General features: G+C 42.9%; 1 protein-coding gene across 1 annotated transcript; it reads left to right on the forward strand.

Annotated features, from left to right (window-relative positions):
• Nucleotides 1-106,880: 106,880 nt before the first annotated feature.
• GRIN2A (glutamate ionotropic receptor NMDA type subunit 2A) lies at nucleotides 106,881-965,854 on the forward strand. Its single transcript, XM_040441454.1, has 12 exons — nucleotides 106,881-107,279; nucleotides 515,224-515,816; nucleotides 689,280-689,394; nucleotides 822,231-822,436; nucleotides 839,203-839,371; nucleotides 839,504-839,657; nucleotides 856,175-856,300; nucleotides 880,493-880,722; nucleotides 881,508-881,668; nucleotides 927,617-927,804; nucleotides 959,753-959,991; nucleotides 964,070-965,854. The coding sequence occupies exons 1-12, from the start codon at nucleotides 106,881-106,883 to the stop codon at nucleotides 965,852-965,854; spliced, it is 4,365 nt and encodes a 1,454-aa protein (XP_040297388.1).
• The last annotated feature ends 187,579 nt before the right edge of the window (nucleotides 965,855-1,153,433 follow it).

The raw sequence follows: 1,153,433 nt of genomic DNA on the forward strand, positions 1-1,153,433 counted from the left end.
GCGCATAGATGTAAAAAGCTATGTCGGCCATCTTAGAAGTGGTAGAAAACCTCAGATGAGATACAGCGCAAGAAAAAACCGCATCATGGACGCGATATAGTGTAGTAGCCTCACATATAGCGGTGAGAATATGCGCAAGATGACAAAACACTAGAATCAAACAAAAAGAAAATAGCTAATGTTGATCACTGTGTGTGCGCATAGCCTGATAATAAACAGAATAGCGCAAAACGGAAATAATGCCGTTTATCCAATTCTGTATCCATAAGGGACAGGGAGAGGAGAGCGCATACCAAGGATGCAACTCATCTCCCAAATGCGCCATTTGAAGCAATGCACCAAGCAACAAATGCTACGGGCATGCCGCAAAAGGGCCCACAATCCCCAATGGACACACATATATCATAGGACACACAGTAGACCACACAATGCACAAAATATACAAAAGGTTTGAAAAAATGTAACCAAAGCAAAAAACAACATAAGTACTGCATGAAAACATGTAGGCAAATACGGAACACATCGGGTACGTCTCACATTCTCCAACCTGCAGCATCATTCTTGTCTGTGCAAAGAGAAAAGAGAGAATAAAAATAAGAAACTGGCTTAATAGTGTTCATAATACACTAAATACCCTCGAAAGGTAGACACATATCGCACAGATAACAATTGTGGGGCAAACCACTCCTCTAAACATATAACCCCGTGTTGTAATCCGCATTAAGCCCATTGGGTCTCAGGCTGTTAAGAGTATAGATCCAAAAGAGCTCTCTTTTTCTAAGGATCAACACCCTGTTGCCCCCACGTCTAGGCATGGGAATGTGGTCAATAGCCCAACATTTGAGATCTCTTTCGGAGTGTTGAAGCTCCGTGAAATGTTTGGCAACAGGGAGGTCCTTTCTTTTTTTGCGTATGGACAATCGATGATTGTTCAACCGCGTTCTGAGATCCGTCGACGTTTCACCCACATACAATAATTTACACGGACAAGTCAAAACATAAATTACATAGTTTGAATTGCATGTAAGGTGAAATCGAATTTGGTAAGAAACTCCAGTGGTGGGATGGACAAAGGTAGAACCCCTACCCATATATTTGCAGTCAATGCAACATAAACAGGGAAAACTACCTTTGCCATGTGTGGTTAGGGAGGTTTGAACAGATTTGGACCTAGGCCCAATGTCCGCTCTGACAAGTTGGTCACGTAAATTTCTAGATCGACAGAAAGAAAAGAGGGGAGGGGATCTAAATTCTACGATCTCACTGTGACAACCACCCAGGATCCCCCAATGTCGCTTGATAATGCGATTAATGGCCTCACTTCGTTCCGTATATTTGGAGATGAAGGGTATCCGACTGACAGACCTATCCGACACCCTCCTCTCCAAAGTGCTGTTCCTATCTACACTACGGACCTTTTGTATGTGAGAATCAAGGAGCTGGGTGGGATACCCCCTATTCTGAAATTTCCTGGACATGTTGTCCAAAGCCAGGTCAACCTGTTCAGGTTCAGAAACAATGCGTTTCACTCTAAGAAACTGAGAAAAAGGCAAACACTTAAGCATACTACGGGGATTCCCACTATTAAAACAAAGAAGGGTGTTTTTATCCGTGGGCTTGGTGTATAGTCGAGTATGCAGCTTACCCTGATCATAAATGACCGTGGTATCTAAAAACTGTAGTTCAGTCTCAGAGTGGACCAAGGTGAATTGAAGGTCCCTATTGACACTATTGAGAAACAGATGAAAATCATCAAGTTGGGCAACACTACCTGTCCATATGAGGAAGAAGTCGTCGATGTATCTCCACCACCGCAGCAGATGGCTGCGGTGGTGTGATACATGGACGACATCTTCCTCAAAGCACCTCATAAAGATATTTGCATACGTAGGTGCTACATTAAAGCCCATAGCCACGCCCCTTTGTTGTTGAAAAAATGTGTCCTGGAAAAGGAAGTAGTTGTGTCTTAAGATAATTTGTAGTAGATCAATAATAAACTGTCTAGCAGCCATGGAGTAAGATGAGGAACCCAACATGCGTTCGATGGCACCAATACCCAGATCATGGTCAATCGAGGTATATAACGAGGTGACATCGAAGGATGCCAGGTGGACCTCATGGAAACCAGTAAAATCAATTTTGTCCAATCTACACAGGAAATCAGTTGTATCCTGTATATACGACTCAGCCCCTGTAGCAAAGCCATGCAAGACTTTATCAAGGAAAATGGCGATGCAACTAAAGATGGAGTCTGAACCGGCCACAATAGGGCGTCCGGGTGGATCCACAAGCGACTTGTGCACTTTGGGAAGAATATACAGAACAGGTGTGACCGGATGGTCAACAGTAAGAAAAGTGCACAAGTCCTCATCGATAGTGCCAGCCAACATGGCCTCAGCCAAGCATTCCCTGATAAGTCTAGCTATACCAAATTTCGGGTCAGTCTGGAGGACCGAATAAACCTCCTTGTCATCCAGCTGACGTAGAATCTCATTGATATATTTACTGGTGTCCATGATGACGACAGCACCACCCTTGTCCGCAGGTTTAATTGTCAAAGAAGGGTCCTGTCTAAGTTGGTCAAGTGCCTCAGCCTCTAACCTGGAAAGATTAGGATGTTTAAAAACATGATCCCTACATCTTAATTTATATGCATTTATATCAGATGTAACAGCAGTAATAAAAGCATCAACAGAGGCCTCATTGACAATGGGAGTAAAATGGCTCTTGATGGACAGATCGAGGCGTCTCAGGGAGAACTCGCTAGCCTGAGGCGCCGCGATCCGTGCCTTAGTGTTGAACCATACTTTCAACTTAATTCTGCGAAAGAATGCAGACAAATCTGAGTCCAGTTCAAACCAGTTAGGAGAAGACATAGGACAAAAAGAAAGTCCTCTATTGAGAACACTCACTTGTGCTGGGGTGAGCATCTTGCTGGATAGATTAATAACCGTATATATATAAAATGGGTGTCGAATCATTCAGGCCACCTGGAGGCCCTTGCCTCACGTTGTTTCTTGTTTCTTTGGATCCTCCTGCTGTTCTTCCTCCTGATCTTCCAACTCCATATCTTTCCTATGTGGATTTTTTCCTGAATTGCCGCTGATTTTCTCCAATGGTATGTGCAATTCTGCCGGAGTAAAGTAAGTCTTCGTCGATCCATCAGCCTTATAGATCTTGAGCACAGCTGGGTACAGTAAAGCAAATCAAGAGTGTTTTTGATAGAGCTCTGAGCAAATTGTAGAAAAGGCCTGTCTCCTTCTGGTGACCTCTGCGGAGTAGTCCCAGAATATAACTAGCTTCGAGCCTCTCAGCTCTATGGGCTCCGACCTCCTCTTGAAAGAATCAAGATCGTAAGATGGACGTTTTGGCTTGGAAATCCAAGTATTTTACTATGACTTGTCTTGGTCTGTGCCTTTGCTCTACATTATTATCTGTGGCTTGTTCTTTGGATCGAGCGTCAGGACCAAGCCGATGTGCCCACCCCACTCTGCAGATGTTAGCCAGCTCGTTAGTAGCTCGTGTATTTCCCGCTCACAAATAGCGTGCAGGTCTCTAGCAGGAATTGACTCCAAGAGACCCGCAATCCTCAAATTATTTCATCGGGATCTATTTTCAAGATCCTCAACTCGGTCCCAGAGCTTTTTATTCTCATGGATAAGATTTCGGATCTGTGAAATACACTCATCCGAGGTAAGTTCTAATGTTTGCATACGCGTTTCTGTCTCCTCAATGCGCGCTCCCTGCTGCTGTAATTCCTCATGGATCAGTTGCATAGAGGATTTAATGGATGCTGCTAGTGTGGCTTGTAGATCTGTGCCTAGTTGTGATACCACCTCAATCGCTAGCACCTTATAATCAATCCCCCCATAAGTACGCACTTCTTGTGAGTTGTCTCTATCGGCTGTGGAAAGTGGTGGAGTGGTAGGAGGCATATCTGCTTCTGCTTCATATCTTGCTCGGTGGGAAGGTCCATCTGCGTCTTGTTTCTTATTTTCGTGCCCATACTGATTACAAAAAGGTCCTTTCAGTGTCCCAGGACCTGTGGAGCCGATAATAGCTCCAGTTGCCAATGTTGGAGGGGCAATATGCCACAAGTTTCGGTCAGGGAGCCAGGAGCTGCCGTTGTCTGCTGCCTCACATGCCAGCGCGGGAACCGAAAGTTCATCTCAGAGCTTTTATCACGCATTCCTTTTACAACTGCTATAGCTCTGATGCAGAAAAGGTACCTTTGGACATGGGTTAAAGGGGTTGTCCAAGTTAGATATATTTATTACAATGTGCCTTATATCAGCCTAAACAATCATTTTGTAAATTACTTTATATTTCCTTGTGGTCCTGTTTCACCCGCAGTGCTGTTGGTCACGTGACTCCCGACGTCATTCTCCAGGCTCCTGTGATGGCGTCTCTTGTATAGGCTTATCTCTGCCTGAGGGAGTGACCCAGCTCTGTACACAAAACATCAGACCCTGTTTACCCACCCCTCTCTCAGCAGCTTGCTGCCGGCCGGCTCCTATGAGGAATCGCGCATGCGCGATCACTCACCAGTGCGGCGGCAGCAGCTCTGTGAAAACAGCATTCCCGTCATAAGTGATCCGGCCCATAAGCCCCCCCAGACATACATAGGTAATTCTATGTGAATATAAGAATATATATATAGATGTTTATATACATCTACAGTACAGACCAAAAGTTGCTCGGCTGCTGTCCTACAAGCTGCCCTGGATGTCTCCAGGTCGGAGATGAGGCAGCCTCTGAGCTTCTCCTGGCGACTGCAGAACGTCGGGAGAAAGCAGAAGCTGCAGAGCATGAGCACCAGCTACAAATGCTCCAGCTGAAGCTCCAATTCAAGTAGCCCTCCCCAGCCCGATGTGAGTCTCCAGAGGTCCAGATTCCAAAACTGCGGGCGGAGGACTTTCCCCTACTGGACAAGGATGGGAACCTGGACACCTTTTTGTTGGCATTTGAGACGGCCTGCCATCAGTACCAGCTGCCAGAGGACCAGTGGGTCAGATTCCTCATGCCACGGCTCAGGGGAAAAGCCCTTGAAATCTTCGGGTACCTGCCCAGCGAGACCATCCTGAGCTAAAAGGACATCAAACAGGCTCTGGTCAGGCAGTATAACTTAACTGAGTCAAACCGGAAAAAGCTCAGTAATATATAATTTAATCTTCTATCTTGTATCTCGATCAGGAATCCCATGTCAGTGTTTTGGCCTAGTTATAAGCTATCACGGGTTGATTTATCATCCTATATAATCCTGTTAGCGGACCGGGCTTATATCAAATGAGAAGCTGGTGGCAGATACCCAGGCTGAGACAGCGCTGTTTTCACTGCGGCAGTGAAAAGGCTCTCTCAGCTTGTTGCCTCTCTGTGCCCGCGTGGACAGGAGGTGTCTGTGTAAACTGTACCAAGCTGACCTTACCTGCTCCTCTGGAGGGCATAACGTCACGCTTTGGTACCAAGTGACCATACTGCATCTCGTGAGCTCGACGTTGGTGACGTCAAGCGGGCAAGAGGCGTGGTATTCGTCACACCGGGGCTAACCCCCCTGCCTCTGCAGGCAGATAAATTGTAGCCCTCTCCCAGAGCTCCCCGGGGCTACTCCCTCTGCCACCGCAGGCAGATATATATTGTAGACCCTAATTTGAGCTCCTCCCCTGCCAGGGGAATTCTCTTGCTCTGCTTAACTGTTAACCGTGAAGGTGCCTGACACAAAAACACAAACAGAAATGCACAGCAGAGCAAACCTTCTTTCTCTTTTAATCTATGGTTCTAGGGACTCTGGATTTCACAGCAGCCAAAGCTGCTACTCACATACTTGGGAGCAATCTCCCAAATATTACAGCCTTCACTTTGCCTCCTCTTCTTTCGTATAAACGTCCCACCAGTTTTCGTGATAAACTGGTCCGGGCCGATACCCCTACTAAAGTTTTGACACAATCATACATTGGACCTCGGAAAAAGGGATCATATCCCTGCCTTGGTTGTGTAAATTGTTCGTACATGATCAAGGGTGAAAGATTCATTCATCCCCAAACAGGAGCACAATTTGTAATTGGTCATTATTTAACATGTGACAGTTCATATGTTGTGTATGTGCTTTCCTGTCCATGTGGTCTCCTCTATGTTGGGGAGACCACATGTGACATGAAGACACGTCTCAACAACCATCGGTTTTCGATTAGGCGTAAGAGAAAGGATTTGCCAGTTCCTAAACATTTTGTTGAAGCAAATCACAATGAGAAGGATCCTAAATTTATGATTCTGGATCAGATCAATCAGTCCAGGCGGGGGGGTGATAGGACACTGGCTCTCAAGCAGAGAGAGCTTAGGTGGATCCATCGCCTTAACACCCTGAGACCCACTGGCCTTAATGTTGATTTTAAATGGAGTCTGCTATAAAGTGGGGCTTATTCTTTGCCTTTGTTTTTTCTTTTTCTTGTTGTACGTGTATATGTGCGAGACCAACAGGTGTCATCTATTTTACTATGTGCTACAATCATTGGTTTTACAGTATTGTTTAATCCCCTTTTTTTGTTTGTTCTTTTTAGATTTTTTCTATCAATGCTTCTTCGGCGGTTTTGACTTCCAGCGGCTCCGGAATCCTGTGGTTGTCCCTCTGTATCATCTAGTGAATGTGGGGAACCATGGGGCACAATTATTAGATTTATCATATATATTATATATTTTATCTATGTCTACTATGTTGGAGGTCTGTTGATGGCTTTTGACAATGAGTGGTGGTATTTATGGATTCATTGTATCAATTTAGAGAGCTTTGGGTGATATTAGGTGCTGTGGTTCAGGGCATAGACATGTCCGGGACCTCTCACCTGACGTGTGCCTATGGTTGTTCTCATGGAAGTGGAACAGCCGGTGGCTCCTCCCTATTCTCTCGGTCTTGTTTTATTCAGTTGTATGGCACCGATCTTGATTAGGTTATTATGGTGCTGATATACATTGTACCACGTTCACTCAGACTTCTAGCCAGTATCACAGTGATCCCTTATGTCTATTCTATTTACCTTTATAGTAGACATTTACTGCTCTAATTTTCTTTATTACTGAGTTGTGCCCTTTGTCTCTCCTGTTCTCGATTTTTGGTTCCGGCAGCGTCTGTCCGCCCTTGGCTGGGGCTTGTCATGCGTACGGTGGTGTGCGGTTGGTTACTGGGGCAACGACGCCAGTTAGCTGACGTTGTTGGCCCTCTGACGGCTGTTGCTCCTCCTCCGTAATGACGTTGCCCGGCGCCGCCCGTTGACGAGTTCTTTGGTCGCGTGGTTGGTCAGGTGATCCGTCACGTGACCGGAGTGACGTCTCCCTGCTTGTTGTGGGTGACGTTGCTAGGTTTCTGGACATGCGCTGTTGGTGCTGGAGGACGCGGTGTGAGTTTCTCTTTTCTTTTTATCATGATTATGATTATACACTATTTGCACATGTGGTGCATCACTGACACAATTAGCCTTATTTACAATATTTAGGCTATAGCACTGTTATGATCATGTATAAGATTGATTCACAACACATGCACACATTGTATGGTATCACTGCTATGTCGCCGTTTTTTATTGTGACAGTTGTTGATATTTTCTAGTTATTTTTATGTATTTTATTGATGTAATTGAATAATTTTCACTTGTATTACCACTATGCATTTTGGGTATATATACCCATGTATGACACTTGTTAACATGCTTGATAAAGATCGCATTGAGCGATTGAAACGTTGCTGAGGGGAATAAAGGATCCATTTTTTCACCTAACGTCTGGAGTGCTGCCTCTTTTTTTGTTATTTATACCCATGGATAGTCGTCTGAGTCTGCGGCTTTGAGGATTTTTTGCACCCTTGCTTTTTGGTCTTGTGCTGCTGGTCTCTGTTTTTTGTGTTCTATATATATATATATATATATATATATATATATATATATATATATATATAGAAGATGAGAAAACGGACAGCACTCCAGGTAAAAGTAAGTGGTGTTTTATTCACCCATGTGGATGGCAACGTTTCAGCTCATACAAGAGCCTTTGTCAAGCAATGAACACAATACAAAGGGGGGTATATAAAGGCCAACCCCTATGACATCACAGTGCAATCAATTAATAGCCAAATATAATAAAGTGCAAATAGTGCATGTATAATACATAAAAATGTAGATATAACAGTGTAAAATACAAATATAAATCGATAATATATATCAAATACATTATATGATGAATGCATAATTGCAAACAAAGTGCAAACAGATAAATTGATAAATCAATATATATCAGGTGTGTACCAGAGTGTATATTAGGTGGGAGGGACCGAAACGATGCTGCCAAAGGGAGGAGGAGCGATGACATACCCAGTGTCGCCATCCGTGCCATACATGTCAAACACCGCCATGTCCGGCGTTCAGGTGGATGCAGTGCGCAGGCGCCAAGTCGCGTGAGGAACAAGATGTAACTTCCTCCTATGACGTAACCGGAGTATGCGCATAGATGTAAAAAGCTATGTCGGCCATCTTAGAAGTGGTAGAAAACCTCAGATGAGATACAGCGCAAGGAAAAACCGCATCATGGACGCGATATAGTGTAGTAGCCTCACATATAGCGGTGAGAATATGCGCAAGATGACAAAACACTAGAATCAAACAAAAAGAAAATAGCTAATGTTGATCACTGTGTGTGCGCATAGCCTGATAATAAACAGAATAGCGCAAAACGGAAATAATGCCGTTTATCCAATTCTGTATCCATAAGGGACAGGGAGAGGAGAGCGCATACCAAGGATGCAACTCATCTCCCAAATGCGCCATTTGAAGCAATGCACCAAGCAACAAATGCTACGGGCATGCCGCAAAAGGGCCCACAATCCCCAATGGACACACATATATCATAGGACACACAGTAGACCACACAATGCACAAAATATACAAAAGGTTTGAAAAAATGTAACCAAAGCAAAAAACAACATAAGTACTGCATGAAAACATGTAGGCAAATACGGAACACATCGGGTACGTCTCACATTCTCCAACCTGCAGCATCATTCTTGTCTGTGCAAAGAGAAAAGAGAGAATAAAAATAAGAAACTGGCTTAATAGTGTTCATAATACACTAAATACCCTCGAAAGGTAGACACATATCGCACAGATAACAATTGTGGGGCAAACCACTCCTCTAAACATATAACCCCGTGTTGTAATCCGCATTAAGCCCATTGGGTCTCAGGCTGTTAAGAGTATAGATCCAAAAGAGCTCTCTTTTTCTAAGGATCAACACCCTGTTGCCCCCACGTCTAGGCATGGGAATGTGGTCAATAGCCCAACATTTGAGATCTCTTTCGGAGTGTTGAAGCTCCGTGAAATGTTTGGCAACAGGGAGGTCCTTTCTTTTTTTGCGTATGGACAATCGATGATTGTTCAACCGCGTTCTGAGATCCGTCGACGTTTCACCCACATACAATAATTTACACGGACAAGTCAAAACATAAATTACATAGTTTGAATTGCATGTAAGGTGAAATCGAATTTGGTAAGAAACTCCAGTGGTGGGATGGACAAAGGTAGAACCCCTACCCATATATTTGCAGTCAATGCAACATAAACAGGGAAAACTACCTTTGCCATGTGTGGTTAGGGAGGTTTGAACAGATTTGGACCTAGGCCCAATGTCCGCTCTGACAAGTTGGTCACGTAAATTTCTAGATCGACAGAAAGAAAAGAGGGGAGGGGATCTAAATTCTACGATCTCACTGTGACAACCACCCAGGATCCCCCAATGTCGCTTGATAATGCGATTAATGGCCTCACTTCGTTCCGTATATTTGGAGATGAAGGGTATCCGACTGACAGACCTATCCGACACCCTCCTCTCCAAAGTGCTGTTCCTATCTACACTACGGACCTTTTGTATGTGAGAATCAAGGAGCTGGGTGGGATACCCCCTATTCTGAAATTTCCTGGACATGTTGTCCAAAGCCAGGTCAACCTGTTCAGGTTCAGAAACAATGCGTTTCACTCTAAGAAACTGAGAAAAAGGCAAACACTTAAGCATACTACGGGGATTCCCACTATTAAAACAAAGAAGGGTGTTTTTATCCGTGGGCTTGGTGTATAGTCGAGTATGCAGCTTACCCTGATCATAAATGACCGTGGTATCTAAAAACTGTAGTTCAGTCTCAGAGTGGACCAAGGTGAATTGAAGGTCCCTATTGACACTATTGAGAAACAGATGAAAATCATCAAGTTGGGCAACACTACCTGTCCATATGAGGAAGAAGTCGTCGATGTATCTCCACCACCGCAGCAGATGGCTGCGGTGGTGTGATACATGGACGACATCTTCCTCAAAGCACCTCATAAAGATATTTGCATTCGTAGGTGCTACATTAGAGCCCATAGCCACGCCCCTTTGTTGTTGAAAAAATGTGTCCTGGAAAAGGAAGTAGTTGTGTCTTAAGATAATTTGTAGTAGATCAATAATAAACTGTCTAGCAGCCATGGAGTAAGATGAGGAACCCAACATGCGTTCGATGGCACCAATACCCAGATCATGGTCAATCGAGGTATATAACGAGGTGACATCGAAGGATGCCAGGTGGACCTCATGGAAACCAGTAAAATCAATTTTGTCCAATCTACACAGGAAATCAGTTGTATCCTGTATATACGACTCAGCCCCTGTAGCAAAGCCATGCAAGACTTTATCAAGGAAAATGGCGATGCAACTAAAGATGGAGTCTGAACCGGCCACAATAGGGCGTCCGGGTGGATCCACAAGCGACTTGTGCACTTTGGGAAGAATATACAGAACAGGTGTGACCGGATGGTCAACAGTAAGAAAAGTGCACAAGTCCTCATCGATAGTGCCAGCCAACATGGCCTCAGCCAAGCATTCCCTGATAAGTCTAGCTATACCAAATTTCGGGTCAGTCTGGAGGACCGAATAAACCTCCTTGTCATCCAGCTGACGTAGAATCTCATTGATATATTTACTGGTGTCCATGATGACGACAGCACCACCCTTGTCCGCAGGTTTAATTGTCAAAGAAGGGTCCTGTCTAAGTTGGTCAAGTGCCTCAGCCTCTAACCTGGAAAGATTAGGATGTTTAAAAACATGATCCCTACATCTTAATTTATATGCATTTATATCAGATGTAACAGCAGTAATAAAAGCATCAACAGAGGCCTCATTGACAATGGGAGTAAAATGGCTCTTGATGGACAGATCGAGGCGTCTCAGGGAGAACTCGCTAGCCTGAGGCGCCGCGATCCGTGCCTTAGTGTTGAACCATACTTTCAACTTAATTCTGCGAAAGAATGCAGACAAATCTGAGTCCAGTTCAAACCAGTTAGGAGAAGACATAGGACAAAAAGAAAGTCCTCTATTGAGAACACTCACTTGTGCTGGGGTGAGCATCTTGCTGGATAGATTAATAACCGTATATATATAAAATGGGTGTCGAATCATTCAGGCCACCTGGAGGCCCTTGCCTCACGTTGTTTCTTGTTTCTTTGGATCCTCCTGCTGTTCTTCCTCCTGATCTTCCAACTCCATATCTTTCCTATGTGGATTTTTTCCTGAATTGCCGCTGATTTTCTCCAATGGTATGTGCAATTCTGCCGGAGTAAAGTAAGTCTTCGTCGATCCATCAGCCTTATAGATCTTGAGCACAGCTGGGTACAGTAAAGCAAATCAAGAGTGTTTTTGATAGAGCTCTGAGCAAATTGTAGAAAAGGCCTGTCTCCTTCTGGTGACCTCTGCGGAGTAGTCCCAGAATATAACTAGCTTCGAGCCTCTCAGCTCTATGGGCTCCGACCTCCTCTTGAAAGAATCAAGATCGTAAGATGGACGTTTTGGCTTGGAAATCCAAGTATTTTACTATGACTTGTCTTGGTCTGTGCCTTTGCTCTACATTATTATCTGTGGCTTGTTCTTTGGATCGAGCGTCAGGACCAAGCCGATGTGCCCACCCCACTCTGCAGATGTTAGCCAGCTCGTTAGTAGCTCGTGTATTTCCCGCTCACAAATAGCGTGCAGGTCTCTAGCAGGAATTGACTCCAAGAGACCCGCAATCCTCAAATTATTTCATCGGGATCTATTTTCAAGATCCTCAACTCGGTCCCAGAGCTTTTTATTCTCATGGATAAGATTTCGGATCTGTGAAATACACTCATCCGAGGTAAGTTCTAATGTTTGCATACGCGTTTCTGTCTCCTCAATGCGCGCTCCCTGCTGCTGTAATTCCTCATGGATCAGTTGCATAGAGGATTTAATGGATGCTGCTAGTGTGGCTTGTAGATCTGTGCCTAGTTGTGATACCACCTCAATCGCTAGCACCTTATAATCAATCCCCCCATAAGTACGCACTTCTTGTGAGTTGTCTCTATCGGCTGTGGAAAGTGGTGGAGTGGTAGGAGGCATATCTGCTTCTGCTTCATATCTTGCTCGGTGGGAAGGTCCATCTGCGTCTTGTTTCTTATTTTCGTGCCCATACTGATTACAAAAAGGTCCTTTCAGTGTCCCAGGACCTGTGGAGCCGATAATAGCTCCAGTTGCCAATGTTGGAGGGGCAATATGCCACAAGTTTCGGTCAGGGAGCCAGGAGCTGCCGTTGTCTGCTGCCTCACATGCCAGCGCGGGAACCGAAAGTTCATCTCAGAGCTTTTATCACGCATTCCTTTTACAACTGCTATAGCTCTGATGCAGAAAAGGTACCTTTGGACATGGGTTAAAGGGGTTGTCCAAGTTAGATATATTTATTACAATGTGCCTTATATCAGCCTAAACAATCATTTTGTAAATTACTTTATATTTCCTTGTGGTCCTGTTTCACCCGCAGTGCTGTTGGTCACGTGACTCCCGACGTCATTCTCCAGGCTCCTGTGATGGCGTCTCTTGTATAGGCTTATCTCTGCCTGAGGGAGTGACCCAGCTCTGTACACAAAACATCAGACCCTGTTTACCCACCCCTCTCTCAGCAGCTTGCTGCCGGCCGGCTCCTATGAGGAATCGCGCATGCGCGATCACTCACCAGTGCGGCGGCAGCAGCTCTGTGAAAACAGCATTCCCGTCATAAGTGATCCGGCCCATAAGCCCCCCCAGACATACATAGGTAATTCTATGTGAATATAAGAATATATATATAGATGTTTATATACATCTACAGTACAGACCAAAAGTTGCTCGGCTGCTGTCCTACAAGCTGCCCTGGATGTCTCCAGGTCGGAGATGAGGCAGCCTCTGAGCTTCTCCTGGCGACTGCAGAACGTCGGGAGAAAGCAGAAGCTGCAGAGCATGAGCACCAGCTACAAATGCTCCAGCTGAAGCTCCAATTCAAGTAGCCCTCCCCAGCCCGATGTGAGTCTCCAGAGGTCCAGATTCCAAAACTGCGGGCGGAGGACTTTCCCCTACTGGACAAGGATGGGAACCTGGACACCTTTTTGTTGGCATTTGAGACGGCCTGCCATCAGTACCAGCTGCCAGAGGACCAGTGGGTCAGATTCCTCATGCCACGGCTCAGGGGAAAAGCCCTTGAAATCTTCGGGTACCTGCCCAGCGAGACCATCCTGAGCTAAAAGGACATCAAACAGGCTCTGGTCAGGCAGTATAACTTAACTGAGTCAAACCGGAAAAAGCTCAGTAATATATAATTTAATCTTCTATCTTGTATCTCGATCAGGAATCCCATGTCAGTGTTTTGGCCTAGTTATAAGCTATCACGGGTTGATTTATCATCCTATATAATCCTGTTAGCGGACCGGGCTTATATCAAATGAGAAGCTGGTGGCAGATACCCAGGCTGAGACAGCGCTGTTTTCACTGCGGCAGTGAAAAGGCTCTCTCAGCTTGTTGCCTCTCTGTGCCCGCGTGGACAGGAGGTGTCTGTGTAAACTGTACCAAGCTGACCTTACCTGCTCCTCTGGAGGGCATAACGTCACGCTTTGGTACCAAGTGACCATACTGCATCTCGTGAGCTCGACGTTGGTGACGTCAAGCGGGCAAGAGGCGTGGTATTCGTCACACCGGGGCTAACCCCCCTGCCTCTGCAGGCAGATAAATTGTAGCCCTCTCCCAGAGCTCCCCGGGGCTACTCCCTCTGCCACCGCAGGCAGATATATATTGTAGACCCTAATTTGAGCTCCTCCCCTGCCAGGGGAATTCTCTTGCTCTGCTTAACTGTTAACCGTGAAGGTGCCTGACACAAAAACACAAACAGAAATGCACAGCAGAGCAAACCTTCTTTCTCTTTTAATCTATGGTTCTAGGGACTCTGGATTTCACAGCAGCCAAAGCTGCTACTCACAGTGTAACATCAACAGCAGAACAGATTACCACAGCATGGTGGGGTACAGCGAGAGGCAGGCAAGATAACCAGTTTTCTTACCTTGTCTCTGGGACTGCAGTCCCCATCCTCAAATGTCATCCACCGTGCTCCGGGAACCCAAACCTTTGGCTAGTGATGCTAGCTTCTCCCGAGCCCCACGTTGGGTGCCAAACTGTTAAAGATGCCCCCAATCCGGGCTAATTACATTAATTACATTTGCTCTACTGCTCCAAATTGGTTTGATCCTAGGATTTGACATGCATGTAAGAACCCACACTGACACCAGGCAAGGGTCAAAGCAGTTTCTCATTTATCACAGGAAGTTAAGCAGTATATAAGTACATCAGAGGGGGCATCCCCCCTGAGGTTCATGGCATTGTTCCATTGGCTAGAATACAAAAACAAGAAAAGAGATAACACTTGGCATCTGTGTATTGTGCATTGTTTTGCTAACTCTGGTATGCAAACTATGTAAACATCTAAGTGCAAGCTCCATATTGTAACGGCTTCACACAAACAGCAGTACAGCATACGTCATATATGACACATCAGGGAGGAAGGTCCTCTTGGAACTTGAGTGAATAAGGCAGGGCTGGCCAACCTGTGGCTCTCCAGCTGTTGCAAAACTACAACTCCCAGCATGCCCAGTCTGCCTACAGCTATCAGCCTACAGCAGGGCATGGTGGGAGTTGTAGTTTTGCAACAGCTGGAGAGCCGCAAGTTGGCCAGCCCTGGAATAAGGCATTAGATGAGAGCTGGAGGATATGGGGGCCATCTTAGTTAATAAAGAATGATATCCACATCTCTATCACAGGCATAATGATGTTTTGACTGTCTGGCCCTGTCAAAAAAAAAGTGTAGAAGGTCCGGCAGTTGCAGACAGAGCAGCGCCTCTAGGAGTAACGACAACGCCCCCATTGCTCCTAGAGGCACCTCCATTCCATATATTAAAGCATCCTTTTTCTCAGCAGTGCGGGCACATATGAACATGGGACCAACACAGATGCCTTCAGCTGCCAAGTACACAGGTCAGCCAGTTTCATAGGTACAAATCTGCTGACAGATGCCCTTTAAGGCCACATTTACATGAGTAGATAATAGTTTAAAAAAATCATAAAATCGTGCAAAAGTGATCAGTTATCGATTAATGTAAAAGCATAGACAATTCTGTAATCAGTGTCATGTTAATTATGTCTCAACTGAAGACAAATGGAGATTGCATACAGGAGGGAAGGTGGCCTTTGGTGGTGAAGAAAGTGGAAAAAAGAGCCTTTACACACTTTTTAACACCCTTTTTTATACTTTGAAAGGTATAACACAATCCCTTTTTTTTAAATGACACCATCACACTCATACATTTTTATACAATACTCTGCACATCTAAAGAGTTGTTATTCGAATCTTAACGACTCGATCAAATCAATTATCTACTCGTGTAAAGGAGCCCTTAGAGAGTAACTTTAGAGTTATATTCTGATAAAGCTTTAAGGCCATTATTACGTCACCAAATGAGTGGGCCAGTCAGAAGACTTGTCGGATCTGACCTTAAAGAATACCCATCACTACGAAATGCAGTGCAATCTGCAGGCAGAATGTTATAGAGCAGGAGGAGTTCAGCAGATTCATAGATAATTTTTTGGTAAAATATTCAGTAAAACATGTTATTTAAAATCTCTATTTCTGATTTAATTGTAGTTTTTAGTGATTGATAACATTCCCTGAGAAAGTGTCTATACATAGATAGCTGTCAGTCACTGATAACACCTCCCAATGAACAACGCAGTTAGAATTAGCTGAGATATAAATGTTTAAATTACATGTTTTACTCAATTTTTCCTACATACCTACAGTTTATATCAATCTGCTCAGCTCCTGAGATTGCACTGTATTTTGTGGTGACAGATCCTCTTTAGGCTACTTTCACACTCGCGTTTTGTCTTTCCGTTTGTGAGATCCGTCATGGGCTCTCACAGGCGGTCCAAAACTGATCAGTTTTCCCCTAATGCATTCTGAATAAAATAGGATCAGCTCAGAATGCATCAGTTTGCCTCCGATCAGTCTCCATTCCGCTCTAGAGTCGGACACCAAAACTCTGCCTGCAGCGTTTTTGTTGTCTGCTTGACAAAACTGAGCCAAACGGATCCGTCCTGGCACACAATGTAAGTCAATGGGGACAAATCCGTTTTCTCTGACACAATCTGGCACAATAGAAAACGGATCCGTCTCCCATTGAATTTCAATGGAGTTCATGATGGATCCGCCTTGGCTATGTTACAGATAATACAAACGGATCCATTCATGACGGATGCCTGCGGTTGCATTATTGTAACGGATCCTTTTTTGCAGATCCATGATGGATCAGCCCAAAATGCGAATATGAAAGTAGCCTTAAAGGTAAGCATGTTTATTTCTTATTAGTCTCTGCTTGTACCAGCAAAAGCTAGTTTTTTTATTTAGCACACATTTTATTTTAAAGGAAGCAAGTTAAACCTGCAGGTTTCAACACAGCATCCATAAAGTGTGAATTGCATTTTTCTAATACAGCAATTCAATCATTAACATATATTTTTTTCTTTTCTCAAGTCTTACTTAGAAATTTTTATTCTTTTGTGAAATATGTCATTATGTGTTTGCTTCAATTAATTGAAAACGTCTAGATACAATTATGTTGCATGATTGACCAGAAGTCTTGACAGTATCCAAAATGTTGCTGGAATGTCCTAAAGTGAACTGTGATCTGCAATCTCACATACATTATTAGGCATGAAAAAAAGAAAAGAGGGGAGAGGAGGCAGCGCCTCGTGTGTAGAACCTTACAAGTAGTATTATACAAATACACTAATTGTGCTTACCATATATGGTTGTGATAGTCACAACGCCTGTAAGTCGCCTTGCTGGATTTTTCCTGTCCAGCTTGCGGGAAGGATTCTGCGTCTGCTGCCCAGGTCTGTGCCCTTTTCCGTGGCTCACGGTCAATGGGATAAGGAAGAATCAGTTGAGAGAAGTATTCAGACCATTCAAATCGGCGCTGATGCAGTGAAGAACTCCATGCTACAAAGTTACCATGAGCGGTAATCTTTTTATTCAAAAGTAGACGCGTTTCAGGGGCGGACTGCCCCTTCATCAGGACAATAAAACTTTTACAAGTCTTGTAAAAGTTTTATTGTCCTGATGAAGGGGGCAATTCGCCCCTGAAACGCGTCGACTTTTGAATAAAAAGATTACCGCTCATGGTAACTTTGTAGCACGGAGTTCTTCACTGCATCAGCGCCGATTTGAATGGTCTGAATTCTTCTCTCAACTGATTCTATACATTATTAGGCAAGAAGACCCCACTTGGAGGTGACTTTGGAGAGAATTGCTTACCCTAGGATTTATTTCTTAAGGGATGATTCACAATGATCGTATTAGATTAGGGATGCTCAACCTGTGGCCCTCCATGCCCTGCTGTAGGCTCATAGCTGAAAGCTGTGCTGGCATGCTGGGAGTTGTAGTTTTGCAACAGCTGGAGGGCCACAGGTTGGGCATCCCTATATTAGATCATATTAATTATAAACAGATGGAGCATTGAAGCATTTCTAAACTTGAATGTGATATAACGGCACACTGATTATATCATGATATCACTGAGACAAAACTGTGTGGATGCACAACCTTAGGAGTACAAGTTAGGTTCTACACAGCCATACGTAACAAGTTTTATATAGCAAGAACAAGAAAAGGTGGTATGGCAAAATAGTGAGCACACCTTACATATGACACAAATGAATCTTTTATTAAATCACAAAAAAAAATCATGTACAAGAAAAGTGTAAAAACAGTTGAAAACAAACTGACACATAGGAGGGCTGTCGTGTAAGGCACTCATCCCATGAGTCTAAAAATATATAATGACAGTTCCAGGTAACAACAGTATAATACCGAATAAAGATATGAAAATACCATACAATAACAAAATATCATGAGAGTACCATGCAAGAGCAAAAGGCTATAAAAGCCTGCCATACAAAAACTCTGTGACCCGGGCCAGGGGATGGGTGAAGCAACCAAGGTGTATTGCCAGTTAACCTGGCTTCATCAGGGATGTATGACCATGTGAAGATAAGAACCTTTTATACATGATGGCTAAATCTATCAAAATTCCATGATTAAAGACAATATTCAATGAGTCATATTACCTAAAATGGCAACCGGCAGCCGTATATAAGACTCTGATACAGGTGTAAATGCCATAATACCAAAGGTATAGCGCATGCACCAATAAATTACTTGATGATGTCAAAATTGTCAAGCCTATGCTCAGATGAAAAGTGAGGTCAGGTGCCCATCTCCCACGCGTCTCTGTAAATACTGACAATCAAGAAACAATGGATGCGCAAATCCAATGAGTAAAGATCAAGTTGGCCAATACTAGACAATCAACGGCATGCAGAAAAGAAACAACAAATGCATTGCACAAATGACTTATAATGCAGCGCTTGCTCAGGGCCCGTGAGAGAGATCCAATACAAGTGATAGTCGATAGCATTAGATAAAGTTAGAAGTAAGTAAATCATACAGATGAAAAAAAAAGAAATATGTTTAATGGTTCCACCTAATACAGACAAAAATCTCAAAATAAGTATCTCAGTGTACCAATAATTGAGGACAGACAGGCTTTAGAAGTGGGTATTATAACTACTGGCGGCTCTACGGGTGAATTTTGGGAAGCTTTATCATTACTAGAGGCACGGTGGGACATTATTATTATTATTATTAATAGGGATTTTGTGGTGGCTCATTATATTTGGACACAATATGGAGTGCACTACTGCTAACAGGGGCACTCTTAAGGAACATTATTAGGGCGCGCTATTACTAAAGCACTCTGGGAGAGAATTATTGCCATTTGTGGGACTTTGGGAAGCACTTTGGAGAATATATGTATGGCACCGTTATTTCTACAGTAAAGTATTTGGGGTATTAGGAAGGTTGGGGTTTGAGCCCCAGATCTTTTGAGACCCTAGCAATACCCCTGTATGTGACAGTGATACAATCAGTGGTCTGCAGCAGAAGCTTCTAATTTCCATTTTTCTACTGGCTCTTTGGGATTTCTTATTGCTTTCACTGTCTGCTGGCTACAGTTGCCTGTGAATTTGGGCTTCTGTACCCCTCTGTTTTAGAATGTGCTTTTTGGATTTGTAAATTTGACCCTGACTACCGACCTTGCTTGTGTTATTTCTTCTGGCTTGACTTCTGCTTGGACTTGCTTCTGCCTTTGAAACCTGGATGTGTCTTCTTGTGTTTGGACCCTGGCCTGGTATTGTACTTCCCTTTGGTTTCAGATTTGGCTATGTTTGTCCTCTCCTGGTTTTGACCTGGCCCATCTGACTTCGTTCTACTAGTTGCTAGTATAGTTTTTTCATTTCTTCTAGTGCTGGTCTGTCGCTAGGTTTGTTATTTTCTCCAGGTTTATTTCCCTGGTATGTCCCAGCACTTAATCAGGGAGGGACGTGCGTCCACCCATTTGTGGGCCCTAGGATGGATTGTACAAATAGGCAGGGACAGTAGTGTGGATAGAATCAGAGATCACAGAAAAATTTACCCTTTTCCTGTTTTTTTTTTCCCTTGAGTATCTAGATAAAATATGCAGAATAAGCTGTTCATTGTAGCAGTGGATGATTCAGTGTTGCCAACCTGAATTTTTCTTTTTTCTGTACAATGTATACAAAAATCATGGACATGGAGTAATACATGTCTCTGGCTTAATATACTGATATGAACTATACTGATATACTGATATGTCTATTTTTTTTTACAGACACTGGAAAAAGTGCCCTATTTTCAGACTGTCCAAAAATGTCTGGATGGTTGGCAACCCTGGGGTGATGTAAAGTATTCTTTATGCATTAATTGGGTCATCAAGAAAAAAAGCAAAGGTGTAGTCATTAGTCAGGTCAAGATGATGGGATAGGCTAGAAGTTAAGATGCCAGGAAGGTGTGAGAACACAAAGACCAGGTGGCTACATTTGTGCAAAAAAGCACAGAGGTGGGAAGTAATCTGTTTAGCAGAGAGACGTTTGGCCTAAATACAAGCACAGCATAGTGACAATAACAGAAGACCAAGGGGTTCATCTAGTTTGCCACTTTTTTATATCCCCCTCCTTTTTTACTTCCTCTTTTCTACCTTGAAATTATAAATTTTCACATCTTTATCAAAGGATAGCTTTTTTTAGACTATGCTAATATTAAATCCTTTTCTAATTCAGTACATCAGTCAGAAGTTTGTAGTAAGCGTCTTTCAATAAAATAATACTCTTTCAGTAGTGCTCTTTTAATAAAATAATACTCTGTAAGGTTCTGTTCACCACTGCACCATGGCTGACATCCAAAACACAATCTTTAATATGACAGATCCAAATCGAGCTCAACATTGATTATTGATTATTTAGATGAATACATCAATGTGAGTTGATATTGAAGTATATCATCAGCTACATCATATATGCTTGGAAAAAGTCATAGGATTAGGAAAGAGAAAGAGACTATCACTGTTTTTCATACATTTTGACTGTTATCCACACATACATTGACCTGAAATGCAACAAAGAAGTCAGATGAACTATAATTTTTTTCTCTTTCCCATACCAATGAATTCTTCATTTAAAGGGATTGTCCAAGTTATTTTTTATGAAGACCTTTCTTGAGGATAGGTCACCAATATCAGATCAGCGGGGGTCCAACACCCATCACCCCCACTGATAAGCTGGTTGAAAAGAAGGCGTGTGTGCTAGTGCTGCCTTCCCTTCATTGTTTACCTGCTCACCATCGCAATAGCAGCAGTGACCAGGTGTAATTACACCTAAGCAGACCCATTTGACTCCCTCCTATTCAAGTATGGTGCGCGCCTTCTTTTCAACCACCTGGTCAACCACCTGAGGATAGGTCAATAATAAAAAATAACTTGGACAACCCCTTTAATCTCTCCATAATATGCTGATTCACCATGTGCAATTATCCAAAAAAACAGAAAATCAGAAAATAAAATCCTCCTTGTAATGGGAGCATAAAATCCCTTAAAACTATGGAATCTGTATCTCAATAGATTAAACAAAGCTTCCGTTAAAATGGTTGGAAACATTAATTTTTAGCAGTAAACTCCAAGAGAAAAGTAATTTAACCATTTATTACGCTGGGAAAAGAGAGACATTTTAGAAATATATTCTATTCATAGTATTTTTTGGTGGATCAACTTACAGTATAATATAAAGAAATTGAAAAGTTTAAGCATTCCCTCTGTAGCACAATTACAACAATTAGCAAAGGTTAAGAAGAAGTGGAAGAAACGTGAAACAGATTAACATTTTGGTTCATTAACAGAATTGCTCAATATACTGAATGTAACAACTAGTGTTGTGCGAGCATGCTTGGCCAAACAGCAGTTCGGTTCGAGCCTTGCGATGCTTGGCACATAGCGGGGTTCGGCCGAATACCGCGTGTGCTCGAGCGCTATGCTCGAGTCTCCTCCCCACACATTTGTTGGCTGCTACATAGCCAATAAACATGCAGATAAGTACTGCCACTCACTGTAATGCCGTAGCCATGTTGGTTACTGGCATTACAGTGATTGGCTGGCTGGAACGCATCATCGATGACCCATGGTTCGGCTCATCTTAGTCAGGGAGAGCTGTGCTGTAGAAGGGACAGATAGTGTAGGGAATTAAATTAAATTTTTTGCTAGGCAGGGTTGGTGTTAGAGACCCAAAAGTCCCTTTAAGGACCTTTGTTGTGTCTGGCAGCAATATATTTTTTTAGCGCAACCTGAGCTAAATTGCATGCAATTGTAGAGACCCAAAAGTCCTTTGAAGGACGATTGTTGTATCTAGCAGCAATATACACTGCTCAAAAAAATAAAGGGAACACAAAAATAACACATCCTAGATCTGAGTTAATTAAATATTCTTCTGAAATACTTTGTTCTTTACATAGTTGAATGTGCTGACAACAAAATCACACAAAAATAAAAAAATGGAAATCATATTTTTCAACCCATGGAGGTCTGGATTTGGAGTCACACTCAAAATTAAAGTGGAAAAACACACTACAGGCTGATCCAACTTTGATGTAATGTCCTTAAAACAAGTCAAAATGAGGCTCAGTAGTGTGTGTGGCCTCCACGTGCCTGTATGACCTCCCTACAATGCCTGTGCATGCTCCTGATGAGGTGGCGGACGGTCTCCTGTGGGATCTCCTCCCAGACCTGGACTAAAGCATCTGCCAACTCCTGGACAGTCTGTGGTGCAACGTGACGTTGGTGGATAGGGCGAGACATGATGTCCCAGATGTGCTCAATTGGATTCAGGTCTGGGGAACGGGCGGGCCAGTCCATAGCATCAATGCCTTCGTCTTACAGGAACTGCTGACACACTCCAGCCACATGAGGTCTAACATTGTCTTGCATTAGGATGAACCCAGGGCCAAACGCACCAACATATGGTCTCACAAGTGGTCTGAGGATCTCATCTCGGTACCTAATGGCAGTCAGGCTACCTCTGGCGAGCACATGGAGGGCTGTGCGGCCCTCCAAAGAAATGCCACCCCACACCATTACTGACCCAATGCCAAACCGGACATGCTGGAGGATGTTGCAGGCAGCAGAACGTTCTCCACGGCGGCTCCAGACTCTGTCACGTCTGTCACATGTGCTCAGTGTGAACCTGCTTTCATCTGTGAAGAGCACAGGGCGCCAGTGGCGAATTTGCCAATCTTTGTGTTCTCTGGCAAATGCCAAACGTCCTGCACGGTGTTGGGCTGTAAGCACAACCCCCACCTGTGGACGTCGGGCCCTCATATCACCCTCATGGAGTCTGTTTCTGACCGTTTGAGCAGACACATGCACATTTGTGGCCTGCTGGAGGTCATTTTGCAGGGCTCTGGCAGTGCTCCTCCTGTTCCTCCTTGCACAAAGGCGGAGGTAGCGGTCCTGTTGCTGGGTTGTTGCCCTCCTACGGCCTCCTCCACGTCTCCTGATGTACTGGCCTGTCTCCTGGTAGCGCCTCCATGCTCTGGACACTACGCTGACAGACACAGCAAACCTTCTTGCCACAGCTCGCATTGATGTGCCATCCTGGATAAGCTGCACTACCTGAGCCACTTGTGTGGGTTGTAAACTCCATCTCATGCTACCACTAGAGTGAAAGCACCGCCAGCATTCAAAAGTGACCAAAACATCAGCCAGGAAGCATAGGAACTGAGAAGTGGTCTGTTGTCACCACCTGCAGAACCACTCCTTTAATGGGGGTGTCTTGCTAATTGCCTATAATTTCCACCTGTTGTCTATCCCATTTGCACAACAGCATGTGAAATTTATTGTCACTTAGTTTTGCTTCCTAAGTGGACAGTTTGATTTCACAGAAGTGTGATTGACTTGGAGTTACATTGTGTTGTTTAAGTGTTCCCTTTATTTTTTTGAGCAGTGTATATTCTTAGCGCATCCTGCGCTAAATAACTTGCAATTGTTTGGCCGCTGCAGACAGTGACATTATCTGCGCTACATATCCTGTGTAACGTGTATTTGTCCGCTACAGACAGTTACATTAATCCTGTATAATGTTTGCGCAGCCTAAAAATATCAGTGACATCCAGTGTACTTTTTCTGTAGACGGTGTCTGCTACGGACAGTTACATTAACTGCGCTACATCTCCTGTATAACGCTTGCACATCCTAAAAAGATCTGTGACATCCAGTGTATTTTATCCATAGACACTGCGGATAGCAACATTATATGCGCTATATCTCCTGTTTAACGTGTGCGCATACTAAAAATATCTGTGACAGCCAGTGTACTTTTTCCTTAGACGCTGCGGACAGCGACATTATCTGCGCTACATCTCCTGTTTAGCGTGTGTGCATACTAAAAATATCTGTGACATCCAGCATGTGTGCTTTTTCAAAAAATATCTGGGATATCCAACATGTGTGACATCCAACATGTGTGCTTTTTCAAAAAATATCTGGGATATCCAGTGTACTTTTAACATAGACGCTGTTGATAACAACATTATCTGCGCTACATCTCCTGTTTAATGTGTGCGCATACTAAAAATATCTGTGACATCCAGTGTACTTTTTCCTTAGACGCTGCGGACAGCGACATTATCTGCGCTACATCTCCTGTTTAGCGTGTGTGCATACTAAAAATATCTGTGCCATCTAGTGTACTTTTTCCGTAGACTCTGCGGACAGTGACATTACCTGCGCTACATCTCCTGTATAACGTGTCCGCATCCCAAATATCTGTGACATTGACTGTAATTTTTTCTTAGCCGCTGTTGACAACAGCGCCATTACTTGGTACCTCTCCTGTATAACATTTCCGCATCCCAAATATCTGTGACATTGACTGTAATTTTTTCTTATCCACTGTTGACAGCAGCGCCATTACCTGTGGTACCTCTGTTGTATAACGTTTCCGCATATATCACCCAAATATCAGTGACATTGACAGTAATTTATTTGCGCATAAGCTTTAAAAAACTGCGCTATTTTACGTGTGACATACTTGCAAGCGTATATAACATTTAATATGATGAAGACAAGCAGTAAGGGACAAGGAAGTGGCCGTGCTGCTGATGGAGCATGCACAGGCCGTGGCTCTGGGCGCGGTGAAACTGTGCCTGCTGCCACAGCACAAGAAACACACTCATCCACGATACCTAGCTTCATGTCCCAGTTTGCAGGGCGGCGCAGGATACCAATCTCGAAGTCAGACCAGTGCGACCAGGTGGTCGGTTGGAATGCAGCAGATAATGCTTCCAGTTGGTTAAGCACCACCCTGTCTTACACAAAGTTCAGTCTCAGTAGCCAAGAGTCTGGTCAACAGAATCCTTGCCCTGATCCTACTTCCTCCCACCATGGAGAGTCTTTGCAAACAAGTGATCCCACACTCAGATATTCCGAGGAGCTCTTTTCAGCGCCATTTCTCAATTTGGGCCTCTCGCCAAGCCCGCTTAAAGAGGGACATGAGGAGATCTCGTGTCCTGGTTCCCAAACTCTTGAGCATCCACAGTCAGAAGAAGATGGTGGTGGGGAACGGCAATTAGTGTTTCACGAGGTGGATGATGATGATGATGAGACACAGTTGACAATAAGTCAACGGCAATTAGTGTCTCAAGAGGTTGATGATGAGGATGAGACCCAGTTGTCAATAAGTGAGGTTCTTATTAGGTCAACAAGTCAGGAGGATGACTAGAGTGAGGAAGTGGAAGAGGAGGTGGTTGACGATTAAATCACTGACCCAACCTGGGAAGGTGGCAAGCCGAGCGAGGACAGCAGTACAGAGGTTGAGGGATCTGCAGCACCGCAACAGGCTGGAAGAGGCAGTGGGATGGCAAAAGAGAGAAGGCGGGCCACACCAAACAGGCCCACAACTGTTCCCCGAAGCACCCCCTTGCAGAAATCTCCCTAGCAAGGAGGTAGGTGTCCTGCAGTCTGGCGCTTTTTTGTTGAAAGTGCGGATGACAAAAGAATTGTAATTTGCAACCTGTGCCGTACCAAAATGAGCAGGGGCGTGAACACTAGCAACCTCACCACCAGCATGATCCTCCACATAGCATCAAAGCACCCTAAAAGGTGGGCCAAAGGCCTGGGTCCACAATCAGTGTCTGCGGGTCACACCACTGCCTCCCCCTGTGTTACGTGCTGGCCAATCCCCGTCCAAGATGCAGGCCCGGATGCCTCCCGCTCTGCACCTGGACTTTCGGAAGTACCATCAACTAGCACATCCACTTCTGTGTCCCAGCGCAGCGTACAGATGTCCATACCCCAGGCCTTTGAACGAAAACGCAAATTCCCAGCCACTCACAGGCCATAGCACTAAATGAGAACCTTTCCAAATTGCTGGCCCTGGAAATGTTGCCATATAGGCTTGTGGACACTGAGGCTTTCCGCAGCCTGATGGCGGTGGCTGTCCCTCGTTACTCAGTCCCCAGCCACCACTATTTTGCCTGGTGTGCCGTCCCCGCCTTACACCAGCACGTGTCCCGCAACATCACCCGTGCCCTGACCAACGCAGTTACTGGGAAGGTCCACTTAACGACTGACACATGGACAAGTGGTTGTGGCCAGGGACAGTACATTTCCCTGACAGCACACTGGGTGAACGTTGTGGAGGCCGGGAGCAAGTCATACCCTGGGATGGCACAGGTGCTATCAACGCCAAGGATTGCGGGCCCTACTTCCATTAGTATTTCCGTCACCACCTACATTAGTGGCTTCAACCTCCCCTTCTCCTCCAACACATTCTCCTCCGCTTTACCTCTGAATTGACATCCTGCAGCACCACTCAGTCATCAGTCAGTAGCTGGAAGCAGTGTAGTACTGCAGTGGGGAAGCGGCAACAGGCCGTGCTGAAACTTATTTGCTTAGGTGACAAACAGCACACTGCTGCAGAGCTGTGGCAGGGCATAGGGGGCCAGACTGAGCTGTGGCTCTCGCCACTCAACCTACAACCAGGCATGCTTGTGTCTGATAATGGCCGTAACTTGGTGGTGGCTTTGGAGCTCGGCAAGCTCACACAAATACCATGCCTAGCCCACGTGTTCAAATTAGTTGTTCAGCGGTTTCTCAAAACCTACCCCAATTTGCCTGAGCTACTGGTGAAGGTGCGTCGCATGTGTGCCCATTTCCAAAAGTCATCTACAGCTGCAGCAGCTCTTGCAATTGCCAGCTCACAGACAGTAGTGCGACGTGAACACGCGCTGGAACTCCACGTTTCACATTTTGGCCAGGCTTTGTGAGCAGCAGTGGGCAGTAATGGAATACCAGCTGCAACATGGTCATCGCCTTTCCAGTAAGCTTCCGCTCTTCACAATCGATGAGTGGCCATGGATGTCTGACCTCTGTGAGGTTGTACGCAACTTTGAGGAATCAACACAGATAGTGAGCAGCGATGCCGCTATTATCAGCATAACCATCCCACTTCTGCGTCTACTGAAGGGCTCGCTGCTCACAATGAAGGCGGACCCTTTGCATGTGGAAAAGATGGAAATGGGTGAAGACAGTACACAGGGTGATAGCCAGACCACCCTCATTTCGTGTTCTCAGCGCGAATTGGATGATGAGGAGGAGGAGAAGGAGGAGCAGGAGACGGTTGCCTCCGCTATAGAGGCTAGTACCCATCGCAGGTTTATTCCATCTGTTCTGCGTGGATGGTCAGAGGAGAAGAAAGAGGATGAGGAGATTGAGAGTCATCCTCCTGATGAGGACAGCGAAGTCTTGTCTCTTGGGACTCTGGCACACATGGCTGACTTTATGTTATGCTGCCTTTCCCGTGACCCTTGCGTTGTACGCATTTTGGCCAACCCTGATTACTGGTTATTCAACCTTCTCGACCCCCACTTCAAAGAGAACTTCTCATCTCTCATTCCTGTGGTTTCCAATTAAAAAACTCCTGGAAAATATACTCCATACACAACTTTAAGTGAATTCAGTAGCACCTGAAGCTTTCCGAGCCTCAATTCGAAAGGAAACTGGCCAACCTCAATCAAAAAAGCATTGATGGATGAATTTTTTTTTAATAAGTCTCTTTTTATTTAACATTTTTTCATTAATACAGGATGCCTCCAACATAATTCTTTTATCTCTACATGAAAATAATGTATTTGCTGTAAATCGAGAGAGGGGCCTAGTTGGAGACATTGACTTCACAAGAGATGCAGAGCAGTGGAGTTCAGCCACCTCAATTTGCCACTAATACACGGCAAAAAGGGCTTTACCACATATGACTGCACCGCTGAATGACAAATAGTCGACAGAGTGACAGGGTGTGGAGGTGGCGGCAGAATCAGGAGACCACAGAGCGGCACAATGACAGAGTGTGGAGGTGGCGGCAGTATCGGGAGGCCACAGAGTGGGCTTATGACATAGTAGTGAGGTGGAAGCAGCATGAGGAGACCACAGAGCGGCAAGGTGACATAGTGTGGAGGTGGCAGCGGCATGTGGAGACCACAGAGTGGCAAGGTGACATAGTGTGGAGGTGGCAGCAGCATGTGGAGACCACAGAGTGGCAAGGTGACATAGTGTGGAGGTGGGTGGCACTACCAGTACCCGCCGACTAAGGTGGGTGAAAGAAGGAGCACTTGGCATCAGATGTGTGGCATCAGGCGGGTGGCAGCATCAGTATAGTAGCTGAGGCAGGTAGCCAGAAAAAACTGATCTCTTTTGTCAAACTGTTGATGTGGCACCATGGATGATGTAGTCTGATGCATCAGGCATTGGTGGTTGGAAATCCTGGCTGATCCACGCCTGATTCATCTTGACAAAGGTAAGTCTCTACACATTTTCGGTGGGCGGGCGAGTTCTTCTTGGGGTAACTATGGCCCCCCCACCGCACTAAACACCCACTCTAATTCCACACTACTGGCCGGGTAGGACAGCTTTTCCAGGGCAAACTCAGCCAGTTGCGGCCACAAATCCAGTTTGGCTGCCCAGTAGTCCAGCGGATCTTCAATGACGGCTGTCAGGGTGAACTCCAAGTATGCCACCACCTGCTGGTTCAGGTTCTGCTCTATGTCTACCTGCTGGTGAGTAGTTTCTTCACTATGCGGGTGAAGAAAGCTGCTCATAAGCGACTCTAGTCTCAGGCTGCTGGCGCTTCTGTCACTTGCGACGAAGTCAAAGATCGAGTCAACCAATCAAGAACCGCTCGGTTGCTGGTAATAAAGACACGACCGCTAGCTGACACTGGTAGCTCAGGCCTCTCAAAGTGATCCCTACTGCCATGCCCACTTACTCTGCTGCGACCTGTGCCTGCACCAGAAACATTTAGGCCTTTGCCACTCCCCTGTGCAGGGCCTGCCACTTCTTTGTCTGACACACTGTTAGCTGAACTAAATAAATAACAATGAAATTTAAACACCCCTAAAAGCGCTGAATATATATTTCTTTTTGTACTGAAATAGGCCACTAAACGCTTTCACCACAAATAACGCAACAGTGAAGTGCGCATTGTGACACAGTGAGGAGTTGTGTCTGGCAAGGCAGGTATTTTCCTCCCGGCATGTGTGGCTGGGCTGGTCCGGGTTTTGGCAGCATCTGTCTCTGTTTTTTGGTATCTGAGGCTTTGTGCCGTGCTGGAGGGCTGAGAGCCACAAGCTGGGAAAGCAGGCCCCCTAAAGCCTGCTGTGGACTACGGGAGGCAGAACTGCCAGCAAGGTGACATTAGTTATATGAACTTTCCATTGTGTGTGAATTAACACCAAGACTGCAAAGTTACATGCTGTTTTGTGCGTTAAACCAACTGTATTACAACCAGCACCCCAAGACAAAATGGAGGCTGTTGTGAAGGCCCTAATGGAGGCTAATCTTCAGCAGCGAGAGACAAACCTGCAGCAACGCTAGGCTAATAAGCAGCAGCAGGAGACTAACCAGTAGAGATGTCCCGAACTATTCGCCGGCGAACAGTTCCCGGCGAACATCGCTTGTTCGCGTTCGCCGCGGCGGGCGAACATATGCAATGTTTGGTCCGCCCCCTATAGGTCATCATTGAGCAAACTTTTACCCTGTACCTCACAGTCAGCAGACACATTCCAGCCAATCAGCATACCCTCCCTCCCAGACCCTCCCACCTCCTATCAAAAAGCAAGGACAGCATCCATCTTAGATTCATTCTGAAGCTGCAGTGTTAGTTAGAGAAGGGAAAGTGCTGCTGCTGCTGAATTAATAGGGAAATCGTTAGCTAGGCCAGTGTTCTGTGTCCACTCCAGTCCTCAAAGACTCATCTGCTGTAAGGACAGCGTCCTGAGAGCACCCCAAAAAGCCCTTTTTAGGGCTGGTACATCAGACTGCTTTTTTTTATTTATATATATATATATATATATTGCAGTTGCCTGCCCGTGTGTGAGAGGCCACAGGCCCACAGACTGTACTGTGTGCACACCACTCATATCCGGTGGCACAGTACCTTGCAGATAAAAAAGTAATTTAATTTTTTCTCTGTAATATAATTGCAGTTGCCTGCCAGTGTGTGTCAGGCCCACAGACTGTACTGTGCCCACTGCCCACCACTCATATAGGGTGGCACAGTACCTTGCACGCATAGTACCACTAATAAAAAAAAAATGACAGGCAGAGGCAGGCAACCCCGCAGGGGCCGTCGTGGTCGTGGTGCTGTGATTTCCTTTGGCCCTAGAATAATGCCCAGTGTTCAGAGGCCACGTACCCTGAACTCGAAATATTCTGAGGACATATTTGACTGGCTTACACAGGACACCCAATCTTCTACAGCTTCCGCTCTGAACCTTGACGCAACATCCTCCTCAGCTCAGCTTCTGGCACCTCTCAAGTTACCACTCACCCGCCCGCCGCCACCACCAACACTAGCACCACAGCCGCATCACTTGATCTGTCAGAGGAGTTATTTACACATCAGTTGGAAGAAATGAGTGATGCGCAACCATTATTGCCAGAGGAAGTAGATAACAGGGATATGTCTCAGTCAGGCAGCATTACACACATGGACGTTCGGTGTGATGATGATGATGTTGTACCCGCTGCTGCTTCCTTTGCTGAGTTGTCAGATACAAGTGAAGCGGTTGATGATGACGATGTGTCCGTGGATGTCACGTGGGTGCCCGCTCGAAGAGAAGAAGAACAGGGGGAAAGTTCAGATGGGGAGACAGAGAGGAGGAGGAGACGAGTTGGAAGCAGGGGGAGGTCGTCGCAACGAGCTAGTGGCACAGTCAGACAGCATGTATCGGCACCCGGGGTCAGCCAGACAGCACGCCAATCAATGCATGCTGTTGCCACCACCAGAATGCCGTCATTGCAAAGCTCAGCAGTTTGGCATTTTTTTTGTGTGTCTGCCTCTGATAACTGCAATGCCATTTGCAACCTGTGCCAAAAGAAACTGAGTTGTGGGAAGTCCAACACCCACCTAGGTAAAACTGCTTTGCGAAGGCACATGATCTCACATCACAAACGCCTATGGGGTCAACACATGATGAGTACAAGCAGCACACAAACTCAAAGCCACCATCCTCCTCCTGGTCCAGCATCTTCAGCCACGTCAACCACTGCTGTCCTCCTTGCCCCCTCTCAACCACCCGCTTCTCCGCCTCTCACCTTCAGCAGTTCCTGCTCATCTGCCCACAGTCAGGTGTCTGTCAAGGAAATGTTTGAGCGTAAGAAGCCAATGTCACAGAGTCACCTCCTTGCCCAGCGTCTGACAGCTTGCTTGTCGGAACTCTTAGCCCGCCAGCTTTTACCATACAAGCTGGAGGAGTCTGAAGCCTTCAAAAAATTTGTAGCTATTGGGACACCGCAGTGGAAGGTACCCGGCCGAATTTTTTTTTCACAAAACACAATCCCCAACCTGTACTCTATTGTGGAAAAGGAAGTCATGGCATGTCTGGCACACAGTGTTGGGGCAAGGGTCCATCTGACCACGGATACCTGGTCTACAAAGCACGGTCAGGGCAGGTATATCACGTACACTGCGCATTGGGTAAACCTGCTGACGGCTGCCAAGCATGCAATGCGTGGCTCTGCAGAGGAGTTGGTGACACCGTCACGACTTGCAGGCAGGCCTGCTGCCACCTCCTCTACTCCTCCTACTCCATCCTCTTCGCTAACCTCCTCGGCTGAGTCCTCTTCTGCTGCTGCGTCTTGCTCCACATCAACTGCACCCCCCAGCTCCCCAGGGGCTATTCCACATCCCGGATACGACAGTGTCACACCGTCTTGGGGTTGACTTGCCTGAAAGCAGAGAGTCACACCGGACCAGCACTCCTGTCCGCCCTGAACGCACAGGTGAATCAGTGGATGACCCCGCACCAACTGGAGATCGGCAAAGTGGTGTGTGACAATGGAAGCAATTTGTTGGCGGCATTGAATTTGGGCAAGTTGACACATGTGCCGTGCATGGCACATGTGTTGAATCTGATCGTGCAACGCTTTGTGCATAAGTATCCAAGCTCACAGGACGTCCTCAAGCAGGCCAGGAAGGTGTGTGCCCATTTCAGGCGTTCCTACACGGCCATGGCGCACTTTTCAGATACCTAGCAGTGAAACAACATGCCTGTGAGGCGCTTGATTTGCGACAGCCCGACACATTGGAATTCAACACTCCTAATGTTCCACCGCCTGCTCCAACAAGAAAAAGCCGTCAATGAGTATTTGTATGACCAGGGTGCTAGGACAGCCTCTGCGGAGCTGGGTATTTTTTTGCCACGTTACTGGACGCTCATGCGCAATGCCTGTAGGCTCATGCGTCCTTTTGAGGAGGTGACAAACCTAGTCAGTCGCACCGAAGGCACCATCAGCGACATCATCCCATTTGTTTTCTTCCTGGAGCGTGCCATGCAAAGAGTGCTGGATCAGGCCGTAGATGAGCGTGGAGAGGAAGAGGAAGAGTTGTGGTCACCATCACCACCAGAAACAGCCTTATCATCATCGCTTGCTGGACCTGCGGCAACGCTGGAAGAGGAGTCTGAGGAAAAAGAGTCAGAGGAGGAATGTGGCTTTGAGGAGGAGGAAGACCAACCACAGCAGGCATCCCAGGGTACTCGTTGTCACCTATCTGGTACCCGTGGTGTTGTACGTGGCTGGGGGGAAGAACAGACCTTCCATGAGATCAGTGAGGATGAGGAACGGGACATGAGTAGCTCGGCATCCAACCTTGTGCAAATGGGGTCTTTCATGCTGTCATGCCTGTTGAGGGACCCTCGTATAAAAAGTCTGAAGGAGAATGACCTGTACTGGGTTGCCACGCTACTAGACCCCCGGTATAAGCAAAAAGTGGCTGAAATGTTACCGAATTACCGGAAGTCGGAAAGGATGCAGCAGTTCCAAAACAAGTTAAAAAGTATGCTTTACACAGCGTATAAGGGTGATGTCACAGCACAACGGGAATCTAACAGGGGAAGAGGTGAAAGTAATCCTCCTCCTTACACGACCACGCCGGCAAGGACAGGACGCTTTACAGACGTGTTGTTGATGGAGGACATGCAGAGCTTTTTAAGTCCTACGCATCGCCACAGCCCTTCGGGGTCCACCCTCAGAGAACGATTCGACCGACAGGTAGCAGACTACCTCGCCTTAACTGCAGATATCGACACTCTGAGGAGCGATGAACCCCTTGACTACTGGGTGTGCAGGCTTGACCTGTGGCCTGAGTTATCCCAATTTGCGATAGAACTTCTGGCCTGCCCCGCTTCAAGTGTCCTGTCAGAAAGGACCTTCAGCGCAGCAGGAGGTATTGTCACTGAGAAGAGAAGTCACCTAGGTCAAAAAAGTCTAGATTACCTCACCTTTATTAAGATGAATGAGGCATGGATCCCGAAGGGACTGCAGTGGGGGATACATTTGACTAAAAAAAGCCTGATGAGATGCCTTGGGCTAAAAATGGTCCACACGCTGCTGTATTTAATCTCTGCATGCTGGATGACTTGCGTGACTTCTCCGCCACCAAGTAGGGTTCAAGCCGCAATGTTTTAGTGCACTTTCTGCCTGGAAAATATCAATTTTTCTGGCTGCAACAATACCTAGTTTTTCAGGCATGTGTATATGCCTAATTTTTCTGGCCTCTGGTGCTGCACTGTGGCTGCAAAAACAAAACAAAAAAAAGGCACATACATGTGTCAATTCCCCTTCGTGATCGTTACCTTGTTGTGGTGAAGGGTCTTGCGTATCAAAATGAAGCGATCACCTCTATGAGTGTGTTGGCAATGTTGGCACACCCCAGATGATAAGGTCGCTGCTTCATTGTGAACAGACCAAAAGCGATTGGCTGGATAATTTTGCATAGAAAAAACATAAATTTTCTTTGTGATCATCTAAGGTGATCATTAAAGCCTACTAGGCCAACAATGGGCCCACACTGCAGAATCATTGTTTTCTGGGTCACTTAACTGAACTACCTCAGCATGACCATAGGCTTTAAAAAACCATCGCCTGCAATCTCCCAAACGTGCGCACGAGCACAGTCATCACTACACCAAGATTGACGCATAGAGGAATAAAATTTATGTCATGAGTGTGTCAACTATTGACAACTCTTTGCGATTGTCTAAAATCTATTCGATACACGTCCCCTGATAGGGGACGTAACAGGGATTGAACTGATAGGAATAGTACTACTTAACATACCACTCATATAGGGTGGCACAGTACATTGCACGGCACGCGCGCAGTGCCCCAAATTGGAAGTAAGAGGACCGACCAACCATCTTTTTCCATCTCCCGGTTCCTAAAATCCTTTGCATACACAGCCCCTGATAGGGGACGTAACAGGGTTTAAACTGATAGGAATAGTACTACTTAACATACCACTCATATAGGGTGGCACAGTACATTGCACGGCGCACGCGCAGTGCCCCAAATTGGAAGTAAGAGGACCGACCAACCATCTTTTTCCATCTCCCGGTTCCTAAAATCTATTCCATACACCGGCCCCTGATAGGGGACAAAACAGAGATTAAACTGGTAAGAACAGATTTTTTTAATTAAAAAAAAAGAGGACAGCCTCTGCGGAGCTGGGTATTTTTTGGCCGCGTTACTGAACGCTCATGCACAATGGCTGTAGGCTCATGCGTCCTTTTGCGGAGGTTACAAACCTGGTCAGTCAAACCCAAGGCAACATCATCGACCTCATCCCATATGCGTTTTTTCTGGAGCTTGCCCTGCGAAGAGTGCTGTATGAGCATGAAGAGGAAGAGTTGTGGTCACCATCATTACCAGAAGCAGCCTTGTCGTCCTCGATTGCTGGACCTGCGGCAACACAGAGAGCGGAGTCTGAAGAAGAGGAGTCAGAGGAGGAAGGTGGCTTTTAGAAGGTGGAAGACCAACCACAGCAGGCGTTCCAGGGGGCTTGTTGTCACCTTTCGGGGACCCTTGGTGTTGTACGTGGCTGGGTGGAGGAAGAGACCTTCAATGACATCAGTGAGGACAAGGAACAGGACATGGCTAGCTTGGTATCCAACCTTGTGCAAATGGGGAGTTTGCGGTTGTGCAAATGGACTGTTTGCCGTTGTTTGCAGTGCGTTAAACGGGGAGTTTGGTCTGTCGGAGTTTGGTCTGTCACTGTGAAGCGGGCGTAACCCTTACACTACCTGATCGATGCAACAACATACCTGATCGTATACACACACTGGATGTTTTAAAGCATGTCATTCCAAACAATTTAGGAATGTTAGGTGATTTATGCCCTTTATGGATTAAAACCCGACTCTGCGTCAACTACGTAATTTTCCATGGGAGTTTTGCCATGGATCCCCCTCCGACATGCCACAGTCCAGGTGTTAGTCCCCTTGAAACAACTTTTCCATCACTAATGTGGGCAGAAAGAGTCCCTGTGGGTTATAAAATTCGCCTGCCTATGGAAGTCTATGGCGGTTCGCCCGGCTCGCCTGTTTGCGAACATTTGCGGAAATTCGCGTTTGCCGTTCGCGAACAGAAAATTTTATGTTCGCAACATCTCTACTCACAAAGCCTGGCCAACATGTGGAACGTGGAGTTCCAGCGCGTGCTCACGTCACACAACAGTCGGTGAGCTGGCAATTGCAAGCGCTGCTGCAGTGTTGCCAGACCGGCGGAAGCTGTCGATGACTTGCGGAAATGGACACACACGCGGTGCACCTTCACCAGTAGCTCGGGCAAATTGGGGTAGGTTTTGAGAAACTGCTGAACCACTAGGTTAAACATGTGGGCTAGGCATGATATGTGTGTGAGCTTGCTGAGCTCCAATACCACCACCAAGTTACGGCCATTATCAGACACAACCATGCCTGGTTGTAGGTTGAGTGGCGAGAGCCACAGCTTAGTCTGGTCCCTTATAGTTATGAGGGGCCTGGGTCATATTCGAATTCACGATATTTTGTGATTATTCGTTATATTCTACATTATTTTACTCGAAAAATCGGCAATGTAATGATTGCGTAATATGCGAATATTTCACAATCAATACAGGCGTGGGTCAAAAAGGAATATATAGCACTATATTCGATATAGTGCTATATATTATTTTTTTTAGAATATTCATAATTTTTTTCCATCTGAAGTTATGATTCCTCCCTGCTTAAGTTGCTTGTCAAGCAACTTAAGCAGGGAGGAATCATGACTTCAGATGGAAAAAAATTATGAATATTGTAAAAAACAAATATACTGTATAGCACTACATTGAATTACTTGCGCACGTATAGTATGTCTCACATACAGTAGCGCAGGTTTTGTAAGTGTATAAGCAAATAAAGTACAAAGAATGTCACAGATATTTTTTGGATGCGCACACGTTAAACAGGAGATGTAGTACAGATAATGTCGCTGTCTGCAGCGTCTATAAAAAAAGTACACTGAATGTCACAGATAATTTTAGGACACGCAAACGTTATACAGGAGATATAGTGCAAGTAATGTCGCTGTCACCAGCGGCGAATAAAAAATTACACTGAATTAATGTCACTGATATTTAGGATGCGCAAACGTTATACAGGAGATGTAGCGCAGGTAATGTAACTGTCCGCAGCGGACACCGTCTACGGAAAAAGTACACTGGATGTCACAGATATTTTTAGGCTGCACACACATTACACAGAAGATGTAGCGCAGACAATGTCGCTGGCACTAGCAGCGAAAAAAAATTACACTGAATGTCACTGATGTTTCGGATCTGCTAACATTATACTGGAGATGTAGCGCAGGTAATGTCGCTGCCACCAGCTGCAAAAAAATTAGGCTGAAAGGTTTTCTTTCATCAGAAAAATCGTTATGTAGCTGGCCAGTGTGATGATGTAATCATGCACCGTGCAAGACTTTGTGCTGGATCTTCAATCAAGATGGCCATGGCAGACTCTTCACGAGGGGTTAATCTGTAAAAAAAAAAAAAAAATTCACCATTTGCTCGTGAAGAGTCTGCCATGGCCATCTTGATTGAAGATCCAGCACAAAGTCTTGCACGGTGCATGATTACATCATCACACTGGCCAGCGTGGTGATGTCATACATCACAATGCACAAGTTTTGTGCATGAGGTGAGTATGTTTTTTTTTTACCGCCATTTTAGGGAAAATTGATTCATTACTACAAAGCACGAGGAAACTCGGTTTCACGGTGAATTGAATTTTCCCTCAAATTCTGATGAAAGTCCACTTCGTGAACACTACACTGCATTTCTGGAGGCTGTTATTACATTGCCATGGCAACATGACATGCACTGTATACTGATGCAGGTCCCTACTGCATTCCCTGAGTATCAGCCTTCTGGTTCTAGCATTGGATCCCCAACCATTGAACCTCCCTGAAGGTAAGTCCAAACCTCCTTGTGGGGGTCAAAGTTGAAGACCAGGTAATCCACTACACTCCATTCCTCAGTTTAGGCAGAGCAAGTATATAAGGTCCACTTATGCCCTAGAGAGAAGAGCAAATAGTTTTATCACTGTCTACCTCATTTGAGCTCCAGTAGGTCATTCCAAACCTTGGAAGATTCCAGACTACAGGGGCTTCAGACAATGTATCTAAAAAATAGGGACCTACTATGAATGGAGAGCATGCCATGCATGCCTGAATTCCTCTATTCACTTCTATCAAACTTTTGAAAATAGATGGAAGGATTGGCTATTTTTGGAAGTTCCAAAGCAGTGAATGGAGAGGTGACCGTGCAGGCACAGAATCCTTTCAATTCAATACTATGGGACTTCCAAAAATAGTTCAACATTGGCTCAGCTCCTTTCGGAGGACACATAGTGCTGTATACTCTCCGTTCATAGCAGGGCACGTTTTTGAGACTGAAGTGGGTGTCAGAGGTAGGACACGCACCTATCAGATATTTATGGCATAGCCTATGGATACTTTTTTTTCCAACACAGCTCCACTTTTGTTCTTGGCCTGCTGTGGTACTGTTCTTGAATCCTTTTCAAAGAAACCTATGGATGAGAATGGTGCTGCTTATGAAATAAAACAGCCAAGTTTGAGGAAATTAAGATGAATAGAATTTTTTAAGAAAGTTTTTCTTAGCTGCTGTGTATAAAATTATTAAATCAGCAGAAAGTTGTGATTTTTTTAAGTTTTCTAGTATAAATGTATGATTTCTCTAAATAAAGTGTATTAAAAAAGTTCCCTATCTCTGTCCCTACACATAAGCAAAAAAACCAAAAACAAAAAACACGACAGTTACACTTTGAAGTTGGCTTAGATACCTTTCTAGAAAGAAATCTAAGATCTTAAGCGTCTGATCTAATTTACATGTGTTATTGATGCAATTGATTTAAACTTGCTATTTGTAATGTCAGTAAGGAATCCCCAACCCCCTACTAGGAGAAGATTGACAACTAACTCACAGAGGCTCTCTTTTTGGTTTGATCTGGATCAATATAGTACAGAGGTTGACCTTGATCATTTAAACCATACCTGCTAAGTATAATTAAAGGGGCTGTGCACGAATGGCGTTTTTTGGCAACAAGAAAAGAAATAAACTAGGGTTAATCCAATCTAGTGGAGAACTCCAATAGATAGGATATAACTAGAGGCGCCAGCGGATGGAGAATAGAGAAAAAAAAATATATAAGGAGCGAAAAAATCAAGTATAGCAGGGGAGGCAGCTAAGGGGGTGTTCACGCTGAAAGAGATCAGCGTGTAAATGAAATAAGAAATAGTGACTAGAGAGGTCTAATATGGTTCGCTCCAAAGTGGACCAAGCTAGACTAGTCAAAAAATTAAACCCCCATGAGAAGCGCCAAATCCCAAAGTGTTCCAGAAAAGGCCAGCAAAGTGACCAGTGTTAGCTGGTAGATGATGAGTGTGAGGTGACCACCGTATAAGAGGTGACCCAAGAATAGGGGGTAATTTTTAAACCACACAGTAGACTCCCTAATAGAGTACACCTATAAGATCAGTTGGTGAAATATATTCACATAGACTAACCATAATATATAAACTGGAATAGCCAAAGATAGTAATTAACTCACTTCACGGGGGTGGCCAGCTGGATAAACTCAAGACACCCACAAGGACCAACAACCACCCAGCCAGGAGCGCCTGTAGAGTCTTCTGTGCTGATAGTTGCCCAGTATGGAAAGAAAGGCTTCACTTCAGTAGTATAATGAAGACTTTGGCTTATTTAATATAGACAAACAGCTCACAAACAGCTCAACGCGTTTTGGGGTGTGCAAACCCCTTCATCAGGAGCAGGAACAAATAGACATGTGCATATATCAAAGTAACAGTAGTCTTTACCTGATAGCCCTTATAAATAGGGCTGTAAAACCGCCAATGAGAGACTATGGGAGGCATCTTGTGGGGCACGGGATGGACACGTGGGACGCTGAAGAGAAGAAACGCCCCCTAAAGAGCACGCTCGCGGCCTGAACGAATGAAAATTGGGACGGAGGCCGAACTTCCGGCCCAATATGCGCTCCACCCTGGAACGCACCAAGAGCTTCCGGTTTTTTGCCAACCCCAGACTTCTAATGGAAAGATTACTTACCTGTTTCCCAGCTCCCCACTCCTTCTCCTCCAGGCCGTCAATGCCCCACTAGGCTCCCTCAATGTCAACATCTGGTTGGACAATGCCGCAGCCAATCACTTACCATGGTGGTGACCAACTCCTCTTATGTCATAACAAATGGTCACATGATGCAAGGGGATCCAGTCTCTGCCGCAGCAAGTGATTGGCTGCAACAATGTCAAATTCGATGGGGTTGGCGGGGTTGCCCAAACTCTCCCATTCTTTCACAACCCTTTTAAGTCTAATAATAAACTAAGTAGTTGGATTGGATAAACAACTTCCTGGTTTGGCACTCATGCACACTGGGACCTGTTGATAGACCTCTCCAACAGTATTGTGGCAAGTACCCATGGTGCTTTACAGAAAAGTTATACCCTGACCGCTTAATTTAAATGCTGTTGTAATAACACAGCAGAACATTTGTGTTTTACTTGTCAATTTGTCTTGTTAAAATGAATTGTGTCCCAATTAAAAATGTCACTTTCAAAAATGTGATCATTCTTGGAAAAAACATCTTTCAATTGGTAAATTAAATTTCTTTGCTAAATGTCACTTCTGCAGATAAATTATTTACTCCGTTCATCCAGCTTTTATTTTACTGTTATCTTAGTCATCTACCCTGGATTTCCAGCTAACTCACTATATTAATGAAAAATAAGCAATATACATTACATTCTGTTTTGTATAAATTCTTCATAGCCTACCAGTGTGGCTCAAAGATGGACGCTGGCCATAGACATGAGATAATGCTCAGCAGACCATTTTGCAGATCCCTCTAAACTTGTTGAGGTCTGCTGACAGTCTGTAATGTAATGAGAATCTTCTGCAATGGTCATACAAATAAGATTTACAGTGAATACTACTAAAATAATATTGCTTATACTCTTTCAAAAGTGATTGACTGTATTCCTCCTGCCCCCCATCATACATACCGCCCATCATACATATGCTAGCTCAGTTTGGATGAAAGTGCATGTGTTTTCAATGGGGAGAAGAGAATAAAGCTGGCCATACACATGGGATTAAAGTCGACTAACAATCTTTAAAAAAAACAAAAAACGGCTGACAGCAGACTTCTGTCTGCAGAAAATGTTATCGGCCAGGTTGTGAAATCCTGGCCACCATTGGACGAAACTACATATGTATGGCACGATCAGACAAATTAAGATGATCATTTGTCACTGTGCTGAAAACATACTCCCTTAAGCTTAGCCGAGCAGACAGAAGCAGATGCCCGCTCTGCTCAGCTAATCCTGGCATAGTACATGGGTACAGGGTACCCATGTACTATGCCAGGAGTTAGTAATTGTCCAGGGAGCACAGCCAGGAGCAGCAATAAGCGCTCGTGCCCATACTCCCTGCGCTGCTGCTGCCCATTCATAAAATGAGTACTCCGTACTCCATACACTGCTGACACCTCAGCGGTACGCTTTAGGGATATAAAAGTATAGTAAAATAGAAAATAAATAACTAAAGTATATTTGAATTTTTTTTATTTAGGGGATTAGGGACAACATATTAAAAATTATTATAAAAGTTTAGTTACTTTTTAAAGCTTAACCAATAGAAAAGGTGTGCTTACATTCTTAACTGAAATGTCTTAACCCCTTAAGGACCCTGGGATTTTCAATTTTGCATTTTAGTTTTTCACTCCCCGCCTTCCCATAGTCCTAACTTTTTTTATTTTTCCATTTCCGTACTATCTAATGGCACCTTTTACGGTTGCATACCATGTAGTAGGGAGAGGGAATTATTTTTCCAAACGGTGTAGAATTGGGAAAAAACACAATTCTGATAAAGGTTTAATTATTTATTATTTTTTTACACAGTATGTGGTAAAATTGGCCTGTTATCTTCATTCTCCAGGTCAGTACGGTTCCAACGATACCACACTTGTATAATTTTTTTGATTTGATTGAATTTACTGAATGTTTTGAATGAACATTTGAACAATTGAACAACTGCTGGATCCTTTAGGACATACTGATCCCATTGAACATTGACCATTTATTTTATTTTATATTTTACACCAACCTAATCACATCTCAATTAACAATCACAGTTTGCCACTTTACCCTACCATTTTATTTATTTATTTTTGGCCATTCTACAACAAACAACAAATATTTTTATCATTAATAATAAATACCTTTCAGTTTAAACCAAATGTGAGTGTGCCATCACAATTCTTCTTTTTAATCTCACACTTGTATAATTTGTCTTGCGTTTTAATACTGAAAAAAAACATTTAAACCTTTGAGGGAATTTTTTTTTTTTTTTTTCATAACCATATTCTGACCCCTTTAACTTTTTTGTAGCTATGTGCACGGGCTGTGTGAGGGCTAATTTTTTGCGGGACGATCTGTTCTTTTCAGTGATACCAATTGTATTGATACCAAGTGTGTCCAACTTTTTGATCACTTTTTATAAAAAAATTATTGGGTAGTTGAAGTGAAAAAAAAATGGCAAATTTGCTATTTTTTTTTTTTCCCGCTACACCATTTGATGTATGCCATAAATATTGTTATATTTTAATAGTATGGGCATTTTCGCACACCGCGATGCCCATGATGTTAATTTTTTTTATTGGTTAAGTATTTTATTTTTATTTTAACCTCTTCTGGACACATGACGTACTGGTATGGCATGTTGTGCCGGTACTTAAGGACACATGACGTACCGGTACGTCATGTGTATTTCCGATCACCGCCGCCCAGCGGGCGGTGATCGGAACAAGGTGCCTGCTCAAATCGTTGAGCAGGCACCTTGGCTAAATGCGCGGGGGGGGGGGGGTCCTGTGACCCCCCCGTGTCGGCGATCGCCGCAAACCGCAGGTCAATTAAGACCTGCGGTTTGCGGCTTTTTATGTTGCGGGCGGTGGTGCCATCGGGTCCCCTTGGGGCTGTTGGGGGGACCCAATAGCATGGAAGGCAGCTCGATGCCTAAGGAAGGCATTGCACTGCCTTCCGGTGACGACCCTTAGAGATCCAGCCCCCTGGATCTCACAGGCCGGAAGCTGTATGAGTAATACACACAGTATTAGGGCTCATTCAGACGGCCGTATGCTGTCCGCAAAAATACTGAATGCTATCCGTTTTTTTGCGGATCCGCAAAAAAAATGAAACATGTCCTATACTTGTCCGTGAAAATCAGGACATGGCCCCATTGAAGTCTATGGGTCCGCAAAAATACTGAATGCTATCCGTTTTTTTGCAGATCCGTTTTTTTGCGGATCCGCAAAAAAACGGATAGCATTCAGTATTTTTGCGGACAGCATACGGCCGTCTGAATGAGCCCTTACTCATACAGCCAATGCATTCCAATACAGAAGTATTGGAATGCATTGTAAAGGATTAGACCCCCAAAAGTTGAAGTCCCAAAGTGGGACAAAAAATAAAGTGAAAAAAAAAGTTCAAAAAATAAAGTTTTCCCCCCAAAAAATTAAGTTTCAAGTAAAAATAAACAAAAATGTCATTTTCCCCAAATAAAGTGAAAAAAAAAATGGGGAAAATAGGTTTTGCCGCATCCGTATCGACCGGCTCTATAAACATATTACATGACCTAACCCCTCTGAGGAACACCGTAAAAAAAAAAAAAAAGACTCTGCTAAATAAACTATTTTTTTGTCTCTTTACATAAAAAAAGTAAAACAGCAAGCGATCAAAAAGGCGTATGCCCACCAAAATAGTACCAATCTAACCGTCACCTCATCCCACAAAAAATGAGCCCCTACCTGAGACAATCACCCAAAAAATTTAAAAACTATGGCTCAGAATATGGAGACACTAAAACATCATTTTTTTGGTTTTAAAAAAGCTGTTATTGTGTAAAACTTAGGCCCCTTTCACACGGGCGAGTATTCCGTGCAGGTGCAATGCATGAGTTGAACGCATTGCACCCGCACTGAATCCTGACCCATTCATTTCTATGGGGCTGTGCACACGAGCAGTGATTTTCACGCATCACTTGTGCGTTGCGTGAAAATCACAGCATGCTCCTCTTTGTGAGTTTTTCACGTAACGCAGGCCCCATAGAAATGAATTGGGTTGCGTTAATATCGCAAGCATCCGCAAGCAAGAGCGCATGCGGTGCGATTTTCACGCACGGTTGCTAGGTGACGATCGGGATGGGGACCCGATCATTATTATTTCCCCTTATAACATGGTTATAAGGGAAAATAAACTGAAAAGACTAGCGTGGTATTAGCAGGAGGTGCTCAAACCCACATGCAGTCGTGCATATATATAGGGGAGCAAATCCTGCACTTGTAGCACGTTGCTAATGGCGATCCCCAGCAAAAATGCATACGGTGGAGGATGCCCGCAGCGAACCACAAGTACCACAATAGACATCCTACACAAGATAGCAATTGTGTGGATGTCATAATCAATATAACAATATAACAAAATAATAGCAAAGACAGGTGCACTCTGCAGTCTTACTAAACCCTCAAACTGATTTTAAAATTGAGAGATTAGTCAACATGTCCTACGGTGTAGAACATGTCTAAGCCCGGGCACCACGCCAAGGTTTCTCAAGTAGCCCGGGACCTAACACTCTCCTAACTGAGCCGTATGGGCAATACCAGGAGCCAGTGGGCAAATTACAGGAGCATGTGGGTTTGAGCACCTCCTGCTAATATCACGCTAGTCTTTTCAGTTTGTATATATAGAGATTCCTGGAGATGTATAAACTCTAATTTAAATGTGCCTGTTTTCCATCTACAGGCCACATTTAGGTGCACCTGTGAGGCCTGGGACATATCAGCCAGTCTTGAGTGGGACTCGCAGACTCCTCCCATTGCAAGCATGGTCACATGCTGGTGGTAACTGGTGAGTTGTTTGTGAGTTGGCCTCATGCTCCTGTAATTTGCCCACTGGCTCCTGGTATTGCCCATACGGCTCAGTTAGGAGAGTGTTAGGTCCCGGGCTACTTGAGAAACCTTGGCGTGGTGCCCGGGCTTAGACATGTTCTACACCGTAGGACATGTTGACTAATCTCTCAATTTTAAAATCAGTTTGAGGGTTTCGTAAGACTGCAGAGTGCACCTGTCTTTGCTATTATTTTGTTATATTGTTATAAGGGAAAATAATAGCATTCTGAATACAGAATGCATAGTAAAATAGGGCTGGAGGGGTTCTGTCTTCATCTGTGAGCAATAGGACCTTTGATGACGTCACTACGCTCATCACATGATCCATCACCATGGTGATGGATCATGTGATGGACCATGTGATGAGCACAGTGACGTCATTAAAGGTCCTATTGCTCTCAGATGAAGACAGAAGAGATGCGGGCTGCGCGAACAACTGGATTAAGGTGAGTTAAAAAAAAATTTAACCCCTCCAGTCCTATTCTATTATGCATTCTGTATTCAGAATGCTATTATTTTCCCTTATAACCATGTTATAAGGGGAATTAATACAATCTACACTACAACTAAACCTGAACTTCTGTCTGGGTACCACAGTCGGTATTTTATCACGCGCGTGCAAAACACATTGCACCCGCTCGATAAAAACTGGACATCGGAACGCAATCGCAGTCAAAACTGACTGCAATTGCGTACCTTAAAAAATAAAAATATCTAATCACCAGTCTGCAAAAAAGTTGCGCTGCAGGTCCGAGGAGTGTTGTGGGGTCAATGGGCGATTATCTTGGGTAGGGTATGATTTTTGCGGGATGAGAAACTTTTAGGAAAAGAAATTGGGAATATTAGCAGACTTATCTGGTGTGTACTGGAACCAAGTTCATGGTTGAACCCTGTTTGGTTGTGTATGAACGTGGATCTTCGCCGCAAAAAATCTAACCAGCAGCGGAGGATATCGCATACACGCTTTTTGTTGGTGGAGTGCCGTGTAAGTACAACCTGTGCACTGCAGGGCAAAACAACCGTACGGATTTACACTATTTTAGTTTTTTCAGTTGCAGGATATCCACAAATAGGACATTTGCAGCCCTCGGTTTTTTTCTAAAAGGAGAAGGAGAAAAGAAAGAAACTGTCTGTATACCGTCTGTTTATGACACGCGCGGTCCGAACCCTATATATATGCGTACCTACTCGTACTTGCGCAATGCACCGAGACGCATCCGGACCTAATCCGGACACGCTCGTCTGCAAGGGGCCTTACATAAATTTAAAAAAAGTATACATATTAGGTATCGCCGCGTCCGTATCGACCGGCTCTATTAAAATATCACATGACCTAACCCCTCAGATGAACACCGTAAAAAATAAAAAATAAAAACTGTGCTAAATAAACCATTTTTTGTCACCTTACATCACAAAAAGTGTAATAGCAAGCGATCGAAAAGTCATGTGCCCCCTAAAATAGTGCCAATCAAACCGTCATCTCATCCCGCAAAAAATAAGACCCTTCCTAATATTATCGCCCAAAAACTGAAAAGACTATGGCTCTCAGAATATGGAGACACTAAAACATGATTTTTTGGGGTTTCAAAAATTATATTATTGTGTAAAACTTACATAAATAAAAAAAAGTATACATATTAGGTATCGCCGCGTCCGTATCGACCGGCTCTATGAAAATATCACATGACCTAACCCCTCAGGTGAACACCGTAAAAAATTAAAACTGTGCTAAATAAACCATTTTTTGTCATCTTACATCACAATAGCAAGCGATCAAAAAGTCACACGCACCCCAAAATAGTGCCAATCAAATCGTCATCTCATCCCGCAAAAATCATACCCTACCCAAGATAATCGCCCAAAAACTGAAAAAACTATGGCTCTCAGACTATGGAAACACTAAAACATGATTTTTTTTGTTTAAAAAATGAAATCATTGTGTAAAACTTACATAAATAAAAAAAGGATACATATTAGGTATCGCCGCATCCGTGACAACCTGGTCTATAAAATTACCACATGATCTAACCTGTAAGATGAATGTTGTAAATAACAAAAAATAAAAACGGTGCCAAAACAGCTATTTATTGTTACCTTGCCTCACAAAAAGTGTAATATAGAGCAACCAAAAATCATATGTACCCTAAAATAGTACCAACAAAACTGCCAACCTATCCCATAGTTTCTAACATGGGGTCACTTTTTTGGAGTTTCTACTCTAGGGGTGCATCAGGTGGGCTTCAAATGGGACATGGTGTCAAAAAAACAGTCCAGCAAAATCTGCCTTCCAAAAACCGTACTCCATTCCTTTCATTCTGCGCCTTGCCGTGTCCCCTTACAGTGGTTTACGACCACATATGGAGTGTTTCTGTAAACTACAGAATCAGAGCCATAAATATTGAGTTTTGTTTGGCTGTTAACCCTTGCTTTGTAACTGGAAAAAAATTATTAAAATGGAAAGTCTGCCAAAAATTTGAAATTTGGAAATTGTATCTCTATTTTCCATTAATTCTTGTGGAACACCTAAAGGGTTAACGACGTTTGTAAAATCAGTTTTGAATACCTGGAGGGGTGTAGTTTCTAGAATGGGGTCATTTTTTGGTGGTTTCTATTATGTAAGCCTCACAAAGTGACTTCAGCCCTGAACTGGTCCTTGAAAAGTGGGTTTTTGAAAATTTCTGAAAAATTTCAAGATTTGCTTCTAAGCCTTGTAACATCCCCAAAAATTAAAATGTCATTCCCAAAATGATCCAAACATGAAGAAGACATATGGGGAATGTAAAGTAATAACTATTTTTGTAGGTATTACGGAGATGCGCAGGCGCAGTGGAGATGCCGGCGCAATCTAGAGGAGATGGGCGGGCTGGAGGGATGAGCTGGGTGGCAGACATGGTGAGTAGACGGAGCCTCTAGGTGCTTAAAAGATGCCCCCATAGCACGTTTTTTAGGGTAACCACTGCAGAGAAAAGTATTACAATAGCATGGTTAGGTACAGCAGACACTAGCAGATCACTAGTGTCAGAAAGCTAATTTGGTCAAAATGTGGTGGTAGAAACCCTTTAAGGTGAAATAAGGCTGTGTCCTAAAGAGGTTAAGGAAGGGGCTTATTTGAACTTTTTTTTTTATATTTGTAAAAACTTTTTAAAAACTTTTTTTTAAGTCACCTTGGGTGACAATAACTGGCAATAATTCAATTGCCCATAGTATTCAGTGATAGCTAAATAGACATCATTGAAGACTTAATTAGCACTATATCAATACAAGGCTTCCACCTAGTGGCCTGTATTGATATATACATCTAATTGACTCTGAAGCCGGCTTGAGGCTTCGGTCAATTAGATAGAGGTAACAGGTTCCCCGATCTCAGCAGGGGAACGCTGTTACCGGACTGGAAGCACGCGACTTCGGTTCTGGTCTGCGTAGATGCCGTGGTCACATTTGACCATGGCATCTAAAAGGCAAGATGTATGCGATCAGCCTTATGGCTGATCGCATACATGTGCTGCGGGTCTCTGCTATTTAAAATAGCAGAGACCCTGTGACTAAGGCGCCCACTGCACGTGCGAGTGGGCACCATGTTTAGGGATCGAACCCATGACGTACAGCTATGTCATGGGTCCGTAAGGGGTTAAAGGCAAACTGCATATACAGTTATATAATATATATATATATATATATATATATATATATATATATATACATACACACACAGAGTGGCCCATGAAAAAGTAGCCCACCTCCAGCGATAGTGCAATAAAAAGGGGGTCAGTCAGCAAATCCCAATGCACAGGGGCACCATTTGGCACCAGGAGTGGTGTGGAGTGGGCTCGGCCTGCATGTTGGTACCTGCATTCCTTGGATATAATGGAGGCCATTTTGGCACCAAAGATGACAGAAATTAAAGCGGGCCCAGCATGCATGTGGAACCTACACTCCCTGAATTGTATGGTAGCCGTCATGGCACATAACAGGTAGAATTTAGTGTTAGGTTCCCGTCTTTCAGAGATCGCCTTGACGTGCGGCAGACGGGCTCAAATAATTTTGTACAAAATGTATTTGCCAAGCATCTCTAATTTATAAGTATAGCACTAGCAATTATTATGCATTTTTGTACTCTATTTGGTTTGCAGAGAGCTTTTGCATTGTATGTTTTGTTTTACACCTCCAGAGATAGTATGACAAGATGTACAAGCAAGTGGATTTTTTTTTTTTAAATACCCACAAGTCTGATAAGATGATGAAAGTGGTCCCTGTTCACGTATATGCATCTTTGGGCATGTCGGATTGTGTTGGCTGATACTGCAGCTCTTCAACAGTGATGCTGCGGAAGAAAAAAAATTCTGCTTTTTCCAACAATATGGGGCAACATGCCACTCCTCATGGAACTCACTGGCACGGGTTCATGAATTGTTAAAGGAGGAGTGAATTGTGAGCAAAGGGTTATGGCCACCACGCTCCCCACATGCTACATGAGATTTTTATCTGTGAGGAAATGTAAGCCTAAAGTGTATGCCAACAATCCGCATCACCTGGATGAAATCAAGGAAAACATCACAAACGCTATTCACAGCATCACTGATAGAAGAGCTGCAAGCAGTATCAGCCAACATAATTGACGTACACAAATCACTGCAAAAAATGCACCAAAATGATACACAACTGACAATACTAGCTAATTCCTCAGGCCGATGTTAAAAGCTGAGAACTTTGCCAATATCTTCCAGTCAGGAACATATCGGAGCCCCTCATGCACCACGTCACGGTGTCTCAGCACGCATGGGGTCCTACCACTAACCTGCCTGTGGTGTGTGAACAGAGTCTGAACCAACTCACAGCCAGACTCTCACATGCCTCCATAGTGGTATGACAAATGCACTGTGAGGTAAAATAAAGCTGTGAGCCGCACCCACAACAGACCATGTGACACAGAAGCCGCACCCACAACAGACCATGTGACACAGAAGCTACCAGGTGCAAGAGAATGTTACCAACAAAATAAAGTGGCACATTCCATACACATAAGGACAAAAACTCACTGAAAAAAGTGGCCTAAATGGATGAAAATGCTCCAAACCTAAACACTGTAGCGTGTCTATAACCGGGTGAGCAATTCCTGTGCATTCGGTCCGCAGACAACGGCAATCCCCAGCAAAAAATGCGTACAATGGAGGATGCCGGGGTGGACCGCATGCACCACAAGAACATCTTACACAAAAGATACATTGTGCAGATGAAAAAATATACATACAAAAATCACTGCAAAAAATGCACAAAATGATACGCAACTGACAATACTAGCTAATTCCTCAGGCCGATGTTAAAAGCTGAGAACTTTGCCAATATCTTCCAGTCAGGAACATATCGGAGCCCCTCATGCACCACGTCACGGTGTCTCAGCACGCATGGGATCCTACCACTCAGTTGCGTATCATTTTGGTGCATTTTTTGCAGTGATTTGTGTATGCATATTTTTTTCATCTACACAATGTATAATTTTGTGTAAGATGTTCTTGTGGTGCATGTGGTCTGCCACGGCATCCTCCATTGTACACATTTTTTGCTGGGGACTTCCGTTGTCTGCGGACCACATGCGGAGGAATTGCTCCCCTGGTTATAGACATGCTACAGAGTCTGGGTTTGGAGCATTTTCACCCGTTTAGGCCACTTTTTTCAGTGAACATAATTGATGTTTCTAAAGAAGCAGAGACGTGAACGGAGACCACTTTCAGCATATTTTGTGACTTGTGGGTAATAAAAAAAAATATCCACTTGCCCGTTAATTTTGTCATACTATCACTGAGGGTGGGCCAGGGGCGTAGCTAGAAATGCATGGGCCCCATAGCAAAAAAAAATTATGGGCCCCCCCCCTCTGTGCCATCCACAGATCCCCCTCCCCTAAATAGTGCCATCAACAGATCCCCCCTCCCCTAAATAGTGCCATCCACAGATCCCCCCTCCCCTAAATAGTGCCATCCACAGATCCCTCTCCCCTAAATAGTGCCATCCACAGATCCCCCCTCCCCTAAATAGTGCCATCCACAGATCCCCCCTCCCCTAAATAGTGCCATACACAGATCCCCCCTCCCCTAAATAGTGCCATCCACAGATCCCTCTCCCCTAAATAGTGCCATCCACAGATCCCCCTCCCCTAAATAGTGCCATCCACAGATCCCCCTCCCCTAAATAGTGCCATCCACAGATCCCTCTCCCCTAAATAGTGCCATCCACAGATCCCCCCTCCCCTAAATAGTGCCATACACAGATCCCCCCTCCCCTAAATAGTGCCATCCACAGATCCCCCTCCCCTAAACAGTGCCATCCACAGTATCAGGTGCCTCTTTTCCCCCCCCCATGTGCCAGTATCAGGTGCCAACCCCCCCCCTCCCCCCATGTGCCAGTATCAAGTGCCCCCGCTCCCCCCATGGCAGTAACAGTCGGGTATTAAAAAAAATAAAATAAACACTTCTACTTACCTCCATGTCAGCCTCTTCCTGTGTCCCGCCCTGTATGTCCATATATGGAGTCACTGCTTGAATTTCAGAAAAGGTCTGAGCATCTAACCTCAAGACCATAAGAGATGCCTTGCTGCTGACTGAAAAATTATGATACTTCTACTGTTATAGCTGGCTAAGTGTACATCTATACACATGACAGCTGCTCATATATAGAGATATAGCAGAGCTGAGTGTGCTGGGATAGCTGTCATATAGAGATATAGCAGTGCTGGGTGTGTTGGGGCAGCTGTCATGTGTATAAGCCAAATTTTTTCAGTCAGTTGCAATGCCTCCTTTATGGCTGTGAGGGTTAATGCTTTGCCTCTGATACAGTGATACATTGGAGGTTGTGGGTTCGAATCCCAGACACATCAGGAGACTTTAGAATACAGTAAGATTAGACCACATTAGCGAGGGGGCCTGAACATTAAGACCGCTGCTGTGAAGGGGCCCTGAAGATTAAGACATCGATATTTAACTAACTTGAAAATAAACTGTCGGGCCCCGAAGCAGCTGCTTCCCCGGTAGTTACGCCACCTCCTGGCTGCCTGTGTGTAGTGTCAATAAAAAAAAAAAATGAATGCAGTCGGACGGGCCCCCTAGTGGCGTAGGGCCCCATAGCCACTGCTATGGCGATCCCTACGCCACTGGGGTGGGCTACTTTTTCGTTCGTCACCCTGTATATAGATATATATACAGTTGCAAGAAAAAGTATGTGAACACTTTGGAATGATATGGATTTCTGCACAAATTGGTCATAAAATGTGATCTGATCGCAACAATAGACAATCACAGTCTGCTTAAACTAATAACACACAAATAATTAATTGTTACCATGTTTTTATTGAACACACCATGTAAACATTCACAGTGCAGGTGGAAAAAGTATGTGAACCCTTGGATTTAATAACTGGTTGAATCTCCTTTGGCAGCAATAACTTCAACCAAACGTTTCCTGTAGTTGCAGATCAGACGTGCACAACGGTCAGGAGTAATTCTTGACCATTCCTCTTTACAGAACTGTTTCAGTTCAGCAATATTCTTCGTATGTCTGGTGTGAATCGCTTTCTTGAGGTCATGCCACAGCATCTCAATCTGGTTGAGGTCAGGACTCTGACTGGGCCACTCCAGAAGGCGTATTTTCTTCTGTTTAAGCCATTCTGTTGTTGATTTACTTCTATGCTTTTGGTCGTTGTCCTGTTGCAGCACTCATCTTCTGTTGAGCTTCAGCTGGTGGACAGATGGCCTGCAAAATGTTCTCCTGCAAAATGTCTTGATAAACTTGGGAATTCATTTTTTCTTCGAAGATAGTAATCCGTCCAGGCCCTGACACAGAAAAGCAGCCCCAAACCATGATGCCCCCACCACCATACTTCACAGTTGGGATGAGGTTTTTATGTTGGTGTGCTGTGCCTCTTTTTCTCCACACATAGTGTTGTGTGTTTCTTCCAAACAACTCAAATTTTGCTTCATCTGTCCACAGAATATTTTTCCAGTACTGCTGTGGAACATCCAGGTGCTTTTGTACAAACTGTAAACCTGCAGCAATGTTTTTTTTGGACAGCAGTGTCTTCCTCTGTGGTATACTCCCATAAAATCTATTCTTGTTTAGTGTTTTACGTATCGTAGATTCGCTAACAGGGATGTTAGCATATGCCAGAGACTTTTGTAAGTCTTTAGCTGACACTCTAGGATTCTTCTTCACCTCATTGAGCAGTCTGCGCTGTGCTCTTGCAGTCATCTTTACAGGACGGCCACTCCTAGGGAGAGTAGCAGCAGTGCTGAACTTTCTCCATTTATAGACAATTTGTCTTACCGTGGACTGATGAACAGCAAGGCTTTTGGAGACACTTTTATTAACCCTTTCCAGCTTTATGCAAGTCAACAATTCTTAATCATAGGTCTTCTGAGAGCTCTTTTGTGCGAGGCATCATTCACATCAGGCAATGCTTCTTGTGAAAAGCAAACCCAGAACTGGTGTGTGTTTTTTTTATAGGGCAGGGCAGCTGTAACCAACACCTCCAATCCCATCTCATTGATTGGACTCCAGTTGGCTGACACCTCACTCCAATTAGCTCTTGGAGATGTCATTAGTCTAGGGGTTCACATACTTTTTCCACCTGCACTGTGAATGCTTACATGGTGTGTTCAATAAAAACATGGTAAGATTAGACCACATTAGCGAGGGGGCCTGAACATTAAGACCGCTGCTGTGAAGGGGCCCTGAAGATTAAGACATCGATATTTAACTAACTTGAAAATAAACTGTCGGGCCCCGAAGCAGCTGCTTCCCCGGTAGTTACGCCACCTCCTGGCTGCCTGTGTGTAGTGTCAATAAAAAAAAAAAATGAATGCAGTCGGACGGGCCCCCGACCAATTTGTGCAGAAATCCATATCATTCCAAAGGGTTCACATACTTTTTATTGCAACTGTATATATATATATATATATATATATATATATATATATATACTACCCATCCCAAAAAAAAAAGTCGCCGCCTGGATTTAACGAAGCAAATAGGTATGAGCCTTCTATTGGATAATTACTGCATGGGTGATTATCTTTCAGCTGGCAATAAGTTATTTTACCCCAACTGGTGCAATGACTTGCTTCTCATTTCGTAAACAACCATGTCGAAAGACACATCTCGTGGTCGTGGAAAATATGTTAGTCTGTTTGAGAAGGGTCAAATCATTGGCATGCATCAAGCAGAGAAAACATCTAAAGGGATTGCAGAAACTACTAAAATTGAGTTAAGAACTGAGTTAAGAACTGTCCAATGGAGAAAAAGAGGCACAGCACACCAACATCAAAACCTCATCCCAACTGTGAAGTATGGGGGTGGGGGCATCATGGTTTGTGGCTGCTTTGCTGTGTCAGGGCCTGGACGGATTGCTATCATCGAAGGAAAAATGAATTCCCAAGTTTATCAAGGCGAACTTAAGGCCATCTGTCCACCAGCTGAAGCTCAACAGAAGATAGATGTTGCAACAGGACAAAAACTCAAAGCATAGAAGTAAATCTACAACAGAATGACTTAAACAGAAGAAAAAACGCCTTCTGGAGTGGCCCAGTCAGAGTCCTGACCTCAACCCGATTGAGATGCTGTGGCATGACCTCAAGAAAGCAATTCACACCAGACATCCCAAGAATATTGCTGAACTGAAACAGTTCTGTAAAGAGGAATGGTCAAGAATTACTCCTGACCGTTGTGCACGTCTGATCTGCAACTACAGGAAACGTTTGGTTGAAGTTATTGCTGCCAAAGGAGGTTCAACCAGTTATTAAATCCAAGGGTTCACATACTTTTTCCACCTGCACTGTGAATGTTTACATGGTGTGTTCAATAAAAACATGGTAACATTTAATTCTTTGTGTGTTATTAGTTTAAGCAGACTGTGATTGTCTATTGTTGTGACTTAGATGAAGATCAGATCACATTTTATGACCAATTTGTGCAGAAATCCATATCATTCCAAAGGGTTCACATACTTTTTCTTGCAACTGTATATATATATATACAGGTGAAACTCGAAAAATTTGAATATCGTGCAAAAGTCCATTTATTTCAGTAATGCAAATTAAAAAGAATTGCATTAATGGAGCTTAAAATTACAATTTTGTGAAAAGGTTCAATATTCTAGGCTCAAAATGTCACACTCTAGTCAGCTCATTAATCCATATCCCTTGAGCAAAGGGTACCTGAGATTGTGACTTTGGGGTTTCATAAGCTGTAAGCCATAATCATCCAAATTATAACAAATAAAGGCTTGAAATATCTCGCTTTGCATGTAATGAGTCTATCTCATATGTTAGTTTCACCTTTTAAGTTGCATTACTGAAATAAAGGAACTTTGCGCGATATTCTAATTTTTCGAGTTTTACCTGTATATTTCTATAATGTATTTGAGCTTACTATATCTTAGATAATTTGCATGAAAAAACTAAGATAATCAAAACTGAAGAGAAACGTATTTTTACTCCACCTATGGCTCTTGGTTAGCACAGGTACAGGTGCCTTTCAATTCTCGGGTCCTGCTTTTGAAGTCAACAAAAGACAATATCCTTATGGAGTTTGTATGTTCTCTCTGTGCTTCCGTGGGTTTCCTCCGGATACTCTGGTGTCCTCGCACTCCACAGACATACTGATAGGGAATGTAGATTGTGAGCTCCATTGGGAACAGCAATTAATGATAATGTTTGTAAAGCACTACAGAATATGTCAGCGCTATATAAGTGACAAAAATAAGACCAGTGTTAACAAGAACTGACTATGTATATACTGTATGATAGGATCAGCAACCTTCGGTGCTCCAGCTGCTGTGAAACTACAACTCCTTGCATGAAAATATGCTCAGCTGTTTTTCTAACTTCGATAGAAGTGCATGCAGTGGCTGGGTTTAGGGTGGACCAAACACTATGCTGAGTCCCCTGGACACTGGCGAGGTGTCACCACTTGTGGCTGCTCTCTGTAAGGGATGGTAAGGTGTGGTGCATCCCAATGGGAAATAAGTCCACAGAATCAGGGTCTGCAGTAAACCAGTGTGCTTTTTTACTAGAGGAATTCAGGTGCAAAACAAACCAGGCAAGGCGTAGGGCTGGCTTCTCCAGTCTCCTCCCTGGCAGAAGTAGGGTGACCACATTTCCTAACTGCCATTCAGGGACACTTACTTTCACATGTGCATTTCATCAAACTTATACTTAAGACTGGCAAAAACATATCTGCCTGTGCATTTTTCAGTATTTCTGCACACATTAACTGGCTAAACCAAAAAACTGTCATGTTAGCATTTAATAACTAACTAAAACCCAATCACAGCAGGTCTCAACTAGCACACGCAAGTAAATTTACAAAAACCAAGTAACATATAAAACCAGATTCAAAGCATAGATGGCAAGGAGGATTACTGTATACTGTACATAAAATGTATGGAGGTTACACCATGCCGGACAATATAACCTCTGAGCCATGCTGTTTAATAAACAGTATAACCCCTACACAGTGTAGAGGTATACTGTATATTGTGTGGCACAGTGTAGCGGTCTACTGTATATTGTGTGGCACAGTATAGAGGTATACTGTATATTGTGTGGCACAGTATAGAGGTATACTGTATATTGTGGGGCACAGTGTAGCGGTATACTGTATATTGTGTGGCACAGTATAGAGGTATACTGTATATTGTGTGGCACAGTATAGAGGTATACTGTATATTGTGGGGCACAGTGTAGCGGTATACTGTATATTGTGTGGCACAGTGTAGAGGTATACTGTATATTGTGTGGCACAGTATAGAGGTATACTGTATATTGTGGGGCACAGTGTAGCAGTATACTGTATATTGTGTGGCACAGTGTAGAGGTATACTGTATATTGTGGGGCACAGTGTAGGCTATATGTGTATAACATAAACATACTCCACATGAAAACTTACAATTACTTGGCTTTGCCCTTGGGGATCTCGGTCGCCACTTCAACACTTTGGCCGCGGGCTTGGTGGAGCTGCTTTATCCTAATGAGAAAGATTTCATAATAAGGATTTGGAGAAGGGGCAGAGGGATAGCAGAGCAGGGAGAGGCTGGTGCTGCTACTAGAGGGTCATACCATGGGGGAGTAATAAAGCCCACCATAATGCCCCCCCAGTAGAAATAATTATCCTTATAATGTGCAAAACAGACCCCCTTGTAATGCCCCCAGTTGGTTCCCATAATGTGCCAATATAAAATACCCCTTTTTAGTGCCCCCGTAGATGACCCCATAGTGCTCCTCTCCCCCCTTCCCCATAGTACCCACCATAATGTGTCCCAGTATAAAATGCCCCTATACAGAGCCCCCCATATAAAATACCCCTTCTTTTTAGCCTCAGTAGATGCCCCTATAGTGCCACCCAATAATGTGCCAGTAAGATGTACCCCATAGATGCCCCCTAATCATGTGCCAGTAAGATGTGCCCCCATAGATGCCCCCAATCATGTGCCAGTAATAAGAGCCCCACCACCATCATGTGCCAGTAGCCAGAGTGTCCCCCCTATCATGTGCCAGTAGCCCCCTTATGTGCCAGTTGCCCCCCCTATCATGTGCCAGTAGCCCCCCTATCAAGTGCCAGTAGCCCCCCTTATGTGCCAGTCGCCCCCCCTATCATGTGCCAGTAGCTCCCCTATCAAGTGCCAGTAGTCCCCCTTATGTGCTAGTAGCCCCCCTTATGAGCCAGTAGCCCCCCTTATGTGCTAGTAGCCCCCCTTATCTGCCAGTGGCCTCCTATCATGTGCCAGTAGCCCCCCTTATATGCCAGTAGCCCCCCTTATGTGCCATTAGGCCCCCTTATGTGCCAGTAGCTCCCCTTATGTGCCAGTAGCCCCCCTTATGTGCCAGTAGCCCCCCTTATGTGCCAGTAGTCCCCCTTATGTGCCAGTAGCCCCCCTTATGTTCCAGTAGTCGCCCTTATGTGCCAGCAGCCCCCCTTATGTGCCAGCAGTCCCCCTTATGTGCCAGTAGCCCCCCTATCATGTGCCAGCAGCCCCCCTTATGTGCCAGTAGTCCCCCTTATGTGCCAGCAGCCCCCTTATGTGCCAGTATTGTAATTTGTACATACATATAAAAAAAAAAACTTATACTTACCTCCTGCAGGATGCGATGCAGGCCACTTCTGGCCTGTGTCCCTCGCTGACTCAGGTGGCGCGATGATGTCATCGCGCCGCCTGCACCGGCCTCTGATAGGCTGCCGGCCTTGTGCTGGCAGCCTATCAGAGGAACAGGGAGGGGACACACTTCTCCCTCCCCTGCCGGCTGCCGCAGCACAGACATTTGTATTGCCATCCTGAGGCGACACTGCATTGTCCCGGAATGAGGGTGACCGGGACCCGGGACAGACTCTCCAAATGCGGGACTGTCCATGTGGTCACCCTAGGCAGAAGAAGGGTTTGATGCTGAGGAAAGGCCTGAGCTAGCTGTCCCTCTCTTTCTCTTCAGAAGGCTGATACCCTGGTCAAAGGCTGGTGATCCAGGGTCTGTGGCCTGTCTCAGCGTCTTTTTTGGTGGTAAACAAGTCTGGCTTTTTCCCTCCAAAACATGCTCTTCTTTAAACCCTACGGCAGCTGTGGAAAATTACCAGCTTCTTATTCAAAGTCCCAAAAGACTTTCAGTATTCATTAACCCTATCCACAGAGCTGAGCAAATACAGTGCAAATTAACAGGATATATATGACAACATTTAAAATGCAGTTACACAGTATTAAACAGTGCACGTTAACCCTTTCAAGTGAAATAAAGTAAGACGTTTAAAACTTTGCATAGAGGAAACGGGTAAATGTCCACAAATGTCCAGACTTCACAGTACCACTGCTCCAGGGCACTATATATGCATGGAGCACACTGGGAGTTGTAGTTTCAGAACACCTTCAGTGCCAGAGGTTGCTGATCCCTACTGTATGATAACTACTAGCTGTAAGTTATATCAGCTGCCAGTTGTTTCCCCTGATCCCACCATTCAAATGCATGTATGTCTACTCTGTTAAAAGTAGTATGGGTGAAGTTGAGAGCAGCATCTAGACCTATGGTTTTACTTATCTAAAAGAAGAATGAAAGACCAAAAATAACCCCACATATGGCTTGCTCATTTTCCCCCAGGGAGCCTCTCACATACACATTAGCCTTTAGGTTTATTAAGGTAAGAATTACAGTTTTTGCTGAGTGCTGTCATCAGCTTAATAAGCTTCAGATCAGATGTTTATCAAGTGCATCTGCTAGAGATGAGCAAAGTTTTGAAAAACTCGATTTGGTAACTTCCCCGAAGTATGACTTTGAAGGATGATTTGGAAGAAATAAAGACAGTAAAAGATGAGGATGCTCATCATTAAGACCTGGCCCCCCTAAGAGGTACAGACTTAATGGTATTGGTTGGCACGCTAGCACCGAAAGTCTTCCATTTTATTGGTACTGAATTACATTAACGTCTGATGAAGGAATAAGTAAATGTAGAAATCTAATATATAAAGCTGAGTGTATGTGTGTAAAGGAATCCGTACCGTTTCATTTACAATCACGAAATTTGGCACACAGGTACATCAGGTGTCTGGGAAGGCTTTAGACCAGGTCTCAGCTCTTTAGGATGTACCGTTCCTGAGATATTCCCCAAAAATTCATTAGCCAATAGAAGCTTGGTCACATGACCCTTATCAGCCAATAGAAGCTTGCAGGTCCTCCAGCCTCCACATACACAGTTTTACTCCAGGTTTCCATAACAACCCAGCCATTTATCTTCACTGCTGTAGGTGAGCTTTAAGGAAATCTGTCACCAGGATAATCGCTATTGCAGTAAAGCCATGGCTTAATAGCACTTAGTGCCTTATTTCAAGATGTGTCTTTGTTCCAGCAATAGATGTTTTAATCCAGTTTATTTGGTATGCAAATTAGCCAGTAAGGTGCCCAGGGGGGCAATACTCGTGCAGGAAGGAGCCCAGACACGCCTCCTGCCACAATGTGTCCACCTTCAAAAGACTTAAAACTCCGCCCCCAGGTCCCGCAAAGCCACCAGCCCTTAGCGGATTAGGCCACGCCCCTCCCACTCCTGAGCCTACTGGGATTGAAAAAATGAAGGTAAAAACTTCTTTCAGCTGCAGGGCTGGGAGGGAGGGTGACTTTCTCTCTGCAGCTCACACTCAGACAGCACAGTGCTGATTTCTTAGGCTCCATTCAGACGTCTGTAGTGCATTGCGGATCCGCAAATTGCGGATCCGCAATACACCCGGCCAGCACCCCCATAGAAATGCCTATTCTTGTCCTCAATTGCGAACAAGAATAGGACATGCTCTATTTTTTTCCGGAGCTGCGGACTGGAAGATCGGGTCCGCGCTCCAGAAATGCGGATGCGGACAGCACACTGTGTGCTGTCTGCATCTCTTCCGCCCCCATAGAGAATGAATGGGTCCGCACCCGTTCCGCATAATTGTGGAACAGATGCAGACCCATTCTACGGATGTGTGAATGGACCCTTAGAGTGAGATGTTCAAAAGGGCAGGCCCCCGTTCCGGTTAGGCCATGCCCCCTCCCACTCCTCAGCTGACTGAGATTGAAAAAATGTAGTTAAAAATCAACTTCTAGGTCGCTCTAAGCCACGCCCGATCTGGTTAGGCCACGCCCCTCCACTCCTCAGCCGACAGGGATTAAAAAAATGAGGGTAAAAATCTACTTTTGTCAGCTGCAGGGGGGGGGGGTGACTTTCTCCCTGCAGCTCACACTCAGACAATACAGTGCTGCTGTTCAAAAGGACACGCCCACGATCCAAAGGCCACTGTCAAGGGGGTGGGCCCATGTGGAGGTCACTGTCAAGGGGGTGGTATGCTGTGAAAGTCACTGTTAAAGGGGAAGGCTGCTATAAAGGTCAAAGTTAAGGGGGTGGGCTGCTGTGGCGGACCAGTTTTAAGGGACGGAGCACTGTGGGGGGGGTGTCAGTTTTAAGGGGTGAGGGGCTGTGGAGGTCACTGTTTTTGGGGCGGGGTGCTGTAGATGTCACTGTTATAGTGGATAGTGTTGATATCTTTTAACGACACACACAAACATTAAATGAAATAGATTAAATATACCCGAGCGAAGCCGGATCCTTCAGCTAGTGAATAAATAAAATTGACATAGTATGTCTCCCTGCACTCTCCCTCTCTAATATTCTTCTAATAATTGTTTTCCCAAACACTGTCCCTAGTGCATGAGCCCTTGTCATGTCTCTCTCTCCCTATGCTCAGCTCACAGGACAATGGCTGAGACTGAGGGGGAAAAATTGATTTGTTACCACGAAATTTGGATCAAAGCTTTCCTAAACTTCAGACCAAATTCCATTTTGAATGCTTTGCTTCGCTCTTTTCGCCCTTTGTGAATTTAATGGCACTAGTTATTTCTATGCTATGTGTAACTAATATTCCCTAATGAGACTTTCTAAACAGAAAATTGGAAACTGTTGCATCATTGTGCCTTTATACTGTGTCAATGGCTGCTCAAGGAACATGTTCAATAATACCCAAAGGACCTGTAGGAATCTTGTTGTGGGGCAGTAATGAAGCTGTGGTAAGTATTATGGTTGACTAGCCTCCAAATCTGCCCTCCGTACTCTTGTACCTGCCATTTTGATTATCTCAGTTCCTCTTGGCTTGCCCTCTCTGCTGTACCATAAACTATTTAGCTGTCCATTATTTTTGGCTAAATTATCCAGAAAAACACAAAAATTAAGGTTGGCAACCCAAAAAGCAAATAATTGCATTAGTCCCCATTAGCCAAATAAGTTTTAACCCTATTATTTTGATATCTGCTACAAAATATCTTCCAGTAAAGTTATATTGGAAATAACTTAGGAAATTGCAGTAGATCAAATGAAAAAGTTGTATTGTGCTTTCAAAATTTAAAGGGGTTGTGTCACTTTAGCAAATGGCATTTATCATGTAGAGAAAGTTAATACAAGGCTCTTACTAATGTATTGTGATTGTCCATGTTGCCTCCTTTGCTGGTTTGATTCATTTTTTTCATTAAATTATACACTATTTATTTTCTGGGGTTATGGCAGCACAGATACAAGGTGGCCGGAACGGGAGCTGCTGAGCATGTGTGTCTATGTGCGTTGCCACAGTCCTGGCCAATAGAGAGGCTGACACCTTTTTCTATAATGTACAAGCACGGCCACCGCGGCTAGGCTGACAGGGTGGTCTAAACCCCTGGATACGAGCAGTATATAATGTATGAAAAATGAATGAAGCCTGCAAAGGAGGCAATATGGACAATCAGAACACATTAGTAAGTGCCTTGTATTAACTTTCTCTACATGATGAATGCCATTAAAGGGGTTGTCTGAGTTATTTTTTTGTTCTTTCTATGTTCCTAACTGGATTCTCAGATTTGACTGAGGGTCACATGACCTGTGATGTCAGCTTCTCTCCCTGCTCTGATAAAGTTTGTTTACAAGCCTGTAAACGAGATGTCACTGTGCTGGCCACTTTCCCCTTCACTGCCGTCTGCTCTCTCCTAGGATTCTTAACCCCTTCAGCTGCACAGACTGGGTAGCTGCAGCAGTGACAATTCTGGGCACAGGAGCTGACAGACTAGAGAAAGCATTGCACAAGAAGGTAGGGGGAAGATCCTGTGTGTATTAGCAGTGTCATTATACAGCTGGGACTTGTAGTTCTACACTTACAAGTTGCTGTTGATTCTCCCAGCACTCAGGGCAGTACTTGTATCCACTCCCTTAGCAGTGTCATTATACAGCTGGGACTTGTAGTCCTACACATAAAACATGCTGCTGATTCTCCCAGCACTCAGGGCAGCTCTTGTAGCCACTCCCTTAGCAGTGTCATTATACAGCTGGGACTTGTAGTCCTACACATAAAACATGCTGCTGTTTCTCCCAGCACTCAGGGCAGTTCTTGTATTCACTCCCTTAGCAGAGAAGGGGGAGGGGCAGAGATTGTTTTTATTGCATGTAAACAAAGGGCTAGAAAAGAACCAGGGAAATGAGGAAATATAAATTTTTTTTGCCTGAAACTTGCTTCGCTTAGTTATATATTGCTTCCCATCAGATTTTCAGTGCTATATATTTTTTTCATAACTTGAATAACTGGTGAGACAAGCACTTTAAGGATTTCGTTTAGAATTTCGGTTTTTCTAATATGACAATATTTACTGATTTGCCAAAAATGTAGCTGTCACAGGTACAACTCTTTCCTGCATAAAACAATCCCACTGCCCCATGTGAGCAAACCAGTACCCTGAATAATGATAGTTGGGGTTCTCTGTTACCAAGGGTGGATTGCCCATAGAACCTACAGGGCCCGAGCTCTCCTCATAGCTGATGGTCAGGTTCATAACGATCTGATCTTCTCAGCATTAATACTTATTGCATTGGGTACTTTATGCACCCAGCCGGCCACTGAAGGTGCCCCTTGAATTCAACTGTATCTCCATCCTCAGGATGATGATGCAGTTGAATACTACAGCTGTGGCAGAAGTAGTTTGTGCTGCACTGTGGTATTTGGTTCTGCTGGGGTGGTGCCTGTTTTTGTTGGCCCTGCCTACTTGTCTGCTCCTCCTTCTATTAATTTGGACCTGCCTAACAATGGGGCCACTTTTAATTTTTTTGCAGTGCCACTTTAAGTTCCCAGTCCACCCCTGTCTGTTACAACAAATGCATGGAGGCTCAGCAGCCCGAAATCACTCCTCTGCCTTCCACCGTCAGTCTTTTCACAAGCACTGAGAATAAAGATTAGCCATAGTCAAATTAGCACATAAATTAGTGTGAAGACGTCTGATCTATAGCTTGAGCCTGTGTGTACAGGAAGAAGATGTATGTTCAGAAGCATCAAAATCAGTTGGCCAGTACTGAATGTGCAGTGAGTAAACTGTAAAATGTTGTGTCTAGACAGTCCACCGATGAATATGATACCTTTTAACTCCTAATGGTTGCTTTAATGAAATTCAAGCAAAGAACAAGATTTCTTGCCTGTTCTCTTCTTCCTGGTGGATGTTTTAGTCCTGAAAGACAAACCTTTAGCATTTTAATATTACACATTATTAAATAATTGCAAAGGGTAATACATTACTTCCATGCACTGTAAATACAGAGTCAAAAGGAAAGTGAATGGAATGATGGAAACATAAATCAGAGAATGTAAACCATAAATTATTTGCGCCGTATCACAGTTTTCAAAGTTCCTTGTAATTATCTAAATTGGATTACCAAGAATTTATGTAAAGCTACATTTACTTGGTGTTTTTACTCTATTTTCAGAGTATGTGCCAGGCATATGGCACCACCGACGCGCCTGGTGGGGAAAACGGGTGCTGCCATACGTTTTTTTAAATCTGTGCTGAAAACCAGAGTTGATTACGGCCTCATGCACACGGCCGTTATTTTGGTCCTCATCCGAGCGGTTGGCGGCTCGGATGCGGACCCATTCACTTAAATTCAGCATCCGTTGATCCGTTCTGTGGACCGCAAAAAAAAAATATATAACATGTCCTAGTCTTGTCCGCGCTTTGCAGACAAGAATAGACAGTTATATTAAAGGCTGTCCGTGCCGTTCTGCAAATTTCGGAACGCACACGGACGCCATCCGTGTTTTGCGGATCTGCGGTTTGCTGACCGCAAAACACACAACGGTTGTGTGCATGAGGCCTAAACGTTTTAAGACAGAGGGATTCTGCAAACACACAAAGTTCTTTTTCATGGGGTGCTATCAGCTATTTGGCCACTGATAGCAGACACATAGCATACAGTTGCATATCCTTGAAACGTAAAGTCTGAAAGCATTGAAAACAGAGCCTTAGGCCTCATGCACACGACCGTTGTTCTGGTCCGCATCCGAGCCGCAGTTTTTGCGGCTTGGGTGCGGACCCATTCACTTGGGGCCGCAAAAGATGAAAAAGAATAAGCATTTCTACAATGGGCCGCCTGTTCCGTTCCGCAAATTGTGGAAGGCACACGGGCGGCTTCCGTGTTTTGCGGATTCGCAATTTGCGCATGAGGCCTAAGGCTGTGAAGGTTAAAGGGGTTGTCTCATCATGGACAATAGGGGCATATATATCTCTAGGATATGCCCCCATTGTCTTATAGGTGCAGGTCCCACCTTTCCCTTTAAACCAGTTGTTTCTGTCCTTTATAATTTCTATCCTTTTATGATCCATTCCTGATTTTGACTTCCAAAACTTCCTGCAGAAACCTGACTGTGTGTCCTGCCCTAAAAGTCATTGGGCTAGATTTATCATTACACTTACATCTTACTCCACTTTTACATATGTCCAAAGTCACTTTTGGCTAAGTCAGATTTATTAATTTATCCTTCAGTAAGCGGCTTTACAAAAGTCGCACGTCTTTACGAAAAAGTTGCATGTTCTATTAAAAAGTCACATAAGATAAGCATGGTCCTCACTGGAGTGCGCAATTTTTTGCAACTTTTTTAAATTCTCGCAATAGTAAATTTGTCTAGAGATTTATTTACATAAGAAAACATGCCCACTTTCAGAAAAATGGCGAACATAGCGCAGAGCCAATAAAAGTTGCAAATTTTTGCGCAGTTTTAGAGATTGCGCAAAAATTTGCTTTTTTTTCACTCCATTATTTTGACTTGAGTTAATGATAAATCAGGCCCTATGTGTCCCAATTTCTTTTCTTTTTTTTATAATAATGTTACATTATTTCTAATGTTAATAACCATAAATAAATAAAAAAAATGTACATAATGCATTTAGGGTACTTTCACATTAGCGTTATTCTTTTCTGGTATTGAAATCCGGTAAAGGGTCTCAATACCAGAAAGAAAAACACATCAGTTTTGTCCTAATACATTCTGAATGAAAAGCAATCCGTTCAGTATGCATCAGGATGTCTTCCGTTCTGTCCCTTGCATGGTATTTGACCGGACAAAATACCGCAGCATGCTGCTGTATTTTTTCCGGCCAAAATCCTGGAACAATACCGCACTTGCCGGAATCGGCATTCATTTCCATATAGATGTATTAATACCAGATCCGGTACCAAGTGTTCTAGAAATTGCCGCATCGCCGGATCCGGTTTTCCGGTCTGTGCATGCACCGGGCTTTTGAACTTTGAAAAAATGTAAATACCAGTTATTCCAGATGATACCAGATGAGACTGATCCGGTATATTACTGGATCCGGAAAAAAAAGATATCCGTTTGTACACGGCTTGCAGTAACTGCCTGCTGGATTCTAACAACCCTAGTGTGAAAGTACCCTTACAGCGATAAAGTGGATTATTTGCATCCAATATTACATGGAATAGAATAAAATATGCCAAATAAGCAATTCAGACCTTAAAGGGATTGTTCGGTTTTTAGGAGGAAAGCGGACAACCCTTGGGATCTGCCTGAAATAAAGAAAAGGTAAGTACTTACCTCATAGACCCCACTCTGCTGTCTCGGTTCTCCCAGTCAGGCTTTCTATACCCGGCTGTTGACAACATGTCACTGCAACAGCTAATCGCTAGCCTATTCTGTGCAGTCGCCATTGATTGGCTGCATCAGTCATATGTTGTTGACATGACATCACTGCTGCAACCCAGCCAGGAGTACTGGAGCAGCGACATGGGATGTGATCAATGGGGTCCAATACCTGGCACCCCCACCAATCAGCTGTTTCCAGCAGCTGCTGGCACTGGAAATGGTACAGTAGATGGAGCTGGGAGCAGATATTGATCAGTATCAGATCAGTGGGGTCTGACACCTGATACCCTCACTGATAAGCTGTTTTCAGCAGCTTCTGTCTCCAAAACCCCCCCACAGTGGATGGGTTGGAAGCAGAAGGCTAAATCTCGGTGAATGGGAGCTGAGCTACACTACACCGGTGCTACCACTATACAGAGGTTAGAGCCTTCTGCTCTTGTCTGCACCCACTGCTTAGTTTCTGGCAGAAGAAGCTGCCGAAGGCAGCTGATCATTGAGAGTTCTGGGTGTCTGACCCCCACAGATCTGATATTAACAATCTAGCTGGAGAATAAGTCATCAATATCACGAGGTGGAAAAATCCATTTAATACCCCATAAAATAAGAACATTACTGCAGATCCTTGGGATGAATAAGAGAAGTTACTGAAGCAATGCCCATTTCTCTGACATAACTAAGAGCTCTGCAGTCATTGGCTGAAGCTTTACCTCCCAGACTTCCTGCTCTTCCCATCTCCAACATCCACTCTGCACAATAATACTGACAGCTCCCTGTTAGGGTTGAGCAAACCCGAACTGTAAAGTTCGGGTTCGTACCGAACGTTAGAATTTTTGGACCCCGGGCCGGAACCCGAACATTTTCGTAAAAGTTCGGGTTCGGTGTTCGGCGCTTTCTTGGTGCTTTTTGAAAGGCTGCAGAGCAGCCAATCAACAAGCGGTTAACTGTCTGACCTTAGAAGCCATCACAGCTATGCCTACTAATGGCATGGCTGTGATTGGCCAGAGCAGCATGTGACCCAGGCTCTATATAAGCTTGAGTCACATTGTGCTGCACGTCACTCTGCTGTTACAAGTGTAGGGAGAGGATGCTGCTGGTGATTTCAGGGAGAGCATAGGAGAGAATCTAACTCAGCGATCTACAGACAAATAGTTGTGTGGGTGCAGGGCACTATCGTTTTACCCTGCCCTGAGGCCATTGACCAAAAAAAAACTTTTAGAATTCTGTTAGTTAGGTGGGTGGCGGCGGCCATTTTATGCATGCTCAGTGCACCAGCACTGCATCTGAGCTTTTGGGACATTGCGAATCACCATTTTCTTTTGGCAAACTACAACATCTGGATTAGTCAGTGTGCAATTTAAGGTAGAAATACACCCATCATTTTCTGGGGTTTGAAAAAAACACATTTTTTTTCAAAAAACAGTATTTTTCTGATCTGCAAGTGTTAAATTCAAGTTTAATATATACAACTTTCATATTCTGTTACCAAAAAAACACTTTTTTGGCAATCTACAACATCTTGAATAGTCGGTGTGCAATTTAAGCTAAAAAATACACCCATCTTTTTCTGGGGTTTGAAAAACACACTTTTTTTTTTCTTAAAAAAACAGTATTTTCCAGATCTGCAAGTGTTAAATGCAAGTTTAATATATGCAGCTTTCATATTCTGTTACCAAAAAAAACACTTTTTTGGCAATCTACAACATCTTGATTAGTCAGTGTGCAATTTAAGCTAGAAATACACCTATCATTTTCTGGGGTTTGAAAAACACACTTTTTTGACAAAAAACACTATTTTCAGGCCTTGCAGGAACAGCACGTGTGAAATTACAGGCTTATATACTGCTGTCAAATTCAGTTGTTAAACAAACACTCGTTTGGGCACAAAAAATTTAGTTGGCAGCCTTTGATGTAGATGTCATTGTGAGATAAACCCTTAATATATTTGGGTTACATTCAGAGATTTTAAATACCACCATTTGGTGCACCAATATTGAATTCAGGCCTACACTGGTTCAGGTCGTGTGAGATACACCCTCTACATACAGGGGGTTGATTCAGGGATTTGAAATACAGCCATTTGAAATACAGCCATTTTGGGCAAAGAAATATTTAATTTAGGCCTACACTGGTTCAGACCGTGTGAGATACACCCTCTACATACAGGGGGTTTGAATCAGGCATTTGAAATACAGCCATTTTGGGCAAAGAAATATTTACTTCAGGCCTACACTGGTTCAGACCGTGTGAGATACCCCCTCTACAAACAGGGGTTTGATTCAGGGATTTGAAATACAGCCATTTAAAATACAGCCATTTTGTGCAAAGAAATATTTAATTTAGGCCTACACTGGTTCAGACCATGTGAGATACCCCCTCTACATAAAGGGGTTTGAATCAGGCATTTGAAATGCAGCCATTCGAAATACAGCCATTTTGTGCAAAGAAATATTTAATTTAGGCCTACATTGGTTCAGGCCCTGTGAGATACTCCCTCTACATACAGGGGTTTGATTCAGGGATTTGAAATACAGCCATTTGGAATACAGCCATTTTGTGCAAAGAAATATTTAATTTAGGCCTACACTAGTTCAGACCGTGTGAGATACCCCCTCTACATACAGGGGCTTGATTCAGGGATTTGAAATACAGCCATTTGAAATACAGCCATTTTGGGCAAAAAATATTTACTTCAGGCCTACACTGGTTCAGACCGTGTGTGATACCCCCTTTACATACAGGGGTTTGAATCAGGCATTTAAAATACAGCCAATTGAAATACAGCCATTTTGGGCAAAGAAATATTTACTTCAGGCCTACATGGGTTCAGGCCCTGTGAGATACTCCCTCTACATACAGGGGCTTGATTCAGGGATTAGAAATACAGCCATTCGTAATACAGCAATTTTGTTCAAAGAAATATTTAATTTAGGCCTACACTGGTTCAGGCCCTGTGAGATACCCCCTCTACATAAAGGGGTTTGATGCACGCATTTGAAATACAGCCATTTAAAATACAGCCATTTTGTGCAAAGAAATATTTAATTTAGGCCTACACTGGTTCAGACCGTGTGAGATACTCCCTCTACATAGAGGGGTTTGATTTAGGGATTTGAAATACAGCCATTTGAAATACAGACATTTTATGCAAAGAAATATTTAATTTAGGCCTACACTGGTTCAGGCCCTGTGAGATACTCCCTCTACATACAGGGGTTTGATTTAGGGATTTGAAATACAGCCATTTGAAATACAGCCATTTTGGGCAAAGAAATATTTATTTTAGGCTTCATACTGGTTTAGGCCCTGTGAGATACTCCCTCTACATACAGGGGTTTAATTCAGGGATTTGAAATACAGACATTTGAAATACAGACATTTTGTGCAAAGAAATATTTAATTTAGGCCTACACTGGTTCAGGCCCTGTGAGATACTTCCTCTACATACAGGGGTTTGAATTAGGGATTTGAAATACAGCCATTTGAAATACAGCCATTTTGGGCAAAGAAATATTTATTTCAGGCTTATACTGGTTTAGGCCCTGTGAGATACTCCCTCTACATACAGGAGTTTAATTCAGGGATTTGAAATACAGCCATTTGAAATACAGACATTTTGTGCAAATAAATATTTAATTTAGGCCTACACTGGTTCAGACGTAGTTATTTACAATTGGTCACTAGGACCAGTGATTGTCTCTTGGTTGACGCGTGTTATTTTCTTTAGTATCTAAAAATTAACATTTATTGCTTGTCATTAAAATTACTCACTAGAACTAACATGGTTATAACTATCAGCTGTGTCTGCACTACCGCTATTGATAGTCTGAGTTTAGCTGTGAGACTAGTTGGAGGACTACACTTCACTTTAGACTGCCTGGTTCACTCCTCTATTTCCACACGGAATACACCGGGAAGAGGCGGTGGTCGCACAGAGTCCTCTAGACAGTACGCCTCCTACTGCCCAACGCAGCAAGGGACCGAGCACACCAAAGCCAGTTCCAAGGAGTTCCCTGGCGTGGCAGTTCTACAGACAATGTGCTGACGACAAGACACGAGTGGTTTGCACGCTGTGCAATCAGAACCTGAAGCGAGGCATAAACATTCTCAACCTGAGCACAACCTGCATGACCAGGCATTTAAGTGCAAAGCACGAGCTGCAGTGGAGTAGACACCTCAAAAACCAAGAAAGGTCTCTGGCTCCTCCTGCTTCCTCTTCTGCTGCAGTCGCGGCCTCTTCATCCACCTCTGGAGTGACAGTGCCACCTGCTACCCCGCAAACAGAGGATCTGCTAGCAACACCAACACTTGGGTCACCAAGCATCTCCACAATGTCCCACGGAAGCGTTCAGCTCTCCATCTCCCAAACGCTGGAGAGGAAGAGGAAGTACCTCCCTACCCACCCGCGATCCCTAGCCCTGAATGCCAGCATTTCTAAATTACTGGCCTTTGAAATGCTGTCATTCCGTCTGGTGGAGACGGATAGTTTTAAAGGCCTTTTGGCGGTGGCTATCCCACAGTACGTCGTGCCCAGCCGCCACAACTTTTCAAGGTGAGCCATCCCTTCTCTGCACAACCAAGTAGGGGACAAAATGAGGTGTCCACTGCGCAACCCATCTGTGGCAAGATGCACCTGACTACGGATACGTGGACCAGTAAGCACGGTCAGGGCCGTTATATCTCCATAACAGCACACTGGGTAAATGCAGTGGCGGCTGGGCCTAAGGCGGATAGCAGTTTGGTGCATGTCCTTCCACCACTGATGATTGCAGGGCGCTTCAGTTTGCCTCTTGTTGCTTCCTCCTCCTACTCTGCTTCCTCATCCTCTACCAGCTCCTTATCCGGTCAGCATAACACCTTCACCACCAACTTCAGCACAGCCAGGGTTAAACAACAGCAGGCAGTTTTAAAACTTATCTGTTTGGGGGACAAACCCCACACCGCGCAGGAGCTGTGGACGGGCTTTGAATAACAGACCGATGAGTGGTTTGTGCCAGTCAGCCTCAAGCCCGGCCTGGTGGTGTGCGATAATGGGTGAAATCTCGTAGCAGCTCTGGGACTAGCCGGTTTGACGCACATCCCTTGCCTGGCTCATGTGCTGAATTTGGTGGTGTAGAGATTCCTTAAAATTTACTCCGATATGTTAGAGCTGCTGCATAAAGTGCGGGCTGTCTGTGCGCGCTTTCGGCGTTCTCATCCTGCTGCTGCTCGCCTCTCAGCGCTGCAGCATAACTTCGGCCTTCCCACTCACCGCCTCATATGCGACGTGCCCACAAGGTGGAACTCCACCTTGCACATGCTGGACAGACTGTGCGAGCAGCAGCAGGCGATAGTGGAGTTTCAGCTGCAGCACGTACGGGTCTCCAGCACCACTTCACCACCAATGACTGGGTCTCCATGTGAGACCTGTGTTCCTTGTTGCGCTGTTTCGAGTACTCCACCAACATGGCCGATAACGCCGTTCTCAGCGTTACTATCCCACCTCTATGCCTCCTTGAATAAATGCTCCTGGCATGATGGAAGAGGATGTTGCACAGGAGCAGGAGGAGGAAGAGGGATCATTTTGTAGGGTTTCCGGCCAGTCATTCCCAAGTAGCTCTGAGGGTGGGTTCCTGCACCCACAAACCCAAGGTACACAATTGTCCAGCCAGGGCACAATTCTGGAGGATGAGGAGGTGGAGGATGAGGAGGATGAGGAGGAGGAGGAGATGCAGGAGGAGGAACCATGTTCACAGCAGGGTGGCACCCAGACCAGCTTATGGCCATCACTGGTGCCTGGATGGGGGGATACAGAGGACACAGACGATACACCTCCCACAGAGGACAGCTTTTCATTGCCTCTGGGCAGCCTGGCACACATGAGCGATTACATGCTGCAGTGTCTCTGCAACGACCGCCGAGTTGCCCACATTCTAACTTGTGCTGATTACTGGGTGGCCACGCTGCTGGATCCTCGTTACAAGGACAACGTACCGTCCTTAATTCCGTCACTGGAGTGTGATCGTAAGATGCGCGAGTACAAGCGCGCGCTGGTAGACGCGCTGCTGGTGGCATTCCCACCTGACAGCGGGGGCACACTGGAAGCACAAGGCAAAGGCAGAGGACGAGGAAGAGGTCGCCAACACAGCTGGGGCACCGTCAGCACCTCAGAAGGCAGGGTTAGCATGGCCAAAATGTGGAAAAGCTTTGTCAGCACGCCACAACAACGTCTTAGCAGGAGGCAGCATTTCCCCAACATGGTGGAGCAGTATGTGTGCACACGCCTACACGTACTGAATGACGGGTCTGCCCCCTTCAACTTCTGGGTCTCCAAATTGGGCACATGGGCTGAGCTTGCCTTTTATGCCTTGGAGGTGCTGGCCTGCCCTGCAGCCAGTGTATTATCTGAACGTGTGTTTAGCACGGCAGGGGGCGTCATCACAGACAAGCACAGCCGCCTGTCCACAGCCAATGTGGACAAGCTCACGTTCATTAAAATGAACCAGGCATGGATCCCTCAGGACTTGTCCATACCTTGTCCAGAATAGACATGTATACCGGCACTAAGCAGCCATTGTTATACTGCAGCGCAAATGCTCATGTTTGTATTTTGGATATTTCACACTCTTTTGGAGTGTACCTTAATTTTACAAACTTAAATTAAAACCAAAAACCTGTGTTGGCTATCTCGTCCTCCTCCACTGCCGCTTCCACCTACTCCGCTACGTCCACCGCCTCCTCAAACTCCTACTCCATATGGAACTCTACCTCATTAATAAAAAAAAATAATTTGTACGTGTTTTATATCATTTCACTACTTTTTCATATACATTTTCTGGTGAAATTCACCAATTTTTGGGTGTATAGTACCACTGCTATACCTAGTAGGCCGGTTAACAAAAGTAAATAAATTGTCAGTTACATTTTCTAGTGAAATTCAGCAATTTTTTGGTGTGAAGTACCACTCCTATACCTATTAGACCGGTAAAAAAAAAAATAACATTTGTCAGTTAGATTTTAGGGTCAAATTCACCAGTTTTGGGGTGTAATATAAACCTCCTCTACCTAGTTGACAGCTAAATAAATTTCAACAATTTTAATTTTACATTTTAGGGCAGTGGTGGCGAACCTTTTAGAGACTGAGTGCCCAAACCGCAACCCAAAACCCCTTTATTTATCGCAAAAGTGCCAACACGGCAATTTAAAGGGGTTGTCTGGGTTTAGAGCTGAACCTGGACATACCTGTAATTTCACCAAGGCAGCCCCCCTGACTTGAGCATTGGAGCAGTTCATGCTCCGATGCTCTCCCTTGCCCTGCGTGGATCGCGCAGGGCAAGGGCTCTTTTATTTACAATAACACACTGCCGGGTGGAGGCTTCTGCCCAGCAGTGTGTTCGGTGATGTCACCGGCTCTGATGGGCGAGTTTTAGAGCTGCCCTAACCGTTTTACAGGCTAGGGCAGCGCTTAAGCCAGCCCATCAGTGCCGGTTATGTCACCAGGCTCACTGCTGGGTGGAAGCCTCCGCCTGGCAGCCCTATGGAGAGCTCGGTTCGTCACTGGAACTCCACAAAATGCCTTTTCCCTGCGCGATTGAGCGCAGGGCAAAGGAGAGCAGAGGAGCATGAACTGCTCTGATGCTCAAGTCACGGGGGCTGCCTTGGTTAAAATCGGAATAACCCCTTTAATCTGAATACTACAGTCCAATATGGTATATTTTCCATGTACTTTTATCATGTAGTAGCTATAATAGCCTGCCTGCATTCAATGAGCTGCCTGTGCTGTTCATAGTGCGCCCTGCGCTGATGAATGGCAGGAAAGGTCTAAGGCATATTGGTACACCTTAGAGACTTTTTCCAGGGTGCGGGTGCCCACAAAGAAGGCTCTGAGTGCCGCCTCTGGCACCCGTGCCATAGGTTCGCCACCACTGTTTTAGGGTGACAATAAACAATTGTTTTCTTTCATAGACCCCTGCTCTACCAAGTAGACAGGTTAATTAATTTCTGTAATTTTTCTGTTACATTCTTGGGTTGACATTATACAATTTTAGACGTGAATAAACCCCTGCTCTGCATAGGTGACAGGTAATAAAATTTCTGAAATGCTTCTTTAATTGATGCGCGCCACCTCTTTTGATTCAATGCTTAAACTTAAACAAGTTGTACCACATTTAAGCTTCAATACTTTGTCCCACATTTCCGCTATACTCTTTTGGCCAACATTTGCGCCTCAATAGCTTTTCCCACATTTCTTCTCAATTTTTTTTTATACATTTATCTCCCATAAATTTGGTCTCTCTTTCTCACGCTCCTTCTCCGGTCTGGAACCCTGATTCCCCGCCACTCGTAATCACCATGGTAGGCGCATAAAAGAACATCGAAAGTTGATAGAGCAGATATCAAATTGGATCGTGGACATCACAGGGACATGCAACATGGTGGGGCAGTAAGTATGCACACACCTACACGTACTGAATGACGGGTCTGCCCCCTTCAACTTCTGGGTCTCCAAATTGGGCACATGGCATGAGCTTGCCCTTTACGCCTTGGAGGTGCTGGCCTGCCCTGCAGCCGGTGTATTGTCGGAACGTGTGTTTAGCATGACTGGAGGGTTATATTTCCCAATGTTTTAGGGTGTACACTAATTTAAAAAAATATAAATAAATTTTAAACCAAAAAGCATTGTAAGCTACCTCCTTCTCCTCCACCGCCACTTCCACCTACACTTCCACATCCACCGCCTTCTCAACCTCCTACTCCATATGGACCTGGTCCTCCTAGATCAAGATTCTTATTTATTATTTTTACGTATTTTATGTTATTTTAAGTCATTTTCCTATCCACATTTGTTTGCAGAGCACTTGCCATGCCCTTAACCACATTTTGACGACATTTGCAGCCCTCTAGCCCTTTCCATAACATTTTTACAGCCATTTTAGTGCTCAAAAGTTCGGGTCCCCATTGACTTCAATGGGTTCGGGGTCAAGTTCGGGTGAAGTTCGGGTCCCAAACTCGAACTTTTTTCTGAAGTTCGGCCGAACCCGTCTAACCCGAACATCCAGGTGTCCGCTCAACTCTACTCCCTGTACCATTTCAGGTTCAGTGTTTAGCACTGGTGCAATGCAGCCAAGGACAACGTCTGCATGAAGTTTGTATCTTCTCCCTGTGTTTGTGTGGGTTTCCTCCCACCAGCGGTGCGCTGGCCATAGACCCTACAGGGAAACTTCCTGGTTGGCTTATGCCCAGGGGGCTTCCTGAGCCCTCCTCATGGCTGCCAGTCATGGTAAGTAATGATTTAACACTCCCCAACTAACTCCTGAACTCAACTGTATTACCATCTTAAGGCAACTGGAGTAGGAGAACAAATTGTGGTAGTTGGCGCTGGTCACCGCAGAGGGTCAGTATTTGGGGAGGCATTTTGTTATGCACTGTTCGGCTCTTCTGGGGTGGCATAATGTGGCATATGCCATTGCTGGCCCCGTCTACTTCAATTTGGGCCCCACTACAAAATAGGGCCACTTTAGGTTCCCAGTCCACCTCTGCCTCTAGGTCTGTTGGAGACACCAAGCAATGATACTGTCTGTAAAGTGCAAATAAATAATCTTTGCATTCTGCTTCAATTTCAGGAACAATAGGCTAGAATAGAGAAGAGGGTTCTTAGTAATGATAGCATTATGTGCATGCCGGGCAGGAAGGTGGTGTGCAAAGCACCTTGAACACTAGCATTTCAAAGACCAGAGTGAAAGAATTAACAACTGTCATATGTTAAAGTCACAACATATAGCAGTCAAATTAAAATGAAAAAAACCTTCCCAAAAAGTTCACTTTCTATTTAAGATTATTCATTTAGGTCTCAAATAAATATAGTTGGCATCCTACTCAGGTGCCAGCTCAGCTAGTGATTTGGAACACATACAATCACTAAGGCTGCCAGCACATGGCTATTTTCAGCAGGTCCCATGGAATTACATGGAGAGGCAGCATACATGCTCAACCTGCTGCTCTGTTCATTTTGGTACAGGACCTCCATCTTCATGATCTATGGGGGACCCTCACTGATTTATTAGTTAGCCCCTATCCTGTGCATAGCGGATAACTTGAAATGACTGGATTACCCATTTAAGAAGCTACTTTTAATTAATGTGATGCAAAATAACTGTAATAGGCATTTGAGGAGAAATTCTACTAACTTAGCAACAAATTAAGGACAGACTAAATGCTTTACAAACTTTTGAACTCCATAGGCTCCTATAGATCTGATTTTAGTTGGGCAGCAACAGGCACTTATAAAACACAGCACTGTATAAACTGTGGATGCTTGAAAATTATTTTAAGAATGTATTTTTTGGACTTGCTTTATCATTATACTTACAGTATGTATTTGTGAAAGCTTAGGAATGCTCTTATGTATCGTAAAAACTTGGTCTTAGTACCTGCTTGACATTTCTGAGCAGCAGCTTATTCAATTATAATGAACACGGCCATAAGGATTAAGTCTCTGCCAGTGTTACAGCACACGCAGGAAAGTCAGAATACTTCAGCAGCAGATGGTTGTGAAAGTGATTGTCATGCTTTGTGTTGCTCATCCACTTGGAACTAAAGATCTGTGTTTTATTATATGAGGGATTTGGTAGGAACACCTGAATCAAGACAGGTCACAGACAATGACAGTATATTTTTCTGGGATGGTGTGGGGTTGGGGAGAGGGGGCTGCCACATTTACCTACTGGTTTCATTGTCTTCTAAGAGTAGAATTGATGCAGGCCCAAGGCACTTACATCATGCATCACTTGGTATGTCATCCCACAACATTTTGTCAAAGGCACAGTCTTGCCAATTTATTTTTATTTTTATTTTTGCAGTGGAGCCATCTGTAGCCAAATATTTTTGACATTTGGAAGCAACATCGCAAAAAAGTCCAATTAGAATCTGTATTCGTAGCAGACAGCCTCAGTGCTTACATATGTTCCAAGTCACTGGCTGCAAATCTATTGTTACAAATTACACATTGTATCAGTCTTGCTTTTGACGAAACCCAAATAGCACATGCTAGAAGAGTCATTGGTCTTAAAGATTTTCTGTCAGGGCTAATAAATTGTCTTGGCTACTGTAAGTCAGTCAGTGGTCTATTCCTTCAGGAGATCCACAAACATGACGCTGTGTTACTAAACATCTGCTCAAAGAAATAGCAAAATATTCAACTGAAAGCTTGTGTCTCCAAAAATCTAACCAACGTAACTGGAGTGTATCATCAGAAAATGACAGATTTTTTAATTCAGGTTCTCATTCTATACATTAAAAACACAATATGGTGGTGAGTTTTATTTTTATGTAATTACTCATATTAAAGGGATTGTCCAAGTTTAAGGGGTTTTCTGGGAGTAGAATATTGATGACCTATCTTAGAAAGGGTCATCTCAGTATCTGATTGGTGGGGGCCTAACTTCTGACACCCTGCTGATCAGGTATTTGAAGAGGCCTAGGTGCATCGGTGAATGCTGCAGCCTCTTCCTAGGCCAGCACCGTCATGTTCATCAGTCACTTGGTCTACAGGTGCATCTCAATAAACTAAAATATCGAAAAGTTAACTTATTTCAGTAATTCAATTCAAAAAGTAAAACTCATACATAGGGTTGAGTGAACCCGAACTGTAAAGTTCGGGTTCGTACCGAACTTTAGGATTTTTGGACCCCTGACCCAAACCCGAACATTTCTGCAAAAGTTCGGGTTCGGGTTTGTGGTTCGGCGAGTTAATGGCGTGTGGTTCGGCGAGTTAATGGCGCTTTTTGAAAGGCTGCAGAGCAGCCAATCAACAAGCGTTTAACTCGTGTGCCCTTAGAAGCCATCACAGCCATGCTAATGGCATGGCTGTGATTAGCCAGTGCAGCATGTGACCCAGCCTCTATATAAGCTGGAGTCCCGTAGCGCCACACGTCACTCTGCTCTGATTAGTATAGGGATAGGATGCTGTTGCTGTGAGGGAGAGAATAGGACCGAATTTTTAATCAGAAGTGCTTGTTAACTTTTTACCCTGCCCTGAGCCCAGTGACCCAGAAAAATAACTTTTATCCGTCTGTTAGTTAGGTGGGCGGCGGCGGCCATTTTATGCAAGTTCTGTGCACCAGCACAGCATATGTGCATTTGTGACAGTCAAATAGTAACATAGTAACATAGTACATAAGGCCGAAAAAAAGACATTTGTCCATCCAGTTCGGCCTGTCATCCTGCAAGTTGATCCAGAGGAAGGCAAAAATAGAAGCTTGAAATACTGCAATTTTATTCTGGGTTTAAAAAAATCACCCATTTTTGGCAATACCCTCCATCTTGGGCCTATGCCGCATTAGTCAGTGTGAAATTTAAGCTAGAAATACAACAATAATTTTCTGGGTTTTAAAAAACACCCTTTTTGGGAAAAATACTAAATTTGCGGCCTTGTCTGCATCTGTCAGTGTGAGATACAAGCTTGAAATACAGCAATAATATTCTGGGTTTAAAAAAACACCCATTTTTGGCAAAGTACTTCATATTGCAGCCCCTGCTGCATTTGTCATTGTGAGATACACGCGTTAGATACTGGTGTTCTAGTCTGTTATTAAAAAAAACACCCATTTTGGCAAAAAAGTAAATTTCCGACCTTGTCTGCATCTGTCAGTGTGAGATACAAGATTGAAATACAGCAATAATATTCTGGGTTTTAAAAAACACCCATTTTGGGCAAAATACTTAATATTGCAGCCCTTGCTGCATTTGTCATTGTGAGATACACGGGTTAGATACTGGTGTTTTATTCTGTTATTTTAAAAAATTGTCTAATTTGTCTGTTACATTTTCGGGTGAAATTCACAAATTTTTGAGTGTGATATACCACTGCTATACCTAGTAGACAGGTAAAAAAATTTCACTAATTTGTCTGTTACATTCTTGACAATCGTGACATTTTTGTCGTATACAAACCCCTGCTCTGCATAGGTGACAGGGAATAAAATTTAAAAATGTCTTCTTTAATTGATGCGCGCCCCCTCCTTTCATTCAATGCTTAAACTTTAACAACTTGTACCACATTTGCGCTTCAATAATTTGTCCCACTTTTCCGCTTGATCATATTTAATTTAAAAAAATTAACCTCCCTTGGAGGTAGTCTCTCTGTAGTGGGATGGTGCCATGTCCTGCTGGAAAATTGAAATCAGCATCTACATAAAGCTTGTCTACAGAGGGAGGTATAATCAGCTCTATAATTTCCTGGTAGATGGCTGTGCACAGGCGAGTGGCAGAGGCCTAAATGTTTCTGGCACAGGCACAGGTCACAGCAGAGTAAGGGGGCATGGCAGCAGGAGTCACAGCGGTTGTGTCTTGAACATCAACCCAGCGGTTCTTGAATGGTTGAATCGGTCATCCACTTCGTCCCAAGTGACATCAGACACCCTCAGCTAAGAGTCGGTGGGTTTGTCAGTCGGTGAGCAGGCCCTGTGCCCGCACCTGTCCTCAACCTGCCTCTGTCCTTTTCTGTTCCCTCAGCCAGACAAGTATTATATGCTGTGGGCTCAGCTCCACTATACAGCAAGGATGAGCTACTAGAGGACAGTCAGCAGCTACTGGCCAGCCAAGATGTGGAGAAAACATCTGCCGCTTCCTCCGGTAGGTGGGCAAATAGTGATGAGGAGAGTGGCGTGGGAGCTGGTGTTGCAAGCGGTCAGGCTCCTGACCCAGAGACCGTTGAGGAGGACATCAGTGACATGCAGACAGTACTCGATGATGATGATGTAGCTGATCACACTTGGGAGCTGAATGAATTAGGGGCTTCATCGTCATTGGAAGAAGAGGGTGGCAGCTTGCCCGTGAGGCAGCGGTGGAGCCAGCAAGTCGGTAGCGTGGCTGGGAGTCAGCAGGTTGGCAGCAGTGGGAGGTTGGGAGCCAAACGTGCCCGGTGTAGACCACCCGCTTCGCAGGAGCCTACCTGCCCAGAAAGTAGTGGTGCAGGGGTTCATGGAAGCTGTGGCGGTAGCAGTCAGTGCCTAGTGTTGGGGGTAAAATCACCCACTCAGCGATGTTGCAGTGTTTTGTTAAGCCGACGGAAGAGGTGAACATGGCCATTTGTAGAATCTGTGGGCAGAAGGTGAAGCATGGCCAGGGTGCCAATGTTAGCACCATGGCCCTGCGTCAACATATGCAGAGTCACCATAAAGTGGCCTGAGAGAAACGTGGCTCTGATGTGGTGGTCTAGCCTGTCATAGCAACCGCTGCATCACCCAGTGGCACGCATCCAATTTCAGGCAGTCAAGGCTCCACCACCTCAGCCGAAGGGAGCTGTCTGTCCTTCCCATCATCTGCTGGTCCTGATGCTCCTGCTCCTCCTCCTACTCCTCATCAGTCATTCCATCAGCAATCGATCACCAAAGCAATTGCCAAAAGACAACAGTATGCGTGCACTCGTTCAACAGCGCAGAAGCTGAATGTGCTCCTGGCCATGTTGCTAGTGCTGCAGTCCCTTCCTTTCCAAGTGGTGGACTCTGCACCTTTAAAAGAACTAATGGCTTGTGCCGAGCTGAGGTGGAGAGTCTCAAGCCATCATTTTTTTTCTAAAAAGGCAATACCAGCCCTGCACACGTATGTAGAACAGAAGGTGGGCCAGTCCTTGAGCCTGTCAGTGTCTGCCAAAGTGCACGGCAGCGCCGATGTGTGGAGCCGTAACTACGGTCAGGGACAATACATATCCTTTACGGCCCACTGGGTGAATGTGGTTCCTACACAGCCACACCAGCAACTTGGCCAGGTGACGCGGCTTCCACCTCCACGTTCTCTTGTCCGCTGGTCCTGCGACAATGTCCACCTCTGCCTCTCCATCCTCCACCGTGTCCTCAGCCTCCACTGCAGGGACAATTCACAGTGCCCCTCCAGCATACCACATGTGCAGGGCATGGCGGTTTCACGCTGTTCTGCACCTGGTTTGCCTGCTCCAACTGCTCCGTGTGATTCATCAAGAAATCAAATGCTGGCTTTCTCTGCGACAACTGAAAATCGGAACCATGCTGACCAACAACGGGAAGAACATGGTTTTGGAGCTGCATCAAGGAGGGCTGAGCCATGCGCCCCTCCATGGCACACGTGTTCAATCTGGTTCCTGAAGTCTTCCACCCAAGACATCCTAAAAATGGCCAGGAAACTTTTCATGCACTTCAGCCACTCCTACACCGCAAAGCACACCCTCCTTGAGTTTTAGCTGCAGAACGGCATACCCCATCATAGGTTGATATGCAACGTTTCAACCCTTGGAATTCCACCCTCCATATGTTGGACCGACTATACTAACAGAGAAAGGCCATCAACAATTTCTTGATGATCCAAGCGGACAGGAGTACTCACCTGTGTAACTTCGATGTCAGCCAGTGGCAGCTCATGCGTGACACCTGCCATTTGCTCAGGCCCTTTGAGCAGGCCACGTTATTTGTCAGTCGCCAGGACTATGAGATGAACAACGTCATTCCACTGCTTTATGTCTTGTAACAGATGCTGGTAAATCTGGCTGGTCAGGGGACTGGAGACGTGGCGCCTAGATCTCATGGCCACATAAGGCCTGTGGGGGCTGAACTGGAGGAATAGGAGGACATTGGAGTACAAGCAATGTGTAGCGAAATTGGTGGTTTTTATACACAGGTGACAGGAGCAAGAGGAGTTACAGAACAATGAGAAAGACAAGGCAGAGGACCCAGACTCCGTGGCAGTATGCAGTGGAGATGGAGGCAGGAAGTCCCTCAGAGTCACTTGCACAAATGCCCCGATGCATGCTTACTTGCTTGTGTAGTGACAGCTGAATTGTCACCATTCGGCAGAGGGATGACTTCTGACTCTCCACCTTGTTGGACCCTCGCTATTGGTCCAAAATGGGGGCCTTTTTTACAGCCGCTGAGAGGGAGGACAAACTGAACTGCTATAGAGACATCCCATGTAGTCAGTTGGCCGCTGCCTATCTGCGCCATCGTCCATCCTCTTGCAGGTCTGACCGGGGGGGCCCTCTGTGCTCACGTTCCTCTGCAATGGCTGCTGTGGCAGGGTGGGGGGGTAGGAGCCGTTCCAGCTCCATCAGCAGCAACTTGAGTCTACAGTCACTAATGAGCAGCTTTCTTCACCTGTCTAGTGAAGAAACTACTCACCAGCAGCAGCAGCTAGACCTGGAGCAGGACCTGAACCAGCAGATGGTGGCATACTTGGACAGCACCCTGCCACCCCAAATTGAATATCTGCTGGACTACTGGGCAGCTAAACTGGATTTGTGGCCTCAACTGGCAGAGTTTGCCCTAGAAAAGCTGTCCTGCCTGGCCAGTAATGTGGTATCAGAGAGGGTGTTTAGTGCGGCAGGGGCCATACTTACCCCAAGAAGAACTCGCCTGTCCACCCAAAATGTGGAGAGACTGACATTTGTCAAGATGAATCAGGAGTGGATCAGCCAGGATTTCCACCCACCAATGCCTGATGCATCAGACTACATCATCCATGGTGCCACACCAACACTTTGACAAAAGAGACCGGTTTCTTATGGCTACCTGCCTCAGCTACTATTCTGATGCTGCCACCCACCTGATGCCACACATCTGATGCCAAGTGCTCTTTCTTTCACCCACCATCTTCATCTGGTACTAATATTGCCACCCACTTCCCCACTTTGTCAACAGGTCCCCTTGTGGTCACCTCACCACTCAGGTCTCCTGATGCTGCTGCTGCCACTTCCACACTGTCGTTGTGCCACCCTGTGGCCTCCTCCTGATGCTGCTGCTGCCACCATCTCCACACTCTGTCATTGTAACACTCTGTGGCCTCCTGATGCTGCTGCCACCTCCACACTGTCATTGTGCCACCCTGTGGCCTTCTATTGATGCTGCTGCTGCCGACACCTCCACACTCTGTCATTGTGCCACTCTGTGGCCTTCTGATGCTGCTGCCACCTCCACACTCTGTCATTGTGCCACTCTGTAGCTTCCTGATGCTGCTGCCACCTCCACACTGTCATTGTGCCACTCTGTGGCCTCCTGATACTGCTGCTACTACCTCCACACTGTCATTGTGATACTCTGTGGCCTCCATCTGATGCTGTTGCTGCTGCATCGTCCACAGTCTATCATTGTGCCACTATTTGGCCTCCTGATGCTGCTGCCACCTCCACACTGTCATTGTGCCACCCTGTGGCCTCCTCCTGATGCTGCTGCCACCTCCACACTGTCATTGTGCCACCCTGTGGCCTTCTATTGATGCTGCTGCCACCACCTCCACGCTCTGTCATTGTGCCACTCTGTGGCCTCCTGATGCTGCTGCCACCTCCACACCGTCATTGTGCCACCCTGTGGCCTCCTCCTGATGCTGATTCCACCTCCACACTCTGTCATTGTGCCACTCTGTGGCTTCCTGATGCTGCTCCCACCTCCACACTGTCATTGTGCCACTCTGTGGCCTCCTGATACTGCTGCTGCTACCTCCACACTGTCATTGTGATACTCTGTGGCCTCCATATGATGCTGTTGCTGCCGCATCGTCCACACTCTATCATTGTGCCACTCTTTGGCCTCCTGATGCTGCTGCCACCTCCACACTGTCATTGTGCCACCCTGTGGCCTCCTCCTGATGCTGTTGCTGCCACCACCTCCACACTTTTTGGCCTCCTGATGCTGCTGCCACCTCCACACTGTCATTATGCCACCCTGTGGCCACCTCCTGATGCTGATTCCACCTCCAGACTCTGTCATTGGGCCACTCTGTGGTCTCCTCATGCTGCTTCCACCTCACCATTATGCCATTGGGCCACTCTGTGGAGTTGTCATGCTGTTCCCACCCTCCCCACTTCATCACTGGGCCACTATTTTGCTTTTTGGCCTGGCTGACATCATCATTTATTTGACCCTTCTTCTGATCTGTCAGAAGGAAGGAAAAATGAGACACACAACAGATCCTGTCTATGTAACAACTTTAATGCCTGTATGACACAGAAGACATGCAAATATTCCATTCACTTGTCATCTCTGTTTTGGATCCACTCCTGTTTTTTTGGGCTTTAGTAATACTGATGGATTACTGACCAAATGCTGACCGAGTGAAGGCGGATGCTCAACAGACAGGATCCGTTTTTTGGGGCTTATTGTTCTGACGGATCAGAGGAAGGGAATATAATCAGTGACATTAACACAAACTTACTGCTGACACCCACTCCACTCTGTCTGGGGGGCTCTATTTGCATAAGCGTTTAATAGAACAGGTTCTGTAGACATCTATGTGGAATCAGCTGACGACGGTGTACACGCTTCTTCTTCTTCTTGACTTTAACATTGACCTGTAAGGCTAAGTTCACACTTGAGTTATTTGGTTAGTTTTGGCCCCGTAACTGCCCAAATAAGTGAAGTGTGCAGTGATTCTAAGAGCGACACCTGTCATCTACATGTCATACTGACTCACAGTACTGTTTCACTACCACAGCAGACTCCCTATGCGTGTTACTGCATGACACAGTGTTCTACACCACTATAAAGGCTCTCTGCAGTCAGGAAATAGCAGTTTTTTTTATGCGATTTGCCACAAATACATTTGGATATAACCAAATTTTGGGGGAAAATTCGGAAAATTGGCCGAATCAATTTTTTTTTTAATTTGCTCATCTCTAATAATAATGTGAGATACACTGAATTTTAATACTGAAATAAATTAAAGGGTTTGTCTCATCTCGCTATAATGAGACACAGTCCTGACCATCTCCCAGCCAGGATACAGCAGGCTATGCTGTCTCCCTATTTTAGAAACAGCATAGCTTGTTGTGCTACACTATTACCGTACCTGTCATGCACAGCAATCAGAGCTACTGCAACAGCAGAATGGCGGAGCGCTCTGCTGTTTCCCAGCCAGCATTTGGTCGGGACATTATCTCTTCTTGCCTTAGTAATGGCGAGATGAGACAACCTCTTTCATTTTTCGATTACATTCTAATTTATTGAGATGCACCTGTATGTATAGCTCAGTCCCATTCAAGGGAATGGGCCAAGGCTGTAATATCAATTACGGCCACCATACAATGTACAGTGCTGTTCTTGCTATGCTGTCAGGAGGCTGCAATACTCACCTGAGTGCTACTGCCTCTTCAAACAGCTGATTGGTAGTGATGGACGAACTTGCTCAAATGTTCACATCTTCCACATCTCAATGTCCACATCTTACCACAGGCATTTTTGCCCATTCCTCCTTGCAATACTGATTCTGCTCCTTCAAATTTGATGGTTTGCACTTGTGAACAGCAATCTTTAAGTCTGACCACAGATTTTCTATTGGATTGAGATCTGGGCTTTGACTCGGCCATTCCAACACATTTATATGTTTCTCCTTAAACCACTCAAGTGTTGCTTCAGCAGTGTGTTTGGGGTCATTGTCCTGCTGGGAGGTGAACCTCCGTCCTAGCCTCAAATCATTCACAGAGTGGTACTGGTTTTGCTCAAGAATATCCCTGTCCATCTTTCCCTCAACTCCGACCAGTTTCCCAGTCCCGTCTGCTGAAAAACATCCCCACAGCATAATGCTGCCATCACCATGTTTCATTGTGGGGATGATGTTCTTTGGGTGATGTGATGTGTTGTTGGTTTTGTGCCAAACAAGTGACGGACTGAACCATCATTGTCTCTGCAGTAGAAGCCTGAGGCCTAGCCTCCTTCCTGCAGGCTTTGGACACAAGACTATGGAGACCCCGACTCCGACCTATTTGGTTGAGAGGGAACTATAAACCATGAATTTTTGGTTGAGTTTATAGGCCACATTTTTCGTATTCCCCATTAAAGTAGCATGGTGTGAATCCATAAACGCAATAAGGGTTAAAGAGGACCTTTCACCTTGAAAAACATTGTGAGCTAAGTATGCTGCCATGGAGAGCGGCGCCCAGGGATGTCCCTGCACTTACTATTATCCCTGGGCGCCGCTCTGTTCTCCCGTTCTCCCCTCCGGTATCTTTACTCACTAAGTTATAGTAGGCGGTGTCTGCCCTTGTCCTGTGGGCATCTCCCCCTCCTAGGCTGCAGTGCTGGCCAATCGCAGCGCACAGCTCACAGCCTGGGAGGTTTTTTTCTCCCAGGCTGTGAGCTGTGCGCTGCGATTGGCCAGCGCTGCAGCCTAGGAGAAGGAGACGCCCACAGGACAAGGGCAGACACCGCCTACTATAACTTAGTGAGTAAAGATACCGGAGGGGAGAACGGGAGAACGGAGCAGCGCCCGGGGATAATAGTAAGTGCAGTGAGATCCCCGGGCGCAGCTCTCCCTGGCAGCATACTTAGTTCACAATGTTTTTCAAGGTGAAAGGTCCTCTTTAACTCTGCTCAGAGACTCCAAATGAATGTGTTGGTTTATGTGTCCCTTTGTCCTATTGTGTTAGTGATGGGATTAAGAAGTAGCCATCTCTGGTGTAGAGAATTATATCATCATATGATACACTGAGGAGATAATCCCATCCCATGGGTCTCCTCTCTCCTTATTGTTCCATCAAGACACTGTGGAGGTGATGTCTTTTTTCATACTGTTAATTTTGGATTGAGTTATGCATCATAAAGCTGGCAGCCACTGCAATTATATATAGATCCCTCCATATTGGAATATCTTTATATCAAATGTTCTTAAGATTTTGAAGTTGTTTATCTAAAATCTGAACATTTTGTCATCACAGACGTTCCTATTCCCTCCATTCGGAAAAGGCAACCGGTGGATGTTGTGGAGGTAGAGGAGGAAGAGGAGGTGGAAGCCGGACCCTCCCAGCCTATTGAGCCACCCCCACCAGATGTGGGAGAAGTGAAGGAGGTGGAAAGTGCTGTACCCTTCAGCACCACCCCATCTCAAGACTCAGAGGAAGAGGAGATGATCACCAGCCCCCGGCAGGAGGGTAAATATGTGCACATAGCAATATGATTATGTATCCATAACATGTACATAAACATTAAAAGGGCCGACAATGAGGCGACAACATACAGTCTAGTAATACAAAAAAAGAACACTGGCCAATAACCATTTATTCTACTTTAAAACCATTGATTTAACAAATAAATAATATTAAACTCAATTGAATTATCATTAACTAACAAACAAAATAAAATTATAATGTACTGAAATATAACTAACTTATATACTATATAATGATCATAAAGATCACTAACTAACGTATTGAGATTTAAATCAATCAATGTGTATAAAGACTTTAAAAAAATAAAAATTAAAAATTAAACGAAAATATTAATTTATTCAACCTAACATCACTAAAAGTGCAACACCAAGCTAGCTAAAGAGGCATATGCCCCCCAAAATAGTAACAATCGGTCAGTGCATTCTGCTAAAAATGAGACCCAACCGTTAGACAATTGCCACATAAAATCTATAATTTGGCTCTCAAAATATGGAGACAGTAAAACATGAATTGTTTTTGGTTCAACAATGCTTTTATTGTGTAAAAGACAATTTACTATAAAATAAGGAAAAATAGGTTTGGCCGCACCTGTAACAACCAGCTGTCTAAAAATATCATACCAAATAACCCCTTAGTTGGACACATTTAAAAAAAAGGCAATTTTATGGACAGCTTTTCTCACAAAAAGGTGTAATAGCAAGCGATCATAAAGTCATATGCACCACAAAAAAATTAAAATAAATTTTTTTTCAAACAGAAATGAAAACATTGAAGGTCAAATTGGCCAAACTGTAAAGGGCGCATCTCCATGATATGCAGGCTGTTCATGAGCGCTTGAAGGCCATGGAGGAGAGGCAACGCAAGGCCATGAAGGGGGTGCATGAAATTATCATGCTTTTTTTTTTTTAAAAAGCCTTAATTTAATTTATTTTTTTCTACTAAGTTATATAAATCGTTTGTACAGTTATAACGTGTATTGTGTTTTTTGTAATATTGCTTGGTATTACTGTAATAGCTCGGCCTAAATCAGCCAGAACTGACAGCAGCCGGTAAATACATGTCAAATACATATAGGGTCCATTCACACGTCTGTTAAATGTGTCCGCAGAAGTAAGTGTCAGCCATTACAGGCCTCAAAAATTAGCCGACAGGCGTTCCCCTGACAGCAAATAACTTTGTATTCTGTTGCTGGTGGTACATTAGGCATTCACAGGATACAGAAGTAAGTGTCAGCCATTACAGGCCTCAAAAATTAGCCGAAAGGCGTTCCCCTGACAGCAAATAACTTTGTATTCTGTTGCTGGTGGTACATTAGGCATTCACAGGATACAGAAGTAAGTTTCAGCCATTACAGGCCACAAAAATTAGGCATTCAAGGTACATAAAGGGCATTTTATGCCGCTGTATTTATCGAAGACAGGGGCCATAAATTGTTATGGGTGGTGGGGGGTATGGGCTGTCATGAGGAATTTTAAACAAACATGGTCTACTGTTCACATGTGTTGAATTCCTCAGAGATCCATGCCTGTCGTAAGCTAGGCGAGTCTGCTTATCGGTCACGATCCCCCCCAGCTGCGCTCAGCGTCCTTTCGGACAGGACACTAGATGAGGGGCAAGCCAACAGTTCCATTGCAAATTGTGCAAGTTCTGGCCAGAGGTCAAGCCTGCCCACCAAGTAGTCCAGGGGTTCATCACTTCTCAGAGGGTCCAAATCGGCCGTCAAACCGATCCAGTCGGACACCTGCCAGTCTAGGCATTTCCTGAGGCTGGATCCGGAGGACAGCTGTCGATGGGTCGGCTGAAAGAATGTTCTCATATCAGAAGTGACCAACACATCTTCAAACCGCCCTCTTCTTGCAGTCGCTTTTGTATTGGTACCCACAACTGTTTCTCTTTGAGTGGAAACTCCTCTGCCAGCGCCAAAAAAAGCAGAATGCAGCATTTCTCTAAGCAAGGCCTGGAAGTGCTTCATTCTGACAACCCTCTGTGATGGTGGTAACATTTCCGCCATTTTTTGTTTGTAACGGGGTTTAAATACGTTGCCACCCAGTACTGGTCCTTGCCCTTTATGCTTTTTATATGGGGGTCCCTCTTAAAAGACTGGAGCATGAAGGCCCCCATTTGCACTAAACTGGAAGTGTTGTAGTCTGGCCTGGCTCTTGCTCATCATTCAGAATAATGTCGTCCTCGTTCTCCTCCCCCCATCCACGGACAACACGAGGGATCCCAGAAAGGTTTAAAGCATGCTCTTCTTGATCCTCCTCCTCCCCGACACCATCCTCCTCTGACTCCTCTTCAGACTCCTGTTGTTGACTTGTCTCAGATGGAGTAGCCCCCCTGGGAATTCATCCAGCATTGCTACTTCCTCATCTTCCTGCTCATGTTCCTCGATGGCTTGATCAATGACACGACGCAATGCACGCTCCAGAAAGAAGACAAAAGTTATGATGTCACTGATGGCGCACTGGCTGAGACTGACCAGCTTGGTGATCTCTTCAAATTGCCGCAGAAGTCTGCATGTGTCGCGCATGAGCAACCACTGGCGCGGTGAAAAAAAACAAGCTCTCAGAACCTGTCCTGCCGCAGAGTTCGTACAGGTAGACGTTAACTGCACGTTTCTGCTGGAGCAGCCTATCGAGCATATATAAGGTTGAGTTCCATCGCGTCGGGCAGTCACAAGTAAGACGTCTGACGGGCAGGTTGTGTCACCGCTGGATTTCAGCAAGGCGAGCCATGGCCGTGTAAGATCTTCTGAAATGGCCCGCGATTTTCCTGGCCTGCCACAAGACGTCCTGGACCCTGTCCTGGAATTTGACAATGAATCACTGTACGACCAAGTTCAGGACGTGTGCCATGCACGGCACGTGTGTAATTTCACCCTGTTTCAGCGCGCTCAGCAGATTGGCACCGTTGTCGCACTGATCTGCCACTGATCTGCATGTGAACGCAAAGCTGAAAGGAGTGCAGGACCGGTGTTGGCTCTTGGCTTCCAGGCACAACAAACGCAGCACAGCATGGCAACGTCTAACCTGGCATGTCGAATAGGTTCTGGGGATCTTGGTTGGCGCAGTGGAAGAGACGGTAGCAGCAAAAAAAGGAGTCAGCCGAGGAGGAGAGGGAGGATGGAGTAGAAGGAGGAGAAGAAGAGGCAGACTTGTATGCAATCCGTCGCGGTAAAACCAAATCTACACGGGTGCCACGGGTTACATGCTTGACGGCCATCAGAAGGTTCACCCAGTGGGCAGTAAAAGTTATATACCTTCCCTGCCCGTGTTTGCTAGACCACGTGCCTGTGGTAAGATGTATCTTGGCACCGACACTGTGTGCCAGAGATACATTCACTTGCCGCTGAACGTGTCCATATAGCTCTGGGATGTCCTTCTGCGATAAATATTTCCTTTCTGGGATCTTCCATTGTGGTGTTCCAATGGCCACAAATTTTCGAAAGGCCTCCGAGTCCACAAGTTTATATGGCAGTAGTTGGCGGGCTATCAGTTCCGACAAGCCAGCGGTCAACCGTTGGGCAAGAGGGTTATCCGGCCTCATAATTTTTTTACGCTTGAACATTTGGGCCACGGAAGCCTGCCTTTTTCCTGACAAACATGAGGATGGCATGATGGAAGGTTAAGTGGAGGACAATTGGGAGGAGAGAGGGGAAGGAGAAGGAGAAGAGGCTGGACGGTGAGAGCCTGGAGTGTGGCTTTGTTGGTTCTGACGGCGTTGCTCCCACTGGGCTCGGTGATGTGAGGCCAGGTGCCTTCTTAAGGCGGTCGTCCCTAGGTGAGCATTGGGGTTACCGCAACTTATGCGTTGACTGCAAAGGCTGCAGATGGCAACACTATTGTCAGCAGCTGACACATTAAAAAAAGCCCACACTGTGGAGCCATGTGCCGGCGTCCTGGGAGCGCCAGATGTGACCGTACATGGTTGATGGCTCGCTCCTGATACATTAGCAATCTGGTTTGTCCCTCCTGTGCAATGTAAGTTCGGCCTGCTTCTCCTCCCTATCTGCTGGTCCATCTCTCCCTCTGAACTCCCCTCCTCTTCCTCTCTTGTGGGCACCCACGTTACGTCCATAGACACGTCATAATCGACGTCACCTTCCCCACCACTAACGTTAGAGATCTCGGAGTAGGCAGCAACAGCGGGGACCAACCTCCTTGGGCTGATCTGGGTACTGTCATCAGACTGCTGAGTGGCGGCTGTTGCACTTGCTACCTCCTCTTCCTGATCCGATGCCAAGAATGGCTGAGCATTGGAAATGTCTTGTGATGGATCGGAAAATAATTCCTGTGACTCAAGTGGAGGGTATATGGTGGTGGTGGTGTTGGTGGTGGTGTCTTTGGAAGTGCACACAGCAGAGAGTAAAGAGGGTGCAGATAGAGAGCATGAGGAGGGTACAGAAGTCGAAGGCTGAGTGAGCCACTCAACCAAGTCTGGTGCGTCCTTTGACAAAATTGAACGCACCTTCTGCAACTTCACACTTTGGCTCCGGCCTGGTGCTCCTGCCGTACCCCTACCACCCCTGCGAAAGGGCCTGCCTCTTCCTCTGCCTGTCATTTTTTAAATGACCCGGTGACAAAAGTCTATAGAGAAGCGCAGTGTATGTGGAAGAAGGTATAAACACCCCGCTTCAATATGTCGTTTTGTTGTCAACTGGTCTATAATCACACCAGTTTAAAAAAAAAATATTATTTAAAATTTTATCACTCAGTCTAGCAGAGGTAACGCAGTGAAAGCGGCTAAATTTGTGCAGCGCACAAATACACAATTTGAGTAGTATATTCTTTGATAACACCCCGCTTCTATATGTGGTTTTGGGGGGCCACTGGTCTTTCACACCAGTTATAAAAATGTTTTCCTTTATATTCTATCACTGTGTGTAGCAGAGGTAATGCAGTGAAAGCGGATACATTTCTGCAGCACCCAAATACATTATTTGAAAAGTATATTCTTAGATAACACCCGCTTCAATATGTGGTTTTGGGGGACACTGGTCTATCACACCAGTTATAATACTTTTTTCTAATTGCGTTTGTCACTCTTTGTAGTTGTAGTATCGCTGCAGAACCGATCACCAGTCACAATGCTGCACAATACAAATCCACTATAATATGCTTTCTATATTAGAAAGTATATTATAAGTGTATTACACCCCTCTGTACTGCACACCGATCAATAGCACACCTATACCAGTCCTTAAAAGGACTTTTGTGGACCTATTAGCTAGCGATTTGTGTCACTATTGTGTCACTCTAACCTCCTGTCCCTGCTCCACACAGCAACCTCTCCCTACACTGACAAAAGACAGAATGTAAAATGGCGGCCAGATCAGGTCTATTTATAAGGTAGGGAGTATGTCCATGTGCTGAAAAGTCTTAATTGGCTGTCCTGTACCACCTGATGGATGTGTCATGGGTCAAGGTTCTCAGAATGTAAAAAAATATGGCGCCGGCGAATATCGCCATATGTTCGCATGTTTGGCGAACCACGAATGAGTAAAGTTTGCTGCGAAACGACTGCCGGGCAATCCGCAAGGCCATCTCTACTGATTGGTAGCAGTGCCAGGTGTCGGACTTCCACCAATCATTCTACTCTCTGAAAGCCGCCCCTCTGTTAAAGGTCTAAAATAACAAAATGATTGATACTTCCCCATTTCTTTCCTGATGTTTCCTGCACTGCGCTTAAGTCCTCCCTGCTGCTGTTTGTTTTCCTAGCACCAGCGGTGACATTCTGTGCACACAGGTCGCTACTGCAGCCAATCGCAGACCTCTACATGGACTTTCCATATACATCTGAGATCAGTGATAGCATGCCTGGTGACTGCTGCGCCCAGGAAGATGATGTCAGTAGTGGGGAGGACTGGAGAGCATCACTGGAAGTGGCAGAGGAAAAAAGGTTAAGTATGGCTCTTGCTACTTTAGCACATTTAGAAGGGCTACCAAGTCTTTATTTAACTTAGATGATCCCTTTAAGGATCCAGCTTAAATATCCAGCTTTGAAAGTACACGGTAGACTGATATTTACCTGTTCTGTGCAAATAACTTTCCAGTTTTTCTATGAGTTAGAGCTGAGTCAGTAAAGGCATCACATTATCATTTAATGACCAAAAACACCTAAGCTGTACCGCAACACTGAAACGAGGTCATAACAAGAGTTCAGACACCAACTCCTGGATACCCGGGAGTGACAGGGAAATGAATGTAGAGCTGTATCTGTGTGTACTGTATCTAGTGTTGCTATTCTGCCTTTCTTTCAGAAATACAATGGTCTTGCGATTAAATGTCAAAAATGTTTAAAAATGTTTATAATGAACCTGATTTAAATGGAACTTTTCTGACGGTACATTCCCTTTAATCCTCATTCATCACAGCTGCTATTGTCCCACATAGGTTTATCTTGGAGTTTGTGGTGTTTTGCGTTTTTTTGCTGCAGCTTTTGCCACTTTATTAGGCAATAAAGGTCAGCTGTAGATGTTGCATGAAAGTCTATGGAAAATATTAAAGGTAGGGCAAGCAGTTTTTTTTATCATAGTTTTTTTTTCAGGTCATTGGAAGTTTTTTTCAGCATACTCTCGGTCCGTTGTTTCTTCCCTTATTGCCTGTTTTTTTTCTCCATTAAACTTTCATTTTGTATTCCTGCTTCAAAAAAAAAAAAAAAAATCTGTGTTGCAATTTTTAATAGCATTTTTACACGCCATTTTTTTTTAACCAGTGCTCTTTTCCCCACACAGCTTTACTGAAGAAGTGACTTTATACTTTCGTCTAATAAAAATGCTAGGCATTTACAAAAAATGCCATTGTTAAAACACGCTAAATGGGCAAAAACGTCTTTGAAGCTTTATTTATTTGGCAAGGAAAAAATGCCAGGAACAAAACCAGGAAAATTCTGCTGCACTGTGTTTTGGCTTACATTAGGGATGGGACTTGGAAGAAGAAGAAAGGTGGTGCTGCTAAGTACCATGGCATGAGAAGATAACAGCAAGTTATTTATGTATTAGAAAAGGAACAACACGTTTTGGGCCAAACAGGTTGCTGAACTTGACAAAGGGGCCCCGAAACACATTGTTCCTGTTCTAATACAGTACATTGATTTCTGTTATTTTCTTGTGCCACAGTACTTAGCAGCATCGCCTTTCTTCTTCTTCCAATTTGCACTGCTACATCAGGCCCAGCCTTGGGACCAGAGCCAGCATATGCAGAAGCCCGCCGGGGGACAACTCTGATCCGCCTATAAGAGCATTGTGCCTCTAGCGCAATGTATAAAGGTGAGGATTCCATTGGCATCTGATGCCTGTATTGACCAACAGCACTACCCATTGTGGGTTTTCTTCTCTCTTATTTACATTAGGAGTGGTGTAGTTAGAAGTGTTATACATGATTCCCATGATTGGAAATGTTTTGTTATACATGGATACTCTAGTCTTAGCTTAGTCCTCTTGCTAATAGAGGGGCATCCAACTCAGAGAACATCTTTTATGATGTCTATATGGGGTTGTCTTAGAAATCTCTTCAAAGATTATGTAGAATGTTTCATCCCATTTTATGATAGACTCTACTACGACTATTGCAACCAATATAATCATCAATGAGATGAAAAACAATGTGTGACAATATACACAATATTACCAAAAGAACAAGGACACACATATATTAAAAACTCACTGAAAAAACTGGCCACTTTTTTCAGTGAGTTTTTGTCTTTATGTGTATGGAATGTACCACTTTATTTTGTTGGTAACATTCTTTTGCACCTGGTAGCTGCTGTGTCACATGGTCTGTTGTGGGTCCGGCTCACAGCTTTATCCTACCTCACAGTGCATTGGTGATACCACTATGGAGGCATGGCTGTGAGTTAATTGCACTGTTCAGACCCTGTTCACACACCACGGGCTGGTTAGTGGTAGGACCCCATGCGTGCTGAGACACCGTGACGTGGTGCATGAGGGGCTCCGATATTTTCCTAACTGGAAGATATTGGCAAAGTTCTCAGCTTTTAACATCGGCCTGGGGAATTGGCTAGTATTGTCAGTTGCATATCATTTTGGTGCATTTTTTGCAGTGAATTGTGACACACAGATATTACAATAACATATTTTATTGAGTGACAACATAAAGACGACATACGCATAAATAAATATATAAATGAGGATGTAGCAGCAATGCGGTCAGCGCTGCGAAAAAGCAGCTCCCCAGCAGGTACACAGAGTTAAAAATCACCCAAAAAGTGACCTCTATAACAATACATAAAAAGGCCTAAGAAACTCCTCCAGAACAGAAGGAAGCGCTCCTTGCAGGTCCAGGTTGATCTCCCTATCCACTATCTATCAGATATTTGCTGCTATTAGGTTGCATTTAGGTTGGTACATATATACATGTGGTTTTTTGTGCTGTAACCTCTCCCACCTATTAGGTTTATGCAACTCTTGTGGTTTTTTCCTGTATTATTGGTTGGAATATACTTCCTTCTGTTTTGGAGGAGTATCTACTAAAACTATGACTACTACTACCACTACTACTAATAATAATAATAATAATAATAATAATGATAATAATAATATTAAAAGTATATTTTTATCTCCTATGTGTAATAGAAGTCATCCGGAGTATAATAATATTATAGGTTATAGTTATTAGGTTTCTAGAGAAGGGTTGTTGATCCAGGGAGTTATTCTGATTGGCTGTTTGGAGTTTTTTCCTCTAAAATGAGGAAAATTGGCTTCTACCTCACAGTTTTTTTTTTTTGCCTTCTTCTGGATCAACTTGCAGGATAACTGGCCGAACTGGATGGGCAGATGTCTTTTTCCATCCTTATAAACTATGTTACTATGTTATTTTGGAAATTGAAACAATTCATTGCAATATTTTGATGTGCTATCTGGGGTTTACATAAGAATTTTCATAGGAAACTTACCACAGTATTCGATCCGAGAGTTATCACAAAGCTCTGCTAGATCCATATGAAGTAGCTGAAGACGTCACTGGCTGCATTTAATAATCTGTAAGACTCTTGCCTATGAGTATTGCCTAATCATCTTATTATAATAAGGATCAAGAGATCTTTGCAGACATGTAACTCTGAAAATCCAGATAGTTTAATCCTGCAAAAATAATTAACAAACATGGGTGCAAGAGAAGACTGATTGGAAATTGCAGTCCAGTATCCTGCCAGAGGTACAGTAAATTAGTAGGATGGAGCAACAGATAGCCATGAGAGATTAGAAGTGCTTACAGATAGAACTGCATTATTTTTTATTGCCTTTTCATAAACTGATGGAGGATCTTAAGATTTCAAAGCAAATTATTAGAAAGGCAGTATAATGGTTACAATACAGATTAATAATGTATTTTTGGTTATGCTCATATCAGGGTAAGCAATGTTTTCACTACAAAGACATGTAAGAAAGCAGTGTCCCAGAACTGAGTTTAAAGCTAATACATTTTAAATTCCAAGCAAATGTGCAAAATGAATATTACCCTCAACAGTAGAAGACATGCTGATAACTAGGGGATAAGCCCTCTTGGTGCCGGACAGGCTTCAAAATGACCCCCCCCCCCCCCCCCCCGCCCGTTATCTCTTAACTACCTCTGTGTAAAGTCCGTAATACCAGTGTATGTAGTGTCTCTGTGTATGAAGTTTATATGCAGGATGTACTTTATGTGTAAGGCCTAAAGATTGTGCATGTAATTTCTGCGTGTGTCCTGTCTGTATTGTATGTCTTGTAGATTGTAAGCTATTGTAGGCAGGGTCCTCTACCTCTCTGTACCAGTCTGTTAATATTTTCTTGTTTACTGTATTTTTATATTTGTGTAACCCCATTTGGACGTACAGCGCCATAGAATTAATGGTGCTTTCAAATAAATAATAATAACAATAATAATAATACTAATAATTCACAGTACTTGCATTTCTTGCATCACTTAAATGCAACTAATGGTTGGTTTGTTTAAGTAAAATGTGCCAAACCTATGAAAAGACGCATGTCTACTACAGTGACCCCCTGGTTCAAGAACATCGACAAAAAAAAAATCATATTAACTGGGGAACAAACAAAACACTTATATAGTAACTTCATTTCCATCTTTTCAGCTGCAGATCTGTCATTCCTCGTGCTCCTCTTCTGCCATTCAAGACGGCCGCACTGCCTCTCAAACTCCATGAACCGGACTGTGCATTTGTGCTTCTAAGACATTTCCTACTTGTGCAGCCCTGCACTTAGATTGGCCAGCAATGCTCATGTAACCAATGCTGGCCAATCTGAGGGTAGCATGCAGTGTCTTGGACTACCAAATGCACAGCAGGTTTTGGCAGCACCTGGCTATCCTTAAATAGGCAGCTGGGCTCATAAGTGAGGTCTCTGTGTTGGGATCTGGGAGCCTTGTGTCTGGATGAAGGCTTACTACCTGTTTGGCGTGAAAACAGGTTGGTGCTGCTATGGTCAAGGAATCTTTGAGGCAGAATTGCCGCTTGATGTGAATTACCACCAGCACCGCAAGGTGACTTTTTGTTTAATTATGACTGCTTGTTTTGTCACTTGCCTAAAGTGTAAATAAAACACTGAACTGTTTGATCCAAGGAACTTGTTGTTGCTTCAATACTGCGTCCGCTAATCCTGTCTACCAGAGCAAAACCACACAAATGGTGGAGGATGCGCGCATTGCAGTGAGGCTGGCATAAACGCTGATATTTTTGGTTTCTGCATTTTTCAGGCACGGGTGTCTGTCGTACATTAAACCAGCTATATTACAACCAGTGCCCCACAACTAAATGGAGGCTGCTGTGAAGGCCCTCATGGAGGCTAATCTGCAGCAGCGAGAGAAAAACCTGCAGCAACGTGAGGCTAATAAGAAGCAGCAGTAGACTAACCAGTTGTTGCTGCAACACGTGATGGTTTTGCAGACAGCAGGAGCAACCCCGAGCGTCCACGATGCCCGGAAAGCAGTCCGTGCCGCGATAACTAAGATGACCCCCGCAGACGACATTGAAACCTACCTGGCAATATATAAGAAAATGGCCATCAGGGAAAAGCTACCGCGTGACCAGTGGGCTGAGGTCGTCGCTCCATTCCTGGCATCCGATTCCCAGCGGGTGTATTTTGACTTGCTGGACGATCAAGCGGCCGACTACCAGAAAGTCAAGGGTGAGATTCTGGCAAGACTGGGGGGTCAATGTGTTGGTCTGGACCCAGTGGGTGCATCAGTGGGGGTTCAACCCGACTGAGCCTGCAAGACCCCAGTATTATAACTTATTTCACCTCTTACAAAAATGGCTACAGCTTGACATGCTGAGTCCCACTGCTATGCTGGATCATATGTTAGCCGATATGTTCTGGAGGGCTTTGCCATACCCTCTCCAGCACTGGATCGATCAGGTGTCTCCTGGCAATGCCCTTGAGATGGTGGACCTGGTGGAATGCTATGAAGCTACCAGGTATCTAAAGGAGGGTTCTGTCAGGAGGGAGTTTGGCAAACCCCGGAAATCTCCACCCCAGGCCCAGGGATTTGAGCCGATAAAACCTGCTCAGGATGTACCCACGGCAGACCTGGCTCCGATAGACTGCTGGAGGTGTCAGGAGCCTGGCCATGTAAGGGCTGACTGTCCCCATCGGATTGGGCCCATGGACACTAACTATGGCTACTGTCAGTCGCTATATGCCAGGAGGCTGTGTGCAACAGGTACCCCAGAGTCTCTAGATCATTTGTGCCAGGTGGAAGTGGGAGACACTCTGGCGGAGGCTCTGCTGGACTCAGGGAGTCTGGTGACCCTAGTTAGGGCTACCCTGGTGTGGTCCCCTGAGTATACAGGCCTTTAAGTCTCCGTTTTCCATCCACGGAGACTTAAAAGACTACCTCACTGCGTTGGTGTCACTAACTACAGTGCCCGGTAGATGGACCCACGAGGTGGCTGTCGCCACAAATCTACATTATGAACTCATAATAGGGAGAGACTTCCTGGGATTCCCGGCACTGTGGCCTGCTATGAGAGTAACTGATACCCATGAGACAGTGGTAACCCTAGCAGAGTGGCACGGCTCAGGGGGTAGAACAGAACCCTGGGAACCTGAGACCGAAGGGCCAGTGGTAGGGGTGACCACCACTTCAGTGGAAGAGGGGGAGACAACCCCACTAAGTGTGATAGTGGGAGACATGGAGGACTTTCTGCCGGGTCCTGAATTGGCAGACCTCAATGTCTCCGGGGATAATTTTGGTACTGCCCAACATCGGGACCTAACCCTATCCAGTGCCTGGGAAAATGTGTTAATAGTAGATTGTGAACCACAACAACCTGGGGCAGAGTCAGTGTTTCCCTGTTTTGTGGTTCATCGGGATATGTTGTATCAGGTAAACCAACTACAGGGTGAGCCTATTGAATAGTTGGTGGTCCCCAAGGCTTATCGCAAGCTTGTGTTATATCTAACCCACAAACACGCTCTCGGGGTCACCTGGGGATGCAGAAAGCTCAGAATCGTACTCTACAATGGTTTTACTGGAAAAGTATAAGTGGAAAAGTTTTGTAAGTCTTGCCTGACCTGCCAGATAACTAGCCCCCAGCCACGTTTCCATAGTCCCCTAGTACCTTTCCCGATTATTGAAGTACCGTTCGACCGAATAGCTATGGACCTCATAGGCCCAGTACCGAAGTCTGCCAGAGGGCATCAACTTATCTTAGTCATTCTAGACTATGCCACTCGGTACTCGGAGGCGGTGCCACTGCGACATGCCTCGGCCAAACTCATAGCTAAGGAATTAATGGAGATGTTTTCCCGAGTGGGGCTACCTAAAGAGGTTCTGACTGACCAAGGGACCCCTTCTATGTCCAAGGTGATAAGGGAACTCTGTAAGTTGTCCCACATAAAACAGCTACGGATGGTCCATGTATCATCCACAAACGGATGGCCTGGCAGAGAGATTTAATCAAACATTAAAAAACATGTTAAAAAGAGTGGCGTCTAAGGATGGGAGGGACTGGGACCTTCTTCTGCCCTATCTCATGTTTGCAGTGCGAGAGGTACCTCAGGCCTCTACTGGGTTCTCTCCCTTCGAATTGCTATATGGCAGACACCCTCGCGGTCTCTTGGACGTGGCCAAAGAGACGTGGGAAAAACAACCCACTTTACATAAAAGTGTCATTGAGTATGTTACCCAGATGCAAGATCGGATAGAGACAGTGTTGCCTTTTGTTAGGGAGCCTATGGAGGCAGCTCAGCGAGCCCAGAGTCGGGTATATAATCGGCAGGCTCGTGTCCGGAACTTTAACCCGGGTTATCAGGTTTTGGTTCTGGTGCCGACTGTGGACAGTAAGTTCCTGGATAGGTGGCAGGGGCCCTACGAGGTACTCGAGAAAATTGGAGATGTAAACTACAAGGTACACTAGCCAGAGCAGCAAAAGCCAGAGCAGGTTTACCATGTGAATTTACTCAAACCGTGGAAAGATAGGGAAGAGGTACCGGCCCCTCTGTCTGATGCAAGAGAGGCGGCCACTGTAAAATTGCTGACAGCCTCTCCTCCAAACAGACTCAGGAGACCGTGGAGTTCGTTAGTCGGAACACGGATGTGTTCTCGGACCTCCCTGGACGCACTTCCATAATCCAGCATGACATTGTCACTGAGCCTCAGGCAAACGTCTGATTCAAACCATACCGGGTACCCGAGGCTCTGCGACAGGCCATATCAGAGGAGGTGCAGCTTATTTTGCAGCTAAACTTCATTGAGGAGTCAAAAAGTGAGTGGGCCAGTCCTGTAGTATTAATATCCAAGCCGGATGGGACGTTGCGGTTTTGTAACGACTTTCGAAAACTTAACAAGGTTTCCAAATTCGATGCGTATACAATGCCCTGGGTGTATGAGCTCATCCAGAGGTTAGGACAAGCCCGGTATTTTTCTGTTTTGGAGCTCACAAAAGGGTACTGGCAGGTGCCCTTAACGGAGGCTGCCAAATAGAAAACTGCCTTCATCACGCCTGAGGGGCTGTATAAATATAAGGTCTTACCCTTTGGTCTGCATGGTGCCCCCGCCACTTTTCAGCGACTAATGGACATCATGCTTCGTCCACATCGTCGGTACGTTTCGGCTTACCTATGGAATTGGCCTCTACCTGTCACCACTAGGCAAATAAAGTCATTCCTAGGAATGGTTGGCTATTACATGAGGTTTTTTTCCCACTTTACTACTCTAGCTGCGCCCTTGACTCAAGTCAATGATGGTTCGCTGGGATGATCGGGCGGAAGAGTCTTTCTCCGCTTGGAAGTCGGCCCTGTGTGTGTCCCCGGTTTTGGTGACGCCCGACTTCAAAAGGGAGTTTACAGTACAGAACAATGCCTCCGAAATTGGCCTCAGTGCTGTACTGTCTCAGGAAGTTAGCGGAGAGGAGCATCCCGGTGTCTTCCTCAGCCGTAAGCTCATCCAGCCTAGACCTCGTATAGTATAGTGGAGAGAGAGTGCCTGGCTATCAAGTGGGCACTAGAATCTCTCCGCTATTATTTATTGGGGAGAAAATTCCGCCTGGTGACTGACCACTCCCATCTCAAGTGGATGAGCCAGGCCAAGGATAGAAATGCCTGGGTCACCCGATGGTTTCTCTCCCTACAAAACTTAAAATTTTTGGTGGAACACAGGGCAGGCCGGTTACAGGGAAACGAGGATGCCCTGTCCCGGGTACACTGTCTGGCGTGTGTTCACCCCCTCAGGGTTGAACAAAGGGGGGGGGTATGTGACACAGTGAGAGGTTTTGTCTGGGAAAACAGGTATTTTCCTCCCAGCATGTGCTGCTGGACGGATTTACAGCCAGGTGAGGTCAAATACTGGACCGGATTTTAAGTGCGGTTTTGGCAGCACCTGGCTGTCCTTAAATAGACAGCTGGGCTCAGAAGCACGGTCTCTGTGTTGGGATCTGGGAGCCTTGTGTTTGGATTATGGCTTGCTACCTGTTTGGCGTGAAAACAGGTTGGTGCTGCTATGGTCAAGGGCACTTTGAGGTAGAATTGCCGCATGGTGTGAATTACCACCAACACCGCAAGGTGACTTTTTGTTTGATAATTACTGCTTGTTTTGTCACTTGCCTAAAGTGTGAATAAAACACTGAACTGTTTGATCCAAAGAACTTGTTGTTGCCTCTATGCTGCGTCCGCTAATCCTGTCTACCATAGCAAAACCCCAATATATATATATATATATATATATATATATATATATAAAGTGTCTCACAAAAGTTAGTACACCCCTCACATTTTTGTAAATATTTTATCATATTTTTTCATGGGACAACACTGGAGATATGACACTTTGATACAATGTAAAGTAGTCAGTGTACAGCTTATATAACAGCGTAAATTTGGTGTGCCCTCAAAATAACTCAACACACAGCCAGTAGCGTAACTAGAAAATTTTTGAACGGGCCCCCTCTTCCCTCCCAGCAACTTGTTTGCCACCTTTACTCCTGTGTCTAGTCAGGCGAGTCCCAGCAGACACTCTGACCATTTCCTACAGCATCACTGTATATAATGTCATTGTATAATACTGTTGAGGGGGCCATGACAATAAAATCTTTTAGTCCTCCTCCTGGGTGAGCCCCCTCTGAGTTGAGGCCCCAATAGCTATGCCCCTGCACACAACCATTAATGTGTAAACCGCTGGCAACAAAAATGCCATTTTCCCTCCCCGGTGTCATGTGACTCGTTTGTGTTACAAGGTCTCAGGTCTAAATGGGGAGCGGATGTGCTAAATTTGGTATTATCACACCCTCTCATACTGGTCACTGGAAGTTCAACATTGTTCAATGTCAGGGGTGGACTCACTTTTGTGAGATACTGTATATGTCCTGATTACTACCATAGTGTTCCTGTAGCTATAGTGAGGTACATAGTCATTGTAACTGCTGATGGAGGCCCTCTGATTAATATACTTGGAGGGGGGTGGAATTTTACGCTGGTCTTGTGCTTCATTAAAGACAAAGTGCAGACCTCTTTATAAATTAGGTGCATCCTCTGGCAGTCCATGTCCCAGAATGAAATGTACGGCATCTCCAAACTGCTGTAGATTTCTGTCTACTTTTAGGTCACAAAACTGCTATAAAAGAAGATAAATGTGCCAGGCCCGCTGGCCTCCTGCCGCTCTCTGTGCCCCCTTCTTGGAAAGTCGCGAGGACGGCGTTGAGCTTAGATTTAGGCACAATGGCATTTAAGATGTCGCAAGCACAACGTTTTAGACTTTTTTTTATGGTGTAAGGGGAATGATAAGTTCCCCCCTTATTCTGTTATGGGTGCCCTGTCTGGGGAGATGATGCATTTACCTGACGCTGCTTTTATATCTGTACTAGTCGTCCGTTATTGATTAAATATAATTCATTTTATTTATAAATATATATTATGTTAGAATAACATCTCTCTGTCACATGCACTATATCTAGCCGCACTCTCTCCCTCTCTACATATCCACCATCTATAGCCGCAGCTCTCTAGTACTGAGTCTTGATGCAGTGTCACGGCGTGTGTGTCTATCTACATGAGGCATCATATCTTGCCTGCACACCGTGCAGATCTATTGTACGGATACACAGACAGGTATTTCAACCGCCTGTCAAAGTGGCAGAAGCTTCGTTCTTTCAGCACCAGGGACAGCAGCACCAATAATGGCATGTCTGCTGTGTGCTATCACAGCTCAGGAAAACCCTCATCCTTCCCCATCACAAGTGCTAATGATGCTTCTGGTAAAGTATAAATGCATTGTAAATACAGTGCAACTAATAGGAAAATCCTAGTGAAGGCAGCAGGGGATCCATCATGCGCAGCCTATGGTGTCAGCTACAAATCCAATACAAAAACAGCAATTAGTTTCTGTTGCCAAACACACCTGCTGTGTCTCAGTTTGCATAGCAGCCTGGGAGAACTTCTGCAGAATACAGAAAGGATCCTCAGACTGTGTTGTACCAGAGCTGCTCCTCTGAACTTGACTGCAGCTCTGCTTGCCTTGCATTCAATGTCTCTGCTCTTTTGCAATGCTCTCACTCAGTGGGGTTGAGCTGTAATTCTCTCTCTTACCTTAAGGATGTGTAGCTGACTGCAACCCTCAGTTTCCCAAAAGCTATGAGGAATACAGAGACTGTCTGTGCTGTCCTACAGTTCTGCTGCAGAATAATAAAAAAAACAACAACAGAAATTCTCTTAGAAAGAAGAAGGCAGACCCCGGAGATAGAATTCAATGGAGAATACTGAATTTCCGGTGGACCAGTCAGTTCCAAACTTTAGCATGGGGTTGTGCAGTGCTGTCTGATGCTGCATTCTGCGCCCAGTGAATTGGACCTATAATCAGACGTCTTCTCCTGCTGCAATGCTCTGCGAAGGAATCGAATGAAATGTCTTTGTGGGTTCCCAGCCTGAGGCTACAGTGTTTAGAAGAATGCAGTGAGTATTGAGTATCTTCTTTAGTACTATGGTGTTTCTGTGGCTCCCTCATGACTTATTCATTGGTTCAAGTGCCATGTTTACAAGAGATGGCGAGCAGATCAAATCTCAGCATTGGAGTGAGAAAGCATTTGTGATATATATTTTTTTTTCCCTTTTTGACCATTTCTCCTGTATGTTGCACTACCAGATAGGCATTCATAGCAATCGGTAAGCTTGCACGCCAAACTAAACTGCTGGCGGCTTCTTCCATGGAGGTTCAAAGTCTTAAAACTTGAGGAGAAGATCATAGTTTGATGTATTGTCTTCTACTTTATGGATCAGAGTGTGGTTAGGACTGTAATGCCATGTGACATAGATGACCACTGCATTCTGATCTACAACTAAACCAAATATAGATTATGTCAACCTGTCAAGGTTTCATCTTGGCTGAATGGAAATATAGGTAAAATAAAACCAGGCGATGAAGTCCATGGATACAATTCTATTTTTAATGCTTGCCTTACTAGGGCATACAGAACTGGAAAGTCTCATTATTTAGCAAAGGGATAAGGCTACGTTGGTGCATTCCTATGCCTGACATCTTATGACGATATGAAGCTTATTATCATATCCTCACTGGCTATTGAGGTCTGCTATGCCTAATTAAAATTGCATGCAGTGCACCAGTGCTGTTGGCACGATTCAGGGACTTGTGAGAATATGTGTAATGTACCATTCTGTCTGATGTCTCAATGTTTGTCCTGTTGTTGGCATTTCCATAGGCATTCATTGCATGTACAGCAGCCGGAGTGGCTGGCATTGTTAGCAGCTCTGTGGAAATCTAACGGCAGCAAGGAAAATATTCTTGGAGGAGAGAGTGGAGGAGCATCCTAAGAAACGCTGCTGAGCACCACGCCATGCCAAACTTTGCAGCATGCCAAATAGTAACCACATATTCTGAAGGCTCTGGTATGTTCGTTTTTTTTTTTGTTTTTTTTTATAGTAATTTGCTAATATGTATCTGCCCAGGAGGGGGCACTGGTGTACTTCTTCTTTCCCAGCGTGAATGGGAGATAACAGCTAAGTCTAAGAGAAGCATAATGTACGTAATAACAGGAGCTTCCCTGCAATCCCAAGCAAACGCAGCCCTAACATACAATTCCATCTATGGCGGTTTTATACGTGCTTTGTGAAGCATGCCTAACGTAAAGCTCTCTGGAATATGTGGGGCAATCCATGATATCAGCCTACATAGCAATCGGCTGCAGTTAAGTGCAACCGCAAAACTGAAATGATCCCTTCATTACTCCAATCTGCACTTGGAGCATCTCTGCCAGGAACATGGGTCAATAGGTTGTCGGAGAGGTGATGACTTAAGTGCTAGCTGCAGTGATAGGAAACAGATAGGCCATAATGATAGGCCTGTGACCATAAAAAAAAAAGAAAAAGGGAAAAAAAAGCTACTACTGGTTATGGAGCTGAGCAATGAATAGGAAAAAAAGCAGAGAAGATACTGCAGGGGTATCCCCATGTAGATGTAATCTGCAGTGTCTCAGACACATCAACCGATGCCATGGTTACATGACGAGAATAAATGCAGTACAATAAGTAAAGGAATGTCATAGGCAACCTCCGCTCAATCACAGGGATTCTGTATCCGCAGTATGAGCTGTTCACAATGTGCAAGAAAAGGAACCTAGATTCATCCAAAATCTGAGCCTCTTATTATGAAGCAACCCATGTTTTGTACCTAAAAGAACTGTCTAAAGCATCCCCGTCGGGGTATTTGGTGATGTTAGACCTACTCTGTCATTGCAGGGGTATAGCCATGGGTAGAACTACCAAGGTAGCAGGCATGGAGCCCCAAAGCCAAGGGGGGCCAATGTCCACTGAGACCTGGGTGCAGCTAGTGATGTATATGGACAATGGAAGAGTGCGTTACTTTTTGCTTCATTTCTGCGGTTTGATATCACCGATTAAGTTTCTGAACATCATCATGTGTATTGTCATACTATTGTGATATCACTGTGAGCGTTATTGCTGTACTGTGACATCACTGTGCATGTTATTCCCGTGCCGTAACTTCAATGTTCCAATCATTTCACCTGTGCATTAGGAAAAGCAACGTAATCATAAGCTCTCACATTCATGCTACTGAAGGTGGTGATGGTGGTGTGGGGCCCCAACTCCAAGTCTTCCAATGGAGCCCCCTGGGTCCTGGTTACGTCCCTGGTTATAACAGTTATGCAGAGAGGCATTGCGTGTCATGTTTAAGTGTTTGCACTATATTGCAAAGCTGGGAATGGGAACCATGGCGAGGACATATTCAGAGACATATTAAAACAAAGAGGAGCTGATGAGCTGATTGATTGCACTGCTACATGTATTCACTGCAGCAAATTTACTGATCTGTTCAACTCTGTGTTGAGATTTCTGATCAATGACAGCAAGGAAAGATTGTGGTGGGATACTAACCTGAGACTTTGTGATCAATTTCTACAGGGAGTAAGGCTGGAGAAGATGGGTACCTTTGGCTGTGCTGTGTTACTGCTCAGTGCTCTGCTCAGTATGGTGGATCTGAGTTCTGGAGCAGAAAAGACTTTTCCTGTCCTGAACATTGCAGTTATTTTGGGAAGAACTCGTTATATCACAGAGAAAGAAGTCCGGTCATTCTGGACAAGGGATACGTCCTTGAACTTTGATGTCAACGTGGTGACCCTGCTAGTAAACCAGACTGACCCCAAGAGTATTATCACCCATGTGTGTGATCTGATGTCAGGTACCAAGATCCATGGGGTCGTTTTTGGAGACGATACTGACCAAGAGGCCATAGCTCAGATTTTGGATTTTGTTTCTGCTCAGACTTTCATTCCAATTCTTGGTATTCATGGTGGGTCTTCGATGATCATGGCAGACAAGGTAAGGGATCCTGCAACACAATGTAACCGCACACTATTGACAGTGCTTTGCCTTCATACCCTCATCTTCCCAATGCACAGTTTGAACGTCATGGTCAATTACTCACAGTGCACAAAGTGCTGAGGTCTGCTTAACTACCGCATGAGGAGAATATACTACTGCTCACACACTTTAATTAGCAATGCAGCAGTTCCAGGCATGGTCTGGAAGGAAATAGGAGAACTAATGACTACCTGAAAGTGAGATGTTATTTCTTTAGACAACAGAAGAGAAAACGGCACATAAAGTTCTATGTTATCTATCTATCTATCTATCTATCTATCTATCTATCTATTATCTATCTATCTATCTATCTATTATCTATCTATCTATCTATTATCTATCTATCTCATATCTATCTATTATCTATCTATCTATCTATCTATCTATTATCTATTTATCTATCTATAATCTATCTATAATCTATCTGATATCTATCTATCTATCTATCTATTATCTATTTATCTATCTGTCATCTATCTATCTATCTATTATCTATTTATCTATCTATCTATTTATCTATCTAAAGAAAGAAAAACTCCACGGCCCTTCCAAAAATAACGAGCGTATTTTATTCCACCAGATGCGACTTTTCGGTCCTCTCAATAGAACCTTTCTCAAGCAATGGCCAATCTATCTATCCAGTATCTATCTCATATCTATCTATCTATCTATCTATCTATCTATCTATCTATCTCCTATCTATCTATCTATCTATCTATCTATCTATCTATCTATTATCTATCTATCTATCTATCTATCTATCTATCTATCTATCTATCTATCTATCTATCTATCTATTATCTATCTATCTATCTATCCATCTCATATCTATCTGTAATCTATCTATCTCCTATCTATCTATCTATCTATCTATCTATCTATCTATCTATCTATCTATCTATCATCTGTCTCCTATCTGTCTGTCTGTCTATCTATCTAAGGAAAATGGTAGCACTAGTCAATAACAGAAAAACAAAGAAAAAACAGAGGTGCAAGCCCAATGGGACCAGACTATTGCCCAAAATGCCTTGTTGCATATCTATCTATCTAAAGAAAGAAAAACTCTACATCACTTCCAAAAATAACGAGCGTATTTTATTCCACCAGATGCGACTTTTCGGTCCTCTCAATAGAACCTTTCTCAAGCAATGGCCAATCTATCTATCCAGTATCTATCTCATATCTATCTATCTATCTATCTATCTATCTATCTATCTATCTATCTATCCTGTATCTATCTATCTATCTATCTATCTATCTATCTATCTTTTAATCTATCTACCATCTATCTCCTATCTGTCTGTCTATCTATCTATCTATCTATCTCCTATCTGTCTGTCTATCTATCTATCTATCTATCTAAGGAAAATGGTAGCACTAGTCAATAAATGAAAAGCAAAGAAAAACAGAGGTGCAAGCCCAATGGGACCAGACTATTGCCCAAAATGCCTTGTTGCATATCTATCTATCTATCTATCTATCTATCTATCTATCTATCTATCTATCCTATATCTATCTATCTATCTATCTATCTATCCTATATCTATCTATCTATCTATCTAATCTGTTAAAAGATAAAGGAGTACAAAAGTAAACTTTTCATACATTTATTTTATATATGCGTGTTTCAGGTGATATGTGCAACATTGCTGGTATACAATGGTTATTTAAAAGGGAATTAAAACAAAAGCAAAGTAAAAAAAAAAGTTGTTGTCATACTTTGAACATGCAGCAAAACTGACTGGTAAAGTGTCAGTTCTGCGGTTGCTGCTGTAGACAATCCCTTTATCCCTTCATAAGGTAACATGCAATAAAAATGGATGTCATAATTTCCATGTACAAAGCACACACTTTGGTATATAAGGAATGAATGACCAGGCAGTTTGAGATGATGAACTGCCCCACAGAAATGAAAGCCTTTGTACATTATTTTGTTATAACATACCCATTACTCATCTGTCAGAGACACAGCATGGACTATTAACCACTAGCATGCATGTTATGGGTTAACGTGGTATGAGAAGCATTCAGGAACTGCCATGCACTTTGCATGGGAAGAAAACATTTTCAGATTTATTTATTATCATTTTATTTAATGTTTTTATTTCATTTTCTAACCTTCAAGAAAACTGACTTTAATATAAATGAGTTATTGTAAACTTGTTCCATGTGGCTCGGCATACAGTTAGACAATTACAGATTGTTGACCATCATTCTTCATGCTGGAGCATTTTTATAGACTATGTACACCTTTATTATTATTTACTTGAATGCGCCATTACCTCCATGGCAGTGCACATCTTGGAGGGGGATATACCTACATAATATGAAACAACACAAGTACAATGAGAATGGTACAGAGCGGAGAAGGCCCTACCCATTAATGCTGCAACCAAGTTGTATTTATTTGTTGCACAAATGCATCTCAGATAAAATTTGAACCAACTTGGCAGACTGTTTTCCTTTGTGTCTACAGCTCCTATGCAGACCTATGTATCTCCATGGTAACAGACTACATTCAAACCTTGTGTAGTCTAAAGCTGCAGTTAAACTCTTATCTTGCCTCCTACTGAATTTAAGTATGGGACAAATTAAACTGAATGGGGGGGTCATTTACTATCAGATATACACCAGTTTTCTGATTTATACCTGACGCGGATTATGGCACAAAGGTCATTTGCGCTGCAATCTGCGACTTTTTCCCGCTCACACCAGGGCTAAAAAAAGGGGGCTTGGTGTGGGCCGGCGGGCCTGTCTCATTTATAATTTTCTACGCCTACTTAAAAAAACACATTCTAAATCTATACCAGCAATGGAACTGGCATAGATTTAGACTGGCGATGGATGCACCAAAGTTATGTAGAGGCCAGCACCTCTACATAATTTCTGCAGATCCACCGCCAGCTCAGGGGTTATTAAGACCGACGTCTAAAATGCTGGTTTTAATAAATGACCCACATATGGCTACAGTATAGGACTACTCAAAGCTTGTATGAAATGTGTTACCATAAAGGCACATAGATTGGTGCTGTAGACACAGATTCACTAAGACTGATGCCGGTGTAGATAGCCTTCATTGAAATGCTTTGCTGTCTGAGCTGGGTGCTGTATATAGAGCAGTTCCCAAATGTCAGAATTGTTTCCCTCGAAAGGGGTTGTGCAGTGCTGAGATATTGATGACCTCTCCTTAGGTTAGGACATCAGTATCAGATCAGCTGATGTCCAAAACCCCCACCGATCAGCTGTTTTTGAAGAGGTCTTTACTGATAACGTGCTCGCCGTCTAGATCGTAGCGGCGGCACAGTTACATTGCAGCTTCCTCTCCTGTTCACTTGAATGGGAGAGGAAGGTGCAATTGCATTGTGCTGCCACTAAAATCTAGATGGTGAACAGGTTAAAACTGTGAAGAGGATGTGTGAGCGCCACGGCCTCTTCAAACAGGTAGGTGGAGGTGTCGGGAGTCAGACCTCCAATGATCTGATATTGGATGACCTATCTTGAGCATGGGTCATCAATATCTAAGCACTGCACAACTCCTTTAATACTGGAGTCATGTCATAAACCTTAGCTGCAAAGATTTTAAAATTCACCACCTCTGCCCTACAGAACATCTATGGCAGCTTGTTTCGTGTGAGCTTTGCTGTTTCGCCATGATGCGCTAATGTGTTGCTCGTCTATGCCCTTGTCCTTACGCTTAATGTTATATCATATAAAATTTGGGTTTGTTAGAATTACTATTTTAAAAAAAGTTGAATTTCCAAATATTAGAATACGGAGTGAATTAAGCCTTATACCCTTCCTATTTTTTACTGTGCATCATATAAAAGGCATACAGTAACTACATTTTGTATTTACTCATACCAAAGTCTACTACTACTACTACTAGGCTATTACTGAAGTAGCATTTATATCTTTTTGACCTTTGTATCTTTTTGACTTTGTTTTAATTCTGGTATTTTGTACATAACAATTCAAAGCAAAATGAGATTTCTTTCTGCCCTAGATACCTTGTTTCTATCAAGAACACTAAAGCGCAGAAAAGTAAACAGTATTTTCTAGAAGGGATTTAAGATGTATGATGTATTCAATTAATTTTGAAAACACCATTCAATGGCATTTGTCATGGTAATGACTGTGTGATTGTAACATGCTTCATAGAAATTCAGTTATGCATTAGAATGCTTAATTCCATTTAAATGCAAATGGACATGCAGTCCAATAAAACATAGCACTTTATATGCAGAATTTACGTGGAAAGAGTTTTGAAAGTTGAATTGAAGTAGAACTGTGGCTATACAGACAATGTTTTACATACAGGTGTGGACTGGTAACGTACAAGGCAGGCAACCATCTTTTATTCTATAAATCTATAAAATTATCCATGTTTCTACATTACACATGAATTTCTTCCAAACTTGGGCTCATGCACAGGGTATTTTATGGCTTTGTATTACCTATGAGTTGTACAAAGCTCTAGTGGAGCACTCATAGACTTCTACTGTATGGGGCCTCATTGTACTTCCATAGGCCCCCAATGTCAGAGGATATCTTTGCACAATGGCATTCTATCAAACCATGTGGACTGTCTGTAGTTTCTGTCTAACTTTGTAATATCCATGAGTTCTAACTACACGGTAAATCTAGTATTGACTAATGCAGGTAAGTAGTTGAAAAAATAGATCAATTCATTGTAAGTTGCTAATTTGTGATACTTTTGTACAACAGGAGTCGATGTCAGGCAAATGCAACTGTATAAGCATGCATTCTTCAAATGTGTATGCCGAATGTAATGCGAAATGTAGTGAAATACTACTCGGACTTGTTCTGTCTAGTGATGAGCGAGCACCAAAGTGTTCGGGCGTTCTGGTGTTCGGTCCGAACACATCGCGATATTCGTGCGCTCGGCCGAGCACTCGAGTATAATGTAAGTCAATGGAGACAACCAGGCACCCCCTGCTCAGATGAGGACCATAGGAAAAGGTCTGAAAGTGATGGAAACACCTCTGAAATCGAACAGCAGCGGGACCATGTCTGGATGCATCTTGGACACCAATGTCGCTGCTGGGAAGCAAGTTGTCCAAGTTGTACGACACTTTTACAGACTGACAAAAAAAGACCCAAAACCCCGCCCCCACAAAAAAAATCCTTTTTAGATGAAAAATTGTTAGGAAACTTTCTTTCCTGTATATTCAATTGTATATACAGTGTTAGTGCTGCCAAAAATTACAAGGAAGAAGCACTCCGATACAGCCTGTATTTCACGTAAAGGAGGGCCTCATTCACATGGTGGTACAATTGTTCAGGTAGTGGGACTCCTACACTCATACTATGCACTAAGTGAAAGGGCTGCCAAAAATTACAAGGATCCGGCACTCCAATGCACCTTTTATTACACATAAAGGAGGGCATTATACACACCATTGAAAAATTATAATTAATGGCCTGCTGGTGACCCTCAAAAAACATTAGGAACAAGGGCCTGCTGGTTACCCTCTAAAACATTACGGGTGAGGGCCTGCTGCTGAGCTGACCCTCTTAAACATTATGGTTGAGGGTCTGCTGGTGAGCTGACCCTGGAAAACATTGGAGGTGAGGGCCTGAAGGTGAGCGAACCCCATAAAACATTGTAGTGAGGGCCTACAGGTGAGCAGACTGTATAAAACATTGGAGGTGAGGGCCCGAAGGTGAGCGAACCCCATAAACCATTGTAGTGAGGGCCAACAGGTGAGCAGACCGTATAAAACATTGGAGGTGAGGGCCTGAAGGTGAGCGAACCCCATAAAACATTGTAGTGAGGACCTACAGGTGAGCAGACCGTATGAAATATTGGAGGTGAGGGCCTGAAGGTGAGCAAACCCCATAAAACATTGTACTGAGGGCATATATACTGTATGGAACAGGAGGAGGAGGATGAGAAAACAAGATTCAAACATATACCCTTTTTGGAGGTGAAAAGGGTGCATCTGAATCTTGTGGATTGAGTACATTGTAAAGCATACATTTAAATTGCGTGTTTGTTCCTCATTAGCTCAGCGTTTCTCTGGTGGAGTGGAGAAGTCAGGGGCAATCTAGGCCTTGTTCATTTTTATCTGAGTCAACCTGTCAGCATTGCCAGTGGACAATTGAATACGCTTATCTGTTATAATGCCACCAGCAGCACCTCCAAGGCGTAGAGCGCAAGTTCGGTCCATGTGTCCATCTTGGACACCCAGTAGTTGTAAGGCACCGAGGGGTCATTCAGGACACTGACACGGTCTGCTATGTATTCTTTCACCATCTTCCAAAACTTGTCCCTCCATGAGCCACTAGGCCGCGCTTCAGGGTGAGGTTGCTGGCGGGGTGTCATAAAAGTGTCCCATGCCTTGGACAGTGTTGCCCTGCATTTGTTGGAACTGGTGTGTGTTCCCCTTGTCTCCCTTCCTCGGTTGCCAAAGGAAGTACGGACTCCGCAGCCAGAATTGTCAGATGTAAATATTTGGAGCAAATTCTCAACATGGACCTTCTGGTATTGCACCATTTTACTTGCCCTATCCACCGCAGGAATAAGAGATGAGAAGTTATCTTTGTAGCAGGGGTCGAGAAGTAATCACACCCAGTAATCCGTGTTGTCTAAAATGCATATAACGTGAGGGTCGCGGGAAAGGCAGCCTAACATGAAGTCAGCCATGTTACCTAACTGTATATATGGATATGGTTGCGGCTTAAATTCCCGCACAGATGTGACCAAAAGTAGTGAAATTTGTCACAAATAGAAATAATTCTCTGTTGACTAACTGTATATATAGCTGCGGACTAAATTCACGCACAGAAGTCACCCAAACTAGTGAAATTTGTCCCAAATAGAAATAATTCTAGGCTGGAATACTGTATATAACGTTTGTGGATTGAGCGCGCACACAGATGTGGCACAAATTAGGTTAATTTCCCCAGAAAAATAAATTTCTATGATGGAGCGGTGTGTATCTCACTAGCAGGCACACTCTAGTGAATAAGACCCTTTTTAGAACTTCTGCTAAACACACTGCTTTCTGATGGTGTACTGTAGATCTCACTGATATGTAATATTTCTGTCTTTTGAAAGCTTTTTGGTACTGAACACAGCGATTTTCCAGCCCCATACTGCTGAATTTAACCCTTGTTAAAAAATAAATAAAATGCTGCACTGCTGTCAAACACACACTTTAGTCCTGAAGAGGACTGTTTTGTCTTTCAAGAGCTTTTTGGGAGTTCAATCGTTGTAATTTCAGCAAACCGCTATATGTCCCTGCCTACTGTCGGCTCTCCCTGACACTGAATGATCCGAGCACGGGATGTCGGCTCCTATATAAACTAGTACCACGTGTTCCAGCCAGCCAACCAGTGTAAGGTTTATAGCTAACATGGCTATGGCATTACACTGGAGGGAATTACTTACCTGAACACTGATTGGATGCTTCAGGAGGCACCAAACGTGCGGGGCGGATACTCGAGCAATGCGACGAGCACACGTGGTATTCAGCCGAGTACCGCCACGTGCCGAGCATGCTCGCTCTTCACCAGTTCTGTCTAAAGTTCAACCTTAAATAGGTTATCTCACCTCAATAATTGACATATATGTTGTACAAAATTGTCATACAAGTCACTTACCCAAATACTCTCTGTAGCAATAATGCCACATGTTCTTAGTTTTCAAATTGTTGCTTATTTTTATAGACTGTTCTTATCTAGGGGTTACGGCCACCACTGCAAAGCTTGTGCGCTGAAATTAAAGAATACCAGCAATACCAGGGTTAGTGTAGAGCGAATCGGGCTTCGAATCAGAGATCCGAAGTCGATTCATTAACACACTTCAGTTTTAATGTGGTCTCCATACAGCATTAAAATGTATTGCCTCCATGTAGGCAAAATTAGTTTAAGCAGAATTCGTGGGAGGTTTCGGTAAATTAATTTCGTAATCACCACTGCATCTTTAAAAACTTTTAGCAATAGCAATCCGAAGTCGGGTTTCACCAAACCCAACTTCAGATTGCTATTTTAAAATGTTTTTAAAGAAGCAGATGTGATTACCAAATTAATTTACTGAAGTCTCGCACAACTTCGGGTGAGACGAATTTTGCCTACATAGAAGCAATACATTTTAATGTTGTATACGGAGACTCAAATCAACAGGTGAGATAACCCCTTTAAAGAAGCACTCCTACAAATATTCTCTGACCTGTTAGAAAAGTGCATGATGTAAACTGTAGTGAAGGTAATCTTACCAATGACTATTAGCTATAACCTCCCTTCTCATCCTCAACTGTGTCATGTGACTTTCCAAATAACACAGCATCTTATGTGTGGACAGGAAGACAGTTTCTCTATGTATTCCTATGAAAGTCTCAATGTCAGCCTCATAGGAATGAATAGAGAAGTAACTGACCTCCTGTCCTGTGTCAGTTGGAGAGGCAGAGTGCTGGTCACATGACACAGCTCAGGATCAGAAAGGAGGTTGTAACTCACAAGTACAGTCACGTAATAAGATTACATTCATTACAGTTTACATCATGTACCTTTCTAATGGTTCAGAGAATAAACATTTTTGTGGGAGTGATTCTTTAAGCATTTAGGGGGAAAGTATAGCCACATTTTATAAATAAAAAAAAAAACATATATCACCTATTTTTATTTCTAAGTTAAAGTGGTTGTCTGAGTGTTTCATACTGCAGACCTATTCTCAAATAAATGGCCTAGGAAGAGGCTGCAGCGATCACCAGAGCTCTGTATTCTCTTCAAACAGCTGGTCCCAGGAGTCAGCACCCTACCAGTCACATACTTATGACCTATCCTGATGACAAATAAATGTCGGTTCCAGTGGTGGTGCTCTTATCTATAATTGATAGCATATCTTGTGTGAAATGTGTTTATCATGGGTTTGCACTCTTTCAGTATTGTTGACCCCTGGTGAATGATACACAGTCCAGCGCAATGATTGAGCATACTAACCACTATATAGTAGAGTTATAAGTTCTGTTCCCACCTGCCTCCAACTGTGACAAATCACACACACATCATCTTTAGATTGGACCAGAAGTCAGGCACACTCTTTATTCTTATGAAAGCCTCAGTGTTGAACAGAGAACCTGACTTCTGCTCTACTCTAAAGATGGTATGTGGATCAGCTAGTCAGAGGGAGTCACATGGGCCAATGGTAGGTGGGAAACTGAGCTCATAATTCTACGATGTTGCAGCCGGCAAGCTCAGTCATTGCACTACGCTATGTATATGTAATAATAAAATGGGAGCAACAGTAAAATAAAAAAATATATATACCATTAATAGCATAGAACAGGCTAAAATGTAATATAATAAGGCAGCACGATGACTTGACAGTAAGTCAATCTACTGTGACATTTATAAGTAATTCCCTCCGAGATTGAGGTATGGAATTGCTAGTAGAATCTCATTATTCTCTGTAAATATTGCCTCCTTTTTCCCTTCTTAAGGGGTATTATTATGCTATCCCTAACTTGGCATGGGGAGACTGGCTTGGGTCAGGCTTTTAGTATAATCCTTTCTTGGTCTTGCAATTATGCAGATTGATGACTTTTGGCAAGCTTCCATCTAATTGCAAAAATGCGCTTACTGTTGTATGTAATCAATAGAAAATAGAAGCCTTCACTGCCATTTCTTAGATGAGACGCAGCAAGGATTTGCTATATTTGTGATGTTAATTACAAGCTTTGATTACTGCCTTGCATAATAATACATTTCACGACACAACAGACACGCTAAATACAGTATAAGTCCATGGAGTATACAAAAAGCAAAATGCTTCAGAGTCAGATTTCTTTATAAGAATTAACTTTTTAGCCTGTTTTGATAATTTTCTCCTCGTAGGGTAGCTGTTAGTCCCGCTGCAGCTGTTCATATTCAATGTTGTAGGACGTTCACCTGATAGGATGTCAATGGCAGGGCCATAGCTAAAGGCTCATGGGCCCTGGTGCAAGATTTCCGCTTGGGCCCCCTGCTTTGTGGCAAGGGGCAGGGGAGCTCATAGCCTTCATGCTGCCTGAGGCAAGAATTGAAACAGCACCTCCCCCCATGCCAAATTCTTGACCTAACTCCTTCCCTTCAGCCAGAAGTATAACTTGAAGATTCTGGGCCCCAGTGCAAAATCTATGACAGAACCCTCCCAGGGTGCAATTTCTATAATGCCAGAGTCTTCTTATATGGCACAATGGTCTTTGGGCCCCCTCAGGCTTCTCGGCCCTCTGCACCCCCTTTAGCTACGTCCCTGGTCCATGGATATTTTATTACTAGCTTATTGCAATGAAGGGGCTTTCTCATGAAGACAACCACTGTCCATATGTCTTGCAGATCCTGCTTTAGTGGACTTGGTCCATCCATGTGTATCTGTGTATCTCAAGGTCACACATTCACTCACATCACCACCATGTACTTAAAGTGATTATCCAATGAAAAGTATTACTATGCAATGAATAGGGCATTTCAGATGAAGTATTATTGCAATATACATGCAATAAAAATAACAATCGTTTTTTATGTGCATTCCATTTTCCGCTCTGGTAGTGGCCTCTGCTGTTTGTCCTTCTGGTCCACCTTCTCCTGCATTCAGTGGTGGACTAACATGCTCAGTACCTTCCCTGCTTTCTATCTCCTCTCAGTGCTGCCATAGTCATCTCATAGAGAAGCAGGTGAAGCAGCCCAGACACCTTTCATACATTCATCCCTACTTTCATTGAAATAATTCATAGAAATGTATGGCTATATATCTCTCTTTAGTCAGTGGAGAAGGAATTATGGGGGCAACACGTGTGAGGGCTATATATGAGCGAGGGATAATCTTCTATCTAGCAGAGGAAGTCGTTAAATGAGTATTCCGGTATTTTCAAGCTATCTTTGATGCATAGGACATGGGTTAATTATTGGAGGAGATCCTACCACTGAGACCCCACCGATCATGAGAACGAGAGCCAGGTATCCTGCAGGGCCCTTTGAAATGAACAGAACGGCAAGTCATTTACGGGATAACCCCTTTAAACCCACTTGTTATTTCTTATTAGGAAATACTAGTTGTAAAGTGTGGTTCCCTGTTCAAGATCCTCTTTCTTGGTCTTGGAATGGAGAATGGTTTCAAAGAATATCTACCACTCTGGAGGACCAGTGATGTCCTACATTACACAGAGAGCTTATTGATATGAGTACTGCAGTAAAATTGAACACATAGTACTCTTTACACAGGCCAAGGACCAGTCCAATTAATAAGAACGAATGTCCGTAGGAATGCTAGTAAAGTTGCTTCCTATCACCTGCCTACCCCAAATTCTTGTTTGCTAGCAGCACATCACCCTGCGTACAATATAGACATTGATTGGAGGATGAACAATTGTAATAATGATCATTCATCCCCCTTTCACTGTACAGGTGCCTGTGTGAAAGACCTCCTAAACGAGCACTGATCAGACTATCGTTGATCAGGGCTTGTTTATTGGCCTGGCATTTGCCCAAGTAATAGGATCCTGGCTGCCAGGTTTTCTAAAGGCCCCCTATTCAGGCAGAATATTGCTAACGAGTGTACGTACAAATGTTCATTAGCGATATTCTGCTCGTACGTCAAGTCATAGATTTATTCCGGCCACCTCTTGGCATGTTTGCCATGCTGCTGCCGGAACTACGTCCCTATTATAGTCAATGGGGCCAGAGCGATAGTCCGGGGGCACGCGCGCACTAGCGGCAGCATGGATTCGACAGGCTATTCACCCGACGGAACAGCCTGCCGGAGTTCCTTGCCGCTAATGTGAAACTAGCTTTAGGTATTATTTCCAATTCCAGGGTTTAGAAAGCTCTGTAACACCTCAGTGGCATAATATTGACCAGCAAGTTTTTTTTTTTTCATGGCCAAATTTCAGAAGCTACCATAGATGTATTACATGCTTAAAGAGGTTGTGCCAAGTTTGAAAGTTAACCTTTATCTACAGGATATTGGATAACTAACTAATTAGTGGGGGTCTGAAATACCTCAGACCTCCAGGGATATTACAAATGAACTCCTAGCCACCATGTATAATGTATATCAGTACCACTTCTCTACCTTAGACCACTAGAAGTATTAGGCATCAACTGCAGTGCTAAACCGCCAACTGCTATCATGTAATTTGATGTACAAATTTGGCAAAGTCTGTATAATCATATGCATTTTTCTGCCCCCATTAAGGGCACCAAGGCTTTTGGAAACTCTACTTAAAGGGGTTGTCCCGCAGAAAATATTCTACAGTTTTCATACCAGCACCTGGATCTGAATTCTTTCATAGTGCTTCAATAAAATGTATCTGTATAGTGTCACCCGCTACACATGCTCGGTTTCATCCTTCAACTGCCTCCTAAGCTGTGAAAAGGGAGAGCTGCAGCAGAAAGGACAGATCTCCTGAGCTGCAGCAGAAAGGACAGATCTCCTGAGCTGCAGCAGGAAAGACCCCTCCCCTCAGCTGTCAGCTTGATATAAATCTAGCAGGGCAATGAATGGGCAGATCTCTGGATCCATTTGAGGTACAGGTGGTTCTAGCTTTTTTTAGAAATAGATTTACATGTACTATAAGCTGTATAATTTTCATTTTTTACATTAGTCAGGGGATAATCCCTTTAAGGGAGAGTTCACATGTGGCATAAATGCTACAGACTTGTCCCAGCAAAGTGCATGGGACCTTACAAATCTCACCCACACACTGCGGTGAAAACCTGCAGTATAAGCTGACTTGTGCTGTGGGTTGTCTACCCACATAATGTCAATTTATGTTGGGGCTTTTAGAAATCGTGTGTTTGCCCCTGCCTTCCTAGTAGTGTGCTGCTGCTTCCTCCATTTCCATTCTACATCCATTCTTTATTGAGATCCTTGATGAGGAATATTGGCAGGAATCCATTCCATCCACTCCTGAGGATGTAGATCCTTAGGCTGGGGCTACAGCACAATTTTGGCAGGGATATCACGTGGCCAAACATTGTAGCAACAGGACGCTTTATCTCAACTAATGAAGGTGAACGGAGCTCCACCACTATCTACAAGTTGCCACAGCCACCACTTGACAGTTTTAAGATATCCTACAGTCCGGTTTTGGCAACTTGTAGGCCATAACACAACTCTATTCACTTTTGTTAGTTGCCAGCCTCTGATTGATGTGATCTTTGGTGGTACTACATGTGTCACAGCTTACATGGTCTATAAAACTTTTATGGTGCATTCTTATTCTGTGGTGGAACACGTGCTTCAGAATCTGGTGAATGACGGGATTCTTTTGATTACCTTAAAATGTGATTAAGAGACCATATTTGTTACAATTAAAAAATATTTACTTTCCCTTTAGCATATGATATTTTATTTATTTCACACATCTTCATGGGAACCAGTTATCAAATGATATTACGACAAGCCACATTTGGCTTGGCTTGGGTTTGGTGAAAACCAGGAGAAACCACTTTTTTACATCTTAACAGTACTTCGTTAGAGAAATGAATACCTGCTTCCACAAGACATAATGATTTTACTTCATTGATCGTTGGTTAAGTCTTGTTTAAATATTAGCACGTTGCGTAAAAGTAAAAGCGCATCAGTTAAGGATATTGATTCAATCGATCTTCAATACTACATGTGCCAACATTTTGGACTAACTGTAATCTATAGCATGTTCTGCTGAACACTAAAGAGTCTTTGGGGAGAAACCAAAACAGTGATGCATAAAAAAAGCTTAAAGCCAGTTTATAATTACATTTGTAATGCCAATTGAATTTAAGCAAGACTGACGCGTTTAGGTCCACTTTTCTTTGTTGCTTACTTGTATTAGCCCACTTATTCCCGTACATGTTATAATCATGTATTAATATGATTATTATCATTAATAAAACTAACTACAATGATAATAATTCTACTATTTATGTTGTCTTCATGTATAATACATGTAAAGACCACTTACAAAGAACACAAATGACACTAATTATATGCCTTACAGCACAGCTGCAGAGGAACCTAAAGGGAAGAAGAGGCCCATTCTAAGACCCCTTTCCAGATGCTTCTTTAAAACAAACACATGTAAGATAAGGTTCAAGATAGATAAACTGCACAAAACCTCCCTTGCTTTTGGAACGTTTGTCCCTCGTGCATCAATCCACATCCGTCCATTACATGCAGCAGGAGAAGAAGTAGAGGACATCAGCATATCATCAAAGCTTCTTTATTATGGCAGGAAAAACAATGTTTCAGCTCATGTATGAGCCTTTCTCAAAGGCTTGTGCTTAAGGCAAAATGCTGCTAGCTGTTGTTTCTATTATCAGTCTCCTCAATGGCTGAAATGGTCATTGTCTGTAATAAGAAATACACTATTAATATGAGTATATGTGCCATGGGCTTCAAATATCCCAAAATCATTTCTTGTAGCATAAGACACATGATGCACCTGTTTCTGACAGCCACAGAGCCATAATGACTATTATCTATAATGTGACTCAACCGCCATTCATAGGAAAATAATAGTACATTAGCATTTCAAAGGTCCGTTTCATCTCCAGGTTTGTAAATCCTCTTAACTGTTTAATGAATACAGACCATTGTCAGACAGAATGAGGACTCTTGCCCTAATTTTACAGTATATGAATGGGTCTTTTCTGTTTAAAACTATTTTACTGGCTGTTTTTATATTTTTAAATCATTGATTGAGACAATGGGAGGAAATGATCAAGGTCGGCACTTCAGAATTCTGGCTTTAATAAGTCGCAAAATGGGTCTTTGTGTTTTTTTGGGGCTTCATGGAGCAAACATTTTGTGACATTTTGCATTTTTACACCACTCACTTCAGTTTTGAGAAGTGGGTGTGAAAGTGTAGCCTGTTGAGCTGCTTTACGATAGATTTATCAAGTGCAACTTTTTTAACAGTTGCAAAAATTGTAGCAGTCTTACTTTATTAAACAGCGTACAGTCGAAAAAAGAGTATCATCACAAGATATAAGTGTTAGACTTAAAGAGGTAGTGCAGAAGGTTTATATTGATTACCAATCCCTAGAATAGGTCATTAGTATCAGATTGGTGTGGGTCCGGCTGCCACCATACCTCCCATTCCAATCAGCTATTTGAAAAGGAAGCAGCGCTTCTCTAATCTGATATTGATATCCCGATGATAGGTAATCAATACAAACCCCCTGCACAACCCATTTAAAGATGCACCAATTTTATCAAACATAAATTATGTCAATACAGAACCCTGCGAAAACTGACTTTAAAAGGGGGCATGGGGTGGGGGGGGGGGAGGGAAGGGCCCGGCAGGCCCGTCTTATTTATCATTTTCTTTGCCTGTTTTAGGAGTAGAAAATGGTCTAAATGTATGCCACCAAGGAAGCTGGCGTACATTTAAACAGGAAGTATTAAATATTATGAACCGGCACTCTTCACCTGGTCACAAACAGAGAACAATGTAGGTGTAAACTTAATCCATTTATTTCCTATAAATATCAACTACAAAAGATCAATTAAAAAAGTCATGCATTAAAAATTAATATACATTTACTGAATCCACCCCTCCATTGGGGAAGAGAACCCCTGTTACTGTTGTGCCACGTCAGTGGGAGTGAAATATGAACAGGAGTAAAATATCAATACACGAATCAATAAAAATAAAAAATTATATAAAAATCTAAAAAGTGCAGTATGGAAAAATGTTTGGCAATTGTCACCACCATACAGTGCTATTTTCTTGTCATTAGCACTGTAGATGTTAGTTGGTGGAGTTTTTGAATTATCTATCCAACAGGCAGGTAAATTGGTTTGTTAATAGGAAAGATAAATGATATATATTAGCTATATATTAGTTGTAGTAGGGTGACTGTCCTTATGTTGCCAGCAATTTTGCCACTCTGTTGTCATAAAAATGGTGGACTGTTGCTGTTATTATATGGCAATTTCAGTTATAGTCTTCATTACAGTTCGTCTGCTTAGTTAAAGTTAGTATATTAATACTTTCAACATCCACTTGAAACATTTCTTCACAATCAGGTTGTTAGTTATAGATATGGTGAAAGCACAGTAGACCCGCACAGTACACCTACATTGCTCTCTGATTGTGACAAGGTGAAGAGTGCCGGTTCATAATATTTAATACTTCATGTGCAATTATTATCTCTGATTGGGTGAATCAGTTGAACCCAGAGCACCTGTACATTGTATTATTCAGGTGAGCCAAGAGTACTCCATTTTCTTGGTACATTTAAACAGGCGGTGGATACGCCAAAGTTATGTAGAGGCCGGCCCATCTACATAACTAAGGCGCGGCCACCACTTGCGCAAAGGGGTATTAAGAATGACGTCTAAAACGCTGGTCTTAATAAATGGGGCAGGGACCTTCTGATCCGCCTGAACCAGCTGCTTTGAGGGCCAATCCTCCTCAAGAGGTAGTGACCTGTTCTTCTCCTTGGGAAAGTCTATCCCCACCATCTGAGTTACTGTGAAGAACAAGGGGTTCACTTACGCCCTTAGAGGTGGTTGGTCACGTGGCACAGTAGGTTCACACCCTCTGGTTTGTGACATATTTTCCTGTTTATTAACATTCTACCACCCATAAATGGATTCCATCACCTTGTACAAGCCCTATTAACTAAAGTACTTCTTGAATGGTACTGTTGCCATCTGAATTTAGTTCAATAATTTGTATCTCTGTACTTACCGCAGTCCCTCAATGTGTTGGCTGTGTAATACATAGAGATGACTCCTCCTGGAGTCCACTACATTATGTGCATGTACTCAGGTCTTTTCAATGCATTACTTGGTGGGTTTTCAGGTACACAGATGGAGTGAGTATAGTGATACATATTAGTGACCTGAGCTCAGTAGCAGCCATACTATGCATGTAGTACTGTACCCAATACAGTCTATCTGAGGGGACAGAGTTCCTTTAAAATTAGGAAAAGACCAACCTAGAATAGGCTGCCTCTTCCAAAGGACTGCCTCGTGGACTGCATATTTTTTAAGAGAAGATTTTAAATGGTAGATTATTTGAAGGGTGTCTTACTTTAGGTAAATAAAGATTTAAAATTTATTATCTGGATGATGTAATTTGGGGAGATTTGCTTTCCAAAAAAATTGGCCAAAATCATTCAAAAGCTGTAGCTTGGAAGCTCTTTTGAATGAATACCTAATAGTAACACTTAGAGATAAACGAATCGTAGGAATTGACTTTGATCCGAATTTCAGGAAAAATTTGATTCACCACGAAGCCGAATTTCCTTGCACTTCGTGGTGACAAATTAATTTTTTATCATGTCATCACATGATTTTGTGCGGTTTCTTCAATCAAAATGGCTGCTAGCAAATGGATAAGGTGTTTTTTTTTTAACCCTGATTAACCCCTGAAAGGCCTCAATTTTAATGTCAGATGCCATGATCAGCAATGAATTTGGCATCTGAGCGGTTCGGTTCAATGATGGTAGAGGCGTGATTGCTACATACTATAGAATGCGATTTATGACAAAGTAATTCGAAAAAAAATCTAATTTCTTTGTCAAATTCGGCAAAGCTGCCAAATCGAATTTTTTATAACTTTGCTCATCACTAGTAACATTGGCGAAGTCATATGTTTCTCCCTTAGATTTTAATCTGAGATCTTTCAGACACACAAAGTGGCTTGAAACCATTGGAATGTAAAATTTGCATTATTTTTGGATATCTTTACACTGCAGCTGGTAAAATGAGTAAAACATCAATTGTCTCCCGTAAATTTTGCATATTTCCTACTTCAGTGGGTGCTATATAAGCAATTCAAGCAGTTTCTCTGGTGATAATAGCTAATCATGGGAAATCCCAGCAATTATCTGGTTGCCAGGGAACTTCCTCATCGAGAAGCCCACAACCCCAATCATTTAGTCTATAATTCAAGAAAATCACATGTTTTACAGAAAAAGATTTTGCAGTATAACAGGTCGAACTGAATGGACAGATGTCTTTTTCCGGCCTTAAAAACTATGTTACTATGTAGATCGATGTGAAGGGTGGCCATTTGGAAACAGTTTTGCTATCTTCTATAATAATATACTATTTCAACCTCCATTGGTTTAAGATGCTACAGACACAGCAGTCTGTGGACGAAAAGCTGGGGATTTTAATGATCTAAATTAGAATGATAAAAACTAAATTAGAGCATGCAAACCAGCTGTACCTAAAAAGCTAACAAGATATTGTCTTCTAGCAGAAAGAGAAGAAGATATTATTTTACCTTTTTATAAAGCATAAAGCAACTCCGGAAAGATGAAGCTCAATTTTAGCTATTAGGGGGCTGGAAAAATAAATGGGGGGTATGGAAGATCTCAGTTACAAAGAAAGCTTATCTCCTATCACTCCTTTAAAAAATGTAGGTTCTATTATGTAGGGACTATTATCAGGCAGATTATCGAGACTGAACATTTGTATGAATGCTTGTTCCCGATAATCACCCTGATGAATGAGCAAATGCTCGATTACTGGGTGAAATAATCGTTTATGCAGATACCAAAATCATTGCTTCTAGGCACAAAGTGGTGCTGTATAAACAGTGATCTACTGCCCAGAAACAATTAATCTGTAGGGGGAAAGCAATTGCAATAGAGATCCCTTGTCCTAAGGGATAAAGTAAAGGTGATTGCTGCAATTAAATGCCACTCTCATCTTCTCTGACAAGCAGGGAATTATTGGCAAGAAATGGTTCCTTGCCGATCGTTGCCTGCTCAGTCTGCATGTGTACATTAATTTAACCTATTCCTGTTGTTGACCCAAGAAAGTACATAAAGCCACTGGCAGTACATGGCACTTGGCTAATAACAAACTCAATTTTGGTCTCCTCGGCACATTCAAACTGTTCTCATATGCCTTTTGCTGAAATGTCACTTGATATTTTTTACGTGTCTTTCCTTTTACCAATATGCCAATTACTGTAAACCTGTAATGGGTAAATAATCCACACAACAGTTATTGTTCACACAGACAAAGCACAGTAGCTTGTAGGTCTCTCTGCATCTTGACTTCACAGTGCCCTTCTTCCATCCTTTGTAAATCTTATCATGTTGTCCTACAATAAAACATAACATTCCAGGATTGATATCCAGAAGCAATGGATCCATCGCATAAAGGATACCAATGGTGCCTAAACAGACTACAGCGAGGTCCATTTGGTCTCCATCATGGGGTCTGTACTTTTATTGGAAAAAGAAATGGCACAACACAATAGACGATTTTGTCTATTTCATCTACAGGTTTCTAAGTCCTACACATTGTTTAAAGGGGTTGGCCACTTTCTGGCTACTTGGGACCAATGTGTATGTAAAATGACTTTATGGCGCTTACTAATATAGCCTTTGTTGATGTTCTGTGCTGTTTGCTATATTTCATAAGCTTTGTTCCCTTGTTAGGAAAATCTTCTGTGAAGTCCACATAGAGGTCCTGTCCATAAGATGGCCGCTGATGGATAGTCATGTCACCAAGCAAGTCACCTCCGCATGATGTCTCCTGCATTCAAACACACTGCACCTGCACTAGACTACCAATTGTGCAAGTGCAGATGGCAGGTGCAGTGTATATCACCAGAGAAGACATTATGTGGAAGTGATTTTCCTGGTCACATGACATTCCATCAGCAGCCATTTTATGGAAGGGACTCCCTGTGGACACAAAAAAAAACTTGACAGACAATGGATCATACCTTATGAAATGTAGAAAATGGTGCAGAGTATTAACAGTAAGTGCCATGTAATCATCTGGCCATGTAATCATCTGACAAACACATTGGTCAACAGTAACCAGAAAGTGGTCAACCCCTTTAATGAATGCAGATCAGTGACAAACAAACTGCACTCATTTTACAGTATATGAATGGTTATGTTTTTGGTTTCTTTGCACATAAAACTATGTATTTTTGCTATGTTTAAATCATCGAGGCATTTTATTGCAGTTAGCTATATTATGGACATGAACATGATCATGAAAGGAGTGGGCGACATATTTCAAGAAGGATACTTTTTTTTTTTTACTTGGGGCACATTTGAATCTTATGGAAAATATCAAGAAGCTGCGAAAAAGATGTAATTAATAAAAAAAAAAAAAAAAACATTTTCTATCCAAGTTAAATTGAACCATATGTTTACAGCACATTAACATTAACCTTATTTGTAAGTAGGACAAAGATTTGTTAATTATATATTCACCAGTGGGAATGCTTGAGCCACTGATTAATTCATACATGCCTTGGAGAGTAAGGGTACGTCGTTTGTGGATGATGTTGTTGAGAAATATCACACTAATTCCGGGTAAAGTCATTATTTTATATTTCTTTGTAGAAAGACATTGTTAACCCAGTAGGAATGCTTACAAAACATATTGCCTTACCATGCATCAACTACTGCATTAATATTTCCTACATCTGGTATGTGATCCAGTCACAAGCTGTCAAAATATTTTACGTTGTTTGCAATGCTTCTTAACGACCTCAAAAACCTTTCACATATTGTTTCTGAATACTGCAGGGGATGTGCTCAGCAATCAGGTAGACAATTAGCTCAGGAAGTGGGAACTTGGAGCAGTTGGGTAGTAAATTAATGTACTTTGGAGATAGGAAGCAGAACACAGCTGTTTGGAGAGTGGAGACCTAACAATCTTAGAAGAATTCTTCCTCAATTCATACAGGATTTAAAAAATAAATTGAAATCGGTGCCTTCATAGACATAATCTAACATACATTATTACTAGTGTTGAGCGCATTCAAAGCAGAGTTCGATCCAAAGTTTAGGAAAGCTTTGATTCGCAATGAATCAAAATTTTGTTGTTCTTCCTACATCAGCCATAAAACTAAAATATGTAATTCAATACCAATAGGATAGAAGCTTTTATTATTCCACTGCCAGTGTGGCAACAATACGATACAGTCTGCACCCCTTAGGGGGCCAGGTCTTAATGATGACTATCCTCATCTTTTACTGGCTTTACTTCTTTCAAATCATCCTTCAAAGTTTCCATGTCTTAAAAAAGTCAGCAAGATGCAGAGAGAGGAGAAGTTGGATGTTCCTGAAGACATTCTCACTGATATTAGATGATGTGGAAAAGGAGGAAAAGCAGATGGCAAAAGAAAGGGCAGGAGAGCTCTGGAGTTGGAAAAGTGGGTACAGCCCCTGTTTAAAAGTGCATTAAAGGTGTTGCACGGCCATTAACAATGAATATCGACTATACAGTGCGGTCTTCATTATTAAATGAAAGGCAGCTGCAGGATAATTGGTTGCGCGGTTCTTCACTGCAGTATGGCCACACCGTGTGGCCATACCCTAAGGTACAGTGGCCTGGGTATACCTGAACTTTGGCGAAGCTGCCAAATCAAACTTTTCTAAACTTTGCTCAGAGTCATCTCTAATTATTACAAAATAAATTTTACATAATAATGCAAAATACTATTTCTTCTCCTATCCCCTGGCATTCATCATCAGAGGATAGAATTGTTTGTCATTACTATATGTTTGCAGCACTTCTGAAGGTCCATGAAGACAATGCTGGTTACCTCGACCTAAAAGGATCCATCATTGTCACATAACTGCAGTTTAACTCAACTAGAACAGAACAACATTTCTAAAGGATGGCTATAATATGACCTACTTTATGTACTGTATTTATATTATATTTGATCAGTGTTACATATTACACATTGGCATACTCAATATTCAGTCACAATTACACTCATTTCTAGTAATATACTGTATACAGAGTTTTTTCTTCACCCGATCAGAGCCTCATTTGGAACTCATTTATCAAAATTGTCTAAAAGAAAAACTGACCCATAGCTACCTATCACAGCTCAGCTTTCCTTTTTTCCTTTTATAAGAGCAGTTCTGGACATCATAAGCTGAGCTTTGATTTGTTTCTAGGGCCGACAAAAACATTTCTTCTTTTAGACAGTATGCTGCTCTAGCCCTGTATCTAATTACTTTGATCAAAACAAAGTGGCTTGTTGGCGGAACCCCTGGCATCCAGCTCTCAGGGCAGATGTCCCACGAACCTCTCCCGTAGTTACACAGTTTGTTTTTTAAACATATCATAGGATTAATTTCCTATTCTAAGACCAGTTTACTATTTTAGTCATCTACAGAGTTGGCCTACAGACGGTATAGCTAGTTTTCAAGTTCTCTCCTCAGACTATAAGTAACACTGAATGAAAGCTGTAACCTTTTAAAGATGACATTTCTGGCACTGAATATACACTCACCTAAAGAATTATTAGGAACACCATACTAATACAGTGTTGGACCCCCTTTTACCTTCAGAACTGCCTTAATTCTACGTGGCATTGATTCAACAAGGTGCTGATAGCATTCTTTACAAATGTTGGCCCATATTGATAGGATAGCATCTTGCAGTTGATGGAGATTTGAGGGATGCACATCCAGGGCTCCCGTTCCACCACATCCCAAAGATGCTCTATTGGGTTGAGATCTGGTGACTGTGGGGGCCATTTTAGTACAGTGAACTCATTGTCATGTTCAAGAAACCAATTTGAAATGATTCAAGCTTTGTGACATGGTGCATTATCCTGCTGGAAGTAGCCATCAGAGGATGGATACATGTTCTCATTCTGTTTACGCCAAATTCGGACTCTACCATTTGAATGTCTCAACAGAAATCGAGACTCATCAGACCAGGCAACATTTTTCCAGTCTTCAACAGTCCAATTTTGGTGAGCTCGTGCAAATTGTAGCCTCTTTTTCCTATTTGTAGTGGAGATGAGTGGTACCCGGTGGGGTCTTTTGCTGTTGTAGCCCATCCGCCTCAAGGTTGTGCGTGTTGTGGCTTCACAAATGCTTTGCTGCCTACCTCGGTTGTAACGAGTGGTTATTTCAGTCAACGTTGCTCTTCTATCAGCTTGAATCAGTCGGCCCATTCTCCTCTGACCTCTAGCATCCACAAGGCATTTTTGCCCACAGGACTGCCGCATACTGGATGTTTTTCCCTTTTCACACCATTCTTTGTAAACCCTAGAAATGTTTGTGCGTGAAAATCCCAGTAACTGAGCAGATTGTGAAATACTCAGACCGGCCCGTCTGGCACCAACAACCATGCCACGCTCAAAAATGCTTAAATCACCTTTCTTTCCCATTCTGACATTCAGTTTGGAGTTCAGGAGATTGTCTTGACCAGGACCACACCCCTAAATGCATTGAAGCAACTGCCATGTGATTGGTTGACTAGATAAATGCATTAATGAGAAATAGAACAGGAATTCCTAATAATTCTTTAGGTGAGTGTAGGTAAAACATCTTAATGCTGCTTTGCTACTATATATACTGCAGTTTGATCATAAATAGAAATTAGCCAAGCCAAATTCATATTTTACAAGACAAAGCGACATGGCAGGTCCTTGTATGGTTACATTGTCATTTATGGTGTGATTGTGTAGTGAAGCATACTGTACTCTTTATAACTTTTGAAGTAGATATGGGTAGAAGTTATGGCCATTAATCAAAGCAGTATAATAACTTTTATAGGAACCTTGTCAACCACAAAAGTTTCTTCTGGTGTCAATTATTACTATTTTCTTAGTTAAGAATGGCTTTAGATTGAAAATATACATATAACAATATACTTGCATGTGGTCCTCACCACCAGCGCCACCACCACTACCATAGAATTTATAACAAGTGGATTAGGTTGATCCAGTATTTCCCACTTAAAGGGGTTGTTTAGTCTGTTTGTATTGATGTCCTCAGGATTGATGTCCCCAATGGCATTCACAATCTAAGTTCCCTATCAGTATGTCTTTAGAGGGTAGGAGGAAACTGGAGTACCAAGAGGAAGCCATAAAAAAACAGGGAGAATATAAACTCTATACAGATTTCCTTGGTCAGATTAGAACCTAGAACTGTAGCGATGCAAAGCACCAGAACTTCTCCAAAATTGATATTTCATGAGGATTATGAGTATTTACCAAAATAAACAAGAGAGCAGAGGTAAAAGGGCCTCCTTTAAAGCACTACTAAAGTTTGAGAAGCATGCCTCCAGAATTATGACCAAACATCAGCTGTAAGAAATTTCTAAGGCTGCTTTCACACGGTCAGTGTTTGGTCAGTGATTGTGAGCCAAAACCAGGAGCTTAGCCTACATAGAAATAATGTATAATAGAAAGATTTCGACCTGTTCTGTGTTTTTGACCTGCACCTGGTTTTGGCTCACAATCTCTGATGAAAATCAAACAATGACCAAACAATGACCTGAAAGTGGCCTAAGGCTGCACTGCTCCATTATTCAAACCACTATTCATTTTAACAAAAGTTATTTCATTAATAACAATATATTATGGAAATTCTGCTTATATGATGATTAGAAGTAAAATTATTATTATTATTATTATAGTGGAGGAACTACTACTTCTAATATTAATAATAGCAACAGTAAAAATAAATTTGGTCATATTTTTGGTTCCTTAACATGCATAAATTAAGGGGAAAATGTGAAAATGGGAATAGAGGCACAAATTAAGCACATTGAAAATAGAGAAATTAACTCTGAGAATAAAATAATACAACTTAGAGCATGGTATATTGTGTGTGTATGTATGTATAGTGTTTATGTGAAATAAAATGTACTCCACATTACCTAAGGCTGTGTTTAAACATAAATGAGATTATACAAAAGTTTGACGATAGATTCCCTTTAAATGCGAGTTTCACATATTCAGATAGCTGGAAAATACAATACGACAATCCTCTCCCATGTTGTCACATTACATTACGGGGAAAGCCATTTTTTCACTGTATTCGTTTGCATGTCACAAACTGCTTTCTTAATCTATTATCTGTGCTCCCATTAATTCATTTTTTTCTGGCAATACCCCACAGTGAAAGAATGTTACTGTTTGCGGTGTGTTTTCTAGTACCGGCCAAGCATTACACCTGTACACCGCTTCTCTCTGCAATCACACACAGTAATAAGACAAAAATGAGTGCCACATATTGTATCTGTCAAATTCACTTTCATTTTGCTCTAGCTCTTGACCATTAAAGGCACTTGAGAAGTTGCTCATTCTAATAGCAACTGACAGTTTAATAGTTAGCATTTTCTTGTTTAGCTACCTACTTGACCAATTACAGCCAAACTCACTTTAGAAGCTTTTTATTTTTTATCTTGTTTTCTTCTGAAATTATTTTAAGGTTTAGTTTAAAAAAATTAAATTAAAAATCAACTCTCCTACAAAACAGCAGAACCATGGAGAGAGGTCTCCACTATCTTCTCCAAGCAGCATCCTTGTTCGTGGACAGCCGATTTCTCTTTGATATAAATAATTTTAAGTTCCTGATTAAAAAAAATTATATTTTTGAATATAATAACTATCCCTAAATGCTATTACCACACACATTTTTAAATTAAAGCATCTACTCATCTTTAAAGGGACATTCTGATGAGAAAAAATAATGACACATCTCTATGCCATTGCTTTCTGATTTATGGGGTCCAACCACTGGGACCCCACCTAAACTACATGATGAGAAATAGGGGCACATTGCTGAGCAGAGAATTCCAACACAGATTCATTCTGTATTGCAGACTGATGGTCGAAACCGAAGGCTTTCTACCTCTTGTTTCAGATAGGAGGCAGAAGTACCAGTAGCATCTCCTTCTTTTCATGGTATTACCCTCTTTAAAGAATCTCATATATGGTAATTTATTTAGAGATTTAGGGAGAATTTATCAAGCCCTGCATGCCAGAATTCTGCCTTCAAAAAGTCAGAAGTAGGGGTTTTGTGAATTTTAGGGGTTACTTGCACAAAAATGTTGTGACTTTTTGAGCACTGCGCCTTCCAGCACCACCTACAGATTTAGAGTGAAAATTTGGTCAGAATTTCAAAGTAGATCATTTTTGGTACACACTTATGAAGTGCAACTTTTTTAAACGTTGCAACACCATGCCAGGCATCCCCCAGGTGCACTTTTACTAAAATAGGTGCAACCACTTTTAATATGCATCAAATGTATTATTACTCTGCACCATTTTCACAAATTTGGTGCAGGTTTGCAAATCCAATCTAAAAACTAACCTCACATACAGTGATAAATTCCATCCATAATGTATATTTAATATTGGCTATAAGGGTATGACCACACAGGGCAATCATGATCCAGTCAGCTGATATTTAATTAATGAAGACTAGACTGTATAGGTGGTTTTAGTTCTTAATGACCACATGGTATTGAAGGTGCATTTGGCTGCTGCAGGTGGGCATGGCTTGGTCGTACGCATCCAGCCACACCATTTGGCCGTAGCCTAAATGACCTTGTTATTTTAATAAATGAACTTATAAATTTTCTTTCTTTAATAAAAATTCCTCTGCTTTTCTCCCTTTTGATCCCTCTTTTCTGGCCTTAGCCATGTTATCCCTATTGCTGCAAATACAGTGAAGGGGTTTAAGCATGCATGGGATAGGCATAAGGCCATCCTTCATATAAGATAGGGCCGAGGGCTATCCATAGTATTCAGTATATTGGGCAGACTAGATGGGCCAAATGGTTCTTATCTGCCGACACATTCTATGTTTCTATGTTTCTATGTTTCTATTTGTACAGCCCTAGATCCATTACTTTTAGTGGCTTTAGAGAACTACAGCAATTTTGAGATTTCAGTAACTTTGTCAATATATTGCATAACTTCCTTTTTACTGATCCTGTCTTAAAGACATGCAACATGATCAAAACCTTTAAAGGGATTATATCAGGGATAGGGAATAATCAACTGAGTGAGTGTCACTTGTTCCCATCTTGAGGGAGCATCAGGATGAACATGTGCCCTGTCATTTCATGTTTTCTTTATGGGACTGCTGGAGGTAGTGCTTGGCTATTTGGAACAGTTGAGGAGATGTAGGGAGAAAAGGAGTCTGATATGTGGAGAAAGAGGAATTTTCTGTAAAGTATATTACACATTTTCTCCTTAAACAAATAAAAATGTATGAGACCACATAGAATTATCTAGATTTTTGCCTTGCTTAATGGCTACAGTTTTATTAAACCAAGTAATAAAAGATGAAAAGCGTTATAAGGTAATGTTCTTCAAGGTCTTCTCTATCCCTGCATGACTTCCATTTCAATACATACTGTGTAGATCATATATTTTTCTTCTGTTGCAAATAATTTCAATACTTTTTATATGAACCTTTTAAAAATAATCGAAAACAATTATGACAACAGCATTCTGGTTGTTGATCTTATTAATATAAAAAGGTGGTGATTTATATTCCACCACTCCTGGATATGAGAGTTCAGGTTAAACACATAGAGTTGATGATATCAGATGCCTGGGAACATTATCAGCAAAACCTCATTTTGCCTTTCATGCTGTTTCAAATGATCTTGGTGTGAAGCTAGTTATTAAGTGCCACCGCTTTGGAACAGTTTATGTGATCTTTCCTTCGTTCTTTCATTCAGAAGCTGCAAATAAATTGCAATTTGACAATAAATGTTAACACAGCTTCCACAGAGCTCGATCAATGCAGGAAATAACAGTGTATATATTTTGTTACATGTCCAATTTTGCTGGAATTACCTTTCTATCAATAGCAATAAGACTAGTAAACAGCGACCATGGCTAGTTTTTTTTACTCAGGAAAAGATGTGATACAGAAAAGGTCAGATAGCCTCACCACAGAACCAGACAATCCTCCAGTGGGTCCAGGATCTAAGTCAATAATAGGCCCCAAAATTGGAACAGAAGACTATCTTTAACTGACTCTAGCTGATAGGGTCAGTTACAGATAGTAGATAGATAATTTTTTAGAATATTCATCTTTTTTTCCATCTGAAGTCATGATTTGCTTAAGTTACTTAAGCAGGGAGGAGTCATGACTTCAGATGGAAAAAAATATGAATATTCTAAAAAACTAATATATTCGATATAGTGCTATATATTCCTTTTTTCAAATATTCGTAATATTCTAAAACAAGAATATATAGCAATATAGCGAATATTCGAAAAAAAAAAAAAACGAATGTAGAACAATTTAAATTGCTCTATATTAGTTTTTTTTTTATATTCGCTATATTGCTATATATTCTTGTTTTTGAATATTAGGAATATTCTAAAATACGAATATATTAGTTTTCTAGAATATTCATCTTTTTTTATTGTTTTATCTGTACAGTTGTTCCACTTCAGCATACTCCTCCCCAACAAGCGTCCCCGTCACCATGGGAACGCCTGGGGATTAGAATATACCATCGGATCTGAGTTTTCACAATCTCTTTGATTCTCATTACGAAAATTTGCATCACAAAAATACGCATCACGAAAATTCTTATTACGAAAATCTCAGAATAATCATCATTGTTGGGTCAAGGAACCCCAGTCCACCACTGATCCAGCTCCAAAAAGGAAGAAGTCTTAGAACTTATTTACATCGCAGTTAAAAATGGCCATGCGAAGGCCGTTTTGTTTTTTTAATGGCCATTTCAGAACAATGACAGTCTATAGGTGTATTCGCACATCCATTTTTTAACAGACCCTGAATACTGGCCATCAAAAATTAGGACATATCCTATTTTGTCCGTTTTCATGGTCTGACAGCACCCATAGAAGTCAAAAGGGGTGTTTTAATGGCCGTTTTTTTGTTAAAAACTGACAGTTTAACAATTTTTTCCTGTTATTTTTTCTTCATTGTCATGTGACTGTAGCCTTATCCAGATAAAGATTAGGCTCTGTTAATACTGGTGAACTCTACTTCCATAGATGTTTATGATATTTTTGGCTGCATGATTTCTGGTAATATATACATGTAAATTGCTAAAGAAGCATTCCAGCAAATTGTTTTGCACACAATATACTAACTCACCATTAATATTCTAGCAATGTTCTCTTGTTTTATCCCAGCTCTGTTGAATCTATTCAATTTGAGTCCTTTCAGTTTTGGTATCTGATCATATGACCTCAGGTCTGTGCATTGTTTCCTATGTAAACAGGAAATTATTCTCCCCTGTGCTCTGACTTTCTGTAAATTACAATAATACATCATCGACTATCAAATCTCTCCTGGCACCTCTCAGGCACCTCCACTTTCTATATATTTTCAATCTCCTTGCTCTTTTGTATGTCCTTACATGCACTGAGTGTTTTTGAAGATATCATTTCTGCCTTATCTAAGAGACCAGCAGTGGGTCCATACAATGATTAACTATAGAGTTAAAAAAAAAAAAATGCTGACTCTGGCTGCTTATCTGTACAATATGTCTGTACAGAAACTCCAATGTATTTCTATGAGATGCAGCGTCAGACTACTCTCATCTGCCCTCTGCTTGTTAGAGCTGACAAGGAGAAATCTATCACAAGCAGGAGTCAAGAGAGACAGGCTGAAGCTGCATCACATACATAGGATACACTGGGACTCTGCAGTATAAGTTAAGAGACAGTATTTCTTTGTCACTGAGTGACTTATCACTTGCTACCCTTAACCTCTTGCAGACAAGCGCTTGTCATGCTGCGAGTCCGCAGCGCAGCTCCCGGCCTGACCTCCCAGCACTGCCGGGGTCACATAGCATTATATTGATTTATGATGCTATGTAACCCTTACAGTTCTGGAATGTATTATATGACACTGACATAATGCTGCCAGTGTTATAACATAGTACCATAGTATTAAGTTACATAGTAACAGTATATAAGGCTGAAAAAAGACATTTGTCCATCCAGTTCGGCCTGTCATCCTGTCATCCTGCAAGTGAGGTAGAAGCCAATTTTCCCCACTTAAGGGGAAAAAAAATCCTTCCCGACTCCAATAAGGCAATCGGAATAAATCCCTGATCAACGACCCCTCTCTAGTAGCTATAGCCTGTAATATTATTACACTCCAGAAATACATCCAGGCCCCTCTTGAATTCCTTTATTGTACTCACCATCACCACCTCCTCAGGCAGAGAGTTCCATAGTCTCACTGCTCTTACCGTAAAGAATCCTTTTCTATGTTTGTGTACAAACCTTCTTTCCTCCAGACGCAGAGGATGTCCCCTCGTCACAGTCACAGTCCTGGGGATAATAGATGATGGGAGAGATCTCTGTACTGACCCCTGATATATTTATACATAGTAATTAGATCTCCCCTCAGTCTTCTTTTTTCTAAAGTGAATAACACAAATTTTTATAATCTTTCAGGGTACTGTAGTTGCCCCATTCCAGTTATTACTTTAGTTGCCCTCCTCTGTAGCCTCTCCAGCTCTGCTATGTCTGCCTTGTTCACAGGAGCCCAGAACTGTACACAGTACTCCATGTGTGGTCTGACTAGTGATTTGTAAAGTGGCAGGACTATGTTCTCATCACGGGCATCTATGCCCCTTTTGATGCAATCCATTATCTTATTGGCCTTGTCAGCAGCTGCCTGTCACTGGTTTTTACTGCTTAATTTGCTGTACACTAAGATTCCTAGGTCCTTTTCCATGTCAGGGTTACTCAGTGTTTTACCATTTAGTATGTACGGGTGACTTGCATTATTCCTTCCCATGTGCATAATCTTACATTTGTCAGTGTTAAACCTCATCTGCCACTTATCTGCCCAAGTCTCCAATCTATCCATATCCCTCTGTAGTAGTATACTGTCCTCTTCCGTGTCAATTCATTTATACAGTTTAGTGTCATCTGCAAAAATTGATATTTTACTGTCCAAGCCTTCTACAAGATCATTAATAAATATATTGAAGAGAATAGGGGCCAATACATTACAAAAATATAAGGGTTACATAGCATCATAAATCAATATAATGCTATGTGACCCCGGCAGTGCTGGAAGGTCAGGTCGGGAGCTGTGCTGCGGACTCGCAGCGTGACACACTCTTATCACACTAAGGCCACTTGCAGACAAGACTCCATCAGCTCTGCCTCTGAAAAGCAAGAGTCATAATAGGAAATGTAAGCTGCACTAGGGGAGACATTTCTGAGGGGGTGAATGAATCAAGATAGCGGACAACCCATACATAGCACCTCAACTGAAACAGGTATACACAAGACATACACAAGAGCCTCTACATTATTCTTAATAATAGCCCATACTATACTATATAGGAGAAGTAGAAGAATGGAAACTTGAAAAACTATGGTGCTTAAAGTAGTTATTTTTTTTAATACCCAAGAAGTGAAAAGATTAAGTTCAAGATATCAGAGTTATTCATTCTCAGCTCAGTGACAATCTAGAAAAAAAAAATGAAATAAAAAACAAAACAAATGACATAAAAAAATGCTAATGTATATACATACTGTTGAAGCATTGCTTAAACAGTACCTTTCATGGGTCCAGACATTATAAACTAAGTATCAGGATACATAGGGCATAGTGCAGGGATCTAACTGCACTTACTATTTTTTCTGGGCACCACTCCGTTTGCACATTGTGGCCCCCATTGTATTTTCCTGCCTGGTATGCTAATTTTAGCATCGGAGCAATAAGGAGGAGACTGAGTCTTTCTCCATGGGCGTCTCCTTCTCCCTGGCTGTAGCGCTGTCCAATCACAGTGGAAAGCACCACAGCGAGGGAGAAGGTGAGTTTTTTTTCTCCCTGGCTGTGACGCTCTCCGCTGCGATTGGACATCGCTACAGCCAGGGGAGAAGGAGACGCCCACTGAGAAAGACTCTGTCTCCTCCTCATTGCCCCGATGCTATTAATTAGCATACCAGGTGGGAGAATACAACTGGGGCTACAGCAGGTGAACGGAGCGGCACCAAGAAAAAAATTGTAAGTGCAGTTAGATCCCTGCACTATCCCCTACGTATCCTGCTACTTAGTTTAGAATGTTTGACCCATGAAAGGTCCTCTTTAACTTTAACATTTAAGCTTTTTTTTTAATTATATTTCTAACACTTCAGAGAGTAGATTATGTCCCTGTTAGACCACATGATTTTCAGGCAAATTATCGGGAACGAGCATCATAGAAACACTCATTCACAATAATTGGCCCATATAATTGAGCAGACAATCAGCTGATAAACGCTTAAATGCTCGTATGTCGACTGATGGGCATCTTTCATCATGATGAAAGATGCTGTTTTATCAGGGTTGTGCTGCTGATCAATAGAACTAAATGGGGTAGGAACAACTACAATAGCAATCATTCATCCCATATTCAGTTTGCATCGGCCTGTGTAATCAGGCTAGTGCAAATAATCACCAATGGATGTCTTACTCTTAAGACTATATTACGCTACTCGCTGTTTGGTCAAGTACGAGTGCAGATGGATGATAACTAGTGTTGAGCAAATTGAAGTCAACAAAGTGGACCACGCTGGCCGACGCGAAGATGTCATCACGGGAAGCCCAAGATTTCGTATTGTATCTTCAATCAAGATGGCCGCGATCACCTATGAACGCGGCATCTGAGGGGTACAATGAAGGGGAGTGGCGCAATCGTGATTTCCTGTCATTGTACCCACTACTTACAAAGAAATGCGCTTCGTGAGGAAGTAATTTGCCACAAGGTAAATTTTTTCAAAAAAATTCAGCGAAGCAGCCAAATCAAATTTTCCAATACTTTGCTCATCTCATAATGATAACACATCCATCGGCACCCATATGCACGGGCCTAATTACATGGGCCGCTGCAAACTGAATGTGGGAGAAATGATTACTATCACAGTTGTTCCTACCTCATTCAGTTCTATTGATTATCAGCCGCACATCCCTGATGAACAGGCATATTTTATCCGGAGGAAAGAAGGAAAGATTCCCATCAGCCAAGAGAGTTTGCTTGTTCATTGGCCAATTGGAACGCTTGTTCATGATAACTGGCCCAAAAATTGTGCAATCTAATAGGGGCCTTAGACTGTCAGCAATTGTTTTGCATCTTTGCTATAATTGTATTACAGCAGTCTAGAAGTAATGAGGTTATGCAATCAGGGCGTAGATTACTTTTTTCTCCACAAAACTCCTGCCTCGACAATCTAAATTACCCTTGATTACCAGCAATTCCATTCTAGACATTTGTAGTTTCTAAGCTGGATAGTTATCTAGGATATGGATCGTATTTCTGATAAATGCATGAACTGCTCAGTATATGACTCCTATATTTAGTCAGCAGGGTAAGTAATATTACATGTTCAGGCAGAATATGAGACATATTCAGTCACAATCTACATATAGTCCTAAAGAAAAAAAAATTAAGCTTTTTCATAATCCATATTAAAACCAATGGCAATAATCCTTGATATGTGGAGCTTGCTTGACTTGCAAAGTCTGCTGTATTTCACCTTTGTTCCATTGACTATACAAGAGACAATGGATTTATTTCATATCCATTACAATCCCAAGTGTGAAATGAGATAGTGGCAGACAGAAATGAATGAACTAATATGTGAAATGAGGAAATTAATATTACTGCATGGTTTGTCTGAATCCTAATAGCTGTCCAGTGGACTGGCTAATGATATTTTATCTATTCCTCCTGCTTTGATGACTTCAAAGTGATAAAATGTTCCAATGAGCTGTTATGGAAATATGTTTATTAGCTAGTAAAAAGACCCAAGATTACTACAAGACGATTATGAAAAACCCGAAAACTGTGAGAGCTATGGTTGAAATATTGTTGAAATATTGGAATAACACTGGAGTAGCCTAATATTATACATAGACAGTTATATCTGCAGAACAGATCTGGAAAACTGCAAAACTGTAAGTGTTCTGGACAAACAGATTTACAATTTATATAATGAATCTTACAAGCGTCACATCAGAAGATGGTGGCAGCAAAACTCCTCTGATTTCACAACATATCCCCAGAGAATTATATATATTACAACGTTTTTATGGTCAATAATATGTGTCCAATGTACCTCAATTTAAAATACAACTTTGCAGTCCTTGCGAATAAAAAATACTTTTCATAATGTAAATGTTGTGCCTAGTTGCTTTCCATTATTATGGTAATTTTAACCCAAGATACACTAATACCATGTGATGAGACCCAAGGATTTTATATACCATTCTTTGGCTTTCTTGAAAGATCTGTAGTATCCTAGTAAGCAAACACCTAGACATGTTAAGAAGTATGGATGCAATATCTGATCATGGATTCCTGAATCGCAAATGGAGGGTAGTATTACTGCTTCCAGTAGGTTGCTCCAAAAAACTAGATAACAACATAACAACATGGATATCTGTTCACATTCATGGTCTTTCATTTTCACTCTTGAATTTACATAATGGAAGGGGATACAAAGCATGAAGACCCTGATATGATTACTAAATTTGTTAACTAAATTTGGCCCAGAAGGACTTGTCTGTAAGTACACGCCTTTAAGATAACTTGAAAGGGGGATAAGCCATACCACTTCTTGCCAATGTGTAATTACAAAGAAGGACCACAGAGGTGGTTACTGCGAGAGATATAGCTGTATAAGGTCATGCTGATAATGAAGTGGTTGTAGTTATGTAATTCCAACTCACACCCCTGAGGAGAGGGGACACTGTGGTACAGTGGACTGTAGTGTAACAGACTCATGGAATTTGCGATAGAGGTATGAGAAACCCTAGCTTTGTACTTATGCTATTTGAGCAAAGTATTTATTGGTGGTGTAATGGAGCTGTACTTTATGGGTATGTACCTCTGCACTGTCTGAGAAACTAGTGTACTGCATAATGGTGATATGACAGGCTGCAGTACAAAGTAATACCTCCATCTTACTGGATAAAAAAGCAAAAGATGCAAAGGTACACCAATGTGTAAGTACTGTATTGAAAATATACACTAAACCCTCAATGCTAGCCATTCATCAGCAGATTACTTGGTATAGCAGGAAAAATGTACGAGGTCCAGTCTAGACATCTACTCAAGTTTCTGCTTTCTCCCACTGGATACACCAGCCTCAGACCAGAACATAGGATCCAAGTTCAAAGTGCAAAAAAAAAGGGATTTTGGGGCATTAGTAAGTGAACAATTGTTTATTGTGAACAACAAACATTCACAAATTATGAAAGAAGTAACGCATTTTGAAAGGGGTCCCCCTTCTTCATCAGACATAATTGAATTGAATTGAAATGCGTTACTTCTTTTCCCATTTGTCTATGTTTCTGATTTTTTATAAACAATTGCTCACATAGTAGTGCCCTATAATCCCTTTTTATTCACAAATTGCACTTGGAGACATTGTACTGGATGAAGTCTTGGTATCACTGTTGGCTGAGGAGCTTGAAGCTGATGTAGTCTAGGTTGCAGTGGTCAGTGTGATGAGAAAACTATTCTGTGGTGTCTGTGTAGTTAACACTGAGCAAACTGAAGTTGGAATTGTACCGTTTGAAGAGTAAAAATAGCTATTTGTGAAAATGAGTTCTAGAATGTTCAAGAACTCTGTGATAATGAGCCAACAAACATTACTATGTCACCTAGAGGTGTGTATAACCATTAAACATTTAGTGGCATTATTAGTGAACTCCAACCACCATCATATTGTGCCTTATCAGAATAACTGTAACCGTCAAGCATATTTTGCCACTAGAGATGAGCAAATTGATCCTAAACAGATCAAATGCATTAAAAATTTCCCTGAAACCTTTGATTTCCAACAATTAGCACTATTTTACAGTTCAATGAGAGCACAGAGGAGAAGGCTCTTCCACCCAAAAGGGATAATTATGAGGTCTTTTTTTGCATTCTGATTGTTGGTTACCTCCAGATACCATAGCCCTTAGCCACTTACACAACTTTTCAGGGCAATTGGGAAACTTACAATTCAGATCAAATTCTTTCTGGCTGAATTGACTCTATTGACCATTGAAATTAGTCAAAACAAACCAAAATACATTTGGAAATTCACTCATCTCTGTGCCGCTCAATGTGTTGGTGTCAGTATATGCCACTGTTATGGTCTGTAATTGTTTATTAAAGGGAGCCCGCTAATTCCTTTTACATGCTCACCACAAATTAACAATACACTGTAGCTCAAACATTTTACAAGTTTACACTTAAAGGAACCATGACAGTTTTGATATCAAGGAGTTTTACCATCCATTCTTTCTAGTAATATAATTGATCTTATGTGACTAAAAGCTTCCGAAACCATTTTATTCTCCTGTCCTATTTCAGCCCAGGATACAGTGCATTGATAAATGATCTTCTATCTCTGTCTGCCTTGTTTCATTCAACAGATGAATCACTAGGACAACTTTTTACAACTACTGAACAAATTTCATTTGAGGCCTCTCATAAAAAAGCTGTGTGTTTTAATCAATAATCAAAGTCATTTATGCTGTGTAATGTTAATTGATATGTATTGTCATCATTTCTTTTCTTTGCTGTCACTAAATACTGTATCTGTGAAATGGTACATGGGCTGTGAAATGGTACATGGTACATGTCTGGGTGCTACTACAACTGCAGTATGGTTATAAGCATAGTGCATACCATAATTAATTAGGACTGTTTAAAGTGGTTGTCCTACAAAAATTATTATGCCATTTTCAAACCAGCACCTGGATCTGAATACTTTTGTAATTGCATGTAATTAAAAATTAAGTATAACCACTGAGTTATTCAATAAAATGTATCTGTATAGCGCCACCTGCTGTTTCTTTTGTTTCTTATTACTCTGTCCACCTCGCTGAGTGTTGAGTGAAGCAAGCTTCGGATGCTTCATCTGAAGTCGCTTTGTTCAAAACTTCAGAATAATACTGTACAGAGATCCGTCTGCATACAGTATTAGAATGCATGGGCTCTGATGTGCCAAAGTAAGTTATTCACAAAGTTGCGTGTGATTTCATTGAATAACTTCGGTAGTTGACTTTTAAAGTGGAAAACAACTTTAAAATTTGAAACCGAACTCAGCTTTAGTTCTGAGGTACCAGTTGGAACTGAAGTTCGGTTTAAAGTTTTAAAGAGTTTTTCCACTTTAAAAATCAACTACGGAAGTTATTCAACGAAGTCATACGCAAAAGAGATTGTCATGTACTGTATGGTGTCTGATTTTCTACATTATTTATGTGATAACCCCTTTAATTACATAGTCTAGTAGCAGAAAGCCACCTCCCGTGAGTTATTCCATAACTAATCTGACAGTTGTATGCCATTCAAAGTTAGCAGATCACCAATAATAAGAAAAATATTAGTGTCTGGCCTGTTTCGTTTTCATTTTGTAGCAAGAATTTGTCAGTTCTTTTATTGGGTCCAGATTTTTACAGTATGTTTTGATGGCCTTAAATACCTGTCCTCAGGCAGAAAGCAGGACAATCATATGCTCATGCACTCCATTGAAATGAATGGGAGTATCAGAGTGAAAATGCTGAGCTGATCCAGATGCTTACATTCATCTCTATAGAAAGCATTGGTCTCAATGGTCTGGAAGAATTAAGGCTAAATATTTTAAATTATTTTTCATTTTACTTTTGCGTTTAAGGTATATATTTTTTTTATAGCTATTAAATACTTACACTGAACTTTACCCAATATTTTACATAATTTTTTTTAGTAGTGGTAAAAATATTTGTTCCTTTGACCTCTTAATGTACACCTGCAATTCTTATGCCCAGTAGTAATAGAATTTACCTGTGACCAGATACCCAATATTATAATCCAGGAAGGGCCATCACAAGGGGAAAATACATACAGTATATATATATATATATATATATATATATATATATATAAATAAAATTTCTATAATAATAATAAAAAATAGAGCAGCACATCGGTATGGTGAAAAAAAAACAACTGTTTATTCACCCAGTGGTGACAGTTTTCTTTTTTCACCATACCGGAGTGCTGCTCTATTTATTTTTTTATTATCCTGGGACGCTTTTCCTATTGGAGCTTGCACCCAATTTTCAATTCTAAAGGTTGGTGCTGCCATTCATTGCATATATATATATATATATATATATATATATATATATATATATATACATATACAGGTGAAGTGACACATGTCATATTTTCAAAAAATGGCCTGGGCAGAAGGGTGAAAACTGGCCCAAGGTAGAAGGGGTTAATGATTTCTGTCTGGATGGACTGGTAAATATTATTTTTCAAATTCAAATGCAGCACTCTTAGGCCTCAGCCAATGTATTATATCTATAGATGAGCGAACTTTTAAAAATTCAGTTCAGCTGCTTCTCCGAATTTTCTAAAAAATTTTACTTTGTGACTAATTACTTCATTACGAAGCGCGCTTTTTTTTTTGTAAGTAGTGGGTGCGCTGACAGGGCGCTCCCCATCATTGTATCTCTCAGATTCCAGGCTCATACATGATCGTGGCATCTGAGAGTAATGGTACAGTTTAAAATTAACAGGAAAAAAATTAAATCATACTTACCGCCTCCATTTGGTCACGACGGACCGGCCGCCACCATCTTGCTTGAAGATCTTGCTCAAAATCTCACGCTTGCCCGAGACAACGTCGTCACACCGGCTGGAGTGGTGACGTCATACGTCACCATGCACAGGATTTCATCTGAGATTTTCAATCAAGATGGTGGCAGCCGGCCCATCGCGAGCACATGGAGGAGTTAAGTATGATATTTTTAAAAACTATTTCAGGTAAAATCGATTCGCTAACACGACTCACGAAGAAATTCAGCTTTGTGGCGAATCAAATTTATCCTGAATTTCGGATCAAATTCCACTTTGTTGGTTTAGATTCGCTCATCTCTAATTATATCCTTATTCACCTTGTTCACCACATCTCCTGAAATTTTTTGCATTTCTGGCAACAAACAAAAATTATAAGACAAGACCCAGACAGTTGAAGAATTGGTGAAAAAAGCTTTTTTTCCAGTGAGACGTTGAATACATATTGTACAAGTATGAAATGTTTTACAAGCCTAATTAAGCCCATGTATTACATTTGATAATTGACCTTTACAAAGCTTCCTCAAGGAGGCTTTGTGATCACATTTGTTTAATCACATTACAGTAGAAGATCTCGCTTAGAACCTCAGCCATGCTAATTAGTGTGCACTTTAAGGCAATATTTCCCATATCATTTATCATTGTCCATTTAGCTTTTTTTTTTTATGCCATTAGTCTTTTGTAGAATGCTCTGTAAGACTAGCTATATAAGAAATACGTTGAAGGTAGTCACATAAATGTCTTAGGCTCTGTTATCATAGATAGGGGTTCCCTGCTTAGGATTCCACTCTATGAACCAAGGTGGACATGACTTGTCCATATATTAAATGCTCAGCCAATTATATTAGTAGCAAACATCCAATGCTCAATGTTCTCTCAAATAATATAATTATGGCCTGCCCCATTTCAATATAGAGAGCAGTGAAGTGGATGGAGGATATGTGTATACTTATTCTTTCCAGACAGAAAACATGTTGCTAGTTGAATTCCTCCTTTGCTGGACTTTTAATGGACTTATATAGCGCTGCTATATTCCACAGCACTTTACAGACATTAGCATCACTCTTTCCCCAATGGGGCTCGCAATCTAAGTTCCCTATCAGTATGTCTAGAGTGTGGGAGGAAACCCACACAAACACGGGGAGAACTTACAAACTCCATGCAGATGTTGCTCTTGGTCAGATTCAAACCTAGGACTCCAGCACTGCAAGGCACGAGTGTTAACCTCTGAGCCACCATGCTGCCCATTTTAAAGCATTTGGAAATAAGAACTACTCTGTGTGTTAGAATAGAACTAAACCACCGGCGGTGAAATGCCTCATATTCACTTTTTCTGCAGTGTTTTTATTATACTCACAAAATAACAGAGTTGAAATCACATGCATACAAACAGGTCTGCCACTCTTTGAGTATTGGACCCGCTCAACTAGAGTTTCGCACATTTGCTTCTTCTGAGTTTCAGCTCCTAACATGTCTATCATACATTTTATAGTGGCGCCAATCAGGTAAGAAAATATCACAGAAAAATCCATAAAAAGTATTCTATATGAACTCCATATAATCTCCCTATACATTAGTTTCAAATATACCTATAATGTGTCTTATTTATAACTAAATTTTCTCTGCAGCAGCAACAGGGACAAAAAATGGCCAAGTGTAACTTCCCTCAGCAGAATTCAGGTGTGAACCCACCACATTGAACTGATCAACTGAAGGGCAACAGAAGTGATTGCCTTCATAAGACAACTCCTTTAATGAGGCTTGACTTCATGTTTAAAAGTAATAAAAAATTAGATGCAAACACCTACTCATACATGTAGAGAAATGTAGTCCACAATCCATTAAGAGGTCACTTGAATAACTCAAAAGGGCTTTCTATTTGACAGTCATTTCACAAGGTTGACTATATTTGACACTTAAAATGCCAAAATAGATTTTCATTTAATTAATATAGATGTTGAGATGTAAACATGTTCTATTAACCAGCAACTATCTAAAGAACTCAGTTGGTATACAACAATTAATGATAATTGGAAATCAATGTTTTTAAATTGCACATACTTTTCAATACTTTTTAATAAGGAATTAGAATTAAACTAAAGATTTTCTTCTTCTAGGTGTTTATTACAAGCAGCAGTACAATATCCCCGCTCTACTTCTCAAATAAATACCGGGGACCTACCATATGGAGCATTTTATATCTGGCCACTGAGTTTATTATTTTTTAAGAATAAAACCTGTTACCTGCATAGTTGTTAAGGGCTTTTATCAATTTTACTACTGCATTTGGAATTACTTAAAGGGAACCTGTCAACTCTACTGTGATGACCTTGCTGAGGGCAGCATAGTATAGTGACAAACAGACCTATTGATTTTAGCTGGCTGTCACTTCTGGGATAGTATTCAGTACTATAACAGTACTGACAAGCCGAACCTCACATTGCGAGCCAGCGTACTGAGAGACGTACTGGGAACTTAAAGTGGCCCTAGAAAACAACCTAAAAGTGGCCCCAAGTAGTAGGTGAGTCCAAATTGACAGAAGGTGCGGAAACACAAGCCACGAGTAAGCTTGGTCAGCAATACCGAAATGCAGCTGTCACTGTCCCTCCTGTGACAGGGCTCAGAAGATCTAAGAGACTGGCTGCACGTGATGTGATCTGCCAGCCTTGTTGGTTTCACTTGTTCTTGTGTTGTTGCTGGGTATGACCATACCTCCTGTCTCAGGTGTAGCTTAAGTGGTCATTCCAACTCCTCTATTTAGTCTGGTCTCACCCATCATGCTATGCGGTTGATTGCTCCTTTCTGGTGTTGAAGTGCTGGTGTCTGGTTCCCTTCCGAGTTCCTGCTCATCCGCATACTTTGGAGTTAAGTGTCTTTTCCCTATTTCTTGTTCGCTGTATTCCCCTACCTTTTTGTATTAGGCCTGAGGGAGTCCCCTGTTCCTTCAGCATAAAATACTGCCATATCACCATCCTGAGGACAGTTCAATTCAGGTAGGGACCTGTGGCTGCCGGCCAGGTGCATAAGTACTGGATGCTCCTACATTAATTAATGCTCAAAACAACAGATTATGTTCCTGGACAGCGGTTGTGAGGAGGCCTCACGCAGCCCCCTGCGCATCGGCTCAGAGGGAAATTTCCCTGCAAGCTCTATAGCCAGTCCACCCCTGGATGCACAGGAGATGAGCCTGATGAGATTTGTAGCCCCACCTTCTCCTACCTCCTGCCCATGACTGGCGTTTTTTCCCCCAATAAGCATAGCAAAGAAACCTGTCAGTTATGGGTAGGAACCTGGGGAGAGTGGGACCATAAGTCTTATCTGATTCATCTCCCTTGCAGCGTGTGCCAGCCTGGTTCAGCCAGTCAGTACTGTCAAAGTTCTGATTACTAGCCCAATTATGACAGCCCCCTGAAATTAATGGGTCTGTTTGTCACTATACTATGCTACCCGAGCTGCATAGTAAAGGTGACAGTTTCCCTTTAAGAAATTAACTATATAGGTATTTAATTAGGTATTTGCATCTCATGGCCTCTTTATTCAAACAAAATATGGTACACATTGAAGATATATATATATATATATATATATATATATATATATATATATAGGAAAAAGGCAGCACTCCAAAGAAATAAAATAAAAAAAACTCTTTATTCACCTCAGTGGCAATGGCGACGTTTCGGCTCTGTACTGGAGCCTTTCTCAAGCCAATGGCTTTCTCATACGTCGCCATTGCCACTAAGGTGAATAAATAGTTTTTTTAATTTTATTTCTTTGGAGTGAGGCCTTTTTCCTACTTATTGTTGTGGGATTGGCTGCACCCATCACCAGTTGGAGGCTGTGCTGAATTTTTTTCTATTTTATATATATATATATATATATATAAAATCCCAAATATTGCAGCAGCACAGTCAGACGTTGTGCACTGGGTGCAATTCCTCACAGAGGCCGGCCCCTCCTCCAAGATATATACTTAACAAAATGATGAGGCAGCACTTCCAGCTTTAAGGTGACAGGGTGAAGACCCCAATAGACTTTAATCCGGCAACGTTTCGGCCTGCTCAATGAGGCCTTTATCAAGCTACATAACAGTGTATACAACCAGGTATATATACCCACAATCCAATACAAAATAATTACAATCAGTGATTACACATGTCATCAATCAAGTCACATGATCTCCAACTCCATCATCACGTGACTTTTGTGCATAGTAAACATTTATAAAAAAGTCATACAAAGGTATAAAAGATACAAAATAGTGATCATCCTTGCTTACAGTAGATATGTGCATTTCAATCAATATATGTACGTACATCCATTTTAAAAAAGAGTTTATGTCCCCTGCATACATAACCCCAAGATGTACATAAAGTGCATAAGTGCTCCGTGCATAAAGAGTTAAAATCTTTTATTTGTGATGCAGCTGCATCATATCTAAACTTAAAATCAACCTGTTGGAGCTCACCATTCATGGACCCATAGAACAGACCGGCGTTGGCGTCCCTCAGTATGCAGCGCGCATGCTCCGGGTCAGACGTCACTGGTCCCGCCCCCTACGTCGCCGCGCTCCTACGTGCCAACTCCATGGACCGCAGCGTCATCCAATGGAGCGCATCGCAGGACCAACAGCAACGAGGGGAGGAGGGCCAGGTCATGTGACACAGAAATACGTCACGCTACATCAGAGGGCGTGTTCACGCACCGGGTCAGACGTCACTGGTCCCGCCCCCCACACTGCCGCGCCCCTATGTGCCTACTCCATGGACCACAACGTCATCCAATGGAGCGCATCACAGGGACAACAGCATAGGAGGGAGAAGGGCCAGGTCATGTGACACGGCGTAAACACCTCGCCGCACCAGAAGGCGTGTTCAGTGTTCAAGGAGATCTGAAAAATCTCATAGCGGACAATCGCGGAGATGCCTATAGTGACAGTGCGCAACCTTGCATGCTACAACAAATCTACAACCTCAGCGTATAAAGGGCGGACGGGGTGGAAAAAATGAAATCGACCCCCAACCAGAGGCGATCCCATCTCTTCCACCGAGTCCCCCAACTATCAAAATCATTATATGTGCAATTACAATGGGACAAACCCTTCCCATCTATCTGCACGCGAACTCTGACATCAGTATATAACCACTCGCTATCCGGCTTGTGGCAAGTGACTATTGTATATCAACTCATGTAGTTCGCTAGTTGTAAAATAATTTATAGAGGTCAATAGACACATTGCGCATCAAGTCGCCCACTTGGACACACATCCGCCACCGTCCATCTAATCTCCTTTCTATGGTCACTTCATTCACCGGCGTGTTCAAGGGTCCATAGACGGCTCCATGTAATGAAACAGATAAAGGGTCATTGGGCTCATCTACAGATTTATCTGAAATAGATGAAAAAATGTATCAACTTTTGTTCAAGAAAGAGTGTACACTGTTACATATCCCCCACATCAAAACAAAATGGAAGAGGACCCCCACGTCCGGCATGCTGACTGCACATCTACTATCCACATAGTTCCCATCTACATTCTGCATTGAGGCCATCAGGCTTCAATGTATGTAACCTGTGTATCCACATAATCTCACGTTGTTTAAGAAGCTTTTCCCTGTTACCTCCCCTTTTCAGTGGTGGGATATGATCTATTACCCTAAATTTGAGGTCCTTTTCCCTGTGTCCAGCTTCAATAAAGTGCTTGGGCACAGGAAGATCTTTCCTCTTTTGGCGAATGGAATATCTGTGATAGTTCATCCTGGTCTTAACATCACATATGGTCTCCCCTACATAAAGAAGATTGCAGGGGCAAGACAAGAGATAGACCACATATGAGCTATCACAGGTCAGAAAGTGCCGTATGTCAAACTGCGTATTTAATACTGGGTGTGTGAATCTCTCCCCTTTAAGCATATAGCTGCAGTTAACACAGCTCAAACACGGATAACATCCGTATTTTTTGCGACCTATATACGTCTGGACTTTAGCCTTATCACCAACCACCTCAGCTCTGACTAACTTGTCCCTCAAGTTATCTGCTCTCCTATATGACATTAGAAGGGGTACCGTGAATTCTTTCACTTTACCAAAGTTGCTGCTTAGTATGGGCCAGTGTTTTTTAACGGCACCTGCTATTTTGTAACTGCCTTCAGTGTATGTCGAAATGAATGGCAACCCTCGCCTGCTTGCTTACTTCCTTCGGACTCTCTGTTTTCAATTCATTCAATTGTCTATGAACCAGTCTTCTGGGGTACCCTCTATTGATGAACTTATCTGCCATCTCAGACAGTCTCTTAGTTTGTACCTGTGAGTCTTTTACTATACGTTGCACACGGAGGAACTGGCTCCGTGGCAATGTCTTAACCATAGACCGCGGATGACAACTCTCAAACCTCAATAGTTTGTTACAGTCCGTCGGCTTGGTAAACAAATCGGTTATGAGTACAGTATCATGCTTCATAACCATGGTGTCCAGAAATTGGACCTGCTCGGTGGAGTACGTGAGAGTGAACTGGATCTCAGGATCCATTTCATTTAGAAATCCATGAAAACTAGCCAACTCATTCTCAGTGCCGTCCCAGATGACAAAAACATCGTCTATGTATCTCCACCACCCCCGCACATGGCTGAAGTGGTGGGACACATAGACGTGTTCAGCCTCCAGGCCCGACATGAAAATGTTGGCGTAAGTCGGCGCCATATTTGAACCCATTGCGGTTCCCCGCTGTTGAAGGTAGTAGCCATCTTGGAACGCAAAGTAATTATATCTCAGTACTACACCGAGCAGGTCCAAAATGAACTCCCTGCATTCATCAGTGTATTCTGTCTCAATCAAACATTTCTTGACTGCCTCTACACCCCTATCATGATTGATAGAGGTGTAGAGGCTCACCACATCAAATGAAACTAGTAGTGTGTTTGCCGTTACCCCCACATTAGCGATTCTATCCAAGAAGTCTCCCGTGTCACGTATATAAGATCTAGCCCCAACCGCAAACTTCCGCAAGATCTTATCTAGAAAGATCGCCAAATTGGAGAATACGGACTCCCTCCCGGAGACAATTGGTCTCCCCGGGGGGTTTTTTACACACTTATGAATTTTAGGTAACACGTATATCAATGGTGTCTTAGGCTGAGTTATTAATAGGTACTTATACAGAGCATCATCAATCAGGCCCCCCATTTTGGCTCTATCCAATACTCCAGTGATTACCTTCTTCACTTCAAATTTAGGGTCATGGTTGAGCCGTCTGTACACCTGGGTATCACCCAGTTGGTCTCTGTATTTCGGAGATATACCATTCGGTGTCCATCACAACGACGGCTCCCCCTTATCGGCAGGCTTTACCGTGAGAGAGCCGTCGCTGCGCAGTTCACCCAATGCCTGTATCTCAGCAGACGTCATGTTTGGATGCCTCAAACCTTCAGTCTGCAATGTGCCTTTAAGGCTCTCAATATCAGCCCTCACTGCATTGATATACGCGTCTATAGCTGGACATTTAATCTGTGGTGTGAAGTCGCTCCTGGCATGTAAGCCCACACCGCGAAGAGAGAGTTCACAACACCGTTCAATGTCACCACCAATCACTTGTTTGTCAGTTTCAGAGAACCAAACCTTCAATTTAATACTTCTAAAAAACTTCTGCAAGTCCACTTCTAGTTGGAACCAATCAATACCCACTGCAGGGCAAAAAGTTTTACAGGTCGCATAGAATCCCAAGGGGGATGCGTTCCCAACTGAAGCCAAGTCTGTTTCCAGCTGACAGCAAATTTGCACTTAAATTCACGCAGATCTCCAACAAATATGCCCTGGATGTCATACTGCTTAATCTGGAGTTCCTCCAGCATGAATTGGGCATGACTCGTGAACAGCTGGAAAAAGCTGATAATAAATTGAAGGAAGCCCTCCCTACACAGGACTATGAGACATACTTAACCAGCTGCTCTGCGTATTTGGAAAGATTTAGGAAAGAGCAGGAGGTGATTAAACGGCGTAAATGGCTGCGTGACGAAGAGGATTATAGACGGGGTAACGTCTACACGTGGCAGGAGCCAAAAGGCCAGAGACGGCAACCGTTTAACGGTAACTACAACAACAACAACAAAAAAGGTAATTTCAACCCCAGGGGAAGAATGACACCGACAACTGAGGAGGACGTATACCTATCGATCAACGACCAGACGACTTGTTTTTTAGGCCCAGTGCTGGACTTAAATGAACCAGACGTGGTGGACAGAGACAATACAGATGGAGAAAAAGAGCAACGGAGTGTAAGAAATCGGCCGATAAGGAAAAGAAATCCACAGTGGTAAATATATCTTCACAAGTACTGACTACCGCACAAACCGAGTTGTTATCCAAAGGTTTAACTTTTTGCCCTGCAGTGGGTATTGATTGGTTCCAACTAGAAGTGGACTTGCAGAAGTTTTTTAGAAGTATTAAATTGAAGGTTTGGTTCTCTGAAACTGACAAACAAGTGATTGGTGGTGACATTGAACGGTGTTGTGAACTCTCTCTTCGCGGTGTGGGCTTACATGCCAGGAGCGACTTCACACCACAGATTAAATGTCCAGCTATAGACGCGTATATCAATGCAGTGAGGGCTGATATTGAGAGCCTTAAAGGCACATTGCAGACTGAAGGTTTGAGGCATCCAAACATGACGTCTGCTGAGATACAGGCATTGGGTGAACTGCGCAGCGACGGCTCTCTCACGGTAAAGCCTGCCGATAAGGGGGGAGCCGTCGTTGTGATGGACACCGAATGGTATATCTCCGAAATACAGAGACAACTGGGTGATACCCAGGTGTACAGACGGCTCAACCATGACCCTAAATTTGAAGTGATGAAGGTAATCACTGGAGTATTGGATAGAGCCAAAATGGGGGGCCTGATTGATGATGCTCTGTATAAGTACCTATTAATAACTCAGCCTAAGACACCATTGATATACGTGTTACCTAAAATTCATAAGTGTGTAAAAAACCCCCCGGGGGAGACCAATTGTCTCCGGGAGGGAGTCCGTATTCTCCAATTTGGCGATCTTTCTAGATAAGATCTTGCGGAAGTTTGCGGTTGGGGCTAGATCTTATATACGTGACACGGGAGACTTCTTGGATAGAATCGCTAATGTGGGGGTAACGGCAAACACACTACTAGTTTCATTTGATGTGGTGAGCCTCTACACCTCTATCAATCATGATAGGGGTGTAGAGGCAGTCAAGAAATGTTTGATTGAGACAGAATACACTGATGAATGCAGGGAGTTCATTTTGGACCTGCTCGGTGTAGTACTGAGATATAATTACTTTGCGTTCCAAGATGGCTACTACCTTCAACAGCGGGGAACCGCAATGGGTTCAAATATGGCGCCGACTTACGCCAACATTTTCATGTCGGGCCTGGAGGCTGAACACGTCTATGTGTCCCACCACTTCAGCCATGTGCGGGGGTGGTGGAGATACATAGACGATGTTTTTGGTCATCTGGACGGCACTGAGAATGAGTTGGCTAGTTTTCATGGATTTCTAAATGAAATGGATCCTGAGATCCAGTTCACTCTCACGTACCTCCACCGAGCAGGTCCAATTTCTGGACACCATGGTTATGAAGCATGATACTGTACTCATAACCGATTTGTTTACCAAGCCGACGGACTGTAACAAACTATTGAGGTTTGAGAGTTGTCATCCCGCGGTCTATGGTTAAGACATTGCCACGGAGCCAGTTCCTCGTGTGCAACGTATAGTAAAAGACTCACAGGTACAAACTAAGAGACTGTCTGAGATGGCAGATAAGTTCATCAATAGAGGGTACCCCAGAAGACTGGTTCATAGACAATTGAATGAATTGAAAACAGAGAGGTCCGAAGGAAGTAAGCAAGCAGGCGAGGGTGCATTCATTTCGACATACACTGAAGGCAGTTACAAAATAGCAGGTGCCGTTAAAAAACACTGGCCCATACTAAGCAGCAACTTTGGTAAAGTGAAAGAATTCACGGTACCCCCCTCTAATGTCATATAGGAGAGCAGATAACTTGAGGGACAAGTTAGTCAGAGCTGAGGTGGTTGGTGATAAGGCTAAAGTCCAGACGTATATAGGTCGCAAAAAATACGGATGTTATCAGTGTTTGAGCTGTGTTAACTGCAGCTATATGCTTAAAGGGGAGAGATTCACACACCCAGTATTAAATACGCAGTTTGACATACGGCACTTTCTGACCTGTGATAGCTCATATGTGGTCTATCTCTTGTCTTGCCCCTGCAATCTTCTTTATGTAGGGGAGACCATATGTGATGTTAAGACCAGGATGAACTATCACAGATATTCCATTCGCCAAAGAGGAAAGATCTTCCTGTGCCCAAGCACTTTATTGAAGCTGGACACAGGGAAAAGGACCTCAAATTTAGGGTAATAGATCATATCCCACCACTGAAAAGGGGAGGTAACAGGGAAAAGCTTCTTAAACAACGTGAGATTATGTGGATACACAGGTTACATACATTGAAGCCTGATGGCCTCAATGCAGAATGTAGATGGGAAACTATGTGGATAGTAGATGTGCAGTCAGCATGCCGGACGTGGGGTCCTCTTCCATTTTGTTTTGATGTGGGGGATATGTAACAGTGTACACTCTTTCTTGAACAAAAGTTGATACATTTTTTCATCTATTTCAGATAAATCTGTAGATGAGCCCAATGACCCTTTATCTGTTTCATTACATGGAGCCGCCTATGGACCCTTGAACACGCCGGTGAATGAAGTGACCATAGAAAGGAGATTAGATGGACGGTGGCGGATGTGTGTCCAAGTGGGCGACTTGATGCGCAATGTGTCTATTGACCTCTATAAATTATTTTACAACTAGCGAACTACATGAGTTGATATACAATAGTCACTTGCCACAAGCCGGATAGCGAGTGGTTATATACTGATGTCAGAGTTCGCGGTGCAGATAGATGGGAAGGGTTTGTCCCATTGTAATTGCACATATAATGATTTTGATAGTTGGGGACTCGGTGGAAGAGATGGGATCGCCTCTGGTTGGGGGTCGATTTCATTTTTTCCACCCCGTCCGCCCTTTATACGCTGAGGTTGTAGATTTGTTGTAGCATGCAAGGTTGCGCACTGTCACTATAGGCATCTCCGCGATTGTCCGCTATGAGATTTTTCAGATCTCCTTGAAACACTGAACACGCCTTCTGGTGCGGCGAGGTGTTTACGCCGTGTCACATGACCTGGCCCTTCTCCCTCCTATGCTGTTGTCCCTGTGATGCGCTCCATTGGATGACGTTGTGGTCCATGGAGTAGGCACATAGGGGCGCGGCAGTGTGGGGGGGCGGGACCAGTGACGTCTGACCCGGTGCGTGAACACGCCCTCTGATGTAGCGTGACGTATTTCTGTGTCACATGACCTGGCCCTCCTCCCCTCGTTGCTGTTGGTCCTGCGATGCGCTCCATTGGATGACGCTGCGGTCCATGGAGTTGGCACGTAGGAGCGCGGCGACGTAGGGGGCGGGACCAGTGACGTCTGACCCGGAGCATGCGCGCTGCATACTGAGGACGCCAACGCCGGTCTGTTCTATGGGTCCATGAATGGTGAGCTCCAACAGGTTGATTTTAAGTTTAGATATGATGCAGCTGCATCACAAATAAAAGATTTTAACTCTTTATGCACGGAGCACTTATGCACTTTATGTACATCTTGGGGTTATGTATGCAGGGGACATAAACTCTTTTTTAAAATGGATGTACGTACATATATTGATTGAAATGCACATATCTACTGTAAGCAAGGATGATCACTATTTTGTATCTTTTATACCTTTGTATGACTTTTTATAAATGTTTACTATGCACAAAAGTCACGTGATGATGGAGTTGGAGATCATGTGACTTGATTGATGACATGTGTAATCACTGATTGTAATTATTTTGTATTGGATTGTGGGTATATATACCTGGTTGTATACACTGTTATGTAGCTTGATAAAGGCCTCATTGAGCAGGCCGAAACGTTGCCGGATTAAAGTCTATTGGGGTCTTCACCCTGTCACCTTAAAGCTGGAAGTGCTGCCTCATCATTTTGTTAAGTATATATATATATATATATATATACACATCTCAATAAATTAAAAATTATTTCTGTAATTCAATTCAAAAAGTGAAACTCATATATTCTATAGATTCATTAGACACAGAGTTAATTATTTCAAGTGTTTATTTGATTATGGCAACGGCTAATGAAAACCCAAAAGTCAGTATCTCAGAAAATTTGATTATAATAATATAAAGTTCAACACAAAACACCTGCAAAGGTTACCTAAGCCTTTAAATGATTTATAGGTCTGGTTCAATAGGCTACACAATCATGAGGAGGCAGTGGCATAGCTAGAAATGACTGTACCCCACAGCAAATTTTTGAACGAGCCCCCAACCAGCAACTTCTTTGCAACCCCCTCCTCCTGCGCAATCACTACTCCTGTGGCTAGTTAAGAATGCTCTCTCCGACGAGGCATGGCAGCAGTTCCGTCCATTTCCTACAGTATCTCTGTGTATAAGGTAATTTTATAATACTGTACTGTACTACCATGAATCCAGTACGGACATTCTTCCTTTCCTGGATATATCAATTTCTAGGAAGGAATCAAAAGAATTGTCCACCACTATTTTTAGGAAACTACTTCCACCAACTCTGTCTTGCATTGGAGCAGTAGTTAACCTGTACCCTTAAAAAGAGGGATTCTATGTGGCCAATATTTGCGCCTTCAGCGCAACTGCTCAGATGCAACAGAGTAAGAAACAAGTGGACATCCTAAGGACAAGATTCCTGACGATGTCCTGAGAAAAGCCTACCGCAGGGCCATTACAACAGCACGTACGAAATTATTGGTGCCTAAAGATAAAATAGTGGAGGATCGGAAAATTCGTCTGATTGCAACTTTTGATGGTACCGTTGATCGTACAAGGGGGATCCTTGAGAAACATTGGCCCATCTTGCTCATGGACCCGTATATCAGTGAGGTCATACATGAGCACCCACAGATTACATTTAGAAGGGGCAATAGTCTCAAGGATCTCCTAATACACAGTCACTACATGCCAACCCTTTAACCAGGAACGTGGCTGAACCGTAGACCAACTGGCAGTTTTAAATGTAGTGGCTGTATAGCCTGTAACATCATACAACCCAGAAAGTCTTTCTTTAGCAGTAACTTGCAATGTGTATTTCCGAACAAGGACTTCATTAACATTGCAAACAAAAGGAACACGGCTGTGTCAAGACATATTCAGGAATCTCACCGGGGTGATTCAAGGTGTATCAAGGCTACGGGCATTGAACATGTGAGAGCCCCAATACAGGGTGGGGGATTGGGATAGAATCTTGTTACAGCGTGAAGCCCGCTGGACATTTGTACTACGAACGGTCTTTTCACATGAGGATTTTTCCTATGACTCTCCTAGCATCTGCAAACATCTCTCCCTTGCCTGTGAAATTATTCCTCTCATTATCCTTTCCCTGCACTAGTAAATCGCTTCTTTCCTTTTTTTTTTAACAATTCGTTTTTTTTCACTCTCCCTAGCGCCTGCCAACACGTCTGTCCCTGAACAAAGTACGATAGTGAATGGCAGACTCTAAGACTCTCTTATTTTAGGAAAGAATAGATTAACTTTGACAATCACCTATTGTGAATGGTGATCCATTCACATAGTGGCCAGTGCAAAAAACTGCAGGATTTTGAGTTTTAGTTAAAATTTAAAAAGTGACATGGAAAATTAAAAACATTATCAAAAATTATTAAAAAATATGTTAAACATGAAAAGTGATTTAAACAGCAGGTCATTATCTGATGACACATTCCCTTTAACCCGTAGAGGATCTGCGCCGTACATGTACGGCACAACCGGACGTAACTTAAGAGCCAGCGTCTTACATGTACAGCGCGAGGTCCGCCAGGCTCTCGGTAAAAATCGCGGGAGGACTGGAGCGCAATGGCTGCTCTTACCGACAGGCAGGCAAGTCGGGTAAGGGCAGCATCGGCTATTTCGGACCTCCTGCAGCTCCGCGCGCTGCTATTGGCCGATCGGTGAAGACCGGCACATCGCAGCGCTGGAAGCACATGTAAGCTGCGGGGTGACCGGTGCTGAACAAGTTAGCATCTGCCCCTCCGAGGTTAGGCAGGGGACACCAGTGTTTGGAGTCCCCTGCCAGCGCTGCGATTGGCCGGAACAACGCTCCAGCCAATGGCAGCGCTATAGCTCCACAGGAAACGGTAGAATCTCCCTGCATGCAGCCATTCTAGCTGGTGACTGCATGCTGAGAGGTTCTGTCTGTGCTTCTCTGGGATTTACCACAGCTTTCACTGTCTTTACTGCTCCTGTATAGAAGAAGAAGAACATCTGGAACATCTGCTGCAGTGATTTTTTATTATTTTTTCAGCAGCAGAAGTTCCAGATCCCTAATCCACCCCCCTTCCCAAGCCCTAATCCCTGTCCCCTCTCCCTCCTCTTCCCCTCCCTCCCTGTCCGATTTTGCCTGCGGCGAAGAAACTTTTTTTTGCCACTTTTTATCTATTTTTTTTCCTGCTCTGCACCACTTTTTCTGTGTGCGGGCTGTGAACGCCAAGTGCTGATCAATCCGTACTTCACTGCTCAGCACCTGGGCTCGTTTTTATGGCGCAGATATATATTTTTTTCATCTGTCCCTTTTTTTTTCTTTTTTTTTTAAGAAGTAATAGTTAGTATCATATATATATTTAAGTAAATTTTTAGCTAGTGTTCTTTTTTGAATCTGCAGTAAATTTTTATACTGCAGTATCTGCACGAACGCACCAAACGTCCACTTCTGTGCATTCTGCAGCCCTGAGCACCAATAAGTACCATTCTTTTTACTGGTCGCTTTTGTGCTTGTTTTTTTTTGGTGTAAAAAGTACTTAGTGTTAAATCAATTTAGAAATCAATTTTAATTAGGTAGTGTTAGTGTGGATTTTTGCACGCACATAATATCTGTGTGCGTGGTGCGTCCTGCACCTGCTGAGCGCTGATCAGAGACATCCAGCTTTCTGACCGGTCTGCTCAGTTTACTGTGCACATTTATATATTTTTTTTCGTGTAGTTAGTTTTATCTATATATATAAATCTCCATATACATATACTGTATATAGAAATCAATTTTAGTTAGGTAGTGTTAGTGTAGGTTTGCGTGTGCGTGCATCCATCTAATTTTATTTTTATTTTTAACTCTTTTCTCTGTATTTCTAATTTATAACAAGCCCCAAACATAAGGTGGCATCCAAAGGGAGCATGACCTTCTAAAACTATTCGGCCACCATTAAAGTTGAGTGAATTTCCCAAAATTAGTTTTGGTTCTTATTCGATTCAATTGGCTTCTAATTCGATTCAATTGGCTGTCACATTCAATTTGTTCTGAATATGTTAAACCCAAGATGTAGATTGTCCTGAAAAGTCATATATGACACTCTGAGGTCTCCTAGTCCTGCATTCAACCACTTTTGGCTGTTTGGCACCAAGATAGCATTTTTAATGTCACAGTGACAGCAACATATATGGCTATGGGTAAACAGTTGGTAGACAGTGGTAACAAACAGCCTGTTTAAAAACATGCTACGCTGTCAGATTTTCTAATAAAAATGAGGCAGAGGCCACCAATAGATTTTATTGTTTAATTTGAACCCTTAAAATTCAGAATCATCATTTGATTTTAGATTGACCCTAGAGTAATTATTTTAGGTGCTACAAATTTGTATTATGTAGCTTGAAATATTGTACTTGAACTTGAGATACCTGCTATTCTGAAAGCGAGAATAGAACAGTTTTATTAATAAATGCTTCATGCAATGTTGACATGAAATTAGCTGATCACCGAAAACTTTTTAAAGGAAGAAAACTTAATCTTCCTCCCAGAGCTGGCTGCACATTTCCCAAAGTTCATTAAGTATTAGCATAAACTATTTGCCTCCTGCAGCTGTTTGCCTATGAAGAGGTCTTGCGTAAACCAATTAGTTTACGCTGATGATTTTATTATTGAAATCTGCATTAAAGAAAGGTTAAAAAAATTGTGACGAGGTGGAAGAGTAGTAGGTTTTATTAACTTTTCATTTTTGGAATGTTTTAATCGATGATTCATCATTTTAAATGCAGTTGAATTTTTATTTTTATTTTTTGGGAAATCTACTAAAATAAGGCAAATAATCCATGATGACTAATTGATAATGAATACATGAAGTTACAAAAACATTCAAAGTAAAGCCAATGAATTACATTTTTTTAGTATTTTTACATGAATAAAATGGAAAATCTCAGGTAAACTTAAATTGGACATTATACACAAACCCCTTGCATTTCTATTCATTGGAACTTAGGTCATTGGAAAACCATGTGGTGATCTAATTTCTGCTCCTTTGAGCTGCAGTGGTCTGAATCTTGCAGTCGCAGGGCTTTTTTTCTGGCGGAACGGACCGGAACGGCGTTCCGCCACCTTTTGACATCGTAGCCTGCCATGCTCCAGCATCGCAGGCTGCGATGTATCAGCGGGGAGGGACTGGGAGGAGGAGCTGGGGGCCGGTGCGTTCACTGTGCTCCGGCCCCCAGCTCCAGTACAGTTATATAATGTGTAAAATTAATAATGATTCTATTCATGAGGCCCCCTATGTAGTAGAACATTCAATATATCCATCCTACTCACAGGGCTGTTATCGTAATCCAGGCCGGCCGGGCAGACGAGCGGCAGCGTCACTGACTGACGTCACGTGCCTGCCCGGCCTACTTTATGAATGAAGCAGGCGGCGCAGGCACATGACGTCAGTCAGTGACGCTGCCGCTCGTCTGCCCGGCCGGCCTAGATTACGATAACAGCCCTGTGAGTAGGATGGATATATTGAATGTTCTACTACAGAGGGGGCCTCATGAATAGAATCATTATTAATTTTACACATTTTATAACTGTACTAGAGCGGCAATGGAGGGGGGGGTCTGTGGATGGCAGTGTTATGGGGGGGTCTGTGGATGGCACTGTTAAGGGGGGGTCTGTGGGATGGCACTGTTATGGGGTGGGGGGGTCTGTGGATGGCACTGTTATGGGGTGGGGGGGGTCTGTGGATGGCACTGTTAAGGGGGGGGGTCTGTGGATGGCACTGTTATGGGGTGGTGGGTCTGTGGATGGCACTGTTATGGGGTGGGTGGGTGTCTGTGGATGGCACTGTTATGGGGTGGGGGGGGTCTGTGGATGGCACTGTTATGGGGTGGGGGGGTCTGTGGATGGCACTGTTAAGGGGGGGTCTGTGGATGGCACTGTTATGGGGTGGGGGGTCTGTGGATGGCACTGTTATGGGGTGAGTGGGTGTCTGTGGATGGCACTGATATGGGTTGGTGGGGTCTGTGGATGGCACTGTTATGGGGTGAGGGGGTCTGTGGATAGCACTGTTAAGGGGGGGGTCTGTGGATGGCACTGTTAAGGGGGGTCTGTGGATGGCACTGTTATGGGGTGGGGGGGTCTGTGGATAGCACTGTTAAGGGGGGGGGTCTGTGGATGGCACTGTTAAGGGGGGGTCTGTGGATGGCACTGTTATGGGGTGGTGGGTCTGTGGATTGCACTGTTATAGGATGGGGGGGGTCTGTGGATGGCACTGTTATGGGGTGGTGGGTCTGTGGATTGCTCTGTTATGGGGTGGGGGATCTGCGGATGCCATCCCCAGATCCCCTATTAACAGTGCCATCCCCAGATCCTGTGGCCAGGGGAGGGGGCCTGAGTTCCACCACCTTTTCTCTGAGAAAAAAAGCCCTGTGCAGTCGTATTGCAAATTGTGGTCATATGAAATGACAATATAGCCCACCTTTGTAGATTTGCTTGATATACACATAATAGCTACCGTATATGCCAGCTGTATACTTTTTCTTGATGGATCCCCCGAATGTATCAGTACAAAAGCCAAGACCCCATAACATTGCCAGCAATGGTGTCCCCTGCTATGATAGCTATAATGCTATAATGCCTCACATTGCTAGCTATAGTACCCACTGACTATGCCATCCTGTCTGATGACTATACCAGCCATAGTTCTTTGTCACATTGCAAGGCATAGTGTCCCCTGACTATTAGTGATGAGCAGCAGGGGCTATATTCGAATTCACAATATTTCACTAATATTTGGGTGAATATTCGTCATATATTCGCGAATTTGGGAATTCGAGATTATTTTCTTGATTGCGAAAAATCGGCAATGTAATATTTGTGTAATGCACACGAAATACAGGGGTGGGTCACTTTTGCTACATTTTCCAAGCTGCTAGAAGTTTCCTGAGACTGGAGAAAATGGTTGGCACGGCAGAACATTACAATAGCTTTATATGCAGATAGAGTGCTCCAATATATTCACGATTGCACCAATCTGCTCTAATGATGCAAATATTTTGGCGCAATACGTGAAACTTCACATTTTAGCAGGTCTGCATGTATGTATGAACAGCAGAAACTATCACACTACCTAAACACTGCACTGCAACAGCTACACTATATCAGGATATCACCTACACTGACTATCTCCAATAACTATTTGTATTATATATATAAGCTATCTAACTATCTAATGTAGTATGGAAAGCACAGAGCACAGCAATGACACTGTTGTCTTTCTCAGAACTTTAAAAAAACGGTAGAAAATGGCTGCAGTGGAGGTTCTTATATAGTAAGGGGTAGGGTTAACTTTCCTATTGGTTGGTAAGGATGTTGCTAAGCTCAGACAAAGACATGGCAGCCTTCTCATTGGCCCACAAGCAAGAAGGGAGGTTAATGCTGAAAAAAATCTAGAATATTCAAAATTACAAATATACACTGCCTGTCCCAAAAAAAAGTTCCCACAAAAAAAAAAAATAATAATAATAATAATAATAATTATCAATGGGGTTAAGGTCTGGACTCTGTGGTGGCCAATCCATGTGTGAAAATGATGTCTCATGCTTCCTAAACCACTCTTTCACAATTTTAGCCCGATCAATCCTGGCATTGTCATATTGCAATATGCCTGTGCCATCAGGGAAGAACAAATCCATTGATGGAATAACCTGGTCATTCAGTATGTTCAGGTAGTCAGCTGACCTCATTCTTGGAGCACATACTGTTGCTGAACCTAGACCTGACCAACTGCAGCAACCCCAGATCATAGCACTGTCCCCACAGGCTTGTACAGTAGGCACTAGGCATGATGGGTGCATCACTTCATCTGCCTCTCTTCTTACCCTGATGTGCCCATCATTCTGGAACAGGGTAAATCTGGACTCATCAGACCACATGACCTTCTTCCATTGCTCCAGAGTCCAATCTTTATGCTCCTTAACAAATTAAAGCCTTTTTTTCTGGTTTGCCTCACTGATTAGTGGTTTTCTTATGGCTACACAGCTGTTCGGTCCCAATCCCTTGAGTTCCCTTCGCATTGTGCATGTGGAAATGCTCTTACTTTCACTATTAAACATAGCCCTGAGTTCTACTGTTGTTTTTCTTCTATTTGATTTCACCAAACGTTTAAGTGATCGCCAATCACGATCATTCAGGATTTTTTTCCCACCACATTTCTTCCTCGAATACGATGGGTCCCCACTATCCATCCAGTTTTTAATAATGCGTTGGACAGTTCTTAAACCAATTTTAGTAGTTTCTGCAATCTTCTTAGATGTTTTCTCTGCTTGATGCATGCCAATGATTTGACCCTTCTCAAACAGACTTACATCTTTTCCATGACCACAAGATGTGTCTTTCAACATGGTTGTTTAAGAAATGAGAAGCAACTCATTGCACCAGTTGGGGTTAAATAACTTGTTGCCAGCTTAAAGATAATCGCCCATGCAGTAATTATCTAATAGGAGGCTAATACCTATTTGCTTAGTTAAGTCCAGGTGGCGACTTTTTTTTTGGACAGGCAGTATATATTACTAATATTCAAATATTGTATAATATATTACTATATTCAAAATATTCTCGAAGTGTTGATATTCGCAATTAATATTCACAATTTGAATATTCGCCCCCAACACTACTGACTATGCCAGCCATAGAGCTCCCTGACTATTCTATCCATAGTGCCTTGTCACTTTACTAGACATAATGCCCCCTGACTATGCCAGCCATAGTGCTTCATCACATTACCAGCCATAGTACCCCTGACTAGCCAGTAATAGGAGGCTGGAGTTAAGTGGATGGGTCTGTCCCATGTATAGCATAGGGAATTTGGCTATAAACTTGATGAAAAAGGTAATTAATAGAAATTATTTCTCTCCATACAGTATATATATTATTTTACATTTTATTGTAATATGTAAAATATTTTATTTAGCTGTAGTGTAAATTCAAACTAGGCTATAAAGTCTGAGTTATAAAATATAAGAAACCAATTACATAGCAAAATATACAGATTGCAGAGATGAAGTTACCACCTTTGTCACATAGTAATATCAACAGCAAACTGTCTAGGGCAGGTATCCTCAAACTGTGGCCCTCCAGCTGTTGTAAAACTGCAACTCCCACAATGCCCTGCTGTAGGCTGATACCTGTAGGCTGTTCGGGCATGCTGGGAGTTGTAGTTTTGCAACAGCTGGAGGGCCGCAGTTTGAGGATGCCTGGTGTAGGGTAACACAGAGGCATCAAACTATCCATAAGTTGTATCATATTCAAATTGTTCGTTTTATCTTTATTTTTTTTAGCTCTGGAATGGTGAATATTTTCTAAGACTTGTGCTGAGCCATGTTCCTGAAAAGTGCATATTTCAATGATAGTTATAATTGTCCAACATACTGTAAAATTGTTCAAATTAAATTGACATTAATTTCTCTTTAATTCTGAGTTCCTCAGCTGCTGATCCATTCATTAATTCAGACCCAGCTGTGCTAAAAGTGGGTCCATCACAATACATTAACATAATCCAGTTCATCTGGGCATAATAGCTATCTATACATCATGTCAACTATTTATTGGACAAATAGCGTTTTCTGTTTACCTGTCACTTTCAAGACTTCATTTCTTATTAAAAAGAATATGCATAAACGGGAGCAATCACTAATGGAAACTTTATGATTTTAGCACTGGGTAGCTTGGGATGGTCTGTCTGTTGTCTTGAGAGTAAGTTGAACTTAAAAAATTAAGTTTTACCAAATAATTTGATTGAAAATGTCATTAAATTCTCAAGGTGCACAAATTAATAGAGGGACAGAACATGGGATGGGGGGTGTCTTAAAAAAACTGGAATATAATTTCTAGACAAAAGTATTAGGCTTAAAGAGGTTTTCCAAGATATTTTTACTGATAACCTATCCTCTGAATAGGCCATCAGTATCTGATCAGTGAGGGTTTGACACCTGGCACCCACACCGATTAGCTGTTTGAGAAGGCACCAATGCCCTCAGTAGCGCAACGTCCTTCTCACATCTTTCCCTAGGCCAAGTGACATCACATTCATTGGTCACAGGGCCTAGATGCAGCTCAGCCCCATTGAATTAAATAGGGTTCAGCTGAGATACTAAACACAGCTGCCATTAAATGGACAGCGCTGTGCTTGGTGAACATGGAGAAGGCTGCGGAACTGTGCCTTCTTAGGTATTGGACCCTCACCAATCAGATACTGATGACCTATGCAGAGGATATGTCATAAGTAAAAATATCTCAGAAAACTCTTTTAAAGATGCATCAATTTTAAAAAGCAAAGTTCAACATTTGATAAATTCGGCACAAGGAATGCCAGCTTAAGCAAAAGTGACTTCAAATAGTACACTCATTAATGTGTTTTCCCTGATTATTGAAAAATATAGGTTAATCAGGCAATTAGAGCTATAGCACAGCTGACTAGATAGAAAAAGTGTTCAGTGCAGTCAGATTTTTTGAGACAGAAACTCTGCAGGTTTTATAGGGCTTTATAGGGACTCCAGTGGCCTATCCCCTTAGATATTGTGGTCAATAGCGACCACAGCAGATAAGTGGTTTAGAGGGAGGGAACTACCTCTGTCTCTCAGCAGCACCCCACTAATTAAATTGCAGGGTGCTGATGTTTTTTCATGGTAGCTGGGGACCTAATGAAGGACCAGGCCTGCCTTCCGTATATTCCTAAGAGGCTGCGCCTCTCTGATGCTGCCTGCTGGTGACTGTCAGTATAGCACTTACAGTATAAAACATTTGTACTGCATTAGCAATACAAATGTATTATAGAAGTGATCCAAAGTCCCTTTTGGGGACTAGTAAATGGTTAGAAAAAGCTTTTCAATGGAAAAATTGCAAAAATAAAAACCCCTCCACATATTTTGTATCTCTGCATCCATAATGATCTATACTACACAATTATGTAATATAAAAAAATGCCAGTATTGCTGTTTTCTTATTTGTGACAAAAAAAGGAAATAAAAAGCGTTCAAAAGTGTTATACACCCCAAAATGATACCACTAAAAATTACAAGTTGACTGGGATCCTTGGAAAGCAGGGATGCAAAAACCTTTTAATTTTATTAATTTTTTGTCTTTTATTTGTGCAAAAGTTGTAAAATGTAAAAAACAAACCAAAAAAAAAATATAGGCATTTGGTAGCACTGTAATTGTACTGACCCAAAGAATAAAGTTATAATGTTATTTATGCCAAGAAATGAAAGCCACAAAATGTATAACATAAAAACTCAGTGGCAGTATTGCTGGTTTTTTTCCCCCTCCCATCCACCCCATAGAAAGTTAATCAGTAGGTTATGGTACCCCAAAATGACACCATTAAACTTGTTCTGCAAAAAACAAGCCCTCACATGACTACATTGATGGAAAAATAAAAAAAGTTAAAGCTTTTGGAATGCAGTGATAAAAAGTGAACATAATTGCTTGGCACTAAGGTCCAATATGCAGCGGGGGAAGAGGTTAAATAATTGCTGGATAAAATGTGTCCCGGTTTCAACCACATTGCTGCTTGGAACCACCATAACAGCTTCCCCCCCCTACCCTTTTCCACCTATTTTTTAAAACCTCAGTAAGTGGTGCAAAAATGCTAATTGATACACACTTTTTGAGTAAATTAGCTTAAAAAGTTGCAAATCTCTATTTTGTGCCTTTTTGAAGCTGGAATTCTGGAGGGCAGGGCTTGATAAATTACCCCCATTATTGTATATTATAACTATATTGCTGATTCTTTAGCAATTATTTTGACTTGTGTCTTGCTGTGATTTTGTTTTATACTATCTTTTAGACCAAATGCAATTTTCGAAAGAAACAATTACATTTTACATCTAAACAAAATGATTGACAACTTTTGCAATTGGCTTGCCTCAAGCAATTCCTGACTCTTTCATGAACCACTCAGACTCTGGTCATTCATGTCTACAGTCTTCTAGGCATTCTCCCAAATTGCTTATTTTCACATTTGTTGAATTAATATATAATTTTTCGACCCTGTTATTTACAAAAAATAATGTAGGGCACCATACATACCTTATGGGAATAAAATTTTAAGGAATAAGAAAAAAACAATGTGGATAAATAGAACTTCAAAGAAAGCAATAAATGACAAAAATAAAGCATTTAAATCACTAAAACAGTAGGGTAGCGAGAAAGCACTAAAAAACTATAAGGGAAAAAATAGAAAATGTAAAAAACAAATAGAAGCAGCAAAACTAGAGACCGAGAGATTAATTGCCAAAGAGAGTAATACTAACCCTAAAATGTTCTTCAATTATATAAATGGAAAAAAGTATAAATCTGAAGGTGTCGGCCTTTTACACAGTAATGAGTGGGGAGTTGCAGAGAGCGATGAGGAGAAAGCAAAGCTATTAAATATTTTTTTCCCATGGTATTTGCTGAAGAAAATAAACTGTCAGATAAAAAGCAGAATGTAAAATTAAATTCCCCATAAAAAGTGCCCTGTCTGACCCAGGAAGAAGCACAGTGGCGTCTTAAAAAGCTTAAAATAGACAAATTGCCAGGACCAGATGGCATACACCCCCGTGTCCTAAGATAATTAAGTAATGTCATAGCCAGACCCTAATTTCTGATATTTGCGGATTTTATACTGACAGGGAGTGTTCCACAGGATTGGCGCATAGCAAATGTGGTGCCAGTATTCAAAAAGGGTCCAAAAACAGAGCCCGGAAACTATAGGCCAGCAAGTTTAACATCTGTCTTGGGAAAACAGTTTGAAGGTTATCTAAGAGATGCTATCTTGGAGTACATAAATGAAAATAAGCAAATAACGCCATATCAGCATGGCTTCATGGGATTGGTCATGTCAAACTAATTTAATCAGTTTCTATGAGGAACTAAGTTCTAGACTTGACAGCGGTGAATCAATGGATGTCGCATATCTGGACTTCTCCAAAGCATTTGACACTGTACCGCATAAAAGGTTAGTATATAAAATGAGAATGCTTGGACTGGAAGAAAATTTCTGTATGTGGGTAAGTAACTGGCTGAGTGATAGAAAACAGAGGGTGGTTATTAATGGTACACACTCAGATTGGGTCAGTAGTGGGGTACTTTAGGGGTCAGAATTAGCCCTATTCTCTTCAATATATTTATTAATGATCTTGTAGAAGGCTTGCACAGTAAAATATAATTTTTTGCAGATGACACTAAATTACTGTAAAGTAATTAACATGGAAGAGGACAATATACGACTACAGAGTGATCTCGATAGATTGGAGACTTGAGCAGATAAGTGGCAGATGAGGTTTAACACTGACAAATGTAAGGTTATGCACATGGAAAGGAGTAATGCAAGTCACCCGTACATACTAAATGGTATAACACTGGCTAACACTGACATGGAAAAGGACCTAGGAATTTTAGTGAACAGCAAACTAAGCTGTATGAACCAATGTCAGGCAGCTGCTGCTAAGGCAAATAAGATAATGAGTTGCATCAAAAGGGGCATAGCTGCCTGTGATGAGAACATAGTCCTGCCACTTTACAAATCACTAGTCAGACCACACATGGAGTACTGTGTACAGTTCTGGGCTCCTGTGAACAAGGCAGACATAGCAGAGCTGGATAGGTTTCAGAGGAGGGCAACTAAAGTAATAACTGGAATAGGTGGACTACAGTACCCTGATAGATTATCAAAATTAGAGTTATTCACTTTAGAAAAAAGACAACTGAGGGGAGATCTAATACCTATGTATAAATATATCAGGGGTCAGTACAGAGATCTCTCCCATCATCTATTTCCCCCTAGGACTGTGACTGTGACAGGAGGACATCCTCTGCGTCTGGAGGAAAGAAGGTTTGTACACAAACATAGAAGAGGATTCTTTACGGTAAAAGCAGTGAGACTATGGAACTCTCTTACTTAGGAGGTGGTGATGGTGAGCTCACTAAATGAGTTCAAGAGGGGCCTGGATGTATTTCTTAAGTGTAATAATATTATAGGCTATAGCTACTACAGAGCGGTCATTGATCCAGGGAGTTATTCTGATTGCCTGATTGGAGTGAAAAAAATTGTCTCCTACCTCACAGTTTTTTTTTCTGCCTTCCTCTGGATCAACTTGCAGGATAACAGGCCGAACTAGATGGACAGATGTCTTTTTTCGGCCTTATAAACTATGTTACTATATATATGTTGCTGGGTTTTAGCAACATGCAAATTGGGTACATGTGTATGCATTACTCTATATTATAGGCAAGCATTGGGAAACGTCTATGGCTTAGAATCCTTGACTTTGTTATAGAAATTTGTGGCTGAATGAAAAAACCTGGCACAAAATAGCTTTGTGGCCTGATGGCTATTCAGCAATTGTTATAATTAGTGTTGAGTGAATCGAAGCATCCAAAGCAGAATTTGATGCAAAGTTTAGGAAAAATTCAATTTGTCACAAAGCCGAATTTCCTCCCCTTCATGGTAACAAGTCATTTTTCCTAAAATGCTAGAATTGTCTTAGAAAGAACGGGGGGGGGGGGGGGAAATACTCACCTCATCCACTTGCTTCCAAAGAGGTAGTCCGCTCCTCTCTTCAGTGAAAAAGACCTACCTTAGGACCTGAGCTGAGCATGATGATGTCACCACACGCTCCCAGAGTGATCATGTGATGACATCATCTTCACTATGTGATTACACTGGGAGCGCCTAGTCACATAATCAAATTAGCGTAGGTCCTTCGGCAGGTCTTTTCCACTCAAAAGAGAAGTAAAACTGCCTCTGCTTGAGCAAGTGGATGAGGTGAGTGAATATTTTTTAAACCCAAAAGACCATATTGCCCTAGCATATTACCGGTTTTAATGGCCGTTAGACAGGTACACTTCTGTGGCTACTAAAAAAAGTCCCATTGATAGGCTGAATAGTTTTTTAACATAGTGATTTGTGACAAATTTATTTGTAACTAATCGAATATCTTGTCAAACTTCGGCAAAGCTGCCGAATTGAATTTTTCAAAACTTTGTTCATCTCTAGTTTTGTGACAAGATGAAGTCAATTAAAATGATCTTAGTATAAAATGATCTTAGTATAAAACATATACAGAGTTTGATGTTACATGATGAAGCAGTAAGAACATGCAGCTGCATTACCTCCTCCCTTCCTGTCTTCTGTTAAACACTGTAGTGCACAGACTTTTTGGTGACTACAGAGACTTCTAAACATTTACAGACACTCTGCAGGCAATGATAGAGAAGCTACCCATACATGCCGATGGAAAAATGGAAGGTAAAGAGGATTCCACTGTCCTCTAATACAGTATTCTACAAAGTTTCAGATTTGCATGGAAAAAAGCTGCACTTTTCTTAAGCAAATTGATTAATAAACTAAAGAAATACTAATAGCCCATTGCAGGTACATACAATCGTAGAGAAGAGAGGGTCTCTTAGGATTGCAAAAATTTTTCCTAGATTTATATAGAGAAACATGTATTTCATTTAATTGCTTCTTTACCTCCTAGATGGTGTACACAAAACCAATGTAATTTGACATTCTGGTGATAGGAGGTAATTCCTTCAGCAGAATATTTGTAACTACTCATAAATCATTTCGTTTGCAGTGATTAAACAGCCCTCGCATTGTTGCAGAACAAATCTTTGCCTTTTACTTTGTGAATATAATTGTCCATATGTAAACAGGCTAATCTATGCGTAATGAAATGCAGAATGTGCTTTTTTATTATTAGCTTTTTTTTCATTTAGATTAACAATTGCATGGAACCGTTTATACTAATAAAAATACTGCAACCCAGAATAAATCAAAGTGTAAGCGGTCATCCTATCAATATAACGCCTTTCCACATGCACTAACAGCCAGAGCTCTGAGACTCTGGTTTATAGAATAACAATAAATAATACTGTCTTTCCTGTATAGCTGATAGCAATTACAAAATTACAAAAGAAGTTGTCTCGTCATTGACAACCAATTTAATATGAAAACTGTCAGTCTGGACTTCAAAGCCTCAAGCAAACAGCCTATATTGCCGGGGATTTTGAAATGAGTTAGGGCTTGTTCACACGACCGTGCTGTTTTTTGCGGTCCGCAAATTGTGGATCTGAAAACAAAGCATGCCGCCCATGTGCCTTCTGCAAGTTGCGGAACGGAACAGGAGGCCCATTATAGAAATGCCTATTCTTGTCTGCAAAACGGACAAGAATAAGGCAGGACTCAAAATTTTTGCAGGGCCACGGAACAGAGCAAGGGATGCGGACAGCACACAGAGTGCTGTCCGCATCTTTTGCGGACCCATTGAAATGAATGGATCTGTATACGGACTATATACGGAACGCAAAATACGTTCATGTGAACGAGCCCTAAATCAGTTGTCAGTCCTGAAACAACTCTTTTTTATTCATTTTTATTTAATGGCTTCTCTGTAGAACAATAGATATGGCTATTCTAGTAGAGCATTGGATAATACCATTTTATTTATTTATTTTATGCACTTATATAGCGCTACTATATTCCGCAGCACTTTACAGCCATTTGAAGGCATCTACTAACATAGGGTCCTTATGGATGAATGCATATAAATCTTAGCCATGTTTACATTTTACTAGAGAATCCCTTTAATTTCAACCATCAAAAAGAACTGGTTTGTCATCTAAAGTAGAAATTACATTTTCTTGATTTCAGTTTCAAGTGGTTTCGGTATCCCACTATACTTCATTATTTTAGCAAAGCTATGTTTTCTAGGACACATCTGGTATGAAGGGAATTCAATTTCCATTGATTGGTTTGGCCATTTTTGTTGACTAACTTGACATTTTTCTCCGGTTTAGAAAGTGCCTTGGAAGAAGAGACTAAATTTAATGCAATTTGGAGAAGCATAAAGAGTGTGTTGGTATCTCGTACTAGTAAATGTAATTAACTGGCCTCTTTGAGCCATTCTGCAGAAACCTAAGCATTGTATCCAACTAAAGTTTACTTTCAGCTAAATACATTATACCAATACCAATAATAAGGTGAAGTAGAAGTCAAGTTATTGGAATGCAGTCATTATTTGTGATGTTTCTCCTATCATTACAATAATTAAAATGTCTGCACAGTCTAATTTTTCATGCATTTACTGTAGATTGGTTGGTGGGTCTTGTTTTTGGATTGTATCTGTAGTCCATATGCACCAACATTCAGAAGTATCTTCAGATGAAAAGAGGGAAAGAGGAAGTGAAACTGATATTGGCTCATGCCAACATAACTAATACAATGGGGGAGATTTTATCAAAATTGGTGTTAAAAAACTGGCTTAGTTGCCTATAGCAACCTATCAGATTCCACTTTTCATTTTCCAGAGAAGATCTGAAACCAATTTTACATTACACCAGTTTTGATAAATCTCCCAGAATAAGTTTTTTTAATAGATTATTGGGGTAATTTATCAAACTGGTGTAAAGTAGAACTGGTTTAGTTGCCCATAGCAACCAATAAGATTCCACCTTTCATTTTTTTATAGCTTATTTGGAAAATGAAAGGAGGAATCTGATTGGTTGCTATGGGCAACTAAGCCAGTTCAACTTTCACCAGTTGGATAAATAACACCATATATTTTGAAATCATCTGACCAACATGCTGGAGCCTAAAACATATGTCTAATGGCTTACATTTGGCTGGTGGACATTATCTAGAGAAATAACAGGCATCAAACATAAAGCCTAAAGATTATGTAAACCTAGCCATGTTCTTTGAACATTGAAGCTTTGTTAGATTTCACATTGTAGTGAATCAGGCTGGTTCACATCATAAAAAATAAAAATAAACAATTGCAAAATATTTGTTTATTTATATGAGATAATTGATTTTTCATGTTCAAATTTCAAAGAACTTTGTTTGAATTGTCTTCTGGTGAAGGGATGGAGAACTGTCATAAATGTGTTAATCTCTGAGCTTTATTATAATAAAAAAAATGCATAGAAAATATAATAAAAATTCATTAGAAATGCCAAAATAGTAATATTAAGGGTATAGGCACATGGTCAGGTTTCTGCATGCGGTTTGGAAAAACAAAAGCAGAAGTTAATTCATAAAAGAGCAGAAGTTGTATCTGTCCTTTATACTTTCTCTCCTTTTATAATCCACTCCTCATTTTAACTTCCAAAACTGCATGAAGAAACCTGACCGTGTGGCCATACCCTAAGGTTTTCATGGAAAAAGTGTGAAAAAGACCATAGATACGTGCTGTTCATTTAGATCTGACAATTAGATCCACCAATTAGATCCAACAATTTACTATTTCAGTTAAAAACATTTTCTGAAAAATATTGTTCTACTTTTTAGCCACCATGACCAAAAATAGTTGTTGTGTGCTCTGATACAGATATGTCTACAAGTACCAGAATTGCTGCATATTTTCCTTTCAGATTTGAGGGCAGAAAATCTGCAGTGGCATACAGTAGCAGAAAAGTGGAGCTCATCTACACACTGCTAAAAGTTTCCACATGGGAATTAAAGTGGTTATCCCATAGTTAATGTAAAAAATTAAAATCACATCACATTATATAATACATGACAATCTCTTTCTAAAAAAGCTAGAAACTTCCCTGTACCTCAAATGGATCCAGAGATCTCCACATTCATAGCTCCAATTGTTCTGCTAAATTAATTTCAAGTTGGCAGCTCAGGAGATGTGTGCTTTCTCAGGGGGTATGGCCTTTCTCATAGGGGTATGTCCTTTCTGCGTTACCTGTGAATATCACAGCTTCTATCAGTAGATTTGGATAGGGGAGACAATTGAAGAAACTGAACATGTGTGACCACCTCAGCAAAGTTGACATAGAAATAAGTACAGACAGCAGTTGGTGCTATACAGATAGATTTTATAAAATAACTGTCCAAAATTTTCAATCAAATGCTGGTATAAAAAATCTAGAATATTTTTCGTGGGACAACCCCTTTAAGTTGCATAGGGATTTTCAAAACTATACAGCATGTTAATTCCTGGTGCATATTGGTCTCAGATTTGTTCCTCATCTTTCCCTCTCAGTTCGCCAGGAAAGTCAAAATCATACAGGCATGTGTATTAGCCTTTACTTGATTCTCCTAGCCTGATTATTCCATAGTCTTCTGCTAGTTTTTGTCTCCTGGCCATTTTTTGTCTCCAGACGCTGCAGCCAGTCACAGGTTGGTGGTGGGACCAGGGAAGCATTGCCATAGAAGGACCAGGAGAGGCGAGTATACAATAGTTTTCTTTTATTTTAGTTCCTCATTTGCTTTCTGATTTTAAATTGGCAAAAACATTCCCCAACCTATTTTGTGTGGATCTGTCATGTAAATTTTTTGTGACGTTCTCCAGATTTCTTAAAAAAATATTCCATTGAAAATATGCTATGTATGAATGTACCATTCATTATACAGAGTGGTGTATTAGGGCTTCAAAGGCTTGATTTGCAAACTGATCCATAGGATTGGGGTGGTCCATACAGCCCCTTGCCTGCTGTATAAGTGGGTGCTATGGAGGTACAGTACTATGTTTGTATAATTTCACAATAATATGGTCCCTCTAGATGGAGCTCCACAGCATGATGTCATTATATATAGTTGATATATGGGTGGTTAGGTCATGGGCTAAGGCATACACATAGGGTACCTTTTCCAGCAGGGTCTAGGAACTTAAGGAGATGCCCATGGTCACACAAAGGAAGACATTCTTTGCTTTGCAGTTTTCAAAATGGTGCATACAAGTTCTATTATTTTTAGAATTATATTTTTTTTTGTGAGTTTTTTATCACCAAGAAATTTAAGAGTTTGTGCAATGTACCTTCCTGGAAAAGAAGAAAAGGGAAAAACTTGTCAGCCAGACCTACTTTTACAGGAAATATCAGTAAAATTGCCACCTAAGGAAATGTAAAATAATCAGATGAAGCAGATTCCCTTCTGCAGTTTTTTTTTTCCTTCTTGTATCTCTTTGATCATATCTGATTTGTTAATGAATCCATTCCAGCTGAATGGGGATAGTGCTGAGATGGATAGAACAGATATTGCTTTACATGCAATTATTTTCTGTTAAAATGGAATTAAAAATTATTTCATGTGAGTTAAATGATTAGTTAATAATACAAATTACTTCAAGTTGTTTCATATAGAATACATTCTACTAAAACACTATTACCCAGTCTGGTTGGCTTTTTAACTGTTTAAGACTGCAAATCCAAAATAACTGAGCTATCTTCACCATTAATGTATAGAGATTACTTCAGAATGATCCTCATTTTACAAGTATGAAAATCACTCAATGTTCTATTATAATTCAGTGCTCAAAGGGGTTTCCCCATGAAAAATATTGTAAATTTTTCACACCAGCACCTGGATCTGAATACTTTTGTAATTACATGTATTTAAAAATGTATTATAGCTACTAAGTTATTCAATAAAATCTTTCAGCGCCTCTTGCTGTTTGTTCTTTTCCCTATTTCTCTGTCCACCTTGCTGAAGTGTCCCATGCTTAGTTCCATTCTTCAACTACCATCAGTTGTGATAGTTAGAGGGAGAGAGCTGTAGCAGAAAGGACATACCTGAGAAAGGAAACTCCCCCCAACCCTGAGCTGTTAGCTTGAAATAAATCTACCCGAGCAAATGGAGCAATGAATGGGGAAAACTCTGAATCCATGTCCGGTACAGGGATGGTTCTAGCTTTGTTTTTTGTTTTTTACATCAATGATGGATTAACCCACAGACCATTTAGGAAATTAAAATAGGGGGTTTTATTCAATGGTGAAAAAACTACAGAGGCAGAATATGTAACAGCATAGGGCTGCTGAGAAGAGGGGGCACAAGGTGGTTGCCCACCTTATTTTAATGAATAAAGGGAACCCATGCAAGGATCATTGCTTTATAAGTCTCAAGCACTAGGTGCCCCCAGCCCTGCTTTCTGTGTATCCTACTGACAGCATAATACACTGTCCTATATCAGCAACCAAAAAGAGTCATGTACCCCAAAATGATGCCAATGAAAACTACAAGTAGTCCTGCAAAAATCAAGCCCTTACACAGCTTTATAGATAGAAAAATAAAAAAGTTATGGGTCTTGGGATGCAACAAAAAAATGTTTTAAGTATTTTTATTGTGCAAAAGTAGTAAAACTTAAAAATAACATACGTTTGGTACTGTTGTAATTGTACTGACCTAGAAAATAAAGTTATCATGTTATTTATGACAAAAAATGAATGTCAAACTTGTAACGTAAAAACTCAATGCCAGTATTGCGTTTTTTTCCAATCCCACCCCTAAGAATAAGCTAATAAAAAGTTAATAATTAAGTTATTGTACCCAAAATGGTGTCATTAAAAACTACAACTTGTCCCACAAAAAATTATCCATTGTATGGCTACATAGACATAAAAATAAAAAAGTTATAGCTCTTTGAAGGCGACAATGAAAAAAATGAAAAACAATTGCTTGTTCACTAAGGCCTATTAGCTAAGTTACCATGCAATTTATGCTGCAAAGTGAATGTCGCAAGAAATGCAAAGGTTTAGTATACAATGATGATACTACTGGCATCTTGAAACTTAAATATAGTAGTCTGAACCCCTAATTATATTGGTCACATGAACAGTGGTTCCGGAAAAATATAGGTGTTTTTTAGAAGGGCATTATTACACAGAGGTTACGCTGATTTCCAACCCCTTCAGTAACATATACTGGAAGGCAATGAGAATGGCAGCCCAGCTAAGGCTTTTGGTAATGCTTTTCTTATCAGCTATGTAAAATTGCAGAGGAATATACATATCCAGAATCTGCAACTTAGAAAACAAGTTAGATGGAAAGATATAATTATAAAATATTACACTGATTTATTTCAATTTGCACACAATTATTGGGAAACCACTAAATGCTGCAAGCAGAATGGGGAAAAAAATCATATCTCTAGTGAAGAAGAGAAAAATCAATGGTGATTGAATTTGGGGTCCTAAACACCAAATAAATATTATATTAGGATATTGATTTGACCAAAGGAAGTAACTGGAGTTAATATCTTTGACTTATTGACTGCATAAGGAATATATGATTTAATCAGTAACATTGATGTTGCACCTTAAAATGAAATCACTTCTTAGCTGGTCAAACTTACGATGAAACCAGCATGCTTGTTTATGACTATGGGTTACTACAGGACTTTTCCTCATAAAGAAGAAAGATCAGGATTATACAATTGATTAAGTCTCTCTTGGGGCCTGTTTAGCTTCAAATTTGCTGATGTGTATATGAAGCTCTAAGGATCCTTGAAGAATGTAGACATATTTTTTAGTCACTTCTTTGATGTGTTGATCAGTGCTTGAAATGAAGTCTACTGCATCTCTTCATTTCTGTTGGCCCCATGACAACCATTCCTGCTCTTTGCTCTGGTAAGTAGAGATGTCATGAACATAAAATTTTCCGTTCGCGGATGGCGAACGCGAATTTCCGCAAATGTTCGCGAAGCGGCGAACAGGGCGAACCGCCATAGACTTCAATAGACAGGCGAATTTTAAAACCCACAGGGACTCTTTCTGGCCACAAAAGTGATGGAAAAGTTGTTTCAAGGGGACTAACACCTGGACTGTGGAATGCCGGAGGGGGATCTATGGCAAAACTCCCATGGAAAATTACGTAGTTGACGCAGAGTGTGGTAAGTTGAATTCGCAATGGGATTACATTAATATAGCCTGTATTAATCGCATTGCGATTACAACTTAGAGCTGGGTTCCTAATGGTTGTATTGCTAGGATATAACGAAGATTGAGAATATAGTGCTATATTCATAGAAATAGGATTGGATTGGCTCACCCTCCAATTTATACGGAATGGGTGCTCCCCCTAAAAGAAAGATATCCCCAATCTTCTAGGTAGGTAGATGAACTATATGGAGGAGAGGGGCACACCTCATATGATGATCAAATGGAACTGCAGCCAATGCGTTTAAACTATTTATTTGTTACAATAAAATAATATACGGTACCTAAATAGCATAAAATACGTTCACTAAAATACAATTAATACATAAATAACTATCTGTGTAAATTGAGAAAGCCAGTATAAATGTCACTGATATCCAATAAGATTGGTATATTTGATGATGTTCAAGTTCAATTGCGCAATGGAAAATGCGCTATATCTCTCCTATTGTCGGGAAATAACTAGCAGCTATGGCTAGTATATTGCAATGTGATACAAAGTCTCGTATGTTACTTGCTGTTTGTTACAGCATATCAATTGATGCGATATAATGGCTTGGTGTGTATGAACACACTACTCACTGTTTGAAGCGGTATAATGTCCGGTCACTCGTGCTTGGCGTGGCGTCCCACGTGTTGCAGCACAAGAAGCCTCAGTTCCGGTCCGCTCTCAATATATGTGAGTAAGGTACTGTAGCAGGCAAAGAAACTGTCCGTTTTAGACGCCGGGGTATAAATGTTTTAACCCACTTGATTATCGGCGTTACTTTGGTGTCTGTTGGTTTAGACACAGATGGACTTGCATTTCTTCCTGATTGATATGTAGAAAGCGCTCCAGAAAAAACTTCAAATGTTGCGCAGATAATACGCTGCGGTTTCTTACTTGCTTTAGTTGAGACTTGTGCACCAGACGCGTTTCGGAGTTGGCAGTGACTCCTTCCTCAGTGGTCAACGTCAGTGGTCTTGACCACTGAGGAAGGAGTCACTGCCAACTCCGAAACGCGTCTGGTGCACAAGTCTCAACTAAAGCAAGTAAGAAACCGCAGCGTATTATCTGCGCAACATTTGAAGTTTTTTCTGGAGCGCTTTCTACATATCAATCAGGAAGAAATGCAAGTCCATCTGTGTCTAAACCAACAGACACCAAAGTAACGCCGATAATCAAGTGGGTTAAAACATTTATACCCCGGCGTCTAAAACGGACAGTTTCTTTGCCTGCTACAGTACCTTACTCACATATATTGAGAGCGGACCGGAACTGAGGCTTCTTGTGCTGCAACACGTGGGACGCCACGCCAAGCACGAGTGACCGGACATTATACCGCTTCAAACAGTGAGTAGTGTGTTCATACACACCAAGCCATTATATCGCATCAATTGATATGCTGTAACAAACAGCAAGTAACATACGAGACTTTGTATCACATTGCAATATACTAGCCATAGCTGCTAGTTATTTCCCGACAATAGGAGAGATATAGCGCATTTTCCATTGCGCAATTGAACTTGAACATCATCAAATATACCAATCTTATTGGATATCAGTGACATTTATACTGGCTTTCTCAATTTACACAGATAGTTATTTATGTATTAATTGTATTTTAGTGAACGTATTTTATGCTATTTAGGTACCGTATATTATTTTATTGTAACAAATAAATAGTTTAAACGCATTGGCTGCAGTTCCATTTGATCATCATATGAGGTGTGCCCCTCTCCTCCATATAGTTCATAGTGCTATATTCGTCAATTCTAGCAATAGAACCATTAGGAACTTAGATCTAGTGGCGTTGCGAGGGGGGTGCGGTGGGTACAGGCCGCACCGGGTGACACCAGTCTGATGGGGTGTCACCCGCGGCCCGCCGGCGCAGGAGTTCTCACTCACAAGTTCAACTTCTAAACTTCGCAAGCAAGCAAGCACGTCGCGCCGTCACGTGGTAAAAGGGGGACGGGGGTGTGACTCACTGCAGCATGGTGAGTGGTGGGGCGCCACGGCAGCTGCCCTGCAGGAGTCTCTGGTGCCGGGAGGAGGAGGTAGGTAGAGCGGCTCTGACTATATAGACCACAATTTTAATAATACCCCAATAATAATAAGTTAATAACCTAACCCCATTCATAAATTACTGGTGGATTATTAGACGGCCCCAGGCCAGGAGACATAAGGGGTTGGGTTGAACTGTGGGCTGGGGCCACCCGGCCACATTTACTAATCTTTGCTCAGGAGGGCCCTTATAAATATAGACCCACATGGTGTGGACTGGTCATTTTTACTAAGGAATATAGTTTAAACGTTTATGTGCAAAAGAGAAAATAAGAAGTCAGCTCCAATCAGATATCTGCACATAGACCAAGACTCTGGGTCTATGCAGATATCTGATTGGAGCTGACTTAGTGACTTCTTTTTTTTTCTCTTTATCTCTTTATTATGGCTTCGGGGTGGGGCAGGGGTGACACTTTTTTCTACCGCACCGGGTGACACCAGCCATAGCAACGCCAACCATTAGGAACCCAGGTCTAAGTTGAATTCGCAATGCGATTAATATAACCTCTATTAATCGCATTGCGATTACAACTTAGTCAAATTTGTGACACTGCAGCTTCAGAATGAATCTAAAATGGATGCTGTCCAGGAGGTGGGAGGATCTGGGAGGGAGGGTATGATGCTGATTGGCTGGAATGTGTCTGCTGACTGTGAGGTACAGGGTCAAAGTTTACACAATAATGACGAATAGGGGCCGGTCCGAACTTTGCATATGTTCACCCGCCGCGGCAAACGCGAACAAGCAATGTTCGCCAGGAACTATTCGCCGGCGAATAGTTCGGGACATCTCTACTGGTAAGTCAGCCTTGCCATAGGCAGTGTATATCATTATTCACATCCTGATTTCTGACAAATGTGGATAGGAGCAATGAGCAATGAGGGACCACTGTCTGGTTCAAAAACTGCACCTCCTCGGAAATGAAGAAACTTCAGCATAAAAGATAATCCGCGCCACTCTTCCTTCCATTGCAGATATCTACTGTGTATCAAGCGCTGTATAAAAAAGGGTCTGAACATAGTGGGAGACATTTTCGACCCTGTGAACAATCTCTGTGAACAACCCTCTGGCAGGGGGTTCTGAAGTATCTAGACCTCCATCGCCATACTACACAAGAGCTTCTTACCACAAGCCATTAGATTGCTAAACAAAGAAGGGCTGAACTCGTCCACTGGGCTTGAGAAATGCTAGGTCCTATCTACTATTTTACTAAACTACTATTTTTTTATATTTTAATAGTTGGGAGTTTTACAGCAACTTATGGGTCTTAGGGAAAACTATGTACCGTTGACGCTGTGTATTGTAGAAATGACAAATAAAGCTACTTATGACTTATGAGGCATGTATTTCTAAATTTCCTGAACCTCATCACGTTAGCAGATAACAACCAATGTAAAAGAGAGTTTCCAATAACATAATTACATTTATGGAATTTCCATTCATGAAATCATGTATATCTTCTTAGAGCAAGCTATATCCTCAATAGGAGTTGCTGAAGGTATAGTCTTCCAACTGAAGTTGTGCACTTATGCAGTATTCTCAATATTCCTAGATCAGAGAAGATGGAAGAAAATAGACCTCAATGGTGAAAGTAATGCTATACCCATCTGTTCTGGAGCTGCAGCTGGTCCCATTTACTAGAATAGAGGTGTACTGAAGTTCTCTAATCAGCAGGTGAGCAAGAGAAAACCAGTAATGATCCTTCTACATGGACAAAGTTACAGGCAATTATTGAAAATGGACCTAACTTAACCAAAAATTGCCCAATCAGAGGAGGCGAGATTTGCATTTAAATGCAGCAATCATCTCCTCTGTATGGAGATGAGCGATGGTTACAGTGAACGTTTGTTCCCTTAGAGAATTATTGTTTCAGGGCAGAAGATCCCTGTTTATATAGGAAAATTTGCTGCCCAGAAACAACGATTTTTATCACCCAATAAACCAGCGCTTCCTCATTCATGGGGTAATCATTGGCACAATCAGCCCAGGAACGTTTATTCCCGATAATTGGCCTTAAAGGGCTTCTGTCACTCCACTAAACTCATTATTTTTTTTTTGTCTCCTTAAAATCCTTATGCTGCGATTTCTCAATATATAGGGCTATTACTCAGTTTGGTTCAGTAGTTATATAAAAAAACGGACTTTTATAATATGCAAATTACCTCTCTAGCACAGGTAGGGCGGCTACTTGCTGCTAGCAGCCGCATCCTCCATTCATAATGACGCCCCCTCCTCATGTTGATTGACAGGACCAGCCAATGTGCTCGTCCTCTGACTCGCCCTGTCTGCGTTTTAAATCTTGCGCCGGTCTTCAATTGGCGCAGGCGCACTGAGTGGAGGATGCTCGCTCGGCCGCTCCATCCTCAGTGCGCCTGCGCCGATGACGTCACATGTACATCCGGCGCAGGCGCACTGAGGATGGAGCGGCCGAGCGAGCGTCCCCCACTCAGTGTGCCTGCGCCAACTGGAGACCGGCGCGAGATTTAAAACGCAGACAGGGCGAGTCAGAGGACGAGCGCATTGGCTGGTCCTGTCAATCAACATGAGGAGGGGGCGTCATTATGAATGGAGGATGCGGCTGCTAGCAGCAAGTAGCCGCCCTACCGGCTGCTAGAGAGGTAATTTGCATATTATAAAAGTCAGTTTTTTTATATAACTACTGAACCAAACTGAGTAATAGCCCGATATATTGAGAAATCGCAGCATAAGGATTTTAAGGAGACAAAAAAAAATTTGTTTAGTGGAGTGACAGAAGCCCTTTAATTTTGGTTTCTGTAAAAGGAACCCTAAACCAGTGCTGCAGTCACTTCATTGTCAGGTTTGTGGGGGTCCCAGAGATCTGATCTCCACTCATCAGGAAGTAGTATTATATCCTGGCAATGTGTCGTCACTTTTTATGATGGGGAAACCCCATTAAGTTTCAGTGTGAATGCCATGTCTAAGGCTGTCATAGCAGCATTTATGGACTGCATGCCGCTAAAAGTGACAGGTTAGACAAGACGCTGAAATTAAAAGTATTTATAAATGTTTTATCTTTACTTCTAATTAGTTTATAAAACACGGCACTGGTAGTGAGCTCCAGTCAGAGAAAAAGCAAATGGATCTGCATATTCATGGGACCAGCTGTTTTAGAAAAAAGGATCTGCATAAAACATGCGCTTGAACGGATGTATAAATCCTTTTAGTAGGCTAATTTTGTTGCAGCTTTAGCTTTCAAAGCAGTTCTGTGTCATGCATTTATAAATACACCTTGAGGTATCTTCCTAATTCCAAAGTGTTATTGCAATAATAGTAAAGTATAAACAGTTTAGTGGACTGATAAAGTTGGTTAAGACACTTAGGCTGAGTTCACACGGGCGAGATTTCCGCACGGGTGCAATGCGGGAGGTGAACGCATTGCACCCGCACTGAATCTGGACCCATTCATTTCTATGGGGCTGTGCACATGAGCTGCGATTTTCACGCATCACTTATGTGTTGCGTGAAAATCGCAGCATGCTCTATATTGTGGTGATGGACCATGTGATTGGACCATGTGATCTGACGTCACCACAGGTCCTTTAGCCGGCAGCTCATGATTAAAGAAGTAAGAAGAGACCGGCAGCTACCCGATCAAGAGGAGAAGGTGAGTTAATTATTTTTTATTTTTTAACCCTCAATTGACCACCTACTAAGCATTCTGTATTAAAGAATGCTATTATAACATCTACACAACACCGAACCCAAACCTGAACTTCTGTGAAGAAGTTTGGGTCTGGGTACCACAGTCAGTTTTTTATCACGCGCGTGCAAAACGCATTGCACCCGCGCAATAAAAACTGAACAACGGAATGCAATCGCAGTCAAAACTGACTGCAATTGGGTACCTACTCGCGCGGGTTTGCCGCAACGCATCCGGACCTTATCCGGACACGCTCGTGTGAACTCAGCCTTAAGAATGTACATAAACAGAATTACGGCAAAAAGTTTTATTGAGGTTACAGGTACCTTGTTTCTCTAAGCATCAAAAATGGAAGCTTTCAGACTGCAATGACTTATCTCAATCCCCTAATGACCCATTCACGTATATCTGGCAATCCGGCTCTAGCGTCGTAGAGGTTAGAACTGGTCCCATCATTTTCTATGGGATCATTCATAATTAGTGATGAGCAGCATAGGCAATATTCAAATTTGCCATATTTCGCAAATTTTTGGCCAAATATTCGCCATAAATTTGAGAATTCGTGATCTCCAGTCATTATTTTCTTGGTTGCGAATATTGGCAATGTAATATATTTGTGATAAAAATTTGTGATTAGAATATTCGCGATCAACACTATACGCTATTCTCAAATTCTCGAAGTGGCGATATTTCACAATTAAAATTCACGATTAGAATATTCGCGCTCAACACTATGCTCAACACTATTCATAATCATTGCGCATCAATTGTGATGCTGAATGTCAAATAGGGCTGGACAGAAAAACACTCCAAGCTACAATTTTTGTCCAGCGCTATCAGTGTATAGACATCGGACCTGCACGCTAAGGGGCATTTACTAATCTATTTACAACACTTTTGTGGCATAAAGAGGTCGCAAATTTAGTTGTATGCAATTTGGGTGGTAAAATTTGAGACTTTACCTTATTCGTGTATGGCGGGCCCGGGCTCAGTTATCATTTTACCCGCAAGTTTTTTGGGTGGCAAATGGCTTAAATCTACACCAACTGGCATGGAGTTAAATCTGTCACTTGGCCTGCCGGATGAAGACCCAAACTTTTGTAGAAAACTTCATCTCTACATAACTTGGGCCTCCGGTAGTGCAGATGGTCTTAAGGTCAGCATGGAAATCACCAATCATAATAAATGTCCCCCTAAGTGTATATACATGGCAACAACGCTGCCTCCGTTAATCGCATGATCACCAGGACAGCTGTTATGTAGCAGAACTAGGACATTATCAGGCCTACTTACCGCTGCAATTGATGCTGCTATTCACCTAATAAGGCTATGTTCACACCTGCACCGGTTTTCCCTTTTTTTCTATCCTGTTCATTTGATAGAAATGAATGGCACCCAATGGATGTCCTTGACTATAATAGGGTCCACTGGGATCCCATTATGGAGTTTGGCATTTTACTCAACAAAACTGCAGCCTCCAACATAAATGTAAAGTGCAAAAAATTGCGGCAGAGTGATCCGGCAAGCAATTCCGTCGCCGGAACTGCCTGCCGGATCCAGCAAAACATATTCCAACTGATTGCATTTGTAAGACTGATCAGGATCCTGATCAGTCTTAAAAATGCCTGATCAGTCAGAAAAATGCATTGAAATGCCGGATCCATCTTTCCGGTGTCATCCAGCAAAACAGATCCGGCTTTTTTTTTTTTTACCTTTTTTTCGTCTGTGCATGCGCAGACCGGAAGGACAGATCCGGCATTCCGGTATTTTTAATGCCGGATCCGGCACTAATACATTCCTATGGAAAAAATGCCAGATCCGGCATTCAGGCAAGACTTCAGTTTTTTTCGTCGGAGATCAAACCGTAGCATGCTGCGGTTTTATCTTTTGCCAGATCAGTCAAAATGACTGAACTGAAGACATCCTGATGCAGCCTGAACGGATTACTCTTCATTCAGAATGCATGGGGATATACCTGATCAGTTATTTTCCGGCATTGAGATCTTCTGATGGAACTCAATGCCGGAAAAGAAAAACGCTAGTGTGAAAGTACCCTAAATCTAGAAATTGGTAATACACTATTTATCATGAGGAAAGGAAGCAATATATCAAAAAGATAGTTTAAGAGCATTAAAAATAGAGGTGGGATGACGAATCCGTCGAATCCACGAATCCCTCGAATCTTGTTGGATTCGTGGGATTCGTGGACTCGAATCCCGATGTAATTTAGTCAAATTCGAATCCGACGAATCCCGATATCTTATGCCATGCCGCACAGCGCAGTGGGCGGGTGTATCAACAGAGGAAGAGGGGCTGGGGGCCGGCATCTGGATTAGAAATGACAGCAGGGACCGTTGCAGTCCCTGTATTCTAATGCACTAGCCACGCTCACTGTAGTATAATCTTATCTAACCTGCATTGTTAAGATATAATAATCATGTGTAATCCATCTGTATTACTTACAACATTAAGTTCAGTGGCAGAGAGGAGGGAGGAGGCAGGACGGGAGGGCGGGCGGCACGTCACTCACTAAGTCATGCGCCTGTGCCGCCCACTTTATGAATTAAGAAGACGGCACGGGCGCATGACGTAGTGAGTGACGCACCGCCCGCCTGTCCTCCCGGCCTGCCTCCTCCCTCCTCTCTGCTACGGAACTTAATGTTGTAAGTAATACAGATGGATTACACATGATTATTATATCTTAACAATGCAGGTTAGATAAGATTATACTACAGTGAGTAGGGCTGGTGCATTAGAATACAGGGACTGCACCGGTCCCTGCTGTCATTCCTAATCCAGATGCCGGCCCCCAGCCCCTGTATTGGGGGTCATTCACACTGCAGGGACACTGTTATGGGGGGTATCTGTGGTTGGCACATAGCATAAGATGCTATATATGTGTCATCCACAGATCCCCCATCACAGTGCCATCCAGAGATCATCATAACAGTGCCATCCAGAGATCCCCCATAACAGTGCCATCCACAGATCCTCCATAACAGTGCCATCCACAGATCCCCTCCATAACAGTGTCATCCACAGATCCCCCATAACAGTGCCATCCACAGATCCCCCATAACAGTGCCATCCAGAGATCCCCCAAAACAGTGCCATCCACAGATCCCCCATAACAGTGCCATCCACAGATCCCCCATAACAGTGCCATCCACAGATCCCCCATAACAATGCCATTTACAGATCTCCCCCATAGCAATGTCATCCACAGATCCCCCCCCATAAGTGTTTGGATCACTTTGTTTCTTACACCGTTCACACAATTCTTATGTACAGGATTCGAGATTCGAAAGATTCAATATAATCGAGAACCTTTTCGGATTCTGATTTGGATTGGAAAAAAAATGGATTCGTCCCACCTCTATTTAAAAAGTTATTGCTATTTAGGCTATAAATGAAAAATTGCTACTTTCACACCTCCGGTTTTAATTCCAGTAGACTCTTTTGGCAGATAACAGTCTGTCGGAATTCTTCGGATCTGGCACTTCCGGATGCGGACGGAATGTCTGTCGGCTCCATTAGGTATAACGAGTCCAGCGGAGATCCATATGCATTCCGACAGACAAGCGGAGACTGCTGCATGCTGGTTCATGTTCAGCTGATTCTTTACTTGTCTGCCGGAATAGCCATGCCGGAATTTCACACCGGAGGTGTGAAGGTAGCCTTACAAGTACCCATACATGTGTATGGTATTAGCGGTTGAAGTCAACATACATGTATGGGGCCTTGTTTTTTTTGCAGAGGTGCTGGTCTCCCTATGGTTGGGCATAGGTTTGCGTAGATGAATGTTCTGTTCAAGGACTTTTGTCCCTTCAAAGACAAGGAATATTTGTCAGATCACTTTCTGATAAGGAAATATTCGAGTATTACTAACTAAGCAACTTATAACTATATTTTAAAGCAGCTCCAAATAAGATATTTTTCTTTAAAAGTCTCCAGTTGTATGTTACTTTCTCTAAAACAGATAACTGTATAGACTGTAATGTGAAAAATATCATTTTTTTCCTATTAAATATCAAATTAAACTTTTTTGTCAGAGTTCCCTATCAAAAGTAGTAATGTACATCTTAATTTCTTAGTTTCTATTTTTAATCATTAGCAGAGCCTATTATCTCTGCTTTGCAAATTGCCCGCTGCATTGTCGCAGCATGTGACTTTAGCCCTATGGCACTTTGCTGAATTATGAGTTGCAGTTTTTCAATGAAAAGGAACAAAATGTGTCCTAATAGCACAGTTTACGTTTTCATAATACGCAGATTGGAATTAGACTATGCTACAGAGTTTAGCTGTAAACTAGAAGGCAAAACTGGTAATTTGGAAATTGTGTTAAACCCCGCTGAAATGTTACCTGATTTGTCTCCCAGTCTCATTACAAGCTAATGCGCTGAAAAAGATATTAACATTGCACTAGTGGTTTCGGCAATAACAACTAAATCTGTATGTTCGCCTACAGACTGGTAGTAATTGGTGTAATATATCTAAAAACAAGTTGTAGAGATGAACAGGTATGGAGCCCAGACACATTACAATCACCTAATGTTGTTATGCAAAGTCCTTAGCTAAGCATAATCTTGAAAACCTCATTACTTTTCTTCTACATCAATAGTACAGCAAAATAAAAATGTATACCGATATGACAAAATGTATCACAGAATTCTAGCTCTATGGCGAAGATAAAAAGATTACTTAAAGGATAGCTTAACCAAACAATGAAACTTTTTTACTGAATATGGCAGCCTCAGAGGGATACTGTATTGATTTTGAGATTGATGGCCTATCCTCAGGATAGGTCATCAATATCAGCTTGGTGGGAGGCGCAGAACAGCTGTTTGAAGAGCTGCTGTGAGCGCTGCAGCCTTTTCACAGCTTACCAAGAACAGCACTGTATATTGTAGTGACTGTGCTTGGTATCACAGATCAGCCCCATTCACTAGGCCACGTGACTGATAAACGTGACGTTACTGACCTAGGAAGAGGCTGCAGCGCTGACTGGAGCATTGAAGCTTCTACAAATAGCTGGTCATTGGGGGTGCCAGTTGTTGGACCACCTCTGATCTGGTATTAACTAGTTGAACCAGAGTGGTTACCAGGGGCGGACTGGGAACTTAAAGTGGTCCTGGAAAAAAACTAAAAGTGGCCCCATGTTGTAGGTGGGTCCAAATTGACAGACGGCAGAGCCAAGAAAAGTAATTGGAGCCAGCAATCCAATTTTGCAGCACAAAATACTACCCCAGCAGAGCCAAATACCACAGTACAGCCCACTATAGTGCCCCAGCAGAGCCAAATACCACAGTGCAGTAGTGCACCGCAAAATAATGCTCCAGCAGCACAAAATACCTCCCCAGAAGATGTCTCACTGTGGTGGACAGCATCTATCTTTTTACTCCAATTGACTCAGGATGGCAATACAGTTGAATTAATAACCTGTAGTCGCCAACCAGGTACATAGGTACTTGATGCATCCAGCTCTAGGAGCGTCATATCATTACTTCATGGCGGCCATGAGGAGGGCTCAGGCGGTCCCCTGCGCATTTGCTCACCTTGAAGTTTCCCTGTAGGGTCTATGGCTAGTCCTCCCCTTGTGCTTACCCCCTTCATTACCAGGCAAAGTTTTCAGTTTTATCAATGGGTCTAACTGCAAATAATTATTTCATTTCTGAGTAGACCTACACATATTTCATATTATTTTTGACAAGGAAACATTAGACCTTTCTTTTGTGAAATTATGACAAGTATAACAATGATATATATTTTTTATGTTCCCCCTTAGGTATTCACATAAGGCTTTTATTTATAAATGGAAAAAAATATATATGTGTTTGTACCATATATTTTACACACAATGTTTTATGAATGAAAAAGGTGAAAATGCATGTGTGTATGTAGTCTGCTACACTATTTCTAAAACTAATAACTATGGCTACTATTAAAAAAAATTATTTTACTTTTTATTTATTTACTTACTATTTATTTATTTTTTCTTGATGAAAAAAAGCTAATCAATCCCTTCCTGCCACAGTCAGGGTAGGAAGAGGTTAATTCACAGATCGCAGGACCACAGTTCACTTTACAGCCAGCATGCTCAGCTAAGATCCTCATGTAAGAGCTACTCCTGCTGGCTTTTCTTCACAGAGGATCGTATGCTCAAAGACCACTTCTGCTGTTCTCTGGGATCTTCCCTGTGACCATAGCTGTCTAATGTAAGTGCATTCACAAGGATCTGCAGTGCAAGATTGTAATGTAACCCACTGCTTTTATATGGCAGGTTACAATTAACAGCCTACAACCGCTGTGGTAGGCAAGTAGTTCATGACCTACCTGGAGGATAGGCATTTAACATATTTTTAAAGACTTTTTGATGAGTTTTCGCACTGGCCACTAAGAATAAGGGTCCATTCACACGTCCGTTGTTTCTTTCCTGATCTGTTCCGTTTTTTGCGGAACAGATCTGGACCAGTTCTGTACCCATTCATTTTCAATGGGTCCTGAAAAAAAATCAGACATTGAGCTGTCCGATTTTTTTCAGGACCCATTGAAAATGAATGGGTACAGAACTGGTCCAGATCTGTTCCGCAAAAAACGGAACAAATCAGGAAAGAAACAACTCACGTGTGAATGGACCCTAATAATAGGTGCCACTTCTTGGTCTTTACAGATAGCTTTCTTTCTTTCTATCTTTGGATTGGAGTTTGAAATTAAAAACCTTAAACTGACATAAAACCGGGGTATTACAGGTTTTAAATAAAATCTTCTACCAAAGACACTGCGCTAAGGTTATGTGCCAAATAAAAGCTTAGCTACACCATAAAATTTCACACAATAAAATAGAATCAATTAGCAATAAAAATTCTCTTTAGATATGGATAGTAACAGAGTTGACAAGGTTGAAAATAAACATGTCAATCTAAACTTAATAGGTTGATCCAGAAGAAGGCAAAACAATCTTTTTGAGGTGGTTGTCAATTGCCCCATATTAGGGGTAAAAAAAATCATTCCAAATACGGCAATCGGAATAAATGTCCAAATTAGTGGCCAGAAATCTAGTGCCCATAACTTGTTATATTATTACAGTATATTCAAGAAAGTCATCCAGGCCACCCTTGAACTTGTGAATGAACCATTCATATTCTCACTACTTTTACAGTAAAGAATCCTTGTCCACGTTGATGATGAAAGCATTCTTTTAGACAGGATGCACTGTTCTAATGGAAACATGATATCCAGCCAGAGGATAAATGAATCTTGAATCTTTATTGAATCTTCTTAAAACTTCCCGCTACATGACATACAAGAATGAAACAAGAGCCACATTTACACCTTTCAGGTGTCATTACTCGTAATGCACTCTTCTGATGGTTACAGGTCTAGGTGTGAAGAGAAGACCATTAGACACACCTCTGCATTGTCAATTTGTATATTGGAATTTAACAGTCCCTAGGCCATCGTTTTTCCTACTGAAATATTTTGAAGGGTAAAGTGGCTTTCTCATGACTTTGAGATTTGATGACGTTTTAACTCCTTAGTGACCACAATATGCCTTTTTACGGTGGTCACTAAGGAGTCTTAGGCTTTTTCATGGCGGCCCAGTCAAAGCGCTGCAACGGGGGATCTGCTTTCACATGAGAGATGCGCTCTTGCTCTAACAGCCCGGACCGACAGGAGTGCCATTCTGGGCTGTTTAACCCTTTACATGCCGCGGGCAATGGCATCCGCCGCATGTAAAATGGAGACAGACGGAGAGGACACCCTCTGTCTCCCATTGGCACCCTGCAAATGCAATCGTGAAGGGGCTGATGTGTGTAAAGGCTGGCTGGGGTCTGGTATAGGTCCCAAGCCAGCCTTGAGTATTTTTTAGTGCAAAGCACTTACATTAAAATTCAATGCACTATAGGGATAGTGTATTGTATTTTAAAAGCAATCAAAACATTGTCTGTTATAGTCCCCTTGTGGGACTTTTAAGTGGTAAAAAATAAATAAATAAAATTCCAATTAAAAAATGCTTTTTTTCCATTGAAATTACGCTTTTCAATGATAAAAATTGCTAAAAAAATTCTCCCTCACATGTTTGGTATCGGCACGTCCATAACGACCCTTACTACATAAATATCATGTAAATTATTCCCTATGGTGAATGCTGTAAAAAAAATTATAGAATTGTTAATTTATACTTAGTTGCCACCGAAAAAACTTAATAACAAGCGATCAAAAAGTGTAATTACTCCAAAATGATAACAATGAAAACTAAAAGTCATCCCACAAAAATCAAGCCTTTACACAATTCCATAGAAACAAAAATAAAAAAGTTATGGGTCTTTTATGCCAAAAAAAGTCTTCCTTTTAAAAAAAGGGGTTTTAAACCCTATATGTATTTGGTATCGCTATAGTCATACTGACCCAGAAAATAAAGACATTATGTTACTTATACCAAAAAATTAACGCCGTCAAATATAAAAACTTAGTAACAGTATTGCTGTTTTTCCCATTTCCTTCCCAGAAAGAGCTAATAAAAGTTAATCAGAAAGAAAGTTATATGTACCCCAAAATGGTGCCTTTAAAAACTACAACTTGTCCTGCAAAAAACAAGCCCTCATACAGCTATATAGACGGAAAAATAAAAAACAAGTAGCTCTTGGAATGCGACGATGAAAAAAGGAAGAAAAACGCTTGGTAAGTAAGGCCCAAAACAGGTTGGTCACTAAGGGGGTTAAGCCATCAATGTCTGAGCAACAGAGGCTTAATACCTGTAATCCCTGATGAAAATTTCACGTCATTTCCTGATGGTTTTGCTCAGTCTTTTTTTCAAGTGCCCACATGGCTGGTCATTGACAATAATAGGACAACTATGAGGTTCCTGGAAAAAGATGAGTGGAGCTGACAGGTGGCAAATTGACACAAAACTTTCATAGCACTGCTGCTTTGTTCTAGCAAATTTTCTAGGACTATCCTAGCTCTATAATTTTTTGTCAGGTTGAATTCAAGCAGTTTCTTAGTGAACTCATTGAGTAACATTAACCTTATATCTCTTGCGGAAAGAAATGTTGACACTGCTGTGAGGCACAATGCATGATGATGGATTAACGTGTCTAGAGCTTCCACATCTATTAATGCAAATAACAAATCATCATCTATCAGTAGCCCCCTCCAGTTTAAAAACAAAAAACTTCCAGAAAAGCAGAAGAAACCTCAAAGGGACCCAACAAACCCTATTATAATTCAGTGAGGCCAACTGGGCTTCATTGTTGTGCATCATTTGAGAGTGCAAGCACTATGTGATAAATGAAAAACATGATTATGTTTCACCATGTACAATGTTGAAAAGCTAATTTTTTTTTTCATTTGTATATTAGGAAGCATGAATATTGCAATACAGTAGTGATGTCTATAAAGAATGTGTCATCAGAAAATGACCTACTGATTAAATCACTTTTTTATGTTCATAAAAATCTTCATATCTTCATATTTTAAAATACTTTTTGATGATATTTCTCCATATCTATATCTATATTTAAACAAAAAGTTCTTCAGTTTCCCACTGGCCACTATGACTAATAACAGGTACCACTTCTAGGTTTGTAGAGATCACATTAGTGTAGTTACCTGCTTATCTGTCATTCTAAGCCTGCCTATAATGATATCATCTCTGTGTATAGATAACAGAAGATCCACCATTCACAATAGGTGATATCAGATCTGATCTATTTTTTCCTTGTACAATGACCACTGTACAGGTTACAGAGTGGCCTAGAAAGCTCTCCCATATAATCCAATAAGGTTCCCTCCTGACCATTTTGTATATGGACCATGGGTCTGCAGGAAATACATTTTCTTAACTTTCTAAATGCTGTTAAGAACAGCTCAGGCAAGATGGATGCCCCCAAGATAATTTTTTTAAGGAAATAGAATTAAACAATTTGCAATTGGAAAATAAAATGATATTATACAAAAAGGATATGTGCCACTATCTGGTTTTGACTGGCAAATAACATTTTTAGTGTAACATTTCCTTTAAATGTGTAGAACCATTGGTGGAGATTTGTCAAAATTGCCATAATTAATAAAAAAAAATAGCAAATGGTATGATACTTGTTAGTAGGGATTAGCACACTTATCTTCTTTATGCCCCTTCATGACTGTCATATATACACCCAAAATAGCATGTATTTTATAAATATGGCACAGTCGAGGAAGATAAGAAAGATGTCACAACATGTTACTCATGTACACAAAAGGGTTACCCTGTGATTAAAAATGTAAATAATGGGCTCAGAGTAAGTTAAAAACAATAGAAAAAGTGATAGTCATTGTTCGTGTTTCTAACTGTTCTCTACATCCTGGTCTTGTCTCGATGTACAGGTAACACCAGTAAATTCCTGTTCAGTCAATCACTGGCTAAGGTGGATCACAGCTGCAGCTATTGATTGGCTGAGTGGGCATTTCCTCTTACTTCCTGTTTGTCAGGACGGAACCAGGAAGTAGAGATCAGTGGGAACCTGGTAAACATTGGAACGGGTGAGGTGAGCATTACTTCTATTTTTTAACTTACTTTGAGCATTTGCCCACTGGAAAACCTCAGATTTTTAGAGCAATTTACAACTACATTATCAGAAATAGATTAATTCTAGAGCATTTAATGTACATAATCAGTAAAATTTTGCATAACTCAATGAAGCTACAGATCCTGTAACTAGTTTTACACTATGTACAATTTACTATGTACAAAGTTCTATGTATAATCAATATAGGTTGCACACTATGATTTATACTCGTTTTCACTACTTGTATCTATAGAACAAAGTAAATAACAATAAACTGATTAAAAGGCAAAAAACATAGTAGCTATATATGTATCAAATCTTGTCAGTCTGATAAATGATAATACATTACAAACTACAGTACTTTTTAGATACTGCAGATTATTTGTAGAAAGAGAGTATGATCTACGCATGCATATGGTTTGACCTAGTTTGCACCTGAAAACTACATTCAGTCTTTACCTTGCCAAACCATAATTCATTCTGCCTTTTTTTTTTTCTAAAAATGTATTACAGTACATAAATGCACAGAAGATGTGGTGCAATAAAAGAAATCTACAGTACCTACAAAACTGCATTTCCTGAAAAATATTTCAATACTCTAATGGATCATTATCTTGAAAAATGTAAATTAAATCTATCATTAAAACTGTATCTGTATAAATGTTTTATATCCATAAATGAACCCATTTTATACTACACAGCATATTAAACAATATACGGCAGTGAGAGTAATGTGGCCAATCCTTTGCTGCTAGCCAGTTAAGTGACTAGCATCATGGTGATACTTTTAGGAGGAGTCTGGTGCAATTATGAAAGTGATAAAATAAGAAAACTTTTTAAAACATGCATACACTTTCAGATATATTTGCAAAATTAGCTGCTATGTGTGCATATGAGAAATTGCTCTATATCTGGCCATTATATGACTTGTAGCTGCCTTTTTTTCAGGATTTTTCACTTTGTTGGCTCTATATACATTTTTTAGCTCTCCTCCAGCTGGTGAATGAAGAGTAGGTCTCTTTGCTTGTTTCTCACTCTACCATTCTCACTCACCCTTTCCGTCTCCATAAACTTTTAGAAGAGCTTGTAATCTGATCCTTCCGTGAGCAGACAGCTCATCTGGGTCTCACAAGATAGAAGAAAATTCTGAGAAAATGTTAGTGTTGAAGTGGGGGAGAAAAAGAACTGATAGGAAAAAGGGATATATTTCTTTAATAAAAATATATTACAAAGTTTCTTACATTTGTCTGTACTATTAATTTATTGATTTTATTAAGCTGTGTGAAAATTTTGTGACCATTTCACATAGGCTGCAGGCTCTTCCACCCGGGGCATGACCAAATGTGTGCCCTTCTCTTCCTGTTCAGCTGCATATAGTATTGTGCAGCTGAACAGGAAAAGAAGGACACACATCTGGTCGGGACCTGCCCCGGGTGGAAGAGCCTGCAGCCTGTGTGAGTGCAGCTGAGACGGCAGCGAGAGATGGGTAAGTACTAACCAAGCAATCTTTCTTCCACAGGATAGTACAAAGGACTCATTGCCTAAAATTCCCGGAGAACCACTTATAGTAAAGGTTTTTAATTTTTATAAGGTTGGGCTACATAACATTTCAAAGCATTTCACTTGATTGCTCTGTGGAATCTTTGGAAAAACTGACTCACTATATGGTACACACTGAAAAACTGTTCTTTTACAAGCACAAAATCTGTTTTATCTTGGGGTCCTAAAGAGTTGCTATACTCAACTGAGGTGGATCTTGAAATTACAAAATTTTACCTCTGGAGATTATAAAGGAAATGAACATAAGTCACACTGGTCTGTCAGAATACATAATATCTGGCTTGGTGACCATTAAAAATATCGTAACTGCCACAATGGACTACATTTAGAAAACTGTGTGAAAGGAAACTTTTCTGCCTGTAGCAACTAATCATAGCACGGGTTTTATTTTCTAAGATAACTATAAGAAAGGAAAGACAGCATTTCATAAATCTGTCCATATATATGATATAATCTACAACTGCTAAACATGTTTCTTTCTGCTGTACGTAAGAGGAAAAAACAAGTGAGCACCCAATTAGTCATGAGTCAGGAGTCATCTCTGACCGATCATACCTACTGATCTGGTCTCAAGTAGTAGAGATCTTGCCATCCTCTGAAATCAGGGAGGACACTAGCTGAGGGAAATGTTTTACCTCACATTATGGAAAATCCACATTCAATTATATTGAATGTGATAAAATGGACAATATCTGACTAGTGTTTGTATGTTTTCCCCGTTGGTTGGGTTTGTTCTGGGTTCTCCAGTTTCATCCCACATTCCAAAAACGTGCTGATAGGAAATTTAGATTGTGAACTCCACTGGGGACAGCGAGTGGTAATAATGTCTGTAAAGTCCTGCAGAGTATGTCACTGCTATATTTGTAAGGGTTCATTCACAAGAACATATACATTTTTATGGACTGCAAATTGCGGATCCTCAAAACAAGGATACTGGCGGTGTGCGTTCCATATTTTGTGGATCTGAAGGTATTTCCCTGTGAATAGGGTTAAGCGAACTCGAACTGCAAAATTCGGGTTCGGTGTTCGGTTGATTTTATTATTAACATGGGTATAATGGAAAATAATAGCATTCTTAATACAGAATGCTAAATAAAATGGCCATTGAGGGGTTAAAAAAAAATTAAATAAAAATCATCTACTTGATTGCGCATCCGGTATCCTCTTCTTTCTTTTTTCTGCAGGACCTGCAAAAGGACCTGTGATGACTTCACCGTGCTCACCATCTGGTGAGCGCGGTAACGTCATCGCAGGTCCTGCTGAATGAAGATAGAAGGACCTGCAGTGACATCACAGCGCTCACCACATGGTCACGTCATCACAGGTCCTTTTGTAGGTCCTGCAGAAAGAAGAAAGAAGAGGATAACGGCTGCGCGATCAAGTGGATGAGGTTAGTTTTTTTTATTATTTTTAACCCCTAAATGGCCATTTTATTTAGCATTCTGTCTTAAGAATGCTATTATTTTCCGTTATAACAATGTTATAACAGAAAATAATAAAGTGAAGTTCGGGTCCCCAATAGACTTTATAGGGGTCCAGGTTCGGGGTTAAGTTCGGGTCAAGTTCGGGTCCAGAACCCAAACTTTGACCTGAAGTTCGGCCGAACCACCTGAAGTTCAGCCGAACCCGGCAAACCCGAACTTCCACGGGTTCTCTAATCCCTACCTGTGATAGAAATGCATATTATTGTTTGCAAAAACAGACAAGAATAGGACATGTTCTATCTTTTTTTGTGGGGCTGCGGAACAGAAGTGCGGATGCGGACAGCACGCAGAATGCTGTCTGCATCTTTTGCAGTCCCACTCAAATAAATGGGTCCACATTCTGATCTGCAAAGTTGTGGAACAGATGCAGACAGAAAAATACTGTCATGTGAATCGTCTCTAAGTACGATAAATAAATAACATTCAAAGGGCATGGAGGAACTTTAAGAAAATAAAAACTGAAAAGAATTCTCACTGTATTAAAACCAAATCAAAGCACACATATGATAACAGTAAGCAATTTACAATTTGTAACTGGATTTTGCAGCCATACTTTGACAGGCAAGAATCCAAGGCCACATTGGAACAGCTTGTTTTGTGAATTAATTGGCTCGCAAATGAGGTGCTATCACTGAAAAACAATTACAAGAAAACACTTGCTGGGGAACTTGCCTTGCATCTCTGTGCTGGCTCCCATTTTATCAGAAGCTCAGTTGTTAGCTTGGGGGATTGAAACATTTTCTCAAAACAATACACATTGTAATACACGTATATGTATTATTAAAAAATAATAGGAATGCAGGAAATGAATGCTGGATTTTACTTATCAGACATTTTTTTGTATTATGTAAAATTAGGTCTTCTGCCCTAATAATTTTATAAACTATATATTGAATTTACTGTTTAAATATACTGGCAGGGTACAGATAAGACAAAAAACAATCTTTCCTTAGCTCTTGAACTTAAATTAAAAATGTAAATGGCCATTGTGGTTTCAACAAACTTTGGATAAGTCAAAAGTGCAAGTGAATATAAGAAACATTATAATATATTTTATTACAGATAATGGATCTTTCTCAATCTGTAAGCCCCCTTATCTCCTCTCCTGTCTTCTGAAATATTCACTCTCAATTCATTGCTAAAATTCAACTTCTAATGAGATGGGTTATCAGCTCACATGAGATGGGCTAAAGCTACATTGCTCAGTACTGCTGTATTGTATCCTTCTTCTTGCTGCTGCTTCTACAGAGAGATAAAGTTGTTGGATCCCCTCTTGTCTATATATTCCATGTGAAGAAGACACCACACCAGCTAGTCTTTGTTGAGCTCAGGGAGGATTGACAATTATATATGGAGCCTACAGAGGGTAAACTAGAGAAAAATAATCTTCAGAAGTCATATTATGGTCAGAAATAGTGGTTCAATTCATGTAAAAAAAAAAAAAAAAAAACACACGACAGCTTATGAAAAATCACCTGAGACAGATGATATATGCAGGCACACAGAGTATGTGTCCATCGTATGGACCTTTGGCTACTTCTGCTCCTTGACCAATAGCCAGCTACTGGAAATGAGAGAGTATACCATGCCGGATGAACCTAAAGTGTAGTTGTTGCCATAATGAAAACAGTACCGTTAAAAATCAAAGTAAACTGTGCTTTAATATTGTTTCTGGTCCCTAACCGCAACATATAAAACTCAAGTAGCAGTTGCATCAAGAATAATTTTTTACCGTGACATCTTTTCTTCCTGTACACTGATTAAAGCAGAGTTAGCTGGGGATATGTAGGAAGATTTATGTTTTTTGGCTTGGACTTGGCAGAACTGTTATAAGAAAAAAAAAGCAGACGTGTTATATTTTGTGCACTCAACAGATAGAGTTCATGCAACATATTACAAAATAGTTTTACATCAATCTTGAACCCTTCAAGAGTCTTTGGTACAGTGCAGAGCCATTCTAGTGTGAGACTATTAATGATTTAACACTCAAGAGCAACTAAAAAGAATTTGAATCAAATGTACCTCAAGCCATTTCTCAAAGAACAGTAAAAGCATAGCTGTTATGTGACCGACACGGGTAATGAGTTTAAGCAGAACAGAGAAACAAATGAAAAATAACAGTATCTTTTGGATGTGATATTATTATCAGGAATGACAGTGCATAATGAGGCTTAGTAGTGAACTGTCTGTAAAGAAATTGAAAGCATGTGAAAAGATAATAAATAATTTGGACATAAATGAGAATTTGAATGATGAAAATATAGGGGGAAATGCATGAAAGCTTCTACCCCAGTTTTCTGGGTGAGAAAAGTTAGAAACGCTTGTGCAAGCCCCCTTATAAGTAAAAATGTCCACAATGTGGGCAGGAGGGGTGGGATCTATGCATTATGACAGATTTAAGATGACTTATGCCAGAAAACTGGTGTGAGGTATACCTGAAATCCATGTCAGCTTCTAGCTGGTGTAGATTTCCATTTGTAATGCATATGATATGGACCCACTGTGCCAATTGTACAGATTTCACTTGGGGCTACCTCCAAAGTAGCCTTCCCTAGTCTTCACTCTTTCACCCCTATGCAGGGATCTGGACTTTATTGGAGGGGAATGACCAGGCCACTGCCTCTCTTAGTAGTCGTTATCAGTGACTGCTGACCTACAGGGGTCAAGAGATGCAGGCGTGGAGCACCAAGGGATCAGGCAAAGCATAGTGAAGGAAAGCCAGAAGTCAGGGCAGATAGAGTTTGTGTGATCTGATACACAGTCTAAGTTCAAAGTGGGAAGCTCAAAGTCAAAACAGAGATCAATCAGAGGTTAGGTCACGCAGTGAAGGTTAAATCCAGAAACCAGTCAGAAGTCAGTACGCAGGCAGATGAAGAATAGCACATATTTGCAGGACACTAGCAGACTAGAACCTATTTTTCAGTCACCATCCCACAGGAGAAGGCACCTTAACCCCTTAAGGACTTAGGACGTACCGGTACACCATGTTTGCTGAGTGCTTAAGGACCCAGGACGTACCTGTACGTCCTAACTTTAAAACTACATTGCGGCGCGGCCGGGGTTAATCAGAACAGGATGTCCGCTGAAATCATTCAGCGGGCATCCTGTCACAACTCCAGTTGGAGAAATGCTAGCACAGGCTTCCAGTATCCGTAGTTTCAGGTGCTGCACATCTCGTATCTTTACAGCATAGACGATTGCCTTCAGATGATACGAGATGTGCAGCACCTGAAACTACGGATACTGGAAGCCTGTGCTAGCATTTCTCCTGCGGTGTTGCTATCAGTGTGTGAAGAGTGGGAGAAAAGGGTTGCATTGACAATCCAACACAATGGGCAGCACATTGAACACATTTTGTAAGTGGTCAGAAACTTGTAAATAACTCATGAAAGAATAAAGTTACGTTAAAACCAAGCACACCATTGTTTTTATTGTGAAATTCTCAATAAGTTTGATGTGTCAAATGACCCTCTTTCTATTGAAAAAACAAAAGTTGGATTCAAAATGGCCGACTTCAAAATGGACGCCATGGTCACCACCCATCTTGAAAAGTTTCTCCCTTCACATATACTAATGTGCCACAAACAGGAAGTTAATATCACCAACCATTCCCATTTTTTTAAGGTGTATCCATATAAATGGCCCACCCTGTAGATTAACAAAATGTATCCTCCCTAATAAATCAGAATAATCTTACAGTTTGTGTCTATTCTTGCCCTGTCCTTACACTCTATAAGGACCTTGGAAATAAAATAGCATCTGGGTTAGACCTCAGCTCTTCTTCCCTGTACCCAGAATGAAATAGACTAGGATGGAAAATATATCAACAAAACCTATTGTTTAGTTGGATGTGCTAAAACCTTAAGGTCAGAATACTTTTTTTATTAACAGGAATAAATAATTCAACTTTAAAAGTGTTTTAAATAATAAATAAAACATCCCTTAAATTATAAATATGCTGCTCTATTAAAAAAGGTCAAAGACTGTATAACATTTCTACCATACAATATAGACTGACCTACATTGGGATAAGTATTTTCACTCATATAGGTTGGTTTTTAAAGGTGACGCTGATCAGTAATCTGACAGAAATCTTAAAAGACAGCACATTATTACATTGTGCAAGCCCTAGATATACATTTTCACCTTTGACCTGTGATATTATAAAGTGAAGAAAAGTACATTATAATAATTTGCACATGAAGGAAAACTAGCTCTTGCTACATCTGTACTTATCAGATCAGTTTAGTTGTGGTTATGATTCTACAGGTCCAGTAAATATGGCTAGGGCTATGCTGAGGTTTTTGGTAGCTCATGAGTAGAGATGAGAGAATCTCTAAAATTTCAATTAAAATTTGATTTGGCCAAATCGGTTGACCGATTCGATTCACTCAGAATTGACTGTACCCTAACTAAAAGTGCTCCAATTGGCCATGTACATTTGTGTATGACATTCTGAGGTCTCCTATGGCTTATATTTTTCTCTCACTAATTTAAATTTTTTTATTAATCTTTTTCCTCTCTTCTACCAAAACCAAAAATTCACCCAAATTGAATCACCCCAAAATTTTATTTGGATGCAACTTTTTACCGAATTCATGTCAAATTAGATTCATTTCAAATCGATTTGTTTATTTTTGCTTATGAGTCAAATTGTGGAACGTGATATGACTATTGCAAGATATCTGCCTGGATTTTTTCATGATGGTCAGAATATTGTAAAAACAACCTGGTTTCCAAAATGAAACATTGAGATTGTGTTGTGGTCGTAGTCCTAGTGACTTTACAGTGATACCTCTTATGTTATAAGTGTTTCCATTAGACATTTTGTTCGACTTTACAAAAAATAATACCTAAAAATAGGTTTCATGTTTAAATGAAAATGCTACGAAGTCTGCTAAATCCAAGTCTTTTTCATTAGTGAAAAAGTCTATGTCTAGACAAAGTATAAGCCGTCCCCGAATTTATTTTTATTCTTGATCATTTTAATTTTAAAATCAAATATTATTGTTCTGGAACTTTAGTCTCAAGGGCACACCGTTCCCCATTAGCATGACGGAAGAACAGCTATAAATTTGCAGAGGCTCCATAAGCTTTGCTTTATATATTATTAGGTCATGTAGGCTTCCTAAAGGAAGGGTCCTCTGTTCGAGACTCCCGAGAGGAGAGAGTGAATACAAAGAAGCACTGAACGTCACCAAATATATTTCCATAGTTGCCAACTCATCTAAATGGTCTATGGGCAAACACTACCCCATTTTTCCTGTAAATGGCCTCCCACATCTCCCCCTATCTTTAAGCAATAATTCACAAATCCAGTATTGGAAATTTTCAGCAATTAGCTGATCACCAGCGGGTTGTCAACTATTTAACTGAAAATCATCATATTAAAAATGTTCTTAACCATCAAATAGTAATATTTATGGGAACTAACTCCCAATCTGCATGACACAGGTCAATATCATGGATCAGAAGTAAACTCAGGCCTCTGTTTTAACTTTCACAGAAAATGAGCTGTCCTGTCCTTCGCTCGTTCCTGACTTGAATATTTAATTAGATAATGTAGCTAAGCACGGCGCATGATAAACTGCAATAGGCTTCAGAAACAAGCTCTATATTCAGCGTACCTGATGAATTATATATCTTCTATGTCATGACCTTGATGAAGCAAAACTAATTAAAATGCTGACAGAGCAGAACCACATATTTCTTAACACTGTCATTATTTTCCCTAATAGCTTCTTCCTAAAATTATCCAAGCTTGCACTACAGATAAATTTAACTAACCACAGTAGGGTCCTTCCAAATAGATAGCCAAACCTTTTATTTACATGCAAGCTACAGAGCAACATTAAAGAGGACCTTTCACCGATCCTGACATTGTGAACTAAGTATCATACCATATACAGCGGCACCCAGGGATCTCACTGCACTTACTATTATCCCTGGGCGCCGCTCCGTTCTCCCGTTCTCCCGTTATGTCCTCCGGTATGTTCGGGGACTTGGTTATAGTAGACGGAGTCTGCCCTTGTTCTATGGGCGTCTCTTTCTCCTAGGCTGTAGCGCTGGCCAGCGCTACAGCCTAGGAGAAGGAGACGCCCAGCAGAACAAGGGCAAACGCCGCCTACTATAACCAAGTCCCCTAAGTCTCTGCCTACTATAACCAAGTCCCCGAACATACCGGAGGACATAACGGGAGAACAGAGCGGCGCCCAGGGATAATAGTAAGTGCAGTGAGATCCCTGGGCGCCGCTGTATATGTCATGATACTTAGTTCACAATGTCAGGATCGGTGAAAGGTCCTCTTTAAGTATCGTATGAAAATAGAGAATACTGCGGAGTGTTAAACTATAATTTTAATTGTATAAGTTTTTCTAGGATTAGGTGGAATGTGCATCTCTTGTAAGGTTAAGGTGGTGGGACCTTTACAAATCGCTATAATGGAGGATCATGTTGTTCCTCTATGTGCTATGCCTACAAGAACAAGAAATCAGTTTGCTCTTGCTTGTAGGGTGCTAATCCTAAACTTTAAGGCTAGATTCACTGTTTAGTTTTCTGTTCTTCTGATCCATCAGATGAACAGAAAAATAAACAAAAAACAGATCCTATATTTTAAGCAACCATTATGCTCCGTTATGGACATTTAGCACCCATTTTAGCCATTTCCATCTGAGATCTGTTATTTTAGACAGAAAAAAGTCCTAAACAAAATATTTTTTTCCATCTAAAATAACGGAATGGATGCAAAATGTGCATAACTAAACATAACAAATGCTTAAAATACAGGATCCATTTTTCTGTTCTTCAGATCAGAAGAAATGGAAAACGGTGATGTGAAATTGACCTAAGACAGCCAGATGTTTACCCACTTTCACTCTCCTTATCCTCTTAAAGGGACACTACCATCCCTTTCTAAATCACCTATTGACAAGCTGTATATGAATACTGTATGCACTTTATTTTACAAAAAACTCGTTGATGGTTTTCTGGATATCATTTTTAGTTCACTCCATGTATTCCACTTCCTGCCCTGGCTCTTTAACTTCTTACTTTTAGCACGACAAACAGCCTTGCATTACTTTTTTAGTTAGATCATTTATTGAGGTCAGAGAGCCACCTCCCACCTCCCCCCCATAATGACTCAATTAGAGCATCACACATTACACTGATAAGTGCTATATTCTTCTGTGGACATCTAGGACTATCATGAAAACAATAGAAATGTTATACTATTATCCAAATTCTACAAATCTACTGTTATATTAGCAGATAACATATTTTCCTTGTAGCATCAGTAAAATGGGGTATCTGTCTATATATGGGTTTTATTTCTCTGTGCTGACTGCTACAGAAAGACAATATTTTCTCGAAATGAAAAACAAAAGCCGGCAAAAATGCTTAAAGTGTCTCTCAAATGCATATAGTCTCACAGAAAAGTTGTAGCTGATTGACCCTACAACACTAACCCAAACCTCCACTCAATATTAATAACAAATTTCTTTATTAAGGTCTCCATACACAAATTTAGGCATACATAAGTCCACCTAAATAAATAAGTACATAAATCCCTGGCATGTGCAGCATGATTGGAATAGCAGATCCACAATACACCAGGAAACAACAAAATAGGATTAAAGCAACAAGATAAAAACAGACCACAATGCTGTTGTGCCACCTTCGCTTCCCCGACGTACGTTTCGCTCTTGCTTCCAATCATGCTGCACATGTCAGGGATTTATGTACTTATTTATATAGATGGACTTATGTCTGCCTAAATTTGTGTACGGAGGAGGGTGGGTTCCTATTTGTTTGTAGGCCCCAACCCCACTATAATCAATGACATGTGCAGCTGTGATGAGGTTCTTATGAATAGGAGGACAACTTAGGTTATTTGGGTGTGTATTCCTTTATCAACCTCTTTTGTATACGGACTGACCGGCGTTGCTGGTGATGACCTCCTGGTTGCCACATATGGGATCCAATTTGAAATTTATATTGTGAATTATTGTTATATATGTTTTAATGAGACCTTAATAAAGATATTTGTTATTGAGTGGAGGTGTGGCTTAGTAGTGTTGAGCATCTGAGTACGACCACACTTGGATTACATGGTGCTTGGTGTACCGATTAGTGGTGGAGCTGATTGACCCTATTTAAACCAACTAAGGCGAGCAGGCATACAGATTGGCAGCCATCAATGTTTGACAGGTGGGAGGAGGCAGGGAGAGGTGGAGTGAAGTTGGGGAGAATGGGCTCATGAATACAGCAGATTCACAACCATGAATCCACTGTATTTAATATCATAAACTGCCCTTAAAAAGGGGAGCATATTTTCATGATAGGTCCACTTCAAGCGAGAGTTTACCAAATCAACAGCATGGAATTGTCTATTATGAGTAATGCACACCCAAATGCAAAAGCAATAAAAGTTATTATACCAACATAACAAAATATTCCTATGATCTGAAACGTAGTTTCCTTTTTTCATTTTCATTATTCTCAACAAGAAATTAATGTAAAAAAATGTGAATGTTCATCTCAAATTCCCTACCTTCACTGGTTGCCCTTCCTTAGGACACTTTTGGTAGGCACTTTAGTAGTCATATATACCCCTCCCCCCAAAAAAAAACCTGCCTATTCGGAGATGCTCATTTCTCCCCTTGTCAAAGTTGCCCATATGTTTATTCTTGCCCATTTTCCTACTTGCAACACCTCAACTTCAAAAACTGACTGTTCACTTGCTGCTTAATGTGCAAGTGTCATTGTCACAGGGTAACCAATGTTGCCTACTTGACCTGTCAGTGGTTTTTATGTTACGCCTGATAGGTGTTAAATGCATCAAACATGTACCTCACATACTTGAATACTCTATAATATTTTTAATTAGATTATACATTATAAAAACATAGAGCCACCTATTTATATGTGAGATTGCTCCTAAACATCAGGGTCATTTGGCTACACCTCTGCCTTAGAACATGTTATACTTTGTTTCACATTGAAATTCAATTATTTTGAAGGTCAGAAATGTCTTCTATCCTAATATATGGTCAGAGTACGATTATCATTTACCTGGGATGTATGCAATTACTTGCCATGTCAGCATCTGATGAAGCGGTCATAGAAGGTCACAAGCCACACTAGACGGGTCTGCACAGAGACTATGCAATAATCAGAATCTATCTAAGTCTGCATAAATTTCTATTAGGACATTCACTGTTGGCTGTCAAGGCAGTGAATGACTTTAGCTGTCGGTCTGAACATACATTTACAATACAGTAACTAGAATTGTGTGATGTTCAGTAAATGAGATCTGTAATTTACAATCTTTGTTGCCATTAAAAATGTTGTTAAAAATTATAGGTAATTTAATTCCTTTATGCCGTCCATTTATGGGTCACATAAGTTATTGCTGCATTAAACAGGTTGTCCAGACAGTACTTTTTTTTTTCTAAATAAGGAAAAACAAAAGGAATACTCTTCTTGCTCATCCAGCATAGCTCCCATTTTGATCCAATCATTCCAGGTCCCTCTTTGTCCTCTGTACCTCCTGTTCCATATTGACACAGTTATGCAGGAGTGGACTGGGAACTTATAGTGTCACTGGAAAAAATAAAAAAGTTCTATCATGTTGTAGGTGGGTCCAAATTGACTGAAGGTGCGGAAGAGCAGAGACATCAGAAGTAGGCAGCAGAACCACACCAGCAGAACTAAATACCACATTGGAGCACAAAATACTGCTGCCTCAGCCAGAGTTTTGAGCTGTACCACTGTCCTGAGGATGGCAAAACTGTTGAATTCAGGAGGGCAGCTATGGCCGCTGGCCAGGTGCATAAGTTCCTGATGCTCCTAGTATCAATTAATACTGATAGTATTAACACTGACAAATGTAAGGTTATGCAAATGGGAAGAAATACTGCAGGTTACTCATATATACTAAATCGGTAAAACACTGGGTAACATTGGCGTAGAAAAGAACTTAACTAAGCTGTAGAATCCAGCGTCAGGCAGCTGCTGCCAAGGCCAATAAGATAATAGGTTGCATCAGAAGGGGCATAGATGCCCGTGATGAGAACATATTCCTACTACTTTACAAGTCACTGGTCAGACCACACATGGAGTACTGTGTACAGTTCTGGGCTCCTGTGAACAAGACAGACATGGCAGAGCTGGAGAGGGTTCAGAGGAGGGCAACTAAAGTAATAACTGGAATGGGGGGACTACAGTACCCTGAAAGATCATCAACATTAGGGTTATTCACTTTAGAAAAAAGACAACTGAGGGGAGATCTAATACCTATGTATAAATATATCAGAGGTCAGTACAGAGATCTATCCCATCATCTATTTATCTCCAGGACTGTGACGAGGGGACATCCTCTGCGTCTGGAGGAAAGAAGGTTTGTACACAAACATAGAAGAGGATTCTTTACGGTAAGAGCAGTGAGACTATGGAACTCTCTGCCTGAGGCGGTGGTGATGGTGAGTTCACTAAAAGAGTTCAAGAGGGGCCTGGATGTGTTTCTGGAGTGTAATAATATTATAGGTTTCTGGAGAAGGGTCGTTGATCCAGGGACTTAATCTGATCTGATCTGATCTGATACTGTTACAAACTATGTTATTGTAAGATCATTAGTAAAACACTGGATCAGTTTATTTACTCTAGCTATTTTGCTATAATCTTTGTATTGAATAATCTTTGTATTGAATAGCTCCAGATCATGCCAATCAGTACTTATACCCCCTCCCCTCTTCAACGGATTGTAGTAAAATAAAAAGCTGTAAATCAGCAGCAGGGGGCTGGAAGAGCCGGGAGGACTAAATGGCATGGTCTGGAGCCGTTAGGACTGGTGACAGATTCCCTTTAAAACTTACTGTAAATTGTTTTATAAGGAATCAATTTCTGTGGCCAGCCCCTCACTGCCTGGCCCTGTCAATCAAAGCAGCCAGGGAGGGGCTGACCACAGAATGGAGAAGAGCTTGGATGCAACAAGAGCAATGGTGGTGTCCTGTTTGCACCAAAGGCCAGTTTTGCATATTAGGAAAAAGTATAACGGGAAGCTCGGATCAACAAAAGAAAACTTAATGCTTTAATCTGGTAAACGGAACCGCAGCTATGTGTCCATGCAAACAGTTTGATAGGGAGGTAGCTGGTGACAGATTCTCTTAAAAAAAATCCATATTCTGATTAAAACACTTCACCTCCACTGTGTAATGTCTGGATAAATTAGCTGTACATTCAGGTCCATCTGCCCCTAAAATACTCTCCAAATACATTGGTGTGCTATTTGGAGCATATTTTGCATGTTTGTGCAGTCACAATAGATGTGCAAAATTGAAAAACTCATAGCAAATATGCTAGTAGTCAGCCTCATAGATCATAGAACAACAAGGGCTACTACTGAAACCAATTGTATCCAGCTGAGTAATCATTTCTTAAGTATTTGTGGGTCAAATAAAGCTAAAATCAGTTCTAACTACTAATCAGTATGTTTTTTTCCAAGAGTCAATTGTGCAAGAGCACATTTTGAACAGTTTTTAAATGGATAGACAAAAATCTGTTAAAACCACATAAATACAGCTTCCACTCCCATCATATTCTGGTGCTTCTGGTTCTTTCTATAATGTGTTTAGGGCCTACAATTTTTTTCTGCCATATTTATATAATGAATAAGAAAAGATGGAAAAAGTTCCATGTTAAACCAGGCAGAATGCCTTGTAGAACTAGTTTAGCTAACTATCTTTCACTTAGCGATCCATTGCTTCATTCTGGAGAACAAAAAATATGTTTATGCAGATGAGCCATTAAATGCCCCAAAGGCGGGCCCATGCTACTTTATGCACATTTGCTCCTCCTGCTTCCTCTTCCAGCCCCTCTCTCTTCAAGTTCCTGCATAATCATCTCGCCTGTCCCTGTTTAATTAGAAGGAGAGTAAGGGGCTGGCAAATGGCAAACAGAGGTGCCACCCAGCAATTCGACTCAATCCACATGCAGATCCTCCAGCCAGATCGCGCCTTGTATGGGCTCCCTTACGGTGAAGCATTCCTAATTCTTAACTTCAATCAATTTGGTGGATCAGAGAGCAGTTTCAAAGTCTCTCTCTTATAGACTCTACACATTATTGCATTACACATACTGCCTCATGATTTAGGTAGGCAAAAATCGAATGGTTCATTTCCCCACTGTAGCACTGCTCGGATTTTCTGCTGATAACAGCGTACCATTTGGGATCACAAGAGTGGGCAAACCTACGTTCTGATAATCTTTGGTAGAACTAACAAAAAGAAGAGCAATAAGCAAATGACTCTTTAAGATACCTTCTTAAAAAAAAATCTGATAAAATGTATTTCAGTATCCATTAGTGATTTTATATTGATGTTGCAGTAATATTATTGAACTTATTATTATACCTATGGCCTCCTCGAAGTCAAAAGCAGGATCAGCCTAATGGTGGGTTTACACTGGGCGAGGAGCAGCCAATTATCAGGAAGGAAGCACTCCTTCCCAAAAACTGGCTGCTCATTGAGTTGTGGTGAAGCGCTGTATTTACATGCAGTGATCACCTTCACGGTATGAGAATAAGTGATCTATATTGCGATCGCTTGTTCTCATACATCTGCATTGTTTCTGGGCAGCAGATCGCTCTTTAGACACTACGATCTGCTGCCCAGAAATGCTAATTTATTTGCCTGCAGGAATCACAGTTTAACCCAAGGAACAAGTGTTTCCTCATTCATCGGGTGATCAGCTGCACCTTTAGATAGGCAGATTGTTGGCCATGTAAATCCTGCTTAAGACATATCATCAATTTAGTTTCAATTCATTTATACTCTGAACCTACAGTTTATTCTTAAGATATTGCATATCTCATTGCACTGCATTTGCTAAATTTATAAGACACTTGTATGCAGATGAAAATCATTGTCTTCTTATCTATGAGTATTTTAATTACATAGCAGCTATGGATCTTACCTGAATAGTTGTGTAGATAACTTCATGAACCAGTGAGATATACAGAGCAACTGAACAGGAAAGAATGAATTCAATCTGGTGCAATATATCACCTAAAGCCAATATTTGTATCTCTAATCCCCGTTTACAAAAACCTATTAATTTAAGATTAAGGGCAATTGGTTGACTTTTATTAAATGTTAATAATTAGGAACATTTAGCAGAAAAGGTCAACAAAGCCATTAAGCTCCAATTGATACTATTGTCCTATGATGGAAAATAACAATTATTCCAAAATGCCTGAAGCCATGGCCTTGAACGGTTGAACAAATGAGGAGACTGTCTTTTTCATATTCCTTATCCACCTAGCATACGAGGCCCTGATTCTAATATTACAAGAAGGAGAAATTACACACTTTACAGTAGGTTAACCTTTGCACAGCTTGAGATATTGGAAATGACATAGGAGCTCAATGAACTGTATCTGACGCCATACTGTTTGATGAATAGGCAAGACAGGAGCACAAGGCAAGCTTCTGTGGCTCTGTCAAAAATGTTACAGCATTGATTATTGTAGGTGCATTTCTGAACACTGCAATGTAGATCATCAGTATGGATGTAAATCTAAAGCAGAACCATTTAGAAGTGCTGACAATGTAAAATACTGAAGGATGAATCCAACCAAGTAGTCACTGACCCATTATGTGATTTGTAGAGTGTGTGAAAGTATAAGGAAATGCTATTAATAATATGACATGGACTGTAAATTCACTAGGTTCTCCAGAAATGAATTATGTATGTAAGCATGGATGTAGTTTATGATCGTTCCCATTTTATATCACAATTTTATTAATATGGTAAAATTTTTAGTTGTTCCCTATAATTATCCCTATACTTAAATGATATGCCTTTTAGGTCATTTTAAGTCATAATGTGAGGTTTTCATGTGGCTGACCTGGCCGGTCATTAGAATCCTGCCCTGTAATATTATTTTTCTGGATAGCCCCAGATACCATCAGCAATAACAGAGAATTAACTGATCAACCAAAATATCAAAACCATTGACCAGTAAAGTGAATAACGATGATGATTCCTTACAGTGGGACCTATCAAGATATAGTAAGCAGCAAGTGAACAGTCCATTCTTGAAGTTATTGACAGCTTGATTACTGGGTCAGAGCATCTCCAAAATGGCAGGGTATTCCCTATATGCAGTGGCTAGTACCTACCAAAAGTAGTCCAAGAAAGAACAACTAGGACACCATGCTCAAGAGCACCCAAGGAGCATCGATGTTCATGGAGAGAGCAAAGTCTAACCTTTCTAGTTTGATCCAAAAGAGCTGCTATAGCACATATTTCTGAAAAAAATAATAATAATTGGGCTATGATAAGAAAGGTAAGCTCCTGAAAATAGATATACTTGTTGCCCTCTACTTCAATTAGAATCTCTCACTGTCTGTATAAGATGGTTAAAATAAAATAACAATATCTTTATAAATTAATACATTTAAGAGATAAACAAGTCGTCCTGTTATCAGCAAAAGCAGACAGATAGGGGGACTGCTGTATATATTTGTAGCACATTGGTGCAAAAAATATTGATGAGCACCGTTGTCTAATAACAGCTGGATATATCTCTATGACTACGAGAGGCTAAAGTATAAACTCCAGATCCCCCTCCAATTAGACCCAGAATATCAATGGGTATGGAAGTCAATAAATATATTCCCCCAAGAAAACACGGAATATCACCCTGCGTAAGTTAATTCAGTGTCAGCAAGCAGGGTTAACATAGTATACACCGTTATTCTAGATGATGCAGAGATGGGAAGTTATGAATAATCCCGCTATTGACACTGTCTATCTAACAAATCACAGGGACTGGTAGACAACTATCCGTTGTACAGTATGCCCTGCTAGGTGATAAACCTTCTAGAATAAGAAAATATCACGTCTCTCTACCGTGCATTATTCCGTGCAAAATCATTCATTTATCTCAATCTGGTTTGCATGAATACAGCAGAGACACTGCGGAAGAAAGCGGATAAATCACCACTTCGCCATTAGATGCTATCTCTCGCACCCCAGTTGCCTGTCTTTCTCTATGCATTTCCAGTAGGGATGAGCAAACCCGTGGAAGTTCGGGTTCACCAGGTTTGGCCGAACTTCAGGTCAAAGTTTGGGTTCGGGACCCGAACTTGACCCGAACCCAGACCCCATTAAAATCAATGGGACCCGAACTTCACTTTATTATTTTCCTTTATAAAATGGTTATAATGGAAAATAATAGCATTCTTAAGACAGAATGCTAAATAAAATGGCCATGGAGGGGTTAAAAATAATAAAATAATAAAAAAAACTCACCTCATCCACTTAATCGCGCAGCCTTGATTGCGCAGGTCTTCTTTCTTCAGGACCTGTGAAAGGACCTGCGATGACGTCACCGTGCTCACCACGTGGGGAGCGCAGTGACGTCACCGCAGGTCCTGCTGAATGAAGACGCGGCCTGGAGTTGGCCAATCAGAGAATGGGGCTGTTCCCAAATCCCGTTGGTCAGACTAGTGCCTTACTCCAGCGTATCCTGTCCCAGGGAAATTACCCTTCATAATAAAGAAAAAGAGGAGATCATTAGGCGGCTTATAATCAATATAATGTTCTGGATGTTCTAAAATAAAACAGGTAGATAACGGATCCGCGTTATAACAGATCGCTTCCCTGAGGTCATGTCTCCCAACATATTACCTGGAGGATGTGTATCGCAGCATGTATCATAACCGCCACAGTACCGTATACTCACCACATCAGCACCCCAAATATTCGCCGCTGCTCTGTCCTAGTCATACGGCACATAGTGCACTAGGGCACGAGACCATAGCAGCTTTACGAGTGCAGCAGAGCAGGAATATCCGCTAAACCTCAGGGACCGTGGGTGCTTGCAGTCACTATCCAGTATGGTTGTATCCAGTATGACTATCATTGACAGTAAAAATGTTGCGCTGCATATTTCATCCAGGGCACATAACAACAATGACCATGGGCAAAGCCAGAACTGTCCTACATCTATTTAAAATATATGGATTTTCTGCCAGTTTGCTCACATGGCATCATCGACCACAGGGTGCCTCGAATGAGGCGTTAGCTTAAATCAGCTAACCTAAGATGTGTGTGGTATATCTGGTGATTTTTATTTTTTTCATAGATCACAAATATGCGGTGTAGGCAGACCCCATATGTACAGTGCACAGTGTGTATGATGATGTTTACACACAGTGTACAATATGTGGCATATGTATCAATTATGTGGGCAGTACAATACTACTAAGCCATCAGAGGGAGGGAGGAAAGATCATATCAGGGATATTCCCCTTGGTGGCACCCTCTCTTTTATCTTATTGAAAGTACAGGCCATACATAAATAGAACTGATTGTTAATCAATGAAGCAGACATAGCTACTCTTTTTATTAAGTCCTCTAGGTGCCTCCGTGTTGAGGCGAAAGATCCATTCAAGTCTCTTATCCAGCTCCCCTCCTTTTGGGTATTGTCTAACATTTTCAATCCCTTGGAATCTGATATTATATTGATCATTTGCATGGACTTCATTAATGTGTCTCGCAATGAGTGTCTCCTTCTTATTGCGTTTGTCACTGAGATGTTCACCAACTCTTCGCCTCAATTCACGCACAGTCTTTCCCACGTATTAAAGACCGCAAACGCAAGTGGGAAGATATTCTACTCCCGTGGTTTTGCAATTAATGAACGTTTTGATGTACTATGTTCTTTTTGTAACCATTACTGGAGAATGTCTTGCCCACTAAAATTGAATCACACGCCACACATGCTCTACATCTGTACATCCCCTTTACGGGTGACGAGAGCCATGTGTCCTGATGGTGGGGTTGTAAAAAACTATGTATCAAACGGTCCCTGAGATTGCATCCTCTCCGGTATGTAATTGAGGGGGTCTCATCATTTAATAATCCACCAATATCCGGTCCATACTCAAGATACCCCAGAATTTGGTGAGTATCTCTCTCACTTGTTGATGTCAATTGTCAAAGGTGCCTATAATCCTCAATACATTCTCATTCACCTTAGGTGATTTAGGAGTAAGTAAGGTATTTCAGTCCTCACAACGGGCATGATGGTATGACCCATTCAATATGTTGTTAGAATACCCTCTGTTCCTGAATCTGACTCTCAGATCATCCGCTGCTCTTTTGAAGTCCAATACCTCAGAGCAGTTCCGTCTTGCTTTAAGGTATTCGGTATCCCTCTCATTAAGGCCCGTGGGTGCCAGCTTTCCCATCGCAAAATGATAGAAAGGTGCCACAACACACAGTCTATTGCAGATAGAAGATGGCATAGCCCATGAGTGCCCATGCTGACCCCTATCCACTGCTAAAAGTGCCCAAAATGGGCAGCTAAGCATTGCAACTGGATAATAGTTTAAAGGAAGACATTTTAATTTCAAGATGAATAAGCATGGCTTTGGTGCGTAAAACTGGTCTCAAGATGCACCTTGGAAAGATAGCAAACCAGTAGAGGCCATGTGATGCTGGGAAACCTGGCATTCATGTGGATCATGCTTTGACACGTATTATTTGCCTAAAAAGTGTTGAAGATCTGGTATACCCCTTCATGGCAATTGTATTCCTAATAGTTGTGGCATCTGTCAGTTGTATAATGCGCCCTGCTACATTGCAAAAGATAGTTCAATAATGAATTCAGGAACATGAAAAAGACATTGAGGTGTTGGCTGGTCCTTGAAACTCCCCAGATCTAAATCTGATCAACCATCTGTGAAATATGCTTAGATTGATCTCTGGAGGCCCCATCTCAAAACTCTCAGGATTTAAAAGGTCTGATGCTAATGTCTTGGTGACAGATACCATAGGAAGCATTCAGGGGTTCTTCTGGTATCAATGTCTCCATCAGTCAGAGCTGTTGTGGTGGCATTTACGGAAAAAAATTATATGTTGACAATTCTAGGGAACCTAACAGTTGCAGAAATTGGCAAATTAGGTAATATATCATACCAGACGTTTTTCTTATTGAACTTCAGTATCCACCACTTATTGTATTAGGTTGTATGGGACTGATATCTACACTAGCTCTTAAAGCTGTGTTTCAGATTGGTAATACACTCCAATTAGGTTTCCTAAAGCTAGTATATACATTAGATATCTCTCTATACATTAGATGTCTGGTCTCCTGGGATAAAGACAGAAGAATTCCTTACATATATTTGTCGTTTTTCTTTACCTATAAAAATACAAAGGAAAGTAGGATATTTTTGTGTATATGTCTTCAATTTCTGCCTTTCCTTTAACAACTGGTAGTTACGGTATGTGTAGACAAGCCCTTTGAATACCATTTATGCAAGTGTATAAAACCTGTAATATAGCCACTGCTAGTAAAATTCATGTTCATGATTTATAGATTATAAATATATATATATTGGGATAGATTTATCAAAACTGGTGTATATGAAAACTGACTAAGTTGCACATAGCAACCAATCAGTTTCCATGTTTTATTTTTCAGAGCTCCTTTAGAAAATGAAAGGTGGAATCTAATTGGTTGCTATGAGCAACTTAACCAGTTTTCCTTTACACCAGTTTAATAAATCTCTCCCAATGGACTTTAAGAAAATCTTAGACCATATCCTTTGCTTTCATAGGAAAATAACAAGTTGTTTTGGCTTTCTGCAAAGGATGCTTGCTGTTGAGCTTCAGAAAATAGACATACAAGACACTCATTTGTTGTGACTTATGTGTCAGGCTTTGTCTGGAATGAAAATAATGGCATTTTTACAGTGTCCAGGTGCCTTTGCTCGTAGGAAATGTCCACTAGAGTAAACATGTGTTTAGCACTCTCTGGCAAGGCTACGTGAATCCCTAAGCTTTGTTGTTGGCAGAGCTACACAGCATTTTCTCCTCGTCTATCATCTTTGATTAATACGGAAAATGAAATGAAGCTGAATGGTCGACACATTCAGAGAGCAAAAAAGCTGAGGCTGGTACAGATTAATAAAATCCATACTCAAAGTCCCTCCTAGAAAAAAAACTAAAAACCTTTGCAAATGCAGCCCCAAGTACGTTTGTTGCAGCCTTGAAGGCCACCAGGCTCATCCAAGCAGAAAATAGTATTATTAATGTTATAATGATTTTGTATTCCTGTGTTTTTCTATCAATCATCTGTAACGGCTCAGGCAACTTCTCTGTGCTTGCAGCATATTAACATGCTATAAATCTAAAGTGCATACCACTATATATCAAGCCAAATGACAATTGTGATGCATCTGCACATTTCCTTTATTTTATAGAAGCTCTGCTTATTCTTTTTATACTTGATGAACAGTCAAATCAATGTAAAAAATGCAGACGTGTAATGAATATGAAGGAAAGTTCAGCATTCTGGATTTCTAATAATAAAGAAAATTCACTTTACCCATCCCTCAATTCTTGGTTATCCTCTGGTCTCTACTGCCTGGCCATCTCGACACACAGGAAATTATGTAAGATTACCATTATATATAACTCAATCCTCCAAAGCTTTGATTGAGCTGCACCAGTTTGCTAGGATGCACTACCCCAGACAATCAGGTTATTTCCAAACATCCACAGCTTTGAATGTGCCATAAAAACACATTTTTAGGGTAGCCTATCTTCTAAATTTAATCTTTTTCAATTATTAACCCCCCCTAACACACACACACATATTTTTCTAAACCTGATCTCTTCATTCATGCACTCAATGTGCTCAAATGCGCTTCAAATCTGCACATCTACAGATACTGGCAGATGACCGGCTCGTGCAGTTTTATGTGTACTATCCTGCTTTATAAAAGATGGATGGGCAATTGAACAAAATCACTTTTAACTTTTGTATCAACCTTTTTTTTTTATTTCTCTTTATTTGAAAGGTTAAGTCAGACAACCTTTATTTCTTCATCCATTGTAAGCTCTTGTGGACAGCTCCCTCTCTGCTCTTGTTTCAGTTGCCACTTTGTAACATTTGATGTTGTTTATACATGTACCCTCTGGTAGTGAATTGCTGATGAATATGTTGGTGCTATATAAATAAATATTACTATCATTATTATTAAATGATCGCTCACCCAATCATTACGCTGTGTCCACCTCAGCCAATCATTACGCAGTCATTTCCTGTGTGTCAAAAGGGGACAGGAAGTAGAAGCCGTAAAGCATCAGAACAGGAGCTGCATTTTTTTATTCTGTTCATCCAGAAAACTCCTTTGAGTAGCCATGTACACATATTACAGCTCTATTTTATACAAAGCCTCTTTAGGGTTGGCAGACAGCTACATCATTCCTTCACTATACCTCCATGTGCCTCTAATTTCATAAGGAAACCTAATGATTTTTTTATGATCAATTCCATACATGAAAAGGTGCCTAAAATACTAGAGATTATGCCCCAGAATGCCTCCTGACACCTCCTCCCAATTCCACGCAAATTATGCACTACTTCCTTTTCTCAAATATCTTTATTTCAGTTATAATTCTGACACAAAGCCCCAAATCCTGTCTTCCCCCGATAAAATTATGGCTGATGAAATCTTCACCTAAGGAAAACCTAGGGGAGATTTATCTTCCCCATACTGCAGAAAGCTGTCATAAAAAAGTTGCAACTTGGAACTTGCACAAAAATGTTTTGCAAGCTGCCGTCATGACTTTCTGAAAAGGGGCAGTGATGTAGGCAGGGCTGCCTGCAGATCTATCATCATTTCTGGTATAAGTGTTGGCAGACATCTATGCCAGCTATGAGCTGTCATAGATTTCAATTTAGACGGACAGAATGGCAGAGGATATTCTTAATCTATGACTAGGCAGGCACCTCACCGATCTTGATTAATCTCCACTTGTATGAATATGTATAGCTCTCATGAAACTCAGTAGGAGCTGTAGAGAACTGTATGCATGAATCTCCCCTAGTGGCAGTTGGAGGAAACCAGCATCATTTATCTCTATGCTCGCAATGGGATCAATTCAGTTCCAGTCCCCCTTGCACAATGGGACCTATAGTGGTGACATGGTCTGTCTTATAGCTGCTACGCCACTAGAGTGTTCTTTCTGAGACTAAGGAAATTTTGAAATCATTAAGTATAGGTAGAAATACACTGAGCTATGCATTTCTGTATTAACTCATTTATATGCAGGAAAAGTGTCTAATAGTAATGACGCTGCCAATAGTATTTACAGTCACTGGACAATCTATCTCAGTGAAATTGTCCAAGCGCCAAGATAAATTGCACACCAGCTGCCATGGGTTCAGCTATTCTCCAGACTGTGTACCTAAAGCAGAAATTATAACAAGCATCCACTTTCAGTCAAGCAGGTATTATATTACTTATAAATCTTGCTAAATGCTACAAATGCAGAGACAAAAATCATCTTGGTGAGAAACTGACTGTTTGATTTCATTGAGACTGGCTCCAAATTGCTCTGGAAAGTCGTTTAAAGAACAATGCTGCTTCAGTTTCAATTAATTAAACTAGAATTAAACAGAATTTACACAATGTTAATATTAAGGATGTAAGAGGCAGAAATTGTAGATCTGTTATAGTGTGATCCAGTCTATCAGCTGAGATAAGTCATGGACTGTGATCATTTCAGAAGTGCAAGTTCAAGGCAGAATCACTAACAGCACCCCTAAGTATTATTCTGTGGGAAAAGGGCATGGTTCAAGATGAAATATTTTGCATCGGAATTTGGGCAATACATATACCGTACAGACCAAAAGTTTGGACACACCTTCTCATTCAAAGAGTTTTATTTATTTTCATGACTATGAAAATTGTAGATTCACACTGAAGGCATCAAAACTATGAATTAACACATATGGAATTATATACATAACAAACAAGTGTGAAACAACTGAAAATATGTAATATTCTAGGTTCTTCAAAGCAGCCACCTTTTGCTTGGATTACTGCTTTGCACACTCTTGGCATTCTCTTGATGAGCTTCAAGAGGTAGTCCCCTAAAATGGTTTTCACTTCACAAGTGTGCCCTGTCAGGTTTAATAAGTGGGATTTTTTGCCTTATAAATGGGGTTGGGACCATCAGTTGCGTTGAGGAGAAGTCAGGTGGATACACAGCTGATAGTCCTACTGAATAGACTGTTAGAATTTGTATTATTGCAAGAAAAAAAGCAGCTAAGTAAAGAAAAACGAGGGACCATCATTACTTTAAGAAATGAAGGTCAGTCAGTCAGCCGAAAAATTGGGAAAACTTTGAAAGTAAAGGCTATTTGACCATGAAGGAGAGTGATGGGTTGCTGCGCCAGATGACCTGGCCTCCACAGTCACCGGACCTGAACCCAATCGAGATGGTTTGGGGTGAGCTGGACCGCAGAGTGAAGGCAAAAGGGCCAACAAGTGCTAAGCATCTCTGGGAACTCCTTCAAGACTGTTGGAACACCATTTCAGGGGACTACCTCTTGAAGCTCATCAAGAGAATGCCAAGAGTGCGCAAAGCAGTAATCAAAGCAAAAGGTGGCTACTTTGAAGAACCTAGAATATGACATATTTTCAGTTTTTTCACACTTGTTTGTTATGTATATAATTCCACATGTGTTAATTCATAGTTTTGATGCCTTCATAGTCATGAAAATAAAGAAAACTCTTTGAATGAGAAGGTGTGTCCAAACTTTTGGTCTGTACTATATATATATATATATATATATATATTATAAAGACAGTCTAAAGGTGCGCCCGGAATTTAAGGCTGTCTAGTCTAAAGATCTTTTCACATAGGTCGAAGATTGGGGCAATTATTAGGAACTAACATTCCTAGGAATACTCGCTGTGTAAATGTATCATCAGTCACTCGATGAGCGAGCAAATGCTTGTTCATTGGCTGATTACATCTTTGCTCATTGTTGGCTGGCAGCTTTTTTTCACTCCATGTTTTCTGTTTCGGATTTGCATCAGGGGTTCTGTTCAGGGCCTCCATGGCAGATTCTATTAAAACAGTGGAGAGAAAAGCTCTGCATCCAGGATTTTTTTCTCCCATAAAAAGGTGGACTCCTGAGTGGAAACATTATAGTCAGTGGGATCTGTTTGGCTCTGTTTGGGTTAGTCATGTGCCAAATCCAGCCATTCGGTTATTTGAAAGAGGTCTTAGGGCTCCCGTGCACTGGGGACCACAAATAACGGTCCCCAATGCACAGGCACCATCCATGTGGTCTGCACTGATGGATGCAGACCCATTTAACATGAATGGGTCTGCGATCCATCTGCACTGCAAAAAAAAAAAAAGAGCATGCCATGGAAGTGCTCTGCAGTGCTTCTCTGAGCTTCTGTATCTTCCGGACTGCAGACCCATCTTCCAAATTATGGGCTGCAATACGAGGACGGCTGGCAATTTGATGCCTGAAACAAAATATGTGATGTGAAAAAAGAGATTTGCATAGCATAGATACTCAAGTAATGAATGATTCCCCAAAACCAGATTTCTGAAAGACTTGGATAAGATGGAGCCATTCAACTGTTGAATGCCTTTGTCCCATCAATGGATGCCAATGCCCAAATCCTTTTACCCAATGCCCTTACATGAGCTCACCTCAGGTCTCCAAAGTGGATTTGCTGTGCATAAATTCAGGTGTATTAAATCCAGTATTACACAACCAGTTTTTTTTTATTATTTTTTTTTTTATTGAAGATAAAGAGTAAGATGTGTAAAAATAATGTTTTCCATTGAAAAGGTGTTCACATCAACGCCTCTAAAAGACATGAAGAAACAAATGGGAATTGTAGCTTATGCCAAAAGCTGTGCTGATTCTAGCTCTGCTCTAAAGGAGTGGAGCTAAAACGCAGCCAATGAGCAAGATCTGAAAAAAATAACTAGCAAACAATCATCCCCTGTGGGCAGCGACTTACACATCCTTGAGCTCATGACTGGAGGATCACTTTAATGACTAATTTAATATTGATTTCTAGAAACTCTCTAAAATACATCATTTACATTAATACGTATAATATACAGTATTATCCAATAAATTAGAACTTGCACATTTTCTCAACATACCTGACATACTAAATGCGACAACATCTTAATAATTTTACGGTGAACAGTGGATTAATGTAACATTTTTTTTGATGCTCTAAGTTTTCCTTTTCAATTGAAATAAATTAAATGCTTTTCAATTAGTAGGTCCCGGGGGACAGAATGTATTTGTTATTGTGCTGTCAGAGTCAGGTAATTATGAGTTATGTGGATTAACAGTATAAACAAGTACATTATTATAAGAGCATGCCTCGTAGTCATCACATTGCAGGGTGACAGTTAAAGCCTGCCATGAGCCTGGAAAATAAATATGAGCAGTGGCCAAATGGTCAAACACATATGTGTATGCTACATAAAAGCCTCTCTCCCTCCACCGATCTTACCCTGACAAGACAATGAGGAAGGAAGGGATTTTTTTAACACCACAGACCCTAATAAAATTTGTTACTACAATAATTTTTCCTGTGAGAGGCAAGATCAGTTGTCATAGTGGTCACAAGAGTGGGACCAAGCTGAACCAATCTGGTCCTGATGATGTCATGAGGGCCAGAGGTTGTTAGTAAGATAAGGATCTTGGCGTGAGGGACACAATTACTACAAAAAGAAGGGATATAAATATTCATCAGTTTTTCAAAATGGCAAGCAATATATGGAAAACGGATATATATTTCCGGGAGGTTTTCGAACATCATGACTGCCTCACAAATTAAAGGTGTCGTTTACAAAAGAAAAACATAACCTGGGTAAAGGTGTTTGTATACAAATATATCAATGCCAGAAATGGCCTAAACCTATCTTGACCCAGGTTATAAAGTGTATATTAAAATATCACTTTTAATTCAATATAATGATAAAATGGCTGTGAGCCATAAAAAAACAGTTAAAACACTTTGTTGCCACCCCAAAGAGTTCACAACTTAGTTGCTGTCGGGGTGAGGGAGATGTGCACTATCTCCTATTTACCACAACTATGGCTACAGCGCTTGAATATAGGGGGGCAATGTGTGAATAGCCTGATGTAAGCAAACTACCTGTAATTGACTGAAAAAGCTGATTAAATGGAATAGGTAACTGTGCTACTACACACAAACATTCATAGCTCAGCCCACTTGTCTGACACTATGTCAGTAGCTGTCAAGACGCATTCACACACTGCACACACGTTACTAAACGCTCCACCTAGCTCAAAGACCCTGCTGTATTAAATTAAATGTCTATGAAGGGTCAGTTGTCCATTTTGAGCTCCATGTGCCATCCGTATTCCATATATTAAGCTGAAAAACTTTTCCTTGAAGTGTCAAACCTCTCCATGGGTTGTATCCAGAATGGCAGCTCAGTCATTTTAAAGGGGTTGTCCGAGTTTTCAAACCAGCACCTGGATCTGAATACTTTTGTTATTGTACATAATTTTGTATAGCTACTGAGTTATGCAATAAAATGTATCTGTATAGGGCCACTTAATTTCATATTTGTTTGACCTGCTCACTAAGAAGACCGCACATGCTCAGTTTCATCTTTCAACTGTCTCCTGAGCTATGATAGGGAGATCTGAGACACGCCTACTGAGCTGCAGCAGGAAACACACTCCCCCTTGAACTATTCAGCTTGATATAAATCTAGCAGAGCAATGAATGGGAAGATATCAGGATCCATGTGAGGTACAGGGATGGTTTTAGCATTGTTAGAAAGATATTGTCATGTACTATATGATGTCTGACTTTCATTCTTTACATTATTCGTGAGATAACCCCTTTAACCTGTTACGGACACAGGGTGTACCTGTACGCCCTGATGTCCTGGTACTTAAGGACACAGGGCGTACAGGTACGTTCTGTGTAGTTCCGATCACCGCCGCGCAGCAGGCACCCTGGGTCAATGCCCAAGGGGGGTCCTGTGACCCCCCGTATCAGCGATCGCTGCAAACCGCAGGTCAATTCAGACCTGCGGTTTGCAGCGCTTTTGGAAGTTTCTGATCCCCCCGTGACCTCGGGGATCAGAAACTTCAAAACGCCTTTTTTTATTGTTTAACCCCCCCCACCCTGCAGCCCCGCTTGCTGCAGTGTGGGCAGTGCGGCAGTGCGGGCGAAGGGCTACGATCATTCGCCCGCCCTCCCTCTCATTTTCAGGATGGCCGAGTGGTTAGCAAGCAGTGTCAGCACATTGCTGTCACTCTGCTTGAAACGGCTGATATCATCAAAGAGATGTCAGGCGTTTAACCCCTTCCATGCTGCGGTCTGTAGGGACTGTATGGAAGGGGGTTAACAGGGAGGGAGCTCCCTCCCTCTCCCATCGGGGGCTGCTGTGCCTTTTCAGCCCCCTATTCTTGACGGGATCACAGAAGGAGGGGGCCCCCCTCCCTCCCCATCACCCGCTGCTCTGTTGTGTCAGCGAGTGATGGTTACCATGGCAACCGGACGCCTACACAGGCTTCCGGCTGTCCATGGTGCTGATCAGACTTCTACTAAATGCTTCTTTATGTTAAACGTAAAAAAATATTTAAAAAGTTGACATATTAGGTATTGCCGCGTCCGTAAGAACCTGCTCTAAAAAAATACAACATGACCTAAACCCTGAGGTGAACACCGTAAAAAAAAAAAAACTTGTAAAAAAAACTTTTTGGGTCACCTTTCATCACAAGAAGTGTAATAGCAAGCGATCAAAGTGTTGCATCCCCCCCAAAATAGTGCCAATCTAACCATCATCTCATCCCACAAAAATGATACCCTATCTAAGACAATCGCTTAAAAAGTGAAAAAACTATGACTCTCAGACTATGGAGACATTAAAACATGATTTTTTTTGTTTCAAAAATATTATTGTGTAAAACTTAAAAGAAAGTATGCATACTAGGTATCGCGACGTCCGTAACGACAGGCTCTATAAAAATATTATATGACATAACCCCTCAGGTGAACACTGTCAAAAAAATGTAATAAAAACTGTGCTAAAAAAACATTTGTTTTGTCACCTTACGTCACTAAAAGTGCAACACCAAGCGATAAAAAAGGCGTATGCCCCCCACAATGGTTCCAATGTAACCGTCACCTCATCCCGCAAAAAATTATACCCTACATAAGACAAACGCCCAAAAAATAAAAAAACTATGGAGACGCTAAAAAACTATGGAGCCGCTCTCCTGATGCCGGCTTCCTCACTGTGATGTAATCGGCGCAGGCGCTGTGAGGAATCTGACACCAGGAGCGCATCATTCACTCACTGCACCTGCGCTGAATACAGAAGTGAGCTGCGCAGGCACGGGATTTCGTAAGCGATGCTGCGTACTGTGGCATCAATCAAGAGGAGCGGGGAGGGCAGAACAGGGGACCTGGGCAGGATAAAGGGTGAGTAGACAGAGCCTCTAGGTGCTGATTTTACGCCCACATAGCACCTAGAGGCTCATTAGTATATTATAAAAGTGCTTATTTTATCAGAACGGCTGCAGGGAGAAAGGTAAAAAACATACTGTTATGTAGTGCTGACATTAGCGCATCGCTAATGTCAGTCAGCTACATAACGGTATTACTGGTGGTAGAAACCCTTTAAGTGTTTCACAAGAGTTAATGGCAAATGGAGATGAAATTTCAGAATTTCTATTTTTTGTTACTTTGCCTCACAAAAAGTGTAATATAGAGCAACCAAAAATCATATCTACCCTTAAATAGTACCAACAAAACTGCCACCTTATCCCGTAGTTTCCAAAATGGGAACACTTTTTTGGAGTTTCTACTCTAGTGGTGCATCAGGGGGGCTTCAAATGGGACATGGAGTCTAAAAAACAGTCCAGCAAATCTGCCTTCCAGAAACCATACGGTGTTCCTTTCCTTTTGCGCCCCCCCCGGGTGCCCGTACAGCAGTTTACAACCACATATGGGGTGCTTCTGTAAACTACAGAATCAAGGCCATAAATATTGAGTTTTGTTTGGCTGTTAACTAGGGTTGTCCCGATACCGATACTAGTATCGGTATCGGGACCGATTCCGAGTTTTCTCGGCGGTACTCAGCCGCCGATACCCCGCCCCGATACATAAATAGAATACTATGGGCGTAACTATGGGCGGGGCCCGGTGCAGTCACTGTACTCTTACACCGGGCCCCGCCGCTCACCAAAGTATTTATAAACGTGAATCCTTATCCTGTTCTTAAGTTGAACTAACGCTGCCCTCTCCCATGTTCCCCTGTATCCCCCTGTATCCCCCTGTATCCCCACAGCACTTACTTAAGCTTCCATAGCAGGCAGAGCAGACGGCACCAGTAACGTCACTCACTGACGTAGAGCGCCTGCTCCGCCCACTTTATGAGTGAAGCAGGCGGAGCAGACGCGCGACGTCAGTGAGTGACGTTACTGGTGCCGTCCGCTCTGCCTGCTATGGAAGCTTAAGTAAGTGCTGTGGGGATACAGGGGAACATGGGAGAGGGCAGCGTTAGTTCAACTTAATAACAGGATAAGGATTCACGTTTATAAATACTTCGGTGAGCGGCGGGGCCCGGTGTATTGGGGGACACTGTTATGAGGGGGATCTGTGGATGACATATAGCAGTGTCATCCACAGATCCTCCCCATAACAGTTCCATCCACAGATCCCCTATAACAGCACCATCCACAGATCCCCCACCAAATAACAATGCCATCCTCAGATCCCCCCACCCCATAACAATGCCATCCACAGATATCCCACCCCATAGCAGTACCATCCACAGATCCCCATAACAGTGCCATCCACAGATCCCCCATAACAGTGCCATCCACAGATCCCCCATAACAGTGCCATCCACAGATCCCCATAACAGTGCCATCCACAGATCCCCCATAACAGCACCATCCACAGATCCCCATAACAGCACCATCCACAGATCCCCATAACAGCGCCATCCACAGATCCCCCATAACAGTGCCATCCACAGATCCCCCATAACAGTGCCATCCACAGATCCCCCATAACAGTGCCATCCACAGATCCCCCATAACAGTGCCATCCACAGATCCCCATAACAGTGCCATCCACAGATCCCCCATAACAGTGCCATCCACAGATCCCCCATAACAGTGCCATCCACAGATCCCCCATAACAGTGCCATCCACAGATCCCCCATAACAGTGCCATCCACAGATCCCCCATAACAGTGCCATCCACAGGTCCCCCATAACAGTGCCATCCACAGATCCCCCACATGACAGTGCGTCATCCACAGATCCCCCAAAACGGTCACATGACATTTAAAAAAAGTATCGGTATTCGGTATCGGTGACTACTTGAAAAAAAGTATCGGTACTTGTACTCGGTCCTAAAAAAGTGGTATCGGGACAACCCTACTGTTAACCCTTGCTTTGTAACTGGAAAAAAAATATTAAAATTGAAAATCTGCCAAAAAAGTGAAATTCTGAAATTTCATCTCTTTTTTTATCTTTTATCTTCTGCTTTTTAAAGTTTGTAAAATCTGTTTTGATTACCTTGAGGAGTGTAGTTTGTAAAATGGGATCATTTTTGGGTGGTTTGTATTATGTAAGCCTCACAAAGTGACTTCAGACCTGAACTGGTCCTGAAAATGTGGGTTTTAGATATTTTCTGAAAAATTTCAAGATTTGCTTCTAAACTTCTAAGCCTTGTAACGTCCCCAAAAAATAAAATGGCATTCCTAAAATGATCCAAGCATGAAGTAGACATATGGGGAATGTAAAATAATAACTGTTTTTGGAGGTATTACTATGTATTATATAAGTAGAGAAATTGAAACTTAGAAATTTGCTAATTTTTCCAAATGTTTGGGAATCTTTTTTTTTTTTTTAAATAAATAAAAATGATTTTTTTTTTTACTCCATTTTACCAGTGTCATGAAGTACAACATGTGACGAAAAAGCAGTCTCAGAATGGCCTGGATAAGTAAAAGCGTTTTAAAGTTATTCACACATAAAGTGACACTGGTCAGATTAGCAAAATATGGCCTGGTTCTTAAGGTGAAATATGGCCGTGTCCTTAAGGGGTTAAGCAAATTGGGATGGCTCCAAACCACATACAACCCATGGACAGACATGTCACTATGTTAAGGAACAGGCAGCCATGGAATCTGATTCCTAGGCAACCCTTTTAAACATTCACCTTCAACATGCAAAAACTTACAGTAAAAGGGCTTGGCTGAGATCTGAGAGCATCTGCTTTTGAACACTGCCATTGTCGGCTATGTCAGGCAGCTTAGACTTGTTCACTTTTATAAGGCTGAACTGCAATACTACACAAAGCTCATGGACAAGAGTGGCGCTGTTTTAAGAAAGTCAAGTAAATCTGTTCTATACTTTCATGCAACCCCTTTAAAATTAGAGCTATATTGTGTTTTATATGTAATATGAAATTTTATATTTGTGAGGATCAATAATCCCTAACTTAGTTGCCTAGAAGATGTAAGCACGCCCTTACGTCAGGGAAGGACAACATCAGCACCATGTATGAATGTCTTATGGCTATTAATACACCATTCATAGTAAGGAAGGGGTAAGGAAGGGGTGCTGTAATTTGGGTCAACCTATTGCATATTCATTGACCTAAATAAATACACGCTGGCTGTTAGAATGCATATAGTGTATCTCTTCAGTGTGTTTCTTTCAGTTTATGCAGGAGATCTTCACTAATAGCATTTATTTAGAATGTTATCTATGTGCAAAGCAATGAAAGAAGCTTTTTTTTTTTTCTCAAATTGCCGAAAGGTAGAGCAGTAGATTAAGAATGTTCCCAGAGGCGTCCCGCAGCATCTGACGCAGATTGCATTTTGCAGTATGACCTGGAGCTTTCTACTGTTCTGGAGCATAAATGATTTCCAGCACATGCTGCATGTCAGTATAAATGATCATAAGACTTGCTTAAGTAACCCAAGTCTTAGTAATCATTATATTACACATTTACATTGAACATATGAATTTTAAAGATGAGACCATAACATATTTTATGGTTATATGTAGAAATTAGCGAATTTCTTAAAAGTTCGATTTGGCTCATTCGGCGAATTTCTGAAAAAAAATGTGCTTATCCACGAAGCGCCTTTTTTTGTAAGTAGCGGGTGCAATGACAGGGAGCTGCGATAGCGCCGCCCCCGTCATTGTACCCCTTAAATGACGCGTTCATACATGATCGTGGCATCTGAGTGTAAAATGAACAATAAAAAGAAAATTAAATCAAACTTACCGCCTTTATTTGCCTGCGACGGGCCGGCCGCCGCCTTCTTTCTTGAAGATCTCGGCCGAAATCTTGCGCGGTGCGAGATTACGTCATCACGCTGGCTGGCATGGTAATGTATGATGTCATCACGCCGGCACGGGATTTCGCCTGAGAACTTCAAGCAAGATGGAGGCTGGTGGCCCGTTGTGAGCAAATGGAGGAGGTAAGTTTAAATGTTTTAGTTTTTTATACTATATCAGGTTAAATCGATTCGCTGACAAAAAGCACAAGGAAATTTGGCTTCTCGGCAAATCAAAGTAATCCTGAAATTCGGATCGAATTCCACTTCGTTGGATTTGATTCGCTCATCTCTAGTTATAGGTCAAATCTGTGAACAATCCCTTGAGGATGTTTATTAAAGTAGTATTGAGCTTCGATCTAACATTCAGTCACACAGCCAATATTACAGCCTTGCACAATATCTCTATGATGACTATGATGAGTGCCAGGTTTCTAGCAGTTATTCACTTGGAAAGATTTTTCTTTGTCTGCTGTTTTTACTAATTTAAAGGGGTATTCTATTTGTTGAACGCTATCCCCACTCCATAGGATAGAGAATAACTATTAGATTGGTGGGGGTCCATCTACTGGTACTCCCAAAAAACAGGTATTACCCAGTACCCCTAGCAGTGCTCCGATCATTCTTGTTGTCACTCCATTCATCTCTACAGTAGTTTCAGATACAGCCAAGTACAGCACTTGGCTATTTCCAGAACTCCAATGGAAATGAATAGAGTGAAAGTTCACATTCCTTTCAGGGCGCTCTAAAGAGTACTGGGAAGTACTTGTTCTCTTCATAGGTGGGGTTCCCAGCAGTAGGACCATCACTGATTTAATAGTTATCTCTATCCTGTCAATAGGGAATATCTTATCAAACCTGAAATACTCCTTTAAGTTCCACTAATGTCCTCTAGCTCTAACAAACTCACAGTACAACTTCAAACTACATTTATATGGTATCTGTCCAACTATAATCATTTTGTCTTCTCTGCAAAGTGAAGATAGGAGACATTTCTAGCACAGGGTTACTAAGGCAGCCATAGGATGCCCACATTATCTCATTCACAGCTCTCATTCCAATTAATACGAGGAGCGGCTATTGTCCTCCTATGGTACTGACTGTACGGATCAGTGAAATGAGTGACCAAACAGCTTTTTAGTACTCACTGTGCAGCACTACACAAGAACCTTAGCTATAATCTTGATATTTTAACAAAATATTCATCACAGGATTCACAGTATAAAAATAAATGCAAATGGCAAGAATGCTCAACCTTCTGACAAAATTATGTGTTGAGCATAATAACTGAAGACCTAATGATTGAATGCTTAAAAGTGGTGTTTAATGAATTGAGCTTTGGATCCAAGATCCGAAGTTGATATGTTCAAAACTTTGTTTGAATGCTCTACAAAAATTTGTCAAAGTACAGCATTCTAATGTATAGCTTCCGGCGAGAAAAATTCCTGCGAGACTTCGGTGAATAACTTTGGACTTTGATTTTTAAACTTGAAAACTAATTTAAAACTTTAATCCGAAGTCGGTTTCGGTACCGTCTGGTACCTCGGATCCAAGTATTAAAATGGTTTCAAGTTTAAAAATCAATGGCCAAAGTTACTCAAGGTAATAACAAAGTTCACCACACCACAGCCCATACACTTTAATGCTGTATGGAGACAGGTCTCCGCACAGCATTAAAACAACGTTTTTAACAAATCGATTTGCTCAACACTGCTTAAAGAGGACCTTTCACCGATCCTGACATTGTAAACTAAGTATCATGACATATACAGCGGCGCCCAGGGATCTCACTGCACTTACTATTATCCCTGGGCGCCGCTCCGTTCTCCCGTTATGTTCTCCGGTATGTTCGGGGACTTGGTTATAGTAGGCGGAGTCTGCCCTTGTTCTGCTGGGCGTCTCCTTCTCCTAGGCTGTAGCGCTGGCCAATCGCATCGCAGAGCTCACAGCCTGGGAGAAAAAAACTCCCAGGCTGTGAGCTCTGCACTGCGATTGGCCAGCGCTACAGCCTAGGAGAAGGAGACGCCCAGCAGAACAAGGGCAGACTCCGCCTACTATAACCAAGTCCCCTAAGTCTCCGCCTACTATAACCAAGTCCCCGAACATACCGGAGGACATAACGGGAGAACAGAGCGGTGCCCAGGGATAATAGTAAGTGCAGTGAGATCCCTGGGCGCCGCTGTATCATGTCATGATACTTAGTTCACAATGTCAGGATCGGTGAAAGGTCCTCTTTAAGGGCTGTGGACACTTTTGGGGCGTTTTTTTATTATTGGATTAAAGGCTAAACATTGTTTTTGAGTTGGCATTTAATAAAAGTGTTCAACCGTTTGTCTTCTATGGCCTGCAGCTTCCACTCTTCTATTATTTCTGCTCCTCACCGAAATCCGTCAGAGAGGCTTGATTGCTCAGTCTGTAGCCCTTATAGGTTTACAGATGTTTAGTGTAAGCAAATGATGAAGGCTTCATCATTATTGCCATGTTTTCATAGTGCATCAGACAGAGAAGAACATTCCTTTAATTAAAGAGACTCTACCAACAATATTTGTGTCACATATTAAAAGCCTATTGGTGAATATGCTATGTATTATTATTTTTATTTTGTGGATGGATGGTTTTCTTACACATTATTTGAAGCCAGTCCATGTATTCTACTTCCTGCCCTGACTTTTTAACTTTCTCCTTTGTTTGAACTTTTAGCACAGCAGACAGACGCACTTGACTTTCTCAGTCAGACCATTCCCTGTGACCAGAGAATGAAGGGAATAAGTGATTAAATTAGAGCATCACACATTACATTGATAAGTGCAATGCTCTTCTGTGGCATCTTTATCTAGGACTATCAAGAGAAGAATAGAGCAGACATATTGTTATCCAAATTCTACAATCTACTACTTTACTAACAGATAACATGCTACAGAAGGATAATATTGTTGTATGCAATTTTCCATGGCATATCACTGCTGAAATGAAAAAGATAAAGAGCTAAAAATCTTTTAAAAATTGTTTTCTATGAATATTGAGTCCTTTCTAATGTGAGTGTCCCTTGAAAGTGAACTAGGCACCATGAAAATGTGGTGCAATCTGTAGGCAACATGTTAAAGAGCTGACATCACTGGGTAAGACCATCCACTGGACTCCTAAGCAAAGACATAACAGAGATTTCAATATATAGATGAAAAGTTATAATTCGAATAATTGAATATGACCCATATTCCATTAGAAACATTACCAGAACTGGGTGTTCCTTATTAAGGAACATTTAATCAATTATAGAATTCTGCAAACTGTAGATATACACATACTTGCAATAAATTCCAGTTTGTTTTTTTTTCACCACAGGGCTCTATTTTCCACCTTTATTAACCACCTGTGGTCCATCTTTCAAAAATATTTTCATTCGTCCTTAGGAGTCAATGAAAGATTTTAAAAATGATCTCTAGAATAATTATAAAATTGTACCAATGCCAGTTCTATTAGAAAGTATTAACGCATTGCGGTACAAAGACGTAAAAATCTTGGCAGTTCATTATAAAACCTGCACAAGAAACAGCGGGGGAAAAGATCAAACTGGAGGATTTAGGCAACATAATCCAAAAAAACAAATGTTACATTTGATAATTTCGTTTAAATAGTAGATGGTTGTGTATTTTTTTCTTTTTTTTTTCCTGTTGTGCTAGAGTTTTCTAATTGTAATTTAGCAGTGTGGCCCACAAAAATAATCCCTCTGGATTGAGAATGCGTAGAGCAACCATCAACGAGATTGCCTTTCATTGTTTCCCATTTGTTCTTTATAATGACTTTATTCAATTTAGTTGGGAAGATAATTCTGCCAGGCTGAAAATTAAAACACTAATTTTCTTGTACTACAAAATAACAATGCAGTGCGTATTTAGTAGAGTTATAATAGTGTAAGCCTGAAAGGGAAATAAGAAGAGGAGAAAGTACCACACAATTTACAGTACAGAACTATGAGTCATGAATTTACTCATATAGGTTGAATCACGAAAGTCAATGAAAAGAATATTATTTTAGTTTTAGAACATTCATGATTATATTCCTTGTATAAATTGTTGTATCACACATTCATCATGGAAGAAAATGCAGGCAATAGATAATTAAAGGGGGTTTCCAGGATTTTAATATTGATGACCAATCCTTAAGATCGGTCATCAATTTCAGATTAGTGAGGGTCTGACTCCTGCCACCCCTATGATAAGCTGTTTTAAGGCCCTCAGAGGTTGGGAGAGCACATTCGAGCCTATACGATCATGTTCATCGATCACCTGGCCATTCTGTAGCTCAGTCCCATTAGAGTGAATAAGATTGAGCTGAAGTACCAGGCATAGCCGCTACCCAATATACAGTGCTGTGCCTGGTATACAGCTGATCCACTACTGATCTGACATTAATGACCTATCCTAAGGTTAATTCATTAATATGCCATAAGCCATGAAAAACCTTAAGCCATGGAAAACCTCTTTAAAACACTTCCTTATCAGATCAGTCCATTTGTATTTTCAACTCTTCCATATATTGGAGAGTAGGCCTCTTCCACACCCCTCTGAGCTGTCTGGAGCCATAATACAACCCCCAGAGACTTCCACAGGGCTCTGATTTCATAATGATAAACTAATGGGTTCAATTGTATCCTTTTATTCGCTTTCACAATTTGTGATGCAGACCCTGCATTTTTGGTTGTGTGACATATCTTGCACCAAAGTCCCAATGTAGCTTCATCCATACATTTAACCCAATTCCATTCACTAAATATAGGTAGACTACAGATGCTGCAGAAGTCCTAGTCTATACGGCAACTGTCTATATAATGATACTAGAACTGCCCAGAATATGTCTCTGTTCACATCTAAGACACAAACCCTGTGCTTCAGATTTGACAAGGCAAATAGTGTTGCCTTTATTGTCAATTTCACCTGGAACTCAGGGGACCTCATAGTAACTCAGTAGGGTCTATTTGAATCTGTAGTTTACCACAATAAATGCAAAAAAAGAACCTATCTCTTAACAATTTTGTGAAAATTTACTGTTAGTTGCATCTGAACTTAAAGAGATTCTCTGGAAATTCATTATAATGGCCTCCAGCAACCCAGCCTGGCAGAGAACCCTTTTAAGTCAAAATTTATAGCATCTTAACTTTTTGGGGGTCATTTACTAAGACCGGACATTTATTATCTCCCTATGCCAGTTTTCTGGTGAAAATAAGTTCCAAACTCTGTGTTTGTGATTTTTTAAACATTGCTGCGACGAAATCTAGTTGCAGTTGGAACTTGTACGCTGCCCTTGCTACTTTCTGAAATAGGGGCATGGCAATGGTGGGGAGGGGACAAGGTTAGCAGTTCAGGTATATTTATCTCACCAGTTTCTGGCATAAATAAAGACTGAAATCTATGGCATGTATGAGCTGCAGTAGATTTCAGTTTAGGTGCAAAGACTGCTGGAGGATACACCTAATTATAAATCTTCCCCATGGTATACACACTCTACCACCTTACTACTGATAATACCATGCACTGCCAAGTTATTATCAAGCGCTGTATTGCACCTTTATATCCAAAGAAAATATTTTGAACTTGGTGTCTGATCTTCAGAAGAAAGTGAGCAGATTGATATAGTTCTGTAGGAAAAGATTTAGTATTACTTGCATTTTATTCATCCATTCTCTTCTATTTCTATAGAGTCCAGTTCTAATCAGTGACACAGGGACAGTTGTCAATCACTGTGTAGGACCGCCCACTGGACTCCTAAGCAGAGAAGGAATAAAATGCAAGATATTCTGAACCTTCTCCTGCAAAACTATATAAGCATTTGCACGTAGAATGTGAAAGGTTCCCTTTAAGTATATACATATATATTATTAACACTATCATATTATTGCACAAATAGGATGTTGTGTCATCCCCTTTATATCCAGGGCAAGAGAATAAGACAGGAATCCGGGTGCAATGGCGACCGACATGACTATTATTGGTACACCACTGAATAAATGATATTTTCTTTTACAAACTTACAAAGTGAATCCTTATAAGAAAGAAAGAAACATTTTTTTAAACTTCTTGATTCATCGTGGTTTGTAAGAAATGACAGATCAGATAATCTAAATAATCATGTCTATCTTTAGCAGAAAACTTTCAAGTCTATTTTAAGGGATTTGCCATTTCAGTTTTAAGACGTCTCGTGGGTAGTTATGAAGAAGTCATTTGTCATATCGTACACAAATGGATTCTACTGTACATACTGTACTGTACTCTAAAAATGCTTGCAAAATGCAGCAAAAAATTGCCTGTTTTTCAACAGATGTCCCCGAACAAGAACATATGAATACAATTTAGCACAATTCTTTTTGAAGATGAGATTGTCAGGTAATGAGCTTAGACCCTGCCTGTACGTGTTAGCGCTAGTCTCCTGCCCAGTGGGTTTCTATTGCGTTTTGAGATCAAGAATAGCGCTGACTACAGCTTATTGCGCCATAATGCTGTATTAGGAGCCTTAAAGAGTCTCTATGTGAGCATTACTAAGAAGAGTCTGACTTCAGTTTTAAGCCTTTTTCTGAGCACTGAAGACAACTGCATGCAATAAGTCAGATAAGCAGAGTGATGGACAGTGATAGGACACATGTCCATTGTGAGAGTCGGGAGTACGGACAAAAAGCAGCTGCGACCCTCTGCATATTACACATAGGCGTCTTATGACTCTCTTTAGAAACTCTCAGACTTTTTCTAAGAAGATTTTTTATAACCTTTCTTTTAGTACAAAAAAAACATTTTTTCCTAATAAAGTATATTACAAAGATGTTCACATCACTATCGCAAAACAATATTAAAAATAAAATGACAGTTACACTTTAACACAATCCCCTGAATCCTCCCTTGGCATGTCTGTTTTAGAAACTATTTGCATTCCCAATGTAATAACAATTGTAGAGTATCCTTTCATATAACTCAGTGCTATGCTTATTCCTTCTAGAAGCAATTAATGGGGGTTGGTTGGCTTCCTATATGGATGACCTATCCTCAGGATAGGTAATTAATATCAAATCAGCGGGGTTTCGACTTTTCATGTGTTCTCTTCACTGTTTAGGCTACTTTCACACAATGCATTCTGAGTGGACGCGGATCCGCTCAGAATGCATCAGTCTGGCAGCATTCAGCCTCTGCTCCGCTCAGCAGGCGGACACCCGAACGCTGCTTGCAGCGTTCGGGTGTCTGCCTGGCCGTGCGGAGGCAAACGGATCCGTCCAGACTTACAATGTAAGTCAATGGGGATGGATCCGTTTGAATTTGACACTATATGGCTCAATTTTCAAATGGATCCGTCCCCCATTGGCTTTCAATGTAAAGTCTGGACGGATCCGTCTGAAGCTACTTTCACACTTAGAATTTTTTCTACAATATAATGCAGACGGATCCATTCTGAACGCAAGTGTGAAAGTAGCCTTACCTGCTCCCTGTAGACACCGCAGCAGCGAGCATTCACTTCAATGGGAAAGAACAGACAGAGTGTTAGGCTATAGGCACATTAAAAAGTTCATCAAAATTTATAAATTGTCCATTTTTAAGAGTGTTGATCGCGAATATTCTAATCGAGAATTTTTATCACGAATATTGGCACTTCGAGAATTTGCGAATATAGTGCTATATCTTCATAATCGCGAATATTCTAGATTTTTTCATCAGTACCCATGACCCCTTACTGCTTCTTGCTTGTGGGCTGCAATATCTTTGACTTTAGGAGTAGTGTTGATCGCAAATTTTCATATCGCAAATTTTTTTTGGCAGAAATTTTACGTTTTCTGATTGCCGATTTTCGCAATCAAGAAAATAATGACTGGAGATCACGAATTCTCAAATTCGCGAATATATGAACAATATTCGCCCAAATATTCACAAAATATCGCAAATTCGAATATTGCTCATCACTGATTTTTAGCAGACATTTTTTTCTTTGATGCCTTTTGTAGAAACGGATGTTAAAAACAGACCTATGCAATTGTATGGGGGCAGTCAGTCAGTGAAAAACGGACAAGCTAGAACGTGTTCTATTTTTTTATGTCCGTTATTCACTGGCCATCAAAAAAATCTGCCATGTGAATGACCCCATAGACGACTATTGGTCTTAAAATGGACGTGTGATGGCCGTGTCCATGTAGCCTAAGTACTCCTTCCCATTGAAGTGAATTGGACGGAGAAGCTGTAATTACACCTATGCTGCAGTTGCATGAGCGCTGTAGTCTCCTCATACAGCTGATCGGCAGGGATGCTGGGATGGGGGAGGCTCAGTAGGACCTGAGAATAGGTCATCAATATAGGAAACCGGCCAACCCCTTTAAAGTCTGAGTTGGTGTTACAAGTTGCTGTTGTGTCCGTGCACAGTTTCACAGTGGCAATACTTATTGTATAGTGTCTAACACCCTCACGTGCAGTCTTTAAACCAGGCAATGTACTGTACAATAATCTGACACAAAGAAAATGGATAAAATGCAGGTGTGGACCTAAGGAAGTTTTCCAGAACTGTAATAATGATGACCTCTCAGATTGGTGGTGGTCCGACTCCAGCACCCTTACATATTCTATTTGAATGGTCTTCTGGGCTCTGGGTAGTGTCCATGATTGGTACTGCCGTGATGCTCCCATTTCAGTGAACTCTGATTTTATATTGATTACTTATCCTAAGGATATTACAGTCTCTGAAAAGTCCTCTGACTATCGGCAAAATCATTAAAGGAAACCTGTCACATTGAACATTGTGTCTGAGCTGCAGTCGGGACACTATAGATCAGGAGGAGCTGAGCAGATTTATATATAGCCTTGTGGGAAAAGATTCAGTATTCATTTCATTCATTTAAATTCCTGCACTTTCTGAGCTTTAAATCGGTCCTATCAGTGATTGACAGCCTCTCCTCAATGACTGTGTATACAGAAATAGATGTCAATCACTGATAGGACCACCTCCTGGACTTCAAAGCCCAGAATGAGCAGAGATTTAAATGAATTAAATAAATTTTATACAGATTTTTCAATCAATCAGCTCCGCTCCTCCTGCTCTATAACATGCTGCCTGCAGGCTGCATTTCATTTTTATGGTGACAGGTTCCCTTGAAAGCTATGTATCTACAACTTTTAATATAGATTATATTGCAGTATTTTTTAAGATTTACCATAATTTCATTTTTTTAACAAGTTAATTTGCATTTTTTGCCTTCAATTTTGAAATGACTCATTTTCATTAAAACAAAGAAAAAAATTCTGCCACAGAATGAAATCCCTGGGAGCGGTCATATAATTCTTATGACCATGGGATTGTGCCTGAAGAGTTTTTTGGAGATTATCTAAGGGAAAGTAGTGACAGAAACAGGTGTGGACTTACTGTACTTCATTGGCCCTATCAGGAATGTTCATGGAAAACTGAGAAATATTATATATCTGTTTTGCTAGCTCAGTTGGGATTTTCTGGACCTATGTACTAACTATGTATGACCAGTAAGCATAATGAAATGAGTTATTTCCAACAAATGTTTTGTGTCTTTTTAAGTGCCAACTGAAGAGAGTTGACGGGGCTTTAAAATGCATATTAAAAGTGTACATCACAAATAACTGTTTTCTTTATTTGATCACTGCAGATGTGAACCGCAATAAAAGAATGCGCACTTCCTTACAATCCAATCTTTAGATGCATTATTTATTACTATAGCTGCAGCGATATCATTCCAACTGCATAACAATAGACCCATATCTAAGATCACAAGAATGAAGAATAAAGCTGTTTATTTTTAAGGTGTCCTACTTTGCTTTAGGTCTTATTGTTGAAAAATGTGGGTAGGAATGCAGATTTTTTATTTTATTTTTTATTACTGACAAAGAAAATTCTGGACACCAGTTCCATGTCCTATTAGCATATTCATGAGTTTAGGTTCTATGGGACTTGTTATTCTAATAGGTTGGAACGTAGCATCTTTGCTCTAAACACAAGTCCCCTGTCATTAGAACATCTGTAATCTTGTGCTTTACCACATTCATTTTACAAAAACTTTTCAAGCTTTTCCCAAAAGTATTTTTCAGAGACAGAACCTCATTCATTATATTAGGACATACGACACAGAAAAGCTAGATGGCTATTAGAGAAATGTGTCACTTCTGCGGGAGTTGGGGAATATTTGTATATCAAGATGCATAGGTGGAGTCATGTTTGTTGTATGAGAAGTGATACAAAATAACATTTCAAGAGAACCTGTCAGCATGAAATGCAGGACAATCTGCAGGCAGCAGGTTATAGAGCAGCAGAAGCGGAGCAGATTAATATATTAATAATAGTTTTTTGGGGAAAAGAATCAGTAAAACTAGTAATTTGCACATGCTTTTTCTGATTTCATTTGACTGTGATAGTTATCTCTGTAGACACACTCAAAACGCGCAAAATGCAAAAATGTACACAGCCGGTATCCGTGTTTTGTAAATTCGTAATTTGCGGACCGCAAAACAACCAATGGTCGTGTGCATGAGCCCTTACACAGAGAGTGCTCTCAAAAACTGATAACAGCCTAAAAGGTCGTCTTGAGCTCAGAAAGAGCAGAGATATAAATGTAGAATTTACAAGTTTTATTGATTCTTTACCCATAAATCTCTCTATACATCAACCTGCTCAGCATATCCTGTTTTATACCATGCAGCCTGCAGATTGCCCTCTATTCCCTGGTGACAGGTTCTCTTTAAAAAAGATCAAAATGAAATGCACATGTAAAACTTGCAAGAAAGAGATGTATAACCAAGTACATCCTATACTCAGTGGCAACTTTATTAGGAACAACATTCTAGTAGTGTGCTTGTTCTCCTTAGGCCTTCAAGACCACGGCAATCCATCATGGCATGGTTTCCACTAGGTGTTGACATTGTTCTGCAGGAATATTGACCCATGTGGACAGGATATTGTCTCACAATTGATGGATGAAGGTAATTATATGCACTGAAAGCCTCTTACTGCCCTTGGATTGGCCAGCACTATTCACATGATCAGCCCTGGCCAATCCAAGAAATGGGCAGGACAAGCAGGAAGTGGCGTAGCAATCTTGGGTGATAGAAAAGGAACCTGGGAACCAGCTGAAAATATGAAAAGAGGGGAACCCTGTAAGTGCTCTGTTCACTTTCAGCTAAATTTCAGATTATAATTTTTTACCATGGGTAATGTGTATCTAGACAGGACTCTAAAATACAAGAAGAGCAACAAAAATGTGAACATACGTATTTGTTATAAAAAAGGGCAAAAGACAGGAGAGCTGGGGTCCTTTAAGGGAGTGGGGCATGAGCCAGCACCGAATGAGGGCCCTGTTTGTTTTTTCTACGTGACCCCATAACACCCATTTTCCCTGAGAATTGACCACTAATTGACATAATTATATAACTTCCCAATGTAGTTTGTCATAGTCACATATGTCCGAATATCGTGGCCATACACATAATAACCTTATATTGTTCCAGCAGGTACCTAGGATGTTAAACCATGGCACATGAGAGTTTTTTTTCATGGATGCTCTCTGGAAAAAAAATTGGGCATGATCTAGCGCATCCATTTCATGGAGATATTCCAAATATATTTCATCACAGAGGCAGAATTTAGAAGAACACAGAGTACTCACTGGTCCATATCGCAGAAGCATAGGCAGTGATACACCACACTAGTCCTCGCATATGGTATAGTCGTGTGCCTGAGCCCTGAAGAGAATTAAAGATTCAAGTATTGAGATCTTAAACAAAAAAGAAACAAGAATCAGAAAACTTGACAAAGCATCAATTATTCACATCCTTGTCATGTACTTTATCATTATTTTAGTTGTATCCAACCACACCGGTTGGATAATACAACACTTTACACAGGGAAATGCTTTTATTTTACAACTATCTTGACCTCAATGCAGCAGAAAACCATAAGCTTCTCTGATGGCTTTTCATGAACAATGAATCGTTTATTTCCTTTTCATTTGTCATCTATATTGATAACTGAATACTGATGATTAATTCATTTAACTCTATGAGCAAGGAATAGTGCTAGAAAAGTTCTACAAAAGTTCTAGAAAAGTGCAACATTCAGAATATATATATAATAAAATTTTGTATATAATAAAATTCTGGATGTCTGCAGCTGCTACTATGTCGTTCCTAAAAATGGACTGTGTACAGTTTTATTATTGATTTCAGTGCATGTACTGTACATTATGCAGTAGGTTCCTATGCTCCCCATTGTGGTGGCAAAGGAAGGTGCAGGAAAAAAAACAAAAACATTTTTTATGACATAGGTAAGAGACTGAAGCTGGAATACAGAAAAAAAAAAAGAACATAATAAATAAGAACCTAAAAGAGAGGGAGACAAAACCACTTCTAGGTTCTCCACAGCCATTTACCTGCTTCCAAGCGCTGTGTTCTTCTCTTCATGTACATAAACCTGTAGTTATCAAATAATACTGCTTTATCAGGACCAAATATTACCACACAACAGTTACAACAAAATATACTGCACAATATTACCAAAGCTAATATACAAAGCCAAAATAGTACCAGAACCTCTACCATTACCACTGCATAGTGACTGATATCGCTGTAGTATTAATAAATAACAACAATACTATACTGAACTATACAAATACCACATAACAGTGACTATATAGTGGTAGACACCAGCTCAGCACAGGCATTGATCATAGGCATCGAGTCAGATCACATACGGTGCGCTATTAATAAATCCTGTCACAGTTAACATCTGCTTTGAATTTCACTTTTCCCATATTTTCCATCTGACCTAGACTGCCATAGAATTTTTCCATCCCTGGTTGTCTCTGCCTCCCACGATTCCCATTCTCCCGCAGATTTCTCCGTATAGTCCCCTCCACACATGTTTCTCTCCTCTTCACACAGATTGCCCTTCCCTCCACACAGACTGCTCCCTATGCCCTCCCTCGCACAGCTTTCAGATTGATCAACTGCCAAATCCATTGTAGTGAATGGGGCCGGGCGGACTTCTGGCAGCACATGTGTCAAGGAACAGACAGCTTCTCTTCAAAAGTGTAACTGTCTTTTTTTATTTTTTTTATTTTAATGAGTAGGGGCAGTGATACTCACCATTTTTGTAATATACTTTAATTACTGAAATTGCACATTTCTGTTAAAAAAATATCTCTGAAGTGGCCCATTCTGTGCATTAGCAGTGTTCCCTGTCTCCTATGTACTGAACTGTGGAGACGTTCCCTAGGCTGACTGCTGCTGCCCTTACCACCTCTCTCCTATCCTATATAGTCCTAATAGTTCCCTGCCTGGCTGCGATCTCTATACCGTTCCTGTGTAAGCCTATATTGGGGGAGCGATGTATAGCAAGATGACAGTTAGATGAACTACTATGAGTATTCAGTGCTCATTATTGCAAGGGCAGGGAGACCAGTAACAGCTGTTCTACACTATAGAGGGAGCGTTATAATTAGTGTTGAGTGAATCGAAAACAAGCAAATTGACTTTGATCCGCATTTTAGAAAAAAAATTATTCGCCGTGAAGTTTGATTTCCTTGCACTTCATGGTAATGAATCGGTGGCAAAAAACAAAACAAAAAACATACTCACCTCATCCATTTGCTCGCAGAGAGGTGAGTATATATTAATTTTGTGAAATTTGGTTATGCAGCTGAATAGTATTTTTCATAACTTCGCTCATCACTAGTTATAATACACAGCTGTCCCTATACAGTGTTGAACAGCTGTTCCCTGTCTCCATGCCTTGGCAGGTCCTGGCATTTGCTCAGTTTGAATCTGTGCTCCCTGGAGTACAGCAGGAGAAACACTGACAAGGCGCTGAGAGCAGGAGATACACCACGGGCAGTAGAATACAGGTCTTGGCATTCTCAGTGGTCCAGCGCTACAATAGCAGCAGGCACTAGAAGACTAGCCCTGCCAATCCAGAAGAGGGGGAGGGACTGAAGCTCAAGGGGGTGTAACAAACTGGTGCTTCCAGGGCTCCTGCCAGCTCTTCAGTGCTCCAATTAGGTCATTTGCATATAAATAAAACTGAAGTTTTTTCAGTAATGGGACCACAAAGATTTATAATAAAGGTATCGTTTTAATCAGCATGATGAACCCTACTGGGTTGTATGCCTAGTTAAATAGGGCTGATCACGCTGATGTATTCCTTAAATAAAGTGTAATATGCTCAGTACCTAGACAAGTTGCTCTGTGTTCCTTTAAAAAAAAAAATGTCCAATTAGGCTATTGTGTCACATGATAAATGTGACTTCAGTATTTTGTGAGACCCCAACATTTGTCATTCAGAACTTTGTGAGTCCTGAGGAACTTGTTACATTTCTGTAACACTGTATCTTATGCATTTTTTCTTATGCATTTGAAATAGTCAAGTTCTCAGTGTGGTAGATGCTTTAATTAGTGCCAGTGTGTCCTGCTTCACCAGCTACGGTAATAAATTGTACACATCGGGATCACGCATCCATATGTCATCGGATTCTGAAAGGCAGAACCCACAGTTTCTTCTATTTAAAGCATGTTATTACTAAAATAAAAAGCCTGACTCATAACCTACAATTTTCTAACTGATTCAGGAGGATCATTATGGGCAATACCATTTTTCCTGTGGAGAATGAATATGTATAAGAATTTTATATAACAAAGAAGAGCTTCACCGGCTCCTTTGATTTACCTAGCAAAACACGCTAAACGGTTTGGCGTTTTTTATTGCAAATCAAGACCAAAGCAAGATTGGGGTCAATCGGCAATCCGTTCCCGCACATGATCACAGCAAGGGGGCGTTTAACTTGTGGTGAGGCATGAGTTTCTCCACTGACTTTATGGGAGTGATGGAAACAGCCAGGTAATCAATGTGTTTGACTGGAACACCCCTTTAAAGATGACCCGTTATCTCTCCTCATGTATTTGCATTCCTCATGTAATATAGCAACAATTCTGGAGTATCTACTCTTATGACTCCATGTTGTCCCATTCGTTTATTATCCATAGAATTATGAATGCATCACTAGCAATGAAGTTCCAGATGAGTGTTACCAGTTGGGGTGTGTCCCTGCAGTGTCTGACATTATGCAACCAGCGCTGCCAATGTCAGACTGAGCAGGGACACACCACAACAGGGTGACACCGAGCTGAACCTTCATTGCAAACTGCTAGTAATTTGTTTATAACTTCTAGCAGGAATAATGAAGGAGCAACACATCATGTAGTCGTATTCGTAATAATAGAAGTTCTAGAATTGTTATCACAAGGGGAATAGACATGTCAGGTTAGACTACCGGTCCTCTTTAAATAGAAATATTTTAATATTTTATATCAGCTTTGGACAGGCCTACTAGTTAGAAGGGTCTCTTGCAATAAGCTGATATCCTCCTCCTGGGATCCTCCAGTGAGCAGATGTAATCTGTTGAGAAACCTGGGGTAAGGGCATGTCCATATGGTGAATTTTCCATGCAGATTTGGGTGTATATTCCAAGTCAAAATCCATGGGAAAACGACATTTATTTCACTGTCCATTGTACTTCAATGGGAATCTGTTATGTCTTTAATGTGGCCCTGGAAATGTTTGTCTTGTAGATTTCAAAATCATGTCCAGGAGGGATATTAGCGACCATTAGTGACCGCCAATAAGCTTTTTTGCAGTGGTCACTAACGGGCCTTAGGCTATGCCGCTGCCTTGTTACAGAGAAAGCAATTGAAAGCCAAGATCCTCCTCTAACGGCTAGGACTGGTAAAAGCCCAGATTTGGACTATTTAATCCTTTAGATTCTGCTGATAACAGCAACTATGGGCATTTAAGCAATTTAGAGGGAGGGAGCTGCCTATGTCAGGCATCGGCACCTTCACAAATGAGATCTCGGGGTACCAATGTCTTGTCATGGCAGCAGGGGGTCTAATGAAGGCCTCAGGCTTGCTTGCAGTGTATGCCCCATCAGGCTGCCCCTCTCTGGCACACACTGATGGTGCCTTTCAGTATAGCACTGACAGTATAATACTATTTTAGAAGCAATCAAAAGATCACGTTATAAGTTTTATTAAATAAAAAAATCTCCATGTTAAAGGGGTGCTCCAGGAATGGCCTAGAATATGAGCAGGATTGGCTGCCTCCAATTGTAGGAAAATTTGACTTTTTCCATTGAAAAATAAAGCTATATCCCCTTACTTGAAGTAGACAGTGTACAGGTAGACTGATTTGTAAGCAATACAGATGCTGCAGTGCTCGTACCAGTGTTGTAGTCCCTTCAAACAGTTGATCAGCAGTGGTGCAGAGAGTCAGACCTCCACCAATCTGAGCCTGAAGATAGGTCATCAACATTCTGAACCCAGACAACCCATTTAAATATGACATCTCCATGGACATGAAAGATACATAAATATGTATCATACCTACAGAATATGAATGCGAGTATTGAGACACCTACACCTTATACCTACAGATTCTTGTAAGACATCCCATTCCAGGCAATTAATATGAATGTGGCCCCCTTTGAAGCAAAAGCACCTTTCCCTCTTCTGAGAAGGTTTTCTATGGGATTTGTGCCCGTTTATCCAGAAGAGCATTTGTGAGGTCAGACTCATGTTGGAGGAGAGGCCGGGCTCACAATCTCCATTCTAGTTTATCCCAAAGGTATAAGACGAGGTTGAGGTCAGGGCTCTGTGCAGGCCAGTCAGATTATTCCACACCAAACTCACCCAGCCATGTCTATATGGGCCACAGTCATGCTGGAACAGAAAAGGGCCTATGTAAAACTGTTCCCACAAATTTAGAAGCATCATTAAAGTGATTGAGTCAGCAGAACATTGGCGACTTGTATGCACTGTGTGCCTCAGCACTTGGCAACCCTGATCTGTCAGTTGTACGCGGTCTGCCAATTCTTGGCTGGATTGCTTTGTGGTTCTCAAACGCTTCCACATTGCAGTAAAACCGCTTACAGTTGATATACAGTGAAATATTTAGGAAGGAAGAAATTACATGAACTGGCTTTATATAGCAGTGACATCCTATTACAGTACCACCTGCAAAGTCAGTGAGCTTTTTAGAATGACCCATTTATGCTTTCTATAAAGGCAGACTGCATGGCTGGGGCTTAATTTTATACACCTGCATCAAGGGGACTGAACGAATCACCCGACTTCAATGATTAAGAGGAGTGTCTGTGTAAAGGTGGGTTAACGTCACGTTTTATGCCTCCATTTGACATATATGTTAGAAAATAAAAGGATTCAAAAACACAGCACACCATGTTCTTGTATCCTGCACAGTCTGGTAAAAATAAAAATATAATATATAATATAACATATATATAAAAAAATATTCCAATCATAACCTTTCTCTATTTTAAAAATAAAAATAAACATAATTTTTTTTTTTATAAAATAACAGTCTTCGCCGCATCTCAAAATGCCTGTACTCTTAAAATATATAGAAGTGTCTATCCTGTATGGATAATGTCGTAATGGGAAAAAAATGGCTAATTTGCTTTTTTTTTGGTCACATCACCTGAAAAAGTTGTTCACATCATAATATGATATCAATGAAAACTACAGATCATCCCACATAAAATAAGCCTTCACACAGGTCTGTAGACTTAAATACAAAAAAAGTTCTAGGGATTGTAATATGACGATGCAAAGAAAAAAGTTTTTATTTTTTTAATGTATTAAAGCTCAAGAAAAACCATATAAATGTGGCCTCGCTGTAATCGTACTGACCTGTACAATGAAGTTAACGTCATTTTTAGTGCATAGAGAACACTGTAAAAACTTAACTGCCATAATTATGGCGTAATTGTTTGTTTTTTTTCAATTCCACCCCATTTAGAATTTTATTTCCAGTTTCACAGTCCATTGTATGCAATAAAAAATAGTGGAATAAGTACAACTTGACCTACAAAAACTAAGCCCCCATTTGGCTAGGTGAATGGGGGAAAAAAAAAGGTTATGGCTTCCGGAAGGCCAGAAAATGAAAAAAAAAAAATGAAGTGTCAGGAAGAGGTTAATAGACACGACGTTAGAAGCTTAGATGTACTTCAGTGGGCAAAAAAATATAAACCCTTTGTTATATTATTGCTTTTAAAAATTAAGTGTATAACTTCATAACTTCAAAGTCATTGTGTTGTAAAATGCTGGATTTAGTCGTTACAGAGAAGTAAAATTAAGAAATAACCATTTATTGCCTATTTGTGACAAGAAATAAACTGAGCACTGGCGGCCACAAGAAAAATAAGACAAAGTGAAATGAATTGAATTCATCAACCTAAACTACAAAGAACACTTTGGATGGAAATTGATTTTAATTTCTTGAGTATTTCTTTACTGATTTATTTTATGTTTCTTCCCTCAATTCTTGCTGTACAAGAAGGTTGAAATTGGCAAAGCATATCTAAGTAATTATATCTAAGTAATTAAACTTAATGCCATGTTTCAGCAATAAACGAGCAGCAGAGACCATCTTGGTCACTGTTTCCAAAATGGTCTGTAATATGCTTTGCAAAGTAGAAAATTAAATTATTGTAGCAGTTTCAATGATGTCTTGCTTCCATTCAAAGCTGTGCTTTCAGTGGGTTTTCAAATATTATTGAAAGAGTAGCTTAGTCATTAGTGCTATTCAAGCTGCCAAAAATGCTTTAAAAAGAACTTGTCACCATAAAATGCTAAATAATCTGCAGGCACCATGTTATAGAGCAGGAGGAGCTGAGCAGATTGATATACATACATTTATATATATATATATATATATATATATATATATAGTTTTGTGGGAAAAGATTCAGTATAATTTATTTCCTTCATTTATATCTCTGCTCATTCTGTGCTTTGAAGCCCAGGAGGCGGTCCTATCAGTGATTGACAGCTATCTCTGTATACACAGTCATAGAGGGAAGGCTGTTAATCACGGATAGCACCGCCTCCTGGACTTCAAAATTCAAAGCTCAGAATGAGCAGAGATATAAATGAATAAATTACAGGTTTTATTAAATCTTTTCCAATAAAACTATATATTAATCTTCTCAGCTCCTCCTGCTCTATAACATGCTACCTTCAGCTCAGACTCCATGTTGAACATGACAGGTTCCCTTTAAGGAAGGTTTCCAGGAGAAAAATATTGATGAGCTATACTCAGGATAATGCAAAAACTGGTCGGCACCTCAGGTAGATTGTCTGTTGCTCAATGGTAGGAGTAATCAAACACCATAGCACTCTATTAAATTTAGTCTTTATTAAAGGTCCTCCAAAATATATACAAAAAGGCCGACACTAGTGTTTCAGTCCCATAACTTGGACCTTGTTCAAAGCCTGTAACATGTACAGATAAAATCATAGGTAAGTACAGAGATCAACAGAGTATCTGTAAAATAATTTACATAACATACATAGACTAGAAAAACATCAAGCAGTACTTATGGAAGGTACAATAACTATTACATGATTAGTGAAAAAGACAAATATCTAGGTAAGTATAGAATTGTACTTATGTAAGTTCAAATAAGCCAAGAGGTACTTAGAGGACTATCATAATACGACCTATTGCGGATCACATATAGTAGAATATCAAATGCCATTGAAAGTACACAAGAATGCTCAGATGAATAGAGGAGGGGAATAAGTAAGTAAATAGTATAAGACCATCAAAGGTAAGTATAGAAATGTATGAATAAATGAAGTGCCAGTGTCTATCCTCAGGATAAGTCATCATTATCTGATGGGTGGGGGTTTAATTCCTAGCACCCCATGCCAATCACCTGTTCGAAGAGCCTACAGTGCTCTGGTGAGTGCTGAAGCATCCTCAAAGCATACCAAGCACAACTGTGCTTGATATTGCGGTCCCAGCCCATTCACTTAGATTTGACTAAGCTGCGTCTAGGCCTTGTGACCAAGGAACCTGATGTCACTGACCTAGAAAGATGCCGTAGCACTCACAGGAACCTGGCCTCTTCAAACAGCTGATTAGCGTGATGCCAGAAGTCAGACCCGCACCAATCAGATGATGATGACCTATCCTGAGGATAGGTCATCGACACTGTACTCCTCGAAAACCCCTTTAACCCTGACTTTCAGTGGTCCATCATGATTTACCATTGGAAAAGCTGTCATGTCTTTGTTAAAAACTGAAGCTATGACATTAGTCTGAACAGAGGCTTACAGTGTGTTAAATATAATCTGCTTATTAGAAGAACAGACCAAGTCAGTAAGTGGGAAAATAAGTTGGATGTTCTACAGTACAATCCCCTTGAAACCTCACTTTGTCCATCAGAAGATCGATTTCCAAGTACAATGGTGACCAGAGTAAAAAAGTATTGGGTGCCATAACATCCATTCACCAGCAAAGTGTCTTCTAAGAGCCATTTTGATAAAAGCATAGCATAACTGACTTCTTTGGTTGACATTCTTGATCCATCCACCATGTATTAATTGCACTTTGTCCAGCACAGCATTTTTCCAATGCACTACATTAGGTTTAATTTTTAATTAGTTACTATTCTGTATGTTATATAAAAGCCTTACCCGTAGCTTGTAAGAAGTGGATGGTATAGTGAGCAAATACAATGGGTTACATGAAGCTCTCTGTCAGACATGGTTTTCCTTATTTATCTCTTCTCTGTCCTGAGAGAGTTCTCTAGATTTTTGATCATATGTGTGTATTTTACTGATTATAAACCTCATCTGTACAAGATGGGAACAACATGGCTTTCTGGAACAGATGGTTTCAGGAAAAAATTCATGTGTTGTATGAACAAAAAATATCAGCCTGGACTTCTTGGCCTTCATTTGCTTCCATGGATCTGATTTCACCACCATTGTATGTAAACAGCATGAAGAGAATCAAAGTATGGTGCAGGAGAAAGAAGTGAATATACAATTAAAAAAATATATATTTATTTGAAAGAGCATCTGTCAGAAGATTTGTACCTATGAAACTGGCTGACGTGTTAAATGTGCATTTGGCAGTTAAAGGCATTTGTGTTGGTCCCATGTCCATATGTGCCCGCATTGCCGACAAAAATAATGTTTTAATATATGCAAATGAGCTTCTAGGAGCAATGAGGGTGTTGCCATCACACCTAGAGGTTCTGCTCTGTATTAATCTGCTGCACAGGTAAACGTGATCACTCCTGCCTAGTTCTGTCAATCAAAGTGCAGAGGGCACAGCAGTTACAAAGAGAGCAGAGCCTTTAGGTGTAACAGCCACGTCCCGTTGCTCCTAAAGGCTCATTTGCATATATTAATACTCAGCAATATGGAAACATATGTACATGGGACCAACATAGATGCCCTCAGATGCCAAGTGTACTTGCAACAGGTTAGCCATTTTTTCATAGGTACAAATCTGCTGATGGATGCCCTTTAAGGCATTTAGTGGCATGGGGCTCCTTTTCAGGTAACTCGGGACAACCCTTTTAATTAGTGTTTCTTGTTAACCAGTCAACAGTGCAAAGAAAAAATACAGTCCAAAAAATGCTAATTCATTAGCATTGTCACATGGTCCTTCTCAGTACCGTGGACTGGCCAAGAGGTATCAGTTTTCCATATATCTGTGAAGGTTCTCATTTATCCAGGTCATGGTAAATCTCTAAAGAATAAATCAAGGCAACTGGACTTACTGTAGATTTCTTGAAAACGTTTCACGAGTGAAACGTTTTCAAGAAATCTACAGTAAGTCCAGTTGCCTTGATTTATTCTTTACAGATAGTTTTCCATATAGGCCCATTAGCCTTACCAGCTTAAAACATAAAAACAGCTTGTGTTAGAGTGTAACCTGCTGCAGGGAAATGGTTCCTCCAGTTACTGTATGCTGATGTGCGCATTAGGCTGCTAAGCACTTTATTGTTTTTGGCTGGGCATTCCCATGCATTTGATGATTTCATGGTGGCAATATAGCATCAAACCAGGAAAAACTGCCAAAACATCTCCAAATGTAAAAGTAAAATGACAGCAACTGACAGAATAATATCAGAGACTCAGCAGCACAAAGCTATGTGTGTGCTAGCCATTACTCTTGAGTAATAAAACTGTAAGATCAGACAACTCCATGCAAGCAACTTAACACTATTAATTCATATGATATATGATATACACGGTATATATATATATATATATATATATATATACAGTTGCAAGAAAAAGTATGTGAACCCTTTGGAATAATATGGATTTCTGCGCAAATTGGTCATAAAATGTGATCTGATCTTCATCTAAGTCACAACAATAGACAATCACAGTCTGCTTAAACTAATAACACACAGAGAATTAAATGTTACCATGTTTTTATTGAACACGCCATGTAAACATTCACAGTGCAGGTGGAAAAAGTATGTGAACCCTTGGATTTAATAACTGGTTGAACCTCCTTTGGCAGCAATAACTTCAACCAAACGTTTCCTGAAGTTGCAGATCAGACGTGCACAACGGTCAGGAGTAATTCTTGACCATTCCTATTTACAGAACTATTTCAGTTCAGCAATATTCTTGGGATGTCTGGTGTGAATCGCTTTCTTGAGGTCATGCAGCACAGCATCTCAATCGGGTTGAGGTCAGGACTCTGACTGGGCCACTCCAGAAGGCATATTTTCTTCTGTTTAAGCCATTCTGTTGTTGATTTACTTCTATGCTTTGTGTCGTTGTCCTGTTGCAACACCCATATTCTGTTGAGCTTCAGCTGGTGGACAGATGGCCTTAAGTTCTCCTGCAAAATGTCTTGATAAACTTGGGAATTCATTTTTCCTTCGATGATAGCAATCCGTCCAGGCCTAGACGCAGCAAAGCATCTGTCCATAGAATATTTTGCCAGTACTGCTGTGGAACATCCAGGTGCTGTTGTGCAAAATGTAAATGTGAAACGTGCAGCAATGTTTTTTTTTTTGGACAGCAGTGGCTTCCTCGGTGGTATCTTCCCATGAAATCCATTCTTGTTTAGTGTTTTACGTATTGTAGATTCGCTAACAGGGATGTTAGCATATGCCAGAGACTTTTGTAAGTCTTTAGCTGACACTCTAGGATTCTTCTTCACCTTATTGAGCAGTCTGTGCTGTGCTCTTGAAGTCATCTTTACAGGACGGCCACTCCTAGGGAGAGTAGCAGCAGTGCTGAAATTTCTCCATTTATAGACAATTTGTCTTACCGAGGCTTTTGGAGATACTTTTATAACCCTTTCCAGCTTTATGCAAGTCAACAATTCTTAATCGAAGGTCTTCTGAGAGCTCTTTTGTGCGATGCATCATTCACATCAGGCAATACTTCTTGTGAAAAGCAAACCCAGAACTGGTGTGTGTTTTTATAGGGCAGGGCAGCTGTAACCAACACCTCCAATCTCATCTCATTGATTGGACTCCAGTTGGCTGACACCTCACTCCAATTAGCTCTTGGAGATGTCATTAGTCTAGGGGTTCACATACTTTTTCCACCTGTACTGTGAATGTTTACATGGTATGTTCAATAAAAACATGGTAACATTTAATTTTTTGTGTGTTATTAGTTTAAGCAGACTGTGATTGTCTTTTGTGAATTAGATGAAGATCAGATCACATTTTATGACCAATTTGTGCAGAAATCCTTATAATTCCAAAGGGTTCACATACTTTTTTTTGCAACTGTATATATATATAATATCATTCATGGTGGAAAGGAATGCAGGTTGGCAAAGATGCCCAAAATGCTAAAATAATAAATTTGAATGCATTTGTCAATATACTGTCATTGGATGTTTTTAATCTGTACAGACAGTGTTTATACATGTTTTTGTAATATACTTTATTAGGGAAGTAAGTTTACTTCTATTAGAAAACTGAATGTAAAGTCTCCCCTTCACAACACTGAGTGTTACTAAGGAAATTCAATCTTCAGCATTTACTGAACACTGAAGACTACTACCTTAAAGATGCCTGCCTCTCCTTCTCTCCCCAAACCTCTACTTATGTACTGAAGCCCTGCCTCTCTACATGTTTAAAACTAGTTTAGATGTATATTTGATATTTGCTGGCAGCAGCCCTCCCCTCTGTCTTCCTAGCATATCCAGGGTCAGCACTAGGAAGAAATAGAAGAACGAGGCTGCCAGGGATCAGCGCTGACAATAAGTATACAGGAACACAGTACACTCAGTCAGTGCTGATTTCTGGACAGCTACTCCTGTTCTGTAATATGCCTACAAAACAAGCACCACAAACAATGCGATAATTATGTAACAGATACTGTACAGCCATAAAAATACACCAACACTTAGTGGCACTGCACAGACAGCCTGTTTACGACATGGTGGAGGAATGATAGTTGATGCTTTTTAAAACAGTGACAGAAAATGAATTCACACGTATTGGAGTGTGACCTACAATATTCCAATAGCTTTTCAGAACAAGCTGCCGTATGTGCATACTTAAATGATAACACCATATCTGACCATTATGCGACTTGTATCTTCCATTATTAGCAGCTTTCCCCTCTGCAGGCTGCATCTATAATTCTCAGTTTTCCCTGAGCTGGTGAGTCTAGACTAGCTGCTATGATGCTTTCCCCATAGAATACACATGAAGAGAGCAGATTCAACTTCTTCTCTTGTCCTCACTCAGAATCACCCAGTGGAAGCATTTAGGCCATTATAGAGAAGTACTAAGTAGTGTACACCCACTTGTGGTGAGATATAACACTATTAGCTGCTGGACCATGCCTTTGTCTCTCCTTCTCACTCTGTTGCTTGTTGCTCCACCCCTTACTCTCTCCATAGACTTCTACATGATGATGTAATGTAATTCTTCAGTGAGTAGGCAGTCATCTTGGTCTCACAAAATGTAATTATCTGTTAGTTGCTGTTAGTTTAGAAAAGGAGGAGGAAAAAACGGGAAGTAGAGGAAGAAGTGATTGCTGCATCATGCAAAACCTGGCATGCAACAAACCAATTTCTGAGATTGCACAACTCAAGTTTAAGAACATACAAATACATCACACCAAACTATAGGCAAAATCTGGAAATGTTAGTGTATACATGTCAACAGAGATCTTTCACTTTATAAAAATCTAGAAATGCTGTGATGTGAAGCAGACAAATTGCTTCTTATACATTTCATGCCACATATATAGTGTAAATATATTCCATAGTGCCGTATAGAGATCATCATTCCCAGTCCCCGGGGGGCTTACAATCTATGTCAAATACACAAACTAGCAACAGTTTTGTCCAAGGCCAATTAATCTACCAGTGTTTTTGAGAAACACAGTGATCATTTGTAATTTATCCTTTAGAAATAATTGATTGATAAAGATTTTATATCCTTCCCAATTTTTAAAGGGTTTGTGCTGTCCAAACCATGGCCAGCGTGAAATTTCAGCAGGGTCCTTCATGAGATAAACTTGTGTTTTGCTCTGAAACCCTATGTTTTTTCATTGAAAACATAGCTTAAAAAACTAGTTGGGAACAGAGTCCAGAGAGGGAACAGAGTCCGTGTGTGACTTCTCCCAACTGCTTGGCTTGATTAAAAAGTCTTTTCCTGCTTGCCTAAAGGAAGAGACCTGTTGAGCTTTCTATTTTGAGTGACTCTGTTTTGAGATTCTGTGATGCCTGGGGTCCAGGCAACATGAACTCATTTATAGGTTCCCTTTAAGAAAAAGTACTAAATGCATAAACCAATCAACTATATGCCGATATATATACTTTACAAAAAACATTTTGACAGTCTGGCAAGCAAACCAGTATAAAGTAACTTATTTATCAGGTACCATTAATGTGCTAACTACAAGAGGTTTATTTCTTTATAAAGATGCTGATGTTGTGCATGGATTTTGGCTTCCCCTGTAAAGAAGTTGTCTAAATGAAAATGATTCTTGCTGAAAGCCCTGCTCATGAATAATATACTGGGTTTTAATCAATTACTTCTTTGAAGAATTGCAATGGGTTCAACTAATGGAGCGTCTGTTTCAACTTTCAACCTTAAAATATAGAATTTTACCAGGCAACATAATATTTTAATTGGAAGTGCACCTTAATAAAATCTATATGCTGCCCACCATAGAGGAAATTAAGATAGATGTGAGCACTTCAAACAGTTAAGTACTTATGAGAGTGAGATGTTATGTAATTGTCATTTTTTACATCATTTTTAACATTTTCAAATTACAAACAATAAAAAATAAATAAATAAATATATATATATATATATAGAAGAAAAATGGCGGCACAGACTGCAAATGAGAGAAAAAGGGTGCACGTTCCAGGGGAATAGACTTCTTACCCCAGTCAATATATCCAAGAAAAAGGACGGCACTCCAGCAGGATGAAGGTGAAGTGAATCTTTAATCAACCATAAGGTGCAACGTTTCGGCTCCAAAAACTGAGCCTTTCTCAAGCCATATATATATATATATATATATATATATATAGTGCATTTAGATCCCGACTTACACTACTTTTGTGGAGCCTTTCCCTTCAAAGCTAAGCCAATAGTGCTGCTGACCTTTTCTGCCTCATAATTCACTAACAGGAACTGGTATTATTCTCATTGTCTGACCTGTTACAGATATAGTAGAACTGTAACCCGGTCACAGTCATCATCTCTACAAGCGTGAATATAGATGTTTCCTTCCTTGCCTTTCATCTTGGTTTGAGACATCCTGGCATGAGTGGAGCAAGATGACCAGCTTTGAAAAAAACTTTTGTATTACTCTGTAGTAATGATGAACAAATAGATTCTAAACTAACGAGATTGATCACATTTCACAAAAAATTCTTCTTCCAAACAAATTTTGTGTTTTGCAAATTTACTTCAGAAATCGTGCAAAAGAGTGTCCACCAATCTACTTTTCAAATTCAGTATACTAGTGAGGGAAGCAGGGCAGGCTGGTCTATTAGGGTCTATGCTAGCTGTGAAGCACAGATGCCTGCCATGTCTCTGACAGATTCTAATTAGAGACTCAAGCCAGCAATCTTAGGGTCTTGCAGGGACAGTGTAGTGATTGTGAAGAATATATATTTAGTCAGGTAGATTGAATTACTAGGTATGATATCAGGTTTTATCAGTAGGGAGAGCATAGGGGCAGTTAGTGTACTGAGTGCTTTACAGCAAGGGCACCTGCTGGAGCTGTCTATAGCTTCATATGGTGTACCGACAGCACAACAATTATTCAAAAAGACAGTAGTCTTTTTTTCTGTGCATGAGCCACCCTTTTTGGTCCAAGAACCTGTTGCAAAGCTTCTCCCGTTCATAAGCATTTTATAGGCATCATATATTGTTCTGCAAATGCTGTGCGATTGTGCTTTTTTTCTTTCTAGAAACCTGTTGCAATTCTACTACCGCATATACAGTATAATTAATTAAGCATATTTTAGTGCATCAATACCATATATAGTGTGTTTGCAGTCAGGGGATGTTGAATTGGGTCTGTTGCAATTTTTCTACCATTTATAAGTGCACAGTTAAGCATATTTTACTGCATTAATACTATTGTAAAGTGTGTCAATACAAGTGCATAGCTTTGTCGCGACCAGGGAATGCAATGTGTGCTGTCAAGTATATTTTACTGCATTAATACCAATGGATACTTTGGTCGCAGCCAGGGAATATCCAATTAAGGCCTCATGCACACAGGCGAGAGCGGTCCGTGGTAACCCGGCCGGGATTCCTGCTGACAGCAGGAGCGCACGACGTCATTGGTTGCTATGACGCCGTGCACTTCATGCTGCCGCTGCACTACAGTAATACACTCGTATAGATCATACAAGTGTATTACTGTAGTGCAGCGGCGGCATGAAGCGCATGGCGTCATAGCAACCAATGACGCCGTTTCGCTCCTGCTGTCAGCAGGAATCCCGGTCGGGTCACCACGGACCGCTCTCGGAGGCGGAACACGGCCGTGTGCATGAGGCCTAAGCCTGTATTTTATTTCTAAAAACTTGTTTCAAGTTTTCCACAGTTTATAAGTGCGCAAGTTAGCATATTTTAGTGTGTCAATACCAGTGTATAGTGTGATCTCAGCCAGGGGGTGTACACTTCAGCTTGTATTTTATTCTCAAATAACTATTGCAAATCTTCTACGGTTTATAAGTTTGTAATTTTGCATATTTTGGTGTGTCAGTACCAGTATATAGTGTTTTTCTCAGCCAGAGGACGTCCATTTAGGCCTCTATTTTATTCCCAAAAACCTCTTGCAGTTTTTCTACCATTTATTAGTGCACAAATAAACATACTTTAGCGCAAAACATAACAAATTCGGAGGCACAGTGTGTTTTTGAACAGGCTGTTTTTTAACACTGTCAACCATGTGTTTACCCATAACTACAGTATATACATCAGTGTCACTCTAGTATTAACTACTATAGCTGTCGTTGCATTAAAGAGCTTGAAAGGAGAAGGGGAGAGTAAAAAAATTGAAGAAAAATAAACAAACGAGAAAATTTTTTCCCTTAGTAGTATACTCATACTATTTCCCTTAGTAGTATACTCATATTCAGCTGACATCGGCAGGGAGAAAGTAAAGGGCTTCAGTATCTGAAATTTCCTGCTACATGTCCCACATATTGAAATTAATGGAAAAGTTTGGAAGTCAAAGACTAAAGAGCAAGTGCAATTTTTGAATGGAAACATGAATTTACATGTTGAGGAACACACCTTAAGAGAAGACTTAATGAAATGACGAACAGTAAGTATTCAGGAAAATGACATAAACAGTAAAATTAACACTCCAGTTCAGACTCCAATATCCATGATAAATTTAACATCCGTCTCTTCCCACTGTTATGAACTTCAGTTAACTGGGTTGTCTTATCACAGACTATGCCATCAAAGTCAAATAGGTGCTGGTCCTACCTCTAGAACCTGCACTTTTCTCCCGAATGGGCCCACTTAAGTGAAGGAGAGCAGCATGTACATGTGTGAGCACTCTCATTTCACTCCTATGGGTGGTTAGCAAACAGCTGAGTGAGCATGCAGTGCATAGCAGTGAATAGAGAGCGCAACATGCATGCATGGACACATCTCAATTCACCCCTATGGGACTGATAGAAATAGTTGAGCCAGCGCTCTGCTACTTTTGGAGCACAGTACACTCTACTTCACTTCAGGGGGCCTGTTCTGTAGTAGCTGATCTAAGGTCCTAGTGATATTTGTTCTCTGAAGTTGTCATCTTTTGATGTTAAATCCCCTTTACTGTTCTAAAAAAAAAAAACATCTTAGTATATAGTTTTAAATCCAGCAAGTTCTAGAGCCTTACTGAGGACAACCACTTATGTTGGCCTGCAAAACCTTGTAGTCACAATTCCATTTAATGCAAAAGTATTCAACGCAGTTCCACCTCAGCTGTCCAGTGCACCATACCAGTTTGAAAAGGGACATAAAACTAAGGTCAGAAACGTTACTGCAACTGTGAATATATATACAGTTGCAAGAAAAAGTATGTGAACCCTGTGGAATGAAATGGAGTTCTGAACTTTCTCCATTTATAGACAATTTGTCTTACCGTGGACTGATGAACAGCAAGGCTTTTTGGAGAAACTTTTATAACCCTTTCCAGCTTCATGCAAGTCAACAATTCTTATTCGTAGGTCTTCTGAGAGCTCCTTTGTGCGAGGCATCATTCACATCAGGCATTGCTTCTTGTGAAAAGCAAACCCAGAACTGGTGTGTGTGTTTTTATAGGGCAGGGCAGCTGTAACCAACACCTCCAATCTCATCTCATTGATTGGACTCTATTTGGCTGACACATAACTCCAATTAGCTCTTGGAGATGTCATTAGTCTAGGGGTTCACATACTTTTTCCACCTGCACTGTGAATGTTTACATGGTGTGTTCAATAAAAACATGGTAACATTTAATTATTTGTGTGTTATTAGTTTAAGCAGACTGTGATTGTCTATTGTTGTGACTTAGATGAAGATCAGATCACATTTTATGACCAATTTGTGCACAAATCCATATCATTCCAAAGGGTTCACATACTTTTTCTCGCAACTGTAACTGTGTGTTTTTGCATATTGGTGGCCGATTACGACATGGATTGCTGTCCCTTTATTTGTTTGAAGTATTCAGTGGGGTTATGATCCTTTCTGCAGGCCAATTAGGACCTTACTTTATTTGGGTGGGTTTTGGTATGTGGAAATGATCAAAAGCTTAAAGTGGTTGTCCAAGATATTTTGCAATTATGAATTAAGTTATAGTCACCATTTTAATTTTTCCATCTGAAGTCATGATTCCTCCCTGCTTAAGTTACGTAAGCAGGGAGGAATCATGACTTCAGATGGAAAAAAAAATGATGAATATTGTAAAAAACAAATATATAGAGTAATATAGCTAATATAGTGCTATATTTGTTTTTCAGAATATTCGTAATATTCTACAACAAGAATATATAGCAAAATAGCGAATATTAAAAAATAAAACTAACGAATATAAAGCAATTTAGCTAATATAGTGCTATAATCTTTTTTTTTATAGTCGTAATTTTTTTCCAATCTGAACTTCAGATGACAAAAAAATGATAACTATTAAACAGAGAAGATTATCCCACTATATTAGCTAAATTGCTCTACATTTGTTTTTTCGAATATTCGCTATATTGCTATATATTTTTGTTTTAGAATATTATGAATATTCTAAAAAACTAATATATAGCACTATATCGAATATATTTGTTTTTAGAATATTAATCTTTATTTTTTTTTCAATCTGTACAGTTTTTCCACTTTGGCATACTCCTCCCCGACAAGCGTCCCCATCACCATGGGAATGTCTGGGGGTTAGAATATACAGTCGGATCTGAGTTTTCACGATCTCACTGAGATCGTGAAAACTCAGATCCGATGGTGTATTTTAACCCCCAGGCAAGCATCCCCATCACCATGGGAGCGCCTGGGGGTTAGAATATACCATCGGATCTGAGTTTTCACTATCTCACTGGGATCTGAGTTTTCAGGATATCAGTGAGATCGTGAAAACTCAGATCTGATTGTATATTCTAACCCCCAGGCGTTCCCATGGTGACGAGGACGCTTGTAGGGGAGGAGTATGTCAAAGTGGAACAACTGTACAGATTGAAAAAAAAAAAGATGAATATTCAAAAAAACTAATATATTCGATATAGTGCTATATATTTGTTTTTTATGATTCATTGTCCCACAAGCAAGAAGCAGGGAGGAATCATGTGTATAGATGGGAAAAAATGATGAATATTCTCTATAACGAATATATAGCACTATATTCTAAATATTTGCAAATTCTTGAAGTTGCGATATTCGAGCTAAAAATTTGCTATTTGAATATTCGCGCTCAACACTAGATATGACACAAGCCAGGAAAGGAAGTAATATGGACAATCACAATTCATTAGTAAGCGCCTTGTGTTAACTTCGTCTACTTGTTAAATGCAATTTGCGGACTTGATACAACCCCTTTAAGCTCTTGATATTTGTATTTTGGCATTAGCATTTAAGCATTTGTCAATCACATATTGATATATTACATTGGTAAATGGATAAATGTAAGTTATAACTACAGGGAACACATTTTCACAGTCCTGGAGTAGGTGAGTGCTTTAACATTATGGGTACAGTTTGGCATTGGACATGGTGTTCTATGGTGCTCACCATCAAAAAGCCTCGAGACAGCATTTGATGACACGAAACGTATGTTGGTTGGTTAGCATTCTTTTACCACCTGTATTTTTACCGTCATGAAGCACTAAATAAGGACGGCTGTGAAGTTAAATGGTGAGCGGCATAGCATTTTCTGTAATTAGGCTAGTGTGTGCATGTTTGGTAATAGAAATCCAAGAGTCTCCTGGCAGTCAGTCCTGGTGCTGAAGTTTGAAGAAGCGCTGTCAAATTAAGTTTTGTGTGCCTATGTAGCTATGGCTTAGAGTTAAGCTGTTATTGCAGCATATTTTATTAATACCACACTGAAAGCCACAGAGCTCTGCAGGATTACCCTTTCTAGAGCTTGTTTTGTATGGCAATTTGATGGCTATATGCTTGATTTTAACGGGCTGTTAGCATTAGTGCCTTTTTGGTAATGCAATGCTCCTTTACAGACCCTTTTAACCTGCTAAAATTTTATAAACTCCAGCCTGTTTTTCACCAGGCCAAAGTTGATACATTTTTTGTACCACATCTGAGGCTGTTCCAAGCTGGCACCGTGACCACAATGCTGAGTAGTGATTGGCCCAAGAGAATGGTCACTATCAGCTATATTGAGGGGGTAGTATCATACTGTATCTACAGAGGAAAACGGTCTACCTGGTACTAAAACCGAGTAGAGAAGAGTAGATAGGACAAAGCCAGTTCCACGCAGTGGATAAGTGGCTTATGTTTAACCACTTGCATGCAAATTAATAGAAAAATAAGTATGTAAAAATTTATTTCAAATGATATCCCTTTCATTGTTGCAATATCCAATGGAGGCAGAGATAGACTTCCATTGAAGAGTGTTATTTAAAGCTAGCTTGCTAATTTCATTTTCAAAACCCATTTCGGATATGAGCAAAGATTTGACACATGATTCATTTAAAATTCTTTAAAATGTGTCAGATTGTGAGAAATCCTGCAACTGGTAGATTAATGATGAGAAAATGTAGGAGGACAACATGCTGTACTGAGTAACGAAGCTGTGACTGCCCCCTCCAGCGACCTAATCTAGAGTGAATGTTAAAATAAGAGCCTTGTCATACACTCTGGGAGCAGGGTTCTACATTTTCTAAGTAAAGATATATGGAATATTGATAAATTAGAGAATTGCATAGTTAGCATCTCTGTAAGATATACTGTACCTGTTATTATAATCACTTAATTTACACATGGTACCAGTCAACTATTAAGCTTTCAGGGGTATGATAAAGTCAATTTCTCTACCTTTGCCCTGCAATTCTGTAGAGGGAAAGGGGAGATTTAGATATATATGTCTCCATTTAAATATGCATATATACATATATATTAGCCCTGAATGGCCAGTGGGGATATATGTTACGTACTATATACATATATCCCCTGTGTATATATTTGTTTTGCATAACAGGGACAGGAGAAGAAACATCTCCCCTGCCCCTGTATGCTGCGTACCTCCGGCGCTGTAATTACAGCGGCAGAGGATATGCGGTCTCTTCACAGGCGGGAGGATCAAAGTATCCCCCCACCTGTAAGCGCGCACCAGAACGCGCAGGCTGGTGCGATGACGTCATGTCACCGTGCCGGCCCGTGTGTACCTGGCGCTGCACTCAGAAGTTAAGTTGAGCCCTGCAACCCCTCTGGTGCGAGAATCAACCTTTGGACAATGAACCCTTTCCCTATACAACCAACAAATATTAACCCTTTGTTTCCCCTAATAACCCCTGCATTCCCATGGCCACCAATATTCATTAACCCCTGCATTCCCACTGTACCACTGCAATTCATATACCCTGAAACCCCTGCACCTTCAGTAACCCCTTCACTGCTGACCTGCCTATACCCCTGCTGTCCTGCCCTGATCATTATCATTAACCCCTGTTGCCCTGATCCCTGATCATTATTCTCACTGCCACCAATTGGTGTTTAACCCCTTGATACCCCGTAGGGACAGTCTGGCATCAGGAGGGAGGGAGCTGCTAATAGTGTGTGTGTAAGTGTATTTTTAGATAGAGTTTGGGGTGTAATTGTGTAAGGTATTGTATTGTGTTTAGTGTAGTTAGGTGTATTGTAGTGTTGTTAATATATTACTGTGTGCGACTATAAGTATATATATTTATATGTCCATTGATATAAATATATATAGTTATTGCAATAATTAGACTGTAGACTTGTTATTGTGTAATAAATGCGCTATTATTCATAGTACAGCGTATAGTCATTTATTGTAGTAGTCGCCGACGTAGCAGTAATTTGCATGTAGTTTCGTTCAAAGTTAGTGCAACAAGGAAGTTAGTATTTATAGTATAAATAGGCGTTGTCATCAACAAACGACTCACTCTTATTTATGAATATTAATTATTGATATTCCCAAAATATTAATAATTAATATCCCCCTTTAACAAAATCTAACAACAAAGCACCGGCCAAGGGCGCTTTACTTTGACAAAGTAGTATGCAAGTTACTTGTATGGGGCTGTATGTGCTCCAAATGCTGTTTTAGGTACATATATAGGTACATATACAGTACCCCAGATCTGGCGATAACTGCAATGGTTTGTGATGCAATGCTTTTCTAATGTTCATGTTATGTCACACTTCATGCTATACACCTTGCACACTATTCTATGGGGCACAGTTGGCAGTGGTTGGCAACAAAAATGGAACTTACCATACCATTCCTCCTCTCTTGGTAGGAGTTGGCTGGCCCAACTTCTGGCCAAAGGAGGGGCAGAGGTAGAAAGAAGAGAGTGAGAAGTGAACATACAATCCAGCTCCCACTCCTCTAGGCCATAAGAACCGCACAGTCAGTTCATCAGGGAGGACCACTACTCCAGAGAGCCTGCATGGTCCCAGACTACAGAACATCTGTAAACTACAGCATTTTTTTCAGCAGAGTAATCAAACAATCAAGCTATACAGAGTCCACTGTAAGGTGACAGGAAATACGTTAAGACACCACCACCGCAGTTCCGGAGAGGCATAGCTAGAGCCCTGCATCACACAGTGGACACGGACAGCCACAGGTGCCAGAGTACAGCAGTAGGGAAGGAATCAGGAGAAAGACATTGTCAGCTAGCAAACTGCTCAGTGTGATCTTCTGCCACATTACCAGCCATCATACCCCATTATCTTGAAGGAGAAATGGTACTTTGTATGGACTACTGCTAGATGTTCTGCTATTTGTTTTTTGTGCTCAGTAAAGAAAGACGCTCTATAATCTCTGCATGGTTCCTTCACATAATTTATCCCCTGCACCAAACCACAGGGAGCAATGGCCTGAGGGAGTACACGTGATAAAACACTTTATTGGGGCCACTACCACTCCCATCCTCTGCACTGGCTCCTCAGGGGTCACTGCACATGGCACCATATTGCCATGTATTCTCCTCTAGAAGTAATGTTTGTAGTAGAATATACCTACATAAAATGCATTCTGGTGGAACATGGTATATTTTTTTGCCTGTGCATGCATGCCGTCATATCAAATCAGAGGCTTCAGCAAAGTAAACTTCTATGGGCACTCTATTACCACTCAGTACAACTGAGAGCGTCTCCAGAGCCAAAATACAGTTATGTGCATGACACCTAAGGTTGTATTCAAGTAGCGGTAATAATTTCCTGACAGGGCTATTGACCATCTGTAAAGTTAAATTATTCTTTAAAATAAGAATCTTTTGTCCAAAATCAGTAATGAAAAGCCCGTTTATTGATGCTTTTTGTTTCTATTGTAGCTAAGGCTGCTTGTGCACATAGGCAGCTTTGAAAAACACTATCATGATATCAGTTGGTGGCATGATTCAATGCTACACTTGACAATATGTTGCTTCTGCATAATGCAACCATGTCTATGAGGCCTTAGACCGAGTCTTTATTAGGGCATTGCTATTCATGTAGTTCTACTATATGTCTTTATTTTATCTTATTATGGTAGTGAGACAAACAATATCCATCAGCTTTCTGAATTGCATATACAGTATGTTGAAGAAATGTGCTGCTTGTGAGCAAAATACAACAAACTTTATCAATGTAAGATACTGTATGTGATAAAACCACTAGAGGGAAGTAGTAAGTTAATTTAAAAAGAAAGCGTTTGAAGCACTGCAGATGAAATACATTGTAAAGGCTCATTAGGAGCCTGTGTTGCATAAAGCTAATAAAGCTAATTTTATGAGTGGAAAAGGTGGGCAGAGGAATCATTGGCAATGCAAATTACAAAAAATAATCTTTATACATGTAAATTGCAGTTTACACTATACTATATGGACAAAAGTATTGAGACAGAGTTCTTAATCATTGAATTCAGGTATTTCATTCTATCCTATTGTCGCAGGTGTATAAAATCCATCCCCTTGCCAGGCAGTCTGCCTTTACATAAATTTGTGAAGGATTAGCTCATTCTAAATAGCTCACTGAATTCAAGTGTGGACCTGTAATTGGATTTCCCCAATGTAAGAAGTCACTTTGTGAAATTTCTTTCCTCCGAGTTATTACTGCAAAGTGTAAGCATTTAGGAAACACTCAACTCAGCCACGAAGTTGAGACCACATAAAGTTTACAGAGCCACGAAGTTGAGACCACATAAAGTTTACAGAGCAGTTTTGCCAAGTGCTGAGGCACATAGTACATAAACGTGCCCAATACTTAGTAATTGCAGAGTCCGACACCTCCTCTGGCATTAACATCAACCCACAAACTGTGCACCGAGAGCTTCATGGCTTGGGCTTCCATGGTCGAGCAGCTGCATGCAAGCCTTACATCATCAAGTACCAAGTATCTCAAGAATATCAACAATAGAGTACGGGGAACATGTTCTGTGGAGTGGCAAATCATGCTTCTCTATCTGGCAGTCTGATGGACAAGTCTGGGTTTGTAGAATGGACGGAGATCGTTACCTGACTGACTGCATTGTGCCAACTACAAAAAAAGAGAATGGAGGCAGCATGCCAAAAAAAAGGACGTAATGCTCTTTAATCCATATCAATGAAAATCCAATCCCAAGTACATGCAACGTTTTGGCTGTTCCCCAGCCGTCCTCAAGCAGGACTCCTGCATAATGGAAACCAGGAAAGATCCGTTATGCTGCTCATAGACTTCTATTATGATGGAATGCAAAACGGAATGCCTCTAAAGGTTTCTGTTTTGCATTCCGCCATAATAGAAGTCTATAGGCAGCATAACGGATCTGTCCTGCATAACGGAAAACCAGGATGGCTAAAAACCAGGATAGTTACAGATATTTTCTCACTAGTTAGAAGGACAGCTTCTAACAGTAGAGCTATCTTGTGACAGTTAATGGATAGAATTGAGCACGGTTGTCCACCTAAGTGATCTTACTGAAGTGGACACTGAAAAGGAAAGAATAAAAAAAAGAATTATATCCATGTGCTGGTTTGAAAATTGTAGAATATTGTATGTGGGATAATCCCTTTATGAAAAATTATAAACCAGTCTAATGTATTTTATAGTTCACCTCCTAACCATTTTCAAGATATTTTCTCACTCAGCAGAGTTTGTCCCTACATTTTTTAGTCAGGACCCTCCGATGGCTTACATGTGTAGTTTCAATACTGCCCTGATATGCCAAGTAGAGATCATCATTTAATATTCATCTTTTACGCCATTTTTAATACCACCCAAAATACATATTTTCATACATTTGCAGCAAGTTTATATTTCCTGTAGATTATATTGTTTCTCCACTGATATGTACATAAAGAGTTAATAATGTATTGGTCAAAGTTTTAGCATCACTGAAAAGTAAGAAATTGTAGTAGCAGAGGAGTCAAATGGCTCAAGAGATAGCTGATTTATATTTGATTGACTGATGTCTAGAGTTGAGCAGACACCTGGATGTTCGGGGTCGACGGGTTCTGCCGAGCTTCGGAAAAAAGTTTGAGTTCGGGACCTGAACCTGAACCGAACTTGACCCCGAACCCAATTGAAGTCAATGGGGACCCGAACTTTTGAGCACTAAAATGGCTGTAAAAATGTCATGGAAAGGGCTAGAGGGCTGAAAATGGCATCAAAATGTGGTTAAGAGCATGGCAAGTGCTCTGCAAACAAATGTGGATAGGAAAATGACTTTAAATAACATAAAATATGTAAAAATAAAAAATAATAATCTTGATCTAGGAGGACCAGGTCTATATGGAGTAGGAGGTTGAGGAGGCGGTGGATGTGGCGGTGTCGGTGGAAGCGGCGGAGGAGGAGGAGGTAGCCTACACTGTTTTTTGGTTTTAAATTTTATTTTTAAAATTAGGTACACCCCAAAACATTGGGAAATATAACCTGTGATAACCCCCTCCAGTCATGCTAAACACATGTTCAGACAATACACTGGCTGCAGAGCAGGCCATCACCTCTAAGGGGTAAAGGGCAAGCTCAGGCCATGTGCCCAATTTGGAGACCCAGAAGTTCCGGGTGCTGACCCCTGTACGTCAGTTCATGTAGGCGTGTGCACACTTACTGCCCCACCATGTCGCACGTCCCCGTAATGTTCACGATACAATTTGATATCTACTCTATCAACTTTCGATGTTCTTTTATGCGCCTACCATGGTGATCACAGGTGGCGGGGAATCAGGGTTCCAGGCCAGAGAGGGAGCGTGAGAAATAGAGAACACATCCAAGGGAGGATTCATTTTTTCAAATTTAGAGTTGAAATATGGGTGAAATTATTAAAGCATAAAAGTGTGACAACTTTTAAAAGTTTAGGCATTGAATGAAAGGATGTGCTGCGCATTAATTACTGAATAATTTCTAAAATTTTATCCCCTGTCACCTATGCATAGCAGGTGTTTATTCACGTCTAAAATGGTATAATGTCAAACCAAGAATGTAACAGAAAAAATATTGAAATTTATTAAGCTGTCAACTAGGTAGAGGAGGGGTATATTACAACGGTCTACTAGGTATAGTTGTCCTTGTAACGGGGATCCAGCAGCGTGGCCACCCAGTAATCAGCACAAGTTAGAATGTGGGCAACTCGGCGATCGTTGCGGAGAACTGCACCATGTAATCGCTCATGTGTGCCAGGCTGCCAGAGGCAGCGAAAAGCTGTCCTATGTGGGTGTATCATCTGTGTCCTCTGTATCCCCCCATCCACGCACCAGTGATGGCCATGAGCTGGTCTGGGTGCCACCCTGCTGTGAACATGGTTCCTCCTCCTGCATCTCCTCCTCCTCATCCTCCACCTCCTCATCCTCCAGAACTGTGCCCTGGCTGGACAATTGTGTACCTTGGGTTTGTGGGTGAAGGAACCAACCCTCGGAGCCACTTGGGAATGACTGGCTGGAAACCCTATGAAATGATCCCTCTTCCTCCTGTGCCACATCCTCTTCCATCATCGCCATGAGCGTTTTTTCAAGGAGGCATAGAAGTGGGATAGTAACGCTGAGAATGGCGTTATCGGCACTGGCCATGTTGGTGGAGTACTCGAAAAAGCGCAACAAGGAACACAGGTCTCACATGGAGGCCCAGTCATTGGTGGTGAAGTGGTGCTGTTCCGCCGAGCGACTCACCCGTGCGTGCTGCAGCTGAAACTCCACTATCGCCTGCTGCTGCTCGCACAGTCTGGTCAGCATGTGTAAGGTGGAGTTCCACCTTGTGGGCACGTCGCATATGAGGCGGTGAGCGGGAAGGACGAAGTTACGCTGCAGCGCTGACAGGCGAGCAGCAGCAGGGTGAGAACGCCGAAAGCGCGCATAGACTGCCCGTATTTTATGCAGCAGCTCTGACTAATACAGATGTTGTAGATTGCCAAAAAAGTCTTTTTTTGCTAACAGAATATGAAAGCTGTATATATTAAACTTGAATTTAACACTTGCAGATCTGGAAAATACAGTTTTTTTGAAAAAAAAAAAGTGTGTTTTTCAAACCCCAGAAAATGATGGGTGTATTTCTACCTTAAATTGCACACAGACTAATACAGATCTTGTAGTTTGCCCCCCAAAAATGGTGATTTGCAATGTCCCAAAAGCTCAGATGCAGTGCTGGTGCACTGAGCATGCACAAAATGGCCGCCGCCACCACCCGCCTAACTAACAGAATTCTAAAAGTTAGTATTTTTTGGTCAATGAGCTCAGGGCAGGGTAAAACAATAGTGCCCTGCACCCACACAACTATTTGTCTGTAGATCGCTGGGTTATATTCTCTCCTATGCTCTCCCTGAAATCACAAGTCCAGCAGCATCCTCTCCCTACACTTGTAACAGCAGAGTGACGTGCAGCGCTACGCGACTCAAGCTTATATAGAGCCTGGGTCACATGCTGCTCTGGCCAATCACAGCCATGCCATTAGTAGGCATGGCTGTGATGGCCTCTTGGGGCAAGTAGTATGAAGCTTGTTGATTGGCTGCTGTGCAGCCTTTCAAAAAGGGCCAAGAAAGCGGTGAACACCGAACCCAAACCCGAACTTTCACTGAAATGTTCGAGTTCGGCGTCCCAAAATCCTAAAGTTCAGTACGAACCCGAACTGTTCAGTTCGGGTTTGCTCAACCCTACTGATGTCTATTACTCAGCTAAAAGAGAAAGCTGCTAGATAAATGTATCATTACAAAGCCTCCATTAAAAAAAAGGGGCACTGGACATGTTATACATGGTAAAGCTGAGTCCACCAGAGTGGACACTACTTTTGGATTTGCACTCTGGGTAATAGAAAGAGATCCAACATGAAGAAGCCCCCAGTGATGTCTACATGGCCTGGTAGAATGTGGTCCACACTTTGGCACAACTCAAATTCGTTATGGATGTCCCCGAAAATTTGGACTGGAACTATTTGGATTATTCCTGGACGAATCGTTCAAGATGAAGGCCACAATTTTACCGTTCAAAAGACAGAGAAGAACGCATTTTTGGACCATTTTTAACCCTTTAAAAATCTCACAGTACAGTGCATTATTAAAAAGGCTGTTTGTTACCGCTGTCTACCATCCGTTTACCCGTAGCCATATATGTCACTCTCACTTTAACTTTACTAATGCTGTCTTCGCGTTAAAGATCTTGAAAGGGGTAGGATACAATCTGAAGAGACCCTATAATGTCATACATGACTTTTCATGGCAATTGGGACACTTTCAATTCAGAGCAAGTTTATTTGGACCAAATCGAATCTGACAGCAAATTCAACTGAATCAGACCTGAAACAAATTTTGGTAAATTAGTTAATGTCAGGCAGTGGACCATAGCAGTTTGTAATTTTCTACATTGATCACTTTAATGTGTATTTAAGGTAAATTCAGTTTGTTATAGGCAGAACCACTATTTCCTATGGTACACTAACAGCTAAAATGCTAGTGCTGGCTGCAGAAAAACGGCAGTGGAAAAAGCTTGTGTTTTAAAAATCTGGTGCATAGGATCTAATGATACTTGTCCCTGTGACATAGAGCACTTAAGTTGCTCTAAATAGCTGTTTTCAGATGAACACAAATTAACTGACAGAACATGGAAAACACTCTGATCACTTTAAACACTGTATTTGGTCACCCACTGTGAATCTCTACTGAAGCAATTGCAGAACTGATAAAGGATAAGTATAGCTATACAAGCCACTCAGTGGACAACTAACCAGCTTCCTCGTATGAGTTTTCCTGTATGCTTTCAATGAATTGCTTCCAGGAATATCAGCAGCCTGTGTGGGAATGCAGTACAAGCCTGTGGATGGGAAGTTTGGAGTTTCTCGAGTTTTCTAAAGCTCAAGTGCCATATTTCATTATTAACATTATGTTAGGGTACTGGTGTTTGTGCAGTTCCTTAATTTTATCAGAAAACCTCTTTAAAGGGACTGTAAAGGTACTGTAGAATATATACAAAAAATGAAACAAATCCTTGCAGTTCTCCCTTAATAATTTCCAATGGTTGTACTCAGATTTTGAAAATGTCCCCTATGTGTCTTGTGTCTGCGTGTAAGACAACTGGCTGCAGCAGGACACCCCAGCCCCACCACGTATTCAATAGGAAACAAAATGTTTTAAATCCTGTCCTTGGTTATACCCTTCACAACGGAGGAAATTATCACCTTTGCAAGATTTCTGAGAACAATTTAAAGAACTGTTTTGTATGTGTCCTGTGTCTGACTGTAAGGCAACAGGCTGCCACAGAACACTTCCCATCTCTGCGATATATGCAATAGGAGTCAAAGTTTTCCAGGTTCCTGATATTGATTACCTATCCTCAGGATAGATAATTAATATAACATTCGTGAGATCTAACACCCCAAACCCTTACTGATCAGCTGTACCCTGAAGCCTCTGGAACTAGCATAGTGAATGGAACTGGAACCACAGCTCTAATCAAAGTGTTGGGGCTGTACCGGGTTACTGCAGCCTGGATCCTATTGAAGGGAATGGGAGCTGAGCTGTAGTAACCTGGAATGGCCACTACACTTTGAACAGAGCTGTGCTTCCTATTTCCTTCACAGTGCTAGTTCAGCTGATTGGTGGTGGAGTCGGTTTGTTGACTCCCAATGATTAGATATTAATGACCCACCATGAGGATAGCCTGGAAGTCCTACTCTTGGTTATGCCCTTCAAAAAGGAGGAAATTATCATTTATATCCTTTGCAAGATTTCTGCAAGACTGTTAAGTTCTCGCTTAACCATGCCAAAAATACAGTGGGCAAGTTTATCCCCTGTTCACTTCTATCGCTCTTTGCTATGTGTAGTGTTTCTTTAAGATATTCTATGGAAAATAGAACATTTCCTTTGCACGCTTGGATGATATCATGCTATTCTCATACAAACTCTTAGAAACTGAACTATAAGAATAATCTATATTTCTTACTAGGATCTGTTCCTTTCTGTAGATAAACCCTTATGGAATAGTCCCTTTGGCTATAAATTGCTATGTGTTCCTTTTGAGCTATTAATCCTAGAAGGAAACATACTCATCCAGTATCTATCTGTCCATTTGACTGTATGCTGGAGAAAGATCACCAGAAATTCCATGGTCTTATACAGTATGTCTCTGTTTATGGATTTTGAGGACATGGTTTTTAGAATGAGTAAATCTGGCTTAACCGGGGTCTCTGCACGGCAACCAAATGATTATTAAGTAAGTTAATACAGTGCAAGTCTAAACGTCATGACATGCTGCAATGCAGACACTTCTCACGCAGTCTCCTTTGAATTGCTACTATGTATATTTTTGACACCTAAAGATGAATGCATACAGTATCCCATTTTAACCACCCATTAAGGCAGTATTACAGCTACAGTTTATCGTTTTACTATTCCAATTACTGAGATTTGTGAGCAGCAGTGTATTGCAGTTACTTTACGAGCTCTGCAGTGATCTGCTTGTATATGCAATACTGAGACCTGCTTTAACCTACTTTCTTATCAATAAAGACAGCCTTACTGAATGTAAAGAGAATTATGTTCTTAATTTTCATCGTCAATGGCAAAATGCAGAGTCTCATGACTGACTCATTATATACATAGATTCTGCAGAATACTATTACTACAGTAGTTGTATTTATATAACAGTTATTATCTGCTTTGTATCCATGTTCAAAGAATTGTAACAAGAAACTATAGAAAGAAACTGGAATTACTGTACTTGTAGCAAACCGTGTATTCTGGGCATTAGAAGCTTAACCTTTTGCTTACCGCCACACAACTATATTTCTTAGATCATTTTTATAAAAATTTTATAACATACAAAAATGACAATAACAATCCTGTGCCAAAGCATGGTATTCCAAAACAAGGATAATAAAAGTACAATATTTAACATTGATATCCACCTAAACCCACAACCCAATTGTCACGGAACCATGAACCAGACGTACAACAAGAGATAAGTGAAAATAAGAAGGCTTTATTGAAAATAAAGCTGTAAAGCAAAAGTCCAAACGGATGGTGAAACCGAAGCAGAGTCTTTGGGAGGCCAGAGGTCAGGAACCAGAAGGGTAGTCAGACGAAGCCAGGATCAGGAACCAGAAGGGTAGTCAGACGAAGCCAGGATCAGGAACCAGCAGGGTAGTCAGACGAAGCCAGGATCAGGAACCAGCAGGGTAGTCAGACGAAGCCAGGATCAGGAACCAGCAGGGTAGTCAGACGAAGCCAGGATCAGGAACCAGAAGCAGCAGCAGTCTTAGAAGCATGTGAACACAGGAGGACCAAGCAAGGAACTGAAGCCACAGACCTCCTATATATATGAGCTAGGCATCCAGCTCCTCCCAGTGGGAAGGAGGAGCCGCAGGGTGGGAGGTTACAAGAAACCCAGAAACCAAGATGGCCGCCAGCACATGTCAAACGAAGGAGAACAGCAAGAAGGTAAGACCATGACACCAATCCTCAATATCAAATAGGAGGGGATGCAACTCTTGGCACCCCTGCAGATCAGCTCAACGTCAACATTGCGGCAGCAAGCAGTATAATTACGGCTTCTCTGTCCTACAATTGCTTCTTCCCATTCAAATAAATGGGACAGAGGAGCTATAATTGCACTGCTCATCACTATAGTGTCAAAGGTGAGCAGGTATACAGTGCAGAGAGTGAAAAACTCTCATGACAGCTGTGTTCTCTTCAAGCAACTGATACATGGGGGTGCTGGGAGTCTGATCACTGCCGATCTGATATTGAGGACTTGTCCTGATGATAGGTCATTAATATGGGAGGGAGAAAGGGGGAGAAATACAGAGAGATAGAGAGACCAATGTTATAAGCAGTGTTTGTCAACAATATATGCAGTGTCTTGGGGTTAATTTCTCATTACAGAGAGCACCTAGTATACGTAGTACATTTGCTGGGTATTGTAGGCCAGACAATGCCCATCCGGGTTTCTGGGAAAGATATTTAAATTTGCTTTCCTAAGCTTATCTGATACCAACAGATGTTAGACATGCTAATTTTCATATGTTATTCCAGAAACCAAGGGGAGTGTTGCCTAGCTTACAAAAGTCATCCCATATATTAACTGATATATAAAAAATAGTACCCACCCACAGTTCCCCTATAGGCCTCTCAAGTTAAAAAGCTGTTTTGCCTGCTTTGCTCTGATAAAGGGCTTTTGTACTAAAAGAGGTAGTTGCAGATGTGAGGCTGGCTTAGCTATTTTTTTAAGTTTTGCTACATAAGTATGTTTAAGTATGTCTCCCTCTCTCAGAATTGATTTGTGCCCAAATGTTTTGAAAAATTTGGCAAACCTAAAATGAATTGAATCTTGACAGCTTTGCTCACATCTATCTATATCATATATCTGTCTGGCTTTATTCCTACTCTTCTACTTATATATTGAAATAGATGGATTTTGTAGCCTGCCAGTGAATGAAAATAGAAACAAAACTTTAAGATACCAGTCCGTTGTTATCAGGATTTACCGCAGCGAGTGGTAAAGTGAAGTGAAGTGGGCACAATTTACAGTTCAGTCAATGCGTTATATGGGACCATGCATTCCCTATCCAATCAGGAGAAAACCTCTTCAAGCTCAACTCATCCAATTTCAGATATATAGGCAAAACATCAGGTCCCACTACTACTACTTACTCCAAATGTTCCTGTGGGATATCAGAAAATACGCTGATAGTGAACCACTGTATTCCACTACTTATACCACTCATATGTTTGTACTCACAAGCGTTATTAGTTATACAGATGTAGCAGGGTTAACACACAAACTCTTAACTCAAATTTCTTAACTCATTGCGTTATCTTGAAACAAAAGCCATTGAAAAGCAATTAAAAGTGTTTGCTTAATGCATTAAGTTTAGATGACACGTCTAATAAAGCTTGTGTGTTAACTCTACTACATCTGTAGTAGTAGTGGGTCCTGATGTTTTGCCTATATATCAGAAATTTGATCAGTTGAGCTTGAAGAGGTTTTACTCCTGATTGGATAGGGAATGCGCGGTCCCGTATAACGCATTGCCAGTGAATGAGGCTTATACACTTAAAACTCACATTTTAATTCTATATAAGATATTTTAATCTACAAAGTTGCATATTCTAAGAGGTGTTTTTAAGTGGGTAACTTGTGGTATGCATTAAGATAATGAGGACTCTAACTTAGTCCTGTTTTCTTTCTCCCCTCCAACATACTACAGTGCATTCAATTTCTTCTATTCCACCCTTTCATTATTTACAGATATCACTAATTGCACTTAATTTCTTAGTGTAGATGCCATCACCCCCCCCCCTTCTCCCTTTAACTACAGGGCAAATAGCGGCTGTTATTCTAGCTATTAGGAATGAGCGAAACGACTTCGGATGAAACATCTAAAGTCGATTTGCATAAAACTTTGTTTTAATACTGTACAGGGCAGGAGCTCCGTACAGTATTAGAATGTATTGACTCTGATGAACCAAAGTTATTGCTTCGCAAAGTCTCATGTAATTTTAGAAGTTAGAGTTCAAATCAAATACTGAAATTGATTTAATTTCTTTTTAGCCTACTGAGGATCTTTCATTCAAGCAACTGCTTTCTTAGATATACGTAGCAGTTGTCTAAAAAATGTTTGGCATTCTACACAATTAACTTAGCATACTATGACACTATACGATTTGTGTACTATGGAATTCTGATACAAAGTGTATGGGAAGGTATGTTAATAGCATACTTAAATAACACCATGAGCCTTTATTTGACAGTGGCTACATGTATCTGACACTTGTTGATACATCCTGATTGGCATCCATATATTCTTCCAAGAGCTATGACTGTCCATCACTATGTGACTATAAGCTATGACTGTGATGGATCAGTGAGTGTGGACTCATTGCGCCAACTAACTGGTTTGGCTTTGGACTAAGCCCTAGGGGGGTCATTCATTATGACTGGCGTTTAAGATGCCAGTCTTAATAACCCCTATATCTGGCCGTGGATCCGCTGAAATTATAAAGAGGTGCCAGTCTAAATGCAAGCCAACTTCCTTGCTGAATTACAGTTAGAATATTTTATATCCCTAAAGCAGGCGTAAAAAATGATGAATGAGCCTACTTTTTTAGACCTGGCGTGAGCGGGGAAAAGTTACAGATTGCGTCGCAAATAACCTTTGCGCCACAATCTTCACCAGAAATACGCCTAACATAGTTGTATTTCTGGATAATAAATGAACCCCTAAGAGTTTTATTCCGGGGCTTCACTGGTGTTCACCCTTTATCACCTATACAAGGATATGAGCTTTGCTGCACGGGATCAACTAGACCACTACCTCTTGGGATAGTGCCAGTATAATTGTCTGTTGACCCACTGGGGTCAGGGACTCCGGTTCAAGCACCAGAAGCTCTAAGCACAGAAAACACACCAAGAATGCACCAAAAACGCAAGTGCAGCCTGAACGCTTACATATACTGATTAAGTGGATTTTGGCAGATTGTGACTATAAGAAACTTGGTTGTATGGCTGAGACACAGGGAAACCACATTACAATCATAGAAGCAGTCATGACATTCCCTAATACTGGAATTGCAGATATCTGGCAACACTTAACCGGAGATAGTAGGGGAGTTTGTTGGCCGGGTAGTCAGGGATGCAGGAACAAGGCAGGCAGGAACCAAGACTAGCACAGATATGCAGACAGACTGGGAAAACTTAAACAGAAAGCTGAACTGTGAGGTCAGGAGTCCATAGGCAGGATGAGTACAAGGCAAGTAACACAGATGGGAACATATACTGGATAACAAAAGAGAATTACTGAAGAGCAAGTCTTTCCAAACACCTTGCTGGCCACAGGGGACCTTAAAGCTCAGACACCCTCTGCCTCATATACACAGGAACTGGGTTGGGGAAGGATTTGCAGATACACCCACTGGCCCTTTAAGAAGCCACAGGTGAGCTTGCACATGTCCTAAGAGAACAGAGACTGGAGCAGTGGAGACAACAGCTTGCATGGTGAGTAGCAGGGCAGTGGCATGCACGGACTGCTGACCTAACATAAAATTTTGATTGAATGGATTCATTCAGGTCAGATCAGGTCCATGTGAAAAGTTTGTTATGTTTCTGCGTCACCTTGATGCATTATTAAACTATCTGTACTATTAGGAGTTCATGATGAACACTGAGCCTCTAGCCTAATGAGGCCCTAGATGTCATGTGAAAGCCAGAACTTTGTTCATTTTCTGCACAATCTCTTTGTCACTGCAGGGCTCAGTGTGGGATGAGGATGCTGAACACAGTCAAGCTGATGACATTTAGACTCTTGCCAGAACAGGAACACATTCTTAGGGAATTAATATAATAAAATTACTGAAAAAACTTAAATATTACTTTATCTTAAAGGGACACTGACAGGCGAAATCAGCATATATAGTTAGATATATCACATTACAGGTCTTATAGAGTCTTTTAAAAGCATATAAGTATCCCCCCTGTCCACCTTATAAAGAGCGAAATATAACGTTTTATAACCTGCTTCTCCGTTCAGCAATCTGCCCAAGGGGCGGCGTTTCATGTGAAAATGCGCCCAGCCAGCCTTCCCAACTGCCGTTCTTAAGCCCCGCCCAGCTCATCATTATTCACTTTGCTGGGCGGGGCTAGAACTCTCCTCAGTCCCGATCCTGCGCCTGCGCAATTCAATCCTCCCGGCATCGCTCATGCCCAATCTTCTGCGCCTGCGCCCCGCGTCCGACGGCACGGCGGGGCGCAGGCGCAGAAGATTGGGCATGAGCGATGCCGGGAGGATTGAATTGCGCAGGCGCAGGATCGGGACTGGGGAGAGTTCTAGCCCCGTCCAGCGAAGTGAATAATGATGAGCTGGGCGGGGCTTAAGAACGGCAGTTGGGAAGGCTGGCTGGACGCATTTTCACATGAAACGCCGCCCCTTGGGCAGATTGCTGAACGGAGAAGCAGGTTATAAAACTTTATATTTCGCTCTTTATAAGGTGGACAGGGGGGATACTTATATGCTTTTAAAAGACTCTATAAGACCTGTAATGTGATATATCTAACTATATATGCTGATTTCGCCTGTCAGTGTGCCTTTAAATATATTCTCAAATACCTTTCATTAGTTATCATTGATTATTTTGTCTAGGGAGCAAACATTAGGAGAAATAATATGGCTGTCATCCTAGTATTACACAGAAAACCTGTCCTAATCACACAGCAGGGCCAGTTACTTCAGAAGACTAAGGTGAAGAGCTGCCTCATTCTCCTCTCTGCTCTACTTGTCAGGGATTATGAATATGATTTGATAAGATCAGGTGAAACTCTGTAGGAATGGAGTTCATGAGGAGGCATGAAGTACTGAGATGGAGATGTGGCTAATGAGCAGCAGCACTTGTATGCAGTCTCCATTACCATAGCCTGTCCTGTTCATCCTCTCTATACTTTATGTCTTCTCATGAACTGCATTCCTACAGAGATTCAACTGAAGACATTATCAGCTGTATTCAGGATCATAATCCCTGACAAGTAGAGCAGAGAGGAGACTGAGGCATCTTTTTAGCTCAGTGTTGTGAAGTAACTTATCTTCCTGTGTACTAATAAGATGGCTGCCATTTTACTTCACCTGATGATTGCTCCACAGACAAAATTAGTTATTATAACTAATGTAAGGTATATTGGAATATATTTGTAACAAAGTAATATTTACATATTTTATTATTTATGGGGCTGGTCACCAGAGAGGCCAGCAATCCCGACAACTTTACCTATAGGGTGCAAGACGGCCAGCACTGCTGTATTGCAGGGTGGTCATAACCCCTGGAAACGAGTAGTGTATAATGTGATGTTAAAATAAATCCATCCAGCAAATGAAGCAATATGGACAATCAGAATACAATGATAAATGCCATTTGTTGAAGTGAAACAACCCTTTTAAAATGATTTGCTCCCCAGGCAATCCAGAGACAGTCGACAGGCCACATACACAACTAGTCACCTATTAGAAGCAAGGGATACAAGTACTCAGACCTCAGTTTTAGAACTTTTACTGGCATATTTAGAGATGAGAAGTTTTGCGCAGTCATGCTGTGGGAGGCCGTGCAGCCAATTAGCCCATAGCTGCCTTTTATTTAATATTGAAGACCGCACTGTATAGTCCATCTTCATTGTTAATGGCTACACAACACCTTTAAAAAGGGGCTGTTGCTGGTATGGGGTTCGGCTGGTTAGATGGGGGTGCAATATGCTAAAATACCCACTTCACCAACCCCAGCACTCTCCTGCACTACAGGTGGAGCCCTTGTTCTGCTATCTGCTTTTCCTCCTTTTCCACATCATCTAATATCGATGAGAAAATGTCATCAGGAACATCTCGCTCCTCATCTCTCTGCATCTTGCCAACTTTTCTAGGAAGTAAAGCCAGCAAAAGAGGAGGATGGCCATCATTAATACCAGGCCCCTCCCTAAGGGATGCAGACTAGATTTGATGGGTTGGCACGCTGGACACTGGAATAATAAAGGCTTTCATCTTATTGGTATTGAATTCTTCTACTAATCATTTTCAGAAACACTGTCCCTAGTATTTGCCAAGTCTCTCCCTGTGCTCAGCTTGCAGGACAATGGCGGAGACCGCGCGGGATGAGGGTTTTATAGGGTTGTGACATCACTGGAGATGGGTTAGTTTCACTTTGTAACACATGCAGCCACAATTTTAGGAAAACCTGATTCGTTACCACAAAGCATGAGAAAAATTGGATTAGTTGCAAATCGAAGTTTTCCTAAACTTTGGGTGGAATTCCGCTTCAAATGCTTCGCTCAACACTTGTCTTAACATTTAGATTTTATATAAATTGGAGTTTCTGTGAATTGTGTTGCTCCCCTTTTTATATTTGTTTTGTAATTAGTGTTATTTTTTGTCCCACAAGAGTCAAGAAAGCGACATAACTTTATGGTTAATAGAATTTAAAATTCATAGAACATGTTTTAAACATCTTTAACAAGAACTTTTTTTTAGAAAAACGTTAACCCAGTATGAAATAGATTTCTTTGAGAATACTGTTGATCATCTCTCAGTTATCCACCATCTTTCTTCTAATTATCACATGGAGGCACACAGTGCGCTCCTCTGCTTACCTTAATCTTTAGCATTGATTAGCGTTGGCTAGCTTCCCAGACGTGTTACAAAGAAGCAGAATCTTTCGAATGTTCTGTCACTGTCTTTTGAATAGTCTTTGCATAGAACATTTGTGTCTCCTGGGATACTTTTACTGATGAGAGCCCCAAATTATTGAACCGTGGTCAGCGATATATTCATTTGCTTTTATCATAAAAATACATATTTAGGAAAGACGAGACTCTGGAAAAGAAAACTGTTTTATTGACATTTATTTTTGTCTTCTCTGCCAAGAATAACACTTGCCAATTTCTCAGAATTTTTCTATGTCACTGAAGTACAGTATATTCCAGACAGTAGATTTGATTGATAGCAAAAAAAAACAAATTTACTTATATGTATTAATGAAAAACAATCTTTTGGCTTTACGTTGTATGCATTACAAAATATTGCCACAAAAATGAAGTTGTGGGGGGACAGTTATCAAAACTGGTGCAAAAAAAAAAACTGGCTTAGTTGCCCATAGCAACCAATCAGATCCCACCGTTCATTATTCAGAGCACCTTTGGAAAATGAAAGGTGGAATCTGATTGGTTGCTATAGACAACTAAGCCCGTTCTCCTCTACAAACGTTTTGATAAATCTCCCCCTTTAACTCTTGACCCTTGACAAATGTTAGGAGGCAAAAACAGAAGAATCTATTGCACACTGATGGTTATATGCATAGTTGTCAACGTAATTTAAAATATTTAAGCCCTGCCCTACCTCTGTACTGCCCACCTTGGGGTAAAATTTCACACACCTTTTAAGGCTTGCCCTGCCTTCTTCCTACCCATTTCCCAAGACTGTTGGCAACTATGTGTAAGTATGTGGGAAACCCTTTTGATTGACGATGGTTCTGTCCACAATAATACCAAACACCATACAACCATTATGGACAAATATTGGCAATAGAATGTGCCAACCTGAAAATCTCAACAATTTTCTTCAGGGTACTGTCATTATGCCACCTTTCCAAAAAAACAGCTCATCCAATTCCATCTCTTAGTCTTGGTTTGTCTGTTGTGTGTTCTTGGTATGTCCAATATCTGTATAGTATCACATGAATTTTTTGCATGATTTCTGTAGTTTAAACGGGTTGTCTCATTTCAGCAAATGGCATTTATCATGTAGAGAAAGTTAATACAAGGCACTTATCAATGTATTGTGAATGTCCATATTGCCTCCTTTGATGGATTGATTAACTTTTTCATCACATTATACACTGCTCGTATCCAGGGTTTATGGCGGTCGTTTCACGGCGAACTTTGCGTGTTCGCGATTCGCCGAACATGCGAACATATGGAGAAATTTGCGCCCGCCATATTCTTTTACATTGTGAAGAACTTTGACCCATGACACATCCATCTGGTGGTACAGGACAGCCAATTGAGACATTTCGGCACATGGACATACCCCCTACCTTATAAATAAACCTGATCTGGCCGCCATTTTACATTCAGTGTTTTGCCAGTGTAGGGAGAGATTGCTGTGTGGAGCAGGGACAGGCTGTTAGGGACACCAAACGCTAGCTAATAGGGCCACAAAAGTCATATTAAGCACTAGTATAGGTGTGCTATCGATATGTGTGATACACAGAGGGGTGCAATATACTTATAATATACTTTTATAATGAGTCAAAAAAACATAGATCTATATAGTGATCACCTGGAAGTCAGGGGCCTAGGGGTTTACTAGGGCCATTTTTATATAGGGTAAGGTTCCGGACGGAGTCGCTCTTATCAGGGCGGGTGGTCTGTAGTTAGGCTATCAGGGCCAGAATAGCACCCCCCTGTAGGGCAATATCAGGGACAGTTCTTTGCCCACCCTGTCCTTCAATACCACATCATCATCTTGCCCAGGGATGGATGTTTTTTTGCTTTCCCTCCTGGATTCATGGATGTGCACTGGAACCCCCCGGATTGTGGTAGAACATATGGTTTCTGATTTGGTGCTGCCGAGCACCTGATTTAGTGCCGCCGAGCACTTGTTATTGCCTACCACATCTATGCTTTTTGCTTAACTTTAATAATTTCATTTATTTTCATTTTGAGGGATATCTTTTCCATTCACACGTCCGCAAAATGGGTCTGCATTCGTTCTGCAATTTTGCGGAACAGGTGCAGACCCATTCATTTTCAATGGGGCCGGAATTTGCTGTCCGCATCCGCAGATCCGCACTTCCCCATCTGTGCTTCTGTTTCCGCAAAAAAATAGAACATGTCCTATTCTTGTCCGCAATTGCAGACAAGATTACGCATTTTCTATTATAGTGCCGGCGATGTGCGGTCCACAAATTGCGGAATTCACATTGCCAGTGTCCGTGTTTTGCGGATCCGCAAAACACTTAAGGACGTATGAATGGACCCTCATAGTAAAATTATTAAAGGTTACGTTTTATCTTCATGTATATTCTAATGGATTGCCTTCCTTGTAACATGTTATAATATACTTTCTATGTTAGAAAGTATATTATAGTGCATTTGTATTGTGCGGCAGTTGTGTGCGGTTCTGCTGCGATACTGCAGGTATATAGAGGGACAAGCGTTTTGTAATTTCTACTGTTGTGATATACCAGTCCCCCCCCCAAAAAAACTGATTGAAGCGGGGTGTTATATACCAATATACTTTCTTTATAGTGCACTTGGGTACTGTATAGTGCATTTGCGCATGTGCGTACGCGAAAATTATATTGCCGATATTTCGCATTGAAAACAAAAATGAATGGAGATCGCAAATTCGAATAATACATCTGGTATGTCACTGTCCATGTTGTGGGACTATTTGTGCACTTCTAGTAATTATTTCTTGGCTGCAAATATGAGCTGAAGGTTTTTCAGGTTCGCCTGCCATTAAAATGAATGCGACCCGCCACAAACTTGCGGTTCGCGAACATTTGATCGCGTTCGCGAACCGTCCCGGCAGATGTTCGTCCATCACTATTTATGACCACCTTGCAGTCCAGCATTGGTGGCCATGCGTGCATACTATAGGAAACAGCAGTGGACTCTCTGGTGGCTGGGACCACAGGAATGCACATAGACCAGTGCTGAACTTGGTCTATATTATAATGCCATTTGTTGAAGTGCGATAACTAGGGATGAGTGAAGTATCTGAAAATGTGATTCGGCTGCTTCACAGAATTTTACAAGAAAATTAGCTTTGCATTTATTTGTAAGTAGTAGGTGCAATGACAGGGAGCAGTGATTGCGCCTCTCCCCGTTATTGTACCCCTCAGATGCTGCGTTCATACAGTACATGATTGAAACAGTAAAACAGGTAAGTGAATAACCCTAATTTTGATAATCTTTCAGGGTACTGTAGTTGCTCCATTCCAGTTATTACTTTAGTTGCCCTCCTCTGGACCCTCTCCAGCTTTGCTATGTCTGCCTTGTTCACAGGAGCCCAGAACTGTACACAGTACTCCATGTGTGGTCTGACTAGCAATTTGTAAAGTGGTAGGACTATGTACTTATCACGGGCATCTATGCCCCTTTTGATGCAACCCATTATCTTTTTGGCCTTGGCAGCAGCTGCCTGACACTGTTTTTTGCAGCTTAGTTTGCTGTTTATTAAAATTCCTAGATCCTTTTCCATGTCAGTGTTACCGAGTGTTTTACCATTTAGTATGTACGGGTGACTTGCATTATTCCTTCCCATGTGCATAACTTTACATTTGTCAGTGTTAAACCTCATCTGCCACTTCTCTGCCCAAGCCTCCAATCTATCCAGATCCCTCTGTAGTAGTATACTGTCCTCTTCAGTGTTAATTACTTTACACCGTTTAGTGTCACCTGCGAAAATTGATATTTTACTATGCAAGCCTTCTAATAATGAATGTTAAAGAATACAGCGCAATGGCTGAATTTCTCAAAATAATATACACCTGCACTGTATTAAACTATGTAACACACACTTTCTTATTGTTGTATATTTAATTGTGTATAGCACTTTTAAAGTTATATAGCCCTCTCCTGTATATCTATAACTTTTTTCCAGTAGTAAACATTAGAATGTGTACTGTTTTGCTTAATTTGGCTTTTGTGCAGTATTTATTGAACATCAATCGATATTGAGATTTTGTAGGGAAAAGAAAAAGCATTTAGCCAGGAAACTGCTAAAAGTCAGAAGGTGTGGAAGCATGGTCTATTTTACCTTTTATTGTACAGTGTAAGGCTGGGTTCACATATACTCTGTGAACTCCAGCAGTCTGTTCCAGTGGAGGAACAGACTGCTGGAGTTCACTGTATCCGGGACAATCGGATACCACCACGTATTACAATGAATGGGGATCCGGCAGGAATCCGGATTCTTCACAGCATATACATTGGCTTTTGGGCAGACAAAAGATGCTTTTTGTCCTGCCGAAATCCGGCATATACTCCGGATACAGTGAACTTTGTACCTCCACCGAAACAGACCGCCTGATTTCACAACGCATATGTGAATGTGGCCCAAAAAGCAGTGCATTTTAGGTCTGGACTAGTCCCTTCACTAGGCATTATACAATAATTGAATGGACTAGTTCAGTCCCAAATGGAAAAGATAAATGATGCCAGACTTCCAGATCTTCTGAATTTGGCAGCACCTGACTAAATCCTTTTTCTTATCCTTTTCAAGCTTCCTACACTAGAACAATAAATGCACCAAAAGGATATGTCACTGACTAAACTAGCTGGTCATACAAGCAGATATTAAAAGCTGAGACTTCCGCCAATATGTTCCTGTCAGGAAGATATCGGAGCCCATCATTGCACCACGTCACGGTCACTCAGCATGGCAAAGGATCCTACCACTACGCTAACTGTGGTGTGAACACGGTCTGAAGGTGATGTGATCCAGCTCACAGCCCAGCCTGCACACAAATGCCTAGCAGGACAGCCAGTGCAATGTGAACAAAGCAGGACTGTGAGCCCCACCCATATCAGACCATGTGATGAAGGATTCCAGGTGCAAAGGAATGTTCAATTGCCAGATGAAGGCACATTCAAGACATAAAACAAAATCACTGTAGAATTGCAGTGGCCAGTATGGCGGAACTGCTCAAACCCCAAACACTGTAGCGTGTTTCTCATTGGGCGAGCAGTCCCATCGCATGTGAACCACAGAAATATCGTGGCAGATATGGAGGAGCTGCTCAAACCCCAAACACTGTAGCGTGTTTCTCATTGGGGGAGCAGTCCCACCGCATGTGGACCGCAGCAAACGACCATCCCGAGCAATTAATGCGTACAAAGGAGGACGCCAGCGCGGTCCACATGCACCACAAAAGCATCCTGCACAGGCAGAGCATTGTGCGGATGAAAATACAATTATATAAATCACTGAAGAAAATGCACCAAAAGGATATGTCACTGACTAAACTAGCTGGTCATACAAGCAGATATTAAAAGCTGAGACTTCCGCCAATATGTTCCTGTCAGGAAGATATCGGAGCCCATCATTGCACCACGTCACGGTCACTCAGCATGGCAAAGGGTCCTACCACTACGCTAACTGTGGTGTGAACACGGTCTGAAGGTGATGTGATCCAGCTCACAGCCCAGCCTGCACACAAATGCCTAGCAGGACAGCCAGTGCAATGTGAACAAAGCAGGACTGTGAGCCCCACCTATATCAGACCATGTGATGAAGGATTCCAGGTGCAAAGGAATGTTCAATTGCCAGATGAAGGCACATTCAAGACATAAAACAAAATCACTGTAGAATTGCAGTGGCCAGTATGGCGGAACTGCTCAAACCCCAAACACTGTAGCGTGTTTCTCATTGGGCGAGCAGTCCCATCGCATGTGAACCACAGAAATATCGTGGCAGATATGGAGGAGCTGCTCAAACCCCAAACACTGTAGCGTGTTTCTCATTGGGGGAGCAGTCCCACCGCATGTGGACCGCAGCAAACGACCATCCCGAGCAATTAATGCGTACAAAGGAGGACGCCAGCGCAGTCCACATGCACCACAAAAGCATCCTGCACAGGCAGAGCATTGTGCGGATGAAAATACAATTATATAAATCACTGAAGAAAATGCACCAAAAGGATATGAGCTGGATCACATCACCTTCAGACCGTGTTCACACCACAGTTAGCGTAGTGGTAGGACCCTTTGCCATGCTGAGTGACCGTGACGTGGTGCAATGATGGGCTCCGATATCTTCCTGACAGGAACATATTGGCGGAAGTCTCAGCTTTTAATATCTGCTTGTATGACCAGCTAGTTTAGTCAGTGACATATCCTTTTGGTGCATTTTCTTCAGTGATTTATATAATTGTATTTTCATCCGCACAATGCTCTGCCTGTGCAGGATGCTTTTGTGGTGCATGTGGACCGCGCTGGCGTCCTCCTTTGTACGCATTAATTGCTCGGGATGGTCGTTTGCTGCGGTCCACATGCGGTGGGACTGCTCCCCCAATGAGAAACACGCTACAGTGTTTGGGGTTTGAGCAGCTCCTCCATATCTGCCACGATATTTCTGTGGTTCACATGCGATGGGACTGCTCGCCCAATGAGAAACACGCTACAGTGTTTGGGGTTTGAGCAGTTCCGCCATACTGGCCACTGCAATTCTACAGTGATTTTGTTTTATGTCTTGAATGTGCCTTCATCTGGCAATTGAACATTCCTTTGCACCTGGAATCCTTCATCACATGGTCTGATATGGGTGGGGCTCACAGTCCTGCTTTGTTCACATTGCACTGGCTGTCCTGCTAGGCATTTGTGTGCAGGCTGGGCTGTGAGCTGGATCACATCACCTTCAGACCGTGTTCACACCACAGTTAGCGTAGTGGTAGGACCCTTTGCCATGCTGAGTGACCGTGACGTGGTGCAATGATGGGCTCCGATATCTTCCTGACAGGAACATATTGGCGGAAGTCTCAGCTTTTAATATCTGCTTGTATGACCAGCTAGTTTAGTCAGTGACATATCCTTTTGGTGCATTTTCTTCAGTGATTTATATAATTGTATTTTCATCCGCACAATGCTCTGCCTGTGCAGGATGCTTTTGTGGTGCATGTGGACCGCGCTGGCGTCCTCCTTTGTACGCATTAATTGCTCGGGATGGTCGTTTGCTGCGGTCCACATGCGGTGGGACTGCTCCCCCAATGAGAAACACGCTACAGTGTTTGGGGTTTGAGCAGCTCCTCCATATCTGCCACGATATTTCTGTGGTTCACATGCGATGGGACTGCTCGCCCAATGAGAAACACGCTACAGTGTTTGGGGTTTGAGCAGTTCCGCCATACTGGCCACTGCAATTCTACAGTGATTTTGTTCTACACTAGAACAACCAGAGCTCCCATTGGATCTTGGGATGCAGCCTCAGCATTTTCCATTGCCTACAGAGAAGTTGTGCTCCAAGTTGTGTTTATCTGGCTAACAACCTATGTTGCACCATTGTATATTTTGCAGGCTTACTAGTAATTTGCATATAGACTTGTCATCAATAAACATCTAATTTAAAATAAAACTATCCTATCTGATAACCCCAAAATGTAGTACTTGATGATACACTGCCAGTCCAAAAAAAAAGCGCCTCCCGGATTTAACTAAGCAAATAGTTATGAGCCTCCTATTGGATAATTGCTGCATGGGCGATTATCTTTCAGCTGGCAACAAGTTATTTAACCCCAACTGGTGCAATGAGTTGCTTCTCACTTCTTAAAAAACCATGTCGAAAGACACATCTGTGGTCGGGCAAAAGATGTTAGTCTGTTTGAGAAGGGTCAAATCATTGGCATGCATCAAGCAGAGAAAACATCTAAGGAGATTGCAGAAACTACTAAAATTGGGTTAAGAACTGTCCAATGCATTTTTAAAAACTGGAAAGATAATGGGGACCCATCGTATTCGAGGAGGAAATGTGGCGGGAAAAAACTCCTGAATGATTGTGATCTTTGATCACTTAAACGCTTGGTGAAATCAAATCAAAGAAAAACAACAGTAGAACTCAGGTCATGTGGTCTGATGAGTCCAGATTTACCCTGTGCTGGAGTGATGGGCACATCAGGGTAAGAAGAGAGGCAGATGAAGTGATGCACCCATCATGCCTAGTGCCTACTGTACAAGCCTGTTGGGCAGTGCTATGATCTGGGGTTGCTGCAGTTGGTCAGGTCTAGGTTCAGCAACAGTATGTTCTCCAAGAATGAGGTCAGCTGACTACCTGAACATACTGAATGACTAGGTTATTGCATCAATGGATTTTTTCTTCACTGATGGCATGGGCATATTCCAAGATGACCATGCCAGGATTCATCGTGCTCAAATTGTGAAAGAATGGCTCAGGGAGCATGAGACATCATTTTCACTCATGGATTGGCCACCACAGAGTCCAGACCTTAACCCCATTGAGAATCTTTGGGATGTGCTGGAGAAGGCTTTGTGCAGCAGTCAGACTCTACCATCATTAATGCAAGAACTTTGTGAAAAATGAATGCCACACTGGATTGAAAGAAAACTTTTTACATTGCAGAAGCGTATCGAAACAATGCCACAGCGAATGTGTGCCGTAATCAAAGCTAAAGGCAGTCCAACAAAATATTTTTGGTGGCGCCTTTTTTTTGGGACGGGCAATATATGTGCAGTCTAATTTAGGCTAGGTTAAGCATTTAAGTTCCGGTAGTCGGTTCTGATATAGAAAGAGAATACCAGAATTGCTGCATCCAGCATATGCTGGACACTGCCAGCAGCCAACAAATCCTATTCACTATAATGAAGGCAACCGGGGCAACCGGGGCAACCGATGCAGAGGTATTTTTTTTTTTTGCTAGGATCTACGGTGGAGATTCCTGCTGGAACCTCCACCACAGATGTGAACGTAGCCGTAGTGATTAGCATTGTTCACTAATCAAGAGTCCATGACAAAAAGTTGAAAAGTTGCAAGCACCCCCTTTCCAGTACATGAGTATGAGGAAATTGTGTGCTTCCTACATTTTTGACCACTTTGGATGGCCTCACGGGCTCTGATATCAACCTTTTTAAACACCATTAAGTTAATGCCAATGGAATTCTAACTTCAAACTGGACCTCATCTTAGAATATAAGTATCTGATTTCACTAATCGTCTAATGGCTTCTTGGATATGAGTGCCTTCCACAACTTTCCTACCTGTAATGGAAAGCCAAGAGTTCATTATAAAGGCAACTATTTGGTTTCATAATAATGTCCATGGGTTTTTGGAGTAGGAACAAGCAAAATTTTTGGTCATACTGTATATAGTGTATGTCATAGTATCTATAATCAAGATGTAACTGCTACCATAAGGTTCTTGCACTATATTGAAGTGCTAGTATTTGTTAACTTCTTAATTTCTATGGTAATTTCTTTTCTTATTACTTGGAAGAGCCATATCCGCTGTAATCTGTGCAGGATCTGGCAGTGGAATTTCCAAGCTATTATCCTTATGCCATCGTAAATGCTATTTATTTCGTTCACTGGCATGGAAGCTCAATAGTCTCTTTGTTCACACTTCCCCACACATGCCGATACAAAATAATAAGCAAAATGTGTAATTATTTAGAACTATAAAGGATGGCCTGGCTATTACATCTCCTTGTTGAGCTATTATCCCATTTAAGCACAATAAGGAATCCATATCTGTGTGGCTGCAAAGATCTACATTCATCTTCTTCCCAATCCAGCACTGATTTCCAATAAATACCTCAAGCTGTGCACTGCGGCTGGGATTGTTTTTCTATAAATGCTGTACTGCTTCAGTGACTTATTTTAATTATAAAGGATTCTGTTACTTACTCTGGTGTTTTTGCAATAGCCATGCTGCTTGAATTGCTGGTATAATCCATAATTTAGCCATCATTACATCCTTGAATAATTTTTATTCCACACACACTCATGCAGATCTTAGTGGTTTAATGTTTTAGTCTCACAATACTGTGTGTCTTGTTAGAATACTTATATTGGTCAAGAAGAGACATGTTCATAGCATATGCCAAACATATCTGAGCAAGAAATAGATCATATCTATTTATAGTGTGGGTGATTTATGGTGTACACAGCTTGTGACTCTATAATGTGCAGGTTTATAGTGGAAAATATTAGGAATCTCTGCATCAACTCATTAAAAGAGGGCTAAATTGACACATGAAGCATTGTGTTCCAAGATGCCCCTAGGTGCACTATCTCAGGATTGTTAAAATGCATCAATATAAAGACATACTTGACATATGACTCGCTTACCTAAATGATGTTCCATCGATGGATGTCTCTATACAGAATACCAATGCCCTTGTTTACAGGGACCACAAATAACAAGACACTAGCAAATAACCTACAGATGTGTCCTTCCTTATGCGGCGTGTCACCCCCAGGGTCAATCGTGTTCAAAGTTTTTAGGAATGCTGAATGGTGATGTGCCCTTAACAGTTTTGTGTGTCACAGTGCGCCTATCTGGATACCATTGCTCCCCACGGTTAGCTCTTTAGCAATAAAGGGGAGAGTAATAGTTGGTGGAGACTACATTGAGTCCAGACTTTATAAAGTTCAACAGCTTTACTTGAATAAATTTGCTTTCAGACGTTTGTGGATATTTCTCTTGGTTCCAGCAGGTTTTGGGATAAACTGGCAGGTGAACTTGAAAATCTTTCTTTATCTTACTCTGTTGTGCTAGACTCTGGCTTTGTATGATAGCTGGACTCTATAACAGTTCTGGTACCTTTTGAGCAGGGTGCCTTTGGCTGTTGACCCCTCGTAATACTCTGTTTCTAAACTGTAAGGAGTCATGGTGCTCTATGAGCTGCTTCCCTTTAAGGATTCCTTCTGCAGGAGGGGAGGCCATTCCCCTCACTGCGCCATCTTGACTCATCAGCTTCCAACCCTAGACTCAACTAGACTGACTATAGCTTCCTGCCCACTTCTGCCCAAAAGGGGGAGCATGGAATGGTAAGTTCCATTCTAACTAAAAATCTCTTTCTGCCAGATACACTACAACCTGCTGGCGAACCAGGCATAGTATACAAACATAACAGTTTCATAGCAATATTATTTAGGCACAATGTAAGAAGACCTGGAATAAATACACAGATGACATTATTGTTAGCCAATGGAGACAGTAGCAGGGTGTCAGAATGGTAGTGCTCCTTCTGGGGTACTACATACCCCCTTACTTAAAACCAAACTGCCCTAGGCTTGTGTTTAAGGTATGCTCCAGGGTTCCCTTTATAAGTTAAACTGCTGCTTTAGACTACTTTCTTTTACCATATATATAAGCTGAAATGGCTACCCACGGGTCTCTATTCTTTTGAGTAGGGTGTCTTTTTTTCACGTGTTCCTCTTGGTAAACCTAGAGAATCAAAGAAACTGCACAAGACAATCATTCTTAACTTCCTTTTGTGCATACAGAGCTCTAGTACCACTGGAAGCATGGGGGTATCATTATCCTGTAATCCCACTACTATATGTATACCAACCTTCAGTACCACTAAAAACGTGGGGATGTCATTACTCCGTAATCCCACCACTATACAGTAAAAGCCTGCAAATAGAAGGGTGGCTTCATTATGTAATCCCTTCACTGCATTAAGGTATTAAATTTACACTTTGTCACCTTGACGACTAATACTGGTAGTTTTCCATATTTTTCTCTTTGAAGTAGTGCATAATACTTTATGGCTCCTAGGAATATAGTTTTGCAGTAGGGTTGCCCTTTTAAGGCAGTGGTTCTGCTTGTGACTCTGCATGTAGCAATAGCACATGATCCCAAAGACACAGGAAATAATGGCTCCTTCCCCTCCCAAATCTCTGGAGAGAAGATGATTAAGGACGAAACTGGGCATGTTCGGTCATGTCAGTAATCCAAGTGAGCCAAAGAAATAAGAAAAAAACAGCAGGTGGCGCTATATAGATACATGTTATTGAATAACTCAGTGTCTATGCTAAATTCTTAAGTACATGCAATTACAAAATAATTCAAATCCAGGTGCTGGCTTGAAAACTGTAGAATATTTTTCATGGGACAAACTCTTTAATTTTACTGTAGTCTTACTGTCATGCCCTGCTCAGGCTATGTGCGGAGGTCTGCCAGATTAGCAGCACGTGTAGTAGCCTTTTGTTTTTGTTTGGAGTTGAGCTATATCCGCCTCCCTTCAGGTGCACTGGGTGGGGTCGTTGGTTTGAGTTTAAATTACGCCCACTCCCAGTGTCCTGTGCAGGTTATAGCTTTTGTCTGGCTCAGAGGAAGGAAGGATTTGCTGTTCCTGCTCAGTAAAAGATAAGTTGGTGTTGCTTTCTTGTGGTTGTCTGTCTAGGCTGTTAGAGAGACGCCTGACCCCTCCAGGTCCTGAGGGAGAAGGCTGCCTCTTTCCCCCTTTTACCATCTTAGGGATTTTAGAGTATCTTCAGCCTAGGCACGGGGACACGGTCATTCCCACCTTCAGGGTCTGAACGTGGGCATAGAAGTCTAGGGAGAGCTGGTAGGGATTTGTCAGGAGGTGACCTTCATCCCCAGCTTCTTGCCTAGACACTTGTTTGTTTATATTTTGTGCATCTTGTATCCTGTCCGCCGTGACACTTACACAATGTGAAAGGGGAGAAATTGTAGATTTAAAGGGGACCTGTCATGTTGGACATGGTGTCTGAGCTGCAGGCAGCATGTTGCAGAGCAGGAGGAGCAGATCAGATTGATGTATAGTTTTATAGGAAATGATTCAGTATAACTGATAATTTATCCATTTAAATTTCTGCTCATTCTGGGCTTTGAAGTCCTAGAGGCGGTCCTATCAATGATTGACACCTCTGTCTGTATACATTGTCATAGAGGGCAGGCTGTTAATCACTGATAAGCCATTCTGTTATTCAATTTAAAATGTATTAGCTCCATGAGGGTACAAGCAGATATCTTAGCATATGCCCAAGATTCTGCCCACATGCCATGGCCAATGGGCGCACAATTTTAAAATTACCTTCAAAATCATGCCGTTATTGGACAGTGAATATAGGACAACGCAAGGATGTCTGCCTGTGCTCAAAAATATTATGCTGTAGCTGATATGGTTGTCTTCAACAAAAAGATGATAATTTGTGATTGAGGGCAATCCACAAATATTTTATTTGAATATTGTTCTGAGCATGGGGACACGTTTACATTTAGTTGGTTTACATAGGCAGAGATGTTGCTGAAGGTATACAGTACATACTCACTGTACATATTTTTATTCGGGTACGGATCGATGGTACCCAAATTAAAAGTGTTTTAATTGCATGGAAAATCTCCCGCTCATTGATACATAGAACTGGTTTTCTTCTCTGTTTTTAGCTGAAAGGAGCTAGACTTTTGCTGCTCTTTTCCATAGAATAAATAAGAAATACAGAAGCCAATGGTTGCTTTCACTAGTAGATATCTGCAAATCTTTTCAGTATACAGTCAGGACCGCTGAAGTTGGAATTTTGGAATTGGTCCCAGACTCCACTAACCTGACTAGCATGTCATAAACAAGAAAGCCTTTTAAAGTGTATATATCATTGGAAAAATGTATGTTAAGGCCTTATGCACACAACCGTATCCATTTTTGTTGTCTGCAAATCACGGATTCACAAAACATGGATACGGGAAGTGTGCATCCCGCATTTTCCCGCTCATCGGTTCCGCGCTATGTTATAAAATGGAAAAGAATAGGATATGTTCTATTTTTTTGCAGGGCCGCAGAATGAAAATACAGATGCGGACATTGAAATTAATGGGTCCGTATCCGGTCCATGAAAAATGTGGATCTGATGTGGACCAAAACTACAGCTATAAGCGTGAGGCCTTAATTGAACATACCTTTGTGATCCTTCTTTATGCCTTTGGAAAAATTTTCTCTTTGAAAGCCTGTTAATTGCCAGTGACCCAATGGAGTACATTGAAAAGAATGAACCCCGTAGTAAAGATAAGAATGAGGCACACGCTATAATGCTGAGTTTTGTCAGGGCATAAGTGTAGGGTGTCTGTTTTTCCCTCCCTGATTTTTTTCATGGCTTTTAGAACAATTCATTATCTCCTTGCTTGGGGACACTACCAGTGCTCTACAGTTCCTCTACATAGTGAAAAATGTAGTCACTTGTCACATCCACCATTTTTGGGCTATCGGATTTGATTAGGTCACACATTCTGTCATCTTCTGTGCTTGCTATCACTACTGTTTCCTAGCTCTTCACTTCACTACCTCTCTCTTGAGAGGATTTATTTGAGCTACATACAGTACATTGTTCAATGTGTAGTAGCACAGCCTGCGTTGTTTGTAACAGAGTAATGAGGGCACAGCTGTAAACAGAGGTGACCTTTGTGATAAGAAAGAGAAATCTGTAGTCCTTTACATCGCTAATATCAGCCACAGCAAGCCCTGGCAACATAAAAACAAAGTGGCTACACAGAACTAGTCAAGATAACAAAAATAAAGGATGACAACTAATGAGCTACTCTATGATGGCAACAGCGGGTGAGCATTAAGACACACATAGGTACTTGTGTGTATGTTTTATATGTGCCACCCAAGACCCCTTTAAAAACCAGTGAGATTATGGAACATCAACAGAGAGCCTGCAAGCAAGAAAGAGAAACTATAGATTATGGATGGCAAAATTGTTGCTTTCACCCAAAAATATATTAACAAGGTAAAATCACTAAAATAAAGTGGCCTAAATGGTAAGAAACGCTCAAAAACCCCAAACACTGTAGCGTGTTTATAACCAGGGGAGCAATTCCTTCGCATGTGATCCGTTGCTAATGGGAGCTTGGCTGTGAGTTAGATCTTATCACCATTCAGACCGTGTTCACACACCATATGTAGTCTAGTGGTAGGACCCATGCCACACTGAGATACCTTGACGGTGGTGCAAAAGGGCTCCGTTGTGTTCCTGACTGGAATACATTGGTTAAAGTCAAATTTTTTAACATCAGCCTGAGGGATTAGCCAGTATTGTCAGTTGCATATCATTGTGGTGCACCTTTTGCAGTGATTTATATATTAACAAGGTAATTTTATTGGCATGTACTACTAATTTATATAAAAAGGGTACAATTACAATAGGTACTCACTAAGAATTGTAACAAAAGCACTAACATTAAAATACATATGTGGGCTAGTCTCCAAAATGGTGTTTTCATCTTTTTTTTTTTTTTACGCACAATTAATCTACAGAGACTATTTCCAAACACATAATAGAAATCCTTCTGTAAATCTGTTTGAAATATTGTTAGTAACAGAGATTGATCTAGTGCGTCTTATTTCAGCACAGATAGTAGACATGTTATCCGTGTTTCTACAAGATGAAGTACTTAGACACTACTACTCCATCTCTGTATTTGAATTTAATATTGAACAGATGTCTGCTGGAATAAATTGCTGTCATTTCATGAAGACAACATAATTCTACAAGAACATCAGACAAGATATGAGATAATATGGAGATATTGATTTTTTTTTATAAACATGTGAAAACAGAAAAAAACAACAGTTTTTGTTATTATCCATTCTAATATTCTGTTGAACTTTTGGAGGAGCTGTTTTTTTTCTTACATTTTGCTAATAAAAATAATTACTAATAAACATAATTAGGCTACTTTCACACTGGTGTTTTGGTTTCTGTTTGAGAGATCCGTTCAGGGCTCTCACAAGCGGTCCAAAACGGATCAGTTTTGCCCTTAATGCTTTCTGAATGGAAAAGGATCTGCTCAGAAGGCATCAATTTGGCTCAGTTTGGCTCCGTTCCGCCCCCATCCCGTCTCCATTCCGCTCTGGAGGCGGACACCAAAATGCTGCTTGCAACGTTTTGGTGTCCGTCTGACGAAACTGAGCCAAACGGTTCCGTCCTGACACACAATGTAAGTCAATGGGGATCAGTTTTCACTGACACAATATGGCACAATAGAAAATGGATCTATCCCCCATTGACTTTCAATGGTGTTCAAGACGGATCCGTCTTGGCTATGTTAAAGATAATACAAACGGATCCGTTCTGAAAGGATGCAGATGGTTGTATTATCTGAACGGATCCGTCTGTGCAGATCCATGACTGATTCGCACCATACGCGAGAGTGAAAGTAGCCTAAGAATTACATTCAGCTATTTAATAAAGAGGTTCTCCAGGAACACATAAAATAAAATTACTGGAAATAATTATTACTTCCAATGGCATACAGGCTGTGTTCAGAGTTGTCTGGTAGTGGTATATCATACGTACTGTTCAGAAAATCAAAGCTAAACAAATTGACTTTTATCCAAATTTCATGTAAAACTTGATTTGCCACGAAGCCGAATTTCCTGGTGCTTTGTGGTAACAAATCAAATTTTTCCTGAAATGGCAGTTTAACCCTTGAGTGGCCTCAAGGTGACTGTAGCATTGAAAACAGCATCAATGACGGGGGCAGCACAATCGCCGTTCCCCGTCATTGTGCCAGCTACACACAATGGAATTCAATTTGTGATGAAATCATTTGTAACTAATCAAATTTCTTCATGAACTTCAGCAAAGCAGCCCAGTCAAATTTTTGATAACTTCTCTGATCTCTAAATCTATGCATGCTCTGCTGAGCCAAGCATGCATGTTTAAGGATAAATCTGTAGCAGTACAGTAACTATTGACAGAAGGAAAATTTAGGTGATTGGCTAGCTTAAAGTGGTTGTCTGGGATTTAATAAAATTAAATTACTATACTAAAATATTACTTTATTACTTTACTTTATTATAAATATATTCCCAAATATATTTCATTAGATATAAGGAATAATCATCAGGGAAAATAAAATGGGCGCCATCCTATTAGTACACACAAAACCTGTCTTGACTACACAGAAGAACAAGTTACTTCAGAAGAACACTCAGATAAAGAACTGTCTCATCCTCCGCTCTGCTCTATTTTTCAGGGATTATAATCCTGAATACAGATGATAGGATCTTCAGCTGAATCTCTGTGGGAATGGAGTTAATTAGGAAACATGAAGTACAGAGAGGATGGACAGGACAGACTGTGGTAATGGAGACTGCGTACAAGTGCTGATGCCACATCTCCACCCTCCTCTCTGTACTTCATGTCTTCTCATGAGCTCCATATCCTAAGTAAATTCAGCTGAAGATCTTATCAGCTTTATTCAGTGACATAATCCCTGACAAGTAGAGCAGAGTAGAGGCCGAGGCCGCTTTTTAGCTCAGTGTTCTAAAGTAACTTGTCCTTCTGTGTGATCTGGACAGGTTTTGTGGGTACAAACAGGATGGCGGCCATTTTATTTCCCCCGATAATTGTCCCCCAGAGAAAATGAGCCATTTTTAGTAATGAAAGATATTTGGGAATATATTTACAACAAAGTGATATTTAAGTATATTTTTATTTTATGGATTTACAGAGAAACCCTTTAAATAACTGAGTAATAACCAGTTTAGGCTCAGCTTCTGATCACCCTCAAATTATAGTAAGATCATGGCATTACTGTGATTCTGTTTGATCCTGAATGTTTTTGAACAGAATTCAGGCAATCTTCAGAACATCACTAAAAATGCAATCAGGACTTTTTGCAGTGATCACTAGACGACCTTTAGGTGACCAAACATCACTATGTAGCCCTCGCTTTGGAAAAACCCTTTGAAAAGGGTGAACTTATTGAAGAGGTTATTTGTAAGCAAAACTTTGAATAGCTTTTGGCTTAAGGACTTTTTAAAATCCCCTCAACCTAATTAGCAGGACCCATGAACAGTAAAATACTTACTACTTGGTTCCAGCTCCCTGGCTGTCTGCACTGTACTTCTGTTCTTGGTCTGTCAACACTTGCACAGATGGAATCACGTGTCTCATTGCACCCAATTACTGGACTCAGTGTTGTGTTGTCCTTAAGCAGGATGTGACTAAGCACTGAGGCCTAGTGATGGACGAACATCTGCCGGGACGGTTCGCGAACGCGATCGCGCGAATGCGATCAAATGTTCGCGAACCACGAGTTCGCGGCGGGTCCAATTCATTTTAATGGCAGGCAAACCTGAAAAACCTTCAGCTCATATTTACAGCCAAGAAATAATTACTAGAAGTGCACAAATAGTCCCATAACATGGACAGTGACATACCAGATGTATTATTCGAATTAGCGATCTCCATAAATATTTTTTTTCAATGCGAAATATCGGCAATATAATTTTCGCGTACGCGCATGCGCAAATGCACTATACAGTACCCAATGCACTATAAAGAAAGTATATTGGTATATAACACCCCGCTTCAATCTGTTTTTTGGGGGGGCGACTGGTATATCACACCAGTAGAAATTATTTGTTCCAATAACGCTTGTCCCTCTATATACCTGCAGTATCGCAGCAGAACCGCACACAACTGCCGCACAATACAAATGCACTATAATATACTTTCTAACATAGAAAGTATATTATAACATTGTACAAGGAAGGCAATCCATTAGAATATACATGAAGATAAAACGTAACCTTTAATAATTTTACTATGAGGGTCCAGTCACACGTCCGTAAGTGTTTTGCGGATCCGCAAAACACGGACACTGGCAATGTGCATTCCGCAATTTGTGGACTGCACATCGCCAGCACTATAATAGAAAATGCCTAATCTTGTCTGCAATTGCGGAAACGGAAGCACAGATGCGGAAGTGTGGATCAGCAAATGCGGATGCGGACAGAAATTGCGGAACGGATGCGGACCCATTTTGCGGACGTGCGAATGGAAAAGATATCCTTCAAAATGAAAATAAATGAAATTATTAAAGTTAAGCAAAAAGCATAGATGTGGTAGGCAATAACAAGTGCTCGGCGGCACTAAATCAGAAACCATATGTCCTACCACAATCCGGGGGGTACCAGTGCACATCCATGAATCCCGGAGGGAAAGCAAAAAAACATCCATCCCTAGGCTAGATGATGATGTGGTATTGAAGGACAGGGTGGGCAAAGAACTGTCCCTGATATTGCCCTACAGGGGGGTGCTATTCTGGCCCTGATAGCCTAACCACAGACCACCCGCCCTGATAAGAGCGACCCTGTCCGGAACCTTACCCTATATAGAAATGGCCCTAGTAAGCCCCTAGCCGATAGACCCATGACTTCCAGGTGATCACTATATAGATCTATGTGTTTTTGACTCATTATAAAAGTATATTATAAGTATATCGCACCCCTCTGTGTATCACACCTATCGATAGCACACCTATACTAGTGCTTAAAATGACTTTTGTGGCCCTATTAGCTAGCGTTTGGTGTCCCTAACAGCCTGTCCCTGCTCCACACAGCAACCTCTCCCTACACTGGCAAAACACTGAATGTAAAATGGCGGCCAGATCAGGTTTATTTATAAGGTAGGGGGTATGTCCATGCAAATACTGAATAACCCCTTTAAGCTTGTCATATATAAATAAAAATTGAAACGCTTTGAAATTTCACTTTGGTAATTCTTTTCATGTAGGACATGCTTAAAACAGGAGGAATGGTGACATACGTAAATATTTGAAATGAGGTTAAAAACACATACACTGATGTGCACCAGACTTATTATGGAACCATGTTTGAGTCTGCAAATCACTTATGTAAATCTACATCTTTTTATTTATATTTTTTAAGGGTTTAGATATTCTTGTTAGAAACCATTGGAACACATTAGAAACTGCTGAAATAGAATACAAAGAAAAGTCTTAATATTTCCGCTCATTTAGACAAAGATATCAAAGATCCCCTTATAAAGTGGAGCGCCAATACATTGGCTCAGGTTAAAAACAGCCTGAGATGCCCAGCTTACTCATCCTTCTTGCCTCAACAGTTAATTGGCCTCACACAATAGCCCAATTAGGCTGATCCTTTAATCCTCTGCTTTAGCTCTTTCACACATGCTGAGAGCTGCATTTCAAGCGACACATATCATTTAAAGAGATTCCTCCTAGAAACTCTGAGATTTTCCTCACCTTATCTTAGCTCTGAGATGTGCACTATAATTTACTCTACTCTTTCTGAGGAAAATTTGAACTTAGTTTTTTTTCCCTTGTAAGTAATATTTATCTAAGTATAGATGTTAAAGATGCTAAGGATGGATGTTATATAGTGTTGGGCGAGCATGCTTGGCCGAACACTAATTTTACTCGCAGCCAATAAATGTGCAGGTACTGCCATTCACTGTAATGCCGCAGCCATGTTGGTTACTGGCATTACAGTGATTGGCTGGCTGGAACGCGTCATCAGGTGCTATATAGCACCCGATAACACGTGTTTGGCTCAGTCTTAGTCAGGGAGAGCTGGAGAGCTGAAGGGAGAGATATTGTAGGGAGTAAAATAGGAATATTTTAGCTTTTATACTTGTTATAGACCCAAAAGTAGTGTTGAGCACGAACATTCGAATAGCAAATTTTTTTCGGGAATATCGCCACTTCAAGAATTTGCGGATATTTAGAATATAGTGCTATATATTCGTTATATCGAATATTCGGCATTTTATTTCCATCTGAACACATGATTCCTCTCTGCTTCTTGCTTGTGGGCCAATGAGAAGGAAGCAATGTCAAGTGTCAAGTTCACAACAATACTTAGTGCACCAATCAGTAATCTGTAGTCAGACCTGCTAAAATGCGAAGTTGCACGTAGTGCGAAAAAATACTCTAATCACTGCCGATTAGAGCAATCGCGAATATATTGGAGCACTTGACTCTATCTGCTTATAAAGCTATTCTAATGTTCTGTTGTGCCAACCATTTTCTCCAGTCTCAGGAAACTTGAACCAGCTACAAAAATGTAGCCAAAGTGACCCACTCCTGTATTTTGCGTTATGAATTCACATTTCGCAATTTGTACATTGCCGATTTTTCGCATTCAATAAAATAATCTCGAATTCTCGAATTGTTTGGCCGCTGCAGACAGCAAAATTATTGACGCTACATCTCCTGTCTTACGTGTGCGCAGCCTAAAAATATCTGTGACATCCAGTCTACTTTTTCTGTAGACAGTGTCCGCTGCGGATAGTGACATTACCTGCGCTACATCTCCTGTATAACTTTTGCTTATCCAAAATATCAGTGATATTAATTTAGTGTAACATTTTATTAGCCGCTGGTGACAGCGACATTACTTGCGCTATTCCTCCTGTATAACGTTTGTGCATCCTAAATATCAGTGACAATCATTCAGTGTAATTTTTTATTAGGTGTTAGTGACAGCGACTTTACTTGCGCTATAATGTTTGCACATCCTAAATATCAGTGACATTCATTCAGTGTAATTTTCTATTAGGTGGTAGTGATAGCGACATTACTTGCGCTATATCGTTTGCACATCCTAAATATCAGTGACATTAGTTCAGTGTAATTTTTTATTAGGCAGTGGTGACAGCGACATTACTTGCGCTATAACCTTTGCACATCCTATATATCAGTGACTTTCATTCAGTGTAATTTTTTATTAGGCAGTGGTGACAGCGACATTACTTGCGCTATACCTCCTGTTTAACGTGTGCGCATCCTAAATATCAGTGACATTAATTCAGTGTAATTTTTTATTAGGTGGTGCTGACAGCGACATTACTTGCGCTATACCTCCTGTTTAACGTTTGTGCATCCTAAATATCAGTGACATTCAGTGTAATTTTTTATTAGGTGGTAGTGACAGCGACATTATTTGCGCTATAATGTTTGCACATCCTTAATATCATTGACATTTATTCAGTGTAATTTTTTATTAGGTGGTGGTGACAGCAACATTACTTGGGCTATAATGTTTGCACATCCTAAATATCAATGACATTTATTCAGTGTAATTTTTTATTAGGTGGTGGTGACAGCAACATTACTTGTACTATACCTCATGTTTAACGTGTGCGCATCTTAAATATCAGTGACATTCATTCAGTATAATTTTTTATTAGGCGGTGATGACAGCAACATTACTTGCGCTATACCTCCTGTTTAACGTGTGCGCATCCTAAATATCAGTGACATTCATTCAGTGTAATTTTTTATTAGGCGGTAGTGACAGCGACATTACTTGCACTATACCTCCTGTTTAACGTGTGCACATCCTAAATATCAGTGACATTCATTCAGTGTAATTTTTTATTAGGTGGTGCCGACAGCGACATTACTTGCGCTATACCTCCTGTGTAACGTTTGTGCATCCTAAATATCAGTGACATTCATTCAGTGTAATTTTTTATTAGGTGGTAGTGACAGCGACATTATTTGCGCTATAACGTTTCCACATCCTTAATATCATTGACATTTATTCAGTGTAATTTTTTATTAGGCGGTGGTGACGGCGACATTACTTGGGCTATAATGTTTGCACATCCTAAATATGAGTGACATTTATTCAGTGTAATTTTTTATTAGGTGGTGGTGACAGTGACATTACTTGTACTATACATCATGTTTAACGTGTGCGCATCCTAAATATCAGTGACATTCATTCAGTGTAATTTTTTATTAGGCGGTAGTGACAGCGACATTACTTGCACTATACCTCCTGTTTAACGTGTGCGCATCCTAGAAATATCTGTGACATTCTGTGTACTTTATTTGCACATACACTTACAAAGCCTGCGCTACTGTACGTGTGACATACTTGCAAGCATATATACCATTTAATATGTGCAAGACGAGCAGTAAGGGACGGGGAAGTGGCTGTGCTGCTGATGGTGCATGCAGAGTCTGTGGCCCTGGGCGTAGTGAAACTGTGCCTGCTGCCAGAACACAAGTCATCCACGATACCTAGTTTCATGTCTCAATTTGCAGGGCGACGCAGGACACCCTCTCAAAGTCAGACCAGTGCGACCAGATGGTCAGTTGGATTGCAGCAGATAATGCTTCCAGTTGGTTAAGCACCACCCTGTCTTCTACAAAGTCCAGTCTCACTAGCCAAGAGTCTGGTCAACAGAATCCTATCCTGATGCTCCTTCCACCCACCATGGAGAGTCTTGGCAAACAAGTAATCCCACACTCGGATATTCTGAGGAGCTGTTTTCATCGCCATTCCTCAATTTGGGCCTCTCGCCAAGCTCGCTTGAAGAGGGACATGAGGAGATCTTGTGCCCTTATTCCAAAACTCTGGAGCATCCACAGTCAGAAGAAGGTGGCAGTGGAGAATGGCAATTAGTGTTGCACAAGGTGGATGATGATGATGAGACACAGTTGCCAAAAAGTCAACCGCAATTAGTGTCTCAAGAGGTTCATGATGAGGATGAGACACAGTTGTCAATAACTGATGTTGTTGATAGGTCAACAAGTCAGGAGGATGACCAGAGTGAGGAAGTGGAAGAGGTGGTGTTGGACGATGAAGTCACTGACCAAACCTGGGCAGGTGGCAAGCCGAGCGAGGACAGTAGTACAGAGGACGAGGAATCCGCAGCACTGCAACAGACTGGAAGAGGCAGTGGGGTGGCAAAAGGGAGAAGGCGGGCCACACCAAACAGACCCGCAACTGTTCCCCGGAGCACGCCCTTGCGGCAATCTCCCTTGCCAAGGGGTAGGTGTTCTTCAGTCTGGCTCTTTTTTTAGGAAAGTGTGGACGATAAAAGAATTGTAATTTGCAACCTGTGCCGTACCAAAATGAGCAAACTCACCACCACCAGCATGATCCGCCACATGGCATAAAAGTACAATAATAGGTGGGTAGAACTCTTGGGTCCACAACCAGTGTCTGCGAGTCACACCACTGCCTCCTCTTCCCCTGTAATACGTCCTCGCCAATCCCCTGTCCAAGATGCAGGCCCGGATGCCTCCCGCAATGCACCCGGACCTTCTCAAGCACCATCAGCTAGCATATCCACTTCTGTGTCCCAGAGCAGCGTACAGATGTCTATACCCCAGCCCTTTGAACGAAAGCACAAATACCCAGCCACCCACCCACAGACCATAGCACTAAATGTGCACCTTTACAAATTTCTGGCCCTGGAAATGTTGCCATTTAGTCTTGTGGACACTGGGGCTTTTTGCAGCCTGATGGCGGTGACTGTCCCGCTGTACTCTGTCCCCAGCCGCCAATATTTTTCATGGTGTGCAGTTCCAGCCTAACACCAGCATGTGTCCCGCAACATCACACTTACCCTGACCAACGCAGTTATTGGGAAGGTCCACTGAATGACTGACGCATGGATAAGTACTTTTGGCTAGGGAAGCTACATTTTCCTGATGGCACAATGGGTGAACATTGTGGAGGCACGAAGCGAGTCGTACCCTGGGATGGCACAGCTGCTACCGATGCCAAGGGTTGCGGGCCCTACTTCCATCATAGTTTCCACCGCCACATACGTTAGTGGCTGCAACCCCCCTCCCAACTCCTCCACTTCCACCTCTGAATTATCATCTTGCAACACCAGTCAGCCATCAGTCAGTAGCTGGAAACAGTGTAGCACTGCAGTGGGGAAGCGGCAACAGGCCACGCTTAAACTGATCTGCTGAGGTGACAAACAGCACATTGCCGCAGAGCTGTGGGAGGGGATAAGGGACCAGACTGAGCTGTGGCTCTCGCCACTTAACCTACAACCAGGCATGGTTGTGTCTGATAATGGCCGTAACTTGGTGGCGGCTTTGCAGCTCGGCAAGCTCACACACATACAATGCCTAGCCCATGTGTTCAACTTAGTGGTTTAGCAAATTCTCAAAAGCTACCCCAATTTGCCTGAGCTACAGGTGAAGGTGCGCTGCGTGTGTGCCCATTTCCGTAATTCATCGACAGCTTCCGCCCGTCTGGCGATGCTCTAGCAGTGCTTGCCATTTCCAGCTCATCGACTGTTGTGCGACGTGAGCACTCGCTGGAACTCCACTTTCCACATGTTGGCCAGGCTTTGTGAGCAGCAGAGGGCAGTAGTGGAATACCAGCTGCAACATGGTCGTCGACTTTCCAGTCAGCAAGCGACAAGTAGGCATTGATATCTGACTTATGTGAGGTTTTACGCAACTTTGAGGAATCAACACAGATGGTGAGCGGCGATAACGCTATTATCAGCGTAACCATCACACTTCTATGTCTACTTAAAACGCTCACTGCTCACAATTAAGGCGGACGCTTTGCATTTGGAAGAGGTGGAAATGGGGGAAGTAAGTACACAGGGTGAAAGCCAGGACCACCCTCAGTTCGTCTTCTCAGCGCGAATTTGATGAGGAGGAGAAGGAGCAGGAGACGGTTGCCTCCGCTACAGAGGGTAGTACCCATGGAATTTTTATTCCATCTGTTCAGCGTGGATAGGTAGAAGAGGAGGAAGAGGATGAGGAGATTGAGAGTCATCCTCCTGATGAGGACAGCAAAGTCTTGTCTGTTGGGACTCTTTTCCCGTTAACCTCGCGCTGTACGCATTCTGACCAACACCGATTACTAGTTGTTCACCCTTCTCGACCCCCGCTACAAAGAGAACTTCTCATCTCTCATTCCTATGGTGGAGACTGGAGAGGACGAGGCAGATTCCGTAGTTCCTGGGCCAACCGAGGAGGGGAGACGAAGGGGAACACACAGCAGTTCCAACAGAGGCAGGGCAACACTCTCCAAGGCCTGGGACAGTTTTATGACACCCCGCCAGCACCTTCAACCTGATGCGTGGCCTAGTGTCACAAGGAGAGAATTTTTTTTGAAAAGGGTGAAGAAGTACATAGCAGACTGTGATAGCGTCCTCATTGATCCCTGTGTGCCTTACAACTTTTGGGTGTCCAAGCTGGACTTGTGGCATGAACTGGCGCTCTACGCTTTGGAGGTGCTGGCCTGCCCCGCCACCAGCGTTTTGTCAGAGCGGGTATTTAGTGCAGCTGGGGGCATAATAATTGATAAGCGCCTCCCCCTGTCAACTGAAAATGCTGACCGGTTGACTCTTATAAAAATTAACAAGGCCTGGATTGCCCCAGACTTATCTACTCCACCAGAGGAAAGCGACTGAACATCAAGGCACTCTAAATGTGGCTTTTATGGTGTATTGAATACACTGTATTACCATGCACCCAGGGGTCAAGTCCTGGGGAAAAAAGTGTGGGAACTCACCCAAGATCCACTGCAACCCCCCCCCCCCCCCAAAAAAAAAATATATATATATATTTTGCTGAAAATTCAGTGCAAAATTTATTGTAAAGTGCCAGTTTACACAAACAACTGCAAAATTAACATAAAATAAACATGGAGATCCCAGTGCCAGCTGCCTTGCTGGTGGACGATTGGCATATACTTCTGCTGTGGCCCACAGCAGAAGTATATGCCAATCGTCCACCAGCAAGGCAGCTGGCACTGGGATCTCCATGTTATTGGTCAGTTAATACATCAGGGACCCCCTGGCATGGGGCCTGGGCATAGCTAAGTGCAAACTGGGTGATCCATAGACAGGACCGGGTGGCTGCCCTCATCCACCAGCCCGTCCCTAATGCCAGTCAATACCCCCTTAGGAAATCTCTCATCAGATGTGAGAGCAGCAGCGATCGATCAGCCAGGATTAATGTGCACAGTGGGAGGCCTCGCTTAGGCAAGTGACAAACTGCCCCCCTCATTCTTAGGCAAGTGACAAACTCAGCTCTGCTACATCTACAATGAGCAACTACAACAAATGTAATGCCAAACTGCAGTTCCTCTATGTGATGCCTTGGATAGCTTCCACTGGACCCACAGGCTGTGGGTCCAGTGGAAGCTATCTGAGGCATCACAATCGCATAGAGGAACTGCAGTTTGGCATTACATTTGTTGTAGTTGCCCATTGTAGATGTAGCAGAGCTGGGTTTGTCACTTGCTTAAGATTGAGGAGGGGGGGGGCAGTTTGTCACTTGCCTAAGGCCAGGGTAAGGGGGGCCTCCCACCCAGGCTGTGCACATTAATCCTGGCTGATCGATCTCTTCTGGCCTGCTGCTGTGCTGCCTGCAGTCACATCTGATGAGAGTACTGACTGAGATAAAAGAGGGGGTATTGACTGGTCTGGTCTGGGGCTGCTGGCCACCGGCGCTCCCACCAGGCGGGTTAGGGCCCCCGGACTCACTCAGGGACAGTCACAGACACTTAGACTGGACTGGACCACCAGGACCCCGGTCCGGTCGGATGGTCCAGCCACGCTCACCTCAGCAGACAGTCAGGCAGGGGTGTACACAGAAGAAATCATTGGGCCCCATAGCTTTTATGCCTTGCAGGATAGCAGGAAATCTGAGTGACATTACATGATGTAATAGCACCCAGCTTTTCTGCTCTCCTGCATGGCACATGTGGAGAGACATGAGAAAGCTAAGTAACACAACCCTCATATCTTCTCATGCCTCTGCACTTGTGCCATGCAGGACATCAGGAAAGCTGAGTCACATTACATAATGTAGTGACACCCAGCTTCCCTCCTGTTCTGAATGGCATATGTGCAGAGGAATAGCCTGGGAAAGCTGAGTGACCCCCCTTCCCCCACACACACACACCTCTGCACTGTCCTCACCTACAAGTCGTCACTTACTTCATTACTGGTTGTGGCAATCCAGAGGAATCAGGCGGGGGCGGAGATAACAGGCAGGAGGCGGAGCTAGGAGGCGGGGCTAGCAGACGGGAGACAGTTAGGAAGATAGACAGGGGCGGGGACTCTCCTCCACTGCAGAACCCCCCCTTCCTCACGGGCCCCATAGCAGCTGCGTGGATTGCCTATATGGTAGGTACCCCACTGCAGTCAGGCAGTCGCAGGCTCAGGATAGGAGGAGGGGAGCTCTCAGCCAGGAGGGGGGGGAGTCAGTCAGTGAGTCTTCCGTCCTCAACTGAAGCCGCTCCCCTTCCCTCCTCACTTAGCCTGCCCTGCACAGTGCGAGTCACGCAGGGCCTCGCCTCCGCTCCGCCCCCTGTGAATCTGATTTCACCGCTTCCCCTCCTGGTCCTTTTGCCCTGAATGGGAACGGCGTTCCTGCCATGAAAAAAGTGCAGGAACGCCGTTCCCACGCGTTCCCCCTCGACTCGACCCCTGCATGCACCCCTTTCACCACTAGAAAGTGTATATGGTTCAATCTCCCTTTTCTCGTATTGCTCCTCCTCCTCCATCATATCAACATGCTTATTAGGCTGCCCTCGCTCCTAATGTTTTAGAGGGTCAGCTCAGCAGTGGGCCGTCACCCATAATGTTTTTGAGGGTCAACAGCAGGCCCTTAACTATAATGTTTTAGACGGTCAGCTCAGCAGCAGACCGTCACCCCTAAATTTTTAGATGGTCAGCTCGGCAGCAGGCCCTTACACCTAATATTTTAGATGGTCAGCTAAGCAGTAGACCCTCACCAATAATGTTTTAGAGGGTCACCAGCAGGCCCTTGCTCCTAATGTTTTTGAGGGTCACCAGCAGGCCATCAGTCATCATTTTTCAAGGGTGTGTATGATGCCCTCCTTTATGTGTAATAAAGGGTGTATTGTAGTGCCAGTTCCTTGTAATGAGTGTAGGAGTCTCACTACTTGAACAATTGTACCACAATGTGAATATGGCCCTCCTTTATGTAATATATACAGGTTGTATCAGAGTGCCTCTTGTAATTTTTGGCAGCACTTGCACTTTATATACAAGTAACTATTTTTCCTCTAAAATCGATTTTATCTCTAGTATCTCCAGTTTGGTGTGTATTATTGTCAGTCTGTAAAAGTGGCGTACTACTCGGACAACATCGTTCCCAGCGGCGTTCTGGGAGTCCAAGATGCATCCAGACATCCTCCCTATGCTGTTCCCGAACCATTTCAGTGGTGTTTCCATCAATTTCAGACCTTTTCCTGTGAACCAGACACTAGTGTTGATCGAGCACCGTAGTGCTCGGGTGCTCGGGGGCTCGGGCCGAATAAATCGGGATTATGAAGGGTGTCAGCTGACTGGAAAGGCGATGACCATGTTGCAGCTGGTATTCCATTAATGCACTCTGCTGCTCACAAAGCCTGGCCAACATGTGGAACGTGGAGTTCCAGCGCTCGCTTGCGCCCCACAACAGTCGGTGAGCTGGCAATTGCAAGCTCTGCTGCAGCTCTGCCAGACCGGCGGCAGCTGTAGATGACATTCGGAAATGGGCACACACACAGAGCACCTTCACCAGTAGCTCAGGCAAATTGGGGTAGGTTTTAAGAAAGCGCTGAACCAATAAGTTTAACATGTGGGCTAAGCATGGTATGTGTGTGAGCATGCCGAGCTCCAAAGCCGCTACCAAGTTACGGCCATTATCAGAAACAACCATGCCTGGTTGTAGGTTGAGTGGCGAGAGCTACAGCTCAGTCTGGTCCCTTATCCCCTGCCACAGCTCTGAGGCGGTGTGCTGTTTGTCACCTAAGCAGATCAGTTTCAGCACGGCCTGTTGCCGCTTCCCCACTGCAGTGCTACACTGCTTCCAGCTATTGACTGATGGCTGACTGGTGCTGCAAGATGACAATTCAGAGGTGGAAGTGGAGGAGGAGGTGGAGGAGGAGAAGAGGGGGTGATGGCAGAAATCCTGATGGAAGTAGGGCCTGCAATCCTTGGCGTTGGTAGCACCTGTGCCATCCCAGGGTACGACTCACTCCGCGCCTCCACAGCGTTCACCGAGTGTGCCGTCAGGGAAATGTAGCGTCCCTGGCCACAAATTAAGGAATGGCAATGAAAATAGCTCCTCGGAATATCCGAGTGTGGGATCACTTGTTTGCAAAGACTTTCCATGGTGGGAGGAAGGAGGATCAGGGCAAGGATTCTGTTGACCAGACTCTTGGCTACTGAGACTGGACTTTGTGGAAGACAGGGTGGTGCTTAACCAACTGGAAGCATTATCTGCTACAATCCATCCGACCACCTGGTCGAACTGGTGTGACATTGAGAGTGGTGTCCTGCGCCGCTCTGCAAACTGGGACATGAAGCTAGTTATCGTGGATGAGTGTGTTTCTTCTGCTCTGGCTGCAGGCACCAAGGCCTCTGCGTGCACCATCAGCAGCACGGCCACTTCCCCATCCCTTACTGCTCGCCTTCCACATATTAAATGGTATATATGCTTTCAAGTATGTCACATGTACAATAGCGCAGGTTTTGTAAGTGTATGCGCAAATAAATTAGACTGAATGTCACTGATATTTAGAATGGACAAATGTTACACAAGATGTGTAGCACAGGTAATGTCACTGCCACCAGCAGCGAAAAAATTAGACTGATTGTCACAGATATTTTGGATGTGCTAACGTTATACTGGAGATATAGCGCAAGTAATGTCGCTGCAACCAGCAACGAAAAAAATTAGACTGAATGTCACTGATATTTAGGATGGGCTAACGCTAAACAGGAGATGTAGCACAGGTAATGTCGCTGCCACCACCAGCGAAAAAATGACACTGAATGTCACTGATATTTCGGATGCGCTAACGTTATACTGGAGATGTAGTGCAGGTAATGTCGCAGCGATAATGCAGCGGCCAAGCAATTGCACGCAATTGAGCGCAGGTTGCGCTAAAAAGATATATTGCTGCCAGATACAAGAATAGTCCATAAAAGGACTTTTGGGTCTCTACAATGGCATGCAATTTAGCGCAGGTTGCGCTAAAAAGATATATTTCTGCCAGATACAACAATAGTCCTTAAAATGACTTTTGGGTCTCTACAATAGCACGCAATTTAGCGCAGATTGCGCTAAAAATATATATTGCTGCCAGATACAACAATATTCCTTAAAAGGACTTTTGGGTCCCTAACACCAACCCTGCCTAACAAAAAAATAAAATTCAATTCCCTACACTATCTGTCCCTTGCACAGCACAGCTCTCCTCGACTAAGTCTGGCTGAACCAAGTGTCATCGGGTGCTTTTTAGAACCCGATGACACGTTCCGACCAGCCAATCACTGTAATGCCAGTAACCAACATGACTACGGCATTACAGTGAGTGGCAGTACATTCCTGCACACTTATTGGCTGTGTAGCAGCCAACAAACGTATGGGGAGGAGACTCGAGCATCGTTTTCGAACAAATGCGGTATGTGTTCGGTCAAGCATGCTTGATCAATACTACCTCGTATCCTAAGAGAATTAAGTAATGTCATAGCCAGACCTTTATTTCTGATATTTAAGGACTCTATACTGACAGGGAGCCGCCAATATTAAAAAAGGGTCCAAAAACAGAGCCCCAAAACTATAGGCCGGAAAGTTTAACATGTGTTGTGGGTAAACTGTTTGAAGGTTTTCTAAGAGATGCTATCTTGGAGTACCTCAATGAAAATAAGCAAATAATGCTATATCAGCATGGCTTTATGAGAGATTGGTCATGTCAAACTAATTTAATCAGTTTCTATGAGGAGGTAAGTTCTAGACTTGACAGCAGCGAATCAATGGATGTCGTATATCTGGACTTCTCCAAAGCATTTGACACATGAAAGGATAGCATTATGGTTGAGCGAACCCGAACTGTAAAGTTCGGGTTCGTACCGAACTTTATGGTGTTCGGCACCCGAACCCGAACATTTCAGTAAAAGTTCGGGTTCGGTGTTCGGGTAATATTAAAGGGACACTGACAGGCCCAATAAGCATATTTAGCTATATATATATGCATGAATAGGTCTTCTAATAGGTCTTCTAATGCGTTTCAGCTCCACATGGGCGCACACACGCGCCCCAACCGCCGTTTTCAAGCGCCGCCCAGCTCATCAATATTCACTTCGCTGGGCGGCTTCTGCTGTACCCGACGTTCCGAGATCTTTCTATTGGGCATGCGTGGGATCTCGGAACGTCGGGGACAGCAGAAGCCGCCCTGTGAAGTGAATATTGATGATATTTCGCTTTCTGATGGAGCGGTGAAGGTCTTGGGTCATCCAGAAGAAGGAGTCTATTTGTGTCAACCTCTCCTGCTTTAGCTATATAACTGATCAGTTGATACATTTTAGATGATTGCAAAGAATATAAATGTATTTATAGCTCTATTTCTCTGTTAACCCCTTCCCGACCAGCGTCATAATAGTACCGAGCAGCGGGACGTGACTTGCCGCCCAGTGCCATACTATTAAGGCCTGCTGATCAGGCGGGTGCAGGATCTGCGCCCGCCCAATCAGCTGTAGGGGACCAGCTGTTCCTCTTAGCCGAACCCCTGCTGTATGCTCCGGCGACATAGAAGGGGTTTGCTGCGGGTGAGGTAGCCAATCGGGTCCCCGCACTGCTAGGGCAGGGACTTGATGGGTGAGAAGGCAGCCCAATGCCAAGCAGAGGCTTCCCAATGCCTTGCAAGGCTTCGGGACCTTCCTTCTACGGGTGCCCAGGAGATCCAGCCTCAGGCTGGATCTCCTAGGCAACCTGTTAGTGTATGACTCAGTGTCATACACTAACAGGCAATGCATTACAATACAGACAAATTGTAATGCATTGCAGAGGGGATCAGACCCCCAAAAGTTAATGTCAAAAATAAAGTAAAAAACTGTGTTTTTAATAAAAAATATAAAGTTTCAAGCGAAAAAAGAAAAAAACGCCCCTTTTCACCTGATTTTATAATAAAAAATAGAAAAAAAAAAAACACACATATTAGGTATCGCCGCGTCCGTAACGACTGGCTGAATAAATATATCACATGATTCACCCCATCCGACAAACACTATAAAAAATAAAAACTGTAAAAAAAAAAGCAATTTTTGTCACCTTACATCACAAAAAGTACAACACCAAGCGATCAAAAAGGTGTTTGTCCTACAAAATGATACCAATAAAACCGTCACCTCATCCCGCAAAAAATTAGCCCCTACATAAGAAAATTGCTAAAAAAAAATAAATATAGCTCTCAGAACATGAGACACTAAAACATCATTTTTTTGGTTTCAAATATGCTATTATTGTGTTAAAGTGAAATAAATAAAAAAGTATACATATTAGGTATCGCCAAGTCCATAACAACCAGCTCTATAAAAATATCACATGACCTAACCCCTCAGGTGAACACCGTAAAAAAAATAAAACTGTATAAAAAAAATCTAAATCAAGAATTGCCACACCAAGCGATCAAAAAGGTGTATGCCCCCCAAAATAGTACCAATCAAACCGTCACCTCATACCACAAAAAAGGAGACCCTACCTAGGACAATCGGTCAAAAAATAAAAAAGCTATGGCTCTCAGACTATGGAGACACTAAAATAATTCTTTTTTGTTTCAAAAATGCTATTATTGTGTAAAACTTAATAAATAAGAAAAAGTATACATATTAGGTATTGCCATGTCCATGCTCTATAAAAATATCACATGACCTAGCCCCTCAGGTGAACGCTGGGAAAATTAATAAATGGAAACTGTGCCAAAATTACACATTTTTTGGTCACCTTGCCCCATAAAGTGCAATAATGAATGATCTAAAAATCATATGTACCCAAAAATGGTACCAATAAAAAGTCAACTCTTCCCGCAAAAAATGAGCCCCTGCACAAGACGATCAGCACAAAAATAAAAAAAATAAGGCGTTCAGAAAATGGAGACAGAAAAACATAATTTGCTTTTCAAAAATGCTTTATTATGTGAAACTGAAACAAACAAACAAAGAAAGTAGACATATTTGATATCATTGCGTCCGTAACAACCTGATCTATAAAAATAGCACATGTCAGATAAATGTTGTAAAAATAAAAAATTAAAAAATAAAAACAGTGCCAAAACAGCCATTTTTTGGTTATAGAGCAATTAAAAATCATATGTACCCCAAAATAGTACCAATAAAACTGGCACCTTATCCTCTAGTTTCTAAAATGGGTTCACTTTTTGGGAGTTTCTACTGTAAGGGTGCATCTGGGGGGCTTCAAATGAGACATGGCATTTAAAAACCAGTCCAGCAAAATCTGCCTTTCAAAAAACATATGGCGTTCCTTTCCTTCTGCGCCCTGCCGTGTGCCCTTATATCAGTTTACGACCATATGTGGGTTCTTTCTGTAAAGCGCAGAATCAGGGTAATAAATATTGAGTTTTGTTTGGCTGCTAACCTCGATGTGTTAAAGAAAAAAATTGATTCAAATGGAAAATCTGCAAAAAAAGTGAAATTTTGAAATTTCTTCTCCTTTTTCCTTTAATGCTTGTGGAACATCTAAAGAAAGTTTGTAAAATTAGTTTTGAGTAGCTTGAGGGGTGTAGTTTCTACAATGGGGTAATTTATGGGTGGTTTCCACTATGTAAGAACCACAAAGTGACTTCAGACCTGAACCGGTCCTTAAAAAGTGGGAAATGCTTCTAAAATTCTAAGCCTTCTAACGTCCTAAAAAAATAAAATTACATTTACAAAATAATGCCAGCATAAAGTAGACATATGGGGAATGTTAAGTAATAAATATTTTATGAGGGTGCCCAGGAGATCTGTTTTAAAAGCAGAGAAATAGAAATTTTAAAAATTGCTAATTTTTCAAAAATTTTTATACATTTGGGATTTTTTCATAAATAAAGGTGAAATATATTGACTCAAATTTATGACTATCATGAAGTACAATCTGTCACGAGAAAACAATCTCAGAATGGCTTGGATAAGTAAAAGTGTTCCAAAGTTATTACCACATAAAGTGACACATGTCGTATTTGCAAAAAATGGCCTGGGCAGGAAGGTGAAAACTGGCCTGGGGTAGAAAGGGTTAAATTGGAGGGGCTTAGCCTTTTTTATCATTGTATACCTTCAGGATAAAACCACATTGTTGTTGGTGGTTTATGGAAAATCAGCTGTTTCATGAAATATTAATAATATATGCTGAAGTCTCAATCATCAAATTTATAATGTATAGCCTGCTAAGATAAGACCTGTGATCAATTCAGCAAAATTGCCTATCCAGTGACAGACAGGAAATAATTAGACAGGCATGATCAAAGGCTGGAAAAGTCTCAAGGGACAACTTCACAGGCATTTGCTTAGTCAAGTCTAAAACATTGAGCGTCCTTGCAGAAATAAAAGCACCCAGGAGAAAAAAAAAATCTGTACTCAAGCTTCAGAATCTTAAGTACTATGATTATGAATTATTATGATTGATTTATGAGCGACAAGTAGGGTAAATGAGTAAATTGTGTTAATTATGAGTAGTGTTGAGTGAATCGAAGTATCCGAAGAGGACTTTGATCCAAATTTCAGGAAAATTCGAATTACCACAAAGCTGAATTTCCTCATCTTTCATGGTAACAAATCAATTTTCCCTGAAATGACTGTAAAAACCAAAATACATACTCACGTCATCCATTTGCGTGAAGAGGTCACCGCTACATCTTGATTGAAGATACAGTGCAAAATCTCACTTGTTGTGACGTATGATGTCACCATGCCAGCCGGTGTGATGATGTCATCCTGTCACTGCGTGGTGTCTTCAATCAAGATGGCCGCAGAGGCCTCTACGTGATCAAATAGATATGGTGAGTATTGTTTTTTTACCAGATTAACCCCTGAATGCCCTTAATGTTAATGCCAGATGTCACGATCAGTGATAAACGTGGCATCTGAGAGGTTCAATAATGGGGAGCGACGCCATCACCATTCCCTGTCATTGTGCCCACTACATCTGAAGAAATGTGTGTCATGATAAAGTAATTAATCACAAAGCAAATTTCTTTGTGAAATTCGACAAAGCAGCCGAATTACATTTTCTATAGCTTCGCTCATCTCTAATTATGGGGGGACAGAGTAAGATGTTTATCTGTAATTACATTTTATGTTGATTGGATTATATTTTTAATATGGCTGCACATACAGTATAGAAAATCTTTGCCTATTAATTATTATTTTATATAGAAATGATGTGCATTAAAATTAAATAAAAATGCTTGCAAGTAGGAGCAAAACTACAAAACTAAAAATGTAGAAAATCTATTTAATCAGTCAGGGAACAAAGCGTCCTCTGCTAGTATGACATGCTATATCTACAAGTGCACCGTTATAACATACATGCTCGATGAGAAATTAAAAAGTAGAACATCAAAAATGGGTAAGATGCCGTGTTGCCACCCATAGATTGTGTCCTCTTTTGCTTTGAAGGGACCTGAATTCATAAAGGATTGAAAGATGCCCTAGTAAAGTCCAATGACCTTTTAAATACTCACATTATTTTACTCACTTTCCATTCACTTAATTAACAAAACAGACATGTTTGTGCATTCATCAAGTGGTCTGTGGCACCTTTACGTGGGCACATTATTGGGAACGAGCATTCGTATGAACGTTCATTCCCAATAATCTGTACAAATGGGAAGGTAGTAATACTCACTGATCCCTCACCACTCTTCCTGGGTACCCACTGGTCTCGATTTCTTGCTTGCTCCCAATACACAGTAAATGACCACTCAGCCAGTCACTGACTGTACTGCCTCAGCTAGTAAATGGATCATTCTAGTGTTGAGCGAATTGAAATCCACTTCACTTCGATCCAAATTTCTGTATAAATCCGATTCGCTGTGAAGCCAAATCTCCTCGTGCTTTGTCGTAGCGAATTGATTTAACTAATCATACTTACCTGATCCATTTGCTTGCCATCTTCCTTGAAGATCTCGGCCGAAATCCCATGCGCGGTGATGCGCAAGCAAATGGATCAGGTAAGTATAATTTTTTTATTTTATTTTACACTCTTTTATTTATATCAGATGCCACGATAATATATGAACGTGGCATCTGAGGGGTACAGTGACGTGGGTGACAAATTAACTTATCGCAAAGCAAATTTTTTAAAAATTCGGCAAAGCATCTGTATCGAACTTTTCATTAATTCGCTCATTTCTAGCCATTTCCTATGTGCTAGGAGGGACCAAGAAATAAGGACCAGTGGGGAGCCAGAGGTGTCTTGATGGGAGTGACGGGGATAGGTGAGTATTGCTCTTTCTGATTTTTATGCAGTCCTGGTCCTTTGTGTAGAAAAAAAAAAAAGGGACCGAACCCCAATTTGGTACCAAGGTTTTTTACAGTAATAATGAATTCCCGAAGTTATTACATGAATACTCGCACGACTTCGCGAAGTAATAATGTCAGCTCATCGAAGCCAATAGATTCTAATACTGTATGGAGCAGGAACTCTGTACAGTATTACAACAAAGTTTTTAGCAAATCGACATCAGATGTATCATTCGAAGTGGATTCGCTCATCCCTAATAGTGTCAGATTGTGCAGGGACACACCCACAACCGGATCTTCAGAGCAAATTGCTAGCAATTCATTAGAATTTATTAGAAGACATAATAAAGGAATGACACAACATAGAATCATCAAAATAGATGCCTTAGAATTGTTATTACATGAGGATACAATTAGTTCCTAAAACAGACATGTCAGGAGAGATTACAGGTGCTCTTTGAAACATCCATATTCTATGTTGATATTTGAACTTCCTTAAACATTCCATGGTTTTTTGAACAAGTCTTGAAGACAATTGTATCGTATATTTTATAAAAAATTATACCTTTATGCATATTAAGATCACCTATAAAGAATTTACTGAGGGGCAATATTATATTAAAACACAAGTTTTTATTTTTATGCACCCTAAAACCAAATTTGCTGCTGCTTGACCAAAAAATAAAATAAAAATATTAACGAAAGAGGTTTTGCCAAGATATCAAAGCAGAGGGAAGTATACTATTGGTGTGACCACTGGGATCCCTAGCAATCATGAGAACAGGGCTCATGTACACCCAGATGATACTAAAGCTGAGGGTATCCTGTGGGTAGGAGATAAGCTGATATCTTGGCACCACCCCTTTAATATGTTATGTATTTTATTGTGATTATTTCAAAATAAATAAAAAAATCTAGGTGCTTTTTTGTAGAAATTAATAGATAGATATACAGGTATATAGATATTAAATAGGTAGGTAAATAGATATTTGATGGTCAAATAATAGATAGATTAGATAGATAAAAATACAATTCAGCTACTTATTTTGTGGTTTATGAATAATGTATTAGCATGATATGTGATAAATAGGAAAAGTGTTCAGAATGTACGCATTCTCCACAATATCAATCTATGTCAGTTTGTAGAATGTGTACACAAGTAGGTTGATGTATACATAACAAATAGGAGCCATCCGGAGACTGTATTGCATCACTGGTTCTGCACCTGGCATCCCGTGTAACCTACATACAGAAGGACAGGAATGCTCTCCTGTTTCTCCAGGCTCACCTCATTATGTAGTTCACCTAATTATGCACTGATGCATTATTAGTCAATTCTGTGCAGTAGTTTTTTTTTCATATCTCAGGACAGATGGAGAGCCAGCAGTGTTGCACAATTTGTAGATTAATTGCTTATAATGCCAAGATTCACGATTTTACCTGGTTACTGTAGTGAGTAAGGTCTTTAAGGGATTTAAAAAATTTAACTACCTCCACAAATTATGTCACCCAACCTATAATAAATAGCGGTTGCTGGGAGTTTGCACATGGAATTACGTACATTATTATAATTAAATCTAGTGACTGCAAAAAATGCTTGCATTACAGGGAGTGCAGAATTATTAGGCAAGTTGTATTTTTGAGGATATATTTTATTATTGAACAACAACCATGTTCTCAATGAACCCAAAAAACTCATTAATATCAAAGCTGAATATTTTTGGAAGTAGTTTTTAGTTTGTTTTTAGTTTTAGCTATTTTAGGGGGATATCTGTGTGTGCAGGTGACTATTACTGTGCATAATTATTAGGCAACTTAACAAAAAACAAATATATACCCATTTCAATTATTTATTTTTACCAGTGAAACCAATATAACATCTCAACATTCACAAATATACATTTCTGACATTCAAAAACAAAACAAAAACAAATCAGTGACCAATATAGCCACCTTTCTTTGCAAGGACACTCAAAAGCCTGCCATCCATGGATTCTGTCAGTGTTTTGATCTGTTCACCATCAACATTGCGTGCAGCAGCAACCACAGCCTCCCAGACACTGTTCAGAGAGGTGTACTGTTTTCTCTCCTTGTAAATCTCACATTTGATGATGGACCACAGGTTCTCAATGGGGTTCAGATCAGGTGAACAAGGAGGCCATGTCATTAGATTTTCTTCTTTTATACCCTTTCTTGCCAGCCACGCTGTGGAGTACTTGGACGCGTGTGATGGAGCATTGTCCTGCATGAAAATCATGTTTTTCTTGAAGGATGCAGACTTCTTCCTGTACCACTGCTTGAAGAAGGTGTGTTCCAGAAACTGGCAGTAGGACTGGGAGTTGAGCTTGACTCCATCCTCAACCCGAAAAGGCCCCACAAGCTCATCTTTGATGATACCAGCCCAAACCAGTACTCCACCTCCACCTTGCTGGCGTCTGAGTCGGACTGGAGCTCTCTGCCCTTTACCAATCCAGCCACGGGCCCATCCATCTGGCCCATCAAGACTCACTCTCATTTCATCAGTCCATAAAACCTTAGAAAAATCAGTCTTGAGATATTTCTTGGCCCAGTCTTGACGTTTCAGCTTGTGTGTCTTGTTCAGTGTGGTCGTCTTTCAGCCTTTCTTACCTTGGCCATGTCTCTGAGTATTGCACACCTTGTGCTTTTGGGCACTCCAGTGATGTTGCAGCTCTGAAATATGGCCAAACTGGTGGCAAGTGGCATCTTGGCAGCTGCACGCTTGACTTTTCTCAGTTCATGGGCAGTTATTTTGCGCCTTGGTTTTTCCACACGCTTCTTGCGACCCTGTTGACTATTTTGAATGAAACGCTTGATTGTTCGATGATCACGCTTCAGAAGCTTTGCAATTTTAAGAGTGCTGCATCCCTCTGCAAGATATCTCACTATTTTTGACTTTTCTGAGCCTGTCAAGTCCTTCTTTTGACCCATTTTGCCAAAGGAAAGGAAGTTGCCTAATAATTATGCACACCTGATATAGGGTGTTGATGTCATTAGACCACACCCCTTCTCATTACAGAGATGCACATCACCTAATATGCTTAATTGGTAGTAGGCTTTCGAGCCTATACAGCTTGGAGTAAGACAACATGCATAAAGAGGATGATGTGGTCAAAATACTCATTTGCCTAATAATTCTGTACACAGTGTATAGTTAATTTCTAGTTCATATAGTAATTTCGTTTAACCTTTTTCTATATGGCAGTTATAAGCTTAATAATATTGGTTTAAATAGCACCAATACCTATATATTCAGTAGCATTACATGCATTGAAGAATGAAATGTTCTTTAAATTTTTCCTGCTCTAAATCGTGTGACTACTGAAACAAAATACTCTAGAGGCTAAATTTCCAAAAAATATTATATATATATATATATATATATATATATATATATGAGTCTGAATTTAAAGGGGTTTGGATGAGTCTATGGACTTTGTCTGGTATTGCAGCTCATCCCCATTCAAGTGAAATGGACAGATCTGCAATACCAGATACAGACCATGGGCAAAAGAAGGCACTGTTTATGGGGTAAAAGCAGAGCATTTTAGGTAAAGTAAAAAAGATGACTTTATTTTATAATAAATTTAATGAATACAAGTCCAAGAAGCAGCGCCTAATAGAAAGTTTCAGTTGAATCCAATTAAAATGTTTTGGCCACATTATAATTCAATGTTGTGACAAGGAATAGATGTTAAAACTAGTGAGTAATTCATTTAGTCTTGACTGTGGTCTACATCATATGTCCAGTGCATTCAGAAAGTATATTGACCCTTCACTGGTTTCACATTTTGCCAAATGACAGCGTTAATTAATAAGTAATCATTAATTATTATTATTACTACTAATTAATTAAATATTATTAATCATTAATTGATTGATAATATCTTTTCAATGATGAATCTGCACATACTACCCTGTAGTGACAACGGGAAGTCGATTTATACAAATGTATGCTTTAAAGGGTACTTAACGTTTCATAAATATTTTGATATGTCAAAGTGGCGTGTCAGAAATGTTCCTGGTTTCCTGGTATTGAGACCCTCAAAGATTGCTAAAACAAAGGCACAGGAAGGCTCCTCTGAGTGCTGTGCCCTTTCGTCTGCAATCAGCTTTGCTTGGCATTTCTCAAAGAAGCCAGTTTTTGGTCTAGAGACTCATATACCTTCTGTAGATCCTCACACAGCATGCTTGACTCTCCGAGGAGGGCCAACCAAAGGAGTTTACAGAAAAATGGCACAATCAGTTGAAGTCTTACCAGTCAGATATCTGCCAATTAAAAAATGTATATGTCACTATAACACGTCTAAAGTTTTATATAAATACAGATAGACTTTAAAGATAATGTGTTAAAAAAGAAAAAGAGTATTCAGACAATTTAGGCTCTTTTCACACTTATGTTATGGTTGACATTTCCAACCAGATCTGTTGCATGACAGGCACCACTCAATGTGAAGGACTCTGTTTTCTTATAATTGAGTCCATTGGCTTCTGCCTTGATGCCATTGTCTTTTGCAGATACTCTCAAGTCAAGGTGGAAAGAAAATGTCAATGCACAGCTATAGAGATATTCCATAGGGTTAAAGACCAGGCTCTGGCTCTGCCTCTTAAGGGCCTTCACAAATTTGTCCTAAAACCACTCCTGACTATGTGTTTAGAGTGAGTCAAAAGTAAATCTTCACCCCAGCCTAAGGTCCAGAGCACTCTGGATCAGGTTTTCCTTAGGGACCTCTCTGTACTTTTCTGCATTCATCTCTTTCAATCCTACAGCTGAAAAACATCCAGAGAGCATGAAGCTTCTATCACTCTTCACCATAATGCTGTTATTGACCAGATGATGAGTGGTTGCCTAGCTTCTTCTAGACAGCATGCTTGGCATTTTGACTAAAGTCCAATCTTACTTTCATCAAACTAAAGAAACTCTTAGCAGGGTTCTTGTTCACCTTCTCAATCAAAGTCCTTGCTAACTTTTGGTAGACAATTAGCTTTAGGAAGAGTCCTGGTGATTCAGAACTTCTTCCATTTAAGAATGATGGATGTTTTTTTGTAGAGAACCCCAAATCTGTGCCCCTGACATGCACAACAACTGTAGGCCCCTATATAGACAGATGTGTCTTTGGTGGACCAAAGCTTAACATTTTTCACAGTAAGACATCCGAATATATAAATATGTAAATATGACGTTTCAGTTTATTGTTTTTTTTTGTATAAATTTAAGAAAATGTTAATTAAACTCTCTTCATGGCCAGGTTCTCATGTTAAGGATTATGTCAGGATTAACATTTGAATTCCACCGGCATTTTGCAGCTAATGCAATTTATTGCTTATTTTGTATACCATTTGCATACAGTTCACAAAAACCTGTGCAAAATCATAAATGTGCTTCAGAATTTAGAATCTACAGCATTTTTATTACTTGTGCAGATTCTGCATGGAAAAGCCACAAATTGGTCTCGTTAAATGTCAGTGGGGCTATTCCAGGCATGGATTCACTGGTCCATCCACATCAGAAATCCAATCCCCTTGTTATTCATCATAGAGAGAGCCAAAGCTTTATTGAGAAAGCATTGAACAGCCTCTGCGTAACAACACCTTTTGAGGCAGCAATATTTTACATTCAAGATTGTAGATTCTAGACTTATTATTCTGATTTTCTAATAATATACTTTAACCTTTTTAAAAAAAATATGAATGGTTGGATAATAAGAGAATACAAAACAAAACAAAAAAATCTAAAATAATAAAATAATATAATATTTATTTGAATTAAATCTTTTATTCAAAAGTCTTCACTCAGCGATTTCCATTTTTACATAAAAATATACAATTCTCAATACTGTAATTGTATATTGTAGACTTTCCTTTAAGCAGGCCATTAACATACTGTTCCATTCCTGATAAACTGAGAATGAACTAGTAGCAGAATGACTAGGGGCAAGTCATGACATCTCCATTTTGCTAGGAAGCTCGGCTTTATTTCTGAAACAAAAATGTGTCTCTGCAAATGTTAGAATTTGAGGTGGCACGAGGACACCGCATCACGGGGGACCTCGAGAATATACAGTAACCTAAGCTGGGATTCTAAATAATGCCTTTAGAAATGCATCTGGCTCAGCAGAGAAGAAATGTATAATAAAGTATTTTCATAATTTTATTCAGCATTTGTCGTTTTTCTAAACATCTGGGAAGAGGAATTATATGCTGTGCTGTTGTGCAGGAAGTGGCAAGGAGATGTTTTGCAGTGATAGCACAGAACAAGTGATATTGTCTCCCATCAAGCGCACCAATAATATGTATTTGCAGGTGTACCTATGCCAACAGATTATGCTTACACATAGGCTTTTGTTTACCTATTGTAAACCCTCTCCTTCATATTGGAACATATGAACATTATAGCAGGGAATAGTCAAAAATAAATTCTCTTAGAAATTGGTATCATAATAGAATTTCTTCTACTGACAATAGAAAAACCAATATCTTATGCTGCCTCCTTCTTTCAAAGAAAGCTGCAGAGTTTTGCTGATAGTGATCTGTGATCTCCCATGGAACACAAACTATTGATCTCCTGCTAATAAGCTGGCATGGAAGCTCAAGGAATTATTCACCGTAGTGGACACCTTTGTTAGTGGCAATATTTGAAAGGATTGCCGTGTATGTCGTTAAGAATAATGCAACTCCAAAAACGAATACATTCTACTAATAATGGATGCGATACAATATGATGATCGGTGCAGAAACAAGTCCCAGTGTAGCAATTTGTATCTTTTAACGAGATAAATAAACAGTTACAAAACATTTTTTACTTGACTTATGGCTTTTGTGATGTGAAGTTAGAAACTGCTCCATCTTCAACCAGACTGGGGCAGTTAAAAATTCCTTAGAAAAAAATCTAATTTATCATTTAGCCACTTAATAGCCCAACCAATTATATATATATTTTTTTGCATTTTCAGCTCACCTTCCCAGAGCTGTAACTTTTTATATATTTTTGTTAAATAGTCATACGGGGGGATTTTTTCTTTGCAGGATAAATAGTAATATTTTTTAACAGCACCATTTTATTTAGCATAGCTTGCATTGGAAAATGGGTTAACATTTATTTTTAGGGTGATATTGAAAAAAAGTTATTCTGACACTTTTTGGTGGATTTATTACTATACCCCTCAACTACATTAGAAAAATGTAAAACTGCTATCCACCTAAATTTATTTCCAGAGAAAGCTGATTAATAAGGCAGGAGAAGATAGAAAACGGTATGATTTGGTTGAGGGTACACTGCATGTCCCATTTTCAGCACTGTCGCAATATAGCTTTAAAGGTGTTATCAACCCCTAAAATGCATCCCCATAAGTATGGGCCCCTCGCACAGATTGTACTTATGTCGCTCCCCAGCACCCGCTTCGCTTCTCATACCGGCACAGACACCGCTGCATCTCCCCGTCATCCGGATAAAAACATTCAACGTCGATATAGCAGGCCGTCAACGCAATGCTAGGGAGGCTCGTTCCCATCCCAGCTTGCTATTGGCTGCCCCCCCAACGCTGGATGTTTTCATCCGCGTAAATGGGAGATTCAGCAGTGGCCGTGGGGGGATCAGGAGCGATGCGGGTGCTGGGGAGCCAGGTAAGTAAAATCCATACAAGGGGCCTGTGTGTATGGGGAGGCATTTTAGGGGTTGGATAACCCCTTTAAGCTGGGAAACTGAATTACCAGAGACTGATTGGTTTTTAGGAAATCTCTACCTAAAGCTTGTATTCTGTTAAATGGGCTTGTCATGCAACACTTCTCTACCAACTACTTTGCCTTGGATAACTCAGATGTTTAGGTCAAAGCTGTCAATTCATTAGCAGGATACGGGGAAAAAAACAGCAGTAAACAATACCTACTGGTATCTATTGTTTGCTCTAATTGTCCCTTCTGGCTATGCCAGTGTCATAGAGCATATGACCACCACTAGGAGGAGCTAAAATCATACATTTATACAACGTTAATTCTATTCCATACAAACTAATAAAGTTGTAGTATATATTTGTCAGAGCTGTCAGAGGAAAATTGGGACCATTTTAAGTCTTGCTTTGGGCTCCTCTGCTTTCTATGTTCACCCCTGAAAGGACAAAGTCTCACTGGTATTCAAACCATACTTTTATCTTGCTTTGGATGTTTGCAGTTTATAAATAAACCAGTAACTTTATAGAGTATGTTTATCTGGTCAATAAGGGTAGAGAAAAAGCCCTGCCCTTGAAAAGGTTAAGAGAAATAGTTGCTGTTGATGGTAATATCTTGTTTGACCAAATGGTTGGCATTTCTACTTGCTGGATGGTTTTTTGAGATGCTCTTTTATCCTTTCCCTGTGTTCTGAACTAGTGGTGAATAATTAATTACAGCTTCATCTTTTCTTGCCTGTGTTTGCACAGCTATTTTGGTCCAGGCTTTGAAAGACTATACTGTATTCATAACTAATATATGGGATAATAGATTTTAAAGGTTTTCAAGAATAACTTAGCTATTAGAAAGTCTCTTTATCTGTGACGATTTAATATGTTGTAACTCAACTACATGACACATTCCACAATAAAGACAAAAAGGAAACGGTGATCTTCCTCCTCGCTCTCTCTCCAGACAAGAATATCTTCTTAAGTATTTTTGCTCCTATCTACCGGTAAATTCTATCTCTCTGCAGAGTTCTATTGCTTTAATGATTTTGACAGTGCAGTATTTCATATTGTATGACTTCAGCCTAATTACTCACCATAATTTATAAGTGCAATATATTATAGTTGTGTTACTTCATACCAGCTAGCAAGTAGCATGTTCCAATGCCTTCCCATGAGAGATATTTGCAAACCATTTTTCATGAAACTGCATAAAAATAGAAATATCAAGATGTTCCATTAGTAGTTTACTAAATTGTGAACGGGTTGGGGATTTGAATTGCACTCATGACTCATTTCACTTGAAAAATGTTATCCAGAACTTTATAATTACCCATCTTCTGAATTCAACCTCAACATGTCTTTTCCTTCAAAATGTTCCTCCCTAAAATGTAGTAAATTTGACAATGTTTATAGCCATAAAGGGATGTTTGGTTTATGTGCACTTAATTGTATCCATATAAAAATTAATTGGTGGAAAAACTTTTTTAAAGATTCTTAAAGGGGTTACCCAACTCAATCCTTAGAATAGGCCATCACTATCTGACCTGTGAGGGTGGCTCTGGAAGTCAACACTAAAAACGACACAGCTCTGTCCACTGTGAAGTGGACAGAACTGGTTACTGGAGCGCTGCTCCAATTCACTTCAGTGGTAGCAGCACTGAAGCAATTGGCTCTGTCCACTATATGATGGTTGGAGCTACGTAGTTCCAGAACATATTTCTGTTGGCGGAGCTACTGAAGAACTGCTGATCAGTGGCAGTGCATGATGTTGAAGCTTTGCTGATCAGATATTGATGGTCTATACATCCAGAGGAAAAGCTATCACATCTAAAGGGTTGCACAACCCCTTCAAGTTGTCCTAATCCAATATAGCATGGCAATGATCTTTGTAGACCTGAAACCCATTTGTCAGTTTGGATGTGTAACATGAACAATCTTGATGTTCAAATCTATTTGCTAATTGGTTAGATAATTTACATAGTTAAAGTAAGTTGTATCTCCAGCAAGTTCAACTAACGGACAGGAAAATATGTGGTTGAAGGGAAGGGGAATGGCTAAGCTTTACAAATGTCTTTCTCCTTACTAATCTAAAGGAAGATAACAAATAATAAAATGTGAACCAATATGCCCTGAAAAAAGAAAAAAATTCCCTCCCCTTTCGAAGTGGAGATATTACAGGATCAACCCAAACATCCATCCCAAACATACAGTAATCCCCGCTCTTACAGTGTTTTTTTACTTTCCCCTCTAATTTGAAATTTTTAAGGGATTTGGAATAATCCAATATCAGTCTGCTTCGTAACTATTGTCCCATGATGCTTTACCCTGAAATCACTTGTAAAGCTACCACTCCCAGTCCAAGGCACAGGATAGGATCCGGACTGCATCTGGTGCAGCAGTAAGTCGCATGTCCCAGGCATTGTAAAAACTCCAGAGATGATTGGTTGGCTTACTGTTTACTTAAAATGCAGGAAGCATGTAGACAAAAAGCCAGAATACACAGGGCCATGAAGATTTGAAGTTGTCATCCATTGCACTGCACCATAGTAAAGGTCACCCCCCCCCCACATTATTCTGTGTGATACCATTAAGGACAGAAGGACCTCCTCATGAGGTACAGACCGATCAGCAGTCTGTACCTGATGAAGGGGTCTGTTTGCCCTGAAACGCATTGTACCACCTGCTATAATAATAAACCAAGTTCCTGTTGACACCAAAGGCTGGTTCTTTGCGCCGTGGGATTATCTCTTTATCCTTTGGATCTAATAGGAAATGGGCAGAACTTAGTCCCTCTTTCCAAAGGTCCAGTAGAAGGCACATGAGCTGCCTCTATGGTACAGATACCCCTACTCACATTTGGCACATTCTAAGGAACCATGTTGAAGAGCCAACTTAATAATGAATCCCAAATTACCATGAAGTTAGATTAGACATAGTTAGTTTCAGGATGGCAAATAATGTGATCTGATATCTTCAGGCCATTAGTGTCTTCTACTACATTTCAGTACAGTCATTGCTTGTTTTTAATACTATAAGTAACACTAATAAATCCAGTATACATACAAAAAAGGGGGTATAAAATATCTTTGCTCCTCTGTGACTGATCATAGTTGACTTGGTTTCTCTGGGGCTTGTCAATCAGAACCAATTCAACACATTTAAAAGGCTGCTGGAAGGAAGCCAAAGGGGACTTGATGTGTGACTGCCTCAAACTATATGTGTGGCAGGGAGGTGAATGCTTTAAGGAGAGCCCTGGAGAAACACGAGAGTTGATTTTTCATATAGACATGAAAGTGCACTCAGACAGTTGCTACTGAGCAAAATATTATAGATACAAATATAATTTTCCATTGCGATATCGCTTTATGTTCCTGGTTGTATTAACAAAGAGCATATCCCAAAGGCATAGCTCTAATAACACAGCGATAGCAGTCGCACCATGGCCCTGGAGGATGAGTGGGCCCAAAGGCCTTTCTGCCAGAAAAGAAGCTATACACAGCTGTATATTTTGAATTGGGGCCCAGGAGCGTTTACTTACTCCTCTGGCATATCCAGTTAGATACATCAATGTATTCTATATTTTTACATATTTGCATAGTAAATACCTTAATGAAAACTATGAGTATTGGGTCTGAAAAACCTTTCTTTGATATCTTCTGTCAGGGAAATTATAGTTTATTGAACAGCATTTCAATTTGAAATGATAAATATAAGAAAAATACAGATGTAACAAACTTTAACTTTACACATAAGCTAAGTTCACATCAGTCTAGTGTTCTGCTTGTTTCTGTTCCATGAGAGGAACAGAAAAATGAAAAAAAAAAAAAAAAAAAATCTGCATTCATAATCCCAATTTGATTGAATGGGTTAATTTGAGCATAATTTGAGTTTGTGGCAGTTCCATCAAGTTGCAGATATTTTGAATGGGAGATAAAGTCTTGTACTTTTTCAGATGTCAAAATAACTGGAAACTGATGGAAATTACATAAACTGAGCACAACTGATGCTTAAAGGGAATCTGTCAGAAATAACCTCCCTATCAAACTCCATGGACACATACTGTAGCTGTGGTTCACCCGATTAAAATACAGTTTTTTCTTTTGTTGTTTTGAGGCTCTGTTTCCGAGTTATGATACTATGCAAATTAGGTCTTTGGTGTCATGAGTGCGTCTCCATTGCTTTTGTTGAACCCAAGCTTCACTCATTTCTGTGGCCATTTCCTCGCTCCCTGCTTTGTCACTGCCTGGCCCTGTTGATCAAAGCAGCAGGAAGGAGCTGGCAACAGAAATAAGTGGTGCTTGGGTGCAGCAAGAGTAACGGCGACTCCCTCATTGCACCTAAAGCCTAATTTGCATGTTAGGAAAAAGTGTCACAACTCAGGAACGGAGCCTCAAATCTACAATAGAAAAACTGTGTCTTAATGAGGTGAACCACAACTTTGTGTCCGTGCAAAAAGTTTGATAGGGAGGTCACTGGTGACAGATTCCCTTTAATATAGCACAGATGGGCTTTAACGCCTTAAAGAGGACCTTTCATCGGTCCAAACATTGTAAGATAATTATTAGGCTACATACAGCGGCGCCCAGGGATCTCCGTTCACCCGCTGTGTTCTCCGGTATCTTCACTGAATTGGTTCTACTAGGCGGAGTCTGCCCTGTTTCACCCTGGGCGTTCCTTCTCCCAGGATGTAGCGCTGTCCAATCGCAGCGCAGATCTCAAAGCCTGGGACGGTGAAACAGGGCAGACTCCGCCTAGTAGAACCAATTCAGTTAAGATACCAGAGGAGACAGCGGGCGAACGGAGCGGCGCCCAGGGATAATAGTAAGTGCAGTGAGATCCCTGGGCGCCGCTCTATGTAGCCTGATAATTATCTTACAATGTTTGGACCGATAAAAGGTCCTCTTTAAATAAATTTTTGCATTTAACTTGACTTTTCACTGCTTTTATTGTGTTAAGATTGTGTTTATTGTGTTTGCTGCAAAGATGTATTTAAGATGTTAAGTGTGAATTTAAAGTTTGCTACATTTGTTGGTTCAAAATTTAAGAAGTTAAAGAGGTTGCGCAGTGTCAGGATATTGTTGACCTATCCTCAGAATTGGTCACTTATTGGACATTGTTGGGGGGTCCGACTCCTGGCTCCCCTACCAATCAGCTGGTTGAATAGGCTGTAGTGATTCTACAAGCGCTGCATCCTTCTTCTACACTTACCTGCATTCCATCTTGCTTTTAGTGGTGGTGCAGTGTCCTGTTCTCACAACATGTACCCCCGGGGTCTGTATGCAGTTCAACAGGCAGATATCACCATTCTACTAGTTAATAAGATGAGACTTGTTTCTGTAGTCTGTGGTTTTTATTAACCGGCAGTAGATAAGGTAAACTATAGGAAAATGAACATACAAGAACTGAGTATACAGTACAGTGTACACAAAACTTACACAAAAACATTAATTAATCCCTTACCGACGATGCTTTAGCAAGAGACACACAATGAGTAGCTGCTCCTTCCATGAGGTGAAGAGAAAAGGAAGCAGGAGCCTGTCTCTTTCCCAGAAAGCACTGTGAGCAGGAAGTCAGGTGACCTAATGAATATGCATAACTTAACAAGGCAAAAGATGCACTTACAGATGAAGGTCACTAGATGGTGCTGAAGGCACACAAATGAACAGACTATGCAATAGTGAAGACAGCACACTCCCCGCTTGACATCAGCCGATGTCACTATTAGAGTCCTCAACAGATAACAGTAGGATTAATTCGGAAGTAGGTCTGATAAACAGTTTGGTCTCATTTTGTTTGAAAATCTTGACCTCAACTTTACGGACATGTCCGTCTTCACTTGGAAACACTTTAGTAATGAGGCCCAAAGGCCAATGATTTCTTTGAGCCTGAGAGTCTTTAACAAGAACAATGTCATTAGGTTTTAGGTTGGGCTTAACTGTGTGCCATTTGGTTCTTGTCTGTAAGGTGGGAAGATATTGCTTCTTCCACCTATTCCAGAAAGTATCGGCAAGGCCTTGCACTTGTCTCCATTGGCGTTTGTAGAGATCTTTGGTGCCGAACTCTCCAGAAGGGGCACTCACTATTCCAGTCTTTTGGGTAAGTAGAGAGGCAGGTGTAAGCAGTATTGGATCTCCTGGGTCATTTGATATCGGAGCCAGGGGTCTGGCATTGATAATGGCAGAGACTTCGGCCATAAAGGTTGTAAGGCATTCATGAGAGAGTCTAGCATTGCCCACTTGTAGGAAGATAGAGTTCAAGATTCTGCGGGCTATACCAATCATTCTTTCCCAGGCTCCTCCCATGTGAGAAGAATGAGGGAAATTGAAAATCCAAGTGCATCCTTGCTCACTAAGGAATCTTTTTACACTGTTATTATCCAAGTTGGAGAGAATCTTTAGCTCATTAGCAGCTCCAACAAAGTTTGTGCCTCTGTCAGAGCGGATTTGTTTTACAGGACCTCTGATTGCTATAAAACGCCTAAGGGCATTTATGAAGCTAGAAGTGTCCATAGACTCAATGACTTCAATGTGGACGGCTCGAATTGACATACAACTGAAAATGACTGCCCATCGCTTGGAACTAGCGTGGCTACTTCTTGTTTGGCGTGTAATAACGGACCAGGGACCAAACACGTCAAGGCCCACATTAGTAAATGGAGGGTCCATGCTAACCCTGTCGGATGGGAGATTGGCCATTTTTTGCGTTTGTAAACCCCCGCGTAGCTTGCGGCAAGTGATACATTTGAATATACATTTGTTAATACACCTTTTTGCACCAACGACCCACAGCCCAGCAGCTCGTAATGCTCCTTCGGTGAATAGTCGGCCCTGGTGTTTTATCTTACTGTGGTAGTGCTCAACAAGCAAGGAAGCTAAATGATGATGACCAGGTATTATGATAGGATGTTTCTCATTAAACCCTAATTTGGCCTCTTTAAGCCGCCCTCCCACTCTTAGCAGACCATTCTCGTCAAGGACTGGATCGAGCTTCACTAACACACTGTCTTTTGACACAGGTTTTTTGTTGTTGATGCAGTAGAGTTCCTTGGCAAATGTCTCTTGTTGCATGGAACAAATAATTAGATTATTCGATTTTTCTAGTTCACTTACTGAGTATCCATTCTTACAATGGTGCCAACCTTTGCAGTTACATTCCATAACAAATGGGGCATGCTTGAAGGAACAGGCTACGTGTGCTAAACAGGTGATAGCTCGCACGAGTGACTTCCAGGTGGAAAACCTGATGAAACGGTGGCTACCAAGCTGATTGTACGAACTTTCAGTAAGTAGCACAGATACCTGGGGGCGGATTTCTTTGTCAGAATCTGCACCTAACAGCTCGTATGAGTCACAGGCAGAATAATGTTCTGAGTTGTATAGAAAAGCAGGACCCGTGAACCAAACTGTGTCCTTAAGGTGACTGGCAGCAACTGACCTGGTTGCTAAGTCTGCTGGGTTATAGTCAGTAGGTACAAAGTGCCATTGCTTTGGGAAAGTGGACCTCCTGATTCTTAACACTCGGTTGTTAACGTAAACGTAAAAACGCCTAGTTTGGTTGTAAATGTAGCCCAGGACTACTTTACTGTCTGTATAAAACTCGGTGTCTCGAATCTCTAGGTTTATCTCTGATGTAATTAATTCAGCTAGTTCAACGGCTAGTACAGCGGCACAGAGTTCTAGCCTGGGTATTGTATGTTCGAGAAGTGGTGCGAGTTTTGCTTTGCCCATGACAAACCCTGTGTGGCACTGACCTTTGTTGTCTATAGTTTTAAGATAAGCTACAGCGGCAATTGCTTTGACGGACGCGTCAGAGAATACATAAAGTCTTTGTGTTTTTACTTCTGAGGATGGCACAGGAGCGTAAGAACGTGGAACATGCAGGTTAGATAAAGTCTTTAGGGAGTTTCTCCACTCTATCCATGTTTCTTTTTTCAGGGGAAAGTGGGAGATCCCAATCCAATGTCTCCTGAGTTAAGTCTCTAAGTAGTGATTTGCCCTGGATTGTAACGGGGGCCGTGAATCCCAAGGGATCATAAAGACTGTTTATGGCAGACAGGACACCTCTACGGGTAAAGGGCTTCTCTTCCTGGCTGACTTGGAAGGTAAACGTGTCTGATTTTAGATCCCAGAGGAGACCAAGGCTACGTTGTATAGGAAGGGAGTCAGTCCCTAAGTCTAAGCTCTGTAAGTCGTTTGAGTGGTCTTGAGAGGGAAATGCTTCTATCAGCTGCTTACTATTGGAGGCTATTTTGTGGAGTCTCAGGTTTGAGCATGCGAGCATTTCTTGAGCTCTCTTAAGGAGACTTACTGCGCCCTCAACAGTTGGTAGTGATTTTAGACAGTCATCTACATAAAAGTCTCTTACTACGAATTGTCTGACGTCTGACCCGTATTCTAGTTCGCCTTCCTGAGCAGAGTGTTTGAGACCATAAGTTGCAACTGCAGGGGAGGGGCTGTTACCAAAGATATGTACTCGCATGCGGTACTCCGCGATATCTTTTGTGGGGTCATTATCAATAAACCAAAGAAATCTTAAGAAGTTTCTATGTTCCTCTTTAACGAGAAAGCAATGAAACATCTGCTGAATGTCCGCCATGAAGGCAACAGAGTCTTTACGAAAGCAAAGCAGTACTCCTAGGAGCTTGTTGTTAAGATCTGGACCTGAGAGCAGGACGTCGTTTAGGGAGACGCCTTCATATTTAGCACTAGAGTCAAACACTACTCTAATTTGACCTGGTTTCTTTGGGTGGTAAACCCCGAATATGGGTAAATACCAGAATTCTTCTGAGTTTTTAAGGGTGGGAGCTACCTCAGCATGACCATTCTCAAATATTTTCCTCATGAAAGTAAAGAAGTGATCTTTCATTTCTGGCTTCTTGTGGAAGCTACGTCTTAGAGAAACAAAACGTCTGTAGACTTGCTCTCTGTTGTTAGGCAAACGTTGTCTTTGAGGCCTGAAGGGAAGGGGTGCTACCCAACTATTTGTTTTATCCTTAGTGATTTCTTTTTGCATGGTTTCTAAAAACAATCTGTCTTCGTGGGACATTGCTACCTGATTGTCCTCCTTGGTCCTTTGGAACACTGAGCAACCTAAGTGGTCTTCGTCACTGTCACAAGCTATGTCGTGGTCTACAGAGTCTATGAAAGAACAAGGTAGTTGAGTACTATGTGGCAGTTCCTTTATGAGGAATTTGTTTTTACATGGTTGGAAAATAGAGGGACGTCTATTATCTAATGTACTTGTGAGCATGCTATTAATGGAGGTTGGTTTGTGTATGCTTCCTAAGCAGACATCTCCTACTATGACCCATCCTAGGTCATGCCTTTGGGCATAAGGAGCATGATGTGGGCCATTAATCTGTTCTCTAGTTTTATGAACTTGTAAGATATCTCTCCCTAGGAGTAGGATTATCTGAGCGTTAGGATCGAGTTTTGGTAAGAGATGGGCTATACGCTGTAAATGGGGGTGATGTATGGCTACCTCTGGTGTAGGGATCTCGTGTCTATTATCAGGGATTTGGTTACATTCAGTAATAGTTGGTAAGGAAAGACACGTTTTACCATCTATGGATTCAATTAGGTAGCCACTAGCTCTCCTCCCCGCTGTTTCTACAGTACCCGCACAAGTCTTTAGAGAATAAGGAGTGTTAGGCCCTTTGATGTTGAAAATGTCAAAGAAAGTAGATTTGGCTAGGGATGCATTACTTTGGTCATCTAGGATAGCGTAAACATTGATGGCTTTGTCTCTGCAGCCCTTTGGGTATACTTTTGTTAGGCAGATTTTTGAGCAGGACCTGCCGCCTATGAGTCCTTTACAGACCTCAGTGCATTGTGAAGTAACTGCTGGTGGGTTAGCTTCAGAGTTACTTTTCTCCCCGCCATGCTCTCTGGCACTGTTACTTTGTGATGAGGTCCATGGGAAAGGCCCAGGATGTAAGGCCGTGTTGTGATCTGAGTTGTTGCATTCAGTGCATTTTACACTAACCTGACAGTCTTTGGCAATATGTGATGTTGATGAGCAGCACTTGTAGCAGATGCGGTTCTCCTTGAGGAAGGCTTTGCAATCTCCTATGGACATTTCTCTAAAGGCTCTGCACTTCAGAAGAGGGTGTGGCTTCTTGTGTAGAGGGCACTGCTTACCAGGATCTTTGACTGTTTCGTGGCTGGCGGAGCTGTAATGCCTGTAAGAATCTGCAGGTGAAATGTTAGTTTTGTGCACTGCCACTGATCCTTTGTGTGGTCTGTGGTCATAGGGAGTGGCACAAGACTGTGATAGATCAAAGCTAGGGTCATTACGAATATTGGCCTCTAGCCTTACAAAGTCAACAAACACACTGAAGGGAGGGAATGGCACATTGTGGATATGTTTGTACCTTGATCCGTGGGATACCCATTTCTCCTGCAGGTTGTGGGAAAGCTTTAATACAATCGGTTTGACACCTCTGGCAGTGTCGAGGAAAGCAAGCCCCGGTAAATACCCTTCAGCTTTGGCAACCTGTAATTCCATCAGTAGGTCACTTAAATCCCTAAGTTTCTGGGACCCTTTGCTAGATATTTTAGGGAATTCGTCAATTCTTTTAAACAACGCGTCCTCTATGACCTCTGCAGAACCATAACATTCATCAAGTCTATCCCAGATCATTTTTAGGCCAATCTCTGGGTAGTTTATATTAATATCCCTGATTCTCTTGGCATGTTCTACAGAGTCTTTTCCAAGCCGATCTACAAGGAAGTCTATCTCCTCACTGTGTGACAGACCCAAGTCTTTTGTAATGTAATAAAAGGAGGCCCGCCATGCTCTATAGTTTTCAGGGCGATCACTGAACTTCGCCAGTCCCTTTGTAACTAGCTCACGTTTAGTAAAGAACCTGGCAAAGTCTATTGTGCTCTGGTTACTACTAAGGTTGGTTGGAGGTGGAAAGTCACAGTGAGAGTGTAGTGGGCGATCATACCTGTATGGAGTCTCTGACTTAGGCCAGCCCATATCATACCGTCTTGTGGGATAAGGTGGCTCTGCAGGCTGGACTGGAAGCTGGCTTCCTCGGTGTGCAGGGAAGTTAGCTGGAGTTTTGTCACGTGGCTCTGGGCTCTCTTGTTTGTAGGACTGGGTTCCGAGCTTGACTCTTTCTTTTGGACGGTATGATTCTTCTATGGCATAGGTGACGTCTTCGGTTCCTGGGAATGGATCAGCATTGCTGTTTGGTCTAAAATGTTGACGGACGTACTCTGAAGTGCGTTGTACAGGATCTTGCTGGCCGAGTTCTGGGCTAAGCACACTGCGGTGACTTCCGGTTTTCGGGTATTCCATTGCTTCCAAGAACTCTGCTTCAGCTATGGCAGCTGCCGTTTCTTTCTCTACGGCGAGTTTCTCTAGCTTTGCATCTAAGAGGACCTTTTGTATTTCTAGTGAAGCCTGTAACTGTGCCTTCTCAGCCTTTTCTTCTTTCATCTTCATTTCTTGTTCGGCAAAGGCTGCTTTGACCTTCGCGGCTTCTGCTTTTGCGCGGGCAATGGCAGCCGCATTGCTAACGGAAGACGACTTAGTGGAACCATCCTTCCTTGATCTTGTCTTGAAGCTTGATACTGTGCTACGCGACATGGTGTTGGTGAAGACACTACGTGGAGACTACCGTGCTGTGGAATGCCGGTCGCTGCGCTTAGAGAGCGGTCACAGTATGCAATCAAATGTGTCTACATTGCTTGAAGCGGCTATCCCCTTGCAGCACTGGACTGTATAGAAGTCGCTGTGGTGTCCGTTTGCAGATATTGCGTGGACCGTAACAGACTTCTGTGTAGTCAGGTGCGTCTCTCTCGCTAGAAGTCGTCGTTTACTGTCCTGTTCTCACAACATGTACCCCCGGGGTCTGTATGCAGTTCAACAGGCAGATATCACCATTCTACTAGTTAATAAGATGAGACTTGTTTCTGTAGTCTGTGGTTTTTATTAACCGGCAGTAGATAAGGTAAACTATAGGAAAATGAACATACAAGAACTGAGTATACAGTACAGTGTACACAAAACTTACACAAAAACATTAATTAATCCCTTACCGACGATGCTTTAGCAAGAGACACACAATGAGTAGCTGCTCCTTCCATGAGGTGAAGAGAAAAGGAAGCAGGAGCCTGTCTCTTTCCCAGAAAGCACTGTGAGCAGGAAGTCAGGTGACCTAATGAATATGCATAACGTAACAAGGCAAAAGATGCACTTACAGATGAAGGTCACTAGATGGTGCTGAAGGCACACAAATGAACAGACTATGCAATAGTGAAGAAAGCACATGCAGTGTAACTATACATTCTTTTTCATTCACTTGAATGGGAGAGGAAGGTGTATCTACCCTCTACCGCTGATACAAGCTAAAAGTCATGCAGGCAAACACTGAAGAGGATGCAGCACTCGCATGACCAACCAGCTGATAGGTGGGGGTGCCAGGTGGGGATCGGTCATCAATATCCTGACACCGCACAAACTCTTTGAATGGTAAAATATTTGCTATATTCTGCCATTACTACTTGGGAGCTTAGGAGCTCCCTCTAGTGGTAGCCACAGGGAGCCAAAATCTTATTGTTTATTTCTGATTTATTTGCAGAAGCTTTGGGGTTCTGTATAAAAACTGGAGTTCTAACTGATAAAGATATATAAGAAAATTAATCAGTACCAAATATTGAGCTAAAAGGAACTTGGTGTTAATAAATAGAAATTTGCTTTGGAGGAAATCACCAGGAAATAAACTCAAACCAGGCAGAATGCCATGTAGGGCTAGTTTAGCCGAAGGTAATAATACAGTGGGATGCGAAAGTTTGGGCAACCTTGTTAATCGTCATGATTTTCCTGTATAAATCGTTGGTTGTTACGATAAAAAATGTCAGTTAAATATATCATATAGGAGACACACACAGTGATATTTGAGAAGTGAAATGAAGTCTATTGGATTTACAACTCTCAAATGACCTGAAGACAAAGATTGTTCACCATCATGGTTTAGGGGAAGGATACAGAAAGCTGTCTCAGAGATTTCAGCTGTCTGTTTCCACAGTTAGGAACATATTGAGGAAATGGAAGACCACAGGATCAGTTCAAGTTAAGGCTCGAAGTGGCAGACCAAGAAAAATCTCGGATAGACAGAAGCGACGAATGGTGAGAACAGTCAGAGTCAACCCACAGACCAGCACCAAAGACCTACAACATCATCTTGCTGCAGATGGAGTCACTGTGCATCGTTCAACCATTGGGCGCACTTTACACAAGGAGATGCTGTATGTGAGAGTGATGCAGAGGAAGCCTTTTCTCCGCCCACAGCACAAAAAGTGCCGCTTGAGGTGGGCTAAAGCACATTGGGACAAGCCAGCTTCATTTTGGAATAAGGTGCTGTGGACTGATGAAACTAAAATTTAGTTATTTGGCCATAACAAGGGGCGTTATGCATGGAGGAAAAAGAACACAGCATTCCAAGAAAAAAACCTGCTACCTACAGTAAAATATGGTGGTGGTTCCATCATGCTGTGGGGCTGGGTGGCCAGTGCAGGGACTGGGAATCTTGTCAAAGTTGATGGACGCATGGATTCCACTCAGTATCAGTGGATTCTGGAGACCAATGTCCAGGAATCAGTGACAAAGCTGAAGCTGCGCCGGGGCTGGATCTTTCAACAAGACAACGACCCTAAACACTGCTCAAAATCCACTAAGGCATTTATGCAGAGGAACAAGTACAACGTTCTGGAATGGCCATCTCAGTCCCCAGACCTGAATATAATTGAAAATCTGTGGTGTGAAAGAGAGCTGTCCATGCTCGGAAGCCATCAAACCTGAATGAACTAAAGATGTTTTGTAAAGAGGAATGGTCCAAAATACCTTCAACCAGAATCCAGACTCTCATTGGAACCTACAGGAAGCGTTTAGAGGCTGTAATTTCTGCAAAAGGAGGATCTACTAAATATTGATTTCATTTCTTTTTTGTGGTGCCCAAATTTATGCACCTGCCTAATTTTGTTTAAACAATTATAGCACACTTTCTGTAAATCCAATAAACTTCATTTCACTTCTCAAATATCACTGTGTGTGTCTCCTATATGATATATTTAACTGACATTTTTTATCGTAACAACCAACGATTTATACAGGAAAATCATGACGATTAACAAGGTTGCCCAAACTTTCGCATCCCACTGTACCTTTACTTAGTGATCCATTGCTTTATTATGGAGAGAAATGACTTAATCCATATGCAAATGTGAAGATAAGTGTACTGAGGGCGGGCCAAAGCCACTCTGTGCACCCTTACTCCCATTCCTTCTTGAATGGCAGGGCTAGGTTTTTGTATAGTCATCTCACCTGGCCCTGCAAATCATAAAAGGAAAGGGAGGGGCTGACAGAGGAAACAGGATGAGTAAGGGTGCACCAACTGGTTTGGGTGCACCCTCAGTGCACTTAACTGCTCATTTCCATATGGATTATAAAGTTGCCGCTTTTTCAAAATGAAGCAATGGATCCCCAAGTGAAATGTATCATTATTTTCAGCAGCGCTATCCCTACAAGACACTGTGCCTGGTTTAAGAGTGAATTTACTGGTGACAGATCCCTTTAAGCATTTCCCATGTAACAGTTATATCTGCCCGTCAAGTAGAAGTGATCTCTACAGAACAAGAAGCATCAGTCTATTACAAGGCTCAGTCACCTCAATTAAAATTGCAAGATTTTATTATTTTTTTTGTAAGTACATAGTATTATATTTACGTAGGTTGAAAAAAGACACAGGTTCACATGGTCCACTTATTCTTGATCAAATATACATTATTAGTTCTTAGACTAATGATAAACTTAGACTAATGATAGCTTTTTTTTAAAATACTGACTTAGTATCCACCGTTACTACATATGTAGCAACCATTGCCTGGTCTAAATATTATTTCTTCCATATGTAATAAATATCCCTTAGAGATTTTTTTTTTTTAAATCAGCAAAAAATATAAAACATATATTTACGGTAATAAAAACAACTATTTTTTTTCTAATGCCACATTCCGTATTTTGGAAAATTTGAGTGACTGATCATGTCATGTTTCAGCAGATCTAATACTGCAGAAGCCATAATGATTGAAATTGATTTACTGTTGACCTTCTTAACTACGACAAGATTCATGAAGAACTCCCCTTATCTCCTTGCTTTTGTAAAACACTGTAATGACACAATAGGTTTACTGATACGATCCATAACCCGTCTTCTCACAAACATCCTCAGTCTTTTAGGCACTTGGAACTGACTGCTTGCTGACAGCTGGCCTATGAGCTCCTGTTTAAAGCCACCCACATTTTAAAATAATTAGCTAAACTGTAAAGCAGGCTGGGATTTTTGATTGTGCTAATGCTGTGCTGACAGATACATAGCACATTATAGTATTTCTAAACTTACATTTCCCGGAATGGATTAATTGTATGCTTATATTTTGGGACAGGTTATTCATTTGTCCATCTGATTTACCTGCATCTACATACAAAACTGTGAAAAATACAGATATGGGGGCACATTTACTAAGACCTGCGTTTTAGACACCGGTCTTAATAAACCCCTAAGCTGGTGGTAGATTTGGCAAGGTTATGAAGAGGCGCAGGCCTCGCCATAACTTCGGCTCATCCAGCTGTAAGACAGCTTCCTAGCAATAAAGATCCAACTGGGTAGTACCAGTTACCAGTGTGTGTGTGTTGGTTGGGGTGTTTTGGTCCCTGCCACTGGCAGCACTGATTGGATAAATGTGGGGACTCCATAGGTCTGCTCCATATTCACTAAATCTGGTGGATATGTGGCTATATCTTATTTTTTGTTGCATTATATTTTTTGTTTGTTTTGCTATATCTGGTGGCCAGGTGTGACTTGCTAGTGAATATATAAGTATAATAAGATGACTTACATGTGTTGTGTTCTATAAGACTCAGGTTCTACTACTCATTACCATTTGCACTCCCGTGTTATATGTTGTAGGCAATGTTTTTAATCCTCTTTGGTATTTTTTTTGTCATGGTGCAAAACTATTCGCTTGATCATTTTCATACACACGTATGCAGACTACAGGGCACATTTATTAAGACAGGCGTTTTAGGTGCCGGTCTTAATAAGCCCCTAAGCTGGCAGTAGTTCCTCCAAAGTTATGAAGAGGTGCTGGCCTCTACATAACTTTAGAGGATCCTCTGCCAGTTCTAAATGTAAGAGAGCTTCCGAACTGTCTTACATTTAGACCTTTTTTCTACGCCTGAAACGGCCATAGAAAATAATAAATGAGATGGGCCTCCTGGCCCGTCCAATTCCATGTCCACCTCATGTCCCCTTTTTTAGACCTGGTGTGAGCAGGTAGTAGTCACAGATTGCGGCACAACTAACTTTTGTGCTGCAATCTGTGCCTGAAATACGCATAATATAGGCATATTTCAGCTTAATAAATGACCCCCCACATTTTTAAATGTCCTGCACAACCCTTTTAAACTTTATCAATATTTTAAGGTATATTGTTTATAATAATGTAAAAGTAACTTTAGAAAAAGTTTTCCAATATTGAACTGTTTTAAGCTACGTGCCATTTTCTCCAACATTTACACCAAAATTACATTTTTTGATACTTACTTTTTGGAATGTATATATGGTTATCTGAAGATCTCACTGATGATATGTTCTGTGCGCAACAAAGTTTATGATGAAATTGAAAGTTGAACGTGCACATGTTCTGTATTGATGGATGGTGGACCCTCAGAATAATTTCATTTGGTGTATCCAAGGAACTTCACTAAACAAATAACCGTTGTTTACGTTCCACTATTGTACAATTTAATCACTGACTGAAGGAACGTTGTACAAAGGATGAAAACAACCTTTATTTATAATTGTTTAAAATAAATCAACGGGAGGGAACAAAAGAAAGCCTACCTAAATAAATACCCTAATAGTTGATAAACATCTGCCCATATGAAGTTGAGCCGACTGATCCAACAATAATACACCGAACAGCTGTGACGCGTTATGAGTCAGTGTACGTTGTCGCTAATAAATGGGCACAAAATCAACAATATACACCACAAAAAAACAAAAAACTTTTGACCAGTGGGCAAGGAGTTTGGTGGTCAATTAATACGTGTGTAAATTACACTCACCACCACTACCTACATGTATGCCACTGACTCAAAATGAGGCATGCAGCTTTTGCGCCATAAAAATCGAGCTTGTCAGCTGGCCTGATACTATTTTCGCCAGACTAATTTTCCTAAAACAAGTGTTCGTTTATAAACATCTGCCCACAACCTGTTGCTGACTGACAATGAGACAAATCATGCGTCCACAATGTTACAAATGGACACCTGAATATGATCACAGCGTTGTGAGCACGAATCAACTCCACTAAGAGTGCTGTCTACATACAAATTGCCTCCACTAACTGCTCTATGCGTTTCGCCCTAACATAGCTCTTCAGGAGCATTACATTTATGGGGTGCAGACAAGCAAATACAAACGCTGACCGCCTCGCATCCTGAAGCGGCGACAACAGTGCTAGAATGGCCGTACGCAGTCGCTGGAGCACATGGGTTATAAGGAGGAGGCCCCTCCCCTGCTAGGGATCGAGCCCCTGGTTTGGCCAATAACAGAATAGGGGGGCGGGGAGCCACAGTTCAGCCCTGCCTCTACCACCGGCCCACCCGAAGGAGCGGACACACGGAGAGTGTCAAAATGTTTCTAGGGACCAATTGGTAGTTCAAATGCATGATACAGTAGCATGGCATCAGGGGAAGATACATGTGCCAAATCATAAGTCGGGATGATGCAAATCTTATCATCATCAGATGATTTTGATTTAGGTACTAACAGTGTATTCCGATCAGTGGCTAGGGAATGCTGGTACGCCCCAGCTAATACATGTTGTGGATACCCTCTGCTCTTGAATCTATTCTGTAGGTCTTTTAAGGTAGTATAATCAGTCACCCTGGAACAATTCCGGCATAGCCTACGGTATTGTTCTTAGAGGTATAGGGTGACAGCTGTCCCACCGCAGGAGACTGTTCATGGCTGTCTCCTTGCAGAACAGCCAGGTCCCCACATTGCCCTCATTAAAGATGGTTAAATCCATAAAGGTGATCTGATGCTCATGAATTTCAGATGTAAAAAACAAACCTAATTCATTTTTGTTAAGGTCCTCCACAAAGTTGCTGAAATCAGATTTGCTGCCTGACCAAAGAATGAGGACATCATTGATATAACATAACCAGAGACTGATGCAGTCAGCCCATTTGTTGTCATCCTCTACAAATACAACTTTCCGCTTCCACCAGCCCAGGGAAAGGTTGGTGAAAGTAGATGTGCAGGGGCTACCCATCGCCACCCCCCTGAGCTGGTGGTGTGTGCGGCAATCGAAAAGACACCTCTGGACACCCTCTAGTCTTCTTATGACATCTATCGAGTCACGTACGTAGGAAGGAAGGAAGGACCAGTACGAATGGTCGAAAAATCCTATCCACGTACGTGCTGATGCCATGTGTAAGACTCCCTGTCCCAGAAACAATTTCAAGGGGGACAGACCCTTACGTACTTTTGGGAGACCATAAAAGCAAGGAGTCTGAGGGTGTTTAGAGAGCAGGAAATGAAATTCGATCTCATTGATCAACTTGTTGTTACGCGCTATCATTAATATCTCTTTAAGCTTGACCTGGAGGATATCAGAATCTGACTGTTTATCTTTATATTCAGGCACATAGTTTTATATTTTTCATAATTCATAATGACGATATTCCCTCCTTGTCAAAAGCTTTGATGACAATGGAGGGGTCACGTTCTAGGAAGAGTAATGCCTCCATTTCCCCTTTGGTGAGATTGGGAGTGCCCCATCTGAAATTTACCAGTGACCTGAGCTGATCCATCACCACTTTCAGGAATGTATCCATAGGTGTGCCATCCCCCAATGGTGGGTTCTTGGTAGATGGAATTTTGAGATCAGTAAAGGGACTGTCACCAAGGCCCCTTTCCCCCTCCTCCAACAATTAGGACAATTAGTTTGGTGAAAATTGTATCAGGCCAGCTGACAAGCTCGATTTTTATGGCGCAAAAGCCGTATGCACCATTTTGAGTCAGTGGCATACATGTAGGTAGTGGTGGTGAGTGTATTTTACACATGTATTGATTGACCACCAAACTTCTTGCCCACTGGTCAAAATAAAATAAAAATTGTGGTGTATATAGTTGATTGGTGCCCATATATAAGCGACTACGTACACTGACTCATAACGCGTCACAGCTGTTCAGTGTATTATTGTTGGATCAGTCGGCTCAACTTCATATGGGCAGATGTTTATTAACTATTAGGGTATTTATTTAGGTAGAGTTTCTTTTGTTCCCTCCCGTTGATTTCTTTAAAACAATTATACATAAAGGTTGTTTTTGTTCTTTGTACAACGTTCCTTCAGTCAGTGATTGTATCCAAGGAACCCCTCTCCCACCCTGCACATGTGTGATCTGGAGCATTGTGTCACTTATTTTGGACCTCAAAGATCCAGCTTCAAAAAAACAGTGCACCGGATGGTTTATGACATGTGTTTCAATGAACAAGTAGCTGCATGCAAGCCTTACATCACAAAGCACAATGTCAGGTGTGTTATGTGGAGCGACGTATGATGCTTTTCTATTTGGCAGTCTAATGGACAAGTCTGATTTTGGCGAATGCCAGGAGAATGTTACTGACTGCATTTTGTAATTATACACAACCAAATCAAGATGGTCAAATTATTGTTATCAATTGTGAGCTACACCCTTTAATCCAATAATATTTCACACATAGTGGGTAGCTTAATAAAACTTAGCGTTTAATAATCTCAAATAAAATAATAGGCCCTTAAAAGTTAAAAAAATGTTGCATTGAATACAACTATAGAACTGCATGAGTATGTTAAACTGCAGTATGATCACAAATGAGGAAGGGACCCAATAAAGGGATAGCGGTAATAATAGAGTGAGAGGAAAAAATTTGACAGAAGGACACAATGCTGGGTCACAAGCCCTAGGTGTCCCTAAGTCTGTCTCTAGCCCCCCTCTCACATTCAAACCCTAGAGTCTCCCTTCCTAAATTTAGATTGCCCAGCTTCGTCCAACAGATATGAACAGGTCCGATCACTCCTGACGCCACTGATAGTCAAAAACAAACAACTGACAGAAAATAAAGTTGGCAATACAGTGTTCCTGCCTGACTTGATCAGGCCTTGGTGATTTAACACTAATGTCACTCAGAAAACTAGGGACCTAAGGATGTCCCTTGTAATAATAAACAAACGTGTCCCGACGTGTTTCATTAGTAGTTACCAATTCCTCAGGGGACTAAACTATATACTTATGACCACAAGATACCAGGTCACAATTTAAATCAGGTGTATCAGATAAACACAAATCAGTTATAATCCAAGCTGATGTAATATAATCAGCCCAAATCCACTTTTATTCAATGCTCAAAACTCATATGGTGTTCACTCCCAGACATTGAATCAGTCATTATGGTCAGATTTTGCCAATAAATATTACCAACTATTTAATGAAGCGTGCCCAAAGCGCTTTGCAGCAGCAATTCAAAGGCACAGAGTCACCATTAGCTTTACTTATCTGCTCAATGTTAGATGGGCATTGTATACAGACAGGTGATGCGGATGTCCTCCTCGGCATCCTGCGTGACCCAGCATTGTGTCCTTCTGTCTGATTTTTCCTCTCACTCTATTATTACCGCTGTGACTGCATTTTGCCAACTGTAAAATTTGGTGGAGGAGGGATAATACTGTGGATTTTGTTTCAGGAGCTGGTTAAGGCTTCTTAGTTCTAGTAAAGAGAAATTTTAATGCTTCATCATATCATGACATTTTGGACAATTTTGTGCTTCTAGCTTTGTGTGAACAGTTTGGGGAAGGCCTTTGTCTTTCCAGCATGACTGTGCCCCAGTGCACGAAGCATGGTCCAAAAAGGCATGGTTGGGTGAACTTGGTGTGGAAGAACCTGACTGGCTGCACAGATCCATGACCTCAACCCCATAGAACACCATTGGGATGGAGATTGCAAGCCAGGCCTCTTTCCCAACATCCGGGCTCTTCTGGACGAATGGGCAAAAAAAGTTTCATAGACACACTACAAAATCTTGTTGAAATTCTTCCCAGAAGAATGGAAACTATTTTAGCTACAGAGGTGGACTAACCTCATATTAATGCAGATATATTTGGAATGGGATGTTATAGCAGCTCCGGTAGGTGTAATGTATAGGTGTCCCACATAGTGTATCGAACATCTATGCAAAATGGAAATATCCCAGTATTTTTTATTTCTGGTGATACATGAATATTGCATTGTAATATTACTCTGGAGTCTTTATTTTGGGATCTCAGGTACTCTGAGTTTGTTGACAGTTTACAATAACCAACAGAAGCATTAATATAGCTTTGAATTATAGTACATTCATCACTCAAGATACAAAGGCTTACAAAGGATACAATATTGCTAACATTCAATGGTCTTTCCTTGGCCATTGTAAGTTAAAACTAGACTCAACTTACAATGTCTCAGACTCAGATCCAGCCAATCAACATGACCATTTCACTAGTAGAACACCTATATTGGTTGTCTAGTAGCACCTCTGTGGTACTACATGCTCTACACTGTCCCCTATCTGTGTCGGGATGAGCTGCTCCTTTGGACATCTATTCTTGTCTCTTTTACATAAAGGACTTGCTTTATCTGTTTTGGTTATCTGCTTATTTTTCTTAAAATGTCACTTTCTTGTTTTGGGATGACATTTTGGAGCTTTGTAACCAATTACTGATTTTCCATAGAGATATCAACTCAAGTTACAATGGTTTCAACTTACAATGGTTGTCCCAGAACCAATTAAATATTGTAACTTGAGAGACCATTGTACAGACTACAATTCTATATATATACAAGATGAAGTATTTACTAAGTTGCTGAACTATTTTTATAGATTGTATCTATATTTTTTATGTACTTCATTTTGCATGCTAAATAAAAACACAATGATAATTAAATTGTAGCAAATTAATTTTAGCCTCTGGGTATAGCATGAATCTAAAATCTATTAAGCTAATGAATACTCATGATTTTGTGATATCAAACACACAAAGGAGCATATGGTTCAGAGTGCAGTAAACAGTATAATATTCTATATATCAAAATGACGGCCAGAGTATAAAACGTTTTGCTCTCGCCCTTAAATGTTTTTATTTTGTCTGAAAAGAACATGATAAATTATGCTTTTATGATTTACTGTATATTAGGCATAATATTTTTCTTCTTCTTTTTAATTGTTTTTCCACAATTGAACTTAAAGTTTCTGTAGATGACATCCTTTAATAAAACATTTCTAATTTTAATTCAAGTAATGGGACATGGAGTATAGAATATTTAAGTTGTATTGCTGGATTTATGATGCAATAAAAATGAAAGTAAGCAAAATGCAAATAAAAAAAATAACGACTCACTTGTGGCTTGATATGTTTATAGGTTATTTCTAATATATGATATTAAAGAACTAAGTGATATTTAAGATACTATTTTGAAGTGATAATGGTTGCACAGATTTTTGCCCTGAGCTGCTTTTATGCCATCTCTGTTGCCACCAGTGTCAGTGTATCTCAGTCAGGTGAGGCTGCTAGAGATAAACTGTACAGGTAGACAATGACAGACTCTTTAGTTGTCAGGAAGCATGTCCTTAGTGTCATGATGGGGAGCGGGGAAACCCACCACCGTACAATGTCATAAATATAAGGTAGCAACTAAGCCTGGATGCTGGAATCAGGGAGCAGGTCACCTCCTAAAGCATCCCTAAATCTGGCCCTAATCTCCTATCTGTATGAGCCAACCCTGATGGTAGGAGGGCCCATACGCCGGAACCTCAGAACCCTGAAATACCTGAATTACCCTGAGGTAAGGAGAAAGGGACACGAGACCAACTGGTTCATCCGCAACACGGATGAACCAGAGTCTCCCACAGGCCTAGCAACAAAGGAAAACAACACCAAGGAAATGACAGGTAAATAACCAGTGGCCAGAGGCAACTGAACCAACAACAACAGTAAATCTGGTCACTTACCTGCCGCAGCTGCTGGAAGACACCAATGAAGAACACCGCTGAAGTAACCTGAAACCCAAACACCTTCCGGATGCAGTCCGTACTGACACACAGGAACCAGGACTCCAGCAACTGCACATCCCAGGAAAATGGTTCACCCCTCCTGGAAACCAACCCCCTTCCAGAGGGACAACACACACAGGGAAACGTCTTGCACACATGCAGGGACAAACACCAACAACATCCAAGACATTTAAAAACAAACTACAGGGTGGGCCATTTATATGGATACACCTTAATAAAATGGGAATGGTTGGTGATATTAACTTCCTGTTTGTGGCACATTAGTATATGTGAGGGGGGAAACTTTTCAAGATGGGTGGTGATCATGGCGGCCATTTTGAAGTCGACCATTTTGAATCCAACTTTAGTTTTTTCAATAGGAAGAGGGTCATTTGACACATCAAACTTATTGGGAATTTCACAAGAAAAACAATGGTGTGCTTGGTTTTAACGTAACTTTATTCTTTCATGAGTTATTTACAAGTTTCTGACCACTTACAAAATGTGTTCAATGTGCTGCCCATTGTGTTGGATTGTCAATGCAACCCTTTTCTCCCACTCTTCACACACTGATAGCAACACCGCAGGAGAAATGCTAGCACAGGCTTCCAGTATCCGTAGTTTCAGGTGCTGCACATCTCGTATCATCTGAAGGCAATCGTCTATGCTGTGAAGATACGAGATGTGCAGCACCTGAAACTACGGATACTGGAAGCCTGTGCTAGCATTTCTCCTGCGGTGTTGCTATCAGTGTGTGAAGAGTGGGAGAAGAGGGTTGCATTGACAATCCAACACAATGGGCAGCACATTGAACACATTTTGTAAGTGGTCAGAAACTTGTAAATAACTCATGAAAGAATAAAGTTACGTTAAAACCAAGCACACCATTGCTTTTCTTGTGAAATTCCCAATAAGTTTGATGTGTCAAAAGACCCTCTTCCTATTGAAAAAACAAAAGTTGGATTCAAAATGGCCGACTTCAAAATGTCCGCCATGGTCACCACCCATCTTGAAAAGTTTCCCCCCTCACATATACTAATGTGCCACAAACAGGAAGTTAATATCAGCAACCATTCCCATTTTATTAAGGTGTATCCATATAAATGGCCCACCCTGTAGACGTACAGCAAACCCTGAACATAAAGCCACACCAAACATACAACAAGTGAGGTTGGGTACATAGAGGATGCAAGGGAGACGTAGGAATGACATTGCTAAGAGACCTCGATGTCCAACAAGGTGGCCCTCAATGACTGGGCAGATGGAATAGCCACAGAATGGAGCATAGCTTCCAGCCCACAGCAAGGCTAGAGCAACACTAACCACCAAGCTACAAGCAAAGGCTAAATAGCTAGAAGAGACCACACCATGATCTAACCAAGTCAGGATATTAACCCCACGCACACCACACAGCAGGGAGACACCACTTAAAGGGGAAGTGCACGTCCACACCACAAACTACATGTTGCCACAAGCAACTGATCTGCACGGCAACCGCGTCACGGTCAAACACCAATATGACCGTGACACTTAGCAACTGTTTCATTTTTTTTTTTGGGTCCTTAGCTCAAGGCAATTGCCAATAAATTATGACCAGAGAAGGGTCAAGGAAGGTTTGGAGAACTTAAAGTGGTTTTCTGGTTTTATAAAGTTATTGCCTATCCACAGTGATACTGAAAGTGATACTGAAAGCCATAAGCTGTCCCCAGGGTGAAGGTGTAGGTTGAGAAGAGCAGGGGTCCTAGGACAGAGCCTTGAGGGACACCAACAGAGAGGGGACAAGGCAAGGAGTTGTGTGAATTGGAGAAAATAAACGGGTCATTTATTACCTGATATACGTGCAATTTTTCCCAGCTCATACCAGTTCTAAAAAAGGGGGCATGGCGGGGGAGGTAGGCAGGCCACCAGGCCTATCTCATTTATCATTTTGCAGGCCTGTTTTAGGTCTAGAAAATGTTCTAAATCTACGCCAGCAAGGAAGCTGGTGTAGATTTAGACTGGTGGTGAATGCACCAAAGTTTTGTACAGGCCGACGCCTCTACATCACTTCGGTAGATGCTCTGCCTACGCAAGAGGTATTAAGGCTGGTGTCTAAAATGCCAGTCTTAATGACTCCCTAAATGTCCAATCTGTAAGGTTTGATGTGATTCAGAAGAAGGCCAAGTCTGTGATTCCAAGAGATGTGAGAGTTTGTAGCAGAAGGGAGTGGTCACCTGTGTCAAAGGTCGGAGGATAGGTCAAGGAGGAGGAGGACAGAGTGATGGAGTTTGGTTTTTGCAGTTAGGAGGTCATTGGTGACTTTGATAAGGGAAGTTTCAGTAGTGTGGTGAGGTCTGAAGCCAGATTGTAGCTGATCAAATAGGGAAAAAGTAGAGAGGTGAGAGGACAGTTCAAGGTGGACATGTTCAAGATTTTTGAGGCATATTGAAGTAGAGATATGGGGTAATATCTAGACAAGAAGATGGGTCAAGCAAAGACTTTTTGACGATGGGTGTGGTAGCATGTGCAAAACAGGAGGGGAAGATACCTGAGGTTAGGGATAAGTTGAAGAGAGGGGTTAGGGCAGTTATAAACACTGTGGTGAGGTTGGGGATGATGTGGGATAGAAACAAAGAAACATAGAATGTGTCGGCAGATAAGAACCATTGGTCCCATCTAGTCTGCCCAATATACTGAAAACTATAAATAGCCCCTAGCCCTATCTTATATGAAGGATGGCCTTATGCCTATCCCATGCATGCTTAAACTCCTTCACTGTATTTGCAGCTACCACTTCTGCAGGAAGGCTATTCCATGCATCCACTACTCTCTCAGTAAAGTAATACTTCCTGATATAACTTTTAAACCTTTGCCCCTCTAATTTAAAACTATGTCTTTTTGTAGCAGTTTATCTTCTTTTAAATATTCTGTCCTCTTTTACCTTGTTGATTCCCTTTATGTATTTAAAAGTTTCTATCATATGCCCTCTGTCTCGTCTTTCTTCCAAGCTATACATGTTAAGGTCCTTCAATCTTTCCTGCTAAGTTTTATCCTGCAATCCATGTACTCATTTAGTAGCTCTTCTCTGAACTCTCTCCAAAGTATCAATATCAATCTGGAGATATGGTCTCCAGTACTGCGCACAATACTCCAAATGAGGTCTTACTAGTGCTCTGTAGAGCGGCATGAGCACCTCCCTCTTTCTACTGGTAATGCCTCTCCCTATACACCCAAGCATTCTGCTAGCATTTTCTGCTGCTCTATGACATTGTCTGACTACATTTAAGTCTTCTGAAATAATGACCCCATAATCCCTTTCCTCAGATACAGAGGTTAGGACTGTATCACTGATTTTATATTCTGCTCTTGGGTTTTTACGTCCAAGGTGCATTATCTTGCTCTTATTAACATAAAATTTTAGTTGCCAGATTTTTGACCATTTCTCTCGTTTTCCTAAATCCTTTTCCATTTGGTGTATCCCTCCTGGAACATCAACCCTGTTACAAATCTTTGTGTCATCAGCAAAAAGACACACCTTACAATCAAGGCCTTCTGCAATTTTGCTGATAAAGATATTAAACAATATGGGTCTCAGAACAGATCCCTGACCATGGTCTGACCATGGTCTGAATATACTCCATTGACTACAACCCTCTGTTGTCTGTCCCTCAGCCACTGCATAATCCATTCAACAATATGGGTGTCCAAGCACAAAGACTGCAATTCATCGATAAGCTTTCTATGTGGGACAGTATCAAAAGCCTTACTAAAGTCTAGATAAGCAATGTCTACTGCACCTCTGCCATCTATTATTTTAGTCACCCAATCAAAAAAATCAATAAGATTAGTTTGACATGATCTCCATGAAGTAAGCCCATGCTGTTTTTCATCTTTCAATCCATGGGATTTTAGATGTTCCACAATCCTCTCCTTAAGTATGGTTACCATTAATTTCCCCACTATTGATTTCAGGCTTACTGGCCTATAGTTGCCCGATTCCTCCCTACTACCTTTCTTGTGAATGGGCACAACATTTGCTAATTTCCAATCTTTTGGGACGACTCCTGTTACCAGTGATTGGTTAAATAAATCTGTTAATGGTTTTGCTAGTTCACCGCTAAGCTTTTTTTTAACAGCTTTGGGTGTATCCCATCAGGCCCCTGTGACTTATTTGTATTAATTTTAGACAGCTGACTTAGAACCTCCTCCTCTGTAAAGACACATGCATCAAAAGATTCATTAGTCTTCCTTCCATTAGACCTCATCCTTTTCCTTCATTTTCGTTTGTAAAAAGTGAACAGAAGTCAGCTAGTTCTTTATCTTCTTCCATATACCTTCCTTCTTTTGTTTTTAATTTGGTAATTCCTTGTTTTAGTTTCCTTTTTTCATTTATATATCTGAAGAATGTCTTATCACCTTCTTTCAGTGACTGAGCTAATTTCTCTTCTGCCTGTGCTTTAGAAGCTTAACTTGCTTGGCCTCTCTCTGCCTAATCTTATAAATTTGCCTGTCATCCTCGTTTTTTTAAAAATAATTCCTAAACGCTATCTTTAGTTTTTAATGATTTTGGCCACTTCTGCTGAGCACCACAGTGGTCTTTTCCTTTTTTTTGCTTTTACTGACAAGCCTAATGCAATTATCTGTTGCCTTCAATAGTGCCACTTTTAGGTAGTCCTATTTCTCCTGGACTCCATTAAACCTGTTCCAATCTGATAGGGACTCGTATATCACTAATCTAATTTTCTAAAAGTCAGTTTTTCTAAAATCTAAAACTTTTGTTTTTGAGTGGTGTGACTCAGTCACTGTACTTATAGTAAACAACACTGACTGGTGATCACTAGATCCCAAGCTTTCCCCTACAGTAATGTCAGATCGGGTCAAGCGCACAGGTGGTGAGATGTGACTAGAGAGTAGAGTGGAACGTTCTTCTTCTGTACTGGTGGAGAAGCTGTTTTTTGGGGAAGAAGACTGAATAGGTATGCAGAGGGGCTGTGGGGACTGTAGGCTGAAGCTTTCTCTGATGCTGTTAATCTTTCGTATGAAATTTGTGGCAAAGTCCTTGGCTGAGATGAGATTTGAGGGAGGAGGCACCAGTTGATGGAGAAGAGAGTTAAAAGTGGGGAAATATGAGAGTTGTGAAGTAGGCCTGTTTTGCAGCAGTGAGCATGGTCTTGAAGTTGATGAAGGATTTTTTGTATGTGACAAAGTGCTCATTGGAATGGGTTTTCTTCCATCACCGCTCTGCAAACCTGGAGGATCGTCTCAGCTCTTTAGTCAGACTGGTGTGTCAGGGTTGCCGATTTATATTTTGGGTTTTGTTGTATGTGAAGTGAGTGACAGAGTGAAGAGCTGTAGTTATTGTGATGTTATACAAAGTGGTGGCAGCATTTGCATCTCATTGGGAACAGATGGTAGAGAGCAGCAGAGGAGAGCCAGAGAGCAATTTAAAGTCAATATGTTTAAGGTTTCTACGAGATGAGTTAGAGAGGTTAGAAAGAGAATGGAGGCGGATAAAGATAATATCCAGCGTGTGGCCATCTTTGTGGATGGCAGTGGAGGACCACTGAGAGAGAGTCCAAAGGAGTTAGTAAATTACAGAAGTTTAGAAGTAGCTGGAAGTAGCTGTTTTGGAAAGTGCCAATAGGGATATTGAAGTCCCATGATGATAGTTGGGATGTCAGTGGAAAGAAAGTGTAGAAGCCAGGTGTAGAAGTGGTCGAAAAAGATGGTCCTGGGTGATGGTATACAACAGCCACTTGGAGGTCAGAGAGAGAGTACATATGAACAAAGTGTACTTTAAATGAAGAGAGCAAAGTGGAGGGAGGCATTGGAGTTCGGCTGAAGGAGCAGTTGTTTCATAGGAGAAGACCAACTCCTCCACCATGGGGAGGATAGTTTATTGCAGACAGAGCGAGCGTTCCATAATGCTCCTGCAAGAGGGACAAGGGGAGCGGGGTCAGATGGGTGGTTTTCAGGGTTAAGAGGTTAGAAGGTTGCAGAAATTTTTCAAACAAGATGAGCAATAGATATGATTGTGAAGATTTGTTGAGGCTGGCCAGGATTTGGCGATATATCACCAGCATTAAGGAGAAGCAGAGAAAATATTAGTAGGTGGATGTCGGAGAGAGCATGAAGTTGTTGTGTGTATTTCGAAAGGATGGTTTTTATGTTAGTGAACAGATCTGTGCAGGGGGTCAAATGAGTCGGTAGAATGTAGGGACAGATAAATATTTCCTTGCTGGGTAAAGGGGTGTGGGGGTATTGTAGAAAGTGTAGAAAAATAGGGGTGATAACTGTGATAAGTTAAAACGTATTAAAAATATCTATAGTTATCTTTGGTTCTCTTCTGGTTCAATTCTGGTAAAATTCAATATATAATACATCTACAAATGTAGCAATTGTTAACTTGATGCTTAATATGCTAAATACATAATTGTATTTTGTGCTGATTCATTTATTATATTTTAATAGCAGTTAGATCACAGGGGCAGGTTTACTAAGCTTATCTAATATTTAGACAAAATTTGTCCAAGCATTCTATTTATTTGGTGCGTCTTAAAGAGGTTTTAAAGAAGTAGAATACCGATGACCATCAAGATCAGCTGTTTGAAGTGGCCGCAGTGCTCTGCTAAGTGCGGTGGCCTTCTTAAAACATATTAAGCATAGCACTATACATTTTATAGCAACTGTTCTTGGTATTGCAGCCCAAGACCATTCATAATATACACACACTCTGCCTGTCTTCTGTTACCACTAACGGCCTACCAGAGTACCAGAGGATCCTCAGATGGGCTCAGGGTCTAAAACTATAGTGGAACCAAGAAGTCCAGGAGGAAAAAAATGGCTGCTTTTGGAGCCAGTCACTTGCCACTAGGGTCAATTTGTTTGGTTCACAACCTATTGGACTTTATCGATGATATAGGGTTTGGGGGTCAAGAATATTTTCCTCTGGTGGACCCAAGGAACCCCAGTCCGTCACTGCTGGAAGGAGTATAAAAGCTTATTGCATATTGTTTTATTACTCCAATGTCCAATGTAACAGCATGCAGAAAGCTCATAATCTCCTCTTGGTGATGGCTAAATACAGTGAGAATTTTATTATTCCACTTTTGTGTCTTTGAAACATTTTTTTATTTTTTATTAGAGCTCTATCCAAAGCAAATATATATTAACCCTTTCCCATCCTGTCCAAAATTAGCAAGTTGCAGTAAGCTAATAATGTGAGCCACCATACTGTTACAGTAGATTGGTGGTGCAGGCTCAGAAGCCATGCCTGCACACCGACACTTGTATTATACAGCAGGCATATTTCTCTAAATGGATTTAATTCCGATCCTGGCAGTTTAACACCTTGGATGCCATGATAAATGCAGACTGTGTCTTCTTAGCGATTAGAGAGAGGTAGGAGGCTCCCCCTCTCACTCCATCACCCCTTGAGACTTGATTCCAGGATGCTAAGGGATTGCTATGTCATTCACCAGCCTCACAATGGAATCCAAACATGCCAAGTGATGCCTATTAGATCCTAGCAGTAATCATGCCATTTGTACTGTACTTGGAATAATAAACTGCAATACAGAAGTATTGCTGTATATTATATGGGTGATCAAAGGGTTACTGGTTCATGTCCCATAGTGGGACTTAAAAGATGTCTAAAAAGTAATGTTAGTGCAATTATTTTACACTTAGTTCGGGTTTGGGTATATGGTGAATTGCGTTATGGATTCCTTTGCGACAGACCATAACGCAATTCAAGATAGGGATGCATAACGGAATGCCTTTATGGCCAGCATAACGCATCCATCCGATTTCCATTATGCAGGAATCCATAATGCAATTCACAATATACCTGAACTCGAACTTCAAAAACGGAAGTTTGCTCATCCCAAGTGGTGTGCATTAAGCTGCATGAGGCAGTCACACAGCCAGTTTGTATTTGCAGATACAATATGAAGTGCATTAGGTTACAGTGAGCTTGGGAGGATACAACTGGAATAATGTGGGGAATGCAAGCTATGAATGCAAGTGTAGATGTATAATTGATGTCAATATGATGATTACTTGGGTTTCCTCAGGGCTAGGCCATGGAGTTTCATAAACCAACTCGCAAGCAATATAGATCTCATCCAAAGCAAGTTCTGTGAAAACCTGCATAATCGGCTGAACAGCAACACACTGTGTCAGCTCTAATTATCTCAGATACCTTCCACTAGCCAGGAACGAAAGACAAGTTTTTAAAGTTTTTAGTGGTCATCTTCAGAAAAATAAGCTGTACAAATCTTTTATATAAATTAAATTAAATCAAAAGAGCAATACACATTATGACAGCGTCTTGACAAGAAAGGATTTCCTTCTTACTTTGGAGATAACGATGGGTCATAAGACTATGTATGGGTTTTTATGGTATTATACAGCACTACAGTTCAATATTGATTTAAAAAAAAAAAAACTATAAAGAACAAAAATATTAAAATTTAATGTTTTAGTGACTTTTTTTCTTATTTAAGGTTAGAATATATATATATATTTTTTTTTTTGCTTTTAAAGGGTTTTTGTCACCAGATTTAACCCTATTAATCTAGCTGACATTAGCGATGTGCTAATGTCAGCTAATCCTAACTAGCCTATTCCTACTTTTATTTATGCCCCCGTTACGCCAGAAATCTAACTTTAATAATATGCTAATTAGCCTCTAGGTGCAGGGGGGGGGGGGGGGCGTTGTTCCTGCTCCTAGAGTCTCCGTTCTTCCACCTTTGTCGCCTCCCTCCAAGTCCTGATTGACAGGGCCAGGCAGCGCTAGCATCTGTCTGCCAGCCCAGTGCTCTGGTGAAATCTCACGCTGTTCAGTATTCGGCGCAGGCGCGGTGAGGAAGCTGTCAGCATGTGAGCATTTTTCCCATACCGCGCCTGCCTTGGAGGGAGGCGACAAAGGTGGGAGAACTGAGCCTCTAGGAGCAGGAACAACAACCTCCCCGCTCCTAGAGGCTAATTAGCATATTATACAAGTTATATTTCTGGATTAACGGGGGCATAGATAAAAGTAGGAATAGGCTAGTTAGGTTCAGTTGACAATAGCACATCGATAATGTCAGCTAGCTTAATAGGGTTAAATATGGTGACAGAATCCCTTTAATCAAGAGCTTAGGCAGTAGTCACACTCAAACCACACCTCTGCCATTAATATGACAACAACAATAGAATTAAGTGATGGTGGCCCATATGTGAACTGTAATGGTGCCCATATCGGTAGTCTTACAGCTATCCAAGGATGTAGAGGTTAAAACATAATCACATTCTATTGATTCTATGAAGAGTAGCTACATGATAGAGCTGCTGTGCCTATTAAAATGTGTGGATTATGAATGCATACATAGATATTTATGTCTCCTAGATCAGCACTCAGGGATCCAATTGAATTTAGTATAATTCTATTATAGCACCTGTTTAGTTTATGTTCTTCTAAAGAAAACCTTTAACCCCTTCAAGACCCTGGGATTTTCCATTTTTAGAATTTTCGGTTTTAACTCCGCCCTTCCCGAAGCCGTAACATTTTTATTTTTCTGTCCACATAGCCATATGAGAGTTTTTTTTTTGCAGTTGTTCTTTGTAATGGAATCATATAATATTTTATGCAATGTAGTGGGAAGCTGGAAAGAGATTTCAGATGAGGTAGAATTGGAAAAAATGTAATTCCATCATAGTTTTATGGGTTTCGTTTTTACAGTTTTTCCAATGTGATAAAACTGACCTATTACCTCAATTATACAGGTCATTATGATTATAGCGATATCACATTTATGTAGTTTTTCTTATGTTTTTTTAATAAAAAAAAAAAAAAATCTTTGGAAATGTTTTTTTTGGTTTATTTGCATCGCCATATTCTGACCCTCATAACTTTTTTGATAGTTACATCTAAAGAGTTATATGAGGGCCCATTTTTTGCGGGTGATCTGTAGTTTTTAATGATACAGTTGGGAGAGTGTAAAGTGAGAAAGCATTGTTTGTCCATTTACCGTATTTTTCATCCTATAAGATTGCACCTGCCCATAAGAAGCACCTAGGTTTTTGAGGAGGAAAATAAGAAAAAAAAACAATTTGAACCAAAAGGTGTGCTTTTGCTGGGTTTTGAACTAATGGTGCTCTGTGGATGACACTATTATGGGGGATCTGTGGATGACACTGTTATGGGGGATCTGTGGATGACACTGTTATGGAGGGGATCTGTGGATGACACTGTTATGGAGGGGATCTGTGGATGACACTGTTATGGGGGGATCTGTGGATGGCACTGTTATGGGGGATCTGTGGATGGCACTGTTATGGGGGGGATTTGTGGAAGGCACTGTTATGGTGGATCTGTGGATGACACTGTTATGGGGAGGGGGATCTGTGGATGGCAATGTTATGGGGAGGGGGATCTGTGGATGGCACTGTTATGGGGAGGGGGATCTGTGGATGGCACTGTTATGTAAGGGGGTTCTGTGGATGGCACTGTTATGGGGGAATCTGTGGATGACACTGTTATGGGGGGATCTGTAGATGACACTGCTATATATGTGTCATCCACAGATGCCCCCCCATAACAGTGTCCCTGTCATGGCGGGGAGTGGGGGAAATCCCCATTCCGTGCGGTATCAAAGGGTAAAGGGGATCAGCCTGGCCAAAAGGAGTAATAAGGGAGCAGGGTCACCTCCTACCGCATCCCTAATCCTCTCCCTGACTTCTCACTGTATGAGCGGACCCCGATGGTAGGACGAATCATACTCAGGATTCCTAGAAACCTTAAGTCGCCCTGGTAATCCCTCACTTAGGAGCAGGGGAGAGACAACCTATTCATCCCAGTCATAGAGGAACAGGAGTCTCTATCTGAGGCCAGGCTGCAAGGAGAGGGGAACACATACAGCTATAGAGATGGCAGGTAAGCGAGACCTACAACACACTTACTGCCACAGACACACTGACTGGAACCCGTGCACTAGTGCTGCTGTCCACACCAACATAAGGACACAGCACAAACCACAACCACACAGGAAGTCAGGACATCCATAGCTGCAATAAACATAAGACAAGGGAATGTCTAGCCAAACATGCTGGACTCCAAACACCGCCAGACATGAAACACCAAACATAAACATACCAACACCCTGACTATAACCCACTCCATACAAATAAGAACAGGAAGGGAAGGAGACACCGTGATAACATGGACAGATGGAAATACCAGACAAGGAGCTTAACTCCAGCATACACCAAGGCTGGAGTACAACTGCCTCCTGACCTAAAGCCACAGGTATAAGAGGCACAAGTGACCACACCAGCAAGGTAGTTACCCTTACATCACCAGACAGGGGAAGAAGCCACTTAAAGGGGAAGTGCAACACGAGCCAACTGAGCCACACGTTACCACCGGCAACAGCATGCGTGTGTCACAGCCAGACAGTTGAGAAGCTCTGACAGGAGCCTTTCAGATCCTCTCCTGAATTTCTTTGTTTTGGTTTAGTTCCTCATCTTGTTAGTCTATCTCAGCTGTCATGCTGTTGGACTGATTGCTGCCCTTTAAGTTCCTCCCCAGAATGCAGTAGTGTGCGGCTTATACAACTTCCTGGAGTGTGTGTGCATGCTGTTCCTTGTTCCCAGTCCACAGTCCCCAGTCGTCTGCAAGATAAGTTCTGTTTATGTATTTATGATTTTCTTTTTTTCTGGATCCAGGTGACCCTGACTCCCTCCGTGTCTGTGTAGGGAGCCGGTGGTCGTGTCCCTCACTATTGTAGGGTCTTCAGGTGTAAGATAGTCGAGGTACGTGGATATGCGCCCATCCACCTTTGGGGTGGTCGCATAGGCTGAGCAATAAGTGAGAGCGGCAGGTCTCTTGCAGGGGTCTCCCCTTTTGTTCCTTAGTTGTGGATCCAGTGAGTTATTGTTTATATTATTGTCTTGTTTCCTGTACACCATTCGTGACATTATAAGCCGCCAAAACCGTCTCAAGCATGGATCCGGTTTCACTTTTGGCTGAGCGCTTCCAGGGTCTTTCATTGGAGGTAGCTGATCTCCGTGAAACTTTTTCTCAGTTTCAAGTGACCGGTTCAGCTTGCGTTCATGGAGTTTGTTCTGAGCCTAAGATCTCGCTCACCGGATACGTTCTCCGGGGGTAGTGAGTATTTTGTGCGTTTTAGAGAGGCTTGCAAACTCCATTTTCGCCTTCTTCCCCATTCCTCTGGTGATGAAAAACGGAGGGTGGGGATCATTATATCGCTGCTCAGGGGGTAACGCTCAATCCTGGGCCTTTTCGCAGCCGGAGGGGGCACGGCCCCTCCGTTCAGTGGATGAATTCTTTTTAGCCCTGGGTCAGATATATGATGATCCGGATCGTATTGCTCTGGCTGAGTCTAGACTACATCTGTTATGCCAGGGTAAACAATCCGCAGAGATATACTGCTCAGAATTTCGGAGATGGGCAGCTGATAACTGGTTGGAATGATGCCTGCACTCCCGAATGTCAATTTTGCCATGGTCTTTCAGAGAGATTGAAATGATGCATTTGCCCTTTATGAGAGACCTACCTCCTTGGATTCTGCTATGTCTCAGGCCGTTCGTATTGACAGGCATCTTAGAGAGAGAGGAGAGATCTTCTCCTTCCTGTCATACTCAGTCCCCGGGACAGTGCAGCGGTCCTCTTTCTGTGCGCAGGGGGTCTCAGTCAATGTCAGCCCCTTCTGAGCAGGAGCCCATGCAGCTGGGGTTGATTGCCTCTGACGATAGAAGGGTTTGTTTTTGTTGTGGAGGTATAAATCATTTGGCAAATGTTTTGTCCCTCTAGGAGATTCAGGCAGTTTTCTGGGAGTAATAAAGAAACTAAAAGGAAAAAAATCTTTTAAAAATGTTCCGTCTGTTACTATTGGCAGGGTTGAGGCGGAAAATTGAAGGTTTTCCGTTTGCTTGTGGTTCCCGGTTTTGTCCTGCCTGCTAGGGTGGCGCTAGAGAGCAAAGCATTTTTGTGAGATTTTTGTGGATAGTGGAGCAGCTGTCAATCTCATTGATAATCAATTTGCAATAACTCATGGTTTCCAGGTATGCACATTGGGAAAGATATTCCTGTTTTTGCTATTGATTCCGCTCCACTTTCTCAGAAATCATAAAAGGGCATAGTTCACAATATCCGTTTAAATTGTCAGTGATGCTCATGTTGAGGATGTGTCATGTTTCGTCCTTAGCGGTTTGCCTACTCCTCTAGTGTTGGGGCTACCCTGGCTCACTAAACATAACCCCACCATTGATTGGCAAGCGAGGCAATAAATGGTTGGAGTGACTTTTGCAGAGAGGAATTGCCTCATGACATCTGTTTCTGAGGTTTCTACTAGGACTGTACCACCTTTCCTCTCTGAATTTTTTGGATGTCTTCTCTGAGAGTGGGAGTTCAGGATTTGCCCCCCGCACAGGGAGTACGATTGCCCTATTAATCTCATCCCAGGCGCCAATCTGCCTAAATCTCGTTTATACAATCTTTCCCAACCTGAGAGGGTCGCTATGCGTGCTTATATCTCTGAGAGTCTGAGAAAAGGACACATACGACCCTCGAAGTCACCTGTTGCCGCTGGTTTTTTCTTTGTTAAGAAAAAAGATGGTTCTTTAAGACCTTGTCTGGATTTCAGGGAGTTGAATCCGCTTCTCTGATCCCGGACCTGTTTAACCAGGTTGTTGGGGCTAAAGTCTTTTCCAAATTAGACCTAAGAGGGGCATACAACCTGGTCAGGGGTCAGAGAAGGAGACGAATGGAAGACGGCTTTCAATACCCCTGAGGGCCATTTTGAGAATTTGGTTATGCCTTTTGGTTTGATGAATGCCCCAGCCGTTTTTTCAGCATTTCGTCAACAGCATTTTTTATCATTTAATGGGAAAATTTGTATTAGTGTATTTGGATGACATTTTGATTTTTTCTCCTGATTTCAAGACTCATAAGGAACACTTACGTCAGGTCTTGCTCATCCTGCGGGAGAATAAATTATACGCGAAACTGGAAAAATGTGTGTTTGCGGTTCCAGAAATTCAATTTCTGGGGTTTCTTCTCTCCGCTTCTGGTTTTCGCATGGACCCCGAGAAGGTCCGCGCTGTGCTTGAGTGGGAGCTTCCTGAGAATCAGAAGGCGCTGATGCGTTTTTTTGGGCTTTGCCAATTATTACAGGAAATTTATTTTGAATTATTCCTCTGTTGTTAAACCACTCACTGATATGACCAGAAAGGGGGTAGATTTTTCTTCCTGGTCGGTTAGAGGCGCGTAAGGCCTTTTCTAATATCAAGGAGAGTTTTGCTTCCGACTCCCATCCTGGTACAACCTGATAATTCGTTACCATTCATAGTTGAGGTTGATGCTTCTGAGGTAGGGGTGGGTGCGGTCTTGTCTCAGGGTTCCTCTCCTGCCAAATGGCAACCGTGTGCCTTTTTCTCAAAGAAACTCTCCTCCGCAGAGAGAAATTATGATGTGGGAGATAGGGAATTGTTGGCCATCAAGTTGGCTTTTGAAGATGGCGCCATTGGCTAGAGGGAGCCAGACACCCTATTACTGTGTTTACTGACCATAAAAATCTGGCCTACTTGGAGTCAGCCAAGCGTCTGAACCCGAGACAGGCTAGATGGTCTTTGTTCTTTTCAAGGTTTAATTTTGTTGTCACGTTCCGCCCTGGGGTTAAGAATGTGAAGGCAGATGCCCTGTCACGTTGTTTTCCAGGAGGTGGGAATTTTGAAGACCCGGGTTCCCATTTTGGCTGAAGGTGTGGTGGTCTCTGCTCTTTTTCCTGAATTGGAGGCAGAGGTGCAGGCAGCCAGTCAGAGGCTCCTGATCTTTGTCCTCCTGGGAGGTTGTTTGTGCCTCTCTCTTTGAGACACAAGATTTTTAAGGAACACCACGATACGGTCCTTGCTGGGCACCCGGGGGCAAGAGCCACACTGGATCTCATCGCTCGGAGATTCTGGTGGCCTGCGCTTCGTAAGTCGGTTGAGGGTTTTGTGGCAGCTTGCGAGACTTGCGCTCGTGCCAAAGTCCCTCATTCACGGCCATCAGGTCCTCTCCTTCCCTTACCCATTCCTTCCCGTCCTTGGACACATCTGTCATGGACTTCATAACGGACTTGCCTCGTTCCTCGGGGGAAGACTGTGATTCTGGTGGTGGTGGACCGTTTTAGCAAAATGGTGCATTTCATCTCTTTTCCTGGTTTGCCCAATGCTAAGACGCTGGCGCAGGCATTTATTGACCACATTGTCAAATTGCATGGTATTCCGTCAGACATAGTCTCTGATAGGGGCACGCAGTTTGTTTCCAGATCTGGAAGGCTTTCTGTTCTCGCTTGGGGTTCGGTTGTCATTCTCTTCTGCTTTCCACCCGCAGTCGAATGGCCAGACGGAGCGCGTCAATCAGAATCTGGAGACATATCTGCGCTGTTTTGTGGCGAGAGAATCAGGAGGATTGGTGTTCTTTTTTGTCCCTTGCTGAGTTTGCTTTAAATAACCGTCGTCAGGAGTCCACTGATAAGTCACCATTTTTTGGTGCATATGGGTTTCATCCGCAGTTTGGGACTTTCTCGTGAGAGGGGACTTCTGGTTTACCTGATGAGGACAGATTCTCCTCGTCTTTGTCATCTATTTGGCAAAAGATTCAGATAATCTAAAGAGCATGAGTGAGAGATATAAGCGTGTGGCAGATAAGAGACGTGTGCCTGGTCCCGGACCTGAATGTTGGTGATCTGGTGTGGTTGTCTACCAAGAATATCAGATTGAAGGTTCCCTCCTGGAAGTTGGGTCCTAGGTTTATTGGGCCTTACAAGATCCTGTCTGTCATCAATCCTGTTGCCTACCGTCTTGATCTTCCTCAGACTTGGAAGATCCATAATGTTTTTCATAAGTCCTTATTGAAACCTTATGTTCAACCTATTGTGCCCTCGCCTTTGCCTCCTTCTCCGATTGTGGTTGATGGAAATCTTGAATTTCAGGTCTCTAGGATTGTGGATTCTCGTCTTGTCCGCGGTTCCCTCCAGTACCTCGTTCATTGGGAGGGTTATGGTCCTGAGGAGAGGATGTGGGTCCCAGTGACGGACATTAAGGCCTCTCGTCTCATCAGGGCTTTCCATAGGTCCCATCCTGAGAAGGTGGGCTCTGAGTGTCCGGAGTCACTCGTAGAGGGAGGGGTACTGTCACAGCCAGACAGTTGAGAAGCTCTGACAGGAGCCTTTCAGATCCTCCTCCTTGAATTCTTTGTTTTGTTTTAGTTCCTCATCTTGTTAGTCTATCTCAGCTGTCATGCTGTTGGACTGATTGCTGCCCTTTAAGTTCCTCCCCAGAATGCAGTAGTGTGCGGCTTATACAACTTCCTGGAGTGTGTGTGCATGCTGTTCCTTGTTCCCAGTCCACAGTCCCCAGTCGTCTGCAAGATAAGTTCTGTTTATGTATTTATGATTTTCTGTTTTCTGGATCCAGGTGACCCTGACTCCCTCCGTGTCTGTGTAGATCTCGGGGGGCGGCGTCTCCTTACTATTGTAGGGTCTTCAGGTGTAAGATAGTCGAGGTACGTGGATATGCACCCATCCACCTTTGGGGTGGTCGCATAGGCTGAGCAATAAGGGAGAGCGGCAGGTCTCTTGCAGGGGTCTCCCCTTTTGTTCCTTAGTTGTGGATCCAGTGATTCATTGTTTATATTATTGTCTTGTTTCCTGTACACCATCCGTGACAGCGTGGCAACCATGTCACGGCAATCACCCAATAGGCCGAGACACTGCCACCGCAATGCTCTAACAGCAACACGTTGCCACGGGCAACCGCAAGTGTGGCAACAGTGTCACAGCGTACACCAAAGGCCATGACAGTCCCCCAATACACAGGGCCCGCTCACAGCAGTCTTAATATTTAAACTGTAATCATCCTTAACCTCTTGGTAACTTTAGTTAAAGTAGCGCTACTCGCGCTGTACTAGTAATACTATTTAAACTCCTGTAGCATGCAGGGCGGCCGGCAGCGCAATGGCATTCACTCAGGTCACGCACCTGCTCGGCATGCTTCATTAATAAAGTGGGAGGAGCAGGCGCGTGACGTGAGTGAGTGGTGTCATGCTGCCGGCCGCCCTGCATGCTACGGGAGTTTGATAGTAATTACTAGTACATGGGATTGCGCTACTTTAATTAATGTTACCAAGAGGTTAAGACTGATTACAGTTTAGATATGAAGGACTGCTGTGAGCGACGGGGCCCGATGTAAGAGTACCGGCCCTCCAGCCCTTCCTCCCTCCCTGCTGATACATTGTCGCGCTGTAGCAGCACTGCAGCCAATGACTGTATCAATGTTGTTTAGCATAGTAAAAATGGCCTGCATTCGCCCTATAAGACGCACTGCTATTTCCCCCCCACTTTTGGTGGTGGGGGAGAAGTGCGTCTTATGGGGCAAAAAATATGGTATATTTTTAATACTTCAGGCATTTTGGGATACCATGAAGCTAATAATATTTTTTTTACTTTTTTATTTTTATCTTTATTATGGAAAAAATAAAGATGCTTTAAAAAAGCTTAAATGTTTATTTATTTTATACATTTATATCTAATTTTATTTCTGACTTCTTTATTCATTGTGAAGATATAATCAGTGATAAATAGCATTCTCTGTGTAAATATGTATACATAACTGTCAGTCACTGATAACTGTATATGGGGGGCGGTTTTACATTTATAAAGAGTAGAGGTTTAAATGCATAAATTCCAAATTTTGTTTAATATGTTTCCATAAAACTATATATGAAGCTGCACAGCTCCTCCTGCTAACATGCTGCCTGCAGATTTCATTACATTTTGCGTTGACAGAGTCCTCTTTAAAGGGAATCTGTTACCATTTCTATGGTGTCCTAACTCCATAATCCCCTTAGCAAAATACTGGCTTATTTTCTTAAATTGACCAAGCTGTTTTGCTAAAAACTTGTATTGAACAGCTCTACAGCATGCCGATGAGTCCTGAATATTTATGAGCTCCAGGCTTTGCCCACTTCCCCGATGCTGATTCAGTTGGAAAAATCTGTCACTCATTTGTGGCATCATAAAGTTGTATAAACTGAAAATGTTATCTAAACTTCCACAAAGCAAGATTATATGTCTTAGACCTATTTTTTTAATAGCTACACTTCTTAGAAAAATCATCAGACGAACTGTACAGAACTAGTTAAAGGGAACCTGTCACCTGGATTTGGGTATAGAGCTGAGGACATGGGTTGCTAGATGGCCGCTAGCACATCCGCAATACCAGTCCCCATAGCTCTGTGTGCTTTTATTGTGTAAAAAAAAACTATTTGATACATATGCAAATTAACCTGAGATGGGTCCTGTATGTGACTCATCTCAGGGACAGGACTCATCTCAGGTTAGTTTGCACATGTATCAAATCGTTTTTTTTACACAATAAAAGCACACAGAGCTATGGGGACTGGGTATTGCGGATGTGCTAGCAATACCATGTCCTCAGCTTTAAACTACACCAAAAAAGAACGAGGATGTATTATGATAAAAAAAATCTCATTTTTATTCAAATCAGTAACATGATCAATACAATAGGAGTCAAGAGGGACAGGACATGAAGATTGAGCCTCTGTGGGGCTCAACAACTTTTGTTGAGCCCCACAGAGGCTCAGTCTTCATGTCCTGTCCCTCTTGACTCCTATTGTATTGATCATGTTACTGATTTGAATAAAAATGAGATTTTTTATCATAATACATCTTCGTTCTTTTTTGGTGTAGTTTGTAGTTAGTTTGAGGAGTTTTGTATTGTAGTTTGGGTTGTTGTAGGTTAAAAATGTCCTCAGCTCTATACACAAAATCCCGGTGACAGGTTCCCTTTAAATACTTGTTTGCTTTATAAAATGTTATAAAAACATGGAACTGACGCAATATAATCCCATGGTGCATTGGATAGACATGTACAAATGGCAAAACTCTGTTGCATTGTTTGATTAATAGCCACATTTTTCATCCTTGAAGTTAGAGTCGGCAGTTTTGACCTTTTGTTTTATGTTTAGAAGATTATAATTTTAGCATCGCTTGACCGAAAATAGATGACATATCCAGCTGTTCTAATAAGGTGGAACACATTCTCTAGTGTGGTAAATAACCTTACTAAAAACATTTTTTATACATTTTAGTATTGGTTGGGAGTAGTTGTATACTGTAGAAGTTAAGGTGTCATTGAGACATCTTAACATTAAAAGTGTAGGAGTCAGAGAAAGAGCATCACTAAAATGTGTCCCATAGCAAACAACTGGGAGTTCATAGTTCATATTTAGTAGGTAAGCAAGAAGTAGGTGACCAACAGATGGAACTACTCAGACTTTGTTGTCTGTTTCTGTGGAAACATATAGGTCTATATAGTAGTGGTAGACAGTACATCAGTCATTTTTTTTACCAATTACAAAATCATATTTTCCATTTAGATACATTAAAACAAAAACAATTATCAACAGTGAAGGTGGGCATATCCTTATTATTTCCAATCACTTGGATACATGAAGACCTGTATTTAAACAAAATTTATTTAAAGGGTATGTGTCATCTATTGTTTAAGGGAATGTGTCACCTATTGTTTAAATTACATTATCATGTTAAACATAATGTTTTAGAATGTTTTTTTTTTTCATGTTACTATCTATAAAATGTATATAATCCTGTAATTTTCACATAGGCCACTGGGTCTATAATAGGTCATGATTTCCTGTTCTATACAGGTAACTTTTCAGTAGCCATCTCATTATCATCATAGGCAGAATAACAATAACAGCTAACACCTCTTTATAGATAGGATCCACCACAGCTTATCAACTTCCTCCTAAACCATGCACAGGTCACAGAACATGCTTAGAAAACTCTACTATAGAACCTTTCTGATCATTGTTTAGTAAAATAAAGTAAAATTCCTAACATATTGCAGTCTTAGTGGCTAGTGCGGAAAACAGCATGATTTCAGGATATTTTTCTTAAAAAATAGATAATGACATCGGAAATAAAAAAACATATTTAATATATAAATCAGATTTATATAATAGGTCATTTCCTGATGGCACATTCCCTTAAAACCACTGTCCCAGTTCTCTATTGGGATGATTATTATGAGCCCCACATGGTAGAGATTGCTAGCGTAATGCTTACGAATTCTAGATGAGGTACAAAGCTTACCTGAGTTTTTTAAAAAGTTTGCATAATGGCTGTGGTTTCTATGTACAATCATAACTTTAAAGGAACATGTCTTTTTGGGCTTCCCTAATTCCTTTTTTCCGACTAATTATTACCAGTTTGAGGCTGCACAGCTAAATGCATTTCACTCACAAGCAAGGGGCATCTCCCTTCTGTGGAATTATGCTAGCACAGTACTGTTGTGATGTCCTTTCCCTTAATACCCACTATGTTTTATTTAAGTTCCACAGCTCAATGAACAGATAAGAAGGGCTTAATTACACTTACAGACACACAGGACACTCCAATAATCTTCAAAAGCTGTGTAGAAGTAGTTACATAGAAACATAGAAACGTAGAATGGTGTCTGCAGATAAGAACCATTTGGCCATCTAGTCTGCCCAATATACTGAATACTATGGATAGCCCCTGGCCCTATCTTATATGAAGGATGGCCTTATGCCTATCCCATGCAGGCTTAAACTCCTTCACTGTATTTGCAGCTACCACTTCTGCAGGAAGGCTATTCCATACATCCACTACTCTCTCAGTAAAGTAATACTTCCTGATATTACTTTTAATCCTTTGCCCATCTAATTTAAAACTATGTCCTTTTGTCACAGTTTTTTCTTCCTTTTAATATTCCTCTCCTCTTTTACCTTGTTGATTCCTTTATGTATTTTTAAAGTTTCTATCATATCCCCTCTGTCTTGTCTTCCTTCCAAGCTATACATGTTAAGGTTCTTTAATCTTTCATGGTAAGTTTTTATCCTGCAATCATGTACCAGTTTAGTAGCTCTTCACTGAACTGTCTCAAAAGTATCAATATCCTTCTGGAGATATGATCTCCAGTACTGAGCACAATACTCCAAAATGAGGTCTCACTTGTGCTCTGTAGAGCGGCATGAGCACCTCCCTCTTTAACTGGTAATGTCTCTCCCTATACACCCAAGCATTCTGCTAACATTTCCTCGTGCTCTATGATATTGTCTGCCTACCTTTAAGTCTTCTGAAATAATGACCCCTAAAATCCCTTTCCTCAAATACTGAGGTTAGGACTGTATCACAGATTTTATATTCTGCTCTTGAGTTTTTTACGCCCCAGGTGCATTATCTTGCACTTATCAACATTAAATTTTAGTTGCCAGATTTTTGACCATTCCTCTAGCATTTCCTATATCCTTTTTCATTTGGTGTATCCTCCAGGAACATCAACCCCTGTTACAAATCTTTATGTTATCAGCAAAATAAAACACCTTACCATCGAGGCCTTCTGCAATTTTGCTGATAAAAATATTAAACAATATGGGTCCCAGAACAGATCCCTGAGGTACCCCCACTGGTAACAAGACCATGGTCTGAATATACTCTATTGACTACAACCCTCTGTTGTCTGTCCCTCAGCCACTGCCTAATCCATTTAACGATATGAGAGTCCAAGCCCAAAGACTGCAATTTATTGATAAGCCTTCTATGTGGGACAGTATCAAAAGCCTTACTAAAGTCTCGATAAGCAATGTCCACTGCACCTCCGCCATCTATTATTTTAATCACCCAATAAAGAAAAATCTATAAGATTAGTTTGACATGATCTCCCTAAAGTAAACCCATGCTGTTTTTTTATCTTTCAATCCATGGGATTTTAGATGTTCCACGATCCTCTCCTTAAGTATGGTTTCCATTAATTTCCCACTATTGATGTCAGGCCTTACTGGCCTATAGTTGCCCGATTCCCCCATACTACCTTTCTTGTGAATGGGCACAACATTTGCTAATTTCTAATCTTTTGGGACGACTCCTGTTACTAGTGATTGGTTATATAAATCGGTTAATGGTTTTGCTAGTTCAACCGCTAAGCTCTTTTAATAGCTTTGGGTGTATCTCATCAGGCCCCTGTGACTTATTTGTATTGATTTTAGACAGCTGACTTCGAACCTCTTCCTCTGTAAAGTCACATGCATCAAAAGATTCATTAGTCTTCCTTCCTAACTGAGGTCCTTTTCCTTCATTTTCCTTTGTAAAAACTGAACAGAAGTATTCATTAAGGCAGTCAACTAGTTCTTTATCTTCTTCCATATACCTTTCTTCTTTTGTTTTATAAGGCTCATGATCTTACCTAGCTCTGAAATGCCCCCATTTCCTGTGCTCTGTCTTTTGTGTCTCTGTTACTAGGGATGGATCTTGTCTGACAACAGCCTGTGAACTGCAAATTCGGTGGAAGGGAGACCCCTAGTGGCCATAACTTTACAACTTTTTATTTTTAGGTGGATGCAGGCAGATTTTTTAAATGAAGTGATTTATACATTTGCTAGTTTCACCATTCTCTACTAAATAAAATGTACAGATAATCAGTCGGCACTCTGAAGAAGGCAGTGCTTGTATCCTGGGTTGCAGGCCCATATATCTAAGTAGAAGAAGTGGATCATCACTCACTTTTTTATGCTAAAAAAGCTTCACTTTACTGCCATAAACAGAATATAGGTGTGCCTGTATTCTGTTTATGGCAATAAGGTGAAGATTTATTACCATCAAAAAGTGAGTGCTGATCCACTTGTCTTTTACTTTTAAATGACATAAAATTGTGTGAAAGTACAGTGACTCTTGAAAGATTACTCTCAAAGCTTGAACTGTTTCAGAATACTTGTACAGTCTCTAGTGAAACCTAATTGTCATCTTGCAGCCAATATGCCTGAAAGCTGCTGCCAGAACCTTCTGTGCAGCTATGTGTCTATGGGAGACCACCTTGCATAGTGGAATCAATCATTTCTATATAGTTGCCAGTGGTCCCAGAGGTGTCTATGACTGCAATTTCACCACCTATTTCTAGAATCACCTTGACCAACCTGAGCTCCGTGTAACCTCTACACTAATCACACTTGTGACTTTTGCAGAGTATGGTTCCTTTTCAACACAGCCTTTAACAAGTCATTACCTCTATAAGAATAACACTTGATTATCAGCACACAATTCCATTTGGTCATTCCTGGTGTCATGAGGTACACAGAAATGGCAACATAGCTAAAGCATCATTTCACCAGCTCCTACTCTACGTGCCAGAATGTGCCTGCATCCTATGGGTGCAATTAGCAGAAGGAAAGCAGTCTTTATATTATAGCATCAGCACAATTAAAGGGACATTAACAATTCTCAACATTTTAAGGGTGTGAGGGAAGCATACCTACCTGCAGATCTCTCCTGAGTCTAATTCTCTTTATGGTTGAAATAAAATTGGTCAGGAATCTTCTCATTGTGAAAGTATTTTGCTTCCCATAATAACACTGTGAGGCTGCACAAGAAAGGCCTATGGTATGAGGCACCACATTTTGCAACATTTAAAGAACAGCATTTAACTTGTTTCATTATTAATTCAGTTAATAATACCGAGTGGCATTTATCATTTGTGGCTGTTTTTGTGTCAGTTTTAAGTCTGTCTGTGCTTTGTGTGTCGGCACCAAATTTATGAACTTGTGCACCTTAATAATATATTTGGCATGAGTGCAATGTGGTGTGCACCTATTTGTCTAAAAATACACCAGAGAATTGCCTGCCATGTTTTGCAGCTTTTTGCGACATTGTAAATGAGCCATAATCCAATTCAAATTTCACTTTTAGCTCTTAAAGGGAACCTGTCACCAGGATTCTGTGCATAGAGCTGGGGACATGGGCTGCTAAATGGCCGCTAGCACATCTGCCAATACCCAGTCCCCATAGCTCTCTGTGCTTTTATTGTGTTAAAAAACGTTTTGATCCATATGCAAATGAACCTGATATGTGTCCTGTGTCCGGAGATGAGTCCAGCGGAAAGGAGCCCAGCACCACCCCCGCGTCCTCCGAATCTCCTCCTTGCTGGCTGACGTCACACAGCTGGAGCGCCGAAATCTCGCGATGCGCGAGCTAGCGCATGCGCAGTGTCGGCATCATGTTCATTCCCTGTGCTGGCATCAGCACAGGGACGAACTACGCATGCGCTACCTCGCGCATCGCGAGATTTCGGCGCTCCAGCTCTGTGACGTCAGCCAGCAAGGAGGATATTCGGAGGACGCGGGGCGGTGCTGGGCTCCTTTTCCGCTGGGACTCATCTCCGGACACAGGACACATATCAGGTCATTTGCATATGGATCAAAACGGTTTTTTAACACAATAAAAGAGCAGAGAGCTATCGGGACTGGGTATTGTGGATGTGCTAGCAGCCATCTAGCAGCCCATGTCCCCAGCCTCTATGCACAGAATCCTGGTGGACAGGTTCCCTTTAAAATAAAGATTACTTTAAAAGTCGCAAGGAGCACCAAATGTTGCAAAAATTGGCATTAAACGGTTGCAATCGTCATGACATACGACTTTTGTAAGCCACAAAACTGACATACGTATCTGATTTCATAAATCTCCCCCACAATACATAAGTTCTTTAATGAACTGAAGATTCACATACTGTTGGAATGATCAGCACATTTTACATCATAGACCTTAATGGCTATAATCAAAGACGGTTTTCAGTTTTCTTATGAGGAGAAGGAATTCACCCAGATGTCCTTATCACTTATTAAGAAACTAAAATGAAGTTGGCAGACATCAGCTTTCTCTTACCATAGGTTCCAGCAATATATCTTCCTTAGTACATCCATATTATGGAATCCATTCTTCTTTAGAGCAGGATTGGGGGGAAATGACATTGCCCAACCTTACCATGGAAATAATTCAATATAATGCAAGCTGCATCAAAAAAATTATAGTAATAATGGGAGGGGGGTTGTCATTCATAAAATATTCAAAAACAGCACCATGTTCTGCCAAATATTGAAAGCTCTTTATCTGTAAAGAAAGAGGGTCTGGTGAATAAACACTAGTTATTTCCATCTCCCCCTAAAGAAAATTTTGATTCTCATCTTAGATTGTTTCAATAGTGAGAAGAATAACCAATATGGTTTTACTTCCTGTTGTTGCGCTTTCAAAATGTCAGAAAGATGCCTGTATCTCTGCGTTTTCATTGTTAGTAGTAATGAGAATATGAACTTTCTCATAGAATCGACTTTTAAAAGTGCCTAGGAGGTGGGACTTCACTGGGAAGTGGGAGGTGGGACTTCACTGGGAAGTGGGACTTCACTGCATGAAGATGTTTCACATACAGCGAGGGGAGGGACTGTGAAGCAGCTCAATGCAGAGAGCACCTCACAGCAAACTTCTGCCTCCAGTGCACTTGCAAGAGCACAATATAGCAGAATAAAAGCTCATATTCACACTTCTCATGATGATAAAAGCTATGTTTGCACTGCTGTTCAAGTGCTGTCAGCAGTTTACCATTGTTAAAACTGCTGACATATTCCCTTTAAGGTTGAGTTTACATATTTAAACCAATTTAGTCCAGCATTTAATCTTCTAAAATGTGCGGGTTGGAAATTAACAACTGCTTTATGGGTTTCCCAATTGATAGGTCCTCCAGACTGACACCCTTCCACTCTCCACAAAGTATTAAGTCAGAGAACCTTAATATGGTATATTAAATATGAAACTCAGAGCTGAACCTAGAGAACCCTTTTTAGAACAAAGAACAGCTTTTGACATTTATTTTGGGTTGAAAATACAGAATAAAGCAACATCTACATACATCAAAGTGTTACCATTTTCACCAGCCAAGGTATGCCTTCCATTAGAGATGAGCAAATCTATTTGTCTCCTTTCCAAAAGGAAAGGAAAACTGTATCATACTAAGAAGCTAGCTCTTTCTTGGTATCTACCCTTTTAGAGATCTGAGCAAAGAAACTTTGCCTTGGCTTCCTGAGATGCCTTGCTTGGCTTACCATTTTGTCTCATCAGGAGTATCGTAACCCAGTAAGCATTCCTCTGGGTTTCTTTGAAAATTATATAAATTAGCACATCTTATATCTGCTGGCATCAGATAGGCTTAGGAAATCTAAATGAATATCTTTTCCAGAAGCTCAGGCTGGCATTGCCTGGCCACAGTATTCCACAAACATACTATGAATACTAGGCGCTGTATATAATAATAATAATAATAATAATAATAATAATAATAAGTACCCCAAGACAACAGAAAAATATGTTGCCACCCATAGCAGCGTACTATTCTGTCCATCTCTCACTTTCTCTCTCTTCTCTCACTCCTTCTTTCTTTCCCAAAAAAATTGAGTTCATTAGAATCCAAACCTTTTGAGAAATTTTGGACGGATTTCCTTACCGTCCATGATTTGTGACTCATTTGAATAAGAAATGTGAATGACTATGGACTATGGGAGTTGGATTTTTGATGTTTGATGCAGAAAGAGTATAATAAAATATAATAAAATTCCATTCAAGTTTACTACAGGCTTGATATCTTAACAGATTATGAACTGATTAGAAAAGTTGTACCCATTTGAGGGCATACAGTCTGTAATGCTCATCCTGAAGCAATGAAATGCAGAGCTACTCTGTATAAATCGTGGTATACCTACCATGAGTAAAGCCGGCAGCTGCAGTCCTCCTAATCTCTCGGGAGGTTGGAGAATAGAAACCTCAATATTAGCGCTATGTGTGTAAACACTTTAATGATTGTTTACTGGTTCGCTGTTTAAAGTCTGTATTTCTTAGCAACCACATTCGAGGAGTGAGGAAGCTGTATAATTGCTTCATTTCCACGTGGAAGGAATTTATTTGGTGAAAAATTGCTGATATTTGTTTGGCAGATTTATCTACATTTTTATTTGTAAAAATCATAGCTACATTGAAATCTTTCTCAGTTTTTTGTTACATTATTATTTTATAATATTTTTTTTTCCCGTTGCCCTTATAAGCACCGGTAAAATGCTGTACACCAATTGTCTCCATTCACATCAGCAACAATAGGACCAACTCATAGGACGCCAATGAACCTATTAGTGTATCTTATTATATATTTCTCTAAAAACATAAATATTTCTTTGCAATTTAATAACCCCACCTAAGGGATCCTGAGCTTCTTTTTGTTCCCTGCAGTAATGTTATATTTTGATCATTTAAAGTTTCAATAACCCAAGCCTTTTCTATATACTCAAATAGAACATATGAATACTGTGAATTGGGCAAAATTAGCCAGAGTAGAGAGACAGAAGTATAGAATATGTCTTACATGATGGCAGGCAGCAATGATGACAAAAATAAGGAGGCTTCATAGCAAAAATGGATATCCCTTATTAAGGTACTAGATTTTGCTATCCATGTTTCCTCCACCACTTGCTTTCCAGGACCCTTGGTAAAATTCACAATTCTAACTATTCCATCTTTTGAGGAGAGGGGTCCTACAAAGGTTCTTGCCACCCAATGCAAAGAAGATGGAGCCAACCAGAGCTGCTATCATGCAAGGTGCAACATCATCCACAAGGTCTGCCTAAATGGTCAGCCATTCCTTCGAATGGCCAGCTTGCAATGCAGGATTGTATGACCACCAGCAACTTCAGAAGCTGAAAAAAGGTTGTCTTGAGATAGAAATCTATAATAAGCATTGGTTTTATAACACTGCCAAATGGGTGTTGGCACCCTCGTGTGTGGGAGGAAAACACCACACGATCATAGGAGGGATACTGGAATAAGGCCTGGAAACTAGGGAAGGAGGATGGACACCTCCTAGGGAAAACCCTAAACTCCCAGTCCTGACAGACTACCTGTATGAACAGGCCCCAAAGGTAGGCAAGTTCAACACAGGATACCTAGAATCCTGTCTCACCCTATAGGACCCTGGACTAATGTCAGGACTGAGTCTACCTGTTCCTCTAAAGGGAAGGACAAGCATGAGTCTCCCTCTGGCATAATGACAAACAACAGGGAAAGGCCAACACACAAATATGTACCGTAATAATTATATATATATATATATACAAAATACAAAAGGGAAAGGAAAAACTTATCTTCAATGAAGCTTTGGTAGCACCAGGAACTCAGCCGAGAACCAAACACAAGCTAACCATAAGTCCAACAGAAGCTAAAAACCGCATAGCATAGTGGGAGAAACAACAATAAATAGAGAAGGTTAAATGACCACAATAGCCACACCTGGGGAAAGAAGGTGTGGCAAGCACCATAAACAACACAGACGTCATTTGATCCAAAAGGAAAACATGTCAGATCAAACCACGTGTTGCCAGTCTCACAGATCTCCTGCCACCTATCGCAGGAACGTCCGTATGTCTCGGTACATTTGTGACAGGTGGGAAGGAATAACTGGTCTTAGAATGCCAATCTGGAAATTCCCTTAAAGGGGTTGTCCAAATTCTAAGTATTTCTTAAATATGCCCCCTCACACACACGCATGACCCACCCAGCAGTGCATGTCAACATACTTACCTGCTTCTCAACACTCAGTTCTGACTCCTTGGGTCCACCACTGTCTTTAATGCATTGTGGTCATTGCATGTAAACTTATGGGCAGATTCTGGGCAGTGGTTAGCACTGGTGCCTTAGTGCTGGGTTCCTGGGTTTGAATCTGACCAAGGAAAACATCTGCATGGAGTTGGTATTTTCTCCCTGTTTTTGCATGGTTCCCACACTCGAAAGACATACTGATAAGGAACTTAAATTGTGACCCCAACTGGGGACAGCGAGTGATGATAATGTTTGTACAGTGCTGCAGAATATGTCTGAGCTATATCTATATATCTAAAAAGAACATATATATATATATAGTGGATATAAAAAGTCTACACACCCCTGTTAAAATGACAGGTTTCTGTGATGTAAAAAAAAAATGAGACAAAGATAAATCATTTCAGAACTTTTTCCACCTTTAATGTGACCTATAAACTGTACAACTCAATTGAAAAACAAACTGAACAACAAACAAACTGAAATCTTTTAGGTAGATGGAAGAAAAAATATAAAAATAAAATATGGTTGCATAAGTGTGCACACCCTTAAACTATTACTTTGTTGAAGCACCTTTTGATTTTATTACAGCACTCAGTCTTTTTGAGTATGAGTCTATCAGCATGGCACATTTTGACTTGGCAAGATTTGCCCACTCTTCTTTGCAAAAACACTCCAAATCTGTCAGATTGCAAGGGCATCTCCTGTGCACAGCCCTCTTCAGATCACCCCACAGATTTCCAATCAGATTCAGGTCTGGGCTCTGGCTAAGACATTCCAAAAGTTTAATCTTCTTCTGGTGAAGCCATTCCTTTGTTGATTTGGATGTATACTTTGGGTCGTTGTCATGCTGAAAGATGAAGTTCCTCTTCATGTTTAGCTTTCTAGCAGAAGCCTGAAGGTTTTGTGCCAATATTGACTGGTATTTGGAACTGTTCATAATTCTGTCACGGATGGTGTACAGGAAACAAGACAATGCAATATATTCAATGACTCACTGGATCCAACAACTAAGGAACAAAAGGGAGACCCCTGCATGAGACCTGCCACTCTCACTGACTGCTCAGCCTATGCGAACACCCCAAAGGTGGATGGGCGCATATCCACGTACCTCGGCTATCTAATACCTGAAGACCCTACAATAGTGAAGGGACACGACCACCGGATCCCTACACTAGACACGGAGGGAGTCAGGGTCTCCTGAAATCCAGCAGACAGAAAATCACAAATAAAGGAACAGCACTTATCTTGCAGGATTGGGAAATAGGAACAGCATGCATACACACTCCAGGAAGTTGTATAAGCCGCACACTACTGCATTATGGGGAGGAACTTAAAGGGAAGCAATCAGTCCAACTGCATGACAGCTGAGATAGACTAACGAGATGAGGAACTGAAACCAAAACAAAGAAACTCAAGGAGGAGGAACTGGAAGGCTCCTGTCAGAGCTTCTCAGCTGTCTGGTTGTGACAAATTCCCTCTAGCTTAAAGAGGACCTTTCACTAGATTAAAAAATCTAAACTAAGTATACAGACATGTAGAGCGGCGCCCAGGGATCTCCCTGCACTTACTGTTATACCTAGGGTGCCGCTCCCTTCTCCCGTTATAGCCTCCGGTATCTTCATAGTTAGGCTCCACCCATGGGGAACCTGCCGGCGTCTCCTTCTCCCAGGCCGTAGCGCTGGCCAATCGCAGCGCTCAGCTCATAGTGTCACAGTCGTTACCTTTGACTGTGACCTTCTGTCCTTGCTCGTTTGGCGCTCCTCGCTGAAGTTTCGTTACTCTGTATTATTTGTGGTTCTTTAGGGGTTAACTCCCCTGTGTGCCTATTAGGAGTTAATCCTCTGTCTGCTCCATGGGTGTGGTCTCTCTGCTGCACCCATGGAACCTGTATATAAGGCTGAGGTTTCCTCAGTTCTGGGTCAGCTCTCCTGGTGTGTGTTGTCTTGTCCTGCTCTGCTCCTGGTTTGTACTCTCTCTCCCATGCTGCTGACCCATGGATCCGTGTCTGTCTGTTTGTGCTCTGTGGGTTTCCCTACTTGTTCATTACGTCCTTTCTCCGTCCTCTTTCCTGTCTTTCTGTTATCTGTTCTGTCAGTTATGTTTTAGTTACTTTGTGTTTATTCTGATGTCTGTGTTCAGCAAGCCTTTGCGCAGAGTGGCATTGACAAGGCCATACAGTTTACTACTGGTGGAGCAAGTCCTTCTCTGCTCATTGCCACTCCCTGCTCCCCTTGCGTGAACTTCTGCTTGTGTGATTAGTGCTCTGTTTGTATTTACCTGTCTGTTATGATTGCCTGTGTGCCGTCGGTACCTTCTGGGTACCTGTTGTCCATTCGTTCCTGCTGTCACTGTCTAAGTTCAACGCTCCAGAGTGGACCCTGGCAACTCTCATGCGGCAAAGTCTAACCTACATCTAGGGCTCTAGTGAAAACCAGGAGTTGCTAGTTACGCCCCTCTGGAGTATTACTAGACAGTGGCGCAGTGGGGGTTTTCTCCCACTGTGCTGAAGGTACATAGAGCTCATGTTTTGTCTGGTGCTGCTTACTGTTTTTGTTTGTCAATAAACTCTTATGAGTCTGTACCTGATTTCGTTATTGCTTGACGACGCGGTGGTCTCTCCTGGGACCTCCAACTCTTGACAGAATGAACAAGTGAACTTTCACAGAGTTTTTTCTTGTTCTGTTTTCTGCTTATCTGTAATGTGTGTGCTTTCTGTATTTCCCTCTTTATGCTGCTTTAGGTATCGGATTTGGTTGCCTTGGTGTACTGGCTGCGGTGTTTTCCGTGTATGCAGGTTACCAGGGGTGACATCCAGTGTAACCTTTTTGCTTGCAGTTCTGCCTACGGCGTGTTTTCTGTTTATCGGCGCAGGTATCTGCTCCTGGGCCTCCGGAAGGGGGTGTCAGCATGTCTGACCAATCAGTTCTTGGCAGACATGCCATTCTCTGGAGGGAGAGTGGAGGGGGAGGTGTTAGCACACTGCAGTTCACTATGACTTTTGTGGCCGTGTAGGCTGGCTGCATTCCTCTTGGCGTACTGGCTACGTTTACCGTGTAGGCTGGTTGCTAGGAGCTGCGTGCTGGCTGCGGTCGTCTTATGTGTTCTGCTTGTGTACCTCTGTACCCCTTTGATTCTGATTTTCATTTCCTGTCTGGTTCCTGTTCCTGGTCCCAATCCTCCGGAAGGGGGTGTCTGCATGTCTGGCCAATTAGTTCTTGGCAGACATGTCATTCTCCAGATGGAGAGTGGAGGAGGAGGTAACTTCTTGGTGCGGTTCACTTGACGTGTATGCCGTGTTGGCTGGCTATCTTCCCCTGGCGAACTGGCTGCGGACCCTCCGTGTAGGCTGGTTTTCAGGGGATGGGCTGGTTGCGGTCGTTGTATGTGTTCCTGCCCTTGTACCTCGTCACCCCTTTGATTTCTGTCCCCTTGCCTGGTTCTGTTTGGATTGTTGTCCCACTTCTTCCCCTTTCTGTTTGGGAGGAGAGGAAGGGGGGCTTTGAGGGGTGGGAGTGTCACAGTCGTTACCTTTGACTGTGACCTTCTGTCCTTGCTCGTTGGCGCTCCTCGCTGAAGTTTAGTTACTCTGTATTATTTGTGGTTTCTTAGGGGTTAACTCCCCTGTGTGCCTATTAGGAGTTAATCCTCTGTCTGCTCCATGGGTGTGGTCTCTCTGCTGAACCCTGGAACCTGTATATAGGCTGAGGTTTCCCCCCCTCAGTTCTGGTCAGCTCTCCTGGTGTTGTTGTCTTGTCCTGCTCTGCTCCTGGTTTGTACTCTCTCTCCCATGCTGCTGACCCATGGGATCCGTGTCTGTCTGTTTGTGCTCTGTGGGTTTCCCTACTTGTTCTTTACTGTCTTTTCCCGTCCTTATCCTGTCTTTCTGTTATCTGTTCTGTCAGTTATGTTTTAGTTTACTTTGTGTTTATTCCTGATGTCTGTGTTCAGCAAGCCTTTGCAGCAGAGTGGCATGACAAGGCCATGCAGTTTACTACTGCGTGGAGCAAGTCCTTCTCTGCTCATTGCCACACCTGCTCCCTTGCGTGAACTTCTGCTTGTGTTATTAGTTGCTCTGTTTTGTATTTACCTGTCTGTTATGTTTGCCTGTGTGCCGTCGGTACCTTCTGGTACCTGTTGTCCATTCGTTCCTGCTGTCACTGTCTAAGTTCACGCTCCAGAGTGGACCCTGGCAACTTCATGCGGCAAAGTCTAACCCTACCATCTAGGGCTCTAGTGAAAACCAGGAGTTGCTTAGTTACGCCCCTCTGGAGTATTACTAGACAGTGGCGCAGTGGGGGTTTTCTCCCACTGTGCTGACGGTACATAGAGCTCATGTTTTCTCTGTGCTGCCTTTCATGTTTTTGTTTGTGCAATAAATTCTTATGTGTCTGTACCTGATTTCCGTTTGTTTATTGCATGACGACGCGGTGGTCTCTCCTGGGACCTCCAACTCGTGACACATAGCCTGAGAGGCTTTTTTTTCTCTCAGGCTATGAGCTGAGCGCTGCGATTGGCCAGCGCTACAGCATGGGCGAAGGAGACCCCGGCAGGTTCCCCTGGGTGGAGCCTAACTATGAAGATACCGGTAGCCGATACCGGGAGAACGGAACGGCGCCCCAGGTATAATAGTAAGTGCAGGGAGATCCCTGGGCGCTGCTCTCCATGTTTGTATAGTTAGTTTAGATGTTTTATTCTAGTGAAAGGTCTCTGTAAATAAGGCACAGTTCCAGCTGAAGAAAAACAGCCCAAAGCATGATGCTGCCACCACCATGCTTCACTGTGGGTATGGTGTTCTTTTGGTGATGTGCAGTGTTGTTTTTGCACCAAACATATCTTTTGGAATTATGGCCAAAAAGTGCAACCTTGGTTTCATCAGACCATAAACTTTTTCCCACATGCTTTTGGGAGACTTCAGATGTGTTTTTGCAAAATGTAGCCTGGCTTGCCACTCTACCACATAGCCCAGACATATGAAGAATCCTGGAGATTGTTGTCACATGTACCACACAGCCAGTACTTGCCAGATATTCCTGCAGCTCTTTAAATGTTGCTGTATGCCTCTTGGTAGCCTCCCAGACCAGTTTTCTTCTCATCTTTTCATCATTTTTGGAGGGACGTCCAGGTTCTTGTAATGTCACTGTTGTGCTATATTTTCTCCACTTGATGAAGACTGTCTTCACTGTGTTTCCATGGTATATCTGTCACGAGTAGGAGGTCCCAGGAGAGACCACCGCGTCGTCAAGCAATAAACAAATGGAAATCAGGTACAGACACACATGAGTTTTTTTGCACAAACAAAAAACAGGGAAGGCAGCACAGACAAAACATGAGCTCTATGTACCCCCACTGCGTCACTGTCTAGTAGTACTCCAGAGGGGCGTGACTAAGCAACTCCTGGTATTCACTAGGGCCCCAGAAGGTAGGGTTAGGCTTTGCCACAGGAAGTTGCCAGGGTTCACTCTGGAGCGTGAACTAGACAGTGACAGCAGGAACGAATGGACAAACAGGTTCCAGAAGGTACTGACGGCACATAGGCAAACATAACAGACAGGCAAATACAAAACAGGGCAACTAATAACACAAGCAGAAGAATACATAGCAAGGAAACAGGAGTGACAATGAGCAAAGAAAGACTAGCTCCACCAGTCGTATACTGCGTGGCCTTGCGCATAGCACTCTGCAGCTAGGCGCGCTGCAGCAAGGGCTTGCTGAACAGAGACATATGAATACACACAAGGTAACTAAAAAATACAAGCAGGAGTTCACCGCAAAGGAGCAGGAGTGGCAATGAGCAGAGAAGGACTTGCTCCACCAGTAGTAAACTGCATGGCCTTGCGCATACCACTCTGCTGCAAAGAAAGGTGCAGCAAGGGCTTGCTGAACAGAGACATATGACTACACACAAGGTAACTAAAACATAACTGGCAGAACAGATAACAGAAAGACAGGAAAGAGGACGTCAATGAACAAGTAGGGAAACCCACAGAGCACAGACAGACACGGATCCCATGGGTCCAGCAGCATGGGAGAGAGAGTACAAACAGGAGCAGGACAAGACAACACACACCAGGAGAGCTGACACAGAACTGAGGAAACCTCTGCCTTATATACAGGTTCCATGGGTGCAGCAGAGAGGCCACACCCATGGAGCAGACAGAGAGGATTAACTCCTAATAGACACACAGGGGAGTTAACCCATAAAGAACCACAAATGACACACAGGAAAGGAGCTGCAGTGAGAGCATAGACAGAGGTCACAGCCAGAGGTAATTACTGTGACACTCCCACCCCTCAAAGCCCCCCTCTCCCTCCCCCCCAAAAGAAAAACGGGAGGAAGTGGGGCAACAAACCAAACAGAACCAGGCAAGGGGACAGAAATCAAAGGGGTGACGAGGGTACAAGGGCAGGAACACACACGACGACCACAACCAGCCCAACCCTGAAACCAGCCTACACGGAGGGTCCGCAGCCAGTACGCCAGGGGAAGATAGCCAGCCAACAACGGCATACACGTCAAGTGAACCGCACCAAGAAGTTACCTCCCCTTCCACTCTCCTCCGGAGAATGACATGTCTGCCAAGAACTGATTGGCCAGACATGCAGACAGCCACCCCCTCCGGAGGATTGGGACCAGGAACAGGAACCAGAACAGGAATACAAAGAAAATCGAAATCAAAGGGGTACAGAGGTACACAAGCAGAAGACATAAGACGACCGCAGCCAGCACGCAGCCCCTAGCAACCAGCCTACACGGTAAAACGCAGCCAGTACGCAAGAGGAATGCAGCCAGCCTACACGGCCACAAAAGTCATGGTGAACTGCAGTGTGCTAACACCTCCCCCTCCACTCTCCTCCGAGAATGGCATGTCTGCCAAGAACTGATTGGTCAGACATGCTGACACCCCCTTCCGGAGGCCAGGACCAGAAAGCTGATACCTGCGCCGATAAAGGAAAACACGGCCATAGGCAGAACTGCAAGCTAAAAAGACTACACCGACGTCGCCCCTGGCAACCAGCATACACGGAAAACACCGCAGCCAGTACACCAAGGCAACCAAAATCCGATACCTAAAGGCAGCATAAAAAGGGAAATACAGAATGCACACAGACCACAGATAAGAAGAAAACAGAACAAAAAAAACTCTGTGAAAGTTCACTTGTTCATTCTGTCACGAGTAGAGGTCCCAGGAGAGACCACCGCGTCGTCAAGCAATAAACAAACTGAAATCAGGTACAGACACACAAGAGTTTATTGCACAAACAAAAAACAGGGAAGGCAGCACAGACAAAACAACACACACCAGGAGAGCTGACACAGAACTGAGGAAACCTCAGCCTTAGGCCCTCTTTTCACACGACCGTTTGTGCACCCGTGGCCGTTGTGCCGTTTTCCGTTTTTTTCGCGGACCCATTGACTTTTAATGGGTCCGTGAAAAAACGGAAAATGCAGCCGTTTTGCAGCCGCATCCGAGATCCGTGTTTCCCTGGCCGTGAAAAAAATATGACCTGTCCTATTTTTTTCACGGCCAACGTTCACGGACCCATTCAAGTCATTGGGTCCGTGAAAGAACACGGATGCACACAAGATTGCATCCGTTGTCCGTGATCCGTGGCCGTAGGTTACTTTTTATACAGACGATCCGAAGATCCGTCTGCATAAAAGCTTTTTCATAGCTGAGTTTCACTTCGTGAAAACTCAGAACCGACAGTTATATCTAACACAGAGGCGTCCCCATGGTGATGGGGACGCTTCTAGTTAGAATACACTACAAACTGTGTACAAGACTGCCCCCTGCTGCCTGGCAGCACCCGATCTCTTACAGGGGGCCGTGATCAGCCACAATAACCCCTTCAGGTGCGGCACCTGAAGGGGTTAATTGTACTATCAAATCCCCCTGTAAGAGATCAGGGCTTCCAGGCAGCAGGGGGCAGACCCTCCCCCCCTCCCCAGTTTGAATATCATTGGTGGCCAGTGCGGCCCCCCCCTCTATTGTAATAATATGTTGGTGGCCAGTGCGCCCCCCCCCTCCCTCTATTGTAATTATTCGTTGGTGGCACAGTGTGCGCCCCCCACCTCCCTCCCTCTATTGTAATAATTCGTTCGTGGCACAGTGTGCGCCCCCCATCGGCCCCCCCTCCCTCTATAGCATTAACAACATTGGTGGCCAGTGTGCGGCCTCCCATCCCCCCCCCCCCATCATTGGTGGCAGCGGAGTTCCGATCGGAGTCCCAGTTTAATCGCTGGGGCTCCGATCGGTAACCATGGCAACCAGGACGCTACTACAGTCCTGGTTGCCATGGTTACTTAGCAATAGTATAATAGTAGAAGATTCATACTTACCTGCTGGTGGCTGCTGCGATGTTCGTGTCCGGCCGGGAGCTCAACCTACTGGTAAGTGACAGGTCTGTGCGGCGCATTGCTAAATGAACTGTCACTTCCCAGTAGGAGGAGCTCCCGGCCGGACACAGACATCTTAGCTCCCAGGTAAGTATGAATCTTTTACTATTGTACTATTGCTAGTAACCCGCTGGCCACCAATGATCGGGGGGGGGGGGGGGGAGATGGGAGGCCGCACACTGGCCACCAATGTTGTTAATGCTATAGAGGGAGGGGGGGCCGATGGTGGGCGCACACTGTGCCACCAACGATTTATTACAATAGAGGGAGGAAGGGGGGGGGCGCACACTGTGCCACCAACGAATTATTACAATAGAGGGGAGGAAGGGGGGGGGGGGGCGCACACTGTGCCACCAACGAATTATTACAATAGGGGGAGGAAGGGGGGGGCGCCACTGTGCCACCAACAAATTATTACAATAGAGGGAGGAAGGGGGGGGGCCGCACTGGCCACCAATGATACTCAAAACTGGGGAGGGGTGGGGTCTGCCCCCTGCTGTCTGCAGCCCTGATCTCTTTACAGGGGGATATGATAGTACAATTAACCCTTCAGGTGCGGCACCTGAGGGGTTAATTGTGCTGATCACGGCCCCCTGTAAGAGATCGGATGCTGCTAGGCAGCAGGGGGCAGTCATGTACACAGTTTGTAGTATATTCTAACTAGAAGCGTCCCCATCACCATGGGAACGCCTCTGTGTTAGAATATACTGTCGGAAATGAGGTTTCACGATCTAACTCATATCCGACAGTATATTCTAACATAGAGGCGTTCCCATGGTGATGGGGACGCTTCAAGTTAAAATATACCATCGGATTGGAGAAAACTCCGATCCGATGGTATAAAAGGGACTCCAGACTTTACATTGAAAGTCAATAGGGACGGATCCGTTTGAAATGGCACCATATTGTGTCAACGTCAAACGGATCCGTCCCTATTGACTTGCATTGTAATTCAGGACGGATCCGTTTGGCTCCGCACGGCCAGGCGGACACCAAAACGACTTTTTTTTCATGTCCGTGGATCCTCCAAAAATCAAGGAAGACCCACGGACGAAAAAACGGTCACGGATCACGGAAAAACGGGACCCTGTTTTGCGGACCGTGAAAATATACTGTCGTGTGCAATAAGCCTTATATACAGGTTCCATGGGTGCAGCAGAGAGGCCACACCCATGGAGCAGACAGAGAGGATTAACTCCTAATAGACACACAGGGGAGTTAACCCATAAAGAACCACAAATGAAACACAGGAACGGAGCTGCAGCGAGAGCATAGACAGAAGGTCACAGCCAGAGGTAATGACTGTGACAATATCTAATGCCTTTAAAATTCTTTTGGACCCTTCTCCTGACTGATACCTTTTAACAATGAGATCCCTCTGAACTTTATTTGGGGTTAATCAGAGGCACTTTAAATGATGGCAGGTGTATGCTGACTCCTATTTAACATGATTTTAAATGTGATTGCTTAATTCTGAACATAGCCACATACCCAGTTATAAGAGCACACTTATGCAACCACATTATTATTATTTTTTTTCTTACCTCCACCTAAAAGATTTCAGTTTGTTTTTCAATTGAGTTGTACAGTTTATAGGTCACATTAAAGGTGGAAAAAGTTCTGAAATTATTTATCTTTGTCTCATTTTTTTTTTACATCACAGAAACCTGACATTTTAACAGGGATGTGTAGACTTTTTATATCCACTGTATGTATGTATGTCCCGCGATCACTCAAAAAGGCAACCATCGATTTCAACGAAACTTGGTTTACACATCCCTTGCTACCTGTAAAGAAATTGTGTGGGGGTCTCAGCTCTCTAGCACGTACAGTTCCTGAGATATTTGCCAAAAAATGCAAATATGGCACATCACATGACCTACATTAGCCAATAGAACCTGCAGGTCTTTCTCTTCATATCCCAACTGCCATACACCTGGTCACACATCCCTTATCAGCCAATAGTAGCTCGCAGGCCCTTAGTCTCCACATACACACAGTTTTACTTCAGGTTTCCATAATAACCCAGCTATTTTTCTTTATTGCTGCAGGTCAGCTTTAAAGGGCAGGGCAATGTGGTGCTGTGGAGGTGACAGTTCGGGGGTAGGTAGGGTGAGGCCACCCTCAAAAGACGGTCTTAAAAAACTCGCTCTGTCCCCAGTTCCCACTAGCACGGCGACGCACAATCAGTTAGGCCATCGCCCCCTCCCACCTCGCAGATGACGAGGATTGAAAAAATGCAGCTAAAAATCTACTTCTGTCTAGCTTCAGGGTGGGAGGAACGGTGACCTTTATCCCTGCAGCTCACGCATCAGACAGCATAGTGCTGCTGTCTGAGAGTGAGCTGTTCAAAAGGACATGCCTGCGTGAAATATTACCAAAAAATGCATTAGCCCATAGAAGCCTGGTCACATGAACCTTATCACCAATAGAAGCTCACAGGGCCCTTAGTCTCACATACACACATTTTACACCAGGTTTCCATAACCACCCAGCCCATTTCTTTTCACTGCTGTATGTTAGCTTTAGAAGGGGCAGGGCTCTGTGATGACACTATTAAGGGGAGCGGAGTGCTGTGGAGCCGACAGTTCAGGTGGTAGGTAGGGTGGCCATTCAGGCCACCCTCAAAAGACAGATTTTAAAACCCCGCCTCCAGGTCCCCTAAGCCACTCCCATCCCACCCTGCAGCTGACGGGGATTGAAAAAATGAAGGTAAAAATCAACTTCTGTCAGCTGAAGGGGTAAGGAGGGTGACTTAATCCCTGTAGCTCATGATCAGACAGCACTGTGTTGCTGTCTGAGGGTGAGCTGTTTAAAAGAACATCCCGTGTCCGTCCAGGCCCTGCGCTGAACAGAGGGACAGGGAGTCTGAAAGCCGACAGTCCGTCCTAAAACTGGACCTCTAGCCACCCTAGGGGCAGGCTGCTGTGTGAGCTCACAGCTGAGGGAGGTTCCTCTATGGAGGTCAGTGTTAAGGGGCAGATTGCTGTAGAGGCCACTATTAAGGGGATGGGTGTTTGTGGAAATCACTGTTAAGGAGATGGGGTACTGTGGAGGTCACAAATGAAGGGGGCGGCTGCTGTGGAGTCACTGTTAAGGACGTGGAATGCTGTTGAGGTCTTTGTTAAAGAGGGCGGGCTGCAGTGGAGGTCACTAATAAGGGGGCGGGATGCTGTGAAGGTCACTGATAAAGGGGCGGGGCACTGTGGAGGTTTCTGTTAAGGGGGACAGGGAACTGTGGAGTTGAGGGGACGGTCCCTATGGAGGTCAGTGTTAAGGGGCGGGGTGCTGTAGAGGTCACTGTTAAGGGGGGCAGAGGGTATTGTGGAGGTCACATTTTAAGGGAACAGAGCTCTGTAGAGGTCACTGTTAAGGGGGATGGTTATTGTGGAAATCACTGTTAACTGAGACGGGGTACTGTGGAATTCACTAATAAAGGAGCGGCTGCTGTGGGAGGTCACTGTTAAAGGGGTGGGGTACTGTATATATATTTTAATGACATACACAGGACATTAAATGAAATAGATGAAATATTCCGGTGCGAAGCTGGGTCCTTCTGCTAGTAAGCAAATTAAAAAATAAATAAAAATTCTGGCATGGAAGGGGCCACATGCATCACTGCAGTCAATTACTGGCCACAGCAGTGATACATCCGTCAACGCATGTGACCGCAGTGTAATTTACATGCTGCGACCAAAGAGCAGTGAAGACAGTGGTGGACGCACAGTGCCAGAACTGTGCATTGGGGAGCAGGTAAGATGCTTACCTTTACAGCTCCCAATAGGTGAAGGTTTATTTAAATAACACTTGGACAACACCTTTAAAAATATCTCATTCCCTCAGTATTCCAGTCCATTACCATTCTAATTCAAACAGTCTGTACAAAAAGAGTTCACAATGGCATATAAATTATATCCATAGTTTTTCTGGCCACTATTTGTTCATATGGCATTACCTATCTTATTGAAATCTTGACCTACATTATAGCAGCGACACAACAACACCGTGATTACTGAAATCAAATAAAGCATTGGCCTACAAAAGCAGCACCTGCGCTAGACACTTGAAGAGACTTACTCAACATGAATTTTCTATTCCCTCGTCACCAACTTTCCAAGCTTTACTGCTTTACTATGCACAATGAAGAGGCATTCGAGAGCAAATATTAAAATACGGAATTATTTCTGCTCGGTTACATTAATAGCGATATATAGTACAGCGAATAGCTAAATGGAAGAGAAAAGAAATATATCATCAAATAAAATCTGGAAGAACTCCCAAAAGCCAATTACTTTACACCTCCCCTTCTTCTCACAATGGGCACTGCCCAGTTCTCAATCCCGTATGTCAGCACCAGATTTCCACTTCACTAAATCTTAAAACAAGTTTTTTCTAGGAGCCAAGTCTGTTGAATCAAATTCAATTAGAGCTGATTTAATGTTAATTAGCCTGATGTTACTTTTTAAGCTTTTTTGGCATGTGAGGAGCATGAATAGATAACTGAAGTTTACAGTGACTTTGTGCTCTAGTGACTAACCATGTTGATGTAACCAGGCTGTTAGTTAAAGCTGGTTAGGGTATATACACTGCGTGCAGAATTATTAGGCAAATGAGTATTTTGACCACATCATCCTCTTTATGCATGTTGTCTTACTCCAAGCTGTATAGGGCTCGAAAGCCTACTACCAATTAAACATATTAGGTGATGTGCATCTTTGTAATGAGAAGGGGTGGGTCTAATGACATCAACACCCTATATTAGGTGTGCATAATTATTAGGGCAACTTCCTTTCCTTTGGCAAAATGGGTCAAAGAAGGACTTGACAGGCTCAGAAAAGTCAAAAATAGTGAGATATCTTGCAGAGAGATGCAGCACTCTTAAATTGCAAAGCTGCTGAAGCGTGATCATCGAACAATCAAGCGTTCATTCAAAATAGTCCAATAGGGTCGCAAGAAGCGTGTGGAAAAACCAAGGCGCAAAATAACTGCCCATGAACTGAGAAAAGTCAAGCGTGCAGCTGCCAAGATGCCACTTGCCACCAGTTTGGCCATATTTCAGAGCTGCAACATCACTGAGTGCCCAAAAGCACAAGGTGTGGCAATACTCAGAGACATGGCCAAGGTAAGAAAGGCTGAAAGACGACCACCACTGAACAAGACACACAAGCTGAAACATCAAGACTGGGGCCAAGAAATATCTCAAGACTGAATTTTCTAAGATTTATGGACTGATAAATGAGAGTGAGTCTTGATGGGCCAGAATGGATGGGCCCGTGGCTGGATTGGTAAAGGGCAGAGAGCTCCAGTCCGACTCAGACGCCAGCAAGGTGGAGGTGGAGTACTGGTTTGGGCTGGTATCATCAAAGATGAGCTTGTGGGGCCTTTTCGGGTTGAGGATGGAGTCAAGCTCAACTCCCAGTCCTACTGACAGTTTCTGGAAGACACCTTCTTCAAGCAGTGGTACAGGAAGAAGTCTGCATCCTTCAAGAAAAACATGATTTTCATGCAGGACAATGCTCCATCACACGCGTCCAAGTACTCCACAGCGTGGCTGGCAAGAAAGGGTATAAAAGAAGAAAATCTAATGACATGGCCTCCTTGTTGACCTGATCTAAACCCATTGAGAACCTGTGGTCCATCATCAAATGTGAGATTTTACAAGGAGGGAAAACAGTACAACCTCTCTGAACAGTGTCTGGGAGGCTGTGGTTGCTGCTGCACGCAATGTTGATGGTGAACAGATCAAAACACTGACAGAATCCATGGATGGCAGGCTTTTGAGTGTCCTTGCAAAGAAAGGTGGCTATATTGGTCACTGATTGTTTTTGTTTGTTTTTGGAATGTCAGAAATGTATATTTGTGAATGTTGAGATGTTATATGGTTTCACTTGGGTAAAAATAAATAATTGAAATGGGTATATATTTGTTTTTTGTTAAGTTGCCTAATAATTATGCACAGTAATAGTCACCTGCACACACAGATATCCCCCTAAAATAGCTAAAACTAAAAAACAAACTAAAAACTACCTTCCAAAAATATTCCAGCTTTGATATTAATGAGTTTTTGGGTTCATTGAGAACATGGTTGTTGTTCAATAATAAAATTAATCCTCAAAAATACAACTTGCCTAATAATTCTGCACTCCCTGTATATATATATATATATAGGGTATAGATTAGCAGGTTTTTGATGTGGAATCATTTTTCATCCTAAATATGATTTTTATGTTGATCTGCAAGATTGGCTACTGCTGTGTGACGTGTGGAAGAAGCACAGCGGGCACATCCATAGAAGTGTATTGAGTTGCTCTAACTGCTTGACTAAAACGCTTCTGCAAAGAAGTTTGTATTTTGTTTGCAACCTCTGCAGAGAGTGGCCTAGGGTCAAACATTTATCCAAACTAATTCTGAATTCAGAAGAAATTGTATATATCAAGCACAGTTACACTTCAACCCCATGATTGTGATTTCATGGTTGTGGTGAACTGCTTGATGACACAGGAAGCTCTCTGCAATACTACAGCATGTAGCAAAAAAACACTATGATTGTGATTTCACACTTGCGGCAGGACGGATCCGACATGCTGTTCACCATGTCGGATCCGTCCTGCGGCTATTTCGCCGTGCCGCCGGACCGCCGCTCCGACCCCTTTGACTATAATGGGGACGGGGGCGGAGCTCCGGCGCAGCACGGCGGTGCATGGCGAAAGGCCGCCGGACTAAAATTACTGCATGTCAGGCTTTTTAGTCCGACGGCTTTCGCCGTGCACCGCCGTGCTGCGCCGGAGCTCCACCCCCGTCCCTATTATAGTCAATGGGGACGGAGCGGCGGTCCTGCGGCACGGCGAAATAGCAGCAGGGCGGATCCGACATGGTGAACAGCATGTCGAATCCGTCCTGCCGCAAGTGTGAAAGTACCTAAGACTACACTAAAACTTCAGTTGCACAACATCAGCTGCATGAATGTGGATTAGCAAGTGCTGAATAACTAAACTGCCAGTCCAGTCCCTGGCCTTAACCATGACACAGGCGATTTTTCCATTTAGTTTTTTACTCCCTGCCCTCATTTTTTTCATTTTACTGTTCACATAGCCGTATGAGGGCTTTTTTCTTTCTTTTTTTTTTTGGGGGGGGGGGGGGGGGGGGGGAAGTTGTATTTTTTGAATGGCACAATTTAATATTGCATACAATGTAGTGGGAAGCTGAAAAAAAAAATCTGAATGGGCTGGAAATGGAAAAACAAACAAACATAGTTTCCTGGGTTTAGTTTTTACAGTGTTCCCTGTAAAAGTGACCTATGCACTTCATTCTCTGGGTCAGTACAATTACAACGATGCCAAATATGAGTTGTTTTTCTTGTGTTCTAATACTATTTTTGGCTACTGAACTTTGAAAGAGCTAATTTTTTTTGCGGGGCAATTAGTAGTTTTTATTGATACCATTTTGGAGTGTGAATGACTTTTTGATCACATTTTATTACATTTTTTTTCAGGTAGTTGAAGTGATGAAAAAACTGCTATTTAGATTTATTTTCGTGTTACAGCTTTTTTTTCTGAGCAACAAGTCTCAACACATGCTCAGTTTCTCAGTATTACTAACCCTTTCGGATCTCTGACTAAGGCTACATGCACATGACCGTAAGTGCTTTGCAGTCCGCAAATCGCAGATCCGCAAAAACAAAACGGATGACATCCGCGATCCGTTCATTTTTTTTTTGCGGATCCATTGTAACAATACCTTAAACAAATAGAATAGGACATTTTCTATTTTTTTTTTCAGCTCTACGGAATGGACATACTGATGTGGACAGCACACGGTGTGCTGTCCGCATTTTTTGCGGACCCATTGAAATGAATGGGTCCGCATCCTATCCGCAAAAAAAATTAAACAGACACGGAAACAAACAACGTTCGTGTGCATGTAGCCTAAGTCTTATAAGAATCACGTTAGGAGCTGATAGGAACTACAAACTTTGGAGACATATTTGAAAAATAGGATAGTACCCCGGGGGTTGTGCATTCCTTTGCTCCCGGCAGCCAGAGTACGGTCAACTGAACTAATGAAGAAGTGGGAACCTGAATTAGTAGAGGCCTCCCTACGTTTGATTACTCTGTTGCTTGAGGAAGAGAAAGCAGTGTTTGAGAATAGCAAAAAGGAGTTGCGGGACATCCTTGAGGCTACACGTAAATTCAAGAAGAATCCACACTACAACAGGCGATAGAGAAATTCACAGCACAACTCAAAGAGCGCAAACACTCCCAGTTTATCAGAGACACCACTGACTTCAGAGAGGGTGGCATCCTTCAGTTTGAAATCAGGAACACGTGCTCTAGAGATTGACACCGAGTAGTCCTCATCGGAGAGTGATATAGAACCTGATTCTAGTCAGGGCACTTTCTCCATTAGAGGTAGATCCAGGGGGGATAGAAAGGGCTCCAGAGGAAGGTCTAGAGGCAACAACAGGGGGAATTTCATAGGGAAAGGCCCCCCTGTCTCCGACTGCCTCCTACGCAACAAGCGGGACAACTAGCCCTCATGCATCCCACTATCTCCACCAATAATGACTAACAGATTATCAGTTTGTCACAGAGACCTCTAACTCCCATTGAAAGTATGTTATTAAGGGATTTTCATTGTTCCCCACCCATGGGTTTAATCTTTTTGGAGAAATTGGAAGAATTTCTTTGCATCCACAACAGCCCGCCAATGTGCAGAGCTGGGGATTGACCTTGCAGATTTACAGGTTGCGAGATCATTAGCGGACCTCTTGGAGGAGGGGGAAAGAGATAGAGGCCAGGGTCCGTTTACTACTCTTCGGCCAGTTTCTTCTAGAATTGCCACCATTAATGACAATACCCCCATTGATACTTTTTAAAAGTGGTCATTGACCAGCTGATCAAACTGGAGGGGCACAGGGAAGCTACAATAATCTTACTCCCACTGAAACGGAAGCCCTTGTAGATTTGGAACATGACCCCTCCATTGTGATCAAACCATCTGACAAGGGGGGTAACATTGTCATTAAGGATGAAAGGGACTATGTCAACATGTGCCAGACCATTTTGGATGACAAACAGTGTTATTCCCTCGAACCCAATGAATGAACATCAACTAAATATTGCAGGATATACTTACCAGGTACTCTAAATGAGGGTCTAATCAGTCAGACTGAATTCACATATTTGTTACCTTTACATCCCAAAATAGCTTGTTTTTACAATTTACCCAAGATTCACAAGGGGACAAGTCCCCTCAAGGGTAGACTAATTGTGGCGGGCACTGACAGCCTCACACATAATGTGGGTGCCTACGTCGATATCATCTTGAAGCCCTTTTGTCATCTCGATGCCATCTTTCGTGCGGAATTCCATGACATCCAAAAAATACTTGAGTGCTGTAATAAAATCAAAAGGTGCTTCAACAAAGTATTAGTTTAAGGAAGTGCACACTTATGCAACCATATTATTTTATTTTTATATTTTTTCTTCCCTCTACCTAAAAGATTTCAGTTTGTTTTTCAATTGAGTTGTACAGTTTATAGGTCACATTAAAGGTGGAAAAGGTGGAAAAAGTTCTGAAATGATTTATCTTTGTCAAAAAATGTTTACATCACAGAAACCTGACATTTTAACAGGGGTGTGTAGACTTTTTATATCCACTGTATATGTATATCCATGATTGAGTTGAATGGGCGCTTTTGCCCACAACATTCTGTTTCTAATTTATTCTGGCCTCTTATTTCTTTATATTTTTTCTCCACATCCCCTCATTTATATGCCGCTTGGACTTCCCATGTACACCTAGGTATACTTACCCAACCGGGATCGCATATGTGCCGGGCACCGACTGGGGGATGTGGAGCTAATGGGGGCTTGTACAGCTCCCTCTCTCTAGCTGGTGGCGGCAGCACCTCCCGTCCCACCCAGGGGTGGGTGCTTCCCTTTATCAGCTGGCCATGTGATGCACACGCCCATGGCCAAACTAGCGCCGGACGCCGCACCACACACCACCAATGTGGTCACATCTTTCAGCCTCATTTGATACCTGTTACAGTTTACTGGTTCCTGATGATACATCTATGTTAAAAAGCGTTGAGCCTTTACACTTATCACTCTTCTCTCTAGTGCCCCAGCGTTGTGCCTCTGCGCGCTTTATCTAGATTAGCTGGGGTGGAGAGTACACCGTAGCATCCAGTATTGCTTGCAGCATAACTCTTTTGTCGGCAAGCAGTAGTTATGATCTTTGATAGTAGGCATGGGTGATAGCCATAGATGCAATAGAGATAGAAGAAACCATTAACATCCATTCTGATTTTTGGCATCATCACCTGCTGGGAGTAGAGAAATCCTTATAGCATACCAAATGTGTGCCGCAACTGAGAACTTGGTATGAAATACCTATGATGTGACGTTTAGTGACTAAGGGTAGCACTTTATTTATTGTTTTGGGCTATTGGGATCACTTATCTGTTGATATAACATTGGAAACAATCTGATTTTGGATAGTAGCACTATTGACTCCATTCATTCTGACTTGCATGTTAGGGCATGCTATAATAGACAGTAGTAATGCAGAGTCCCAATATTACCCTACATTTTCCTTTTGGACTGAACACCCACTAAATTTTTATTTTTATTATGGGGAAAGGAAGGGTCATTTGAATTTTTATATTTTTTTACTTTTTTACTTTTTATTTTACTTTTTTAAAGGCCCTCTATGGGAACTAAACATGCATTATTTAGATCACTTCCCCCATAAACTAGTGTTATTTAATGCAGTAGTGTATGAGAAATTCAGTATGTTTTTATGGAGCACTACCACCTGTAGGCATCCATGAGAATATACCTTTGTTAGCCCTGGTAGCCTAATTCAGGCTCCAGCCTATCACCACCAATGAACCTTTTCCCTGATCTCAGTGCAAGGAATCCGTTTGGGCTCTGGCAGAGCAGTACTCCTGGGGAAAGCTGCCTCAGATATCATGGTCACAGTTGACCATGGCATCTGAGGGGTTAAAGCTGATAACAGGCACTAGCCCTATTTGTCTGTTGTGTGAAACAGCAGAAACATACCGTAGCTGCTTTAGCGCCCACTCTGGAATGGGCCCTATATATATATATATATATATATATATATATATATATATATATATACAGTCCTCAAAAAAATAAAGGGAACACTTAAATAACACAATGTAACTCCAAGTCAATCACACTTCTGTGAAATCAAACTGTCCACTTAAGAAGCAACACTGAGTGACAATCAATTTCACATGCTGTTGTGCAAATGGGATAGACAACAGGTGATAATTATAGGCAATTAGCAAGACACCCCCAATAAAGGAGTGGTTCTGCTGGTGGTGACCACAGACTACTTCTCAGTTCCTATGCTTCCTGGCTGATGTTTTGGTCACTTTTGAATGCTGGCGGTGCTTTCACTCTAGTGGTAGCATGAGACGGAGTCTACAACCCACACAAGTGGCTCAGGTAGTGCAGCTTATCCAGGATGGCACATCAATGCGAGCTGTGGCAAGAAGGTTTGCTGTGTCTGTCAGCGTAGTGTCCAGAGCATGGAGGCACTACCAGGAGACAGGCCAGTACATCAGGAGACGTGGAGGAGGCCGTAGGAGGGCAACAACCCAGCAGCAGGACCGCTACCCTCCGCCTTTGTGCAAGGAGGAACAGGAGGAGCACTGCCAGAGCCCTGCAAAATGACCTCCAGCAGGCCACAAATGTCCATGTGTCTGCTCAAACGGTCAGAAACAGACTCCATGAGGGTGATATGAGGGCCCGACGTCCACAGGTGGGGGTTGGGCTTACAGCCCAACACCGTGCAGGACGTTTGGCATTTGCCAGAGAACACCAAGATTGGCAAATTTGCCACTGGCGCCCTGTGCCCTTCACAGATGAAAGCAGGTTCACACTGAGCACATGTGACAGACGTGACAGAGTCTGGAGACGCCGTGGAGAATGTTCTGCTGCCTGCAACATCCTCCAGCATGACCGGTTTGGCATTGGGTTAGTAATGGTGTGGGGTGGCATTTCTTTGGAGGGCTGCACAGCCCTCCATGTGCTCGCCAGAGGTAGCCTGACTGCCATTAGGTACCAAGATGAGATCCTCAGACTCCTTGTGAGACCATATGCTGGTGCGGTTGGCCCTGGGTTCCTCCTAATGCAAGACAATGCTAGACCTCATGTGGCTGGAGTGTGTCAGCAGTTCCTGCAAGATGAAGGCATTGATGCTATGGACTGTCCCGCCCGTTCCCCAGACCTGAATCCAATTGAGCACATCTGGGACATCATGTCTCGCTCTATCCACCAACATCACTTTGCACCACAGACTGTCCAGGAGTTGGCAGATGCTTTAGTCCAGGTCTGGGAGGAGATCCCTCAGGAGACCGTCCGCCACCTCATCAGGAGCATGCACAGGCGTTGCAGGGAGGTCATACAGGCACGTGGAGGCCACACACACTACTGAGCCTCATTTTGACTTGTTTTAAGGACATTACATCAAAGTTGGTGTGACTCCAAATCCAGACCTCCATGGGTTGAAAAATTTGATTTCCATTTTTTTATTTTTGTGTGATTTTGTTGTCAGCACATTCAACTATGTAAAGAACAAAGTATTTCAGAAGAATATTTAATTAATTCAGATCTAGGATGTGTTATTTTTGTGTTCCCTTTATTTTTTTGAGCAGTGTATATATATATATATATATATATATATTTCTTTGTAAGCTATGTAAACAAAAGTACACAAAAATAACAATAGAAGCACTCATAGCCAATGAATCAATAATGTAAAATACAGTGTGCTTCAAATGCACACTAATATTTATTACTAGGTAAGGCTCCAAAAACATGTTATACCACCTACAAAAAGAAATGAGTCATCATATAACCTTAAAATAATCCAATTTAGTCTTTATTGTTATACATAGTTAAAAATTGGGGGCGTAACGATCGCCGTGCAGAGGGTGCTACCGCAACCAGACCTGCTGGGGGAGGGGGCCCGCTGCGCTCACATGTAATGGGGCCTGGCACTGTCACTGTACTTCATGCCGGGCCCAATCAGAGCGCTCAACTCACCTGCATCATATGCAGTACAGCATCTATTATGCCCCAACACTGCCCTACTAGAATTAGTCACAAATTACATGGGTGGGTGGAGTCTGACTAACATCGGTTAGGCTCTTTCCACCCTCGTGAAGACTGGGGGCAGTGGGGGACATTACTAGGGGCAGTGCTGGACACTACTAGGGGCAGTGGGGGACACTACTAGGGGAAGTGTGGACATTACGAGGGGGGGGGGCAGTTGGAGACATTACTGGGGGTAGTGGGGGACATTACCTGGGGTAGTGAGGGATATTACCAGGGGCAGCGGGGGAAATTACTGGGGCAGTGGAAGGACATTGCTTGAGTCAGTGGGGGACATTATTGGGTCAGTGAGGGATATTTCTGGGGCAGTGGGGGACATTACTGGGGCAGTAGAGGTCATTAATGGGGCAGTAGGGACATTACCGGGGGCAGTGGGGAACATTACCTGGATCAGTGAGGGACATTACCTGGGGCAGTGAGGGACATTACTGGGGGCAGTGGGGGACATTACCGGGGGCAGTGGGGGACATTACCGGGGGCAGTGGGGGGACATGACTGGGGTCAGTGTTGGACATTACCTGGGATAGTGAGGGACATTACCGGAGGCAGTGGGGGACATTACTGGGGCAGTGGGGGATATTACTGGGGCAATGGAGGATATTACTGGGGGCAGGAGAAGGACATTACTAGGGGCAGTGAGGGACATTACTGGGGGCAGTGGAAGGGCACTGTAGGGATATTACTGTGGGCGCCATAGGTACAATACTGGGAGGGCTATTATTATTACCAGAGACCAGGGGTGTTACGATTGCGGTACACAGGGGGTGCGACTGGGCACAGCATGGGAGAGCCCCGATCCAAAGTTTCCCCTGAGCCCATAGAACTCTAGTTACACCACTGATTGAAATCTATATGATACAAGGATAAGTAGCAGAAAAAGCATCATCACTGACACCAGAATACCATATGGGAAAATAATCAGATAAAAATTACAACTAGGACAAAAATACTGAATGAGCAAGAAGCATATGCTATTTGGTGGTAATAAAAGGACTACCAAACAAATGGAGATCCATAAAAGACATCAAATAAGCCGTACTCAGTTAATATCAATATGAAAGCATATCACAGGCTTACCCATTGTATGTGTGACCAGAGATAACGCCACCCGAAGAGCATTTCGGCATGCCTTCATCCGGGGTAGCACAATCCCTGTGAATCACATCATATAAATCCTCCACACCAATCAGAAAATGCCTCTAATATTGGTAAATTGTACCACCTGAGTCTTGGCAGCAGCATGCTAAATGTGCAGCCCATAGCACAGTACTTCTCCCCGGTCCCAGTGTCATGCTGTACATGTGCGTCGTCATGAGATCAAGTCATGTGATATTAAATTGCTGCATAAATTGTAAGCTATGTAGTAATCTTGAGTTTCAGCGCATAAAAGTCCAGTACGCATAAAAGAATTCCTGAGGCTGCCATTAGGAAACAGCAAATTTTGTTGTCAGTCATGTTCTTCATAGCGAAGCTGAACTCCATAAATACAGATTGTTCTAAATTTTTGGGCATTAGTGACTGAGCATCTGAACATTCATCATCAGAAAAACTTTGTGCAGATATTGAGGGCTGACAAACAAATCTGTGAGATTTCTCTTGTGAATGAGTCCAATGGACTTTATTAAGAAAACAGGTCAGGAGGGGTTAAAATACAAAAAATAACCATTAATCTCCTTCACCAATTCTCCATCCTTGTTTCTCCCAGCACTGCTGTAGTCCCTCTGCTTGTCCCAGAAATGCCAGGGAAGGCTGCTCAGCCCAACTCATAGTCTAAGGAAGGTAGCGCTTACAGTCGGTTATTGGCCAAATGGGCCTTTCCGGCCGCATTTCAGCATGTCAAGGTACTATCAGGAAATAAACAGCAGTGAGGAATGGCGTAAAGAGGAACTATATTGTATAATGCATTTTCTTTTTTAGCTTTGTTTTTACTTTTATATTCTTCTGACCCTTATTCTTACAAAAAATGTCCCTGAAAAAAACCCTTTAATAGCTTGGCCAAGATGGAGTGACTGTTGGTCCTCCCATGAGGTATGCTCTTTCCTCCACTAGCATTGTCAATTCCATATTCTTATTTTCTTGCTATCTGTGATATAGGACACACATTTGATGGGTTAGTAGCAACTTATTGGGTCATTTATCAAACTGGTGTAAAGTAGAACTGGCTTAGTAGCCCAAAGCAACCAATCAGATTTCACCTTTCATTTTTCAAAGCTCCTTTGGAAAATGAAAGGAGGAATCTGATTGGTTGCTATGGGCAACTAATCCAGTTCTACTTTACACCAATTTGATAAATGACTCCCCTTAGTTTTTAATGTTTTTTTTTCAAGTCTTTTGGTTGTTACACTGCTCTAAAAATTTTGTTATGAGCAAAGTTCACAGAAAAAAAGTCTAATTTCTTCAGGCTGTTTCCAAATTATTTCACAGTTTGGAGAAAGTCTAATTCTTGTAATTAGCAGTTGATTGCATAGTTGTTTGGCCATGTAGTGTAGTCAATACTGATAGTTAAATGACAATCACAAAGCAATTTTACTAATTAGTAAATTAAGTTATGTTAATTGCAAAATAGGACTTACCAATTGACTTTTTAAGTACTTAAAGTTGCATTAAATTTCACTTTATGGAAGAAATATTAGCATCCAATTGTGTCCGTCCGCTGCACAGCTACTAATATTAGGAGTATATAAGCTGGATCTCAAAATATGCTAAAAACTGTACTTCAATTACGTACAGAATGATGTAAGATAAAAATAAGTAACATGTATTACTATATTTCTCCTTTCTGGTTCTATAGATGGGCCTGGTTCCTTCAGTCCATGCTCTGATATCTCTTGAATGGACCTGGGTCGCATGTCCTACTCCTTTGCGGTCATTGTCTGGCTGCGGTAGTGACGTAGTAGCACGGGACCCTGTGAGGTTCCATGACCCCTGTCCATTTCCCTACCACGAGTGGAAACAAGCAACCAGGATCTGTCAGGGAGAGGGGCTGCCCAAAAGTGTTTTTAAAGGTAGAGACCTTCCTAAATAGGCCTAATTACATAGTTTTTTTTTATTTTTTATTAAGCCTACTGCTCATACACATGACTGTTTGTTACTAGTTTTTTTATAGAGATACACTGCCCTCTTAGATCCCTTTTTCTCTTACCGATACTGTGGACCGGATCCTTGTTTCTGCACTGGACAATAGACATGAGTACACTTTACGCTGACAATAGAGATGAAAATGTTGCGAATATCTCCTTTCAAGGTTATGTACTGTAGCTGTATTTCCATTGTTCTTATTGTACAACTACATAGTATGGTTGTACATTGATTGCAACATGGCCGAACTGCAGTTGAGTACTGTGCGGCCATATGAGCCACAACCGGCTCTAATTAAGATAAATAGGGCCGCACTGTTTAGTTAGACTGTATTGCTAATGGCCACATCTCATCCCGCCGTACTGCACAGCCATTAACAAAGCAGACCAATTAAATAGTATGGTCCTAGTTAGCTTACCTGGAGCCCTCTGTGGCTCGTATAGCGAAACGGTACTCAACTACAGCACATACACTTAGAGAAAAAGTATCATGAGACAAATTTTTGAAAGTCATTTTTGTAGGAATCTGCATTGCCATCATTTGTGCCAAATGTATCAAATGTTGCACATTGCTTGATACATTTCATGCATCTTTCAGTCTAAACACTTCTGCCATGAGATGTTAGGCTTTTTTCCAACGCCTTCCCTTTTAAAACTGGAGTGTATATACAAAGGCAAAATGTCTCAAAAAATGTTCCCAATAGGCCCAAAGCGTACACGCATATTTTCAGTCTTTAAAGGGTCACTGAGATTTCAAAAAACCTTTATATCATAGTCTAGAGACACAACAAAAAGATTTGATTGGTGAGGTTCTGAGTGCTAATACCCCCCACCATTCACTAGAACAAGGAGAAAGAAGCTCTAGCGTATCACGCTCTCCCCTCTTATGCAGCAGAGGATGGAATCAAGATTTGCCATCGACTTCTGTTGAACTTGTCTCCTGCAGCAAGGAGAAGAGAGTGTGATGTTATGATCGCTTCTCTCTCTGGCAATTGGTGGGGGTCTCAGCACTCAGACCCATGGATCAAAACTTTTGATATGTTTCTATTAGTGTTGATAGAGCACCAAAGTGCTCATGTGCTCTGGTGCTCGAGTAGAACACTTCCCGATGCTCGGGTGCTCTACAGAACACCCGAGCACAATGGAAGTCAATGGGAGAACCCGAGCATTAAACCAGGCATCCCCTGCTCTGAAGAGGGGAGGGTGTCAGGACTCTAGTTTGTCTTAGGAGTCCCTGCTCTGACTCCATATATAGCTATATCCATATATGGAGTCAGTGCTTGGATACACCCAGTGTATTTACATCTAATTTAGCCTCTATTTCTGAAAAATTTCTGGTGGGATTCAAATTCACAACCTTCTACATTACAGCCAAGAAACTTATCCAATACACTATAGAGCTACATGGCCAGTTACTAAAAAAAAAAATGGTGTTCTGCCGAGCATGCTTGATCAACACTAGTTTCTATGATGTGTTAAAAGTTGTTTGAAAACTTAGTTGATCAAGAGAAGATTATATCCTTCTGAATTATTTATTTTAATTTATTACACAAAATTTCTTAATAAAATATGAAATGAGCAATACTCTATGTACATCAAAAAGGGGTTGGCCACTTTGTTAGCAGCACTTAGTAAAACTGTACACGAAAGAAGGGAAATATTACACTTGCTTAATATATCTTCTTAAGCAGCTCTGCCTGGTTTTCTGCTATTGGCAGCCACCGCCCCCTCCAGTCTGCTCTCACCATGCCCCCTCCAGTCCTGCTCTCACCCACGCCCCCTCCTGTCCTGCTCTCACCCTGCCCCCTCCTGTCCTGCTCTCACCACGCCCCCTCCAGTCCTGCTCTCACCACGCCCCCTCCTGTCCTGCTCTCACCACGCCCCCTCCTGTCCTGCTCTCACCACGCCCCCTCCAGTCCTGCTCTCACCATGCCCCCTCCAGTCCTGCTCTCACCATGCCCCCTCCTGTCTTGCTCTCACCACAACCCGTCCTGTCCTGCTCTCACCACGCCCCCTCCTGTCCCTGCCTCTTCACCACGCCCCCTCTCTGTCCTGCTCTCACCACGCCCCCCTCCTGTCCTGCTCTCACCATGCCCCCTCTCCAGTCCTGCTCCCACCATGCCCTCTCCAGTCCTGGCTCTCACCATGCCCCTCTCAGTCCTGCTCTCACCATGCCCTTCCTGTCTTGCTCTCACCACAATCCGTCCTGTCCTGCTCTCACCACGCCCCCCTCTGTCCTGCTCTCACCATGCCCCCTCCTGTCCTGCTCTCACCACGCCCCTCCTGTCCTGCTCCCCACCATGGCCTTCTCAGTCCTGCTCTCACCATGCCCTCTCCAGTCCTGCTCTCACCACGCCCTCTCCAATCCTGCTCTCACCATGCCCCCTCCTGTCTTGCTCTCACCACAATCCGTCCTGTCCTGCTCTCACCACGCCCCCTCCTGTCCTGCTCTCACCACGCCCCCTCCTGTCCTGCTCTCACCACGCCCCCCTCCTGTCCTGCTCCCACCATGCCCTCTCCAGTCCTGCTCCCACCATGCCCTCTCCAGTCCTGCTCTCACCACGCCCTCTCCTGTCCTGCTCTCACCACGTTCCCCCTCCTGTCCTGCTCTCACCCTGCCCCCTCCTGTCCTGCTCTGACCACGCCCCCTCCAGTCCTGCTCTCACCACGCCCCCTCTAGTCCTGCTCTCACCACGCCTCTTCCAGTCCTGCTCTCACCACGCCCCCTCCTGTCCTGCTCTCACCACGCCCCCTCCTGTCCTGCTCTCACCACGCCACCTCCAGGCCTGCTCTCACCACGCCCCCTCCTGTCCTGCTTTCACCATGCCCCCTCCTGTCCTGCTCTCACCATGGCCCCTCCTGTCCTGCTCTCACCATGCCCCCTCCTTTCATGCTCCCACCATGCCCCCTCCTGTCCTGCTCTCACCATGCCCCCTCCTTTCATGCTCCCACCATGCCCCCTCCAGTCCTGCTCTCACCACGCCCCCTCCTGTCCTGCTCTCACCATGCCCCCTCCAGGCCTGCTCTCACCATGCCCCCTCCTGTCCTGCTCTCACCACGCCCCCTCCTGTCCTGCTCTCACCATACCCCCTCCTGTCATGCTCTCACCATGCCCCCTCCTGTCCTGCTCTCACAGCTGCCTGTCTCGTCCATCCCTGCCCGTGCTATGGAGGAGCTACTGGGTCCATGCATGAAGCCTGTGCTGCTGTCTTTGTCCTAGAAGCACCCTGCTTGTATCTGAGGTGCCTTCTGCCTCTCATGGCTGTGTAGGGCTGGAGGGGCTTAGAGGAAGGATTATTAAAAGATGAGATAAAGAAACTTTTGCAGGAGGAAGGGAGACTGAGGAGAAGCTGTGGTGGGAGCTGACTGTCTGCAAACTCCGCCCCCTCTGTCTTCTGTACTGAGAGGATCCTGTATGCATGTGTGGATGTAGAAGACTCAGAAAGGGGCTGTGGACCACAAACTGTGATCAATCCAAGTGTCTGTTCTGGTTATGGCCCCTCTGCATCTGATCTTATCACGCAAATGTTTATTACAGCCAGACCAACAGTTCAGGAGCTTTAACCCCTTCTGAGCTGTCAGTATGGCTGAGGTCAGAGATATTAGCCGCAGTCACTGGTCTCATCTGTAAATGTGTGCCCTCTCCTTCCTGCACACTGTATATAGTGATGTGTGAGCCCCCCCATACAGTGATATGTGATCCCCCCACACTGTATATTGTGTGTACTGATATGTGACCCCCTGTACACTGTATATACTAATGTGTGACCTCTATCACTGCATATAGAGATCTGTGACCCCCTGCACACTGTATATAGAGATGTGTGACCCCCTGTACATTGTATATACAGTCGTGGCCAAAAGTTTTGAGAGTGACACAAATATTAGTTTTCACAAAGTTTGCTGCTAAACTGCTTTTAGATCGTTGTTTCTGTGATGTAGTGAAATATAATTACACGCACTTCATACGTTTCAAAGGCTTTTATCGACAATTACATGACATTTATGCAAAGAGTCTTTGCAGTGTTGGCCCTTCTTTTTCAGGACCTCTGCAATTCGACTGGGCATGCTCTCAATCAACTTCTGGGCCAATTTCTGACTGATAGCAACCCATTCTTTCATAATGACTTCTTGGAGTTTGTCAGTATTAGTGGGTTTTTGTTTGTCCACCCGCCTCTTGAGGATTGACCACAAGTTCTCAATGGGATTAAGATCTGGGGAGTTTCCTGGCCACGGACCCAAAATGTCAACATTTTGGTCCCCGAGCCACTTAGTTATCACTTTTGCCTTATGGCACGGTGCTCCATCGTGCTGGAAAATGCATTATTCTTCACCAAACTGTTGCTGGATTGTTGGAAGAAGTTGCTGTTGGAGGGGATTTTGGTACCATTCTTTATTCATGGCTGTGTTTTTGGGCAAAATTGTGAGTGAGCCCACTCCCTTGGATGAGAAGCAACCCCACACATGAATGGTCTCAGGATGCTTTACTGTTGGCATGACACAGGACTGATGTAGCGCTCACCTTTCTTCTCCGGACAAGCCTTTTTCCAGATGCCCCAAACAATCGGAAAGAGGCTTCATCGGAGAATATGACTTTGCCCCAGTTCTCAGCAGTCCATTCGCCATATTTTCTGCAGAAGATCAATCTGTCCCTTATTGTTTTTTTTTGCAGAGAAGTGGCTTCTTTGCTGGCCTTCTTGACACCAGGCCATCTTCCAAAAGTCTTCGCCTCACTTTGCGTGCAGATGCGCTCACACCTGCCTGCTGCCATTCCTGAGCAAGCTCTGCACTGGTGGCACTCCGATCCCGCAGCTGAATCCTCTTTAGGAGACGAACCTGGCGCTTGCTGGACTTTCTTGGACGCCCTGAAGCCTTCTTAACAAGAATTGAACCTCTTTCCTTGAAGTTCTTGATGATCCTATAAATTGTTGATTGAGGTGCAATCTTAGTAGCCACAATATCCTTGCCTGTGAAGCCATTTTTATGCAACGCAATGATGGCTGCACAGCTTTCTTTGCAGGTCACCATGGTTAACAATGGAAGAACAATGATTTCAAGCATCACCCTCCTTTTAACATGTCAAGTCTGCCATTTTAACCCAATCAGGCCTGACATAATGATCTCCAGCCTTGTGCTCAACATTCTCACCTGAGTTAACAAGACGATTACTGAAATGATCTCAGCAGGTCCTTTAACCCCTTAAGGACTCAGCCGTATTTCACCTTAAGGACTTGGCCATTTTTTGCAAATCTGACCAGTGTCACTTTAAGTGCTGATAACTTTAAAACGCTTTGACTTACCCAGGCGTTCTGAGATTGTTTTTCGTCACATATTGTACTCCATGACACTGCTAAAATTGGGTCAAAAAGTTATTTTTTTACATAAAAAAATACCATATTTACCCAAATTTTTGTAAAATTAGCAAATTTCAAAGTTTCAGTTTCTCTACTTCTGTAATACATAGTAATACCCCCAAAAATTGTGATGACTTTACATTCCCAATAGTTCTACTTCATGTTTGTAGCATTTGGGAATGATATTTTATTTTTTGGGGATGTTACAAGGCTTAGAAGTTTACAAAAACCCAATTTTTAGGGACCACTACAGGTCTGAAGTCACTTTGCGAGGCTTACATAATAGAAACCGCCCAAAAATGACCCCATTCTATAAAATACACCCCTCAAGGTATTCAAAACTGATTTTACAAACTTCGTTAACCCTTTAGGTGTTGCACAAGAGTTATTGGCAAATGGGGATGAAATTTGAGAATTTCATTTTTTTGCCTAATTTTCCATTTTAACCCATTTTTTACACTAACAAAGCAAGGGTTAACAGCCAAACAAGACTGTAACTTTATTGCCCTGACTCTGCCGTTTACAGAAACACCCCATATGTGGCCGTAAACTTCTGTACGGGCACACAGTAGGGCGTAGAGGGAAAGGTGCGCCGTATGGTTTTTGGAAGCCAGATTTTGCTGGACTAATTTTTTGACACCATGTCCCATTTGAAGCCCCCCTGATGCACCCTAGAGTAGAAACTCCATAAAAGTGACCCCATCTAAGAAACTACACCCCTCAAGGTATTCAAAACTGATTTTACAAACTTTGTTAACCCTTTAGGTGTTGCACAAGATTTAATGGAAAATAGAGATACATTTCAAAATTTCACTTTTTGGCAGATTTTCCATTTTAATATTTTTTTCCAGTTACAAAGCAAGGGTTAACAGCCAAACAAAACTCATTATTTATGGCCCTGATTCTGTAGTTTACAGAAACACCCCATATGTGGCCGTAAACTGCTGTACGGGCACACAGTAGGGCGTAGAGTGAAAGGTGCGCCGTATGGTTTTTGGAAGCCAGATTTTGCTGGACTAATTTTTTGACACCATGTCCCATTTGAAGCCCCCCTGATGCACCCTAGAGTAGAAACTCCATAAAAGTGACCCCATCTAAGAAACTACACCCCTCAAGGTATTCAAAACTGATTTTACAAACTTTGTTAACCCTTTAGGTGTTGCACAAGATTTAATGGAAAATAGAGATACATTTTCAAAATTTCACTTTTTTGGCAGATTTTCCATTTTAATATTTTTTTTCCAATTACAAAGCAAGGGTTAACAGCCAAACAAAACTAATTTTTTATGGCCCTGATTCTGTAGTTTACAGAAACACCCCATATGTGGTCGTAAACCGCTGTACGGGCACGCGGCAGGGCGCAGAAGGAAAGGAATGCCATACGGTTTTTGGAAGGCAGATTTTGCTGGACAGTTTTTTTTGACACCATGTCCCATTTGAAGCCCCCCTGATGCACCCCCAGAGTAGAAACTCCAAAAAAGTGACCCCATTTTAGAAACTACGGGATAGGGTGGCAGTTTTGTTGGTACTAGTTTAGGGTACATGGGTACATATGATTTTTGGTTGCTCTATATTACACTTTTTTGTGCGGCAAGGTAACAAGAAATAGATTTTTTGGCACGTTTTTTTTTTTGTTATTTACAACATTCATCTGACAGGTTAGATCATGTGGTAATTTTATAGAGCAGGTTGTCGCGGCGATACATAATATGTATACAATTTTTTTTATTTATTTAAGTTTTACACAATGATTTCATTTTTAAAAACAAAAAAAAAATGTTTTAGTGTCTCCATAGTCTAAGAGCCATAGTTTTTTCAGTTTTTGGGCGATTATCTTAAATAGGGTCTCATTTTTTGCGGGTGAGGATGACGGTTTGATTGGCACTATTTTGGGGTGCATATGACTTTTTGATCGCTTGCTATTACACTTTTTGTGACGTAAGATGACAAAAAATGCCTTTTTTTACACCGTTTTTATTTTTATTTTTTACGGTGGCCACCTGAGGGGTTAGGTCATGTGATATTTTTATAGAGCCGGTCGATACGGACGCGGCGATACCTAATATGTATACTTTTTTTTTATTTATTTAAGTTTTACACAATGATTTCATTTTTGAAACAAAAAAAATCATGTTTTAGTGTTTCCATAGTCTGAGTTATAGTTTTTTCAGTTTTTGGGCGATTATCTTGGGTAGGGTATGATTTTTGCGGGATGAGATGACGGTTTGATTGGTACTATTTTGGCGTACATGCGACTTTTTTGATCACTTTTATTGAGAAGTAAGCTGGGCAAAATTTCAATTTCCTAATAGTTTTTATTTTTTTATTTTTATGGCGTTCACCGTGCGGGAAAAGTAACATGGCCGTTTTATAGATCAGGTCGTTACGGACGCGGCGATACCAAACATGTGTAGGGAATTTTATTTTTTTCATTTTTAATCAGTGATAAATGTGTTTTTTGATTTTTACTTTTTTCACTTTTTTTCACTTTTTCTTTTACCCAGACCCACTTGGTTCTTGAAGATCCAGTGGGTCTGATGTCTGTATAATACAGTACAGTACAATATATATTGTACTGTACTGTATTTTACTTACACTTTGTCTGAACAGATCTCTGCCTTTAGCACAGATCTGTTCAGCACCATGGACAGCAGGATGCCTGAGACGGCGTCCTGTTGCCATGGGAACCTTCCCCGTCTGCTCAGTAGTGGTCAGAACTTCGCAGGCGGGGAAGGGTAAGGACGGCGCTGTCGGGGGGCTGTCTGGGGGCTGTCTGGGGGCTCTCTCCCTCTCCATCGGGGGCTGCAAAGGCACTGCAGCCCCCCGATGGGAGAGGGAGCTCCCTCTTACTGTTAACTTTTTCCATACAGCGGTCCGTACGGACCGCTGTATGGAAAGGGTTAAACGGCTGACATCGCATCACCGATGTCAGCCGTTTATACCAGGGTGCCAGCAATGTGACCACATGACCTCCCCTGGCATTGTGACAGGATGCCGGCTGAATGATTTCAGCCAGCATCCCGTTCCCATTAACCCCCGCGGCGCCAGAATCTGCATTTAAAGTTAGGACGTACCGGTACGCCCTGAGTCCTTAAGGACTCGGGAAATAGGGCGTACCGGTACGCCCTGCGTCCTTAAGGGGATAATGACAGCAATGAAATGCAGTGGAAAGGTTTTTTTGGGATTAAGTTAATTTTCATGGCAAAGAAGGACTATGCAATTCATCTGATCACTCTTCATAACATTCTGGAGTATATGCAAATTGCTATTATAAAAACTTAAGCAGCAACTTTTCCAATTTCTAATATTTATGTAATTCTCAAAACTTTTGGCCACGACTGTAGAGATGTCTGACTACACTCGTTTCCTTTTTTCCCCATTTGAAGGGTAGTCATATATTCATAGATTTTTTCTAGGTTGTCAGCTGGGAGTAAGTCGTGTGATCAGGGGCGTAGCTAGAAATGCATGGGCCCCATAGCAAAAAAAAATTATGCCCCCCCCCCGTGCCATCCACAGATCCCCCTCCCCTAAATAGTGCCATCCACAGATCCCCCTCCCCTAAATAGTGCCATCCACAGATCCCCCTCCCCTAAATAGTGCCATCCACAGATCCCCCTCCCCTAAATAGTGCCATCCACAGATCCCCCTCCCCTAAATAGTGCCATCCACAGATCCCCCTCCCCTAAATAGTGCCATCCACAGATTCCCCTCCCCTAAATAGTGCCATCCACAGATCCCTCTCCCCTAAACTGTGCCATCCACAGATCCCCCTCCCCTAAATAGTGCCATCCACAGATTCCCCTCCCCTAAATAGTGCCATCCACAGATCCCTCTCCCCTAAACAGTGCCATCCACAGATCCCCCTCCCCTAAATAGTGCCATCCACAGATCCCCCTCCCCTAAATAGTGCCATCCACAGATTCACCTCCCCTAAATAGTGCCATCCACAGATCCCTCTCCCCTAAATAATGCCATCCACAGATCCCCCTCCCCTAAATAGTGCCATCCACAGATCCTCCTCCCCTAAATAGTGCCATCCACAGATCCCCCTCCTCTAAATAGTGCCATCAACAGATCCCCCCTCCCCTAAATAGTGCCATACACAGATCCCCCTCCCCTAAATAGTGCCATCCACAGATCCCCCTCCCCTAAATAGTGCCATCCACAGATCCCTCTCCCCTAAACAGTGCCATCCACAGATCCCCCTCCCCTAAATAGTGCCATCAAAAGATCACCCTCCCCTAAATAGTGCCATCAACAGACCCCCCCCTCCCCTAAATAGTGCCATACACAGATCCCCCTCCCCTAAATAGTGCCATACACAGATCCCCCTCCCCTAAATAGTGCCATACACAGATCCCTCTCCCCTAAACAGTGCCATCCACAGACCCCCCTCCCCTTAATAGTGCCATCAACAGATCCCCCCCTCCCCTAAATAGTGCCATACACAGATCCCCCTCCCCTAAACAGTGCCATCCACAGTATCAGGTGCCTCCCCCCCCATGTGCCAGTCAGTATCAGGTGCCAACCCCCCCCCCCAGGTGCAGGTATCAGGTCAGGTACCAACCCCCCTCCCCCCATGTGCCAGTATCAAGTGCCCCCCGCTCCCCCCATGGCAGTAACAGTTGGGTATTAAAAAATAAAAAATAAACACTTCAACTTACCTCCATGTCAGCGATGCGATACAGCCTCTTCCTGTGTCCCCTCCCTGTATGTCCATATATGGAGTCACTGCTTGTATTTCAGAAAAGGTTTCTGCTGGGATTCGAACCCACGTCCTTCTGTATCAGAGGCAGTAGAGAGGCAGTAGAGACTTCTACTGTTATAGCTGGCTAAGTGTACATCTATACACATGACAGCTGCTCATATATTGAGATATAGCAGAGCTGAGTGTGCTGGGATAGCTGTCACATAGAGATATAGCCGTGCTGGGTGTGTTGGGGCTGCTGTCATATGTATAGATGTACACTTAGCCAGCTATGACTTTTTTCAATCAGTTGCAATGCCTCCTTTATGGTTGTGAGGGTAAATGCTTTGCCTCTGATACATTGATACATTGGAGGTTGTGGGTTCGAATCCCAGACACATCAGGAGACTTTAGAATACAGTAAGATTAGATCACATTAGCGAGGGGGCCTGAACATTAAGACCGCTGCTGTGAAGGGGGCCCTGAACATTAAGACATCGATATTTAACTAACTTGAAAATAAACTGTCGGGCCCCGAAGCAGCTGCTTCCCCGGTAGTTACGCCACCTCCTGGCTGCCTGTGTGTAGTGTCTGTGTGTGTTAATAAAAAAAAAATTATAAATGAATGCGGTCGGACGGGCCCCCTAGTGGTGTAGGGCCCCATAGCCACTGCTATGGTTGCTATGGCGATCCCTACGCCACTGCGTGTGATGATAGACAGGAGGCTCCTCGCTATGTGAGCAGATCGATTTGTACAAATTTATTCATCAGAGTTCTTGTGCAACAAAGGTCTGTCCCTCCACTCAACAGATTCCCCTCGTCCGTGCACCTAAACAAAACGCTCTGACAGCTTAGAGCTGCCATAGATTCCTGGCTTCATTTGAGTCAGAAAACTGCCGCAAATTAAAATAAATTTCTTGGGGCGACTGGTCACACCCTTTTTTTTAAAGCCGCAGTTAGAAAGTTAGAAAATATTGCAAATTTGAATATTTCCTATGCCGCTTATCACTAGGCACAACTAGAAATGACTGAGCCCCACAGCAAATTTATGAACAGGGTACCCCCCAGAAACATATGTGTGGGACGGGTAGTGACATCTCTTTACTGCTGGGACTGGGATGTACCTTCTATTGCTATGTCTGTAGAGCTTACTGCTGGGACTGGGGCTTTCCTTCTATTACTATGTCTGTACAACTTACTGCTGGCACTGGGGCGTTCCTTTTATTACTATGTCTGTAAAGCTTACTGCTAGGATTGCAGCATTTCTTCTATTACTATGTCTGTACAGCTTACTTCTGGGACTGGGGCATTCCTTCTATTGCTATGTCTGTATAGCTTACTGCTGGGACTGGGGCATTCCTTCTATTTCTATGTCTGTACAGCAGTTATTTACTGATGAGTGAGTTTTTGATAATGTCTGAGGGGCTCTTGTCTTTATGGGAACACAGGTGGGTGGGGATGTCATGTCATGCTCCTCTAAAGATGCTTGTTGCAGTGCATGCTGGGATTTTTACTTTCACTTTACAGCTGCTCCTCTCATACATCTGGTCTCAAGAGCTCCTCCAGGGAGGCATGTCATGGTGAACAGGTTAGAAAAATGATATATAGCCAGTACATAGTAACATAGTACATAAGGCCGAAAAAAGACATTTGTCAATCCAGTTTGGCCTGTTATCCTGCAAGTTGATCCAGAGGAAGGCAAAACAAAAAAAAAAACTGAGGTAGAAGCCAATTTTCCCCACTTTAGGGGAATAAAAAATTCCTCCCTGACTCCAATCAGGCAATCAGAATAACTCCCTGGATCAACGACCCCTCTCTAGTAGCTATAGCCTGTAATATTATTACACTCCAGAAATACATCCAGGCCCCTCTTGAATTCCTTTATTGTACTCACCATCACCACCTCCTCACGCAGAGAGTTCCATAGTCTCACTGCTCTTACCGTAAAGAATCATTTTCTATGTTTGTGTACAAACCTTCTTTCCTCCAGAAGCAGAGGATGTCCCCTCGTCACAGTCACAGTCCTGGGGATAAATAGATGATGGGATAGATCTCTGTACTGATCCCTGATATATTTATACATATTAATTAGATCTCCACTCAGTCGTCTTTTTTCTAAAGTGAATAACCCTAATTTTGATAATCTTTCAGGGTACTGTAGTTGCACCATTCCAGTTATTACTTTAGTTGCCCTACTCTGGACCCTCTCGAGCTCTGCTATATCTGCCTTGTTTACAGGAGCCCAGAACTGTACACAGTACTCCATGTGTGGTCTGACTAGCGATTTGTAAAGTGGTAGGACTATGTTCTTATCACGGGCATCTATGCCCCTTTTGATGCAACCCATTATCTTATTGGCCTTGGCAGCAGCTGCCTGACACTGGTTTTTGCAGCTTAGTTTGCTGTTTATTAAAATTCCTAGATCCTTTTCCATGTCAGTGTTACCGAGTGTTTTATCATTTAGTATGTACGGGTGACTTGCATTATTCCTTCCCATGTGCATAACTTTACATTTGTCAGTGTTAAACCTCATCTGCCACTTATCTGCCCAAGCCTCCAATCTATCTAGATCCCTCTGTAGTAGTATACTGTCCTCTACAGTGTTAATTACTTTACACAGTTTAGTGTCATCTGCGAAAATTGACATTTTACTAGGCAAGCCTTCTACAAGATCATTAATAAATATATTGAAGAGAATAGGGCCCAATACTGACCCCTGAGGTACCCCACTAGTGACAGTGACCCAATCTGAGTGTGTATCGTTAATAACCACCCTCTGTTTTCTATCACTCAGCCAGTTACTTACCCACATACAGACGTTTTATATACTAACTTTATATGTGGTACAGTGTCAAATACTTTGGAGAAGTCCAGATATACGACATCCATTGATTTGCCGCTGTCAAGTCTAGAACTTACCTCCTCATAGAAACTGAATAAATTAGTTTGGCATGACCGATCCCTCACGAAGCCATGCTGATATGGCGTTATTTGCTTATTTCCGTTGAGATGCTCTAAGATAACATCTCTCAGAAAACCTTCAAACAGTTTACCCACAACAGATGTTAAACTTACCGCCTATAGTTTCCAGGCTCTGTTTTTGGACCCTTTTTGAACATTGGCACCACATTTGCCATGCACCCATTCTGTGGGACATTCCCTGTCAGTATAGAGTCCGCAAATATAAAAAAAAAAAGGGTCTGGCTATGACATTACTTAATTCCCTTAGGATAAGGGGGTATATGCCATCTGGTCCTGGCGATTTGTCTATTTTAATCTTTTTAAGTCGCTGCTGTACTTCTTCCTGGGTCAGATAGGACACTTTTAATAGGGAATTTATTTTTACATTCTGCATGTCATCTGACAGTTTATTTTCCTCAGTGAATACATTGGAGAAAAATAATATTTAACCGATTTGCTTTCTCCTCGTCGCTCTCTGCGACTCCCCCCTCATTAATCTTTAAAGGACCGACACCTTCAAATTTATACTTTTTAACATTTATATAATTGAAGAACATTTTAGGGTTAGTTTTACTCTCTTTGGCAATTAATCTCTCTGTCTCTAGTTTGGCCGCTTTTATTTGTTTTTTACATTATAGTTTTTCAGTGCTTCCGTGCTACCCTCCTGTTTTAGTGATTTATATGCTTTATTTTTGTCATTTATTGAGCTTTAGATATTTGGACTTTTGATACTTAGGGTGGTAATACCCTTTAATTAATTGTTATCACAAAAAATATTTGCAGGTATTAAGAAATTTAGTGAAACAAATTAAAATAAATAATCCAATAGGACATGATCTTTATTTGATCCAACTTAGTGACACTTTAAAGAGGACCTTTCACCTGGATAAAGTATCTAAACTGACTATACAGACGTGTAGAGCGGCGCCCAGGGATCCCCCTGCACTTACTGTTATCCCCGGGCGCCTCTCCGTTCTCCGGTTATAGCCTCCGGTATGTTCATAGTTAGGCTCCACCCAGGGGAACCTGCCGCGGTCTCCTTCTCCTATGCTGTAGCGCTGGCCAATCGCAGCGCTCAGCTCATAGCCTGGGGTGGGGCTTAGATGCCCCGATATTAACAACTGAAATGTTGGTAATTATGGTGAAGTTCAGGACCATCTCTTGATCTGGAGGATCTGTTCCATCCTGCATCACACATGCAGAACATTCATTTGAATGAGTAATATGTAAATCTTAATATCCCCTATTACGGCAAAAGAGTCAGAACTGAATTGAGGTTCTAACCTGGTACAATGTGAACTGACCAAAGCAAATATTTAAGTATCCTAAATTGCATGTTTCAACTTTTATTTTTTATTTTTATAATTTAGTCTTTATTGTTTTTATAAAATTCTTACATAGTCTTCAACAATCAATAAGTTTTGTTTTACACTATAAACAGTATATATACAACTTACATATTTCTTCCCGCCCACCCTTTACCCGCTGCCTGCTCCCCCCCTAGAAGGGGGAGAAAAATAAAAATAAAATACTACTCTCTCTCCCCTCCCCCTCCCTCTGCCCCTGGGCCTCCACTCTTAGTACCCTCATCCCCAAAGGCAGCAACTATTTTAACCATTTACACAACTTTTCTTAATTACTAAGCGAAATTACTCTCTGGCAAGCGAGACTCTAGTGAGGTTCTCCCATTCCTTAACCATGGGAGCAACACTCTCTCCCCAATGTCCAATAATACACTTCCTAGCCTGAAATAAAAGTTTAGATGCTATGTCTCGATGTTTAGGAGTATCTATTTTATCCATCACCTCCAAAATACATCTTTCAAAATACCTAGGGACTTTGAACAGATGATATTTCTCCATTCTTTCATTTACCTTTTCCCAAAACTCTTCAATATTTGTACATGTCCAAAGTAAATGGACATCGTCCACACCTTCCTCCCCACATTTTTGACAACTAAATTCCTTAGATTTGTAACATTTCATTAAAATCTTAGAGGAGTAGTATAGACGGTATAATATATTAAATTGAGTGATTCTATGGAGAAGTTATTTGAAACCCTTTTTTTTTTGCCTGTATAGCCATGTTTCACCTTTCCTGCTATAATTTTTCCCACACTATCCACGTATAAATAATGTAAGATTCATGTGTTAATATAGCACTTATAGGTTTTAAAAATAAAAGTTGCAATATGGTTTAATTTTATAATGGTCATGTTTCACAGAAATGGGCATCTACATTAATGCTGGACTATTAGGGGTCTTCTTTTGAACTTCAGAAATAATAGTTTAAGAAGCCATCGCAGGAAGAAAGTGCAGTTGTGTAATTATATACAGTACAGACCAAAAGTTTGGACACACCTTCTCATTCAAAGAGTTTTCTTTATTTTCATTACTATGAAGGCATCAAAACTACGAATTAACACATGTGGAATTATATACTTAACAAACAAGTGTGAAACAACTGAAAATATGTCATATTCTAGTTTCTTCAAAGTAGCCACCTTTTGCTTTGATTACTGCTTTGCACACTCTTGGCATTCTCTTGATGAGCTTCAAGAGGTAGTCCCTTGAAATGGTCTTCCAACAGTCTTGAAGGAGTTCCCAGAGATGCTTAGCACTTGTTGGCCCTTTTGCCTTCACTATGCAGTCCAGCTCACCCCAAACCATCTCGATTGGGTTCAGGTCCGGTGACTGTGGAGGCCAGGTCACCTGGCGCAGCACCCTATCACTCTCCTTCATGGTCAAATAGCCCTTACTTTCAAAGTTTTCCCAATTTTTTGGCTGACTGACTGACCTTCATTTCTTAAAGTAATGATGGCCACTCGTTTTTCTTTACTTAGCTGCTTTTTTCTTGCCATAATACCAATTCTAACAGTCTATTCAGTAGGACTATCAGCTGTGTATCCACCTGACTTCTCCTCAACGCAACTGATGGTCCCAACCCCATTTATAAGGCAAGAAATCCCACTTATTAACAGGGCACACCTGTGAAGTGAAAACCATTTCAGGGGACTACCTCTTGAAGCTCATCAAGAGAATGCCAAGAGTGTGCAAAGCAGTAATCAAAGCAAAAGGTGGCTACTTTGAAGAACCTAGAATATGATATATTTTCAGTTGTTTCACACTTGTTTGTTATGTATATAATTCCATATGTGTTAATTCATAGTTTTGATGCCTTCAGTGTGAATCTACAATTTTCATAGTCATGAAAATAAAGAAAACTCTTTGAATGAGAAGGTGTGTCCAAACTTTTGGTCTGTACTGTATATATATATATATATATATATATATATATATATATATATATTGCTTTGGGAAATTCTTGCAGTCTTTCCCTAAACTTTGACCAGTCTCCCTATCCCAGCTGCTTAAAAACAACAGAATCATGCTGCCTCCACCACGTTTTACAGTAGGGAATGTATTAGGCAGACATTAAGCATAGAATTGAGGCCAAAAAGTTGCATCTTCATTTCATCAAACCAGAAAATCTTGTTACTTGCAGTCTGAGAGTCCTGTGCCTCCAAAAAAATAATGTTTCTGAGCTATATGCAGTTCTTTACTCCTTATTGCTTGGTTCTTACTTTGATATGCATTGTCAGCTGTGTGACAATTGTATAGACAGTGGTGTGCCTTTCCAAATCATGTCCAATCTATTGAATTTTTTACAGATGGTCTCCAAACATGTTATCAACATAACTAAAAAGCCCCCAGAGCTAAATTTCAAGTGTCATAGCAAAAGGTCTGAATATTTATGTCCATTCAAAATTTTTGTCTTTCAAAATCATATCCAATCAACTGAATTTACCACAGGTGGACTCCAATGAAAGTATAGAAAAATCTCAAAGATAGTCAATAGAAATGGGAGTTTATACTTTGCCATTAAAGAATATTGAGGACATATTGGTGGGGAAAACTAGATTTATTTGGATTTTAGCAAAAGGCTGCAAAATAACAAAATGTAAAAAAGTAATAGGGTCTGAAAACTTTCCAAATGCATTGTATAACAGGAAAGTTTATAATTTTACACATCCAGTGGTGCACACAAAAGTCAAGTAACCATTGTCACAAACTGTATGAAGCTTTATATTTAAAGATGTTTTACAAGTTTTTTATACTACTGACCTATCCTCTAGATAAGCTATCAGTATCTGATCGTGGGGGTCCGACACCCGGGACCCCTGCCGATCATCTGTTTGAGAAGGCTGTGGCACACCTCTCAGCTTTTCCTAGGCCAATGACGACATATTCATCTGTCCTAGGAGAAGCTCAGCCCCATTCAAGTTTTGTTTAATTGTTATGTCCAGTAAATCAACTATGATCATTTTCAATGTTCACAAAGTGCATTTATTTGTAAGTAGTGGGTGCAATGACAGGGAGTGGCATTTGCGCCGCTCCACATCATTGTACACCTTAGATGCCGTATTCATACATGATCGTGGAATCTGATATATACATAACAAAGTGTAAAATAAAAAAACAAAATCATACTCACCTGATCCATTTGCTAATCCAGGCAGGCTGCCGCCATCTTGCTTCAAGATCTGGTGCGAAATCTCGCACAGCCAGTGATGACATCATCACGTCGGCCTGCGTGGTGACGTCACATGGTGACGGCAAAATGGATCAGGTAAGTATGATCTTTTTTGCTTTTTTTTACACTATTTAAGGTGAAATCGATTCGCTATTACGAAACACGAGGAAATTCGGGTCTGCAGCAAATCTAATTTATCCTGAAATTGGGATCAAAGACACACTGATTTAGCAGCTACAACATGTCTTTTGTTCTGATATCTAGTGATAATTTTAGGGTGAATCCAACCCTTTTTAGAAGGATAAGGCTAGTGCAGGAATTGCATACGACTACAGAGAAATGCATACAAAAACAGAGATACTGTACAATTTACATTACAATCCTTTATCCTGATTCTACAGTAGTGAAGACATTTATGACAAATGGATTTTTTATATAGAGCAGTTCATCTATTGCACATATGGCAAGTAATTAAGTCACACACAAAAGATTCTAATTATATAACAGGGAATCTAAATTATTAAGTTTCAGCACATCAAAATCAGCCACTTTTGTGTTGATGTTTTAAAATTCACTAATTAATCAGACATTGTGAGCATCTCAATTTTATGCACAGGAGGATTGCTATTTCCTTGAGGTTTGGAGAATGCCAGCAAAACATTAATGAGTTTAAAAATATGACTAAGATATATTTCTACCTAAATCAAATTCATGAACTAATTAATGATGCATTTAATATTTGAATATGGATGTAATATTGATGCAGCGATTCATCTTCATTGTGAATTGTCCTCGAAATGGGTTGTGTGTAAATATCACAGTTTAACTATTAAAATACTGGGAATGTCTGGCACAAAAAGTCTTGTAAACTTCAACGGCGAACTTCAATCTTTCCATAGGATATGTCACAAATGTCTGATAAATGGGTGCCTATAGAACCCCAAATATATTGCCAAATGGCAATTGTTGCAGCCAGCCAATAGCCAGAGGGGACCCAGAAAAGGAAATGAAAGAAGGAGAGAGCAGACTGAGTATGGCTGCTGCTCTTTCCATTAATGCCCATGGGAGTTACGAAAACTACTCAACATAGGCCTATTCTCTCTTTCCTTTCTGAACGTCAGGTTATTATTTTTGATACAGATACAGATGTAGTAGAGTTAACACACATGCCTTATGAGATGTGTTATCTAAACTAAATGCGTTAAGCAAACACCTTTGATTACTTTTCAATGGCTTTTGTTTCAAGATAACGCGATGAGTTAAGAAGATAGAGTTAAGAGTTTGTGTGTTAACCCTGCTACATCCGTATGTACTGCCTTACCTTTTTCATAACTTAACATATCCAAGATGTGTGGTTGTAGATTAACATGAGTTTGTGGTAGTCTATCATGAGATATTTATCCCATATAAGTCTATGTGTGTTCTCCCAGGGGTTGTGATGTGGATTGCAGCATGCAAAGGATTTTTCTAGCATGTCTAAATATTAATGGTGTATCCAAATGATTTTCCATACATGCCTGATAGATGTGATATCCTGGGGCCTTCACTGTTGTCAATACTTAGGGTTCTCCAATCACCACCCCACCTGATGAGGTGTATACACACAGGATGGCTGGAAGTGGTAAACCAAAGCAGTCTCACTGTGATTAATAGGCTTGTCGGCACAATGATACAACCAATGGATAAGAAGAAGAAACTTTACTGATAGGCGTCAAGAAGTACACCTATCAACAAAGTTCCCTCTTCTTATCTATTGGTCATGTCATTGTGCCAACAAGCCTGTTAATCACAGTGAGACCACCTTGGTTCACCATTTCCAGCCAACCTTACTACTGCTGCCGGTTGACTACCATTCTTGCAGGACTGCAAATAATGTCTGCTACGCCACTCTGTTCTGCTTCAACAGCTCACATTAGTGTCTTGCTTACCGTTGTACAACACCAAAAGGTGAGCACAATATATCCCCCAGGGGACCTTGACTTATTTACCCTATGAGCGCTTTTCTTTTGGTTTGCAAATTTTTGCCACCTGATGAGGTGGCCACTGTATCTGGCTGGAGAAGGAATCCTTGGAGAAGAGCACTTAGCTGTTGCCATAACCCTCACAGAAGTGCTTGGAGAGTTACAAGTATGTGTGTGTCACCTCTCCATTATTTGTCAGGATGTGACCACCAAATATGGTTGGAAAGAGGACAGGGCATCCTGGTTCTTGACATAGTTGTGGGTTGTAGTTGATAGTCAGGTCCATAAATATTGGGACATTGACACAATTCTAAATTTTTTGGCTCCACCACAATGGATTTGAAATGAAACGAACAAGATGTGCTTTAACTGCAGACTGTCAGCTTTAATTTGAGGGTATTTACATCCAAATCAGGTGAACGGTGTAGGAATTACAACAGTTTGCATATGTGCCTCCCACTTGTTAAGGGACCAAAAGTAATGGGACAGTTGGCTTCTCAGCTGTTCCATGGCCAGGTGTGTGTTATTCCCTCATTATCCCAATTACAATGATCAGAAAAAAGGTCCAGAGTTTATTTCAAGTGTGCTATTTGCATTTGGAATCTGTTGCTGTCAACTCTCAAGATGGGATCCAAAGAGCTGTCACTATCAGTGAAGCAAGCCAATTAGGCTGAAAAAAAAAGACAACAAACCCATCAGAGAGATAGCAAAAACATTAGGCGTGGCCAAAACAACTGTTTGGAACATTCTTAAAAAGAAGGGACGCATCGGTGAGCTCAGCAACACCAAAAGACCCGGAGGACCACGGAAAACAACTATGGTGGATGACCAAAGAATTCTTTCCCTGGTGAAGAAAACACCCTTCACAACAGTTGGCCAGATCAAGAACACTCTCCAGGAGGTAGGTGTATGTCTGTCAAAGTCATCAATCAAGAGAAGACTTCACCAGAGTGAATACAGAGGGTTCACCACAAGATGTAAACCATTGGTGAGCCTCAAAAACAGGAAGGCCAGATTAGAGTTTGCCAAACGACATCTAAAAAAGCCTTCACAGTTCTGGAACAAACATCCTATGGACAGATGAGACCAATATCAACTTGTACCAGAGTGATGGGAAGAGAACAGTATGGAGAAGGAAAGGAACTGCTCATGATCCTAAGCATACCACCTCATCAGTGAAACATGGTGGTGGCAGTGTCATGGCGTGGGCATGTATGGCTGCCAATGGGACTGGTTCTCTTGTATTTATTGATGATGTGACTGCTGACAAAAGCAGCAGGATGAATTCTGAAGTGTTTCGGGGAATATTATCTGCTCATATTCAGCCAAATGCTTCAGAACTCATTGGACGGCGCTTCACAGTGCAGATGGACAATGACCAAAAGCATACTGCAAAAGCAACCAAAGAGTTTTTTAAGGGAAAGAAGTGGAATGTTATGCAATGGCCAAGTCAATCACCTGACCTGAATCCGATTGAGCATGCATTTCACTTGCTGAAGACAAAACTAAAGGGAAAATGCCCCAAGATTAAGCAGGAACTGAAGACAGTTGCAGTAGAGGCCTGGCAGAGCATCACCAGGGACGAAACCCAGCGTCTGGTGATGTCTATGCATTCCAGACTTCAGGCTGTAATTGACTGCAAAGGATTTGCAACCAAGTATTAAAAAGTGAAAGTTTGATTTATGATTATTATTTTGTCCAATTACTTTTGGCCCCTTAACAAGTGGGAGGCACATATGCAAACTTTTGTAATTCCTACAACGTTCACCTGATTTGTATGTAAATACCTTCATATTAAAGCTGACAGTCTGCAGTTCAAGGACATCTTGTTTGTTTTATTTCAAATCCATTGTGGTGGTGTATAGAGCCAAAAATATTAGAATTGTGTTGATGTCCCAATATTTATGGACCTGACTGTATAGGGGAAATTTGTCATGATGGGAATTTTTGAAATCACTTTGTAGGAGTTTGTGTTGCCTTCTTATGTGCCAAATTTATCAAATGTCACATGATATTGATGATGATATCCTCTGGATAGGTCACCAGTATCTGGTGGGGGTATGACACCTGGGACCCCCACTGATCAGCCGTTTGAGAATGCACCAGTACTCTCAGTAGTGCCGCAGCCATCTCTTTTTCATCCCCATTCATTTCATAGCGGCTGTACTTGTTATTGCAGCTCAGCCCCATTCGCTTCAATACGGCTGAGCTGCTCCTTTCCATGTGACCAATTAATGTGTTGTCACATGACCTATGCAACGCTGCAGGAATGCCACAGTGCTACTGCAAGCAACATTGCCTTCTCATACAGCTGATTGGCGGGCGTTCCAAGTGTCGGACCCCCACCAATCAGATAATTATGACCTATTATGAGGATAGGTCATCAGTTCAAAAATCCTGGGAGACCCTTAATATTACATTATGTTGATGGTCCGGGCTTAGAAGCTGGAACTTCACCATCGTTCGTGGGAGCAAAGTGGATTTACCAATTAGGACCTGGCTCATGCTGCTGGGATTGCGAATGACTCCGATCCCGGAGTTTAAGCCATCAGATGCTACAGCAGCTTCTGAGAAGTAACACAGAGAAAAAGAGCAATCACAGGGTGCTAAGAACTTGCCTTGGCAGTTGGGGTCTTTGTGTAGTCCCTTCCTTTCAGAATACAGTATTCCAGTGATCTAGAAGGTGAAGAATAGAGATGGCCTTGCGGTTCACCCGGCGGTCGTTTTGCGGCGAACTTTGCATGTTCGCGATTCGCAGAACATGCGAACATATGGAGAAATTTACGCCCGCCATATTCTTTTATATTGTGAAGAACTTTGACCCATGACACATTCATCAGGTGGTACAGGACAGCAAATTGAGACATTTCAGCACATGGACATACCCCCTACCTTATAAATAAACCTGATCTGGCCGCCATTTTACATTCAGTGTTTTTCCAGTGTAGGTAGAGGTTGCTGTGTGGAGCAGGGAAAGGCTGTAAGGGACACGAAACTCTAGCTAATAGGGCCACAAAAGTCATTTTAAGCACTAGTATATGTGTGCTATCTATATGTGTGATACACAGAGGGGTGCGATATACTTATAATGAGTCAAAAACACATAGATCTATATAGTGATCACCTGGAAGTCAGGGACCTAGGGGCTAATGGGCTTACTAGGGCCATTTTTATATAGGGTAAGGTTCCGGACGGCGTCGCTCTTATCAGGGCGGGTGGTCTGTGGTTAGGCTATCAGGGCCAGAATAGCACCCCCCTGTAGGGCAATATCAGGGACAGTTCTTTGCCCACCCTGTCCTTCAATACCACATCATCATCTAGTCCAGGGATGGATGTTTTTTTGCTTTCCCTCCTGGATTCATCGATGAGCACTGGAACCCCCCGGATTGTAATAGGACATATGGTTTCTGATTTAGTGCCGCCGAGCACTTGTTATTGCCTACCACATCTATGCTTTTTGCTTAACTTTAATAATTAAATTTATTTTCATTTTGAAGGATATCTTTTCCATTCACACGTCCGCAAAATGGGTCCGCATCCATTCCGCATCCATTTTGCGGAACGGGTGCCGACCCATTCATTTTCAATGGGGCCGGAATGTGCTGTCCGCATCCGCATTTGCTGATCCACACTTCCGCATCCGTGTTTCCGTTTCCGCAAAAAAAATAGAACATGTCCTATTATTGTCCGCAATTGCAGACAAGATTAGGCATTTTCTATTATTGTGCCGGCGATGTGCGGTCCACAAATTGTTTGCAGATTCGCAAAACATTTGCGGACGTGTGAATGGACCCTCAAAGTAACATTATTAAAGGTAACTGTGACGGTCACGTACACTACACACAGGGGGGAGGATAGTGACCACTGCACTCCACCCTCACCCCTGGCCCTGCCTACTTGCCTCGCGAGTCCGCAAAGAATCGTCAGGTAGAAGCTGGGGTCAGGATACCAGGAGAGATGCACAGTACAGGAGGAGCAGGCAAAGGATCGTCAGGGAACAGGATCAGGTAGTATTCAGTAGTCCAACAAATAGCCAGGAACCTAGAATTAACAGGCAACCTGTGGCCAGCAGGCTGCCTGTATTTATAGTGGGGTCTGAGGGTCATGTGACGTGGCCAGCGTCACATCACCGACAGACAGACAAGTCGAGCACCGAGTGATACGCTCGGCGCTTAAGGCAGACCTAGAAGCAGTGAGCCTCCCAGCTAGCAAAGCCGCCCTGGGAATGAGGCCAAACACAGATCCTCGCTCCCAAAGCTAAGCAGCAGGTCTGCGGCTGATGGGAGACCGAGTGCACCTTTGGTGCCCCTTGACAGTTACATTTTATCTTTATGTATATTCTAATGGATTGCCTTCCTTGTACAATGTTATAATATACTTTCTATGTTAGAAAGTATATTATAGTGCATTTGTATTGTGCGGTTCTGCTGCGATACTGCAGGTATATAGAGGGACAAGCGTTATTGGAACAAATAATTTCTACTGGTGTGATATACCAGTCGTCCCTCAAAAAAACAGATTGAAGCGGAGTGTTATATACCAATATGAGGAGGCGGTGAATGTGGTGTTGTAGGTGGAGGCAGCAATGGAGGAGGAACAGGTAGCCAACAATGTTTTTTTTTATTGGGTAGGTAGCCCCCAAAATATTGGGACAAATAAAAAATAAAATAAAACAAAGAATCATTGCACTTGACTTGAGTACAAGAATGTATGTTTGATGGTGGTATAAATGTCTATTTTGCACAAGGTACAGACACGTATTGTGGGATCCAAGCCTGGTTCATTTTAATGAACGTGAGCTTGTCCATGTTGGCTGGGGACAGGCAGCTGCGTCTGTCTGTAATGACGCCTCCTGCCGTGCTAAATACACGTTCAGAGAGTACACTGGCTGCAGGGCAGGCCAGCACCTCCAAGGCATACAGGGCAAGCTCTGGCCATGTGGACAATTTGGAGACCCAGAAGTTGAATGGGGCAGAACCATCAGTCAGTACGTTTAGTCGTGTGCACAGGTACTGTTCCACCATGTTGTACAAATGCTGCCTCCTGCTAACATGGTCCATATCAACAGTTGGGGCCGGTTGTTGCGGCGAGGTGACAAAGCTTTTCCACATGTCGGCCATGCTAACCCTGCCTTCTGAGGTGCTGGCGCTGACAAAGCTGCGTTGGCGACCTCTTCCTCCTCCCCTGCCTTCGCCTTGTGCCTCTTCCTCCTCCCCTGCCTTCGCCTTGTGCTTCCACTTGTCCCCCGGCATCAGTCGGGAATGCTCTTAGGAGCGCGTATACCAGCGGAATTAAGGAAGGCACATTGTCTTTGTAACGGGGATCCAGCAGGGTGGCCACCCAGTAGTCAGCACACGTTAAAATGTGAGCAACTCTGCAGTCGTTGTGCAGGCACTGCAGCATGTAGTCGCTCATGTGTGCCAGGCTGCCCAGAGGAAAGGACAAGCTGTCCTCTGTGGGAGGCGTATCGTCTGCGTCCTCCGTATCCCCCCCAGCCACGCACCAGTGATGGGCCCGAGCTGCGTTGGATGCCACCCCGCTGTGAACATGCTTCATCCCAATCCTCCTCCTCCTCATCCTCCTCCTCCAGTAGTGGGCCCTGGCTGGCCAAATTTGTACCTGGCCTCTGCTGTTGCAAAAATCCTCTTTCTGAGCCACTTCTAAAAGACTGGCCTGAAAGTGTTAGAGATGACCCCTCTTCCTCCTCCTCATCCTGGGCGACATCCTCTTCCAGCATCGTCCTAAGTGTTTTCTCAAGGAGACATAGAAGTGGTATTGTAACGCTGATAACGGCGTCATCGCCACTGGCCATGTTGGTGGAGTACTCGAAACAGCGCAACAGGGCACACAGGTCTCGCATGGAGGCCCAGTCATTGGTGGTGAAGTAGTGCTGTTCCGCAGTGCGACTTACCCGTGCGTGCTGCAGCTGAAACTCCACTATGGCCTGCTGCTGCTCGCACAGTCTATCCAGCATGTGCAAGGTGGAGTTCCACCTGGTGGGCACGTCGCATATGAGGCGGTGGGAGGGAAGGCCGAAGTTACGCTGCAGTGCTGACAGACGAGCAGCAGAAGGGTGAGAACGCTGAAAGCGCGCACAGACGGCCCGCACTTTATGCAGCAGCTCAGACATGTCGGGGTAGTTGTGAAAGAATTTCTGCACCACCAAATTCAGCACATGCGCCAGGCAAGGGATGTGTGTCAAACCGGCTAGTCCCAGAGCTGCAATGAGCTTTTGCCCATTATCGCACACCACCAGGCCTGGCTTGAGGCCCACTGGCAGCAACCACTCGTCGGTCTGTTGTTCTATACCCCGCCACAACTCCTGCGCAGTGTGGGGCCTGTCCCCCAAACACATCAGTTTCAGAACGGCATGCTGACGTTTACCCCTGGCTGTGCTTAAGTTGGTGGTGAAGGTCTGTCGCTGACCGGGTGGGGAGGTGGAAGAAGAGGAGGAGGAAGCCGAGTAGGAAGAGGAGGCAACAGGAGGCAAAGAATGATGCCCTGCGATCTTTGGCGGCAGAAGGACGTGCGCCTAACAGCTCTCCTCCTGGGGCCCAGCCGCCACTACATTTACCCAGTGTGCAGTTAGGGAGATATAGCGTCCCTGGCCGTGCTTACTGGTCCACGTATCTGTGGTTAGGTGGACCTTGCCACAGATGGCGTTGCGCAGTGCACACTTGATTTTATCCCATACTTCGTTGTGCAGGGAGGGCACGGCTCTCCTGGAGAAGTAGTGGCGGCTTGGAACGACGTACTGTGGGACAGCAAGCGACATGAGCTGTTTGAAGCTGTCTGTCTCTACCAGCCTGAATGACAGCATTTCAAAGGCTAGCAGTTTAGAAATGCTGGCATTCAGGGCCAAGGATCGAGGGTGGCTAGGTGGGAATTTATGCTTTCTCTCAAAGGTTTGTGAGATGGAGAGCTGAACGCTTCTGTGTGACATGGTGGAGATGCTTGGTGACGGAGGTGGTGTTGTTACTGGCACATCCTCTGTTTGCTGGGCGGCAGGTGCCAACATTCCTCCATAGGCGGAGGAAGAGGCCGAGGCAGCAGCAGAAGAGGGAGCAGGAGGGGCCTGAGCCCTTTCTTGATTTTGAAGGTGCTTACTCCACTGCAGCCCGTGTCTCGCATGTAGATGCCTGGTCATGCAGGTTGTGCTAAGGTTCAGAACGTTAATGCCTCGCTTCAGGCTCTGATGGCACAGCATGCAAACCACTCGGGTCTTGTCGTCAGCACATTGTGTGAAGAAGTGTCATGCCAGGGAACTCCTTGAAGCTGCCTTTGGTGTGCTCGGTCCCTGGTGACGGTGGCCAGTAGCAGGCGAACTGTTTTGGCGACGGCTGCTCTGCTTTTGCACACTGCTCCCGCTTTTGCTACGCTGTTGGCTCGGTCTCACCACTGCCTCTTCCTCCGAACTCTAAAAGTCAGTGGCACGACCTTCATTCCATGTGGGGTCTAGGACCTCATCGTCCCCTGCATCGTCTTCCACCCAGTCTTCCTCCCTGACCTCCTTTTCGGTCTGCACACTGCAGAAAGACGCAGCAGTTGGCACCTGTGTTTCGTCATCATCACAGACGTGCTGAGGTGGTATTCCCATGTCCTCATCAGGAAACATAAGTGGTTGTGCGTCAGTGCATTCTATGTCTTCTACCCCTGGGGAAGGGCTAGGTGGATGCCCTTGGGAAACCCTGCCAGCAGAGTCTTCAAACAGCATAAGAGACTGCTGCATGACTTGAGGCTCAGACAGGTTCTCCGATATGCACGGGGGTGATGTGACAGACTGATGCGCATGGGTTTCAGTCGCCACCTGTGCGCTTTCTGCAGAAGACTGGGTGGGAGATAATGTGAACGTGCTGGATCCACTGTCGGCCACCAAATTGACTAGCGCCTGTAATTGCTCAGGCCTTACCATTCTTAGAACGGCATTAGGCCCTACCAAATATCGCTGTAGATTCTGGCGGCTACTGGGACCTGAGGTAGTAGGTTCAGTAGGACGTGTAGCTGTGGCAGAACAGCCAAGTCCTCTCCCTGCACCAGAGGCTCCAACAACACCACCACCATGACCATGACCGCGTCCCTTATTAGATGTTTGCCTCATAGTTAGCGTTCACAAAGCAAAGTAAAAAGTGGTTAAGTCTGTTATAAACGTAAAAAGTAAAAAGTGGTTAAGTCTGTTATAAACCCTGATGTAGGGTATTGCACTAATTTTTATTTTTTTTAACTCTATATGACAGCGGTATTTGTGGCCTAAATGTGACACTCACTTATGCACGTCTAATCCCAGATGTGCAGTATATCAGAGGCTTTTTTCACCCCAGTAACCAAAAAGGCGTATTTCTGGCCTAAATGTGACACTCACTTATGCATGTGTAATCCCAGATGTGCAATATATTAGAGGGTTTTTTCCCCACAGTAAGAAAAAAGCTGTATTTCTGGCCTTAATGTGACAATCACTTGTGCACGTGTAATCAGAGATGTGCCGTATATCAGAGGGTTTTTTCACCCCAGTAAGAAAAAAGCTGTATTTCTGGCCTTAATGTGACAATCACTTATGCATGTGTAATCACGGATGTGCAGTATATCAGAGGGTTTTTTCACCATAACCAAAAAGCTGTATTTCTGTCCTAAATTTGACAGTGACTTATGCACGTGTAATCACAGATGTGCAGTATTTCAGAGGGTTTTTTCACCCTAACCAAAAAGCTTTATTTCTGTCCTAAATGTGACAGTGACTTATGCATGTGTAATTACAGATGTGCAATAAATTAGAGGCGTTTTTCACCCCAGTAACCAAAAAGCTGTATTTCTACCCAAAATGTGACAGTGACTTATGCACGTGTAATCACAGATGTGCAGTATGCAACTAAAAAGCTGTATTTCTGTCCTAAATGTGACAGTGACTTATGCACGTGTAATCACAGATGTGCAGTATATTACAGGCTTTTTCACCCCAGTAACCAAAAAGCTGTATTTCTGTCCTAAATGTGACAGTGACTTATGCACGTGTAATCACAGATGTGCAGTATATCAGAAGGTTTTTTCACCCTAACCAAAAAGCTGTATTTCTGTCCTAAATGTGACAGTGACTTATGCATGTGTAATCACAGATGTGCAGTATATCAGAGAGTTTTTTCATCCCAGTAAGAAAAAAGCTGTATTTCTGGCCTTAATGTGACAATCACTTATGGACGTGTAATCACAGATGTGCAGTATATCAGAGGGTTTTTTCACCCTAACAAAAAAGCTGTATTTCTGTCTTAAATGTGACAGTGACTTATGCACGTGTAATCACAGATGTGCAGTATATCAGAGGGTTTTTTCACCCTAACCAAAAAGCTGTATTTCTGTCCTAAATGTGACAGTGACTTATGCATGTGTAATCACAGATGTGCCGTATATCAGAGGGTTTTTTCACCCCAGTAAGAAAAAAGCTGTATTTCTGGCCTTAATGTGACAATCACTTATGCACGTGTAATCACAGATGTGCAGTATATCAGAGGGTTTTTTCACCCTAACCAAAAAGCTGTATTTCTGTCTTAAATGTGACAGTGACTTATGCACGTGTAATCACAGATGTGCAGTATATTATAGGCTTTTTTCACCCTAACCAAAAATCTGTATTTATGTCCTAAATGTGACAGTCACTTAAGCTTGTCTAATCCCAGATGTGCAGTATATTAGAGGGTTTTTTCACCCCAATATGCCAAAGCTGTATTTCTGGACTTGCAGATAGCCTCTGCTGGTGCACTATCGTTGCATAAAATGGCTGCCGATCAGGTATTGATATTGATGAAATTAAGAAAAAAAATTTTGTTTTCAGCAGTAGTTGGCTCAGGGCAGGCTTAAAAAAATTGTGCACTGCACCCACAAAACACTTTTTCTGTAGATCGCTGAGTACATAAACCAGTTCTTGATAAGATCGCTCCCTGATCTCTCCCTCACAGCAGCTGCAGCCTCTCCCTACACTAATCCGAGCAGAGTGACGGGCGGCGCTAAGTGACTCCAGCTTAAATAGAGGCTGGGTCACATGCTGCAGTTGGCCAATCACAGCCATGCCAATAGTAGGCATGGCTGTGATGGCATTTTGGGGCAAGAAGTATGACGTTTGTTGATAGCCTTTCAAAAAGCACCATGAAAATCGCCTAACACCGAACCCGAACTTTTACGTAAATGTTTGGGTTTGGGTGCCGAAAAACCTAAAGTTCGGTACGAAACCGAACTTTACAGTTCGGATTCGCTCAACTCTAGTCTGAAGTCACTTTGTGAGGCTTACACAATAGAAACCACCCAAAAATGACCCCATTCTAGAAACTACACCCCTCAAGGTATTCAAAACTAATTTTACAAATATCATTAACCCTTTTGGTGTTCCCCAAGAGTTGATGGCAAATGGAGATGAAATTTCAAAATTTCTATTTTTTGCCAAATTTTCAATTTTTCCACTAACATAGCAAGGGCGTAGAGGGAAAGGAGCGCCGTGTAGTTTTTGGAAGGCAGATTTCGCTGGACTGGTTTATTTACACCATGTCCCATTTGAAGCCCCCTGATGCACCCCTAGAGTAGAAACTCCAAAAATGTGACCCCATTTGATAAGGTGGCTGTTTTTTTAGTACTATTTTAGGGAACTTATGCTTTTTGGTTGCTCTAAATTACACTTTTTTTGAAGCAAAGTAACACAAAATTTAAATTCTAAAATTTCATCTTCATTTGCCAGACTTTTGTGAAACACTTAAAGGGTTAACAAAGTTAGTAAAATCAGTTTTGAATACATTGAGGGTTTTAGTTTTCTTAAATGGGGTCACTTTTATGGAGTTTCTACTCTAGGGGTGCATCAGGGGAGGCTTCAAATAGTACATGGTGTCAAAAAACAAGTCCAGCAAAAACTGCCTTCCAAAATCCATATGGCATTCCTTTCCTTCTGCGCCCTGCCGTGTGCCCGCACATATGGGGTGTTTCTGTAAACTAAAGAATCAGGACAATAAATATTGAGTTTTCTTTGGCTGTTAACTCTTGCTTTGTTACGTGAAAAAATTTATTAAAATAGAAAATTTGCCCAAAAATACCTGTTTTGGCACTGTTTTTATTTTTTATTATTTACAACGTTCATCTGACAGATTAGATCATGTGCTATTTTTTATAGGGCAGGTTGTTACGGACGCAGGGATACCTAATATGTTGACTTATTTAAGTTTTACACAATAATATAATTTTTGAAACAAAAAAATCATTTTAGTGTCTCCATAGTCTGAGAGCCATAGTTTTGTTTTTTTTTTGGGCGATTTTCTTAGTTAGGGTCTCATTTTTTGCAGGATGAGATGCCTGTTTGATTGGTATGATTTTGGGGTGCATATACCTTTTTGATCGCCTGCTATTACACTTTTTGTGATGTAAGGTGACAAAATTATGGCTTTTTTTTTTTACACCATTTTTATTTTTTGTTTTTACGTTGTTCACCTGAGGGGTTAGATCATGTGATATTTTTATAGAGCAGGTTCTTACGGACACGGCAATACCTAATATGTATACCTTTTTTTATTTATTAAGGTTTTACACAATAATATCATTTTTGAAACCAAAAATCTTGTTTTAGTGTCTCCATAGTCTGAGAGCCATAGTTTTTTTATTTTTTGGGCCATTGTCTCATGTAGGGGCTATTTTTTTGCGGGATGAGGTGACAGTTTGAATGGTACTATTTTGGCGTACATGCGACTTTTTTGATCACTTTTATTACCTTTTTTGGGAAGTAAGGTGGGCAAAATTTCTATTTCATCATAGTTTTTATTTTTTATCTTTTATGGCGTTCACCGTGCGGGGAATGTAACATGACCGTTTTATAGATCAGGTCGTTACGGACATATATAACATATGTAGGGAATTTTATTTTTTTAATTTTTAATCAGGGAAAATGTTTATTTATTTTTTTTCTACTTTTTTTTTTTTTACCCAGACCCACTTGGTTCTTGAAGATCCAGTGGTTCTGATGTCTGTATAATACAGTACAGTACACTATATAGTGTACTGCACTGTATTTCACTCACACTTTGTCTAAACAGATCTCTGCCTTTAGCACAGATCTGTTCAGCACCATGGACAGCAGGATGCCTAAAAAGGCGTCCTGTTGCCATGGGAACCTTCCCTGTCTGCCACAACTGAGTAGATGGGCAAGGGGAGAGAGGGGGGCTCCCTCCTTCTGTGACGCAATCCTGTCCGGGGGCTGCAAAGGCACAGCAGCCCCCCGATGGGAGAGGGAGGGAGCTCCCCGATGAGAGAGGGAGGGGGATTTCCCTTCCCTACAGCGGTCCCTACGGACCGCTGCATGGAAGGGGTTAAAATGGCTGACATCTGCACAGTTGTCAGCCGTTTGAATCAGAGTGTCAGCAATTAGCTGACACTTTGATTCAACCTCTCGGTCATCCTGAGAATAAACAGGGGGGGGGGCAGGCGGAAGATCGTGCACCCGCCCCCCATACTGCCGCCTGCCTCCCGCACCGTCCGCAATCCTCCCCCCCGCTGCGCCCGCAAGCACAAAAACACAGAGGGCTGCAGCGGGGGGGGGGGGGTTAACTTCGAAATACAGGCACTTTGAGGTTTCTGATCCCTGCGGTCACGGACCGCAGGGATCAGAAACTTTCATAAGCGCTACAAACCGCAGGTCTGAATTGACCTGCGGTTTGTAGCAATTGGCAATGCGGGGGGGGGGGTCACAGGACCCCCCTAGGCATTGTCACAGGGTGCCTGCTGAATGATTTAAACAGGCACCCAGTTCCGATCACTGCCGGCTGTGCGGCAGTGATCAAAACTACACAGGACATACGGATACGCCCTGTGTCCTTAGGTACTGGGACATCAGGGCGTACCTATACGCCCTGTGTCCTTAAGAGGTTAAAACTGTCCGTGCCCACCAGACGGAATGACAGCATTTCAAAGGCTCTGTTTGCGGGGTGGCAGGTTTCACTGTCACTCAAGAGGTGGATGAAGAGGCCGAGACTGCAGCAGAAGAGGAAGCAGAAGGAGCCAGAGACCTTTCTTGTTTTTTGAGGTGTCTACTCCACTGCAGCTCGTGCTTTGCACTTAAATGCCTGGTCATGCAGGTTGTGCTCAGGTTTAGAACGTTTATGCCTTGCTTCAGGCTCTAATTGCACAGCGTGCAAACCACTCGTGTCTTGTCGTCAGCACATTGTCTGAAGAACTGCCACGCTAGGGAACTCCTTGGAGCTGGCTTTGGTGTGCTTGGTCCCTTGGTGTGGTGGGCAGTAGCAGGCGTACTGTCTAGGGGACGGCCGCTCTCCTTTTGCACCCTGCTCCCTCTTTTGCTGTGCTGGTGGCTCTGTGCGACCACCGCTTCTTCCTCCAAACTACACAGGTCACTCGCATGACCTTGATTCCATGTGGGGTCGAGGACCTTATCGTCCTCCACATTATCTTCCACCCAGTCTTCACCCCTGCCCTCCTTGTCGGTCTGCACACTGCAGAAAGCCACAGCAGTATTAGAATGTATTGGTTCCAATGAGCCGAAGTTATTGCTTCGCGAAGTCTCACCAGACTTCGAAGTCGATTCGCTCATCCCTAGTCTGCACGTCATTGATGTTCCCCCTCAACTGTCTCAGGGCCAAGAGCCCACCTACCGGAGGAAGCGGTGGATGTCTTCTCCAGATCTTGGCTGGGCAGTAGCTGCTGACTGTCCTCTAGTAGCTCATCCTCGCTGAAGAGTGGAGCCGACCCTATGGCATATAATACTTCTCGCTCTGAGGGAACTGAAAATGACAGAGGAAGGTTCAGGACAGGTGGAGGCACAGGGCCTGCTCTCGGGCCATGCCAACTAAGCGTAGTTTCAGAGTAATCCACCAACTTTTGGCTAGGGGTGTTTGATATCACTTGCGACGAAGACCGAGTCAACCATTCAAGCACTGCTGGGTTGCTGGTCAAGACATGACAGCTAGATGACACCAGAAGCTCAGGCCTCTCGCTGCGATTCCTGCTGCCACCCTGCCTTCTTCTGCTGCTACTTCTGCCTGCAACAGGAACATTTTGACCACTTCCCGTTCCCTTTGAAAAGTCTGTCACCTGTTTGTCTGACATTGTATAATAAAATAATTTAATTAAAATTAAAATAATACCCCCCAAAAAAGGCTGTGGTACAATGTTAATTAGTACAATCACAATTCACTGCCAAAAAGGTTAATGGAACGTACGTATCTTTCCTGTTGATACACCATGTAAGTGGCTGTAGTGCAATGTAACTTCACTGCTGAATGCCAATTATGACATATATTTTGTCCTTTTTTTTTCTATTTCTACACCCAAAAAAAGAAATATAACAATCACAATTCACCACAGAACGGGTGATGGGACCTACGTATATTTTCTTTTTCTAGACCACATAAATGGCTGTAGTACAATGTAACTTCACCCCTGAACGGCAATTAAGACATATACAGGTGAAAATTAGAATATCGTGCAAAGTTCATTTATTTCAGTAATGCAACTTAGAAGGTGAAACTAATATATTGTATTGATATGTAGAGAGAATCTAAATCGCACATCCTCATTCCTATGCTTCTGATATGACAACTGTTTTCAATTTTCAGCATTTCTTTTGATAAAACATGGCTATACAGCACTATTATCAATCATTTGCTGTGCACTATAAAGAGGCATTAGTATACAGTTTGATCAAAGAGCATAGGCCCACTTACCGCGACAAGGTTGCCTCTTGTTTAAGTGGGAACCTACTCTAACCATGGCGCAGAGCCGTGAGGCGACCGCCGCGCCTCCACACCGCTCCAGCAGGCAACGGGATCCAGCAGCCGCACAGCAGCCCCACTGTACAGCAGGTCCCATCACTCCACCAGCACGGCACAGAAGCAGCGACGGCCACCGTCCAGCGCCGCAAGTGAACTGGTGCAAAGAGCTCACCTGTTCACAGCCTCTCAGGAACTCCAACTGAGTTGTGTATACTAATGCCAATGGAGAATTTGGCCAAAATGTACACCAATGTCTCATCCAGCATGGAGGCAGGGCAGAATGCTGGATATAGAGTGCGATCACATTTGTATTCTCCGTTTGTATATGTATTTCGCCATAGTGATCTGCACCTATATACAGGTTGTGCTGACTCAATTCCCAAAAATTTTTCTTTGTATACTAATGCCCTTTATAGTGCACAGCAAATGATTGATAATAGTGCTGTATAGCCATGTTTTATCAAAAGAAATGCTGAAAATTGAAAACAGTTGTCATATCAGAAGCATAGGAATGAGGATGTGCGATTTAGATTCTCACTACATATCAATGAAACTAATATATAATTTGGATGATAATGGCTTACAGCTTATGAAACCCCATAGTCTCAATTTTGAGGTACCCTTTGCTCAGGGGGTATGGATTAATAAGCTGACTAGAGTGTAATACTTTGAGCCTACAATATTGAACGTTTTCAAAAAATTCTAATTTTAAGCTGCATTAATGCAATTTCTTTTAATTTGCATTACTGAAATAAATGGATTTTTGCATGATATTCAAATTTTTCGAGTTTCACTGTATATATATTTTTTCTCATTAATAAACTCCCCCCCCCAAAAAAAAAAAAAATATATCACAATTCACCACAGAACGACAATTAAGGCATATTCTTTTTCCTATTTCTACACCTCAAAAAAGAAATATAACAATCACAATTCACTGCAGAACGGGTGATGGGACGTACGTATATTTTCTTTTTCTACACCACGGAAATGGCTGCAGTACAATGTAACGTCACTGCCGAACGCCACTTATGACTTATATATATATAAATATATATATACAGTGCTGCCCATAATTATTTATACCCCAGGCAAATTTTGACTTAAAGTTACTTTTATTCAACTAGCAAGAAAATTTTTTGATGAGAAATGACATAGGTGTCTCCCAAAAGATAATAAGTCGATGTACAGACGCATTATTGTGGGGGAAAAAAAACAACATTTCTCAGCTTTTATTTACATTTGAGCGAAAAATACAAGATGTTCCGCACTGTGGAAAATCTCAGAGGATGTGGTCGGAAGCCAAAAGTGACACCTGTGCTGGCCAGGAGGATAGTTAGAGAGGTGAAAAAGAATCCAAGGATCACCACCAAGGCCATCCTGGTGAATCTGGGCTCTGCTGGTGGCAATGTCTCAAGGCAGACAATCCAACGGACACTGCACACTGCTGGGTTCCACAGATGCAGACCAGGCACACAAAAGCTCGCTTGGCCTTTGCAAAAGCTCATCTGGACAAAGAAGAAGACTTCTGGTCTTCTGTGTTATGGTTAGATGAAACAAAAATTTTATTGTTTGGTCACAATTATGTTTCCTTCATTTTGCATAAAAAAGGAGAAGCCTTCAACCCAAAGAACACCATCCCCACTGTCAAACATGGTGGTGGGAACCTAATGCTTTGGGGGTGTTTTTCAGCCAATGGAACAGGGAACCTAATCACAGTAAGCGGCACCATGAAAAAAAGAGCAATACATGAGGATTCCCAACGACAACATCAGGCAATCTGCAGAGAAACTTGGCCTTGGGCACCAGTGGACGGTTCAGCATGACAATAACCCAAAACACACAGCAAAAGTGGTGAAGAAATGGTTAGCAGACAACAACATTAACGTTTTGGAGTGGCCCAGCCAGAGTCCAGACTTGAATGCAATTGAGAATCTGTGGAGGGAGCTAAAGATAAGGATGATGGCAAGAAGACCCTCCAACACCTATGTCATTTCCCATCAAAAAATTACTTGCTGGTTGAATAAAAGTAGCACTGTATATACACTCACCTAAAGAATTATTAGGAACACCATACTAATACGGTGGGACCCCCTTTTGCCTTCAGAACTGCCTTAATTCTACGTGGCATTGATTCAACAAGGTGCTGATAGCATTCTTTAGAAATGTTGGCCCATATTGATAGGATAGCATCTTGCACTTGATGGAGATTTGAGGGATGCACATCCAGGGCATGAAGCTCCCAATCCACCACATCCCAAAGATGCTCTATTGGGTTGAGATCTGGTGACTGTGGGGGCCATTTTAGTACAGTGAACTCATTGTCATGTTCAAGAAACCAATTTGAAATGATTCGAGCTTTGTGACATGGTGCATTATCCTGCTGGAAGTAGCCATCAGAGGATGGATACATGTTCTCATTCTGTTTACGCCAAATTCGGACTCTACCATTTGAATGTCTCAACAGAAATCGAGATTCATCAGACCAGGCAACCTTTTTCCAGTCTTCAACAGTCCAATTTTGGTGAGCTCGTGCAAATTGTAGCCTCTTTTTCCTATTTGTAGTGGAGATGAGTGGTACCCCGTGGGGTCTTCTGCTGTTGTAGCCCATCCGCCTCAAGGTTGTGCGTGTTGTGGCTTCACAAATGCTTTGCTGCATACCTCGGTTGTAACGAGTGGTTATTTCAGTCAACGTTGCTCTTCTATCAGCTTGAATCAGTCGGCCCATTCTCCTCTGACCTCTAGCATCCACAAGGCATTTTTGCCCACAGGACTGCCGCATACTGGATGTTTTTCCCTTTTCACACCATTCTTTGTAAACCCTAGAAATGGTTGTGCGTGAAAATCCCAGTAACTGAGCAGATTGTGAAATAGTCAGACCGGCCCGTCTGGCACCAACAACCATGCCACGCTCAAAATTGCTTAAATCACCTTTCTTTCCCATTCTGACATTCAGGTTGGAGTTCAGGAGATTGTCTTGACCAGGAGCCCCCTCTAAATGCATTGAAGCAACTGCCATGTGATTGGTTGACTACATAATTGCATTAATGAGAAATAGAACAGGTGTTCCTAATAATTCTTTAGGTGAGTGTATATATATAAAATTGTATCGTTTTTCATCAATATGGTGATTAAACTTTATTCACATAAAACCAGAAAACCCCTTTAAGTTATCGCTATTCTTTCACAATAATATTATCCCTTAAATCAATACAGTAGAAAAGCTAATGTCCATGCTCAAATCTGTGAGCAGGTGGTAAGTGATGCATCCGTAAAGCTGTCCGTGAATGATCCATGTTGGGTCAGTGCGTCTGTTTTTTGCTGTTCGTGTTACATCCGTGTGTCACTGACACTGAACAGCTGATGCATCCGTGTTGCATCAGTGGTTTTCACTGACCCATAGACTATAATGGACGTAATGGATCCGTGAACACAGACAAAATTGGGCATGCATCCATGCTAAAAACACTGACCCACAGACCGTGCTAAAACACCGATGTCTGAATACACACATTAAAATGAATGGGGACGTGTGCTGTCCATGGAGAACATGTACAGTACACGTCCGTGAAACACTGACGTGTGAATGAGGCTTAATACTTTTCACATTTTGTGGCAGGGCAAGCAGAAAGAAACCGAGAAGTCACCAAAATTGCACACTACTTCAGAAACGCATCTAAGCCTCTAACAGTTCTGTTCTTTAAGACTATAATTACTCAAGTGAAAATACTGTGCAATGGTAGAGTTGTCTGAAAATCTATTAAAAAGTTTGCCTTTGGAATCTGCGACATGAGTCATTTAATGATCAGAGGCAAGAGCAATTGGTCCCTTCTTATTGATTCCCATAAAGATAAGCCAGGCTGCTGGGAGACACATTTAACACTGTGCGACACAGACATGCAGTTACTTTCTCAGCTAATGTAGAAACTTTTGAAAACCTAGAAAAAAATTAGTCTTGTTACAATGTTAGTACAAATGGATCAGGCACAACACACGTAGGGCCAGGCTTACTAATTCGATCTGTAATTCAGTAAGTAGAGATGAGCGAATCAATTCTGAAATTTGGAAATTCCACCCTAATTTTTCAAAAACTTCAGATTCTCAAGAATGTGATTCAATTTGGGAGAATTAAGGAGGAGAAGGCAGAGAGTTTTTTAGGCAATCACAGCACCTTTAACTCAGGTAGAATTTATTCAGACCCAAAATAAATTGACAGGCAAGGATACCAAATCCAACCAGAATCAAAACTCACTGCTCTCTATTAGGCTACATTCACACAATAGTGAAAAAAAGCCCATTAAAAATGGACACCCTGTCAGTATTTCATGGCCTTTTTTTCATCAGCCTGTGCATCCATTTTCTGGCAGTGTTTCCATTTTTAATGCCCATGTTGCATCTATTTTGCATCGGTTAAAAAAAACTCAAAAAAACTGATGTAGCTCATTGGCTTCAGTGCCCTCAGTATATTTTATGCCCCCCACAGTGCCCCCTAGACATCAAATGGCCCCCATAGTGTCCACCAGGATGAATAATGGCTACATAGTGCCCCCTCAGTATAAATAATGTCCCCTTAGTGCCCCCTAGTATGAATAATTGCTGACATAGTGACTCCTCGGTATAAATAATGTCCCCTTAGTGCCCATTGTATGAATAATTGCTGACATAGTGCCTCCTTAGTATGGACAATGTTCCCTTAGTGCCCCTTGTATGAATAATTGCTGACATAGTGCCTCCTCAGTACAAATAATGGCCCCTTAGTGCCCCCAATATGAATAATTGCTGACATAGTGCCTCCTCAGTATGAACAATGTTCCCTTAGTGTCCCCTGTATGAATAATTGCAAACATAGTGCCCCCTCAGTATAAATATTGTCCCCTTATTTCCGCCCAGTATGAATAATTGCTGACTTAGTGCCTCCTCATTATAAATAATGTCTTCTTAGTGCCTCCCAGTAGCATTAATTTACTACATAGTTCCTCCCCAGTATAAATAATGTCCCTTAGTGTCTCTCAGTATATTTATATACAGGTGAAACTCCAAAAATTTTAATATTTTGCAAAAGTTCATTGATTTCAGTAATGCAACTTAAAATTAGAATTTTGTGAAAAGGTTCAATATTCTAGTCTCAAAGTGTCACACTCTAGTCAGCTAATTAATCCATACCCCCTCAGCAAAGGGTACCTGAAATCGTGACTTTGGGGTTTTCATAAGCTGTAAGCCATAATCATCCAAATTATAAATAAAAGCTTGAAATATCTCGCTTTGCATGTAATCAGTCTATCTCATATATTAGTTTCACATTTTAAGTTGCATTACTGAAAAAAAATTAACTCTGCACGATATTTAAATTTTTTGAGTTTCACCTGTATATTTGTGTCCCATCCTGTGTAAATGGCAGTTAAAAACGTACCCACTGATTTTAATAGGATCTGCCTGGACTTGCAAACTGCCAAAAATAGGACATTTCCTAGTTTTTTGACAACTGCTATTCACTGGTCTTAAAAAACTAGCCATGCGAATAGCCCCATGGACTTCAATTGGTTCTAAAAATTGCTGTGTGACGTGGGGTGCCGATGTGTATAAAGGCTGGATGGGACCTGATATAGGCCCCAAGCCAGCCTTGAGTGTTTTTCAGCAGCCTGCCTCCCCTGCATAACGGAAACGAGACAGATCCTTTTTGCAGCCCATAGACTTCTATTATGACTGAATGAATAACGGAATGCCTCTAAAGGCATTCTGTTATGCATTCCGTCATAGAATTACGTTATGGTCCGTGGTAACAGAATCCATAATGCAATTCACCTTTAACCAACAAACTAAGTGTGAGCGAATTTCAAAATATGAAATTCGCTCATCTCTAGTCAAAATCTTGCTCCAGTAAATGGGTGGTGTGCAAAACATCTCTAGAGCAACATCTCTAGAGAAAAGTACTATCTTCAAAGATATGGCAAATTTATAAAACAATGTGTGAAGTTTAATAAATTTGGTGCAAATTATGACAATGCAAACTCAAGTAAAACTGACTTAAAAAATTCCCCTCATGATAAATTAGCCCCTTAAAGATGTACCGAGCATGAGAGACAAAATAGACAAGAACAGGACATGTTCTTTCTTTTTTTGCAGGACAGTGAAAAAGGACATACAGGAAATGAATTGGTCCAGATCTGATCCACAACAAATGCGGATAGGATGCAGACCAAAAAATACGGTCGAGTGAATAGGGTTCAGTTGGCACTGTGTTGCTGGAGGTATAAGTGCAGATAATTTCCCAATATGTACCTCTAATGAATGCTTTTGACCTATGGCACTGTGCATACCAGCCCTACAATGGAGAAAAGGCACTCTTTTGGCCTCTGTCAGGTAAATGGAGGTCTATGGATGCATCTCACATTTGAGTCAGAAGCTTTCCTGGCATATACAGCAAACAGTGTGAATGTAGCCTTATTGTATGTGGATCATAGCTGTGTCTTATCATGAGCTAAGAACGCAAGTGTCCATCATAGGACCAGAACAGATTTTTATTAATTACCAGTACAGATGAGAGAATTTTCCAAGATTCGGTTAGTTTCAGATTCGCCAAATTTTTCAAAAAGTTCAGTTCGGGTCCGAATCTATTTGTTCTGAACCAAAATTGCTCCAATTGCCCTGGAAATGTGTATTTAACCCCCTCTAGTCTTCTAAAACACAGATTTTTTTTAAATGAAAAGCTCCTTTCTCGTTTTGTAAATTTTTTACGATTTTTTTCATTTTCCCGCACCCGTCCCCTTGGTCTGATACAAAGTCAGGTGTAGCTATATCTACTTTTATTGTTGCCACCGCAAACTGCGGCTATTGCCTGGCTGCAATTGACTGCAGTTACCTCCTGCCTGGTGGTGACAAAACAATATTGATTGGTTATCCGCTGGGCACCGTTTTACAAGATTCGTCCAAATCAAACCAGAAATTATTTGGCAATAAACATATTGGGCAATATAGAAAACAATCTACCTGGGCAATGTCCGCCAAATTATAAAACCCCCAAAAATTGCAAAAAATTAGATTTTATAAATCTATTTATCTTTATTCCATGATTATAATAAAAACACACAATTAAAAAAGATTTAATCTGTGGTGGTACATAGAATACATAAGACCAATAGCCAAAGTAGGGGACATCCACGGACGGAAAAGGTTGTATAATAGATGCTAAATATCTGGTAAGTACACCTGACAATATTGTAAAAGCTAGAAACATAAGTAGTAAAGTGCAAGTGCAAAAAGACAAAACAGATAAACATTGGCTAAATAAAAAACGCCCATAAAAGTGTCGGGTAGAAACAACATATAGTTCAAGTCATAAGAATACCATACCAACCGGGAGAACCCTGCACCCCGACGCGCGTTTCACTCAAAGCTACAACCTTTTTTGTCCGTGGATGTCCCCTGCTTTGGCTATTGGTCATATGTATTCTATGTACCACCAGAGATTAAATCTTTTTTAATTGTGTGTTTTTATTATAATCATGGAATAAAGATATATTGATTTATAAAATCAAGTTTTTTGCTAATTTTGAGGTTTTCAGAAATTAAAAAATCTGAGATTCTAATCAAATCTCTGAATCTGCGAATAGATTCGCTCATCTCTAATTAGCAGTAAACCATGAAGGTTTCTATCCAATGACAGAAGGCAGAGGTTTTATAAGCCACAAGGATTTGATGCAAAAGGTACATTAGAAAACTGTATACATTTTTTATGCAAAGAATAATATTTGCTGAAATTGGAATATTTCTAAAATATTCACCTTTGTTTTTTCAATGAAGTTTTGGCAAGGGTAAACCGAAAGGAAATTGGAACATCCTAGTAAAGATTGTTAAAAAAAAATAATAATAATATATTTGCTCTATAAATTATATTTTTTTTATTCTTAAATTTTTTGGATACATTTTAAATTGCTTTTTAGTCCAGAAATGACTATTTAAATGTACACTTCATGGCTGCTGATCGCAGTAGGATCAGAGTAGAAATCCCCATGCAATATATTCCAGGTTGGAGTATATCCGATTACCCCTACTAATTCCTCAAAAGAAGTATATAAGGGAGCCAGTTCAGCGGTATGTATTATTACAGAGCTTTTGTGAGCTGCAAAACTGGTCTGAATGAATTCATGGATGTTATTAAAGTGGATACGAGATTTGGAACTGCCAGTAAACGGATTACATGTATGTTTCTCCGAGATAAAACGTGATAAATGGTGGGGGAGTCTTTCTCAATACAGTTGCTTGCTGTTTCATTTTTTTTTTATCTCAGAAGAGTACAGTATTTATTGTCCTTAGATGTCAAACTACTAAAATTTTGCTGTAGAATCACCGGATTTTCACTGACATATTTTTTTATTGTGGTCAGACCTTCTGTAAAGCAGAAATATGAGAAATTCAATTCCCTTCCCATTGTTTTGCAGTAATTTATTTACGCACACTTTGCAATGTGATTTTGCAGCAAGGTGCTCATATATCATTTCTATATTTGGGTTGGGGATATTTTTTACTCCGAGAAACAAAAATGTGTAAGTGGCTTTTACACTTTCAAAAATAGGTTTAGCAGCAGGTGATCTATTGCACTTTCGACTTTATACATGAAATAGTTTAGCTGCCAAAATGTATAGCATTTATGCATTACCGTTAATTGAAGCTCCTACAAAAGTGTAACATAGAAACATAGAATGCGTCGGCAGATAAGAACCATTTGGCCCATCTAGTCTGCCCAATATAGTGAATACTATGAATAGCCCTTGGCTCTATCTTATATGAAGGATGGCCTTATGCCTATCCCATGCATGCTTAAACTCCTTCACTGTATTAAGAAATTAACTAGGAATAACTTGGTCTCCGAAGGTGATGTTTCTACTAGCAGAGAAGACCAGAGCTTGTGTGTTATGGATTTAGCGGAACCACAGCGCCTTAAACTAGAAAACATCATGAAGGTAGGTTCCAGATAGAAGGCAGCTCACCTACAGAGCAGAACAAACAGACTGAACAAACACTTTGGCAGAGAAGGACTCAGGACTGGACAAACTAGGAACATGTTCAGACTTAGATAATAACTTCAGGAACCCAAGCATACGGAGACATAGAATTGGAAGTCGTTAAGACTTGGAATAGTAGCTACAGGAACACAGAGACATAAACTTGGAACTTGTTCAGACTTGGATAAGAAATTCAGGAACCCAGCCATATCACAAATGACCAGTCTAATCAATAACTACTGTAGAGACCAGTGCACATATGGCAGTAACTTCAGGAACCCAAACATACCAGATAATAGCAGGCAGACATAGAACTTCAAAACCCCAAACACACTAGGCAAGAACAGGCAGATACAAGACAAATCTTTATAGGAACAGGCATGAGACTTCAGAAATAAACATTAATACACAGAAGTGGACATTGATGCACAAGGTCTGGCCACACAGTTCAGACAGAACTCCCCCAAACAGATTTTTTTGATTTAACCAATCTCTGGTAACAGGAGTCATCCCAGAAGATTGGAAATTAGCAAATGTTGTGCCCATTCACAAGAAAGGTAGTAGGGAGGAATCGGGCAACTATTGGCCAGTAAGCCTGACATCAATAGTGGGGAAATTAATGGAAACCATACTTAAAGAGAGCATTATGGAACATCTAAAATCCCATGGATTGAAAGATGAAAAACAGCATGGGTTTACTTCAGGGAGATCATGTAAAACTAATCTTATTGATTTTTTTGATTGGGTGACTAAAATAATAGATGGCGGAGGTGCAGTAGACATCGCTTATCTAAACTTTAGTAAGGCTTTTGATACTGTCCCACATAAAAGGCTTATCAATAAATTGCAGTCTTTGTGCTTGAACTCCCATATTGTTGAATGGATTAGGCAGTGGCTGAGGGACAGACAACAGAGGGTTGTAGTCAATGGAATATATTCAGACCATGATCTTGTTACCAGTGGGGTACCTCAGGGATCTGTTCTGGGACCCATATTGTTTAATATCTTTATCAGCGAAATTGCAGAAGGCCTCGATGGTAAGGTGTGTCTTTTTGCTGATGACACAAAGATTTGTAACAGGGTTGATGTTCCTGGAGGGATACACCAAATGTAAAAGGATTTAAGCAAACTAGAGGAATGGTCAAAAATCTGGCAACTAAAATTTAATGTTGATAAGTGCAAGATAATGCACCTGGGGCGTAAAAACCCAAGAGCAGAATATAAAATCAGTGATACAGTCCTAACCTCAGTATCTGAGGAAAGGGATTTAGGGGTCATTATTTCAGAAGAATTAAAGGTAGGCAGACAATGTCATAGAGCAGCAGGAAATGCTAGCAGAATGCTTGGGTGTATAGAGAGAGGCATTAACAGTAGAAAGAGGGAGGTGCTCATGCCGCTCTACAGACTACTAGTGAGACCTCATCTGGAGTATTGTGCGCAGTACTGGAGACCATATCTCCAGAAAGATATTGATACTTTGGAGAGCGTTCAGAGAAGAGATACTAAACTAGTACATGGATTACAAGATAAAACTTACCATAAAAGATTATAGGACCCTAACATGTGTAGCTTGGAAGAAAGACGAGGCAGAGGGGATATGATAGAAACTTTTAAATACATAAAGGGAATCAACAAGGTAAAAGAGGAGAGAATATTTAAAAGAAGAAAAACTGCTACAAGAGGACATAGTTTTAAATTAGAGGGGCAAAGGTTTAAAAGTAATATCAGGAAGTATTACTTTACTGAGAGAGTAGTGGATGCATGGAATAGCCTTCCAGCAGAAGTGGTAGCTGCAAATACAGTAAAGGAGTTTCAGTAGAGGTGGGACGAATCCAATTTTTTTCTAATCCGAATCCGAAAAGGTTCTCGAATCTCTCAAATCTTTCGAATCTCGAATCCTACGAATCCTGTACATAAGAATTGTGTGAACGGTGTAAGAAACAAAGTGGTCCAAACTCAATATTCTTTTAATATGAAAAAAAAAAGAGTCCTTACTTTTTTAACAAAGTATTCGGATTTGGATTAGAAAAAAATTGGAAATACAGGGTAATACAGCGCACATACCTCTTACATCCAGTGACGTCTCCTTTGATGAAGATTTTCCTTCCCTCTTCCTAATCTTCTCCTTTCAGACCTTCAGAACAGACCACCAGTTTTCAGCCATTTTTCGTCTCTGCAGTTTGACAAAAATAAATAAATCTTAGTTTACTACTTTTCCATCATTCGCGCATCTTTTGGACAAATCATCCTACCACCCCCAATACTGTGCCACTGTGCTCCCCAATAATATACTGCAGAAACAGATAAACCCCCTGATAATAGTAGTACCACACACAGAGCCCCCCCATATAAAATACCCCTTCTTTGTGGCCTCAGTAGATGCCCCCACAGTCCCCCCAATAATGTGCCAGTAAAAATAGACCCCCATAATGCCCCCAATAATGTGCCAGTAAGTGTCCCCATAGATGCCCCCCTATCATGTGCCAGTATCAAGTGCCAACCCCCCCATGTGCCAGTACCAACTGCCTCTCTCCTCCCCCCCATGTCCCAGTATCATAGTGCCATCTCCCCCCCAATGTGCCAGTATTAAGTGCCTCTCTCCTCCCCCCCCCTATGTGCCAGTATCATAGTGCCATCTCCCCCCCAATGTGCCATTATCAAGTACCTCTCTCCTTCCCACCCACCTCCCCATGTGCCAGTATCATATTGCCATCCCCCAATGTGCCAGTATTAAGTGCCTCTCTTCTTCCCCCCCTATGTGCCAGTATCATAGTGCCAACTCTCCCCCCAATGTGCCAGTATCAAGTGCCTCTCTTCTCCCCCCCTATGTGCCAGTATCATAGTGCCATCCCCCCAATGTGCCAGTATCAAGTGCCTCTCTCCTTCCCACCCTCCTCCCCATGTGCCAGTATCATAATGCCATCCCCCCCAATGTGCCAGTATTAAGTGCCTCTCTCTTTCCCCCATGTGCCAGTATCAAGTGTCTCTCTCTTTCCCACCCCCCCATGTGTCAGTATCATAGTGCCATCTCCCCCTCCCAATGTGCCAGTATTAAGTGCCTCCCACTCCCCCCATGTGGCAGTTACAGTCCGGTATTAAAAAAAAAAAAACACTTTTACTTACCTCCATATCAGCGATGCAGCCTCTTCCGGCCTGTGTCCTGCGCTGTATGTCCATATATGGAGTCAGTGCTTGTGTATTTCAGAAAAGTTTCTGCTGGGACTCAAACCTACGAACTTCCGCATTAGAGGCAAGACACTTACCCACACAGCTACAAGAGCTGAAAAGCCTCTGCCTGAAAAAATATGATACTTCTACTGTAGACTCTGTTATAGCTTTAATAGCCAGTGTACATCCATACACATGACACCTGCCCCAGCACACTCAGCACTGCTACATCTATACACATAACAGCTACCACAGCACACCCAGCTCTGCTACATCTATACACATGACAGTTGCCCCAGCACACTCAGCTCTGCTATATCGCTATATATGATAGCTGCCCCAGCACACCCAGCTCTGCTACATCAATACACATAACAGCTGCCCCAGCACACCCAGCTCTGCTACATCTATACACATAACAGCTACCCCAGCACACCCAGCTCTGCTACATCTATACACAGCTACCCCAGCACACTCAGCACTGCTATATCTCTATATATATATCTACTATATAGTAATACTTACAGATATATATATATATATATATATATATATACACACACTCACGTAAAGAATTATTAGGAACACCTGTTCTATTGTTCTATTTCTCATTAATGCAATTATCTAGTCAACCAATCACATGGCAGTTGCTTCAATGCATTTAGGGGGGTGGTCCTGGTCAAGACAATCTCCTGAACTCCAAACTGAATGTCAGAATGAGAAAGAAAGGTGATTTAAGCAATTTTGAGCGTGGCATGGTTGTTGGTGCCAGACGGGCTGGTCTGAGTATTTCACAATCTGCTCAGTTACTGGGATTTTCACGCACAACCATTTCTAGGGTTTACAAAGAATGGTGTGAAAAGGGAAAAACATCCAGTATGCAGCAGTCCTGTGGGCAAAAATGCCTTGTGGATGCTAGAGGTCAGAGGAGAATGGGCCTACTGACTTAAGCTGATAGAAGAGCAACGTTGACTGAAATAACCACTCGTTACAACCGAGGTATGCAGCAAAGCATTTGTGAAGCCACAACACGCACAACCTTGAGGCGGATGGGCCTACAACAGCAGAAGACCCCACGGGGTACCACTCATCTCCACTACAAATAGGAAAAAGAGGCTACAATTTGCACGAGCTCACCAAAATTAGGCTGTTGAAGACTGGAAAAATGTTGCCTGGTCTGATGAGTCTCGATTTCTGTTGAGACATTCAAATGGTAGAGTCCGAATTTGGCGTAAACAGAATGAGAACATGTATCCATCCTCTGATGGCTACTTCCAGCAGGATAATGCACCATGTCACAAAGCTCGAATCATTTCAAATTGGTTTCTTGAACATGACAATGAGTTCACTGTACTAAAATGGCCCCCACAGTCACCAGATCTCAACCCAATAGAGCATCTTTGGAATGTGGTGGAACGGGAGCTTCGTGCCCTGGATATGCATCCCTCAAATCTCCATCAACTGCAAGATGCTATCGTATCAATATCGGCCAACATTTCTAAAGAATGCTATCAGCACCTTGTTGAATCAATGCCACATAGAATTAAGGCAGTTCTGAAGGCAAAAGGGGGGCCAACACCGTATTAGTATGGTGTTCCTAATAATTCTTTAGGTGAGTGTGTGTATATATATATATATATATATATATATATAGCAGAGCTGAGTGTGCAGGGGCAGCTGTCATGTGTATAGATGTAGCAGAGCTGAGTGTGCTGGGGCAGCTGTCATATATATATACTAGAGAGAGATATAGAAGAGCTGAGTGTGCTGGGGCAGCTGTCAATTAGAGATATAGCAGGGCTGGGTGTGTTGGGGCAGCTGTCATATAGAGATATAGCAGTGCTGGGTGTGTTGGGGCAGCTGTTATGTGTATAGATGTACACTGGCTAGAACAGCTAACAGAGTCTAAGTCTCATATTTTTTCAGTCACTAATAGCTGTGTGGGTAAGTGCGTTGCCTCTGATACAGAAGGTTGTGGGTTTGAATCCCAGCAGACACCCATCTCTCTCTCCTGCTGCAGCACAGGCAAGGCATCTTTATCGTTGTCCTGAGGACGGCAATACAGATGAATATGCCCGGGATTTGTCGGATTCGAATTTTGAAAATGAGGTCGGGATTCGATTCCACGAATCCTTCAAATCCAGCAAGATTCGACGGATTTGTCGTCCCATCTCTAAGTTTAAGCATGCATGGGATAGGCATAAGCACATCCTTCATATAAGATAGGGCCAGGGGCTATTCATAGTATTCAGTATATTGGGCAGACTAGATGGGACAAATGGTTCTTATCTGCCGACACATTCTATGTTTATTACAATCAATTGTTATAAATACATGCTTTAGTACTGTGACACAGCACTTACAGTCTTCTTTGCCAGCATGGCATTGTTATGTAAAGCTCAGGCTAACCTACACTATACATTACAATGCATGCTACACTAGCATACCTATTCAATCACAAAACCTTCCAACAAAGCATTTAGACAGTGATGAGGGGAGGGGGATGGAAAGGATGGGGTAGGGAGGGGAAATCACATGCCTAAAGCTTTACTGAGAAGATGGAAACAAACGGAGGGAGAGGGGGAAGAAGGAGGTTTAGTCCTCTTCTTTGTCGTCGACGTCCAAGATGTTGTAGTCCCCAGGCAGACTATGGATAAGCCTGCGGCAGTCCAGGACGGACATGTTCTCCCTCCTGAGAATGAACCGGTTCCTGGCAAGCCATTTAGCGTCCTTCAAACAGTTCATAAGGCACCAGGCCTCCTGAATGGCTTCAACAGTATGAATCCCCGGAAATAGTCTGTACAACACCGAAATGTATTGCAGGAGGCTGTTCCGGGGCACCGAGTCTTTGAGTTCATGTTCCAGGGCATCCAACAGGCCCTGCGCAAAGGGGCACTTCCAAAACAGGTGGTATGATGTTTCCTCCATGAAAGGGCACCTGGGGCAGTACTGGGTTTTGCACAGGTTGCGGGCGTGCATGAATGACCGAATTGGCAGTCAACCCTGTATGGCCATCCATGACAAGTGCTTGTGCTCGTTGGTAAACCTGTCTGACGACACATCCAAACTGTCTCTACGGTGTCGTCATGGATCCCTGAAATTGACTCCACCGCATCCTTTGCTCTGATGAACTTGTGAATAGTCTTTTGATTTCCACAAGTCGGGCTTGAGGCCCTCCAGTTGGTGTTACCTCACAAACTTGACAACATCTCCATAATACCAGGGAGTGTGACAGTTGTAAGGGATGGAGCTGTCCCACTTGTCCCAGCCCAGAGCCCTCCAGAGGGGCATGAGGAAGAAGCGAGACATAGCCTTGCCCGCAGAGCAGTTAGCTGTTCTCAGAGTCTGACGAACGCTGTCACAAACAAAGGCGATCCGCAATAAAGTGGGCAGGTCTGAAATGCCCTTTCCGCCCTTGCGGGGCTCTTTGTACATGTTAGCTTGCTTCACTCTGTCCATCTTGGATCCCCAAACAAAGTGAAACACTGTCCTGGTGATGGCCCTGGAAACCCTGGCATGAGGGGGCCATACCTGTGCGGTGTACTGTAGCATAGGCAGAACTTCGTTACGCAGGACGAGTGCTTTGCCCTCAATCGTGAGTTGTCTGAGGCTCCACAGTCCAATTCTTTGGTTGACTTTGGCCAAGCATTCTTCCCAAGACTTGAGGGCTGCACTTCATTCCCGAAACAGACTCCCAGAACCTTGATGAAGTCCGATTTGATGGTAAATGGGAAGGGGGCAGAAGAAGCCAGTTGCCAGTCCCCGAAGAGCATGGATTCTGACTTCACGCAGTTGACTTTTGCCCCTGAAGCTTGTCCGAACTTCTCGCAGGTCTGAGTGCAGTCACCGACCGCTGATCAGCGCAGAAGACAGTCACGTTGTCCATGTACATCGAGCATTTGACCTTGTAGTGTCCTGGTCCTGGTGAGGTGATCACTCTGATCTCTCCATTCTGCCGGATAGACTCCGCGAAGAGTTCTATAACACAAACAAAAAGGAGAGGTGAAAGAGGGCAGCCTTATCTGACCCCAGAGAGGACAGGAAAGGGGTCAGTCTTCCAGCCGTTCACCAGCACCGTGCTGCAAATGTCAAGGTACATCAGGTTAACAAATGAACAGAACCTCCTGCCTACTGTAGACCCAGCTTGCGCAAAGCCTTGCCCATGAATTGAATTCATGAGACACTTTGTCAAAGACCTTTTCCTAATTGAGGCTGACCAGGGCCACGTGTACACAGCGGTATTTGATGTATTGTACCGTGTCTCTCATGAGAGCGAGGCTGTCTGCGATCCTGCGGCCAGGAATGCCGCAGGTCTGATCCGGGTGGACGATTCTGCCGATGACAACCTTCATCCAGTTGGCGAGGATCTTGTAGTCCATGTTCAGGAGAGAGATCTAGCGGCAGAGAGCACCTCCCCCACCGTCAGAGGGTCATCCATTGCCGTGGCACCTGCAGGGTCCAGATCATTAGTAATACCTGACAGGAATTTATCGGCGACTTTCGGGTCGGTGTTCTTCAGGGATTAGAGGTCGCTGTAGTAGTCTGTAACGACTCCCATCACTTTCTCCTTCCCTGATTGGATGTTGCATTCCTTGTCTCAAAGTTCTTTCAGGGTCGTGTGGCCAGCGTGGATTTTCCTGAAAAAGAACGAGTTACACTTCTCACCCTTCTCCAGGTCCTCCACTTTGGAGCGGAAGATGATTCCATTGTATTCCTCCTCAAAGTGCCTTTTCAGGCTCCTTTTGGTCTCCTCCGGCTCCTCTCTAATGCTCCAGCTGCACCGGTGAAAGTCTTTCAGGGACCACAGCTCATGCTACATCTCTCTGAAGGCTCTCTTCTTCTCACATGCCTGTTGTTGTTTAGCCTGAAAGAAACAACAAAACTGGAATTTAACATACTCCCACCAGTCACTAGTCCATTCAAACAAGCATTTGTCATTCCGCCAAGCTATGCAGACCTCTCTAAGCTCCGCAAGCACATCCTCCCAATTCAACAGAGCGCAGTTCAGTTTCCAGGATCCAGGGCCGGGGGGAACCCATTCCCAAGGATGCACTGGACCTGAATAGCTCTGTGATCAGAGAAGAAGCAAAGGATCATAGAGTGCCCACACCGCCTGACTGCCCAAGAGGTAAACACAAAGTCTATCCGAAAACAGAGTGAGCCATCGGGTTGGCTCCACGTATAATTAATGGAGCCTTTCCCAATGGAGCCCACAACATCCTGGAAGGAAGCTTCAGTCACCATCTCAATAAGCAGATTGGAAGTGACATCTAACTTGTTTGAAGCGCCGGAGCTGCGTCCGTTCTCGATCGGGCAGTTGAAGTCCACGGCCATCACTACAGTCTTAGTGGTAGCGATCTGCAGTAGTAGGGCCTGGAAAATCTCCAGTTGCTCACCCCTGTCAGGGGAAGCATACACATTGATGAGCCTAACCGGCTCTCCCACCCAGGAACCGTCGACGACAAGTAGCCTGCCGCAGACGAGCTTCTTGACAGAGTCAAGTGTAAAAGCACTTCCCCTGAGGAGGAGGGCCACCCCGGCCGACTTACAGTCGACACCACCAGACCAGTAGGATGGGCCATGGGACCACTTCCTGGCCAGATAGTTGTGAGACCTAGAGGGGGGCAAAGAACACTCCTGCAACATGTACACATCGGCAACCTGGGAAACAAGAAAAGTTAGCACTGTCTGACGTCTGGACCCATCCCTAATACTCCTAAGGCTACTTTCACACTTGCGTTTGGGGTTCCGCTTGTGAGATCCATTTGAGGGCTCTCACAAGCGGCCCCGAACTGATCCGTTCATCCCCAATGCATTCTGAATGGATAAGGATCCGTTAAGAATGCATCAGTTTGGCTCCGTTCCGCCTCCATTCCGCTCTGGAGGCGGACACTAAAACGCAGCTTGCAGCTTTTTGGTGTCCGCCTGGCCGTGCGGAGCCAAACGGATCCTTCCTGACTTACAATGCAAGGCAATGGGGACGGATCCGTTTGAAGTTGACACAATATGGTGCAATTGCAAACGGATCCGTCCCCCATTGACTTTCAATGTAAAGTCAGGAGTCCCTATTAATATACCATCGGATCTGAGTTTTCTCCAATCCGATGGTATATTTTAACTTGAAGTGTTCCCATCACCATGGGAACGCCTCTATGTTAGAATATACCATCGGATTTGAGTTAGATCTTGAAAACTCAGATCCGACAGTATATTCTAACACAGAGGCGTTCCCATAGTGATGGGGACGCTTCAAGTTAGAATATACAGAGAACTGTGTACATAACTGCCCCCTGCTGCCTGGCTGCACCCGATCTCTTACAGGGGGCTGTGATCCGCACAATTAACCCCTCAGGTGCCGCACCTGAGGGGTTAATTGTGCGTATCATAGCCCCCTGTAAGAGATCAGGTGCTGCCAGGCAGCAGGGGACAGACCCCCCTCCCTCCCCAGTCTTAAATTCATTGGTAGACAGTGCGGCCCCCCTCCCTCCCCATGTCATGGATGGTGTACAGGAAACAAGACAATACCATATAAACAATGTCTCTCTGGATCCACAACTAAGGAACAAAGGGAGACCCCTGCAATAGACCTGCCGCTCTCCCTCACTGCTCAGCCTATGCGAACACCCCAAAGGTGGATGGCCGCATATCCACGTTCCTCGGCTATCTATTACCTGAAGACCCTACAATAGTGAAGGGACACGACCACCGGCTCCCTACACTGACACGGAGGGAGTCAGGGTCACCTGGATCCAGAAAAGACAAAATCATAAATACATAAACAGCACTTATCTTGCAGACGACTGACGACTGAGGACTGGGAACTGGGAACAGCATGCACACACACTCCAGGAAGTTGTGTCAGCCGCACACTACTGCATTATGGGGAGGAACTTAAAGGGTAGCAATCAGTCCAACTGCATGACAGCTGAGATAGACTAACGAGATGAGAAACTAAACCAAAACAAAGAAATTCAAGGAGGAGGATCTGAGAAGCTCCTGTGAGCGCTTCTCAGCTGTCTGGCTGTGACACCCCAGTATTAAATTCATTGGTGGCCAGTGTGGCCCCCCTCCCTCCCTCCCCAGTATTCAATTTATTGGTGGCCAGTGCGGCCCCCCTTCCTCCCCAGTATTAAATTCATTGGTGGCCAGTGCGGCCCCCCCTCCCTCTCCAATATTTAATTCATTGGTGGCCAGTGCGGCCCCCCCTCCCTCCCTCCCCAGTATTAAATTCATTGGTGGCCAGTGCGGCCTCCCCTCTCCCCCCTAATTAAAATCCCCATCCCCCATCATTAGTGGCAGCGGAGAGTTCCGATCGGAGTCCCAGTTTAATCGTTGGGGCTCCGATCGGTTACCATGGCAGCCAAGACGCTACTGCAGTCCTGGCTGCCATGGTTACTTAGCAATTTTAGAAGCATTATACTTACCTGCGCTGTCTGTGGCCGGCCGGGCGCTCCTCCTACTGGTAAGTGACATGTCTGTGCTATAAGCAATGCGCCGCACAGACCTTTCACTTACCAGTAAAAGGAGCTACCAGCCGGCCACAGACAGCGCAGGTAAGTATAATGCTTCTAAAATTGCTAAGTAACCATGGCAGCCAGGACTGCAGTAGCATCTTGGCTGCCATGGTAACCGGTTGTCTGGAGGGCTCGGCGGTTCCCCCCTTGGCCACTATTTCCTCCACATCGGTCTGGTCGAGGTTTTCAGTGGTCTGGGGGCCTTGCTTCTTGGGAGACTTATTAGCAGCCGCCTACTCCTCCACCTGCTGCTCCATTTCTTCTTCTTTGTTGGGCAGGGGGGCTTCCACCACCTCAACCATCTTTTTATTGGAGTGGTCAGCGATGGGGCTGTCCCTCTCCTTTCTCTTCCCCTTTCTTGGTTGGACACCTGGGGACGAGAGAGCAGGATATTCCTCCTTGTAGGAGACTGCAGCAGCTGGAGGAGTTGTTAGTGCTGCTGCAGTGGTGGCAATTGGGCGGGTTAAGCTGTGGGTGCGGGAAGGTGCCACTGAGGTTACGATGGGCAGATGGATTTCGACTGCCTCAGTGGTGGTGGTGACGGTGAGGAAGGGAGTTGGACGGGAAAGGGAGGACACGGGAGCATGGCCAGGGGCAAATGTCTTCTTACCCTCCTTCCTAGGTGGGTTTTGCCTTGGGTTTGGTCACCGCCGGAGTTGAGTCTGAGGTGGGGTTCCTGCTGGCCGGAGCTCTGGCTGCAATGACTGCCCAGGTGCGTTCCTTCCTCGGGCAGTCCTTGCAGACGTGGAAGGCCAGACTGCACAAATTGCATACCATCTTATTTGGGGAGTCCTTGAAGTCGTGCCCTGCCACATGACAAATCCTGCAGGCGTCCTCCTTGCAGTCCTTCATCTGGTGGCCCTTCTTGCTGCATTTCCTGCAGATCTGCGGCATAGCGGGGTAGTAGATGAGGGCCGAAGAGTTGCCCAGGGAGAATGACTGTGGCAGGTGCTGTATGCCATCCGGGTCTGAAGGGTCTTTGTTGAGGCGGACAATGACAGACCACTTGCCGGTCCAGAAGCCGTTTCTGACCAAGATGTGGGTGGGATCCCTCACCACAGTGAAGAATCACTTCAGGAAGGTGACGATGTCCTTGCCTGGGATGTGTGGATTCCGCATAGAGACGATCACGCTCCTTTCTTCCCTCTGTACGGGGCAGCTGCCCACAAAGTGCCTGAAAAGGGATTCCTGTCTCACTGCTTTGACCATCTCCCAGTACCTTTTGCAGATGGCCATGGAGGCAAAAGTGATCCGGAACATCCCTGCGAAGAACTAATGGATGCTTACCACTTCTGGCTTTGCAAATCCCTGTTCCAGGACCATCTTCTTGCCAAACACGTCCTGGCTCATGTCCGGCACTCTCCCATCCACTTCCTTCTGCCTCATCCATGGATCCAGGGGTGGGGCTTCTTGCCTTCCTGTTGCTTTGGGGGAACAGGTGACGCCGGGTCAGTAGCCAATGAAGTGGAGGCTTAAGGGTGTTGGTGGGTTTCTTCTGTGGCTTTCCTTGGTTGTCTGATATTCTTCTTGTCGGTCTTGGTCGGCTTGGAGGTTGAGGTCATGGCTTCTTCCTTCTTACCTTCTTCCTGGAGAATCTTCACAAAGCATCCCAAGTGGGCGGAGCTATGCTAATCTTCTTCTTGCAGGGTAGAGTCCTTCCGGGAAAGGTCTTGGCCGAGCTTCTTTTCCTCACCGAGGTTGCCCGAAGTCGAAGACCTTCAGGCTGAAGTCTTCAGTTCTCATCGTCGGGGTTCCTCGTCCAGTCTTTGCAAAGATCTTCTCCTTGATCGCAGTCGGGGAAAATATTCCAGTCATCGTTGTCTTCAGCTGTTGAGATCCAAGTAAGCACTGTCTAACGTCGTACACCACGACTATTAAGCCACAGGTCAAGAGGAGGTCAGAGACCAGAACACTCATGTTCCTAGGGGAATAGCCCTACACCCAATAACAGCAGTGAGCTGAAGCTGAATTTAATCAACAATGCTTAAAGGCAGAGTGTAGGGGGTACAAAAAAGGACCTGGGCCGGCAAGTCGAGGCAGACTGATAACAGATACTACACTTGATCTTAGCCAAGAGGCCAGATAATAGCAGGCACACATAGAACTTCAGAACCCCAAATACACTAGGCAGGAACAGGCAGATACAAAACAAAGCTTTAGGAACAGGCTTGAGACTTCAGAAATAAACATTAATGCACAGAAGTGGACATTGATACACAAGGTCTGGCCACACAGTTCAGACAGAACTCCCCCAAACTGATAGAGCACAGAAACTAAATAGCAGAACTAACAAGCATATGGACAACAGGTGCAGATTCAGATAGACTTGGGAATTAACTCCTAAAGAACCAAATTGGTGAGAGCACACTTCAAAATAAAGCTAATAATATCCACAAGTAATCAGTGGCCAGTACACATAGAACAGAGGTGAATGTGCATTGCCACACCGACACATGGCCATAGATACACAACCACTAATATTCGTCAGCCAGCCGACATGGAAAAATGCTGCATAGTGAACAGATGTATAACACTGTGTTGGAGTTTATAGTTAAGGCAATGCACCCTGGGAATAAAGGATATGCAGATTAACTCTCCTCCACGAGAATTAAATCTGTTTCTGTAGTGCCACCAAGTGAAGGCTGCCTTATAGTCAATGTTTTAACAGACCTTGAATTATGACAAAGGATATTAGCCAAGCCAAATAGAAACCCACCTACAGACAGCAGTTTCTTGTCCCTCGTCAGTACACAACAGGGTGCTTGGTTGGCTGGGTAAGGGGTCTTTGACATAAATCTTGGCTAACTCTACCTCTCTAGATCTTTGGCCACGTTTTTTGTGGGTTCAGAGATGAGATGGCTTTTTGTGCACTAGGGAAGCAGAGACGTAACCAATGTAAGGCTACTTTCACACTTACGTGCGGATCCGTCATGGATAGATCCGTTTAGATAATGCAACCGTCTGCATCCTTTCAGAACGGATCAGTTTGTATTATCTTTAACATAGCCAAGACGGATCCGTCTTGAACACCAGTGAAAGTCAATGGAGGACGGATCCGTTTTCTATTGTGCCAGATTGTGTCAGTGAAAACTGATCCATCCCCATTAACCTACATTGTGTGCCAGGACGGTTCCGTTTGGCTCAGTTTCATCAAGCGGACACCAAAACGCTGCAAGCAGCGTTTGGTGTCCCTCTCCAAAGCGGAATGGAGACTGAACTGATGCAAACTGATGCATTTTGAATGGATCCTTTTCCATTCAGAATGCATTAGAATGCAAACTGATCCGTTTTGGACCGCTTGTGAGAGCCCTGAATGGACATCACAAACAGAAAGCCAAAACGCGAGTGTGAAAGTATACTAACATGTATAGATTATCTGATGAGTCAAATTTACCATTTAACAGTTTTGTCCGCTAATTCTACCTTCGTGTTAGATGACAAACTCTGCTCCACTCATCTGTATGGGTTTCTATTTTTCCATCATGAACAGTGCAATTTGAGTTTCCCAATTGACAGTTGAGGGTTCCTTAAGTAGGAGCAATTAACACCCCTATGGACTGTTTAGAGATGCTTAGTCCGTGAGCGTCTTGGGACATTTTAGGCAGATAGAAATATATTGTTCTCACTGGAATATATGATGCCTCAAGGGGACCAACATTGTGAAAGAGCGAAACAGCAATTCTCAAATAACACAACCCAATTAAGAGTAGATACCAGATGCCTGTACTTGAACCATCGAACTGTAAGATTAATTACTGTCATTAAAACAAATGTAATATTTCCTGGTGGATTAGCTCTAACACGTAATCTTAATTATATTCATTAAGCCATTTGTATCTATCTACGGTATCGAATGATTTGTCTATCTATCTTAATGTATGTCTTAATGTATATTTCTAAATGTTATTGAGTAGTCTTCCTTTCATTATACAACTTTAAGTAAAAAGGTACAAAACCTATCTAAAAATATCAAATTCTGCAAGTCTTGGTACCCTCAAATACATTATCTGCAGCATGATTCTCCACCCAAAGGGACAAGCTATCCTCTAGCTAATGACTTAATGGTCCAATAGGTGGTCCATCTATATTTATCTATCTATCTATCTATCTATCTATCTATCTATCTATCTATCTATCTATCTATCTATCTATCTATCTCATGTTTTAATGTATATTTCAAATTAGATTTTCCACAATGTTTAAAGAAATATCACATTTTACAAGCCTTGATACCCTCAAGTACATTATCTGCAGCTTTTTCCTCTACCCATCCTCTAGCTAATGACTTTGTGGTCCATTTTCACCGTGACAATGCAGTTTTATTTCTTCGCAAGGGTTCTGATGTCAGAAGCAGAGGCAATAAAAGATTAGAAACCTTCCATAAGAACCAAGACAAATTGTGGAGGAGAAATGACTTGAGCACTTGCAAAAGGCAGGGAGTCCGTGGTGCAGAGATAGTTTAAGATGTATGTTCCATACTGTGATTAACCCAAGAGCAGTGACTGATGCTGGCAAGTTGTGCTCTGCTAAGCAGTTAAGGTTCAGTGCTGAGCATGCAGAATTATCCCATCATAAGGCAGCATGGTTGATTTCATTCTCCAAGGCTTAGGGAGAGTTAGTTTGCAATAGGTAAAACGGTATTTTAAGCACAGTGCCGTTTTCTATCATTTCAACATTGTTTAACATGCAAAAAAAAAAAGTGAGCGATTGACTAAAGCAGTGACCTTCATATCTATAAATTATGAATGGTGGAAAGTATTGTGCATTATATTACATATGCAATTTCTCTGTGCAAAGATTTACAGATGTAGCCGAGCTGAATTTATCAGTATATCAATTTATCAAGCTCTTTGGGGTAAAAAAATAATGCAGTAGGTCTACCTGCAGTGCAACACCAACAAAACTGCACCTAACATCTTGTGATATCAGTTGTGCATAAGTAGGAACAATAGTCCTTTTGCCACACAAGGGAATATCAGTGTTTTTTCTCTACATTGTGACATAACTTATGTTATACCTGTACTGTGACATCACTGTGAGCATTCTCATTTAGCTATATCTCTTTGTTTATTACCTCCATTTTGTCACATCACTATTTCGATTATCCCTATAACATGACATCACTGTAATAATTACCATTGTATTGTGATATCACTATGTACCTTATCATTTATAACTATACTGCATATCCTTGTTATGTGGCTGTGGGCATAGTTTCCATAGTATGACTTGGCTGTGAGCAATAACCCTTTGGTATGACTTTGCAGTGTACAGATGAAACAATCTTTAACTTGGCAATTAAAGGGCTGTCCAGCTTTTGCTAACTATGTCCTATTCTCAGGTTAGGCGATCGCTAGCTGGTCAGTGGGAGTCTGACACCCAACACCCCTACCGATCAGCTGTTTGGGTGAGGCTCCGATGTAGGAAGTCGGCACTCGAACTACACAGCTCCGTCACTTTTGTAGTGGACAGAGCTTGTAACTACAGCACTGCTCCCATTGACTTCTATGGCAGCAGCACTGTAGTAATGAGTTCCGTCTACTACACAGCAAATGGTGCTTTGTAGTTCTGGTGTCAACTTCCGTGCCAGAGCTTCACCCGAAAAGCTGATTGGTGGGGTTGGAAGTTGTCAAATGGCTGCTTTTTGCTATAATGTGTTTTTTTCTGATATATGAGCTATTATACACACCTTTATAATTGCTACTTATGCTGCTCCTTTCATTTACTTACATTATGTGGTGAGGAATTTTATTTTGCTGTGGGTCCCTATGAATTATACTCATGTCCCTGAATGTAATGTATAGATCAAGTAATTGTATAACTTTAAACATATGAATTAAATAAGTATTGATCAATGTAAATATCACCAAAGTAGGAAAAAATGCTCCCATGACTATAAAAATGTCTCACAGTAGATCATTATGAGACATATTGTAAGAGTTCCTTGATCCCTATCAGAAATCTATCAAGTCATTACAGTTGCAAGAAAAAGTATGTGAACTCTTTGGAATGATATGGATTTCTGCGCAAATTGGTCATAAAATGTGATCTGATCTTCATCTAAGTCACAACAATAGACAATCACAGTCTGCTTAAACTAATAACACACAAATAATTAAATGTTACCATGTTTTTATTGAACACACCATGTAAACATTAACAGTGCAGGTGGAAAAAGTATGTGAACCCTTGGATTTAATAACTGGTTGAACCTCCTTTGGCAGCAATAACTTCAACCAAAAGTTTCCTGTAGTTGCAGATCAGACGTGCACAACGGTCAGGAGTAATTCTTGACCATTCCTCTTTACAGAACTGTTTGAGTTCAGCAATATTCTTGGTATATTTGGTGTGAATCGCTTTCTTGAGGTCATGCCACAGCATCTTAATCTGGTTGAGGTCAGGACTCTGACTGGGCGTATTTTCTTCTGTTTAAGCCATTCTGTTGTTGATTTACTTCTATGCTTTGGGTCGTTGTTCTGTTGAAAAACCCATCTTCTGTTGAGCTTCAGCTGGTGGACAGATGGCCTTAAGTTCTCCTGCAAAATGCTTGATAAACTTAGGAATTCATTTTTCCTTCGATGGTAGCAATCCGTCCAGGCCCTGATGCAGCAAAGCAGCCCCAAACCATGATGCCCCACCACCATACTTCACAGTTGGGATGAGGTTTTAATGTTGGTGTGCTGTGCCTCATTTTCTCAACACATAGTGTTGTGTGTTTCTTCCAAACAACTCAACTTTGGTTTCATCTGTCCACAGACTATTTTGCCAGTACTGCTGTGGAACATACAGGTGCTCTTGTGCAAACTGTAAATGTGCAGCAATGTTTTTTTTGGACAGCAGTGGCTTCCTCTGTGGTATCCTCCCATGAAATCCATTCTTGTTTAGTGTTTTACGTATCGTAGATTCGCTAACAGGGATGTTAGCATATGCCAGAGACTTTTGTAAGTCTTTAGCTGACACTCTAGGATTCTTCTTCAACTCATTGAGCAGTCTGTGCTGTGCTCTTGCATTCATCTTTACAGCACGGCCACTCCTAGGGAGAGTAGCAGCAGTGCTGAACTTTCTCCATTTATAGACAATTTGTCTTACCGTGGACTGATGAACAGCAAGGCTTTTAAAGATACTTTTATAACCCTTTCCAGCTTTATGCAAGTCAACAATTCTTAATCGTAGGTCTTCTGAGAGCTCTTTTATGCGAGGCATCATTCACATCAGGCAATGCTTCTTGTGAAAAGCAAACCCAGAACTGGTGTGTGTTTTTTATAGGGCAGGGCAGCTGTAACCAACACCCTCAATCTCTTGGAGATGTCATTAGTCTAGGGGTTCACATACTTTTTCCACCTGCATTGTGAATGTTTACATGGTGTGTTCAATAAAAACATGGTAAGATTTAATTCTTTGTGTGTTATTAGTTTAAGCAGACTGTGCTTGTCTATTGTTGTGACTTAGATGAAGATCAGATCACATTTTATGACCAATTTGTGCAGACATCCATATCATTCCAAAGGGTTCACATACTTTTTCTTGCAACTGTATATGACTAACCATACAGTTTGCTGAGAAACCAGAGATGACCCAGCTGTCATGGACATGCTCAGATTTTGACGTTGTCTACCAAATGAGACAATTATCCTGTTGTCCTGACAGTTAGAATTGGCCTTTAAGTGCCCTTGATCAACCACTTCCTAAAACACAAATTTATTCGGTGGCAGGCCCTCAAATATGGAACACCTTTCTAACTTTCCTTGATCACGCACCTATTCTTACCCAGTCCATAGGGTATAAATAAGGTAAACCTCTACTTTTGGGTATGTGAATTCGGCCAAGAGGCTAACAAGTGATAAATGCTGCTATCTAGATTGATATGTCATATAGAATCAACTCGGAAACAAAGACTAGTGAAGTCAGTAAAAGACTACACCCTCATCATTCCCTTACAGATTGGGGTTGTAGACAATAGATTCTAGTGCCTATTTGGGTTTTTTTTCTCGCAGGAATAACTTGAACTACATTGGTAGATTCTGTCTTACTATTGATTTTTCCGCTACTCGTGTTCAGTCTTTCCCCGGACTCTCTGGCACTTCCCCAGTCTTTCCTTACACTTAGCTTTAGTGTAACCACTGCAGGCAATAACAAAAAATGGGTGAATGTTAGAGTGTATGGGCAGTGGGGGGGATAAAGAGGTGTGTAGTGTTTTTTTTTTTACTTGTTATGCTCTAAGTGTCAGATTGATGGTTGTCCCAACTCTGAAACCCACAACTTCAGAGGTGGGACAACTATTCCCTTTTGCCTTAAAGGGATTGTCAAAAAGTTTAAAACATTTTTAAAGGGACAAAATTACATAAAAAAATTAAATCAAACTCACCTTACTTCTCCTAAGCCACTCCCATTCAGATGCTTTCAAGGTCCCAACTCATCGTTACTATGTGTGACCACTTAACCATATACTGTCTGCCGTGATCTACCACCCCAACCAGTGATTGACTAAGCAGACATTTCCTATGTATTAAGAGGAACTAGGTAACAAAGACTGTCAGGGAGCTGTGAAGTGTCAGAACATGTGTGGCAGAAAATTGGTGAGGTGAATATTTTTTATGCCATTTTGACTATTTTAAAAATAAAAGTAAACTGAAAAAAAGGCGTGGTGTTAAACAGGCAGAAGTTGTGCATATATACACAAGGGTGCAAATCCTGCACTTGTGGCCCGTTGCTAATGACGATCCCCAGCAAAAATGCATACAGTGGAGGATGCCCGCAGTGGACCACAAGTACCACAATAAATATCCTACACAAGATAGCAATTATGTGGATGTGATAACCAATATAACAATATAATAATAGCACAGACAGGTGCACTCTGCGGTCTTACTAAACCCTCAAACTGATTTTAAAATTGAGAGATTAGCCAACATATCCTACTGTGGAGGACATGTCTGAGCCTGAGAAGCGCGCCAAGGTTTCTCAAGTAGCTCGGGTCCTAATACTCACCTACCTGAGCCTTATGGGCAATACCAGGGGCCAGTGGGCGAATTACAGGAGCGTGAGGTCCGACTCACAGACAACTCACTAGTTACCTCCAGCATGTAACCATGCTAGCAATGGGAGGAGGGAGGAGTCTGTGAGTCCCACTCAAGACTGGCTGATTTGGCCCAGGCCTTGCAGGTGCACCTAAATGTAGCCTGTAGCTACTTGAGAAACATTAGCGCAGTGCTCGGGCTCAGACATGTCCTCCACAGTAGGATATGTTAGCTAATCTCTCAATTTTAAAATCAGTTTGAGGGTTTAGTAAGACCACAGAGTGCACCTGTCTTGGCTATTATTATAAAAATAAAAGTACCCACAAGACAAATCTTGGGAATTTAGGGAAACACAGATTGCGTCCTACTGCATTGCACATGACAAATATTAAGTGACATCTTTATGACATCACTGGTAATCTATCATGAAATATGCTTCACACTTCTAGTGATGTAATATGCTTCACACTTCTAGTGCAATGTTTTTGAAAGTGTCCTGTGAGGGTTATTTGGGCTAAGGTTTGTAATTATGCTCATGTTCAGAATTAATGCCTCGAACTTCCGTTTAATTTAATGCCGACATTGAAACAATACTTATAATGTGTCACACTAGAACAGAAGTAGTATTACTGTGAAAGCAATGGTCTAACATGCATTTATGCTGACATGGTAAATAAACTGTATCATTAGTTTTCTTTTTATATTCTTGTTGCATGGCTTTGTGTCAAGTACAATATTTTCAGATGCTGATTGATCTTGACTAATAAACCCAATCAAGTAAGGCCAGATCATGTTCACTTTGTTGAAAAAAAAATGAAAACAATGTAGATACGGTTTTGGTCTGCAAAATAAGATATATTTTGGGGATAAGTTATTAATTTTAACTTTTTATTAGACTTCAAAATATCATAAGTTCATTTTTATTAAGGGATCTGACTACTGATAACCCCAAACCGAATGTAGCTGCACTTGTTGCCTTAAAGAGACACTGTAATTTTACACAATTTCATTTACTTTAATAGAGAATGGTGTAACTGGCAAATTTCTAAATCACTTCATTTAAAACATCTGCCTATATCCACCTCTAAAGTCATGGCCACTAGGGGTCTCACTTCCACTTAAGCTGCAGTCTACTACTAGGCTAATCCATCCCTAGTAACAGAGACTCAGAAGATGGCTGAGAGGAAGTGGGGGCGTATCCTGAGCCTGATAAAAGATCTGCTTCTAAACATCATAGGAGCCTCCTGTTTTTCTGTGTGTGATTTGGCCCTTCTTATCAGCTTTTGTAGCTCCCTACAAGAAAACAAACATAGTGTGAAGTAAGGGAAGAATGGTCACTGCATACAGTATAGGCAGAAGGGAGACAACCCCTGCTTCTGAGAGAAATGCATTTAGCTGTGCAGTTAAAATGGGAAATAAATAATGTCTGAAAAAGACTTTAGGGAAGCTAAAAAATAATAAAAAACTGTTCCTTTACAATTATGATTGTACAAAGAGGCACAGACATTATCCAAACTTTTTTTTTTTGAAAACTCAGTGCCCCAGTAGCCTTGAAAAGTAATTTATCACACATTGGGTTCATCTAGGACTGTATCCAACCTATTTCAAGCTTTAATCTCAAGACAGCATTAGTAATGTCAAATGTCGGTAAATGCATGGTAGCCGGTGGAAACAAACAAACTGCACTGTCAAACTTTTAAGTCTGTCACCAAAGCAAAAAAAAAAAAAACGGTGCTGCTTGTATAATCTAACTAGCCATGCTTCTTTGAGAATGGCATACTTTATGTCCTTGTCCCCCCCTCCCCCATTCTTCACTTATAAACTTCTAAAGTTCCACCACTACACATGTCAATCTAAAGTGACTAGCCACTTTCCTTATTTGCAAGGGGAGGTTTCTCCCTGCCTTGATGATCTCCATGACCGAAGTGAGATGTTGCCACTCAGAGCCAGTGCCGATGAGAGGATACTTTGGTCAGAGTGAGACGTTGTTCCGGCAGAAAGTAGTATGCAGCATGGTCTCACGAGAATAAGTACGTTTTGCGAGATCACTATATCATTATAGAGTATGCATCATTACAAAATACAACTTGTCCCAGAAAAAAACAAAAACTACATGGGCAAAAAAAAAAAAGTTACTTGGCTGTTTCTTTGCATATACCCACTAAATATTCTAAAAATAGTTAAAGTGCAATCCAGAGTATTAGTAACTACAATCAGTTTTTACAAGGATGTCAAATGTTGAAGACGGTACAAGTTAAAAGACAAGAATTCATTCCAAAGTACTGTCGTATATGATTTGTACCTTATTCATGGCCTCTTAGAGAAATTAATCCATAACCCAGAAAACCAAAGCATTCTGGATAATGGATATCATGTATGTCATAAGCAGTAGATGAATGAACCATATTGATTGGGCTAAAATCTTTACAAATGATTTGGTCAAGTCAGAAATCTTCTGGACATGTCTCATTGGGTATTGATCAAAGACCCAGCCCTTACTACTATTCTGAAATGGGAAGATTGTAAATACAATTCTAATTTCATAAAAAGCTAATCAAAATGCAAACAAAACAAGCAAGCAGTGTTCAAAGAACTCAGCAGAAAGAGTGATAAATGAGACTTATTCTAATGAAAGTCTCTGCTAGAGGAAGAGCCTTAAATATAAAGTTCCATTTAAATGATATATTATTGCATGATAATGGAACCACCAAGCCCGACAAATATCTACAAACAAACCTATATGAACAATGTGAGAGAGCCAAGCAAATCAAATAGCTCAACCTGAAAAGAGGTAAAAAGAGATATAGATATTTTTTTTTTCATCAACCCATTCCTTTTATTTCTAAATCACAAAGGCTTCTGGTAATTGCTATGATGTAGCAAAATCAGTTTTCTGCACAGAGTAAATTCTGGAATGTTTAATAAGTGGGCTTTATATAAACTATGTACTAATTGTTGCACAAAAGATGGAAAATGTAGCACACACAACACAAAGGTGACGCTAAGAATGCCGCTTAAAGTTTCAGTATTGTAAAAAAAAAAACAAGACCTACAGTATTAATGAATCATTTGATATGTATATGTATGCTTTCCTCCAAAAGTCAAGAAGGGGAGAGCGAAAAATAGTCCCTTTAACCCCTTAGTGACCACCCATACACCTCTTTTACGTCACTAAGAGGCTTTAGGCTGAGCCACCACCTTTTCATGTGGGCCCAGTCTAAGCACTGCACAAGTACTGATCCAGGCATTTTAACCCTTTATATGCCACATGCAATGACACCAGCCGCATGTAAGTGGTGACAGAGGGAGCGTACTCCCTGTGTCTCCCATTGGCACCCTGCAAATGCGATTGCAGGGTGCCAATGTGTGTAAAAAGGCTGGCTGGATCTGGTATAGGTGTTTTCCAGCAGCCTGCTGGTCAATATCAGTATAGCACTGTCATTAAAATGCAATGCACTATAGGGATAGTGCATTGTATTTTAAAAGCAATCAAAATATTGTCTGTTATAGTCCTCTTGTAAAAAAATAAAATAAAATTCCAGTAAAAAAATAAGCTTGAAAATACGCCTTTCAATGAAAAAATAAAATAAAATATCCCCATATGTTTGGTATTGCCGCATCTGTAATGACCAACACTATATAAATATCATGTAAATTATTTCCTATGGTGAACGTTATAAATATTTATTCTTAATTGCCATCGAAAAAACTTACTAACAAGCGATCAAGAAGTGTAATTTACTCCAAAATGATACCAATAAAAACTACAAGTCATCCTGCAAAAATCAAGCCCTCACACAACTCCATAGAAAGAAAAGTAAAAAGGTATGGGTCTTAGGAAGTGGTGACTCAAAAAGATTTTCTTCTTCCTTTAAAAAAAAAAAGGGGTTTTATTGCACAAAAGTAGTAAAACACAAAAAATATATATGTATTTGGTATTGCTATAATCGTACTGACCCAGATAATATAAATATTATGTTATTTACACAAAAAAAATAATGCCGTAAAATTTATAACGTAAAAACTCAGTGGCAGTATTGCTGTTTTTTCCCATCTCCCTCCCAAAAAGAGTTAATAAAAGTTAATCAGAAAGCTATTTGTACCCCAGAATAGTGTCATTAAAAACTGCAGCTTGTCCTGTAAATAACAAGCCTTCATACATCTACATAGACAGAAAAATAAAAAAGTTATATCTCTAGGAAGACGCCAATGAAAAAAGGAAGACAAACGCTTGATCAGTAAGGGAAAAAAAAAAACACTGACTATTTGCCAAATATTTGGAAAATGGATAGGCAATCTATGAAAAGCACAATTGTAGTCCAAAATATTCTTATTCTCTTAAGGGTCCGACCACAGGGTGGTTGCAACGTGCAGTACCGCTACGGTTGTATAGAACGCAGCTGCCTCTATCTGAAGGCGCCAAGCAGCCATTAACAATACAGAGCCATTGACAAGTGAGATCTCATTAATTAGCCCTTAGGACCGTAGCATGGCTGCATCACAACTGTGACACAACCCTGCCATTTGGTCATCCCCTAGCGGTGTTGAAAATCTCCAAAGGTTTTAAAACTATATATGGAAGTGCTGTCGGAATGGAAAGTGGTGGACTGAAGACATGGCTATTCAAGGCCTTTTCTATTACAATTGATGAAAATCTGGCACACGTCCCGGCATTTATCCCTCCGAGTACTCATAGCACACTTTTAATTTATTTTCTTACTCTTGCAGTGATGGATACATCCAGATTTGCAGTAAGCAAATTGTACAGCCATAACAATAATTGTTCTGAAACATAAAACATTTATATTGCTGATCTATAACTGTGGAAGGTTTTACTATCCACATAGGGATATCAGATTCTTATACTAAGTGATATCTTAAAATGTATGTCTCATTTGCATTTTTATAAAGCAAGAAACTTTCATCCAAGTCTGCAAGAGAAGAAAAAGTAATTTTAACTGAAGAAAATGGAAATGAAGTTCCTGTGACCTGAAAATGCCATATAACGTATACATCATTACAACAAAAGATCTTTCCATGAGTGTTGTTGGGGCAACACTGCAAATATAGAAAAAGGGAGAGAAAGGAAGATAGATGCTGAAAATATATCCGGGTTATGCAAATCAAGTCATTAATTTAGAAGATCACAAACTCTTTTTACTTCATTGTACACATATGTTAATGTCTTTCACTATTAAACTCTCTGTATAAACAGTCCAATGTGATGAAGGATTTTTTAAATAATCAATTTTAACCCCTTTATGAAACACACACTGCCAACTGACATTTATAAATGACTCTTAAGCTTATGGGTCGAGGAGACACAGTTTCTCATCAAAGAGACACAGCATTCTATGAAGACGTATTTTCACACAATTTTCCAAGGGAAAAGAATGCAAATGAACTCATACCAGCCAAACCAGAGATACCCATCAGTAGACAGCTGTTTCGGGGGTTCTTGCCTTGCATCATTACAGAGCAGGGTATTAGTTAGTTGGGAAAGAGGCCTCAGATGCAGCTTCGGATGGGAATAAGTGGAAATTGACAAAAGGGTCAAGACAGAAAGTGGCATCATTTAGAGTAAAGGGCTGGTGGGATATATACCCATGGTGGTGAACGCCAAGTCTGGCAACAACCCAACCTGCTTTGGATAGGGTATTTAGATAAAGAGCTTTGACAGTGAACTGAAGCTTTGGACTGGGAAAAGTAAAATCTGGCTATGACCCTGTCCTCTGGATGCAAATGTGCAAATCACACTGCAAAATGAGGTAGTTTCTACAAAAGTGGTAATTTTGAGATATCTTCTAGGCTTGTTGGGGGCATTTAAGGAGCCAAAATTTCCAACTTAAGTGATGAATCATCATAGTTTTCAATGGGAAACCACATGGTAGAGGTTCTTTGATAACCAAACTTATGGTAAATTATGGATCAGTACAAGGAAGAGTTCCAGTATCAAGCTACAATCTCTGGGTTGAGATTTATGCTGTGTCCATCTATGATTTCAGTAAATCAAAAAGGTAGAAAAAGAAGTTGTTTTTTTGGGAAGAACTCAGGGAGTTGTCTTCTCATATCTTAATGTTGCTGAGATATATTGATGATGTGTTAATCTTTTGGAATGGGACAGAGAGAGAGAGTTTGAGGACTTTGTTAAGGCTTTGAATATTAACAAATGTGGCCTCTTTTTTACATCTGAAATGAATCAAGCCCAAATAACTTTCCTGGATCTTGTCATCATGAAAACTGATGATGGCAAGATCCATGCCAGTCTGTTTCATAAAAAAAACTTAGACAAATAGCCTTTTACATTGGGAAAGCTGTCATCCTCTATCGCTTAAAAAAGGTATCCCCAAAGGGCAGTACCTTTGTGTCCGCTGCAATTGCTCCTCCATCGTAGACTTCAAAACAAAGGCTAGGGATCTGGAGAATAGGCTCCTCAGATGAGGGAACCCTCATAAAATTCTCATATCGGCATAGCAACATTCTTTTGCGCGCACACGAGAGTCTCTTCTCAATCCCAGAGACAAGCAAATGAATGATGAACATATTCGCTTGATAGCGACCTTTGATGTGGCCAACAGACCAATACAGGACATTTTCCGTTTGGAGTATTTTGCGAATGGACACTGATGTTGCACATCTGGTGGGGGAATGTTCTACGATTACTTATCGCAGAGATTGCAATTTGGGGCACAGTTTGGTCCACAGTTTTTACCAGACCCCGTGTCCTAAGACCTGGCTGACCAGTTCCATGCGAGGCACCTTCCGCTGTAGTGGTTGTGTAGCATGTGAGTCCATCAAATTGGGCTGCACCTTTGTCAGCACAACAAATTCTAAATCCTTTGACATCAGATGATTTGTCAATTGCAGATCTTCCAGCTTAGGCTATCTGGCCACTTGCATTTGTGGTTTGCAATATGTCGTCAAAACCATCCGTGAGTTTCGTCGGAGAGTCGGCGAGTATCTGAATGAAGGATGCGGACACTCCGATCGCACGCCACATTAATTTATATCATTTTGGTGACGTGCGATCCATCCTGTTTCAGGGAATTTAGATTGTGAGACCTTTACCGAGGGGGGGCAACTTTGACCAAAGTGTTCTTCAAAAAGAGGCCCAGTGGAAATTCAGGTTGGGCACGGTTCGCCTCCTTGGTCTTAATGATCACATTTCTTATGAATGCTTCATTGATCGATAATTTGTGCTACAACTATGTTTTCTTCATAATTTATCAGTGAGTGATCTCTACATAGCCACAGCTCATATCCCATTTCACTTAGGATACCTTTGTGTGTGCTCTATAGACAGCAGTGTCTACTTTGGTTCATACTTTATTCATATGTGGGCGCATTACAACTATATAATGATCCCAATGGCTACTTTACACTACTCTGATTTTTAGCGGTTTGGTATCAATCATTGATTTGGTAATGCCTTTGTAGCATCCTTTCCCAGCCTTCATTTTTCCTTGGGTTGTGTATATTATATAATGGCTGTATCAAATTTGGCCAGCAGCTGCATATAGATAGTTCCTTTTCATCTGTCAACATTGATACTGTGGGTTGTTTTGTTATTAATCCACCTTATACTCTTATATTTTTTCTGGATCGATCTGTTTATGCTGCCAAATTGCTCATGTATTTATTTAATATACCTATAGACAAGGTGCCTGCATGTATTCCTTTCTTCTTCCTCTTTGTTTGTTTCTTGTATGTCACTATAATATTTTATTTATTTGTGCCTCATGATGTTGGCAATAATCCCGTCCGCTGCCTTCTCTGTCCCAGTTTTTATTTCATTGTAGTTCACCTCCTGCCTATGATGTCCCTATTTACATTTGTCTTGTCAAAGGAGGATGTTGGACTTATCGCATGCAGCCTGATGCGATACTGCGGGTACCGAGTGTTTTTCTTCCCCCTTGTCTCCCATTGGCTGCATGTCCTCCCTCCTTCTGGGGGAGTGTCTAATCACCTATATATACCGGCATTGTGCGCAGCCGCTTCACGGCGAGAGTGCCGGTGCATGGTGTCACATAACACCAGGTGACGGTATTTGTTACAACTATCCCACCACGTGTTAATTAATCTTGCTCCTGATGAGTCCAATGACAAAAGGCGTCGAGCCTTAGGATGTTGGATGTGGGAGGCTTAATTATTCTTAGGCAGGTGGTTAGGTCCCATGAGAGCCACTTTTGTGGGGTTGGTCATCAGCAATAATTGAACAGATACCCTGTTATTTTGGTACATGGTCAGTTCTCCACAGCTGGTTATATTCCAACCAATGTGAAACGCTGGCCATTAGGCTTCTCATACCTATTTGTGTATTCCACCGATTCAGCCTTTTTGTGAATACTCTCACCAAGCATCTGACTTGGTTTGTTAGTCCCAGTCGATATTGCAGGCAAAATTGCCTTCTTGTGTGAAGTTTTTCCTTTATTCATGTAATTTGTAATTGTTATTCATTTCCCCGATTTTAAATACGTTTTAATAAAGTTTATCCTTTTATCGCCTCTACCCCATTTGTGATCAAATGAAATAGGTAGCCTTAAGGTTCCTTTACACGAGATGATTATGTGGAACAAATGTTCCCGATAGTGAGCTTATGTAAAGGTGCCGCCAACCACCCTATGGTTGAACTTGTTTGTGTCGTGCAAACAGGCATCTGCTGCCCAGAAACAATGATCTGTATGGGGACAAGCAATCTCAGTAGAGATCATTGATCCCCATACAGCAAAGGTGATTGCTACATGTAAATAAAGCTCTCACTCTGTCTGATGAGGAGGCAATTATTGGGACTGAGAGGTTACGATAATTGCCTGTTCTGTTGACCATTGTGGGCCTAAAGGAATTGCATTTTATTGTAATTATGCTATGTAACTGAAATGTTATTATTGCATTGAGCATAATTATTGTATTTATGGATATGGCAAAACATGGCAGAAAATACTTAGAAAAATTGTAGGTGCATGTTGTATATGAAGTAGTTAATTCCTCAGTGTAGATCTATATAGCAGTGGGTGACTGCACAGCAATGAATCTGAGCGTGCAGCACAGACAGTTCTTATGAGGACATGCAAGGCATATGTGTCTGACTTTAAATGGCTAAAGTGGAAACCCTGCAAACAATTCACATTTCTCATTAGCACTGATCTCTGCTCAGCGTTACTAAGACTTCCGTAGCGTCTCTGAAATACAGTGGCAGCCGAGGGCACAGTTTTAATGTGAACTATCAACAGAAACAGACTTTTCTTCAGCATTTGTGCCTGTAAGAACAATTTCCTTTCAGTACTTACTGCAATAAAGTAAACTGGTGAAATCACTACATGACCTGCAAACGTCTAGTAAGATCATAGCCTGCAAGCTAGATGGGAAATGATCATAGATCTTGTGGAAACATAAAGCGGCTCTAAGACCTATCACTTTTCTTTAAGTATGGTTATATATGCAGTATGTTCTCATGTGGCAGGAAATGTAAGAAAATCTCAATGCAATAAAATACCATTTATTCCTTATTTCATCATAATGTATTGTACCAGGACAGGTCTATCATCCTTGCCCTACCAAGATCCAGTTTCTGTTCAGTTTGATTGCTCAGTCCACGTGTCCACTCGCTTCCTCCAGCGTGTGCAGATCAGACTTCCAGTCCAATGGCATGTCTGTAAAAAGGTTGGTTATCCGTCATTTTTAGTTCAGCTTTGTTGATAGTGATGATACGTCACCAGCCAGTGAGTGCCCATTGTAGCCCTCAGAATTGTCAAATAGGGTTGCTGTGGTCTGGTGAAATGCCTTTTATATGGAAAATAGGTTAAGGACATAAAGCATCTAATTCCTGTGGGCCTTGCTTGCATAGTAGAGGTCCTTGGTCAGGATGACCAGGGAACAATATTCATCTCAGATTGGATGTGGGCAAGCAGTTCAATTCTGGTGAGAGCATGAGTCTGTCGAGTGTGGTGAGACAGCCCTGCCAGAAAGTCCCCTGCAGTGTTGCAAGAGTAGAATAAAAGCTGTAGTGCTGAGAGGGAGATATCCACACACCAGAGTAGTGCTAACAAGTAAGACACTACCACATACCAGAATGATGCGTCTGAGAGTGAGGCATCAACATGAGTTCCTAGAAAGACCAGAGGCAGAGCTTATAGCAAATCAGATGCAACCAGATACACAGACAAGGAGCGTTCCAAGGAAAAGTCATTCCTAAATAACTCCCTTGCCCCTGATCACTCAATGACCAAGTAAGCATTTTTTTTTTTTTTACCAGGTGAAAGCTACTCTGATGCAGACACCAAGATCATAATTTTAGGACAGCAAGTGGTGCTGTGTAAACAGGGATCTGCTGCCTAGAAACAGCAGATCTCTATGGGGAGGTGTAATCACAGTAACGACCACTAGTCTTCATACATATGATTTCTTCATTTAAACGCAGGTCTTACCTCCTCTGATGAGAATGACTGGTTCGGTCCCGATAACTGCCTGCTATGTCATCCCATGTAAAGATGCCTTAAATGGTCACTAGCTTTTCGCATAAATCAATTGTACAATGTATAACCAACAATAAAAGACTTTGTAATATGTCTTATCAGTGAGAAATGTCTAGTTATCATGTTATCAGCTTTTTAACCCATTATTGCTAATTTCTTTTCACTTTGAAAAATGCCTTAATCCGGTCCTAGATGGTTAATCTTTGATGGAGAGGGGAGGGGGGTGAAGTGAGGAAGTGCTGAGTGAGACACACAGACAAGTAGACTGCTGCAACTACATAGGTAAAATATAAACGTCCAAAGTGCCTTTTTCACAATCATACAGGTCAGTACCTCTCTGTCATGTCTTCCAGGATCATGCATCTGCTTCTGAGTGCATAAGGCTACTTTCACACTAGCGTTCGAGTGTCCGCTTGTGAGCTCCGTTTGAAGGGGCTCACAAGTGGCCCCGAGCGCATCCGTACTGCCCTAATGCATTCTGAGTGGATGCGGATCCGCTCAGAATGCATCAGTCTGGCAGCGTTCAGCCTTCGCTCCGCTCAGCAGGCGGACACCTGAACGCTGCTTGCAGCGTTCGGGTGTCCGCCTGGCCGTGCGAAGGCAAGCGGATCCGTCCAGACTTACAATGCAAGTCAATGGGGACGGATCCATTTGAAGATGACACAATATGGCTCAATCTTCAAACGGATCCGTCCCCCATTGACTTTCAATGTAAAGTCTGGACGGATCCGTTCAGGCTACTTTCACACTTAGAATTTTTTTTAAATTATAATGCAGATGGATCCGTTCTGAACGGATCCAAACGTCTGCATTATAGGAGCGGATCCGTCTGTGCAGACATCAGACGGACCCGCTCTGAACGGTAGTGTGAAAGTAGCCTAAAAGAAGGTTAGGAGGCAGATTCTCCTCTACTTTCTGTGTGCAGTTGATCACCGCTAGTCTCCACTCATCATGTCTGAGGGAAATGCAAATTAGACATTCATTATATCACATAACGAAACTGCTAAATATGATGTTATTTTAAATAATGTCCATAAATAGTCTCACACTGTATTACTGATTAAAACAAAGTTAGTGATGCTTTAAGTCTGGTGTTTCACATTGCCATAATGTATATTGCATTATATAGTATAGTGTTGAGAGAAGCTAGCTTTGGATGCTTAATCCGAAATCATTTTCTTCGAAACTTCGGAATAATACTGTACGGAGATCCGTCTCCATACAGTATTAGAATGTATGGGCTCCGATGAGCTGAAGTAAGTTAACTTTGGTAGTTGATATTTAAAGTGGAAAACCACTTTAAAACTTGAAACCGAACTCGGCTTCGGTTCAGATAAGTAAAAATCAGTTACCGAAGTTATTCAACGAAGTCACACGCGACTTAGTGACTTAGTGACTTTGGCTCATCGGAGCCCATACATTCTGAAGTTTTGAAAAAAGCTACTTCGAATGAAGCATCTGAAGCTCACTTCACTCAACACTAATACAGTATATTGAAACCAGTTCATGTAAGCCATTGTTGTTGCATCGTTGCATCATTATCATCTACACAGAAAGAGTTTATTGCAGTCACCACCTCAGTCTAGTTTTCACCTGCAACTTACAGATCCACTGTTCTATAGCAGTATTGATCTATATAATGCAGCATTTTCATGGCCTGCAGATTTATTTCTATCCCCTCCCCGACGGGGTACTGAGACACCTTCCACAATCTGGAAACGTAACGTTACAAACGATGGAGCCAAGAGGCCTCAATCGTGACTATGATGTATGTGGTTTTCTATGAATTAAGTATCCAATGCTGTTTTTTTATATATTTTTCTTTTTTATAGCGGAGTTGAAAAACAACATCATTATTCTAATATACACTCATGGACTTTATTTTGATGATTTGTATGGTCAACCTACCATCTTTACATGTATTGGTCCATCCAATTTTTCTGTATTGTTTCACTTGGGGGCGGTGTTTCTGCAATGACGTAATTTGCTTTGTATTTTGGCTGTCTATTTAAAGGAAGGATTTGAAGATATATAGTTGCAAGAAAAAGTATGCGAACCCTTTGGAATTATATGGATTTCTGCACAAATTGGTCATAAAAAGTGATCTGATCTTCATCTAAGTCACAACAATAGACAATCACAGTCATAATACACAAATAATAAAATGCTACCATGTTTTTATTGAACACACCATGTAAACATTCACAGTGCAGGTGGAAAAAGTATGTGAACCCTTGGATTTAATAACTGGTTGAACTTCCTTTGGCAGCAATAACTTTAACCAAATGTTTCCTGTAGTTGCAGATCAGACCTGCACAACGGTCAGGAGTAATTCTTGACCATTCCTCTTTACAGAACTGTTTCAGTTCAGCAATATTCTTGGGATGTCTGGTGTGAATCGCTTTCTTGAGGTCATGCCACAGCATCTCAATCTGGTTGAGGTCAGGACTCGGCCTTGACTGGGCCACTCCAGAAGGCGTATTTTTTTCTGTTTAAGCCATTCTGTTGTTGATTTACTTCTATGCTTTGTGTCGTTGTCCTGTTGCAACATCCATCTTCTGTTGAGCTTCAGCTGGTGGACAGATGGCCTTAAGTTCTCCTGCAAAATGTCTTGATAAACTTGGGAATTCATTTTTCCTTCAATGATAGCAATCCGTTCAGGCCCGGACTTAGCAAAGCAGCCCCAAACCATGATGCCCCCACCACCATACTTCACAGTTGGGATGAGGTTTTGATGTTGGTGTGCTGTGCCTCTTTTTCTCCACACATAGTGTTGTGTGTTTCTTCCCAACAACTCAACTTTGGTTTCATCTGTCCACAGAATATTTTGCCAGTACTGCTGTGGAACATCCAGGTGCTCTTGTGCAAACTGTAAACGTGTAGCAATGGTTTTTTTGGACAGCAGTGGCTTCCTCTGTGGTGTCCTCCCATGAAATCCATTCTTGTTTAGTGTTTTACGTATCGTAGATTCGCTAACAGGGATGTTAGAATATGCCAGAGACTTTTGTAAGTCTTTAGCTGACACTCTAGGATTCTTCTTCACCTCATTGAGCAGTCTGCGCTGTGCTCTTGCAGTCATCTTTACAGGACGGCCACTCCTAGGGAAAGTAGTGGCAGTGCTGAACTTTCTCCATTTATAGACAATTTGTCTTACCGTGGACTGATGAACAGCAAGGCTTTTAGAGATACTTTTATAACCCTTTCCAGCTTTATGCAAGTCAACAATTCTTAATCGTCAGTCTCCTGAGAGCTCTTTTGTGCGAGGCATCATTCACATCAGGCAATGCTTCTTGTGAAAAGCAAACCCATTACTGGTGTGTTTTTATAGGGCAGGACAGCTGCAACCAACACCTCCAATCTCATCTCATTGATTGGACTCCAGTTGGCTGACACCTCACTCCAATTAGCTCTTGGAGATGTCATTAGTCTAGGGGTTCACATACTTTTTCCACATGCACTGTGAATGTTTACATGGTGTGTTCAATAAAAACATGGTAACATTTAATTCTTTGTGTGTTATTAGTTTAAGCAGACTGTGATTGTCTATTGTTGTGACTTAGATGAAGATCAGATCACATTTTATGACCAATTTGTGCAGAAATTCATATCATTCCAAAGGGTTTGCATACTTTTTTTTGCAACTGTATGTATACAGTCATGCCAAAACGCGTCACTATTGACATGTGACAAATAAATCCAGCATTCTAAAAAGCTACCTCATGTGAGTGCCGGTCCTTTCTACATCGCTATTTTCTTGGATATTAAATAAGTCAGCACCTCATCTGCAGAAAGCTGTTTCGGTGTGATTGCACCTCATCAGTGCAGAGCAGAGAGTACTGGCTTAACTGGGTGAGAGGCCAAGTCAGGATTTGGGGGGTACTATCCCTCCTTTGGGAGAGAGCGCCTTAATCGGCGTGAGGAGACTTATAGGCCATACATGCTCCTCTGGAATTCTTGGAAGAAAGGAATGCAAATGAGGTTTTAACAAGCTCTGTCTCTAATGCCACCAGATGTAAGGCAGCTATCCTATAAGTCAATGTTTGACCCTTTAACTAGGCCTTGAGACATGACTTGGATATTAAATAAGCCAGTAGCTCATCTGCAGACAGCTGTTTCGGAGTGATTGCCCCTCATCAGTGCAGAGCAGAGTCTACTTGCTTGCATTAATTTTAGAACACAGGTAGTATTTATTCTTGGTGCATTCCCCTGTGATCTACTTTCTATAGGGTTAGGCCGTAAGGCACAAGGGAAGCTATGACCTCCCAATTCAGCAGGAACATAAATCAGTGGGCATGGGCTCACCTATAAGTGCAAATCTGTAAAATAAAAGAGCATTTTCAATAAATCAACAAGATATGCTGCAGTATAGACTTCAGACGTTAATGCCAAGACTTTTTGCAATGCAGCACTACTAGTACTACTGTCCAAATTTTTACTTAGCCTCAAGCAAAAATCGGTGCTCCAAGTAAAGGAACAAGTGCAGAGGCCGTGCTTCTACTTTCAGAGCAGTGTCTGTTTATGTGCCGCTACACGGAAGTGTGGCAGCTGTGTTTGTGCCACTCAATCAAGTGTCAGAGGGAGTTTTGTCTGCACAGGGGACAGCTCCTCACAGGTGTAGAACTTGTTAAGTTGAACAAATTGATTTGGTCGTCTCTAGTGATGATATGAACATTTGTTTTTGATAATTGGCCAGATGAAAAGTCCAGCAAGAACCCACTGGAGATCAGGTGGAGATCATAGGAGTCCAGCCATGGATCCAACAGCTGAATGTCTGGCAATAAGCTATCCTTAAAAAACATGCAAACAGCTGTATATCTCACCTGTACTGGCCACTATGGAGGAAATGTGGACCACTTAAAGAAGTTCTAAAGACCGAGAGCCACTATTAGCAGCTCAGCTGCCCCTTACTCTGGCTAATAGAGAGGTCCAAAGTGGTGGATCTCCCTCGAAGATGTTCATATGGCTCAGGGACGGGGTTTGCCTTAATGAGATAACACCTATTAACAATGGGTTGCAGAACATTGGGCCTCATTTATCATAACTGGCAAATAGTAAGACCGTATTTGTTGCCCATAACAACCAATCAAAGCTCATCCTTTATTTCTTTAACTATTTTGGGAAAATGAAAGCTGAGCTCTTATTGGTTGCTACAGGCAACGATGACAGTTTTAACATTAGACAGATTTGATAAATGAAGCCCAATGTGGGGAAATTTATCAAAAGTGGTGTAAAAGAATACAGACTTAGTTGTCCATAGCAACCAACCAGATTCCACCTTTCATGTTTCAAAGGAGCTCTGAAAAATGAAAGGATGAATCTGATTGGTTGCTATGGGCAACTAAGCCAGTTCTACTTTACACCAGTTTTGATAGACTTCACATGAAAACAATTACACAGGCACATGCATATTTAATTAATGATACAAGCAAATCGCACAACAACTTGTATTATATGATCAGGAAAATTTGCATGATGAATATATAATGTTAATAAACTATAAACTACATTTAATAGTAAAAAATGTGTGATCATAGTATAATAAGTATTTTTTAACCATTAAAAAAAAATCCCTGCCTTGACTGTTTACAAGAGAGACCTTAATGAAATGTCAAAGGCATGATTAATGGAGCTTTATGAGCATGATAAGAATGAATAATGCTACATAGTGAACAATAAATCCCCATCGCATTACTTGATAGATTGACCCCAAACTGTTGTACCAAATTATTTGACAGAGTACATGACAATTTAATCAGTCCATTGGAGTACCATAGATAATATCTTAAAAGTTAGTAAAACCGCAGATCTCACTTTATTGTCTTATTGTGATGTTATTGTGCCTACTGCTTAGCTGATATTGATTATTCTGCAGAGACAGAGCTTTTGATTTATTTGACTACATCAATGGTATTACTATTGCCACATACTATTAAATTTATCAGTGATCTGTGTGAAATAGTGCCTTGGAAGTCAATTAACAATTTTAATACATACCATAATTCAAAGTGAGTGATAAAAAGCAATTAGAGTTTTACAAGTATAGGATTAAAAGATATGATTAAAAGAGCAGAATACCATGGGAGACAAGCTTCAAAAATACACTTTTTCAATCAGATTAAATATAGAACAACCTGTATATTTGTACAAAATGTTCACATTAAATGGGAATTTTAAGAACTTGTTTATCAAGATATATAACAAATTGCTATAAAAAAAATTATAAAATTATTATATTTGCATCCATGCTGCTTAAAGGGATTGTCCCATTAGGACAACCAGTGTCCATGTGCCATATTAGAAAATATCATAGCGAAGGTCTTGTACTCAGGAGTACAGTATTATCCAGAGCAAAATGCCATTGTTGTCATTCATCTGAATGGACACCATGCAATACCACATCTTTCCTGCAGGGGCCACTGTAGGAGAATTGTACAGCCTGAAAATAACCCGTGATCACCAGTGGCTTCAGCTATCAGACCTGCAATAATAAGCTGATTGTCAGTGTATTTTCATTTACACAAGGGATTGTATAGTTGGGCAAATTTTTTTTATTTTAATATATAGCATTTTAGTTTCTCTCTGTCAATTTATATTTTCCTTTCTTCAAACACTCATCTATTCTTTATTTATTAGGTTAAAACAAATCTATTAATAGAAAAACTATTTGCCAATTACTGTTGATATATATTTTTTACTTTTTCATAATAAAATAGGATGAAATGTTCAATAATATGATGTAAATTGGATAAATGGTCTTGCTATGAAGGCCAGTGGTGAACATGCATACGCCCTAATGAGATAGACTGTAGCACTGGGCAGCAGCATGAAGGTTACAGCTTGTAGAGAACTCCTGAGGCCAGGATTCCAGATGTCATAGTGAGTAGTGCGCCTTCCATGCCCAGAAGATACAGCAGAACTTCAGTGGACATAGACCATTGGCCTAACAGATCTTAAAGCCCCTTGTGGTTGGCACTGTTATTTACAATACTAAGACCATCAAAACTTTTGTATGAAGTTTGCATGTTCTCTGTTGGTGGTGGTGATTTTCAGTCCTTCAAGAAAACGTTCTATTGCTTGACTTTCTACGGTTCTGCATGTGCATGCTTGATATAGTTAAAGCAGACTGCAAATGTACACGAACCATTAAATATAAGGTCAGTGCTGCAGAATATGTTGGTGCAGTAATAAATAATGTGTCATAAGAGCTTTAAGTCCTTGGCAATAGAAATAGTGGTGCTGAGATAAAAGTTATTAACAGAGGGGAAATAACCAGTTTAGAAATGTTTTAATACTAGAGAATAACAAATCATTTTTAGACTCCATCAACCAAAACGGCTGTCAACTTGTGAAAACACTTTAATATGGCAGGAATACACAGTAGATGATGACTCTGGACTTTTTATTTATCATTGGTCCTCAAAATGGAAATCACTCTGACTTACCACAAATTGCAAACATGGCAAATCAATAGTACCATCATTATTAATAATAATATAATTATCTGATATATTACATAATTTTTCTTTAAAGAGGTTTTACCATGTCATACAGTGATAGCATTGCACTAGGAGATGCCATTGCTACCTTACGAGTTGGGGGTATGACTGCTGAGACCCCCAAACATCCTGAGAGTGAGAAGGTTAAAGGGATTCTGTCACCTCGTTTTAGCCTATAGTGATGCGGACGTGCACGGCTAGATCGCCGCTAGCATGTCCGCAATATACCTGTCCCATAGAGCTGTGTCCTTTTAACTGTGTCCTCACAGTTAGATAGCCATAATCTCACGATGCGCAGTGCTGGCATAGTGTTCCTTCCCTGTGCTGGCATCAGCCTCAGGGAAGGAACAGCGCATGCGCTAGCTCGCGCATCGCGAGATTACGGCGATCTAACTGTGAGCAAGGAGGAGATTCAGAGGACGCAGGCGGTGCTGGGCTCCTTCACAGGGGGGCGTGGCTGGGCTCCAAGAAGGTTAGTACAGCCTCTTGGGCTCCTTACCAAGCTCATTTACATATCTATAAGATAATTTTTTTAACACATTAAAGGAAACAGCGCTATGGCACAGATATATTGCGGACATGTTAGTGGCGATCTAGCCATGCATGTCGGCATCACTATAGGCTAAAACGAGGTGACAGAATCCCTTTAAGTGTTACATCCCCTACAAAGTCTCTTCCTGCACCCAGTGCTCTAACTTACCCACTATACAGGGAACTCTGCTTACAGTCCCCAAAACAGCCGTTGGCATGGGGCATGAGAAAAAGTTCATGGAGCTGTAGTGCTAAGCCAGTGCTGCAACTCCTTCATTCTCAGTAACAGTAGAGGTTCTGTCAACCGGACCACCATCAGTCAGAAAGTGAAAGCATAACCTAGCTAGCACTTCATGGGACATCCATTTAACTATAAATGACCATAAATGCAATTATTATAATTAACAAATTATTTGATAGTTAACAATGTCTATGTCTCCGTTGGTTTAATGTAATTCTATAAAAAAAAATAAGTTTGCACAGCACTCTCATCGAAGTCCAGTAAGGTCTACATTTATTTAATCACATTAAAATACATCCAGCATTGTGTCCATCAGCTATCAACTTCCATAAGAGTGCTGGACAAACTTTTTTTGAACTTGCATTAAACCTTTCCACTGGGCAGGCCTGTGCACCTGCGTGGTTTGATCCCAGTGAGGTAGGCGGAACTATGTTTTTGGCTTAATAATATATTAATATAGTTCCTTGGTTGAAAAAAACACCTAAGGCCACCAAGTCCAACCTTTTAATACTTGCAAAACCAAGATGATCAGGGAAGACAACACTATTCAAATGGAAGACCCGACTTGCCATAAAGTGAAAAGAACTCTGTCCTGACCCCTGCTGGCCACAGGACAGATCCTTGGATCCATATTCTACATTAATACTGGTAACCCTATATATTGTGTTGATGGATATTTACTTCATTTTTTAAGCATTTTAAGCTATTATGAAACCCTGGGAAGCAGGATCCATAACTTTACCCTTCAGACTGTAAAGTAACGCTTTCATACTTCTTGATAAAATTGCACTTTCCATAACCATAAGCAGTGACCCCATGTTCTTTGTTGAGTCCATGAGAAGAAGAATTTAATGCATTGACTTTTATAAGGGAAATTTATATATATGTATACCCATACAATATCCCTTCTCAGCCTTATCTTTTCTAGGGCAGATTAATTGTGTTTGACAACCTATCTTCATCATCAGATCTTCCATACCTCACATTAATTTGATTGCCCTTCTTTGAATAGTCACTTGCTATATTTTTAATGGAACTGTCCCCAAAACTGAATGTTATACTTAATATGCGGCTGCATCAATGCTTTCTAAAGGAGTGAGATTGTTTTACCCTAGATGCCTATGCCTTTGCAAGTCAATATTTTGTTGGCTTTTGATGCAGTAGACTGGCGTTACATACTGTCATGCAGTCTATTACCAACATTTATGTAGGTATCATGTAGACTCACATAATGGTGATCCCTTGGTTAGTTTATCCAGGTCATCTTAAATGGATTATCAAACATATTCCCGACACTCCCAACTTGCTTTTAATCCTTTATACCAACCCTGGCATACAATTTACAGGACGCAATTTGGCCCATCCCAGCCTTTACTGGCCAAAATGCGCTGTGTAAATTGTATGCATTTTTGCTAGAAATACAAAAAAAAAATTAGACAAAAAGACCCTACAGGGTAGTTTGAATCAGCAAAAAACTCGATCTCATATACAATTTGCATCCTGGCAACTAAATCCAGCTAATACACTCCAACTTTACATATATAAAACCTCACTTTTATTGAAAGTATATTTAAAAAAACACCCAAACTACAGCTTAACCCGACCAGCCTGTTTTGGGCCTTAGTGACCAACCAATTTTTATTTTTCATTTTTTCATTGTCATGTTCCGATAGCTATAACTTTTTTTATTTTTGCATCAATATAGCTATATGAGGGCTTGTTTTTTTGGAGGACAAGTTGTAGTTTTTAGTGTCACTATTATCGGGTAAACATAATATATAAACTTTTATACCGCTAGAGATGACAGAAGTTTTGGAAATTTTTATTTGGCTGCTTCGCTGAATTCTACAAAAAAATTTGCTTTGTGACTAATTACTTATTCACGAAGCACATTTTTTGTAAGCAGTGGGTGCAATGACTGGGAGTTGCAATAGGGCCGCTCCCCATCATTGTACGCCTCAGATGCCGCGTTCATACATGATCTCGGCATCTGAGAGTAATAATACAGTTTAAAATTAACAGAAAAAAAAATTAATCATACTTACAGTCTCCATTTGCTCGCAACGGGCCGGCCACCACCATCTTGCTTGAAGATCTTGCACAAAACCTTGTGTGGCCTGAGATGCGTTGTCACGCTGGCCGGCGTGGTGATGCCATATAAGTCACCATGCACAGCATTTCGGCCAAGATCTTCAATCAAGCGGCGGCTGGCCCATTGCAAGCAAATGGAGGCGATATGATTTTTTTCATTTTTTACACTAAGCTACCACGAAACACAAGGAAGTTCAGCTTCATGGCAGATCGAATTTATCCTGAAATTCTAATCGAATTCCACTTACAGTAGTTGGATTCGATTCACTCATCTCTAAATGCCACCATTGAGTTTTTACGTAATAATTTTTTTTTTGAAGCGTTCATTTTACTCTTTTAGATACATATACTTTTTTTTTTTTTTACTTTTTGCTACTTTTGCACAATAAAACCCCTTTAAAAAAAAGAAAATGTTTTTGCACTGCTGCATCCCAAGACCCATGACTTTTTAAATTTTCTTTTTACTGTATTGTTTGAGGGCTTGATTTTTGAACGATAACTTGGAATAATTTGGGAGTAAACAAAAATTTTTGATCATTTTTTATTTAGTTTTTTTTGGTGGAGAAAAAGAAAAAACTGTAATTCTGCCATTGTTTTGTATATTTATTTATTTATTTATTTAAAATGACATGATACTTGTGCAGTGTCAGCTATTACAAATATATGGAGGGGATTTTATTTTAGCAATGTTCTCCAATGAAAAATAAAATTTTTTCCAATTGATTAACTTTTTTCCACTTTTTAACTATTTACTAGTGTTGGTCAAGCACCAAAGTGCTCGTGTGCTCGAGTAGAACACTTCCCGATGCTCGGGTGCTCTACATATAGCTATGTCCATAAATGGAATCAGTATATCCAGTGTATTTAAATCTAATTTAGCCTCTATTTCTAAAAAGTTTCTGGCGGGATTCGAACTCCCAACCTTATACCCTTAATTGGTTCAGCTTTCAGGAGCACTAGTTGAATAACTGCTGACTGTCATGGAGAAATCATATAGCTGTCTAGCATATCATGCAAGGTCACATTGAAGTTTTTTAATTGCCAATCAGTATTTCTAATTTATGTTGCAGTTCCTTTTGATTTTACTCTTGTTCCCGAGGGCTATAATTGTCAAACTTATTGAAATTCTAGTAAGATAGAATCATTATGTAAAAGTTTTAAACTCTAATGCTTAGTGTAGTCACTTTGTCTACTGCTTCATTATGCATTAGCGTGCATAAATTAACATGTCAAGTCTTAATTTTAGTTCTCTGCTTCTACTTTTTGAAGACTAAGGCTACTTTCACACTAGCGTTTTCAATCTTAGGATCTCAATAGCGGAAGAAAATGCTTCAGTTTTGTCCACATTTATTGTCAATGGGGACAAAACTGAACTGAACAAAATGGAATGCTCCAAAATGCATTCCGTTCTGTTTGGTTGCGTCCCCATCGCAGACAGAATAAACTAGCAAGCATGATGTGGTGCGGAGCAAGACCTAACACACAATGTAAGTCAATCTGGACGGATCAGTTTTCTCTGACACAAAAAAAAATCCGGGATCTGTCCCCCGTTGACTTTTATTGGTATTCATGAGGGATCCATTTTGGCTATATAAGACATAATACAACCGGATCTGTTCATGACAGATGCAGATGGTTGCATTTTTGTAACGGAAGCGTTTTTGCAGATCCATGACGGAGCCGCAAAAAACGCTAGTGTGAAAGTGGCCTAACTTCATTATATTAATAAAACACTAATACAAATATTGAAAATAATCATATATATATTGACAATCATTCAGCAGAATTACTTTAACCCTTTCCCAACCGCACATTGACCATATATGTCTGGGTAGCAGTAGTTCATCTCTGCATTGATGTTTTAAACCACGCTAATCATGCAGAGGGTAGGGACTGTTTTTCCAGTTCCTGTCTTCTCCATCACTGTATACACAGCACTGAAGGAGAGCTGTGTATAGAAATCAGGAAGAAAATACCCCCTTTTTTTACATTTTCCTTTGTATAAACATAAAAACAAAAAAAATGCTAAAATAAGAATGACAAATATAAAGCCTCATATATTACCGAAAAAAGATACAAAAATTATTTAACCAAGTGGAAAAATGGGTACAGCTTTCAAAGATATATGTAGTAAAAATAACAAAATAAAAATTAAGGAAAATGTGCCTGGTCAGGAAAGAGGGATAAAAGGCCCAGTCTTGAACTGGTTAATCTTATTTTAAGGGGATGATCTATCACATATGCTGGACTATAGGGGGCATGGAAAAGTATATACAATTTACAGGCTGTAGAGAACAGCATAAAACACAGACATATAGTATACAACAATCACATTATTTAAAAAATATTACAATCTGATAATTGGTTCACTTTGGTCAACCTTCGGCCTGATTTACAATTCAGTGTCAGAAGCAAGAGCTAGGTTAATCAAATTTATTGACAATTAAATTCTAAATTAAAGGACCTTTTAGTTTAATATTGATAATAGTTATTTTTAATGTTTTTAGTGCATTATTATTATCTGCACTCAATAAAGAAGCAGGAAGCCATTGTTCTAAGGCACTGATAACTTCTGCATTATATCTATCTATCTTTATCTAATCTATCTTTCTACAGTATGTCTATTCTTACAAGGTATTATTTCTCCATATTACTATTTTATGAGCAAGTACTTTAATGCAGGAGACTATTTGGATGCCAACTGAACCGTAAACTGCTTAACTCCCATGTCACGTCTGCCTTCTGCAGGCCTATGAGTTCTTGGCTACCTTATGTTGTAGTCTTGCCTTCTGCAAAGATCTGCAGAAAAGCTGAGTAATAGGGGCCTTCTAAGAGAATTATGAGAGAGGCCAAAAGTTCAGATAAAAGGTGGATTGAAATGGATGAGATTCTCAGAATGTGGAACCAGAAATAAAAAAACTTCAATTCATCAAGGACGCCAGTGTTTTTTTCATTATACTGCCTGCGAGCAATTTCACAATTCGAGCATACATATTCTACATGCATACAATGGACATGCATTGCTCTCTCAGCAGGTTTGACTGAGGTTTGAAAAATCTTGCTCACACGACAATATAAAAATGCTGTCCAATATGTGCTCTGTTGCCAAGTGATCAAGTAAATATTCTGAATAATAATGCAGCCTTAGTGACCTTCTCCAGTGGGTGTGCCAACATTTCTAAGTTATAGTCTTAAGTATTGTTCTCAGAGTCAGTCCTGACATAACCCGTAAATGCGACAGGGTGCCTTAGATCAGCTATGTCTATCATAACAGATGGATCTGTCAAAATGACTGAATTGCTGATTGATTCACCTCTGCTCATGTCGAAAAATCCTCTACCTGCCCTGGTGGAGGTCAAGTAGCAAAGCTAAAATTAGAATCACCCTTTAGTTTCTTGCATTGCATCCTAGACTTTGATGTGATATGAATATACAGAGTGTGATGGTACGGTAAATGAGAAAAATAAATCTATACTAATAGTAAAAATATAAATAAAACATCTGAGATTCTGGTTCCACTGGATATGAATAGATTGACAGATATATATTATTTAGGTAGAATATATAGAACATTTGGCTGTAGTTTTTGTTGTCACTGCATCCCCCATTAAGATAAAAAAAAATGTAAGGCTTTTCATTGTGGCAAGACATTGCGAAGCTGAATTTCCTAGTGCGAATCCTAGTTAACGAATCAATTTTCCCTGAAATCGTGATAAAAAAAAAAAAAAACATACTCACTAGTGTTGAGCGATCATGCTCGGCCGAACTGCTGTTCGGCTTGAGCATCGACATGCTCGGCACATTGCAGTGCTCGGCCAAATGCTGCGGGTGCTCGAGTACAATTTAATACAATGAAAGTCAATGGGAGACCCGAGCATCAAACCAGGCACCCCCTGCTCTGAAGGAGAGGGTGTCTGGTTCACAAAAAAAGGTTAGAAATTGATGGAAACCCCATCAAAATGGTTTGGAACCAGCATTAAGAGGATGTCTGGATGCGTCTTGGACTCCTATTATTTATGACATACAATAGACAACCACACAAAGGCTATATGCCAAAATCCAGGTATGTGGAAGCCAACAATCTATCAATGAGACATTCCAAACCAGCTCTTATCTGACTGAGAGCCAGTAAGCCTCAAAGTTGCTTCACATCTGTTGGATGGCTTGGATGGACCTGCGCACCTAGATCAATATCATTAGGGTGACAAAAAGTTTTCTGATTGTCCTAACATAATATTCAATAACCTATCTATACAGTTTTGTCATGTACAAGCTCAATGAGCAGAATATGCATTGTTTTTCAGCTGAAAAAACATTTGCATGGAAAATTTGCGATCTACACTACTCAAGAACAGCGCCATCTATTGATTCATAGTCTTGTCATAAGACTATGAAACCAATAGATGGCGCTGTTCATGAGTCATGAACAGTGCCATCTATTGGTTTCATAGTCTTATGACAAGATTATAAAATTTCCAAAACCCACTTTTTAAGGACCAGTTCAGGTCTGAAGTTACTTTGTGAGGCTTACATAATAGAAACCACCCAAAAATGACCCCATTTTTGAAACTACACTCCTCAAGGTATTAAAACAGATTTTTTTTTCCGCTAACAAATCAAGGATTAACAGCCAAACTAAACGCAATATTTATTGTCCTGATTCTGTAGTTTACAGAAACACCCCATTTGTGGTCGTAAACTGCTGTACGGGCACACAGCAGGGCGCAAAAAGAAAGGAACACCATATGGTTTTTGGAGGGCAGATTTCACTGGGATAATTTTAACTTGCCATGTCACATTTGAAGACCCCCTGATGCACCCCTAGAGTAGAAACTCCAAAAAAGTGACCCCATCTTGGAAACTATGGGATAAGGTGGCAGTTTTGTTGGTACTATTTTAGAGTACAGATGATTTTTGGTTGCTCTATATTACACTTTTTGTGAGGCAAGGTAACTAAAAAAAATAGCTGTTTTGGCACTGTTTTTATTTTTTGTTATTTACAACGTTGATCTGACAGATCATGAGCTATTTTTATAAAGCAGGTTGTTACGGATGTAAGGTGACAAAAAAATAGCTTTTTTTACACATTTTTTTTATTTTTTATGGTGTTCACCTGAGGTGCTAGGTCATGTGATATTTTTATAGAGAAGGTTTTTACGGACGTGGCGATACCTAATATGTCTAGTTGTGGACAATATCCAGCTCACCTGCTGCCTCTATTTCTTGAATCGACTTCCCTGATGCATGGAAACCTTGGTAAGACCGTGAACTTGGAGGAATGAAAAAGACGAATCCAGCAGCGAAGTTGAAAATAATGTGGGTTCCTTTATTCAATGTAGTACAGATCCATACAGTGACAGCATCACCTCAGTGTTCCAAGTAATCCTAGGCAACCTGTTAGTGTATGACTCAGTGTCATACACTAACAGGCAATGCATTACAATACAGATGTATTGTAATGCATTGCAGAGGGGATCAGACCCCCAAAAGTTGAAGTCCCAGAGTGGGACAGAAATAAAGTTTTAAAAAAAAATGTAAAAAAAAGTGTTTTCAATAAAAAAATTAAGTTTCAAGTTAAAAAAAGATAAAATGTCCCTTTCCCCTAATTTTATAATAAAAAAAGAAAAAACACACATATTAGATATTGCCGCGTCCGTAACTATAAATATATCACATGATCCACCCTGTCCGATAGACACCATAAAAAAAAAACTGTGTAAAAATTTTTTGTCACCTTACATCACTAAAAGTGCAACACTAAGCGATCAAAAAGGCTTATGTTCCCCAAAATAGTACCAATCTAACTGTCACCTCCTCCCACATTATTTTCAACTTCAATGCTGGATTCATCTTTTTCATACCTAATATGTCTACTTTTTTATTTACACTAATATCATTTTTGATACAAACAAAAAAAATCATGTTTTAGTGTCTCAATAGTCTGAGAGCCATAGTTTATTTTAAATTTTTTGAGCGATTGTCCTATGTAGGGGCTCACTTTTTGTGGGAGGAGGTGACAGTTAGATTGGTACTATTTTGGGGAGCATACGCCTTTTTGATCGCTTAGTGTTGCACTTTTAGTGATGTAAGGTGACAAAAAAAATTTACACTGTTTTTATTTTATGGTGTCTATCGGACAGGGTGGATCATGTGATATATTTATAGTTACGGACGCGGCAATATCTAATATGTGTGTTTTTTCATTTTTTATTATAAAATTAGGGAAATTATCTTTTTTTAACTTGAAACTTAATTTGTTTATTGAAAACACTTTTTTTTACAACTTTATTTCTGTCCCACTCTGGGACTTCAACTTTTGGGGGTCTGATCCCCTCTGCAATGCATTACAATACATCTGTATTGTAATGCATTGCCTGTTAGTGTATGACACTGAGTCATACACTAACAGGTTGCCTAGGAGACCCAGCCTGAGGCTGGATTTCCTGGGCACCCGTAGAAGGCAGTTCCCAATGCCGTGCAAGGCATTGGGCAGCCTCTGCACGGCATTAGGCTGCCTTGTCACGCATTGAGTACCCGCCACAGCAGCGCGGGGACTCAATTCGCTCCCTCATCTTCTATGTTGCGGTCAGCGCAGACCGAGGCATAGAAGGGGTTAATCTGCAGCGATTGCCGATACGGAGGGGTCACAGAACCCCACTCGGCATTGTCACAGGGTGCCTGCTGAATGATTTCAGCAGGCACCCCGTTCCAATCATTACCCGCCGCGTGGCGATGATCGGAAATACACAAGGCGTACCTGTACGCCTTGTGTCCTTAAGGACTCGGACATCAGGGCGTACAGGTACGCCCTGTGTCCGTAAGAGGTTAATGCTGTTTCCAAACCATTTTGATGGGTTTTCCATCAATTTATAATCTTTTTTTGTGAATCAGAAATTCTCTTCTCTTCCGAGCAGGAGGTACCTGGGGTTGTCCCATTGACTTCCATTATGCTTGGGTGCTCGGTAGAGCACTCGAGCAAACCAATGTATTCGGCGAGAGCACTCGAGCACTTTGGTGCTCGATCAACACTAATACTCACCTCATCCATTTGAGTGTGAAAATGCCACCGCAGCCATCTTGCTTGAGGATCAGATGTACAATCTTGTGCGCAGTGATATATGACATCACCACGCTAGCCAGCTACCGTGCGAGATTTCACGCTGGATCTTCAAGCAAGATGGTTGCAGCAGCGGCGTCTTAACACTCAAATTGATAAGGTAAGTACAATTTAATATTTCTTTTTAGGATTAAGCCCTGAAAGACCTTAATATTAGCCATGAACACGGCATCTAAAGGGTTCAATGACCAGGGGTGGTGCAATCGCCGCTCACTGTCATTTGGGCCTGCTACTTACAAAAAAAATGCACTTCTTGACAAAATAATTGGTTGAGTAATTGGTTGAAGGAGCATCAATCCACTGCACTTTGGCAGAGATACTCAAAGCAATGGCACAGGAGTAAGACTGACAGGCCGAGGTGAGATGTCTGGCCATAGACCCTAAAGGGAAATTTCCCAGAGTGCTGATGATCAAGGGCTGCCCAATCACTTATTCAGGTACATAATGATCTGATGCTCTCAGCATTAAATAATGCATTAATTAATGCTAGGAACATCAGGTACTTATGCACCTAGCCAGTGGTGGAAGATTCCCTCTTTCATTTAACTGTATTGCCATCATCAGGATAGCGATACAGTTGAATACTATAGCTGGGGCAGTGTGCTGGGCAGTTTAAATTTGCAAATGCCAAGCCAAATATACCACTACAATAGAATCCTCATGAATATCACAGAACCCTTATAATTGATATGAATTTCAGGGAAAGTTTGATTCACCACAAAGCCGAATTTACTTTGTGGTAGCGAATCGGTTTTCCCTGTAGCGGATCGATTTTCCCTGAAATAGTGTAAAAAACAAAAAAATCATGCTTACCTCATTTGTTTGCAACGGGCCAGCCGCCATTTTGATTGAAGATCTCACACGAAATCCCATGCAAGGTGACATATGGTGTCTCCACGCTGGCCGACGTCATGATGGGCCGCATGAGATTTCGAGCTAGATCTTCAATCAAGATGGCGGTGGCCGGCCCATCTCAAGAAAATGCATGAGGTAAGTATTATTAATTTTTGATTTTATTTTACACTCTGTTATTATTGTCAGATGCTGCGATCAGCTATGCGATCAGTGGCTGGGAGTGTTGTCATTGAGAGGTGGCAGTTGGAGACTGAAAGAAGACTGGTGTCAGTGGTCTGTGGAGTTCAGCACACACTGATCTTATGTCATTGTATATCCCAGACTTAAATATTTCATTACTGAAGAAAAGTTGTGTAAAATCTGCACCTGCCTGGTTCCTGTGCTCGTATACTACACTGGTTGTGCCACCCTTACAGGGGCATGTCTTCCAATGTGCTACATTGATTCAAGTTGGTGAAGGAAAATTAATCAAATTGGTCGAAAGTAAGCCAGCCATGTGGTGGATTAAAGTTATACAAAAGTGTCTAAAGATGTGCAAAATTTTTCAGTATAAGCCATGACTCACATTTGGATCCTCAAGTCTACTTCTAAGCTTTCTAAATCTAAGACTGTTTTATTAAAATGGTCCCATTATGTGAATATACAAGGATGAATTCTGCACACTGTGATCATATTTAACTTATAGCTGATGTATTGAACTGATATGTTGTTTTCCAAAGAAGACCTGCTTGGTTCTCAAAAGTTTCTTGTGGTTACTCTTTCCAAAAATGTATGTTTAGATGGTTTAAACATGCGTGTCTACAGCCACAGAAAGAGGGGATGTGTCTACCAAACACATTTTGCAGCCTCTGTCTTCTGGTGAAACTAAAGATTGGAATTTTTTGGAAGCCCAATACAAACTGAGGGCAATTTACGACTTTCAGGAGAAAAAAATGTCGGTCATTTGTTAGGCGTATTTCTGGCGTAGATTGCAATCTGGGATTTCTCCCCGTTCATGCCAGGTCTAAAAAAGTGGAAGGGCCTTGTTTTAGGCATAGAAAATGGTCTAAATGTAATGCTAGGAAGCTGTCTTACCTTTAGAAGCGGCGGTGGATCCGTCAAAGTTATGAAGAGGCCGGCGGATCCACCACCAGGTATAGGGCTTATTAAGACCGGTGTCTAAAACACCAGTCTTAATAAATGTGCCCCAATATTCCTGTCAAATTTTTGGCCAGTTTGTAGCCTGATTGGATCTTACATGTTGCCATGAATATGATCTTTTGTTGCTTTCCCATCACACTGTATAAACAGTGGATGTGCTGCTCACACTAATGTAAAAAAGGCTGCCACACAATTTTTCATTTGGCCATTATGCGCTGGTGTAATAATCGTTTATTTATTTTACTCTCTTATATGGCGCTGGCACTTTATAGACATCATCATCTCTTTCTGCCCCAAATGGAGCTCACAATCTCAGTTCCCTATCAGTTTGTTTGGAGCATGGAAGGAAACTAAAGTAGAGTACCTGGAAGAAACCCACACAAACACGGGGAGAACATACAAACTCCATGAAGATGTTGGATTCAAAATTAGGATCCCAGTGCTGCAAAGTCCCAATGCTAAGCAGTGAGCCGTAGTGCTGCCCCACTGTGCTGATTGAAACAAAGTACATTTCTTAGTGAAATTCTGCAAAGCAGCCAAATCGAAGTTTTGATAACTTCACTTATCACTAATTATGATGTGCTGCCAATAATAAGGCATTTGCTTATTCATCAGCTGATTGTCTGTTTATATATATATGGGCAAGTTATCAGAAATGAACATTCCAGATAATTGGTCGGAAAAAAATCATGCAGTCTAATATTGCCTGCATGGTATGTTCGCATATGATAAACTCCATGTTGGAAAAATCCAACATGAACACTGTTTGTCATAGAATCCACAACAGAAATCCAAGACTGACTTTAATCACAGATTTGTAGCTTGTCATTCCACGGATCCGACTGAATACTAGCTCTACTAAATCTCTTAAATATGTGACCATTCAGCCACGATTTCTGCATGGATTTTGTACAGATGTGCCCCTTCTCGATATGGATTTCACTTCCCCATGAGAAAAATCAGCAGTTGCATAGATAGCAAAATGGATTTCTATTGGAAACAATGGGACACGGATTTGCTATGGTCTTCAGGCAGATTTTGCTGCATGCTGGTGGATCATTTTTACATTTCTCTAATGAATACGTCCTGCTTTAGAGTGTAACAGGCTAGCTAGCCAGAGGAACTGATATTGGAAAATATAAAGTGACCCTAACGTCATTGCAGTAAATAATGACAAGGCTGGTGATAAGACGAATTTATGCAGTTCTGTGAAATCATATGCAGAAGAGCCAGAAGCTACAGACAAAATATGTTGTTATTATCTTTATAAATCGCAGAAAAATCCATTTAAACCATATTTTAAGACAATAAACAGTCTGACAACATTTGTCACAGGGATAGACATGACTCACCAGGCTTAGTCTACATCTGCACAGTTGCGTGATCAAAAGGTGTTTCTATTTTTATGTGTTGATCAATGTTTTAGCACTGTTCTCTGACTCAATGCAACTCATTTATTTCATGTCTTGCTGAAAATTTATTTTACTGTTTGTAGCTAAATTACCAAGTATTTTTATACAACAAAAATCAATTAGGACATTTGCAGAAAATGTGCAGAGCAATTGACTTTTGGTTAAACACAGCTGTATGATATTCCAAAAAAAGAGAAAAAAACATGCATGGCACATCCACATGCCTTGCACTGATTTATGCATAGCCTGTGGATGTGCGATACATGTTTTTCTCTTTTTAGTTTATATTATTAGAGAATGAGTCTTACATATTTCTTATGTATTTTGTGCTAGTACAGTATATTGCTTTACATTATTACAGTCCTGATCAAAAGTTTAAGACCACTTGAAAAATGGCAAAAAAATCATATTTAGCATGGCTGGATCTTAACAAGGTTGCAAGTAGAGCTTCAACATGCAACAAGAAGAAATGGGAGTGAGACAAAACATTTTTTGAGCTTTCAATTTAATGAAAACAATGAATAAACTGAAACAGGCTGTTTTTCAGCTGATCAAAAGTTTAGGACCACACCTCCCAAAAAAACGAAACCCCCCCCAAAACAGAAATCCAACTTCCAAACATGAACTCAGTAATGAGTAGCTCCGCCGTTATTGTTTATCACTTCAAAAATTCATTTCAGCATGCTTGATGCAAGCGTTTCCATGAGGTGAGTGGGAACATTTCTCCAAGTGGTGAAGACGGCCGCATGAAGGCCATCTACTGTCTGGAACTGTTGTCCATTTTTGTAAACTTCCCTTGCCATCTATCCCCAAAGGTTCTCAATTGGATTTAGATCAGGGGAACACGCAGGATGGCCCAAAAGAGTGATGTTATTCTCCTGAAAGAAGTCCCTTGTCCTGCGGGCATTGTGTACTGTAGCGTTGTCCTGTTGAAAAACCCAGTCGTTACCACACAGACGAGGGCCCTCAGTCATGAGGAATGCTCTCTGCAACATCTGGACATTTCTCATCAGAGAATAAAACTTTCTTCCACCTTTGAATGTCCCATGTTTGGTGCTCTCTTGCAAAGTCCAAACTAGCAGTTCTGTGGCGTTCAAGGAGACGAGGTCTTTTAAGACATTTTTTGTTTTTGAAGCCCTTCAGTCTCAGATGCAGTCTGATGGTTATGGGGCTGCAGTCAGCACCAGTAAGGGCCTTAATTTGGGTCAAGGATCGTCCAGTGTCTTGAAGGACAGCCAATTGGGTCCTACGGCTCAGTGCTGATGACATTTTTTTGGGTCTTCCACTTGACTTTTTTGTTCCATAACCGTTAGGATAATTTAAGAAATTCCAAATGACTGTCTTACTGCGTCCCACCTCAGCAGTGATGGCGCGCTGTGAGAGACCCTGCCTATGCAGTTCAACAACCTGACCAAGTTCAAAAAGGGAGAGTTTTTTTTCCTTTGCCATCACAACGTGTGACTACCTGACAGAAAATGAAAATGAATCCACATCTTTGCACAGATTTGGCCTTTTAAAGGCATGTGGTCCTAAAATTAGGATCAGCTGAAAAACAGCCTATTTCAGTTTAATTGTTATTTTCAATTAATTGAATGCTAAAAAAATGTTTTATCTCCCTCTTATTTTTTCTTGTTGCATGTTGAAGCTCTACTTGGAGCCTTGTTAAGATCCAACAATGTAAAATAAGATTTTATGCCATTTTTCAAGTGGTCTTAAACTTTTGATCAGGACTGTATATAGTGTAAGAAAACATTTACCTTTCTTCTCTTTGTGTAACAAACCAGGAACACTGTAATTCCACTGTGATCTTCTATGTGAAATAGGCTGGGGCTACATGGTGAATTTGGTTCCAAAATGTAAGTGAATAGAATTGCGTAGTGACCAACAAGTTGCCGAAACAAGACAGTGGCTACAAGTCCAACACTCCTGGATTTCTTGTGACAGCTGTGTCACAGTAACCGCAACTTGTGGGTTGCAACGCTATACTGTGTGATATCCATCATGGCCAAAGTTGCCTTGTAGCTCCTGCCAAAGTGTCCACATATCAGTGGTAAGCGAACAAGGTTTTTCAATGGTGGTGGTGGAGGACCAAATGAATCCAAGCTTATTTGGAGCTTGAGCTGAGCTAATGACCCACCTCATCAGTCCACTGTTTTTCTATAATCGTGAATCTGTCTAACTTTAGCACTACAGCTCCAGTTGATTTTTTCGCTTTCCTAAAAAATCAGGGTCAGCTGTAAAAAACGGCAATCATTTTCTAGCTCTAACTTTAGTGAGAGGTATCAAAAGACTGTTGAGAATAGGAAAAATGGAGTACCATGACCCATGACTTGGTGGAAATATGGAAGGTCTTGACTACTGATGAGCAAAGTTATGAAAAATTAGATTCAGCTGCTTTGCTAAATTTCACAAAGAAATTTGATTTGTGACAAATTACTTTGTCACAAAGCACATTCCTTTGTATATAGTGGGGGCTATGACAGGGAACGGCGATCACACTGTCCCCATCATTGAACCACTCAAATGCTGCATTCATCACTGATCATGGCATCTGATGCTACAATTGAGGCCTTTTAGGGGTTAGTCAGATAATAAAAAAACATACTCACCTAATCCATTTGCTCGCAGCGAGGCCTTCACAGCCATTTTGAAGACACCGCACAATATCTCACGCGGTGATGTGATGATGTCATTATGCTGGCTGGGAATAGTGATGATGATGTCATTGAGCCAGGCCAGCGTGCTGGTGTGATGACATCACACAGATTTCGCCCAGTATCTTCAATGAAGATGGCAACGTTGGCTGCGACGGCCTCTCTGCAAGCAAATGGATGAGGTGAGTATGTTTTTTTTACTGCCATTTCAGGAAAAATAGATTCATTACCACGTACCGCGAGGAAATTACTTTAAATGTTGGCTTTAGCTGATGATAGCAAACAGAAGCAACTAAGTACTGTATATCCACAAATAAAGAAGGGGTAGAGGCTTCCAAACTAATTAAGGGGACATATCAATACATAAGAGAGGGTTAGAGGCTTCCAGGACTAGTGAAGTGGACATATCAATACATAAAGTGATGGAGGCTTCCAATACTAGCCAATTAAGTAAAATACTTACCAGTTTTTCATTAGTAGTGTAAGTTCTTCATTATACATTAAAATAATTTTATTTCTCATATGTATACAGTTACCCATTGTTACGTGACTAAAGTTTAAATAGGACCTGTCATCACTCATGTTTGTTTAGAGGGGTTGTCTCATTTCAGCAAATGGCATTTATCATGTAGAGAAAGTTAATACAAGGCACTTACTAATGTATTGTGATTGTCCATATTGCTTCCTTTGCTGGATGTCCATGGACAGACGCGGTGTTGTTTCTGGGAAAAAAAAGAACCTTTTTTTTTCTAAATCTAGACACTTTTCCTTCAGTTGTTATTCTTCCGAATGAGAATCTTTTGTGAATTGCTTTGACTAAGGCCTCTTTCACACGAGCTAACGGATTGGCTCCAGATGCGTTCAGGGTGCGTTCAGTGAAACTCGCACCATTTTGCAAGCAAGTTCAGTCAGTTTTGTCTGCGATTGAGTTAAGTTGTTCAGTTTTTTCCACGCAGGTGCAATGCGTTTTGATGCGTTTTTCACACGCGTGATAAAAAACTGAAGGTTTACAAACAACATCTCTTAGCAACCATCAGTGAAAAATGCATTGCACCCGCACTTGCTTCCGGATACAATGCGTTTTTACTGAAGCCCCATTCATTTCTATGGGGCCAGGGCTGCGTGAAAAACGCATAATATAGAACATTCTGTGTTCTTTACGCAACGCAGAACTGATGCATGAAAAAAACACAGACCCATTGAAATGAATGGGTCAGGATTCAGTGCGGGAGCTATGCGCTCATGTCACGCATTGCACCCGCGTGGGAAACTCGCTCGTGTGAAAGGGGCCTAAGGTCTGTAACTGAAGCTACATTGTTTTATTTCCATCTGTATAAGTATCAATTCAATCACATGGCATATAAAAATAATAGTTATCAATCACATAACTAGCTTGCTAGAGTTTGCAGAATACAGTATGTATGTCATCCATAATGGATTGAGCATGTTAAAAATTGTATTAGAAAATGCAATCAATTGCTACAATGTTATACTAAATAGGAATTAGAACAGACATCTTTTGATGGATTAAAGTTCTTTGTATTGACATTTTAAATTACAGAAATGTTCATAGGTATGTCCATGGCTACTGTAGTTATAAAAATGAAACATTCTTTGAAATATTTTATCATTTTATTATTTTGGATTATTAAAAAAAAATATTGTTAACAACAAAAGTTGCAAAAACACCAGAACATGCTCAATACATAGACTCATTTTTATTAAAAGATAACATGGTTAGTTCCCCTAGTAATGCCTCCAGTAGTATGATCAGAAATAAATTAAATAAAATGCCTCTAACCACAGTCCTGTTCCATGCTGACATCTGGGGTGTAGGCCACAAGCTTTTCCTGACTTGCAACCTGAGACCCCTGTGCAGTGCACGCTGCCTGCAACCAGGTGTATTAATAATAATAATAATAATAATAATAATAATAATAATATTATTACTTGGTGACACCTATGCCATCCATACACTGCTTTATATGCTTCAGGTCTAGTGTCCTAGGACCTATGGAAATGAACCGCGGACAGAGAGCCATCTGCTCCTGTGTTCCACTGCAGTATTAAACTGTATTGCCATCTTTTTCATGTCCCACTACCCCAAATTGTAGTGGCACTTACAGTCACTGCTCCAGTAGCGGACGAAGAGCCTCATGTTTTTACACCGCTACTCAGAGAAGTGGCGCAGGCAGAAGATTATCAGGGCCGAGATGTCCAGCACTTTCAATCAAGAGACAGGGGACGTGTATAACTCTGGTTGATGAGAAGAATCAATTCATTCTCATCACTATGTTTGTATGTTCATTTATTCAAATATTCATTCATTTTAATATAACATTAAAGTGATATTCCATTTTAAATAAAATATTCCTTTTATAATAAAAAGTTACATAATATAGTTCTGTATCAATTCCTCACAATTTTCCAAATCTCTTTTTGCAATTATTCAGTGTAAACCCAGTTGCAGATTTTTTTATGGTTCGAGCATATACCTGTATATCTATTAACTCAGAATATCTTAATAATTTATTTCAACACTTGTTTCTGGACTAGATAACTATTACTTATTTGACTTACATTGACTTTTAAACTGGTCAAACAAACCAACCCTCAATATCTGGCCAAACCGACCCTCAATATATTTGAGCCCTCTATTAACTCAGAATATTTTAATCATTTATTTCAACACTTGTTTCTGGACTACAAAGCTATTACTTATTTGACTTACATTGACTTAAACTGTCCAAACAAACCAAAACTCAATATCTGCTTCTTTTCAATTACCTTAGATCTGGAAGGAAATTTCATAATCATAATTCTGTTACAAGTTCCTAAAAAGTCAAAGACATATATCAGATATTAAAGGCTTTATAGCAAAATCTAAATGGTATATGAACACAAATACGGAGACATTTAACCCCCAGTGAGTGTCAGCCTCCAAGGCAAATTTACAGTCTTAAATGTTGCTCTTCCCTATTTGAGACATTTTAAGTGCTTATTAGATGTTGTCTAATGAGAATTGCCTAGAGAAAGTCATGATTCCTCAAAATTGAACAAGAGCCTGGCTCACCAATATTTGATTACAGCTGTAGACAACTTTATGATACGTTGACTCCCCCATATTGTATTGATACAGTAACACACAGTTGTCATTTAATCCATATAATTTTAAGATTATTAGTTAATATCAGATGTACTCTGGCCATGTGTTCTAGTGAGCAATTATCTTGAAAATTGATATTAAAGTCATTATAACAAAACAAACAGAACCTTTACATGATATGCATTTCAGAAGTCACCTTCACTACTTCTCATCAAATCTTATTATCGCTAATTGAAGCTGTTAGACTTTACTGTAACTTTATTTAATGATTAAATGATTATGACACAGCGGGTGGGTTTCCACTAGCAGAAACTAAAGAGAGTTTTTGTGCATAGCTTGCAAAAATAATTCATTAGAATACACTTAAGGCTTTTTTATTTCATGACCAAAATGTATTATCCATGATATGTAAAAGATAAAGTTGAAACACAGAAAAAAATAAAATGTGAGCATAGTGGAAGTAACTGAAGATTGAAATACAGTAGTAGGAAGATTTAGTACCTAATATGCAAACGTCTGATTGAGCATTCACTTTTAGGGTTCCTATTCAGGGGTGGGCTGGCCATTGACCTTATGGTGAAATATTCCAGTGGGCCGATGCCCAGGGGGCCACCTGAGCCCTCTTCATGGCTACCGGCAAGGTTCATAATTAGAGATGAGCGAATCAAAGTTGACAAAGTAGAATTCGATCCGAATTTCAGGAAAGTTCGATTGGCACCGAATCCTAATTTCCTCACGCTTCGTGGTATCAAATCCCATTTCTTCCTAAAATGGCTGCTGCACGTGTTCGGACATGGAGCAAGGAACTCGAGGAATGAGGAATCACCCACAATTCCATGCATGCAGCCAATCAGCAGCTAGCCAGCCCTGTGATGTCACAGCCCTACAAATAGCCTCAGGCATCTTGGATTTAACTGCAGTGTGGCCATTTGTAGAATCTGTGGGTAGAAGGTGAAGCGTGGCCAGGGTGCCAATGTTGGCACCACGGCCCTGCGTCAACATATGCAGCTTCACCATGGAGTGGCCTGGGAGAACCGTATCTTTGATGTGGTGGTGAAGCCTGCATCACCCGGTAGCACACACCTGATTTCAGGCATTTAAGGCTCCACGACCTCAGCCGAAGAGAGCTGTCTGTCCTTCCCATCATCTGCCAGTCCTGATGCCCATTCTCCTCCTCCTTGTCAGTCATTCCGTCAGCATTCGATCACTGAAGCGATTGCCAAGAGACAACAGCATGCGTGCAGTCATCCAACGGTGCAGAAGCTGGATGGCCAAGTTGTTGCTGCTGCAGTCCATCCCTTTCCAAGTGGTGGATTATGCACCTATCATGGAACTGATGGCTTGTGCCGAGTCGAGGTGGAGATTCCCAAGCCATCATTTATTTGCCAAAAATGCTGTACCAGCCCTGCACAAATATGTAGAACAGAAGGTGGGCCAGTCCTTGAGCCTGTCGGAGTCTGCCAAAGTGCATGGCAGTGCTGATGTGTGGACCTGTAACTACGGTCAGGGACAATACACGTCCTTTAGGCCCACTGGGTGAATGTGGTTCCTCCACAGCCACACTAGCAACTTGGCCAGGTGACGCTGCTTCCGCCTCTACGTTCTTACGCTGTTGGCCCTGCGACAATGTCGGCCTCTGCCTCCTCATCCTCCACCATTTCCTCAGTCTCCACTGCAGGGACAATTCACAGTGCCCCTCCAGCATACCACATGTGCAGGGCACGGTGGTGTCACGCTGTTCTGCACCTCGTTTGCCTGGGGCGAACGGAGTAACACAGGGAAGGAACTGCTCGGTGTCCTTCATCAAGAAATTGAATCCTGACTTTCTCTGCGACAACTCAAAATCGGAACCATGGTGACTGACAATGGGAAGAACATGGTGTCGGCGCTGCATCCAGGAGGGATGAGCCATGCTCCCTGTATGGCACACGTGTTCAATCTGGTTGTCAAGTGGTTCCTGAAGTCTTCCACCCATCTGCAAGATCTTCTAAAAATGGCCAAGAAACTTTGCATGCACTTCAGCCACTCGTACACCGCAAAGCACACCCTCCTTTAGCTGCAGTGGCAGAACGGCATCCCCAACATAGGCTGATATGTGACGTTTCCACCCGTTGGAATTCCACCCTCCATATGTTGGACCGACTATATGAACAGAGAAAGGCCATAAATGATTTCTTGATGATCCAAGCTGACAGGAGTACTCCCCTGTGTAACTTCAATTTGCAATTAGAATATTCGTGATTAACACTATAGCCAAACTGGATTTGTGGCTGCAACTGTCAAAGTTTGCCCTGGAAAAGCTGTCCTGCCTGGCAAGTAGTGTAGCATCAGAGCAGGTGTTTAGTGCGGCGGGGGCCATAGTTACCCCAAGAAGAATTCGCCTGTCCACCTAAAATGTGGAGAGACTGACCTTTGTCAAGATAAATCAGGCGTGGATCAGCCAGGATTTCCATCCACCAATGCCTGATGCATCAGACTAGATCATCCATGGAGCCACACTAACACTTTGACAAGAGTCTGGTTTCTTCTGGCTACCTGCCTTAGCTACTATTCTGATGCTGCCACCCGCCTGATGCCACACATCTGATGACAAGTGCTCCTTCTTTCACCCACCATCTTCAGCTGGTACTGGTATTGTCACCCACCTCCCCACTTTGTCATCGGGTCATTCTGTGGATTCCTGATACTGCTGCCACCTCCACACTATTAGTGTTGAGTGCAAATATTCGTAAAGCAAATTTTTATTGCGAATATCTTGAACTTTGAGAATTTGCAAATATTTCGAAAATTGTGCTATATATTCGTAATGATGATTATAATTTTTTTTTTTTTAACACAGTACACATCAGGTGACAATCCATCCCTTCTTCTAGCTTGTGGGCCAATGAGAAGGCTTTGTCACAGCTTAGCAACATCCCTTGCAACCAATAGAAAAGTTGCCTACCCCTTACTATATACAGCCATGTCCATAAATATTGGGACATCGACACAATTCTAACATTTCTGGCTCTATACACCACCACAATGGATTTGAAATGAAACCAACAAGATGTGCTTTAACTGCAGACTGTAAGCTTTAATTTGAGGGTATTTACATCCAAATCAGGTGAATGGTGTAGGAAATACAACAGTTTGCATATGTGACTCCTACTTGTTAAGGAACCAAAAGTAATGGGACAGAATAATAATCATAAATCAAACTATCACTTTTTAATACTTGGTTGCAAATCCTTTGCAGTCAATTACAGCCTGAACTCTGGAACGCATAGACATCACCAGAGGCTGGGTTTCATCCTTGGTGATGCTCTGCCAGGCCTCTACTGCAACTGTCTTCAGTTCCTGCTTGTTCTTGGGGCATTTTCCCTTAAGTTTTGTCTTCAGCAAGTTAAATGCATGCTCAATCGGATTCAGGTTAGGTGATTGACTTGGCCATTGCATAACATTCCACTTCTTTCCCTTAAAAAACTCTTTGGTTGCAAATATATACTATAAAATATTCGCGAAATATCGCAAATTCGAATATTGCCCCTGCCTCTCATCACTACACACTATGTCACCTTGCCACTTTTTGACCTCCTGATGCTGCTGCTGCCACTTCCACACTCTCTCATTGTGCCACTCTGTATTCTACTGATTAAGCTGCTGCCACCACCTCCACACTCTGTCATTGTGCCACTCTGTGGCCTCCTGATCCTGCCGCCACCTTTACACTGTCATTGTGCCACCCTGTGGCATCCTCCTGATGCTGCTGCTGCCACCTCCACACTCTGTCATTGTGCCACTCTGTGGCCTCCTGATGCTGCTGCCACATACACACTGTCATTGTTCCACCGTGTGGCCTTCTCCTGATGCTGCCGCCACCTCCACACTGTCATTGTGCCACTCTGTGGCCTCCTCCTGATGCTTCTGCAACTGCCACCACCTCCACACTCTGTCATTGTGTCACTCTGTGGCCTCCTGATGCTGCTGCCACCTCCACACTGTCATTGTGCCACTCTTTGGCGTCCTCCTGATGCTGCTGCTACCTCCAGACTCTGTCATTAGGCCACTCTGTGGTCTCCTCATGCTGCTTCCACCTCACCACTATGTCATAGGGCCACTCTATGGACTTCTCATGCTTTTCCGACCCTCCTCACTTCATGACTTGGCCACTATTTTGGCTTTCGGCCTGGCTGACATCATCATTTATTTGACCCTTCTTCTGATCTGTCAGAAGTAAGGAAAAATGAGATGCACAACAGATCCTGTCTATGTAACAGCTATAGCCTGCTAACAGCCTGCATGACATGGTCCCTATTTTTCATCAGAATTGGCTTATGATTTGGAAGCCAAAAGCAGGAGTGGGTATAAAACACTGAAAACATGCAAATATTCAATTCACGTGTCATCTCTGTTTTGGATCCACTCGTATTTTTTTGGGCTTTAGCAATACTGATGGATTATTGACCAAATGCTGACCGAGTGAAGGCAGATGCTCCACAGACAGGATCTGTTTTTTGGGGGTTATTGTTCTGATGGATCAGAGGAAGGGAAAATAATCAGTGACAGCAACACAAACTTACTGCTGACACCTTCTTTACTCTGTTAGGGGCTCTACTTGTATAAGCGTTTACTAGAACAGGTTCTGTAGACATCTATGTGGAATCTGCTGCCGACGGTGTCAAAGGAGTGAGCTTCTTCTTGACGCTAACATTGACCTGTAAGGCTGAGTTCACACTTGAGTTATTTGGTCAGTTTTGGCCCCGTAACTGCCCAAATAAGTGAAGTGTGCAGTGATTCTAAGAGTGATGCCTGTCATCTGCATGTCATAGTGACTATTGTTTCACTACCACAGCAGACTCCCTATGAGAGTTACTGCAAGACACAGTGTTCTACACCATTATAAAGGTTCTCTGCAGCCAAGAAATAGCCTTTTTTTAACATAATTTGCCACAAATAACATAAGATCAAATCAAATTTTTTCAAAAAATTCGGCAAACCAGCCGAATCAAATTTTTGAGAAATTCGCTCATCTCAATTTATAATGATCTGATCCTCTAAGCATAAATTAATGTAAGAACATCAGGTACTTATGCACTTGGCTAACAGTTGCAGATGCCCTCCTGAATTCTACTGTATGGCTGTCCTCAAGATGGTGATACGGTAAAATACTGTGGTGGGGTGGCAGTATTGTGTACTACACTGTGGTATTTGGTAGTGTGGGGCTGTATTTTGTGCTGCACTGTGGTATTGCTGTCCCCCGTCTACTTCTGCTATCCTTGCCTAAGTGTGTTGTCCTTGCCTTCTGTCAATTTGAACCTACCTGCAACCTGACGCTACTTTTAGTTTTTTCCAGGACCACTAGTCCTATTAAATGGTAACTTACCCATAATTACCAGACCGCAATTTGACTTGAATCTTGAAAAACATGGCACGTGCAGGCCTTAGGCCTTGTTCACACATCAGTTATTTCCATCATTTATTGTGAGCCAAAACCAGGTGCAGCAAATGAATGCACTGCAAATGAATAGCACAAGATGAGGAGCAGAGCTCACTCCATCAGCAGCAGCCTGTAACATGCAGCTGACACCCTCCTGCAAGGTTTAGGATTGGAGCTAGCTACTATTCAAGCCATTTAACCACTGCAATGCCATGTTTAATAGTGAACATGCTAACAAAATGGTTTTACAGCGGGAGGTGGCTCCTCCTATAAGTCCACTGGTACCCTAGCAATGCAATAGTGAGATGTCATAGGGTTAACAGGGCAGCAGTAACCTACAGTAACAAAGGGCTTCTGGTCTGCGATGGACATTAGGTTAGGTGCTGTCAGAATGAGGATGTTTTTTTTTTCAGGGTTTTTGTAGTTTTTAATTGCTAATTCAATAGAAACTAATGTACTGTAGCTAGACCACAATTAAATTTAAAACCGGGGCATTTTTTTTATTTTGCGAGGAAAAATTTTAATGAGAAATTTAGCTCTGCCACAATACAATACAGGTTTCTATATCCGCTGTATAACATTAGACCTTGCAGCCTGCCACTGGTCTGCAATGCTCCTGTTTGAAAATGTCATGAAAATAGAGTGTTATAGCATAGATAATAAAGCACCAGTGAAGCTAATTATCTACCAGATTTATATAGTCTAGTAAATGTATAGATAGATAGCTGTCTCCTGGCATGATATGCGTGAGCCGCATAATTCCTACTGCACAATCTGGTACCATTCACTTGAAGGCATCAGGCAGTGGACCATTAAATGATTGGACATTCCATATGTTGGTACCAGAAGGAATGTCAGGTCTTATGACAACACATGGTTTTGTATTATTATTTACATTTATTTGCTTTGTAATGCCAAGACATTTTATAATTCTCAGTGTCAGTTTTTGACGTGAAAGTATGGACTGTCAAGCTAGAGGTGTAAAAATCTACAGGACTGTGGTCAGTAAAGAAGACCTCTTGTGACAATATTACTGAGAATGACTACAAACAAATGTTATAGTGCTCAGTGTAACAAGTATGCAGCTCATGAACATTGGTTCAGACCAGTAAACCAGTGATGTAGCATTAGAGGATGTAGAGGTTCTAGATTCACCCAGCTACGACTATAAACAGTATGTAATATTTTGAGGGAGCGGGACCTCGTTACAAATTTTAGTAGCACGTTCCATTATTTCCACCTAGGATCGCACACAGGGCTCGATACATGTGAGCCAATATATTCAACTTAATTTTATAAACCATATTCATTTTATTGATGCTGAGCATCTAGCTGATAGCTAAACAAACTTTCAAATCTTCCAAACCTTTGAATCAAGATCATTACAATAAACAACTGAAATCAGTTTTCGAAAAAATATATTTAGGAACAAAAATCATTACATGTTTGAGGTGTAAAATAAAAAAAATCTTTGTAAATAAAATGTAATTCTTTGGTTTAGGAAGTTTAAATTCATAATTAGTATTTTTGTTATTATAGAAATAAATGACAACCACACAAAATGATTGCAGACATTGTCGATTGAGTCATTTAAAATACTCTATATATGCTTGAAACATTCGGCATAAAATAAAACTAATTGGCTTTGCATCTCCCGTTGTTCTAACTCAGAAGGTTTGTGCCCAGACACGATAAATCTATCATAATTTAGTACATCCAGAAAAGGCTGTGCTGATGAAAGAGCAGAGATTACATTATGTCCGTTGCAGGAAGCCATTGGCTGGTTTACAGCAGAGGACACCTAGGGCATGTTGATAGACAATATATTCCACTAAATTATTAGAAACCCTATGTTGGATAATGTTCCTCCACACTGTAATTCAATTGTGCAATTATTCTGCTTAATTTTATGGGTAATTGTTCTGGACAGTGTCCAACACTTTCTGATGTAGAGATTAGAGAACCCTTAGTAATAATAGAAAAAAAGAGTCATAGAAGAACTCAATTCTGATCATAAATGTGATCTATACACTCTATACACTTTCCCTTTACCAACATTATTAAAGGAATTTAGCAAAAATGGGGGGGGGGGGGGGGGGGGGATTTGCAACCCCCTCACTTAGCCAAACCTGTAAAGAAAAGATTACTTAACTGCTTCCCAATGCTTGCTCCCTGTTCCTGCCTCTCCCAGCTGGCAATGCTCTGCTTTGCTCCCTTGATGTCAAAATCCAGTTTGACATTGTTACAGCCAATCACTGGCCGCTGTGGTGACTGGATGTGACTATTTGTCATGACATAAAGGGAGCCGGCCACCGTCAGCCTCAGGAAACAAGTAAGTAATGTTTCCAGCTGGGGGAAGGGGGGTGCTTAACACCCACCATTCTTGTACAACCCCTTTAAGGAGGATTCTTAACCAAAATACAAAATTGGACCAATATTAGTGAATGTTATGTCAGAACATGTAGAATCACTGCCAGGTCAGGGTAGGCAGCTCAGGGACAGAACAGGAAACAGGTGGAAGTCAGTACACAGGCAGACAATGATATCTCTTTTAAGCAAGCTGCAGAATTCAGCAGATCCAAGCAAAACCTATGCATCAGGCAAATTATAGAACCAGGAGCCAAGCAAATATAGGAGAGCTGATGAGCTAATTACGTGTTATACACTAAATAGTAGTTCCAATTTACACACTGGTTGCCAATTCCTATGCGCACAGGACACCAGTGGCATGGGCCTCTATTGTAGCAATAAATCAGTGCAGAGCAGCAACCAAAATCTGGTATTTTTTCTGTTGATTCATGGAGAAATTGTCATTTTATTTATGCTTTGTTGTGGTGGCCACTTTTGCAAGAGTAACAACCTTTTGCAAGAGATGCACAGCCTTTTTGAAAGTGCAGCATTGTCGGGTGTCATCTTTGAATTTGCTTTTCGGAAAGTGATAGTAAACTATTATTTTGTCAGTAAAAAGTACTATCATTTAAGAAGATAAATAGAAGAAATAAAGGTGCAGCGCTGTATAACTATGTGGTCTGGCCCCAAAATTCTGTGCTCATTGCCGACACTCGGCTTTTACTCTTTGCTTCTAACTTCTATCTGATTTTTATCCTGATGCAGAGCATTAATTGGCTTATAAATAACAATAATTCATGACACATTTAGATATTTAAAGGGAACCTGTGATCACATGTAGGTCTATGTAACTAATGAAACTAATGCATGCTGCTGCCAGTCACATAACACTGTAATCAATACTTGGTTGAATAACAACGTCACTACCAATCTTACATGTATTGACATGCTCCTAGCTTGACCATGTCATCACCAACATGTCTAGGACTATGTCCGTAAAAAAATAAGATGGGCAAGCTTGTGGAGGTAACGCTGTAGAATTGCAGGAAGACACCCCAGTGAATCCACACCCCACATTTGACTCAAGTCAGGTACAGCTTTAAAGTGTGATTTCCCATAAATGCAGTTGAGGAGAACTTTATTTGGGGATGGAGCGGTAGTCTGGGGACACACGTGAACTAGCGGCAGGACGGATCCGACAGGCTGTTCACCCGCTGGAACAGCCTGCCGGAGTCCCTTGCCTCTAGTGTGAAACTAGCCTAAGATATTTCTTTGTATCAGAAAACAGGGTGTAAAAAGTCTTATTAACTGAGCATTACTAAGAAGAGCCTGTCTTTAGACATCAGCGTTCTACTGAGCACTAAAGACTCCTGTATGTAACAAGTCAGATAGGCGGGTGATGGGCAGTTATAAGGCATATGTGCATAGTCAGGGACTGGGGTAGTGATAAGAGGCGGACTAGAAGCTTGGGTATGTTGCACACGGGCATCTTCAGTGCTCAACACATTTCACCATTGGCTCCCTCAGGGGGCAGTTTGTATTTATTTTTATGTTCTATATGTGATATACTGTTGTGGCTTTTGTGGCATGATGTTACTTTCTACTTACTTTTATTATTATTTCTTACTACATGCCTATATACTATTGACCATATGTGGTTTTTATTCCCTTATTTAGTTTCACCATATGACATGCACTTATATGGTATACATTGGTATGAATTATTCCTTGCTGTTTTTGTGGATATTGATTCCCAATATTTTTAAAATATTTTCAATAGCATTTTTAAGTTTTTCAGTATTTTAATTATATTTAGGTGGTACATTACTTTTATGTGCTTTTTGGCATTATTGTGGCAGTCTTGGGGCAGAAAAATGTCCATACAAAATTAAGAATGCTACAAAAAATGCTTGTAAAATACAACGTAAAACACTTGAAATATATGAAATTGCTTTAAGCAACATATCAAAATGTAAAAACTAAATGTGTGTCAAGCAGCCCTCAACTAAGGAGAGATCTTCACTAGCATTGAGCTCCAATATTTCAATAGCAAATATTAATCACGAATATCGCAACTTCGCTAATATTTCGAATATACAGGGTGGGCCATTTATATGGATACACCTTAATAAAATGGGAATGGTTGGTGATATTAACTTCTTGTTTGTGGCACATTAGTATATGTGAGGGGGGAAACTTTTCAAGATAGGTGGTGACCATGGTGGCCATTTTGAAGTCGGCCATTTTGAATCCAACTTTAGTTTTTTCAATAGGAAGAGGGTCATGTGACACATCAAACTTATTGGGAATTTCACAAGAAAAACAATGGTGTGCTTGGTTTTAACGTAACTTTATTCTTTCATGAGTTATTTACAAGTTTATGACCACTTATAAAATGTGTTCAATGTGCTGCCCATTGTGTTGGATTGTCAATGCAACCCTCTTTTCCCACTCTTCACACACTGATAGCAACACCGCAGGAGAAATGCTAGCACAGGCTTCCAGTATCCGTAGTTTCAGGTGCTGTACATCTCGTATTTTCACAGCATAGACAATTGCCTTCAGATGACCCCAAAGATAAAAGTCTAAGGGGGTCACTGGATATGAGAAATTGCTACATGATGATGTGTTTCCCTCTTTATGCACTGAAGCTGGCACGTTCCCTGAGTTTTTCCAGCAAGATGGTGCAACACCACATTATGGGTGTCAGGTCCGAGCATTCCTAGATGAACAGTTTCCTGGAAAGTGGATTGGTCGTCGTGGGCCAGTTGAATGGCCCCCAAGGTCTCCCGATCTGACCCCCTTAGACTTTTATCTTTGGGGTCATCTGAAGGCAATTGTCTATGCTGTGAAGATACGAGATGTGCGGCACCTGAAACTAGGGATACTGGAAGCCTGTGCTAGCATTTCTCCTGCGGTGTTGCTATCAGTGTGTGAAGAGTGGGAAAAGAGGGTTGCATTGACAATCCAACACAATGGGCAGCACATTGAACACATTTTATAAGTGGTCAGAAACTTGTAAATAACTCATGAAAGAATAAAGTTATGTTAAAACCAAGCACACCATTGTTTTTCTTGTGAAATTCCCAATAAGTTTGATGTGTCACATGACCCTCTTCCTATTGAAAAAACTAAAGTTGGATTCTGAATGGCCGACTTCAAAATGGCCGCCATGGTCACCACCAATCTTGAAAAGTTTCCCCCCTCACATATACTAATGTGCCACAAACAGGAAGTTAATATCACCAACCATTCCCATTTTATTAAGGTGTATCCATATAAATGGCCCACCCTGTAGTGCTATATATTCGCTATTTTGAATATTCGTCATTTTTTAACATCTGAAAACATGATTCCTCCCTGCTTCTTTCTGTGGGCCAATGAGTCATTGGCCCACAAACAACTTAAGCAGTAAGGAATCATGTTTTCATATAGAAAAAAAAAGAAGAATATTCTAAAAAACAAATACATAGCAATATAGTGAATATATTCGTTATTTAGAATATTCGCATTATTTTTTCCTATCTGAACAGTTGTTCGCCTACTCCTCCCCGACAAGCGTCTGAGATCGTGAAAACTCAGATCCGATGGTATATTCTAACCCACAGGCATTCCCATGGTGACGGGGACGCTTGTCTGGGCTGGGAGCAGTATGCCAAAGTGGAATAACAGTACACATTGGAAAAAAAAGGCGAATTTTCTAAATAACAAATATATTCGCTATATTGCTATAACTTTGTTTTTTAGAATATTCGTCATATTCAAAAAAACTAAGTTATAGCAATATAGCGAATATTCGTAAAATACACATATAGACTGTAATTTAGCTAATATAGTGCTATAATCTTTTTTTATAGTCAAATTTTTTTTGGCTCTTCTAAACTTCAGTTTTGGAAAAAATTTACACTATTCAAAAAAATACTATAGAACTATATATATTAGCTAAATTGCAGTCTATATTTGTTTTTATGAAATATTTGCTATATTGCTATAACTTAGTTTTTTAGAATATTCGTCATATTAGTCATATTTTAAAACAAGAATATATAGCAATATAGCGAATATTCGTAAAAATACACATATAGACTGCAATTTAGCTAATATAGTGCTATAGTATTTTTTTTTTAAATAGTGTACATTTTTTCCAAGTTCAGAAGAGACAAAAAAAAAAATAGACTATAAAAAAAAAGATTATAGCACCATATTAGCTAAATTACAGTCTATATGTGTATTTTACGAATATTTGCTATATTGCTATAACTTCGTTTTTTAGAATATTCGTAATATTCTAAAAAATGAAGTTATAGCAATATAGCAAATATTCGTAAAATAAATACACATATACTGTAAGCCATAGCCATAGCCAACTAATAGGAAAGTTGCCTTAGGCCTCCTGCACACGACCATATGGCTTTTTCAGTGTTTTGCGGTCCGTTTTTCACGGCTCCGTTGTTCCGTTTTTTGTTTCCGTTGTGTTTCCGTTTCTGTTCATTTTTCCGTATGACATATACAGTATACAGTAATTACATAGATAAAATTGGGCTGGGCATAACATTTTGAATAGATGGTTCCGCAAAAAACGGAACGGAAACGGAAGACATACGGATGCGTTTTTTTGCCGACCCATTGACTTGAATGGAGCCACGGAACGTGATTTGCGGGCAATAATAGGACATGTTCTATCTTTAAATGGAACGGAAAAACGTAAATACGGAAACGGAATGCATACGGAGTACATTGCGTTTTTTTTGAGGAACCATTGAAATGAATGGTTCTGTATACGAACCGTATACGGAACGCAAAAAACAGCCAGTAAACGGGGGGAAAAAACGGTCGTGTGCAGGAGGTCTTATACATATAAAATACGCAATATGTGAATAATTAAATTGCATATTATTCACGATAGATAGAATAATGACGAATAATCGATTTTGACGAAATATCACGAAATAGAATATGGCACCTCCCGCTCATCACTAATCTTCACTGTCAAATAACTTCACATATCTAGTCTTTAGAACAGGGCCAACAGATGAAATGTGTTATAAATGCAATTTTACCCTAAGGCTGAATGCACGCGGCCATATTCCGCGGCCGAGAGCGGTCCATGGTATGCCGGGCTGGATTCCTGTTCAGAGCAGGAGCGCACGTGCGATTTATCATGTAGAGAAAGTTAATACAAGGCACTGACTAATGTATTGTGTTTGTCCATTTTTCCATTACATTATACAAAGCTAATTTCCATGGTTACGACCACCCTGCAATCCATCAGCAGTGGTCATGCTTACACATTTATAGGAAAAAGTGCCGGCCTCTCTGGTAACAACTGCCAGCACCGTGGGAGTGTACATAAGATAGTGCTTTTTCCTTTAGTGTGCAAGCACGGCCATTGTTGCTGGACTGCAGGGTGGTCATAACCAGGGAAACGAGCAGTGTATAATGTGATGGAAAAATGAATCTAGCCAGCAAAGGAAGCAATATGGATAATCGCACCGCATCCGCACTTGCACACGTGATGCGAGAAAATCACCGCTCATCTGCACAGTCCCATTGGAGTGAATGGGTCCGGATTCAGTGAGGGTGCAATGCGTTCACCTCACGCATTGCACCCGCACGGAATTCTCGTCCGTGTGAAAGGGGCCTCAGGATTACATGATGTGACCCTTTAAGCCATTTTCTTTTTACTGTGGTTATAGACCTCACTCCCCCTATCCCTTAGCCTTCCAGTCAATGTCTGAGAAAGCTGCTTCAAGCTTGGTTGAAGAACCTATTACCAAATCTATGTTCTTGATCTACTATGTTAGATGTTTAATACCTGCAGGACTACATGGAAAACTCTTCACTTAGCAATTGCATATCTGTATATTCTACACCATACAGACACACATACTTACTGTATATTTAGTATATGTTACACAAAGTACAGAATTTTGTTCCTGTCATTCATATCTTATAATATTCTTTTACAGGATGCAATGTCAACCTTCTATCAGTTTGGAGCTTCCATCACTCAACAAGCTATTGTCATGCTTAGTATTATGGAGGAATATGACTGGCATGTATTCTCTGTGATAACGAGCACCTTCCCGGGTTATCGAGACTTTATAAGTTTCCTAAAAATCACTGTGGAGAATAGTTTTGTGGATTGGGACATGCAGAATGTAATTACTCTGGACACATCATATACTGATGCACAAACCCTTACTCAGCTGAAGAAGATCCATTCTTCTGTTATACTCCTTTATTGTTCAAAGGATGAATCCATTAAAATTTTTGAAGAAGCACGCTCTATAGGCCTTATGGGATACGGTTATATTTGGATTGTTGCCAATCTGGTGACGGGTAACACAGAAGTAATACCATTTGAATTTCCATCTGGATTGGTTTCTGTATCGTATGATGACTGGGACTACACCTTGGAGGCCAGAGTGAGAGATGGCCTTGGAATTATCACCACAGCTGCATCAGCCATGTTGGACACATATTCAGTAATTCCAGAAACCAGATCAAGCTGTTATGGTCAAAATGAACGGATTGAGATACCAGCTCACACGCTAAACGAGTAAGACTTTACATTCCTTACTATTTCTCTTGATTACCTGTAAGGTCAATATGTGTCAGCATGTGATATCCTAGATTCCAAAACTACATGGCATAGAGAAAAACTACAACTACCTCATGCAGTGTATTAAGTTGATTGTCTTTCGGAGACAGTAGACTGCTGAGAGACTAGCCTTCATGTAATATAACATTATTTAGCATGCTGTTTTGATAACATTCTGCTTTCAAAAGTACATTGGGTACAAAATGATCTTTCCTTACAGGGGTTATCCCATGACTAATTAAAAAAATTAAAATCAGGCAGCATATAATACATGACAATCTCTTTCTAAGAAAGCTAGAACCAGCCCTGTACCTAACATGGATTCAGAGATCTCTGCATTCATTGCTCTGCTAGATTTATATCAAGCTGACAGTTCAGAGGTCCTGTCTATTCTGCTGGAGCTCTCTCCCTATCTCAGCATGCAATTACAAAATTATTCAGATCCAGATGCTAGTTTGAAAACTGCAGAATATTTTTCGTGGGGCAACTCCTTTAAGGTGCACTAAAAATGCTAAATGTATTCCATGTAAATATTACCTTATGTGTGATCATCATATTAAAGATTAGCACCTATATACTATAAAAGTTTATTTTAGAACTGTTTATGCTACTTTCATGCAGTTTGTTTACACACGAACATGACCACCTATCCTAAATGTTGATCATGTGCTTATTAACCCCTTCTAAACGGTCATTTTTCACCTTCCTGACACAGCCTATTTTTTGGTCAGACATGTCACTTTATTGTAATAACTTTGGAATGCTTATATTTATCCAAGCATTTCAGAGATTTTTATTTTTCGTGACACATCATGCTTCATGTTAATGGCAAATATGGGTAAGCAAATTTGGAAAAATTTCCAATTTTCAAAATTTTAATTTCTCTGCTTTTAAGACAGTAAGACCACATAAAAGTTATTAACTTTCCCCATATGTATATTTTATGTTGGTATCACTTTGTAAATGTAATTTTAGGTTTTTTTACTAAATTAGAAGGCTTAGAATTTTAGAAGCAATTTTTCAAATTTTCAAGAAAATTCGGAAAACCAACTTTATTTCAGGACCATTTCAGTTGTGAAGTGACTTTGAAGAGCTTAAATGATAGAAACCACCCATAAATGATATTATTTAAAAAACCACACCCCTCAATTTATTAAAAACTGATTTTAGGAACTTTGTTAATCCTTTAGGTGTTCCACAAAAATTAAAGCAAATTGTAAGTGAAATTTAAAAAATTTCCAGGGTCATTTATCAAACTGGTGTAAAGTAGAACTGGCTTAGTTGGCCATAGCAACTAATAAGATTCCACCTTTCAATTTGACAGCTCCTTTGGAAAATTAAAGGTGAAATCTGATTGGTTGCGATAGGAAACTAAGCTAGTTCTACTTTACACCAGTTTGATAAATGATCCAATTCATTCTTTGTGAAGATTTTCAGTTTTTACCCATTTTAACTGTAGCACAGCAAGGGGTAACACCAAAACCAACATCAATATTTATTGCTCTGATACAGTAGTTTATAGAAACACCCCATATGTGGGCATAAACTGCTGTATGGGCACATGCCACATGGGCAAAACAGAGTTTGGTTTGGAGGGCAGATTTTGCTGGAGTGGTTTTTGGCATCATTTCACATTTGACAAGAGCCTGAAGTACCCCTGCAGTAAAAGCACCCCATGCTCATTTTGGAAACAACACCCCTCAAGAAATTTATCAATGGGTGTAGTGAGTGCTTTGATCCCACTGGAGTTTTATAGAATTTGGAGACACTTGGCTATAAAAACTGTAAAATTACATTTGTTCCAATAAAGTGTTGCATTAGGCCCACATTTTACAAGAGGTATCAATAGAAATTTCACCTCACAATTAGTTACCCACTTTCTTGTGAATACGGCAACACCCCATATATGGTCATAAACTGCTGTATGGGCATACCACAGGTTTCAGAAGGGAAGGAATGCCATTTGGCTTTTGGAGGGCAGTTTTTACTGGAAAGATTTTCGGGTATCATGTCACATTTGCAGAATATGTGAGGTATCAGTACAGTGTAAAACCTAAAAAGTGACCCTATTTTGAAAACTAAACCCTAAAGTTTTTTCAGATTAGAGCATGAAATAAAATATTATGTTTTATTTCAATTACAGTGCTTTGAAAAAGTATTTATATCCGATGAACTTTTCTAAATTTTTTCATGTTTCATCCACAAACTTAAAAGAGGTTTTCTGAGACTTTATAACTGACCTTAAGATCTTAAAGCGAACCTTTCACCTCATTTTCACTTTATAAACTAGCAACAGTACCTTATAGATTATCTTGAGTGTGTTGTTATCCATGTTAGTGCCACTTTCCTGGGCTCTTTATACTTCAAAAAATCGTCTTATAAACTTCACATTCGGTGCTCCAACAGTCATGCAACCAGTCAAGGGGGTAGCCCTTCCATCTCCTCTGGCCGTACCGCCCCTGCCCTAACCCCTCCTCCATGCTCCTTAACTGACAGCCTGCTCAGTCGCCGGGACGGCGCTTCCGAAACCTGCGCATGCGCCGTCCTCCTGATTCGCCGCGCGATCCCGTCTTTCTTGCTGACAAAAGCGCGATCATGTAAGAGAATCGCGCATGCGCCTTACGCGATGCCGGCCGCGCGCACGGGAGGGAGAGCAGACAGGAGAGCAGACAGGCCGGCATCACGTAAGGCGCATGCGCGATATAACAGCACCATACCCATTTTGAGGCCCACTGTGATGATATAAATTGCTTATGCTCACAACAGTAGAGGCTCTGGGGTGAAATAATAAATGATACCCATTAAAAGTGACTCCACTTAGGAAACTCCACCCCTCAAGGTATTGAGGGATGAAGTGAGCATTTTGATGCCACAGGCATTTTGCAGAAAGAAATGCACAGCAGACCATGCAAAATGATAATCACAATTATTCCACAGATATGACATTTCAGTGCTCAATATGTTGTCCCAGATGGTCATAGCAGGTTCTACCAGGTACAGAAATTCCATAAATGTGGACATGAGCTGCTGTATGGGCACATGGTAGGGCTCAGAAGGGAAGGAGCACCATTTGGCTTTTGGAGGGTGGATTTTAGTTGAATGTTTTTTGGGTGCTCATCATATTTGGTACCCATACAGTGGAAACACCCAAAAGTAATTTTATTTTGGGAATAACACTCCCCAAGTTATGTATTAAGTACTAGAGTGAGCATTTTAACACAACGGGTATTTTTCAGAAATTAATGAGCAGGTGACTGTGCAAAATGAAAATGGCTAATTTTCCATAGATAAGGGATTTCAGTGCTCAATATGCTGTGCCCCTTAAATTATTGAGCAAGTTCTACTAGGTACAGAAATGCTATAAATGTGGATTTAAACAGTTTGGGTATACTGCAGGGTTCAGAAGGGAAACACCACCAGTTGGCTTTGCAGCGCAGATTTTAATGGATTAATTTATGGGCACCATGTTGCTTTCAAAGCCACTGGGATACCAGTACAGTCATTTTCTGACAACTATATTTTTTTTCTCTCAACTAAGCCGTGGGAGGTCTTATTTTTGTGACATAAGTTGCTATTATCAATGGTACTATTTTAGGTCCATACAATGTTTTGATCACTTTTTATTTCCCTTTTTGGGAATCAGAATAAACAAAAGGCAGCACATCTGCCATTGCTTTTTGGGTTTTGTTATTGCAGCATACACCATGCAAAACAGTTGAAATATTAACCTTATTCTGCTAATCATTACAAATACAGATGTACCAATTTTATATAGTTTTACTACTTTTACCCAAAGCATTTTTTAATAAAATATTATTTTTTTGTCGCAATTTTTATGGCAATTATAATGCTTATTATTATGTTTTATGCAAGGCGAGGCGACCAGAAATGGCTGTTCTGGTACAGTTTTAATGATTTTTTTACAGCATTCACTTGATGTGATAGATCATGTGACATTTTAATAAATAAGGTTGTTATGCATGTGGGGATAACAAATATGTGTATTTTTTTCAGTTTTACACAATAAAAGCATTTTTTTTTAAAAGCCATAATTTTATTTTTATGTTGTCTTGTTTGAGGGCTAGTTTTGACAGGATGAGATGATGTCAATGATACCATTTTAGAGTACATACATATGACTTTTTTTGGTCGCTTCATATTATGATTTTTGGGGAGTGAGGAGACAAAAAAATGGCTGTTCTGGTGCAGTTTTTGTTTATTTTTTTACAACATTCATCTGATCATGTGATATTTTTACTGAGTTTTATAGAGTTGATTGTTAAGAATGCAGCAATTCCTACTATGTCTATTTTTATTTTTCTATGTTTTACAACAGTTATTGGATTTATGAGAAAAAGGAGATTTTTTTTTACACATGAAAAAAATGTTTTTATATTTTATTTTAACTCCAACATACTGTATTATACTGCTTTGAAACTGTCAGTTTTAAGGCCTCATATGCTTCTGTACTTGACAGGTCCCCAGGCTTCTGAGAGGCTTCTGGGTGCCATGGCAACCATCGGCACTCCATAATCACATCAACAAAAGAAGCTCCTTCCCTCTGTAAACCCCATTGATGTGGCGGCCAGCATTGACCACATTATCTTAGAGGTTGATCCATCAACATCAGAGCTTTTTTAGCAATGCAGGTGGATACAACAGGGGCCTGGCTGTCAGTAACAGCACAGCGGGCACAATTAGGGGCAGGGCAGCGGGCACAGGAAGGGTTAGCGATGTGTGCTCCTGCCAGTATGGCGCTCAATGCAATGCATGTTGTAGAACTCAGAATCCGTACACAGCATACATGCAGTGAAAAGTGCTACTGAAAGGCCCAAACTTTAGGGGCTTTTTTTTCTAGAAAAACAATAAAATAATTTACTAAAATATATCACATAAAATATGGCATTTGTAACAGTTTTCAACAAATTGAAGGTTTGTTATACTTTAGGATCATAGATCTACAATACAGCTGGTTTAAGATTCCTTTTACTAGGTTCACAAATAATTTCTCAGTTTTATTTTTGTTTTGCCACGAATAGAAGCCTAGAGATAAAGGATAATGCGTGAAATCAAAATGAGACATATTTTTCATTCTTTCTCCTTTGGGATCAATTTCTGCTTTCAAAAATTCCTCTGTTAAATTGATGCTTCGTATAACCACTAAACGCTCTGTATGCCATGCCCTCCAATGACACCTCACTGCAGCCAAAACCTTCCTTGATATACCTCTGTTCAACCTCTGGCAGAGTTTTTATTAATAAAAAGGTAATTACTATTTGTTGTTAACATGCCTTTGTATGTTATTTCTATGTTTTTTTCTTTGATTATGTGATCTAGTTTTCAGTCTAGTAATGATGATACAAGGGTGCATGGTGTAAAATGTCTAGAAATGTAAATCTAATATCAGGGTTTTCTACCCTTAAAGGCTATGTACATCATATATTTTACACATTTTGGGCTAAAAATTTAAGACTGATTTTTTTCACTCTTGTATCTTAGAAACTACTGAACATTTTTATTAAAGACCAAATTAAGAAAATAATTTAGCCCAAAATGAGTAAAATGCAATCATTTAAAAAAATGTCCCCGAAGGTGTACATATAGCCTTTAAGAGCTCATGTGACTTTAGTTTATGGGTGAGCTCCAGCATCTATAGATAAATGGATGGTAGCCGGTGGTAACATACCGTCTGTTTAAAATCACACTGTACTGTCAGATTTTTTTTTTAAGACAATCCAAAAATTATCCCTTTTTGGTGGCAGATGCCTTCTTATATGTCTGTAAAATGATGGCCACCATTTTGAGCAATTTTTGCAGGACGAATCACAAAAAGTTTGATTAGTGTAGAATCAATTTGGTCATCTCTTTTCACAGCAATAGTTTCAACATGAAGTCTCACTTGAATATGTTGTACATATATAATGCTACATTTTACATTCAGGGGCTGCTGTAGGGGAATTGTATGGTTGAACCAATATTTTCTAGGAGATTCTAGACACCAGAACAGCAACAACCACCTGATCGCCAAGGCTAACCTTGGCAAAGTTATCTTCATTAGGAGAAATAAAACTAATGCACGCAACCTCTTATTTCCACTGCATGCACCTTTTTCAGGGTTCGCTGCTTTGAAAAGACTTCACGTGTTCCAAAGAACATCTGTGAACATGATCAACCCTATTAAACCAGACAGACATACTACTTGGAAGGTTTGATCATAGTGACTAAAATGAGTAGAGATGATCGAATTATTGAAAAGTTTGATTAGGCTGATATGACGAATTTTACAAAAACATTTGCTTTGTGACGAATTACTTCGTCACGGAGCACATTTTTTTGTAAGTAGCAGGTGCAATGAGAGGGAGCTGCGATAACGCCGACCCCCGTCATTGTACCCCTTAGATGCATGCATTCATAGATGTAAAAACTGTGTAAAATGAACATAATTATATATTTTTTTTATCAAACATTAAATCAAACTTACCGCCTCCATTTGCTCACGACGGGCTGGCCACAGCCATCTTGCTTGAAAATCTGGCGCGAAATCTCACACGGCGTGAGGTCAGGATTTCGTTCAAGACCTTCAGCAAGATAGCAGGGGCTGGCCATCACGAGCAAATGGAGGAGGCAAGTATGATTTTTTTTTGTTTTTTACACTTTTTCTGGTTAAATCGATTCGCTAACACGAAGCACGAGGATTTTCGGCCTCGAGGCGAATCAAAGTTATCCTGAAATTCGGATCGAATTCCACTTCGTGGGAGTCGATTCTCTCATCTCTAAAAATGATCCCTTTCTCTCTGCAATCAGTATTACCAATGCAGTGAAATACTTATCTTTAGTTATATTCAGATGAGGTGCTCGGAGCACCGAGGGGCTAGCCTACTCCCTCAGAGCACTGCTTTACCTCTACCTCTCACTGTTGCTATTCCCACACCCAGTAAAATTGAAAGGGACAGACATCCTTACTGCTCAGATGTCTCACTCTAAAATCTCTTGCTTGCGGTTGCGCAGTGAAGATTCGAGAGCCGTCCGCGCTGAGATTTTCACTGCACATACACCAATGGTACTGCATGATACATATTTATGAGGTAGGCATCATAACAGGGAGAATGCCTGGTCCTGTAAATCTCACTTTGAGGGAGAGTGGCAATAAGGGAGGATGAGGTGAAGTGGTGCTGCAAGGGGCTAGCCCAGCCCCTTTTTGCTCTGAGAATCTCATTTACATATAACTAAAGATAAGAATTTGTCTGCATTGGTAATACCAGTTGCAGAGAGACAGGGCTCATTTTAGTCAACATGATGCCTGGTATAATAGGGATGATTATAATGACAAATGATCTTTAAATATGCTAGATGGTATCTGTGATGGGAGATTGTGATCTCAGTAATGTGCGAATTTTTAAAAGGAAAAATGCAAAACTAACATCATTATTAGAGATAAGCGAATCGAAGTTGACGAAGTGGAATTCGATCCGAATTTCAGGAAAAATTTGATCGCACCAAATCTGAATTTCCTCACGGTTCATGGTAATGCATCACATTTTTGCTAAAATGGCTGCTGCACATGTGAGGACATGGAGCAAGGAACTCTGGGAAAGCGGGATCACCCATAATGCCATGCATGCAGCCAATGTCAAAGCCCTATAAATAGCCTCAGCCATCTTGGATTCTGCCATTTTCCAGTGTACTTAGTGCAGGAAGAGACATCAGCAGGCGCTAGGAACAGTGTTAGATAAAACTTCATTGTGCTAAAAAAACTATTTACAAGTGCAGGGAAAGATTATTCAAGGTGTAGGGAAAGGATAGGGAAGAATCATTCTACAGCATTTATGTTGAACAGGGTTCAGTAGGTTGTTACAGACTGGGTAATGGGAACAATCCTAATACACCTTGCTGCACTGACTTGGGATCCTAATAGCCATTATACAGCTCTGTAATTCCAGCAAACCGTTCTTGTTATTGTGGTGTTATAGCCATTAACAGGGTTATATATCTACGTCTTATTTCCTTGTGCGGTGCAGTTATATGTTCTAAAGCATTTTTTGGCTTGTATTAGTGGGAAAAAAAGGGCTTATTAGTCGTTGTGTGGTGAAGTGCTAAAATGACAGCACTTTTTTCATCTATTAGTGGCAAAAGAAAAATATATTTGCCGTTCAGCGGTGCAGTTATTTGTTCTAAAGCCTTTTGTGGCGTGTATTAGTGGCAAAATTAAAATATATTTGCCGTTCAGTGGTGCAGTTCTATGTTTTAAAGCCTTTTGTAGTGTGGATTAGTGGCAAAAAAAAATATATTTGCCATTCAGCTGTGCCATTATATGTTCTAAAGCCTTTTAGTTCAGTGGTACAGTTATATTTTCTAAAGCCTTTTGTGGCATGTAAAAGTGGCAAAAAATATATATATTTGCCATTCAGCGGTGAAGTTATATGTTATAAAGCCCTTTTTGTCATGTAATAGTGGCAAAATAAAAATATATTTGCCGTTCAGAGGTGCAGTTATAGGTTCAAAAGGCTTTTGTGGCGTGTATTAGTGAAAAAAGAAAAATATATTTGCCGTTCAACAGTGGAGTTATATGTTCTAAAGCTTTTTGTGGCGTGTATTAGTGGAAAAAGAAAAATATATTTGGTGTTCAGCGGTGCAGTTATCTGTTGTGAAGCCTTTTGTGGCGTGTATTAGTGGAGAAAGAAAAAATATATTTTCCATTCAGTGGTGCAGTTATATGTTCTAAAGCCTTTTGTGGCGTGTATTAGTGGAGCAGGAAAAAATATATTGGTCGTTCAGCGGTGCCATTATATCAAACCATTTAGTCAGTATTTTGTAGAAGCAGGTATATCGCACTCCTCAATCATTTTTTTTGGGGCAACAGGTAATTCACACTTGTTGCAAATAGTTTTTCCAATAACTCTTGTCCCTCTTTATACCTGCGGTATCCTAGCAGAACCGCACACAACTCCTGCACAATACAAATGCACTATAATATACTTTCTATGTTAAAAAGTATATTATAGGTATATCACACCCCTCAATCAGTTTTTTTGGAGGCAACAGGTATATCACACCAGTTGCAATTTGTTATTCCAATAATGTTTGTCCCTCTATATAGCTGTGGTATCGCAGCAGAAACACACACACAACTGCTACACAATACAAATGCACTGTAATATACTTTCTATGTTAGGAAGTATTTTTTAAGTATATCACACCCCTCAGTATATCACACCTAGCGATAGCACACCTACACCAGTCCTTAAAGGGACTTTTGTGGCCCTATTATATAGTGTTTGGAACACGGACCGTGAGATACCGGCCTGGATTCCTGCTGACTGCTGGAGCGCACGGCATCATTGGTTGCTGTGACTCCGTGCGCTTCGTGCCGCTGCTGTACAGAACAGCAGTGGCGGCACGAAGTGCACTGCGTCATAGCAACTAATGACGACATGCGCTCCTGCACTCAGCAGGAATCCAGGCCGGTATCTCAAGGTCCGTGTTCCACGGACGTGTGCATGAGGCTTTACTATGCAGGTGTATTTCAGGCGAAGACAGCGGTGCAACAGCCTGTGCCTCTTTATAACTTCAGCAGATCCACTGCTAGCTTAGGGGTTTATTAAGACCGGCGTCATCTTAATGAATGTGCCCCTAGTTTTCCTTGACTGAGAACTCTTCTTCCTAGCACAGCAGTGGAAAGCAGGCAGCCAAATGCTGGTAAATCACTTACCTCCACAGTGGAGTCTTTACTCATACTTACTTAGACATGAGTTCTCAAAAGTTCACAAAGATATTAGTTTTGTGACAAATGACTTAGTCACGAAGTGCATTTCTTTGTTAGTAGAGGGCTTTTTATTTTTAAATTTATTTTAGGGAAGATGATTGTCACCACGAAGCACAAGAAAATTTGGCTTTGTAGCTAATCAAATTTTCCCTGAAATTCGGATTGAAGTCCACTGTGTGAACTTCGATTCGCTCAACAATACTCATAATTAGTATTAAACATCAGCACAACCTTAGGAGAAGTTTCTGATTTCTTTCCACCTTGTCCAGGACTAAAATGAGGGGTCTGTTTTTGTAAAAATAGCACCACATCTACCTATGGGCTGGTCCTGGTATTACAGTTCAGCTCCATTTGAATCGGGATCAATTGCAATATAAAACATAGCCAATGGATAGATGCAGAGATGTTTAAAAAATAGCAGACCCTTTTTCTAGTATTGGGCAATCCCTTTAATCCCACGTAGGGAAGTGGTAGTCTGAAGGCACGGTGGCATAAATCACCATAACTACTTACATCATTGCAGTGGCCACTTCTGACAGAAAAATTTAAAGTCATGGTCTAATATATTTACTCCACCCCTTGCAATTGAAAAATGGTGCCTCTCTGAGTTGAGGGGCACTTTGCCTTGTGTGGTAAACACTTGTGCAATTATTTAATATACTTTGATTGAGTTACATGGTTTGCAAGTCTCTCACTCTGAATAAACCACTGTACTTAATCAAAAAAGTGACAAAAATTATTGATAAATGAAATGTCATATGCGTCAGAATAAGTGGTATAGTGGGTCCATAAGAAAACCAGCGGAAATATATTTAATAATGTCACTCTTGTTTGTTCCAGTTCCACATGAATTATAAGATCTTTGGCGCCAGAAGTTGGCACTGGGACTACACAGCTCCATCCATTTGTAGTGGATCGAATGGGTGCAGCGCTGGAGTAACCAATTTGCTACAGAAACTGCAGAAAAAATAGAGAAAAGAGAAAGAGAGGCACTCATAGGGTAAAAAATCTAGTGTAAAGGTCTCCTAGGGGATGTATTGTGCTCAACTATTTGTGCTCAACTGTGTGTTGCGGACAGGTAGGCACAACACTAATGTGAGCTGATGGAGCAAATTAGAAGGTCGGTGCAGCCAAAGCTACATATATGCAGTCCACCGAGAACGGTAGTCAACCGACAGGAGGAGTAGAGTATACACATGGGATGGTAAACCAGGACAGCCCGCTGCCACGCTTCAGCAACAAGTTTAGCTGCCTGTGTACATCCGTATCCAGCCATTTGCGATGCTCAAGCAGCTGTTCAGTTTGTTGGTTGACATTTCTTATCTACTTTCCACAAAACATGTTGTCCATATGAAGTAGAAACAAGCCTACTATATACAGAATGGCCATCCTGGTTTACTACTGTACTTCCATAACGCAATTCACCATATAACTGAACCTAAACTCGAACTTCAAAAACTGAAGTTCACTCATCCCTACTCCTAGAGGCTCCATTGCATATAATAAAACATAATTTTTCTCAGCAATGCAGACACATATGAACATGGAACCAACACAGATGTCTTCAGCTGCTAATTGTACTGTACATTCAGCAGGTCAGCCAGTTACATAGGTACAAATCTGCTGACAGATGCCCTTTAAAGGGATTTTATCATTCCAGAAATTTCTTTTGAAATAAGCTGTGTTGCAGTTCCTTGCATAGCATATGACTGGTAGCAGAGGAAAAAAGGGATCGGTCCACAAGTCTAAACCAGAATCTTCATTTCAAGATCACTAGAGGTCTCTGCGGTAAGATCCCCATCAATCAGAAAACTATGGCATACCCTAGCAACATGCCATTATTTCCCGGGATGCAAAAACCCCATTTAGTACTTTTGCTAAAACGTATCTAGTCTGAACAATCTTCTATAAGCCTTATATAGCAGTGTAAATCACTCCCGTCCTGATAGCTACCAATGTATTAGTGTATCAGCCTGAAATCAAGAGCTCAAAGAGTACTGACCTCACTGGATACTATAGGGGATTTCACTCTTACAAAATATTTCCATTCATTGATAGGAAACAGAGATCAGGAAAACTGCAAGGAATTGAAACACAAACTAAATCCCGTGCAGAGCTACAAGGGTAAGGTTCTCAACAGTTTCTCCTCAAGAACAGCTGATGGATAGTTTCAGCAGACAGAAAGGACTCTTTCTTTTACCGAATTGACTCAAGTCTTTATTTAACTAGCCAAACATCATCTATAGTACCTGTAATCTTTTATATTACACAGTAGTTACAGGTACTGGATCCACATCCTTTGTTATCTAGGACAGAAAAGCCATCAACATCTTACTTTCTCACTGTAGTTTGGTACATGGTAGTCAATGGGATTACTGGTGTTTGCCTCTTATCTAGTGTCTACTTAGGTTGTGTTTCGATGTGCAGTTTTTCAAAAAAGTGGAGAAAACCCGGGGGGCGGGGATATTTTTCATAGACTGCAGGTCTATGATATTCACATGTGCTGCCAGAGGATGCACCTAAATTATCATAAGGCTCACGTCTTAGCATACATTATGCACAGCTTCTGCACTCTGTGCACCTAAACAGAAGTCTACTCCAGACCCTAGTTGCCGTAGATTTCAACCTTCTTTAACACCTGAAAACTGGCGTAAAAGAAGATAAATATTCCAAAAAAGTGGAGAGAACAGCAGAGAAATGCCACTTGTGCAACATTTTTGGAGCAAAAGGCAATAAAAAAAGTCATAAAAATAGCGTTTGTGATTTTTTTTTACGCCGGAAAACTGCCATGGGGAGATTATAAATCCCCCCCCCCCCCCACAGTCTCTCTTTTATGCGTGTTCTCCATTTATGATTTGTTCCTGATTTTGGCTTCAATAACTGCAGGAAAAAAATCAACGTGTAAACTTAGTCAGAGGGTGCCGAGAATTTAGCGGTATTAAGAAATCAGGTGGCTCTAAATTAATGCAATGCCACCTGCTTCTAACCTATTAAAAAGCAAAGTGCTTTATCTGGAAACACATTGCTTTTAAATTAACATAAGGTAGTGATGCTTTGCATCAGACTATCTCAACGTGATGCCGAGCAGATAATGGCTTTTACTTTTGTACTAGATAGATAAAAGGTATTGGAATTGCTGCCTCTTAATGCACTGGAACCATATGACGCATACACAAGACAGAGGTATGTGGGCCGCTGGGAATGAATCAATTCACTCAGCATAACCCTAAAAGTATAACACAATATTCTTTACAGTGGCGGATCCAGAGCCTGGTCTCGGGAGTGGCACTTCCCCGAGCAATAGGAGATTATGGGGCCCCTGTGTCCCCGCCCACCTTCAAGCCACACCCGCACATAGCCCCACCCATATATCACACCCATACCTCTTACATCCAGTGATGTCGCCTTTGATGTAGGTGTTCTCTTTCTTCATCTTCTCCATTCAGACCAGACCACCATGATGATTTCTTTCAGCCATCTCTCATCTCTGCAGAGTTTGACAGACAGACAGACATCTTAGTTTCTCACTTTTCCTCCCACCTTCTCAACATCCCATCATGCACCCCCAATACTGAGACGCTGTACCCCCCAAAACTATACTGTAGAAACAAAAACCCACTGAAAATACTAGTTACACACATACAGGGAGTGCAGAATTATTAGGCAAGTTGTATTTTTGAGGATTAATTTTATTATTGAACAACAACCATGTTCTCAATGAACCCAAAAAACTCATTAATATCAAAGCTGAATATTTTTAGAAGTAGTTTTTAGTTTGTTTTTAGTTTTAGCTATTTTAGGGGGATATCTGTGTGTGCAGGTGACTATTACTGTGCATAATTATTAGGCAACTTAACAAAAAACAAATATATACCCATTTCAATTATTTATTTTTACCAGTGAAACCAATATAACATCTCAACATTCACAAATATACATTTCTGACATTTAAAAACAAAACAAAAACAAATCAGTGACCAATATAGCCACCTTTCTTTGCAAGGACACTCAAAAGCCTGCCATCCATGGATTCTGTCAGTGTTTTGATCTGTTCACCATCAACATTGCGTGCAGCAGCAAACACAGCCTCCCAGACACTGTTCAGAGAGGTGTACTGTTTTCCCTCCTTGTAAATCTCACATTTGATGATGGACCACAGGTTCTCAATGGGGTTCAGATCAGGTGAACAAGGAGGCCATGTCATTAGATTTTCTTCTTTTATACCCTTTCTTGCCAGCCACGCTGTGGAGTACTTGGACGCGTGTGATGGAGCATTGTCCTGCATGAAAATCATGTTTTTCTTAAAAGGATGCAGACTTCTTCCTGTACCACTGCTTGAAGAAGGTGTCTTCCAGAAACTGGCAGTAGGACTGGGAGTTGAGCTTGACTCCATCCTCAACCCGAAAAAGCCCCACAAGCTCATCTTTGATGATACCAGCCCAAACCAGTACTCCACCTCCACCTTGCTGGTGTCTGAGTCGGACTGGAGCTCTCTGCCCTTTACCAATCCAGCCACGGGCCCATCCATCTGGCCCATCAAGACTCACTCTCATTTCATCAGTCCATAAAACCTTAGAAAAATCAGTTTTGAGATATTTCTTGGCCCAGTCTTGACGTTTCAGCTTGTGTGTCTTGTTCAGTGGTGGTCGTCTTTCAGCCTTTCTTACATTGGCCATGTCTCTGAGTATTGCACACCTTGTGCTTTTGGGCACTCCTGTGATGTTGCAGCTCTGAAATATGGCCAAACTGGTGGCAAGTGGCATCTTGGCAGCTGCACGCTTGACTTTTCTCAGTTCATGGGCAGTTATTTTGCGCCTTTGTTTTTCCACACGCTTCTTGCGACCCTGTTGACTATTTTGAATGAAACGCTTGATTGTTCGATGATCACGCTTCAGAAGCTTTGCAATTTTAAGAGTGCTGCATCCCTCTGCAAGATATCTCACTATTTTTGACTTTTCTGAGCCTGTCAAGTCCTTCTTTTGACCCATTTTGCCAAAGGAAAGGAAGTTGCCTAATAATTATGCACACCTAATATAGGGTGTTGATGTCATTAGACCACACCCCTTCTCATTACAGAGATGCACATCACCTAATATGCTTAATTGGTAGTAGGCTTTCGAGCCTATACAGCTTGGAGTAAGACAACATGCATAAAGAGGATGATGTGGTCAAAATACTCATTTGCCTAATAATTCTGCACGCAGTGTATAGCACCTCCTTCAATAATTATTGGAACACAATGCTCTAAAAAAATAACTGCATCCAGCAAATAGTGCCCCTGACACTAATAGTGTAACCATAATGTCCCCCAAAAATAACTGTGCTAAGCCGATACTGTGCCAGGGCGCCCCCACAGTAATAGTGCTTCCCAAAATCCCAACAATAGTAATAATTCTGTGCCAGAATGCAGTTAGTAGTAATAGTGCTCCTACAGTGCCCCCAATAGTAATTGTGTCCCAGAAGTAATAATGCTCCCATAGTCCCCTAGTTGTAATAAAGCCCCCTTATAATGTGCGCCAGTACAAGAAATGCTCCGTTGTGTGGCAGTAAAAAAAAAATATACCTCCTCTTAGTGCCCCCAGTAGAGTCAATGTCACTAGAGTGCCCTCATGTGATCCAATGACCTGTACTGTGTGCCACTACAAAAAACACTTAGTGCCCCCAGTTGAGCTAAGGTGCCCATAGTGCCCATATAATTTGTGCCAGTATAAAATACTCCTATATAGTGTCCTGAGAAGATGCCCCCCTAGTGCTCCTCCCCTTCCTATATAGTGCCCCCAGAGTGCTCCTCCCCGTCCCCATAGTGCAATAATGTGGTAGTATAAAATGCCCCTATAGACTGTCCCACATAGATGCCCCCATAATACTTCTCTCCCCCCTTTCTCATAGTGGCACCAAAATGGGTGCCAGTATTCAATGCCCCTATATAATGCCCCCATAGTGCTCTTTTCCCCCCTTCTCCATAGTGCTCCCCCCATAATGTGCCAGTATATAGGGCCCCCATTATATGCCCCCATAGTGCTCCTTCCCCCCTTCTCCATAGTGCTCCCCCATAATGTGTCAGTATATAGAGCCTCCATTAGATGCCCCCATAGTGCTCCTTCCCTCCCTTCTCCATAGTGCTCCCCCCCATAATGTGCCAGTATATAGGGCCCCACCCCCCTTCTTGCCATACTGTACTAAAAATAATTAAAACAATAAACACTTATACTTACCTCCATGACACTGCGATGCGATGCAGGCCTCTAATGGCCTGCATCCCGCTCTGTGAGGCTCAGGCGGCGTGATGTCATCACCGGCCTCTGATAGGCTGCAAGCCTAGTGCCTGTAGCCTATCAGAGGAACGGGCAAGGGAGACGAAGGGAGATGAATATAGAGATAAGCGCTTCGACAAGCGCTCATCTCTCCCTGCCCCTGCCACCGCCACCGCCGCCGGAATGGTCAGTCCCCCCCTGGCTCTCACTATTTTCTCGGGGAGAAAATCCGCCAATGATTTTTTTATCACAAGTTTCAGCATATCAATAGCCTATCTGCAGTACAGGGCATCGGTGGTCGGGATATGACTCTCTGCATCTGATCAGCTCAGCTCCTTTAAAGAGGACCTTTCACTAGTTTAAAAACTAAAAACTAACTATATCAGTGGGCAGAGCGGCACCCAGGGGTCCCCCTGCACTTTCTAGTATGTCTGGGTGCCGCTCCGTTCGCCCGTTATAGGCACCGGAGTCCCAGGCTATGAGCTGTGCGCTACGATTGGCCAGCGCTGCAGCAAGGGACAACCCTAATACAAAAACTCCGCCCAGTACAACAGAGGGAGCTGAGACACCGGAGCCTATAGCGTGCGAACGGAGCGGCGCCCAGACATACTAGTAAGTGCAGGGGGACCCCTGGGCGCTCCTCTGCCCACTGATATACACTGCGTGCAGAATTATTAGGCAAATGAGTATCTTGACCACATCATCCTCTTTATGCATGTTGTCTTACTCCAAGCTGTATAGGCTCGAAAGCCTACTACCAATTAAGCATATTAGGTGATGTGCATCTCTGTAATGAGAAGGGGTGTGGTCTAATGACATCAACACCCTATATTAGGTGTGCATAATTATTAGGCAACTTCCTTTCCTTTGGCAAAATGGGTCAAAAGAAGGACTTGACAGGCTCAGAAAAGTCAAAAATAGTGAGATATCTTGCAGAGGGATGCAGCACTCTTAAAATTGCAAAGCTTCTGAAGCGTGATCATCGAACAATCAAGCGTTTCATTCAAAATAGTCAACAGGGTCGCAAGAAGCGTGTGGAAAAACAAAGGCGCAAAATAACTGCCCATGAACTGAGAAAAGTCAAGCGTGCAGCTGCCAAGATGCCACTTGCCACCAGTTTGGCCATATTTCAGAGCTGCAACATCACAGGAGTGCCCAAAAGCACAAGGTGTGCAATACTCAGAGACATGGCCAATGTAAGAAAGGCTGAAAGACGACCACCACTGAACAAGACACACAAGCTGAAACGTCAAGACTGGGCCAAGAAATATCTCAAAACTGATTTTTCTAAGGTTTTATGGACTGATGAAATGAGAGTGAGTCTTGATGGGCCAGATGGATGGGCCCGTGGCTGGATTGGTAAAGGGCAGAGAGCTCCAGTCCGACTCAGACACCAGCAAGGTGGAGGTGGAGTACTGGTTTGGGCTGGTAACATCAAAGATGAGCTAGTGGGGCCTTTTCGGGTTGAGGATGGAGTCAAGCTCAACTCCCAGTCCTACTGCCAGTTTCTGGAAGACACCTTCTTCAAGCAGTGGTACAGGAAGAAGTCTGCATCCTTCAAGAAAAACATGATTTTCATGCAGGACAATGCTCCATCACACGCGTCCAAGTACTCCACAGCGTGGCTGGCAAGAAAGGGTATAAAAGAAGAAAATCTAATGACATGGCCTCCTTGTTCACCTGATCTGAACCCCATTGAGAACCTGTGGTCCATCATCAAATGTGAGATTTACAAGGAGGGAAAAGAGTACACCTCTCTGAACAGTGTCTGGGAGGCTGTGGTTGCTGCTGCACGCAATGTTGATGGTGAACAGATCAAAACACTGACAGAATCCATGGATGGCAGGCTTTTGAGTGTCCTTGCAAAGAAAGGTGGCTATATTGGTCACTGATTTGTTTTTGTTTTGTTTTTGAATGTCAGAAATGTATATTTGTGAATGTTGAGATGTTATATTGGTTTCACTGGTAAAAATAAATAATTGAAATGGGTATATATTTGTTTTTTGTTAAGTTGCCTAATAATTATGCACAGTAATAGTCACCTGCACACACAGATATCCCCCTAAAATAGCTAAAACTAAAAACAAACTAAAAACTACTTCCAAAAATATTCAGCTTTGATATTAATGAGTTTTTTGGGTTCATTGAGAACATGGTTGTTGTCCAATAATAAAATTAATCCTCAAAAATACAACTTGCCTAATAATTCTGCACTCCCTGTAGTTAGTTTTTAGTTTTTAAACTAGTGAAAGGTCCTCTTTAAATAGCTGATCATGGGGGTGCCAAGAGTCAGACCCCCACTGATTGGATATTGATGGCCTATCCTGATGCTACTCTCTGAATATGCTTTAATTAGGACCTTTCACCACTCCTTAAATGCCTGTTTTAATAGCTTCATGCATTTCCCTGTAATAAGAATTCTGGAACATCGATTATGCCTGTATGTTGTGCTACTCCTTTATTATTTCTACTACATGTTATGAATTAATTGCTAACAGTCTGCAGTAAGGGTACAAAGGAGTGGTAACAAGTTGGGGGGTGTACCTGCACAGTCTGAAAATGGCAGCACTGATTGGATAGAGTGAGTCTGGGCAGGTACACACTCTAACTGGTTAACAGGCCTATATACCCTTACTGCAGACTGCTAACAATTCATTCACAACTTCTAGTTGAAATATAAAGGAATGGCCTAACTTAGAGCCATAAGAATAGATGCTCCAGAATTGTTATTACACGGGGAATGGATGAAGATATTAAAACAGGAATGTCAGAAGTGGTAACATGTCCTCTTTAAGTGGAAAACCATTTTAAGGGATTGTCTGGGTTTATGCCTAACAGTTGCCCTGAAACACTAGTGGAGAAACCATGTGATTCCAAAAAAAAGTACAGTCATTTAAAATTTATGGACACTTCCTGCAGAATGTGTACAATAATCTAATAGCTAATGACCGGCATGGTAGACTCCAAAATATAGGTCAAAATGATATAATTTAGTTTTTAAAAATGTATGGCAAAAACTAATAAAACAATTAATGCATGAATAGAATGCCATTCAAAAGATATAAAAAGGATGTTGAATGAATGCAGGTATAATAACTACATGTTCCAGTGGACAAAATTTAAAAAAATCAAATACGTTCACTGTGGGACCATTTTGGAATTGAGCTAAGAGTGCTAGTCTTTATCTGCTAGGTTATTCTCCCAATTTTATGCCACAAATTAAAAAAAATGGCAAGAAACATTCTGTAAATTTGTCACAAAAATACTGGTTTCAAAACATACAGCTACTACAAAAAAAAGTCAAGAATTTGCACCTTGGTAAATAATCCCCTTAGTCTAAAGTGCACTGGAGCAAGATGCAACAATTTATTAAGAGGTGCAGGCCTCTTAATACATTTGCTGCATCCTTTGCTGTCCAGGGATGCACCGAAAATGAGGTGAGGCGAGATGGGGGGCAGCAGAAGGGCAATGAGAGCTTCCATTGTGGAAATGCTCATCTCTACATATTCAACTGCATCACTATACTCAGGACAACAATACAGTTGAATACCGCAACGGGTCATGGGAGCAATGTCTCCCTGACCTGCCATTTCCTCTAATAGGCTTTAATCCTAGTTCCTGTAGCCTATCAGTGGCCAGTGTCATCCTTATCGTGCTGCCTGTAATCCTTATCGTGCTGCCTGAGAAAGCCTTGAAAAGATCCGTGTCCTACAGTGCATCGCTGACAGCAGAATGGAGGTAAGTATTTGAGTTTATTATTTTTATTTGGCAGCATGCTGTTGGGCCACAATGGGGTTGGGTTCACTATTTGTACGTTGCGGCTGTAAAAAGGAGCATTTTTGTACTGGCACACATTATAAGGGGGCCACAATGGTGACATCAATTCTACTGGGGGCAATAAAATGCGGTAGTTTTTTGTACTGACACACATTATAAGTAGAGATGAGCAAATTTCTTAAAAGTTCTATTCGGCTGATTCGCCGAATTTCACAAAAAAATTCACTTTGTGACAAATTACTTCTTCATGAAGCACATTTTTTTGTAAGTAGCGGGTGCAATGACAGGGAGCTGCGATAGCGATGCCCCATCATTGTACCCCACAGATGCCGTGTTCATACATGATCACAGCATTTGAGTGTAAAATTAACAATAATTTTTTTTTTTATCAAACTTACCACCTCCATTAGCTCGCGACGGGCCTGCCGCAGCCACCTTTCTGGAAGATTTCGGGCAAAATCCTGTGCGTATGTAATTTCGCACCGCACAGGATTACGGCCGAGATCTTCAAGCAAAATGGAGGCTGGTGGCCAATCACGAGTAAATGGAGGAGGCAAGTTTGATATATATATATTTTTTTATACTATTTCAGGTTAAATCGATTCGCTGACACGAAGCACGAGGAAATTCGGCTTGTAGGCAAATCGAATTTATCCTGAAATTCTGATCGAATTCAGGATAAATCTCATCTCTAATTATAAGGGAACATTTTTTTTGTACTGGCACATAAGGGGGCATTTTTTATACTTAACGCACATTATAAGGGAACATTTTTGTACTAGCACACATTGCAAGGGGAGGTATTTTAGTGGCAAACATTATAAGGGTTCAATTCTTGTACTGGGCCACATTATAAGGGGGTATTTTTGCACAGGAACACATTATAGGGGAATTATTACTACTAGGGGCACTATGGGGACATTATTACTTCTGGGGGCAAAATGAGCAACATTATTAATATTGGGTACACTGTTACCACATAGTGAAATCTGTGGAGGTTTTGCTCCCCCGGCTATAAATACTCTACTGTATTTGGGGTTCTGGGCATTTCCTCCCATTTGGGCCACTTTATTCAGTGATTTGTCTCTATATGTGTGGAATGTACCATTTTTTTTCTTTGGTAACATTCTGGTGCACCTGGTAGCCTGTGTCACACTAGCATGTTATAGGTGGGGCTCACAGCCTCCTCCCTCCTCCCTTTGTATTTGTGATCTCACTTTGGAGGATTGTGGAAGCTTGGCTGTGAGTCGGACTTTGGCACCTATCAGACAGTGTTCACACACTATAGGTAGGTTTAGCGGTAGGTCCTGCACCAACTGAGATACCTTGACGGGGTGTGCAGGCTCCAAATATGTTCTTGAGCTGAATATATTGGCTAAAGTCTCATTTTAACATCTAGCGTGAGGGTTTAACCTTGTATTATCATTTGCATATATTGTAGTGCACCTTTGCAGCGATTTACATATAGTGAACTCTGGCAGAAAATTATTACTATTGGTAATTTTGGGAGGATTGTTACATTGAGAGGCACAATGGCACAGCATCAGCTTAGTACAATTATTTTTAGAGGATACTATGTTTACGGCAGTATAAGCCGTAAACATAGTATCCATAAAGTATGTAATTTGCGGTCTGCAAAAAACGGATCCTCAAAAAATACGGATTACATCCGTGTGCATTCTGTATTTTGTGGAACGGAACAGCTGGCCCCTAATAGAACAGTGCTTTCCTTGTCCGTAATGCGGACAATAATAGGACATGTTCTATTTTTTGGAGTAACGGAAATACAGAAATGGAATGCACACGGAGTGCCTTCTGTTTTTTTTTTTGTGGACCCATTGAAATAAACGGAACGGACACGGAATGAAAATATGTTCGTGTGCTAGAGGCCTTTGTCAGACTCTGCAGAGACAGGCAGCAGAAAGGCTAGGTGCACCCCTGTTGCTGTCAGTGCACAAGAAATCAAACTATAAAACCAACTATGAACTGGTGATGATTTTTGTACTATAATTTAGAAAAAAAGAGCACAGCATACACTCTTGATTCATTACCATTAGAGATGAGCAAGTTTCTCAAAATTTGGTTCTGGTCTGATTTGGCTGAATGTGATTTGTTTTGGCTCTGAATCAATTCTACCCAAAATTGAGAATGCTCATATTGCCTGGGAAAAAAAAACACATCTCTCTCCCTCTCACCCCATAATTCATCCAAATCGAATTTTGGTTGAATTTCCAAATCTTGGAATTGATTAACTCATCTCTACAATGAAAGGATTAAAGAATGCAGCACCATAAATCTAGGAATCCTTCACAGATACAGTATCATACGCATAGCTCTAGAAGGAGGGACTGCATTCAATGAGTGAACTAAGCGATCTTTATTCTTCCAGCCTGTATAGTGCGACATTTACATCCATGCAGGGGTCTGACTCAAGCACATCACCATATGTATTTTGCACTCCGCAAAACACGGGTCCTCAAAAAATATGGATGACGTCCGTGTGACATCCATATTGCATACATTTTTTGAAGACCCATTGTAACAATGCCTATTATTGTCCTTGAAAGGGGGAAGAATAGGACATGTTCAATATTTTTGCTGGGCTACGAAACGGACATATAGATGTGGACAGTACCCATTAAAATGAATATGTTCGCATCCTATCTGCAAAAAAAACGGAATGGACATGTAAACAGAATACGTTTGTGTGCATGAGCTCTTGGGATGTGGTAAGCCTTGCCTCCGTTAAGCCATGGGCACTTTTTAGAAAAGTAGCGAGAGCGGTGGAGAACAGCTAAAATTTACTAATGTTTGCACAAATGAGGCTTGTGTCTTCCGTGCACCTGTTTTTCTGGCGTCAAGCCATTGATGAATTGCCCAAATGTATCTGAATTTTAGGCGGAAAACTGAAGGATTTTTCTTGCCTCCTTTTACTAGTGATTTTGTGTTGTGTTTTTTTATGGTGTGTGGGGATTTGCTCTGGTAGGCAGGGTAAGCGGACGCAGTACAGAGGCAAAACAAGTTCATAAATCAAAATGTCAGTGTTTATTCACACAAAAGGCAAAAGAAAAACGACTCATTGCAGTCCTGGTGTTAATCCACACAATGAAAAGTCCATAGAACAGACACGTCACCTTGCTAGCCATTTTATCCCCGGCAGTCCACAGCAGGCTTTAGGGGGCTTGTTTCCCAGCGTGCAGCCCTCATGCGGCTCTCAACCTTCCAGCACAGCACCATGCTTCAGATCCCAAAACCGAGTCTCAGCTGCTGAGCCCAGCTGCCTGTTTAAAGAACAGCCAGGTGCTGCCAAAACCCGGATCGGCACTTACACTCCGGTCCGGTATTTGATCCCACCTGGCTAGAAATCAGCCCAGCCGCCCATGTTGGGAGGAAAATACCTGCCTTCCCAAACAAAACCTCTTGCTATGTCACAGGTGGTAAATTCACATTTTCTTTCTACCCTACCAGATGGCTTTTCATTATATTCTATTCAAATTGTAAATGGCTGTATTCAGAGCTCTGAGTTGCAGTGCTGACAGGAATTATTTGTGAAAGAAAATGAGAAGCATTTGTGACAAATGCAGTTTACTCAAAGGAGTTGTCACGTTCTGCTTTAAAATAAGCTCATGTCTGCACTGAGAGGGAATATTTACCAGGACAGCCAGCCCGTCAGAGTGTAAGGGTGAACACTGCAGCAAGCACTAGATTCATTGTATTATCATCTCGGGATTTTATTTTACCCAGGCAATTTTTGACATAAGTTCAAATATAGGTTTATTACCTTTACGTTTCTATGTTTCTGTGTGTTTAAACAAAGTCACATATTTATGATGTGGTGCGTTTGGTTACTTTGGTCTAACAATATTTGATGTTCAGGACTAGAGATGAGCGAATCGAAGCTGACAAAGTGGAATTCGATCCGCATTTCAGGAAAGATTCGATTCACACCGAAGTCAAATTTCCTTGCGATTCATGGTAACAAATCCTATTTTTTTCTATAATGGCTGCTGCACGTGTGAGGACATGGAGCAAGGAACTCTGGGAAGACGGGATCACCCATAATGCCATGCATGCAGCCAATCAGCAGCCAGCCAGCCCTGTGATGTCACAGCCCTATAAATAGCCTCAGCCATCTTGGATTCTGCCATTTTCCAGTGTACTTAGTGCAGGGAGAGACGTCAGCAGGCGCTAGGGACAGTGTTAGAAAAAACTTAATTGTAATAAAAAAAAAAAGATTTACAAGTGCAGGGAAAGATTATTCAAGGTGTAGGGAAAGGAAAGAGAGGAATCAATCCGCCACATTTATGTTTGAACAGGGTTCAGTAGGGGAGGTTAAAGCCTGGGTGATAGGAACAATCCTATTACACCTTGCTGCACTGACTGGGGATCCAAATTATCATTATACAGCTCTGTAATTCCAGCAAACCGTTCTTGTTATTGGGGTGTTACAGCCATTAGCAGGGTATAGCACAAGGAAATATTTCTATGTCTTATTTGCCCTTGTGCGGTGCAGTTATATGTTCTAAAGCATTTTTTTGGCTTGTATTAGTGGGAAAAAAGGGCTTATTAGCCGCTGTGTGGTGAAGTGAGAAAATTACAGCACTTTTTTCATGTATTAGTGGCAAAAGTAAAATATATTTGCCTTTCTGTGGTGCAGCTATATGTTCTAAAGGCTTTTGTGGCGCGTATTAGTGGAAAATAAATATATAGTTGCCATTAAGCGGTGCATTTATATGTTCTAAAGCCTTTTGTGGCATGTATTAATGGAAAAAAAAATAAAAAAATTGCCGTTCAGTGGTGCAGTTAAATGTTCTAAAGCCTTTTGTGGCGTGTTTTAGTGAAAAAAGAAAAAATACATTTGCCGTTCAGCAGTGCAGTTATATGTCCTAAATAGTGATGAGCGAGCATGCTCAGCCGAGTACTGGTTCGGCTCGAGCATCGCTATGCTCGGCACGTGGCGGTATTCGGCCGAATACCACAAGTGCTCGTCGCATTGCTCGAGTCTCCGCCCCACACGTTTGGCGCCTCCTGAAGCATCCAATCAGCGTTCAGGTAAGTAATTCCCTCCAGTGTAATGCCATAGCCATGTTAGCTATAAGCCTTACACTGGTTGGCTGGCCGAAACACGTGGTACTACGTCCCGCGCTCGGATCATTCAGCGTCAGGGAGAGCCGACAGTAGGCAGGGACATATAGCGGTTTGCTGAAATTACAACGATTGAACTCCCAAAAAGCTCTTGAAAGACAAAACAGTCCTCTTCAGGACTAAAGTGTGTGTTTGACAGCAGTGCAGCATTTTTTTTCAAACAAGGGTTAAATTCAGCAGTATATTAGGGACTGGCATCTGCAGGAAGGGACAAAAAGCTTTCAAAAGAGAAATATTACATATCAGTGAGATCTACACTGAGATCTACAGTACACCATCAGAAAGCAGTGTGTTTAGCAGAAATTCTTATTCACTAGAGTGTGCCTGCTAGTGAGATACACACCGCTTCATCATCGAAATTTAATTAATTAACCTAATTTGTGCCACATCTGTGTGCACGCTCAATCCACAAACGTTATATACAGTATTCCAGCCTAGAATTATTTCTATTTGGGACAAATTTCACTATTTTAGGTGGCTTCTGTGTGTGAATTTAGTCTGCAACTATATATACAGTTAGTCAACAGAGAATTATTTCTATTTGTGACAAGTTTCACTGGTTTTGGTCACATCTGTGCGTGAATTTAGGCAGCAACTGTTATATACAGTAATTCAGCATAGATTTATTTCTATTTGGGACATGAATTTAGGCCACAACCATATATATGGTTAGTCACCAGAGAATTATTTATATTTGTGACAAATTTCACTAGTTTTGGTTACATCTGTGCGTGAATTTAGGCCACAACCATATATACAGTTAGTCACCAGAGAATTATATCTATTTGTGATAAGTTTCACTGGTTTTAGTCACATCTGTGCATGAATTTAGGCCGCAACCATTGTATACAGTAATTCATCAGAGAATTATTTATATTTGTTTCACTGGTTTAGGTCACATCTGTGTCTGCATTTAGGCTGCAACCATATATACAGTAATCCAGCAGAGAAGAAATTTTGCTGGTGGCAAATTTAACAAAGTTGTCCAACATCTATACAATAAAACTTTTAATATGAAGAAGGCGAGCACTAAGGGATGGGGACATGGGTTTGTTGCTGATGGTTCAGGCAGAGGCCGTGGCCCTGGGCGCAATGAAACTGTGCCAGCTGCCGGTGAAACTGGAAAAAAGAAAAAAAAAACACCATGCCCAGTTTCATTTCACAGTTAACTTGGCATCGCAGGACAACACTATTAAAGTCGGACCAGTGCGATCAGGTGGTCGGTTGGATGACAAAAGATTATTCTTCCATCCCCTCTTCCACCAAGACCAGTCTTATTAGCAAAGAGTCTGGTCCACAGAATCCTCACCCTCATCCTCCTTCCTCCGACCATGTAGAGTCAGGAGTCGGACAAACCGTTGATAACACACTCGGACATTCCCAGGACCTATTTTCATTGCCTTCACTAGATTTGGCCATCTTGCCAAGCACGCTTGAAGAGGCACAGATCTTGTGCCCTGATTTACAACCTCTTGACCTATCACAGGGTCAAGAAGATGAGGGTGGTGAACGTCAATTATTTGTTCACAAGGTGGATGAGGATGAGACACAGTTGTCAATCACTGAGGTTGTGCTTAGGTCAAGTCAGGAGGATGGGGATGAGGAAGTGGAAGAGGAGGTGGTGGACAATGAGGTTGCTGACCTAACTTGGGAAGGTGAAAAGCCGAGCGAGGAAAGCAGTACAGACGGGGATGGATCTGCAGCACCGCAACAAGCTGTAAGAGGCAGTGGGGTGGCAAAAGGAAGAAGTCAGCCCACACCAAACAGGCCCTCAACCGTTACACCAAGCACCCACATACGTAAGTCTCCCTTGCCAAGGGGGAGGTGTTCAGCAGTATGGTGCTTTTTTGTGGAAAGTGCAGACGACAAAAGAGTGGTAGTTTGCAACCTGTGCCGTACCAAAATGAGCCGGGCGCGAACACCAGCAACCTCACCATCACCAGCATTATCCGCCATATGGAATAGAAGCACCCTAATCAGTGGGCCGAACGCCTGGGTCCACAATCTGGGTCTGCTAGCCACCCCACTGCCTCCTCTTCCCCTGTGTTACGCACTGCTGGCCAATCCCCTTTCAAAGGCGCAGGTCCAGATGCCCCTTGCCCTGTACCTGGGCCTTCTCATGCACCATCAGCAAATACATCCACTTCCCTGTCCCAGCACAGCGTCCAATTGTCCTTACCCCAGGCATTTGAACGCAAGCGGAAATACCCAGCCACCCACCCACTGTCCATAGCTCTAAATGCGCAACTTTCAAAATTACTGGCTCTTGAAATGTTGCCATATAGGCTTGTAGAGACTGAGGTCTTTCGAAGCCTGATGTTGGCGGCCATCCCTCTGTACGCGGCCCCAGCCACCTGTATTTTTCACGGTGTGCCGTGCCCGCCTTACATCAACATGTGTCCCAGAATATCACCCGTGCCCTGACAAATGCAGTTACTGGGAAGGTCTCAATCAGGGTCTCCGCCAGCAGCTATGTTACTGGATCCAACCCCCACTTCTCCTCCTCCTCCTCTTCCACCACTACCTCCACCACTTCTACCTCCAGCAGTCAGCCATCAGTCGGTAGCTGGAAGCAGTGTAGCACTGCTGTGGGGAAACGTCAACAGGCCGTGCTGAAGCTGATCTGCCTAGGGGACAAACAGCACACCGCTGCAGAGCTGTGGCAGGGTATAAGGGACCAGACCGAGCGGTGGCTGTCGCCACTCAACCTACAACTAGGCATGGTTGTGTCGGACAATGGTCGTAACTTGGTGGCGGCTTTGGAGCTCGGTAACCCGATGCACGTGTCATGCCTAGTGCACGTATTAAACTTAGTGGTTCAGAGTTTTATAAAAGCATACCCAAATTTGACAGAGCTATTAGTAAAGGCGCGCTGCGTGGGTCCCCATTTCCGCAAGTCGTTCACAGCTTCAGCCGCTCTGTCAACACTGCAGCAGCGCTTGGGGCTTCCAGCTAACCGACTGTTGTATGACGTAAGCACGCGCTGGAACTCTACGTTCTACATGTTGTTCAGGCTTTGTCAGCAGCAGAGGACAGCTGTGGAATACCAGCTGCAACATGGTCGTCGCCTTTCGAGTCAACTTCCACTATTCACAAGCGAGGAGTGGGCATTGATGGCAGACCTCTGTGAGGTGTTAAGAAATTTTGAGGAATCCACACAGATGGTTAGTGGCGATAACGCTATAATCTGTGTAAGCATACCACTTTCTGTGTCTACTCAAAAGTTCGCTGCTCACAATTAAGGACGACGCTCTGAATGTGGCAGACGTGGAAATGGGGGAGGACTTTAGTGTGGGTGATAGCCAGACCAGGGTGTGGGTGATAGCCAGATCTTCTCAGCGCGAATTAGACCATGAGGAGGAGGAGCTGGAGAATGTTGCCTCTGTTACAGAGGGTACTGCCGACGGAACTTTAATTCCACTGGTTCGACGTGGATGGGCATAAGGGGATGAGGAGGAGGATGAGGAGATGGAGAGTCATGCTGACGTTGACATAGACGTCTTGCCTGTTGGTACTCTGGCACACATGGCTGACTTCATGTTAGGCTGCCTTTGTTAGGGGTATACAATACTGTAGCCCCTTGCTGACGAGGAGTGGTGTATCGCACAGGGAGAGGAAGGAGTCCAATGGCAGTGACACTGCTAGAAACGAGGTGCAGGGGATGGATGCAGTATATAACAGTGGATCCGGAGTGCTGAACTGGGAACAGGAGGGAGACCAGCAGGTCCCAGAGTGGGCTTGAAGGCAGAAGCGTGGTCAAGAGGAGGCGGCGGTCGGTACACAGGATCGTAGTTCAAGCAACGAAGGATGAGACAAAAACGTGGTCGGTAAGCAGGCAGCGGTCAGTTCACAGGATCGTAGTTCAGGCAGTGAAGGATGAGACAAAGACGTGGTCGGTAAGCATGCAGCGGTCAGTTCACAGGATCGTAGTTCAGGCAGTGAAGGATGAGACAAAGCTTGACTATGGCTGAGAGCACAATAATCAGGCAAGGAGGAAGTGATGTCGTTGGCTTTAAATAGGGAGTGCACGGCTGAGGCTAGTTGAGCTGATTGCACTGGGAACTAGGGTCTGACGTAGAACACCAAGGTCTACAGAAATTGCGCTGTCCAGAATGATGGGTAGCTCAGTCAGCAGAGCTCCCACCTGGAACGCTGGAGGTTCCCGGTTCGAGTCCTGACAGCCTTTCCCGCGACCCTCGCGTTATACGTATTTTAGACAACACGGATTACTAGGTGTTCACCCTTCTCGACCCCCGCTACAAAGAGAACTTCTCATCTCACATTCCTGCGGTGGAGAGGGCAAGTAAAATGGTGCAATACCAGAAGGTCCTTGTCGAGAAATTGCTCCAAACATTTTCATCTGACAATGCTGGCGGCAGAGTTTGTACATCCTTTGGCAACCGAGGAAGGGAGACAAGGGGAACACACACCAGTTCCAACAAACGCAGGGCAACACTGTCCAAGGCATCGGACACTTTTATGACACCCCGCCAGAAACCTCACCCTGAAGCGCGGCCTAGTGGCTCACGGAGGGACAAGTTTTGGAAGATGGTGAAAGAATACATAGCAGACCGTGTCAGCGTCCTGAATGATCCCTCAGTGCCTTATAACTACTGGGTGTCCAAGTTGGACACGTGGACCGAACTTGCGCTCTATGCCTTGGAGGTGCTGGCCTGCCCTGCCGCCGGCGTATTGTCTGAGCGTGTATTTAGTGCCTCTGGTGGCATTATAACAGATAAGCGTATCTGCTTGTCCACTGGCAATGCTGACAGGTTGACTCAGATAAAAATGAACAAGGCCTGGATTGCCCCTGACTTTTCCACTCCACCAGAGGAATGCTGAGCTAATGAAGAACAAACATTCAATTTAAATGTATGCTTTACAATGTACTCAATCCACAAGATTCAGATGCACCCTTTTCACCTCCAAAAAAGGGTATAAGTTTGAATCTTGTTTTCTCATCCTCCTCTTGTTCCATACAGTATATAAGCCCTCAGTACAATTTTTTATGGGGTTCGCTTACCTTCAGGCCCTCACCTCCAATGTTTCATATGGTCTGCTCACCTGTAGGCCCTCAGTACAATGTTTTATGGGGTTTGCTCACCTTCAGGCCCTAACCTCCAATGTTTCATATGGTCTGCTCACCTGTAGGCCCTCACTACAATGTTTTATGGGGTTCACTCACCTTCAGGCCCTCACCTTCAATGTTTCATACGATCTGCTCACCTGTAGGCCCTCACTACAATGTTTTATGGGGTTCGCTCACCTTCGGGCCCTCACCTCCAATGTTTCATACGGTCTTCTCACCTGTTGGCCCTCACTACAATGTTTTATGGGGTTCGCTCACCTTCATGCCCTCACCTACAATGTTTTCCAGTGTCAGCTCACCAGCAGGCCCTCAACCATAATGTTTAAGAGGGTCAGCTCAGCAGCAGGCCCTCACCGGTAATGTTTTAGAGGGTAGCCAGCAGGCCCTTGCTCCTAATGTTTTTTGAGGGTCACCAGCAGGCCATTAATTATAATTTTTAAAGGGTGTGTATGATGCCCTCCTTTATGTGTAATAAAAGGTGCATTGTAGTGCCGGTTCCTTGTAATTTTTGGCAGCCCTTTTACTTAGTGCATAGGCTGCATGAGTGTAGGAGTCCCACTACCTGAACAATTGTACCACCATGTGAATGAGGCCCTCCTTTAGGTGAAATACAGGCTGTATCAGAGTGCTTCTTCCTTGTAATTTTTGGCAGCACTTACACTGTACAGTATATACAATTGAATCTACAGGAAATAAAGTTTGCTAAGAATTTTTCCTCTAAAAAGGATTATTTTTTTGTGAGGCAGGGTTTTGGGCGTTTTTTTGTCAGTCTGTAAAAGTGGCGTACAACTTGGACAACATGGTTCCCAGCAGCGACATTGGTGTCCAAGATGCATCCAGACATGGTCCCCATGCTGTTCCTGATCGATTTGGGGTTTGCTCACCTTCAGGCCCTAACCTCCAATGTTTCATATGGTCTGCTCACCTGTAGGCCCTCACTACAATGTTTTATGGGGTTCGCTCACCTTCGGGCCCTCACCTCCAATGTTTCATACGGTCTTCTCACCTGTTGGCCCTCACTACAATGATTTATGGGGTTCGCTCACCTTCATGCCCTCACCTCCAATGTTTTCCAGTGTCAGCTCACCAGCAGGCCCTCAACCATAATGTTTAAGAGGGTCTGCTCAGCAGCAGGCCCTCCCCGGTAATGTTTTAGAGGGTAGCAGCAGGCCCTTGCTCCTAATGTTTTTTGAGGGTCACCAGCAGGCCATTAATTATAATTTTTAAAGGGTGTGTATGATGCCCTCCTTTATGTGTAATAAAAGGTGCATTGTAGTGCCGGTTCCTTGTAATTTTTGGCAGCCCTTTTACTTAGTGCATAGGCTGCATGAGTGTAGGAGTCCCACTACCTGAACAATTGTACCACCATGTGAATGAGGCCCTCCTTTAGGTGAAATACAGGCTGTATCGGAGTGCTTCTTCCTTGTAATTTTTGGCAGCACTTACACTGTACAGTATATACAATTGAATCTACAGGAAATAAAGTTTCCTAAGAATTTTTCCTCTAAAAAGGATTATTTTTTTGTGGGGCAGGGTTTTGGGCGTTTTTTTGTCAGTCTGTAAAAGTGGCGTACAACTTGGACAACATGGTTCCCAGCAGCGACATTGGTGTCCAAGATGCATCCAGACATGGTCCCCCTGCTGTTCCTGATCGATTTCAGAGGTGTTTCCATCACTTTCAGACCTTTTCCTATGGTCCAGGCACCCTCCCCTCATCCGAGCAGGGGGTGCCTGGTTGTCTCCCATTGACTTACATTATACTTGTGTGCTCGGCTGAGCGCACGAATATCACAATGTATTCGGACTGAACACCCAAACACTTTGGTGCTCGCTCATCACTAGTTCTAAAGCCTTTTGTGGTGTGTATTAGTGGAAAAAGAAAATATATATTTGCCGTTCAGCGGTGCAGTTATATGTCCTAAAGCCTTTTGTGGTGTGTATTAGTGGAAAAAGAAAAATATATTTGCCGAAGTCGAAGAGAGAGGCCTGAGCTCCCAGTGTCAGCTAGCGGTCGTGTCGTGACCAGCAACCCAGCGGTTCTTGAATGGTTGACTCGATCTTCGACTTTGTCGCAAGTGACATCAGACACCCCCAGCCAAGAGTCAGTGGGTTCATCACACACAACCCTTAGTTGGCATAGCCCGGGAGCAGGCTCTGTGCCTTCTCCTGTCCTCAACCTGCCGCTGTCCTTTTCTGTTCCCTCAGCCAGAGAAGCATTGTATGCTGTGGGCTTAGCTCCACTATAAAGAGAGGATGAACTACTAGAGGAAAGCCAGCAGCTGCTGCCCAGCCAAGATCTGGAGGAGACATCTGCCGCTTCCTCCGGTAGGCGGGCAAGTAGTGATGAGGAGAGTGGCGTGGGAGCTGGTGTTGCGAGCGGTCAGTCTCCTGGCTCAGGAGGACATCAGTGATGTGCAGACAACTTACCTGCCCGGGAAGTAGCGATGCACGAGTTCATGGAGTCAGCGGCGGTAATAGTCAGTCAGTGCACAGTGTTGGGGGTAAAATCACCTACTCTGCAGTGTGGCAGTTTTTTGTTAAGCCACCAGAGGAGGTGCACATGGCCATATGTATAATCTGTGGGCAGAAGGTGAAGCGTGGAAAGGGTGTCAATGTTGGCACCATGGCCCTGCGTCAACATATACAGTGTCACCATAAAGTGGCCTGGGAGAACCCTGGCTCCGATCTGGTGGTCCGGCCTGCCGCAGCAACTGCTGCATCATCCAGTGGCATGCACCCCATTTGAGGCAGTCAAGGCTCCACCACCTCAGCCTAAGGGAGCTGTCTATCCTTCACATCATCTGCTGGCTCTGATGCTCCTGCTCCTCACCCTCCTAGTCATTCAGTCAGCAATCGGTCACCAAAGCGATTGCCAAGAGACAACAGTATGCGTGCACTCATCCAACAGCGCAGAAGTTGAACATGCTCCTGTCCAAGTTACTGGTGCTGCAGTCCCTCCCTTTTCAAGTGGTGGACTCTGCACCTTTCAGAGAACTGGTGCCTTGTGCTGAGCCGAGGTGGAGAGTCCCAAGCCATCATTTATTTGCCATAAAGACAGTACCAGTCCTGCACACACATGTAGAACAGAAGGTGGGCCATTCCTTGAGCCTGTTCGTGTCTGCCAAAGTGCATGGCAGCGCCAACGTGTGGAGCTATAACTAGGGTCAGGGACAATACCTTTACGGCCCACTGAGTGAATGTGTTTCCTGCACCGCCACACCAGCAACTTGGCCAGGTGACGCCGCTTTCACCTCCACGTTCACACGCCGTTGGTCCTGCGACAATGTCTGCCTCGGCCTCCTCATTCTCCACCGTGTCCTCAGCCTCCACTGCAGGGACAATTCACAGTGCCCCTCTAGCATACAATATGTGCAGGGCACAGTGGTGTCACGCTGTTCTGCACCTCGTTTGCCTGGGAGAACAGAGTCACAAGGAGAGGAACTGCTCCGTGTCCTTCATCAGGAAATTGAATCCTGGATTTCTCCACGACAACTCAAAATTGGAACCATGGTGACCGACAACAGGAAGAACATGGTGTCGTCGCTGTGAAGTAGGGCTGAGCCATGCGCCCTGCATGGAAAACATGTTCAATCTGGTTGTCAAGCGGTTTCTGAAGTCTTCCACCCATCTGCAAGACATCCTAAAAATAGTCAGAAAACTTTGCATGCACTTCAGCCACTCGTACACCACAAATCACACCCTCCTTGAACTGCAGCGGCAGAATTGCATAACCCAACATAGGCTGATATGCGACGTTTCTACCTGTTGGAATTCCACCCTCCATATGTTGGACCGACTATACGAACAGAGGAAGGCCTTAAACGATTTCTTGATAATCCAAGCGGACAGGAGTACTCCCCTGTGTAACTTTGATGTCAGCCAGTGGCAACTCATGTGTGACACCTGCCGTTTGCTCAGGCCCTTTGAGGAGGGCACATTATTTGTCAGTTGCCAGGACTACGACGGGATGAACAACGTCATTCCACTGCTTCATATCCTGGAACAGATGCTGGTAAATCTGGCTGCTCAGGGGTCTGGAGACATGGCGCCTACATCTCACAGCCACATAAGCCCTGTGGGGGATGAACTGGAGAAGGAGTAGGACATTGGAGCACAAGCAATGTGTAGCGAAATGGGTTTTTCTTCTACGTAGGTGACAGTAGAGGAGGAGTAGGAGCAGCCAGAGGAGCTACAGGGTAATGAGCACAAACTGAACTACTATAGAGACATTCTATGTAGTCAGTTGGCCGCTGTCTCTCTGCGCCATCATCCATCCTCTCGCAGGTCTGACCGGGGGGCCCTTCGCTCAAGTTCCTCTGCCATTGCTGCTGCCATTGCAGCTCCATCAGCAGCAACTTGAGTCTAGAGTTGCTGATGAGCAGCTTTCTTCACCTGCCTAGTGAAGAAATTACTCACCAGCAGCAGCAGCTAGACCTGGAGCAGAACCTAAAGCAGCAGGTGGTGGCATACTTGGACAGCATCCTGCCACCCCACATTGAATATCCCCTGAACTTCTGGGCATCCAAACTGGATTTGTGGCCGCAACTGGCAGAGTTTTCCCTGGAAAAGCTGTCCTACCTGGCCAGAGTGGGTGCTTAGTGCGGCTGTGGCCATAGATACCCCAAGAATAACTCGCCTGTAGAGTTGAGCGGACACCTGGATGATCGGGTTCGGCAGGTTCGGCCGAACTTGAAAAAAAAGTTCGGGTCCGGGACCCGAACTTGACCCGAACCCCATTTAAGTCTATGGGACCCAAACTTTTGGCCACTAAAATGGCTCTAAAATAGCCCAGGAAAGAGCTAGAGGGCTGCAAAATGTTCTTAAGAGCATGGCAAATGCTCTGCAAACAAATGTGGATAGGGAAATGAATTAAAAAAACATAAAAGACCTTAAAAAAATTAAAATTAGGAATGATACATAGTACATATGTATCATTCCTAATTTTAATTTTTTTAAGGTCTTTTATGTTTTTTTTATAACTGGAATGGGGCAACTACAGTACCCTGAAAGATTATCAAAATTAGGGTTATTCACGTTAGAAAAAAGACGACTGAGGGGAGATCTAATTACTATGTATAAATATATCAGGGGGCAGTACAGAGATCTATCCCATCATCTATTTATCCCCAGGACTGTGACTGTGACGAGGGGACATCCTCTGCGTTTGGAGGAAAGAAGGTTTGTGCACAAACATAGAAAAGGGTTCTTTACGGTAAGAGCAGTGAGACTATGGAACTCTCTGCCTGAGGAGGTGGTGATGGTGAGTACAATAAAGGAATTCAAGAGGGGCCTGGATGTATTTCTGGAGTGTAATAATATTACAGGCTATAGCTACTAGAGAGGGGTCGTTGATCCAGGGAGTAGAGATGGCCCGAACTATCCGACGGCGAACAGTTCCCGGCGAACATAGCTTGTTCGCGTTCGCCTCTGCCGGGCGAACACATGCGATGTTCGGTCCGCCCCCTATACATCATCATTGAGCAAACTTTGACCCTGTACCTCACAGTCAGCAGACACATTCCAGCCAATCAGCAGCATACCCTCCCTCCCAGACCCTCCCACCTCCTGCACAGCATCCATTTTAGATTCATTCTGAAGCTGCAGTCTTAGTGAGAGGAGGGAGACTGTAACTGCTGCTGATTTAATTGGGAAATCGATAGCTAGGCTAGTGAATTCAGTGTCCACTCCAGTCCTGAAAGACTCATCTGATCTCTGCTGTAAGGACAGCGTCCTGACAGCACCCCAAAAAGCCCTTTTTAGGGCTGCAACATTAGTCTGCTTTTTTTTTTTCCTTTATATACATATTGCAGTTGCCTGGCCTGCCTGTGTGTGAGGAGCTGCAGGCCCACAGACTGTAGTGTGCCCACTGCCAGTGCTCACCCCTGTCATTCCGTGTGGCACAGGACTTTGCTTAAAAAAAGGCACTTAATTTTTACACTTTAATCTAAGGTTAGTTGCCTGCCAGTGTGTGTCAGGCTGACTTCCACTGACTGTAGTGTGCCCACTGCCAGTGCCCACCACTCATACCGGCTGGCACAGGACTTTGCATAAAAAAGGCATTTAATTTTTACACTTTAGTGTAATTTCAGCTGCTTGCCTGCTGCTAGTGTGTGTCAGGCCGACTTCAACTGACTGTAGTGTGCCCACTGCCAGTGCCCACCCCTGTCATCCCGTGTGGCACAGGACTTTGCTTAAAAAAAAGGCACTTCATTTTTACACTTTAATCTAAGGTTAGTTGCCTGCCAGTGTGTGTCAGGCCGACTTCAACTGACTGTAGTGTGCCCACTGCCAGTGCCCACCCCTGTCATCCCGAGTGGCACAGGACTTTGCTTAAAAAATAGGCACTTAATTTTTACACTTTAATCTAAGGTTAGTTGCCTGCCAGTGTGTGTCAGGCTGACTTCCACTGACTGTAGTGTGCCCACTGCCAGTGCCCACCACTCATACCGGCTGGCACAGGACTTTGCTTAAAAAAGGCATTTAATTTTTACACTTTAATGTAATTTCAGCTGCTTGCCTGCTGCTAGTGTGTGTCAGGCCGACTTCAACTGACTGTAGTGTGCCCACTGCCAGTGCCCACCCCTGTCATACCGAGTGGCACAGGACTTTGCTTAAAAAATAGGCACTTAATTTTTACACTTTAATCTAAGGTTAGTTGCCTGCCAGTGTGTGTCAGGCTGACTTCCACTGACTGTAGTGTGCCCACTGCCAGTGCCCACCACTCATACCGGCTGGCACAGGACTTTGCTTAAAAAAGGCATTTAATTTTACACTTTAATGTAATTTCAGCTGCTTGCCTGCTGCTAGTGTGTGTCAGGCCGACTTCAACTGACTGTAGTGTGCCCACTGCCAGTGCCCACCCCTGTCATACCGAGTGGCACAGGACTTTGCTTAAAAAATAGGCACTTAATTTTTACACTTTAATCTAAGGTTAGTTGCCTGCCAGTGTGTGTCAGGCTGACTTCCACTGACTGTAGTGTGCCCACTGCCAGTGCCCACCACTCATACCGGCTGGCACAGGACTTTGCATAAAAAAGGCATTTAATTTTTACACTTTAGTGTAATTTCAGCTGCTTGCCTGCTGCTAGTGTGTGTCAGGCCGACTTCAACTGACTGTAGTGTGCCCACTGCCAGTGCCCACCCCTGTCATACCGAGTGGCACAGGACTTTGCTTAAAAAATAGGCACTTAATTTTTACACTTTAATCTAAGGTTAGTTGCCTGCCAGTGTGTGTCAGGCTGACTTCCACTGACTGTAGTGTGCCCACTGCCAGTGCGTGCCCACCACTCATACCGGCTGGCACAGGACTTTGCTTAAAAAAGGCATTTAATTTTTACACTTTAATGTAATTTCAGCTGCTTGCCTGCTGCTAGTGTGTGTCAGGCCGACTTCAACTGACTGTAGTGTGCCCACTGCCAGTGCCCACCCCTGTCATACCGAGTGGCACAGGACTTTGCTTAAAAAATAGGCACTTAATTTTTACACTTTAATCTAAGGTTAGTTGCCTGCCAGTGTGTGTCAGGCTGACTTCCACTGACTGTAGTGTGCCCACTGCCAGTGCCCACCACTCATACCGGCTGGCACAGGACTTTGCATAAAAAAGGCATTTAATTTTTACACTTTAGTGTAATTTCAGCTGCTTGCCTGCTGCTAGTGTGTGTCAGGCCGACTTCAACTGACTGTAGTGTGCCCACTGCCAGTGCCAACCACTGATACCGGGTGGCACAGTAGCTTGCCGATAAATAAGGCATTTAATTTTTAGACAGTAGTCTAAATTCAGTTGCTTGCCTGCTGCCAGTGTGTGTCAGGCCCGCTTCCACTGACTGTAGTGTGCCCACTGCCAGTGCCAACCACTGATACCGGGTGGCACAGTAGCTTGCCGATAAATAAGGCATTTAATTTTTAGACAGTAGTCTAAATTCAGTTGCTTGCCTGCTGCCAGTGTGTGTCAGGCCCTCTTCCACTGACTGTAGTGTGCCCACTGCCAGTGCCAACCACTGATACCGGGTGGCACAGTAGCTTGCCGATAAATAAGGCATTTAATTTTTACACTTTAGTGTAATTTCAGTTGCTTGCCTGCTGCCAGTGTGTGTCAGGCCCGCTTCCACTGACTGTAGTGTGCCCACTGCCAGTGCCAACCACTGATACCGGGTGGCACAGTAGCTTGCCGATAAATAAGGCATTTAATTTTTAGACAGTAGTCTAAATTCAGTTGCTTGCCTGCTGCCAGTCAGTGTGTCAGGCCCTCTTCCACTGACTGTAGTGTGCCCACTGCCAGTGCCAACCACTCATACCGGGTGGCACAGTAGCTTGCCGATAAATAAGGCATTTAATTTTTACACTTTAGTGTAATTTCAGTTGCTTGCCTGCTGCCAGTGTGTGTCAGGCCCGCTTCCACTGACTGTAGTGTGCCCACTGCCAGTGCCAACCACTGATACCGGGTGGCACAGTAGCTTGCCGATAAATAAGGCATTTAATTTTTAGACAGTAGTCTAAATTCAGTTGCTTGCCTGCTGCCAGTGTGTGTCAGGCCCTCTTCCACTGACTGTAGTGTGCCCACTGCCAGTGCCAACCACTGATACCGGGTGGCACAGTAGCTTGCCGATAAATAAGGCATTTAATTTTTACACTTTAGTGTAATTTCAGTTGCTTGCCTGCTGCCAGTGTGTGTCAGGCCCGCTTCCACTGACTGTAGTGTGCCCACTGCCAGTGCCAACCACTGATACCGGGTGGCACAGTAGCTTGCCGATAAATAAGGCATTTAATTTTTAGACAGTAGTCTAAATTCAGTTGCTTGCCTGCTGCCAGTCAGTGTGTCAGGCCCTCTTCCACTGACTGTAGTGTGCCCACTGCCAGTGCCAACCACTCATACCGGGTGGCACAGTAGCTTGCCGATAAATAAGGCATTTAATTTTTACACTTTAGTGTAATTTCAGTTGCTTGCCTGCTGCCAGTGTGTGTCAGGCCCGCTTCCACTGACTGTAGTGTGCCCACTGCCAGTGCCAACCACTGATACCGGGTGGCACAGTAGCTTGCCGATAAATAAGGCATTTAATTTTTAGACAGTAGTCTAAATTCAGTTGCTTGCCTGCTGCCAGTCAGTGTGTCAGGCCCTCTTCCACTGACTGTAGTGTGCCCACTGCCAGTGCCAACCACTCATACCGGGTGGCACAGTAGCTTGCCGATAAATAAGGCATTTAATTTTTACACTTTAGTGTAATTTCAGTTGCTTGCCTGCTGCCAGTGTGTGTCAGGCCCGCTTCTACTGACTGTAGTGTGCCCACTGCCAGTGCCAACCACTGATACCGGGTGGCACAGTAGCTTGCCGATAAATAAGGCATTTAATTTTTACACTTTAGTGTAATTTCAGTTGCTTGCCTGCTGCCAGTGTGTGTCAGGCCCGCTTCCACTGACTGTAGTGTGCCCACTGCCAGTGCCAACCACTGATACCGGGTGGCACAGTAGCTTGCCGATAAATAAGGCATTTAATTTTTAGACAGTAGTCTAAATTCAGTTGCTTGCCTGCTGCCAGTCAGTGTGTCAGGCCCTCTTCCACTGACTGTAGTGTGCCCACTGCCAGTGCCAACCACTCATACCGGGTGGCACAGTAGCTTGCCGATAAATAAGGCATTTAATTTTTACACTTTAGTGTAATTTCAGTTGCTTGCCTGCTGCCAGTGTGTGTCAGGCCCGCTTCTACTGACTGTAGTGTGCCCACTGCCAGTGCCAACCACTCATACCGGGTGGCACAGTAGCTTGCCGATAAATAAGGCATTTAATTTTTACACTTTAGTGTAATTTCAGTTGCTTGCCTGCTGCCAGTGTGTGTCAGGCCCGCTTCTACTGACTGTAGTGTGCCCACTGCCAGTGCCAACCACTCATACCGGGTGGCACAGTAGCTTGCCGATAAATAAGGCATTTAATTTTTACACTTTAGTGTAATTTCAGTTGCTTGCCTGCTGCCAGTGTGTGTCAGGCCCGCTTCTACTGACTGTAGTGTGCCCACTGCCAGTGCCAACCACTGATACCGGGTGGCACAGTAGCTTGCCGATAAATAAGGCATTTAATTTTTAGACAGTAGTCTAAATTCAGTTGCTTGCCTGCTGCCAGTGTGCGTCAGGCCCGCTTCCACTGACTGTAGTGTGCCCACTGCCAGTGCCAACCACTGATACCGGGTGGCACAGTAGCTTGTCGATAAATAAGGCATTTAATTTTTACACTTTAGTGTAATTTCAGTTGCTTGCCTGCTGCCAGTGTGTGTCAGGCCCGCTTCCACTGACTGTAGTGTGCCCACTGCCAGTGCCAACCACTGATACCGGGTGGCACAGTAGCTTGCCGATAAATAAGGCATTTAATTTTTAGACAGTAGTCTAAATTCAGTTGCTTGCCTGCTGCCAGTGTGTGTCAGGCCCTCTTCCACTGACTGTAGTGTGCCCACTGCCAGTGCCAACCATTCATACCGGGTGGCACAGTAGCTTGCCGATAAATAAGGCATTTCATTTTTACACTTTAGTGTAATTTCAGTTGCTTGCCTGCTGCCAGTGTGTGTCAGGCCCTCTTCCACTGACTGTAGTGTGCCCACTGCCAGTGCCAACCACTGATACCGGGTGGCACAGTAGCTTGCCGATAAATAAGGCATTTAATTTTTAGACAGTAGTCTAAATTCAGTTGCTTGCCTGCTGCCAGTGTGTGTCAGGCCCACTTCCACAGACTGTAGTGTGCCCACTGCCAGTGCCAACCACTCATACCGGGTGGCACAGTACCTAGCACGCGTAGTACCACTTATCTAAAAAAAAAATGACAGGCAGAGGCAGGCCACCCCGCAGGGGCCGTCGTGGTCGTGGTGCTGTGATTTCCACTGTCCCTGGAATAATGCCCAGTTTTCAGAGGCCACGTACCCTGAACCCGAAAAATTCAGAGGACGTAGTTGACTGGCTTAGACAGGACACCCAATCTTCAACAGCTTCCGCTAAGAACCTTGACACACCATCCTCCTCCAACTCAGCTTCGGTCACCTGCTCTCAAGTTACCACGCACCCGCCCGTCGCCACTACCACCACAGCCACCACAGCCGCTTCACTTGATCCGTCAGAGGAGTTATTTACACATCAGTTGGATGCAATTAGTGATGCGCAACCATTATTGCCAGATGATGTAGATTACGGGGATATGTCTCAGTCAGGCAGGATTACACACATGGACGTACAGTGTGATGATGATGATGTTGTACCCGCTGCTGCTTCCTTTGCTGAGGTGTCAGATACAAGTGAAGCGGTTGATGATGACGATGTGTCCACGGATGCCACGTGGGTGCCTGCTCGAAGAGAAGAAGAGGGGGAAAGTTCTGAAGGGGAGACAGAGAGAATGAGGAGACGAGTTGGAAGCAGGGGGAGGTCGTCGCAAGGAGTTAGTGGCACAGTCAGACAGCATGTATCGGCACCTGGGGTCAGCCAGACAGCACGCCAGTCAACGCATGCTGTTGCCACCACTAGAATGCCGTCATTGCAAAGCTCAGCAGTGTGGCATTTTTTTTGTGTGTCTGCCTCTGATAAAAGCAATGCCATTTGCAACCTGTGCCAAAAGAAACTGAGTCGTGGGAAGTCCAACACCCACCTTGGTACAACTGCTTTGCGAAGGCACATGATCTCACATCACAAACGCCTATGGGATCAACACATGAGTACAAGCAGCACACAAACTCAAAGCCACCATGCTCCTCCTGGTCCTGCATCTTCAGCCACGTCAACCACTGCTGTCCTCCCTGCCCCCTCTCAACCACCCGCCACTCCATCTCTCACCTTCAGCAGTTCCTGCTCATCTGCCCACAGTCAGGTGTCTGTCAAGGACATGTTTGAGCATAAGAAGCCAATGTCACAAAGTCACCCCCTTGCCCGGCGACTGACAGCTGGCTTGACGGAACTCTTAGCCCGCCAGCTTTTACCATACCAGCTGGTAGAGTCTGAGGCCTTCAAAAAATTTGTCGCTATTGGGACACCACAGTGGAAGGTACCCGGACGAAATTTTTTTTCAAAAAAGGCAATCCCAAACCTCTACCATGTCATTGAAAAGGAAGTCATGGCATCTCTGGCATACAGTGTTGGGGCAAGGGTCCATCTGACCACTGATACCTGGTCTGCAAAGCACGGTCAGGGCAGGTATATCACGTATACTGCGCATTGGGTCAACCTGCTGACGGCTGACAAGCATGGAATGCGTGGCTCTGCAGCGGAGTTGGTGACACCACCACGACTTGCAGGCAGACCTACTGCCACCTCCTCTACTCCTACTCCATCCTCTTTAATTTCCTCCTCGGCTGAGTCCTCTTCTGCTGCGGCGTCTGGCTGCACATCAACTGATTCCCCCCAGCTCCCCAGGGGCTATTCCACATCCCGGATACGACAGTGTAACGCTATCTTGGGGTTGACTTGCCTGAAAGCAGAGAGCCACACAGGACCAGCACTCCTGTCCGCCCTGAACGCACAGGTGGATCAGTGGCTGACCCCGCACCAACTGGAGATCGGCAAAGTGGTGTGTGACAATGGAAGCAATCTGTTGGCGGCATTAAATTTGGGCAAGTTGTCACATGTGCCGTGCATGGCACATGTGTTGAATCTCATCGTACAACGTTTTGTGTCTAAGTACCCAGGCTTACAGGACGTCCTCAAGCAGGCCAGGAAGGTGTGTGGCCATTTCAGGCGTTCCTACACGGCCATGGCGCACTTTTCCGATATTCAGCGGCGAAACAACATGCCAGTGAGGCGCTTGATATGCGACAGCCCGACACGTTGGAATTCAACACTCCTAATGTTCGACCGCCTGCTCCAACAAGAAAAAGCCGTCAACGAGTATTTGTATGACCGGGGTGCTAGGACAGCCTCTGCGGAGCTGGGAATCTTTTTGCCACGTTACTGGACACTCATGCGCAATGCCTGTAGGCTTATGCGTCCTTTTGAGGAGGTGACAAACCTAGTCAGTCGCACCGAAGCCACCATCAGCGACCTCATCCCATTTGTTTTCTTCCTGGAGCGTGCCCTGCGAAGAGTTCTGGATCAGGCTGTAGATGAGCGTGAAGAGGAAGAGGAAGAGTTGTGGTCACCATCACCACCAGAAACAGCCTTGTCATCATCGCTTGCCGGACCTGCAGCAACGCTGGAAGAGGAGTATGAGGAAGAGGAGTCAGAGGAGGAATGTGGCGGCTTTGAGGAGGAGGAAGACCAACCACAGCAGGCACCCCAGGGTGCTCGTTGTTGTCACCTATCTGGGACCCATGGTGTTGTACGTGGCTGGGGGGAAGAACAGACCGTCAATGACATCAGTGAGGACGAGGAACGGGAAATGAGAAGCTCTGCATCCAACCTTGTTCAAATGGGGTCTTTCATGCTGTCATGTCTGTTGAGGGACCCACGTATAAAAAGGATAAAGGAGAACGATCTGTACTGGGTGACCACGCTACTAGACCCCCGGTATAAGCAGAAAGTGGCAGAAATGTTACAAAATTACCGAAAGTCGGAAAGGATGCAGCAGTTCAAAACCAAACTAAAAAATATGCTTTACACAGCTTATAAGGGAGATGTCACAGCACAACGGGAATCTAACAGGGGAAGAGGTGAGTGTAATCCTCCTCCTACCACGGCGGCAAGGACTGGACGATTTACAGATGTGTTGTTGATGGAGGACATGCGGAGCTTTTTCAGTCCTACTCATCGCCACAGCCCTTCGGGATCCAGCCTTAGAGAACGACTCGACCGACAGGTAGCAGACTACCTCGCCTTAACAGCAGATATCGACACTCTGAGGAGCAATGAACCCCTTCACTACTGGGTGTGCAGGCTTGACCTGTGGCCTGAGCTATCCCAGTTTGCGATAGAACTTCTGGCCTGCCCTGCTTCAAGTGTCCTGTCAGAAAGGAGCTTCAGTGCAGCAGGAGGCATTGTCACTGACAAGAGAAGTCGCCTCGGTCAAAAAAGTGTTGATTACCTCACCTTCATAAAGATGAATGAGGCATGGATCCCGAAGGGACTGACAGTGGGGGATACGTTTGACTAACAAAAGGCCTGATTACATGCCTTGGCCTCAAAATGGTCCCCACGCTGCTGTATTTAATGTCTGCATACCGGATGACTTTCGTGAATTCTCCACCACCAACTAGGGTTCAAGCCGTAATGTTTTAGTCACTTTTCTGCCTGGAAAACATAAATTTTTCCGGCCGCTGCTACAATAGCGTCTGCAACAGTGCCATTATTTTTCAGGCATGTGTACATGCCTAATTTTTCTGTCCTATGGTGCAGCACTGTGGCTGCAAAAACAAACCAAAAAAAAAAAGGCACATACAAGTGTCAATTCCCCTTCGTGATCGTTACCTTGTTGTGGTGAAGGGGCTTGCGTATCACAATGAAGCAATCATCATCACCTCTATAAAAGTGTGTTGGCAATGTTGCCACACCCCAGATGATAAGGCCGTTGCTTCATTATGGTCAGACCAAAAGCGATCGGGTGGCCACGCTACTAGACCCCCGGTATAAGCAGAAAGTGGCAGAAATGTTACCAAATTACCAAAAGTCGGAAAGGATGCAGCAGTTCAAAACCAAACTAAAAAATATGCTTTACACAGCTTATAAGGGGGATGTCAATGGGGGATTCGACAATGGTTAATCAATTCGACCGGATAGGGTCCGTAACAGGGATTAAACTGATAGCAATAGTACTAGTTAAGACACCACTCATATAGGGTGTCACAGCACATTGCTCTGTGCACGCGCAGTGCCCCAATTTGGGAGTAAGAGGACCGACCAAGCTGCTTTTTCCATCTCCCGGTTCCTGAAATCAATTCAGTTTAGTGTATGAGAGTTTGGTCTGTCACTGTGAAGGCAGTCGAAGGTACCCGGCCTAAATTTTTTTTCATAAAAGGCAATTCCTGATATGGGACGTAACAGGGATTAAACTGATGAGAATAATACTACAGAAAATACCACTCATATCGGTGGAGGGAGCCAGCGTTTTTTTAACCATCTCCCCGTTCAAAAAATCTATTTAATAAATGGCCCCCAGATTGGGGATGTTAGAGGGATTAAACTGATGAGAATAGTACTACAGAAAATACCACTCATATCGGGTGTGACAGTAAATTGCACGGCGCAGATGCAGTCACCGTGGTTTTAAAACAGAGTGGAGGGAGCCAGCGTTTTTTTAACCATCTCCCCGTTCGAAAAATCTATTCAATAAATGGCACCCAGATTGGGGACGTTAGAGGGATTAAACTGATGAGAATAGTACTACAGAAAATACCACTCATATCGGGTGTGACAGTAAATTGCACGGCGCAGACGCAGTCACCGTGGTTTAAAACAGAGTGGAGGGAGCCAGGTTTTTTTTAACCATCTCCCCGTTCGAAAAATCTATTCAATAAATGGCACCCAGATTGGGGACGTTAGAGGGATTAAACTGATGAGAATAGTACTACAGAAAATACCACTCATATCGGGTGTGACAGTAAATTGCACGGCGCAGACGCAGTCACCGTGGATTAAAACAGAGTGGAGGGAGCCAGCGTTTTTTTAACCATCTCCCCGTCCGAAAAATCTGTTTAATAAATGGCCCCCAGATTGGGGAGTCGGGGACGTTAGAGGGATTAAACTGATGAGAATAGTACTACAGAAAATACCACTCATATCGGGTGTGACAGTAAATTGCACGGCGCAGACGCAGTCACCGTGGATAAAAACAAAGGGGAGGGAGCCAGCGTTTTTTTAACCATCTCCCCGTTCGAAAAATCAATTCAATTGACCTTTCGGGGACCCTTGGTGTTGTACGTGGCTGGGTGGAGGAAGAAACCTTCAATGACATCACTGGGACGTGGCTAGCTTGGTATCCAACCTTGTGCAAATGGGGAGTTTGCGGTTGTGCAAATGAACTGTTTGCGGTGCATTAAAAGGGGAGTTTGGTCTGTCAATGTCTGTGATGCGGGCGTAACCCTTACACTACCTGATCGATACAACATCATACCTGATCGTATACACACACTGGATGTTTTAAAGCACGTTATTCCAAACAATTTAGGAATGTTAGTTGATTTATGCCCTTTATGGATTAAAACCCGACTCTGCGTCCACTACGTAATTTTCCATGGGAGTTTTGCCATAGATCCCCCTCCGGCATGCCACAGTCCAGGTGTTAGACCCCTTGAAACAACTTTCTCATCACTATTGTGGCCAGAAAGAGTCCCTGTGGGTTTTAAAATTCGCCTGTCTATTGAAGTCTATGGCGGTTCGCCCGGTTCGCCAGTTCGCGAACATTTGCGGAATTTCGCGTTCGCTGTTCGCGAACTGAAAATTTTATGTTCGCGACATCACTACCAGGGAGTTATTCTGATTGCCTGATTGGAGTCGGGAAGGAATTTTTTATTCCCCTAAAGTGAGGAAAATTGGCTTCTACCTCACAGGGTTTTTTTTGCCTTCCTCTGGATCAACTTGTAGGATGACAGGCCGAACTGGATGGACAAATGTCTTTTTTCGGCCTTATGTACTATGTTACTATGTAAAATTAGGAATGATGTAGGAGGAAGAGGTTGAGGAGGCGGTGAATGGGTGGATGTGGCGGTGTAGGCTCATGTGGCGGTCTAGGTGGAAGCGGCGGCAAAGGAGGAATAGGTAGCCAACACAGATGTGTGTTATTTTGCATTTTTACATAGGGGTATCCCCCAAAATATTAGGACATATAAAAAAATAAAAAAAAAGGAATAAGTGCACTTGAGTACAAGGATGGATGGTTGAGGCTGTTAGAACTGTCTATTCTGGACAAGGTACAGACAAGTCTTGTGGGATCCAGGCCTGGTTCATTTTAATGAACGTGAACTTGTCCACGTTAGCTGTGGACAGGCGGCTGCATCTGTTTGTAATTACGCCTCCTGCCGTGCTAAATACACGTTCAGAGAGAATACTGGCTGCAGGGCAGGCCAGCACCTCCAAGGCATATAGGGCAAGCTCTGGCCATGTGGACAATTTGGAGACCCAGAAGTTGAATGGAGTAGAACCATCAGTCAGTAAGTGTAGGCGTGTGCACAGGTACTGTTCCACCATGTTGTTCAAATGCTGCCTCCTGCTAACACGCTCCATATCAGCAGATGGGGCCGGTTGTTGCGGCGAGGTGACAAAGCTTTTCCACATGTCAGCCATGCTAACCCTGCCTTCTGAGTTGCTTGCGCTGACACAGCTGCGTTGGCGACCTCTTCCTCCTCCCCTGCCTTCGCCTTGTGCTTCCATTGTCACCCGGCGTCAGTCGGGAATGCTCTCAGGAGCGCGTCTACCAGCGTGCGCCTGTAGTCGCGCATTTTCTGATCACGCTCCAGTGAGGGAATTAAGGACGTCACATTGTCTTTGTAACGGGGATCCAACAGGGTGGCCACCCAGTAGTCAGCACACGTTAAAATGTGGGCAACTCTGCTGTCGTTGCGCAGGCACTGCAGCATGTAGTCGCTCATGTGTGCCAGGCTGCCCAGAGGTAAGGACAAGCTGTTCTCTGTGGGAGGCGTATCGTCTGCATCCTCTGTATCCCCCCAGCCACGCACCAGTGATGGGCCCGAGCTGCGTTGGGTGCCACCCCGCTGTGAACATGCTTCATCCTCATCCTCGTCCTCCAGTAGTGGGCCCTGGCTGGCCAAATTTGTACCTGGCCTCTGCTGTTGCAAAAAACCTCCCTCTGAGCCACTTCTAAAAGACTGGCCTGAAAGTGTTAGAAATTACCCCTCTTCCTCCTCCTGGGCCACATCCTCTTCCATCATCGCCCTAAGTGTTTTCTTAAGGAGACATAGAAGTGGTATTGTAACGCTGATAACGGCGTCATCGCCACTGTCCATGTTGGTGGAGTACTCGAAACAGGGCACACAGGTCTCGCATGGAGGCCCAGTCATTGGTGGTGAAGTGGTGCTGTTCCGCAGTGCGACTCACGCGTGCGTACTGCAGCTGAAACTCCAATATGGCCTGCTGCTGCTCGCACAGTCTCTCCAGCATGTGCAAGGTGGAGTTCCACCTGGTGGGCACGTCGCATATGAGGCGGTGAGCGGGAAGGCCGAAGTTACGCTGTAGAGCAGACAGCCGAGCGGCGGCAGGATGAGAACGCCGGAAGCTCGCACAGACGCCCCGCACTTTATGCAGCAGCTCTGACATGTCGGGGTAGTTGTGAATGAATTTCTGCACCACCAAATTCAGCACATGCGCCAGGCAAGGGATGTGCGTCAAACCGGCTAGTCCCAGAGATGCAACGAGATTTCGCCCATTATCGCACACCACCAGGCCAGGCTTGAGGCTCACTGGCAGCAACCACTCATCGGTCTGTTGTTCTATACCCCGCCACAACTCCTGCGCAGTGTGGGGCCTGTCCCCCAAACACATCAGTTTCAGAAAGGCCTGCTGACGTTTACCCCTGGCTGTGCTGAAGTTGGTGGTGAAGGTCTGTCGCTGACCGGATGAGGAGGTGCTAGAAGAGGAGGAGGAAGCTGAGTAGGAAGAGGAGGCAACAGGAGGCAAAGAATGATGCCCTGCGATCCTTGGCGGCGGAAGGACGTGTGCCAAACAGCTCTCCGCCTGGGGCGCAGCCGCCACTACATTTACCCAGTGTGCAGTTAGGGAGATATAGCATCCCTGGCCGTGCTTACTGGTCCACGTATCTGTGGTTAGGTGGACCTTGCCACAGATGGCGTTGCGCAGTGCACACTTGATTTTATCCGATACTTGGTTGTGCAGGGAGGGCACGGCTCTCCTAGAGAAGTAGTGGCGGCTGGGAACGATGTACTGTGGGACAGCAAGCGACATTAGCTGTTTGTAGCTGTCCGTCTCCACCAGCCTGAATGACAGCATTTCATAGGCCAGTAGTTTAGAAATGCTGGCATTCAGGGCCTTGGATCGAGGGTGACTAGGTGGGAATTTACGCTTTCTCTCCAAGGTTTGTGAGATGGAGAGCTGAACGCTTCCGTGTGACATGCTAGAGATGCTTGGTGACGGAGGTGGTGGTGTTGGTGGCACATCCTCTGTTTGCTGGGTGGCAGGTGCCAATGTTCCTCCAGAGGCGGAGGAAGAGGCCGAGGCAGCAGCAGAAGAGGGAGCAGGAGGGGCCCTTTCTTGGTTTTGAAGGTGCTTACTAGTGTTGAGCGGCATGTCCCATATTCATATTTGCAATATTTTGCGAATATTCGAAAGAATATTCGTAAAATATTCGCGAATATTAAAATTCGATATTATTTCGCAAATGCGATAAAAAAAATCGCATAATGCGGCTTTCTTCAAGAAAGAAAATATAGCATTAAATTTAGTGCTATATTTTCTTTATTTCGAAGTTCTACATATTCGAATATGGTGTTATATGAATGCTAAGCTCTTTGCCTCTCTCTTCTGGGATAAGTGCTTATATACGCATCAGCACTAATAAAATCACATTACGAAGATTCGCGCCTCAATCACTTACTCGGCAGTGTGAGTAAGATTGGAGCATTTTGACTTTTGGGACACAATCGAGATACAGTGGGGGATGATGACAGTAGTTTACAGAGTACAGATCATTGTAATCTGTACAGTGGAAAGAAAAAAAAAAAAAAAGAATATTCGCAAATCGAATATTTCGAAGTTCTACATATTCGCGAATATGGTGCTATATGAATATTAAGCTCTTTGCCTCTCTCTTCTGGGATAAGTGCCTATATTCGCATCAGCGCTAATAAAATCGCATTACGAAGATTCGCGCCTCAATCACTTACTCGGCAATGTGAGTAAGATTGGAGCTTTTGTACTTTTGGGATACAATCAATTATATGTGTACAGTAATTTTGTGGAAAAAAAACACGAATATTCGTTTTTACGAATATATAGCACTATATTAGAAATATTTGCGAAATCGCGAAGTGCCGATATTCGTGATAAAAATTTGCTTTTCGAATATTCGCGCTAAACACTAGTGCTTACTCCACTGCAGCCCGTGTCTCACATGTAGATGCCTGGTCATGCAGGTTGTGCTAAGGTTCAAAACGTTAATGCCTCGCTTCAGGCTCTGATGGCACAGCGTGCAAACCACTCGGGTCTTGTCGTCAGCACATTGTGTGAAGAAGTGCCATGCCAGGGAACTTCTTGAAGCTGCCTTTGGTGTGCTCGGTCCCTGGTGGCGGTGGCCAGTAGCAGGCAAACTGTTTTGGCAATGGCTGCTCTGCTTTTGCACCCTGCTCCCTCTTTTGCTACGCTGTTGGCTCGGTCTCACCACTGCCTCTTCCTCCGAACTCTGAAAGTCAGTGGCACGACCTTCATTCCATGTGGGGTCTAGGACCTCAACATCCCCTGCATCGTCTTCCACCCAATCTTCCTCCCTGACCTCCTGTTCAGTCTGCACACTGCAGAAAGACGCAGCAGTTGGCACCTGTGTTTCATCATCATCAGAGACGTGCTGAGGTGGTATTCCCATGTCCTAATCAGGAAACATAAGTGGTGGTGCGGCAGTGCATTCTATGTCTTCCACCCCAGGGGAAGGGCTAGGTGGATTCCCTTGGGAAACCCTGCCAGCAGAGTCTTCAAACAGCATAAGAGACTGCTGCATGACTTGAGGCTCAGACAGGTTCCCCCATATGCACGGAGGTGATGTGACAGACTGATCGTCATGGGTTTCAGGCGCCACCTGTGCACTTTCTGCAGAAGACTGGGTGGGAGATAATGTGAACGTGCTGGATCCAGTGTCAGCCACCCAATCGACTAGCGCCTGTACTTGCTCAGGCCTTACCATCCTTAGAACGGCATTAGGCCCGACCAAATATCGCTGTAGATTCTGGCGGCTACTGGGACCTGAGCCCAGTAGGACGTGTAGCTGTGGCAGAACGGCCACGTCCTCTCCCTGCACCAGAGGCTCCACCAACACCACCACCACGACCATGACCGCGTCCCTTATTAGATGTTTGCCTCATAGTTAGCGTTCACCAAGGCAAAGTAAAAAGTGGGTTGAATCTGTTAAAAATAATTATCCGCCAATAAATACACTGATGTAGGGTATTGCACTCAATTTATTTATTTTTTACTCTATATGACAGCAGTATTTGTGGCATAAATTTCACAGTAACTTATGCACCTATAATCACAGATGTGCACTATATAAAACACAGTGTTTTTTCCACCCCGGTGTGCAAAAGACAAATTTCTGGCCTAAAATGAACAGTCCCTTATGCACCTATAATCCTAGATGTGCACTATATGAAACAGAGTTATTTTTTCCACCCAGTATGCGAAAGCCGTATTTCTGGCCTAAATGTAACACTCACTTATGCCCCTATAATAACAGATGTGCACTATTTGAAACAGAGTTTTTTTTTTTCACCCAGTATGCCCCAGTATGCCAAAGCCGTATTTCTGGCCTAAATGTGACACTCACTTATGCACCTATAATCACAGATGTGCACTATATGAAACAGAGTTTTTTTTTTTACCCCAGTATGCCCCAGTATGAGAAAGCCGTATTTCTGGCCTAAATTGAACAGTCACTTATGCAGCGATAATCCTAGATGTGCACTATATGAAACAGAGGTTTTTTTTTAACCCCAGTGTCTCAAAGCCGTATTTCTGGCCTAAATGTGACACTCACTTATGCACCTATAATCCTAGATGTGCACTATATGAAACAGATGGGTTTTTTTTCGCCCGAGTATGAGAAAGCCGTATTTCTGGCCTAAATTGAACAGTCACTTATGCAGCGATAATCCTAGATGTGCACTATATGAAACAGAGTTTTTTTTTTAACCCCAGTGTCTCAAAGCAGTATTTCTGGACTTGCAGACATGCAGATATCCTGTGCTGGTGCACTATCGTTGCATAAAATGGCTGCCAATTATGTATTGACTAACTGAAGGAAAAAAGGTTCGTTTTCAGTAGTAGTTGGCTTAGGGCAGGCTTAAAACAATTGTGCACTGCACCCACAAAACACATTTGCTGTAAATCGCTGAGTAAAGAAGCAGTTCTTCATAAGATTCCTCCCTGATCTCTCCCTCACAGCAGCTGCAGCCTATCCCTACACTAATCCGAGCAGAGTGACGGGCGGCGCTACGTGACTCCAGCTTAAATAGAGGCTGGGTCACATGCTGCAGTTGGCCAATCACAGCCATGCCAATAGTAGGCATGGCTGTGATGGCCTCTTGGGGCAAGTAGTATGACGCTTGTTGATTGGCTGCTTTGCAGCCTTTCAAAAAGCACCATAGAAATCGCGAACACCGAACCCAACTTTTACGTAAATGTTCAAGTTCGGGTCCGGGTGCCGAAAAACCTAAAGTTTGGTACGAACCCGAACTTTACAGTTTGGGTTCGCTCAGCTATACTCGCCTGTCCACCCAAAATGTGGAGACTGACCTTTGTCAAGATGAATCACGCATGGATCAGCCAGGATTTCCACCCACCAATGCCTGATGCATCAGACTAGATCATCCATGGTGCCACGCCAACACTTTGACAAAAGAGACCGGTTTCTTCTGGCTACCTGCCTCAGCTACAATTCTGATACTGCCACCCGCCTGATGCCTCACATCTAATGCCAAGTGCTCCTTCTTTCACCCACCATCTTCAGCTGGTACTGGTATTGCTATACACCTCCCCACTCGGTCAGCGGGTCACTCTGTGTTCTCCTGATGCTGCTGCCACCTCCACACTATGTCACCTTGCCACTCTGTGGTCTCCTGATGCTGCTGCCACCTCCACACTACTGTATGTCATTTTGCCACTCTGTGGTCTCCTGATGCTGCTGCTACCTCAACACTGTCACCTTTCCACCCTGTGGCCTCTTCCTAATGATGCTGCTCTCACCTCCACACTCTCATTGTGCCACCCTGTGGCCTCCTCCTGATGCTGCCCACACATCCGAACTCTGTTACTGTGGCACTTTGTGGCCTCCTGATGATGCTGCTGCCACCTCCACATTCTGTCATCATGCCACCCTGTGGCCTCCTCCTGATTCTGCTGCTGCCACCTCCATACTCTGTCATTGTACCACTCTGTGGTCTCCTTATGCTGCTGATGCCACCTTCACACTGTTATTGTGCCACCCTGTGACCTCCTCTTGATACTGCTGCTGCCGCCGCCACCTCCATACTCTGCCATTGTGCCATTCTGTGGCCTCCTGATGCTGTCACCACCTCCACACTGTCATTGTGCAACCCTATGGCCTCCTCCTGATGCTGCTGCTGCCACCTCCACACTGTTATTGTGCCACCCTGTGGCCTCCTGATGCTGCCGCCACCTCCACAATCTGTCATTGTGCCACTCCTTGACCTCCTAAGGCTACTTTCACACTAGCGTTCAGAGAGGATCCGTCTGGTGTCTGCACAGACGGATCCTCTCCTAAAATGCAGACATTTGGATCCGTTCAGAACGGATCCGTCTGCATTATAGTTTAGAAAAAATTCTAAGTGTGAAAGTTGTTCAGACGGATCCGTCCAGACTTTACATTGAAAGTCAATGGGGGACGAATCAGTTTGAAAATTGAGCCATATTGTGTCAACTTCAAACGGATCCGTCCCCATTGACTTACATTGTAAGTCTGGACGGATCCGTTTGCCTCCACATGGCCAGGCGGACACCCGAACGCTGCAAGCAGCGTTCTGGTGTCCGCCTGCTGAGCGGAGGCTGAACGCTGCCAGACTGATGCATTCTGAGCGGATCCGCATCCACTCAGAATGCATTGGGGCAGTACGGATGCATTCGGGGCCGCTTGTGAGAGCCTTCAAACGGAGCTCACAAGCGGAGCCCCGAACGCAAGTGTGAAAGTAGCCTAATGCTGCTGCCACCTTCACACTGTCATTGTGACACTCTGTGGCCTCCTCCTCATGCTGCTTCCACCTCACCACTAACTCATGGGGCCACTCTTTGGACTTCTCATGCTGTTCCCACCCTCCACACTTCATGACTTGGCCACTATTTTGCCTTTCGGCCTGGCTGACATCATCATTTATTTGACCCTTCTTCTGATCTGTCAGAAGTAAGGAAAAATTAGATGCACAACAGATCCTGTCTATGTAACAGCTATAGCCTGCTAACAGCCTGCATGACATGGTCCCTATTTTTCATCAGAATTGGCTTATGATTTGGAAGCCAAAAGCAGGAGTGGGTATAAAACACAGAAAACATGCAAATATTCAATTCACGTGTCATCTCTGTTTTGGATCCACTCGTATTTTTTTGGGCTTTAGCAATACTGATGGATTATTGACCAAATGCTGACCGAGTGAAGGCAGATGCTCCACAGACAGAATCTGTTTTTTGGGGGTTATTGTTCTGATGGATCAGAGGAAGGGAAAATAATCAGTGACAGCAACACAAACTTACTGCTGACACCTTCTTTACTCTGTTAGGGGCTCTACTTGTATAAGCGTTTAATAGAACAGGTTCTGTAGACATCTATTAAATCACCTGCGGTCTCTTGTGAAAGGGTACACAGTATTAAAGATAACACAACAAGAAGAGGAGTGCATAACACACCACTATAGAATGGTAAAAAAGTCTAATTTTATTAATGTATCACTAAAATATGGACATAAACAATATATGTCACAAAAGATAAAAAAGCAGGGACAAAAACACAGTCATGCACCACCCTGTTAGCAGCACTATCCCAATGTGGAAATGAGTATAACCCTGATGATCAATGCATAGTGGAAGGAATATCCTATTGAAAAATGATCAATCAGGGCAAAGGTTATACAATGGACAGATACAAGCGTGCCCCCTATAGTATACAGCAACACTACTAAGGCCCTGAACAATTAAGTCTACCGACCAAGAGGTGCATAAAATAGTGGGGCAACATACCAGTATAAGGAGGGGGCTGGTGCCAGGGCGGAGGTGCTCCTCGACGCGCGTTTCGCGTATAGTATCGCTTCCTCAGGAGGAGTTAAAGGCTGGGGGAGAGGGGCAGGTTTAAAAGGTGCCGCTTGCCAATCAGAAGTCCCGATATGGATCATGTGGTATATCCCATCACTATGGCGGCGCATGGCCAATCTGCACCTGCCACGTCAAACAACTTCCGCCCTTCCCCTGAGGCCGATGACGGTCGAGCAAATGTGATGCTGATCGCCGTCGCCGTCACCATACCTACACTAGAGAGAGGGCGAAGCGGACGCGTGGGCAGAGCGGACATGCGCACAAGTGACCTCGGTAAATCGCAGCAATCGTGAGATGCAGAGAAATAATCTATGCATCTCAATAATATCTTTATACATTTAATATGAAGGTCCCTTCCATCACTAACAATTGGTTTGTCATCAGTTAAGAATAGGATAACAACCTGTTATTCAAGGTGCAAAGAAAGTGCGAGTGCAACATAATTGGTACCAAGACAATTCATTATAAATTAAGTCCATAAAATATTTGGACATAATTATTCATAATTAATAGACAATATTGTGAATCATACATAATAAATTATAAAATACAAAAATTAATTAATTATAATAAAAATATAAATTCATAATGGTATACAGTACATGTGTCATCTTTATAATACATGATTTTACAGTGCATGATATAAGATCCTGAGACATAAAATGTGGGCTCATAGAGAGCAAATAATAATTTCATTAGTAATATGTGATATTCGTATGCTATTCATTACTACATACATATTTAAAAACACAATTCTTCATAGCAAGTCGGCAAACTAGAGAAATATAAGAGAAAGAAAATTAGCATATATATATACACATGTCAGTCACATCCCAAAGGTAATAAGTGTAAAAAATGGGTGTTAGCCCCACTATACCCCTAAAATGATGCCACTTGTTCAGAGAAAGGAGCCAAAACCAAAGCTTTCATTTAATCCTTTGGGGGTCAGGGTCTTGAGTCTAAATATCCATCTAGTCTCAATTTGGGCCAGAATTTTACTATAGTTGCCCCCTCTGATCCCCAAATGTACTTGGTCAATGCCTCTAAATCGTAATCCACTTGGATTACTTTGGTGGTGAATTTTAAAATGTTTCGGGAGGGTTTTGAGATCATTTAGGTCCTGAACATCTTTGGACTTTTCAATGTCTCGCACATGTTCTCGTACCCTTTTGCGAAACTCCCTTGTGGTCATGCCGATGTAGATTTTATCACATGGGCAAACAGCATAATAGATGATCCCAGTCGACATGCAGGAGATATACTCTCTGATCTCATAGAGTCTATTTTTATCAGAATCTGTAAATTGGGTGGACCTATCTATGTTGGCGCAAGCCTTACATGCGCCACAGGGGTAAGATCCTTTGATCACTGTTTGACGGCTCATTTTTTCCCCCAGGTACATAGTGGCTGCGAACTAATAAATCTTTTAGATTCTTAGAACGCCTAGCAGTCAATTGTGGTTTTTCTGGAATCCATTTGTCTAACTTTAAATCCGTCTTGAGAATGCCCCAATGCCTATTTAAAATCTCACGCAAGTTTTTCTACTGATCATTATAATTAGTGATGAACCTGATATTTTGGTTCGTAGAAGAGGTCACTTTTTCTATCTTATTTTCCTCATTTAGACATAGCAGTTTTTCTCTTTTACGTGTTTTCGCTATTTGGATACCCTTTTTTATCTGCCTATTGCTGTACCCTCTTTCTTTAAACCGATTTCTTAATTTCTCGGATTCCTCAAGGTAGTTCACTTCATTAGAGCATATTCTTTTAAGCCGTATGAACTGACCTTTTGGGATTCCATCAATTGTTGACCTTGGATGCGCGGAATTAGCATGTAGAAGAAAGTTTACAGCGGTTGTTTTTCTATAAATCTCCGTCAGCAGTTTTCCTTCATTATCCGCTTTGATCTTTATATCCAGAAAATCGATTTCACGTCCTGCTTTAAAGGAGAGCCTGATGTTAAACTTATTGTTGTTTAATATGCTCATAAATTTATTGAGATCTTCCATGGTGCCCTCCCATATGAACAGTATATCATCGATATATCGAATCCAATTGTGGAGTCTATCGATATGTTCAGGGAGGCCACCATGGAAGATCTCTCTCTCCCAAGTTCCCAAGAACAGATTCGCATACAATCTGTCCTTGAAGACAAAGAAATTATGGTTTAAAACAAACTCCAATAGTTGTAACAGCAATAGGTTCAGAGAAGGTTCCAAGTTATTACTTTAAAAAAAAAACGATGTAGCACGTAAGCCGTCCTCATGGCGTATACTTGTATAGAGGGATTCTACGTCCGCCGTTACCAGGATCATCTCATCAGTGAGCTGTATTCCTTCAAGTCGATTTAGCACCGCTGTGGTATCCTGTACAAAGGAAGGTAGGCAAATCGCCAGTTGTTGTAAATAGAAATCCACAAACCTGCAGATGTTTTCGCTTAGGTTATCATTACCTGCCACAATAGGTCGCCCGGGTGGATCTGTACTATTCTTGTGAATTTTGGGAATTATGTAGAAGGTTGCAATTTTTGCATGTTGTATTAGAAGACTGTCCTTGATTCTTTTGGAAATGACATCCTTTTCCACTGCTGAGTTCAAAATTGACTCAAGCTTGTTCTGGAAGCAGACAAGGGGGTTATCAGGTAAGGCCCTATAGCAATTTCTATCTTTGAGTAATTTAAATGCTTGACGTTCGTACATTTCTAATGGCCAAACCACAATATTCCCCCCCTTATCTGCTGCTTTGATTACAACCCCCTCAATTTCCTTCAATTCATTAAGAGCCTTATATTCCATCCTACTCAAGTTTTTTTCCGCTTTTCTCTTTTTAATCCTACCCAAATCTTCACAGACCATTTTAACAAAAATATCTATGGCTGGACATAAATGGAAGGGAGGGAAGGTCTGCAATTTTTTCATAATTCCCTTTGGCAATGAACTCACCTCCTTCTCCTCATTTACTTCATTTTGCTCCGCCAGTTCTTCCAGGATTTTTAATGCTTCCCTCTCCTCATTTGTTGTCAGCCAATCCTCACATCGTGTTTTGAAGTGTAATTTTCTTAAAAGCAGTTTTCTGGCAAACAGGTGTGTATCCTTTATTGCTGTAAAAACATCTACATCAGTAGTAGGACAAAAAGTTAGTCCTTTCTCCAAAACCGCAATTTGATCACTAGTGAGTGGTATTTTTGAAAGGTTGATTACCTGCGGCGTGTCATCTTTCCCTTTTTTCAGAATCTTATTATCAGCCTTATCATATTTGCGTTTTCCATGTTGATTACGGGTTAGCCAATTGCCTCTTGTGCGCCCAGTATACGCATTGGATGCTTCACCCTTCTGGGAGTTGGAATCCGATATTGAGCCTGCCGAAGAAATGGAAGAACTACGGTGTCGTGCTCCCTTATCTCCTAATTCCTGCAGCCATTTATATACCTTCCGATTATTATAATCAGATATATCTCGCTGGAATTTCTGCTTTTTTTGTGTGGTAATCTCCTTTTCCCAAATGTTGTAGTTAGATGTTAGATCTTCCTCAAATTTCTGGAGGTCTTCCCCTGTACCAATGCTCTGTATTTGACTCTGCAGGCCAGAGATCTCTTCCTCCAAAGACCTAAATCTCCTACTATTGGATTCGATGATAATTTCCATAAATTCTAGGGAACATTTGTTAACTGCTTCTTCCCATCTTTTTTTCAGATCGTCATCGTCCAAACCAAAATTAGGGAATTTCTGTATTCTGAGGCCTCTGGGGATTATTTTTTTAGTTATATAACTTCCTATAGTTTTCTTATTCCACCAGGTTTTGATTTTTTTATGACATAAATTTTTAAACTTTCTCTGTAGCTCCTTAATTTGAACAGTGGCATCATTAAAAACAGGCTGTGTATCCCCGCTAAACAAATGATCGGCTTGTGCCAACCAGGCCTGCTCTCTGGCTCTTACGTCCATGATGGAATAGACCAAAAATTTCTCTGTCAAAAAAACAGAATATTAAACAATTAAATCACCTGCGGTCTCTTGTGAAAGGGTACACTCCCACAGTATTAAAGATAACACAACAAGAAGAGGAGTGCATAACACACCACTATAGAATGGTAAAAAAGTCAAATTTTATTAATGTATCACTAAAATATGGACATAAACAACAATATATGTCACAAAAGATAAAAAAGCAGGGACAAAAACACAGTCATGCACCACCCTGTTAGCAGCCCTATCCCAATGTGGAAATGAGTATAACCCTGATGATCAATGCACAGTGGAAGGAATATCCTATTGAAAAATGATCAATCAGGGCAAAGGTTATACAATGGACAGATACAAGCGTGCCCCCTATAGTATACAGCAACACTACTAAGACCCTGAACAATTAAGTCTACCGACCAAGAGGTGCATAAAATAGTGGGGCAACATACCAGTATAAGGAGGGGGCTGGTGCCAGGGCGGAGGTGCTCCTCGACGCGCGTTTCGCATATAGTATCGCTTCCTCAGGAGGAGTTAATGGCTGGGGGAGAGGGGCAGGTTTAAAAGGTGCCGCTTGCCAATCAGAAGTCCCGATATGGATCATGTGGTATATCCCATCACTATGGCGGCGCATGGCCAATCTGCACCTGCCACGTCAAACAACTTCCGCCCTTCCCCTGAGTCCGATGACGGAGAGGGCGGTCGAGCAAATATGATGCTGATCGCCGTCACCATACCTACACTAGAGAGAGAGGGCGGAAGCGGACGCGCGGGCAGAGCGGACATGCGCACAAGTGACCTCGGTAAATCGCAGCAATAGTGAGATGCAGAGAAATAATCTATGCATCTCAATAATATCTTTATACATTTAATATGAAGGTCCCTTCCATCACTAACAATTGGTTTGTCATCAGTTAAGAATAGCATAACAACCTGTTATTCAAGGTGCAAAGAAAGTGCGAGTGCAACATAATTGATACCAAGACAATTCATTATAAATTAAGTCCATAAAATATTTGGACATAATTATTCATAATTAATAGACAATATTGTGAATCATACATAATAAATTATAAAATACAAAAATTAATTAATTATAATAAAAATATAAATTCATAATGGTATACAGTACATGTGTCATCTTTATAATACAGGATTTTTCAGTGCATGATATAAGATCCTGAGACATAAAATGTGGGCTCATAGAGAGCAAATAATAATTTCATTAGTAATATGTGATATTCGTATGCTATTCATTACTACATACATATTTAAAAACTCCAGCATGATGCTGTGGATGCTAGTGCATAAAATTCATGGTGACGGGAGATTATGGACGACATCAAAATTCATAGCAAGTCGGCAAACTAGAGAAATATAAGAGAAAGAAAATTAGCATATATATATATATACACATGTCAGTCACATCCCAAAGGTAATAAGTGTAAAAAATGGGTGTTAGCCCCACTATACCCCTAAAATTATGCCACTTGTTCAGAGAAAGGAGCCAAAACCAAAGCTTTTATTTAATCCTTTGGGGGTCAGGGTCTTGAGTCTAAATATCCATCTAGTCTCAATTTGGGCCAGAATTTTACTATAGTTGCCCCCTCTGATCCCCAAATGTACTTGGTCAATGCCTCTAAATCGTATTCCACTTGGATTACTTTGGTGGTGAATTTTAAAGTGTTTCGGGAGGGGGGGCTCTACTTGTATAAGTGTTTAATAGAACAGGTTCTGTAGACATCTATGTGGAATTAGCTGCCGATGGTGTAAAAGGATTGCGCTTCTTCTTGACGCTAACATTGACCTGTATGTCAGCAGGTGAGTTTTGGCCCCGTGATTGCCCAAATAAGTGAAGTGTGCAGTGATTCTAAGAGCGAAACCTGTCATTTGCATGTCATACTGACTCACAGTATTGTTTCACTACCACAGTGGACTCCCTATGTGTGTTACTGCAAGGCACAGTGTTCTACACCCCTATAAAGGCTCTCTGCAGCCAGGAAATAGCCATTTTTTTTACGCGATTTGCCACAAATAAATTCGTATCGAACGTAATTTTTTCAAAAAATTTGCCGAATCGGCCGAATCGAATTATATCGAAATTCGCTCATCTCTAATTACCAAGTAATAGACATATAAAAAGGTAATCAAGTAAATGTTTCATGATTGGCCATTCATTTGAACGGCCGCTATATGCAATGATACATTTTTGTTTGACTATTGGAAGATTTGAGGAGCCAAAGCCATATACATCAAAACTAGTAATTAGAGATGAGCGATGTATTAAAAAATTTGATTTGGCTGCTTCGTTGAATTTTACCAAAAAATTTGCTTTTCTACCCCAGATGTTATATCACACTTTAACTTTTTTTTATGTTGATGAAACAACTGCAAAGAGTAAGCAGTCAATCACACAATATATTCTAGTTTTGCCAAGTCCAATTGTCATTTAGTAAAAGTCCATAAGTCCCTAATAGTGTTGAGCGAACCTGAACTGTAAAGTTCAAACTTTAAGATTTTTGTTACCCGGACCCGAACCCGAACTTTGCCGGAAAAGTTTGTGTTCAAGTTCGGTGTTCGGGCATTTAATAAAGCTTGTTGAAAGGCTGCAGGGCAGCCAATCAACAAGCTTTTAAGCTGTGTGCCCTTAGAAGCCATCGCAGCCATGCCTACTAATAGCATGGCTGTGATTGGCCGGTGCATCATATGACCCAGCCACTATATAAGCTGGATCATGTGTAGCACCTCCTATCAGCTCTCAGTAGAGAAGTTACAGAAAGCAGGCAGCTGAAGTGAGGGACAGTGTTAGTATGATTTTTTTTGTGGGTGCAATACACCATCTTTGCACCCCTGACACAGGAAGCTAATCATAAATCTGGCTGTTAATTCTGTGGGTGACCTACGGTACATCAATTTTTTTTTGTGTGTGTGCAATACACCATCTTTGCACCCCTGACACAGAAAGCTAATCATAAATCTCACTGTTAATTCTGTGAGTGACCTACAGTTATTTTTTTTTTTTGGTGCAATGCAGCATTGTATATATCAAGGGGAGAAAAACAGAACTGGATCGCACAATCACAATGCTCTGCTTAGATCTAATTAAACTCGCTTCTCAGTGCAATATTAAAGTGTACAGCCCCCTATACTACATGCTATAGAGGCATTATTGTCCATTTTGATCAAAAGGCATAAGCCCACTCACCACTCCAAGGTTGCCTCTTTGAGTGAGACCTACTCTGACAAAAAGGCGCAGCACGATGGGGTGACAAAGCGGCACAGCCCTAGTAGGCGGCAGGACCCAGGAGTTAACAACTCTGTTGTCTGACAATGCCACCAATGGCACTGGGTCCCACCAACCCACCAGCACAGAGACCACGCAGTACTGCACCATGTGAACAGTTGTCTAACACAACACGTCCATTTCTATCAGGAACTGCAGGTCAATTACCACTTATATGGTTACATATATATATTACAGACTTCTGCAAAATTAAAACCACCTGTGCCGAATGGGAGGAGTGCTGATACCAGTAATAAAGAAGAAATATTCAACATGCATATATCAAGGGGAGAAAAATAGAACTGGATCGCACATCCACAATGCTATGTTTAGATCTTCTGTTTTTCTCCCCTTGATATGTGCAATGCAACATTGTACTTTTTACCCCTGACACACAAATATAATAGTTAATCTGTTAGTTAGGTGCACGTCATATACCCATTTATTGCGTGAAGTACACCTGCACTGCATACGTGACAGGGAAATTGATATAGTTAATCCATCTGTTAGTTAGGTGCACATCATATACCATATTTTACTCCCTATAAGACGCACTATCCCCCCTCCCCCAAAAGTGGGGGCAAAATAGCAGTGTGTCTTATGGGGCGAATGCTGTAATTTACCCTGATACACCGCTGCCCTGATGCTTCACAGCGCTGCCAGCGGGTTTATCAGCGGGGAGGGAGGAGGGGCCGGCATCTGGTTTTGTAATGGCAGCGGGGCCCGATGCAGTCACTGTATTTTATTGCACCGGGCCCCGCTCACTGTAGTAATTATATCTAACCTGTAGGCAATGTTAAACTATAGAAATCATGTGCAATCAAGCCTGTAGTACTTACTACAATCTTCCATAATAGGCAGGAGGCCGGCCGGGCGGCGGCAGCGAACCTCACTACATCACGCGCCTGCTCCTCCCACTTTATAAATTAAGCAGGCGGCGCAGGCACATGACATAGTGATTTAAGCTGCCGCCGCGCGCCGGTCCCCGCTGCCATTACAAAACCAGATGCCAACCCCCACCCCCTGTATTGGGGGTCATTCACTACACAGGGACACGGTTATGGGGTGGAATCTGTGGATGACACATAGCATAAGATGCTATACAGGGAGTGCAGAATTATTAGGCAAATGAGTATTTTGACCACATCATCCTCTTTATGCATGTTGTCTTACTCCAAGCTGTATAGGCTCGAAAGCCTACTACCAATTAAGCATATTAGGTGATGTGCATCTCTGTAATGAGAAGGGGTGTGGTCTAATGACATCAACACCCTATATTAGGTGTGCATAATTATTAGGCAACTTCCTTTTCTTTGGCAAAATGGGTCAAAAGAAGGACTTGACAGGCTCAGAAAAGTCAAAAATAGTGAGATATCTTGCAGAGGGATGCAGCACTCTTAAAATTGCAAAGCTTCTGAAGCGTGCTCATCGAATAATAAAGCGTTTCATTCAAAATAGTCAACAGGGTCGCAAGAAGCGTGTGGAAAAACCAAGGCGCAAAATAACTGCCCATGAACTGAGAAAAGTCAAGCGTGCAGCTGCCAAGATGCCACTTGCCACCAGTTTGGCCATATTTCAGAGCTGCAACATCACTGGAGTGCCCAAAAGCACAAGGTGTGCAATACTCAGAGACATGGCCAAGGTAAGAAAGGCTGAAAGACGACCACTACTGAACAAGACACACAAGCTAAAACGTCAAGACTGGGCGAAGAAATATCTCAAGACTGATTTTTCTAAGGTTTTATGGACTGATGAAATGAGAGTGAGTCTTGATGGGCCAGATGGATGGGCCCGTGGCTGGATTGGTAAAGGGCAGAGAGCTCCAGTCCGACTCAGACGCCAGCAAGGTGGAGGTGGAGTACTGGTTTGGGCTGGTATCATCAAAGATGAGCTTGTGGGGCCTTTTCGGGTTGAGGATGGAGTCAAGCTCAACTCTCAGTCCTACTGCCAGTTTCTGGAAGACACCTTCTTCAAGCAGTGGTACAGGAAGAAGTCTGCATCCTTCAAGAAAAACATGATTTTCATGCAGGACAATGCTCCATCACACGTGTCCAAGTACTTCACAGCGTGGCTGGCAAGAAAGGGTATAAAAGAAGAAAATCTAATGACATGGCCTCCTTGTTCACCTGATCTGAACCCCATTGAGAACCTGTGGTCCATCATCAAATGTGAGATTTACAAGGAGGGAAAACAGTACACCTCTCTGAACAGTGTCTGGGAGGCTGTGGTTGCTGCTGCATGCAATGTTGATGGTGAACAGATCAAAACACTGACAGAATCCATGCATGGCAGGCTTTTGAGTGTCCTTGCAAAGAAAGGTGGCTATATTGGTCACTGATTTGTTTTTGTTTTGTTTTTGAATGTCAGAAATGTATATTTATGGGCAGGGCTAAATGCGTCTTGGACGTGGGTAAGGCATGCCGAACCTGAACTATGGCTGAGTTGTGCCGGAAGCCACGGGCGTGGGTAAGCCTGGAGAGGGCGTACCCTATTGGAGTGTGTGAAAAAAGGGGTGGGAGGGAGGGGCAAGTGAGACACACCACCTGAGGGAAGATATTGGCAGGTATATATAGGGAGCTAACGCCCTGCCCACAAATACAGGCTGAAATCAGCCTTAATACTTATGGGCAGGGCTAAATGCGTCTTGGACGTGGGTAAGGCATGCCGAACCTGAACTATGGCTGAGTTGTGCCGGAAGCCACGGGCGTGGGTAAGGCTGGAGAGGGCAAAAAGACAAGTACGCTATGTTGTCTACACTGGTTTATTCATATTCTTCCAGCCCGCATGACCTATAACGCCAACAACTGAAAAGCTTGAGAAATTTCCCGGTGTGGATTCGGAATGTATCTGTTGAAGCAAGATGACCTCCAGCGCCCCATGGATCGAATAACGTGAGCGGGGACTTGGTGTTTCGAAGCTGACGATGCCGTCCCAATACGGAACGAGTGACCCGAAATGGCTCCTGGGTCGTACCCCAGACCTGCCGCCAGAGAGCGGATGTGGGACGTGAATTGGTTTGAAGTGAGGGGTTTGTTCTTGAAGGGCAGGAGCAGACTGTCAGGAGGCGCTGTCTGCAACAGGGACAATAATTTATTGAGGATCTGGACTGGACACCAATTATTCCGGGTAGGGAAATATTTAATTTCCGTGGATGGCCCTGTCTGGTTTGTTTTGGTTGACGGAATGCTGAGTACATAATAGTTATAGTGCCACGACAGTTGTTCTTTGCGAAGACCGCCGGGTCTCGGAGAGCTGCCAGTGAACTCTCCTGGCAGGAGGAAGCCGTAAAAACTTAGAACATAGCCGCTTGGATGACCGTGCTGGTCAAGGGCCAAAAAGGATCGCCGTCCAGGGCAGAAGACAAATCCCTGAACAGCTTGCCGAACACCGGCTGTCTGCGGGTGGCAGCCTGTTTTGCATTTTCCTGTATTCCCCTGAGGGCCGCCTTGATGACCTGGTTGGACAAGATAGAAGAACAACCCGGATTACTGAGCATAAAATGGAGTTGAAGGCCTGCTAGGTATAATTTGATAGTATTATATGAGAGCTTTTGTTGGGAATGGCAGAAGGCTATGAACGCCAGTAAGTAAGATATTTCGTCGCGGCCGCCCTGAGAATAGAGAAGTCTAAATCTCTCAAACGCTTTCAACCCCGCTTTATAATTCCTGGACATATTTGGGGCTAATGATTGTGTTATGAGGTGTTTTGCTGTTGAGATCAGAGATTCTAATCCATCACTGGGGTGTTGTATGCTGGGATTGTGGCACCCGTGGGGTCCGCGTCGGGCATCTCCTTGCGGGGCTTTGCCTGCTTTTAGAATGATAATGGCCGGAGACGCTTCTAGGAATCTGGGGGAAACATAAAGTAAACTGAATAACGTACCCGTGGGGATAGGATAAGGACCGTGAGACCCCTTGACCATCCGGGAGACTCCTAACTAAGAACCGAGCCCGGATGGCCTGGAGTGGGGTGTGGCGGACTCAATATGACATATGGCGTGGAAACAACAATGGCTAAATTGAAGGTCCAGTTGTGGCCCAGCATTTGGCTCATCCTGGCGGGACCCAGAGGCAAGATAAATGATGTGACATGGTATCAGTGGTAGCTGAACCTGGACGATCTAGGTGACATACACTGTTAAGTTGGCCTGGACTATCCAGGTGACATACAACATTAAACTCGGCCTGGACGATCCAGATGACATACAACGCTAAAGTTGGCCTGGACGATCCAGGTGACATACAACATTGAACTCGGCCTGGACGATCCAGGAGACATACAACATTGAACTCGGCCTGGACGATCCAGGTGACATACAACACTGAACTCGGCCTGGACGATCCAGGTGACATACAACACTGAACTCGGCCTGGACGATCCAGGTGACATACAACGTTAAAGTTGGCCTGGACGATCCAGGTGACATACAACGTTAAAGTTGGCCTGGACGATCCAGGTGACATACAACATTGAACTCGGCCTGGACGATCCAGGTGACATACAACATTAAAACTCGGCCTGGACGATCCAGGTGACATACAACGCAAAAGTTGGCCTGGACGATCCAGGTGACATACAACACTGAACTCAGCCTGGACGATCCAGATGACATACAACGCTAAAGTTGGCCTGGACGATCCAGGTGACATACAACACTGAACTCAGCCTGGACGATCCAGGTGACATACAACGTTAAACTCGGCCTGGACGATCCAGGTGACATACAACATTAAAACTCGGCCTGGACGATCCAGGTGACATACAACGCAAAAGTTGGCCTGGACGATCCAGGTGACATACAACACTGAACTCAGCCTGGACGATCCAGATGACATACAACGCTAAAGTTGGCCTGGACGATCCAGGTGACATACAACACTGAACTCAGCCTGGACGATCCAGATGACATACAACGCTAAAGTTGGCCTGGACGATCCAGGTGACATACAACACTGAACTCGGCCTGGACGATCCAGGTGACATACAACGTTAAACTCGGCCTGGACGATCCAGGTGACATACAACGCTAAAGTTGGCCTGGACGATCCAGGTGACATACAACGCTAAAGTTGGCCTGGACGATCCAGATGACATACAACATTAAACACGGCCTGGACGATCCAGGTGACGTACAACATTGATCTTGGCCTGAGTGGTCCAGGCGACAGATAATTTAATTACGCAGTATATGTGGTAACTAAACTGATCGCGCGCCACTGACGAATCTTCCCAGCCAAATCTGCGTTTGGAAAACGGGGAGCCTGCCACGCGCAATTTTGTACCCCTGGCACCTGCTGGCAGAGTGAATCCCTGCCTCCATGCCGAGACACAATTCTGACCTGCAGGGACCAAGTAGCTTACTGGCCCATGTGCTGTTGATTAATATATGTAAATACGCACACCAAAATTGCCCCTGACACAGGCTGGAAGCTGGGCTGCCGCAGCTTGGCGTAACGCCGGCAACAATGCCCACTGCTTCCCACCTGTGCCGCCTCTGCTACTGTATATAGCGTCTCTGCTGGGGCAATGATTTAATTATCCCTTTTTTATTTTATTTTTTTAAACTGGGGCGGATATTTCCGAATGGACATGTGGCGCGCTCATGGCCGCTGCAGGGAGGGGAAGGGGGACCCCCGTGCCTGCGACCCTGCTAGGACTGGGATGTGCGGTCCCCAAGTGCGAGCCTGGAGTGGACGGACGTGTGTGCCTTTCAAGGGGAACCTAGACTTGTACTCTTTCCCTAACTAAACATAGCTACCCCCGACTGCCCATTTCCTGCCACCGTAGGAGCTCCGGAAGGCAGAGCGAGCGGTGGACGTGTACAGGAGGGTCATTTCTTCGGCGCTCGGCTGAACATGCCTGTGGAGGCCCGGCGGTCACGTGTGCGTTCCACCGTGAACCGCACGCCATCCGCGAGAAGGGGAGACCGACCCGTGGCCGCAAGTATACGGCACGCTCCATTAGACAAGTACTTACCTGGTGACAGACCGGAAAAACAGTTTAAGTATTGCACTATACCGTGTAGCGAACCGAAACTTTTGAAACAACCGTGATGCTTGCACGTGCCGGCAGCTGGATGTGGCTCCTCTTGAGAACGAAAACTTCTCTCAGGAATGTCGCACTGTGCAGAGAATCGTACTGAAGAGAAAAAACAGACGTGAAGCTTGCTGGGCAGCTAGGTGTGGCTCTTCCTACAGATGCAAGTGAGACACACCACCTGAGGGAAGATATTGGCAGGTATATATAGGGAGCTAACGCCCTGCCCACAAATACAGGCTGAAATCAGCCTTAATACTTGTGGATGTTGAGATGTTATATTGGTTTTACTGGTAAAAATAAATAATTGAAATGGGTATATATTTGTTTTTTGTTAAGTTGCCTAATAATTATGCACAGTAATAGTCACCTGCACACACAGATATCCCCCTAAAATAGCTAAAACTAAAAACAAACTAAAAACTACTTCCAAAAATATTCAGCTTTGATATTAATGAGTTTTTTGGGTTTATTGAGAACATGGTTGTTGTTCAATAATAAAATTAATCCTCAAAAATACAACTTGCCTAATAATTCTGCACTCCCTGTATATATTTTTTATATATACATTTTTTATGGATCGTTGTGGGATTCCTTTATATATGTATTTTTTTTTTTCTGGACTACATATATATCATTTTTTCTGAACTATATATTTTTTCTGGATCTACTTTGGATTACTCTGGGACTTCTTTTAGGATAAGTACTAATGGACTATTAAACTATGAACTTTTGCCTCAGATAAAATCATGGGACAATATACATAATTAGGGAACCGAATCGTTATATTTCATCTTTTCTTTTTATATGAGTTTTTATATGAATTTTATATGAAATTATAACATTGTTATAAGGGAAAATAATAGCATTCTTAATACAGAATGCTTAATAAAATGTGCCTTGAGGGGTTAAAAAAATTATAATAATTTAACTCACCTCATCCACTTGATCACGATGCCGGCATCGTCTTCTTTCTTCCTCTTTTAGGACCTGCAAAAGGACCTTTGATGACGTGATCTGATGAGTACTGTGTACAGTTCTGGGCTCCTGTAAACAAGGCAGACATAGCAGAGCTGGAGAGGGTCCAGAGGAGGGCAACTAAAGTAATAACTGGAATGGGGAAACTACAGTACCCTGAAAGATTATCAAAATTAGGGTTATTCATTTTAGAAAAAAGACGACTAAGGGGAGATCTAATTAATATGTATAAATATATCAGGGGTCAGTACAGAGATCTATCCCATCATCTATTTATCCCCAGGACTGTGACTGTGACGAGGGGACATCCTCTGCGTCTGGAGGAAAGAAGGTTTGTACACAAACATAGAAGAGGATTCTTTACGGTAAGAGCAGTGAGACTATGGAACTCTCTGCCTGAGGAGGTGGTGATGGTGAGTACAATAAAGGAATTCAAGAGGGGCCTGGATGTATTTCTGGAGCGTAATAATATTACAGGCTATAGCTACTAGAGAGGGGTAGTTGATCCAGGGAGTTATTCGGGAAGGAATTTTGTATTCCCCTAAAGTGGGGAAAATTGGCTTCTACCTCACAGGGGAGTGAGGCGCTGCGGCATGACGTGAGCAGATGGGCGTGCAGCGGTCCTCCCCCTCCCACAACGCCGGCTCCGGCTCCTGCTCCCGATGCGGCACGTGCGGTAATGCCGCTGATGAGTCATCCGACCCCTTGCTGAGAGGCTGATCTACCTGCCGTGGTATCTGCTGGGCCCGTTGGTCTATCCCCTCGTTGTGGAGCGCCGCCGTTCTCCCCGCTGGGTAGGCTTCTGAGGGTGGATGTCCGGAGTCCTTACCAGGGGTCTTTGCTGTTTCAGGCTGTCCCATGTGTGCCTGCTCTGGGCGGCTTAAGGCTGGAGGATCCACGCGCTGTCTGGAATCTGGGAGTCGCGGTGTGATTAGACGTCCCCCTGTGTGTTACCGTTCTTGGGAACCCCGTCTGCCTGGTGCTGCCTGCTAGAGCGGTCGTTTGTGTGCCGTTCCTTCTGCCTCATCTGTCCTGTTGCCCTGTTTGCTGGGTGGTCTTGAAGAGAGGGGGGCTGTCTGACACTGCTGCCTATCACTGCTGACACTGCATTGACTGCTTTACTATATGCTGCTTCATCTGCCAGCTGCTTTTCATGACCCACTTGTGGGGCCGCAGTGACAGTCGCTGGGAATAAACATCCCTCTTTTTGTGCATTACACTAGCCACACCAGTGTGTATATCAGTGTTGTTTTCGCCTCTGCTTCGTTGTTGAATATTGCACTGCGGTGTGGTGAAAACCGCTCCATTACCCCTCTGAGCCCTAGACCCTGGAATTTATGAGCCCCCAGAACTGGGACAATCCCAGTTAGGAGCTATTCGTGACTCAGGATACCGGGGGGCCTATACGCAAGACTCCCTGATTTATCTATCCTCTTTGGGCTCCACAAGACAATTGGGACTGTGTGTGTAAAAAGATTGAGATCTGCGCAACATCAACCTGAAGTAACCGTGTAAGAGGAGGAAAAGGGAAGGGAATAAAAGGGGGAAGGGGAAAAAAATATATATATATAAAAAAAAATAAAAAAAAAAAAATAAAAAAATATTAATAAATAAATAAATAAATATGGCCCCCAAACTACAAAATAGAAAGTCCATCGGAGCCTCTTCACCCAAGGGGGGCACTGTAAGGACGCAGCTTGATAAATATCTTAAATCCCCACCTCCATTAACCAAGACAAGGGGTAATCAGAAACAAACACCACAGACGGGGGACTATGAAGAGAACGAAAACACTCTAAATAAGATGGGAGAAAACCGGGCTGCAGAAGCAGATAACCAGATGAGTAATATTGATCATAAATTAGCGGGTATACTGGAGGCAGTTAAAACAACCAACTAATCATTAAGCACTTTGACGACAACGGTGGCAGCAGTGCAGACTGACATCTCGGTAATCCGGGACGATCTAAACAAAATGAGGCAGCGTGTTAGAGAGTACGAAACTCTGACCACAGAACTGCAAAAAGAAGCCAGTCAGATTAAAAAAGGATGGCAACAGTAGAGAGCGATAATAAGGCAATGAAGGAAAAAATGGTGGATCTGGAGGACAGATCCCGGAGAGACAATCTTAAATTAGTGGGTTTCCCGGAAGGAGCAGAAAAAGACGACCCAACAAGTTTCATACAAAAATGGCTGTCAAATAATGTAACAGCCACAGGAGCGGCCGTAGCACTCACAGTGGAGAGAGCACATCGCATCCCAACAAGAAAACCTCCACCAGGGCTAGCACCAAGGCCTTTGTTAATTAAAATGACCTCCTCAAGGGATCGGGATTATATTCTTAGGTGGAAAAGAGAGATACAAACGGTGAAATACAATGACGCTAATATAGAGATATACCCGGATTTCTCTAAAGTTACGCAAGATAAAAGAAGAGAATATAAGGATGTCAAAAAGAGACTGATACAAGCCCAACTAAAATACTCCATGATGTACCCTGCGAAACTACGGGTTATCTATAAAGAAACCGTTCAATTCTTCTCCAACCCAAGTGATGCAGTTGATTGGATGGACTCTCAGGGCATTAAATAATCTGCCCATGGTTGCGGTGGGGGGGAGCTAGGGGGGACAGCGGCGGGGATAGTCTATAGTTAGAGACCTATGAGCCGCAGTTTGCGACTCGCGGGTCAGAATGGGATTTGGGTTTGGGGGGTAGGGGGAGGGGGTTTCTTTCCGCGGGGAACTGCCGGGGTGTTGAGGATGTGTTGTTGGGGATTCCCCTGTTCTTCCGCCCAGTGCTGCCTCATTACTAAAAAATGTCCAGAATATTGACATGGAATATCCGTGGCTTTGCGGATAAAATTAAGAAATGCGCAGTGTTCGATTTGGTCTCTAGACATTTACCAGCAATAGTGGCCCTGCTGGAAACACATCTTACATGTGAAAAAGTAGCAGCGCTGGGTGGAAGGAGATGGGCCTCTCATGAATACCATTCATGTTACTCTTCATACTCTAGTGGAATTAGTGTTTATATTCATAGACAGGTAGACTATGACCCAATAGAACAGCTAATTGATCAAGAGGGCCGGTACATTTTTCTGCACTGTCATTGGCAGGGGCAAAGGAGAATTATTGCGTTTATATATATTCCACCCCCTTTCACAACTACCGTATTATGCAAATTGATGGATTATATTGCAGCACGAGAGGAGTGCCCGGTGCTGGTGATGGGCGATTTCAACTCGGTCATGGACATTAAAAAAGATAGGATTTCCACCATAACTAATTATGAATTAAATTTAGGTTCAAGTACAGTACTATCTAGAATTTGTACAGAGATGGCATTGGTTGATATATGGCGATCTCTTTATGGAAATAAGCAAGCATTTTCATGTTTTAGTAACACATATAGATCTATGGCTCGAGTTGATCTGGCCCTCGCCAGCCCCGGGCTTATTAATAGGGTTAAAAAAATGAACTCTGAGTGTCACGGTGTCTCCGACCACAGTCCGGTGATGGTAACACTGGACAGTCCTAATACAAGACAGATTTTTTTAGTTTGTTTTATTCAGGATTTAGTTTAGAACATGGTGTTTTCTGTCGTTCTTGAACAGGATGCCTGACTTCCATGTTGACCTCTCTACATAGTTAGATGTGACTGGCGTTATACTGTTACCTGTGGTAATCCGATTTTGGGAATGTAGTGTAATTGCTAGTGTTGATCGAGCATGCTCGGCTGAACACCAGTTTGGCTCGAGCATCTCGATGCTCGGCACATGGTGGTATTCGGCCGAATACCGCATGTGCTCAAGTGCAATGCTCGAGTCTCCTCCCCGCACGTTTCTTGGCTGCTATGCAGCCAATAAATGTGCAGGTAAGTACTGCCCTCACTGTAATGCCATAGCTATGTTGGTTACTAGCATTACAGTGATTGGCTGGCCGATGACACGTGTTCGGCTCAGTCTTAGACAGGGAGAGCTGTGCTGAGGAAGGGACAGACAGGGAGTCATATAGGAATAATTTTATTAGAAAAACTTTTCAGAGACACAAAAAAAGTCTTTTTAAGGACTATAAACTATTATTGTGTGTGGCAGCAGCAATATATATCTTTTTAGCGCAACCTGCTCTAAATTGCTAAGACTTAACAGACCCAAAAGTCATTTTAAGGAATATTGTTGTGTGTGGCAGCAGCAATATATATTTTTAGCGCAAACTGTGCTAAATACGTAAACTTTACAGACCCAAAAGTCCTTTGAAGGACTGTTATGTGTGGCAGCAATATCTATTTTTAGCGCATCCCGCGCTAAATAGCGTGCAATAGTTAGACCACTGCAGACAGCGACATTAGCTGCACCACATCTCCTGTGTAAAGTGTGCGGATCACAAAAAGAATCTGTGACATCCAGTGTACTTTTTCCGTTGTTGGTATCCGCTGCGGACAGTGACAGTAGCTGCGCCACATCTCCTGTGCAAAGTGAGCGCATCCCAAAAATATCTGTGATATTCAGTGTCCTTTTTCCGTTGACGGTGTCCGCTGCGGACAGTGACATTCGTTGCGAAACATTTCCTGTGTAAAGTGTGCACATCCCCAAAAAATCGGTGTCCTTTTTCAGTAGACGGTGTCTTCACCAGAGGAATGAGAGATGAGAAGTTCTCTTTGTAGCGGGGGTCGAGAAGGCTGAACAACCAATAATCCGTGTTGTCTAACATGCGTATAACGTGCGGGTCGCGGGAAAGGCGCCTAGTTCCAGCGTGTGCTCACTAGTGATGAGCGGGAGGTGCCATATTCGTCGAAATCGAATATTTGTCATTATTCTAGTTATCGCGATTAATATGCGATTTAAATTATCGCGTATTGCGATTTTAACTTAAGGTAACTTTCCTATTGGTTTGATATCTAGAATTAGCGAAGATGACAAATGTGACGAATGTATTCGTCATATTCCTCAAAACGAAGATAACAAAGTATTCTCCATCTTCGTTTTAGCTCCATATTCGTCAACTTCGCTAATTCTAGCAATCAAATAGGAAAGTTGACTAGAGACAGCTAAGTTTTTAATTCGCTATGCGATAATATTACTTTGCTTTTTTTTTTTATAAATAAAATAATTATAATACTTGATAATTATTATAATTATTTTATTTATTTAAAAAAAGCAAAGTAATATAATCGCATAGCGAATTAAACACAGCTGTCTCTATAGTCAACTTTCCTATTTGATTGCTAGAATTAGCGAATTTGACGAATATGGAGCTAAAACGAAGATGGAGAATACTTTGTTATCTTCGTTTTGAGGAATATGACGAATACATTCGTCATATTCGTCATCTTCAATAATTCTACCAAGCCAACCATAGTAAACCAGGTCTAAGTTGAAATCGCAATGTGATTACTTCAAGTTATATTAATCGAATTGTGATTTCAACGTAGAGCTGTGTTTCTAACGGGCCAGCTTGCTAGAATTAACGAAGTTAACGAATATGGAATATAGCAGCTAAGTTGAAATCGCAATTCGATTAATATAACTTGAAGTAATCGCATTGCGATTTCAACTTAATTCTCACATCTGACAGTACATTCTAGTATGGAGGCATTCCCATGGTGATGGGGATGCTCCATGAGCACGGAAGTCGGCAGAAGCGGCAACGGGCACTGACTGGAGCAGCCAGGAAGCCAGGAATCCTCAGAACAGGTAAGAACTACTTTTGGGAAGTGGGAAAGAAAAAAATATAACAATAAAAAAAAAAAAGCAAATATTCGAAATAGCAAATTTATAGTGCTATATTCGAAGTATTCGCTAAAATTTGCTATTCGAATATTCGCGCTCAACACTAGTGCTCACGTCGCACAACAGTCGGTGAGCTGGCAATTTCAAGTGCTGCTGCAGTGTTGACAGAACGGCTTAAGCTGTCGATGACTTGCGGAAATGTGCACACATGCGGCGCACCTTCACCAGTAGATCAGGCAAATTGTGGTAGGTTTTTAGTAACCAGTGAACCACTAAGTTTAAGACATGGTCTAGGCATGGTATGTGTGTGAGCTTGCCGAGCTCCAAAGCCGTCACCAAATTATGGCCATTATCAGACACAACCATGCCTGTTTCTAGGTTGAGTGGCAAGAGCCATAGCTCAGTCTGGTCTCTTATTCCCTGCCACAGCTCTGCGGCGGTGTGCTGTTTGTCTCCTAAGTATATCAGCTTCAGCAGGCCTGTTGCCGCTTCCCCACTGCAGTGCTACACTACTTCCAGCTACCGACTGATGACTGACTGGAGCTGCACGCAGATAATTCGGAGGTGGAAGTGGAGGAGGAGGCGGAGGAGGAGAAGTCGGGGTTGGAGCCACTAACGTAGGTGTTGGCAAAAACCCTGATCGACGTAGGGCCTGCAATCCTTGCCGTCGGTAGCACCTGTGCCATCCCAGGGTACGATTCGCTACCGGCCTCCACAACATTCACCCAGTGTGCCGTCAGGGAAATGTAGCATCCCTGGCTGAATGCACTTGTCCATGTGTCCGTGGTTAAGTGGACCTTTCCAGTAACTGCGTTGGTCAGGGCACGTGTGATGTTACGGGACACATGTTGGTGTAAGGCGGGCATGGCACACCGTGAAAAATAGTGGCGGCTGGGGACTACGTAACCCGGGATTGCCGCCGACAACAGGCTGCGGAAGACATCAGTGTCCACAAGCCTAAATGGCAACATTTCCAGGGCCAGTAATTTGGAAAGCTGCGCATTTAGTCCTATGACCTGTGTGTGGATGGCTGGGTATTTGCACTTGTGTTCAAATGCCTGGGGTAAGGACATTTGTACGCTGCGCTGGGACATGGAATTGGATGTGGTCACTGATGGTGCTTGCGAAGGTCCAGGTGCAGGGCAGGAGGCATCCGGGCCTGCGCCTTCGACAGGGGATTGTCCAGCATGTAACACAGGGGAAAAGGAGGCAGTGGTGTGACCTGCAGACACTGATTGTGGACCCAGGTGTTCGGCACACCTATTACGGTGCTTTGATGCCATGTGGCAGATCATGCTGGTGGTGGTGAGGTTGCTAGTGTTCATGCCCCTGCTCATTTTTGTATGGCACAGGTTGCAAATTACAATTCTTTTGCTGTCTGCACATTCCTCAATAAAGATCCAGACTGCGGAACATCTACCTCTTGGCAAGGGAGATTTCTGCAAGTGGATGCTCCGTGGAACAGTTGTGTGCCTGTTTGGTGTGGCCCGCCTTCTCCCTTTTTCCACCCCACTGCCTCTTCCAGCCTGTTCCAGTGCTGCAGATCCCTCCCCCTGCTCATCCTCCTGACTTGTTGACCTAACCACAACCTCAGTGATTGACAACTGTGTCTCATCTCTTCCTCAACCACTTGAGACAGTAATTGCTGTTGAGTTATTGTCAACTGTGTCTCATCATCATCTACATCATTAAACAGTAATTTCCGTTTTCCACAGTCATCTGCTTGTGACTGTAGATGCTCAAGAGTTTAAGAATCAGGGCACAAGGTCTGTCCCTCATCAAGCGTGCTTTGTGAGAGGGTCAAATCAAGGAATGGTGAGGAAAAGAGGTCCTCGAAATATCCGAGTGCGGGATCACTTGTTTGTCCAGACTATCCATGGTTGGAGGAAGGAGTATCAAGACTGGACTTGGTGGAAGACAGGGTGGTGCTTAAATGACTGGAAGCATTATCTGCTGCAATCAAACCGACCACCTGGTCGCACTGGTCTGACTTCAAGAGTGGTGTCCTGCGCCGCCCTGCAAACTGGGACATGAAGCTAGTTATCATGGATGACTGTTTTTCTTGTGCTCTGGCAGCTGGCACAGTTTCAACGCACCCAGGGCCACGGCCTCTTCGTGCACCATCAGCCTCAAGGCCACTTCCCCGTACCCTACTGCTTGCCTTCTTCATTTTAAATGTGATATATTCTTGAAAGTATGTCACACATTCAGTAGCATATGATTTGGAAGTGTATGCGCAAAATAATTAAAAAAGATACTTGGGATGTGGAAACATCACCCAGGAGATATCCCGCAGATAATGTCAATGCTGTCACCAGCGGCTAATAAAAAATTGCAGGGAATGTCACAGGTATTTGGGATGAGGAAACGTTATGCAGTAGAGGTACCATAGGTAATGTTACTGTCCAAAGCGTCTAAGTAAAAAGTACACTGTATGTCACAGATAAAAATTTTAGGCGCACACGTTACACTGGAGATGTGGCACTGGTAATGTCACTGTCCGCAGCAGACGTCTATTGAAAAAATACACTAGATGTCACTGATATTTTAGGAATGCGCACACGTTACACAGGAGATGTGGCAGGTATAATTTAACTGTCCGCAGCGGACACGGTCTACGGAAAAAGAACACTGGAGGTCACTGATACTTTAGGGATGCGCACACTTTACACAGGACATGTGGCACGGATAATTTAACTGTTCGCAGCGGACACAGTCTATTGAAAAAGTACACTGGATGTCACTGATATTTTTTGGATGCGCACACTTTACACAGGAGATGTGGCACAGCTAATCTCACTGTCCACAGTGGACACTGTCTATTAAAAAAAGTACACTGGATGTCACAGATATCTTTTGGATGCGCACACTTTACACTGGAGATGTGGCACAGCTAATGTCACTGTCCACAGCGGACACCGTTTATTGAAAAAGTACACTGGATGTCACAGATATTTTTTGGATGCGCACACTTTACACAGGAGATGTGGCACAGATAATTTAACTGTCCGCAGCGGACACCGTCTACGTAAAAAGTAGACTAAATGTCACTGATATTTTAGGGTTCCGCACACTTTACACAGGAGAGGTGGCACAGAAAATGTAACTGTACACAGCGGACACCATCTATTGAAAAAATACACTGGATGTCACAGATATTTTTTAGATGCGCACACTTTACACTGGAGATGTGGCGCAGCTAATCTCACTGTCCGCAGCGGACACCGTCTATTGAAAAGGTACACTGGATGTCACAGATATCATTTGGATACGCACACTTTACACTGGAGATGTGGCGCAGCTAATCTCACTGTCCGCAGCGGACACTGTCTATTGAAAAAGTACACTGGATGTCACAGATATCTTTTGGATGCGCACACTTTACACTGGAGATGTGGCGCAGCTAATGTCACTGTCCACAGCGGACACCGTTTATTGAAAAAGTACACTGGATGTCACAGATATTTTTTGGATGCGCACACTTTACACAGGAGATGTGGCACAGATAATTTAACTGTCCGCAGCGGACACCGTCTACGTAAAAAGTAGACTGGATGTCACTGATATTTTTGGGATGCCCACCCTTTACACAGGAGAAGTGGCGCAGCTAATCTCACTGTCCGCAGCGGACACCATCTATTGAAAAAGTACACTGGATGTCACAGATATTTTTTGGATGCGCACACTTTACACAGGAGATGTAACATAGTAACATAGTTTATAAGGCCAAAAAAAGACATTTGTCCATCCAGTTCAGCCTGTTATCCTGCAAGTTGTGGAACAGCTAATCTCACTGTTGGCAGCAGACACCGTCTATTGAAAAAGTGCACTGGATGTCACTGATATTTTAGGGATGCGCACACTTTACACAGGAGATGTGGCTCGGAAAATTTTACTGTACGCAGCAGACACCGTCTATTGAAAAAGTACACTGGATGTCACAGATATTTTTTGGATGCGCACACTTTACATTGGAGATGTGGCACGGATAATTTAACTGTCCGCAGCGGACACGTCTACGGAAAAAGTACACTGGATGTCACTGATATTTTAGGGATGCGCACCTTTTACACAGGAGATGTTACACAGCTAATCTCACTGTCCGCAGAGGACGCCGTTTATTGAAAAAGTACACTGGATGTCACAGATATTTTTTTGATGCACACACTTTACACTGGAGATGTAACAAAGTAATATAGTAGCATAGTATATAAGGCCAAAAAAAGTCATTTGTCAATCCAGTTCAGCCTGTTATCCTGAAAGTTGTGGCACAGCTAATATCACTGTCCGCAGCAGACACCGTCTACGGAAAAAGTAAACTGGATGTCACAGATATGTTTTGGATGCACACGCTTTACACTAGAGATCTGGTACAGATTTTTTAACTGTTCGCAGCGGACACCGTCTACGGAAAAAGTTAACTGGATGTCACTGATATTTTAGGGATGCTCACACTTTACATTCAGTAGCGTATGATTTGGAAGTGTATGCGCAAAATAATTAAAAAAGGTACTTGGGATGTGGAAACATCACCCAGGAGATATCCCGCAGATAATGTCAATGCTGTCACCAGCGGCTAATAAAAAAATGCAGGGAATGTCACAGGTATTTGGGATGAGGAAACGTTATGCAGTAGAGGTACCATGGGTAATGTTACTGTCCAAAGCGTCTACGTAAAAAGTACACTGTATGTCACAGATAAAATTTTTAGGCGCACACGTTACACTGGAGATGTGGCACTGGTAATGTCACTGTCCGCAGCAGACAACGTCTATTGAAAAAATACACTGGATGTCACTGATATTTTAGGAATGCGCACACGTTACACAGTAGATGTGGCAGGTATAATTTAACTGTTCGCAGCGGACACGGTCTACGGAAAAAGTACCCTGGATGTCACTGATATTTTAGGGATGCTCACACTTTACACAGGAGATGTAACATAGTAACAGAGTAGCATAGTATATAAGGCCAAAAAAAGTAATTTGTCCATCCAGTTCAGCCTGTTATCCTGCAAGTTGTGGCACAGCTAATCTCACTGTCCACAGCGGACACCGTCTATTGAAAAAGTACACTGGATGTCACTGAAAATGTTGGGTAGGGATGTGCACACTTTACACAAGAGATGTGGCACGGATAATTTACCTGTCCTCAGCGGACACCGTCTACGGAAAAAGTAAACTGGATGTCACTGATATTTTAGGGATGCTCACACCTTACACAGGAGATGTGGCGTGGATAATTTAACTGTACGCAGCGGACACCGTCTACGGAAAAAGTACACTGGATGTCACTGATATTTTAGGGATGCGCGCAATTTACACAGGAGATGTGGCGCAGATAATTAAACTGTACGCAGCGGACACCGTCTACGGAAAATGTACACTTGATGTCACTAATATTTTAGGGATGCACACACTTTACACAGGAGATGTGGCGCAGATAATTTAGCTGTCCGCAGCGGCCTTTTAGACGCTATTTAGGGCAGGATGCGCTAAAAAAATATATTGCTGCTCTCACACACAATAGTCCTTAAAATGACTTTTGGGTCTCTGAAAAGTTTTTCTAATAAAAATCTTCCAATAAGACTCCCTACACTGTCTTTCCCTTCCCATGCACAGCTCTCCCTAAGACTGAGAAATTTAGCGGAGGTTGCGCTACAAACATATATTGCTGCTGTCACACACAATAGTCCTTAAAATGACTTTTGGGTCTCTTAATAGAGTTGAGCGAACCCGAACTGTAAAGTTCGGGTTCGCACCGAACTGTAAAGTTCGGGTTCGCACCGAACTTTTGGTTTTTCAGCACCCGGACCCGAACCCGAACATTTACGCAAAAGTTCGGGTTCGGGTTCGGTGTTCGGCGCTTTTTTGGTGCTTTTTGAAAGGCTGCACAGCAGCCAATCAACAAGCGTCATACTACTTGCCCCAAAAGGCCATCACAGCCATGCCTACTGCTCGGATTAGTGTAGGGAGAGGCTGCAGCTGCTGTGAGGGAGAGATCAAGGAGCAATCTTATCAAGAACTGGTTTATGTACTCAACGATCTACAGAAAAAGTGTTTTGTGGGTGCAGTGCACAATTTTTTTAAGCCTGCCCTGAGCCAACTACTGCTGAAAACTAACTTTTTTTTCTTCAGTTAGTCAATATCAATACATGATTGGCAGCCATTTTATGCAAGACTAGTGCACCAGCACAGGCTATTTGCAAGTCCAGAAATACAGCTTTGGCATACTGGGGTGAAAAAAGCCTTTGATATACTGCACATCTGGGATTAGACAAGCATAAGTGACTGTCACATTTAGGACAGAAATACAGCTTTTTGGTTAGGGTGAAAAAAACTCTAATATACTGCACATCTGGAATTACTCGTGCATAAGTGACTGTCACATTTAGGACAGAAATACAGCTTTTTGGTTAGGGTGAAAAAACCCTCTAATATACTGCACATCTGGGATTACACGTGCATAAGTGACTGTCACATTTAGGCCATAAATACGGCTTTGGCATACTGGGGTGAAAAAAGCCTCTGATATACTGCACATCTGGGATTACACGTGCATAAGTGACTGTCACATTTAGGACAGAAATACAGCTTTTTGGTTAGGGTGAAAAAACCCTCTAATATACTGCACATCTGGGATTAGAAAAGCATAAGTGACTGTTACATTTAGGACAGAAATATAGCTTTTTGGTTAGGGTGAAAAAACCCTCTAATATACTGCACATCTGGGATTAGACAAGCATAAGTGACTGTCACATTTAGGCCATAAATACGGCTTTTTGGTTACTGGGATGAAAAAAACCTCTAATATATTGCACATCTGGGATTACACTTGCATAAGTGACTGTCACATTTAGGACAGAAATACAGCTTTTTGGTTAGGGTGAAAAAACCCTCTAATATACTGCACATCTGGGATTACACGTGCATAAGTGACTGTCACATTTAGGACAGAAATACAGCTTTTTGGTTAGGGTGAAAAAAACCTCTAATATACTGCACATCTGGGATTACACGTGCATAAGTGACTGTCACATTTAGGCCATAAATACGGCTTTGGCATACTGGGGTGAAAAAAGCCTCTGATATACTGCACATCTGGGATTACACGTGCATAAGTGACTGTCACATTTAGGACAGAAATACAGCTTTTTGGTTAGGGTGAAAAAACCCTCTAATATACTGCACATCTGGGATTAGAAAAGCATAAGTGACTGTTACATTTAGGACAGAAATATAGCTTTTTGGTTAGGGTGAAAAAACCCTCTAATATACTGCACATCTGGGATTAGACAAGCATAAGTGACTGTCACATTTAGGCCATAAATACGGCTTTTTGGTTACTGGGATGAAAAAAACCTCTAATATATTGCACATCTGGGATTACACTTGCATAAGTGACTGTCACATTTAGGCCATAAATACAGCTTTGGCATACTGGGGTGAAATAAGCCTCTGCTATACTGCACATCTGGGATTACACGTGCATAAGTGACTGTCACATTTAGGCCATAAATACGGCTTTGGCATACTGGGGTGAAAAAAGCCTCTGATATACTGCACATCTGGGATTACACGTGCATAAGTGACTGTCACATTTAGGACAGAAATACAGCTTTTTGGTTAGGGTGAAAAAAGCCTCTCATATACTGCACATCTAAGATTAGACAAGGATAAGTGACTGTCACATTTAGGCCAGAAATACGGCTTTTTGGTTACTGGGGTGAAAAAACCCTCTAATATACTGCACATCTGGAATTAGACAAGCATAAGTTACTGTCTGTCATGGTCTTACCTGCTTGCTGCTCTCCTTCGTTTGACATGTGCTGGCGGCCATCTTGGTTTCTGGGTTTCTTGTAGCCTTCCACCCTGCGGCTCCTCCTTCCCCTGGGAGGAGCTGGATGCCTAGCTCATATATATAGGAGGTCTGTGGCTTCAGTTCCTTGCTTGGTCCTCTTGTGTTCACATGCTTCTAAGACTGCTGCTGCTTCTGGTTCCTGATCCTGGCTTCGTCTGACTACCCTGCTGGTTCCTGATCCTGGCTTCGTCTGACTACCCTGCTGGTTCCTGATCCTGGCTTCGTCTGACTACCCTGCTGGTTCCTGATCCTGGCTTCGTCTGACTACCCTTCTGGTTCCTGACCTCTGGCTTCGCAAAGACTCTGCTCGGTTTCACCATCCGTTTGGACTTTTGCTTTACAGCTTTATTTTCAATAAAGCCTTCCTATTTTCACTTATCTCTTGTTGTACGTCTGGTTCATGGTTCTGTGACATTAGGACCAAGCCATGAATTCTGACGGTACAGGGCCATCCTCGCTACCCACGCTGGTTGCCAGACTTGATCAGCAGGATCACCTGTTGGGTCGGTTCGCTGTGGCGTTGCAAACCCTGCTTGAACGCACGGCTCATTTCGCTCCCGTTGCCGATGGGTCGGTTGTCGCTCCTGGGCTCGCTCCTACTGCCGCTCCGGTTGTTGCGCCAGAGTCTACCCCGACACCTGTTGTTGCGCCTGCGGTGTTTCGGGGTATGACCGGTTCTGCCCCTCTTCCACAGCGCTTTGGGGGAGAGCCAACTCAGTGCCGAGGTTTCCTTAACCAGGTGGGCATTTATTTCGAGTTGCTGCCACATGCCTTTCCCACTGAGAGATCAAAGGTGGGCTTCTTGATCTCGCTGCTCTCGGACAAGGCCTTGGCCTGGGCCAGCCCTTTATGGGAGAACAACAATCCGGTGGTTGCCGAGTTTTCCGGTTTTGTTGCTTCTCTTCGGAAGGTATTCGATGTGCCGGCTCGTGCCGGCTCGTGCTGCCTCTGCTGCGAAGCTCCTTATGTCCATCAGACAGGGTTCACGATCCGTAGCTGAATACGCCATTGAGTTTCGTACCCTGGCAGCAGAGGTGGGCTGGAATAATGAGGCTCTGGTCGCTGCTTTCTCTCATGGTCTCTCGGATGCCTTGGAGGATGAGGTTGCAGCTAAGGACCTACCAGTTGAGCTCGAGTCTCTTATTTCTTTCCTGATTTTGATTGACACCAGACTCAGGGAGAGACCTTCCTTTAAGGAGAACCTGCGGAGGTCTTCTAACAGATTGGTGCCTACGTTTGCTGTCCCACCCGTGCCTCCCTCTCCTCCCACGCCTCCTGGGGATGACTTGTCTGGGGGTGAACCCATGCAGCTGGGGTTTGCTCGCCTGTCCGAGGGGGAGAGGGCACTCCGGAGACGCGAGGGACGATGCATGTACTGTGGTCTCGGTGGGCATTTTCGGTTGGCATGTCCGAACCGTCCGGGAAACGCTCGTACCCTGAGATCCTGTCGGGGGCAGATCTTGGGTGGAGTCTCCTCGTCCCCGGTTTCCCGTGTTGACAAACCACTGATCACTGTTGTCCTCTCCTGGGTCGGGGGCTCGGTGACGACCCAGGCGTTGGTGGACTCTGGTGCTGGTGGTTTGTTCATTGATAGTGTGTTCGCTGCCGCCAATTCCATTCCTCTGCAGGCTCGAGGTTCCCCACTGGCTCTTGAGGCGATAGACGGCAGACCCCTTCTGCCGCCACACGTGACTCATGAGACCCTTCCAGTGGGGATAGCCATTGGTGCCGTTCACAGAGAGTCGGTCTGCCTCCAGGTTATTTCGTCTCCACACTACTCGGTGGTCTTGGGGTACCCCTGGCTCCAGAAGCATAATCCGACTTTCGATTGGAGATCGGTCGAGATCCTCTCGTGGTCACCGCAGTGTGGGGCTAGTTGCATCCATGGGTCTGTCAAGTTGCTGTGTACTTCCTCGGACTCTCTGTTGCCTCCTGAATACGAGGAGTACCGGGATGTATTCGATAAGGTGCGCGCGGTTGCCCTACCTCCGCACCGCCCATACGATTGTGCCATAGAGTTACAATCTGGTGCCGTTCCTCCTCGTGGCAAAGTCTATCCACTGTCGGTAGCGGAGAATGAGGCCATGGAGGAGTACGTGAGGGAGGCGCTTTCACGCGGACACATTCGCAAATCTTCGTCCCCGGCAGGGGCTGGATTTTTCTTTGTGAAAAAGAAGGGCGGTGAGTTGAGGCCTTGCATCGATTACAGGGGTCTCAATCGCATCACGATCAAGAACGCTTACCCGATACCCTTGATTTCCGAGCTGTTCGATCGCCTTAAAGGGGCCACGGTCTTTACCAAACTCGACCTGAGGGCGGCATATAACCTGGTAAGGATCAAGGCGGGCGATGAGTGGAAGACCGCGTTTAACACCAGGACCGGTCATTACGAATCCTTGGTGATGCCCTTTGGGTTGTGCAATGCGCCCGCAGTCTTTCAGGAATTCATCAACGATGTTTTCCGTGACCTGTTGCAGCAGTGTGTGGTAGTCTATTTGGATGACATCTTGGTATATTCTGAATCCATGGAGGCCCACATTCTGGATGTCAGACGAGTGTTGCAACGGTTACGAGAGAACAAGCTGTTCGGTAAGCTTGAGAAATGCGAATTTCACCGATCCCAGGTAACCTTCTTAGGTTACATCATTTCCGCTGAGGGGTTCTCCATGGATCCTGAGAAGGTTTCGGCTGTCTTACAGTGGCTCCAGCCCAGTGGTCTTCGTTCCCTGCAGCGCTTTTTGGGCTTCGCCAATTATTATCGGAAGTTCATCAGGGACTTTTCCATGCTGGCCAAGCCTCTCACGGATCTGACCAGGAAGGGCAGTAATTCCCAGGTCTGGCCGCTCGAGGCCATCCGAGCTTTTGAGGCCCTAAAGTCCGCCTTTGTGTCGGCTCCGATTCTGTCGCATCCCAACCCTGGGTTGCCCTTTGTCCTCGAGGTGGACGCGTCTGAGACAGGAGTAGGCGCCCTTCTGTCTCAGCGTAGAACACCAGAGGGTCCTCTGCTTCCTTGTGGGTTTTACTCCCGGAAACTGTCTTCCGCGGAGTGCAACTATCAGATTGGTGACAGGGAGTTATTGGCCATCGTGCAGGCCCATAAAGAATGGAGGCACTTGCTCGAGGGTTCGGTGGTTCCGGTTCTCATCCTGACGGACCACAAGAATCTGACCTACCTTTCTGAGGCCAAGAGATTGACACCACGTCAGGCCAGATGGGCTCTGTTCTTGTCACGTTTTAATTACGTGGTCTCCTACCTACCCGGTTCCAAGAACATCAGGGCGGATGCCTTATCACGGCAGTACTCCGAGCTGTCCAGGGAGGAGTCGATTCCGACTTCGGTCATACCTCCGAATCAGATCCTGGCCGCCATTCGCACCAGCCTGACCTCTCCCCTGGGTGAGCAGATTTTGGCGGCTCAATCTGGTGCTCCCTCTGGGAGACCTAACGGCAGATGTTTTGTGCCTGAGGAGTTGCGCACTCGGTTGTTGCGAACCTACCATAACTCCAAGACCGCGGGGCATCCTGGAAAGAATCAGCTGTCCTGGGCTGTTTCACGTCTGTTCTGGTGGCCTTCCCTACGTTCCGACATCGCCGCATATGTAGCGGCATGCTCCGTTTGTGCCCAGAGTAAGTCCCCTCGGCACCTTCCGTTGGGCCTTCTGCAACCCATAGCCACCGGGGAGCGCCCATGGTCACACCTGGGGATGGATTTCATTGTGGACCTCCCTGCATCCCGAGGCCATACGGTCATTCTCATGATTGTGGATCGGTTTTCCAAAATGTGCCACTGTGTTCCTCTCAAGAAGTTACCCTCTGCACAAGAGTTGGCCACGATTTTTGCCAGGGAGGTCTTCCGGTTGCACGGTTTGCCTAAGGAGATTGTGTCGGATCGGGGGAGTCAGTTTGTGTCCAGGTTCTGGCGCGCCTTTTGCTCCCAGTTGGGGATTCATCTCTCCTTCTCCTCGGCCTACCACCCTCAGTCCAATGGGGCCGCAGAACGATCCAATCAGGCCTTGGAGCAATTCCTTCGTTGCTATGCCTCCGATCACCAAGACAATTGGGTTGACCTCCTGCCTTGGGCTGAGTTTGCCAGGAACACGGCGGTGAACTCTTCCTCTGGGACGTCTCCCTTCATGGCCAATTATGGGTTCCAACCTGCCGTGTTACCGGAGGTATTCTCTCCCCAGGATATTCCGGCTGTGGAGGATCACCTTTCCGTCCTACGTGCTTCTTGGGTACAGATCCAGAAGTCCCTTGAGGTCTCTGCGCAGCGCCAGAGACTCCAGGCTGATCGCAGACGAGCGCCTGCTCCTTCCTACCAGGTCGGAGACCGTGTATGGTTGTCCACCCGCAACCTCAACCTTCGAGTGCCCACTCCCAAGCTGGCGCCTCGCTTTGTTGGTCCCTTCCGAGTGCTTCGCAGGGTAAACCCGGTAGCCTATGCCCTTGCGCTTCCTCCTGGCATGCGGATCTCCAACGTGTTTCATGTCTCCCTGTTGAAGCCACTGGTGTGTAATCGTTTCACTTCCTCGGTTCCTCGGCCTCGTCCGGTCCAAGTGGGCAATCGTGAGGAATATGAGGTGAGCAATATCCTGGACTCACGCCTGGTCCGTGGTCGGTTGCAGTTTTTGGTCCATTGGCGTGGTTATGGTCCAGAGGAGCGTTCCTGGGTTCCCTCCGCAGATGTCCATGCTCCTGCCTTGCTCCGAGCCTTCCACGCACGCTTCCCTCAGAAACCGTTTTGTGCTCCGCGGAGGAGGGGCCCTTGAGGGGGAGGTACTGTCATGGTCTTACCTGCTTGCTGCTCTCCTTCGTTTGACATGTGCTGGCGGCCATCTTGGTTTCTGGGTTTCTTGTAGCCTTCCACCCTGCGGCTCCTCCTTCCCCTGGGAGGAGCTGGATGCCTAGCTCATATATATAGGAGGTCTGTGGCTTCAGTTCCTTGCTTGGTCCTCTTGTGTTCACATGCTTCTAAGACTGCTGCTGCTTCTGGTTCCTGATCCTGGCTTCGTCTGACTACCCTGCTGGTTCCTGATCCTGGCTTCGTCTGACTACCCTGCTGGTTCCTGATCCTGGCTTCGTCTGACTACCCTGCTGGTTCCTGATCCTGGCTTCGTCTGACTACCCTTCTGGTTCCTGACCTCTGGCTTCGCAAAGACTCTGCTCGGTTTCACCATCCGTTTGGACTTTTGCTTTACAGCTTTATTTTCAATAAAGCCTTCCTATTTTCACTTATCTCTTGTTGTACGTCTGGTTCATGGTTCCGTGACACTGTCCCATTTAGGCCAGAAATATGGCTTTTTGGTTACTGGGGTGAAAAAAGCCTTTGATATACTGCACATCTAGGATTAGACATGCATAAGTGACTGTCACATTTAGGCCAGAAATACGGTTTTTTGGCTACTGGGGTGAAAAAACCCTCTAATATACTGCACATCTGGGATTAGACAAGCATAAGTGACTGTTACATTTAGGCCAGAAATACGGCTTTTTGGTTACTGGGGTGAAAAAAGCCTCTCATATACTGCACATCTAAGATTAGACATGCATAAGTGACTGTCACATTTAGGCCAGAAATACGGCTTTTTGGCTACTGGGGTGAAAAAAACACTCTAATATACTGCACATCTGGGATTAGCCAAGCATAAGTGACTGTCACATTTAGGCCAGAAATACAGCTTTTGGTTACTGGGGTGAAAAAAGCCTCTGATATACTGCACATCTGGGATAAGACGTGCATAAGTGAGTGTCACATTTAGGCCACAAATACCGCTGTCATATAGAGTTAAAAAAAAAAAAATTGAGTGCAATACCCTACATCAGGGTTTATATTGGCGGTTAATTATTTTTAACATACTTAACCACTTTTTACTTTGCTTTGTGAACGATAACTATGAGGCAAACATCTAATAAGGGATGCGGTCATGGTCGTGGTGGTGGTGTTGGTGGAGCCTCTGGTACAGGGAGAGGACGTGGCCGTTCTGCCACAGCTACACGTCCTAATGAACCTACTACCTCAGGTCCCAGTAGCCGCCAGAATCTACAGCGATATTTGGTCGGGCCTAATGCCGTTCTAAGGATGGTAAGGCCTGAGCAAGTACAGGCGCTAGTCAATTGGGTAGCCGACAGTGGATCCAGCACGTTCACATTATCTTCCACCCAGTCTTCTGCAGAAAGCGCACAGGTGGCGCCTGAAACCCATGCCCATCAGTCTGTCACATCACCCCCGTGCATATCGGGGAACCTGTCTGAGCCTCAAGTCATGCAGCAGTCTCTTATGCTGTTTGAAGACTCTGCTGGCAGGGTTTCCCAAGGGCATCCACCTAGCCCTTCCCCAGGGGTGGAAGACATAGAATGCACTGACGCACAACCACTTATGTTTCCTGATGAGGACATGGGAATAACACCTCAGCACGTCTCTGATGATGACGAAACACAGGTGCCAACTGCTGCGTCTTTCTGCAGTGTGTAGACCGAAAAGGAGGTCAGGGAGGAAGATTGGGTGGAAGACGATGTAGGGGACGATGAGGTCCTAGACCCCACATGGAATGAAGGTTGTGCCACTGACTTTCAGAGTTCGGAGGAAGAGGCAGTAGTGAGACCGAGCCAATAGCGTAGCAAAAGCGGGAGCAGGGTGCAAAAGCAGAGCAGCCGTCGCCAAAACAGTTCGCCTGCTACTGGCCACCGTCAACAGGGACCGAGCACACCAAAGGCAGCTTCAAGGAGTTCCCTGGCATAGCACTTCTTCACACAATGTGCTGACGACAAGTCCCGAGTGGTTTGCACGCTGTGACATCAGAGCCTGAAGCGAGGCATTAACGTTCTGAACCTTAGCACAACCTGCATGACCAGGCATCTACATGCGAGACACGGGCTGCAGTGGAGAAAGAACCTTCAAAACCAAGAAAGGGCTCAGGCCCCTCCTGCTCCCTCTTCTGCTGCTGCCTCGGCCTCTTCCTTCGCCTCTGGAGGAATGTTGGCACCTGCCGCCCAGCAAACAGAGGATGTGCCACCAACAACACTACCTCCGTCACCAAGCATCTCCAGCATGTCACACGGAAGCGTTCAGCTCTCCATCTCACAAACCTTTGAGAGAAAGTGTAAATTCCCACCTAGCCACCCTCGATCCCTGGCCCTGAATGCCAGCATTTCTAAACTGCTGGTCTTTGAAATGCTGTCATTCAGGCTGGTGGAGACGGACAGCTTCAAACAGCTCATGTCGCTTGCTGTCCCACAGTACGTCGTTCCCAGCAGCCACTACTTCTCCAGGAGAGCCATGCCCTCCCTGCACAACCAAGTATCGGATAAAATCAAGTGTGCACTGCGCAACACCATCTGTGGCTAGAGATGTCGCGAACATAAAATTTTCCGTTCGCGAACGGAGAACGCGAATTTTCGCAAATGTTCGCGAATGGGCAAACCGGGCGAACCGCCATAGACTTCAGTAGGCAGGTAAAATAAAAAAATAAAAACACAGGGACTCTTTCTGGCCACAATAGTGATGGAAAAGTTGTTTCAAGGGGACTAACACCTGGACTGTGGCATGCCGGAGGGGGATCCATGGCAAGACTCCCATGGAAAATTACGTAGTTGACGCAGAGTCAGGTTTAATCCATAAGGGGCATAAATCACCTAACATTCCTAAATTGTTTGGAATAACGTGCTTTAAACCATCAGGTATCAGGTATCGTAGGTATTGACTGGAGATATTTTTGTATTGTGCTTGTCAGTCTCTGTTGCCTATGATCCTTGGACGGTGTGGTGCAATTCACGGACATCCAGTGATTTTTTCCTTTTTTCTGCATTATATTATATAGCCCAATATGGGATAATCTTTATTAATTTTCATTCAGATGTGGTTGTCCTTTAACTACAGCCCCCTTTACCTGTTAGCCACTTAGTGCTTATTGCCGTGTGGATACATATGTGGAAGCAGTTGTGATAACTGCCCTTCGCTTCTCTGTATACTGTCTATCATCCTGTCTTTTCCCCATATTTTATATTTGATAATAAACTGATATTTTGGTATACTATCTCCACTTGCTTTTTTGCTATGATTTTGTATCGATCAGGGAGTGTAAGGGTTACGCCCGCTTCACAGTGACAGACCAAACTATGACAGACCAAACTCCCTGTTTAACGCACCACAAACAACCGCAAACAGTCCATTTGCACAACCGCAAACTCCCCATTTGCACAAGGTTGGATACCAAGCTAGCCATGTCCCGTTCCTTGTCCTCACTGATGTCATTGAAGGTCTCTTCCTCCACCCAGCCACGTACAACACCAAGGGTCCCCGAAAGGTGACAACAAGCCCCCTGGGACACCTGCTGTGTTTGGTCTTCCACCTCCTCAAATCCACCTTCCTCCTCTGACTCCTCTTCTTCAGACTCCTCTCTCTGCGTTGCCTCTCTCTGCGTTATTATAAGGTGTGTTAAGTAGTACTATTCCTATCAGTTTAATCCCTGTTACGTCCCCTATCAGGGGACGTGTATGGAATAGATTTTAGGAACCGGGAGATGGAAAAAGATGCTTGGTCGGTCCTCCTACTTCCAATTTGGGGCACTGCGCGTGCAATCTACTGTGCCACCAGATAGGAGTGGTATGTTAAGTAGTACTATTCCTATCAGTTTAATCCCTGTTATGTTCACTAGTATTATTATTATTATTATAAGGTGTGTTAAGTAGTACTATTCCTATCAGTTTAATCCCTGTTACGTCCCCTATCAGGGGTCGTGTATATAGAATAGATTTTAGGAACCTGGAGATGGAAAAAGATGCTTGGTCGGTCCTCCTACTTCCAATTTGGGGCACTGCGTGTGCAATCTACTGTGCCACTAGATAGGAGAGGTGTGTTAAGTAGTACTATTCCTATCAGTTTAATCCCTGTTACGTCCCCTATCAGGGGACGTACATATGGAATAGATTTTAGGAACCGGGAGATGGAAAAAGATGCTTGGTCGGTCCTCCTACTTCCAATTTGGGGCACTGCGCGTGTAATCTACTGTGCCACCAGATAGGAGTGGTGTGTTAAGTAGTACTATTCCTATCAGTAAAATCCCTGTTACATCCCCTATCAGGGGACGTGTATATGGAATAGATTTTAGGAACCGGGAGATGGAAAAAGATGCTTGGTCGGTCCTCTTACTTGCAATTTGGGGCACTGCGCGTGCAATCTACTGTGCCACCAGATAGCAGTGGTGTGTTAAGTAGTACTATTCCTATCAGTTTAATCCCTGTTACGTCCCCTATCAGAGGACGTGTATGGAATAGATTTTTGACAACGGCAAAGAGTTGTCAATAGTTGACACACTCATGACATAAATTTTATTCCTCTATGTGTCAATCTTGGTGTAGTGATGACTGTGCTCGTGCGCACGTTTGGGAGATTGCAGGCGATGGGGGTTTTTCAAAGCCTATGGTCGTGCTGAGGTAGTTCAGTGACAGTTAAGTAACCCAGAAAACAATGATTCTGCAGTGTGGGCCCATTGTTGGCATAGTAGGCTTTAATGATCACCTTAGATGATCACAAAGAAAATTAATGTTTTTTCTATGCAAAATTATCCAGCTGATCGCTTTTGGTCTGTTCACAATGAACCAACGACCTTATCATCTGGGGTGTGCCAACATTGCCATTGCCAACACACTCATAGAGGTGGTCGCTTCATTGTGATACGCAAGCCCCTTCACCACAACAAGGTAACGATCACGAAGGGGAATTGACACATGTATGTGCCTTTTTTTTTGTTTTGTTTTTGCAGCCACAGTGCAGCACCAGCGGCCAGAAAAATTTATGTTTCCCAGGCAGAAAGTGCCCTAAAACATTGCGGCTTGAACCCTAATTGGTGGCGGATAAGTCACGCAAGTCATCCGGCATTCAGAGATAAAATACAGCAGCGTGTGGACCATTTTTAGCCCAAGGCAGCTCATCTCATCAGGCCTTTTTTAGTCGAATGTATCGCCCACTGTCAGTCCCTTCGGGATCCATGCCTCATTCATCTTAATAAAGGTGAGGCAATCTAGACTTTTTTGACCTAGGTGACTTCTCTTCTCAGTGACAATACCTCCTGCTGCACTGAAGGTCCTTTCTGACAGGACACTTGAAGCTGGGCAGGCCAGAAGTTCTATCGCAAATTGGGATAGCTCAGGCCACAGGTCAAGCCTGCACACCCAGTAGTCAAGGGGTTCATCGCTCCTCAGAGTGTCGATATCTGCAGTTAAGGCGAGGTAGTATGCTACCTGTCGGTCGAGTTGTTCTCTGAGGGTGGACCCCGAAGGGCTGTGGAGATGCGTAGGACTTAAAAAAGTCTGCATGTCCTCCATCAACAACACGTCTGTAAAGCGTCCTGTCCTTGCTGGCGTGGTCGTTATAGGAGGAGGATTACTTTCACCTCTTCCCCTGTTAGATTCCCGTTGTGCTGTGACATCACCCTTATACGCTGTGTAAAGCATACTTTTAAATTTATTTTAAAACTGCTGCATCCTTTCCGACTTGTGGTAATTCGGTAACATTTCAGGCACTTTCTGCTTATACCGGGGGTCTAGTAGCGTGGCCCTCAACAGGCATGACAGCATGAAAGACCCCATTTGCACAAGGTTGGATGCCGAGCTACTCATGTCCCGTTCCTCGTCCTCAGTGATCTCACTGAAGGTATGTTCTTCCCCCCAGCCACGGACAACACCACGGGAACCAGATAGATGACAACGAGCACCCTGGGATGCCTGCTGTGGTTGGTCTTCCTCCTCCTCCTCAAAGCCACATTCCTCCTCTGACTCCTCTTCCTCACACTCCTCTTCCAGCATTGCCGCAGGTGCAGCAAGCGATGCTGATAAAGCTGTTTCTGGTGGTGATGGTGACCACAACTCTTCCTCTTCCTCTTCACGCTCATCTACGGTCTGATCCAGCACTCTTCGCAGGGCACGCTCCAGGAAGAAAACAAATGGGATGATGTCGCTGATGGTGCCTTCGGTGCGACTGACTAGGTTTGTCACCTCCTCAAAAGGACGCATGAGCATGAGCGTCCAGTAACGTGGCAAAAAAATTCCCAGCTCCGCAGAGGCTGTCCTAGCACCCGGGTCATACAAATACTCGTTGACGGCTTTTTCTTGTTGGAGCAGGCAGTCAAACATTAGGAGTGTTGAATTCCAACGTGTCGGGCTGTCGCAAATCAAGCGCCTCACTGTCATGTTGTTTCGCTGCTGGATATCTGAAAAGTGCGCCATGGCCGTGTAGGAACACCTGAAATGGCCACATCTTCCTGGCCTGCTTGAGGACATCCTGTAAGCCTGGGTACTTATGCACAAAGCGTTGTACGATCAGATTACACACAAGTGCCATGCACGGCACATGTGTCAACTTGCCCAAATTCAATGCCGCCAACAAATTGCTTCCGTTGTCACACAACACTTTGCCGATCTCCAGTTGGTGCGGAGTCAGCCACTGATCCACCTGTGAGTTCAGGGCGGACAGGAGTGCTGGTCCGGTGTGACTCTCTGCTTTCAGGCAAGTCAACCCCAAGACGGCGTGACACTGTCGTATCCGGGATGTGGAATAGCCCCTGGGGAGCTGGGGGGGTGCCGTTGATGTGGAGAAAGACGCAGCAACAGAAGAGGACTCAGCCGAGGAGGTTATGGAAGAGGATGGAGTAGGAGGAGTAGAGGAGGTGGCAGAAGGCCTGCCTGCAAGTCGTGGCGGTGTCACCAACTCCTCTGCAGAGCCACACATTCCATGCTTGGCAGCCGTCAGCAGGTTTACCCAATGCTTTCCAGACCAGGTTTCAGTGGTCAGATGGACCCTTGCCCCAACACTGTGTGCCAGACATGCCATTACTTCCTTTTGCACAATCAAGTACAGGTTGGGGATTGCCTTTTGTGAAAAGAAATTTCGGCCGGGTACCTTCCACTACGGTGTCCTAATAGCTACAAATTTTTGGAAGGCCTCAGACTCCACCAGCTTGTATGGTAAAAGCTGGTGGGCTAAGAGTTCCGACAAGCCAGCTGTCAGACGCCGGGCAAGGGGGTGACTTTGTGACATTGGATTCTTATGCTCAAACATGTCCTTGACAGACACCTGACTGGTGGCAGATGAGCAGGAACTGCTCAAGGCGAGAGACGGAGTGGCGGATGGTTGAGAGGGAGGAAGGAGGACAGCAGTGGTTGACGTGGCTGAAGATGCTGGACCAGGAGGAGGATGGCGGCTTTGAGTTTGTGTGCTGCTTGTACTCATGTGTTGATCCCATAGGCGTTTGTGATGTGCGATCATGTGCCTTCGCAAAGCATTTGTACCTAGGTGGGTGTTGGACTACCCACGACTCAAATGGCATTGCTGTTGTCAGAGGCAGACACAAAAAAAAATGCCACACTGCTGAGCTCTGCAATGACGGCATTCTGGTGGTGGCAACAGCATGCGTTGATTGGCGTGCTGTCTGGCTGACCCCGGGTGCCGATGCATGCTGTCCGACTGTGCCACGAGCTCCTTGCGATGACCTCCCCCTGCTTCCAACTTGTCTCCTCCTCCTCTCTGTCTCCCCATCTGAACTTTCCTCCTGTTCTTCTTCTCTTCGAGCGGGCACCCACGTGACATCCACGGACACATCGTCATCATCAACCGCTTCACTTGTATCTGACAACTCAGCAAAGGAAGCAGCAGCGGGTACAACATCATCATTATCACACCATACGTCCATGTGTGTAATGCTGCCTGACTGAGACATATCCCTGTTATCTACATCCTCTGGCAATAATGGTTGCGCATCACTCATTTCTTCCAACTGATGTGTAAATAACTCCTCTGACAGATCAAGTGAAGCGGCTGTGGTGCTAGTGTTGGTGGCGGCAGGCGGGCGAGTGGTAACTTGAGAGGTGCCCAAAGCTGAGCTGGAGGAGGATGGTGCGTCAAGGTTCCAAGCGGAAGCTGTAGAAGATTGGGTGTCCTGTGTTAGCCAGTCAACTATGTCCTCAGAACTTTTCGAGTTCAGGGTACGTGGCCTCTGAACACTGGGCATTATTCTAGGGCCAAAGGGAATCACAGCACCACGACCACGACGGTGGGTGGCCTGCCTCTGCCTGTCATTTTTTTTTAGATTAGTTTAGTTGTACTATGCGTGCAAGCTACTGTGACACCAGATATGAGTTGCGCTGGTGACACTATGCACTTGCAGCTGGGCCTTAAACACACGTGTGTGCAACTGACTGCTATTTATTCACAGTCAAAATTGTTGTTTTTCTTTAAATGTAATCTACTGTTACACCAGATATGAGTAGCGCTGGTGACACTATATACTTGCAGCTGGGCCTTAAACACACAAACACGTGTGTGCAACTGACTGCTATTTATTCACTGTCAAAATAGTTTTTTTTCTTTAAATGTAATCTACTGTTACACCAGATATGAGTAGCGCTCGTGACACTGACACTATGCACTTGCAGCTGGGCCTTAAACACACAAACACGTGTGTGCAACTGACTGCTATTTATTCACAGTCAAAATTATATATATTTTTTAAATGTAATCTACTGTGACACCAGATATGAGTTGCGCTGGTGACACTATGCACTTGCAGCTGGGCCTTAAACACACAAACACGTGTGTGCAATTGACTGCTATTTATTCACAGTCAAAATTTATTTTTATTTTTTTATGTAATCTACTGTGACACCAGATCTGAGTAGCGCTGGTGACACTATGCACTTGCAGCTGGGCCTTAAACACACAAACACGTGTGTACAACTGACTGCTATTTATTCACAGTCAAAATTGTTGTTTTTCTTTAAATGTAATCTACTGTTACACCAGTTATGAGTAGCGCTGATGACACTATGCACTTGCAGCTGGGCCTTAAACACACAAACACGTGCAGGCAACTGACTGCTATTTATTCACAGTCAAAATTGTTGTTTTTCTTTAAATGTAATCTACTGTGACACCAGATAAGAGTGGTGGCACTGGGAAAGTGGGCACAGTATACGCTGTGAGCCTGACACACACGCTGGCAGGAAACTGCAATTAGATTACACAGGAAAAAAAAAAAAAAAAGCAGACTGATATTCTAGCCCTAAAAAGGGCTTTTTGGGGTGCTGTCCTTACAGCAGAGATCAGATGAGTCTTTCAGGACTGTAGTGGCGCTGAATACACTAGCCTAGCTATCGATTTCCCTATTAAATCAGCAGCAGCTACACTGTTCCTCCTCTCACTAAGAATGCAGCTTCCAAATAAATCTAAAATGGATGCTGTCCAGGAGGTGGGAGGGTCTGGGAGGGAGGGTATGATGCTGATTGGCTGGAATGTGTCTGCTGACTGTGAGGTACAGGGTCAAAGTTCACACAATGATGATGAATAGGGGGCGGACCGAACATCGCATATGTTCGCCCGCCGTGGCGAACGCGAACAAGCTATGTTCGCCGGGAACTGTTCGCCGGCGAATAGTTCGGAACATCTCTATCTGTGGCAAGGTCCATCAAACCACAGATACGTGGACCAGTAAGCATGGCCAGGGACGCTATATCTCCCTAACTGCACACTGGGTAAATGTAGTAGCGGCTGGGCCCCAGGCGGAGAGCTGTTTGGCGCACCTCCTCCCGCCGCCAAGGATCGCAGGGCATCATTCTTTGCCTCCTGTTGCCTTCTCTTCCTACTCGGCTTCCTCCTCCTCTTCTACCACCTCCTCATCCGGTCAGCGACAGACCTTCACCACCAACTTCAGCACAGCCAGGGGTAAACATCAGCAGGCCATTCTGAAACTGATGTGTTTGGGGGACAGGCCCCACACCGCGCAGGAATTGTGGTTGTGTATAGAACAGCAGACCAATGAGTGGTTGCTGCTAGTGGGCCTCAAGCCCGGCCTGGTGGTGTGCGATAATGGGCGAAATCTCGTTGCAGCTCTAGGACTAGCCGGTTTGACGCACATCCCTTGCCTGGCGCATGTGCTGAATTTGGTGGTGCAGAAATTCATTCATAACTACCCCGACATGTCAGAGCTGCTGCATAAAGTGCGGGCCGCCTGTCCGCGCTTCCGGCGTTCTCATCCTGCCACCAGTCGACTGTCTGCTCTACAGCGTAACTCACCGCCTCATATGCGACGTGCCCACCAGGTGGAACTCCACCTTGCACATGCTGGAGAGACTGTGCGAGCAGCAGCAGGCCATAGTGGAGTTTCAGCTGCACCGCCAATGACTGGGCATCCATGCGAGACCTGTGTGCCCTGTTGCGCTGTTTCAAGTATTCCACCAACATGGTCAGTGGCGATGACGCCGTTATCAGCGTTACAATACCACTTCTATGTCTCCTTGAGAAAACACTTAGGGTGATGATGGAAGAGGATGTGGCCCAGGACGAGGAGGAGGAAGAGGGGTCATTTCTAACACTTTCAGGCCAGTCTTTTAGAAGTGGCTCAGAAAGAGGATTTTTGCTACAGCAGAGGCTAGGCTCAAATTTGTCCAGCCAGGGTCCACTACTGGAGGACAAGGAGGAGGAGGAAGAGGAGGATGGGGATGAAGCATGTTCACAGCGGGGTGGTATCCAACGCAGCTCGGGCCCATCACTGGTGCGTGGCTGGGGGGATACAGAAGACGCAGACGATATGCCTCCCAGAGAGGACAGCTTGTCTTTACCTCTGGGCAGCCTGGCACATATGAGCGACTACATGCTGCAGTGCCTGCGCAATGACTGCAGAGTTGCCCACATTTTAACGTGTGCTGACTACTGGGTGGCCACACTACTGGATCCCCGTTACAAAGACAATGTGCCATCCTTAATTCCCTCACTGGAGCGCGATCAGAAGATGCGCGACTACAGGCATGCGCTGTAGACGCGCTCCTGAGAGCATTCCCGACTGACACCGGGGAACAAGTGGAAGCACAGGGCAAAGGCAGGGTCGCCAACGCAGCTGTGTCAGAGCCAGCACCTCAGAAGGCAGGGTTAGCATGGCCGACATGTGGAAAAGCTTTGTCACCTCACCGCAACAACCGGCCCCAACTGCTGGAGGCAGGAGGCAGCATTTGAACAACATGGTGGAACAGTACCTGTGCACACGCCTACACGTACTGACTTATGGTTCTGCCCCATTCAACTTCTGGGTCTCCAAATTGTCCACATGGCCAGAGCTTGCCTAGTATGCCTTGGAGGTGCTGGCCTGCCCTGCAGTTGGTGTACCCTCTGAACGTGTATTTAGCATGGCAGGAGGCGTCATTACAGACAGACGCAGCCGCCTGTCTACAGCCAACATGGACAAGCTCACGTTCATTAAAATGAACCAGGCTTGGATCCCACAAGACTTGTCTGTACCTTGTGCAGAATAGACATTTATACCACCATCAAACATACATTCTTGTACTCAAGTCAAGTGCAATGATTCTTTGTTTTCTTTTTTTTTTTATTTGTTCCAATATTTTGGGGCTACCTACCCCAATAAAAAAAAAAAAAAACATTGTTGACTACCTCCTCCTCCTCCATTGCTGCCTCCACCTACAACACCACATTCACCGCCTCCTCAACCTCCGACTCCATATCCACCTCCTTCTCTGAGTTGCAGGTTAATAATTTGTAATTTTTAGTTATTTTATTTCATTTTAAGTTATTTCCCTATCCACATTTCTTTGCAGAGCAGTTGCCATGCTCTTAAGCACATGTTACTGCCTTTTACATCCCTCTAGCCTTTTCAAGGACTATTTTAGAGCCATTTTAATGCAAAAAAGTGCCAATTTTAGTGCCCTAAATTAAAAAAAATCTTATTTTCAATTGTCGGGTGACATTTTACCATTTTTTCGTGTATACAAACCCCTGCTGTGCCTGGGTGACAGCCAGGGGCCTAAATCTCTCCAAATCCTCTGTTGTATTTCTCGGTGACATGAACCCCCTTTTGCCGTGAATGAACCCCTGCTGTGCCTGGGTGACAGGTGCCTAAATCTCTCAAAATCCTCTGTTGTATTGCTGGGTGACATGAACCCCCTTTTGTCGTGAATGAACCCCTGCTGTGCCTGGGTGACAGGGGCCTAAATCTCTCAAAATTCTCTGTTCTATTGCTGGGTGACAAGAACCCCCATTTGCCGTGAATGACCTCTGCTGTGCCTGGGTGACATGTGCCTAAATCTCTCAAAATCGTCTGTTCTATTGCTGGGTGACATGAACCCCCTTTTGCCGTGAATGAACCCCTGCTGTGCCTGGGTGACAGGGGCCTAAATCTCTCAAAATCCTCTGTTGTATTGCTGGGTGACATGAACCCCTTTTTGCCGTGAATGAACCCCTGCTGTGACTGGGTGACAGGGGCCTAAATCTCTCAAAATCCTCTGTTCTATTGCTGGGTGATAAGAACCCCCTTTTGCCGTGAATGAACCCCTGCTGTGCCTAAGTGACAGGGGCCTAAATCTCTCAAAATCCTCTGTTGTATTGCTGGGTGACATGAACCCCCTTTTGCCGTGAATGAACCGCTGCTCTGCATTGCTGACAGGGAACTAAATTTAGTGAAAACATCTGTTACTGATCGGAAGATGCGCGACTACAAGCGCACGCTGCTGATGGCATTCCCACCTTACAGCGGGGGCACAGTGGAAGCACAAGGCAAAGGAAGAGGAGGAGGAAGAGGTCGCCAACGCAGCTGGGGCACCGCCAGCACCTGAGAAGGCAGGGTTAGCATGGCCAAAATGTGGAAAAGCTTTGTCAGCCTTGGAGGTGCTGACCTGCCCTGCAGCCAGTGTATAGTGTGAACGTGTGTTTAGCACGGCAGAGAGCATTATCACAGGCCACAGCCAAAGTGGACAAGCTTACGTTTATTAAAATGAACCAGGCATGGATCCCACAGGACTTGTCCGTACCTTGTGCAGAATAGACTTTTATACCAGCCTCAACCATCCATTCTTGTACTCAAGTGCACTTATTCTTTGTGTTATTTTGTTATATGTCCCAATATTTTGGGGGATACCACAATTTAAAAATAAACAATAACACAAATCAGTGTTGGCTACCTATTCTTCCTTCACCGCCGCTTCCATCTACACCGCCACGTCAACCTACACGCCACATCCACCCATCCACCGCCTCCTCAACCTCCTACTCCTAGATCCAGATTGTTATTTTTAATTTTTCAGTATTTTATGTTATTTTAAGTCATTTCCCTATGCACATTTGTTTGCAGAACAATTGCCATGCTCTTAAGCACATTTTGATGCCTTTTGCAGCCCTCTAGCCCTTTCCAGGACTATTTTAGAGCCATTTTAGTGCCCAAAAGTTCGGGTCCCCATTGACTTTTTTTTCAACCCGAATATCCAGGTGTCCGCTCAACTCTATCTCTGAAAAGTTTTTGTAATAAAAATCTTCCAATAACACTCCCTACACTGTCTTTCCCTTGCTATGCTCAGCTGTCCCTGACTAAGACTGAGCCGAACACGTGTCATCGGGTGCTTTATAACTCCGTGTGCTGTCCGCATCCGTTGTTCCGTTCCGTGGCCCCGCTAAAAAAATAGAACATGTCCTATTGTTGTCCGTTTTGCGGACAAAAAGAGGCATTTCTACAATGGGCCGTTTCTTGCGGATACGCAGTTTGTGGATCGCAAAAAACGGCACAGTCGTGTGCATGTAGCCTTAAGTGGAGAAAATTGTCTTCTACCTCACAGTTTTTTTTTTGCCTTCCTCTGGATCAACTTGCAGGAAAACAGGTCGAACTGGATGGACAAATTTCTTTTTTTGGCCTTATATACTATGTTACTATGTTTCCCTGCACTTGTAAATCAGTTTTTTAACACAATGAAGTTTTTTTCTAACAGTGTCCCTCGCGCCTGCTGACCTCTCTCCATTCACTAAGTACCCTGGTAAATGGTATAATCTAAGATGGGTAAATGGACTAGGCTGGCACTCTGTATGTGTGGAGTAATACGGATAAATACAGTAAAATGAATAAAAGAATAAAATACAGTATAAAGTGATCACACAATTTAATTCAAATAGCAATAAAATCACCAAAATACATGGCTAAAAATGAATGGCTAAAAATTAAATTAAATTAAATTATTTGAATTAAATTGTGTGATCACTTTATACTGTATTTTATTCTTTTATTCATTTTACTGTATTTATCCGTATTACTCCACACATACAGAGTGCCAGCCTAGTCCATTTACCTATTTTAATATTTTCTCCTGTACGGGTGATACAGTTTTTGGCTCAGAGCACCTGGTCCTAATTGCTTAGGAGTGAGCTATTCCTGTCACTTATTATAATCTAAGATGGCTGAGGCTATTTATAGGGCTGTGACATCACAGGGCTGGCTGCTGATTGGCTGCATGCATGGCATTATGGGTGATCCCACCTTCCCTGAGTTCCTTTCTCCATGTCCTAACATGTGCAGCAGCCATTTTAGGAAAAAATACGATTCGTTACCACGAATTGCGAGGAAATTCGGCTTCAGTGCAAATCAAATTTTTCCTGAAATTTGGATCGAATTCCACTTTGTCAGATTTGATTTGCTAATCTCTAATCATTGCCATTAATAGTCCTGTCTTGTTCCTGTGCTTTATTGGATTGCTTGTGCTTCTGACCCCGAATTGTTTTCTGACCACTCTCTGTCTCTTGTTTGGTGCTACTTAGTCTGTATGGTTCTAACCCATTTATGCATGATTTTGGTATTGTGATTGTCTGTCTTTGTTTGTTGTCTGTCTCTGCACTTAAATAGTGTAGAGACCGTCAACCAGTTGCGGTCCAGCTATCTAGGGCTTGAACTGCAAGTAGGTAGGGAAAGTGGAATGGATTCTAGCCTTAGGGCTCACTGTCCTTGTTTGTCACTACCTACAGTCATTACACCTTTTAATAGGAATCCACCGTGGCTTTCAGAGTATATTACCAGAAAAAAAAAAGGCCACATACAGTTTCAAGAAAAAGTATGTGAACCCTTTGGAATAATATGGATTTCTGCAAAAATTGGTCATAAAATGTGATCTGATCTTCATCTAAGTCACAACAATAGACAATCACAGTCTGCTTAAACTAATAACACACAAAGAATTAAATGTTACAATGTTTTTAATGAACACACCATGTAAACATTCACAGTGCAGGTGGAAAAACTATGTGAACCCTTGGATTTAATAACTGGTTGAACCTCCTTTGGCAGCAATAACTTCAACCAAACGTTTCCTGTAGTTGCAAATCAGACGTGCACAACGGTCAGGAGTAATTATTGACCATTCCTCTTTACAGAACTGTTTCAGTTCAGCAATATTCTTGGGATGTCTGGTGTGAATCGCTTTCTTGAGGTCATGCCACAGCACCTCAATCGGGTTGAGGTCAGGACTCTGAATGGGCCACTCCAGAACGCGTATTTTCTTCTGTTTAAGCCATTCTGTTGTTGATTTACTTCTATGCTTTGGGTTGTTGTCCTGTTGCAACACCCGTCTTCTGTTGAGCTCTAGCTGGTGGACAGATGGCCTTAAGTTCTCCTGCAAAATGTCTTGACAAACTTGGGAATTCATTTTTCCTTCGATGATAGCAATCCGTCCAGGCCCTGACGCAGCAAAGCAGCCCCAAACCATGATTCCCCCACCACCATACTTCACAGTTTGGATGAGGTTTAGGTGTTGGTGTGCTGTGCCTCTTTTTCTCTACACATAGTGTTGTGTGTTTCTTCCAAACAACTCAACTTTGGTTTCATCTGTCCACAGAATATTTTCCCAGTACTGCTGTGGAACATACAAGTGCTCTTGTGCAAACTGTAAACGTGCAGCAATGTTTTTTTTGGACAGCAGTGGCTTCTTCTGTGGTATCGTCCCATGAAATCCATTCTTGTTTAGTGTTTTACGTATCATAGAGTCGCTAACAGGGATGTTAGCATATGCCAGAGACTTTTGTAAGTCTTTAGCTGACACTCTAGGATTCTTCTTCACCTCATTGAGCAGTCTGTGCTGTGCTCTTGCAGTCATCTTAACAGGATGGCCACTCCTAGGGAGACTAGCAGCAGTGCTGAACTTTCTCCATTTATAGACAACTTGTCTTACCATGGACTGATGAACAGCATGGCTTTTGGAGATACTTTTATAACCCTTTCCAGCTTTATGCAAGTCAACAATTCTTAATCGTAGGTCTTCTGAGAGCTATTTTGTGCGAGGCATCATTCACATCAGTATAACAAAATAATAGCAAAGACAGGTGCACTCTGTGGTCTTACTAAACCCTCAAACTGATTTTAAAATTGAGAGATTAGCCAACATGTCCTACGGTGTAGGACATGTCTGAGCCTGAGCACCGCGCCAAAGTTTCTCAAGTAGCTCGGGACCTAACACTCACCTACCTGGGCCCTGTGGGCAATACCAGGAGCCAGTGGGCAAATTACAGGAGCATGAGGCCGACTCACAAACAACTCACCAGTTACCTCCAGCATGTAACCATGCTAGCAATGGGAGGAGGGAGGAGTCTGCGAGTCCCACTCAAGACTGGCTGATATGGCTCAGGCCTCACAGATGCACCTAAATGTAGCCTGTACGTGGAAAGCAGCACATTTACATTGGAGTTTATACATCTCCAGGCATCTCTATATATACAAACTGTTCAGTTTGAGGGTTTAGTAAGACCGCAGAGTGCACCTGTCTTTGCTATTATTTTGTTATATTGTTATATTGATTATCACATCCACATAATTGTTATCTTGTGTAGGATGTCTATTGTGGTACTTGTGGTTCGCTGCGGGCATCCTCCACTGTATGCATTTTTGCAGGGGATCATCATTAGCAACGGGCCACAAGTGCAGGATCTGCTCCCTTGTATATATATGCACAACTGCATGTGGGTTTGAGCACTTCCTGCTTGTTTAATACCATGCCATTCTTTTCAGTTTGCATCATTCACATCAGGCAATGCTTCTTGTGAAAAGCAAACCCAGAACTGGTGTGTATTTTTAATAGGGCAGGACAGCTGTAACCAACACCTCCAATCTCATCTCATTGATTGGACTCCAGTTGGCTGACACCTCACTCCAATTAGCTCTTGGAGATGTCATTAGTCTAGGGGTTCACATACTTTTTCCACCTGCACTGTGAATGTTTACATGGTGTGTTCAATAAAAACATGGTAACATTTAATTCTTTGTGTGTTATTAGTTTAAGCAGACTGTAATTGTCTATTGCTGTGACTTAGATGAAGATCAGATCACATTTTATGACCAATTTGTGCAGAAATCCATATCATTCCAAAGGGTTCACATACTTTTTCTTGCAACTGTATGTACAGCATTTCATATCATCCATTCAAAACAATGTGTGACAGGGAATGCTTCAGAGATGGAACCAATCATTCATGGCAGCTTTTAACTTTGTTTATAAGAGTTGGTGAATGGTACTGGGCAAGAGAACTAAAATATTCATGTGCCACATTTCCTCAAGAAGATGATAAAATTATCAAAATAGTTTTACTTACTGAAAGACTAAAGATCTGGTCATCCATTTGGTGTGACAATAACTCAATCAGCCAAGGCAAACAATTCTGATATTGTTATCCTTTAAGCTGTAGCTGGTGAACATTTAATAAGACTGTTTTATTTTATGACAGAGAAACTGAAGAGGGTAGTTGGCAAGAGTTGCGGAAAATAAATGTTGTGCATTTTAATTTTCTAGACAGGCAAAAGATCTTTTATACCTGCACCGAGCAGACAGAGAATTGCGCCATACATTTTTGTCATTTTCCTGTAATCCCTTTTTTGGCACTTTTCAAATTTGACAAGTGACCTCCAAAATTTGAACAAATTTGACATCAAATATTATAGCAAACACATTACTGAATTAGATAAGAATTAGTCAAGATTTTTATTTCACTACATTATTTTTTACATTTCTATTAAGAAATAATTTTTTATGCATTTCTCTAATCAAGACAGCTCTAAAGGTAGAATTCACTGTAAAGATCACACCATGTTGATTTAACTGAAAACTATAGTTTATTTCTGTACATGTGATGTGGGAAATCATTTTAAGAAAATATGTTCTTCATAAAGCCTCCCATCAGGCTTATCAGAGACAAGTATTTAAAATGTTGTCGCCAGAAGACAGTTTGAGTTCAGCTTTCTTCATCCACGGTTCAGCAAACATCTGGAGAAATGTAAAAACTAAACAAATGTTATTAAAAATTCTACTAAATTTTGATATAAGCTGATGGTCCTGCCCTGCGGGTAAAATAATGCTTCCTACTTTGAAGCATTTCTCTTCCTTAAGGGAAAACAGATGCTACTGCTCTGATTACATTGCTGCTAGGAAGATTTTGGCCACATTACATATTTCATGCTCAGTTCTTTCGGAGACTTGAGTTGTGCTTTTTTTCATTCTGTGAAGATTTTTTGACAAGCAAATCAGTGTTGTTAAAACAGTCAGGTAGGCACAGGGTAATAAAAATTGGGGATAGCAACTTACAAAAAATTGGAGACAGCAACTTACTTTTATAGGAGATGACGTAGTGTTGAGCATATTGAAGTATCCCAAGTGGACTTTGATCCGAATTTCAGGAAAAATTTTATTTGCTTGAGCTTTATGGTAACAAATCAATTTTCCCTGAAATGATATAAAAAATCATACTCCCCTCATCCATTTGAGCGTGAAGAGGCCATTATGGCCATCTTGATTGAATATCCCGTGCAAAATCTCATGCACAGTGACTTATGACGTTACCACGCTGACCAGCGTGATGACGTCATCGCACACGCACGTCGTGGTGTCTTCAATCAAGGCGGCCGGGGCGGCCTCTTTGTGCTCAAATGGATAAGGTAAGCATTACTATTTTTTTATCAGATTAACCCCTGAAAGCCCTCACTATTAGTCTCAGATGTTGCAATCAGCATCTTAGGGGTTCAATGACGAGGGGCGGAACAATCTCCGTTCTTCATCATTGCGCCCGCTACTTACAAAGAAATTAGCTTTATGGCTAAGTAATTCATCATGAATTTATGAAATAAGCAAATGTATTCGATCCATTGTGTAGTAAAAAGTTCTTCAATTTTCCAATACACTTTCTGTCTCAACTACCCATTGGTTGCAAGATCTGGACACACAGGAACTACATACTGCTCATAAAATTATAGTACAATTGTTAGAGCTGTGTCTTGTAATGAATCATATATTTATATATATGTGCCCATAACAAGACCAGGGCAGATTTTCATCCTCTGAAAGTAAACAATTGAGGCTCCCACTGAATGCCTTCAGGCAGCTATCTTCAAAGCCATGACGAACTGTGCAATCCTTCTAGGGGAGAATATACAGTAATATGCAATGTGATGGAACATGTAAAAAAAAAAAAAAAAAAAATCAGTATGCTATGCTTCAGAATGAAAATGGAGATATGCAGAGTAAAGCTCCATACACCTCTCTGCATGCTTTATTGCTGATCTGGTAGGTTGTATAAAATTATAATATAGATGCATACATGAACCCTAAAGAACATATAACATCAGTAACATCAGAGGATTATCAATTATCAATTATTTTTGGGGGGGGGGCGGTAAAAAAATTATGAAAAAAGGACAATTGGAGCACTTTTGATTTGGGTAGAATAGATGCATTGCAGTCGACTGATTCCTCCAAATCAAATTTTCAGTTATTCGATCATCTAGTAAGGTTAGTTATACACTAGCATTAGACATCTCTGACAGGTTGTTCCAGCATGGAAGCAGCCTGCAAGAGATGTGTGGATCCCCTATGGTAGATGCTACCTGATACCTGCTGGCCCCATTAACTATAATGGGGACCAGCGGAGATCTGGCCGCAATCTGGCAAACATGAAGAGAATTGGCTGGATGATTCTCTGCATTTCTGTTGGTTTGCGTCTGATCCCCATTATAGTGAAAGGGGCAGTATGGCAATGCTGCATCTTCTGGCAATGCCAAGATGCAGAGAGATCCAGCAGGTTCGTCCCTGCCAGAACAGCCTGCCGGATCTAAAAGCACTAGTGTGACACTAGCCTAACCACAATCCTTAATATCCACATTTGCTATTAGTTTGTGATTCATATCCTACAATTTAGCATAGAAATTTCAGGAAATCATTTATCATATTGAATGTATGCAATAAACAGTGAACATAGTAGAGCATGAGTCATCATCTATCAAAGCCTCATGAGCATATATTGAACCCCAAGGACATCACTTGTAAATCAATCAAAAAGACAACGTGCTTGTCAAGATATAAATATTAGACTAGAGCATGGCAGCTCGATTTCACTATTTTTTCAAAAAGAACATGAACGCATGGTGCATAACACCTTCCACTAATCTAAAAGATTAATCTGCTTACAACCTTATGTATTTAAATTGCTAAGCCTAAGCTTTCTCATTTCTTCAGGAGGGCCTCTCTTCACCACCATTAAATGAGCTTCAGTTTAAGGATTCAGTTCTGATATTTGCTTGAATCAGTTCCTTACCAAATGTCAACATATGTTAGGTTTAACTGAGAAGGTATCTGAGCGTTCTCTTTCTTCACAATGTACATATATTTTTGCATTCAGACAAGTTTGCCATTGACTTAGTCTTTTTACTCCTCTCTCTAAGATCAAGGGAGCTCTGCTCTTTGAGCCTTTCTCCAAAGAAATATCCCTCCACACACCAATTTCAATTACAGCACACATTTCAAGACTGCCACATGAATGACTGAGCTGCTATATTGCTTAAAGGCTCTTAGTCCCTGCTTGAGCATACATAAATCTTCATACGGACTGAGGGTTAAGTAAGATTCACTGTAATGGAAAAACATAAAAGTTCTAATACCTTTTCATCACTTTAAGACAACTTTTTTTTTTTTTTTTGCAAACTAAAATTTGGTTTGTAGTTTAGTGTAAAAAGAAGTTTCTCTTTAGATGTGATGAAAATATTGATAAAATAATAAAAAAAAATACATCCAGACAAATGTAATAACTACTGATTCAAAAGGATATCTTAAAACACAGCCTACTCAATCCGTATACTGTTAAATCCTGGTGCCATTTACTTTCAAGGTTATAAAAAAATCCCCTGAATATAGCAGGCTTTGTTTTTCTGACCCATCGAAAAAACTGAGGCAGAAATAATAATAAAGTAGTTTATAGGTAATTAGTATAACTCAAAAGTCCTTTATGAATAACTGAAAGTCATCTTTTTGAAAACCAGTTAAAATTAAATGGGGGGGATTGAGAAAATATGATACAATGACTGACAATATTGACCTATTCTCAGAACAGGACATCAATATGTGATTGGCGAGGGTCCAACAACCCCTCACACCCACGATCAGCCACTCCTAAGTCACTTTGGAAGATAGGCCATCAAAATGTAAAAAAAAAATACATCTTTAAAGGGATTTTCCAAAAGTATATTAACCCCCTCCTGACCAATGACGTTATAGTACGTCATACTGCGAGTGACTTCTCACAATTTTACTAACTTTTACATCATGTTGATCAGCCACTTCGGTGCCTGCCCGTTCAGTGCAGAGGCCCGGCAGTTGCTGATTCTGGCATATTAACCCTTTCTATGCCATGGTCAGCGCTGACCGCAGCATAAAAGGTGTTAGTGAAGGGTGAGGATTTCGATTGGGTCCCTGCACTGTTATGATGGGGACCCGATGGGTGAGAAGGCAGCCCGAAGCCTTGTAGAGGATTCGGGACCTGCCTTCTACAGAAGCCTAGCAGATCCAGCCCCAGGCTGGGTCTCCTAGGCAACCTGTTAGTATATTACACTGTGTAATACACTAACAGGCAATGCATTACAATACAAATGTATAAAGTTTCAAGTAAAAAATAAACAAAAAAAACGTACCTTTCCCCTGATTTCATAATAAAAAATAGAAAAAAAGAAAAAACACATATTAGGTATTGCTGTCTCCTAAGCGTCTATAAACATATCACATAATCTACACTGTCATATAAACACCGTAAAAAAAATGTGCCAAAAAAGCTATTTTTTTGTTGCCTTACAACACAAAAAGCGCAACATCAAACGAAGAAAAAGCCATATGCCCCCTGAAATAGTACCAATCAAACCATCACCTCATCCTGCAAAAAATGAGCCCCTACATAAGACAATCAGCCCCCCCAAAAAAAATAATGACTGCCAGAATATGGAGAAATATTTTTTTTTTCTTGTTTCAAAAATGCTTTTAGTGTATAAAATTTAAATAAATAAAAAGTATACATATTATGTATTTCCATATCTGTAACAACCTGCTCTATAAAAATATCAAATTAACTAACCCCTCAGGTGAACACCGTAAAAGAAATTAAATAAAAACTGTGCCCAAATTTTTTTTGGTGACCTTACATCAGAAAAAGTGTAATACCAAGTGATTAAAAAGTCATATGCACCCCAAAATAGTACCAATCAAACCATCACCTGATCCTGCAAAAAATGACCCCCTACATAATGCCTTATGCAGACGTCCGTCTCAGTTTTGGATCAGTGGTAACACGGACCGCGTTCAATCTGTGTTTTCTCCTGTGACAGATCCGTGTTGGGTCTGTGGGTCAGTTTTTTGCTGTCCCTGGTGTTCAGATAATGGAGACATAAAAATATAATTTTTTGTCAAAAATTCTTTATTATGTAAAACTGAAACAAACAAAAAAAAGTATTTGATATTGTCGTGTTCATAACAACCTGTTGTATGAAAATAACACATGAACATTGTAAAAAGCAAAAATAAAAACTGTGTCAGAACAGCTATTTTTTTGTTACCTTGCCTTACAAAAAGCATAATATACAACACCAATAAGGAAAATACATAAATTATTGAAATCACAGGTTTAATAGACATGATGATTTGTAAATGATAAAAAATAGAAACAAAATATTCAGTATCAAAGAAAAGAAGGGGGGAGAGAGATGGAGACAAAAAGTAAATCAGCTAGCTTAATGTTGTGTATAAATCAGTGACCCCAATTGATATGTATGTATAGAGACATATAACACCCAAAGGGTATAAAGTGCAAGTGCATGTACAATACAATGAAATATATCTCCACATCAATAAACGGTCACAGACAGCACAGTAAAGTGCAAGTGCATAATGACGACTAAATCTCCATGTCCATAAATATATGGCCGTGGAACAGTAACAACATCCATCAAAGTAGCCTAAGTAAATATAATCAAAGGCCAGGGCCACAGCCACATCCCTAAAAACTCACAATAGACATGATATGAATGCATACCCATTGTGTTGGGGATATCCACCTCAGGAGAGCCACATACCCCGACACGCGGTTTGGCGATGCTTTCCTCCTTCCACCTATGGACATTTTTTATCTGTTGTATCATGTTCTCATTTTATATATGTAACTTGTATTTAATAAGGGATTTATTTTTTGATGATATACCCATTTAATCTCAGTTAATTTTCGGTATTAGGTGTATTTATGTACACTGAGTGGGTTTATACTTACTCTCCAGGGTCTTTTCACATAGTACATTCATAGATTATTTGCATGTCTATGTTTTTTGTAACCTGCATATAACGTATCTTAAATGAAGACTAGAGAGGTCCAGCTACCATAAATTTTTTCACCCCGCACCATAATCCCAGGAATAGGACCAATGTTATGTTCCATTTTGAAGACCTCTTCTTGGCATTGCCCACTTAGTTACCACACCAATCTGTGGCTATCCTTGCATCCGAGACAAAAGTGGGACTCATCGCTGAAGAGTCTAGACCATTACAGCCTCCATTGCCATCTTGCTGTGCACTACAATAGCCTTTGAGAATGATGGTGGGAGGTCAATGAAACACCTGTAGCTGGATGTCTGATCATAGTCCATTGTTGTACAAAATTCTGATGGTTTGTATAGACATTGTTTACTGCCCTAGGGTTGGAATGTGTCACGGTGGAGAGTGGGGGAAACCCCCCACCGTACAATGTAAGGTATAATAGGGAAGCAGCTAGGCCAGGATGCCAGGATCAGGGAGCAGGTCACCTCCTACAGCGTCCCTAATCCTCACCCTAACTCCTCACCGTATGAGCGGACCTGGATGGTAGGACGGCTCATACCCAGGATACCTTTGACCCTGAGTCGCCCTGATAATCCCTCACATAGGAGCAGTGGAGAGACGACCTGTTCTTCCCAGACACGGATGAACAGGAGTCTCAAATGGCTTAGCAGCAGGGAAAGGAAGCCAAGTGGAATGACAGATAAACACCACACCAAGGTAAACTGAAACCCGTACAACCGTACTGCAATCCAAACACCAAGCGGATGCAGTACGTACTGACACACAGGAACCAGCATTCCAGCAACAGCACCCAGACTTGGCTTCTGGTTCACCCCTTCCGGAGGCACAACTAACAGGGTATGACTTGCATACATGCTGGACATAAAACGCCAACTTACCAGACATGTAACAACAACAAGATGAGAAACCAAACCCTGAACATAAACCTACACCAAACATCCACACAGGTAAGGTAGGGGAACATGGAGGATAGAATGGGAAGACATCACTGGAGACATCGATGTCCCACTAGGTGGCCCTCTCACTGGAAGATGGAACAACCAGACAAGAAGCATAACTCCACCACACACCAATGCTGGAGTACAACTGACTCCTGACCTTAAGCCACAGGTATAAGAAGCACCTAGTGACCACACCCATCAAGGTAGTTAATCCTTACAGCACCAGACAGGGGAAGGCTACAACTTAAAGGGGAAGTGCACACACCAGCCACAACGTTGCCCCCAGCAACAGCTTGCGTGGCATGTGGTGGCACACAGCCAATGCTGAGACACTGCCACCACATGCCATAACAGCAACATGTTGCCTCCGGCAGCAACAAGCATGGCACCAGTGTCACGGCGCACACAGCAAAGGCCGTGACAGAATGTGATGTCCAATTTTGCTTTTAGTACAGAATGACTAACTTCGAGCAATTCTTCTAATTAAATGATTTGTCCATGCAGAGTTTCACCTCTGTGCACCTCTTGCTGTCATTCCAATTTGTCCCTGTTTTCCCTATCACCAGGACATGCAATGTTAAACCTTGCTGACATCTCGGCCTAGGCACTTAGCAATCTGCCAGAGTAATAAACCGAACTATCAGCCGAGGATTGTGTCCATCTAAGTTTGTAACAAGTGTTGATGACTGGCTTGTCAGCAATCAGAAGGCATTGCAAAATTATACCTGATGAGTTAATGACTTGATCCAATTTGTAAAGTTTTCATTTGGCTAAAGAATTGGAGCTAGTTGCTTGAAAATTTGACCATCTGCAGATTTTAGCGACACCTGCCACTTCCTTGATTTGCATAACATTACAGCTTGTCCTTCTTGGTGTTATATTTTCAATACTGATTAGTGTATTGTAAGGATACGATAATTATCATTATCATTAAAGTATGAATATACTGTATATATACAGTAATCACCTCTCTCTCTCCCCCTCCCTTTATATATACAGTATCTCACAAAAGTGAGTACACCCCTCACATTTTTGTAAATATTTTATTATATCTTTTCCTAGGACAACGCTGAAGATATGACACTTTGATACAATGTAAAGTAGTCAGTATACAGCTTGTATAACAGTCTAAATTTGGTGTACCCTCAAAATAACTCAACACAGAGCCATTAATGTCTAACCCCCTGGCAACAAAAGTGAGTACACCCCTAAATGAAAATGGCTAAATTGTGTCCAATTAGCCATGTTCTCTTCAGAAACTGGGCCACAGTATTCCAACATGATTACGGCCCCAAAAACACTTTCAAGACGAACACTACCTTGCAAAAGAAACTGAGGGTAAAGGTGCTGGACTGACCAAGCATGTCTCCGGTCCTAAACCCTATTGAGCATCTGTGGGGCATCCACAAATGGAAGGTGGAGGAGCACAAGGCAACCTGTGAAGCTCTAGTGAACTCCATGGCCAAGAGAATTAAGGCAGTGCAGGAAAATAATTGGCGCCAGGGGTGGTGTGGAGTGGGCCCGGCATGCATGCTGGTAACTGATTTCCGTGGATATAATGGAGGCCATTTTGGAAATTCAGGCGGATCCAGCATGCATGTGGAACCTGCACTTTCTGAATTATATGATAGCCGTCATGGCACATAACAGGTAACATTTTGTGTTAGGAACCCGTCTAACTAGAGATCGCCTTGACGTGCGGCAGACGGGCTCAAATAATTTTGTACAAAACTATTTGCCAAGCATCTCTAACTTATTAGTATAGCATTTGCAATTATGATGCAATTTTGTACTTTATTTGGTTAGCAGTGAGCTGTTGCATTGCATGTTTTGCTTAACAGTCTTGTTCTCAGCCATAGCAACGTGCCCCTGCACTTTGGGATGTGCTGACTGACCCCCTTTTTCTTTGCAGGAAAATAATGGTGGCCACATAAAAAAAAAAAGACTCTTTAGGCACAATTTGGCCATTTTCACTTAGGGGTGTAGTCACTTTTGTTGCCAGTGGTTTAGACATTAATGGCTGTGTGTTGAATTATTTTGAGTGTAACAAATTTACACTGTTATATAAGCTGTACACTGACTGCTTTACATTGTATCAAAGTGTCATATCGCCAGTGTTGTCCCATGAAAAGATATAATAAAATATTTACACAAATGTGAGGAGTGTACTCACTTTCGTGAGATACTATATATAATCCAAGATGAGATCCTTATAGCCTTAGGGATTTTGAGAAGGCGGGGGCATTATACTGAGATGATGGTGCATCATTTCATAGTTTGCTTAAGGTCCCTGACACTCTAATAATTTTGCTCCTGCAACTTTGTCAGGAAAATTCACAGCCTAAAAATGCCATCAAAATGTTCCTAAAGATAACCATAAAATCACTAGAGCAGATGTCACACTATTGATTTTTAAGCAGCAAATCAAATCATTGTCGGCACAGAAAGTGAAATGGGTAAACTACTAATATAAAGAGCTCAACAATAAAAATCATTCAGAAATGAAACAAAAAAAAAGAGAAAGAAATTGTCACACAGTTCATTCAAGACTTCCATTGCAAATGGTGCTATGTGTGTACTAGAGAAATTGGTTTTTGACGTATCTGGCTAATAAGACTATGTTCACACTCTCATTTTTTCAGTTTGCATCACTTTATATAACAGCCCCTGCTACAGTAGGTGAACCCGATTTTGTGTCAATCTCGCCGTATTTCTCGGCGAGATTGAGCACATACGAGCCCCATCGCGGGAGCCAGCGCCGAGCTGGCTTGCCGCGATGGAGAGCAAGCGCGTCATAGAAGAGGCGGGAGATCCGACTTGGATTCCCGCCAATTCTACACGTGTGCGGCGTTTGTTATGAATCCTGAGGGGGAAGTCCCCGCCGGATTTTAAATAAAAATCCGGCCTGGGTCCCGCCCTCAGGAGCATACCGGGCCCTTAGGTCTGTTATGGGTTGTAAGGAGAGCCCCCCCTACGCCGAAAAAAACGGCGTAGGGGGTCCCCCTACAATCCATACCAGACCCGTATCCAAAGCACGCTACCCGGCCAGCCAGGAAGGGAGTGGGGACGAGCGAGCGCCCCCCCCCCCCCTCCTGAGCCGTACCAGGCTGCATGCCCTCAACATGGGGGGTTGGGTGCTCTGGGGCAGGGGGCGCACTGCGGCCCCCCCACCTCAGAGCACCCTGTCCCCATGTTGATGAGGACAGGGCCCCTTCCCGACAACCCTGGCCGTTGGTTGTCGGGGTATGCGGGCAGGAGGCTTATCGGAATCTGGGAGCCCCCTTTAATAAGGGGGCCCCCAGATACCGGCCCCCCACCCTAAGTGAATGAGTATGGGGTACATCGTACCCCTACCCATTCACCTGCAAGAAAAGTGGTAAAAACACAAATAAACCACACAGTGTATTAAAATATTTTATTTTTCTGCTCCGGAGGCCGCCCCCTGTCTTCTTTATTAGCTCTTTTACCAGGGGGGGCTCTTCTTCTTCCGATATCCCGACGGGTCTTCTCCGCTATCCGGGGGGGGTCTTCTCAACTCTCCGGGGTTCTCCTTCTGTCTTCTCCTTCTGTCTTGTTGTCTCCTTCTGTCTTCTGTCTCCGGGGGGGGCTCTTCTTCTTCCGATATCCCGACGGGTCTTCTCCGCTATCCGGGGGGGTCTTCTCAACTCTTCGGGGTTCTCCTTCTGTCTTCTCCTTCTGTTCTTCTTCTGTCTTCTCCTTCCTTCTTGTTGTCTCGGCGCACCCCGGTTCTTCGTCTCGCGAGACTCGGCGCACCCCGATTCTTCTCTCTGTTGTTGACTCGGCGCACCCCGGTTCTTCGTCTCGCGAGACTCGGCGCACCCCGATTCTTCGTCTCGCGAGAACCGGGGTGCGCCGAGTCAACAACAGAGAGAAGAATCGGGGTGCGCCGAGTCTCGCGAGACGAAGAACCGGGGTGCGCCGAGACAACAAGAAGGAAGGAGAAGACAGAAGAAGAACAGAAGGAGAAGACAGAAGGAGAACCCCGAAGAGTTGAGAAGACCCCCCCGGATAGCGGAGAAGACCCGTCGGGATATCGGAAGAAGAAGAGCCCCCCCCAGAGACAGAAGACAGAAGGAGACAACAAGACAGAAGGAGAAGACAGAAGGAGAACCCCGGAGAGTTGAGAAGACCCCCCCGGATAGCGGAGAAGACCCGTCGGGATATCGGAAGAAGAAGAGCCCCCCCCGGAGACAGAAGACAGAAGGAGACAACAAGACAGAAGGAGAAGACAGAAGGAGAACCCCGGAGAGTTGAGAAGACCCCCCCCGGATAGCGGAGAAGACCCGTCGGGATATCGGAAGAAGAAGAGCCCCCCCTGGTAAAAGAGCTAATAAAGAAGACAGGGGGCGGCCTCCGGAGCAGAAAAATAAAATATTTTAATACACTGTGTGGTTTATTTGTGTTTTTACCACTTTTCTTGCAGGTGAATGGGTAGGGGTACGATGTACCCCATACTCATTCACTTAGGGTGGGGGGCCGGTATCTGGGGGCCCCCTTATTAAAGGGGGCTCCCAGATTCCGATAAGCCTCCTGCCCGCATACCCCGACAACCAACGGCCAGGGTTGTCGGGAAGGGGCCCTGTCCTCATCAACATGGGGACAGGGTGCTCTGAGGTGGGGGGGCCGCAGTGCGCCCCCTGCCCCAGAGCACCCAACCCCCCATGTTGAGGGCATGCAGCCTGGTACGGCTCAGGAGGGGGGGGGGGGGGGCGCTCGCTCGTCCCCACTCCCTTCCTGGCTGGCCGGGTAGCGTGCTTTGGATACGGGTCTGGTATGGATTGTAGGGGGACCCCCTACGCCGTTTTTTTCGGCGTAGGGGGGGCTCTCCTTACAACCCATAACAGACCTAAGGGCCCGGTATGCTCCTGAGGGCGGGACCCAGGCCGGATTTTTATTTAAAATCCGGCGGGGACTTCCCCCTCAGGATTCATAACAAACGCCGCACACGTGTAGAATTGGCGGGAATCCAAGTCGGATCTCCCGCCTCTTCTATGACGCGCTTGCTGGGATGTGCTGTCGCTATCCCAGTGAGTGCGAGATCTCGGCACCACGTCGCCGAGTATCAGCGCGACGCTGTCGTGCTGAAAACACAATGTCACAAACACCTACTGTACATCTTTGGTTCCTAAAGAAAGAATCAAATGAAAAAAACTGTGGAGGACAATAGAGTTGAGCGGACACCTGGATGTTCGGGTTCGAAAGGTTCGGCCGAACTTCACAAAAAAGTTCGAGTTCGGGACCCGAACTTGACCCCGAACCCGAACCACATTGAAGTCAATGGGGACCCGAACTTTTGAGCACTAAAATGACTGTAAAAATGTAATGGAAAAGGGCTAGAGGGCTGCAAATGGCATTACAATGTGGTTAAGAGCATGGCAAGTGCTCTGCAAACAAATATGGATAAGGAAATTACTTTAAATAACATAAAATACGTAAAAATAAAAAATAATAATCTTGATCTAGGAAGACGAGGTCCATATGGAGTAGGAGGTTGAGGAGACGATGGATGTGGCGGTGTAGGTGGAAGGGGTGGTGGAGGAGAAGAAGGTAGCCTACGCTGCTTTTTGGTTTTAAATTTAGTTTTATTTTTTTAAATTAGGGTCCACCCCAAAACATTGGGAAATATAACCTGTGATAACCCCCTCCAGTTGTGCTAAACACAAGTTCAGACAATACACTGGCTGCAGGGAAGGTCAGCACCTCCAAGGCGTAAAGGGCAAGCTCAGGCCAAGTGCCCAATTTGGAGACCCAGAAGTTGCAGGGGGCAGAACAATCAGTCAGTTCGTGTAGGCGTGTGCACACATATTGCCCCACCATGTCGCACATCCCCGTGATGTTCACGATCCAATTGGATATCTGCTCTATCAACTTTCAATGTTCTCTTCTGCGCCTACAATGTGTATCACGGTTAGCGGCGAATCAGGGTTCCACGCTGGAGAGGGAGCGTGAGAAAGAAAGACCACATCCAAGGGAGATCATTGGATGAAATTTAATTGTGATCGAGCGGAAATGTGGGAGAAGCTATTAAACGGAAGAATTGAAGGAAAGGAGGGGGCGCGCGGCAATTACCCACTCCCGATTCGGGGAGGTAGTGACGATAAATAACAATAAAGGACTCTTAAGACGCCCTGTTATTTGAATGATTAATAAAAAATTATAGGGAATGTCACTGGGGTATTTTGGATTTGGAAACGTTAGCCAGGAGTGGCCCTGCTGCCGCTTTGTTGACTCTAGATAACTTCTGCCTGATCGCACATCCCTGTGACGTCCACCATCCATTTGGATATCTTCTCTATCAACTTTCGATGTTCTGAGCCTACCATGTTGATCACGAGCGTGAGAAAGGGAGACCTCATCCAAAGGAGGTCAATGGCTGCATTGGGATGAAGCGGAAATGTGGGACAAATTTTTAAAGCAGAAGGATCGAATGAAAGGGCCAATTAAAGACAAATTTTAGAAATTTAAGTCCCTGTCACCTATGCAGAGCAGGTGTTTTTCATCGCCAGAAATGGGATAATGTCACCCACCAATGGAACAGATTATTTTTAAAAATACCCTGTCACCTATTCAGAGCAGGTGTTTATTCGCGGCAAAAATTTTAAAATGTCAACCCAAGAATGTAAAAGAAAAATTTGTGAAATTTATTAACCTGTCTACTAGGTAGAGCAGGGGTCTATCACAGCCAAAAATTGTTGAATGTCACCTGAAAATGTAAAAGAAAAATTAGTGAAATTTATTAAGCTGTCAACTAGGTAGAGCAGGGGTATATCATAGCCAAAAATTGGTGAATTTAACCCAAAAATGTAACAGACAAATTATTTTATTTTTTTTACCTGTCTACTAGGTATAGCAGTGGTGTATCACACCCAAAAATTGGTAATTTTCACCCGAAAATGTAAGACAAATTTGTGAATATTTTTTACCTGTCTACTAGGTATAGGAGTGGTATATCACACCCAAAAATTGGTGAATTTCACCTGAAAATGTAACAGACAAATTAGTGAATTTTATTTACCTGTCTACTAGGTATAGGAGTGGTATATCACACCCAAAGATTGGTGAATTTCACCCGAAAAATGAAACAGACAAATAAGTGTTTTTTTTCCCTGTCTACAAGGTATAGCAGTGGTATATCACACCCAAAAATTGGTGAATTTCACCCAAAAATGTAACAGACAAATTAGTGAATTTTTTTCCCCTGTCTACTAAGTATAGGAGTGGTATATCACACCCAAAAATTGGTGAATTTCACCCAAAAATGTAACAGACAAATTATTGAATTTTTTTACCTGTTTAATAGGTAGAGCAGTGGTATATCAAACCCAAAAATTGGTGAATTTTACCCGAAAATGTAACAGACAAATTAGTGAAATGACATAAAATAAATTAAAATACGTAAAAAAAACAAAAAAAACTTGATTTATGAGGTGGAGGTCCATATGGAGTAGGAGTTTGAAGAGGCGGTGGATGTAGCGGTGTAGGTGGAAGCAGCGGTGGAGGAGGACGAGGTAGTTAACACTGGTTTTTGGTTTAAATTACTATTATTTTTTTATTAGGGTATACTCTAAAAGAGTGTGAAATATCCAAAATACAAGAATGAGCAATTGCGCTGTAGTATAACAATGGCTGGTTAAGGCCGGAATACATGTCTATTCTGCACAAGGTACGGACAAGTCCTGTGGGATCCATGCCTGGTTAATTTTAATGAACGTGAGCTTGTCCACATTGGCTGTGGACAGGCGACTGCGCTTGTCTGTGATAACGCCCCCTGCCGTGCTAAACAAACGTTCAGATAATACACTGGCTGCATGGCAGGCCAGCACCTCCAAGGTGTAAAGGGCAAGCTCAGGTCTTGCCATGTGCCCAATTTGGAGACCCAGAAGTTGAAGGGGCAGACCCGTCATTCAGTACGTGTAGGCGTGTGCACACATACTGCTCCACCATGTAGATGAAACGCTGTCTCCTGCTAAGACGTTCCATATCAGTGGTGGTGCTGGTTGTTGTGGCGTGCTGACAAAGCTTTTCCACATTTTGGCCATGCTAACCCTGCCTTCTGAGGTGCTGGGGGTGTCCCAGCTGCATTGGCGACGTCTTCCTCCTCCTCTGCCTTCACCTTGTGCTTCCACTGTGCCCCCGCTGTCAGGTGGGAATGCCACCAGCAGCGCGTCTACCAGAGTGCGCTTGTACTTACACATCTTACGATCACGCTCCAGTGAGAGAATTAAGAACGGTACGTTGTCCTTCTAACGGGGATCCAGCAGCGTGGCCACCTAGTATTCAGTACAAGTTAAAATGTGGGCAACTCGGCGGTCGTTGTGGAGACACTGCAGAATGTAATTGCTCATGTATGCCAGGCTGCCCAGAGGCAATGAATGAAAAGCTTTCCTTTGTATCCCCCCAGCCACGCACCAGTGATGGCCATGAGCTGGTCTGGGTGCCACCCTGCTGTGAACATGGTTCCTCCTCCTCCATCTCCTTCTCCTCATCCTCCACCCTGTCATCCTCCAGAACTGTGCCCTGGCTGGACAATTGTGTACCTTGGGTTTGTGTGTGCAGGAACCCACCCTCGGAGCCACTTGTGAATGACTGTCCGGAAACCCTATGAAATGATCCCTCTTCCTCCTCATCCTCCTGTGCCACATCCTCTTCCATCATCGCCAGGAGCATTTTTTCAAGGAGGCATAGAAATGGGATAGTAACACTGAGAACGGTGTTATCGGCACTGGCCATGTTAGTGGAGTACTCGAAAAAGCGCAACAAGGAACACAGCTCTCGCATGGAGGCCCAGTTATTGGTGGTGAAGTGGTGCTTTTCCGCAGAGTGACTCACCCGTGCGTGCTGCAGCTGAAACTCCACTATCGCCTGCTGCTGCTCGCACAGTCTGGCCAGCATGTGCAAGGTGGAGTTCCACCTTGTGGGCACGTCGCATATGAGGCGGTGAGCGGGAAGGCCGAAGTTACGCTGCAGCGCTGACAGGCGAGCAGCAGCAGGGTAAGAACGCCGAAAGCGCGCACAGACGGCCCGCACTTTATGCAGCAGCTCTGACATATCGGGGTAATTTTTAAGGAATCTCTGCACCACCAAATGCAGCACATGCGCCAGGCAACGGATGTGCGTCAAACCGGCTAGTCCCAGAGCTGCTACAAGATTTCGCCCATTATCGCACACCACCAGGCCGGGCTTGAGGCTCACTGGCACCAACCACTCATCGGTCTGTGCGGTTTGGGGTTTGTCCCCCAAACAGATAAGTTTTAAAACTGCCTGCTGTCGTTTACCCCTGGCTGTGCTGAATTTGGTGGTGAAAGTGTTACGCTGACCGGATGAGGAGCCGGTAGAGGATGAGGTAACGGAGTAGGAGGAGGAAGCAACAGGAGGCAAACTGAAGCGCCCTGCATGCCTCGGTGGTGGAAGGACATGCGGCAAACTGCTATCCGTCTCATGCCCAGCAGCCACTGCATCTACCCAGTGTGCTGTTATGGAGATATAACGTCCCTGACTGTGCTTACTGGTCCACGTATCTGTAGTGAGGAGCACCTTGCCACAGATGGCGTTGCACAGTGCACACCTGATTTTGTCCCCCACTTGGTTGTGCAGAGATGGTATGGCACGCCTGGAAAAATAGTGGCGGCTGGGACAGCCACCGCCATAAGGCTTTTAAAACTCTCCGTCTCCACAGACGGAATGACAGCATTTCAAAGGCCAGCAATTTAGAAATGCTGTCATTCAGGGCCAAGGATCACCGGCGGGCAGAGGGTACTTCCTCTTCCGCTCCAGTGTTTGGGAGATGGAGAGCTGAACGCTTCTGTGGGACATTGTGGAGATGCTTGGTGAAGCAGATGGTGGTGTTGCTGGCAGATCCTCTGTTTGCGGGGTGGCAGGTGGCACTGTCACTCCAGAGGTGGATGAAGAGGCCGAGACTGCAGCAGAAGAGGAGCAGAAGCAGGAGGAGCCAGAGACCTTTCTTGGTTTTTGAGGTGTCTACTCCACTGCAGCTCGTGCTTTGCATTTAGATGCCTGGTCATGCAGGTTGTGCTCAGGTTGAGAATGTTTATGCCTCGTTTCAGGCTCTGATTGCACAGCGTGCAAACCACTCGTGTCTTGTCGTCAGCACATTGTCTGAAGAACTGCCATACCAGGGAACTCCTTTGAGCTGTTTTTTTTGTGCTCGGTCCATTGCTGCGGTGGGCAGTAGCAGGCGTACTGTCTAGGGTACAGCCGCTCTGCTTTTGCACCCTGCTCCCTCTTCTGCTGTGCTGGTGGCTCTGTGCGACCAGCTCCTCTTTCTCCAACTACACAGGTCATTCGCACGACCTTGATTCCATGTGGGGTTGAGGACCTCATCGTCCTCCACATCATCTTCCAACCAGTCTTCACCCATGCCCTCATTGTTGGTCTGCACACTTTCAAAAGCCCCAGCAGTTGGCACCTGTGTTTCGTCATCATCCGAGATGTGCTGCGATGGTCCTCCCATGTACTCATCTTCAAACATAAGTGTTTGGGCATCGGTGCGCTCAATCTCTTCCACTTCTGGGGCAGGGCTAGGTGGATGGCGCTGGGAAACCCTGCTAACAGAGTCATCAAAAAGCAGAAGAGACTACTGCATGACTTGGGGCTGAGACTGCTTGGCTGATTTGAAAGGGGGTGAGGTGAAAGACTGATGGACATCGGCTGCAGGTGCCAACTCTGATCCTTCAGCAGGAGACTGGGTGGGAGACAATGTGAAGGAACTGGAGGCACTGTCAGCAACCCAATCTACTATCGCCTATACTTGTTCTGGCCTCACCATTCGAAGAGCCTCATTAGGCCCGACCAAATACCGTTGCAGGTTCTGTCGCCTACTCGCACCTGAAGAAGGTGTTTCACTTGTGCGTGTAGCTGGCACAGATCGACCACACATCCTCTCCCTGCAACAGGAGCGCCACCAGCAGCACCACGACCGGGGCCACGTTCCTTATTTGACGCTCTCCTTATATTTCTTAAATTTAGGATCTTGCCCTAAATGGGTGTTTTATTAATAGCAGAATAGAACCACAGTATCTAAAGGGTGTATCTACCAATGACATATGCAGCAAAGGCTGCAAATTTAAGTGTTTTGCCCAAAATGGCTGTTTTATTAATAGCAGAAAAGAACCACAGTATCTAAAGGGTGTATCTCACACGTACAGATGCAGACTAGGCCGCAATTAAAGGTTTTTGCCCAAAATAGGTGTTTTATTAATAGCAGAATAGAACACAAGTATCTAAAGGGTGTATCTCACAATGATATATGCAGCAAAGGTGTCACAACAGATGGGGAACTCAGACACACAGATAAACCAACAACCAGGCTCTAGGCGAGAAGCAGGGGAAGGGTCACCTCATAGCTAAACCCTGACCTCTCTCCCTGCACTGCTCAGCCCACATTCAGACCTTGAAGGTAGGAATGATGTGTCCTTGTGCCTGGGCTAAACACCCTGGTGAAAAGGGGAAAAGGAGCAGCCTGCTCGCACAGAACCTGGATGGGAAAGATGACACAAACACAACCTAGACAGCAATAAACAAAAACTGAAACCACACTTATCTTTTCTAAGCTGGAACAGACAACCTTCCTTCCTTGCTTCCAAGGCCAGACTGATTTCTATAACCCGCTCAGAACACTGGACTAGAGTGATATTTAAACCAATGACTCCACCCCATGCACCTGATGGGAGGCGGGTCCAGCACGACTCCAAAACAAAACAAAAACTAAACACATGCTGCTATTCCGGCCGACCTCCGCACATAGTCAGAGCAGGGCATGACAGTACCCCCCCTTCTACGGGTGACCTCCGGACACCCCGGACCAACCTTATCCGGATGGGATCTATGAAAAACCCTTACCAATCGGCCGGAACCCACGTCCTCTCCTCAGGGCCGTATCTCCTCCAGTGTACCAGGTACTGAAGGGAACCCCGAAGAACTCTAGAGACAAGAACCCTGGAGATCTCGAACTCCAAATTTCCATCGACCAGAACGGGAGGAGGAGGCAATGGCGATGGTTCCACCAGTTTCACATATTTTTTTTGTAAAGACCTGTGGAACACATCATGGATCCTCCAAGTCTGCGGAAGATCCAGCCGAAACGCTACTGGATTGATCACCGCAGATATTTTGTACGGACCAATAAATCTTGGACCCAGTTTCCAAGATGGCACTCTCAATTTAATATTTTTAGTGGACAACCACACCAGATCACCCACACACAGGTCCGGACCAGTCACACGTCTCTTGTCAGCCATTCGCTTATACCTCTCACCCATCTTCTCCAAATTCCCTTGGATCCTCCGCCAGATAGAGGACAAGGCAGAAGAAAATCTCTCCTCCTCTGGCATCCCAGAGGAACCAGTCCCAGAAAAGGTACCAAACTGAGGATGAAAACCGTATGCACCAAAAAATGGAGACTTACCTGTGGACTCCTGCCTACGGTTATTGAAAGCAAATTCTGCTAGGGACAAGAATGAGGACCAGTCCTCCTGATTCTCAGCCACAAAGCACCTCAAGTAGGTCTCCAGGTTTTGATTAGTACGCTCTGTCTGTCCATTTGACTGTGGATGAAAAGCCGAAGAGAACAAAAGTTGAATGCCCAGCCGAGAACAGAACGCCCTCCAAAACCTGGAGACAAACTGCGTGCCCCTATCAAAGACCACATCCGAAGGAATACCATGTAATTTCACAATATTATCCACAAAAATCTGCGCAAGAGTCTTGGCAGACTAGTTCAAGATATAAAGTGAGCCATTTTACTGAAACTGTCAACTACCACCAAAATTACTGTTCTCCCGGAGGAACTCGGCAGATCCGTAATAAAGTCCATAGACAAGTGCGTCCAAGGATGAGACGGAATTGACAATGGAAGAAGTGAACCAGCTGGTCGAGTATGAGCAACCTTTGACCGAGCACAGGTCTCACAAGCTGCCACGTAATCTTCAATGCTCTTACGTAACCCTGGCCACCAGAACCTCCGAGACACCAGATCACAGGTGGACTTACCACCAGGATGTCCAGCAAGGACAGTATCGTGATGTTCCTTGAATACCTTGTATCGCAGGCCTTCAGGAACAAACAACCTCCCTGGGGGACAAGAACCAGGAGCCCCCTCCTGAGCTCCCAACACCTCCATCTCCAATTCGGGGTACAGAGCGGAGACCACCACTCCATCAGCCAAAATCAGAGCAGGATCCTCTGAATCACCTCCCCCAGGAAATCTGCGAGACAAGGCATCCGCCTTGACGTTCTTAACCCCTGGGCAAAAGGTAACCACAAAATTGAACCTGGTAAAAAATCCTGACCTCTCTCCCTGCACTGCTCAGCCCACATTCAGACCTTGAAGGTAGGAATGATGTGTCCTCGTGCCTGGGCTAAAACACCCTAGATTCCCTGAGATGGTGAAAAGGGGAAAAGGAGCAGCCTGCTCGCACAGAACCTGGATGGGAAAGATGACACAAACACAACCTAGACAGCAATAAGCAAAAACTGAAACCACTCTTATCTTTTCTGAGCTGGAACAGACAACCTTCCTTCCTTGCTTCCAAGGCCAGACTGATTTCTATAACCCGCTCAGAACACTGGACTAGAGTGATATTTAAACCAATGACCCCACCCAGTGCACCTGATGGGAGGCGGGTCCAGCACTAAACACGTGCTGCTATTCTGGCCGACCTCCGCACATAGTCAGAGCAGGGCATGACAAAAGGCTGCAAAATTAAGTTTTTTCCCAAAATGGGTGTTTTTCTAATAGCAGAATAGAACACAAGTATCTACAGGGTGTATCTCACAATGACATATGCAGCAAAGGCTGCAAAATTAAGTTTTTTGCCCAAAATGGGTCTATTTCTAATAGCAGAATAGAACCACAGTATCTAAAGGGTGTATCTCACAATGCCATATGCAACAAAGGCTGCAAAATTAAGTTTTTGCCCAAAATAGGTGTTTTTCTAATAGCAGAACAGAACCACAGTATCTAAAGGGTGTATCTCACAATGACATATGCAGCAAAGGCTGCAAAATTTAGTTTTTTGCCCAAAATGGGTGTTTTTCTAATAGCAGAATAGAACCACAGTATCTAAAGGGAGTATCTCACAATGACATATGCAGCAAAGGCTGCAGAAAAAAAAAATAGCTCAAAATGGGTGTTTTATTAATAGCAGAATAGAACCACAGTATCTAAAGGGTCTATCTCACAATGACATATGCACCAAAGGCTGCAAAATTACGTTTTTTGCCTAAAATGGGTGTTCTATTAATAGCGGAATAGAACCACAGTATCTAAAGGGTGTATCTCACACGTACAGATGCAGACTAGGCCGCAATTAAAGATTTTTGCCCAAAATGGGTGTTTTAATAATAGCAGAATAGAACCACAGTATCTAAAGGGTGTATCTCACAATGACATAAGCAGCAAAGGCTGCAAAATAATTAAAAATAAAAAATGCTCAAAATGGGTGTTTTATTAATAGCAGAATAGAACCACAGTATATAAAGGGTCTATCTCACAATGACATATGCAGCAAAGGCTGCAAAATTTAGTTTTTTGCTAAAATGGGTGTTTTATTAATAGCAGAATAGAACCACAGTATCTAAAGGGTGTATCTCACACGTACAGATGCAGCAAAGGCTGCAAAATTAAGTTTTTTGCCCGAAATGGGTGTTTTTCTAATAGCAGAATAGAACCACAGTATCTAAAGGGAGTATTTCACAATGACATATGCAGCAAAGGCTGCAGAAAAAAAAAATAGCTCAAAATGGGTGTTTTATTAATAGCAGAATAGAACCACAGTATCTCAAGGGTCTATCTCAAAATGACATATGCAGCAAAGGCTGCAAAATTACGTTTTTTGCCTAAAATGGGTGTTTTATTAATAGTAGAATAGAACCACAGTATCTAAAGGGTGTATCTCACACGTACAGATGCAGACTAGGCCACAATTAAAGTTTTTTGCCCTAAATGGGTGTTTTTTTAATAGCAGAATAGAACAACAGTATGTAAAGGGTGTATCTCACAATGACATATGCAGCAAAGTCAAAAAAATTTAGTTTATTTGCCCTAAATAGGTGTTTTTTTTAATAGCAGAGTAAAACAACAGTATGTAAAGGGTGTATCTCACAATGACAGATGCAGCAAAGGCTTCAATATTAAGGATTTTTCCCAAAAAGGGTGTTTTTTTTACTAACATAATATGACAGCAGTATATAACGCTTGAATTTCATACGTGCAGATGCAGCAAGGGCTGTAAAATTAAGTGTTTTGCCCAAAATGGGTGTTTTTCTAATAGCAAAATAGAACCACAGTATCTAAAGGGTGTATCTCACACGTACAGATGCAGACTAGGCCGCAATTAAAGATTTTTGCTCAAAATGGGTGTTTTATTAATAGCAGAAAAGAACCACAGTATCTAAAGGGTGTATCTCACACGTACAGACACAGACTAGGCCGCAATTAAAGGTTTTTGCCCGAAATGGGTGTTTTATTAATAGCAGAATAGAACCACAGTATCTAAAGGGTGTATCTCACAATGATATATGTAGCAAAGGCTAAAAATGTTTGTTTTCTGCCCTAAATGGGTGTTTTTTTTACAAACCGGATTCCCAAAAAGTTGGGACACTATACAAATCGTGAATAAAAACTGAATGGAATGATGTGGAGGTGCCAACTTCTAATATTTTATTCAGAATAGAACATAAATCACGGAACAAAAGTTTAAACTGAGAAAATGTACCATTTTAAGGGAAAAATATGTTGAATCAGAATTTCATGGTGTCAACAAATCCCCAAAAAGTTGGGACAAGGCCATTTTCACCACTGTGTGGCATCTCCCCTTCTTCTTACAACACTCAACAGACGTCTGGGGACCGAGGAGACCATTTTCTCAAGTTTAGAAATAGGAATGCTCTCCCATTCTTGTCTAATACAGGCCTCTAACTGTTCAATCGTCTTGGGCCTTCTTTGTTGCACCTTCCTCTTTATTATGCGCCAAATGTTCTCTATAGGTGAAAGATCTGGACTGCAGACTGGCCATTTCAGTACCCGGATCCTTCAGTACCTAATCCAGATTTCCAAAAAGAACTTCGAATCGGGACTCGTCTAACCACAGAACAGTCTTCCATTTTGCCACACTCCATTTTAAATGATCCCTGGCCCAGTGAAAACACCTGAGCTTGTGGATCTTGCTTAGAAATGGCTTCTTCTTTGCACTGTAGAGTTTCAGCTGGCAACGGCGGATGGTACGGTGGATTGTGTTCACTGACAATGGTTTCTGGAAGTATTCCTGAGCCCATTCTGTGATTTCCTTTACAGTAGCATTCCTGTTTGTGGTGCAGTGTCGTTTAAGGGCCCGGAGATCACGGGCATCCAGTATGGTTTTACGGCCTTGACCCTTACGCACAGAAATTGCTCAGGATTTTCTGAATCTTTGATGATGTTATGCACAGTTGATGATGATAGATGCAAAGTCTTTGCAATTTTTCGCTGGGTAACACCTTTCTGATATTGCTCCACTATCTTTCTGCGCAACATTGTGGGAATTGGTGATCCTCTACCCATCTTGGCTTCTGAGAGACACGGCCACTCTGAGAAGTTCTTTTTATACCCAATCATGTTGTCAATTCACCTAATTAGTGTTAATTGGTCTTCCAGCTCTTCCTTATGCTCAAATTTACTTTTTCCAGCCTCTTATTGCTACTTGTCCCAACTTTTTTGGGATTTGTTGACACAGTGAAAATTGGAATCAACGTATTTTTCCTTTAAAATGATACATTTACTCGGATTAAACGTTTGATCTGTCATCTACGTTCTATTACAAATAAAATATTGACATTTGCCATCTCCACATCATTGCATTCAGTTTTTATTCACAATTTGTTTAGTGTCCCAACTTTTTTGGAATCCGCTTTGTAATAGCAGAATAGAACAACAGTATGTAAAGGGTGTATCTCACAATGACATATGCAGCAAAGTCTGAAAAATTTAGTTTATTTGCCCTAAATGGGTGTTTTTTTAATAGCAGAATAAAACATCAGTATGTAAAGGGTGTATCTCACAATGACAGATGCAGCAAAGGCTGCAATATTAAGGATTTTGCCCAAAAAGGGTGTTTTTTTTACTAACAGAATATGATAGCAGTATGTAACGCTTGAATTTCGTACGTGCAGAAGCAGCAAGGGCTGTAAAATTAAGTGTTTTGCCCAAAATGGGTGTTTTTCTAATAGCAAAATAGAACCACGGTATCTAAAGGGTGTATCTCACACATACAGATGCAGACTAGGCCGCAATTATTTGCCCAAAATGGGTGTTTTATTAATAGCAGAAAAGAACCACAGTATCTAAAGGGTGTATCTCACACGTACAGATGCAGACTAGGCCGCAATTAAAGGTTTTTGCCCGAAATGGGTGTTTTATTAATAGCAGAATAGAACCACAGTATCTAAAGGGTGTATCTCACAATGATATAGGCAGCAAAGGCTGCAAAATTAAGTTTTTTGCCCAAAATGGGTGTTTTTCTAATAGCAGAATAGAACACAAGTATCTAAAGGGTGTATCTCACAATAACATATGCAGCAAAGGCTGCAAAATTTAGTTTTTGCCCCTAATGGCTGTTTTTCTAATAGCAGAATAGAACCACAGTATCTAAAGGGAGTATCTTACAATGACATATGCAGCAAAGGCTGCAAAATAAAAATGTGGGTGTTTTATTAATAGTAGAATAGAACCACAGTATCTAAAGGGTCTATCTCACAATGACAGATGCAGCAAAGGCTGCAATATTAAGGATTTTGCCCAAACAGGGTGCTTTGTTACTAACAGAATATGACAGCAGTATATAACGCTTGAATTTCACACGTGCAGATGCAGCAATGGCTGTAAAATTTTGTATTTTGCCCAAAAAGGGTGTTTTTTTTAAATCCAGAAAATTATAGTTGTATTTGTAGCTTAAATTGGACACTGACTAATGCGGCAGAGGCCCAAGATGAAGGTTATTGCCAAAAATGGGTGTTTTTTCAAAGCCAGAAAATTATTGAAGTATTTCAAACTTGTTTTTAACAATCACAGATGCAGCAAGGGCTGCAATATGAAGTATTTTGCCCAAAAAGGGTGTTTTTTTTTTTACTAACAGAATATGACAGCAGTATATAATGCTTGAATTTCACACGTGCTAAATGCAGCAAGGGCTGTAAAATTGTGTATTTTGCCCAAAAAGGGTGTTTTTTAAAACCCAGAAAATGATAGCTGTGTTTCTAGCTTAAATTGCACACCGACTAATGCTGCAAAGGCACCAGATGATATTGCCAAAAAAGGGTGTTTTTTTTAAAACCAGATTATTATTGTAGTATTTCAAGCTTGGATGTGAATGTCACAAAAGCACAGATGCAGTGCTGGTGCACTGAGATTGCATAAAATGGCCGCCGCCTCCCACCTAACTAACAGACGGATAAAAGTTATTTTTCTCTGGCACTGGGCTCAGGGCAGGGTAAAAAGATTGTGCACTGCACCCACAAAACTAAATCTATGTAGATCGCTGAGTTCAATTGGAGTTCTGATTAAAGATTCTGTCCTATTCTCTTCCTCACAGCAGCAGCATCCTCTCCCTACACTAAGCACAGCAGAGTGACGTGCAACGCTACCTGACTCCAGCTTATATAGATGCTGGGTCACATGCTGCACTGGCCAATCACAGCCATGCCATTAGTAGGCATGGCTGTGATGGCTTCTAAGGGCACACAGTTAAACGCTTGTTGATTGGCTGCTCTGCAGCCTTTCAAAAAGCGCTAAAAAATCGCCAAACACCGAACCCGAACCTGAACTTTTACAGAAATGTTCGGGTCCGGGGCCCAAAGTCCAAAAGTTTGGTACTTTACAGTTCGGATTCGCTCAACCCTAGAGGACAATAATTCTGCTCTTTTTATTTTGCTTTTTTTTTTTTTTTTACCATAGCTGCCATTGAGATAAAAAAAAGATGATGTCCTTAAAGCATTAGATTTAGAATGTGAATTTGTTGTCCCTTAGTCCCATCAGCAGCAAAATGTATGGAAAATTCTGCGCCTGGCTGATAGAACAGATGGGACTTAAAATTGCCACCTGAACATCACATATAAGTGTGTATTTTAAATCTTTATTAGCCAGCTGACTAGAATAGAGAGGGAGTCTGCTGACGGGACTAATGGAAAAGAGATTTAGATTCTAAATCTAATGCTTCTCTTGCATCACTTACAACAGCACAACACATGAGGATATAGCAAGTACAGTCGTGGCCAAAAGTTTTGAGAATGACACAAATATTAGTTTTCACAAAGTTTGCTGCTAAACTGCTTTTAGATCTTTGTTTCAGTTGTTTCTGTGATGTAGTGAAATATAATTACACGCACTTCATACGTTTCAAAGGCTTTTATCGACAATTACATGACATTTATGCAAAGAGTCAGTATTTGCAGTGTTGGCCCTTCTTTTTCAGGATCTCTGCAATTCGACTGGGCATGCTCTCAATCAACTTCTGGGCCAATTCCTGACTGATAGCAACCCATTCTTTCATAATCACTTCTTGGAGTTTGTCAGAATTAGTGGGTTTTTGTTTGTCCACCCGCCTCTTGAGGATTGACCACAAGTTCTCAATGGGAGATCTGGGGAGTTTCCAGGCCATGGACCCAAAATGTCAACGTTTTGGTCACCGAGTCACTTAGTTATCACTTTTGCCTTATGGCACGGTGCTCCATCGTGCTGGAAAATGCATTGTTCTTCACCAAACTGTTGTTGGATTGTTGGAAGAAGTTGCTGTTGGAAGGTGTTTTGGTACCATTCTTTATTCATGGCTGTGTTTTTGGGCAAAATTGTGAGTGAGCCCACTCCCTTGGATGAGAAGCAACCCCACACATGAATGGTCTCAGGATGCTTTACTGTTGGCATGACACAGGACTGATGGTAGCGCTCACCTTTTCTTCTCCGGACATATTCTCAGATGAAAGAGGCTTCATCGGAGAATATGACTTTGCCCCAGTCCTCAGCAGTCCATTCACCATACTTTCTGCAGAAGATCAATCTGTCCCTGATGTTTTTTTTGGAGAGAAGTGGCTTCTTTGCTGCCCTTCTTGACACCAGGCCATCTTCCAAAAGTCTTCGCCTCACTGTGCGTGCAGATGCGCTCACACCTGCCTGCTGCCATTCCTGAGCAAGCTCTGCACTGGTGGCACTCCGATCCCGCAGCTGAATCCTCTTTAGGAGACGATCCTGGCGCTTGCTGGACTTTCTTGGACGCCCTGAAGCCTTCTTAACAAGAATTGAACCTCTTTCCTTGAAGTTCTTGATGATCCTATAAATTGTTGATTGAGGTGCAATCTTAGTAGCCACAATATCCTTGCATGTGAAGCCATTTTTATGCAACACAATGATGGCGGCACACGTTTCTTTGCAGGTCACCATGGTTAACAATGGAAGAACAATGATTTCAAGCATCACCCTCCTTTTAACATGTCAAGTCTGCCATTTTAACCCAATCAGCCTTACATAATGATCTCCAGCCTTGTGCTCGTCAACATTCTCACCTGAGTTAACAAGACGATTACTGAAATGATCTCAGCAGTTCCTTTAATGACAGCAATGAAATGCAGTGGAAAGTTTTTTTTTGGATTAAGTAAATTTTCATGGCAAAGAAGGACTATGCAATCATTTGATCACTCTTCATAACATTCTGGAGTATATGCAAATTGCTATTATAAAAACTTAGAGGGGTTGTCCGAGTTATTTTTTTGTTCTTTCTATGTTCCTAACTGGGCAAATATAACAGCTTTCCAATTAACTCACTTTATCTCCAGTGGCTGGTTTCTCAGATTTCACTGAGGGTCACATGACCTGTGATGTTAGCTTCTCTCTCTGCTCTGATAAAGGTCGTTTACAAGCCTGTAAACGAGACGTCACTGTGCTGGCCACGCCCCCTTCACTGCCTGTCTCCTAGGATTCTTAACCCCTTCAGCTGTACACACTGGGTATCGGCAGCAGTGACAATTCTGGGCACTGGAACTGACATACTAGAGAGAGCATTGCACAAGAAGGTAGGGGGAAGATCCTGCGTGTATTAGCAGTGTCATTATACAGCTGGGACTTGTAGTTCTACACATACAACATGCTGCAGAGTCTCCCAGCAGGCAGACATGTCACTCAGGGCAGCTCTTGTATTCACTCCCTTAGCAGTGTCATTATACAGCTGGGACTTATAGTCCTAAACATACAATATGCTGCAGAGTCTCCCAGCAGGCAGACATGTCACTCAGGGCAGCTCTTGCATTCACTACCTTTGCAGAGCAGGGGGAGGGGCAGAGGTTGTTGTTATTGCATGTAAACAAAGGGCCAGAAAAGAACCAGGGAAATGAGGAAATATATACTGTGTATATATATATATATATATATATATATATTTATTTTTTATTTTTTTGCATAAAACTTGCTTAGCTTTGTTATATATTGCTGCCCATTAGATTTTCAGTGCTATATATTTTTTTTTTTCATAACTCGGACAACCCCTTTAAGCAGCAACTTTTCCAATTTCAAATATTTATGTAATTCTCAAAACTTTTGACCATGACTGTAGAATCCCTTAGGGAGGGATCTCTTGCAGAGATCTCAAGATTGACTGCCAAAGGAAGTCTCTTCTGAAGATTTTTACAAAGGCATCCTCAGTATAGAAAGAATTAGGAGTGGTCAAGAAACCAGCTTACAATTTTGCTTTTCTAACAGAGGAAGTGCTCTGCAGCCCTGATAGAGAAACGATGCAGCATAAAAAGAGAATGTCACTGAGAAGTATTATCTGAAGAGATGTCACACTGGAGAACTGAAAGGAAAGTAAATCAGCTGAGTAATATTAACAAAAAAGCATTCTTTTGAGCTGAATAATAGCAGACACCTTAGAATGAATCTGAATAGTCCAAAACTTGAAAAATACCGTATTAGCAATTTGAATGTAGAAGGGCTAGCAACATTCTCAACCCTTGTGTCAATTGAGAGGCATACATCATCCAAACCCTTTATTTCTGGAGGAAAACCGGTTACTAGCAGGCCCTCTGGTCTAGCTTAAGGTTTCTATAGGGCATGAGACTGTTCCTCTGATGACAGTAGTAGTATGAACCACCTATGAAGGTTGACAAGATTGGTTTCCTGAAACAATCCTTCCATAATGTATCTACATAAGTATTATAAGCAACATACTACAGGGTAAAACAAAATGATGGTTATGACAGATGTAAATCTGCTGTACTACTAGAGGAAAATAGTCACCAGACTGATCCTCCCTAGCCTGGACATCACATTTAGCAGAATACATTTATGCTCACTAGATACTCATACAATGGAAGCTTTCCATTCCCAAATTCTGAGTGCCCTTGGAAGATTTCCTCAGTATATTAAAGGTCTCGAGAAAGCAGAAAAAAGTGTGTTATGGTCCTGTTGTTAGCAAGCAACAGTATTGTGTTCTTTTTTGAATATAGATCAGATGATCTAAGCATTAAGTGCACACAACCTTCTTAAGACTATCATCTTAGGAGGAGATAGGTTGGAGCACCCTGGGCCTGAGTCTAGAGATTGCCTTATAAAAAAAAATTACCAGGTGATTATGAACATATCGTATGCCAAAAGAGGCAGATAGAGCAGCTATCTTGACCTTCAGGGAAATGGACTTAGACCCTTGTCAAACCCTTGTTGCAAGAAACTCCAGAACTGAAATCACTGATGGAGGATTAGCTTTTATCCCATGTTAGGAAGATCGACTTTACCCTGGAATAGATCTTGTTGGTAGAAGATCCTCTGGAATGACTTCAAGTCTGGATTAGGGTTTCAGAAAGTCCTTGAGAAAGTCAGGAGGTCCTTGACAACATGCATGCAGTTCAAACTGTGGAGGCTGTGGCATTTCTGCCTGCCCTGAGACATTAGGTTGTGCCAGAGGTTGAGTATTCAAAACTGACCTTGGCTCAGGCAGACCTTGACTTAGCTGGGAGAACCAAGCAAATTTTGGCCAGAGAGGGATTATGGTGAAAAGAGAAGTCTGATCCTGAAGGACTTTGGTATCACTCTCCGAATCATCTCTACTGGTGGAAATATGTATGCTAGTGGAAAATTCCTTGAATTCAACATTGCATCCAGAGAAAGTGGATTGTCTTCATCATACAGGAACCAAAACACTGGAAGCATGGATGACTGCAGGTCCCCATAAGATCCGCCACTGGAACTCCCCACTTCCAAGTGATTTGAAGGAACACCTCTCGGTTCGAAGACTACTCCTGCTTAAACTGTTGGCCAGAACATTGAGTCTCCCTCTTCCTGGAAAGGCCTTGCACATCTAAGGAGGCATCTCTGATGATCCTGAGGGCCGTTTCAAAGTCCACAGTTTAAATTAAGTAGCAATGAGAGGGCATCACTGACTTTGAAAGACCTTGGCCACCTAAAGGTGTCATTTCTGTTTATCATCTGAACTGTGTCCAAGTACTGTGATTGGTTTAGGTAGACATGAAAATTGAGGCTATTATCCCCCTTTTAAGGGCTTCAGTCATCTAAATGTGCCTTGTATTCACCCTCTGGGCTCTCCAAGTCTTGTGACTGGATTAAGCAGACCATTATGTTGAGATGGAATTCTCCAGTTTGAAGACCTTTAGTCATCTAAACATGGCATGTCTTCACCCTCTAAACTGTCTCCAAACATATGACTGGATTAAGCAGACAATAGTGCTCAGAGAGTATTGTCCACCTTAAATACTCTTGGCCACCCAAAGGTGATGTATCTGTTCCTCATCTGGACTGTTTCCAAGTCCTTTGACTGGATTAAGTAGACATTCAACTGAGATGGGGCCATGCTTCTGTCACGGCTTTGGATGGGGGAAATCCTCAGCCGTGCGATGCCTGAAGATGTTAGTGGCTGCTCGGCCAGGATGACAGAAATAGGGAGCAGGTCACCTCCTAGAGCTTCCCTAATCTGACCCTGACTCCTAGCTGCATGAGCCGACCTTGAAGGTAGGAGGGCTCATGCGCAGGAACCTCGGATCCCTACTGACCCTCCGCCGATCCCTGAGCTAGGAACTGGGTAGACAGCCCGTTCCTCCTGGACACGGAGGAACAGGAGTCTCACTGGTCAAGCTGCAAGGAAAAGGGATACAAAAACAGACCTATGGATATGGCAGGTGAACTGCACTAGTTCCACCTACCTGCCACAGCCTTGCTGACTGGATCCCTGTGCTGACACGCTGACGTCCACACCATACTTAAAAGGACACAGCCAACACACATACAGACAGGAACCCAGATCCATAGCTGCATTAAATAACAGAAGGACAACAACATCGACTAAACATCACATAACATTTGCTATGACCACAAGGGTGGCCCTCACTGGCAGATGGTATTAGGTATGAGGATGACTCCAGCAGACCATGGCTGAAGTACCCCTCTGACTACTGCTCTCAGCAAAGGCTATATAGGCCCAAGTGGCCACACCCACACAGACACACCCAGTGCTCACAGTCTAGGAAGGGAATTAACCCTTCTTACACCAAGGAAGGGAAGACCGCAACTTAAAGGGAAAAGCACACAATTACATTGCAGCTGTTACCACAGGCAACGACATGCGTGGCAACGGTGTCCTGGGAGACAGCCAGAAGGCCAAGACACTGCCACCACATATACACAATAACACGTTGCCTCGGGCAGCCACAAGTGAAGGGAAAATGTCAGTGCAAACACACAAACCTTGTGCACACCAAACCTATAAAAAGGCACACCTACAAAGACAGGTTGCCAGGTGCAACCGCATGCAGATTGCAGCAAGCTGCCAAGCAACAGCTTAGGCTGCTATGCTGCCAAGTACATGATAAGAACATGTTGCCAACGGCAACCACAAGTGAGGCAACATACAAGCGGCCCTCACCTGTGGTTGAAACAACCACACGAGACCGCAGGCAACAGCCTGCGGTTTAGGAGTCATGACCATGACCATGGTCGTGACAGCTTCTTGAAGGTCCTTAGACCCCTAGTGATAGTGTATATTCTTCCTTTAGGTCAGTCTACAAGTCCTATGACTGGATTTAAATAGCATAAGAGATGAGAGGGGATTATCCACTTAGAATGCCTTTGGTCCCCTAGAGGTGGTGTCACTATTCTGCCACTGGGAATTCTCCTGGTCCTCTGACTGGATTGCCTGAACAAGCTGAACTTTCTCTGCACTGAAGCTTTTGACCATTCTCTTCTTCTGAATAGTTGTTATATGGTGTCTCTGGAGCATTTACGAATGGCTTTCAGGTTAATAATCCCTGTTAGTCGTGAAACCTAGCTGAATATTAACCAGCTGCTGTAGTATCCTCGGTTTCTCTGGAGGTGGAAATATATTAGAACATCCACAATATTTTTCTCCCAGTTGAGAAGAAAAATGTAGGAGGTGGCTTCCAACTAGCATCATCCCGCATACAAAGTCCAGCTACTTTCCACTGGTAGTATTTTTCTGGTTACCCTCTGAGTAAATGGTCTCCAATGGCACATGTCTCTGAAGGAGCTTGTGTAGGGCACTGACAGTGTCATATTAAGTAAGACTGATGCACGCTTGGGCAACAGAAGCCTAGTAACTCTTTGTCAAAGCACACTCATCTCTCCTATCCATTGGTTCTTTTAACTTTAAGCCATCCTCTGAAGGCTTTATGGACATCCTGGATAGTTTGGAAATAGCCGCTTCCATTTTGGGGGACAACAGCCATGCTAGCTTCTGTACCTGTGAGAAAGAGAATATCTGCCTCAACCATTTGTTAATAATGGGAGCCTTATGGGGTGCCTTATAGTCCCGTGACAACAGAGCTGAGAGAGAAATGTCCACTTAAATAGCCCTGGGCCCCTTAAAGGTGGAGTGTGAGCCATCCCCCAGGTGGTCTTCAGGTCCTCAGACTGGATTGCCTGAATAAGGTTAGGTAGCTTATCAATGGCCATCAACTGAAGTTTTCAGTACTAGTGGGGCCTCGGACACTTCACTTCCAGGAATGCAGCTGGTTCACCTGGAACTTGTTGTTCCTTTATGATGAATAATGGAAGAGTGGATGAAGTATTTCACCAAAATGATCAAATCTCTATTAGAGTGGGATTAATGGAGAGAGGTTGAGGAGCACAGCCATGATAATCTGAACTATCTGGAAATGGATCTCCATCCCTTGTAGGTCAGATGATGCCTTTTTATTAGAAGACTTTCTAGGACCAGAGTCCAAAGCAGACATAGAGGCCTCATGCACATGACAGTATTTTTTCACGGTCCGCAAAACGGGGTTCCGTTAGTCCGTGATTCGTGACAGTTTTTTCGTCCGTGGGTCTTCCTTGATTTTTGGAGGATCCACAGACATGAAAAAAAAGTCGTTTTGGTGTCCGCCTGGCCGTGCGGAGCCAAATGGATCTGTCCTCACTTACAATGCAAGTCAATGGGGATGGATCCGTTTGACGTTGACACAATATGGTGCAATTGCAAACGGATCCGTCCCCCATTGACTTTCAATGTAAAGTCAGGAGTCCCTATTATACCATCGTATCAGAGTTTTCTCCAATCCGATGGTATATTTTAACTTGAAGCGTCCCCATCACCATGGGAACGCCTCTATGTTAGAATATACCATCGGATTTGAGTTACATCGTGAAAAGTCATATCCGACAGTATATTCTAATACAGAGGCGTTCCCATGGTGATGGGGACGCTTCAAGTAACAATATACTACGAACTGTGTACATGACTGCCCCCTGCTGCCTGGCAGCACCCGATCTCTTACAGGGGGCTGTGATCAGCACAATTAACCTCTCAGGTGCCGCACCTGAAGGGGTTAATTGTGCGTATCATAGCCCCCTGTAAGAGATCAGGGGCTGCCAGGCAGCAGGGGGCAGACCCCCTCCCTCCCCAGTTTGAATATCATTGGTGGCCAGTGTGCGGCCCCCCCTCCCTCTATTGTATTATCATTGGTGGCCAGTGTGCGGCCCCCCCGGCCCCCCCTCCCTCTATTATATTATCATTGGTGGCCAGTGTGCGCCCCCCGGCCCCCGATCCCTCCCTCTATTGTATTATCATTGGTGGCCAGTGTGCGGCCCCCCCGGCCCCCCCTCCCTCCCTCTATTGTATTATCATTGGTGGCCAGTGTGCGCCCCCCGGCCCCCCTCTATTGTTCTATTGTATTAATATAATTGGTGGCCAGTGTGCGGCCTCCCCTCTCCCCCCCCTATCATTGGTGGCAGCGGAGAGTTCCGATCGGAGTCCCAGTTTAATCGCTGGGGCTCCGATCGGTAACCATGGCAACCAGGACGCTACTGCAGTCCTGGTTGCAATGGTTACTTAGCAATATTAGAAGCATCATACTTACCTGCTGCGCTGTCTGTGACCGGCCGGGAGCTCCTCCTACTGGTAAGTGACAGGTCTGTGCAGCGCATTGGGGTCTGGGCCGCACACTGTGCCACCAATGATATTATTACAATAGAGGGGGGGGCGGGGGGGCGCACACTGGCCACCAATGATAATACAATAGAGGGAGGGAAGGGTGGCCGGGGGGGCCGCACACTGGCTACCAATGATAATACAATAAAGGGAGGGAGGGGGGCCGAGGGGGGGCCGCACTGGCCACCAATGATATTAATACAATAGAGGGAGGGGGGGCGGGGCCGCACTGGCCACCAATGATATTAATACAATAGAGGGAGGGGGCCGCACTGGCCACCAATGAAATTAAAACTGGGGAGGGAGGGGGCTCTGCCCCCTCCTGCCTGGCAGCATATGATCTCTTACAGGAAGCTATGATACGCACAATTAACCCCTTCAGGTGCGGCACCTGAGGGGCTAATTGTGCGGATCACAGCCCCCTGTAAGAGATCAGGTGCTGCCTGGCAGCAGGGGGCAGTCATGTACACAGTTCGTAGTATATTCTAACTAGAAGCGTCCCCATCACTATGGGAACGCCTCTGTGTTAGAATATACTGTCGGATTTGAGTTTTCACAAAGTGAAAACTCAGCTCAGAAAAAGCTTTTATGCAGACGGATCTTCGGATCCGTCTGTATGAAAGTAGCCTACGGATACGGATCACGGACACGGATGCCAATCTTGTGTGCATCCGTGTTTTTTCACGGACTCATTGACTTGAATGGGTCAGTGAACCGTTGTCCGTCAAAAAAATAGGACAGGTCATATTTTTTGGATGGACAGGATACACGGATCACGGAGGCGGATGACAAACGGTGCATTTTCCGAGTTTTAAACGGACCCATTGAAAGTCAATGGGTCCGCAGAAAATCACGGAAAACGGAACAACGGCCACGGGTGCACATAACGGTCGTGTGCATGAGGCCTAAATGAGCTGTAGCAAATCCTATAGGTTGTCTGCATACAAGAACTCTTTGTGTAAGTAGCCATGTGGGATCCAAACCTACACATTAGCTCTCCACGGCAGCAACATTAAGCAATGTGCTGTCTAATTACTCTCGTGTCTAATCATGCCTCTCAGACATTTTATGCAAGGATCCAAACCATACAGGATATCTGGAAACAAATAATGGAAACCTAGTAAGTGTTCACACAGTGAATATTTGAAAAGAAAATACGTTTATAGTTGTAATTTGAGATGCTGACGTAGTGGAATTTGATCTGAATTTCAGGAAAAACTTGATTCGCAACTAATGCAAATTTCCTTGTGCTTCGTGATAATGAATCACAATTTTCCTAAAATGGTGGCTACATGTGTGAGGACTGAGGACATGGGGCAAGGAACTCTGGGAAGGCGGGATCACCCAGATTTACATGCCTGCATGCAGCCAATCAACAGCCAGTCATCCCTGTGATGTCACAGCCCTATAAATAAGGCAGCCATTTTAGATTCTGCGATTTTCCAGCATTCAGAGTGCAGGAACAGATGTGTGAAGGTGCAAGGGACAGCAAGTGGAAAAACAATTGTGGAAAAAAAGACAGAAAAAAACTATTTATAAGTGCAGGGAAAGGATAGGAATCATTTCACAGCATCTTAGTGCAGGGAGAGACGTCAGAAGGCACTAGGGACATTGATAGAAAAGTGATTTACAAGTGCAGGGAACGATTATTTGGGGATCCAAATAGTCATTAGATAACTCTGTCATTCCAGTTTTTTGTTATTGGGCTGCAAGTGTTATGTTGAAAAGCCTTTAGTGGCTTATATCTTAGTATCTTATTCAGTACGACAAGAAAAATATATACGCATTTCACTTCTGCAGTTATTTCTGTTGAAAGCTTATAGGGGCGTATTTCAGTACAACAAGAAAAATATATAAGCACTGCACTGTTGCAGTTATTTCTGGTGAAAGCATATAGGGGTATAGTTCAGTGCAACAAGAAAAATATATTCTCAGTTCACTTCGGCAGTTATTTCTGTTGAAAGCGTATAAGGGCGTAATTCAGTACAACAAGAAAAATAGATACACACTGAACTGTTGCAGTTATTTCTGCTGAAAGCGTATAGGGGTGTATTTCAGTAAAAAAAGAAAAATATATACGCACTAGTGTTGGTCGAGCACCAAAGTGCTCAGGTGCTTGGGTGCTCGAGTAGAACACCTCGGGATGGTCGGGTGCTCTACCGAGCACCCGAGCACATTGGAAGTCAATGGGAGAACCGGATCATTAGACCAGGCACCCTCTGCTCTGAAGAGGGGAGGGTGTCTGGTTTACATGAAAAGGTCAGAAATTGATGGAAACACCACTGAAATGGTTTGGGAACAGCATGGGGAGGATGTCTGGATGCATTTTGGACTCCCAGGTCGCTGCTGGGAACGATGTTGTCCGAGTAGTACGCCACTTTTACAGACTGACAATAATAAGCACAAAACCAAAGATAAAATCGATTTTAGAGGAAAAATTGTTAGGAAACATTCTTTCCTGTATATCTACTCGTATATAAAGTGCAAGTGCTGCCAAAAATTACAGGAAAGAGGCACTCCGATACAACCTGAATATCACATAAAGGAGGGCCTTATTCACATTGTGGTACAATTGTTCAGGTAGTGGGACTTCTACACTCATAAAGCCTATGCACTAAGTGAAAGGGCTGCCGAAAATTACAAGGAACCGGCATCATACACACCCTTGAAAAATTATGATTGATAGCCTGCTGGAGACCCTCAAAAACTATTAGAGCAAAGGCCTGCTAATCTGACCATCTAAAACATTAAGGGCGAGGGTCTGCTGCTGAGCTGACCCTCTAAAACATTAGGGGCGAGTGCCTGCTGCTGATCTGACCATCTAAAACATTAGGGGCAAGTGCCTGGTGCTGATCTGACCTTCTAAAACATTAGGGGCGAGTGCCTGCTGCTGATCTGAACCTCCAAAACATTATGTGTGAGGTTATGCTACTGAGCTGACCTTCTAAAACATTAGCTGCCTGCTGCTGATCTGACCATCTAAAACATTATGGGTGAGGGCCTGCTGGTGACACTCAAAAACATTATGGTTGAGGGCCTGCTGGTGACCCTCAAAAACATTATGGCTGAGGGCCTGCTGGTGACCTTCTAAAACATTATGGGTGAGGGCCTGCTGGTGACCCCTTAAAAACATTATGGTTGAGGGCCTGCTGGTAACCCTCAAAAACATTATAGTTGAGGACCTGCTGGTGACCCTCAAAAACATGGGTGAGGGCCTGCTGATGACCCTTTAAAACATTATGGGTGAGGGTCTGCTGCTGAGCTGACCTTCTAAAACATTAGGAGCGAGGGCAGCCTGATAAGGCCTCATGCATACAAACGTTGTTTTGGTCCGCATCCGAGCCACAGTTTTTGAGGCTCAGATGCGGATCCATTCACTTCAATGGGGCCGCAAAAGATGCGGACAGCACTCCGTGTGCTGTCCGCATCCGTTGCTTTGTTCCGTAGCCCCGCAAAAATTTTTTATGTCCTATTGTCCGTTTTGCGGATAAGAATAGGCATTTCTACAATGGGCCGTCCGTTCTGTTCCGCAAATTGCGGAAGGCACATGGGCGGCTTCCGTTTATTGCGGATCTGCTGTTTGCGGACCGCAAAAAGCGGAACGGTCGTGTGCATGTAGCCTAAGCATGTTGATATGATGGAGAAGGAGGAGGATGATGAGAAAAGGGATATTGAACCATATACCCTTTTTAGTGGTGGAAGGGGTGCATGGGAATACAGTGTACTCAACACACCATAAAAGCCACATTTAGAGTGCCTTTAAGCTCAGCCGCTTTCCTCTGGTGGAGTAGAGAAGTCAGGGGCAATCCAGGCCTTGTTCATTTTTAGAAGAGTCAACCGGTCAGCATTTTCAGTTGACAGTCGGATGCGCTTATCAGTTATTATGCCCCCGGCAGCATTAAATACACGCTCTAACAAAACGCTGGCGGCGGGGCAGGCCAGCACCTCCAAGGCGTAGAGCACCAGTTCGTGCCACGTGTCCAGCTTGGGCACCCAATAGTTGTAAGGCAAAGAAGGATCACTGAGGCCGCTGACATGGTCTGCTACGTACTCCTTCACCATCTTCCAAAATGTTTCCCTCCTTGTGACAGTAGGTCATGCATCAGGTTGAGGGTGCTGGTGGGGTGTCATAAAACTGTCCCAGGACATGGAGAGTGTTGCTTTGCCTATGTTGGAACTGCTGTGTGTTCCCCTCGTCTCCCCTCCTTGGTTAGCCAAGGAACTACGTACAACGCCGCCAGCGTTGTCAGCTGGAAATTTTTGGAGCAATTTTTCGACAAGGACCTTCTTGTATTGCACCATTTTTCTTGTCCTCTCCACCACAGGAATGAGAGATGAGAAGTTCTCTATGTAGTGGGGGTCAAGAAGGGTGAACAACCAGTAATTGGTGTTTGCAAAAATGCGCACAATGTGAGGGTCACGGGAAAGGCAGACTAACATAAAGTCAGCCATGTGTATCAGAGTCCCAACAGACAAGACTTTGCTGTCCTCATCAGGAGGATGACTCTCAATCTCCTCATCCTCTTCCTCCTCTTCTACCCATCCACGCTGAACAGATGGAATAAAACATCCATGGGTACTACCCTCTATAGTGGAGGCAACCGTCCTGCTCCTTGTCCTCCTCATCCTTATCCAATTTGCGCTGAGAAGATGAACTGAGGGTGGTCTGGCTATCACCCTGTGTACTGTCTTGCCCCATTTCCACCTCTTTCACATGCAAAGCGTCCGCCTTAATTGTGAGCAGCAAGCGTTTAAGTAGACACAGAACTGGGATGGTTACGCTGATAATAGCGTTATCGCCGCACACCATCTGTGTTGATTCCTCAAAGTTTCTTAAAACCTCACAGAGGTCAGATATCAATGCCCACTCGTTGATTGTGAAGAGCGGAATCTGACTGGAAAGGCGATGACCATGTTGCAACTGGTATTCCACTACTGCCCTCTGCTGCTCACAAAGCCTGGCCAACATGTGGAACGTGGAGTTCCAGCGTGTGCTCACGTCGCACAACAGTCGGTAAGCTGGCAATTGTAAGCGCTGCTGCAGCGCTGCCAGACCAGCGGAAGCTGTCGATGACTTGCAGAAATAAGCACACACGTGACGCACCTTCACCAGTAGCTAAGGCAAATTTGGGTAGGTTTTGAGAAACCGCTGAACCACTAGGTTGAACACGTGGGCTAGGCATGGTATGTGTGTGAGCTTGCCGAGCTCCAAAGTCAATCATGAAAAAAAAAGGGATACAAAACATCCTTCACGATATGATACTAAATATGCGGATGTGCATGGCTACATTTATAAAGTCATAGAAAATAATGCACTATAGTAATAGATGCAAACATAACATATGGACTAAGCCCTCACTCTAGTAATAAAATCTGAGACTCTTAGCTAATACTTTTTGATCAAAATACATCTGTACCAATCTACCCAACGCCAAGGTGGTCTCAATTCAGGCAGGTCCTACGCTAAACCTACATATGCAGTTATGCCTCTATGTTCAGGAGCACAGACCCTGCACATATAGTGTGTTGCTCCTAGTTACCTCTATGAGCATCAGCAACTGGTGAGAGGAGCAAACACACACCTATATGTATCACCAGTTACGGCCATTATCAGATACAACCATGCTTGGTTGTAGGTTGAGTGGCGAGAGCCACAGCTTAGTCTGATCCCTTATCCCCTGCCACAGATTTGCGGAGGTGTGCTGTTTGTCACCTAAGAAGATCAGTTTATGCACAGCCTGTTGCCGCTTCTCCACTGCAGTGCTACACTGCTTCCAGCTACTGACTGATGTCTGACTGGTGCTGCAAGATGATAATTCAGAGGTGGAAGTGGAGGAGGAGTTGGAAGAGGAAAAGGGGGGGGGGGGGCTTGCAGCCACTAACGTAGGTGGTTGCGGAAACCCTGATGGAAGTAGGGACCGCAATCCTTGGCGTCGGTAGCACCTGTGTCATCCCAGGGTACGACTCGCTCCCAGCCTTCACAATGTTCACTCCGTGTGCCATCAGGGAAATGTAGAGTCCCTGGCCAAAAGCACTTTTCTATGTATCAGTCGTTAAGTGGACCTTCCCAGTAACTGCGTTGGTCAGGGCACGGGTGATGTTACGGGACACATGCTGGGACTGCACACCATGAAAAATATTGGCGACTGGGGACAGAGTAACGTGGGACGGCCACCGCCATCAGGGTGCGAAAAGCCTCAATGTCCACAAGCTTAAATGGCGACATTTAGTGCTATGGCCTGTGGGTGGGTGGCCCTAGGTATTTGCGCTTTCGTTCAAAGGCCTAGGGTATAGACATCTGTACGCTGCGCTGGGACACGGAAGTGGATGTGCTAGCTGATGGTGCTCGCGAAGGTCCAGGTGCATGGTGGGAGGCATTCGGGCCTGCGTATTGAACAGGGGATTGGCCAGCACATAACACAAGGGAGGAGAAGGCAGTTGTGTGACCCGCAGACACAGATTTTGGACCCAGGCGTTTGGCCAACCTATTAGGGTGCTTTGATGCCATGTGGAGGATCATGCTAATGGTGGTGAGGTTTCTACTGTTCAAGCCCTGTTCATTTTGGTACGACACTTTCCTCAAAAAAGCGCCAGACTGCGGAACACCTACCCCTTGGCAAGGGAGAATGTCGCAAGGGGGTGCTCCGGGGAACAGTTGTGGGCCTGTTTGGTGTGGCCCGAATTCTCCCTTTTGCCACCCTACTGCCTCTTCCAGCCTGGTGCGGTGCTGCGGATCCCTCTCCCTCTGTACTGCTGTCCTCGCTCGACTTGCCACCTTCCCAGGTTGAGTCAGTGACTTCATCGTCCACCACCTCCTCTTCCACTTACTCACTCTGGCTATCCTCTGGAGTTGTTGACCTAACAACAACCTCAGTTAATAACAACTGTGTCTCATCCTCATCATCAACCTCTTGAGACACTAATTTGACTTATTCGCAACTGTGTCTCCTCATCATCATTCCCCATTCCCCACCGCCATCTTCTTCTGATTGTGGATGCTCAAGAGTTTGGGAATCAGGGCACAAGATCTCCTCATGTCCCCCTTCAAGCGGGCTTGGCGAGAGGCTCAAATTAAGGAATGGCGATGAAAAGAGCTCCTGGGAATATCCGAGTGTGGGATCGCTTGTTTGCAAAGACTCTCCATAGTGGGAGGAAAGAGGATCAGGGTAAGGATTCTGTTGACCAGACTCTTGGCTACTGAGACTGGACTTTGTGGAAGACAGGGTGGTGCTTAACTGACTGGAAGCATTATCTGCTGCAATCCAACCGACCACATGGACACACTGGTGTGACGTCGAGTGTCCTGCACCGCCCTGCAAACTTGCACATGAAGCTAAATATCATGGATGAGCGTGTTTCTTGTGCTCTGGCAGCAGGCACAGTTTCACTGCGCCCAGGGCCACGGCCTCTGCGTGCACCATCAGCAGCACGGCCACTTCCCCGTCCCTTACTGTTTGCCTTGCACATCGTTAAATGGTATATATGCTTGCAAGTATGTCACACATAAAGTAGCGCAGGTTTTGAAAGTGTATGCACAAATAAAGTACACAGAATATCACAGATATTTTTAGGATGCGCACACTTTAAACTGGAGATGTAGCACAGATAATGTTGCTGTCCGCAGCGTCTATGAAAAAAGTACACTGAATGTCACAGATAATTTTAGGATATGCAAATAAAGGAGGTATAGCGCAAGGAATGTCGCTCTCACCACCGGCTAATAAAAAATGACACTGAATAAGTTACAGATCATTTTAGGCTGCGCACACGTAACACAGGAGATGTAGCGCAGATTATGTTGCTGTCACCAGCGGTGAACAAAAATGTCACTGAATGTCTCTGATATTTCGGATGCGCTAACGTTATACTGGAGATGTAGCGCAGGTAATGTCACTGCCACCAGCAGCAAAAAAAGTATAATGATTGTCACTGATATTTCGAATATGCAAACGTTAGACAGGAGATGTAGCGCATGAAATGTAACTGTCCACAGTGGACACCGTCTATGGAAAAAGTACACTGGATGTCACAGATATTTTTAGTCTGCACACACATTAGACAGGAGATGTAGCACAGATAATGTCGCTGCCTGCAGCGGCCAAACAATTGCAAGCTATTTAGCGCAGGTTGCGCTAAAAATATATATTGCTGCCAGATACAACTATAGTCCTTAAAAGAACTTTTGGGTCTCTGACAATTCCAAGCAATTTAGCGCAGGTTGCACTAATAATTATATTGCTGCCAGTTACAACAATAGTCCTTAAAAGGACTTTTGGGTCTCTAACAAGTTTTTTCAATAAAAAAAAATTGGATTTCACTCCCTACACTATCTGTCCTTTCTTCAGCACAGCTCTCCCTGACTAAGACTGAGCTGAAAACATTTCATCGGGTGCTATATAGCACCTGATGACGCGTTCTGGCCAGCCAATCACTGTAATGCAGTGAATGGCAGTACTTACCTGCATGTTTATTAGCTGCGTAGCAGCCAACAAACGTGCGGTAAAGAGACTCGAACATCGCGATGCGCCGAGCATAACGATGCTCGAGTAAACTTAGTCTTTGGCCGAGCATGCTCGCCCAACACTAATACGCACTGCACTATTGCAGTTATTTCTGTTGAAAGCGTATAGGGGTATAGCTCAGTAACATAGTAACATAGTAACATAGTACATAAGGCCGAAAAAAGACATTTGTCCATCCAGTTCGGCCTGTCATCCTGCAAGTTGATCCAGAGGAAGGCAAAAAAAACCTGTGAGGCAGAAGCCAATTTTCCTCACTTTAGGGGAATAAAAAATTCCTTCCCGACTCCAATCAGGCAATCAGAATAACTCCCTGGATCAACGACCCCTCTCTAGTAGCTATAGCCTGTGATATTATTACGCTCCAGAAATACATCCAGGCCCCTCTTGAATTCCTTTATTGTACTCACCATCACCACCTCCTCAGGCAGAGAGTTCCATAGTCTCACTGCTCTTACCGTAAAGAATCCTTTTCTATGTTTGTGTACAAACCTTCTTTCCTCCAAACGCAGAGGATGTCCCCTCGTCACAGTCACAGTCCTGGGGATAAATAGATGATGGGATAGATCTCTATACTGACCCCTGATATATTTATACATAGTATTTAGATCTCCCCTCAGTCGTCTTTTTTCTAACGTGAATAACCCTAATTTTGATAATCTTTCAGGGTACTGTAGTTGCCCCATTCCAGTTATTACTTTAGTTGCCCTCCTCTGGACCCTCTCCAGCTCTGCTATGTCTGCCTTGTTCACTGGAGCCCAGAACTGTACACAGTACTCCATGTGTGGTCTGACTAATGATTTGTAAAGTAGTAGGAATATGTTCTCATCACGGGCATCTATGCCCCTTTTGATGCAACCCATTATCTTATTGGCCTTGGCAGCAACTGCCTGACACTGTTTTTTTGCAGCTTAGTTTGCTGTTTATTAAAATTCCTAGATCCTTTTCCATGTCAGTGTTACCGAGTGTTTTACCATTTAGTATGTACGGGTGACTTGCATTATTCCTTCCCATGTGCATAACTTTACATTTGTCAGTGTTAAACCTCATCTGCCACTTATCTGCCCAAGCCTCCAATCTATCCAGATCCCTCTGTAGTAGTATACTGTCCTCTTCAGTGTTAATTACTTTACACAGTTTAGTGTCATCTGCGAAAATTGATATTTTACTATGCAAGGCTTCTACAAGATCATTAATATATTCTCAGTTCACTTCTGCAGTTAATTCTGTTGAAAGCGTATAGGGGCGTATTTCAATACAACAAGAAAAATATATTCAGTATGCACTGCACTGTTGCAATTATTTCTGGTGAAAGCGTATAGGGGCGTATTTCAGTAAAAAAAAATATAAATATATATGCACTGTTGCAGTTATTTCTAGTGAAAGCGTATAGGGGTGTAGTTCAGTATAACAAGAAAAATATATTCTCAGTTCACTTCTGCAGTTATTTCTGTTGAATGCATAGAGGGGCGTATTTCAATACAAAAAGAAAAGTATATACACTGCGTGCAGAATTATTAGGCAAATGAGTATTTTGACCACATCATCCTCTTTATGCATGTTGTCTTACTCCAAGCTGTATAGGCTCGAAAGCCTACTACCAATTAAGCATATTAGGTGATGTGCATCTCTGTAATGAGAAGGGGTGTGGTCTAATGACATCAACACCCTATATTAGGTGTGCATAATTATTAGGCAACTTCCTTTCCTTTGGCAAAATGGGTCAAAAGAAGGACTTGACAGGCTCAGAAAAGTCAAAAATAGTGAGATATCTTGCAGAGGGATGCAGCACTCTTAAAATTGCAAAGCTTCTGAAGCGTGATCATCGAACAATCAAGCGTTTCATTCAAAATAGTCAACAGGGTCGCAAGAAGCGTGTGGAAAAACCAAGGCGCAAAATAACTGCCCATGAACTGAGAAAAGTCAAGCGTGCAGCTGCCAAGATGCCACTTGCCACCAGTTTGGCCAAATTTCAGAGCTGCAACATCACTGGAGTGCCCAAAAGCACAAGGTGTGCAATACTCAGAGACATGGCCAAGGTAAGAAAGGCTGAAAGACGACCACCACTGAACAAGACACACAAGCTGAAACGTCAAGACTGGGCCAAGAAATATCTCAAGACTGATTTTTCTAAGGTTTTATGGACTAATGAAATGAGAGTGAGTCTTGATGGGCCAGATGGATGGGCCCGTGGCTGGATTGGTAAAGGGCAGAGAGCTCCAGTCCGACTCAGACGCCAGCAAGGTGGAGGTGGAGTACTGGTTTGGGCTGGTATCATCAAAGATGAGCTTGTGGGGCCTTTTCGGGTTGAGGATGGAGTCAAGCTCAACTCCCAGTCCTACTGCCAGTTTCTGGAAGACACCTTCTTCAAGCAGTGGTACAGGAAGAAGTCTGCATCCTTCAAGAAAAACATGATTTTAATGCAGGACAATGCTCCATCACACGCGTCCAAGTACTCCACAGCGTGGCTGGCAAGAAAGGGTATAAAAGAAGAAAATCTAATGACATGGCCTCCTTGTTCACCTGATCTGAACCCCATTGAGAACCTGTGGTCCATCATCAAATGTGAGATTTACAAGGAGGGAAAACAGTACACCTCTCTGAACAGTGTCTGGGAGGCTGTGGTTGCTGCTGCACGCAATGTTGATGGTGAACAGATCAAAACACTGACAGAATCCATGGATGGCAGGCTTTTGAGTGTCCTTGCAAAGAAAGGTGGCTATATTGGTCACTGATTTGTTTTTGTTTTGTTTTTGAATGTCAGAAATGTATATTTGTGAATGTTGAGATGTTATATTGGTTTCACTAGTAAAAATAAATAATTGAAATGGGTATATATTTGTTTTTTGTTAAGTTGCCTAATAATTATGCACAGTAATAGTCACCTGCACACACAGATATCCCCCTAAAATAGCTAAAACTAAAAACAAACTAAAAACTACTTCCAAAAATATTCAGCTTTGATATTAATGAGTTTTTTGGGTTCATTGAGAACATGGTTGTTGTTCAATAATAAAATTAATCCTCAAAAATACAACTTGCCTAATAATTCTGCACTCCCTGTATGCACTGCATTGTTGCAGTTATTTCTGGTGAAAATGTATAGTGGCGTAGTTCAATACAACAAGAAAAATATATTCTCAATTCACTCATTGATTGTTTTCTGGTGAAAGCGTATAGTGTCCAATTTCAGTCCAACAAGAAAAAAATATACGCACTGCACTGTTGCAGTTATTTCTGGTGAAAGCGTATAGGTGCGTATTTCAGTACAACAAGAACAATATATACGCATTTCATTTCTGCAGTTATTTCTGGTGAAAGTGAATAGGGGTGAATTTCTGTACTTCAAGAAAAATATATGCGCACTTCACTCTTTCAGTTTTTTGGTCAAAGCGTATAGCGTCATATTTCAGTACAACAAGAAAAATATATTCTCAGCTCATTTCTGCAGTTAATTGTGGTGAAAGCGTTTAGTGGACTATTTTAGTACAAAAAGACAAATATATTTGTCGCTTTTAGGGGTGTTTTAATTTCCGTAATTTGTGTAGTTTAGCTACAAGTGTGTCAGGCAGAGAAGTGCCAAGCCATGCACAGAGGAGTGGCAGAGGCCTGAATGTTTCGGGCGCAAACAGAGGTCACAGCAGAGTAACGGGGCGTGGCAGCAGGATTTGCAGCAAGAGGCCTGAGCTCCCAGTGTCATCTAGCAGTCGTGTCTTGACCAGCAACCCAGCGGTTCTTGATTGGTTAACTCCATCATCCTCGTCATCCCAAGTGACATGAGACACCCCCAGCCAACAGTCGGTTGGTTAGTCAGACACAACCCTTAGTTGGCATGGCCCGGGAGCAGGCCCTGTGCCCTCACCTGTCCTCAACCTGCCTCTGTCCTTTGCTGTCCCATCAGCCACACAAGTATTGTATGATGTGTGCTCAGCTCCACTATACAGCAAGGACAAGCTGCTAGAGGACAGTCAGCAGATACTGCCCAGCCAAGATCTGGAGGAGACACTCACCGCTTCCTCCGCTGAAGGGAGGAGACTCGAACATCGCGCTAGAGCACACGCGGTGTTCGGGCGAACACCGCAATGTGCCAAGCATTGCGATGCTCAAGTAAACTTAGTGTTTGGCCGAGCATGCTCACCCAACACTAATACACAATGCACTGTTGCAGTTATTTCTGGTTAAAGCGTACAGGGGCGTAGTTCAGTACAACAAGAAAAATATATTCTCAGTTCACTTCTGCAGTTATTTCTGTTGAAAGAGTATAGGGGCCAATTTCAATACAGCAAGAAAAATAGATATGCACTGCACTGTTGCAGTTGTTTCTGGTGAAAGCGTATAGGGGTGTATTTCATAAAAAAAAGAGAAATATATACGCACTGCATTGTTACTGTTATTACTGGTGAAAGCATATAGGGCCGTAGTTCAGTACTAGAAGAAAAATATATACGCACTTCACTCTTTAAATGTTTTCTTGTCAAAGCGTATAGTGGCCTATTTAAGTCCAAGAAGAATAATATATTCTCAGGTCGCTTCAGCAGTTATTTCTGGTGAAAGCGTATAGGGGCGTAGTTCAGTACAACAAGAAAAATATATTCTCAGTACACTTCTGCAGTTATTTATGTTGAAAGCGTATAGGGGCGTATTTCAATACAACAAGAAAAGTTTATACGCACTGCACTGTTGTAATTATTTCTGGTGAAAGCGTATAGGGGCCTGAGTTCCCAGTGTCATCTATCAGTCACGTCTTGACCAGCAACCCAGCGGTTCTTGATTGGTTAACTCGGTCATCTACGTCATCCCAAGTGACATCAGAAACCCCCAGCCAACAGTCGGTGCATTCGTCAGACACAACCCTTAGTTGGAATGGCCTGGGAGCAGGCCCTGTGCCCTCACCTGTCCTTAACCTGCCTCTGTTATTTTCTGTCCCCTCAGCCACAGAAATATTGTATGCTGTGGGCTCAGCTTCACTATACAGCAAGGACGAGCTGCTAGAAGACAGTCAGCAGCTACTGCCCAGCTAAGATCTGGAGGAGACACCCATCACTTCCTCTGCTGCGGGGAGAAGGAGACACCCACAGCTTCCTCCGCTAGGTGGGCGAGTAGTGATGAGGAGAGTGGCACAGGAGTTTGTGTTGCGAGCAGTCAGGCTCCTGACCCAGAGACCATTGAGGAGGACATCAGTGACGTGCAGACCCTACTTGAAGATAATGAAGACGATCGCACTTGTGAGCCGGGTGCAGAAGGGGCTTCATCATCATCAGGAGAAGAGGGTGGCAGCTTGCCTGTGAGGCAGCTGCTAAGCCAGCTGCATGGTAGCATTGCTGGGAGTCAGCAGGGTGGCAGCAGTTGCAGGTCGGGAGCCAAACGTTCTCGGGGAAGACCACCTGCTTCGGAGCAGCCTACCTGCCCGGGAAGTAGTGGTTCAAGGGGTTCACGGTGGCAGCAGCGGTAGCAGTCAGTCAGTGCGGACTGTTGGGAGAATACTTACTCGGTGGTGTGTCAGTTTTTTATTAAGCTGCCAGAGGAGGTTAATGTGGCCATATGTATAATATCTGGGCAGTAGGTGAAGCGTGGCCAGGGTGCCAATGTTGTCTCCGCGTCAACATATGCAGCATCGCCATGCAGTGGCCTGGGAGAACCATGGCTCCGATGTGGTGGTCCAGCCTGCAGCAGCTACCGCTGCATCACCCAGTGGCACGCACCCGATTTCAGCCAGTCAAGGCTCCACCACCTCATCCGAAGGGAGCTGTCTGTCATTCCCATCTTCTGCTGGTCCAGATGCTCCTGTTCCTATTCCTCATCAGTCATTCCGTCAGCATTCGATCACCGAAGCGATTGCCAAGAGACAGCAGTATGAGTGGACGCATCCAACGGTGCAGAAGCTGAACGTGCTCCTGTCCAAGTTGCTGGTGCTGCAGTACCTCCCTTTCCAAGTGGTGGACTCTGCACCGTTTAGAGAACTGATGGCTTGTGCCGAGCCGAGGTGGAGAGTCCCAAGCCGTCATTTCTTTGCAAAAAAGGCAGTGTCAGCCCAGCACAAATATGTCGAACAGAAGGTGGGCCAGTCCTTAAACCTGTCGGTGTCTGCCAAAGTGCATGGCAGCGCTGACGTGTGGAGCTGTAACTATGGTCAGGGACGGTATATGTCCTTTACGCCCCACTGGGTGAATGTGGTTCCTGCACAGCCATACCAACAACTTGGCCAGGTGATGCCACGTTGTCACGCCCTTGGTCCTGCGACAATGTCCACCGCTGCCTCCTCATCCTCCACCGTGTCCTCGGCCTTCACTGCAGGGACAAATCACAGTGCCCCTCCAGCATACCACATGTGCAGGGCTCGGCGGTGTCACGCTGTTTTGCACCTGGTTTGCCTTGGAGTCACACAGGGGAGGAACTGGTCCGTGTGATGCAAGAAATCCAATCCTGGCATTCTCAGCGACAACTGAAAATCTGAGCCATGCTGACCGTCAACGGGAACAACATGGTGTCAGCGCTGCGTCAAGGAAGGCTGAGCCATGCGTCCTGCATGGCACACGTGTTCAATCTGGTTGTCAAGCGGTTCCTGGAATCTTCCACCAATCTACAAGACATCTTAAAAATGGGCAGGAAACTTTGCATGCACTTCAGCCACTCGTACACCGCAAAGCACACCCTCCTTGAGCTGCAGCGGCAGAACGGCATCCCCCAACTTAGGCTTATATGCAACGTTTCCACCCATTGGAATTCCACCCTCCATATGTTGGACCGAATATACGAACAGAGAAAGTCCATCAACTATTTTTTGATGATGCAAGCGGATAGGAGTACTCCCCTGTGTAACTTCGATGTCACCCAGTTTCAGCTCAGGCGTGACACCTGCCTTTGCTCAGGCCCTTTGAGGAGGCCACGTTATTCGTCAGTCGCCAGGACTACGGAATGAACAATGCCATTCCACTACTTCAGGTCCTGGAACAGATGCTGTTAACTATAGCTGGTCAGGGGACAGGAGACGTGGCGCTTCGATCTCATGGCCACATGAGCCCTGTGGGGGCTGAACTGGAAAAGGAGGAGGAAGGGGAGGAGGACATTGGAGCACAGGCAATGTGTAGCCAAATTGGTTATTTTTCTACTTAGCTGACAGGAGAGGAGGAGGAGTAGGAGCAGCCAGAGGAGCTACAGGGCGATAAGGAGGACGAGACAGAGGACTCGGACACACTGTGGCAGTATGCAGTGGAGATGGAGGCAGGGAGTCCCTCCGAGTTACTTGAACAAATGACACGATGCATGCGTAGTGCCAGCCGAATTGTCACCATTCGGCATAGGGATGACTTCTGGCTCTCCACCTTGTTGGACCCTGGCTACCAGTCCAGAATGGGGGCCTTTTTTACACCCGAGAGGGAGGACAAACTTAACTACTACAGAGACATCCTATGTAGTCAGTTGGCTGCTGCCTAACGGTGGAGCCTGTATAGTGGTGTAGAACACCGTGCCTTGCAGTAACACACACAGGGAGTCTGCTTTGGTAGTGAAATAATTCTGTGAGTCTGTATGACACGCAGATGACAGGCGTCGCTCTTAGAATCACTGCACACTTCACTTATTTGGGCAGTCACGGGGCCAAAACTGACCAAATAACTAAAGTATAAACTCAGCCTTACAGGTCCATGTTAGCATCAAGAAGAAGTGCACTCCTATTACACCCTCGTCAGCTAATTCCACATGTAGATTTCTACAGAACCTGTTCTATTAAACTCTTATGCAAGTAGAGCCCCCTGACAGAGTAGAGAGAGTGTCAGCAGTACGTTTGTGTTGCTGTCACTGATTATTTTGCCTTTCCTCTGATCCGTCAGAACAATAACCCACAAAAAACTGATCCTGTCTGTGGAGTATCCACCTTCACTCGGTCAGTATTTACTCAGTAATCCATGAGTATTGGTAATGCCAAAAAAAAACAGGAGTGGATCTAAAACAGAGATGACACATGAAGGTAATATTTGCATGTCTTCTGTGTTTTGTACCCACTCCTGCTTTTGGCTACTAAGTCATAAGCCAATTCTGATGGGACCATACAGGCCTTACAGCTGCTACACAGACAGGATCCGTTGTGCGTCTCATTTTTCCTTCCTTCTGATTGATCAGAAGAAAGGTAAAGAAAATGGTGATTTCAAGAAGGTCAAAAAGGGACAAAAGTGGGGAGGGTGGTAACAGCATTAGAAGTCCACAGAGTGGCCCTATGACATAGTGGTGAGGTGAAAGCAGCATGAAGAGACCACCAAGTGGCACAATGACATGGTGTGGAGGTGGCGACAGCATCAGGATGCCACAGAGTGGCACAATGACAAAGTGTTGAGGTGACAGAAGCAGTATGATTAGGCCACAGAGTGGCACGGTGACATAGTGGGGAGATGGCAGCATCAGGAGGCCAGAGTGGCAAATATTGTTGAGCTCGAATATTCGAATAGAGAATTTTAATTGCGAATATCAGCACTTCGAGAATTTGCGAATATTTAGAATATAGCGCTATATATCCGTAAATCCGAATATTCGTGTTTTTCTTTCCACAATACACATGATCCCTCCCTGCTTCTAGCTTGTGGGCCAATGAGAAGGCTGCAAGAGCTTATCAACTTCCCTAGCAACCAATAGAAAAGTTGCCTACCCCTTACTATATAATAGAACCTCCCCACAGCTATTTTGTGCTGTTTCATGCAGTTGTGAGAGAGCGAGGAGTGTGATGTTTGTGCTGTGCTGAATTCCTGTGACTTCTGATACCTCATATATATAATCCAGATAGTGTTAAATAGTGTAGGTTAGTGAGTGAATAGTGTAGCTGATAGATTCCAGTGTAGGGTGTTAGCTACATTAGTTAGGTAGCTCATAAATATAATCCAGATAGTTAGTAGTAGATAGTGTACTACAGTAGTATATAGATAGTGTACTACAGTAGTATAGTGTAGCTGATAGGGTCTAGTACAGGGTGTAGTGTTGGTTAGATAGAGATATAGTATAGTGTAGGCTTTTGCTGTCTGTTTCGTTTGTGGAAAAAAAAAAGTTTGTTTCTGTGTTTTAGGGTTTTAGGGTTTCACGTGGGTAGTGATTAGTGTCAGCGTCTTTTGTCTTTGAAAAAAACGGAAAAAAACAACAAAATAAAAGTCTTTTTCTGTGTTTTAGTGTTTCGTGTGGGTAGTGATTAGTGTCAGCGTCCTTTGTCTGTGAAAAAAACAAACAAACAAACAAAAAAATATATATTTTTTTCTGTGTTTTAGGGTTAGTGTTTTAGGGTTTCATGTGTGTAGTGAGAAATTATTTTCAGCGTCTTTTGTCTGTGAAAATTTTTATTTTTATTTTTCTGTGTTTTAGGGTTTAGTGTATATTTTATTTTACCTTTTTTGCCCCATTGTCCCCAACCCAATAAAGTTTGCCCAAATTCCCTCATTATTTTCCCATGCATGTGGGCTTGCCAGCAGCGGTGGTCGTGGTAGGGGAGTTGGTTCCAGTGCTGGAGCACTGCAAGCACAGGGCCTCTCTTCTACTCATGAAGGGGCGGGCGCAGGTGGCAGGGGTGTCCGACTCGTCCGTGATTTTTTTTGAGCGTGGCAGCCACCCAATTTTATCTCTGGACGGCGAGGCAGTTGTATCATTCGTGATTGTATGTGTGTGGGGTCTGAGCAATCTGATATTGGCCAGCTGAGCAGAGGTGTACATGTCTAGTGAAGTGACGGTACGGTATGGGGTGTAAAGCTGGTTCGCCTCCCTGTGGTTGACCCTGGGTAACTCTAATTAACCAGCAAATACTGGCGGTAATGCAAAGAAAGCTTCTCCTGAGTCCTGACCAACAGGACACAAACTCTAATCTATGTTTGTGTGAGTGTGTGGGGTATAGAGTGTGCGGCAGGAAAATGTATTTTCAGTGTGCATGTGAGAGATATTTCTATGCTGTCCATACATACATGCTACAGACATAGTGCTGTGATGTTACAACAATACTTAGTGCACCAATCAGTAATATCTACTTGGACCTGATAAAAAGTGAAGTTATATGAAAAAATTCGGATCATAAGTGGCGATTTTCGCAATCACGAATATTTTATAACACTCTATCTGCATATAAAGCGATTGGTCTGACATGCATGTGAAATGTAATCAAATACACTAGTGTAATGTGAAATTACTTACACTGATCAGGAGTTCTTCCTCACTGTCTCGAAAATTGCTTCAGACCATCTTTTCCAATGGCCTCAAACTTCGGGTAGTTCGAAAACAGTTGCTAGGCCACGCCCATTTTTGTGCATGTGCATTAAGCAAATTTTACATTGCGATTTTAGTAATGAAAAAAAAATGTGAACGAAGATAGCGAATTCAGGAATTCACGAGTATATTATGAATATTCGCCCATGTATTCGCAAATTAGCATCAAGAGGATACCACAGAGTGGCAAGGTGACATAGTGTGCACGTGGCAGCATCAGGAGGCCACAAAGTGGCACAGTGACATAGTGTGGAGATGGCAGCATCAGGACGCTACAAAGTGGCATGGTGACATAGTGTGGACATGGCAGCAACAGCAGCAGTAGTAGCATGATACTACAGAGTGGCACAGTGACATAGTGTAGAGATGGATGATCTAATCTGATACATCAGGCATTGGTGGGTGGAAATCCTGGCTGATCCACGCCTGATTCATCTTGACAAAAGTAAGTCTCTACACATTTTGGGTGGACAGGGGAGTATTTTTTGGGGTAACTATGGCCCCCGCGCACTAAACACCCGCTCTGATGCCACACTACTGGCCAGGCAGGACAGCTTTTCCAGGGCAAACTCGACCAGTTGCTGCCACAAATCCAGTTTGGCTGCCCAGTAGTCCAGCGGATCTTCTATGATGGCTGGCAGGGTGCTGTCAAAGTATGCCACCACCTGGTTCAGGTCCTGCTCCAGTTCTACCTGCTGGTGAGTAGTTTCTTCACTATGCGGGTGAAGAAAGCTGATCATCAGCAACTCTAGACTCAGGCTGCTGGTGCTGCTGTCACTTTCAACAAAGTCGAAGATCCAGTCAACCAATCAAGAAGCGCTGGGTTGCTGGTCAAGACACGACCGCTGGCTGACATGTGGACCTGAGGCCTCAGGAAGAAACCCCTGCTGCCACACCCCCTTATTCTGCTGCAACCTGTTCCTGTGGCAGAATCATTTACGCCTCTGACACTCCCCTGTGCAAGGCCTGGCTCTTCTCTGTCTGACATACTTTTAGCTAAACTAAATACAAACCGGATTCCAAAAAAGTTGGGACACTATACAAATCGTGAATAAAAACTAAATGCAATGATGTGGAGGTGCCAACTTCTAATATTTTATTCAGAATAGAACATAAATCACGGAACAAAAGTTTAAACTGAGAAAATGGACCATTTTAACGGGAAAATATGTTGAATCAGAATTTCATGGTGTCAACAAATCCCCAAAAAATTGGGACAAGGCCATTTTCACCACTGTGTGGCATCTCCCCTTCTTCTTACAACACTCAACAGACATCTGGGGACCGAGAAGACCAGTTTCTCAAGTTTAGAAATAAGAATGCTCTCCCATTCTTGTCTAATACAGGCCTCTAACTGTTCAATCGTCTTGGGCCTTCTTTGTTGCACCTTCCTCTTTATGATGCGCCAAGTGTTTTCTATAGGTGAAAGATCTGGACTGCAGACTGGCCATTTCAGTACCCGGATCCTTCTCATATGCAGCTATGATGTTGTGATTGATGCAGAATGTGGTCTGGCATTATCTTGTTGAAAAATGCAGGGTCTTCCCTGAAAGAGATGACGTCTGGATGGGAGCATATGTTGTTCTAGAACCTGAATATATTTTTCTGCGTTTATGGTGCCTTTCCAGACATGCAAGCTGCCCATGCCACACGCACTCATGCAACCCCATACCATCAGAGATGCAGGCTTCTGAACTGAGCGTTGATAACAACTTGGGTTGTCCTTGTCCTCTTTGGTCCGGATGACATGGCGTCCCAGATTTCCAAAAATAACTTTGAATCGTGACTCGTCTGACCACAGAACAGTCTTCCATTTTGCCACACTCCATTTTAAATGATCCCTGGCCCAGTGAAAACGCCTGAGCTTGTGGATCTTGCTTAGAAATGGCTTCTTCTTTGCACTGTAGAGTTTCAGCTGGCAACGGCGGATTGCACGGTGGATTGTGTTCACTGACAATGGTTTCTGGAAGTATTCCTGAGCCCATTCTGTGATTTCCTTTACAGTAGCATTCCTGTTTGTGGTGCAGTGTCGTTTAAGGGCCCGGAGATCACGGGCATCCAGTATGGTTTTACGGCCTTGACCCTTACGCACAGAGATTGTTCCAGATTCTCTGAATCTTCGGATGATGTTATGCACAGTTGATGATGATAGATGCAAAGTCTTTGCAATTTTTCGCTGGGTAATACCTTTCTGATATTGCTCCACTATCTTTCTGCGCAACATTGTGGGAATTGGTGATCCTCTACCCATCTTGGCTTCTGAGAGACACTGCCACTCTGAGAAGCTCTTTTTATACCCAATCATGTTGCCAATTGACCTAATTAGTGTTAATTGGTCTTCCAGCTCTTCGTTATGCTCAAATTTACTTTTTCCAGCCTCTTATTGCTACTTGTCCCAACTTTTTTGGGATTTGTTGACATCGTGAAAATTTTAATCAACGTATTTTTCCTTTAAAATGATACATTTACTCGGATTAAACGTTTGATCTGTCATCTACGTTCTATTACAAATAAAATATTGACATTTGCCATCTCCACATCATTGTATTCAGTTTTTATTCACAATTTGTTTAGTGTCCCAACTTTTTTGGAATCCGGTTTGTAAATTAAAAGCACCCCTAAAAGCACCAAATATATATTTCTTTTTTTACGAAGATAGGCAACTAAAGGATTTTAAATTGGCAACGAAAACATTTTAGCGTAAACAACAGCAAAAGTGAACTGCATATATATTTCTCGTATTCAACTAAAATAGGCCACTAAACGATCTCTAAGTAAATAACAGAAAAAGTAAACTGTGAATATTTTTCTCTTTTCTCTAGAAATATGACAATAAACGCTTTTAGCGCAAATAACATCAAATGTAAACCGTCTATTTTTCTCGTACTGTAGTTAAATATAACAAGAAACGCTTTCAGCGCAAATAACACCAAATGTGAACTGCGTCTATTTTTCTTGTATTGTAGTGAAATATGACAATAAACACTTTTAACGCAAATAACAGCAAATATGAACTAAGTCTATTTTTCTATTTTTCTCTAGAAATATGGCAAATTATGTCTAAATTAAGTTTAGCCTCTATTTCTGAAAAGTTTGTGACAGGATTTCAACTCACAGTACAAGTCAACATTTTTATTTTTTTTTATTTTTTATTATAGCTGAGTGGTTAAAAAAATCTGTAGCAGTTTCCCACATATTATGCATTCATATATTTCAGAAGTATTATATATATACACTCACCTAAAGAATTATTAGGAACACCTGTTCTATTTCTCATTAATGCAATTATCTAGTCAACCAATCACATGGCAGTTGCTTCAATGTATTTAGGGGTGTGGTCCTGGTCAAGACAATCTCCTGAACCCCAAATTGAATGTCAGAATGGGAAAGAAAGGTGATTTAAGCAATTTTGAGCGTGGCATGGTTGTTGGTGCCAGATGGGCCGGTCTGAGTATTTCACAATCTGCTCAGTTACTGGGATTTTCACACACAACCATTTCTAGGGTTTACAAAGAATGGTGTCAAAAGGGAGAAACATCCAGTATGCGGCAGTCCTGTGGGCAAAAATGCCTTGTGGATGCTAGAGGTCAGAGGAGAATGGGCCGACTGATTCAAGCTGATAGAAGAGCAACGTTGACTGAAATAACCACTCGTTACAACCGAGGTATGCAGCAAAGCATTTGTGAAGCCACAACACGCACAACCTTGAGGCGGATGGGCTACAACAGCAGAAGACCCCACCGGGTACCACTCATCTCCACTACAAATAGGAAAAAGAGGCTTCAATTTGCACTAGCTCACCAAAATTGGACTGTTGAAGACTGGAAAAATGTTGCCTGGTCTGATGAGTCTCGATTTCTGTTGAGACATTCAAATGGTAGAGTCCGAATTTGGCGTAAACAGAATGAGAACATGTATCCATCCTCTGATGGCTACTTCCAGCAGGATAATGCACCTTGTCACAAAGCTCGAATCATTTCAAATTGGTTTCTTGAACATGACAATGAGTTCACTGTACTAAAATGGCCCCCACAGTCACCAGATCTCAACCCAATAGAGCATATTTGGGATGTGGTGGAACGGGAGCTTCGTGCCCTGGATGTGCATCCCTCAAATCTCCATCAACTGCAAGATGCTATCGTATCAATATGGGCCAACATTTCTAAAGAATGCTATGCCATGTAGAATTAAGGCAGTTCTGAAGGCAAAAGGGGGTCCAACACCGTATTAGTATGGTGTTCCTAATAATTCTTTAGGTGAGTGTATATATATATATATATATATATATTTGTAATTCGACATTTATTTAGTGCCATACATTTTTTACAATTACAAAAAAATATATAAAATATATAAATCTAATTTAACCTCTATTTCTGAAAAAGTTTGTGATGGGATTTCAACTCACAGCTTCTGCACCATAGTCCAGAACTTTAACCACTACACTATATAGCTGCATAGCCTGTCACTTAAAAAAATCAAATATGAGACTTCTACTGTATAGAACCTCTTCCGGACACATGACGTACCGGTACGGCATGTTGTCCAGGTACTTAAGGACACATGACGTATCGGTACATCATGTATAGTTCCGATCACCGCCGCCTGGCAGACGGTGATCGGAACCCGGTGCCTGCTCAAATCATTGTGCAGGCACCTTGGCTAAATGCGCAGGGGGTCCCGTGACCCCCCCGTGTCGGCGATCGCCGCAAACCGCAGATCAATTCAGACCTGCAGTTTGCGGCTTTTACCTGTGGTTCCGGCGGTGATTGGGCGTGCCATCGGGTCCCCATGCGGCTGTAGGGGGGACCCGATGGCATGGAAGGAAGCGCGATGCCTTCCTTAGGCATATGCACTGCCTTCCATTAACAAGCCTGTGAGATCCAGCCCCCTGGATCTCAGAGGTAGAAAGCTGTATGAGTAATACAGACTGTATTACTCATACAGCCAATGCATTCCAATACAGAAGTATTAGAATGCATTGTAAAGGGATTAGACCCCCAAAAGTGGAAGTCCTAAAGTAGGACAAAAAAAAAGTGAAAAAAAATTTGAAAAAATTACGTTTTCCCCCAAAAAAATGTAAAGTTTCAAGTAAAAATAAACAAAAATGTAATTTTCCCCAAATAAAGTTAAAAGAAAATTGGTAAAAAATAGGGGCGGAAAAAAGTATACATATTCGGTATCGCCGTGTCCGTATCAACCGACTCTATAAACATATCACATGACCTAACCCCTCAGATGAACAACGTAAAAAATAAAAAATAAAAACTGTGCTAAATAAACAATTTTTTCTCACCTTACATCACAAAAAGTGTAATAGCAAGCGATCAAAAAGTCACACGCATCCCAAAATAGTGCCAATCAAAACGTCATCTCATCCCGCAAAAATCATACCCTACCCAAGATAATCGTCCAAAAACTGAAAAAAATGATGCCTCTCAGACTATGGAAACACTAAAACATGAAATCATTGTGTAAAACTTACATAAATAAAAAAAAGTATACATATTAGTTGTGCAAGGGGCTTACGGTAGTTTCAGTGAAGAGCCCTGGGAAAGCAGGGAATGAGTGCAGTCGGTTGTGGTGTGCCGAAACCGAGGATGAGGTAGGCCTGAGAAAGAAGAGGGCCTACCCAAGGAAAAGATATGGAAGAAATGAGTTGTAAATGAGTGGAGTGGTGGGAGGGTCAAAAGCTCAGACCTCAATGATGCAGGAGCCAGGTAAGGGGAGTGCCCTAAATAGGCTGGAGGCGGACCTCAGCCCCTCCCACAAATCCAGGCAATCTGCCTTAATACTTGTGCAAGGGGCTTACGGTAGTTTCAGTGAAGAGCCCTGGGAAAAGCAGGGAATGAGTGCAGTCGGTTGTGGTGTGTGGAAACCGAGGATGAGGTAGGCCTGAGAAAGAAGAGGGCAAAAATGGAAATAAACCAGTTTATTGTAGCCAATTGATGTATCAATAGCTTGACCCGACATGTTTTGGAAAGCCACTCTTAACTCTTGTGTTGGATTGGGAATGTATTGCGCGTAAGCGGATGACTCCCAGCGCCCCAATTCCCTGATGACATGAGTGAGGATGTTGGCACTGGAGGCCGTAAACGTGGCTCCAATGCGAAAGGAGTGCCCTGAGTAGTTGGCAGCGTTGAGGCCTAGTTGTGTGAGAGATGACCCGGCATGGGTCATGAAGGTGGTGGTGGTGAGTACCGAACCATGTAGTTGAAGTAGCGGTTGAGAGGGTAGAACTTGTGACGCTGATTGTAAGCATCCAGGACCCTGACTGGACACCATCTGTTGTGCGTGGGGTAATATGAAATGTTGACGGGTAAGTGCTGACTATTCTTGGAGTGAGGTAAGGACAGGATGTAGTGAACCATGTGTTTTGACACGTGGGTGACAAGAAGACAAGGTGAGGTTCGGGTCGTGGAGGCTGTAGTGAATTTCCCGGAACTCAGGAATCCGTAGAAGGCCAAGTAAATTGCCGTTTTGATGATAGAGTTGGCATCTGTTTCAAGAGGCGTGGCGTCCAGTAAGTCGGATAATGTTGTGAAGATATGATTGATTATGGGTAGCCTCTGGGCTGGACGTGCGGGTTCCGTTTCCTGAATCCTCTGAGTATGTATTTGATCTGGTGCGAGGACATGAAGCTGATGTTATTGGGGTGTATGATTAGCATATGATGTTGAAATGCCGGTGAGATATAGTTTGATGGTGTTGTATGACATTTGAGTTTGAGGTGGCAAAGAAGCAACCCCGGAAGAGACGTCATGACAAAAGGGTGCGTGATGTTGTGTTCCAACAGGAACCTGTTGAATAGTGTGAACGCTCTGTCGTATGTTCTATGTGTATTGTCTGATAGTGCTGAGTGGGACAAAGACTGGCTATGCCGCATGATGCCTTCTAATCCAGAATGAGCTGTTTGAAATGATGGAGTGATGGAGGCCGTGGGTGACGCTGATGGGAGAGCTTGATGAAATGCCTGAAATTTGACGCGAGACAGATTGTCAGCTGCCGTATTGCCCAGCCCCCGGGACATGGAAACAATGTAAGAAGAAATTATTGCAAGTGGCCAACCAAGGAAGTCTCTGCAGAAACCTCACGATTGTGAGAGATTGGAACGATCCTGTTGATGAACTGGCAGGTCGTATGGTTGTCTGAATAGCACCGGACCGACATGTTTGCCCATGAATGACCCCACGCTACGGCAGCCGCCACGATGGGGTAGATCTTGAAAAGCGCTGAGGCAGTGGAGAATCTCTCCAAACCCCGGACCGCAGGAGGCCAGCTGCCCCACAGCCAATCGTTCCCAAAAATGTCCGCGAAGCCTGTGGTAGATGCCGCATCTGACCAGATAGAGGGGGAAGAGTCCGACGGCTGAGGGAGAAACAAGCTCCCGCCATTCCAGGTGGACAGAAATCTCCCCCACATGCCCAGACCTGCCGCAGCGTGGGCATCCAGGGACAACCCGTGCGAGTCGTATGGAAAAAAGGGGAGAGGTGCAGGAGCCGTGATATAAATGAGCGACCCTGAGGTGGATGCGCATGGCAAAGATCAGGGAGCCCAGCAGGGACTGCCGTTTTTTGCGGCTGCCGGTGCTGAGTTGAAGGTAGTTGTCTATGTGGGCGAGAATGTCCTGGATCTTCCCGGATGGCAAACTGGCTTGCATTGAGGCTGAATCCAACTGGGTACCCAGGAAAGGTGATGACCATGTCTGGCCCTTCTGTCTTCTTGGTGGCGACGGGTACCCCAGGTTCCTCCTCCGGTATTATGTGCGCCGGGCTGACTTCTTGGTCCTCCAGGCTAACGGTCGACGTGATCACTGGCAATCCGGCCGGCGCCGGTGACGCTGCCGGTGGTGGCCCTGCCAGGGAGAGGGTCGCGGAGACCGATTTCATCCTCTCCAACCTGTCGTTGACTTTAGACATGGATGACATTTAGAGAGGACAGCATGGTATGTATATCCCCTGTGCTGGACTGGCTAGGTCCTTCCCCTGCCTCCCTGTTATCGATTGGTGTGCGCAGCAGCCGGAAAAGCTCTGCTCTCCTCGCCGTGGCGGCGAAGGCAACAAGCCGTCACCTTAACTCCGTCGTTATGCGCGGGATTGTCCAGGATCTGATGGGTGCTGGACTGGCTAGATCGTCTCCCTGGGTAGCAGTGACGGATCTAGCAGGGGTGCCAGGTAGGGAGAAGTTCTCTATCCCTTCCAGAGACATGGTAAAACAAAACAGTTGATTTGCTTGGGGAAACACAGGATCGTGCTGGCAAGCTAGCTAGGCCGGATGGCGAAAAAATTATACTTGCATGGTGACAGATGAGGCCCTGCTAATTTGCCAAGCGGCTTGAGAGGCTCTACCTATGATTTGGCGCGAGGGGTTAATGAGGCCACTTGTGGTAGTGGCAGGAGCGTTGGCCTCTCGGTAACTGTAAGACAGGACTAGGGGAAGGGAGTGACAGGTGAGGACCTCTCTATGCAACACGCGAGGCGGCTTACTAACGAGGTGGCGCGTTGGGCGGGTGCCTCTGTACGTTTGAGGCGGGGTGTCGGCCTCGCGGGACCACTAACTGCTGGCGAAGCCAAGAAGGGGGTAACCTAGTGGGATGATGGTGCCCCTAAAGCCAGCACACTGACCCTAACGGGATCATTCGAAATGTAAGGAAGACTTTTGTTAAATGAGCAGGTGAACGTACCTGGTGGTAAGAAAATTCTCCGGATACACGGTAGTGCAAAATACAATATAGGTTGACCGCCTGAAAAAGGGGGAGGGTAGACATAAAATAGTGTGATGAAATGCGACAATGTACATGGTACATATGCATGACCCGGAGGATCATGACGGTTGTTCATGAAATGATAGCTTGCGCCTGGTGTGAGAAGAGACCAGTGCGTGGCGCATGGCCATGCACAAGTGGGAATGTGCGTTTTGCAATCCAATGGAACGTATTGGTCTGTGTCCTTTAATTCGGGTTTTTTTTTTTTTTTGTTTTTTTTTTAGTGACGGGACAATCCGAAATGTAAGGAGAAAATCGTTTAAGAGCAGGTGTACGTACCTGGTAACAGAAAGTAGTATGACGAGAGTGGACTGTGGTATAAACATTAGCATGACCCGAGAGGATCATAACGTGACTATGCAATAATACAGCGCCTGTGCGGGTGATGTGCGAAATGAGGCCTGTGATTTATTACGTGGCGGAGCGTGTGATCGTGCGGACTGTATGGATTCCCGTTTTTTTGAATTTTTTTTTTTATTTTATTTATTTATTTATTTATTTATATATATATATATATATATATATTTATTATTATTATTTTTTATTTTTTTTTGACCCTGGGGCAAAGTGGTGGGTTTATGTTTATGTGTGGGGGCTGTTTGACCTAATGGCGGTAGGGTGTTTTAACAAGAAGGGTTTGTGTGCAAGGCAAACAGGCTGGTTATTCATGAAATGACAGCTTGCGCCTGGTGTGAAAGAGACCAGTGCGTGCCGTGTGGCCATGGCCAGGCGGAAAGCGCGTGCCTGCAATTTAATGGAACATTTTGGACCGTGTCCCTGCAATTCCCACCTATTCATTGATTATGATGCAATGAATAGGTGATGACCCATCCGAAGGGTAGATCATCGTTAACAAAAAGGTGAAGAACCCCTTTGAGACAGTCACTTTGCCGCTGAGCGCGTATGGGAAATTGTGCCCTTCCAGCCAGACGAGCATTTATAAGATCATGCATGATTTTGGACAGGAGGGCCTGGCTCATGATCTTCCATGTTTATTCCAAAGGTGTTAGATGGCGTTTCCCTTTCTTTTATTGGGGCTGCTGGGGTGTGTATGACTGGAGGGCCGTGCTGGAAGGCTCCCCCTGCCGTCCGATGGCGGCCCCCCGCAACAGAGGCAGCGCGCACGGCCGCCGGGATACCGCGCACACGCCGACGGCATCGCCGTGCATGCGCAGAACCCCGGCCGCGCACGCGCAGACCAGGCACCAGGACGCGGCCGGGCGCCATCGGCCGCGCGGCAGGAGGAGCGGTAACCAGGCAGGCGGTGGTGGGGAGGGGATGTCAGGGCAGCGGTGAGCCCAGTGGAGGTGAAATGAATGGGGGGTGTGCAGGTTGCACCGCCGCTGGCCCCCGTGACTGCGCACGTAAATGACCGGGGGGGGGCCATGAACGTGTAGGTGAAGTAAAAGTGAATCATGTGGAACATACTTGGAAGATTTGTGACTGTGTGTGAGGAGTGACATTTGGAGCATGTGAAATGAAAGCCATTTATTTGTGAACCCATTCGTCCGGAGTCCCCCCCCCCACGGCCGCCGGGACACCGCGCATGCGCCGACGAAATCGCCGCGCATGCGCAGACCAGGCCCCAGGACGCGGCCGGGCGCCATCGGCCGCGCGGCAGGAGGAGCGGCAACAGGCAGGAGGTGGCGGGGAGGGGACGTCCGAAGCAGCGTGCGTGCGAGGGTGTGAGCAGTGTGGCCCTTTCAGCTGCGCAAGGTCATGTGAGCAAGTGTGTGATTGTTTGGGCCCTGCTGTGACATGAAAGGAAGGGGGGGGGGCCATGAATGTAAGTGAGTTGCAGGGTGGTTTGCTGAACTGGAATGGGAGGAAACCCAGGAACAATAACCTGGGCTGGCTTGCTGCAGGGTGGTGACTGGAGTAGGGCTGCTGTGTGGTCGTGTCCCTTGTGCCTCGTAAAAGGCACGGCAGACATGAAATGCAAGTGACTTGTGAGCGAGAAACCGTGACATGAGTGAAATGATTGTGAAATGGAATGGTACAGGGGCGGGCACCGGGACGCGGCCGGCAGGAGGAGCGACGGAACAGGAAGGAGGCGGCGGGGAGGGGATGCTTGTGGCAGCGGTATGCCCAGTGGAGGCGGACATGAATGGAGGGTGTACCAGGTGCACCGCAGCTGGCACCTGTAGCCGTGCACATGAACATGAGTGGGGGGGGGGCATGAATGTGGATGATGTGGGGTGATATGAACTGACCCAGAAATGGGGAATGAGCCCGGAACCACCAGGGTGCTGACCGGAGTGTTAGTACTGTGGGAAGACGCCAGAATAAGACATGAGAGAAATGAGATGCCGGTGATTGATGCGAGAAGCCGTGACATTGGTGCAGCGTGTATGAGATGAAACAAACCGAAATGGGGGATTAACCCAGAAACCATTGGCCGCCTGCTGCAGAGCTGTTGACCAGAATGGTGGTACGGTTGTGAACAAATTGCACATGAACAGGCGTGACAGAAATGAATACAGGTGACTTGTATGAAAAATCCGTGACATTGGTGCGCGTTGATGAATGAAATGAACCGGTACAGGGGGCAACCGCGCTCCCCGGCTGTACCGTATGGATGACTCAGAAAACCACTGCCCGCATGCCGCAGGGGTGTTGACCGGAGTGGTGATTCGGTGCAGATACCTTATGCATGAACAAGACATGACAGAAATGAAAAGCTGGTGACTTGTGCGAGAAAGCCGTGACATTAGTGCAGCGTTTGGTGAAATTAAATGAACAGAAATGGGGGATTGCCCAAGAAAACGACTGCATGCTTGTTGCAGGGGGCCGACCGGAATAGTGGTACGGTGTGGACAAATTGAGCATGAACAAGGCGTGACAGAAATGAAATACTGGTGACTTGTACGAGAAAACAGTGACATTGGTGCAGCGTTTGGTGAAATGAATTGAACCGGTACAGGGGGCAACCGTGGGGCCCCGGCTGCACCGTATGGATGACTCGCAGTCTAACGGGCAAACGTGACCCACAGTGAACCGAGTGAAGCCGGAAAAAATAGAACCGAAATGCTCCAAATCCAGAACGGATGGCAACGAAAAACTCCCAGAAATCCAGCGACTCGCAGGTAACTCTCCAGGAACTCCACAAGCGACCTCCTCTCTCAAAAGCTCAGACCTCAATGATGCAGGAGCCAGGTAAGGGGAGTGCTCTAAATAGGCTGGAGGCGGACCTCAGCCCCTCCCACAAATCCAGGCAATCTGCCTTAATACGTATCGAAGCGTCCGTAATAACTTGCTCTATAAAAATATCACATGACCTAACCCCTCAGGTGAATACCGTAAAAAAATAAAAATAAAAAATTTTTAGGTATCGCCGCGTCTATGACAACCTGGTCTTTAAAAATACCACATGATCTAACCTGTCAGATGAATGTTGTAAATAACAAAAAATAAAAACGGTGCCTATTTCTTGCCTCACAAAAAGTGTAATATAGAGCAACCAAAAATCATATGTACCCTAAACTAGTACCAACAAAACTTCCACCCTATCCCGTATTTTCTAAAATGGGGTCACTTTTTTGGAGTTTCCACTCTAGGGGTGCATCAGGGGGGCTTCAAATGGTAAATTGGTGTAAAAAAAAACAGTCCAGCAAAATCTGCCTTCCGTATGGCATTCCTTTTCTTCTGCGCCCTGCCGTGTGCCCGTACAGCAGTTTATGACCACATATGGGGTGTTTCTGTAAACTACAGAATCAGGGCCATAAAAATTTAGTTTTATTTGGCTGTTAACCCTTGCTTTGTAACTGGAAAAAAAATATAAAAATGGAAAATCTGTCAAAAAAGTGAAATTTTGAAATTGTATCTCTATTTTCCATTAATTCTTGTGGAACACCTAAAGGGTTAACAAAATTTATAAAACCAGTTTTGAATACCTTGAGGGGTGTAGTTTCTTAGATGGGGTCACTTTTATGGAGTTTCTACTCTAGAGGTGCATCAGGGGGGCTTCAATGGGACATGGTGTCAAAAAAAACAGTCTAGCAAAATCTGCATTCCAAAAATTGTATGGCATTCCTTTTCTTCTGAGCCCTACCGTGTGCCCATACAGCAGTTTACGACCACATAGGAGGTGTTTCTGTAAACTAAAGAATCTGGGCAATAAATATTGAGTTTTGTTTGGCTGTTAACCCTTGCTTTGTTACTGGAAAAAATGGATTAAAATGGAAAATTTGCCCAAAAATTTAAATTCTGAAATTTAATCTCCATTTTCCAATAACTCTTGTGGAACACCTAAAGGGTTAACGATGTTTGTAAAATCAGTTTTTAATACCTTGAGGGGTGTAGTTTCTTAGATGGGGCCACTTTTATGGAGTTTCTACTCTAGGGGTGCATCACGGGGCTTCAAATGGGACATGTTTTAAAAAAAAACAGTCCAGCAAAACCTGCCTTCCAAAAACCGTATGGCATTCCTTTCTTTCTGCGCCCTGCCGTGTGCCTGTACAGCAGTTTACGACCACATATGGGGTGTTTCTGTAAACTACAGAATCAGGGTTATAAATATGGAGTTTTGTTTGGCTGTTAACCCTTGCTTTGTAACTGGAAAAAAAAATATTAAAATGGAAAATTTACCCAAAAATTTTAATTCTGAAATTTCATCTCCATATGCCAATAACTCTTGTGGAACACCTAAAGGGTTAACGACATTTGTAGTGTGTAGTTTCTAGAATGGGGTAATTTTTGGGTGGTTTCTATTATGTAAGCCTCACAAAGTGACTTCAGACCTGAACTGGTCCCAAAAAATTGGGTTTTTGAAAATTTCTTAAAAATTTCAAGATTTGCTTCTAAACTTCTAAGCCTTGTAACATCCCCAAAAATTTAAATATCATTCCCAAAAGTAAAGTAATAACTATTTTTGAAGGTATTACTATGTATTATAGAAGTAGAGAAATTGAAACTTGTAAATTTGGTATTTTTTTAATTTTTGGGGTAAATTTGGTATTTTTTTTATAAATATATGTATTTTTTTTTAACTTCTTTTTACCAGTGTCATGAAGTACAATATGTGACAAAAAAGCAATCTCAGAATAGCCTGCATAAGTCAAAGCGTTTTAAAGTTATCACCACTTAAAGTGACACTGGTCAGATTAGCAAAAAATGGCCTGTTCCTTAAGGTGAAATAAGGCTGTGTCCTTAAGGAGTTAAAGGAATTGGCTATGCAGCTATTATAGCTGAGTGGTTAAGTGCCTTGCCTCTAATGCAGAAGGTTGTGAGTTTATATCCCGGCAGAAACTTTTCTGAAATACAGGCTAAATTCCATTTAAATATGCTGGGGTGTCCCCAAGCACTGACTCCATATATGGTCATAGCTATATATGGAGTCAGAGCAGGGACTCTTAAGCCGCAGACTCACACTGAGGGATTCTTTCACTGTACAGCGATCTTCTGCATAGAAATAGAGGCTAAATTAGATTTAAATATACTGACTCGAGCATCGCACTAGAGCACACGTGGTATTCGGCCGAACTCCACGATGTGCCGAGCATAGCTATGTTTGTGCCGAACTGGTGTTCAGCCGAGCATGCTTGCTCAACACAATAAAGGAGTTGTTGACTGTAACAGTTGTATGGGTATCTTAGGATACACAATCAGCATGGAGAGCTCACTTTCTGGTGGCAACCAAAATGGTAGTTCCAAGGACCACTCAGCCCAAAGGGGTTGACTACTTGTGAATAGTGTGTATGTATGATTACATTAACGAATATTGCCTTTATTGATATTTTGTACTATTTGCTATATTACATAAGCTATGCCCTCTTGTAAGGCAAATCTTCTGTGCTGTCCACGCAGAGATCCTGTCCACAAGATGGCCATAGACAGAGGTTCATGTGACCAGGCAAATCACCTCCATGTGATTCCTCCTCTATTCAAACACACTGGACCTTTATTAAACTTTCAACAGTACAAGTGCAGATGGCAGGTGCAGTGTATCTGAACGGAGGAGACATCACATGGAGGTGATTTGCCTGTTCACATGACTCTCCATCAGCAGCCATTTTATGGACAGGACCTCTGTGTAGACAGCACAAAAGACTTGGCAAATGAGTGGCATACCTAATGAAATATAGAAAATTGTTCAGAATTTGAACAAAGGCTATATTAGTAAGTGCCATATAATTATCTTACAAACAGTAAGATCAACAGTAATAAGAAAGTGGACAACCCCTTTAAAGAAAAAACACTGGCCAGTTTTCTGGCAACTCATGTTTATTGTTCCTCAACGTTGTTACGGCTGGATTCATTTACTAGTTAAGTGTTGAATGACTGATCAAATTCTTTTATCGCGTCTTTCATAACTTTTTCCTCTTTTGACAGGTTTATGATAAATTTAACATGGGATGGCCGAGATTTGTCCTTTACAGAAGACGGTTATCAAGCTAATCCAAAGCTAGTGGTTATACTGCTGAATCCAGACAGAGAGTGGGAAAAGGTAAGTAACCTTATGTGGAAGAATTTATGTCACTCTTGTATTTCACCTGTGAACTTTACGGTCTAAAGTAAAACTGTCTTTATTGTTCATAGCAACCAATAACAGTCCAATGTCATTATTAGTCTGCTTTTGAAACATGAAAGTTGTGTTGTAATTGGTTGTTATGGTGTCACGAATACAGAGGAGGGGAGGCACAAAGAGCTAGGCTTTAAGGCTAGGAAAAGGGAAAAGGTCACCTCCTAGGAAGCCCCTAAACATGGCCCTGACTCCTGTCAATATGTATAGACCCTGAAGGTGGGAAAATACATATGCCAGAACCTAGACCCTAGGAGCCCTGAGATGCCCTAGGTAGTGGCAGAGAATGATACTACTGGTTCCTTCCCAGATGAACGAACCAGTGTCTCCCTGAAGCCTAATAACAAGAAAAACAGGGGAACAACCAAATAAAAAATGCAGTACAACTTATCTTATAGAAAATGGAAGAGCAGGAGCACAGGTAAGGTCCACACACGAACTTTTCCAAATCCAAGCAGAGAATATCAACTGCATGGTATGAAGTGTGAGACCAAACTAAGTGGGGAACGCAGTAATGACCACGGGCTGCACCTGGCAATAGGTGTGGTCATTACCAAACCACAACACTGAGAATCAAGAGACTGTCAGTTAACCTTACGTACAGTCAGTCTCTACAATCTTCTAACCTCTGTCAGAGAAGGTACCGTGACATATAGGCAACAAAACAGCTTTTCATTTAGATCACTTTTATAAAGTTGCCCACTTTTTTAGACCTGGCGTGAGCGGGGAATCTCGACTGAGGTGGAAAACACCTTCTGCATCTCATATAGGTGTATTCCTGCTTAGTAAATGACCCCTAGAAAATTTTGCAGAACAACAGCGTTAAACCAATCATATAGATAAACATTGGTGCTCATACACATACTACCGGAACATCCTTATATGGTATGTGTACGTGCAGTAAGCAAAAAGTATAGGTTTTAATCAGTCACATATAGGAATGTACGCAGTTGTGCCGAATGACCCTGAATAAGGCAAGAACGTTTGTTCTAGTTCTGGGGGATTCCCAGAATCTGTCCAGGGACAGATAAGCGAACCTAACTCACAGCGGGGGAACTTGAAACAGTGCGTGGGTGAGATGTTTATAACAATTCTTTACATATTTAGGGCAGGAACAAGATGGAGTCACATTTCTCTTCAATCCCCTCTTAGAACTAAATTCTTAGATAATATAATTTTTACCCTTGCCCTTTTCCCTGTATACCGCCAGATATTTTCTATATCCTTCATGTGAGAGGTCTTCAGAATTAGGCAGCAGAGTCTCATAAAATGACATATTTGATTCTCCTTTCATTATCATTTTCCGTACACATGGTATGATACATGTTGCAACTAGTAATGAGCGGAAGGGGTTATATTCGAATTTGCAATATTTCGCGAATATTTTGTAGAATATTCATCGAACATTTGTCAATTCGAAAATTCGTTATATTCTACAATTTTTTTTACTCGAAAAATCGACAAGGTAATGATCGCGTAATATGCGAATTTTCATAATGCGAATTTTCGGAATGCAAATTTTCCAATTGCCGAGCAAAAACATGATTCCTCCCTGCTTCTTGCTTGTGGGCCAATGAGTCATAAACAGAAGGAGTAAGTTGCAATGTGAGTACTGGAGGAATTGTTCCAGAAGGTAGTGATTCCACCTTTCTGAGTTATAGAAACTTCAGCTTTTTTATCCTCCGGCAGAGTCATTAGGATCATCAGTAATCCCACAGTCCAAGTGGACCGTCTGTGCCATCTTCCAGAATTGAGGGAGTGCATCCTGGTGGAGGTCAGAGCTGTCTGCTCCCGTTAGTACCTCACTTTGTCCTTTTTCGAGGTCAGGACTGTCTGTCCCCGTTACTACCTCCTTTTGGGGGGCCTCCTTTACCAGTTTTACTCTGGTGGCGTGGACCCAGGTAGGTGCTTCTTCTGTAAGTACAGCTGTGCGGGTCACGGCTACCACTGTAGTCGGTGGTCCGTAGGTGAAGTCTCCTGCAAATTTTCCTTTCTTTAATTTCTTTATTAGCACAATATCTCCCACTTGGAATGGGTGAGTTGGTTCCTGTGGAAGACAAGGAGACTTACAAGCAACGTTTTCCTCAATTTCACTTAGGGCTTTAACCAGTCAAACAAATAATATTATGTACGGCATCCAAAGTTATTTAGGAGTATAATTGAAAAGTGGGATTGCCTTTGAAAAATAACCTTTAATAGTCAATGGTTAAAATAGTAGGCCCAATAGTTTGTTTAAATACTACAAACATACGTAGTCATTCACCACCAATGAAAAAAGGTGGAGAATGGCAGGTGTGAAATGTAAACACCTGCTAGGAGGGTGAGTTTACGAAACACAGGGATACCAATAAAGAGGGAGACAGATGCTGGGTCTCTTCCCCTAATTTATCCCTAGATTCTAGCTCAAAGTGATACCCTCCCTGTGTGTCCCTTCGTGTCCCTTGCAGGCAATGACAGTGACTGCCCAGCTTTGTCAGAAATGCAAAGGTATCACTCATCCAAGGACATACAGCTGGTGGGAGAGGACCATGGTCTTTGGTGACCCTCTGGCCCATGTGACCGCAATGTGATCACATGGGTCAGATTCATCAATGATATCTTTCTATTATGGAAAGGGGAGGTTGGGGATCTGCAGCAATTTGTGGATATCCTCAATATTAATGAGGTTGGCTTGCGATTTACTTCTGAGACTAAAAAAGATGCCTTCCCATTCTTGGATATTGTCATTACGAGAGGGAACAGGGGAGAACTGGTGACTAAAACTTTTAGGAAACCTACATCCACTAACTCCTTGCTGAACTGGGGTAGCCACTATCCCCTCCCCCTGAAGAAGGGAATCCCTACCGGACAATACTTGAGGATGAGGAGAAACTGATCCACTGTGAATGATTTTAAGCAACAAGCAGGAGACCTACGAGTTAGGTTTAGGGAAAAGGGCTATCCTGACTGTGTCCTAAAGCAAGCCTACCAAAGAGCTCGACTGAAAAGTCGAACTGAACTTCTTCACCCCAAAAAAATAAAGACCGCTGATAACACCATACGACTGATTGGTACCTATGATGGGGTCGCAGGGGAAGTGAGAAATGTCATCTCCAAACATTGGGGCATCCTTCTCCTGGATCCCGATATCAGACAAATTGTTGCACCAAATGCGCAAATTACATACCGTAAGGGCCGCAGCCTCCGGGATCGCTTGGTGCACAGTCACTTCAATGAAACCGGTGCCAATGGGACCACATGGCTTAAATCACTATCTGGTTGCTTTCGTTGCAGTCGCTGTGTGGCCTGCCCCTTCATCATGAGGGGGAGGAACTTTTGCAGTAATGTAACAGGCAAAATGTACATAATCAGGAGCTTCCTCAACTGTAGATCAAGGGGAGTCATCTACAAAGCTACATGTCACTGCAGCTTAGAATATATAGGCAAAACCACCCAGGAATTTCGAAGACGGGTGGGAGAACACTTCGGAGACATTAAAAACGGTAGGGACACCCCACTGGCTAAACATGTGGAAGTTAGCCATAATGGTAAAATTTAGGGCTTGACATTTATGGCCATTGAACTCGTTCCTCCCTTGAAAAGAGGAGGCAACTGGGACAGGAAAATACTGCAAAGAGAGACCTGGTGGATCTTTGAATTGAAGACCTCACAACCATCTGGACTCAATGAGCAACTCTCCTTTGGGTGTTACATTGAGGAGACCAGGTCATCCCGTTGATCAGTGATAGCTGTCCCCCCGATGAGGATCGTCAACCTCTTGCTACCCAGAATAACCCTCATCGGATGCTCCTGTATGGAGTTTGGCAATCGACCTCCACTATAGACCTGTGGGGGTTGATTGCCTGACATATTCATGGGACGTAATATACATAGTAATCCATTTGCTGGTCCGATGTCCTGTAATGTGGTTATAGTGTAACTGTCTGCTAATAAGCCCATAAACCTGCCACTTAAATACCTAGGTAGCGCCTCTCTATGATTCTATAGGAGTGACGCACCGTGCTTGGCTATTTATGCCAATATAACTTGTTGATTGGGAGTGACTGAGCTAGCCCATCTCCTTTACCCCTTTATCTTCAACTTCTCCGCCCCTTAATGTTCTTTGAGTCACCGCCCCCCAACATGTAGGGGACGGACATTGGGCCACACTGATATATCTCTGTCCCGATCATATGACTCCTTCCCGTGACGCGGTGCACTCGTGACCATTGACGTCACTGCCCGCGTGATCGGATCATGTGATTTTGTGGGCGGATCTATTGAAGGCCCGCGCTGGCTTAAAGGAATGCCAGCACGGGCGCACACTGCCATACGCAGGAGGAGTGGACCCTGCATCGCTGCACATTGAGAAGCTAAGTATCAGTTCTTTTCTCACAATACTGTTGCTCCCCGAGCTGGCTCCAATAAACTTGGAAGCGCCGTGAATTGGATACTTCTCTAATTGTGTACAGGCGTATACTTTGTCTTGTCTTGTATATAGGTCCCCTGATGACCTGGCTGACTGTCAGTGAAACGCGTCGGGACTATGTATGTCTAATACCTATGATCTGTATGTCACTGGATGAGTGATACCTTTGCATTTCTGACGAAGCTGGGCAGTCACGGTCATTGCCTGCAAGGGACACGAAGGGACACACAGGGAGGGTATCACTTTGAGCTAGAATCTAGGGATACATTAGGGGAAGAGACCCAGCATCTGCCTCCCTCTTTATTGGTATCCCTGTGTTTCGTAAACTCACCCTCCTAGCAGGTGTTTACATTTCACACCTGACATTCTCCACCTTTTTTCATTGGTGGTGAATGACTACGTATGTTTGTAGTCTTTAAACAAACTATTGGGCCCACTATTTTAACCATTGACTATTAAAAGTTATTTTTTAAGGCAATCCCACTTTTCAATTATACTCCTTTAATCAATCTGGTTACATATTCTTGTTTACCTTTCTGTCTAGGTATGTGTGTGAAGTCTAGCTGCAGATGTGTACAATAAGTGGTGGGGTAATAAAGGTGTTGATGTGGGACATTGACATTGGTGTTTGGGTTGTTCCTCAAACATGTGATACACCTTCCCACATAATCTGACACTAACTGTTTAATGCCTGTAATATAGAAATTCTGTGCTAGCAGCATGTGTGTTGTTTGAATGCTGTTGTGTCCTACTCCATAAAAATTTGCAATGAACAGAGGGGAGCTGTGCTGTGGTATGCATGGTTTCCCCTCTTTGCAGATTAATCCTGTCCTAGGATTCTTCTGCAAGATTGGATAACACCAATCGGCCATTTCATCGTCAGTAGCTGAGGACTGGAGATCCACAAGCATCTGAGTTAACTCAAGTGAAGGAGGTACTAAATTCACCATTAGCAATGTGGCCGGGGCCATCAGTGCAGCCTTCTTGGCCTCCGCGTCTGCCAGGGCATTGCCTTGGGACACATGATCTTTACCACCAGTATGCGCCCTGCAGTGGACAATTGCAATCTGTGAGGGCAATCTTATGGCTTCTAAAAGTTGTATGACAAGTTGTGAATGTGAGATGTGCTTACCATCAGCTGCAATGAATCCTCTCCTTTGCCAAATGACCCCGTTGTCCCAGACCACTCCATGTGCGTACCTGCTGTCAGTGTAAATGGTGACTGGCTTGCCTTCATGTAGTATGCATGCTCTCGTGAGTGCAATTAATTCTGCTGCTTGTGCAGATTGGTATGTGATGGGTCTGGCTTCCAGGACAACATCGGGTAGCATAACAATAGCATATCCTGCATTATGTGTTGTCATTTGGTCTGCTGCAGGATCCATCAACAAAAACATCAGGAGCCTCTTCTACTGGTACAGATTGTAAATCAGAGCGGGGTGATGTCTCATGTTGTATGACGTGTATACATTCATATGCCTCTGTCAAGTGATCCTCGGGTCCTTTAAGTCCTAATAGGGCATTCAGGATAGGTGCTAGACCTGAGGTGTGTGTTGCGTATTTAAATTGGGGGGAGAGATTGCTGAGGAGTAGAATCTCATATCCAGATAGTCTTTGTGAGGATATGTGCTGTGTGTGTATGCCTTTGAGAAAGCCTACTACATCATGTGTGGTGTACAGGATAGTCTCATGTCCTAGTGTGAGTGGCGTTGCAAGCTCAACCATCATAGCACGTGCTGCAAGAGATCTCAGACAGGCCGGCATTCCTTGGACGGATGCCGGAACCACCTTTGAGAAAAAGGCACAAGGACGTAATTTGCCTCCGTGATACAGTGTCAGCACACTCGCCATGGTTTTACAATTTTGTCAAGCATATACATGGAATGTGAGTTTGTAGTCAGGGAGGCCCAAACCCGGACTTGTCATTAAAGAACATTTCAAATAATCAAATGTATTAAACATTTCCTCAGACCACCTGATGAGATCTGGCATGTCTGCCAGAGTGGCTTGTCTCATTACATTGTCATAGTAGGAGCAATCAGGAATCCATTGTCTGCAGTAGTTTATCATACCAAGGAAAGATAACATTTCTTTCTTGGTGTGCGTGGTGACCAGGCCCGCAACAGACTGGACTCTTTCTGTGCTGATTCTCCTTTCTCCCTTTGTGAGAACAAAGCCCAAGTATTCAACTTGCTTTTTACACCATTATATCTGTAAATAATAAATCAAGGCAACTGGACTTACTGTAGATTTCTTGAAAACGTTTCACTCGTTTTTACACTATTGCATTTTCTTGCGTGACACCTTGTGTCCACATTTAGACAACTATTTCAACAAAGATAAACCATCTGTTACATTGGCCTCCTCTGACACACTGCACAATAACAAATCATCCACGTATTGCACGATTACAGATCCCTGGGGGGGGTGCCATGGTTTTAAACTGGCTTGGAGGACAATGCTGTACACTACAGGTGAATCAGCATATCCCTGGGGCATCCTGCACCAGGTGAGTTGACGACCCTCAAAGGAAAAAGCAAAAAGGAGTCTGGTCTGCTTGTCAACCGGGATAGAGAAGAAAGCATTCTTCAGGTCTATCACGCTGAAACAGACAGCATCTGCTGGGATGGCTGAGAGCAGTTGTGTCACATCAGGTACAATGGGCGCAATAGGGATGATGAGACTATTAATTGCCCTTAAAGGGGTTGTCCGGGATCAAGATAGTTTTTTTAAAAACAGTTAAATCACTGTTAATAGTGGATTGAAGGTCCCCCCAGATGTTTTTAGGTATTTTTACACTTCAGCTGGGCTCCTACAGTCCCCCACTGATTGTTTACCTCTATGTTTATGTGTCCGGTAACTTCCAGTGCAGCATTGCGTTGTTTCCTTCGTGCAGCCTCCACTAATTCATATGCCGCCTCCTGCCACAACTATTCCTCCCTCTTAGTCACACCCCTAAGCGCCCCCTGGCTCAGTCCCTCAATCCTTGCTAAGAATACGCCCTGCCCGGTGACGTCACCGGACCAGAGGGGCGGGGCTTGGCGCAATGTGTTGCCGCCTAGTTTCCACCCCTCAGTGCGCTCTGCATAATCACTGAGGCTGGCTGTGATGTCACCGGGCTCCCTGCGAAGCGGAAGCAGAGGCTTCGCTCTGCAGAAAGGGACCAGGTACGTCACTGAATCTTTGAAAAGTGGCACTTCCGGCAGAGAATTTAGGACAAGAAAACGGGGCATCAGAAAAGTCTTGCAAAGGTGCAACAGGACTGTATGTAATATTTATGTGCTTGGTGTTCTCTTACAGCAATGTCCCCAATCCCGGACAACCCCTTTAAGTCTTGTACAAATCTTACCGTACCATCGGCCTTCGTCACCGGATTTTAAGCAACAAGCAGGAGACCTACGAGTTAGGTTTAGGGAAAAGGGCTATTCTGACTCTGTCCTAAAGCAAGCCTAGCAAAGAGCTCGACTGAAAAGTCGAACTGAATTTCTTCACCCCTCTAGGACTCCGGTCCATAGGAATTCCTGTATCATGGGTCTTAACCTTTCGATTTTCTCTTTCGATAGTGAGTATTGTTTTTGGTACACCGTGGTTGCATCTGCTCTGAGTGTGGCCCTATATGGAGTAAAGTCAATGAATCCTGTGTCGTAGTCTCCGGATGACCACAGGTTAGGGTCAATGTACTCCAATTCTTGTGACTCAAATGTGGTGAGTGTAGGAAAAAATGATGATGATGAGGGTTTGGCAATGGGTATATGATCTGATCGCACATCCAGTCCTCCCTGAGATGCAAAAACCTTGAGTTTCAACTTGCAGAACAAATCTCTACCTAAGAGGCTTACTGGACACTCAGGGATGATGCTGAAAGTGTGGTCAGTGATGTAATCTCCGTCTATGGTTTCAAGTGTCAGTGGGTCAGTTTTATATGTTTTTGTAAGAACCCCATTGATTCCCATGGAAGGATCGGACTTTCTTAAAGGACCTTTGTAAAAATCCATACCCAGTACACTGGATGTGGCTCCGCTATCTACCATGAAACCTACCTTTCTCCCCGCTACTGTTAAGAGAATGACAGGCGAGGCTTTCCAATGTTTTGTGACCTGTGTGAAAGTTGGGGTACCATCCTCTGGGCAGCATCAGTGTTGACCCTGTTGGTTCCAGTCAATAGGAAACCTTGGGTTCTGGCTATCCCTTACCTGGGGCTGAGTGCCAGGGTTTGAGTAGTGCTGTCGTCTGGGCAATGGGCATTGCCTCGACCAGTGTCCCTCTTTAACACATTTAAAACATACAGTGGCAGATGGTGGCTGCTGCTGCTCAGGGGTTTGATTTGGGCTGCAAGGTTTCTGCTGAGACTCGGGTGGACCTCTGTTACCTTGACCTTGATAGCCTCTGTTCCTGTTCCTCCATGCCCTCTGGTTTCTGTTGTCGGCATACCCATGAGTAGCTATAGATTTCCTTACCTCGAAACAGCCTGCTGCCTCTTTCTCATATAAGTGTTTCTCAAAGTCTTATATTTTGTCTGATGTCCATGAGGAAACACTCTGCTTTACAGTCAACATGAGACTGGGAAGGAGAACTAGGCTGTCACTATTTGCAGTCTGCAGTCCCTATGTTTGGAGGGGGAAACTCACACTTAGATTTTCCTCCCCCCACAGTAAGAAAATTCACCAAATGACAGAGTGATAATATTACATTGAGATATGTTCTTACAATTACCACCAGAACAATAGTTCTCCCACAAACAGATGAATCTTAACACTCTATGTATATTATACTCTAAATATAGGTATTGTCACAAGGGTGTCAAGAACCACGCCTGACTCCGTTATACCCGGGGTCAGGAAGTCGCAGCGGTTGGCTGCGTGCTCTATGTAAGATAGGGCTGTTTCCTTATGGTAGCTTTCTGGGTTTGCTTTGCAACCCTTTTGGCTCACTCAGGGATCCGTAGCTCTTTCTCCTCAGCTGTTCCTTGTCCAGCACTCCCAACCTCCTTATATTCCCATCTCACACTTCTCTGGTTGCCAGATATAGAGCTTCCTGGCTGGACATCTATTCTGACCCTCTGGAGCTGTGTTGCTGCGTTCTCTGGTTGTTGGTCCAGAAAGCTACCCTCCGGATCCCTGTTGGACCTTTGTGGTCTGCTGTGGTCGCCCACCTGGGTGTATGTGTTTGTCTGTATTGTCTGTCCTCTCCCTGGTGTTTCCCTCTTAGTGTCAGTGGTGCGGACTAGCGATCCCACCGGCCCCTTCACTATCTAGGGCTCATTTTAGGGAAAGCCAGGGTTTAGGCACGTGATCGCCGCACGGGTGAGGAACCCGTCTAGGGACGTCAGGGCAGTCAGGTGCCAGCCGCAAGGTGAGTCAGGGGTCACCACCTTTCCCTCTCCCTTGGGCAGGGCTTTCCCTTTTCCCTCCCTGTGCGTGACGCGGGTCATAACATTATATCTGGCCCTTATTTTGTGTAGGTAAAAAAAAAAAAAATTTTTTTTTACCTACTTAGAATCCAGTATGGATCAAATTGCTGCTCTGACCAAACAATTTCATGGCCTGTCTTTGGAGGTGGCAGGATTGAAGGCGTCGGTCCTGCAGCAATTACAACTGACCGCAAGCCCAGCGGTTGCTACTGGTAACCAAGTTGTTGTGGAACCCAAGGTCCCTCTCCCTGACAGATTTTCTGGGGGAAGGGACAAGTTTTTGACATTCCGTGAGGCCTGTAAATTATATTTTAAACTGCGCCCTTACTCCTCTGGTAATGAAGAACAGCGGGTGGGGGTTGTTATTTCCCTGCTGCAGGGGGACCCGCAGTCCTGGGCGTTCTCTTTACCTACTGATTCCCAGGCTCTTCGGATGAGTTTTTCGGGGCCTTGGGTCTCATATATGACGACCCTGACCGAGTCGCACTGGCTGAATCAAGATTACGGAGACTCCTACAAGGAGAGCGGCCGGTAGAGGAGTATTGCTCTGACTTCCGTAGGTGGGCTACGGATACCCAATGGGACGACCCGCCTCTCAGGAGTCAGTTCTGCTCTGGGTTATCCGAAAGGGTTAAGGAGACCCCCTTTTCTCTTGATGCGGTTATGTCCCTTTCTATCCGAATAGATAGACGCCTTAGGGACAAGTTGAAAAAACCGGAGCAATTGGTAACCCCTCCCAAGCAGCAGTTAGTCTGTACGGACTTAGACGAGCCTATGCAGCTAGGAGGAACTACTCGTCAGGTCGGTCCTCCTGAGGCTCGCCGTAGGCGTGGGGTTTGTTTTTTTTGTGGGGAGAGGGGTCATTTCATTAATATCTGTCCTTCTTTCCTCAGAAACAAAAGACTGTGGGAAAACTACTAACCCCAGGCTGTGTGGAGGATGTCAGCCGGGGGGTATACGTTCCCTCCATACGTACATCGCAATTTGTGTTGCCAGCGGTTATTGTTTTTGGTGATAAGACGGAGACTATTTCTTTCTTTCTAGACAGTGGAGCAGGGGTAAATTTGATAGATGCCCATTTTGCCCGCACTATGGGTTTGTCTCTCTGTACGCTACAGAGACCTATTCCCATATTCGCTATTGATTCTGCTCCTCTGTCTCAGAGAAACCTCACCCACATTGTTCATAATTTACACCTTCGGGTAGGGGACCACCATAACGAGATGCTTTCATGTTATGTTCTAGAGGGGCTTCCCACTCCGGTAGTGCTGGGTCTTCCCTGGTTGGTAGCGCACAATCCAGTGGTGGATTGGCAGGCCAGGGAGATATTGGAGTGGAGTGAGCAGTGCAGAGAAAATTGCTTAAATAGCAATTGCTTAGTCGCCTCCATAACTACCCTACCTACATTTATTTTGGATTTTGAGGACGTTTTTTCTGAAAAGGGTTGTCAGAAGTTACCACCTCATCGTCCTTATGATTGCCCGGTTAACCTTTTTCCCGGCGCAAAATTACCCAAGACCAGGTTATATAATGTTTCAGGTCCAGAGAGACAAGCCATGAAAGATTATATCTCCGAAAGCTTGGCTAAGGGACACATCAGACCCTCTTCTTCACCCGTGGCTGCAGGGTTTTTCTTCGTTAAAAAGAAAGATGAGGGCCTGCGTCCTTGCCTAGATTTTCGCGAATTAAATCGGATAACCATCCGAGACCCATACCCTCTTCCTCTCATTCCTGACCTGTTTAACCAGATTGCGGGTGCTAGGTGGTTCTCCAAACTTGATCTTAGGGGGGCCTACAATCTGATTCGTATTAAGGAGGGGGATGAGTGGAAGACAGCTTTTAACACCCCTGAGGGGCATTATTAAAATCTAGTTATGCCTTTCGGTCTGACCAATGCTCCTGCCGTCTTTCAACATTTCGTTAATGACATTTTTAGTCATCTAGTCGGCAGGTTTGTGGTAATATACCTAGATGATATTTTAATTTATTCGTCTGATCTGAGAACACATGAGGTGCATGTCAGACAAGTACTGCAGGTCCTACGGACGAATAAATTATATGCTAAAATTTTAAAATGTGTCTTCGCCGTTCAGGAGATACAATTCCTAGGTGATTTTTTATCTGCTTCAGGTTTCCGTAAGGATCCAAGGAAGGTCCAGGCAATTTTAGATTGGGATCTTCCTGAGAACTTCAAAGCACTGCAACAGTTCTTGGGCTTCGCGAATTTCTATAGGAAATTCATTAAAAATTATTCACTTATTGTAAAACCCCTTACTGACATGACTAGGAAGGGGACTGATTTTTCTAAATGGTCTGACGCCGCTAAAGTTGCTTTTTCCTCTCTAAAAGAGAGGTTTACCTCAGCACCTGTACTAGTCCAACCTGATGTCTCTCAGCCTTTTATTGTTGAAGTCGATGCGTCAGAGGTGGGAGTGGGGGCGGTGCTGTCTCAGGGTCCGTCTCCTGGCAAATGGCGTCCTTGTTCTTTCTTTTCTAAAAAACTATCTGCAGCAGAAAAGAACTACGATATTGGCAATAGGGAACTATTAGCTATTAAACTAGCGTTTGAAGAATGGCGTCACTTTTTAGAGGGGGCAGTCCACCCCGTCACTGTGATTATGGACCACAAAAATCTTCTGTACCTCGAATCAGCTAAGCGTCTCACCCCTAGACAAGCTAGGTGGTCGCTATTTTTTACCAGGTTTAACTTTGTGATTACCTATCGTCCTGGGGCAAAGAATACCAAGGCTAATGCACTATCTCGTTGTTTCCCTGGAGGGGGTAATGTGAGTGATCCGGTGCCCATTCTTCAAAGAGGAGTGGTTGTTTCTGCGGTACATTCTGTTCTGGAGGGGAAGGTGTTAGAGGCCCAGGGGGACGCCCCTGGGACCGGTCTCTTGCCCCTCAGAGAAATTGTTTGTACCGTTGAACCTGCGTTTCGAATTATTAAAGGAACATCATAATTCGGCACTTGCTGGGCACCCGGGTAGTAAAGCAACCTTGGAGCTATTGTCTCGTCGTTTTTGGTGGCCAAGGTTGCGTCAGGATGTATTGGATTTTGTGTCTTCTTGTTCTACCTGTGCGCGCGCAAAAAGTTTCACATACACATCCTGCAGGGTCTCTATTACCACTCGTCATTCCCAATAGACCATGGACACATCTGTCAATGGATTTTATCACTAACTTACCTTTTTCTGCGGGTAAAACAGTTATTTTGGTAGTAGTGGACAGGTTTAGCAAAATTAGACACTTCATTGCGTTACCCGCACTACCTAATGCTAAGACTCTTGCTCAGGTATTCGTCAGTGAAATCGTGAAGCTTCACAGGGTCCCCTCCGATGTTGTTTCGGATCGGGGTACCCAGTTTATTTCAAAATTTTGGAAAGCTTTTTGTTCCCGTTTGGGGGTACACTTGTCCTTTTCCTCAGCTTTCCATCCTCAGTCAAATGGACAGACTGAGCGTACCAACCAAAACCTGGAGACATATCTAAGATGTTTTGTGTCTGAAAACCAAGAGTTGTGGTCATCATATTTACCGTTAGCTGAGTTTGCCATAAATAATTCTCGTCAGGAATCCACTGGCAAGTCACCATTTCTTGGTGCATATGGTTTTCATCCCCAATTCTGTACTTTCAAAGAGGGGGGTCTTCTGGGGTTCCCGAAGAGGAACGGTTTTCGTCATCTCTTTCATCGGTATGGCAGAAGGTGCAAGCTAACTTGAAAAATATGGGAGGTAAATACAAATGAATGGCTGATAAGAGACGGTCGCCAGGTCCGGACCTAGGAGTGAATGACTATGTGTGGTTGTCTACTAGGAATATTAAATTGAAGGTTCCCTCTTGGAAACTGGGTCCTACGTTTATTAGTCCTTACAAAATTGTAGCCATCATCAACCCCGTGGCTTTTCGCCTGGAGTTACCTCAGACTTTTAAAATCCATAATGTCTTTCATAAGTCGTTACTCAAAAAATATGTTCCACCTCTAGAACCGTCACCGCTGCCACCCCCTCCTGTTGTTGTGGATGGTAATCTAGAATTTCAGATATCCAAAATTGTTAATTCTCGTCGGGTCCGCCGCTCTCTTCAATGTCTGGTGCATTGGAGAGGTTACGGTCCCGAGGAAAGAATGTGGGTTCCTGCGTCTGAGGTAAACGCCGACAGGCTAGTTCGGGTTTTTCATGCCTCTCATCCTGAGAGACCTGGTCCTGAGTGTCCGGAGTCCCCTTGTAGAGAGGGGGGTACTGTCACGAGGGTGTCAAGAACCACGCCTGACTCCGTTATACCCGGGGTCAGGAAGTCGCAGTGGTTGGCTGCGTGCTCTATGTAAGATAGGGCTGTTTCCTTATGGTAGCTTTCTGGGTTTGCTTTGCAACCCTTTTGGCTCACTCAGGGATCCATAGCTCTTTCTCCTCAGCTGTTCCTTGTCCAGCACTCCCAACCTCCTTATATTCCCCTCTCACACTTCTCTGGTTGCCAGATATAGAGCTTCCTGGCTGGACATCTATTCTGACCCTCTGGAGCTGTGTTGCTGCGTTCTCTGGTTGTTGGTCCAGAACGCTACCCTCCGGATCCCTGTTGAACCTTTGTGGTCTGCTGTGGTCTCCCACCTGGGTGTATGTGTTTGTCTGTATTGTTTGTCCTCTCCCTGGTGTTTACCTCTTAGTGTCAGTGGTGCAGACTAGCGATCCCACCGGCCCGTTCACTATCTAGGGCTTATTTTAGGAAAAAGCCAGGGTTTAGGCACGTGATCGCCGCACGGGTGAGGAACCCGTCTAGGGACGTCAGGGCAGTCAGGTGCCAGCCGCAAGGTGAGTCAGGGGTCACCACCTTTCCCTCTCCCTTGGGCAGGGCTTTCCCTTTTCCCTCCCTGTGTGTGACGCCGGTCATTACAGGTATGCAACAAACCAAGGTAAGTCAGGTCTCCCCGAGACTGTTCTCTTACATGTACCCCTGGTACTAAAAAAATCTTTGTCGACAGTTAGATAAAGTAAATAGTTCTCCCTGAGATGCTATGGTGTGTCCCTGACACAAAACAACTTATGGAATAGATCTCCCTGAGATCCTATGGTGTGTCCCTAACACAAAACAACTTACGAATAGATCTCCCTGAGATCCTTTGCCGTGTATTGGCACTTCAAGTGCCGGCCTCATTCGTGAAAGTACTCCAAGTTCTTATTATAAACTCCCTGAGTAAATTTTTAAGGCTTAACAATGTATCCCGGATACATAAAGAAAACTCACGGGTAGAGATGTGGCCAGTTCCCTCGGACCGGGCAGTGGACAAAAGGGATGTCTCTCGGACCGGGCAGCAGACAGGAGGATGGCCTTCTCTATCCCGGACGGAGCCCCTAAACGGAAACAATTTGGACCTTTCTGGACCTCTACGACCACCTTGGTTTGATGTCACTGACGTCAGGAGAGATATTTCTCAGTTGCCAATAACATGACAAACACACACACACAGGTATCACTGAGAAATACTCTAACTTTATTATGCTATAGCTTGGCCTTATATAGGCAGTAGAAAAGTTTGCAGAACAACAACATTAAACCAATCATATAGATAAACATTGGTGCTCATACACATACTACCGGAACATCCTTATATGGTATGTGTACATGCAGTAAGCAAAAAGAATAGGTTTTAATCAGTCACATATAAGAATGTACACAGTTGTGCCGAATGACCCTGAATAAGGCAAGAACGTTTGTACTAGTTCTGGGGGATTCCCAGAATCTGTCCTGGGACAGATAAGCGAACCTAACTCACAGAGGGGGAACTTGAAACAGTGCGTGGGTGAGATGTTTATAAAAATTCTTTACATATTTAGAGCAGGAACAAGATGGAGTCACATTTCTCTTCAACCCCCTATATTTTATTCCCCACATAACGGTACAATGGTCTTGCACCTGATATGGCAACCCACCCTTTTGGCTCCATAGAAAGTGCCATGGCTGCTAGGGCTATAGTTACACCCATGGATGCATGTATGTGCATGAAAATTGCTGCTACACTGGTTGCATGTGAAAGAAAAAACTGTTACTAGTGGAGTACTACTACTATTAGAATACATGTAATAGAGGAGCTTACAATCGCAGGCTGATTAGACAGACCAAGTGGCCTACATAATATTCCTGAATTTTGGCTCTCTTTTTCTCCCTGCTACAACCATGAAGCCAGGCCACACTATTGCTATAGAGTCCATGGATGGGCACTGCACCTTTCCATCATCTAGCTTCTAGTATGTTTTCTGCTAGAGACAGGTGACATTGAAAGGGGTTATCTTGGAATTGATCAAATACAAATAAATACCAGCCTATTTGTTTGAGGATTAGAAGATGTCTGGTGGTGTGTAAAACATCATTTTCCCACTATCTGAAGATCACCGTTTCTTCTTCGCCTGTGTTATCTCCCAGCTCTCTATAAACAGGAGCAGAATTGCTGTTTATACATTTTGACTGTCAGGGTGGAATAGAATATACATTCTGACATTTTTTATTATTGTATAAAGCCTACAAACCTCCCTATTGCTAAGGTCATACACAAGCCCACAGAGAAAAACATACACATCTCAAAAACAAAAAACTCCCGCAGGACAAAATACCTACAAAAATATAATAGCTTTATTGATAATACATATAATATACACACATACAAAAACTAGGAGAAAGGGCAAGATGGACAAAAGACACAGAAAAAGCGGGGAGAAGCTCTCCGTAAAAAAATAAAAATAATTGTCTCTGTGATATATTATAACCATATCCAACAGATGGTATGTGTATCAAAGATGTATGCTGATCATGGTCAGTAAAGGGTATACATAGATGAATTAGTACTAAGCCACCACTAAACTAGTCAAAATAAGACCAAGAAATAGTGGGCAGGACTGACCAAGAACGGTCAGACTAACAAATATAATACACAGATAAAATAATTCTGCGATAGATTACAGACCATGCATGGTCTTATTTTGACTAGTTTAGTGGTGCCTTAGTACTAATTCATCTATATATACCTGCAGTGTCCCACTAGTGTATATGGGCACTGCAAAAGCTTGTTTTGTCATATGTTATATCATGCAGTATCTAATTCTTATGTGGAATCCCTGTTACCAGGCTGTTAGGTGCATTACACACATTCCACCACTAGATGGGGGTAGCATATATACTGCAGTTCAGGCCTAGTGAGCAGTGGGGAGTTAGAGTTTGGAGGAGGGAGGAGATGGAGTGAGGAGCAAGGGGGAAGGAGAGGACCCCTCTCATCTTAGCTCTCTCTTGGGCTCTACGGCCGAGAGGAGTCAATTCATGGTCTCAGTGTCAAGCCAGGAAAATAGGCAAAGGTGAAGTCTGGGTTCTACCATCTACTCTTCCGGAGTGTCAAGTGAATTTTCCTAAGTTTATTGTGGAAAGACAAAAGGAAGGACAATAGTCATTATTCTAGGCTTTAGGCGCCTTTGTAATAAGGTGAAGGTTTATTAGCTTCTGGCAGCCTCACCGTTACTTCAAGGACAGATAGGACATCTGTTACATCACTTGTGTGTAGAAGACAAAGACTTGATTTACCTTTACTGAGACTGAAGCAAAGCAAAGAGCTGAATACCTGTGAGTACACAACCTACTACTATAGCCTGAGACATAACCACATATACAGCCTGTTACTGGGATTTGCCACATCCAACCTGCATGTTCATAAGAGACTGTTTTATAACTGGATGTAAACTGCTCTCAAGATCCTGGTTACAGTAAAGATCTTAGTTGAATTTAAACCGCACCTCATTCTTCTATCTCCATACTACAACCACTCTCATCATTTAGCACCACCAAGGTGCTGGCGTCATGACATTACCTAAGTCAGGGGCCCAGCTGCACAAGCACTCAGAAACCCAATCACCATCAAGGGCACCTCCATCACCACCTGCCCGGTGTCCCCTGTAATAGAGTGTGCCCCGGAGAATCTAGTGTTGATCTCCCCTTCACTGCACTGCTGGCCCAGGGAGGCATCTTCTAACCGTGAGTAACCAATGAACTGTTGTACCCTTCAGCCCACCGTGGACCTCACATGTTTTCTCCTGGGGACCTGCACGTTGCATACCCTTTACTGACCATACATGATCAATATACATCTTTTATACATACCATCTGTTGGATATGGTTATAGTATATCACTGAGGCTGGGTTCTTTCCGCTTTCTCTGTGTTCTTTTTCCATCTTGCCTTTTCTTCTAGTTTTTTATTTGTATATTATATGTATTATCAATAAAGCTATTATATTTTTGTAGGTATTTTGTCCTGCAGTAGTTTTCTGTTTTTGATATTTTTTATCATTGTGCAGTGTTTGTGAAAGAACTCCTCATCCTTTCAACTAGAAAGTGCTACAAGTTGATTTATTACCGTGATTTACATTCATGTGTTTGATGCTGTGCCATACGCAGCCATACCATATATGGGACCAATGTCATTACTTTTCCTCTAGAGCATCAGACTGTACAAACAGTATACATTTCAAACAAACAGTATGACAGGCCTATTAGAATAAAGATAAGACCATAGTAGAGTTATATTAGTGAATACAATTCAATCCACTAAGCATTAACCCACAACCCACTAATTTCTGAAGCCATGTACATTTGATTTCTGCTGCACAAAGTCACAAATTTAGTGTGCCATGTTTCCACAAAAAATTGCAAGATTTGTGGTTGGGACGTGGGTCTGGTTAGGAGTAGGACAGGTAATATCACTTAGTAGGAGGATAACGAGAAAGCTTGAGTAGCATCTCTATACAAAAGTCTTATTTTTAAGGATGCCTAAAATGTATCAAACAGCATGCAACATTTATAACTTTGGTGCAGATTAGAGATGGCCTTGCAGTTAGCCCGGTGGTCGTTTCACGGCAAACTTTGCTCGTTCGCAAAAAAATGTGGGGGATTGAGTCAGCACAACCTGTATGTAGGTGCACATCACTATGGCGAAATACATATACAAACGGAAAATACAAATGTGATAGCACTCTATATCCAGCATTCTGCCCTGCCTCCATGCTGGAAGAGGCATTGGTGTAAATTTTGGCCAAAGCGTAATAAGCCACTCACCACGTCAAGGTCGCCTCTAATGAGTTGGCCCTAACACTAGTTCCTACCTGTTCATGGGCCATGACAGCCACACAAAATCCAGGGAATGCAGGTCAGCATACACGCCAAGCACACTCTGCTTTTAACCCCGTCCGGTGCCATTACAGCTTTCATCGGATCCAGGGATGCAAGTACCAACATGCATGCTGAGCCCACCATATACTTCTCCTGGAGCCAAATGGCTACTGGTAGGTTCTATATAAGCAGACTCAGTTTTATACTGACTTTAAAACCAGCCTCCAGGACAGATTGACTGGTCAGGTGTGCATGACTCCAAGGAGATCGCCACGCCTCCAATATATACTACAAAGAAAAAATGTGGGGGATTGAGTCAGCACAACCTGTATGTAGGTGCACATCAATATGGCAAAATACATATACAAACGGAAAATACAAATATGATAGCACTCTATATCCAGCATTCTGCCCTGCCTCCATGCTGGATGAGGCATTGGTGTACATTTTGGCCAAAGCGTAATAAGCCACTCACCACGTCAAGGTCGCCTCTAATGAGTGGTCCCTAACACTAGTTCCTACCTGTTCATGGGGCATGACAGCCACACAAAATCCAGGGAATGCAGGTCAGCATACACGCCAAGCACACTCTGCTTTTAACCCCGTCCGGTGCCATTACAGCTTTCATCGGATCCAGGGATGCAAGTACCAACATACATGCTGAGCCCACCATATACTTCTCCTGGAGCCAAATGGCTACTGGTAGGTTCTATATAAGCAGACTCAGTTTTATACTGACTTTAAAACCAGCCTCCAGGACAGTTTGACTGGTCAGGTGTGCATGACTCCAAGGAGATCGCCACTCCTCCAATATATACTACAAAGAAAAAATGTGGGGGATTGAGTCAGCACAACCTGTATGTAGGTGCACATCACTATGGCGAAATACATATACAAACGGAAAATACAAATGTGATAGCACTCTATATCCAGCATTCTGCCCTGCCTCCATGCTGGATGAGGCATTGGTGTACATTTTGGCCAAAGCGTAATAAGCCACTCACCACGTCAAGGTCGCCTCTAATGAGTGGTCCCTAACACTAGTTCCTACCTGTTCATGGGCCATGACAGCCACACAAAATCCAGGGAATTCAGGTCAGCATACACGCCAAGCACACTCTGCTTTTAACCCCGTCCGGTGCTATTACAGCTTTCATCGGATCCAGGGATGCAAGTACCAACATGCATGCTGAGCCCACCATATACTTCTCCTGGAGCCAAAAGTCTTATTTTTAAGGATGCCTAAAATGTATCAAACAGCATGCAACATTTATAACTGCAGATTAGAGATGGCCTTGCGGTTAGCCCGGTGGTCGTTTCACGGCAAACTTTGGTCGTTCGCGGTTCGCCGAACATGCGAACATATGGCAATGTCCGCCGGTGCCATATTCTTTTGCATTGTGCTGAACTTTGACCCATGACACATTCATCAGGTGGGACAGGACAGCCAATTTAGACGTTTCAGCACATGGACACACCGCCTACCCTATAAATAAACCCAATCTGGCAGCCATTTTACATTCTGTTTTTTGCCAGTGTAGGGAGAGGTTGCTCTGTGGAGCAAGGACAGACTGTTAGGGACACCAAACGCTAACTAATAGGGCCACAAACGTCCTTTTAAGGACTGGTATAGGTGTGCTATCGATAGGTGTGACATACTAAGGGGTGTGATATAATATACTTTCTAACATAGAAAGTATATTATAGTGCATTTGTATTGTGCAGCAGTTGTGTGCGGTTCTGCTGAGATACCCCAGCTAGATAGAGGGACAAACGCTATTGGAATAAGTAATTGCAACTGGTGTGATATACCTGTTGCCCCCCCCCCAAAAAAAAAAAATATTGAGGGGTGTGATATACCTATAATATACCTTCTAACATAGAAAGTATATAATAGTGCATTTGTATTGTGCAGCAGTTGTGTGCGGTTCTGCTGAGATACCGCAGATAGATACAGGGACAAACGCTATTGGAATAACTAATTGCAACTTATGTGATATACCTGTTGGCCCCCGGCTTCCACCAAATATTGATTGAGGCCTGCAATACACCAGCTTCCACCAAATATTGATAAAGGGGTTTGATATACCAGCTTCCAGCAAATACTCATTAAGGGGTTCTACTTACCTGTTTCCACAAAATACTGATAGAGGGGATTGATATACCAGCTTCTACCAAATATAGATTAAGGCCTGCGATGCATCAGTTTCCACCAAATATTGATTAAGGGGTTTGATATACCAGCTTCCACCATACTGCTCTTCTATAGGGACTTTGTCACAGGGTCATTTTGAAAATGACAGGCAGAGGAAGAGACAGGCCATTCCGCAGGGGTGGTAGGGTCGGGCAGGTGCACCAGAGTTGGAAGTTGGAGAAGGTGCGTGCGATTACGTCAAAGGATGCACCAGAGTTGGTTAAGTGGCTCATTCAGCCTTCCACTTCTGCACCCTCCTCATCCTCTGTATCTTCACTCTCCTCACTCTCTGCTGTGTGCACCCCCAAAGACACCACCACAGTGGTGGTGAATGTGACGATGATAAAGTGTCGATGGATGTCACGTGGGTGCCCACAAGAGAGGAAGAGGAGGGGAGTTCAGAGGGAGAGACAGAGCAGCAGATGGGGGTAGAAGGAGGAGAAACAGGCAGAACTCGCAGTGCACAGGAGGCAAAAAGCAGACTGCAAATGTATCTGGAGCGAGCCATCCACCATGCACAGTCACATCTGGCGCTCCCAGGATGTCGGCATATGGCTCCGCAGTGTAGGCTTTTTTAAATGTGTCAGCTGCTGACAATACTGTTGCCATCTGCAGCCTGTGCTGTCAACACATAAGTCGTGGTAAGAACACTCACCTAGGGACGATCGCCTTAAGAAGACTCCTAGCCTCCCATCACCGAGCCCAGTGGGAGCAACACCGTCAGAACCCACAAAGCCACACTCCCGGTGCTCCACGTCCTGCCTCTTCTCCTTCTCGCTCCTCCAATTTATCCTCCACTCCACCTTCCACCGTGCCGTCGTCGCGTTCATCTGGCAAAAGGCAGGCTTCCGTGGCCCAAATGTTCAAACATAAAAAGTTGATGCCACCGGATAACCCTTTTGCTCAATGGCTGACTGTGACTGCTAGCTTGTCGGAACTGCTAGCCCACCAACTACTGCCATATAAACTGGTGGATTCGGAGGCCTTTAGAAAATTTGTTGCCTTGGCACAACGCAATGGAATGTCCCCGGAAGGAAATATTTCTCCCAGAAGGGCATCCCAGAGCTATATGACCATATTCAGTGGCAATTGAATGCATCTCTAGCACACAGTGTCGGTGCCAAGATACATCTGAACCCAGACACATGGTCTAGCTAACAGGGACAGGGAAGGTACATAACTTTTACTGCCCATTGGCTGAACCTTCTGACGGCTGTCAAGCATGCCTCTTCTACTCCTCCTCCTACTCCATCCTCCGTCTCCTTCTTGGCTGACTCCTCCTTTTCCACTGCTACCGCCTCTTCCGCTGCACCGCCAAGCTCTTCAGAACCTCTTTGAGGTGCCAGGTGAGACGTTGCCATGCTGTGCTGCGGCTGTTGTGCCTGGAAGCCAAGAGCCAAACCGGTGCTGCCCTGCTTTGAGCTCTGCGGTCACAGGCCGATCAGTGGCTAACCCAGTTCAATTTGACAGTTGGTAAAATGGTGTGCGACAACAGTGCCAATTGGCTGAGCGCGCTGAAACAGGGCAAAATGACACACGTGCCGTGCATGGCACACGTCCTGAACTTAGTCTTGCAGCGATTCGTTGCCAAATACCCCGGGGTCCAGGACGTCTTGCGGCAGGCCAGGAAAATCTCTGGCTATTTTAGAAGATCTTACACGGCCATGGCTCGCCTTGCTGACATTCAGTGGCGACACCACCTGCCCATCAGACATCTGATTTGTGACAGCCCGACGCGCTGGAACTCCACCTTGTATATGCTTGATAGGCTGCTCCAGCAGCAACGTGCCATTAACGACTACCTGTACGAACTTTGCAGCAGGACAAGTTCTGGGGAGCGTGGCTTCTTTTCACCGCGCCATTGGCTGCTCATGCGCGACGAATGCAGACTTCTGTGGCCATTTGATGAGATCACCAAACTGGTCAGTTGCAGCCAGGGCACCATCAGTGACATCGTACCTTATGCTTTCTTTCTGGAGCGTGTATTGCATCGTGTCATTGATCAAGCTGTCAAGTAGCAGGAGCTGGAAGATGAGTAAGTCGCAATGCTGAATGAATTCCCAGAGGGGGCTACTCCATCTGAGACAAGTCAGCATGAGTCTGAAGAGGAGTCAGAGGAGGATGGTGGAAGGGGGGGGGGAGGAGGAGCAAGAAGAGCAGGCTTTAAACTTTTCGGGGATCCCTGGTGTTGACCGTGGCTGGGGGGAGGAGACAGAGGATGAAATTCTCCTGGGTGATGAGCAGGAGCCAGGACGCTCCACTGCTTCCAATTTAGTGCAAATATGGGCCTTAATGCTCCAGTGTTTGAAGAGTGACCCCTGTTTAAAAAGCATAAAGGGCAAGGACCAGTACTGGGTGGCAATGTACTTAGACCCCCGGTACAAACACAAAATGGTGGACATGTTACCACCATCGCAGAGGGCTGTCAGAATGCAGAGTTTCCAGGCCTTGCTGCGAGAGATGCTGCAATCAGCTGTTGCGGGCGCTGTCAGAGGAATTTCCACCCACAGCGAAACAGGTGCGGGTACCAATCCTACCGCGCCTGTAAGAAGAGGGCGGTTTGAAGATGTGTTGGTCACTTCAGATATGAGATCATTACAGCCAACCCATCGACAGCCGCCCTCTGGATTCAGCCTTAGGGAACGCCTAGACCGACAGGTGTCCGACTACATCAGGTTAACGGCCGATGTGGATGCTTTGAGAAACGAGGAACCCCTGGACTACTGGGTGTGCAGGCTTGACCTGTGGTCAGAGCTAGCACAATTTGCCATGGAACTCTTGGCTTGCCCCTCGTCGAGTGTCCTGTCCGAAAGGACGTTCAGTGCATCAGAGGGCATCGTGACCGATAAGCACACTCGCCTAGCTCACGACAGTGTAGACTACTTCACATTTTGAAAAATGAATGAGGCATGGATCTTGGAGGAATTCAACACCTGTGATAACCATATTTAATTAAATTTCCTCATGTCAGCCCACACATATCCGCCACCACCCAGAACAAAGAATGGTCCCTGTCTTATGTAAATACAGTGGCATAAAAGTTGAATGCCTAATGTTTGGGGCCTATACTCCACTGGCCTGCAGTTAAATTGTTATCCAATGACTGTCTAATATACCTCCAGCCACATAATCACTTGATCTTTTCTGTGCGGTAAATGTCTAATTGTTGGGGCATTGGAGGAATTCAACAGCTGTGACGACCACGTGTTATCGAATTTCACCTTTTATCATTTGGGGTTTATTCAAGACGGGGGATTTTGTTAGCCATGTTTTTAATCCAATTTAATATTTTTAGTTCTTTTAAACATATGTATTTGACATATATTTGTACTTGACTACAGTAAAATCGTTATCATATGACCGTCTAATATACCTCCAGCCACGTATTTGCTTGATCTTTTCTGTCCGGTGAATGAAGAATGTTTGGGGCCTGTATTCCACTGGCCTGCAGTAAAATTGTTATCCACTGACCGTCTTATATACCTCCAGCCACATAATCACTTGATCTTTTCTGTCCGTAAATGCCTAATGTTTGGGGCCTATACTCCACTGGCCTGCAGAAAAATTTATATCCAATGACCGTCTAATATACCTCCAGCCATATAATCACTTGATCTTTTCTGTACGGTGAATGCATAACTTTTGGCACCTGTAATCTAACTGGCCAACAGTAAAATTGTTATACGGTGACCACCTACTGTGCCTCCAGCCATGTAATCACTTGATCTTTTCTGTATGGTGAATGCCTAATTGTTGAGGCCTAGGAGGATTTAAACACCTGTGATGACCACGTGTTATCAAATTTCACCTATTATAATTTGGGGTTTATTCAAGAGGGGGGATTTCATTAGCCATGTTTTTAATTACATTTTATATTTTTAGTTCCTTTAAACATATGTATTTGACATGTATTTGTACTGGCCTACAATAAAATTGTTATCCAATGACCGTTTAATATACCTCCAGCCACATAATCACTTGATCTTTTCTGTACGGTGAATGCATAATTTTTGGGCCCTGTAATATAACGGGCAAACAGTAAAACTGTTATACGGTGACCTCCTAATGTACCTCCAGCCACATAATCACTTGTTCTTTTCTTTACGATTAGAGTTGAGCGAACACCTGGATGTTCGGGTTCGAGAAGTTCGGCCGAACTTCCCGGAAATGTTCGGGTTCGGGATCCGAACCCGATCCGAACTTCGTCCCGAACCCCATTGAAGTCAATGGGGACCCGAACTTTTGGGCACTAAAAAGGCTGTAAAACAGCCCAGGAAAAAGCTAGAGGGCTGCAACATGTAGGTAAATCCCCTGCAAACAAATGTGAATAGGGAAATGAATTTAAATAAAAATTAAAAAAATAAAAATGAACCAATATCAATTGGACAGAGGTCCCATAGCAGAGAATCTGGCTTCACGTCAGCAGAGAATCAGTCTCTTCATGCCATAGCAAAGAATCTGGCTTCATGTCAGCAGAGAATCAGTCTCTTCATGCCATAGCAGAGAATCTGGCTTCATGTCAGCGCAGAATCTGTCTTCATGTCATAGCAGAGAATCAGGCTTCACGTCACCCACCACTGGAACAGGCCACTGTCACACATTTAGGCCCAGGCACCCAGGCAGAGGAGAGAGGTCCCGTAACAGAGAATCTGGCCTTATGTCAGCGCAGAATCTGTATTCATGTCATAGCAGAGAATCAGGCTTCACGTCACCCACCACTGGAACAGGCCACTGTCACACATTTAGGCCCAGGCACCCAGGCAGAGGAGAGAGGTCCCGTAACAGAGAATCTGGCCTTATGTCAGCGCAGAATCTGTATTCATGTCATAGCAGAGAATCAGGCTTCACGTCACCCACCACTGGAACAGGCCACTGTCACACATTTAGGCCCAGGCACCCAGACAGGGCCAGGCACCCAGGCAGAGGAGAGAGGTCCCGTAACAGAGAATCTGGCCTGATGTCAGCACAGAATCTGTCTTCATGTCATAGCAGAGAATCAGGCTTCACGTCACCCACCACTGGAACAGGCCACTGTCACACTTTAGGCCCCGGCTCCCAGACAGAGGAGAGCGGTCCCGTAACAGAGAATCTGGCCTTATGTCAGCGCAGAATCTGTCTTCATGTCATTGCAGAGAATCAGGCTTCACGTCACCCACCACTGGAACAGGCCACTGTCACATATTTAGGGCCAGGCACCCCAGGCAGAGGAGAGAGGTCCCGTAACAGAGAATCTGGCCTTATGTCAGCGCAGAATCTGTATTCATGTCATAGCAGAGAATCAGGCTCACGTCACCCACCACTGGAACAGGCCACTGTCACACATTTAGGCCCAGGGACCCAGACAGAGGAGAGCGGTCCCGTAACAGAGAATCTGGCCTTATGTCAGCGCAGAATCTGTCTTCATGTCATAGCAGAGAATCAGGCATCACGTCACCACCACTGGAACAGGCCACTGTCACACATTTAGGCCAATGGCACCCAGGCAGAGGAGAGAGGTCCCGTAACAGAGAATCTGGCCTTATGTCAGCGCAGATATGTCTTCATGTCATAGCAGAGAATCAGGCTTCACGTCACCACCACTGGAACAGGCCACTGTCACACATTTAGGCCCAGGCACCAGGCAGAGGAGAGAGGTCCCGTAACAGAGAATCTGGCCTTATGTCAGCGCAGAATCTGTATTCATGTCATAGCAGAGAATCAGGCTTCAACGTCACCCACCACTGGAACAGGCCACTGTCACACATTTAGTCCCCGGCACCCAGACAGAGGAGAGCGGTCCTGTAACAGAGAATCTGGCCTTATGTCAGCGCAGAATCTGTCTTCATGTCATAGCAGAGAATCAGGCTTCACGTCACCCACCACTGGAACAGGCCACTGTCACACATTTAGGCCCAGGCACCCAGGCAGAGGAGAGAGGTCCCGTAACAGAGAATCTGGCCTTATGTCAGCGCAGAATCTGTATTCATGTCATAGCAGAGAATCAGGCTTCACGTCACCCACCACTGGAACAGGCCACTGTCACACATTTAGGCCCAGGCACCCAGGCAGAGGAGAGAGGTCCCGTAACAGAGAATCTGGCCTTATGTCAGCGCAGAATCTGTATTCATGTCATAGCAGAGAATCAGGCTTCACGTCACCCACCACTGGAACAGGCCACTGTCACACATTTAGGCCCAGGCACCCAGGCAGAGGAGAGAGGTCCCGTAACAGAGAATCTGGCCTTATGTCAGCGCAGAATCTGTCTTCATGTCATAGCAGTGAATCAGGCTTCACGTCACCCACCACTGGAACAGGCCACTGTCACACATTTAGGCCCAGGCACCCAGGCAGAGGAGAGAGGTCCCGTAACAGAGAATCTGGCCTTATGTCAGCGCAGAATGTGTATCATGTCATAGCAGAGAATCAGGCTTCACGTCACCCACCCATGGAACAGGCCACTGTCACACATTTAGTCCCCGGACCCAGACAGAGGAGAGCGGTCTGTAACAAAGAATCTGCATCATGTCAGCAGAGAATCAGTCTCTTCATGCCATAGCAGAGAATCTGGCTTCATGTCAGCGCAGAATCAGTCTTTCATATCATAGTAGAGAATCAGGCTAATGTCACCCACCACTGGAACAGGCCACTGTCACACATCTAGGCCCCGGCACCAGGCAGAGGAGAGAGGTCCCGTAACAGAGAATCTGGCCTGATGTCAGCACAGAATCTGTCTTAATGTCATAGCAAGAGAATCAGGCTTCACGTCACCCACCACTGGAACAGGCCACTGTCACACATTTAGGCCCCGGCACCCAGACAGAGGAGAGCGGTCCCGTAACAGAGTATCTGGCCTTATGTCAGCGCCAGAATCTGTCTTCATGTCATAGCAGAGACTCAGCTTCACGTCACCCACCACTGGAACAGGCCACTGTCACATATTTAGGGCCAGGCACCCAGGCAGAGGAGAGAGGTCCCGTAACAGAGAATCTGGCCTTATGTCAGCGCAGAATCTGTCTTCATGTCATAGCAGAGAATCAGGCTTCACGTCACCCACCACTGGAACAGGCCACTGTCACACATTTAGGCCCAGGCACCCAGACAGAGGAGAGCGGTCCTGTAACAGAGAATCTGGCCTTATGTCAGCGCAGAATCTGTCTTCATGTCATAGCAGAGAATCAGGCTTCACGTCACCCACCACTGGAACAGGCCACTGTCACACATTTAGGCCCAGGCACCCAGCAGAGGAGAGAGGTCCCGTACAGAGAATCTGGCCTTATGTCCAGCGCAGAACTCTGTATTCATGTCATAGCAGAGAATCAGGCTTCACGTCACCCACACTGGAACAGGCCACTGTCAACATTTAGGCCCAGGCACCAGGCAGAGGAGAGAGGTCCCGTACAGAGAAATCTGGCCTTATGTCAGCGCAGAATCTGTCTTCATGTCATAGCAGAGAATCAGGCTTCACGTCACCCACACTGGAACAGGCCACTGTCACACATTTTGGCCCAGGCACCCAGGCAGAGGAGAGGGTCCCGTAACAGAGAATCTGGCCTTATGTCAGCGCAGAATCTGTCTTCATGTCATAGCAGAGAATCAGGCTTCACGTCACCCACCACTGGAACAGGCCACTGTCCACACATTTAGGCCCAGGCACCCAGGCAGAGGAGAGAGGTCCCGTAACAGAGAATCTGGCCTTATGTCAGCGCAGAATCTGTATTCATGTCATAGCAGAGAATCAGGCTTCACGTCACCCACCACTGGAACAGGCCACTGTCACACATTTAGTCCCCGGCACCCAGACAGAGGAGAGCGGTCCTGTAACAAAGAATCTGGCTTCATGTCAGCAGAGAATCAGTCTCTTCATGCCATAGCAGAGAATCTGGCTTCATGTCAGCGCAGAATCAGTCTTCATATCATAGTAGAGAATCAGGCTTCATGTCACCCACCACTGGAACAGGCCACTGTCACACATCTAGGCCCCGGCACCCAGGCAGAGGAGAGAGGTCCCGTAACAGAGAATCTGGCCTGATGTCAGCACAGAATCTGTCTTCATGTCATAGCAGAGAATCAGGCTTCACGTCACCCACCACTGGAACAGGCCACTGACCACATTTAGGCCCCGGCACCCAGACAGAGGAGAGCGGTCCCGTAACAGAGAATCTGGCCTTATGTCAGCGCAGAATCTGTCTTCATGTCATAGCCGAGAATCAGGCTTCACGTCACCCACCACTGGAACAGGCCACTGTCACATATTTAGGGCCAGGCACCCAGGCAGAGGAGAGAGGTCCCGTAACAGAGAATCTGGCCTTATGTCAGCGCAGAATCTGTCTTCATGTCATAGCAGAGAATCAGGCTTCACGTCACCCACCACTGGACAGGCCACTGTCACACATTTAGGCCCAGGCACTTAGGCAGAGGAGAGAGTCCCGTAACAGAGAATCTGGCCTTCTGTCAGCGCAGAATCTGTATTCATGTCATAGCAGAGAATCAGGCTTCACGTCACCCACCACTGGAACAGGCCACTGTCACACATTTAGTCCCCGGCACCCAGACAGAGGAGAGCGGTCCTGTAACAGAGAATCTGGCCTTATGTCAGCGCCAGAATCTGTCTTCATGTCATAGCAGAGAATCAGGCTTCACGTCACCCACCACTGGAACAGGCCACTGTCACACATTTAGGCCCAGGCACCCAGGCAGAGGAGAGAGGTCCCGTAACAGAGAATCTGGCCTTATGTCAGCGCAGAATCTGTATTCATGTCATACCAGAGAATCAGGCTTCACGTCACCCACCACTGGAACAGGCCACTTGTCACACATTTAGGCCCAGGCACCCAGGAGAGGAGAGAGGTCCCGTAACAGAGAATCTGCTTCATGTCAGCACAGAATAAGTCTTCATGTCATAGCAGAGAATCAGGCTTCACGTCACCCCACCACTGGAACAGGCCATTGTCACACATTTAGGCCAGGCACCCAGGCAGAGGAGAGAGGTCGCGTAACAGAGAATCTGGCTTCATGTCAGCACAGAATAAGTCTTCATGTCATAGCAGAGAATCAGGCTTCACGTCACCCACCACTGGAACAGGCCACTGTCACACATTTAGGCCCCGGCACCCAGACAGAGGAGAGGTTCATTCAACTTTGGGTTGCCCCGCAATATAATGGTAAAATGAAATTAAAAATAGTATTGAATGAGGAAGTTCCCTGGAGTAGAATGATATATTGTTAAGGGGAGGTAGTTAATATCTAATCTGCACAAGGGATGGACAGGTCCTGTGGGATCCATGCCTGGTTCATTTTTATGAACGTCAGCTTGTCCACATTGGCTGTAGACAGGCGGCTGCGTTTATCTGTAATGACGCCCCCTGCCGTGCTGAATACACGTTCTGACAAAACGCTGGCCGCCGGGCAGGCCAGCACCTCCAAGGCATAAAAGGCTAGCTCTGGCCACATGGACAATTTGGAGACCCAGAAGTTGAATGGGGCCGAACCATCAGTCAGTACGTGGAGGGGTGTGCACAGGTACTGTTCCACCATGTTAGTGAAATGTTGCCTCTGCTAACACGTTCGTATCAGGTAGTGGTGCAGTTAGCTGTGGCGTGGTGACAAAACTTTTCCACATCTCTGCCATGCTAACCCTGCCCTCAGAGGAGCTGGCCGTGACACAGCTGCGGTTGGCGACCCTCTTGCTCCTCCTCTGCATTCGCCTTGGGCTTCCACTGGTTCCCCTGTGACATTTGGGAATGCTCTCAGTAGCGCGTCTACCAACGTGCGCTTGTACTCGCGCATCTTCCTATCACGCTCCAGTGTAGGAAGTAAGGTGGGCACATTGTCTTTGTACCGGGGATCCAGCAGGGTGGCAACCCAGTAGTCCGCACACGTTAAAATGTGGGCAACTCTGCTGTCGTTGCGCAGGCACTGCAGCATGTAGTCGCTCATGTGTGCCAGGCTGCCCAGAGGTAAGGACAAGCTGTCCTCTGTGGGAGGCGTATCGTCATCGTCCTGTGTTTCCCCCCAGCCACGCACCAGTGATGGGCCCGAGCTGCTTTGGGTGCCACCCCGCTGTGAACATGCTTCATCCTCATCCTCCTCCACCTCCTCCTCATCCTCGTCTTCCTCGTCCTCCAGTAGTGGGCCCTGTCTGGCCACATTTGTACCTGGCCTCTGGTGTTGCAAAAAACCTCCCTCTGAGTCACTTTGAAGAGACTGGCCTGAAAGTGCTAAAAATTACCCCTCTTCCTCCTCTTCCTCCTTGGGCCACCTCCTCTTCCATCATCGCCCCTAAGTGTTTTCTAAGAAGACATAGAAGATGTGTATTGTAACGCTGGATAACGGCGTCATCGCCACTGGCATGTTGGTGGAGTAATCGAAACAGCGCAACAGAGCACACAGGTCTCGCATGGAGGCCCAGTCATTGGTGTGTGAAGTGTGTCTGATCCGCAGTGCGACTGACCCCGTGCGTGCTGCAGCTGAAACTCCACTATGGCCTGCTGCTGCTCGCACAGTCTGTCCAGATATGCAAGGTGGAGTTCCACCTGGTGGGTACGTCGCATATGAGGCGGGTGAGCGGGAAGGCGAAGTTACGCTGTAGCGCAGAACAGGCGAGCAGCGGCAGGATGTGACGCCGGAAGCGCGAACAGACGGCCCGCACTTTATGCAGCAGCTCTGACATGTCAGGGGTAGTTGCGAATGAACTTCTGCACCACCAATTCAGCACATGCGCCAGGCAAGGGATGTGCGTCAAACCGGCTAGTCCCAGAGCTGCAACGAGATTTCGCCCATTATCGCACACCACCAGGCCGGGCTTGAGGCTCACCGGCAGCAACCACTCGTCTGTCTGTTGTTCTATACCCCGCCACAACTCCTGTGCGGTGTGGGGCCTGTCCCCCAAACATATGAGTTTCAGAATGGCCTGCTGACGTTTACCCCGTGCTGTGAGGAGGAAGCTGAGTAGGAGGAGGAGGAGACAGGAGGCAAAGAATGTTGCCCTGCGATCCTTGGCTGTGGAAGGACGTGCGCCAAACAGCTCTCCGCCTGGGGCCCAGCCGCCACTACATTTACCCAGTGTGCAGTTAGGGAGATATAGCGTCCCTGGCCGTGCTTACTGGTCCACGTATCTGTGGGTTAGGTGGACCTTGCCACAGATGGCGTTGCGCAGTGCACACTAGCTTTTATCGGACACTTGTTTGTGCAGGGAAGGCACGGCTCTCTTGGAGAAGTAGTGGCGGCTGGAACAACCATACTGTGGGACAGCAAGTGACATGAGCTGTTTGAAGCTGTGTGTGTCCACCAGCCTAAATGACAGCATTTCATAGGCCAGTAGTTTAGAAATGCTGGCATTCAGGGCCAGGGATCGAGGGTGGCTAGGTGGGAATTTACGCTTTCTCCAAATGTTTGTGAGATGGAGAGCTGAACGCTGCCGTGTGACATGGTTGAGATGCTTGGTGACGCAGGTGGTGGTGTTGGTGGTACATCCCATGTTTGCTGGGCGGCAGGTGCCAACGTTCCTCCAGAGGCAGAGGAAGAGGCCGAGGCGGCGGCAGCAGCAGCAGAAGAGGCCGAGGCGCAGCAGCAGAAGAGGTAGCAGGGGGAGCCTGAGTGACTTCTTTGTTTTTAAGGTGTTTACTCCACTGCAGTTCATGCTTTGCATGCAGGTGCCTGGTCATGCAGGTTGTGCTAAGGTTCAGAACGTTAATGCCTCGCTTCAGGCTCTGATGGCACAGCGTGCAAACCACTCGGGTCTTGTCGTCAGCACATTGTTTGAAGAAGTGCCATGCCAGGGAACTCCTTGAGCTGCCTTTGGGGTGCTCGGTCCCAGATGGCGGCGGTCAGTAGCAGGCGGAGTCTCTTGGCGGCGGGTGTTCTGATTTTGCCCACTGCTCCCTCTTTTGCTACGCTGTTGCTCGGTCTCACCACTGCCTCTTCCTCCGAACTGTGAAAGTCAGTGGCACGACCTTCATTCCATGTGGGGTCTAGGACCTCATCGTCCCCTGCATCGTCTTCCACCCAGTCTTGATCCCTGACCTTCTGTTCAGTCTGCACACTGCAGAAAGACGCAGCAGTTGGCACCTGTGTTTCGTCATCATCAGAGACGTGCTGAGGTGGTATTCCCATGTCCTCATCATCAGGAAAAATAAGTGGTTGTGCGTTAGTGCATTCTATCTCTTCCCAAGGGCTAGGTGGATGCCCTTGGGAAACCCTGGCAGCAGAGTCTTCAAACAGCATAAGAGACTGCTGCATAACTTGAGGCTCAGACAGTTTCCCTGATATGCATGGGGGTGATGTGACAGACCGATGGGCTTGGTTTTCATGCGCCATCTGTGCGCTTTCTGCAGAATACTGGGTGGGAGATAATGTGAACGTGCTGATCCACTGTCGGCCACCAATTGACTAATGCCTGCACTGCTCAGGCCTTACCATCCTTTAGACGGCATTGGGCCCCACCAAATATCGCTGTAATTCTGCTGGCTACTGGGACCTGAGGTAGTTGGTTCACTAGGACGTGTGGCTGTGGCAGAACGGCCACGTCCTCTCCAGCACCAGAGGGTCCACTAACACCACCACGACCATGTCCACGTCCGCGTCCCTTATTAGATGTTTTCTCATTGTTCCCGTTCACCACATTTTGAGAATGGCAAATTTGGGAATGGTTTTTCAACCCAGAAAAAAAAGTGTGCTTTTACGCTCACTACAAATAACTTGACCAGCTAAAACAGTACTGATTTGGTAAATAGAGATGTGAGGCCTGTTTTTTTTTGCGCTGTGTGACAGGTATAGGTTTAATCACAGAATCAAACTTCTATCAGCACGCTAGCGTGTGTCTTAGGTTTTTCTGAATGACACTATCACTAGCTTCAATGTAAGATATTCTTTTTGGGATAGATTTCAAGTAGGCCTCAAATACCAGAAACTAGTTATTTTGAGAATGGCAAATTGGAATGGTTTTTCAACCCAGAACAATTAGTGTGCTTTTACGGTCACTACAAATAACTTGACCAGCTAAAACAGTACAGATTTGGTTAAATAGAGATGTGAGGCCTGTTTTTTTTTGTGCTGTGTGACAGGTATAGGTTTAATCACAGAATCAGATTTCTATCAGCACGCTAGCGTGTGTCTTAGGTTTTTCTGAATGACACTATCACTAGCTTCAATGTAAGATATTCTTTTTGGGATAGATTTCAAGTAGGCCTCAAATACCAGAAACTAGTTATTTTGAGAATGGCAAATTTGGGAATGGTTTTCAACCAGAAAAAAAAGTGTGCTTTTACGGTCACTACAAATAACTTGACCAGCATAAACAGTACAGATTTGGTTAAATAGAGATGTGAGGCCTGTTTTTTTTTGCGCTGTGTGACAGGTATAGGTTTAATCACAGAATAAGACTTCTATCTGCACGCTAGCGTGTGTCCTAGGTTTTTCTGAATGACACTATCACTAGCTTCAATGTAAGATATTCTTTTTGGGATAGATTTCAAGTAGGCCTCAAATACCAGAAACTAGTTATTTTGAGAATGGCAAATTTGGGAATGGTTTTTCAACCCAGAAAAAAAGTGTGCTTTTTTCGGTCACTACAAATAACTTGACCAGCTAAACAGTACCTGATTTGGTTAATAGAGATGTGAGGCCTGTTTTTTTTTTGCGCTGTGTGACAGGTATCGGTTTAATCACAGAATCAGACCTTCTATCAGCACGCTAGCGTGTGTCTTTAGGTTTTTCTGAATGACACTATCAGTACCTTCAATGTAAGATATTCTTTTTGGGATAGATTTCAAGTAGGCCTCAAATACCAGAAACTAGTTATTTTGAGAATGGCAAATTTGGGAATGGTTTTTCAACCCAGAAAAAAAGTGTGCTTTTTGTGCTTTTACGGTCACTACAAATAACTTGACTAGCTAAAACAGTCCAGATTGGTTAATAGAGATGTGAGGCCTGTTTTTTTTTGCGCTGTGTGACAGGTATAGGTTTAATCACAGAAATCTGATTCTATCAGCACGCTAGCGTGTGTCTTAGGTTTTTCTGAATGACACTATCAGTACCTTCAATGTAAGATATTTCTTTTTGGGATAGATTTCAAGTAGGCCTCAAATACCAGAAACTAGTTATTTTGAGAATGGCAAATTTGGGAATGGTTTTTCAACCCAGAAAAAAAAGTGTGCTTTTACGGTCACTACAAATAACTTGACCAGCTAAACAGTACAGATTTGGTTAAATAGAGAATGTGAGCCTGTTTTTTTTTGCGCTGTGTGACAGGTATAGGTTTAATCACAGAATCAAACTTCTATCTGCACGCTAGCGTGTGTCTTAGGTTTTTCTGAATGACACTATCACTAGCTTCAATGTAAGATATTCTTTTTGGGATAGATTTCAAGTAGGCCTCAAATACCAGAAACTAGTTATTTTGAGAATGGCAAATTTGGGAATGGTTTTTCAACCCAGAAAAAAAAGTGTGCTTTTACGGTCACTACAAATAACTTGACCAGCTAAAACAATACAGATTTGGTTGAATAGAAATGTCAGGTCTATTTTTTAGGCGCTGGGTGACAGGCTCAACTTGCCCCTGATGTAATATATGGCCAAAAAATAACCACACTGTTGATGGTTAAATGCACTTGGGTGACACAGGCTCAGCCTGCACCAGATGTAGTATATGGCCAAAAAATAATCAGACTGTCGATGGTTAAATGCACTTCGGTGACACAGGCTCAGCCTGCAGCTGATGTAGGATATAGCACAAAATAACCACACTATCGATGGTTTAAATACACTTGGTGATAGCTCTGTGCTGGCTGCACCACAAGTCACAAAATGGCCGCCGATCACCCCAGAAAAAAAGTGATCTAAAAACGCTCTGGGCAGCCTCAAAAAAGTGAGCAAGTCAATAATAGCACTTCAATGATCCACAGCTGCAGATCGATCACAGAATGAAGTCTTTTGGAGGAGTTAATCTGCCTAATCTCGCCTTAACGTCGCAGCTGCTACCTCTCCCTATACTGATCATAGCAGAGTGACGTGCGGCGCTACGTGACTCCAGCTTAAATAGAGGCTGGGTCACATGCTGCACTGGCCAATCACAGCCATGCCAATAGTAGGCATGGCTGTGATTGGCCTCTTGGGGCAAGTAGTATGACGCTTGTTGATTGGCTGCTTTGCAGCATTTCAAAAAGCGCCAAGAAAGCGCCAAACACCGAACCCGAACCCGGACTTTTACGAAAATGTTCGGGTTCGGGTCCGTGTCACGGACACCCCAAAATTCGGTACGAACACGAACTATACAGTTCGGGTTCGCTTATCCCTATTTACGATGAATGCCTAATGTTTGGGGCCTGTACTCCAGTGGCCTGCAGCAAAATTGCTATCCAATGACCATCTAATATACCTCCAGCTACATACCGTAATCACTTGATCTTTTCTGTACGGTGAATGCCTAATGTTTGGGGCCTGTACTCCAGTGGTCTACAGTAAATTTTGTATCCATTGACCGCATAATGTACCTCGAGCCACATAATCACTTGGTCTTTTATGTCAGGTGAATGCCTAATTTTGAGGGCCCGTACTTTTGTGGCCTAAAATAAATATTTTCTAGGCTCCAGCACGGCACATTTTTGAGAATTTCCCTTTAAGACGCATAAAAATGGCCTATGATTAAAATACATATTTTTTATGGGAATTTTTGTCATTAATCCCCTCTAATATGTCACTGTCCATGTTGTGGGACTATTTGTGCACTTCTAGTAAGTATTTGGTGGCTGCAAAAATGATCTGAAGGTTTTCCATGTTCGCCTGCCATTAAAGTGAATGGGGCCCGCCGTAAACTTGCGGTTCACGAACATTTGATCGCGTTGTGAACCATTCCGGCCGATGTTCGTCCATCACTAGTGCAGATTATAGCAACACAGACTCAAGCACAAAATGACTTTAAAAATTCCCCTGTCACGAGTTGGAGGTCCTAGGAGAGACCTCTGCGTCGTCAAGCAAAAACAAACGGAAATCAGGTACAGACAGACAAGAGTTTATTGCACAAACAGAATCCAAGGAAGGAAACACAGGGAAAATTGAGAGCTCTATGTACCGTCTGCACAGTGGGAGGAAAACCCCCACTGCGCCACTGTCTAGTAATACTCCAAAGGGGTGTGACTAAGCAACTCCTGGTATTCACTAGGGCCCCAGATGGTAGGGTTAGGCTTTGCCGCAGGGAGTTGCCAGGGTCCACTCTGGAGCGTGAACTAGACAGTGACAACAGGAGCAAACAGACAACAGGTACCAGAAGGTACCGACGATACATAGGCAAACATAACAAACAGCTAAAAATACAAGCAGGAGTTCACGCAAGGAAACAGGAGTGGCAATGAGCAGAGAAGGACCAGCTCCACCAGTGGTATACTGCGTGGCCTTGCCCATAGCACTCTGCAGCAAGGCACGCTGCAGGAAGGGCTTGCTGAAAAGAGACATATAACATAACAAACAGGCAAATACAAACAGGCAACTAAAAACACAAGCAGGAGTTCTAGAAAGGGAACAGGAGTGGCAATGAGCAGAGAAGGACTAGCTCCACCAGTGGTATACTGCATGGCCTTGCCCATAGCACTCTGCAGCAAGGGCTTGCTGAACAGAGACATATAACATAACAAACATAACTGGCAGAACAGATAACAAAACACAGGAAAGAGGACGGGAATGAACAAGTAGGAAACCCACAGAGCACAGACAGACACGGATCCCATGGGTCAGCAGCATGGGAGAGTGAGTACAAACTAGAAGCAGGACAAGACAACACACACCAGGAGAGCTGACCCAGAACTGAGGAAACCTCAGCCTTATATACAGGTTCCATGGGTGCAGCAGAGAGGCCACACCCATGAAGCAGACAGAGAGGTTTAACTCCAGATAGGAACACAGGGGAGTTAACCCATAAAGAATCACAAACAACACACACACACAGGAACGGAACTGCAGCGAGAGCATAGACAGAAGGTCACAGCCAGAGGTAACGACTGTGACATCCCCTCACTGTAAATATCGTCTTACCTACAATAGGGTTGTTGCGATACCAAAATTTTGATTCAATTTCAATACTATAAAAAAGTATTGCGATACTTGATACCATACGATACCACGCGAAAAAAATTAAACACCAAAAAAGCCACGTGCATTCCGCATTTTAAAAAAATGGCGAATCGCGCATTTTTTTATTTTTTTTATTCGTTCTGGCGTTTTAAATATTTTAATAGTTTGGACTTTTTGGATGTGGCAATATGTGATATGTTTATTTATTATTTATATATTTTATATGTAAAATTGGGAAAGGGGGTAATTTATACCTAATATTTTGGTGTTTATTTTAAATTATTTATTTTTTTTACTTTTTATTTAATAACTATTTCCCCCCTTAGAGACTAGAACCTGGGATCTTTTAATCCCTTGTCCTATTCACCCTGACAGAGCTCTATTAGGGTGAATAGGACTTCACACTCTCCCTGCTGCCCTGGGCTTTGTGCACACAGCAGCAGGGAGCTTATCATGGCAGCCAGGGCTTCAGTAGCGTCCTGGCTGCCATAGTAACTGATCGGAGCCCCAGGAATACACTGCTGATCATAACTTCCACTGCTGCCAATGAGAAGGGGTGGGGACCCTGTGGTCACTGCCACCAATGATTTTAATACTGGGGAGGTTGAAGGGGGGGCACACTGTGCCACCAATATTTTTAATACTGGGGAGGAGGGGGGGGGGGCGGGCACACTGCGCCACCAATGATAATTAACCTTTAATACACGAGGCGTGTGCCGTCAGCAGATCAGCGGCAGTTAACCCCTCAGGTGCCACACCTGAGGGGTTAACTGCCGCTGATCGCAGCTCCCTGTCAGAGGCAGGGTGCCGGCAATGTAATTCTGCTGCCAGTACCTGCCTCCTGTATTAAACGGTTAAAGAGGACCTTTCATGGGTCCAAACATTATAAACTAACTATCAGGATATACAGTCAGGTCCATAAATATTAGGACATCGACACAATTCTAACATTTTTGGCTCTATACACCAGCACACTGGATTTGAAATGAAACGAACAAGAAGTGCTTTAACTGCAGACTGTCAGCTTTAACTTAAGGGTATTTACATCCAAATCAGGTGAACAGTGTAGTAATTACAACAGTTTGCATATGTGCTTCCCACTTGTTAAGGAACCAAAAGTAATGGGACATAATAATAATCATAAATCAAACTTTCACTTTTTAATACTTGGTTGCAAAACCTTTGTCTGGAACGCATAGACATCACCAGACGCTGGGTTTTATCCCTGGTGATGCTCTGCCAGGCCTCTACTGCAACTGTCATCAGTTCCTGCTTGTTCTTGGGGCATTTTCCCTTCAGTTTTCTCTTCAGCAAGTGAAAAGCATGCTCAATCAGGTTCAGGTCAGGTGATTGACTTAACATTCCACTTCTTTCCCTTAAAAACTCTTTTGTGGCTTTTGCAGTATGCTTTGGGTCATTGTCCACCTGCACTGTGAAGCGTGGTCCAATGAGTTCTGAAGCATTTGGCTGAATATGAGCAGATAATATTGCCCGAAACACTTCAGAATTCATCCTGCTGCTTTTGTCAGCAGTCATATCATCAATAAATGGTTTACATCTTGTGGTGAACCTTCTGTATTCACTCTGGTGAAGTCTTCTATTGATTGTTGACTTTGACACACATAACCTACCTCCTGGAGAATGTTCTTGATCTGGCCGACTGTTGTGAATGGCGTTTTCTTCACCAGGGAAAGAATTCTTCGGTCATCCACCACAGTTGTTTTCCGTGGTCTTCCTGGTCTTTTGGTGTTGCTGAACTCACAAGTGCTTTCCTGCTTTAAGAATGTTCCAAACAGTTGTTTTGGCCACGCCTAATGTTTTTGCTATCTCTCTGATGGGTTTGTTTTGTTTTTTCAGCCTAATGATGGCTTGCTTCACTGATAGTGACAGCTCTTTGGATCTCATCTTGAGAGTTGACAGCAACAGATTCCAAATGCAAATAGCACACTTGAAATGAACTCTGGACCTTTTATCTGTTCATTGTAATTGAGATAATGAGGGAATAACACACACCTGGCCATGGAACAGCTGAGAAGCCATTTGTCCCATTACTTTTGGTCTCTTAACAAGTGGGAGGCACATATGAAAACTGTTGTAATTCCTACACCGTTTACCTGATTTGGATGTAAATACCTTCAAATTAAAGCTGACAGTCTGCAGTTAAAGCACATCTTGTTCGTTTCATTTCAAATCCATCGTGGTGATGTATAGAGCCAAAAATGTTAGAATTGTGTCGTTCTCCCAATATTTATGGACCTGACTTTATAGTACAGTGCCCAGGGATCTCACTGAACTTACTATTATTTCTGGGCGCCACTCCATTTGCCCACTGTGGCCCCCGGTATTTTCTCCTGCTCTGTATGCTAATTGCTAGCATCGGAGCAATAGGGAAGAAACTAGCCTTTTTCTCAGTGAGATCCCTGGGCACCGCTCTACATATCCTGATAGTTAGTTTACAATGTTTGGACCCATGAGAGGTCCTCTACTATCACTGGTGGCGCAGTGTGCCCGTCCCTCCTCCTCCCACCTCTCTTCTTATTGGTAGCAGCGGCGGCACAGGGGGGAGAGAGTGTGACTCCTTCTCCCTTGTGCTGCTGAGGGAACATGAGCGCGCTGACAGCAGCGTGCTCATGTTCTGTGATGCTAGGCTGCGCAGTAGGGAAGCCTAGTATCGATAAATGTCAAATCCCGGTATCGATTGGGTATCGATATTTCAATACCTGCAACAACCCTAACCTATAATACCACGCATACCTGCGCGGTACCAAGGATCTCCATCATGCGAAAGACTGCCCCTCAGACAATACATACTATATATAATGTGGAGAAACAAACATTTGTGTACAAGTTTCTCTCCAAATCGATTCTTGTCCATTTATTTAAAAAATTTGGTGAACTTCAAACAAAACAAATCTTGCCTGGTTCACTCATCTCTACTCCAGTCCTTGCATATTACTGTTATGGATTAACGAGTGTACATCCACTGTGCCAGGTAACTGGTTTGGCTTTGGGCTAAACCCTAAGGGTTGGTGAATACTGTCTCCTGGTATTCACCATTTGACTATAATTAAGAACTGCTAAAATAAAAATTAACTGTCTAAATCTAAGTTGGAGGGGCAGGACAAACAAAAATTCTTCTAGTTCTAAATATAACTAAATATGGAGTCTACTTAAAAGATGTTTTCCATCTTAGTATTTAGCTCTTTCCTTAACTGTCATAAATTGTAATACAGAAGTTCATCAGACAAGGTTAAAGGGGTTTTCCGGCTTCAGAGCTGAACCCGGACATAACTCCTTGTTCACCCAGGCAGCTCCTCTGAGTTGAGTATTGGAGCATGTTCCTTGCCCTGCGCTCAATTGCACAGGGCAAGGGCTTTTTAAGAAGATCTGGCGATGTACCGTGTCTCACCATGGGAATGCTAAGTGGAGGCTTCCATCTAGCAGTGAGCCCTGTGATGTCACCGGCACTAATGGGTGGGCTTTAGCAATGTTCTAACCTGTAAAACAGGTTAGGGTAGCGTTAAAGCCCGCCCATTAGGGCCGGTGATGTCCCAGGGAACACTGCTAGGTGGAAGACTCCGCCTAGCAGTGTAATAATATAAACAAAATAGACCTTCACCTGCACGATTCAGCGCAGGGGAAGGGAGAGCCTTGGAGCATGAAATGCTCCGATACTCCACTCAGAGGGGCTGCCTAGGTGAAGAAGGGGATTTGTCCGGGTTCAGCTCTGAACTCTGGCAACCCTTTTAAGTGAGGTGGATTGTATATAAATCTTTAAAGGGGTTGTGCCACCATTAAATGTTGTTATTTTAATATAATTGATAATGAAAATTTTTTTACTTTTGTAATTTATATTCTGTTACAAAAATACTCCAGTTGTGAGACATTCTCTTTGCTTCATTATAGTGGCTCCCTCTGTATTGTAATGTTCATGTCCACCTTGTGGGGTAGTGCCACGTGCTCAGTTACATCCTTATGCTGCCACCATATTTACTGTAGAATGTACTATGAAGCTGTGACAGTTACAGGGAGGGATCTGCAGCAGAAAGGACACAACCCATGTGAAAGGACATGTCCATTAAGAAAGGAGATGCCTCCTGAGCAGCCAGCCTGAAGAGAATCTAGCAGCACAATTGGAACAATGAATGTGGAGATCTCTGGATCCATGTGAGGTACAGGGCTGGTTCTAGCTTTATAAGATAGAGATTGTCATGTACTATATGATGTCTGATTTTTATTTTTGTACATAAATCATGGCATAACCCCCTTTAGAGGTAAATGCCATTTAGGCGACTTGCATATGTGGCAGATTATGCACGGTTTTTCAGCGCAAATTCTCAGGTCGGAAAAATTGCAACGTAATTGAGCAACAAGTGTATGAGATAAGACAAATCTTATGTACACTTTGCCTTTTCATTCTGTGTGCAAATTGGTCTTCTGTGAATATGTTATTTGTGTTATTCTTATGTGTGTATTTCCCCCTTTTTAATGCAAGGGTGAGATCCGCAGCAAAATAGCATCGAATCTGTGCCAAAATAGCATCGAATCTAGATAAATTCACCTAGCATAATATCAAGCTGCAAATAAAGAGATTAGTATCAAAGGTCACAAAAATAAAAACCAAACTGAGTAAATATCTGCTGCAACAATGGGCATGTGAATAATTGCTTGTGTTAATTTACTTACTTCGGAATGATTACAGTAAGAGGAGGTTGTTGACAGATGATTATCAGGAAAATAGCTCAATTAGTGTTTTCAGCAATATTCTGCTGTCTTACTTTTCTACCACAGAAATGGAATCTCTTGAAAAAAATATTTAAATTTCTATCTAAATATCTTTATTACAAAAAATAAAAAATAAAAGGAAAGGAATACATACTGCTCTGTAGATAGACCTGACATAGCTCTGCTTATCCACCTCAGCTCCCATACCTTAAACACCCTGACCAGGCCACTTTTTACACTTCTGCACTACACTACTTTCACCGTTTATTGCTCGGTCATGCAACTTACCACCCAAATGAATTTTCCCTCCTTTTCTTCTCACTAATAGAGCTTTCATTTGGTGGTATTTCATTGCTGCTGACATTTTTACTTTTTTTGTTATTAATCAAAATTTAACGATTTTTTGGCAAAAAAATGAAATTTTTCACTTTCAGTTGTAAAATTTTGCAAAAAAAAAACGACATCCATACATAAATTTTTCTCTAAATTTATTGTTCTACATGTCTTTGATAACAAAAAAATGTTTGGGTAAAAAAAATAATGGTTTGGGTAAAAGTTATAGCGTTTACAAACTATGGTACAAAAATGTGAATTTCCGCTTTTTGAAGCAGCTCTGACTTTCTGAGCACCTGTCATGTTTCCTGAGGTTCTACAATGGCCAGACAGTACAAACACCCCACAAATGGCCCCATTTCGGAAAGTAGACACCCTAAGGTATTCGCTGATGGGCATAGTGAGTTCATAGAACTTTTTATTTTTTGTCACAAGTTAGCGGAAAATGATGATTTTTTTTTTTTTTTCTTACAAAGTCTCATATTCCACAAACTTGTGACAAAAAATAAAAACTTCCATGAACTCACTATGCCCATCACGAAATACCTTGGGGTGTCTTCTTTCCAAAATGGGGTCACTTGTGGGGTAGTTATACTGCCCTGGCATTTTAGGGGCCCGAATGCGTGAGAAGTAGTTTGAAATCAAAATCTGTAAAAAATGGCCGGTGAAATCCGAAAGGTGTTCTTTGGAATGTGGGCCCCTTTGCCCACCTAGGCTGCAAAAAAGTGTCACACATCTGGTGTTGCCGTACTCAGGAGAAGTGGGCAATGTGTTTTGGGGTGTCATTTTAAATATACCCATGCTGGGTGAGATAAATATCTCGGTCAAATGCCAACTTTGTATAAAAAAAATGGGAAAAGTTGTCTTTTGACAAGATATTTCTCTCACCCAGCATGGGTATATGTAAAATGACACCCCAAAACACATTGCCCAACTTCTCCTGAGTACGGTGATACTAGATGTGTGACACTTTTTTTCAGCCTAGGTGGGCAAAGGTGCCCACATTCCAAAGAGCATTTTTTACAGATTTTGATTTCAAACCACGTCTCACGCATTCGGGCTCCTAAAATGCCAGGGCAGTATAACTACCCCACAAGTGACCCCATTTTGGAAAGAAGACACCCCAAGGTATTTCGTGATGGGCATAGTGAGTTCATGGAAGTTTTTATTTTTTGTCACAAGTTAGTGGAATATGAGACTTTGTAAGAAAGAAAAAAAATCATAATTTTCCGCTAACTTGTGACAAAAAATAAAAAATTCTAGGAACTCGCCATGCCCCTCATGGAATATCATGGGGTGTCTTCTTTCCAAAATGGGGTCACGTGTGGGGTAGTTATACTGCCCTGGCATTCTAGGGGACCTAATGTGTGGTAAGTAGTTTGAAATAACAATGTGTAAAAAATGACCTGTGAAATCCTAAAGGTGCTCTTTGGAATGTGGGCCCCTTTGCCCACCTAGGCTGCGAAAAAGAGTCACACATGTGGTATCACCGTACTCAGGAGAAGTTGGGCAATGTGTTTTGGGGTGTCTTTTTACATATACTCATGCTGGGTGAGAGAAATATCTCGGCAAAAGACAACTTTTCCCATTTTTTTATACAAATTTGGCATTTGACCAAGATATTTATCTCACCCAGCATGGGAATATGTAAAATGACACCCCAAAACACATTGCCCAACTTCTCCTGAGTACTACGATACTAGATGTGTGACACTTTTTTGCAGCCTAAATGCGCAAAGGGGCCCACATTCCTTTTATGAGGGCATTTTTAGACATTTGGATCCCAGACTTCTTCTCACGCTTTAGGGCCCCTAAAATTCCAGGGCAGTATAAATACCCTACATGTGACTCCATTTTGGAAAGAAGACACCCCAAGGTATTCAATGAGGGGCATGGCGAGTTCATAGAATTTATTTTTTTTTGGCACAAGTTAGCGGAAATTTTTTTCTTTTTTTTTCTTTCTTTCTTCTTCTTCCCTTTCCGCTAACTTGGGACAAAAATTTCAATCTTTCATGGACTCAATATGCCCCTCACAGAATACCTTGGGGTGTCTTCTTTCCGAAATGGGGTCAGATGTGGGGTATTTATACTGCCCTGGCATTTTAAGGGCCCTAAAGCGTGAGAAGAAGTCTGGAATATAAATGTCTAAAAAATTTTACGCATTTGGATTCCGTGAGGGGTATGGTGAGTTCATGTGAGATTTTATTTTTTGACACAAGTTAGTGGAATATGAGACTTTGTAAGAAAAAAATAATAATTTCCGCTAACTTGGGCCAAAAAAATGTCTGAATGGAGCCTTACAGGGGGGTGATCAATGACAGGGGGGTGATCAATGACAGGTGGGTGATCAGGGAGTCTATATGGGGTGATCACCCCCCTGTCATTGATCACCCCCCTATAAGGCTCCATTCAGATGTCCGTATGTGTTTTGCGGATCCGATCCATGTATCCGTGGATCCGTAAAAAACATACGGACGTTTGAATGGAGCCTTACAGGGGGGTGATCAATGACAGGGGGGTGATCAGGGAGTCTATATGTGGTGATCACCCCCCCTGTCATTGATCACCCCCCTATAAGGCTCCATTCAGATGTCCGTATGTGTTTTGCGGATCCGATCCATGTATCCGTGGATCCGTAAAAAACATACGAATGTTTGAATGGAGCCTTACAGGGGGGCGATCAGGGAGTCTATATGGGGTGATCACCCCCCTGTCATTGATCACCCCCCTATAAGGCTCCATTCAGATGTCCGTATGTGTTTTGCGGATCCGATCCATGTATCCGTGGATCCGTAAAAAACATACGGATGTTTGAATGGAGCCTTACAGGGGGGTGATCAATGACAGGGGGGTGATCAATGACAGGGGGGTGATCAGGGAGTCTATATGGGATGATCACCCCCGTCATTGATCACCCCCCTGTAAGGCTCCATTCAGATGTCCGTATGTGTTTTGCGGATCCGATCCATGTATCAGTGGATCCGTAAAAATCATACGGACGTCTGAATGGAGCCTTACAGGGGGGTGATCAATGATAGGGGGGTGATCAATGACAGGGGGTGATCAGGGAGTCTATATGGGGTGATCACCCACGTCATTGATCATTCCCCTGTAAGGCTCCATTCAGATGTCCGTATGTGTTTTGCAGATCCGATCCATGTATCAGTGGATCCGTAAAAATCATACGGACGTCTGAATGGAGCCTTACAGGGGGGTGCTCAATGACAGGGGGGTGATCAATGACAGGGGGGTGATAAGGGAGTCTATATGGGGTGATCACCCCGTCATTGATCACCCCCCTGTAAGGCTCCATTCAGATGTCCGTATGTGTTTTGCGGATCCGATCCATGTATCAGTGGATCCGTAAAAATCATACGGACGTCTGAATGGAGCCTTACAAGGGGGTGATCAATGACAGGGGGTGATCAATGACAGGGGGGTGATCAGGGAGTCTATATGGGGTGATCAGGGGTGATCAGGGGTTAATAAGGGGTTAATAAGTGACAGGGGGGGTGTAGTGTAGTGGTGTTACTGAGCTGCCTGTGTCCTCTGGTGGTCGATCCAAGCAAAAGGGACCACCAGAGGACCAGGTAGCAGGTATATTAGACGCTGTTATCAAAACAGCGTCTAATATGCCTGTTAGGGGTTAAAAAAAAATCGCATCTCCAGCCTGCCATCGAATGATCGCCGCTGGCAGGCTGGAGATCCACTCACTTACCTTCCGATCCTGTGAACACAGGCGCGCGCGTTAACAGGAAATCTCGCGTCTCACGAGAGGACGCGTCTACGCGTCCAGGAGGAATGAATCAACCACCTCCAGGACGCGTCGCTGCGTTCGGCGGTCCGGAGGTGGTTGGGGGTTGTCCCGCGAAAAATATTCTACAATTTTCAAACCAGCACCTGCATCTGAATACTTTTGTAATTGCATGTAATTAAAAATTTTGCATAACCATTGAGTTATTCAATAAAATGTATCTGTATAGCACCACCTACAGTTTTTTTATTATTTTTATTATTTCTTTGTCCGGCTCACTGAGAGGGCCGCACATGCTCAGTTTCATCCTTCAATTGCCTCCTGAGCTGTGATAGGGAAAGCTGAGACACTCCCCTTGAGCTGTCAGCTTGATATAAATCTAGCAGAGCAATGAATGGGGAGATCTCTGCATCCATGTGAGGTTCAGGGCTGGTTCTAGCTTTGTTAGAAATAGATTGTCTTGTACTATATGATGTCTGTTTTTCATTTTTTACGTTAGTCTTGGGATAATCCTTTTAATTTGTGTTGAGTTCTTTACATTTAATCTATATTTATGGTATGATTCTATTGATGTGGTGAACAGTATATGTCAACGACAAGGTTATATGCTAGAGCTAGATTTTCCATTAGGCATAAATGATTTTGTGTTAAGGGTGCATGCTCTTCAGATTTATAGCCTATTGTGAGTTGGTGCAGCAGTTCTCCATTCTATAATTACAGTCAGGTCCATAAATATTGGGACATGGACACAATTCTAACATTTTTGGCTCTATACTCCACCACAAAGGATTTGAAATGAAACGAAAAAGATGTGCTTTATCTGCAGACTGTCAGCTTTAATTTGAGGGTATTTACATACAAATCAGATGAACGGTGTAGGAATTACAATTCGTTGCTGTCCCTCCAACTTGTTAAGGGGCCAAAAGTAATGGGACTATTGGCTTCTCAGCTGTTTCATGGCCAGGTGAGTGTTATTCCCTCATTATCCCAATTACAATGAGCAAATAAAACGTCCAGAGTTCATTTCTAGTCTGCTATTTGCATTTGGAATCTTTTGCTGTCAACTCTCAAGATGAGATCCAAAGAGCTGTCACTATCAGTGAAGCAAGCCATCATTAGGCTGAAAAAACACGACAAACCCATCAGAGAGATAGCAAAAACACTAGGCAAGGCCAAAACAACAGTTTGGAACATTCTTTAAAAGAAGGAACACACCGGTGAGCTCAGCAACACCAAAAGACCCGGAAGACCATGGAAAACAACTGTGGTGGATGACTGAAGAATTCTTTCCCTGGTGAAGAAAACACCCTTCACAACAGTTGGCCAGATCAGGAACACTCTACAGGAGGTAGGTGCATGTGTGTCAAAGTCAACAATCTAGAGAAGACCTGACCTAGCGAATACAGAGGGTTCACCACAAGATGTAAACTATTGGTGAGCCTCAAAAACAGGAAGGAGAGATTAGAGTTTGCCAAATGACATCTAAAAAAGCCTTCACAGTTCTGGAACAACATCCTATGGACAGATGAGACCAAGATCAACTTGTACCAGAGTGATGGGAAGAGAAGAGTATGGAGAAGGAAAGGATCTGCTCATGATCCTAAGCATACCACCTCATCAGTGAAGCATGGTGGTGGTAGTGTCATGGCGTGGGCATGTTTCGCTGCCAATGGAACTGGTTCTCTTGTATTTATTGATGATGTGACTGCTGACAAAAGCAGCAGGATGAATTCTGAAGTGTTTTGGGCAATTTATATCTGCCCATATTCAGCCAAATGCTTCAGAACTCATTGGGCGGCGCTTCACAGTGCAGATGGACAATGACCCAAAGCATACTGCAAAAGCAACCAAAGAGTTTTTTAAGGGAAAGAAGTGTAATGTTCTGCAATGGCCAAGTCAATCATCTGACCTGAATCCGATTGAGCATGCATTTCACTTGCTGAAGACAAAACTGAAGGGAAAATGCCCCAAGAACAAGCAGGAACTGAAGACAGTTGCAGTAGAGGCCTGGCAGAGCATCGTCGGGGATGAAACCCAGCGTCTGGTGATGTCTATGCGTTCCAGACTTCAGGCTGTAATTGACTGCAAAGTATTTGCAACCAAATATTAAAAAGTGAAAGTTTCATTTATGATTATTATTCTGTCCCATTACTTTTTGGTCCCTTAACAAGTGGGAGGCACATATGCAAACTGTTGTAATTACTACACCGTTCACCTGATTCGGATGTAAATACCTTCAAATTAAAGCTGACAGTCTGCAGTTAAAGCACATCTTGTTCGTTTTATTTCAAATCCATTGTGGTGGTGTATAGAGCCAAAAATGTTAGAATTGTGTCCATGTCCCAATATTTATGGACCTGACTGTATATACTAACTAGCGTATATAACTGGCCTGGATGTACATATATCTAGATAAATATTTTCTAATGCTTAGGGCTCTTTCACACTTGCGTTCTTGTCTTCCGGCATAGAGTTCCGTCGTCGGGGCTCTATGCCGGAAGAATCCTGATCAGGATTATCCTAATGCATTCTGAATGGAGAGAAATCCGTTCAGGATGCATCAGGATGTCTTCAGTTCCGGAACGGAACGTTTTTTGGCCGGAGAAAATACCGCAGCATGCTGCGCTTTTTGCTCCGGCCAAAAATCCGGAACACTTGCCGCAAGGCCGGATCCGGAATTAATGCCCATTGAAAGGCATTGATCCGGATCCGGCCTTAAGCTAAACGTCGTTTCGGCGCATTGCCGGAGCCGACATTTAGCTTTTTCAGAGTGGTTACCATGGCTGCCGGGACGCTAAAGTCCTGGCAGCCATGGTAAAGTGTAGCGGGGAGCGGGGGAGCAGTGTACTTACCGTCCGTGCGGCTCCCCGGGCGCTCCAGAGTGACGTCAGGGCGCCCCAAGCGCATGGATCATGTGATCACATGGATCACGTCATCCATGCGCATGGGGCGCTCTGACGTCATTCTGGAGCGCCCCGGGAGCCGCACGGACTGTAAGTATACCGCTCCCCCGCTCCCCGCTCCTACTATGGCAACCAGGACTTTAATAGCGTCCTGGGTGCCATAGTAACACTGAACGCATTTGGAAGACGGTTCCGTCTTCAAATGCTTTCAGTACACTTGCGTTTTTCCGGATCCGGCGTGTAATTCCGGCAAGTGGAGTACACGCCGGATCCGGACAACGCAAGTGTGAAAGAGGCCTTACCTGGAAATACTCATTGTTTCCTTTGGCCAAATTACAGAGGTAAAGAAAACATCCACTGTTTCTTAAATATTTTTTTTCTTGAACCCCTTCAGCACCCTTTGATTTTTCTGTTCATGCTTTTAATTTTTTTCCTCCCTGCCCTCCCGGAGCCATAACTTTTTTTTTATTTTTCCATTCAAATAGCCGTAGGTTTGCTTGTTTTTTGTGGGGACAAGTTGTACTTTCACTGCACCATGGGTAGTTAAAGGAGTTGTCTCACTTCAGCAAATGGCATTGGTCATGTAGACAAAGTTAATATACTTACTAATGTATTGTTATTGTCCATATTTCCTCTTCTGCTGGCTTGATTAATTTTTCCATTGCATTATACGCTGCTTGTTTCCAGGGTTTATGTCCACTGCTGCAGTTCAGATACAAGGTGGCTAGGACAGGAGATGCTAAGCATATGTACCTATGCTAGCGCTTTTTCCTATAGTCTACAAAGATTGCCACCGCTGCTAGATTGAGAAATTAATCAAGTTAGCAAAGGAGGCAATATTGACAATCACAGAGCATTAGTAAGTGTCTTGTATTAACATTTTCTACATGATAAATTACATTTTCTGAAGACGACCCCTTTAAGGCACCTTCTCCTTTTGGAGGGTGCCTGAGCAATAGGTTATTATAGCTTGCTAGTTCCTGCAAAAGTATGCTGTTCAATTTGTCTGCCCATGTACCGACTTCTGCCTGATTCCTGGCTCTGATTTTCCACTGTCTGACCTGATTTGTGCCTGATTACGGTATTGACCCTTTGCTGCCTTCCCTGATCTTGGACTGGTCCTGCCCTGACCTCGGCCTGCCCCTGACTAGCCTGATCCCTCTCTGACCCTGTGGGTAAGCTGCCAACCACACAGAAACTACTCCAAGAGGACGCAACCTAGTGGGTCCCCTGCAGCAAAGTCCAGATGCCTGTATAGGGTTCAAGGAAGAACAACAGAGAACTGCCAGAATAAAGTTCTTAGGTTTAGGCCTCTTGCACACGAACGTATTTTATTTCCCTGTTCGTTCCATTTTTTTGCGGACCGTATGCAGAACCATTCACTTCAATGGATCCGCAAAAAAAACAGAAGGTACTCCGGGTGCATTCCGTTTCCGTATGTACTTTTTTCCGTTCTGCAAAAAAATAGAACATGTCCTGTTATTGTTCGCATTACTGACAAGGATAGTACTGTTCTATGAAGGGCCAGCTGTTTCGTTCTGAAAAAAAAAAACAGAATGCACACGGATGTCATCCGTTTTTTTTTGTAGATGCATTTTTTGCGGACCGCAAAAAACATACGGTAGTGTGCAAGAGGCCTTAGACTAAAGTCAAATCTGTATGTTGGCATAGTGATTTCACAGCTACTGCTATACGCAGATAAATTTATTTAAAAATATTTGCACCAAAATGTTGGTACTAATTTCACCACAAAAGTGCCATAATAGTAAATTAAAAGTAAATTAAAAGTAAATGTGGGCCAATGTGTATAATAATAATAAACATATAATGCCAACATATTTCTTAGTACCTTACAATGCAGAAGGTAAATGTTCATACAAAATAGGACATCACACAGTAACTAATAAACAATTTAAAGAAAAGAAGGTACAGTACCTGCTCACGATAGCTTATAATCTATGTGATAATAAGGATGATACAAATTGTTAAGTGTCTATAAAGCGAATTTTGAGCCCTTGATCAAAAAAAAAAAGAATGACAATGATAAAGCCTGAAAATAAAATTTAAGCTGCACATGAAAAGATCTAATTTACACACTTAGGGGGTCATTTATTAAACAGAAATATGCCTAAATCAGGCATATTTCTGGTGCAGATTGTGGTACAAAGGCAATCTGCGACTACTCCCCGCTCACACCAGGTCTAAAAAAGTGGGCATGGTATGGGTGAGGAAGGGGATGAGCCTGTTTTAGGCATAGAAAAGTGTCTAAATGTAAGACAGCTAAGAAGCTGTCTTACATTTACACGTGGCGGAGGATCCGCCGAAGTTATGTAGAGGCGGGCGCCTCTACATAACTTCGACAGATCCACCGCCAGTGCAGTGCTTTAATAATAAATGACCCCCTTAGAGTTTATTATACTTTTTTAAATATATATATATTTTTTTTACAAACAGTGAGCAAACTGAGTTTTCAGTGTTAGATAAAATTTTTAGTTTTAAGCCAAAGAATAAAAAAATGCCTCAAATAGTTCAGTATTTCCTTTGCACCAGACTTCACAAAGCTGAACTTCATTTTCAGACTCTTAAGTGGTTGTCCCTCTAGCCACTGTCATAAACATTTCATTACCTCAGAAGACTTAAGAGTAAGAAGAAGTGGTGAATGTGTCAGCTCACACATGTCACATGGGAGACGCTAAGACGATTCACTAACTGGAATTGCATACTCATGTCCATTTCTCCCACTAGGATATTTTCCCCCTTTTCAGTACGCTGACAAAAGAATCCCAGGTGGTCACGCATTATCAAGCTGCATAGAGCCAAGTGTATGATCTTGAAACAGTTTAGTGTCCTAAGGCTAACACTACTTTGAGATTGAAGAGTGAGATAAAGAAAGAGAATGAAATATCAGAATGCTGACAGCCCTCTATAGATGAGCTAGAGAAGATCACCTGTTGCTGTAGCAGAAAGCAAACGTAGCATTAAAATGATTCACCATTGTATATGAAATTATTTTATGATAGTTTAACTTTTTTTCTTAAAAAGACAATCTAATAACCATTGTTTCATTTTTTTTCTCTCTATAAAATCAATAGTACAAATGGTGATAAAAAATGTGTAAGGCTCCTCCTCTTCTTCAGAGAGACAGAGATGAAATGGATAATTGCTGCTGCCCATAAAAATCTATGGAAAGGGAAATGGGGGATAGGAGAGAGCAACTGCAGAAAGACGATGGATGATGTGCATTCATCTGAAACGCGTAGCATGTGAATTTGCACTTTATTAATCGTTTTAAGAATTGACCAATAAATAATCTGTTTTATTAAGATGCTGTGCTGCAGTCTTCTCATAAGTATGAGACAGTTTTTTTTTAGCGGCTTTTCTGTGCACCATCATTAGATTCCCGGAACATGGACCCATGTATGATGGAGTGGTGAGCTGTATGACCTTCCCCTTTCTTTTCTTGCTTAGAAAGAGAGTGACATAGACTCACTGCTGCTTCTAGTAAGTGTTTAACTATTAACCCCAGTGCTAGATTCACAGCTACACTGCTCAGTGTTGCAGTATAATGCCTTCCATGCTGCTTCTGAGGGTGTGCTACAGAAAGATAAGGGAACAGGATCTCTTCTCTTTGTGCTGTGTATGGGAAACATCATAGCAGCTAATCTTTATGTACTCTGGTACTGAGTTCAGGGAAAACTGACATTAGAAATAGAATATGCAGGAGAGTAAAGCTAATGATAAATGTAGGATACAAGTTGGATAATGGCCAGATACATTGTTGTTCTCCATGCACACTCACAACCTGAAATGAAAGTTAAAGGGCTTCTGTCACTTTACTAAACTCTTTTTTTTTGGGGTACTTATAATCCCTATACTGCGATTTATCCATACATAATGTAATTAATCATTTTGGTTCAGTAGATACTGCAAAAAACGTACTTTTATAATATGCAAATTACCTGTCTACCAGCAAGTAGGGACGCATCTTCCTCTCATAAAGACGCCCCCTCCTCATGTTGATTGACAGGGCCAGCGGACGCGCTCGTTCTCTGCTGGCCCTGTCTGCATTCAAAATCTGGCTCCGGCGCCGTACCTGTCTTGAGTCGGCGCAGGCACACTGAGGGGAGGACGCTCGCTCGGCCGCTCTACATTCCTCAATGCGCCTGCGCCGGTGACGTCACATCTACACCCGGCGCAGGCGCACTGAAGAAGGAGCGGCCGAGCGAGCGGCCGAGCGAGCGGCCTCGCCTCAGTGCGCCTGCGCCGACTCAAGACAGGTACGGCGCCGGCGCCAGATTTTGAATGCAGACAGGGCCAGCAGAGAACGAGCGCGTCCGCTGGCCCTGTCAATCAACATGAGGAGGGGCGTCTTTATGAGAGCAGGATGCGGCTGACAGAAGCCCTTTAAGTTTTATCAGTTGATATTTTGAAGGGCATTTATTTAGTATACAGGCTTACTAGTATTTTTCTTACAACTCAAATCTGAGTAGCACCAAGCAGTCTGTGCAGTATGAATTTCTAGTGGATTCCATCATAGAAATTCCCCATTATTATCTAAAATCACTCATCTATGCACATTACATCCTGTTTTATATTTATGTACTTCTCATCCATAGTTTAAGCGTAGGTCCTCCTAAATTGGTATAGAACTCTAAGCCCTCTTCCATAGCAGTATTTGGGCTCATGAATGGAGCACTCTGTCCTCTTCTTTTTCAGGCCACTATTTAAATTATTTACTGAACATGAAGTCAGGTCTATAAGGAGACTAGACAACATAGTTGCTGAGACAAGAAATTATGTTACTTGATTGACAGTTGGAGCACATCAATTAGAGCAGAAGAGGGCATCACAATGACTACAATCATGTCCTGTAGCATGGTGTTGTTACAAGCAACAGGAATTTCTATGCTGCCTTAGCATTGCCAGCTTGCTAACATTGTTTGAGTCAATTGCTTGCCAACTGTCTTACACCTGACTCCGGTTTACTTGCTTAGCCAGGCTTATTTAGGAAGGGGTTTTAATTGGTTAGCCTTCCTTTAAATCTCAAGAGTGTCTGTGCTTTTTTGCTGGGAAGAGTGAAAGCTATGCACATATGTTTCCAGATTTTGTATCATAGTTTAGTCTATTGGCATTGTGCCAGTGTTTCTTGGGATCTGTGGTTCTACAGTCGTGGACAAAAGTTTTGAGAATTACATAAATATTGGAAATTGGAAAAGTTGCTGTTTAAGTTTTTATAATAGCAATTTGCATATACTCCAGAATGTTATAAAGGCCTCCTGCACACAAACGCATTTTTTTGTGGTCCGCAAAAACAGGACCCGTTTTTCCGTGATCCGTGACCGTTTTTTCGTCCGTGGGTCTTCCTTGATTTTTGGAGGATCCACGGACATGAAAAAAAAGTCATTTTGGTGTCCGCCTGGCCGTGCGGAGCCAAACGTATCCGTCCTGAGTTACAATGCAAGTCAATTGGGACGGATCCGTTTGACGTTGACACAATATGGTGCAATTTCAAACGGATCCGTCCCCCATTGACTTTCAATGTAAAGTCAGGAGTTAATATACCATCGGATCGGAGTTTTCTCCAATCCGATGGTATATTTTAACTTGAAGCGTTACATCGTGAAACTCAAATCCGACAGTATATTCTAACACAGAGGCGTTCCCATGGTGATGGGGACGCTTCAGGTTAGAATATGCTAAAATAACTGTGTACATGACTGCCCCCTGCTGCCTGGCAGGTGCTGCCAGGCAGAAGGGGGCAGACCCCCCCCCTGTAGTTAACACATTGGTGGCCAGTGTGGCCGCCCCCCCCCCTCCCTCCCCTGTAGTTAACTCATTGGTGGTCAGTGCGGCCGGCCCCCCCTCCCCTGTAGTTAACTCATTGGTTGCCAGTGGGCCCCCCCCCCCTCCCCTGTAGTTAACTCATTGGTGGCCAGTGCGGCCGGACCCCTCCCTCCCCCCTGTAGTTAACTCGTTGGTGGCCAGTGGGCCCCCCCTCCCTCCCCTGTAGTTAACTCGTTGGTGGCCAGTGGGCCTTCTCCCCTCCTAATTAAAATCTCCCCTAACTACAGGGGAGGGAGGGGGGCCCACTGGCCACCAACGAGTTAACTACAGGGGAGGGAGGGGGCCCACTGGCCACCAACGAGTTAACTACAGGGGAGGGGGGGGCCGGCCGCACTGGCCACCAATGTGTTAACTACAGGGGGGGGGGCCCACTGGCCGCTAATGTATTAACTACAAGGGAGGGAGGGGGGGGCCGCACTGGCCACCAATGTGTTAACTACAGGGGGGGGGCCCACTGACCACTAATGTGTTAACTACAAGGGAGGGGGCCGGCCGCACTGGCCACCAATGTGTTAACTACAGGGGGGGGGCCCACTGGCCACTAATGTGTTAACTACAAGGGAGGGAGGGGGCCGGCCGCACTGGCCACCAATGTGTTAACTACAGGGGGGCCCACTGGCCACTAATGTGTTAACTACAGGGGGGGGAGGGCTGCCCCCTGCTGCCTGGCAGCACCTGCCAGGCAGCAGGGGGCAGTCATGTACACAGTTCTTTTAGTATATTCTAACCTGAAGCGTCCCCATCACCATGGGACGCCTCTGTGTTAGAATATACTGTCGGTTCTGAGTTTTCACGAAGTGAAAACTCAGCTATGAAAAAGCTTTTATGCAGACGGATCTTCGGATCCGTCTGTATAAAAAGTAACCTACGGCCACAGATCACAGACACGTATGCCAATCTTGTGTGCATCCGTGTTCTTTCACGGACCCATTGACTTGAATGGGTCCGTGAACCGTTGGCCGTGAAAAAAATAGGACAGGTCATATTTTTTTCACGGCCAGGAAACACGGATCACGGATGCAGCTGCAAAACGGTGCATTTTCCGTTTTTTTCCACGGACCCATTGAAAGTCAATGGGTCCGCAAAAAAAAAAAACGGAAAACGGCACAACGGCCACGGGTGCACACAACGGTCGTGTGCAGGAGGCCAAAGAGTGATCAGATGAATTGCATAGTCCTTCTTTGCCATGAAAATTAACTTAATCCCAAAAAAACCTTTCCACTGCATTTCATTGCTGTCATTAAAGGACCTGCTGAGATCATTTCAGTAATAGTCTTGTTAACTCAGATGAGAATGTTGACGAGCACAAGGCTGGAGATCATTATGTCAGGCTGATTGGGTTAAAATGGCAGACTTGACATGTTAAAAGGAGGGTGATGCTTGAAATCATTGTTCTTCCATTGTTAACCATGGTGACCTGCAAATAAATGTGTGCAGCCATCATTGGGTTGCATAAAAATGGCTTCACAGGCAAGGATATTGTGGCTACTAAGATTGCACCTCAATCAACAATTTATAGGATCATCAAGAACTTCAAGGAAAGAGGTTCAATTCTTGTTAAGAAGGCTTCAGAGCGTCCAAGAAAGTCCAGCAAGCGCCAGGATCGTCTCCTAAAGAGGATTCAGCTGCGGGATCGGAGTGCCACCAGTGCAGAGCTTGCTCAGGAATGGCAGCAGGCAGGTGTGAGCGCATCTGCACGCACAGTGAGGCGAAGATTTTTGGAAGATGGCCTGGTGTCAAGAAGGCAGCAAAGAAGCCACTTCCTCAAAAAAAAACATCAGGGACAGATTGATCTTCTGGAGACACGATGGTGAATGGACTGCTGAGGACTGGGGAAAAGTCATATTCTCCGATGAAGCCTCTTTCCGATTGTTTGGGGAATCTGGAAAAAAGGCTTGTCCGGAGAAGAAAAGGTGAGCGCTACCATCAGTCCTGTGTCATGCCAACAGTAAAGCATCCTGAGACCATTCATGTGTGGGGTTGCTTCTCATCCAAGGAGTGGGCTCACTCACAATTCCCAAAAACACAGCCATGAATAAAGAATGGTACCAAACACCTCCAACAGCAACTTCTTCCAACAACAGTTTGGTGAAGAACAATGCATTTTCCAGCACGATGGAGCACCGTGCCATAAGGCAAAAGTGATAACTAAGTGGCTCGGGACCAAAACGTACATTTTGGGTCCATGGCCTGGAAACTCCCCAGATCTTAATCCCATTGAGAACTTGTGGTCAATCCTGAAGAGGCGGGTGGACAAACAAAAACCTACACTAATTCTGACAAACTCCAAGAAGTGATTATGAAAGAATAGGTTGCTATCAGTCAGAATTGGCCTAGAAGTTGATTGAGAGCATGCCCAGTCGAATTGCAGAGTCCTGAAAAAGAAGGGCCAACACTGCAAATTCGACTCTTTGCATAAATGTCATGTAATTGTCGATAAAAGCCTTTGAAACGTATGAAGTGCGTGTAATTATATTTCACTACATCACAGAAACAACTGAAACAAAGATCTAAAAGCAGTTTAGCAGCAAACTTTGTGAAAACTAATATTTTTCAAAGTCTCAAAACTTTTGGCCACGACTGTACAGTCTTTCATTGCTGCTAGCATTGTAGTTGTGTTAGATATGAATTCTGTTTTCTGTTTGGTTTTGATTTGTCTTGAGTTTCTTGATGGGTGATAATGCAGAGCATGGTCAGTTTAGTAATGTCTTTATTTCTGCTCACTGCCATTCACCACTCTACCTGAATCCTATATACATCTTTAGTTTGCCCTATTGTTGGACTGCTATCTCCATCAGTTGTTATAGTCAGTTGGTTCCTTCCATCTATTGGTGAGCTATTTCTATGTACTTGATGCCTAATGTATGCATGTTCCATAATATTAGTAAACAGATGGGGGGTTCAACACCTAGATGGGTGGGTGGTGTGGGTGCACTGCTCACATGTTCCATATATGATTCTTTCAACTGTACTGTTATTCAGTTTTTACCCTACTGTAACCCCTGAGATATCTGAGAACCAAGTGACACTTTTGGTACTTGGGAAATTTCTGCCTGCTGTAAGTGAAGCCTAGTTCTTCAGTATTTTGAACAACTAGCAAGATTAAGGTTGTATCTGTTATGTGTCACTATTTTTTTGCTGAACTTAGGCTTTGGGTTAAAGCGAACCTTTCACCTGATTTCACTTAATAAACTATTACCAGTACCTTATAGATTATCCTCATTCTGTTTCAATGCATTCTTGTGCCGCTTTCCTGGGATGTATATTCATGAAAAAAACGACTTATAAAGTCCTCGTCTCCAGCTCCTGAAGTCACGCTAGAAGTCAAGGGGGTAGCCCTTCCCTCACTCCGGGCTGTAACTCCCCTGCCCTAACCCCTCCTCTAAGCAGTGTAACTGACACCCGGCTCAGTTGCCAGGACCGCGCTTGTACAGGCGGCGCATGCGCCGTCGGCCCCAGTAGCAGCGCGATCCCGTAACTGAATCGCGCATGCGCCGCCGTCCGCCCCGATGCCTGCCTGTCTTCTGTTCCTAAGTCGTTTTTTTCATGAATATACATGCCAGGAAAGCGGCACAAGAATGCATTGAAACAGAATGAGGATAATCTATAAGGTACTGGTAATAGTTTATTAAGTGAAATCCAGGTGAAAGGTTCGCTTTAAGCTTCATTGACCTGTTTAAAAATTTAAGGTGGATTCAGTTCTGGTGAAACTTTGGAGAGAGACAGAGACAAATAGGAGAGAAACTGAAAAACAAATGAAAAAGTCAACAGCAAGAGGGAAAAAATACAAGACCTGGGAGATATGCGTAGTGTATACGCCATCTCCTGTATCCCTTACTGCTCGCTGCTGCTTTGTCATAGACATAGCAGCAAGTTGAAAGAGAGAAGGGAGATGGCATGTACACACTGCACATGTCTTCCCTTTATGCAGCTGATCGGCGGGGGTGCCTGGTGTCGGACCCCTTAAAGCAGGGATGGTCAACCTACCATACTATGGAGGTCTGAGAAGAAGTTCTTGACTCTCTCCAACCAGAGTCCAAATGTAAACATGCAGTGTATGGCAGACGAGACAAACATTTATATGGAGCTGTGTACTGTCCACAAACAGAAGGCAAAGGTCACAGATCAAGCAAGTAAGGACTGCAGTTGGCCCAAGTTGCTCACCATTAATTTCACAGATTATATTGTGGACTTGTACCTTAGAGATCCTTTTGGTGTACTGCATTGTATACAATGTTTAGAAACAAAAAGGTACAAAGTATCTACAGGAAATTTAAAAGGATGCTGCCATCAAATTTCTTTGTCACATATTAACAGTCTATATGTGAATATTCCACACAAAGGGGGATTTGTCAAAAGTGGAGCAAAGGAAAATTGGTTTAGTGGCTCATAGCAACCAGATTCTACCTTTCAATTCCCCTTTTACAATGTAAGGATCAATCTGGTTGTTTTTGGTAACTAATCCGGTTTTGCTTAGCACCACTTTAGACAAATTTTCCCTATAATGCTTAATTTGATTGTTTCATGTTTTCAGACTTTAATGATTTATTTTTGTCATAATTCCTAATAAGCACAGAACCATTGCATTGGTAAACCGACCATTCTGCAATCTAATTCTGATGTGTCGATTATATTTGCAGAAAGTCAGCTTTGGCTCTTTTGAGACTGCAGTTTTTTTCCAGAAGAGACTGAAGCTTCAAGTCTGAATATAGACATACTTCAAACTGATTTTTGAAAGAATGTTTCTTGTGCCGTCTGGTTAGATTCAGTGATGCTATCTTTGCAGGAACATGAGGTGTGTGATCATAAGTGTTTTGCAACTCAAAAAGAGAACTTTTTTGCAGTTCTTTTGGAAATAATGCGTCACGAAAGCACATGCAATTCCTACCAGTAGTAATGTATAATAGTAGATCTATAGAAGCACTCCTCTACCTATTGGGAACAATTCACAAAAAAAATGTACAGAAACACAGTATAAATGAAGGATATAATTATAGTCTGTGGGCCAAAGTGTACTTTTTCTGTCGTACATTTTTAAGTAAGGAATATCAAAGCCCTTTATGCTATTGTTCACACTAAAAAGGTATACAACATGCAAATTATTAATTTATTCTATGTAACGGAAGTTAGTTGCGGTCTTATGCAAATGTATAGAATTCTTTTTTTTCAGAAAAAAGTTCAGTTTAAAAGTGAGTAAAAAATAAATTTCCCTTTCTAGGGTCGAAAGTTTGCAACCTGCATTAGCCAATAGAAACCCACAGGTCTTTAACTTATATCCCAACGTATATCCCAACTACCATACACACGGTCACATGACCCTTATCAGCCAATAGAATCTGGCAGGCCCCTAGTCTTGACATACACAGTTTTATACCATGTTTCCATAACAACCCAGCCATTTTTCTTCACTGCTGTAAGCCACCTTTAAAGGGGCAAAGCGCTGTGGGTGATACTGTTAAGGGAGCGGAGTGCTGTGGAGGTCAAAGTTATGGGGGAAGGTGGCTGTAGAGGTCACAGTTAAGTGGATGGTCTGCTATGGAGGTCAGTGTTAAGGGGTAGAGTGCTGAAGAGGTCACTGTTAAAGGGGCGAACTCTGTGGATGTTACTGTTAAGGGGGAAGGTCGCTGTCGAGGTCACTGTTAAAGGGGCAGGTACTGTGGAGGTCACTGTTAAGGGTGCAGGGGACTGTGGATGCCACTATTAAAGGGGCAGCTGCTCTGGGGGTCACTCTTAAGGCAGCGGGGAACTGTGAGGTCACTGATAAGGGAGCGGGGTACTGTGGAGGTCACTGTTAAGGGAGCAGGGTACTGTGGAGGTCACTATTAACTCCTTAAGGACACAGCCTTATTTCACCTTAAGGACCAGGCCATTTTTTTGCAAATCTGACCAGTGTCACTTTAAGTGGTGATAACTTTAAAATGCTTTGACTTATCCAGGCCATTCTGAGATTGTTTTTTCGTCACATATTGTACTTCATGACACTGGTAAAATTAAGTAAAAAAAAAGCATTTTTATTTATAAACAAAATACCAAATTTAGCAAACATTTGTAAAAAATTGCAAATTTCCAAGTTTCAATTTCTCTGCTTCTATAATACATAGTAATACCTCCAAAAATAGTTTTTACTATACATTCCCCATATGTCTACTTCATGTTTGGATCATTTTGGGAATGATATTTTATTTTTTGGGGATGTTACTAGTGTTGAGCGCGAATATTCGAATATCAAATTTTTTTCGCGAATATCGGCACTTCGCTAATTCGCGAATATTTCGAATATATTGATATAAATTCGATATTTCGAATATTCTTTTTATTTTTTTATTTTTATTTTTATTGTTATATTTTTTTCTTTCCCACTTCCCTAAAGTTGTTCTTACCTGTCCTTTGGATTCCTGGCTTCCTGGCTGCTCCAGTCAGTGCCCGTTGCTGCTTCTGCCGACTTACGTGCTCATGGAGCGTCCCCATCACCATGGGAACGTCTCCATATACTAGAATGTACTGTCGGATTTGAGAATTACGTGAAAAATCGCAATTCGATTATTTCAAGTTTATAATAATCGAATTTCGATTTTAACTTAGCACTGCTATATTTAATTCTAGCCTAATATGGAATATAGCAGTGCTAAGTTAAAATCGAAATTCGATTATTATAACTTGAATTTTTTTTATTTTTTTTTTTGTTATATTTTTTCTTTCCCACTTCCCTAAAGTTGTTCTTACCTGTCCTTTGGATACCTGGCTATCCTGGCTGCTCCAGTCAGTGCCCGTTGCCTGCTCTTCTGCCGACTTCCGTGCTCATGGAGCGTCCCCATCCACCATGGGAACGTCTCCATATACTAGAATGTACTGTCGGATTTGAGAATTACGTGAAAAATCGCAATTCGATTATTTTCAAGTTATAATAATCGAATTTCGATTTTAACTTAGCACTGCTATATATAATTCTAGCCTAATATGGAATATAGCAGCTGCTAAGTTAAAATCGAAATTCGATTATTATAACTTGAATTAATCGAATTGCGATTTTAACTTGGACCTGGTTTACTATGGTTGGCTTGGTAGAAATTTAGGAGAATATGACGAATGTATTCGTCATATTCCACAAAACGAATATAACAAAGTATTCTGCATCTTCGTTTAGCTACCTATCATCAACTTCGCTAATTCTAGCAATCATATAGGAAAGTTTACTATTAGAGACAGCTAAGTTTAATTCGCTATGCGATTAGAGGACTGCTTTAAAAAAAAAAAAAAATAGAATAATTATAATACCTGATAATTATTATAATTATTCTATTTATAAAAAAAAGAGCAAAGTAATATAATCGCATAGCGAATTAAAACTTAGCTGTCTCTATAGTAAACTTTCCTATATGATTGCTAGAATTAGCGAAGTTGATGAATATGGAGCTAAAACGAAGATGCAGAATACTTCGTTATCTTCGTTTTGTGGAATATGACGAATACATTCGTTATATTCGTTTTGTGGAATATGACGAATACATTCGTCATATTCGCTAATTCTACCAAGCCAACCATAGTAAACCAGGTCCAAGTTGAAATCGCAATTCGATTAATTTAAGTTATAATAATCGAATTTCATTTTAACTTAGCACTGCTATATTTCATATTAGGCTAGAATTAAATATAGCAGTGCTAAGTTAAAATCGAAATTCGATTATTATAACTTGAAATAATCGAATTGCGATTTTTCACGTAATTCTCAAATCCGACAGTACATTCTAGTATATATGAGACGTTCCCATGGTGATGGGACGCTCCATAGCACGAAGGTCGGCAGAAGCGGCAACGGGCACTGACTGGAGCAGCCAGAAAGCCAGGAATCCAAAGGACAGGTAAGAACAACTTTAGGGAAGTGGGAAAGAAAAAAATATAACAATAAAAAAAATAATAATAATTTAAGTTATAAAAATCGAATTTCGATTTTAACTTAGCACTGCTATATTCCATATTAAGCTAGAATTAACGAATATGGAATATAGCAGTGCTAAGTTAACCACTTCCCATCTGGGCCCTTAGCCCCCTTCCTGACCAGGCCAAATTTTGCAAAACTGACATATCTCACTTTATGTGGTAATAACTTTGGAACGCCTTTATTTATCCAAGTCATTCAGAGATTGTTTCTCGTGACACATTGTTACTTCATGATTAGTCATAAATTTGAGTCAAAATATTTCACCTTTATTTATGAAAAAATCCCAAATTTACCCAAAAATTTGAAAATTCGCAATTTTCTAAATTTCAATTTCTCTGCTTTTAAAACAGAAAGTGATACTTCATAAAATATTTATTATTTAACATTCCCCATATGTCTACTTTATGTTGGCATCATTTTGGAAATGTCATTTTATTTTTTAGGACGTTAGAAGGCTTAAAGTTTAGAAGCAATTCTTCAAATTTTAAGAAATTGCCAAAACCCACTTTATAAGGACCAGTTCAGGTCTGAAGTCACTTTGTGGGGCCTACTTAGTAGATACCCCCATAAATGACCCCATTGTAGAAACTAACCCCTCAAGGTATTCAAAACCGATTTTACAAACTTTTGTTAACCCTTTAGGCGTTCCACAAGAATTAAAGGAAAATGGAGATCAAATTTTTAAATTTCACTTTTTTGGCAGATTTTCCATTTTAATAAATTTTTTTCTTAACACATCGATGGTTAACAGCCAAACAAAACTCAATATTTATTACCCAGATTCTGCCGGTTTACAGAAACACCCCACATGTGGTCATAAACTGCTGTATGGGCACCACGGCAGGGCGCAGAAGATAAGGAACTCCACATGGTTTTTAGATGCCATGTCCCATTTGAAGCCCCCTGATGCACCCTTACAGTAGAAACTCCCAAGAAGTGACCCCATTTTGGAAACTGGGGGTTAATGTGCCAGTTTTATTAGTACTATTTTTGGGTAGATATGATTTTTTGATCATTCATTATAACACTTTATGGGGCAAGGTGACCAAAAAAATTGGTTGTTTTAGCACAGTTCTATTTATTTATTTTTTACAGCGTTCACCTGAGGGGTTCAGTCAAGTGACATTTTTATAGAGCAGATTGTTACGGACGTGGCGATACCTAATATGTATACTTTTTCTCATTTATTAAAGTTTTACACAATAATAGCATTTTTGAAACCAAAAAATTATGTTTTGATGTGTCCATGTTCTGAGAGCTATAGTTTTTTTATTTTTTGAGAGATTTTCTTATGTAGGGGCTCATTTTTTGCGGGATGAGGTGACGGTTTTATTGGTACTATTTTGTGGGACATACACGGTTTTTGATCACTTGGTGTTGCTTGTTTTGACACAGTTTTTTTTTTTTTTTTTTACGGTGTTCACCCGAGGGGTTAGGTCATGTGATATTTTTATAGAGCTGGCTTTTACGGACGCGGCAATACCTAATATGTATACTTTTTTTTATTTGTTTCACTTTAACACAATATAGCATTTTTGAAACCAAAAAATGATGTTTTAGTGTCTCCATGTTCTAAGAGCTATAGTTTTTTTATTTTTGATAGATTTTCTTATGTAGGGGCTAATTTTTTGCGGGATAAGGTGACGGTTTTATTGGTACCATTTTGTGGGACATACGCGTTTTTGATCACTTGGTGTTGCACCTTTTGTGATGCAAGGTGACAAAAATTGCTTGTTTTGACACAGTTTTTTTTTAGTTTTTTTTTACGGTGTTCACCCGAGGGGTTAGGTCATGTGATATTTTTATAGAGCTGGTTTTTACGGTCGCGGCAATACTAAATATGTCTATTTTATTTTATTTTTTCTATTTTTAATTTTTTTTTTTATTCCTTACTTGGGTTTTTTTTTTTTTTACATGTGAAACTTTTTTTTATTTTATTTTTTCAACCCTTTATTTTATTTTTATTTTATTTTACACTTTTCGTCCCCCATAAGGTCATACAAGACCTCTGGGGGACATTTACTTCACTTTTTATTTTTTTTTTACACTGTTGATTTCTCCTGTAACTGGGGCTGACATAGTAGCCCCAGTTACAGGACAAATGCACCCCTATAGAGGCTGTACAGCAGCAATCCTGCGCTGTACAGCCTCACAGCAGGGCTGATCGAGGTCTCTGAGAGACCTCACACAGCTCCTGCACTCTCCGGTCACGGCGGTCACATGACCGCCGGGCCGGAACAGGAGGCGCACAGCGCTTCCTGCTCTGCAGACACAGCGCTCGGTGAGCGCTGTGTCTGCAGCGATCGTGAAGGCAGGGACACCTGGGCACTGTCCCTGCCTTGTCTTAGGGTTGCCCTGCTGTCACTGACAGCGGGCAACCCGATCAGCAGCTGCACGATTAGCGTGCAGCTGCTATTTCTGACAGGACGTTTTAAAACGTGCTTTCAGAAATAGACGTCCACCCATAGGACGTTTATATCCTATGGGCGGACGTGAGGCGGTTAAAATCGAAATTCGATTATTATAACTTTAATTAATCGCATTGCTATTTCAATAGGAGAGTAGCCTTTAAGTTAAAATCGCAATACGCGATTATTTAAATCGCATATTAATCGCGATAACAAGAATAATGAGGAATATTCGATTTCGACGAATATAAAACGAATATTCTATCGAATATTCGCGAATTTCGTCGAAATCGAATATGGCACCTGCCACTCATCACTAGATGTTACAAGGCTTAGAAGTTTAGAAGCAAATCTTGAAATTTTTCAGAAATTTTCAAAAACCCAAATTTTATGGACCAGTTCAGGTCTGAAGTCACTTTGCGAGGCTTACATAATAGAAACCACCCAAAAATGACCCCATTCTAGAAACTACACCCCTCAAGGTATTCAAAACTGATTTTACAAATGTTGTTAACCCTTTAGGTGTTCCACAAGAATTAATGGAATATAGAGATACAATTTCAAAATTTAACTTTTTTTGACAGATTTTCCAATTTTATATTTTTTTTACTTTACAAAGCAAGGGTAAACAGCCCAAAAAACCTCAATATTTATGGCCCTGATTCTGTAGTTTACAGAAACACCCCATATCTGGTCGTAAACTACTGTACGGGTACACAGCAGGGCGCAGAAGGAAAGGAATGCCATACAGTTTTTGGAAAGCAGATTTTGCTGGACTGTTTTTTTTGACACCATGTCCCATTTGAAGCCCCCTGATGCAACCCTAGAGTAGAAACTCCATAAATGTACCCCATCTAAGAAACTACACCCCTCAAGGTATTCAAAACTGATTTTACAAACGGTGTTAACCATTTAGGTGTTCCACAAGAGTTATTGGCAAATGGAGATGAAATTTCAGAATTTAAATTTTTTGGCAAATTTTCCATTTTAATCCATTTTTTCCAGTAACAAAACAAGGATTAACAGCCAAACAAAACTCAATATTTATGGCCCTGATTCTGTAGTTTACAGAAACACCCAATATGTGGTCGTGAACTGCTGTACGGGCACACGGCAGGGCGCAGAAGGAAAGGAATGCCATACGGTTTTTGGAAGGCAGATTTTGCTGGACAGTTTTTTTTACACCATGTCCCATTTGAAGCCGCCCTGATGCACCCCTAGAGTAGAAACTCCAAAAAAGTGAATGCCATTTTAGAAACTACGGGATAGGGTGCAAGTTTTGTTTGTACTAGTTTAGGGTACATATGATTTTTGGTTGCTCTATATTACACTTTTTGTGAGGCAAGAAATAGCTGTTTTGGCTCTTTTTTTTTGTTATTTACAACATTCATCTGACAGGTTAGATCATGTGAGATTTTTATAGACCAGTTTGTCACGGACGCGGCGATACCCAATATGTCTACTTTTTTTTTATTTATGTAAGTTTTACACAATGATTTCATTTTTGAAGCAAAAAAAAAAAAATCATGTTTTAATGTTTTCATAGTCTGAGAGCCAGAATTTTTTCAGTTTTTGGGCGATTACCTTGGGTAGGGTATGATTTTTCCGGGATGAGATGGTTTTATTGGCACTATTTTGGGGTGCATATGACTTTTTGATCGCTTGCTATTACACTTTATGTGATGTAAGGTGCCAAAAAATGGTTTATTTAGAACAGTTTTTATTTTTTATTTTTTATGGTGTTCATCTGAGGGGTTAGGTCATGTGATATTTTTATAGAGCCGGTCGATACGGATGCGGCGATACCTAATATGTATACTTTTTTATTTATTTATGTAAGTTTTACACAATAACAGCTTTTTTTTTTTAAAAAATGATGTTTTAGTGTCTCCATATTCTGAGCAATAGTCTTTTTTTTTTTTGGGCGATTGTCTCAGGTAGGGGCTCATTTTTTGCGGGATGAGGTGACGGTTAGATTGGTACTATTTTGGTGGGCAAACGCCTTTTTGATCGCTTGCTGTTGTACTTTTTGTGATGTAAATGGTTTATTTAGCACAGTTTTTATTTTTTATTTTTTACAGTGTTCATCTGAGGGGTTAGGTCATGTGATATGTTTATAGAGCGGGTCGATACGGACGCGGCAACACCTAATATGTATACTCCCCCCCCCCTATTTTTTACAATTTTTTTTTTACTTTATTTGTGGAAAATGACGTTTTTGTTTATTTTTACTTGAAACTTAAATTTTTTGGGGGGGGAAAACTATATTTTTTCAAAAAATTTTTCACTTAATTTTTTGTCCAACTTTGGGACTTAAATTTTTGGGGTCTAATCCTTTACAATGCATTCCAATACTTCTGTATTGAATGCATTGGCTGTATGAGTAATACTGTGTGTATTACTCATACAGCTTCCTGCCTGTGAGATCCAGGGGGCTGGATCTCACAGGCACATCACAGGAAGGCAGCGCGATGCCTTTCTTAGACATCGCGCTGCCTTCCATGCCATCGGGTCCCCCCTACAGCCGCATGAGGACCCGATGGCACCGCCCGCCGCAATAGGTAAAAGCCGCAAACCGCAGGTCTGAATTGGCCGGCGGTTTGCGGAGATCGCCGACATGGGGGGGGGTCACAGGACCCCCCGGGCATTTAGCCGAGGTTCCTGCTCAATGTTTTGAGTAGGCACCAGGTTCAGATCACCGCCCGCCGCACGGCGAGATCAGAAATACACAGGGCGTACAGGTACGCCTTGTGTCCTTAAGAACCAGGACATGTGTCCTGAAGAGGTTAAAGGGGCCGGATGATGTAGAGGTCACTGTGATGGAGAACTCTGTGAATATCTTTTAACCTCACGCACAAACATGAAATGAAATAGAGGAAATATACCAGTGCGAAGCAGGGTCCTTCTACTAGTTTTATATATAATATATAATATATTTTGTGATATCACCTATTGCAAAAGCTGAATCCTGTGTTAACAATTGATTGGTGATACTTGTACAGAACAGGAAGTCTCAATATATTATTAGGCCCAAAAGTGGTGCCTATTATTAGGCTTAGTGGCCAGTTTAAAAACTACAGGACTTAATTTTTTTATTGTAGATTAAGATAGTGACTGAAAATTATACAAAAATCATCACAAATTCAAAATTTTAACAGTAGGTCATTTTCTGATGACACATTAAAAGAACAAGCTAGCTCTCCATACACATCTGTTCACCATGAAATAACATTGCTGAAGCATTTTTCTTACACCTGCATTGTAATAATTAGTGTTGAGTGAATTTCTTGAACATTTGATTTGGCTGCTTCACCGAATTTTACGAAAAATTTGTTTTGTGATGAATTACTTCACCATGAAGCGCATTTCTTTATAAGTAGTGGGTGCAATGACAGGGAACGGCGATTGCAACGGTCCCATCATTGTACACCTCAGATGCCATGTTCATCGCTGATCGTGGCATTTGACATTAACATTAAGTCTACAATTTAAATAAAGAAATAAATCATACTAACCTCATCCATTTGATCGTGAAGAGTCCACCACCACCATCTTGATTTAAGATCCAGTGCAAAATACTTGCATGGCGTGTGATGATGTAATCACGTCGGCCAGCGTGGTGACATCATACGTCATCGTGCAAGAGATTTAGCACGGGATCTTCAATCAAGATGGCGGTGGTAGAATCTTCATGCTCAAATGGATACGGCGAGTATGATTTTTTTACCCCATTTCAGTTAAAATCGACAAAGCGAAAGGAAATCCGGCTTTTCAGTTATTCAAATTTTCCCTGAAATTTAAATTGAAATTTACTTCGAACACTTTGATTCACTCAACACTAGTGATAATCCACCTCTATCACTCCTTGTATGTATGAATAAATTGGCAAGTGGGTGTTACCTTTCCCTCCATAAATCGCAATACATTCTGACACTGTCAGCACCGATTGGACAGAGTATGGACACATTCCCAATTGGTAAAACCAAATGTCAATATAAGTATGCATTTCCAGGACTACTGTAGCATATCTGCTAAATACATTTGAGACCATAATGCAAATCCTACACTAACTTTCAAAGGTACCTCTTCATAGAAGACTCACATCACACTCATGTATTTGATTTGTATACCATAGAGTTCAGACACTAAGCTCAAATCTATTCGGACACCAAGTGGTATCATAAGTCATCAGAAATTATTTTTTAATTCATCATCGCAAAGAAGGTCAAAGCGAGAATCTGATATTATATACTCATATAATATGGCCTTAGATTTCCATTCACTGTGTAGAATATGAATACGTACAAAGAGACGCAGAGCTGTTAATATTGTGCTATTACAGGATTAATTATGGCACTTGTTATATACAATGATTATTTTATTGCATGGGAATTCCATCCAAATTGCTAGGGTCCCATCTATAACATAAATCTCTACATGACTGTGAAATAATCAATTGGGTAACAGTTCATTATTCTTATAATTCTCCTTTCTATGGTCATTTTCTTGGGAATAAAAATTAAATTAACTAAGGGTCGTGGACAAGGATGAGTAACACTAGCAGCATTCATTCCTGGATGTCACATAGTTGGCAGAGGTCATCCTGAAAATGAATTGCTCTTGCAAGTGTCCTTTAAGATAATGATTTTTGGAGAAATGGGACATACAGGAAACTCAGCAGGTTTGCATGCAATCCTATAGACAACCACAAATATGATATCATGAGACAGTGTCTCATGCTGAGCTCAGCTGGATTGTAAGCACTTCTGAAGTCTCACCCCAATTTTTACACATATCTTTTGTAAGAAACTATAGAAAACATGTCCACACATAAAAATTACACATACAATCTAGCTGTCTAAGATGAAAGCTTCAAGTGTTTTAACCCTTTTGTGCTTGATCCTGAACCACATCATGACCTTCCAGATTACAATGGCGCTTGACAAGTAGGGAATCAGTACTTTATAAATATAAATACCTACATGACACATAAATACACACTTATCATAATTTATTAGTGTTGAGCAAATCGAAGTCCATGAAGTGGACTTCAATCCGAATTTCAGGATAAATTGGATTCACCGCGAAGCCAAATTTCCTTGCGCTTCATGGTAGCAAATCAATTTAACCTGAAATAGTGTAAAAAAATTAATTAAAAAAACATACTTATCCCATCCATTTGCTCGCTATGGGCCGACCACCGCCATCTTGTTTGAAGATCTCACACGAAACCCTGTGTGCAATGACTAGAGATGAGTGAATTGAAGCTGACGAAGTGGAATTCGATCCGAATTTCAGGAAAAATTTGATTTGCAACGAATGCAAATTTCATTGCACTTCGTGGTAACGAATCGCAATTTTTCCTAAAATGGTGGCTACACATGTGAGGACATGGAGCAAGGAACTCTGTTAAGGCGGGATGACCCATAATGCCATGCATGCAGCCAATCAGCAGCCAGCCGGCCCTGTGATGTCACAGCCCTATATATACGGTGGCCATCTTGGATTCAGATATTTTCCAGCGTTCGGAATGCAGGGACAGTTGTGAGAAGGCGCTAAGAACAGCAATAGGAAAAACCTCATTGTGACAAAAAAAACTGAAAAAAATATTTAGAAGTGTAGGGAAAGGATAGGGAGGCATCATTTCACAGCATCTTAGTGCAGGGAGAGATGTCACGAATATTCTAATTGCGAGTTTTCCATGCAAAAGGCTGAGTGCTACACGGTGTGTGGACTCTGTTGAGCAGGGTGCCCAACTTACTAGCGCCCCAACAAGTGTAGGGAAAGGATAGGGAGGCATTATTTCACAGCATCTTAGTGCAGGGAGAGACGTCAGCTCTGTCATTCTAATTTGTTATTGGGGTGCAAGTGCTATGTTGAAAAGCCTTTAGTGGCTTACATCTGTGAAAAAAGAAAAATATATATGCAGTTCACTTCTGCAGTTATATGCGGTGAAAGCGTTGAGTGGAGTATTTCATTACAAAAATAAAATATATTCTCAGTTCACTTCTGCAGCTATATGTGGTGAAAGCGTTTAGTGGCGTATTTCAGTAGAAAAATATATTCTCAGTTTACTTCTGCAGTTATAGGTGTTGAAAGCGTTTAGTGGCCGTTTTCAGTACAAAAAGAAAAACATATTTGTCGCTTTTTGGGGTGTTTTAATTAGCTTTTAGTCTATTTATTTCAGCTAAAAGTATGTCAGACAGAGAAGTGCCAGGCCATGCACAGAGGAGTGGCAGAGGCCTAAATCTTTGACGCAGGCAGAGGTCTCAACAGAGTAAGGGGACATGGCAGCAGGAGTCGCAGCGAGAGGCCTGAGCTCCCGATGTCATCTAGTGGTTATATCTTGACCAGAAACCCAGCGGTTCTTGATTGGTTAACTCGGTCATCCACTTCATCCCAAGTAACATCAGACACCCCCAGCCAACAGTCGGTGGGTTCGTCAGACAACCCTTAGTTGGCATGGCCTGTGCCCTCACCTGTCCTCAACCTGCCTCTGTCCTTTCCTCCACTAGGCGGGCAAGTAGTGAAGAGGAGAGTGGTATGGGAGCGGGTTTTGTGAGCGTTCAGGCTCCTGACCCAGAGACAGTGGAGGCGGACATCAGTGACGTTCAGATAGTACTCGATGATGATGATGTAGCTGATGGCACTTGGGAGCCAGGTGATAAAAGGGCTTCATTTTTTTTTTCTTTATATAATAATGTAATATTATTAAATCCGGTGTCTCCATGATAAATCTGCAGCGTGAGGGCCCCGTGTGGCTTCTACACACTTTCAAAATAATACCTCAGCGGGGTGAATAGATGACCGGGACACTCCATGACCTTCCCAGGAGCTTCTGTCGGGGGCAGCGGTTCATTTCTGAGACGACCGTATAGTGCGGGGGAAATCCAAATACCCTCTCCATCTCCATGCACCACATGATGTCCTCCTTCCCATCCATGACGAATGGGAACTCGCAATGTTTTCCCTGATGAAGAGACAAGGGGCTGGTAGTTATGGTTTGAATCTTGTTAAACTTCACGACTCAATGGCTCAATGAGCAGCAGATACCGCACTTGCATCAATCTTGACAGGATTCGTCTCCAGGTGGAGAAAAATTGTTTTTTAGAATGCTTTCTCCATCGCAACTACGTCGATGAATAACCAGAATACTGGCCGATTCTCTCCTGTCTTAGGCATCACTTAATTTATTTAATTACATTTATTAAATATTTAATATTAAATGGAACTAAAACTTGATCAAAATTATAGTTAACTAAACTTAAATTCGCCAATATATTATCCCAATCTTTTTCCCGGACAATCAATTTGCCAAGCCTTTTCTGCCAGAGAACGTGCATTATTAAATTGTGCAGAGTCGAAGTGGCCTCCTCATGCTGCTGCCACCTCCACACTTTGTCGTCGTGCCACTCTGTGGCCTCCTCATGTTGCTGCCACCTACACAATTTCTCGTCATCACGCTACTCTGTGGCCTCCTCATGCTGCTGCCACCTCCACAATCTCTCGTCGTTGTGCCACACTGTGGCCTCCTCATGCTGCTGCCACCTCCACAATCTCTCGTCGTCGTGCTACTCTGTGGCTTCCTCATGCTGCTGACACCTCCACAATCTCTTGTCGCCGTGCCTCTCTGTGGCCTCCTCATGGTACTGACACCTCCACAATCTTTCGTCGGGCTACTCTGTGGCCTACTCATGCTGCTGCCACCTCCACAATCTCTTGTCGTGCTACTCTGTGGCCTCCTCATGCTGCTGACACGACCACAATCTCTCGTCGCAGTGCCACTCTGTGGCCTCTTCATGCTGCTGCCACCTCCACAATCTTTTGTAGTCATGCTACTCTGTGGCCTCCTCATGCTGCTGCCCAATCCACAATCTCTCATCGTCGTGCCACTCTGTGGCCTCTTCATGCTGCTGCCACCTCGACAATCTCTCATCATTGTGCTACTCTGTGGCTTCCTCATGCTGCTGACACCTCCACAATCTCTCATCGTCGTGCTACTCTAGCCTCCTCATGCTACTGCCACCTCCATAATCTTTCTTCATCGTGCTACTTTGTGGCCTTTTCATGCTGCTGACACCACCACAATTTCTCGTAGTCTTGCTACTCTGTGGCCTCTTCATGCTGTCGCCACCTCCAGACTCTGTCATTGGGCCACTCTGTGGTCTCCTCATGCTGCTTCCACCTCACCACTATGTCATAGGTCCACTATGTGGACTTCTCATGCTGTTCGGCCTGGCTGACATCATCATTTATTTGACCTTTCTTCTGATCTGTCAGAGGAAAGGAAAAATGAGACTCTGTCTGTGTAGCAGTGTAAAGGCCTGTATAGTTCCATCATAATTGGCTTATAATTTGGTAGCCAAAAGCAGGGGTGGGTACAAAACACAGAAGACATGCAAATATTCCATACATGTGCCATCTCTGTTTTAGATCCACTCCTGTTTTTTTTTTCATTAGCAATACTGATGGATTATTGAGCGAGTGAAGGTGTATGCTCCACAGAAAGGATCCGTTTTTTGTGGATTATTGTTCTGAAGGATCAGAGGAAGGGCAAATTAATCAGTGACGTCAACACAAACTTACTGCTGACACCCTCTCCACTCTGTCAGGGGGGCTCTACTTGTATAAGCGTTTAATAGAACAGGTTCTGTAGACATCTATGTGGAATCAGCTGACGAGGGTGTAAAAGGAGTGTGCTTCTTCTTTACACTAACATCGACCTGTAAGGCTGAGTTAATACTTGAGTTATTTGGTCGGTTTTGGCCCCATGACTGCCCAAATAAGTGAAGTGTGCAGGGTTATTCTAATAGCGATGCCTGTCATCTGCATGTTATACTGACTGACAATATTATTTCACTACCCCAGCACACTCCCTATGCGTGTTTCTGCAAGGCACAGTGTTCTACACCCATATAAAGGCTCTATGCAACTCGGAAATAGCCATTTTTATCGCAATTCGCAGCGAATATATTCGGATCAAAGCAAATTTTCGCTCATCTCTAGTAATAACTATTTTGGGAGGTATCACTATCTGTTTTAAAAGCAGAGAAATAGAAATAGAAAGAAGTGCGCTTCTTCTTGGCGCTAACATCGAACTGTAAAACTGAGTTCATACTTGAGTTATTTGGTGAATTTTGGCCCTGTGACTGCCAAATAAGTGAAGTGTGCAGTGATTCTAAGAACGACGCTTGTCATCTGCATGTCATATGGACTCACAGTATTATTTCACTACCAAAGCAGACTCCTTATGCGTGGTACTGCAAGGCACAGTGTTCTACACCACTATAAAGGCTCTCAGCAGCCAGGAAATAGCAGTTTTTTAACGTAATTAACTCTGAATAAATTCGGATCAAACCGGCAAAGCATCTCTTGCAATGACGTAAGCAAGACGCCAGCCCGTTGTGAGTAAATGGAGGTATGATTTTTTAAAATTGTACACTCTGTTATTTATATCAGATTCTGCGATCAAAGAAATGCGCTCGTGATGAAGTAATTAGTCACAAAGAAAATTTTTGTACAATTCGACGAAGCAGCCAAATTTATTTTTTGAATAATTCACTGATCTCTAATATTCATATGTTAATTCTCCTTGCAGCAGATGTCCATAACCCAGCACCAGAAGCGTGCCAAGCTCTCTTTTGGTGTCCATGTCAAAGGTTTCAGAGTTATGGATTCCTTTGTTAGTACAGTCGTGGCCAAAAGTTTTGAGAATGACACAAATATTAGTTTTCACAAAGTTTGCTGCTAAACTGCTTTTAGATCTTTGTTTCAGTTGTTTCTGTGATGTAGTGAAATATAATTATACACACTTCATACGTTTCAAAGGCTTTTATCGACAATTACATGACATTTATGCAAAGAGTCAGTATTTGCAGTGTTGGCCCTTCTTTTTCAGGACCTCTGCAATTTGACTGGGCATGCTCTCAATCAACTTCTGGGCCAATTCCTGACTGATAGCAACCCATTCTTTCATAATCACTTCTTGGAGTTTGTCAGAATTAGTGGGGTTTTGTTTGTCCACTTGCCTCTTGAGGATTGACCACAAGTTCTCAATGGGATTAAGATCTGGGGAGTTTCCAGGCCATGGACCCAAAATGTCAACGTTTTGGTCCCCGAGCTTAGTTATCACCTTTGCCTTATGGCACGGTGCTCCATCATGCTGGAAAATGCATGGTTCTTCACCAAACTGTTGTTGGAAGAAGTTGCTGTTGGAGGGTGTTTTGGTACCATTCTTTATTCATGGCTGTGTTTTTGGGCAAAATTGTGAGTGAGCCCACTCCCTTGGATGAGAAGCAACCCCACACATGAATGGTCTCAGGATGCTTTACTGTTGGCATGACACAGGACTGATGGTAGCGCTCACCTTTTCCAGATGCCCCAAACAATCGGAAAGAGGCTTCATCGGAGAATATGACTTTGCCCCAGTCCTCAGCAGTCTATTCACCATACTTTCTGCAGAAGATCAATCTGTCCCTGATGTTTTTTTTAGAGAGAAGTGGCTTCTTTGCTGCCCTTCTTGACACCAGGCCATCTTCCAAAAGTCTTTGCCTCACTGTGCGTGCAGATGCGCTCACACCTGCCTGCTGCCATTCCTGAGCTCTGCACTGGTGGCACTCTGATCCCGCAGCTGAATCCTCTTTAGGAGACGATCCTGGTGCTTGCTGGACTTTCTTGGACGCCCTGAAGCCTTCTTAACAAGAATTGAACCTCTTTCCTTGAAGTTCTTGATGATCCTATAAATTGTTGATTGAGGTGCAATCTTAGTAGCCACAATACTTATAATATGTAGAGTGAACCTGAATCGCACCTCCTCATTCCTATGCTTCTGATATGACCATTGTTTACAATTATCAGCATTTCTTTTGATAAAACATGGCTATATAGCAATGTTATCAATCATTTGCTGTGCACTAAAAGAGGCAATTAGTATACAGTTTGATCAAAGAGCATAGGCCCACTTACCGCGACAAGGTTGCCTCTTGTTTAAGTGGGAACCTACTCTAACCATGGCGCGGCTCCGTGCGGCGACCACCGCGCCTTCACACCGCTCCAGCAGGCAATGGGACCCAGCAGCCGCGCAGCGGCCCCACTGTACAGTGAAGCCACCTGGGCCCCGGGTCCCATCACTCCACCGGCACGGCACAGAAGCAGCGACGGCCGCCGTCCAGCGCCGCATGTGAACTGGTGCAAAAAGCTCACCTGTTCACAACCTCCCAGGAACTCCAACTGAGATGTGGTAGGAATTTATAGACCCTTTGCAGGCTTCTGCTAATTTAAAAGCACCTGAGCTAAAATGGGGAGGAGTGCTGATTCAGAGGGGGGAAAAAAGAAGCTATAGTGGAAATACTTATAATATGTAGAGTGAACCTGAATCGCACCTCCTCATTCCTATGCTTCTGATATGACCATTGTTTACAATTATCAGCATTTCTTTTGATAAAACATGGCTATACAGCAATGTTATCAATCATTTGCTGTGCACTAAAAGAGGCAATTAGTATACAGTTTGATCAAAGAGCATAGGCCCACTTACCGCGACAAGGTTGCTACTTAAACAAGAGGCAACCTTGTCGCGGTAAGTGGGCCTATGCTCTTTGATCAAACTGTATACTAATTGCCTCTTTATAGTGCACAGCAAATGATTGATAACAGTGCTGTATAGCCATGTTTTATCAAAAGAAATGCAGATTTTTTGTAAACAATGGTCATATCAGAAGCATAGGAATGAGGAGGTGCGATTTAGATTCACTCTACACATTATTAGTAGCCACAATATCCTTGCCTGTGAAGCCATTTTTATGCAACGCAATGATGGCTGCACACGTTTCTTTGCAGGTCACCATGGTTAACAATGGAAGAACAATGCAGGTCACCATGGTTAACAATGGAAGAACAATGAACAAGCATCACCCTCCTTTTAACATGTCAAGTCTGCCATTTTAACCCAATCAGCCTGACATAATGATCTCCAGCCTTATGCTCGTCAAGATTCTCACCTGAGTTAACAAGACGATTACTGAAATGATCTCAGCAGGTCCTTTAATGACAGCAATGAAATGCAGTGGAAAGTTTTTTTTGGGATTAAGTTAATTTTCATGGCAAAGAAGGACTATGCAATTTATCTGATCACTCTTCATAACATTCTGGAGTATATGCAAATTGCTATTATAAAAACTTAAGCAGCAACTTTTCCAATTTCTAATATTTATGTAATTCTCAAAACTTTTGGCCACAACTGTATATTTTAGTCCATTGCATTCTTCTGTACATTAATCTCTATGGTAGCACGGTATGTACAGAGTTGTCCACCCTTATCTTTATTATAAAATGTATTAAGGACTCCAATTTCCCATTATCCAAATTCAAGACCATGACATGCTAGCAAAGTCCTCACCAGGCTGCATCACACTTTGTTTCTGGTCCAATTAATCAGAATTGGCCAAGAAATTTGATTTGGGTATGAATCGATTCTACCTGAATTAAAAGTGCTTTAAATGTCTCTCTCTCGCTGTCTGGAAAAATTCTCCTGAAACAAATCAAGAAATTCTTACAAAAAAGAATTTGTTTGAAAAATTTGGGTTGAATTTTGCTTCTAAAGAATTAATTGTTTCTCTCTAATCACAACCAATGGATGGCCACACATTAATATAACATACACATCTCCTGACAAAGGATTGCAAATCTTTTTTTTTTATTTCTTATTTTTATAAAAATCTGATCATTATGTGCCACACATCTTGGGATATGTCCAACCAAGAGGAAAAATAAGGAAGGTCATGTCTGCTTGAAGCTCCTTCTAGTGGCAGATGAAGGCAGTAGGACATGTACATTTTTGATCTATGTCTTTTCAGGAGCTTTGGAGAGCTGTATCAGGAAGAAAAATGAGTTTCAAACGCTAAAAAAATACATAAGAAATGAATCATGTGACGGTAACGTACACTACACACATGGGGGAGGATAGTGACCACTGCGCTCCACCCTCACCCCTGGCCCTGCCTACTTGCCTCGCAAGTCCTAATGACAGGGGACAACTAGACGGCAGTCCCTAACAGGATACGTGCTGGGAAGACAGACAAGACAAATAACGGAACGTGAACGGACCGGGTCAATACCTAGAGAGCTATGCAGTACTAAGGAATGAGCAAAGAATAGTCAGGAAAAGCCGAGGTCAAATACCAGGAGAGAAACGAAGTACAACAGGAGTCCGCAAAGAATCGTCAGGTGGAAGCCGGGGTCAGGATACCAGGAGAGATGCGCAGTACCGGAGGAGCAGGCAGAGAATCGTCAGGGAACACAGAATCAGGTAAGTATGCAGGAACAAAACAATCACCAGATACCTAAAATTAACAGGCAACCTGTGGCCAGCAGGCTGCCTGTATTTATAGTGGGGAGTGAGGGTCATGTGACGTGGCAAGCATCACATGACCGACAGACCGACCGACCAGTCGAGCACCGAGTGATCAGCTCGGCGCTCAAGGCAGACCTAGGAGCAGGGAGCCTCCCAGCTAGCAAAGCTGCCCTGGGAACAAGGTCAAACACAGATCCTCGCTCCCGAAGCTAAGCAGCAGGTCTGCGGCTGATGGGAGACCGAGTGCGCTTTTGGCACCCCGTTACAAATCAGCACAAAATTTTGGAAACAGTAATTTTACACAGATAGATCTAACTGCTAAATAAGATCCACAATTAGGGACTAGGAAGTTACAAGAGGTCTTTTTGTGACTCGTGACATCCATAAAAAAAAATATTTTAAAAATAAATGACCCACCTTTTGACAGCCAACCCATTTCAATGCAGTGGCTCTTTTTTCACCAATTCAGATCTCTGCTAGGGTGGAAGTGATGACAATATGACCATTGTTTGACAATCAATGGCTTCAGAGGTGGCATGTGCACAAACTGAGCTTAACTGCTGAGGCAGGAGTGACAGGGGTTGGAAAGCCAGAACCAGATGAGAGCAGATTTTTTATGGATTTTTTGGATTCTGTCCAGCTGGCCTCCCATCTTTAAATGTTGTCAGAAAACCCCCTAAAGAATTTACCACCACACATAGTAATAAATGGAGAAGCGACACACACAGAGTAGCGTAAATCAACTAGAGACACCTTGAAAAATGTAGGGGCTTTATACAAGCTGATTCAGTTTTTATAGCCACATAAGCAGTTGATCATGTCTATAAGCTTAATGTTCAAATAGCCTTATGTCTATTCATTTATGTTACCATGATACCTGTAAATCACATGTTGCCTTATGTATACTTGATGGTATTTTAATAAAAAGGAATGTTTAAAAAAATAAATAAAAAATAGCCATGTATGTGCCCAAAAATGTGCCTAGCAAGCCAAAGGCAGCTAACTCATTATTAAAACGTTGTAGTGGTTAAACACATAAACCCATAAAAAAGTGAGGAAAATCAACCAAAATACAGGAATATTATAGTATGAATTTCATTTTACCTTTATTTAATTTAGTTGTCAGGGACTGAACAGCGATCTTTAATAGTTATACAGTCCTGATCAAAAGTTTAAGACCACTTGAAAAATGGCAAAAAATCATATTTTACATTGTTGGATCCTAACAAGATTCTAAGTAGAGCTTCAACATGCAACAAGAAGAAATGAGACAAAACATTTTTTGAACATTTAATAATTGAAAATAACGATTAAACTGAAACAGGCTGTTTTTAAGCTGATCCAAATTTTAGGACCACATGCCTTTAAAAGGCCAAATCTGTGCAAAGATGTGGATTCATTGTCATTTTCTGTCAGGTAGTCACACGTTGTGATGGCAAAGGAAAAAAAAAACTCTCCTTTTTGAACGTGGTCGGGTTGTTGAACTGCATAAGCAGGGTCTCTCCCAGCGCGCCATCGCTGCTGAGGTGGGACGCAGTAAGACAGTCATTTGGAATTTCTTAAATGATCCTGAGGGTTATAGAACAAAAAAGTCAAGTGGAAGACCAAAAAAAATTTCATCAGCACTGAGCCGGAGGACCCATTTGGCTGTCCGTCAAGACACTGGACGATCCTCGACCCAAATTAAGGCCCTTACTGGTGCTGACTGCAGCCCCATAACCATCAGACGGATTCTGAGACTGAAGTGCTTCAAAAACAAAAAAAAAGTCTTCAAAGACCTTGTCTCCTTGAACGCCACAGAACTGCTCGTTTGGCCTTTGCAAGAGAGCACCAAACATGGGACAACAAACATGGGAAGAAAGTTTTATTCTCTGATGAGAATTTTTTTTAACCTTGATGGTCCTGATGGTTTCCAACGTTATTGGCATGACAAGCAGATCCCACCTGAGATGTTTTCTATGCGCCACAGTGGAGGGGGCACCATAATGGTCTGGGGTGCTTTTTCCTTCAGTGGAACAATGGAGCTTCAGGAAGTGCAGGGGCGTCAAACGGCCGCTGGCTGTGTCCAGATGTTGCAGAGAGCATTCCTCATGACTGAGGGCCCTCGTCTGTGTGGTAACGACTGGGTTTTTCAACAGGACAACGCTACAGTACACAATGCCCGCAGGACAAGGGACTTCTTCCAGGAGAATAACATCACTCTTTTGGCCCATCCTGCGTGTTCCCCTGATCTAAATCCAATTGAGAACCTTTGGGGATGAATGGCAAGGGAAGTTTACAAAAATGGACAACAGTTCCAGACAGTAGATGACCTTCGTGCGGCCGTCTTCACCACTTGGAGAAATGTTCCCACTCACCTCATGGAAACGCTTGCATCAAGCATGCCGAAACAAATTTTTAAAGTGATAAACAATAATGGCAGAGCTACTCATTACTGAGTTCATGTTTGGAAGTTGGATTTCTGTTTTGGGGGGGTTTAGTTTTTTTTGGGAGGTGTGGTCCTAAACTTTTGATCAGCTGAAAAACAGCCTGTTTCAGTTTATTCATTGTTTTCATTGTTGAATGCTCAAAAAAATTTTTTGTCTCACTCCCATTTCTTCTTGTTGCATGTTGAAGCTCTACTTGGAACCTTGTTAAGATCCAGCCATGCTAAATATGATTTTAAACTTTTGATCAGGACTGTATCAACAGGTGATAAATGTATGATGGCTGGGCCCCCACTGAGCATTAGAATCGGAGCCTCTAAATAAATGGAACATTGGTCATGCAGCACTTGGCTATCTCCCTCAATCCCAAAGGAATCTGAATTAATCAACAGAGCACGTGTGATCACCATGCCATTCAAAGTTCTCAGGATTGGACAACCATTTTAGCAATCAATAAATTATTTTTATAGGATGACCTCTGCAAAACCCTATAAATATGGTGGTGCTCAATGATGTAACAAGAACTGACTGGGCGCCATAGCAAATTTTTGACCAAGCCCGCTTATTTTGGCCCCCTTAATGCACACCTCAGGCAGGACCAAAAAAAAAAAAAAAAGCACTTCTCTTATTGCAGGCACCTCTGCTTTTCATATAGCACCTCATCAAGGCACACACTACACTGAGACCTGACATTGTAGGTCCTAGTGTAGTCCTGTGGATAATATGTCTTGTCCTGAAGCTATGTGCTTGTAATACCAGTGTAAGGATAGGAGCACTATACTCGCTGCTCCATGGGCCCTGCAATTAAATGCATTTGTCCTCCTGCTGGGTCCCTCCTGAGTTCGGTCCCTGTAGCAGCTGCTTCCCCCGCTTCCATGGTAGCTACACCCCTGGTGGCAGGGGCAGACACAGACAGCAGAGGGCCCCTGTGCAAAGAATGTGCCTGGGTCCCCTCCCCTCCAAGCCAAGTTCTCAACATAACCAATTCCGTCCTAACATTACTTATAGCAATACAAAACATACAGTGTCACTGTGATTTTGTAGTGAAAAGATCACAGAGAGGCACAGAGTATACTGCTCCGTGTCTCTGCTGTCCGGAGCAGGGCTTGGCTCTCTTTCACGCAGTGGATTACCCGCACAGGATCCGCTCGTGTGAAAGAGCCCTAAGCCCAATGCATGGCTACACTCACCCAGTCCTAATAAAATCTGGTCCTACCTCATCCAGGGTGTCTCTGGCGTCGGCGTGATGTCCGCTGGATCCACAACAAGGTCCCTGTGGTGATAGAGAAAAAGAATAATCACATAAGGAAGGGATGGTGACTGCCCCTGTGAAATCGCCAGCAGTGGGTGCTGTGCTGGCCTGTAAGACTGAGCCATGCCAATGTATAGCAGGGTAATCTAGTGCTACCATACAGTACTAATGCCCACATGGTGGCCCCTCACAGTAATTAAGCCGTCAAAATAGTTATGTCCTCCTTGTGGCCCCTCACAGCAGTTATACCCAATAATGTGCCCCTCACAGTCGTTATGCTAAGATATGGGCCTCCCTCACAGTAGTTATGCCCAGATATGTGCCCCTCACAGTCGTTATGCCCATATATGTGCCCCTCACAGTTGTTATGCCCAGATATGTGCACCTCACAGTAGTTATGACCAGATATGTGCCCCCTCAAAGTCATTATGCCAGATATGTGCCTCCCTCACAGTAGGTATGGCCAGATATGTGCCCCCTCAGTCATTATGCCAGATATGTGCCCCTCACAGTAGTTATAGCCAGATATGTGCCTCCCTCACAGTGGTTATAGCCAGATATGTGCCTCCCTCACAGTCGTTATGCCCAGATATGTGCACCTCACAGTAGTTATGGCCAGATTTGTGCCCCTCACAGTAGTTATGGCCAGATATGTGCCTCCCTCACAGTAGTTATGGCCAGATATGTGCCCCCTTAACAGTAGTTATGGCCAGATATGTGCCTCCCTCACAGCAGTTATGCCAGATATGTTCCTCCCTCACAGCAGTTATGCCAGATATGTGCCCATAGTTATGCCAGATATGTTCCCCTCACAGTAGTTATGCCTATATATCTGTGCCCCCTCACAGTAGTTGTTATACCCAGATATGTGCCCCTCACAGTGGTTATGCACTTTTGTGCCCCCTCACTTTAGTGGTTGCCCTCTTTTTGCAGCTTTATGGGGGGGAAAAAAATATATAATTAATACTTACCTTCTTCCCTGATGACAGGCTCTCACACTCACATCGCGCTGCTGACTGTGCTGGAGGCAGATTCCCAGGCATTCAGCGCTCCTCCCACAGCCAGCAGCGCATTGTGCGGCCAGCAGGGGGAGCGCCTGAGCTCTGAATATCAGTGAAGCAGGGAGCACAGAGGTCTCCCTGCTTCACTATAGAAAACGAACAGCCTGGCAGTGACGAGAACTGCCGGACCAGGTGAGTGTGCCCCCCCCCTTCCTCCTTGCCTCTGCGCCACCTGTTTGAAGAGCGCTCTGACTGGGCCCGGCATTCTCACTGTACTTCATGCTGGGCCCGGTCAGAGCGCTCCCATTACATGCAGCTGCCTTTGCCCAGCTTTAAAGACAGCCCTGGGAGTAGCTTATCTCCCCCTGCAGCCGGTAAGAAGGGGCCCCCTCCTGCTCTGGGCCCCTGTGCAACCGAACCGGCTGCACATGCGGTATGTCCGCCCCTGCCTGGTGGTGCTGGTTAAAGCTGCTACTATTACTACAATATATTAGTGGTTATTCTGACAGATATTTCCATAAATTTAGATTTACCATTTTCTTTGTAGTCTAAAATCTCCTCTACTGATGCCTTAGACATTAGTACAACCACTTATATGGCATAGGTGGGCTGAGGCCTGGCTATTATAGCCTCCTCATAATGCCGAGAAGAGGGCCATGGGTCTATGTCACTTACCTGGTATCATATACTTTTTTTGTTTTTTTTTATATATATATAACATTTAAGATATTGAATGTTATATGTGGAATATACAGCCCTGATCAAAAGTTTAAGACCACTTGAAAAATGGAAAAAAATCATATTTAGCATGGCTGGATCTTAACAAGGTTCCAAGTAGAGCTTCAACATGAAGAAATGGGAGTGAGACAAAACTTTTTTTGAGCATTCAATTTAATGAAAACAACGAATAAACTGAAACAGGCTGTTTTTCAGCTGATCAAAAGTTAGGACCACACCTCCAAAAAAAAACTAAACGCCCCCAAAACAGAAATCCAACTTCCAAACATGAACTCAGTAATGAGTAGCTCCGCCGTTATTGTTTATCACTTCAAAAATTTGTTTCGGAATGCTTGATGCAAGCGTTTCCATGAGGTGAATGGGAACATTTCTCCAAGTGGTGAAGACGGCCGCATGAAGGCCATCTACTGTCTGGAACTGATGTCCATTTTTGTAAACTTCCCTTGCCATCCATCCCCAAAGGTTCTCAATTGGATTTAGATCAGGGGAACATGCAGGATGGGCCAAAAGAGTGATGTTATTCTCCTGGAAGAAGTCCCTTGTCCTGCGGGCATTGTGTACTGTAGCGTTGTCCTGTTGAAAAACCCAGTCGTTACCACACAGACGAGGGCCCTCAGTCATGAGGAATGCTCTCTGCAACATCTGGACATAGTCAGCGGCCGTTTGACACCCCTGCACTTCCTGAAGCTCCATTGTTCCACTGAAGGAAAAAGCACCCCAGACCATTATGGCGCCCCCTCCACTGTGGCGCATAGAAAACATCTCAGGTGGGATCTGCTTGTCATGCCAGTAACGTTGGAAACCATCAGGACCATCAAGGTTAAAAAAAATTCTGTTGTCCCATGTTTGGTGCTCTCTTGCAAAGAGTCCAAACGAGCAGTTCTGTGGCATTCAAGGAGACAAGGTCTTTGAAGACTTTTTTGTTTTTGAAGCACTTCAGTCTCAGAATCCGTCTGATGGTTATGGGGCTGCAGTCAGCACCAGTAAGGGCCTTAATTTGGGTCGAGGATCGTCCAGTGTCTTAACGGACAGCCAATTGGATCCTCCGGCTCAGTGCTGATGAAATTTTTTTGGGTGTTCCACTTGACTTTTTTGTTCCATAACCCTCAGGATCATTTAAGAAATTCCAAATGACTGTCGTACTGCGTCCCACCTCAGCAGCGATGGCGCACTGTGAGAGACCCTGCTTATGCAGTTCAACAACCCGACCACGTTTAAAAAGGGAGAGTTTTTTTTTTCCTTTGCCATCACAACGTCTGACTACCTGACAGAAAATGACAATAAATCCACATCTTTGCCCAGATTTGGCCTTTTAACCACCTCAGCCCCCAGTGCTTAAACACCCTGAAAGACCAGGCCACTTTTTACACTTCTGACCTACACTACTTTCACCGTTTATTGCTCGGTCATGCACCTTACCACCCAAATGAATTTTACCTCCTTTTCTTCTCACTAATAGAGCTTTCATTTGGTGGTATTTCATTGCTGCTGACATTTTTACTTTTTTTGTTATTAATCGAAATTTAACGATTTTTTTGCAAAAAAATGACATTTTTCACTTTCAGTTGTAAAATTTTGCAAAAAAAAATAGATCCATATATAAATTTTGCTCTAAATTTATTGTTCTACATGTCTTTGATAAAAAAAAAATGTTTGGGTAAAAAAAAAATGGTTTGGGTAAAAGTTATAGCGTTTACAAACTATGGTACAAAAATGTGAATTTCTGCTTTTTGAAGCAGCTCTGACTTTCTGAGCACCTGTCATGTTTCCTGAGGTTCTACAATGCCCAGACAGTACAAACACCCCACAAATGACCCCATTTCTGAAAGTAGACACCCAAAGGTATTCGCTGATGGGCATAGTGAGTTTTTTATTTTTTGTCACAAGTTAGCGGAAAATGATGATTTTTTTATTTTTTCTTACAAAGTCTCATATTCCACTAACTTGTGACAAAAAATAAATACTTCCATGAACTCACTATGCCCATCAGCGAATACCTTGGGGTGTCTTCTTTCCAAAATGGGGTCACTTGTGGGGTAGTTATACTGCCCTGGCATTCTAGGGGCCCAAATGTGTGGTAAGGAGTTTGAAATCAAATTCTGTAAAAAATGACCAGTGAAATCCGAAAGGTGCTCTTTGGAATATGGGCCCCGTTGCCCACCTAGGCTGCAAAATAGTGTCACATATGTGGTATCTCCGTATTCAGGAGAAGTTGGGGAATGTGTTTTGGGGTGTCATTTTACATATACCCATGCTGGGTGAGAGAAATATCTTGGCAAAAGACAACTTTTCCCATTTTTTTATACAAAGTTGGCATTTGACCAAGATATTTATCTCACCCAGCATGGGTATATGTAAAATGACACCCCAAAACACATTCCTCAACTTCTCCTGAATACAGAGATACCAGATGTGTGACACTTTTTTGCAGCCTAGGTGGGCAAAGGGGCCCATATTCCAAAGAGCACCTTTCGGATTTCACTGGTCATTTTTTACAGAATTTGATTTCAAACTCCTTACCACACATTTGGGCCCCTAGAATGCCAGGGCAGTATAACTACCCCACAAGTGACCCCATTTTGGAAAGATGACACCACAAGGTATTCGCTGATGGGCATAGTGAGTTCATGGAAGTTTTTATTTTTTGTCACAAGTTAGTGGAATATGAGACTTTGTAAGGAAAAAAATAAAATAAAAAAATCATCATTTTCCACTAACTTGTGACAAAAAATAAAAAATTCTAGGAACTTGCCATGCCCCTCACGGAGTACCTTGGGGTGTCTTCTTTCCAAAATGGGGTCACTTGTGGGGTAGTTATACTGCCCTGGCATTTTCCAGGGGCCCTAATGTGTTGTAAGTAGGTAAATGACCTGTGAAATCCGAAAGGTGCTCTTTGGAATGTGGCCCCCTTTGCCCACCTAGGCTGCAAAAAAGTGCCACACATGTGGTATCGCCGTATTCAGGAGAAGTTGGGGAATGTGTTTTGGGGTGTCATTTTACATATACCCATGCAGGGTGAGAGAAATATCTTGGTCAAATGCCAACTTTGTATAAAAAAATGGAAAAAGTTGTCTTTTGCCAAGATATTTCTCTCACCCAGCATGGGTATATGTAAAATGACACCCCAAAACACATTCCCCAACTTCTCCTGAATACGGAGATACCACATGAGTGGCACTTTTTTGCAGCCTAGATGCGCAAAGGGGCCCACATTCCTTTTATGAGGGCATTTTTAGACATTTGGATCCCAGACTTCTTCTCACGCTTTAGGGCCCCTAGAATGCCAGGGCAGTATAAATACCCCACATGTGACCCCATTTTGGAAAGAAGACACCCCAAGGTATATAATGAGGGGCATGGCGAGTTCATAGAAATTTTTTTTTTTTGGCACAAGTTAGCGGAAATTGATTTTATTTATTTTTTTCTCACAAAGTCTCCCTTTCCGCTAACTTGGGACAAAAATTTCAATCTTTCATGGACTCAATTTGCCCCTCACGGAATACCTTGGGGTGTCCTCTTTCCGAAATGGGGTCACATGTGGGGTATTTATACTGCCCTGGCATTCTAGGGGCCCTAAAGCGTGAGAAGAAGTCTGGAATATAAATGTTTAAAAATTTTTACGCATTTGGATTCCGTGAGGGATATGGTGAGTTCATGTGAGATTTAATTTTTTGACACAAGTTAGTGGAATATGAGACTTTGTAAGAAAAAATATATATAATTTCCGCTAACTTGGGCCAAAAAAATGTCTGAATGGAGCCTTACAGAGGGGTGATCAATGACAGGGGGGTGATCAATGACAGGGGGGTGATCAGGGAGTCTATATGGGGTGATCACCCCCCTGTCATTGATCACCCCCCTATAAGGCTCCATTCAGATGTCCGTATGTGTTTTGCGGATCCGATCCATGTATCCGTGGATCCGTAAAAATCATACGGACATCTGAATGCAGCCTGACAGGGGGGGTAATCAATGACAGGGGGGGTGATCAATGACAGGGGGGGTGATCAATGACAGGGGGGGTGATCAATGACAGGGGGGGTGATCAATGACAGGGGGGGTAATCAATGACAGGGGGGTGATCAGGGAGTCTATATGGGGTGATCACCACAGTCATTGATCATGCCCCTGTAAGGCTCCATTCAGACGTCCGTGTGCGTTTTGCGGATCCGATCCATCTATCAGTGGATCCGTAAAAATCATGCGGACGTCTGAATGGAGCTTTACAGGGGTGTGATCAATGACAGGGGGGTAATCAATGACAGGGGTGTGATCAGGGAGTCTATATGGGGTGATCACCACAGTCATTGATCATTCCCCTGTAAGGCTCCATTCAGACGTCCGTGTGCGTTTTGCGGATCCGATCCATCTATCAGTGGATCCGTAAAAATCATGCGGACGTCTGAATGGAGCTTTACAGGGGTGTGATCAATGACAGGGGGGTGATGAGGGAGTCTATATGGGGTGATCACCACAGTCATTGATCACGCCCCTGTAAGGCTCCATTCAGACGTTCACACGCCCCTGTAAGGCTCCATCCGATCCATCTATCAGTGGATCCGTAAAAATCATGCGGACGTCTGAATGGAGCTTTACAGGGGTGTGATCAATGACAGGGGGTAATCAATGACAGGGGTGTGATCAGGGAGTCTATATGGGGTGATCACCACAGTCATTGATCATGCCCCTGTAAGGCTCCATTCAGACGTCCGTGTGCGTTTTGCGGATCCGATCCATCTATCAGTGGATCCGTAAAAATCATGCGGACGTCTGAATGGAGCTTTACAGGGGTGTGATCAATGACAGGGGGGTAATCAATGACAGGGGGGTGATCAGGGAGTCTATATGGGGTGATCACCACAGTCATTGATCACGCCCCTGTAAGGCTCCATTCAGACGTCCGTGTGCGTTTTGCGGATCCGATCCATCTATCAGTGGATCCGTAAAAATCATACGGACGTCTGAATGGAGCTTTACAGGTGTGTGATCAATGACAGGGGGGTAATCAATGACAGGGGTGTGATCAGGGAGTCTATATGGGGTGATCACCACAGTCATTGATCATGCCCCTGTAAGGCTCCATTCAGACGTCCGTGTGCGTTTTGCGGATCCGATCCATCTATCAGTGGATCCGTAAAAATCATGCGGACGTCTGAATGGAGCTTTACAGGGGTGTGATCAATGACAGGGGGGTGATCAGGGAGTCTATATGGGGTGATCACCACAGTCATTGATCACGCCCCTGTAAGGCTCCATTCAGACGTCTGTGTGCGTTTTGCGGATCCGATCCATTTATCAGTGGATCCGTAAAAATCATGCGGACGTCTGAATGGAGCTTTACAGGGTTGTGATCAATGACAGGGGGGTAATCAATGACAGGGGGGTGATCAGGGAGTCTATATGGGGTGATCACCACAGTCATTGATCACGCCCCTGTAAGGCTCCATTCAGACGTCCGTGTGCGTTTTGCGGATCCGATCCATCTATCAGTGGATCCGTAAAAATCATGTGGACGTCTAAATGGAGCTTTACAGGGGGGTGATCAATGACAGGGGGGTAATCAATGACAGGGGGGTGATCAGGGAGTCTATATGGGGTGATCAGGAGTGATCAAGGGTGAATAAGGGGTTAATAAGTGACGGGGGGGGAGTGTAGTGTAGTGTGGTGCTTGGTGCAACATATTACTGAGCTACCTGTGTCCTCTGGTGGTCGATCCAAACAAAGGGGACCACCAGAGGACCAGGTAGCAGGTATATTAGACGCTGTTATCAAAACAGCGTCTAATATACCTGTTAGGGGTTAAAAAAATCACATCTCCAGCCTGCCAGCGAACGATCGCCGCTGGCAGGCTGGAGATCCACTTTCTTACCTTCCGTTCCTGTGAGCGCGCGCGCCTGTGTGCGCGCGTTCACAGGAAATCTCGGCCATCGCGAGAGGACGCGCCGGCGCGTCCACTCGGAATGAATCAACCACCTCCAGGACGCGTCTGTGCGTACAGCGGTCCGGAGGTGGTTAAAGGCATGTGGTCCTAAAATTTGGATCAGCTGAAAAACAGCCTGTTTCAGTTTAATCGTTATTTTCGTTAATTGAATGCCCAAAAAATGTTTTGTCTCACTCTCATTTCTACTTGTTGCATGTTGAAGCTCTACTTGGAACCTTGTTAATATCCAACAATGTAAAATATGATTTTTTGCCATTTTTCAAGTGGTCTTAAACTTTTGATCAGGACTGTATAACGTTTTGTTTTTCGGGGGTGGTGGTAATTGGATATTTCTTATTTAAAAAGGTTATCCTATGCCTAATGTAGAAAATGAAATCGGACATCATAAAGTACATGACAACCTCTTTCAGAACCAGCCCTGTACCTCACATGGATCCAGTGATCCCCCCATTCATTGCTCTGCTAGATTTATATCAAGATGACAGCGCAAGGTGTCTTTTCTGATGCAGCTAAGGGGGCATGTCTCAGATCTCCATATCACAGCTCAGGAGGCAGTTGAAGAATGAAACTGAGCATGTGCGGCCTTCTCAGTGAGCAGGTCAAAGAAATAAGAAAAATAACAAAGAGCAGGTGTCGCTATACAGATACATTTTATTGAATAACTCAGTGGCTATGCAAAATTTTTAATTACATGCAAAAGTATTCAGATCCAGGTGCTGCTTTGAAAACTGTAGAATATTTTTCATGGGTCAATCCCTTTAATGGGATGGAGGGTGACCCCTTACCTTCTCTACATTAACCAGACTGGAGAGCGGGTACAAAGATCTTCCCTCTCTGTAGGACCTGACATATTTGTATATAACATAGACATTACATTTATGTGAGAATCATGTAAAGTTTAATTTCTCCTGTAGCATTTTATGACAATTGGACCTTTGCCCCCTATCCTGCCTCAGATCATAGCTTCTTGCTGGAAGTCCCAGTGGAGACATATCCCCTGATTGACAGGGGTTTTGGTTTGTATTTTAAATGCCTGAATTGGTATTGATGAATTTTGATTAGTAGAGAGCTGTGAGGAACATAAACAATTAGAGAGCAGCTATAGAAAAATACCTCTTCTTCTGAAGAAGAGCCCAGGACGGGTTCTTTTTTGCTGTGGTGGCGCTGCATGGAGATTGCACACACACTGCTGGTTTCATCCACAGTCTCAAAAATGAAATACTCTGTGACTAACAGAATGTTCTAATAAAAATGATTGTCCAAAGTGGGGAATCCCTTTAGCTTTGTAGCATGAAACCAGAAAAGCTGCAATGAATTTTACAGTTATTGCATCTCACTGTTATAGTATTGGTTTGCTCCTGTTTCTAAAGGCAGCATGAAGATGGCTATAATAGGGAAATGTTTTAAAGCATTTACACCATATATAATTGTATAGGTCAATAATAATTACAGTAAAAGTAAACCTAAACTTCAAATCACATTAGACAGATGCCTTTTAGTAATTGCTCAGCAGATGGCGCTGTTTATACAGTAAAAATTCACACCTCTAATAACTTAGTTCTACAAATAAATCTTACAGATTAGGTAAAGTATTATCCAGGATTAGACATAACGGCTACTTGCCACTTGGAAAAAAAAGCAGTTGAAGTATTTTGTCTCTTTTTTTTCTCATTTTCTAACCAAAACTATTTTAAAAATGAATGAAAACTGACAAGCAGCTGAATTAGTTTACATAACAGACATCGGAAATAGCAGAGTATGAACCAGTTACAGTAGAAGAGTAAAGTAGGGCACCGCTCAGCACTAGAATTGAGCATCTAAGCATTTAAAAACTCTGTAAAACTATAATTAATGTTTGGTGTCTTTGTACTATCTAAATAATAAGTTGTACATAGTGTTATCTTCAATAATTACATATGTCTAAATATTAAAGTAAAAAGCTAAGGCACTGCCAGTGCGATCATACATCTATGAACTGTTCCCAGTCATTTATGGGTTATTGTGTTTTTTTCCACAGTCACCAAATGCTGTCTTTACATACCTCATACAGCAGTACCTATAGAAGTGGTCTCCCAGACCCTAAGCGAAGTTCAGTGTGTGTTATGTTACACTTTAACTTTGTTACTTAAAGGGTAAATTGGAAATTAAAGGAGGAACTAGAGATGAGTGAATTCTTTCTTAACTAATCACATTCGTTATGAGTTTCTACTGCCAAATGTATCCAACATTTTGGTGATAACCTTGGGAATCATGTAAAATGGTGCCCCAAAATTTTTGAAGGGAAAATTGGAAAGGAAAACAACAGGGAGGATGAGGATAGAGAATCACATGACCCTAGGAGGGAGGAGGCTTGTTATGATTGGCTCAGAAGATGACAGATAGCCTTTGAGCTAATCAGAGGCAGGATTTTGGAAGGTCCTTCAGCCTCCGGGCTGGAGAGATGCCATTCTAAGCGTAGCTTGCAATCTGTGAGCATGTGTGTTGGCTGTGTCTCCCAAAAAACAATTACAGACACAAACCAGTAATCTAGGTGTGGCAGGGAGAGTATAGGGATGGTATAGGGAAATATTTCAGCTAGGTAGATCAGGGTTTTATCAAGGAAAGCATAGGAACGACGGGACTGATCACTCAGAGTTCATATAGCTGCTGGCAATTGAAAAGTTCATGTTGCTGTCACAAACTTACCTTTCTAAACTCCAGCTGTGAGATCTCCAGCTTTTGCGTGACGTTGTCATGCTCTAGTGGAGAGGGAAACCCCACACCAGTCTGTGACAGAACCCCCCTCCTACGAGTGACCTCCGGGCACCCAGGACCGACGTTATCTGGGTGAAACCTGTGAAAAGCTTTCACCAAACGACTGGCATTCATGTAAGATGCTGGTACCCACATCCTCTCCTCAGGTCCATAACCCTTCCAGTGAACAAGATACTAAAGAGATCTACGGAGAGCTCGAGAGTCAATTATTTTGGCAATCTGGAATTCCAAACTACCGTCCACAATGACAGGAGCGGGTGGCAAGGAGGACGGCTCCAAAGGTTCAACATATCTCTTCAACAAAGATTTATTAAAAACATTATGTATTTTCAGAACCTGAGGAAGTTCAAGATGAAAAGCTACCAGGATTAATAATGGCTGTGATCTCATATGGACCAATAAACCTTGGACCCAACTTCCAAGAAGGTACCTTCAACTTAATGTTTCTTGTAGACAGCCACACCAAATCACCGGACCCTTCTTACATTTCCTGTCAGCCACATGTTTATACTTGTTGCCCATATTCATTAAGTTATTTAGAATTTTCCACCATATAGATGATGATGTTGAAAAACGTTCCTCCTCAGGAATACCAGAAGTATCTGAACCAGAAAAACTGTCAAACTGCGGCTGAAACCCGTATGCCCCAAAAAGTGGTGACTTACCAGTGGACTCCTGTCCACGATTATTTATGGTAAAGGACCGCTCCTCCTGGTTCTCAGAGACAAAACATCTTAAGTAAGTCTCCAGGCTCTGAGTAGTGCACTCCGTCTGTCCATTCGACTGAGGACAAAAAGTCGAGGAAAAGAACATTTGCAAACCCAGCCGAGTACAGAACGCCTTCTACAATCTGGACACAAGCTGAGTCCCACGATCCGAAACCATGTCTGAAGGAATACCATGGAGTTTCACAATGTTATCAACAAACACTTGACCAAGTGTTTTAGATTAGGTAGGCCAGACAACGCAATAAAGTGCACCATTTTACTAAAACGATCAACCACCACCAAAATACTGATGTAGTAGAGTTAACACGATTTCTGAGATGTGTTATCTAAACTAAGCAAACACCTTCAATTGCTTTCCAATAGCTTTTAGATAACATGATGATTTAAGAAATTTGAGTTAAGAGTTTGAGTGCTAACCCTGCTACATCTGTAACTGTCTTTGCTAATAAATTAGGCATATCAGTGATAAAATCCATAGATAAATGAGTCCATGGTCTAGATGGGATAGGCAACGGAAGTAGGGATCCGGAAGGCCGAGTATGTGTCACCTCAACACTCTTACGCAACCCTGGCCACCAGAATCTACCAGAGATGAGGTCGGCAGTAGATCTGCTCCCAGGGTGTCCCTTAAGAACCATACATTGATGTTCCTCAAACACCTTGTAACACAATTCCGATGGCACAAACAATTTCCCAGAGGGGCAAGAAGCAGGTGCATCTACCTGGGCCTCTAACACCTTCACCTCTAGGTCAAGGTATAGGGTGGATATTACCACCCCTTCCGATAGAATAGGACTCGGATTTTCAAAATCACCACCTCCAGAAAAACTATGTGACAAGGCATCTGCCCTGACGTTCTTAACCCCAGGACGATAAGTGACAGTGAAATTGAATCTGGTGAAAAAGAAAGACCATCTGGCCTGCCTCGGGTTCAGTCATTTAGCCAACTCCAGGTAAGCCAGGTTTTTGTAATCTGTGAACACCGTGATCGGATGAATTGTCCCTTCCAACCAATGAAGCCATTCCTCGAAAACCAATTTAATAGCCAGTAACTATCTATTACCCACATCGTAATTTCTCTCTGCGAAACAGAGGTTTTTTTTCGAGAAAAAGGCACATGGACGCCATTTACCAGGTGACAGGCCCTGCGATAAAATTGCTCCTTCCACAATAAAAGGCTGTCATACATCCGGCTTTACTAATATAGGGGCAGAAAATAAGCATTCCTTAATCGCAGAGAAAGCTTGCAACACCGAATCACACTGAGACATCTGTCCCTATCTTAGTCATGTCAGTTAAGGGTTTCACCACTGTCGAATAGTTCTGAAAAAAATTTGATTCCAGCCCAATATAGCACAGATTTTCTCCGGATACATTCGAAAACCAGAAGACGACAACAGATATCCCAAAAATTGCACCTCATGTACAGCAAAAACAGACTTCTCTAATCTTTGGATCTGCAACACCTGTCTAACATGATCCTGATGTATTTCCATGTCTAGAGAATAAATTAGTATGTCATCCAAATGCACGACTACAAACCTCCCCTTTAGGTGATAAAAAATGTTATTCACAAAATGCTGAAAAACCGCAGGAGCTTTGGTCAACTCGAAAGGCATACCAGGTTCTCAAAGTGACCCTCAGGAGTATTGAAAGCCATCTTCCATTCATCCCATTGCTTGATCCTGACCAGATTATATGCCCCCCTTAAGTCCAACACCTTGGCACCATCTGGTTAAACAAATCAGGAATCAAAGGAAGGGGGTAAGCATCACAGACAGTAATCCGATTGAGTTCACGGAAATCCAGACATGGCCGAAGACCTCCGTATTTTTTTAAACAAAAAAATAAATAAAATGCTGACACTGGAGATTTGTAAGATCTTATGTGTCCTTTAGCCAAACTCTCTGTAATATACTCTCTCATGGCCAGTAGTGGTGAGCAACATAGGCAATATTTGTTTTCGCAATATTTCGTGGATTTTTGGCCTAATATTCGCCATAAATTCGCAAATTCTAGAATTCGTGATCTCCAGTCATTATTTTCTTTATTGTGAAAATCAGCAATATAATATGCACGTATTGCGCGCCCAATACATTTGTGTGTCACTTTTTGCTACATTTTTCAAGCTGCTAGAAGTTTCCTGAGACTGGAGAAAATGCCCAGTACAGTAATTCCTATCACACTACCTAACACCCTGCACTCTAACCTATCAGCTACACTATATCACTATCTAACATACACTGACTATCTCCCACTAACTATCTGTATTATATATATGAGCTAACTAACTATCTAATGTAATTGACTCAGCAATGTAAATTACTCAGCAAAGCACAGAGCACAGCAATGACACTACTCTCTCTCTCTCTCAGAACTGCAAAAAACAGCTGAAAATGGCTGCTGGGGAGTTTACTATATAGTAAGGGGTAGGCAACTTTCCTATTGGTTGCTAGGGATGTTGCTAAGCTCAGACAAAGATATTGCAGCCTTCTCATTGGCCCACAAGCAAGAAGCAGTGAGGGTACTGATGAAAAAAAATCTAGAATATTTGCGATTATGAAGATATAGTACTATATTCTAAATCTTCGCAAATTCTCGAGGTGCTGATATTCACGATAAAAATTTGCAATTAGAATATTCGCGATTAACACTAATGGCCAGTCTTTCAGGTCCAGAAAGGTTATACAACCTAGATTTGGGCAATTTAGCTCGGGGAATAAGGTTTATAGGACAATCATATTTCCGATGTGGAGGTAAATCCTGGCATCCACTCAGAAAATACATTGGCAAAATCAGATATAAATGAAGGCAATGTCTTAGTAGTTAAAGGGGTTGTCAGAGTTATGAAAAAAAAATATATTGCACTGAAAATCTGATGGGCAGCAATATATAACTAAGCTAAGCAAGTTTCTCTCAGTCAAATCTGATAAACCAGGCACTGCAGATAAAGTGAGTTAATTGTAAAGTTGTTATATTTGCCTAGTTAGGAACATAGAAAAAACAAAAAAATAACTCGGACAACCCCTTTAAAACAGAAAAATATGTATTAAGACAATTGTCAACACAATAATCACCCCAATCCAGAATCTGTCTAGCTTGCCAATCGATGGTTGGATTGAGCTTGCTCAACCACGGCAAACCCAGAACCACCGGAGCAGGGAGACCCTCCAACACAAAACACAAGATAAATTCTTGATGAAAGTCACCCATTCTTAATCTGATATCATGCACCACTTGAGATAAACACTTCTGAGCTAGAGGAGCAGAATCAATAGCGAAAATGGAAATATTTTTCATAAATGCATTCGGTGACAACCAGTGCATACGGACGAACTGAGCATCAATAAGGTTCACCCCTGCCCCTCTGTCAATAAACACCTCTTTAACACCCCAGAGTTGTGTTACTGCACTCCTCTACCATGCTACTATCTTTTAAGAGCCTTTACCTTGTCATCTGATATGATTGTGCTCATGTCTTCACAACTGTGCATTTAAAACTATGTTAAATGTAAATTTCCTTGTAATTTTCCATGTTCCCCAGCAGGTGGTAGCAATGTGTTGGTAAGGAATTAGTTTCAGTTCAGTATATCTAGTCTGGAATGGATCATTTCAGCTTAGCTCCCAACTTTGTGGAGGTGTGGACTGTTCCCATATCATGCACCTTGGGTGGAGAAGGAAGTTAGGGTGAGTGTGCCAGCCACCCCTGTTGGGGAAGGCTGTGTGATAGAGTTCAGGAGTCCCCCTGCATAGGGAAGAAAGCCAGGATCTTGTCTGGACTGAGACATTGATCAAATACGCAGACTGAGCACTGCAGCCTCAGCTGGATGACAAGAAAGCAGACAACCTCCAGAGTTCCAGGACGAAAGCCTTCCCTGAAAGCCTGTGAGTCAAGTCCAGAGAACTAGGAGAAGCCATATCCTCCTTAGCTATTCTGTTCCCTTAAAGCAGAAGATATAGAGAAGCGCAGAAGATAAATTCCTGCCACAGTTTCAGAGCTACTAAGCAGACGAAATACCCTGCAAGCTCCAGATTTATAGTGCAGAAGATTTATTCCTGCCAACCATTGCCAAAACCTGCTGGGACCAAAGACCAAAGCTGTATTCTGTTTGGATTCAAGTTATCATCAGTAAAGAAAAGTTTGAACTTTATGTAAAGGTCTGGACATCATTTCTGCTGCAAAATTCCTCTATTACTCCTACTATCACTACACTAAAATTTATTGCAAGTGAGCCAGGAGTCCAGCCGTACCCAGGTAGGAGACACCGTTGACACAATTATCATCACTTATTGAGACATTATAGGCCATTACACCACTCTGGCATTCCTAACCTGGGACGTGCGTTATAACACCTTGGAAGGGCCCTGTGATAGTACTCTGCGCACACTGCAATTTACCTCATAAACAAACTATAGACTATCACTAGTGATGGACGAACATCTGCCGGGACAATTCGCGAACGCGATAAAATGTTCGCGAACCACAAGTTTGTGGCGGGTCCCATTTATTTTAATGGCAGGCGAACCTGAAAAACCTTCAGCTCATATTTGCAGCCAAGAAATAATTACTAGAAGTGCACAAATAGTCCCACAACATGGACAGTGACATACCAGATGTATTATTCAAATTTGCGATCTCCATTATTTTTTTCAATGCAAAATATCGGCAATATAATTTTCATGTACGCGCATGCGCAAATGCACTATACAGTACTCAAATGCACTATAAAGAAAGTATATTGGTATATAACACCCCGCTTCAATCAGTTTTTTTGTGGGACGACTGGTATGTCACACCAGTAGAAATTATTTGTTCCAATAATGCTTGTCCCTCTATATACCTGCAGTACCGCAGCAGAACCGCACACAACTGCCACACAATACAAATGAACTATATTATACTTTCTAATATAGAAAGTATATTATAACATTGCACAAGTAACATTGTACAAGGAAGGCAATCCATTAGAATATACATAAAGATAAAACGTAACCTTTAATAATTTTACTAGGAGGGTACAGTCACAGTCACGGATCCGCAAAACACGGACACCGGCAATGTGCATTCGGCAATTTGTGGATCGCACATCACCGCCACTATAATAGAAAATGCCTAATCTGATCTGCAATTGCGGACAAGAATAGGACATAGTACTATAGTACTATTTTTTTGCGGAAACGTAAGCACAGATGCGGAAGTGCAGATCCGCAAATTCGGATGTGGATCCGCAAATGCGGATGCGGACAGCACATTTCGTCCCCATTAAAAATTAATGGGTCTGCACCCGTTCTGCAAAATTGCAGAACGGATGCGAACCCATTTTGCGGACGTGTGACTGGAAAAGATATCCCTCAAAATGAAAATTATTAAAGTTAAGCAAAAAGCATAGATGTGGTAGGCAATAACAAGTGTTCGGCGGCACTAAATCAGGTGCTCGGCGGCACCAAATCAGAAACCATATGTCCTACCATAATCCGGGGGGTTCCAGTGCACATCCATGAATCCTGGAGGGAAAGCAAAAAACATCTATCCCTGGGCTAGATGATGATGTGGTATTGAATGACAGGGTGGGCAAAGAACTGTCCCTGATATTGCCCTACAGGGGGGTGCTATTCTGGCCCTGAAGCCTAACCACAGACCACCCGCCCTGATAAGAGCGACCCTGTCTGGAACCTTACCCTATATAAAAATGGCCCTAGTAAGCCCCTAGCCCCTAGGCCCCTGACTTCCAGGTGATCATTATATAGATCTATGTGCTTTTGACTCATTATAAAAGTATATTATAAGTATATCGCAAGCCTCTGTGTATCACACATCGATAGCACACCTATACCAGTCCTTAAAAAAGAGTTTTGTGGCCCTATTAGATAGCATTTGGTGTCCCTAACAGCCTGTCCCTGCTCCACACAGCAACCTCTCCCTACACTGGCAAAACACTGAATGTAAAATGACAGCCAGATCAGGTTTATTTATAAGGTAGGGGGTATGTCCAAGTGCTGAAATGTCTCAATTGGCTGTCCTGTACCACCTGATGGATGTGTCATGGGTCAAAATTCTTCATAATGTAAAATAATATGGCGGGTGCGAATTTCTCCATATGTTCGCATGTTCAGCGAATCGCGAACACGCAAAATTCGCCGCAAAACGACCACTGGGTGAATCGTAAGGCCATCTCTAACTATCACCTAAACCTGACCCAGTCATTGCATAATTTGGCTTCAGCATATATATACCCGAATCCTGCTCTATTGCCTTTTTGGCGTCATAAACAGGATACAAACTATTATCCACCCATATCCTAACCCACTGCATAAGTGGTGTCACTGTACCCGTTCCTGGTCACTGCACGTTCCTGGTCAATGTGTTATAGGGTACTTATCGGCGATGCAAGTCCACCGCGTGACGTGGGTCAAGTTCACATTCAAGCGAAAGTAAATGGTGGTCGCGCTGCTCAAAAGATAGGAGTCCGTCCAACCAGAGATATATTGGGTCATCAAGCTTCTCACAATGCAGCCACACAATGAATCCAGGGGTCGATACACCAATTGGCATCCAAAAACCGCTGTAATGAAATTGTGGCGCACAATAGTGAAGTTCCGACAGAATTGGTTTCCCAAAAGTATTTAATATACTTACAAAATTGTATATGTTAAAAGGCATAAAACATATAATAGTTCCTCGTATAGCACCTGACCTAGGTTTCGCCAGTCAGCTTCGTCAGGGGCGATAATACCACTCCCTTCAGGTGTGGTATTTAAAGGGAACCTGTCATGTGGATATTTGATTATAATCTAACTAATTATATACGATCATTAACTACTAAAAAGTGCCTTAGATGTATTCACTTACTGGCGTGACAGATGGTTACCTCATAATATACACACAAAGATGCCGCATGCCGCATGCTAATGAGCCGATTGGAGTCCAGCGTGATGTCATTGAGTGCAGCGTATATTTAATTCAGAGCTATAGCCACTCCCCTGTCCACCTGCTGCTGATTCCTATGGAAACAAACTGTCATTCAGCAGCAGGTGGGCGGGGAGAGTCAGGAGCTCATGAATATTCATGACTCATCATTATCAGCTGGAGCTTTTCAATACAAGATGTTGGCAGATTGACTGGGTCAATTAAAGAAAGTGACCCAGCATTTTACTAAGAGAATCAGTCACTTATTTATGTTGCCCTTAGTTAGGACACCATACAACTGGTGACAGGTTACCTTTAAGGACAATGCTTAAAGCATGCCCCCTCCTCGAGGTTACACCTTATCCTTTAAAACAATCATATTCTTTTAAAACAATCAATTTTTTTTAAACAGCAATATCACATCATATCTATTCGATAAAACAACAAAATCTTCTCATAAATAAAATGTATAATAAAATCACAAAATCTAATCATTCCTCCTTTTCAATCTAAACAACCTCCCTTTCCATTAATTAAGTAATCATATGACTCTTACTCCAATCACATGACCACCTTTATCCAATAAAATTCTACAACTCCTAGTAGTCTAATCACATGATGCCAAGATACACTCCTCCTTTCATTCATACGATGGTCCTTATTCACCCAATCCGATTATATGTCGATTTTTATCCGATTAAATCTTACACTTATCCACCTAATCCAAATATCGCATGTTTACTTCTGTTTCATTAAATCGCATAAGTATCGATTCTATCTTCGACAGAGCGAATATACAGGAGACACGCCTCACTTATTCACCCAAGCAAGGCTTAAGATCGAAATCGATATTTAGCCCGCTCGGTTTTAGGGTGTCCATTTTATCTATCCACTCCATTTCAGAAACCGCACCATGTGAACTGGTTCTTTTCTTTTTTCACTGGTTTGGTGGAAATGAAGCTATGGACCAATGTATCCCGTCGACTCTTTTTTGTAGTAAAAAATTTTTTTCCCCCCACATTTAGACTTGTACACAGGAAGAAAAGAAAGAGCTGAATAACCTTAATAAGAATTCGCAAATTGTGATTAAGCCTGCCGATAAGGGAGGGAGAGTGGTGGTAATGGATCGAAGTAAATATGAAGAAGAGCTGTATAGATTATTATCTGATAAAACTACCTATTTAATCCTAAAAAAAGGACCCTATGCCGGATTATAAAAAGGAGATGGATATTTTAGTACAGAAAGCATTTGACGATGGGATTCAGAATAAACGAGAATTCGAATTTTTAAAGATTAAATTCCTGAAAACACCCGTTATATACCAATTACCAAAAATACATAAGCAATTTATAGATCCTCCGGGCAGGCTGGTCGTGTCCAGCATCAATTCATTGACCAGCAGAATTAATGAATATGTCGATTTCTTTTTACAAAAGTATGTGATACATATGCCCTCATTTTTAAAACGTACAGGCTCAGTCCTGGATATTGTACGCAATTTTGGACCTGTTAATAATAATATTTGGCTAGCTACAGTTAATGTTTGTTCACTGTAGGCGGTGATCCCAAGAGATCGAGGTTTAAAAGCAGTGGAGGAAGAATTACGGGGGGATATGTCCATGTCACGGCCGCAGGCGATGGGGGCGAAATGCGCACCTAGTTTCGCAAATTTTTATATGGCGTCCTGGGAGAAAAAAAATCATTGACCCTCTCCTTAAATAGGTCAACGTAGAAGGCAGATTATTGCTGTGGAAGCGATTTATTGATGATTGCCTTATTGTGTGGGAGGGGGAGCACCAGGGCTTGGAACAACTTATTGCTCCCATCAATGAAAATGATTATAATCTCAAATTTACCAGTGAGATTAGTGCTGAAAGCATTAACTTTCTCGATTTGACCATTTTCATTGAGGGAAATTGCATGAAAACCAAGAGTTTTTTCAAACCTACTGATGTAAATGGCTATATAGACATGGACAGTTGTCATCATGCCCCCTGGAAAAATAATATTCCAAAAGGGCAGTTTATCCGAATTCGGAGAAACTGCACGATTTGGATGATTATAGAGAGCAGAGCAAAATTATCCAGAATAGATTCGAGGAAAAAGGTTACGATCGGAACGAACTCGAAAAAAGAAAGAAAGAATTCAAAATGTGGGATAAAAAATAAATTTAAAAAAGTACTACAAAAGAGTCGACGGACTTTAGGTTTGCATTTATTTCCCAGTTTAATACACTTGTGGGTCCATTGAAAAATGCGTTGTATATAAATTGGTATACTTTAAAGAATGATCCGGTCATTGGGAAGGATCTTCCTGATCGACCATCTGTTATCTACCGCAGAGCATCGAATATACAAGATACATTGGTCCATAGCTTCATTTCCACCAAACCAGTAAAAAAAGAAAAGAACCAGTTCACATGGTGCAGTTTCTGTATAGCGTGCAGAAACCATACCAGAGAGGACAAAAAAAAGAAAAATGTGCAAGCTGCTACTTCCAGAGCTGGTGTGGTACAGAATATAAAAGGTGATATTTCATGTAAAAAAATTGGGGTGGTCTACTAACTGGAGTGCCCATGTGGGCTCCAGTACGTGGGTTGAACTCTCCGCAAACTTAAGACACAAATTCAGGAGCACATTAGTAATATCAAAAAAGGATTGGAAAATCATAGTGTCCCGCTCCACTTCAAACTACATCATGGAAAAAACCCAATAGGTTTAAAATTTATGGGATTAGAAAAAGTCAATGCTAATTGGCGGGGGTGGGGGGGGATCCTGTATCTGGGATTAATCACAAAGAAATGGAGTGGATATATAAAATGGACACCCTAAAACCGAGCGGGCTAAATATCGATTTCGATCTTAAGCCTTGCTTGGTTGAATAAGTGAGGCTTGTGGACCGTCTCCTGTATATTCGCTCTGTCGAAGATAGAATCGATACTTATGCGATTTAATGAAACAGAAGTAAATATGCAATATTTGGATTAGGTGGATGAGTGTAGGATTTAATCGGATGAAAATCGACATATAATCGACTTGGGTGAATAAGGACCATCGTATGAATGAAAGGAGGAGTGTATCTTGACATCATGTGATTAGACTACTAGGAGTTGTAGAATTATATTGGATAAGGGTGGTCATGTGATCGGAGTAAGAGTCATATGATTACTTAATTAATGGAAAGGGAGGTTGTTTAGAATGAAAAGGAGGAATGATTAGATTTTGTGATTTTTTTATGACAAGATTTTGTTGTTTTATCGAATAGATATGATGTGATATTGCTGTTTAAAAAAATTTGATTGTTTTAAAAGAATGTGATTGTTTTAAAGAATAAGGTGTAACCTCGAGGAGGTGGCGTGCTTTAAGCATTGTCCTTAAATACCACAAGGGAGTGGTATTATCGCCCCTGACGAAGGTGACTGGCGAAACCTAGGTCGGGTGCTATACGAGGAACTATTATATGTTTTATGCATTTTAACATATACGATTCTGTAAGTATATTAAATACTTTTGGGAAACCAATTCTGTCGGAACGTCACTATTGTGCGCCACAATTTCATTACAACGGTTTTTGGATGCCAATTGGCATATCAACCCCTGGATTCATTGTGTGGCTGCATTGTGAAAAGCTTGATAACCCCATATATCTCTGGTTGGACAGACTCCTATGTATTGGGCAGCGCGACCACCATTTATTTTCACCACCTAAGCAGTCAGGAGGATTTATTCAGCACACGGGTATTATAACCCAAAAGATAAAACACACATATAATAAAATGGCAATCTTAAAATAGTAGTATACAGCAATATATATCTTCACCCAAAGTGTCAGAAAAGGACCATACATCATGTGATAGTACGTCCTGAGAGGGGGGGGGGCTAGATCTTTCTCTCAGGCGTCTATTAATGCGTATGGCAAGAGACATAGCAGCCTCCAGAGACACAGGAGTTTCATGAAAGGCCAAAACGTCCTTCAGCCTCCCTGATAAACGCTGACAAAACTGGCTACGGGGAGCCGGAACGTTCCACTCGTATCTGTAGCCCACCTCCTAAACTCAGAGCAATGAATCTTAGCAGAACAATCTCCCTGACAAAGTCAACACAGCTTGGTTTCTACCAGGGATGTCCGATCCGGATCGTCATAGATAAAACTCAAAGCTTAAAAAAATTCATCCACCAATCGGAGAGACTGCTATCCGGTCGGCAGAGAAAAAGCCCATTACTGCGCATCCCCCTTAAGCAATGAAATAACCACACCGACTTGCTGTTTCTCATCTCCAGATGAGTGTGGACATAGCCTAAAATAAAATTTGCACGCCTCCTTAAACAAAATGAAATTATGACATCCCCCAGATAATCTGTCCGGGAGGGAAACTTTAGGCTCCAGATAGGCCTGGTTTCCACCACCAGCACCAACAGCCTGTGGTCTCTGAATCTGCGAGAGATCGGCTACTTCCAAAGACAGCCCTTGCAACTATCCTGCCAGTGCAGCAATTGGATCCATGGATGCACTCAAACCAACAAAAACAAAAAATTATGGTGTGGCGGTTTATAATGTCATGCTCTAGTGTGGGAGGGAAACCCCATACCGAACATAGGAGGGAAAGGGAAGTAAACCTGAAAACTTAGGGAAGGAAGATGGACACCTCCTAGTGAAAACCCTAAGCAAAGCCCTGACTGACTACCAGTATGAACAGACGCCAGAGGTAGGTGAGTTCATACACAGGAATATCTAGTCCTATCTAACCCTAAAGGACCCTGGTACTAATGACAGGAATGAGACATCCTGTTCCTTCAAAAGGAAGAATGAACAGGAGTCTCCCTAAGGCCTAGGAAACCCCCCACCGTACAATGTCAAGTATAAGGGAAAGCAGCTAGGCCAGGATGCCGGAATAAGGGAGCAGGTCACCTCCTAAAACGTCCCTAATCCTCACCCTAACTCCTCACCGTATGAGGGGACCTGGATGGTAGGACAGCTCATACCAGGATACCTTTGGCCCTGAGTCGCCCTGATAATCCCTCATATAGGAGCAGGGGAGAGACGACCTGTTCTTCCCAGACATGGATGAACAGGAGTCTCAAATGGCCTAGCAGCAGGGAAAGGAAAAGACCATATGCAGCAACAGAGTCGGCAGGTAAGAACACCAGGAACACACTTACCTGCCACAGCCACCACGACTGGAACCCGTGAATACGTACATGAGCACCAAGCTAGACATTAAAATACACCAAATCATAACCCCACACCAAACATACAACACATGTAAGGGAGTGAAGACATCGCTGATGATATCGATGTCCTACAAGGTGGCCCTCAAGGACTGGACAGATAGAACACCCTGGACTGGAGCAGAGCTCCAGCACCAACGACAGCTGAAGTACAAATGACTCCAGCCAGGAAGCCACAGGAGATAAAAGCCAAGTGACCACACCCAGTCAGGGAGTTAACCCTTACAGCATCAGACAGAGGGAGACTACAACTTAAAGGGGAAGTGCACACACCAGCCAACATGCAACATGTAACCACAGGCAACAGCATACATGGCAACCATGTCACGACGCACACAAAAAAAGCCAAGACACTGCCACGACATGCCAACAGCAACTGCAAGTGTGGCAGAAGTGTCACGGCGCACACAGTAAAGGCTGTGACACTAATCTAAAACAACAAAGAAATGCAAAACAGAAAAAAGCCAAAATACAAAGGGAAAGGTAACACTTAAATTCCAAGAAGCTATGGCAACACCAGGAACTCAGCCGAGATCCAAACACCAGCTATCCACAGGTCCAACTGAAGCTATAAACCGCACAGCATTGTGGGAGAAACAAGTATAAATAGGGAAAATTAAATGACCATAATAGCAACTCCTGGAGGTTAAGGGTGTGGCCAGTACCATACATAACACATACGCCTATTGATCCACAAGGTAAACATGTCAAATCAAACCACGTGTTGCCAGTCTCAAAGATCTCCTGCCACTCACTGTGACGGGGACGTCCGAATGACTCGGTATGTCCGTGACAGATGTGCTGCGAAGCCACGCTCGCTGGTGACGTGACAGCAATCTTAGCAACAGGATGCAATGCTCTGTTTCTCTCCATAACAGGCGTGTGCTGAAGAAAAACTAGCAGTGCTTGATTATTCTGCTGTTCTGTTCCTGTATGCTGGGTCTAACTAATGGAGCACCAAGTCATTGACCTATCAGGTTCGTTAAACCCCTTCCAGGCCATACACCTTTGCCAGTAATAGCTTCAGACTTCCTAGCTGTGCTTCTGGTTCTGGTTCTGTGTGCGTGTGGATTGCTATTATTGTTATTGACCTCGGCTTGCCTTCGACCACTCTCTGTCTCGTGTTTTGGTACTGTGCTTCACGTCTGATTCTGACTTTGGCTTTGCTTTGTGACTACCCTCTGTTTTCTGATTTTGTACTGTTTTGTCCTTCCGGTTCGGACACATTCCCACAGTCTCTGTGTTGTTCTGTCTCTGTGTGTGTCTGTCTTGCACTGTAGCAGAACAGGGAATGCCAACTAGTTGCAGACTTGCCGCTTAGGGCTTGCACTGCAAGTAGGCAGGGAAAGCAGGTGGAGTTCCAGTTAGGGCAATCAAAATCCTGCAACAACCTTATTATATTCTGTTTTCCATTTTCTTTTCTTTTCTTTTTTTTTTGCTAAAATCTCAGGTTTCTACAGTACCTAGGTATTTTATAGGCTTTCTACCAGCACCACAAGAACCACTATTAGTAGCAAAATACAGTACAGTTTGCGTTAATGCTTAGTGCTGCAATAACTGAATAAATATAGCAGTTATATTCTCACCTTGTATCGCATCCAGATACCCTGCAGTTTTAGTTAACGCATTGTGCTGCAATAATTACATTAAGGCCCCATTCACACGAGCGAGTATTCCGCGCGGATGCGATGCGGGAGGTGAACGCATTGCACCCGCACTGAATACTGACCCATTCATTTCTATAGGGCTGTGCACACGAGCGGTGATTTTCACGCATCACTTTTGCGTTGCGTGAAAATCGCAGCATGCTCCTCTTTGTGCGTTTTTCACGTAACGCAGGCCCCATAGAAATGAATGGGGTTGCGTGAAAATCGCAAGCATTCGCAAGCAAGTGCGGATGCGGTGCGATTTTCACGCACGGTTGCTAGGAGACGATCGGGATGGAGACCCGAACCTTATTATTTTCCCTTATAACATGGTTATAAGGGAAAATAATACCATTCTGAATACAGAATGCATAGTAAAACAGCGCTGGAGGGGTTAAAAAAAAATAAAAAATCATTTAACTCACCTTAATCCACTTGCTCGCGATGCCCGGCATCTCCGTCTGACTCTTTTACTGTATAGGACCTGTGGAGAGCATTAACTATAGTTTAAGGACCTGGGATGACGTCACTCCGGTCATCACATGGTACGTCACATGATCTTTTACCATGGTGATTCACCATGGTAAAAGATCATTAACTATAGTTTAAGGACCTGGGATGACGTCACTCCGGTCATCACATGGTATGTCACATAATCTTTTACCATGGTGATTCACCATGGTAAAAGATCATGTGACGTACCATGTGATGACCAGAGTGACGTCATCCCAGGTCCTTAAACTATAGTTAATGCTCTCCACAGGTCCTATACAGTAAAAGAGTCAGACGGAGATGCCGGGCATCGCGAGCAAGTGGATTAAGGTGAGTTAAATGATTATTTTTTTTTTTTTAACCCCTCCAGCGCTGTTTTACTATGCATTCTGTATTCAGAATGCTATTATTTTCCCTTATAACCATGTTATAAGGGAAAATAATACTATTTACAGAACACCGATCCCAAGCCCGAACTTCTGTGAAGAAGTTCGGGTTTGGGTACCAAACACGCGCGATTTTTCTCACGCGAGTGCAAAACGCATTACAATGTTTTACACTCGCGCGGAAAAATCGCGGGTGTTCCCGCAACGCACCCGCACATTTTTCCGCAACGCCCGTGTGAAAGAGGCCTAACTCCATCAGGACACAGCCATTTTTCACCTTAAGGACTAGGCCATTTTTTTGCAAATATGACATGTGTCATTTTTTATGTGGTGATAACTTTAAAACGCTTTTACTTATCCAGGCCATTCTAAGACTGTTTTCTCATCACATATTGTACTTCATGACAGTGGTAAAATTGAGTCCAAATATTTCATTTTTATTTATTAAAAAATACAAAATTTACAAAAAAAAATATATAATTCTCTGCTTTTAAAACATATAGGCCTCTTTCACACGGGCGTCATGGATTTGGGCCAGATAGGATGGGTGCGAGTGCAAAACATTTTAATGCGTTTTGCACGCGCGTGAGAAAAATCGGCATGTTTGGTACCCAAACCCGAACTTCTTCACAGAAGTTCGGTTTTGGGTTAGTTGTTGTGTAGATTTTATTATTTTCCCTTATAACATGGTTATAAAGAAAAAATATTAGCATTCTTAATACAGAATGCTAAGTAAAATAGGGCTGGAGGGGTTAATAAAAAAAAAAAAAAAATTAACTCACCTTAATCCACTTGTTCGCGCAGCCCGGCTTCTTTCTTCTTCTTTGCTGTGCAGGAGGAAAAGGACCTGTGGTGACGTCACTGCGCTCATCACATGGTCCGTCAAATGATCCATCACCACTATGGCATAGTGGTGAAGTGGAAACAGCATGAGGAGACCACAGAGTGGCCCAATGACAGAGTCTGGAGGTGGAAGCAGTATGAGGAGGCCATCGAGTGGCACAATGATAGAGTCTAGAGGTGGCAGATGCAGCAGCAGCATCATCAGAAGGCCACCAAGTGGCACAATGAAAGAAATGAAAGATGGCAGCAGTATGATGAGGCCAGCGAGTGGCAAGGTGACATAGTGTGGATATGGCAGCAGCAAGAGGAGACCACAGAGTGGCATGGTGATGGATCATGTGATGGACCATGTGATGAGCGCAGTGACATCACCACAGGTTCTTTTCCTCACGCAACCATGCGTGAAAATCGCTCCGCATCCGCACTCGCTTGAGGATGCTTGCGATTTTCACGCTGCCCCATTCACTTCTATGAGGCCTGCATTGCGTGAAAAATGCACAAAATAGAGCATGCTGCGATTTTCACGCAACGCACAAGTGATGCGTGAAAATCACTGTTCATGTGCACAGCCCCATAGAAATGAATGGGTCAGGATTCAGTGCGGGTGCAATGCGTTCACCTCATGCATTGCACCCACGTGGAAATCTCGCCCGTATGAAAGAGGCCATAGTGATACCTCCCAAAATAGTTATGACTAGAAATGAGCGAATTTGATGAGCAGTATGATGAGGCCAGCGAGTGGCAAGGTGACATAGTGTGGATATGGCAGCAGCAAGAGGTGACCGCAGAGTGGCAAGGTGACATAGTTTGGAGATGGGAGCAGCAACTGCATTAGAAGACATGAAAGTAACCCAGTAACAGAGTGGGGCGGTCGGTGGCAATACCAATACCCGCTGATAAAGGTGGGTTAAATAAGGAGCTCTTGGCATCAGATGTGTGGCATCAGGTGGGTTGCAACATCAAAGTAGTAGCTGAGGCAAGTTTCTTGTATCAAAGTGTTGGTGTGACATCATAGATGATCTAGTCTGATGCATCAGGAATTGGTGGTTGGTAATCCTGGCTGATCCACGCCTGATTCATCTTTACAAAGGTCACTCTCTCCACATTTTGGGTGGACAGGTGAGTTCTCCATGGGGTAACTATGGCCCCCGCCGCACTAAACACACGCTCTGATGCCACACTACTGGCCGGGCAGGACAGCTTTTCCAGTTCAAACTGTGTTAGTTGCACTCACAAATCCAGTTTGTATACTCAGTTGTCAAGCGGTTCTTCAATGTGGGGTGGCAGGGTGCTGTCCAAGTATGCCACCACCTGCTGGTTCAGGTCCTGCTCCGTGTCTAGCTGCTGCTGCTGCTGGAGTAGTTTCTTCACTATGCGGGTGAAGAAAGCCACTCATCAGCGACTCTAGACTCAGGCTGCTGCTGATGGAGCTGGTACTGCTCCTGCCACCCCACCCCAGCAACCATGGCAGTGGAACGTTAGTACAGAGGGTCCCCCCCGATCAGACCTGCGAGAGGATGCAAGATGGGGACAGGTAGCGAGGGTCCAACAAGGTGGAGAGCCAGAAGTCATCCCTCTGCTGAATGCTGACAATTCGGCTGTCACTACGCTTGCAAGTGAGCATTCAGTGGGCCATTTGTGCAAGTGTCACGGAGGGACTCCCCATCTCCATCTCCACTGCATACTGCCGCAGGGTGTCCGGTTCCTCTGTCTCGTCTTACTCATCGTCATGTAGCTCCTCTGGCTGCTCCTGCTCCTCCTGTCCTATCAGCTGAGTAGAAAAACCACCCATTTGGCTACACATTGCCTGTCTTCCTCTCCCTCCTCTTCCAGTTCAGCCCCCACAAGGCTCATGTGATCGTGAGATCGAGGTGCCACATCTCCTGTCCCCTGACCAGCCATTGTTACCACCATCTGTTCCAGGACATCAAACAGTGGAATGACAATGTTCATCCGGTAGACATGGCGACTGACAAATAACGTGGCGTCCTCAAAGGGCCTGAGCAAACGACAGGTGTCACGCATGAGCTGCCAGTGGCTGACATCGAAGTTACACTATTCCTACTCCTATCCGCTTGCATCATCAAGAAATCATTGATGGCTTTTCTCTGTTTATACAACATATGCAGGGTGGAATTCCAACAGGTGGAAACATTACATATCAGCCTATGTTGGGGAATGCCATTCTGCCGCTGCAACTCGAGGGTGTGCTTTGCGGTATACGAGTGGCTAAAGTGCATACAAAAGGGGTCATTTATCAAACTGGTATAAAGTAGAACTGAAAGTAAAAAGAAAGACCTGGCACTCTAAATATGCAGCCAAGATCGAGATGAGGTATTAAAATATTGAATTGTTTTATTTAAAATATATTTAAAATAAACACAACAGCATATAAAATAAAAAAAAAGGCAGCACTCAACTATACAATATAATAACAATGAATGGCAGCAGTGAAAAATCAGCAATAATATAATAAAATGGTATCAATGATAAAATTCAACCATAGAGGATTCGCAATCTGTGGATAGATTAAAACATGAAATGTTCCTCTTATACCGCAATGGAAAGTGCAAAGTGCATTCAAATAGCAGTGGTAATTGATATCCTGCAGACTTCAGACTATGTTCAAGTCTTCACATGTAAAGTCAATATTCCACGTTATCCGGAATGGATAACTTTCACTAATCACAATCCACAGTTGCTACTGACTTGCTATAACAGCGTGCGCATAAATCGCCAGTCTTTCAAATGACACAAAAGGGGCCAGAAGGTACGGTGTGGTAACTTCTCAAGGTGGCGTCCCACCCAGGTACAGTTACTATGTATCCGTGTTACCTTAGTCTGGTCGATGTGTGCATGTGGGCTTGATGGTTCGTAGTATAATGGATATCAGCTGTGTTTGTCCAAGCTACGTTCCCACGGCTGGTTTGTGCGCTTAATGAAGATATATATCGTCAGAGCTTTTTGTCTTTCTTCCGGAGGCTTTAATTCATGTCCAGGGGAGATTCTTTACCAGCATGCCGGTGCAAGGTATGATCCATACGCGTTTCGGGGATATAGCAGTGACCCCTTCCTCAGTGGGAACGTAGCTTGGACAAACACAACTGATATCCATTATACTACGAACCATCAAGCCCACATGCACACATCGACCAGACTAAGGTAACAAGGATACATAGTAACTGGCCTGGTCCTTCAGGAGTTAAGTGGGGAAAATTGGCTTTTACCTCACCGTTTCTTTTTTGCCTTCCTCCAGGAAAACAGGCCGAACTGGATGGACAAATGTCTTTTTTTGACCTTATATACTATGTTACTATGTTACTATGAATTTAGTCTATTTTTCTCTAGAAATATGTCAATAAACGCTTTTATCGCAAATAACACCAAATGTGAACTGTATCTATTTTTCTCGTATTGTAGTGAAATATGACAAGAAACACAAACAAAACTCACTATTTATTAGCCTTATTCTGTAGTTTATAGAAACACCACATTTGTCATTGTAAACTGCTGTATGGGCACACGGCAGGGCGCAGAAGGAAAGGAATGCTATATGGGTTTTGAGGGCAGATTTCACTGGGATAATTTTAAGTTGCCATGTCTCATTTGAAGACCCCCTGATGCACCCCTAGAGTAGAAACGCCAAAAAAAGACCCCATTTTGGAAACTACAGTAAAAGGTGTCAGGTTTGCTCTATATTACTTTTTGTGAGGAAAGGTAACAAAAAATAGCTGTTTTGGCACCGTTTTTAATTTTTGTTATTTACTATGTTCATATGACAGGTTAGATTATGTGGCAATATCCAATATGTATACTTTATTTATTTAGGTTTTACACAATAACAGCATTTTTTAAACAAAAAAAAATCATGTTTTAGTGTCTCCATATTCTGAGAGCCATAGTTTTTTTATATTTTTGGGCTTAGGTAGGGTCTCATTTTTTGCGGGATGAGATGACGGTTTGATTGGTATGATTTTGGGGTGCGTATGACTTTTTGATCTCTTGCTATTATACTTTTTGTGATGTAAGGTGACAAAAAAAAGTCTTTTTTGATAGTGTTTTTATTTTATATTTTTTACAGTGTTCATCTGAGGGTTTAGGTCATGTGGTATTTTTATAGAGCCGGTCAATACGGACGCAGTGATACCTAATATCTTTACTTTTCTTATTTTCCCTATTTTTACCTTTTTTTTTAACTTTATTTTGGGAAAAGGATGCATTTTTTCATACTTAAACTTAAATTTTTTTATTATATAAAAAACACTTTTTTTTCACTTTTTATATTTGTCCCACTGTGGGACTTCACCTTTTCAGGGGTTGATCCCTGTTTCAATTCAGTACAATACATTATGCATTGTGCTGAACTGAACAGTCAGTGTCTTGCACAGTAAGACGCTGACAGTTGCCTAGGAGACCCAGCCCACAGGATGGATCTCCTGGGCTTCCGTAGCTGGCAGGCTCCGATGCCTGTGGAAGGCATCGGTTCTGCAATGGCAACCATCGGCCCCCTGTTAGTGCAACGCGGGGTGGCAATGGAATTAAACCGCGGAATGTGAAAGCGTTAATCCGCCGGCATCACCGTATACAATGATGCCGGTGGATGCAGCAGGGGCCCCACTATCAGTAACAGCAGGGCCCATGCTGCGGATCGAGCGGGTGCAGCTCCTGCACCCGCCTGATCACATCACTTACATGCACGTGGGAATGCGGTAAGGCACCACATTCCCCCACGTATATGTACGTGATATAGTGGCAAGGGGTTAAGGGCAGGTTCACATCAGCGTTATGGATTCTGTTTTGGTTTTCCGTTATAACATGGTTATAATGGAAAATAACGGAATCCATAAGATGGAAGTCAAAACGGAAGCCTTTAAGTGGTATTCCGTTTTAATCCTTCATAATACAAGTCTATGGGCAGCAACCATAGACTTCCGTTATAACAGAAAACAATAAAATGGAATCCGTAACGCTGATGTAAACCCACCCTAATAGAGCAGTTTCATTTCTCACATTGTATTGCATTAAGATAGCTTGCCAGGAACAGACCAAGGCAGCTGCAGCAGGGACCAAATTAGCTTAAGCCCAGCAGCAGTGAGTAGGTAAGTATGCTTCCCTTCACAGGTTGAGCTACGTGGTGGGTGTTACAGAAAGGTCAACTGAAGATTAGCAACTCTTTTAAATATTAAAATGAGTAATTAGTTATCTGTCCAGAATTCCCCAAACTCAACATAATTTGCCCCATATACACCATATTTCATGTTAGCACTTCCCTATTCCAAGCATCACTGCATCCTGGCAGGTTTTCTAAACAAACCCAGCAGGTTTTGCTCTGCAATATTTCACAGGGCTTTCTCCATCTAGCTAACATGGAGATGGGAGGTGTACAAGTGTGACTACTGCAGAGAGAACAGTGTGACAGGCTGGGCAAACCCTGAGAAACATTGCAGAGAGAAGCATGAAGGTTTTGGTGAGAAACCCCTGTCAGGAAGCTGATGAAAACAGGAAGTTCTGCATGTACCGGTAAATATCTTGGTACGATGCAGTGATGCTGAGCAAAGAAAAAGGAAGATGCTGACATGACAGGAGAATCCCTTGAACTGTAAATCCACTCATATCCCTAGAGCTTTTTTGAAGTGGTAAACTGGGTATTTTGAGGTCCACCAAGGACTAAATCTCCTCTGTTCTAGACCACCAGAGATGTAGTATTATTTTGATCCTGCAGGCATTAATTAGACATTGATGGGGATCTTACTATACATTGAATAATACTCATTTTCTCCCCACCCCAGTCTAATATTTGGAATATTGAGCCTTCGTCTAGTTTTGCTACAGGTACCTGTTAATCTCTTTTCATTTTACCCCACTTTCCAGGTCGTTTATGTCTTGTATGCTGTGTGTGCTCATATGTAGTGTTAATCACGAATATTCTAATCGCAAATTTTTATCGTGAATATTGGCACTCGGAGAATTTGCGAATATCTAGAATATAGTGCATTATCTTCATAATCGCGAATATTCTAGATTTTTTTTTCATCAGTACCCATGATCCCTCACTGCTTCTTGCTTGTGGGCCAATGAGAAAGCTGCAATGTCTTTGACTTTAGGAGTAGTGTTGATTGCAAATCTTCGTAATGCAAAATTTTATCTCAATTTTTTTTTTTTGCGCAAATTTTCCAATTGCCGATTTTCGCAATCAAGAAAACAATGGCTGGAGATCGCAAATTTGCAAATATATGATGAATATTCGCCCAAATATTCACAAAATATCGCAAATTCGAATATGTAGTTTGCAGGAGCAGAATAGTATCTTCAGATAAGAATATGAAGTACCTATATTGTACTCTTAGTTGAAACCAGGGTAAAACATCAGTGCTGTAGCTTCAGCTGTTGTGAATATTTTGTGATTTAGTTCGCCAGACATACTGATCTGCTTTCCTTTATGTTCTCAAGTGTCTGATGAACATGACCATTGAAAAATCAAGTAACTAAAGACATCAGAGTGCTAAACAGACAACATTCAATTTGCTATAGTCTTCTCTCGCCACTGAGGGTAATTACATTAAAGTATTCATGCTGCAAATTCTTGCTCTGTCCTCCACTACCGATATCATATGGCCCAGTGTCCTCTGCTGCCAGTATCCTACTGCATAGTGTCATGGATTATCTGCAGTGATATTATTTGTTAAGTGACTTGCGAATATGTTTTCCAATGGTGGTAGCACTATAGTGATCACAGGATGTAACTGCACTATGGAAGAAGCATCAGTGCACCCTACCATTAGTAAAGGCCTTGGGATAACAGCAGTGGATGCAGTACAATAATTTTACTGGCAAGCATGTTACAAATGAATCAATACATGTGAAGCCGCTCACCCACCGCAAATCCAATGGATGTGTTAAGCAGACAGCTTATCAATAAGTGAAAGAAGATAAGAACTCCAGCTGTAATGGTAATACGTGCCATGCCTGAAACATGTAAAAGACTTTCTGGCATTTCCATCTGGAATCTGAATGCATGTTTGAAATAAAGGAAGAAGTTGAGAAAAATCCAGCTCCACTTTAAAGGAATGTGCGTTTATTCAGCTTGCGGTTAAAAACTCATCCATGAAATACAAAATTTAGCAGTCTTGTCTACATGTTTCGGGCTACCAGAGATATTTCCAGCCCTTCTTCATGACACAGAAAGACATTAAAAGTGAGACCTTTTAAAGGGGAGGGTGCACCTGTGTTCACTAATTGTTTCCACAGGCCTGTAACCGCCCCCAAGAAAGGGTGCCACACCTTCAGTTAACTCTTCTCATGAAAATTAAGTGAAAGAAAAAACAAAAATATAACCATATGTATGCATAGAGAAAATAAAAGTATAATAACTATGAAAAAAACTATGTCATACAAGGGTATACATATAAAGAGGATACATGGGGTATGAGCCGATATGTAGCAATATTTTAGCAAACTATGGTGGAATGTGATGGAAATCAGATCATCAGAAATTTACTGTAGCATTCTCAGGAAAGTAAGAAATTCACATGCCAAATTTGTTAGTGTGTGGATTAAGCCCCTCAGGTTGGCGTGTGTTCAGTGAAAAAATCCAAAAAGATTCCCTGTTTAATAATTTTCTTCTATAGTCTCCTCCACGTTTAGGCAGGAAAACTTTTTCTATGCCTTGTACTAATTTTCTATGCCTTGTACAGATTTTATCACCAAGTTATTACCCAGCTTTCCCAGTGTCAGATTTGATCACTGAGTTATTACCCAGCTTTCCCAGTGTCATCTCATAGTCTAATATTCTTGCCAGAAGACTATGAAAGAAATAGATGGCGCTATGGAGTTATGAACCGCGCCATCTATTGGTTTCATAGCCAACTATTAGTCTGTTGTCATAAGACTGGGAAACCAATAGATGGGGATGTTCATAACTCAATAGCGCCATCTATTGGTTTTCATAGTCTTATGACAAAACAAGTCAGATTCTGCTCATTTGCATGTCTTTCCTATGCCTTTGTGTATGCAAATGAGTTTTTACATGACAAAACTGTATAAAAAGGTTATTGAATATTATGTTAGGACAATCAGAAAACTTTTTGCCTCCCTAATGATATTGATGTAGGTGCGCAGGTCCACCCAAGCCATCCAAAAGATCTGAAGTTACTTTGAGGCTTACTGGCTCTCAGTCAGATGAGAGCTGGTTTGGAATGTCTCAGTGCACAAGGCTGCCATTGTAAGTTATGCTGACTAAGCCTGTTATCTGTCTCATGGATAGATTGATGTCTTGCATAAACCTGGCTTTTAGCATATAGCCTTTGTATGGTTGTCTATTGTATGTCGTAGATAATAGGGGTCCAAGATGCATCCAGCCATCCTCTTAATGCTGCTTCCAAACCATTTTGATGGGGTTTCCATCAATTTCTAACTTTTTTTTGTGAACCAGACACCCTCTCTTTGGTGCCTGGTTTGATGCTCGGGTCTCCCATTGACTTTTTTATTGTATTAAAATACAATATAAATTGTACTAGAGCACCCAAAGTATTCGGCCGAGCATTCGGATCTGCCGAGCATAGCGATGCTTGAGCCGAACTGATAGTCGGCCGAGCATGCTCACTCATCACTAATAATTACCCTTGTTTTCTGAACTCATTAATTATCCCAATTTGTGTAATGTTTCATTTTCCCTGCCTTGGCATTGCAGGGAAATAGAGCATTTGTTACCAGGTTCCCCTACCCATTGGTATTAAAAATTTAATGTTCTGGGTCTGATACGTTGGGCACACTGTGATCATCTTATCCTTGGGGGAATCTTCAGAAAAAAAAAACATAAAAAGGGATTCAACATGGGGGAAAACCCTTATTTTGGGTTCCTCACACTCATTTAAAGGGAATGTATCACCTATTTATATCTTGTTTTTACTGATTAAAACCAGGTAGTGAAACATATCAAATTTTTGCAATCTGTTTTTATTTTCCTATCGTAATTTTTTTCCTATTTTCTGTACATAGTTATGGAGGCAGCCATCTTGCCAAATAATGTTTAGTGATATAGTTTTACGATATCCTCATGGACCATAGACACAATGGACAGAAGAGTTTTTTTTAGACATGCTTTGGGACCTGTGCAGAGGTCATTGTGGCAGGAGGGGAAGTAGATAAGCTATTGCATCACCAATCTTCCTGTGATAATGAGATGACTGCTGAAAAGTGATCGCTACAGAACAGAGATTGTCAGTCTTTTAATTAGACAGTGGAAAATGTAAAAACTACAGGATTTTAGGACTTTTTTTAGTCCTATGGAAAATTTAAAACATCGACAATAATATGTTCAACTTAAAAAAGGCTTAAAGGGGTTGGCTCAGCTGGGACATTGATGGTATATCGCTAGCATAATGTTATGTTGAGTTCCTTGAACTTAGTTGTATCTCAAAAGATGGGCAAATATTCTGGTTTTATGTTGGTGAATTGCAGCAGGTGTTTTGAAGTGCCTTGCAGTCAGTAGCTATTAACACTACTACGCAAAAAAAAGAAACAAGGGAGCGTCAAAAAAGGGGGAAAGGGACTGAGGGATAAGGGAGGATGAAGGATAAATGGAAGGAGGGAACAGGAAGTGGGGAAAGTGAGTGAGGAATGGTGGGGCAGGGAGGGGTGCCAAAGGATGCCTGAGGAAAGGGCAAAATCAGAAAGTCAGAGAATGGAGTGGTAAGGCTGCTCACACCAGTCAATGGTCTGACTGGCAGACCGTAGTAAGTACAAATGAGGAAAGAAAAGGAGGAGGTGGTGGAGCGCCAAGACAAAGTCAGAAAAGCAAGAAATTGTAGGCTGGATCAATGATTGCTACAACCCAACTCTAGGGTGTCAAGATAAGGACCCTAGAGTACAAAGTTGTGCAGATTTAACAATAGTAGATAAACCCACTATAAGTTAATATATACCCAATAACCGAGTGATCCCAAGAAATTAGTATACAACTTTTAGAAATTTGGAAATTAAACCGGATCAGAGATAAAATCACTTAAAAGTTACTGACAATAAAATCAAAGTATATTCATATGTAGAGATGTCGAACATAAAATGTTCGCGAAACGGATGAACAGCCATAGACTTCAATAGACAGGCAAATTTAAAATCCAACAGGGACTCTTTCTGGCCACAATAGGGATGGAAATTTTTTTTCAAGGGGACTAACACATGGACTGTGGCATGCCGGAGGGGGATCCATGGCAAAACTCCCATGGAAAATTACGTAGTTGACGCAGAGTGTGGTAAGTTGAATTTGCAATGCGATTAATATAACCTGCATTAATCACATTGCGAATTCAACTTAGAGCTAAGTTCCTCGTGGTTGTATTGCTAGAATTGACGAATATAACGAATATAGCACTATATTCTCAATCTTCGTTATATTCTAGCAATACAACCATTAGGAACCCAGCTCTAAGTTGAATTTGCAATGCGATTAATATAACCTGTATTAATCGCATTGCGATTACAACTCAGTCAAATTTGTGACACTGCAGCTTCAGAATAAATCTAAGATGGATGCTGTCCTTGCTTTTTGATAGGAGGTGGGAGGGTATGCTGATTCGCTGGAATGTGTCTGCTGACTGAGGTACAGGGTCAAAGTTTGCTCAATGATGATGTATAGGGGGCGGACCGAACATCGCATATGTTCGCCCGCTGCGGCGAACAAGCTATGTTCGCCGGGAACTGTTTGACCACATTAGGGTCTATGCACACTTTGTGCGGTACTCACTTCACCAGGGAGGGAGGCGCAAGATAAGCTCAAGACACTTGACGCCAAACCCTCCCCCGCCGAGATTGCATGTAGAATGGTAAACTCCTTGGTGTCCTCCAAACAGATGACCCGGTGGACTCTCAATATAAAGCAAGGACTTCTTTATTACGGATAAGCTCAATGCATTTCGGGGTATTACTCACCCCTTCATCAGGAGCAGAAAATAGGAATAACTGTTAAGTATATACCACAAACAATAGAAGGGAAATGGTGCCACATGATAGCGCATGCACTTCCGTTCACATGACTCACAAACCGGAAGTGTGCTTTCTATCTAAATATATAGCAAAATTAATACTGCATAACCTAAAATGAATATTGGGGAGAGCCATAATATACAGGATAATATGCGGAAACCTCAAAGGAGGGTAACGTGATCGGTCATGTCCCCCGGTCACATGACCAGGAGCTCGGATGTGCGTTCCAACTGTGCCCTGTCTCCCGGCCACATGACCGGAAGTTCGGGCGTGCGCTACACTTGTGGAATGCAGTAACCGGAAGTTCAGACTACGTTCCACCTGGATTCAGATCTGCGTTCCACCTAAGTGACACAGTGAAGACAGGAAACCGGTACTTTTGCAATAATAGACCGGACAGATGGATAAATATATTGAGGTGATGACAGATTAAATCAATGTTTAACACAGTAAGCGTTTTTCATAACAATTTTGTAGCAACAAATTTTAGCTCCCGGTCATGTGATACCGGAAACTACATGTGCGTTCCACTAACAAAGCGCATCATAGCCGAGTTATAACAAAAGAATACGGGTAAGGAGGGGGGGGAATTAAATCAGACATTATCCTATAGAAGTATAGATCTGGGCCTATATAGACCCCTACAGACTAGACAGATGTAAATATACAAAAAAAAAAAGGATAAATAAGCATAACAATATTTTAAAAGTTCATATAATTTGCCTATAAAAAGTAGTACAAATCCCATGTAAAAGAAACAAAGTCGTATATGGTAAGTACAAGAAAAAGACGGAAAATAGAGGGAAGAAAGGGAAATTTTAGTACAATCCTAACAAACACTGGATTCATTGGTACATTGCCAAAGCGATTCAATTAAAAATGGAAATAATGAACTAAAACGACATATACAAACAATATAAAATGCAAAATGTATGGTCCACCCATATTGTAAAAATTAGAGGTGGGATGAATCCAATTTATTTAGAATCCGAATCCGAATAGGTTCTCAAATCTTTTGAATCTCGAATCCTACCAATCCTGTACATAAGTATTGTGTGAACGGTGTAAGAAACAAAGTGATCCAAACTCAATATTCTTTTGATATGAAAAAATAAAGAGTCCTTACTTTTTTAACAAAGTATTCGGATCTGAAAAAAATTTGAAATACAGGGTAATACAGCACACATACCTCTTACATCCAGTGATGTCTTTGATGTAGATGTTCTCTTTCCTCATCTTCTCCTTTCAGACCTCCAATTTTCAGCCATTTTTCGTCTCTGCAGTTTGACAAAAAAAAAAATCTTAGTTTACTACTTTTCCATCATTCTCGCATCTTTTGGACAAATCATCCTACCACAATACTGTGCCGCTGTGCTCCCCAATACAATACTGCAAAAATAGATAAACCCCCTGATAATACTAGTACCACACAGAGCCCCCCATATAAAATTCCCATTCTTTGTGACCTCAGTAGATGCCCCCATAGTGTCCCCCAATAATGTGCCAGTAAAAAGGGACCCCCATAATGCCCCCAATAATATGCCAGTAAGTGTCCCCATAATGCCCCCCATGTGCCAGTATCAAGGGCCAACCCCCCATGTACCAGTATCAAGTGCCTCTCTCCTTCCCCCCCATGTCCCAGTATCATAGGGCTATCTCGCCCCCGCCAATGTTCCAGTATCAAGTGCCTCTCTCCTTCCCACCCCCCATGTGCCAGTATCATAGTGCCAACCCCCCCAATGTGCCAGTATCAAGTGCCTCTCTCTCCCCCATGTGCCAGTATCATAGTGCCATCCCCACCCAATGTACCAGTATCATAGTGCCATCTCCCCCCTCCCAATGTGCCAGTATCAAGTGCCTCTCTCCTTCCCCCCCACCCCATGTGCCAGTATCAGTGCCAACCCCCCCATGTGCCAGTATCATAGTGCCATCTCTCCCCCCTCCCAATGTGCCAGTATCATAGTGCCATCTCCCCCCTCCCAATGTGCCAGTATCATAGTGCCATCTCTCCCCCCTCCCAATGTGCCAGTATCATAGTGCCATCTCCCCCCTCCCAATGTGCCAGTATCATAGTGCCATCTGCCCCCCCTCCCAATGTGCCAGTATCAAGTGCCTTTCTCCTTCCCATCCCCCACCAGAAATTTGAGACTTCTACTGTAGACTCTGTCATAGCTTTGATAGTGTACATCCATACACATGACAGCTGCCACAGCACACTCAGCTCTGCTATATCTCTATATGACAGCTGCCCCAGAACACTCAGCACTACTACATCTATACACATAACAGCTGCCCCAGCACACCCAGCCCTGCTACATCTATACACATGACAGCTGCCCCAACACACTCATCTCTGCTATATTGCTATATATTATAGCTGCCCCAGCACACCCAGCTCTGCTACATCTATACACATAACAGCTGCCCCAGCACTGCTACATCTATACACATAACAGCTACCCCCAGCACACCCAGCTCTGCTACATCTATACACATGACAGCTGCTCCAGCACACTCAGCTCTGCTATATCTCTATATATCTATCTATCTATCTATCTACTGTATAGTAATACTTACAGATATATAGATATAGCAGAGCTGAGTGTGCAGATGCATCTGTCATATATAGAGATATAGTAGAGCTGAGTGTGCTGGCGCAGCTGTCATGTGTATGTAGCAGAGCTGGGTGTGCTGGGACAGCTATCATATATAGAGATATAGCAGAGTTGAATGTGCTGGGGCAGCTGTCATATAGAGATATAGCACAGCTGGGTGTGTTGGGGCAGCTGTCATGTGTATAGATGTTGTCACGGCGGGTGTGCATTCAGACTCACAGATAACCCACCAACCAGGCTCTGGGCGAGAGACAGGGGAAGGGTCACCTCCTAGCTAATCCCTGACCTCTTTCCCTGCACTGCTCAGCCCACATGCAGACCTTTATGGTAGGTATGATGTGTCCCCGTGCCTGGGCTGAAACCCTAAATTCCCTAAGATGGTGAAGAGGGGAAATAGGAGCAGCCTGCTCGCACAGAACCTGGATGGGAGAGATGACACAAAACAACCAAACTAGAAATTAGTGAGGGGCAATATTCGAATTTGCGATATTTCGAGAATATTTGGGCGTATATCCGCCATATATTCGAGAATTTGCGAATGTGTGATCTGCAGGCATTATTTTCTTGATTGCGCATTAAAAAAAAAAAATCGCATAAAAAAAAAATCACATAAAAATTTGCATACACTGTTATTTAAGAAAAACGAATATTCGCGATTACGAATATATTTAGCGATATTCTAAATATTTGCGAATTCTCTAAAAGCTGATATTCGCGATTAAAGTTCGCAATTCGAATATTCGTGATCAACACTGCTAGAAATCACACTTATCTTTCTGAGCTGGAACAGACAACCTTCCTTCCTAGCTTCCAAGACCACAATGATTCCTATAATCCGCTTAAAGCACTGGGATGGTGTGCTATTTAAACTAATGACCCCACCCAGTGCACCTGATGAGAGGCGGATCCAGCACGGCTCCAAAACAAACACTAAACTCATGCTGCTTTCCTGGCCGACCTCCGCACATCGTCAGAGCGGGGAATGACAGATGTACACTGGCTAGAACAGCTAACAGAGTCTACAGTAGAAGTCTCATATTTTTTCAGTCAGTGGCTATGCAGCTCTTATAGCTGTGTGGGTAAGTGCCTTGCCTCTGATACAGAAGGTTGTGGGTTTGAGTCCCAACAGACACTCATCTCCCTCTCCTGCTGCAGCACAGGCAAGTCATCTGTATTGCTGTCCTGAGGACAGTGATACAGATGACTATGCCTGGGATTTGTCGGATTCAAATTTTTTAAATGAGGTCGGGATTTGAGTCCACGAATCCTTCGAAACCAGCAAGATTCGAGGGATTTGTGGATTCGACGGATTCGTCGTCCCACCTCTAGTAAAAATAAATATATATTTTCATCAGATTAGCGTAAGACTGAGCATAATACAGTATATGTAATTCCATTGGCATAAGACCATGGTTCACCATCTAGATACCCCCTACAACCAGTCAAAAAATACAAAATATACAAAGTGGATGGATTCAATAGTGACTGTGTTCTAAAGTTTTGTTTAGACCGAACGGGGAAACAGTATTGAACCTGTAGTAATAGGAAAATGAGCGAGCACTCATACACTTGGCAACCAAATTGAGATGTGCAGTATTGAACCTGTATATCCAATACATCTCCCTTCTGCAGAGTTGGGAATAGGACTGGAATACAGTATCAATGGGGGTCAGCTTTAAACCAACAAAACTGCCCCCATGCATTTCAGAAAAGTGTTTCGATACGCCGTGCTTAAGGTACTGTCGTTGAATGTTGGAGCGATGTTGATTCAGTCGTTCTCTAACTGTCTGAGTGGTACGACCAATATATTGAAGGCCACAAGGGCACTCCAGCAGATATATAACGTATTTTGTGTTACAATCCATACGGTGTTTGAGTTTGATGGATTTGCCTGTATTACGAATGGTGATGGTATCTACATCATTCGAAATACTAAGGCAGCACATGCAGCGTTTAGATCCACTGCGAAAATAACCCTTTGATGGTATTAACACTACTATACAGGGAAAGGTTAGAAGATGTGGAGTGCTAAACGAGTACTGTGGACCTTCATTGTCAGGATTGGACCCACACTGATATCTCATCACTTTTAAAATTGGGGTATGCATTTAATATCTAACTTCTATCAATAGACACAATTAAACATTAGGTCAAACACAGTAAGTATACCTAGCAAATAGAATTCAATATACTGTAATAGGAAAAAAGCACCGTTGTTTGGTTGAGTTTCCTCTAATATCTATGGGCACCTTAGCAGAGAAGCTAAAGCATACCTTTTCAGATGACTTTTCAGGATTAGCTCCCATGTGCGCATACAAGAGTAATGCATTATTTATGGCCATTATTTGACTTGCATCCTGTGTTTTGTAGCAACTTTACCCCCTGGAGTTCCAATTTCTAATATTCAGTTATCACTAAGCTAGTGGTAAAAGCTAGCTGTTGTGATGTCTCTTATAGGCTACACATGAAGAAAGCCAATGATTCTGCTTTCTTAGAATCATTCACATGCATTCCCCCTGGAGTTCCCATTTCTAATATTCAGTTCTCACATTATATATAGTACTAAGTAGTACAGATGTGAATAAAGCACTTGGGTTGAGATATATAACATTATTAGCTGCTGTAGCCTAATAGTCTATTTCACTTCAGCTCACTGCTCTACCCCTTCCTGGTCTCCATAGACTTCAAATGGCAGCTGTAATTTGATCCTTCAATAAGCAGACATCCTCTCTGAGAGAGAACCAAGATCATGTCTTAGTTGAGGAGAGGAAGGGAGAGCTGAGAAGTGGAGAAAAAGGGATTTTTTCTGCTAAGATACATATATTATGAAGTTTCTTTTATTTATTCAACATTGTGCAGAAAGTCAGTAAGGGGTTTTCTTACCATTTGAAATAATGGCATATTACTAGGATGTGCCATCGCTTTCTGATCTGTGGCTGTCTGACAGCCCAGACTGCCATAGTTCTCAGAGTGAAGGGACAGCTGTCCAAGGAAATGCAAAACAGCTGAGTTCACTTAAAAGAGCTATGGAGCAGTTTCTTAGCATCTTAAGTAAAGTTCTACAAATTGTTAAGGCAATCACTATGTGTAAATTGTATTATTAATTTACAAAGGTCAGTTAGAGTCTATTATGGTGACGGTTTATTTAGTCTCTAGTTTAGGATATCAGTATGCAGAGTATATCAGCTTTCTTCATTACATTTAAGAACAAGCTGTTGAGTGGCAGTAGAACATAAAGACACTGTAGTTCAGTAATGAAACTGTCAGCGTCCTATTCTGCTCCGTACTGGTGATGAAATCTCTGCGTCAATCTACTAAAATTACAGCGATAGACACATCAAGTAAACGGTGACACGAATCAGCCGCAATATGTACGTTTGAGAAGAACTTCCTGAAGCTATGCTGAGTGAAAGCTATACTTAATCATTTTAGGGCTGACATCTTTATTTTCTTTCCTGCTAAAAATAATACAAAGCCTAAAAAGCATCATGAAATGAATACCAAAGTCAGTTAACAAGGCGTAGGTTCTTCCTGTAATGCCTACAGTGAGCGTGCATTTCTTCCCAGGATGCTTTCAATGTAAGACATCAAGAATTTACTTCTCCCTATTAAAGGCAGGCATGGCAGTTTTATGATGGCAAATTTGTTTTAATGAACCTCTGCTATAGGAGGCACTTGTTATATTCAGGAATTGTATAAATATAAATTCCCTAATGTGTATATTATAAGATGAAAACATTTTGTCATAGGAGCATTTAGATAATATCCCACAGACCTATTAGGAAACTTATTAACAGCATGGAGTGTAGATATACTGTATATAGTCATAAAATCAAGGATTTTCTGGTTGACAGACATAGTTTTTAACCCCTTAAGGGCTTGCGCTGTAAATATACGGTGCAAGTTGGGGGATTAAAATGGCGCCCTCTGAGCTTCTTACACAGCAGACACCCAAAGGCAGAGTCCATGATCGGCGATATCATATAATATTTAACCCCTCATTCGCTTTTTCCCAGATTAAAAATACAAATAAACAATAAAAAATCAAGATCATAGACATTACAATGTCCCAAAACACCTGAACTATTAAAATATGAAAGTATTTATCCTTTACGGTGAACAGCATAATGGGAAAAAAAAAATCTAAATACCCAATTCACCTTTTTTTTTTGCGTTAACTCCCCCAAAAATGAATAAAAAGTTATCAATAGTCAAACACTGTCTACTGACCATCACCCAATTCTCTCCTCTCCAGGTATGTCTCCACTGAAGCTAACTGCTGCACCCAGCTTTTCCACAGTCTGATATTGTCCACACCCCTCATGTTTCCTTCTCATTCCCTGGTATGTCTCCATTGAACTTTAATGTTTCTTTCCCTGCTGGATTTATTGACTATATGTTTACATTGATTATTTCACCCCTGTATCCGGTCCTCCCTTGATTAGGCCATATGTAGCCCCCTCCCCTCTTGTTCACACCTGACTGAACACTGAGTGGTATAAATCTAAATTCCTAGGTCTTCCTTACCTTGGTCTTTCCAAATGCAACATCTTTCAAGTGCAACTCTTTAAGTGCACATACTGAATTATACCAGAATTGGACCAGAAGTGAACCACAGGTAATTACATAGTTATTGCAATATTGCAAACAATGTTTCAATTTTTCATCGTACTCTTCCCACTTTTCTAAAACCTCCTGAAACACCCCCACATCCATTCACCCAGCAAGGTACTATTCATCTCTCCCTCCATCTTACCTTCTCATCTGACCGCTTGCACAAACCTGTTTGGCAACCTAAAACACTTCCTTCCCAAACACACACAGATACCTCATGCCCTCTCTTATTCTCATCTATTAACACTTTCTCTGCTTCTCCTTACTGCTGGTGATATCTCTCCAAATCCAGGCCCCCCTCAGCAAATCCCCACTATCATCTCCACGTCCCAGTACAAATCTCCTTCTACACATTTCTGCAACCTCTTATACCTAATAACCATTCCTCTGACCCCTGCTCCTTTGGTTCCTCTTGCAGGAGCATTATGGAATGCACACTCTGTGTGTAACAAACTGTCCTACATTTATGATCTTTTCATCTCTCAAAAACATTCCTTTCTGGGTCTCACAGAAACATGTCTGACACCCTCTGACACCTCCTCCCCTGCTGCACTCTCATATAGTGGATTTAACTCACCCCCCCACCCCGGCTGCAAACATAGTGGAGGAGTTGGCCTTCTCCTATCAGACACCTGCTCCTACAGCCCAACTCCACTGCCACCCTTTATTATGCTCACTTAATTTGAAGTACACTCTGTTTGCATCTACTCTCCCTACAACCTTTAAGTAGCTGTCATTTACCGCCCCCCAGGCCCAGCCACCATCTTTCAAGATCACTTTAACACCTGGCTACTACACTTTCTTTCTGCCGACATCCCCACTATCATCATGGGTGACTTCAAGATCCCTATTGACATCTGCCACTAAGCCGCCTCTAGACTCCTATCACTCTCTTCCTCCTTCGGCATCTCAGTGGTCTTCCGGTCCCACCCACAGAGATGGTCACACTCTGGATCTTATCTTAACTCGCCTCTGCTCTCTATCTAACCTTCCTAATTCGCCTCTCCTCCTATCCGACCACAACCTACTCCTCACCTTCTCTTCATTGGTCTCTTCTGCTGCTCTCCCGGTCCACACACTAGCACACCCCTGCAAAAACCTTAAACATCTCGACTTTCGCTTGCTTTCTGACTCTCTTCTGCCACTCCCTACCATCTGTTCCCTTTAAAACCCAAATGCTGCCACCACCCTGTATAACACCACAACAAGTACAGCTGGACACTGTTGCCCCCTCACACACAACAAAAAAATTCAACAGACAACCCTGGCACACCAACCTGACCAAAAAACTCAGACAAGCTTCAAGGGCTGCTGAGCAGCGATGGAAGAAATCCGATTCTAAAGATCAATTCACCACATACAAGCAATCCCTCTTCTCCACAATTACAGAAGAAAAAATCCCCACTCTACTCTCCAGATCACAGCTCACCAACTGTGCACTTGACCCAATCCCATCCCACCTCATCCCTAACCTCACCACAGTGTTTATCCCAGACCTAACTCATCTCTTTAACCTATCACTAACCTCTGGTGTCTTCCCCTCTGCTTTTAAACATGCTACCATTACACCCATCCTCAAAATACCTTAATTTGACCCATCTTCTTTGTCCAGTTATTGCCCCATATCACTTTTTCCATATGCCTCAAAGCTACTTGAACAACATGTCCATTCTGAACTGTGCTCTCACCTCTCCTCCTGCTCCCTCTTTGACCGGCTACAATCTTGCTTCCGACGCCACCCTGTTACTCCTCTGCCTCTGCCCTCTGGCAATCCCTTCACTGGCTCCCCATTGCCCAGCAAATTCAGTTCAAAATATTAACAAAAGTTAGTTAGTACAAAAAAGGCCATCCACAACCTGTCCCCTCCCTACATCTTGCTACTTTCCTGATACATCCCCACACGCAATCTCCGATCCTCACAAGACCTCCTTATCTCTACTCCTCTTATCACTTTTTCCCACAATTGCCTCCAAGATTTCTCCCGTGCATCCCCACACTCTAGAACTCGCTACCCCAACATATCAGACTCACCTACAGTGAAATCCTTCAAAAGAAACCTAAAAACCCACCTCTTCAGACAAACCTACAACCAGTGACCCTGCTGCCTCTATACCGCCATGACCAGCTTCACCCTTACCTACTGTGTCCTTCTCCCATACCATGTCGATTTTAATCCCTCACGGGCAGGGCCCTCTCTCTTTCTGTACCAGTTTGTAACTCGTCTTGTTTATGCTTAGTGCAATTGTCTGTATTATGTATGTATACCCATTTTTATATGTACAGCGCTATGGAATGAATGGCACTTCAATAATAAATAATAATAATAATACACACTAAAATGGTATCAATAAAAACTACAGATTGCCCAGCAAAAAAGAGCCCTTACACAGCTCCATAGACGGAAATATAACAAAATTATGGGTGTCAAAATATAACAATTCAAAAATATACCGTATTTTTCGCCCCATAAGATGCACTTTTTCTCCCCCCAAAATGGGGGGAAAATGCCCCTGCATCTTATGGGGCAAATGCTTGCAGTTTTACATCGCAAGCTGCGATGTACGAGGGAGCGGGGACTCGGGGAGGGACTGGGAGGAGGAGCTGGGGGCCGGCAATAGCGGCGGGGCGATGCAGTCAGTGTAGTATAGCCCTGCCGCTCCGGTATACTAATATAAGATGTCTTATTCAATTAATAGTTATTAAACATGCCCCCTCACTCCTAATAGTACCTTACATCCTAACAGCTTCTGTAGAATGCAGGTAGGCAGGCCGGGTGGGCGGCAGCGTAACTCCCGTGATGTCATGTGCCTGCGCCACCTACTTTATGAATGAAGCAGGCGGCGCAGGCAAGTGACATCAGTGAGGGACGCGCCGGCCGCCCGGCCTGCCTGCTGGCATTGTACAGAAGCTGTTAGGATGTAAGGTACTATTAGGAGTTGGGGGGCATGTTTAATAACTATTAATTGAATAAGACATCTTATATTAGTATACCGGAGTGGCGGGGGATCTGTGGATGACATTTTTATGGGGGACATCTGTGGATGGCACAGTTATGGGCTGGGGGGGTCTGTGGATGGCACAGTTATGGGCTGGGGGGTCTGTGGCTGGCACAGTTATGGGCTGGGGGGGGTCTGTGGATGGCACTGTTATGGGGTGGGGGGGTCTGTGGATGGCACATATATAACAGTGCCACCCACAGATCCCCCCTGTAACAGTGCCACCCACAGATCCCCCCTGTAACAGTGCCACCCACAGATCCCCCCTGTAACAGTTCAACCCACAGATCCCCCCTGTAACATTGCCACCCACAGATCTCCCTGTAACAGTGCCATCCACAGATCCCCCGTAGCAGTGCAAGCCACAGATCCCCCCATAACAGTGTCCGTTATCCACAGATCCCCCCCATAATAGTGTCCGTCATCCACAGATCCCCCCATAACAATGTCCATCATCCACAGATCCCCCCATAACAGTGTCAGTCATCCACAGATCCCCCCATAACAGTGTCCGTCATCCACAGATCTCCAGTAATAGTGCCATCCACAGACCACTATTAGTTCCAAACCCACCAAACACACAGCACACCTTTTGGTTAAAAATATTTTTTTTCTTATTTTCCTCCCCAAAAACCTAGGTGCGTCTTATGGGCCGATGCGTCTTATAGGGAGAAAAATATGGCATATTTTTTAAATTTTTTTAAGTATTAAAATACAGGAAAAACTGTAAAAATGTGGAATCTCTGTAATCGTACTGGCCCAGAAAATGAAGTTATCAGGTCAGTTTTACCACATAGGGAACGCCATAAAAACTAAACCCATAAAACTATGGCAGAATTGCATTTTTTTTCCCAATTCCACCCCATATGAATTTTTTGCCAGCTTTCCACTACATCATATGCAATATAATATTGTGTCATTAGAAAATACAACTTGTCCCCCCCCCCCCAAAAAAAAAAAAAAAAAGAAGAAATCCTCATCATAGAAAAATGGGAATGGAAAAAAAAGTTGTGGCTCCAGCAAGAGGGGGGGCAAAAAATTAAAACGCAAAAGCTGGCAATTGCTTAGTCCTTTAGGGGTTAAAATCCTGCAAAGCTCTACTTGGAGTGAATGTGGGCTTCCATTTAGGAAACTGCAGGGTAAATTACAAACCCTTTAAAACTGCAATAGGGAGCAAGGATGGCATTGTGTAATGTGTTAGTTGTCAAGCTGGGCAATTCATTTCAGCAATAAGAATCAATAGTAATAAATGACAATAATAAACCGTAGTTTATAAATGTGTATTATATGCAAGGAGAGGAGAGTACATACTGCATTCTTAACACTTAAAAAGTTAAAATTGGGACATTTAGGTCCTACCCCGAGGACCAACCGGAACTAATTTAAAATGCCAGAACACCTACTTTAGTGTAGGCTTTATGTAACCTTTGCCCCGACTTATGGAACTGCACTGCAAAACCAGTAGTGTTGGCAAGTATGATACCGTAGAGGCAGGTCATGTGGCACTGTAAAACCCTTTAAAATGGGCCCATTTCTGATTGGGGGTTGGAGGTATTAGGTAGCATCAATCTGTTCTGGACTTTGCTCCTAATAGGAGTTACAATTCGGCAAAGAAGAAAGTAAGGAATTGGCTCAGGGGTAATGAAAAACAAATAGTAGGCTTTGATGACTTGACGGAGGTCCCAGTTTGATCTTCCTGTCCTCCACGTATTATATATACGTATAATGAATATGTGTTATTTGTTGGTTTATTCTAACAGGTAGCAAAATGGGAGAACAAAAGCCTGGAGGTAAAATATCCTGTATGGCCCAGGATAACTGGGGCGCTGGACAGCGAACCTGATTACAACCATCTTAGTATCGTTACTTTAGAGGAAGCTCCATTCGTCATTGTTGAGAACATGGAGTATCACACAGGAACCTGTGTAAGGAATTCTGTGCCGTGTCGAAAATACATCAGGTTAAAGTAAGTAAGCGTAAAAAAAATATGCATTTACCTCTGTGCAATTACTGCTAGCACTGAATGCTGTTTGTACAACTGTGATAAAATAGATTAAGGCAAATTGCACACAACCACAATAGGAGAAATATAGATTTACCATAGTTATAAAATAAAAAGTTCTTAGCCAAAGTACAACATGTCACTCCCAAACTCAAGATACTGGGACAGATTTAGAAAAATTGTCTATAAGAAAAGCTTCTTTGTTGCTCATAGGACAGAATTCATTGTTTTAAGAGCAGAACATGAAATGAAAACTGAATTGGTATTGGTTCCAACTACTGTAGTGTTGAGTGAAGCGAAGCATTCAAAGCAAAATTCAGTCCGAAGTTTAGGAAAACTTAGCTTAGAAATTAATCCCAATTTTCTAGTGATTCATAGTAGCAAATTAGGTTTTCCTAAGATGGCGGCTTCACGTGTTACAAAGCAAAACTAAGTGTAGAGGAGACAGGAGCCACCCAATCTGCAGATAGCCATTCCCTATGATGTCGCAATCCTATAAAACCCTCATCTCGTTTGGTATCCACCATTGTCCTGTGAGCTGAGCATAGAGAGAGATGTGGCAAGCGCTCATGCACTAGGGAAAGTGTTGCTAAAAATGATTAATAAAGGAATATTGGAGAGGGAGAGTACTTGGAGAGTGCACGGAGACTTATTCTGCATCAGTTTTATATAAACTAAGATATGTAATTAATTACCAATAAGATGGAAGCCTTTAAGCCTTTATTATTCCAGTGCCAGCATGCCAGCCAATCCAGTTTGCACCTGTTAAGGGGTCAGGTCTTAATGATGACCATCCGATCTTTTGCTGGCTTTACGTCTTCCAAATCATCCTTCAAAGTCTCCATGTCCTAGAAAAGTCAGCAAAATACAAAAGAGGAGGAACTGGATGTTCCTAATGACATATTCTCATCAATATTAGATGATATGGAAAAGGAGGAAAAGCAGATGGCAGAAGAAGGGCTCCCAGCTGTAGGGCAGGCGAGCGTTGTGGTTGGAGAAGTGGGTTTGTCAGAACTGATAAAAATTCTGTGCTTTCTGTCAAATAACCTGTAGGAGATTGCAGGCCAGAACAGCAATAATATGCATATTGTGCCCACACCTAAGCAGTCAAACCCTATACCAGCAACAGCCCCTGTTTAAAGGTGTTGTGCGGCCATTAACAATGAAGGACTATACAGTGCAGTCTTCATTTTTAAATGAAAGCCAGTTGTGGGCTAATTGACTGCACTGTTCCTCACCGCAGCATGGCTGCAATCCACCCGCATCACGGCCGCTTCGTGTGGCCATACCCTAAGGCAGAGTGGCCTGGGTATACCTGATTGATAATGATTAATGACAAATTAATTCTTAACAAATCAAATTTCTTGGCAAACTTCGGCAAAGTTGTCGAGTCAAATTTTTGTCAAGTCAAAATTAGCTCATCTATTAGACAGTTTCATACATCTCCCACTAAATACTTTCTAAATATGATTTGTTGTTGAAGTTACTGATCTAAGACATATTCTCTGCTGCAATATTCCTCCAACCCACTTGAAAAAGTATACAGATAAACACTTCTTAAATAAACTGTGACCAGCAGTACTTATAGTGTTGAGTGCGAATATTCGAATAGCGAATATTAATCGCGAATATCGCAACTTTGATAATTTGCGAATATTGCAAATATAGTTCTATATATTCGTTATATAGAATATTCGTCATTTTCTCCATCTGAACACATGATTCCTTCCTGCTTAAAATGCTTATGGGCCAATGACTCATTGGCCCACAAGAAAGAAGCAGGGAGAAATCAATAGTTTAGATGGTAAAAAATTCCGAATATTCTAAAAAACTAATATATAGCACTATATCGAATATATTATTTTTTTAGAATATTCGTCATTGACGAATATTAAAAAAACCCGAATATATAGCACTATATCACATATATTCGTTTTATAAAATATTCTTTTTTTTCCCCCAATTAGTACAGTTATTGCAGTTCGGCATACTCCTCCCCGACAAGCGTCCCTGTCACCATGGAAACGCCTGGTGGTTAGAATATACCATCGTATCTGAGTTTTCACGATCTAACTCAGATCCGATGGTATATTCTAACCACCAGGCGTTCCCATGGTGATGGGGATGCTTGAAGTTAGAATATACCGCCAGGGCTCTGTGATCCACGCAATTGACCCCTCAGGTACGGGTTGATTGCGCTGATCACAGCGCCCTGTGCGCCCTCCCCCCCACCTCCCCAGTATTAAAATAATTGGTGGCAGTGGCCACAGGGTCCCCCTGGAAGTGGCCACGGGGTCTCCCTTCCCCCCGTCATTGGTGGCAGCAGGCAGTTTCACTCAGCAGCATTTACTTACCTGCGGGGCTCTCCTCCTTTTGAGAACTCACAGGTCTATGCGCCGCATATGCCTTCAGAAATGCGCCGCATTGACCTGTGAGTTCTCAGAAGGAGGAGATCCCCGCAGGTAAGTAAATGCTGCAAAGTGATTAACTAACCATGGCAGCCAGGACTACAGTAGCGTCCTGGCTGCCATGGTAACTGATCGAAGCCCGGCCATTACGCTGGGACTCGATCGGAACTGCCTGCTGCCACCAATGATGGGGGGGAAGGGGGACCCTGTGGCCACTGCCAGGGGGGGAGGGGACCCTGTGGCCACTGCCACCAATGATTTTAATACTGGGGGGAGGGGGGGGTTAGGGCGCACTGGCCACCAATTATTTTAATACTGGGGAGGGGGGGTTAGGGTGCACTGACCACCAATTTTAATACTGGGGGGGAGAGCGCTCAGGGCGCTGTGATCTGCGCAATTAACCTGTACCTGAGGGGTTAATTGCGCGGATCACAGCGCCCTGGCGGTATATTCTAACTTCAAGCGTCCCAATGACCATGGGAACACCTGGTGGTTAGAATATACCATCGGATCTGAGTTAGATTGTGAAAACTCAGATCCGGTGGTATATTCTAACCACCAGGCGTTCCCATGGTGATGGGGACGCTTGTTGGGGAGGAGTATGCAGAAGGGCAATAACTGTACTAATTGGGGGGGGGGAATGAATATTCTAAAAAACGAATATATGTGATGTAGTGCTATATATTAGTTTTTTAGAATATTAGTCATATTGTAAGATGAATATTTAGCAACATAGTGAATAGTCGTAAAAAATACACATATAGACTGCAATTTCACTAATTTAGTGCTATAATCAATTTCTTTTGTCTCTTTTGGATTCAGAAAGACAAAAAAAAAAAGATAGCACTACATTAGTGAAATTGCAGTCTATACTGTATGTGTATTTTACGAATATTCGCTATATTGCTATAACTTCGTTTTTTAGAATATTCGTCATATTCTAAAACAAGAATATATGGTGAATATTCGTAAAGTACATTAAATCGCAATACGCGATTAATTAAGTTGCATATTATTCACGATAAATAGCATAATGACGAATATTCGATTTCAACGAATATAAGACGAATATTCAATCGAATATTCGCGAAAACGAATATGGCACCTCCCGCTCATCACTACTTATAAAGGGCAGTTTCACACTATGTTACGTGTTTTGTTTTTTGTGTTTGTTTTTTTGTTTTACATGTTGGTTAATGAGAATTTATTAAACACTGTACAAACATCGTGGTTTTTTTTAAAGTGGGAAATCAACAAAGTAGCCTGGCGCCTTTTTCGTCTCATGTTTTTATAATTCATGGCATGCTCTGGGTGTGCTGTTTTCTTATAAGCTGTTTTCCCTTAGAGTTTTGTATAGGAAAACAAATAACTGAAAATACTCAAGTCACATGTGACTAAAAAGTGCCCCTCTAAAAAACCCTTGTTAAGAAATGCATGAATTTCATGCTGTTTTTTACAAGACTAAAAAAGACCCCCAAAAATGTGTCAGCATCATTAGAGACTGGAAGATATGCAAAAAGAAGAACCAAAGTAAAGGCGCTGTCACCACGAAGCTTGGTCAGGAGCGTATGAAGATATAATTCCTTTATTAGTCAACACAATTCAAAGGCAGATGGCCCTCTTCATCAGGCACAATTACAGAGACTGGTGTTACTTATTTTACTAACTTACATATGCTGACATATTCCATAGTGCTTTACAGACAATTGCATTGCTTGCTGTCTCCTATGGGACTCACAATCTGAAGTCCCCTATCTATATCTTTGGAGTGTGAAAGTAAACCAGAATACCCATAGGAAAACCACACAAACACGGGGAGAACATACAAACTCCATGAAGATGTTGTCTTTGGTCAGATTTGAACCAACACTCCAGTGTTACAAGGCACCAGTGCTAACCATTGAGCTACTGTGCTGTAAAGTGTTGAAATGAGACCCTTTAATACTGCCAGACAAATCTTTTTGACAGTACTTTTGCCTGAGCCCAGGGACATAACTACCATAGCAGCAGACCATGTGAATACTATGGGGCCCAGGGCAAGAGGGGGCCCAGTTGGGATCATCCCCTCTTCTACTGGGGTTGAAATCTTGGTCAGGACTCAACCCTCTAAAAGAACTACTTTTAGAAAATGAGGCAGTGGAAAAAATGGCCCAGGGGTCATTGAAAGGGGTTTAGGAGGAAACCCTTCTGTCCTGTGTGGGGGGCCTGGTTTGATCCTTGTTATGGTGCCCTTACTTCCCTATGTATGCCACTGCCTGAGCCTCTCTCTTTCTTTATTCTGCACTGTGACAAACTCCCCTCTTTTGAGTTTGCCACGAGTACTTGGAGAGGACTACTTGGCAGCCTCTTACCATGTGATTATGGTCCCATGTTGAATGCACCGGTTTTATGCAATAGCTGCATAGTTATATAGTTTCATGTATTTTGCTACCATGTGGCTAATGGAGTCTTGCTTCTGTCCTTGGGAGATAAGTGGATCACTTCTCAATTGTCTCCAGGACAAAAGACTGTGTAGAACCGGTTTTAGGCAGAAAAGCCATGAGTACAGCCAGGCCAAAGAGACTTTTACTAACTTTTGAACCCCTGATCTGATTCATGCCATTTTTTAATATGTTGTTCCCCTGAATGGATTGATTGTGAATATGTATTTGTATGAAGATTGGATGTACAGTATATTTTTTAAGTTACAGCATGTGGGTAAAAACTGTATTATTCCTGCCTGTGATAATTATGTTAACCATTGTGTACCATAATTATATCACAGGCAAAGGGGAGGATTTTATGTGGGTTGTAACCTTTCTGTTATTGGTTAATGTATATTTGTTGTGGGTGTCTCCCTTGCATGGGAGCAGGGCATAAAAGAAAGTGTAGTTTTGAATGCCTGTTGTTGCTTCCAGTAAAGTCTTGTTCCAGCATTCAGCTTTGGCTCATGTACGGACTTATTTGGCGATACCAGCGATATTTGGCGATACCAGTGATACTGGCGATACCAGCGATACTAGCGATAATAGTGATTTATTGCTCTGTGGATTATTTGGCTGTGCTATTTCATGGGAAGAAGGGAATACTAGTCGGGGAAAGAGATGATACCATCACATGCACAATCTTTAAATATGATGCAGTTGCTGTTCTGTTTTGAGCAATTATTTGAGCATGATATTTTCCTACTGCTACACAGTTACAGTACTCTGGTTAGGCTTACAGCATCCTGCCAGGTGACCAATTACTGTATGACAAAACTGCATGTGTTTGTTTTTGTTCCCAAATTTTTACAGACTCACATAAAAAAAGAAAAAAAAAAAAGAACACATCATAATCGCCCCAGATAAAAAAAAAACACATTGGAAAGCCGCAATGCACAGTATTTGGCCAAGCTCCAATATGTGAAATATGTAAACCAAGCTATAATATGAAATGTTCTGCTAAAAACCTGTTACATTTTAACAATAGGGTTGAGCGAACCCAAACTGTAACGTTCGGGTTCGTTCCAAACTTTAGGATTTTTGGACCCCAGACCCGAACATTTCAGTAAAAGTTCGGGTTCGGTGTTTGGCGCTTCCTTGGAGCTTTTTGAAAGGCTGCAGAGCCGAACCTTAGAAGCCATCACAGCCATGCCTACTAATGGCATGGCTGTGATTGGCCAGTGAAGCATGTGACACAGCCTCTATATAAGCTAGAGTCACGTAGCGCTGCACGTCACTCTGCTGTGCTTAGTGTAGGAAGAGGATGCTGCTGATTTCAGGGAGAAAATAGGAGAGACTCTTTGCTCAAAATCAGAATCTAACTCAGCGATCTACATACATTGTGCTTTGTGGGTGCAGGGCACAATTTTTTTTATCCTGCCCTCAGCCCAGTGACCGAAAAAAAATAACTTTAATAAGTCAGTTAGGTGGGCGGTGGCCATTTTTTCCGCAAGCTCAGTGCACCAGCACTGCATCTGAGCTTTTGGGACATTGAAAATCACAATTTTTTTGGCAATATATAACATCTGGATAAGTCAGTGTGCAATTTGAGCTAGAAATACAGCCATCATTTTCTGGGGTTTTAAAAACACACTTTTTTGACAAAATTTTTTATTTTCCTGATCTGCAAGTGTTAAATTCAAGTTTAATATATACAGCTTTCATATTCTGTTACCAAAAAAAACCTTTTTGGGCAATATACAACAACTGGATTAGTCAGTGTGCAATTTAAGCTAGAAATACACCCATCATTTTCTGGGGTTTTAAAAACACACTTTTTTTTGCCAAAAACCACTATTTTCAGGCCTTGCAGCATCAGCACGTGTGAAATTACAGGCTTATATACTGTTGTCAAATTCAGATAAACAAACACTTGTTTAAGCAAAAAAAAATAATTTGTTGGCAGCCTTTGATGCAGATGTCATTGTGAGATACACCCTTGATACATTTGGGTTAGATTCAGAGATTTGAAATACCGCCATTTGGTGCACCAATATTTAATTCAGGCCTACAGTGGTTCAGGCCGTGTTAGATACACCCTTTACATACAGGGGTTTGATTCAGGCATTAAAAATACAGCCATTTTGGGCAAAGAAATCTTTAATTCAGGCCTAGTCTGGTTCAGGCCGTGTGAGATACACCCTTTACATACTGTCGTTCTATTCTACTATTAAACACCCATTTAGGGCAAGAGCCTAAATTCGAGAAATATGAGTAGAGTGTCAAATAAGGGACGTGGCCCAGGTCGTGGTGCTGCTGGTGGAGCTCCTGTTGCAGGGATAGGACATGGTCGATCTGTCCAGCTACACGCACAAGTGAAACCCCTTCCTCAGGTGCGAGTAGGCGACAGAAAATGCAGCGGTATTTGGTCGGACCTAATGTGGCTCTACGAATGGTGAGGCCTGAAACAGTACAGGCGATAATAGATTGTCTCCCACCCAATGTGAAGGAACTGGATCCACTGTCAGCAACCCAGTCTCCTGCTAAAAGACCACAGTTGGCACCTGCATCCGATGTCTATCAGTCTTTCACCTCACCCCCTTGCAAATCAGCCAAGCAGTGTGAGCACCAAGTCATGCGGCAGTCTCTTCTGCTTTTTGATGACTGTTAGCAGGGTTTCCCAGGGCCATCCACCTAGCCCTGCCCCAGAAGAGGAAGAGATTGAGTGCACCGATGGCCAACCACTTCTCTTTCAAGATGAGTACATGGGAGGACCATCGCAGCACGTCTCGGATGATGACGAAACACATGTGCCAAATGCTGGGGCTTTCGAAAGTGTGCAGACCGACAAGGAAGGCAGGGGTGAAGACTGGGTGAATGATGATGTGGAGGACGATGAGGTCCTCGACCCCACATGGAATCAAGGTCATGCGAGTGACCAATGTAGTTCGGAGGAAGAGGCAGTGGTCGCACAGAGCCACCAGCACAGCAGAAGAGGGAGCAGGGTGCCAAAGCGGAGCGGCCGTCCTCTAGACAGTATGCCTGCTACTGCCCACCGCAGCAAGGGACCGAGCACACCAAAGCCAGATCCAAGGAGTTCCCTGGCATGGCAGTTCTTCAGACAATGTGCTGACAACAAGACATGAGTGGTTTGCACGCTGTGCAATCAGAGCCTGAAGAGAAGCATAAACGTTCTCAACCTGAGCACAACCTGCATGACCAGGCATTCATGTGCGGAACACGAGCTGCAGTGGAGTAGACACCTCAAAAACCAAGAAAGGTCTCTGGCTCCTCCTGCTTCCTCTTCTGCTGCAGTCTCGGCCTCTTCATCCACCTCTGGAGTGACAGTGCCACCTGCCACCCCGCAAACAGAGGATCTGCCAGCAACACCAACACCTGGGTCACCAAGTATCTCCACAATGTCTCCATCTCCCAAACGCTAGAAAGGAAGAGGAAGTAACCCCCCTACCCACCCGCGATCCCTAGCCCTGAATGCCAGCATTTCTAAATTACTGGCCTTTGAAATGCGTCATTCCTTCTGGTGGAGACGGATAGTTTTAAAGGCCTTATGGTGGCTTTTCCACAGTACGTCGTGCCCAGCCGCTACTACTGTTCAAGGCGAGCCATCAATTTCCTGCACAACCAAGTAGGGGACAAAATCAGGTGTGCACTGCGCAACGCCATCTGTGGCAAGGTGCACCTGACTACGGATACGTGGAGTAAGCACGGTTAGGGCTGTTATATCTCCATAACAGCACACTGGGTAAATGCAGTGGAGGCTGGGCCTGAGGCGTATAGCAGTTTGGCGCATGTCCTTCCACCACCGAGGATTTCAGGGCGCTTCAGTTTGCCTCCTGTTGCTTCCTCCTCCTACTCTGCTGCCTCATCCTCTACCAGCTACTCGTCTGGGCAGCGTAGCACCTTCGCCACCAACTTCAGCACAGCCAGGGGTAAACGACAGCAGGCAGTTTTAAAACTTATCTGATTGGGGGGCAAACCCCACACCGCGCAGGAGCTGTGGACGGGCTTGAACAACAGACCGATGAGTGGTTTGTGCCAGTCAGCCTCAAGCCCGGCCTGGTGGTGTGCAATAATGGGCGAAATCTCGTAGAAGCTCTGGGACTAGCCAGTTTGACGCACATCCCTTGCCTGGGCATGTGCTGAATTTGGTGGTGCAGAGATTCCTTAAGAATTTCCCCTATATGTCAGAGCTGCTGCATAAAGTGCGGGCCGTCTGTGCACGCTTTTGTCGTTCTCACCCTGCAGCGTAACTTCGGCCTTCCCGCTCACCTCCTCATATGCGACGTGCTCACAAGGTGGAACTCCACCTTGCACATGCTGGCCAGACTGTGCGAACAGCAGCAGGCGATAGTGGAGTTTCAGCTGCAGCACGCACAGGTGAGTCGCTCGGCGGAACAGCACCTCTTCACCACCAATGACTGGGCCTCCATGCGAGACCTGTGTTCTTTGTTGCGCTGTTTTAAGTACTCCACCAACATGGCCAGTGCCGAAAACGCAGTTCTCAGCGTTACTATCCCACTTCTATGCCTCCTTGAAAAAACGCTCCTGGCAATGATGGAAGAGGATGTGGCACAGGAGGAGGAAGAGGGATCATTTCGTAGCGTTTCCGGCCAGTCATTCCTAAGTGGCTCCGAGGGTGGGTTCCTGTCAAGGTGGCTTCCGCGGACGGGTCCCTATCACTAATATACCGCCTCTCTTGGACTTATCCAAGTCCACATTATCAGGGCAGTGAAGGAACCAGCTTAATTTTTACTTTGCTCAGAAGCTCCAGATTCTCTTTACAAGGACAACGTACCGTCCTTGATTCCCTCACTGGAGCGTGATCGCAAGATGCGCGAGTACAAGCGCACGCTGGTAGACTCACTGCTGGTGGCATTCCCACCTGACAGCGGGGGCACAGTGGAAGCACAAGGGGAAGGCAGAGGACGAGGAAGAGGTCGCCAACGCAGCTGGGGCACCGCCAGCACCTCAGAAGGCAGGGTTAGCATGGCCGAAATGTGGAAAAGCTTTGTCAGCACGCCACAACAACCAGCACCACCAGCTCATATGGAACGTCTTAGCAGGAGGCAGCATTTCACCAACATGGTGGAGCAGTATGTGTGCACACGCCTACACGTACTGAATGACGGGTCTGCCCCCTTCAACTTCTGGGTCTCCAAATTGGGCACATGGCCTGAGCTTGCCCTTTACACCTTGTAGGTGCTGGCCTGCCCTGCAGCCAGTGTATTATCTGAACATGTGTTTAGCATGGCAGGGGGCGTCATCACAGACAAGCGCAGCCGCCTGTCCACAGCCAATGTGGACAAGCTCATGTTCATTAAAATGAACCAGGCATGGACACCTCAGGACTTGTCCGTACCTTGTCCAGAATAGACAGGTATACTGGCACTAAGCAGCCATTGTTATACTGCAGAGTATTTGCTCATTCTTGTATTTTGGATATTTTACACTCTTTTAGAGTGTACCCTAATAAAAATAAAATAAATTAAAATTAAAACAAAAAACCTGTGTTGGCTACCTCGTCCTCCTCCACCGCCTCTTCCACCTACACTGCTACGTCCACCGCCTCCTCAAACTCATACTCCATATGGAACTCCACATCATAAATCAAATTTTTTTATTTTTATTTGTACGTATTTTGTTTTATATTATTTCACTACTTTGTCATTTACATTTTCGGGTGAAATTCACAAATTTTTGGGTGTAATATACCCCTCCTCTACCTTTTTGACAGCTTAATACATTTTAATAATTTTTCTGTTACATTGTTGGGTTGACATTTTACAATTTTAGACGTGAATAAATTCAGTAATTAATGCGCGCCACATCCTTTCATTCAATGCTTAAACTTTGAAAAGTTGTCACACTTTTATGCTTTAATAATTTCTCCCATATTTCAACTCTATAATTTTAAATTTGAAAAAATTAATCCTCCCTTGGATGTGGTCTCTCTTTCTCATGCTCCCTCTCTGGCCTGGAACCCTGATTCCCTGCCACCCGTGATCACCATGGTAGGCGCATAAAAGAACATCGAAAGTTGATAGAGCAGATATTAAATTGGATCGTGAACATCACGGGGACGTGCGACATGGTGGGGCAGTAACTGTGCACACGCCTACACGAAGTGACTGACAGGGGTCAGCACCTGCAACTTCTGGGTCTCCAAATTGGGCACATGGCCTGAGCTTGCCCTTTACCCCTTGGAGGTGCTGGCCTGCCCTGCAGCCAGTGTATTTTCTGAACGTTTGTTTAGCATGACTGAGGGGGTTGTACCCTAATTTTAAAAATAAAATTTAAAACCAAAAAGCATTGTAGGCTACCTTCTCCTCCACTTCCACCTACACCGCCTCCTCAACCTCCTACTCCATATGGACCTCGTCCTCTTAGATCAATATTATTTTTTATTTTTACCTATTTTATGTTATTTAAAGTCATTTCCCTATCCACATTTGTTTGCAGAGCACTTGCCATGCTTTTAACCACATTTTGATGCCATTTGCAGCCCTCTAGCCCTTTCCATGCAATTTTGTTAGCCATTTTAGTGCTCAAAAGTTCGGGTCCCCATTGACTTCAATGGGTTTCGGGTCCCGAACTCGAACCCGAACATCCAGGTGTCCGCTCAACTTTAGTTATAATATACTTTCTATGCTAGTGCATTTGTATTGTGCGGCAGTTGTGTGCGGTTCTGCTGCGATACTGCAGGTATATAGAGTGCATTTGCGCATGCGCGAAAATTATATTGCCGATATTTCGCATTGAAAAAAATAATGAATGGAGATCACAAATTCGAATAATACATCTGGTCTGTCACTGTCCATGTTGTGGGACTATTTGTGCACTTCTGGTAATTATTTCTTGGCTGCAAATATGAGCTGAAGGTTTTTCAAGTTCGCCTGCCATTAAAATGAATGGGACTCGCCGCGAACTTGCGGTTCGCGAACATTTGATCGCGTTCGCGAACCGTCCCAGCAGATGTTCGTCAATCACTAGAAACAGGTATATATAACCCCTTTGAGTATTTTCTGGTAGCTGGTATATCAAACCCCTTAAAGGGGTTGGCCACCATAAGTATAAAAACAAATAAAGTGCCCCAGACAATAACTAAAGCCAAGAGGAATTTTTATCATGACAGATATGCTGTATATATATTATTTTTATACTGCATTTAGCATAGCATGCTCCCATTAATGAGAGGCTGTGTGGGTGGAGCAGCTGCAAAGTGAAAGTAAAAATCCCAGCATGCATCACAGCAAAGCGTCTCCAGGGGAGCGGTCACATGATATCTCTGACTACTTGTGATGCCATAGTGACAGCAGCACATTAGGTGTCATTTCATCAGTGCTTTAGCATACCTCCCAACTTTAGAATAGAAGGAAGAGGGACACTACGTGCCCAAGGCTACTTTCACACTTGTGATTTTTGCGGATCCGTCATGGATCTGCAAAAACGGTTCTGTTACCATAATATAACCGCATGCATCCGTCATAAACGGATCCATTTGTATTAGGTCTTCTATAACCATAACGGATCCATCTTGAACACCATTGAAAGTGAATGGGGGACAGATCCGTTTTCTATCATGCCAGAAAACGGATCCGTCCCCATTGACTTACATTGTGTGCCAGGACAGATCCGTTTGGCTCAGTTTCATCAGGCGGACACCAAAACGCTGCAGGCAGCGTTTTGGTGCCACCTCCAAAGCGGAATGGTGACTGATCAGAGGCAAACTGATGCATTCTGAGTGGATCCTTTTCCATTCAGAATGCATTAGGGCAAAACTGATCCATTTTCGTCATACCTCCCCCGTACCAGGGCCGCCACTGAAATCCGTGACTGTCCTGCCGGATACTGGAAGGAGGTATGGTTTTAGGCCTCATACACATGACCATAGCCTGCCTGTGCCTGTATTGTGGCCAGCAAACAGGGGGTCTGCAATATACAGCCACCAGCCCTGTGCGCACTGTATCAAGTGATGGGTCTGGAATCCGAAAGATACGGTGTGGTCTGGAATGGAAGCACAGATCGGAAACCTATGGAGTGCATCCATGGGTTTTCTGTCCATGCCTCCGCACTGCGAAAAAGTACTGTCGGATGTACTGTAGATTGCAGACCCCATTTAAATGATTGGGTTCATGCCTGCAGACAGTGGACACACTGTCGGCGCCCATGAATTGCAATGTATACACACACATATTATATACATACACACACAAATATATTTATATAAATATGTATATATACACATATATATTTTTATATGTACACATACTTAGATATAAATACATACACACACATACATATAGATACATACACACATATATATACACATACGGTCAGTGCCCATGCATTGCAGACCGCAATGTATATACACATAAAAATATATTAAACACGTGTGTTATATTTTGTATATAAATAAATATGTACACACACATATATACATACATGCACACACACACAATATCATAGTTCCTGGCTAGATGTCCTGCTTTCCCTGTTGGTTGCAGGGGGCGTGGCCTATCTGAACCGGTGGGTGTGGCTTAGCGAGTTGGCTGTGTGGTGGTAGTGCAGGGGGGATGGGGATTGACTAAGTAGCTTCTGCAGTACAGAGTCTGAAGGTTTTTATCACAGCCAGCTCCTGACAAGAATCAGCTGTTTGTAGAGAGGGAACAAGCAGCTGATTCCTGTCACAGTTGGAGCGGGCAGCAGGGAGCCGACCACTGACAGGAGCAGACTGCACATGTGCATGGACGAGCTTCCTCTCAAGCTCCTCCATGTTGCGTGCAGTCAAAGACGAACTCAGCTGCAAGGTAGAGCAGGACTAAGGGGGAGTGGCTTATAACTGAAAGAAAAGAAGGCAGGTGTGTTTAATTAAGTATATTAGGGACTTCATTTTTTCCCTGCCTGCCACACTGTAGTGGAGAGTATTTAAAGAGTGGCCGACCCCTTTAATCAATATTTGGTGGAATCTGGTGTATCGCAGGCCTCAATCAATATTTGGTGGAAGATGGTGTATCACACCCCTCAATCAGTATTTTGTGGAAGCATATACAGTCAGGTCCATAAATATTGGGACACCATCACAATTCTAAAATTGTTGGCTCTATACACCACCACAATGGATTTGAAATGAAACGAACAAGATGTGCTTTAACTGCAGACTGTCAGCTTTAATTTGAGGGTATTTACATGCAAATCAGGTGAACGATTTAGGAATTACAACAGTTTGCATATGTGCCTCCCACTTGTTAAGGGACCAAAAGTAATGGGACAACTGGCTTCTCAGCTATTCCATGGCCAGGTGTGTGTTATTCCCTCATTATCCCAATTACAATGAGCAGATAAAAGGTCCAGAGTTCATTTCAAGTGTGCGATTTGCATTTGGAATCTGTTGCTGTCAACTCTCAAGATGAGATCCAAAGAGCTGTCACTATCAGTGAAGAAAGCCATCATTCGGCTGAAAAAACCAACCCATCAGAGAGATAGCAAAAACATTAGGCGTGGCCAAAACAACTGTTTGGAACATCCTTAAAAGGAAGGAACGTATCGGTAAGCTCAGCAACACCAAAAGACCCGGAAGACCACGGAAAACAACTGTGGTGGATGAAGAAAACACCATTCACAACAGTTGGCCAGATCAAGAACACTCTCCAGGAGGTAGGTGTATGTGTGTCAAAGTCAACAATCAAGAGAAGACTTCAGAGTGAATACAGAGTGTTCACCACAAGATTTAAACCATTGGTGAGCCTCAAAAACAGGAACGCCAGATTAGAGTTTGCCAAATGACATCTAAAAAAGCCTTCACAGTTCTGGAACAACATCCTATGGACAGATGAGACCAAGATCAACTTGTACCTGTCACGGTTGAAGTTGCAGATAGCTGGAACTTATAAATAAACAACCGACTGGCTTGATCCCAAACTAAAGAGCATATAAGTGAGCCCTTTAAAACCCTAAGAGCTCTCCCTGACTGCTATGCACATGCAAGGGTCTCAATTGTAGACAATTGCATGCCCACGTACCTAAGACTGTGTGACACCTGAAAACCCTATAATAGTGAGAGGACACGACCACCGGCTCCCTGCACTGAATACAGATGGGGTCAGGGTCACCTAGAATCAAGCCAGCAAGGAAACACAATAAAGGAAAAGACTTATCTGAGCAAACAGCAGCAGCAGCCTTCAGCAGTGAACACTTCATCCAGGAAGTAGTATAAACCGCAAAGTGAGGCAGTATGGGAGGGAATATAAAGGAAGACAATTAGTCTAAATAAGTGACACCTGGCAGAAGGAAAGGAGCTGACAAAGTGAAACCAAAACAAAGAAAGTCATACAAGAGGTAGAGAAGAACGTCTGTCAGACCTTCTCACAGAACTGGCGGTGACAGTACCAGAGTGTTGGGAAGAGAAGAGTATGGAGAAGGAAAGGAACTGCTCATGATCCTAAGCATACCACCTCATCAGTGAAGCATGATGGTGGTCGTGTCATGGCGTGGGCATGTATGGCTGCCAATGGAACTGGTTCTCTTATATTTATTGATGATGTAACTGCTGATAAAAGCAGCAGGATGAATTCTGAAGTGTTTCGGGCAATATTATCTGCTCATATTCAGCCAATGCTTCTGAACTCATTGGACTGCGCTTCACAGTGCAGATAGACAATAACCCAAATCATACTGCAAAAGCAACCAAAGAGTTTTTTAAGGGAAAGAAGTGGAATGTTATGCAATGGCAAGTCAATCACCTGACCTGAATCCAATTGAGCATGCATTTCACTTGCTGAAGACAAAACTGAAGGGAAAATGCCCCAAGAACAAGCAGGAACTGAAGACAGTTGCAGTAGAGGCCTGGCAGAGCATCACCAGGGATGAAACCCAGCGTCTGGTGATGTCTATGCGTTTTAGACTTCAGACTGTAATTGAGTGCAAAGGATTTGCAACCAAGTATTAAAAAGTGAAAGTTTGATTTATGATTTTTATTATGTCCCATTACTTTTGGTCCCTTAATAAGTGGGAGGCACATATGCAAACTGTTCTAATTCCTACACAGTTCACCTGATTTAGATGTAAATACCCTCAAATTAAAGCTGACAGTCTGCTGTTAAAGAGCAAGCCCAAAACTCTTTTTTTTTTTAGCTTGTTAAAATCCTTTTATAACGACTATTCCCTACATAGGGCTCTTACCTTTGGCTGTGGCTTCATTTCCTTAAAAAACAAACTTTTAAAATATGCTAATCACTTCACTACCAGCAAGTAGGGTGTCTACTTGCTGGTAGCCGCCGCAAAAAAACGCCCCTCGTCCTGTTGATTGACAGGGCCAGCGAGCGCTCTCCTCCTCCGGCTGGCCCTGTCATCATTTCAAATATCGCGCCTGTCTTCATTCGGCACAGGCGCTCTCAGAGAAGGAGGCTCGCCTCCTCAGCACTCCCTCAGTGCGCCTGCGCTGTCCATGTGCTGAAATGCTCAATTGGCTGTCCTGTCCCACCTGATGGATGTGTCATGGCCTGGGTCAAAGTACGGCACAATGCAAAAGAATATGGCGCCGGCGGACATTGCCATATGTTCGCCTATCCGCGAATGAGAAAAGTTCGCCGCAAAATGACCGCTGGGCGAACCGCAAGGCTATTGCTACTTAGGATCCCAAGGAAATATGACCTTTTTGTAAATATATGGGTAATGTCATAAGTTTGCTTATATTTGTGAGTGACTTAAAACAGATTTTATTTGCCTCAAGTTTTCATACGTAAAAAAAAAATACTGAAATTCTGGATTTCCAATTAGATTTCAGACATTTGGACCTTAGAGTAGATAGGACATATTTTATATATCCCACCATCCTCTGTTTACACAAATCACTTAGTACTTATTTTTATTTTACATTATTTCTTTGCTTTCCATGTTGCAGCAACTCTACCACTGAAGGTACATATGTGAAAAAATGCTGTAAAGGATTCTGCATAGATATCTTGAAGAAACTTTCCAAGACTGTGAAATTCACATACGACCTTTACCTTGTAACCAATGGGAAGCATGGCAAAAAAATCAATAACGTTTGGAATGGAATGATTGGTGAAGTAAGTTCTGTTAGGTAAAAGAACTCCTTAGTAAGAACTTGTCACAATAAGTATTAAACCCTGTGTTTTCGAAGATGGTAACTGATGCTGTTTTTTTTCTTCCTGTTCTCTTCATTGTCATTAATGGACCAGGTGGTCTATAAGCGAGCAGTTATGGCAGTGGGTTCACTCACGATTAATGAAGAGCGCTCAGAGGTTGTTGATTTTTCAGTTCCATTTGTCGAAACTGGAATTAGTGTTATGGTATCACGTAGCAATGGCACCGTTTCTCCTTCAGCTTTTTTAGGTAAGATACGTCTTATCACATGATGCACAATTCAGTTATGTTAATGTTTGAAATGAGAATTTAAATTCTTTATTCTGTGGCAAAACATAAAGCTGCGCTTCAGGAGTGCCCCTAGAGTACTGGATTCTCAATGACACTGACTAAAATGGGGGTACTTATGCATTTGTTGAATGCCTTAGTGAAAAAGGGCTGCATGACATATTACATATTTGCAGTTGCCATGATTGGGGGTTGAATATGCATTGTGTCTTCATTCTGTGCACTATGGGCTACATCCGTAGTATGTTTACATTTTAAGTGGCCCTGTTAATCCCAATAGGAGCTTAAATTGGAAATTGATGTTGACTTTATAGAGCTAGAGGTAACATAGAGCTAGAATTCAATGTAATAAAACATTTGCATAAAAATAGCAGTAACCTTAAGGTAGTACAAAAACTGTCCCTCAAAATATTTCATCCCTGAGTCCCTTGTGTAAATGAAACAGTGGTGAGTTGTGTTCGAAGTGAATCGAAGTGTCCGAAGTGAATCGAAGTGTCCGAAGTGGACTTCAATACAAATTTCAGGGAAAATTCAATTTGCCATAAAGCCGAATTTCCTTGTGCTTCGATTTTCCCTGAAATGGTGTAAAAAAATAATAATATTATACTCACCTCATTTTTTTAAGTGTGAAGAGCCCGCTGCTGCCATCTTGATTGAAGATTCTGCGCGAAATTTCATATGTGGTGACGTGCAACATATGACATCACCACTAGAGATGAGCAATTTTTTTTAAAAAATTCGATTCGCCGGTCCGCCTAATTATTTTGTAAAAATTTGGTTCGATCCAAATTTATTTGCAGTGAATTAAATAAAAAAAAAACATCTATTTCCTTTCTGCAGAGAGCCTTTATAGTGGTGTAGAACACTGTGCCTTGCAGTAACACACACAGGGAGTCTGCTTTGGTAGTGAAATAATACTGTGAGTCCGTATAACATGCAGATGACAGGCGTCGCTCTTAGAATCACTGCACACTTCACTTATTTGGGCAGTCATGGGGCCAAAACTGACCAAATAACTTAAGTGTGAACTCAGCCTTACAGGTCCATGTTAGTGACAAGAAGAAGCGCACTCCTTTTTCACCAGTCATCAGCTGATTCCACATAGATGTCTACAGAACCTGTTCTATTAAACACTTATACAATTAAAAAACTGATTCAATCATGGGTGTCCCTACCAAAAAAGTAACCACTGAAGTATTATAGCTATACATAGGGACTCCCCAGCATACATGTAACCAGGAAGAGCTCACTAAGTGAGGCAAAAAACTAGAAAAACTAAAGCTCATAAACATCCAATTTATGAAAAAAGTACTTTATTGTTACATAATAAATAATGTATGTAATACCATTAGAAAGGAGGGTAGGGAAAAGAGAAAAACACCACCCCAGCAACCTACAGGTCACTAAATCCAAGTAAATGCATGTACGATAAAAAAATCATCGGTTACATTATAAAGGTGAGCCCTCAATGGTGGATGACATGAAAAGGACAATAGTTAGCAATACTACCCACGATGCAATAGTCCTTATGTAAGACATTATTGTGTAAAACACCTGTGGCTAATATATATACCGTCTAAATCCCTAAGGGATATGGCGTGACCTGATGTCTGAATATAGGCTACAAAGTTGCACAGTATATGAATGCGAGAGACTGGCCCACTGATGACAGGGCCTGCATTACTGGGATGGCGTTACCCCGACGCGCGTTTTCGGGGTGCCTTCGTCCGGGCGAACACCCTGGACTGGAGCAGAGCTCCAGCAACAACCAAATCTGAAGTACAACAGGGCGGGGGGTAGGGGAAAGTAACAGGATCAGCGTCAGTGTAAGCAAGTCTCTAAAAGACTGCTGCCAGCCCCTGGAACCACCAAGAAACCAGGCAGCCAGCAGCCATACAGCTCAGAGAGACCACACTGAACACTGTGTCCACCTCAGACCCAGTACACACAAGGTGGCTGCCAGCAAGCATTTCCAACCAGCACACAGCCAATACACCACAGGAATGCAACCAGCACACAACAGTGACAAAACCATGGACATAGACAAGGGGAAGTAAGAAGATTCAGTGTCAGAGCAAGGATGTCTCTCTAAGGGCTCATGCACATGACAGTATGGCTTTTTCAGTGTTTTGCGGTCCGTTTTTTTACGGATCCGTTGTTCCGTTTTTTGTTTCCGTTGTGTTTCCGTTTCCTTTCCGTTTTTCCGTTCCGTTTTTCCGTATGTCATATACAGTATACAGTAATTACATAGAAAAAATTGGGCTGGGCATAACATTTTCAATAGAGGGTTCAGCAAAAACGGAACGGATACGGAAGACATACGGATGCATTTCTGTATGTGTTCCATTTTGTTTGCGGACCCATTGACTTGAATGGAGCCAAGCACCGTGATTTGCGGACAAGAATAGGACATGTTCTATCTTTTCACGGTACGGAAATACGTTCCGCATACTGAACTCAAAAAATGTCCAGTATACTGAACGCAAAATACTGTTGTGTGCATGAGCCCTAAGACTGCTGCCAGCCCCTGGAGCAACACAAAGGAACCAGGGCACCAGCCACCAAACAGCCCAGAGAAACCGCACTGAACGCTGCGTCCACCTCAGACACACCAGGTCGCTGCCAGCATGCATCCCCAACCAGCACACCACAGGAATGCATCCAGCACACAACACAAGCACCTGAACCACTGAGAAATGGACGAGGAGAAACGCAAACACCAGTGACGGTTCACACCAACTGCAACCAACTGTCACAGGGAACCGCACTGTTAACAGCGTCTCACCTTTCACCCTCCCTCCAGAGGATAAGCATGAGCACCAGAAAATGGCAGGCAACACATGCTGGGCCCTCATCCGAAGGCTCCAAGCAAGGAGCCTCTGTGGTCATACTGTCACGCCTGGCCAAAAGGAGTAATAAGGGAGCAGGTCACCTCCTACAATGTCCCTTTTCCTCTCCCTGACTCCTCACCGTATGAGCGGACCCCGATGGTAGGACGACTCATACTCAGGATTCCTAGAGACTCTAAGTCGCCCTGGTAATCCCTCCCCAAGGAGCAGGGAAGAGACGACCTGTTCATCCCAGTAATGGAGGAACAGGAGTCTCTATCTGAGGCCAGGCTGCAAGGAGAGAGGAACACATACAGCATAAGGAGATGGCAGGTAAGTGAAACCAATAACACACTTACCTGCCACAGACACACTGACTGGAACCCGTGCACTAGTACTGCTGTCCACACCAACATTAAAGGACACAGCACACACCACAAACCACACACGAACCCAGGATGCCATAGCTGCAATAAACATGAGACAGGGGAATGTCTAGTAAACATGCTGGACACCAAACACCACCAGACATGTATCACCAAACTAGACATACAAACACCCTGAACATAACCCACTCCCTACAAATAGGGACAGGAAGGGAAGGAGACACCGGGATAACATTGATGACCACAAGGGTGGGCCTCACTGGACAGATGGAACACCATGGACTGGAGCAGAGCTCCAGCAACAACCAAAGCTGAAGTACAACTAACTCTAGCCAGGAAACCACTGAAGATATAAGCCAAGTGATCACACCCAGTCAGGGAGTTAACCCTTACAGCACCAGATAGAGGGAGGCTACAACTTAAAGGGGAAGTGAACACACAAGCATACCAAACACGTAACCACTGGCAACAGCATGCGTGGCAACCATTTTAAGGCAATCACCCAGAAGGCTGAGAATCTGCTACCGCATGCTCTCACAGCAAGACATTGCCGCGGGCAACTGCAAGTGTGGCAACAGTGTCACAGCGTACACCATAGGCCGTGACAGTAGCACAACGCGAAGAGATTGTGGAGGTGGCAATACCATGAGGAGGCCACAGAGTGGCCCGACGACAAGAGATTATGGAGGTGGCAGCAGCATGAGGAAGCCACAGAGTGGCACAACGAAAAAGTGTGGAGGTGTCAGCATGAGGAGGCCAGAGTAGCACGACCATGAGAGATTGTAGAGGTGTCAGCAGCGTGAGGAGGCCACAGAGTAGCACAACGATGAGAGATTGTGAAGGTGTCAGCAGCATGAGGAGGTCACAGAGTAGCACAGCGACGAGAGATTGTGGAGGTGGCAGCAGCATGAGCAGGCCACAGAGTGGCATGACAATGAAGTGTGCAGGTGGAAGCAGTATGAGGAGTCCACTTCAGCTCTGCACAATTTAATAATACACGTTCTCTGGCACAAAAGGCTTGGGAAATTGATTGTCCAGTAGGGATGAGCGAACCCGAACTGTATAGTTCGGGTTCGTACCGAATTTTGGGGTGTCCGTGACACGGACCCGAACCCGAACATTTTCGTAAAAGTCCGGGTTCGGGTTCGGTGTTCGGCTCTTTCTTGGCGCTTTTTGAAAGGCTGCAAAGCAGCCAATCAACAAGCGTCATACTACTTGCCCCAAGAGGCCATCACAGCCATGCCTACTATTGGCATGGCTGTGATTGGCCAGTGCAGCATGTGACCCAGCCTCTATTTAAGCTGGAGTCACGTAGCGCCGCACGTCACTCTGCTATGATCAGTATAGGGAGAGGTTGCAGCTGCGACGTTAGGGCGAGATTAGGTAGATTAACTCCTCCAAAAGACTTCATTCTGTGATCGATCTGCAGCTGTGGATCATTGAAGTGCTATTATTGACTTGCTCACTTTTTTGAGGCTGCCCAGAGCGTTTTTAGATCACTTTTTTTCTGGGGTGATCGGCGGCCATTTTGTAACTTGTGGTGCGCCAGCACAAGCTATCACCAAGTGTATTTAACCATCGATAGTGTGGTTATTTTGTGCTATATCCTACATCAGCTGCAGGCTGAGCCTGTGTCACCGAAGTGCATTTAACCATCAACAGTCTGGTTATTTTTTGGCCATATACTACATCAGCTGCAGGCTGAGCCTGTGTCACCGAAGTGCATTTAACCATCGACAGTCTGATTATTTTTTGGCCATATACTACATCTGGTGCAGGCTGAGCCTGTGCCACCCAAGTGCATTTAACCATCAACAGTGTGGTTATTTTTTGGCCATATATTACATCAGGGGCAAGTTGAGCCTGTCACCCAGCGCCTAAAAAATAGACCTGACATTTCTATTCAACCAAATCTGTACTGTTTTAGCTGGTCAAGTTATTTGTAGTGACCGTAAAAGCACACTTTTTTTTCTGGGTTGAAAAACCATTCCCAAATTTGCCATTCTCAAAATAACTAGTTTCTGGTATTTGAGGCCTACTTGAAATCTATCCCAAAAAGAATATCTTACATTGAAGCTAGTGATAGTGTCATTCAGAAAAACCTAAGACACACGCTAGCGTGCTGATAGAAATCTGATTCTGTGATTAAACCTATACCTGTCACACAGCGCAAAAAAAAACAGGCCTCAAATCTCTATTTAACCAAATCTCTACTGTTTTAGCTGGTCAAGTTATTTGTAGTGACCGTAAAAGCACACTTTTTTTTCTGGGTTGAAAAACCATTCCCAAATTTGCCATTCTCAAAATAACTAGTTTCTGGTATTTGAGGACTACTTGAAATCTATCCTAAAAAGAATATCTTACATTGAAGCTAGTGATAGTGTCATTCAGAAAAACCTAAGACACACGCTAGCGTGCTGATAGAAATCTGATTCTGTGATTAAACCTATACCTGTCACACAGCGCAAAAAAAAACAGGCCTCACATCTCTATTTAACCAAATCTCCACTGTTTTAGCTGGTCAAGTTATTTGTAGTGACCGTAAAAGCACACATTTTTTTCTGGGTTGAAAAAGTATTCCCAAATTTGCCATTCTCAAAATTGTGGTGAACGGGAACAATGAGGAAAACATCTAATAAGGGACGCGGACGTGGACATGGTCGTGGTGGTGTTAGTGGACCCTCTGGTGCTGGGAGAGGACGTGGCCGTTCTGCCACAGCCACACGTCCTAGTGAACCAACTACCTCAGGTCCCAGTAGCCAGCAGAATTTACAGCGATATTTGGTGGGGCCCAATGCCGTTCTAAGGATGGTAAGGCCTGAGCAGGTGCAGGCATTAGTCAATTGGGTGGCCGGATCCAGCACTTTCACATTATCTCCCACCCAGTCTTCTGCAGAAAGCGCACAGATGGCGCATGAAAACCAAGCCCATCGGTCTGTCACATCACCCCCATGCATATCAGGGAAACTGTCTGAGCCTCAAGTTATGCAGCAGTCTCTTATGCTGTTTGAAGTCTCTGCTGCCAGGGTTTCCCAAGGGCATCCACCTAGCCCTTCCCCAGGGGTGGAAGAGATAGAATGCACTAACGCACAACCACTTATTTTTCCTGATGATGAGGACATGGGAATACCACCTCAGCACGTCTCTGATGATGACGAAACACAGGTGCCAACTGCTGCGTCTTTCTGCAGTGTGCAGACTGAACAGGAGGTCAGGGATCAAGACTGGGTGGAAGACGATTCAGGGGACGATGAGGTCCTAGACCCCACATGGAATGAAGGTCGTGCCACTGACTTTCACAGTTCGGAGGAAGAGACAGTGGTGAGACCGAGCCAACAGCGTAGCAAAAGAGGGAGCAGTGGGAAAAATCAGAACACCCGCCGCCAAGAGACTCCGCCTGCTACTGACCGCCGCCATCTGGGACCGAGCACCCCAAAGGCAGCTTCAAGGAGTTCCCTGGCATGGCACTTCTTCAAACAATGTGCTGACGACAAGACCCGAGTGGTTTGCACGCTGTGCCATCAGAGCCTGAAGCGAGGCATTAACGTTCTGAACCTTAGCACAACCTGCATGACCAGGCACCTGCATGCAAAGCATGAACTGCAGTGGAGTAAACACCTTAAAAACAAAGAAGTCACTCAGGCTCCCCCTGCTACCTCTTCTGCTGGTGCTGCCTCGGCCTCTTCTGCTGCTGCCGCCGCCTCGGCCTCTTCCTCCGCCTCTGGAGGAACGTTGGCACCTGCCGCCCAGCAAACATGGGATGTACCACCAACACCACCACCTGCGTCACCAAGCATCTCAACCATGTCACACGGCAGCGTTCAGCTCTCCATCTCACAAACATTTGAGAGAAAGCGTAAATTCCCACCTAGCCACCCTCGATCCCTGGCCCTGAATGCCAGCATTTCTAAACTACTGGCCTATGAAATGCTGTCATTTAGGCTGGTGGACACACACAGCTTCAAACAGCTCATGTCACTTGCTGTCCCACAGTATGTTGTTCCCAGCCGCCACTACCTCACCAAGAGAGCCGTGCCTTCCCTGCACAAACAAGTGTCCGATAAAATCAAGTGTGCACTGCGCAACGCCATCTGTGGCAAGGTCCACCTAACCACAGATACGTGGACCAGTAAGCACGGCCAGGGACGCTCTATCTCCCTAACTGCACACTGGGTAAATGTAGTGGCGGCTGGGCCCCAGGCGGAGAGCTGTTTGGCGCACGTCCTTCCGCCGCCAAGGATCGCAGGGCAACATTCTTTGCCTCCTGTCTCCTCCTCCTCCTACTCAGCTTCCTCCTCCTCTTCTTCCACCTGCTCATCCAGTCAGCCACACACCTTCACCACCAACTTCAGCACAGCACGGGGTAAACGTCAGCCGGCCATTCTGAAACTCATATGTTTGGGGGACAGGCCCCACACCGCACAGGAGTTGTGGCGGGGTATAGAACAACAGACCGACGAGTGGTTGCTGCCGGTGAGCCTCAAGCCCGGCCTGGTGGTGTGCGATAATGGGCGAAATCTCGTTGCAGCTCTGGGACTAGCCGGTTTGACGCACATCCCTTGCCTGGCGCATGTGCTGAATTTGGTGGTGCAGAAGTTCATTCGCAACTACCCCGACATGTCAGAGCTGCTGCATAAAGTGCGGGCCGTCTGTTCGCGCTTCCGGCGTTCACACCCTGCCGCTGCTCGCCTGTCTGCGCTACAGCGTAACTTCGGCCTTCCCGCTCACCGCCTCATATGCGACGTACCCACCAGGTGGAACTCCACCTTGCATATGCTGGACAGACTGTGCGAGCACCAGAAGGCCATAGTGGAGTTTCAGCTGCAGCACGCACGGGTCAGTCGCACTGCGGATCAGACACACTTCACCACCAATGACTGGGCCTCCATGCGAGACCTGTGTGCCCTGTTGCGCTGTTTCAAATACTCCACCAACATGGCCAGTGGCGATGACACCGTTATCAGCGTTACAATACCACTTCTATGTCTCCTTGAGAAAACACTTAGGGCGATGATGGAAGAGGAGGTGGCCCAGGAGGAAGAGGAGGAAGAGGGGTCATTTTTAGCACTTTCAGGCCAGTCTCTTCAAAGTGACTCAGAGGGAGGTTTTTTGCAACACCAGAGGCCAGGTACAAATGTGGCCAGACAGGGCCCACTACTGGAGGACGAGGAGGACGAGGAGGACGAGGAGGAGGAGGTGGAGGAGGATGAGGATGAAGCATGTTCACAGCGGGGTGGCACCCAAAGCAGCTCGGGCCCATCACTGGTGCGTGGCTGGGGGGAAACACAGGACGATGACGATACGCCTCCCACAGAGGACAGCTTGTCCTTACCTCTGGGCAGCCTGGCACACATGAGCGACTACATGCTGCAGTGCCTGCGCAATGACAGCAGAGTTGCCCACATTTTAACGTGTGCGGAATACTGGGTTGCCACCCTGCTGGATCCCCGGTACAAAGACAATGTGCCCACCTTACTTCCTACACTGGAGCGTGATAGGAAGATGCGCGAGTACAAGTGCACGTTGGTAGACGCGCTACTGAGGGCATTCCCAAATGTCACAGGGGAACCAGTGGAAGCCCAAGGCAAAGGCAGAGGAGGAGCAAGAGGTCGCCAACGCAGCTGTGTCACGGCCAGCTCCTCTGAGGGCAGGGTTAGCATGGCAGAGATGTGGAAAAGTTTTGTCACCACGCCACAGCAAACTGCACCACCACCTGATACGGAACGTGTTAGCAGGAGGCAACATTTCACTAACATGGTGGAACAGTACCTGTGCACACCCCTCCACGTACTGACTGATGGTTCGGCCCCATTCAACTTCTGGGTCTCCAAATTGTCCACGTGGCCAGAGCTAGCCTCCTATGCCTTGGAGGTGCTGGCCTGCCCGGGGGCCAGCGTTTTGTCTGAACGTGTATTCAGCACGGCAGGGGGCGTCATTACAGACAAACGCAGCCGCCTGTCTACAGCCAATGTGGACAAGCTGACGTTCATAAAAATGAACCAGGCATGGATCCCACAGGACCTGTCCATCCCTTGTGCAGATTAGATATTAACTACCTCCCCTTAACAATATATTATTCTACTCCAGGGCACTTCCTCATTCAATACTATTTTTAATTTCATTTTACCATTATATTGCGGGGCAACCCAAAGTTGAATGAACCTCTCCTCTGTCTGGGTGCCGGGGCCTAAATGTGTGACAGTGGCCTGTTCCAGTGGTGGGTGACGTGAAGCCTGATTCTCTGCTATGACATGAAGACAGATTCTGCGCTGACATAAGGCCAGATTCTCTGTTACGGGACCGCTCTCCTCTGTCTGGGTGCCGGGGCCTAAATGTGTGACAGTGGCCTGTTCCAGTGGTGGCTGACGTGAAGCCTGATTCTCTGCTATGACATGAATACAGATTCTGCGCTGACATAAGGCCAGATTCTCTGTTACGGGACCTCTCTCCTCTGCCTGGGTGCCTGGGCCTAAATGTGTGACAGTGGCCTGTTCCAGTGGTGGGTGACGTGAAGCCTGATTCTCTGCTATGACATGAAGACAGATTCTGCGCTGACATAAGGCCAGATTCTCTGTTACGGAACCTCTCTCCTCTGCCTGGGTGCCTGGGCCGAAATGTGTGACAGTGGCCTGTTGCAGTGGTGGGTGACGTGAAGCCTGATTCTCTGCTATGACATGAAGACAGATTCTGCGCTGACATAAGGCCAGATTCTCTGTTACGGGACCTCTCTCCTCTGCCTGGGTGCCTGGGCCTAAATGTGTGACAGTGGCCTGTTCCAGTGGTGGGTGACGTGAAGCCTGATTCTCTGCTATGACATGAAGACAGATTCTGTGCTGACATCAGGCCAGATTCTCTGTTACGGAACCTCTCTCCTCTGCCTGGGTGCCGGGGCCTAAATGTGTGTCAGTGGCCTGTTCCAGTGGTGGATGACGTGAAGCCTGATTCTCTGCTATGACATGAAGACTGATTCTCTGCTGACATGAAGCCAGATTCTTTGCTATGGCATGAAGAGACTGATTCTCTGCTGACATGAAGCCAGATTCTTTGCTATGGCATGAAGAGACTGATTCTCTGCTGACATGAAGCCAGATTCTTTGCTATGGCATGAAGAGACTGATTCTCTGCTGACGTGAAGCCAGATTCTCTGCTATGGGACCTCTGTCCAATTGATATTGGTTCATTTTTATTTTTTTTATTTTTATTTTAATTCATTTCCCTATCCACATTTGTTTGCAGGGGATTTACCTACATGTTGCTGCCTTTTGCAGCCCTCTAGCTCTTTCCTGGGCTGTTTTACAGCCTTTTTAGTGCCCAAAAGTTCGGGTCCCCATTGACTTCAATGGGGTTCGGGTTCGGGACGAAGTTCGGATCGGGTTCGGATCCCGAACCCGAACATTTCCGGGAAGTTCGGCCGAACTTCTCGAACCCGAACATCCAGGTGTTCGCTCAACTCTATTGTCCAGGAATTTCCATTGTAGATTGGGATAATATATTTGTGAATTTAAGTTTAGTTTCTTATCATTTTAATCAAGTTTTGGTTCCATTTAATATTAAATATTTAATAAATTTAATTTAAAAAATTGTGTTGCCTAAGACAGGAGAGAATCGGCCAGTCTTCTGGTTATTCGACGACGTGGTTGCAATGGAGAAAGCTTTCCAAAAAACAATATCTCTCCACTTGGAGACGAATCCTGTCAAGATTGTTGCAAGTGTGGTATCGGCTGCTCATCGAGCCAGATATTTCTAGGGGAACTTGCCTGGCATGAACAGGCCTCTAGTAGCTACGGACAATGAGACAACAAAGCTTCAAGATTGCTTGGAGCCTGGAAGTTTCCCAAGATTCAAACCATAACTACCATCCCCTGGTCTCTTCATCAGGGAAAACATCACGAGTTCCCAGTCATCATGGAAAAAGCTTAGAATCAAAGTTGAAAAATATATGGCATCAGAGGTGTGTGAGGACGCCATCACGATAGAACGGGTACGCCATCCAGCGCAGAATGTATATGTGGGAAACATACAGAATGTAACCAGGAAACAGATTGAAGAATGGGGACAATTTGATCTGATAATTGGCGGCAGTCCTTGTAATGAATTATCTGTGGTTAACCCGCACCGGATTGGCTTTTATGGGGGCAGTGGACAACTGTTTTTTGACTTTACACGATTACTTAATAAAGTGTTGCCAAAGACAGAAGAAAATCATCCTGTCTTCTGGTTATTCGAGAACGTGGTTGCGATGGATAAAGCATTCCAAAGAACAATTTCTCTCCACCTGAAGACGAATCCTGTCAAGATTGATGCAAGTGCGGCATTGGCTGTTCATAGAGCCATATACTTCTGGGGAACCTGCCTGGCATGAACAGGCCTCTAGTAGCTACGGACAATGAGAAGACAAAGCTTCAAGATTGCTTGGAGCCCGGAAGAGTAGTAAAGTTCATCAAGATTCAAACCTTAACTACCAGCCCCTGGTCTCTTCGTCAGGGAAAACATCACAAGTTCCCAGTCACCATGGATGGGAATGAGGACATCCTGTGGTGCACAGAGATAGGGAGGGTCTTCAGATTCCCCCCGCACTATACGGACGTCTCAGAAATGAACTGCTGCTCCCGACAGAAGCTCCTGGGAAGGTCATGGAGCATCCCGGTCATCGGCATCTATTCACTCTGCTGAAGGATTATTTCTAAAGTGTGTAGAAGCCACACAGGGCCCCCACGCTGCAGATTTATCATGGAGACACCGGATTTTATAATATTACATTATTATATAAAGAAAAAAATAATTAAGCCCCTTCTTCACCTGGCTCCCAAGTGTGGTCAGCTACATCATCATCATCATCGAGTACTAACTGCACGTCACTGAAGTCCTCATTAACCGTCTCTTGGTCAGGAGCCTGACTGCTAGCAACACCAGCTCCCACACCACTCTCTTCATCACTACTTGCCCGCCTAGTGGAGGAAAGGACAGAGCCAGGTTGAGGACAGGTGAGGGCACAGGGCCTGCTCCTAGACCATGACAGCTAAGGGTTGTGTCTGACGAACCCACCGACTGATGGCTGGTGGTGTCTGATGTCACTTGGGATGAAGTGGATGACCGAGTTAATCAATCAAGAACCGCTGGGTTTCTGGGATAGACACAACCGCTAGATCACACCGGGAGCTCAGGCCTCTCGCTACGACTCCTGCTGCCACGCCCCTTTACTCTGTTGCGACCTCTGCCTGTGCCAGAAACATTTAGGCCTCTGCCACTCCTCTGTGTATGGCCTGGCACTTCTCTGTCTGACATACTTTTAGCTGAACTAAATAAATTAAAAGCAAATTAAAACACCCCAAAAAGTGACAAATATAATTTTCTTTTTGTACTGAAATAGGCCACTAAACGCTTTCACCACAAATAACTGCAACAGTTAAGTGCCTATATATTTTTAATTCTGTACTGAAATAGGCCACTAAACCCTTTCAACACATATAACTGCAGAAGTGAACTGAGAATATATTTTTATTTTTGTACTGAAATACCGTATTTTTCACACTATAAGACACACCTATGTGCACAATAATAAAAAATATTTTTTCATTAGATCTCTGGTCCAACCACCAATCAAAACCCCAATGTTAATAAGACCTCAGATAAAAACCCCAATCAGACCTCAGCTCAGACTCCTATGTGAATGACCACCAATCAGACCTCAGATAAGAGCCCCATGCCTCTCATTAGCCTCCATATGCATCATATCAGCCCCCCATTGCCTGTCACCAGCCCCCGGCAGCCTCTCTTCAGCCCCTATTACCTTTCATTAGCCCGAAGAAGCCTCATGTCAGCCCCCATTGCTTGTCACCAGCCTCATGCCAGCCCCCATTGCTTGTACCATCTGTAGCTGCATAAGTTAACTGCATATATGTTTTTCTTTTTGCATGAAATACGCCACTAAACGCTTTTACCACATATAACTGCAGAAGTGAACTGTTTTTCTTTTTTCACAGATATAAGCCACTAAAAGCTTTTCAACATAGCACTTGCACCCCAAGAACAAATTGCTGGAATGACAGAGCTGTATACCGTAATAGCTATTTGGATCCTTAAATAATCTTTCCCTGCACTTGTAAATCACTTCTCTAGTACTGTCCATAGTGCCTTCTGACATCTCTCCCTTCACTAAGATGCTGTGAAATGATTCCTCCCTATCCTTTCCCAGCACTTGTAAATCGTTTTTTCAGGTTTTTTGTCACAATGAGGTTTTTTTATTGCTGTCCCTAGCACCTTCTCACGTCTGTCCCTGCACTCAGAACGCTCAAAAATGTATAAATCCAAGATGGCCACCGTATTTATAGGGCTGTAACATCACAGGGCTGGCTGGCTGCTGATTGGCTGCATGCATGGCATTATGGATCATCCCGCCTTACCAGAGTTTCTTGGCCCATGTCCTCACACTTGTAGCTGCCATTTTAGCCGCCATTTTTGGAAAAATTGTGATTCGTTACCACGAAGCGTGAGGAAATTCGCATTTATTGTAAATCAAACATTTTCCTAAAATTCGGATCGAAATCCAATTTGTCAGCTTTGATTCGCTCATTTCTAATCACCACGTTTGCAAGATTTCGTGATAAATTTTTAAGCAAGATTGTGGTGGCGGGCTCTTCCTGATCAAATGGATTATTTAAGTGTGAATTTAGTTATTTTTCAATTTTAGACCTTAATATTAATTATGCAATCGCCGTTTCCTGTCATTGCTCCCACTACTTATAAAAAAACGTGCTTCATGACAAAGTAATTCATCACAATGCAAGATTTTTGGTAAAATTCGGTGAAGCAGCCGAATCGAATTTTCACGAACTTTGCTCTTCTCTAGTGGTGAGCATGCACGATGAAGACTCAATTCACTTCTATGGGACTGACGAAGATAGCTGAATGCTGTGCTCCTCAATCTCATAGAAGTCAATAAAGCAGTTTTGGGTATGTGACCACAGGGGACTCGGGAACCCATATTCTCAAGATAGATGAAGGTCCCAGTGGTCAAACCCCAACCGGTCATACATTTATCACCTATACTGTGGATAGGTGATAAATGCTATTAGTGAGAAAACCCCTTTAAAGAGAACCTTTAGCTCTCCTGAGTTAAAGAAAATGTGTCGTCAGAGAATTACCTATTGTTTAAATCATATTTTTATGTTAAACATATTTTTAAAGAATTTTTGGTGATTTTTTTTAATTTTCCATGTCAATAGCTATATTTAAAAAAATGCATTTTTTGCACTGGTGACTAAACCTACCATTAGACGTTACTGCTTGTTCTGTACAGATCACTGTACTGCAGTTATTTGCTTGTCATTACAGGGAGGATTGGAATAACACATTACCTATATATACTTAGATAACATAGGATCCAGCCTTCACAACAATTGATTGTCAAAGCTTATCTACTTACTTCCTCCTGACCTCTGCATAGATCACAGAGCATGCCTAGAAAACACTCCCATAGAAGTCAATGAGGTCAGCTCTTGTCAATTGTGTCTATCGCCCATGTGAATGCTGTAAAGCAATTTTCAAAATGCTGTTGAGAACACCTCAGGCACCCAAAAAAAAAATATATAAATTGGTGACACATTTAATTTAAGTAAATACTTTATTTTGCCATAAAATGGCAATTCTGTGGCATCTTTTGGTAGAACTTTATGCTGTGAAAGTGAATGGCATTGTAGCTACAGTAACCTGGCACAGCCACTATAAAATGGACAGAACTTTCTGCTTATGGCTCCATTGACTGTGTTTTTTCAGTGCCGGGCGACTGCTGAGAACAGTTGATTGGTTGGTTGGGGTGCCAAGTGTCCCACCAAGCTGATATTGATGACCTATACTGAGGGTAGATCATTAATATCTAGAACCCAGAAAACCCCTTTAAAGCCTGATCGCGAAGCCTATTCATCCTTGGACCACATTGGTGCATACTGTACCATTTTGGCTTTTTTTTTTTAAAACAATAGCATGCTGTTAGAAGGAGCAACCTTTTTTGCTTTCATCTGCCAGGTAAGTGTCCAAGGTATCACTATCTAGCCCAAATCAGGTATCATATGAGTAGAATGAATTACTCCAACTCCTGTATCTAAAAATAAAATCAATTGGATGAATGTAGCAGACATTAGACAACAATGAGTTACCTTGTAGATTTTTTCGAAAAAGGAAAGCAGGTGAAAAGATGTGGGAGAAAAGGAGTGAGGCTGGTACAAGTTATTTCTTTCCTTGCTGGTTATCTAATGTACAGTAATGTAAAACTGCCATTCCGCTAAAAATAAAAATTTCCACTCTTCTGACATATTTCATGAAGCATCTTCAGTATAATATGGCCATCTGTTATCTCGTAGACTATTCTGTATATTACCACGAAGGTGTTGACGCTATAAAATATTCCATATGACTCAAACTGCAAGTCGTGTTGTTTTACAGCTAATGATTGGACATGTTCTCTTGTATGGCATAAAGATGACACATATGTCTGGGTGGTAGCTAAAGGCCAACATCATCTCAGCTCTTTAAAGGGTTTCTGTCATCAGAAAAATCGTTATCTAGCTGGCTGACCTTAGCGATGTGCTAATGTCAGCAGAACATAACTGTATGGCTTATATCTCCCTGCCTGCCGCCATTCGAACTAAATAATGACTTTTATAATATGCAAATGAGCCTCTGGGTGCTAGTGGGGCGTTGCTGCAGCACCTAGAGGCTCCGTCCTCTCACCGTTTGGCACGCCCTTGTAAAGGTGATTGACATCCTCGGTCTCCTCAGTGCCCCGCAAATCCCGCGCGTTTGCCGTCCATATTAGTATTAGGCGCAGGCACAGTGAGTGAAAGACGCTCGCCTGCTGCCGTCCTTCACTCACTGCGCCTGCGCCTAATACTAAAATGGACGGCGCAGGCGTGGGATTTGCGGGGTACGGAGTAGACCAAGGATGTTAATCACCTTTACAAGGGCATGCCAAACGGTGAGAGGACGGAGCCTCTAGGTGCTGCAGCAACGCCCCACTAGCACCCAGAGGCTCATTTGCATATTATAAAAGTCATTATTTAGCGTGAACGGCGGCAGGCAGGGAGATATAAGCCATACAGTTATGTTCTGCTGACATTAGCACATCGCTAAGGTCAGCCAGCTAGATAACGATTTTTCTCATGACAGAAACCCTTTAAGTAAATACTTTGGATGAAATGTACATGTTTCAAGCTGTCAGTTTAATACATTGTGTCTGTTTTTCAATTTTGTTCCCATCTTTCTGCAGAACCGTTTAGTGCATCTGTCTGGGTGATGATGTTTGTGATGCTTCTCATTGTGTCCGCCATGGCTGTTTTTATATTTGAGTACTTTAGTCCAGTAGGATATAACAGAAACTTAGCACAAGGAAAAGGTAAGACATGAAGAGTCTCATATATTATATATCAGCTGAATTGTATGCTGTTTTCATGCCTGTTCATAACATCTGATCTGAAATGTGTGTTTTTCATGTTTGGACAACTTTCTAAATGTACGTGTATTAACCACTTAAGGACCACAGGTTTATACCCCCCTAGTGACCAGGCCCTTTTTTACAAATCGGCACTTCACAACTTGCTTAGTCATGCAACTTGGCACCCAAATGAATTTTACCTCAATTTCTTTTCACTAATACAGCTTTCATTTGGTGGTATTTGATTGCTGCTGACATTTTTCGTTTTTCTGATATTAATCAAAATAGTTTAGTGTATTTTTAACTTTTTCTGGTAAAATTGTTCAAATATAATTACATTTCTATACAAGTTTGTGTCAGAATTTATTGTGCTACATGTCTTTGATAAAAAAAAAATCCAATAAGTGTATATTTATTGGTTTGCGCAAAAGTTATAGCGTTTACAAACTATGGTACAAAAATGTGAATTTCCGCATTTTGAAGCAGCTCTGACTTTCTGAGCACCTGTCATGTTTCTTGAGGTGCTAGAATGCCAGGATAGTATGAATACCCCCCAAATGACCCCATTTTAGAAAGAAGACACCCCAAAGTATTCGCGGAGGGGTGAGTTCATGTATGATTTAATTTTGTTTCACAAGTTAGCGGAAAATGACACTTTCTGAGGAAAAAATAAATAATAAAGTTTCCATTTCTGCTAACTTCTGGCAAAAAAATAAAAAATCTCCCACGGACTCACTATGCCCCTCAGTAAATACCTTGGGGTGTCTACTTTCCGAAATGGGGTCATTTGTGGGGTGTGTTTACTGTTCTGGCATTTTGGGCGGGGCTAAAATGTGAGCAACCCTGTAAAGCCTAAGGCCTCTTTCACACGGGCGCTGCGGGAAAATGTGCGGGTGCGTTGAGGGTACACGCGCGATTTTTCAGAGCGAGTGCAAAACATTAACATAGTACATAAGGCCGAAAAAAGACATTTGTCCATCCAGTTCGGCCTGTTATCCTGCAAGTTGATCCAGAGGAAGGCAAAAAAAAAACTGTGAGGTAGAAGCCAATTTTCCTCACTTTAGGGGAATAAAAAATTCCTTCCCGACTCCAATCAGGCAATCAGAATAACTCCCTGGATCAATGACCCCTCTCTAGTAGCTATAGCCTGTAATATTATTACAATCCAGAAATACATCCAGGCCCCTCTTGAATTCCTTTATTGTACTCACCATCACCACCTCCTCAGGCAGAGAGTTCCATAGTCTCACTGCTCTTACCGTAAAGAATCCTCTTCTATGTTTGTGTACAAACCTTCTTTCCTCCAGACGCAGAGGATGTCCCCTCGTCACAGACACAGTCCTGGGGATAAATAGATGATGGGATAGATCTCTGTACTGCCCCCTGATATATTTATACATAGTAATTAGATCTCCCCTCAGTCGTCTTTTTTCTAACGTGAATAACCCTAATTTTGATAATCTTTCAGGGTACTGTAGTTGCCCCATTCCAGTTATTACTTTAGTTGCCCTCCTCTGGACCCTCTCCAGCTCTGCTATGTCTGCCTTGTTCACTGGAGCCCAGAACTGTACACAGTACTCCATGTGTGGTCTGACTAATGATTTGTAAAGTAGTAGGAATATGTTCTCATCACGGGCATCTATGCCCCTTTTGATGCAACCCATTATCTTATTGGCCTTGGCAGCAGCTGCCTGACACTGTTTTTTGCAGCTTAGTTTGCTGTTTATTAAAATTCCTAGATCCTTTTCCATGTCAGTGTTACCGAGTGTTTTACCATTTAGTATGTACGGGTGACTTGCATTATTCCTTCCCATGTGCATAACTTTACATTTGTCAGTGTTAAACCTCATCTGCGACTTATCTGCCCAAGCCTCCAGTCTATCCAGATCCCTCTGTAGTAGTATACTGTCCTCTTCAGAGTTAATTACTTTACACAGTTTAGTGTCATCTGCGAAAATTGATATTTTACTATGCAAGCCTTCTACAAGATCATTAATAAATATATTGAAGAGAATAGGGCCCAATACTGACCCCTGAGGTACTCCACTAGTGACAGTGACCCAATCTGAGTATGTACCGTTAATAACCACCCTCTGTTTTCTATCATTGAGCCAGTTACTTACCCACTTACAGACGTTTTCTCCCAGTCCGAGCATTCTCATTTTATATACTAACCTTTTTTGTGGTACAGTGTCAAATGCTTTAGAGAAGTCCAGATATACGACATCCATTGATTCGCCGCTGTCAAGTCTAGAACTTACCTCCTCATAGAAACTGATTAAATTAGTTTGACATGACCGATCCCTCACAAAGCCATGCTGATATGGCGTTATTTGCTTATTTCCGTTGAGATACTCTAACATAGCATCTCTCAGAAAACCTTCAAACAGTTTACCCACAACAGATGTTAAACTTACCGGCCTATAGTTTCCGGGCTCTGTTTTTGGACCCTTTTTGAATATTGGCACCACATATGCCACGCGCCAATCCTGTGGGACATTCCCTGTCAGTATAGAGTCCGCAAATATCAGAAATAAGGGCCTGGCTATGACATTACTTAATTCCCTTAGGATACGGGGGTGTATGCCATCCGGTCCTGGCGATTTGTCTATTTTAATCTTTTTAAGTCGCTGTTGTACTTCTTCCTGGGTCAGACAGGGCACTTTTAATGGCAAATTTATTTCAACATTCAGCATTTCATCTGACAGTTTATATTCCTCAGTGAATACACTGGAGAAAAAAATATTTAACAGCTTTGCTTTCTCCTCGTCGCTCTCTGCGAATCCCCCCTCATTACTCTTTAAAGGGCCAACACCTTCAGATATATACTTTTTGACATTTATATAATTGAAGAACATTTTAGGGTTAGTTTTACTCTCTTTGGCAATTAATCTCTCGGTCTCTAGTTTGGCCGCTTTTATTTGTTTTTTACATGTTCTGTTTTTTTCCTTATAGTTTTTCAGTCCTTCCGTGCAACCCTCCTGTTTTAGTGATTTATATGCTTTCTTTTTGTCATTTATTGCTTTCTTTACAGTTCTGTTTATCCACATTGGTTTATTTTTGTTCCTTAACCTTTTATTCCCATACGGTATGTACCTCTCGCAATGAGATTTTAGGATGTTTTTAAAGATATCCCATTTTGTGGCTGTATTTTTATTTTTGAGGACTTTGTCCCAGTTAGTTAGGCCTATGGCCTCTCTTAGTTGGCTAAATTTAGCTTTTTTGAAGTTTAGTATTTTTGTTCCTCCCTGTAGAAACGCTCTTTTGAATGATAATTGGAAGGTTATTACTTTATGGTCACTATTACCCAGGTGTCCCCCAACCTGCACGTCTGTTGTTCTGTTAGGTCTATTGGTTAATACTAAGTCCAGTATGGCCGTCCCTCTAGTCGGGTCCTGAACCAGTTGGGAGAGATAATTGTCTTTGGTTATTGCCAAGAATCTGTTTCCTTTATGAGATATACAAGTTTCAGTTTCCCAGTCTATATCTGGGTAGTTGAAGTCCCCCATAATAACCACCTCATTATGATTTGCCGCCTTGTCTATCTCGTTTAGTAGTAGATTTTCTGTGGACTCTGGTATATTAGGTGGTTTATAGTAAACTCCTATTAGTAATTTATTGTTGTTTTTAGCTCCATGTATCTCTACCCACAGTGACTCCACATGTTCATGTCCCTCACTTATATCTTCACGGAGTGTGGGCTTTAGACAGGACTTTACATAAAGGCAAACCCCTCCCCCTCTCCAGTTTTGACGATCCTTTCTAAACAGACTGTAACCTTGTACATTAACCGCCCAGTCATAGCTATCATCCAGCCATGTCTCAGTTTTTCCCACTATGTCATAGTCCTCCTCACACATCACTAATTCCAGTTCACCAGTTTTATTAGTCAGGCTTCTGGCATTAGTATACATTAGTACATTGTAATGCGTTTTGCACTCGCGTGAGAAAAATCACGCATGTTTAGTACCCAAACCCGAACTTCTTCACAGAAGTTCGGGCTTGGGATCGGTGTTCTGTAGATTGTATTATTTCCCCTTATAACATGGTTATAAGGGAAAATAATAGCATTCTGAATACAGAATGCATAGTAAAATAGGGCTGGAGGGGTTAAAAAAATAAATAAATAATTTAACTCACCTTAATCCACTTGATCGCGGAGCCGGCATCTCCTTCTGTCTTCATCTGAGCTGTGTGGAGCAACAGGATCTGTGGTGACGTCACTCCGGTCATCACATGATCCATCACATGATCTTTTACCATGGTAATGGATCATGTAACGACCGGAGTGACGTCACCACAGGTCCTGTTGCTCCACACAGCTAAGATGAAGACAGAAGGAGATGCCGGCTCCGCGATCAAGAGGACTAAGGTGAGTTAAATTATTATTATTATTTTTTTAACCCCTCCAGCGCTATTTTACTATGCATTCTGTATTCAGAATGCTATTATTTTCCCTTATAACCATGTTATAAGGGGAAATAATACAATCTACAGAACACCGATCCCAAGCCCGAACTTCAGGGGGGAGAGGTATTTAGGGCCCCTGAAGAAGCTTACGCGAAATGTGCGTTGGGGCTCTGTTGGTTCACCACTCAGGTATTTACCTTATGGCTCTCTAATGGCTATTTCAATGTGATATACTTATGCACTTTGTCATTTTTTGCACTATGCACTTTATATCTTGGCATGTATTGTACCTTACCCTGATCTAGTTCTGGTAGCCTCGGCTAGTTTTATATATTTGATATTTGGCTTTGTGCCATACATATACATTTTAGGATATTTATATCATTCCTCTAGCCTTGATACGTTCTGTTATCCAGTGGTGTACCATTATTCTGAGTGCTCCCCACTTACCATTGTATTGTTGTGTTTTTATGTGTATTTTAATACATTTTGTCTCGTGCTGAGACTATAATAAAGTTTACATTCATCATTATTTGTGCTAGCCCTGTTCTCTTTTTTGGTGTCAGATCGCTAATAAAGATCCAAAAAGCTCAAAAGTGATCTTTATAGCGCCGCAGCGATTTTACGTTTTTTTTTGCAGTGATCAGAAAAAAAACATTTCTGTCACTGCGGTGGGGCGGACTGAACGCAAGTGTGCGCACAAGATCAGGCCTGATCGGCCAAACACTGCGTTTTTTGTAGAGCCTAATGTGACCCTAATGTACTGATATAGATCTGATTGCGATCAGTCTTGATCACTTACAGAAACTATATAGTACTAGTGCTGCAGATACTATATAGTACTAGTGCTGATTAGCGACAGCAATGACGCTAATCAGCGACTTATCAGTGACTGCGGTGCGGTGGGCTGGGCGCTAACTACCTAACAAGTAGCTAACTAACTGGCGGTGATAAGGGACCCTTAGGCCCCATTCACACGTCCGCAATTCTGTTCCACATTTTGCGGAACGGGATTGCGGACCCATTCATTTCTATGGGGACAGACTTTGTCCCGCTCGTATCCGGAATTGCGGATCTGCACTTCCGGGTCCACACTTCCGTTCCGCAAAAATATAGAACATGTCCTATTCTTGTATGCAATTGCGGACAAGAAAATGCATTTTCTATATAGTTCTGGCAATGTGCGGATCCGCAAAATGCGGAAAGCACATTGCCGGTGTCCGTGTTTTGCGGATCCTCGGATCCGCAAAACACATACGGACGTCTGAATGGGGGGTGATCAATGATAGGGGGATGATCAGGGAGTCTATAAGGGGTGATCAGGGGTTATTAAGGGGTTAATAAGTGACAGGGTGTGTGTGTAGTGTAGTGTGGTGCTTGGTGCTACTTACCGAGCTGCCTGTGTCCTCTGGTGGTCGATCCAAGCAAAAGGGACCACCAGGGGACCAGGTAGCAGGTATATCAGACGCTGTTAACAAAACAGCGTCTGATATACCTTTCTGGGGTTAAAAAAAATCGCATCTACAGCCTGCCAGCGAATGATCACTGCTGGCAGGCTGTAGATCAACTCGTTTACCTCGCGATCCTGTTCACAGGAAATCTCGGGTCTCACGAGATGACGCCTATTGGCGTCATCGAGACCTGAGAGAGCCGCTGCACTCACGCCTTTCGGCGTTAGTGTGACGGTAAGGGGTTATACAAATGCTCCTGTTTGGCTACTGTTATAGCTTTAGGGCTTCCAGAGATCAGAGGCATAGCTATAAGGGGTGCAGAGGTTACATTTCCACATTTCCACTCAGACTCTAATACCTAAGCAGGACTCAAAAAGATTTCTGCAACAGAAGAAGACACTAGTATTATTGCACATGGCAAATTAGGACTTCATTACAGGTTTTACATTAGGGCCTAAGAACTTAATTTCATGTCTCTGGCAAAGACAACAGATGACCCACAGGTTTTAAACCTCTTAGGTTTCTAATGCATTGTTGAAAAGGTTTTTCCAAGATCAGAAAAAAATTAACCATAAAATACCAAAAGAACCGTTATTCACCTGATAAATCCCTCAACACCCTAGTGCCCTAGGGTGTTGTGGTCCCTGCCAGTCTTTTTACTTTACTGCAGCAGTGACATACTATGCACTAATGTGACCTCTGCCAATCACTGGCCTTTGTAGTCTTGTACATTATGTGCCAGCATCATGACTAAAGTCAATAATTGGCTGTAGAGGTTGCATGGGTATATGGCAGGCCATCGCTGCGGGAAAGTTGACAAAATCTGGTGAGAACCACAAGAGAAGCAGCCCTAAAAAAGTGGGGAATTAAACAGGTGAGTAATGGTTCTTTCTTTAGTGGCATTTTTTTGTAATTTTTTTTCCAATATCAGAAAACCCCTCTAAGAACAGTTGTATAACATTTTCTTTTTTTCCCTTTTTTTATATTGTAACCTTATGAATTACTTGAATTACAAATTGATGTACTCCAATTTGTGGAGTTGTAAGACGGATGAGAAAAGATGATAAGTCCCTGATTTCATGAGGCTCCATGGCTGCCTTTTTTCCACAACTCTTTCTGCATCATTTCAGAAGTAAGAATTCTGATATCTCAAGGATGAAAACATATTTCAAACATACAGGCAATGCATCTATATGGGCCAGCTGAGAGCTACATGATATAGGATATAATTTCTCAGAAGCATATTACCTGTCATTCTACATTTTGTTGCATTATTACTTTTAATTTCAGTTATATGTGTAGCCTAACTAAAAAAAAATATTCCATTGTCATTTTTAGTGTTAGCTAAAGACCACAAATCAGTGGCTGATGCACACTTGATAAAGTGCTGGCTGAGCTGTGTGTTTCAAATGTTTCTTCACCTTATGCTAAAGTTCACAGGTTACATATATATAATATTTTCTAACCCAGGCAGTCAAATACAAATATGAACTTTTATGTTAACCTTAGGTTGGTGGAAATGTGTACTAAACAAACAAACATTCTGTTCTATGGCTTAATGGAATTTAATAAAACATCAGGACTGGTGACATCGGGTTGTTTTTCCTCAAAATGACATTTCCAGAGAAATTTTCTAATTTTGGATTTCGGGTACTGTAAGAATTTATTGAGGAAAGGATTTTCTCAAAATATAGAGTATATTTCATTTCTTAAAAATGCCTTCTCATGAAGACAAGCTGTGTCTGTAAGAGCGTCTCCTGTTCAGTATCAACAATTTATGAGTGGTTGCCTTGTAAATTTGCATTTCTGTCTTTGTTGGGAGTTTATGAGAGCTGAACATGGAGTGAGCAGCTGATCACCATATTGGAATCTGTTTGAATGGGTGATGAGATAGCCCCTTTAATTTTTATTTTCTAGGAGCAATCCTACAATTGAGCATGTTGATTCCTCAAAGTTTCTTAAAACCTCACAGAGGTCAGACATCCATGCCCACTCCTTGCTTGTGAATATCGGAAGTTTGCTGGAAAGGCAACGACCATGTTGCAGCTGGTATTCCACTACTGCCCTCTGCTGCTCACAAAGCCTGACCAACATGTGAAACGTGGAGTTCCAGCGTGTGCTCACGTCGCACAACAGTCGGTGAGCTGGCAATTGTAAGCGCTGCTGCAGCGTTGACAGACTGGCGGAAGCTGTCGATGACTTGCGGAAATGGGCACACACGCGGCGCACCTTCACCAGTAGCTCAGGCAAATTGGGGTAGGTTTTGAGAAACCGCTGAACCACTAAGTTGAAGACGTGGGCTAGGCATGGGATGTGTGTGAGCTTCACAAGCTCCAAAGCTGCCAACAAGTTACGGCCATTATCAGACACAACCATACCTGGTTCTAGGTTGAGCCGCTCACCAGCTAAGTCTGGTATCTTACCCCCTGCCAAAGCTCTGCGGCGGTGTGCTGTTTGTCATCTAAGCATATCAGCTTAAGCACGGCCTGTTGCCGCTTCCACACTGCAGTGCTACACTGCTTCCAGCTACCGACTGATGGCTGACTGGTGCTGCAAGATGATAATTCAGAGGTGGAAGTGGAGCAGGAGGTGGAGGAGGAGAAGTTGTGGTTGGAGCCACTAACGTAGGTGGTGGCGTAAACCTTGATGGAATCCTTGGCGTTGGTAGCACATGTGCCATCCCAACGTACGACTCTCTCGCGGCCTCCACAATGTGTACCCAGTGTGCCGTCAGGGAAATGTAGCATCCCTAACCGAAAGCACTTTTCCATGTATCAGTGGTTAAGTGGACCTTCCCAGTAATTGCGTTGGTCAGGGCACGGGTGATGTTACGGGACACATGCTCGTGTAAGGCAGGCACGGCACACTGTGAAAAGTAGTGGCAGCTGGGGACTGCGTAACGATGGATGGCTGCCGACATCAGGCTGCGGAAGACTCCAGTGTCCACAAGCCTAAATGGCAACATTTCCAGGGCCAGTAATTTGGAAAGTTGCGCATTTAGTGCTATGGCCTGTGGGTGGGTGGCTGGGTATTTGCGCTTGCGTTCAAATGCCTGGGGTAAGGACATTTGTATGCTGGGTTGGGTCATGGAAGTGGATGTGGTCGCTGATGGTGCTTGCGAATGTCCAGGCGGGAGGCATCCAGGCCTGCGCCTTCGACAGGGTATTGGCCAGCACGTAACACAAGGGAAGAGGAGACAGGGGTGTGACCCGCAGACACTGATTGTGGACCCAGGCGTTCGGCCCACCTATTTCGGTGCTTTGATGCCATGTGACAGGTCATGATGGTAGTGGTGAGGTTGCTAGTGTTCACACCGCTGCTCATTTTTGTATGGCACAGGTTGCGAATTAGAATTTTTTTGTCATCTGCACTTTCCTCAAAAAGCGTCAGACTGCGGAACACCTACCCCTTGGCAAGGGAGATTTCCGCAAGGGTGTGCTCCGGGGAACAGTTGCGGGCCTGTTTGGTGTGGACTGCCTTCTCCCTTTTGCCACCCCACTGCCTCTTCCAACCTGTTGCGGTGCTGCGGATCCCTTCCCCTCTGTACTGCTGTCCTCGCTCAGCTTGCCACCTTCCCAGGTTGGGTCCGTGACTTCATCGTCCACCACCTCCTCTTCCACTTCCTCACTCTGCTCATCCTCCAGACTTGTTGACCTAACAACAACCTTAGTTAATGACAACTGTGTCTCATCCTCATCATCAACCTCTTGAGACACTAATTGCCGTTGACTTATTGGCAACTGTGTCTCATTATCATCATCCAACTCGTGAAACACTAATTGCCGTTCCCCACCGTCATCTTCTTGTGACTGTGGATGCTCAAGAGTTTGGGAATCAGGGCACAAGATCTCATGTCCCAGCGAGCTTGTCGAGAGGTCCAAATGAAGGAATGGCGCTGAAAAGAGCACCTTAAAATCTCCGAGTGTGGGATCACGTGTTTGGCAAGACTCTCCATGGTGGGAGGAAGGAGGATCAGGGTGAGGATTGTGTTGACCAGACTCTTGACAACTGAGACTGCACAGACTAACCAATCGGATCGATTGTCGGCAAGGGGCCACTCTGATTGGTCCCTAGCCCGCATTACTGAACTGTATGCTGTCCGTGACAGCAGCAGGACAGGGGCAGAAGCTTTAATCCAAGTGCTTTGCAGTGCTTGGATTAAAGAGCTGCCATGACGTCTATACACGTGGTAGCTGCACGGGGTATGTGCAGCTATCACGTATATATACAGATTGCGGTCGGGAAGGGGTTAAAGCCTGGTAAAATGGCTGTTGTCCTTTGTGTCTTTATCCACTCTTTCTCACTTGAACTGACTTCCACTAAAACAGCTAGCAACTGCACTCTCACTCCTTCAACTCCTACTCCTCCTGCCTCTAAACTAGGCCTGAACTGAGGTATATATATTATGGTGCTATCCCCATCTAGTGGTGGAATGTGTGTAGTGCAACTAACAGACTGGTAACAGGGATTTCACATAAGAATGAAATACAGCATGATATAACATAGGACATAAAAAGCTTTTGCAGTGCCTATGTGCACGAGTGGGACGCTGCAGAAACGGGCCACAGGAGATATACCGCAGATAATGTCAATGCTGTCACCAGCGGCTAATATAAAATTACAGGGAATGTCACAGGTATTTGGGATGTGGAATCGTTACACAGGGGAAATTCCGCAGATAATGTCGCTGATGTCAGCAGCGGCTAATACAAAATTACAGGGAATGTCACAGGTATTTGGGATGTGGAAAAGTTACACAGGAGAAATACTGCAGATAATGTCACTGATGTCACCAGCGGCTAATAAAAAATTACAGGGAATGTCACAGGTATTTGGGATGTGGAAATGTTACACAGCAGAAATACCGCTGATAATGTCACTGATTTCAGCAGCAGCTAATAGAAAATTACAGGGAATGTCATAGGTATTTTGGATGTGGAAACGTTACACAAGAGAAATACAACAGATAATGTTACTGATGTTAGCAGCGGCTAATAAAAAATGACTGGAATTGTCATAGGTATTCGGTATGTGGAAACTTTACACAGGTGAAATACCGCAAATAATGTTGCTCATGTCACCAGCGGCTAATAAGAAATTACAGGGAATGTCACAGGTATTTGGGATGCGGAAATGTTACACAGGAGATGTACACCAGGTAATGTCACTGTCCGCAGCGGACACCGTCTACAGAAAAAGTACACTGGATGTCACTGATATTCCTGGGATGCGCACACGTTACACAGGAGATGTAGCGCAGATAATGTTGCTGTCTGCAACAGCCTAACTATTGCACGCTATTTAGTGCAGGATGTGCTAAAAATAGATATTGCTGCCACACACAATAGTCCTTAAAAGGACTTTTAGGTCTGTAAAGTTTTAGCAATTTAGCGCAGGTTACGCTAAAGATATATATTGCTGCTGCCATACACAACAATAGTCGTTAAAAGGACTTTTGGGTCTCTGACAAGTTTTTCAACTTAAAAAAATTAAAAAATTCACTCCCTACACTATCTTTCCCTTTTTCAGCACAGCTCTCCCTGACTTACACTGAGCTGAACACATGTCATCGGGTGCTATTTAGCACCCAATGACGCGTTCCGGCCAGCCAATCACTGTAATGCCAGTAACCAACATGGCTACGGCATTACAGTGAAGGGCAGTACTTACCTGCACATTTATTGGCTGCATAGCAGCCAACAAACGTGCGGGGAGGGGACTGATGTTCGGCCGAGCATGCTCGATCAACACTAATCATGATGAAAAGGGAGCGTTGATGCATAAAAACTGCCCTACTGAAAACTGTCACTGATATCGATAGCAATAAGTCAGATTCCAGCTTTTCCGAGTTGGAAAGTTTCAAAGTAAATGAGGCCATAAAATCTCAACACAACTAGCACAGCTAGAATGGAAAGCACTTCACCTTCAGCCTGTAGCTGCAGGGCACTTAGTGATTTGACAATCACTGCTGCAGGCCCTGTTCACTGAACTGCAGTTAAACTATCCTGAGGGCCATGAATCTAAACAGTAACAGGATCACCTAAACCATTTTTGAGGAGTATGGTGGAAGAAGTAAAGCATGTGTTTCATTAAATCCAACAAATAGGTACCTTTTTCAAATCGATAATGTTTGTCTGGAGTGTCTCTTTAGAAGGTTCTATGAATTAAAGGGCTTCTGTCACCCCCAAAACTCATTCTTCATTTTTGGGCATATTAAAATCCTTATTGGACGACTATTCCCTATATAGGGCTCTTACCTTGTTCTGTGGCTTCGTTTCCTTAAAAATCGATCTTTTAAAATATGCAAATGACTTCACTACCAGCAAGTAGGGCGTCTACTTGCTGGTAGCCACCGCATCTTCCTTTTAAAAAAACGCCCCCTCCTCCTGTTGATTGACAGGGCCAGCGAACGCTCTCCTCCTCCGGCTGGCCCTGTCAGCATTTCAAATCCCGCGCCTGTCTTCATTCAGCGCAGGTGCTCTGAGAGAAGGATGCTCGTCTCCTCAGCACTCCCTCAGTGCGCCTGAGACGATGACGTCACCGAAACTGAAGCAGAATTTGATCTGAAGTTTAGGAAAAAATTTATTTGCCGCAAAGACGAATTACCTTACGCTTCATGGCAACAAATAGTGTTGAGCGATCATGCTATGCTCGGCCGAATATCGCGTGTGCTCTAGTCAGTGGCCCAGATTCAAGAAGCACTTGCGCGGGAACAAGTGTGATTTGCGCCGCGCAAGTACTGATTTGCTCCTATGCAAATTTGCGGCTGATTCTGTAAACCAGTTAAGCCTGAAATGCGGCCATTTTCCCGCGCACGCAGCCTAGCTGTTCCTGCGCAATTTTGCGCGGGGTGTAAGTTGCGCCTTCATGGAATTCCCTCAGCGAATATGCAAATTAGGTACTGCCGATGATTCAGAAACATGCGCGTGTGATGCGCAACTTGCGCTGGAAGCGTGCAAGCTTTTTTCCCTGGGCAAACTTGCTCCTGTTAAAAGCAGGGGCAAGTTAGCAAAAGATGGCCAAATGTCATCTGAAGGAGCGCGCAACTTCAGCAGCACCTAGACAGACGATCTGAACAAGCAGAGCACCCACATTTTCGGGACCTCACATCTGTGCACCAACATGCCAGGGGCAGCTATGGTTCTTGATATTCTATTGACTGAGCCGACTCGTAGGAGGGCACGGGAGAGGATTTACAGAGGGCGCTACAACCTTTTTCAGATGACTGAGGCCTCATGCACACGACCGTTGTGTACATCCGCGGCCGTTGTTCCGTTTTCTGTTTTTTTTCGCGGACCCATTGACTTTCAATGGGTCCGTGGAAAAATCGGAAAATGCACCGTTTGGCTTCCGCGTCCGTGATCCGTTTTTCCAGTCCGTGAAAAAAATATGACCTGTCCTATTTTTTTCACGGACAACGGTTCACGGATTCATTCAAGTCAATGGGTCCGTGAAAAATCACGGATGCACACAAGATAGTCATCCGCGTCCGTGATCCGTGTCCGTGATCCGTGTCCGTTTTTCCTATCATTTTCAATGGAAACTTGACTTAGTTTTTTTTTTCACTTTTCATGTCCGTGGATCCTCCAAAAATCAAGGAAGACCCACGGAAGAAAAAACGGTCACGGATCACGGAACAACGGAAATCCGTTTTGCGGACCGCAAAAAAAACCGGTCGTGTGCATGAGGCCTGATACTGAGGTGTATCGCATGTTTCGCTTTAGCCCTGAAGTCATCCTTGAGTTGGTAACAATCCTGCAGGATGACATCAGCAGCCCGACCCAAATCCAAATCCCAAATCCTGAGCATATAGAAAAATAATAAAAAAATCATATTGTGTTGAGCAAAAAAATGTCGACATAAAATTATTTTTTAGTTTTTTTCTTTGGGCCAAGGGTGCCCCGGCTCTGGCTCCTCAATCTCCGTGGTGCGGAGGAGGTATGGGGTGTGGATGGAGGGGAGGGGGGGGAGGAAAAAGCAGGATGAAATTCAGCAAAGAACCTGCGCAAGTCTGCTCCTATTTATTTGCTCAGTGCAAGCTGCTGAGCAGGATTTGCCCTGAAATTATGCTAGCAAACCTCTGCTGAGCCGAAAATTCCTCATTTACATAGGGGCACACCCACTTTGACTTGCACGGCCTTGCGCCCTCAGCTTTGCCTTAAACAGGAGCAAATTAAATGAACAAACGATTCCTGAATCAGGTGGCAATTTGGCAAAATTGCTCCAGCGCAGAGAAATTCAGCTGAGCGGCTGAGGTGTAAGTAATGGGCAAATCTACCTGAATCTGGGCCAGTGTATTTAAATCTAATTTAGCCTCTATTTATGAAAAGTTTCTGGTGGGATTCAAACTCTCAACCTTCTCCATTACAGCCAAGAATGTTAACCACTACACTATAGAGCTGCATGGCCAGTTGCCTTAAAAATAAATAAATAAATAAATAAATAAATATATATATATATATATATATATATATATATACATACATACTGTATATATATATATATATATATATATATATATATATATATGAGACTTCTGCTGTATAGGAATACTTACTAGTAGTAAGTATTCCTATACAGCTTAAGTCTCATATTTTATTATATTTATTAACTGGTCATGCAGCTCTGTAGTGTAGTGGTTAACATTCTGGGCTGTAATGTAAAAGGTTGTGAGTTTGAATCCTATCAGAAATAGAGGCAAAATAAAATTTACATATTTTATATTTTTTTAGTAATTGTAAAAAATGTGTAATTACTAACATATATATATATATATATATATATATATATATACAGTCCAGACCAAAAGTTTGGACACACCTTCTCATTCAAAGAGTTTTCTTTATTTTCATGACTATGAAAATTGTAGATTCACACTGAAGGCATCAAAACTATGAATTAACACATGTGGAATTATATACATAACAAACAAGTGTGAAACAACAGAAAATATGTCATATTCTAGGTTCTTCAAAGTAGCCAGCTTTTGCTTTGATTACTGCTTTGCACACTCTTGGCATTCTCTTGATGAGCTTCAAGAGGTAGTCCCCTGAAATGGTTTTCACTTCACAGGTGTGCCCTGTCAGGTTTAATAAGTGGGATTTCTTGCCTTATAAATGGGGTTGGGACCATCAGTGGCGTTGAAGAGAAGTCAGGTGGATACACAGCTGATAGTCCTACTGAATAGACTGTTAGAATTTGTATTATGGCAAGAAAAAAGCAGCTAAGTAAAGAAAAATGAGTGGCCATCATTACTTTAAGAAATGAAGGTCAGTCAGTCAGCCGAAAAATTGGGAAAACTTTGAAAGTAAGGGCTATTTGACCATGAAGGAGAGTGATGGGGTGCTGCGCCAGATGACCTGGCCTCCACAGTTACCGGACCTGAACCCAATCGAGATGGTTTGGGGTGAGCTGGACCGCAGAGTGAAGGCAAATGGGCCAACAAGTGCTAAGCATCTCTGGGAACTCCTTCAAGACTGTTGGAAGACCATTTCAGGGGACTACCTCTTGAAGCTCATCAAGAGAATGCCAAGAGCGTGCAAAGCAGTAATCAAAGCAAAAGGTGGATAATTTGAAGAACCTAGAATATGACATATTTTCAGTAGTTTCACACTTGTTTGTTATGTATATAATTCCACATGTGTTAATTCATAGTTTTGATGCCTTCATAGTCATGAAAATAAAGAAAACTCTTTGAATGAGAAGGTGTGTCCAAACTTTTGGTCTGTACTATATGTATATATATATATATATATATATATATATATATAAAATCATACTTCTGATGTATATGAATGCATAATATGTGGGAAACTACTACTGATGTTTTAGCCGTAATATATTTACATATATTTACATATATTATATATTATAAATATATAATATATGTAAATATATTATGGCTAAAAACTTATATATATGTTTAAATAAATTTTGCCTCTATTTCTGATGGGATTCAAACTCACAACCTTCTACATTACAGCCCAGAATGCTAACCACTACGTCATCACACTCAGTGCATGTTCTTTATCAGGTCTTTTCCACTCAAGAGAGGAGCAGACTGCATATGTGCGAGCAAGGCCATATTACACTAGCATATTACCATTTTTAATGGCCGTTAGATAGGTGCAATTCTGTCTAAGTGGCCTCTAAAAACAGTCCCATTGATTGATAGGCTGAATAGGATTTTAATTTAACGATTTGTGACAAATTAATTTGAAACTAATCAAATTTCTTGTCAAACTTCGGCCAAGGTGCCAAATCAAATTTTTCTAAACTTTGCTCATCTCTAGCAACTAAGAGTGGGCTCAAATCACATTTCATGCCTCCGTTAAAAGTATACATTAGGAAAAAATGATAGAAAACGCAGCACACTACGTTCTTGTATCTTGCAGAGTCCGGTAAAAAAAACAAAAAAAAGTTTTTTTGTACAATGGAACTCTATGATGAATGGATACAAACAAAGTCAGATTGCTGTGCTCACCCGGCTGTTCAAAATCCAAGGGAGGCGCGGATAGACGTCAGGAACCAAGCGCCAAATGCAAAAAATCAAACAGGAGAAAAATCCAGCTTCCCAAGAAAAGTGATAATCTTTAATACATACGTGCCTTAAAAGCCGACATACAATGCATACATGTCTACGCGTTTCGGATCACAAAAATGTGGACCCTTACTCATGACTATGATGAATGGATGCCACTGTATGACATCAGTCTGAGGCAACCGTTTAACATATAGATTTTTTGTATACATTAAACGGATGGGAAAAATGCAATGTGAACCCAGTCTGAGCCAGTTTTCCTTTGAAGTCTTGATAAATCTCACCTTATATTAAGTTTACAGTATATTAACTATAGGCCATCTGTACATGTATGTGTTTTCATAAAATCTCTTTTAATACCTACCTATTATTCTATTGTACTTATAAACTGTATTTAGTAATACTTCATTAAAATGTCTGGGATGAGATATGTATAGAATGCGGAAATCTTATGAATTTAAAGTGATAATGCTTGAAGTGTTTATTAAAAATGAATTGAAAATGTTAATTTTGAGAGACACAAACTGACAATCTACTATCCGCGATTAGTAGGTGCCCCAAGGCGTATAGGCTCATTTTTTTCCCCATGAATAAAAGACTGTTTCTAAATCATGTTTTAGGAACGTTTTAACTCTTTACTGAGTTGCCATCATCAAGCCTTTGTTGGTCAGTGTGTAAGCTTTCACTGTGCATGTCTTTCACTATGCTTTTTCTTTATTTATAGGTAATAAAAGTTATGTTTAGAGTCTTAAAGAGATTAAAGAGGACCTTTCACCATGATATGCAGTGCAATCTGCAAGCACCATGTTATAGAGCAGGAGGAGCTGGGCAGATTGAAGTATATATTCAAGTCGAAAGTTGCAATTTATACATTTAAGTCTCTGCTCTTTCTGAGTTCAGATGTACAGCGGGATGTCTTATCAGTGACTGACGACTATCTCTGCACAGACATACACACACACTATGCTATCACAACCCCTTTAATAATCCTGCTGAAAACTGCTAAATGGGCCACCTTGAGATTTAAATGCTTTATTGAATCTTTTCCCTAAAAACCATACCGTATATCAATCATCTAAGCTACTTCTGCTCTAGAACTTGCTACTTACAGATTGTACTGCATTTTGTGGTTACAGTTTCTCTTTAAGATAATATATTCTTTTATTGAAACTGGTCCAGCTTCAGAAACTTCTACAAATTATTTGCCATCGAGGCTATACATTTCCCATGCAGTAGACATGAATTGCCATCTATGTAATTCATGGACAGGTCAGGTCTACCAGAGTGAGCGTTTCTTTCTTAGATTTGTCATCATTTAACCCTATGGTTGTGTAAAGGAAATTAACCCCTTCCCAGCATCCACCGTACATGTAAGGTGGATGTCAGGTCTTTAAAGGGGTTGTCTCATCATGGACAATGGGGGCATATCACTAGGATATGCCCCTATTGTCTTATAGGTGTGGGTCCCACCGCTGGGACCAGCACCTATATCGAGAACGGAGCCCCGCAAGTGAAGGAGCAGCTGCCCTCCATTCATTTTCTATGGGGCTGGAGAAAATAGCTGAGCACTGGCTCGGCTATTTCCGTCTGTCCCATTGAAATGAATGGGAGCGGAAGCCACGCATGCAGTGTACACTTTCATTCACTTCTATGGGGAGCCGGCTTGGTGGTGGCTGGACTGGAGTCCTCCAGCCACCAACTTGCGGGGCTCCATTCTCCATTCTCGTAATAGTCCACCACTGGAACCCGCACCTATAAGACAATGGGGGCATATCCTAGCGATATGCCCCCATTGTCCATGATGAGACAACCCCTTTAAAGGTGGAAGCTGCGCTGCACCATAACCAATGGGTTTCTGCTGTTTTACAACCATGGCATCTGAGAGATTTTTTCCTGGGAGCACAGGTCTGAATGGCTCCACTGCACCGAGATTTAGGGAGCTGTTCAGCTTCCATGGCAGCCTCAGGCCTTCTGAATGCTCTGAGGCCAACCATAGTGAAGTTCATATGAAGCCCCACTTGTGGGAATCTCCCATAGACTTCAATGTTAAGTCATTGCAGTCTATGGGAGAAGCATTCAGATGATCACATTTTAAAAAGTTTTAAAAAGTTTTTTTAAATATAAAAAAATAAACAAATATATAAAAATTCAAATCACCCCTCCCTTTCCGCATATTAAAAGTAAAATGCCCATACTATTAAAATATAAAAATATTTATCCAATATAGTTAACTGAGTAGTGGAAAAAAATATCCAAATGGTTGATCCATCATTTTTCCAAAAATGGAATAAAAAGTGGTCATACATGCTCCAAAACTTTATCAATAAAAACTACACATCATCTCACAAAAATGAGCCCTCACAAAACTGTAGATGTAGCTATGAAACTGTTATGGGGTTCAGAATATGGGAATGCAAAAAAAAATAAAAAATTGCAACATTTAATTTTTCTTTAAGTATTAAAAACACAAAAAATAATATGAAAATGTGGTATCGCTACAATTGTACTGACCTAGAGAATGAAGTTAACATGTTGGTTTTAATGCATAGTGAACACCATGAAAAAGAAACCCATAAAGCTGTGGCAGAATTTATTTATATTTATTTACCAATTCCACTCCGTTTGGTATTTTTTAAGTTTCCCACTATACTATATACACTGCTCAAAAAAAAAATAAAGGGAACACTTAAACAACACAATGTAACTCCAAGTCAATCACACTTCTGTGAAATCAAACTGTCCACTTAGGAAGCAACACTGAGTGACAATCAATTTCACATGCTGTTGTGCAAATGGGATAGACAACAGGTGGAAATTATAGGCAATTAGCAAGACACCCCCAATAAAGAAGTGGTTCTGCAGGTGGTGATCACAGACCACTTCTCAGTTCCTATGCTTCCTGGCTGATGTTTTGGTCACTTTTGAATGATGGCGGTGCTTTCACTCTAGTGGTAGCATGAGACGGAGTCTACAACCCACACAAGTGGCTCAGGTAGTGCAGCTTATCCAGGATGGCACATCAATGCGAGCTGTGGCAAGAAAGTTTGCTGTGTCTGTCAGCGTAGTGTCCAGAGCATGGAGGCGCTACCAGGAGACAGGCCAGTACATCAGGAGACGTGGAGGAGGCCGTAGGAGGGCAACAACCCAGCAGCAGGACCGCTACCTCCGCCTTTGTGCAAGGAGGAACAGGAGGAGCACTGCCAGAGCCCTGCAAAATGACCTCCAGCAGGCCACAAATGTGCATGTGTCTGCTCAAACGGTCAGAAACAGACTCCATGAGGGTGATATGAGGGCCCGACGTCCACAGGTGGGGGTTGTGCTTACAGCCCGTTTGGCATTTGCCAGAGACGTTTGGCATTTGCCAGAGAACACCAAGATTGGCAAATTCGCCACTAGCGCCCTGTGCTCTTCACAGATGAAAGCAGGTTCACACTGAGCACATGTGACAGACATGACAGAGTCTGGGGACGCCGCGGAGAACATTCTGCTGCCTGCAACATCCTCCAGCATGACCGGTTTGGCATTGGGTCAGTAATGGTGTGGGGTGGCATTTCTTTGGAGGACCGCACAGCCCTCCATGTGCTCGCCAGAGGTAGCCTGACTGCCATTAGGTACCGAGATGAGATCCTCAGACCCCTTGTGAGACCATATGCTGGTGCGGTTGGCCCTGGGTTCCTCGTAATGCAAGACAATGCTAGACCTCATGTGGCTGGAGTGTGTCAGCAGTTCCTGCAAGATGAAGGCATTGATGCTATGGACTGGCCCGCCCGTTCCCCACACCTGAATCCAATTGAGCACATCTGGGACATCATGTCTCGCTCTATCCACCAACGTCACGTTGCACCACAGACAGTCCAGGAGTTGGCAGATGCTTTAGTCCAGGTCTGGGAGGAGATCCCTCAGGAGACCGTCCGCCACCTCATCAGGAGCATGCACAGGCGTTGTAGGGAGGTCATACAGGCATTTGGAGGCCACACACACACTACTGAGCCTCATTTTGACTTGTTTTAAGGACATTACATTAAAGTTGGATCAGCCTGTAGTGTGTTTTTCCACTTTAATTTTGAGTGTGACTCCAAATCCAGACCTCCATGGGTTGAAAAATTTGATTTCCATTTTTAATTTTTGTGTGATTTTGTTGTCAGCACATTCAACTATGTAAAGAACAAAGTATTTCAGAAGAATATTTAATTAATTCAGATCTAGGATGTGTTATTTTTGTGTTCCCTTTATTTTTTTGAGCAGTTTATAATATTGAATGGTGTCATTAGAAAGTTCAACTTGCCTGCAAAAAACAAACCATCATATGGTTATGTGAATGGAAAAATAAAAATGTATGGCTCTGGGAAGGCAAGGAATGAAAAAAAATCTCTCCTTCAGAAAAAGTTTCAAGGGATTTCCCTAATTGGAAAACCCTTGTTTATATGCATCAACCATATATAGCTATGGGCACTGTGTTTAAAATGTATGGCTACTTGAAACCCCCCACTGTTTAACAAGCATGCTGTAAATAAAATCTTTTGAAATATCAATATGGATTTTCAGATAAATAAAAATTAGGATGCAGCTAGAATGGTATTTCAGCAAGAAAACATGTTTTTGCTGTTTACACACATCTACGTCAGCTACTGTCTTGTTAGTATGATGACAGATGACAGAAATAGATTTTTTTTCTTTGATAGAATATTTCTTTACCAATGATGTTCATTCTTAGCTGGTAAAAAATGAAATCTTCCTATTACAGTTTCATCACTAGTCAGTTGAAGATTCACCAAACAATAAAAGCAATGTTTTATTTATTTTTTAAATCCATCACTGCACGCATATGTAATGTGTAATTAAACTGAGCCTTAAGGGGTTGTGAAAGAATGGGGAATTTTCGGCAACCCCCCTCTATTTGACCAGACCTGTAAAGGAAAGATTACTTATCTGCTTCCCGACACCGGCTCCCTGCTCCATCTCCTCCAGGCTTGAGATGTTCCACTGGGCTCCCCCAATGTCAACATCCATTTTGACATTGCACAGCCAATCACTGGCCATAGAGGTAACCAGCTTCCCTTATGTCATGACAAATCATCACATGACGTAGATCCGGTCTTTGCCTCAGCCAATGATTGGCTGCTGTAATGTCAAACCAGAAGTTGACATTGCAGGAGCCAACAGGACATCACAGACCTGGAGGAGAAGAAGCAAGGAACTGGCACCAGGAATCAGTTAAGTCATCTTTCCTTTACAGCTCTGGCTAAGGGAGGGTGGGTGGTTGTGGGGTTCTTTCACAACCCCGTTAAACCTTGATGAGAATGAATGTTACAAATCCATGCAGTCCATAGAAAAGTTATGAAAAGGTCTGTCACTTTGTAGGACTCTGCACATCCATGCACTATGTAAATTTCCCATTGACTATGTTAAATTCCATTTTCCATTCGGTGGAGTTCCTAGGAAATTGAATACCTTCTCATATCATTACATTATATCATAAAATTGTGATAACTTGTGATCAACTTACCATCAGGAGACTATGCTAACAAAAAAAAGATTACCCACAACCACTTTAAGTAGTTGTTGGTTTTACATTGTTAATAAGACCCCAATATGACTTCAGATCAGACCCACAATCAGACCTCAGCTCAGACCCCAATGTGAATGACCCCCCAATCAGACCTCAGATAACAGCCCCAATATAAATTAGACCCCTATTCAGACCTGAGATGAGACCCCCATACCTCATATCAGCCCCCATATACCTCATATCAGCCACCATCCTCAATTAATCAGCCCCCAGCCTTTTAATCAGTGCCCAGCCTTGTTTAATCAGCCCCAGCCTTTTAATCAGCCCTAGCCTTTTAATAAACCCGCATGCCATAGGTAAGCCCCCAGCCTTTTAATCAGCCTTCATGCCATAGGTCAGCCCCCAGCGTTTTAATTAGCCCCCAAGCCTCAGACCACATAAAATAAAAAATCCAATTACCTCTCCTGCTCCAGATGCTAGCTCTCTTCTTCTTACTGCCTTTGGCTGTTTTGCGGTGGCCCAATGTGCACAGTGTTAGGTCACAGAGCACCCTCACGCTGTGTGCAGCCACAGCATAGCCAACAAACAAGGACCAGGAAGCGGTGAGCACAGAGCCTTCACTGCTTCCTGGTCCTCCGGTACTAACGAGCGCTTTCTTAATGGAAGCACTCATTAGTATTCGCTCCATAAGACATTTTCCTCCCACTTTGGGAAAAAAAAAAGTGCCTCTTATGGGACAAAAAATATGGCAAGTTTGGTAGCAGTGTATTGGAGGCAAAATAGCAGGATTATTAAAGGGGTTGTGCTACTAATTTAAATGTATCCCGATCCAAAGAGAAAAGTCAAAAGTAGTTTACGGCACAAACTCTTTAATTTCTCCCCTATCAGGAAATATTACAACCTTCTGGATGTCATAGAGAAAGAACTGCACTCTATGAGCCAAAGTGAAATAGCTTCTAATAAAAAAAGACTCTCTCTAGTAGATCCAGCCTGTGCATGTATTAGATGGTTGGCCTTTTATTTGAATGGCCAGTGTGTAAGACTATACATATGTGTGGCCATCTTCAGCTTTCTGGGATATACTGTAACATTTAGTGTCTCTCTTGTTTTTTTATATTACTCTATATGTGTTTAAACTTATTTTCAGATGTGTTATAGTGCTCCTCAAGGTAGTGGCAGTTGGCTTAAAAGTTTGCAAGTTGTTCCAAAATTAGCAAAAATATGCAAATTGTGCAAAATTTTCACTTTGCTCACCAAAAGCCAAAAATTTGGCATGGTTTGGCAGAGGAAACATGGCATAAACTTTCAAACAGTCATATAAATACTAAAGCCAGAAATTGGAGCTCAATTTGGTACACATTTATGCCTAGTCATAGCGGGCATAGATTTAATTAGCTGACTTTAAGACCTGTTAATAAATTTCGGAAAATTCACCCCAATAATCTTGTTTTTTAGTCTTGCATATGAAACTCTAGACTTAATAAATGTTGGCAGGGGTGTAGCAATAGTGGAAGCAGGGGAAGCAGCCAGAACTCAGAAGGCACCTGTCTGAGAGGAGGATTGAAAATTTTGGTGTAAGGGCCCCCTCAATAGTATTATACAATTACATTATATACAGTGACAATATATACAGTGACATGACATACAGTATATACAGTACATGTAGGAAATAGAGGGATTGCCTGGCATGGTGTGAGAGAACTAGCTTCACTAGTTGCAGGAGTGAGGGTTGCACGGGAGGAGTTGCTAGGGGGGTTGCATTCAAAAATTTGCTGTGGGACCCATACACCACTGAATGTGGTCCTACATTTTAATTTCCTTAACTTCAAATTTTACGATTGCACATTGATACATGCTGTTTTTTTCCAGGTAACAACCCCTAATGAAAATAATCCAAATCGAAAGAAAACTTTATAGTGTTAGTTTTCATTGTGTATTGGGGCTGTTAGATAATTTTCCTTGAATACTTGTCCTAGTAGACACAAAAGGAAATGGGAATTGTTAAAGAAGTATGATAAAAAAACAATGACAGAAAGAGAAGAAGGGAACAGAAAGCACAATGAGAACATGAATAATCATGAGCACATACTTTTGTATTATTTAGGAGGTGCTTTATACAGTATGTTATATGTAAAACATGTATACAGATTGTGTTCAGAAATCTACAGGAATGAAACCTTATCTGGATTAGTAAATGTATAGTGAACTGCATGTAGATTATATTCTCTTTGTTGATATTGCAGATCCACATGGACCTTCTTTCACCATTGGAAAGGCCGTCTGGCTACTTTGGGGTTTGGTCTTTAATAACTCAGTACCTGTGCAAAATCCAAAAGGCACGACTAGCAAAATTATTGTGTCAATTTGGGCTTTCTTTGCTGTAATATTTTTGGCAAGCTACACTGCTAACCTGGCTGCATTCATGATCCAAGAAGAATTTGTTGATCAGGTGACAGGACTTAGTGACAAAAAGGTATGTATGTAAACCTTCCTATTCATATCTATTATAGTCAACTATAATTTACTCATTAAAAACACATACACGTTCGGCTGGACGTGGATGTGTTTTTAATGGATAGAGAGTAGAAAAAAATGTTCAAGAGAAAATATTTACTTCACCTGATCCTTCCCCCCCCCCCATCATCATCAGTCAGGGGAGAGTTAGAAGCTCCTCATATAAATTAGACTGTCGAACCCTTCGTTCTTTGCGGTTCAGCCGACAACGCAGTAATGTGAATGGGGAATCTTAGTCTCTGGTGTTGTCAAATAGTTTTCTTTTGTCTGTGCTTCTTTGCTTTACATGCTTCACGAGATACATGAGAGATAGATGGAGATACGTTTTACATTTTTGCCATGGTCTTTGGCCATGTTCTAGTTGGCGAGATCCCAATGGAAAAAAGTTGATAAGCCCTGTTGATGAAAAGATGATAATTGACAAAGCTCCACCAACCACCCAACTGCCTTCTTTATGCAATGCCAACCTCTGGTTTGGAAGATGAGTTTAACATTTTAAGGGCAGGAAATCATTTTACGTTTTCCAGCTTTTTACCGTTGTAACTTGAATCTAGAGCATTATTTGAGTTTCCTAAACCATAATACAGTACTTTGAGCAATGATAATTATTGGAGCTTGTGTCACATTATTGAAAGAGGTATCCCACTGGTGAAATATAGTACTTGCTGTTCATGCAGTTCTATGGTGCTCATGTCATGTTATGATTTAATTACTGTATTTCTGATTTGTTTCTTCAATGTCTAGTTTCAAAGGTCATACGAATACTCTCCCCCATTTCGATTTGGCACAGTCCCCAATGGCAGTACAGAAAGGAACATTAGAAACAATTATCCTGAAATGCATCAGTACATGGTAAAGTTTAATCAGAAAGGAGTTCAAGAAGCTTTGGTCAGCTTAAAGACTGGGTAAGTCATATATGACCTGCTGCACTTTTTACAAAGAGTTTTTTTTTTTACAAAGTGCTGTCACCATGGATTTAAAGGTAGACAAATACCCAAAATAGAACCTTTATTTATTCACAGAAAATGGCCCTCTCATCAGGCCCAATACATAACATTTTTTTTTTTTATTTGTTGCTTTTTTCGCCCATTTTTCTATGACTGGTTTTCTGCTCCATTGTATCCTATGTATTATGGACCTGTTCTCTGAAATATTTAGCTCATTTCTTATGTCAATTTGAATGGTTGTCCCATTGAGGTTTCACTGGATATCAGGATAGGTAATTGTAGTTTATGTGTATGGTGAAGTTTCATTCAGTTTAATTTTATCCAACTGTATGTGAAAGAGCTGGATTTTTCTTATGGCATGGCCTATTGTAATCATAGATTGCTGTAATCTGTGTTATCAGCTAGACAGTGGAACAGTGCATAATGCAAGAAAAATTTAATTCATAACATACACATTGCAGTAAAGTTGGCATATGCAGTAAATTGAAAGATGATACAAAAGTTAGACACTTCTAGTACTTTCGTAAATTAAGGTCTCTTGTCAGAGAGTAAACTGTTTAGGATACTTTATTGAGCATAAGAGAATTACAAAGGTAGATAAAAAGATGTATATGACATAGCCAAATCTCATTGTTTAGGATACTTTATTGAGCATAAGAGAATTACAAAAGTAGATAAAAAGATGTATATGACATAGCCAAATCTCATTGATTTTGTGATCACAATTAATGTGCTCTGTGTTCAATAAAAATATGTGCAGTAATCTTTCAACAAATGTGATAAGGTATATTTGTCTACAATGTATTACATGCAAGATTCTTCTCTACCTTTCATCTTGACAATTTCTTTCAAATTTTGTTGTTTGACTGCAGGGGCTGGACATTAAGAGGTTAAACAGGGCAGGTAGGAGGCCCATTCTGTGGTTGCCTGTGGTGGGGTGAGATGGTCTGATACCAGACGCAAACCAACTCAGCTCGTATTTCTTTTAGACTTCTGGTAGTTCTGTAAATTAAGGTCTCTTATCAGAGAGCAAACTGTTTAGGATACTTTATTGAGCATAAGAGAATTACAAAGGTAGATAAAAAGATGTATATGACATAGCCAAATCTCATTGATTTCGTGATCATGATTAATGTGCTCCGCGTTCATTAAACATATGTGCAGTAATCTTTCAACAAATGTGATAAGGTATAGGTGTCTACAATGTATTACATGTAAGTTTCTTTTCTACCTTTCATCTTGACAATTTCTTTCAAATTTTGTTGTTTGACTGCAGGGGCTGAACATTAAGAGGTTAAACAGGGCAGGTAGGAGGCCCATTCTGTGGTTGCCTGTAGTGGGGTGAGATGGTCTGATACCAGAGGCAAACCAACTGAGCTCGTATTTCTTTTAGACTTGCGAATGCAGAAAAAAGGGCATATATACACTTGATGAGAACATAATTCTACTGTATCACTTTACATATCATTAGTCAAGCATCACATGGAATATTGTGTACAGTTTTTGGCACTAGGGTACCAGACCAGCATAGAAGAGCTTGAGCAAGTTAAAAGTCCGATAACCCAGCCTTTGGGGTTATTTAAGAGGACCTTTCACCAGAGGAAAGCCTCTAAACTAACTATACAGAAGTGTAGAGCGGCGCCCAGGGATCCTCCTGCACTTACTGTTATCCCCGGGCGCCGCTCCGTTCTCCCGGTATAGCCTCCGGTATGTGAGTAGTTAGGCTCCACCCACTTGATCCTGCCGGCGTCTTCTTCTCCTATGCTGTAGTGCTGGCCAATCACAGCGCTCAGCTCATAGCCAGGCTATGAGCTGAGCGCTGTGATTGGCCAGCGCTACAGCATAGGAGAAGAAGACGCCGGCAGGATCAAGTGGGTGGAGCCTAACTACTCACATACCGGAGGCTATACCGGGAGAACGGAGCGGCGCCCGGGGATAACAGTAAGTGCAGGGGGATCCCTTGGCGCCGCTCTACACTTCTGTATAGTTAGTTTAGAGGCTTTCCTCTGGTGAAAGGTCCTCTGGCCAGCCATACACTTATGATAGCTGTCGGCTGAATGCTATTTGGAGACATCTATCAATCTTGATTTCCCCATACACGTACATGCTCTACTACTAGGTCACGCATGCACATGTTCCCAGCAGGAACTGGGGAGGAAGTACTTTCCTGGCAACAGCTTATCTGCTGGATCCTTTTTGTGATAAGGGAAATAAGTTTATCTTTCCCAAAGCCTTATCTCTCCTGATATCTGTCCCAAACACATTAGATTGTGAACCATTCCTACTAAAATTGTTGGGTTTGACAGACAGTACGTCAATACAGGGATTTGTTCTGATCGCCATTCTGAGACTCAACTAGGACTTTTTTCATTAATATGAGGAAATGCACTTCTGCCTGATGGGGAAAGGGGGTTGGCCTTTTTCTGGATCAACATTTCAGGAGAATAAGTTGCACTAACTTTATCCTTTTAATCTTACTTCTATATGTCGCTATGTTGATATTCTATTAAGTTAGGGAAAGTAAATTACTAGTGACCTCAGTCTCTCCAATGTGAGAATCTTAACAAGCAGCCTCCTATGGGATATTTCAGCTCCCTTGACACCTGTGTGACATGAGAATTGGATATCAAATTGAATTGCAGTCACACTTGAATCTTCTCGTTTTGAGTAGAATACAGGTGACTAAAGAATAGGATAGCTGATGGGCGACCAAATGTCCAGTCGCTCATTATGAAACCCTATCCCTCTAGTGCAATGTATGCTTGATGACAAGGTTATAAAATATCAATGTCTGGCATATAGCATCTGACATCTCTCATAAAAATTAAAGGTGTCATTTACTATCAGATATACGCCAGTTTTCTGGCGTTTATCTGTTGCAGATTGTGGTGCAAAGGTTATTTGCGCTGCTATCTGCGACTTTTCCACACTAACGCCAGGTCTAAAAGAGGGGGCCGAGAATGATGTGGGCGGGGAAAGGAATGGGACGGGAGGCAAACGTTTATCTTCGACGGGAACGTTTGGAGGGGGGGGGGGAATGGTACTGGCAACTGTTAAGGTGCCCAATTACATTCAATAATTGTCAGGTGAACACTTATTTGGACGACACATATTCTTCCTGAATCCCTAATTCACTTGTATGCCTAACTTGGTGAAGCGATTAATGATAATGTTTTTCTGCAATTAAGTGAAGAGAATAGGGTCCTGCCAAAAATTTCTAGCAGCAACTTTTCTCCTGTGGAAACTAAAGACTGCCAAAATCTCTAGACTCAGACACCTCTCTAATGTATATAGGAAGGAACCTTATACAAATAATCTCATGGAGCATTTATTCTATGTTAATGGGTAGTTTTGGACCTCATGCACAGAAGCACAATAAAAGAGGTTGGCCCATTTCAGACATTGATGGCATATTGCTAGAATGTGGCATCAATGTCAGATAGATGCAGATCACAGCTCAGGGACCTGTTTCTATCTAAAGAATGTCCCCCGAAGTGAAGGAGAAAATGCTGCACATGCATGGCATGCTCTCCATTCACTTCTATGGGAGTTCCATGCAAATGAACTATGCTGTTTTCAGAATTCCCATAGCGTTGAATGAGGGTGGCCTCACTAGCTTAGTGCACGCTTCTTAAAGTGTAACTCTATTTTTATTTTATTTGGGAGTTTATAAGAGCTAGGCATGTATACCTGAGTAAGGGCGAGTTCCCACCAGAGTTAGGAATTCCGTTATGTATATTGTATACATGACAGATGTATAGTGTATACATGATGGAATAAAACTCCTGTCAACAGGACTTTTTTTTCCGTCATGTATAACGGAACAAAACGGAGCAGTTATTTGTGCCCATAGGCATGTATTAGGATGGAGCAAAATAGAATGCCTCTTAAAGGGTTCAATTTCACATTCCGTCCTAAAATAACTCTGTTATAACGGAACACTATAACAGAATTCCTAACCCTGGTGAGAACCCACCCTTAGTCAGTCAATTATTGTCAAAATATCTGTAATTACCTTATAATAAAAGCTTTCATTAATGTCCCCTGTCCCTTTCCACTAGTCCCTTAAAAAAACGTTGCTAGGGCTTTTCTGTCTTCCCTTTAATGTAAACAGAAGACAGACATTGCACACTGCATGCCTGCATTAGGCTTCAGAGTGAGGAGGCGTGTGTCTTACTAATCCAATTTGATTGGCTGGCAGGAAGCTGCTAGCTAAAGCAAGTGTGTATGTGACATAAGGGAATGCAGTTTTCGCCTCAGAGAACTGGCAGAGGAGCCATCTAAGGCTACTTTCACACTAGCGTTCGGGGTTCCGCTTGTGAGCTCCGTTTGAAGGCTCTCACAAGCGGCCCCGAACGCATCCGTACTGCCCCAATGCATTCTGAGTGGATGCGGATCCGCTCAGAATGCATCAGTCTGGCAGCATTCAGCCTCCGCTCCGCTCAGCAGGTGGACACCTGAACGCTGCTTGCAGCGTTCGGGTATCCGCCTGGCCGTGCTGAGGCAAACGGATCCGTCCAGACTTACAATGTAAGTCAATGGGGACGGATCCGTTTGAAGTTGACACAATATGGCTCAATTTTCAAACGGATCCGTCCCCCATTGACTTTCAATGTAAAGTCTGGACGGATCCGTCTGAACAACTTTCACACTTAGAATTTTTTCTAAACTATAACGCAGACGGATCCGTTCTGAACGGATCCAAACGTCTGCAGTATAGGAGAGGATCCGTCTGTGCAGACACCAGACGGATCCTCTCTGAACGCTAGTGTGAAAGTAGCCTTAAGAAGATCCTCATATTGCAGGGATCAAAAACAGCCGTAACTAAGGGAAAAACTTAAGGAAAACAGTGGTATGTGAAGAAACTAAAGATTGCTTTATGCATATATATATATATATTTTTTTTTTAATGAAAACATGACAGTTACACTTTCTATGGGAAGAGCCAATTCTGGAGATATCTGATATTGATGGCATGTCCTAATAATATGTCATCAATGTCTGAGATGGTAATACTACTTTAATCTCCCTGAGTGAGTTTTAGGGAGTAGAAGTACTAGACAGTAGAATACCCCACAATATATCTTGGTATGAAACTTGTTAAAACTCTGAATAAAATTAGACACACCAAGGAACATTATGGGGCCTGAACCATCTAGGGATGCCTTTTATAAATCAGCACTTCAGAGATAGCAATTTATTAAAAAACAATGTTCAGTGTGAGGTGTTAAATAAGGCATTACCTTTGAGATAAGCAGGCACATTGGCATAAGTTTACATACTGCTAAGAACTTTTATAAGTCTCAGGACTGCGAAAATTGCAGTGACAAGGCACATTTTATTAGCCTGGGTTCTTAATACAAAAAAAGTGTAATCATGATATGTAATATTTCTTTGTTTGACGGTTTTATCTAAATCAAAATGAGGTGAAGCACGGCAAATATTAAATGGGCTGCAAATTTAACAAAATGCCTTCTGTAGTGGTAAATTTAAGTCGTTTGGCTCATATTGAGTTTTCTGCTCTGTTGAGCTAAAGTACCAATATTTGTCAAACCTGTCAATATTTTATAGACCAAAGCTAGTGCATAGTGACAAGATTGAAAAGGCTGGAAATAGAACTTTTGAAAAAGAACATTTTATCAGGACTTCAAGAAAGAAAGTTGTTAGGCTACTTTCACACTCGCGTTTAGTGCGGATCTGTTTTGTATCTGCACAGACGGATCCGCACCAATAATGCAAAAGCTTGTATCCGTTAATAACGGTTCCGTTTGCATTATTCAGTCAAAAAAAGTCAAAGTCAAAACGGATCCGTCTTGACTTACATTGAAAGTCAATGGGGGACGGATCCGTTTTCAATTGCACCATATTGTGTCAGTGAAAAACAGATCCGTCCCCATTGACTTACATTGCAAGTCAGGACGGATCTGTTTGGCTCCGCATAGTCAGACGGTCACCAAAATGCTGAAAGCTGCGTTTTAGTGACTAAAAAACGCAACGGAGACCAAATGCAGCCAAATGTATGCATTCTGAACGGATCCTTATCCATTCAGAAGGCATTGGGGCTGAACTGATCCGGTTTGGGCCGCTTGTGAGAGCCCTGAAACGGATCTCACAAGCGGACCCAGAAACGCCAGTGTGAAAGTAGCCTTAATAATACACTTGTACAAACCTGTGTTATGAAAGAAATAATTAGCTCCTTTCTATGTTAGTACATATTTAGCACATAGCTCTTTATTTAGTTATTATTACAGTATTAATAGAAAATGCTATCCAAAACTAATATAATCTATAATCTATTAAAAGGTAACTTCACCTGATTTTATGTAATATCCCATAAAAAAAAACAAAAAAAAAAAAACAGCGCATCATTTCTTATCTTAGCTTCCATCTTTAAAGTAGTTGTCCAAGAATTTACTAGTTATGGTCTATCTAAAGGACAACCCACATCCCTACCAATCAGCTGTTTGGATACCTATTTAGTATATTCCAAAACAGTGCTGAACCTGCTGACCTGCTTTGATATATACTAGTAATCAGCCTGCAAGCCTTGTATAGGCTCAGGCCTATTACTATTATGGGATGCCTTCCCCAATCTCCACCAGGGGAAGGTGGTCTGGACCGGGAACCGCCTGGCTTCCAGCTTTAGCGCTCTCAGATTCTGTTGAGGCATTTGACCATGCATCTTAGGGATTAAATGTCTGTGATTGGCATTACTGGCGATTGCATACATTAGCCCCAGGCCTGTGCTGTTTAAAACCCGGCGGTTATACCACTCGTAGGTGGGTGTCATCTTTAAAGACCGGACTTTAAAAATATTCTGTGTGTGCCTCAGGAGATCAGCCATTTTTCTGTCCTCCTTTGCACAATCCTGTGTGTGCATGTAAAACAACTACACTGTAGCTGTAGAAGAAGCCTCCCCCATTGTTTTGTCAATAAAACATGATTAGGTTTCCTGAGATTTTATTACTAATGCCCTATCCTATGGAAAGGTCTCCAGTATCTGATCTGTGAGGGTCCAACACCTGAGACCCTGCCAATCAGCTGTTTCAGAAGACAATGGCATTCGCAGTAGTGCTGCGGCCTTCTCGTAGCTTTACCTAGGCCATGTGAAGTCAGATTCATTGGTCACTTGGCCTAGGCGCAACTCAGTCTCATTGAAGTCAATGGGGCTGAGCTGCGATACCAAGCACAGCCTCTGTACAATGTATGGTGAGCAGGGAAAAGGTTGAGGCACTTCTGCGAGCATCAACAGATAAGAAATTTTCAGCACGTGTTGAATTGAAATCTTGCATAGTCTTTATTTCATATCCATAAGGTACATACAGTGCAGTCGACAGAGTCTTCCAACATCTCCTGTCAGACCGACATGTTTCGAGCCGGCAGGATTTTAGTCATGACTAAGAGCAATGCCGGCTCGAAACATGTCGGTCTGACAGGAGATGTTGGGAGACTCTGTCCACTGCATTGTATGTACCTTATGGATATGAAATAAAGACTATGCATGATTTCAATTCAACCACGTGCTGGAAATTTCTCATCTGTTGAAGTTTGTCACTACGAAGTTAACCTGGCTTCTCCATTGCACGTGTGACTATTGGTGAGCTGGAATCAATTTTCTTTTTCATATAGACTTCTGCGAGCACTGGTGCTTTCTCAAACAGCTTGATCTGCAGAGGTTCCAGGTGTTGGATCTCCACCAATCAGATACCGTTGGCCGATCTAGATGGTAGGTCATAAGTTAATAAACAAATCTCAGAAACAAATCTCAGAATACCCCTATAAACCCTGATTCCTGTTATTTTCCAGCCAAAAATGGAGATCAGCTGAAACTTAACCCCTGTGTTCTCTTCAGGATTTGTACAAAAATGTTTCTTTAAGGAACATGCAGAAAATCTTATAAAGTGACGAAGAGTATGAGCAAAGTTATCTGTTTATTTTTTATTATTCATCTCTGGGTTTTTATTTATTAAATGTATCAACTTAATTTGAAATAATTGCAGCCAACACTTTCGAATACTTTTCTATCAGTCACTACTGGACATTTTAGATCTCTCATCGTAATCGTAACAGAACATCTTTAATTTAGATACATTGTCAAGTTTCTTTGCGCGAACCTCTCATTTCAAGTCATTTCTCAGCCTCTCTATCGAGGTCATATGTAAGGACTTTGACTAGACCAATCCAAAACTTTCATTTTGATTCACTTTAGATGTAGCTTTACCTCAATGCTTTTATGTTATCTTGCTGAATAACCCAATTATATATACATACTTCAGCTTACAGCCAAGGAACTTGACAAACTCCTTAATAATGTTCTACTGCAATGCAGAATTTTCTGTTTCATGTTTTTCCAAATGATATTGAGTTATAATAATGAAACTGTTTGACATTTTTTGACCACAATGGAAAGAACAGCTAGTGTTATTATAAGTGCTGCAAATTGTATGAATTTTCAATATTGGAAAATCATGAACTGGTCTAAGGGCAACACGTAGAATGACATAGTAGATGTGGTTTGCTAAGCATGTTAAACGCATTTCTATTCCTTAGCCTCATGCACATGATCTTATCTGTTTCCTCATGCACATGATCGGATCCCAGCCATGTGCATGCCACCATCTGCTTTTGAAACTTTTTTTTAGAAATGTCATATCCTTGTCCACGGACAAGAATAGGACAGGTTCTATCTTTTTTGCAGGACTGATGCATTTTGATCACTCACTACATTAAGGTGGCCTTTTTTGAGTGGATCCCTACTGTAATGTAGTACAGAACTGCATGGCAACCACCACCACTAGAACAGCACCTGTAGGTTGTGATACCCCACAAACCAACAGCACCCCTGCTACCAGGCTGTTCCTATGGCACAGGGCCCCACCAACCCGCAAAACCACCATACAGCCCTACACAATGTGAACAGATCTCAAAAGCTCCCATTTACAGGTGGAAAAAATTTATTTCCTAAAAGAAACATCAGGGAAGCTGACAGGTCCATTTAAAAAAAGCTGTATGAGCTGTAGAGTCTGCTTTTTCTGAAACAGCGCCACTCTTACCCATGGGCTATGTCTGCACAATTCACTTGAATGGGTAGAGCTGTAATACCAGAGACAGCTATTAGATAAGATTGGTGTGGGTTCTGAAGTCGACTTTTCTCTAACCTTACAAACCGGGTTGACAAGACATGCATTTTCCATATCATATATTTTCATACCATATAAACATAGACTGATCCCTTTAAACTGCATATTGGGATTTTAAGAAATAGTCGAGCATCTGGTAAGGCCGGACTGTGGTAGAGCATTAGGGGAGGCCTGCATGATGCATATTTGGTGAGTGAGGAAAAGGGGGAATTTTAAGTGATGTAGAAAGAAGGGGATGGCGTTGTGCAGGTTTGGGATTGGATGTGGGGGAATAAAAGAAGGGAACAAAGAAGGAACATGCACCATTTTAAAAAAAAATTCAAAGTGAGAAGCCCCCGTCCATCCGCATGTTCCTTTTTTCTCCTTTTTTCTGTGAGGATGCTGTTTGTACTGATTAATTTTTAGGTCACAGCACAGGGTTTGGTGGGTGCTTTGTCATGGCAGTTGTTGGCGGTGGGAGGTCCTCAAAATTGGTGGCATTGCTGGTTGGGGAGAATCGAAGGGCCCCACGGGTGAGGCTGGACTCCCATGGTTGGTGGTATTTATGGTGGATGTAGGTGTTCATCAGTTGGTGTCTCCGAGCTTGCGCTCCTTGGCTGGAGGCAAGATGGAGTGACACATATCGGTATCTAAACCAAAATGTTGGTGCTTCGAGGACCTCCCTCGTCGTCATTTAAATGTATACTCAATGGTTGTAGACTTGGGCATATGCTGTTGCATATGGGGATAATGTTATGTTATATATACAAAGCAGAAAGTATGGCGAATGGACTGCTGAGGACTGGGGCAAAGTCATATTCTCAGATGAAGCCTCTTTCCGATTGTTTAGGGCATCTGGAAAAAGGCTTGTCCGGAGAAGAAAAGGTGAGCGCTACCATCAGTCCTGTGTCATGCCAACAGTAAAGCATCCTGAGACCATTCATGTGTGGGATTGCTTCTCATCCAAGGGAGTGGGCTCACTCACAATTTTGCTCAAAAACACAGCCATGAATAAAGAATGGTACCAAAACACCCTCCAACAGCAACTTCTTCCAACAATCCAACAACAGTTTGGTGAAGAACAATCCATTTTCCAGCATGATGGAGCACCGTGCCATAAGGCAAAAGTGATAACTAAGTGGCTCGGGGACCAAAACGTTGACATTTTGGGTCCATGGCCTGGAAACTCCCCAGATCTTAATCCCATTGAGAACTTGTGGTCAATCCTCAAGAGGCGGGTGGACAAACAAAAACCCACTAATTCTGACAAACTCCAAGAAGTGATTATGAAAGAATGGGTTGCTATCAGTCAGGAATTGGCCCAGAAGTTGATTGAGAGCATGCCTAGTCGAATTGCAGAGGTCCTGAAAAAGAAGGGCCAACACTGCAAATACTGACTCTTTGCATAAATGTCATGTAATTGTCGATAAAAGCATTTGAAAAGTATGAAGTGCGTGTAATTATATTTCACTACATCACAGAAACAACTGAAACAAAGATCTAAAAGCAGTTTAGCAGCAAACTTTGTGAAAATTAATATTTGTGTCATTCTCAAAACTTTTGGCCACGACTGTAGATAGTGAAGCTTGGACACGTCTGTATCTGATAACCTGTCAACTTTCATATTACTCATAGCAAGTTTGTGAAAAGAGAAAAAAAAAGTGAACATGGCATCTGCTATTACAGCTACACTATTTGCTGCCCGTCGTGCTTGGGGAAGATGTTAGACAAACCCCATATTAGCATATTTGTAATAGCGATTGTCATGTGAAGGAAGGCTAGAGAATTACACACTGAAAGGAAATGCATTTCAACAATAGTGCATTAAATCATCAGAACACTTTTTCCCTGCAGCTCTAAACATTTATCTGGCATGCCTTAAATCAAACTTGACTGCTTATTATTCTTTACTTATGTAAAAACTGTTTTGCTTGTGTTGTAATCTTTAAATAGGCAGCTACATTAGGAATTCTCAAAGCCTCAGCAAGAGAGAAAAGACACAAATATATTTTTTTACATTATTTTCAAAGTTTCATTCTTTATTAAGTTTTAACTTTCTTCTATTCTGCTTGGCAAAGTGCTGCTCATTTTATCTTACAATACTTCAGTCTCTTGATAAGCCAGTGTCTTGGTTTCCTTGCTTGTTTCGCCATAGTGATAAGTGAGCTACCATTAGTTTGGAGGATAACGTAAAATGATAATCATAGAAAAGCCTCCTGTTCCTTACTGTGTTACAGCTGTATACAACCTCAAAGATCTCAAAGTTTCCTTTCTTTTTTCTAAACACATTATTAAATATGTATAACAGTACAATACATATATCTAAAGTTATGAACATGATCTATTATTTCTCATGTAACAAGAAAATGGAAAGGGTTCTGTTGGATTTCCAGTAGATTCAATATTCTAGTGCATATCCATTTGCACTAATGTAGGATTTCCCCCCCCCCCCCCTAATTCTAGATTTATGAAGGCCAGATCATACAACCTCAATGTTGTGAAAATATGAAATATGCCACTGATAGACTTCTGTAAAATTCTTTATCAATTCAGCAGGGAAAAATGATGCCATGCTCCCTCAAATCTCATATTATGGAGTTACCCTGAAGCATTGCTTCTAGTTGAGAATAATACAGTGCAGGGCCAGACAGGGAACTTAAAGTGGCCCTGGAAAAACGTAAAAGTGTCCCCAATGTTGTAGGTGGGTCCAAATTGACAGAAGGTGGGGGACCACAAGTAGATGGGGTCAATACAAGTTGGCAGGGTCAGTAATACCATAGTAAAGCACAGAATACCACCACACAGAACCAAATTCCACAGTGCAGCACAAAATACGTACCATCCAACAAAACCAATACCACAGTGCAGTACAAAATACCATCCCACAGAATTAAATACCACGGTGCAGTCCAAATTACCATCCCACAGAACCAGTGCAGCACAAAATACCTCTCCAAAAGTTGTCCCTCTGCGGTGGCCATCAATAGTCGCCATGTTCTGTCCTCCTCCAATTTCCTCTTATATGGATATGGAACAGGGGGCTTGGGAGATAAGATGTTAGCCATGACACCAAGCCAGCCCTACTATCAGCATGCTGCCTGGACTCCTCTAATAATGACACCTATAATTCCCCCAGTAGTATTTACTTGGCCAGTGTGAGTGAAGAGGGCCCAAGTGGCCCAATTGCATCAGCCCACCTGTAGTGTCTATGGCCAGTCAGCTCCTGATATGGTGCTACATGAAGTACTATACAGCACACAAATAACATCTACAGATATGTAATATGGAAACACTTTGTGTGCTGTCGTTGACACAGTATCTGGAAATCTTAAATCCTTCTTACCATTATGACTTTCTAAAGCTGCAATTTGTTTCCAGAACTTTTTCATTCAAAAAATACATCTGCAGATGCTGGCTGTGACTGAGCAGGAAAATTTACTGCTTATGTGGCACTCTCTAGATTTTCTGTGGTATTATCCACCCATAACCTTCAATATTAAGGGTGTATACTCATGTGCCATCTTTGTTACAGAAACTATATTTTTTTCATCATGGCCTGAAATGTTTTACTTCTGTTTTCTGATATATTCACATTAACCGTATTTTTCCCCCCCCATACGCTGATACATCGCGGACTGCGATATTGCACAGCACAGCGATGTATCAGCGGGGAGGGACGAGAGGCTGGAGGCTGGCAACTCGCGGCGGGGCCCGATGCAGGCACTGTACTCTTAAACCCACCACTCACAGCAGTATACATATCTAAACAGTAATCCTTAACCTCAAGTAACTTCAACTTTAAAGCAGCGCTATCCTGTTTACTACCTTACAATCAAGCTCAGGTAACAGAGAGAGCGGGTGGCGGCATAACGTCACTCACTCATGTCACGCGCTTGCTCCTCCCACTTTATGAATGAAGCAGGCAGAGCAGGCGCGTGACGTGAGTGAGCGACATTACGCTGCCGTCCACTCTGCATGCTACGGGAGCTTGATTGTAAGGTAGTAAACAGGATAGCGCTGCTTTAAAGTTAAAGTTGCCGTACTCAAGGTTAAGGATTACTGTTTAGATATGAATACTGCTGTGAGCAGCGGGGCCCGGTGTATTAGGGGACACTGTTATGGGTAGGATCTGTGGATGACACATATAGCATAAGATGCTATATAGTGTCATCCACAGATCTCCCCATAGCATGGTCATCCACAGATCCCCCCCATAACAGTGTCAGCCACAGATCCTCTCCATAACACTGTCATCCAAAGATCCTCTCCATAACAGTGTCATCCACAGATTCCCTCCATAACAGTGTCATCCACAGATCCCCCCCATAGCAGTGCCTTCCACGGATCCCCCATAACAGTGTCATCCACAGATGCCCCCATAACAGTGTCATCCACAGATCCCCTCCATAACAGTGTCATCCACAGATCCCCCATAATAGTGTCATCCACAGAACACCATTAGTTCAAAACCCACCAAAACCACACCTTTTGGTTCAAAATATTTTTTTTCTTATTTTCCTCCTCAAAAACCTATGTGTCTTATAGGGCAAAAATACGGTATATATTTTGCTTATTTCCTTTAAATGTACCGGGTGAGTGTGTGGTGTGTGTGTGGGGGGAGGGGGTGAATGTATCACTGCTTTTACACCAAAAAAGTGGCCTAAAAAAGTCATCAAGTTTGGTGCAAGCCTTATTAGGCAAAAAGTTGCAACTTTTGGCTATTTTCTGCTGCTCATACCACTTTTTGAAATTTCATGCTATTGGGCCCAGCATGGCTTTAATATGATCTACTTCAGAAAATACAGTAAATTCTATCTCAAATGTACTTCTGCTCATATCTGCAACAGATTTGATATTATGCTGTAGGGACAACCGGAAGATGCAGCAAATTTATTAAGATGTCTGTTCCTCTTAATAAATTTGTTGTATTGTATATTCGGCATCTTTTAGTAATACGGGTGCATGAAATGCCAACTTTAGTAAATTTTCCCCATAGAGTATAAATTCAGCATTTTTTTTGTCCCTCCGCATATTTAAAGAGGACCTTTCACCGATTATGACAATGTGAACTAAGTATACAGACATGGAGAGCGGCGCCCGGGGATTTCACTGCACTTACTATTATCCCCGGGCGCCGCTCCATTCTCCCGCTATGCCCTCCGGTATCTTTGCTCACTAAGTTATAGTAGGCGGAGATTTCAGTCACTAAGTTATGGTAGGCGGAGAGCTCACAGCCTGGGAGGTTATTTTCTCCCAGGCTGTAAGCTCTGCAATGCGATTGGCCAGCGCTACAGCAGAACAAGGGCAGACTCCGCCTACCATAACTTAGTGACCGAAGATACCGGAGGGCATAGCGGGAGAACGGAGCGGCGCCCGGGTATAACAGTAAGTGCAGGGAGATCCCCGGGCGCCGCTCTCCATGTCTGTATACTTAGTTCACATTGTCATAATCGGTGAAAGGTCCTCTTTAAGGTGCCTTTTGATTGTGGACTTAGTTTTTGGACTGTAAAATATAAAATCATGTATTTTGTTCTGTTGAAGTGAGATTCTTTGAGGGGGGGGAGTTAATTTAAATATCCATAAAAGTTAATTGGTTTATACTCTATAGGTTTCGAGCTGGCGTCTTGAATTACTCATTAGCTTTCTGCTTTCTATCCAAATGTTCTTCATACACCATTCCCTTCCTTTTGCTGAGAGGTAAAAACATTATTCGTTTGAAAAGATATTTTCACATAATTACAAAATCAGGTGAAGTGAAAACGACATGGTGCTAAGACCCCCACCATTCACTAAAATGAGAGAGCAGAAATGCTCAGCGCTGTCTCGCCTTCCTAAGTGAAGACAGAATCATAAGCATTTCTGCCTCCTTTCTTTAATGATTGGTGGGGATCTTAGCACCCGAACCACCACCAATCAAAACTTTGGCATGTACATATGTACACTGCACCAGACTTTTACATATATATAGTATGGAAAATAAGTATTTGATAAACTGGCGATTTTGCAAGTTTTACCACCTACAAAGAACGGAGAGGTCTGTAATTTTATCGTAGGTACACTTCAACCGTGAGAGACAGAATCTAAAAAACAAATACAGGAAATTACATTGTATGATTTGTAAATATTTCATTTGCATTTTATTGCATTAAATAAGGTATTTGATACAATAGAAAAACAAACTTAATATTTGGCACAGAAAGTTTTGTTTGCAATTACAGAGGTCAGACGTTTCCTGTAGTTCATGACCAAATTTGCACACACTGTAGCAGGGATTTTGTCCCACTCCTCCATACAGATCTTCTCCAGATGTTTCAGTTTTTTGGCGCTGTTGCTGGGCTATATTGAGTTTCAGCTCCCTCCAAAGAATTTTGATTGGGTTCAGGTCTGGAGACTGGCTAGGCCACTCCAAGACCTTAAAATGCTTTTTACGGAGTCACTCCTTAGTTGCCCTGGCTGTGTGTTTCGGGTCATTGTTATGCTGGAAGACCCAGCCATGACCCATCTTCAATTCTCTTACTGAGGGAAGGAGGTTTTTGGCCAAAATATTGCGATACATAGCCCCATCCATGCTACCTTAAACACGGTGCAGTCAACTTGTCCCCTTTGCAAAAAAGCACTCCAAAGTATGATGTTTCCACCTCCATGCTTCATGGTTTGGACAGTGCTCTTGGAGTGTGATTGAATGAGCGTGTGGACAGGTGTCTTTTATATACATAGGTAACAAGTTCAAACAGGTGCAATTAATAAAGGTAATGAGTGCAGAGTAGGAGAGCTTCTAAAATAAAACCTAACAGGTCTGTGAGAGCCCAAATACTTGCTGTTTGGTAGGTGATCAAATACTTATTTCATGCAATAAAATGCAAATCATACAATTTGATTTTCTAGATTCTGTCTCTCACAGTTGAAGTTAACCTACAATAAAAATCACAAATTTTTCCATTTTTTGTAGGTGGGAAAATTTGCAAAATGCCAGTGTATCAAATACTTATTCCCCCCACTGTATAAAACAGTCATATGCACATGCTGAACTTCCTGGCATGGAACCTCTATTGCTGCACGTAGAGTTCCCACCTAACAGAAGCATCCCATTGAGTTTAATAGGAATCTAAAATGGCAGAAATGTAGAAATAAAAGGGTAAGGTTTGAATTTCTGCCACAACATTTCTGCAGAAAAGTACACCGTGCAAATAGACTGTAGGAAGAATACCTTGATAATAGGACATCTAATGAAGTTGTGGCACTGTTTTGAGCTAGAGCTTACATTGAAAAAAATATGATTCAGGATTTTTGAAGTCCCTATAAACCCTATAATCAAACCTTGGTTCTCTTCAGCCTCCTCACAGATTGGAGCCTCATACTATACATTATTTAAGAGCTACACTATTCCACTTATAATTATATTAAATCAAAAAAGATTGAGATTCCTCAGTGGTTGATACCTTTTTATGGCTAACTGAAAAGATGATGACAAAATTGCAAGCTTTCAAGGCTACTTGGGCCTCTTCATCAGGTGTCTCCTAAGACAGTGTCTGAAGATTCACAAATTTATACACCAAAGTACATAGGAGTAATGAGGTAGATGAGACAAGTGATGTAAAGCAGATCAGTATGAGTGGAGGTTGAAACAAACAGTTATAACAGTAAATTGTTGGAGCAATTCTACATGAGGATTATAGGCACAGAAGTGTGAAAGTTTTATTGTCCTCTAATTGATGTTCTGTCCATGAATGCAATGAACTAAAGAGACCTGAGAGCAACATTTCTTAACCCTTAGGATACCGGATAACCCTTGCTTTTTGCGTTTTCATTTTTCTTCCCTATTTTCAATGAGCCATAACTTTTTTTTATATTTCTGGTCACATAGCTATAGGAGGACTTATTTATTGTGGGACAGGTTGTACTTTCTAATGCCATTAATTATGGCATAAAATGTAGTGGGAAACGGTGAAAAAATCTCAAATGGGGTGGAATCGGGAAAAAAAAACACAATTCCTTCACCGTTTTTACGGGTTTTGTTCCCACGGCATTTGGTTTTATGGCAAAACTGACCCATGCCCCTCATTCTCTGGGTCAGTACAATTACAACGATACCCCATATGTAGAGGTTCTTTATGTCTAAATAGTGTAATTTTTTTTTTTACTTTGATATTTATTTTTTACATCACCATATTCTGACCCCTATACATTTTTTATACTTATGTCTACTGAGATGTTTAGGGGGTTCATTTTTTGCTGAACAATCTTTAGATTTTATTGATACCATTTTGAAGTGTGCGTGACTTTTTGATCACATTTTATAAAAAAAAATTTGGTCAGAGAAGCAATAAAAAAATGGCAAATCGGCCATTTTAATCCTTTTTTCCATTACGCCATTCGCCGTTTTGGATTTTTTTTTTAATAGTATGGCTGTTTTTGGTCATGGTGATGCCCATGATGTTTATATTTATTGTTATTTAGGTATTTATTTCTTAACCTCTTCAGGGCACATGACGTACCAGTACGGCATGTTGTCCTGGTACTTAAAGGGAACCTGTCATGTGGATATTTGATTATTATCTAACTAATTATATACAATCATTAACTACTAAAATGTACCTTAGATGTATTCACTTACTGGTGTGACAGATGGTTACCTCATAATATACACACAAAGATGCCACATGCCGCATGCTAATGAGCTGATTTGAGTCCAGCGTGATGTCAGTGAGTCCAGCGTTTTTTTAATTCTGAGATACAGCCACTTCCCTGCCCACCTGCTGCTGATTCATATAGAAAATAACTGTCAATCAGCAGCAGGTAGGCGGGGAGAGTCAGGATCTCATAAATATTCATGACTCATCATTATCAGCTGGAGCTCAATACAAGATGTTGGCAGATTGACTGGGTCAATTAAAGAAAGTGACCCAGCATTTTGCTAAGAGAATCAGTCACTTATTTATGTTGCCCTTAGTTAGGACACCATAAAACTGGTGACAGGTTCCCTTTAAGGACACATGGCGTACCGGTACGTCATGTGTATTTCCGATCACCCCCCCGTGTCGGCGATTCAATTCAGACCTGCAGTTTGCGGCTTTTACCTGCGGTTTGCGGTGGCGATCGGCAGTGCCATCGGGTCCCCATGCGGCTGTAGGGGGGACCCGATGGCATTGGCATGGAAGGCAGCGCGATGGCTAAGGAAGGCATCACGCTGCCTTCCGGGGACAAGCCTGTGAGATGCAGCCCCCTGGATCTCACAGACCGGAAGCTCTATGAGTAATATTCAATGTACTACTCATACAGCCAATGCATTCCAATACAGAAGTATTGGAATGCATTGTAAAGGATTCGACCACCAAAAGTTCAAGTCCCAAAGTGGGACAAAAAAAAAGTGAAAAAAAAGTGAAAAAAATTAAGTTTTCCCCCCAAAAAATGTAAAGTTTTAAGTAAAAGTAAACAAATACGTCATTTTCCCCAAATAAAGTTAAAAAAAAATTGTAAAAAATAGGGGAAAGGAAAAAAAAAAGTATACATATTAGGTACAGTATCTCCGCGTCCGTATCGACCGGATCTAATAAACATATCACATGACCTAACCCCTGAGATAAACACCGTAAAAAATAAAAAATAAAAACTGTGCTAAATAAACAATTTTTTGGTCACCTTACATCACAAAAAGTACAACAGCAAGCGATCAAAAAGGCGTTTGCCCACCAAAATAGTACCAATCTAACCGTCACCTCATCCTGCAAAAAATTAGCCCCTACCTGAGACAATCGGCCAAAAAAAAAAAAACTATGGCTCAGAATAAGGAGACACTAAAACATCATTTTTTTTGTTTTAAAAAAGCTGTTATTGTGTAAAACTTACATAAATAAAAAAAAAGAATATATATTAGGTATCGCCGCGTCCGTATCGACCGGCTCTATAAAAAAAATATATATAAATAAACTAAATAAACCATTTTTTGTCACCTTATATCACAAAAAGTGTAATAGCAAGCGATCAAAAAGTCACACGCACCCCAATATAGTGCCAATAAAACCGTCATCTCATCCCGCAAAAATTGTACTATACTCAAGGTAATCACCCAAAAACTGAAAAAATTATGTCTCTCAGACTATGGAAACACTAAAACATGATTTTTTTTGTTTAAAAAAAGAAATCATTGTGTAAAACTTACATAAATAAAAAAAGTATACATATGAGATATCGCCGCGTCCGTGACAACCTGGTCTATAAAAATACAACATGATCTAATCTGTCAAAGGAATGTTGTAAAAAACAAAAAATAAAAACGGTGCCAAAACAGCTATTTCTTGTTACCTTGCCTCACAAAAAGTGTAATATAGAGCAACCAAAAATCATATATACCCTAAACTAGTGCCAACAAAACTTCCACCCTATCCCGTAGTTTCTAAAATGTGATCACTTTTTTGGAGTTTCTACTCTAGGTGTGCATCAGGAGGGCTTCAAATGGGACATGGTGTTAAAAAAACCAGTCCAGCAAAATCTGCCTTCCAAAAACCGTATGGCATTCCTTTCCTTCTGCGCCCTGCCGTGTGCCCGTACAGCAGTTTACGACCACATATGGGGTGTTTCTGTAAACTACAGAATCAGGGCCATACATATTGAGTTTTGTTTGGCTGTTAACCCTTGCTTTGTAACTGGAAAAAATGGATTAAAATGGAAAATTTGCCCAAAAATTTAAATTCTGAAATTTCATCTCAATTTGCCAATAACTCTTGTGGAACGCCTAAAGGGTTAACGACGTTTGTAAAATCAGTTTTGAATACCTTAAGGGGTTTAGTTTCTTAGATGGGGTCACTTTTATGGAGTTTCTACTCTAGGGGTGCATCAGGGGGGCTTCACATGGGACATGGTGTAAAAAAAAAAACAGTCCAGCAAAATCTGCCTACCAAAAACCGTATGACATTCCTTTCCTTCTGCGCTCTACCGTGTGCTCGTACAGCAGTTTACGACCACATATGAGGTGTTTCTGTAAACTAAAGAATCCGGGCAATAAATATTGAGTTTTGTTTGGCTGTCAACCCTTGCTTTGTTACTGGAAAAAATTTATTAAAATGGAAAACTTGCCAAAAAATTTAAATTCTGAAATTTCATCTCCATTTGCCAATAACTTGTCGAACACCTAAGGGTTAACAACAGTCCAGCAAAACCTGCCTTTTAAAAACCGTATGGCATTCCTTTCATTCTGCGCCCTGCCGTGTGCCTGTACAGCGGTTTAGGACCACATATGGGGTGTTTCTGTAAACGACAGAATCAGAGTCATAAATATTGAGTTTGGTTTGGCTGTTAACCCTTGCTTTGTAACTGGAAAAAAATTATTAAAACAGAAAATCTGCCAAAAAAGTGAAATTTTGAAATTGTGTATCTATTTTCCATTAATTCTTGTGGAACACTAAAAGGGTTAGCAAAGTTTGTAAAATCAGTTTTGAATACCTTGAGGGGTGTAGTTTCTAGAATGGAGTCATTTTTGGGTGGTTTCTATTATGTAAGTCTCGCAAAGTGACTTCAGACCTGAACTGGTCCCTAACAATTTGGTTTTTGAAAATTTCTGAAAAATTTCAAGATTTGCTTCTAAACTTCTAAGCCTTATAACATCCCCAAAAAATAAAATATCAGTTCCAAAATGATCCAAACATGAAGTAGACATGGGGAAAGTAAAGTAATAACTATTTTTGTAGGTATTACTATGTATTATAAAAGTAGATAAATTGAAACTTGGAAATTTGCAATTGTTTACAAATTTTTGGTAAATTTGGTATTTTTTTATAAATAAAAATGATTTTTTTTTACTTCATTTTACCAGTGTCATGAGGTACAATATGTGATAAAAAACTGAATGGCCTGGATAAGTCAAAGCGTTTTAAAGTTATCACCACTTAAAGTGACACTGGTCAGATTTGCCAAAAATGGCCTGGTCCTTAAGGTGAAATAAGGCTGTGTCCTAAAGGGGTTAATTATACAGAATTTTTTATTTCTTTTTTTATACATTTTTTTTTATTTTTTTTGTGATTTTATGGCTCATATATGAGCCTAAAAATTATGTTTTTTATTTTTTCATTTTGGTCTATCAGGGATTTTTAAAATGCCATTTAAACTCGATTTTGCTTATTTCTTATCCAAAATAAGAATTGCAGCATGAACACTTTCAACCTCATCAGCGAGGCTGAAAGTGTTTAGTGTTGAGCGCGAATATTCGAATATCACAATTTTTTGGCGAATATCAGCACTTTGCTAATTCGCAAATATTTCAAATATAGCACTAAAAAATTCCTGGCTTCCTGGCTGCTCCAGTCAGTGCCCGTTGCCGCTTCTGCCGACTTCCGTGCTCATGGAGCGTCCCCATCACCATGGGAACAACTCCATACTAGAATGTACTGTTGGATGTGAGAATTAAGTTTAAATCGCAATTCGATTATTATAACTTGAATTAATCGAATTGCGATTTCAACTTAGCACTGCTATATTCCATATTCGTTAACTTCGTTAATTCTAGCAAGCAGACCCATTAGAAACACAGCTCTAAGTTGAAATCGCAATTCGATTATTATAACTTGAATTAATCGAATTGCGATTTCAACTTAGCACTGCTATATTCCATATTCGTTAACTTCGTTAATTCTAGCAAGCTGACCCATTAGAACCACAGCTCTAAGTTGAAATCGCAATTCGTTTATTATAACTTGAAGTAATCGCATTGCGATTTCAACTTCGACCTGGTTTACTATGGTTGGCTTGGTAGAATTAGCGAAGATGACGAATATGACGAATGTATTCGTCATATTCCTCAAAACGAAGATAACGAAGTATTCTCCATCTTCGTTTTAGCTCCATATTCGTCAACTTCGCTAATTCTAGCAATCAAATAGGAAAGTTGACTATAGAGACAGCTGTGTTTAATTCGCTATGTGATTATATTACTTTGCTTTTTTTTTAAAATAAATAGAGTAATTATAATAATTATCAAGTATTATAATTAATTAATTTATTTTAAAAAAAAGCAAAGTATCGCATAGCGAATTAAAAACTTAGCTGTCTCTAGTCAACTTTCCTATTTGATTGCTAGAATTAGCGAAGTTGACGAATATGGAGCTAAAACGAAGATGGAGAATACTTCGTTATCTTCGTTTTGAGAAATATGACGAATACATTCGTCATATTCGTCATCTTCGCTAATTCTAGATATCAAACCAATAGGAAAGTTACCTTAAGTTAAAATCGCAATACGCGATTATTTAAATGGCATATTAATCGCGACAACTAGAATAATGACGAACAGATCTCTGCTGTTTGAAACACCATAAATCTGCCGGCCATGATGCCCGCTGCACGTCCGAGCGGGCGCCATGTTTACACATCGCTCCTGCGCCTTACATGTACATAGAGACCTCCAGTAGGACATTTGGTACATGCAATCAAATAGATCACATTTGACTTGGTGCAGGTGAACTTACCTGGGATTTTGTAGTCCTGATCTGTATTGGGGACCTTCATCTTGTCAGTGGTCATTATGTATGGACAGGTCTTACATCTGGTCTGTTAGCAGGGGAATGTTCCTGTTGTTGGAGAGGACAGTGAGCTTCTGACAATGATGTTTTTGAGATTAGGGGGTTGTCTGTAGCACAGAAGTAGGGGGTCCAGAAATATGGATTTCAAACGGTCATCTTTTTGTAGTATTGGATGTAGACTCTGAGCATTTGCAGATTTTGAGTTACCCAATGATTTTCTTGTTTTGCTTTGTATTTTAGGAGCTCACTCCTTGGTAATCTGGTGGCTCTGGCAATTTATGTCTGCCTACATTTCTTAAGGAATGTGGCTCTCAGATCTCTTTGGTTCATCGCATTCATGGACAGAACATCAATTAGAGGACAATGTATAGCTTGGAAGAAAGACGAGACAGAGGGGATATGATAGAAACTTTTAAATACATAAAGGGAATCAACAAGGTAAAATATTTAAAAGAAGAAAAACTGCTACAAGAGAACATAGTTTTAAATGAGAGGGGCAAAGGTTTAAAAGTAATATCAGGAAGTATTATTTTACTGAGAGAGTAGTGGATGCATGGAATAGCCTTCCTGCAGAAGTGGTAGCTGCAAATACAGTGAAGGAGTTTAAAGGATAACTGTCACACTTAGACCTAATTTCAATTTTCATATATGTAGTTACTAATAACATGATATTCCAGAATCAGTTACTATTAGACTGACTTACCCCATATTTAATAAGATTCAGCCCTTAGCAACCAGTCTGCATAAAACTGCAATTTCACTATTCAGTTAAGATGGCCGCCACTGCCCTCACCCTGAGGCTAATCCCGCCTGCCCTCACTAGCCAGTAACAATAGCCCCCCAAAAGTGTCAGTAACCAGAGCCCTCCCCCTAAAGGGTTAATCTCCTGCAGCACAAAGGGGTCCTCTTACCACATGTTGCTTTCATTTATACACTGAGCAGACGGCAGATCTCCCTTCCCTGTTGTGCGCTGCTTCGACTCTACTTCTCCAGCTCTGCTGAGTGAGGGAGCGTCTGCCAAGCGCAGGGACAGGGAGAAGTGCACACAGCCCAGGCACTGTTATCAGCTGCTGGGGAGGACCTGGCTTTTATCATTTACTTACAGTCCCTGGCTTTCAGTATTCTGACCTTGCACGCAGCCTGCTTCTGCGTCCTCCGTCCTTCAACAAATAGACGGACCATGCCTAGCAACCCTATTTTAAGCACAGGTAAAAGTAGGCAGTACAGGGGACAAAAATGCAGAATTAAGGGGCAATTGAATACACAGTGAAAAGTTGAAATAGGGCCACCAAGGAGATATTAATCACCACAATCCAATACTTAAAAAAAAAATTAAATAAATACGACAGTTATCCTTTAAGCATGCATGGGATAGGCATAAGGCCATCCTTCATATAAGATAGGGCCGGGGGCTATTCATAGTATTCAGTATATTGGGCAGACTAGATGGGCCAATGGTTCTTATCTGCGACACATTCATATTTCTCTGTTTCTACAATAAAACTTTTACACTTCCATTCCTATATTCCTAATGTAGAATTGCTCCAACAATTTACTGTTACAACTGTTTTTTTCCTCCTCCACTCATACTGATCTGCTTTACATCACTTGTCTCATCTACCTCATTACTCCTATGTACTTTGGTGTATAAATTTGTGAATCTTCAGACACTGTCTTAAGAGACACCTGACGAAGAGGCCCAAGTAGCCTCGAAAGCTTGCAATTTTGTCATCATCTTTTCAGTTAGCCATAAAAAGGTATCAACCACTGAGGAATCTCAATCTTTTTTCATCTTATATTCACTGATTAACACGGTACAAATATATATATATATTTTTTTCATTATTATATTGTTACTCCATGTATAGTCGAGCTCCACTATCTACTTTCTCATAGCAGAAATCCAAAGTTATGCATTCAGCAGCCAAGTTACATCTCTAGAAGTGAAAATGTGGCATATTTGATGCTATTTAATAATGTGGCACAGATTATAATGCATTATTCATACAGATCTACGTGCAGTACTAGCTAATTGCTCACATACTGTATTACATTGCAGTACGGCATTGGCACCCTGCCCTCATATCAGCACTGCAGTCTTCGACTTGAATCATTTATAGCAAAAACCTTTATAGCAGTTTGAAGCTAATACGCTATTCTGACCTCCAAACGAGACTTTGATAAATATCCTTTACTTCTCTCATTACATTTAATGTGTAACACTACATGCAATACTCATACATGGCCCAGTGCTACTAAACCAAATGCTGTTTGGTATTACACAGCAGTATAAGGTAGCTAGCTTCATTATGTACAACATCTGTGTATGACTAAGGCAATGGTAAGAGCTGATAAGCAAAGAATGTGCCTACAAGAGAATTTTCCATAATATTATAAATTTCCCACGGGGTCTTTGTCAGTAACCTAATACCGATAGCTACCTCCAGAATTGCTCTCTACACTGGAAAGCTCCATGTAAACAAACAGTACACAGATTGAGCAATATAGGGAAATAACGGGTATTATCCAATGCCATACTTATAGATTTTTATGCCATCGCTGGGCTATGTTGAGATGAAATATATTGATGTCTACACAGTGGCGTAGCTAGAAATGACTGGGCCCCACAGCAAATTTTTGAACGGGGCTCCCGTCCCTCAGTAGTTTTTTTTAGCAACCCCTTCCTTTCATGCCGCCCCCCATTCCTGTGGCTAGTAAAAATCGCTCTCTCAGACCAGGCTGGCTGCTGTTCCATCCATTTTATACACTGTCTATACTCTTACTGTATCTAATTTCATTGTGTAATACTGTTGAGGAGGCCCTGACAAAATCTTTTAGTCCTCCTCCTCCTGGATGGGCCCCTTTTGGGTCAGGGCCCCAAAGCAGCCGCTTCCCCTGCTTCCCCTATAGCTACGCCCCTGGGTCTACATGTGTAATTATGCTAAGGGCTCTAACTAAAAAGCAGGTTAACAGCTATATCGTTCATGCACAGACTAGACCAAGCTACGGAAACATTAGCTATCTTACATCTGTTTGCATTAGAGGCAGAGCTTGCTGAGAACTTTTTTGCATACCCTCTTCCCAGAATTCCAGAGGAGCATTGCCTGGTCTATAAGACTCCTTAAGACAATTAGGCGCTGTCCATAAGGAGATATAGCATCCGCTGAATTCCAATACCAGACCGTAATGGTTTTGTTTTTCATTATGAACCCAAATCTTGAATAAGATATATCTGGGTTTTTTAGGCAATCAGTCAGAAATAAATGGAAGAATATAAAACATTTAATGAGTTTCCAAATATCATTAAAGTCAAAAAACACATTATAAATTAAAATACATAATGCTTAAAAGAAGCAATAATATGTTATCCGGATTACCTAAAAATTCATAGATGACAATTATTGTTGAGCTAAGCGAGCTTCGGTTGCTTCATCCGAAGTCGCTTAGTTCAAAACTTTGGAATAATACTGCACGGAGATTCGTCTCCGGACAGTATTAGAATGTATGGGCTCCGATGAGCCGAAGTAAGTCATTCACGAAGTTGCGCGTGACTTCATTGAATATCTTCGGCAATTGATTTTTAAAGTGGAAAACCACTTTAAAACTTGAAACCAAACTTGGCTTTGATTCCAAGGTACTAGTAGAACAGAAGCCAAGTTCAGTTTCAAGTTTCCACTTTGAAAATCAACGTACAGTATTATTCTGGAGTTTTAAATGAAGCATCCGAAGCTTGCTTCGCTCAACACTAATGACAATACCAAAAAATAGTATTGAATTAAAAGTCCCAAAAATGTTGCTATTGTGTTATTATATTTATGATGTTACTTACTATTGCTGTTCGCTAGCACAGATATCCTCAGTGTCTCTCTGGAGTAACTGTGCACACACGCTTAAATTAGTATGTCATTTCACCATGCAGCAAGCTTCAGCAAAGCAGTGTTGACTCACTACTCATTATACAGCAGTCATGAGCATGCTAAGGGCGGGTTCACATTGGCGTTATGCATTCCATTATAGGTTCCATTATAAGAAAGTTATAACGTAATATAACGGAATTTTAGGACAGAATGCAAAACGGACACCTTTAAGAGCTCCGTCCTAATACATGTCTATGGGGACAAATAACGGTTCCGTTTGGTTCCATTATACATTACGAAAACTCTCGACAGGACTATTTTGACGTCAAGTATAACGGAAACAAACTGATCCATTATTTGTCCCCATGTATTAGGATGGAGAAAAATGGAATGCTTCTGTTTTGCATTCTGTCCTAAAATTACGTTATATTCCATTATTACTCTGTTATAATGGAACCTATAATGGAATGCCATAACGCCAATGCGAACCCGCCCTAACTCTTATAGTTTCACAGGCAAGACATTGGAAAATCACTGACACCTTAGGGCAGCAGTTAGGCCAGGTTCATATTGTCTTTTAGTTTTCCTTTCTTCTGATCCATTAAAAGAACTGAAGAAAAAAAAAAGTATTTTAAGCATTACTTATTCTCAGTTATGTACATTATGCATTTGTTTTAGCCATTTCCATCTGAGATCCTTTATTTTAGACAGAAAAAAAAGTCCTGCATTCAGAACTTTTTTTCCGTCTAAAATAACAGATCTCCGAAGGAAATGGCAAAAGCGGTTGTCAAATGTGCATAACAGATACTTTAAATACAGGATTAGTTTTTTCTTTATTTGTTTGCTCATCTGACGGATAAGAAGAACGAAAAAGTAAACAGTGATGTGAACTTGGCCTAACTTGGACTCCCCTGCATAATGGAAATGGACGGATCCGTTTTGCAGCCCATAGACTTCTATTATGATGGAATTCTGTTATGCATTCCGTCATAGAATTGCGTTATTGTCCGTGGCAATGGAATCCCTAACGCAGTTCACCTTTTACCAACAAACGAAGTGTGAACTAATTTCAAAATATGAAATTCGCTCATCTCTATTTTCCACAATTACAACATTTTTCGGACTCCTAATTCAATTTCCTTTTTATTTATTGGTTTAAGTCATCTATAAATTTTTAATTTTTGTAATCCAGATAACATATTATTGCTACTTGTAACAATTATGTATTTTAATATATGTTATGCCTGTAATTTATTTTATGACTTTTATGATATTTGGAAACTCATTAAATGCTTTATATTCTTCCAATTGTTTCTGAATGATTGCCTAGAGGTCCCACAAATATCTTATTAAATGTATTTTATTTATCCCAGCAAAGGGTTCATCTGGTGCACTAGGCATAGACTTTATATTTTATCCACAGTGAACTACCTATCTATTCTATATTCATTAAAGCCAAATATTGTATTTCTTGTATTTCTCGGCAAAATGTAATGATACATTTCATTTAGTGATGCATTGCTTCTTTCTGGAGAAAAGTACTTCCATGCCAAATTCAAATGAGCAGTTAATTGCACAAAGGTTATGCCCAAGCCACTCTGTGCACCCTTACTCTTCCAGCGTCCTCTGCCTTACCCTCCCTCTCTTTCTTGATTGACAGGGTCTGGTTCCTACATAGTCATCTTGTCTGGTTCTGTCAATCAAGAAGAGGGAATGGCTAGTAGGGCCAGTAAGAACCCTTAACCCCTTCCAAATATATGATGTACTATTATGTCATAGCGGAAAGTGACTTCCTGCAATTTGACAAGATAGTACATCATGCTGATCAGGAAGATTCTGTAAAATCACGAGAATCTAATTATTTTCCAAAAAGAGGGTGTTTTATTCCATCCTTAGAGTGCACATATATTTTAATTGTGGCCAACGTTTCGGTCCAGAGCGGTGCGTGCCTGATCAATGCAGGGACCTGGCTATGACTGACAGACGGACCTCTGCTGTATCGGGCGGCATCACTGGAGATGGCAGTATCAGTGGGTTAATCAGTATGCTGCGATCAAAGCCTGGGTCTGCGGCTCCATTTACTTTCCTGTGCTGCACTCACAGGGACCTGATGGCTAAGAATGCAGCCCTATGCTAACAGGCAATGCATTACAATTCACAATGTATTGTAATGCATTGTAGAGGGGATCCCCAAAGTTTGTCCCACAGTGCGACAAATATATAAAAAAAGGATCTTTGATAATTAAAAAAAAGTTTCAAGTAAAATAAATGCCCCTTTCACCTAATAAACACATATAAAGTTGTTAAAAATAGAAAAAAAAAGAATAAAAACAGACATTAGATATCGCCGCATCTTTAACTACCAGCTCTATATAAATATCACATAATCTACCCCATCAGGTGAATACCCCCCAAAAAAGAAAGAAAAAACTGTGCCAAAAAGCAATTTTTTGTCACCTTACATCACAAAAAGTCATATGTACCCCAAAAGAGTACTAATAAAAAGTCACCTCATCCCATAAAAAACAAGCCCCAAAACAAGATAATCATCAAAAAATAAGAAAAATATGGCTTTCAGAAAATGGAGACACAAAAACATGATTTATTTTTTCAAAACTGCTATATTATGTAAAACTAAAATAAAAAAAATGTAAGTAGACATATATGATATTATTGAATCCGTAACAACTTGCTTTATAATAATAGCACATATATCTAACCTGTTAGATGAACATTGTAAAAAGCAAAAAATATAAACTGTGCCAGAACAGACATTTGGTTACCTTGCCTCACAAAAAGCGTAATACAGGGAGTGCAGAATTATTAGGCAAGTTGTATTTTTGAGGATTAATTTTATTATTGAACAACAACCATGTTCTCAATGAACCCAAAAAACTCATTAATATCAAAGCTGAATATTTTTGGAAGTAGTTTTTAGTTTGTTTTTAGTTTTAGCTATTTTAGGGGGATATCTGTGTGTGCAGGTGACTATTACTGTGCATAATTATTAGGCAACTTAACAAAAAACAAATATATACCCATTTCAATTATTTATTTTTACCAGTGAAACCAATATAACATCTCAACATTCACAAATATACATTTCTGACATTCAAAAACAAAACAAAACAAATCAGTGACCAATATAGCCACCTTTCTTTGCAAGGACACTCAAAAGCCTGCCATCCATGGATTCTGTCAGTGTTTTGATCTGTTCACCATCAACATTGCGTGCAGCAGCAACCACAGCCTCCCAGACACTGTTCAGAGAGGTGTACTGTTTTCCCTCCTTGTAATTCTCACATTTGATGATGGACCACAGGTTCTCAATGGGGTTCAGATCAGGTGAACAAGGAGGCCATGTCATTAGATTTTCTTCTTTTATACCCTTTCTTGCCAGCCACGCTGTGGAGTACTTGGACGCGTGTGATGGAGCTTTGTCCTGCATGAAAATCATGTTTTTCTTGAAGGATGCAGACTTCTTCCTGTACCACTGCTTGAAGAAGGTGTCTTCCAGAAACTGGCAGTAGGACTGGGAGTTGAGCTTGACTCCATCCTCAACCCGAAAAGGCCCCACAAGCTCATCTTTGATGATACCAGCCCAAACCAGTACTCCACCTCCACCTTGCTGGCGTCTGAGTCGGACTGGAGCTCTCTGCCCTTTACCAATCCAGCCACGGGCCCATCAAGACTCACTCTCATTTCATCAGTCCATAAAACCTTAGAAAAATCAGTCTTGAGATATTTCTTGGCCCAGTCTTGACGTTTCAGCTTGTGTGTCTTGTTCAGTGGTGGTCTTCTTTCAGCCTTTCTTACCTTGGCCATGTCTCTGAGTATTGCACACCTTGTGCTTTTGGGCACTCCAGTGATGTTGCAGCTCTGAAATATGGCCAAACTGGTGGCAAGTGGCATCTTGGCAGCTGCACGCTTGACTTTTCTCAGTTCATGGGCAGTTATTTTGCGCCTTGGTTTTTCCACACGCTTCTTGCGACCCTGTTGACTATTTTGAATGAAACGCTTGATTGTTCGATGATCACGCTTCAGAAGCTTTGCAATTTTAAGAGTGCTGCATCCCTCTGCAAGATATCTCACTATTTTTGACTTTTCTGAGCCTGTCAAGTCCTTCTTTTGACCCATTTTGCCAAAGGAAAGGAAGTTGCCTAATAATCATGCACACCTGATATAGGGTGTTGATGTCATTAGACCACACCCCTTCTCATTACAGAGATGCACATCACCTAATATGCTTAATTGGTAGTAGGCTTTCGAGCCTATACAGCTTGGAGTAAGACAACATGCATAAAGAGGATGATGTGGTCAAAATACAAATTTGCCTAATAATTCTGCACTCCCTGTATAGAGCAAACAAAAATCATATGTACCCCAAAATAGTACCAACAAAACTGTCACCTAATCCTGTAGTTTTCAAAATGGGGTCCCTTTTTGGGAGTTTCTTCTGTAAGGGTGCATCAGGGGGTCTTCAAATATCAAATGGTGTCTAAAAACTAGTCCACCAAAATCTGCCCTCCAAAAACCATATGACGCTCCTTTCCTTCTATGCCCTGTTGTGTGCCCTTACAGCAGTTCATAACCACATATGGAGTTTCAGTAAACTGTAGAATCAGGGAAATATATTTTGAGGGTTTTTTTGGCGGTTAGACCTTGCTGAGTTACAGAAAAAAATGAAATAAAATTGAAAATCTGACAAAAAAAGGGACATTTTGAAATTTCATCTCCATTTTCCTTTAATTCTTGTGGAAAAATTACAGGGTTAACTTTTTTAAAAACTTGAGTGGTGGAGTGTCTAAAATGTATGGGTGGTTTCTATTATGTAAGCCCCACAAAGTGACTTCATAACTGAACTGGTCCTTAAAAAGTGTTTTTCTTTGAAATTTTCTAACAACTTTTAAGAATTGCTTCTAAACTTCTAAGCTGTCTAATGTCCTAAAAATACAATAACATTTACAAAATGATGCAAATACAAAGTAGACATATGGGAAATGTAAAGTAATAACTATTTTATGAGTAATTACTGTGACGAAAGCACCTTCGTCCCTGGGAGTTGGAGAGGCCTGCTTGCCAGCCTCTTGCCCTGTGATTATGGCCCCTGGGACACTATTTGGGCATATGTGATGAAAGCACCTTCGTCACTGGGAGTTGGAGAGGCCTGCTTGCCAGACTCTTGCCCTGTGACTATGGCCCCTGGGACACTACCTGAACCCCAGAACCGATCTGGGTGATTTTTCGATAAGTTGTTCACCCAGATCGAGGCTATCAGGGGATATGCAGTGTTTTGGGGTGTTTTCTGTGGTTGGGAAAAATGTGTGTTTTCTGGCTGTGAGTGATTAAGTTAATTGTGTTTGGTAATTGTATAACAGGCAGACCCCATTGTATTTTGATAATTGTGTCACAGGAAATGCCCATTGTATTTTGTTAATTGTGTCACAGGCAATGCCAATTGTATTTGTTGATTGCGTCACAGACAATGCCCATTGGGTTGTGTACAATTGCTGGGAGTGTTTCAATACTGTAAATGCAAGTGATTGGCTAATGTATAAAGTGCCCAAGTCTTCCACAAGGTCCCCAGGGATAGTGTTTATTGCTGGAAAATCTGCAATAAAGGCTGACAGGTAGCCCCATTAAAGAGTCCTGATTTACCCCTTTATGAAGTCTTGGCTCATGTTTGGAGGATGGGATAACTACACTCTTTGGGATTGCTATATCACAATACTCCCCTGAGCATAAGCTCTTGTAAGAGCGTGTTCCTGGTTCCTGCTCTCTGGATTTAGGAGAGGTTCACCAACTGGAAGCTGAAGCAAGGTCTTAGGTCCAGTGTGGGTGAAGGACGGCGAGACCCCAACCAAGCTGCGGCGGTTCGTGGGATCTGTGGTGGTTATCATGTCCGGTGAACTGCTTGGAGCCCTCGGGAAGCACTAGGAGCATCCATCAGCGGAAGGTGCCCAGTCGGGGTGGCAGGCGTTCTGTTAAACTGGTGACAGCAGTGAGATAGCGAGGAGAAGCAGCTCGGAGACACCCTTAACGTGTGGAGTATATTGAGGGTAACGCTAGTATCCGTACAGCGCCCCTGGCTACAACAGGATGGAGTCTGCTAGTCTTCGGACAGCGTTCTATGACGAGGAGAAGGAGGAGACGGCCACGAACTACAGGGATGCAGACAGAAAGAAAGTCTGGTATGATGCCGTGGAAAATGCCCAGCGGCGGCGAGGTGAAAGTCTCCCCAGTTATGAGCAGCGGCTACAGAAGCATGTGGCGATGCGGATGGGTTTCTTGGGAGAGCAGCCCCTGGACGAGTGGGTAACAGAGCTCCAGAGCCTGGTATGTAAGGAGCTTTGGCTAGAGGACACTTACCAAGCCCTAAGGTGGCATATCATTCAACATACCCCCTGGACGGCCGAGCATGACTTACCCGAAGAAAAGGATTAAGATGGACCTGGGTTACTATGGGAGGCCTTGGGGGAGGACATTGATCTCAGCAGCATGGAGGAGTCTAGGTTTTGGGACATCTACGACTACCGGATGGGCATGCATGTTTATGCTGACGGATGGGAGGTGAGCAAAGACATGACCCACCTGGTAACAAGGGAGTGGGAGCTGGAGCAGACCTACCAGCACCTTCTCAGCTCCGTTTAGCACAAACCTACCTGACAAGCAAAGCCAGACCTGCCATCCTACAACTGGGAAGACTAGGCGGCGATACCCCCTGCTTCCCTACCAGTTCTCAAAGTAGGGAACTTCATCGACTGGTTCTGGGAAGACCTCCCGACGGCAGGTAGAGATGGGACCAAAGTCTCTCCACTGGCCCTACAGGGATGCTAGGCAGCCGGCCCAGATCCCCAACTACAGCCAGCATTACCCAGACAGTCTGTCTGACTCCCCAGCGGCAGCTTACTTTACAGGGAGAGATGACAACCAGTCTCTCTCCCCAGCGGCAGACAGGATTTTAGGGAGAGGAAATTGTCAGTCCCTTGTCCCAGCAGCAGCAGGTGGTTAATCCCCAAGCAGCGTTACCCGGAGTCCAGTCAGTTGGTCTGACTCCCCAGCGCCAGTGTGTTGTAAAGGGAGGAGACAACCGGTCTCTCTCCCCAGCAGCAGCCAGCATCACAGGGAGAGGAGATTGTCGGTCCCTCATCCCTACAGCAACCAGCATCACTCGGAGTAGAGATGGTCTCACCCACTACTCAGCACCAGGCAGCGTTAACGAGAGTCGAGACAGTCAGTATGACTACCCAGCGGCAGTGTGTTGTAAAAGGAGACGAGACAACCGATCTTTCTTCCCAGCGACAGCCAGCATCAGAGGAAGAGGAGGCAGTCGGTCTCTCTCCCCAGTGGCAGTGTGTCCTACAGGGAGTGGAGACTACTGGTCTCATTCCCCAGTGGCCATGTACTTTACAGAGAGAGGGGACAACCAGTCCCCCTCTCCAGGAGAAGCTTCTCAGTCGAGTCCTGGGGGTAGTGGAGGAGACGTTAATACCCCCTGAACCCCTTCCAGCAGAAGAGCTGGCATCCAGGCAGAGCGCTGCTAGCCTCTGCCCACCACGTACCTACAGCTCAATGCCTGGAAACACAAGGGAGATCAGGGGCAGCAGACGTACCCTCTGCAGCCTAGGACAGACCGAACAAAGCTGGACACCTGAGAACTACAGGTGCAGTACTTGGTTGTGGGTGGGCTTCTCGATTGACTCAGGTACTGACCGACAGGAGGTCAGGTACCTGGTTAGTCTTCCCCTAGGAGGTGAAGATGTGTGACGAAAGCACCTGGGTCACTTGGAGAGGCCTGCTTGCCAGCCTCTTGCCCTGTGACTATGGCCCCTGGGACACTATTTGGACATATTGGATTTTAAAGGCACTGTTTCTGCCCCTTGGACTTTTTTACTGGAATAGATTCAAACATGTGGAGGCGGCTATCTTAAATTGTCCAGCAGTGTTTTGCCATCGAGTGTATAGAATTATTTTGGGCATGGGACCATGTGCACGGTGGGGCAAAAATAAGACTTCCAGGAAATTCCTGAACCCCTGAACAGATCTGGGTGATTTTTGGATAGGTTGTTAACCCAGATTGAGGCTATCAGGGGATGTGACTTTTATGGGGATATGTGGTGTTTTGGGGTGTTTTCTGTTGTTAGGAAAAATGTGTGTTTTCTGCCTGTGAGTGTTTAAGTTAATTGTGTTTGGTAATTGTATCACAGGCAGAGCCCATTGCATTTTGTTAATTGTATCACAGGCAATGCCCATTGTATTTATTTTTTTGTATCACAGGCAGGGGGGGGTTGTGTACAATTCCTGGCTAATGTGATTGGCTAATGTATAAACTGTCTCAGTCTTTCACAAGGTCCCCAGGTGCAGTGTCCCTTGCTGGAAGACCTGCATAAAAGGCTGACAGGTAGCCCCATTAAAGAGTCCTGCTTTACCCCTTCATGAAGTCTTGGCTCATTTTTGGGGGATGGGAATAACTACACTCTTGGTGATTGCTATATCACAGTACTCCCCTGAACATAAGCTCTTGTGCTCTCTGGATTTAGGAGAGGTTCACCCACTGGAAGCTAAAGCCCGGTCTTTTTTTTATAAAAAAAAAGGTGAATAAAATAATAAAGTACAATGTGTCATGAGAAAACAAACTCAGAATGGCTTGGATAAGTAAAAATGTTCCAAAGTTATTACCATATAAAGTGACACATGTCAGATTTGCAAAAAATGGCCTGGGCAGTAAGGTGAAAAATGGGCTATGTCTTGAATGGGTTAAAATATGCATATTAGTATTGCTACCAAAATGTACATACAAGAAAAACATACACAGTGAAAATTAGTAATGCTGTCATATTGTACACAAAAATAATGTACGCGTAAATTGTTCTGTATACCAAAACAGTTCGGCCATAATATACCCATACTGTCAGCATCTTGAACAAAACAAATATAAAAAATTATACCATTTTGGCTTCCATATTAACAGTTCCTCTAAAAAATTGTGCCTCTATTGTACACATAGTGCGATTATATATACTACACACACATAATACTTTACTAGAGTAGTAATAAATAATGTGACAATTCAAGACTACTTGCATGCTTTATCCCCTGAAGACGCTGGTTACACAGCGAAACATGTAGGGAAGCAGAGTGTAGGAGTGTTTAGGTTTTAGGCAGTGAAATAGCGGCAGTATGCTCAAATATATGGGCACATCTACAGAGTCATATAGCAGGCGGCAGCAATAGAATCAACATAGGACAAGTTATATAACAGTTAGAGAGGGAAGAGGAAAAATATGAGTAGCAGCTGAGCAGGAGGAGGAAAAATAAGAGCAGCAGAGGCTGCAACAATTACAAACAAAAGTGAAGTAAATCTATCACACAGTAGATTAACGCTCCAGAGTATATAGGAGCGTATAATAAAGCTACTACACAGCAACACCACCTCTAACCTATTCATAAAGTACCTCACTTATCTTCACTATCTGTGACATGTCCCTACCCCTCACCCTCTCCCTCCCCTCCTCCCCTGTCTCCAATTACCTTCCCCCTGCTGTTTAGTCCATTGATACAAGCCAGCTACAATAGCGAATCATTGAGCATATAGGTAGGAATAAATTGAGTAAGACCGCATCACTGAGAGTTTTAACGTCTATAGTTTAGTAGTTATGTTCTAAGTGTAAAAATACTACATATATATTAAAAATATGAAATAAAAGTGAAGTTTTAATTTAATAAACAGTACATGATCCAAAAACGTAAATAGGTCCTGAGTGACCACTAGTTAGTAAATTTAAATACTAAAACGTTAACTTGTACTGTGAGGTCAAAAGGTAAAAATAATTAAAATTGATATATATAGTACACCCACCAATTAAATACACCGGGTAGTAATAAAGTGAAAGAAGCCCTAACACATTTTACAAAATTCGATACCCAAACAATAGAACTACGGCTCCAATTATAAGTAGAAAAATTCTCTTTATTAAATAAACACAATCACATTGTCATAAAAACAGCAGTAAACAGGTATGTTGTAGTGAGGAAAGACCCGAGGAGGACCGGGGGATCGACACACATGGGCTCACATAAGTTAGAGAAGAGCGTCGCAACAAAGCCAGAAAAAGAAAGGAAAAAGTAACTCTGGATGGTTGAATCCAAATAGAATATACATAGGCAGTGTTGAAATAAAGACAAGCTCAGAAAAAGTACCTAGTATTGGTGCGCCGGTCCCTCAGTCTCCTTGTCCCAACGCCGTTTCGCCAGCAACCTGGCTTCTTCTGGGGATAAGAGACTAATGAGAACTCTACCTTTATACAGTATATCGCTCCCATAGATGTAATCAGTACACTGATCCTCCTTTGGTGTGTGAAAAAGCTGAGCTCACCAATAGGAGCTCGCATCATGAGTCAGGTGGTAAAGATGGGGAGGGGATGGGAAAAAGGTCGAATAGAAATCAGCCTGCATCATCATTACACTTAGGTCACGTGACTGCTGCGTCAGCATTTCATCACATGTTCCGCCCATCAGTATTCGAATGCTGTATATTAATTAACCACTCTAACATATTCGCGTTACTGACACCAATATTAACAATGATCGCAATATAATCAAGATGTGCATCCGAATTACAAGAACAGATATGAGTGATAGCAATGGGGGAGGGGATTAGAAAAAAGGTCGAATAGGAATCAGCCTACATCATCATGACACTTGGGTCACGTGACTGCTGCATCAGCATGTCATCCTCCTCGGGTCTTTCCTCACTACAACATACCTGTTTACTGCTGTTTTTATGACAATGTGATTGTGTTTATTTTATAAAGAGAATTTTTGTACTTATAATTGGAGCCGTAGTTCTATTGTTTGGGTATTGATATATATAGTACACTTACAAGACACTCAACTCACCTCATGTTAGGTGCACTTCAATGCTTCAAAAGTCATCTTATTTACAATGTGTAAAACACTTTCCTCCACCACCACAAACAAGGGAATTAAGGGGCTACAAACAGACCTTTCTCATCTTGTGAAACCCCTTTTAATGGTCCTGATTGTTCTTTCCAAATTTGTCGGTGCAGATACAGTAATTTTATGCTGCTGGAATTTTGGCAAATTTAATTTACTGAAAAAGAGAATAATTCATCCTTGGTGGTTCTTTTTCTGCTCTATCATTTACTTGAAATTGGTTTTCTGGTATCCAGTTCTTGAATCCGCACCTTAACTGTTTCTATCTTTAATGGGTTGTTTAACAAAATTGAATTTATTCTTACCAAGTTCAAGCTTCTCTTTAAGTTACTGACATTATCTTCCATTGCTCTGTCACTTCTGCTTTAGTGTTTGTGTCTCGCTTTCTGTGCCCTCTTTGCCCTTCCTGACACTGACCAAAGATGTTTATCTTCCATATCTTTTTGCTTATTACCAAACTGCTAAACAAAGAGCTTATGCACTGGACCATGCAGGCCTTTGAACTTCCATTTTCTAAAGTTTCACAAGTTTAGTCAATCTTGCCAGAGAAAGACCTCATGAATAAAGGCTGTTCCTTTTATTTGTGAATGTTTTAAACTTCACAATATGCAGTTACAGTATGCCAGGATGTGAACACCAATGAAAATATAATTAAATAGAAGTGGCTATACTATAAAATCTTTATCTATTAGGTCTATTAGCCAGAAGGGACAGCGCATAATAGAAACATGTCTTATTTTAGAGGACCCAACATTTTCTTTTATTATAAAGACAGCCCATTGATGTAAATAGTTACCATGGAGGGAAAAAGTGAACCCTAAACTCCACCTATAGCCTATTTGCACGATGATTCTAATTGGCGGACCACAATTGGTCGACGGTCCCCTTTATTTACATAGTGGGGCTTACCAGGGAAAAGCAGCGGTGGAAAACAATAAACAAAGTGACAGACAGGCACACAAATAATGAGAACCTCAGAAGTACAGAGTGAAACATAACGTATTAAAGCCAAGAGTGAAGAATGAAGTCAAATCAGAAAGCAGATCACTAAACAAAGCCAAGATCATACACAAACAGTCAAGTCCAGGTCCAAATATATCAGGCAGAAGTGATTCTAGGTACCAAGCAAGTGTCAAACCAGGAGAAAATCCAAATCAAATCAGAATCCAAGAATCAGGGTCAAAAGAAGTAAGTAAAGTCAGAACAATCCACAATCTAAAGCGCTGGTGAGGTATACAGAACCGTTCTGTCATGGCTTGGAGGTGGTTTGCCGTGACACTTTCGCCGTGCATGCTGGTTGCCGTTGTTTATGCACTTTCCCTTTACGGCTGTTTCCCTTCCCTTCTGGTGAGCACGAGGTTAAGGTGTGTGCTAGAAGTAGCTGGGTGTGGCCTCTTGGCTCTTATAGTCTTGGTGTTGAGAGCCTGAGGTCAGATTCACTTCAGCCTTTATTGGGGCTGGATGCAATGATCCTTTTTGGGCATTTCCAGCTGCCCTGTCCTTGAGGGCCACCTTGTGGGACATCGAGGTTCTTGCCTATGTCTACAAAAAAGAGGGTCAGACAGGATAGGCAGTAGAGCCCACCTGAATACTGCTCCAAAGGATGCAAAAAACAAATTGTAAGGGGGCAGTAAACTAGAATAAAATATCACTTTTAATTAGATAGGAGATAAAAAAAAAGCCCCTACAGACAAACAAACATATAAGACACACACACCCTCAGCCTGGTATCAACCGATACCATGTAGGGCTGGGATATCAACGTTGGTTCTAGTGGTGGGCTAGGCAAGAATAAAAACGTGAGGGATAGAGTAGGGTATTCTCATGGTAAGCGTGCTGACCCTAGCAAATCCCTACTTGTCCTACTCCACCCTAATAGTGTATCCAAAGGACGAGGTCCAAAAAGGCCCGCAAGGGGTGGCCCAGACAGGAACTCTGATCCTCCGCTGGAAGCCCTAATACGGCCCTGACCAGCGATAAAAAGACCAAACATCTAATGGATAATACAAAGTTGTAATCACACATTGATTAGGGCTGTAGGAAAAAAGATAACCCCAACCAGACCCAATTAAATGAAACTAGAGAATACTCAAGTGTCCCGATGCGTTTCCTCAACATAAAGCCCCAAAATTCTTCAGGAGACGCGGGGCGTAGTGATGGTTGCCCCAGCTGGCATATGGCCCAACAGCTAGGGAATAACTGTATAATGGCTGCAGTCAGTGTGTGGCTGAGCCTGAAACAAAACAAGAAAAGACAGAAAAAAAATTGATAAGTATAATAACCAATCAATCACCACCAAACATTCAACATAGGACAATGGGGGAAGTAACTTACTGTTTGGTGGCTGCGGTCAGCGTATGGCTGTAGACCCAAGTACAGAAAAGACCCAGGGTAATGGTGTCTGCAAGGGCTGAACTGCCCCATTATAAAGGCAGAGGGGCCAGGTAAGATGCATCTCCGGTAATCTCCGTCAGCTGACAGGCGTCTACTGATGATGTCAGAAGATGCGCCTCTACCTAGCGGTCATGTGATCAAAACATCAGAGACCACGTGACCGCGCATGCGCAAATAGATCCGGCCCCATATGTATACTGGCGCCTAGATGGAACGCAAAGCGGCAAGGGACTTCCGCGTCACGTGAACGGACGAGAAGCGCTGACGTCACAGCGGCGTCATACCACCAGTCACGTGATCGGGACTAAGCCGGCTGCGCTCGCGCATTGATGCACTTGCAGACAGGTAATATAACAGCAGCCCTGTCAGGGCTATAACTGTTTAGTCCGTCCAACTATAGCGCCATACACAACATCTCCTCAAAATCGCGGGGCATCATATGGGGACGCCCCCTACTGGTCACCCTGATAGAGATATGACCACAGGGAGAAATCAAACCCGGTATAAATTTATGTAGGAGGAGGGAACAAGGAGGAGAAAACTTCTCACAGGTCCTGGAAGACCACAACCCCCAATTACCCTTCTCCAAACATACTGAGTGATATAACAATATGTGTAAAATATCCCTCTATATAGACCAAAATTAAATGGAAGTATTGTTTAACAGGGAGAACAACCACGAGACCAGCAAGGAACAAATAGGGGTCACAGAAAGCAACCAAAATTAATTTGCTCGTTAAGGCCATAAGGGGTAACTGTATTCAAGGTAAATGTCCACCAACATTCTTTTTGAAGAATGTGTGTGTTCCAATCGCCACCTCGCACGGGTTTCTTAACATGTTCAATGGCCATAAAACTGATTGAGGAGATACGTCCATTATGGGAAGCCTGCAAATAGCGCGCTACAGGAGTGTCCCTGCTGTTTCGGATATCACTAATGTGCTCACACATGCGCTTACGCAGTTCCCTGAAGGTCTTACCGATATAGCGCAGTCCACAAACACAGGTTATTAGGTAGACCACGCCAGTGGTGCGACAATTTATAAAATCCCGCACGTGGTAGACAGTGTCATTGGGTTCACCCGTGAAAATTTTTCCTTGTGACAAGAAGCTACAGAAGCTACAATGACCGCACCTATAGCAATCCGTCACAGGCACGTCCAGCCACGTGCCGGACTTACCAGGGGGGGTAAAGTGGCTGTGTACCAACCTATCCTTTAAATTGTGGCCTCTCCTGAAGGTCACTGAGACAGAGGGATTGAGAACCTCCGCCAAGTCTGGGTCCATCAGTAGGGTGTCCCAATGACGTGCCAGAATCCCCCTAACTTGAGATGCCGCCGCATCAAAAGTACCTATGACCCGGACAATATCTTGTGATTTGTGAGCCCTCCTAGTCGTGGGATGGAGCAACTCCGTACGTGTACGTGCCTTTGCTTTCCGATAGGCCAGTCTGAGGGTCCAATCCGGATACCCTCTCTCCTGAAACCTATTTCTTAGGTCCCTGGCCTGGAACTTAAAATCAGTCAGTTCTGAACAATTTCATTTTATTCTCAAGTATTGCCCAGTAGGTATCCTCCACCTAAGGAGGGAGTTAGTGGAGGTGGGTTTCCGGTAGATAGACGTACTTAGACCACCCTTTTCATCCTTGAAGATGACAACATCCAAAAATGGAAGACGGTCCTTGACAATCACCAAGGTGAATCTCAAATTGAAATTATTGACATTCAGCTCAGAAATAAGCCTATCGAAATCGCTCTCTGGCCCGCTCCACAACAAAAAAATATCGTCAATGTAGCGGGACCAGAGAGCGATATAATCTACAAACCACAGTGATGGTTCCCCAAACACCACAGATTCTTCCCACCAGCCCAGGAGCAAGTTTGCATATGAAGGTGCGCACAAACTGCCCATGGCAGTGCCCCTGAGCTGGTGGTAGATCCGATTGTCAAAGAGAAAGAAATTACTTGAGAGTATGAAGTCCGACAGTTCCAGAGTAAAAGCATTATGCCATGTAAATTGTCGCCCCCTTGTTTTGAGGAAATGGTTGGTGGCCTCCAAGCCCCGATCATGTGGGATAGAGGAATAGAGAGCCTCCACATCTATGGAGGCCAAGAACCAGTGCGGTTCTACACAGATATTTTCAAGTTTGCCCAACAGATCACCTGTGTCCCTCACATAGGAGGGCAATGACAAAACAAAGGGGCGCAACACCTTGTCCACATAGATCCCACAATTTTGTGACAGACTACCAACCCCCGAGACGATCGGTCGTCCCTTAGTGGGGGAGGTCCCTTTGTGGACTTTCGGTAAACAATAAAAAGTGCCTGTTATTGGATGAAGTGGGTAGAGAAAATCAAATTCATCACTGCTAATCAAATTGGCAGTTTTTGCTCGCTGTAAAATGTGTCTTAGTGTCCCCTGCAGCCCACTGGTGGGATTGGTGGGGAGTATCTCATAACCGGTTTTGTCCGACAGGACAGCAAGACACATTTCTCTGTATGAGGATGTATCCATCACAACTACATTGCCACCCTTATCCGAGGGTTTTATTACAATACTCTTATCTGTCTCAAGAGTTTTGATGGCTAACCTGTCCTCTTTACTGCAGTTAAATCTGAGTGAAACCGCACGCAGAGTGGACAGGTCAGAGATAGTGTGTTGTAAAAAAACGTCAACACAGGAAACATCACCCATAGGAGGCATTTTTTTGCTCTTATTCTTAAGGGACGTGAAGGGGCCCTCCCCTTCAGCGTTGGATGGTAAGTGGTCTAGATTAAAGAGTAAGTGGACGTCCTTCAGGATTTCAACATGGGTACCCAATTCACGACTTTCCTTTTTATCTTTTAATTTATGGAACTTGTGCCACTTGAGCTTGCGGGCAAAAAGATGAAGGTCTCTCGTCCAACGGAAGATATCAAACTTATTGGTTGGAACGAAAGAGAGTCCGCGTCTAAGTAGCCTTAGCTCAATTACCGATAAAGGGCGGGAGGACAAATTTATCCATGGAAACCAGACCTATAGTGTCTATTGTTGGGTATTCCGGCTTCTCAGTGGGTAGTGCACCCCCTGATCTAAAAAAGGGGAGCCCAAGGAGGGTGCAGGTAAAGTCTTGGGGGGATTCTGTGAGTTATATCTAGGGCGATTGCCCCGTCCGCTGGATCTGTAAGATCCACGACCGCAGCCCATATTTTTAGGGTACCTTTCCTTCTCTGTGTCCGAAGCTTCTGTGTCTTTGGATGAGAGGTCAGTGTTCTGGGTAACGGGAGGGTTAGTCAATAACTGATATACTTTATTATCTCTGAAATCCTGAAAATCCCTATTGAATTGTTTGTGCTTACGATCTTTCAGCTGGTACTGATAACGTTCCACAGTATTTTGTAATTGTACCTGTTTGGTAGGGAATTCAGGTTCTGAGTGAAATTTCTTTGTAGTTTCAATCTGCTCAGTTAGACCACGCTCTGCCCGTTCCAAGACCACCCTCTCCTCATCCAGGAGTAGCTGCATCAGCTTCAGAGAGCTAGATGTGGCCTCCTTTTCCCATTTTTTGAGAAACTACGGATTCCTAATGTGGTGTGCCGGAGTAAGGGTAATACGAAGGCCCCTAGGTACAATCCCCTGCTTTATATAATGCTCCAGCCCCTGCACCTTCCACCAAGAGCTAATATATTCCTTGTACAATCTGGTTAGTTCAGAAAAAGCACCATTGAGTGTTGGGGTGTATTTTTTCTGTATAAAAAGTTGTTCTGAAAAAAACATGATAGCCTCAGATATCCATATGTTCCTGTCCAGGCCCGTATTTAAAAACCCTGACATACCCCTATACTTGAAGACAAAAAAGAGGGTCAGACAGAATAGGCAGTAGAGCCCACCTGAATACTGCTCCAAAGGATGCAAAAAACTATTTGTAAGGGGGCAGTAAACTAGAATAAAATAACACTTGTAATTAGATAGGCGATAAAAAAGCCCCTACAGACAAACAAACATATAAGACACACACACCCTCAGCCTGGTATCAACCGATACCATGTAGGGCTGGGATATCAACGTTGGTGCTAGTGGTGGGCTAGGCAAGAATAAACACGTGAGGGATAGAGAAGGGTATTCTCATGGTAAGCGTGCTGACCCTAGTAAATCCCTACTTGTCCTAGTCCACCCTAATAGTGTATCCAAAGGACGGCGTCCAAAAAGCCCCGCAAGGGGTGGCCCAGACAGGAACTCTGATCTTCTGCTGGAAGCCCTAATACGGCCCTGACCAGCGATAAAAAGACCAAATATCCAATGGATAATACAAAGTTGTAACCACACATTGATTAGGGCTGTAGGAAAAAAGAAAACCCCAACCAGACCCAATCAAGGGAAACTAGAGAATACGCAAGTGTCCCGACGCGTTTCCTCAACATAAAGCCCCAAGATTCTTCAGGGGACACGGGGCATAGTGATGGTTGCCCCAGCTGGCATATGGCCCAACAGCTAGGGAATAACTGTATAATGGCTGCAGTCAGTGTGTGGCTGAGCCTGAAACAAAACAACAAAAGACAGAAAAAACCCAGATTTGTATAATAACCAATCAATCACCACCAAACATCCAACATAGGACGATGGGGGAAGTAACTTACTGTTTGGTGGCTGTGGTCAGCGTATGGCTGTAGACCCAAGTACAGAAAAGACCCAGGGTAATGGTGTCTGTAAGGGTAGATGAACCGGCAGCTTATGGGGCTAATTAAATAAACACATATTCTGATACATAGAAGATTATTAATATACAACAGGAACACGTGTAATAACAATTACAATTGATGCTCGTATTGTAATTGTTATTACACGTGTTCCTGTTGTATATTAATAATTTTCTATGTATCAGAATATGTGTTTATTTAATTATCCTCTGTATATTTTTATTGTGTAATTAGCTATTTTAGTTATATGGTATGTCTTATTCTTTTCTTAAATACCCCTGAAGAAGGAGGATTGTGAGACCTCCGAAACCCGTTGGGTTATTTTTATTGCAATAAACTGCATTGATCAGAAGCCTTGTTGTTGGCTGCCATCAATCGATACCATCTGACATGCGATCCTGGCCAGGGGGGCAGTTAGTCACGGGTGTCTTGAGCTTTATCATGTGACTACCCCCCTGTGAAGTGAGTACTCCAACTCTCAGAATCACAAACCTCCTTATAGGAGATTATTCTGCTGCATCACCATCCTCCGTTTTAAGGGGGCACTACCTACCACACCTATCTCCTCCATACTCTTGGGAGTGGCGCCTCTCATAGTGTTTTCCCTTTTTGAATCAGTGGGTCCATTTAGTTGCTTTGGAACCACCAGACTAGGTTCACCCATAACTGGTTTAGAGCATCATGCCATCCATTAGGTCACTAAAAATCTGATGACATGTTCCATTTAAGCACTGCTTCTCCTTCCTACACAGCAGATGGCTGGGCATATTAATGTACAAGGTATCAGGGTTTCCAAAGGTCAGAACTCCTTTCATTATAATGTTGCTGGCTGCTGAGTGATAATTTATATTTTGGGCAACGTAGGGTGAGGGTTTTTCAAGACTGCAGTTTCCTACAACAGTGTTTATCTCCAGTGCGCCAGAGTGAGATGCAACTAATAAGAACAGATGCAGCATAATGAATTAGGCACATCTCTAACCCTCACATATATAATTGTATATCCAGTGGGCATGGAGGCTCTTCCCCCTCATGTTCTCACCATTTTATGAAAGTGGCGAGTAGAGCAAAACTGGTGCAAAAGCATTGAAATGTCCCCTGTCTTGTTTATACCAGGAAATTAAAAGTAAATTAGTGCAGTGTAAAAGAGAACTGTATTATAGGAATTTAGGATGGTAACATTATGCACTGTACTTATCATTTTAATGTATATTATATATATAGATTATGTAGATTATTTACAACTTCAAAATGTGAAAGGTTGTATTAGTCAAAAAGTAAAATGTTAGATTAAAGCAATCACTGCACCATACCTGATGTTTTTAGTGCTGTCGTCAACCCCTTCTTGTAGTTCTAGTAGCAAGATACATACATTTTGAAACTTTTTTCTTTTCAGAAAGTTAGATGCCTTCATCTACGATGCAGCAGTGCTAAATTATATGGCCGGAAGAGATGAAGGTTGCAAGCTTGTGACAATAGGCAGTGGTTACATCTTTGCCACAACAGGCTATGGAATTGCCCTCCAGAAAGGTTCTGCATGGAAACGGCCTATTGATCTAGCACTTTTACAATTTGTTGGAGATGGTGAGTTATATAATTTTCTCTTAAATGTTATGGATCATTATTTAAATAGCGACACCAAGCGAGGTGGAATATGTGTAATGATGTGTATTGTCCCCAGGGTGGTGAAATAATATTTCAAATGCTATTATTTTCTTCAATAATTCTACTCCAAAAAATTAAAGCATATGAGTGGGCCTGACATTTTTTTGACAAATATTCCTGAAGCTGCTCAATACATAATTGGAAAAATACTAAATATGAGACAGAAACTCTTACCCCTATTCAAACATGAGATGTTATTTCTAATGAGCTCCTAATGTAAAGTTAGAAAGTAACACTTGACTGGTTGAAGATTTGGTTTATCTATGGGTCATATAATCTAAATAATGAGATACTTTTCTGTTAACAGACGAATTGCTATGGCCTCTTATCAGGACTAGGAACAAGGTATTTACACAAAGTGTGCCCCATCAGTCCATAGAATTAATTCAAAACTACCTCACTTGTTAATAAAGAGATTGAATATATTTTAAAAGATGCAGACATCGGCAGAATAAATAATTTACCCCACTTCTGATTGGAGTCGTTTACTTTCCTTTTCTTCTCAATTTGATCCAGACCAGCATAATGATTTATTTTAAAGAATTCAATGATCATTTCCCAGACATCTTTGGTGAAGAGATTTTAATGGTACACAGGTACCAATCACACCCAGCCCTGTGAACTGAGGGGCCATAATTTGAAAAGTTATAAATGACACATGGTAGCTAGAGAGTCTTGCTTCACCCCTGTGCTATGTTTATTGCCTCTGCATTGTTTTACCCTCTATAACAAAAGAACTGATATCCTGATGCCACTATTAACACAATTATCCCATTGTTAACACATGTGCCACCATTATGGTAAGTACAACCCAATGCCCCCAAATATACTGCCAAAATAAAAGTGTTAGAGGATGCAGCTATAGATAAAAGTAAACTTAACTGTTAGAAGACATACAGTAGGATGGGAAAAGGATGGGCATCAAACCCCAGACCAGACCCCAAATCCAAATCAGACCCCAGACTAGAAGTGTAAAATGTCTTTCAAACTGCTTAACATGCTATAAAATAATAAAATATGTCATAGTCAACTTACTGATATCCCATGCTCTCATTCTGACACTTCTTAGTAATCCAATGTTCACTGCAGTTCAATGATGTCTCAATACAGACATGTGACCGCTGCAATCAATTGCTGCAGCAGTGACTTGTCAACACCACTGAGATTACTGCTATGGTCAGTGATTGGATGCCGCAATCAGATGTCAATGTTGAAAGGGAGCAGGAGGTACAGATATTGTGAAGACCAAGAAGCATCAGAGTGGGAGTAGAGAGGAAACAAAAAGGTGGCTCCAAATCATACTTCAAACTTAATACAGACCCCAAAATTTATAAAGGCTATAAATGAGATCCCAATTTAATATTGACTCCTATGTCCAAAGGTAATACAAACCTTAGTCCCTAAATCATTACAGGTCCCCTAGACCTCAGACCGACCACTTTAACCAACTGGCACCATCTTATCCACATTGGATCCTAATGTTGGGTGGAATCAGTTAGTAGTGTGTGCCACTTAAGGTAAAAGAGGACTGAGTAGTCAGGAGTGGTGAGCAATACCAAACATGTTCACCACTGCCTGGGTCTCCTGTGCCAATGAGCACATCCATCACTGATGGAAATAATAGAAAAGTTTTTTCATTAAATGGCACAAACCCTGAAAAAAAAGTGTTAATAAAGTTGTGAAGTGGTACATTAGTTGACCACCTACTTTCACCTACCCCATTCCTTGGTCCTGACATCTTTGATACTTTCAAGTTTCTTTGATTTCTGTGAAGTTCTTTAAGCCTGATATAGACCCGGGAATTCTGACCAGATAATTTCAGTTACTTCCTATTTCTTTGAGAATTGCTGTGTTACAACCAGAGGATGTGGATCCTCTGGGTCTGTGGATAGAGGACTGGACTTTAGCCCTGTATTGCTGACTGCTGATCCTCAGAGTCAGAATACTGGTGTTTGCACAAGTCACCCAGGATGCTGCTAACCGCAGAAGTGTGAACAGAGTCTAGCACAGGCAGGTAGACGGAACAGAAGAACTTTAAGGAGGCGATGGGCAAATCCGTAGTCAGAGGGTGCAGAGGTCGGTAATCCAGGTGATCCAATAAACAGACGGCAGGCAGATTCGTAGTCAAACAGAGCATAGGTCAATAGTCCAGGCAATCCAGCAAGCAGACAGTAAGCAGGGGTCGGGGTCAAACGAGGCAGAGGTCAGAATTCAGGAAATCCAATAAACAGACAGTCCAGAACACAGTAGGAAGCTTCAGCAAGAGTCAAGAGGTACAACAACCATGCTTGGGCAATTCCCCCTAAGTGAAGCTGCCTTAAATACTCAAAGCCCAGCCTCTGGGTGGGGACGATAATCAGGACCCAACTGCCTCGGTAACACCTGGCAGTGAGGACGGATGGGGCAATATGCTGGCGGACGCCTGTGTCTCCTGCAAGGTAAGCCAGACCTGTGACCCATGATGCTGAGATCTGTCAACCTGCGGTGGGAACACGGACCCAATACTGACAGTACCCCCCCCCCCCACTCACGCCCCCTCCACCACACGGTCGACCTAGAGAGAAATTTCTTCAGCAGCAGTAATGTTGATAGAGCACTGTAGTGCTCGGGTGCTCGGGTACTCGAGCCGAACACATCGGGATATTCGGGCACCCGAGTATAATGGAAGTCGATTTTAGAGGGAAAATTTTAAGGAAACATTCTTTACCTGTATATTTACTTGTACATAAAGTCCTGCCGCAAATTACAAGGAAGAGGCACAACCTGTACATCACATAAAGGAGGGCCTCATTCACATTGTGGAACAATTGTTCATGTAGTAGGACTCCTACACTCATAAAACCTATGCACTAAGTGAAAGGGCTGCCAAAAATTACACCCTTTGTTACACATAAAGGAGGGGATCTTCCATAGCCTTGAAAAATTATGATTGATGGCCTGCTGGGGACCCTTAAAAACATTTGGAGCAAGGGCTTGCTGATCTGACCATCTAAAACATTATGGGCGAGGGCCTGCTGCCGCTTTGGTGACTCTAGATAACCTGGGGACAATCGCACGTCCCCGTGATGGCGACGATCCATTTGGATGTCTGCTCTATTAACTTTCAATGTTATTTTCAGTCCAAACCATGTAGAGTAGACCATGGGTAAAGGGGAATCATGGTTCGATTTTGGAGAGGGAGCCTGAGAAACAGCTACGGCTACCACATCCAAGCAAGGCAGCATGCGCGCAAATTACCTATTAGGTATAATTAGGTGAGGGCCTGCAGGTGAGCTGACCCTGTAAAAGATTTTATGTGCGGGCCTGCAGGTGAGCTGACCCTGTAAAAATTTAGGTGCGGGCCTACAGGTGAGCTGACCCTGTAAAAGATTTTAGGTGTGGGCCTGCTGGTGAGCTAACTCTCTAAAACATTATATCCGAGGGCCTTCAGGTGAGCTGACCCTGTAAAACATTATATTTGAAGGCATGCAGGTGAGCTCACCCTCTAAAAAATTAAATGCGAGGTCCTTCAGGTGAGCTGACCCTGTAAAAGATTTGATGTGCGGGCCTGCTGGTGAGCTGACACTGTAAATGATTTTAGGTGCGGGTCTGCTGGTGAGCTGACCCTCTAAAACATTATATGCGAGGGCCTTCAGGTGAGCTGACCCTGTAAAACATTATATGCGAGGGCATGCAGGTGAGCTGACCCTCTAAAAAATTTAATGTGAGGGCCTTCAGGTGAGCTGACCCTGTAAAAGATTGTAGGTGAAGGCATGCTGGTGAGCTGACCCTGTAAAACATTATATACGAGGGCCTTCAGATGAGCTGACCCTGTAAAACATTATATGCGAGGGCATGCATAGAAACATAGAAACATAGAATGTGTCGGCAGATAAGAACCATTTGGCCCATCTAGTCTGCCCAATATACTGAGTACTATGGATAGCCCCTGGCACTATCTTATATGAAGGATGGCCTTGTGCCTATCCCATGCATGCTCAAACTCCTTCACTGTATTTGCAGCTACCACTTCTGCAGGAAGGCTATTCCATGCATCCACTACTCTCTCAGTAAAGTAATACTTCCTGATATTACTTTTAAACCTTTGCCCCTCTAATTTAAAACTATGTCCTCTTGTAGCAGTTTTTCTTCTTTTAAATATTCTCTCCTCTTTTACCTTGTTGATTCCCTTCATGTATTTAAAAGTTTATATCATATCCCCTCTGTCTCGTCTTTCTTCCAAGCTATACATGTTAAGGTCCTTTAATCTTTCCTGGTAAGTTTTATCTTGCAATCCATGTACCAGTTTAGTAGCTCTTCTCTGAACTCTCTCCAAAGTATCAATATCCTTCTGGAGATATGGTCTCCAGTACTGAGCACAATACTCCAAATGAGGTCTCACTAGTGCTCTGTAGAGCGGCATGAGCGCCTCCCTCTTTCTACTGGTAATTCCTCTCCCTATACACCCAAGCATTCTGCTAGCATTTCCTGCTGCTCTATGACATTGTCTGCCTATCTTTAAGTCTTCTGAAATAATGACCCCTAAATCCCTTTCCTCAGATACTGAGGTTAGGACTGTATCACTGTTTTATATTCTGCTCTTGGGTTTTTACGCCCCAGGTGCATTATTTTGCACTTATCCACATTAAATTTTAGTTGCCAGATTTTTGACCATTCCTCTAGTTTTCCTAAATCCTTTTCCATTTGGTGTATCCCTCCAGGAACATCAACCCTGTTACAAATCATAAAGACACACCTTACCATCGAGGCCTTCTGCAATTTCGCTGATAAAGATATTAAACAATATGGGTTTCAGAACAGATCCCTGAGGTACCCCACTGGTAACAAGACCTTGGTCTAAATATACTCCATTGACTACAACCCTCTGTTGCCTGTCCCTCAGCCACTGCCTAATCCATTCAACAATATGGGAGTCCAAGCCCAAAGACTGCAATTTATTGATAAGCCTTCTGTGTGGGACAGTATCGAAAGCCTTACTGAAGTCTAGATAAGCGATGTCTACTGCACCACCGCCATCTATTGTTATAGTCACCCAATCAAAAAAATCAATAAGATTAGTTTGACATGATCTCCCTGAAGTAAACCTATGCTGTTTTTCATCTTTCAATCCATGGGATTTTAGATGTTCCACAATCCTCTCCTTAAGTATGGTTTCCATTAATTTCCCCACTATTGATGTCAGGCTTACTGGCCTATAGTTGCCCGATTCCTCCCTACTACCTTTCTTGTGAATGGGCACAACATTTGCTCATTTCCAATCTTCTGTTGCCCGTGATTGGTTAAATAAATCTGTTAATGGTTATGCTAGTTCACCGCTGAGCTCTTTTAATAGCTTTGGGTGTATCCCATCAGGCCCCTGTGACTTATCTGTATTGATTTTAGACAGCTGACTTAGAACCTCTTCCTCTGTAAAGGCACATGCATCAAAAGATTCATTAGTCTTCTTTCCTAACTGAGGTACTTTTCCTTCATTTTCCTTCGTAAAGACTGAACAGAAGTATTCATTGAGGCAGTCAGCTAGTTCTTTATCTTCTTCCATATACCTTCCTTCTTTTGTTTTTAATTTTGTAATTCCTTGTTTTAGTTTCCTTTTTCCATTTATGTATCTGAAGAATGCCTTATCGCCTTTTTTCCCTGACTGAGCTAATTTCTCTTCTGCCTGTGCTTTAGAAGCTCTTATAACTTGTTTGGCCTCTCTCTGCCTAATCTTGTAAATAAGCCTGTCATCCTCGTTTTTTTTTTTTCATAATTCCTAAATGCTATCTTTTTGTTTTTAATGATTTTGGCCACTTCTGCTGAGTACCACAGTGGTCTTTTCCTTTTTTTTGCTTTTACTGACAAGCCTAATGCAATTTTCTGTTGCCTTCAATAGTGCCTCTTTTAAGTAGTCCCATTTCTCCTGGACTCCAATGAAACTGTTCCAATCTGATAGGGACTCGTATACCACTAATCAAATTTTAGAAAAGTCTGTTTTTCTAAAATCTAAAACTTTTGTTTTTGTGTGGTGTGACTCAGTCACTGTACTTATAGTAAACCACACTGACTGGTGATCACTAGATCCCAAGCTTTCCCCTACAGTAATATCATATACCAAATTCCCATTTGTGAATACTAAATCTAAAATGGACTCCTTCCGGGTTGGCTGCTCAACTACTTGCTGTAGAGATAATCCCAGTAGGGAATTTAGAATATCTGTACTCCTGGCAGAACTAGCTATTTTGGTTTTCCAGTTTACATCAGGAAGATTGAAGTCTCCCATAATGATAACTTCCCACTTCAATGTCATTTTAGCTATTTCCTCAACTAGTAGATCATCTAATTCTTTGACTTGGCTAGGTGGTCTATATATCACACCTACACGAGTTACCTTATGATTATGAAGCTGCAAGGTAACCCAAACTGACTCTAAATTGTTCTCGCTAACTTGCATCAAATTAGATTTTATGCTGTCTTTCACATACAAGGACACCCCTCCCCCTTCTTGCCTTCTCTGTCTTTCCTGTATAGAGAGAACCCTGGTATTGATGTATCCCAGTCATTACTCCCCTTGAACCACGTCTCAGTAACAGCCACTACATCTATATTCTCAGATGCCATTATAGCCTCAAGTTCATGGATCTTATTCCCTAAACTGCGAGCATTTGTAGATAAGAATCTGAGCTTGTCATTTCTTAACCTTTGTGCTACTGGCATCTTCTGGCATTGTTCCGGGGGGCAGTCGGACTGCTGGATTATCACTCTTTTGCCCCCCTTTCCTAGTTTAAATGCTCCTTAGCAAATACTTGGAACTGTTCACCGAGGACATTCGTTCCTTTGAGAGAAAGATGCAAACCATCTTTCTTGTACAGTTCTTTTCCATTCCAACAAGAGCTAACATGAGACACAAAGCCAAACCCTTGGTTCCGACACCATTCACCAAGCCATACATTGAATTCCTTAATGCGCATCTTCCTGTCATGCTGAAGGTTATGCACAGGCAAAACTGCAGAGAATGAAACAGTTGATGCAACCTCCCGTATATCCTTTCCAAGTGTGTGAAAAGCTTCTTTCACCTTTGAAACCTCATTGCAAGCCAGATCGTTTGTCCCCAGATGGACAATAACATCCACTTCCCTTTCCTGTTTTGTTTGCCTAACAATATTAAGGATCCGTCGTCTATCCCTGCTAGCGGTAGCACCAGGGAGACATCTTACAACACCATTCTCCTCAAACTTCACACCTCTTATGATGGAATCGCCCACCAACAGCTGCTTACTATCAGTCCTCACCTTCTCCTTTTTGTCTTTGGCTGCAGTCTTGCATACTTTAGGCATGGGAGATGATTGTTTCTCACCCACCGTGCTTGAGCCATCCGCCATGTTGCTCTTGCACTCTGAAAGTGCTGCAAATGAATTATGGAGAGCCACAGACTGTGGGACATGTCTTCTATCTACAACTCTCAGTCTACCAGAACCTACAGTAACCCATCTTCCATTTCTAGGGGGCCTCTGTGGCAGTGGCATTGCAATGTTCTCAGTCTGAGTTTGCTTAATGGTTAATTTACAAATCTGACCCTCTAAAAAATTTAATGTGAGGGACTTTAGGTGAGCTGACCCTGTAAAAGATTGTAGGTGAGGGCATGCTGGTGAGCTGACCCTTTAAAGGATTTAAGGTGCGGGCCTGCTGGTGAGCTGACCCTCTAAAACATTATATACGAGGGCCTTCAGATGAGCTAACCCTGTAAAACATTATATGCGAGGGCATGCAGGTGAGCTGACCCTCTAAAAAATTTAATGTCAGGGCCTTCAGGTGAGCTGACCCTGTAAAAGATTTGAGGTGCGGGCCTGCTGGTGAGCTCACCCTGTAAAATATTTTATGTGCAAGCCTGCTGCTGAGCTGACCCACTAAAAGATTGTAGGTGAAGGCCTGCTGGTGAGCTGACCCTCTAATAAATTGTATGCGAGGGCCTGAAGGTGAGCTGACCCTGTAAAATATTTTAGGTGAGGGCATGCTGGTGAGCTGACCCTCTAAAAAATTATATGCGAGGGCCTGCAGCTGAGCTGACCATCTAAAAAATTATATGCGAGGGCCTGCAGCTGAGCTTACCCTCTAAAAAAATTATATGCGAGGGCCTGCTTGTGAGCTGACCCTGTAAAACATTATATACGAAGGGCATATATGTGAGGGCATTATATGTGACGAATAAGTATGTTGATATGATGGAAGAGGAGGAGGAGAAAAGAAAGATTCAACCATATACCCTTGTTTGTGGTGGAAGGGGTGCATAAGAATATAGTGTATTCAGTACATTATAAACAACACATTTAAAGTGCCTTTATGTTCAGCCGCTTTCCTCTGGTGGAGTCGAGAAGTCATGGTCAATCCAGGCCTTGTTCATTTTTATAAGAGTCAACCTGTCAGCATTTTCAGTTGACAGGCGGATACGTTTATCTGTTATAATTCCACCAGCAGCACTCAATACCTGATCAGACAAAACGCTGGCGGCAGGGCAGGCCAGCGCCTCAAAGGCGTAGTGCGCCAGTTCGTGCCACATGTCCAGCTTGGACACCCAGTAGTTGTAAAGCACTGAGGGATCATTGAGGATGCTGACATGGTCTTCTATGTACTCCTTCATCATCTTCCAAAATATTTACCTCCTTGTGACACTAGGCCGTGCATCAGGGTGAGGGTGCTGGCGGGGTGTCATGAAACTGTCCTAGGCTTTGGAGAGTGTTGCCCTGCCTCTGTTGGAACTGCTGTCTGTTCCCCTCGTCTCCCCTCCTCGGGTTGGCCAAGGAACTACTGTCTCTGCCGCTAGCGTTGAAAGATTTGGAGCAGTTTTTCAACAAATATCTTCTGGTATTGCATCGTTTTGCTCGTTCTCTACACCAGAGGAATGAGAGATGAGAAGTTTTCTTTGTAGCGGGGATCGAGAAGGGTGAAAAACCAGTAATCGATGTTGTCAAAAATGCGTATAACGTGCGGGTCGCAGGAAAGGCAGCCTAACATGAAGTCAGCCATGTGTGCCAGAGTACCAACAGGCAAGACTTCGCTGTCGTCATCAGGAGGATCACTTACAATCTCCTCATCCTCTTCCTCCTTTTCTGCCCACCCACGCTGAAAAGATGGAATTAAAATTTCATGGGTAGCAAAGTCAACCGTCTCCTGCTCCTCCTCCCCATCATCCAATTTGCGCTGAGAAGATGAACTGAGGGTGGTCTGGCTATCACCCTGTGTAATGTCTTCCCCCATTTCCACTTCTTCCACATGCAAAGCGTCGTCTTTAATTGTGAGCAGCGAGCATTTGAGTAGACACAGAAGTGGGATGGTTACGCTGATAATAGCGTTATCTCCGCTTACCATCTGTGTTGATTCCTCAAAGTTCCTTAAAACCTCACAGAGGTCAGACATCCATGCCCACTCCTCACTTGTGAATAGCAGAAGCCGGTGAGCTGGCAATTTCAAGCGCTGCTGCAGCATTGACAGATCGGCTGAAGCTGTCAGTGACATGCGGAAATGTGCACACACGAGGCGCACCTTCACCAGTAGCTCAGGCAAATTGTGGTAGGTTTTGAGAAACCGCTGAACCACAAGGTTAAACAAGTGGGCTAGGCATGGGATGTGTCTCAGCTTGCCAAGCTCCAAAGCCGCCACCAAGTTACGGCGATTATCAGACACAACCATGCCTGGTTATAGGTTGAGTGGCGAGAGCCACAGCTCAGTCTGATCTCTTATCCCCTGCCATAGCTCTGTGGCGGTGTGCTGCTTGTCCCCTAAGCATATCCACTTCAGCACGGCCTGTTTCCGCTACCCCACTGCAGTGCTCCACTGCTTCCAGCTACCAACTGATGACTGACTAGTGCTGCACACATATAATTCAGAGGTGGAAGTGGAGGAGGAGGTGGAGGAGGAGAAGTAGGGGTTTGAGCCACTAACAAAGGTGCTGGCGGAAACCCTGATTGATGTAGGGCACGCAATCCTTGGCGTTGGTAGCACCTGTGCCATCCCAGGGTATGACTCGCTCCCGACCTCCACAACGTTTACCCAGTGTGCCGTCAGGGAAATGTAGCGTCCCTGGCCGAATGCACTTGTCCATGTGCCCGTGGTAAAGTGTGATGTTATGGGACACATGTTGGTGTAAGGCGGGCACGGTACACCGTCAAAAATAGTGGCGGCTGGGGACTGCATAACGAGGTAGGGCCGCCGACATCAGGCTGCGGAAGGCCTTAGTGTCCACAAGCCTAAATGGCAACATTTCCAGGACCGTTAATTTGGAAAGTTGCGTATTTAGTGCTATAGCCTGTGGGTGGGTGGCTGGGTATTTGCTGCTGCATTCAAATGCCTGGGGTAAGGACATTTGTACGCTGCGCTGGGACACGGAGGTGGATGTGGTCGCTGATGGTGCTTGCGAAGGTGCAGGGTGGGAGGCAACCGGGCCTGTACCTTCGACAGGGGATTGGCCAGCATGTAACACAGGGGAAGAAGAGGCAGTGGTGTGACCCGCAGACACAGATTGTGGACCCAGGCTTTCGTCCTACTTATTACGGTGCTTTGATGCCATGTGGTGGATCATGCAGGTGGTGGTGAGTATGCTAGTGTTCACGCCCCAGATCATTTTTGTATGGCACAGGTTGCAAACTACTATTCTTTTGTCGTCAGCACTTTCCTCAAAAAAGCGCCATTCTACGGAACATCTACCCCTTGGCAAGGGAGATTTCTGCAAGGAGTTTCTCCATGGAACAGCTGCGGGTCTTTGTGGTGTTGCTTGCCTTCTCTCTTTTGCCACCCCACTGCCTCTTCCAGCCTGTTGCGGTGCTGTAGATCCCTCCCCCTCTGTACTGATGTCCTCCCTAGGCTTTCCACCTTCCCAGGTTGGGTCAGTGAACTCATTGTCCACCTCCTCTTCCACTTCCTCACTCTGATCATCCTCCTGATTTGTTGACCTAACCACAACCTCAGTGATTGACAACTGTGTCTCATCCTCATCATCAACCTATTGAGACAGTAATTGAGGTTGACTCATTGGCAACTGTGTCTCATCATCATCTACCTCATTACAACACTAATTGCCATTCTCCACCGTCATGTTCTTGTGACTGTGGATGTTCAAGAGGTTGGCAATCAGGGCACAAGATCTCATGTCCCTCTTCAAGCGTGCTTGGCTAGAGGGCTAAATCAAGTAATGGCGATGAAAAGTGTGGGATCACTTGTTTGCCCAGACTCTCCGTGGTGGGAGGAAGGAGGATCAAGGTGAGGATTGTGTTGACCAGACTGCTGGCTACTGAGACTGGACTTGGTGGAAGACAGGTTGGTGCTTAACCGACTGGAAGCATTATCTGCTGCAATCCAACCGACCACCTGGTTGTACTGGTCTGACTTCAAGAGTGGTGTCCTGCACCACCCTGAAAACTGGGACATGAAGCTAGGTATCTTGGATGAATATTTTTCTTGTGCTCTTGCAGCAGGCACTGTTTCTCCGCACCCCTCAGCATCATGGCCACTTCCCCGTCCCTTACTGCTCGCATTCTTCATTTTAAATGTGATATTTGCTTGAAAGTATGTCACACGTACAGTAGTGTAGGATTTGGAAGTGCAAAAAAATTTACAAAGGTATTTGTGATTAGGAAACGTTATACAGGACAGGTATTACAGGGAAAGTCACATTTCGCAGTGTTTACGGAAAAAAGTGTACTGAATGTCACTGATATTTAAGTGATGTGCACACTTTAAACAGGAAATGTGGCGCAGATAATTTTACTGTCCGTAGGGGATACCGTCTAGGAAAAAGAGTACTGGATGTCACTGATATTTTAGGGATGCGCACACTTTAAACATGAGACGTGGCGCAGATAATTTTACTGTCCACAGGGGACACTGTCTATGGAAAAAGTGCACTAGATGTCACTGATATTTTAGGGATGCAAACACTTTAACAGGAGATGCGGCACAGATAATTTAAGTGTCCACAGGGGACACCGTCTACGTAAAAAGTGTACTGGATGTCACTGATATTTTAGGGAAGGAACACACTTTAAACAGGAGATGTGACGCAGATAATTTGCTGTCCGCAGTGGACACCGTCTACGGAAAAAGTGCACTGGATGTCACTGATATTTTAGGGATGTGCACACTTTAAACAGGAGATGTGGCGAGGTAAATTTTGCTGTCCGCATGTAGGAAACCGTCTACAGAAAAAAAAGTGCACTGGATGTCACTGATATTATAGAAATGCGCACACTTTAAACAGGAGATGTGACGCAGATAATTTTGCTGCCCGCAGAGGACACAGTCTACGGAGAAAGTGTACTGGATGTCACTGATATTTTAGGGATGCGCACACTTTAAAAAGGAGATGTGGCATGGATAATTTGACTGTCCGCATGGGACACCATCTATGGAAAAAGTGCAGTAGATGTCACTTATATTTTAGGATGCGCACACTTTAAACAGGAGATGTGGCGCGGATAATTAAACTGTCCACAGGGGACACTGTCTACAGAAATAGCGCACTGGATGTCACTGATATTTTAGTAATGCGCACACTTTAAACAGGAGATGTGGGGCGGAAAATTTAACTGTCCGCATGGGACGCCGTCTACGGTAAAAGTCAGCTAGATGTCACTTATATTTTAGGATGCACACACTTTAAACAGCAGTTGTGGCGCGGAAAATTTCAATGTCCGCAGGGGACACCGTCTATGGAAAAAAGTGCACTGGATGTCATTGATATTTAAGGGATGCGCACACTTTAAACAGGAGGTGTGGCGCGGATAATTTAACTGTCCGCATGGGACACGTCTACGGAAAAAGTGCACTGGATGTGACTGATATTTTAGGGATGCGAAAATCTAATAGGAGATGTGGTGCGGATAATTTAACTGTCCGCAGCGGACAGCGTCTATGGAAAAAGTGCACAGGATGTCACTGATATTTTAGGGATGCGCACACTTTAAACAGGAGATGTGGTGCGGATAATTTAACTGTCTGCAGCGTACACTGTCTACGGAAAAACTGCACTAAATGTCAATGATATTTTAGGGATGTGCACACATTAAACAGGAAATGTGGCACGGAAAATTTAACTGTCCACAGAGGACACCGTGTACGGAAAAAGTGTACTGAATGTTACTGATATTTTATGGATGTGCACACTTTAAACAGGAGATGTGGCGAAGATAATTTAACTGTCCGCAGCAGACACCGTCTATGGAAAAAAATGCACTGGATGTCACTTATATTTTAGCATGCACACACTTTAAACAGGAGGTGTGGCGTGGATAATTTAACTGTCCGCATGTGACACCATCTACGGAAAAATTTCACTGGATGTCACTGATATTTTAGGGATGCGCACACTTTAAACGGGAGATGTGGCACGGATAATTGAACCGTCCACAGAAGACACAGTCTACGGAAAAAGTGCACTGGATTCTACTGATATTTTAGGGATGTGCACACTTTAAACAGGAGATGTGGCGCAGATAATTTAACTGTCCGCAGGTGACACCGTATACGGAAAAAGTGTACTGTATGTCATTGATATTTTAGTGATGCGCATACTTTAAACAGGAGATGTGGCGTGGACAATTTAACTGTCCACTGCAGATACCGTCTAAGGAAAAAGTGTATTGGATGTCACTGATATTTTAGGGATACGCACACTTTAACAGGAGATATAGCGCAGATAATTTAACTGTCCGCAGCGGACACCGTCTACGAAAAAATTGCACTGGATGTCACTGATATTTTAGGGATGCGCACACTTTAAACAGGAGATGTGGCGCGGATAATTTAACTGTCCGCAGGGGACACTGTCTACGGAAAAAGTCACTGATATTTTAGGGATGCCACTGATATTTTAGGGATACGTACACTTTAACAGGAGATGTAGCGCGGATAATTTAACTATCCGCAGGGAACACCATCCATGGAAAAAGTGTCCTAGATGTCACTGATATATTAGGGATGCACACTTTAAACAGGAGATGTGACGCGGATAATTTAACTGTCCACAGTGGACACCATCTACGAAAATACTGCACTGGATGTCACTTATATTTTAGGATGCGCACACTTTAAACAGGAGTTGTGGCCACTGGCGTAGCAGTCGCAATTGCGACTGGGCCCCTAAGTCAGGGGATTGCGACTGGGCCCCTAAGTCAGGGGGGGCCCACGGGGTTCCCTCAAGCCAGGAGAGCCACAGTAACCCCCCAGCCCCCCCATCATTGGTGGCAGTTCCGATTGGAGTCTCAGCAGTGTAAAGCTGGGGCTCTGATCGGTTACCATGGCAGCCAGGACGCTACTGAAGTCCAGGCTTCCATGGTCAGTTAGTCAGCAGCATACTTACATGCGCTGTGGCCACCAGACGCTCCTTCTTCTTGTAACTCGTCTCAGGTCTGTGTGGCGCATTGCTATAAGCATAAGCAATACGTCACACAGACCTGTGACGAGTTACAAGAAGAAGGAGCGTCGGGCGGCCACAGCCAATGTAAGTATGCTGCTGACTAACTGACCATGGCAGACAGGACTTCAGTAGCGTCCTAGCTGCCATGATAACCGATGGGATGTGGCGGCAAGGTCCGAGAGGTATGTGGGGGTGGGAGATCGGGGGGGGGGCCCATAACATCTTTAAACAGGAGTTGTGGCGCGGATAAATTAACTGTCCCGGGGGACACCATCTACAGAAAAAGTGCACTGGATGTTACTGATATTTTAGGGATGCACACACTTTAAACAGGAGAGGTGGCGAAGATAATTTAACTGTCTGCAGCAGACACCGTCTACAGAAAAAAATGCACTGGATGTCACTTATATTTTAGGATGTGCACACTTTAAACGGGAGGTGTGGCGCGGATAATTTATCTGTCTGCATGGGACACCGTCTACGGAAAAAGTGCATTGGATGTCACTGATATTTTAGGGATGCACACACTTTAAACAGGAGATGTGGCGCAGATAATTTAACTGACCGCAGGTGACACCGTATACGGAAAAAGTGTACTGTATGTCACTGATATTTAAGTGATGCGCATAATTTAAACAGGAGATGTGGCGCGGATAATTTAACTGTCTGCAGGGGACACCGTCTACGGAAAAAGTGTACTGGATGTCACTTATATTTTAGGATGCGCTCACTTTAAACAGGAGTTGTGACGCAGATAATTTAACTGTCCGCAGCGGACACCCTCTACGGAAAAAGTGCACTGGATGTCACTGATATTTTAGGAATGCGCACACTTTAACAGGACATGTAGCGTGGATAATTTAACTGTCCGCAGAGAACACCATCCATGGAAAAAGTGTCCTGGATGTCACTGATATTTTAGGGATGCGCACACTTTAAACAGGAGATGTGGCACAGATAATTTTACTGTCCGCAGGGAACACCATCTATGGAAAAAGTGTCCTAGATGTCACTGATATGTATCTTGATAGCCAGGAGTTCCCTGCCTCCAATAAATATTATTTTTTTTTGGCAGCAGAAAATAACTTAGAAAATAAACCACAAAGAGACATACGACCTGAGGCATTCTTCTGTGACAGTACTGCCCCGGCTCCTACGGAGGATGTGTCCACCTCCAAGAAGAACTGTTTGTGAGGTTCTGGGCATTGAAGGACTGGAGCTGAAGAAAAAGCTTGCTTGAGGGAAGAAAATGCAGTCTCCGCTTCAGGAGACCATTGTTTGGGATTGGCACCCTTCCTGGTCAGACCGGAAATAGGAGCTGTTAAAGTTTACAAATGAATTGACGATTAAAATTAGCAAAGCCCAAGAACCTCTGTATTGCCTTCAGGCCGGAGGTACGGGGCCAGTTGAGCACTGCAGCCACCTTTCCAGGATCCATTTTGAGACCCTGATTCGAGATGATATATCTCAGGAAGGGCAGGGACGACTTTTCGAAGACACACTTTTCCAGTTTAAATGACAGCAGATTCTCTCATCAACATTGTAAAAGCACCTGCACATGCTTGCGATGAGTTCTAAGAATATCATCCAAATTGACAACACAAGAATAGAGCAGATCGAAAAATATCATTAACAAACTCCTGGAAGATGGCAGGGGTACTGAGCCCAAGTGGCATAACGAGGTATTCATAGTGGCCATCCCTGGTGATAAAGGCTGTCTTCCATTTGTCACCCTCACGAATACATATTAAATTGTATGCCCCCCGTAAGTCCAACTTAGAGAAGATCCGGGCCCCACAGAGTCTATCAAATAACTCAGAAATTAATGGTGATGGGTACTTATTCTTGATGATGATCTTATTCAGACCACGGTAATCTATACAGGGGCGAAGGGACCTTTCTTTCTTTTTCATGAAAAAGAATCCTGCCCCTGCTGGAGACAAAGAGTTCCTGATGAAACACCTCTCAAGTTTCTCCTTGATGTAATCCGCTGTGGACTGTGATTCAGCGGGAGACAAAGGGTACACATGACCCTGAGGAGGAGATGTCCCTGTTAGCAGATCAACAGGGCAGTCATAGGGGTGATGGGGTGGTAGTATCTCAGCCTCCTTTTTATGAAATAAATCAGCAAAGAAATGATAGGCCACCAGCAAAGCCTCCAGGCTTTTAGGAAGAGGTATAGCAACCCTTTGTTGACAATAACATAGGCATCTGCCTTGGCACAGCTGTCCCCATCAGAGAACCTCCTCAGAACTCTACTCGATTACAGGATTGTGCATCCTAAGCCAGGGCAACCCCAGCAAAAGAGAATGAGACAGTTCAGGGAGCACATATAGAGAAATCCTTTCAACATGTAACGCCCCTACCTGTAGTTCCAACGGAACAGTGACAAACCGCACTGGATCCGTCAGCACTTGTCCGCTGATGGCTATCACCAGCAGGGGATTCTTTGGCAGGCGTACAGGGATGTAGTATTGACTCACCATTCTCTGGTGTATAAATTTCCCCGCAGATCCGAAAACCAAGGAAGCGGGTATGGAGACCTTCATGCCCCCAAGAAACAGAGTTACAGGAATCTGGAGAGTGGAACAGTTTTCACCTAGGGCCGCCTAGTAGAGACATAGTCCGGAAGACATACAAAGATGACGTTCCTCATCCGTAAGCCGAGTGAAATTCACCTGCATGGGTTCAGGATCCGAAAAGGAGAAGTGCAATGAAGGCTGAGACCTATTAGACTTAAACATACGTTGTGGAAGTCTTTTTTCCCGACTGACCTCCCGAGTCCGCTCCAAAAACCGTATGTCGATTTTTATAGCCAGAGAGATCAGGGCCTCAAGGGAAGTAGGTACGTCATGACCTGCGAGTTCGTCTTAATACGCCCAGACAAACCCTCCCAAAAGGTCACCACCAAAGTCTCCTCATTCCATGAAACTTCAGATGCTAAGGTGCGGAACTGAATCACATATTGTCCCACCGACCGGCTCCCTTGACGGATGTGCAGCAGCGAATAGGCAGCAGAATAAGCTCGACCTGGCTCGCCAAACACCCTCTTAAAGGAGTCCATAAATAGAGCCACATTACTGGTGATAGGTCCAGATCTCTCCCATTTGGATTCGCCCATGCCAGAGCCTGACCCTCGAGATGAGAGATAATGAACGCCACTTTAGCATTCATTATCTCTAAGCTGTGCTGCAGCCACAACAGGAACTTCAATAGCAGTAGGAGCCTATGCAGACTGTGCTGTAGAAAGAGAGTCCAGGCGAGCAGCTACATGCTGCAGATAATTCACCATTTGTTTCTGGGTGGCATGCTGTTGCTCAAGTGCCTGTAGTAGTTCAGAAATTCCTGGTTTAGAGCCAGCGAGATCCATGGCCCAAGCGTACTGTTACGACCAGAGGATGTGGATCATCTGGGTCGGTGGATAGAGGACTGGACTTTAGCCCTGTGTTGCTGACTCTCAGAGTCAGGATACTGCTTTTTGCACCAGTTACCCAGGATGCTGCTAACATGGAGAGGGGAACGCACGAGTGATATAGCGCATCAGATGACACCTGGCAGTGAGGACGGATGCCTGTGTCTCCTGCAAGGTTAGCCAGCTCTGGGACCCTGTCACGGTCCCTCAGGTGACTGATGTCAGGAAATCAAGGAGATTGGCTGAGCGTGGAGGAATCTAACAGCCTCCTTGATTTCTCTTGATTCAGTGTTGATAGGGTTAATGACCACTTCCCTTTTCTCAGCTGTTGCTCAGTGGTCATCACTTCTACCCTTTATAGTCTCACCCCACCTTTCTGATTATGCGGTTGATAGCTTAATTTGGGTTTGGATGAGCTGGTGTGAGATCCTCTTTGGTTTTCCTCCATCTCTACAGAAGTTAAGTGTCGTGTTTGTTTGTATTTGTTATATTCCCTGCTGTTGTATCTGGGCCTGAGACAGAGACTTTCATTCGTCCATCTGGGGAGGAATGGTTTGTCTCTGGTCCTATACTTATTCCAGGGCCTTATAGGGAAATTAGGACCTAGGTATCCTGCTTATGAATATTCCTACCTTCAAAGTCTTTTCATATTGTCTGGTAGTCAGTGCCCGGATTAGTGTTGTCTAGGAGGTGATCTGTTTCTTCCTTAGTTTCCAAGCCCAGTTACTGTTACCCTTCCCTCCTGTGTTCAGTGTGGAGTTTCCCCCCCACACTGATCGTAACAGACCTGGTGCTGAGATGTGCAGACAGGGATCTTTCACCCTGCGGTGGGGACACGGACCCAACACTGACAGGCTGAAACTGTACTCCCCATTCTATGAAATGTTCTATAGGAAATATGTCATCAGAAATTCTTCCTCTCAGTGCGAAAAAGTATTTGGTGTATTCATTATTTATTATTGTTCTGGAAAACATCGATTAATAATCCACTGAAGTACTTGTAGTTCAAGTTTTCTGGGGTGAATATTAAACTAAACCTTTAGCGCATCAACTATAGAAAGGAGATACATTCAAATATTAATAGTACTGGACCCCTGAGTTTTGCTTGAAATGATTGAAATGAAAAGCTTGTGTCCAGGGAGCAATCTTGCAGTAGGAAATAAAGAACTCCCAGTTTCACAAGTGAAGTAGCAGCAAAGAAATATAGAAGAAAGAAATATATTTATATTATAGGGTAAAAATATATTTTACTTATTTTGATGTCTTTCGTGTGATGACTGTTGATAGCAAAAAAGGTTGAAGACTGTATGAATAGCATTGCAGCAAGGTAATATCTACAGTAAATCACCAAAAAGGCTATGGATCCCCATCTTATAAGAAGGAGAGTATATGATACTATAAAACACCACCTGGCTTTTTGCTATCATGTCTCCTCATTAAATACTCCTATATTATGGCCTATTCACATAGCCATACACCCCCGTCAATTAGCTGTTTCTGGCTGCCACCGTGCTGGAATCTAACAGTGGAAGTGGAAGCAGAAGTCTCCATACACTAAGTAGTTTCCGACGCTTGCATACTGGAGCTCAGCTCTCATTCACTTCAATCGAACATGGCTGCAGTACCTCAGCACTGCCACTACACAGTGTACAGTGCTGTATTCCCCAGCTTCTTACACTGTATAGTTTCTGGCCCTGGACATTCCAAAACAGCTCATTGGTTCTTTTACCAGGTGACGCTGCATTAGAGGGCAGTTATATGTGTGAGGACTTCATACTAGAGTATTGTGGGTCTTGCATATCTTGTTATACACCCTATATTCCTTATAAACAATCTTCATCAATGGGATGAAGACTGAGGTGTCTGGCAGTGGTTTATCTTCCATAGGGCCAAAGGATCAGGATTTTAAAATCCAACAAGACCAATCTTTCCTTTCCCGAATTAGCAGATTTGAAAGACATATAACTAATGTGAATGAACACCTTAAAGGGTTTGTCCGTTTTTTTTAAAGAAAGCTCAGAACGCACATAAGAGATCCCCGATCAATTCTATTCTGACATTTCTAGATAGATCAGTATGAATTGTTTTATTAGATTTTATTACATGGGTGGAGATGGATCACCATTGCAGTCATTGCAGTGGCCACTGATTGGCTGAGCATTCATTTCCTGCATGTTGATGGGGAATAGGAAATAGAGACTGTAAGGTGCCTGGTAATCTGAATATGACTTTTTATTTATTTTTTTCATTTTGAGCTTTTTGTAAACAACATCTTAATCGACCAGACAACCCGTTTAAGTCGCATATTAAGCAATTCTTTGAAGGAGATCATGCCTTAATAATAAAACTATTCCCTTAGCAGAAAGCTGGAATCAATGTTCTTTTACAAAGATAAACTAATTTATGTAGGGTAAAATTATTTCATCCAATCCTTAGTCATCTACAGAGGGTTACTGTGAGGAACAGAAGTATTTGAACACCCTGTAATTTCCAGTAATGTAATTTAGTTGTTCCACTTAGAAATCTTGGAGGGGTATGAAATTCACATTGTAGGTGCATTCCCACTCTGAGAGACAGAATTTTTTTTTAAAAATCAGGAAATCACATTGTATGATTTTTAAAGAATTTATTTGTCTTGCACTGCTAAACATAAGTATTTGAACACGTGAGAAACAGCAAGAATTCTGGCTCTCAAAGACCTGTTACTGTGCCTTTAAAAAGTCTACCTCTACTCCACTCAATAATCTAACTTAGTAGCACATGTCTGAGCTCTTTAAAGACACCTGTCCACCCCACAGTCAGTCAGATGCCAACTACTACCATGGGCAAGACTAAAGAGCTGTCAAAAGACACCAGAGACAAAATTGTGGACCTCCACAAGGCTGGAAAGGGCTACGGGGCAATTGCCAAAAAGCTTGGTGAAAATAGATCAACTGTTGGATCAATTGTTATAAAATGGAACAGTGGGGTATCACTGATGATAAGAAAGGTGAGGAATCAGCCCAGAACTACAAGGGAGATGCTGGTCAATGACATGAAGAGAGCTGAGACTACAGTTTCAAAGGTCACTGTAGGTAGAATACTACGCTGTCATTGTTTTAAATCATGCATTGCATGGAAGGTTCCCCTGCTCAAGTCATCACATGTCCAGGCCCGTCTGAAGTTTGCCAATGACCATCTGCATGATCCAGAGGAGACATGGGAGAAAGTCATGTGGTCAGATGAGACCAAAGTAGAACTTTTTGGTCTAAACTTCACTCGTCGTGTTTGGAGGAAAAAGAAGGATTAGTTGCATCCCAAGAACACCATCTCTACTATTAAGCATGGGGTGGTAACATCATGCTATCATTCTTTGGGGGTGATTTTCTGTGAAGGGGACAGGACGACTGCACTGTATTAATGAGAGGATGAATGGGGCCATTTATTGTGAGATTTTGAGCAACAACCTCCTTCCCTCAGTCAGAGCATTGAAGATGGGTCGTGGCTGGGTCTTCCAACATGACAACGACCCGAAGCACGCATCTAGGATAACCAAGGAGTGGCTCCATAAGAAGCATATCATGGTTCTGGAGTGGCCTAGCCAGTCTCCAGACCTAAATCCAATAAAACATCTTTGGAGGGAGCTTAAACTCAGAGTTGCTCAGCGACAGCCCTGAAACCTGACAGATCTAGAGGAGATCTGTGTGGAGGAGTGGGCCAAAACCCCTGTTGCAGTGTGTGCAAACCTGGTCAAGAACTACAAAAAAAACGTTTGACCTCTGTAATTGCAAACAAAGGCTTCTGTACCAAATATTAACACTGATTTTCTCAGGTGTTCAAATACTTATGCTCAGCAGTGCAAGACAAATAAATTCTTTAAAAATCATCCAATGTGATTTCCTGATTTTTTTATTTTTTTATTCTGTCTCTCAGAGTGGGAATGCACCTACAATGTGAATTTCAGACCCCTCCATGATTTCTAAGTGGGAGATCTTGCTAAATCACAGGGTGTTCAAATACTTCTGTTCCTCACTGTATGTGGATGAATTCATGATTTTTCCCCTCTATGTAATTATTTTGTAGCGTTTATTTTATTCTTATAAAGTTCTAAACTTCAAATTGTAAATTTCATCAATTTATACCATACAATTAAGTAAAGTAGAAGTGCATAAACCTTGGTATTTTCGTCTAGCAAATAGATGCTAATAATCAGATCAAAATATTATTGCTTTTCTGTGATGAAGTTATAGAAAATTGGATCAATGTATATAAATAGACTGTGTGTTGACTATTTAAAATAATGGTAAAAATAATGTAATGCCTTAGCAAATTTAGGAGATTCATTAAAAGTAATGGAAAGGAAACATTGAGCAAATCGGACCTCTGAAAAACGAGAGCTAATTGTCTTCCAATTTTCTTACTTTGGTTCTGTGTACTTGTTTGGGTAAATTTCACCCCAAAATATCGTAAATAAGACAAAAAATAACATTTGCAATCGTAAATTTTCAACAAGTGATTAAAAATGGATATTCTTCCAACAATAACCATTTTGGATGACGGTTTATTCAACACAGTGGTTAGGCAAATCTCATATATCACACCTACTGATCACTTTATACAGAACTTCAGCTAAACCTACTACATCCTCAGGCTTTATGTTCATGACCATCTGCATTTTAGTTCTCAATACAGTATGCAAAACAGAATTGTACTATAGATTATGTCATTCTATGTGGGTTAAGAATCTATATACCACAACATTTTTACACAACGGTATGCACAACTCCACTGAGATACACAGTTTGGATATTTAGGATCTATTCTGTGTGAATATGGTTGTGCATGAGAAAAAAGAAACCTACAGATGCAGCAGAGTTAACAGTCACAGTGACAACGCGTTAACTAGATGTGATAACCAATATCACCAAGTGTGACTGGTAACTCTGCTGCATCCGTAAAATAAAACAACAATAAATTCTCAAAGAGTTAAGTCATATGCTTCTGCTAAATCTCCATGGAACTTTATCACCATTACACCAGAATGATGATGACTATTGAATCAATTATAAATATATCTGATTTTATATATATATATATATATATATATATATATATACACTGCTCAAAAAAATAAAGGGAACACTTAAACAACACAATGTAACTCCAAGTCAATCACACTTCTGTGAAATCAAACTGTCCACTTAGGAAGCAACACTGAGTGACAATCAATTTCACATGCTGTTGTGCAAATGGGATAGACAACAGGTGGAAATTATAGGCAATTAGCAAGACACCCCCAATAAAGGAGTGGTTCTGAAGGTGGTAACCACAGACCACTTCTCAGTTCCTATGCTTCCTGGCTGATGTTTTGGTCACTTTTGAATGCTGGCAGTGCTTTCACTCTAGTGGTAGCATGAGACGGAGTCTACAACCCACACAAGTGGCTCAGGTAGTGCAGCTTATCCAGGATTTCACATCAATGCGAGCTGTGGCAAGAAGGTTTGCTGTATCTGTCAGCGTAGTCTCCAGAGCATGGAGGCGCTACCAGGAGACAGGCCAGTACATCAGGAGACGTGGAGGAGGCCGTAGGAGGGCAACAACCCAGCAGCAGGACCGCTACCTCCGCCTTTGTGCAAGGAGGAACAGGAGGAGCACTGCCAGAGCCCTGAAAAATGACCTCCAGCAGGCCACAAATGTGCATGTGTCTGCTCAAACGGTCAGAAACAGACTCCATGAGGGTGATATGAGGGCCCGACATTTACAGGTGGGGGTTGTGCTTACAGCCCAACACCGTGCAGGACGTTTGGCATTTGCCAGAGAACACCAAGATTGGCAAATTCGCAACTGGCACCCTGTGCTCTTCACAGATGAAAGCAGGTTCACACTGAGCACATGTGACAGATGTGACAGAGTCTGGAGACGCCATGGAGAACGTTCTGCTGCCTGCAACATCCTCCAGCATGACCGGTTTGGCATTGGGTCAGTAATGGTGTGGGGTGGCATTTCTTTGGAGGGCCGCACAGCCCTCCATGGGATTGCCAGAGGTAGCCTGACTGCCATTAGGTACCGAGATGAGATCCTCAGACCCCTTGTGAGCCCATATGCTGGTGCGGTTGGCCCTGGGTTCCTCCTAATGCAAGACAATGCTAGACCTCATGTGGCTGGAGTGTGTCAGCAGTCCCTGCAAGACGAAGGCATTGATGCTATGGACTGGTCCGCCCGTTCCCCAGACCTGAATCCAATTGAGCACATCTGGGACATCATGTCTCGCTCTATCCACCAACGTTACGTTGCACCACAGACAGTCCAGGAGTTGGCAGATGCTTTAGTCCAGGTCTGGCAGGAGATCCCTCAGGAGACCGTCTGCCACCTCATCAGGAGCATGCACAGGCATTGTAGGGAGGTCATACAGGCACGTGGAGGCCACACACACTACTGAGCCTCATTCTGACTTGTTTTAAGGACATTACATCAAAGTTGGATCAGCCTGTATTGTGTTTTTCCACTTTAATTTTGAGTGTGACTCCAAATCCAGACCTCCATGGGTTGAAAAATTTGATTTCCATTTTTTTTTTTGTGCGATTTTGTTGTCAGCACATTCAACTATGTAAAGAACAAAGTATTTCAGAAGAATATTTAATTAATTCAGATCTAGGATGTGTTATTTTTGTGTTCCCTTTATTTTTTTGAGCAGTGTATATATACTGTATATATATATATATATATATATATATATATACAGGTCCTTCTCAAAAAATTTGCATATTGCGATAAAGTTCATTATTTTCTGTAATGTACTGATAAACATTAGACTTTCATATATTTTAGATTCATTACACACAACTGAAGTAGTTCAATCCTTTTCTTGTTTTAATATTGATGATTTTGGCATACAGCTCATGAAAACCCAAAATTCCTATCTCTAAAAATTATCATATTTCATCCGACCAATAAAAGAAAAGTGTTTTTAATACAAAAAAAGTCAACCTTCAAATAATTAAGTTCAGTTATGCACTCAATACTTGGTCGGGAATCCTTTTGCAGAAATGACTGCTTCAATGCGGCGTGGCATGGAGGCGATCAGCCTGTGGCACTGCTGAGGTGTTATGGAGGCCCAGGATGCTTCAATAGCGGTCTTAAGCTCATCCAGAGTGTTGGGTCTTGCGTCTCTCAACTTTCTCTTCCCAATATCCCACAGATTCTCTATGGGGTTCAGGTCAGGAGAGTTGGCAGGCCAATTGAGCACAGTAATACCATGGTCAGTAAACCATTTACCAGTGGTTTTGGCACTGTGAGCAGGTGCCAGGTCGTGCTGAAAAATGAAATCTTCATCTCCATAAAACTTTTCAGCAGATGGAAGCATGAAGTGCTCCAAAATCTCCTGATAGCTAGCTGCATTGACCCTGCCCTTGATAATACACAGTGGACCAACACCAGCAGCTGACATGGCACCCCAGACCATCACTGACTATGGGTACTTGACACTGGACTTCAGGCATTTTGGCATTTCCCTCTCCCCAGTCTTCCTCCAGACTCTGGCACCTTGATTTCCGAATGACATGCAAAATTTGCTTTCATCCGAAAAAAGTACTTTGGACCACTGAGCAACAGTCCAGTGCTGCTTCTCTGTAGCCCAGGTCAGGCGCTTCTGCCGCTGTTTCTGGTTCAAAAGTGGCTTGACCTGGGGAATGCGGCACCTGTAGCCCATTTCCTGCACATGCCTGTACACGGTGGCTCTGGATGTTTCTACTCCAGACTCAGTCCACTGCTTCCGCAGGTCCCCCAAGGTCTGGATTCGGTCCTTCTCCACAATCTTCCTCAGGGTCCGGTCACCTCTTCTCGTTGTTCAGCGTTTTCTGCCACACTTTTTCCTTCCCACAGACTTCCCACTGAGGTCCCTTGATACAGCACTCTGGGAACAGCCTATTCATTCAGAAATTTCTTTCTGTGTCTTACCCTCTTGCTTGAGGGTGTCAATGATGGCCTTCTGGACAGCAGTCAGGTCGGCAGTCTTACCCATGATTGCGGTTTTGAGTAATGAACCAGGCTGGGAGTTTTTAAAAGCCTCAGGAATCTTTTTCAGGTGTTTAGAGTTAATTAGTTGATTCAGATGATTAGGTTAATAGCTCGTTTAGAGAACCTTTTCATGATATGCTAATTTTTGGAGATAGGAATTTTGGGTTTTCATGAGCTGTATGCCAAAATCATCAATATTAAAACAAGAAAAGGCTTGAACTACTTCAGTTGTGTGTAATGAATCTAAAATATATGAAAGTCTAATGTTTATCAGTACATTACAGAAAATAATGAACTTTATCACAATATGCTAATTTTTTGAGAATAACCTGTATATAGTAAGGTGGCAGCAGGTAAAGTGTTAAATGGCGTATTTATTCCACCTACTGTAGGTTTCTCACCTGTACATGGTAAGGGGCTCTATTCCTAACCCTGGACCAATTTACTCTGCAGCCACTTAATTAAGGCTGCTTACACACAAACGTATTTTCTTTCCATGTCCATTCCGGTTTTTTTTGCGGACCGTATACGGAACCATTCATTTCAATGGGTCCGCAAAAAAAAACAAAAGGTACTCCGTGTGCATTCCATTTCCGTATTTCCGTTCCGCAAAAAAATAGAACATGTCCTATTCTTATCCGCATTACAGACAAGGATAGTACTGTTCTATTAGGGGCCAGCTGCTCCGTTTTGCTAAATACGTAATGCACACGGATGTCATCCGTATTTTTTCGGATACGTTTTTTGCGGACCACAAAATACAAACGGTCATGTGCAAAAGGCCTAATGCAGCTGGACTGAGGCCTACTTAATGACCCGGGCTGCATTCTGTGGGCGAGATCCAAACTCTGTGTGTGAGCAGAAGGTACAGGTTGCTGTTACTCTGTTATATTTGGGACAGTCAGGGACATTACTGTCTAGTTAGTGCTCGGATGAGCAGGAGTTTCTTTATGTTATTTTTTCTTTTTGAACCATGCATCCTGTACATGTGCCGCCTGTCTAAGCTGACAATAAACACCGTAAAGGACCGCTCTTTGAAACCTTAAAGTCTGTCTGGGTCTCTATAGCATTGGACTTGCTCAGACCAGTGAGTTAAATAGAAAAGTCCAATATATATATATATATATATATATATATAACTCTATACAACTCAGTGCCTGAGCAGGCTCCTCTGCTAAGTAAGAAAATTACGGCATTATCAATGTACATGGTAGTTTGGGGTCCGATTAGAGATTTCTGCATTTGGATCTCCTGAACCCAAGGTTTCTTTCTTATAGCCAAATGGAGCTGTGTCCTTGCTGGCATGACTAGGAGCAGACTGGGGACTTAAAGGGGTTGTCCGAGTTATTTTTTTCTAACTAATCAAATGTAACAGCTTTACCATGTACTTACTGCATCTACAGTTGCTGCTTTCTCTGATTTCACTGAAGGTCACATGACCTGTGTTGTAAGCCTCTCTTCCTGCCCTGATGATGCCTGAGAGAGCAGATATGTGTCTGTACACCATATGTCACTGTGCTGGTTACGGCAAAAAAAAAAAGAACCCTCACCCCGTTCCCTGCACTGCCGTCTGCTGTCTGCTCTCTCTCTGGATTCTTCAGAAAAAACTTTAACTCTTTCAGTAGCACAAAGACTCAGGGCTGAAGGCTTTATTGAGTAGCTGCAGGCAGTGAGGAGACAAATGCTGGGCACAGAAGCTGACAGAGGAGTTCTGCAGCACATGAGAAGATCCCGTGTGTATGAGCAGTGTCATTGTACAGCTGGGACTTGTAGTCCTACACATTCAACATGCTGCTGAATATCCCAGCGGGAAGACATGTCACTCAGGGCAGGACTTGTATTCACTCCCTTTGCAGAGCAGGGGAAGGAGCAGAGACTGTTGTTATTGCAGGTAAACAAAGGGCCAGAAGAGAACCAAGGAAATTAGGAAATATATATTTTTTTTGCCAAAAACTTGCTTAGCTTAGTTTTTTATTGCCCATCAGATTTACAGGGCTATATATATATTTTTTTTTTCGCACAAAATAATGCTGACCCAGTCACAATATTCAACTATATCATGGTCCTGAGGAAAGCAATACAGTTCAATTCAGGGGTCACCTGCGTCTGCCAGTCAGGTTCATAAGTACCTGATGATCCTGGCATTAATTAGTTCTGAGAGCCTCAGATTGATGTGAAACCAGCTGGTGGCTGTGAGGAGGGCTCAGCTTTGGCCCCCCGGAAAATTTTCCTGTAAGATCTATGTCTAGGCCACCCTTGGATATCACCATGATTCATGGACTGTGTCACCATATTGCGATAGCTTTTCTGCTTTTCTATAATGTTTTATGTAATCTGGAACAATATAGTAGGAACATAACATCTATTTTGTTAAAGGGGTTGTCTCACTTCAGTAAATAGCATTTATTATGTGGAGAAAGTTAATACAAGACACTTACTAATGTATTGTTATTATCCAAATTGCTTTCTTTGCTGGCTGGATTCATTTTTCTATCACATTATACACTGCTCATTTCCATGGTTACACACCACCCTGCAATCCATCAAAGGTGGTCGTGCTTGCACAATATAGGAAAAAGCACTAGCCTACATGTGCTTCTATGGTCCCGGCCACCAGAGAGGCTGATCCTTTTTTTCCTATAGCACGACCACCACGGATGGATTGCAGTGTGTTCTGTAACCATGAAAACCAGCAGTGTATAATGTGATAGAAAAATGAATCCAGCCAGCAAAGGAAGCAATTTGGATAATAACAATACATTAGTAAGTGCCTTGTATTAACTTTCTCTACATAATAACTGCCATTTACTGAAGCGAGACAACCCCTTTAAACCGCATCCTGCTATATTCCTACTTCTGCCCACTCCACATCATTGTTATTTGCTCCGCACATATTTAAATTAATTTGCTAAAAATGATCCATATTGAATTACATTTCAAAGCTAATTACATCTGCTTTTGTTTGTATGTACATGGAATGTATCAATATTACATTGATTTCTCAGAAAAGGGAAAGCTTCTCCTAACAATTAAAATGTTCTGATTGATCTGTTTTAGAAAGGCCTGAAGGCAAAAGGTTTTTTATCATGTCTGTCCTATTTTTCTGGACTTTCATAGGTCATTATTTTGAACTCTAATGGGTATTTTTGTTTTCCGCAGTATTTGACTCTGTGTTTCTAAATGTCATCTAGCATATATCTTTGAATTAAGCACCTGAGGCCTGTCTTCTAATTGACAAGAAAGCATGCTATGAATTTCCAATTGTTCCATAATCTATCTGGCCAGGCAAATAACAACGTTCAAATCAGTGGTGTATTATGTCCCTACAATCTTCTTCTTTATGATTATGAGAGACACAGAAATGGACCTCAAAATATCAAATACTTATTTTTTGAGAAATCAGTTGGATGAACTACATACTACTGACTTCAAGTATTAGGATGCCAAAAACATGTAACAAAAATAATATAAAATAACGTACTCTAAGAAAACAGTTTAGTTTCATAAGGCTACTTTTACAAGGATAGCTCATCAATATCAGATCAATGGCAGTCTGAAAACCAGCATCCCTGCCAATCAGCTGTTTCGGAATACATCTGGAGATGGAAGTCGGCACTGGAACTTCATTGTATAGTGGATGGAAAGGGTAACCACATTGCTGCTCTCATTGAAGTGAACGGGAGCAGTGATGCAGTTACAAGCCCTGTCCACTGCAGAATGGATGGAACTGTGTAATTGCATCAGAGCTACTCTGAAAAATATGATTGGCGGGGGTACGGGGTGTCACTTCCCACTGATCAGATATTGATGGCCCATCCTGGGGATATGCCATCAATATTAAAAACGTGGACATCCCTTTAAGGACCACTCTGTATTCCTGATGGGTGGCCCAGGGCTTTAAAACCCCCTTTAATGTATATTTACTGGGTTTAATTTAGCTGCTGAGTGATCCGAATGTCAGAGACAGTGGAGAGAAGACACAAGTGGTTTTCAGAAACCACTGTCTTCTTCTGTCTTTTACTACTTCTGTCTCTGAAATACACAGTGCTCAATGAGTGGTCATATGATCTCTAAATAGCCCCAGCACAGACCTAACACTCACAATTGTCACTGCAACAAGGCAGATTTTCTTAGTTACAGTAGAAAAGATATAGTTAATAAAAATAATTAGAGATGAGCGAAATTTATGTTATGAAATTAGTTCACGCTTCGTTTGGTGGTAAAAGCAGAATTGCGTTATGGATTCCGTTAACACGGACTATAACGCAATTCTACAACAGAATGCATAACGGAATGTTTTGCAACCCATAGCCTCTAAAGGCATTCCTTTATGCATTCCGTCATAGAATTGCGTTATGGTCCGTGGTAACGGAATCCATAACGCAATTCTGATTTTACCACCAAACAACGCATGAATGAATTTCAAAATATGAAATTCACTCATCTCTAATAAGAATAATAAAAATAACCATAAAGACCACTAACTCATTTTCTGACATTTGAGAAACAGTCCATACAAATAAAAAAATTACAAAAAATATTCCATTCTGCAAAAAATGCTCCTTCGTCAATCCTTGTTGTACCCCTAGAATATAACATTTATTTTTTTATTTTTTTACTTTTTATTAAACAATAAGCCTAAACATTTTAAATAAACAAATGCAATTGGTTTTAAAATGTTAAGAAAAGAAAATTACATTGTTCTTGAAAACGACACTGCAAAACTTACAGTATGTAACTAGTCCAGCAAACAAGAAAGTTAAACTAATACATGCTAAAATGGTGTCTGGTCCTGAAGACTCAAAATACTCTTTGCCTGAACTAGCTAGGGTACAGCCACGTGTTCAGGTTTCTTGATGCCATTTTGGAAGCCAAAACCAGGGGTGAATTAAGAAAAGAGTAGCAAATGTCCTTTATAAGTTTGCTCCTTTTATGATCCACTCCTGATTTTTGCTTCCAAAACTGCATCAGGAAACCTGCCCATGTGGCCATACTCTTAGTAATCAAATATCTACAGGTCAATTTTCACCTGACAGTAAACAAAAAAAAACAAAACCAAAAAAAAAACTTATAAAAGCTTATAAAAAAAATTTTCCCCATAAAAAGTGCAAAAGTGTATACTGTATATGGAATCACCACAGTCGTAATGACCCTTATAATTACCCATAAAACAGCAGCACAATTGCTTTTTGTTCCATTCCCCCAAACAAATTCATAAAATGCAACTATTTATATGTACCCCAGATTGGTTCAATCAAAAATTGTGACTAATTACCCAAAAACCAAACCCTTATATGCCCATATCAATGGACAAATACAAATGTTATGGCTCTTGCAAAGCTGCAAATTAAAAACATATATATTTTTTTTCATGAAATGTGCTATGATTATTCAAAAGTAGTAGAAACATTAAGGAAAACTATGGATATTTTATATCACAAAAGACGTATCTGGCAATTGCAGCATTGCTCCTATTGAAGTGAATAGGGGCAGCGCTGTAGTGAATAGATTAATTCACTACACAGTGGACAGACCTGAAATAATTCTGGCATGACTTCCAATGCCAGAGGTATTCTTAAACAGCTGAAAGCCTATCCTCAGGACAGGCCATAAATATTTGAATCCTGGAAGGCTGTTATTTTTTTCTATGATAATACTAAAATACCTTATATACGTTGAAAGGGAATCTGTCCCCAGTTTTCTGCTGCCCTCACTTTTAAATCCTAACAGCTCAAACTCAAGTCAATAAGTCCCCATACTCATGGCCTCACGGCTCTTTCTGGTCACTTGGCTTTGATTGACATGTTTTTTTCCCAACTGAATCAACAGCAGGTGGGTGGGGAAAGCCAGGAGCTCATGAATATTCGAGAGTCATCATTGTGCACTGGAGCTGTTCAATACAAGATTTTGGCAAAATGGGTCAATTAAAGAAAGTGATGCCACATTTTCCTAAGGGGACCTGTCACTTGTTGCCCTTAGTTAGGACACTATAAAACGGTGACAGATTCCCTTTAACTGACAGTTATAGATTTCAAGGTGAAGATAACTCAATAAACAAACCTTTTTTTGTCACTTAGGTGAGATGGAAGAACTGGAGACTTTGTGGCTTACTGGCATTTGTCACAGTGAGAAAAATGAAGTTATGAGCAGCCAGTTGGATATTGACAACATGGCAGGTGTCTTCTACATGCTGGCAGCTGCCATGGCCTTGAGTCTTATAACATTTGTTTGGGAACATTTATTTTACTGGAAACTCAGATTCTGTTTTACTGGTGTTTGTTCAGAAAAACCAGGACTGCTATTCTCAATAAGTAGGGTAAGTCATATAATTAATAGTCCTTGTAATATTAAATAAATCTAATATATAAAGCCGAGTGTATGTATGTGTGTATGTCCGCTAAAGCAATCTGCACCTCTCCATTTACAATCACTAAATTTGGCACACAGGTACATCAGGTGTCTGGGAAGGTTTTAGACCAAGTCTCAGCTCTCTAGGATTTACCGTTCCTGAGATATTCCCCAGAAATATGGCACATCACATGACCTACATTAGCCAATAGAAGCCTGCAGGTCTTTCTTCTCACATCCCAGCTGCCATACACACGGTCACATGACCCTTATCAGCCAATAGAAGTTCGCAGACCCTCAGTCTCCATATACACACAGTTTTACACCAGGTTTCCATAACAAACCAGACATTTTTCTTCACTGCTGTAGGTCAGCTTTAAAGGGGCAGGGTGCTGTGGATGACATTGTTAGGGGAGCAGAGTGCTGTGGAGGTCACAGTTAAGGGGGAAGGTAGGGTGGCCATTCAGGCCACCCTCAAAAGACGGAGTTAAGAACCCCGCCGCCGACCCAGTTAGACCACGCCCCCTCCCACTCTGCAGCCAATGGGGATTGAAAAAAATTTGTCAGCTGCAGGGGTGCGAGGTTTACTTTCGTTCCTGCAGCTCACGCTCAGACAGCACAGTGCTGCTGTCTGAGAGTGAGCTGTTCAAAAGGACATCCCTATGTCCGTTCAGGCCCTGCACCGGACGAAGGACAGGGAGTCTAAAAGCCAGACGGTTTAGTCTAAAACTGGACTTCTGGCCACCCTAGGGGCATGCTGCTTTGGAGCTCACAGTTAAGGGGACGGTCCGCTATGGAGGTCAGTGTTAAGGGGCAGATTGCTGTAGAGGCTACTATTAAGGGGGTCAGGGTGTTGTGGAAATCACTGTTAAAGAGATGGGGTACTTTGGAGGTCACTAATAAAGGATAAAGGGCCAGCCACTGTGGAGGTCACGGTTAAATGGGTTTGGCCGCTGTGGACATGACTGTTTAAGGGGAGGGATGCTGTGGAGGTCTCTGTTAAAGGGGTGGGCGCTGTGGAGGTCTCTGTTAAGGGGGCAGGGAATGGTGGAGGTCAAAGTTAAGGGGATAGTCTGCTATGTAGGTCAGTGTTAAGGGGAGGGGTGCGGTAGAGGTCACTGTTAAAGTGGCGGGGTGTTGTGGTCACATTTTAAGGCAACGGAGCTCTGTGGAAGTCACTGTTAAGCGAGCGAGTTATTGTGGAAATCACTGTTAATGAGACAGGGTATTGTGGAGATCGATAATAAAGGGGTGGACACTGTGGAGGTCACTGTAAAGGGAGGACGACACTGTGAAGGCCACTATTAAAAGGGCAGCAGGAAACTGTGAGGTCACTGTTAAGGCAGTGGGGTACTGTGAGGTCACTGTTAAGGGAGCGTGGTACAGTGGAGGTCACTGTTAGGGGAGTGGGGAATGGTGGAGGTCACAGTTAAAGGGACTGTAACCTATAGTCAGTGTTAAGGGCCAGGTACTGTAGAGGTCACTGTTAAGGGGTGGGCCCTGTGGAGATCACTTTCAAGGGGATGGGGTGCTGTGGAACTCACTGTTAAAAGGACAGGTTGCTGTGAAGGTCAAAGTTAAGGGGGTGGGCTGTTGTGGAGGTCCTATTTTAAGTAAATGGGGCACTGTGGGGGGGTCAGTGTTAAGGGGTGAGGGGCTGTGTAGGTCACTGTTAAGGGGGTGGGGTACTGTAGATGCCACTGTTATAGTGTATACTGTCGATATCTTTTAACGACACACACAAACATTAAATGAAATAAATGAAATATACCCGTGCAAAGCCGGATTATTAGAATATACACAGGTTCTGTCATTGACAAGGACATATATTGCCTTGCAAAAGTATTCACCCCTTTGACTTTTCTTGTGTTTTGGTGCCTCACAGCCTGGAATTACCATGGATTGTTAGAGGATTTGCATCATTTAATTTACAGAACATGCCCACAACTTTGAAGATGTTTTTTTTTATTGTGAAGCAAACAACAAATAGGACAAAATAACAGAAAAAGTCAATGTGCATAACTATTCACCACCCTGAAGTCAATACTTTGTAGAGCCTGCAGCAATCACAGCTCCAAGTCGCTTTAGATAAGTCTCTATGAGCTTGCCACATCTTACCACTGGGATTTTTGCCTTTTGAAAACTGCTCCAGCTCCTTCAAGTTGCATGGTTTGCGCTTGAACAGCAATCTTTAAGTCTGACCACAAATTTTCTATTGGATTGAGATATGGGCTTTGACTAGGCCATTCTAACACATTTACACATTTCCCCGTAAACCACTCAAGTGTTGCTTTAGCAATGTGTTTGGGGTCATTGTCCTGCTGGAAGGTGAACCTCTGTCCTAGCCTCAAATCACACACAGAGTGGTACAGGTTTTGCTCAAGAATATCCCTGTATTTAGCACCATCCATCTTTCCCTCAACTCTGACCAGTTTCCCAGTCCTGGCTGCTGAAAAACATCCCCACAGCATGATGCTGCCACCACCATGTTTCCTTGTGAGGATGGTGTTCTTTGCGTGATGTGATGTGTTGGGTTTGCGCCAGACATAGCATTTTCTTTGATGGCCACAAAGTTCTATTTTAGTCTAATAAGACCAGAGCACCTTCCTCTATACATTTTGGGAGTCTCCCACATGCCTTTTCGCAAACTCACAACATGCCTTTTTGTTTTTTGCTGAAAGTAATGGCTTTCTTCTGGCCACTCTGCCATAAAGCCCAACTCTATGGAGCGTACGGCTTATTGTCGTCCTACTGTATGTACAGATACTCCATTCTCTGCTGTGGAATTCTGCAGCTCCTCCAGGGTTACCTTAGGTCTCTGTGCTGCCTCTCTGATTAATGCCCTCCTTGCCTGGTCCATGAGTATTGATGAGCGGCCGTCACATGACAGGTTTGCTGTTGTGCCATGTTCTTTCTATTTGGTAATGATAGATTTGATGGTGCTCCTGGGGATCATCAAAGATTTGAAAAAAAAATTATAACCTAACCCTGACTTATACTTCTCAACAACATTGTCCCTTACTTGTTTGGCGAGTTCCTTGGTCTTCATGGCAGTGTTGGGTTAGTGATGCCTCTTGTTTAGGTGTTGCAGCCTCTGGGGTCTTTCAAAAAAGGTGTGTGTATGTAATGACAGATCATGTGACACTTAGATTGCACACAGGTTGACATCATTTCACTAATTATGTGACTTCTGAAGGTAATTGGTTGCAACATAGCTTTTTATGGGCTTCCTAACAAAGGGGGTGAATACATACGCACATGTCAATTTTCTGTTTTCCAATTCTAAACAATAGTTTTATTTATATTTTTTTCTCATTTCACTTCACCAACTTAGACTATTGTGTTCTGATCCATTACATAAAATTCAGATTAACAAAAAATTAAACTTAAGGCTGTAATGTAACAAAACATGAAAAAAGTCAAGGGGGGTGAATACTTTTGCAAGGAACTGTATTTGAATTGTTGTGTAACTATACCACTCAGTTAATAGATATGATTCATTTAGAAAATTTGGTATGTAAAGCTGGTTATGCACATGGGGGACTTATACAATGCTCCTCAATAGTAGGTGTTGAAGCTAAAGTCGATTTGGTCATGTTGAATTTAAACATCCCTAATCATTTTTCCTCTTTGGACCTATTCTGCTGCCAGAGGTGCTTAGCAGTGGCTTATTTTCCCCGCCACATAGAAATATGTAGACATGCAAGCTCAGCTGAATCCTTCCACATAGAAATTCTGGAAATATATAAGCTCTGCTAAATGTGCATGTTTATTGTGTAGTGTTCAGAAATAAATGTCAGCCAAACAAGTCTTTAGTGGTATTCTACATCAGGTGACATAATTATTTGAGTTAAAAATGTTATAATGTTTAGTAGATGTTAGTGTTATAGCTTATTGTATGAATACAAAGGTTGTTCTACATATAGAGGTTTCCATAGCTCTTATTCATTAACAATTAAAGTATTACTACTATATAACATAGCTCAAATTGTTATGTAGCATATAGTAGGAATAAAAATTAATATGTTGCTGCATATTTCTTCTAGGGCATTTACAGCTGCATTCATGGCGTTCACATAGAAGAGAAAAAAAAATCTTTAGATTTCAGCTTTACTGCTTCCCAAACCAATATGTTAAAATTATTGAGATCATCTAAAAACATGGCTAATTTGACTAATTTAAACCCTTCTCAATGCAATTCACCAAAAAGGACATCAGATTATATTCACAGAGGTTCACTGCTAATGGACATGGTTCTAGACAAAGGGAACTTAATCTATTCTGATAATAGACCATTCCAACAAAAAGAGATTTATGCCGAAAATACACATGATCTCTCCATGTTAGCGAGTAATCGCCATAAAGACAACCTTAACAATTATGTGTTCCAAGGCCAACATCCACTCACCCTTAATGAATCCAATCCCAATACTGTTGAAGTTGCTGTCAGTGCAGAGCCAAAGATGAATTCTAGGCCAAGACAACTTTGGAAGAAGTCTGTAGAGACGTTGAGGCAAAATCAAGGTTCAATTAATGAAAATGGTACTGATGAGCCTAAGCTATCTAGTAAAAACCAACGCTTCCTTCCTGAAGATGGACATTTTTCTGATGCTTCAGAGACATCAAGTAGAGCAACTTGTCATGTAGACCATGAAAATAATACCAAACATCACAAAAGTAAAGACAACTTAAAAAAGCGATCTGGATCTAAATTCCCTAGAGACTGTAGTGAAGTTGAGTTGTCCTACTTAAACACCAAACAAGGATCCATTCGTGATATAATTTACGCAATCGATGATGACAAGGAACCCAATTTCTTGATAGAGCAGCCCCAGTATAGTGAAAATGCTCCTGTTCAAGAAGAAGGAGATTATCCTGAAGTATACCAAGATCACAATGACAATTACAGAAAGTCCGAACCCTCCCTACATGGGAATAGAACTCCCATACATAATGACAATAGTCTTCCAAATAATGACATACAATATAAGCTGTTTGCTAAGCACTATAGTGTAAAGGAAAAAAATGCACCTATGACTGAAGTCAATGACAGATATAGACAAAATTCTACACATTGCAGAAGCTGTCTTTCAAATGTGCCCAGTTATACCAGTCATTTTTCTGCCAGGTCGCCATACAAGTGTGATGATTGCCTACATATAGGAAATCTATATGATATTGATGAAGATCAAATGCTACATGAGGCTGCCAACTCTATGCATTCTGAAGCTGTTTATGAGCACAACTGGATTGACAACAATGCTCTTCAATTTCAGAAGAAAAACAAGTTGCGAATTCACAGGCAGCATTCTTGTGACAACATAAATAAGTCCAGAGAGTCTGATGCTGGAAGGCAATCCCGTAGCATAAGTTTGAAAGACAAGGAACGATATTTAGAAGAAAACCCCTTTGCTAATATTCTTATTGTCCCCCATGAAAAACTATTGGGAAATAAGACTCCACTTTTTACACAATCTTTAAAGGAAAACAAGAGGAGCAAGTCCCTTTATCCTGACATTACTTCTGAAAACCCATTTCTGCATCCTTTTCATGAGAACCAAAAACTGAGTCATGGACGGAGCTCTTCGGACATATACAAACAATCCTCAACATCAAAATCAAGAAATGATAATTATTTAAGATCATCAATAAAATCCACTACTTCATACTCCTTGAGGGATGGACGAATACCCAATGACATGTGTGCTTCAGAGTATGTTATGCCTTATGTCTCAAGCAAGAATAGTCTGTACCCAACTCCAAGGGTTGTAGATTCCTGCAGCAATAGACGTGTATTTAAGAAAATGCCTAGCATTGAATCAGATGTTTAAAATGTATGTATTTATGTACCACATGTTATGTTAAAGCCTGAAAATATAGTGTAGCTGCCAACACTTTAGAGGCAACCATTAGAAGAATAATTTAGAAGAGCAGTAAAGGTTTTTGCTTACATTCATTTCTGCAGGGCTTCCAGGTGTCTCAGTTTACATAAGGAATTTATAGTTTTGTCATTGGATTTGCCCAATTTAATTTTTGGTACTATGGCATGATGCCTGTCTCACAAGATGACCTGTACTGTACTAAGTTCAAAATGTTATTTTAATTGTATTAAAAAAAACACATAAAAAAAAAAAACTGTTGAAACCCTCAAGATAAAAAAAAAAGAAAAACTCAGAAAAACTTTTGCTGACCGCATCATTACAGTAGGATAAAATAAGCCATGAGAAAGAAAGATACAGCCTGATTTAATATCGGCAGCTATAAATTTGATGTACATTGACATTTATGCCACTGGTATACTACACTAGACAGAACTCCATATAATGTTATTTGTCATCTTTTTACTAGAAATTGAAGCAATATCGTATGCATGAAGTTTGACATAAAAATGTTTTATGTAAGAATGCATTCGCACAGTCACAAGGTGATGAGTAAAATCAACTTTTCCATCTTAATAAAAACAGTATTTTAAGTTTATCGACCATAATCTTCAGATAATGTGTAGACAGAAAGAGTTTTTCTTTTTAAAGTTATGTTGACAAGCGTTAATCTGAGGATTATTACATATCAATGTCAGTACCTTTATTTTCATATTATAGATTATAGATAGCTTTGATAAATTCATAGTTAAATCGCTTTGATTTAGCAATTATCACTACCAATTATGTAATAAAATGATTAAATAAATCCCATGCCAGTGTCATGTTCCACAACTTAAGCATCTTACAGTAGCCTAGGATATCACAAGTATTCCATACTGGTACCTTATGTATATATTATATAAAGATATGTATATATGTATATATATATATATATATATATATATATATATATATATATATGTATATATATATATATTTATATATATATATATATATATATATGTGATATGCTGAAACTCCTGCCACACTTGTAGATATATTGGTTCAGTGCATAACTATATACACTGTATATATACACTGTATATAGATGCATTTACAATACTTGAGTGTATTAATTTATCATTGATACCGAAATTAACCTCTTGAACATTTTTCTTTTGTTTGAATAATTTGCCATTTTTATTTTTCATTAAACTTGTATATGTTCATATGCACATTTTTGGTGCATGATACAGTAGTTTGCTATTTCTGCATGTCTTCATGTAAACTACACAAAAAGAAAAGGTTCAATTCAGTGAGATGTGCAAATGACAAAAAAGGTCTTCTAAACCAGAGTATAAAAAACAGATGCCTAAATGTGTCCCAAGTATATAAAGTTCAAATGCTTGATTTTGGATTATCCTTAAATGTGTCTTTCGGGATAATATAATTCATTGACATTCAGTAAGTGCAACATAACTATAATAATGATAATTTTTTTTGAGGGAAAAACAGCTGATCTTTACAGGTACCAAGGCTGTGGCACATTTTTTACATAAATGTAATTTGGGTTGGAAAGTATATATATTTATTGATGTAAGAATATACACAAAATGCATTTGTATTATGTTCTTTTGCCTTCATTGTTTGTCTCTACTGATTCATTATTAATAACACTACAACAGTGAAGATGGAATATTTTGGAGGGTCTTTGAGTGCTTGAGGCTTTATTTTATTACATTCTGTTAAAGGGATTTCCAATATAAAAAAAAAGGCACAGAGCAGAGGGCAGAATAAGATAAAGAAAAGGCATTACTTGTGAGCCACTGCTCCTGACCATGGCACTCTATGTGACTGGGCCTGCAGCAATCACAAGCTCATCATTGTTCACGTGACTGATGCAGGCCAGTAATTTGCAGCAGAAGTCACACGAATGATGGAGACTTGGAGAGCGTTTGACTGCTCACCAACAAGAGGACAAGGTGGCAGTTTTTAATGTGGCAGTTGGCTCCCTTACCTACTGGGGCCATGTGTAGTTACCATCCCTGATCCCCATGTACTTAAGTGAACAATATATTAATTTAGTAATAAATATATTACTTTCATTACACAAAACTTAAATGTAAAAAAAAAAACAAGCAAAAAATAACCCAAAATAAATTAAATTGGTCATTTTGTGAAAACTGAAACTGTCCTTAGTTTCACACTTCTGTATGCATGAAACAACTTGCAAAAATGCAAACATATAGTGCAGGCAAGTGGTTTCAAACAGTGAACAATCACATCATTGCTTTTATACAGTAGCTTACACTTAGAGAATTCTATTTTTGTGCTATAGGCACATCTTCCATTTTTGTTATACATGAGACTGCTGTTTAGATAAGTAAAACCTTTTGTTCCCATTTTAAATATATAGTCACCACTAGAAAAGTATAAGCCCATACATGTCTACATCTGCATTTTTTTGACCAATCTCTAGGACTAATTGCATGTGTGCATGATGCCAATTTGGCATGACTTATGAAAACGTAAATTATAATGACGTAGCCACAATTTTCACATTAATTCAAACCTTCTTCGCAATAAAGTGATTAATTGATTTCCAAAGGCAGAGTATAAGGTTCCTGTAAATTCCATACTGTGTATGAGTTCTGATTTTAATATCAATTATTAGCTCATTAGGAATTGGTGACATTACTAAACCGTGTTTTAACTTGTTCACTGATCATTAGTGAATTCATAGATGACATTCTGATGAATTTCTGTTTTCCTGCAATATATCTCCCTTAACGCTGTCACTGGGGCGCATTAAAGAGGACCTTTCACTAGAATAGAAAATCGAAATTAAGTATACAGACATGGATCTCCCTGCACTTACTGTTATCCCTGGGCGCCGCTCTGTTCTCCCGGTATAGCCTCCGGTATGGGAGAAGGAGACGCCGGCAGGCTCAACTGGGTGGAGCCGAACATATAAAGATACCGGAGGCTATACCGGGAGAACGGAGCGGCGCCCAGGGATAACAGTAAGTGCAGTAAGTGCAGGGAGATCCCTGGGCGCCATTCTCCATGTCTGTATACTTAGTTTAGATTTTTTATTCTAGTGAAAGGTCCTCTTTAAGGGTGTTTTTCTTTTCACAAAAACAAAGACAACATTCCAAAAACAGAAGGAAAGATATTCCCTTAAGACAACTAGGATTTCTTGGAACAACTGCAAACCTCTTGGTGTACCATGATGCCAAGGACTTGCCCTGCATGACTCAATGACATACAGTAAAGTAAGCCATATACGTTAGATACTGTAGGACCAACAGCTGTCTCTGGCTCCCATTCATATAAATGCTTTGCTCTACTGAGCATGCATATGTGGTAAATCAAGAGATGGAAGAAAGCTACTGCCAGACACTTATGGCAGCAGCTTATCTCCCCAAAAACAAATGGATTGAGGAGTTGAAATCCTACATCTTTACTGCTTATCTCCACTGTCATTAGCTGTGGTGGGAGATTCAGGAGGCCCCGTGCACATTAGATGGTTGACAGACACAGAACTTACCAAAATTGGAGGGTTTCACCAATATAGGTCTAAGGTGTATGGCCATCTTTATGTAATTACATGGGCACAGAGATTTACCCACTGTACTGGCCAGGTTTAGAGAAACATCAGATCCCAGCCAATTGACTCCTTATATGTTGTGGTCAAAGCTGATCATAGCATCTAAGCAGTATTAACTAGGGGGGAGCTTGTTTTGTTTTAACCAAATTTATCCTAGTAGTTGATTTCGAAAAAAAAAAAAAAAAAAAGATACAGTATATGCAGTACAAACCAGTGAAAATGAAATACATTTTCACAATACAGTGAAATTGTGTTTCTTCCTTTTTTCAACTTTTTTTTAAGCTAGCAAGCTTAAAAAAAGTTGAAAAATTTAAGAAACACAATTTTTTATTGACCATATCACAAAAATACAATAATATAGCATAACATATTTAGTTTCACTGTAAATATAATAACCTTTAAAAAAAAAATGTTTTATTATTGGCAATGAGTAAAAAAAGATAAAAAAAGGTAAAAATAATTTGTTCCACTATAATAAAAAAAACTCATATGAATTAAAATTAACCTATATATAATTCTAAATGATCCCTAAAAAAATCTTTTGTTTCAAAATGTTTTAATTTCTTTTTCATACATATACATTTCAGGAAGAAAATGAAATCATCATTATTATACCAATATTTAAATCCAATATTTAACATTAACACTCCCTCCCCTCCCCCCAAAAAAAGAAACTCTTCCTTGATACAAAACAAAACCTTATTTCATTATTATTTAAAGGGTTTTTCCCGGCTCCTAATGTTGATGATCTATCCGCATGATAGGTCATTAATATCCAATTGGTTTTGGTCCAACACTCCGTACTACCACTAATCAGCTGTTCTCTACAGCCTCTGGTGCTAAAACTAGCACTGTGAATGGAACACAATACATAGCTCCGTTCAAAATGTAGTGGCCGTGACGGGTTACTGCAGCTCAGCTCCCATTCACTTCAGTGGCAGCTGAGCTGCAGTAATTTAGCATGACCACTTCACTTTGAATGAAGCTATGCTTTCCATTCCATTCACAGTGCTAGTTCCAGCACCAGAGGCTGCAGAGAACAGCTAATTGGTGAGGGTGTGGGCTGCCAGACCTTGACTGATTAAATATTAATAGGAGGAGCTTGGAAAACCCATTTAAGACTTAAGAAATTAAACTAATGATCCCAAATCTTTGCCAAGGTATCTCTTCTAATAAATCTCACGGCTTCAATTTTGTTCTCCAAATAAAATATTAGCTATCCCTCCTAACACTGGTTATATTGACAGATTACATTTTCTTTCCAATTTTTTTGTTAAATATAACCGTAATAATGTATTATTCTTTACTGACAATCCACTGGGTTTTACCTAAAATAAATCATAGATTGTTCCAACCTTTTCCTAAATACTCACATATTCATATCTAAAATCTTTTTCCAAAATGTTTTGTACCAATGGACATGATCATCACATGTGCATTATGGAACCTAATTCTCCACAAACTACTAACTCTAAAACACTTGTCCTCATAATTTGCATTGTTTTCTTAATTTTTGTGGTGTCAATGTGCACTGTGTAATATTTTACTGATGTTTGTAATAATGAGCACTGACTATCCATCCCTTTAAAAAAAATCAGTGAAAACTACAAAAAAAAACAATAATAAAATACTGGTAAATTAAATAATATAAAGTTCTAGTTGTTGAGATTTAGGAAGACCAAAAAAAATTGAAATCAGAATGACATGCTTAGCTACTCAAGGACTTTTTGGACTTCTAATTTTCTCTTTGTTCAGAGAAACCTAGAAGAGAACAGTTAGCAAACAATCTAAAATGATAGAATAATTTGCCCTACTCCAAGCTTCTGTGAGAGTTGATGTACCCTAAGAGTGGAAAATTATGTATTTCCATGATATTTGCGGTAGTTTGAGAATCACTGCACGAATCAAAGGTCTAATCTTTCCATGTAAGGATCAATTACAACAACAGTTTGCAAAATGGATGCCAATGAAATTTATAATATGTGGTTAAATAAATCTGACAAATCTGAATTACACGTGTATGTCCTGAATTCTATACTTCTATGTAGCATCTCTGTTTATGTATATATATATATTATTGTAGCCCCTTGCTAATGATTACTCAGGGCTGTATAGTAATTTCGTATTTCTCTCTTTTTTAAAAGTTTTCTTTTGATTCCATTCATAATTTTTTTCATGTACAGAGCACAGTGAGTTCCTGCTTCATCTACTGTGAATATTTGTGACAGCTAGGATTTTACAATCCATTGAAGCCACAGATTTTATGTAGTCTAATACGGAATGCAGATCATTTATTTGCATGGTATAAAATTGTATCCATTTCATTTATCTTCTTTTAAAGCAGCACCTACTGTGTATGATCATGAAGCATCAATAGCTGTATTAAAAGAATACTTTTCATCTAGAATGTATTCTGTATAATCTGTGTTAGGTTGGGCACTAACTCCTTCCTCTTAGTATTATTCTATACACTATAGGTTATTATTATCATTCATTCGAAAATAATGTAATTTTACCCACTGAACTCACAAATCGATTATTGTTTATTAACATATTTTATAATAAACAGTTTGCAAACATGTAAAAAATGTTATTGTATGTGTGTAAAATGGCGCCGTTACTAGTTAGAATTATTTAACTAAGATGAAATGTTATGATTCACTTAAAAAATACTGATGTTTCCAAGGGTTATCAACGAGGGATATATATAAGAAGTGCAGAAGTAGCAGCTTCATCGGGCCCCTGATACAGTAGTGAGGTACCATTCAAGCCTCTATCACCCCTGAGACCTGAGATTGGCCACAGTAGTCACTGGACCCGAAGGAAGCATACAAGGAATAGAGGCAAGACCGCGGACAGAAGAGTCTTCATTTTTTTTCCGGTCCAGACCAATGGGAGTTATGTCTGCTAGGCCAGATAACCCCTTTAAGTCTATGTCTAGAAAGTGACAATTTGGGCACATTTTATTATTTTTATTATTGCCTTAACAGCTGGACCTCCTGCCATTCTACTGAACCTTACTTAGATTTCCATAGGATCCTATAGTGATCTACATAGAATGGCCCTTTTATTAAAGACACCATCTAGTAGCTTATTGGACCTCATTTGACCTTTCAACTGTCCAAACTTTCATCTTCAGGAATAAGAGGGCACAGGGTCTGCAGAGAAAACATTACCCACACTACTACCCCACTTCCACAAGCCTGAATTGTTGACACCTGTCAGGAAGGTGTTCATGAATTCATGCACCAAATTCTGATCTACTGCCATCAGCATGGTGCAACAGAAATCTGGATTCATCAGATCAGGTGATATTTTTCTATTCTCTTTTATGTTAGTTGGAACCCCATTTTTTATATATTCAATTGCAATATTTTTGGCTCTGCACTACCTGTTTGTCAGATGATTCTTGACATCCTCTGCTGACTCTTTTCATCAACAAGTTGATTACACCATTCTTGGTATACTCTTGACACCGTTGCATAAGAAAGCCTTATCACAATGGCAGTTTTTTTTTTTAAATCCTGCCCTGAGCTAGTCTAGCACTGTTGACCATGCTTTATTCGAAAACGCTCAAATCCCTAATTTTTTCCATTCCAATATGGATTCACACTGAAACTGAGATATGGAAAACTTGCTCACTTGATTTTATGCTGCATTCCAAGGTCAGATGTCTAATTTCCATTCTAAAGCATTTTTTGAGGATTCATATATTGCACACTGATAAAGATGATTGTATTGCATCAAGTAAAGGACTCCTGCTCTATACTAACCTCAATGAGAGCAGCACAGTGTACTAACAGACCCACAGATTTTAGTGGTCTGTCACTTCTGTCATGGCAGTCTGCTCTCGACCTCCCCACCTCTGGTTGATGACTGGCAGATTTTTTTCTAATGCATAACAGTAAAGAAACCTGTCAGTCATCATCCAGAGGCATGACAAGTTGCACTTTCTAATGGCACCATTTAATATTGCATACGATGTAGTGAGAAGCTGGAAAAAAAAATCTAAATGGGGAGAAATTGGAAAAAAAAAAACAAGATTGCACCATAGTTTTATGGATTTTGTTTTCACAGTGATGTCTATTTGGTAAAACTGACCTTTTCTCTTCATTCTCTGGGTAAGTACAATTATAGCAATACCACATTTGTATAGTTTTTCCTGTGTTTTAATGGAAAAAAAAATAGAAACTTTGAAAAAAAAAGATTTTTGCTTTGCATAACTTTTTATATTTATGTCTGTGGAGCCTTTTGGGCCACATTTTTGCAGGATGAATTGTAGTTTTTTATTGATGCATTTTTGAAGTGTCTGTGCCTTTTTAAACAAAAAAATTTTGGGAGCATTGAAGCGACGAAAAAACTGCAAATTGACAATTTAAATAGTTTTTCCATTATGACATTCACCATTTAGGATAAATACATATATATTTCAACACTGTGGGTGTTTTAGGACGTGGCAGTGCATATAGTTCATTTTTATTATGAGAAAAGGAGGTGAATTGAATTTTTTTATTTTTAAAAACTTTTCTTTTTTTGCACCTATAATAAGTACCCTTATGGTATTTGAATAAGAGATCACTAGATTGCTTGCCCAATAAACTGCAATAAATTATCAGTGCAGGGTATGGGATATTCAGTATGTTCCTATGGAGCTCTGCCAAAGAAGGACTGAGGCTACATCTGAGGAACGAATGGCTCCTCAGATCACCTAATTATTGTCAGTGTAGAGGGTCCTTTGGTGGCAAGTACAAAAATTGCAAGATTTTAGGAACTTAATTTAAATATAGATAGTAACATGGAAAAAAAAAATATAAAAATCACCAAAAAGTCTAAAAACATTTATTAAACAAAAAGTGATTTAAACAATAGGTATTTTCCTGTTCACCCATTCTGTTTAGGTCCAGTATCTTGGGCGCTGATTAACATGGAAGAAAAGCCACATATACAGTGGGGGAAATAATTATTTGACCCCTCACTGATTTTGTAAGTTTGTCCAATGACAAAGAAATGAAAAGTCTCAGAACAGTATCATTTCAATGGTAGGTTTATTGTAACAGTGGCAGATAGCACATCAAAAGGAAAATCGAAAAAATAACTTTAAATAAAAGATAGCAACTGATTTGCATTTCATTGAGTGAAATAAGTATTTGAACCCTCTAACAAAAAAAGACTTAATACTTGGTGGAAAAACCCTTGTTTGCAAGCACAGAGGTCAAACGTTTCTTGTAATTGATGACCAAGTTTGCGCACATTTTAGGAGGAATGTTGGTCCACTCCTCTTTGCAGATCATCTCTAAATCCCTAAGGTTTCGAGGCTGTCTCTGTGCAACTCTGAGCTTGAGCTCCCTCCATAGGTTTTCGATTGGATTAAGGTCCGGAGACTGACTAGGCCACTCCATGACCTTAATGTGCTTCTTCTTGAGCCACTCCTTTGTTGCCTTTGCTGTATGTTTTGGGTCATTGTCGTGCTGGAACACCCATCCACGACCCATTTTCAGTTTCCTGGCAGAGGGAAGGAGGTTGTCGCTCAGGATTTCACGATACATGGCTCCGTCCATTTTCCCGTTTATGCGAATAAGTTGTCCTGTGCCCTTAGCAGAAAAACACCCCCAAAGCAAAATGTTTCCACCCCCATGCTTGACGGTGGGGACGGTGTTTTGGGGGTCATAGGCAGCATTTTTCTTCCTCCAAACACAGCGAGTTGAGTTAATGCCAAAGAGCTCTATTTTGGTCTCATCAGACCACAGCACCTTCTCCCAGTCACTCTCTGAATCATTCAGGTGTTCATTGGCAAACTTCAGACGGGCCTGCACATGTGCCTTCCTGAGCAGGGGGACCTTGCAAGCCCTGCAGGATTTTAATCCATTGCGGTGTAATGTGTTTCCAATGGTTTTCTTGGTGACTGTGGTCCCTGCTAATTTGAGGTCATTAACTAACTCCTCCCGTGTAGTTCTAGGATGCTTTTTCACCTTTCTCAGAACCATTGACACCCCACGAGGTGAGATCTTGCGTGGAGCCCCAGAGCGAGGTCGATTGATGGTCATTTTGTGCTCCTTCCATTTTCGAACAATCGCACCAACAGTTGTCACCTTCTCTCCCAGCTTCTTGCTAATGGTTTTGTAGCCCATTCCAGCCTTGTGCAGGTCTACAATTTTGTCTCTGACATCCTTGGACAGCTCTTTGGTCTTTCCCATGTTGGAGAGTTTGGAGTCTGCTTGATTGATTGATTCTGTGGACAGGTGTCTTTTATACAGGTGACTAGTTAAGACAGGTGTCCTTAATGAGGGTGACTAATTGAGTAGAAGTGTCTAACCACTCTGTGGGAGCCAGAACTCTTAATGGTTGGTAGGGGTTCAAATACTTATTTCACTCAATGAAATGCAAATCAGTTGCTATCTTTTATTTAAAGTTATTTTTTCGATTTTCCTTTTGATGTGCTATCTGCCACTGTTACAATAAACCTACCATTGAAATGATACTGTTCTGAGACTTTTCATTTCTTTGTCATTGGACAAACTTACAAAATCAGTGAGGGGTCAAATAATTATTTCCCCCACTGTAGTATACGCTAATTCAACCTTTTGTGTTTTCAGGATGTCCATTCAATGAATGTCTCCCACACCATTTTGATTGCAGTAATATATACTCTCTGATAACTGGTTGAACACCAGTTTACAATGTTGTTTCAATGCTTGGACACGATAGGTCCAGGGTGCTCATTTCTAACACAAAATTGTGTCATAATACACTCTGTGCTCACTATGCGTGACTGACATCTCTGAGGTATATTGCTTAGAGAAGAAAAAAGTTGTGAAAATTTTGTAAAAAAAAATAATACATGGTGGTCAAAAGTATAGAGGCACCTGAATAATTAGAAGATGGTGCTTGGGAATGCCATACTGTGTGTGGACTGTTGCTAAGTGGAAGGGGGCAAATCCGTGAGGAGCAGTGTCCAACATGGTGGCCATTGTGAAAGCTTGGAACCAAGTCAATATTTTCAAAGGTGCATGTGACATATGTGAAGTACTCGAGTCATTGCAGCTTATTTTGATGCTTGGCATCCTAACAGACCACCTACTGGATACCTCATCAAATTCTATATGTTTCTATATGACACATACGTCACATTCACCCCTTTCCATTTAAAAATATCTACTTGGTTCCAAGATGGTGGCTTTCAAAATGACCACTGTGTTGGATACCATGCTTGACAGATTTGCCCTCTTCCCCTTAGCAACATCCCACATACAGGATGGCGTTGCCAGCCACCATTTTAAATTTATTTAGGTGTTTTCATATTGCACCACCCTGTAATGTCAATACACTATCTACTAATGCACTAATATCTTACTTATATTTAAAATCTATTGAGTACCAAACTCTGTTACGCACAGATCTTGTGCTTCATATTGTAGACACAATGCAAACCCCTATGCAATGGACCACAAAGGCAAAGAGGTTCTCTCTGAATGCAAATTTAAGTAACATTGCCATAGTCTTTGAATCTCTTGTTCATGGGCTCTGTTTGGTATTGCAACTAAGCTTCAATGACCTGAATGAGGCTAAGTTGCAGTACCAGAAACAACACATAGTGAAGTTTTGCTCTTTCAGGAAAAAATAAAAATGAAATATCAGACATTTTTTCATCTCATAAAGCAACTGTATTAAAGAATAGTGATGGACGAACACCGCCCGGGACGGTTCGTGAACGCGATCAAATGTTCGCGAACCTCAAGTTCGTGGAGGGCCCCATTCACTTTAATGGCAATCGAACCTGGAAAACCTTCAGGTCATATTTGCAGCCACCAAATACTTACTAGAAGTGCACAAATAGACCCAGAAACATGGACAGTGACATACTAGAGGGGGCATCAATGACAAAAATTTCCACAAAAATATGTATTTTAATCAGGGGCCATTTTTATGCATCTTAAAGGGAAACTCTCAAAAATATTCCCTGCTGGAGCCTAGAAAGATTTTATTTTAGGCCACCGGAGTACGGGCCCTAAAAATTTGGCATTCACTTGACATAAAAGAACAAGTGATTATGTGGCTCGAGGTACATTATGCGGTCAACGGATAAAAATTTTACTGTAACCCACTGGAGTACAGAACCCAAACATTAGGCATTAACTGGATAGAAAAGATCAAGTGATTATGTGGCTGCAGGTATATTAGACGGTCATTGGATATCCATTTTAAAACAGGCAAGTGGAGTACAGGGCCCAAACATTAGGCATTCACCTGACAGAAAATATTAAGTGATTATTTGCCTGGAGGTATATTAGACAGTCATTGGATAACAATTTTACTGTAGGCCAGTACAAATACATATGTTTAAAAAAACGAAAAATATAAAATTGGATTAAAAACATGGCTAACGAAATTCCCCCTCTTGAATAAACCCCAAATGATAATAGGTGAAATTCGATAATACGTGGTCATCACAGGTGTTGAATTCCTCCAAGGCCCCAACAATTAGGCATTCACCGTACAGAAAAGATCAAGTAATTATTAGTGTTGATCACGAATATTTGAATTGCAAATTTTTATCGCTAATATTTAGAATATAGTGATATATATTAGTAATTTCGAATATTTGTGATTTTTTTTTATGCAAATTTTCGTAATGCAAATTTTTTTCGCAAATTTTTCAATTGCCGAGTAAAAACATGATTCCTCCCTGCTTCTTGCTTGTGGGCCAATGACTCATTGGCCCACAAGCAAGAAGCAGGGAGGAATCATGACTTTAAATGGGAAAAATGATGAATATTCTAAAAAACAAATATATAGCACTATATCGAATATATTAGTTTTTTCGAATATTCGTATCATTCTAAAACAAGAATATATAGCAATATAGCGAATATTAGAAAAAAAGGAATATAGAGCAATTTAGCTAATATAGTGCTATAATCTTTGTCTAATAGTTGTAATTTTTTTCTCATCTGAAGTCCAGATTGGAAAAAAAATGCAACTATTGAAAAAAAAATTATAGCACTATATTAGCTAAATTGCTCTATGTTCATATATATTTTTTCTAATATTTGCTATATTGCTATATATATTCTTGTTTTAGAATATTACGAATATTCAAAAAAACAAATATATTCGATATAGTGCTATGACTCATTGGCCCACAAGCAAGAAGCAGGGATAAATCATGTTTTTACTCGGCAATTGAAAAATTTGCGATAAAAATTAGCATTACGAAAAAATTTGCATTACGAAAATTCGCATATTACGCGATCATTAACTTGGCGATTTTTCGAGTAAAAAATCATAGACTATAACGAATATTCGAATTCGCAAATATTCGCCGAATATTCTACAAAATATTTGCGAAATGTCGCGAATTCGAATATGACCCCTGCTGCTCATCACTAGTGATTATGTGGCTGGAGGTATATTAGAAGGTCATTGGATAAGAATTTTACTGTAGGCCAGTACAAATATATGTCAAATACATATGATTAAAATAACTAAAAATATAAAATTGGATTAAAAACATGGCTAACAAAATCCCCCCTCTTGAATAAACACCAAATGATAATAGGTGAAATTTGATAACACGTGGTCGTCAAAGGTGTTGAATTCCTCCGAAGGCCCCAACAATTAGGCATTCATCGTACAGAAAAGATCAAGTTATTATGTGGCTGGAGGTACAATAGGGGGTCACCGTATAACAATTTTACTGTTGGCCAGTTAAATTACAGGCCCCAAAAATTATGCATTCACCATACAGAAAAGATCAAGTGATTATGTGGCTGGAGGTATATTAGATGGTCAGTGGATAACAATTTTACTGCAGGCCAGTTGTCACGACTGTGACTGATCCAGACAGGTCTGGGAGGAGAAGGTCGCAGCGACTTGCTACTCGCGATAGCTTGTGAGTTTGCTCCGTGGTTCAGGGTATGTCATCTGAGTTTTGCCTTGTGAACCTTTTTGTCCTGACTGGGAGTTTGTAGGCATCCTTCTCAGGTGAGTCCTGTCTGCCACTCCCAGCTACTATATTAGTTTCAGTTTCACTTGCAGTCATTGCCAGATATAGTCCTTACTTCCAGTGCTACTCTGACCTTGGAAGGAGATCGTTTGATGGTGTTGCTGTGGAGCTCTTGTCCGGCGTTGTCTGTCGTGTTTGGGATCGCCTTCTCTGCTCGTGACTGGATAAGTCTATCTCTGCTGTTGTTTGTTTGTTGCTGTCTTCCCCTGTTGTTTTCCTAGACGTGAGTGATGGTGACTAGCGCTCCCATCGGCCTTTCCCCAGTCCAGTCTTGTTAGGGCGACTGAGGGTTTAGGCATCCTGCTCGCCGCACGGGTTGACAGGGCATCAATCGCCGTCTAGGGTATCAGGGCAGACAGGTGCCAGCTTAGGGTTAGTCAGGGGTGGCCATTCTATTTCCCATCCGTAGATAAGGGTCCCCCTTCCCCTCCGTCTGGTGCGACACGACTGCTGCTGGGATAGCGGTCGTGACAGTATATCTGGCCTTTTAAAAAAAAAAAAAATGACATTTTTTTTTTTTTTTCTCTGCTTGCTGTTTTGCTTTGTATTTTGTCTGTTCCACTATGGATTCGGTTTCGGTTTTGGCGAAACAATTACAGGGGTTATCCCTTGAAGTGGCAGGATTAAAAGCAACAGTGCTGCAGCAGCAATCCTTGGGTTCCACCGTTGCTACGGGAAACCAAGGTACTCCTGAGCCAAAAGTGGCTTTACCTGATAGGTTCTCAGGAGGGAGAGACCAATTTGTAACCTTCAGAGAAGCTTGCAAATTGTTCTTCAGGTTACGCCCTAGATCCTCCGGCGGTGAGGAACAACGGGTGGGCATTGTATTTTCTCTCTTGCAAGGAGATCCGCAGCGTTCAGGTGTCCGTCTGCTGAGCGGAGGACAAACACTGCCAGACTGATGCATTCTGAGCGGATCCGCCTCCACTCAGAATGCATTAGGACTGGACGGATCCGTTCGGGGCCGCTTGTGAGAGCCTTCAAACGGAGCTCACAAGCGGAGCCCCGAACGCTAGTGTGAAAGTAGCCTTAGGAATTTTGATCTTGTAGACCACAGGTGACAATTTGGCAATGATGACATAGGGTTCCTTCCAGGAAGGCAGGAACTTTTTTCCTTCAACTGATCCCGGGCAAATTTATAGAGGTTAACCTGATCGGAAATTTGGTACTCCTTTTGAGTAGTCTTCAGATCATAGTAGGTTTTGGCGCTTACGGCTGCTTTCTCCAGATTTTTCTGGGCAAATGCAAAAGCATGTTGAAGGTGCTTACGTAGATTCTCCATGTATTGGTGAGCTGCAAAGTGTCTCCGCCAACACTTATCTAAGAGCGAGCAAACTATTTCAATCTTGGCTTCTTTGCTGTCACATCCAATACCTGTTGGAAATAACTATATGACAATATAGTAGCTTGTGATCCTGTGTCAAGTAAACCCTTGATTGGCCCGATAAGTTCATCTTGGAGATAAGAATCAAGAAAATATCGGCCTTCAGTCTGAAATAAATCACATAAAAAATTAGGGTGATCACTTATTTGACATTTGTTAAGGCTTTGACCTTTCTGCAGCGTCGCGACCTCTGATGAATTCTTGGAATTCCTGCTGCTCGTGGCGGCAGCAGCCCCCACCTTTGGGGAACACTGGATTACATCACAGCTTACAGACGGCAGCTCGCAGGTTGACGCTGAGATGATAGTATCACTCACTGGAGAAGACACATTAGTGCAGGAATCATCATGATTAGACTGTAATATAGACAACATGTTAGACAGCTCCTCATTGGCCTCAATTTTAGGGTCAAGAACACTGCAAGGCAAAGTAGGATTAGAAATCACATTAGATTATTTTACAACCATCTCAGTAGCCTTGCTCCGGCCTGGGCTCTGACCCCGCCCTGCCTGCATTATGGGGCTGAGCTGGGTCCTGCAGTTGCCCCTAAAAAGGACTCAGGCTGTTTTCCAGTGGACACCAGGGACATTTTACTAACGATCTCCTGTAATTTGGCCACTTGATCTGCCAACTGATCCAATCGATTGTTTGGTTTGTGCACAGTTTGAACTTGTGGTGTGCCCTTATTAGAAGTGGGTGACCGACTTCTAGGTGAGGTAGGGGATTCAGGCCTACTTTCCTTCTGTTGTCTGGGCCTGTTGTTCCAGCGCCTGTATCCCTGTGGACCCCTATTGTAATATTGGGGACGGTAGTTAGACCTCCCAGCACTGGAGTTATCCCCCTCTGGCCCATTGGGGCTCTAAAGTCTTGTTTGCTTTGGTCCTACCTGTTGTAGCTGGGTTTGTTGGACAGGTCCTGTAGACTGAGGGTACTTACGTGGCTGTGTTTCAAATTTGAAGCTAGGGTTTACCTTAGCTTCTGCTACGCTTTGTTCTGGGGACTTTTTATATCTCCTCTCACCTGTAGCATGGCATTCACTGATATTATACAGTGAGGTGGCAGCCGTCACCAACCTATCCAATGGAGCTTTGAGATCAAGATCTCTAGCAAAGCTAAGTTTAATTTGCAAGGGCATAGCATCATAAAACAATTGTTTGAACTCCTCAGACTCCCAGTTTGGGGATCTATATGCCAACCCATAGGCATTTTTAAGGATAGGGAGGAATTCCCGAGGACTCTGATAGGGTCTACATGTGAGTTTATAGATATCACGTTTTGCAGCAGTCACAGTACGGTAAGGGCCAAATTCTAATTTGACCTCATGAAAAACATCCTGCCAATCCTGAATTCCCCTCTCCCTAAATGAAATAAAGTAGTGGCGATATTTACCATCAAATGCCCATGGTAGGAATCTGATCCTGTCCGCATCAGAATACAATTTTAAAGAATCCATGGTGCATTGGTACAGTTCTAAGTGATTGGCAATTTCAGGAGAACCCTTTTTAGAGAATTTGGGCACAGTGATATTTAGAAACTTAATGATACTCGAGGAGTTCTGATCCTTTTCTGAACACTGAGTATTTTTCTTTCTAGAGACCACCTCAGCATATGTTGGTCGTCTGAAACTTTCATCCCCCTGATGGGCAATCTTATGCCTGCGTGGTAGAGAATGGATCACATGCTTTCCCACGCCACTGTCACAATCACTCACGCTCCGCTCACTTCCATCAGACCCACTTGGCACAGGTGACTTAACCCTAACATTCCTCTCTAGAGGAGGACGTGGAGGGGCACTTTTGTGTCCTTTTGCGTCGCTAGTGCCTAGTAAGGTGGTTACAGCTTGAAACGCCTGACTTAATTGGGTCAAGGCCTCCTGTGTAACCATGCCATCACCCTCGGGTGGCTTAGGGTCTCGGATGGATTGCGCTTTAAGAGCATGTAATGATGACATATCTACATTTTGGGGTGTGAGAATTGGAGGGTCTGGAGATCCCTTGTGATCAGACAGATCACTTTGAACAATAGCTACAGTTTGGCTTAGTTCATTTGTTTGCTGCAGACTGCTATAACGGATGTGCAGCTCCTCTGCCTCACTTTTTAATTTGTGATAGGCAGCATGGCTGTGATCGAGCTCGCATTTTAAGTCCTCGATCGATGCCTTTGCAGATTCTAATCTTTCCTCCATATGGGATACATACGCTTGCATTTTCGTTATATGCGCATGTCTACTCTCTGAGAAAATGCTGACCTCTAATAATGCATACAAAATTGATGGCAACATCTTTTGGTTTTTACTGGCGGAATTTTTAAGCACATCAAGATAAGTTAGTTGTCTTCTGACTGTGCCAAGTGGCGTCCACACATTCTCTCTTGGCTTCTGCCTGCAACTCACTTATCCATGCAGCAACATCATAATCCATAATTTATGAATAATCTGGTTAGCCAAGAAAGGTATGGAACGGTTTACTATTTGCACAAATAATCAAAGAATTAACTCGATCTCGCTACCGGGGCCTCCATTTTATGTCTGGTATATAAAGCAAATGCTTTATATAAATATTTAAAAAAATTAACGGATCAAAAAAGAAAAATTATTCAAACGATATTGACCCGCGAGATGGACATAAACATCTCAAAAAGGAGTTCAATTGAGAACTTGATTATTTTGTGCAATCAGTAAAACAAGGTACAAGCGTCTATGCAAAAATATAAATGGTTTATTATACAATAGTTTAAAATACAATCAAAATGTAATCAACATAAATTTCAATAATATACAATGATATGCAGTACCCAGAATTCACCACTATATGGTGCCAACAAAACACTACTCAACCAACACAAGAATATTATGCAATACGGCTTTACATTTTGTGAGAGATATAGAATCAATGGATTATGCGAAAAACTCAATCAAGAAGATGACAGATATGAGCCCTTTCTCTGCCCAAAATGATGACCAATCTCTGATAATGGTAGTATTGCAGCAAAACTTATAAATTATTGGCTTGATATCAAACTAGGGAATATAAAGATTCCCAACAGTTTCTCCAATATTATCCCCTTTATTCAGTTATATGCATCGTAACTGAAACAGAGAAAACATTGATGTAGCAACTAACGTTATACGTCCGCAAATGAGCGGGTATCTGGCTAAGTATCAAGCCAATTAATTTAGATCGATACTACATAAAATAAAAATATACATTACCCAAGGGTCAAGTGATGTGCAGAGTCTTGGGGCAGCCAGCTCTCAAGAGTTTTTTTTTTTTCCGATAATCCAAATGTTTCTGCAGAGATCTATAATCCAAATGTTTCTTTGGTTTTTTTTTTTTGGTTTTTTTCTCTCTCTCCTTCTCTTTCTTTTTGGGGCTGGTATTTTAACCCAAAACTTATCAGATGAACACACCCTCCTAGTTTGGAACTTTCCAATCATTGTTGGAGGGGCGTGTGCATTGATAAGGAGCATGACGTCATAACACTACCCAGAATGCACTTTTGCTACTGGTGTAGTATTAACTGCTCATATCTAGGTGGCACTGTTGTATAAGCTATAAGCATCATACCATTAAGGGTTAACTCATACGTGCCTGATATTTTCAATACTACACACCTCTGACATCTGGAGGCCTTGTCTCAGAGCCGAGGGACAAAGTTTGATATATGAATGTATACTTTGATGAACATCTAGACAATTCTCACACTGTGGAATTCATGTTCAGATAGGAAAAACAATGAAGCCTCAGAATCTGCAGGTGCGGTGTATCTTTTAACTTTCTAAATGTATAATATATTGTTACAATAACACTAGTTTTTGAACGGCACAGTAATCTTCTCATGGACTTACTTTGGCCTACATGAAAATCCATACAAAACAGTGAATATAAATCAACATTGCTCTTAAAAGCAATGAATACCCATTATAACTAAAATAATAGATATAACTGTTTACACTTATGAAAAAGCACAACACTGCGTTCCCTCTGCTACACACAGTGACAAACGTTATTGGAAAAAAATAATTTCTACTGGTGTGATATACCAGTAGCCCCCCCCAAAAAAACTGATTGAGGCACGGGTGTGATATACCAATTATATGCTTTCTATATAGTGCATTTGGGTACTGCAGCATTTGTTTGCAGTTTAGCTGCGTTACCTCAGCTACACATAGTGACTTTTACGGTTGCCTCAGGCTGGCTGAGGGTTGGACCGCTTAGATGTCCTTGTCCCTGAATTTTAGAGAGCGCTGTTAGGTTCCTTTTAGCAGTCATCCATGCTCCTGTAGGTGTAGATGAAATCCAGAGAGCTTTTACAAGGGCTAGTGATTAGTGATGCTCTACAAAACGAGTCAAAGCACGAATTGAGGGTAAGAAGCAGAATCTCTCTTTACTGAGGGCTACCCACCCATATTTATGCAGGTCCCCATCTGGTGGACACTCCGCTAGGGGACCAGATGGTGGACTGACACAGGATAGATAAACAACAGTTAAGGACACACAGACACAATACATCCCCACAATGCATTCTGGTTTTCTCCTCTCTGCCCTGGAGACAACCGAGGAGTAATTCAATTATTATTCATTATTCCAACATACAATGTCCCAACCATTACAGTAAACAGACATGTAACACATCCCCAGATAGCTCCGGTCTGAGTGCATATTATTAGGTAAATGGCACTCAGACTACACGAATACAGTAGAATCGCCATGGAGCCAAAGTCTTTCGTTATTCGAATGGGCTCCATGGCATAGCAATCTGGGGTATCACTATTCAAATCGGGCAAGTACCAAATGACCCGGCTTTCATGTCTTAAATAACCAAAATACATGGTTGCAACAAAGTATCAGCCAGAGTGTAACTGTAACAACTGTAACATAGCTCCCTCCTTGTGGAACACTCTGGCAGACACGGTTTGACCCCTTTTCGCGGCAACTTGAGGCTGTCCAGAACAACCTTACTCTGGCCTGATATCAGTCTGCCGGGGCAAACCATCGGCATTACCGTTTTGTTTTCCTGGTCAGTATTGAATGGTAAAATTGAAAGGTTGTAATGACAGGCTCCAGCGCAATAACCTACCATTGTCCCCGGAGACATGGTTTAGCCAGACGAGAGGATCATGGTCTGTGATGAGTGTAAATTCTTGACCATATAAGTAGGGGGTTAGTCTCTTTAGGGCCCACACCAGGGCCAAACACTCCTTTTCCACCGCGGCATAACTGACCTCCCATGGTAGGAGCATTCTACTGATGTAGGCAACAGGATGCTCCCCCCCGTCCTCTCCGACTTGGCTTAGAACTGCCCACAGCCCAAACATGGAAGCGTCTGTGTGGACAATAAAGCATTTGTTAGGGACTGGGGCAGCCAAAATAGGAGCATTCACAAGAGCCCTTTTCAGAGCTTGAAAGGCTTCTTCACAGTGGGGAGACCACAGGACTTGTCTGGGGAGGTTCTTTTTCATCAAATCGGTCAGGGGTTTTGCAATGGTGCTATAATCAGGTACAAACCGTCTGTAATACCCTGCAGTGCCCAGAAATGCCAGTACCTGTGTCTTAGTAAGTGGGATTGGCCAGTTAGCGACCGCTTCTATTTTCGCTGGTTCAGGGCGTTGTTTACCGCATCCCACTCTATGTCCAAGGTACTGCACTTCGGCCATCCCAAAATGGCATTTTTCTGGCTTCAGAGTCAGGCCAGCGGCCCGGATCTGATCCAGAACAGTTCCTACCTGAGTTAAGTGTTCCTCCCAGGACTCACTGTAAATTGCTATGTCATACAGGTATGCGCAAGCAAAATCCTGGAAGCCATCAAGGAGTCTGTCTACCAAGCGCTGGAACGTAGCTGGGGCATTCTTCACCCCGAATGGCATGACCTTAAATTGTTACAAGCCAAACGGGGTGACGAAGGCCGACTTGGGGACAGCCTCCTTGGCCAGAGGGATCTGCCAGTAACCTTTACAAAGGTCAATGGTAGTTAAGTAATTCCCTCTGGCTATGCGATCGAGCAACTCATCTACCCGGGGCATTGGGTATGCATCAGTAACCGTTTTGTCTTTTAGCTTTCTATAATCTACGCAAAATCTAGTGTTACCGTCCTTTCTCAGTACCAACACTACTGGGGAAGCCCAGGGACTGTCAGAGGACTCAATTACTCCTAATCGTAGCATTTCAGATATTTCCATTTTTATCCCGTCTCTAACTGCCTCAGGGATTCGGTAAGGGGACGGGCGAAGGGGCATCTGACCTGGGGTGGTGAGGAGTGTATACCCTGGGCCTTGGGAAAAGGTAAACCTCTTTTGGTATAGCATGTCACTTAACTTGCCCTTCTCAACGGTACTTAACTTTTCTCCCATCTGCACTTGGCTGAGTATGTCGGGGTGCAGTTTCCTATTTAAGAGATCAGGTATGGGAAGATTATCAGGGTCTTCATGTGCTGGACTACATATTGCAGTCACTTCCTCAGGTCTCTTATTGTACTCCTTGAGCTTATTTATATGGAAAGTTTTCCATAGCCTTTCATTGTGACAGCTGGCGATGACATAGGTAGTGTCACACACTTTATCTACGACTTTATAAGGACGCTGCCAAGAGGCTTGTAACTTGTCCTGCCTAACTGGTTTAAGTACCATCACTTTCTGTCCTATTTGAAAAATACGGCGCCGGGCTCCCTTATCGTACCATACTTTCTGGTGTCTCTGTGCAGTCTGGAGCTTGGCTTGGACAGATCTGGCTAGTTGTTCCATTCGGTCCATAAGCTCTAATACATATGGCACGATAGGGACCCCGTCATTCTCAGTGGCTCCCTCCCAGTGTTCCCTAATAAGGTCCAAGGGTCCTCGCACTTTTCTCCCATAAAGTAGTTCAAACGGGGAGAAACCCGTGGATTCCTGCGGAACCTCACGATATGCGAACAGGAGGTGTGGCAGGAACCGGTCCCTATCCCTATATTCACTGGTTAAGGTCTTGAGCATTTGCTTGAGCGTTCCATTGAATCGCTCGCATAAACTGTTTGTTTGGGGATGGTAGGGAGAACTGAGTAAAGATTTTATGTTACACACGTGCCACAGCTGTTGGGTTAGTTCTCCTGTAAACTGGGTGCCTCTATATGATAGGATTTCCCTGGGAAACCCAACACGGGAAAAAATGGGTACCAAGGCATTGGCTACAGTATCAGCCAGAATGTTTGATAGCGCTACTGCCTCTGGGTACCGGGTGGCATAATCAACTACAGTAAGGATGTATTTCTTTCCCGAGAGGCTAGGGGTGGCAAGAGGTCCTATTAAATCTATGGCCACCCTACTAAACGGCTCTTCAATAATGGGTATATTGGCTAGGTGAGCTTTTGGATGATCTCCCCTTTTTCCCACCCTTTGACACACATCACAGGTCCTACAATGAGTACGCACATCATTATGTACTCCCGGCAAGAAAAAGGTGTGGGTGATCCTATGTAACGTACGGGTCATTCCTAGATGCCCTGCTAACGGAATGTCGTGCCCTACTCTTAATATCTCCTTGCGGTATTTTAACGGAATTACCAACTGGCGTTTTGGGTTTCTCTTTTTCTCTGTTAATCTGTACAAACATTTCATTATCTAACCCCCCTATGCCTTGTTCAGCTTTCTCCCTATATTTCTGTAGCGTCAGGTCAGTCTTAGTCTCAGCTTCAAATGTCTCAGGAGTATCCTATTGGACTGGGGACTGAGGGAAAGTCAGGGTGGGAGTTTGTCCTACCTGTGGCTCCCGCACTGGTGAAGGTTCTCTCTCAGTCCTGGCTTGCGACCGGGTGGTTACAGGATGGGCTGTTGCACTATAGGAGGGGGCATAGGCAGATGTCATCGGCCCCAAGTCATTGCCCAATAAAACTTCCGCTGGTAAATTGTCCATTATGCCCACATTCACTTGACCCTCCCCTGCACCCCAATTCAAATGTACTCGGGCTGTGGGTACCCGGTATACTGCTCCTCCTGCCACTCGTACAGCCACAGTTTGCCCAGACCTTTTGTGAGCCGGAATAAGACTGCCTTTAACTAGCGTGATGGTGGCGCCAGTATCACGTAGTCCTTCCACTGACCGCTCTTCTAATTGTACCTGCTGTCTGTGGTGTTGACGGTTGTCATCTGATGCTGCGTAGATAGGGTTGGCCTCATGGAGTTGCCCTAGGTATTCCTCTGGAGCGGAGGGTGATGACACACACATGGCACTAGGGTGGCGAGCTGGTACAGCAGTGGTTTGTGGCTTTGTTCGGTTCCAGTAGGGGCGTTCTGTGTTGAGTGGACACTGCCTGGCATAATGTCCTGGTTCGTGGCAGTTGTGACAGGTTACTCTGGCTCTGTCATAACTGGTATTAACTGGTCTCTGGTACCTGGTGGGGCCTGGTGGAATTGGAGCCCGAAATTCATTGCGAGAAAGTGGTCTGTAAGTATCCCGTGATTCTGTGGGTGGAGTGAGTCTGGAGCTTGTAAGTTCGTGTAGTACCCAATCTGCGTATTCGTCAGCGAGATGGGCAGCTGTCTTGAGCGTGGTGGGTTGCTTGTCCAACAACCGTAGTAATAATTTTGGCTCCAATCCTTTGTAAAAATGTTCTAGCCGAAATAATTGTAACACTTCCTTACCGCTTGACTGCCCGTATTTCCAATGATTAGCAGCTCGGTGCAATCGGTTGGTCCATTTTGTGTGTGTATCGCTGCGTTTCTTGGCCATTTCTCTGAACTGCCAGCGATACGTATCAGGTGTCACAGCATAACTTTTTAACAATGCCTCTTTTATCCATATGTATTGGGTAACTTGCTGGCATATCCCGGAAGGCATCAGCAGCTCTACCAGTTAATTTACCCGTAAGCAATGTAATCCAATCGTCGGTGGTTAATTGATGTAGGGCACACAATCTTTCATAATCTGCCAGGTATTGATGAATCCCCCTCTCAGTCTCTTGATATTGTTTAAACGCAGCATAAGGGATCTTTTTCTTCCCAGGACTAGAGGGGACAGTTGTCATTACTGTGGGTACAACAGGGGGCGGTGTCGTATACATACGGTACTCCTGGTCCCTCCGATCCTGTATCTCTTTGGCTGCTTCAGTATACAGTGCGGCAATCCTCTCCTCTGAGATATTCGTTCCGTACGTCAGCATCCTGGCTTTTACCATTCGGGTGGCCTCATCCTCCCCGGGTGATGATGCCTCTGCCATGGTACAATTCCGGTCCAGCTCGGTTAACTCCGCAATCAGCTCTTTCCTGGGCCGGTTGCTGGCAATTCCTCCACAGCTCTCCAACAAATCTTTTAAGGTAGCCCATTTCAGCTTGTCATAAGTACTTTCCATCCGTTCAGCTACTCTCCTGGCAAATAAAGGACCATCCGACCGCTGTGCCACCAATTGTTACGGTTGCCTCAGGCTGGCTGAGGGTTGGACCGCTTAGATGTCCTTGTCCCTGAATTCTAGAGAGCGTCGTTAGGTTCCTTTTAGCAGTCATCCATGCTCCTGTAGGTGTAGATGAAATCCAGAGAGCTCTTACAAGGGCTAGTTTTTAGTGATGCTCTGCAAAACGAGTCAAAGCACGAATTGAGGTTAAGAAGCAGAATCTTTCTTTACTGAGGGCTCCCCGTCCGTATTTATGCAGGTCTTCATCTGGTGGACACTCCCTTAGGGGACCAGATGGAAGACTGTGACACAGGACACATAAACAACAGTTCAGGACACACAGACACAATACATCCCCACAATGCATTCTGGTTTTCTCCTCTCTGCCCCGGAGACAACCGAAGAGTAATTCAATTATCTCTCAGGACAAAGGGAGATTGCCAACACGTGGAGACAATAGGACAGAAATCATTACTCCAACATACAATGTCACAACCATTAAAGTAAACATAGACATGTAACACATCCCCAGATAGCTCCGGTCTGAGTGCATATTATTAGGTAAATGGCACTCAGACTACACGAATACAGTAGAATCGCCATGGGGCCAAAGTCTTTACTTTCACATAGTCTTTCATTATCCGAATGGGCTCCATAGCATAGCAATCTGGGGTATCACTGTTCAAATCGGGCAAGTACCAAATGACCCGGCTTTCATGTCTTAACCCCTTAAGGACATAGGACGTACCGGTACGCCCTATTTCCCGAGTCCTTAAGGACACAGGACGTACCGGTACGTCCTGACTTAAAATCGGGAGTCCGGCGCCGCGGGCGTTAATCGGAACGGGATGCCGGCTGAAATCATTTAGCCGGCATTCCGTAACAATGCAGGGGGGGGTCATTTGACCCCCCCCGTATCGACGATCGCAGAAAACCGCAGGTCAATTCAGACCTGCGGTTTTCTGCGTTTCCGGTCCATTCGGGTGTCCTGTGACCTGATGAACCGGAAAAAGACTGCGATCGGTGGCATAATTATACACCACCTATCGCAGTCTGAGGATTTGGAGAAGCGGTGCTGGCCCTGGTGCTGAATGCTGCTGTCCAGGGTGCTGATTGGTGCAGGGGAGAGAGGCGCGAGATTCAAACTTCCTGCGCTCCTCTCTCCCCTCCTCTTCCTGTTCTGCACGAGCACCCGACAGCATCGTCCAGCACCAGCTCCTGAGTCCTCCCTAATAACCATCCATCACCCTCCTGCACCCATCGCCACCCAGGTAGGTTAGGGTCAGTGAGGGAGAGGCACCGTTAGGCAGGGAAAGAAGGGAAAAGTTAGTTAGGAAAAAAAAAAGTACTTTTATTCAAAACTTTTTTTGATCCATCCATCAGACCCCAGACCCCCCCCCCTGCCACATGCTAGGGATACTGTGGCCCACCCTAGTACGAGCCGCCCTGGGGTTCATACTGGTTTCCCGGCCCACCAAATAAGTCCACCGGAGCCCCCTGCCGATGAACTTAGTTGGTGTCCCCCAGTGGACTTTGAGCCTGAGATTCCGGATTTTGCTGGCAATCCTGGAATCCAGATTCCCACAGTGGGGTTTACTGAAATTGACTATTTTAGTTTTTTTTTTTCAGTAACCCACTGGTGAATCTGATGGTGGAGCAGACGAATCTGTACGCCCAACAGTTCGTCGCTCAAAACCCAGGCTCATTTTTGGCTAGACCCGGTGGCTCGACGCCGGTCAGTGCAGCCGAGATGAGGACATTTTGGGGCCTCGTGCTGCATATGGGTCTAGTCCAAAAACCCAGTGTCAGGCAATACTGGAGTGGGGACGTCCTATACCAGACCCCACTGTACAGTATGGTCATGACACGCTCCCGGTTTGAGGCCATCCGGAAATGTCTGCATTATTCCGATAATGCAGCATGTCCACCCTGAGGTGATCCTGCCTATGACCGGCTGTATAAGATACGGCCCGTCATCGATCACTTTGGGGCCAAATTCATGGAGGCCTACGTACCTGGAAGGGAGGTCGCGGTTGATGAGTCTCTCATTGCGTTCAAGGGGGAGACTCAGTTTCCGCCAATATATTCCCACAAAGCAGGCGAGGTATGGCGTGAAGCTATACAAAATTTGTGAGAGTACCTCAGGGTACACTTACAAATTTCGTGTGTACGAGGGGCGAGATTCTCGTATTCAACCCCCAGAATGTCCCCCCACTCTGGGTGTTACCGGGAAGGTCGTGTGGGACCTTATGTACCCACTGCTGGATAACGGTTACCACGTACGTGGATAACTTTTATACCAGTATCCCGTTGTTCAGGTCCCTTGCCGCCAGATCCACGTTCGCTTGTGGGACCGTGCGGAAAAATCAACGCGGCCTCCCTGCCTACCCCCTCCAGGTACCTATCCCCAGGGGTGAGACCTGTGCCCTTACCAGTGGAAACCTGTTGCTGGTCAGGTATAAGGACAAGAGGGATGTCCTTATGCTGTCCGCAATCCACAGTAACAGCACCACCCCAGTCCCTGTGCAAGGTACCGCGGCAACGGTCCTCAAGCCCGATTGTATCGTCGACTACAATCGGTATAATGGGAGGAGTTGATCTGTCTGATCAAGTCCTCAAGCCATATAACGCCATGCGCAAAACCCGGGCATGGTACAAAAAAGTTGCGGTATACTTGGTGCAGGTTGCCATGTACAACTCTTTTGTACTATCCCGAAGCACTGGCAGCACAAGGACATTCCTCCAATTCTATGAGGCAGTCCTCAAGGACCTGATCTTTTCGGACCGGGAAAGAGCAGGCCGGAGTACCTTGGGAATTGGAGGCGCCCGGATCCTCCCTGGCCAACACTTTCCAGGTGTGGTCCCCCATACTGGAAGGAAGGGACGAACCCAAAAAAAGTGCAGAGTGTGTCACAAGAGGGGGATACGGAAGGACACCACCACTCAGTGTGACACGTGTCCCGATCATCCGGGCCTCTGCGTTATCGATTGCTTCAGGGAGTACCACACTTCCATGGAGTACAAAATTTTTATAATCCCCAACAGTCCACTAGAGAACATAAAAAAACTATGTCTCTCAGACTTTGGAGACACAGAAACAATTTTTCTTTTCCCAAAAAATATTATTTTTAGTGCAGGCATCCTCAAACTGCGGCCCTCCAGATGTTGTAAAACTATAACTCCCAGCATGCCCAGACAACCTACAGCCATCAGCAGGGCATGGTGGGAATTGTAGTTTTACAACATCTGGAGGGCCGCAGTTTTAGGATGCCTGCTTAGTGTCTCCAAAGTCTGAGAGCCATACATATTGGGCATCGTCGCGTGCGTAAAAGTCGTCGCTATAAAAATAACTTTTGACCAAACGCCTCGGATGAACGGTGTTAAAAATATAAAATAAACACGGTGCCAAAACACCCATTTTTGGGCAAAATTTCAATATGAATCCATTTTGCCGGTAATAAAGCAAGGGTTAACAGCCAAACAAAACTAAATATTTATTGCCCCGATTCTGTAGTTTGCAGAAACACCCCATATGTGGTCGTAAATGGCTATATAGCCGCACGGCAGGGCATAGAACGAAGGGAACTCCATATGGTTTCTGGAAGGCAGATTTTGATGGACAGTTTTTTTTTTTACACCATGTCCCATTAGAAGCCCCCCCTGATGTAGCCGAAACTAGAAACTCCAAAAAAATGACCCCATCTAAGAAACTACACCCCTCAAGGTATTCAAAAGTTATTTTACAAACTATGTTCACCCTTTAGGTGTTCCACAAAACTAAATAGCGAATGTAGAAACAATTTTAGAATTTAATTTTTTTGTTACATTGCCTCAAAAAGAGTAATATAGAGCAACCAAAACTCAAATTTACCCCTAAAATAGTCCCAAAACAACAACCACCTTATCCCGTAGTTTCCTAGATGGCGTCACTTTTATGGAGTTTCTACTCTAGGGGTGCATCAGGGGGCTTGAAAGGGTACATGGTGTAAATAAACCAGTCCAGTAAAATCTGCCTTCCAAAAACCATATGGCGTTCCCTTTCTTCTATGTCCTGCCGTTTAGCCAAATAGTAGTTTACGACCACATATGGGGTGTTTCTGCAAACTACAGAATCAGGGCAACCCATTTTGAGTGTTGTTTGGCTGTTAACCCATTTTTTCCAGTAATAAAGTAAGGGCTAAAATGGAAAATTTTTCCAAAAAATTGAAATTTCTAAATTGTTTCTCCATCTGCCATTAACTCTTGTGGAACACCTAAAGGGTTAACAAAGTTTGTAAACCCAGTTTTGAATACCTTGAGGGGTGTACTTTCTTAGATGGAGTCACTTTTTTGAAATTTCTATTCTAGGGGTGCAACAGGGGGCTTCAAATGGGACATGGTATAAACAAAACCAGTCCTGCAAAATCTGCCTTCCAAAACCCATATGGCGTTCCCCTCCTTCTATGTGCTCCCGTTCGGCCAAACAGTAGTTTACAACCACATATGGGGTGTTTCTGCAAACTACAGAATCAGGGCAACCCATTTTGAGTGTTGTTTGGCAGTTAACCCTTGTTTTACTCCTGGAAAAAAATTATATTGGAAAATTTTCCCAAAAAAAAATATTTCGAAATTGTTTCTCAATCTGCCATTAACTCTTGTGGAAGACCTAAAAGGTTAATAAAGTTTGAAAAAACTGTTTTGAATACCTTGAGGGGTGTAGTTTCTAGAATGGGGTCATTTTTGGGAGGTTTCTATTATCTAAGCCTCACAATATGACTTCAAACCTGAACTGGTCCATAAAAAGTGGGATTTTGAAGATTTCAGAAAAATTTTAAAATTTGCTTCTAAACTTCTAAGCCTTGTAACATCCCCAAAAAATAAAATATCATTCCCAAAATGCTACAAACATGAAGTAGACATATGGGGAATGTAAAGTCATCACAATTTTTGGGGGTATTACTATGTATTACAGAAGTAGAGAAACTGAAACTTTGAAATTTGCTAATTTTTCAAAATGTTTGGTAAAAATGTTTTTTTTTTATGCAAAAAAATTTACTTTTTTGACCCAATTTTAGCAGTGTCATGAAGTACAATATGTGACGGAAAAAAAATCTCAGAACGGCCTGGGTAAGTCAAAGCGTTTTAAAGTTATGAACACTTAAAGTGACACTGGTCAAATTTGCAAAAAATGGCCTGGTCCTTAAGGTGAAATACGTAGGGCTGTGTCCTTAAGGGGTTAAATAACTGAAATACATGGTTGCAACAAAGTATCAGCCAGAGTGTAACTGTAACAACTGTAACAGTCACAAACACCATTGGAACAAATAATTTCTACTGGTGTGATATACTAGTTGCCCCCCCAAAAAAACTGATTGAAGCCGGGGTGTTATATACCAATAATATGCTTTCTATATAGTGCATTTGGGTAGTGCAGAATTTGATTGCGGTAGTAGGCCGAGCCTATTTTTCACATGTGCATACGCAAAACTTACATTGCCGATATTTTGCATTTAAAAAATAATGAATGGAGATCACAAATTCAAATAATACATCTGGTATGTCACTGTCCATGTTGTGGGACTATTTGTGCACTTCTAGTAATACTTTCTTGGCTGCAAATATGAGCTGAAGGTTTTTCAGATTCGCCTGCCACTAAAATGAATAGGACCCGCCACGAACTTGCGGTTCGCGAACATTTGATCGTGTTTGCGCAATCGCGTTTGCGAACCGTCCCGGCAGATGTTCATCCATCACTAGTTGACAGCACAGGCTGCAGATGGCAACACTATTGTCAGCAGCTGACATGTTAAAAAAAGCCCACACTGCAGAGCCATGTGCCAGCATCCTAGGAGCGCCGGATGTGACCTTACATGGTGGATGGCGTGCTCCAGGCACATTTGCAGTCTTCTTTTTGCCTCCTGTGCACTCCGGGTTCTGCCTGCTTCTCCTTCTTCTACCCCCTATCTGCTGCTCTGTCTCTCCCTCTGAACTCCCCTCCTCCTCACCCACGTGACATCCATCGACATGCCATCATCGTCACCTTCCCCACCAATGACATTAGAGATCTTGAAGTAGGCAGCAACAGCGGGGACCTCCGTCCTTGGGCTGTTCTGGGTACTGTCGTCAGACCGCTGGGTGGCAGCCATTTCTACCACTTTTTCCTGATCTGATGCCAAGAATGGCTGCACATCGGTAAGGTCTGGGAATGTGGGAAAATAATTCCTCTAACTCGAGTGGAGGGGCTATTGTGGTGGTGGTATCCTTGGGTGTGCACATAGAGGAGAGTGAGGAGGGTGCAGATACAGAGGATGAGGAGGGTGCAGAAGCGGAAGGCTGAGTGAGCCACTCAACCAACTCTGGTGTGTCCTTTGACGTAATCGCACGCACCTTCTCCAACTTCCCACTTAGGCTCTGGCCTGGTGCACCTGCCAGACCCCTACCACCCCTGTGGAATGGCATGCCTCTTCCTCTGCCTGTCATTTTCAAAATGACCCTGTGACAAAGTCCCTATAAAAGAGCATTATTTGTGGAAGCAGGTATATCGCAGGCCTTAATCAATATTTGGGGGAAGCTGGTGTAACGCAGGCCTCAATCAATATTTTGTGGAAGCCGGTATATCAATTTCCTCTATCAGTATTTTGTGGAAACAGGTATATAGAACCCCTTAATGAGTATTTGCAATCAATATTTGGTAGAAGCTGGTATATCAAACCCCTTAATCAATATTTTGTGGAAGCTGGTTTATCTCAGGCCTCAATCAATATTTGGTGGAAGTTGGTATATCAAACCCCTTAATCAGTATTTTGTGGAAGAAGGTATATCGCACCCCTTAATCATTGTTTTTGGGGCAACAGGTATATCACACCAGTTGCAGTTAGTTATTCCAATAGCATTTGTCCTTCTATCTAACTGCAGTATTTTAGCAGAACCGCACACAACTGCTGCACAATACAAATGCACTATAATTTACTTTCTATGTTAGAAGGTATATTATAGGTATATCACACCCCTCAATCATTTATTATTATTATTTTTTGGGCAACAGGTATATCACACTAGTTGCAATCAGTTATTCCATTAGTGTTTGTCCCTCTATCTAGCTGCGGTATCTCAGCAGAACCGCACACAACTGCTGCTCCATACAAATGCACTATAATATACTTTCTATGTTAGAAGGTATATTATAGGTATATCACACCCCTCAATCAGTTTTGTTTTTTTGGGGGGGCAACAGGTATATCACACCAGTTGCAATTAGTTGTTCCAATAGCGTTTGTCCCTCTGTATAGCTGCAGTATCGCAGCAGAACCGCACACAACTGCTGCACAATACAAATGCACTATAATATACTTTCTATGTTAGAAAGTATATTATAAGTATATCACACCCCTCAGTATGTCACACCTATCGATAGCACACTTATACCAGTCCTTAAAAGTACTTTTGTGGCCCTGTTAGCTAGCGTTTGGTGTCCCTAACAGTCTGCCCCTGCTCCACACAGCAACCTCTCCCTACACTGGCAAAAAACAGATTGTAAAATGGCTGTCTGATCAGGTTTATTTATAGGGTAGGGGGTGTGTCCATGTGCTGAAATGTCTCAATTGGCCGTCCTGTCCCACCTGTTGGATGTGTCATGGGTCAAAGTTCGGCGTTATGCAAAAAAATGTCTTTTGTGTCATATGCAGTGTATATCTTATGCTAGGTGTAGAGATTTACTGTAAGTTATTCTATCAATTGCATTACTTCTAGAGGGCTATTGTTTATGGTGATAGAAATTTAAGTGCTCCGCTGCTTCAAGCAAAATATTATTGGTGATATTGCAGTGAGTTTTCTAATTATTTATTGATCACCATAGAGCAGCAATTGCATTCATATTACCTACACGCTGTAGGGAACGACAGAAAGCATTGTAATATAAAGGTTTCCAAACAGATGGGTTTTTAAAAGCAGCATGTAAACAGATTGTCCATTTCCACAGGGGCATTGTCAAATGTTTGTTGATTATCTGTATGTTTCATTTTTCTAGCATAGGTAAGATCATAAAATAAAAGATCTGAACGGTTGACTTGCCTATAGTAATAATGAATTCAATGAGCACAGGAGAATTAAGTGATGTCATGGTGACACAAAAACACAATAAAATTAAAAATAAACCTTTTATTATAATATTAAAATAATAAAAATTATAAATGTTCAAATCACTCCCGTTTAAAATGATTTGCACAGCAGTGTCCCAAAAATACCCATACTATTAAAATATAACAGCCGTGAATGTCTTAATGGAAAAGAAAATCAAAATGGCCAATTTGCTGTTTTTTTGCCTCTTCTGCCTGAATAAAAATTGATCAAAAAGTCATGCACACTACAAAATAGGATCAATAAAAACTACAGATTGCAACACAAAAAATGTGCCCTCACTCAGCCCATAGATGAAAATAAAAAATTTGGGTCAAAATATAGAGGTCTATATATAAGAGGTCAGAATATGCGGATGCAAAGAAAAAATGAACTTACAGTTTTCATTTTTTTAGTATTAAAGAAAAAATATATAAATGTGCTATCGCTGAAATTGCACTCACCTGGAATAATGGATAAGGACAATTTTACTGCATAGAGAACACTGTAAAAACAAAAGCAATAAATCTATGTCACATTAGATTTTTTTCACAATAACACCCGATTTGGATTTTTTTTTCCCAGCTTCTCACTGCATTGTATGCAATATTAAATGATGCCATTAGAAAGTGCAACATATACAAAAACAAGCCCTCAACTTTGTGAATGGAGAAAGGTTATATTGATGGTCTGCCCTTAGCATTGGCCATCAGCATGAAATCGGTGGGAGATCAACCACTCGGACCTACATAATGGGGGAGACACAAGGAGACATTATACTGTATGGGAGCCACAAGGAGACGTTATACTGTATTGGGGCAGCCACAAGGAGACGTTATACTGTATAGGGGCAGCCACAAGGAGACATTATACTGTATGGGGGCCACAAGGAGACTTCATACTGTATGGGGGCTACAAGGAGACAATTATACTGTATGGGGTGCCACAATGAGACGTTATACTGTATGGGGGCCACAAGGAGATGTTATACTGTATGGGGGCCACAAGGAGATATTATACTGTATGGGGGGCCACAAGGAGACGTTATACTGTATGGGGGGCCACAAGGAGACATTACACTGTATGGGGGCCACATGGAGATGTTACACTGTAGGGGGAGGGGGCCACAAGGAGATGTTATAATAAAGTCTTGTGGCCACAGGCTACCATACATACAATAATACTTTACAATATATTTTTCCCGCGGCTGCTTCGCTTGTGTGCTCCAATTCTGACATCAGATGTCGGTGGGCGGAGATTTGAATATGGGAGCAAGGAGGAGGGAGAGCCGGGGCGGCCGCTGCGGGAAGTAATACGTTTCTAATTTTGTCATCAGAGCACAGAAGCGAGACAGCCGAAGGAGGTGTCTCTCCAGAGACACCCTACTACTCACACAGAGTTCGTCACATACAATAGAACCGGCACGGGTGGGTGACAGACGGTGATGTCAGATGGTGGGTGGAGTCTGGAGACTAAAATAAGGGAGGCAGAGCAAGAAGGAGCCAGGAGCGAGTGGAAGTAATGTGTTTGCACTCACTACTCAGCGCAAGGTGCAGGGGCGGGCAGACGCAGATTTAGAAGCGGTCAGCGCACATGACCGCTTCCATGACATCACAAAATACTGCGGTAATTAGGAAACAGCGATATCGCCATATCGACGTTTTTTAATCGTGAACACCGGTATATCGCCCAACCCTAGTCCAGGTTCAGAGCTGGACCAGTACACGTCCTCTTTTTTACCCAGGCAGCCCCTCTGAGATGAGCATCAGAACATTACATGCTCTCTCTTTGCCTGAGCTGTATCGCGCAGAGAAAGGGCTTTTTTGTTTACACTTTTCACTGCTAGGTGGTGGAGGCTTCCACCAAGCAGTGTTGCCAGCAGTGGCGTAACTAGAGTGTTGTGGGCCCCAGTGCAAACTTTGGATCGGGGCCCCCCCCCCCCTTTTTACAAAGAAGTGGCAGATTTTCTTACGAAGGGCTCTTTCCCTTGTGGTTAGTCCGCTGCGTGAATGAGGGCCAAGCTCCATTCCGGACAGCAGAGACACGGAGCAGTAACATGATTGATAATGCTCTGTGCCTCTCTGTGACCTTTTTACTACAAAATCACAGTGAGATAAAGTTGTCACTGTGAGTTTGTAGCAAAACGATCATAGAGAGGCACAGAGCATTATCAATTATGTTACTGCTACGTGTCTCTGCTGTCCGGAGCGGGGCTTGGCACTCTTTCACACAGCGGATTAGCCACACGGGATCCGCTTGTGTTAAAGAGCCCTAAGCCCAATGCATGGCTACACTAACCCAGTCCTAATAAAATCTGGTCCTACCTCATCCAGGGTGTCGCTGGCTTCGGCGTGATATCCACTGGATCCAGAACAAGGTCCCTGTGGTGATAGAGAAAAAAATGAATAATCACATAAGGAAGGGATGGTGACTGCCCCTATGAAATCACCAGCAGGGGGCGCTGTGCTGGCCTGGTAGACTGAGCTATGCCAATGTATAGCAGGGTAATTTAGGACATTTCCCCTAAGTGCTACCACACAGTACTAATGCCCACATTGTGGCCCCTCACAGTACTAATGCCCACCTTGTGGCCTTTCACAGTAATTAAGCCCACCTTTGTTCCTGTCACAGTAGTTATGCCCAGATATGTGCCCCCTAACAGTAGATATGCCAAATATGTGCCCCCTAACAGGAGTTATGCCAAATATGTGCCCCCTCACGGTATTTATGCCAGATATGTGCCCCCTTCACAGTAGTTATGCCCAGATATGTGCCCCCTTCACAGTGGATATGCCCAGATATGTGCCCCTCACAGTGGATATGCCCAGATATGTGCCCCTCACAGTGGATATAGCAAGATATGTGCCCCTCACAGTAGTTATGGCCAGATATGTTCCCCCTCACAGTAGTTATGACCAGATATGTGCCCACTCACAGTAGTTATGCCAGATTATTTGCCCCTCACAGTAATGACCAGATACGTGCCCCCCTACAGTGGTTATGCTAGATTATGTGCCCCTCACATTAGATATGCCCACATATGTACCCCTCACAGTGGTTATGCCAGATTATGTGCCCCCCCTCACAGTAGTTGATATATGTGCCCCCTCATAGTAATGCCTTTATATGTTCCCCCCTCACAGTAGTTATGACAGATTAGGTGCCCCCTCAGTAGAGATGCACACTTTTGTGCCCCCCCTTCCCCTTTGCCCCCAGTCTGCAAAAAAAAAAAAAAACATACTTACCCTCTTCCCTGATGTTTCACTGCCACACTCACATAGCGCTGCTGGCTGTACTGAAGGCAGTTTCCCGGGCCTTCAGAGCTCCTCCCACAGCCAGCAGCGCGATGTGCGGCAAGCAGAGGGAGCGCTAGAGCTCCTGCTTCACTGATGATCTGGAGACAGCCCGGCAGTGACAAGAACTGCCGGGCCGAGTGTATATGAGTGAGTGCGCGCGTCCCCCCTCTTCCTCCTCCCCCTCTCTGCGCAAACCTCCCCCACCTTGCCTCATAATATTAAACGTGTAATGGAGCGCCCTGACGGGGCTGGCATTGTCACTGTACTTCATGCCGGGCCCCGTCACAGCTCTTCATTACATGTTAGTACAGCGGGCCTCCTCCCCCCGCCGGGCCCGGTCGCAGTCGCACCCCCTGCGACCGCGATCGTTACGCCCCTGGTTGCCAGTGACGTCACTGGCACTGATGGGCAGGGTTTAGTGCTGCCCTAGCCTGTTTCACCAAAGGAGAGGTCATCAAAATCCCAGAAAACACTTTTAAATATTTACTCATTTTTACTATCGGCATTTGTTCTACTTTGAATCAATGATAAAGGTTTGATTTTGCAGGCAATTATATTCATAGATGAATAAACAAATTATGATGTTTATTATTATTATTAATATGATTATTAATAGTATTATAACATTGAAAAACTCTCCAATTTGCATAGATTTTTTCTTAACAAGAAAAAATACTATTATTCAAAATGCACAGATCATGTTAAAATTACTAACAAAATATTTATGTCACGATACATATTTTGTTATTGCTCTCCAGCTGCTGGTTTTATTAGTGCCAATAATTCAGTAATAGCTATAATAAAATGCATTGAATTTTTATAGAAAGTATTCATATTTCAGCGATATGTGTATCTATCTATCTAGACCTCCCTAATTCCTGCCTGCTGTGATCTGTTTCCTAGGGTGTGCACACTCTCCTTGTATCTGAAAAGGTCAGAGCATGGCCTAATCTGCCCACAGCGAATAGCTGCTATTCCTGGGTGAGATAAGGACCCTTTCCTTATTGGAAGGTGCCTGATCTAAAAAGTCCCTAGCTTGTTAGTCCTTGTCAAGGTGTGTTAAGCCTTGTCTGATCTTCTGTGCCCGATCTCTGTCCAGTTACTATAGTGTATCTGTTCTGCCTGCCCAGCGCTACGCCTGTTTATCATACTGACCATGTTTCAGCTGCCCTGACCTTTGACTGCTAATGGAATTGAACAAACTCTGATTTCTCTGACCCTTGCTATCTCCTGACTATGATTCTGCTCAGTGGTATATGTTCTCCTACTTGGGTCAGCTGTCACTGAACAGAGACTAGCCTGGTGGTTCCCCTACAGTGAAGGCCAGATCCCTATATAGGAGTGAAAAGGTGGAAACTGAGGAGGTTGGGAGTCACTTAGATAACATCCATAGAAGTAGCCCTATGCCAAATCCATTCAAGTGACTCTGTGGGTCCACAACCGCTGTGTTACACAACCTTATCAGATTCCAGCTCTTTCTTTTGCACCAGGGTTGAGAAATGTTCCTCATAGTATAGAGTTCCATTTTAATCCCTTAACGCATCATGTTTATGGAGTGCGCTGCCGCGGTGAGCCTGGTCCATACACGGTGGGTGCAGGCTGTATCATGCAGCAGGCACCCAGCTGTAATGATAGGGAATGGCGATCTCACCAAACCCTGTCATTTAACCCTTCAGATGTCGCTATCAACGCTGATGCTGGTCCTTCTGCCTTATGATCGGAGCCCCTGCAGTGAAATTGCAGGCTTAGATCGGTTACTTATATAACAAATATACCGTGGCTCACCCAAATCCAAAGTATGGTTAAGGTGCTCTGCTTTTTGATGATTCACCTAATCATCCCAATATAAATACAGTATATAAATTTAAAAACAGGCACTCACCATCTAACAGTTTAAAATTATTTTAAATTTATTAAGATAAAATTACACAAAGTACTATTTACCCCTACAATATTCTGCGATAAAAATGTTTAACATCACTGCCTGAAAAGACGTATTAAAGAAAATAATAAATAGTTTATTAAATTGAATGATAAAAACGGGAAAACTGAATATCACAATCCGTGACTATCAGGCTTCCAGACTCAGGTAATGTGATGTAGGAGTGGGATTAAATCCACACCACAACCTAAAAGTCTGGACTAGATCCCTATCCAGCTAGCACATAGATGCTAATATATGCTGGCAAGGGAAAAGGACACGGTTCATGTAAGTGAACCAGGCACAGGTGCGTGTATGCGGATCTACCTAGCTAAGCGATGTGAAATAGCTAGCGAGTGAAGTAAACCCAGGTAGGTATAAAGCATCCACAAGGTGCTAGTATATGTGGACGCTCACTCAGCTATCTCCATCAGCCTTCCCAAAACAATGAAGTATTTGGTTATGGTCTCAGACCGCAAATGTGTTAACAAGTCAGCTGTCGCGCTGCTTGATACAAAGTAACACCCTGCCTAGAGAGCCGTGTCCTAATACAAGATCACCGGCTCAACGCGTTTCGCTATGGCAATGTGAGCCACAATTCATCAGGAGCGAAAATCTCTTTTTAACATTAGTTGCCTGTCAAGCAGAATAGCCTCACACTTTTTCGTGTCAAGGCTTCGGCGCTGTGATGGCCGTACGCGGCTGCTTGAACGCCAAGATAAAAATGTTTACAATATTCGGCGATAATAAATATTCTGCGATTATTTTAGTCTCGAATTCCAACTCTTTGCAATCAAGGAAATTAAAATTTCGAACTGTGCAATGTGAATAAATCAATATAACAAATAATCAACAAAGTGTCCCTTAGTGCTTAAACATATTAGTTCTGTGTGTACAGATGATATAAATCTTATCCTATCAAAGCATAAATACAATAATAAAAGGTGATTATTAAATTTCTTCCCAAAATAATTGTCACTGATGTTATGTGATATGGGAAATTACTTGTGTGATGAAAAAGTTATTTACAAATTTGGTGTATAAAATTCGATGTAAGCAGATAAATCGCTTGGGAGGTCAGGTATCGAAAATAAGGCTGGCGTCTGGGGCGTCCCCCTTGCACAGCCTCTTACCTGTTTCCTGAGGAAGAGCCACTGAGGAAGAGGTTGTTACCTCGAAACGCGTCTGGCCGTGTTTGGATCTACAACTACCCACCTAAGACCACCACAAAGTGATTATACTTTATATTCTGATCGAGACTCTATATAGGACACTGGGCCTTTAAGAGCACTGAGCACTTTACACTTGAACCAGAGTGAAACCAGTATTTGATTTGGGCTGACGTTATGCAACAGCTGCTATCCTGCGGCGAAGATTACAAACATCTCCTGTGAGAGACATTGAGGTCTATGCTTCATATAGCTGGAAAATTCGTGTGTCGTTGAATAAGAAGTGACATATCGAAATACCGCAACTATCGCAGGAGTACAGACACTTATAAAGAGACCCAGCCTGCTGAGCAGTGAACGGAGGGAACAGGTAAGAGGCTGTGCAAAGGGGACGCCCCAGACGCCAGCCTTATTTTCGATACCTGACCTCCCAAGCGATTTATCTGCTTACATCAAATTTTATACACCAAATTTACAAATAACTTTTTCGTCACACAAGTAATTTCCCATATCATCACATGACATCAGTGACAATTATTTTGGGAAGAAATTTAATAATCACCTTTTATTATTGTATTATTTATGCTTTGATAGGATAAGATTTATATCATCTGTACACACAGAACTAATATGTTTAAGCACTAAGGGACACTTTGTTGATTATTTGTTATATTGATTTATTCACATTGCACAGTTCGAAATTTTAATTTCCTTGATTGCAAAGAGTTGGAATTCGAGACTAAAATAATCGCTGAATATTTATTATCGCCGAATATTGTAAACATTTTTATCGCAGAATATTGTAGGGGTAAATAGTACTTTGTGTAATTTTATCTTAATAAATTTAAAATAATTTTAAACTGTTAGATGGTGAGTGCCTGTTTTTAAATTTATATACTGTATTTAGATCGGTTACTATGGCAGCCTGGATGCTGCTGAAACCTTCCAGGCCATAGTAAGTTCCCTGCTGCTATGTGAATAAGGCCTCATGCACTCGACCGTTGTGTGCACCCGTGGCCGTTGTGCCGTTGTCCGTTTTTTTTCGCGGACCCATTGACTTTCAATGGGTCCGTGGAAAAATCGGAAAATGCACCGTTTTGCAGCCGCATCCGTGATCCGTGTTTCCTGGCCGTGAAAAAAATATGACCTGTCCTATTTTTTTCACGGCCAACGGTTCACGGACCCATTCAAGTCAATGGGTCCGTGAAAGAACACGGATGCACACAAGATTGGCATCCGTGTCCGTGATCCGTGGCCGTAGGTTAGTTTTTATACAGACGGATCCGAAGATCCGTCTGCATAAAAGCTTTTTCATAGCTGAGTTTTCACTTCGTGAAAACTCAGAACCGACAGTATATTCTAACACAGAGGCGTTCCCATGGTGATGGGGACGCTTCAGGTTAGAATATACTAACAGAACTGTGTACATGACTGCCCCCTGCTGCCTGGAAGGTGCTGCCAGGCAGCAGGGGGCAGCCCCCCCCCTGTAGTTAACACATTGGTGGCCAGTGTGGCCGGCCCCCCCCCTCCTTCCCCTGTAGTTAACTCATTGGTGGCCAGTGCGGCCAGCCCCCCCCCTGTAGTTAACTCATTGGTGGCCAGTGGGCCCCCCTCCCTCCCCTGTAGTTAACTCGTTGGTGGCCAGTGGGCCTTCTCCCCTCCCTCCCCCTCCTAATTAAAATCTCCCCCCTATCATTGGTGGCAGCGGAGTGTACCGATCGGAGTCCCAGTTTAATCGCATGACCTTTCACTTACCAGTAGGAGGAGCTCCCGGCCGGACCTGTCACTTACCAGTAGGAGGAGCTCCAGGCCGGACGCAGAGATCGCAGCTCGCAGGTAAGTATAATGGTTCTACAAATTGCTAAGTAACCATGGCAACCGGGACTGCAGTAGCGTCCTGGTTGCCATGGTTACCGATCGGAGCCCCAGCGATTAAACTGGGACTCCGATCGGTACACTCCGCTGCCACCAATGATAGGGGGGAGATTTTAATTAGGAGGGGGAGGGAGGGGAGAAGGCCACTGGCCACCATCGAGTTAACTACAGGGGAGGGAGGGGGGGCCCACTGGCCACCAATGAGTTAACTACAGGGGAGGGAGGGGGGGGGGCCTGCCACACTGGCCACCAATGTGTTAACTACAGGGGGGGGGGGCTGCCCCCTGCTGCCTGGCAGCACCTGCCAGGCAGCAGGGGGCAGTCATGTACACAGTTCTTTTAGTATAGTCTAACCTGAAGCGTCCCCATCACCATGGGAACGCCTCTGTGTTAGAATATACTGTCGGATTTGAGTTTCACGATGTAACTCAAATCCGACAGTATATTCTAACATAGAGGCGTTCCCATGGTGGTGGGGACGCTTCAAGTTAAAATATACCATCGGATTGGAGAAAACTCCGATCCGATGGTATATTAACTCCTTACTTTACATTGAAAGTCAATGGGGGACGGATCCGTTTGAAATTGCACCATATTGTTTCAACGTCAAACGGATCTGTCCCCATTGACTTGCATTGTAATTCAGGACGGATCCGTTTGGCTCCGCACGGCCAGGCGGACACCAAAACGACTTTTTTTTCATGTCCGTGGATCCTCCAAAAATCAAGGAAGACCCACGGACGAAAAAACGGTCACGGATCACGGAAAAACGGAACCCCGTTTTGCGGACCGCAAAAAAATACGGTCGTGTGCATGAGGCCTAAGGCACAGCACAATAGAGACAGTGTAAAAATCCTATACACCCTAATAGATCTCTATTAGGGTGAATAGAACAAGGGATCAAAAGATCCCAGGTTCTAGCCCCTTATGGGGGCTAATAGCTAATAAATAAAAAGTATACAAAAAGTTAGAAAAACCCCACCAAAATATTAAAAGCTTAAATCATCCCCCTTTTACATATAAAAATATATAAACAATAAAAAATAAGCATATGAGGTATTGCCATGTCTGAAAATGTCTATTAAAATATATTTTTCGAAATTCGATGAGGTAAACACTGCAATGGAAAACAAAATTAAAAACACACAATTCACCATTTTTTTGCCATCTTGTTCCCACACAAAATTGAATAACAGTGATCAAAAAGTTGTACATGCCACAAAAATAGTACCAATGAAAACTACAGTTCGTTTCTCAAAAACAAGCCCTCATACAGCTCTGTAGACTGAAATATAAAAAAGGTTGTGCCACAGAATAAGGACATCATGTTATTTTTACCACAAAGGGAATGCCATGATGTCAAAACCCAAATTTGATGGAATTGTGGAGGTCTTTCAATTTTACCCCACAAACATAGCAAATTGAATGGCGACAATAAAAAATTAGCCTTGTCCTGCAAAAAATACTGTATGTGAACAGAAAAATAAAAAAGTTATGGCTACTGGAACGTGGGGAGGAAAGATAAAAAATGTAAAAATGAAAATTGGCCCGATCTTTAAGGGGTTAAAGATATTCAGTTCTGTAGTACTGCACTAAATTAACCTTTTGTATTGCATTGAAAATGGAAGGCAACTCTGCATTAGGAAACAATTGCTGTTGATCTTCTAAAGTAGTTTGAAAACTAATTAACAGTAAATGCAGATAAACTAAACTCCTAAAACAAGTTAATAAAAATCACAGAGCAGAACATTAGGAAGGGAAGATAAGGCTGTAGCAGTTGGCATCAGGTAATCACACTTTATCGTATAGTAATGTGGCTCATTCTATACTAGCGTACTTTTCAGAACTGAAATAGGGAAGATTTATAAAAGTGGCAAACAGAACATTTTTAGCCTTACACCCTACCAATTTACTGTATATGGAGCAGATTTCTAATTGAAGCCATTTTAATCACAAATAATACACGTGACCTTGTTATCATAGCAGACCATATAGGGTGGCAAGATGCTGGACTGTCCAGCTTCCTGCCTCTTGGTCTTCCGTCCAGTGCAAGGCCTGGACAGATGCATGGGAGATCTCTTTTTATGTGGCTTGGTGCACTCAGACAACAGCATTACACTGTCTAATCGTAGGCTGCAGCCACAGACTGACTGAGGGAACAAGGGCAGTGACTACTGACCATGACCTGCTCTATACCTTCCAGGAGATATTCCATTCTAGACGCAACCATGTTTTCTGCACTGAATAAGCTGAAGGACCTGTCATGACATCACCATTATGTGATCAGTGCAGGAGGATGCGGACCTCAGCAGTGAAGAGAAGAAGACGTGAAGAAGGACCTGTGATGATGTTATGTGACATGAGGGACAGAGCTTAGTGTGGAGTAGAAGAAAGTAAAAAATGAGTTCATTGCATCTTCTGCGGAGTCAAGGATATTTCTTCTACACACTGGAAGTTATAGTTCTCTATTCTGATAGCCTATAATAACAGTTTAGACATGTTGGGAGTAATAGTTCTCTGATATCCAAAAATAACAGGACCGGGAGCCAGGAAGCCAACTGTCCAGCCCAAAGCTAGACATCCACCTCAGTTATAACTAGTGTGGCCAGATGTCCGAGGATCCTATAACTAGTACTGTAAGGGGGTCCTGTATCCAGTAATGTATGGGGATTCTGAAAACAGTATTGTATTGGGCTCCAGGAGCCATTATTGTATAGGGGGGGGGTCATGTAGCCAGCACTGTATGGGGGATCTATAGCCAGTGATGTATGGAGGTCCAGTAGCCAGTAATGTCTGGGGGTACCATAGCCAGAAATGTATGGGGGGTCCCATATCCAGTATTGTATGAGGTGCTGTAGCGAGCAATGTATGGGGGATCCTATAGTTAGTAATGTATGGGGTCCTGTAGCTAATAATGCATGGGGGGTCCTGTAGCCAGTAATGTATGGGGAGTCCAATAGCCAGTAATGTCCTGTAACTTGCACTGTACATCATTTCTTGCCAATAGCAATCTCTTGGAGGCTGGAAGGAAGGGAGTTAAATATCACAAGCAGGAGATAATTTTGGTGAGTAAAAAATTCATTTATCTTATAGACTTCTAGCATAATTTGGCTGATGCTGTTATATACAGTGGGATGCGAAAGTTTGGGCAACCTTGTTAATCGTCATGATTTTCCTGTATAAATCGTTGGTTGTGGCAATAAAAAATGTCAGTTAAATATATCATATAGGAGACACACACAGTGATATTTGAGAAGTGAAATGAAGTTTATTGGATTTACAGAAAGTGTGCTATAATTGTTTAAACAAAATTAGGCAGGTGCATAAATTTGGGCACCACAAAAAAGAAATGAAATCAATATTTAGTAGATCCTCCTTTTGCAGAAATTACAGCCTCTAAACGCTTCCTGTAGGTTCCAATGAGAGTCTGGATTCTGGTTGAAGGTATTTTGGACCATTTCTCTTTACAAAACATCTTTAGTTCATTCGGGTTTGATGGCTTCCGAGCATGGACAGCTCTCTTTAAGTCACACCACAGATTTTCAATTATATTCAGAACTGGGGACTGAGATGGCCATTCCAGAACGTTGTACTTGTTCCTCTGTATAAATGCCTTAGTGGACTTTGAGCAGTGTTTAGGGTCGTTGTCTTGTTGAAAGATTTAGCCCCGGCGCAGCTTCAGCTTTGTCACTGATTCCTGGACATTGGTCTCCAGAATCTGCTGATACTGACTGGAATCCATGAGTCCCTCAACTTTGACAATATTCCCAGTCCCTGCACTGGCCAACCAGCCCCACAGCATGATGGAACCACCACCATATTTTACTGTAGGTAGCAGGTGATTTTCTTGGAATGCTGTGTTCTTTTTCCTCCATGCATAACGCCCCTTGTTATGGCCATCAGTCATCAGTCCACAGCACCTTATTCCAAAATGAAGCTGGCTTGTCCAAATGTGCTTTAGCCCACCTCAAGCGGCACTTTTTGTGCTGTGGGCGGAGAAAAGGCTTCCTCTGCATCACTCTTGCATACAGCATCTCCTTGTGTAAAGTGCGCCCAATGGTTGAACGATGCACAGTGACTCCATCTGCAGCAAGATGATGTTGTAGGTCTTTGGTGCTGGTCTGTGGTTTGACTCTGACTGTTCTCACCAGTTCGTCGCTTCTGTCTATCCGAGATTTTTTTGGTCTGCCACTTCGAGCCTTAACTTGAACTGAGCCTGTGGTCTTCCATTTCCTCAATATGTTCCTAACTGTGGAAACAGACAGCTGAAATCTCTGAGACAGCTTTCTGTATCCTTCCCCTAAACCATGATGGTGAACAATCTTTGTCTTCAGGTCATTTGAGAGTTGTTTTGAGACCCCCATGTTGCTACTCTTCAGAGAAAATTAAAAGAGGAGGGAAACTTACAATTGACCCCCTTAAATACTCTCTCATAATTGGATTCACCTGTTTATGTAGGTCACTGAGCTTACCAAGCCGAGTTCCAATAATTAGTTCTAAAGGTTTTGGAATCAATAAAATGACAACAGTGCCCAAATTTATGCACCTGCCTAATTTTGTTTAAACAATTATAGCACACTTTCTGTAAATCCAATAAACTTAATTTCACTTCTCAAATATCACTGTGTGTGTCTCCTATATGAAATATTTAACTGACATTTTTTATGGTAACAACCAACGATTTATACAGGAAAATCATGACGATTAACAAGGTTGCCCAAACTTTCGCATCCCACTGTATACCTGTATTATGATTTTCATTCTGTGTATTGTAGCATTGTGCTCGACAGTCCCAGATATGAGGTCCTCCTTATGGGTACGTGATGTCCATGGAGTTATAAATGTGGCCATCCTATGACCAGAGCAAGTCTCTTAACACATGAAATGTCCAGACCAGAGTCCCCAAAAGAAATGCAGACCCCCTTCATGTAAGCCACAGAATGGAGTCTGCTTAATATAGCATCAAAGAGGACCTCTTTAATAAGCACCACAGACAAGACTCTTCAATAAGCAGACCTCAGACTAGAACCCTCATCTATACCAGAGTATAATCATCTCTCCACGTTCTTGCAGTCCTATTCACTGCCAGGCACGATCACATACAATGTCCTGACAAAAGAACCAGGAAAGAGGAAAGGTATCATTTAAAATTTGGAGCCCATTAAATTTTGTTTCTGTTACAGGAGATCTCACCTTTCTCATGGAGTCTACCAGAGTTGGCAAGTATGGGCAGTTCTAAAACACATAGATGCGTTTGTGCTTTGCTGGGGTGGGTGGCCCTAGAACCTGGAAAACACACTGGGTTACCTGAATTCCGGGGCCGGGCCGGCCATGCGGGCTGCGGTGGTGAGCAGGCCTATGGCGGCCTTGAGCCAGGGTACTATAGATGTGCAGCAAAGCAGCTTATAGGGAATCCTCCTCCATGTTTTTCAGTTTTGTTTAGTGTTCCCTATTGGGTGTTGTCCTTTATGGAGGGGTGGAGGAAAACTTCCCCCTGAGTGTAAAGGCAGGGAAGTAGTAATGTTGGTGTCCATTGGGAAGTGTTGAGCAGAGGCATTGGTCTCACTTCCGCTCTTTGGGTCATGACACTGGGTACTAGAGAGGGGGTATGGCATGGAAGAGGAGGGGAACACTGGCCAATAAGTGCTTCCCTCCACAGACTAATGGAGGGACTCATTGTCCAGTGTAAGACACAGTGACACTAACCAGTACAACTGATTAGCACTTCCATCAGTCTTGTGAGGAAGCACTTATGACTCCCCTTCCTCCTGCATGGCACGCCCCCTCTCTAATGGCTGCACCCAACACCTCTGCCGCAGCAAATTCCGTGCAGGGGTAATTCCTGAAGGGAGCACAGCAACACAAATGTGTTTTTCATATAAAAAAAAATTGTGTCCCAACCAGCTTGATATAAGGTGGATCCATAAGTGGTTATCTAGTACCACCTATGCTTTGTTTTGGTAAGACAAACTCAACAATGGGCCTATCAGGATTCTCATCTCAAAAAGTTGCCTTAAGAAAAAAAATGACATCAATCAAACAGAACACACATGTACACATGTACTTTTGGAAGTGTAATGCATTGCCTGTTAGTGTATTACACAGAGTCATACGCTAACAGGTTGCCTAGGAGATCAAGCCTGGGGCTGGATATCTTCGGCCCCGTAGAAGGCAGGTCCCGATGCCATGCAAGGCATTGGGAAGCCTCTGCATTGCATCGAGCTGCTTTGTCACTCATAGGGTCCCCACCACAGCAGCGAGGGGACCCAATGGGCTCCCTCACCCACCGCATGCTTCTTCTATGCCGCGGTCAGCGTTGACCGCCACAGAGAAGGGATTAATCCACTGGCTATCAGTATCAGTGACTGCTTGGCCCCTGCAGTTATCAGGCGTGCACCGCTCCGATGCCCGCCCGATCATCATGACATATTAGTACGTCAAAATGCAGCAAGACACTTGCCGCCATGACGTACTATTGCGTCATATGTCAGGAAGGGGTTAAAGGTGATATACCTGAATAAATAGAAATGTATCATTTAGCTGAGTCATTTCAGTGGCTGTCTAGAATCTGGACCCTTTATGAAAAGTAAGAAAGAGCCTATAATTGACTTAATAGAGAGGTGGTTGGCCATTTTGTGCCATCAACTTTTAAAACATATGGAGTCATGGAGTTAGATCACTCATAGTTTTTCCTAATTCCTATTTATTTTTGTGGAGACAACTGAACAAATATGATAAAAGGAAAAAGAGAACAAAACGAGCAGCACTCACTGTTGATAGGCAGGTAACTTTATTCCATGGCAGGAGGGGGGTGCAAGGGTTGCAGATACAGCAGCAAGTAAGCGACAGCCGTTTCACGCGTGTATGCACTTCTTCTGGCTTTCCAACACTGAAGAGGTCACGGCACCTTCTTATAGTGCACAGGAAGCCGCATCATCGCAGTAATTTGCTTAATTACTAAGTAATCAACACCTGGCCTCTCAAGAGGGAGGGCAGGGATTTCAGTCAGGCGGGACCTCTTCAATGATGTAAGGTGCATATGTGAACATACATAAACCAATAAGAACAAATCAAAATACGAAAATACAATAAGCAAGAGTGGTTCATTACAAAAATACGCTCATATCTATTTTTTCATTTAGTCCCAGCGGACCCAATGCATCCGTGCGTAGGATCCATATAGTTTCTCTTCTCAGAAGCTCCCTTTCTCTGTCACCACCTCTTTCAGCACATTGGGATTTCCACTATGTGCCCTGTTCACATGATCTATTAACCGCGGAACACTCTTTCCTGTTTTTAAGGAGTTTAGGTGTTCGCGGAATCTTTCAAATAAGCAGCGGATAGTTTTTCCGATGTAGAAGCGTCCGCATCTACATAAAATTATATAAACCACAAATTTGCTGTGGCAGGTAATAAGTGGAAAAACCCTATTTTCTATCCCTGCAACAGAGATCACTTGTAATTGGGAATTGAAGCTGCAGAAGGAACAGCTTCTGCAACTCCTATTCCCTTTTGGTCTCTGTTCAGACAGCCATGTGAGACGTTTTTTTCTGAAATGGCTAGTTACCACTTGATCGCGTATAGTATGGCATCTTCTAAACGCTATCACCGGTTTCATATCTTTCAATTGTTTTAGGGAATCGTCCCTCACTAGGATACTCCAATTTTTCTTTATGACCTGTTTTATCTTATCGGCCATAGGACTGAATTTAAAGGAAAAGGCGAAGGGTGGGGGCCCTTTTATTGAGGGTTTACCCTCCCTTACTTCTGTCTGATGTACTTGTGACGCTTTTGTCATAGCTTGATTCAACAAGTCTGGGGGATACCCTCTACGTCTCAGCCTAGCGCGCAGATCCTGCGCCTGTTTATCATAACTCATTGAGGTGGTATTTATACGCGCAAGTCTTCTGAATTGGCCATATGGCACTGATTGTTTTACTGTGCTTGGGTGATAGCTGGAGAAATGGAGGAGGGAGTTGGCGGCGGTCGGCTTGCAAAAACCCTCCGTCACCAACTCCCCCTCCACCACTGATACCACTACTGTCACGGCTGTATGTGAGCAACAATTGTATACACAGTAAAAGAGCTACTGACCGGACCCAAACTAGGGAGGATAAAGGGTGACCCCTGTCAGACCCTCAAAGCTCTCCCTATGCTGCTAAAGCACATGCCCGGATCCAAATGGCGGAACGAGGCATGCCCACGTACCTAAGACTGATGACCACTGTAACCCCTACAATAGTGGAAGGGGCACGGCCACCGGTGCCCTACTCAGTATATGGAGGGAACCGTGGCCACCTCAGATCCAGTCAGAAAATAATCAGGTACACAACAATGTCTGTACACTTAGCTGAAGGTGTTGCAGCCGCAGAGAAGACGGATCCAAGGACAGCTGGAAATATCCGGAGTGCTTGCTGCAGCAGAACACAGGTCCAGTGAACTGATAGCTACAAGTGAAGATACTAAAGCAAGAGCTACAAATGAAATGAGAACTATAATCCACGCCCTACAATAGGAGGAGGGGTGATATAAAGAGAGGGAAATCAAACGCATGAGGAACAGCTGGGAGGAAGGAAACCAAAAGTAAACAGAGCAGTGAGAACTCCTCCCAGCTCTAGTAGTGACATCATCACAGGGGTGGAGAAACAGAGCTGTGAGAACGTCCCAAAGCTCTGGTAGTGACAACTACATCCAGAAACTCGATTTTATTGCCCCCAAACTGGTAAGTAAATCGCATGTTCATGTCGTTCTGTGTATTCAAGTAATCCACGAAAGCCCGGAAATGTGCCTCGTCGCTGGACCATATGATGAAAACATCATCCACGAATCTGTAACAGGCATGAAGTGTTGGAAAGCCAGAAGAAGTGCATACACGCGCGAAATGGCTGTCGCTTACTTGCTGCTGTATCTGCAATCCTTGCACCCCCCTCCTGCCATGGAATAAAGTTACCTGCCTATCAACGGTGAGTGCCGCTCGTTTTGTTCTCTTTTTCCTTTTATCATATATGCTCACTGCAGCTACAAGCTGAGCACCTCCGCGAGGCACCACTCCTCGGCAGTCGCATCCTGATAATTTTAGGTTTGGTGTAGTGCCACTGGTTATCTGCTCTACATTTTACACAGACAACTGAACAAACTTTTCTAGATGTCTACTGAGTTTTGGTACAATATATTTTGCAATGCATTGCAGGGGGGATCAGACCCCCAAAAGTTGAAGTCCCAGAGTGGGACAGAAATAAAGTTTAATAAAAAAATAAAGTTTCAAGTAAAAAAAGAAAAAAAAAAAACGCTGGCGTTGTGACAGGATGCCGGCTGAATGATTTCAGCCGGCATCCCGCTCCGATTAACCCCCGCGGCACCGGAATCGCGATTTAAAGTTAGTCCTTAAGGACTCGGGAAATAGGGCGTACCGGTACGCCCTGCGTCCTTAAAGGGTTAAACATTAGCATCTGATCGACAGAGGTCCGGCACCCAGGACCCCCGCCAATCAGCTGTTTGAGAAGGCAGCGGCGTTCCAGTCGTGACGTCACCTGGCCAGCGGTAAACAGTGAGAAGGCCGCGGCGCTGCTGGAGCGCCGCTGCCTTCTCAAACAGCTGATCGGCGGGGGTCCTGGGTGTCGGACCCCTGCCGATCAGATGATCTATCCAGAGGATTATATCCACCTTTGACACAGAAAGTAAAGAAATGAGAAACATCTTGAATGAATTCTGGCCCATCTTAAGGATGGATCCGGATCTCTCGGATGTGGTCCCTCCATGTCCGAGCATCACTTTACGGAAGGGGAGGAGTTTACGCGACCGTCTTGTGCATAGCCATTTTTCTGGCCCAAAACGAGAGGGCACATGGCTGGATCGGAAACCCCTCAGAATTTTTAAGTGTGGCAGGTGTAAACCCTGTAGGTATATTAATAATGCCAAGAGCAACATATGTTCTGCCACTGGTAGGAAATACTATATCAGAGATTTTGTGAGCTGTAGAACTAAAGGGGTAGTATATCTATGCCAATGCACATGCCCGAGGGACTATATAGGCAAGACATATAGAGAACTACGTCGTCGGATATGTGAACATATTAATGACATAGAAAAAAGAAAAAATACCCCAATTGCAAATCATATGATGGAGGTACATGGTGGTAATTTGGATACCCTCAGGTTCTCAACATTGGAGGTCATTCATGAGTCTGAGAGGAGGGGGGACTGGGATTGACGGATTCTCCAAAGAGAGTCCGAATGGATTTATCGATTTCGATCCCAGTCTCCCATCGGACTCAATGAGAGATTAACGTTTTCATGTTTTCTATAAATTATATTTTGTTCTGGTGTCTCTGGTGTACTGATTAGGGCTATATGGCCCCCTCTTTTCTTATTTTTGGTTTCCTATATGATAGGTAGTTAGGGAATAAATCTGGTCATAGACATCGACACGAGAAGTGTCATTATAAAATTCTATCATGTGGTTATTTTGGTGGCAGCGTCGGTATCTTGAGGCTGCCTAATATAATATATCAAATAACGAATCAGCCGACACTCACTCTTTGCGCACGACGCACGGGATAGAAGTAATCTCCACTTGAAATCCAAAAGAAATCCCAGCAGTCGTGTCTTGAATAATCGTGGTGTTTTATTACATCAAATCAATGTGTCCTACAACCAGGACGCGTTTCGGCAAGCATGCCTTTATCAACAGATGAAAGTGTACTCAAAGGAACAGGTATATATAGAGAGATAATACCGCCCATCATGACGTCATACGCCCAGAGGGGGAGGACCAACATAAATATCACGAAATTAAACAATGTATAATAAGCAATCAGAAGGAATAAATGAGTTAGAATATCTCAATTAAACATAACAATTACCATATTATCAGGAGTGAGATCCCTCAATGGATATTAGATGTCTGAAAGAAATAATAAAATCATAAATTATATGAATAAGTCCCATGTCAAATATGTATGATCTCATAATTCCTGTTGAGGCCCCTAGGATGCAGAGTGTCCAACGTATGGATCCAATAAGCCTCTCTAGGTAATAGCAGTTTCTTTATATCTCCACCTCTCCTCGGTCTTTTAACTTGTTCCAATACCTGGAATCTGAGCTGAGCTATTGTATGTTTGCACTGATCAAAATGGAATGGGATAGGTAACAATAGATTTTTAGTTCTAATTGTAGATTTATGCTTCCCAATGCGATCCCTAATTGTTTGTGTCATCTCTCCAATATACAGCAAGCCACAAGGGCATTTTATCAAGTAGATCACATTAGTGGATTCACACGTGAAAAAACCTTCAATAGAAAATGGCCGCCCATTATGTGGATGATGGAATATAAAACCTTTAATAATATGGGAGCACTGAAAGCAGTGCAAATATGGGAAAGTGGCCTTGTGTTGGGTTGCTAATACCATTTGTTTTAATACCACTTTTGTACTGCCAATATCAGAGTGCACAAGTTTATCCCTATAATTAGGGTTTCTTTTGTTACATATCAAAGGTGGGTTCCTAAATTCTTCAATCATGGGGTATGCCTTCCACAACAAATGCCAATGTCTAGAGACGATACACCTCCCACAGAGGACAGCTTTTCGTTGCCTCTGGGCAGCCTGGCACACATGAGCGATTACATGCTGCAGTGTCTCCGCAACGACCGCCGAGTTGCCCACATTCTAACTTGTGCTGATTACCGGGTGGCCATGCTGCTGGATCCCCGTTACAAGGACAACGTACCGTTCTTAATTCCGTTACTGGAGCGTGATCGTAAAATGCGCGAGTACAAGCACACGCTGGTAGACACGCACAGTGGAAGCACAAGGCGAAGGCAGAGGACGAGGAAGAGGCCGCCAACGCAGCTGGGGCACCGCCAGCACCTCAGAAGGCAGGGTTAGCATGGCCGAAATGTGGAAAAGCTTTGTCAGCACGCCACAACAACCAGCACCACCAGCTCATATGGAACGTCTTAGCAGGACGCAGCATTTCACCAACAAGGTGGAGCAGTATGTGTGCACACGCCTACACGTTCTGAATGACGGGTCTGCCCCCTTCAACTTTTGGGTCTCCAAATTGGGCACATGGCCTGAGATTTCCCTTTACGCCTTGGAGGTGCTGGCCTGCCCTGCAGCCAGTGTATTATCTGAACGTGTGTTTAGCACTGCAGGGGGCATCATCACAGACAAGCGCAGCCGCCTGTCCACAGCCAACGTGGACAAGCTCACGTTCCTTAAAATGAACGAGGCATGGTTCCCTCAGGACTTGGCCGTACCTTGTGCAGAATAGACATGTATACCGGCATTAACCAGCTATTGTTATACTACAGCGCAATTGCTCATTCTTGCATTTTGGATATTTCACACTCTTTTAGAGTGTAGCCTAATTTTAATAAAAAATATTAAAACCAAAAACCTGTGTTGGCTATCTCGTCCTCTTCCACCGCCGCTTCCATCTACACTGCTACGTCCACCGTCTCCTCAAATTCCTACTCCATATGGAACTCCACCTCATAAATCAGTTTTTTTATTTTTATTTCTACGTATTTTATTTTATATCATTTCACTACTTTGTCAGTTACATTTTCTGGAGAAATTCAGCAATGTTTGGGTGTATAGTACCACTGCTATACCAAGTAGACAGGTTTAAAAAAAAAAAAAATAATTGTCATTTACATTTTTGGGTGAAATTTACAAATTTTTGGGTGTATAGTACCACTGCTATACCTAGTAGGCAAGTTAAACAAAAAAATAAATTGTCATTTACATTTTCGGAAGAAAATCACCAATTTTTGTGTGTATAGTACCACTGCTATACCTAGTAGACCGTTAAAAAAAAAATCTCAGTTACATTTTCTTGTGAAATTCGCCAATTTTTGGGTGGGTGTGATGTACCACTGATATACCTAGTAGACAGGTTAAAAAATAAAATAAATAGTCAGTTAAATTTTCCGGTGAAATTCACAAATTTTTGGGTGTGAATACCACTGCTATACCTAGTAGACAGGTTTAAAAAAATAATAATTGTCAGTTACAATTTTTGGCGAAATTCAGCAATTTTTGGGTGTAATATACCCCTCCTCTACCTAGTTGACAGCTTAATAAATTTCAATGAATTTTCTGTTCCATTCTTGGGTTGACATTATACAATTTTAGGCGTGAATAAACACCTGCTATGCATAGGTGACAGGGAATAAAATGTAATAAATTATTCAGTAATTAATGCGCGCCACATCCTTTCATTTAATGCTTAAACTTTGAAAAGTTGTCACACTTTTATGCTTTAATAATTTCTCCCATATTTCAACTCTATAATTTGAAATTTGAAAAAATTAATCCTCCCTTGGATGTGGTCTCTCTTTCTCACGCTCCCTCTCCGGCCTGGAACCCTGATTCCCCGCCACCCGTGATCACCATGGTAGGCGGATCAAAGAACATCTAAAGTTGATAGAGCAGATATCAAATTAGATCGTGAACATCACAGGGACGTGCGACATGGTGGGGCAGTAAGTGTGCACACGCCTACACGAACTGACTGACAGGGGTCAGCCCCTGCAACTTCTGGGTCTCCAAATTGGGCACATGGCCTGAGCTTGCCCTTTACCCCTTGGTGGTGCTGGCCTGCCCTGCAGCCAGTGTATTGTCTGAACGGGTGTTTAGCATAACTGGAGGGGGTTATCACAGGTTATATTTCCCAATGTTTTGGGGTGTACCCTAATTTTAAAAATTAAATTTAAAACCAAAAAGTAGTGTAGGCTACCTTCTCCTCCACCGCTGCTTCCACCTACACCGCCACATCCACCGCCTCCTCAACTTCCTACTCCATATGGACCTCGTCCTCCTAGATCAAGATTATTATTTTTACCTATTATTTTTACCTATTTTATGTTATTTAAAGTCATTTCCCTATCCACTTGCCATGCTCTTAACCACATTTTGATGCCATTTTCAGCCCTCTAGCCCTTTCCATGACATTTTTACTGCCATTTTAGTGCTCAAAAGTCTGGGTCCCCATTGACTTCAATAGGGTTCGGGTTTGGGGTCAAATTCGGGTCAAGTTCGGGTCCCGAACTCAAACTTTTTTCTCAAGTTCGGCCGAACCCGTCGAACCCGAACATCCAGGTGTCCGCTCAACTCAACCCACAGTCCTTATAGGATGACTAGCTTTATAAACAAAACAAAACATGATTTTACTATACTTTGTCACGAGATGTCTATCCTATGGAAGTAAATCTGTGACCACTCAGTGGTTGTGATGTGTTTGCAGCCTATCAAGGGTGCTGCTAACATGTTGTTATATTATATTGAATTTATTTTGTGATAAACTGGATTCCTAAAGGGTTTATCCCACAAATTTAAACAGTTTTTTACCAGAGGACTTGGTTGCCTTAAAGTGGACGGGAAGCAACTGATCAAACACTGGCATCTTCCAGGACAAGGAATGATTGCAATTAGATCTTATGAACCTCTTTTTTCCCTACATAGAAAATAGTCCCTCACAAATACTGTCTAGAGAGAGAGATAGCTATATATTTCTACGAATTTAGAACTAGAAATGAAGGTGTCTGTCTGGCCTCACCTTCTTCAAATTACCAGCATTGAGAGTTGGGGAAAGGAGCTGGAAAGCTACTGAGCACATTAGTCCACCCCTAAATGCATAATGCGGAAAAGAAGAATAAACAGTAGGGGGCCCTACCATAGAGAAAAAATGTAATGTACCTAAAAAAAACAACACAATTTTTATTGTATGCATATTGCAATAACATTTATTTAAAAATTCTCTGTTCATTGCATTTAAGTATTTTTTATAGGATAACCGCTTTAACCATACCCAAGAAAAGGTAAGGATGGACAAATATGTAAAGTAACCTCTGGTCACAATGGAAATGTTGTTCAGAACCTTAGGTAAGATGGCTGGCCCAATCACAAAACAAAGTCTAAGTGGGTTTAAATAAAAAATTTATATAATCAGAAAAAAATTGACTAAGAAAAAATATATATTTAAATACATATTTTTACTTGGTGAAAAAACTGGTTACAAACTTTGTTTTATTCGTAATCTCTTGCTTTCCTCTATTGAAAATGAAATAATAAAAGAAGAATATACCTCTTCAGTTCTGAAACCCACGTTGTTATGTACAGGCCATCCTTGTCCTTTTGTATGCCTTGTATTTTCTATCCAATTTTTTTATGTGAAGTAAAACTTTGTGAACACTGATTGAGGCAAAAGTGAAGGCTTGTTTTGTAATCTCAATAATTCATCCTAACCTTGAATACAAGCTCATAATTCATCTCTACCATTATGTTATCATTTAATGAGTATGTTGATTTATACATAAAACTTTAAAAACATTTATTATCTGAAAATGCCATTGAACTTCAGGACGATATTCACTGGTCCTGCGGGATTCATAAATATTACAGAAATTTAATGAGCAACTTTGGTTCAACCACTCTATAGAAAAAAATGTCCTTGAAATATAGGTGCAGTAAATTAAGACTAAAAACTTAAGTGTGCCTCTAAATAACATAACAGCATAAAGTTATTTAAATTTAAAAAATGTTTTTTATATATATATATATATATATATATATACAGTACAGACCAAAAGTTTGGACACACCTTCTCATTCAAAGAGTTTTCTTTATTTTCATGACTATGAAGGCATCAAAACTATGAATTAACACATGTGGAGTTATATACATAACAAACAAGTGTGAAACAACTGAAAATATGTCATATTCTAGGTTCTTCAAAGTAGCCACCTTTTGCTTTGATTACTGCTTTGCACACTCTTGGCATTCTCTTGATGAGCTTCAAGAGGTAGTCCCCTGAAATGGTCTTCCAAAAGTCTTGAAGGAGTTCCCAGAGATGCTTAGCACTTGTTGGCCCTTTTGCCTTCACTCTGCGGTCCAGCTCACCCCAAACCATCTCGATTGGGTTCAGGTCCGGTGACTGTGGAGGCCAGGTCATCTGGTGCAGCACCCCATCACTCTCCTTCATGGTCAAATAGCCCTTACTTTCAAAGTTTTCCCAATTTTTCGGCTAACTGACTGACCTTCATTTCTTAAAGTAATGATGGCCACTCGTTTTTCTTTACTTAGCTGCTTTTTTCTTGCCATAATACAAATTCTAACAGTCTATTCAATAGGACTATCAGCTGTGTATCCACCTGACTTCTCCTCAACGCAACTGATGGTCCCAACCCCATTTATAAGGCAAGAAATCCCACTTATTAAACCTGACAGGGCACACCTGTGAAGTGAAAACCATTTCAGGGGACTACCTCTTGAAGCTCATCAAGAGAATGCCAAGAGTGTGCAAAGCAGTAATCAAAGCAAAAGGTGGCTACTTTGAAGAACCTAGAATATGACATATTTTTAGTTGTTTCACACTTGTTTGTTATGAATATAATTCCACATGTGTTAATTCATAGTTTTGATGCCTTCAGTGTGAATCTACAATTTTCATAGTCATGAAAATAAAGAAAACTCTTTGAATGAGAAGGTGTGTCCAAACTTTTGGTCTGTACTGTATATATATACACTGTCTGTCCCAAAAAAATGTTGCCACCAAAAAAAAAAAAAGGTCAGACACTCTAATATTTAGTTGGACAGCCTTTAGCTTTGATTATGACACGCATTCGCTGTGGCATTCGATAAACTTCTGCAATGTCACAAGATTTTATTTCCATCCAGTGTTGCATTCATTTTTCACCAAGATCTTGCATTGATGATGGTAGAGTCTGACTGCTGCGCAAAGCCTCCTCCAGCACATCCTAAAGATTCTCTATGGGGTTAAGGTCTGGACTCTGTGGTGGCCAATCCATGTGTGAAAATGATGTCTCATGCTCCCTGAACCACTCTTTCACAATTTTAGCCCGATGAATCCTGGCATTGTCATCTTGGAATATGCCCGTGTGTAATGACCGGCGTCACGCAAAGGGAGGGAAATGGGAAGGCCCTGTCCAAGGGAGAGGGAAAGATGGTGACCCTTGACTCACCTTGCGGCTGGCACCTGACTGCCCTGGCGTCCCTAGGCGGGTTCCTCACCCGTACGCCGATCACGTGCCTAAACCCTGGCTTTCCCTAAGATGAGCCCTATGTAGTGAACGGGGCGGTGGGATCACTAGTCCGCACCACTGACACTAAGAGGAAAACACCAAGGAGAGGACAGACAATACAGACAAACATATAATCCCAGGTGGGCGACAACAGCAGACCACCAATGCCCAACAGGGATCCGGAGGGTAACGTTCTGGAACAACAACCAGGGAACACAGCCAGACAGCTCCAGTGGGTCAGTATAGAAGTCCAGGCAGGAAGCTCTATATCTGGCAACCAGAGAAGTGAGAGATAGGAATATAAGGAGGTTGGGATTGCTGTACAAGAAACAGCTGAGGAGGAGAAGCTACGGATCCCTGAGTGAGCCAAAATGGATTACAAGGCAAACCCAGAAAGCTACCATTAATAAACAGCACTGTCATTAGACATAGAGCGCGCAGCCACCCGCTGCGAATTCCTGACCCCGGGTATAACGGAGTCAGGCGTGGCTCTTGACACCCTCGTGACACCATGCCATCAGGGAAGAAAAAAAATCCATTGATGGAATAACCTGGTCATTCAGTATGTTCAGGTAGTCAGCTGACCTCATTCTTGGAGCACATACTGTTGCTGAACCTAGACCTGACCAACTGCAGCAACCCCAGATCATAGCACTGCCCCCACAGGCTTGTACAGTAGGCACTAGGCATGATGGGTGCATCACTTCATCTGCCTCTCTTCTTACCCTGATGCGCCCATCACTCTGGAACAGGGTAAATCTTGACTCATCAGACCACATAACCTTCTGGAAGCCTTTTTTTCTGGTTTGCCTCACTGATTAGTGGTTTTCTTACGGCTACACAGCTGTTCAGTCACAATCCCTTGAGTTCCCTTCGCATTGTGCGTGTGGAAATGCTCTTACTTTCACTATTAAACATAGCCCTGAGTTCTACTGTTGTTTTTATTCATTTGATTTCACCAAACGTTTAAGTGATCGTCGATCATGATCATTCAGAATTTTTTTCCTGCCACATTTCTTCCTCAAATACGATGGGTCCCCACTATCCTTCTAGTTTTAATAATGCGTTGGACAGTTCTTAACTTAATTTTAGTAGTTTCTGCCCATGCAGTAATTATCCAATAGTAATCGCCCATGCAGTAATCGCCCAATTAGTAATCGCCCATGCAGTAATTATCCAATAGGAGGCTCATACTGTAACTATTTGCTTAGTTAAATCCAGGTGGCGACTTTTTTTGGGACAGGCAGTGTATATATATATATATATATATATATATATATACAATACAGACCAAAAGTTTGGACACACCTTCTCATTCAAAGAGTTTTCTTTATTTTCATGACTATGAAGGCATCAAAACTATGAATTATATACATAACAAACAAGTGTGAAACAACTGAAAATATGTCATATTCTAGGTTCTTCAAAGTAGCCACCTTTTGCTTTGATTACTGCTTTGCACACTCTTGGCATTCCCTTGATGAGCTTTAAGAGGTAGTCACCTGAAATGGTCTTCCAACAGTATTGAAGGAGTTCCCAGAGATGCTTAGCACTTGTTGGCCCTTTTGCCTTCACTCTGCTGTCCAGCTCACCCTAAACCATCTCCATTGGGTTCAAGTCCGCTGACTGTGGAGGCCAGGTCATCTGGCACAGCACCCCATCACTCTCCTTCATGGTCAAATAGCCCTTACTTTCAAAGTTTTCCCAATTTTTCGGCTGACTGACTGACCTTCATTTCTTAAAGTAATGATGGCCACTCGTTTTTCTTTACTTAGCTGCTTTTTTCTTGCCATAATACACATTCTAACAGTCTATTCAGTAGGACTATTAGCTGTGTATCCACCTGACTTCTCCTCAACGCAACTGATGGTCCCAACCCCATTTATAAGGCAAGAAATCCCACTTATTAAACCTGACAGGGCACACCTGTGAAGTGAAAACCATTTCAGAGTTCCGTTTGAAGGCTCTCACAAGCGGCCCCTAACAGATCCGTACAGCCCCAATGCATTCGGAGTGGATGCGGATCCGCTCAGAATGCCTCAGTTTGGCACAGTTTGGCCTCCGTTCCGCTCAGCAGCTTGCGGCGTTCGGGTGTCCGCCTGGCTGTGCAGAGCCAAACGGATCCATCCAGACTTACAATGCAAGTCAATGGGGACGGATCCGTTTGACGTTGACACAATATGGTGCAATTGCAAATGGATCCGGCCCTCATTGACTTTCAATGTAAAGTCAGGAGTCCCTATTAATATACCATCGGATCAGAGTTTTCTCCAATCCGATGGTATATTTTTACTTGAAGCAACCCCATCACCATGGGAACGCCTCTGTGTTAGAATATACCATCAGATTTAAATTAGATTGTGAAACTCAGATCCGACAGTATATTCTAACACAGAGGCGTTCCCATAGTAATGGGGACGCTTCAAGTTAGAATTTACTGAGAACTGTGTAATAACTGCCCCCTGCTGCCTGGCAGCACCTGATCTCTTACAGGGGGCTGTGATCCGCACAATTAACCCCTCAGGTGCCACACCTAGGGGTTAATTGTGCGTATCATAGCCCCCTTCAAGAATCAGGTGCTGCCAGGCAGCAGGGGCCAGACCCCCCTCCCTCCCCAGTTTTAAATTCATTGGTGGCCAGTGCGGCCCCCCTCCCTTCCCAGTATTATATTCATTGGTGGCCAGTGCAGTCCCCCTCCCTCCCTCCCCAGTATTATATTCATTGATGGCCAGTGCGGCCTCCCCTCCCCCCCCTATTTAAAATCACCCCCCCATCATTGGTGGCAGCGGAGAGTTCCGATCGGAGTCCCAGTTTAATCGCTGGGGATCCGATCGGTTACCATGGCAGCCAAGATGCTACTGAAGTCCTGGCTGCCATGGTTACTTAGCAATTTTAGAAGCATTATACTTACCTGCGATGTCTGTGACCGGCCGAGCGCTCCTCCTACTGGTAAGTGACAGGTCTGTGCGGCGCATTGCTTATAGCACAGACCTTTCACTTACCAGTAGGAGGAGCGCCCGGCCGGACACAGACACCACAGGTAAGTATAATGCTTCTAAAATTGCTAAGTAACCATGGCAGCCAGGACTGCAGTAGCGTCTTGGCTGCCATGGTAACCAATCGGAGCCCCAGCGATTAAACTGGGAGTCCGATCGGAATTCTCTGCTGCCACCAATGATGGGGGGGGTGATTTTAAATAGGGAGGGAGAGGGGAGGCTGCACTGGCCACCAATGAATATAATACTGGGGAGGGAGGGAGGGGGGCCGCACTGGCCACCAATGAATATAATACTGGGGAGGGAGGGAGGGGGGCCGCACTGGCCACCAATGAATATAATACTGGGGAGGGAGGGAGGGGGGCCGCACTGGTCACCAATGAATATAATACTGGGGAGGGAGGGGGGCCGCACTGGCCACCAATGAATATAATACTTTGGAGGGAGGGAGGGGGGCCGCACTGGCCACCAATGAATATAATACTGGGGAGGGAGGGAGGGGGGCCGCACTGGCCACCAATGAATATAATACAGGGAAGGGAGGGGGGCCGCACTGGCCACCAATGAATTTAAAACTGGGGAGGGAGGGGGGTCTGGCCACTGCTGCCTGGCAGCACCTGATCTTTTACAGGGGGCTATGATACGCACAATTAACCCCTCAGGTGCAGCACCTGAGGGGTTAATTGTGCGGATCACAGCCCCCTGTAAGAGATCGAGTGCTGCCAGGCAGCAGGGGGCAGTTATGTACACAGTTCTTTTAGTATATTCTAACTTGAAGCGTCCCCATCACCATGGGAATGCCTCTGTTAGAATATACAGTCGTGGCCAAAAGTTTTGGGAATTACATAAATATTGGAAATTGGAAAAGTTGCTGCTTAAATTTTTATAATAGCAATTTGCATATACTCCAGAATGTTATGAAGAGTGATCAGATGAATTGCATAGTCCTTCTTTGCCATGAAAATTAACTTAATCCCAAAAAAAACTTTCCACTGCATTTCATTGCTGTCATTAAAGGACCTGCTGAGATCATTTCAGTAATCGTCTTGTTAACTCAGGTGAGAATGTTGATGAGCACAAGGCTGGAGATCATTATGTCAGGCTGATTGGGTTAAAATGGCAGACTTGACATGTTAAAAGGAGGGTGATGCTTGAAATCATTGTTCTTCCATTATTAACCATGGTGACCTGAGGATTGACCACAAGTTCTCAATGGGATTAAGATCTGGGGAGTTTCCAGGCCATGGACCCAAAATGTCAAAGTTTTGGTCACCGAGCCACTTAGTTATCACTTTTGCCTTATGGCACAGTGCTCCATTGTGCTGGAAAATGCATTGTTCTTCACCAAACTGTTGTTGGATTGTTGGAAGAAGTTGCTGTTGGAGGGTGTTTTGGTACCATTCCTTATTCATGGCTGTGTTTTTGGGCAAAATTGTGAGTGAGCCCACTCCCTTGGATGAGAAGCAACACCACACATGAATGGTCTCAGGATGCTTTACTGTTGGCATGACACAGGACTGATGGTAGGGTTCACCTTTTCTTCTCTGGACAAGCCTTTTTCCAGATGCCCCAAACAATCGGAAAGAGGATTCATCAGAGAATATGACTTTGCCCCAGTCCTCAGCAGTCCATTCACCATACTTTCTGCAGAAGATCAATCTGTCCCTGATGTTTTTTTTGGAAAGAAGTGGCTTCTTTGCTGCCCTTCTTGACACCAGGCCATCTTACAAAAGTCTTTGCCTCACTGTGCGTGCAGATGCGCTCACACCTGCCTGCTGCCATTCCTGAGCAAGCTTTGCACTGGTGGAACTCCGATCCCGCAGCTGAATCCTCTTTAGGAGACGATCCTGGCGCTTGCTGGACTTTCTTCGACGCCCTGAAGCCTTCTTAACAAGAATTGAACCTCTTTCCTTGAAGTTCTTGATGATCCTATAAATTGTTGATTGAGGTGCAATCTTAGTAGCCACAATATCCTTGCCTGTGAAGCCATTTTTATGCAACGCAATGATGGCGGCACGCATTTATTTGCAGGTCACCATGGTTAATAATGGAAGAACAATGATTTCAAGCATCACCCTCCTTTTAACATGTCAAGTGTGCCATTTTAACCCAATCAGCCTGACATAATGATCTCCAGCCTTGTGCTCGTCAACATTCTTACCTGAGTTAACAAGACGATTACTGAAATGATCTCAGCAGGTCCTTTAATGACAGCAATGAAATGTAGTGGAAAGTTTTTTTGGGGATTAAGTTAATTTTCATGGCAAAGAAGGACTATGCAATTCATCTGATCACTCTTCATAACATTCTGGAGTATATGCAAATTGCTATTATAAAAACTTAAGCAGCAACTTTTCCAATTTCCAATATTTATGTAATTCTCAAAACTTTTGGCCACGACTGTATATTCTAACACAGAGGCATTCCAATGGTGATGGGGACGCTTCAAGTTAGAATATACTAAAAGAACTGTGTACATAACTGCCCCCTGCTGCCTGGCAGCACCCGATCTCTTACAGGGGGCTGTGATCCGCACAATTAACCCCTCAGGTGCCGCACCTGAGGGGTTAATTGTGCATATCATAGCCCCCTGTAAAAGATAAGGTGCTGCCAGGCAGCAGGGGCCAGACCCCCCTCCCTCCCCAGTTTTAAATTCATTGGTGGCCAGTGCGGCCCCCCTCCCTTCCCAGTATTATATTCATTGGTGGCCAGTGCGGCCCCCCTCCCTCCCTCCCCAGTATTATATTCATTGGTGGCCAGTGCGGCCCCCCTCCCTCCCTCCCCAGTATTATATTCATTGGTGGCCAGTGCGGCCCCCCTCCATCCCTCCCCAGTATTATATTCATTGGTGGCCAGTGCGGCCTCCTTTCTCCCCCCCCTAATTAAAATCACCCCCCCCCCCCCCATCATTGGTGGCAGCAGAGAATTCCGATCGGAGTCCCAGTTTAATCGCTGGGGCTCCGATCGGTTACCATGGCAGCCAAGACGCTACTGCAGTCCTGGCTGCCATGGTTACTTAGCAATTTTAGAAGCATTATACTTACCTGCGGTGTCTGTGTCCGGCCGGGCGCTCCTCCTACTGGTAAGTGAAAGGTCTGTGCTATAAGCAATGCGCCGCACAGACCTGTCACTTACCAGTAGGAGGAGAGCTCGGCCGGTCACAGACATCGCAGGTAAGTATAATGCTTCTAAAATTGCTAAGTAACCATGGCAGCCAGGACTGCAGTAGCGTCTTGGCTGCCATGGTAACCGATCGGAGCCCTAGCGATTAAACTCCGCTGCCACCATTGATGGGGGGGGTGATTCCATCTGTGCAGATACCAGACGGATCCGCACCGAACGCAAGTGTGAAAGTAGCCTAAGTGGGGGATGTATGTAATGGACGGGTCCTTTAACCGGAATACTAAATGATGTCTGCAGTTTATGTATATATAAACAAAAATACCTATATACATTTATGTGTGTGTGAAACGTATGAAATCATCCGGTGAGATCATATATCTGTACCGCGCTGTGTGTATAACTATATATATATACACTCACAGCGAGGAAGAGATGCATGATGTAACCGGATGATTTTGTACGTGTCACACCAGGTATTAAATAATCATTTTTAAAGGGATGAAATACGGATGTAGTAGAGTTAACACACATGCTTTATGAGACGTGTTATGTAAACTAAATGCAAATAAATGCGTTAAGCAGTTTTTTTTAAATGGCTTTTGTTTCAAGATAACGCGATGAGTTAAGAAATTAGAGTTAAGAGGTTGTGTGTTAACCTTACTACATCTGTACGGATTAGCAGCATAACTGAATATATACATTACAGAGTAATGTAGAGAGAGATACAAAAGTCATGTAAGCATTGTACCTGGGCATAATCTTTGACTCAGACTGAAAGCGCTTCAGATCACACCACTTTTTGTGGATGGCGTTCTTTCAGTCCAAATTTTTGATATAATTCAAAACGGAGTGCCCTGATGATGGCCTGCTTTTCCTCTCTTTTCCGGGTCCTTTCGTACCCCCGCACCAACATTCGCTGCAAGATAAAGATACAAGCATATAATCCCAATTTTTTTAAATACAAGTTTTCAAGAAAACAGCAAAAAGTAGTTACGTCTTTGAAGGGGAAATATTAGATTTAAAGGGAACCTGTCATGTGGATATTTGATTATAATCTAACTAATTATATACAATCATTAACTACTAAAAAGTGCCTTAGATGTATTCACTTACTGGTGTGACAGATGGTTACCTCATAATATACACACGAAGATGCCGCATGCCGCATGCTAATGAGCTGATTGGAGTCCGGCGTGATGTCATTGAGTCCAGCGTATTTTTAATTCAGAGCTATAGCCACTCCCCTGCCCACCTGCTGCTGATTCCTATGGAAACAAACTGTCACTCAGCAGCAGGTGGGCGGGGAGAGTCAGGAGCTCATGAATATTCATGACTCATCATTATCAGCTGGAGCTTTTCAATACAAGATGTTGGCAGATTGACTGGGTCAATTAAAGAAAGTGACCAGGCATTGTGCTAAGAGAATCAATCACTTATTTATGTTGCCCTTAGTTAGGACACCATAAAACTGGTGACAGGTTCCCTTTAATGTTACCTTTATGAAATCGAATTGTATTGCGATTGTATGTGTGTGGGGTCTGAGCAATCAGATATTGTACAGCTAAGCAGAGATGTACCTGTCTAGTGAAGTGACGGTACGGTATGGGGTGTACTGCTGGTTCGCCTCCCCGTGGTGCAGCCTGGGTAACGCTAAATGAACCAGCAAATACTTACGGTCAGACAAAGAAAGCTCATGGACATAAAATATAATCTATATATATTGTGTGTGTGTGTATGGTATATAGTGTGTGGTATATATTGAGTGGCAGGAAAAAGGATGTGCTATGTGCATGTGAGATATATTTATCTGTTGTCCATACATACATGCTACAGACATAGTGCTGTGATGTCACAACAATATATAGTGCACCAATCAGTAATATCTACTCAGACCTGATAAACTGTGTTGTTTGTATTCCGAAAAATAAATATTTTTATCAATATCGCTAATATTCATATGTACGAATATTTTGCAAGACTCGAACTACATATTAAAATTGTTCTGCCATGCATACAATATGTAAAAAAAAACTGTGCTGTAATATAATATTACTTCTAGTGATCAGGATTTCTTCCTCAGCTTTCTCAAAGTAGTTGCGCACCATTTTTTCGTATCCGGCAGACTTTCTAAAGTATCTAATGCGAAACCAGGCCACACACGAAAATTACATCATTACGTCATGCGCTCGCGTACTCACTCGATCATTACGTTGATGATGAATATAATGAATATTCGAATTCAGGAATATATGACAAATATTCTACAAAATATTTGTGATATAATGTGAATTTGAATATTATTCCAGCATATAGAGTAACCCCTAAAACAATAATTTTATTGGTATACCTTAAAAAGGATCCCACTTGGGTCCACTTGTTATAACGCAAATAATATGAAAACAGAATGGTGTATCCTATAATTGCATCCAGTATACTTAATAACCTGGGGTATGGGGATATATCCCCATACCCCAGGTTATTAAGTATACTGGATGCAATTATAGGATACACCATTCTGTTTTCATATTATTTGCGTTATAACAAGTGGACCCAAGTGGGATCCTTTTTAAGGTATACCAATAAAATTATTGTTTTAGGGGTTACTCTATATGCTGGAATTGTTTACAACTATTTACCCCATTATATATCCATGTATATTGATATTGCTGGAATTTGAATTTGAATATTGCCCCTGCCGCTCATCACTAGTTCCCAAGGCATATCGCAACCTTGTGTTAGATCTAGCCCACCAACACGTTCTTGGGGGTCACCTGGGGCTGCAGAAAACTCAGGATAGTATTCTACAGCGGTTTTACTGGATTAGCATATTCAACGAAGTGGAAGAGTTTTGTAAGTCTTGCCCGACCTGCCAGATAACTAGCCCCCAGCCACATTTCCATAGTCCCCTAGTACCACTCCCGATTATTAAATACCGTTTGACCGAATAGCTATGGACCTCATAGGCCCATTACCGAAGTCCGCCAGAGGGCATTAACACATCTTAGTCATTCTAGGCACACGACTCGGTACCCGGAGGCGGTACCACTGCGACATACCTCGACGAAACTTTTAGCTAAGGAATTAATGAAGATGTTTTCCCGAGTAGGACTACCTAAAGAGGTTCTGACCGACCAAGGGACCCCTTTTATGGCCAAGGTGATGAGGGAACTCTGTAAGTTGCTGAACATAAAACAGCTTCGGACGTCCGTTTACCATCCGCAAACAGACGGTCTGGTAAAAAGGCTTAACCAAATTAATAATAAAAAAATATGTTGAAAAGGGTGGTGGCTAAAGATGGGAAGGAATGGGACCTCCTTCTGCCCTATCTAATGTTCGCAGTGCGAGAGGTACCCCAGGCCTCTACTGGGTTCTCACCCTTCGAACTGCTATATGGAGCACACCCTCACGGTCTCCTGGATGTGGCCAAAGAGGCGTGGGAACAACAACCCACTCCACATAAAAGTGTCATTGAGCACGTTACACAGATGCAAGATCGGATAGAGACAGTGTAGCCTCTTGTTAGGTAGCTTATGGGGGCAGCTCAGTGAGCCCAGTCGGGTATATAATCGGCATGCTCGGGTCCTGATCTTTATCCTGGGTGATTGGGTTTTGGTTATGGTGCCGACCGTGGACAGTAAGTTCTTGGCTAGGTGGCAGGGGCTCTACGAGGTACTTGAGAAAATTGGAGATGTAAACTACAAGGTACACCAGCCAGGGAGGCGAAAGCCGGAGCAGGTTAACCATGTGAATTTACTCAAACCGTGGAAATATAGGGAAACCTGTACAGAAGACAGCCCGCGGACGGGTTTTCTAGGAGAAGAGGTACCGGTTTCCTCTGTATGATGCAGGAGAGGCGGCTGCCACAGTAAAAATTGCTGACAGCCTCTCCTCTAAACAGACTCAGGAGGCAAGGGAGTTTGTTAGTCGGAACACGGATGAGTTCTCGGACCTCCCTGGACACAGTTCCATGATCCAGCATAACATTGTCACTGAGCCACAGGCAAAAGTCAGAATAAAACCATACCTGGTACCCGAGGCTTGGCGACAAGCCATATCGGAGGAAGTGCAGCTAATGTTGCAGCTAGACTTCATTGGGGAGTCAAAAAGTGAGTGGGCCAGTCCTATAGTATTTATACCCAAGCCGGACGCAACGTTGCGGTTTTGTAATGACTTTCGAAAACTTAACGAGGTTTCCAAATTCGATGCGTATCCCACGCCCCGGGTGGATGAGCTCATCGAGAGGTTAGGACAAGCCTAGTATTTTTCAGTTTCGGACCTCACAAAAGGGTATTGGCAGGTGCCCTTAACGGAGGCTGCCAAAGAGAAAACTGCCTTTATCACACCTGAGGGGCTGTATCAATATATGGTCTTACCCTTTGGTCTGCATGGCGCCCCTGCCACTTTTCAGCGACTAATGGACATTGTGCTTCATACATATCGTCGGTACACTTCGGCTTACCTGGACGATATTGTCATCCACAGTACTGACTGGGAAAGTCGCCTTCTCAAAGTGCAGGCTATAGTGGACTCCCTTCGGAAAGCTGGCCTAACCGTTAACCCAAAAAAATGTGCGATAGGGTTAGAATAAACTAAGTACCTGGGGTATGTCATTGGGCGCAGAGTCATCAAACTCCAAATGATCAAAATAGAGGTGATACGGAATTGGCCCCGACCTGTCACCACTAGGCAAATAAAGTCATTTCTGGGAATGGTGGGCTATTACATGAGGTTTGTTCCCCACTTTGCTACTCTAGCCGCGCCCTTGACAGGACTCTTGAAGGGACACAAGTCAATGATGGTTCGCTGGGGTGATCAGGCGGAAGAGGCTTTCTCCGCTTTGAAGTTGGCCCTGTGAGGGTCCCCGGTTTTTGTGACGCACGACTTCAAAATAGAGTTTATAGTACAGACCGATGCCTCCGAAGTAGGCCTTGGTGCTGTACAGTCTCAGGAATTCAACGGGGAGGAGCATCCCATTGTCTTCCTCAGCCATAAGCTCACCCCAGCCGAGACCCAGTATAGTATAGTGGAAAGAGAGTGCCTGGCTATCAAGTGGGCATTAGAATCTCTCCGCTATTATTTATTAGGGAGAAAATTCCGCCTGGTGACTGACCACTCCCCGCTCAAGTGGATGAGCCAGGCCAAGGACAGAAATGCCCCGGTTATCCAATGGTTTCTCTCCCTACAAAACTTTAAGTTTTTGGTGGAACACAGGACAGGCCGGTTACAGGGAAATGCGGATACCCTGTTTCGGGTACACTGGCGTGTGTTCACCCCCTCACGGTTGAACAAAGGGGTGGGGGTATGTGACAAAGTGAGAGTTTTTGTCTGGGAAAACAGGTATTTTCCTCCCAGCTTGTGCTGCTGGGCTGATTTACAGCCAGGTGAGGTCAAATACTGGACCGGATTTTAAGTGCCGGTCCGGGTTTTTGGCAGTACCTGGCTGTCCTTAAATAAGCAGCTGGGCTCAGAAGTCAGGTCTCTGTGTTGTGATCTGGGAGCCTTGTGTCTGGATGAAGGTTTGCTACCTGTTTGGCGTGAAAACAGGTTGGTGCTGCTATGGTCAAGGACTCTTTGAGACAGAATTGCTTCAAGGTGTGAATTACCACCAACACCGCAAGGTGACTTTTTGTTTGATTATGACTGCTTGTTTTGTCACGTGCCTAAAGTGTGAATAAAACACTGAACGGTTTGATCCAAAGAACTTGTTGTTGCCTCTATACTGCGTCCGATAATCCTGTCTACCAGAGCGAAACCCCACAATATATATATATATGGAGAGAGAGATAGTGAGCGAAAGAGAGAGCACTGAAACAGCATTTGAAGGAGACATTTGATGACCATAAGATCGTTATTCAAAGAAATCAATACTATGTATGATGTGTTAAAGAGTTATACTCATCTCAGAGATTGGTGGCATATAACAAGTATATACTACCAATGTCAGATATATGCAGGCCGCACCTCTGGGACCTGTTCCTATCCCCAGAACCAGCCTCACAAAAATTGAAGAAGAGTGTGTTATGCGGGCGCAACATGCTCTCCATTCAATGCTATGGGAGTTCCGAAAATAGCAGAGCAAGTCCCCCTGACTATATTTAAAAGTCCCATAACGGAGAATAGAGAGTTCACCGTGCATGTATGACCACCTTTCCATGAGACGGCTAGAAAATAGCCCACTTGGCTATGTTTCTAACTCTCATAGAGTTGAATGGGGGGTGGCCGCGCTTGAGTGGTGTACATTCCTTCCCTTGCCTGTTCTATAGATAGAAGCGGCTCCCAGAGGTTAGACCTGCACCTATCAGACATTGGTGGCATATCCTAGCAATATGATACAAACTTCTTAGATGAGACAAACCCTTTAAGACTGGCTCTTAGTAAAAAGTGCTTTGTAGCAAGATGTGCAAATTTATTAAGAGGTGCATGCCCCTTAATCAGTTTGGCATATCTTCTGGCAGTCCATGCATCAGAAAAACAGGGGTTTACTACAAATGGTTAATGTGAAGTCTTATTCACAATGTAGTCCGAAAAGGCTATGTATGGGAGGGAACTAGTTAAATGGCAGACTTAATAACAGGTACCTGGTTGTGGGCTGGACCCATTTTCACCAGGCTAGTGAAGGAGTTCCTAGCAAGCAGGCCAAGTGAGAGCACGTGTTTAGTGTGTGCTGCTGACAGGTAGGCCAAGCCAGAAGCCTGTGTAAGAATTATCCATGGAAACACTATCCCTGTGTGATTTAATAGCTGCTTGAAAAGCAATGGTGGCAAGAGCTAACTTCTAAGAAAGAGCAGAACAGACTATTTCAGATGGTTGAGGACCACTAAAGGGACAGTCTGTGGACATTAATGAAAGTAAAGGTAACGTACGCATACAACTGTAGACTTAATTGTTCTAATGGTCTTTCACTTGTACCATTGTACCGTCTGCACCAGTGTCGGTTGCTTGTGGGTTTAGATTTTTTCCATTGTGTTCAATGGCAGTTCATGTTGCCACTGCACCGTGTAACCTGGTCCTGGTTACTTGTGGTGTGAATTGTGTCTATGTGCATGTATCCCTTCTCAGTTCTGTATTCCAAGGGTTAATGATTCCCTTGCTGTCTGTTTGACTGCATCTGTTTAACTAATCAGTTTAAGTCTGCTATAGTGTCCTGTGTATTGTGTCAATTTAGGGGATATCTCTTGAATGATATGATCTGCCCTTGTTGTGCAATCATGTCTTTCTTTCTATGTACATTGTTTGCTTGGCCTCTTCATGGATTGTATGTGCTCTGGAACAGTCAGTATGGAACTTATCTGTCTGTCTGGTCTTCAGTCTGTTATTCCGTACCACTGTATCAGTGACAGTGTGAGGGTCTTGTAATTCTTTCTGCCGGGATGTCTTGATCACTGCCTTCCAGTATCCACAATGTATATCTTGGTTTTAGAAGTCTGCTCCTGAATCCATGTGTCCAATTCCCAAAGTCTATCTAACCCTTGTGCATTCTATGTTTGTTGGCCAGTGTGCAGCTCTTATCGAGTGTGATTCCTGTAGCACGTACAGAGTGGGAACAGGTTCCTACGGCACCTACCGAATGTGAAAGGTTTTATGCAGCTCTCACCAAGTGTGAATGGATTCCTGAAGCTCTTACCGAGTTTGAATGGGTTCCTTCAGCTCTTACCGAGTGTCTGACCGCTTTCCTGCTCAGACATCTCCACTGCGCCTACGCCGATGACATCATAGTACTCCGAGGAACAGGCGCAGTGGAGATGTCTGTGCAGAAAGCGGTCAGACATTCACTGAGCATGCGCCGAATACATACGCTCACAGGGAGGATCGCATTCCGGAGGAGATGGGCGGGCTGGAGGGACGCGCTGGGCGGCGGCATTTTGTGAAGGTAGACCGAGCCTCTAGCTGCTAATGACGCCCCCATAGCACCTAGAGGCTCATTAGCATATCAATATAACTTCTTTTTTTAGCGAAACGGCTGCCCCAAAAGCTATTATATTAGGATTGTTTGGTAGAGCAGACATTAGCGGATCGCTAGTGTCTGAAAGCTAATTATGTGAAAACGAAGTGGTAGAAACCCTTTAAGGTGCTACATCAATGTTGGCGCTGTTCAGTTACGATGCATATAACTGAATAAAAGATCTAATATTGATACCACAAGAAAACTTCTCGGTTGGGAATCTTTATATTCCCTAGTTTGGTATCAAGCCGATAAATGTATAAGCTTTATTGCAGTACTACCAATACAATCCGAGATTGGTCCTAGTTTTAGCAGAGCAAGGGCTCATAACTGTCATTTTCTTGATTGAATTTCTGTGCATAATCATGTGACTGGTATATCTCTCATAAATTGAAAACAGTATTGCATAATATTCTTGTGTTGGTTGAATAGTGTTTTGTTGCCACCATCTAGTGGTGAATTCTTTGTGTATCATTGAAATTTACATTGATTATTTTTTGATTGCATTTTAAATAATTGCATAATAAATCATTTATATTTTTACTTAGACACTTGTACCCTGTTCTTACTGATTGCACAAAATAATTAGGTTCTTGATCAAACTCTTTTTGAGGTGTTTTTATGTCCACCTCGCGGATCAATATCATTTGAATAATTTTTCTTTTGATCCATAATTTTTTAGATATAAAGCATTTGCTTTATATCCCGACAACCCGGTATCTATTCACCACCAAGTGCACCCCGGCTACCACCAGGCAAAAGAATCCCAGGCCCCAGGGTATGCCCCCAAGGGAGGCAAAGAAGTGCCCCTCCAACCAATGCAGCCACATCTCCCGGGAGAGTTGGAGTAGAATTAGTCACCTTAAAGACTACAGTCGTGGCCAAAAGTTTTCAGAATGACACAAATATTAGTTTTCACAAATTTTGCAGCTAAACTGCTTTTAGATCTTTGTTTCAGTTGTTTCTGTGATGTAGTGAAATATAATCACACGCACTTCATACGTTTCAAAGGCTTTTATCGACAATTACATGACATTTATGCAAAGAGTCAATATTTGCAGTGTTGGCCCTTCTTTTTCAGGACCTCTGCAATTCGACTGGGCATGCTCTCAATCAACTTCTGGGACAATTCCTGACTGATAGCAACCCATTCTTTCATAATCACTTCTTGGAGTTTGTCAGAATTAGTGGGTTTTTGTTTGTCCACCCGCCTCTTCAGGATTGACCACAAGTTCTCAATGGGATTAAGATCTGGGGAGTTTCCAGGCCATGGACCCAAAATGTCAACGTTTTGGTCCCCGAGCCACTTAGTTATCACTTTTGCCTTATGGCACAGTGCTCCATCGTGCTGGAAAATGCATTGTTCTTCACCAAACTATTGTTGGAAGAAGTTGCTGTTGGAGGGTGTTTTGGTACCATTCTTTATTCATGGCTGTGTTTTTGGGCAAAATTGTAAGTGAGCCCACTCCCTTGGATGAGAAGCAACCCCACACATAATTGGTCTCAGGATGCTTTACTGTTGGCATGACACAGGACTGATGGTAGCGCTCACCTTTTCTTCTCCGGACAAGCCTTTTTCCAGATGCCCCAAACAATTGGAAAGAGGATTCATCGGAGAATATGACTTTGCCCCAGTCCTCAGCAGTCCATTCACCATACTTTCTGCAGAAGATCAATCTGTCCCTGATGGGGTTTTTTGGAGAGAAGTGGCTTCTTTGCTGGCCTCCTTGACACCAGGCCATCTTACAAAAGTCTTTGCCTCACTGTGCGTGCAGATGCGCTCACACCTGCCTGCTGCCATTCCTGAGCAAGCTCTGCACTGGTGGCAATCCAATCCCGCAGCTGAATCCTCTTTAGGAGACGATCCTGGCGCTTGCTGGACTTTCTTGGACGCCCTGAAGCCTTCTTAACAAGAATTGAACCTCTTTTCTTGACGTTCTTGATGATCCTATAAATTGTTGATTGAGGTGCAATCTTAGTAGCCACAATATCCTTGCCTGTGAAGCCATTTTTATGCAACGCAATGATGGCTGCACGCGTTTCTTTGCAGGTCACCATGGTTAACAATGGAAGAACAATGATTTCAAGCAACACCCTCCTTTTAAGATGTCAAGTCTGCCATTTTAACCCAATCAGCCTGACATAATGATCTCCAGCCTTGTGCTCGTCAACATTCTCACCTGAGTTAACAAGACGATTACTGAAATGATCTCAGCAGGTCCTTTAATGACAGAAATGAAATGCAGTGGAAAGTTCTTTTTGGGATTAAGTTAATTTTCATGGCAAAGAAGGACTATGCAATTCATCTGATCACTCTTCATAACATTCTGGAGTATATGCAAATTGCTATTATAAAAACTTAAGCAACTTTTCCAATTTCCAATATTTATGTAATTCTCAAAACTTTTGGCCACGACTGTACAATCACCTTTATCGCCACTGCCATCACTCCCATGCTTTCCACCCTAAAGCCTTTTCTCCTCCTGTAGGCTAGCACGCCACACACTGTTTGCTTTGATGATCTTCAATCATTGTGGACAGTATCAGACTGGCCTGGATGAATGCAATTTCGTGAGAGCTTACTTGGATATTGTGCTGCATTTTTTTGTCTGCCTTCTCACTCATCCATGTCCCTTTTGGCACTGTGCTATCTTTTTCTTTTCTTCTCCTTGGTGATGCTTCCTTCCAAAGTCTCTAGAGGTGATGACCATAATGAATTCGTCAATGTGTGGTCTCACAGGATAGCAGGTGATTATCGGAAATGAGCATTTATCATAACAAAAACACTTATTACACGAAGTCTAGTGAGAACTACTTGGAACCAAACCTGAGTTCAGTATCAAGGTTTTTTACAGTAATAAAATAATCAGTTCACAAAGTTATTACACGATGTCTACAAAAGTTCGCGAAAAAATAACTTCCGCTCATTGAGGCCAGTACATTCTATTACAACAAAGTTTTATGCAAATCGACTACGGATGAAGCAGCCAAAGTTGATTCATTCATCCCTATTGATCATGTTTACATTGCCTGGCCCTGTCAATCAAAGTCTGCTGGCAGATGACCTATAACCACTTCCAGACTGGGACATTTACCCCATTCCTGACCAGGCCTAATTTTGCTAATCTGACATGTGTCACTTTATGTGGTAATAACTTTATCACGCTTTTAATTATTCAAGCAAGTCAGAGATTGTTTTCTCATGACACATTGTACTTCATGTTAATTGTAAATTTGAGTCAATATGTTTTACCTTTATCTATAAAAAAAAATCCAAAAGTTAACAAAAATTTGAAAAAATTCACTGATTTCTAAATTTGAATCTCTCTGCTTTTAAGACAGATAGTGATACCTCATACAATATTCATTAATTAACATTCCCCATATGTCTACTTTATGTTGGTATCATTTTGGTAGTGTAATTTTATTCTTTTAGGACCTTAGAAGGTTTAGAATTTTAAAAGTAATTTTTTAAATTGTCAACTTTTTTAAGGACCAGTTTAATTTCGAAGTCACTTTGTGGGGCTTACATAATAGAACCAACCCATAAATGACCCCATTTTAGAAACTACACCCCTTAAGCTATTCAAAACTGGTTTTAAAAATGTTGTTAACCCTTTAGTTATTCCATAGGAATTTAAGCAATATAGAGGTGACATTTCTAAATTTCACTTATTTTTGCAAATTTTCTATTTTAATATTTTTTTTCCTGGAACATATAAAGGGTTAACAACAAAACAAACCTCAATATTCATTACCCTGATTCTGCAGTTTGCATAAACACCCCATATGTGGTTGTATACCGGTGTTTGGGCACACAACAAAGCACAAAAGCAAGGAGCGCCATATGGTTTTTGGAGGGCAGATTTTGCTAAAAATTGTCTTTGGGCACCATGTAGCATTTGAAGAAACCCTTAGGTATCCCCACAGTGAAAACCCCCAAAAAGTGACCACATTTGGTAATACACAACCCAAGGAATTTTTAAGGGGTGTAGCAAGCACTTCACTCAACAGGTGTTTCATAGAATTTTTAATACTTGGGTGTGAAAATGAAAAATTACATTGGCCTTTAGGCCCAAACTTTCTTTTTCACAAAAGATAACAGGAGAATATCCCCCACAATTTGCTACCCACTTTCTCCTCAATACAGTAAGACCCCTAACTGTGGTCGTAAACTGTTATTTGGTGATACGCCGGGGCTCAGAAGGGAAGGAGCAGCATTTGGATTTTCTAACATAGAATTTTCTGTAATGGTTTTTAAGAGCTATAACTTTTTTATTGTTTGTTGAATGAGCTGCATGAGGGCTTATTTTGGCACCATTTTAGCACCATTTTGGGGTACATTTGGCTTTCTGGTTGATTTTTATCAAATTTTTTGGGAGGTGAAGTCACAAAAAAGGTGTTTGGTGTCATTTTTCTCTTTTTATTTTATACCGTTGGGGCAGATCATATGATATTTTTATAGATACGGTCATTACAGATGCAACAATACCAAAAATGTCTAGATTTTTTTTAATGTTTTACACAATAAAAACATTTTTAGAAAAAAAATCATGGTTTTGTGTTGGCATTTTCTTAGAGCCATTTTTTTTCCATTTTTCTGGCTATATTCTCATGTGAGGGCTTGTTTTTTGTGGGACGAGGTGACGTAATAATTGCTACCATTTTGGGGTACATACGACTTTTTGATTGATTTATTGAGTTATTTTTTTTGTGAGGTGAGGTTACAAAAAAAATGCAGTTTTGGCATAATTTTTTTTTTTTACACCGTTCACTTGATGGGGTAGATCATGTGAAATTTTTGTAGAGGCAATTGTTACAGACGCAACAATACCAAATATGTCTATTTTTTATTAATTTTTATACATCTTATGCAATGAGAGCATTTTTAGAAAAAAAATCTTTTTTTTTGTTGCAATTTTCTTCGAGCCATTTTTTTTTTTCTGGCTGTGGTCTTGTGTCGAGGCTCATTTTTTGGCGGGATGAGGTGACATTTTTATTGCTACCATTTTGAGGTACATACAACTTTTTGATTGATTAACATGTTTTTTGGGAGGTGAGCTAACTAAAAAAATCTGTTTTGGTGCAATGTTTATTTTTACGGCGTTCGCCTGATGGTGTAGATCATGTGATATTATTATAGAGTCGGTCATTGCGGACACGATGATACTAAATATGTCTATTTTTTTCTTATTCTATTTTTAACATTTTATATATATATACACTCACCTAAAGAATTATTAGGAACACCATACTAATACGGTGTTGGACCCCCTTTTGCATTCAGAACTGCCTTAATTCTACGCGGCATTGATTCAATAAGGTGCTGATAGCATTCTTTAGAAATGTTGGTCTATGTTGATAGGATAGCATCTTGCAGTTGATGGAGATTTGAGGGATGCACATCCAGGGCACGAAGCTCCCGTTCCACCACATCCCAAAGATGCTCTATTGGGTTGAGATCTGGTGACTGTGGGGGCCATTTTAGTACAGTGAACTCATTGTCATGTTCAAGAAACCAATTTGAAATTTTTCGAGCTTTGTGACATGGTGCATTATCCCGCTGGAAGTAGCCGTCAGAGGATGGATACATGTTCTCATTCTGTTTACGCCAAATTCGGACTCTACCATTTAAATGTCTCAACAGAAATCGAGACTCATCAGACCAGGCAACATTTTTCCAGTCTTCAACAGTCCAATTTTGGTGAGCTCGTGCAAATTGTAGCCTCTTTTTCCTATTTGTAGTGGAGATGAGTGGTACCCGGTGGGGTCTTCTGCTGTTGTAGCCCTTCCGCCTCAAGGTTGTGCGTGTTGTGGCTTCACAAATGCTTTGCTGCATACCTCGGTTGTAACGAGTGGTTATTTCAGTCAACGTTGCTCTTCTATCAGCTTGAATCAGTCGGCCCATTCCCCTCTGACCTCTAGCATCCACAAGGCATTTTTGCCCACAGGACTGCCGCATACTGGATGTTTTTCCCTTTCCACACCATTCTTTGTAAACCCTAGAAATGGTTGTGCGTGAAAATCCCAGTAACTGAGCAGATTGTGAAATACTCAGACCGGCCCGTCTGGCACCAACAACCATGCCACGCTCAAAATTGCTTAAATCACCTTTCTTTCCCATTCTGACATTCAGTTTGGAGTTCAGGAGATTGTCTTGACCAGGAGCACGCCCCTAAATGCATTGAAGCAAATGCCAACGGATTGGTTGTGTCACGAGGGTATCAAGAGCCACGTCTGATTCCGTTATACCCGGGGTCAGGAAGTCGCAGCGGGTGGCTGCGCGCTCTATATCTAAAGATCACGTTGTTTCTTAGTGATTGTTTTCTGTGTTTGCCTTGCTTTCCTTTTTGTCTCTCTCAGGGATCCGTAGCTTCTCCTCCTCAGCTGTTTCTTGTCTGCCACTCCCTACCTCCTTATATTCTCCCCTCACACTTCTCTAGTTGCCAGTTATAGAGCTTCCTGCCTGGACATCTATACTGACCCACTGGAGTGGTTAATCCTGGTTGTCGTTCCTGAGTGCTACCCTCCGGATCCCTGTTGGGCTTATTGTTGTCTCCTGTTGTCGCCCACCTGGGAATATATGTTGAGTCTGTGTTGTCTGTCCTCCCCTTGGTGTTTTCCCTTAGAGTTAGTGGTGCGGACTAGTGTTCCCATCGCCCTGTTCACTACCTAGGGCTCAGCTCAGGGAAAGCCAGGGCTTTAGGCACGTGATCGGCGTACGGGTGAGGAACCCGTCTAGGGACGTCAGGGCAGCCAGGTGCCAGCCGCCAGGTGAGTCAGGGGTCACCATGTTCCCTCTCACTTGGGCAGGGCCCTCCTCGTTCCCTCCCTCTGTGTCACGTATGTGATAGCCACGCCGACCGTGATAGGTTGACTAAATAATTGCATTAATGAGAAATAGAACAGGTGTTCCTAATAATTCTTTAGGTGAGTGTATATATATATATATATATATATATATAGAGAACAAAGAAGTAGGACTGCACTCCAAGATAGTGATAAAATCAGCAAGTGGTTTATTCACCCATAATATGGCAAGTCTTGCGACGTTTCGGCTCACAAGAGCCTTCCTCAAGCATGGTAACAGTGAAAGTGAGAGCATTATAAAGGCATTTACAAAGTGTCCAACCCATAAGGGTGTGGTTACAATCAATTACAATTGCAAACATACGATGCATAGCAATACAAATAAAGTGCATGTGCATAAAGTGAGCAGTGGTATACAATTCATGACTAAGGGATGCCATCCCTACAAAGTGTATTAAAATGTATGTGATACTTCATCTAAGCTAAAATCACAATTATATAGGTGATAATATGATGAAGGTGGATCACAGAAGTCAAACCGTAGGAAGCAATGGGGCCCGCACATACCATGGCGTTCTTTGTGCGTCTCCAGGTCCTCATTGCGCATGACCACACTGACATCATCCGATGCATCACAGTGTAAAGGTCAAGCGCTCGCGCTCTGCCTGGGTCGACATGAGAGCGCCATTTTACATAAGGGAAATACACCTAAAGGTTACGTACAGGTTATCTATTTAACTGTTGTCCACACGGAACAATCATATCTCCGACCGCTGCAGGGATCTCCTACATATATCAGCAAATGGACAGGGGTCCCGTCCAAATGGGCGGGACACCTGACCAAGGCGCCACTACAAGCACAATTGCCAAAAAAATAGCAGTCGTAGAGGGATGATCCCTCAATTGTACCAACAACCTTATCTTGTTAAAATATAATGACATATCTGGAGTAACGCATTAATAAAAGAACGCTGATGTCCACCTCGGGTCGCATAGCTTCCAAAGGGTCTGATTCTAGGATCCACATCCAATTTAGTGAAAATATAAAATCCTAAAAAGCAGAGAAAAAATATTTTAGTTTCAAAATAGATCTTTTTCATAATTGTAGATAAATCTTTCACGGTTATCAAGCACCAATATACAAAAATGAGAAAGACAAAGCGCAAACATGCCAAGGGACCGGGGGTCAGCCACAGATCCTAGGTCTCTCACCTGAACTCAATATTGAGACCCCTGGGATGCAGGCTATCCAGATCATATATCCAGCGTAACTCTCTTTTCTTCAAGAGTGTCAGGCGATCACCACCTCTTCTAGGAAGCCTGACCTGATCAATGATCCAGCATCTTAGATCACGCTCGGAGTGTCCGAGGGATCCAAAATGTCTGGACACTGGTAGGTCAGTACGTTTCTTCCTTATTGAATTCCTGTGGTTATTCAACCTTACTTTCAATTCTGTGGAAGTTTCCCCGACATATAATAGGTTACAGGGACAAGCCAACACATAAACTACATATGACGAGGAACAGTTTAGATGGAACTTTATCGGATACTCTTTGTTGGTAAGCGGGTGTGTGAAAGATCTAGTTTTACATATATATCGACAATTGACACAACCGAGACACGGATAACATCCAAGTCCCGGCTGTGTCAATGTCCGCTGTATGCTGGTTTTCTTTGGACCTGCATCCGCTCTGACCAAGTGGTCTTTAAGATTTTTGTTTTTACGGTACGATAAAAGGGGCGGAAGCTTAAACTCTGGTACATCTTTAATAGACCTGCTGAGGATACTCCAGTTGTCCTTCAGGATACGTCCTATCTCCATACTACATCCAGAATAAGTGGACATAAATGGTATCCTCTGAGTTTTTTTAGAGGTGGTATGTGTTATTTCAGTATTTATATGTAGGATTTTGTTCTTATGTGCATCTAATAATCTGCGAGGATAACCCCGCTCCCTAAACTTATCTGACATCGTATCCAGTGTAGTCTCCAACTCAGTGTGGTCTGAAACAATGCGTTTCGTACGGAGGAACTGCGAATGGGGGAGGTGTTTAACCAGGCTGCGTGGATGATTGCTTTCATAACGTAGGATAGTATTTCTATCTGTCGATTTGACATATAAGCCTGTGCCAACCATACCATCAACTAGCTTGACGTTCGTGTCTAGAAATGACAATTGCGTTTTAGAGTATGATATAGTATACTGAAGATCAGGATCTATATCATTCAAATATGTGTGAAACTCCCTCAATTGTAGTTCAGTGCCCGACCACAGGAGGAAGACATCATCTATGTACCGCCACCATCTAACAACATGTTGAAAGTGGTGGGATACATAGATAAAGTCCTCCTCCATGTGGCGCATATAAATATTTGCGTACGTTGGGGCCACATTGGACCCCATCGCAACGCCGCGTTTCTGATTAAAGAAGATATCTTGAAACAAGAAATAATTGTTTTCAAGAACCAATCTCAATAGGGTATTTATAAAACATTTTGCATTCTGTGTTATGGGTGAACCATCCAAGTATTTATTGACTGCAGAGATGCCCTTCTCATGCCCTATTGACGTGTATAAGGAAACAACGTCAAAGGACACGAGAGTGACACCGTCATATGTAGTTTATGTGTTGGCTTGTCCCTGTAACCTATTATATGTCGGGGAAACTTCCACAGAATTGAAAGTAAGGTTGAATAACCACAGGAATTCAATAAGGAAGAAACGTACTGACCTACCAGTGTCCAGACATTTTGGATCCCTCGGACACTCCGAGCGTGATCTAAGATGCTGGATCATTGATCAGGTCAGGCTTCCTAGAAGAGGTGGTGATCGCCTGACACTCTTGAAGAAAAGAGAGTTACGCTGGATATATGATCTGGATAGCCTGCATCCCAGGGGTCTCAATATTGAGTTCAGGTGAGAGACCTAGGATCTGTGGCTGACCCCCGGTCCCTTGGCATGTTTGCGCTTTGTCTTTCTCATTTTTGTATATTGGTGCTTGATAACCGTGAAAGATTTATCTACAATTATGAAAAAGATCTATTTTGAAACTAAAATATTTTTTCTCTGCTTTTTAGGATTTTATATTTTCACTAAATTGGATGTGGATCCTAGAATCAGACCCTTTGGAAGCTATGCGACCCGAGGTGGACATCAGCGTTCTTTTATTAATGCGTTACTCCAGATATGTCATTATATTTTAACAAGATAAGGTTGTTGGTACAATTGAGGGATCATCCCTCTACGACTGCTATTTTTTTGGCAATTGTGCTTGTAGTGGCGCCTTGGTCAGGTGTCCCGCCCATTTGGACGGGACCCCTGTCCATTTGCTGATATATGTAGGAGATCCCTGCAGCGGTCGGAGATATGATTGTTCCGTGTGGACAACAGTTAAATAGATAACCTGTACGTAACCTTTAGGTGTATTTCCCTTATGTAAAATGGCGCTCTCATGTCGACCCAGGCAGAGCGCGAGCGCTTGACCTTTACACTGTGATGCATCGGATGATGTCAGTGTGGTCATGCGCAATGAGGACCTGGAGACGCACAAAGAACGCCATGGTATGTGCGGGCCCCATTGCTTCCTACGGTTTGACTTCTGTGATCCACCTTCATCATATTATCACCTATATAATTGTGATTTTAGCTTAGATGAAGTATCACATACATTTTAATACACTTTGTAGGGATGGCATCCCTTAGTCATGAATTGTATACCACTGCTCACTTTATGCACATGCACTTTATTTGTATTGCTATGCATCGTATGTTTGCAATTGTAATTGATTGTAACCACACCCTTATGGGTTGGACACTTTGTAAATGCCTTTATAATGCTCTCACTTTCACTGTTACCATGCTTGAGGAAGGCTCTTGTGAGCCGAAACGTCGCAAGACTTGCCATATTATGGGTGAATAAACCACTTGCTGATTTTATCACTATCTTGGAGTGCAGTCCTACTTCTTTGTTCTCTATACCATTGGGGATTGCCGTTACCCTACGTTGGACCTTGCACCCACATGCTGGCTGGTGCTCCCACTGGACTTTTTCTTCTCTATATATATATATATATATAATGACGAAAAAAGGACAGCACTCCAGGTAAAAAAGTAGTGGTGTTTAATCACCCATGTTGATGACAACGTTTCAGCTCAAACAAGAGCCTTTTTTAAGCCTTGAAAAAGGCTCTTGTTTGAGCTGAAACGTTGCCATCCACATGGGTGATTAAACACCACTACTTTTTTACCTGGAGTGCTGTCCTTTTTTTCGTCATTGTTCATCTGGGGTAAGCAGCTACATCCCTGGACCTAGCACCCATATTGCTTGTCTCCTGTGCCGTCATTATTTTCTCTTTTATATATATATATATATATATATATATATATATATATATATATATTAGGGATCGACCGATATAGATTTTTTAGGACCGATACCGATAATTTGTGAACTTTCAGCCCGATAGCCGATAATTTATACCGATACTCTGGGAATTTTCATTTTTGAAAAAAAAAAAAAATTCCTACACAAATCAGCTGAAAATTAATATGTTTATTGTTAACGTGTAGGTTTTATTTTTTTGTAAATCTTTCTTTTTCATTTATACTTAATATTTTGGTGTTTTTTTTTTTACTAACTTTTAGCCCCCTTAGGGACTAGAGCCCTTGTCCTATTCACCCTGATAGATCTCTATCAGGGTGAATAGGAGCTCACACTGTCCCTGCTGCTCTGTGCTTTGTGCGCACAGCAGCATGGAGCTTATCATGTCAGCCAGAGCTTCAATAGCGTCCTGGCTGCCATTGTAACCGATCGGAGCCTCAGGATTACACTGCTGGGGCTCCGATCGGAGGAGCAGGGGAGAGGGGATCCTGTGGCCACTTCCACCAATGATTAATACTGGGGGGGCTTGGGTGGGGGGCGCACTGCGCCACCAATGTTTCTAATACTGGGGTGGGGGGCGCATTGCGCCACCAATGATTAATACTGGGGGGCTTGGGGCGGGCGCACTGCGCCACCAATGAAGAGAAATCTCTTTCATTCATATACAGGAGGCGGGAGCTGGCTGCAGAATCACATAGCTGGCTCCCGACCTCTATGAGCGGTAGCTGAGATCCGCGGCACCTGAGGGGTTAACTACCGCAGATCGCAGCTATTGCTCATAGAGGTCGGGAGCCGGCTATGTGATTCTGCAGTAAGCTCTCGCCTCCTGTATATGAATTAATGAGAGATTTCTCTTCATTGGTGGCGCAGTGGCCATAACCCCTCCCCTTCTCTTGTCCTCCTTCGGAGGATTTGGGGGATTTTTATTTATTTTTTTTAGTTTACACTTTGTGTCCCCCATAAGGTCATACAAGACCTCTGTGGGACATTTAACATTATTAATTTTTTTGATTTCTCCTGTAACTGGGGCTGACATCGTACCCAGTTACAGTGGAAATACACCCCCCAGAGAGGCTGTACAACACTATACTATGCTGTACAGCCTTACTGCAGGACTGATCGTGATCTATGGAAGACCCGACAGCTCCTGCACTCCCCCGGCCCTGGTGGTCACATGATCACCGGGCCGTGACAGGAAGCGAGTTGTACACACAGCACTCGTATAGCGCTGGGTATACAGCGATCTAAAAAGCAGGGACACCCAGAAATGGTCTCTGCCTTCTCTATGCGGTGCCCTGCTGTCACTGACAGCGGGCCCCCCGCTCGGCAGCTGCATGATTAGCGTACAGCTGCCATCTCTGAAAGGACATTCAGAAACGTTCGAACAGATATAAATCCAACCGCCCAGGACTTTTATAGTCAATGGGTGGTCGGGAAGTGGTTAATATTAGAAACCGGACAACCCCTTTAAGTCACCCCCCCCATTTCCAGTAAGTCACAACCCTACCCCACCAGTCCACGCCACTTTGCTATAAAAACACTTAATGAATGTGGTGCAAATCCCAATTTCTTGATGCAAATTCTGTCAGCATTTTGGTGCATGTTCATTACTAAATCTTACCCAATGGCTTATGAAACAACAAGATGGTAACATCAGGAGTAAATGACAAAAATCCTTAACTGGTGGTGGCAAATGAATGGAATAAGATGCTTTCGGAAAAGATAAGGGCCCTTATAACCAAAAGATCATTGATTAAATTCATAGCTTATCTGCATATCTACATAGTATCCTTTCAATAGTATTAGGTTATCCTTAAGTCCACTAACCATGACAATGAATACTGTGTATTTCAATAACCTGCAAAGTCACCAGACCCATCTGCTGCATGTGTACAATGCTATCAGGTCAACATGGATCAAAGTCACTGACAAATGTTTCATTCCCTACACACATGAATTTTGTATGATGCCTTTTTGGGCTGTAAAAACACTATAATAACTAAATGTTTTTTTTTTTTGCACATTTATTGTGGCGCATTTTTTATTTTTTTTTACTCTTTTGCAAGCAAGGCATTTGCCCACTAGCATTATCTTCATGGTATTTTTCTACTATAGAGGAGGTGTTGTCAAAATGTCTGAACAAATGGCTCCAGTCTGCTGCGTTTTCAAAAGAAGTCAGAAAGACAAAGAAAGCCAGCTAATAACAAAAAGACCCGTAGCAAAAAAAAACAAACACTTGAGAGCCCTATATTTCATATTTCCCCACAGACCTTCAGCTAACATCTGGAACTGGTGTTTTTACCAGGAAAAAGCACAAAAATAAGGCAGATACAAAAAATGCAGCTAAAATACAAAAATGCAGAAAAACATCCGTGTGAACCTCTGAAAGACAAAGGGCAAATTGGATTCTGAGAAGGAATACTATTGATTGAGGATGCTTCTGCAGGTAAATCAGACTGCTTTAAAGAGGCTGTGTCACCCAGATCAATGCTACCCTACCAGGCATATAGCTTTGTAGGCTTGATGGCTCTGACAAAAATGATATCTTTCTTTCTGCTGTCGGTGTTCCGGTGGTGAAGAAAAATAAACCTGTAAAAATATGCAAATTAAGTATTCGGGCACCAAGAGGTGGCCTTATGTGGTTCGAGCATCGCTCCAGCGACGCCTTTGGTGCTCCATAATGACGCCCCTCTGCTGTAGTTCACTCCCCTTGCCTTTAGATTGACAGTGGTAGACTCTCTGGTCTAGCGCTGAGATCACATGCCCAGAATGGCGCGTGTGCACACCTTCGGCTTCATTCCCGGCTTGTGAAGATGCATAGTGTGCACTCGTCATCATGGCATGGGTACGTAGGAGCGGGATCTCAGCACTAGACCAAAGGGTCTATCGCTGTCAATCTAAAGGCAGGGGGCATGGATTACAGCAGAGACGCATCATTATGGAGCACCAGGGGCGTTGCTGGAGTGGTGCTCAAGCTGCATAAGCCTGTCTCTTGGTACTCAAATACTTAATTTGCTTATTTTTAAGAGTTAATTTTTCTCCACCACTGGATCACTGACAGCAGAAAGAAAGGCATCGTTTTTGTCTGCGTCATCAACCCTACCAGGCTATATGCCTGATAGGGTAGCATTGATCCAGGTAATAGAGCCTCTTTAAGACACATTTAGATGCAGCAAGAAGCAGCCAATTGTCGGGAAGGAAACATTCCTTCCCGACAATCAACTGCTCGTTAAGTGGAGGTGAAGCATTGCATTTACACTACATACAGCGATCACCACCACAATATGAGGATGAGCGATGGCAGCTGCTAATGCTTATCCCAATATATAATTGTTCCTGGGCAGCAGAGTTCTGCTTACACCGCACAATCTGCTGCCCAGGAATAACAATTGAGGTATCAACATCAAAGATTATTGCACCTGATGAACAAGTGTTTCGCTTGTTCATTGGGGAATCTGTTGCACCTTTAGACGGGCAGATTATCAGGAACGAGCATTTGCAGGAACGAACATCAAGCACTGTAAATCCAGCTTTAGGGTCTATTCAGATTTAGCAGATTTGTTACAAATATTTATGTGACTGGAAAGCAATTCAGTTCATCTATGTGACGTTGTTTTGGTGACAAGAACACAGATTTCTGTATGCTGATTCAGATAAATGGATTGCACAGAAATTTCTGTAATAAATCTGCTACGTGTGAATCCTGCCTGATACAAAATTATACTAAAAGTCTTATGTTCAGACAGACATTAACCGACAAACCTCAAAAAATGGCGCAGTAATTAAAACTTGTTAACTGTAACTGCACTGCATGATTTTAGTGAACCATCATCTAGTTGACCTAGATAAAGATTGTGCAGCCAAGAGTGTTGTTATTATGCCATCTTGTGGTTATAGCTGAGAAATAATGAGAAATAATCTATACATCAGGTTATCCTAACCAGATAAGCATGAAATACTAAAACAGTATTAAAGAAATATGTATATGTATAGTGCACAGTAATAAAACCACTCGTCCCTTCTTCTGGTCATATGTCTTCAATATGCATTCTCAAATGTATTATTAGTTACTTTTTTGCATATATGGTTCTATTTCAACAATCTAATAGTTCTGCAAAAAAAAATCTCCAATGAGTATGGTGGATGAGGTACTTGAATCAACTGTATAACTAGAACTGACCTCAATTCCAGCCATTGATGAAGAACTGTTTTACTATGTGCACCAGCTAGTGGCTTGGTATTTGCCTGGACTTGGTGCACTGATTTTGTACCTTTACCTTGACTTTTGTGTTAAACCCTTTATTTGTGCTGATACTGGGCCCTTGGGGTATAAAATATAAACCCAGAATATAACTCTGAACTCTGTCTGAAATCTGAGTCCTGTACTGTGCCGGTATCCTACTTCCTGCACCCCAAAAATCCTGAGCCTACCTGTATCATGCATCCAGATTCTGTATCCTGTTACATGGTTACAATATCTCACAAAAGTGAGTACACCCCTTATATTTTTGTAAATATTTCATTATATCTTTTCATGGAACAAGCCTGAAGATAAGACACTTTGATACAATGTAAAGTAGTCAGTGTACAGCTTGTACAACGGTGTACATTTGGTGTGCCCTCAAAATAACTCAGCACACAGTCATTAATGTCTAAACCGCTGGCAACAAAAGTGAGTACACCCCTAAGTGAAAATGGCCAAATTGTGCCCAATTAGCCATTTTCTCTCCCCGGTGTAATGTGACTCGGTAGTATTACAAGATCTCAGGTGTGAATGGGGAGCAGGTGTTTTAAATTTGGTATTATCACTCTCACACTTTCTCATACTGGTCACTGGAAGTTCAAAATGGAACCTCATGGCAAAGAACTCTCAGAGGATCTGAAAAAAAGAATTGTTGCTCTACATAAAGATAGTCTAGGCTATAAGAAGATTGCCAACACCCTGAAACTGAGATGCAGCATGGTGGCCAAGACCATACAGCGGTTTAACAAGACAGGTTCCACTCAGAACAGGCCTCACCATGGTCGACTAAAGAAGTTAAGTGCACATGCTCAGCGTCATATCCAGAGGTTGTCTTTTCAAAACAGACGTATGAGTGCTGCCAGCATTGCTGCAGAGGTTAAAGGGGTGGGGGGTCCACCTGTCAGTGCTCAGACCATACACTGTACACTGCATCAAATTAGTCTGCATGGTTGTCGTCCCAGAAGATAGCCTTTTCTAAAGATGATGTACAAGAAAGCCTGCAAACAGTTTTCTGAAGACAAGCAGACTAAGGACATGGATTACTGGAACCATGTCCTGTGGTCTGATGAGTCCAAGATAAAATTATTTGGTTCAGATGGTTTCAAGTGTGTCTGGCGGCAACCAGGTGAGGAGTACAAAGACAAATGTGTCTTGCCTACAGTCAAGCATGGTGGTGGAAGTGTCAGGGTTTGGGGCTGCATGAATGCTGACAGATGTTGGGAGCTACAGTTCATTGAGGGAACCATGAATGCCAACATGTACTGTTACATACTGAAGCAGAGCATGATCCCCTCTCTTTGGAAACTGGGCCGCAGGTAAGTATTCCAAGATAATCCCAATGACTCCAAACACACCTCCAAGACGACTACTGCCTTGCTAAAGAAACTGAGGGTAAAGATACTGAACTGGCCAAGCATGTCTCCAGACCTAAACCCAATTGAGTATCTGTGGGGCATCCTCAAATGGAAGGTGAAGGAGCACAAGGTCTCTAACATTAATCAGCTCCGTAATGTCATCATGGAGGAATGGAAGAGCATTCCAGTGGCAACATTCCAGTGGCAACCTGTGAAGCTCTAGTTAACTCCATGCCCAAGAGAGTTAAGGCAGTGCTGGAAAATAATGGTAGCCACACAAAATATTGACACTTTGGGCACAATTTGGCCATTTTCACTTAGGGGTGCACTCACTTTTATTGCCAACAGTTTAGACATTAATAGTTGTATGTTGATTTACAGTTTTTTGAGGGCACACCAAATTTACACTGTTACACAAGCTGTACACTAATTACTTTACACTGTATCAATGTGTCATATCTTCTGTGTTGTCTTATGAAAAGATATAATAAAATATTTACAAAAATATGAGGGGTGTACCCACTTTTGTAAGATACTGTAACTGTGTAACAGGATACAGAATCTGGATGCATGATACAGGTACATTCCAGGACTCGGTGTGTAGGCTCAGGTTTTGGGGTACAGGATACCGGCACAGTACAGATGCAGAATTCAGAGTTAGATTTTGGGTTTATATTTTATACCCCAAGGGCCTAGTCAGTGGCGTATCTATCACGAGGCAAACAAGGCATTTGCCTAGGGCGGCACTTGCCAATGGTGCGGCAAAATGCCTTGTTTGCCCCTTGTCCCATCCGTCTTATACGCCGGTATACTCAGATCCGATGGTATATTCTAACCCCCAGGCATTCCCATAGTGACGGGGACGCTTGCCTGGTTGTTAGAATATACCATCGGATCTGAGTTTTCGCGATCCCAGTGAGATTGTGAAAACTCAAATCTGATGGTATATTCTAACCCCCAGGCGTTCCCATGGTGACAGGGATGCTTGCCTGGGGGTTAGAATATACAGGGCCATGCTGTTTACAGGAGTACATTTATAAACTGTAATCAGTAACTTTAACTTTAATCATCGCTGATCTCTTTACTTGGATACCTTACTCTTAGCTCCGGTAACAGCAGGCAGTGTGGGCGGCACTCACTCACTGACGTCACGCGCCTGCTCCTCCCACTAGGCGGCGCAGGCACGTGACGTCAGTGAGTGAGCGCCGCCCGCACTGCCTGCTGTTACCGGAGCTAAGAGTAAGGTATCCAAGTAAAGAGATCAGCGATGATTAAAGTTAAAGTTACTGATTACAGTTTATAAATGTACTCCTGTGAGCGCCGGGGAGGGGGATCTGTGGATGTCACTTTTTAGGGGGGGATCTGTGGATGTCACTGTTTAGGGGGGAGATCTGTGGATGGCACTGTTTAGGAGAGGGGGATCTGTGGATGGCACTGTTTAGGGGGGATCTGTGGATGGCACATAGGAAGGGGTGGGGTTTAGAGAGGAAGGGGTTTGGCCTTGACAGGAAGGGGTGTGTAAAATTTATATTAGGGGGTGCCCAAGTTTAGTCTCGCCTAGGGCAGCACAAAACCAAGATATACCACTGGGCCTAGTATCAGCACGATTAAAGGGTTTCACACAAAGGTCAAGGTAAAGGCACAAAATCAGTGCACCAAATCCAGGCAAATACCAAGCCACTAGCTGGAGCACATAGTAAAACAGATCATCAATGGCTGAACTGAGGTCAGTTCTAGTTATACAGTTGAGTCAAGTACTTCATCCACCAAGTATGGTTGATATAAAGCATCCATCAAGTTCAATCAAGGGATGGGAGAGGATGTGAATGATGTGTGAGAAACAGGAATTTAACATATTTACATTAGTACTAATGTACTTTGTTCTAATCCTTTTTAACACTAGTGTTGAGCGCGAATATTCGAAAAGCAAATTTCTATCATGAATATCGGCACTTTGAGAATTCGCGAATATTTAGAATATAGTGCTATATATTCATAATGAATAATATTATTATATTTTTTTTTTTTACACAGTACACATCAGGTGATCATCCCTCCCTTCTTCTAGCTTGTGGGCCAATGAGAAGACTTTATCACAGTTCTGCCATATCAACCATTTTCTCCGGTCTCAGGAAACTTATACCAGCTTGAAAAATGTAGCATAAGTGACCCACGCCTGTATTTTGTGCGCATTACGCGAATATTACATTGCCGATTTTTGCCATCAAGAATTTAATCTCGAATTCGCAAATTCACGAATATATGAGGAATAGTCTACAAAATATTCGCGAAATATTGCAAATTCGAATATTGCCCCTGCCGCTCATCACTATTTAACACCTATAGCTGTTGGGGTGTGTCGCCTCTGGAGATGTAAACCTTTTTTTCTTTAGACCTAGTTAGTGCACCCTTCTCTTTTGAGGGGTTTTTACATAGTAAAAACTTTTTACCATATTTTTTGTATGGTCCATTTATATACACATATTTATGCAGGTTTATCATGTCCCCCATTAGATACCACTTCTTAAGACTAAATAAATCCTCCATCTGCTGCCTATATCAAGTGAGTCGCCCTACTTTATAATTTTTCTAAATCCAGGGAATCCTTCTATGAACTGAACTGCATATTCTAGGTGAGGCCATACCAATGTTTTGCAAATTGGCAATATTACATCCCAATGTTACGTGACAATATTCTGCTTGCCTTAGAAGCAGCTGATTGGCATTGCATGTAGACTAATCCTAAGTGATTCTCCCAGTGTAACCCCCAACCCTTCAGGACATGTGATGCATGTAGATTATTACTACTCAGATGCATAACTATACATTTATCCACATTAGATCTCATTTGCCAAGTTGATGCCCAAACACTCAGATGCCCAAACTCAGCTTGTAGTTTATGGACATCTTCCATTGACTGCACGGCACTTCATAGCTTGGTGTCATATGCAAAAATGGAAACAGTGTTATTATTCCCGTCCTCAATGTCATTACTAAATACTTTAAATAATAGAGGATCCAGCACCGAACCCTGGGCTACACCACTTATAACCAGGAACCAATCTGAATAGGAATCACTGACCAAGTGTCAAATACCTTTAAAAAATCCAAGAGTAGAATTGAGCTAACCCGAACTTCACCCGAAATTCACCCTGAACCCTATTTAAGTCAATGTGAACTTTATTATTTTCTGTTATGTGATGAGCGAGGTGACGTCACCGCAGGTTCTTTTGCAGGTCCTGAAGAAAAGAAGTTACCGGCTGCGCGATCAAGTGGATGAGGTGTGTTTTTTTTAAACCTCCTCAATAGACATTTTATTTAGCATTCTGTTTTAAGAATACTATTATTTTCCGTTCTAACCATGTTATAACGGAAGATAATAAAATTACCCAAACACCGAACCTGAACTTCAGTGAAAAAGTCCAGGTTTGGATCCGGGTACCTGAACTCGCAAAGTTCGGTACGATACCCGAACTTTGCAGTTCAGGTTCGCTCAACTTTATCCAAGAGCACTATATACACAGCATGTAATCTGATCCTACAGTGAGCTGATAGTCTGTCTCCTCTGGCAAGACACATTTATTCATAATTTTTTTTTTTATTGTACTAATTTACAGTTGCAAGAAAAAGTATGTGAACCTTTTGGAATGATATGGATTTCTGCACAAATGTGATCTGATTTTCATCTAAGTCACAACAATAGACAATCACAGTCTGCTTAAACTAATAACACACAAAGAATTAAATGTTACCATGTTTTTATTGAACACACCATGTAAACATTCACAGTGCAGGTGGAAATAGTATGTGAACCCTTGGATTTCATAACTGGTTGTACCTCCTTTGGCAGCAATAACTTCAACCAAACGTTTTCTGTAGTTACTGTTTCAGTTCAGCAATATTCTTGGGATCTCAGGTGTGAATCGCTTTCTTGAGTCCATGCCATAGCATCTCAATCGGGTTAAGGTCAGGATTCTGACTGGGACACTCCAGAAGCCGTATTTTCTTCTGTTAAAACCGTTCTGTTGTTGATTTACTTCTATGATTTGGGTCGTTGTTCTGTTGCAACACCCATCTTCTGTTGAGCTTCAGCTGGTGGACAGCTTAAGTTCTCCTGCAAAATGTCTTGATAAACTTGGGAATTCTTTTTTCCTTCGATGATAGCAATCCGTCCAGGCCCTGACGCAGCAAAGCAGACCCAAACCATGATGCCCCCACCACCATACTTCACAGTAAGGATGAGGTTTTGATGTTGGTGTGCTGAGCCTCTTTTTCTCTACACATAGTGTTGTGTGTTTCCTCCAAACAACTCAACTTTGGTTTCATCTTTCCACAGAATATTTTGACAGTACTGCTGTGGAACATCCAGGTGCTCTTGTGCAAACTGTAAACGTGCAGCAATGTTTTTTTGGGACAGCAGTGGCTTCCTCTGTGGTATCCTTCCATGAAATTCATTCTTGTTTAGTGTTTTACGTATTGTAGATTCACTAACAGGGATATTAGCATATCCCAGAGACTTTTGTAAGTCTTTAGCTGACACTCTAGGATTCTTCTTCACCTCATTGAGCAGTCTGCGCTGTGCCCTTGCAGTCATCTTTAAAGGACATCCGCTCCTAGGAAGAGTAGCAGCAGTGCTGAACTTTCTCCATTCATAGACAATTTGTCTTACCATAGACTGATGAACAGCAAGGCTTTTGGAAATACTTTTATAACCCTTTCCAGATTTATGCAAGTCAACAATTCTTAATTGTAGGTCTTCTGAGAGCTCTTTTGTGCGAGGCATCATTCACATCAGGCAATGCTTTTTGTGAACTGGTGTTGTCCTACTTCTCCTGAGTACGGCGATACCACATGTGTGACACTTTTTTGCAGCCTAGGTGCGCAAAGGGGCCCAAATTCCAATGAGTACTTTTAGGATTTCACAGGGCATTTTTTACGCATTTGGATTCCAAACTACTTCTCACGCTTTAAGGCCCCTAAAATACCAGGGCAGTATAAATACCCCACAAGTGACCCCATTTTGGAAAGAAGACACCCCAAGGTATTCTGTGAGGGGCATGGCGAGTTCCTAGAATATATATTTTTGGCACAAGTTAGCAGAAAATGATTTATTTATTTTTTTTCTCTTACAAAGTCTCATATTCCACTAACTTGTGACAAAAAATAAAATTTTACATGAACTCGCCATGCCCCTCATGAAATACTTTGGGGTGTCTCCTTTCCAAAATGGGGTCACATGTGGGGTATTTATACTGCCCTGACATTTTAGGGGACCTAAAGCGTGAGAAGAAGTCTGGAATATAAATGTCTAAAAAATTTTACGCATTTGGATTCCGTGAGGGGTATGGTGAGTTCATGTGAGATTTTTTTTTGTGTCACAAGTTAGTGGAATATGAGACTTTGTAAGAAAAAAATAAAAATAAAATCAATTTCCGCTAACTTGTGCCAAAAAAAAAAATCTTCTATGAACTCGCCATGCCCCTCAAAAGTGATCTCTATAGCACCGCAGCGATTTTACGGTGTTTTTGCAGTGGTCAGAAAAAAATATATTCTGTCACTGCGGTGGGGCGGACTGAACGCAATTGTGCGCACAAGATCAGGCCTGATCGGGCAAACACTGCGTTTTTTGTAGAGCCTATAGAACTGTCACGGCTGTATGTGAGCAACAATAGTATACACAGTAAAAGAGCTACTGACCGGACCCAAACTAGGGAGGATAAAGGGTGACCCCTGTCAGACCCTCAAAGCTCTCCCTATGCTGCTAAAGCACATGCCCGGATCCAAATGGCGGAACGAGGCATGCCCACGTACCTAAGACTGATGACCACTGTAACCCCTACAATAGTGGAAGGGGCACGGCCACCGGTGCCCTACTCAGTATATGGAGGGAACCGTGGCCACCTCAGATCCAGTCAGAAAATAATCAGGTACACAACAATGTCTGTACACTTAGCTGAAGGTGTTGCAGCCGCAGAGAAGACGGATCCAAGGACAGCTGGCAATATCCGGAGTGCTTGCTGCAGCAGAACACAGGTCCAGTGAACTGATAGCTACAAGTGAAGATACTAAAGCAAGAGCTACAACTGAAATGAGAACTATAATCCACGCCCTACAATAGGAGGAGGGGTGATATAAAGAGAGGGAAATCAAACGCATGATGAACAGCGGGGAGGAAGGAAACCAAAAGTAAACAGAGCAGTGAGAACTCCTCCCAGCTCTAGTAGTGACATCATCACAGGGGTGGAGAAACAGAGCTGTGAGAACGTCCCAAAGCTCTGGTAGTGACAGTACCCCCCCCTCTACGGGTGGACTCCGGACACCCAGGACCCACCTTCTCAGGATGAGCCCTATGAAATGCCCTGATGAGGCGAGTGGCTTTAATGTCCGACACCGGAACCCACATCCTCTCCTCAGGACCATAACCTTTCCAATGAACGAGGTACTGAAGAGAACCGCGGACAATGCGAGAGTCCACAATTCTGGAAACCTCAAACTCCAGATTGCCATCAACCAAAATCGGAGGAGGAGGCAAAGAGGAGGGTACCGTGGGCTGGACATAGGGTTTTAAGAGAGATCTGTGAAATACATTATGTATCTTCCAAACCCGTGGAAGATCAAGACGGAAGGCGACAGGATTGATGACTGACAAGATTTTATAAGGCCCAATAAACTTGGGACCCAATTTCCAGGAGGGAACCTTCAGTTTAATATTTCTTGTAGACAACCACACCAGATCACCCACATTCAGGTCCGGACCAGGCACACGTCTCTTATCAGCCACACGCCTATACCTCTCACTCATCTTTTTAAGATTACTCTGAATCTTTTGCCAAATGGTAGACAAAGACGAGGAAAATCTCTCCTCCTCAGGTAAACCAGAAAGAGCCCCTCCCGAGAATGTCCCAAACTGCGGATGGAACCCATATGCACCAAAGAATGGTGACTTATCAGAAGATTCCTGACGACGGTTGTTCAGAGCAAACTCAGCAAGAGGGAGAAATGAACACCAATCCTCCTGGTTCTCTGCCACAAAACAGCGCAAATATGTCTCCAGATTCTGATTGAGGCGCTCAGTCTGACCATTCGACTGCGGGTGAAAAGCAGAAGAGAAGGACAGCCGAACCCCCAGGCGAGAACAGAAAGCCTTCCAGAACCTGGACACAAACTGCGTGCCTCTATCGGAAACAATATCAGAGGGAATGCCATGCAACTTAACAATATGGTCGACAAAAGCTTGCGCCAACGATTTAGCATTGGGTAAACCAGGGAAAGTTACGAAATGAGCCATCTTGCTAAAACGGTCCACCACCACCAGGATCACCGACTTCCCCGAGGAACGAGGAAGATCCGTGATAAAGTCCATGGACAGGTGTGTCCAAGGACGGGAAGGTATGGGTAACGGGAGAAGGGAACCTGAAGGCCGTGAACGAGGGACCTTAGCGCGAGCGCACGTCTCACAAGCAGCCACAAAACCCTCCACCGACTTACGAAGAGCCGGCCACCAAAATCTCTGAGCAATGAGATCTACCGTGGCTCTACTCCCGGGGTGACCAGCAAGAACAGTATCATGATGCTCCTTGAAGAGTTTGTGACGTAGCTCAGGAGGCACAAACAACTTCCCAGAAGGACAACGGGCAGGTGCCTCAGTCTGGGCAGCCTGGAGCTCGGCCTCCAAATCGGAATATAGAGCAGAAACAACTACCCCCTCCGCCAAAATGGGACCCGGGTCCTCGGAGTTTCCTCCTCCCGGAAAACAGCGAGAGAGAGCATCAGCCTTCACATTTTTTATCCCAGGTCGGAATGTAACAACAAAATTGAATCTGGAGAAGAACAGAGACCATCTGGCCTGTCTCGGATTCATACGCCTGGCCGACTCCAAGTATGCCAGATTCTTATGGTCGGTAAAAACGGTGATAGGGTGCCTGGCCCCCTCCAACCAATGGCGCCATTCCTCGAAAGCCAACTTGATGGCCAACAACTCCCTATCTCCCACATCATAGTTTCTTTCTGCCGGGGAGAGTTTTTTAGAGAAAAAGGCACAGGGTCGCCATTTGGCAGGAGAAGGGCCCTGGGACAAAACCGCACCCACACCCACCTCGGAAGCATCCACCTCAACAATAAAAGGTAAGGAAACATCGGGATGCACCAAGACGGGAGCAGACGCAAAACTCTCTTTAATCTTAGAAAAAGCTGCAAGCGCCTCCTCCGACCAAGAGGAAAAATCCGCCCCCTTTTTTGTCATGTCAGTAAGGGGTTTGACAACAGAGGAATAATTCAAAATGAACTTTCTGTAATAGTTCGCAAAACCCAGAAAGCGCATCAATGCCTTCTGATTCTCAGGAAGCTCCCACTCAAGTACAGCACGGACCTTCTCCGGATCCATGCGAAAACCAGAAGCAGAGAGGAGAAAACCCAGAAATTGAATCTCTGATACTATAAAAAGACATTTCTCCAGCTTGGCGTACAATTTATTTTCCTGCAGAATCTGCAGAACCTGAAAAAGATGATCCTGATGGGTCTGAACATCAGGGGAAAAAATCAAAATATCATCAAGATACACCAATACAAATTTCCCCATTAAATGGTAGAAAATACTATTAACAAAATGCTGAAAGACGGCCGGAGCATTCATCAGGCCGAAAGGCATAACGAGATTCTCGAAATGCCCGTTAGGGGTATTAAAGGCCGTTTTCCATTCATCCCCCTCTCTGACCCTGACCAGGTTGTACGCGCCTCACAAATCCAATTTGGAAAACACCTTGGCCCCAACAATTTGGTTGAAGAGGTCCGGGATCAGAGGAAGGGGATAGGGATCGCGAATCGTGATACGGTTCAGCTCCCTAAAATCTAGGCAAGGTCTCAGAGAGCCATCTTTTTTTTTAACAAAAAAAAAACCCGCGGCCACAGGTGACTTTGAGGGACGAATATGCCCCTTCTCGAGACTCTCGGAGATATAAGTTCGCATTGCGATTCTTTCCGGTTGTGAGAGATTGTAGAGGCGTGCTTTTGGCAGCTTGGCGCCGGGAATGAGGTTAATGGGACAGTCAAACTCCCGGTGAGGAGGTAGCTCCTGAACACCGCTCTTGGAAAACACGTCCGAGAAATCAGAGAGAAATGATGGCACAGTTTTAGTAGACACCTCTGCAAAAGTCGCTGTGAGACAATTCTCTCTACAAAAGTCACTCCACTCATTTATTTGCCTTCCTTGCCAATCAATAGTGGGGTTATGTCTAGTGAGCCAGGGTAACCCCAAAACTAGAGGAGAAGGCAATCCGTTAAGGACAAGACAAGATATATCCTCCACATGAGTGTCACCTACAGCTAGCCGGATATTGTGAACAATGCCCTTTAGAGATCTCTGTGAGAGTGGAGCAGAGTCAATAGCAGAAACAGGTATATCCTTTTCTAATGTGCAAACCTGAAAACCATGCATGGCTACAAATTGAGTGTCAATAAGATTGACGGCCGCTCCACTATCGACAAAAATCTCACAAGAAATGACTTTGCTCTCTAGCGCCACCCTGGCAGACAGGAGAAAACGGGAACTGCAGGTCAGAGGAAAAGCATCAATTCCTACATCAACTTTGCCCAAAGTAGCAGATGAAGCAGAATTTGATGATTTACCTTTTGAGGTTTTTCTCTTATTATCCCTCTTAGTACAGTTCAAGAATCTCCTAGACGGACAAACATTTGCCAAATGACCTATGCCCCCACAACAAAAACACACCATACTCTGAGGACTAAATCCTCTTTTATCAGGGGCAAGTCGACCTAACTGCATTGGCTCCTCCTCAGAGGGGAGCGAGACAGGATGAGGCCCCTGCACACTGAATGAGTCCGCACCACTGCCCCTAGACTGACAATGGCTGGACAGAGAGGTCTCGTTTCTTTCTCTTAGACGCCTGTCAAGGCGTACCGCCAATGACATGGCAGACTCTAAGGACGTTGGTCTCTCATGGAAAGCAAACGCATCTTTTAATCTCTCTGAGAGACCATGACAGAACTGACTCCGGAGTGCAGCATCATTCCAACCTTCCAACCTGAATCAGCTGCCCATCTCCGAAATTCAGAACAATAAAGCTCCGCAGACAGTTTGTTCTGGCATAAAACACGTAAGTTAGATTCGGCCAGAGCAACACGATCCGGGTCATCATAAATCTGCCCCAGGGCCACAAAAAATCTTTCCACGGATCGAAGGGAGGGATCCCCTGATGGCAGCGAAAAAGCCCAAGTCTGAGCATTACCCCTGAGCAGGGAGATGACAATCCTCACCCTCTGCTCCTCCTTACCAGAGGAGAGGGGACACAAGCAAAAATGGAGTTTGCATGCCTCTCTGAAGCGAACAAAATTCTCACTGCCCCCGGAGAACGTTTCCGGAAGTGAGACCTTTGGCTCGCAACAGACTCCATGAGCCGGAGCAGAGCCCATTGCTTGAAGCTGAGTCATAGATTGACGGAGATCCGCTACTTCCAAAGAAAGACCCTGCATGCGGTCAACCAGGCCAGAAAGCGGATCCATGTCAAAAAAGGACAGTTTTGGTGGATTATAATGTCACGGCTGTATGTGAGCAACAATAGTATACACAGTAAAAGAGCTACTGACCGGACCCAAACTAGGGAGGATAAAGGGTGACCCCTGTCAGACCCTCAATGCTCTCCCTATGCTGCTAAAGCACATGCCCGGATCCAAATGGCGGAACGAGGCATGCCCACGTACCTTAGACTGATGACCACTGTAACCCCTACAATAGTGGAAGGGGCACGGCCACCGGTGCCCTACTCAGTATATGGAGGGAACCGTGGCCACCTCAGATCCAGTCAGAAAATAATCAGGTACACAACAATGTCTGTACACTTAGCTGAAGGTGTTGCAGCCGCAGAGAAGACGGATCCAAGGACAGCGGGCAATATCCGGAGTGCTTGCTGCAGCAGAACACAGGTCCAGTGAACTGATAGCTACAAGTGAAGATACTAAAGCAAGAGCTACAACTGAAATGAGAACTATAATCCACGCCCTACAATAGGAGGAGGGGTGATATAAAGAGAGGGAAATCAAACGCATGAGGAACAGCTGGGAGGAAGGAAACCAAAAGTAAACAGAGCAGTGAGAACTCCTCCCAGCTCTAGTAGTGACATCATCACAGGGGTGGAGAAACAGAGCTGTGAGAACGTCCCAAAGCTCTGGTAGTGACAAGAACATGTCCTATTCTTGTCCGCAATTGTGGACAAGAAAAGGCATTTTCTATATAGTTCTGGCAATGTGCGGATCCGCAAAATGCGGAAAGCACATTGCCGGTGTCCGTGTTTTGCAGATCCGCGGTGTCCGTGGATCCGCGGATATGCAAAACACATATGGATGGAGCCTTACAGGGGGGTGATCAATGACAGGGGGGTGATCAGGGGTTAATAAGTGACAGGGGGGGGTGTAGTTTAGTGTGGTGCTTGGTGCTACTTATAGAGCTGCCTGTGTCCTCTGGTGGTCGATCCAAGCAAAAGGGACCACCAGAGGACCAGGTAGCAGGTATATCAGACGCTGTTAACAAAACAGCGTCTGATATACCTTTCAGGGGTTAAAAAAAATCCAATCTACAACCTGCCAGCGAATGATCGCCGCTGGCTTGCTGTAGATCAGCTCGTTTACCTTCCGATCCTGTGAACGCGCACTCCTGTGTGCGCGCATTCACAGGAAATCTCGCGTCTTGCGAGAGGACGCGCCGATGCGTCCAGGAGGAAAAACCCGGTCGCCCGCAGGACGCATTCCTGCGTTAGGCGGTTGGGAGGAGGTTAAAGGGGTTCTCCATGGCTTCCTATCATATGTCCTGTGGAAGTCAGTTTAGTTAGCTGTTGTCACCATCTCTGCTACACTCCTACAGGCTGTGTGCTCTTCTGCCCGAGTCCTGACATCATCTATGCCTTAAGGCCTCGTTCACATTTCCGTGCCAGGGTCATGTCTGTGAAAAAAAGTGTATGTGTTTCATCCATGAAGCTGTCCATGAAGGATCCGTGGTTTGTCCGTGTGTTTGTTTTTACCATCCATGTGTCATCCTCTGAAAATTTATTTCCAAAGAATCTCCTATTAGTCTTCAGTGAAAAACAGAAGCAACACGGACACAACACAGATGTGTGTCATTGATTTTCACGGACCCATAGAATTCGATGGCCGTGATTGGTCTTCATCACAGATCAAAGTAGTGCACGTCCTCGTGATTTTTTTTTTTTACTGACCCACGGTGAGTAACAAAATATTAAAATGTGAACACACACATTTAAATGGGTACCTGTGCTGTCCACAGCACACGTCAGTGAAAAATGGAAATGTGAACAAGGCCTAAGCCTCATTCACACGTTTTTTCGGTCAGTGATCTCCATTAGTGATTGTGGCCAAAAGCACAGTTGGAGACCAAAGAGAGATAAGATATAAGGGAAAGATCTGCACCTGTTCTGTTTAGAGCCGTACATGGTTTTGGCTCAAAATCACTGATGGAAATCACTGACCGAACACTGACGTGTTAATGAGGAATTACTATTACATAATACTAAATGCAGCTTAAAAGGAAGAGAAGGGCACACATCGGGTTGGGACTCGAGCAGAAGAGATCACAGCCTGTGTGAGTGCAGTGGATTCGGCAGTGTTACAGATGGGTAAGGACTTACTAAACTCTATGTCTTCTACAGGACAGAAGAAAGAACTGACTTCCTAAAAAGCCTGGAGAACCACATTTAAAGAGAACCTGTCACATTGAACATGGTGTCTAAGCTGAAGGAAGCATGTTCTAGAGCAGGAGAAACTGACCAGATTGATATACAGCTTTGTGGGAAAACATTCAGCAAGACTTGTATATCATTCATTTAAGAGTCCATTCACACGTCCGTGAATGTCTCTGCACCCGTTCCGCAATTGTGCGGAACAGGTGCGGATCAATTAATTCTCTATGGGGCAGGAATGGATGCGGACAGCACAAAGTGTGCTTACCGCATCTGCATTTTCCGGAGTGCGCCCCCGATCTTCCGGTCTGCGGCTCCGGAAAAAATAGAACATGTCCTATTCTTGTCCGCAATTACGGACAAAAATAAGCAGTTCTATGGGGGTGCCGGACGGGTGTATTGCGGATCCGCAATACACTACGGACGTCTGAATGGACCCTAAATTCCTGTTCTTTCTGGGCTTTGAAGTCCAGGAGGTGGTCCTATCAGTGATTGACAGCTATTGCTGTATACACATTCATAGAGGGAAGGCTGTCAATCACTGATAGGACCGCCTCCTAGACTTCAAAGCCCAGAATGAGGAAGAATTTTTCCCACAAAACTTTATATCAATCTGCTCAGCTCTTCCTGCTCTATGACATGCTGCCTGCAGATTATTTTTCATTACCATGGTGACAGGTTCACTTAAATTTCTTTCTTAAAGGATTATTGAAAGTCAGTCTTACAATGGCAATTGCACATATATACTTCTACATTTTACTTTAAGGGATTTCTGTTAATCTAAGTCTATAAATTAAATATTGTATAAGAATGAAAATGCTCGCCTGTCATCAATTTTATAAAATTTATATTAAATTCGACCTTGGTTCACTGTATTATAATGGACACAACAAGTACTTTATATTAATATTTCATTAAAAACTCTTACTAAATGGATGTGAATTCTTACACATGCCTAAACCAATATAATGTCAGATGTAATACAGATTCATGTTAGAATACCTGATAAAAAATTTCTGTAGTAAATGTAAAGCTTGTTACAGAATAATAAATAACATATATATTTCCGCATATTACTTTTCACACAATCTCTGCAAAATTAATGTTCTACGTTCTTACTACATTCGGTAATGGTATGACCCACAAAATGGAATATATTATTAAGTCAGACTAATGCAAAAATTATGTTTTACAGTATATCTTATGTTCTGTTCAATGAAATAGCTAACAATGTTTGTAAAAGTAAAAAAATGAATCTTAGCATCACATATGTACAGCAATATATCACATAAAACATATTAGCATTGTCAATTGTACACTTATTTAGATATAAATGTACCCACTAATTCATATTTCAGGATTTATGAAAAGGAGATGAAGGTGGGGCGAGATTGTCCATAGAAGTTCTTAAAAATTAATAGTTTCAGAAATTAAATTTCTCTGTTTTATGTCGCCCTTACCTGGGATCACTTTACATTTAGCAAATAGAATGATTATTACAACCTACAGGTAAACCATGAGTGCCAGTATAAGTCAGTTGGGATGCCTACACTGTGTGGCACCATAAGACTTCCTGTAGACCTGTTTGGTGGATGATATATATTCCAATATTTCTTATGCATTGCAGGAGGTATACTGTAAGCATAGCTTCTGGTATCACTGGTACACTTTTTATCTGATACCTGAATACAGAGGTAATGTTAGAAATTATCAGGATCTAGATCTATGGACCACCCTGCCACTCCACTGCTCCACTGACCTTGCAAAAACCTACACTGCAAAGACACAGGACATTGTTTCTGCTGCAAACACACCTAGACACATGCTGTGAAAGATGTCACTTGTGGGTTCTTGCCAAATTAAAATAGAGAGTAAATGACAATGTAAGACTCATTGAGACCTTGTATAGATGAAACGCTGTGTGTGGCACAATGATACCCCTCAGCTACCGAAGTCAATGACCTGTTAAAGTGTCATGTCTGCTGGACAGTCATTAATTGTACTCCTATGGTCAGTCAAGTATACACACTGTATATAAGCCCTTTACAGAGGGGTGTATGCAGATGTACAGTACAGACCAAAAGTTTGGACACACCTTCTCATTCAAAGAGTTTTCTTTATTTTCATGACTATGAAGGCATCAAAACTATGAATTAACACATGTGGAATTATATACATAACAAACAAGTGGGAAACAACTGAGAATGTCATATTCTAGGTTCTTCAAAGTAGCCACCTTTTGCTTTGATTACTGCTTTGCACACGCTTGGCATTCTCTTGATGAGCTTCAAGAGGTAGTCCCCTAAAATGGTCTTCCAACAGTCTTGAAGGAGTTTCCAGAGATGCTTAGCACTTGTCAGCCCTTTTGCCTTCACTCTGCGGTCCAGCTCACCCCAAACCATCTCGATTGGGTTCAGGTCCGGTGACTGTGGAGGCCAGGTCATCTGGCGCAGCACCCCATCACTCTCCTTCATGGTCAAATAGCCCTTACTTTCAAAGTTTTCCCAATTTTTCGGCTGACTGACTGACCTTCATTTCTTAAAGTAATGATTGCCACTCGTTTTTCTTTACTTAGCTGCTTTGTTCTTGCCATAATACAAATTCTAACAGTCTATTCAGTAGGACTGAATGTATCCACCTGACTTCTCCTCAACGCCACTGATGGTCCCAACCCCATTTATAAGGCAAGAAATCCCACTTATTAAACCTGACAGGGCACACCTGTGAAGTGAAAACCATTTCAGGGGACTACCTCTTGAAGTTCATCAAGAGAATGCCAAGAGTGTGGAAAGCAGTAATCAAAGCAAAAGGTGGTTACTTTGAAGAACCTAGAATATGACATATTTTCAGTTGTTTCACACATGTTTGTTATGTATATAATTCCACATGTGTTAATTCATAGTTTTGATGCCTTCAGTGTGAATCTACAATTTTCATAGTCATGAAAATAAAGAAAACTCTTTGAATGAGAAGGTGTGTCCAAACTTTTGGTCTGTACTGTATATAACATACTTATGATAAAATACATGGGGGCGTGGCCGGATGCCGGGAGGAGAGGACGCATAGTGCCTGAGCTCCGTGTGTGGAACCCCGTCCTGCGGCACATAGCGATCACTAAACAAGCGTTATTTTCCACACTTACCTGCCCCAGGCCAGAGAGTTTTCTTTATTTTCATGACTATGAAAATTGTAGATTCACACTGACGGCATCAAAACTATGAATTAACACATGTGGAATTATATACATAACAAACAAGTGTGAAACAACTGAAAATATGTCATATTCTAGGTTCTTCAAAGTAGCCACCTTTTGCTTTGATTACTGCTTTGCACACTCTTGGCATTCTCTTGATGAGCTTCAAGAGGTAGTCCCCTGAAATGGTTTTCACTTCACAGGTGTGCCCTGTCAGGTTTAACCACCTCAGCCCCTATAGCTTAAACACCCTGAAAGACCAGGCCACTTTTTACACTTCTGACCTACACTACTTTCACCGTTTATTGCTCGGTCATGCAACTTACCACCCAAGTGAATTTTACCTCCTTTTCTTCTCACTAATAGAGCTTTCATTTGGTGGTATTTCATTGCTGCTGACATTTTTACTTTTTTTGTTATTAATCGAAATTTAACGATTTTTTTGCAAAAAAAATGACATTTTTCACTTTCAGTTGTAAAATTTTGCAAAAAAAACGACATCCATATATAAATTTTGCTCTAAATTTATTTTTATACATGTCTTTGATAAAAAAAAATGTTTGGGTAAAAAAAAAATAATGGTTTGGGTAAAAGTTATAGCGTTTACAAACTATGGTACAAAAATGTGAATTTCCGCTTTTTGAAGCAGCTCTGACTTTCTGAGCACCTGTCATGTTTCCTGAGGTTCTACAATGGCCAGACAGTACAAACACCCCACAAATGACCCATTTCGGAAAGGAGATACCCTAAGGTATTCGCTGATGGGCATAGTGAGTTCATAGAACTTTTTATTTTTTGTCACAAGTTAGCGGAAAATGATGATTTTTTTTTTCTTACAAAGTCTCATATTCCACTAACTTGTGACAAAAAATAAAAAGTTCTATGAACTCACTATGCCCATCAGCGAATACCTTTGGGTGTCTTCTTTCCAAAATGGGGTCACTTGTGGGGTAGTTATACTGCCCTGGCATTCTAGGGGCCCAAATGTGTGGTAAGGAGTTAGAAATAAAATTCTGTAAAAAATGGCCGGTGAAATCCGAAAGGTGCTCTTTGGAATGTGGGCCCCTTTGCCCACCTAGGCTGCAAAAAAGTGTCACACATGTGGTATCTCCGTATTCAGGAGAAGTTGAAGAATGTGTTTTGGGGTGTCATTTTGCATATACCCATGCTGGGTGAGATAAATATCTTGGTCAAATGCCAACTTTGTATAAAAAAATGGGAAAAGTTGCAATTGCTCGTAAGCACAAAGTTCAAAAGATGGATAACGAGCTCATTGTGCGCCGTGAACTGTGAACCTCTAGCCTTCAGATAATGGGCAGTGGCTGCAAGACCCTTGTCGTGGGGGATGGAAGAATACAAGGCCTCAACGTCGATGGAAGCCAGGAACCATCCAGGTTCGAGGTAGAGGTGCTCAAGTTTCGAGAGTAAGTCACCTGTATCCCTCACATACGAGGGGAGGGATTGCACGAAGGGCCCTAATATACGATCCACATAGATTCCGCAGTTTTGCGGGAGACTACCTACCCCTGACACTATAGGCCGGCCTTTGAGAGGCGAGGTACCCTTGTGGACCTTGGGTAGGCCGTAAAACGTGGCCATTATGGGATGTGCTGGGTAGAGGAATTCGAATTCCTCACTGCTAATAAGTCTATCTGTTTTAGCTTTAGATAGGATCTCCCTTAGCTCCTGCTGGAGTCTGGGGGTCGGATCAGAGGTTAATATCTCGTAGCCTTGTTTGTCTCTGAGAAGCGTGAGGCACATAACTCGGTAGGCCGAGGTGTCCAGTATGACCACATTCCCCCCTTTGTCGGAGGGCTTGATCACTATATTACTGTCCTTTGACAACTCTAAGATGGCTTGTCTTTCCTTCCAGCTACAATTGGATCTCATATGGTTAGGAGTAATCTTGGACAGCTCAGCGGTAGTCTGTCTGAGAAAAACGTCCACACAGGAAATGTCCCCCACCGGAGGCATTTTGGTACTCCTGTTTTTAGGTGGGCAAAGGGGCCCACATTCCAAAGAGCACCCTTCGGATTTCACTGGCCATTTTTTACAGAATTTGATTTCAAACTCCTTACCACACATTTGGGCCCCTAGAATGCCAGGGCAGTATAACTACCCCACAAGTGACCCCATTTTGGAAAGAAGACACCCCAAGGTATTCCGTGAGGGGCATGGCGAGTTCCTAGAATTTTTTATTTTTTGTCACAGGTTAGTGGAAAATGATGATTTTTTTTTTTTTCTTACAAAGTCTCATATTCCACTAACTTGTGACAAAAAATAAAAACTTCCATGAACTCACTATGCCCATCAGCGAATACCTTGGGGTGTCTTCTTTCCAAAATGGGGTCACTTGTGGGGTAGTTATACTGCCCTGGCATTCTAGGGGCCCAAATGTGTGGTAAGGAGTTTGAAATCAAATTCTGTAAAAAATGACCTGTGAAATCCGAAAGGTGCTCTTTGGAATGTGGGCCCCTTTGCCCACCTAGGCTGCAAAAAAGTGTCACACATGTGGTATCTCCGTATTCAGGAGAAGTTGGGGAATGTGTTTTGGGGTGTCATTTTACATATACCCATGCTGGGTGAGAGAAATATCTTGGCAAAAGACAACTTTTCCCATTTTTTTATACAAAGTTGGCATTTGACCAAGATATTTATCTCACCCAGCATGGGTATATGTAAAATAACACCCCAAAACACATTCCCCAACTTCTCCTGAATACGGAGATACCACATGTGTGACACTTTTTTGCAGCCTAGGTGGGCAAAGGTGCCCAAAATCCTTTTAGGAGGGCATTTTTAGACATTTGGATACCAGACTTCTTCTCACGCTTTGGGGCCCCTAAAATGCCAGGGCAGTATAAATACCCCACATGTGACCCCATTTTGGAAAGAAGACACCCCAAGGTATTCAATGAGGGGCATGGCGAGTTCATAGAAAAAAAAAATTTTGGCACAAGTTAGCGGAAATTGATTTTTTTTATTTTTTTCTCACAAAGTCTCCCTTTCCGCTAACTTGGGACAAAAATTTCAATCTTTCATGGACTCAATATGCCCCTCAGCGAATACCTTGGGGTGTCTTCTTTCCAAAATGGTGTTATTTGTAGGGTGTTTGTACTGCGCTGGCATTTGAGGGTCTCCGCAATCATTACATGAATGCCCAGCATTAGGAGTTTCTGCTATCCTCCTTATATTGAGCATACGGGTAATGAGATTTTTTTTTTCCGTTCAGCCTCTGGGCTGAAAGAAAAAAATGAACGGCACAGATTTCTTCATTCGCATCGATCAATGTGGATGAAAAAATCTCTGCCAAAAAATGAAAAAGGAGGGGAAAGGCGTCTGCCAGGACATAGGAGCTCCGCCCAACATCCATACCCACTTAGCTCGTATGCCCTGGCAAACCAGATTTCTCCATTCACATCAATCGATGTGGATGAATAAATCATTGCCGGGATTTTTTTTTTTATATATACAAAGTGTTTGCCAAAGTATATGAACACCGCCACCTCCTCAGCTCATATGCCTCGGCAAACGTATCTTTTACTGCAGAGGAGAAATCTCGTCTTGCAGCGCCGCATACACCGACTTGCGTGTAATCTGACAGCAGCGCAATGCTTCTGTCAGAATGCACATCAGTGCTGCAGCTAGTCGATCGGTTGGTCCACCTGGAAGGTAAAAAAAACAAAACAAAAAAGAAAAAACCAGGCCGCAACGCAATAAATTTATTAACTTTTGAACAGAACATATAAACTTTTTTTAACTGAACGTTAACTTTTTTACTTACCGGTAATTTTTTTTTTGTTTAGTTTTTTTTACCTTTATAGAACAAACCTCTCCTTCCCCATGGGACAATGTGCAAAGCGCAAATCGCCCAAAGATGTGGCGAAGTACGTTATGCACTTTATCCCAGGTGAAAGGAGAGGTTTGCAGCAGCTGTGAGTAAAAGGGCCCTAATAGCCCTGTGTGCCTGTCCTGTGAGATGCAATCCCTATGCTAGGTGTACCTGTGTGTGGTACTTCCGGAAACACTCTCCTAAGCATAGGGCATAGTGGTCAGGACAGTCAGGACAGAAATAGCAGGTGTCACGCCTTATTCCACTCCTGCTACAGATACGACATTTTTTTCGGGGTGGCGGTTGGGTTGAGGTACCAGGAACGACACTGGGGAAATGTCGCTCGTGTAGACGGCTAACTACACTGGTGGTTGGGGCCACGGAACCTCCTGGATACAGGAGGTTCTCGATGATCTCTTCCTGCAATTTAAGGAAGGATCGTGTTCTCCCAGCCTTACTGTAGAGAACAAAACTATTATACAGAGCCAATTGAATTAAATATACAGACACCTTCTTATACCAGCGTCTAGTGCGTCGGGAAACTAAATAGGGAGCCAACATCTGGTCATTGAAGTCCACCCCTCCCATGAGCGCATTATAGTCGTGGACTGAGAGGGGCTTTTCAATGACACGGGTTGCCCTTTCAATTTGGATTGTCGTGTCTGCGTGAATGGAGGAGAGCATGTAAACGTCACGCTTGTCTCTCCATTTCACCGCGAGCAGTTCTTCGTTACACAAGGCAGCCCTCTCCCCCCTTGCAAGACGGGTGGTAACGAGCCGTTGGGGGAAGCCCACGCGTCTAGTTCGCGCGGTGCCACAGGCGCAAATCTGTTCTAGAAACAAATGCCTAAAGAGGGCCACACTTGTGTAAAAATTGTCCACATAAAGATGGTACCCCTTGCCGAATAAGGGTGACACCAAGTCCCAGACTGTCTTCCCACTGCTCCCCAGGTAGTCAGGGCAACCGACCGGCTCCAGGATCTGATCTTTTCCCTCATAGATCCGAAATTTGTGGGTATAGCCTGTGGCCCTTTCACAGAGCTTATACAATTTGACCCCATACCGGGCACGCTTGCTTTTGATGTATTGTTTGAAGCCAAGGCGCCCGGTAAAATGTATTAGGGACTTGTCTACGCAGATGTTTTGCTCAGGGGTATACAAATCTGCAAATTTCTGGTTGAAATGGTCTATGAGGGGCCGAATTTTGTGGATCCGGTCAAAAGCTGGGTGGCCTCTGGGACGGGAGGTGGTGTTGTCGCTAAAATGCAGGAAACGCAGGATGGTCTCAAATCGTGTCCTGGACATAGCAGCAGAGAACATGGGCATGTGATGAATGGGGTTCGTGGACCAATATGACCGCAATTCATGCTTTTTAGTTAGACCCATGTTGAGGAGAAGGCCCAGAAAAAATTTAAGTTCGGAAACTTGGACTGGTTTCCACCGGAAAGGCTGGGCATAATAGCTTCCCGGGTTTGCGGTTATTAATTGTGTGGCATACCGATTTGTTTCTGCCACGACTAAGTCCAAGAGCTCCGCAGTCAAGAACAGCTCAAAAAATCCCAGGGCCGAACCGATCTGAGCCATCTCAACCTGAACTCCAGACTGGGCGGTGAAAGGGGGAACTACTGGTGCGGCTGAAGTTGGTGACTGCCAATCAGGGTTTGCCAGCACCTCAGGGACTCTAGGGGCTCTACGGGCCTGTCTGTGCGGTGGCTGCGACGGGGTAACTACTGCACTTGCCACCGTACCAGCTTCAACTGCCCTTCTGGTGCTCGCCACGTCACCATGTTGTACGGCAGTGCTGGTACTAGGTCCAGGAAGGGCTGCGCTGCTGGTGTATGCCTCACCACGTGATCCGGCAGCGACAGCCCCACTCTGCTGCTCTTGAAGCGGATCCTGCGCAACCTGTGGTCTAGCGACACGGGGCCGGGTACGCCTGGTTCTATCAGGGTCCTCCACCTCCTTGTCCGAACTTTGGGTCAGAGAGCCACTACTTTCTACAGGTACATATTCTAACCCGCTAGATTCGTCAGATGAGGGTTCCCATTCCTCATCCGACTGGGTCAGAATCCTGTAGGCCTCTTCAGAAGAATACCCCCTGTTTGACATTTTGGTCTACTAAATTTAGGGGTATTCCCTGAGACTACCCAAGAAAAAAAGCAAGCCTGTCTTACAAAGGGGAGGCTAGCGAAGTACCGGAGGCCGCTGCGGTTGATAAAAAATATCAAAACAGATTTTTTTATCGCCGCAGTGCGTGTAAAGTGAATGTGCAGTGATCAAAAAATAAATAAATTTTGTCACTGCGGTGGGGCGGGCGTGGGTGAACGCACGTGTGGGCGTCCGATCAGGCCTGATCGGGCAAACACTGCGTTTTGGGTGGAGGGCGAGCTAAGGTGACACTAATACAATTATAGATCTGACCGTGATCAGTTTTGATCACTTACAGATACTATAAAAGTACAAATGCTGATTAGCGATACGCTAATCAGCGAATAAGGGACTGCGGTGCGGTGAGCTGGGCGCTAACTGATCCCTAAACTACCTAACCAAGGGGCCTAAACTAATCCTAAAACCTAACAGCCAATACTAGTGAAAAAAAAAAGTGACAGTTTACACTGATCACTTTTTGTCTTTCACTAAGTGATTGACAGGGGGCGATCAAGGGTTAATTTGGATGATGGGGGTGATGGAAGGTGATCTGGGGCTAAGGACAGTGTTTGGTGTGTACTCACAGTTCAGTCTGCTCCTCTGCTGGATCCAACCGACGAAAAGGACCAGCAGAGGAGCAGAGAAGCCATATAACAGATCATATTTACTAATATGATCTGTTATATGGCTTGTGATTCGATTTTTTAAAAATCAGCAACCTGCCAGCGATGATCATTGGCTGGCAGGTTGCTGATGCAATTCTCCTCGAACTTTTGCCGGCCCGCGATGCGCATGCGCGGGCCGGCTGTGACCGAAATCTCGCGTCTCGCGAGAGGACGCGCCGGCGCGTCCAGGCGGAGTGAATCAACCACCTCCAGGACGCGTCGCTGCGTTCGGCGGTCCGGAGGTGGTTAATAAGTGGGATTTCTTGCCTTATAAATGGGGTTGGGACAATCAGTTGCTTTGAGGAGAAGTCAGGTGGATACACAGCTGATAGTCCTACTGAATAGACTGTTAGAATTTGTATTATGGCAAGAAAAAAGCAGCTGAGTAAAGAAAAACGAGTGGCCATCATTAGTTTAAGAAATGAAGGTCAGTCATTCAGCCGAAAAATTGGGAAAACTTTGAAAGTAAGGGCTATTTTACCATGAAGGAGAGTGATGGGGTGCTACGCCAGATGACCTGGCCTCCACAGTCACCGGACCTGAACCCAATCGAGATGGTTTGGGGTGAGCTGGACCGCCGAGTGAAGGCAAAAGGGCCAATAAGTGCTAAGCATCTCTGGGAACTCCTTCAAGACTGTTGGAAGACCATTTCAGGTGAATACCTCTTGAAGTTCATCAAGATAATGCCAAGAGTGTGCAAAGCAGTAATCAAAGCAAAAGGTGGCTACTTTGAAGAACCTAGAATATGACATATTTTCAGTTGTTTCATACTTGTTTGTTATGTATCTACTTCCACATGTGTTAATTCATAGTTTTGATGCCTTCATAGTCATGAAAATAAAGAAAACTCTTTGAATGAGAAGGTGTGTCCAAACTTTTGGTCTGTACTGTATATCTACACTGAGGATTGGAAGTGCGTTTGTGTGTGTAGATGCTGATACAATTTTGTACTGTGGGGATGTGCTCGTGGTAGGCCACGGTAGCGGCGGCAGTATTGAGGCAATCACAGACAGTCTTTGTGGTTCACCGTGACTTTATTTACACCAAAGGCATAACAGGCAATGTGCAGACCAGACAGGTGCATATCCACATAGTGCATAAAACAAAAGTCCTTCCATAGAAAATAAACAGCAGGTTTGAGTCACCTTGTTTTGGACAGACCACAGCAGTTTCTGCAGGCTTGTAGGCTACCTGCCTTTGTCTCCCTCAGGCCAGAGCCACTTCGGCTCGTAGCACCACAGGTCCCAGGACTATCCTTCAATGTGTGCTGCGCCCAGACTCTCCTCCTCCAGCACTGACTCTGTCTGTCGAAATCTCCAGCACAGCAAGACACACCCCACACCCATCATCAGCAGGCTGGGTTCTTTAAAGGCCCAGCTCCACCAAAAACCTGGGCTGGCCGTGGGGAACAGGCACCCCCCCAACTCTTTACCTGTTCCCAGTAAAAACCGGCCCGGACACGCTGCGCCAGCAGCATTCGCCGCTGTAACCGCAATGATCCGGTTCTTACTCCACCGAGGCCAGGACCTCTGGTGGCACGTATCGTCCGTCCATTATTATTCCGGGGACTCTACTACAGTACATATATCGATTCCGTCATCTTCCATTTCCCTTTATTATTTTTTCATATATTTATATTTTATATATGTGTGTGTTATTTTGTATTTCTATATATTTATTTATTTTTTGCAGTTTTTTGCAGTTTTATATATTCATTTTTTATACATGGATGTTTATGTATATATATATATTTTTTTATACATATCCAGTCTATATCTATTTATCGCACTAATTTATTTATATATGTGTATACATATATATATATATACATAGAAATATATTATATTATATATACACTCACCTAAAGAATTATTAGGAACACCATACTAATACGGTGTTGGACCCCCTTTTTCTTTCAGAACTGCCTTAATTCTACGTGGCATTGATTCAACAAGGTGCTGATAGCATTCTTTAGAAATGTTGGCCCATATTGATAGGATAGCATCTTGCAGTTGATGGAGATTTGAGAGATGCACATCCAGGGCACGAAGCTCCCGTTCCACCACATCCCAAAGATGCTCTATTGGGTTGAGATCTGGTGACTGTGGGGGCCATTTTAGTACAGTGAACTCATTGTCATGTTCAAGAAACCAATTTGAAATGATTCGAGCTTTGTGACATGGTGCATTATCCTGCTGGAAGTAGCCATCAGAGGATGGATACATGTTTTCATTCTGTTTTCGCCAAATTCGGACTCTACCATTTGAATGTCTCAACAGAAATCGAGACTCATCAGACCAGGCAACATTTTTCCAGTCTTCAACAGTCCAATTTTGGTGAGCTCGTGCAAATTGTAGCCTCTTTTTCCTATTTGTAGTGGAGATGAGTGGTACCCGGTGGGGTCTTCTGCTGTTGTAGCCCATCCGCCTCAAGGTTGTGCGTGTTGTGGCTTCACAAATGCTTTGCTGCATACCTCGGTTGTAACGAGTGGTTATTTCAGTCAACGTTGCTCTTCTATAAGCTTGAATCAGTCAGCCCATTCTCCTCTGACCTCTAGCATCCACCAGGCATTTGTGCCCACAGGACTGCCGCATACTGGATGTTTTTCCCTTTTCACACCATTCTTTGTAAACCCTAGAAATGGTTGTGCGTGAAAATCCCAGTAACTGAGCAGATTGTGAAATACTCAGACCGGCCCGTCTGGCATAAACAACCATGCCACGCTCAAAATTGCGTAAATCACCTTTCTTTCCCATTCTGACATTCAGTTTGGAGTTCAGAAGATTGTCTTGACCAGGACCACACCCCTAAATGCATTGAAGCAACTGCCATGTGATTGGTTGACTAGATAATTGCATTAATGAGAAATAGAACAGGTGTTCCTAATAATTTTTTAGGTGAGTGTATTTTCTACCCATTAGCAGTGAGTTACAAACAATAATAATTTTTCCCTTTACCAATAGAATTTTAATATCTGACCCTTAGGGATATATAGTAGTTCAATTCTTCCATTCAGTTTTTAGGTATTTATCATCATCATCATCCCCTTTCATCTAATTTTCCCATTCACCACAGATCCAAGATACACACACACTCGCAGGGACACCGTATTCCTGTCCCCGAGTTTAAGGACAGTATAATGCTATCACTGGAACGCACTATGCGTTTCAAGCCTCCCTTCCAGCAGAGGCATAGGGCGTGACATAGGATGCTAGGCGCGCCACGTTGGATGCGCTCCACGTTAAGCACCCCATCCGGCGCATGCGCACTTGCTCAGTGTGCGCTCCAGCTGTGCGCTCCACAGACCGAAAGCGGTCCTGAGACACGCTCCGCAACCTGAGCCCGTTTTTTGCAGCTTTCAAGGAACAAAACCCACATTGCATAACTAGATATACCTGCCCTAGGCCACACCATCTGTCCCTTGAAAAACGTAAGCTATTAACAACTATATCAATGACTTTACTGCCGATGTGTGCATGACCCGGAAGTGACATCACTCCAAACCCAGGACACCATTTTGTATAAAATGTCTGTTTGTACACTGCTCAAAAAAATAAAGGGAACACACCCAGGGCCAACCGCACCAGCATATGTTCTCACAAGGGGTCTGAGGATCTCATCTCGGTACCTAATGGCAGTCAGGCTACCTCTGGCGAGCACATGGAGGGCTGAGCGGCCCTCCAAAGAAATGCCACCCCACACCATTACTGACCCAATGCCAAACCGGTCATGCTGGAGGATGTTGCAGGCAGCAGAACGTTCTCCACGGCGTCTCCAGACTGTCACGTCTGTCACATGTGCTCAGTGTGAACCTGCTTTCATCTGTGAAGAGCACAGGGCGCCAGTGGCGAATTTGCTAATCTTGGTGTTCTCTGGCAGATGCCAAACGTCCTGCACGATGTTGGGCTGTAAGCACAACCCCCACCTGTGGACGTCGGGCCCTCATATCACCCTCATGGAGTCTGTTTCTGACCGTTTGAGCAGACACATGCACATTTGTGGCCTGCTGGAGGTCATTTTGCAGGACTCTGGCAGTGCTCCTCCTGTTCCTCCTTGCACAAAGGCAGAGGTAGCGGTCCTGCTGCTGAGTTGTTGCCCTCCTACGGCCTCCTCCACGTCTCCTGATGTACTGGCCTGTCTCCTGGTAGCGCCTCCATGCTCTGGACACTACGCTGACAGACACAGCAAACCTTCTTGCCACAGCTCGCATTGATGTGCCATCCTGGATAAGCTGCACTACCTGAGCCACTTGTGTGGGTTGTAGACTCCGTCTCATGCTACCACTAGAGTGAAAGCACCGCCAGTATTCAAAAGTGACCAAAACATCAGCCAGGAAGCATAGGAAATGAGAAGTGGTCTGTGGTGACCAGCTGCAGAACCACTCCTTTATTGGGGGTGTCTTGCTAATTGCCTATAATTTCCACCTGTTGTCTATCCCATTTACACAACAGCATGTGAAATTGATTGTCACTCAGTGTTGCTTCCTAAGTGGACAGTTTGATTTCACAGAAGTGTGATTGACTTGGAGTTACATTGTGTTGTTTAAGTGTTCCCTTTATTTTTTTGAGCAGTGTATTATGTAATATCATCCTGCTCCTGATGAAGGGGACTTACTTTGGGCCCCGAAACGCGTAGAGCTCTATTTTCCTGTTGTTTTGAAAATAAAGGAATTTTGCAAGAAGTACCGACTCTGGGACTGCTGCCTCATCCTAAGATTCTTGAAGCGATCCAGGATTGGGAGTATTTTTTGCTGGGTGTCTTGAGCTTTATCCCTCAAAATTTCCTCCCAGTGAAGTGAGTGGAGACCACTAATACCTATTGATTTTATATTGATTTTATTCATATACATGTATTTGTATTGATTATATATGGGACCAAACCTGGTATTATCAGTGTGGATCTCAATGCTATTTGATTTTATTGTACCATACCTATTCAGGATTTGAATGTTCAGGGATTTTTCCTGTTTACATTCTATTGAATGCACTTATCGCCATCCAGCGACTAACAATTGGTCTTAATATTAGACACTTCTGGTGGCAGTATTACTGATCCGTAGGGGTCAAATATATGTACCTTCCAGATACCTTCATTGATACCTTCCTCTGCCTCGACTGGCGCCTCATACTGTGGTCCCTCCCTCTCCTTTTTTTTCTTCATTTTATGTATGTGTTGAACCAGTTCACACTATTGACCCCATCTGGCAGCCTATCGATCACCCTACCTAACTCTCTTCCTGACTTACCCCTATTTTTCCTCCTCTGGCGCCCTGCAAATAATTATATAGACTTCTTGGATTTATTTCCAAGTAAGTCTTGTGATTAACCCTCTACATCTTTTTCTCTCATACCTATATCCACATTAAGTTACCTTGCCACTCTGTGGTATCCTCCTGCTGCTACTGCTGCTGCCATATCCACATTATGACCCCTTGACACTCTGTGGCATCCTCCTTGTGCTGCTGCTGCTACTGTCATCTCCACACTATGTCACCTTGCCACTCTGTGGAATCCTCCTGCTGCTACTGCCATCTCTACAATATGCCACTGTGCCAATTTGTGGTCTCCTGATGCTGCTGCTACTGCCATCTCCACACTATGTCACCTTGCCACTGTGTGGTATCCTCCTGCTGCTGCCATATCCACATTATGTCACCTTTCCACTCTGTGGCATCCTCCTGCTGCTACCGCTGCTGCCATATCCACATTATGTTACCTCCGCTCTATGGTCTGATGATGCTGCTGCTGCAGCCATCTCCACACTATGTCACCTTGCCACTCGGTGGAATCCTCCTGCTGCTGCTGCCATCTCTACACTATGCCACCTTGCCAATGTGTGGTCTCCTGATGCTGCTGCTGCTGCTACTGCTGCTGCCATCTCCACACTATTTCACCTTGCCACTGTGTGGTATCCTCCCACTGCTACTGCCATATCCACATTATGTCACCTTGCCACTCTGTGGCATCCTCATGCTGCTACTGCTGCTGCCATCTCCACACTATGCCACCTTGCCACTCAGTGGTCTCCCGATGATGCTGCTGCCATCTCCAAACTTTGTCACCTTGTCACTTTGTAGTATCCTCCTGCTGCTACTGCCATCTCCAAATTATGTCACCTTGCCACTCTGTGGTATCCTCCTGCTGCTACTGCTGCTGCCATCTCCACAATATGTCACCTTGCCACTCTGTGGTCTGATGATGCTACTGCTGCTGCCATCTCCACATTATATCACCTTGCCACTCTGTGGTCTCCTAATGCTGCTGTGGCTACTGCCATCTCAACACTATATCACCTTGACACTGTGTGGTATCCTCCTGCTGCTGCTGCCATCTCCACACTATGTCACCTTACCACTCTGTGGTGTCCCGATGCTGTTGCTACTGCTGCCATTTCCACACTAAGTCACCTTGCCACTCTGTGGTCTCCTCCTTCTCTCGCTGCCATATCCACAATATGTCTCCTTGCCACTCTGTAGTATCCTCCTGCTGCTAATGCTGCTGCCATATGCACATTATGTCACCTTACCACTCTGTGGTATCCTCCTGGTGCTGATGCTTCTGCCATATCCATACTATGTCACCTTGCAACTCTGTGGTATCCTCCTGCTGCTGCCATCTTCACAATATGCCACCTTGCCAATGTGTGGCCTCCTGATGTTGCTGCTACTACCATCAACACACTATGTCTCCTTGCCAATGTGTGGTATCCTCCTGCTGCCATATCCACATTATGTCACCTCTCCACTAAGTGGCACCTTCCTGTTGCTACTGCTGCTGCTTTATCCATATTATGTTACTTTGCTACTCTTCGGTCTGATGATGCTGCTGCTGCCATCTCCAAACTATGTCACCTTGCCACTCTGTGGTCTCCTGATGCTGCTGATGCTACTGCCATCTCCACACTATGTCAACTTGCCATTGTCTGGTATCCTCCTGCTGCCACATCCACATTATGTCACCTTGACACTCTGTGGCATCCTCCTGCTGCAGCTGCAGCCATCTCCACACCATGCCAGCTTGCCACTCTGTGGTCTCCTGATGCTACTGCTGCCATCTCCACACTATGTCACCTTGCCACTTTGTGGTATCCTCCTGCTGCTGCTGCCATCTCCACATTATGTCACCTTGCCACTCTGTGGTATCCTCCTGCTGCCATCTCCACATTATGTCACCTTGCCACTCTGTGGTCTAATGATACTGCTGCTGCTGCCATATTCACACTATACACCCCATGATAAGATCAATACCCGATACATGGCTGGCTGGCAGAATATTATCAATTAACCCCAAAGAATAACAAAGCATAAAATATATAATACACAAGATAACATATTTTATCGAACAAACTGTTTAAGGTACTTCTGGCAGTGAATGAAGGGATGAAAAAAATCCCAAAGACAAATAATTAAAGTGCAAAGTGCAACAGTATAAATCAATTCTGCAATTATATAGAGTATACAGACCGATGTAGTCCTGTTGCCGACATGTGTTTCGCAGTCACTTTCTGATGCTGTTGCTGCTGCTACTGCCATCTCCATACTATGTCACCTTGCCACTATGTGGTATCCTTCTGCTGCTGCCATATCCACATTATGTCACCTTGCCATTCTGTGGTATCCTCTGCTGCTGCTGCCATCTCCACATTGTGTTACCTTGCCACTCTGTGATTTGATGCTGCTGCTGCGATCTTCACACTATGTCACCTTGCCACTCTGAGGTCTCCTGATGCTGCTGCTGCTACTGCCATCTCCACACTATTTCACCTTGCCACTTTATGGTATCCTCCTGCTGCTGCTACCATCTCCACACAATGCCACCTTGCCACTCTGTTATATCTTACAGCTGCTGCTGCCATCTCCACATTATGTCACCTTGCCACTCTGTGGTCTGATGATGCTGCTGCTGCCATATCCACATTATGTCACCTTTCCACTCTGTTGTATCCTACTGCTGCTCCTGCCATCTCCACATTATGTCACCTTGCCACTCTGTGGTCTGATGATGCTGCTGCTGCCATATCCACATTATGTCACCTTGCCACTCTGTGGTATCCTCCTGCTGCTGCCATCTTCACAATATGCCACCTTGCCAATGTGTGGTCTCCTGATGCTGATGCTACTGCCATCTCCACACTATGTCACCTTGCCAATGTGTAGTATCCTCCTGCTGCTGCCATATCCACATTATGTCACCTTGGCACTAAGTGGCATCCTCCTGATGCTACTGCTGCTGCCTTATCCACATTATGTTACCTTGCTACTCTGTGGTCTGATGCTGCCATCTCCATACTATGTCACCTTGCCACTCTGTGGTCTCCTGATGCTTCTGCTGCTACTGCCATCTCCACACTATGTCAACTTGCCACTGTCTGGTATCCTGCTGCTGTTGCTGCCATATCCACATTATGTCACCTTGACACTCTGTGGCATCCTCCTGCTGCTGCCATCTCCACACTATGCCACCTTGCCACTCTGTGGTCTCCTGATGCTGGTGCTGCCATCTCCACACTATGTCACCTTGTCATTTTTTGGTATCCTCCTGCTGCTGCTGCCATCTCCACATTATGTCACCTTGCTATTCTGTAGTATCCTTCTTCTGCTACTGCTGCTGCAATCTCTACATTATGTCACCTTGCCACTCTGTGGTCTAATGATACTGCTGCTGCCATATTCACACTATACACCTCATAATAAGATTAATACCCGATACATGGCTGGCTGTCAGAATATTATCAATTAACCCCAAAGAATAACAAGGCATCAAATATATAATACACAAGATAACATATTTTATCGAATTAATAGTTTAAGGTACTCTTGGCAATAAATGAAGGGAGGAAAAAACAAAACAAAGACAAATAATTAAAGTGCAAAGTGCCACAGTATAAATCAGTACATACAGGATACAATTCTATAGAGTATTCAGACCGATGCAGTCTGTTCCCGACATGTGTTTTGCGGTCGCTTTTTGATGCTGTTGCTGCTGTTACTGCCATCTCCACACTATGTCACCTTGCAAATGTGTGGTCACCTGATGCTGATGCTACTGCCATCTCCACATTATGTCACCTTGCCACTGTGTGGTATCCTCCTGATGCTGCCATATCCACATTATGCCACCTTGCCACTCTGTGGTCTCCTGATGCTGCTGCTTCTGCCATCTCCACACTATGTCACCTTGCCACTCTGTGATCTGATGCTGCTGCTGCCATCTTCACACTGTGTCACCTTGCCACTTTATGGTATCCTCCTGCTGCTGCCATCTCCACACAATGCCACCTTGCCACTCTGTTGTATCCTAATGCTGCTGCTACCATCTCCACATTATGTCACCTTGCCACTCTGTGGTCTGATGATGCTGCTGCTGCCATATCCACATTATGTCACCTTTCCACTCTGTTGTATCCTACTGCTTCTCCTGCCATCTCCATATTATGTCACCTTGCCACTCTGTGGTCTGATGATGCTGCTGCTGCCATATCCACATTATGTCATCTTACCACTCTGTGGTATCCTCCTGCTGCTGCCATCTTCACAATATGCCACCTTGCCAATGTGTGGTCTCCTGATGCTGCTGCTACTACCATCTCCACACTATGTCACCTTGCCAATGTGTGGTATCCTGCTGCTGCCATATCCACATGATGTCACCTTGGCACTAAGTGGCATCCTCCTGATGCTACTGCTGCTGCCTTATCCACATTATGTTACCTTGATACTCTGCGGTCTGATTATGCTGCTGCTGCCATCTCCATACTTTGTCACCTTGCCACTCTGTGGTCTCCTGATGCTTCTGCTGCTACTGCCATCTCCACACTATGTCAACTTGCCACTGTCTGGTATCCTGTTGCTGCCATTTCCACATTATGTCATCTTGCCACTCTGTGGCATCCTCCAGATGCTGCTGCTGCCATCTCCACACTATGCCACCTTGCCACTCAGTGGTCTCCTGATGCTGCTGCTGCCATCTCCACACTATGTCACCTTGTCACTTTGTGGTATCCTCCTGCTGCTGCTGCCATCTCCACATTATGTCACCTTGCTACTCTGTAGTATCCTCCTTCTGCTACTGCTGCTGCCATCTCCACATTATGTCACCTTGCCACTCTGTGGTCTAATGATACTGCTGCTGCCATATTCACACTATACACCCCATAATAAGATCAATACCCGATACATGGCTGGCTTTTAGAATATTATCAATTAACCCCAAAGAATAACAAAGCATCAAATATATAATACACAAGATAGCATATTTTATCGAACAAATAGTTTAAGGTTCTCTTGGCAGTAAATGAAGTGATGAAAAAAATCCCAAAGACAAATAATTGAAGTGCAAAGTGCCACAGTATAAATCAGTACATACAGGATACAATTCTATAGAGTATTCAGACCGATGCAGTCTGTTCCTGACATGTGTTTCGCGGTCACTTTCTGATGCTGTTGTTGCTGTTACTGCCATCTCCACACTATGTCACCTTGCCACTCTGTGGTATCTCTCTGCTGCTGCCATATCCAAATTATGTCACCTTGCTATCCTGTGGTATCCTCTGCTGCTACTGCCATCTCCACATTATGTCACCTTGCCACTCTGTGATCTGATGCTGCTGCTTTGATCTTCACACTATGTCACCTTGCCACTCTGAGGCCTCCTGATGCTGCTGCTGCTGCTGTCATCTCCGCACTATTTCACCTTGCCACTTTCTGGTATCCTCCTGCTGCTGCTGCCATCTCCACACAATGTCGCCTTGCCAATCTGTTTTATCCTACTGCTGCTGCTGCCATCTCCACATTATGTCACCTTGCCACTCTGTGGCCTGAGGAAGCTGCTGCTGCCATATCCACATTATGTCACCTTTCCACTCTGTTGTGTCCTACTGCTGCTGCTGCCATCTCCACATTATGTCACCTTTCCACTCTGTGGTATCCTCCTGCTGTTACTGCCATCTCTACATTATGTCACCTTGCCACTCTGTGATCTGATGCTGCTGCTGCGATCTTCACACTATGTCACCTTGCCACTCTGAGGCCTCCTGATGCTGCTGCTGCTACTGTCATCTCCACACTATTTCACCTTGCCACTTTATGGTATCCTCCTGCTGCTGCTGCTGCTATCTCCACACAATGTCGCCTTGCCAATATGTTGTATTCTACTGCTGCTGCTGCCATCCCCACATTATGTCACCTTGCCACTCTGTGGTATCCTCCTGCTGCTGCTGCCATCTCCACATTTTTTCACCTTGCCACTCTACGGCATCCTCCTGCTGCTGCTGCCATCTCCTCACTATGCCACCTTGCCACTCTGAGGTATCCTATTGCTGCTGCAATCTCCACATTTTGTCACCTTGCCACTCTGTAGTATCCTCCCACTGCTGCCATATCCACATTATGTCACCTTGCCATTTAGTGGTATTCTGTTGCTGCTGCTTCCATCTCCATCCTATGTCACCTTGCCACTCTGTGGTCTCCTGATTCTGCTGCAACTGCCATCTCCACACTATGTCACCTTGCCAATCTATGGTCTCCCGATGCTGTTACTGTTGCTGCCATCTCCACACTATGTCGCCTTGCCACTCTGTGGTATCCCCCTGCTGCTACTGCTGCTGCCATATCCACATTATGTTACCTTGCCAATCTGTGGTCTGATGATGCTGCTGCCATCTCCAAACTATGTCACCTTGCTACCCTGTTGTATCCTCCTGCTGCTGCCATCTCCTTATTTCCTCACCTTGCTATTCTGTGATCTCCTGATTATACATTGGGAGAGCCACCACCCGACACCGCTTAAACGCGGTATACCAAGGGGCCAATATTTGAGGACCCGGAGAAACTGCTCTGAGGGTGAAGCGTTCCACATTGAAGCCAAGAGGCTACAGAAGAGATTCAGAGAGAGGGGTTATCCCCAAACGGTTCTTGGGGGTGCGTTCCATAACGCCCTCAGCAGGGAGCGTACTGAGCTCCTTGTCCCCAAACCTAAGGCGCAGAGCGGACAACAACCGATACGCCTGATATCTGTATTTGACTGTGCAAATATGGAGGTGATGTCAGTTCTGAAAAGATACTGGCCAATCCTTCACATGGACCCCGACCTGAAGGATGTACTGACGAAGCAGCCTAGTGTCACCTATAGGCGGGGGAGGAGCCTAAGAGATCGCTTGGTCCACAGCCATTACACCACACCAAGTGGGGTAGGGACCTGGTTGGACCGCAAACCGTGCGGCATGTTCAGGTGCGGCTCCTGTAAGGCATGTGCTTTTATCTCCACTGAAAAATCAATTATATGCTCAGTCACTGGCCAAGCCTATCAAATTAGGGATTTCTACAACTGTAGGAGCAAGGGTGTGGTATATATATGCCAATGCCCTTGCCCTATGGACTATATAGGCAAAACCATAAGAGAGGTCAGGCGTCGGATCTGTGAACATGTGAACGACGTGGTTAAGAAAAAAATCACACCCGTCGCGTCACATGTAATTGACGTCCATGGTGGCGATCCTAGATGTCTGCGATTTTCGGTCCTTGAAACCATCCCACTATCACCAAGGGGTGGAGACTGGGACCGGAAAATCCTTCAGAAAGAGTGCGTCTGGATTCACCGCTTTAGATCCCAGGCACCACTCGGGATTAACGAGAGACTCACTTTCTCCTGTTTTTTGTGATCTGCGGGGGGGTGGCTTTATGTTCATGGTTCCCTTATCTCTATGGTTAAGAACTACGCGAATTCAGTAAATCCATCAAGGCCAAGACAAAAATAAATAGGATACATTTTGTATCTAATCTGCACATATGTTGTATGTGCCCTAGGTGTCACCTTTATCACAGGGAACACACCCAAGTAAAAATCTTTATCGTAGGGATCAAATCCAAGTGAAAAATATGATAATGAATATCCCTGTATCACCCTTTACACCCCATTCCCCTGCCCCTTACCAAGAGTATGTGTGATTGCTGCTACAAATGTATGTTCACAAAGCGTCGCCTGGGCTCTGGGGGCTGTCCCCTGTGACATAATACTCTGATGCACTGGTAATGGGACGCCTTGTGGAGCGGATGTGACGCGGCGATGCGTTCCACAGGACAGGATGTGGCCGCTCCGTGCGTTTCACATAACACAGGCGTCGCACGGACCGGAAGTGACGCGATGATGCGTTCCACCTGACCGGATGTGGACGCTCGGTGCGTTCCATCTATACCAGGTGACGCACTGAGGCGGAAGAAATGCCTCCATGTATTACAGGGATTGGTGGTCACAGATGCATGCGGCGCATGGACCGGCAGTGACGCCGGCTGTGACGCCCTACTCCCTGTTACGATCTGTTGGACGCGCTAATCAGCGCGAAATATGAACAGGTGGTAAGTGGATATATAGGGAAATGAGAGGGAGTGTGAATGTTAGGAGGAACAGGACGCCACAGGGACGCAGCTCAAATGTAAGTAAAGACCATGTACCAACAGTTGAAAATGAGGATCATGGCATACAATGTGCTTGATAGTATATGTAAATTTCTTGCTTACAGCTTTTTGGGTGAAGTACTGGCCCCTATCTCTCTGGGCCCTCTAGCCTCCTGAATACACAGGACAATAAGTAAGTGCTGATCTACAGGAGGTCTAGGATAGACTTCAGCTGCAGTACCTATATTTATACTGTTTTTACGCTCTACAGGTGGGACATATCAAATTGGTCCCTTGGTCCTATGTGTATCATCATCTGCGTCTCTGGTCCTGTGTCCTCTATTATATCCTAAGTATATCTGATATATCTTGTTATGTATGATGGTTGTATCCCTGACCGTGAATGCCCCCTGATGAACCTAGGAATAGGGGAAACGCGTAGGGGCTTATGCGGACCAGTCTGGGAACGCACCGTTTGATGCCCCTGTGCTTGGTTTTGCATTAATATAGGTGATACCTACCATGTTCACCTTCTAACTAATTGGTCTATGAATATCTATCAGTGTCCCGTAGGGTAATCCATTACCAGGGACGCATTATTACACCCGTCAGCTTCCTGGGGAGCATTTTCTTCGATTGTTGGAGAGGAGGGTAAACGCAGGGCAGTCAGCCCAGGCACGAGGACAGGGAGTCTCCACCATCAGGGGACGTCCCTGGGCTGAGGTTTTAGTCAGGGTGAGCATAGGGAAAGGAGAGTTCCACCCACTGCTCCCTTCAGCTGCCCTGTGTTCACTCACCACCTGACCAGTGTATCGTGAGCTGGCTCCCAGGAGCATGTTATATCGTATATTATTGTTGTTTGTTTCACTATTTTTCACTGGTGAACCACCACGGTGGTAGCATTTTATAATTTATGAAGTAAAAGTTAAGTTTTAAAGGGATCAATACTGCTGGACACTCCTTGATTCTATGATCCTTTCTCATCAATTCATATTGATTTAGCTGGACATTTGATCTCCTGATTCTGCTGCTGCTGCCATCTCCAACATCTTACCTTCCCACTATGTGGTCTCCTGATTCTGCTGATATTGCCATCTCCGCACTATGTCACCTTGCCATTCTATGGTATCCTCTTGCTGCTGCTGCCATCTCCACATTATGTCATCTTGCCACTCTGTGTTTTCCTGATGCTGTTGCTGCTGCTGCCTTATCAACATTATGTCACCTTGCAATTCTGTGGTCTGATGATGCTGCTGCTGCCATCTCCACACAATAGACAAGGAATACAGCGGCTCACCCTCTCTCTATATGGAAAAGGTGCTTACCCCTAGGTCCCACTCTCAGGACCGGTAGAGAAATGGAAATATATTAAAAAGTGGGGGGGCACACTCAAAAGGGAACAACACAGCGGTAATAGTGCTAATACACTTTATTATATTAAAATATTAAGAACATACCCCTAAAAATCATATAAAATACATACACCACCTATACAAAATCCGCGTATGACCCACACTCAGTCTCTGCGCCGAAGCGTCAGATATCGCAGCAGAACCGCGTGCGACACAATGTTGTACTAATATCACCAGTTCTATAGTTGACTATCGGTGGATAGATAAGCCAGAAATAATGTGCTGCTTGAATGTGAAAGTCCAATACTGTCCAGTGCACTGATGTAGCAAAGCACAAGTTCAATTCACACTTCAAAACACTTGCGGTATAGCGCCCACAATGGTGGGTTAGATCTCACTTGCCTCCACACAATATGCAGTGCTCAGAATCGAGCCCGGTCTTACCCGTCTTCACTGTCTCATCCGCAGCGTAGATCCAGGCGGCTGCTCACCACACAGCGTCTCACGTGGTGTGCTCGGCCTGTACGTGGCGTCCCACGTGACCTGGTTGCCTTGGGGACCGGATATGCGCTCGTATGACGTCAATGTTGAGCGACTGCTTTCGAATCCGTACAGGATACTCTGTTTGCTTTTCTTTTTATATTGCCGGCTTCTTCTTTCTTTGGACGAATCCACGCTCACTCTAAACCGCCAGACGCGTTTCAGGGTCCTACACCTCTTCCTCAGTGGCCAACTGAGTGAGCGGATCCTCACTCCTTATAAATGGGATAAATGGGATGTCTCCGCCCACATTTCTCCATATTCCTTGTGCAATTGTATTATACGGAGTGGATTTCTCCCTTATGGAGTGGGTTCCCATTCCTAATATATGGATCATACGTACATATATCCATTTATTGTACACATTTAAAACAATAAATACACCCCTTATATTGTCTACCATATACATAAAATGGATACTGGAGAAGACTGCAAGGTCATGTCTTCTATCCAAATAGAAAACGCATAAAAAACGCAATAAAAACGCATATATATATATATATATATATATATATACTGCGTTTTTTACTGCAATTGACAATTAAAGGAGAACACATTCATCCGGGGGAACTGTGTTATTCATCCCAAAGGACCGATGAGTAAGATTGAGGAGCCTTCTGGCGAGGAGGGGAGATCACAGTGTCGATAAATGACCAAACTGCGATGTCCCATCCCTACCGGAAAACCCCCCTCACAGGAATCCAAACACTTCCATTTCGGCGTTGAGGCCTCTTGGAATGATTGTATCATACTCAAAAATCCTCCGGGATTCCTGTCGTGACATATGTGCAATATGGTTGCCCTCTCTCCATGCCTTTTTTACTCTTTCTATTGCTACAAATTTCAAGCCTGTAGGATCACAGTTATGTGTTGTTTTGAAATGCTTGGATAAAGAGTTCGCATCTAGGCCTTTTTTGATATTTGCCACGTGTTTCGCTACCCTCTTTTTTAACGTTCTTTTGGTCCTGCCTATATATTGCTTCCTGCATCCACATTGTAACAAATATATAACATCTGTGGAATCACAGGTCAGGCATTCTTGTATTTCCAAACTGAATGCATTCACTGTAGACTCTACTTTTGTGGTCTTTTTGGGGAAACTAGTAATTTTACAGTTGGCACATCTGCCACACTTAAAGAACCCATTCACTGCTAGCCAATTTTCTTTTTTATGGCTATCTTTCTTTACCTTCACAGTTGGAGCTATTTTCCCAGCCAGATTATTCGCCCTTGTATAAGTTATTTTTGGTGCTTCACTCAAGAGAGGGCCAACTAACTTGTCATTTAGTAGGTGTCCCCAGTGTTTCCAGATGCTTCTTTCCACTGTTCTGTATTGTGAATTAAATGGAAGGATAATCCTCAATGTTTCGTCGCGTGCCTGGGGGTCACTAGCCAGAAAGAAATCTTTTCTTTCCATTTTCTTTACTTTCTCCAGTGACCTATCTATCACTTGGACTGGATAGTCTCTTTCTAGTAGTTGTTGTTTCAAACCAGTCGCTTCTTCCTCAAATTTATTGACATCAGTACAGTTCCGTTTGAGTCTACGGAACTGACTTGTTGGCACGTTGATCAGTTATCGAGGAAGATGACAACTGGCAAATCTAATAAAGCTGTTTTTAGCGACTGGTTTGAAAAAAGTATTACAATGTAATTCGTCCACCCCTTACCCATATTTCCAAATCCAAAAATTCAACTTTCAATTTGCTCACACTTGGGCTGAACACCAGATTCCTGTCATTTACATTAATATTCTGGAGGAATAAATCCAGAGATTCAGATGTATCCTGCCAAATGAACAAAATATCGTCTATGTAGCGCCGCCATAGCACCAGATCCGTCCCCAGCCTGGGCATGATGACCTCCTTCTCCCATTGAGCCAAAAACAAGTTGGCATAGCTAGGGGCGAATCTGGTGCCCATGGCGGTGCCGGTACGCTGTACATAGAACTCCCGTTCAAATGAAAAATAATTGTGGGCCAGTATATATCTCACTCCATCCAATATAAACTCCAACTGTTCCATAGAGAGACCGGCATCTCCCGACAGTTGTTCTTGCAATGACTGTATACCCTGAATATGATCAATGACTGTATACTGGGATCCAACGTCCAGCGTCCCCAAGATCCATCCTTCTGTCCATTTGATTGTTTCAAGAGTTTTAATAATGTCAGTGATGTCGCGTATATATGACGGCACCTTTTTAACATAGGGTTGAAGCCATTGGTCGATGTATTTCGACAAATTGCATGATATGGATTTAATCCCTGACACTATAGGACGACCTGGGGGTAATTGTAGGTTTTTATGGATCTTGGGGATGCAATAGAACATTGGGATCCTCTTCTCAGTGTCCAAAATAAACTTGGCTTCCTGTTCAGACAAAAAAACCCTCTCTAATCCCTTTTCACAGTACATCTTTAAGGTTTTATAGTACTCTTCTGTTGGGTCTCATTTTAATTTTTGATAAGTGTTCTCCACTCCTAATTGCCTATAACACTCCTTTAGATAGTCCCCCGTATTCTGTATCACCACAGCCCCGCCCTTGTCGGCTGGCCTAATTATAATATCGCTCATCTCTTGTAGTGATTTAATTGCCCTAATTTCTTCCTTATTTAAATTTGCGTTCATCCTGCGACCATTAATTCCCCTCAAATCTCGTTCTACATTGTTTTAAATGTCGCCATTTCACTACTGATCTCCTGCCTTGGAAATTTCTTTGATCTGGCTTTTAAATCAGTGTGTGGATATTTACTTGCATTCCCTTCCATGTCCATATCTCTGTTAATAGGATTTAAAAAAAAATACTTTTTAAGACATAACCGTCTGATAAATTTTTTTCTTCCCCGAGGAACGAGGCAAGTCCGTTATGAAGTCCATGGACAGATGTGTCCAAGGACGGGAAGGAATGGGCAAAGGGAGGAGAGGACCTGATGGCCGTGAATGAGGGACTTTGGCACGAGCGCAAGTCTTTCAAGCTGCCACAAAACCCTCAACCGACTTACGAAGCGCAGGCCACCAGAATCTCCGAGCGATGAGATCCAGTGTGGCTCTTGCCCCCGGGTGCCCAGCAAGGACCGTATCGTGGTGTTCCTTAAAAATCTTGTGTCTCAAAGCGAGAGGCACAAACAACCTCCCAGGAGGACAAAGATCAGGAGCCTCTGACTGGGCTGCCTGCACCTCTGCCTCCAATTCAGGAAAAAGAGCAGAGACCACCACACCTTCAGCCAAAATGGGACCCGGGTCTTCAAAATTCCCACCTCCCGGAAAACAACGTGACAGGGCATCTGCCTTCACATTCTTAACCCCAGGGCGGAACGTGACAACAAAATTAAACCTTGAAAAGAACAAAGACCATCTGGCCTGTCTCGGGTTCAGACGCTTGGCTGACTCCAAGTAGGCCAGATTTTTATGGTCAGTAAACACGGTAATAGGGTGTCTGGCTCCCTCTAGCCAATGGCGCCATTCCTCAAAAGCCAACTTGATGGCCAACAATTCCCTATCTCCCACATCGTAATTTCTCTCTGCGGAGGAGAGTTTCTTCGAGAAAAAGGCACATGGTTGCCATTTGGCAGGAGAGGAACCCTGAGACAAGACCGCACCCACCCCTACCTCAGAAGCATCAACCTCAACTAGGAAGGGTAACGAAATATCAGGTTGTACTAGGATGGGAGCGGAAGCAAAACTCTCCTTGATATTAGAAAAGGCCTTACGCGCCTCTACCGACCAGGAAGAAAAATCTACCCCCTTTCTGGTCATATCAGTGAGTGGTTTAACAACAGAGGAATAATTCAAAATAAATTTCCTGTAATAATTGGCAAAGCCCAAAAAACGCATCAGCGCCTTCTGATTCTCAGGAAGCTCCCACTCAAGCACAGCGCGGACCTTCTCGGGGTCCATGCGAAAACCAGAAGCGGAGAGAAGAAACCCCAGAAATTGAATTTCTGGAACCGCAAACACACATTTTTCCAGTTTCGCGTATAATTTATTCTCCCGCAGGATGAGCAAGACCTGACGTAAGTGTTCCTTATGAGTCTTGAAATCAGGAGAAAAAATCAAAATGTCATCCAAATACAATAATGCAAAATGATAAAAAATGCTGTTCACGAAATGCTGAAAAACGGCTGGGGCATTCATCAAACCAAGAGGCATAACCAAATTCTCAAAATGGCCCTCAGGGGTATTGAAAGCCGTCTTCCATTCGTCTCCTTCTCTGACCCTGACCAGGTTGTATGCCCCTCTTAGGTCTAATTTGGAAAAGATTTTAGCCCCAACAACCTGGTTAAACAGGTCCGGGATCAGAGGAAGCGGATAAGGGTCACGAATAGTGATACTGTTCAGCTCCCTGAAATCCAGACAAGGTCTTAAAGAACCATCTTTTTTCTTAACAAAGAAAAAAACAGCGGCAACAGGTGACTTCGAGGGTCGTATGTGTCCTTTTCTCAGACTCTCAGAGATATAAGCACGCATAGCGACCCTTTCAGGTTGGGAAAGATTGTATAAACGAGATTTAGGCAGTTTGGCGCCTGGGATGAGATTAATAGGGCAATCGTACTCCCTGTGCGGGGGCAAATCCTGAACTCCACTCTCAGAGAAGACATCCGAAAATTCAGAGAGGAAAGGTGGTACAGTCTTAGTAGAAACCTCAGAAACAGATGTCATGAGGCAATTCTCTCTGCAAAAGTCACTCCAACCATTTATTTGCCTCGCTTGCCAATCAATGGTGGGGTTATGTTTAGTGAGCCAGGGTAGCCCCAACACTAGAGGAGTAGGCAAACCGCTAAGGACAAAGCATGACACATCCTCAACATGAGCATCACTCACAATTAAACGAATATTGTGAACTATGCCCTTTAATGATTTCTAAGAAAGTGGAGCGGAATCAATAGCAAAAACAGGAATATCCTTTCCCAAAGTGCATACCTGGAAACCATGAGTTATTGCAAATTGATTATCAATGAGATTGACAGCTGCTCCACTATCCACAAAAATCTCACAAAAAATGCTCTTGCTCTCTAGCGCCACCCTAGCAGGCAGGACAAAATGGGAACTACAAGCAAACGGAAAACCTTCAATTTCCGCCTCAACCCTGCCAATAGTAACAGACGGAACATTTTTAAAAGATTTTTTCCTTTTTGTTTCTTTATTACTCCCAGAAGACTGCCTGAATCTCCTAGAGGGACAAACATTTGCCAAATGATTTATACCTCCACAACAAAAACAAACCCTCCCATGCGGGCTGAATCTTCTATTGTCAGAGGCAATCAACCCCAGCTGCATGGGCTCCTGCTCAGAAGGGGCTGACAGCGACTGAGACCCCTGCGCACAGAAAGAGACCGCTGCACTGTCCCGGGACTGAGTATGACAGGAAGGAGAGATCTCTCCTCTCTCTCTAAGACGCCTGTCAATACGAACAGCCTGAGACATAGCAGAATCCAAGGAGGTAGGTCTCTCATGAAAGGCAAATGCATCTTTCAATCCCTCTGAAAGACCATGGCAAAATTGACTTCGGAGTGCAGCATCATTCCAACCAGTATCAGCTGCCCATCTCCGAAATTCTGAGCAGTATATCTCTGCGGATTGTTTACCCTGGCATAACAGACGTAGTCTAGACTCAGCCAGAGCAATATGATCCGGATCATCATATATCTGACCCAGGGCTAAAAATAATTCATCCACTGAACGGAGGGGCTGTGCCCCCTCCGGCAGCGAAAAGGCCCAGGATTGAGCGTTACCCCTGAGCAGCGATATAATGATCCCCACCCTCCGTTCTTCATCACCAGAGGAATGGGGAAGAAGGCGAAAATGGAGTTTGCAAGCCTCTCTAAAACGCACAAAATACTCACTACCCCCGGAGAACGTATCCGGGAGCGAGATCTTAGGCTCAGAACAAACTCCATGAACGCAAGCTGAATCGGTCACTTGAAACTGAGAAAAAGTCTTACGGAGATCAGCTACCTCCAATGAAAGACCCTGGAAGCGCTCAGCCAAAAGTGAAACCGGATCCATGCTTGAGACGGTTTTGGCGGCTTATAATGTCACGGATGGTGTACAGGAAACAAGACAATACAATATTAACAATGACTCACTGGATCCACAACTAAGGAACAAAAGGGAGACCCCTGCATGAGACCTGCCGCTCTCCCTTATTGCTCAGCCTATGCGACCACCCCAAAGGTGGATGGGCGCATATCCACGTACCTCGACTATCTTACACCTGAAGACCCTACAATAGTGAGGGGATACGACCACCGGCTCCCTACACAGACACAGAGGGAGTCAGGGTCACCTGGATCCAGAAAACAGAAAATCATAAATACATAAACAGCACTTAGTATCTGAAAGGCTCCTGTCAGAGCTTCTCAACTGTCTGGTTGTGACACTCTACCATTGAGAGGTGCCCATACGGATAGGAGTTAGGGCCAGGAGCAGGGTTTTATAGGTGGTGACCCTTTTCCTTCCTTAGCGGTGAGGCCTTATGTCTTTTACCTTCCTTCTTGTTGTCTTTTGGTGTTCTCCCCCACTACATACGTGACACTCACAGAACATTGCTTTCACCATGTCAGATCAGCACTTCCTGGTTCACTCAGAAGCAGACTGCATGAGTCGTCACCTGATTTACATATGCAAATCCCAGAGTGTGCTGGTTGTAGCTCCAAAACAGTGGCCTCTAGTGCCCGGAATGCCAAATGACAGTTTCAATACAATTTAGGCACAAACATTATACAGGAAGAGCTGTTCCACAATCTCACACTAGTGCACCTCCCTGCCTACTGTCTGTCAGCCTAGGAGCCAATCAGGGCAAGCCTCCCCCCGACACTCTTCCTCTCAGAGTCATGGGAGAACTCTTCTTCTTCTTCTTCCCGAGTGCTTTTTACCTGCCGACATATGCAGTAAAATGGCGCTACACACCGTTTTAGTGGATTTGTCCGAAACAAACTGCCATCTGAAAAATAGCAAAGTCTGGAACTAAACCAGTGCTGTCCCAACTGATTCGATCATCCTTAGTCCAGAAGAATTTGGACAACGACTTGATTTTCATAATTAGCCTCAATGCACCACTGCAAGAAGTTAGAAACAAAGCCATGAAGATGAGATTCAAATATAGATTAATTCAAGGGGTTTAACAAAAATATTGCATTAACCACTTAGGAATTGCAGCATTTTTTCATATATTTCCAGACCCGACAGTAATAATATTTGTCTCAATGTGTAAAAAAAAAAAGAAAAGGAAGACCAACTAATTGTGTCACATAGAGCAGTAAATTATTCATGATGTATGTCAGAATTCTTTCTTTACAGACCTGTGGACATATGTCTAACCCAAAATGCTAAATAAAACTATTTTAAAATGTGCAGACGCCTCACCTGGGGGGCTAGACTGTGAAATCAAAAGTTATTACTGAAGGATCTTATAACCTGGAGAGGTTTAAATTAAACAATAGTGTTTACTAGACTGTGATCTGTTCTCTATATTTTACATAGGTGAACTTCTCCCCAAAGGTATGTCGTCTGAAGTTATTTCATTTTTCTACATTTGCTGATTTAGCAGATTTCAAAGTTGCAGTGTACCATTTACAAGATGTATTTTGCTGTTGCAGAACATCCACGAAAACTAACATTTATAGATAAATAAATGTAATTAAATCATACAGCATAAAATTTATGCAAGTTCAGCTGCATTTTCTTGCAGACTTATGCAAATTTCAAATATGTTTCTTCTATGACAGAGGCTAAGGTGCACCTGATTGTTGTTGGTACAGATTTTCACCCAAAGCTTTCTGTGAATTTCATTAAAGGGGTATTCTCATCACATATAATGGGGGCATATCACTAGACTATGCCCCCATTGTCTGATAGGTGCGGGTCCCACCTCTGGGACCTGCACCTACCCTGAGAACGCAGCGGGGAGAGTCGTGGCTGGAGGACCCGGGATCTGTCCACCACCAAGCGGTGTTTCTCGTTGCTCCCATAAAAGTGAATGGGAGCGCACCGTGCACGCGTGGCCCCTGCTCCCATTCATTTCTATGGGGCAGACGGAAATAGCTGAGCCAGCGCTCGGCTATTTTTGGCGACCCCATAGAAATGAATGGAGGCCGGCTGCGCATGAACCTATCAGACAATGGCACCTATCTGACAATGGGGGCATATCCTAGCGATATGCCCCCATTGTCTGAGATTGCAAAACCCCTTTAATAGGGTTGCTTAAGATAATTAAAAACATTGAAAAAATTCTTGAATAGACTAAAATAAAATAAAAAAAAATAACTTATACTTCACTCCTTTCTCCAGTGACATTCTCTGCAGTGTTGGTCTGGTGTACAGCAGTTAACCACTGCAGCCATTCACTATCTTGTCTCTATCACCATTTATATTATGAATACAATTATGCAATATATGTGTTATGAATACAAATATTATTTATGTAATTGGTTGTTTATTCCTTTTTTGATGTATCAGTTCTGAAATCTGGCTATACTGTAGCTACGTGGTCTATTTATATTTATAATATATACCATTATGGGGTAATACTGTTGGGCCACCACATGGTGATGTTGGCATTCCCTTGACCCGTGTGTATATCTCATGACTTTTCACTTGATCTTCTGGCCCAGCATTTCTATGCCTTGCATCCCGGTCACGTATATGTTCATCACCTGACAGCTTTAATCATTGTATGTACACTGTGACGTTGGGAACCGGAAGTATTGTGATATAATATGTACATGGAGCAAGTTGCTGCATCCACTCAGGTCAATGCAATTTTATCTAATTATTGTTGTGTTATTCTGATTGGTGTGGAGTTATTTAAATAGAATGACCTGCTGTGATGGTAATACCCCCAGATAAAGGTACGCCAAAATTAGCGTTATGGTTGGTGTCATCCTGGCTACATAAACCATAGGTAATGTTACTCTATTGTTACTTTGGGACCTTTTACATATTGGTCAACATAGACTCATGTCTGGTGGTTGATGTTCCATTTGTTTCATTACTATTACCTCCTGCTTCCTTGCCTTATATTAATATTGATGACCATTACTGTCACATACTCACCTATCTGGGCTCCAGCAGCCCAATCTCCGGCTTCTCCACACCGAGAGAGACCTGCTGCTAAGGCATGCCCTCTGGTGAAGCAACAGCATCCTTAGCAACAGGATGCAATGCTCTGATTCTCCCCACAAACGGCGTGTGCTGGAGGAGATTAGCAGTGGGCTGGTTACCCAGTTGTTCTATTGCTATGTGCTAGTGTTTCTTACTGATGGAGCGCCGAGTCATGATCTATCAGGTTCTGATCCTGGAACTCAGTGCTCTATTTAAACCCCTTCCTAGCGATACACCAGTGTCAGTGATAGTCTCTGACTCACTAGCTGTGTTCATGGTCCCTGGTTCTATTGCTTATTGGATTGCTCGTTCCTCTGCCCCCGACTTGTCTTCTGACAACTCTCTGTCTCTCGTTTGGTACTGCATAGTCTGTCTGGTTCTTACTCATTTATGTATGACCCTGTTTTTGTGTTGTTTTGTCTCTTGGTGTTTGTCTCTGCAAGTAGCACAAAAGCTGTCAACCAGTTATGGTCTTGCTACCTAGGGTTCGTACTGCAAGTAGGTAAGGAAAGAGGGCTGGGTTCTAGGTCAGGGCTCACTGTCTGTGTCTGTCCCTACCTATATGTGTTGCAATTACATTACTAATCTATTCCTGTGTGGTATAGGCTACTAGTGATTATGCCATTTTCTGCTTCTCATTTTTAATTTATGTATTGTATTTTAAAATGGAATGTTTGCTAATAAAGGTTTTCATATTTCTTCATATTTTTTGTATTTTTTGGTTTGTATTTTCTGTAGCTTTTTGTAATTCTCTCAAAGCCCTGGCAGTTACTACATGGATTACCGTGGTGTCTAACAATATATGTATATTGGATACATTATGTTTTTTATGTTTAAATTTTCTTTATTATGCAAAAAGATTTTACATACGGGGGGCGGAGCTAGCGCCTGACTGTGATGGCCGCATAGTCATTTGCTCGGTCTCAATTGCCGTCTTCAGCACTTGCTATCTCTAGCCTACTGGGGCAGTGATGGTGAAAATCAGGAACCCCAAGTCCGGTGAACATCCCTCTATCAACAAGATCCCTATCCCTAGCAGCGACATGGACGAATTCCTCAAGAAAGCAGCCACCACGATCGCTGCACGGGAATCAAAGATGGCGCCGGCTCACTCCCTCAAGACCTCGATCAAAGCCTCTGACCTCTTCGAGGGAGACAGCGTTACGGAGGATCCCCAAAACAACAAGGAGCTTCCACTTACCAGGCGCTACTTGGACCAGGCTCTCTGTAAAGCCATGGAGCCATTCCTTAGTGAGATTTCGGCACTTTGCCGTGATGTACAACAGATTGGTGACCGAGTCGACCTGCTTGAAACTCATCAGGCCTCTATGCTGAATCACCAAGCAGCCACCTCGCTCTCACTCCGCCGATGTAGCACGTACCTCAATGAGCTCCACAATGCCCTGGAAGACCAGGAGAACAGGGAGCATCGTAACAATTTGTGCCTTAAGGGAATTTCGAAATCTGTTCCCCCGGATGACATACCCCAAGCTGTACACACTATCTGTAGCTCCCTACTGGGCCCTGATATTGGCCTGGATATCACCATAGAACGTGTCCACAGGGCCCTGCGTCCTAAACCTAAACCTGAGGAGCCTCCAAGGGGAGTGATATGTAAGTTCCTGAACTTCCAAGTTAAAACATCAGTGTTAAATGCAGCCCGGATCAACTCTGACTTATCCTACGAGGGCTCACAGATTGCGATATATCAAGACCTGGCGCCGTCCACGCTGAAAAAGCGCAGAGCCCTAAAGCCTTAGACCGACCGGCTGAGAGCCAATAAAATCCAATACAGATGGTCCTTTCCCTTTGGACTCTCTTTCGTTTACTCAGGAAGACGCCTCAACGTCTTGGGATACACTGATCTGGACGCAGTATACGACCACCTGGGCATCCCTCCACTGCAGATCGATAACTGTGAACTTTTTCGAGACGTCGCTGACCTACCTGATCTTCCGACAATATCGCCTTTTGAACACCAACGTACCCCAAAAGCGCAGAAGGCCAAGAAGCGACTCCAGCAACCGACGCCTAGGAGACGCCTGCAAGAATCTTGAAGTTCTTCTCCCTGTCTTCTCATTATACTACCTAGATGTCCCGTCTTGACCTTCTTCCTGTCCTCCTTGTCTCCATGTATCCCTTTGTCTGTCTAAAGTATATGTCTTACCCGGTGTCTCTCTCCTTGTGCTCCACATGTTCTCCCTTACTGTATTTTGGATTACCTCACCATGTTCCCCACTCTATATTTTGATAGATGGTATATGATTAGGTCTAGAGACCAAAACCCCCTCCATGTCTTATGTGAATGTGGCTCTACATACACATTGTTGCAACTATGTTATAATTTATGTTCTCATTGTTTTTCCCTCTCCCTAGTTTGGTTTAAGGTACAAGCTGCTCCTAATCCTTCCCTTTGAGAGGTGGCGGGGTAGCCCTTTGAACCTGGCTTCTCCATCAGATCAGATGAATACTCTCCAATCTGTTTGTGTATTCTCCTGGGGGGCCAACATACAGCTGCGCTATGTTCTTAATTTCATGTGGGACCATTGCTGATCTCCACATCGCAACTTATAATGTAATGGGCTTCAACTCCCCGTCCAAGAGAAGCCATATTTTCGCAATGCTGCGCAAATCAGGTTCAGATGTGTTGTTCCTCGAGGAGACACACTTCAGATTTAATCACTACTCTATCCTGGAATTTTCACACTATCCTCTATGCTTCCACTGTGGGGGAGTTCCTCAGCATCTGGGGAGTTAGCATTGGGTTCAAGAGGAAAGTGCCCTTTAAATATACTAGGCATATCCAAGACCCTAATGGAAGATTCCTCCTGGTTAAAGGGCACATTGGCCCCCAAATATATACCATTATAAACCTCTACGCCCCCAACACTAATCAGGCCCGCTGGCTTGCTGATACCTCTCAGATTATAGCTTCTTTTATGGAGGATGTAGTGATTGTGGGAGGAGACTTACAGTTGCAAAAAAAAGTATGTGAACCCTTTGGAATGATATGGATTTCTGCACAAATTGGTCATAAAATGTGATCTGATCTTCATATAAGTCACAACAATAGACAATCACAGTCTGCTTAAACTAATAACACACAAAAAATTAAATGTTACCATGTTTTATTGAACACACCATGTAAACATTCACAGTGCAGGTGGAAAAAGTATGTGAACCCTTGGATTTAATAACTGGTTGAACCTCCTTTGGCAGCAATAACTTCAACCAAACGTTTACTGTAGTTGCAGATCAGATGTGCACAACGGTCAGGAGTAATTCTTGACCATTCTTCTTTACAGAACTGTTTCAGTTCAGCAATATTCTTGGGATGTCTGGTGTGAATTGCTTTCTTGAGGTCATGCCACAGCATATCAATCGTGTTGAGGTCAGGACTCTGACTGGGCTACTCCATAAGGCGTATTTTCTTCAGTTTAAGCCATTCTGTTGTTGATTTACTTCTATGCTTTGGGTCGTTGTCTTCTGTTAAGCTTCAGCTGGTGGACAGATGGCCTTAAGTTCTCCTGCAATATGTCTTGATAAACTTGGGAATTCATTTTTCCTTCGATGATAGCAATCCGTCCAGTCCCTGACGCAGCAAAGCAGCCCCAAACCATGATGCCCCCACCACCATACTTCAGAGTTAGGATGAGGTTTTGATGTTGGTGTGCTGTGCCTCTTTTTCTCCACACAGATTGTTGTGTGTTTTTTCCAAACAACTCAACTTTGGTTTCATCTGTCTACAGAATATTTTGCCAGTACTGCTGTGGAACATCCAGGTGCTCTTGTGCAAACTGTAAACGTAAGGCAATGTTTTTTTTGGACAGCAGTGGCTTCCTCTGTGGTATCCTCCCATGAAATCCATTCTTGTTTAGTGTTTTACATATCGTAGATTCGCTAACAGGGATATTAGCATATGCCAGAGACTTTTGAAACACTCTAGGATTCTTCTTCACCTCATTGAGCAGTCTGCGCTGTGCTCTTGCAGTCATCTTTACAGGACGGCCACTCCTAGGGAGAGTAGCAGCAGTGCTGAACTTTCTCCATTTATAGACAATTTGTCTTACCGTGGACTGATGAACAGCAAGGCTTTTGGAGATACTTTTATAACCCTTAACAGCTTTATACAAGTCAACAATTCTTAATTGTAGGTCTTCTGAGAGCTCTTTTGTGCGAGGCATCATTCACATCAGGCAATGCTTCTTGTGAAAAGCAAACCCTCCAGTTGGCTGACACCTCACTCCAATTAGCTCATGGAGATGTCATTAGTCTAGGGGTTCACATACTTTTTCCACCTGCACTGTGAATGTTTATATGGTGTGTTCAATAAAAACATGGTAACATTTAATTATTTGTGTGTTATTAGTTTAAGCAGACTGTGATTGTCTATTGTTGTGACTTAGATGAAGATCAGATCACATTTTATGACTGATTTGTGCAGAAATCCATATTATTCCAAAGGGTTCACATACTTTTTCTTGCAACTGTATATGTTTCCCCTCAATCCTCAAATCGACTCGTCCTTCCACAAAATGGTTCATTCTCTACGCTCTTTAAGGGCCATGAGAGACACCCTATGGAACCTACAATTAGTGGACCCCTGGCAGGCACTCTACCCATGTTCCCAGGATTACACCTTCTTCTCCCATGTCCATAATACTTACCACCTCATCGACTGTTTTTCTCTCAATCCTCTCCTCCTCACACAACCCTACATGTTTCAACGGGCGCCTTAATGAATCCCTTTTAGGTGACCCAACACTATTGAGAAAGTTGCCTCCTTGCTGCACGAATACTTTGAGCTAAATAACCATCCCTCCCTTTCGGCCTAAACTTTATGGGACGCACATAAACCCTTCATAAGGGGTCAATTCATTAGTATGGGATCTCATTTGAAAAAACTCAGGGAGAGGAATATCAACACCCTTCTTTCTAAAATACAAGACCTCAAGGCCTTACATAAACGCTCCCTGTCTGATTCCCAGCTTTAGGAACTATCTAATCTGAGAGCAGAATTGAAATCTTTATTGCAACTTAGATCCACTAACTAATATCTCAACTATCAACACAAGTTTTTCTTTCATGGCAACAAAACAACTAAGTTCCTGATGCGTAGAATTAAGACCAGAAGAGCGGAAAATTATATACACCAACTATCCTCTCTCAGTGGTGATCCCATTTTCTCTTCCAACTAGAGTTGAACGGACACCTCGATGTTCGGGTTCGAGAAGTTCGGCCGAACTTCCCGAAAATGTTCGGGTTCGGGATCCGAACTCGACCCGAACTTCACCCCGAACCCGAACCCCATTGAAGTCAATGGGGACCCGAACTTTTCGGCACTAAAAAGGCTGTAAAATAGCCCAGGAAAGGGCTAGAGGGCTGCAAAAGGCAGCAAAATGTAGGTAAATCCCATGCAAACAAACGTGGATAGGGAAATGAATAAAAAAGATAAAAACAAATTAACCAATATCAATTGGAGAGAGGTCCAATAGCAGAGAATCAGGCTTCATGTCACCCAACACTGGAACAGGCCAATGTCAGATATTTTTAGGCCCCGGCACCCAGACAGAGGAGAGAGGTCCCATAGCAGAGAATCAGGCTTCATGTCACCCACCACTGGAACAGGCCACTGTGAGATATTTAGGCCCCGGCACCCAGACAGAGGAGAGAGGTCCCATAGCAGAGAATCAGGCTTCATGTCATAGCAGAGAATCAGGCTTCATGTCACCCACCACTGGAACAGGCCACTGTGAGATATTTAGGCCCCGGCACCCAGACAGAAGAGAGAGGTCCCATAGCAGAGAATCAGGCTTTATGTCATAGCAGAGAATCAGGCTTCATGTCACCCACAACTGGAACAGGCCACTGTCAGATATTTTTAGGCCCCGGCACCCAGACAGAGGAGAGAGGTCCCAAAGCAAAGAATTAGGCTTCATGTCATAGCAGAGAATCAGGCTTCATGTCACCCACCACTGGAACAGGCCACTGTCAGATATTTTTAGGCCCCGGCACCCAGACAGAGGAGAGAGCTCCCATAGCAGAGAATCAGGCTTCATATCATAGCAGAGAATCTGGCTTTATGTCACCCACCACTGGAACAGGCCACTGTCAGATATTTTTAGGCCCCGGCACCCAGACAGAGTAGAGAGGTCCCATAGCAGAGAATCAGGCTTCATGTCATAGCAGAGAATCAGACTTCATGTCACCCACCACTGGAACAGACTACTGTCAGATATTTTTAGGCCCAGGCACCCAGACAGAGGAGAGAGGTCCCATAGCAAAGAATCAGGCTTCATGTCATAGCAGAGAATCATGCTTCATGTCATAGCAGAGAATCAGTCTTCATGTCACCCACCACTGGAACAGGCCACTGTCAGATATTTTTAGGCCCCGGCAACCAGACAGAGGAGAGAGGCCCCATAGCAGAGAATCAGGCTTCATGTCATAGCAGAGAATCAGGCTTCATGCCACCCACAACTGGAACAGGCCACTGTCAGATATTTTTAGGCCCCGGCACCCAGACGGAGGAGAGGTTCATTCTACTTTGGGTTGCCCCGCAATATAATGGTAAAATTAAAAAAAGATCTTTGAATGAAGATGTGCCTTGGAGTACAAGAATATATGTTAAGGGAAGGTAGTTATAAATGTCTAATCTGCACAATGGATGGACAGGTCCTGTGGGATCCATGCCTGGTTCATTTTTATGAACGTCAGCTTGTCCACATTGGCTGTAGACAGGCGGCTGCGTTTGTCTGTAATGACGCCCCCTGCCTTGCTGAATACACGTTCAGACAAAACGCTGGCCGCCGGGCAGGCCAGCACCTCCAAGGCATAAAAGGCTAGCTCTGGCCACGTGGACAATTTGAAGACCCAGGAGTTGAATGGGGCCGAACCTTCAGTCAGTACGTGGAGGGGTGTGCACACGTACTGTTCCACCATGTTAGTGAAATGTTGCCTCCTGCTAACACGTTCCATATCAGGTGGTGGTGCAGTTAGCTGTGGCATGGTGACAAAACTTTTCCACATCTCTGCCATGCCGTGACACAGCTGCGTTGGCGACCTCTTGCTCCTCCTCTGCCTTCGCCTTGGGCTTCCACTTGTTCCCCTGTGACATTTGGGAATGCTCTCTGTAAGGGAACCCATATAATACAGATGAGCCCTTATGCAGCTTACTCCCGAACCCACAGCCGAAAATCCGAAATAAGGCGAATAGAAGATCCCAGTCCCCCAAACATGCGCCGAGACTCCATGAAGGGGTAAAATCAGTGTTTTTTATTAGCAGTTGAGTCATCCCTTTTATGCCCTCCTCCCATGCAAGGGAGACACCCACAACAAATATGCATTAACCCATAACACAAGGTTACAACCCACATAGACTCCTCCACTCGGCCTGTGATATAATCATGGTACACCATGGTTAACATAATCAACACAGGCAGAACAATACACACAGAGTGACAATGGAACAGACATCACTTACTCAACGTATACAATGCCCCACCCTTTACAATACACATAGACGTTTAACATCCCAACATGGCACGAATTAGTAAAAGTAAGCAGAAACCTCCCTTTCTCCACATAGCTCCCCCTTAGTTCCATGGGACGGCATACCCGCCTAGACCCTAACGGGTTGGCTTGGGGATGTCCGGTGTTAAACGTAGTTTTTACAGTTCTGTTTGCCGAGATAGCCCATCTGCATTGGCATTCTGCTATCCCCTGTCCGGTACTGCATTGTAAAATTATAAGGTTGCAGTGTCAAGCTCCACCTAAGCAGTCTGGGGTTATCTCCGGCCACCCTGTTGAGCCAGATGAGGGGGTTATGATCTGTCATAACAGTGAAAGATCATCCGTATAAATAAGGCTGTAATTTCTTGAGGGCCCAGACCAATGCTAAACATTCCTTCTCAACGTTGGCATAACTGACCTCCCTGGGTATAAGTTTTCTGCTCAGATATGCCACCGGATGCTCCAGTCCATCATCCCCCACTTGGCTTAGCACGGCTCCAAGTCCAAACATTGAGGCATCTGTGTGAACGAGAAATCTTTTAGCGTGATCCGGTGCCGCCAATACAGGGGTTTTACTTAATGCAAGCTTGAGTTTCTGGAAAGCTTCCTCACACTCTGGAGACCATACTACCTGCCTAGGAAAGGACTTTTTGGTAAGGTCGGTCAGGGGTTTGGCTATGGTGCTATAATCTGACACAAATTTCCTATAATAGCCAGCGGTCCTTAAGAAAGCCATAACCTGAGTCTTGGTGCGGGGTTGAGGCCACTGAGTGATAGCCTCAATTTTAGCGGGTTCAGGCCTCTGCTTGCCTGACCCTACCCTATGGCCTAGGTATTGGACCTCCGCCATGCCCACATGACACTTTTCTGGTTTCAAGGTTAATCCGGCCTCTTGAATTCTCTTGAGTACTACCGCTATGCGATTATATTACTTTGCTTTTTTTTATAAATAGAATAATTATAATAATTATCAGGTATTATAATTATTCTATTTTATTTTTTTTTAAAAGCAGTCATATAATCGCATAGCGAATTAAACTTAGCTGTCTCTATAGTAAACTTTCCTATATGATTGCTAGAATTAGCGAAGTTGACGAATAGGTAGCTAAAACGAAGATGCAGAATACTTCGTTATCTTCGTTTTGTGGAATATGACGAATACATTCGTTATATTCGTTTTGTGGAATATGACGAATACATTCGTCATATTCGCTAATTCTACCAAGCCAACCATAGTAAACCAGGTCCAAGTTGAAATCGCAATTCGATTAATTCAAGTTATAATAATCGAATTTCAATTTTAACTTAGCACTGCTATATTCCATATTAAGCTAGAATTAACGAATATGGTATATAGCAGTGCTAAGTTAAAATCGAAATTCGATTATTATAACTTGAATTAATCGCATTGCTATTTCAATAGGAGAGTAGCCTTTAAGTTAAAATCGCAATACGCGATTATTTAAATTGCATATTAATCGTGATAACAAGAATAATGACGAATATTTGATTTCGACGAATATAAAACGAATATTCTATCGAATATTCGCGAATTTCGTCGAAATCGAATATGGCACCTGCCGCTTATCACTAATACGTCGCAGGTTCTACAATAATTTCGCAAATCTCGGGTAACACCTGGCCAAAAAAATGTCTGGGTCAACCTATCCCTGGTTTTCTTGATCCCTAAATGTCCTGCTAACGGTATGTCATGGCTAATCCGTAATAGCTCTGCCCTATATTTGCGGGGTACCACTAACTGCTTCTTTATTACCTGTCGGGCTCTTCCCCCTGCCCCCTCTGTCAACCGATATAGTAAACCTTTCTCCCACAGGAACTTCTGATGTCCTATGTCTCCCTGGGGATTATCCGCCTCCCTCCTGTACCCACTTAACGTGCTATCCTCCCTCCTTGCTTGCCCAAAGTCTGTGGGAGTGCCCCAATACATGTTAGGACTAGAATTTACGGCAGCATTATCAGTGCCTACCTGGTCATCCGAGGAGTGTGAGGTACCCATAGCGCGTGCCTGTTGTCTGGTTGAGACTGGGAGTGCTCCTGCTGTAGTCGGCTGTACAAATTGAGACGTCAAGCACCCCAAGTCATTTCCAAGCAAAACTCTGCTGGTAGCTCTGGCATGATGCCCACCTCCAGGTTGGACTAGGGTGATCGTAGCTCCAGTGTCTCTCAGTCCTCTGGCTTCCTGCCCATTAACGGTCACGGTCTGTTCATGGTGTGCCCGGTTGTTATCTGCTGCTTGCACTGGATTGACCTCATGTAGCATGGACCAATTCTCAGACGGATTGCGGTCCCCCCCTTGTGTAGAATAGTTGTAATCCTCTTGTACACAATGAGCAGCTGCTCTCGTTGGAGGGGTTGGTGCTCGCCCCCATCGATCATTATTACAGTGGGGACAATTAGATCTGATGTGTCCCACTTGCTTACACCCAAAACACATCGGTGCAGTTTTCTGAACCCCAGTGGCGGTAGGTTGACTCACCGGTGGTACTGGTTTCGGTTGCTGTGTTGGGGCAGAAGTCTGATACTGTGGTCGAAATCCTGAGGCTCCCCGGTTGTTATCTGCCCGTCTGCTTTCGTAAAATTAGTCTGCTAAACGTGCGGCTTCTTCTACTGACAGTGGTTTTCTGTCCTTGACCCAATCCCTGGTATCTGTAGGAGTGTGGTCAAAAAACTGCTCCAACAATATTAACTGTAATGCATCCTCCAGTGTAGTCGCCTGGCATCCCTGCATCCAATTACTGGCAGCGCGGAGCATGCGGAATGCCCACTCCGTGTAAGAGTCTTTGCCCTGTTTCCGTAGAGACCGAAATTTTCTCCGGTGTGCCTCTGGGGTGACTGCATAACGGGCCAACAATATCTCCTTCACTTTCTCATAATTTTGCATGTCTGCATCCGGTACCGCTCTAAAGGCTTCTGCGGCTCTGCCTGAAAGCTTGCTGCTCAATATCGCAGCCCAATTTGTGTTATCCACATCTTCTAACATACACTGTCTTTCAAAGTCCTGCAGATAATTGTCAATATCCATTTCACTTTCTATGAAACTTTTAAAAGCAGCATAATTTATCTTACGTGACCGCCCCATAGATGATCCTGGTAGTGACAATATATCCATTTGCGGTGATCTTTCTCTGGCCTCCGTGTTTCCCGGCGGCTTTCTGCTTCCGAAGCTTGTGCCATAATCTGTACCACAATTTCTGGTGTAGGATTCGGTCCTATCAAACTCAGTCTCCATCTCACATCTTTCTGAAACTCCGTTTCCTCTGTGTTTGCCATTTGCACCTCGCTGTTTTGGTCGCTCTCCAGTAATTCGGCTATTATCGTGGCTTTCGGCTTGTTGCTTGCCACTATGCCTTGAGCTTCCAGCAGGTCTTTAAGTGTTGTTCATTTCAGCCGTTTGTATTCATGCGCCATTCACTTTCTTTTCGGTTAACTGAAGTAAATCCATTCGGGAGAAATCCCGCTGCTGCCACCAGTGTAAAGGAACCCATATAATACAGATGAGCCCTTATGCAGCTTACTCCCGAACCCACAGCCGAAAATCCGAAATAAGGCGAATAGAAGATCCCAGTCCCCCAAACATGCACCGAGACTCCATGAAGGGGTAAAATCAGTGTTTTTTATTAGCAGTTGAGTCATCCCTTTTATGCCCTCCTCTCATGCAAGGGAGACACCCACAACAAATATGCATTAACCCATAACACAAGGTTACAAGCCACATAGACTCCTCCCCTCGGCCTGTGATATAATCATGGTACACCATGGTTAACATAATCAACACAGACAGAACAATACACACTGAGAGACAATGGAACAGACATCACTTACTCAACGTATACAATGTGCCCCACCCTTTACAATACACATAGACGTTTAACATCCCAACATGACACGAATTAGTAAAAGTAAGCAGAAACCTCCCTTTCACCACACTCTCAGTAGCGCGTCTACCAACGTGCGCTCGTATTTTCCTATCACGCTCCAATGTAGGAAGTAAGGTGGGCACATTGTCTTTGTACCGGGGATCCAGCAGGGTGGCAACCCAGTAATCCGCACACGTTAAAATGTGGGCAACTCTGCTGTCGTTGCGCAGGCACTGCAGCATGTAGTCGCTCATGTATGCCAGGCTGCCCAGAGGTAAGGACAAGCTGTCCTCTGTGGGAGGCGTATCGTCATCGTCCTCCATTTCCCCCCAGCCACGCGCCAGTGATGGGCCCGAGCTGCGTTGGGTGACACCCCGCTGTGAACATGATTCATCCTTATCCTCCTCCACCTCCTCCTCATCCTCGTCTACCTCGTCCTCCAGTAGTGGGCCCTGTTTGGCCACATCTGTACCTGGCCTCTGCTGTTGCAAAAAACCTCCCTCTGAGTCACTTCTAAGAGACTGGCCTGAAAGTGCTAAAAATGACCCCTCTTCCTCCTCCTCCTCCTCCTCCTGGGCCACCTCCTGTTCCATCATCGCCCTAAGTGTTTTCTCAAGGAGACATAGAATTGGTATTGTAACGCTGATAACGGCGTCATCGCCACTGGCCATGTTGGTGAAGTACTCGAAACAGTGCAACAGGGCACACAGGTCTCGCATGGAGGCCCAGTCATTGGTGGTGAATGGTGAAGTGGTGCTGTTCCGCAGTGCGACTGACCCGTGCGTGCTGCTGCTGAAACTCCACTATGGCCTGCTGCTGCTCGCACAGTCTGTCCAGCATGTGCAAGGTGGAGTTCCACCTGGTGGGCACGTCACATATGAGGCGGTGAGCGGGAAGGCCGAAGTTACGCTGTAGCGCAGACAGGCGAGCAGCGGCAGGATGTGAATGCCGGAAGCGCGCACAGACGGCCCGCACTTTATGCAGCAGCGCTGACATGTCGGGGTAGTTGTGAATGAACTTCTGCGCCACCAAATTCAACACATGCGCCAGGCAAGGGATGTGCGTCAAACCGGCTAGTCCCAGAGCTGCGACGAGATTTTGCCCATTATCGCACACCACCAGGCCGGGCTTGAGGCTCACCGGAAACAACCACTCGTCGGTCTGTTGTTCAATACCCCGCCACAACTCCTGCGCGGTGTGGGGCCTGTCCCCCAAACATATGAGTTTCAGAATGGCCTGCTGACGTTTACCCCGAGCTGTGCTGAAGTTGGTGGTGAAGGTGTGTGGCTGACTGGATGAGCAGGTGGAAGAAGAGGAGGAGGAAGCTGAGTAGGAGGCTACAGGAGGCAAAGAATGTTGCCCTGCGATCCTTGGCGGCGGAAGGACTTGCGCCAAAGAGATCTCCGCCTGGGGCCCAGCCGCCATTACATTTACCCAGTGTGCAGTTAGGGAGATATAGCGTCCCTAGCCGTGCTTACTGGTCCACGTATCTGTGGTTAGGTGGACCTTGCCACAGATGGCATTGTGCAGTGCACACTTGATTTTATCGGATAATTGGTTGTGCAGGGAAGGCAGGGCTCTCTTGAATGACAGCATTTTATAGGCCAGTAGTTTAGAAATGCTGGCATTGAGGGCCAGGGATCGAGGGTGGCTAGGTGGGAATTTATGCTTTCTCTCAAATGTTTGTGAGATGGAGAGCTGAACGCTGCCGTGTGACATGGTGGAGATGCTTGGTGACGGAGGTGGTGGTGTTGGTGGTACATCCTCTGTTTGCTGGGTGGCAGGTGCCAACATTCCTCCAGAGGCAGAGGAAGAGGCCGAGGCAGCAGCAGAAGAGGTAGCAGGGGGAGCCTGAGTGATGCCTGGTCATGCAGGTTGTGCTAAGGTTCAGAACGTTAATGCCTCGCTTCAGGCTCTGATGGCACAGCGTGCAAACCACTCGGGTCTTGTCGTCAGCACATTGTTTGAAGAACTGCCACGCCAGGGAACTCCTTGAAGCTGCCTTTGGTGTGCTCGGTCCCAGGTGGCGGTGGCCAGTAGCAGGCAAACTCTCTTGGCAGCGGGTGTTCTGCTTTTGCCCACTGCTCCCTCTTTTGCTACGCTGTTGGCTCGGTCTCACCACTGCCTCTTCCTCTGAACTCTGAAAGTCAGTGGCACGACCTTCATTCCATGTGGGGTCTATGACCTCATCGTCCCCTGCATCGTCTTCCACCCAGTCTTCCTCCCTGACCTCCTGTTCAGTCTGCACACTGCAGAAAGACGCAGCAGTTGGCACCTGTGTTTCGTCATCATCAGAGACGTGCTGAGGTGGTATTCCCATGTCCTCATCATCAGGAAACTGTCACGGGGTTCCGAAGGTGCACTCGGTCCCCCATTGCCCGCAGACCTGTTGCTTAGCTTTTGGAATGAGGTTCTGTGTTTGACCTCATTCCCAGGGCGGCTTTACTAGCTGGGTGGCTCCCTGCTTCTAGCCTGACTTGAGCGCCGAGCTGATCACTCGGTGCTCGACTGGTTGGTCTGTCAGTCATGTGACGCTGGCCACGTCACATGACCCTCACTCCCCACTATAAATACAGGCAGCCTGCTGGCTACAGGTTGCCTGTTAATTTCTAGGTTCCTGGCTATTTGTTGGACTGCTGAATACTTACCTGATCCTGTTCCCTGACCATCCTTTTGCCTGCTCCTCCTGTACTGCGCATCCGTCCTGGTATTGTGACCTCGGCTCCCATCTGACTACTCTCTTAGGACTCCTCTTGTACTTCTCTACTCTCCTGGTATTTGACCCCAGCTTCTCCTGACCATTCTTTGCTTAATCCTTTGTACTGCGTAGCTCTCTTGGTTCTGACCCAGTCCGTTCTTGTTCCGTATTTTGTCTTGTCTGTCTTCCCTGCACATATCCTAAGTTAGGGACTGTCGTCCAGTTGTCCCCTGTCATCAGGACTCATGAGGCAAGTAGGCAGGGCCAGGGGTGAGGGTGGAGCGCAGTGGTCACTATCCTTTCCCCTGTGTGTGTGTGGACGTGACCGTTACAGAAACATAAGTGGTTGTGCGTCAGTGCATTCTATGTCTTCCACCGCCGGGGAAGGGCTAGGTGGATGCCCTTGGGAAACCCTGCCAGCAGAGTCTTCAAACAGCATAAGAGACTGCTGCATAAGTTGAGGCTCAGACAGTTTCCCTGATATGCATGGGGGTGATGTGACAGACTGATGGGCTTGGTTTTCAGGCGCCATCTGTGCGCTTTCTGCAGAAGACTGGGTGGGAGATAATGTGAACGTGCTGGATCCACTGTCGGCCACCCAATTGACTAATGCCTGTACCTGCTCAGTCCTTACCATCCTTAGAACGGCCCCACCAAATATCGCTGTAAATTCTGGCGGCTACTGGGACCTGAGGTAGTTGGTTCACTAGGACGTGTGGCTGTGGCAGAACGGCCACGTCCTCTCCAAGCACCAGAGGGTCCACTAACACCACCACGACCATGTCCGCGTCCGCGTCCCTTACTAGATGTTTTCCTCATTGTTACCGTTCACCACAATAAGAAAAAAATTATTTGGCCCAATGTATTGAATTCAAATTCAGGCCTTTTTTTACAGGCACCTAACACTATCTGGCTATCTATTTATGTACCGTATTACACTAATACAGGCACAGCAGTAACCACAGATTTAGCTGAATATCAATTGTAGGCCTAGTATTTAGGCCCTGGATGAAAGGTATCCTTTTACGGACAGAATTACACTTGGAGATGCCCGGTAGCGTGTGAAGTTATTGAGGATGGCCCTATCAGCACTTGAATTTGCACCTTGAATGTAATATACCCATTTACGGACAGAAATACACTATGTGAGATGCACAATAGTGCGTGCAAATTTAAAGGCTTATGCTATTAGCAATTGTAATTTAACAGTTTGTGTAATATACCCTTTTACGGAAAAAAATACAATTGGAGATGCACGTTGAGTGTAATATACCCTTTTACGGAGAGATTTTAACTTGGCCTGCAACAGCAGAAACCACTGATTTAGGGTATTGCTATTTTGGGAATTGAATTTCAACCCAGAACAAAAACTATGCTTTGAAGGGACACTAAAAAACATGTCCAGCCACAGCTGGAACACCAGATTTAGGGTATTGCTATTTTGGCAATTGAATTTCACCCCAGAAAAAAATATATCCTTTGCCAGACAGCAGACAGTATTACAATTGGCTAGCCACAGCTGAAACACCAGATTTAAGGTATTGCTATTTTGGCAATTGTATTTCACCCCAGAAAAAAAAATATAATTTGCCAGACAGCAGACAGTATTACAGGCCGAACTGGATGGACAAATGTCTTTTTTCGGCCTTATGTACTATGTTATGTACTATGTTACTTGGCTAGCCACAGCTGGAACACCAGATTTAGGGGATTGCTATTGTTGCAAGTGAATTTCACCCCTCAATAAAATATAGAAAATTCTATCCTGAGTTTCAAGGGGTGACAATAAGCACAGCCAAGCCTCTGATGTAGGATATAGCAAAAAAAACAAAACACTATTGATGGTTAAATGGACTTGGTGGCAGCTTGTGCTGGCGCACCACAAGACACAAGATGGCCTCCGATCACCCCAGAAAAAAGTGACAGAAAAACGCTCTGGGAAGCCTAAAAACAATGAGCAATTAACTAGCAGAAGTTGAATGATTCACAGCTGTAGATCGATCACTTCATTAAGTGTTTTTGCTGAGTAAATCCCTGCCTAATCTCGCCCTAACAGCAGCTGCATCCTCTCCCTACACTGATCAGAGCAGAGTGACGTGCGGCGCTACGTGACTCTGCTTAAATAGAGGCTGGGTCACATGCTGCACTGGCCAAATCACAGCCATGCCAATAGTAGGCATGGCTGTGATGGCCTCTTGGGGCAAGTAGTATGACGCTTGTTGATTGGCTGCTTTGCAGCCTTTCAAAAAGCGCCAAGAAAGCGCCGAACACCGAACCCGAAGTTTTACGTAAATGTTCGGGTTCGGGTCTGTGTCACGAACACCCCAAAATTCGGTACGAACCCGAACTATACAGTTCGGGTTCGCTCATCCCTACTTCCAAACAAATAGCTGAACTATTTAGGGACTTCTATGAAAAATTATACAACCTTTCCCCACCCCCCACCCCGGAGTCTCACTTTTCTTTTGTTTCCTCTTTCCTTAAATCGACTACCCTCCCATCGCTTACCGAACCTCAAAAACGTTCTATAGCTGCCCCTTTCACCATTGATAAACTTTCTACAGCCCTCTCCCAGATGCCTCTAGGCAAAAGTCACGGTCCTGATGGCCTTCCGGCTTCTTACTATAAAACCTTAGGAAACAACTCCTACCTCATCTCCTTAAAAACTACAAGCTCTCCCTACAAGGCAGCCTGCTTTCCAGAGACATGGTGACAGCTCACATAGCTCTGATTCCCAAGAATGGAAAGGACCCTAAACTATGCTCAAATTATAGGCCTATTTCTCTTCTGAATATAGACCTTAAGCTCCTAGCCAAAATGTTGGCCAACCGACTTGCAAATTTCCTTCCCCTCTTAGTACATGGGGATCAGGTGGGTTTCGTTCGCAACAGAGAGGGCAGGGATAATACGACTAGAGTAATAAATGTGTTGTGCCATGCTAAACACACCTCCTCTCCACTCCTTCTCAGCATGGATGCTGAGAAAGCCTTCAACAGAATTAATTGGGACTATCTGAAACAAGTGTTATTGAGCTTTGGCCTACCTGATCTCTATGTACAGGCTGTCTTTGCTATGTATGCTCAAGCCACAGCCCTCGTCATGGTCAATGGAGGCTTATCCCAGCATCTCCACATACATAATGGCACCTGCCAAGGTTTCCCCTGTCTCCCTTCCTATTCATTTTAGCTATGGAACCCCTACTGGCCACTTTCCGTGCAGACCCAGTAATTAAAGGCCTGAACTTGGGTGGTATAGAACACAAGATAGCGGCTTTCGCCAATGATGTTATGATAATGACCACTAACCCAAGAGATTCCCTCCCTGCCATTTAACGCCACCTACACCACTATAGTAGCCTATCCAATTTTAAGATCAATGCAAGCAAATCATTGATATTTTGTAGCGGGATCCCCCTCCAGATAAAACAATCACTGATGAAAGATTCCCCTTTTAACTGGTCCTCCCCTACCATCACATATTTAGGAGTAAAAATTTGCCCCCACATACCAGATCTTTTTTCCCTTAACTATATTCCCGTTAAGGCGTCCATATCCAATGCTATTGAAAAACTTCTCTCCTCTGCCCCCACGTGCTCCTGGTTCAGCTGTAAAAACCTTCTTACTTCTCTAATCCTTCTTACATACCTTCAGGTGTTGCCAATCCCAGTTCCCAAGTCCTATTATACCTCACTCAAACAAATGTTCAGAGCGTTCATTTGGAACTGGAAAAAAGCTAAAATTTCCTATGCACTACTGTCCCAATCTCGACAGACAGGTGGCATTGGTCTTCCAGACCCAGAGTTGTATGGTAAGGCAATTCTTCTGACCAGAACCGTGGACTGGCTACGGAACTCCAGACACAAACCCTGAGTGGCTTTGGAACAAAGCATTATAGGCAGGCCTACACGAGCTCTCCTTTTAGGTCAGCAAAATTTACCATACATTCCGCTCTCTGCTTATCCTATCATAAAAGCTACGCTTGATGTCTGGAATTAGCTGGGCTCTTTCCACTGCTCTGTCCCATTCCTCCCCAACCTTGCTCTTCTTCCAGAGGGGTTAGATAATCATCCCACCCAATCACTTCTCTCCTCGAGTCACCAGGTAACTTGGTCAGCTAGGATGTCTTGCATGACTTGCTTAACCCCCACCCTTGCAACCTTACCTTAATCCCACACCTTAGATCCTTTGTCTTGAGGAACAACACCAGCTGTGAACTTCTTCGCCCCCTGGTTTGGCTTGAATCCCTAATAATACATCCTAACCACCCCAAAAAACTAATCTTACAACTACAGTGGGATGCGAAAGTTTGGGCAACCTTGTTAATCGTCATGATTTTCCTGTATAAATCGTTGGTTGTTACGATAAAAAATGTCAGTTAAATATATCATATAGGAGACACACACAGTGATATTTGAGAAGTGAAATGAAGTTTATTGGATTTACAGAAAGTGTGCTATAATTGTTTAAACAAAATTAGGCAGGTGCATAAATTTGGGCACTGTTGTCATTTTATTGATTCCAAAAGCTTTAGAACTAATTATTGGAACTCAAATTGGCTTGGTAAGCTCAGTGACCCCTGACCTACATACATAGGTGAATCCAATTATGAGAAAGAGTATTTAAGGGGGTCAATTGTAAGTTTCCCTCCTCTTTTAACCACCTCCGGACCGCCTAACGCAGATTCGCGTTCCGGAGGTGGCAGCGCTGCGCACAGTCACGCATATACGCGTCATCTCGCGAGACGCGAGATTTCGCTCCAAGCCGGCCCGCGCATGCGCATCGCGGGCCGGCAAAAGTTAAAGAACAAGTTAGTCACCAGCCTGCCAGCAACGATCATTGGCTGGCAGGCTGGCGATTTTTAAAAAATCCAATCACAAGCCATATAACAGATCATATTAGTAAATATGATCTGTTATATGGCTTCTCTGCTCCTGTGCTGGTCCTTTTCGTCGGTTGGATCCAGCACAGGAGCAGACTGAACTGTGAGTAGCACCAACACTTCACTGTAGCCCCTGATCACCCCCCTGCACCCCAATTAACCCTTTGATCACCCCTTTGATCGCCCCTGTCAATCACCAGTGAAAGGAAAAAAAGTGATCAGTGTAAACTGTCACTTTTTTTTTTTCACTAGTATTGGCTGTTAGGTTTTAGGGATAGTTTAGGCCCCTTGGTTAGGTAGTTAGCGTCAGTTAGCGCCCACCCCACCGCACCGCAGTCACTTTTATTCGCTGAATAGCGTATCGCTAATCAGCATTTGTACTTTTATAGTATCTGTAAGTGATCAAAACTGATCACGGTCAGATCTATAATAGTATTAGTGTCACTTTAGTTCGCCCTCCACCCAAAACGCAGTGTTTGCCCGATCAGGCCTGATCGGTCGCCCACACGTGCGTTCACCCACGCCCGCCCCACCGCAGTGACAAAAAATATATATTTTTTGATCACTGCACATTCATTTTACACGCACTGCGGCGATAAAAAAATCAGTTTTGATATTTTTTATCAACCGCAGCGGCCTCCGGTACTTCGCTAGCCTCCCCTTTGTAAGACAGGTTTGCTTTTTTTCTTGGGTAGTCTCAGGGAATACCCCTAAATTTAGTAGTCCAAAATGTCAAACAGGGGGTATTCTTCTGAAGAGGCCTACAGGATTCTGACCCAGTCGGATGAGGAGTGGGAACCCTCATCTGATGAATCTAGCGGGTCAGAATATGAACCTGTGGAAAGCAGTGGCTCTCTGACCCAAAGTTCGGACGAGGAGGTGGAGGTCCCTGGCAGCACCAGGCGTACCCGGCCCCATGTCGCTAGACCACAGGTTATGCAGGATCCGCTTCAAGAGCAGCAGAGTGGGGCTGTCGCTGCCGGATCACGTGGTGAGGCATACACCAGCAGCGCAGCCCTCCCTGGACCTAGTACCAGCACTGCCGTACAACATGGTGACGTGGCGAGCACCAGAAGGGCAGTTGAAGCTGGTACGGTGGCACGTGCACTAGTTACCCCGTCGCAGCCACCGCAAAGACAGGCCCGTAGAGCCCCTAGAATCCCTGAGGTGCTGGCAAACCCTGATTGGCAGTCACCAACTTCAGCCGCACCTGTAGTTCCCCCTTTCACCGCCCAGTCTGGAGTTCGGGTTGAGACGGCTCAAATCGGTTCGGCCCTGGGATTTTTTGAGCTGTTCTTGACTGCGGAGCTCTTGGACTTAGTCGTGGCAGAGACCAACCAGTATGCCACACAATTTATATCCGCCAACCCGGGAAGCTTTTATGCCCAGCCTTTCCGGTGGAAACCAGTCCAAGTTTCCGAAATTAAAATTTTTTTGGGCCTTCTCCTCAACATGGGCCTGACAAAAAAGCATGAATTGCGGTCATATTGGTCAACGCACCCGATTCATCACATGCCCATGTTCTCTGCTGCTATGTCCAGGGCACGATTTGAGGCCATCCTCCGTTTCCTGCATTTTAGCGACAACACCACCTCCCGTCCCAGAGGCCACCCAGCTTTTGACCGGCTCCACAAAATTCGGCCCCTCATAGACCATTTCAACCAGAAATTTGCAGATTTGTATACCCCCGAGCAAAACATCTGCGTAGACGAGTCCCTAATACATTTTACCGGGCGCCTTGGCTTCAAACAGTACATCCCAAGCAAGCGTGCCCGGTATGGGGTCAAATTGTATAAGCTCTGTGAAAGGGCCACAGGCTATACCCACAAATTTCGTGTCTATGAGGGAAAAGATCAGACCCTGGAGCCGGTCGGTTGCCCTGACTACCTGGGGAGCAGTGGGAAGACAGTCTGGGACTTGGTGTCACCCTTATTCGGCAAGGGGTACCATCTTTATGTGGACAATTTCTACACAAGTGTGGCCCTCTTTAGGCATTTGTTTCTAGAACGGATTTGCGCCTGTGGCACCGCGCGAACTAGTCGCGTGGGCTTCCCCCAACGGCTTGTAACCACCCGTCTTGCAAGGGGGCAGAGGGCTGCCTTGTGTAACGAAGAACTGCTCGCGGTGAAATGGAGAGACAAGCGTGACGTTTACATGCTCTCCTCCATTCACGCAGACACGACAATCCAAATTGAGCGAGCAACCCGTGTCATTGAAAAGCCCCTCTGTGTCCACGACTATAATGCGCTCATGGGAGGGGTGGACTTCAATGACCAGATGTTGTCTCCGTATTTAGTTTCCCGCAGAACCAGACGCTGGTATAAGAAGGTGTCTGTATATTTAATTCAATTGGCGCTGTACAATAGTTTTGTTCTCTACAGTAAGGCTGGGAGAACACGATCTTTCCTCAAATTCCAGGAAGAGATCATCGAGAACCTCCTTTACCCAGGAGGTTCCGTGGCCCCATCCCCCAGTGTAGTTAGCCGTCTACACGAGCGACATTTCCCCAGTGTCGTTCCTGGTACCTCAACCCAACCGTCACCCCGAAAAAGATGTCGTGTCTGTAGCAGGAGTGGAATAAGGCGTGACACCCGCTATTTCTGTCCTGACTGTGCTGACCACCCTGCCCTATGCTATGGAGAGTGTTTCCGGAAGTACCACACACAGGTACACCTAGCATAGGGATTGCATCTCACAGGACAGGCACACAGGGCTATTAGGGCCCTTTTACTCTCAGCTGCTGCAAACCTCTCCTTTCACCTGGGATAAAGTGCATAACGTACTTCGCCACATCTTTGGGCGATTTGCGCTTTGCACATTGTCCCATGGGGAAGGAGAGGTTTGTTCTATAAAGGTAAAAAAAACTAAACAAAAAAAAAATTACCGGTAAGTAAAAAAGTTAAAAAAGTTTAAAAAAGTTAATATGTTCTGTTCTAAAGTTAATAAAGTTATTGCTTTGCGGCCTGGTTTTTTCTTTTTTGTTTTGTTTTTTTTACCTTCCAGGTGGACCAACCGATCGACCAGCTGCAGCACTGATGTGCATTCGGACAGAAGCATTGTGCTGCTGTCAGATTACACGCAAGTCGGTGTATGCGGCGCTGCAAGACGAGATTTCTCCTCTGCAGTAAAAGATATGTTTGCCGAGGCATATGAGCTGAGGAGGTGGCGGTGTTCATATACTTTGGCAAACACTTTGTATATATAAAAAAAAAAATCCCGGCAATGATTTATTCATCCACATCGATTGATGTGAATGGAGAAATCTGGTTTGCCAGGGCATACGAGCTGAAGTGGGTATGGATGTTGGGCGGAGCTCCTATGTCCTGGCAGACGCCTTTCCCCTCCTTTTTCTTTTTTTGGCAGAGATTTTTTCATCCACATTGATCGATGCGAATGAAGAAATCTGTGCCGTTCATTTTTTTCTTTCAGCCCAGAGGCTGAACGGAAAAAAAAAATCTCATTACCCGTATGCTCAATATAAGGAGAATAGCAGAAACTCCTAATGCTGGGCATACATGTAATGATTGCGGAGACCCTCAAATGCCAGGGCAGTACAAACACCCCACAAATAACACCATTTTGGAAAGAAGACACCCCAAGGTATTTGCTGAGGGGCATATTGAGTCCATGAAAGATTGAAATTTTTGTCCCAAGTTAGCGGAAAGGGAGACTTTGTGAGAACAAAATCCAAAAAATCAATTTCCGCTAACTTGTGCCAAAATTTTTTTTTTTCAATGAACTCGCCATGCCCCTCATTGAATACCTTGGGGTGTCTTCTTTCCAAAATGGGGTCACATGTGGGGTATTTATACTGCCCTGGCATTTTAGGGGCCCCAAAGCGTGAGAAGAAGTCTGGTATCCAAATGTCTAAAAATGCCCTCCTAAAAGGAATTTGGGCCCCTTTGCCCACCTAGGCTGCAAAAAAGTGTCACACATGTGGTATCTCCGTATTCAGCAGAAGTTGGGGAATATGTTTTGGGGTGTCATTTTACATATACCCATGCTGGGTGAGATAAATATCTTGGTCAAATGCCAACTTTGTATAAAAAAAATGGGAAAAGTTGTCTTTTGCCAAGATATTTCTCTCACCCAGCATGGGTATATGTAAAATGACACCCCAAAACACATTCCTTACCTTCTCCTGAGTACGGAGATACCAGATGTGTGACACTTTTTTGCAGCCTAGCTGGGCAAAGGGGCCCACATTCCAAAGAGCACCTTTCAGATTTCACAGGTCATTTACCTACTTACCAGACATTAGGGCCCCTGGAAAATGCCAGGGCAGTATAACTGCCCCACAAGTGACCCCATTTTGGAAAGAAGACACCCCAAGGTATTCCGTGAGGGGCATGGCAAGTTCCTAGAATTTTTTATTTTTTGTCACAAGTTAGTGGAAAATGATGATTTTTTTTTTTTTTTTTTTTTTTTCATACAAAGTCTCCTATTCCACTAACTTGTGACAAAAAATTTTTTTTTCCATGAACTCACTATGCCCATCAGCGAATACCTTGGGGTCTCTTCTTTCCAAAATGGGGTCACTTGTGGGGTAGTTATACTGCCCTGGCATTCTAGGGGCCCAAATGTGTGGTAAGGAGTTTGAAATCAAATTCAGTAAAAAATGACCTGTGAAATCCAAAAGGTGCTCTTTGGAATATGGGCCCCTTTGCCCACCTAGGCTGCAAAAAAGTGTCACACATCTGGTATCTCCGTACTCAGGAGAAGGTGGGGAATGTGTTTTGGGGTGTCATTTTATATATACCCATGCTGGGTGAGAGAAATATCTTGGCAAAAGACAACTTTTCCCATTTTTTTATACAAAGTTGTCATTTGACCAAGATATTTATCTCACCCAGCATGGGTATATGTAAAAAGACACCCCAAAACACATTCCTCAACTTCTCCTGAGTACGGCAATACCACATGTGTGACACTTTTTTGCAGCCTAGGTGGGCAAAGGGGCCCATATTCCAAAGAGCACCTTTCGGATTTCACTCGTCATTTTTTACTGAATTTGATTTCAAACTCCTTACCACACATTTGGGCCCCTAGAATGCCAGGGCAGTATAACTACCCCACAAGTGACCCCATTTTGGAAAGAAGAGACCCCAAGGTATTCGCTGATGGGCATAGTGAGTTCATGGAAGTTTTTATTTTTTGTCACAAGTTAGTGGAATATGAGACTTTGTATGAAAAAAAAAAAAAAAAAAAAAATCATCATTTTCCACTAACTTGTGACAAAAAATAAAAAATTCTAGGAACTCGCCATGCCCCTCACGGAATAGCTTGGGGTGTCTTCTTTCCAAAATGGGGTCACTTGTGGGGTAGTTATACTGCCCTGGCATTCTAGGGGCCCAAATGTGTGGTAAGGAGTTTGAAATCAAATTCTGTTAAAAATGACGAGTGAAATCCGAAAGGTGCTCTTTGGAATATGGGCCCCTTTGCCCACCTAGGCTGCAAAAAAGTGTCACACATCTGGTATCTCCGTACTCAGGAGAAGGTGGGGAATGTGTTTTGGGGTGTCATTTTACATATACCCATGCTGGGTGAGAGAAATATCTTGGCAAAAGACAACTTTTCCCATTTTTTTATACAAAGTTGTCATTTGACCAAGATATTTATCTCACCCAGCATGGGTATATGTAAAAAGACACCCCAAAACACATTCCTCAACTTCTCCTGAGTACGGGGATACCAGATGTGTGACACTTTTTTGCAGCCTAGGTGGGCAAAGGGGCCCATATTCCAAAGAGCACCTTTCGGATTTCACTCGTCATTTTTTACAGAATTTGATTTCAAACTCCTTACCACACATTTGGGCCCCTAGAATGCCAGGGCAGTATAACTACCCCACAAGTGACCCCATTTTGGAAAGAAGAGACCCCAAGGTATTCGCTGATGGGCATAGTGAGTTCATGGAAGTTTTTATTTTTTGTCACAAGTTAGTGGAATATGAGACTTTGTATGAAAAAAAAAAAAAAAAAAAAAAATCATCATTTTCCACTAACTTGTGACAAAAAATAAAAAATTCTAGGAACTCGCCATGCCCCTCACGGAATAGCTTGGGGTGTCTTCTTTCCAAAATGGGGTCACTTGTGGGGTAGTTATACTGCCCTGGCATTCTAGGGGCCCAAATGTGTGGTAAGGAGTTAGAAATCAAATTCTGTAAAAAATGATGAGTGAAATCCGAAAGGTGCTCTTTGGAATATGGGCCCCTTTGCCCACCTAGGCTGCAAAAAAGTGTCACACATCTGGTATCTCCGTACTCAGGAGAAGGTGGGGAATGTGTTTTGGGGTGTCATTTTATATATACCCATGCTGGGTGAGAGAAATATCTTGGCAAAAGACAACTTTTCCCATTTTTTTATACAAAGTTGTCATTTGACCAAGATATTTATCTCACCCAGCATGGGTATATGTAAAAAGACACCCCAAAACACATTCCTCAACTTCTCCTGAGTACGGGGATACCAGATGTGTGACACTTTTTTGCAGCCTAGGTGGGCAAAGGGGCCCATATTCCAAAGAGCACCTTTCGGATTTCACTCGTCATTTTTTACTGAATTTGATTTCAAACTCTTTACCACACATTTGGGCCCCTAGAATGCCAGGGCAGTATAACTACCCCACAAGTGACCCCATTTTGGAAAGAAGAGACCCCAAGGTATTCGCTGATGGGCATAGTGAGTTCATAGAACTTTTTATTTTTTGTCACAAGTTAGTGGAATATGAGACTTTGTAAGAAAAAAAAAAAAAAAAAAAAAAATCATCATTTTCCGCTAACTTGTGACAAAAAATAAAAAGTTCTATGAACTCACTATGCCCATCAGCGAATACCTTAGGGTGTGTACTTTCAGAAATGGGGTCATTTGTGGGGTGTTTGTACTGTCTGGGCATTGTAGAACCTCAGGAAACATGACAGGTGCTCAGAAAGTCAGAGCTGCTTCAAAAAGCGGAAATTCACATTTTTGTACCATAGTTTGTAAACGCTATAACTTTTACCCAAACCATTTTTTTTTTACCCAAACATTTTTTTTTTATCAAAGACATGTAGAACTATAAATTTAGAGCAAAATTTCTATATGGATGTCGTTTTTTTTTGCAAAATTTTACAACTGAAAGTGAAAAATGTCATTTTTTTGCAAAAAAATCGTTAAATTTCGATTAATAACAAAAAAAGTAAAAATGTCAGCAGCAATGAAATACCACCAAATGAAAGCTCTATCAGTGAGAAGAAAAGGAGGTAAAATTCATTTGGGTGGTAAGTTGCATGACCGAGCAATAAATGGTGAAAGTAGTGTAGGTCAGAAGTGTAAAAAGTGGCCTGGTCTTTCAGGGTGTTTAAGCACTGGGGGCTGAGGTGGTTAATTTTCTCTGAAGAGTAGCAACATGGGGGTCTCAAAACAACTCTCAAATGACCTGAAGACAAAGATTGTTCACCATCATGGTTTAGGGGAAGGATACAGAAAGCTGTCTCAGAGATTTCAGCTGTCTGTTTACACAGTTAGGAACATATTGAGGAAATGGAAGACCACAGGCTCAGTTCAAGTTAAGGCTCGAAGTGGCAGACCAAGAAAAATCTCGGATAGACAGAAGCAACGAATGGTGAGAACAGTCAGAGTCAACCCACAGACCAGCACCAAAGACCTACAACATCATCTTGCTGCAGATGGAGTCACTGTGCATCGTTCAACCATTCGGCGCACTTTACACAAGGAGATGCTGTATGCGAGAGTGATGCAGAGGAAGCCTTTTCTCCGCCCACAGCACAAAAAGTGCCGCTTGAGGTGGGCTAAAGCACATTTGGACAAGCCAGCTTCATTATGGAATAAGGTGCTGTGGACTGATGAAACTAAAATTGAGTTATTTGGCCATAACAAGGGGCGTTATGCATGGAGGAAAAAGAACACAGCATTCCAAGAAAAACACCTGCTACCTACAGTAAAATATGGTGGTGGTTCCATCATGCTGTGGGGCTGTGTGGCCAGTGCAGGGACTGGGAATCTTGTCAAAGTTGAGGGACGCATGGATTCCACTTAGTATCAGCAGATTCTGGATACCAATGTCCAGGAATCAGTGACAAAGCTGAAGCTGCGCCGGGGCTGGATCTTTCAACAAGACAACGACCCTAAATACTGCTCAAAATCCACTAAGGCATTTATGCAGAGGAACAAGTACAACGTTCTGGAATGGGCATCTCAGTCCCCAGACCTGAATATAATTGAAAATCTGTGGTGTGACTTAAAGAGAGCTATCCATGCTGGGAAGCCATCAAACCTGAATGAACTAAAGATGTTTTGTAAAGAGGAATGGTCCAAAATATCTTCAACCAGAATCCAGACTCTCATTGGAACCTACAAGAAGCGTTTAGAGGCTGTAATTTCTGCAAAAGGAGGATCTACTAAATATTGATTTCATTTCTTTTTTGTGGTGCCCAAATTTATGCACCTGCCTAATTTTGTTTAAACAATTATAGCACACTTTCTGTAAATCCAATAAACTTAATTTAACTTCTCAAATATCACTGTGTGTGTCTCCTATATGATATATTTAACAGAAATTTTTTACCGTAACAACCAACGATTTATACAGGAAAATCATGACGATTAACAAGGTTGCCCAAACTTTCGCATCCCACTGTATATAACAAATTACGCCCTCCTCCTCTAGCCATCAAACCAGCCTTCATACATTGTTGGGAAAAGATACTGGGATAGAACTACCCTTCTCCTTGCTACCCAAACTTTTTAATTTGCCTCATAAATCTTCATGTTGTGTTCGTATCCAGGAAAATGGTTTAAAATCCTAATCCAGTGGTATATTACCCCCGTTAGGTCCTCCCTTTTTTCTGGGGCTCCCTCGGACAGATGCTGGAGGGGCTTGAAGGAAAGAGGAACCTTCCTCCATATTTGGTGAAACTGTCCTATAATAAACAAATTGTGGTCAGATATCTTGCAAACTAGTAACCAAATATGTTTGACCTCGGTAAGGATGTCCCCCTATGGCGCCCTGCTCTCCCACTTTGATGAGGGTGATTCCTCCCCACCTCCTTACCTTTTCAACCAACTGCTGATTGCAGCTCGCCTCTTGATCCCTAAGTGTTGGCTCCAAACCTCCTTACCCTCTCTGGAGCAGTGGAAGCTTAAGATAGATCAGCTTTATCGCTTTGAGGAACTTTCCTCTTGGGAATCATGCACACATCCAGCCTTTCTTAAACGCTGGGTCCTTTGGTCGAATTATAGGTTCCCCAGACCAGTATAATAAGCTTTAGACTTGGAAATGGCTGAGCGTCTGTTTTTGGCTTCCACGGTTTCATTAAGAGACGTTCCAATGTCTCTCTTCCGAACATTTACCAGATTCAGAGTCTGGTCTTTTCCATTTTCATTCTTAATGCCCTCTACCCTCTCCCACCACAGTGAGGCCTGGTTTGTTAACCGCTGTCCCTCTAAAGGGCTGTCTAGGCTTTAGAATCATTATCTGGCCTCCTTCTTAATAGCTTTTAATTGCTCTTGGTCCTACTATTTCACTACCTCATACTTATTTGGTGATTTATTATCATCAGTATCTTGTACCATGTTTAACCTTATACTTGACTTGCTGCTTTGTTTTATTGAAAATGAAAATAAATAATTTTAAAAAATAATAATATATTTTACATACAAAGGAGGAGGAAACAACCTCCTAAAGAGAATATTAAACATGTAACAAGGTCACAAAAAGGATTAAACCTTATGAAACAACTTGTACATCATCGAAACATAGGATGGTTCAAACTTTAAGGTCTGATTGGATCTGAAGCAGGTTGGCAGCGTAGGACTCAAAGGAGGAGGAAAACAAAAAAGAGAAATGACTACATCTGGATACATTAATACATGTCCTTTCTATAGCAAGAGATCATATCACTATTATGAATCACTTAATGGACTCAGTTTCCGAAACCTCTGAATAAATTCCAATCAGGCCAAAGTTTGGCAAAGCTCTGATATGTCCTCAATTCCAAAGAAGAAATTTATTTGAATCTAAAGATCTGGTCTACTTTAAGCGAACATTGTTCTACTGAAGGGACTTCGGTCAAGAGCCAGTATTTTGGAACAAGAAACCTGGCAGCGCATATTAAGTGTTTGAAAAATCCCAGATTAGTAGCCTGTTAATTAAAGGGGAAAAGGTTTAAAAGCGCTAGCTCCGGAGAAGGACGGAAATCTGCTCCACAAATTTGATTGGAAGATTTGGTTCCACCATTTGAGTAGTATTGGACACTCTCACCATATATGTAGATAGGAGTGTCCAATGAACGGTTCAAGTCCCTCTCCCATAGTCCTACGTAGGCCAGAGGGACGTTGGTCGCTGGGGATCTCAGTCTGTTATATAGTTGTGATATCAGTTTAGGGGGGTTATGAGAATTGCTGATCAGACTTTCAATCCAACCTTGAGGTCTATGTAAGTCTCCAAGAGAAATGTGTTGTGATAAGTATGCACAGAGGAAGTATAGAGAATTATTGTATGTTGTAGGTATTGATAGTTCACTGCTCAGCTCACTTAAGGGTAGAATCTGATTGCCCTGAAAGAGATCCCACAGCGAAATAGTGGAATCTCTAAAATGCCTGGGCAGACTTTCGAGGAGAGCCTTAGGGGCAAGATGTAATATATCCCTGACTTGAAGAATTGGAGATGGATAAGGAACAGAGTAATGTGTGGTTTGTAGTGGTTTGTAGCCATTTCCAAGCTGCTATGGTAGCTTTTATTAAAGGAGTAGGGGAATGAGGGATTTGTATCCAAGCAAAAGGGCCCTGAATGTAGACTTGACTATCGACTGTTACATGGAGACCCAGGATTTATGGGGTGGAGCTCTCAACCAGTCCAACACTCTAGAGAGGAGAACTGCTTTACTATAAAGTTTGAGATCTGGGAAAGCAATCCCGCCTGATTTCTTAGGGCGGCATAGGGATTTGTAAGATAGGTGGGCTTTCTTTTGGTTCCAAATAAATGAACTAAATAGTGACCTTAGGGAGACAAAGTATGAAGACGGGACCGGGATGGGGAGTACTTGTAAAAAGTAAATCAGTTTAGGCAATACCACTGACATAAGGATATTTTTCCTGCCGAACCAAGATAGTATGGGCAAATCCAGGTTTTTAATAGTGTCTTATATATGTTTCAAAAGGGGTGTGTAATTTAACGAGAATAATTGAGAAGGGTTGCTGATCATGATTAGCAAATCATCCGCAAATGCGGCGGTTTTATGCTCCTGGTCCCCTAGCTTTGAACGCTTTATCTCTTTGTCTAGCCTAATTATTTGTAGAAGGGATTCCATAGTCAGGACAAATAGAATCGGGGATAGGGGGCATCCCTGGCGAGTGCCATTTCAGATATGAAAGGGTCTGGAGAGGGTGTTGTTAACCGAGATCGAAGCGGAGGCGTTAGTATACATGGCGTCAACAGGGCCGGTGCTTCCATAGAGGCAAGGGGGGAATTGCCCCCGGGCCCCCGAGTCCTTAGGGGCCCCCAAGCCCACCACCCGACACCGACAGGTCACAGGGAGATGAACGCTTCCATTATGGAAGCGTTCATCTCCATAGTCATCTGTATCGCCGTCCTCAGGACAGAGATACAGATGCCTGTGCTGTGGGGCGTGGGGGGGAAGGCATCTCCCTTCCCTGTTCCTCTGATGACATCATCGCGCTGCCTGAGCCGTACAGCGCGGGACACAGCCCGGAAGAGGCCTGCATCGCACGCTGTGTGATGGAGGTAAGTATAAGTGTTTTTTTTTAATACTGGACTTTTACTGCCACATGGGGGGAGCGGGAGGGACTTGATCCTGGCACATGGGGGTGGGGGGTTTGGCACTTGATACTGGCACATGGGGGGGTTGGCACTTGATACTAGCACATGGGGGAGTTGGCACTTGATACTGGCACATGGGAGGGTTTGGCACCTGATACTGGCACATGGGAGGGTTTGGCACTTGATACTGGCACATGGGGGGGTTGGCACTTGATACTGGCACATGGGGGGTTGGCACTTGATACTGACACATGGGGGGTTGGCACTTGATACTGGCACATGGGGGAGGCACTTGATACTGCACATGGGGGGAAGCACTTCATACTGGCACATGGGGAAAGAGAGGCACTTGTTACTGGCACATGGGGGGGGTTTGGCACTTGTTACTGGCACATGGGGGGCAAGGAGAGGCACTTATTACTGGCACATGGGAGGGTTTGGCACTTGTTACTGGCACATGAGGGGCATGGAGAGGCGCTCTTGTCACTGGCACATGGGGGTTATGGAGAGGCACTTTTTACTGGCATATGGGGGGTGGAAGAGAGGCACTTGATACTGGCACATTATTATGGGGCACTATGGAGGCTTCTACTGAGGCCACAAAGAAGGGGTATTTTATATGGGGGGCTCTGTGTGGTACTTGTATTATCAGGGGTAATATCTGTTTCTGCAGTATATTATTGGGGAGCACAGCGGCACAGTATTGGGGGTAGTAGGATGATTTGTCCAGAAGATGGGAGGATGATGGAAAAGTAGTAAACTAAGATAATTATTTGTTTGTCAAACTGCAGAGACGGAAAATGGCGACAAAATGGTGGTCTGGTCTGAAGGTCTGAAAGGAGAAGACGAGGACAGAGAAGATCTACATCAAAGGAGACGTCACTGGATGTAAGAGGTATTGGGAGCTGTATTTCTGTAGTGATGGGGGGGCGTTAAAGTCAGCAAGTGTCATGTGGGGGGGGCCTTATTGTTTTTCGCCCCAGGGCTCTATTTCACCGGTGCCCTGGGCATCAATCGCATAAAGGAAAGAGTCAGGGAATTTTTGTGAAGAGAGGACCTGTTTCATGAACGACCACTTAACTATATCAGCATCTGTGCTGAGAAGGACTAGAGGCATAGACTTCTTTTTAGCGTAATGTAGAATATTTAGTACCCTAGCGGTATTATCTTTCACCTCTGTTCCCCTAACAAAACCAGTCTGGTCTCTGTGGATCAGGGATGGAAGAATACTTGCCAGACGGTACGCCATCAACTTGGCTAGTAATTTTAAGTCAATATTGAGAAGAGAAATGGGCCTATAGTTTTGACATAGGGTATGGTCTTTGCCCTCTTTCGGGATAAGAATTATATGCGCCCTGGACATTTCTCTATATAGGGGTTTATCCGTTAGGGCTAGATTGTAAACGGGAAGTAAGTGTGGAATATTTTGGAATGAGGAGTAATAGGAAATTGGTAGGCCATCGGGCCCTGGACTCTTGCCTTTTGGAGATTTTTGGATGTCTTCTATGAGTTTATCCGAGGTAAAGGGGGATGTCAGATGTTGTTTGTCCAATTCGGAGAGTGTAGTGAGGTTGAGGCCTTCTAAAAGAGGGGTGGGGGGAGGGGAGGTCACTTTTACTGTTTGTTTATGTTGTTTGGTGTCTAGATTATATAGTGTTTCGTAGAAGTCTCTAAATTGGGCGGCTATTTGATTAGAATCAAATGTTAATGAGCCGGAGAGGTTCCTGAGTTTGTGCACAAAGTTGTTTAGCTTCCTCTTCTTAAACCTCTGAATTACAAATTTAGAAGCCTTATTTCCATGAGCAAAAATCTTCTGCTAAGAATAAAGATAAAATTTTGCTGATTGGGTATTCGAAAGGTTCTTTAGAGAATGTCTGAAATTGTTAAATTCAGACATCTGTGCTTGTAATAAGGACTGTTTATGGACTCCATCCAGGTGTCTGATTTTGTCGTGTAAGGCATCTATTTGTTTGTTTCTTTCCTTCTTAAAGGGGTTATCCCATCTTAGACAATGGGGGCATATCGCTAGGATATGCCCCCATTGTCTGATAGGTGCGGGTCCCAGAGGTGGGACCCGCAACTACAAGGAGAACGGAGCGGAGAAAGTGGAGGAGGGCGCACGGCGCATGCGCAGCCGCCCTCCATTCATTTCTATGGAGCTGCCAAAAATAGCCGAGCGCTGGCTTTGCTAGTTCCGTCGGCCCCATAGAAATGAATGGGAGTGAGGTCGCTCATGCGCGGTGCGCTCCCATTCACTTCAATGGGAGAGGCGGGGAGCTGCGCCTGGTGGTGGACGGATCCTGGGAAACCCGGGGTCCTCCAGCCACAACTCTCCCCAGCTCCGTTCTCGTTGTAGGTGCGGGTCCCAGAGGTGGGACCCGCACCTATCAGACAATGGGGGCATATCCTAGCGATATGCCCCCATTGTCTAAGATGGGATAACCCCTTTAATGTGTGCGCCTATGCTAATGCATTGACCTCGGAAGAAGGCCTTGTGAGCGTCCTAAAGTGTTTGTGGGGAAACTTCTGGGGTCTTGTTCAGAGAAAAATTATCCTCTAACAACTGTTGTAATCTGGATTTGGTGTCAGGGTTCCCCAGTAATTGTTCATTTAAACACCAAGTCAGGAAGGAACGTTGTTTTCTTGGGGCGGATAAAGATATGTAGATTGGGGAGTGATCAGAGAGGAGAATAGAACCTATGTCTGCCTTCGCACACCGCTGGAGATGCTCCTTGGAGACGAAGAGATAATCCAGGCACTGGTAAGAGCCGTGGACAAATGAAAAAAATGTATAATCTTTAACATCCGGGTGCATAGTGTGCCACACGTCTATGAGATGGGCCTTCCATAACTTGGAATTGGGGAACGAAGGGCAGTTTGGGAATGTGCGGATCTTCCAGAGGAGGAATCAAGGAGAGGGTTTATTACCAGGTTGAAGTCCCCCACCAATATTGTAATTCCCTCTCTAAAGGAGCTGGTCCTCTCTAAGACATTTTTTAGCCACGAAATTTGCTTGTTGTTTGGAGTGTATACATTTATAAATGTATAGAAGTGCTGATGTATCTTCCCTTTCAACATTATGTATCTCCCATCTGAGTCTGTAATTTGGTCTATCGCTTGAAAATGAACCTTCTTCTGGAAGCCTATATTGACTCCTCTGGAGTTGAAAGAAGGGGATCCGCAATGATACCATTGAGAGAAATATGAGTATGTGAGATCGGGATAGTGGTTCATTTTTAAATGTGTTTCCTGTAGAAATACCACTGTAGCTCTGTCACTCCTTAACGTCCCAAATACCTGTCTCCATTTGGAAGACGAGCTAAGACCTCGTACATTGTAGGAGGCTATTCTTATATCAGCCATTTGGGTCATCATGAAAGACAGTAGCTGCTACCAGAAGTGTGCAGAAAAACAAGACGTGCATAATATGATAAAAGTACTAAACCTTCAGAGGCATGTGTAGATATGACCCTTGGATTTTCCTGCAAACCATAAAACGCTTCAGATGACGTACTGGTGACCTGAATTTAAAAGAGTTAACACAACATTGATGAGGAAATAAACACAGTAAGCAGTATGACTGCAAAAGCATAAATAGGGGGGAATTTGGGCAATTTACCCTAGTTAGACTAGAACAGGCATGACCAACATGCGGCTCTCCAGCTGTTGTAAAACTACAATTCCCACCATGCCCTGCTGTAGGCTAATACCTTTAGGCAGTCTGTGAATGCTGGGAGTTGTAGTTTTGCAACATCTGGAGAGCCTCAGGTTAGCCATCCCTGGACTAGAACTTTACTGTTGGAAGCAGATGATTGCTGGACCTAGAACTAAGGACAGAGGCCAAAACAGTCTCCCTCTCAGGTATAGGCCCCCAGCAACATAAAGAAGTAAATAGAAACCAAGTGGCGGAGTTCCGCTGAGTCAGGTCTGAAGGACTAAAAGTGTAAACAAAATATGTCAAACCCTCTCTCCACCTGGTGTATATTAGAGAGAATGTCATTGAGAATTAATATTTGAGGTAGATTTCTAGGGGGAAGAGGGAGAGAGGAGATAAGGAAATTTAGGAAAAATAGAGGATAGGCAAGGAGGGGGAGAGAAGAGGAGGGGGGAAAGCGGGGGGAGAGTTTTCACCCCACATAATAAGGGGGGAGGAAAGATTAAAGGAGACATAGAAACTATACTCAGGAATGTGATATAGAGTCCCATCGCATCATTCTCTCCGTATAATTAGAGATGGCAGCTGGGCAGCTGCATGGATAGGTATGTCTTCAAAAGGTGTTTGCAGATAGATGTCTCTGTGTTAGGGGTGTTTTTTTTTTCTTCTGACGTTGAGCTTTAGGGGTACATCTAGGCTCAAATGGGTTAGGCTTGCGGACCTCTGGAAGAGAAGCCACGTCTTGTATTAAGTCCCAATTCTCAATTTCCATTTGTGGTATCTCCAACAGGTTAAAAGCTTGGTCTAGGTTGGCATGGGAGCGGATGGTAATCCGATGTCCATTATAAAAGAAAGAGAGACCAAAGGGGAAGGCCCATCGGTAGAGGACTTTGTGAATTCTGAGCCACTCCATAAGCAGTTTGAGAGCTTTACATTTTTTAAGAGTGATGGAGGCCAGATCTTGGTATATATAGATTCTCTCATCTCTGAACAAGACTTCGGATTGCTTTCTAGAGTGCGCCAGTATTGCTTCTTTGTCCTGAAAGTTTAAGAAGTGGCATATTATATCTCTGGGAGGTTCTGTGGGTTTGGGTCACGGACGTAGGGCTCTGTGGGCCCTCTTTACTACAGGTGAGGAGTAATCTGGACCCAATAGAGTCTCACACAGTGCAAGGATTGCTTCAGGCATTTCAGAGGCGATTATAGATTCAGGTAAGCCACAGAATCTTAAATTGATCCTCCTACTACGGTTGTCCTGGTCTTATAAAGCTGTGTACACTGTGTTAAGGTGGGTCTGGAGGGTATGCAGGCTATTAGAAGCCACAGCCTGAACTCCAGCATGGCGGTGTGCGCTGACTCTAGGTCTTCCACCCTGCCTCCCACATGTCTTGGTTGAGGGACGATAGTTCACTCACCGGTGGTTCCATGGCTTTAGAAAGGGTCATTTTCAGGTATTTTCTGGATATCGGGAGGTTCTGGTGGCTCCCTATGTCCTCCGTATCACTTTCTTCCTCCAGAGCCTCAGGACTGCTCTTACAGAGTTCTTTCTGTACTGACAGCGCCATCTTGGATTCTTAAGCAGCGTGTATAGACGCCACTTTTTTAATGAATTTATTCATCTCTCCGCTGACAGCTGGGGTCTTCTGTTGCTGGGATGTACCCCTAGAACTGGGGTGACCTATCTTCACCATTTTATGCCAGTAACACTAAAGTGAGCAGCAGTAAAGAGGAGTCTGTGTAATGGAGCTCAGGGGCACACAGCCATTCTCTCCGCCTATTGGATACATTCTTGATATACACTGTCCATGATGGTAGACCACTGAGTACAGTGATTTGGTGCAGTAGTCATGTATCTTATATTAGCGCTTCATCACTGCAGTCTGTAAACACGTTGGCAAGAGGACCTGCGCCTCAGAAAACGGCGCTGGAGACAAGGATGACTATAATTTTTTTTTATAGGAGGTTATTGTGGGTTTATCCAAGATTTTTCATTATCTCAGACAATCCCTCTCACTGTAGTTTCTCACAATACACATTCAATACTTATCAAATTTTAACAAAACCCTAAAAAAGATCACATCATCTCATGTCTTTCATGTCAGGATATGATGAGCCAAGATACAGAATAAATTGTTTACTAGAATAAATCTGTTGACCAAGGATCATTTGCATCTGTTACTTTTACACGCATATAGCCATTATACTGCTGAAAATAGTCCCCACATATGTATATTATTATATTATTATATTATTCCATATTATTTTTTCAACTGTTTGCTACTTCCAAATCTCTATTCTGTTTTAATGTATTTTTTGTTTTGCAGTTTGCAATCTGAACAAGTAATTGGCAACAACTCAAGGACAAATGTAATGGTGTTCTTAATTTGTACATTTGAAGTCAGCCTCAGCTTAGCTGCCTGTGGCGTTTTTCCTTTGCTGTCACTGATAAGCTTAATCACATAGGCAACACGAGTCCTTTAATTAATATTAAAATGTTCATTCACAATTTGGGCACAGCAAGAATGCTGGTCTGTCATATATTTATCTGGATTCTCTTCTGGTGAAATCTTGTTGCTACAGATTAAAGTGTAGATTGGTTCATGTCCAATTGTCAAGTCTTCCTTCTGCAACTAGATTCCTCCAAACACCACTACATAGAATCTTGATGAAGCTTTCACCAGTGCAACATACATAAAGGAGCTTTATTTTTCCAACTAACAAACTACTTGCAACCGTGTTCAAGACAATTTTACCCTAACCTGTACATCTTGTATATGCACGTGCCCTTGTATATATGTACAGTTTTTATTTAGTATATTTTACTAGTAATTTCACAATTATTGCCACTTTTGTAAACCTGTACTGTGCAATTGATAGCTTGTACAGTTGCTATATACTATTTATCACTTTCCCTGTGACATTTAACATTCCATCCAACAATAAAAACTCCACAATTTCTATTCCTACTATGAGCGTAGCTGGTCTCCAGCGTTGTGAGTCCATTTCACACCAAGGTCCAATTAATAGTCATAAAGACCGCGCAGCTCCAGATAGATACAGATCCAACAAAATTGTAGTAGACAGACAACCGTCTCGGTATAGTTAATCACTGTTATATCAAGCGTGGACTCCACAATAACTGTCATCTGCACCTCCTATATTGGAAAGGACAGAATGGCCAAGAATAGTGAAGTACTGCTAGCACTTGATAGCAAATCAGTATTAATTATACTTATAAGATTCCATAAAACATAGACATATAAAATTTAAAATCGATCTCCTGTCACTCGCCCAACCCTTTGCTAGCAGTACTTCACTATTCTTGCCCATTCTGTCCTTTCCAATATAGGAGGTGCAGACGAGAGTTATTGTGGAGTCCACGCTTGACATAACAGTGATTGCCTATACCGAGACAGTTGTCTATCTACTACAATTTGGTTGGATCTGTATCTATCTGGATCTGCGCGGTCTTTATGACTATTAATTTGACATTCCATCCAGTTGCTAGGGCTGGTATTAGGTGGATGTTATCAGTTGGCTCAGATTTTTTAGTATGTGATGAATTATGTGGGGACATGTTTTATTGCATTTGTGCCACACCTCTGGCATTGAGAGATCATAAATTATGGTCTATGCCTGACCTGCACAATAATTTCCATCTTTTGCTGTTATACCACTCCCTTCTCCCACTAGTTTTCAAAGTGATAAGAAAAGTGAGCCAGGTTTAGTGAAAGGGAGTGGAGACCACAGTGGTCTGTCATAGTTATTATAATTTGCACCTGAAATTAATATCCATGGACAGCCAAAGACCAAACATGTTTTTTAAATGGGTTATACAAAGTTTATAAGGATAGGATAGTGGATAATTATATGAATGCTGGGGGACAGACCACAGGGGTTGCTGTTCCCCTATCTGAATGGAGCTGTAGGTCAAGCACTCCATCTCTTCATTGCCAAACACTGTACTCTGGCAGTTCCATAAAGAATGGATGTAGCGGCACCCACATGGTGAAACTGGTCCTCTATGCAGACAGGTGAATGGGACCACCAAATTTCAAGATGGGTGTCATTTTGCAGTGGATTTTGCTGCTGATTCACTTTGGAGTTTACCCTTTGGACTTATAAATTTATATATCCTAAGGGATTAGTGTTAAAAAAAACAATAAGGAAAGAATGCCTGTGTCATACATCTCGCCCCAGGCCCTGCAACAGGCTTGACACTGTGTATTTGTTTGGCCCAGAGCATTCCTTCAAAGTGTACGTGATAATTTTTATATAACTTTTGACATCATAGGGACATGTCAGGCATTTTGGTTGGTGGGGTTCTAGTCCTGATCAGTGAAACCAAGTAAACAAAAATATACACCCAGTCTGCCAGTAGATTGCTCACTTTCAGCTATCCAAACAGACCAGAGGTGATCAGGGCCCAAGGAGATCAGCTACATGCTTCTCAGCCCTTCAATTCAACAATCGTTGAGGGTCTCAGGAACCAAAATTATTGACATAATGACATGTAAAATCGTTTACGAAATGTTCGTTTTTCTGTAGATGGCTCACTCAGCTATCCACAGAGACCAGTGGTCACCAGTGCCCAAGAAGCACAGAGCTCAGCTAAGCACTTCTTAGCCCTTCGTTTCAACAATCAATGGGAGTCTTAGGACACAACATTTCTGACATATCGCCATGACATGTCGAATCTTTTATGAAATGTTAGGTACACTTGAAATTGTTTCTCAATCACTTCTACATGTATATGCATTATTTTATATAATTAATAAGGATAATCCAAAGATGAGTTATGAAGAATAATTTCTCTCAAAGGCTCCGATTATTCAGCTTTTAATAATTTATACTATTGTTCTCAGTGTTTTTCCATTCCTCCCAGTGAGTGAGGAGACCATGTAATACAGTTTTGCTTCTTTAAATGCATTCAGGCAAAAAAAAAAAAAAGATATTTATTGTGCTAACATTAACAGTTTAAGTTCGCTGAGGATAAAGGGGAGCAACCAATAAGGTTAATTGAAATCTGTGTCTTGTCCACATATCTCTGGGCCTGGGGACATGAAGAGCAATAATAGCTTGCAGAAACACTAACTGTAGAATCTGATGCCTTGTCATCAAACTGATTATGTTACCTCCAGGACATTTAAACACCAGTCAAGAGAAATTGCATTTAGGCGGAATCCTTCTTTATTGTAAATCCTGATTAAATTGTACAGTGCATGTACTATTAAATAGAAGTACATTTTATTATTAGAATAATTGACAACTGGAATTTCTGTATAAATTATGACTACACTGTCACTAGATAAGCTTTTAGGTTTATATGTTATAACATGCCTATAAAAAGTATTTACCCCCATAGATTTTTCCACGCCAGACACACCAGGGCAGGGCCTACTGATATGTAGCAGCCTCTCTGCTTTGACTTAACGGGTATCTGTTAGAAGATTTGTACCTATGAAACTGGCTGACCTGTTAGATGTGTGCTTGGCAGCTGAAGGCATCTGTGTTTGTCCCATGTTCATATGTGTCCACATTGCTGGTAATAATGATTAATATATGCAAATGATCCTCTAGGAGCAATGGAGGTACTGCCTTACACCTAGAGCCTCATCTGTTTCTGCAACTGCTGGGTCCTGCCCACTTTGATTGAAAGAGCCAGGCAGTGTAAACATCATCACGCCCTGCCCTAACTTCCCCTAAAGCCAAAGTGGAGAGGGTGCAGCAGTTGCAGAGAGAGATGAGGCTCTAGGTCAGGGATGCCCAACCTGCGGCCCTCCAGCTGTTGTAAAACTACAACTCCTACCATGCTTGGCTGTAGACTGATAGCTGTAGGCTTTCCAGGCATGCTGGGAGTTGTAGTTTTGCAACAGCTGGAGGGCCGCAGGTTGAGCATCCCTGCTCTAGGTGTAACAGCATCACCTCCGTTGCACCGAGAAGTTCATTTGTATATATTAAAACATTAGTTTTCTCATCAATGCGGGCACATATGAGCATGGGACCAACGTAGATGCCTTCAGCTGCCAAGTGCACATGCAACAGGACAACATAGGTATAAATCTGCTAACAGATGCCCTTTAAAGTAGCACTCCCACAATTATTTTTTATTCTCTGGCCATTTGGAAGCTAAATGGGGTAAACTTTAGTGAAGGTAAGCTGGTGACTATATTTGTGAGTTATCTGCTCCCTTCTGGCTTCAGTTGAGTCATTTGATTTATACTCTGACTCTAGACAGGAAGTCAGTTTCTGTATTCATTCCAATTAGAGTAACTGACTTCCTGTCTATACATAAGATGTTTGTGACTTGGAGAGTGACCGTGTAGATTACATGACACAGCTCAAGACCGGAAGGCAGAGGATAACTCAGAACTACAGGCATTGGTGAGATTACCTTAACTATAATTTACATTTTGTACCTTTATACGAGTCATAGAAGGAAATAAAGTATATTGTTTGGGGGGATTATTGCTTCTTTAAAGAGTTGAATAACCCTCCATTAACTCAATATGCCCCAACAGGGCATACTGGAAGTGCTTATCTTTTTGGAACAACTCTATTAACTCCAATAATATTGGGGTGCGGAGAACAAAATAGGCAAAGAAATGCTACTAAAGGGATATGGAAAATATAAAGTAAACCATAAGAACTATGTATCATCTTGAAACCTTCCAACTCCATTTACATGAAACAATCAAGCATTAAAACATAAGCTTAGAGACCCTTCTGCAGAGCTGGAATCAGGCTGTCTACTTCAATTAAGCTGGATTTATATTCCTTGCTGTGGCATCTTGTGCATGAAAAACTCCAGGTGCTTTTTAATCCAAAATACATAAAAGCCTTTCATGCAATTTAGGCTCAACCAGAGTCTTTCATACACTCTTGAGGGTTTCATAGTTCTTCCAGATAAATTTATTGGATATTAACAGTGACATCTTTTTTCAATCGTGATTTTTATAGGATTAAATGTTGTTCTTTACAGAAAACTTAATTTTGTTATCTCAAACAAATCTGTGTCAACTATTAGAAATAAGTGCATTGATTCCACACAAATCAAATCAAAAAATAAAAATGGCCACCATTTTAGAAGTCAGAAGACACAGAAGAAGGCGTCTGTCACCAAAAAGGGGTCATTTTTGCATTAGAGTTTGAAAAGGGTTGGATACAGTCACAGAAGACCCCAAAGTGTCATGCATGACTTTTCAGAGTAACTTGGGTGCTTTTGATTCAAAAATAATTTATTAGGTCCAAATTCAATCTGACAGTTGGATTAGTAGAACTACAGGTAACAGCACTCTGCTAGTCAATTGCACAAAGATATAAGCAAACACTGAAAGAATAAATGCTTGGTGGTCATACTTACTGCAAATGCAGCTAGAAGCTCTTTGCGAATATAATTGATCAAAAATATTTCGGGCCCATCTACCGGTCGTCAAGGTAGCTTCTAATCAGATGGTTCCTACTCTAACATGCCTCTCCTGGGCTTACAGCCTACAATCTGGGCAAAGTAGTACCAAGCTGTATCCTACGCATGCCTCTCCCAGGCTGTGAGCCTGCTGTATGGGCTGGGTAGAATACACCTGTACAAGCTATCTGATTAAAAGCACATGGTAAATGGGCTGGTGGTGCACGGTTCAATCTCACCACAAGGGGGAGCCACTCCCCTAGTGGCAGTGACAATGGGGAAAAAATAAACGAACCAGCACCTCCACAATAAGTGAATATGAGAACGCAGGTGCACGCTACCTTGGCTAAAACACACTTGGATTAGTAGAACTACAGGTAACAGCACTCTGCTAGTCAATTGCACAAAGATATAAGCAAACACTGAAAGAATAAATGCTTGGTGGTCATACTTACTGACCACCAAGCATTTATTCTTTCAGTGTTTGCTTATATCTTTGTGCAATTGACTAGCAGAGTGCTGTTACCTGTAGTTCTACTAATCCAAGTGTGTTTTAGCCAAGGTAGCGTGCACCTGCGTTCTCATATTCACTTATTGTGGAGGTGCTGGTTCGTTTATTTTTTCCCCAGCTGATTTAACAAATCAGACCTAAAACAAAATTTTGCTAATTCACTCACCTCTATAAACTGTAAATCCTATTGCTCTAATACTCAGTCTCTGATATTTATTATTTAGTCATACATTTTTAGAAGTAGCTTTTGTCTTGCGATTTATTGTCACATGGAATGGGGAGGGGATTACACCAGAATACACACAGAAGGAAATAGACCAGAGTCTAGGCCTCAAAGCTAAGGAAGAGGGATGGTGACCTCCTAGGAATTCCTAGACCTCTCCCTGACTCCTGCCAGTATGAGTAGACCCTGAAGGTGGAAATACTCATACATCGGAACCTTATCCCTGGAAAGCCATAGGAACGGTGGGAGGGAATGAGACTACTGGTTCCTTCCCAGATGAAGGAACCAGCGTCTCCCTGAGGCCTAGAAAACAAAACACACAAGCGAACAACAAAATGCAAAATGAAATACACTTATCCTAAAGAAGAATGGAGGAGTAGGAGATTTAAAGGAATAACACACCAAGCAGAAAATATCAATTGCATGGTAAGCAGTGTGAGTCAGGACTAAATAGAGCCTCAGTAATGACCACAAGCTGCACCTGACAAGAGGTGTGGTCATCACTAAACAACAACACTGCAAAGTGAGAACAGAGAGACTGTCAGATAACCTCCCGTGCTGCCAGTCTCTCAGATCTTCTCACTTCTGTCATGGGAGGGACCCTGACATTTATAGAGGTTTAAATGATCTTTTATATGTACTACGTTATTTCTTAGTCGCCACTTCCATTTTGAATTTTAGAGAAAAACAAAGTAAGGCAGACACAATTTTATTTCACATATAGATGGACAAAGACATCACACTCTCCCTACAAATCCAAGTACATATATGGGTTTCCTCTGGATTCTTCAATTTCTTCCTAACATCTAAAATCAAAAACAGATTTTGTATCAAAACAATGGTAAATATAGAAAGTGGTCAACAGAGGATGTCAAGAATCTTTCTGAGGAACAGTTTGTGAACAATCAGGCAAATTGGAGCAAAAAATGTCATTGCTGTCTAAGGGAAACAGAAGCAAGATGCAAACATTGAATCACTGAGTAGTGGTAAAAACATCAGCTGGTCAGATGAATTCAGATTTCTGTTGCAACATTAGTAATGTGTAGAGATGTCGCAAACATCAAATTTTCCGTTCGCGGACGGCGAACGCAAATTTTTTCAAATGTTCGCGACCGGGCGAACCGCCATTGACTTCAATAGGCAGGCGAATTTTATAACCCACAGGGACTCTTTCTAGCCACAGTAGTGATGGAAAAGTTGTTTCAAGGGGACTAACACCTGGACTGTGGCATGCCGGAGGGGGATCCATGGCAAAACTCCCATGGAAAATTACATAGTTGACGCAGAGTTGGGTTTTAATCAATAAAGGGCATAAATCACCTAACAATCCTAAATTTTTTTGAACAACGGGGTTTAAAACATCCAGTGTGTGTATACGATCAGGTATGATGTTGTATCGATCAGGTAGTGTAAGGGTTACGCCCGCTTCACAGACATTGACAGACCAAACTCCCCTTTTAATGCACCGCAAACAACCGCAAACAGTCCATTTGCCCAACCGCAAACTCCCCATTTGCACAAGGTTGGATACCAAGCTAGCCATGTCCCGTTGATGTCATTGAAGGTTTCTTCCTCCACCCAGCCACGTACAACACCAAGGGTGAATTAACATGATTTTTCGAACGGGGAGATGGTTAAAAAAACGCTGGCTCCCTCCCCTTTGTTTGAATCCACGGTCACTGCATCTGCGACGTGCAATTTACTGTCACACCCGATATGAGTGGTATTTTCTGTAGTACTATTCTCATCAGTTTATTCCCTGTTACGTCCCCAATCTGGGGTCAATTTATTGAATTGATTTTTTGAACGGGGAGATGGTTAAAAAAACGCTGGCTCCCTCGCCTTTGTTTTAATCCACAGTCACTGCGTCTGCGCTGTGCAATTTACTGTCACACCCGATATGAGTGGTATTTTCTGTAGTACTATTCTCATCAGTTTAATCCCTGTTACATCCCATATCAGGGATTGCCTTTTGTGAAAAAAATTTTAGGCTGTGTACCTTCGACTGCCTTCACAGTGACAGACCAAACTCTGATACACCAAACTGAATTGATTTTAGGAATCGGGAGATGGAAAGAGCAGCTTGGTCGGTCCTCTTACTCCCAAGTTGGGGCACTGCGCGTGCACAGAGCAATGTGCTGTGACACCCTATATGAGTGGTGTCTTAACTAGTACTATTCCTATCAGTTTAATCCCTGTTACGTCCCCTATCCGGGGACGTGTGTCGAATTGATTAACCATTGTCAAATTAACGAACCATTACGACATCCTGAAATAATTTAGTTCTGAGCTCTGTACTTGCTTTGTATTGGAATTGATGGGGATTTTTTTAATTGTCTGCATTATTTCTAATAAACTATTAAGAGACTTTATTATGATTTTTTTATTTTATGTATTAAAAACCCATACAACTTAAAAAAAATAATAATATATGTTTTTTCTATGAAAAATTATCCAGCCGATCGCTTTTGGTCTGATCATAATGAAACAACGGCCTTATCATCTGGGGTGTGGCAACATTGCCAACACACTCATAGAGGTGATGATCGCTTCATTGTGATACGCAAGCCCCTTCACCACAACAAGGTAACGATCACGAAGGGGAATTGACACTTGTATGTGCCTTTTTTTGTTTTTGTTTTGTTTTTGCAGCCACAGTGCAGCACCAGAGGCCAGAAAAATTAGGCATGTACACATGCCTGAAAAATAATGGTATTGTTGCAGTCGCTGTTGTAGCAGCGGCCGGAAAAATTTATGTTTTCCAGGCAGAAAGGTGACTTAAACATTGCGGCTTGAACCCTAGTTGGTGGCGGAGAATTCACGAAAGTCATCCGGTATGCAGACATTAAATACAGCAGCGTGGGGACCATTTTGAGGCCAAGGCATGTCATCAGGCCTTTTGTTAGTCAAACGTATCCCCCACTGTCAGTCCCTTCGGGATCCATGCCTCATTCATCTTAATGAAGGTGAGGTAATCAACACTTTTTTGGCGACTTCTTTTGTCAGTGACAATGCCTCCTGCTGCACTGAAGGTCCTTTCTGACAGGACACTTGAAGCGGGGCAGGCCAGAAGTTCTATCGCAAACTGGGATAGCTCAGGCCACAGGTCAAGCCTGCACACCCAGTAGTCAAGGGGTTCATCGCTCCTCAGAGTGTCGATATCTGCAGTTAAGGCGAGGTAGTCTGCTACCTGTCGGTCGAGTCATTCTCTAAGGCTGGATCCCGAAGGGCTGTGGCGATGTGTAGGACTGAAAAAGCTCTGCATGTCCTCCATCAACAATACATCTGTATATAAACCGTCCTGTCCTTGCCGCCGTCGTGGTAGGAGGAGGATTACTTTCACCTCTTCCCCAGTTAGATTCCCGTTGTGCTGTGACATCCCCCTTATAAGCTGTGTAAAGCATATTTTTTAGTTTGGTTTTGAACTGCTTTATCCTTTCTGACTTTCGGTAATTTGGTAACATTTCCGCCACTTTCTGCTTATACCGGGGGTCTAGTAGCGTGGCCACCCAGTACAGGTCGTTCTCCTACATCCTTTTTATACGAGGGTCCCTCAACAGACATGACAGCATGAAAGACCCCATTTGCACAAGGTTGGATGGCGAGCTACTCATTTCCCGTTCCTCGTCCTCACTGATGTCATTGACGGTCTGTTCTTCACCCCAGCCACGTACAACACCACGGGTCCCAGATAGGTGACAACAACGAGCACCCTGGGATGCCTGCTGTGGTTGGTCTTCCATCCTCCTCAAAGCCACATTCTTCCTCTGACTCATCTTCCTCATACTCCTCTTGCAGTGTTGCAGCAGGTCCGGCAAGCAATGATGACAAGGCTGTTTCTGGTGGTGATGGTGACCACAACTCTTCCTCTTCCTCTTCACGCTCATCTACAGCCTGATCCAGCACTCTTCGCAGGGCACGCTCCAGGAAGAAAACAAATGGGATGAGGTTACTGATGGTGCCTTCGGTGTGACTGACTAGGTTTGTCACCTCCTCAAAAGGACGCATGAGCCTACAGGCATTGCGCATGAGCGTCCAGTAACGTGGCAAAAAAATTCCCAGCTCCGCAGAGGCTGTCCTAGCACCCCGGTCATACAAATACTCATTGACGGCTTTTTCTTGTTGGAGCAGGTGGTCGAACATTAGGAGTGTTGAAATCCAACATGTCGGGCTGTCGCAAATCAAGCGCCTCACTGGCATGTTGTTTCGCCGCTGAATATCGGAAAAGTGTGCCATGGCCGTGTAGGAACGCCTGAAATGGCCACACACCTTCCTGGCCTGCTTGAGGACGTCCTGTAAGCCTAGGTACTTAGACACAAAGCGTTGTACGATGAGATTCAACACATGTGCCATGCACGGCACATATGACAACTTGCCCAAATTCAATGCCGCCAACAAATTACTTCCATTGTCACACACCACTTTGCCGATCTCCAGTTGGTGTGGGGTCAGCCACTGATCCACCTGTGTGTTCAGGGCGGACAGGAGTGCTGGTCCGGTGTGGCTCTCTGCTTTCAAGCAAGTCAACCCCAAGACAGCGTGACACTGTCGTATCCGGGATGTGGAATAGCCCCTGGGGAGCTGGGGGGATAAAGTTGATGTGCAGCCAGACGCCGCAGCAGAAGAGGACTCAGCCGAGGAGGTTATCGAAGAGGATGGAGTAGGAGGAGTAGAGGAGGTGGCAGTAGGCCTGCCTGCAAGTCGTGGCGGTGTCACCAACTCCGCTGCAGAGCCACGCATTCCATGCTTGTCAGCAGGTTGACCCAATGCGCAGTGTAGGTGATATACCTGCCCTGACCGTGCTTTCGCAGACCAGGTATCAGTGGTCAGATAGACCCTTGCCGCAACACTGTATGCCAGAGATGCCATGACTTCCTTTTCAATAACTGAGTAGAGGTTTGGGATTGACTTAAAAAAAAAAAAAAATTCCGGGTACCTTCCACTGTGGTGTCTTAATAGCGACAAATTTTTTGAAGGCCTCAGACTCCACCAGCTGGTATGGTAAAAGCTGGCGGGCTAAGAGTTCCGTCAAGCCAGCTGTCAGATGCCGGGCAAGGGGGTGACTCTGTGACATTGGCTTCTTACTCTCAAACATTTCCTTGACAGACACCTGACTGTGGGCAGATGATATGGAACTGCTGAAGGTGAGAGGCGGAGTGGCGGATGGTTGAGAGGGGGCAAGGAGGACAGCAGTGGTTGACGTGGCTGAAGATGCTGGACCAGGAGGAGGATGGTGGCTTTGAGTTTGTGTGCTGCTTGTACTCATGTGTTGATCCCATTGGCGTTTGTGATGTGGGATCATGTGCCTTCGCAAAGCAGTTGTACCGAGGTGGGTGTTGGACTTCCCACAACTCAGTTTCTTATGGCACAGGTTGCAAATGGCATTGCTGTTATCAGAGGCAGACACACAAAAAAAATGCCACACTGCTGAGCTTTGCAATGACGGCATTCTGGTGGTGGCAACAGCATGCGTTGATTGGCGTGCTGTCTGGCTGACCCCGGGTGCCGATACATGCTGTCTGACTGTGCCACTAGCTCCTTGCGATGACCTCCCCCTGCTTCCAACTCGTCTCCTCCTTCTCTCTGTCTCCCTTTCTGAACTTTCCCCCTCTTCTTCTTTTCTTTGAGCAGGCACCCACGTGGCATCCACGGACACATCGTCATCATCAACCACTTCACTTGTATCTGACACCTCAGCAAAGGAAGCTGCAGCGGGTACAACATCATCATCATCACAATGTACGTCCATGTGTGTAATCCTGCCTGACTGTGACATATCCCTGTTATCTACATCCTCTGGCAATAATTGTTGCGCATCACTAATTGTCACGGCTGAGGATGGGGGAAATCCTCAGCCGTGTGGAGCCCGATGATGTTTCGGCTGCTTGGCCATGAAGACAGGATTAGGGAGCAGGTCACCTCCTAAGGCATCCCTAACCTGACCCTAGCTCCTAGCTGCATGGGCCAACCTTGATGGTAGGAGGGCCCATGCTCCGGAACCTAAAAGTCCCTGCTAGCCCTCAAGATGACCCTCACCTAGGAGCTAAGTAAGACAAGCCCACTCCTCCTAGACACGGAGGAGCAGGAGTCTCAACGGCCAAGCTGCAGGAAAAGGGGAGACATAAACAGCTCTATGGATATGGCAGGTGAACAAGAGTTCCACCTACCTGCCACAGCCTTGCTGACTGGATCCCTGTGTAAGCAGGGTGCAGATCACAAACGCATCCCCACACAGGAACCCAGATCCATAGCTGCACAAAATCACATATAAAACATCACACGGACATCACACATAACTAGAAATAACTTAAAGCGACATTATGGTTATGACATTAAGGTTTATGACCACAGGGGTGGCTCTTACTGGCAGGTAATAAATACATGAGGCTGCTCTCAGCTAAGCATGGCTGAAGCAACCTGAAGGCCTGCAAAAGCAGTAAGGCTTTATAGGCCAAGAAGCCACACCCCACAGTCGGACACACCTAGTGATCACACACACTAGGAAGGGGATTAACCCTTCCAACACCAGGGAAGGGAAAACACCACTTAAAGGGAACGTGCACACAATAACATAAAACACAGTGCACACATCCACACATCACACACAAAACCGCATGCGCAGCGTAGCGAGCTGCATGGCACAGCTCAGCCTGCTACGCTGCCACATACATACTGTTGCCAGCGGCAACCACAGGTGAGGCCAATACCACAGCCCTCACCTGTGATTGAACACCAATGAAAACCGCTGACAACCGCATGCGGTTCAGGAGTCACGGTCATAGCCATGGCCGTGACACTAATTTCATCCAACTGATGTGGAAATAACTCCTCTGACGGAACAAGTGAAGCTGTGGTGGCTGTTGTGGTAGTGGTGGTGGTGGCGGCAGGCGGGAGAGTGGTAACTTGAGAGCAGGTGACCGAAGCTGAGCTGGAGAAGGATGGTGCGTCAAGGTTCTTAGCGGAAGATGTTGAAGATTGGGTGTCCTGTGTAAGCCAGTCAACTATTTTCTCCAAATTTTTCGGGTTCAGGTTACGTGGCCTCTGAACACTGGTCATTATTTCAGGGCCAGTGGAAATCACAGCACCAAGACGGCGCCTGCGGGGTGGCCTGCCTCTGCCTGTCATTTTATTTTAGATAAGTGGTACTATGCGTGCAAGGTACTGTGCCACCCTATATAAGTGGTGGGCAGTAAGCACAGTACAGTTTGTGTGGGCCTGACACACACTGGCTTGCAACTGCAATTGTATTTATTACAGAGAAATAATAAATTGACTTTAGTTGTATCTGCAAGGTATTATGACACCCTGTAACGGTATGAGTGGTGGCATGGCCAGTGGACACAGTACAGTCTGTGAGCCTGCAGCCTCTCACTGTCTGGCAACTGCGATTATATCACAGAGAAAAAATTAATTGGCTTTTTCCCATATCATCACCATGACGGCCCTCTTTTTTTGCAGATTTACAATGCTGGAGATGTGGCACTCCAGCGAGTCGTGCACTCCTGATTAGCCTGTCTGCCCCATAGGCTGATTTTAATTATTTTCAGTATAAAGCTGTGGCCTGCTCTCACTACATTCATTGGAAGCTGTTTAGCACCAGGAAGGGTATAGAGTGGGCTCAGCATGCATGTTGGTACCTGCATCCCTTGTAATGGAGGCCATTTTGGCACAAAAAACGGAAAAAGGCAGAGTGGATCCAGCATGCATGTGGGTCCAACACTCCCTGAATTTTATGGCGGTCATTATGGCGCATAACAGGTAGTATTTAGTGTTAGGACCCGTGTAACAGAGATCGCCTTGACGTTTGGCATACGGGCTTAGATGGTTTTGTACAAAATGCATTGACCAAGCATCTCGCTTTTTAAGCGTAGTATTAGCATCATAATTTTTGTAAGCATTGTTGTACTTTGTCTGATTTGCAGAGTGCTGCCGCATTGTCTCCTTTTTTTCCTCTAGGTCTTTGCCATGGCGGCGTGCACCTGCGCACTGGGAGGTGCTGACTAACCCTCTTTTTTTGCAGATTTACAATGCTGGAGATGTGGCACTCCAGCGAGTCGTGCACTCCTGATTAGCCTGTCTGCCCCATAGGCTGATTTTAATTATTTTCAGTATAAAGCTGTGGCCTGCTCTCACTACATTCATTGGAAGCTGTTTAGCACCAGGAAGGGTATAGAGTGGGCTCAGCATGCATGTTGGTACCTGCATCCCTTGTAATGGAGGCCATTTTGGCACAAAAAACGGAAAAAGGCAGAGTGGATCCAGCATGCATGTGGGTCCAACACTCCCTGAATTTTATGGCGGTCATTATGGCGCATAACAGGTAGTATTTAGTGTTAGGACCCGTGTAACAGAGATCACCTTGACGTTTGGCATACGGGCTTAGATGGTTTTGTACAAAATGCATTGACCAAGCATCTCGCTTTTTAAGCGTAGTATTAGCATCATAATTTTTGTAAGCATTGTTGTACTTTGTCTGATTTGCAGAGTGCTGCCGCATTGTCTCCTTTTTTTCCATGACGGCCACAAGGAGATTGACCCATGACCTCTGTGGGGGCAGGAAACAGAGAGGTTAAATTGCCCCCTCCGACCATCACACCTCAGTGTTCCTGTCCCCACTGTGGCCAGGGTCAGAGAAGAATCTCCCTGCGGTCGGCAGGGAGATGAATATGGGAAATCGTCTTCTTTTTTATTTTTTCCTTCTCCAGGAGGGTCCGAGGACGGTCCCCTGGTTACCTGAAGCTCAACGGAGCTCCCCCAGTCCGCCGGCGGCCGCGTGCTTATGCTGGGCTGGGGGGTATCGGGAGGACTCGCTCCGGCTGGTCTGGAGCCTGCTCCCGGGAGGCAATCTTCCTCCTCCTCCTCCCCTGTGGGTCGGGCTGGTAGCGGCCGGCGTGTGCGCACGCTGACGTCGGTGACGTCACTTCCGGGTTCGGTCATGTGACGCAACCCGGAAGTAAAGCGCAGGAGGACAGAGCAGTTTGAATAAAAGGAACGCTGATCTGAGGTCTGTGAGTACTGCGATTGCACTTCTACTTCAGAATATGTCAGGTCCTGAATTACAAACTGTTATGGAGCCTGATGCTCCCTCTCTGCCTCCTGTAAGTATCCCTCTGGGGGTCCGCTTTTTTATGGCACTGTATTTTCTACTAGGCCTATTTCTGATGCCTCTATTCCATATTTATTTTCAGGCTAAAGAGGCTCAAAAAAAGGTTAAAAAACCTCCTTGCTGCATCTCTTGTGCTAAAAGACTGCCTGACGAATATGGAAAGAAGCTTTGTAAGGAGTGTATTTCTGATGTGATCCAGCAGGAACAATCGTCCCTTATGGAGAATATCAGATCTGTGGTTCAGGAAGTAATCAGAGCCGCTAGAGTTGCTCTGTCTGATTCCCAGGACGAGCCCTCTCGCAAGCGTCCGCGTTCTAGGATCATTACCTCTGGATCCGAGGATGCTGACGATAAATCTTCTACTTCCGTG

This window comes from Bufo bufo, chromosome 7 (assembly GCF_905171765.1).
Source record: "Bufo bufo chromosome 7, aBufBuf1.1, whole genome shotgun sequence".
NCBI lineage: Eukaryota > Metazoa > Chordata > Amphibia > Anura > Bufonidae > Bufo > Bufo bufo.

Coding starts and splice junctions, on each gene's coding strand:
- GRIN2A (XM_040441454.1), top strand. CDS start 106,881: ATGGGTACCTTTGGCTGTGCTGTGTTACTGCTCAGTGCTCTGCTCAGT. Junction 515,817..689,279: donor CCAGCTCACACGCTAAACGA/GTAAGACTTTAC, acceptor CTCTTTTGACAG/GTTTATGATAAATTTAACAT. Junction 839,658..856,174: donor TTCTCCTTCAGCTTTTTTAG/GTAAGATACGTC, acceptor ATCTTTCTGCAG/AACCGTTTAGTGCATCTGTC.